We start from the raw sequence: 953778 nt of genomic DNA on the forward strand, positions 1-953778 counted from the left end.
AAGACTTGAGGGCATTGCAGCCATCTCACTGTGCCCCCTGGAGAAGTTCAAAGACACTGAAAAGTGGCTCAGGTGGATGGGAGGTAAAGCTGGTGAGAATTCTCATCTGTGTGTGTGTGTCAGGAGAGGTTTAGGTTAGATGTAGGGAAAGGTTCCTCACCCAGAGGATGGCTGGGCACTGCAATTCTCCTCAGGGCAGTGGTCACAGCACCAAGCCTGACAGAGTGCAAGAAGCACTTGGACAACACTCTCAGGAACATGGTGTGATTCTTGGGGCTCTCTTGGGCAGGGCCAGGAGCTGGACTTTGATCATCCTTGTGGGTCTCTTCCAACTCAGGAAATTGTAGGAGTTTGTCTTGTGGTATTTGTAGGACCAGGGCCCCACACAAATGCTGCAGCAGTTTCCATCTGTAGGTTGTTCTTGATGGACAACTTGTGTCTGTTTAGGGCCCCTTTGGGCCACTCAGGTGGTATAAAAGGAATGGATCTCAGAGCACAAGTTTTAGTAATATTGATTGTTCTCACTAGGCACATTCTCCTCCTTTTCTGGCACACCCCCCCAATCCAGCTCTTATGGTACTTGGTTTGTAATAGCTGATGGATAATCTTCAGTTTTGCTAATGCATTTTGCCATCTAAATCTGGGTCAGGGGGAACGAGCAGGAATGTTTGACTTGCACTACCCTGAATTAGTAGAGCTGCTCATCTAAAAGCCACTTGGTAAATCCTTTCCCTTTTTCCTTCATGTCTCTTTGCCCCTCTAGAGAAACGGCATTTATTATACAAAACTGGAATTCTGGGAATTGTCAGTGTAATTAAAGATTTTTTAAATTTCATTCTGACATGTGAGAATCCCAAGAACAGTGATTGCTCTTGATTAAGAATGCACTCCAACTCAGTAATAGCAAAGAAAGGTTTATTCTGTGTTTTTGCCTGTGTGTGTTTCCAAACAAGCCTGTCACATTTTTTCCCCTGTTGCTTTGCTCAGGTAAGATGAGCTCTTTGTAAACATCTGCAAGCATCCGACTTCACAGCCCCCTTCGAGATCTTCTGTGCAAGAGGCTGCAAAATCTTGACAAGGAGGGAGTGGGTGATTTAGTATCAGGATTGCCTCCCTGCTGAGAAGAGTGCTCTCAGAGGTTTTTGTGCTCCCTTTGTTTTTTCTGTCTCCATGTGTTGTCTGTTGTATGACCTCTCTTGAGGAAAGAAGCCTTGTTGTTGTTGCTGTTACTGGTTTATTCCACACCAGGGACAGCCAAATTCTGATCCCATGTCTGTAGCTCCACACATTATTCAAGAACAAATAAATAAGTTCATGCAGGGTGCATTCAAGAAGGAACGATGCAGCTCTTATAAAGCATTCCCAGTGTCTCTTAGATAAACTTGGAGATGTTTTCTGTGCAGTTGTTGTCAGATGTGGAAGGAAATAAGCACTTAAATGAACAAAGCTAATGAAATTCAATTATTTAAATAGGTTATTTTTTCTTCATATTTTTTGTCTTGATTTAATTTTGAAAGTCTGATGGGAATGTTTTAGTTATTCAGGTCTGAGGTACACAGAGTTCATCAAAGTGAATCCAAATGGAATATGCTTTGTAATGTGTTTGCTGTGTATCAACACACACAGAGCAGACACAAAACACAGAGGTTTTGTGTCTGCTCTGTGTGTGTTGATGCAAAAAGAAAAAAGGGGAGATTTGTTGGTATCTCAGTAAATGCCACATATTTAGCAAGAAAAGAGATAAAGTTCCAGGTTTGTCTGCTAAGCACACCTGGCTTCCACAGTAATTTCCTTTAATGGTAGATACTTGTTTGCATCAGATGCTGTTGCTTAGTATATTATGCAGGCAATTTCATGCTGCAGACACAAGGTTTACTTTGGGACTGCCTCTCAGCTTAGAGATATGCAGCATTTTTCTATGCAACTTACATAAAAATCAGGCAGATTTCCAGATCAATGTGTGCCTTCTGTAAATTCCCTCCCTATGCATGAATTTCACATGTTCCAGAGTCAGATGAGAAAAGCCCCCACCATGTCCTGATAGAAATATATCAGTGATGGTGTAATCTGCTTGTGACTGAGGCCTGTGGTGTGGCATTCTAGGTTGAGGATGCAGATGAGTTTGTTTTGCAATAGTTCATAAACCTTCATTTAACATTAATGTACAATATCTTACAGTATAATGATGGCATGGCTGTGGAGGAAATGAGGACAGCATTTGCATGCTAACAATAAGGAAGGGATAAACACCATTTCACTGAAAGGCAAAATTAGGAACAGAAACAGCAAGTGTAAATTAAATGTTTAGAGTCGTTACTTCCAAGCCATTTAGGATTTCTCCTCGCTGGCAGGCAGGAGCAGCCCAATCCCATGCAGAGGGAGACACAGGCTGTGCCTTCTCTGCTGCAGCTCCTTGTGCTCCCTCCTGCCTCCCCAGGGCTGCCTTCAGGGCATTTCTACAGCGTGCTTGGGATTCTGAGGTAGAACTACTGCTTGAATATGAGAAAATCACAAAATATCCTGCGGTAGCCAGAGGCGAGGATGAAAAGGTGCCTGAAAGAACAGCACTGTCATCTGTGACAGAGCACTGAGCTGCAGGGTTGTGGTCCCGTGTCTGCTCTTGGGCTGCCTGAGCTCTTTGGGGTTTGTTGTTTTTTTTAAATGTTTTTCCAATTTTTAAATTTTGATAGACAATATCACCTCTCTTAATCTGGGGTGAGGTTGCCCAGGTCATACAGCTTTATGTAATGACTGACAACAGATTTCCTTTATCTTACTTCTGTGCTGCTATGGGTTTTAATTTGTTTTGTTTTGTTTCGTTTTTTTTTTTTTTTTGATCTAAATATCTGTGTTTAATGTTTCAGTGCTTACTGCAAATGTCTTCATTTGCTAAAGGGTTTTAGAAACTATACATAAAACCCACCAAAACAGACTAAGTAAAACAGACTTTTTAAAAACATGCATTTGCTATCTGAAGTTCTCTGGGGATGGTAATTACTCTGTTAAACTATATATAGGCATTCAAAATTAACCAAGTATTCTGGAAAAGATCACAAAAGTAGTGTCTGCAATAAAGAAATTTCTTGACAGAAAGAGTTGCCAAACACTGGACCATGCTTTTCAGTGAAGTGTTTTAAATCTGAGGGAAGTTAAAAGGGGTGCATATGTGGTTTAGTGGTTGGACTCTATGATCTTAAAGATGTTTCCCACCTGAAACAAATCTCTGACTCCCAGGAACAGGGTTGCATATGTCCTCTGGAAAGAGTCTGGGTAGTTACTGCAGTGCTGTTCTGCCACGTTGACCTCAGAATGATGGAGAGGCTCATTAAAGGTGGCATTGGTTAAGCCAAGGCCAGGAACTGGGTGGATGGGGGTACAGTGGGTCAGGTGGTGCTCAGACTCAGAATTAAGTGTGAGAAGCCTTGTACCTAGAGAAGGCATGTTCCTGTTTATTGCGCAGGGGCTCACATGAGCCCGTTACTCCTGGAGACCCTTCCTCACAGCTCTGAGCTTTATGACTGTGCATGAGATGCTGTGCGTTCAACAGCTGCCCTGGTATCTGCACAGGGGGCAGAAAGAACATTTAAAAGAATTCTTGGCTCCCATGCTGTGATGTGCACTTTTTCAGTTGTGATACAGAAGGGTGTAAATAGTGATAAACTATCTATTTTTCTGCACAAGAGAGCAGAGTTTTGTGTCTTTGCCCTGCTCCCTAAGAGGGTGGCCATTGTGTAACAGGATGGAAAAGCAGGGTTCAGCTGGAACCAAAGCTGACCTACTTCTGCCACTGCATTTAAGGCATGGGGTGTCTCTTATGAGCTATTGCAAGTTGCCAATCCAACTTGTGCAGTGCCCACATTGGCAGGGCTGACCTGCATAGCATTAATGGATGGCACACACGACAGATTCCAGACCCCACTGAGGTCTTATTCTTGACTTATCTAAAAATAATACCAATGTCTGTGGTGGACACAAGGAGCTGAGTCACCTTGCTAATCAAACAGACTGGCCATTTTGCTGTTTTTCCCCCCATTTTAATAGCTCATGTGATGCAGTGAATTATTCTCCATCTATTGAGCCATGAATAATTTTAATTCTGTTCAAAAAAACAAACTTGTGCTCATCTTAAAAAAAAAAAAAAAAGTTGAACTATTTTAGCTAATATGAGTTTCTGACAGAGTACTTGGTGTCTGCTAGTGTCAGCCTCCCTCCTGTTGAATCATCTTGTTTGATTCTCCTCCACAGATAATAATTCTTTACCCATGAGAATTTGTTTTCATTTTGTTCTGAAATGAAAACAAGGAGTAGAGGAGCTGATTTGGATTATATTGATTAAATTTTTTTTCAGTAAAGTTAAAAAGAGTTTTCTCACAATATTAATTCTATGATGATACTGAGGGTTTTGTGTAGGTGAATCACAAAGGAAAACAGTAAAAAAACAGTAAAAAAAACCCACAATGTTAAATCCTATATGCTTAAACAAACTTTTCTGTTCCATTAATTCCTATATATCCATATATATAGGAATTATTGGAACAGAAAAGTTTGGAGACATATATCTTCTGAGTATCAGAGTTACTGTATTTCTACAGAACAAATAACTAGCTAAATCCCTAAATATCTTTTTGGATCTGTTTTCTGGAGGGAAAGCTATAAGAACCCCTCCTTTAGAGTAAGAAGTAAATATTTACTTAACAAAATTTAATTTAAAAAATATGAAGTTTGCAAAGTTTCTCTGAAAAGTTTTGTATTATTTGGATCTTATATCTGCATTTTTATGTTCAATTTAGCAAGAAAGGTGAAAAGACAAGAGACATGGAGGTAAATTTTAAATTGACCAGTAGTATAAGAATAAAATACTTGGGATAGAACAGATATTGAATTAAGTTTTAAGCATAATTTAATCTCACTTTCTCCTATTAATGTTTTATGACCTACTTTGACATTACTGCGTGTAGAAGGTATATTGGTATTTTTGACTGAGTTCTACAAAATCTAAGTGATAAATTCTTATCTTTGCAAAGGTCATTGAGCCAGGGCTTTCTCACAAGAGCACCCTAGTACATGGGGAGGAAGCTGAAATAAGTACTCTGAATAAAAATAAGCTAATGTTGTCTCCAATGCTGAATTAAAATATGGGTCCTCCTACCACCATATGTAGTGTAATGTGCAGAAAAGTGATTGGAAATAGCTCACCCTTACTTACACAGCCCAAGTCCACATGAGTAAAACATCACATGGGCCTCCTGTCCATCCTTTTACAAGTCTTACATTCTTTAATGATTTTTGGTTTTCTTCCTGAGATACTGAAATGGAAGATTTTTGTGGCAGCATTGATTAATGTCTGCATGCTGGGACCTCAGAAGCTTTCTGGGCTGTGTCACAATCCCATTCCTTGGCTCTACCCAGACTTTTTAGCACAATTCCACATGAATTTGAACATTACCATCACAAGCTGTTACTATTGGCTCCTGTTGGGTGCCTGGGTTTGCTTTGCACCAGGGTCTGTGCTTCAGTCTTGACCTAATCCCACTATGGTTTTTCAGGATGCAATTTTGGCATGGGGCACCAGAATTGCACTTACCTTTAAGATGAAAATTTAGATTTTCCTGACTAGGTTATTGTCTTCTAACCTGGAATTTTCACCCCATTTCCCCAGAAGAAAAAAACACCCTTGACAAACTGATGCCAAGGGGACAGGGATTAGTTTATGTTAAATATGCCTTCTGCCTTTCCAAAAAGGACTTAAAAATAAATAAAAAAATCAAGATTTCAGAACTAGCCCAGGAGTCTTAGATTTAGAATGCAATCCATTTCATAAATATTATTTTTTGATGCACATAGTGAAAATGAAATAAAAATCAAGTTACTTAACATAAAAAAGAGAAGCCTGATGCTTCAGGAAAGCACCACAGAGCCACTGGTGGTACCATTGCTGGAAAAACAATAATGCCTCATGATTAGATACCAGCTTTCTCCAGCTGTGCTGTTTCCACCACACTGCTAGGAGTTAGATGTTCTGTTTCCTCTGGGGTATACAACTTGATTTAAAAAGGAAGTCATAAACTAGAACACATGACACAGAGAAATAAGGTTATTAAAGGAATTAGCAGACAGTAAGCTGCTGAAGGCTGTCGGGGTCTATAAAATTACAGTGGAAATGGTATTTGTTGACATTTGTTTTATTTTCAATGGCTGATGGCAAGAAATTCAGAAAAGAGTAGAATTGTAAGATGCTGCTTCTATCAAGATATAGTTTGGATAAAAATGCAGAAGTGGTGATAAGACTGAATTTCATTTCTAGTATGTGCAAACAGTCTGCAGGTAATTAAAACTGAAATTTTAGAAACACTGCCTATTAATCACCTGACAGAAGTTTGCTTTGTGACCATTTTGCAATGCTGCTGGTACTTGGCTGGTGCTGCTCCTGTCTTCAAAGAAGTCTGCTAATATCTTTTGGCTGTGCTTGGGCTGAGCAGATGCACAGAGGGAAGCTGGCAGGCTGGCTGTGCCTCCTGGGTTACAGACGTGCTAACACCTCCCTGATTCACAGGGAGGGCACTTAAATACTTGCAGGACTCACAGGTTTTGTGAGTTTTGGGTGGCTTTTTTTTTACATAGGGGAGATACTTCAATTGGCAGGATGCAAACTGGTATTAAAATAAATCATTAATAGGAACAACCCAGAAAACTCCTGTGCTTCTGAAATATTCGAAAACACAATTCTTCTTCGCCACGCCTGCCTGGGGAATTGAGGGACTGGTGGTGTCTCACCCATCCCAGGGCAGCACTGAACAGCTTCAGATTTTGCCCAGCTGTTGGAGGCTCAAAGAGCCAGTCCCTAAAGCAGCATTTCAGGGTCTTGGCCACATCTGTGCCATCAGGCCCACAGCTCTGCAGAGGCAGACACAAACTGCAAGGCCTCTGCAGAGCCTGCATGTTGTCTTCTATGTTATTGTAAATGTGTGGAAATATTTTTTTATCTCAATAAAAATATTGCTATTATCCAAATTGGTAACTTTGGTTTTGGAGAACAAATATGTATCTGAAAATAATTTTTGAAAAAGAGTTGTTAATTAAGCAAAAGGTTTCCCCTCTGGGGACACATGAAGGGATTAATGTGCTGTATTCTGCATCTCTGTTTAAATCTCTCTGGGAAGTCAAAATTGACTCACTGCAGTGGTGGTTATGCCCTGAAATTTCACTGAAAAGTAGTGTACTTCCCAATCTTGCTGTCCACATTCATGATTCTAAAAGACTGTAACAGGATCATATCATCTCATTGGGACCAATTTTCTTCTGTCATATTTAAGCACTACAGAGGTTTTAACGATTTAATGGCTATATTTCATGCTTAACAAGAGAAACACTGTAATATTTCTCATCCTGTTATGAGTGCCCCTCTCCTGGTGCTCTGTTATTAAATATAGATTAGCTTTCCTGGAAAGAAAAAAAAGTGCTATCATGTTCTGATATTTTAGATCTTATTATTCTCCTAAATATTTTGCAGAACTTCTTTTATTATTCTCATCTACAGGATTACAACTTTTAATTTTAATATTAACATTCCAGACAAAAGTATTTAAATAATTTTTTTTATCAAAGAAGCTAATACTCTGAGCAAAATTTTCTATCCATCTCCTACTTGCTTGTATCCAAAGGGGATGGGAGTTTAGTACCCTGTTCTTCTCTGTCCCTGAGCAAATATGTATTTGAGGAGGAGACTGGATCATTCTCCCAGAATGGAGTTTGAGAAAACACTAATTCTAACAGTTGGACTGAATTATATTGGTTACACTGAATAGTAATTTCATTTTAATGATGTACTTCATGTAGAACAGAAAATCAGAGCTAATCATATGGAGCACTTTTTTTGGCCTTCAGCCTTTTTATATTTAAGCTCTGTCAGGTAATGAACAGGAACATTCCTTTCAAATATAGACACTGTTTAATGAAGATGCATAATAATTTGCCTATTGCTAAAGCAAACTCAGTGTGTGAGCCAAAAAGCAGGATTTTTTTCCTCTTTTTTTTTTTTTTTTCTCTTCTTGAATACCAATCAGTTTCATCTTTAGGCTGGTCTTATGTCAATTGCAAAGCAGATTTCTCTAGTGTATTTATAAAGGATTTCCATCTTTTTTTCTTTTGAGATGGAGAGAGAGCTCTATCTGTATGTCAACAGAAGTTATTGGCTTGAAATAGAAATAGTCTCAAACTTTCCTTAGTGGGCCAAGATGCTGTGTCCTTGTTAAAAACATTTCATGCTCCTGACCAAGTGAGGAATGAGAGCAGCTTTGTGGCCCTCTTTACTTCCAATTCTTGGTCCATAATGACATGTCAAACTTTCCTGGTTATCCTGCATTGAAATTATTGGCAATAAAGTTTGTTAGCATGGAATGGTGATGTCACCATTCTGAAATAAGACTTCCAAAAGTTAAACACCAAGAGGCACAGAGTCTTTTTTTTGCCTTTCATACCTGCCAACTGTAAGAAGGAAGGAAAGAAGCACTAAAATATTTGAAATACACATAATATACCACATTTTGATAAGCAATGATTAAAGCCTATATATCTAAGACAGTAGCACTATCATTGCTATGAATTATATGTACTCCTTTTGTTTTAAAACTAACCTTTTGTGTCAAACTTTTATGAATTTGGATTTTTTTTGGAAGACTTTATTTTCACTTTGAATATGTGCTTTTTCTTCCTTTTGTCTCAAAAGGCAGAAAGTGCCTTTTGAAAAACCTTTGTGTTTCTCTTGACCTATACAGCTGTGTAGCTTTGATCATTCGATAGTCTGGGCGAGCAGCTGACCTTTGTGTTTCAAAGGAATCAGGATTTTTAGAACAGCTCCTTCCCATTTCCTTCCTAACCACCCCCAAAAAATAACCAACCAAGCCCACCTCTATTCTATTTCAGTGGGAATTGACTCTTTTGTTACTCAGATTCTAAAGTTTTCTTGGAAGATGTGATTAATGCCTAGAAAAGGTTTAGTGCTTGTGTCCACCCTTGCAAGCATGAGTGACAGGTATATTTTATCCTCCATTCCAATATCTGCACCTCTCAACAGGCAGTGACTGCCAGCTGTTCCCCAATAGCCTTTTCAGGAACAGGAGGACTTTTACTCTACTGTCCATAAAAATATGCCTCTGCTGTTGCCACTAAACTTTATGTAAGCCATAAAATATCTTTTGGCTCTGACTTGAAACACAAGGAGAATGTTTGCACAATGAACATCAGACATTGTCAATGTTAATGTGTAATGTCTGTTGGCAGAGTTGTCTGTAAAGATTTTTTAGCCAGCCAAATGTTACTTCTATTTCACTCAGAACTCATGTCTGTCATAGGGTGGGAAGAATAACAGGTTGTATTAAAATTGGCTACAGGCAGTTTAATTTTTTCCTGTTGCTAGCCTTTTGAGGAACCCCTGGCAGAAATTGTGTGTGTATATATATATATAAAACACCTTCTTTCCCAGTCTTCTTTAGCTGACTGTGGGTAGTGGAGTGCTCTATTGAAAATCTTAGGGTAATTTACAATCTATACACAGATGTCTGTGCATATATGTACGTTTGATATAGGTATCTTAATGGATATCTTACAAAGAGATATGCTGGGTCTTACACAAAAATGCATGAAAAATTGTCAAGGCTTGCAATTAATTTCAGCAGTTCCTGACTTATATTATTTATGTCCATAGTGACAATATTTGAGTCAATTTTGACTATACTTGGAATAGAGATTTCAAGCTTCGTAACTAAGAGTGAGCAAAACCCACAATCTTTTAAAAGATATCAAAGCTACACAGAGCAAAAGAGAAGAAACAACCCAAGAGTCTTTTGTCATCTTGTAAGGTTGTAAAGCTTCAGTACTTGCTGCTGTGAATAATACAGATGTATTATTGTGCACCTGTGTCTGCACACATCAGCATCACTGCCAGTGTTCTGATGAAGACTTTGACTACATCCCCAGATTTTTAATACAGAACAAAAAACTCAGGTCTGTAGTCTGTCCTCAAGCAGTGGCACTAATTCAAGTGTGCGGCTGTAATTTTTTTTTTTTTTTTCTGCTTTAACACAATGTTTCCAGAACTTTGTTAAGAACTTTCAGTCAAGACATGGAAAGGAAAGGGGAGTTCATTATGTGGATGCCCAGCTATAGATTTATCACACTATATGGCATTGGGGTATTGAATGGAGATATTTTGTAAAAGGGTATTTTGCATCCATATTCCAGTGCTTTTTGCAGGCTTGAAGCTTTACATATGGAAGAAATTTACTAGGACAATTAATCAAGAGTTAGTCTTGGGAACAATAAAACATATATTTAAAATCCTTGTATAAATGCTCTGTGATCAAGTCTGCTGCATGGAAACATAAGAGGCATTGTCAGTATAAAGGAGTATTAGAATATCATATACAAAATAGATACCCATGAGAAAGTTATGAATAAAAGTAAAGGTCTAGTATGGAAATCAGATCCATGGGTGTGGGAAACCCTAACATTAACTTCTGCAAGGTGAGAGCTCACCCAGTGGGAAGGCTTTAGGTGTACAAGCTGATATAAGATGATTACGGTTCCCCGAGTGATGGAGGCATAAAAAGGTAAACACAATCTTTCAAAGCACTACAATATTTTTCTAATAGAGAAGAAAATATACTAACAATGTAATTACACAAAATGTTTTTCAGCTGTCTGCTGGAACATCAGCACAGTCTTAGTCACTCATGCTCACTATGAAAACAAAAGCAGTCAAACCAACCCCCATACCTGTTACTGCAGCCAGGCAGGTCAGAAGTGTCCACACAAGGAAAAGACTAAGGCAGCTCCCTTAAATCACCTATCCAAAGCTCAGATCCTTTGATAAACATGCCAGAGAGGTAAACAGCATGAAGGGAGAAAAGTTAATTGTAGAACAGTTGAATATAGAGCAAAGAATAAAGAATAAATAAGTGGCTATAAAATTACTCTGAATATGCAGAGAATTCAGGGGAAGTTCCCTACCTCTGGGTTGGTCAGGCCTGGTGTAGCCCAAAGGAAGAAACATGACCCTGGTGACTCCTGATGCTCCTAAGGGGATCATCCAGAAAGGATGCCCAGATAGTTTATAAAGTTGAACAGTACTCCAACTGTACATGGACTTTGGAAATATGCTTTGTAACTAAGAACTAAATCCCTGATTTAAAAAAAAAATGAAAAAGTATAAGCAGCCAACAGACTAGCCCTTACTACTGTACTCATACACCTGGGCAAGCAAAGGGATTTTTCACATAATCATGTATAGTCTTATTTATTTTGTGTACTTCTGTAAGTTGTGTGCATGAGCAGCTAATATGGACAGAGAGGCTAGAGCCAAATCCCCAGATTGAGGCACTCCTGAGCCGTGGAGTGTTCAAAATCCAAATCAGGGCTTTACAGCTTGAGCCCTTCTCTAATATTTATTCAGATTTATGATAAATGTAGTACTTTAGAGCTAATTCTTGTTCATAATGTATCTGTTGTTCAGTCATGACTAAAGTGTATAAATATCACGCATTTATCTTTGAGCCTGTAGACATTTAAGCCTCTCTGTTCTTCGGGGCGTTATTTATTTATTTACGCCTTTGCTTGTTTGATAGATGGCAGCAGATAAATGTTTCCTAACTGGAGATGTCTCATTAGTTTTTGCTTTTAGTATCATCTGTCATATGACAGCAAACAACAGGGAATTTTTGCACATTTGTATGACTGTATTGCATTTTCACTTATAGCTGCTGCTGTGCTCTCATAGGTGAGGTGATACATAAATATCACCTTTTCCTTAAAGACTACCTTCAAAGAAAATGCATTTATACTCTAAGCAGAGCCCTATAGTCCTGTCATTACAGCCCCACTCTTTCCAGGGCAGCAGGCTGGTTGTGAGATAGAGAAGGTGGAGACTGGAAGCTGGCTCTGCTAAGCCTTGCCTAATGCAAACTGCTTTAGTATGCACATCACATCATGCCGGCTGTACTGCAGGGAGCAGGCAGTTATCGCACAAGCGTGCATCCTCAGAGCCAGGATAAACACTCCGTTACTCTCCCTCTAAACTGCTCTTCTGGGAGGGAGAGAAAATAAATAGGGAGCGAGAGAGGCATTTGAAGTAACCTTTCTAAGAAGGAGGCAGCAGCCAATAGAACCTTTCTTTCTTTTTTCTTTTTTTTTTTTTTTTTTTTTCCTCTCCCCACTTCTTACTAGAGAAATTCGTGTTACCTCAGCAATTAAGGAGAAGAGCCAGCATCTAGGGTTCCAGGCTGTGAGGGGGAGTAGCAACTTGTACCAGGTAGGAAGCCCTTTCAACATCCTTTTAAATCCATGCAGCTCAGTTACTACTTGCTATGTTGCTATACAGTGTCTGACTTGTGGAGACCTTGTGTCTGCCAGTCACCATTCCCCGAGTGAAAGAGACCTTGGGGAGCTTTAATTGCCAATGACCTTCAGGGTATTTCTTAGAAAGACACTGGTACTTAGTGCTGTAAAGTAAAGAAATCTATACTTTCATCTGATGGCTTAAAGTGTGCATTTAGCATCAGGATGCAGCTGGGTGGAACTGCAGCTGTTACCCATCTACAAAACCATGTCACAAATGAGTAAAAATTAGCCATTTTATAATAACCGAAGCAGCTGCTCTGCATTTTTAGCAACACGGCTGTATTACTTTCCAAAACTTATTACCATAAATTCTTTTTGAGTTGGAAAGTCAGCAGATATGCTTTGCCGTATTCAAAGTTATTTTGACAGTTATCTACTATATTTTCATAGTTACTTATGCATATTTTATTAAGACTTTTCTAAACTTTCCCGAGGCAGCTGTCTTGTGGCAGGTTAGCATTGCTGCTAACAAATAATTGATGTAATATTGTAGTGAGTGGTTACGATATTCACTTTACAGGGCTGCCTGCTGCAAGCCTGTGGGAACACAGGCACCTCCTGAGGTGTCTGAGGGCTGGGGTGGGATGGAGCCCGAGGTCACAAATGCTCATTTCTTCTGCCTTGGTACTACAGGACAGAGGGCAGAGTGAGGAGGAGGTGAAAGCTGGCATTGCCCTTTGTGACCCTGCTGTGCAGTGTTTTCCTCCTTGTGCTTTTATTTGTGTTCGCTCGCAGGAATGAATGGTTAGGTGACATCTCTTCCACCTCTGCAGTGTGTGCTGTGACAGGGATGGGACTCAATAAATTTATTAAAAACAGGAGCAGCAGTTCCATGAGTTCTGCAGTTGAGTCAGTCCTGTGAGGGTCACCGTGGTGTCTGTGAGACTCAGAGTTTCATTGTGGGATCACTGTAAGTTGTTGTCTTCTGAGTAGCTAAGGGAGTCTGAGGCAAACTTTTGCATTCTTTGACATTTTCTTCTACAGACCAGAATTGCCCAAGCAAGGAATTCTTAAGGGTAAATATCTCTACGTATTTTTAATGTGTAAGCAGTGCCATCAGCAAGTATACCATGCCTAAGGATTCTGTTGCTTGCACAAATACCTGAAAATAATGTTGAAAATAGTCAGAGCTTAGGTACCACTGCTGTAATAAAAGAAAATACTGATAATAGCACAGCTCTCTCAATAGCCACACAACCTTTTCTTATATGTAATTGCTCTATGCAGAAATAGCTCCATATATTTTGTTTAAAGGTATCTTGTGACTCTTATCTGTAGGAAAAACTATTGAGGATGTCTAAATCCATAGCATTTTTTTCTGATGAGCATAATGAAAAAAACAATTCTTAGAAAATGAGAATTGTATCTGATAACTATAAAAGCTAAGAAGGTACAAAGAAGGTACAAAAGAAATAGCTTTGAAAATTACAGCTGTGAAATAGAGGTGAGCTCTAGTCAGTGACCAGCACTGGTTCGAGGATCTGGCAGTAGGTGAGAACAGTTTTACCCTCTGTTTTATCTGTTCTGAGAAATTCAATGCTTCAGAAAATTCACACTTGGAAAGTACCAGTTCAATTAGCAACCTAGATGGGAAAGAAAATAGAATGGGAAAGTGATGTCTTGACTCCTTTAATTTCTCTTGATATATGAAATTTGAGATGATGAAAATTATACTCATGCCCTTCAGGTTGTTTTAACAGGTTGATCTAAAACTGAAGTGAATCATTACCTTGAAGAGAAAAAGGAGGTAATAAGTTGAACACATCAATGTATTTCAGTAGAGACTCATAAAATTCAGGTTTCTAGGAATATTTAAGGTGAATTACAGTTGGTGGGTTTGGGATTTATGGTTGTTTGTTTGTTTGTTTTTATTTGTTTGGGGTATTTTTTAAGCTCCAGTTCAAATGCTCACCCTAGGGATATGCAGAATTCTCAAACAATCTTAAAATTATTAATTGACTCAGGCCTTAAGTTTTGGACTGCAATGGCTAATTATTTATTAATGCAGTGTCACACCTTGTAGGTTTCTCTGAGAAAAAGGGATCACCAGGATTGTGCATTGGAATCTATAGGTTTCTTAGCTTGGTATTGCTTGCAGGTCACTACATTTTTATGTAGTAAACCTCAGTTTACCCATAAATACAGGTGTTGGCAGCTGCCTATTTGGGAACATATTGCAGATAGGAGTTTTCTGGATTGTCCTCACTCACACTAGTAGTGCTTTATGAAGATTTGCTTTTTTGTGACTCTAGTTCTCCTTGTAGCTTATGAACTTGGCTTTAATTATTTCTTATTACCTGTTGTTTACCCTACTAAAAATCTTCTGAACTACTGCTGCTTTCTTTATGACTATAAATCATGTTTTAAACGATAAAACAGATAGAAGAAATCTTTATGCTTCATCCCTACCCTGGAAGAGATTCTCCTTACTGCAGAGAGCTTAATGAGGATATTAAGGGATGGCCCTGACTATGGGGGAACCTGTTACCTTTGACAAGACCCTTCAGAAGCTCAGGAGTCACTGATAGCAAATCTATAATGTCTGTGTATCTAAAAGTGGATTGGATTTACTCTCCCAGAAATCTTATGATTTCTCAGCAGAAATGGTGCAATTGGTTCCGTGTAGCTTTCTTAAAATATAAAACCAGACAAATCTGACTGTCCAGAGGTATCAAATCTGACTGTCCAGAGGTATCAAACTTAGCTGACATTGCATTGTCATATTGCAATGTGTGGGTATTCCTTTTCATTGGTGGCTTTGACCAAATCTCTCTATCAGCTCCCAGAACTGCTCTTTTAAGGTGGAAAGCTTGGACTCCTAGTGCCTGTGGAAATCACATGACAAAGTTTCAGATTTGTTGCAAGGGTCTTATCTCTTGATGTATGAAAGGAAAAGTCCCTCTCTACAGCTAATTGATGTTTCTTGGTGCTTTTTGACATTTTACTGTATCAAATAATTGGCCTGAGCTGAGAGTCTGATGTCAGTAAAGGGACTATCAAATGCAATGTATGACACTCTATGTGTTGATATAATTCTGTAGTACTGTGGGTCCCCAGAGTGGCCATTATCTTTTCATCTAGCTTTAGTTAATTTTAATAACTTCCTGGTATTTTTGGAAGCAAAACAGTAAACACACAGTCCCAGTAATGTGTGATGACTGCAAATTTATACATGAGGATTTCCAAACAACCTCACAGGTGGCAATTAGACTGAGCAGACATGTCAGCACTCAGGCTTGTCTTCCTTCTACTGTGAGCATGAACAAGACTACAAGGCTAAATTTTTCTTTTTCCACTGTCAAGATATTGGGTAACATTTTTCCAAATGAATAGTTGAAGACAATCAGGGACTTTTGTACTTTGCTTTCGACGTGTGCGAGGGATTAGAATTAATGGCTGGACTCAGGGGATCAGGATTAATGGCAAGGCTGCCTACACTAACTAACCATTGGACTTCACTGCCAACTTTAAGAAAATTGTGAGTTACTTAACAGCACACAACTTTTAAGATTTATTTAAGGAATAATCCCCAAGAAGCCAATCATTACTAGCAATTAACTGTTGGTTTGTGGGTTGTTGGACCATTAATGTTCTGACAAACTGGCTGTTAAATACAGTAACAACATATTCTGATGTATGTATTTGCTCTGACTGTGGGTTTTGTGTTATGTAACTTTTTTATCTGCCCTAGACTTTTTTAACAGATAAGGAATCATTAAATAATTTATTCTCTGTTAGTGCCTTTGGATGCTATGTGGAAAGGCTGTGGTGTTGGAGCTGTATTTATCATAGCTATAAGGCTACCCTTCTGGCAGAATGTGAAAAATTTGTTATTTTTTGCCTGAGACTTTATTGCTGCTTTTTAAAAGACACTTAATGCAATACTTATGTTTAAATAATAATTTTAAACAAAATATATATCTGATTTTTTTTATAACTTTTTTTTCCTAAATGAAATTATAACAGCCCTGATCTGATTCAATCAGTCCTAGCAGAAGTGTTTAGCACAAGGAAGTTCTGATAAAGGTCATTTGTAGAATAAGCAGAATTGGAAAAAATAGCTTGTCATGTTTTTGCCTTCTTGATATCCTCAGCCTCATTTAGGGTTTAAAATGGAAAGCAAAACTGAATGGTGAGAGACACAGAAAATAAACTGGAAGTTGAAAAACTGCTATTTTAATGAGTTTCTTTAAAGTTCTGGCTTTATTTAATGTTGTATTCTATTTCATTGTTTAACTTTTCAGGGGTCAGAAAAATGAAAGAAGCAGGCTAGATATAAAATTATATCTTTTATAAAGTAGGACAGCTGTTTTGTCTCTGTAGGCTTTGCTTGCTTGATCCAGGAATCACCACTAGCTTAGGGTGCAAGTGTGCATGTGTTGACTTTTCCTTAATGGAATTGAGGTGGGCAGCTCTACTAAGCCTGATTAGAAACATCACAAAATCTGCCATGCTACAATGAAATGTAGAGAGATGGATTTAGGTCAGTATTTAATGAGCCCCACATACAATACTGGCAGGAAAAAAAAAAAAAGAAACCTCTTAAAAGTTAAAGTTAAATAAGTAATCAGAGTAATTTAAAATAAAAAACCAACCCAGACACTGGCTTACATGATTCTTAGTCTGAAAATGATGCTATTTTTACAATCCAAAAGGAAATATTACACAAGGATTTGTACAGTTCAGCCTCAGCAGGTTTGGCAATGATACTGAGCAGTGAGGTGTGGATGGTGCTGGGGAAGGGATGGACCCAGAGGGACCTGGGCAGGCTGGGCAGGGGGCTCTGGGCAAAGCTCAGCAGCCAGGCCATGGGTGGGCTCCTGCACGTGGGCTGAGACAAGCACTGGCTGGAGAATGGATGGAGAGCAGCCCTGAGCAGGAGGACTTGGGATGTAGGGGATGAGCAGCCCAGGGTGACCCAGCAGGGTGTGCTCACAGCCCAGGGTGACCCAGCAGGGTGTGCTCACAGCTCAGGGTGACCCAGCAGGGTGTGCTCACAGCTCAGGGTGATGACCCAGCACTGTGTGCTCACAGCTCAGGGTGATGACCCAGCACTGTGTGCTCACAGCTCAGGGTGATGACCCAGCACTGTGTGCTCACAGCTCAGGGTGACCCAGCAGGGTGTGCTCACAGCTCAGGGTGACCCAGCACTGTGTGCTCACAGCCCAGGGTGACCCAGCAGTGGGTGCTCACAGCTCAGGGTGACCCAGCACTGTGTGCTCACAGCCCAGGGTGACCCAGCAGGGTGTGCTCACAGCTCAGGGTGACCCAGCAGTGTGTGCTCACAGCTCAGGGTGACCCAGCACTGCGTGCTCACAGCCCAGGGTGACCCAGCAGGGTGTGCTCACAGCCCAGGGTGACCCAGCAGGGTGTGCTCACAGCTCAGGGTGACCCAGCAGTGGGTGCTCACAGCTCAGGGTGACCCAGCACTGTGTGCTCACAGCTCAGGGTGATGACCCAGCACTGTGTGCTCACAGCTCAGGGTGACCCAGCACTGTGTGCTCACAGCCCAGGGTGACCCAGCAGTGTGTGCTCACAGCTCAGGGTGACCCAGCAGGATGTGCTCACAGCTCAGGGTGACCCAGCAGGGTGTGCTCACAGCTCAGGGTGACCCAGCAGGGTGTGCTCACAGCTCAGGGTGACCCAGCACTGTGTGCTCACAGCCCAGGGTGACCCAGCAGTGTGTGCTCACAGCCCAGGGTGACCCAGCAGGGTGTGTCCACAGCTCAGGGTGACCCAGCAGTGTGTGCTCACAGCCCAGGGTGACCCAGCAGGGTGTGCCCATAGCTCAGGGTGACCCAGCAGGGTGTGCTCACAGCTCAGGGTGACCCAGCAGTGGGTGCTCACAGCTCAGGGTGACCCAGCACTGTGTGCTCACAGCTCAGGGTGACCCAGCAGGGTGTGCTCACAGCCCAGAAAGCCAAACCTGCCCTGAGCTGCATCCAAAGGATGTTGAGGAGGGGATTGCCCCTCTCTGCTCTGCTGAGAGCCCGCCTGGAGCGCTGTGTCCACCCCAGGGCACAACCACATGGACCTGCTGGTCTGGGTCCACAGGGGGTTACAAAGATGCTCAGGGCTCTGGAGCAGCTCTCCTCTGAACACAGGGTGGGAAAGTTGGACTTGGTCAGCCTGAAGAACAGAAGGGTCCAGGGATATCTCACTGCAGCCTTCCAGTGCCTAAAGGGGATACAAGAGAGCTGGAGAGGGACTTTTTATACAGGCATGGAGTGAGAGGAGAAGGAGCAATGGCTTTAAATTGATAGGGCAGATTTAGATGAGATGTCAGGAAGAAATCCTTCCCTGTGAGTGTGATGAGGCACAGGAAGAGGTTGCCCAGAGTAGTTGTGAATGCCCCATCCATGGAAGTGTTAAAGGCCAGGTTGGAGGGGGCTCCTGGTCTAGTGGAAGGTGTCCCTGCTCATGGCAAGGGGGGTTGGAACCAGGTGATCTTCAAAGTCCTTTCTGACCCAAGCCATTCTATGATTCTATGAAAAATTAATCACTCTTTTTACAGTTCAAAAGCTCTTGTTTTTATATTTATTTTAAGCAACCAGGCAGTGCCAGGGTTGACAGCTGGTAAAATTTGTCAGGATTAAGGTTACTTATTGTAGAGCTGCAAGGGAGGCAGAAAGATGGGAGTGCAATTTTTATTATATTACGGTGCATTAGTTTGGTACAATAAATGCATCTCTGAAGTACCTCTTTGGATAAAGCAACTTATAGTGGAAATTATGGGAGGTGGAGAGAAGGAGGATCACTGTGCTCAGCACCCTACCTAGCACAATGTGCAGCAATTTGAAGGTACCTGTAAAGAAGCAGAAGAAAGCAACACAAATTCTGAGAAAGAAATTACTTTTGTGAAGTGGCCATGCTGCTGGGTGTAGTTTCCTTCTGGGCTTTTTTCTTTTCACTTCAGTGTCAATCAGACTGGTACAAATCTCTTGGAGAAGACAGACATCATTCAAGAGAAGGAGTAAAGGTAAAACAGTTGTTCTTACAGACAACTTGTTCATTTTGTGATGTCCTTTCTTAAAATGACAGGCATTTAATTGAAATAGGTTTTCCTGGTATAAACTATATCCAAGCTGCTGACATGAGTGCTTTGTTGATTGTGAGGCATACCCCAGTGTTCCAGACTGGCTGTACCTTTATTTACATTTGCCAACAAAACACCTGCCAGATTTAACAGCAAATCACCACACAATATAATGGATCTTTAAGTCAGCAGAAATGAATGACAGGCTTCTGTGTTCTATTGCCAGGATGAAAGAATACTTGTGTTGGGTAATAAAACACAAAAATGGTTTGCATAGAATAAAACTAATTTTGCCTTATTAATACTTTATCTGTAGACCTAGAAATCAGAGAATGGACATTATACAGCATATAGAAGTAAAGAAATTAGAACCCTCTTTCAAATGAATTGGGGCCTTTAAGTACTCAAATATTTGAAATTAATTTTCTTTGGTATATAAGTATCAATTTATCATCTAAGATCAACATTTTTTGTAAGGGAGCATAATTCAGGCAGAATGACAGATGAATTACATGTTGCACTGACATTGCACCCAAACAGCTCACTGTGATTTTACTGCAACAGAAACCAAAGGTCAGCTGCTCAAAGCTGAATTATCAGCTGTGTTGGGGCTCCAGCCCAGCATTCACCACTGGGAGCCCCTGCAGCCAGACAGAAGAACAGCTACATTTGAGTCTTTCTCTGTTAACCAGGAGAATTGTCCCCATTTTTAGTTGAGTTTCCTAAGACGCTCCTTACAAAGTAGCCTAAATGTGAGAGATCCCTAACTCTGAGGTCCACGATCATGCCCTGTCCCTAGACACAGCATTCCAGAGCTGCATTCCTTTCCTGGTATGGGCTGCAGTGCAAACACCCAGGGCTTCCTGGCAGCTGAGCATTTGTCTTGATTCATAAGAAGACACTGAGCTTTTTAGGGCATTATTTAAAAAGTACTTGTTGGTACCCTTCCCTTTGAATGGCCCTTCAATGGCCCCAATACACTTCATGTTTTGAATTTGTAGCCTTAAGGAAGGCTCTGCCATTTTTTCCAGGTACTGAAACCAGTGTTAGGTGGGAGGTAAAGAATAAATCACAGCAATGGGAGAATGTCTTCTTTACATGCTGTGTCCTTGCATAACATGGTCTTTCTTAGTCTATCCATTTGGTATGATGCTGAAATTCCCTGATTCAAGCAAAAGGGTTTGGATACCCGCACCAAGGATAACACCACAGGAGACCTTCCCAGGTTGTTTTGCAAATAAGCCTGTGTTCTCTCCTATCTTTAGATGCTTATTCACAATTCTGCTGCACATGGCAATTTGCTTCCAAGCAGTGTTAGTCCACATAGAAATCTGGAACTTGGCTAGTCATGGGGCTAGTGACAAAACCTGTCTTCCTCAGAAACCTTGTTTATATTTGAGGATATAAAGAATAGTCCCTGTCACTTATGCCTGTGTTTCATTCTTTTTCTCCTTCCATTTTTTTCTTCATTTGCTCAAGTTTAAAACCAAGGGAATGAGCTGACAGGAATTAGCTTAAATAGCCCAAGACACTAAAATTTTTTTACTGCCATAACTGCTGGCAATTTTGAAGAGAATTGCAATAGGGCATGCACTCTGAGAGTTTGTTCCTCTTTCTGTAGTAAATTTGAATCATCTTTTTCTCTGTGTGACTTTCCTCTCTGAAATTCTATGAGACAATATGACAGGGAGCTGTAATGCTTAATTAATAAAAATCTAAATATGTAGTATTCTGCAGAGAGGTAAAAATGGGCTTTTGTCTGTCTCATAAAATTGCTTCAAGGCAATTATTCCAATTATGTAATGAAAAATGTAACAAAGCCAGAGGAAGAAATTAAAAATTATAAAAAACTCTGTCCTTAATTTTAAGACTATTTTGATTTTCAGAAACTGTGCTCTCATTACAGTCTTTGGAATGAATGTCTTTAGATTTTGATGTGACACTGGAAGGGTTTTGCTTATTAGACTCAGGTGAGTGCTCCAGGAGGCTCTTGGAAAACCTCCAATTTCAACTTCACTATCAATTAATTACACTCTTGAAGTTCATGAAGTTTGCCTAATTATTTTGGAATGTTTTGGAGCTGCATTTACATTTTGAGCAGTGGCACAGTATATGAGGATAGAGTCCAGTGAATACCATGTGATGCTGCCATCGTTAAACGTTCTGTAACATTTAAGAAAAGAGGTGTTAAGAATTGGTGCAAAGGTCTGCATGGGCTACCTGCTGTACCTTGGCAAGGGTGATCTCTGCAGGTTACAGGGGAAGAACAGTCTAGGTGTGTCCTCTGGCCTCACGTAATTCCATGTTGTCAGAAGGCAGACTGAAGGTGACACCCAAGTAAAATGTTGTGTGTTTCTAGAGGAAGAAGGATGCTGAGAGGCAGAAGGGACAGGAAGAAAGGATTCTCACAAGGTGCTGGGTTTTTGCTATGCAGCACATTGGAATACCTGTTCCCAAATGCAGTGTTTAGTGTAACAGCAGAATGAAAATGTTTCACTAATATTTCCCTGCAGGATAGAAATGGACTTCTGAATTTCAAGAATTGTTTTGCTGCATAAATAAACCCAAGGGCAAAACTGACATGTAGTTTCTGTGCTTCTGTGCAGTTAAGAAGTAAAAGGATCCTTCTCCACTCTTCATTCTTTCTTTGACTATTGCTGGTGATGTGGCTAATCTTTCTGAAGTCCTCATGTGTAGCAACTGCAATGTTTTCTAAGTATTTCTAAACTGTCTGGTAAAATACTATGAAAACAGTTATTTTGAACATAGATCATCATTCAAACCTTTGAGATGGAAAACCAAGCAGGAGGAAAAAACTCTAAAAAATAGATTTCTTTGTAGCACAGGTAGATTGATCATCAGAGATAGGCCAAGAACTTCATTTTCTTGGGGCTAGCATTGGTTTGTTCATCACTCAAGTTTATATTTCAATTTTCCAGTATCCTGGACCTAGCAGACACATGTGTTTTTCTCTGAACTTGAGGAAGTTTCCAGTGCCACAAATTGATAATGGTTAGACTTGCCTTTAGAGACATATGGTTTTCCTTGTGGTAACTTTTTCATGATAAATGGAGTAGTTGCTCTATATCCAGTAAATATGTTCAGCCACCTGGGACATCTCCAGGTACAGGAACTGTTTAGCGTAGAGATATCACAACTGCAGCGCTGTGATGTTTTAAATACAATGAATTTGGTTCAGACCATGTGCTGTATGGTGATGTGAAAGATACATAAAACTGAGAAATTTCACATCAGGAATTTCACATCAGGAATGTGAAAGATGCATAAAACAACTGAAACCATGGATAAGTAAAGTGCCTGGATGTCTCTGAATACTCTGGTTGTTTTTCAGAGAGAAAGACAAAATATTCTGGAATTTTGCTTCAAGTACTTCAAAGTCATTGCAGTGGCACTATCCATTACTGTAATCTGCCAGGGACACACTGAGGTTATGTCAAGTAGTGGGGCTACAAGTCAATCCCTCAAGAAATGCTCCTGGTATATCTTGTTTTAAAAATTTAGTAATTCCCTTGAAAAAATAAATTAGCAAAGCCAATTTTTCTGAAGCCCAAAATGTTTGTGGGCCCTGTCACAGGGGGAGTTCAGAATTCCATATTGGAAGAGTAAAATGACCTTGAGGACTGCAGTAATACTATCTGAATGAAATTCAATAGGACAAAGTGCAAGATCATGCACAAAAACAATACAATTCTGTTATAAGCTAGGAGCTTGTTAATTGGAAATGACAGAAGAGGAGAAAGTCATAGAATGACTGCAAGTCATCAGTGCAAAACATCAATGAATAGGACAAATACAATCTTACACTGTGCTGGATGAGATATTTGTGTTAGCAAAGGAAATAACAAACACCTGAACTAGGTCCCACCAAAACAATAATGTGGGATATTTGTAATCATTTTCTTTTCCTGATTTTAATTAAGGTGAATTCAAGCTGGAACTGATGCAAAGAAATGCACCAGTTGAAATTCAGCTAGGATGTTCAGGAGAATTGGAAGTCTTATAAGAAGAGTCTGAGAGACTTTGTTGTGCTTAGTCCAACCAGATAAGTTTATCAGAAGTTGAACAATAAATTGAGAAAAATCATGTAAATATATATAGGTTGGAGATAAGTGTGTCCAGCTTTCAGAGGTGTGATATTTTAGACCCAATTTTAATGGTGATCAAAACCCCCCACAAACTACCAGCCTTTGAGCTAAGATCCTTCTGTCTTAAAGGAGAAAATCTAGCCTGCCTGCTAGTGACTGAAGGGAACAAGAAAGCAATAATTTCCACTGCTTCTAAGCATTTATAAGGAAAAGCCAATATTGAAATCAGTTCTATAATTCAGGTACTGCTGGGTTCATGTGTGGTTCAACCTCTGTTTATTTGGATTGTATTGGAGATGGAAGAAATCAGCCTAAGTCATAAACTGCCAGAATGGTGTTGTCAGACTGGGAAGAGCCACAGTGTTATAATGGCATTGATAATGCAGCTTATGCTCACTGACATAATTCTCTTTCTGTTCTCTCTGTAAGGACACATCCTACAAATACCTTCCTGGATATTTGCTCTGCTGAAATATTGCATTCCAATCTACTTTTAATCTCATTTTTCTAAATTCCAATGGCTTAGATCTGACTGGACCCCATGCTGATCACAAATAGAGCAAAGAAAGGCTTGAACTCCTGTCATGCAAACAGTTTTTTCTTGAGAATTTGCCTTAATAGTATTAATGAACTCCCATAAAATTACCATCTCTGCCATCCTGCTGATCAGAAATTCTAGCTTTGCAGGTGTTGGGTGTTTTGCATTTTTTTTCTTGTTTTTTTTCCTCATAATGAGCTGACACTAATTTTTTGCTGTTCTTGGCATTAGCCACTTCTTCCTTGCTGAGCTGAACTGGGACTTTGAAAAACAACATCTCTTCTCTGGTGTGGGAAATCAGTGGGCATGAAACAGGAGGAACTGCTTCCTTTGAAGTCCATTCTGTATGGCCATGGAGAGCTATTTTGGAGAAAAGGGAAAGAGTGAAAAATATATGTGACAAACACAACAGAGACTAGGATGAAGAGAAAAACCATGAAGACAGAAAGACTCACAATGAAAAACAGGGAAGAGGAGCAGAAATATTGATAAAAGCAAGACCAACATAAGTATGGCAAGTTACCCCTTTTAACTATTTATTTAGGCTGAGAAGAATTGCCACGAGTCAAGTCACATCAATTTCAATTTGTACTGCAAAGTTTATAGTAGAGCTAAATGTTGTATAGCTGAAAGTGTCTGTCAGCCTCCTCCTGAGCAGTGTCCAGTGCTATTGCTGCATTGACGGAGGCTCAAATCGTCCACCCATGTTTAAGGCTGTCTTTAAATCCAGCCTGAAGATCCTGCAGCCCAAAGCCTGGTCTGCATGGCTGTTCTGTCACCCCAGAGGTGTGATCTTTTTGTAGCCATTTCCAGTTTTTCCATGATGGCTTCACAACCAAGGGTAATCTAGGTTGGGAGTAGCCATCTCTCCAGGAGAGTCTCCCAGGATAGAAGAACCCTTCCCCAGCTGATAGACTTACTTGCAGGAGTGTTGTGCCACTGGAGTGAGAAAAGGTGCCCAGGAATGCTGCCAGGACAGTGAGCCCTCAAGGACAAACTCCTGGAGTCAGGAGTTTGTGAGCTCATGACACACTGAGCTCTTGTGTCGTGCTATAAAATTATCCTATTCCTTCCCAAGTTTTCACATTGGGATCGACATCCCTGCAAGCTTAGTCACCTTGGGAGAACCCAAATCTTTTTCTTGTAGAATACTTACTGTATCTGATCCCTCTGTGTGCACACTTACAGGCTATAGCAGTAGAAATTCTACAGTGAAATCAGTTGAGAAATTCTACAATGCCTGAGGGTACTGGAGCAGCTCTGAGAGCAGATAATAACTGAAGTTCCTCAAACGCTGTCAAATGGTAATTGTGGGCTCAAATTGCAGCTTTATTGTCACAAAGTAGAATTGCTGGGAGGGAATTCCTAGAACCACCATGCCCATGTACAGAATCTTTCTTTTTTCTTCCCCCTAACTTGAGTTTTTGTTGGATTATATCTTCTTTACCTTCAATATTAACACATCTTTTGATTTTGTTGCTGAACTACTGGTTGTACCTAGTTAATGGGGAGCACTTAGGCAGGCAATGATGAGCAGCCAAGGTGTTTTCTTTTAGACTGTGTTTGAAGGTGATCATGAAGTAACTTTTAACAAGAAATATTCTTATTCCAAAATAATGCTCCATTTTGCTGCTTTCAAATTTGTTCTTATGTTGACTGTATATGTTCTTTTCAAAATGGAAGTCAGAGAAATACTCTGCATACTTTCTAAGCTAGTCAGTCCCTGTGACGATTAGACAATTCCTGCTTCAGTGAAAAGTAATTAATTCTCCTCAGAAGGTGAAATAATATCTCTCTGCCACAGAATCAAAGGCTGATACAGAACCAAAACCAACCCCTACACCCCTAAGTGTGCTCTCAGAACACAGGTATTGCCAGGATAGACTTGATTTTGTTGGCAGTTTTAATACCTAAAAAGAGGTAGCAAGTAAGAGATATCCTGAGTTTTGGGAGAAATATTAGAATAAGATACTCATTTTAAACTGCAAATTCAAATATTCCTTGAAGCTTGAAAACTCAACTTTTTTATAGCATAATGTAGAGAATGACTGCATGATGTAGAAAAATGAAGCACTGTGATAGATTGATTAGGAGATATGTACTTCTAGCACATTTGCTATCAGAAAAATGCATGATTACATGAAGACTGAAGTATTAGAAATGACTCTTCATATCCATCACCTCTTCTCAGAGCATTCAAAAATCTCTACCCATGCTTCATAAAGAGTTTCAGTTCTTGAATCACACAGCTGACAAACTTTCACATAAATTTATCTCATGGAGTATTGTTTGAATTGATTTAGGATAAGCTGTCTTACTTCAGAGAGACACGGGTCTTAACCTGTGCTTTTTGAAGTAATTACTGTAGCTGCAGGTGTGAAGAATACAATAGTTGTGTTAAAATGTGACAGTTTTATAAGCCACAGTTATTGTGAACATGGAAGAAAATTAAGTCCAAAGGCACGGTTTGGAAGTTTTGTGGAGAGCACTGCATAATATGAAGCTGTGCCAGTCTCACTTTGCACTGTCTTCAGTCTTTCTGGAGCTAGAATAGGCTCCTGTTGGGAGACATTGGTCACAGTCACAGATTAAGTAGTGGAAAACATCTGTGTTGGGTTCACACCAGACTCCAGGAGCTGCTGGTGCTGAACACTCATGCTACAGAACTGCAGGCAAAGAGATAAAGTGAGTGATTATTCCAACTGCAGCCAAGTGCCAATATACCTTATAATTACTTTGAATCTTTTCAGACACATTAAAAATACATTCAGTAGAGCCAGCTTCTTGCATTTTTTGTTAAGGTACATGAACTTGCTGATGAGAACACAATGCAGAATGGAGATGAATGCAGAAAAGGTGAGAACAAACATCCTGACAGCAGCCAGGTGTTACTTGGGCTTTTCAAAGAGAACTTTCCTTGACCCTCTTAGAGCACATGGCTTATTACTGAAAGTGTCAAACACTTTGTTATCTCTGTTCAGCAGCACTGTGCATCAGGCCATTTATTCATAACTTGGAGTGCTGCTCTTATTATAGAATCATAAAATATTCTGAGTTGGAAGGAATCCACAAGGACCATTGAGTCCAACTCCTGGCCCTGCACCAGACAAAGCCAAAAATCCCACCATGTGATTCTTATTGCTGTACTGCAGTTGAGTGCTTGCAGGGTTGTGACAACAGTGAGCTGTAGCCCCACAGTTTAATGTTATCTCTGGCAGTTTCTTTCATGCTCTCATGAAAACCAAGGTCTGATGCTGTCCTGAAGTGGGGAGGGGGCAATTCCTGCTGCAGAAACTGCTATTGCACCCTGAACCCCACTTTTTGCTCTTCTCCTCTGTCACAGTTAGTGCTCTTACTACAATAGCATTTGTAGCATCTGCTCCTGCCACACTGACTCACCTTGGAGAGAAAATGAATCAGAATAGCACATTGGTGGTGGCAGGGAGGAGAGCAGCAATTCTCAGCTTTACTTCTCTTTGTTTCTCATTGAGCCCTTTTTTTTCATTTCTTAACTCTAGTAAGCATTCTCCATATGTGTTTAGTATTTTCACATATGTTTCTGTGTATATTTAATTGTCTACAGTAGACTCTTCCCATCTTGTCTTCCAGCTTCTTGTGTCAACTGTCTGTTTAGATTTTAAGCTATTTGAAAAGAGCCATTTCTTTGTGTATTTCTATGCAGTAAGATACAACCCTGCAGTTAATTGGTTAATTGGCTCTGAGTAATCTTGCCATATAAAAAGTATAACTACTGATAGTACTCAGATTTTGGTAGTTTTTTTAAATGACAATGTCTATGCAGGAAAAAATGACAGGCTCGTATCAATAACCACTTTTCTTAATGTGTCTTTGTAGATTCCTACAACTCAGAGAGAAGAAATCTGCCAGCAGATAGCAGTGTAACTGTAGTATCTCTGTTGGCATTTTAATGAGCCTATTTTTGTGCTAGCTGTAAAATCTCATGGTTTGTGCTATTGGAAAGATTTTAAGGCTATTCTGTATAGAGAACTCAAGCTTTATGAAGATAAAAAGATAGAAAGTAGGAATACTTCCTTTCTGAAGCATACTCTGCCAAGGCTTGTGATATACGAAGGCTTGCCCGGAACACTGTGTAAATGATTTGCTGGTAAAGGCTGGGTCTTTGTACCAATGTTCTATTCTTTTAGAATACTCAGTTTAGCTTCAGGAATGCTTCATTACTCTTTGATGTTTATCTTAGTGATTTGCAGTCATTTCCAGTGTAAAGTGTTGGTACAATTCATTTTTGGTTAATGATGATGATTTTGTCAGTAAGTAAATGATATAAAGTATGCCTTAATCTTCTAGGCTTGTATTACTTCGCCACCATTTATTGTTTGGTTGGGTTTTTTAAATTGAAAACCAAAGGACACTTTTTTTTTGTTTAGTATTTGCTGTGGTTTTTAGGTCCTGTTTGTTAATATCTAGGTCTTGAGTGGTTGGACTTCTAGCATTTGTAATTACGGTCAGAACAGCAATAACACAAACACCATGGGAAATGCAAAGTTTTCTTAGTAAGTTTGTACTTCATAAAAGTTGCTCTTTCTACAGTTAGCACGTGCTATCTTGAAAATACGTTAGTGTTAGAGACCTTTCAGAGACAAGATTATGTACTTTCCCTGAGAACTGCTGCTATGAGGTGTTGAAGATAAATGTGAATCTGTCTTCCTGTCCTTTTTCATGACAGCAGCAACGGGAAAGCGCCAATCAGTTGGTTAATGAATCTGTGTGATAACTTCATGACTCTTCATTTCCTTCCACTCTGCTTTTGGCAGTTCTAAAGATGTTAATCTCTCCACATTTGCACGGGAGAGGTCTGCATTTGAGAGAGGTTTTCACATGCTCTACCTACAAAAGACTGGTGTGTCAAAAGGCACCACTGTTGATCTCATCTGCGTTTCATTAATTCCAGCCCCCTTGTCTTTCCCAGGCAGCTGTCACCCCTGCCTTTCAGAACCTACCACTAAATGACATTTTGGGTGTGATAACATCTCCATCATCCATGTCTCTGCTGAACTCTTTCTACATCCCCTGTGCTGGTCACACTTCAAAGCCACATTCTCTATTTGTTCTCCTGCACAGTTTTCACTGTTGTCTATGTGAGGTGTTAGAAGATGAGTCCCTGAGGATAAACCCCTGAGCCTGGGCAACATAAATACCCTAGCTTCTACTTCTGTAGTTTTGACTGTATTTTGTTTTCACTTCTGCCTTTATTTTGTTTCCAGTTTCAGGTTTTTTTTTAGTTCACTTGAAGGTTGCAATGATATGACACAAAACACTCTTCAGCTGTACTTCAGGATTAAAATGTAGCCTAATTTGGTGAAAACACTTTTGTCTTCTCCGTTTGTGGCACCAGGTTTTCTTCCTATTTTGGCAAGACTTCTTGTGGGCAGAAATATTGCATTGCTTAGGAAATGCTTTTAATGGTTTGGTTTAAATAAGGACAATTTCACTATCTTGAAATTAAATACATGAAAATAATCCTCATTTTTTGTCTTCCTAAAAATAAATAGTTTGGGATATTTCTATTTATAAACTGAGTAGTGTTTAATGGTATTAGAGAGGACATGAGTACTGAAGTTGGCAAACCACCCTTTTTCACAGTTGATTTTGTTTGAGGTTTTTAAATATTTTTTATTGTATTCGTGATTGTTATGCTATTTCATTTTCATAATTGGTCTATTATTGCAATGAGTCACACCCACCCATAGTGCATAGATGTGATGAATGTTTGCTCTATAGAGAAAATAAAGTAGAAATTAAAATTTCTAAGGATCTTGCTGATATTTTCTTTTTTTTTTTTGCATATGTAAATTATCATGCTTTTTAATTTTTGAACTCATTTGAACAAAAAGTATGGGTAATATTTTAAGCCTATTATGCTTTCTACATAAAACCAGAGCAAAACTAATTATTCTTTTCCTGCATGATATTGCCATCAATCTTATGAGGAGAAACAGTTTCTGCACTATCAGGCTTTTTTTTTTTTTGCTAGGCCATTGCTTAAATGCAAAGTGTGTCACTTTATTATATCACAGTGCATATTTCCGTGATCCGGGTGGCACGGTTATAGCACTGTTGATCTTACTGTAGTGCTGTGGAATGAATAAGTAAGGACTGACAACTGGCAGGGAAATCGATCCAGGCTCCGCTAAGGTGGAGCTCATTATTGTGGGATACAGCAGGCCAGCACTGGCTGTCAGGAGCAGGAGCCTCTCAAATGCTGCCAAGGTCAAACCCAGCACAGTAACAAGGGTTTGAGTGAGAAACCTTGCACAGTGCAGTCACACTGGTGCGGGGAAGATGATTTCCAATTCTCTGAGGAGCCAAAGCTCGCAGGGTGTAGCTGTGGGGTGCAGCTGCAGAGCCAGTCTGCTCCCAGAGCCCAGTGGGCTCCAGAGGATGGCTGGGGAGAGGTGCGGTGCTCAGCAGGGCTGACAGCTTGTTCCTCTCCTCCCCTCTTTGGGAGGCTGGGCACCTTGACCTTCTCCCAGTTCAGCTCCCTGCTCGGAGTGCTCGATCTCAAATCTGTGTGAGTGGAGGGCCCTTTGACTGCTCCTCTGCTCAGGTGGAGGCCAGAGAGGCTGGACATGTCCTGACCCTGACCCCCATGGCCAGAGAGGCTGGACATGTCCTGACTCCTGTGGCCATAGAGGCTGGATGTGTCCTGACTCCTGTGGCCAGAGAGGCTGGATGTGTCCTGACTCCTGTGGCCAGAGAGGCTGGATGTGTCCTGACTCCTGTGGCCAGAGAGGCTGGACATGTCCTGACCCTGACCCCCATGGCCAGAGAGGCTGGACATGTCCTGACCCCCATGGCCATAGAGGCTGGATGTGTCCTGACTCCCATGGGCCATAGAGGCTGGATGTGTCCTGACTCCCATGGCCATAGAGGCTGGATGTGTCCTGACTCCCATGGCCATAGAGGCTGGATGTGTCCTGACTCCTGTGGCCAGAGAGGCTGGCCATGTTCTGACTCCTGTGGTCAGAGAGGCTGGCCGTGTCCTGACTCCCATGGGCCATAGAGGCTGGATGTGTCCTGACTCCCATGGGCCATAGAGGCTGGCCGTGTCCTGACCCCCATGGCCATAGAGGCTGCATGTGTCCTGACTCCCATGGCCATAGAGGCTGGATGTGTCCTGACTCCTGTGGCCAGAGAGGCTGGCCGTGTCCTGACCCCCATGGCCATAGAGGCTGGATGTGTCCTGACTCCTGTGGCCAGAGAGGCTGGCCGTGTCCTGACCCCCATGGCCATAGAGGCTGGATGTGTCCTGACTCCTATGACACTGTGAGGCTGGCCAGGGTTATCAGCTGAAGAGTGAGGTCTGTGCACAAAAAAAAAGTGAGAGAGTTGTGTGGAACGTTGGAGTGTTAAATAAATGCAGCGGCCCATTTTGGCTGGGCCTTGGTATGAGGTTGTCACAGCACTGTCACTGTCGTGTTCACTGTGGTCAAGCACAGAAGGTCTTGTTTGAAATGTGTAAAAATATAGCAAATAGCTTGATGAAATGTTAAATGATTCACTAATGGTTTAAAAGGACATTGGAAGTACCCTGCAGAGGCACTACACTTAAAATAGGATAATTTTTAGAGTAACATTTAATGGGCTTGGAGAAATAAAGAGTAATTTTAGTTGAAGATGTATTGTAATTTTCATAGTTTGGACAATAAACAGAGCACTGACTACAACTGCAGTAAAAGCCTAGTTAAAATTATGTCAGAGTTCATCTTCTGCCAGCAAATGCTGTAGCCCAATCTACAAAACCAAAGTACTATGTCAAATAATAAATAAAATAGAACAAAACAGCTTACAATCACAAGACGATTATGTTCTTAATGCCTTAAGAATGGATAAATGTACTATTTTCTGCAGTTGTACTCCTTGATACGTGAATGAAAATACATATAAAGCAGTCCATGCATGAAAATGTCATGTTAATTCATAATATAAATACTAAATTCAAATGCAGTATCACCTAAATTTAATCCATTCTTTGTAAACACTGTAATACACACACACAACACAGATACTGCAATCCAGCTTCTGACAGCTGCCTTTACTACCTTCTGTAATCTATGAATTATTTGCAAGATGGTTGAAGCATGATTGAATTGGGAAGCTATTTCTATTTTGTATAGGTCAGTGTTTCTGAAATACTTATTTTGGAGCAAAATGTTAAGAATACCATGAACATATCGTGTTGCTTACACTTAAATGCTCGAGATACATGGATCACCTAATTGTTTTTGCTTTACAGTAAAGCTCAGCTCTGTAGTCAAAGGATTACTTTCTTTAGGCACTAGGGAGCAACAGTTCTTCACTTTTCTGTTATCCATATTTTCTGCTCTTTCTGACTTCTCTAAGCAGCAGTTATCAACACATGGAACCAATCCTGTTGGTTTTCCACATCTGTTGCTTAGTTTAAGGCAAATGTCCCAAATACTATGCAAATTTTCTGTTGTTGTTGTTATTTCAGGAGCATCATAGTTGCTTAAAAAGGGGGAAAAAAATCTTCCCTCAGAATGGCAAAAAGTGAAGCAAAAATACCAAATGGTGCAAATAAAGACTGTGGTTTTCAGACAGGTATTTAATGTGTTTTATCCCTGACAACACTGTGAAGCTCTTGTAGATGCTGTTAAAGACCAGTGTAATTCCTTTCAGCCCTCTGTACCAACTGCCTCAAGCTGTTGAACTGACAGTGCCCAGGGTGTGTATGTATGCACAATGAATGTACAATTTGGATTATAGTGATGTGGTGGAAAAAATGACAAGTGTCAAGCAATAATCTCAAATTTTTTTTTTGCAATGGAGCAATGGGTGAATAGCATGAATGCACCTCAGCTCTTTTAAATTGACTTGAAAGTTGACTGAAGCATAGTAATGAATAAAGAATATTGCCAATTTTGACTTCTGTAGTGTTGTACGTGATGAGCTGAGTATGTGATACTCATAAGCTTAGCATATGAATTTTTTTCCAACTTTTCCTGGTAGTATCTCAGAACTTTAGAAGCACCCCAGAATGTCTCTCTCAAATAGGTTGGATTTCAGAATTCACCTAAAGGCATGTGACTCAAGGCTGCTCTGTCCCTGCATTTTCCCAGGTGCCCTCTCTGCTTTTGTCCTTTTCTCCTCTGCCCACACCGCTGGCCCATCAGCTCTGAGATGATTGAGGTAATCTTCTATTGAGAATTCCAGCCACTGAATGAAACAATTGGCAATGCTCCCTAGTTTATCTTATGAGCACAAATTTCACTGCACACTTTGTGGCCTGTGAGCATTAAATAATATGCAGTCAAGCAGCTTGTCAGGCCATATCATTACTGTATTTGTAGCATGCTCTGCAAAGCGAGCACTGTGCCATCACTGAGCTGCTCAAGAAAACAGTTAATAGGGTCATTGCCTCATTTATCTGGAAGGAAGAGTAAAACTGATGGGTAGGGCATTGACCTACTATGGAGGTTAAAAAATAAGTTGAAGTATCTGTCCATTTAAGGTGTGCTATAGCACTAGGTAATCCAGAAGAATGGATAACTGATTTGTAATTATACTGAAGTATTTCACTAGAAGGATTATATTCCTTTAAACTATTTTCCTGTTATCTATGTGACACACATCTTGACAAAATATTCAGTCTAGAGGACTGTGTGGACAACTTGACATATTGCCTTCAAACTCTCGCTACTTTTGGTACATTTATGCTGGCAGTGTACAATTTGGTTTCTAGATTTTCATGCCAAATAGCAGATCTCTTTGATTCATGGCTGTCAGAAGCACACATTAGAAACTGCTTTGAGGAGTTGTATTTGGAAGTGTGAGATGACAGCGTGCTGGTTATTTTTAAGCATTAATCAGTTTATACATAGTGGAAGTGATTAGGAATACTTCTGCTTTTTCTTGTCTGCTTGCTTACGCATCCCTTTCTTCTTCCAAAGTTTTGTCAGTGGTTGTCACTCAATCAGATTTTCTGTGCTTTCACTTTGTCATTCTTGTTATTCAGTGCCATAACCTCCAACTTGTAGATATTATTCTCAGGCATTTTTCCTAGTTTCCTTCCAGAATTGCAGATGGAAAGATAGTTGTACAGAATATTGGCTTACACTAGGTATTTGCCAACTATAATTGCACGCATGAATTAAGAGTCTTGACTATACATATAACTGCAGAGAAATTGTAGATGAAGTAGTTATACTTCAGTTTGACTCTTAATCCAGTTCATTTCACACTTGCTATTTTCATTTAACATGGAATAAACTTATTTATATGCCTACACACTTGTCTACTCAAACTTGCTGGTATTGCCACACTTGAAATGCTAACTCTAATTTGATTATATTAGCGATAAAGAGTTTTGAGAATGTCTATTTCAAAATACATTCATGTTTTTAAAAAGTAGTAAGAAATAAGTAGGATTGATATTTTAAAATGGAAGACCTATTTATCTTGTGAGTCAGAAATACAATGAATTAAACAGAACTAATGTGATAGGTACCCATGGCTGTTGAAATTAGATGCAGCTCTTTAGAACTCTGCCAAAGAGGTAAAGCCACCCTTATAGGTTAACTGTGTGTTATAATTTATGAATTCCTAATCAGTTAGACTCCAAGTCTCCCTGATTCAGAGTCAATTTAAGCATGCAGTCATTTGGTTTACTGAGGTTAATGGTCCATAGTGGAGGTCCCAGTTTAGCATGTCATAGACTCCTTGGGGTCTTTGTTCCCACTCCCCCCGTGTGATGTTTTTAGGTTTTTTCGGGGGTTTTTTTTGGCCAAATGACTTTGCTACCCAAATGTTTGTAATTCATTTGAAAATACAACCTTACCTGTGAAATAATTACTACTTCAATTCTAAAGCAAACCAAGGTAACCAAAGCAAATTTGTAATTACTTTTGAGTTCTATTAAAAACTCATGACCTCCATGGACTACATTCTAAAGTCTTTTTACCAAGACAGATGTCATGTTTTCCTAATAACTACTGACAACAAATGACATTTAGACACTATACCTTTGTTAGGTGATGACATGGCTGCCAAAAGGGCTTTGCTCTTATATAAAGGTGTGCTAGTGGGAGTATTTTTGCACTACGTTTCCTGATCTTTAAGAACTTCAGGGTAATTATGTCCACTTAGACATTTGAGAAGTACCTATTAAACTTTATTCAAATGCAGCCCAAACATGTTTTTCCAAAGTGTCCTTCTTAAAACAACTTGCATTGTATGGACTGGTTCTGTTTTCAGAAAGCTCTTTAGAGGGGGCAGCTGCCAGAACCATTATATAGCTGAAATGTCATTAAAGTAACAGAAGCAGGGAAGGAAGCCACATATTAGCTATGTATTATCCTGCATTGCCACTGGGCCTAGTAATTATTCTGTTTTAATGTGAGAGTTTAAATTAAAAATCTGTTAGAAAGCATTGTGCTGTATTTGTATCAGAGCTTCAAAGTCTGCCTTTTTATCAACACTTATTTCTGATGGTTTTTATCCTCTTTCATCTTTTTTTGAAACAAAGGTGTTTTGAAGTATAAGACAGGTAAAGTATCTTTTGCAATGGATTCATGAAAAGGAAGCTGAATGAGAGGAGATCTATAAGGTAGCTGAAATGCAGCAAAGGAGCATTTGAAAGAATTAAATGGAAAATTATAATGGAATTGTGCCAAATGACAGGAAAAAATATTTTTTTTTGATTGGTTTACATATCAGAAACCAAGACAAGGTAACATACTGCATTTTTACTATCTGTACAAATTGTGTTCAAACATCAGTTAATCTTCAAGACTCTTGACTGTACAGCCATAAACTCAGGCCTGAGAAAGACCTCCACAGATTAAAAAATTCTTTTTCTGCTTCATAGAAGTCAAGAGTTTTTGACTTACAGAGGATATTTCATTGAATAAAGAGTTTAAAGAGATGGAAGCATTCCATTAGTTCTCATTAAGAGTTATGATAACTGTTATACATATCTGTATGGATATCAAGATCTCTTCTTTGCCACTGCATCATTCTGTGCATCACCCTTGACTAAAGTCTCAGTGTGGTTCTCTTCAAGCACATGAGCTCCTGCAGCTCTGCTGTGCACCAAATGAGGGACAGCTCTGAGCTCACTTCATAGCCAGTGCCTCCTCAAGCTGGGGACACATGCTCTATGCCCTCAGGTATTCCCAGCTCCACCTTTGCTTCAGTTGGCTATTCAGGGAAACGAGAGATTGTTTTATACTTTATTCTGACATTTTTACTATTTTCTTTCTACTTAATTTGAGGAACAGGGAAAACTTCTCTAACTGAACTTATGAACAACTGTGAAAAGTTTGGTTGTCTCCTTCATAAGCTGGGAACAGGCCATTCATTGTGGAAGTGCATAATACTCAGCAGGATATCTGCAAGAAAATACATTTGTGGCAGTATTCCTCTAAACCATTTTTTTTTCAGAATCCACTTTTTCCTTGAGCCTTCTGAATTCTGGCACATCGGTGGAGCTAGGACTAAGAGCTGTGGGAGGTTTCTGGTACAATGGGAAGGGTACAATAGGAAATAGTGCCTTAGCAGGAAAAAAAAAGGCACTAATTGTCAGGTTTAAAAGCAAGCTATTTCTTCATAATGTTCATATATGAGTTAGCAATCTGCTCCATGAATGTGCCCCCTCTGAAGGCAGCAAGTATCTGTTTTGGCTGGTACAGTGGGACAGCACAGGAGCATTTCTTACTGAATGCATGAGAGCATGAGAACACCCCATGCAGGAGATTAGGTTCAACCAAAAGTTCTGCATGATCCAAAAGTTGATTGTGAAATGAGTGCCATCCTTAATTATTTTGCTAATATAATAAACAGCAAGCTGTGAGGAAAGTTATTGCAACTATTGTCATCTTTGAAGCAGAGTAATTGTCACTCTGGGCTCATCAGGACATGAATGAAAGGAAAAAACCCTCAGTGATATGGCATGTAGGACTATTCCTTCCTTCATTCCCCTGGTCATTTTAACAGCTCAAGCTGAATTTCAGTGCTGGTCCCTGGAATCTTTATGACCCAGGGCATATGTGAAAAGCAAGTGTAAGGCTGCCACTCTGTTCAGAGCTGTAGTGAGCCGGTGAGCTCCTTCACAGCTTCAAGAGAAATGTTTTCTTAACCGTAGGTGCTTAAACTTTGACACCTGTGTAGGCAATTGGAAATTGTGTGCCTGTTGAGGTGCTTGTGCTGCCATTCTGTTAGTACAGATCAATTTTTACAAAAGAAGCACAGGGAGGCTCTACCTTCCTCACTGAATCAGTTTTATATCAGAAATGGAGAGATAGAATGGGAGCAGGTGGAATTGTGTCCTTACCTGGTTTTCATAGGATGAAACTTTTCATTTGACTGTAACTCTAAAAGCTTTTAAAATATCTTGTGATCTCCTGGGCAATAATTCAAGAATTAAAAATGTCTTTAAAATAATCCAGTGTGATGTTGGCAGAAAGCTTTCAGGAAAATATCCTAAGAGTACAAGTAAACTAGCAAACTCTGTATTCAGGTCTGTGCTGACATCTTTAATTACACCATCAATTATGCTAATTTTAATGCATACTTGAGAATGTGATAAAAATAAACCAAAGGAGATTATTCGTTAGCTGACGTTTCATGGCTGAAATTGAGCTGAACACTTAAAATAAGTCTGGATGAAACACTACATACTGTGCCATAGGGAACAATTCTACATAGGCAGCAAGTAGAGCAGGGAGTAGGGTGGAGACTAATAATTCTTCCATCTTAGTTTTATTTTATGACTCACTGCTAGAAAAACTAGCTTAGATTCTTTTTTTTCTTTTTTCTTTTTTTTTTTTTTTTTTTTTTTACCCGGGGGGCTGTAAGCTCTTAGCTGAAGTCAGGACAAAACTGAGAACTTCCTAAAGAAAAACCTCATTGTAGAGTAAAAAAAAAAACCTCATTGCATTTGGGATTACACAAAACTGAATTCTTGGTATTGACAATAAGTGATTTCAACTACATCAGCAGAACAAACAGAGGTTCACCTCTTATATTGAGTCCCTCTGTCACCAAAATCTGTTTGTCCACCTCTAGTTTAGTAATACTTTAAATTGTGCCTGTATTTGAATAGTTGTATTTTCCCCAAATTTCTTGAAATATATTTCATTCATTAATTCCCAGAACACTGAAATTAGAAGGTTTTCTTAGATGCTGAGTGTGGCTGACTTACAAGTATTGAACCCAGAATTTCTCATGCTGCCTTGTAACAGGGAAAAACTGCAAGAACAGTAATTTTCACCTTCAGAGGAAGTACAGTTATCACTTGGAGCTTGGTGAATAGCCTATGGTCTTAGCCCAGACTCTGTATTTGGGTTGATCTTGATTATATTGTCCACAGTTTACCTCCCATGAACTCAAAAATCCATTTTTCTACAGTACATCTATACAATAAAATCTCTTGAGATATGCAATATGCCCTAGAGCTATTTGTCATTTTCACAGTAGGCCCCCCCCCGAAAATTTTTTTAACCCAGCACATATACCTCACAACTAGGAGAGCAGTAATACTCTTTTTTAGGAAAAAATTACTACTGTAAATAGAGTTGCTGTGCTGCTGCATTAATGCCTTCTTGTCCTGAAGCTTTGCATAGTCTTTCTCATTGAAGAAGGCTATGAGGTTAGAAGAGAGGGTGATGGCTTGGAAACAAACCCATTTCTACCTCTGTCTCAGGGCAGAGCTAATAGGAGTTAGTAGTATCAGTCTTTGTCCTGCTGTGTAAAATAAAGAATTTGTGTTTTGCAAGAGCCTGTAAACATTACCTGGTGGGTATACAAGAATAATCATTATTACAACATTATAAAGAATTGCTGAATTCTTCTCTGAACTAAAACATATGAAAACACAGAACGAATCACAGCTTTTCAACCTACTTATATTTTATTTAGGCTCATCCACTGACATTTAACTTTGCTCTGGAGAGACAAATTCTTTTAGACTATTGTTCATACTTAGTAGCAGAGTCAACTTGTTCTTGAATGTGTGATTATTCTTGGGTTGCAGTGAGGAGGAAAGAGAGGGCTGATGGGAGTCAGCTTATCATTGTCTCTGAAAAGAAAATTTTGATGCAGGACTGGAGGTGCTCTTAATAGTAGAGGAAATAATGAAAGCAAAACTGTGTGAAGAAGGTCAAGAACCAATAGTACTCTCAAGCAGGTGCTTGACAGTATTTGTTTGCCTGTAAAGTATTGCCATTGAAACTTGTGGAATCTGTAAAACAAGATTCAAGGACCAGACATAGCTGAGAGCAGGCAGTACAGAAGAGTTTTGAGAATTTGAGGGAGGAGAGTGGGAAAAAATCCCCAGATTTCATGGGTAACTAGAAATTTCTTAACATATGGCTAGGACCTAAAGGCAGATCTTTAGACAAGCAGTGTGACCTATTATAGGCATGTGGTCTTCACCATGTGCCAAAGGCAACTGAAGGAAGCAAAAAGCTAAAAAATAAGGCAATTTCAGCAGAAGATGTAAAAAAAAAAAAAAAAGGCAAGTAATTGGGGCAGCTGACATGGAAATCTGGTAGTTCTAGAAATCAAAGATGTGAGAAAGAATGAATGCACTGGAGCTCATTGCTCAGGAGGTAAAGAAAGTGCTCTATAGATGTCTGTGAGGAAGGAATAAGGTCTTCTGAGAGAAGAGGGCAGGGAGGACAGAGGGATCAGAAGAGTGAAAAGGGAAAATCAGATCAGCAACAGCTCAGCTTCATGATGGGAAACCCTTTCAGAAGACTAGACAGGTTTGTCATCAGAGTAGACTTAGCACCCTTAGGGTGGGCTCTAGCCCATGAGCAAATACACAGAATATGAACCTAAAAGATGCAGAGAGTCCAAGGTGAGGTGGGAGATGCTCACTGCCTTTTATTAAGTGACCTCTAGAAACTCACTGTAATGAAAGGATGGTGATTTCACCAAGATAGGAATGGTGGAAACTCAATTTTTAATTGTCTTCTGAACCTCTTTTTAGAAGGTAAGATGTATTAAAAATTATTTGTAGCAAAACGATCTTGTGTCATGAGAAACATTTTGTATTTAAAAGTGTTATACCCACAAACAAATTAATTTCATGAGGACTAGCTAAGTAACCACTGCAGTTTCTTTCCATATAATCTCCCTCATCTGCTCAATCTCCCAAGTCCTTCACTCAAACAGAGTTTACTTGTTGGAGTTATGTTTGTCACTGAAATGTAAAGTGTCAAACTGATATATGTACCCAGGTCTTGGTCTGGGTAGTGATTTGCGTGTGGTGAGATCAAGATGCTTTGGGTGGAACTGTAATTTTTATCTTTTCTTCAATTTACAGCACTACTGGGTAATTGTTAGAATGACAGAATATCCTGAGTTGGAATGCAAGACTTCTGTTCTTGGTTTTGTGAGGGGGCACTTCATTTTGGCACTTTTACTGCACCAAAGAGTTTTGTATGTAGAACAGATATGACACTAGATACATAAATATTCAGCACACAAAACAAAAAGTCACCTAAATCATATCTAATGTATGGGTTAAAAAGATCACTTGCCTACAACTGTTGTATGTGTGAAAACTAGCACTTACTGTGAGTGTTTATGTGCTGCTTTGTACATGATTTGGTAGTATAGACCCTCTATCAAAATCTTAAAGTTGAATGCATTATAGAAGCTTTTTCCACATATTGTAAAAGAGAAAATGGACATTACATTTTTGTGTGTGCATGTCTGGGGATGCAATGCCTTGTCTTTGAGAAATTATTACGATTCTAGAAGTACTAATGCAGGATTTTTGATAGTTATGGATTAATACTGAAATGCTCTTATTTGTGCAAATAGCTGTCTTTTATTATTACAGTCAATAGAAATATTGCAGCAATAAGAATGGAGAAATTCAAATCATCTGGCAGTCTAAAATTGCCAGAAACCAACAACTAGCCTCAGTTCATGCAGATACATTCAACACATCTTTATACAGAAGCAGAGGCAGTTGCTATTTTTGATTCAGTCTTAGGAACTTTGTCATAGGCACTTCTTTAGAACTGAGAAACAGAACTGGATATAAAAGTTTTGGTCAGTATGTAGTTTTCCCAACACTTGTCCCACAGCTCTGGAGGAATTTTTATAAGAGTATTTTTGATGAATTTTAAGAAACCAAATGCACTCTGTAAAAGCTTTATAAGGCCCATCAGCAGTGATGCCTTAGAATATGAACAACTGTTGTGACAAACAGCTCCTCATGAAGGCATGGGGCATTTGCAGCCAGCTCTGCTTGAGAAGGGGCCTCGTTGCAATTCACTCAGAGAAGAATGAACATTTGCTTCCAGACGTGAAATATGAGGCCCTCGTGTGCCACTATTAGCAATAATGTTTATGCACTGTGTGCTGATGACCACGATGCAGAGTTATATTCCTCCTGAAAAAGAGAAAGAAATGTTTTGCTTTGTGTTGAATGTATTTGAAAGATCAGATCTTTCTTTCTCACTTAGTGTACAATAAATCAGAATGTTTTGACAAGAAGTTTAAAAGCCAGTGGAAATAAGCATGACATTAAAAAGGCTGTTTTTCTCTCATACACATACAGAGTGGGGAGAAATGATAATGAAAAGGTCAGGTTTGGAAAGGTTACAGAATGGTAGCTCAAAAGACACTTAGCAGCTTGTTGAGCTCCACAATGCAGTACTAATTGGTGACAGTGTGCAAGTGGCCTTCAGAAGGGAGACCTGAAAGCACCCCCAGCAAGCCACAAACAATTTATCTGGCTGCCCACGATCACAGGATCCAGTGTAGTAAGATTTCTTTTTTGCCTATGGGGTTTTTTTAAAATTCTTTTACTCCTTCATATTCCTCCTGTGTTTTCTTTATCCTACATGAGCTGTATCCAGCAGTAGAGTCCACACTTATTTCTGAGAGACACAGTAGCATGCTAGCAATGCTACTTCATTGTCTTATTACTGAAAAGGACTGATCTAATACTGAACTTCAAAGATGCCTATTCTGCCCAAAAAGTACTGCTTTCTAGGAGGAACACTGTTTTCCAAACTAGGAAGCCAGGAGCAAATTGACAGAAATAGTTTCCTACATGAAATAGGTCTGAATTTACATTTTTACATATTTTTTGTACTAATAAATTCTCATTCCCCTGATCTGAGAGCCTCCTTACCCTGAACGGTGAAGCTGCAGTCCTTGTGCCAGTTTTCTCCCCCGAGCACCAGCAATTATTGCTCCTTTAGTCAATGGGTCTGTGTTCTGGTTAAATACAAGCCTCATTCATGATGACAGTGGCAGTCAGTCCACTGCCCCATTTCCTTATTTATGTGCTTTAAAAATATATAGACTACTGAGTTGAAGAGAAACGACAGTGTTTTATATGTAGCAGTTGACACCTGTATTCTTCATGGCTGAAGAATAGGCACTAAGTGCACAAGATCAAAGCCTGCACCATAAGCACGGGATTGAGTTGAACTCATCAGTTTTAGCCCTCTGAGCTGCGTTGGAGAAAGCAGAGAAAGGTCAAATGAGGCTGTTTAAAAGGCATCACTCATCAAGTTTTAATGGGTTTCTCCAGAATGTAAATAAAATTGCATCCTTGCATTTTTCTATCAAGGCTATTTTGGCTCTTCATGATCAAGCTGTACCATTTACTAGGCCAAATTAATTTGAATCAGATGAGGATTTGGCCTCAGCAAAGGCTCTGCCTCTCGAGCTGTGGTGGCTGCAGCCCAGTACCTGCACAAGCCCCTCTGCTGGTGCTGTCAGCTCACTCAGATCCATGGATGGCACTGTGGGGAAGGAAGCTCGTTGTACAGCTTGTTCCCCTGCCAGTGAGCTTCCATACATTGCTGCAGAAAACATGCTGCACCAAAAGCTGGCTGTCACACATCATTTTCACCATATGCTCAGCTTCAAAATGGAATGAAACAGACAAATATTCAAGGCTATTTATGTGGTCAAACCCATCCTATAGGTTTTTTTTCCCATGTTAAAAACTGCTAAATTATGAGGCTGTGTCCTCCTGTTGATACAGCCCCAGGATGTGGCAGTAGGAATAGGAGCAGCAGGATAAAGCAAAATATTAAGTGATCATGGAAGTCGATTATCCTGCTACTTTTGTAGCTACAGCAGAAGTGTTTAGCCTAGCAGCTGCCAAGGCTCTTCTTTTTTGTCATCTGTTTTTGTAGAGTTCATTTGCTTCTTTAAGTGTTTTTATACCCCAAACTAAATCTTCAGGGCCATTTTTAAATAGCAGAAGAGATAATTCTTTGCCAGCAAGTCAACATTTGCAAGCATTCTTTCAATAAAAAGGTGTTCTAATCTTCTTAATAGGGAAAAAAGATTTCAGGAAGGAAATGTTTTTACAATTTCATAAATACTATGGTTCACATTTTTAAATGACAGCATTTTAAAGCCAAGTCAGATGCTGCACAAGAGATTCTCTCCAACTGATGGGGAGAATTTTTTGTTATTTTCCAAGACTTTGGTTCATTTCTAGACTTTTTTTCCCATTCTGTTCCTTTCCTTTTTTTTTTTTTTAATCCTGGGTATTACTGTGGTTTTCATCACTGTAGGTAGCATGTAGATCCTTTAACATGAAAACATGAGCTGGTAGGTTTTTTTTGGGGGGGGGCAGGGGTGAAGGGTTGATTGGTTGCTTTTCCAAATTATAATTAGTCAAAAAAAGTAATAGGTCTAAGAGTAAATTCCATACTGAAATTAGTACTGTGCATCTAATGTAGAACATCTTTTTTTCATTTGAGTCACTGGAAGATCTGCCAGTGCTTATGCTACAAATGAGGCATTGAATTTCCACCTTAAACTTTCTATTGAAGTTTTTGACTGTCAGTTCCTTTAATTCTCCATGCTCAGCTATGAACTCTAAATGGTATCCTGATCATCTGCAGTGAGCTATGGTCACTAATGAAAGACTGTTATCTCCAGTAATGTATTGTTTCTGTGCGTCTCTGTTGTCCACTGAAAATAATGACTTGCATAGTTTGAGTTCCTAGTACCTTTGATTAAATAATAGAGAACACAGCCAACAGTGGTTTCAGATTTCAAATACAAAGCCTGCTGCCTTCTTCAGCACTGCAATTTTCAGTTCTCTGTAAGGTCTAAGTTATTGACACAGAGGCACTTCTAATAGATACAGTATTTTCATTTACAGAAGTTTGTGTTCATAAAAAATATTTCACAAATATGTCAAAACTAGCACAAGATAAAACTTAAAGATTAAATCTGCTGCAAATCTCTAAAAAAATAGTTTTGAACATGGTCCTTGGAAATTTTTTTGCTGTTTCACAAAGTTTTTCACCATAAGAACATCATGTTCTGCAGTTTATTCTCCTTTAAAGGCAATCCAAATAGGAAAGAACATCAGGACCAGAGTGAGAGTGCTCTACCAAGAACTTAAATTGGTTTTCTCCTTGATATGAAATATTTGGCTTAGAAAGTATCAGCTTTTAGTAAGGTAGCAAATACTGAAGGCCACAAACATGAAAGAAATGTTGCTACAATATTTTATAAAGATTAAAGGTAGACAGCCCTGGTAACAGCAGGAATGCCAGACCAGCACTGGCATTAAACAAAATAACTCAACACTGGCAACATAAGCAAGCTTACAATTTTGAGGTTATAGAAGACTGTTGTTTTACTAATCTTACTGCCTAAATTAACAGCATAGGTGTATATAGAGAACTAAAGAAGATGTTTGACTTGATACTGTAAAGAATCTTGTTTGAGACATTAGAATTATAGAAATTAATAACAGCAAATGCTGAACTGATCAGAAGGCGTGGGTATTGCTAGACGTGTATGATTAAAGAGGTCTCACAAATATGTATTTTCATGCCTTTATTATTAGAAATTTTAGTACTCATGGCCTGTAAGAAAACATGAAATCCCCTCTGTTTCTGTTTACATACAATGGTGAAATCAGAGAAATGGTACATGAGCAAAGAACGGAGACCATTAATACTGGTTAAACAATTGTAATGGACTCTTTGATTTCATAATTTCTTTTAACTATTTTCTTTCAGTACATACATATTACTGTCTAGAGGATTCTATCTTGAATTATAAAAGAAAAAAGAAAAGCCTTGGCTAAGCTTGTCTGTGTAAGACTCATGAAGGGAAATGCTAACCGGTACAGAAGGATGTTGTAATAGTTCAAATAGTGGTTTTGATGTGTGTTTGCTTTTCTGGAATTCATTGTTCCTAGATGTTTTCATATACTTTTAATCCTGATACCATAAAAACAGCATTTTTCCTCACTTCTGCTAAGACATTACACAGGAATATCCTTTTCTCTGTAGAACAGTCCTATTCTCATTTCCAAGTTTCATTGTCCAGTTGAAAACGCTATGATTTAAAGGAACTCATCTTTGGATCAAATAATAAAACTAAGATGACCTCTGACAATGTGAAAAAAATTTTTGGTAAATATAACACTTTGGTCTGGATTAATCTACTACAGTGAAGTATTTGTGTACTTCATGGAGGGTATTTTATCAGGACGTGACTGGGAAAAAAACCCCTACCTTCATTAGCTTTGGGTTCTTTGCAGCTGAAATAGAATTACCACTTGATTTCTAGAAGGAGATTTCAGAAGTCTTCTGTTGGTTGGGTTCCTGTTATCTGCTTTGGGGAAAACCAACCATCCAACCAACCACTTTCTTATATTAAGCCTTTAGAAGCATCTTCCCAACTCGTATCCTGCTTAGCAAGTCACACTGGACATGGAGTTACTTGCTCACACAGTCTGGAGCGTGTCATCTGGACATGTTCATTGATCAGTCTGTTATTGCAGCTGAAGAGCATTCAGCCCTCCAGTCAGGGCTGCTCCCCAGCCAACAAATATTCCAGTTAGTTAAAAAAATAAGCATAACCAAACACATTGCTCGTGTTCGCTTTGCTTTTCTCTCCTCAGGAAAATGACATCAACTTATGACGACATTTTCTTTGTGATAACCCTGCAGTTATCTGACTTCTTCAGATTAAAAATTCCTGTTATAATATTTAGGGGGTGGGGAGAGAAAAGCCTTAGGCCAGATGAAATAAAATTCATTTCATAGAATGGAAAAAGAAAGCTCCTTATCTGTAGCCTGGTAGCACAGTAAAGATGAAAGTTTTTTTCTTTCATTGTTTTTTCTTTTTCTTTTTTTCACTTTTTTTCTCCCCTCATACAATATGCTTTCAGTTCAGTCAAGAATCTAGACACCTTCCCCATTTTTCTCTTTCTCTGTTGACTTCATGTTCTTCCTGCTTTTATTGGCAGCACTATAAATGTAAGAAGTGAAAGGATTTTCTGGGTCAAGTCATAGTCTGCTATTATTTTGGACAGCAGCATCATATATCTTTCCTTCTAAAATTGGGTGTCTTTCCCTTGCACACCTCTCCTTTGGAGGACTATGTCAAACTCTTGAATGTGGGGCTTAGAAATATCTTATCTTTTCTTAGAAAGTAATTTTTTTTTACCCACTTGTGCCCATTTTTTCCTAGGCAAATAAATAAAGTTATCCACAGCATTTTATGAATGTTACCCAAGTAACTGATTCACTGTAACCATTAACTGTTCCTCTGGAAAACAATGACCATTTTACTGTACTAAAGATCTCAGGTTAAGCTACTATTTAGAGGATATTGTCACACATCTCTTGACATCCTTCCCATCCTATCTATGCTTCTTCCACACAGCAAATGCCCATCTTCTTCTATCAGCTGTATCATATTTTCACCTTGACCACTAACTACAGTATCATCTGAGTCTTATTTTCTATATGCCATATTTTGTATGCATGTTAAAAGATACATTCTTTTTCAGATAGAATTAATTTTCCCCCACAATCTGTTTTCTTAAGCTTAATATTCAATTGATCTTCTATTTGAGCAGGTCAAAAGCATTGATTATTATACATTCTCTGATAGGTGATAAATAGTCATGTCCTCATGAACTACAGTATTTTTCCTTATGATGTGCTGAATTTTGTCAGCAGTGTAACAGGCTGCAATACTGAGGAATATTCTAATCTGTGAGCATGATTATTTGGGTGGCTGCCTCAATAAAGCCACCCAATAAAGCCTTTGGATCTGCATGCTGTTTGCATAGTTAAAGTAGAGACAGCTAAAAGAGGTGTGCAGGAAGGGCACTGTCGCTCCAGAGGTGAGTTCAGCTGCTGGTCCTCATCCTCCCAGCAGGAGCTCAGCTGTGGGGTCTGCCTGGCACAAACTCAGGTCCACTGCACTCCTCAGAATGGAAGTGGCAACCCAGTATTACTTGTTTCCTTTACTGTCTTTCCTTTCATGATGTGTATTTTTGCATACAATGTATACACATACACTAAGTTCCTTAAGTGCCAAGTTTCATTAAGCACCATCTACTTGTCAAATACAGGATAGCAAGAAGATCCAAGAGCCAAGCAGTGTGATGCAGATTTTCTGGCCTGCATCATATGAACCACTTAAGTTCTCTGTCTGCAAGACAAGGCAAGAAGACATCTTATTACATAAGCAAAGTAAAACAATAAGATAGTTTTGGCAAAATTTGTCCCATACAAATCATTGTAGTGAGACAAGCTGCATGTCTGTAGCTTTACATTAACAAGCATAGTAAATAGTGAACCTATCACAGAGATTTCCTAGGAAATATAAATTGCAAAGCTACGTGACTGACTTATAGCTTCTCACCATTTTCAAAGATATTAACTGTTTGTTCTGAGGTTTTTTTCCCCATGCTTCATCTCTGCTCTTGATGAGATTTTTCTGCAGGTTTTGGACAGTTGTTTTGTTCATTTTTTGTTATTTGTTGGTTTGTAGGTTGTTTTTAATGGGGTGAGGAAGAGTACGGAGAGGAGTAAACAAGGCAGATCCAAACAGTATGAATTGTGCATGAACTTAAGCAAAGATGCAGATTGAGGGAGTGAGAAATTATGGAATTAAAGGATACCAGTGGTTGGTAAATTTGCAGTTTAATATGTGAACTCAGTTGTACCCTTTGCTTTCAAGATCTGTCTGCATATTTGCCCACAGCAGTACAATGGAGCTATCGAGTCAGCCAGAGCCTCGAGGTGGAGCTTCAAGAGCCTTCTTTGAAGTGAACATGTCAAAATACAGCAGAGGCCCTCTGATCTTTGAAGCTGTGTTTTAGTAGAACATAAAATAAGCTGGTTGGAGGTAGCTTTTTAAAGAGGAAAAAAAAACCCTCTGAACCGGACAGGACAGACCAAGTAAGAAGACTTTAAAATAAGCCTCTCTTGTCCATTGCAATATCTGCAGATTATTTTCAGGAAGTTGGAAGAGCTTTGTACAATTGTTGCTCATCAAGCTGTGTGCTAGTCAGATGTTGTGAGTCTGCTGTGGCTCAGGAGAACTGAGAATCCCTAAGCTCATCCTAAAATAGCTCATGTGTATCACATCTTTACATTTGTACATTTTTAATATCAAGTTTTGCCAGGACTAGGGGTGACTGCTATATCTAGTACGCGGAAATCTCCTTTTGAAGACACAAAGCATCCATTGATAGCAACGTAAAACCATAGATATCAACTTCACTGTGTCCGCATAATGTACATATTATGTAAAAGTGGCTTCAGGCAAGTGTGGGTTTTTATTTTCTTTCAAGAAGGGATTCCATCTATTGAAGAATTGAATATATCTCTGATAAAGCAATTTCTTTTTTTTTCTAAGAGCATGCAAAAGATGCTCTGCAACTTGGAAGATTAGATGAGTCATCAGGGAGACAGATCAGCAGCTAAACAATGGAATTAGAGTAGGTGCTGTATTTATTTGTATCATGATACACAGTTCAGTACAAGGGTTCGTATCTTCACATATGAAGGGTGTGCATGTGTTCTGGTACATACTGAGGTGTTACAAAATGTGAGTTTTCTGTCCCTGAAATGATTGTTGAATCATTTCAGTAGTGGTGAAGAGACCACCACAGTGTGGTTGTACATGTATTTTTAGAGTATGATCCCACAGACTGCTGGAGGGTTTCTTTCAAGATTACTTACCAATATGAAGGAAATGTCTTTAAAAACTGAGAGAAGCAGTTGAATGTGAAGCCATTTTTTTTGTGCATAACCTTCAGTTTTTATTAAAGGCTCTTTTTTTTTGCTGCGTTTACAAGCTAAACCAGCTGTGAAAGGTGCAAGCATATAGTTTGTATTCAGCAAAGATCTGTCATTTTGTGCTTACTGCAAGGCAAATGGCTCTGCCAGTTGGGGCTACAATTTATCAAGTTGGCAGAGTGACAATTTTCATTGCTCTTGAAAATTTATCATGGACAGTCATTTTTGAAGGGTTGACTCTTTAGTTTAAGCAGGCTTTTTATATTTAGACTTATCAAAATGGCAATTATTAATACCATTAACCCATAAGGCAAAGATCAGTTTTGTCCCTGGAACCTTGAGTATGTCTTCTTGACAAAGGGATTTATCTGCTTCTGTGGTTTCCAGGGTTCATGGAAATGTAACAAAATATAATGGTAATATAACAAAAAGCTGTTTCCCTAAAGACCAATGAAAGTCATTTTCATCCCAGCTGCTTTAGCAGGAAAGCAGCGTAAAGCAGGGAGAAAAAGGTAAAATATTAGTTGTCAAAATTATTTTTATGTTTGTTGCTCTGACTTCCTGTCCTGCCCTTAGAGGCTTGGAGACTGACTCACATTGAGAAGGTTAGTAACATTCCCCTAACCACAGCTCAGCAATAAGACCCTTCTATATTGCATACTGGTGAATTATTAGAGAATAATTCACCAGTACCAGCCATGAGTGGATTTAGACACAGTTCTGTGAAGCATCAAGTACATCCCCAAAGACACTGAGCATCCTCAGCTTCATGGCTCTGAATGGAAGGAGAAAGTGTCACGTTCTTTGCAGGCTCAGGACACGGGTAGGAGAGGACTGAAAGAGATCTGGTGTCAAAAAGTAGTCTGAAGGGCTATAATTTGTTTAAAGTACTAGTTGTCACTGTATGTATCTGTATATATGTAATTTGCATTTCCCCATATCAGCTAGAAAAGCTCTGTCTAGATGAGCTAAAGGCAGCTTGTTCTGTAGCAAATGAGGTAGGCACATACATATTTCCACAACCACTAGAAAGAAAAACCAAGTTAGAGGTGTCTTAACTCAGAGCAGAAGTTATCCTCTCCCCAATTTATTTAAAAATTCTGTGTTCTCTCTGCTTTATGAAAGGATTACATTTTAATTTAATGCAGAATCAATACCGACTCCTCCAGTACTTTCTCACTGGAGCAGGTGCGATATTTCCTCACAGGAGAGCAGAGTTACGTGCACCTGCTGGAAGCAGGAAGAGCTCCAGGGGCTGCCAGGCCTGCAGAACCCCACTCACTTCAAAACATTCATTTCCCCAAATTATTCTTTCAACATCTGGGTTTTTTTTTTTTAATCTGTATTTTCCCCCCCAAACCTCCTAAATAGCTCTTACTAGGGCACAAATAAGAGTCTAAAACAGAGTAGCTGAGAAATGAGTGTGTGGCCACCCTGGGCAGGAGCTCACTGAGATGGCAGTTCCTGCCCCGGGCCAAGACATCCACCACTCTCCCTGCCCTTTGCCTCATCGTCTTTTTCTATTTATTTTTTTCCTTTCTAAAGTATCTTCTATTATGGATTTTGAAACTACTGGTTAGAATCCCCCTTTCCTCAGGAACACCGCTACCCGGGAGCTGATTCTGTGCATCTTCCTGAGGGAAAGCGGCTCTGAGCTCCTCAGCCTAGGAGGAGGGGGACGAACAGCCGAGGGGACGAACAGCCCCGGGCTCCGGGAGGACGATGGCCACTGACCCGCTGGGCTCGAGCCGGAGCAGAGCCGCGGCCCCGGGCAGGCGGAGGGGCTGGGCCGGGCCTGAGGGGAGCGGGCGCGGAGGGGCCTGCGGGAGGAGCCGCGGATCTGTTCGGGGGCCGGGGAGTGAGGGGCGGAAACGAAACAACTGCTGGGGAAACGGTGGTTTCAGGCTAAATAAGTAGAAAGGAATTTTAAGTCAGAGTGCCTGAACGTGCCCTGGGGCTGAAGGCAGGATTTTTCTCATACTACAGGCCAGCAGTAGCTGATGTTCAGGAAATGAAAGTTGGTATAAAACCCATCTCTGTTGGGAAAGTAAACAAGAAAATAATTTTCAAAAACTTTTTTTCTTAAAGGGGAAAGAAATCTTTGCATAATTTATTTAAAATGCTTGTGTCAATTGTCTATTAAAACACAGTTTAAATGAGCCCTCTTCCCTTTCCCATTCCCACAGCAGCACAGAGGGTTCCTGCACCCCAGTTTGGCACTCCCAGCTCTGGCCAAAGCCCAGTTTAAGAAACAAAACTGAACTTTTCCCTGTGAGATGTGTAGGCAGCACTATCATTCCGACCAGCAAGTAGATCTCTCTGGACTTTCTATTGCTGCATTCTCACTCCTCAGCCAAACAGAAACTGCTCTCTCCTAAGGCATTAATGTTTTCCTTTTGTTTAATTAAAAAGTGTCTTTTCCGTGTTTATCTTCTCTTTTTCACTTTTGTATAAATGATAGGCTACATTCTGACATAAAAGTTATTCAGACACATTAACATTGCACAAGAACTCTCTATTGAAGGAGTACAGTAGCTGCAAATTATAATGCTATGTTTCAGGCTTTCATCAACATCCTAATTTTATGGTTTATGAATACAGCAGTTCTGATACTCTATCTCCTTTTCTGTCCCAGTCCTCTTTTTCTTGCACAGGATTGTCTTTGGAGTCTGCTGTGTTTTTCTCTCTGTATGAACCCTGCACATGTAGTGAGCTCTCCACCAGCTCATGGATCTCTCAATAAAGCTATTGCAGTTCTAGCTTAAATGTCAGATTGTAAAGCAAAACACTGGTAATTAATAGAGCTGAGGCCTGCAAAGAGGGGTATTTGTAACATCTAAAGGGAATTAATTTATCAGATATGTCTAACCTTGCATTTCTGAGAATGTCATCTGAGAATAATGCTCATCTAAACTAGAATTTGAAAAAAGTTAACAATCAATTGAATTAAGTGGCACAGGTTCAAAGAGAAGATCTTATCCCTTGCAACAGATATGACAGCATTGCCCTTGCCTCTGAAAAGCTTTCAGCATTCATAATGATAAGGACTTGTTAGGACTCAGAATCTAGATCTCCAAACTCCTGCATTATGCTTGCCCCTTTTGCTAAAATATATTGAATTAAAATACTAAAAGAAGACTTGAGAACAGTTTTGGATTTTCTGTGTGTGTGGCTTAGGTCTGTCTGTATTAAAAGCTGACATAGACACAACAGACTTAGATTGCATGGGCTTAGTTTTATGCTTTCAGTCTTAGAGCTAAATAAAAACTACTTTATTTGTGTCTTTTTAGAGGTAATTCTTTGGATGAAATGCCTTTTTCAACCTGTTCATTGTGGTGTGGTTGGGGTTTTTTAATCAGAAAGGGTTTTTCTTCATATTAATTTTGATTACAGCTTCTCATAGAGCTATGAAGTGTAATGTTTACAAGGAATGCTTTTTCATACTCAAGACAGCAAATGCCAGATTGAATAGTTCTTTACTAAATTTCCTTTGGGTTTTTCTTTAAGTGAGATAGATGTGAGTAGTTTCAAATAGTATTAGATCTTCATAAATCATATTCCACCTTTTTTCCTTGTCAAAAGCAATGCGCTCCCACTTGTCAACAGGAAATTCCCACTTTTGAGTTAGACTTTACCCTTGGGAGAGAGAACATGCACTTGTAACCAGAAAGAAATGCAGGTACAACTGTAATATGCAATGCAGGCATGAGCATTGGGAAGATTTAGAACAGACTTAGCTTTTTGTGCAATTTATATGGCCAATATTTTTAATCCTTCAAAATCATTACCATGAGAGTATTTGCTAATTTATTTGCTATAAAATACCTCCAAGTACTTTGTCTGGCTAGCTAGTCATCCCTGAATGTATGTTGGCCATACTGTGTTGCTGGTTTGAAAAACAAATTATCATCTTCTCATTCAATCTCAAAATCTTTCTGAATTTGGAGACCCTGTAGCTTATTTCACTATCTAGAAACACATGATGTGGCATGTTGCTTTCCAAGCGGGTGAATGTATTCATTGCAAACAGCAAGGACTGGTCAGCAGTGATGCTATGTTGTGTATTAGAAGTTGGAGGATGAGACATCAGCATGATTTTCCTGCTGTTGGTGCTAAGATAAAAGAGGACACTGTATTCATAACTCCAAGGGTTGATTTCCAAGGATCATTTCACATTCCTTGTTGTAGGAGTGGATGGAACATAATTTCAGTGTGTGAAAAGAAGAGGCTGCTTGAGAATCTCTCAATTCTTATGGGGAGAATTTTAAATTTGGAGAAAACCCTGGGGGTGGTTAGAATATAGCAATGGCCTTGGGGCACCTGACTGTCAAAGGATGAAAGGAATGTTAGAAATGTTTTGCATCAGTGTTTGCACATTTGCATCTGCTTGTTAATGTGCAGACAATAATGCCTTTTTCTTTGAGAGGGGGTCTGAGAGAGGCTGTGACTTGATGGTGATAGAAGTTCTCTGATAAAAAAAATGTGTTAACGTGTAGGAAAATCTAGGTGAATTTCAGGCACCAGAATTGTCAGAGAGGAAATTGTTTTTTTATTTTTCCTTGTGGCCATCATTTCCCTCACACGTTATTAAGAAGGAAATTGTTTCAGAAGAAACATACAGAATGTGATGAGAGCTAAGGTATTATACCTTTACATAAATGAATTCTCTATTTTCAGAATGAGAAAGATAGAGCTTTGCATCACATGTTGGTTTGCAGGTGCCTCAACTGTAGCCTGATCACCCCAGCTGACCTTAAAGGAAAATTGGTAGAAAAGTGTAGATCACTTTTTTGGAAATGAGAAGCATGAGATTGCAAAGAATAGAATGTTAAGTCATGTGGAAAATATTGGGTTTGGTTGTGGTTTTTTTTGTTGGTTTTTTTTTTTTTTTTTCTTGGAAAACTCTTTAGCAGTTATTAGTTGGCAAAATCATGAGGTCATTAGTGTCTAAGTATCTGAGCTAAATGATGTTATGGAAAGTGCAAAGTTCATATAGGAACTGATTACCAGTCTTGCACCACTGCAATAAATAACTTTTAATGTTTTTAATGAGTAAGAGGTTTAAGTATGGCTTTCTCATTAAAGTTTATGGGCATGCAGTTTTACCTATGGGCCTACAGTTTTAATGAGTGCATCAATTAGCTCTGGATATCTATGATGAATTCTTTTTTTAGAACATGTCCAAATGGTGAACAAATGAAATAACCAATTTCATAAATTGAAATGAAGATGCTCTGTAGCCTTATCCAGCACTCATTACATTTAGGATAATTCCTCTGTAGTCTTTAGAGAGTGTTCAGGATGATCACTGTTTCTCAAATGACCATTTTGATTAACAAAGAAATAAAATTAGGTTCAGTGTTTTGACAGTTATTGCAAAGGGATTTCAGTTATTGTCTGTGGATGGGCTGGAAAAAAAAAGGGGGAGTTTTAAGAAGATTTTTGGATGTTTTTCTCACAGAGTTGATATCCTTAGGGCTAGATATAAAATGAAATTTATGTGAAAACTCTAGGCCACAATTATAAACCTTAAAAGCACCACTTAATTGCTACTCAACATGGTACCTATCCTGTTTGCTTAAAATCCCCCCATGGAGAGTTGTTGCTGGGTAAATGGTCTAATTATATGAAACATATAAATACTATTACCTGCCTATTCTTAATGGTAATAGCAATCTTTTAAAAGAAAAGTGCTGGCCTGTGCAGTCCTTCCAAAGAGATTGTGTGGATACCATTTTCCAACTGTTGCAGCGATAACCAAGCAGACAAAAGTGTCCTAATTCAAATTTAATATTTCTTCCTGCCTTCAGTAAGGTGACTTATGGTAAGAGGAAGCTCTCTTGCCTGGACCTTTGTCTCCATTTTGAAGGGTCTGTGCTCTCTTGTGTTCTGTACAGAATGTCTGGGCACCTAACAGGGATATGGGTTCATCCTAAAGGACAGGAAATCTGAAGCTTTGGTGCTAAAATATTGCTGTTAGATCTGGCTTTATAAGCCAATCATAGCTAACATCATTAAATGTATTAAGCTTGGTGAGCATTTTAAGCAAGGATGTATAGCTATTTCTGCTCAGCTTTAATCAGATGACCACTTAGGTTTTGTAATGAAAGGTCTGAAAAGCTGAGTCTGCTTTGTAATGTATTATTACAATTTTGCTTGTTAGCAGAGATATCTTTATTTAACTTTTCTCATTGACTGGTCACATTTACCATGAAAAATCAGGATTGTTATCTGGCAGGCCAGACCCAAAGCCAAATAAATGGCTTGGTTCAATGTGGCGTGTAGCTGCATTCACTTGGAATTGAATATACTTGAACACAAAAGTCCTGTCTGAAAAGCAGCACAGTTCTGTGCGTTTGTTTAGAAACCAAAGTGAACAGAGAAAAAGTAATAGCTGGTCACCTAATGGTTTTCTCAGCTCTGCTGGAGAAAGAAGGGCTATGATTATATCCCCACTTAGAGTAAACTGTAGTAATAAATCCTGCTTGATCATTGTGCCCCCGTGGCTAATAGTGGGCTGGCTTTGTGTGACCATCACAACAAATGTATTTCCTCCAGTTACAAATAAAACAATACAGGTCAATTCAGGAGGAACTGGTTTCTATGGAATGATCACTGGCCTGCTTGTGTGAATAATAAGAAAAGGTTTTCAAAACTGAAATAATTCACAATGAGAAGGTGATAGAGTAGTTCTTTAATTTTAATTAGTAGTTCTAAACTAAATAGAAACAAGATGTAATTTTTTATATTTGATTTGCCTGTGGTTTATTTCTTTCTTTTGCCCAGACCTTTCCATTGAATACTGTATATCATGTTATATGTTATCTCCCTGATACTGCCATTAGGTGCAAAATCCTTCAGAGAATTAAATAGAATGACTTTAATAGTTCTTTAACCGATTGGGATTTTGTTCTTGAGGTGTTAGTGATGTATTTGATGGAGCAGAGCAGTAACATACATTTCAGTTTGACTGCAGCTCTTGCCTGGTGCTACCAACTTAACTAGACTTCATTTTCAGACAAAAACATGAAGACATGCTTTTCTGTTGGATCAATAATAGCATTTTAAAGAATATTTTTGGGTTTATGTTGGGTTGGCTCCAATTTACTTGATTAACAGAACAACTTACGGTCCAGAGAATCATAAAAGAGTTTGGGTTGGAAGGGACCTTTCAAGGTCCCTTTTGAAGGTCATCTAGACCAATCCCCTTGCAAGGAACAGAGACATCTTCAGCTAGGTGGGATTGCTCAGAGCTGCCTCCAACCTGGCCTGGAATGTTCCCAGGGAAGGGGCATCCACCACCTCTCTGGGCAACCTCTTTCAATGTTTCACCACCCTTTCTTCCTCTTGCCTAATCTAAATCTACCCTCTCAAGTGAAAACCATTTTTCCTTATTCTGTTGCAACATGTCCTGCTAAAAAGCATCCCCATGTTTCCTATAAACCTCCTCCTGATAAGGTAACAATTGGTTTGGTAAAATAAACAGTTCCTACAAAGCACACTTTGTGCTCTTCCTTTCCCTTAGTCTCGTGCCTGCATGTGTGGTTTCCTTTAGTCTGTCAGTGCTGCTGCATGAATATGTAAACTGTGATAAAGATGTGCTTTCTGCTCATGTATCAGAGCCATGACAGGAGTCCTCTGCTAAATCTTGCTGGGGTGACTGCCCCAGTTCACCTGGCATCCTATTAACTCTTGGTTCATGGCACTTCTGGGTGGTAACTGCCTCCCTAATAAAGATTGCAAAACAAATTGGATGCCTCACATGTCAGTCATAGGCCTGATATTGTAGTGCAAAATCACCTGTGTCAGCACTCTAAACTGGGAATTGCCCTGACCCAGTTTTCTTTAAAGAAGTATCACATGCCAACTAAGAACACACAAAATCAGCTGAAGTCCATACTTTTAATTCTGCAGCAATTTTCCTTTTAGTATAACACCAATAAAATTGATGGGGTTTTTTTTCATACTTAGAATTAAAAATGAAAATTTTAGTAGAAGCGATATCAGGTTGTCAGAAAGTTTGTGATATTTTGGTACTTTTAATGTGGCAAATTTCAGAAAGGGGTCTTTGGATTGATCAGATAACTCCTTCTTTCTCAAAGAGATTTTGAAAAAATAAAACTGCTGCACCTCAGATCTTTTTCCAAAGTGGCACCCTATTCTTTCTGTCTTCCTAACAAATTTTAATCTCTTTTAAGGTATTCATCTCATTTGGTCTCCCTTAGGATACAGAAACATTCCATCTCAATTTGATGTGAGAAAGCACCTAAATCACTGCTATTGCAAACCTGCCAAGTCTAATTAAATTTTTGTTCTGTTTAATTTATTAATTCCCGAGATGAAAACCATAATACAAAGAACCAGGCAGAACTGCAGTTAAGTAATAGAGAACTAAAATTGAAAGAAAAACATTATGAGCCATTCTTTTGTAGTGATGAGATAAATAATTTCATCTATTTCCTGACATAAAAGGCAAGAAAGGAAAAGGAGAGTGTAACAAATAACCCAGGCAGGAGAAAGAGCAGCATGGAGTGAAAATTTTCCAAATGTCAGAGGAAATGAAATAATAAACTCTAAAAGAAGCAGCACCCATTTTGCTTGGTAGAGTCTTTTCTCTCAAAGCTGTCATGTTGGGAAAAATGGAAAAGCTCTGAAACGAATTTTAAATCTGTTTGTGTTACAGTTTGGGTTTCTTAGACCTGTTGGCAGCAGGTGTCTTTTCTTAATATTCATTATTCATGTAGCCTTACAATGCATTTCAATTTACAAATGAAGAGGTATACAAGCCTTTCTCCACTGCATTAAATAGATGAAATATATTGCTGCCTTTGAGCTCATAATGCCATAGCTGGAGCTTGAAAGTTATTTGCCTGCTGCAGCTGATAGCCATACGAGTTGCAAATAAGTTTTATTTTGATGAATATGTGAATGAACAGAGTTCTTCCATACGTCTTTATATTTTACTGGATTATAATGTACTTTCTAATATTATTCTGAAATCACAAGTCTCTTCCTCATATCTCAGAAAAATGAGTCAAATAGAAATAGGTTTCATTTTCTGTCATAATTTTCCACTTAAAGTAATGTGTGTGTGCCTGATCCTGTTAGGTGCCGAAGGATTCAGCTCACGCTAGGCTGGATCTTGAAGTCCTTAATCTTTGTTCAAGCCACGTCCCACTGACTTCAGTGTAAAACTTGCATGAGCCAGGCCTGAGGTGAAACTGAACTCCCAATCCTGTTTGACTGAAAGCAGTACAAAGTTTTTGTCTATTCATCTCAGCAGGAGCTGAAGCACAACTAAATCATAACCTTAGAGTTTTACCCATTAACACCAATGGGATTGGAAGGTACAGCAGCTTCCAATGTCTCTTATTTAAAAGCAGAGCCAAAACCACCAAGTCATTTCTCAGTGTGAAGTGTTGCATTTTAAAGGGGAAAACCCCCTCCTGGACCTGAGGTGCTGTAACTCCCATGCTGAGAGATCCTTATGTGAAGAAGGATAGCTCTGAAGATGAAAGGTTGAAGGATTAAATTCCTAAACCATTACCAGAGTTTTATTTATGTACTTAGGTTCCATTTTGTAACAGCCTGATAATAGCCTGATAATGAATACTAATAGGGGAGAAAAGTGGATGCAGACTTGAAAATATGTTCAGTTCTTGGTGATTCCTGTTGCCTTTTAGCAAGGAGACACAGAGCATCTTCCACAGCCCTGAGTTTTGCATAGTTAGGTTTTAGATATTCTTCAGCATGAGGCATAATCTGAAATCTGCTGAAGTCATTCTGAGTACTGGATTAAGTCATATTTAGCTTTTTCTCCAGCTAATTTGCATGAGGATTTGGTAACTTAAGAAGCAGAATTTTTGTATTAACCCAAAGACTTTAGTGAAAATAATAGATAAAAGAGAGCTGGACCAAATTATCAGAGTAGGTGTAAGAAGGTCTTGTGCTGTTTTGTGATGGGTTCATGCCAATCTGAAATTGTGCAGGATGTTTCTTTCTAGCTATGTGTTCTTGTTGCCTGCATGAGCTATTGTAATATTAGATGTTGAGACATATTGGCTCATGAGCCATATGGACCATGACCCTTCTGAAAATGCTATTAATTCACAGATTTTATTCCTCTTATGAGAAAATACATTGGTAAGATAAAAGCATCAGAGACATGGTACATTGGTCTACTCTTTTTCTGCTACTTAAAAATGAGCAAAGACAAGAGTTTCCAATCTGCTGGTTGAATTTTCATTGTCTGTTCCTTCCCTGCAAGAAACTCAGCAGAACATAAAATAATCTTTAACTCTCCCCAAACACAACCTTCAGAATACGCACTTAATTCCTGCTATCTTTCTATGGCCGAATTCGTACAACATCTGTATGTCCCTGGAAACCCTGCAGAGAAGTTGAGAAGTACCTTGCACTCACTCTGGATGCAATGAATGGCACTCTACATATGGGCATGACATGTTTATGTAGAGGTACTCAAACAGCTTGGTTTATTCTGAAATGGAAGCCTTCAGATCTGCTTAGTGTCCATGAAAAGACCCAGTAGGTACAGTCTGAGGGTGGCTTCATTTCAGATTGGGAAGCCAGGGCATAATCAGAGACATTCAGGTACTCAAAAAGTCAAGATTCAGCAAACTCTTGAGCACACAATAACATTGTGTTCACACAATAACATTGTGTTCATGTATATTACTCTTCATCCTGTGGGTATATTACCATGAGCAAAAGTGCCTCTGTTCAAGTGATTGCAAGATGTGAGTCTTTAAAAAGGACTATTTTCTAAGAGCATGCAGTTGTGATTAAGGTCTACTTAGAGGTCTTTTATGGTTCTTCTAAAGATATCTGTTTGACAGGGTTAGACTTACCTATCATTTCAGAGCAACATATGCATTGTGAATGCTAAAAGGCTCCTGGAGGTGGCTGGAACAAAACTTCTTTTGGAAGAAGTAATGAAATAATTTAAAAGTCTCTAATGAAACAAATTTTTATTTTAAGCCCAGCAAATAAGAGATTTTGAGACTTCATATTGAGAAAACTGAAAAATGTTGATCTACTGTAAATAGCCCTAAATCTCTCTGCGCTTGACAGGCCATGCTGCTTTTGTAGCCTGAGACTGCTGAGCATTGTTGCTGGTAGACTGAATATATCTGTGTCCTTGGGCTGCTAAGTGAACTTTCCAGACAGGAGCAAGATTCTGTTGGAATTAATGAAAGTAATTGCATTCCTTTAGAAATGTGCATTGCATTAAAACAATACTGCTTTTCAGTTCTGATTTTGAGATTGCTGAAATGACACCACTGCTAGCTGCAGTCTCTGCGGTGTACACAAGCCTTGGAGTCTGGGTTTAACACATTTCCTTTACATACTGTGATTGCACCATTTCAACCAGAGTAATACTTTTTTTTTCCTACTCAGAACAAGTTGTGTGGTTTTCCCAAATTAGAACTGGAAGTGATACTGGCATCTCACAAGTTCATTTTGTTCAGTTATAATTAGGGGATTGAGAAGTAGGTGGTGGTATTCTGTATGCAGGATTTAGGTTTGAGTGGAAAGGGTTTCAAGGCTGTTCAGTAACATGCAATAGGGAGTGCATTTTATAATTTCTGCTTATATTAGCTTTAATTAATATATTTTGTAATCTTTAATGACTTTTTAATGTATCTTCCAAACAGTTTTACAAAAATATTATTGATATTTTAGTCTGTTTTTTAAATTACCAAAACTATAGTTATAATTGCCTATCAAATGACAGCTTCTCTACCTTGTTGTGAAATAAGAAGCATTTGTTTTCATATCACATGATTCAGTTAGCAGTGGTTACAGTCACAAGTATTACATTCCCTGTTTGTGTATGATATTCAGCCTCAAGGCAAATATTGAACAGAAATATGTTGGTTCTGATGTTGAATTTTTATGATTCAGAAAACAGTGTCAGAGTTGAGTGTAACAATGTGAATTAGTGCAGCATGAGTGAAATCTGTTGAACTGGAGTACAAGTGATGTCTTTGCTTCTAGAAATCTTTTGCATCTCAAAAATAAGAGGCCAAGGGTGGAAGTGGTAAGAGTGCTAATTTATTCACGGTGATGAACAGTAAGTTAAAACAGAAATAGAAATGAATGTGATGTTCCTCTGCAATGCCATTTTGGATTGATGAGAGGGATTTAGCAATCTCACTGTATTTTCTGTTTGGAGTTTTTTTAAAATTAATCTTTTAAGATAAAACTTTTGTGTTATGTTGGTATATAACCTTTCTAGCAGCCTTTAAAAATGAGGGTTTATTATTTACAGACAGTTTCTATAAATGGAAGAGTTGGAGCAACAACATAAACTACTAAACCTCGTTCATACCACTGTGAAAGAAAAATAATTAGCTGTTGGTTCAAAAGCAGAGGAAGATTAATAAGTTAGTGAAGTCATGCTTTTGGAGAACAAATTACTATGGAGACTGAGTTTGAAACCATTCAGTTCAGGAACACAGCTTATATACTGGTCTGTGAAAGCTTGTAATTGTGTCAGTTTAGGTGTCTCAAACCAGCAGGGAATTGTGTGCTGTGAGATGATTCTGCTTTTCAAGGCACAAAGCCTGGTTAAGGGCTTATGTTTGCATCAGAATTGTGTAGGTGCCTCTGCAGAGGGGGAGATCCTTGTCAGAGTTCATGGCTGCTATAGCACAGGCATTTGCAATGAATCAAGGCTAGGAGTTTCTACTGCTATATCAAAGCAAACAAAAGTAGTGCTTGTCCTTGACAAGAAAGATTATAAATTATGTGACATAACTTACTTCAAATTGAATGAATAGTAAAAATGAACTTAGAATTTTCTAGAAAACTTTTATGAAATATTGTTTCTCAGAAATAAAATAAACAATAGAAAAAAGAGAATTTAGGATGTAGAATTTTAGCTAGGCCATGGGTTATTAGTATTTTTGTTATTACTATTCATTTTATCAGATTGCTGTTTCCAGTAAATTTTTCTTATCTTCAGTCTGTGATTTTCATCTTTTGTGCTTCCAGTCGGTGGGGAAGGGGGAGCAAGCAGTGGTATAATTTTAGAGGACTACTAAATTGGAGAATATCATTCCTAAACCATGACATTTGGGAGGGAGGGAAGGAAGGAGATATTTTCTTTTACCTCCAAATACAGAGCCCTTTGATGGCTACCTCTCAATTTGTTTTTTCAAAATGATATTGATTTTTGTCTGTGTGCCAGGTTTCTTGCCAGTTTTCACTTCAGATACTGATGTCCCTTGGTAGAGAACATGCAGTAATGTCAGAAACAGGAGGTGGTAAAGGCAGTAACAAAGTAAACAAGGGGTTCCTTTGATGGGAAAAACTGAATTCCCTAAACAAAAATCTAACATCTCTTTATTTTTAACTAAAAGTCCTTTGATAAATAATGGGGGAGCTTAAGAAAGAAATCTCCTGTCATATTTTAACCCCAGCCAGCAACTCAGCCCCACACATCAACTGACCCAGTCCTGTTTAGGGGGATGAAGGAGAGAATCAGAGGGTAAAAGGTAAAAATTCATGGGTCAAGATAAAAACAGTTTAATAAGTAAAGCAAAAGCCATGTGCAGAAGGAAATCAAAACAAGGAATTCATTCCTCATTTCCCCAGGGCAGGCAGGTGCTCAGCATCCCCGGGGCTCTGTCCCACATCATGGTGACAGGAAGACAAACACCATCACTCCAAATACAGGGTTCCATGCCTTGTCTTAGGGATATAACCCAGGAGAATATAATTTTGATTTTTGGATTTTAAACCTGGTCTCAATAACCAAACATCCAAACACTACAACATTCATTGTACTGGACATTATGAGTTTTCTTCTTGCTTCTTACTTTTCTGTTTCTAATCTGTTTCAATAGCTAGTAAAAGGGTCTTGTAGAAGATAAGTGTGGATCAAGACATTGGTCTTTTCAAAAGAAAATTTGGCTATTTTGCTAATAAACTCGTTAGAGGGATGAAATTTTAAATCAGGAGAATATGCCTGACAGAGGGACTCTGTTGTTAAAAAGGGTTTGATTTTTGTGAGGCAAAGAAAAAGTTTTAAGTAAGGGAAGATTCTTAGAATAAACTGAAAGCTGTGGGGATGATTATCATCTCACTGGGGCTTTATGAATATGACAGTCACAGGAAGACATCTGTTAGAAATATGCACCAGAGACCCTTGTGAGCAAGGAACAGAAGTTTCTGTGCTAGGAAGGTAAGCAGCCACACCAACGGAAATAAATATCAGGACAGATGTGCCTGAGAGGACCTGTGATAAATTATATTTTCATCTTTCAATTCTATTTGATATGTTCTAGTAATTCTGGTGAAAGTTAGCTATGTAAAACAGGCAAGTAAAGCCACTTCTTGAGTTTAACTCTGGTTCCTCCAGAAAGAATTTACATGCAGATTAAGATAAAGCTGTCTAAGTTGCAGGTCACATCCAAGTGACTTGCAGAAATGTGGGTGTGCAAGCCAGGAAGGTGGGAAAATCATTTCAATTCTAGACTGTGAGCAGGGAAGGGGATCACAAAGGAGTGCTGGTACCAGAAGTGAAGGGCATGAGTCACTGTAAAAGGAAAACAGTGGGATCTACTTTCCTATTCTTAAGTCTGTGTAGGTCCAGCTCCTTCTCCCAGGACACAGATCACTAACTAACCTGCCTTTGGCCTTTTTTGGTGTAGTCAGTTGGGGGACTTTGCATCTGGTTCCTCCTGTCTCACGATATGGCCAAGAAACAGCTGGAATTTACCCCATGTTGTGGTCAGTGCTCACCCACAGGTAGAGTCTGAATCCTTTTTCTTGTGCCTGTCAGTGTCTGCAGCAAACAGACTGGGAAATCAAGTTCCTGCTTTCTTCCATCTTAAGGTGGTTTCCATAATCCTGTATTTATGTTTCAGTTGTGGAAATTCTGTCTAAGAAGTACTTTTACTGAACTGTATCTACCTCCTTCTGAAACTGTAATTGATCTGTAATATAAAATATTAAACAATTATCCTCAAAGGAAGAAAGGAAATTGGCAGAGAAGCTTCAGAGAACAGACTAAAATAAATCACAGTTTTGGCATTTGCACTGTCTTCATCCAATTATCTTCTTAGTATTTTATATCTTGTCTTTAGTTTCATTATTTTTGTTTTGTTTTGATTTTTAATAGAAAGCCAGAATAGAGAAGGCTTGTTTGTTTAGCCTCCAAAGACGTTGAATTTGTTTTATATGATAAATACATGACAAGAACTGCAATCATATTATGTTTTTTCCTGATCTTTTTACAGAGCACCATTGTACATTATATCACTGAAATGCTGAGAGCTTCTTTAAGAACTTGAAAATTAAATTATAAAATTGCTCTTCTATAGTATATCAGATTTATTTGCTCTTCCTTTCCCTTTGGAGGTATATGAAGAAAGTGCCCTTTTATGGCAAAATTTTTTAGATGAGCTCAGAGGCTTCTCCATCTCTTGACATTGTGTGTAAATCTTTAAAGCTGATTGTACAGACCATGCTTTGCTGTACAATTAAGTCAGTTCTTGGATCACTCACAATGTCCCATCTGCTTAATTTGCCTTTTGAGTCCTCTGGCTTTGCCTTTACGTGAGAGAGCACAGAGATCCTTCAGTGGGAATTTTTAAAATCCAGGAGATTGAAAACATTTTCTTTGATTGTCATTCCTATTTAACTTCTGTAGGGAATATGCACTGACCATGGAGACCTCCCCTCTTCATCAGTGTGCCAGTCCACTCAGTGTTTACTCTCCCTCTGCCTCTTCCAACATTATTCTTTGATGCTCTATTCCATTTCACTAACAACATATTATTTTTTAATTAATTCTGTTTTGATTTGACTCTTTACAGGTGTTTGTGCTTCTATCTCATAATTTCCTGTGTGACACCTGTGTATGAGAGAAACTTAATTTTTTTAACCACAATTTTGTTGTTTAGCAACCACTACAGCATGAGATAGGTGTTCTCTTAGACCTCAACAAGAACACTCCAATCTTGGAGGGCAGCATTTTGCAGTAATGGTCTTGTTAGAGAGGAAAAGGTGTTTCTGCATTTTCTTAATGAGGAAATAACATTTCAGCATGCTTAGTTTAATTCCCTGTTGGTTTGATAGCAGTGGAGTGATCCACTCTTGCACTTGCCATCAGCAAATCCATGAAGTTGCTAATTAGGAGAAGATTTACAGGTAGGGGTAACATCTTTAATTAGACTAAGTATAGTTGGGAAATAAAAAACAGATAAGCTCTCAGGCACATAAGTAGTTCTTGAAGTCTGAAACAGAGGCAGGAAACTTCAAAGTAAAATTCAAGTTGGAAGCAACCGCTCTGACTTAATTAAAGAATGACCTACAAAATACTTCTGAAAGATAAGCCTGGAAACTCAAATTCATAACTTAGTAAATACCAAGAGCTATGGACTCACTGCAGATACTGTCTTTCTTGTCCTTTACAGCTTTGTCCAAGCCCTTGTCCACCCTCAGCCTCCCATTAGTGTTACAGAGTTCCACAGGTTACAGATTAGACAGGGATCTTTCCCCTGAGAGAGGGCAGCCCCCTCTCACCCCAGCTCCTTACTGAGCGTCTGACACCCCAAGCAAACTTTCCTCTTCTCCTGAGCAGTGTAATTCATATCTAATTAAATTCTAAGCAATTGCCTTTAATGTCTGATTACAGTTCTTCTTAAAATTTTCTCCTTTTGTTCCAGATCTGAAAAAGGACTTGCCAGAACTTTTATCTACTTTTTCTTCACCTGCTGGTCTAACTAAAAAGTATTAGCTCATTCTAAAAGTCTTGGTTTGACTGTATTTTTAAACCATGTATCTACAATGACCTTCCACCCTTACTCTACCCCACCACCCCTCAAAAACAGAATAAAGAATTATAAGATTAATTTTTTTTAGTATTCCTTACATAATTTTGTGCTTTTCCTTTATATTTATTAGTAAAGTGACACTCAATCATAAGCATTAATATATACATTAATATTCTGCACTTTGGTGTAATGTGAACAACTATTGGATTAAACAGTTTCTTCACTTCTCTCTGAAATATAATATGGTGAAGCAAAGCACATTTCAAGGATGGAATAAGGGTTTCATTTTTATGGTATTACTGCATAAATCTATATACCTGTAAATGACAGGCTCAATATATTGAGGTCTTCTCCTTATTTGTGATACTCAGTTTCTTTCTGCCATGAAGTGATGGAAAAAGAGAAGCAGGATCATAATCATATTCATTATGATGAGATGTCTGACAGCTCTGTGCATCTACAAGTAGCTTTCAAAATCCAGAGAAATGATTTCCCATTTCTTTGCACAAACAGTTTTGATATGGGATTCAGAGCTCCTGATTTGTGTAACTGAGCATTTTACAAGGCCAGACTGCAGAAATGGATAGAGCAGAGGAAACCCCATCCCAACACTGGCAGAGTGCACTGACTTGCAACCATGTGAATCAAATCAAATTCTTGTTTCTAACAGGAATATGAAGATGCCTGTTCTGAACATGAAATTTCTACAGAGATTTCAGATTGCTTTTATCATCTAAATTGTTGTTAATCTGCCACAGGGGCTGGAAGTTTCTCAAGTCCTGCAGCAATGCAGCAGCAGGGGCAGAGTGTTCAGATTTGGCCAGTGGTGCAAATAGACCCAGCCATTCCTTCCACCATCATTGTCCCCCTGTTAGTGACATGTGAATCCTTCCCCTGCATGGTTGTAGGCAATTATTTCACCCACAATTATTTCTCTGCATGCTCCCATGAGCATTTTGTTGGCATCCTTTCTTTCCATACACTCTGCTGGCTTCTGTGGGATGAAAAGTCTAAGGAAATACTGGTGTTAGGAAGTCTGAAGCAGAATCCTACTGTCTTCATGAATGCTGGCCATGTGTATGTTCATTTATTAAAAGAAAATATGTGACAAGGGTTGTGAATGTTTGCTGGAAAATGTTTAATAATGTGTTTTATCTTCAGTATTATTTATTTATCCAGTTGATGAAATGCTTTATAATTTTTTTTTTTGCTATGAAAGGAAATAAGATTTTTTATTTTTATCACTGCTTCCCCCAAAATAAGGCTTTTCAATCACACTTGATGTATTTGGCTCTTTGACTGGCTAATATTTTATATCTGTCAGAAACCTAGAAGAATCAAAGTGTTGAGCTCTGAATACAGGTTTCTGAGTGGAGGAGAAAGACCCCATTAATATCCGAACTTATTAACCCCAAAGCTAATTAGCTTTCCTTTTATTAAGCATCAGAATCTTCCCATGGAGATTTGTAAACCAGGCTTCATTAGTTCTGCTGCTCACACATCTACTTGTTTACCTCTGGTTACAAGGAAAAGAACCTTCTTCGGGAGTGGAAAACAATAACTTGCAGACAAAACAGGCAGGAAATTATTTGAACTAATGATGAAGGATGAATGAGAGGCCTTGTCTCTGGACCACAGTACTGTTATATTTAATTATGATATTGGTAGGCTAGTCATGATGTTGGTTTGGGTATCTTCATATCAGGCTCAGTAAATAACTGGAACACAGAAATAATCTCAAACCCAAGGAAATCTAAGTCTGGAGTTCAGAGGTAAACCCTTTGATGCCATTTAATATAAATGGGAAATCTATTCCACCAAATTTAATCTAAAGGTCAGTCACATCAGAGAGTTAAATAGAAAAGCAATCCAGATGTATCCCTGCCTATTCTGAATTAGAAGTATCATTTATATATAGTAAATTATCTAGAGTGTTTGCAATTCCAATGACAAATCTGTCCTTTTCTAAATAACCACCTATTTATGAAGAAGTTAGAAAAGTATCTCAGTTGTTAATGATATCCATTGTATCAATTTATTCTGAGTTCAGTTTTCTTTTCTTGCAGCAAATTTCATCTAGCCTGAAGCCTTCCTTCATAGCCCTAGTTTCTCTTGTCAGTCACTATCAATGTGAGTATCCTGTCTTGAGGTGGAGATTTTCAGGTTATCCCTATTTTAGATGATTTTGGAGGTTTATAAATATATCTCAGATAATGCAGAACAAGCATTTCTCAGTCTTTTCCACTTGGAAGGAAGGACTGTATTTCAAGTTCCTGATTTAGTACCTACCAATTTTTTCAAAAGATTACAATTAACTTTTTATCAGCACACAATATGTTTAATCCTATTCTACACTAGCCCTGTTGAGTTGTTTACTGTGCAAAAGGGATGTGAAATGCTTCCAGAAACATGAGAATACATTAAATTTGCATGGGCCGGATAAAATTATCACACATTACACAAAAGTATCTTGCAGAGGACCCAAACCACACTGATAAGTTTGAGATGAAGAAGAAATGGAGTTTGTTCAAGGATACTTGAAAGCTTATTGAATTTTTTTTGAACCCTGAGTGTAAAAAATTACTGGTGAATTTAAGTTGAAGCATGGTCCAAATATTAAATCAAAAGATTTGCTGCAATTCCCATTGAACCCACAGCCATTCTGTGACTTGTCACTTAAGAAACATTGTTATACCAAATAAAACACAGCTTGTACCTTCTGAGTGCTGAGGATAAGGACGATTCAGCTAGCAGGGATATTGTCTCCTTGGGCTCTATACAGCATCTGGCACACTGAGCTGCCCTGAGAAATCACACAGGCACATGAAGCCTGACCTGCTTTTCCTTTCTTTTTGGCAAGCTTATTACTTCAGTGAGGGGTTTTATCCGAGGCATTTTTGCTTTCATTGTTACAGTGACACTGAGGTAGATAATGCTTTATGGGCATCTATTTGTGAGAAGAGTGATCTGTCTGATTGCTTTTGGATTCTAGGTACTTAGCATTACAAAATGTTTCTGCTTCATTTTTTTCACTGGTTTGTAAGACTACCACTTCTGAAAAGTTTCTTAGTGCAGTTTCATAGTTCTGTGTTAGGGTGGACTTTAGGTATTGATAGATTAGAACTTTAGCACAAAAATATTTGTAGACCCATAGCTCAAGGAGATGAGGCAGTCTTTGTGTCTCAAATGTCACTTCAGTCAAACCACTCCTTTGTCTGAAATACTGTAATACCTATATCTTCCTTTCTTCCCTCTAGGAATTATTAAGATTTTATTTTATTCTGTAAGAAACATTTGTTGCACTAATTCATTATTGGGAGGAGATATAAACACTTTCAGAAAGGGAAAAAAATATATATTTTGTTCCCATAGACAATAGTACATCAGCAAATGAGAATGTCTGACCATACAGATATTCTGTAAGATAATATATTATCTTCATTGCTCCTCTGGCAGAGTGAAAAACATTAAATATAGGCTTTTCAAGGCATGAAAACTATTTGGGATTTGCTTTCCTGTGAAGATATCTTTGAAGACAGCATTTAATAAAACAGTGAAATACTTGATTTCTCCTGAAAGTTCATCTACTTTTTCTTGCCAGTGAAAATGAAACTTTAACATTATAACTTGTATTTTGCTACTGAACCTGTGTTTGGGGAGTGCAACACTTTTGCAGGTTGGAGACAAAGGAGCTTTTTGTTCTCAGCAGTTCTGATTTTACTTGGACTTTCCCAAGTGCATACGACAATAATCAGAGGCAGCTTGTTGGAATTGGTCTTGAATAACAATTTTTATGTGTGTTTGAATATTTCATTTTCTTCTGATTTATGATGACTTTATTTACCTAAATTTCAATAATTTTGAGGTTGTGTCTTTAATGACTCTTACAGTTAAGTAGAATTCTTGACAGAGGGTAGGGAGGGAAGCCTTTATTTGTGCTTTGTCATCTATAAAAATTCATTAGTGATTTGCAGTGAAAGGTTGATCCAACATTGTGTTAGTGCAAAATGGGATCTAGCAAGATGTATATTGTGGATTGAACTCTTACATTTTGCAGTGCTTCAATTTATGGAACTTGTCATAATTAACTAAATGTTACATTGTTGCTGTTAGCCCATTAGCTCAGCCAGGAGAAGTTGAGAAACATGACATTTGTTGTCTACTTGCTGCACGAAATTGTTCTCTGGTAGCATCTTAGGAGTTACACTGATAAGCTTAAATATTTGCAGTTAGAATAGGATTAATTTTCTGTTCTTATTTACCTTAGTCTTTCTTCACTTCTTTTGTTATAGACATTGATGAGGTTATACACCCCCTTACCTTGTAAATACATTTGTATCCACATTGCTCAAGGGATTCTTGTTCCCATGTCTGAGTATAGAGATTAAATATAATTTAAGCATATAAACCAGCAACTTTTACAAGTTGTTTTTGTGATCATCCCTGCTTTTGCACAGAGCACCTAATTTGTTGGTTGTAAGATGGTCTGCTGTTCTGTTGATGTTATCAAAGAGCATTGAACAGTATAACAGCTGTGAACTCATATAGCATTGATTCTATCCCTTGAGAATCATCTGAGGTATTTGCTTTTTCTAATCCCATAATCCTATCCCATATTTGCCGGTATTAAGCATTATATCATATAATATCATTAAATGGTGCTTGAACATTTATTAAATTAACGTATTTAAAACATAATTGAATTACTGTACATTTTGTGCTCTAAATAATGTCCTATTGCACATTTTTGCACTCTGGAAAGTTTGTCTTGTACCCCTCATGCCTCTGAATAGTCCTATGCTCTTTTATAGCTCATGGGATGCAGACAAGGACCATGGTGAAGTGAGTGGCTCTGAGACAAAGTTGTGACTGTTGAAATCAGTAGAAGTTTTTCACTGCACTCACTGGGTCTAGAATTCCGTCCAGTGTGATGCAAGGGTTTGTTCTTGAAGAAATCATGGAGTCAAAACACATATTTTAAGCTGATTTGGGTTTGTTTTATAAGGCAGGTGTTTTGTGGGTATTTTGTTCCTTCCAAACTCATGCTGTTTGCTACTGTGAAGGGATTGTGACTTTTTAAAGTTTTCTCATATTTCATTGCAGTCACAGTTCCCCAAAACTGCTTCATGTTTCCTTTTACAGAAGGCACCTGGCCTGTCATTATCATTTTGCACCTGTCTGTGACTCTGTGGTGGCACCTGGGGACCAACCATTGCCACAGGTGCATCACAGAGAGGATTGATGGCAATCACAGTGAGGGCAGGGCTTGAGTCTGAAATTATGTGAAACAAGAGCCAATGGAATCGCAAGTCATTTCAGATATAGAATTCTGGATCTTATTTTTGACGCTTCAAATGCACACAGTTTGGATTATCTTTATTGGTTAACTCCCACTAATGTGGCTGGGCTGTGAAGGGGTTTGTAGTTGTCTTTTTCTGATCTTGCATTAACTTCAGCCATGTTACATAGCTATTAGTTTTTTACTTCACTGTACAAGAATTTCTACAGTTATTTTGCTCAAGAATTGTTAATTGCTATAAATGTGATTTTTTTAATGCCCTAATAAAGGAACAGTGGTGACTAAATATGTAATTGGTCACTATGAGTGATAGATCTCTTTTCTATCCTGTGTTAATAGATGTGGAGTAATAGAGAGATAAAAATATTAAATAATGTCAAACTTTAGAAAGCAAATTAGATTTTTCCCCAGTACAGTCACAATAATATATGTGTGTTACCAGAGTCAATTAACTCTTGGGACTTCCATACCAGAGAATAGTGGATACTTTGTTGTTTGTTTTCTCTCTCAGATCACTATGGGAATTCAAGATAGTAAATGTAAATACCAGGTTTCAATCACCTTTTATAGAACCTAAACACTTGATCTGCTTCTAAAATATGGTATTTAAATGCCTTTCTGACAGTGGTTTAACACTTTCTTCATCTAAATGGCTCAATAATGACACTTTTAATTACATCTAGTGTTTTACAAAGTTCAAACACATAAATCTAGATATTGGCATTCACAAAACCAGAGAATGCATAAAACCTGCTGATTTTCTTTGACCTGTCAGATACATGCATTTAGCAGGATTGCTGCACAGCTCACTGTGCTCATGACACCTTGTCAGTGTTATTCGATTTCCCCCCTGCTCTTTCACAGCAGCCTCTGCTTCAGGTGTGGCTGTGAGAGCATCCCTGCTCTCTGCTGGGACCTTTGGAGGAGCAGTCTGTTCACCATCACATCTCCTCTCCCTGTCTCTGGCTGTGCCACTGTGTGATGCTCATGTGCCTCTGCCCCTCCTACATGACCCTGCTTTAGAGGGGCGTGGGAAGTGCATTCTGATGACTTCTTCATTCCTAACCTCAATCACTTTAACACTGAATGAGTCAAACCTTGATACATCTTCTCCTCTAGTCTTGCTATAGGAGAGGAGAAAAACCTGAGCTTGCAAATGGTGTGAGGTGCACAGTTCCCAAGGAGGGGCACTGGTTGGGTTGGCCTCTTCATGTGTATCATGTTTGTACCAACAGGCTGATGATTTATGTATTTCTGTGTGTATAATGAATACTAGGCACAATAGTAATGTCCTACTTCAAACATTCCAGAGCTAGGTTCAAAATACAAGATCCCTGTTTTTCAGGGCTCTAACATCTAAAACAACATCTTGAGAAGTCCACTACTTGAATCTGTTCTTGATTCTGTGCCACACCAGCTGCCTGAGCACACACACTTGTCTGTATCTCCACAGTGCTGTGACATGGCCTCTCAGCTGCTGAATTCTCTGCCTGCCACTTTCCAAGTGGAAAGCAATACCCCTAATCCTCCATCTCACCTTCCCTAAGTTCCTGCTCCATGAGAAAGAAATTACTTTTGTGTGTTAGGCATAGTGTGCTGTCAGGGGTACCAGGAAGGAAACAACAAGAAAAGGAGTAGAAATTTGACTCTTTAAAAGAAAAAAATAAATAAAAATATCTGTGTAATATGTAGAGTAATCCTCGAGATAAAATATTACTGACATGGAAATTATTCAGTGCAAGTTTTCACAGCCTCTTACAGTGATTCAGAGGCAGAAGGTCATATAAGAACCATGGTGATATTTGGCATCCAGGAAAAAAGGCTGAGCTACCTACCAATCAAATTAGAGAGTGCAGTCATGAAATGAGGATGGCAGCAGGGAAACCTGCAACACCAACAAATATTTCAACTATTAGCCTTGGAATTTGGGATGGTTTCATCTAGCTACATATATTTTGAGCGGCCACTGCCTGTTCTGTAGTTAAATTAAGGTTACTTCTTATGTACTACCAAGAAACTATGGGTTTTATTGAAATTAGTGATAAATTTTCCATGTATGAGATAGGATTTTACTTATTCTCTTTAAAGAAAATTAGCTAGCACCTTCAGTTATACATTATATTGCACAAGTGACAGTTTCTTATAATTGATCCATGGATAATTTTCTAGGTCCAGTATTCCGTGAAAAGGCAGTTTATGCAGAGATGGTTGAAACAGGTCAAATTGCTTCCCTTAGTCTTGTTTTCTTCAGGTTCAGCAACAAGTACATATTGACAGACTTAATTGTGGTTACTTCAAAAGCTAGAGGCTACTTATTTTGCCAAAGATTTTCCATATAAACATGACATTAATAATGTGTGTTTTAATTAACTTGCAGATAGCTTTTTAGTATGCTATTTGCTAAAACTGACAAGAAGAAAAGCAATAATGGTTGAGCTAACAGAAATAGAATTTGTGAAAAGAATGAAGTGTTTACCACTGTGTTTTATTTAACACAAATAATAACAGTGAAGGGCATTTCAGACTTGGATAGTAGCAATGTGTCAGTGAAGCACACTGCAGTAAGTCTTCCAAAGGCAATTCTTTTTGGTGGCCAAAGTTAATGAGTGGCAGATTTCAGATCCTTCCTGGAAACGGTTTGGGGTTTTTTATGTGTAAAGTAGGCCTGTGGTCATGCTTGTTAATATGTGGCTATTGATTTTCCTATCATGTCATGCAGTGCACAGTCATAGTAGTCTTGATGTCACCATGAATTTCATTTCCTAATTCTATCTGGCTCATGCTTGCAGCAATCAGTGTCAGTCCTTGTCAGGGCACTGCTCACCCTGCCCCATCTGCTGGGCCTATTACATTGTGGGGGTTATTTTCTCTATGGAAAAATACACAATGTTTGTTAAACTCTGCACTCATTGTGAGAGGCTGTATTTGTGGGTTTTGGCCTCCTCTGTAAATTCTAAGTTGATTATATCTGTGTTGGAAGGGTTTTAAAGAGACATATGGACCTTTCTGATCTGAAAATCTATTGCAAGATTGCCAGTGTGCAGATCAGCTCTCCGGGGATGGGCAGCAGTTAAAGCACACAATGTGTGGCCTTAACCATGGCTCCAGGACTAATCACTCTTCACATCAGGTGGATAGAGGGAAAAATTACACCTGCATGCCTTTGGTGCTCTGTAGTATCCTTCAGGCATCCTGCCAGGGTTTGAAGCTCCTTTACTTAAGTGTTTTTCCCACAAATCATGATCTACTAAGTCCAATCAGGTTTTCTGAGCTTAATTAATGCCAGTTGAAAAATCAACAGAAAACAGAAGAAGAAAAACATTCTGCATTTAGAAATCATTATGTTCATATTTTTGAAGCTCTTTTTAATCTACTTTAGAATTTGGACCTCACAAAATGAATTATGCTATGAGAGCCCACCCACAGTCTCTGTTATCAGAAGCAATTGCAAGGCTTTTCTTTCTTTTCTTTATTTTTTCCCCTTTTTTCCCTTTTTTATTTTCTTACTTGTGAGAGATAAAGCAACATTTGGAGGAGGGGGTGGAGATTATCTCTACGCTTCTTGAGGACTTGAAAAGCATTTAGGAAAGAATGGTCAAGGACTTGGATGCTTTGTTTTACCATGATGTTCCGTTGATTCATTTAGGTATTAAAGAATGAATGAGTTTGTAATTAAATAGATTCAAAGGTTTGAAGAATTTTTGTGTATTCATTAAGCTTCTTCTGTCTTTCAATAGGGATTATAGATGCAATTCTGTACATTACTAAAGTTAAGTAAAACATAACAGACCAAAGACCTGAATTAAAGAAATCCTTTTTTTTTTAATCCTCTGGTGAGGTAATTAAATAATGAGTTGACACTGGGTATTTTTTCCATATTTTATCCTAGAGAAATTGATAGTGTTTTATAGTGGGGGAAAAAGATATTCTCAAAGACTCTAGTATGGAGGGTCTACATAATAAAACTCAAACTTAGAATTTTTTTAAAAAATTAAATTTAAAGTGTAATTTATTTCCATTAGAAGATGTTACCTATCCTTCAAGCCTGAGTGGATATAATTACCATAATATAAATCTCTTGACAAATAGTCCCCTAAGGCAGCATGACACTAATAATTGTTCAATTAAAGACTTTTAGCTTTTCAAATGGCCAGTCCTCATTATGCACCTCGTTAATAGAAATAAAGGCATAGTTTAAATGCATAGGAAAAATATTATTCTTTTGAAGATGAGTTTCTCTTTACATTTAATGTCTTTTGTAATTACCACTAATAATTTCTAGTAATCATTATTTAATTCTCTTTAATGATAATTGCACTCTAATCTGATTGTTTACTGAAAAACGGAGGAATTTAATATTTGTGCATTAAATTTCAAATAGTATGTTAGTGATATATTTACCCTTTTGAAAAATTTTGTTCATTCTACCTCTATAGCTTCAGGGTATTTTAAATGTTTCTAACATATCAAATTTATTCTCTGAGCCAATTCAATCATCAAATGGGTAAGAATTACACTGCTGATCTCAATCTCAGTTCTGGATTCTCAGACATGCAATTTAAAGGTACTGAAAATAGGCTGAAATTGGTGATCTGATAACTCCTATAGGTTAGGAAAATTCTTGGGAGACACAGACAATTGTTGAGGGTGAAATGGGAAATCACAACTACTCTTTACAATGTTGTTCCTCTTCTAGTACAACATGAGGGTGTGAGAGGGAAGAAGAGCTGGGACTCTCATCCTCTAAGAATATTTGCTTGCAGAAGCCAGGAGATTCATTGTTATCAAAATGGCAACCATAGTAAATGTAAATAAATATTTCACTCTTTGCAAACACCAATCAGCCTCCATGTTACTCATCCTATTCCACTACACTAATTAGAATGTGTTACTGTGCTTAAATCACCATAAATATATATAATACTATGTATTGTCAAATTAATTACAATGCCCTCCCCCCAGAGAGTTTGGACTCTGGTGATTTCATCTGGAAGTGCAAACTGCTTGCCTTGCTGCATGTTTTGCCTTTTGAGTGTTCCCATATTTATTAGCACATAAGCATAAGGGAAAACAGAAGAATTTTTTTTCTGAAAATGTCAGAGACAAAATGTTCAGTTTGACATTATCCCTATTGAGGTAGGTTTATCTGAGAGAAGTCTGAGAAATTGTTTCCTTAAATTGTCTGCTGTTAATGTATTTAAAAACAAAGTATGCTTGATTTCTCAGCAACCTGACATGGGTGATTGGGAACAAGATCAGATAAATTTTATCTTACAGCTAAGCCTAGACTCACATTTTTCTTTTTATGATAATTGAATTTTTTGCGTATTTGGGTTTTTTTAATGTATCTATGACTTTTAACTTGTAACAGTTCTTTGCTCTTTAGGTAAAGTTTGGAATATTTAAATGCTTGCAACTGAATGTCTTTGATTCCTGTGAAAGATTGAGGGGGCTCAGGGTAAATTTTTCAGTTACAGAAAATGTTTGCAGTATGTAATGTCAGTATGTATTAACAATATTGAGTCTGTGCTGCTTAATGAACTGGTCTAGAAGGCTTCCAAAAGAGCATGGCCATGACCCAGGCTGGCATCAGTAATTCAGGACCTCATTCTCACTTTCAGAAGTCACCAATCTACACATTGGTCAAGGGTTAAGACTATGTCTGTTCAGACCTGGAAATAGAGCACTCGAAGCCATTTATAATGTTAGACTTTGCTTTAAAAATTTGAGATCCACTTTGAAACAGAATGATATTTCTGTGTAAAATCAAAATCAATACAGCCATCGCACATTCATCTAACTTTCAAATTTTTTGCATTTCAGACGTATTTTCAAAATTATCTCCTAACTCTTTTGTAATAATTCACATTGATTTCATGCATTTGACCAGAGTCAAAGCAAAAAAAATGCTGACTTCAGTGCTGTTACAGTCAGCATATACATTAATTACAGCTTTATCTGGTTTGGTTTTTTTGTTTGGTTTTACAGCACGTGTTACTCTCAAAATTAGAATTTCTTCTGAGCTATCTTAAAGTTTAAAAACTGTTTAAAATTAAAAAGAGGGATGAAGAGTTCCACATAAGCAAAATTACCTGAGATACAAAAACACCTGTGGTACATGGATGTGTGCTTATTTCATGCCTTGCAAAAGCCCAAAGTGAAATTAGGCTTGCTGGTCATGCTTTTGAAAGAAGGACTCAATTCCAGTTTGCACATGTGCAAGGTGTATTTAGAGAGATGGTAGTTTTGGGGTTGGCACTCTGGTCATTCTGCAAGTTTTAGTGCCAATTATTTGTTTATATTGTTGGATAAGAACAAAGGTTGAGTCCGTGTCTTGGCCAGAACCTTTGAATGTGACTGTGATTTTTCAGAGCCCAAGGATTAAGACTGTGGTCAGCCTTTTATGGGAATACAGGAAAATGAGGAGAGGTGTTCCAAGGCTCTTACCCATCCACCATTGCCCAGATTTTCCCAGGAAACTTGTGTGCATATGTGCTTTGTTAGCAGCAACAAAAACATTAATTTAATTTGTTTAAATATGAAGGACTACTCTCAGGTTCTTTTGTTATTGTCTCAAATGTCTCACTGATACTACATGAGTTTTATTTCTGTTTATAAAATTTGAGCCTAAGCCTTATTTATTTCTATTTCCATTCAAGCCCAGTTGATATTTGCAATGATTTTCATGTAAATACCTGATTACAGTTCAGAAAAAGAGTCAATTAATATTTCTAGCTTATATTTCTCCACATGTACATCAACAGAAAAGCCAATAACCATGGGTACACACAGAGCCTGACTATTCTGTGGTAGAAATCAGTCACTGGTATCCTTTTTGCCTTGCAGATCCCAGTGGGAGTTGCACTGATAATGGTGTATCTGATTTTAAGCCCTTTGCTCAGTAAAATCTGCAGTGGACTGAAACTGCCTGATTATTTGAATACTTTGTCTTTGGCAGATCTTTTTGTTATGAGAAATTTGTACATCTGTGTGCATCTAGTGTGTCTGAGAATCACTACAGCATGGTACTCACATTCCTCAGGAGATCTAAGCCTCCATGCCCACGCAGAAATTGTTGCCACTACAAAAGAAATGTCCTTTCATGCCACCTGATCCTGCTTGTCAGACACTTGTACCCTGAGGGTGTTTTTGTCCATTGTGGTGTTGGGACTGACTTCATAGTCTCTTCCCTTATAAAGCAATTTTTACATTAGAGGAGCAACTGTCCCACAAGAGATTTTAGGGCAGAAGGCAGTATAAGAACATGATTTTAAATGGTAGCAGTGTTCTGACATTATTGGAATACTGAGTATACTGGAGTGGCATGTTAGGAGCTTACTCTGTAATCAACACAGATTAAAAAGAACTAAAGAAGGTAAATACAGCTGTTCTCTGGTAAGGTGCTGAAATTGAAAAAGCAAGGGGTAGCATTAGTAGTTAGCAGCTAGTTGAAGAGTTCTAAGAATACTAAAATAAACCAAGTTTCCACAGACAAAAATTATGAATGGCATTGAGAAATAGCATCATATGGCATTTAACTGTTCCTTAGCTAAATTTCATAATCTACAATGTGCTTGCAAACATCACAGTTCTGTGTGTGCTGGAACTGAGCCTTTGCTGGTTCAGAAACTTGTCTCTAAATACTGTTATTACATCCATTTTAAAACATTCAATGTATGTTAATAATGGTCAGCATTTAAGTCATGCATTCTGTGGTTATAATGTATAAATCAGATGGCTCTTGGCAATTTTTTTTGGAGCAATGTAGGGGCAAGTCAATGACCAACTTGAGAGCTTGAATAAAGATGGATCTGAGAAATGTCCCACAGGATGCACTGACATATATTGCAGCAGAGAAGTGTTTATTTAATCTCTCACTGTTGCCACATATGAGGATTTATGCTTTTGAGTTTATCCTTTGTGATATTTGAAGCATATATCTACCCAGACATCACTGTCTCACTGTCCTGCCTGCAACTCATTCTAGAACATCTCTTTAAGAAGTCAGAGAAACCTGGTCCAAAACACAAAAAGTTTTATGCTACAGTGAAAACCCTCTTGTTTGAGCCTCATTGGTGCCTCATTCTGAAGCACATTTCTTGTTTAAAAGTCGAAGTGCTTGCTTCCTTCTCTCCTGCACCGAGATATCTTGCAGCACTAATTACATCTTTTTTGAATGTTTGTTTTCATTCCAATATGCTGTTGAGTTGCACTGTGTCATGCATCTCGTTTGTAGCTTTCCCCACAAAATGCTCTGGTTTAGGTGCACTTGCTGCGGTTCTCTTTTGACATCCATTGTGTAAATGAATCTATTCCATTGTTTTTCAGAGCTGCAGAGAATCCTGGGTTTGCTTCACTCCTCCTTGTTGCCCTGTTGAGAGCAACGAAAGGAAGCAGAATTTGACCTTAGATTCCAGTAGCCAGTATGATCCACACTCCATTAGGATTTATATAAAGCTCTGTTCCACATGGCAGGCTTCCATACATAACATACACTTTTTAAAGCCAGAGTGCAGAGGATGAAGACAGATAAAGAATTGAGTTTTGAAATGGAAGGAACAGTGTTTGTGAATGAGCTCATTCAGGATGTTTAAGTGCAGAGAGAATTGTGTTCTCCTAGGAGTTACTTGTTATCCCCATTTCTAACCTATATAAAAGGCTCAGGTGGCAGAATACAAACATGAAGCAGCAAATCTGCTGATTATTCCAAGTTTGAGGGAGTAATGAATGCAAGGTCTACCAAAGATGAGATGAAAAAGAACTGTTAATCACTTTTTAATTAGGCTTGTAAGGTTTCAGAAATTCTACCATTGGTTAATGAGAAGTAATATATACCATGTGAAAATAATAAATCTGTGCTCTAGGAATGGTAAGAGAAGTCGGAAAGGGTTTTGCAGGGTAAAGAAAACCTTTTTCTTTATGTGCATTTTATGGCATATGCTAGATTTTCAGTGGGTGATTTTGTAATACTTTAATTCCATCTATAATTTTTTTCATGTCATTACTTTAAGTACATTTTATTCTGGTCATTCCATTCTACCTTCATGGTAATTATTAACTGTGAAGGTATTTCTCTCAGTATTCTTCTCTGAATGCAAGTTGTGTGCTATTGCATGGATGTGTGACAACTGTGACTATGAGTAGCAGTTAATTGCAATTGCATATTTGTGGTGTCATGCTGGAGTCTGATCCTGTATGCATTGAGTACCCCCTGCAAGTGGAGGATGATCTTGTGTGAATGTGAGGGAGCACACAATGGACAACTACTGTGAGCAGAGAATGAGGAACACTGAGGTTGTGGTCAGACGTTCACAGTCTGAGACTTTCCCGGCCTTATTACTACCAGGATTTTTTATCTCTTGACTGTGATGCCAAAAAATTTAATTAGTTCAATAATTGAAATATTTTGTGATCAGGTAGACACCTTGAAGAGGAAAAAAATAATTGTTTTTATGCATAGTGTTTTGACAGTAAAAACAACTAGATGCAACTCCATGCTCTGAGAGTTTAATTGAACAAATATTCAACAATTTCATATGCTCACCCATCATTTGGTTTTTGATGATTAAGACCAAAAGTGATATCCTTTTCAGAAAATACCATTCAAACCAGTTATATTGATATATCCCTTAATATCTCCCAAATACATGCTCATTTATCTGGTAATATATAGTTAGGAAATCTCATTCTGTTAATTAGCACTAAATTTACTTTTTGGGGGTATTAATAGCAGCATAAAGCTATATGCATAATTTAAAGTATTTCAACTTAGAAGCATCTTAAAAAGTCTACCTTTAGCACTGAGTGACTCCACAAATGTCTTACATTTGGTGCTAAAATATCCTCATTGCCCCATTACAAACACTTCGGTTAGCAAATTAATATTCTATCTTATTAATTAATTTCCATGTGCCATTGAAAAACACACACTGTCATTTTGCTCAAATGTAAACAATTCTAACTTTCACTAATATCTGTTATAGAAATGATGGATTTTATTTTAGACAGACCTATCAAGATATAAGAACACACATGAAAACATCACCAAAAAAATCATTTTAAACTCTATAAAAACAGCAAAATGAGAATCAGGTTGAAAAACTCAATCTTTTTTCTCTAACACAGTACAGAAGTGAAATATAGTAGAATAACTGAATTGTGCTTCACTCCAGAATTGCCAGATGTCTTTGCTGTGATGTTAAGGTTAAAGTTAGGGATGTGCTAAAGATTAGTGTTGGAGACTATAGAGTGACAAAGGGTACATTTGTTTCTGGATGTTGTAGGATTTAGTGTGAAGAAGGTGGCTTAGGTGGGGATAAAAGGCTTACAATGAGGGTGGGTGAGAAAGAGAAAATTCATTTTTAGAGTAAATTTAGAGTTAATGATGAAATAGGGACAGGTATTGGAGAAAGCACTGCTTGAGCAGCTAAGATTATTCCTGGATCTCAGAAGGCTTACAGATGTAGAAGCCTGCAGTAAATTGAGATCCTCAATCTCTTTTTCCCAAATCACCTCTAATTCTAGCTGTAGCCACAGTCCAGTGGATATATGTTTGCTTGAAGGTAAGTGCAAACTGTCTGGCCCACCCCACCAGCATCCATTTTAGTTCTGACTGCCTTTTGAGATAGAGCAATAAATGTTTGTCCTCCTTAGTGAATTCCAACCCATTTCACACTCTAGCCCTGAGTGTTGCTCAGTCTTCTGAGAAATAACAATCACCTATTTTTTACTGCTGCCACACTCCATGTTAGTCCTGCAGCCTTGCAAGATCAAGGAATATATCAAGATCTTGTGTTTCTTTCCTGAGTCCTAGATAAATGTGTAGTCCAAGAATACTTTGTGGAATCCTTTGAAAGGAAAGATCATGTAATGCCTGTTATGATCTACATTTTAGGACAGAAAAAAGATGAAATCCAGTGGTGATAATATTGGAGAACTAATGGTTAATGGTTGGGTAAATATGCCCAAGGTGAAATAAAACTCAGGATCCTTCAGACTCATTTTAGAATTAGTGCTTGTAGTGTAGCTTACAGCTGGTTGCAGTGGAGATGGATAAACCCTTGTGACCCCAGGACATGTAAGAAAGCCTTGTTTTATATTTGCAGTGACTTTAGGTGTTGGAATAGAAAAGGTGAAGGTAGTGGTGACAGACCTTGGGGCTGAGATCAAAACTGCTCCGTGCTCTGTAGTGTTTCTTGACAAGTTCTGGTGACCAAAAGGGATCTCTGGGGTTTGGGCTTTGAATCGCAGAGCAAAAGTTTTGTCCTTCAAGGTTCACAAGCCTGGGATAATACCTGTGGCTGAATCCATTGCCTTGGTATGAAACCAGAGTTGGGATTGAGAGCCAAGAAATGGGGTAAGTGCAAGTCCAGGGTAAGCCTCAGGTGCATCCAGTGTGATTGTCCAGGACTGCAGAGCCTGGCCAGGAAGTTTTGAAGGGAGAAGGAGTAACTGATGCTGCCAGCTTCAGATCTGTTCTTTCACAGTATGCCCTCAGCTGATATAGCTGTCAAGCTGGTGTTGGCCTCTAAGATATTGTCTGTGCTGAATATACTTTGGTTGTAAAAATGCAAATTTTTAATTTGGGATTCTAGAAGTCTTGCTGGGGTGAAATGCCAGCAGGGAAGAAGAGTTTATCAGTAGTTTCAGAGTAGGCTAGGATTAGATTTAGAATAAATCTCAGGTAATCTCAGGGCTCAGACAGGCTTACTGGTTTTCAGTGAGGGAGAATATTATTAACAGTGAAGGTTTATGGTAAATTCAGGCTAAATATGGTTTTCCAGGCTTGCCTAGGGTGAAGGATTTTGTATTGTTAGAGCCAAAACTGACATCTTATCACTAAGTCATACAAGTCTTATGCAGTTAAGAAAAAGGGCAAGTGGCTTGGGCTTTGTTCAATTGTAAGTTCCTGATTTCATTTAGAATGTGTCTGGCTCTTGGGTTTCAATTTGGGTCTCCAGGGATAGGAAAACTAAGTATACTGTTAAATGCCTGCAATATAGAGCAGACTGGAGTGAAGAGGGACTGAGAGGCAGAGATTATGTTCTATAAATAAAATGCTCATCACCTTTTCTGAGCTGACAGAAAAGACACCAAAACCTGGATTTCTGTATGTATGTGAAATTAAAGATATAAACTGTCACATGTTAAAACCAAGCTTCCTTTTAGGACCTGTAATAGTCATATCCTTTGTCAACCAGGCAAAGAAAATGTCAATGCAATAAATTACTGCCTACATAAAAATCATCAGTGAATTAATACTCACCCCTGGAGCAGATGATATCACTGTAGTTACTTTAACCAGAAAACTGGTAGCTTTCACAGAAAAATGGAAATGGGCAGCAGAAGGAATAAAGTTTCTATTTTATGTGTAAACTGGCAGTTTCAGATCTTTGCAGCTTCAAATGGAAGGTTATGGTAAGGTGAACTGAATTTTCATCTCTGTTTGTTGTCCTTTCTTAAATAATAATGCTCTTGATGTATCCATTCCACACCTCTCACAAATAGATGTGCATTACTTGTCCAGCTGTATTAATATTGCTGACTAAACTATTCATAATGTTGCAGTGGTTGAGTCAAGTTTTACTGTGTAATTCCAAAGATGTGAAAACTAAATTCACTTTTTAGTGACCTGTCACTCTTTATTCAGTACTGCTAACTCATCAAATTAAGCTGTTGTCATCAACAGTTTAATCAAGTGGCCTTTTTTGGTAACCAAGGTAATAAAAGAGGCAAACAAATTATTTTTACTGCAAAAGTTTGTATCCTATCTTTACTATTCTGTCTGATAATTTGACATCCTTCAGCTTTGCGACTTAAAAATCTGATAATTGGTAATTGTTTAATTAACCACTGTGTTTGGTGTTCTAAACTTTGTATGTTAATACCTAATTTCACAGTTTTCTGGCAGATGTTGCTCTGGCAGAAAATCCTACCAGTCAGTCACAGTGCTAAAGAGAAATTTTAGAGTTAGACAAAACATTTCATAGAAGAACCCCTGTGAAGAAGCATTTCAAAACAAGAGTAACCACATTCAATAGTAGGAATTTTAATTAATGTAAATTAATGTTTCAGGAATCGTGTAAACACACAGTTTTTTATAAATGTCTTCAGTTAGATTTTGTACTCCAGTTCAAGTTTATTCATTTTGTGCTTGCATATATATTATTAAATTAAGATTTCTTCGACTAACATGCTGCTGTGACACCCTTTTTATTGCCAGAGAAATATATTTTACAACTTTATAGAAATAAATTGAGAAATATGGCTACTGTAAAATAAGCCATAATGATAAAATATTTATTGTGCTTTGTATTGGTAAACAAATACTTTGTGATAACTGGAAAAACAGAATATATTAAAGAAAATGTTGTTTCTGTTGTCTTAACACAAAGCCTTGTGGAGTAACTATGGAGTTCTTACCTACAGGAGTTTGTAACAAAAATAATACTGATCATTTAAGATAGGATGTGTTCTTCAGCAAAGTATTTAATCACGAGCTTACACCTTGTCTGAAGGCTGGGGAGAATCCTCTACCTGTTTAGCAACATCCATTTCACTGCTGTTTTAAATCAGAGCCTTTATGGGTTGCTCTGTTTAAGCTGTTGAAAGTGCATCTGTAGTAACTGCATGGCCACATAAGAAGCTGACAGTGTAATATTAAGCAATGGAAGATTTTTCATGCTGTTTTAAAGCTCAGCATTTCTGAAAAATTAGTCTGTGATTTAGGAGCTGTGTATTAGTGTGGTCTGCAGGTCACCCTGGAAATGCAGCAAGAATAAATAACTACAAAAATACACAAGTAAGCATGAACTACACATAATTGGCTGGTAACTGCTGGCATATTCGGCTGTGAATCATACTCAGCTGAGAGAGACTGACTGTAAATGATGTCAAACAGATGGAATTTTTAAAATGTTGGAGAAGTAGCATTAATCCCAAAACAGAATAGCAAGGGTTCCCAAAGGATGACTACTTTGCATGTAGCTCATCAAGTGAAAACCACCTCTACTCACAAAAGGGTTGTGTGCTCAGCCTCATATGTGATTTTTCTTTCAGCTGTGTCCAACAAGCTATTACTAAATGCATTTAACTTGTAATGATTTGTCCAAGGGAGTGGGAATGACTTTCTAATGAGCTGAGGAAAGAAGTTTTTGAAAACTAAAGCATATTGAAAAGAGAAAAGATCTTTTATTCAGCCCCTGATGCAGGCATTGCTGCCAGCAGATACAGCTGTCCTGTGATTATTGCACTGCCTGACCTCTTCTATTGAAAGTGACACCCAGAGACTTTCCATGGAAAACAAGGTCACTTCTTTTACTTATTTTTGTGAATGGATGAAAGGGACATATTTGGATTTTGAAGTCAAAAATGTTTGTTTTCAATGGAGCGTTTTCTTCTAACAACAAACTTTGAATTCACTGTGCAATTTATAGATGAGCTAATCGAGACACAGAGAGCTTGAATGATGGCTGGGCTTCAAGCAGCATGAGGTACAAGAGCTACAAACTGAGCCTGGCAGGTTTTTTTGAAGTAAACACTGAGTAATAAGGTCTCCTGTACAACAGCAGTGTGCTGTTCTAAAAATGATGGTGTTCCTATTTCAAAGCTTCATTTGTTGTTGTTTGAGCTTGGATGTGCACACTTTAGAAGTGGTGCTTTAAAAAATAGAAGTAAAGGTCCCATTCTTTAATGTCTCACCTTTAATAGCTGGAGACACTAAATTATTCATTTCTGATGTGGTGTGACTGAGAGGTGCTGAACTGGAGCTCAGGATGCTGGGCTCACTTTCTTGCTCACCTAAAGGTCTGCAGATTATCCTTTGGCAAGCATCTTCCCCACTTTAGGTTTCATATTTTTGATCTCTTTCTTTCTTTTTTAAAAAAAGCACACAACTGTTCATCTTTCTGCCTGTCTTGCTTGCTCTTGTTCTCTCCCTGTCCAGTGCAGGTGTAGGGATTTGTGACTGTACAACTACATCTACAATTTACTAAAAGAAAGTAAAGCAGAGTTTCATACTTTCAGGATAAACAAAACCTCAAAAACAGTTCTCATGTTTATGAGATCAGTGAGGTGAACCGTTTGCTTTTCATAGATCTTCATTTTATTTGGATTTTTGTTGTGCAAAATTTTTCTTTTGCATGTCTAAGTTGTTACAATGTAGCATTATTTTGTCTTTCTATTTCTTTCCCTTTCTGATTTATTGAACCAATCTAGCTATCAGATAATTACTAAGCCATAAAGAAGTTTGCCATATATCATTATAGGTTTTTGGGGGTTTTTTTAATTGCAACTTGTTCATCTTGCCAGTTTGGTTTATTTTTTTCTTCTTATCTTCATCATATTTATATGAACCATAATTTTAACTATTGCAGTTTATTATGTTTTGGACAGCAGCAATATTATCTGAAAAAGGTAGAGCAGTATAAAGACACAACTTATTTTCAAAGTAACACTGCTGTTAAAATCTCACTCAACAGCTCTGTTCAGTATTGTTGTCCAGCACTGGGCATAATGAACTCACTGTTTCCATCAACACTTTAATTTTTTTTCCAGACCAATACTAGGGAAAAACAAACAATAGAAGGAACAAAACAGTTGACCAGCAAGGAACATTCATAGTATCTTTCCTGAGAGAAGGATGTAGTTTGTAAAACTCTTATAAAAAAATCTGAAAGCTGATTTCTCCGTGGTCAAATAATTTTGTTCTGTTGCTCATCGTTAGCCCCGTGCCAGGTGTTGAGGTGAATGTGATCACAGCCAACCCCACAGCTGATTTCACTTCAAGTGATGAGCCATCAGCCCCCCTATACGGGCATGTACAGACTCAGGGCATTGCTGGGGATGGTTTCTCAAGAGCAGCTGAGCCAGCAGACCTAAAGAGAGCTCAAAAGTAAGGCTGCAACAGACTGGGATCCCTGCTACTTCATTTCCACAAAATGGTAAAGTTAAGTTACTTTTGTAAATTATTTTGTAAAATAATGTTGTATCAGTAAAATATGATGTTATTGTAAACAATTAGAATTATTCTAAGCTCTGGTTTAGCCATTTCATTGTCTCCTGGTGATTTAAGATATGGAATATTTATTAAATATTTATTTATTTATTGAATAATTAGGCTTACATTTATGTTTGTACAAATTAGGACCTGGATAAACCTATTATCTAGAAAAAAATACTGACAGCGCAGGTTTTGGGTCACAAAGTTGAATTTAGGAGTGAGGAGTATTGTGGAACAACTTCTGTTTTCTTTAGTAAATCTATCTGTGCTGTAATGGTGTGTGTTTGAGAGGAGTTCAGATTCCCCTGGTAGAATAAAGCTTACAAATAGAGCTCACTGGTTATTATAAAATAGATTGTCAGCTCAAAGAAAAAAGGGTAAGAATTAAATGAAGTCACTCAAGTAAAAAGAATATAAAGCATGCTAATGCAACAGTTAGGGAAAAGACTTTTATAAGTCATACTTATTTATTAGGTATGGATTTTTAATACAGAGAAGGAAAGATATCAGTTCCCCCTTGGTATCAAATGTCATTCAATAAATTGATAGCCATTGTGGGGTGGGGAAGGAAAATAGAAGAGAATAAAAGAGCCTTTAGGAACATCTTTTTGCAGTGCACACTCGGGGCTGCCTTGCTTTTCATCACGGGGTTCAGCACGGGCATTGCAGCACAGCTGAAGAAAGTGCTCAAGGTGTTTTTCAACCCTGCAAACTCCTGCTGAGGAAAGGTGTGTGCCAAGGGCCAGGTGAAGGTCAGTTACCGCTTCCCACCCCTCCACAATCTCTCATCTAAATTGATTTCACTGAAAGCAACTGACTATTCTACTTAAACATATAATGAGTTTTAAACTCTTAGACTTATAGATTTTAGGAGCTTTCCTGGATCCTGTTTTAGTCTGAATAAGATTTGGACATGCTTAAGGGTCTGTCACTCATAGCAGTGAGCTTCTGTGTCATTTGCCTGCCCTCACGGTCCCTTCCTCTGCCTGAATCCCCAGTACTGAAGGCTCATGACAGATCATTCATTTTTTCATGTTTGTGAGTACTTTGTTATTAAATTATCAATTTTTTCCACTTCTCTCAAAAAAGATTTTTCTCCTGAACAAGTTATGAAAAGGGCAGCTTAAATTTGCTTTCTAAAAGAGACCACTTCAAAAATTTCCTCTCAAAATTTTTCCTAAGCCACGACAATAACTATGAAGGAGGATAAGCATGGAAACACATTATTTTTTTACTTTCTGCAGGATTTTCAGTGGTAATGGTTATTATGCACTGTGGTTTTAGTGAAAACTAGTAACATTTAAAAGGAAAACTTTTACTGTAAAGTGCCAACAAAATCTTTGCATTCTTTTCGTGCACAGTTCAGTGGAGTATGAAAAGACATATTTCATCCTTTCCTGTAGGAAGTCAGTATTCCTTGTGTGGTTTGACTTCATCCTTAACCATCACTGAGTATCTCACAGGAGCGTTGTGGCTGGCTCCAGACAGATGTGCTGTACATCTCAAACTAGTTTGCAGTTTTCAAGCAGTGCTGAATTTGCAGCCATCCCATGCAGCTTCTCATACACTCATCCCATCACCATGAAAAGCTATTTTCTAGTGCTAACTGCTGGATTTAGTACTGCACTGGACTCATCAGTTAGGTATAAAATTCCTATCTGCATTGCTTTTTGCCAAAATACAGGGAAAAAATGTTCCCCTGGCTGTTCTGTCTCAGCAGCTTTCCTGACCACTCTAAGCACTAAGACATGATATGTTTTGATTATATTTCTATAATTTGTTTCCCCCATGCATTAGGGCTTTTTTCTGCTGTGTTCTGGAGGCTTCCTGGTCATGTTCTAATATCACAGTGCCTGATCAGCTGGAGTAGCCCAGCTGAAATTTATGAAGTACACAGATTCCTATCTCTGTTCTGTGGTTTTATATGCAACTGTAACACCAATTAACCCCCATGCTGGTCATTAGCATTCTTCTCTGGCAGGAAGAAAAACAAAGAATTGTTGAGTGGTGTAAATGTGGTCAGAGGCTGACAAATGGGCAGATCTCTAAAGTTTTCTGGAACAAAGCTGAGCTTCTGGATCACAAACTCCTCTGCATTGCTGTCCTGAGAAAGACAAAGCAGGGGGAATGATCATGATCTACTCCTAAGGCAGAGTGGATGAAATATTTGATTATACAAAAGTAATTTTCAGGTGGCTGAGTGTTCAATGGGCTGGCTTTGTTAAGGGTTCAAGTTTTGTCTGCTTTGTGCATTTATGAATAATCACATTGTGTGTTAGGAATTTTAAGATTCTCATTAATGGGTGGTCATGTTTCAATATCAATTTTTTAAATGAAATATGGTCTTATAGTTTTTAGTCAAAAATAGGTGAGGAAGTTCTACCAAGAGGAGTGGTTAAGCTGTCCATGTATGTGTAGTGAGTGTATGTTTGGTATTTCCTTTGTCAGCTCTAACTCCAAAGTTTTTGGTTTTTAGTTAGAAGCTCTCTATATAATATTAAACTGTGCCTAGATAAGATGCTGGTTCTGTTCCCATTTCATTGATTTAGTTACAATAACTGGCTGTGGTCTGCTTGATTCATAATTTCTCTACATGGACACTAAACTGCTACAATAACTATTGTACTGTCTGCTTCAGCATAGTGGTGCAATCTGATTACATCTAGAACTTGTAATATTTTCCACAGTATTAAAATCCTGGAGTCATTTGGAATGTAAAAGGCTTCGATAATTTCTGTATAATATTTTTAATGATGGTTACTAATTGCTAAAGCACTCCAATTCTAAACTACCTTTGCTTCTCTTGGTGGGAAACATGAACACCTGAAATGAGGAGCAGGTGTTTGAAAAAAGGAGATTCAGAGCATATGGTTAGTAGTTATTTCTGCTTTGGATGTTGGAATGAGCAAAACATGAAAACATGCCATACGAATAATTTATGCTTCAGATTAACACTGAATACTTTATATCATTGCACCATACTTACTAATAGTATTATATAAATAATACACAAATATATAAATATCTTCATATTCACCTGTTATTTAACTACTATGGGCAGCTTTCTTTATGAAATTATTAACTTTGTGTTAGTGCTCAGACTGAGCATCTCTACACCAAACTTCCAGTGGATTTTCTGTATATTTCATAAAATCAATGAGTGCATATTTTTAAAACAGGGTTGGAGGATTGCCTGTTTCAGCTGTATATACACACATGCCCCCCACCCCTCCAGTAATACTGACTGCCTAGAGCCACATTTTGATGGCTTTCATGCCACAAAAGACATTGAAAGATTTGGAAGATGATGGATATTTCCCTTCATTGCCAGTATATGAGCAACACAGACTTAACATTGTTTTATGCAAGAGCAGGAGCAAGGCTTGCTGGAATAATAATGAATGGAATGTGTAGTGTCTGAAAGCTGAACTGTGCTCTAACAGGTTAGAAAGTTCAGGATAAATATATTTATTTTGTTATCCTCTTGTAAGGAAGAGCATTTTCTTTTGATTTCCCTTTCTGTAGAGGTGGAGAGTGCCCATGGTCCAGCTTGGGGAGGCAGTCAGGGCTTGACTGAAGAGCAGCTGAGCTGCAGCCTGGGGCAGGAAAGTGTTTGTAGCTGTGTAGTCTAACATTGATTATTCACTCATCTGAAACTGACTTCTGGTTTTGGCTGCACTGGCTACAGCCTGGAGAGAGAAAGCCTCTGTCTTTTCATGTCTCTATTTTAGTGTGTATTTCTTAAGGCTTAAAAATGCATTCAGCTGTGAGGATATTTTCATTCTGTTGGAAGTGCTTCATTTATTTTATTGGACCTTGGTGTACAGCCCCACTGAACATGGTAGAGTCTGAGTATTTCACTCTGGCTTGGGAAAAGCTTCTTAGCAGAACCAAAATGGAAAATCCATGAAAAATGCTGTCTGATGGAAATAAATATACTGTGGGATGTAACCACTCCAAAACCAGCCTGGAAGGTGACATTGAAGGACCTCATGGCATTCTTCAGCTCTTAGCAAGCAGCCAACTGAACCAGCTGCCCTGGGAGTTGTCAGGCTGACAAAATGGGATCAGCAGGCGGATGGGGACAGGGATACAGGTTGTCCAAGGCTGTGTGTGAAAGGATTCTGTGGGTCTGTCCCCAGCTGGCAGGGTGGGAAAGGCACCTGCTTTGAAGAAGGGGCAACATTTTATTTTGGTGGGTTTTGGCATGGAGGCTGAAATACATGCTGTAGCTCCCTGGAGGAAGGACCAAGGACAGGGGAGGCAGCAAGGAGGAGAAGGGAATTTGAATGTTCCTGTTGTCAAACTCTGCAGCCAGAATGGGATCAGCTCAGCAATTTGATCCATAAAGTATATGGATGAAATGAGCAAAAAAGTCCATTGAAAGAATGATTTGGAAGGCCTAGAAATGTCTCCTGCCTCTATTTTAGGGTGGGAAATAATTTATTTTTCACCTTTTTTGTATATGATGGGAAAACTTTGAATTTATGGATTTGAAAGAAGAAAACACAGCTAACTAGGTCAATGAAAAATTCTGCATATATGTTTTCTGAGTAATTTCTGTTTTGCTGAACTCCACAAGAGCTCTTTACAGATGTGTGTAGCATTGTCCCTTCCCTGCTGACTGCTCAAATTGTGGAAGACTTTAAAAAGTCACCTGTCATCTGCTGCTGTTCCAAGGCATTGTATTGTCTTTCACTGTAGCCAGGACTGGACAGTCCTGAATGTCATCTAGCACTGAATAATATGGATGCTGTGATTTGTCATCTCAGTCACCACTGTCACTCTGTCATTTCAGTGTGTTATATTGGCTCGTGGTGTTGCTGCCTCCCTGTCCTTCATCTCACAGGTTCTGTGAACTCTGGAAGTTAGCATAGCTGAAGGTTAGTTCAGAGGGAAAAAGCTCCATGTCTAAGAGTTGCTTCACTCTATGTGCACCCTATTGCAAGTGGTGAATGTCATTTTAGAAAAGGACAGTACCTATTTTATCTTAGAACATGGAATGAGCTGTATTTCTGTTTCTTTTTTGTTCCTTCCATAAGAGAAGAAACATTGCATAATGTCATTGCAATAGCAAGAAAAAGCCTTTGGTCTTCATGTTTGATTGGGTTATTTTGCTGTAGTCAGGAGAATATCATCTTTCTGAAACATCAGATATAAATTTTTTTCTTCTCCCTTCAGAAAGAGCAATACTAAGAACCAAAGTAATCTCGTGCTGCCATTATCTAGAAAGAAGGTAAATTAGATCCAGAAAAGACAGGAATAATTCAGAAAAAAACCTGAAATAGCTGTTTGAATAACAGAGAGGGCTGGAGAGAGCCTAAAACATCACTGATTATCAGAAGTGGGTGTGTATACACACACACACACACATATATACACATATATATAAGCTCTCTAGAACAGTTTTGGTTTTTACAGAATTTTTGTACCAGTTGTCATTATTTTAGAATGGAGGCACCCAGACATTGATTTAAATAGTTAATTTTTTAATCAAAACTTAGGGAAGACCTGTCAAACTTGACTTTTTGTTTTGGTTTTGTTTATGTGCCTGAATATGATATGTGCATTTTGCCAGAAGTAACAGCAGGATATTCCAGACCCTTCCATCCTGCTTGCCCACCTGGCTCTGTACAAGGAGCCTTTGATTGTCACGGGCTGCTCCATTGGGATTTGACTCCTCCTTGCAGTGAAGGATCCTGCTCTGTGTTCTTGGTCTGTTCCCCAGCTTGCTAAGGGAACCAAACACCCAACATATGTTGGAGGGAAAGCAAATTCCTGATGTCTTAATTAAAGAGAATAAATTAGTTGGGTAATTAGGTGGATTACAGAATGAGCTTTCCAGGGAGCACCTACTGACTTCTTCAGGAGTTGCCCAGAGAGTGACCCCGTTCTCAGGCTGGAGCCTTGGGTTCTGATGCAAAAGCACAATGATTATGGCTGGTGAAGAAACAATAGGGCACTGAAATTGGGGCAGAGCCAGTGTGGGGTGCATGAGCTCAGGAAATGCACCATGACTCAGAGCTCCATGGCAGTGGAGGCTTTTCCAAGTAGTAGGAAATCCAGGCAAGCTGCCTTCCCAAATCCAGTGTTAGTATTACAGATATGGAGCATATTTATAGAAAGGAGTGTGAAGCTGACATATATGCTCACCTTTACAGGAAAGGAAAGCTGTATAAATGTTATGCATGTGTTAATATTTGTGGACCATATGGGGGTTATCTGTTCTGGGTTTCAGGTTTTTTCATAATAATCATCACTTGTGGATTTTGTGAATGTCTCTCTTGGCGAACAAAGACTTTAAAAAATGCTGATGGCAAGGGATCTGCTAGAATGTTAATTTTCATTTTCTTCCCAGAACTGCCTTATAATATGCATTTATCCATATTAATTCTGTTGAGGAAAAGTAATGTTGGCTTTTTCTTTTATTTTTCCTTCTTTTTTTTTACTTCACATGAAGAAAATACTAGAATGCTTTGCTAATTTCTGTCATGCAGGAAAGAAAAACCTTTCCTGTCTTTGTTGGGTAAACTGTCTTGCTTTAGCATCTTCAAAACCATCTTGATTCCCATAACTTGATTAAAATTCAGACTTTTTTGTTAAGCTACCTTAATTTCATGGCCGTATTTTTACAGTTTGCCACTTTGTTTAGTAAATAATGCAATAAGGGATTGGAATGTCATTCTAGGACCTATAGCACAATATATATATATATTATTCAAGAGAGATGATGCTTTAAATAAAAAAAAAATTGGCAGTACTGTTGTGTATATAAAAGTCAGTTTCATTGAGATGGTAATGCAATGTTTTCATGTGACAAACCATCAGCAGTTTTGAGTTATTTGAAATTCAATGGCAAACATTTTAAGATAATTAAGTTGTATTTTGCTTTGTTTGATCAAGTCCTATTTTCATACTTCCATCTGCTCAAAAGGGGGTGGTATGGATGGTCCCAGGGACCTTATTTTAGATCTGGGTTTGGTGGATGGCGTCAGCAGCAAGGGCAGTTCCAGTGTCAGCAGTTGCAGTGCTATGAGTGTTGCTCTGAAATTTGATTTTGTGCAACCAAAAGTGAAGAGTGAGATAGTATCATATGCTTAAAAGTGAAAAGTTTTTAAAAAACATAACATGCTTGCAAAATTTGTCAAATGCTAGATGATATTTGTGGAGTAGGATGATGATACACTGTTTTAAACAGCACCTTTCAAAAGCAGCTGTGTGACACCATCTGTGTGTTAGCTCTCGGTAGCAAAAACCCAAGACAGGATTAAGAAATGCACTAAACTGTGCTTGAATTTAAATAAACTGGATGTTTGGAAGGGATGAAGATCTTCCCTGGCAACTAGAACTCCACGTTGATGATGGAGGGTGCTTAAAAAGGAAAAGGAATTTTTTCTGTAGAAACTTGATTTATTGTTAAGATGTTCTTTGAAACATGATATGAGCATCTTTTTTCTTCTTATGTCATCAAATGTGTTGTTATGGTTTGGAGTGTTCAGAGCTGCTAACAGAGCTGGTGAGAGAAATCCCCATGGTTTTCTATAGACATCTATAGTTTATTTCTTACTGGGCCTTTGTGTCCCAGTAAGTGAGCAGTTTGATACCCAGCGGTTCCAGTAACCTTTGAGCAGGAGTGGAGGCTGATGTACAATGCACTGGGTGTCTCAGTCGTGCAGCTGGAAAATATGGGTCCCTTTCCTTCCATCCAGTCCTCCCTTCTCACTTAATTGAGCTATTAACATTTTAGAAACCATTCGTGCCTAACAAGGCTTCTGCTTTTTACTTGAAATAGGATAGTATGTATTTGAACTAAAAGGATGCTTCTTTCAAGAAAACTTTGCTAAAAACATATCTGCTCATGGATTTGAGCCTGAGAGCTGTTTCCTCCTGCAGACAAGAGAATTCTCTCCAAATTGTTGCTCTCTGGTGATAGCAGGGAGAAGTTCACTTGTAGTGCTGCAGAGAAGTTCCCTGTTTCTTTGCAGTGGTGTTTGCTCATATTTACAGCATTTAGTTCCTTATTCAATAACTTGTTGAATGTTTATCTATAAATGGAATTTTATTGCTCAGACTTGATCCAGGAGAAGGTTTTTTTGTCTAAACCCCTTAGTGCTTAGTAATAACTATGTTGGACTTTAAGTTTGACATGTTGTGCCCCCAGTAGACCCCTGTCCTAAAATATGTTTTGTTTTGAAAAAGTAGTTTTACTATCTGTAGAATTAAAGGCTTACATACTTCTGACATTAAAACTCAATAATACAGTATGTCAAATAACAAGAAAATTTGAGCAATGCTCTGAATTTCAGGTTATTTGGAACAGCAAGACATTTCAAGAACAGCATCTTCATCTCAATGGTCAGGTCTTAGCTGAAGGAAACAAATGAGTTAAAGTGAAAAGATGTTTTAAAGGAAATGAACTCTTCCATTTAGCTGTGGGTGTATTCTGCAAAACCCTTGGGTCCTGTCAGGGTCCAGGAGTATTCAACACCTCATCTTGCTCTCTAAATCTTTTGGCTCTTCTAAGTCACCTGGGAAGTGAATCTCCTGGGAAGTATTGAGTGCATTTTGTTTTTCATTGTTTGAACACTTTATTTCTTCTTGCAGCTCTTAAAAATAAAACCTAAATGGAGCCTTTCCACTCTGGTCAAGTATTTATGCTATCCATGATCAATGTAGAGGAAGTAAATTCTGCTTGTGCAGAGTTTCATATCCCAAGTGAATCAAAATTTATCAAATCACAGATGACTTCTTTGATTATAATTTCAGCTTCAGAGATACAAGTAAGGGTGAAGGTTGCTCCTTGGCACTTTATCTTACAACATCGAATGCTTATTTTGGTTCCTGAAAATTAAAGATCAAGTTCCTTAAAGGAATTGTTTGGGCTCTTATCTGTGGATCTATTAGCAACTCTAAGTGTTGTTTTACTTTCTCTGGGATGTAATTTGCTCAAACAAAGAGAAGGGAATGTTTTTCATTTAATGAATGAAGTGATGAAAACGGCAGGAAACTTGAACAAATTGAAGATATTGAAAACTGAAGGCAACCTGAAAGTAGCAATCTCATTTTACACACGTACACACACACAAAATCAGTTTGTGTTCTGTGAACATTGTTTTTTTCTCCTGCTGCAAGTTTATTACACGTGAGGAGTTGTGTGTTATAGATCTGTAAGGGATACAAGTGAGAGGAAAAATCCTGAGAAAGAAAGAAACTTGCTTGATTCTACAGCTGCCTTCTTTGTCATGATTCTCCTGGGTCCACTTAGGAGCAATCAAGGTTTGCATTGAGGCATGAGAAGGGAGATGTTTTCTGCTTTGTCACTCCTCAGGATAAACCTCCAGTGTGCTTCCAGTCCTTATCAAATGTGACCTCTTCTTCATTAGCTATTTGTGCTTTCATTAATCAAATGTGAACCATGTAGTTAGAATGCTGAGAACAAAAAGGCTGAGAGTGGTTATGGCTGAAAAATAAAGTACTGCAAATACTACCTTTAAATCTCTTATCTCTGGATTTGAGAAAGTGTTATCATTTTGACAAATTTGCCAAGCTCAAAGAAGAAATTAAAACTGTTTTAAAAAATCTGAATGTAAAAATTCAAGCCCTGAACAATACCAAACATCTATAGTTTATTTCTTAAATTCATGAAGCTACAGGAAATAACAATGTATCAGGAGATGCTTAAGAGCTAATTATCAAAAAGTTGTTGGGAGATAGGGATTAAAGCCAACTACTTCTGGATATTTTTCTACTTCCTGTGGATTGAAGCAATTAGTAAAAATGTTGCCATCAGCAAAGTTTCCATCATTATTTCCCACATGTATCCTTTGCAATTGTACAAGTTCTTTCAATGATAAATAAAAATTAATCTTCTTTCTCATTCGGAAAAAAAAAAAAACCCAAGCACAAGATTAAAAGTGTCCTACTGATACTAATATGAGCAATATCATCTTTCATTAAAAGTAGAAGTTGTTTATATCCTAATATTTTGACACAAATATTCAAGGTTATTTTGAGCCCTATGGGACAACAATAAAGGCTTCTGCTTGAAGAATTGGGATAAAGAGCTTTTAGAAACACTTGAGTTTCTGTACTGAAATTGAATATTGGTCTGTTGAATGAGTTTGTTGCCTCTGACATGGTTGACTCTAAGATGGCCTGTCAAATAATCTGGCTATATAAAGAACAGCATAAACTCATCAGCAAAATACCTTATCTATGCCATGAAAAATGTGTATTTATGTTCTTAGCATTTTAATTATTTAATTTTGATTACAGGGATCATCCCATCGTAAAGTGATTGCTGTATTTTAAATCAAGCTGTTATTTAATATTTACTGTTAGTGTCCAGAAATTCAGCTCAGCTAAAGAGAGCTCCTGGTGTCCTGCCAATTCTATACACAGCAACAAATCAACCCATGGTCCCCTCTCATTCACTCTGGTTCAAATCATGCAAATTTTGGTTAGATTCTGCCTAAATCTGGCAAATGCTTTCTTTAGTTCTCATTCCTTGAGGTCATTGTGCTGTACTTTCAGGCAAGCCCAGCGTTCTTTTATACAAAAGTACACATGGCTTTTCTTAGACTTGTAAGCATTTTCTGCTGACAGATGTGACTCTGCTTTGGGCGTGTCAGGATAATGTCCTGATCAGGATGAGTCTATGGAAAGGGGAATTCCTTGGAGCCTGGCAGCTGACACCAATGCTGTGGGCAGTTTTACCTCTTCCTGATTCTTTGCATTCCTGTTCAGATCTATGAGTAAAAATTAGGTTTTCCTATTGAAGTTTGGTGCTTATGTCACATTTTCATTCACCTACAGTTGTTTTGTGTGTGGAAAATGTGTTTTGACTAGTGAAGTATTTTATGAAGGCAAATATTACCAAGATTAGTCTGTGCATAGCTATTTAATATAGCTGTTCCTTGATCCTTACTTGGACACTTCCTTGCAATCTAGAAAAATATTTTGAAACAATTTTATGGCTTTCAATTGAACACATAATTTTCAGTATTTTTATTATGCTTATTTTTGAATAGAAAAGCTGTATTTCTCTTGGAATCCAAATTTTAGAAATTGGAATAGGTTCTGACTGCTTCTTAAAAATTACTGCTAAAAGAGGAAAAAAATAGTCTTTATAGATGAATGTACTCTCTCACTGGCCTTCTTATCTTAAAAATTACTGTTATTTTAGCTGGTTATTCACATGAGTAATCCATTGAACTCTGTAAAGGTTATTGAAACCTTTATTGAAATATTGGATTCTGGGTTTTATATCTTTCACTGTTACAGAAATGATCTGTAATATTTTACTATTATGTGAAGCAAATAATATGGGATTGCAGAATCTTCTTTATTTCTCTCTTTGGTTTCTGTCACTTCCATCCAATTTAATGACCCATTTCCTAAGTTGCTTATACCTGACACAAATCTGTATTTGTATTTATGTACATAAATATTATTTTGTGATACTTTTGAAAATAGTTCCTGGAGCCTGGGGACTGTTGCTTTGTGCCAGCAATATAGGAAGGGCAAGCCAATACTTGTGCCCTTCAGGAGAACTGACACAAGGACTCTGACAAAAAACCAATGACAGAAGCCAGGCAGTTGGGAATATAAAAAATATGCTGCATAAACTTTATAGTACACATTTTACTCTGAATTTTCTTGCTTCTATATAATTTTGGATCAGGAGAGGGAGGTGGGGTTCATCCCTTCATTCTCATAGTAGTTTCTATATTATTGACCATTTTCTGTGTTAAGTAGATATATGCATTTTATTAAATACTTCTTCTTCTGTCTGCTCCCAAACCATTTCAAAGATTATATGTTCTATCATGCTAATAATCTGAATTTTTAAGTCCCTGGAGAAGTTTACGCAATAGACCTTGATAACTTCTACAAAATTATCAGCAGTTGCACAGACAATTAATTAGTCATAGTCAAAGTTTGGCAGGTTTGAATACTCAGTTAAGCTTTGAATAGATATTATAAAAATAATATCTGCATGTGACTTCTCTGAAGAATCTAAATCTGAGATTTGAATTAACATCTGTTTTCTTTCTTCTTGGAGCCTTAAAATTTAAAGCAATGATTTCTCTTAGTATTTTGGATTTCTGGTTTGGCACAGCTTCTTTACATCAAATGAGGATAAACATTAATGAAGTATAAAATACAGTGAAAGGATGCTTTCTCTCAAAGTCTAGTCCAATTCTTAGCTGTCTTACTCATCAAGGACAACAACCTTGGCTCAAATAACATGTTTTTGGAAAGTTAGATGTAGTGGAAATATTTTAATTTTCACTGCTGAACCTCTGACAAGATTTATCTCTTAAGGGAATAGTTTAAGCATAAAATAAGCACATCTCTTCTAATGGAGATACTTCTGTTTGGCTTTTGAATTTTACTGAGAAACTTAGCACAGAAAAACATATGGCAGAAAGCATAAAAAAACCTTAGATCTAGAAGGGGTCTTGTAAACATATAACCCTTGTGTTTTCTGTAAATATAAAGAGTTTCTCAGAAACAATTCAGGGTACAGCTGACTGGTTGCAGGTGTGTTAGGGTCATGGGATAGCCTGGGTCACTGTTCCATGCTTTGCTTCTGCAGTACTACAGGTTTGTAATCATTTCCTGCAGCAGTGGCTCTCAATTGTCAGCGTCCGGCTAGCTCCAGCACTGCCGGCAGCACGAGGGGCCCTTCTCCCGAGAGCTGCCTTCGGGATAGCGCCTAAGGCAGTGCCCCGCTTGCGGCGGTAGGCACAGCTTGTGCAGGCACACCGCTGCAACCAGCGGAAAGAAGACGAACTCCAACTGTGGCTTAATCCAGGCTTTAATGAATCCCAGAGGGACCGACAGGAGAAGACAAGGGGGGGGCTGACAACAGGTTTTAAGGGGTAGGGAGGTGCCAGGCATTGGGCCAATGGGGGTGCAGTGGGGAGTGGGGTCCAAGGGATTGACACATGAGCAGCACCAACGGGAAACATTCTGGGGAGGGGCCCCGGTTCCTCAGCCAACCATCGAACTCCCCTGCTGGAACATTCTAGCAGTAAGGGTGGGGAGTGAGAGTGATTGGCGGGGTACCGGGGAGGGGTCAGAAGAAAAGATCCAAGGGTTTCCAGGGAAACCAGGGCGGAGTTTAGGGGATACATTGTGGGCTGGGGTGGAGCCAGGAAGACAGACAGCTCCAAAGGCGGGAAGGGAGAACTGGGGCAGAACCATTTTCAGACATAGGGGGATTGGAACAAACCAACCTAATAACTTAACAAAACACACTGCAACAATTTCCTTCATTAATACCTGAAATAGGGCATTTTGTTTTAATAACATCATTATTAATCATATTCAACAGAGGGATTTTGGATATGCCTTTCTTCATCTACCAGTTTGGATTTATTTTGGTGTGAAGATGGATCAGTGTTGCAGTGTGATGTGGGGATGACAGATTTTATTGTGTTTGTGTGGTGGCATTGCAGGAGTGAGTCTTGTTTGCATCTGCTCTGCAATGTTCCACATGACACTGCACCAGCCTCCCATGGGGTGAGGTTACATTTTCGTGCATGTGTCAGGATCTTCTCAGTGACAAACAGAGTTTGAATAAGCTTTGTTTCAAGTGCATAACATGGAATTTCACATGAGTTTTTGCTGATAGCCTCAATGGTTTCCTAGCTTGGCTGCTCATGAAAAGTGTGAAATTAAAGCTAGATACACACCCTCCAGGACATGAGATGAACAGTGTATTCAAAATATGAAAGTGTTTTTCTGAATGTGTTAATCAGCTCTATATACCTTCCAATTATGCTTATAATATCTTTTAAATACTGCTCCTATATTTATTTATTTTTAATTTCAGGGGTGATGCAATATTTAGAATACAATTATGTTTTGGTTTGCTGTGCTCTTCTTGCCAGTTTCTTGTGTTTTGAAGTCTCGCACTGATTGCTTCTCATTTTTCATTACTGATGGCCCCTTCAGACAGGCAGGCTCTGAGCTAATTAGCAAAGCTTTGTTCATGAATGCTTGATTCCTCCAAAAACTCTGCAGGAAGGAAAATTATGAACAATACTACACAATCTGCAGTTGCAGAGGCTATAATATTAACACTAATGTGCTGCAATGTTTAAATTAAAATCCACCACTTTAGATATTACTAATTAATGCTCTGTGATGGGGACGTTTGTAGTCCGAAGGGCAGTGGAGTAGGATGATGCACTGCTGCAGGTCTGAGAATCAAAAGCTGGCATGCAGGAATGGTGTCAGTCTAAACCACTGCTGGAAGTTCCTCTGGAATCTTGTGGTTAGACCTGCAAACTGAGCTGGTTTTTTAGTCATCATTTGGCAAGCTCCAAGCCTTCTTTGTTTTCTTTGTCCTGCTTTGTGCATCTTCTGATTCTGTGGGTGCCTAATTGCTGCTTAAACAAATTGTGCCTCACTGTGATGAAAGGGTGAACTCTGCCTTTGGTCAAGATTGGAAGGGGCAGTGAGCAAGATGAGGAATAGATCCAGGTATGGCAGGAGGAGGAGCTGGGTTCTCTGAGATGGTAAAGCAACAAAATCTGGTACCTCTGGGATGTAAGAAATTCTTTGACATGAAGAGTTTCTGGTCCTCATTGGGTGCTTATTAAGGGCAGTAATTTGGGAGCAGGGATAGACATTTTTATCCTCATATTGCATTCATGGCTTCCTCTCTTTGCTATTTGAGACATCACACTCCTAGTGAGACCACCCCTGCTTTGGAGGACCTTATTTCTTTTGGGATAGTTTTCAACACTGTGTTTGCTTATTTCATGAGATCCAGAATTTGTGCTTCTGCATTAAGACAAAATCCTTTTCTTTCAGGATAGTTTTAAAGTTTTTCATATTAAATGAGTAATACAAATTAGTGCTGCTCATCTGCACCACTGAAGGTGTGCAATTGCCTCTTGGCAGACACTGCTTAGCAGATCTTTGAAGCCAGCATGTGTTCCTTGGCTTTATGTTCTATTGTGTGAAGGTGTGCATGAAATATAGCATGAACCTAGTCAAAGTCACTCTGTAAATAAGCAATCCTGAATGACTAAAGGAAGTTTTGTGTGTGTGTGTAAATTGAGGCTCCCCTGGGGTTAGCCAGATGAGGGTTCTGGACAGGGCTGTACCACGTTACCTGTTGTACCGTAGATGGAGGAGGAAGAGTTCTGCTGCTTGAGAGCAAGGAAACCAGAATTATTAAGAGCTGGCTCCTGAAAAGATGTATGTTAATCCAATCCTTTTGAAGTGAGTGTTTATTCAAGGAAGTTTCTGCAGAGGTGGCCCATAAATTTGATGTTGCTTTAAGCAATGGATAGAATACTTATTTCCTTGAAAGGAATTGTAGCATATTGGCTCCATTAAAAATGAGTGTACGTTTTGTTAGCCTGTCGTGTCCTAGCTTAAACTTACACTCATGGCTAGGCAATTCAGTGTGCATTGCAGTTGGAAATAGTTCTTAACACAGATGAAAATTTGGGGATGTGATGGCTTTGATTAAAATCAATATATGGAGGGACAGTTACTAAAATGCAGATAAAAACTAGTACAAAGAATTAATAAGGGACACTGATAATAGAATGACCATCACTTAATATTTTATGTAGATTCATAAAACATGTTTCAAATTTTGAATCAACAGCTGGTAAAAAATGCAATAGTAATGAGCTCATTTGTATGTAAATGACTGTCATTCTATTCTAGGCTGCCCATGCTTTATGGGATCCTGCTAGATATCACTAAGTATGGTCAAGAAAATAGGCCTTTTCAGGAAACCCTTCAAAAAATCAATTTAAATGCAAAGTCTTTGCCTGGCTTTTAAGTTTTCAAAAATAATTCATAAGGTTCTGTCAGTCTGAAAGTTCTGTAAACTTGTATTTAAAATAGTAATCCAGTACATTATTGGGAGCTGAATATCATAGGAGCTCTAGGGTAATTCTGGCAACAGCAGAAGGCAAATTCTTGGCATGTTCCAACTCTCCTGGAAGAACTGGCCAAAGTAGGTGGCAATGTCTGTGTACCCAGGGATGTGAAGTGGATGTGCAAAAGAATCCACATTGTGTGCATTCCTTTAATTGCTTATACTCAGTAGCCACTAAAGCCCCAGATTTTCTGTAAATAGCTGGACTTAGAGCTAGAAGGAGCAAATTTCTGATGAGGAATTTTTACATGGACACCTTGCCATAGTGAGTTTTAGTACTACAGCTGGTGCAGAAGTGCACCATGTGCCTTTCATCACTAATGAAGTATGGTCATAAAGGTGAACATTTTGACCTTGGCATAAAGGGATGATGGATGTAAAGCTAAGCTTTATGAGTTAAAAAGTTATTTTATAGAAATGAAATAACAGGGGTTTTTTGGTTATATAGCAATATACAGAATAACAGAATTTTAATATTAGTCATTTTACTGGAAAAGTCAGTTTTCCAATGTTTGGAGCAATTTTGTTCTTCATAAAGCTTCAAATTAGTTAAGTTCTAAAGGAAAGAATCGACTTCCACTCAAAATTACTAAAATGTTTAGCTCTTTCTTTTTTTTAATAATGTGATTTTAAATGTAAGTGGCTTAAAAACACTTAAAGTGAAAGTCTTAAATGCAGATTGGAGATTAGAAGTGTGTGTTAACACAAAAACCAGAAAGAAATGTTTTGATTGATATCTCAGAAGGAAATGCCAAGGATAAATATAAATACAGTTGATTGCAATTGATGTGGGCAAGTGGTAATCAGCTGCTAATCTAAACAAACAAGACTCCAGCAGATATTTCAACTCTTCACCTTTCCACTTGTCTTTGAGTTGCCTTTCCCAATCCCATTTGCAAACAGTTTTTCTACTTGTAATATTGTTATTACATTTCTTATGCTGTGGGCAGTTAATGAAAAATATCTTTTAAAAAGAAAGAAGTGTGTGGATAAAGCCAAGGGTTCTGGTTTGGGGGAAAGTGTTCCCTTTGTCACCTTTGGAGAAACCTGGGATACTGTAGGTTTTTTTTCCCTGAAAGATAAAGTACACTGCCTTATTTATGTATCTATACTTATATATGTATGTAATATATACATATATATATACACACATATAAAATATATGTACATATACAAATATTATCTACATGCAAAAATTCCATGTGAATTGTAATTTTCTTTAGAGTGGTGGGAATATGAAAAAGGGTGCTTTTAGTTTCTGCTCCATTATTTATCTCACTAAGGAAAGGTTTTTTGCTGAGATAGCACTTTGCATTCTCTCTTGGCATGTGAATTATCAGGGTGAAACCAGTTTTCCAACAGTGCTTTACCATGGGCAGGGCTCATGGAAGCAGCTGCAACCTTCAGGCTGATGGGGGTGACACAGGGTGACTGAAGTGGCATTCAAGGGTCTGGTAATGAATTCTGATGAATCCTAAATGCTGGAAACGAGGTGGTGGGACTGACCATTTTTAGTGAGCTCATGTGTTAGCACAGAGCAGTTTAGAGCTGTTAGTTAATGTGTCAGCCTCCTTGTGATTAAGTATTAAAGGTACTTTAAAGCACAGTTGCCTTTTTCGTTCTCCCTTTTAGTTTCCTGGAGGATTGCCTAGACTGCTCCAGATGAATAAAAAACCTGAAGCATATTGGTTTCTGACATTTTTTTAGGAAATCTCTTTGTAAAAGTGAAAAATACCAAAATGAGTTGGTTGCTATTTTTACCACCAGTTTTAATTTGTAGATTGTTTAAATTGCAAAACAGTAAAAAAAAGAGACCTTCTGCTCTGCATAAGACCATGTTTGGAAGCAAGTATAAAAGCTGAAAACGGATACTGAAGCAAATTTTAGGAAATGTTAAAAAGAAGTTGAAATTGCCTATGGAAATTTAGGTGTTTGCACATTGAAATGAAGAATTACATTAATTTAGAGGAGAAAATAATAGCACGTGAACTGAATTTCCAATCAGAATTCGTTATCTTACTATGGATTTTGAGTAGTTAAAGTAAAAGCTTTTTGCACTTAAGTTATTAGCTGTGAAGTAAGAAGAGATGAATACTCTCAAAAATCAGCCCATGAATTGCTTGCTTATGAAATTCTTTTTTATGGATTGAAGCAAAAATTGAAAAAATTAATTATGCATAATTACTGAGGAGTGTGAATAGAGCATTGTGTTGTTTTCTGCTTTGTTTATTGTATATCTTGAAAGAGAATAGAACTGGAACTTCAGCTGAAACTGAGGTGATAGGAACTAATGCAAGTGTAAGAAGTTTCAAAGCTGCCCACAAAGGGTCCCACCTTATCCTGTTCCCACAGCTTTTTGATAACCCTGAAGTTTAGCAAGGTCTAGCAAAGAGAAACAGCAGTCTGATGGAATTTCAGTGTTCTCTAAAGAATTATCAGCAGACCCTATTAAAGCCTACAATACTACCTTGGGGAGTCTCTCAAGGTTCCTTTGTCAAGGCTGGTTTATTGTCCACATAGTTTGTTAAAAAGCTTTTAAAGCCATTGTGGTCGATTGGATCTGTGTGGTTGTTGTAAAAGTGCAGTAAGTCAACATTAAAGTTCTTATGAAATTTTAATGCCAAAAAATTAAAAGCACAAGTGCTGTAATCAGTTCATAAAATAAAATATTTGAGTCTCTGACCCCATGCTGCCAGGTGGGATCAACGAATGCTGCAGTGTTTTATTTTCTTTCTCTCCAGGTGTGTATTTGCATTTTTCCTTTGTACACAGTGCTCTGTGTTAGTGAAGTATTTCTGCATTACAGATAAGCATAATATCCAGCCCTAATGTTTTGTACTGATGAGAGTGTTCTGTGTGAAAAGCACTGTGGCAGTAGTCAGCTCTATAACTGGAGAACTTTCTGTTTACTGCACTTTGCTGAAAGCTTGGAAGTTTGTGCTCAGTCACATACATTTTCCAGATATTTTTATATTTTTTTCAGTTTTATGATCAGAAGTGAATGAAGGTTGACTTGTTTATTCTAAAAAAGTTGCTTACTGAATTTTTGGTAAAAGTAATGTGTTAAGTGTGGTCCTGGAGTCAGAGTGCTTCTTATGGACTTGACCTTTAGCAAACCAAGTTCTGTGAATTTCAGTTTTATTTTGTTGTTTGTTTGGGTTTTTTCCCTCACATTCTTCTCACATTCACCTGTTCTGTTCCCACCACCCCAAGAGTTATAATCTCTATTTTTCAGTGTGGTACATATAATTTTATTTTTCCCTTTATCTATCTTAATCTCTGCCAGTTCTCCATCAAATCAGAGACCATTTTGAACTTGATTGTTGACTTGACCATTTGTTTTTACCAGCACATTTCAGGGTTTGGCATCAAGTTTTACAAGCTCAAAACCTTTTAACGTAACAATATAAATCAAACCTGAAAGTGGAGAAATGTATGGACACTTAAAATGCAGCATCTTTGCACCATGCTGAAGTTATGTAAAAGGCTAAAAGATGATCCATGTGTTTATTCAGTGTACAGATGGATGACAAAGCAAATGTCAAGACCCCCTCAGGACTATAACAGAAAAGAATTTTTTTGCCTTCTTTTAAAACATAGAGCAGACAAAGTTTTGAAATGTAAACAGTTCATAAACTGCAGTGCTGGCAAGCAGAATATAATCAATTAGCTAAAATGCAAAGTTAATATAGAAATACAATTATGTACCTTCAAAATATAATCAGGCATATGGACAGGGCTGCTAAAAACTAATATGGAAAACTTGTTTCTGAGCAGTAATTTTTCTGTGCTGGAAGAAATTATTAAGAAGCTTGTAAATATTAAATAATTTGAAGGAAAAAAAAAGACTTATGATTTATGTCACCCTGAAGTTTGAGTGGCATGCAGTGTTGTTAGCTTCAGAGAGGGAATTATTTTATTTCTGAAAGTCATCTGCAATGGAGGCCTGTCATAGTGTAACTAAGAAATAATAACTAGACCAATTTTTGAAGGAATGAAGCTTGCAGATGATATATAATGACAGGGAACATAAACAAAAAACCCTGAATAATCTACCACCTACCTCTTGGATAATATAATTTTGGGAGAAGTAAAACAGTCACAAAGGCAGAATGTGTCTGATTTTGTATATTTTCTTACCACCTGTTGCAAGAAAAATCTAATGCTTCTTACTGCTGTTACTGAGGTTGATTGTGTGAGTGAATAAAAGTTATTTTCATTGAAAACTATGACCTAAATCCTCATCATAGCAGGGCTGGACATTGCACTTAGGGGGAATATGTTGTGGTTTCTAATTCACAGTAAATTGTCACAGCAGTTCCTGTCTCCAGTATGGACCTCAGTGGGATTTGCTCATATTTGGTGTATTTTTAATTATTTTTTTTTAATAAACATAGTGATTGCTAAAATCCTCCAGAGAAGCTCTTTGCAGACTATGCACTAGTGAGTTTTATCAAGGTATTTCTTTCTCCATCTGAAGGTGTCTTTCTTAAGTGTATTTTAGGATTTCCTTCATGCTATGAAAAGAGATGAAGCTTCCCGTCAGCAGGGCATGGACCAGGAGTGCAGTTTTGTGGATTTCTAGAATAACATTGTTGTATCACATTGCTGGCTTTCACTTCTCCATCAGAGAGAACAAATGTTTCCCTCTGGCTGTTTATTTTACTTAGCATTCTGTGCAAAACATTGATTTAGATCCTGATAAAGTAGATAGAAACCAATTTTCTACTATCATATATTATATTTGTCTGCTATCTGTTTAATCTAGTCTGCATCTTTATCTAAATTAAATGTCATTTGGAAAAAAACTTTTTTCCTAACAACATAGACTACATTTAGAGTTCTAACATAGTGCAATTTTAAAAAAGAAGATTAAAGGAAGGATCCAATGCATTAGTTTTCTGTCTAATTTGAACCAGAGTGGTGCTCAGATGTTTTGTAAAACATATGTAAAGCAGAGTATGAGAAGGTTATCAGAAGAAAGTAGAAGCATTTGCCCCTGAATGGCCATGTAGAAAGCTGAAATAGTCAGAAAGCTTTTCTAGTGAGAAGCTAATGCTTCTTTCTTACTGATTTTTCTTTTTCTTGGATAAGATGCACAAAGTGTTCCAGGAGAACACAATGACAAGGCCATATTTTTATTTTTATGGCGATCATTTGCTATTCAATTACAACAAGAAGATTCTAGATATAAGCATAATACAGTGCTTTTATTTCAAATGATTTGATTGTCAACAGAAGTTTACTTCAGCAATTAAAAGAAAAAAGTTAGTTTCACTTTCCATTTTCTTGGTAGTTTGTAATCTTAGTCCCAGCTGGAACTGAGCATGCAGTTTTCTTGCAGAGATGCTAAGGAGCTGCAGACACCTTTCTCAGAAAGTGGTGTCTGGTACTGGAGGAAAATTTGATTTCATGAGGGGTCAGCTTCAAAACCCCACTGATATAATAGTGCTTAAAATTAATTTGCTATGTATACAATATACATTTAATTACAGATTAATGCACCAGATGAGCCTTTTGTTAGATTTAGGTGAACAAGTCGAGCTCTGAGCATTTCTTTGTGTTTCCCAGCAGGGGAAGTTTGCTGTCAGAGGAAACACAGTAAATGCATTTTAACAGGAGTGGCTGGATGCCAAAACAGAAAAGAACTTTCTCAAACAAGGACCTAGTGTTTAACTTCAATTTATTTACACCCTAAAAATAGCCAAAGGGTAAGGACAGCATAGTCTTGATGGAAGCAATAGAATGACAGAAAGAAACCCTGTCTGAATTAAAATTCTCAGTTTAAAATACAAAAGAGCTACATAAGCTAACACCTTTGCAAGTGGTTCTGATTTGTTGTTCATCTCTTGTTAAGGGTTTCTGGGTGTCCTTTTGTTCACTCTGGTTGTTTCAGCCCTCTCCATGACTGAAGCCAGTGTAAACCTGAAGTGGCACTGCCCTGGGAGGGCACCACCCCTGCCTGCTGTTACTCCCTCTGACACGAGAAAAATACTGAAAAAATGTCAGTCACGTTCTAAATGAACACCAGCCAATCATCCCTGTGCTTTTCCTAACTTCTAAGCTTAGTGAGATGGCTGTTAATACTTCACTTTCTGTTACCCATCACTTTGAAATAACTTATTAAACCTTTCAAAAGATAGGTGGGAGATGAATAAGAAGTAAGTGTTCAGTAATATAGCTTCCTTGGATGTTTTGAGAGGCAAATATTTGTATTTGCAAGAAATAATAATCTAACTATGATTCTCAATAGGGTGTCATAAGATTTTCAGCCAGAACAGTCTGGGAGTACTTTGTTTCAGGCTATTTATTCCAGAAGTGGGAATAGATGAAATTCTCCAATGGGATTGCAAAAGTTCCATAATGATACCATAAGACATTAACTTAGCAGTTGGAAATAACATTTATGAATCACTGGAAGTTAAGTTCTCATGGGTTTAATATTTTCTATAGCCTCATAAATCTGATAGAGACATAATCTCTTTATTAAGTCAGAAATTCTATTTGTTTTTAGAAGAAATCAACAATTCTGCCCCAAAATAAATGAGCTCTCTTCATGGTAAACAAATTTGCACACAGGAGATACTAAGAGAATCCTCCACATGTAAATGATAAAATATTAAGTCTTTCCTTGAAATTCAGTGTAAAAAGAAACAAATACACCCTCAGAAGGTGGACAAATGTCTATGTTAAGATTAAATATATGCATTAATTTTCTAGGTTCTGTGGGTTTCAGATCTTTATACAGGTGGTTCTGGTGTCACAAAACCCTAATCTCAATAATGGAGTTTGGCTCTGGTCCTGCAGAGTCCAGCACCCTCTGTCCTTTGTGCTTGTGTGACCCCTAAATGGAAAAGGGGGGAGTTTGTGTGGGAATCTGTGAGCTGAGCAAAACCACCGCCCTTGGTTAATTCAGACCATGATGTTTCTCCCATTTTCAAGCTCTAGTTTATAGAAAGATTTTGCTTGATTCCTATTCTCTGCGTTTGCTTTGGTGGAACTATGTTTCAAGGCACAGAGTGTGCACAGTATTATAATGATAGCCTTTGCAGATTACATGCATTTTCCATTTTTCAGTCTTGAATTTAAGATGTAGCCAAGTTTTCCCCAAGGAGGTTCTAGAGAAACAGAGTTTATACAGCTCCATTTTGGAAATCTCATCTGGTGAAGGAGAAGCTTCTGTAGAGATGATTGCTGGCAAGAAGTAAGAAATTGGGTGAGGATGGAGAACTAATATAGGACAGACACACTTGGGAGTAAAGGCAGAGAGGATGGCACAGGGAGGGAGAGAGGCAGAGTACTTGGGAGGGAAAAGAGTCTGGGGTTCAGGAGGGATCATAAGGGAAAAGTACAGGTGTAACTTTTTGGTTACACCTTTTTATTTTGAGAATTTCAGTGGTCTCAGTTTCTGACAATAACATGGGGTAACTTTTGCCAGCTCACTGCACTGTGCCATGCTGAAGTCTCCCTGCAGCCCTTGAGGAGAGGGAGCACCTGAATGATCTCCCAGACACTAGATGGAAGCTAACGTGTGCTTTTGTCTTGTGGTAATTTTTTTTTTTTTGTCTCCAGACTATGTGCATTGTTACCTGGAGTTACATAGTTGAGAAGTCTTTTAGTTTTAGAATTTTACTTACACCAGAATATAAATGAAAATAGAGTGTTGTACCATGAAATTAGTTTGTCCCTAAAGTGAAAATGGGTTGTATGATGCAAATTGATAAAAGTGATTTATTATTAACGTATTTAGGCACTGTTACCTGAAAATTGGTGACAGATTAGATAACAAAATGCTTAAATGACTTGAAGGCATAAATTCCATTGTATTAAAATAGCGTTTGTAAACCTCTTACATGCTATAGACATCTGTATCTTCTGATGCACTGGGCTAGAGCTAGGGAATCAAAAGTACCAGTAGTGCCTTGAAAACATTTTTAATCACTAATTGCTACAGAGTTTTTCAGTGCTTAGTGAAATTCACAGCCATGGGCCGGTGTTTGACCTCTGTGTTCTCAGCAGCTCTGGCAATGTGGACCCTGTGCACTCCAACCATCCCATCAAGTAAACCACCCTGGGAAATCTCATCAAATGAGGTGTTAGGCATTAACTGTGTGCAAAACATCAGCATCAGCTTTTCAGTGTGAGTAAATCAGCCAGGTACTCATGGCCACAGACTATGTTGCAAAATGTGATTGCTAAGTGGAAAAGCTTTGGAATAAATGGGCATGGAAACCAGTTGTAATGTAAAGTCTGTTAAGGGAATTAGTCTCTTTCATGTAGCTGTAGAAAATACTGCATGAGATTAATCCATGTTTTACTTTTACAATTGCAAAGGCTCACATGGATCTGCCACCATGCAATAGTTAAAAACTAGGCAGACACCATGCTCTGATTCATAAATATAATGGACTCTCTGATCTAATCATTGTGCTTACACAGCAGCTGATTTCTTGCATTTTTGAAAGAGTACATGAAAGAATTTACATCCAGCTGTCTTGTCTGGGGCAAATGTGTGCTTTTTTTTTAAAGTTGGATAGGAAATAACAGGAAGGGATTTAGCTAATTCTTCAGAATTTGTGTGGATTAAGGAATCAAGTCTGTTAGTATTGTGTATATACTTGATTATTACAGAAGTATCTAGAAATGAAGGGAACAAATAGAAAGTTAGGGAAATGCCTGTCAAAACATTTGGAATTGATATTCCTTATAGTAATCCATATTTACTATTTTTATAGGAAAAGCAAAGGACTCTTTAAAATTGAAATTCCATGAGCTGGAATAATGCTTTCTATTAGGGTATTTTCATGAGGAGTATTGCCTTTTATTGCTCTTGTGTTAAGTTCTATTTTTAAAAGAGGGGAATTAAAATACAGAGATAAGATAATGGTGGATTCCATTCCTGGGGTGAGTAAGCAGCTTATAGGAGACTAGCTGAGACCTTCATCTTCCTTTAGCTGTAATAGCAAGTCTGTCTGATTTACTTTTGTGTGTTGCAGAACTGCATCTTTGTAATGGCTTTTCCAATATTCTGCTGCTGAAACTTTCTAGTTTAAGCGTAGGTGTATTTTGGAGGGAGGAAAGGAAAAGGGAGGGGATGACGTTCCTTGGGTTTACTGGGAGTGACATTTCTTCTGTTAGGAATGCTGCAAATGATCCCTTACCTTAATTTTGTAACTACACAAAGTTGGCTTGAGTTCCTTGGCCATTTCACAGTCATCTCTGTCAGTGCTGGTTTTCATGGAGCTATTTATGTAGCACTGTGGAGGACATGAGCACAGTTGTGAGGGAGACACTCAGAGGTAGCATCTTGCATGGGTGACTCATATAATGAGAAATGACAGCTGACCACAGGGATGAAAGGAGAAGGCCTGAACATGACAAGAGGAAAAATGAATAGAAATGGGTACATCTCCACATCACTGAGCAATCATTGAAGAAAGAAGTGAACTGCTGTGTTTTCCCCTCAATCATTTAATATTATTTATTTATTTATTTAATAATTCAATTTTTTATTTATTTATAATTTTTGCATCCCCATCCCTCTTATTTTTTGACATTCTCTGCCAAATGCTGACTTGCCTGCATCAAAGGCAAATACTCCACACATGAAGATCACCAATTTGACTGCTGTTTCTATGTCACCATGTAAGTACAGTCAGAAGGGATCTGTACCAGTGTGTTGGCAGTTGAAAGGGATTTTATGCCTGCCCTTTACTCCCTGTTTGCTGGTAGCATTTCTATTCTTATTTGCCTTCTCCCTGGTGGATTTCATGGTTGGGAGTAGCACCTGTGGCCACTCTGTGCTCTGACAGCTGCAAGACTCAGATGCCAAGCTCTTGAATGTATTTTTTCTCTATTGCTGTCATGTGGGTTAGGAGAGAGCTTCCAGACAGACGTCTCAGCTGTGTCAGTGTTCATTGCTCACAGATGGACAACAAGGCATTATTAACTTTTCACAATTTCATTCATAGTACACTCATAGGTGCTAAGAGTTAGATTTTTAGCCCGTGCAATTCTAGAGAGTAAGCCCTGGTCTACTGTTCAATATCTTTAAAACTCTTTTTAGATCATCATGAGCTCTGGATAGTGTTGATAGCTTCTTTGGCGCTCTGCATGTGCTCAAGAACACTCTGGGTCTGTAGCAAATTAGGGATACTCATAGAAACATCTCATCAGCATTTCTTCCTTGACTGCTGCTGGCAGTGTTTGAAATCTAATCCAGTCTTTGGAAACCTGGAGTACCTGGAGCCAAGCATGGCTGGCTCAGCTGACACAGACCAGAAGGGAGACTCTTAGTGGATGCTCCAAGCATGGCTGTAGGTTTTTGTTTGTGGGGATGTACATGTGCTCTCTGATGCAGCAGCCTCTGCATAAAACCAGCTGAGATGCCTTTGGGGTAGGATTAGGGTTAGCAAAGGATACTACAGTCAACTCTAAGTTCACCCTGAATTATGGAAGAGGACAAGTTTCTATTGCACTTATCTGAAGGAGATGATTTTTAAAATAATTTCTTTGTAGCTTAATGTTTTCTTTTAACATTCTGGAGAGTTATTTTGAAGTATAACATGGCTAACATAGGCTCATTCTGAATGACACTGAATAAGAAGTTGATAAATTCTTGGCTTTGTGTCCTTATTGCTGTCTAATGTGTGCACTGGTATATGGCAATATATTGTGCAGCTTTGTGGCTGTTCTGGACAGGAAAAACCTCTTGAAAGCAGCAAGGATTCCTGTGGCCTAGAAATGGTGTTTGGGTGTCAATGGAATACTCAAACAGACCTAAAACTCCATCTCTCCAAGACTTGTTGTGAATTTAAAAAGCAGAACTAGAATTAAAAATTGCAATTCAAGTTTGATGAGATAAATTTAGAAATATCACTAATTTCTTCCCTGGCACAAGTCCAGTGAGCAATATCTTGTAACTGCATTTCTGCTCAACAGACTGTAAGTTGGAGAAGAGGTAAATGCAACTTTTCTGCATGAGATATAAAGACATTTGTGGGAAGTCATATTTCCACTAGTGGGCTTATGCTCTGCATTCTGTTCAGCTCCTTAATGCTGAAGTTTGCATACTGAGCTCCCAGTTTCAATATTCACATGATTTCTCTCTGAAGATGTTTAATTTATACAGACTCTCTTGTACAGAGCTCTAGGCTTCAGAGAACTTTTTGTGGAAAATGGGCACACAAATTATTTTGACTCATACAATTTAGTGAGGCCACATCATGGAAAATATAGTCTCTTGTCTGTTGTAAGCAAAATGTGTTGGGGGGAGAGATGACCTTCGGAGATAAGGCTGAAATCAAGCAAAAATGCATTATCTTCCTATTTCACATCAAGGCTGATTTTTATCAGAACACTTGGATGCATTTAGAGAAGGAATTTAAGAACAGGGATGGACCTTCAAATGTACCTGTGTGACTCTAAACATTACCCGGCCAATTATTTTTCCCCTGCTTGTCATATACAAGTCTTTGAGGTGAAATCTCAGCGTGATCAAGGCAGTTAAATGCCTTGTGTGCAGTCTGGGAGAGGTATTTCTCTGTGTGTAAATATGAAAAGTTTTTTTTTAAATAGGATACTCTAATATAAATGCATCTTTTGTATTTTTAGAAATTTTAGTGCACATATAAAAACATATTTCAGTCTGTTTTATTTCTGCAGCAAATGAACCCAAAAGATTATTTTTATGCTCTGCTTATATATGGTCAAGTTCCCACTGAACCACAAAGCTGCTTAAGGACCTGCACACAGTCATTTGTATACAGGGCAAAAGCCTTGTTGGCTGTTCTGCTGTAAACAGAGCGAAGATCTCTTTAACTCCAACAATCGTCTCCCCTCTGCAAATCACAGGCCATATGAGCTTATGGGTTTACAGGCAAATCCAGCCTGCAGCTGAGGATGCAGGGCTGAGCAGAGAGTGCTGCTGGGCTGGGCACTGCCAGTCCCTGTCTGTGTGTGCTGTGAACGTGTCCTGCATTTCTCTGTGGGACTGAGTTTGCTGCACCTGGGACTTGGTCTTCCTACCGCCCCTGCAAGGCAGATTTTCTGCTCCCCGCTTTATGGCTCCTGCTATATTGCTCTGTTAGGTCATGAGGTTCAGAACTGCTGAGGCAACAGGAAGAAAAGGAAAGAAAAAGAAAAAAAAGAAAAACAAGACTGGATTTCCCTAGAATTGCATGGGGTGTAATTCCTGCTGCTTGTAATGGGCTTTATAATTAATAGAGGTAAATTTACCTGGCAGAGCTTAGGAAAAAAAAAAAGAAAATCAATAGGTAATTATAGGCAATAAGTATTACATGTTATTACGTGCCTGATTATGTTGATTGTGTGTGATTTATTTTTTGACAGCCGTGTGACACTATTTAGTTCTTATGATCAGGTAGGTGTCAGCCCATAGAAAATGTTTGGTAACTCCATTTCATGATGTTGGTACAAAGGACTTGAACACACCTCATGTAATTTCAGCAGAGAGGCCAAGATGGAAAATGAAGAGCCACTGATTCATCTTGTTGCTCAAGTTGTGTCTCTGCCAATTCATGTTGAGTGTTCTGTGTTGCAGAGAGCAGTGTGGCAGCTCCTACAGCCATTCTGAGAATTTGGCTGTGAGAATCCCCTAACTGGCCAGAGGAAAACAAATATAGCAGGAAGTTAAAAGGGTAAATGTCCCTGAAGTGCTTGTTACTACTCATGATTTTTGTGCCTTAGTTTCACATGGGATTTTTGAAAGTGATCTGCTTTGAAAGGCTGATTTTTTTTCTGCTGTGCACCATATGAAAGTCTTACTGTTCTAGCTGCTCTCCAGGCTTTGATTTGTTTTGGATTCTCATGCCTGCTTAGTTTGTGAGGGTTAGGGAGGATGTATCCATGGCAAATAATGTGCTGGCTTCTGTAATATTGGCATTGCTGAAGATAGCTTAAATTCAGTTTGTGAGCTTACATAGTATTGAAAGACTGAGGCTTTTAAAAGGTCTGGTACCAGAGGCTTTCCTGGCCCTGCTCTGCTGCCTAGGCACACTCAGATCCTAATCCCTGCCTGTGATGGGCCTGAGCCACTGCCAAAAGAATCAGATGGCCACAAAAAGAGTTCTTGGAAATTTATTAGTGACTGGCATGCTGATAGTGTTAAAATACTTCTTCATAAAGCAGTAACCAGAAGCCTTTAAGGTCCACCAAATTTTTATTCTTCCAGTTTGCAAGTGTTAAACTGCTTTGTTTAACCTCCTATGCTCACATATATAAAATTAATAAGAGCATTCTTCTAGAAGTGTCAAAGGGGTGTTCATGAAGGTTTTCAAATAAGCAGTACTTCCTTACTTGCAAAACTCTTTAGGTTTCATCCTGCAGTTTTCATGATTTTTCTCTAAGATATGCATCTGCACAGCTGACTGTGGAGATATCTTAAGCCCCAATATTTTAGTTTCTAAAATAATTAAAGATATTCAATCAATTTTGTTTTTGAAAGGAAGCACGGGAACAGTTTTTTTTAAATTAATTTCTTATTGGTATGAAATTTTTTGTGATTTTTCTTTTTCTTCTTGCCCCCAAAATCCATCTCATATTTCACAGACGAGGAAACAGAGTGATGGTGTGTCACATGCAGTTAGATCAGTCACTTTGGCAGCCATTACTGACACAGCTTAATGCAGTCTGACTGATGGGATCAGACATGATGTCTCTCACAATGTACAGTGTCACCCTGAGAAATATAGAGAAACACAGGTTTCAGAAAAACAAAGTTAAGGGTTGTTTTACAAAAGAAATAATAACCCATGGCATTGTGTCTGCACACAGGCACCCAAAACAAGTAGGTCCTTCTGGACAGAGCAAGACAAGTGTGCTAAATTCATTTCCTTAGGGAACATGAGGGGTTTTTTGGGCCTACTTGAATGAACCTCATTTATACAGGAGTTAATGCAACTTTCTGCAACAGTAATTTCTCTTTCTGTTCCTCACTTAAAGCACAATGATGTCAATCTCAAAAAGGTATTTTGAGAGCTTCCCATTTTGGGATACCCAGCTTGTGACCTCAGCAGTGTTTCTGGTTTCAGTGAGGTGATCTGACTTACTTCACATTTGGCTTTCAAAGTTGAGAATATCCAAACAGCTAACCACAAAGACCTTTTAACTTTGGAAGGCACCATGTAGCATCAATGCATAATTTGTTTCCATCTTGGTGTATTCATTGATGGCATTTGGAATTTATTTTACTATTCTCACAGTTTAGTTACTGCAGCTGAGGTGCCCAGATGCAAACAAAGTTGTATTTATACTCCTTCATGTGTAGTTAGAGCAGAGACAACTGCTCTGATCATTAGAGACAGGTGCTCAACTGGACCCGATGCTTTCACAAGTTTGAGTTTATTGATCCAAATCTCAGCTTTAGCTTTCCTGGCCTTTAGAACAACATGTGAATTCTGAGGTCCCCTGAAGTCAGTCCCAAGCTTCCCATTCTCTTCAGCAGGGCAGGCTCAGACCTGCAGAGGTCACTTCGGGGACTTGCTCATCTTGAAGTTGTTTGAAAAAAATTGTCCAGCTGGTTAAAGTGACAGTTGGATAAGACTGACCATGTGAAGTGTCTCTGAAGGATGCTGAGCCTCTGAAAAAGCACCTATTACTATCACCTAAGTAAGTGAGAACTGAAAATTCCATTGAAATGGAAAAAATATTGATCAGTAACAGTGAGAGAAACACTTGTTCATACCTTAAAAAAAGAAAGTGACTCTAAGCCTTTATGTGGGATCCATTCATTACTAAAATAAAAGTAATAAACATTAATGTGATTCTGGACTCATAAATTCTACTGGAGACGTGATCAAGTTGTAATTATTACAGACATTTAAATTAATGGGTTGGCCGTAAATTTAGCTATCAAAACTATTTTAAAAATATAGAACTTAATCTGTATTTCTGTCTCCATCTCCAGAAGTATTTTTAATGTCTGTTCTTAAAACAGCACTTTAACTTGATTGGTTTTTTTCTCCCTAAAAGTCAAAATTAATGCAAATAATTTGTGGCCTAAAATAGGAAAAAAGAAAGAAAAAAAGACAAAGGTTCTATGCAGGAAAACAAATGTGTCTCTGTCTGCCTCTCTCTGTCACCAGCATTTTAATGATCACTTCACAACTTTGCTATCTCTGAACTTAGATCCGTTTCAGCTTCCTCAGATTAATTTGCATGCAGAGCTATTTTACTGTTTTGGGAAGTATTGATTGAGAAAGCAATAGAACAGTTTTTATACAATGTCTATGGAAAATAGAGGAATGTGAGGCTGGAGTTGCTCCTTACAGGGACCTGTTGATCCCTCTACAAAAATACTGAGTCCCTGTAAAGGTTTCTTTGCCTGAAGTGCCCAATATATGCTGCTGTTACCCTTTCTGGAGGGGGTAGCAGTTGAAATGTTCAACATGCTGCATGTTTTTAGGTAAAAATTAATTAGTGTGAATAGGCAGAGCACCCTATGGTGTCACTGTTTAGTCAGTTTTCTACGGAGAATCACACTTCAATAGGAAAAACAATGGGGGTTTTTGTGTTCTAAAGACATGGCAAAACCAAACAAATTAAAATTAGCAACTGATGTGTCATCTTATCATATGTTTTCCTTCTTTCTTTGCCATCCATTCCACTGCCATTAGTGAAGGGAACTGTGTGGGGGAAAAGATGAGCAAAAGCTAAGTGAAAAACCTCAGACAAATGCTATTTTTCTTTGCCAGTGCAGGCACTGCCAACTCCTGCCTAGAAAAACTGCTTCTGAACCTTTCATCCATGCTTTTGGATGGTGCTACCAGAGAAATTTGTCTCAGTAACATAATTAGAATCACCTGGATGGAAGTGAGAGCTGTTAGGGGTGTTTTAAAGGCTCCCAGTTTGGTGCTGTGTGACAACATGATGGACATAGCCAGCACTTTGAGTGTCTGAATTACTGAGATAACTGACCTAGGAAAGAGAGAAACAAGACTGCTTAAAAAATAATAAGAGCAGCTCCTTAATAAATACAGTGAGGGGAGCAAATAGAGCAATATAAGCCTGGTCATATGTTAAATCTGTTTAGATGTAGTTGATCAGAAAGTTTAAAAGAATGATCATAGTGGGGCCAATCTGAAATGTGATCAGAGGTAAAATGTTTTTGTGATTTGTGCAGGTAAGTATTTGACAGAAGAGTTGTTTGGAATGACCTTATTATTGTAATCAGTTGGAGGGTGAGGGGTTGGTTGGTTGGTTTTTCACTAAAGAAATCAGTTTACATAACTGTGGGCTTATGTGACCATTGTTTTACCTGCAGTGTCTCAGCCCTCCCTCTTCTCCCCTCTCTGATCCATTTGTCATTTTGGAGGTTTTATGAAGTGTGGCAGGGAAGAGCTGAATCTATTGTATCCCATCTGTTAGGGGTCAGAGGCAAATAAAGCCCCCACCCAGGAACATGCTGCTAGTGGAGAGGTAATATATAATACAATAAAAGGCTTAGCTTTTCTTTCTCCATTCTTGGATAAACCTGTACCAATTTCTAATACAAATATTGCTTTAAGAGGCTGTAAAGTTCTTCTTCAATCATATCCCCTGCAACCATGATTATGGGCAGTTTCATCTGCAAGGATATTTTCAGGTGTATTTGGCTTTAAGCATGTGTGTAGATTTTGCTGAATAATCAGATTGCTTGCACACGAAGATGAATGAACAGACTTAATGTTGTGAAGCTTATCCTCCCCAATCCCCCAAAAAATGGCATTTCAAGCTGGTTACTCCATAAATTAGTGTTTGAGACTGTTTACAAACACCTTGCTTGATTATTAATAAAAGACTAAGATGTTCTTGGTTTTCTGGGGGGTTTTGTTTGTTTTTGTTTGTTTCATCGTTTGTTGTTGTTTGGTTGGGTTTTTTTTCAATTTCTGTGTTGTCTTTTAATTATATACAGAATTTGCTCTTTTTTTTTCTTGGAAAAGGATTTGACTCTTGTCTTTCTGAAAAAGTAGCACATGGTCTAAGAAACTACTGAGGGTCTGTGTTTGCAATCTTAAAAATATTTTTTCTTTTTGTGTAGGAAACTGTATGGTAGACATTTGGTGTCAGAAATCTGTGACAGAATAACATATTCCAAAAAGAGAATAGAAGGGTATTTTGTGGTGTAAATCACATTATAGTTTTGGGGTTTTTTTTTTGTAGGAGTATACTTTTGATTTCTCTTTGTCGTGTTCTGGGCCAACTATTTGTTTGATAAACACTTCCTGAGAATATCCAGCTTCCTGTTATTGAAGTGCTACCTAGAATTACTGCAAATGAGGCAGGTGAGAGGTGCCAGCTTTGCTTTGTTTACTTCCCCCCTGACAAGTGTTTCTGTGTACAGATAATGTGCAACATTGGGACTGCATTTCCCTTAAGGGCACAGCTTTTCAAACACAAACAGGGTAAAAAAAAAAAAAATTCTAAGAAACAGAAAATGGCTGGGGTTTGCCTCCCTAAATTGGTAGGGAAGACTTCAGGCAGTTTGTGGTACCTGAAATAGCTTTTATTCTTTTTGATTCTACTTGGCAATTGTTGAAGGTGATGATGTCTCTTTAAATCTGCTGTCACTTGTGCTGCCTGGGAACAGACAGATTTCTCCTTTTTTCTTGTGTTTGCTCTGCTATCAACTGGGATGAAGAAGATAGGCAGGCAAAAGTAATTCATTTGTAATATTTCACATTCTTCTTACAGATGGAGAAGGGACAATTTCAAATTAAAGCAGCTTTTCTTCTGCAAGAAAAACAGATATTTGCTTGTATCACTTCAAATTTGTATTAGACCATGTTTTATTGTTGAGAAGTCATGCTGCTACACTGAATAATGCAGCATGGGCTGACCTATTTGAATATTGAAACATTGATTCACCTGTCAGCATTTTTGAGCAAATGGAAATATTTGTTCTTGTCTTCAAATGGAAGTACAAAACAGAGCAGATGTTTGCAGGCATGTGTAAATCTCGGTGGACCAAGCGTACAATATATATTGTAAACTCCTAATTTCATCAAGATTATTCTTTATTTAAAGATGGTAGACCATAAATTTGTGATCAATAACATAAAAATTCATGACCATGTTAGAGTATGTTACATTAATAGTTAATACCTACTGCCTGTATTTAATGAGAATATTTGAAACATTCTATAATAAAGCTAAATATTTAGTATAAACATATTCTGACACTTTTGCATATAATTGTTAATAAAAGAAAAAGCAGTTCAGCTCCTGAGCCAGAGGGCACATCTTTAAGTAGCCTATAAAAGGAGACAACATGTCCAAGCATTTGTTATGTAGGTGTCTTTTCAGAGTACTCAATTTCTGTACTGTAAGAGCTCCCCAAATTTTTATTAGCCATCTGTTTATAGTAGGTGTGTACTTGGGTTGGTTTTTTTTTTTTTTCCATTTAACTGTAATTATTACTCTGGCAACAAGAACAAGATGAAATTGTGGCTTGTCTCCTGGAAGTTCTGCTTTCATTACATATGGTTCTCTCCATTAAAATACAGACCAGTTGCTCAAGCCACCTTAAGGGGAAAGCACTGGGCATGCTGCTCCCAAAATTAGGCACACAGACACATTAACAGGAGCAGTAATTGCCTATGTTATTTGTTGGCTGGAGTACTGACTGTGTATATAAATTTTCAAATTATTGTACTGGCTGCAACTCATTGCTAGTGAGCATCCACTGCCACCTCCTTTCCTAGGAAATGAAATATCCTTTCTAGGTAACTATTTATGTTTATACTTAGGGTTTATAATGACTAATGACAAATGTTTTCATGTTTGCTGTTCTGAATTGCATGCCATATGTGTTGGCCTGACCTTGGAATGAACAATGTGATGGGTGCTGCTTAGAAAATATGGAACAGAGTAGATTATGTATAGATTTTATACAGCAAAGGAAAATTGGAGGAGAGGAATGCACTCAGTTCCTGAGGAGCAGGATCAGTTCTAGACACAAAGCCATTCTAAGGAATGCTTTGGTTGTGTCTGATCACAGCAGGTTTTTCCTTTTCTCTGGACACATTTGCCCATGAATGGAGGGATGGGGGCTGCTTTCCCCTTCTGATGAAGGAATGAAGAGGCAGCTCTGCCAAAGCTGCTCTTGCAGCTGGCTGGTGCTCAGAGGGCCATTCTAACATCTTGCTATTCCAAGGGCATTCCTGTGCAGGAGAGGAAGCTGTGCCCTGTGCTGTGCATAGAACCTTAACTAGGAATGGAGAGGAATATCCATGCTGCACAAAGGTGCTGAGATATGAATGATCTCAGCCATACAAGGCACCTCTGGGATTGATTGTGTCTTTTTGAGAGAAAACTACTAGGAATTTCTCTCTTCAGTTTTAACCCATCTTAATGGATGCTGATCTACTCAAGGTCATGAATAAGTGAAAGAGAGTCCTCAATTCTTTCGTGTGTATGTACAGAACTTCCTCAGCTTTTTAAAGTAAATAGAAGTTGGTGTTTCAACAAAGAAAGAAAGAAAGAAACTCAGAATTGCTGAAAAAGTGTTTCTTCTCTTTCAGCCCTACTTTTAGATACTGCTCAAGAAAGCTTGGGAAATTGTCCGTGGCTCATCTCAGCTGCTCACCACTGTAGTTAATTATTACCCATTTAAAATTCTGTGTAGTTGAAATAATTGCTGTCTCCATTCCTCTTCCTTTCTTTCTTTTCCACAAACACTTCTACTTCTGTGGCTTTCAAATACTTAAGTTATGGTATCAAGCATGTACTCTCAATTATCTGTCAGAATTAATGAGCAAGCTTACCCACAAGTGTCTCATTTTTCACTGTGTACAAAATAAGCAGGGAGGGCATATTTTAGTATCTATAGGCTGCTGTAGGTATAACATCATTTTGATATATGGCAGAGCCTCCTTAATGAGATCATTGCAGGAGTGTTTTGCATGTGGTAGATGTGTAAGATGCAGATGATTTTTGTGCTGACAGCAGCCATCACACTGACTCATGCAAAGTTTGTGCTGTAAATTTTCTCTGAGCTGCAGACACATCAGCAGTATCCCTTGCATATCTAAATATTATATTGTGCACATTTTCACCTCTATTCAAGCAGTGATATGGCCTAGTTTGTTTTATCCTTGGAAAGCAATATTTTAATGCTTGTGTTGTCCTGTTTTCAATAAAGTAACATGGAGGGAAATGTATTATTTCCTTGAAAATAAAAGATTGTTGCCAAAGAAAAAACATTAGCAGTCCTGCTGGTATAAATTTCTAGGTCTGTTCCTGATTTATAGTTTAAATTGAGTCTGGGCTGGCCAAATGCCCTCAACTCCTGCTGTATTCAAAACAGCAACGTGGGCTGAAATAAACCTGTAGAACCTGGGCTATTTTCACCTGGCCCTTGGTGCTTTTTGAAATCAGTCTTTTTAAGAAGTTAATACTTGAACATTTGGCATCTCATTATTAACTAAAATCTTGGCCTTGAGCTTGATGGACCCATTATCCCTCTTTGCTCAGACAGACTTCAGTTTGAATAGTGTCTCCTCTACAGTATCATTATGGGATTTGGGTTTTTCACATTGATTCTTCTCAGTTGTTTGCTTTTATTTCTCTTTAAATAGGTGAATTGAACCGAAGCATGACTTTTTGAACCAAAAATAAACCAATTTCTTTCTGCTGTTAAACAAAATTATTGTGTTCATCTTTAGGTATGTATCATGCAGGCAGAGGAGCACCAACAGATAGTAGCAGGTATTTGCTGTGTAGGGCAGTTCCATATCTCTTCTATAAGGTCCCACAAAATTTGTTTCATGAGACCTTCAGGAGAATTGAAACTTGCCTCAGCAAACCCATAACCTTCAACAACCATGAAAACAGTGGGATTTTGTTCAGTGCTCTCTGACATGGCTGTCAGCTCCAAAAAAAGCTGGAAAACTTTTCTGGGTTTCTGGTTTGCTCCTTCCTTATCCCCACCTTGCCCATCCCAGTAAAGCTGACATATCATCAGCCTTTGGTGTCAAAATATATCTGAGGTTTGAATGCTACTCCTGATTTAGAAGGTTTGTACACAGGAAAGATAGATGTGACTGTAGTTATAGACTGGCCATAATTCCATCTGAATGTATTTGAGAATTCTTTCAGACACAATGCTTTTAAAGCCTAATTATGTATTGCAAGGTATAGTTCCTAAATTTCTGTTAGGATGATGTTCCCACCAATCTCTTCCATTAGGAGTCCTGTAGAGCACTTTATTTCTCAGACATCAAGCTCTATGGTTAATGTTTTCTTTAATAGACTACCCCAATCTCACAGCTCTTTAGTGTCTAATGAAATATAACTGTAGTGAAACTGATTGAGTTGAAAATAGCAGTTTTTGTAATGAGGAAGGAGCATAAAAATGATTTGGGACGAAGATACTGATTAGATTTTAAAGGCAAAAATCTAAATAATGAGATCTGCCAAATTGATAAGTGATATCTCAATACAGTTCTAATGAACACAAGCCCTTTTTTGAGCTAAAGGAATGTTATATTATTGGTAAGTTGTTTTCAGGATTTTGTGTACTTTGGAGAGTACATTAGTTACAGAGGTGACACCTGCAAGTTTTGTAGACTGGTCTTTCCTTTTCCAGCAATTAAATCATGGCCCTAGGAAGCTGAGTGATAAAATTCTTATTAACTTCTGAAAAGTGAGGATTTTGCCCTGAAGCTTCATATTAATAGAAGTTGTTGGGCATATATAGAGTAAATATATATATATATATATATAAATATGTATTTACTTTATATATGTAAAGTAAAGTTAATGTGATGAAGGAAGAACTCTGAGAGCTGTTAAAGACAAACCTGCAAACAGAAAGAAAAGTGAACTTCTTTCCTGACATAGCACAGGTTGAACAATCAGCCTAAACTGGAGACTGTTTTCCATATTTCTTCTTAACTTTAGTTCTTGTTCCTTAGTGTTCTTTATCAAGCCAGGTATAGGATTAAACAGGTTAACCTCAGAGCTGCTCCGTTGGGGAATTCAGTGTTGTCAGGACAGCTTCCCCCTCCAAGGATGCTGCTCCTGCTGCACAGGGCAGCAAACAGCTCTGGGCCATCCTGGAACTCAGTTGCCACAGCAACCTGGTCCCTGGTACAAGCAGAGAAAGCAAAACAGATGGCAGGAATGTTGCGCTACTCCAAGAAATCTCAAGGTTTCCAGAACAATAACACTTCAAATTCCAATTTCCCGCCTCAAAAATGTTAATACAGCTGCTTTACTCTATTATGTTGCAAAATCATGAAAGTTGATGTAAAAATAAGACCCCTTTTCTAGGGAACTAGCAAAGATACAAATGGAGATTTACTAGCTTAAAGCTAGGAAGCTGAAAGCTGAATTGTTTACACTTCAGTTCTGTTCACACTTCTGTCCTGTGGACAAAGCATTTAAGAGCACACATTGACATTCACAATCAGAAGTTGCTGAGAAGTCCCTCCTTTGAGTTACTTGTGGACATAGGGCTCTTTTTTTTTTCTCTCACTGCTTTGAACCAACATTTGTGTCTATGGAAAATCATCCTCAGAAGTGCTGGCCTGATTATCCTTTTGTTGTGTTTTGAAAAAAAAACTTGGAAAAAAAAGTTATCGTGAAAATAAGTAATTCCTATAGAAAATAATTTATTTTCATAATTTGCAAGTAATTATCAACTGTTGGGATTTCAGGTTGTTTTGTTTCAATGAAAATGTTGGTGGTTTTTGGCTTTTCTGGAAAGAAACCTTGTAGTACCAAACAAAACTGATTTCTGATTATAGCTAAATTATAGCTTGTTTGTTTGTTTTAAATAAGGCATTATTAAGCTTAAAAACAAAAAATTGATTGGCCTTGAAATGCATAGAGATGGTTGCTTTTATATATAAATACAGACAGACTGGAACCAGGAACTGGGTTTGCTAATGGCAGTCCAGGGCAGGAGCTCTGAGGGAGAGTCATGATTGAATATAGCTTTTAATAGTCATGTTTGAATATTACTTTTAACTGCAGATCCCTGGACTACTCCCAGGGTGTTGCAACCATGGTATCAGAATATTTCCAATTTGTACATAGGACTCTGCTGGGTATCAGACAGCCTTAGTATAATACAAGTTATTTGTTCGTAAATACTTCTATTTTAAAATACATTATCAATAAATGTACGTATTTTAAAATAGGATATTGACACACTGGGCATGTTCCTGAGAAGTAGGGGACAAGCTTTGATACACTCTGATACCAGGGTATAAATTATGGAGGAGAAATGGTCGTGCTGGTAGAAAGCTAAAGAAAACTTGGAGGCAAACAGCTTTTGTCCTTGATGGCTTCTCTAAGAATTACTTTCACCTTTGCACAGTCAGCAAGTTTGATTTTCTCCTTTCATAAAACATATTTTACTTCCTGACTGAGAGCAGGTGATGAAATTGAGGAATATAATTAAATTTAAGAAAAATTATATAATTGCTACCACTCTAATCAGAGAGGATCCACACTTGGCAGACTTATAAATATTTTGAGATAGATTCTCTAATTTAAGTGTCAACCTTCTATTTTTGAGCACAGCTCTTTAAGCACAGCATTTCTGATGGTGGATATGAGGACAGTGTTGGTCCTCTTTGTGGTGGAGTTAAGGTCATTGAATTGAGTTTTCTCCCATATGACCTGTGAGAATGTTCCATAAGAGGTGCAAGCAAAAGTATTTCAAATTTTATGTTGAATGACTTCCTAAATGTTCATGTTAAAGCTGCCATTCCATTTTTTTTGAATGGAAAAGTAAGGGCCAACTTAACAGTGATTAATTTAATTCTATCTATTTTGTTTTCAAAACTACAGGTAGTCCATATAACTGATTATAGCATAAGAAAGAATATACCACTTCTGAACACCATGGAATATTATAAGTCTTAAATTTGGTGAAAAATTCAAGAAATTTTCAAACCTGATTTGAAAAGAACAATGGTAAGAATATTAACAAAACTGTAAAATGTATATAGAGTAGCTGAGAATAACCCTGGCTTTGTGATTACATAGAAATATGAAATAGATGGAGCACTGAAAGGTCAATTGTAGAGAAAAATTACTAGCTCCACCAGCAGTTTCATGTCTTATAGTTTGTTGCTCAGGTTAAAATGATATATATTCTAGATATGTCTAAGCTGACCTCTAGAAAATTGCAATGGAAATAGGTCTGAGTGGAAAAATTGATGGGGAAATAGTGGTTAAATAGAATTGTTTGGTGATTTGAAACAGAAAAAAAATTGCAAATAATCTAATGTATCACTTCAGACTTACAGGATTTGACCAAAAAAGTGTTTCAAATTTGTTAATTTCATTTTTTTAGTTTCATTGGAATTGGGTTTTTTTTAATAGTTTAGGCAATGTATTATAAAAGTTCTTAAGAGAAGCTTGTCACTTAAAAAGTGACCACGTTAAAAGGTTAGAAAGGAAGCCCCTGGGCAGGACTGGCCAGCCTCCCCTCCATCAGGGAGCAGATCCCCTGATGCTCTACTGGGCCACAGGGGGTGACTGGAAACAGCAGCACGGGTCACCAAGGGCAAGGCCACCAGGGACCCTCTGTGATGGAGTGACAGCATCAGGGGACAGGGAAGGGCTCTGGGTGTCTGCCTGCAGCTCTCTGAGGCCATGGACATTAACCAAGTCCATATTTTGTGGAGCTGTTAGCACCTGCAATGGAAGCAAGACCACAAGAACTACTCAAAGAAAGGTCAGGCTCAGGTCCCTAAAAGCAAATGTAGTGCAATAGTAATTCAGTTTTTATTTTCTTTTAATAATCTCTAGTATTGTCCAAATGTTTGCCCTACAGACTCTGTAGGGAACAGTCTTGATCTGAGACCTAAATCTCTTTTTACATGGCTTTATGAAAGTGTATGCAGGAGCAGTCACACAAATATTATTTCTGTGAATAAATTTTTTATTTTTCAATAGCAAGAGGACATGTATCACTTAGTAAAACAAGTAAGCAATACTTTTGTCTTTGTGGGACTGACTGAAATCAAGGAGGGGAAAAGCCAATTCATACACCTGGTATTTTCTAGTTGTTACCAGAAGAACACATGCTACAATTTGACATCTTAGTGAAAGCCTTGATATTTTTTTTGCCTACCAAGTAAGCTCATCTAAGTTATGATGAACAAAATAGATACTTCTCACATTGTTTATTGAATTTATTTTCCCTTCATATCACTATGGAAGCTTTCTGATGTAGATGAACCCATATTCTTTTTTCACCAAAATGGGCAACTGAAGTAAAGCAATGCATTCAAATGCTTATCTGGTTGCTTTTTCTCTCATCCTAAGTATGCTGGTTGTTAGATGAAATAATAAATATTCTATCTGCTTGAAATCAGTGCCAGCTTTAAGACAATAATTCTTTGCAATGTTTTGCAGCTGTTCTGAATATATTTATTTCTCACAGCATGAAAAATATCCTAATGCATATGAAAAATAATAAAAAAATGCAATAGTGCAAATGGAAACAAAGCTTTATTTTTTCCTATGTAGAAGAGAATTGCAAAGTAGCCTTATTCACAGTTCCCAAACAAGCAATATATGTTAATAACTGCCTTTATTCATTTTTCAATATCTTGCAGCCTAGTTAATCTGTGTTATATAAACACATTAATGCAAGAGAATCCCTTCTCTGACAATATCTTGACCTTCAAAATTTGTGTAAACTGGTGACTCTTCAGCCCAATTCCAAATCTAGTAATTAATGGACCCAGTCCTGTTATCATGAAGCAGAGAAGGGATCTTTGATGTTGCAGCTGTACTGGTGCAAATCACATGGAGTTCTAGTAGATTTAGCCTGGTAGAACTGAGAACTGATTATTTTTCTTCTCGATATTTTCTTAAGGAAAAAAATAATTCTGCTATAGAAATTTTCTTTATAGTGCGTCTTGCTTTTACACATTGTTTCTCTGTTATTCCTAAATATTTGCTATATTTCAGTGTTAGTAAAGGCAAGTATTTTTAATGTGGAGGGCTCTCCAGGAGTGGAGGCTACTGCAGAATCTGCAGGGTCACAAATACCATTAATTCTTTGATTAAGCATAACATTTAATGCTGAAGTCATGGTATTATAACAGTAACTTGCATTTACTTTAAAATGATTGTTTTGAACACATCTTCTATATTTTGCAGCTCTGTTGCAAGTCCAATTTATTTTTCAGATTTGAATAAAATTGTCTTTATCTGTCATTTTCTCTACAGCAGCATAGCCCTGCCAGTCTTCAGCTGAGCTTGCAGGAGATGCAGAGAGGCTTCATTGAGTCTTCACAAAGGGAAGAATTTTCAAATTAATAATTAGGTGAGTTTTAAAAAGGCAACTGCAGCAAGATTTTGCTATGAATCACCTGGTCTCGGGTGTGGTATCAGAGTAAAATCTGGGAAAAATGTGGACAAAAAAATTCAGTGAATTATTAGAGCTAAGAATTTGATTAATAGTTTGTTCCTTGTAGACTGGTTTGTACAGAACTCACATTTTCCAAAATTACTTCCAAATAAGATTTAATATGCAGATTATGTGTATGCATGCAAGTCATTGTGAGCAAAGGCTACTTACTCAAAATATGTGTGAGAAAACTGGTTTGGTTTCATAGGTCGAGTTTTTCTACATCAAAGAAATTACTTCTTTCAGAACCAAGTTTATAATACCAGAAAAATGAGCATATTGGAAATAATAAAAACAAGAAGGATCAATCACTGTGTTGTTTTGCTGTGATCAATAGAAGACCTCTGTGACAATAAGCTGGGAAATGGCTTTTTGGAACAGCTTATTTGTCTAAAGGCAAAACACATCCCTACCCATGGCTGTGTACCTCTATAGAATTTAATTCAACCCTTTTTTCCCCATGAAGAGCAGACTGTTGCAGGCCTCTGGTCTGATGGAATGCCCACCCTGTGCAGGTGTCAGTCTGCAGGACAGGCAGAGTCTCTGCTTTATCCAGTGAATAAAGTTACTGAGATCCCAGTTCTGGCCAAGCCCTTTGGCTGCAGCTCTTCTGTCTGTTTATTATAAGCAGTGAATGCTAAAGTAACAACATTATAAAGCAATCTGAAGCCTCCCCAAATAGACAATTCCACTAATGTATTTTAAATCTGTTCAAAGAAATAGAACCAGCTATTTTAGGGTTGCTTTGTGGTCTACATTAGTAATGTTTGAAGAGGGACATAAACTATGTGTCTTTATGTGTGACATACACTGATTTCAGTATCAGGAAAAACTTGTCAGATTGGCAAAATACCACTTTACACTTCAGGCCAATCTATGGAACATCTGGTTTATCAACAGATGTGGTTTTAGCAGTAGGTTTATACCATGGTATTCAAGGGACTGGCAAGTTCGGGAAACTGCAGAATAAAAATAATTACTATCTTTATAACAGCAGAGATATTTCAAAAAAAAAATTTTTTTTTTCCCTAAGAAACAGCTGCACCTGGAGCTTTACTTACCAAATAAAAGTTTCTCTTTATTTTCAAGCAGTTTTCAATTTTCTGTATCATTGTGTATTTTTAATTAGCTCTCTGAATTGTGATTATTTTTCCTGATGTTTAAGCAGTGAAGGTCAAATATAATCATTACAATGACTTTGCTCACTCAAAAGCAGTTTATAAGATACAAATAAATCTTATTTTACCTAGTAAAGCAAAATGGATTGACTAACAGATGCCTTAAGGAAAAGTTCTTCATGCCTTTTCACATTTTTAGTGAGTGCTTTAGTTATTAGGTAGAAAATAACAAGATTAGGACCATGTTAAATTGTTACATCAAGGACTGGAAAACGGTCCTTAAAACCAAAATTATATTGTACACCTCTTCCAAATCCCAATTAAATTTGGCTTTTTTCTTCAGGCAGAAAATATCACTTGCTGAAAACACCTGAATTATGAAGGATAAGAACTCCCACTCATGCCTTAAGTTTCAGCTTTCATATTTTTTAGATTCTGTACTGCCTTAGTGTGTGACTCTGAGTTTCATATAAGTGTTAGGAAATTCAACTCACAGTTTAGTCAGACAGAACAATCCTTTTCCAGCCTGAGAACCAAGGACACCACTGCAGCTCCAGGCCCAGGAAGTGTAAACAGTGAATTAAGGAGAGCAAACTGGGAGGATGGGACTGCATAACCTGGAGCTGTAATTGGACAATTAACACCAACATGGAAATGGACCAAAGCTTATAAAAGTGTGAAAAGTTGTGACTCAGAGTCCATCTTGGGTGTAGCCTTGGCTGGGCTCTTGCACTGCCCAAGCTGTATCCTGTGAAGGACTTTTATTAAATCCCTACTTTAATCCTTTAGCACTGCCCAGCCTCTGTTCTAGGTAGCCTCTCAAGGCATCACCACACCACTGTCTTCAGTGCTTTGTGAATTTTGCCTTTTCAGTGCATTTGTTTCCTTTGCAAAATTACACTTTAGGAAAAGTTGTTATAGATAAATCTAATGACAACTTCGGAAAGAACAAGTTCATTAATTTCAAGTACACAGAACAGATTTTTTAAATTAGGACGTACAGACTTACACAGGACAGAAATGGCATTATTTTTCCTGCCAATTTGTGAATTCTGGACTTTACCAGTTTTTTAGAATTGTCTCTCAGAAGTTGAGCAGTTTTTATTGCTCACAGTTTCTTTAACTGTTCTGTAAAAATGCAATCACTGAGCAGCTTTTCTAGAACTCCTTAATTGCTCACATATTGAGAGAGGTAGGACTTCAATGTAATTTTGATGAAGTCAGTAATTTGTACTAAGTAAGCACCATGACTTTTCTCCATTTATAGAGGGGAATATGTTCTAGATAACACCAGGAGAATCCGCTATTCAGCGATGTCATGCAAGATATGTAGGGGTAGATAAGAGATACACTTTCTTTAACACTAACCTATTGTGACAACTTAATTTCCTGCTGAGTATGAATAATTTTACTGCGAAAAAATTAATCACCAATGTTAATTCAAATGTTCTCAAATCAGCTGGTTACATTATTTAAATCCCACAGATTTTTACTTTTTTAAGTCAAATGCTCTCATTAATATCATATTCTTTTAGAATAAGTGCCATGTTCCCTACTTTGAAAAATAAAAATAGTTCACAGTGAAAATAATTCTTTATTGTCAGCTTTACTGGGAAATTTTAAAAGATATACTCCTTCTGTCAGTAACTGCGTAATCAAGAGACAGAAGATCATGAAGTCAATCTAAAGCTCCCATTTCCTTAAAAATAATTGTCTGCCCCCAATCTAGAATCCAATTTTCTTGTTGTTGGTTGGTTTTTTTGGTTAAAAAAAAACCAAAAAACCAACCAACAACAAGAAAAAAAACCCCAAAACCAACAAAAAATCAGAAACTTTTATCTCATGTATCATTTTGGCTGTAACATACTATAATACTCACTGCATTGAGATTTTCAGCTTTAATTGTCCTTAAGGAGTATTATGGAATTGAATAAATTATAGTTTGGAGAATAATTTAAATACCACAGTGATGATCACTATAGAAAAACCCACAACAAAATCAATTATGACACCTTCAGCTCCCAATTTGAATTTTGTGCAGTAAATATCAGAGTGTGCATCCTCTCATTACCCTGCCAGTGCCTGTGTTTGTTAAACTACAGAGCTTCATCCATAAATAAATGAGGGCAGGGTTAATGCCAGTAAAGGAATGCTGATTCTGTCTGGTCTAATCTTTTACCTGCACTCAGTTTTTTGTTGCAGATATCAGGGGAAAACACAAATTAATGCCAATGAAGGCAACACAGCACCAGAAAGGTAGAGTACATTCCTGAATAAATTATAATGAGGATTTGAATGTAAAATTTAAGCTCCTGTTAGCAATGCAATAAATTCTTCTTACACTGCAAAATTCTGACATAACCATCTGTTTTCAAACTGTTTGCAATCCTCACCTAATGTTAAATGAGTTGATATGAGAGCAGTGTCCGTTTCCTTCCTTACCTGTGTTTGTAACCCCAGAGCAGTCCTCTCACTGCCATGCATTTCTAACCTGTGGATCCTCTGAGTGTGTGGTTTTGGCTGCATTTTGAGCCTTGTACAAGAAGACTTTCTCAGGAGGAGGAATGTTAATGGACTTAGTTGGAGCTCCTTCAAGCAGCTGCTGACTTTGATCTTTAAAGTGAATCATCCCAGCTCAGAGATGATCAGTGAGCGAGGCTCAGGGAGGTTTGACTGATCTGAGCACAGCCTGCATGGTAATGAGCTCCTTCTTGCCATTACCTGGGACTTAGTGCAGCTTACAAAGTTAAGGAAGCTTTTTGGCATCTCGGGTGTTTGTGCTTAGCTCCCAGTTATTTTTTTGCTATTGCTTTGAAGGTACTGGTCTTTAAACATCACAATTTCATTGCCTATTCCCCTACTGTTCCTACAGGCTTGGTGCATTGGGTGTGTGTTGGGTAGCCAGAGGCATTTAGCTGTTAAATATTTGAATTTCAGCTCATTCCTCATTATATATTCCATTACTTTTATGTTATCCCAAGCATGACTTTGATGCAAAATTTGGGATTTTTTGTTCAGGACTTCTAGTATACAAGTTATTGAATGTGCTCTTGTAAAAGCAGAGTAGGGAAGTTAGAAATGCTACTAAAAATAATTGAATAGCTATTGCCTGAAGCCTAAAGTCAAGAATCTAAATGTTCAATGATATGATGGACAGAGTGAATTAAAATTCATAGTCTGGGAGGGGAGATTTTTCCTATTCTGGACTGGGTTGAATGTTTTTGGCCCCTTGTAAAAGATAGCTTTAAACAAAAGTTGAAGAATGTTATCAGCCCTTTATAGCAAACCATAGCCCTTAAATGCCACAGCTAGGACATAGATTTTTTTTATTTTAATATTTTTCTAATCATGCAATGGGAGATGAGGAGAAATACATAACTCAGTATTTACTGAGTTGCATTCACCCATTGCCCAAAATGTTCAACTTCAGTTGTTATTTTTGGATCCTCAGTACCAACTGCTGTGAAGTTGTCTTAGCTGATCAGCACAGATGGATGATCAAAGTTGTCCTGCATTTCTGTTCATCAGCATAATCTTTTTCAGTAAAGAGAACAGGCTGTTTAAGATATAGTTGGGTAGATGAACAATTCTCAATATTAGGATAAGCAAACCTAAACCCATTAAGTGCAATTATGTGATTTTGTTTTGAATTAAAAGAAAAACACAAACCCCAACCAACCAAAAAACCCCAACAACCTAAAACCCCCCACTCTGTTAACTGTTTTACAGATTTTAGTTCTAGGTCACAGATAGCAGATCAAAACAGGGCTCCAAAAACTAAAATGCATTTGATAGGATTTTAAAAGCCTTATACAGAGCGTGTAGGTCAATCTTCAAGCTGAAATACATTTTTATTTTGTAAGACTGCAGCTTTTGTTTTCTCTTCATAGAATTGCAAGATAAATAAATGTTTTGAGTACAGCTCATGAAGAAAGAAAAACCCACAGCGTTTTTGTAAACAGGGAATTCCACTTTAGGAATTATAATTAAAAATTCTTGAATTCATTGTAGTTAGTAGCATAGATGAACTGAGGTGCAGCATTCCTATTTTTTCCTCTATTTTTTTACAACATGCTTTTATGACACTTTTCTTGCAGCTCAAACTAGCTCTAAGACTGGAGAATAAATAATTTTGAATTCAGGAAAACACTCCTTTTATTATAATGTATGGAATAAAAGCTCTGTTCTAACTCTCACTGAGGTTTTCCTGTATATCCAAGGAGACTGCATTGCCCAATTTACAGAACACTGAACCAGCATTTGAGTCTGGGTTCATGTGCAGCTTGCTCTGCCATTTTTTCCTGCTCTGCAGAACAGATGATTAATCTTCCTTTCCCTTACAAAGGACTTTTGAACACACAGATAACTGTGAAGTTATTAATATGCATATAATTATTATTTCTTCCTCATTTGAAATACTTTTTCTCACCAGAATGGAAATCTGTTCTCCAAAAAGAAAATGTTTGTTTCTAGAAAAGTCTTTTAAAACCCAAAGCTCAGGAGAATTGCTGAAGATAGACAGACAGCTTGGTTAGCATTGCACGCTCTGGATTAGTCCTGCTGAGAGAGGATTTGGAAATGGATTTCCTTGGGATTCTAGCCCTGCAATGCTTTTTGGGACATGGTGCTGGCAGCCCATGGAAATCCCCAAACCGGTCAGACCAAGGCCCCCCTGCTTTGGGATCCAGCTCAGACATGGGAGAAGGTGACACTTTGTGGTATTTTCCTGGCATCTGAGGAAAAAGGACTACTTGAGTCCAGGGTAGGCTTTTTGGTCTTAAGAGCCTGTAAGATTTTTGTTTTATTAATATTTTTCAAAGTTTGTGAATTCATGCCTGTTTTTAGCATTCATTCTATGTCTTATATCAGGGAGTTCCATAGTCCATAGGAACCACAGTTTTCATTAAGTGAAGTGGTGCCTGCCTGGTTTTGATTTGAACCTCCACCTGTGAATTTGTATTTCAGGGTTTCTAATTCTTCCTTCACCTTTTTCACACTTGTCATGATTTTTAGTTGGCTCTTGTTTGATGTTTTTCTAGTTTGGGAGTGCTAGTCTGTAAATATCTTCTTTCTGTGGAAGTTACTTGGTTACCTTTAAGAATTTTTGTCAAGTTCTATTTCAAATTCTACTCAAATGCTTTTTCTCAGATGAAAGGACCACATAACAATTGTTATGTGGACACAATGCAAACTTTACACAGAAGCATTACACTTCCAGGTTTTCCTGTGATTATAATTCTGAAGCCACTGAACTGCTGTATCATAAGGCTGTGATTTTAACCTAAGATCTCTGTTGCCTCTGGCAGTAGTTCTCTCAGAATCAATTCCTAAGTACATAAATTTCAAACTGGGTTTTTTTTTTTTTGTGGGGGATTTTGGTTTTTTTGTTTTGTTTGGTTGGTTTGTTTTTTTTTTTTTGGCCAAGTTCATTACTTTACGTTTGTTTGGTTCCAATGTCATCTGCCATTTTATCCTCAATCACTCAGTGCCACGAGTCTTTCTGTAACTTTCCCTTTTTTTCAGTCCACTATTGGCTTTTCTCCCCTGAAAAACTTGTCTCCAGTAGCAAACTCAATCTCCTTTCCATTCTCTTTTCCTGATCATTCTTGAATGTGTTGAGCAGCTGAGGCCTTAGCAAAGATCCCTGCGGGATTCCACTTGTACCTTCCCTTCTCTGAGAAAATGGACTATTTATTGCAGCTCTTTCTTCTTGATCTTTTAGTTAGTTATCCCTGTGAGGACCTTCCCTCTTATCTTATGTCAAATTAATTTAAGACCCTTTGGTGATTGGATCTAACTGAATACTCCATGGAGATCAGAGCTGGCTGTGTTAACCATCTCTCCCCTGTACTCACTCAGTTTATTTAGATTATTTTCAGTGATTTTTTTCTCAGAAAAGTCTAGTGGATTGCAGGGTAATACAGTTTAAAAAGTAAGAAAAAGAAGTCCTGTTGATTCTATTTCAAAGTAAGGTCTCTGATTGATAAAGTGGGCAGACCAACAGCCTATTTAAGTGCAAGTTTGCTTAGTTTCTCTTGAAAAAAAGTTATTTACATTCTCTACAGGAAAGTTATTTTTATTCAGGAGACATGCTACCTGTGGTTGATATTGTTTCAATAAGCACCTTCCAGCAACAGACAATTTATAGGTCTTGCTGGGGATAATGAGGTAGATGAGAGTATTTTGTGAATTCAGCCACATTTGACTCTTGTAACACTTCAGTACTGATGGTATCCCCTCAGAATTCAGTCAAATGATGCAGTTTGCACTGTTTGGAAGCAGAGAAAAATGTACATTTTGGTCTTGGCACTTAACCTCCAACTGCTTGTAGCCACGTGCCAAAGGAAAAACGGACCTGTACTATTTGCAATACAGATCAAATGCTAATACTTTGGAGATCAGGGGATTAAAGACTGGTGTGACATTTTATAAATTGCAGTTTAACCACTTGCCATTGCAATGTACAAAGAAAATGTTATTTGCAATCTTTTAAAAGTGTTCTTAAGACAAATTTGTAGTTTGTAGAGCAACAGAGTTTGCCACTACATTTTCTGATAAATTCTTTAGAAGTAGAAGCTGCTACAGTTCACGGTCTAGTGTTGGAAATGCATGTCACAAGTATCTTCAGAAATTCTGAGTCATTATGCCTTGGAAAAATGTGAGGACTTATGGTTAAGACACAACACATGTAAGATCCTTCTTCTCATATTTATTTTAAGGATAAAGGACCAAAAGGCTGGTATTTTGGGGAAAAAAAAGAGTGCAGTCTGCCTTGCATGTGTACAGAGAATAATCTGTGTTGGTAAGGCTCAGAAGGAAATACAGCAGGGCTGGCTGTGCTTTGTTTGTGTAACTCTTTTAACAGGCAATAACACAGATGAGCATCATTACAGGCTGAAATGGGAATTTTTTGAGCCTACATGACATTTACTATTTTTCTCAGGCTTCCTTCTACCTTCCTTTAACACTGGTTTATTAAACACATGTAATGCCACTTTTCAGCTTTGATCATGATAAGTTTTAGACTACAATTCCTCAAAATTTCAAAAACACCTTCTCTTTTTTAAAGAGACTGGAAGAGTAATAAAAGCAACCCTGTACTATGGTCTAATCTAGAAATCTCTGTCATAAGCATTACAACTTTAGCAAAAGTAAACCCTAAAATAAATTTTATTTTTTTAATTGTGTAAAGATACAAAAATGCTTCTAAAAACACTATATGAATTATTGCATTCTCCACATAAAATTTTCATTATCTAAAGCATCCTAAAAACTTAGTAAGCAAAGAATAATGTACTGTAAAGAGATTTCTTCTTTGATTACATTTGTCTCTTTCATAATGGATTATTGCTAGACAAAACATTCAAACAAAAGGGAAAGTAAATATTTTATATACAAATATATGTCCAAAGTTTATTTCTAATAATTCTTAGAATTACAGAAAAAGGCAACTCTAATTCTTTTTAAGGGGTAGCATAAAAAAAGGAGGCAATTTAGAAAACTTGACCTCTCTGGGGGGAGAGGTCTGGGGGACAAAAAGCTTAAATATTGGACTTATTGCTCCTGTGAAAACCATAAACTAGGGTGTTTAAGTTGTGCTTATGTCTATTTGAGTAATCAGAAAAAGTTTCCAAGTGCAATTATAGAACAAAAGATCTTGAACTGGGGCTTATTATTAGTTTGGCAAGCTTGAGACCTCCCACTTAGTGAATTGATTGCAATTTTTCTATAAATTGATTTTTCTCTCCTGTCTTTGCTGTTTTGATATTTAATATGTCCAAATATTATACCACCTTTTTTTTTTGTTTGTTTTTAATGCTAAATCTGCAAGAGGAGCAATGAATCTTCTGAGTCAGGATGAGCTTAAAAGGTGTGGAGTTATAAGGCAAGGGAGGCAATTGCTGAGCACCAGCTGTGGCGGCAACAAGTGAGAACAAAAAGCATCACATTAGTAAACCTTCTGCTGAAAGCAGAGTTTTGTCTCCCTACCCCAGCTGCCAGGCACCTCTGGGGTTCAGCACGTGCCAATTTCTGAGCCTTTCCCCACATCCTTGGGGCACTGATCCTCCCTGCAGTTTGGGCATGTCTGACCAGGCCCTGCCTGGGCTGTGCTGTCCAAGTGCCCTCTCTCTGCGGCACAGGATGGCTCTGACTGCCTGTCAAGAGCCAACACTGGCAGAACAAGAGTCATCATGAGAACAAATAATAGAGCACTACAGTGTCTGGCTGTTTGGCTGGTATATATAGGGTTTTTCATCCCTGGCAGTGCTGAATTTGGAGACAATTTGTACCCAGTAATCACCCCAGTCCCCCAGTTGTGGGTTCTGGGTCAATACAGGGGGAGCAGGCAGGGTTCCCTGCTCCTGTGATAGCTTCACCCACTGGACATGTCAGAGACACCACAGCAGCCACCAGGACAAGTGTCTGGCTCAGGGTGCTTTCTTTTCTTTAATTATTGTGCAGGACAGGAGCATTGTCATAGCACATATCTGTTTTTTAAGGGTCCTGCTAAACACATACCATTGTTAAGATTCTACTCTCATTCTTATACTTCCCTGCAAATGAGAACTGATGTGTGGAAGCCTAATAAACTAGAACAGTTAAAAAAATAAAGTACTGCTGCCAAGCATATCAGGCTGAATGCTGATTAATTCCATTTATATCAGTGATGCTGCACACATGTACATTGATGTGATGTAAAATAGAATTTAAAGAATGGGAGAAATGAAGAGTAAGAGTGATAGTCACCACAAGAGGGAATGGACTGACACTTTCAGCATAGATATTTTTAGCCTTCAAATTCAGGGATGTGTCTCTTTGCCAAGAGAGCATATCTGATATAAGAATGTTCAGTCTTTCTCAGTATCAGATAAACTGCAGTGCTTGTGTGCAGCAGAGCCATCACCTCCAATAGTACTTTGAATATTGGCAGATTTGGGTGCTGCTGCTCTTATTTCAGGCAGTGGTTTTCATTCATAGAAAAGATTGTATTGAGAAGAACAAATTTTTTTTCTTCTTCTTCCAGTCCCAGTGAGGTGTAGGGTAATTAAAACCTTTGTAGGCAGGGAGATTTACCAGTATTATAAAAAGCTAATGTATGCATTTGTATGAGGCAGACACTATAGCAGCTGTAGAGACACAATATGTTATTGAGTGTTAAAGGAAATGTCTCTTGTCTGGCCCTAGGAATGACACAGGCATGAGTCTGGCTGTCCTGGCACCAGAGATCAATCATGTTACATTAGTTTGCTTTATTTGACACTGTCATGTTACTTTATATTTCTTGGAGGTGATACAAACTCAGCAGAAGAGAATTGTCAAGCCTGGCAGTACACAGATTAGACACATGCACTGTTTTGGGTATATGTGTCTTTCCTAGATTGATTATTGCTGTGTTTTAAGGCAGCTCACATAATTCGTTGCACCAAACATGAAAATAAGCCTCTAGATTTTTTCAGCATCAAGGATCTAAATTCTAATGACAGAATCCATTGAAGCAATATTTGAACACTGCTTTAGAAGCTCGCAGTAATTCTGAAACCTCAGTGCCTTTCTTCTTTAAATGTCTTTATGACATAAACTTTGTATTCCCAAACTCCAAACTGATGAAGCTATAAAATAAAAAAAACTGATCCTGTGCTTGGGAATGGTTTGAATTCAGAGATGTCTTCATAGTATGGTTCAAATTTAGAGGTTGGGCTGAGCCTTTATTTAGTGCATCTTACTGCAGCCTTAATTAAAGTGGTAAAATAGTACTTAGCCTGTTAAGTATCTGTCACGGAGGAACTCTTCAAACATTGCTGCAGAGACTGGGTCTTGGTGCAGCCATAAAATTCTGGAAAATATGTAACTGAGAGCAAGAAGAGAGAATTACCTCACCAGGCATTAAAGATTTTGCAACAGTAAAACCAGCCATAACCACTAACTTTGCTTTCATGAAAGCTGTTCTAGGAATAGCATTTTCTAAATATTTCCCAATTTAAGAGATAGTAATGATTCATAAATTAATTATTAAGAAATGCTCTTAAATTATAGCTCTCAGCAATCTGCATTGAAGACTGTACTTGATGGTGCAGTGAATATCTATCAAATGCAGAATAATCTTTTACAAAACTGAGATTGGTTCTTTTTTAAAAGATAAAATACTTTTAAAAGATAAAATCTTAGGTTTTGAATTCTGCCTTTCTTCAACTGTGGAGAGTAATGGCAATGAGGATGTTAAGAGTTTTTCCTTTAGAAAACTCTTAATAGCTAATGGAGCACACGTGGGGTTTTTTAATAGTGGAAAGGATCAGAGAAATTGGATTTGAGGTGTTTAATTAAGTCTGTTCACAGACAAATGGTCTTGATGAGTGACAGGTTGGCATGGTTAAGTCCACCAGGAAAAACAGCAATTAGAATGAACCTGTGGACTCTGCATCACAATCTTTTCAAGGTCAAGCCACAGAACTAATTTAGAAAAGAACTAACATGATGTTGACAGAGAATCAATAATGTAAGGCACCATAGGATATTTCACTAATGTGGAGTTGCTTTAACCCCACCCCCCAAATCAACATTTGTTCACAATTTATTCAATTTTAACTCTCCTGAGGTTGAGTGTTTTGTGAATGTGAATATATGAGTTTTTTACCATTCCCTTCTTTCATAAAACTGTTGAAAATAAAATTACTCATGGATTTTAAAACTGTTTAGTGAAATCAGTCAATTTTATATATACTGAATATGTTAAAGAATTTTGAGTTGATGACAAATACTTTCTCTGACAACATTTAGGATAGAAACAACATAATACAAGGCAATGTAACTTAAATGTTCATGTCTTTATAACTAAGGCAAACATTTGCATTTGAATATCCATTGAGAAGAATGAATCCACTTCATATCTGCCTGGTAAGTTCTGCTGTTGTGTTAGGTATAATTTTTATTTTACTTACTGTCTAAGCAGTTTCAGTTTTTGTTTCTTTTCTTGGCATACTTCTTATTGTTTCTGTACATTTATTCAAGGAGGAATTGATGTTAAATTGAAATTCAGCATGTTATCTACATATAGGAAAATACATTGTCAGTTTTTTTCTTTCATATGAAAGTGCAGATGTTTTCCTGAAGACACACTGGCAGAAACATAATTCAGAGAATGTGGTAGAGACTTTGCAAAATATTGCACAGGTAGGCTGAACTGGTGGATCTCCACAGAACTTCAAGCTTGCAACTGCAGGGCACCTTCCTCTAAGAATATAATACACTTCATTTCCACCTTCTTCCCACAGTCCCAACACACACCTGGATTCAATTGGTCAGTGAATCACAACACTCACACCAGAATCCAATCACCAATTCCCTTCAGGTAAACAATCTTCCACAATGCATTCCACTTGTGAACAACACAGCAGCAGTAAATGAGATAAGAATTGTTTTTTCTTTCTCTGAGGTTCAGAGAATGTGAAACCCAGGAATATTATTGGGAAGGATTGTGCCTTGCTTTTCTCTGTGAAGAGAAATGTGGTGACAGTTCTGGAGGTCAGGGGATGTCCAGAGGATGGAAGAAGGCTATTGCCATACACATCTACAAAAAAAGTCTTAATGGAGTATTCAGGAAATTATTGGCCCATCAGTCTTACTTCAGTCCCAGGGGAGATTAGAGCATGGAACCCCCTGGGGCTGTCACAGGTCAGGTGAAGCTCAGGATTGGAAGAGCCATCGTGGAATCACTGAGGGCAAATCATGCTTGACAAACCTGGTCACCTTCTAGGACTGAGTAACCTGCTTTGTTGATGTGAGCTGAGCAATAAATAGCAACTGACTGGGTTTTTCCAAGGTTTTTAGTAGAGTTTCCCAGAGTCTCCTCCCCGAGAAGCTGATGTGTCACAGCCCATGCTGTGAATGGGGAATTCATTGGCAATCAGCACCCAGAGTGTGCTGGGAAGTTGCTCCTCAACCTGGCAACATGGCACAAGGGGGGTCCCCAGGGATCAGTGTTGGGCCTGACACTGGTTCTTGTCATTATTAGTCATCTGAAAGACGGGAGTAAGTATACCCTGAGAAGTTTTCAAATGAAACCCATTTCATTTTGAAGGTTTGAGGTGTGGATGTGAAGAACCCCACCTTTTTTGTTTACATCGAACTTTTACCAGGGAGAGAGACAAATGGGTTAAATGCCAGGCGCTGTAGTCAAAAATGAGTGTGCAAGAAGAACAAATTCAAAGTAAAAATTGCATTCATGATAGTGGTGTTCAGTGGGGAACCCAGAGGATTCAGATTTCTATCAGGAGACAGCACAAAAGCAGTGATGCTTTTCCTTGAAAAATAATTTCCTAAGAAATCCCTTGGGTTTATCACAGTGCATGGTTTTACTGAGTTATCACAAATAATTTACTGGTTTTGAAGGGAAAAATGGATGACAGTTATACTTTTGCTTTAAAAAGGGCAAACCTTTGGATTTGGGAGTCAAATTCAGAATTACTGAAACAATAGAGTGACTTTTTTTTCTCCATGAAAAACTATACTGTCAGCTAAAAGACAGCCTTAAAGACTGGGGTTTTTGCCCATGCTCCATGGGACAGTGTATCATTAGATTCTTTCTGTTAATGTGCTCTTCCTTTGCTTCTAAGATGTCGTTTCAAAGCATTTTCTTGCTAGTTGAGACTCAAGAAGAGCACACAGAATTCTGTGCACTGGGGCATATTGAGTTCACTCATTAGGTGTTTGCTAAATCTCTAAGATACTAAAACAAGTTTCTTGGATTTAATGTGCAGCAGTTATTTCAATTAAACATTTGCTAAAGGCTTTTAATATCCTTATCAGTAAAATTCAGTGTAAGCCCTAGATTAATTTGTTCATGATTTTGTGCTGCTTTGGAAATACAAACTACTAAACAAGAAAGAAATGCTATTATTGTAATGTCTTGTAGGTTCTGCAGTACCATGATTACTTCCTGCTCATATTTCTCTTTAGTGCTGGAAATACATAAAACTTAACTTACCTAACAGTTAAAAAGCTGATAAATATCAGTTATATGCAGAATTATTTGCATAAATTTATCAGATAAACATATTTCTGTGTATTGTGGCTCATCGTCAGCCAGACTTTTAGTGTATTTAAAAATTAGACAAGGCAGGTTGAACAATTTGAGCTATAGAAAAGTTGGTAACTCCTTTTAAAGAGAGTGGGTGAGAAGAAAAAAACCCAGACTGTGCTGGCAGTGTCCCAGGCAGATGCAGAGGTTTGTGCTGGTGTCCAGTGATTTGTTGTACTGACACTTGTAATTATTCAGAACAGTGATTTTGGGTTCAAAATTTAAGTCTCACTTCAGGACAGAAGTGGAAGAATTTGCTTCATTGTTTTTTGTTTCACTGTGTGTTACTCCTGTGCCTTGGGATTGCAGCCACACAGGAGGAGCAAGGAAACTTTTTTCCAAACACAGCACCAGCATGCAATCTGTATTTACTATCTAAGGCCTAATTTAGTCATAATTTAACACATTTAGATACCAGTGGTCACAATAGCCTTTAAGCAAATGTTTACATTTTGTTGTCAGTATATAAATTTTCCTGCATTTACCGGAGCCAAAGGACACAGACTCAGGCGCTGAGATCGTGCAGCTGAGGCTGCAGAGCTGGGGTCAGAGCTCCAGTACCTCACCCAGTCCAGCCTGTGTATTCCTGAGCTGCACTGCTTTTGGCCTTTTGAGCCTCTAAACTCAGCAGAGACCATAGGTACCTCAACAGGAGACTTGGAATGGGAAACCACAAGTCCAAAGAGAGCTGTAGCATTCTTTAGAAATGTGCCTAATAATAACCTTTTCCTACATTCTTCTCTTGAGCAATACATGGCTGCAGCAGTGCTTTCATTCCATACACTTTCTTCAAAAGAGAGCAAAAAGTCCATTTCAGCATGCAGTTGTGTCCTTTTATGTTACCTGAGAAACATTTATTATATTTGTTTGGAGCAAGGAGTCTCAAAACCAAACAAGACTTTTCTATCTTGTAGAATGGTTTCAGATGTGTTCTGGTCCATGTTTGAATCTTCCCTGTTTTCAAACTTTGATGATTTTTGTTCCTCCTAATTTGTTTTACAAGAACTTCATACAACTTCTTTCATTTCTTAGTTAATAAAAATAATGTTATGCATGTCACTGTGTTAAATCAGCCCATTAACAGTTTTACCAATTGCTTCTTTCCTCTCTTTTCCTTTTCTTTTCTTTTTTTTTTTTTAAGTCTTTCTGTCTGTCACTCTTGCCAGCTGTGTCCTATTTCCAAAGCTTCATCTACTCACACAAAACAGCTTGGAATGGTGAGGTAGATTTTAGGAGATTAAAGATTGCACTGTAATACACTAGACTTAATCCTAATGCCAGTAAACTCTTTATATGCTATCCTCCCCACAGGATTACAAAGATTTATGTAACCATATTTTTTCACATCCAAAGGAGCTTAAAGGAATAGACATAGATTGTTCTGGGTGTTGAATAAAAGCAGTAAGCCCAGATAAGGTATTTTTGTTCTTCAGATAATAGAACAGAATGGAACATTTTCAAACTGAGTGGTCATAGGGGACAGTTGAATGGGGTGAAGGGGGAATGTTTACTCTGATCTTAAAACTCACGTCTCCAGGATGTAGTGGCACACATTTAATGTCTATGACAGCAGAAACAGGAAAAATGTCTAACAGTGTTTAATGTTATATGAGTTTTGCTACCTTTGCCTCTCCTAGTTTTTAGCATTAAATATTGAATGATGTAGATGTGTACTCGATTAAGGCTGCCTATCAGTTTTCCAAGTCACATTATGTGGGGAACACAGTAAGGATTGCAATGAAAGTTGTTTTACAGCCAGCAATGTATCAGGAGCTATCCTGTGCTTTTATGTCTTGCTGCGAGGGAAGCTCTTTAAATATCATTATCAGACCCATGAATATTCTAAACTGATGTTCTTTCAATATTTAGCTTAAGCTTTTAAAATTTCAGAGGACATAACTCTGTGTGTGAGTGGTGATTTGCAGTCTTCAATCCTCTTTGCTGGAAGGTTCCCGTAGCAGCAGCAATGTTTGATTGAGTTTGATTTCTGCTATTTTCAGACTGACTGGAAGACTTTACCTTTTGTTTTCCTGCAATATTTTGGCATGAAATACCTCTTTTCTCCATGTTTTGACACTATCTTGTCTGCTAAAAGATTTTTTTTCTTTTTGTCAAGGAATGAAAAACCACTAAGGTAGAATGGGATATCAGGAGAGAGATTATGAGTCTTGGACTGAAAAACCATTCAAACAGGGCCTGGCCTATTTGGCTGATATTTGTCCTTACCAGGTTGCCTAATGTTTTGGGGTTTTTTTTAATAAAAAATGTAATTTTAGCATTAACTTTTAGAGGAATAAAACTAAAATTAAGCAATCCTAATCCTCAAACTCACACCTGAAACCTCCAAAATCAAGACCATTAGCTATCACACAGGAAAATATTTGAAAAAGATTGCTGGCTTATCACAGTAGATGAAAACATTAAAGCATTGCAACCAGCCCTCATTATTTTTAAAAAGAGAATGTTTGATTTCACCAAGAAGCTGAATTACTTCAGCAAAGTGCTTATTCAGTGGGCAGAGTCAGAGGGAGGAAGAAAGGATGAGAGAAAAGCACCTAGTGTACAAAGAAAACTCTATTTATAGCTGGTATCTCAACAATGACTTTCATACAGAGGAAAAGATAGAAAACATTGAAGTGTCTTTTGCAACAAACGCTCGTTTCCAGAAGTGGAGCTTCATCACCTTTTCAGAGGTGCTCAGAGCCTCTGACAGCTGTTCTGTAGCTGTATGCAGGGAGATAGATGAGGTGCAGCACTTAGCATTTTATCAGCCATACAGGAAAATATAAAGGCATAGTCTGATACTTTGAAAAATGACTGGGAAAAAAAAAGTTCCCATCTTTGGTGATGTCTGAAAGTTCAAAATACTTGAGAAGTAGTGCTCTGCTTTTATCCTTTATTTTCCTGTTGAAAAGCATCCTAATGTATGCCACTTTGGATTCTATAAATGTACTTTATGTTGTAGGACACACACAGTCAACGAAATATATTTACAGAAAAGTGAAGAATGTAATTTTAAAAGCATTTCAATGTTCTGATGTCTTCCTTTATAGGATGTGTAAATCTTATGTCCCTTCTGCAGGGGAAAGGAAACATTATCCATCTGGGTGACCACCATTCCTTGCAACATGAAACAACACAGCAAAGTCTGTAATTCAATAGGAAATGTCAGAGGGAAATGAAAGGAAATCATTGCTTTCTCTGAACTGTCACAAGCCTGGTCTTCAAATGTTCAAATCGTGACCAACAGATGAATTTGCTTCTCATCTCCTTAATATCAATAATATTGTCTTGTTTTGGTTTTCCCATTGCAGGATTAGAGGGCTATCTGTCTATCTACAGACACTAAATTTACATAATTCTGAATCATTTTAGCACAGAGCAGATGACTATTAGCCAGTGCTAAACTTTTTGATGTGCTTACCTCTTTTAGATTATAAGTATTTTAGAGTATTATTAATTTCACATTATACATAAAAAGGAAGAGGAATTCAAAATACCCATGAAGTGCTAAACTGGCAGAGAAATTTTGATCCTTGCAGCAAGAGAGGAGTGTTGCAATATCAGGAGTACTGCTGGTCTTTCTTCAACATAGCAAGTGCAAAGAATGGGAGTCTCAGCTGCAATACTCATCTTTTGTGGTGTTTATGGTTTGCAGTGGTTTTCATTCAACAGGCTTAAAATATTTTACAATTTCTATTTTATTAAACCTTATAACACCTTTGTGAGATAATAGAAAAATAGCCCCCAAATCTGACAGTAGAATGTAAGATAAGAAGAAGACAGTTGGAGCAGCAAAGCCAAACCACAACCCTCTCAATTCATGCTATGTGAAGCCCTGAGAGCTGCCTTGCTGTATTCTTCACTAAAAATTCAGTATCCAAAGGGTCACAGGAATAACAGCATCCTGCATGGCCAGTAAGCAATACCAGCATTTAATTATCACTTTTAAATGACAAAAGGACAGCTTGTCTACCAAAGTGGATTATCTCTAACTGTGAACTAATATCCCCACCATGCAGGAGCCCTCACTGGTGCTGCTGTGTCAGACTGTAAATATGGCATAAAGGGTATTGTTGTTAGGCTTAAACGTGTGTGTTGAATTGGCTCGAGAGTGATTGGCAGCCTGGTGCATCTGTTGGAGCCTGGGGCTTGAAATTTGGGTTTGCTGTCCATAGTTGAGGAGGAACAGAGCAGCAGCAGAGAGAGCACTGCAGTCAGGACAGAGCAGAGACCTGGGGGACCTGGGGAAGTGTCAGTGTCACCATCTTTTGGGAGAGTTTAGTTAGCCAGAACAGGTTGGGACCTTGACAGTGTGATGGCCTGATCACCTTCAGGTGCTGAAAACTCTTCAGGGTTTCTCAAAAATACACAGCTTGATCAAAGTCTAATTCAACACTGGCCATACATTCCACAGAAAAATAGAATTTCATTGTGCTTTCTCCAGATATTTATTTCTTCATTTTCTCTTGCACCCATACAAAAATGCATGAGAGACTGTTCTAATTAATGATTCACTCTTATGCTTTAGTTACATGAAATGTGAATGGAACGTTCCTAAGGATTAGATGGAGATGTTCCTCTACATTTTAAAAGTACAATTCATAGGAAGCATTATTAAATGGTTACGTCACAGCATAGTTCAGTTATCTGTATCATCATAACATCTCAGGCCAGAAAAGGTTTCATTTTTTATTTTATTGGAAATGCACATAGAAGAGATTGCCACTAAAACATCAACCATCTGCTTATATTACTCTTTGAGAGATATTATAAAATCCCCAAATTTTATAGTATGGCACATGACTTGCTACATGAAAAGCATTACCACTTCCAAAAATGTTTTTACAGCAGCCTAATCTTTAATATACTGGTCTTTTAAACATCTCTCTTTTTCCATCCCCTTAAATTTGTAAAGGTCCTTCAAATACAAACATGTTACAAACATTTAGAATGTCACCTTTTTATCTAGATGAGGCAATACATCAGCAAGTCCCTTAACATCTCTCTCTCTGCTGAAAGAGTTAAAGCAGTTTATTTAGCAAACAGATCTTCCAGGGAATAGTGTTTAATTGTGGGAAAAATTCCCACAAGAGTTGAGTATCATTACAAAGCTTCCATTCCAGATGCAAGACAGACATCTTCAATCTTTTTCTTAATGTAAACTCAGTCTCCAGTGAGTGCAGATTAATTTCAATCTAGAAATAAAAACTTAATCCAAGCATTTTGTCTTGTGGGCAATAAAGATGCCATTAAATTTGCCTGCTACATTTGTGGCAGATGTGCAGGACCCAATTGGGTCCATTTTTAAAAATACATCCGATGTGACTGCTACTGTCAATTTGTAATGGTGCTTAAACCTACATTTAAAATGCCTCTTTCTTCATCACTGCTGGCAAACACAGAGGTCAGCACTGAATAGCCAACAACACAGAAGTATTAAAGCAATGGCAAAATGTCACCTGTCCTGGATTTGTGGCTTCCAGTGTGAATAGCACTGCATGCCTTTGAGCCTTTGTTTATAAAGGAGAGAATTGTAAGTCTTGTTGACAGTGTTGGAGACAGTAAAATCAAATCATTCATTTAGAGTGAAAGTCGCTGCAGCAGCTCAGATGTAGTAAATCTAATAGTGCAAGTTTGCCAGGTCTTTTTCATGGTGTTGATCAATCTCCTTTATACCTAGACTAATTTAAGTGTAAGACTGTACTTAGCCAAGAGGTGATAGCCTTACCTGCTCTAATGTGGAGACAGGTAATTGCTTCATCCTCAAAAGAAATGTTGTAAAATGAAAGGTAACCTGTACACTGAAGATAAATTATAATGATAATTTCCCCCTCTAACTTCATCTATCTAACAGTAAAGACTGAGCCTTTCTGCTCTTGAATTACTCCCTCAAAACAGCTTGAGAAAAGAGGTTCATGTTAACCCAAATCGCTGAAATTGCCTGACAGAGCCCATTGTACTGGCTGGTAAAATGAGCTTCAATGACCTGATGATTCATCTTAATCAATTGCCTGGTCTGGTGGATAAAATTGTCTTTCTCAATGATACATGTGCATAATACAGATACAACATTATTCTCACCAGATACTGCATAATTGACCATGCCCATTTATCTTCTCACGCACATGTGCATCATTAGTAACAACTGCTAAACTCATCTGAGAGCCAGTTTCACAAAGAAAGTAGAGAAATTTGTAAGAAAACTCAAATTGAGTCCACATACCTTTAAGTCTGAGTACTAGTCTTAAGAAATGTTTGTAGTTCTTGTTATGTTTGGTATCATGGATGTACAAGTTCAAGGTTTGTATCCTAACAAAAGGATCAATGTTTGATCTATTAAGACTTTTAAATCTCTGGCAGGTGAGAAGGCACTTTGTTGTTTTGGTTGAAAAAACTGAGTTGTCAGCCTTTGAAATCAGCAGTCATAAGAGATGTGCTGGAAGCTATTTGATTTAGAAAATAATTTATTACAGATGCACATTCTTTGTAATTAGATTAAGAGCTGTTATTAACAGGATTTTTGGTGTCCACATTCTAGTATCTCATGAGATGGCAAGACAGTTCCATCTGCTTCTGGGTGCCTAAATGGGTATCAATGCTCCTTCTGAGCTTGTTAGCCTCCACAATAGAAATTCTGGACTATCCTTGCATTGCCTGACTGTTATGAGCAAAATATTATAAATTCATAGAACTTAAACTATTATTAACTAAACTAAAGCAATTGTTTCTAGATATTGATATGCACTCCAGCAGTAAGAAGGTAATTAATTGTGATTTGCTTATTTTGTTCCCATGTATCTCTACTGCATTTTAATTGTGTTTCTGGTGTGGTTTCTAAAAGTTTCTTTGATTTGGAAATACATGTAAATTGGTTGCAGACATGTACAGTCCAACTAATGGGTTAGAAGCTTCACTGAGATAGGCAAAGAAATGTCTTGGTGTTTACTTGTTGTACTGGGTGTTTAGTACCACCACCACTTTTCTGCCCTGATTCAGTTCAGCATACTAAAGATGAATTTCAAAGGCAAATGAAGAGAAATTGTTTGTAACTTGCACTTTTCCTTCAGCACTTTCCCCTTGACAAGCTTAGACTTGCTTAGACTTTTTCTCACTTGCTTATGCAGGGTTTATTGATTTGTACAGATCACTTCTGAGTAAACTGAAACACAAGAAGCCTGGACTGGTGTTTGTATGCCAAGGCATGCTGGTTTAGGAAGAAAAAAGGACTTATAATGTTTATTGATATTGTATATTTCTGGTCCAAATAAAGCATGCTCTTCCAGCCTCTTGGCACACAGAGTGCCAGCACAGGTGCCCTGGATCAGCAGTGCCTGACACCTGGCAGTGCATCCCCATGTGAAGATTCCCACCCCGCACATTCCCCCTGCATTTGTCCCTGTGCTTCATCAGAATGAGTCAATCAGAAGGAGATTTCCTGATCACCACAGCCTTGACTTTAGCAGGCTCTGTGGAGGTCACAGGGAAGAGTGGAGGCTTGTCCATAACAAGCCTTGCTTGAGTTATTATTATGCTGTTTTAGAGTGCTGCAATAAATTAAAGTGGCTATGGGGATGTGAAATAGTGAACTTCATTGCAGTTTAATTTTGTTTCCCAACCTTTGGAACAAAGATTTCCTCATCCAAAATAACTTCTGTGTACCTTTTATCACATCCAGAATAAGAAAGGTTTACATTGCTTCAGCTCAAAGAGTAACAAAAGAATATTTCAGGACGTCAGCCAATCTAAAACTGCCATGAGAAATCTCTCTGGGGGTAATACTCTGCACTGACAGGGTTACTACACTTTGGAGAAGAGCATTTAGACCTTTCTGAATTAGACTGTGCTCTTTGAGAAATGTGAATCTCTGCGTTGATAGAATGTTTATATTTATATTTGCCTGTGTACTCCAATGGCACATAGGTCTTTAATCTCACAGAGCTTTTACTCTCTTGGGCAAGTCTCTTTTGCAAACCAATCAAGTTCCTGCTGACAATCTTGGCCATCTTTCTATTTTAAGTAGAAAAACATACTCATCCTCCTCTATCAAGTCATGAGTAATGGATAAAAATATTAATGTGTTTTATATATTGCTACTCAGCCTCTGGTAATCTAAGGGAAATAGAAAACACAGCTTTTAGCAGTAGAATCTGTGATGTGCATTCATCAAACAATTGAAAAGAAGGGAGAACTCATTGAAGGCATTAAAATGCCCTGTCAGCTGCCAAACTGAGACACTTATGATCTTTATAATAGCTTAGCTATTATTCTTCTACAATCTTGACTGAATGGGTGATATTTCTATTAGAAGTGGTACTAATATTTGGTTTTACCCCTGTAACAATGCTGTGCTCATAAAAGGGATGTCTGACTTTGTTCATGCTCCAAGTTATTTTAGTAAAGCAGAGTGGATGTTTGGAGAGCCCTAACTATGCACAATTCCACAGGAGTGTGTATGAACAGTGAGCCTCCTAAAGCTCTCCACTTTAACCTGTTCAGTACTGGGAATACTTGTAATTTCCCCTGCAAGGCTTTGAAGCTGAAGTTATCTGCCTGTGGGTGTAACTGTAATAATGATAAAGGCCCAACTTGAAAACTTGTGAAGATGAAGTTTTGTTTCTTTTTAGGTTTTTGTTTGGTTTAGTTTGGGGTTTGGTGTTTGGGGTTTTTTGGGATTTTTTTTTTCTTTTTTGGGTCAGTTTTCTTTCTGGGGGGAGTTTACTTGTTTGGGGTTTTCTAGGTTTTTTGGTGTTTGTTTTCTTTGTTTTTTAATGGGTTTTGGTTTTGCTTGGCGTTTGTTTGGGGTTTTTGCCAGTTTAAGCTTCAGAGTGACTGCATTTATCATGTCAGAGGTAATTGTGACCACTGTGGAGGCTTTCCCATTGTTTAAGCCTTGTGGTCCAAAGATCTTCCAGTGTATCCTGCTCCTTGGAAAGAACTGGTCTGCATTACTGGGATTTGTTGCTGCTCTGAGCAGTAGAAAATAAGATTTTGTAGAGGAGAAAAAGGTTTTCAAATAACCTTGAAGGAAAAACAGTGTAACCCATCATATTCAGTGAGACACAACATGTTGAAATCAGAGGCCAGAACTATTTATAACAGTATTTATGCAGAAATCCTCCAGACAGGTGGAATTGTCAGTGATAAAAACTGAATAGCCATCTGAATCTTCTCTTTATATTACAATATTGGCCAAATACCTGACTGTTCTTAAAAACACCTGTTGTCTTCTGAAAACACAGAAGAAAGGATACAATTAACTCTCAAGTAGAGTTCTGGGAATATTTCCATTCTTTATAAGCACAGAGAAGATTGCTTCCTGGGGAGGAAAGTTTATCTTCAACACTAGTTCTGGGTGCTCACATAACATTATGGATAATATTTCTAAAAATTCTCTGCCATCTTAAAAATTATAAAAACAGAAAGGCTTCCTTAGGTTTCTGAGACCAAAGTAGAGTATTGCAGACACAAATTTTTTTCTGTAAAATAAGAGAGACACTGCATATTATACTGACAAAAAGCATCAAATTATCTCTAACTTAGGTGAGAAAATTGAAATTAAAATAATTATTTCAACAATTTTGTTCAATTCAAACTACTGCTACAGGAGGGGGACAGAACAGGCCATGCAGCTTCAAATTAATTTGGTTATACATGCAGAGATGATACATGCACATCACCTACTAGACACACCATATATTGTATTTCTTTTAGCCAACTGTAACATTTCTCTCTATAAATGCACTAAAATAATTACGTGCTGCTATTAAAAATCTCTGATGAAAGAAGGATTAGATATCTTTGTTCTTTACACCCTGAAGGCTACGATAAAAAGAATATTGCAGATATTGAAATTACTTTAAAGAGCTATAAGTAGCAAAAGAATTTTAAACCCAGTCCTCCTAGTTGGAGCTGCAGATAATGAGAGCAATTGATGTCATTTAATGATAAAAAATTCTGCATCAGAAATATGGACACAATTAGACAGACCTGTCTATCTGAGATCAGAGTCATAAAACTAAGTTCATCATAAAACATCTTCACTGCCATTTGTACCTTTGAAATTGTTCCTTTTGGAACAATTTCAAAAATTCAAAATCAGGATGAAAACCTTACAGCTTTCTTGTTGCTGCAAAGAGACTTATCTTAGTGATAACATAATTTTCCTAAGATGTGGGAAGTGAATAAATCTTATGCCTCTCTGATAGTCAGCCAATTTACCTAATATTTAAAGAGCAGTTCCTCAATAACTACTTTCATAGCAGTGCAGAATTTTCTATATTAAACTAATAATAATGAGTAACTGTCCTGATGGACTGAATTATTTTGTCCATAAGAGTTTTAAAGTTCTACCAAATGCTTTAATCTGTCTCCCATTTTTTTCCTAGACATCCCAGGTTTTTAAGCTGTTTGAGGAAGAAGTCCAGTTAAACAGAATTGGATAGTTAAATTTCCAAAGCATTAGTTTCCTGTAATTAGTTCTTTACAGTGCAAGTATTTTAAGATTTTATATTTTTTTTAGTATTAAGCGTAACACTTAGCAGTGTGTGCAGTCAGGATTCTTGCTGTAAAAAGCACCTTAAATGTTGCCTCAGGGTATGGAAGTGTTAATATAAAAAGGCTGATTTTAACTGCTCTTCAGCTGAAAGCAGAGCAAGAATAGTTTCCCTAACAGTAAAAATAATGAACAATTAACAAGCAAAATCAAAATCTCACAAGCAGCAGGCCATCTAAATGTATTCAGACTTTAGGAAAAAGAAAGGCTGCAATAAGTTTTAATCAAATTTCACAGCTGCTGAAATATATTCATGCCGGATTTGATTGACAAGTCCAGCACAAATACCTCAGTCTATAAAGTGAAGTGTTACATTTAAGGTCAGGCATGTCACTTTCATCTACCTGTGCTCAAAATGCAGAGCCCTGAAAGACTGTCCCTATTTCTAAAAGATTCTATTCATTTCCTTTATCAACTTCATCTTTCCCTACTGCCCAAGCAGTGCTTCTCTAGGGGGCTGAAATGAACCTGATGAATGCTATTAGTATTTGAGAATACAGTAATGATTCCTCACATTCTGTTTGTGTCATTTTCTTGTCCTCATATACTTAGAGATGCATTCAGTTTGCTTTGTGTATCAGCCAAATTGCAACTAAGTGGAAGTGTTCCTAAAACCCCATAGATCATGCAGAAAGTTTTACCTTTTTATCTTGTGTTTGTTTGGTTGATATCAGTACTTCTTTCAGCATGCTGCTTTGGTGAGTTGGATTTTATGGAAGAGACAGATATGGTACAAATAATCATTGGAGAGGAAACTAGGAAAAAATAGCAGCTGAGAATAAACAGATGCTAAAACAATGGGAAGGTCTTGATTAGGTCTGGCTAACAGTCAGCAGGTTATTGAGTTTAAATAACTAAAATCTTTCTCCCAGAATTACCAGGAGGAAATTAAACAGAATACTTACATAAATGGAATACCCAAATTAAACAGAATGTATATAGGTGATATCTAGATTTGATGAGTTAAAGGTGATGGTGGTTCTCTAGATCTCCAGGAGTACAAATTTTAGGTAGGGACTGTTGCTAAGAAGGAATATAATTTGAAAAACACTTTTGAAAGTAAAGGGTCTTGAAGAGGTGGTGGGAGAGCACAATATGAAGAAAAAAATATCTGATAGAGGGTTGTGGGAAGATGCAAATTTGCCAGCTGCAGGGAATTGCCACCAGTGTCAGGGACTGGGACTTGTGGCTAGGATGAGACAGGACACCATCTAAATGTCACTTGGAAGCACCAGCTCCTTGAGTTCTGGCTTGCAAATGACATAAAAAGGACATGGCATAATAATGACAACAAGCAAGACTATAGAATTCTTATCTTAATAACTATTTTCTAGTAACATAAATATTTTGGAAGAGGCTAACTTTGCCTAGAAATTAATTATGATTTTTTTATATAAGGGAACAGGATAAATAATGTAGCAGGATTTTGAATTTTCAAACTAGCAATCCTTCAAAGCTTGGTGTCTAGGTGAGATCATTAATATGCCTGCTCTGTTCTTTGTGTGAGTGAGGACTGATGTCCTGTGCTGGGCAGAGTTCCTTTGCTAATAACCTGGACTAATAGCCCTTGTTGAGCTACTGCAGTCAGATATTGCAGTTTCTTTAATATTTGTGTTGGATATTCTCAGTCATGTCTGAAGGATTGTGTAGAATGCTTGAATCTGATAGATGATCAAAGAAACAGGAGAATTCAGAATTCTGTACAAGTCAGCTTCATATTTAAGATTGTTTAGTGTCCAGAATCAGATTTCAAGGAAAAAATTACTTGTGAGATGAAGGAAAAGAAAGTTAGTTGGATGCTGGAAGATGTTTAATAAGGTTAAATTAAATATTTATAAAGATTTCATATGAAGTTACATGTGTATCAGGCACTCTGAACATCAGGAATTTTTCTGAAGATGTTGCATGCATTTTCCTAATTATGTTTTTATGATAATTATGTGAAGGACTTGTGTAGTATGAAAAGTAATCTTTTCATTGAACAAATATTGCCATAGTGAATGCACAAAAGAGTGTCTCTATGCACTGAATATGAATTCATAATTCCATACAACATTAACAACTTTCTGTAGAGTCTTCAGACACTGAGGCTGTGTAGCTCAAAGGGACTGAGTCAGGGAAAAGGAAACAGTGCATTTGTTTGAAAAGTCAGACAAAATGTCTGATGACATTTGACATTATTCTGCAAGGTTTCATCTTATGGCAGGGGTCTTTGACACTTCAAGAATGAAATGGAGCTGGCACCAGGCTGCACTGGAAGGGCTGAGGCATTTGTGGGGTCGACTCAGCATCTTCCAGCCTCAAAGAGCCTTCTTGTTCACCTGAGAGCTCTTTGGGCCTCATGGAAGGTTGCATTTCATAAATTAAATATTGTGTTAAGTGGGGGGAAAAAAGGTATTTGAAAATATAACTGTTGATTGTAATAATGCCCAGTCTCAAAAGTAAGTGAATTTTACCTGCAGTGTATGATGGCAGATGGGTTTGTTTATTACCACCTGTTCTAGCTGAGACAGCAGATGTATTTGTAAGCTGGTAATACAGTATTTAGTAAATGGCCAGCTTTCTGCACTGATTTCAGTGTATTTGGGCACAAAAGCAATCCCTTCCCTCTGAAAATAGTAATTATTTAGATAGATCGTTTTACTTAGTTATTCTGTGAAGCCACTTTATTCCTCCAAAATAGGGACACAAGTAATGTTACAACATAGTCCTATCTCAAAGCAATTAAAGCAATTTCTATTAAACTTATTCAATGTCCATTAAAATTATTGCAGACATTTGTGTTTTGCTGGATTTTTCTAATGAGCTTGAAAAAAACCAAGAAGTGAGGAAATTATAGATCTTTTATACTAGATCTGTTCACATGCTACCTTTACTAATTCCCTCTATGTTTTTTACCTCCAGGCTATTCAGTTCTTTCTCAGTAAATACCTTTTAATTTTCAGATCTACTTTTGTGAGAAAATTGACATTCACATTCACAGAAATGTAAAATAAATAAGTCTAAGGATTTTATTCATCTAAAGGTAATTTTTTGCTTGTTAAACAATAACATACTAGATCATTAAAAAGATTCATTAATACTCAGTGAGTTCTTAGCTCTCACTATAACATTCTTTGGCATACCGAAATGGTAGAAAGGTTGATTTTCTTAATTTAGACTTTTACACAGAAATTCTAAGTGACTTCATTAGAAAGATGAACTGATGAGAATAGAAAGATGTTGAAAAACAAAGAGGCTTTATACAACCTGTAGTAATCTAAAATTAAATAGATTGATTCTATGATGAACTAAAAGTTTACATGTTTAAAAGTGCTCATTAAATTATATAGCTTTACTACTGTCAGAATTTAAAACACTAAGCATCAAGGTTTTACTTTTGGTTAGAAATGCTTCCAGAACTTTCTGTGGCACTCAAGTTCTCCAAAGAAACCTCTCGTAGAATTTGTAAGGTAAAATTTTCTAAAAGATAAACTGTGCTGCGCCTCAAAACCTGCTTTAGAAAGGGAATATGGTATTGTGAGTGCATATCCAGCAGGTACAGCTTGTGCACCTGTGGTCTAAGCTGAGGAATTCGAGCCTCTTTGATTGGCTTCTTGTTGGGAAGCAGTTCTGCATCATTCATCAGAATTATTTACTACTTTTTTTCCCGTCTTGTTTATAATTTTGCTGAGCTGGGGGGACCAGAGCTGCATGCAGCACACAAGATGCAGGCTCATCATATATTTATATGGCAGTGTAGTGATTTTTTTTTTTTCTCTTCAATACAAGTTTTTTCTCCTAATAAAGCAAATTGAAGTCTGTGAAAACACAGAGAGATGGGAGGTGGCAACATCATGAAACGACATGATGTGTTGTTGAAATCAGTGGTTCAGATCTGTAAATTGCAAAGCCTGGGTAAAGATTTTCAGTTTCAGTCCCCAGAAAACTGCTCAGCAGTGATTTAGGGGCTGGTGGAAAGCGGAATCCTCTCAGTGCCCTCCAGCAGCTGGAGAGCTGCCTTGGTGCTGAGAGCTGCAGAGCCAGGGCACACGACCCAGGGCTGCTCTGAAAGCTCAGGTCTCCATTTTTTGAGGCTTCAAACTTGGGGAGATGCATTTCTCTGATTAATGAGCTCTAACATGGACAGGAGTACAGCCAGAGGACCTTCTCTTGGTGTCTGGCATGAAAAATGCCCAGAGATCCTACTGGGAGTGAGCTGGCCACTGTCAGAAGCATCAAGGGATGCTGGAAACTCCCAACTCCACTGAGAAAAATAGAACTTTTATTAAGGGATTTAGTATGTTTATATTCATTTATTAGGGATTCAGTTTGTTTGCTCCATGGATGGCAGAGCTTTTAGGAAAGAAGGATTAGGTTGTATAAACAAAAAATTTCATCTCTTAGTTAATAAAGTGTTTTCTCTCTGCTTCCTTAGATCTCCCTTTGAAAGATGACAAAATGTTTTTGCTAAAATAGTCATTTCATGTTTAAAACCACTGGATTAATAAGCAATAGAATCCTAGGGAACTGATACGTAGAATTAAAAACCAAACCAACCAAATAAACAAAAACTGAAGGTTCTTCTGGGGAAAAAAAAATGCTAATATTTCTAAGAGTTGTCTCTATTCATTCTCTATCTGAATGTGGCCAAGAATAATGATGGTTGGGACAGTCTAAACTATCCTGAGAAATTATTCCAAAATTATGGCAATACCAGGTAGGATTTACTCTGACATTTAATTTGTGTGCACGTAATTCTGCATTCTGTAAATCAGAAAAATAAAAACTAGCATTAATAATGGACTTTCATGACAGTAACAGTAGTCTACAAGAGCTTCTCTGGGTTTATGGAAACTGCAAACTGCACCAAGGAATAAGCAGATGTAATTTTTTACCTTTGCTTCTTGTATTTTGATAACATAAAGAAAATTCCCAAGCTTGCTTCAGCTTCCTGTTGAGAATTTGCTCACAGTGATATCCAGGTCACTACACACAGATGCATGGCAGTGTATAATCAAAACTTGAGTTATAGATCTTTAATGTCAGGCTCTTTTCTTTCACTTCCCTGGAGAAGGGAATTCTGAAACTGTATTGGTTTCCACTCCTGAAACTCACTGAATTTCAGAGTGCACTCAGTTCAGAGCAGGAGGAAATGGAGGAAATGCAGAGATGTGAGCAGTAATCACCAGCCCCAATCCTGAGCACAGGGTTGGGTGGTGGCTGCTCTGGAAGGTCCCTGAACAGACTGCACTGATGGGATGGGTGTGCACAGCACACACTGGCCCTGGAAGAATGTGGGGATTCTTATCCAGCTCCTTTTCTGTTTCAGAAGAGTGGTAGGGTTGAGACTCTGGGCATAGTAGAGCTGCAGATTACCTAAGAGCTAGAAGATTTGGGAATTTTAAAATCATAGAGATGCTGATCCCTTTTGGCTGTTGTTTTAAAGGCCAAACAAATGGAGCACCTCTTAGGGCTTGTGCTCTTTGCCAGAACAATAGAGACAACATCTGTGCCCATCCAGGGCTAAAAATCTCATGTCAGAGAATACAGCTCTTGAAGTGAGCAAAACAGAATTTATAACAGAAATTCATTTCTCCATGATCTAGAGAGGGGTCTTAGATTAGGAATGGAGAACTAAATGTGCCATCTAAAAGCATCAGACAACAACATTATTCAGCTCAGCTGAGCAGTTGAGAGAGTAGAGAAAGAAGTTCTTTTGTAACTGTTAGCTAAATGCAGGAGAGCTTAGGGTGAACCTCTATGAATACCCTGGGTAAATCAGTGTGCAGTTTGTTCTGCTTTATAAATACATATATATGTACTATGGGAATGCAGTGGTGAGACTGAAATTGGAACACCTTGTCCAGTTCTGTGCTTCCTTGTTCAGTAGAGACATGGACAGGTTCAGCCAAAGGCCAGGAGAGATGACTGAGGATGGGGCATCTGACATACTAGAAGAGGCTGAGAGCTGGAATTGGTTTCAGTAGAAGTGGAAAGGGCTCAGGGGGATCTTATCAATGAGTTTACATCCCAGTGGGAGACAGTAACCTATGGAGATGGGATCCTCACAGTGGTGATCGGTGACAGGATGAGAGTCAACTGCCACAAATTGAAATTTGGGAAATTCCATTAAAACAAAAGAAAACAACAACTTTTTTTTTTCTTTTTTTCTTTTTTTTTCTTTTTATGTAATGGATGTTGAACATGGAAACAATTGCCAAGAAAGGTTGTGGAATCACCATCCTTTGCAATATTCAAAACCTGATGGGATACAGTCCTGGGCAACCTGCTTCAGTAGAGAGCCCTTAGGTGATCTCCAGAGGTCCCTGCAGACCTCAGCTCTTCTGTGATATGGATGTTTGGGCAGAAGTTGAACTTATATAAATTCAGACCATAAGTACATTTTTAAGAGAAGGCAATTAATTTTTAAATATTTGCCAAGGTCTTGATAAATTCTACAGCTGCAAAGCTTTTACACTGAAAGTTAAATGTTTCCACAAAAAGTGAACTTAATTCAAATATAGATAATTTTTAATGATAATTTTTAATGCAAGTCAGAGCCTTTCAAGAATTCTCAGCTGAGTAGTATTGGATAATGTCACCTTAAGATTAAGAGTAAAATAACTTTTTAGAAAGAATTATATTACTGATGTAGTATTTGAAATTTAATTTTAAAATTCTATAAATAATTATATAAGCTGTCCTTGCAAGGATGTCACTGAAAAACATGAATCTCGTTAATTAAACTTTAATCTGTGTCTTAGCACATTTATATGTAGTGAAATCTTTCTTAGGTAATGGTCTTAAAGCTAAGCAGTAGAGAAGATTGTAAAAGCTGCAGAAAATGCTGTGTCATGAGCTTCGAGAGTAAGACCAAAATCTTATTTAAAGTCATCAAAGCAAAGACTTTTTACTAGGAATCTTTAACTCTCTGGGACACCTCCAGCAAATGCTTTGAAAGTCATCTTTGTCTGCAAATGTATCTCCTAACCAAGAAGAAAATTTAGATTATAGTGGTTGTTTTATTTAGAAACTCTTAAGCAATACTGGACATTTATAATTGTGAGTTGATCAATACATGAAGAAGGGTTGAGTTTTTATTTCTAATTGTTTTCTTCTAATGTACAACTGACAGTTTAGAAAATACATGGCTTCCAGGGGCTTTCTGGTTCATTTTGCTTGTTTGTTTGTTTAGTGAGGTTTTTTGTTTGTTTGTGTTCTTTTATTCTCTGTTTTAACTGAGAACAAAGCAGTTGCTTTTCTGACCTTATCCCAGTGAACATGTGTTCAAAGAGTTTTAAGACTTCAGGGACTTAATTCTCTCTAGAAGATAATTAATGTGCTCCTCTATTGCAAAATCTGCTTTACTTTTTCTCATTTTACTTTTTCTCATTTTTTTTCCAATTCAGCTGCATATCTGCCAGTTTTCCATCATCCAGAAAACTTTCATCATCCACAGAACTTGTTCTGGTCCACAGTTTCTTCTCATTTCTTTACCATCTAAACCAAAGTTTCTGGTTAAAGCAATTACTGTTCTCCTGATTCAGGAGGTCTGGAGTTTGAATGAAATTTTAAGTGACCATTTCCCCAGTGATCATCAAATTTATCTAGTTCATATTGTTTCCTGCTTTAGTTTCTACAGCATCTGTCTTAAGCTGCATTTTCTGTCTTCTCCCCATGACTGTTTTTAGCAGTTCTGCTTGCTGCCTTCTGTCATTCTCCTGGAGAGTTTTCAGGACATTGGCCAGCTGGCAATCTGCCACCTCTGAGCCCTTAGCATGTCATATTGCAGCATCTTTCTTGTTTACAGTGGGTAGTTCAGGACCAGAGAAAGGTAGAGAACTAAAAGAGATTGCAACAGGATCAAGACTAGTGCTTCAAATTCTGTACCAAGGGTGAGGGGAGCAAAGCAGCCAAGTGACACCTTCTGTGAGGTGACTGTAGTGTACATACTCAGGGAAACATTTTGTCATCAAGAAGTAAACTCCACCATCTTACAGAGAGGAAAAAATTGGCAACTGAAAGGATTATTTAGGGGCAAAGAGATCCTCAGAAAATTGCCTCTGTGTTTGTGTCTTCGTCTTTGTTGATTGCAAAGATGAGTGGGGTTAAGAGTCCATAATGTGGTTGGAATTAAATCTTTTGCCTTTTGAAACTTGCTTTCAGAGGTGCTCATTGCTGCCTGTCTCTACCTGGATGTTTGTCTGTGTGTATGTTGAGCCTGATAAAAGAAAACACCACCAACCTGGTAGGGGTAGGGATCATATGGAGTTTGGCTTTTCATAAATACTGACTTCTGGCAATGCAGTGAGTTACTGTCACCAAGGCACTGTCTTTTGTCCCCCATTGTAAGTGGAAAAAGTGCTATCCTGAATCTAAGAATGCAGTGCTGTCTTGCAGGAATCCCCTTGCTCGCATACTGGTTAGCCCATAGTTACATGTGCAGAACTTTAGACCCACTGCTTTAAAACTCAAATTGCTCACCCATATTTCTGACCTATTGCTGTTTTGTTTTCAGGTTTGTCTGAGCATTAACTCCAAGCCATCAGCTAGCCATCAAAACAAGTGTTTTGACTGTGTTGTTTTTACATGTATTTATAAATTTACCTGTATTTATATAATTCATGCATGGAGTAGTAATTTACTACTCCATAGATCTGAGCTACCCCTGAATTAGTAGAGTCTGTATTGGCTTGTTACTATTGGAACCAATATAGCCTTGTTTTCCTGATCCCCTTGCACATAAAAAAGATTGACATGGCAGAGTAATAGAAAGTGTATTGCATTAGGGTTTAGTATTAGAGATAAACAACACAAATGAAACTGAAAGCATATGGCATTCCTTGCCTTCTCTGCCAGCTGATGAGCAATACATTTTGTATTATGATCCACTTTGGAGGGTTTAAACCATTAAAACCTTGCTGCTTTGTTTTGTGTGCTTGAAAGTTGCCAGTTAAACCAACTGGAGTAGCCTAATTTGGCTGATTGTGTGACTGATGTGTTGGAGCTCTGGTTCTAAATTTTCTAGTCTGGAAGTAAAAATCAGGACAAAGTGAATTGAATACAGCACATCATTACAAAACCTTAAAGATGGAACACTGAAGATGGAACTAAGACATTATTTATGAAAAACCTGGAAAGTAAATAGAGTAAAGCAACAGATAATTCTTATATTCAGTTAATTCATTGAAGAACTCATAAACATGAGGATTTCCTCATAGCTGCCCAATCGAGCTGTGTAGTAGCATCTAATAGAATTTATTATGAAAATTCAGTTAAACTGTTAACTTAATATGCATCAAACATGATCTCTTCAGATAACTCTACCCCACAATCTATTAATGACTTACAATCTATGCTACCATTGAGTGTAATGGTTTTCCTCAGGTGAAACCAAAGGATTTGGAGTACTGACAGTTATTGCACTTGAATGGATGCACTTAGAAACATAGAATCATTAAGGGTGGAAAAGACATCTAAGATTTTCAAGTTCAACAGTTAACCCAGTATTTCTAAGCCTACCACTACACCATGTCCCCAAGTGCCACATCTCCACATCTTTTAAATCCCTCCAGGGATGATGACTTCACCTCTGCCCTGGGCAACCTGTGCCAGTGCTTGACAATCCCTTCAATGAAGAAGTTTTTTCTAGTACCCAATCTGTTTTCTTTGATGAGATCAAGTAGGTAAAATAACTAAATTGGAACAACAGCAGAAAAAAAAATTCACTGAGATCTTCCTGTGAATCTTTTTTTTCAATTTTTTAAATGAATTCTTATTTCAGCACTATCTATATAGTCTGATCTTTTATTTTTTTGGCTACCATCTTATCTGACATAGGGATGGTATGAAAAGATTGACCTAGAAAGTGTGGTTTGAATGTTTTTTGAGAAAACATATACACTCACCATTGGTTGGTGTTACATTAGTTTAAAAGTTTAAAACATGATTGCCTAGAAACTCATAAGCATTCAGGTATTGATTCTACTTTTTAATGAAGTATTTGCTAATTTTAGACTCTTAAAGGTCAAAGGAATGTTAACTCAAACCACACATTTCTTTTGATTAAATTTCTTGGAAATATTTGATCAATTTGTTGTAGAATAAAATCAACATTCTATGGGGCATTATTTATCTATTTCAATTTATGTCTTTCCTATTTTGCATCAAACTCTTTCCCCCAGAGATACAGATCTAGTTAGACAGGTCTGACGTAGTGTGAGACAGTTTGTTCATGTTTTTTTGAAACTTGAAAGTGGAGGAAAGGCGAAAGCTCTTTGCATATTTTCTTTTAACTTTTCTGTGATTAAATGTGTTATGTCAGTGAGTGATAGCCTGATTGAAGGCTCAGCTCTTTGCTGTTGTGAAATTATTATAGTACTGTCTAGATGTAAGGGGGTGGCCTCAACAAAGCAGAATGATTCACAGGCAAGGTTTTACCATATCAGAATGTGGAGAGGCTGAAGGAACGAAAAAGAATTCACGAGGTGTCTGGAGGCCAGGATGGGCAAGGCTCTATGGCCCCTGGCTGAAAGAGCTTTTTTCTGAACCTGTTCCTCTCCCAAATGTCCCCACATCTGTCCAGCTGGCCTGATCTCATCAATGCTCTGGAAGCTCTTTTGGGGTTTCTTCCTGCTATCTTGGAGACAAAATATAATCCTCATTAAAGCTGAGAATTGTCCAGTCCCTCACAATGCAGGTTGACATGCACCAATACAAGTATGGGGGTTTTACTTCATTATGGTCCTGAGACTTTCTTTGTGCTTCTGGTCTGGACTGTGGTGACTTCACAAGAGCAGAGCCTTCAGTTATGGTGTTCTTCTTTCTCAACCGATTTAGAACAAATATTAAAATATACTGATATTTCTTGTATTTCAACAATGCCGAAAAGGTTTTTTTATTATTTCTTATTTCTGTGCAGGTATTTAAATAACTAGATTATGTTTTTCTGCTTCCTAATTCACTAGAGTAAGCTACAGAGAAAAAATGAGGGTTTGAGGTTTTTTTACCAGATCTCTCTTGTGCTCATCCTTCTCCATTATCTCCTAAATAATCTAGTGAGTGGCAGCATATGGGTCATTCACATAAGTGTTGTTGCTTCTCAGAAGTTGCTAAGTGACAAGACTTGCAAATAGCCAATCTTGTGAGCATAGAAAACATTCTTGAATTGGTTGAAAGTGTAACCTATGGCATATTGTAGCTGAGTAAAAAAATTAAAACAGTTTCAAAGTAGAAAAACTGTTCCTCAATAGAGATGTTTTTGTCTCAGCATATTTCTTAATAAATCTTATGTTGAAATTGCATATCAGAAGAAATTGGTAAATTAATGTTCAGTTTACATGTCTATCTAAATTCAATCATTCAATCTCTTAATAAAACTCTGTTATTGATTTTCATATTCTAATTTGCCTCAAGGCTCCTCTACACAATTATGGGAAAGAAACAAAATACAAAATATATTCATGAACAGAATAATTAAAAAAAAGAACACAAAGCTTTAAATTTGACAGAGAGCTTTATCAAGTAGAAAGCCACATGACAGTTCAGACAGCTACACAGAAAGCACTAGAATGCAAAACTGCCCTAAAATTCATAGATAGTAAAAGTTAATGTATATATGGCTTATGAGACTTCCAAGTATAGAGTATCTTAACACTCTTAAAAGTTAGATTTGAAAATTCTAACTGAAGGCTTTTGCCATTCATTCCAAACACACAGAAACTTGAAATTTATTTAGGTTTGGATTTGACTCTAGTTTCTACTAAATTCTCTGAATGTTCGGTTGAGAACCACTCTAATATTATGGTTATGGAGCTACATAAATGAAAGCAGTTATCTAATGGAGACTTTCAGAGAATCACAAGGCATTTTTTCCCAGAAAGAGATCTGTGGATATATATGTGTATATCTGTCTGTATGTACATGTATATATTAATATATATATATAAATATTCAGAGCAGTAGTTTCTGAAATAAGTATTGAATTACTGAGTTTCACCCTGCAATCAAATTCAATCCTCAGTCTCTTGCTGATCATTTGCTAAAAGGTGCAGATGTAATTCTGCAGGGAGTTGCTCCCAGAGAAAAAAAAGAAAAGATAAAGGATGAGTTGCACCAATGTGGTCAAAGAGATTTTGAGCTCCCTGTGTTGTGATGTACAGCCATTCGTTGTACATGTGACTAACCTAAGAATCTATGTACTTTCCTGTCTGCATTTTATATAAGAAAAAAGAGAGGTCCTCAGAATATTTAATTAGCCCAGTGGTAAGAATATTTGGATGGGACTGGTGAGAATTCTTTTTTCATCTGAAACTTCCAGTGAACACAAAAATCAAGTCTGTAATATAAAATCACTAAAAATTGAGCTTAGATTACTTCTCCAGTATAACAGAGCACCTCATGAGGCAGTCCACAGAGCAATCCCCTAGAATACCCAACCTGCTGATTCTAACCCTGGGGAGTGCAAAGTTGCAAGTCCCTGCTGTGGAAAGTCAGACATTCATTCATACTTACACAAATCCTTTTAGACTTTGACTTCCCTGAGCTTGATTTAAATTATTAGACCTTAATGTCAAAGTGTTCCTTCACCTACCTGTAAAATCCTAATTTTGGGGTACTTAGGGATTCAGCTTAGGGTAAGACTCTGAGCTTTAGAGTAGACTGTGCAAGGGTGTGAAAGGGAGACTCAACTCTTTCATTGTAACGGGGAAGTGCAGCTGTAGCTGTGGGAGGCTGAGTTCCTCAAGAGAGGCAAATGAACAAAAGACTGGCAAGTGTCTAGCCCTCATGGTGTTTCTGTGCTCTGACAGCTAGCTGGTACAAAAAGGCTTTAAACAGTGATGGCATTCTGCTCCTAGGAGAAGTTCAGGCAGCTTCTAGGTTGTGTAGCTTAATGTGAAAAACTAAAGAGATGCTACTGATAATAGTTTTTTTTTCCCAGTTAGTAAAGTTGCTAGCCAATTATGAAATGTATAATGAATATACTGAAGAAAGAATCAATGGGTTTGGGACACCACAGTGCTGTGCTACTTGTCTGGATCAGAAATGTGAGTGATTTGTGTAATTCAGATGGTTTTATCCCTGTCACCAGTGGAGTGGAGCACCAGGTGTGTGTCAGTAATAGCAGGGGAAGGGGAGGATGCTGGGAAAAGAGACCTGTGCCTTTGAAAGGAGGAGAGTATCAATGTCTGAGCAACAAAAAGGTTCATTGTCCTCCTAGAATCTCAGGGAACCTGGACCGCAGTCTCTACTGTTGTCACCAACAAACAACAATAAAGAAATTGTATGATGCTGTAGGTGGTGGTGAAGTACTAATCTTAAATATTGAAACAAATTTTAATTTCTGAGAGGTTATCATGAATAAACATCATTACAGTTTTTATTATGCTTCTGTCTAACATGGGTTTATATTTTATTCTGTAATGATAAGGATTATGACAATTTCATCCAACAAGGCAATAGAGCAAAGTAATTCTTTTCCAGAAGTAACTAAATAGAAAAATCTTGTTGCAAAATAGTGAATATATTTCCTGTTACAATGAGACACCTCATTATTTATTTGACCTTTCGAAATTCTGGTTATTTAAAATTGAACACAAACTTTAAGAGATATACTCATATATGAAAAATATAATGAGATCTATTAATAACTCTAAAAGTCTGGTGAATATTTCAAGTATAGAACATACTTCTTGAGCTCTGATGACCTTTAAAACTTGAACAAACATCTTAAGTGAACACACTAAAAATACTGCTGTGAAGTGTTGGAAGGAGTGAAAGCTGGAATGCATTTAATGCACATGCACATTTGGGGGAAAAAAAATACATTGTCAAAGTGTTTTTAAAGTTCCATGAGTGAAACCTTTAAGATTTCTCTGTGTTTTTAAGCATAATGGATGACTCAGTAAAGGCTTGAATCTCATCTGTTGCAGAACTTCTTTTGGGGCATAGGAACAGAATTTTCATTCCATGTCCTCATTGTGTTGCAAAGACATACTTTTAACTACGCCCTGCTTTTTGTATGAAAATGACAACAATTTTGGCTCTGTACAACAAGCAGAAGATTCTTTTGGGGTGGAACAGCTGCCCTGAGAGGTTGTGGTGTCTCCTTCCCCAGAGGCATTCCAAACCCACCTGGATATGTCCCTGTGTCACCTGCCCCGGGTGATCCTGCCTGGGCAGGGGAGCTGCACTGGGTGATCTCCAGAGGTCCCTTCCAACTCTACTGCTCTGTGATTTGTTCATCATTTTCCATGTCAGCTGCTGTAGCTAATTTACCATGTCTCATCCACCACAGAAGCCATGGTATAACTCATCCTGCTTCTGTGTCCTGTCTTCCAAAAATTTCTGTCCCTGTTATTTGTACATTCAAAAAGAAATGTCATCATTATCCCTGTATTATTCTACCCCAGGTTTCTCTTACAGAGGATATAGACTTCTATGTTGTAGAGTTTCTCTATTGCTTTCATCAGGAAAAATACTGTAATCAGAATCATGTTAGTCCTTGTACTGTCTATTTTCCATCACTAAAATTTCACTGAACAGTGATTATTACTGTGTATTAACTTCCTGACAAGGAAGAATGACTTGATATTGGCTATATTGCATTGCTCACAAGGCATAATATTTAAGTCTGAATATTCACTGAAGAGTCTGTTAAGAGAAATTTGTTTTGCCATTCTTTGTGAGCCTGCAAAGAGATACACTTATATAATGAGGATGTTGTTACAATTAATTATTTTGTATTTTTTAATGTTTAAAAAGGATGGGATTTTTTTCTATTTAAGTGTCTTGCTTTTGATGATCTTGTTTCATTATCCACACCCAATTCTGTGCAAGATAGATGGGGTAAAAACTGATCTGGATTCTGGGATGTTTTTAATGGCAATTTCTGCTGATTCTGTTCCTCTGACTGGCTTATCTGCTGGTCTCAAGATTGTCAGTGATGGGGAGGAGAAGGAGCTGCAGTGCAGGTAGGCAGCAGGGAAAAACAGCTTCAACTCCTCTTAGCAATCCAGTGGTGAGCCTGTTCAGGAAGTTGACAGAACAAGAAACTCAAAATTGAGAGTTGAGAGGGCAGGAGGACTGAGAGAGCCCAAAATTTAGATTGACTCACATCCTTGTGGAGCTGCACCCTTAGTCTCACCTTGGGACTCGATTTCTTAAAAGATGAAAAAAGGGAAAAGGTTCTGTCAGCTTGATTTATTCTAAGTCCATGAGTGCTTTCAGTCACATTTTTTAGCTCTGTAAGTTTTGTAAAGGGCAGGTCTTAAAATTATCAAAGGACAGGGTTGCAATACCTCCTTGACTTAAGTATAGGAGAACATGTTGTGTGGTATGAACTTTTAGTCCTTTGGAGAGCAGAATGCAGTTCTCAGGAAGCCATGTTATAATGCAACTAATTTGATAACAGAGAAAAATAATTTCCCAGAAGATTTTAGAACTAAAGGACTATATTGTTTATTCCAAGATGGAATTGTTTTACTGCGCTGAATTCTTTTAGAAACCATGCGTTCACTTTTCCATTATGAACAAAATCATACCCAAAACTTCCATCTCTCCAAGCCCCTGGAATTTGGGGTCTCCTTGTCCCACACCTTTTTCAGAGTCCTTTGTTAGCTCAGGTTTCAGACCTCTACAAACCTGGTTCCTGCTTTGAGGCTGAGTCTGCAGCAGGATTGAAGTGTAGTGTAGTTAATGGAGTGGTGTGTATGGGGAGGACATAAGAGGAAAACAAAATTTTCTTCCAATCTGTGTGCACCTTGTAAACAGTTCAAAATGAATGATGAATGAAATGAGAATTCAAAGATAAATTATAATAATAATGTATTGTCAGGAAATGTTATAAGATGTTTTATATATAATGATTAGTTTTACCTTAATTACATCAAAATATAATTCATTCAAATTACTGTGTGTTTGAGTGGAAAATAATTGCATTTTAAATTTCATTGAAGAGACTTGGCAAACAAAATGGTAATTAAAAGCAGTTATCATATAAACAAAAAGCATCAAAGCCTATAGGCTATGGATTTTTTATTCCTGGATTTGAAAGCAAGCTAGGCAAAGTAATGATTGAGATTTATCCTAGATTAGCTGAAGTTGGAATGAAAATTAAAAATGTATGTACCATACCTTCAATACAAAACTCAGATAGAAATGACAATGTCGGTGTCAAGGTGAATTCCTCAAGACATGATACAGGCCAAGCAGCTCTATTGTTTTGCTTTATCAATTGAATAATTACTTTCCAACAAATTAAATAATCATACTGTAATGCTGCTTGTATAATGTAATCTTGCAGTTATGGATTTCACTGAATTTTTATTCTCACTTCCTCTCTTACCATTCTCTAACTTTTGAATTTTTTTCAGTCTCTTTTCCCTGTATATTTTTTTATTTCCTTTAGAAGCAAAGCTATCATAGCCAGGGCTGTTTTGTACCTGCAGAAAGACATTGAAGAGCAGTGCTCATGGAAGGTTCAATATTCCTATGAAATTCTCAGTCCCCCTTTCCTTTCCAGGACAGGAGTCTTTTGCACATATAGGGAAGGTCAAAACCTATTTTTTGCACTTTTCTATTTGTGCTGTAGAGTTGCTGGTAGCTTTAAGTGAGATTAGGATATTAAGATGAGTTTTCCTTTCTACTTGTGTATATATATTTTTATATGCAATTTTTATCTTGGCACATCACTGTCTAGAAGAGTTCCTGATCTGTGGAAAAGACTAAAAAAGGATATTGTTTTTCTTATCATGTTCTAAATGGGAAACTGACACCAAAAATTCTTGTACAAGGCTGTACTGAGCCAGAAACAGAGCACCAGTTCTTTTGAATCCCATTTTAAACAGCACATTCACAAATATCCTTTCTGACTTTTAAACCCAAAAATATTTTTGAAATGACAATTTCCAGAATTGAGTATTTTACTCTCATTTGAGGCACCCCCAATGAACCCTTCTCAAGCCATGGTATGCAGGCAAAAGGCAGTTTGCTCAGGAAGATAAAAATGGGCTGATTATTCTGAGCAAAGCTGGAGTGTGCAGCTTGACCTGTCCTGTTCTCACTGGGGTTCCCTTTTTGTCTCTCCTGCCTCCAGCAGAAGCACTGTGGGTGTGTGTGTCACATCAGGGAGGGACGAAGAATGCACTGTTGAGCATTCCAGTGTGTAGGACTGTGGCAGGTTCCACTTTTCACTCTCTTACTCTTTTTACCACTTAAAAATGCAAAAGCAAAGGGAGCACATATGATGAAACCAATACTTTTCCAGATTCCATTCTGAATAGGGTTTTTTCTTCAGAATTATTGATATAAAAATCTCTTACATCTCTGTTCTACTCTAAAGGTTGCTACTTTTTATTGTGTGCTGCATGATGACTGATTTTTTCATGAGCTGGATCCAATTTCTTTAGGATTGGTATAAGCTTTTGCCTTGAGACCAGGCAAAGATTTTATTCTTTTTGAGTCTGACTCTTATTGATTTGATGTCCCCCAGAAATCTCTTCAGAGGAATACGCTCTCCTTACAGAGGTAGATTAACTGTTTGACCTTTAAGAACCACATGAAAATCAACTCTCTTTTAAATGTAAAAATGTCACCTGGTAATAAAAGGGACTTGTTAACGTGTTTGGGAGAAAACTGAAGCTTTCCCCAGTATTTTTGCTAGAGCTTCACTAGATATTCTGCAGCTTGCCTTGTGGCAGATTGTTTCATTATACAGCAGTATCATTAATCTTTTTTATTATCACCTTAAAGATAAACAAACAATGATTTTGTTGTGTTTCACACAAGTAGTGCATTTTAATTTTGTAGGCTTGTATTATTGACTTAAAAAACCTGCAGTGTTTCAGCTTGAAATACTGACTTACAAGTATGAAAACTCTATTCAAATGTGAGGAGATGGCATCTGTTGTGAATATTAAACAAAGCGTGTGATTTTTATCTCTTCCACATGGAGCTTAGTATTAACTAGGAGAGCTGATATTAATTAATTTGAGAGGTAATGACTTGTCATTCATTTTGCTTTCATGAAAATAATTGTGCTGTTCTGTGGGCCACACTGAAAGCAGGTATTTTCAAGGATCTGAAGGTCACATGGTGGAGTCCATTTCAGTGAAAATAATTGAAAATTCACGTGGCTTCATAATCTACCTCTGCAATTTATTCCTTTATTTTGCCACTTCTCAAAGTGTTGTTTTTCTTCTTTTTTTTTTTTTTTTTTTTTTTTGTCTAACAGTAAAAGATAATAATGCTGGTGATTATGATAAATTATTTATGGGGATTAGATATAGTTTTCTCAATTTTAGAGTGTGGAAACACAGAGAGGTGACATTTATTGGCATTTATTTCTACTAGTGTTATGATTTAAAATTCATGAGATAATTGTACACTTCTAAATGGAATAAGTGAGAACTTTTCTGGGAATGTCCTTATTAAAATTGTGGCCACTGGAATAAAGTTTTGGTTCATTGTTTAGCATTCAAAGCCAAGACATTGCAGTCCCAGGGAAAAAAAAATGCATCAAAAGCAAAACAAAACCCAACAGACAATCTTATGTGCTGCAGACAGAGATGCAATTGGTCCATCTTTAGGACTTTGGAAAGTGTAATAATGATGTAAATGACCAGAATTAGAGGATGAAGTTTTTTTAGAATGTTTTTAGGGGAAATCCAGATAGATATTTCTGTTATTCCTTGGCTCAGGTGTTCAGAGCTCTGTATTCCCACTGTTCCTGCTCGTGTACATTATACATGATAGACTGAAACATGCAAGTAAGAATGAGCACATATGCACAAAGCAGGGGCAACCAGAATTATTCAAGAAACAAGGAATACAGCAAAAATTTATAATAAGTGTGATTTAACTTGAAGATTGCAACATTATGTTTTGTTTCAGAGTACTGGCCTAGATTCATTAAGCACAAGTAGCATGTTGGTGACATTTTTGCCACTGTAAACTATCATAACTTGAAGGCTCCTCACTTAGCACTTTTTTTTCATAGTACACAGGGATTTTTGTTCTTTTTACCTTAGAATGAAACATTTACAGAACAATGTGTATGTGCAATGAATTAGTTTATTTTAAACTGCCTTTCTTGAAGATTCTTACTATTTTTAGCCTGGTTCAATTATGATTACTAAAGAAAAGAGGTTCTGGAGACTGCATTTCTGTAAGTGCTCAAGGCGAAAGCGTCATATTTTCTCACTCTTCCTTGGAATTCATCCAAAGCCAATTCAGTTTAATCTGCCTGCTGCTGCTCTGGAAGTGACATCTGTTCAAATTTACACTCTTTATCATGGCTGACATGTTGTTTGTGTGTCTGTTTACCCCAAGCCTTGTTCCAACTGCCGCTCGCAGATAATTTGTGATTTTTTCCTTCAGTCTCTCACAGGTTGCTAGGCATTGAATAGCTGCATTTGGAGCTTTGCTATTATTTTTTATTTCTTTTCCTCAGCTTTGCAATTATGTTTTGAAGAGCAAATGAGAAGTCTAGATGCAACATGTGTATCAACAAATATACTGAGAAAAGGTAGATGAGAAGCGAATGGATTGTGGGGGATGTGGCAACCAGCAATAACCTATCAGGTTGTCATATGTACATCCAGTAAAGTATGGACACTCATATCTATACATTCATTTTGTAAAATAAATATTGCTTCATAATTTTAGCTACAAAAGCAGTTCTAGGCCAAACAACTACATCCAGACCATATTCTTCTGACAGGCCATTCATATTTATTTATATGGAGATGAAGATATTTGTGCTGTAGGAATTCAAAAATAGTGAATTGAGTTTTAAAAGCTACGAGATGGCCTTTGAATCAGAACTGTTATTAAAAAATATTCTGAATACTTGAATATCCATTTATGTTTTGGATAATTGCAGATTTCCATTTTCAAATTTTCCCCAAAATCTTGAAATCACCATCAAATATGATATTTTCAGTTGGTCACCCCAGGAGTGAGATTCCCAATAAATGAACTTGCAAGAGAGATGATAAGAGCCGTCATGTCTATGTATATGAGGAAAACAAACTCTGTGGAGCAGCACAATTTCAAAAGAACATTAGTAGCTACCATAGGTACTGATGGGTAACCCTGAGACTATCTTAAACTTTGTAGTTTTAGAGCACTGCAATGTGAGTGAGCTACTGGAATGGGCTGAGGGCACTGAGAATCACTGCCTCCTGCCTCTGTAAGGTCACACAAAATAATTATATGGATTATGGTATGTACTGAAAGAAGTGCTCAATTATAACAAAATAATTTACATTGAAATCTGATGTAATTTTTAAATTTAGATAAGGAAAGAATAAATAAAGTAAAATCCGCACAATTTTAAAGTATTTGGAGCTGAAATATGAAAATAAAATATCTAGAAAAATGCAAATATACTAATTCACTGGTATTTAGTGCGATACAAATGATAAAATACTGAAACAGTGAATTCTCCATTTGGGTTATTATTGATTGTTCTTTTTTTGGTTATTATGCTGCCCTTCCAGCACCCCAGGTACGAGGGTGAACCTGAGAAAGAGTCAGTGCCCAGACTGTGGCTCCCACAGTCACACAGGGCTGTGCATGGGCACCATGGCCCACCCGGACTGACTTGCTCTTTTTAGCATCCATCTGGATTGATCCCTGCTCCTGTGACAGGAGCCTGCTGGCTGACGTGTGAGCAAACAGGAGCTGACACACCTCTGAGCCCAGGCTGCACAGCTGCAGGATCCATCTGGAGACCGCGTCTGCTGCGCGGGGTGACACGAGACGAGAGGGAGACAGTGAAAATGCACTGCAAAAATAATGGCATGGTGCTCTTGGCAGCATGCTCCCTCCCTTTCCAGGGCTCAGAGGAAGGTGTGTTCCCACTGGAAATTCAGACCAAAGTTCGTGGTATTGATCCAAGTAGCTGGGAGGATCTGTTATTGCAGTTCTCTGCCAGGGTAGTCACAGCAAAGTGCTCAGTCTTCATGCTAGAGAGATTGTAAGCAGGCAGGATGGGTTTATGGATGGAGAATTCTTTACATGGCCTGCATGTAAAGGTTTCCATCCAGAATAACTCCTTCAAGTCATCACAAGTAACATGCAACAAATCATCATCTGGATGCCCAGTGGTATGAACTGTGGTTTTATACTGTGCCTTAATTAGTGAAATATATTGAGATCTAATTTCTCTTCTAGTTCAAAAGCCCACTGTCTGAACAATTATTGAAGTTCTATTTTATCAGTATATGAATTTAATCAATTTCTCACTGCTTGGCAAGAGTTTGTAGCATGTCTGCAAGTTAAATTCCTTGATTATTCTTCTTACTGTTTTTTGTAAGTTTTTCTGAAGTGGGGTTTAGCACAGGAAGACAGCATGGGTGGGTGAGTGCGTTATAAGGCAGGAAAAAAGGCTGAATGCAAAACAGTTGTATATGTAATTACCTTGATTACTGTACTAGTTTTTGCTCCTCCTTCTGCTACACATTGTTCTTTGTATGACATAGAGACCGTATCAATCTTTATTAGAGTCACTTGCCTTTTAAGCTGACTCTCAGAGTAGGCTGAATGTGTGTGTATATATATATAAATAAATAAATAAATAAATATATATGTCATTGTACAAGATGGGATGGGTAGATTTTTATCCTATGTCAGCATACTCATATTAGCACTTCTCACTTGCTAATTAAAAGGAAAATTTTCCCTATCAGGTCATCCAGATAAGCAGCTTGTGGAATGCAGACCAGGAGCTGACTTCTTCTATTTGCTTTTGCAGTGCAGAAAAATAACTTGTCTTGATTGTTCCACATTATATGAGAGAAAATTCTGGAGCATGTTGCCATAACCACCAACATGGAGTCAAAATGAGCTTGTAGGAAAGTGTTCCAAGTTTCCTAAGTGAAACTTTTCCCCCTTTTATTATCAACGTAGGAAAACTGTTTCACTAGGTAATGATCTTAGTCTGAAAAAAACCACCCCAACAATTATATAGTAAATTTCCCCCCAGTTGACACCTAAAATAAATATATTTGAAACAGTCCCTTGTTTCAAATTATTGCCTATGTTCTCTTGCTTTACAGAGGTATCTGAGGCCACCACTGTTTTCACCTCTGTGGAAAAGGGTAATTAACTGAGTGTCTTACTTAGGGAGATGTGGCTTGATTATTCTGTCTTGCAATGTTTGATTTCCACAACATTAAAAGTGAGCTGTTAGCATAAAAGGAATGCAAATATCTCACATAAAATCAGCTGCACTGCTGTCAGCAGCTCTCCAGAAACAGTGGGAGATTCCCCCAGCCCCAAGGCACCAGCTGCCATTGAGCCTTGCCAAGGCTCTGCTGAGCACTCGAGGGGGAATAGGCTCAGTAACCATTAATGGCAAAAACTCTGAGGAAAAATTATTAAACTACTTTTTAAGCTTGAAGAAGAACTCAGTGCACCCCTTCTCTCTGGTGCAGCTGTTTGGTGGTGCAGCTCAGTGTGTCCCAGAGTGTGAGGTTGGACTAATGCAGCATTCAGGGCCATGAGGTCTGATTCCATGATGCCAATCCATGGAGCAGCGCTCTGGTGTCTGGGCTTTGGGCTGTTTCCTTGTGGAACCTGTTCCAGCTGATCCAGGCTGGAATGCCCATTCATTTAGTGCAATGAGCCTTTTCAAGCGCCTTTTTTCCTGTTCTGAAATAATTTCATTTACCTTTGCTGTTACTAATGGCTCAATATTTCTTGTTAAGTATTAGAGTGAACAAAACCAGCCTTTTGGCTATGTGCAGACTGATAGCTCAGAGCTTGGCTTTCATGGCTTCCTATCAGCAATTTCCTGGTTATGCAGAAGGCCTGAAAACATAGAGTGGTGTTACTCCTGCTCTGTGGTGGCAAAAGTAATTTGTCCCAAACTGTCTGGAAAGCAGTCTCCTCTTTGTGTGTGTGTTCACCTTCAAGGTCTTTTCCAACCCAAAAAATCTATGCAAAAGCTTTTTTCTTTTTCTTTTTCCCCACAAATTATGTTATCTATGGTGCAACAGTCTCTAGGATTCCATATTGCAGCCTCAAATTCCACCTACAAATAGAGACTGGCCATCTAGTACTTTAGTCATAGAGATCCAAGCCTGATTCTTCCTCTTTTTTCCAAGACAGTAAGAGCTACACACGAAAGTATTGCCAGGATTCAATTTTAAGCATTGAAATCTATGAGAATGGAGATTGATTCAGTCTAAATTTTAGTCATTAAAGATATTTTGAAACTGTCTTCTCCCCTCACCCCAGATTAATGACTTTAAGTGGACTGAAATTTAAAAATTGGTGCTCTCACTGTACTGAATAAACTTTCAGGATTTTTTTTAAATTTTGTTAATGAGACTAATTTAACAGGATTTCTTTTCTATTAGGGCATTTAATAGAAGCTCAAAATATGAGGAATAGAAGTTGTAGTTTTTCTGGAAGAAACCTGGCAGGACTTGTGCTATGTCACACACTCTTATTTTGGTGTATTTTCAGTGGCTGCCTCATGTAAACTAGTAAGGCACTATTAGCTCCCACTGTTTCTTTTTTTATGGTCTGTTTAGCTTTTCAAGGCAAAAGGTGGTCTTTTTCATCTCTCTGTCATGTCTTCCTAAGCAGAGGAGAAATTGGAGCAGACAGTTTTAATACCTTAACATACAGTAAGGAAGGTAGGAACAGGCAGAATATAAAAAACCTATCTAAAATTCAGCACATTAAGTGCCTTTAGCTTGAAAAGGACTAAGATGTTATAACTTAATAATACCTTATTTGAATCATATTTTGGACTAAAAATAAGGGAGGAAATGCAGCTCAGATTTGTGATAGAGTATATTGCTCTGTGGAGGATAGTCTGTTACTTATTCATTACCCTGCATTCTGCATGGAAGTGAAAGTAGGTTCAAATTAGCATTTATGTATTATTTGGCATTTAGTTTATGATAGTCTGGATCAATGATTAAAAGGCATATTTTTTCCTCTTATTAAAACTTTTCCTATAACCTTCACTAAATCCCAAAAGTTAATGTTTAAAAAAGAATAAAGTGATACTTGCCTCAATATATTTTAAATTTGTTTCAGACAGTTATGGAGTAACTGCAAACATCAATTAGTAGCTGATCAATGAATTTTTTTATAGTCTTTGTGTCAAACTGTTATGGGCAGCCCTTATGGCATCCAAGCTGGTTGCCTAAGAAAAGCAGTTATGAATCTGGGCAGCTCATGCAGGGGAGCTACTCTTCCACTTCAGGTTGCTTAGTTTGCATCAAGGCTGAATTATAGAGAGCTAGAAAGGGTAGTAAGAGAAAAACAAAATTCTAAACCCTATGGAGAAACTGAAAATGCTCAGAAATACATATAAAATTTGTAAAATGTTTTGAAAAAAATGTTTTTACAGTTGCAATCCCAAACATTTTGACATAGGAAAAAATAAATATAATTTATCTTCTTGTGATGGCTTGACTATTCCATCATTTGCAGTTAAAAATGTAATTAAGAAGGCTTTTGGAACAGTTTATAGATGAGTTTTTTTCTTTGGATTGCATTTTTGAAAAAACATTATTTCTGAATATATATGAAATAATATTACTTTGCCTGTTTCTATCAAGTACATATATAATGAAAATAGGCAGGAATAGTAATTTAAAAACATCATTCATTATAATTTCAGAAGTTACTGCAACACTATGTCATTAAATATGAGAATATAAATAAGCAAAGTGTTTGGTTTATATATGCAATTATTCTGAAAATTCAGCAACTAAAAGGAAATTTGTCAGAGGGTGTAAACGTCTTGCTATAGTAGGAGTTTTGCTTTAATCTCATAGCAGCCAGGAGGATCCACACATTTATCAGCCCAGATCTGTACTGGGCCTGGAGCTGAGCAGAGACTGAGACCCTGGTGCCAGTATTAGACCCAGGCTGTAAAAAAGCCATTTCCTCTGGGTAGGTATTATTAAAAGCTTTGGAACTATTTGAAAATAGACTTGTGCATCTTGATTCCCAGCTTTCTAGAGCTGAGCCATTCCTCTTTCCTATTTACTTCCTCAACTACAAACTGCAAGTGACAGGTTAGTAAATATTAGTAGACCTGGTTAATAACAGTACTGTTTTATTTCAGATAAACTCATGCAAGTAACTACAAATAAAAACACTGAGTATAACCCTGGTGAGAGGTTTGTCAGGCATCTGATATTAGCCAACATTTTAAGAACAAATGTTCAATTCCCATAATTTTGAATGCAAATACTTGCATAATTTTAGGCTGGATTTTTTTAAAATTTCCTCACTGAAAGGGTTGTGAGGTGTTGGTACATCTTCCCAAGGAAATGGTGGCATCACTGTCCTTGTGCTCAAATGAAATGTAGAATGTGGCCCTTGGGGAGAAGGTTAGCTGCTGGACTTGGTAGTGCTGGGTTTACAGCTGGACTTGATGATCTTAGAGGGTTTTCCTCTAAGATCTAAATGATTCTATGATTCAGCAATAACTTATTGTACTTTCCACACCTGCCTACTCTGTCCCTTGTTTTGCAAAAGCTCATATGATGAAGTACTTCAAGCTTAAATTTGTTTTGTAGTTTCACCCTACTCAATCCACTCTTTGACTATACGAAAAGAGTAAAGTCCCTGAGCTGCTGTAGAGAGGATACAGAGATGTTCTGTAAATCAAGAAGGCAATTTTATACGACAACATAAATCTTTACTGTAGGTGTACACTCAGTTGTGTCGCTAAGACTGAGTTCCCTTTAGACTTCATTCAAAAAATAAGAAAAATATAAAAGAAATATTTACTGTAATCCATGCTGTGTTAGAAAAACTGCAAAGATTCAAAGTGCCTGCAGTTTAGAGTTCATTGAGTTCATTTATTATTGACTTTATTATGCATTTAATGATAGTAACATTCAAAGGAAATGAATTATCAAAGATATGATCTTCATATGCATGTAGAAGGGAATAAAGATGAGGGGTAAGAATATTATTATGTGAAAAGGTTTGTAATGAACCAGAAAAAAGTGAAAAACACACTGAAAAATAATTGTACAACTATTACTTTTATTTATAAATTCAAAGGTCTTATTTCATTTGGTATCAAACAGGATGACTCTTAAACTTGAAAATTTTAAGATAAACGCTTGTAAATAATGACAGAGGATGAACTAAAACTTTATGATTAAAAAGAACTCTAGCTCTTTTATTTAGGTTTAAAAGTTGATAGCTTAGAAGGCTCTAGAGAGGCTCTATTTTAGGACTACATAAATTAGTGAAGTTAAATTGAGACTATTTTCATTCTTGCCTATTAGAAGTATTTAAATCTAACCCGACTTGAGCCATTTATAATAAATTCTCATGTTACTTTCTTAGCTGTTGTGCAGTCTATCAAAGGATATAGATGTAGATTTAGATATTGTAAAAGTAGACTTGTGAAGCCTTATTCACTTTAGGCTGTCTGCCCAAGGTTGGAATTTAAATTTATGGAAACTATGTTGGATATTTTCATCATCCTAAGCACAAGTTTATTAAGTCCTAGAGTACTACTAATTGTTAATCGATTTCAATTTTGCTTGATAAATTTCATTTTTCCAGAGGTACTCACTTCTTATTCCCTTTCTTTTTCTTTGCAAATGTATTTTTAATTGGCAATCTTATGAACTGTGTTAAAATGTCTTTTTAGTATAAGCAGTTAATATCTCATCATTTCTTCAATAAATCAATCAGTCAATCTATCCCATTTATTTCAACGTTGTCATTTGCTTTAGTTTAAATAGCTGATTTCATTATGTGGAAGCCATTTTTCCACGTTCCCTACTGCTGCATAGCACTCAACAACAAACTCACTGAGCTGTGCAGTGCAGAGAAAGTAAGGGAGAATCTAAATATTTTAGAGGTCTGTAGAATCTCTGCAATAGCCATTGATCGTTACTGATAATTTATTTCCTTTCATGACTGCTTAGTCCAGGACAGATCTTAAGGGTCTGAGTATAACTTAAAACATTATTATTTCCAGAGCTGTGACTGTCCCAAATGGCTGTGTCACAAACTGGAGTCATGACTGTCATGTTTCTGAGTCACATCTTTGGATGTTTCCATGTGAGAAGGACTGAGGGTGATTTTTAGGAATTTTGTTTCTAGGCACACAAACTGATTCTGTGGTGTTTTGTGCATCTTCAGTCACCAGCAGAGCATCAGGTTCCAAACACAGGAACATTTAGACTATGTTAATCTACCATTTTTTAAAGTATTAGTTTTATATGGCCTTAAACCAAAAGCCCCAGTAAAAAAATAAAAAAATCTTGACAAAAACATGAGTAAGCGAAAATGTTGATCGGACCTGAACTCTCCAGCGGTGATTTTATGGTTTGCTGCTGGTTCAGCCCTTCTGTGCTCTCCTAAAGGCTGCTGCTCCCCAGGGCTTGGTTCACCACAGGCTCTGGGTATGCTGGTGGTGCCATCACCTCTCTCTCATCTTGACCCCTGGACTTTGCAAATTCATTGTGACCTCACCAGACACAAACTGTACAGTGTACAGGTAAAACCAACTGAGGGCTGTTCTGCTTTTGCGTACTCTCTTTCAAGAAAAAGGTTCTATCCTGGTGTGGCTATTTGCTTAAGAGTTGGGCTCACTGATCCCTGTGGGACCCTTCCAACTCAGAATACTCTGTGATTCTGTGAGCACTGCAGCTCAGTTCATCACACTCAGTAGTGTCACAGTTACTGTCCCAGTAAGATTAAGTTTTTATTCTGTTTTCAAGAGTCTTCTCTAACCCCATTGCAGATAAATGGAAAATGATTTGATATCCAACTTAAAGTTAATGCTTTTACATAAACATTATATTTCCTTCCAATAAGTCTACCCTACCATTTTTACAAATGACAGCTAGATCATAAATGAAATACTTTTTTCAGTTCATCTGTTTTATGCCTGATTATTTCACACAGCAGCAAAGGAGGAAGAAACATTTGGAAGAAAAATGAGTTTGTAAAATCACAAAATTTGGCAGAATGTCCAAAGGGTGGATGTAGTGTTTGATGCTACTTTTAATTCTCTTTTTAACTGACTAGATGTAAATGGGAAAATATCCCATTAAAGAAATGCACAGTAAGTCGTTAGCAAAGAAAGCACACCAGAATACAAATTCACTCAGTCTTCCTTCTTAAGTTCTTGTTTCTCTTTGTTTTTTGAGCCATGATGAGTACATAAATGAGCAGCCTAATTAAAGCTGAAATTGTGTGAAGTTTTTAGAAATGTCTTTCCATACAGTCTGTAATGTTGTTAGAATTCTGTTAGCTAATTTAATAACAATTATCTTAGGTAAAGGCTATCCTGGTTTTATTTTTTAACAGGATCTCACCATGACTAATAGGTGTTAAAGATTGTCTCTAATACTTCCTAAAGCTTTAAGGGCTCCACTTTGACAAAAGTGCTTAGAAATTTCAGGTAATTTTTCAGTCTTGTGGCTTATGGAGAAGAGAATGGGTCTAGTTTGAGCCAGTAAGTACAAAATAGCAGCTGCTTTCAATGATGCAATTAAAATTTATTTTGTATCTTGATTACAACAGTCAATAAAATAAAATATTTTTTTTTTTAATGTAATGACTAGAACTAATTGGAAAAAGAGAAATCCTTGAAAAATTTCCATTTTCCAATGAAGAGTCTAAATCTGTCACAAACTCTTCTGGTCAAAAAAACTTGAAAATATCAGTGTAACTTTTACAGAGATTGATAGATAAACTTGGTAAAAGCAAAGCTCCAGAAAGCATAGTGCAGAGGAGAGAACCAAATTGGGAAGAAATCACATTACAATGTAACAAAATTTAAAAACGGAAAAGTAATTCAAATTTTTATGGGAACATGGAGTTTTTGAATATCTGATTTCTCAGTTTTGTTGTTATGAAGAACTAGAGACACTTGTGCAAATCTTACTTTTTAGACCCATTTGTAGAGAATATTCTTTACAAATTTTGGTATTTCTTTCTAGAGGATAAAGTAATTACAGGTTGTTTCTGCCTAATGATAGAGGGTAAAAGACATCAGTAATGAAATATTAGCCAAAGGGGACCAAACTTATTTCTTACAGATCACCTCATTAGCTTGTTTCCAAAATATGTTCACCAGAGTGAAATTGGAGCATGTGACTGGCTGTAGTGACAAACATCTGTTGTCTTAGCTCCTAAAGGGCTTTGGGGAGTGGGTAAAGACAAACAGTTCTTATTTAATCAGGTTGTATATAACCTGAGAGACACTTTTTGTCATCTGTGGTCTTGTCACAATCTGCTGTTACTCCTTAAAAATTACTTATGGGGTTAAGTTTCTCTTTAAAGTTGCATGATCTTTTAGTAAAAGAATTATTTCCTTCTGCTTTGCAATGATTACAAGTGTGAGAGCTGCTGCTCATCAAACAAACCCAACCAACCAGGCAAACCTGTCTGTACTCCAGAAAAACACCCGAGGGACTGAGCAGTCCCATCTTAAAAACAAAGAAATGTGGGAGCTCCAGAGGACTATGCAGATGAATAAAACAGCTAAAGTTTTAAACCTGTTCATAATTGATGATAATGAAAAGGAGGCAATAACATTGCATATTCTTTTCTGTTTTCTGTGTGTGAGCAGAATCTGTGTTTCTCTCAGCTCTGAATATTTTTGTGTCTGTTTAGCTGCTGATATAAAGACAACCCTGCATTAAAGTGGTTGAAAGACTCGAGATACTATCTGGAAAAGGTTTCTAGGACACTCTCAGGAGTTAAGCATGAGGTTATAAAAAAGTAATTTTAGTTGACTTTGAGGAAACTGATGTACATTTAACTGAAAGAACCAATTTGACACTGCTTGATTTGTCAGTGCTAGTAAAGTGACTGTCCTTGTTTAGCTAATTAAGAAGCCAGATCTCAGGGGATTTGAAGTTCAAACATTAAAAAGAGTAAAATGTTTCTTAGTGTCTGCACGTTTCTAAAATTAGGAGCTCTGAATCTTCCCCAAATCAGTGAGATGCTACTCTGAGTTAGTGCTGACTAAGCTTTTCAGTATCTCATAGCTAATTAACAGCTTTGCTTTGAACTCAGCCCTCTCCTTCATCCCCAGAAAGCATTTTCAGTGCTGTTTGCACATGCAGTCAGATGGTTTCAACATGGCATTTTTGAAAGCAGGTGCTTACCCAGCTCTCCTTGGTTTGAGCTGATCCTGACTCAGATCCACTCCCAGCAGTGATCACTGCTCCTCTTCAACTGATGCTGCTGTCCCAGGAAGGATGTGCTTGCCTGAGACTGTTCTTGCCACACACTGCCTCTTTTAGCTTGCTTCCTGAGACTGTGGGGGTTTGGTTTTTGTTCTGGTTCGGTTTGGTTTGTTTTTTTTTCAGTTAGAAGGCCAAGGCAGTAAAACTTGAAGTAAGGGAGATGTTAAACTGAAGGAATGTTCTTGGAAAGGGAATGAACTAACTCAGCAGCACAGAGGCAGCTCACTGTTTCTCTCCTTGTGAATAATGCATTACTCCATCAAGAAGGTTGCTCCTACTCAGCTCATACTGAGTGGCAATACTGTATTAGCTACAATTGCAGACATGTCCAATGAACACAGAAATATAGGAGAAACATTTTTTCTTCTCTCCACGTACAGCCTGTAGCCCTGGGGAGTATTTGATGTGATGCAGCACCACAGCTTGTGTTTGACTGGAGTGCAGGCTGTGCCTGAGAGCCAAATACACTGCATGCACTTCAGAGAGGATGTCTGGGAAAACAAGCCTCGCTATTACTGACTGAGGACATGCACAAAAAGAAAAGTCTCTTTTTCTGGAGTGTTAACAACTGATATTAGCTACAGGTATTGCCATCATGGAAACAATCAATTAATGTAGCTGAGTTTAGTTTGGGATGTACTGGTGTAACTACCTATCATTGCAGAGACTTCACCTGACACCTACAGATGACCTGGATCATGGGGCACAGAGGAATTCTGTCATTTGTTTGGTCCAAGCTGGGGATTGTGCTGTAACTCCCAGGCACCCAGGTTTCTTTCTTCTTAGTGCTGGCTGGGAGAGAAGTATTTAGAAGGCAGTCTCATTATTCACTTCATGTGGAATTAAAATTGGTTCAGAAGCAGAGCCATGGTTTCTTGGAAGTGCTTCCAAGTTTCCCACTGTAGATCTAGTAAAAAAACCACCCAAAACCAACAAGAACAAGCCTTAAGGAGACAATAGAGATAATGTGTTTTCAAAAGTAAGGTGATAGATTTGGGAAGACTCATTTTGGGGGTCATATGTGATGTAGAACAATTTGAACTATATGTAATTATAATAGGATTGCCACAAAGAAAGCTACTTATGAAAATTAAGATGTCTAAAAAGACTCGATTTTCAGCTCATTAAAATTCAATTAGACCACTTGTCAGCAGAAAAATTTCAGCTTGAGATCCTTGAGAAGTTGAAGTTATCTTTGAAATTCTGTGACATACAGTTACCATACCTCATTAGCCAGGTGATGGATTAATTAATCATGGCAACCCAACTGGATATTGCAACAGTTTCATACAGAAGAAAAAAATACAGTGTTAGTATCAGTAAAATTTTGAGTATTGTCACTAAAGAAATGTAGTATTTTGTTGTCAGGTAACAATTACAAGAGGTTTCATTATTATCCCCCTTTTACCAGATTTGCATCTGTGCAGAAACCATGATTTAAGGGCCACTACTTTTCTCAGATGCAGACATTATTGCACTTACAGAGAATTATCAAGTACTTTGTGGATGCAGAAAATCTGATTGTTATACTTAGAAATCTTTCTTTCTATACTACTGTTTCATTTTCTTCACAGAATTAAATATTGTTATATTTTTAGCTACACAGTAAATGTGTTGTAAATTGAGAGATCTCTGTAGATAACAGTGATTTACAGATTAATTTAGGGGTTCACACCTAGGAAACTTAGGTTGAAAACAAATGTTTCTATTGATTCGAGATCATACTTTTGGAAGCACATTTAAATAAACTGCCTTTAAGAAATCATGTGAGTTGCAGCTTAGTCTTTTCAGAATGGAAATGAACAAGTACCACAATGACACCAATTGACAAAAGGACACAAAATTCAAGTTAAATGAATAAAAGTCCTTTTAAAAATTGGTAAAAGTACCAATGATTTAGGAGTATTACAAATAATAATAATAATATATATGTGTAATAGAAAGAAATATCTAATCAGATTATGCTACTCTTAAGACTCCTTCTCCCCACTTTCCCTTGAGTTAATGACCCAAACCTTGACAAGTCTTTGCCTTTAAATCAGGAACTGACAAAACCAGTGACAATCATCTTTCTCGTGAATTCTTTATGAGGAGAAAACATTTGATGTCAATACTTCAGGGCCAAGAGTGAGGAGCAGCACTCAGTTAACTCAGCCTTAGTCGGTGGCACCTGCTGGTATTAACAGAAATGGATTTTGACCATTAGAATAAAGATGTTAGATATTGATGGTAATACTTTTAGAGCAAGGTTACAGGGATTTAGAAAGACACAGCAAAAAACCCACATTGCCAGAGGTGTGATCAATAACATCTTCCTTCTTAAAATTTACTTTACCCTGTGAAAAGTGGTCTCTGTACAGATTGATGCCTGAGATTGCTCACAGCAAGTTTTTTGAGCAGACTTGAGCATTATAGGCCTTAAAGAATAATGTCTAAGCATGAAGTATAAATTAGCCTTTCTGTGACACAGATGAGAAGTGTCTTTCTGATCTATTTATGTGTGTCTGTGTGTCTTTGTAGCCTCCCCACCATTTCAGCTAAGGAATGACACATTTCAGAGAAGTCACATTCATGGACTCCATCCTACTTTCTTCAGAGTTGCTGTTGTAGATTAAAAGGTGCTCAAGCACCTTTCAGGAGTGGTAGTTCAGCTTCTCTGCTTTCCAGTCTTTGGGAATCCTGCTTTTATTCTCTAGGACATTATTATTCATCAATGCATCAAGAAAGGCTCAAGGATTAATTTAGATGTATTCTCTGATACTTAAGGCAAAGTTGTGGGGCTTTTATTATTTCACTGTTTGGTCCCAGAGGAAATATGATTAACATGTTTTGTGCTTAGTAAAGTTAGGATAATAATGTAGTCACTTTCTTAAAAAAATTATCCTCATTCTAACAAGCTTTGGTTAATTCAATCTTCTTTGCTTTAGAAAAAGGTTTTTCTTTGCTAAATCACCATCCCTGGAGGGATTTAAAGGACATGTAGATGTGCTGCTTAAGGACATGGTTTAGTGGTGGATCTGGCAGTGTTATGTTAATGGTTGGACTTGATGATCTCAGAGATCTTTTGAAACAAATGATTCTATTCACATGGACCTGTCAATCAAATGCTGATTTTTATTCTTCCTCCACAGATCAGGTAGCTCTTAGGCAGATATATAATGCAAAGGGTAAGCTAACCTTTTCAACTGAATAGAAACAAAAAAAAAGGAGATTGCTGTGTTTCAACAAATGACATACTATGTGGTCTTATCTTTTTCCTGACTCTCCAAAACCATGCAAGGCTCCATAGCTGTTTTTCACACTCATAATTGTATAGATGCTAATCTCCTTCAAATATTTACTCACAGCCAAGTTCACCATTCATGTGTCAAATGCTTTAGGGGGCTAGGAAGAGAGAAGGGGAGAACACTCCCAAAACTCATAGAAAATTAATTGAAAGAAGCAGCTTTTAGTGTGTTTATCCTCATACAGCAGGCACATTTCTAAAAGTATAATTGAGAGAGGAAAGGAATGAGGCTGCTAGGGCTCTATTGATGGGTACTTCTTTGCCCACAGTTATCCTGTTCATCATAATCCCTCAAAGGAAACTTGCTCTTGTAACAAGTATTGGCTCATGTATTATTCTGTGTAATATAAAGAGGGTTCATCTATTCTCTACATCCGAGCTCAGCATGCAGCCCCTCTGTTCTAAAGTGCCTGGCTTACCCTGAGCCTGTTTACAGTGCCTCTGACATTTTGAACTGCAGAATGTGACAAGCTGACAGTGCCTCTGATTATAAAATCAGCTCATCTGCTGATATTAGGGAAGAGCAAGATGATGCATGAAATAGATTTTAAATAGCTCATGCCATGCTCAAAAATATGCACATTTCAACTACTTTAAGAAAGGGTAGACAGTATGTGGCTTTAGATTATTTTGTGTATTCATTTGGTTTGGAGACTGTGCTGTATTAATGATTATATTACTATTTTCCTATAATGTACAGTGGGTACTGAAGCCAAGACACAGCTTTAAAAGTTAATGCAATGCCACATTTTCAAAAGTTCACTGTCTGCAGTTGTGACCAAGAGCTCAGCTTTACTTCTGAGTGCCTGAGTAGCAACTTGACCACGAGCTGGCACTGGAATAGCAGCAGTGCCTCCCATTATGATGCCAGTTGCCAATTGTCAGGAGTTCAATGTATGCTGCCCAAAATATTTTGTAAATCTGGAGACTGTAGCCTAAGTAATCAATTAAATTTCCACTTAGATTCATTACAGACATTGTGAAAGCAATGGTGTCCTCTTGCCAGCTTTGATATGTAAAATGTAGAATTAAAAGTGAAATTCAAAGGAGGTTGTGTGTTTCAAAGCAAAGTCAGAAATGAAAATATTTCTGCAATACAGCTTCTATTCATTTGTCATGTAGGCTGGATTTAGAGATCTTATGATATATCCCATCTCTATGTGTTTATTTTTATAGTATTTCAGAGATGTTGAGACGTATTTCACCTCACATCCAGAAAAAGCCTGCAGTAAATATTTAATATGCTAGTACATAATGTTACCACAATAAAAATGTTTCAATGCCATTAAGAATCCGGCTCAAATCCATAGTAGAAGGAACTTTTGAGCTGGGTTGGCCAGTGTTAACAGTTTCAAGCCAATACTGTAAATGTAACTCACTGGAATTTATTGTTGTGTTGTGGCACCCTTCACAAAGAACCTGCTCTGAGCAGAATGTGCTGGGTGCTCCCTACAGTGCAGCGACTGCCTGCACTTGGGATTGCTGAGATGCAGCTCTGTGTGTCCAACAAACAGCAAATCTGTTGAATAGTGATTGAATTATTTAATATCTGAATTATTTAACATTTAAATCTGTCATATAGGCCTTGGCATCGTATTTTGATTATTGTGCCTTCATTTTCTCTGGTTGATAAACAATTCTTTCCAATTTCTATCTGTTCAGAGTGATGTTACAGGTTTTTCTTCCTCCTTGTTTTAGCTAAGATTAGAAGCCTCTAAGTTGCTGGATCTAGGGGTTCTTTTTCTATTAATTTTATTTTGTTATGGTTTTCTTTCTTCTTAAAGTAAAGTGTGTAAGAATATATGTGTATGTGTGTATATATTTCTGAACCATGCTGCTCTTTTGGTTTTTCAGACAGTTTTTCCCAAGCTGTTTTCAGAAACAAACCTCATTGATAAAGGGATAAAATTTGCCTCTGGTCACCAGCAAACTTACTAAGAATATAGGGAAGAATTTAGACAATTCTGCTTTGGACAAGATGGAGGTAAACTGAACCAAATTTTCTCTGGACAAAGGAATATCTGGATCAACAGAAGTACACTGTTCAAATAAAAACAACCTATCTCTTTCTAGGGCTTTTCTTATGAACAGGCCATGCCATGCATTGGTGGCACTGGTTATTTCTAGCTCACATGACAAAGCATAAATATTTCCAGATTTTACCAGACTCTACCTAAAATTTCTCACTCAGAAATGGCAAATTGATTTTTAACTACTATTAGTTTAGGCTGGTTTTCTCACCTGCTAAACATAAAAAAAGCCAAGTACTTTTATCCCCTGTGCTACTCACATCTTAAAAAAGTCTTCTATCAGTTAAGATAATTTTTCATGCATCTTCACTTTCTACCTCACCATTTTTGCCTGGAGACTTCTAAACAAACACAGCTGGCTAATTTCCTTATTGACTGATGGCAGGGCTGCTGTGAGCTGCTGCTTTCCTTTCCTTTCTGCTGCTCTGTGTTTGTGCTCGCTTCAGCAGCAGGCAGCACAGAGCAGTCCCGGGCTGTGACCAGGTCTGGAACGCAGGGACAGCACAAGTCCTGGTTATCCTGAGGCCGGAGGAAGCAGTCTCTGAAAAGAGATGCTGTGCATGGAATGGCTGCTCTAACACCTGCCTGGCACGGCTGCTGCAGTGTTTAACTCTCTGTACAGCAGGGGGCAAAGTGGCTCAAAAGAAAAGAGAACTAATCGAAGATGTAGGTTCTGGCCTGAAAAGTAAGTTCCTTAGAATGAGATATAAACATTAATAAATAAAATGTCATGAACATAAAATCCTTGATTCAGTGTAAAACCTGAGCCTAAAGGGCAGTCCTGAAAATAAAAAAATTGGCTTATTTAGGGTTCTCTGTGACTACAGTGATAATACAATATGTTCCAAAGAATATCTAGTGTAATTTGAATTTATGATCAAAGCAAATGCAGACAATAGAACAGGCTGTTTCACTGAAGTGGTCACTCAGTGACCACCGAGTGCCTGACACAGTCAGGGCTGACAGAAAGCTAGAGCATGGTCCAAGTGCCTCTTCATGTCTGACAGGCTTGGGGCATCCTGAGGAATCCTGTCCCAGTGTCTGACCAGTCCCTTGGCAGAGAAACGTTTCTAATGTCCAATCTAAGGAAAACATGCATTCAAAGATTTCAATACACTGTTTCCAATTTCAATTTAAATGCAAGTTCTGAACTTGTTTTGCAGCACAAACTATTATAAAGGAAAGCTTTTATTTAACACCACAGTGGAGCTAAACTTTCGAAGAACTTTCCAAAATTTCTTCTCTTTTGCATGTTGTAGGGAATGGTGCAGCAGAGTGTTCAACCACTTGATTCACTCTGCTTTCATTTACAGCAAGTGAAGTAAACCTAATTATCCCTGGCTTTTACTTAGCACCCCAAAGGCACATATGCCATGTGTTTTGGGAGAGTGTTCCTCAGAATCCACATACTAAGACAGAAGCTGCCACATACCAGGATCTAAACTGTCCAACAGCATCAATTGCTGTAGTAATAAATAAAACTCAAAAATTGAAGTATTCCTATAGGTATAAGACTGAGAAACCTTGAAGAATTATTTGACTTCCCTATTTGGATCTATCTTTAAATCAGAATATCTGTGTTAGTATGTGGATTTGGTTGTTTGTTTTTCCCTTTTCAGCAACTTAGTTAATATTATTGTATTTTTTTCCAATAAAAAAAATTATTTAGCTCTGTGCTGGTAAACATGCCCTTTCATTATGACCCTGGCCATGTTTGTGAATTGTAGAATCATTCTCAAGTGAATAAACATTTCAGATTAGCACATTATTCACATAAAGCTAAGTTTTGAAAAAGATTTTTAGGAAAGAATTAGTGGAAGACATCATAGTGTTTTGATTAAAGTGAAGGTTCTTTGAGCTTTACAGTCACGGAATCTCACATATGGAAATTGCAGTTGGTCCTAATCTGCTTTCAGAAGACTGGTGCAAATATTAAAAAGTAATGAAGTAACAAGATTGTTTGTTAATGCCACATAAAAGTGCTAATTATGCTTCATTTCCTGCCTACAGCTAAACCCAAGAGACATTGCCTAAGAAATTGTTAAATAAGTTGCCTCACTTGAAATGGGAATAGAGCTGCAGTGCTTGATGGATTTGTGTTTAAGGAGTTGTGTGCCACACAGGGTCTTTCAAAGCGTGGCAAATGAAGGACAACTGCCAAGAAACTTGTTTAGTTCACAGGAAGTTTATTATTATCCCATTTTTGATTCCAGTTACCTCACTGAAGAGGAAAGGGCTTCATTCTTAATTGCCCTTTTGCTGCAAATTCAGTATGTAGTATTGTATGACACTGCAATTACATGTAAATTGTTTTATCAGGGCTTTAAAATTTCAGGACCATAATGATTTTTTTTTCCTCCAGAAAGTATACTTGAAATACACCCCTCTACATCACAATGGCTGTGAATATTTCTGAAATGTTTTACTTTGCATCTCTAACATCTGTTTCTACTGTGTTAGGGACAGATGCAATGTGAAAGAGTCTGCAGAAATCTCATGATGATAATTGAAGCCTTGGGGGGAAAATTATTTTAGCTTTTGCTGTTTTTCTACTGTAAATCTACCCTTCCTTTCTAGGGTAAAATATGAAATTTAAAAATGCTATTGCACTTGATCCTTATTCTGAGCATATATATGTATTGAATGTATAACAGTTGAGTTAATAGTTAAACCTCTCATCTGTAATAATTCAAAAGCCAATGTTATCTTTTCTCAAAGATACAACATAAGCTGAATGTTATAATCTGCAGAGGTTTTCATATTCCACTTAGATGATGGTTGTGGTGAGAAGGAAATCTGAATAACATTTGCAGTTGGGGATATTACAATGGCTCTTCTATGTGATTTTGTTTGAATGCAACTTCTTGACTAAACATAGGAGAAAGAACTCTACAGTACTTAGAGGGAAAGTAATAGAGAACAGTACATACAACAGTACATAGAATAGCACAGTATTCATCATTATGTGATAGTCTGGACACATGTACTTCTGGTGCTGACTTTATAATTAAACAATCTCCAGGAAAATTTCATCACATACCTCATTTGTTTGAAGAGTGGGTTGCCTTTTGAGACTGGAAGCATCCCTATGGAGCTGGGCTATCATGGGATGTGGAGGAAAGGTCCTTGTAACCTCCTGTAATTCAAGCCTCGTGGGTGGGCAGGAAGGGTGCAGCATCTCTCACCAGATGTGATGTGGTTACAGTTCATTGTTTTGAGCTTAGATAGTTCAGTGTGCTGGTGAGTTTGCCAGGTGGGATTGTTCTTTGGATGGCTGAGCTCCTGCCTTGCTGCTGAGCCATCCAGGGGTGACTGCAGGGTGGAAGTGCTGCAGAGTGGGAAATGCTGCTCAGTTCTTGGGGAGGACTGTGCCAGCTGTGCAGAGACAAACAAGAAAGGGCTCCAGTGCCTTGGGATAAATGGCAAATTCTCCTGCATCTGGCAAAGCCAAATGCAGTGTAAGCACAGTGCAGGAAGCTCAGATGAAATAAAAGGCTTGTGTCAATAGGAAACTACTAAAATCTTCACAGTACTCTGCATAGGAATAAGGTGTCTCATGCATTATGTGGAAATGTTGTTTCTAATTAACAAAAAACCAAATTTAGTACAGAAAGTAACAAAGTTGAGATTGTGCTGAGGGTAGATGCAGCATTATACAGTCTATACACTGGTCCAAGAAAAAGCAGGGAATTAAATTAGTACCTGAAAAACATTTTTATCCTGTGATTTGTGTAAATATATTATGTTCTATTGTTGATCTTTAAAGAATTCCTATTATTCAAATATATTTGGCTTTAAAAAATAATTTATGCCTAGAGTTAGCCATGAGACTGCACAAGTGACCTATTACTAGTAGAAGTTTCTTTTTAAGGAATAATCAACACTCAGGCTGTGACATTATGCATTGTCTTTAGCACATTTATAATGGTATGAGTTCCTGATTAGCTATTGAGTGACTATAAGGACTCAAAATATATGGCCATTTTTACATGGAGGAGGCAATAATGCCTACTATGGGAAGGGCAATAAAACACATTTATTGGCTGCTTGATGAAGACTGCATTGAATAAAAACATGTGGATTCCCTCCTAGCTTCACCTCTGCAAATTGTTAACTACACAATTGCTGAGGATGTGAAAAAGGGAAACAATGAGCTCTCAGATAACCAAAAAGGAAAAAGTGCGTGATTCCAAAGTCATAAATATCTGTTATGGCAAAGTGTTTGAAGTTGAAAGTAAAGCCTCCATGGGCCTATTGCTCTAACAAAGCTAATTTGTTAATAATAATGTCCCATGTTTCTTTTAATTTATCTGTGGATACACAGTAAAACCAGATTTTCATAGGAGCTAGGCAAAGAAATTCTGAGTTTACAGAATTTGTTTACTTCATTGGTTTATTTATAGTTTCCATTCAGAATGCTATATTGTGTTGAGAAATACGTCTGTTTTGGGAGATTTAGCATAACCAAATTTTTTATAAAATCCTTATTGGTTTAGGGAATTGTTGAGCTGTAGAATCTTCTATATGCACAATAGCGTATAATGTGTTTTATTTTAAGCTAAGCAAAGGCACATAAAGGATATGATTTTACTGCCATTTTATCATTTGTTTAACTTTTAACCATATTTGAATGAATTTTGCTTTTAAATTGTGACCATGAAGTAGTAAAATGGAATGGTGATACAATGCATTTCTTACCTCTCCTCTATACTCTGATATTGTTTTCATTTGCTATTAGCTTCATTATATTTGATATAATAGGAATGCATTTATATTGTACTCAAGAGTCTAGTTGTATTGCACAGTAAACACTGCCTAAGAAATCATTTGAGAATACTTGCTGATCATGAAATAATTGTGTATAAGCTGCTTCAGCTCTCCTACTTGAAATCCTCTTTGTTGTGAAATGAAATACAAGTTTGTTTTTCAATGTATTTTCCTTACAATGTCTTGCAAGCAGCACTTCTCTGGCACTTATAATATCATTACTGCATGACAATGCAGTGGTTACAGTATTTCCTCAAACTGCACCTATAACCTGGATATAAATTGACAGACATGGTATGTGACAAATAGACTATATATTGAGCTCATTCACCTTTGGCTCTTTATAAAAAGCAAAGGCTTTCAATCTCAAAAGTGGCTGTAAGTAGTTTATTTACACTCTTGTTTGCAGTGACAGCCTTCGCCAGAAGACCGAGAAATAATTTTTATACTAAGCCTAGTTTGGAAAGGATTGTAAACTCTGAATAGATTTATAAATCTAGATTTTAACCTTTTCAATATTCTGCTTTTTGGTTGGTTGCCTGAGCTACCTCTTCCCAGGTTACTGATGCTGTTAATAGGAGAGAATAGGAATGGCTAATGAATCAAACTGCAGGACACTGAAAAGGTCAGAGCAGTACACTTTACTATTATCTTCTACAGAATATATGAGGCATTAAAATTCTGATTCTGTGGTCTTGTGACAAAGAATATAATGAGAACCATAAATAATAAACAGCACAACATGAATCTCTTTTTGTGATAATGATTGTAACAAGCATAAGAGGGAGAAAATTCTCAACTCATTCTCACCGTATTAAGATGATGTTTCCTTGGATGTATGTTCTACGCATCTGTAATTGTAAGGAAGAAGAAATGGATTTTAAAGTATAATTGGATCCAGCAAGGATCTTAAATGCACTGTTTTCCATGGACACTCTTTTAAAAGGTAACATTTTTGCGTGAAAGGCAATTGTGCATAGATGTGGATACTTCCAATAACATGAATAAAAATGTGATTGAAAGAAGGTTTGTAGACCTGAAATAAAGCCATTACCACCCCTTTATAAAACTGTCCACAGACCCAGATAATTAGATGCTATTGACACATTGTCTGTATCTGGCTTAGGTTTTACACCTGCAGGTAGTACAGATATTATTTTTGATGTTCACAAGGATTCCCAAAACTCTTTTGCTCTGGAGATGCAGGAAGGGTTTATCCCACTGTGGCCAAGTCTCCTTACAAGGTGAACTTGTGACCTGATTTGCTAAATGTCTCTGTTTAAGGCACTGCTGTTTTTTGGAATAATTTCCCTCTTCACAATGTACAACAAGAAGTTCATCTGCCAATATCCAGATGTCCTTTCAAACTCTCTTTCTGCTATTTGTTAAGATTGGTATAACTATGCAGGAATAGCTTATTAAAGAAAAAAATTCATCCTAAGGAATCCTATGATTGAGTTACTGAAAACTGTAAGGAAATCAAGATAAATTGTCCAGACTTGAGTTCAGCATCCTCTAATTGCTGATTTCTCTTACAGTGCTCCCAAAAAATTCTGCTTGTTTTCATCCAGGTGTTACCAAAACTATTTGAGATTAACATTTAGGTTTTACTGTTGATAAAAAATGTTGAATTTTTGATATTTTAGTGAATGATATACATGAACCCAAAACACAATGATGTTAGATGAAAAAGAATTCCTTCAGGTGGAAGTAAATCCAGGGGGCACTAGAAAAACAACTTCTCTAACTGCCAATGAGATAAGAAATAACTTTCCATACTTAAATACTGTCTCAGTGGTAGAAACTGGGTAGTGCTACCACATTGTATAAAAATCAGAAGCTTTTCTTTAAAATTCTGAGAAATCTACAGGTAGAGGGTCAAGACCTGAAAATCAGCTTTAAACCATCAGTATTTTCTTCACACCTCCAGTTGTATTTTAGGCATCTCCAAGACTCTTGGCTGTCTGTAACAGGATTATAAGCTGTGTTTCTCACAGACCTGCCACAGAATCCAGTGCACACAACTATACTAATCTAAATCTGTTCTCCCTACACCACTGGTGCTCTTGCAGATTGGTTTTGCAGATTAGATTCCTCCTGTAGCTTCTATCTGGCATCAGAAAGGATTCCTGAGGTCACTTGGTATTTTCCTCTTGGAGCTTTAAAATAATTATTCATTATTTCAGGATTTTACTGCTCCTGTTATGGACTCACTCATGTTAGATACTCTGATGTCATCTAAATCTGCCTCTTGTGAGAAGCCTGTCAGGAAGCTGGACCCAGTTCTCCATCCCAAGGCACCCTGAATCCAGCCATGAGGGTGGTGTGGGACATGAGTCACTTTGGTGTGATAAAATTTCTAAATCCTCATGAAGGGGAATAAATACACACAATTAGAAAATGAAATATCTGACTTTGAGAGTATTGGATTGAGAACTTTCCTGAAAAGCATCTGAGTATTTGGTTTATAGTGATTATCCATGGCCTCTCAACTGAAATGAACTCCAAAGATGTTGCTGAGTTCTTTTGAAGTTTGAGGTGAAATTCCAGCTGGAAACCTTACATGTGCATATTTACTCTAGCTTAATAATACTGAAGCAGTTAAAATTTCCATCATTGTCAAAATAATGCATTTTTCTTGCAAAGAGTGTAATAGAGAAAGGGCCAATTAAATTTTTCTGTATTATTTTGTATACTATGTAGGTCTCAAAATGCTTCTAAAAAACACAAACTCTAGCATAATTGTGCTTCCTGAAAGATTAAGTCTGAAAAATGAAAGGTCTGCTAACAGATGTGGCTCTGCTGTAAGTGTGCTGCTTTGAGACAGTGCACAAGCTTCAATTTCTGAGTGTTGCTAGGGAACAGTGAGAATGGAAAGAGTGTGGTTCTGTGTGATTGGCGTTTTCTAATTAGTAAATAATAAATGTTTAAAAAAAGTTAAACTGTCCATATTAGAATTGCTTTGGAACTGTGATTGGGTGGAAGTGGGCTGTCAGTCAGCAGATATCCTGTATTCCCTTGAACCTCTCCTGTAATTAGGCCAAGAAGGTCAAAGAACAGAAAGACTGAGCTCTGTTATACTGGGCTGACTGAGTCAAGGCTAAGAAGTTTCTAGTTAAATCAATAGCAACTACTTCAGCAGCCAAATAGCTCCAGGCATCCCTTTACACTGATAATTATATTTGTTAGCTGCTTTCTTCTTGCTCTTACTGGGATCTGTCTGGCTCATTTGGAACCAGGGGGAAGCTGCTGGTGAGAGGTGGCATGAAAAGCTTTAGGGAGAGCATTTTATACATAATGGCCTGTCCTTGGTGAATCCATTGTGAAGGCAGAAGTAAAAGATCACATTGCTGCCACCTAGCAGAGGGAGAAACTTTGGAAAGGGAGAGATAAGGAAGTGATCTAGAGAAGAACACCAAGGGACAGGATTGGAGAGATTTCCTGCCTCACTCCTAGGTGTGCTGGGGCCTGCAGTAAGAAGAATTTGATTTTCAACCATTTAAATATACAGGACCTCTTGTAGTACCTTAAATGAATACAGGTCATGTTGCAGAATATTATATTTCCTGTCTGAATAGCATAAAATCCCTGGATAGGCTTTTAGTTCCAAAGAACACGAAGGGAGCTTTATTAAAATGAAAATTAGAGAAGAAATATTGTCTGAGGTTCAGCTGTTCATTGTTCACTGCATTAAGTATAAAGTAGTCTTGCCAAGGCATATTTTAACTTCCAATGAGTTGTGACCATGTTTCTGGTGCTGAATACTGTCAAAACTCACAAATAAATGGCATTTTTCTTTTTTCTTTCTAAGTCTCAAATCCTATGTAACTGGCTGCTGTTGTTTTTCTGGTCAGAACACTTAAGAAAATAGTAAAATATCTCATCCAGACATGGGAACTCTTTCATTTCCTTCCATTTAGTGGCTGCAATACACAGCAACATGTGTGGGGTTCTCCAGGAGCCTGAAAGCATCCGTGTCTTTCTTTTCTGTAACCCCTTTCTGTGATGCCAATTGTAATCACCTTTTCAACTTGCAAGAAGGTTTAATATAACAGAAGAAAGCAACTGAAAGTGTTCTGATGGTTAGTTAAATGAGGGAGAAACCAGGATAGCTGTTTCCCGTTTCCTTTAGAGAATGCTTATGTGATCTGCAAAGTGATTTTAATACATTAAAAAATTTCAGTAATATTTTTTTTTCTTAGACAATCAAATAAACATCTTGGAAGATGAAATGTGATATACTGCCTGTAATTCAAGATGCAAGAAAATATGGTGAGGCCCAAAATTAAGAGAGTGATAGAAGTCCACCCAGAAGAAGCACCCTGATTCTTGCTATCACCTTTGTTTAGTAAAAATGGCTTTAATCATCACTGGTAAACAACTATTTCCTCATTTGTGAAGGACTGAAGAACTGTCTTGCTGCCTCTGTATTTAGCTTGTCATTTGATATAAAATTGTTTTATTTATTTAACTTTGGAAAAAAATGCATTTATTTAATGTGCTTTTTGCTGCACAACAGAGAAATTCTTCCTCAGTTCTGAAGTGCCATTGTAGGTCCAATGTCAGTTGAAGGCTGCTGTTTTGCCTTGAAATTGTTTGCTATTATATGGAAATAGATTGTTGTTATTTTTGTGCATTTTATTTATTTATGCAAAGAAACAAAGCGTTCAGTACAAACCAGCATGTAAAATTCAAACTGCTCTAAAAGAGACATACAGCAAAGGACAAGAAGCAGATTATAGATTATTTACTTGAGTGGTCTAAATTTTGAAATGGTGTTTGAAGATGGTAAATATGCACATGCAAAGCCCAACATTTGCATCAGCATTTTGAAAGTGATTAATTACATGCCTGAGTGCCAGCTGAAAAGCATGAGAACCTTCCTTTACTGCAATGCTACTTCTGTGTGTAGCTGGAGCAGGTCTGTCTGAAATGGAGAGACCATTGACTTCCTGTATTAGCAGCTCTGTGCAAATTCATATTAATGAGTTAATAATGCAGTGACAGATTTAATTGTTTTTCACCTTGCTACAGTCAGCTCCAGCCCATTTTCTAAATGTTTTCTAATTTGGAGGGATAGAGATTCACCAGATCTTATTTAAAGAAATTAATGCTCAGACTTTGACTTCAAGGCCTTTAAATAAGGACATTGTGTTCTTCTGAAGAAACAATAATTTCCCTGTACATTTCATAAATGCCTCTTCCCAGTCAGTGTTCTGCACTTTACTACATTATTCATAATTAAGAAATAAATTACAGTGTAATAGAAACATAAATATGAACTTGCTCTTAGTAGTGAAACCAATTAAAGCATATGAGTGAAGTGTAAGATGGATTCCAAAGGGCAGAAAACCATACCTTAATAATGGGATCAGCAAAGAGCTCTTCTTTCTGCACTCTTGAGATGGGATTGCTGTTCCACCAAAACTAGGAGCAAAATTGTCAGGAGAAGGCTTAAATATGACAGTTTTCATCCCTTGGAAATGCTCTGAGGAAGAGAAAGCTCTGAAATGCTTATTCAGAAACAGCCTGTTGTCCATTGGAATAGATCTCAGAAAGGGTGAAAAAGCCAGAATGTCCCAGCTGAAGAGCTGATGAAGGTGAATTGGTTTTTATTTCACTCTTACCTTTTCCATTTCTTTTTTATTTCCTTTCCAAGTGTTTGGGATAAAGTTGACATTGTTAGACCTCAGCAGTGAGAGATCTGAATACAAACAAATCTAGAACTGGATATTTGGAAAGAACCTAATGGAATCTTTTTACCTTCTGCTTTTCACTCTTGTGCTAGTCTGATTATCTAGGCAGGATACATATTAATTGGCATTTAAATCAAGTGGTTCTCACAGCCTTGGTAACAATACATGAATGTTTACTGTCCCCAGTTAAGGAATTTTTCCCCCTGCACAGTGAGTAAATGCTAAAAGGAATTGGCTGTCAAAAAGCCCCGGATTTTAATAAGTAGTGGAAGATTCAGCATGGCTCAAATTTCATTTTCCTGCTGCTGAAAGTGGATTGGTCATGATTCATGGCTGGAATCTCTGTGTAACACATCACAAGTGCTCAGAAGTTGTGAAAGTGAATTGCTTTTGACTTTTCAGACACATTTCCCCCCTTCCATCCCCTCTCCTGTGCAGTGGTGCCATGTGCCTGCAGCGGAGGAGTGCAGCTCAGAAATGCAGAGACCTCGAGCTCTGCAGCACAGAGCAGATGGGCTCAGCCACGCTGGGAGGCTGAGGGTGCCTGATGGGAGCTGGCACAGCACCCTCCAGTCTGTGGGGTCTGCACTGGGCTCATCCAACCCTGCTTCTACAGCAGCCAAGCACTAAAGCTCCAATAGGCTGGGGCACTTAAAAATGCCAAGGATTTCAGCGTGGACTAGACCTGAATCAGAGGCTGTGGTTAAACCATCTCCCAGGGATGGCATGGGTGTTTGGAAACAATTTAATCCAATGCCAAAAATCTCAGGTATATGATTTGCTTTTCCTCTTCACTCTATCACATCTGCATAGAAATAAAATGTGTACACACCAAGAAATCAGCAAACCTTTCATAAATTAACTGAAGTGCTGCTCTTTTTTTTCCCTGTTCTTGTCTTTTTTCTTCATGAAAGATCTATTAACCAATCTGTAGGAAACACTGGGAGAAATTGTAAAGAATTCTAATTATGTAAATGTAAATTTCATGAGAAAAGAATAAGAAAAGCTGTATTAGGTAACTTGGATGAAACTGCTTTGAAACATTTACTTGTGTCATCAAATTAACTTCTGTCTTATATTTAGTATAAAGCTTACAACATTTAAACAAACAATAACTTTATTCAGCAAAAACTAATTATATTTGTTTAGCCTAGCTAAAATGCAGATATGTGTTTTGGCTAATTTACAGGAAAGTTTACAAGTGCCAATGTAATGTATTTATTATTCATTGTAATACAGAGCTTGTCTGGGCTGTGGTCTAGGTATTAACTTAGAAAACTTCCTGTCTTCAGAAGACAGGAAAAAAATATTCTGGAAGGCTTGCAGAAAATTTTTGGTACAAACTAATCTCTTTTGAATATCAATCCATGAAGGGCTGTTCATAAATATTGTTCATATTTAATTCAATATGGTAATGGAATCAAAATATGGCATGCCATCCTGGGAGCAATTGCCCATGTAACACAGATGATGAAGTATTAAAAGTGTGGTGGCTTTTGTGCCAAAATAAGGGCTCAGTTATTTTAGGAGGGAGTTCTAAAATTTTAATAATGTAAATTCTATTAATATTTAGACTTTGCATGTCAGGCTATGATTGCAGATCCCACAGACCAGCCAGTGCTTGAGGCAGACTTGGCAGGAAAGTGCATTTGCTGAAGTCCGAAGTCTTTGCTGGATCTCTGGAAGAATGGCCTGGTTTTGTTCTGTAACATCATTGAGCACTTGCATTCTTCTTCATGTCTCTTTGTCTTCTACCTTTCTACTCCAAGTATGAGTTGATTTTTTTTTTTTTCTTAAACCTTCCAAAGACATTGAGGTGGGAAAACTTGGGCAAAACTCACGGAGTAGTTCAGACCAGGAAACAGCTTCTGTGACCAGTTTGAACAAGGATAATCTACACAGGATTTGGCTCCTTTGCTCAAAACTCTTATTGAAGGTTATCCCAAACTGCTTCTTGCTCTTCCACATTCCACCACAGCCCAGCCAGCCCATGCTTTCTTTGCCATAGAATGCCACAAATCAACCCTCTCATTTTAGACATTTATATTTGGGATAAATCTCAGGGGCAGAGACCAAAATGAAAGAACAAATGGAGTAGGGTCCTGTTTGGCCAGTCTTTCTGCTTGTGGCTACCTGGGTCATACACAGCATTGTTGCCAGGAGAGTTCCTTGAATAAGACAGGAGCAGTTTGCTGCCTATTTTCTACTTTTAATGCCTACCAGGACAAGCTGTGGGGGTGCTGTGGAAAGTAGTTAAAAAGGTAGGTTGTCAAGCTGAGACTTTGCCACTGATCCAACAGAAAAATCTCTTTGAGTTGCAGGAATAATGGTGTAAACACACCTGCAGAAACAAGAGTGAAAAAGTTTTTGAATCCATATATAGTAAACATAAATGCTGTGCAATGACCTTAATGTTTAATAAGATTTTATTTTTAATAAGCTTTTAAATATTTTTGCCTCAGCTCTCTTTACAGCTCAAGTCTTATTTACTGAGCTCATTATTTGCAGTATTATAGAATCAGATCCTCCAAAAAATGGGAATACCTTTCACCTTGTCAGTATTGTCTGATCTTTATAATTCTGATAAGCCAGAGATGTCACAGGTAATGACATCTTGCAGTAATGCGAGGTCAACCTAATTTTGTGTTGATGTGGTATATTAAAGAACTGGTCTGGGAGAGTTTTTCTTTGGGTGTGTGTGTTGGCCCCAGTCCAGGCACACTCAGAGCCTCAGGTGTGCTCCTGTCCTTCCTCAGTGTGGCTGCATCAGGGTAACAAGAGCTGCACAACTGACCTCAGTTTGGTTGTGCTTCATGAAGCTGATTCCATCACTTTCTGCCTCTTGGCAACTGCCAGTTCATTGTCCAAATATTTAGAAAAACAGAGAAAAGGAAAATATTCTATCACTATATATCTTTAATAGCTGCAGTTTTAAATATCTAGTTTGAAAAAAATCCTGATAATAATTCTTCAAATCTCATCACTAACAATCTCTTTCTTTGTATTACTATTGTATTCGGGAAATTGTGAGCAATATTTACCATGTGTTACAATTAGTATAAACCTACTAAAATTATTTAGAGCTAAGGTGAATTCTGAGATTGGAGTAAAAAAAAAAAAAAAGGAAAAAATGTGCTCCTAGATGCTATTAGGATATAGGGACTTCTGTAATCTTGCAGTTAATGTTCAATAAAATATAGATCACAAAATAAATTTGAAAATAATCTTAATAACTTCTGCACTTCTGCATCTGTGTGTAACAATAGTAGCAGAAGTGGGGGCTGGTCTCTCTGCTGCACTACATACAGGGTAATAAATGCAAGAGATAAACTGTAGGAAATGAAACATATGCAGGAGGACCTGATTTACTGAAAGGCTCACAAGAGGCTGAATGTCCTAGCAGAACCCATGGTTTTCATGAGGCTTAAAATTTCCCAGGAATTAAGACTGTTTTTCTCTTAGTTTTACATTTTCAGGGAGACTGTTCTCAGTGAGTGCACTGTTATTTATCAAACCAAACTGATTGGGCAGGCAGCTGCATGGTGCAGTGTGGCTTGGCAGGAGAAGCAGCCACAGCACTGCGTGTAGAGTCAGCTCCAGGGGTCTGAAGAGATTCACCAGACAGGAAAGAATCTCTTAGCAGGGATTTTATTTTGCTCTGATTCACATTGGTCAAGGGTCCATTAAGCTATTGCAGACAGACTATTTTGCCTTAGTTGTATTTCTTATTACTCTCTTTGGCCAACAAGATTTTTTGCTGTCTCTCTAGTCTCATACATTTAGTAGACCACATCTAATATTAAATAATTTCAAAATGCAGGAAGGGTTTATCACAATTAATTAAATATCACATAATTAAATTTCATGGAATGTATATGAAATGCCAACTTAAACTGTCCAATATTGTTTAGAAAGAAGCCACATTTGATAGCACGATGATATCACTACATGGATCTGACCTTTTCCCTTCAAAATAAATAATTATTATATATTTACTTTGATATTGAGTTTAAAGTTTGTCTTTTATGGTTGTTCTGTAGGTCAGAATCAAAAATTGTGGTCTGGTCTAAAACACTTTTGGAAAGTGAAGAATATTAAAATAATATTTTATTGTATTATGTGATATTTAAGGAGACTTCTGAAATTGTTTTGGGGTTGTTTATCTTGTTTAAAAGTATATATTATCATTACAGAAGAAAATCAAGCAAGCTGGACTGAATAAAGGAGGAAGAGATATATGAATTTCACAACCTAGTAATTTCTTTTCAAGTTATATTCATAGTATCATTTTGTCTGTAAATTTTTCTATGATAGATTTGCTTTCAAAAAGAAATTATATCCTACTGTCACCTTAGAATTATACCTTCCACCTATTTGTGATGACTGTCATTCCCATGCATGCAGTTTCTGTACAACAAAAAAAAATACATTTCAGAAAAAGAGAAATTTTAGAGATTCCAGAGATTTCAGGGATACATGTTTTCATGGTTTGTTTTCATTTATTGGTGGCTTAAGACTTACAGTTTCTTTTGAGAGTTTCATATGTACCAAAAACGAGAGTCCAAGAGCGATACCCAGATCAAAGCAAATTACCCAGAGTTTTGGCAGTAGACATTTCCCAAACAGCTCATGAGATAAAAAGGGCCAAGAGAAAGGCTGACAGAGCTAAGGTCATATTTCCTGTGCTGTCTTACAGCAGCACATGTGTGCAGGGCTGCTGGGGCAGGACGCTGGTTTCAGACCATGGTGGGGCTGTGGTTCTGTCCTTCCACACTGGGCAGAGCCTTTTATTGCACAGCTGCAGGAACTTCTTTTCTAGCAGGGTGAGTTTGGGATGTTGGCTGAGAGCACCAAATGATTGCTTTTGTAAGAAGTGTGAAGTGATTGGAAACCCTAATGTGATATTTGCCTTCATTAATTGATGCTCTCACTACAATGCTTTATGTCATGTGTTGCAGAGCAGACTTTCCTCTCTGCTTTCTATAATTAAGTTTCCAACAGTCTATAGAAACACAATAAATTTCTTTAGAAATAAAAGCTAAGCCTGGCAAGCTCAAGAACAGCAGAGTAGTTCTTCTTTAATATTCCTTCTAATTTTGCTCAAAGTGTAGAGCAGGTCAAGAGCAAGTTCAATTTACAAATTATTCTGCTGGATGAAATGGAAAGTTGCAAGCCAATGAAAATAAATCCAAGATAAAACATTTTTCTGACTTTAAATTAATGTGCAGTTCTCTGATAGAGAAAAGTTAAAATTCATCTAATTCATTAGTACAGTAACTTAATTAGAACAGCATAGTTGAAGGTGGAAATGAGTATTTTCAGAAATGCTCAGACATTCTTTAATATGTAAAGTTATTGTTATCATTAGTGGCACATCTCAGCAGAAGCTCCATCTTTTCCCCAGTAGATAAGGGTTCCTCCAGGAGAGAAATATTGCTGTAGCCATTGTGCTTTCAGTGAAGGAGATTAGGTCCAATTTGCTAGAGTTTTATTGTAATAAAGCTTATAATTTACTGACAAACTGGCTTGCTTTCAAAACAGTCTTTTATTGGCATGACATGCTTTCTCCATCAGAAACTCTGATTTGCAATTTAGGTGTTGATGACTACAGATGTGAACCTTTGTAGGTGGGCAGAAAACCAAGAAAAAAGTGACAAAACAATCAAAAAAGTTTGATAAATGTAGCACTAAGCCTGCTTTGCTGTGCTGTTAGAAGTTAGGTGCAAATTAGAAAACTCTGTTGCTCCTCACAGCTGAGTCATTAGAAAAATGTGATTATTTTATTATGTTGATAATATTCCTTGTAACATACCATAGATAGGAACTTCTTCAAGCTTTTTGCAAAATTTGTTGAATTCTCCCCATGAAAAGACTTCTGAATCTTTCAGGTGTTGCAGTTTTGTCTTGTGATAGGAACTACTTGCTATTAGCTGAGCAAGGGCTGAATTTACATCAGTTAAAAGATTATAGTGTTGATCAAAACTTTTGCTGAATCCTTGAAAGTTAATACAGATCTGGACCTAGAGATCTCTTTCTTCAGCTTCATTTGTTTTGCTTTTTAGAATATTCTTTCTCAAGATTACTTCCAAAATTTAACAAGTTGCTTTGCAGCTTCAGACAAATAATTTAAATTACTGAATCCAACAAGCGCTTGGAACAAGTGCTGCACTTTGACATGTTGTTTTTCACTACTTAATTCCTGTTTTATATTCCAGTTTTATTTAATAAAACTTAATTCCAGTTTTATGTTTCTGAAACTCATGGTCAGAAATTCAGTTCCCTTGGGATATTTGGTGTTATGATTTATGTATCATTTTTTTCTTACGTTAGTATTATAACATAAGATTGGAAAACAGAATATTACAATTGCAAGGATTAGTGCATTATGATTTTTATTAGGAAAATGGTTCCAAATCCTTGTTATAATTATACATGAAATAACATACTAGGGTTTTCTTAATGCTTATCCTGTCCTATGAATAGAGAAGGTGAAAATAGGGCAAATACCTCAGTGTTACCCAGAATCTGTTGGTGAGGAGTGTGATCAAGACCTCTTTATGAAAGGAGAGGGACTCTCATGCTCTCCTGGGGAGAATTTTTATTTTAAGCCCGTGTCTTTAGACCATCTCCAAATTTTCTACTTTTTTGCTTCCGCTAATAGATTATCATCCAACAAGTAATCCAAGAAATTTACTTTCCTGTGAAAATGCTATCTCTATGATTTTTTTTTCTACGGGTCAGTTTTTATTGTTCTGTATTTTGTCAGTAATGGTAGGGCTCAGTGTAAGGGGGAAAAAAGTAAATATTGGGATTTGGAATTTCCTTAGTTAGATTTAAGTAAACATCACTTCAGTTTATGCAGGTTTTTATATATTATAAGCAAAGTAGTGGCAAATTTTAAACATTCTTCTTTTGTTGTATCAATTTAGTTTGCTGAAGATTGCCTAAGGTGAGAGTCTGTTGGCTAAGGCCTTCCTTAGCATAATAAATAAGCATAGTTTTAAATATCTGATACAATTATACCAACCTCCCCCTTCCTTGCTGTTTTTCTCTGAACACACCCTGATCATGCATGAAAAGAACTTAATGTAAGAATATAATGAATCTTTTCACTTGTAATTACAAACTTTGCACCCTCAAGGACAAGCACCTCCCAATTATCTCATTTTGTGCTTCATCCATTATGCAAGTCTGTCAAAAAATACTGTCTTTTTCCAAGGCACCTGATTAACATTGACCAGTTTTTCTTCAGATTCTGCTCAAATTAATGTAGTGAGATTAACACCACAATTATTTGTAGTGGGTAGAGTCTCTTGTTTAATTAAAATAAAATAAGGCTGGTTATAAAGAGCAACTTGTTTGCTCTTATTTGTCCAAGTAGAACTGGTTCTGCAGTTTAATTTATGCAGGAATCATTTTATTCCCCTTCCCAACAAGATAAAATTTTCATTTTCTTGTTAGTATATCTTATTCATTTTAAATTACTAAAGAGATGGTGATTTTGTTGAGCAAACTTTGCATGAGGGAGGGAATTTGCTGGTGTGACATGGTGGTAAAAGCTTGAAATTGCCCTAAATATTTGTGCTAGCAGCCTGCAGTGCTAATTATTTCTTTAATTACAATGTGTCTAATTATATTCCACATTTGTATACATACCCAAAAAGGATCAAATAATGAAAAAAAATGTTTTTTAATTAGAATTCAATTTCTTGTGTGATATCAAAAATGATATTAGCATTTCTAGAGAGAGAGGTTGTATTCAGCTGCCCAAAGCAGTGGTCAGAAAATCTGCATCTCAATTGATATAATTTCAAATATATGTTAAATATATACATAACAAGGTTCATAGATTAGTAGTCCTTGGGGGCATTTAAGACACACTTGGTATGATTTTTTCTGCAAGGAACACAGCATTTTAATCAGTAATTTAAAAGTACGAGTGTAAAGGAACAAGGAAAGGTTTGTTATATGGATGAAAATAATTCTGGACATTTTTTTTAGTTGACTCTATAACTAATTGATAAGTTTTTAATCGTAACACCATGGAGCTTTTACAGTACTGCTGCTTTCAAGCAAGGGAATCTCCAAGGCAAGACTTGGTATTTCTTTGTGTCAAGATGATATAACTTTGCCTCAGGCACAGCCACAGGCTGGAAACACTTTGAATGGATAAAAAAGGAGACAGATGGACATCTGTAAGTTCATTACCATTCCAAATCTGCACATGGCTCTTTATTAGAAACTGATGCAAAAAAATACATGAGAATACAATTGTGGTAATGGATTTTAAATATAGGTGTGTGAAGCAAGGTATAATGATTTTAGAAGAGTTCCTCTCATTACAGAATTATTCTTTTTTTTAACTACATATTTTCAGAAATAAACCCCAAAAGACCTTGGGGTTTAATGAGAAAAGAAAAACGATATTTTTCTTAATTTCAATACTGAGGCTGAATTTAATACACCCATTCAAACAGGTCTATTTTGTTAAGGCTTATATTCTATTATGTTTTATGTTCTATTAATAAGTATTTTCAATATTTAATGTGCAACAAGCATTAAATATTTCTGCTACACTGCTAAAAATTAAGTTAGGGATTCAGTAATCCAAGTTTCTTGGAGGCGAAACAACTAAAGTAAAAAGGAACCTAACAGGAAAGAAACCCTGAAGATTTAACCAGTGAAGTTGCTTTTAGTTTTTAATTATTTGTTAATTATTATAATACCCAAGAATCCCATGGCTGACTCGGGTCGTGTTATACCAGGCATTGTGGCCTGAAAAATTTCTCACCTTTTTCCCTGAACATTTGCCATGTAACTGTGCATTCCCCTCTCTTTTATTCTTTTAATTTCTGCTATTGCTTTTAAGGGTTTATTTTTAACTTAGACCACTTCAGTAAAGTTAGGTGGCAGTGAGCCTGAGTTCAGAAGTGAGGGTAAATGGCCAAAATTGAAAAAATGGAAAGGAGTGGGAGCTGACTTTATGTGATAAGGTAGCAGAGCTGGCTTAGCTACACCCAAAATGAGAGTAGGGAAAAGTGGTTTGAAAAGATGGAGTGATTACACCTGTCTCTGTTGTACTGAAGCTTGCCCTAGTGATGAATCCAGAAACAGAGTTGTTCATTCCCACATACAAGACTGGTGGAGACAGAGAACTAGAAAGGGTGGAAAGAACAGCCTTTGTGCTCCCCCAGCTTAAGAATATGTTGATAAGCTATGAAGAATTGTTACTTGATTTTGTGGGGTGTGTCTTACATTATGTGAAAGGTGCTCCATTATACTCCATTCTGGCCCCAGTCCCGTGGCTGAGAGAACAGAAAAAGTGATTTGAGTGAACATCATGTGGGGAGCCATGAGTTTTGTGGAGTGGCTGGTCAGAGACAGGGACCACACACACCTCAGATCTGCATGTGACAGCAGGGTGGTTTATTTTTCAGAGCCTTCTTACACAGGGAGTTCAAACTCCCAGGTCCAAACAGCTCATTGGTCTGGTTTAACACTGCCCAGCTCCCAGGCCAGTGAGATGTCTGCAGCCCAGATGGAATAGAACTGGGTGGAGTCCCTGTCTGTATTCAAATCCATCCTATCATTGCTCAGACAGGAACATGGAACTGTGTCACTTTTGTGCTGAGAATGACACAGGAGCAGGAGGGAGACAGTATTGTAGGAAGAGCAGAAGAAGGCTTTATTCAAGAGAACCGTGCGGTTTTTATAGAGTGATACAATAGATTCTATTTGATTGGCTAACTATCAAAAACACTTTCCTCATACACCATCTTTGAGAAGAACAGAAAGATGATGTAGAAAAACACCACCTGCAGATTCTTTATACTTAACAAGTTATTACACCTTTACAATTCCCTAAAAATTCTCACAAGCCCCAGTGAGAAAAGCTTGCTGTTTCTCTCTCTCTGTCTCATGGCATCCTCAGAACTGAGCTGGGTTTCTTATTTATAGCAGAATTAATTGCCCAGTACAAGCCAGCTTGTACTGCATCAGGCAAGTGGAAGAAAGTGGACACTGAGTTAATTAGAAGAGTGGAAGAAAGAGGACACTGAGTTAATTAGAAGAGTGTTCAAACCCAAAAACTCTCAGAGGCCATGCACTATGAGCCTGCACCTGGGAAGTGCAAGGGTGCTCCTACTCTGCCAATGCTGTTTGTGCATCTGAATTCCAGCCTGGATGATGATAATAATTGAGCAAGGCTTACAAGTAGCAGCACAGAAGAAATACAGTTGTGGTTTCCAGAAGCACAATTCTGCAAACTCTCTTCAAATAAAGAAGTGCCTGTGCAGCTCATTGGAGTTTGATGTGTTCTTAGAGTCAACACAGAGATGATGCTGCTCATGCCATTAGTTTTGATCATCTTTAATGATTCCCCAAATAACTAAATTAAATGATTCTGGTAAGAGTTTAAGCAGTTTTCTCAGTGAAGGAAGCCTATCTATCAATGCATTATTGCCTAGATAACCTGTTCATCTTGTGAATCAACAGTTTTCAGAAATACCAGCAGGGTATATTTTTCTTAGAGACAGATTTACATTTATTTGGAGCACAGAATCTCACTATTGTTCTCTCAGAATGATTCTAGCTTGCCTTAATATATTCTTGTTAATACAGACACTCATACTTTGAGTTTCCCAGATTTCTCAGGGACCCTGGAAACTCAAGTTTTACATCAACAGTAGAAGAATCCACGTGTATCCATGTACAGTTCATTTCTCTCTACTTGCCATTAACAGTTTAGTACCTGTATAGTTAGTGCAATGTTGACAGTTGTTATCAAACTTGTTTACTTAAAATTGTTTACTTCTCTCCAGGCTACAAAACTGTACAGCTGCACAACTCCTCTCCTGCTCAAGACCTGCTGTGGCAGATGCAACTGGTTGATTGACAAGTTAGTGGAAGAGGAGCTAAAGAGAAGTCATGGGACTTCTCTTCAGGGAATGTGCGAGTTGCCAGTGAAAGCAGACTGAGAAAAGGAAGAAATAATTCTGTATCTGTTTAGGTACTTGACAGTTGTCCAGTATGGGCAGCTGATAACATTCCTGAAGGTAGTGTCACCTTTGGTTAAGGAAGTAGGGACTATTTGTTTTGGCTGCCCATTCCCCATCTCCCCACTCTCTTAGGGCCAGTGGCAGGTTCATATAGTGCATTAATGGTTGATTTTGAAATGGGAGAAAAAAAATTCAAAGACAATTTTGAGAAGTTGTCTAAAAGGAAAATTTAATGTTCATTTTCTGCATGTGAATGGGGAACTCAAATGCTCAGTTTAAGTAACTGCTTCTGAAAGTGTACTCTGAAATACTCTGTCATAACCGTCAGAGGAAGGGCAGAAACCCAATTGTGCTTTGAAATGACAGGAATAGATCTTTCCTCTAATGCTTATTGTCAGTTATCTACAATTTAGGCAAAAGCCAAATTGTCAGCATGATAAATGTGTTAGATTGATTCAAATAATGCTCAAAATGATTTTGTTAGTTTACTACAGACTTTTGCATTAAGTATGAGCTGGTGGCAAATTTACTCAAAACAATCACCTCTTTTGAGCGAGACTGTAACAAATTGTGACAGGTTTTTTAAATTTCTTTTGATAAAGTACTTTATTACAAATGTCTGATGAGTGAATCCAAGGAATAATCAGTTAGTTATTGCTGGCCACCTCCTCATACAAGTACTAGCTGATACCTTAGTCAGGATTTTCTGCAGTGTCATGAAGGTAACTTCTGTTTTTAAGTTTCTGCCTGAGCTTTACATCTGCTCTATCATATTTAGGAATGCTGGCTGTACTCAGAAGATGGAAAAGATGTTAGGCTACATTCTGATTGCAGACTGCAAAGAAATGAGATGATGTTGAAAGGTGGTGTTCTTTGAAGACTCAACAGCTTTGCAGTTGATGTTGTTTTGGAGTAGATTTTAAGGGTTATTGTAGGCACAGTTTGTGGTACTTGGGAGTGGGGCTGAGCCTCATCCCCAATGGGCACAGCTGTGAGAAGCAGGTGAGGAACATTGGAGGTAACGAGCCATGGAGTGCCCAGGGGCACTGACCAATCACCAGAGGGAACAGGGGGCACACAGGTGCCATGCATCAACGTCAGGGGTATAAAAGGTTGGGCTGAAGATCAAGAAGGGCAGATGTTTGCAGCCTTCTGGAATTCTGTGGTGATACTCTTGAAACTGTGAAATTGTGTGGTGTGTTGTGGCCACCTCAACTGCAACATGTGCTGTGACAGACTATGAACTTTGGTGTCACTGGGGCTTTACAAGGGCTGCACGCTAGAAGGAAGTAGCATCCAGTACAGAACACATCACAACTTTTTGGGGATCTCTTTGGTGAGTGAACTTTGCATTGTTACAGCTGCTTGAATTCAAAATGGAAGAAAAGTGTAGTTCTGATGTGATTGGCTAGTCTATGATTTCTTTAGATTTTAATCTGTGATGAATTCTAAGTGAAATTATGAATACTCTAATTACTCATTTTATGAATGGTCAGAAGGTGTTTATGGAATGTTGGAAAACTCTAGAATAATTCTAGAAGGGGAAGGGAGCAGGGTGGCTATATCAGCCCTCATAAAATACTTCCCTTTGTCTTCTGTGGTTTTACACGTAAGTTTGGTAATTTGAAAGCCCAATTATTCTATTTTCGGTTTTCATGTTCATTAGCTGGTGTGTTACATCAAAAAACTGACCAGCTTGTAAAGGAGTTTCCATTTTTTTTCTGGAACAGTTCCCATGTTTAGTCCCTTCTTGGTCCCTTGGGAGAGTTGTGCCAGCAGAGAATGAGAGGCAGCACCAGGGCAGGAATGAGCAGTGAGGGGTGCAGGTGCACTGAAGAAATTGAATCTGGATGGAGCCAGACCACAGGACAGCAGAGGGAGAGGAGGCAGGAATGGGGAGCTGGAAAGGGCAGGGAGAGCCTTGGGGACGGAGGATTTTGGCAGCAGAGAGCCCAGGGACAGAAGGAACCAGGGGTTCTCTGTTTGGTGAGGAGTTCTGCACCAGTAAAGAAGGAGAGAGAAATATAACATGCAGAGGAGGCAGTAGATGGTGGAAAAAAATAAATAAGGTTAGAGAGCTGCCCTCATGATAAGAACGGTTAATCAGGAGGACATTTTCTGGTCTGAAAGCTTCATGTGATTTGCCTGAGATAAAAGCCTTGAAGTGTAGCAGCTGAGGAGGATATGCTTGGGGAATTCACAAAGAGGTTGGAGAAACTATTAGTTTGAACTATGACAGGCCTTTTCATCATTTTCATTCCTGCCATAAGCCACATTGAGGTAGTATATACACTTAGGAAACTAATTACTATAAGCCTAGCAGGCCAGACCTAGATTACTTACTGAAAACAAATCTTCTGAAGGATCAAAGTATTAAGAGATTTCAAAATGCCAGTGAATTATGATGCTTGTCAGTTTTCAATATCAAGTAATGATAAAACCAAGTGGCTGTAACAAATTATTTTGTGTCCAGTTGAATAGATAATGATGACTATCCATCCCAAACCTGCTGCTGTTTAAAGTTTAGTTGCTGCACTAATAAACCTAAGCTGTATTGACCAAGGTGCCAAGCTCAGTTTTGATCATGCTGTGTGATAATTCATCTCTGTAGTCACTTTGATTTTCATGAAAGTGAAATTAATTGAAAATTATAAATTCAGCTTTTCCAACATAAAATCCTTAATTCAGCATGGATTTGGGGACCATTTAAAAATATTGGTTTTCTTGGAGAGCTGTTTCTTCTCCTGATAAAACCCTCTTGCAATGGCCAGGTGAGTGCTAAATCATACTGTACCAGGAAAGCAAGAAGCTTTCTTTAATTTGGGTAGGCAGATTCACAGTCCCTTAGAAGTAACAGGTTAGGCTTAGTTATTCCCTGAAAGTGCAGGAAATTGTGCTGGTCTGTGTGCAAATGGAAAAGGTGGCACAACCTATTTATGATAGGTTTGTGGCAGCTATGAAAGGCAAGATCATAATCTCACTGATCCCTTAACAGCATTATAGAAATCAGTGTTAGACTGGGTCATCTTTGAACTGGAAAAGAAGATTGAGGGGGTTTGGGCGTGTTGGGATTGGTTTCTTTCTTTCTTTTCCTTACTCTGTTGCCTTTTGCCGAAATGGAAAGTTGTTGGTAACATAAAAAAGAATATCCAGTATCTGTATGTAGGTAAAGATGATAACATTATTCTTGTGTACATCTTGGCCACAGTCCCTTTGAGAAAGCGGTGTTCTCAAAGTCATTGAAGAAGAAGGAGCTGGAAATGATGTGTTTCCATTGAAAGCCTTTTCTCTTGGAAGGTAATTTCAGGCACCAAGCAGTGGGGTTATTACATTTACTATTTTTTCTGCAGTCACATTTTCCTCTGTATTATACTACAGTATGAAAAAAAAAGAAGAAAAGAAAGTGGTCTTGCATCATAGCAAGTGAACTGTGGAAACATAAAAGATACAGGAAATATGTGTCTTCTTGTTTTTGAGATTGCTTAAGGGGAATGGGGATTTCAGTATTATTTTTGTAATGGATCAAAACAGCAACAGCAAACTCCCTTCAGTCTTAGTGTTTTAAATTTGTTAGCCAAGGGAAACAATCAGAATCAGAACATGTTCTTTTGTTTGCTTTAATGAGCGACTTTAAGCTCGCTTGATATACCTGATGCGGGTTTTGGCATGTGTAATTTACAATTATATTGCAACTCTTCACAGTATGGCATCTTTCAATTTGATAGTTTCAGACCTCTGTCTGTGCATGTTATGTTATGTACCTATTTGCAGAAGGATCAGAGTATATGTTAAGACAGTTTCTAGACAGCCCAGATAGACACCAGTATAAACATAGCTGTGCTGGCCTAAACAGATTTGCAAAAGCATAAGCAGTGAAGCCTCCCTGTTTTGCTTTCTGAGTCTGGCAGGTCCATGTGTGTGAGAAGTCAGACATTCTGGCTCCTCTCTGGAGTAATTTCTGATACAGAAAGTGTCTGCTGGAGCAGTGACTGAACAATATGCTGTTTAAAAACATATAAGGTTATTATTTGTTTGAGAAAAGCTAATCATGGCATGACTTGCTGTACTAAATGTGGTCCATCTTACTCAGAATTTTACTTTTGATAGTAGCTTATGGCAAACACTGGGGAACTGCCATAGATACATGTCAAGTAGGTACATGTAAAATAAAGGTTTCATACTCTTCTTCCTGAGGTCAGATTTTCAACTGCCTTACTTAGATATCAGTTTAGAGGGTGAGATAGGAAAGAACAATAAAAAAAGAAAATTCTATGATTCAGTTCAGTACATCCCCCCTGTACACAAACAAATGTCCAATCCCAAATGTCATAGGATGGACTCCTATAGTCACATCTGCAGTACCTGGTGCAGGGAGTTTCACAGTGTAATTGTCATAGTGAAGGCATTTATTCAGTGTTTTCAATTCCACCATCTTTCATTAGCTTTCCTTTTACTCTTGCTTTATGATCTGTGTGGAATGATAAAGTCAGACCTATCTTCCCTGTCATTTTAGTTTGGAATATGCCCTTTTTGTGTCCTTTGTTATTTGTCTCTTTTCCAAGACAAACTGTTTAAGTCTTGCAGTCTCTCTCTCTGTGATAGTTTCTCTATGCTTGTATTGCTTTTATTGTCCTCCTTTAGTGCAGCCTGTAGCATTCCAGAGGAGGCTGAATTAGAATGGATTGCACATCATCTATCCCTCATACCTCGCACATCTTAATGTGATATCAGCCTGAGCAGGGGCTCTCACTGAGCCTCCTGTGCTACAGCAGCCACCTCCAAACCTAGCAGGAGTGCAAGTACTTTAAATTCTTTCCTTCCCCTTGCTCTTCTACCTGTTGTCTATTCACTCTGTATGGCAAAATTCCCCCAGCTTTCTTCACAGCTTTCCCTGAATTTAATTTGTTGTTTGCAAATACTGCTGCTTTGTTGTTCACCTGCACTGCCATTAATAAATATATTAAACTTCAGATTGAATATGAAACCTTGGGGCATTTTAGTGGTCAATACATTACACTTGTCACAAATGATTAGCTTGTGAAACTGTGATGCTTTTGGATCATTAATCCTTTTTAATGTTTACCTTGTTACTGTGTTTTATTGACAACAGGCAAACAACATTTTTGGTGCTATGCACATATTTTGCTAAATACAGGGAGAGAACTTGAGAATAGGAAGTACCTACTAATCCTTTTTGTTAAATCCCTTTTACTTGGAGCAATGTTGTTAGTTTCATCACAAAAAAATAAATTGTATTTTGTGTGCTGAAGCCAGAGTGAACATTTCACTCAAACATGGCAAACATTCAAACTGAAATCATGATTTATGACTGTACGTTAACCCTGTTTCTCCCCTTGCCTTATAAAATACCACTGATGGTATCAGAGAGCTCTAACTTCAGTGCAAGCTCTGAGTTTAGTTGTTTTGCTTTACTCTGTTTGGAAGGTTAAGCCCAAATATGAGCCTGCAGGACCCTGTTCATGGCTGCTGGAACCTAATGAGTTCTAAGTAGGTTATGGGTCTCTTAAATTAGCCAACATCTCCACAGCCTAACAATGCCACCTGTTCTAAAGATGAATTCTTCTGAATCCTGAATTCCCCTGGAACTAGCACCTATCCACACACCTCATTCCTGACAGATGGAAACTGAGGGCTCCAATTCTCTAAAAATGCACTGAGGCAAAGACACTCTGCATACAAATTGCTATAATGTCTTATGATCACCAGGAAGGATTTGTGTCTTTCTTACCCTTTAAAATTAAACTTCAACCTTTATTTGTCATGGAATGACAGGTGAAGCCTCATGTGCAATAAAAAATTCCTGCATTTCTTTTGTGCAGAGAAGGAAAATCCTCCTCCCTGATGCCCATCCCCTCAGTGCAGACCCAGCATCCTTCCTGTGGCCTTGCCTTACTCCAGAAAGGTCCCTGTGCTCACCCTGGACTGTTGCTCACACACACAAGTGCTGTGTGCACTCACTGCTATTTCCAAATGTAAATTCCCAACAGCCACATCTGGAAATGGAGTGGGGAGGAAAATGAAAGTACTGGGTGTGAAGTGCTCATAGGGCAGATGATGAAGAGCCATTTGGAGAAATGCTGCATGAGGGACCTTGTCTGCCTCTTATAGTAAGGCAAGGAAAATAAGTAAACCCATGTTCTTATTGAAATGCAGCAGCCTGGTGCTCCTGGATTATCTTTTCCACGGTAAAGTGAAGAGGTGACCTGACAGGGTAAAGAAGAAATGCATGTAATTCTCTTGATGGAATTCAGAGTCCCTTTAAAAAATAAGGACTATGCTCAGCCCCTGATCCCTGGCACACAAAGTGAACCCAAGTTTTCTGTCAGCCTCGCTAACAAGGCTGCTGCTGAGTGAAGCCTGGCTGACACTGCAGGGCTGGACAGATGTGGACAGATGTGTCACAGCTAAGGCTTCATGGCTTTTCTGCCCTTTTGCTTTGTACTGAAATGCAAAACACTCGTGAGTAGAGACTCTTGTTAACAGTCCCCTTGTCACCTGCTGTGTCTTCTGCAAATCAAGTTAAAGAGGAAGGTATTTCAAAACTGGTTACTTCACTTAACTGATTCTTAATGACTGTTTCAAGGATAGCAGTGTCTGAACTTGTGATATATTATAAGATTGCCATTTTTTTTTCCTCTCAGAAAGGCTAGAGGAGCAATTGCAAGTCTGTATTTTTCTATGACTCAATTTAATACTGAGAACTGAACTTAAAAACCTATGTGAGATGATTGGTATCCTTTAGCTATTATCAGATATCACTTTTAAAGCACGTTGAATTAGGATTCAATATACATCCACCTATCCTTATCAATCATTCAACTTTAAAATACTGGTTTCTAATGATACCTTTCTCATGTTTGTTTTCTATCATTTGGGATAGGTGAGGTTAGTGCTGTGCTCCAGGATTTTACACCTGGTGGTCACTCATTACATATCCCTTTTTAAAGCCAGTGAGTTTTCCACACCTGCTTAGTTTCTTTCTCATTAATAAGATAATGATGCATTCTGTTATGGCTCTCCCACTCCCCTAAAAACACTGTTTTGAACTGGATCATCAACTACAGTGAGCTCCATTCTAAATGAAAATTGCTTTCCTGGTGTTGAAATTCATTATCTCACTGCAGTGAAAACAAAGATAGAGGTAATTGGATAACATATATAATGTAACACCAAATAAACTGTGGTGTAAGTACACAATTCCACAATTGGGAGTCACAAGGATCTAAGTGTAACCAGGACAGAACCAGGGCAAGAAGACAAGAAACACAGAAGTGAATAAAGGAATGCTGAATGATGCCTCACCTAAGATAAAAGCAGCAATACAGATTTTAATGGTGCTAGAAGGTTGCTGTTTCTCCAGGATGTCTTATTGGAAATCTTTTGTGCCAAAAGATAGTACATGGAGGACTTCTAGAACAGGGAAGGTTGTTCTGATCTTGCAGGACAAAACCAAGTCTAAGTGTTGAGTCTCAACTATTTTATGTACTTAACAGCGAATAAATCTATCTTTATCACTGCTTCTCCCAATTGTGAAAACTGGATGATAAGGATTTATAAAAGGACTTCACAATATGCAGATGAAAAATGCTATGAGAGGTGGTTTTTTTGGGTTTTTTTTGGTTTTTTTTTTTTTAAGGAATATACAGCCATTTTTGAGTTCGTGGATGTCCAAGTTTTATTTTCTTGTGTTTGGTCAACCACACAAGCAAGTACAGAAAATTGTGGTTTAAAAAAATTACTATGGGTTAAAAAATTATGGGTATAAAACAGTCCTAGTTCAGCTATCCCCAGCTTCTATCCAACTCTATGTGATTTCATAAACTCTTCATATGAAGTAGGATTAGATTGAAATAATGAAATACTGGGTTGAAATAATGAAAATATTAAGGATTACCTACAGCCTGGGAGTGCTTATAAGCAGTAGGTAACATTAATGCCAAAATCCCCTGAGGCAGGTGAAAATGAAATTGTAAGTGGTGTGATGAGAGTTCTGTATTGCTAATAAATTCATGTCAAGGTGTGCTCATGTTTCTGACTATGTACTACAATTTATATGTATATTTATCAGTGGCTTCAGATACAATTCACCTTTCTCAAAAGCAAAGGAAAATTTTAACAAGCATTTGTAAAAAGTGCTCAGAGGAAGGGCGAATCTTGGAAGACAGCAGATAGGAAGTTCTCTCTTTAGCAGTATTCAGCAAGTGATTTTTTCTTTGTTAATGCAATATCCCTGCCATTCAGTTTGTGCTGCAGTGTGTGAGCTGCATGGATATACTGCCAGGGCAGTGCTGGATCTTGGATCAGGTGCCACTGAACCCTGCATCATCGCTGGGTGCTCTGCATTCATGTTTTAATAATACTGGAGTTACTGGGCTATTTTGCTGACAGAGATGCTATGAAGTGGTGCTTCAGTTCCTCCTCTCTCTTTTCTCCTTTTCTCTCACCCTGATTTTGAATCCCCTTGGTGAACTGAATCTGCAGAGACGGGAGAAGTCAATCCAGTGTGTCTGATGAGTGCAGACAGCTCCACACTGACACTGGGATGTCTTTACATTCTGAGATGGTGAAGTGTCAGGATCTGGATCAGAAAAATCCTTTTTCTTGACTCACTCTGATGTTCCCTTTCAAAATATGACATGTGAAACTGCAGCTTCTATTTCTGAATGTTCTCCAAGGCAGGAGGAAATATGTAAAAATAGAGGAGGATAGGTACCTGTGATTTTTGCTCTGCTGCACATTTAGGCCCACGCAGATGAGTTTGCAGTGATATCTGTGCAACTGTACCCCTGGACTGGTTTCAATGAGCATAGCTCTAGGAAATCAATACAACAATCAGTATTTTTATCAGCTGAGAATATTTTTTTTCATGACTCAAGTGATATTAAGCTCAGGACTATAGAACAGCTGTGAATACATCTTGAATTGTACAGCTATAGGAATTAGTGCAGATATGTACACTAAAAGTACTCATCCTTATAGTTTCTAATATTACAAATACTTTTATTTATTTGTTAAGAAGTAATGATGCTTTCAGAGTCTGTCCAGGGCTTGCCATTTCAGTGTCTTTCATTAAATCCTACTGCATCACTTCTTTTAAGCAAGGACAAAAATGCCAAAAAAAAAATCATAAACCATAATTATTTTCCTTCAGAATGAGCCAGTTGGGATTACAAGCAGAGCACCTGCAATAAATGCATCACATCTTGTATACCAGGGAAAGCACTTTTTTCCTTTTCCACATTTTTCAAGGAATAGCCGCATTTAAAATTCAGCAACAGCCTTTGCTAAAATCTGCACTAATAGAACTGCTCAGCTGTGTTTAACAGCTCAGCTGCACTTGTAAAACTTCAGCTCTGTCTAAGCAGGTGCTGTGGGAATCCCCAAAGCCGGGCACTGCAGAACAGAATGGGTTTTACCTTGCCCAACACCCACCACAGGGCAGCATCCCTGGGAGGGGCACAGGGGCTGTGCTGTGTTTAAATGCTGATTCCTGAGCAGGGCACAGGAGCTCTTCTGTCTCCAGATTTTGATTCCTGAGCAGGGCACAGGAGCTGTGCTGTCCCCAAATGCTGACTCTGACTTACCTTGGTGATTTATCTGAGAATAAGGGGTTTATTCTGCTTTGGGCTGTGCTGTTAAATTCTGGTCTTCCCTCCCACTGTGAAACTGTAAGAGCAAGGCTCACCAAAGAGAATAGTTGACAGCTGCTATTTTAATGTCTTCACTATGACTTTTATCTACCACTGTGACATCCTCATCATGTATTCATTGTTTACAGACTTCTAAGTTTGTAGCAAACTCTTTGTCATATGAGAGCTGATATTCAAGGGGTCTCCAGCCACCCCCAGGAGCCTGCTGGGAGCAGTGAGGATTCCACATCTCCTGCTTTCAATAGGAGGAAAGTGCCTCATCCATACTGGTAGCAGTAAGCCATTGTTGCTGTGGCACAGCAGTTGGTGAGATAAGATAATTATAAAGCATTAACACAATGCATGGAAAATTAGTTGTAGCTCACAGAAGGAAAGAAAATTCAGGAAACTTTTCAGAGTATTAATTTTCAGCTGATCCTGTCACAACTGTGGAGAGAGAGAAAATGTTAATGAAGTGTGAATATGTCAAAAAGATATTAAAGAGGAAATGATCAATTGAACACAGTAAATATCCAAAACACAAATATTCAAATGTAACAGATCTGTAAAGCAGTTTTGTTTCTGGGTGCATACATGGACATGTGAATTTCAATAGTAAGATGAAATCTAGAAGCAAGTTCTTTTGAAATTACCCATTCCCTCAAAAACTCCAGAACTTACTTATAAAATTCCATTTTATTATGTAAATATAATAAAAAAAAATCAGTCCAGAAATCTTTCCATGAGACTGTATTGTATATATAGAGGGTACTTGCTTGTGGATGTAATACTTCCCACACATTGAAAGCCTCACAATGAATGAGCCTCAGAACTTGTGCTGAATTTTGGCCCATTAACGTTTATTATTACAGATGTATTGTAACATTAGGAGCTCCTGCTAAGCCAGGAATTTGGGAAGAAACAGACACTATTCTGTCCAAGCACAAACCTCTGCTGCTTTGGGAAAAAAAAAGTATATTTTTAGAATAAGAAATTCTTAGCTTTGTACTTTCAAAGACAGAATATCTTGATTTACATTCCAAAGGTTAAAATTGTGTAAAATTGGTGCTTTTTGAACAATCTTAGCTACTTTGTTATTAATACATTTTATGTGAAGGTAAAACAAATACTCCATTGACTAGGAAACCTGTTTGCTCTTTCTACTCCACTGTCAATCTGGTGCCACATGGGAGTTCTTCATTTTAATTAATTATCATACTTGAGAATATTTTGTTGCTCAGTGCAATGATGTTTGCTTCCTTTAGCAAGAAGAAATTGTAATATGCTCAGGAGCTCACAAATATTTAATTTAGTCTTGGGATTTTCACTAGGATAGTATTTTCTGTAGCTGCACTAGGGGGGCTATCACCACTAATTAGATGGCCACTACCTGATGCCTGTAAGCATGGTCTTTGGATAGTGTAATGTTTATATAAACTTCATTTTGCATGATGCACTGACTTACTACTCTGTGTAATGAACAGAGGAAACCCTTTGAGACAGCTGAGATTTATGGCCTCACTTCTTTGACTTTTCTTTTTTCCACAATTTTAGTTCTCTTTTAAATAGCACATTTTTACATGCAACACCTCAAGTAAGCCATTTGACAAACATGTTAAATATCTTTAAATGGGTTAATCACATTTGAAAAATTGAGCTTGAATTATGTTGGCATGTAATATTGAATATGTAACAGAGGAGAGTAAAAATCCATATTGTACATGTAAATGAATAAAGCACATGAATAAAGTGAGCCTTGCTCTTACAGTTTCTCAGTGGGAGGGAAGACCAGAATTTAACAGCACAGCCCAAAGCAGAATAAACCCCTTATTCTCAGATAAATCACCAAGGACACTGAAGAACAGTTTTGAAATATCCATTGATCAGTGATTTTGGTGATAACTAACAAATTGTCTAAAACACTTCATAGAAAGACCAACAAAATTGGGCAGGGGTAATTTTTATTCTGCTTAGCATACATAGCCTAAGAATTATTGCAAATCCTTTGGTAAATTCATCTTTTTATGTCTTGCCACTTAACAGTGCTCTCTAGTTACAAATACTCCTACTTGACCAGGTGGAATGAGAATATGGGAATAACTATTGGATGATTGTACATCCTGTGGAAAGTGATAGAATGATAGATGTGGAAATATTGTTTCCTTGGGATGAAGAACAGCGAGAGAAGGCTTTAGATGGATGGGCTGGCACCTTCCTGCCCTGCCCTAGCAAGGTGGGTGTGGTACAGGGGGGTTGATATGCAGGGCACTTGCAGAAAGGCACTTCCTGAGCTGCATTTCAGAACTGCTGCTCCCTGAGCAGTCACCTTCACGGGTGACTCACATACACCTGGTACAGGTGTGCAGGGTGCACCCCTGAGCTACAGCAGAGAGAATTCCCTTCTCTTTTCTGTGGGTTCTGAAGGCAGAATGCAACAAGTTCTTGAAAATGTGTCTAACACCACAATGCCTTGTGCCTCAGGACAGAGAAACAGAAGAGCCCAGTTCTAGACTGTATTTGAAAATCAAATTATTTATAAGGAAGATTGAGGACCAATTTTCTCCAGGTTTTTTAGCATAAATCATTCTGCTGAATTTAGCTTAGTCCTGCTGGCACAATTTCTTTTTGTCATTCAGCTACTCTGTAGCCCTTTCTGAATTTTGTTCAGATGAACTATTTTCAAGTATTGTTTTGAGGGAGATCATAATCTAGCAGAAGAGGAAATAAAGACATCTGGATAGACTCTTCTTCAACTAACCATGGCCAAGAAAGTCAGTAAAGCAAATTAAAAACTAAACATGGTTTTCTCACTTCTTTACTAAGTGCCACAGTTGTTCATCTCTGAAAATGGACAAACACAATCTCAGTCAGGCTGTCATTATGAAGAGGAATGGAGAAGTTATAATTTGAATGCTAATCAAATTCTTATTTATTGGTCTCAGCTGTGCTGGTTTGATAGGCATGTGCCAACAAACTTAACAAACATTTTGTCTTCCAAAGAGCAAAGTCTGTGTTTGCTTTCTTCTCTATAAGTGATTTTTAATACACACTATTAATGAAAGACAAAATACAATACAATAAAATGAAAATATTGGTCTTGCTGAGGGCACATCCTCTGGGACAACATTGACATAATGGCTGTATTACATCTGAATAGAAAAGATTTGATGGTAAAACTAGCTTGTGATGGAGAGGATTGAAGATTTTTGACATTTGCCTGAGGTAGCTGATGACAGAAAAAGAATGATAGCAAGGATGAGCAAGACAAAAGTTTAGTAAATTCCTTCAAGATGTGTAAAAATGCTTTGAAATCAGACTGTTTTACTGATTTATTTTCTGTAGTGGTACTACAAATACCATTACTAATGGTACTGGTGGTACTACAAACACTAATACTGCTGTGAATATCTGAAACCACTGGGCAGTTATACGATATGTCTAGTACCCTCTCCTGAGATTCCCATATCTGTCTTGTTTTCCAGTGAAGCTCCTGTCTTTACCTTTCACTGTGCTTTAACTCAGTCTGTTATTTTAAAGGGAGATGGTTTTGACTTCACATTAAAGGTAGTCGTGATATGTCATTTGGAAGTGCCTTCCAACTGGTAAGCTTGTTAACAAAAAAAGGGAGAAATTCCAGGGGCAGAGGGACAGTGATGAGGGCAGTGAATTCCAGTGCTGAGGGCAGAGCTGGGGCTGTTTTCAGCTCAGTGCTGTGGTGCTGCTCCCTGTTTCCTTGTCCTGTTCCCCCAGCAAGAACAGGCTGCTGAAGCCCATACAGACACAAGGCGTTAAGGATGGGTTAGCAAAGCAGAGCACTCTGGCAGCTGATGTGGTTTGGCAGCTGGTGTGTGACACGAGTCAGAGCTGTTTCCCCCATCTCTGCTGTTGCTGTGCTGCTGCCAGAGTGGGCTGCTCCAGTCCTGGGCTCAGCTTTCTTCTGTACACACACACACATTTACACGAGGTGCTCAGCACTCCTGCACCTCAGCAACACCAAGCTCAGTGTGCTGCATAATAAGAAATCTCATGTTCATTGCTTTGTGTCCTCTGAGGACCATCCTTGTTCCTGAGTGCAGAGCCCACACAGGCCAGCCAGACCCACGTACAGCTGAAGCAGCACTGCCTGCACATTTTAGGTGTTGATATTTTGGCTCCAAGAGGAGCTGTGTGTGAGCTACAACAGCAGGCTAATGAGAGTAACACAGGCAGGCCAGGGAAACTGTGGCTGCCCCATCCCTAGAAGTGCTGGGGGCCAGTTTGGATGGGGATTTGAGCACTGTGTTCTAGTGAAGGTGTCTCTGCCCATGGCTGGGGATTGAAAAGAGCTGATCTTTAAGTTCCTTCCCAACCATTTTCTGGTTCTGTGATGGCAGTCCTGTGTCTCCTGTTAGGAGATAGTATTAGTCAATTTGTTTAAAGGCTTTACTGATGCTAGCATTCAATACTTCTAAAACACCCCTCTGCTGTTAATATAATTGACTTATTTTTTAAAATACTTACTTGCCTTTAGAAAATAGATTAAGTAACTTTTCTAATGACCATTTTGCTATCTCAGATCTTGCTGAGGATAGGCTGTCTTTTATCTTTGCCTTTCAAGAAATAACCTTACCTTAAAACTTCACCAGATTAAAAGCATGGATTTAAGGTGATGAATTCAGGACATGGCCTGTGTATAGGTGGCTTTAATAACTAGAGAGCAGTGCTTACTTTCCTGAGCAAGTCCCTTCAGGGAGTTTATGGGTCACCAACACTGGATATTTAGGAGAAAAGAAAGCATTGATTTTGTGCCATAGTTGATGTTTGCCTTGCTTTTGGAGCTTTAGCCTAACCCAAGTACAATGAATGAAGGAATTTAATGCCTTTGGTTCTAGTAGGACTTAATGTTAGAGTTTACAAGTGGAGTTTCTTATGCAATATCCCCATTGACTTACACTGTGAGAAATCAGAATGGTTTACAGTCACTGCTGGACTTTAGAATGATTCCCAGAAGTCTGAGCCCAGTAGTACTTCAATAAGCCACTGTAATAAGATATTTTATTGTTATGGCTTTGAATGTCCTGCAGTGTACGGTAATTCAGATATAAAATAATTAGAGGCAATTAAAGACCATTACAGTAAGGATTACTTTGTGCTAATGACAGACTGTTTGACTGGAGGAAAAATACTTCTAAAGTCATTCAGGGAACATGATACCTCCTGAAGGTGGGAAAAGGAGCATGTCTGAGATTTGAGTGGGAAGAAGCCTAAATAAATGAGGACTTTTTCTTTCACCATGCTCTCATTTTCTTTAAGCATCCCCCAAATTCCAGTATATCTAATAATGAAACATTTTGTTCATGAATGATATTCATTAAAGTACAGCAGTAATGTACAACTTCATGAAAGGGTATTTCTCGAAACCTAAGAAGAAAAGATACAATGTTTTGTGTTTATCTGCTGATTTTTGGTAGAAGGGTTTTATTAAATGTATTAAAATCAATAATGCTAATTTTCCAACTCTGTCAGCAACATGCTTTTAGTAAAATAGATATTTTATTTACTTATAAATCAAATTCAGCAACCCTCAAGAGTCTGTCAGGAGAGAAGGCATTCAGCTTAGACTACTTGAAAAATGGATATCACAGATATTCTAAGTCTTGAATACTTAGGATTACCATAGCCACTTCTAATTTACAGTATGTTTGAAAAAAATACATTATATTGGTGATGTGACATCTGCCCTTGTGTGGAAGAAACACACTAAAATTCTGAAATTCTAAAGTACCCTCTGACTTGTACTACCATTTTCTCCAAAAGCAGAGTAGGCAGGAGACAAGAGCTGGCAAAACAGAGAGCTTTGTTACAAATGTAATAAACTGTTAGTTTAGTTTATGCACAGCTGAATAAATCTTGCCTGCTGAGTTACAGAAGTACTACACATCTAACAGCAGTAGAACATAGTTGATAGAATTACCTAACTGCTGCTTCTTCCCCAAGAGCCCCCAAAAAGTACAGATTGTGCCCAGTATCTGAAAGCTTCCCTTTCTGTCCACTTCAAATTCTTATTGTGGTCACTGCACTGCTTGTAACTCATTCTTGCCTCTTTCTTATTTGAAGAGATGCTTGTATAGAAATAAAAAGCCATGAAGAAAAGTAAAATGGGTAAAAATTTCTTTAGGTACAACTGTGCATGTAAGATATTCCATGTCAGGCAGCTGTCCTGAGATCCAGGGCTCTGTCTGTCACAGCAGATTACTCTGCAAGAAACCACTCACAAAGTTCTCCAAATAAGTGATTTTCTCTTTCATAGGTAAACATGGAAATAAATGGTTTTACAAATATCCAGCAGGAGAGTTGTACAAATGTTAGTGCATCCAACTGCTTTAATGCATCACCATTGAAAAGAATTCAGTTTTACCAAGCTGAGTGCAAACAGCATTGCCAGATCCTCACCTACAGTGATGCTGGAGGAAAATACAGCTTTTAACACATAAACATTGGAAACTAAGGAAAATATTTGTGATTCCATGAAGAATGAAAACGTCAATGCTGGTTTTATGTGACGTGTAAAGCCAAGCTTATAACTTAAATATTGCTCTTTATATGAGAATAAGCAATTTTGTGTGTGATTCGTTTCTAGCCGTCTTAAAATTAGTGATTATTTCTCCTCTGAGAAGTTTTTAAATAAAAAATGATAAAATTTAATCCCCAAAAATAGGGATTAATTGCAATTTTTAGCAATACTTGTGAAGAGAACCTAAGTATGGAATTCTCTCTGGGATTTTTTTACAACCTCAAAAGTAAGAACTCTAATTTCCAGTGCTGTCTGTTATATGAATGGCTGACTCTTATGGAATAAAGTCCTTACTCTATCCATATTTTCTAAACTGAAAGACCTTGGCAGAGAGTGCTAAATTTATAACCTTACAGAAACTAGAATTTAGGGTGTAGTGATGTGAATCATCCAGTGTGAGAAATGTTACTAAAGTTGTAAACAGAAGTAAGACAGTTGTGTGCATTAGAAACATAAAACAATTGAGAATATTTCCTAGACTTCTTGTGATGCTCCATTTATCTAATTTTGTGCTCTACTGCAGAAGGTATGCCTGCTGCAAAGTCCTGTACAGCTGCATATCTATTCAGAATTTCCCATGATCTCCTGGAAAGGAACGACAGAGTCACTATTTAAGGATCTAAGCATAGTAAAACTTACACTGAGGTGAAAATAATCAGTTTTTTCTAGTTTTACTGATGAAAGGAAGTGAAGCATTATCTTATTGAGTTAAAAAGCAGCACATGTAAACCATTTGAATTGCCACTGTGTCAACCACAAAAGCTCTGTCTTTAGATCATGATATCAGTATCCTATTCCTACAGTGATTCTTCAGGCAATCACTGTTCTCAGAAAAATCCTTCTCTTATTTTGTAAAGAGTCACGGGTCTGGAAGCTGATTTTTTTTTTCCATTTAGCTGAAGAAATGGGAATTGGAAGCAAATACTTCCAGGCAAGAGCATGAGTGCTTATCACTATAATCACAGCAAAGGAGAGACTGAAAAAGATGAAGGAATCTCTTTAAATCTGGTAAACTTAATATCTTCAATTAGATTTTGACTAACTTTGTTTATTGCAAAAGAAATTGTTTTTTTCTTTAATCTTTATTAATTTCATAGTGATGGGGACAGTCTCTTAAAATAACAGATTTTTTAAAATTAATAATCAAACATCATAGTGCTGTATTTGCTTAGTTAATTTTATACCTATTTGTATTAGCATCCTTTCTATATTAGATTGCTTTACAGTGTTAAAAGCAAGGGAAAATTAGGTTTAAAAAACCCATTCTTAAATTGATAACTGCAGGGTCTCTAGTGAAACTCTCCAGGTCCTTCTGGCTTACACTTGATTTGCTTTAATAAGGGTTATGGGGAATGAAAAACTATTGAAACTGCATTTTAAAATGCCTGGCAACAGACAGGTAGAAAAGACTTAGAATGACTATTTTTCATTACTGAGGGCCCCTCAGGACTGCACTGGAAAGAATCCTGTCTGGCCCAGATAAGAGTCTCCCAGCAGTTTAATGTGCCTATCAGTTGTGCTCAGCAGCCCGGAATCATCACACTGCAGCTATTGCATAGTTCCAGACCATATGCTCAGAAGGATGGGAAATGTGGGATGTGTTGCACTTCCAAAGAATGATGATGAAGAGCATTAATATGCTGATGAAGAAGGAAAAGAAAAATAGTGAGAGTGAAATTTTGAACAGGCAAACCCACTTGTGTTACTGAGCCTGGCCGATATGCTGTACTGACTCTTCTATTTCGTGTGTAAGTTTGAGTTCCCATTGGGCCTACATAAAACTGAAGTTCTTGGGATCTTCCTTTTTCTTCCTCTGGCAATATGTTCTCTCTCTTGATTTTTAGACAGAAAAGAGTTAAATAATCAGAATCCAAATTTTCATTGCATCCTTTCTTGACATTTTTTCCAGTTGGCAGCCTGGAAATCCTTTGTGTGCATTTGGGGTCTAGTTACTGTACAACAGCTGAGTGATGGACCAAGATTGGCTTCATTCATATTAAATAACACACTGGGAGCTTGAAGGAGGAGTGATAATGAGGGTTCTGAGAAGATGGGAGAGCAGTAAGAAAATGCATTTTCATTTTATCCTTTCTAACACAATCACAATGACATCATCACATAACATACAGATAGTGGATGAACAAATGAAAAACAGGTCACAAGGAGCTGATTTTGTAGCCAGCTTTTTATGGGTGCCTCATCCAGGGTCTTTCATGCACAAAACTGTAAAGTAAGTTAGGAGTTGGTATAAGCAGATGAAATTCCAGCAACTTCTGTATTTACCATGGGCAATCTTCATATCTCTCCAATTTTTTATGAATTCTACTTACCTGTATACAGGGGAGTAGAAATGCAATATGAGAAGAATTCCAGAGTAGTTGTTTAAAACAACAGGAAAAAAACCATCAAGAAATGGTTGCACAAATGAGATCTTTTAATCAATAAAAACAAACAAGCCCTGGGAGGAAACAGGGAACTTTAGGTAACCAAAAAAATTTTTAGTTCAAGCTGGCCATACCAATGCCTTAAAGATATGCATGTATTTAATGATCTTCTCTGATATCATTACAGCAATAATTTTTCATAATATAGAGACAGATGCACTAAATTTGCCAGGATTGTGAGGTGTAATGGCTTGTACGGTGTGCTTTTCTAAAGAGCACTGAAATCAAATTCACAGATTCAGACAGCTTTTAGGAACTGAGTTGTCTGCAGGCTGAATAGATGTCTTAGTTTGGGAGGATGCTCTCATTTTCCTTTGTCACCATAACAAAAGTCACTGATTAACAATGCATTCAACTGTTATGAGATAAATGACAGGGCTTTTCACATTTCTTCTTTTTTATGTCATCCTTTTGGCTTTCTGATTACTCATGAATTTTCCTTAGTACTTTCCTCTATTCTCAAATAAAAATTAAGGTTAGATATTATGTTTCAGTCCACATGAGGTTAAGTTCCAGCCTAGTGGAACTAAATGAATATTGGTTCTGATTGTGTAGAGAAGAATACAGATTATAATTTTTAAAATATACCCTCTTAACATGAGAATCTCTAAAAGTAGTGCCTCCCTCTGATTTATGATTATTAGGGTTTTGTTATGGTTTGTAAAGAAGATATCCAATTGCTGATTTGGGATCAATAGCTTGTACCAAAAACCTTCAAAAGACTAAATATAATGCATTTTGACTTAGGCTTTCTTCCTTTTCTGAGCTGTCCTTGTACTGTTCAAGACAATCAAATGTGTCTGTTCTGTTTCTTAAAATTTACAATACTGTCGGTAGGCCTTAGTTAATTTTAGTGATCTGCTAGATATGGTGGGTTTATTTTTATGAATTGTTACCAGCATGACTGTATTAACTGGGAATCATCTGCCCAGGGAAGTGGTGGAATCACAGTCCCTGGATGTGTTTAAAAAAAGACTGGATGGGATGTGGCACTCAGTGCCATGGTTTGGTTGATGATGAGGTGCTAGGTTAGGTCATTGGTTTGACTAGATGAGCCTAAAGGTCTTTTCCAAGCTAGTTCATTCTGAGATTCTGTGTGAGTACATTGTTGCCATCAATGTCACTGAGGAAATATTTGTCTTTCCCATTTCATGTTTTCTTCAGTTGATGAGAGTATATTTTCAATTTGTATTGGGGGAAGGTGTCAATAATTGTGAGTGACAGGTATGGAAATCAAACAATAGAGCATTTCAATTCAGACAGTTTTTGAAAAATAAACATGAAAAAGTATCTTTTGTGTCTTTAACTTATTCAACAGTGTTTACTTTTCTACTTGTTCCGTACTTTCAGGTTTTTTCAGGTTTCCAAATTGAAGTTTACTCTTGCATTCTCTCTGCTGTACCAGCAAATTTCCATTTCAAACCAGTGAACAAACCAACCTAATAATTTCTATAGGATGGAGTCACCTGCCTTTTGTGACCTGTACTTTCCAACAGCTTTCTGTCTCATCAGTTACCTCTCAGAGAGGTGAACTCTATCTAGTTTGAACAAGTCAGATGTTTCACCACTCAGCATGTGTTTGTTTTTCATAACAGAGCTGGTGCATATTACTGAAGGGGAAATTTCAGGGTGAAGTTTGCAGAATCTCTTCACCATGATGGTGAACCCACTGTGTCATTTTGCAGTGTGCTGCTTGGTGCTCACTTGCACAGAATCCCTTGGGGTTAGGTTTGACAGAGAGGAGATATGATGTCAAAGGGCCTGGACTTTAGTCTGTGTTTGACCATGCAACTTGTAGTAAATTTTCTCACATTTCTTGACACTTGTTCATTGCATTCAAAACTTCTTGTCTTTATCTGGAGCAAACAGAAGTGTTACACTTGCTGTAGTTAGTTCTTTAGGACAGAAGAGTGTAAAGCTGGCTAATAATAAATGGAAACTGTGAAGGTACCCTGTGTGCTGAAAGCTTTTTCTGGAGAAATGATTAAATAAATTGAATTCCACATCTGATCAATATAAAAAGTATTCTGGTTGTTGCTGGACCCAGCAAACATTTTCATCCGATTTGGCTTCAATCTGTAGTGAGACATGTTTACAGAGCCAATTTCTAAATGCTTCTCTTATCAAAGGAAATTTTTTTTTAATAAAAAATTACTATCTCCTGAACTGCATTATTTAAAATTGAAATAGAAAGCTATTTTCTTTCAGCTCCTTTGAAAACTCCCTAAGAACCTTTCCTTGAATAAAACATATTCTCTTTGATTCCAACAGGCCTGCTTTCTGCACTTAATGAAGCATCTTTGTAACACAACAGGTTTTAATTCTTCTTCCATTATCACCCTCACTCTAATTCTACCAGAGCTTTCTATGTGAGTGATTCCTTTGTTCAGAATGTAGCTTTCTCTCAAACAAAGAAGCTGCACCAGAATTTCTGAATTTATGGCACACTTGTTAAAAAGCCAGCTGCATTGTATAGCCCCAGGTAACAGCTACTGAGCAGCATTCAGGTACCAGACACTCACATGGCCACGTGTGTGGGATCCCTTAGGGGCTACATCCATGCTTTCCTGTTCAGCTGAGCCAGAGCTGCCTCTAAATTCTGGGGCCAAGAGTAGCAGAAGGACCTTCATCCTCTCTGAGTTACAGATGAGCTCATTATTTTCACCCTGTGCACTGCACAGCTGCAGCAGTGACAGACGTGGGGCTGCAGATAGAAGGCAGGGAAACAGCAGTTCAGGGCACCTGCTCTGCTCCAATCAAGATTTCCAGATGTCAATGCTTGTTCTCTTTTGGTTCAAAATCAATCTGTTTGGATATTAAAATTGCAGCATTCTGCCTTCCTTGCCCCTCAGCTCCTATTTCTTCTTGCTGCCTGTATCTCATTGCAGTAGCCCACCCTCTGGAGCACTTTCTCACACTTTTGACTTTACAGGGAATGTGGCCTGGCAAAACACCAGTTATGCCTTTCTGCCAGTTCCTCCTTCAGCTTTATTTCATAAGAGTCAGAAGTAAGTGTGATTACAGTAAGTGCAGTTATTGATATATTTTCTTCATTTTGAAATTGGACTATCTAATTTGGCAGCTTTTGAAGTGTGTTGCTAGCTCAGATGGGAAACATTTTGTAGAATGGATGAGGTTTTTATTTGAAGGTGCCAATGAAATTATAAATACATAAACAAAATTCAAAATGTTCTTATTTCAATATGCTTCATTATTTAGGCAGAGAACTGAAAGATTGCAACAGTGCATACTAGAGCTTTTTGTTTGTTGTTTTGATGTTACTGTATGTCAGTCTAGGTTAGGGTTACTTTGTGAGTGTGAAATGAGACACTAAAAGAATTGGTGGACTGTATTGTTTTGGTTTTTTTCTTCACAAAAAGAGCAGCAAGTAGGGTCGTTCCTCCATTTAATCAATTTTGATATTGTATGACTTTTTACATTTTCTTCCTATATGTAGACCGGAGGGATTGAGGCCAACACTGTGACCAGAACATTATTTTTCAATGATATGGATTCCTCAATCATTCTGATTTGGGAATGGGAACTATCAAAGCAGCAGTTTAGTCCCTGCACTCAAAAGGTACAGAATTACCCATCTGTCCACCGAGTTATGCAAATGTGGCATTTTAGGGCAGACACCTGTTTGCTTTGCAGTAATGTTGTTCCTATTCTTTATTTTGAATGCAGAGTCAGATTCAGATAAAATTTAAGAGGAAAACAAGGCTTGAGGGAAAGATCACTGTGATAGGCATCGACAGAGCGCTAAATGTATGCAAGTTTTTTGCAAGGTGCAGTGAAAAGCAGCAATGGTCTGTTGCCTACTCTTCCCCTCCCCATTCTAGCTGTTACACACTTCCTTCAGGAGATAAACAGGATACTTTTGCTTAGTCTGACCTGCTCATTCACTTAAAGCATTTGGTCAGTGCTGAATCAAACTGAGTGTGTAAGTTCTGCATCCAAATATCAAATTATCAAATATCCCATTGCCAATCTTTCATCCATTTTTTCACCTGCTTGACCAAATATGACACAGGCAGGAGTTGACAATGTCTGGCCAAGTGGGTAATGGAATGGGCCTCCTTAGGCTTTGCCAAAGAGCTGTGTGGAATGTTTATGGAATTGTGTGGGACAGCTTGTGCATGGGGCAGAAGGGGGGCAGGCATTATCAAAGACAAACTTGCTTTAGCATATTTGGTATTGTTTCAAAAACATTTTCCCCTCACAAATAAAAAATAAATTGCATATGGATGATGCATATGGAGGGGTTCTGTTGCACTGTTGATGGTTTGTATTATGGTGTACACATTCTTTCTTTACTCTGCTCAACACTGTGCCTGATAGGAGTGTATTAAGCAAAGTGACTTTGTTTTGTCTTTGTTTCTCAGAGAGATACTCTGATGAGTATGACTATGATAGAGTTTATTTGTTTCTAGATAACATTGTGTTTATAGGTTTGATATGAAAGTCAGTATGAATAGATGTGCTCTGCTCTTGGAACAAAAGGCAAAGAGATTTGTCTCCCCAGGCTGAGATTGAGTCCTCAGCTCCTGGAGCACCCTGGGAGTACTTTGATGAGAGATATTAACCCTAAAGAAGATCCTGGAGTGTAAGAGGAGCAAAGTCATCATTAGGCTTCATCCTTATGGCCATCAAATGCCCTGAGTCCAAGACATCAGGCACTGAGAGTCAGGACTGTGTGGAACCTGAATGTTATCTACTCAATATCTGCGAGAAGTGACTTTAGATGGAAAAGTCTTGTGTGTTTCTCTGCTTCAGTGTTATTGAGGAAGGACAGTGAGACATTTTGAACAGCTGGACTGTAAAAGTCATGGGAACAGAAGTTTTATTTTTGACCTGATCACCAGTGGGTGAAATGAAGTTGTTCAATTAATCTTTAGTAATCTCTTCTATGCTTAATTTGGTGTCCCTGGTTTGTGTGCTGACATCAGAGATGCAGCACTCTGTTACACGTGTGCTCACCACTGTGCCACCACCTGGGCAGGCAGACATGCACACCCTTAAGCAAAGATAATTTGGGGTGATATTTTTGGTTGGTTGTGTTTGGGTTTTTTGTTTGTTTTTAATGCTTTTAGTGAGGGTTTGGGGTTTCCCCCCCCCCCCCCCCCCCCCCCAGATTCTGACTTATCGATTTTTGGGTTTTTTTTTGGAGTGGTAATGATGAAAACAGTTATGATTGCTTTGTTTAATAGAAGATGCCTGTTGTATAGCACCTTAGATTAATTCTGTCCAACCTCCAGCTGAAAGAACAAGCTTTAAAATAGCATACCTCAGGTTCTGCTGACTTTGTTTAAAAGAGAAACAAATGAGTCAGGGATATTTCTTTACAATTCAAAAAAATTAAATATTATTATCTGCCTTGAAATTAAGTATCCTGTTGTGCATTTACCCTGAAGTGTATTTGAAAACATGCCTTATATAACTCATGTAAACACTATATCATGATAAAATGTGGTTTCAAACATAAACATGGTCTTAAATGTCCCTAGTTTAGGTCACCTTAGCCAGACAAACAGTGTCTTTATGGTAATGTCACTCTTTTGATGAAGCTCGAGAGCTGAAGGTAGGACCACAACATGTATGAAATGATCAAACACATAGCTTACACTATAAAACAGCATAAAACCCAAAAGGTATTTTTAAATCCTCTTGCTCAGGGATTTCTGAATGTAATTCCATATCTTCTCACTGAGATAAAAATATTCTCTGTGGATTACTCTAATTAAGCTATATTAGATACAGCTTAAATCTATTTTGAAAATATGTTTAATTTTAATAAATATCACCATCAAATTTCCAGATATGTTTTTGTGTCTAGAATCAAATGCAGCTTGCTCAGCTTGGTTGAGGGTTCAGCAGCCTGGTAATTTTCCATTCTGTGTCCTGGGGTTTTTTGTAGGTTCTGTTTGCTGAAATATTTAAGTAGCAGACTAGGGGAGAAAAAGGCCAAATATTGAAAAGCTGTAGAGCATTGAGATAAAATTCAGTAAAAAATGGCCAAGATAGCATAATTTAGATGCCCCACTGCAGGAAGAAATATTCTTTATTCCAGCATAACACTGACATTTTTGTTAGGAACATTTATTCTTTCAATGGGAAAGGTTCAATATATAATATAATGGTTTTTTAAAGCTGCTTGAACATTGTCAGGCCAATTGGCAGCGGTTGCTAGACCAGGACTCCTGTGGCTGAGTCACCAGAAGTGGATTGCTTCAGGCTGGGCACAGGTGAGGCAGAGCAGGTGGGGATGAGCCAACACCTGCCCTGGGAGTGCCTCAGGAATGTTTTTTCCTGGTGGCTCTGGGCTGGCTGAGGGGCCCAGTGCCCATCTGGGGATGGAGAGCCTCCAGCTGGCTCCTGCAGCGTCACCCAAGGAGGGTTTGGCTCTCCTGGCCTGAGCCTGCCCTCAGGGAACAGCGCTGGGAGCCCCAAACCTGGCGTGAGCTCCTGGTTCCCACCCCAGCCAGAAGGCTTCTGTTCTGAAGAAAGTAAAATTGAACACTTTGTGTGTTCTGTGGCAGACATTTCACGTGGACAGAGAAAACTGGTTTTTGCAGGGCTTAGCCCCTGGAGCTGAGGTGTTGCAATAATTAGTTTTCTGGTTTGTTTTCTTGAATTTCTAGTTTCATTTAAAATAGGAGCAATGGGTATTTTGGGGGCACTTTCCCATGACAGCTTTGCTTCTAAGGTTAAGAGCCATATTAGAGATGTAGGACAGTCAGAAGGGGAACAAAATTGAGAGTCCACAAGTGAGCAAATATAATGGAGGAAGAAAATTACTGTGCTCTTCTTGCCTGTAGTTAAAAAGTTGAGTACAGAAATACATCACATATATGTGTTTTTTCTCCTCAATCTTTTTTTTTTATAATCTGAATGGTTTAGCATATTTAAGCTTTAAGTTGATATAGTTTAAATTTTGAGATTGAAGTTACCACTGATCCAGGTGCCAAAACCTTACACTGACCTTCTCCTGAGTGACACGGGGCTTTTAGTGTGCCTCAAGATAACACTTAGAACTGTAGAAATAGTATAATTTGCTACAACATATTTCTATATGGAATCAAAAACTTTCACCTGCCATCTGGTGGAAAAAAAATGAAAAGCTACAATATGTGAACCTCCTAACTAAGGACTACACCTGTTTTCTACTTGCTACTAGTATAGAAATATGCAGTGCTAGTTCTATATAAAGAAGATTTTACATTTACATTCCTGACTTCTTTTCTGTGTATGCTACAAGAATAAGAATTTTTTGGTCCTTTTTTTCTTCCATATCAGTAGGGCAAAAGAATAATTGGGTTCACCAGTTCTTCATATTTGCTTGAATATAAACCATCTACCCTCCATGGTCAGAGCATGCTCGTAGGAAATAAAACAAGGCAGATATGATAGGAAAACATAAAAACATATTGATTAAACCCTCTGGGAGGTTTGGTTCTACAGTAGTATTCAATCACATGTCACCTGCAGTACAGCAAATAAGTTTTAAAAGCTTTTAATATTCCCTATCACAAAATAAATCACAGAGGAAATCACTGGCAGCAGCAGTTCTCTCTTAATCAGGAATATTGCTATAATGAGCAGTATATTCTTCCATTAGAATTATGGTTTTAAAAATAGGGTAGGAAAAAGTTCTTAACTTTGTTCTTAGGAGAAAAATTTCACTTAAGGCTGGGAACTACCAGGGTGTAGTTAAGTTTTAAGTGTGCATTTCAGTAAGAAACAAGAAGCTGCCAGCTTTTAATTGTGGCAGTCCCCTAGCAGTGACAGTAGGGTTGTGTACATCTGAGCTGGGTTCTCTTTGGCTGCTTGTGCTAGTAAATGTTCCAGTTAAGGAAGAAACTCTACTTTCCTGCTGGACAAGTGAAAACAAGCAATAAAACAGTGAGATGAACCTTCATGTTTTTACTAGGATCTGTAGCTCTGACAACTTTGTGAATAAAACTCCTTTTACTACAAACTGAGGAAATTGAATATCTTAGAGACAACAGATGTGAATCAGCACGAATTTTTTCACCCATTTCAGTAGGCCAGCCTCTTTATAATCTAAAATAACTACAGTGGCAGCATTTAATTAGGGTTTATCCATAATTGGGAATAAAAAACAATGTTGAATTTATGGCGTGTTAACTACCCACATTAATTTGCTATGTGGAAAAATCTGAAGCTGATTAGCTATCACCTATAAAGACTCTTCTTTTGGGCTCTAGATTGTCCACAGGGGAGCTCAGCAGGAATACCAAACTCATGCTAGATACACAATCTACCCAATAGTCTTCTGAAGAAAAAAAATCTCCCTATGAGCTTTTGGCCTTCAGAAGATATTTATACTGAGCTATTCCATCTCCTCTGAGAAAGGGAAATGTCCACAGTCTATATTGATCTGAATGCTTGTGTAAAGATTTTATTCTTTAAGGCTGTGATGTAGTTCTAGGCAATATTAATAAGTTTGGGAGTTTTCCCTGCCCCTTAGGTTTTGTTCTACTATACAGGGGATTCATTTTGGAGGATATAATAAGTCTTAAGCTTGTCAGTCTGCACTATTTATTAAACCATTAAACTGTTTTCAAGTTGTTTAATAAATAAATGATGACATTTTAAAATGTCAGCAGGAGTCCATGAAATCTTTCAGACTCAGAAATTATGTAAGATCTAAACATGCTTGGTTCTGATTTGTCCAACACAGAAGTGAGGTGCCTGTGCACTTTTTGAAGCTGCAGGTTAAAGATCCAGGACTGGCCCTAGTTACATTTTGTGTAGTTTAATTTTTCTTGCACTGTATCCCATTATTTCAAATAATCTCACATCAGTCATTGCAAACACCATTAACAGAAAAAAAAAAACAAAACAATGAAGAACCCCCCTAAACCAGCAAAGACAAGTGATAGGAAATGTAACCAGGTTAATTCAGCAAATTTATAGAGGCTGAGCTTGGAAAAGGGTTTGTCTTTGTATTGTTCCAAAAACAATGAAAACTTAATAGAAATGGAAGTTGGTAGAATCCATTCTTCTCCTCCTTCAACCTGTTACAGTCTGATGCTGTAAATTACTAATCTAAGTATTTGGCTTTTCCAAAGATCACTGCCTTTTACCTGAAAGGGATTATCCATCTAATTTTATTTTGATTGGCTTTAGGCATCAGGATGACTTCAGGGTGCAAGTTATCTGTGCTGTTTAATAGTTTCTCCCTTGCAGTGAGCTTGTATATTTAGGAAAGGTTTCACAGAGACTTGCTGCTGTTCATAATGTTGTTACCACTTCTGTTCTCTTCTCCAGGCCCATTAAATAGACATTAATTTGTAACATTTTTTTCACAGCTGATATCTTGCAATGTATTTTTTCTCATTAAATATAGTATAAAAATGAAACATCAAAATGCTATAATGTGTTTTTCACTCAACTCTTTTGTTGTCTGTCTGAGCATGTCGGTCTTGCACATTTAAATAATTAATTTTCTTTTTCAATATCTAGTGATGATATTTGCAGCTGATATTTCCACATGAAAATTCAATTATTTTTGAAGCTCTGAAAGATGTGGGGTGCATAACAACTTTGATAATTAACCCACTGTTTTGCAGTATATTGAAAGTGATGTTTAAGGATTACAATTGAATTGCTTTTTGTTGCAGTCTTTGTTTGCAATCTTAGAGCTGACTGGCATTCTTTTTGTTTGGTTGGTTATTGTTTTGCTAGAGGTCCTGAGGAGTCTTAAATATAATGCCAGTTTGCCATAGCTGATCAACAAGGTCTTGGTGTAGTCCAAGTTTTGCTAAAATAATTAATGAATGTGCAGGGTGTAATGCTAAATGGCATGATTATAATATTAAATAAATATTTAGTACAGGAAATGGCACAAAAAACTAGGTTTGCCATACCTTCATGAAGTTACCTGCTCCTGTGTTTTTTGTTCTCAAATAAGTGAGCATTGCTGAAAAATTATTTTTTTCCTTTGTACTGAGGAAGATAGAACAAAAGACCAGAAGCTTTTGATTTTCCCACTGGAATCTTAGTTCAGGAAGATCAGTGTGGTTTACAAGGTACTAAACTTGTTGCAGCAGATATTTTTCCCTCATAACTGTTCAGGTAAATGTTACTGCCAGTTGCTGCTTAGGAGCCTTGCACAAACAAGAGCCCCTGTATCCTTATGAGAGAGATCTGCTTTATTTCTTTCATGGTGCAAGCTGTGAAGTTGCTCACAGTTTAATTGTTCTGCTGAGGACAATGGGAAGCCAGGAGGAGCCCAGCTTGGAAGTAGTTCAGGTGAACAATTAAGACCAGTAATCAGCTTTTCAAGAACTGCTTGTGGCCAGGGTTTCCCACCAGGACTGTGGGGTTGTTCCTGCCTCCCTGAGCAGTGGGCAAGGACAGGTGTTCATTGCCTTGGCAGCTGAAATGCAATTCCATGGTTATTCCTACAGTGTTTTGAAAGGGCCTTCCATTTGCCATTGTCAGGTGGAGGCATTTCTCCACCTCTGAAATAAAATTTGCCAAGGGTATTTGAAATGAGGCAATTATATGAAATTTATTAGTGCAAGCCCAATCTGCCTTTCCCCAATTTGTCATTTGTCCTTTGACATAAACCCACAGCCTATGCAGATTCCAACTTGCTTACAATTCAGGTAACTTCTACAATGGAAGAATAAGCTTCTTAACAAGATTGAATTTGCTATTGTGCAAGTTGCAAGCTGAACAAACAGAGATTGGGCAAATTTCTGCTCATTCATGTGCCTCTTTTAAAAAACAAATACCAGTTTAATATAAATGGAAATGAGAGCAATGTTAGTGTGGACATAAATCTTGATCTATTGTAACCTAATAATGAAAGCCACTCTTTCAGAGTCTAGATAAATGAAATAAAGTCATAGGGTGCTTTGGGATTTTTTTAATAAGAATAAGAAACCTCACTTTTAACTTAGATTTGTCTCCTTTTATTTGCACACTGTGATTTCAGACAAAGCCATTATTTATGGAAAACCAGTTGTTTGTCTCAAAAGAAAAGCAGGTCATCCTATTCTACATGATGTGTAATTGTTTCTGGAAAAAGATAGAAATAATGTGGCCAGATATTTGAAAAGAAAGTTTCCTGGCTGACTTCATAAACTTTAATATTTATATAACCTTTAAGCAGTCAAGAGACTATGCCTAATGACAGTCAACTAACAGCTTGACCTTTATTGAATGGAAGAATGGTAGCACACTTACAGGAGTGTCATTTCAACAGCAACCTAATGTTGAATTTCTTTGGGCTATTAATGTACAGTGAGCACACTGAAATTCATCTGGAGCCTGGAAATGTATTATTTCCATTAAATAAGTCCTGCACATCTGAAGAACAGAGGATTTAAAAAGCAGTCACCTTCAGATTCTGTAATTCTATTTTGATGATCTTGTTGCAAATTAAAAGTGAAATATCTCAACTTCCTAAAAATATTAGAAGGGGTATATGCAAATTGGCTATTACCATATCCAAAATCTTTATGTTAATCAGCAGTTCAATAATTTGTATGTGTATGCAAAGCCTAAACACTGTGTTATTTTTGCCTGCCTTTCATAGAGGAATTAATCATACTGTCACAGCAGTTTGAAATAATTATAAAACTGAGTTTGAAAGATTAAGATTAAATACTTTCAAAATGCTTAACTGAGATGTTTTCCTCAAACATCCAGTAGAAGGACAAACAATATTTGAATGTCACTGGGTCCTTTGTGATGATTTAGAACGTAGCCAAGCAATTATTTTCTGTAGGAGGTTAGTTTTAAATAGCTATTGCTAGTTTAGAACAGTAGTACATAGACAAACATTAAGATATCTTACTTTACGTGGTGAAAGTGTCAAGAATGTGGTTGTGAGGTGTAAGGAGACAGTTACAGGAATCATTTGCACAATTTCGGTTGGTGTTTGGTTATTTTCTAGTTATTTGGGTTGCTTTTTTGCACATACTTTGAGAGAAAGTCTCTCAAGTTACAGCAAAAGAGAAAAGTCTAAAGTATGTGAGTAGTCTTTATTTAATATTCTTGGTCAAGATGACATAGGCACTTCCACTAGGAACACAAAGATCTTTCAAGTATTTTCATAAGCTTGAATGCAATGTCAAAGTAAATCAGTGAAAATGGAATATTGCAGGAGTGCTGATGCAGCTATGCAGAACATAAACACACAGAAAGCACAGCCTTGTTACACGGACACCTCAGGTGCTCCCAGTCTTCCTGGACATGGTTACAGCACAGAAGCACAGAACAGGCCAGGCCTCTGCAGAGAAAGCCAAAAAAACCTGAAACTCTCCACTTTGGAGGGAAAAAAAAGGCTGAGAGAACTATAGAATAGAGATCTACAAAACTGCAGAGGGGTTTGTTAAGCTGAGTACAGAACACTGGTTGATTCCTGTAATAGAAGAACTCCAGGTACTCCAGATGCCAGCAGGAGAACAGCATAAAGCAGATGGGGGGACACAAGGTTTCTTCAGGGATCAGTAGGGTTGGTGATTCTGGTACCAGGAATTGAGTGTTCCAGGAGGCTGTGCAGGTGGGCAGCCCCAGCAAGTTCAAAAACCAAACTCAGTTTATGCACTGAAATCCAGGGATTATTCCTGTTTGTCCTTTTCTGTTCCTTGTATCCAAGGCAGACTCCTGGGCTAGGAAGACAAATGCTCTGATTCAAAGCATTTTTTACTCTTGCATATTTCTTTAGTGTGTCAATGAAGATGAAGAAGAACTTTCTTGCCATCTAGTAGAACTTAATTTAAAATAATGCTCATAGTAAGTCTCCATTAAGTCACTGAAAAAATACTTTAGTTGATTTATAAAAGAACTGTTAGAAAACTAATTTTTGAATGGACAGTACTTTCAGTCTTGAGGCTTGTAACTGTTTTAAAGGAAACTGCTCTCTATTGAATTTAACTGACTGGAATCCCTTCATAATCCATTACACATTCTCTGGCTTTCATTTTGGGGAATAAAATGTCATGGAGAGGCCAGAATTGCATAACCTTCTGAAATTGTGGATTTCCAAGCATGAGAATAAGCCTCTTATGTAAGTGGGGACTCTTAGGAATGGAACATTGCCATCTATTTACTGCCATGACTTCTGCTGAGAAGCACATCCTCAGCCCCCAAGCAAGAGTATTCCTGGTCCTGCAGCTTGGGTGGGGTATTTTGGCTAAGCCATCCACTGGTCTGATTTTGGAATTGTATCTGCAGGTACCACCAGCCTCTTGCTCTCACTGAGAGAGAGGAGAAGCTAAACATCAGCAGAAGGTTGTCTGCTAAAACAAGCTGAAATTACAGTGTTTCAGCTTTTTTTTCTTTTTTAATTCCAAATTCTGCTTTCCCCTGTTGCATTTGGCTTTCACATAAATTAAATCTTTACAGAGAGCACTTTGAGCAGCCTGCAGGAAAGGTATCACTGTGTGAACTGAAATGAGCCAAACTTGGCTTCATAAAGATGCTCTGACACTTTAACATGAGGAACTTTAACAAAATCAATGCTTCAAATTATTGTTTTATTACTTCATATCATGCTACTGTGTTCCCATAGTTTAAAAGGTTTAATAAATCAGAAGGCCAGAACAAAAGAATTGCCTTTGCAATTGACCTTTGGCTTGCACTTTTAGGCCTCCAACACATAACTGATGTGCACAGTTTAAATGTATATGATGCAGAAATTCAGAATTAAAAATACTGTAAAAGTAGCTAACTATTTTTTCACACCTTAGTTTAACTTGGGTATTTTTTAATTCATAGGGTTTTCAATTCATGGCTATATTGATACCTACAGTACTTTCAATTAGCATTTGAAGACTCCTCAATAGCTGTAATTGTAGTTCAGTATTAAAATCCCATGTTTCCCTGTTGGAAAATGCAGCTAGGTCTCCTTAAACTTTTCCCATTTCCTGGAGGATAGCTGGTCACAGATTTCTGATGTGGTCCTTCTCTGCCTCTGGGCCTGAACATGTCTGTTGCCTGCCATGCTCTTCATTGCAGAGATGAGATCTGACTCCTGGAGTCAAGCACTTGGCTTTATACTCCTCCTCAATATGCTTATTAAAATGAACCAGAGGTTAGTTCATTTTAAAGGCCTGAAGAAGAATTATTAAGAAGCTGATTAAGTCAATTATGCTGCTTAGGGAATCCTTTTTGCTGTGTTGTTGTTAGCCAGGAACCTTAATAGGACAATTAGGATTAATTAAAATCATCCTGATTGATTAGGATATATAAACCTGCACGTGAGCTGTAGCTGTGTGGTTGTGTTTGTGCAGTCTGGGAAGGGGGGCACTGCATGCTGAGGTTTGTGTTTCTGCAAATATTATCTGTATGCAGACAGGACCAGGCTGATTTGAGGGTGCAGTTGGTTTTGACAGGGATGATTCCACATCAGAGAATTAAATTTTCTGCATCTCCCTATTGGGATTAACAGGACATGAGACTGAACAAAGAAACAGCAAATGGATTTTGCTGTATATATGTGTACAATGACAAAGGGGTGGGGAATCAATCCTTATTTGCCTGTAAGATGGTGTGATTTAAACTCACCATGATCACTGGGGGCCAAGGAGCAATGATGGCTCTATGGCAATGGGAGGTGAGGGAGAGGGGCACTAAAATGAGGTGTTTGTGCTGCCCCTTGTGAGAGCCTCTCTTCCAGGGGCTTGAAGCTCCCAGGTCAGGTGGCTGAGCTGCCATCAGAAATGAGTTTCTGCACGCAGCACGACCATCTGACTGTGCTGGTGTCTTCAGAATGTTATTAAATGGATGATGTCCAAGAAAATTTGAACACTGGTGTAATGGCTGTTTTAAGGTGTGCCAATGGCACAGTTAATGGATTCAGCCATATGCTCACACAGCCCTGGGATCCTCACCTTTCTCAGGGTCATGCAGTTTGTATGCAGACACATGATGGGAAAGAACACCATGGGAATGGTCACATGGCTTTTCATCTTCTGGGCAAGGCAGAAGGGTCTTAAGTCCCTTGCTCTTTCAATGACCAAGCAATGCTCTCCTTGTTTAAAGCTCTCACCTGCTTTTTGTACACTGATTGATTTTGATTACTTCTGGAAACTTTTTATAATCTGGTGTTTTGTCTCTTTGAAATAGCTTTCTTCTAAAGGGAATCTGATCTCCTGTGAAAAAGGTTATCTGAGGAATGCACCTTAAAGCTTCCTTTGTTTTACTGCCAATGAGCATAAGTAGCTCCACTATTTGTTCTGTGTCTTTATCCAAGATTTTTTCAGGCATTTCCTATGTAGGGAAACATACAAAGAATCTTCACTAGACATCAGCAAGGCTTTAATCAGCAACAGCATTTTTATTCTAAGAAGTTGGATCCTAGATGAGTGTTATCACTCAAAATTTCTTTCTTCAGGAGCTTCAAAAGAACCTGTTATTTATTAATGATCTAGAAAATTAACTGATCTTTCAAAACAATATTTATAAGCATCTCTTCAATTATTACGCTCCTGAACTAGTGCATATCTAGGTAAGTGTGCTATCTCAGCTCTTATTATTCCACGTACTGGTAAGATCCATTTCCAGGAATGCTTATTACATCTTAAAGAACGTCTTCAAATATTATCTCAGATGTCAGTCCAAAGGAAAATCAGCTTTTCCCATTATTATTGGAAAATGTTAAGGTTCTTTATTTTTATCTCATGCTGTTAGGAAATACCAGAGGAGTTCCTGTTTTCAATAAATAGTATTTAGCAAAATGTGGTGTTTAACTAAATAGTCTGTTATCCTGTGATATGCAGTCTGAAGTTATCTGTGCAGTCCTGGGGTTTCTCTTAATCTGCAGAGTTTCTGCTCTTAAAGACAGGGATAGGTAAGGAGCAAGAGATAAGCAGGAGATAATGGTGTCACTGAAAAAAAAATCTCATACTCCTTTAATCCTGATAAAAATATTTATTTCAGGGGCTAATACCCAATAAGAGTAAGAATATCCTAGTTCCATAATCTAAGAAGGAGAAAGTAATCATCCACAAGATTAATTTTTTTTCCTAAATTATATTGGAGTAAATCTTAGTAGAATCCTCACAACATCAAGATATTCAGATACTGCATGCCTTTTAATTTTATTCTGCTCTCTAAAATCTAATGCTATTCTGAGAAGTTCCTGTATGACATGCCTGAAAAGTCACAAATCCCTTTCAGGGATTGTAATTGTGGTCATCTCTGGCCTTAAGTAACCCTTATTAGGTCTTTCTAAACTTCAATAAGTCAAAACAATAGGAAAAAAAAGCTTAAGAAACCACATGTATGTGGTATCCCACTCCCAGTTTTCATTACTGATGCAGAAAAAGATTATAGGAAGATTTGGTACTTATTTCCCTTAATTTTTGAAGGACTTTTTACAAGCTACCTGTCATTTTCAGGACTTTATTTACTCTTAAACATCCTCACTCAGTGTTTACAATAAATTGTATCTGCCCTTTAAACCTGAAGTATTAATAACTACATATTTACATAATGTAATAAAAATCAATAACTTAAAATTCCCTGTTTTCACCAATAGGTGGTGGTGCTAGCTGGTTCTTTATCTGTTGCTTCTTCAAACTTCAGGGCAACTTACTGTAAAAACATCTGCATATTTCTGGCATAAAAAACCTAGATAAAGGTCATTTGAGAGGCTTAGAGCCAGGATGCCATGGCTGCAGGAGAAAATGCAGCCCCTGTGAAAGGATGAGCAGTGCTGTGGTGATGGAGAAGATGCAAAAAATGCTCTCCACTCTTTCTCCAGACTGCTTAGAAAACAAACTCCCTCTGGTTTCAGTTGCTGTTGGAATGTCTTCCATTGAAGAAACAATCTTCTGAAAATGTTATCATGTCATCTGGTCTCTCCCCTGGTTTCCAGTTGCCAGTTTATGGGGTGGGAGCAGCAGGGTTTGTGAGTGCAGAGTGAATGCTTGGGGTCCAAGAACAAAACATGGTCTGGGAATGGATACAAGGCTGTCAAAGAGAGGGCTCTTTTTCTAGGCAGTGACCAAAAGTACTGGGAGAAATGGAGGTGACACCTGAAGTTAAACCCAAGTGCATTACTCAAAGATTATGAGATTCACACATAGAAAAAATGAACATTACAGTAGGTAAGTTACAATGCAAAAAACATTGGAGTAAAAACACACATGGCATGTTGAACAGGAGGAATGAGTTAGAGAAACATTGTTCCTCCCTTCAGTTCCTCCCTTGAATTCCCCCTTTGATGGGAGCTTAGTGGTTGCAGAAAAAGTGTTTATTTGGCCAGGACATGCTCTGAAGTTGATAATGTGACAAGCAGAGTCTGATGGGGGCCACTTGGGCTTAGCTCTAGGCCTTGTATTATAATAAGCAGTTTCAGCAAGCCACGATTTCCTCTAAAAGAACAATTAAAAGTTGACACACTTCAAATGAACTCAAGAACAAATTAAAACATGCCTGTAGCAAGGGCTGTGTTTTTAATTTTATATAACCTTCATTAGAGCCTATGATAATGTGACACAAGAATTCTCGACGCTAAATAAAGCATCAAGAGTATGAATGTGTTCATCATCTGATTGCTTTCTTTGTTGTGGGTTTTTTTCCCCCTCTCTTTTTCCTTCAGTTGTCTTTTCCCTCTATCTCTGGCCTATTTGCTTCCCTTTTTTTTCTGTGGTCTGCTCTCACTGCAAGGAATAAGATAACTCATGACTGGCAGCCAGAAGCTTGGAGTGAGAATTCTCATTTGTCACATTCTGTTGCCAGCTGCCAAGAGAGATATGCAAAACCTTGTTTCAGAAACTTCCAGTATTGTCAGGTTCTCTTGGCTGCTAATGTCTTTCATTCTAGTATTTTGGAAGGGAAAAAAGCCTTAGATAAAATATTTGAGCTTCTCTGGTTTTCCCTTGGAAGAAAGAAGAAAGAAAAAATAAAAAAAAAGGAAGAGAGAAAAGATGGAAATAGATTAAAGATGAAATTTAAAAAACATCTATTCTTTTTTTTGCTTTACTGGTAGGTAACAAGTTTTCAGTATGCATATAAACTCTGTAAATGCTGAGGTTCAAACATGCAATTCTCAATGCCAGAGTATCTGACAACTTGAACTCATGCCTGACTACTCTGAAGTCAGTTTCTAGACCCACTTGCTGGATATTTTCTAGCTTTTCATTCTACCACCTTATCTTCCTTAAGGGCTTCTCTTATACCTAAAACTGGACCCAAAGACTCACCAGCTTTAAGTATTTTTTAGCCTGTCTATTCTTTCATACTGTGCCAGCCAGATTTTGATTTTGTCTGGTTCTGATGCTGTCTGCGGTTTTTTTTATTTTTATGGCTTCAGCTTTCTCAAAGATTATTTCCTACCTTCAGCACCAACTGTTGCTCTTTTCTAAGTGTTTCTAGATGAGTGCTGTGTGCATTTGTACTGCCTGTCTGATGTGATGTCCTTAAGTAACCGTGTCATGTCCTGAAGTGACCATGATGCCACCAGCAAGGGCAGCTCCACTTAAGCTTTCTCAGTGTAGGCATGGGCAATTTCAGAATCCACTCAGAAGCATCCTAAGGTTTCACTGATGTTGGTTGGCCCTGAAGTGATTGCTGATATCACTCTTTTAATCAGAGCCATTCCTTGATCAAAACTAACCAATAATTGAGTTGACAATAATGATAGTAGGGTATCAGCTGTTAAATTTTTAATGATAACTAAAAATTGAGTTATTTTTGTCACTAAACTTTGCTTTGAAAGAGTTCTTGAAGAAAGGTTTCCAGTAGTTGTTAAATCAGAATAATCTCTGGATGCAATCCCTGGCTAAACCCTCACCTGATGGCTTTCTGACAGCCCCCTAATTTCACCCAAGTGTTGTTAACATAAGAGCATCAAAATAATCTATTGTGTTTCAGAGAAATACCTGGTATTTCAATGGTGTAATTCAAGATGGGACATTATTACAAACTCTTGAGAAAAAGCAGCAGTAGAGGAGAATTTGCAACACTGAAAGGTAGACTTGAGCATTAATGGTTGAGAAGATGGCAATCTAGGAGCTTGAAGTGCACAAACCCTGAAGTAGAGTATCAGCTAAAGAGAAGTAAAATATGGGGTCCTGACAGCTCTTCTGTGGCTTTAAGCATTGATAAGGAGCCATACATGGAACCAGCTTAGATAATATGGTAGTTCTGTAATGCAGCATAGAAAGCATAATATCTAACAGCTTAAGGAGGATTTTTCTGATGGGCAGCTAAGTAAAAAAAAATCTCACTTTGCAAAGGTACCACTGTACAGCAAATGTGGAGAGCTAAACATCTCTGTGATTCTTTAACAGGGATAGGGATAAATATTTCTATATGTACATGACTGACACATATGGCTGTGGAGTTAAGGGAGCCTCCCTCCCTCCCCTCTGAGTTGACAGAGTGTGTATATACACACACAGGGGAGCAGGCCTGAGCTGTGGATTTACACTTTAAGAAAAATAAAAGTGCCTTTGGAGAGTTAACTCTCCAAAGAATTTTATTTAAAAACTTTCATGAAAGAAGATATTTTTCCTTTTTTTTTATTTTTAAATACAACTTCTACTTTTTATTCTCTTCTCTAACAAACATTGTTTCTCTCTATCAGTTTGAAGTTTTCTGAGCTTTACATTATTAGCTGCAGGACTTAGCTTTGAGCTGGATTCTGGCACATGTGGTTTCCCTGGCACACAAAACATCACCTCTGGCTTCGGAGGTTCCTGAGCTGCATGGGAGCCTGGGGGGCTGTACCTGAAAATAGTCATTATAGAGTTGCCTTTCTCCTAACTTCTTTCTCAGACACAAGTTTCTGGCTGCTGTGGGATTTGGAACTGCAGACCAAATAGAGTTTGTTCTATCTCAGCATGGTCATTGATTTAACCATCTACTGATTTTTTTCCCAAATATTTTCAACTGAAGAAAAAGGGATTAGCAGTATCTGGGCTGAGCAAAGCTAGAAAGGATCAGATCCACAATGTAATGCATACATGTTTTAAAAGTAGTTAAGAAATAGATGAAATTTTGCCATGAATTACATTGGGTTATGCATTTAAGGCTGTGTAATATTTGCTGGAAGTTATAGGGTGTTAAATTAAACATAACAATAAGGGTTGAATTGGTACCTGCTTCATAACTATGCTAATGTACTGTTCTCTGAGCTCGGCATGAAACTTCTGTGGACTTAAAATTCAAGAAGGTTTTATTTCATTTGTGGTGGTGGAATTTTGATGGAATGCCAATAAATTTAATGTAAGCACTGCATTTTTCTAAAAACGCAAACGACGGTTCTGCTTCTTTTATGAACTTCTGTTGGCTTCACTCCCAAGCTCAAATCTACTTCCCCATCCTAAATGAGGACATGCTTTTTAATATGAGGAAGCTCAAAAAGGTGATTGACTAGATGTGCAAGGGGGAGAGACTGTGAACATGAGAGCTTATCATAGACACATCACTGTAAGCCAGGGAAAATCAGAAAGAGCTTTGAAAAAAATTAGTTCCAAGAGAGGCTTTTTGGTTGGGTGCTGTGCAAAAGAGGGCTATGAATAAAAAAAACCTCCCAACTCCGTGTTAATCTTTTCTTGCACTCATGAAAGTGAGGCATCACTGCAGCGTTGCTTATTTATAAGTAATGTATAAAAAAATGAGTGATACATTGCCTGTTTTTTTGATTATTAACAAAATATTTTCCTAATCCAGAACAAGGTGTTCTTGGACAATAGGGTTCTCTTTCAGTATGTACTTGGTTTTTGTGGGCTTTTGGAGTATTTTTGGTTGGGTAGGTTTTTTTTGTTGTTTGTTTGTTTTTTGTTTTGTTACTTTGTGTTGGGTTTGGGGTTTTTTTGGTGAGGAGGGATGTGGGTATTGTGCTAGGGTTTGGGGATTTTTCAGTGAATTTAATATTCAGGGAATTCTTTCTAATAAGAAAGTGAAACTAAATGTACAATTATGAGAACATTTCCTTAAATCTTCATCCTCACCTGGAAGGATGTAGCTTTGGTATCAAAAGATATACCAAGAATAAAAATCCCCTTAACAGTTGCAGCATTTTGAGTGCTGAGTTTCTTGTAGCACTCAGAATGATGCTTAGGCACCATTCCTCTGCTTTCTGTAACATACCCCATTACTAGGAGCCAGCAGAGATTTGCAGCTGAAAACCAGTGTGTTCTACAATGACCTGAAGGCAAAGTTGCTTTCTAATTCATAATTGCAGCAATAATTGGTTGGTCACTGTTCTTGGGACTTTAACTGCTTAGCAGTGCTTTTTTAGCTTTTCAGCTGTCTCAGATTGGTGATAATCACGTTAATTCATACCAGATCTGACTTCTCTTAATGGCAGAAAATATACATGTTGTAATTAGAACAAGTCATGTCGGCTACTCATCTTTTATATTTAATGCCCTATTCTGGTGTGTGTATTTAAGCAAGAGTACCTCCAGCATAATGTTTTGAATGTTAATAATTACTCAAATTCATATTTAACTGTTGCTTATTCCAAGATCTTGATGCAATCAAGACTTCACTTTCAACAAGGAAATATAATATGTGAAAAAGAGTTCCTGTCCATATTTTCCTTTTTCTTGGATATGACTTCACATCTGTATTATACATATTCTTCATATATTTATTGAATCCTATAAACATCTTCCTCTGATCTTGGAATATGTTTCATAGAAGCTTAAAGATATTTGGACTAGCTGTTAAAAATAATGAAAGTGACCTTTAGCTGCTGATCTGAAGAGGAAGATCACATTTTGATACACTCATTTCTGGAAATACACCTTCTGAACTTACTGAGAGTCTCTTTTCAGTTAGAAAAGAACCCTGTTGTTTTCTGTAATTTCTTGAAGGGGTCATCCATGTTATGGTTCCTAACACTGCCTTCCTTACATCCATTTCTTATTGTTAATTTAATTTTTTCATGTCTCCACAATGGGGTTCTGTACCTGGCACACTTGTTTTGGGTAGTTATAACATTTTTCCCCAGATGGATTTTCTTTCATGTGCATCCCACTTCAAATTTTCTTCTGGTAGAGGCATCTGTCAGAGATCAAAGAGAGGATTAGTTCTCTGTGCTTCTATAGATAAGGATATTTCATGGAGCAAAAGTATTTTATTTACTTACAGCTGAAAAGTAGCAAATGATAAACTTGTAATAGCTTTATTAAAATTCTGCCTTTAGCATGAATTATTAGTTTCCCAGTTCATTACCAAATGAGCCGTTGCAATGGACAAATAAACTTGGTATCCTAGAAGATTTCTGAGTCCTCTTGTATTGTTCAGTGGGACTAGTTTTCTATTTGTATTAAAATATTTTCATGTCTAATTTTTATGAAGTAGTTCCAGAGGTGAAAACTAGAACCAAAGAAGTAGTTCTTGATTATTTGGAAGAGACAAAGATGAAAAGATGGTGCTTTATGTTCACAGACTTGTTGGAAGAAAACAGGTTTGAATGCTCCCTTCCTCAACCCCACTGCAAAAAGCCAGTCAACATCCAACACCTTTATGGGAACAGGTCATAAGCCCTAATGTGGCAATTTGTAAGAGAATTGCAATATTTTGCAAATTCATTGCACCTGTGAGTAGCAATGCCAGGAGCATTTTAAATCACTTCAAAGATAAGTGATTGAAGGAAAATTAGAGGAAACTAAAGTGATACCTGATATAAAGTGGTGTATTGTTAAAAAAAAAAAAAAAGATTTCTAGAGCAATAGAATTTGGAATAGAGCTGTAATTGCCAACACAGCCAGTCATTTCATCCCAAGACCCAGGTGGTTTCTTTTACCTGAAAGCCTCCTCTCTTGAATTATGTGAACATATCTGTATCATTTTACATGTTAAACCTAGCAAATAACACTGCTATGACAATCTAATCATCCTGGTTATGATAAAAAAAAATTTGAAGCTGCAATATGTTTCAAAGTATTTCAAAAGAATTATTGTTCTGAAGTCTTGACCTCTAAAATTCCTGGGTTTAGTGAGCTGGTCTTATTGCCTTCATTGTGGCCTGACCTGGTAACTCAGCAATACTGGCAGACCTGAAGTCTAAAATACAGTATTGTGCTCCTTCTCCTAGAATAGAAAGAATTTTCTCTTTCCAGCAGCCACAAAACAGGAAGGGAAAGTGTCTCTCTCTCAACAGTACTCCTGTGTGGTTTGAGTGACTTGTTCCCTCCCTGTGTGTGGTACAAACAAGCAGCTGCATTTCAGCAGGAGAGTGAGAGCTGCACCACTCCTGCTGCAGCTGGAGGCACCTCATTCCTCACTGCAGCTTGCCCCTAAGGCCTGGGGAGGCAGGGAAAGGGGATATTGCTTTCTGGCTTGCAATTCAGTCAGTATTCAATGCAGTTTTTGTTTACTGACTGCTGGTGCCATATAATTCTTTCTGAGGTCTGCAGAGACAAAATCTGCAGCTATTTAAATGGAGCAACAGCACAAGGTTATATTGTGAACAATAAAGAACCAGAAGTGATCACTTCTTACAGGCTGTTCCATTCTCCCTTTGATGAACACTTCACTGTGATGTGGAATGTGTAGCTTTGAACAGTTGCTGAAATGTTTGTTTGGAAAGCCTCTTGATGTTTTTGGTGTTAATAGATTCTGCCCTCGTGTTCAGTAACTCTGCATTTTAAAACTTGACCCTCCACAGGGCACAAGTCACTCAGAATTTTGTACTGGTAAATGTCAAAGTTCTGTACATTATTCACAGTTTGTGTATGATTTCCTTATGGAAAGTACCTAAGTTTGACTGTGCTGCTGAATGACTTTCAGGATAGAATGTCATTTTGTACATCTGGTGTTCTGTTTAATTGTCATCAGACTTTGGTTTTCAACAAGATAATTGGTGAGCTGTCTTTGGTGCTTTGAAAAATAAGTTGTCTTCAAATCTATTAATGTTGTTCAAATATGTACTTTTCTGAAAACGTGTCTTCTGTCACAAGGCTTCAATGGTGCAGAGCAATTTAAGAGTTTATCAGGCTGTTATTATCACAGATGAGAAAACAAAGTGTTACAGATAAAAGTCATATGAACGTGACTCTCGTCTTGATCACTGTGGAAATTGAGAAGCCTATTTCATTTATGTTCAGGAAATTAAACTAATAGATATAATAGATGAATAGGATGCTACTTTTTGACCTCTTTCCTGACTTCTTCTAGAAGAGAAAATGTAAGGATTAGTTCTCAGTACCTACTTTATTAAAGGTCTTCCTTTACATAGGTTGTCCAGTAAAATGGTGGAATATTCAGCAGGAATGCAAATTTTAGCACTTCTTAAAAGGAAATATAGGATTATAATCACTCTAGAACCAAATTTTCATGGACAAATAATGCACACAATTAACAGTGTGGGATAGGTGTTACACCATGAGATGCCTGAGTGCTCTTTGTTTCCTCAAAAGCAGAAAAAAACAAAGTCTTGACAGAACAGATGCAGAAGATGCATCTTGTTCTTATTCTCTGGTTGGCCTTGGGTTGCGCCCAATCCATTGACTGCAGGATTTTTTTTCATCTTTTGCAATTCACTTGGACAAGTACATAGCAAATATTGGTATAGAAGTCTGGATGGCCTTCTGATGTCTCTTGTATGTCCTGCTTGTGTGAGGGGCACAGTGTTATACCCATTATACCCTTTTGATTCAGCATAAGAGCATATTTCAGATACCTTTATGTAGCTTTATGTAAAATGCCAAGCTCTGTATGGATTTTTGGTAGATATAATTGATCTGAATTTCTGTTGCTTAACTATGCTCCACTTGGCCATGTGCTTCCTCTTGGCAGTTTGGATCTGACCTGGTGCCCAAAGTCTGAGCCCCGCAAGGTGAACTTTCCCTCCTCCCCACACAGAACAGAAAACTATGTCACTTACCCTGGAGATTCTATTAAGCACTACCTTGTCAAATCCCTGCTCTTTGGGGGCAGAGTAGAGATGTAGCCTATTTTTCACTGATGGCTAATCTTAGGTCACCAGGCTGTATAGTTTGTGACCTGAGACTACTAAAAAGGTCACTGAGGATAAAAGGAAAAGACTGACTTGAAGAAAAGAGGTTTTTCACTTTGACAGTAGTAGATTGGCATTATAAAAACTAGAATCTTCTTTATGCTGAACTGAAGATACAGAACATACGTTTCTCCTTTTGAAGTTGTTGGATAAGTTGCACTTTTATAAGTGCAAGTTACTTTTTGTAACCATAGTAGTGCTAATAAATCTAAAAAATGATGCTGCATTTGAATTCAGTGGTGTGCTGTGTAAGGACTTGCCTCCAAACTCGATCAGATAACATTTGTACTGAAAAGCAACTATTAGAATTTAATTTTTCAGCAACAAATAAATTTATCGCAACCTAGAAAAATATTAATCTCTGGTAACAAAGGTGTTATTAAAATATATTGCTTTGATGCATTTTCTATCCTAGTTTATAGTTTGAGACATTCCACTGTTCGTGTGCTAAAACACTTTTGGCACCATTAGTTATTCTTCATAAACCAATTCATTAAGTGAACTTATGTGTGGAGTGTATACTATGGGTGTAGTCCAAGACTTAAAGAATAAATTACTTTAAAGATAAAAAAGCAATCACATCCGAAAAAGAATTTCTATTGAAATCATGTTGTGTGCATTATTTGAGATTAGAAATGTGTCTGTAGATTTTTTTTTCTCCTCTTGTGACCTAATTAGAAACACCAGAGCTGTAGAGATATTGCAATTTGTGAAAACAGACTTGTAATATAATCTATGTATAGGAAACAAAGTGCATTTATTTCATTGCTTCTAAGAGATGCATAGAGGCACACACAAGCTACAGATTTTTCTTTTCCCATGGCAGCACAATTGTGTTAAATTTTTTTAAACAAAGGAGCAGAGCCCTGTGGCTGTTGAAGACTGGGTTATGGTGTAATATTGCCCTGATATTAAATGCATGTCCTTAATTGTCTGGTAAAATATATACTCACTGAAGAACAGCAGTTGTAGTTCACGCTGTATTAATTTCATTTTAAAAATTCTTGGAGAGAAAAATAATTTTAATACCTTTCTTATAATGAGGTTTCTACAAATAATTAGGTTAATTTTTCCCTAACTGAATTTGTGCATATATTTTAATTGTGTTTGTCTAAGAGTGACTCTGGTAAGAAACAACCTGTTTATAAACAAAACCAACTTGACATAATTGTCATGTCAAGTCATGAAGATCAGTGCCTACTTCAAGGTCAAGATATGTGCCCCCCTCCATTGTTTTGTAAATGAGAGGTAGATTGAATGGCACAAAGGCTGTGGGCGGAATGGCTGTGGGTGGAGTGGTGGGATGGCTGTGGGTGGAATGGTGGGATGGCGGAATGGCTGTGGGTGGAATGGTGGATTGGCTCTAGCTGGAATGGTGGAATGGCTGTGGGTGGAATGGTGGGATGGCTGTGGGTGGAATGGTTGGAATGGCGGAATGGCTGTGGGTGGAATGGTGGGATGGCTCTAGCTGGAATGGCGGGATGGCTCTGGCTGGAATGGCGGGATGGCTCTGGCTGGAATGGCGGGATGGCTGTGGGTGGAATGGTGGGATGGCTGTGGGTGGAATGGTTGGAATGGCGGAATGGCTGTGGGTGGAATGGTGGATTGGCTCTAGCTGGAATGGTGGAATGGCTGTGGGTGGAATGGCGGGATGGCTCTGGCTGGAATGGCGAGATGGCTGTGGGTGGAATGGCGGAATGGCTCTAGCTGGAATGGTATAACGGCCTTTCCTCCATTCAGCATCTCTGGGGGTTTCCTTGTCTTTTCCTCCTTTTGTAAGTCCCCATGCCAGCTCTGCCCTCCTCCCTGCCCTGCAGAGATGCTGCTTTGGGCCCTCTTGCCTGGGCTGTGCCTGTGCTGCAGCCAAGAGGTTCTGCCCCATTTCTGCCCAGAGTTCTGCCTGGCACTGCTGTGCCTTCCCAGCTGGGCTGGGACAAGGTGACATCTTCTCTTCCAGCTCTTGTTTCCTCTGGTACAGAGGGGCAGCCAGGACAAAGGGGCAAAGTGAGCTCCTGCTGTGCCGCTGTCCCTTCTCTTAACAAAATGTGCAATACTTTGTTTATACCCCACAGTTTTACTTTCTTTATTTTCTGTGTCCCACCTACTGAAAACCCTGTAATGCTCACTTTTGCATGTGGATTTGGGGACCTAAATCTGGGTCTGAAAATTATTTGCCTAATGGTGGGATCTACTTTATAAATATGCCTCTTTATAAATATATCTCTTGGCTCAGCAAATTTGTTGACTGTTTTCCAATATTTTAAGGTAGTACTGCAAAATACCTGAGGAAATAGATCATTACAAAATCTAATTCCTTGTACTCAGCACTGAATCAGGACTAAATTTATTTTACATGACAGAAGCAGAGTGAATATCGCAATGTCCTTGAAATCCAGCATGGTTTTAATTGGATTCTATCTTTTTCTAATGCTACTGCAGAACACAATTTAAATCTTTGGGATTAAATTTATATGACAGGCTGCCATTCTCACTAAAGTGGTGCATCATTTTAATTTATTTATTTTGCTTTTATGTTTCTTGACAAGTAATAAAGCATTAGGTCCTTAGTGGCGAAGGTCTTGCTGCTATTTTTTTTCTACAGTCCTTACATTTCAGAACCCTTTTGCTGACACATGGCAAAGTGCAACAACATTCATTTAAAAAAAAAGGACAACTGTTCTTAAGCTCAGCAAGAATTCTAGTGAGATACAATTTAAGATAAGGAAAGCTTCATTTATGTAATAAAAAAATAGCCCCTAGTAAATGAGGTTTGTAATGCATTATCTTCTTAGCCTTCCACTGGGCCCATAATTATGCAGAATATTTAATGTACTCTAATAATCAGATTTTAACTTGATAGTCCCTTCACTTTATATACAGACTAAAACATTATAGCCCAGTATATTAGAAAATAAAGACACTGGTTTTTTAACTGTAATAAATACATGATGCTGGGAAGGTGAAGATAAAAGCATGATGTGCAAAATATGAAAATAAATTAAAATGTTAGGAAACAGGTGTGAAGAGACTTTGAAAATAGGTTCACATCTTTCTTTATGGCATTATTGTGGTTCCTTGTCCCAATCACAGTCACTTCTTCTGCCAATAAGAAGGTAGATAAAAGTAAATCATTCCTAGGTTAATAAGCTTATTATTAAAAATTAAATAAAAAATAAATATGGACACATTAAGAAAAATAGAATTGCTATAAATTAAATTTTAAATGTTCCCTATCTGTAGAGTATGGGATTTTAAAAATATTATGCTTCAGTATCTCTGTTCTAGGCAGCAAGCCTATTTTAATTTCCATTGTACCAGACTCCTGTTTGCTAATATCAAATGAAGTGCATTATCTGTTATAATGGTTTAAATCAATTATACTGTTTTATCAGCTGAGATTGAACAAATGGCAGGGATGCTGATGAAGCACAGCTCTGTGGGTCTGTCTGCAGCTGGCAGCATCCCCATTTGCGTGGCTTCGTATGGCACAGAGAGCATCGTGTGTGTGTTAAATTTGGGAGTGAAGCAAGGGAACCAAGGGCTTTGGAAATGGGTGAACAGATTATGAACAGACTGAAAAAGTCAAGAATCTAGTGAGAGTCATTCTTTTTCTCCATAAAGTTCATCATAAAATTAGTAACATAACCAAGCCATTGCTGACCATCACCTGCTTGGCATTTGAAGCACAGTGTTACGAGCACAGCCCAAGCAGTGCTGTTCATCATTGCAAAGGAAAGAATCTGGTGTAGCCAGGAAATGACCCTTTTCTTCTTCATGGATGTGCTCTTTGGTTCAGATTTTCCTTATCTGTGACCAGTTTCAAATCTTTGTTTTTATGGCTGGCTGGGATCAGGCCTTGCTATTATTTTTTTTCCTCTCTGCAGTTACTACACAAGAAAGCAACAGAAATATTAATGACAGAAACTAAGAACTTGGGGGGAAGTCTGCCATGTTCAAACCTCAAAGTGCCCCCAGCTGTTGTGTGTGTAACAGGTGTTTTGCCATCCTTCCACTTTGCTGGGTCTCTGCCCACTGGAGGAAACAGTGCATTGCCTTATTTCCTGTGTGTGAGCATCCCTGTCCTTTGATTTGTGTGGAGAGCAAAAAGTGGCTGTGAATCCTCAAATCAGCACAGCCCCAGCACACAGAGGGCTTCCTGTGCAACAAGACTTTGTTTGGTTTTGACCTGTGAAAATGATTTATCCCTAAAAGCTGTTAGAAATTTTTGATAGGCCCCTTCATGTAGACCACTGATAATTAGAGCTTAAATTTTTTTTATTTTACTCCCTACAAGCACATTTGATCTTGGCAATCCATGTTATTAAACTGCTCAATAAAGTTCTGTGCTGTGTCTTTAAATCTGATTAGCTAGAAATTTTGAGACCACTACTGAGCTAATTCAGACTTGAGTTTTCTGTAGGTATAAAACTAGAGACACCAATATTTCTCTTCAGAAAATTCTTTTCAATAAAATTTAGACTAGTTATGAATTATTGTCTTCTCAAGGCTGAGTATGTTTTTGGAAGACATGTGCTGGGCTATATTTAGAAATAAAACTTTTTTTCCCCCCAGAATTGTGGAGGAAAATCATAAGGGGAAAGTACAATAAACATATAGTAAATTTTGTGTTTGACTTCTTAGCTCACAGCTATTTTTATTATTAAGCTCTGAACCCTTTAAAAGAAGACATGATAACATCTCACATGAGCAAGTAACTCACTGCAATCTGACAGTTTACTGGATAAAAACAGTTGATGTTTTCATCTCTACCTATGCTGCGCTGCATTTGTTTCACCTGTTTTTACTCTGGTCCCTGATGTGAGTAATTTCCACTAGGTCTCTTTGAAGCTGTCCAAAAGAAAACTCATTGCTTTGGATCCTTATGTCTGGCTTAGGTGTTGGGACACATTTATGGATCCTCACATGGCATTTCTAATTTATTTTCCTCAAGGCAGAGTTTGCAGGGCAGCTGACTCTGCAGACTTAGCCAGTGTAGGCAAGTGGAGATGTGCAGCAGAACTGCTGAGTGAGTCCTAAACAAACTGGGCACCTTCTCCTGGAGTTGGCCTGCATGGCTATTTGTGTTCCTTCTTCTCCATGGCTGTGATGGAATTCAGGCTTGCACAAGCTGCACAAAACTTGTGGGAACAAAGGTGATTCCAGGGTGCCTCTGGTGCTGCAGACCTACTTACTCTTTGTACCTGCCCACGTGAATTCACTCCTAGCAGAGCCTGTGGGAGTGTTGGGAAGGGATGAAGAAGGGAATTCTACAAGTTAGGGAGATTATCTGTGTGGTCATGTACCAGAGTGTTATTAGGGAATTTTATACTGCTGGTATTTGGGCTTCATCCCTTTGTCAGGGGCTGTAATGAGATGCTCAGAGGGCAGCTTGCTTACAGTCTTTAACAGTGATTGCACTGGAGACTTTAATTGAACCAGAATCAGAGGGTTTGTGCCCTTTCATTAGGCAAAGTAGTTAACATTGAGGATGAAGTTCTTATTTATAAGATTTTATTTCTGTAGAGACTCCTCAGTTGAGGACAGATGTACATAATGTGCCTGTCTTGCTAGAGGGCACAATCTCCTTAAATGTTTGGGGAAAGAGACATCTGCTTTGAACAAAAGGATAGGTCACAAAATTCCACCTACTTTATTCTTTCAAGTCTGGTCTCTTTCATCTCCTGATTATTCTATCTTACAGCTAGACTGTAATTAATTGAAACTTTTGTTGGCTATCAAACTTTGTGTTTATAGTTAGTATTGACTGCAGTAGTGCAAGGCTCTTTGGGAACTCTGTTTTCACTTGTAATCTGAATTATAACTGAATACTGTAAGCATCCTATAATGAAATTCCTATGCTGTCTCTTACAATTGTTGAACAGGCTATTTCATGCTGAAACAATTATTTGAGGAAGTTGTCTCAAGCTGCCTGAGGATGTGATCTGATCAGTCAGGCAGCTGAAGGGATTGATCCTAGTCCTTGTGAACAGTCCCTAAACCTGTATTTATTTATTGCATTACTTGTCTTCCTGCCAACCACTTACAGCCTGATCAACTTGGTAAAGATCTTCAATATCTGACAAAGATGAATACTCCATTTTCTGTGGGGCCATTTTCAGAATGACTGAAGTGCAGGCTGAATTCTGCAATACGTGCAGAACAATCTCATCACACATCTGTGGGGGTTAGGGGTAGTGGTTAGGGATGAGTCACAGAGCCCAGGAACACTGGAGCTGGGGAAGGCAAGCCAAGGTGATCGTGGCCAGGCCCCAGCACTGCTGCTCCTGCATCTTGCTGATCTGGACCACCCCTACTGGTGATGGTTTTCAGGTTAGGATAGTGATTATCAGTAGAAGTTAGGTCACTTTGTAGGGGTAGTGGTCAGTGAAGTCTGTAGTGGAAGATTTTGGGTAGTGGTTGTGGGCAGTTTTAAGGGTAATGGTTAGGGGTAGGATCAGGTTTATGGTTAGAGGTTAGTGTGGTGTTCAGGGCCAGGATTATGGTGGTGTTCAGGGGTAGTGCTTGTCCTATATATCTGACAAAGGTGAGTGCTCTATTTTCTGTGGTCTCATTATACAAGTATCTAAACTGTGTTCTGAAGCAATATATGTTTAACCCTGTCATTCAAAATGCATCTGAGACATTTCAAATTCAAAGCCATTTAGATGGAATAGGGAAATTAAAAAAAAAGAGTGGTTCATTTAGTTTTGGAGCATGGGAAAGAAGGGAAACCTGACATTAGTCTTGAGTAGGTTATATTGCTTGTAAAGTATTTCTGTGATTTAAACTGATTGTGTGCAGTGGAAGAACTACAATCAAATTTTTTTCCTTCTTCCATTTTTCAAGTACAAATTACTGAATAAATCCTTAAAAGGTTAGCCAGCTTACTGAATGTCCTTATTTGAGAGAAGTAGACCCAATTAAAATGAGACTGGTGGACTCCTCCTTGTGCATAGCTGGAATAAGTGAATGTTTGAAGAATGGAATATTTTGTCCCATCTTTCATAGCAAAGTTGTTTTAATTTCATCTGAGGATGATCAGAGGGGTTGGTTGTACCCCAGACAGCAAAGGCTGCTTGTCCAAATACTTCCTGAGATCAAACAAGAGAAGTCAGAAGGGGAGACCGAGACCAGTTTGGAAGGATAACTTTTTGTAAAAAGTAAGTTTTTCTCTGGAATTTGATGATGCTATTGATGATTACTTTAGGATTGTTTTCCATTTTGTGCTTGGAAGCTAATAGTTTTTCCAGCTCTGAAAAGAACTTCTGAGCTAAACTATCTAAGGCTCACCATGACAGACCATAAGGTGCTGATTAATGTTTTAGGAGAGAACATCTCATTTCAGTGGCAAAGATGAGAGAAAATCTGCAAAAAAAGTGTGAGACTTGGAAACATTGCTAGTTAAAACTTAAAAATGCTCTTGGTAGATAAGGTAGGTATGGCTGTATGACTTCTTTTAAATATTTCATTTATTTATTTTAAATTGGACTGGGTTTATCTAATCTTTAATTGAAAATGTTGGTTGAAAAACAGTCTAACCTAGATGTTAAAGCAGCATTATTTGGAATAGTATTGCAATAATAAATCTGAAGGAATGCTAAATGCTATTAGATAGTAGCCATTAGATCAGCAAAAGTGGCCACAAGTACACAGAAAGGAAAAGATCCATTTGCTTCTGAAGACTTCATGGGAGCACCAAAATTTGCAAAGATTTAAATGGAGTAGTGGGCTTTTTATCACATAGTGACTATAACTCTAAGAAATTTCAATATTCCCCACTGTTATGCTTTCACGAAGAATGTTAAGCTGATGATTTTGTGAAGTAAAATATTATTTTCAGTCTTAAAATCACACTAAAGAAAAAAGTGACTATTTGTAGAACACTGCAGCTAAAATGATTTTGAATTTCTTAAGTCCTGACTGTGTTATTTTCTTGCTCATGGACAGAAAGTAGCAGCAAACAGTTGCTGCATTGACAAGGTAGGAGAGGTACACTACCCATTGTTGGTGTTTGAAGAATAACAGAAGCATGGAGATCTGCACAAAATAATATTTTGGTTATGTTTGGGAAAGAACAATATTCAAGGTAGTGTAAACTTGTTGAAAAGTCAATGAAAGTGCATCAATTTACAAATTTCTAGGGACTCAAGCAAGAATACTTTCTTCTTGTAATATCATTAGATAACTCTGTTCAGGAGATGGTTCTTCCATAGGTCCTGCCACATCCTGATGGGAAAGAGTTGATTGAAGCTCTGACTGGTAAAGTTAGAAAGGCAGATGTACATGCTCACTTAAATAAAGAGGCTATTTCCCTCTATTTACACTGCCATTAGTACCTTAAAGTCAGTTTTGGTTGGTGTATTTGAGAAAACATTTGGTTCTTGTTCAGGGTAGAGTTAATGAGGTTTCATGGACTTACGAGTCTGAGTGTAAATGTCTGTATATTTGAGCAATTTCTCCCTGAAGAAGCATCATTTCACTTTTTGCCCTGAAAAACAAAGAAGCTTGAAGAAACCATATGAGGTCTATTGGCTGTTTGAGATAATTATACAGAAGCCTAAGATTTATGCTGGTATTTTCTCAGGAAATCATCAAAACCTTGTGTGTCTTGGCTTTGATAGAATTGTTTAATATCAGCAACATATTACAGTACAGTAAATATTTTATACTTCACAGAGAAATAAATGTATTGTAACTTGTGACATACATACTAACTCCACATGACCCCTTTGTCAGACTTCTACTAACATAAAAAATAAACTACTTAACAGATGCTCTATTGCTCATCTCAGGGGTTTATTGCTTCTACACATTTTTATGAAGACATTAATTTTCCAGAAGTATTCTTCCTGGAGTATTCTGAAGTATCTTCAGAAATTAGCAGTTATCAGTCTAACACACTGCACTTCCTGGAGGCCTGAGCTATGGACTTATTTCACTTTCTTTTATTTGAGGAGTCTTTTTGATTTGCCTGAACTATATGTATACTTCTGGGGATTAGTAGAAAATTATTTGTATATAACTCAGACATGCATACTGGACTAATAATACTATTTATTTAGTTTGTATATTAGTTTTGCAAAGAGATTATAGAAGTTTACACTTCTAAAATTATAGTGGGTTAGGCCAGTCCATTACTTTAAAAAATGCTTTTTGAAATTCTAATTTTAAGCATTGGCTTCTTTAATTGAAGGCTTTGTAGGGATACTATTATTATTTATTATTATTATATTACAGATATTGATTTTGGCATAATAAGAGGATATTTCATGATCCATATGTCAAAATGGTTTATACAAAAAAGCATATATTAATCTGTAATTGCGGCTGAATCTTTACTGGTAGGGACAGAGTTGAAAGTCAAAGAGTAGCTCAGAAGGTTGTGTTCCACATGAATGTCTGAATAAGCAGAGCTTGAGTTTGTTCTAACAGTGTGTGTGTGATCTTGAATGCCTTTGTAGCAGAAAACTCAAAGTCATGCTGTTGAGATTGTGAAATCCAAATTTTCTTTTGTCTCATTCTTTCTCTACTAACACTTCTTGGAAATTTATCTGTTGTCAGCTCAAATACACCCTGTTCTTCTTTCTTTAACTATTATTTCTAATAAGAAAACAAAATGAAAGACTTTGGATAGAAGCATGAAAGGCAAGTTTATAATTGAGACTGGACTCCAAGAGCTCAGTACCCAGAGACAGTCAGGTCTTGGGGTTTTTTCCTCCCTGTTGACTCATAATTTACTCTTTGCAGAAAAAAAACATTTCTAAATCTATTATACCTTCAGTTGCATGAGAGGTGAAGCTTGATATATTGATCATATGAACTAGTTTTCTGAATTAACTGTATTTTTCAGGGAAAGAGTTTGCTTTTCTGCTGTGTCCTATACGGGATAAAAACCCAGTAAATGTTAAAATAATAGTGGATTTTTCTCATTGTCCTTACCTGGCTTTCTTCCAGTTGGCAAAGATGCTGTAAATAGATCTCATTGTGGCTTTTATTCTTGAACATCAGGCCAGACCTGAGAATAGGTGGCTCATGTTCTCACAGTTTTAAACTGAAATCCATGGCCATACTAGAGTGGAAGCCAGTACAATAACAATCCACTACCTGGATATCAAAAGCATTACTGAGTGGATTTTGGAGGCTTTCATAGATGTAAAAACCAAGGCAGAATTTTTCTGACACCTTAAAAAAAGTGGGGGAAAAACCTTTTGGTCAGAAGCCTTTGGTGTTGCTTTTGTTACAGTTGTATTTTACACAAAAGCTGTGTCACTAAAGGCTTTTCCAGTACAAAATTATCCTGCAGTTGGGAGCATGTAGCAAAAATTAAATGGAATAGCTGAAATTAGGATTTTTCTGCTTCTGTAAAAGAATTTTCTCACCAATTTCAAAATTATTGTTGCTGCCTATGCATTTCTTAGTGTTTGGTGTTTGGGGTCTTTTACACAACAAATATAGGGAAATTTCTGGTAGCTTGGGGCTTGAAATAGATATTTTCAGGTAAAATTATGCATTTGTTACTGCTTTGTTCAGTATTTATTTCCAGAGCCCACTAGAGCAAAAGTGACATTATATGGCTGCAAGAGATAACAAGAAAGAAAGGAATATGTTCCTAGCCCATCCTGGAGGGTTGCTGTGGAGTGGACATGTGCCTGAGCCTTGTGTCACCCTGCCAGTGCCTGATGCTCTGCCAGGAGGGAGCACGGCCAGGACAGCTGGCCTGAAGTGACCAGAGATGGCCACAGCACAGACAGCCCTGCCCAGTTTGGAACTGGGGGCATTGGCCAGAGGCCACTGATGGCAGCTCAGGGCTGGGCTGGGCACCAGCCAGCAGGTGCTGAGCAACTGTGTTGTGCTTTACTTGTGTTTCTTGGGTTTTCTCTCTTTCCTCCATTACTTTTTATTGCAATGATTATTGGTAGCATTCTAAAAATTGTTATTATTACATCTATTTTGTTTCAATTATTAAGCTGTTCCTATCTCAATCCACGTGGTTTAGTGTTTGCTTTCTTTTCCTCCCTGACTCCCCTCTCAGTCACATGAGGAGCAGCTGTGTGGTACTGGGGTTAAACCCTGACAGATTTATATTGGATTAGTTTGGTTTTATGCATTTTCTGTATTAGGCATGAAAGATTATCTTGTGATCTATTCTTAACTTGGAAATAATCTTATCTATGCCTAGAGCCCTAAAAAAATCCTTTAAATATCAGTGCTAGATAACAATATGTACTGAATTCAGGCAAAAATTCCTCCTTCCCTCAGAACTGTAACTGATTTCCTGGTAAAACCATGATCATGTATATCAGTAACTTGCAGTGCAGCTGGATGTCGGGCAGTGTTTGTCCATGGGAATTCTCTGATTCTAGATGTATCCTTCAACACAGAAAAAAGTTAACTTTTAACTGTAAAAAGAGGACTTCTAACTAATTATATGGAATTCATACCAAAAGTATAATTCAAAATTTAAACAATTTAATTTTACCCATGAATCTATGCATTAGCAAAATAAATGCTTAATAGAAATATTCTACTTTATTAAAACAATTCCAAGAAATTCCTACCAGATTGAAAGTTGTTTTGCTAATTAACAGTAACACCATATAAAACTGTATTTCACCTCCATCAGATGTTCCTATATTGGTTATGTGATGTTTAGCTTTCATGCTACCTGACCAAATGGATGTGTTGAGTCTGTCTGTGAGCACTTCCTGCCTTCACAGTTATTCATGCATGTCAGTAGTTCTGCTGTGACATTAAACTCAGGTGCAAGTAAAGCTGCAAAGCTCCTGTACAAAGGTTTTTGTCTGGGGGTTTAATACTGTGTATTATGGTGGCAGCTCTCCCAGAATGTCAGAGGGGCTATGGAAATAACTCCTATTGCTCCAGTGTAGGGCCAAAGCATTCAACTGTGCCACTTAAAGCTGGAAGTAAGAGGGCAACAGTGTAGGAGTGGTTGTGAAAGAAAACAGTGTCAGACAAGTGGTCCAGAAAAATCCTTCAGTGCTTAAAGCCATGGGATTTTACACAGAAATTGCTCTGAAGCAGACCTGACTCTGAAATCAACTTCCATCTCAAAATCACTGTAAGGTTTGTAGGCCATTTTTCTTTGTGGTTGGGTTTTATTATTTGTTCATTGTAGAGAAGAATTTCATTGCAAGATAAATGTTTTCCATGCATTTTACTTTTTGATTAGGAAGTACCTTAATTAAGCACCTTTGCTAGAGATTTTTAACATCCAGAAGTGACCAGATGTACTTCTAAAGCCTGGAGGCTTGGTGGTGTTTGAGGTTCTGGCATACTCTGGTTTCTGGCAAGTCATGTTCAATAATAACTGGGATGAGGGGCAGGGATAAGACATTCCAGCAGCAATGGAAATGTGACACTAAATCTCAGACCTTCTTCCCAGCACATCAATTCAGCAGCAAAACAGTGAGTTATTTCTTAGGGCAGCATTCCTGCACCTTTTCCATCTCCCACCATGCCTTATTAACATTTCTGCAGCAGCCTCTTGTTAAATCCATGATCAGCATTATCTCTGTGAAGGTTTGCATGCAACCAAATTGTGAATTGTTTCTAGAGATCTCTATTAGTTCTCCATTCTCTCAGAGAAGGAAGGTCTCTTTCTTCCCTTTTTCTTTCACGGCATTAATTTGGTGCCTAGGAAAAGACAAACTTTGATGCAGCCCTTTGTGGAGGTTCAAAATGCCTCCACCTCTCCTGCTGTGAGATATTCTTTCTCTCCTGGCACCGCGATTCTGACAAACCCATACATAGAACATGAAAGCTTTGCTAAAATGCTGCCTCCTGTGCATCAGCAGAGTCTGTCAGGATCTGCTCTGTGGTAATGGCAGGGAGATTCTGAAAGGTGAAAAAGGCAATTTGAGGGTTTGAAAAATGAGGCCACTTGCTTAGATGCTTAGCTCACTCTAACTTCAAGGACAGTTGGACATATCAAGATTTGTCACCAGCTTTGAAAATCAAAGGTTGTGGAACTGGGCTGTGGCTGCAGAGTGGCTAGAATATAAGCCTGATGACTCTCATATTAAATGTTTGTGTTTATAGAGATTTTTAGAAGTTTTTCAATTGATTAAATAACAGTTAAGTTTCCCTCTGAAAAATAAAAGGGGCTAAGAATTAATCTGAAAGTTTTGTGCAAGATACACTGAGGCCCAAGTGTGTCACGATGCCCTTCTCAGCTCCCTCCCTCCGTCCTCTCTCCCTCCTCTCTCTTTCTCCCTTTCCCTCTTTCTTTCAATCAAGTGAACAGTGCTACACAACCAGCTCTTGGTATTTTAGACATCTTCAAAAAGAGCTGACTTTTAAAGTAGGTCCTCTACTACTTAAAGATTCAGTTTTCCTCTTTTTTTTTTTTCTGAGGCAATATGTGGTTTATGTAGCTAGCTTTATTACACCCACTCTGTCCACTGAATTTGCTGGTTTTCTTTACTATTTATAAGTAGAAATCAATAAAATATTAATGAATTATATCCTTTGATTTACTTTGCAGGGCATCTAGATAGTATTATGAAACCATTCCACTACACTTTTTTCAGTTTGTCTCAGTGTTGTTTACCTCATTAGTACTCTAATTCATGCAGATGTGTTTAGTTGCCACTGAAAAACAACAATTCCTGAATCAGAAGCCCCATGTTACCTTTGATTCACTTCTCCTTGAACTGCAGTAGATGCTGTGGCTTGGGAAACAGGGGGTTTGAATCAGTCCTGTAAATGGGAAGTTGAGAAAGGATCTTTATTTTATGCATAAAATAAGAAATGGTTTCCATCTCAAAATAATTACGAGGGTTTTTCTGCAGGACCCTATTAGATGCTATCCTCATGTGCTCTGTGCACACCAGAGAAGCTGCAGAACATATTTCTCATAGTGCCAGAAAAATCTCTATTATATCTGTGTCACATCAGTGACAGAACATATCCAGTGGTTTGCTTTATAATTGGGCTGATGTAATTTACACTTCACACTTGTAGTCTGCTGGCAGCATTGTCCAGTAATGTTTTTCTTTGACCCCTCCAGCACTACATTCTAAAACAAATTTCTCTAACAAAATTATGCTATAGGGGCACATAGATATTTCCCTTAAAAGTACTGCATGATTCATGCATCATGTATTGCCAAGTCCTCTGCTTCAGTGTCCCAAAGGAGATGCTTTCATCTTCTAAATAAAACTATAAAAAATAATTTGCACAGTAGTCAGTCCCTGTGTCACTGGCATTTATCATTTTTTGGTAATGCAGAATTGGAGGTATGGGCTGACAATTGCTAAATTAGGCTTTTTTTTTCTCCCAGTGTATGATATTCTCTGATTTGTATGTTCCCTATGTAATGGCTAGGGGTAGGTATAACTAGTGACCAGCTCACTTGGGGAAATTACTTAGGCATATATTCACATATTATTCTTTTCTTGAGGACCCCTTGCAAACATTTATTGTTCATTACCAGTAACTCCCTGTAGTCATGTGGAGTTAGAGGTCTTGGAAAACTGACTTGGCTGAGGCTGGGTAAAAGGAAAGCTACTGGAAATTCAGCGCTGATATTTTTAGCTTATCTGTTTCTTATATATGTGCTTTGATTACTTTTTCCTATCCTAAACCATTAATTATATACACAAAAGAAGAAATGACTGTCTTTTCTTATGTGATTATCTTTGTTAATAAAGATGTGGAAGATCTGTGGCTGCAGTTGAGGCACACATTCCCTTCCCCCCAAATTTGTCTCTGACTTTATTGTAAATTAAATACTACAGAAACAACCAGTAAGTGGGGGTTTTGCTGCAGAAAAGAATGGAAATGGGATTTGGCTCAATCCAATTTCTGTGCCTTTTTTCATAATGAATGAGCACGGTAAAGGAATGGATGAACAAACCGGTGTTCAATGCACTCCTTTATCTGGGGTGGATGTAATTGGAAACAGGGTCCTTGGGAGACCTGTGCAACTCCTGTATATGATTCATAGTAAAAGAGATAAATGCATTAAATTTGTTGGGAAACTTTATTCATTTTTATTGAATTTTACCTACTTGCACGAGTGATTGTATGCACACTATGCATAATGTGAAGGATAGTCTAGTGACTCCAATTAAATTATACCTCATATTTTATTTCCCCTTTGAAACTACCTTTTATGTGCAACATAATTCATTTTTGTTTGCATTCCTTCTTTAACCCCAGCTTTACCAGATGCAACTTTGTCAATGTAAAAATCAGATTCAGTGCTAATTTCCTGGTCAGGTCATATGCCTCTTGAACTGATCTTGCACTACTGACAGCTATTCCTTATTGTGAGGAATAAATATATTTTTGGAGTTAGCAATGAGAAATTTAAAACATCTCTTTAGGGTTTTCAAATCTTTTATTTTTTGTAATCTCTGTTGGTAGAAATTGCTTTTGCCTTTAAGGTCTTCAAAGGCTTTAGAGAATAGAGTTTTCTGCATGGGAAACTTGACACCTAGGTGTCCTCAGTCACTTGAATTTTTCTATAGCCTAGGATAAGTGTATGCCTTTGATTTCTTAGGAATGGATATTGGGTTGGTCCTAATATGGTTGTCTGCAGAAATTTTTCCTGTAAAACAAATCTTCTGGTATGATATTTTACTACACTCTTTATTGAGCCTATGTATCAGGTGCTGCATTACTAATACATGTTGAAATAAGTATAGCCATGATTGTGACATGCCTGGCTGGTGCAGATGGGCCAGTGAAGTAATCTGGTGACAATATCAGTATTCAGTACAGGTCTAATAGCAAATGTAGTCCTGTCAAAGTCGATTTATCTGTAAGCATATGTTCAAGTGATTTGTTGGATTGAACAGCTCTTGCAAAATACACTAGTTCTGAAAAATAGAAAATAAAGGTTAGTTTATTTCAACAGAGGAAAAAATACATTCATTTTAGCAGATATAACCTCTGTTCTCTATCTAGCTGATCAGAAAAAAAAAAAAAAGTCATTTGCATGCCTATTTTTCAAACTATGTGTATTCCAAAAGTGTGAAAGTTGACAACACTTTTTTTGCTCCCTCTTGTCTGAAAGGCAGAAACAGAGCTGCCAAATTTTCCACCACCAAGGAGGAAAAGAGGACAGTCTTACCTGAGTTCAGGCAAGAGCAATGCAAAAGGAGAATCACTTAGATTGACTGGTCTAAGAGAAATGGTTTTGATAAAATGTTCTTTACCTTGGCATTCACTTACAGTACAAGTTTAACTTTAGTTAGGATTATTCCCTTATAGTTTGATAAAGAGGTGGCAGCCTCCAAACTGGCACTATCTTACTGTCTGTTCTTAGTACTAGGATGTCTTCAGAAAGCAGTGCTGATAATACAGGACACATTTCCTGCTTTGAGAGTTTGGCTGGAGAGTTATATGCAATTTTTATTAATCAAAATAATAAAACAACTTTTCTCAGTGCTTTCTGTATAAAATATACAGGAGAGCTTCAGGGTGCCACATCCTAATTAAAGAACTTTTTAACTCTATTGTGAACTATTTTGATGCTTTTATTGCAAAAAGTTTGTCTTCTAGGAGAAATTTTGAAGGAATGTCTCATAAATCCCTCCAGTGTCTCCTTCTGGCTTCCTAAGTCAGAGTTTTAGGAGTGGTGAATGGCCTCAGACACAACTTGGTATTAAGTGCAATCTGTGTGTGCCCAGTGTAATCAGGAATGGCCTTGGTTTATTAAAAGGAAAACCTTGAACAGTCTGTGATGCCAGATACACTCTTAAGTGTCATGTGCTTTCTTCTGCTTGCAAACAATGATCTTATAGCTTTTCATTATCTTTCACTCTTGTAAAAATCTATTCAGAGGCATGGAACCTCATACAACCCCACCTTCCCCTCAGACATGGTGCTGGTCAGAAATTGAAGTGTTCCTGTGTATTGCCCACTCACTTGAACTGTATTACCAGAGTGATGGTTGTAGCATGAAAACTTTGCAAATATGGCATCCATTCTGATTTTAAGTTTCACAGTCTAAGTTTTGACCCTGCAGTGGGTTCCATTTTGTTTGGTTTTCATTTCAGCTGTAGGAAGAGAGATCTGTGGTTTTCTAGAGAAGTCAGTAATTTATTTGATCTGCTGGCACTGCTGCAAGGTCTGGCTGTTGCTCTTTCTGCAGCAAAATCAGTCTTGCAGTGGCTTCAGTGACTCCTAAAAGCTATGTAAAAAGGATATATTAAAAGGAAAGAGTAGAGATCAGAGAAAAGTACTCAGCTCCCGACTCTGCTTGTGTCCATTATTTTTTTTCTGAGTTGTATTTATCCTGACCTGTTTTACCAATGTGTTTTTTATCACAATGCTCCAGAACACTGCACTCAGCAGTTCAGCTTTTTCTCTCTCTTAATCACTTTCCTTTTTATCAGACAAACATCACTTGAGAAAAAAAAATGCTGGAATGCTGAAAATCTAGTTTGTTAGTGGATTAAAGAACAAATAAATGCACCTATTGAGTATGAGAATGGAAGAACAAAGCTCATTTTCTCAGTCATTAATTTTCCTTGTTATGTAAGGACACTTTGAGGGGAAGATGTTACTTGAAGATGCAGGAAGTACAGAATTTTTATCAGTGCTGTTGCCTGTTTTAGGTGACTTTCCATGGGATGCTACTGAAACTGGCTAATCCACAGGGACATCTTTGTTAGGTGGGGTTTGCCTTTGCCAAAAACCCTCATGCCAACCCCAGTCTCTCAAGACCAGAGAGGATCTTTTCTATTTGAGACTTTTACTTCTACCAGTATAAAATAGTGTATTTTCAAGGAACTTGTGTGAATTCTGAGTTGTTGGTCTTAACTGAGACTAGCTTTGTCCAAACTGCCTCCCTATTCCATTATCACTTACAAAGTTTTACTGTTTTACATTTACTTCTAGGTTTCTACCCAATAACTAGATGTGTTTATTAAAATATTTTAAGGTTAAATAGACTTATAATTGTCATTTTGTCTGTTTGTGTAAGAAACACCTAGAATCTGCCACAGCAACTATTGCATGAGGTATAATGTGGCTCCTGCTTGATATAGAGCTTATATTTTTAGGAGAAATTGAATGCTGATTTGGAGACTTCAACTGATGGAGAATTCAGCACACCTATAGGCAAACTGTTTTAAGATTTGATTATTCACATGATGAAATTATGTGGCTATTGGGTACCAGATGTTGGAAATTCAGCTGTGATTTAATAAAGGTACTTAGGAAAAAAAAAAAACCTAATTTTATATGGAGACAGAAGAAAGATTTCTGTGAGGAAAAGATGTACCTTTTCGGGGGCATAATTTTTAAAAATTGAAAGCAAGCTGTGGTGAGCAATTATAAATGTGAAAAAGTGGGGAAATGTAGGGAGGTAAAATCACCTTTCTCATTCTCTTCTAGTCTAAGCCTATGATGAAAGGCTAAAATGCAATTTCTTAGTGGTACTGAACACTGGGAGGACAGCATTTTCTCCTAGGATGAAATGCACAACTTCCCTGTGCCACCACTGAAAGGGGCAGCCTCAGCATGCAGCAAGAAGCCACATTTCCTGGCAGAGAGGGAATGGAGATGCCATGGCATCCAGGTTTTATGTCCCCAATAGATTTGCTAGGCTGCACAGCTGAACTGAATCTAACCCTTGCTGAATTGCTCTCTGCTGTGCAGCCTGCATTCAGAAATGTATTTCACAAGTCCCCAAGACTTCACTGTAGGGGAAAAAAAAAGATCACCCTTATTGTGTATAAAAAGATTTGAACTACTCTCATTTTGGAGATTAATATAAGCCACTTTAATTTATCAGCAAAATGTACTTCACATCAGGTGTTGAACCAACAGACAATCCATTGGGCAAGGGAGAACAAAATGAATACTATTAGATCATTTTTTGTCCTTTTTAACTGTCATTTTATCCATTTCATACCATGTGAGTGTTGTTGTGACAATATTTGGTGCATTCAGTCATCCACTGGCTGTTGTGTATTTCATTTTTTCTGAAAACTGCTGCCGCTGGGGAAGAAAGCAAAGCAAAACAATTGCCACAGGTCAAACTGTGGGGAATCCAATTTTATCAAGAAAAGTCTGGAATTCACAAGCTCTAATCTGATGTTTTAAAGTCCCTAATGTCAACAGTGAAACAATCCAATAAAGGGACCTTAAAAATGTAGATTGTTATAGAATTTGTCTCACTGGCCAAACCTATTAAAAATCAAATGTGTTAATTGATTTGGTGAGTGGGGTTTTTTACAGTTTTAAGAGATGTGACTCTATCTGGACTAGTAAATAGCAATAGCAAAAGCTGATAGCAGCCAGCACCGAGGTGTGTGGCAGGGTTGATCTGCTGGGGGCAGGAAGGCTCTGCAGGGCCCTGCCCAGGCTGGACCAGCGGCCTGAGGTGGGAGAGGTTTGATGAGAGCAAGTGCTGGATCCTGTCCTTGGGTCACACCAGCCCCTGCAGGGCTCCAGGCTGGGCAGAGGAGCTGGAAAGGACCTGGGGCTGCTGTTGGCAGTGGCTGAACAGGGGCCAGGTGTGGCCAAGGGGCCAGTGGCACCCGGGCTGTTCCAGCCATGGTGTGGCAGCAGGAGCAGGGCAGTGACCACACCCTGACCACCCCAATGTGTGTCCAGCTCTGTGTCCTCATGTCAAAAAGGACATTGTGGGGCTGGAGTGTGTCCAGAGAAGGGAGCAGGGCTGGGAAGGGTCTGGAGCACAAGGCTGAGCAGGAGCTGAGGCAGCTGGGGGTGTTTAGTCTGGAGAATAGGAAGCTCCAGGGGGACTTCATCACTCTCTACCTACAGCCCTGGAAACACCATATGCACAAACAGGGCACTGGCTTTCTGTTATTGCAGATTCCCAATTTCAAAGGGTAGAAGCTGCAAGTACAGGAAGATAAAATAAATTAATTTTTTTCACAGAATGTAACAATGCCTGAGAGGAGGTTGTAGACAGGCGAGATCAGGCCCTTCTCCCAAACCACAAGCAATAGGACAAGGGGAAATGACCTCAAGTTGTGCCAGAGGAGGTTTACACTGGGTATGAGGAAAAATGTCTGCATCCAAAATTTGTCACACACTGTCACAGGCAGCCCAGGGCAGCGGCAGAATCACTGTCCCTGGAGGGACTTAAGAGTTGCACAGAAGGGTCACTTGGGAACATGGCTTAAGGATGGACTTGGCAGTGTTAGGTCAGTGCTGGCACTTGATCTTTCATGTATTTTCCAACATAAATTATTCTATGACTCTAAATCTAAAAGAAAATAATGAAAATTTAGTATTTCACTGGGGGGAAGAAAGGAAGAAATGTGAGCATAATAATAAGCAATAACTTCAGAATATCAATCTAACTGTCATAAGGTTGACTTAGGGTTAGCCATGATTAATATATAGTATTTGCTAGTTTATCTTTTGTGTTATAATAAATTAGAAACATTCTTTCCACTGAGACATGGAAGGTTGTAGATAATGAAACAGCACAGTAACCACTCACAAATAAGCTTTGGCATTAAATGCTTAAGATAGTTTTAATACAATGTCATACATTCATGAAAATGTCTAAGTTCTGACATACATAGAAAACCTTCCCAAGAAAATACTTATTTATACCATCTTCATATTGATACTGTATGATTCACCCAGCTTAGGTTTATATATTACAGACCTGAGGTGCTGCACTGCATCAAAAATAACTTCAAGACAGACTATTTTAAGTCCATAAACTTCAAAATACTCCAACCATACTACCAAGGAAGGTGCTTCTTGACATTTGTTCATACGATAGATCATTTCTTGTTCTTTAATCAAATTAGAATAAAAAGATTGAGGTTTAAAATAATTTTAATATATAGCAGAATGCAATTAATACTAAAAATAATATTTTTACTTCCATTGCAGTATCTCTCAAAAGCCTGTTTGTTTAATACTACTAATAATACAGAATACCTGCAGAATTCTGAGAGTAGATAAAAATAAAACTTGGGTCTTAACTGAGCCAGCTGTTGGAAACTGGTGCAGTGTCAGTTGGTGTGAATGACTCGGCAGAGGCATCACTTAAGATTGAACAAAGGCTTAAAAAAGCTTCTCAAAAACTGCTGGGACTTCCTGGGCTTAGTTTAGCAGGGAGGCAGAGCTGCACTGAGCTAACATGGAGTACTCCTCTCCATTATAATGGCTGTCATTAATGTCTCTCTGACCTGGGGAAGTTGGTCTTGGATGGGACATTTGCACCAGTTCATGGGTAGGATCAGCTCCTGGACTGATGGGTGCTGTTGAACCAGAGTAATATTGGAGTGTGTATTAAATAGAGGTGAAGTGGAAAGCAAATCTGTTTTTTGAATCAAATCACTTAATTAAAAAAAAACCAAAACCCAAACCCTTGTTTTTCTCCAAAAGTAGGGCTTGTGAATCTGAAGGCGATAAAGTAATTTCATTCATGTCAGAATCACAGATGTCATTTTCTTCAATCCTTACAAAATTATAACATGAGACTAATATTTCTGGAAGGAATGGAGTGTAGAATGTTAGTCCCCTTTTGTTTTGAGCTGTTAATTATAGGTTGAAAGTATTGAATGCCTCTGTACTAAAAGTAAAATACAGCCAGTATTCAAAAAGTACAATATATAGCACAATCATATAGAGCAAGAAAATCTTGGCTTGTCTCTACATAAATTATATTCTTCTCTCTGAAATATCAGCTCTACTGTCATAAGTATGGATATGAGAAATAATGTTGGGGCAATGGCCAGTCTGGAACATAAATCAATATACTCTGCATTTATCAGATTTAAAAAAAGAGGAAAATGTTAACTGAAATTTAGTGAATGAATGCAGAGAATTTTCAGTCTCTCTTTAAGAACTCAGCATGTTATCCAGCATATTGCTCTTCTTCCCTAAATAGTTGGGCACAGCATTACCTTTTCATGTTTATGTAGAATATTGAAATGAAATGGAAATTTATATGCTCACTCCCTAAGAATTATTTCCTAAGCATTAACCTGGTCAGAAATTACTAAAACCAACCAACAAAAACTTTTCTAACATTATTATTTGATACAATTGTTGCATAAAAGGCTATGCTACATTAAAATAAATGTTTTTCTCAGTCATCATAACTGCAGTGTGGTTCCCAAACTAATGAGGAATAAAGCAATTCCCTCATTCCACCTGCAGCCTTGGAAACAGCATATGCACAATCATGCACTGGCTTTTTGTTATTGCAGCTTCCCAATTTCAAAGGGTAGAAGCTGCAAGTAAAGGAAGATAAACAAAATAATATTTTTTTTTTCACAGAATGTAACAATGCCTGACTACAAGTCAAGGTCTCACTGATAAAATATTTCAGTCTAACTTTTTGAACTAATTCTGATATTTTAAACTGATTTGGGGTGCTCGGGGGTTTTTTGATCCTTTTTTTTCCTTTGATTTGGTTCTTTAGTTTTGTTTTTTGTTTGTCTGTTTCTTTCCTGATTTGTTAATTTTGTTTCCATATATCCTGTAATTAGGTTTTGCTCGGGCATGTGAATGCTGCACTCGTCCCAAACATGGACTTCAGGGGATATGTGTGAGTCCTTAATCCGAGTCATAGTCAGCATAGTTTCCTGCTTGAAAAGATAGAAATAGCTCAAGAGTTTCTCTGCTGCCAACTTCCATTTTATCTTCCTTTTATGTAGCCTGATTCACAGGTAAAGCAGGAGTAGATGCTTTCTCTGCCACAGTAATTTTAGGCTGTGAGAAGCAATGCTTATTCATGGTTTTAACTTCTAGTATTTTATCACAAAATGTTTTAAACCATAATGTGGTTCATGACAGCAACATGGAGAGCTCTGCCCTTTGCATTCTCACATTTTGAACTGCTCCTTGTGGCTTTGGCTTTCCAGACTTTATTTCAGTGAGATGTGAAAGATAACACCCCAGCATCAATACTGAAACTCTGTGCCTGGATGCTGGTATAATTGACTTAAAGTTGTTAAAATTCACAGGATCATCAACGTGTACCTCAATTAATCAATTTTTTAGAAACACAGAATTGACAGTTTAATGAGAAAAGCTTTCCCAGGATCATAGTCCCCTCCTCCTCATTACGAGAGTCAGTCTCACATTACAGAAATGGTAAATCCTATTTGATTTCCCTTTCATGAAAGACTGAGCTGTCCCAGGGGTAACCTTTCTTTTTGCTGGATGAGGAGGACAAGTGCTAAAGTAATGAGATAATCAATAGGAGTTGTTTCTGTATTGTCCATCTCACATACTGCTGGGGATGTTATGTGTTTCCCTTAGTTTTTGCTCCTTTGCTGGTCCAGCCCATTTCTGGCACAAGAAGTTATTCAAGGTCAGGCCATTCCTTGGTTTCAAACTTTTCTTTGGCTCTTCTCCCGTTGTCATTTAAATTAGCCTGAGCTCATCAACACTTTAAAGCAGCTTTTAAAAAATGCTACTGAGATTGTGGTTTAACGAACTGAGAAATGAATGTGTTGACCTTACCTTTTTAAAGGGGATCACAGGATGGTTTTGCTCATGGCTTCATTGGTCTCATTGTGGAACAACCCCTTCAAGCAAATGTATTTTTCCACAGGTCCCCTACAAAGTTACAGGATATCTCTCAATTAGCTGCAATATTCTTTTTTTAGAGCTCAAGCATCTTTTGGAGTAAATTAGTTGACTGGTGTAATTTATTGGAGACTATATCATGTCATTGAAGTTTTAAGCTGTGCAAAAGTCAGTGTGTCAGAATCTCACAGATTTAAAAAATTTAAATATTTGTATTTGAATATTACCTCAATCTGAGATTTTCCCAATTCATCTCTCTCATTTCCTGCAAAAAACACTATTATACAGTGTTTAATGGTATAATAGTTATACAGCCTTCTGGGGTGTGGTGGGAAGGATTGTAAGAGAGGAACAAAAAAAAAAGCAGAAAAAAGGAAAGAAAAGAAACCAAACATAAACATTCTTCACCTTTCTGAAAGAGAAACAGCAAAGTAGCTGCAACACAACCTGGCATTCTTCTGTCTCAGCCCTGGGCTCAGCTGTGGGCATCCAGTCTTCTCTCAAGGAGGTTAACAAAAGCCCCCATCACAGGATCACTGAAACATACCTGCCCCTACTGTTGGCTCTGACCTTCTATTATTTGCAGAATTTGGTGGAAGGGAATATTGTGGTACCAGAAGGGAGCATCTGGGGAAGTATCAACACTGTATAAAGCTTTAACTGAAGAAAATGGTAGATTTTACATAAAGCAGTATAGTTTAGCCACTCCATTCTTTTCTTTTTTTTTTTTTAACTTGAAATGAAGTTCTTGCTGGCCTACAAGTGCTCTGTGCATGCAGGCTTACATGGTGACTTACCCAGGCTGGGAGGAATTGAGCTTGCTGTATTTAGTGTTTAGGAAAGTATGAAAATATATTATTCAATTCCATTCATTCTAATTAAAGTACAGTAGGTTGTGTGAATTCTGGGATAATTGTTTGACTGTGGTATGAAAACTTTTCTTTTGCTTCCTTTCCCTATTCATGATGTGATTTGCATAATAATTCTTTAAATTCGGGTCTCTGAATATTGTCTCATTAACATAATTACCCAATTTCTTGTTTTGTGAATTGCAGTAGATAAGTAACAATAGTCTTAGCTTATTATCACACTTTCTGCTTTGCTTTGTGATCACAGTAAACAGATGAGCAATGAGATTTTTTTTTAAGGAGGGACTATTCAAATATCAGGATGATTATGTGACCCATTTATGCACATGCAAAACCCCCAGGAGGTTTCAGCTACTGACTGCAGCATCATTTTAGGCACCTGCCTGAAGTCTAACTCTTCATTAAGGCTTTCTCTTCATCAGGAACTTGTTTTACTCTATCTGAACACCACAAGGAGCATTAAATGCCATTTTTTCCTTTAATTTTAGAAAATTAAAACCAAATTATTAAAGGATTTTAGTCCCTGCAGAGATAAGTCTCAGGCACCTATGCTGATTTGTGGTGAAAGTGTTGTTGTAAAAAATAAAGGCATTTAATTGCAGTTAGGAGCTGATTTTCTGTAAATATTTAATGTATAAATTATTTGTACTGGCATCAATAATGTCCCAGAATCCAATAAAACTGCTTTTGCATAGAACATGTTTTGTGTATTTGCATGATGCTCCTGCAAAGGGAACTCATCTTCAGACAGATCTTTAGACCAGATTTTCTATTTTTAACATAATGTTTGCCATATAAACACCTATGCTGGAATATAAAACAATATTTAACTGGGGAACAAAGACAATTACAATTTTCAATTATATCTGAATATATTTGGTCTTACAAAAACCTTTATTTCAAAGTGCTTTAAGAGGTTTTTATATTGAAGCTACTGTTACACAAGTCTCTGCGAGGAGGTCCTGAGGTGGTTTTGAGAGATCTAAAACCTTGCTTTTACCCAGAAAGTATTGGCTCTAATTAGGCACATTCCCTGAAACCAAAGTAGGGAGTAAAAAGGATATTTTTGAGAGTAAAATGCCATATAATATACAGGCTATACTGTTCTTTTCCAGTCAAACCCATGAAGAAAGTATGCTAACGCTCAAAATCCATTTAAAATAACTCTCAAAACAGAGATTCCAAGATCCCCACTCCTCAAATCTGTTTACAGGAATATTATCTGGGCTTCCATCTGGGTCCTGGATGTGGGTTTGGCCGGCAGCACGAAGGATTGCTGGTGGCTGAGCACAGCCAGTGCTGGGTTCCTGTCCCCATGAGTTCATCACTGTCCATTTATGTGACCATGGCATTTTTTATCTGGATCAAGCATGTCCTATTTTTAACTAATTTATGTGGCTCATGCATGATTCTTTACTTGTAAAAGAAATTACTTTCAGGAAGGAAAGATTTTCGGCAGTTTTGTTCAACTGTGTTAAAAGAAATCATCATGTAGCAAAACTCTAGAAAGACCTTGTGAAATTTCCAGTGTCAGTTAAAAGTAAATATGGAAGAAAACTCTTCAGGAAGCAAAGGGGCCCATGAGGCTTTTACTTGGCCAAATTGGTTGCTCTGCCGATATTTGATATGTTCATAAAACAAGAGAAAAATGCATGAATATTGTGCCTTTTCTGTCTGTACCAAATCAACTTATTTGAGCTGGTAAAAGGCCTCTCAGCCTTCATCAGGTGTGGTGAACAAGGGAAAGCTATAGAAGGAAAAATAATGTAATTAATAAAAGCTACTGGGGGTTGTGTGGTTTTGTTTTGAGGGGGGAACATCTGTATATAATAATAGAATAATAAAAGATATAATATAATTGTAGAACCTGGGACCTGAACACCCATCTTTTGAGATTGTTGCAAAACCTGAGGTAGATGCTTAATTCAGTTCTTGGATCTGTCTGCTTTAGTCTTGGTATTTTCAACAATGGTAGAATTTCATCATGGAGAGACAAGTTCTTTGCACTGAATTTCTTGAGATACAAATATTGGGATTTGGATTTTCAATCAAGAATTTTTGACCTAAATAATAAATTTGTTATGTACTTGGGGGATTGCATGTGCCAACTTTCCTAAGACAAAGAGAGATGTTTCAAGAACAATAAAGCACTTCCCTCACAGAGGAGTGGAAAGAGAGATTATTACTTAATCACTGTGTGCTGGCATGGAAGCTGTCCAAAATTATACTGGAAATTCTGGTCCTTTCCTCAGACTGCAGACTCCTGTGACATTGTTACAGCCCAAAGGATATCCATCCATTGTGTCCCTTTGAATTTTTAAAACAAAAACACAATTAATATTTTATTGCATTTTGAGTCCTGCTAAACATAAAATGATCCCTTCCCTTGTTGTTTTGTTTGCACTGCATGTTTTTAAAGTGGGCATCAATGAAGGCTTGGAAATAGGGCCCTCTCTTTTCTATCTTCTGGAAGAAGCCTTTAATGCAATGCTGTCCTTAAACACACTTTTTTTATTGTCTGGATCAGGGAAAATATCCTCAGAAAAGAAGCAAAACTTTTGAGATAAGCTGTTCATTTGAAATGTGTCTGACAGGAATAAACATGACATCTCTAGAGTGCTATCTCACTGAAATAAATAAAAAAGACAGTGGCAGTAGTTTAATAAGTGGGTTGCCTCCATTTGTTAGGTTTTTGTGGTGAAATAGGCACAGACTGCCTGTGCTCAGAAATGCTGGGTTCCTAATTTGCACTGGAACTTCTGTTATTCACAGTGCTGAACAAAAGGAGCTGCAGAGTGGTGCTGTTGGAGAAAATCTTGATGGACACATGTGTTTGAAACCTGCTTTGCTGTTGATAGTGTGGGAGGCAGTTGTTGCAACAGCCTGACTTGGGGTAGTGTTTTCTTGAGGGAAAGAGCATAAATACAAACTACTGTCTGACTTAATATGACTAAAAGTATCACACACTAATGTAAGTGATTTTTGAGATGAAATTCCAGTGCATTCTCTGCCAGTGTTTGGCTTTTAATTCTAATTAAGCCCTTTTTAACAGGAAGAAATCAAAGTTAGTACAGACATCTGCCTTATAAAGGGTAATACATGCAAGTGTCTCAAATTGTATTTTCAGATTGTGACAAGATTATTCATCTGTCCTGGACATACAGTACATGAGAAATTGATTTTGGATTACAGTGGTTAATGGGTAGAGGATACTACCTGAATTGTATCATTTAAAACAAGGATGTGAAAGTTTCTTGGATCCTGGGCTGATCCTCTGAACAGAAGTGATTTTTTTTTCTAATTGAAAATTGATTTAACTTCCACAGAGCTATACAAAATCAAAGCTTTGATTTGAGGACCAGAGGGACAAAAATCTGAGGCAAAGCTTAACTAACCCACATACTTTTTCTTCAAAGCACATAATCAAGCAAATCTTATTTACTTCAGCAATCTGCTACATGATTCTTTCCCTCTGAAAAAAACTCAAAGGATTGTATGGTAGTGTGGATGGTCTCCTGATACATGAAGTTCTATTGAAGTCTTTATTCTAGTGATCTAGGATGTTTAATTAGGCATTTGTCTATAAGCTATATAATTTCACAAATCTCCATTAACTAATATGAATTCAAAAATTTGAGATCAATAGCATAAAATTCATCCAGTTCTTTGAGGTCAATTAAATGCTTGTTAATGGTCAGTATCTATCTAGAATTTAAGTGAATTCCTTAAGGTTTGTTTATACTTGTCATTGCTATAAATGATGTTACCTACTGTTTGATTTTGGAGGCCATTATTTCATAAATTAAATACTTATAGAAAATTTTAAAAAATCCTTCATTACTTTTTTACATTTAAGATTAGATGGATGCTATACTGATTTGTCTTACAAACAAGTGCTAATCAATTTAAAGGGTGAAGGGACAGCCCTTTTTAAAGTCAATAGAAACTGCCTGTTTGTGAAAGCAGCAACTTCTGTCATTTTTGCTTCAGCTCCAAGTTAGAGCTGATTCCAGCTGCCTTTCTGAGACATTGACTTGTTTTGATTAATGGAAATAAACACTCATAAAAGCAAACTGTTTCTCAGAGCACATTATATATACTTAGACCTTAACAGATTTTATGGTTATGGGGATGTTTTTCTTTAAAAAAATCATAATAAAAGTAAAGAGCCTTTAGTGATGAGTGGAATCATCTTAAACCAGTTCTAACTGATAACAAAACAGCATGGATAATATTCAGTTATCCTTCAGAAATATTGTAATAGAATTTTAAACACAGGAAGACAATAATAAAATGTACCAACAGTTTATGTGAAATTAAACAGGTGTGAAATGGAGCTCCATAGTTCTTCTTCATTTGTTATCTCTTCATGAAGTAATAATACTTCATTGTAGCTGTCCAGGTGAATTCAGCTTCAAATTCTAAAAACTTATTTGCATTTTTCAGCATTCATTTTTAGTATGTTTTATAAAGTTACGTTTCAGTCCTCCTCTTGTGTAAGGACATGTGTAGCTAAAGATGCGTCAGCACAAATATGTTCATAGATGGGGGGGTTTACGATTTGAATTTTGAGATACCTTTTTCTTCTGATTTTCTGAGTCTCAGCTGCAAACATCTCTGTTTCAAACAGTGCTAAACAAATGCATCTTTTCTTATATTAAATACTTTAAACTAGGGGTTGACCTAAATTCCAGTCAGATTTTTTAACATTCTTTGAAGTAGAGAAACCAAGTGTTGCTACTCCTTTAAAACATCTCTGAAAGAGTTTTTCTGTATTTTCAATTGTTTGTTTATTTTGGGCGCAACATGAAACCAGTCTTGTTGTTTATATTGAGATAATGAATCCTTTTGGTGTTTTGATTCTGCACTTGCAAGGAGCAGAGGATAGATGGTAACAAGTAAATAAATACTCAATGCCTGGGACTGTCAGGAGGGGTTCACAGGAGTTGGAATACATTAGCTCAACTGAAGTGACTACAGTAACATTAAATAATGTGAAATATTTATTCAAATTTCCCTGTTGTAAAATTGTAGAACATGCTCTCACTTTGTTCAGTAATCTTAAATAAAGCAGAGTTTCTAATTACTGTCACATCTGGAGAAGGTGATGGAAAGGAGCAGTTGGGACTCATGGAAAAAGCCATGCCAGGAAAGGTTGGTGTAAAAGTTGTATTGAAGCATTTTTGTGACTGAGGAAGGTGAAATGAGACCTCTATGTCTCTTGGAGTTGGAGGGCAAAGGAAGCCTACCTTTTTTGGTTTTAAATACTTGGTTTGTTAACAAGTAGGAGTTGGTTTGGGGTTTTTTTTTTGGCTGGAAATAGAGGCAGACAGAGAAAAGAGTAATTGTTTTATTTGTTTTGAACACCTATTTCACACAGGGCTTGGAGCAATGAAGAAAATACACAAAAGCTAATTTATTATTGGTTTTTGAATGACATGAACAAATAACTATGTTTAGTGTTGATAACTAAGAATTATGAAAGATGGTGGAGAGGGCTTTTTTTATAAATTAAAAAAGCACTATGATGTAATAATAATTGATACGATAAATCATCTTAATTCAACAAAGTGAGTCCTTCCTTGCATTAAAATAAGTGTTTTAACAACAGAATGGCTTTTCAGCATAACAGGAAGGTTAAGCTGGGCAAATCATGTCAGTTCAGGCTTTGGCAACATCATCTCAAGAAGGATTTTACAGCATGAGGTTGAAGTCTCTTTTGGCAAGTTATTGCAAAAGGAATTAAATTTCAGTTTCAGTGCTACTGTAACAGGACTGGAGCTCGTGGAATTTTTCTCCTTCAGTTTTGCTATGAAAGTGAATTCCGATGGATTTGTCTGTCTTATGAGAAATTGTGTGTAACAATAAATTCATGCTGTCAGATTTGGACTTACTTGAGGTGGACACATCAGAACTCACGTGCCAAGCAGTGCCTGTGAACTAAACTGCTTTAAGGATGGAGATTTTATTTATTAAAAGTCATTATAACCTATAAATAATAGGTGAAAATATTTACAGACCATCTCTCATTCTCATACCAGCAGAGGGCATTGGGATACTTGGAAGTCAAATAGGAATTAAGTATTTGTACACAGATATCCCATAAATGAACTTCACAAAACATCTAAATGGAATGATAGCACCTGACCTTTTACTGCAGGCAGGGGTCCCAAGAACTTGTGTCATGCCAATATCTGTAGGAACAGAGTTTGTGGTAATTGGGAGTGCGGCTGAGCCTCATCCCCAGTGGGCACAGCTGTGAAAAGCGGGTGAGCAGCATTGACACAACGAGCCATGGAGTGCCCAGGGGCACTGACCAAGCACCAAAGGGAGCAGAGGGGGCACAGGTGCAATGCATGAACAGGAGGGTATAAAAGGCTGGGCTGAAGAACAAGAGGGGCAGATGCTTGCAGCCTTCTGAAGTGCCCTGCTGTTGTTCTGTGTGGGCAGGTGCCTGAAGCCTTCTGAGGAGGTATGGTGTTACTCTGGGTGGGTTGAAGCTTTCTGAAATTGTGTGGTGATATTCTGTGTGTGATGGCTGTCTCAACTGCCACATGTGCTGTGACAAATATCCCCTTGGGTACCCTTTCCTCTCCCAGTCCTTTCAAGCCTTGCAGCACAGAGCTTGGCTACATTGGCACTTTACCTTCCAAAGTCCCTGTACTCCAGGAGCATTCCTAAATTAGGAAATCAATGTCTTTATGGCTTTTTTTAAAGGGGACTTGGTGCAATGCAGAAATAGCCTCATATAAAAATTATATCTTCCCTTGACCCATTAGCCTAGGAATGCTTGCAGTATTTTAGCTGTGTTCCAAAGTTAGTGCCCCATTACAAAAGGGAGGTCGCGTTGCCTCTGATGCCTTGCCACTGGCTCCTGGGGGACCTGGGTGGAAGCCAAAACACATTGACCTGTTTGGTCATGGCTTGCTAGTAAGATGTGTGACTATGGAACTGATTTTTGGTGCATGAATGTCTCTGGTTTTGCTGAGAGTGCAAGTCTCTGTTTCTTCCCAGTTATTATCTCACGCCTGGGAGCAGCTGCACCACTACCAAGTACAAGTGTGAGGTTTTCCCTCTGTATTTATTTATGAAGTGGGTAGTTGTTTTAATATCTTTAGCTTGTAATTATAACAGTGGGTTTTCTTCCTGCCATTTAAGCTTGGAGGTATTTATACATTGTGTTTACTTAGCAGCAGACACCAGGAAAATGCTCTTTGAAGATTTAGCCTTTTATGGGGCTTTGTACTTACTAGAAAATAAATCTACCTATTCTGTGTCACAGAAAGAAGTCTCCTGTTCAAACAGTCTCTTTCAGTTGAAAACAGCAAGGGAGAGATTGCAATTTTTTTCTACTATTCATCTGCTATCTATTTCTTGATTTTTATTCAGTGAGTTTGTTTTACCTATTGTTCTCAAATGGCATTTTTTGGTGACTGGAGCAAAGTGAACATTGGTTTAAGAGTCTGCATTCACATAATGTAGAAATAACTGCAGTAAAGAAAATCTTCGTTTACTATGGCAATGGTACAAGCAGAATTATGTAATATTTTTGCAACAGGTTGAAAGCATACTTTGCATCCTTGTGTAGCCAAAAAACAATAATATTGCCTGCTCACATTAAAGGAAGTCATGATTGCAGGAATTCTTGGCACCTGACAGTACTGGGCTCTTGGATAGACTCCTCTTAGAGGCCTATATCAACCTAAATGCTTCGGTAGTTATGTAATTCTGGGATTTGGTTTAGTTGGAATATATAACTCCAAAATTTTAGCTTGTGTAGAAAAAGATTCTTAATTGTTGGAAGACATTTCATCAAAGCAGAAAGTCAAGCTGGTTGTGGTTTTGTTGGTTATTTTTCTTTTCCCATTCCAAAGTTAATTTGTCTTAGTACAGAGATAATAGAAGTGTTTTCTTTTTTAAAAGTGTACATATTTCCAGGAATTTCCTAAGTATCTCCTGAAGGAACTACTTTTCTAAAACCTTTTGAATTTTGGCTTATTTCCAAGACTGTAACAAAGCAATTGCTTTTGTTTACACCCATTTCAGTTTAAGTATAAACAGAGAGCAAAATAAATGGTGGTATTGGGGGCTGTGTAAGAAACTGGAATATAGATGGTCATGTAGTTCTTTGGACATCTTTGTTCTGTGTGAGTGTAAATAGTACAGATTTATGGTAATGCTTTTAATAAGCAAAATTTACTTTGTCTATCTGATATCTCCTCTCATCTCTTTTAATGATGTAGCTATGACTGAGAGCTAATACCCAAGGAGAACAATTTTTCCTGCAAATCTGTAAGGTAGAGGTTGGGTTTTCTCTTTGCCAGAGAGATCTATACCTGCCAGGTCAAGGACCACGTGTTTACTCTGCAGAGCCTCTGTTTTACAAAAGTAATTTTCTGATAGATCTGTGAGAAGCATTAAAGAAACAGCAAGCTGGGGTCCTTCAGCCTGCTGCAGATGCAGCCTAGGAAAAGGTGCTGCATCTGTGAGGCCCCTAAAACTCGTACAGGGCCATGACAAGTAGGTCTGGGAAAGAGGAGCACCCAGTGTGGTGTTCCCAGTGTGGTGCTCCCCTTCAGGAGGGGGACACCTGCCCCACACAGCAAAAAGACTCAGGTTGTTGGGAGCATTCTCTTACTTCCCACAAGGAATTTGAGTAACAAATTTACTGAACTACAGCAATTGAAATAAATGCACTTATCAAAACTCTAATGAGGTGAGAGACCTTTGACAGGAAGGTTTGGTCCTTTGCTTGTCTTTGCAGAGATTTTCTATGAAGACAGTGCTTAGTGAGCTTTGGAGCTGCTCATCACAATGATACTGGAATAAGCCAGGGCCTGTGCTGTGTTATGAGACTCACACACCCAGCATCTCCAAGTCTTTTTGCTGTGGATGTGTTTACTGGCCTTCCTCAGACTGAAGTTTGATGATTTCATAAAACAATTACCAAACAAATTGAATTTAATCTAAAAAATGCTTAATGGAAATGAAACTGTTTTAGTTATATCTGCCGTGAGATCACAGCAGTTTTCACATAGTCATTAGAATTTTTTCCTACATTACTAAATCAAATTTGTTTTACTATTGGTTATTTCCCACTTTTTATCCTTTGATGTTCTAATGTTAAATTAATAGCTATTATCTTTCTGAAGATTTAATTTACACTAATTTAATTAACTTCGGTGCATCTTGGTAGATATTAATTGCAGCATCAATTCTAGCAATCAATAGTTCCTGGAAAATAGACCAACAATTATTGCCATAATTTGTAACAATGTAGGAAGCATTTTTGTAATTGTTATGTTGCTCTATTTGATGGCAGAATTCTACCTAGCGTGCTCAGGACTTCAAATAGTGGTCATTATTCAAATGTGATTCTTCTTCCCATACTATTGTTAACTATTAAGCATGGATGAATCATGTTTTTAGTTAATACAATATAGTAACTCAGTGCACTCTGTTTAAATTGAATTTGTGCTACAATTAAATTTTGACTTCAGTGATAAATATCTACATTTTCAGCAGGTATTTCTGGAAGAACTGCATAAAATTGCTTCTTTTTGTGTCAAAGAATCTCATTAAACTAAGCTGGGATTTTTGTTTATTTTACCCTTTATGTCCATTTTATTCAGTGGATTAGGCAATCATCCTTGTAATTGAATTATGAACTTTATCCCATCTCTAAATGAAGTCTGTGTTGCTGGTAGCCACAGCAACCTAAGGGCCACTAGACATAATGTCTCACTTGAAATGGTTTGGATGTGGATTCCAATTCAGATAAGGAGTCAGTATTTCATATTTGGAGCTTATCTTGAATGCTCTGGGTCTGAAAAACTAAGCTATTGTCAGAATTCTTTAAAGATTTCCTGTGCCTCTGAAAACTCATCTTCAGATGAAAAAAAAACCCAGAAAGAAAAATTAATGGACTAAACGATTAAATATTTTATGTATCTTAGTGGGGTTTGTTGGTACAAAACAGCATAAATTAATTCCAAGTCATTCATTTATAAGCGTTAGAATTCAGGTTGAAATGTTGTATTCTCAAAATTTTGGAAAATTATTTTCTTTGTGCAAAATGGAACTATTTTTCCTTGCTGTTTAAACATTCTACTACACTGTAGAAAAAGATATTTTTTCCTAATAATTGTGGGTTTATATTTCATAAGTGTGTAGATAAAAGTGTAGCCTGGAGGAAAATATAATAAGCAGGTATATATATTTATGAATATAGGTAGATATGCAAATTAGGATCACAGTTAACTCTAGTTGTGTCAGGTATAATTATAGCATGTCAAAACAGAATCATTTTCAACCAGGTTGTAGAGATCTTAGAATGATTATTTTAGATGCATTTTTACTCTTTTCTACCTTTCAGCTAATACCTGAGTAGCTGGCCATCTGATTCTGTTAAATTTATATCTATTTGGGTGGGGAGGTGGGTAAATTGCAATATAACTCTGTTTTTTATTAAGGAGATGTGGTTGACAGGTGTTGTGCATACAGATAATACATTAGGGAGTGCTAATCTCGTGCAGCTGATTTGTATTTCTTCAGCTGAATGCATTTTTTCCATGGAGGCCAGGATGGGATTACACACATTAGTTCATCTAAAAGTTCTACAGGTAAAGAATAACTTTCCTAAGGCAGTTTGCATTATGGAATGTTGGGTTATTCTGTAAAGTGATTTATTTAATATCCTGAAAACGTGCTGGTCAAATTTCTAGGACAGGTGTTGTAAGCTGTGTACATTTCCCTGGGGGCCATTTTAAACAGTTATCAAATCAGCCTGAAAAGGTGCTGGCAAAGATCGACACAGTGCCCATCCTTGTAGTGACTGCAGTGGCAAAAGCTGTATTCTCATTTAAGAATTAGTGGGTTTGTAACTCAGAGATTCTGTATGTGTTACCAGTTGATTGTTTCAGAATTATTTTGCTTTGTGGTCATTATCCCTGGTTTCTGAAAGGGCTGAGCTTCTCCCTGGCTTTTTTGCTCTGCAACATTAAACCACAGATTTCTGCTGTGATAACTTAAATTTGTGCAACATGCTATATAATGATAGGAACTAATTGTTCAAATTGACAAAGGTCTGTATTGACAGTACAGAGCAAAATAGCTTTTACTGCTGGGGGAAAATTAAATAAAGGTGTAGTTGCACTCTGTGAATCTTGTTGGGAGGAATTATGTACTCTGAGGTTCTGCCCCCTGAAATGGGAGCAGAGGTCTCCAGCTCTGTACTCACAAAGGCAAGTTGATTCAAAGCAGCCTTTTTTGAATTCCAAGTGGTACAGCGTCACAAATTAATATAATTGGATCTCTAGCAGGATGACTAATCTTACTCTTTTTTAAGCATATGCTACCTCTTAAGAGTGTAAGAATAAAAACAGGATAAAGCCCAAAGCAATACAATTTTTTGTTGTTTGATTTATGTCTACTTGAGAAAATGTGTATTTTTTAAAAAAGCCCTTTTTCTATCCTGAAAAAATGAGATTCAACATCCCTCAGCAGCTAATTTTTTAGCACTTAGAGGTTCCCTTGGGCTGCTGTCAGCTACAACTTATTGCATAGGTGCTTTCCACTAAACTCATTATAAAATGGGTAGCCCCAAGGAAAACAGTGTGATGTTACAGCCTGCACTTTTGCAGCTGAATTGTGCATTGTCAAATTTTATCAAATGGTGAGCATAGAAAAATCATGGCATTAAACAGACAAGTTGTTAATAGGGATGCTGTCTAAGCTATATGTGTAAGAAGGAGTATTTCTAAGGAATTTTTTTCTACCAGATTTTCATTTGCTGGATAATATTGTGGTAAGAAAAGGACTGTAACAAAACATGGACCAAGTTATTAATGCTATTTGTCTTTCATTACTTGTTAGGCAGGGGCCTTTTTTAATAAAATAGCGTGTTTATTGGTAAGCAGAGTTTCCACATCATGAATTTGTGACAGGAAGGTACCTTTGGACCAAGAGTGTTGGTCATGTGAGGGTGGGTCTAGCTCAAGTTACCAATTATTTCCAAAGATACAGAAGTACAGTAACACTCTCAGAAAGGCCCTAATTCTTTTAACATAATCATTTAAATGCCACAGATGTTTCTTGGTTAAGAAGCAACAATCCTTCTGAAAATGTCATCTTTGGAGAGTGAGTGTTCCCTTCAGACAGGCAGTGTTCTGTAGTGCAGATTTTGACGTGGATTTTGCCAAGTTATCTGTACTGAAGAGTTATATTATGAATGTTAAGAGAGCAAAATCATCAGTGCCTTGTGATATCTGTTTGGGAAATCTTCCTGAGAGAGCTGGAAGCAAGGGAGTCACTGGGGTAAAATTTCTGGGTGCAGGAAAACCCTGCTGGCATTTAAAGTGTATCTCACTAGAGGGAGTCTGGAAGAGACCTTTGTCCAGATCAAGTCCTTCATTTAGAACGAGTTCTTTATTTAAAAGAGTCTTTGAGTCAAAAGCTTTTGACAGGAGGGAGAATCAAGAGGCTGAGGAGCAGGGCCACAGCAAAGGTGGTGTCCATCAGGATTTGGGGTAGGGCTGAGGGGATGCAGAGAGTGTTTTAGTGTTGCATTTCCACTACCAGGGCAGTAACAACTGTACAGGTTTCACTTCTGTTTCTCATTTTAGTCTACACAGAGGATTTAAAACACACAACTTGTTAGCTCTAGTGCAATATAATTCACTTTCTTTACTGTGTGTGAGGCAGGTTGAGGGCATAAGAACAGCATTTAAGGGTTTCCAGAGGACTTTTAGTCTTCCGGACTTTTGGTCTTCTGGAACAGTCTTCTGCCTATTTCAGAAATTTTAGGATTAACCTTTTTTCTTTTTTTCCTGGAAAAAGTTTTTTTTTCCCCCTCTGTGCTTTCTCATGTCAAAGATAATGCCTTCAGGACAATAAATCAATGAAGCCATTTATTTACCTGAAGAAAAAAAGGTGAATAGTATAGGCTACCTCAACCTAGTGAGTTGATTTTCTTCAATTTTTTCACCATATTCATAAGCATTTCAAAAGCTGCTTTTTAAAGATTCTAGAAATTCCAACGAACATCCTTATTTGAATTATAACTTCAGCGTGCCCTGGCACTGTCAAGTGTTTTATCACAGAAAGGGCATTAAAAATTTCCTCCAAGCCCTAGCACATGAACAGACCCCTAACAGTCCCTAATGAGGAATCCACCTCGTGGACTGGAAGAGAAGCTGAAATGTCAGTTCTGGCAGCTGAAAGAGTGCAGTTAGCCCAGGATTTCCTCTAAGACAACTGAGAGGGCAGATGTTTCAATAAAAATGTTAAAAGTAAAGCATCCTGTCTGTGCCCCAAAGTCCCTAATTAATTAGTGGAGTTATTGGAGCTTGGTGGTACTTCTTAGTCCTCCCACCTAAGCACCTTGGGGCAGCTGGAAACCCAGCACTGAACAAATGGCAGGCGACTGCTCTGGAGTGATTCCAGGTAAAGAAAGCATTACCCAAAGAGCTCTCTGAGGAGCAAGAAATGTACGAATCAGAGAGACAGTAACTACAGCTCTTGCTTTATTAAATAGGGCTGATATGGACCTGTCCTGATAACAAGGACTGCTATTTACCACTGTGTCATTTGTCATCAGAAGCAGAGCCAAGACTGTGAATCATGAGGGGAAGAGGGAAACAAAATGATTTTTTTTTTTAATTTCTTGGATCTTTATTTTTTTTTATTTCTTCTTCATGGTTTCAGATAAATGACCATTACCTGACTCACTGCTGTGTTTTATTTATTTATTTGTTTGTAAGTGAAGGAGTAAGAGGTTTGTTTGCAGGATTTTTTTTCCCCCTCCCCAGAACTCTCTGGGAATCCTTTTGATGTGAGATCAGCTTTCTTGTCTTGACAGCTAGCAATACATAAATGTGTGCACGTGCACAGCAAGAGTCATTTGCTGCTGCTCTGTACTTTACTTTTTCTCTAGGAAGCATCCATAAAATAGCTGAAATGCTGATGTTATTAATATAGGTTGCATCAAATGCCTAGTGAGTTATTTTCTGAATATATGAAAGGATGTATCCTAATATGTATGTTCATACAGTGCAACCAGCATCAAAATGATATGTCTGAAAACACAAAGCTTTTATTTTGCTGTTTTGGACCATAGTTATCTTGACAACAAAAGAAATAGTTTCCTTTAGCTTTATGATAAAGTTCTTTTGGAGCAGCAGAAAGAAGATAGGTACTGAGATATTAGAGAAGAAAATAAAAGAACCAATTTTTCACTATATGTCACTAAAGCTTCTCCAGCCTGAGTCACTGTGAGGCCTTTAGTCTGCCCATGTGCCAAGAACCAGAGCTCACAGCCCTGCATGATCCAGAATGATATTCCACTAATGCAGCCCTTTGTCATGAGAATTTGCTGTAAGATATTGTTTGGTTTTATCTTTGAAATTTAACAACTGTTTGCAGAATTTTGTCTTGCAAGCCTTTTGTCCTGTTCAAACAAGCCAGAGTTCCATAAGAAAGGATTTGAAATCAAATATTTCTTTCTTGGGCACTGCTCCAGTGGTTGCCATACAGCATTGTTTGCAAAGAAAAACTTAAAACTGGAAAAAAATATGTGTTATCTCAAATACAGCTGTGGCTGCATTTTAGTTTTTGGAGGTGAAAATGGAACTTTAGTTCTGAATTTTTTGCAGCCAATAAGAAAATCATCTTTAGACAAGGTAGTGCTGTTCTTTGCGTTGTTTGCTTTAGCAAACCTTGACTTTTTACATTTTGGTTCAAGGTCTTGAAGATCACAAAGATTATTGCTATTTGAACTATGAAGTAGAAATGCCTTCCTTCTGTGTATAAATATCTTATTTTTTTTTCTTTTAGCTGTATGAAGGGGGTTTTCCCCAATGAAGGTGAAATGATCTTATTTTAATAGGCAATGCTTGCAGTGTGATCATACCTAAAAATGTGACTGCCTTAATAAAATTTAACTGGGTTGGCAATTTTCATCCCTGAAGCTATGTGTCACCTTGTGAATAAGTCTCAAACATATCTACAAGAGCTTGCTTATTCAAGTAAATTTTAATTTACTGGTCTTTAAGATTGGAACAGGATCCTTGAACAGCATCTTAAGAAATATTAATATACTGCTTTTAAGCTCCTCCCATTCTTAATGATTCAAAGTCCAAACTTTATTTTTCCCTCCCTTTTCCCACCCCTCCAGTGAAATCATTCAACAAGGAGGACTGCTCAGGCCAAACTTTTTACTACGTTTTGATATTTTCCTCCTGGTGAGATTAGAGCCCATCAATGTCAGTGTCTGACCTGTTATTCACTGCAATATCAGTATCAACTGCTCTTGTCATGATGGGGTAAATGTTGGCAGCCTTTTAGACACTTCCACTTGGTTGTGATTCAAAGCCATAGGGAACTTCAAATATGCTGTGAAAACATAAATATGTCTAATCATGCACTTAAGGAAGGCTTCTGAGGAAGCCAATTTACTATCAAATATAAGTCTCTAGTTTTCTTGTACTGGTTTGGTTGTGCTGGGTTGTTTTGGGGTTTTTTTTGTTTAGAAATAATTCACCTCAGTCCTATGAAATAATGTTAGTACATTTCCATAACATTGAATTGAATAGATTATTTGCTTACAGTGAAGTTGCATTTCATTCATAAATATAATTTCTTATATTTAAAAAGGTCATTATATGTATTTACTGAAAGAAGAGAAGCATTTGATTTAGAGTGCAAATTGAAGGCTGTAACTTGGAAGTTTCATAATGTCCTGTTCTTCCACTGGGAAATACAAATACAGTGTTTATCTCAATGTTAGGACATGGAAATAAGATTGGGGTGAATGAAATCTACAGAGTTCTTAAACATGCTTTGTTTTTTAAAGGGTGATGGTTTAAGGGTGAAGAATTGAAGCAAAAATGCATGGAGGGGCTACTGCTGTGTGCTTTTATCTAGTTTCATTTGCTTTACATGTATTGGAGGAAAAGTGTGTGTCTGTAGGGGAGGAGGACAGCAGGGAAGCTCCAGGGTCCCCTGCTTTGTGGATCCCCAGGGCTGGAGCAGACTGGGACAGGAGCATCCCTCATGTGCTGGGGACAGGCTCGTGTGGCGCCAGCAGTGACTGCAGCACACAGGGGGCTCTGTCCTCCCCTGGCTCTGCCTGCTGTCAGTGCAACTGTCCCCAGCCACTTGTCCCACACAGGGAGGTTGTGTAATTCAGATGCTACTTAGGCAACAAAAAATTTCTTGAGTCCTGACCTAGATAAATCAAATAATATCCTAATTGGATATACGTAATTGGTGTTTGAAGGCATTTTTAGACAGTGTTTTCTATTTCCACTGGGAATATTTTCATTTTTCTGTTTATAATTTACACCACAAATTTGTTTATTAACAATTCTTGGCATTTCTTTCATCTTCTTATGAATTTCTGCTTGAGAGCAAGGAAAGTATATCTTTGTTCTCAGGAAAGAAAAGTTACTTTGAGTTTTACTTTGAAGCACCCAATGATATAACTGAAATGTCATGAATAATTTAAGCAAACATTGATGCAAATGTTACCAGAAATAATCAAGGAACTTTAGAGGTTGTAAATAAAACCAATTTAAAGATGAAAATTGATGCAACTTGCAATTCTAATTTTGTATACATGCAAAAGTAGGACAAAATAGTATCTTGGAACATATGGGAATGGAACAAACAGCACTGACACTACGTGGGTGATTCATTTGTGAGTAAAAGAACTTAAATATCTTACTCTGGCTTGCATATATACAGCAAGAACACTGAATTAAAAAGCCTTTTAGATTTCTTCATGATATTTTGAAAAAGATTCATTATGGAATCACAAAATGGTTTGGGGTGAAAGAGCCTTGAACACTGCCAGGGATGGGGCATCCACAGCTTCTCTAGGCAACCTGTTCAGTGCCCCACCACCCTCAGAGGGAGGAATTTCATCCTAATATCCAACCTAAACCCACCCTCTTCCAGTTTGGCTTTAGTAGCCCATATCTTGCCAATAGCATGGATGTGCCATTTACATCCCTGTATGCTCCAACATTCTCAACTGCCTGACACACATGACCTTGTGGTACTTGTTCTATAATATTGTCTTGTTTCTGGTAATTTAATCAAGGGAGTTGCAGGGAAATTGTGTTGGTGAGGATGTCATCCACCAACCATGAATATCAGGTTTTCTGGTATCTGCAAGTCTTGCTTTCTTGTTCTGGGGGTTTTTGGTTTGTTTGTTTTTTATTTCTCTTGGTATTTTGAATATTACAGTCCATTTACTAAGCATGTTTCATGCTTTGAGGCACAGCATCAAAGGAGACAATCACAAAACTGATATTCCACCTCAGTGTTTCCATGTGCTTCTCCAGCACCCAAGGGATGGTTCCAGGCAGGGAAAGCTGTGCCCTTCCCAGGGCTGGGCTGGGCAGCAAGGGTCAGCTCACAGGGTCAGGGTGGGTCTCAGGACTGTCACAGGCACAGCACAAGCTGGGAATCCCAACACACAGAACCGTTCTTGGTTTGCCTAAAGAAGGCCTGAGCTGAGGTGCTGGACTCCACAGGGTATCCACAGCCCTCTGGGTTTTGTTGAGTTTTAAGTAGATGCAAAGTTCCTTCCTCCTTGAATAGAATTTTTCAGACTGGCTGAAAGGTAATTCTCTCTAATGTTTTTGTGGAGTGTAAATAAGCTACAGTGAGACTAAGACAGCATTTCAATCAGTTCAGCTCACTACAAGTCACTGTATCACTACTGGTAAAGCAGATAGATGGAGAGAAAAAAAGTTTGCATGGATAGTCTTTTTAATAAATAGTATAGAATAAGTTCATTAACTAACTCCTTTTGGATGCTTTTAAAACATTCTGGTGATGGTAGTGCAAAGCTATCTGATTCAGATATGATTGTGTTCCTATAGTTTATTTCTCAAGGAGAAATCTCAGAGGAGACTATAAAAAATACTTGAAAGGTTTAATTAAAATCTGTTCTCTCACATTTAATACTGCCTAATACTTTTAATTAATCTGAATATTCCTAATTGCTTCTGTAATTTTTCTGTAATTTTTGCCATATGTAAATAGCTAATTAAAGTATTAACCACCATCAAATGTAGTCTAAAATTAAATATATAAATGCTCTGTTGCTGATTAAGAGGATTACATGAAAAAATAGTCAACTTTCAGGTATGAATGCTTTCTGACTGCAAATAAAGGCAGTTTAGCTGTAGTAAAAAGGGAAGTAAATAAAGGAAGTTCATGCAGTTTCTTACTGAGTTTGTAGTTTCCTACTGAGCCAGCCAATATCAGACTTGTGTTGCTCTAATGGTGTTTGGAGAAGTTTGGAGGTTGTGTGAAACTTCACCAGTTAGTTCCAGTCCTTGAGGGACTGTCTGTCAATGGAGAGTGCTGGAATGCAATATATTCAGCCTCCTTTACTGGGTTTCAAGGACCAGATGGTAGGGGACATAGTTATGACCTACATCCTCTGAGAAAAGTTTCTTTCTCATTTTCAGAGTCATGTCAAAGGTAGAGAGAGCTCTTCTTGCTCCTGGAGGTTGCACTACAGAATAGCCTCATATTTGTTTGTAAGCCAAAAATAAATGGTGACAAACTAAAGGCTGAAGGAGAAAAATTTGACCTTTTCTTCATGATCAGCTTGGGAACAGCATCAACACAAATTCTCCACAAAGATATCCTCTGGCATAGCTGTCTACTGTAATGAAATAGAAGCCAATAAGCTCTTAGCTTAGACCAAGCTGAACCAGAGAATTCCTGTGAGTGTCTCTGGAGTGTGCTCCTCAGCCATTATGGCTCTGGAATCAGCTCATGCTGAACTGACCCATCCCTGCCCTGTGGCATGGAATGCCATAATCAGCAATGTAAGGAAGTCTCTCAGGTAATCAGGTGTTGGGAATTCTTAATGGGGCAAAAGTAAAAGCTGCTTTTACTACAAAAGCCAAACCAATATTTTTATTTCAGTTTCCACTGATTGTTCTGTGATTTGATAATTTGGTTGTAAACGTCAATATTTTAGGTCATTGCTCCAGGTCGTTATGTTACTTATGGCAACATTCCCCCCTCATAAACTTATGGACTAGAGATAATCAAATGAGATGTTTCAGTATGGGATGCTATTATTATTTTTTGGTCCTCTGAAAGGCCTCTATAGATAAATTAGACAATTCAATCCTTTAGCAGTCATTACTCCCAGTGGCACTTCTGGGTTCTACTAAAAAAATGAGATGGTGTAGGCTCTTGAGTTGGCAAAGCCTCAAACCAGTAATGAAAAGCCAAAAAGCTCTTCTATTTAAAATAATCTCCAAAAGTGTCAAACATTTCCTACAATACATAGAAAAATCTCATCAGGTTTTGTCTTTGTTATTTCAATAATGTCTCAGATATAGTACATTTTGCCTCTTCCATATATATTCCAAAGGATTTCTATATGCTTTTTCCTATTGAAGTGACAGATCAAGACTGGGTTTAGATGCCTTTTATGCTCTTTTTTTATGGAAAACTAAGCCAAGAATAGAAGAATTTCACTTCTTATTCTGGTATTTTCATGTTAGTTTTTCATGTTATCATGTTATCAGAGTGCTCACAACTAGGAAACATTATTTCAGGTACAGTGCTCCTGGGGAATCTTCTCTGTTATGAGTGTTCTCCTTAGGTAGACCTGCCACTGTTAGTGAAGCATGAATTTTGGGAATCAAAAATTTATATTTCTGTCCTCTGGTTTAGAATTATTAACCTCAGGCTCACATCTCAGTTTTAGAGAGATGAGACCCAAAGGATAATATTCTAATATTTCTCCCAGCTGATTTTTCCTGTAGCGTGTACTCACCATCTCCAGCTCCCCTCCAGAACGTCAAGGCAGCAGTTGTCTCTGTCCTCATCCTGAACAGTAGACTGCTCCTAGTAAACTATATAAATAATTCTACGGCTTCTTCTGGCATAGAAACAACATTTCAACTGAGAATGGTGTCCAGGTTGTTGTGGGTTAGTTTGGTTTTCCCATATAATGCAATTCCAGAAGTACTGGTACCAGAAAATGTCATTTGGTTCATTAAGTGGTTTATTGCTGCTGAACTATTAAACATATTTTATGGCTTTGTAATTTAATTAATGTAGGCATAAGTTACAAACAGAAAGTTAATATTATGATAATACTTTTACATAAATCAGATCTTTTAATAGAAAATTACCAGTCTAACTTGACTAAAAATTGTTCTGTTCTTAATCATACTGAATATACCATTGGATACTGCACTTGAGCTTTTGAAATCATCCCCTGAGATTCTGGAAAACTTGCAAAAAAAAGTTAAATTTCCTTTGTTTTCGTTAATATTTTGACTTGATTAGCTGAAATTATAATATCTCAAAGTGTGGGTAATTGTATTCATGTCATTTTTGCTTCAAGTAGTGGCATGTTCCAGATAACTTTTTTTATTCTGAAGCACGTTGGCATTTGTGGTGGTACTGTCAGAATCACAGGATTTCATTGATGTACATTTATGAACTTATTATTTCTGGCATCCTTTAGAGACCTGAACTACTTTCCATATCAAACAATTTCAATAATCTAGCATGAGATCTCTCCTCCTCCTTGTTTTGGAGGTAGAGTGTGGGTACTCTGATGGGAACCAGGCAGGTGTATCTCCTCTCTGGGACTCCCAAATTCTTGGTTACAGAATATGAACAGTTTTAAGGGAATGATGCAGTTTATTGTAAGGAAAAGAAAACCTCATGAAAGGGAGCTGAATGCTCTGCAGCAGAGCTGGTGATGACCCAGCCTCTGCCACAAAGCTCTCATGGCATTCAAGGGAAAAAATATTTTCCCAGATAGTCACCATCTGTGTTTCATTTTGTTGCTTTCTAACTTAGTAACCAAGGTCTGACTTGGACAAATACTGAGGGCTGGGAGCTGTGTTTTGAAAGCATCAAGTGCTGTAACAGAAAATATGATTATGGAAACAATGGGGTCCCACATTCTCAAATTCTGCATCTGAAAATAAAAGACATTTTGTTTACTTGATGCTTAATGTGCCTCATCCATAAAATGGGAATCATATATTTACCTGGAGTTGTTATGGAAATTGTTATCTCTTAATTAGAAGCCATGTATGACCCTGTAAAAAACACAGGTCTCTGGAAACAAATTCAGTCTGTCTGTGATAACAATTAGAGCTGAGTTCTAAAGAATTTGTATTTTAAAGGTTGCTCTTTAAATTCATTGTTTTCTGACACTTCACCCCCCTGCCCTCAAAGGTCTAAAGTTTATTCTTGAAATCATTAGGCACACTTGATCAAAATTCTTTTTTTTTCTTTTTTGCACACAGTGTAGGAAATCAACAGACAATACTGGTTACTTTCCATTCTCCTCGTAGAGATGAACCTTACAACTTGATTGTGTGTATGTAGATTTAATGAGCAATTATGTGCCTTCTAACTTTGGTAAATAAACTGTCTCCTCCATCAAGTGACAAATACATACAAAATACATGGAGAGGAAAAAAACAGAAATAACTACTTTACCACTTAACTTCCCCTCCTGTGTCATGCAGCCCAGGTTGGAGGTGCTCCTTTTCCTCTACACAGGAAGAATTTGCCAATGACAAAACATTTGGCAAATCAGGCAGAAATGTTCTGCACATGTATCTCTGTAAACAGATAATTATGCAGCCTGTTTTAAAACCACAGTGAGAATCAGCAGTAGGGCTTTCTTAGTGATGCTAATGCACAAACACTGACCAAAAAAACCCAGTGATGAAACAGCAGAGAAATGTGGCAGAGGAATGATGAATTCCTAAAATTATAATGATGTCCAACTTGTCTCATCTTGTCTCATTTTTTTCTCCTTTCTGTCCACAGAATGCAGTGAGAGCTTTATAGAAATGCTTGCAAATAACATGGGCAATTCAGGTCAAATAGGTGGATTAGTAATTTGTAAAACACAATGAGTGTTTGACAGCCATAGATATTTAGCTTATGTTGGTTGGTGTTGTGTTGAACACCTTAAACTCTTAAAAAGACACTTAAGAGCTGGAGAATTGTTTTGGGGGTTTTCTGTTGGGGTGTTTTTGGTTTTGTGTTTGTTTGTGGGTTGGTTGTTGTTTGAGCTTTTATTTTTCTCTTTTTTAAACATCTGAGTAATTGTACATGTCTGTAGATATATAAAATACTGTTAGATATGGGAGACATTCTGTCACTGCACAATGTAAACCTGTAATATAAACTATTGTTGGATTTAAGAGATTTTCTGTCCCTGCAGATTCTAAGTCTATGCATTGTTTCTTTTCTAGTTCTTTGCATAGGTTAATCATATTTGTTGACAATTTTGTTAAAGGACAATTCTTTGAAATTTAAATTTCACCTTTACTTTTTTGCTTATTTATGCAGGAAAAATATAAATCTAAATCTTGGTTGAAGATCAGAGAAATTGTCAGTTTCATGTTGGTGGTCAAGGGTGTAGAGTAAAGTGCATTTGTTCTTGGTTACTGACACACTCACTGTGGGTATAAAAAGGTTCTTAGTGAGGCCAAAACAAAGCTGCTTCCAAAAAATGAGTATATGACTTATATAAACTTGTTTGTTCTTAGATTTTTTGGGTGATACAATGCTGGTTCAGGAAGGAAGAGCTCATCTGGTTCTGAGTGTGGCATTAGGGGATTTGGAACATGCTTCACTGGAGTGCCAGAAAATGGCACTGGGACATGAGGAGCATCTGTCTGTCCAGAAAATTTCTGATAATATTTTGGAAGCAGATGAAATTGTGGAAGATGCTCAGCTTATTTTAATTACCAGCCTCTGGAAATGAGGAAGTTATAAAGAGGCATGTGTGAAATGAACAGGAGAAAATAAAAGCAAGACAAGTGTCTATTGCTGCAGCCTGGCTATGCTTGCACCTGCAATGTCCTGGTGCTTTCAGTCCTAAGAAATGAGTGCAGACCTTCCTCTTCTGTACAGAATATCTGGGCTAATTTTGGAAATAGCCTTTCTGGGTTCTTCAATGCATCCAAGGAACTGTGTCCTGGACTCTATATTTCAGCATTTCCTTGTGTCACCTGGCATATAACCTAGCTGAGATGAGGGTGATGCATCATTTACTGAGCTGAAATTAGAGAGTAAGTTAATTAGATGTGAGAAGTTTTGCCTTTTTGTAACAGACTTAAAACAGCTGTAGAAGATTAAATTACAGTATCACTGGAGGGGGGAAAAAGCTGTGGTTTAAATCCAATTGAGCTCTGTGGTTAAGAAACATTATATTTAAAACTACGGTGCTGTAATAAAATAAAATTTTTACATCATGTGTATATTAAGAATAGAACCATTTTCACCTTAAGATCAAGGCCAATTGTTAACCCTGCCAAGTCCAAAGCTAAGTGTTCCCAAGTGCCACACCCACACATGCTTTAAATCCCTCCAGGGATGATGACTCCAGCCTGTTCCTGGGCTTGACAGCCCCTTCAGCAGAGACATATCTTTCTAATGTCCAATCTAAACCTCCTCTGACACAGCTTGGGGCTGTTTCCTTTTCTTCTACCACTTGCTGTTTGGGAGAAGAGGCCAACCCCCATATGGCTACAACCGGCTGCATTTTAACTTCACTCACCCCGGGAGCTCTGTTTATTTATTTATTTTAAACTACAAAGCAATCAATTTGCATCTTGCCACGAGATGTGTATGGAGGGATCTCTGGGCCCTGTGGTCTGACCTGTGCTCTCTGTGGGTTCAGCAGTGTGCAGGAATTTTTTACATGGCTCTGTAATTGATAGCCCTGCAAATATAAACCTCACCTGTATTCACATTTCTTTGTAGGATTCAGCATGTGCTTCTTCTTTAAAAGAATTTATAACACTAACTTATTTCAGGCTAAATTTTAATCTTCTTCTGGCATATACAACTTCTCCTCTGTAGGGCAGTTCCTGCCTGATGGAACAAGAGGATTGTGTGAAAATCAGAAATATAATGTTTGGATTTGTACAGGCTACTATGAGAGAATAGAAAAATTCCAGCTGAAGGAATAGCATACTTGAACAAGTGGAGGGGTTTATTTGTTTAAAAAAAAAGATAAAAGCCCTTTTGTTGTGTACTTTGGCAATTTTGGAGTGTTTTTCTCTCCATTACCCTACTATTTTTAAAGTAATTGCCTTAATTAAGATGGAAAAGGTGATTTGCTTATTCTTCTGACAGTTACAGGTGACCCAGGAAAATTGACCTTGTTTTCCTTCCAGGGAGATTTAGCTATGGAGCTGCTGCTTGCTTGGCTTGGGCATCATGTAGCCTGGCAGGCTGCAAGCTGCACAGAATTCATACTGCACTGAATTCATGCTGTCCTATATGGAAACTCTGCCCTGGGTGAATTGGCATCATAAAGTGAACCAGAGATACAGGACTCTCACAGAAACAGTCCTGACTTACCCAATATCTATGAAAAATGCTCCTTTTAGATACTCACTTATGGTTTTGCCACATACATCACCTTTGTGCCTTATAACTAAAAAATCTAGATTGATATCCACCTCCAAAGGGCTTTTTTTAACCTGGTGTAAATCTTAAATGGAAAGTTTGGAGATTCTGTAATCAGCCCATTTGAAGCTCCATATCTGAAAATCCAGCAAGTGAACCACGCTTTAAACACTGATACATTTTGAATTTTAATAGACTTTATTACAAGCCTTCAAATTAAAAGCTGTCAGGAGAGATAAAAGGTTGGGGATTTGGATTCAAAGGGACTTTGATTAGACATAAAGGTCAGCAATGGTGGCAAAACGTCGATGCATCTAAATTAAGCATAAACCTCTGGAAGAGAATATGCTAATCTTTCATGTAAAGGACTTGTCAGGCTGATCTTGGCTCATATCCACAACAGTTAAACTATTTTCTGTGATGAAATTTTAACAAATGGTAATCCATGTGTAATTTGCCTGTCAAGTGTGTGCCATTTGTTTTTACAAATGTTAGATTTTAACTGCTAAGGAATCATATTATACTACATAATGTGCTCCCGATTAAAGGTTTTGTTTTAGAATCTTTAGCTCAGTTTTTAGCTGCAACTTTTTTTCTTTGGGAATGTAAAATGCAAATGGGAGAAAAGGAAAAAGAAAGAAAATCAAGACTCTAAATGTCATTGCTTTGTGTAAAACTAAGTGTAAATGTATAAATCAGGCTTTAATTGAGCAGCTACTTCAGGAGCTTAAAGTTATAGTAACTGTTAATATTTCTGAATGTGAAATTAAGAATCTGCACTGTTAGTGAGCAAACTCATTAAGGACATAAAAGGATGACAGGATGAAAAAGGATTTACATTTAGAGAATCTTCTGTAAAATTATAAGAAATGACAGGCTCCATTTTTTGATGCTGAAATCAAGGTTGCATGTCTAAACCACAGTGACACTGTGGCTGGATTTTGCATAGCTGAGAACTAATAAGAAATTAGTAGAGTGTAATACAGGCCTATAGGGCTCAGTCTAACTTGGTAGCTTTGATGTGGAAGAACAGAAGGCATAATTTCAACCTTTGTTTAGTGTGCTGGACAGATAGCTTCACTAACATCCAACTATGGTTGGGATTAAAACTGTGATGGATGGCACCACAGCACATTCTTGACAGCTTTTCTGTTCAAATACAAATTTCTGTCACAGTCCCAGAATGTTTGAAAGAACATCCCGAGATGAAATATTGTAGGTGCAACAAGTCCAGTGTGAAGCTGTTATGCTTTGAAAGTAAAAATAATTACAAACTGTACATCTCCTAGGCACATATCTGTACTAATAATGAATAGCAGTAAATACACTGGAGTATACTAATGAAATGTTATTGAACACACAAGTTTTGGAAACCGTAAGTTTATCAATCTGTCAAGGAAATTGCCAGTGCATCTGTCTGGTTTATGGGGTTTTCTACCTCTTTTAGGCAAATAAGTATTTTGAAATGTTATTGTAGGTCCTGATTTATTCTACCTTCATAACAACTATTTAGAATATTTTCTTAAAGTTTTTTAAGTGTTCATCAATTTCTGTATGAAAAAATATTTCCTTTCACTTAAGACAGTCACTATTGCCTCCAAAAAACTCTGGTTAAGTCAATGCTTTTATTGAAGCACTCATAGATATTGTACTTATTATAGCAGCAAAGTAGGTCAGAACCTCCCTGTTTGACAGATGTGACATACAAATTCCCTACCTCCATATTAGTCATGAATAAAAGGAAAAAGAAGCTGATTAATGCAGGAAAATGTCTGCATTTAAAGAGCTAATACCTGTAGTGATTTTCTTCTTTGTGCTTAACTGTTAATTGAAGGAGAGACTTAAACTTTATCCCATTGCAACCGATTCCCAGACAAGCACGGGGAGTCCAGCTGACACTGCAAATGGCATGGAGCTCTGTAATATGAGCCATTGATTTAGCACAATAAGAAAGAAAATTGGACTCCATGAAGTGAGAATAAATTGTCTGACTGCCGAATCTGTGTCATGAAATCTGATCTCTTGCTCATGTGTTGTCCATGGGATGAGGTCATTGTCAGCTTCCAAAGATCTCCCAGTGTTCCTCTGGCGCCATTGTACTCTGGGCTGCCTCAGTTATCTCAGCAGAGGTAAACACAGGTGAGGCTGCTGTTCATGTTGAATAGTCTGTGATCACACTGGTCAAATTTAAGTATCAAAGAACTCAAAAGTGGGGCAGAAATATCTTAAATGTCTTCAAATGCACTAGGTGTATTTTTTTGAAGTAACATTGATGAAAGTAGTGTTCCATTTTAATCCAAGTACGTTTGTACATCATTCTAAAGGTAAAAGCATAGACCCCAAATACTCAATAAATGGGCAATTAACCTGTCTCCTCAGTGAAGTCTTAGTCTTCTTGGAATTTTATTTATGCATTTCTAGATATTGTTGCCAAGTAGGCCTTGACTGGGCTCAGAGCAATGACTGTGTGCAGTCTCCTAAAGCAGCTCAGAACAGAGGGACCACCTCATTTCACACAACACTGGCTGCATCCTTGCTACAGTAATGTACTGCTTTTATTTATTCTTGGCTTAATCTGTCAACCATATAACATTTATACCAACACTTGGGATCCTCCCTATAAAAGTCATCGGTTGAAGAAACTGCTCAAGAAGGCTGAAAAACTGAAGTACTTAGAATTTATTGCAGTCAAAAATACTAATATTCATATATAAAACAGGATAGGGGAATGGCAGAGAGATTAATGGATATGAAAAACATATTTTAATATTTATTTTTAATAAAATGGGGGTGAAATGACTGGGATGTAGTAGCTCTGTGTCTGACTAGGACCTGAAAGCAGGAGAAGCATTTTAATAGTAACTCATGCTAGGAGTTGGTTAACCTGTGAGAAAGAGCTAAGCAAAGAAAACTCACCTTTATCTCCTTTATTCTCCCATTTTGTCAGTTTTGTGCAGTCTGCTGTCTCTCCCATGTTTTAATTAATACATTTCTTTGAATGTGTGTTTTTAAAATAAAAATAATGCAACCACAGCTTTCTATAGAACTGAAAACCAAAAAAAAAAATCTTGTTCAATTATTGAAAATATGAAATTCAATCTAAGCAACCAAAGCAACAGGATTTGCTGGCTAGGAGATGCTGTTTTTGAAGTTCAAAATATTTTGGTTTGACTATGTAGATTTGCAGGAGACCCTGGACTCATGGTTCCTTGGCCGTGGAGAAATCTGCCTGGTGGGTCTTTCCCAGAGCCATCCCCACGTCCCTGCCACAGAAAATAGACAACCAAGTGTAAATTTTGGCTCTGTCAAAGTCTTCAGAACAACTTTCCCAGAGAAATTCCTGGAAGTCATCTTAGTTAGGAAGATATTCAGTTATTTATTTAAGTTCAAATTTGGACTAAAATATCAAGTAACAAAACTCCCTGCAGCTCAATTCTATTCCTTCAATTGACTCTCTAACTCCTGTCCATCCTTTTAACTGAATGTCATAATTCCCACTTTTCTGAGGAAATCAGCATTGTCATATATGACCAGAAACTTATATTTTTTCACCAAAGTAGAGAGAAGAAACATATTGTTACCTGGATTTGTATGATGGATAATATCTTGACATTAGTTCTTTAATGGAAAGGACTTTCAGGCTTGAATACTTTTCTTAATACCATATTTTATGGAGAATGTGATTCCTCCAATAGGCAGGACATTAAGATTGTATAAGTAAAATGAAAGACATTCAGCTCCATTTAGCAGAGAAAGGGCTGCAAGGGGGCTGTTACCTGGCTTGTGCACATGTGTTGTCCTAGTTTGAGTTTCTATCATGGGCTAAGGTCAAGACCTGCCTGGAATAGGAAGTAATTTTTAACTTAGGCTTATTTAGAAAAAAATGCCAGTTTAGAATATAATTTTGGCTTACATTTAGAAGTGTGCTATGTTTCATCAGACCTTGAATTACTGACCTCGTGCATCCTTTCTACTGATATTTGAACTACAGTCTGAGCAATATTTCAGTCTGAAAGACATTAAAGTTCAGGAATGAGTGCATTCCTTTGCTCCCCAAGACTGTACTAAGTAGGTGACCTTTATCTTGAGGAGAAAGGATGGCTAGACCCCCAGAGTATCTCACTGTTGTCAGGTTTAGTCTGCAGGACCACTAGCAGAAAAACATGCTGGTCTGTCACAGCAGCTTCACCCAAGGCATGCTGAGCAGCACATTTGATCTCTGGCAGCAGTGAAGGCACACACCCATTTTAGCTGCTCTCTCCCTCTCCTATTGTTTTCCAAATAATCTGGAAGCAAATGAGTTGTGTTTGATAACAAAGTATTTTCTACTCTGCCAGCACAAGTATGAGTTTCCTCATTTTACTTCTTTTCATTTCATCCTCTCTGAAGTTAGAAAGAAACTTCAAAAAATTACTAGGAGCTAATACCAAATGCATTACAGATATAACATTTTTGAATAAAATACTTATTTTGTAAAGGTTTTGCTTTGGAAACCTTGATGATATAAGAACACATAACCTTTGGTATCTTCTTTTTAACTATAGGAATTGGGTAGGATTGTGTATTTGGGCTTGCATTGTCTTCTCAGAATGCCTTTGTGACTAAAAGTAATCTGTAGAACTGAAGTTAAGTTCTGTAAGGAAAAAAATGAAATAAGCAAAATCAACTTCAAACTGTTAGGAGTTCTCTTCTCAGCATGGTAGATGAATGTGTGCACTGACCCATGCAGCTGGTGCTTGAGAGTGTAACCTGCTGAGGTGAGAGTCTGTTCATGTTTTAAGGAAACACAATTTCTCATCATAGCTGTGTTGCTAAGGGATAGCTCATGTTTCTCCTTTTTCTTATTCTCTGTCAGATTTCAAAGGCCAAGAGGAAAATTGTTGCATTGTGTCTCAGTATTTCTTGTTCATGGCGAGGAGTTAGGAATTGATTGCAAAAGCAAGAAAACCTTTGAATAGACTATACAATATGTAGCTCAATTCTTCTCTTGAGATATCCCCTTCACTCACTTCTTAGTAGTTAGTGGTATTTTCCAGATTTCAGCCCTTGTCCTTAAACCAGACTCGGTGATTTCATGTTAAAGGAAGGTGGTATATCACCATCTAAAGTAATGTTTTCTACCTTGCACCTTAGTGCTCCTCATAGTTCTTTTTTTTACATATTGATAGCATGACTGATCCAATGGAAAAATAACCCTGAAAAAGATAATGCTTCATCTCAGAAGCCAACTAACTCATCTCTCCAGAAGTCATGGATTGGCAAGAAAGAGAAGAATCATCCCCTTCAGTGTTAAACTGGCCTAGAAGCAGCCTGGAACTGCACTTGCAGAAATACTGAGTCTCAAACAGCACAGTGGATGTAAATTAAAAAAAAAAATCTTATATTATTTCATTAACCTTATAAATAACCTGGGAAAATAAAAAAACAAAGTTGACTCCATTTATAAGCACATAAATAAAGTATATGAGTCCCAGAAGGAAAAGGAGAGCAGTGGAGCTTTCCCACCCTGAGGAATGCAAACCAAGGGTGGCTTGTGGGGGCCCTCTGGTCATCCCCAAGACTATATACACTGGGACATTACTGATGGACTAGCATGAAGAAAAGTAGCATTAAAATCATGTGCTGTGTAAAAGGAGTTTAATTCTCCATCTGACATGTTTAAGATCCAATATTAATAATTTAGCTGAGTTTTAGTAGCCTTTTCTGCTGTAGCCCACTAATGACAAGCTTGTTTTCTAATGTTTAACGCCTGCTGTGCAAGTGGTATTTTTAACAAAATACATTTGCTGCAGGCTCTTTGACATGGCTTCACACTGAGATAAACACAATTAGCATGAGCTATTTAAAATGCTTTTCTTTTGTGCTTGTTTATAATTGGTCTTTTAAAATCTATTTTTATTATTAATTTTAAGGAATGTGTAACAGATTTGATAGCACAGCGAGGGTGTGTTATTCAAGTGTTTTACTCCTGAGATATTCCTGGGTCATCCTCTGTTTGTAATAACATATTCATATACAAAGACTCAAGAAATGACCAGATTGGTCCTTCTTTTAATATGCTGTACCATGGGATGTATTGTAGCAGACCATGGAGGATAATCCAAAGGAGTGCAGGCAGGCTAGCTTAAATAGCATAAAAATTTCATTAGAAAGTATTTCCTGTGAATCCTCTTTTGTATAAAAAGTCTTATCTTTTCTATATGTCACATCAAAATGTCTTTTTGTAAAAATAGTCTTGCAAAGAATGTCTGCTGAGGCGGGCTGTACTGAATATTCATAACATCTGAGTGTGTGCTGAGACATTTTAGAATAAATATTTTTTTTGTTAAACTAGTTTGGAACATTATTGTTAATCTTCTTTGCATCCTTTCAGGCATCCTGTGTAAGGAAATTTTTGAATTGAAATAGAAAAGAAAGAAATGCTGTCCTCAGTGAGAGCCCACATGCTCCAGGTCTCATTAAAATCAGTGAAAATCTTCTACTGACCTTGCTCAGAGTGGATCTACTTGGCATGCTTTTTGGAGGGGTAAAGGGAAGAAAAGACATGCCTCAAAAAAAGACATAAGTCTGTTGGAGCCTTCAAGGGCAAGGCTGTTGTAAGATACATTTTGTGCTCTTCTTTCCAGGCTGCCACTTCTGCTGACTGCTTGAAACATCTCTACCCACTCCCCTGACTTTTTGTAGGGTTTAGTCTGAAAGCAGGGCCCTCATGGCAGCATCAGAAAGGAGACTGTTCCTTGCATGTTCCTCCACCTGGGCAGGTGACAACAATCATTGCCTTTTAATGGTTGGATTTGAAAGAGGCCGTGAGCTGATTTGATAATAGGCAGGTCTTCACTTAATAAATGAGCATGGATTGAAGCTCTCTGCTTTAGCAATTGAAGTACAGTAAATATTCTAGATTTGCTTATCACAGCCTTTCTGGCCAATGGCTCCTGCAGCTGTTTGTGGGCAGTTCTGATAAAGATCTGTGCCTGGATATGGGTAAAATGCTCAGTCTGACAAATCACCCATGTGCTGGCTGACTCTGTGGGGGCTGAGCACTGCACTTGGGAGCAGCTGTCTGAGCATCAGCCCTGATTCTGACACTGAGCCCCTGGAGACAGAGGGACTTGTTCCATCCTTGAGAACAGAGCACTGTGGTCATTTGGCAGCTTGTGCAGCATGGCAGGAGGGCTGACAGGACCTGGGAGGGCTGCAAGCTGGAAAGCTTTTAGAAAAAAGCCCTGCAAACTGTTGGGGCTGTTGTGATGGTTAAAACTTTAAGAGTTTACTGAGGGCACATCCACAGCCATCACAGCCTTCTGGCTGCTTCAGGACCAGTGGCAGCATCCCAAATTATGCTTCCCTAAGGAGGCTTTCAGAACACTATGGATTTCCCCATAAATCAGACCAGGCCATACGTAACACCCGCAAGGCATGACAAATGATGGATAGATGGCTTAGCTTTGCTTTGAATGTTATCTCCTATGTCCTTTGCTGTAACTGGATTTCTTGGCATCGGATTTGGACTATCCCAGTAGGATCTGTGGCTCAGGAATGGGGGAGAAAACAGTATTCTGGGGGGTATGTAAGCCTCTGAGAACGACTGGAGTGCAAAAAAAGGACCCAAGGAAAGAATATCCCACTTTCTCTTAGTGCATGGACATGAAAGGAGGGAAATGTTTGGTTTGAAACATTTTGCTTCATTTGTCACACAGCAGTTTTTCACCACCAGGACTCCATCCAGCGCCTTACTCTGGGTCATGACTGCTGAGTCCTCAGTGCTGTGAAAATACCTCCATCTAAATCCCTTGCTTTGAACCCTGAAATTATTTTGATGCATGCCTGCTTCTATCTCTGCTTTCATCTAGCTTTTTGAAAGTGACAAATACATGGCTGAAATGTCTCAACTACTGAATAATGTCATTACTTGGTTAATTTCAGTGACTTGAATCTGGAGGATCTATGATAAAATATAATACCCAGGGATATTTGTCCTAGTAACTTTAGACAAGTACTGGGGTTTTTTTGCTGTCTCTAATATGTTGCTGTGATGACATTAGTGGAAATGTATCCTTTGTCCAGACACTGAGTCTTGTGTGGAGAACATTTCAGAAAAAAAGGTCCTTTTAAAAACAATTTGTCAGTATAACAAAAACAAGCATTTGGAAAAAAGAAATAAGGCATGTTTTGGAGTGTTATATAACAATCAGAACTGGTTTCTTTAAGAGATTCAGTTTTGCTCTAGTCAGGCTACTGAAATCCTACTTTCATTTGAACTCACATGTCTGGGATGTCTGTAACATTTAAATATTTATAGCTTTGAAGGTTCACCAGGTCTGTAATAAGCACAGGGGAAAATAAATACATTATGCAAAGGGTGATTAGTTTTATCACATAGTCTTCCATGGGGCAGCTGTTTATTTTCAGTGTTCATTTTCTTGGATCAGTCAGGTAGACAGCTGTTCTTTTAGGGCATTTTTGTTAATTTAAGTAACTTCTTTGAATTGCAAATCTACAACCATATTCACTTCTAAAAATTCAGCCTCCAGCTCATAATTATATCATCAAAAAAAAATCTTTAGATCACTAATTCAAAAATATCTACTTGTCAGAGATATTTCAAACAAATGCAAAGCATATACTCTCTAAATCATCTGATACATCAATGTCTATATGAAACTGAATATACAATGTCCAGGTCTGCAAGATTTCTGAAATAAAAAAATGCAATGTACATTCTGTACATTCCCACAATTCCACAGCAAGCTTGAAATACTGTTGTCTCAAATATGTGACTTCATAAATGCATCAATATGCTGTTGCAATGATAGAAATATGATAAGTGGTCAGCCTGTAATTAATCTTTTTATTTTTTAAATTGCCTTGGATTTTTGCCCTAGCTCAGAGGACTTGAGGAGAGTTATAGGACACAGAAAGGAAAGGAATACTGCAGAATGGGCTGGCACTTACCACATTGTACAGGGACAGAGCTTTTTGTGCACTGGAGCTGTCAGGAACAACTGCAGTGGAGAAGAACTTGCCAATGTAGTCACCCATGGAACCCTCAGAATAAACTTGTTGGAGTCAGTGCATGACTATTCAGATCCTCATTTTGTATTCACACTCTCAGGCTTGTGCTCTAAATATTTGTGTCCCTTTCAATTCATGTGCAAACATACCTCTCAGCTACCATAGTTTCATGAGGGCATTACTGGAATGTTGCATTAAAATTAATTCTTTGTATTGAAAAATGCTCAGCTACAGCAAATGTAACATTATGGCTCCAGTAGATCAATCATACTTGGTGGTGTAGGCACTTATGCTGAAATTGCCACCAGAAATTTCTTGACTGACATATTTTGACCATTCTGGACCCAACTGTAGTCTACTTAAGCTGCAAGTGGAAAATAATTTTTATTTCACTGTGAACCAGAATTTGTTCCATTGTGACTTGATTACTGACCTAGTTTGTTCTGAAATAGCCTCGCCTGGTGTCTGTTCCCAGCTCAGCCTGTTCTGGAAGGCACACTTTGGGGTGGGAATGAGTAAAGGGTTTGGAAGGGCAAATTTCTTGGTGTAATTACACTCATTGCAGATGGAACATGAGCAGGAGAAAAGCCAGACATGGGCAGTGATGGCAAGTTTATATTCTGTGAGCTTCTGGTAATACCCAAAGTGCCCCTCAGCAGCACTTGGAATCCAAGCAGGGAATGGGGCTTTGTTCATTCATTTTCCAGGGTGTTTTCCTCATTCAGAGCTGTTACTGGTATACAAAGGAAGATCATCTCCACTGAAATTTTGGAAGTTGGCAAGAAAAGCAGTTAGGTCTAAATCAAACAAATAGAAGTGTTGATTGTAAAAATAGAGAAGGAATAAGCTTTTAATATATTTGGCAAATGTAATTTCACCTCTTATGTAATTAATAAGCTTTGTGTATTTATTTGTTAGGACTGGAAGCTTTTGACAAAGTACACAAATAAGTATTCACTTGAATACTTATCATTTATACATGTTGACCAATACCAGTTGTTTTAATTTGGAAGTACTTGACAGAGTATATCAGAGCAAGTGAAGATGTTATTATGATGTAAGTACAAATGGTGATACACCAAATCAGTAGATTGTTGTACCCACAGTTAATTGTAAGATTGTGTCTACTATATCTAGGTAATTAATATGCTAATTAGCTAGTTTAAAGATAAAAGGGGTATTAAAAGAATGCAATAAAGAGCTTGTATTTTTGTCTTTTACTGTGCAAACACAGCTCCCTGCAATAACTTAATGAGGGAATTTCAAAGGAACAAAACTAACAACAAACGAATTAGAAGCTTAACTAAGTAATTACATGGTATTGCTGAGACCTTTTGGGTAGGGACTGGCATGAATATGTGTTTAGATTATCATAGCAGCAAATAACAGAGAGAGTGGGAATACTAAGAAAATCTGTTCATTGGTTGGAAATTTATTTTACAGAAGCAGCCTAAGAAAAATTTGAATTAAATGGTTTTTATTGAAATAAATTGTTTTTTGATAGTACGAAGATTGAAAATATATCTAAGGTAGAAGGATGTAAGCTCTTTGAGGGAAGAGAGCACAAATAGAAAGTGCTACTCTGTTTTCTTTCAGCCAGCCTTTAATATATTGGTAGAAAAGGGATTGGTGTTCAAAAACCACAATGTATGTTTCTTCAGCACTCTGAATTTTGAATCGGTTCCAAGGGCCAGGTTTTGGTCTGGCCTGAAAGATTAATATAAAATCTTAGGTGTGGTACTGCAAGAGGAAAATCCTTAAGCACAATGAAAATGTGCCTTAAACTGAGTCTGGATACACATTATGGGCTAAAACATGGTGTAGAAGATTTCAGAACAAATTAAGGCAGGTGTTTCCAGAGATGAAGGTAAGAGAGAAGAAAATGTAAGAAATCACGAATTTTTGGGTTGGAAAAATGCTTTCAAAGCTTTAACTGCTTTATTAGTGTTAAATTTCTTTAACACTAAAAGTCTAAAATTTCTTTCTAAAAGTCTCCAAACACTTCTCAACTGGAGGAAGCCCATGTTTGAAGCCTTCTCTTCTGTCAGGAAGCCACACAGATTTAAACTTGTGAAAATCATGACTCTCTCCACACTAGAAAATGCAACTTGAACTACTCTGTACAGCCTCATCTGACATCCATACTTGATAAAGACAAAACCACTATCTAATAATCAGCTTAGCTTGTTATTAATGGGCTTCTTATTAATATAAAAGTACTGTTATAACTAATTTCAAAAGATACAAACATACAAAAGGAAGCATGCAACAAATCTTCTGTTACTTTTGTATTTTTATAAGCAATTCAACAGTAACAAAGAAAAAATCTAGCAGCTGCTAAATGAAAGCCAGAAGTTCCCTTAAAAAAAACAGTAAATATTTTTCTGAGAATAAATAGTATCAGCTTTAGAACTTGTTATGTGAAGAGCTAACTTTGAATCAAAAGTCCAAGATGCTTTACCCTAATATTTAAAAAGCAAAGTCCTATCACATAATTAATATTGAAGAGAAGCAAGGGTGATCTATTCATGGGATCTCAATATTGATAACTGAGCTGCATTTGCAAGAACAGGGAGCACTGAAATAATCTGAACATCACACCTCTCCTCCAAATGAAAGAGTGTCTCCTTCTGGCTCTCAGCAATGGAGAGCAGGGATGTGTCTCTAAAAGGTGCAATTTTTTCAAAAGTGTTGGAATGATTTAGAATCCCACTGGGACTCTGTGTCTAAAAGCTGTGCAATTCTATCCTCTGAATATTTAACTGCTGAAGTAAACATCTGAACTTTGTTAACTTCAAGTGGATTAGGACATCACACCACTAAACAGATTCTAACACACAGTTTAAATGCAGTTTTCTGATTTTATTGGTCTTTTAGTTTGTTAATTATAGTAAGAAAATGTGTGAGATGCAATATATTTTTAGTCTTTTTTGCCAAGGAATGGAGGTTTATGCCTCACATCTCTCTGGGTTTTTTCCCTGGTAACTTTGAACCTATTTTGAAACACATTTCATGAAGAGAGAGAGCTCAGAAAAGCAGTGAGTTCCCAGAGCATGGCAATCCTCAAAGCAGTTTAGTTATCAGCCTCCAAGGGTTGGGTGGGGAGCCCCTGTGAGCAGCCCTGTGTCTGTTTGCAGGGAGGCTGCAGTGTGTGTGTGTGCTCTGGCCTAAACACCATCTATTGCACCAGGAGAGAAATGAGATCAGCATTCACACTTGGAAAGTTTAGTTGGAAATTAAAAATTTAGCTTTGAACCAGACTCCATCAGTTTTCTGTTCAAGATATTTCGTGTTTCAAATGCTGAGGTTTCGTGTGGGTCAATCTCATTACTTTTTAAAAAGAAATTGTTGAAGATAACTTTGGGTGAGATGAGAGCTCATGTAAATTGTGTGTGTACACACACACACATATATATTATAATGTGAGCTGCAGCTGGCTTTATATCTCTGTAGAGAGTTAACTGTAGGACTGTCAAAAAGGAAATGAAGGGAATTCACAGAAGTGGAACAGACTCTGAAGCTTAGGAAAGAATATGTTTAATGAAATACATCCACTTAAAAGGCAGAGCTACATAAAATGTAAAAGATTCCAGGTTATGAATCTCAATAGTTTTGAACAAGCTCAGACCACTGCTAGAGAGCCAAGATAGTATGGCCCAGATGTGGCATTGGATAGGAAACAGCCTGAAGGAGAAGATTTCCTCCTTAATAAAGAGTCATATTCTATGTGGGGTTTTATATGGATTTATATATACTTAAATATATATATATATATATATATCTGTGTGTGTGTGTGTGTATAGTAGTTTTCTTTATCATTCAATGCTATCAATTTAAAATGGGTACATTTTTAAACTTTGGCCTAATATTATTACAAAAAATGTAGCTCTAGTTAAACTTTGTGGTATTTTTATGTCACCCATAGGATCTTTCTGGTTTGGTGTTTGTATCTACATCACTGGGTTTTAAAATGCATCTTCTGTATGATTTCAGTTATGGTTGTGAATGACTGGCATGTCTTAAGTAAAAGATCTCTTGTCCCCAGTGGTGGTTAAAGTCAGAGCTGTCGTCTTTGAATTATTTTATTTCATGAGCTTTTAATAATACCCCAAGGACATGTCAAGCATGTCTTGCATGCTCTTTCTTTCAAGTATATTCTTTCACAAACACAGGCTGTGGAGGAGATGCTGTCATTTCTTCTCTTGTTCCACTCCAAGCATATATTCATCATGGTAGGGTAAACTTATAAAAAAATCTAATATCATAGTAAATTGCAATTTGGTGAGGTGTGGCACAATTTCAAAGGTTTAAAATTTTGGTGGTTGTAATACAACAGCTAAAGCAGTACAAAATGTGTTTGCAGTAAATCAATCAGTGCAGTCACTCTCTAAATAAATACTCGGTTTGTTAGTTAGATGGAGTCAGTTGCCCCCAAAATTATCTTTGTGACATTTCTGTGAATGTGAATTAATTTGAAGACATTGTGTGGTTTGTTCACCACTTTATTGCATTTTCTATGCCTGAAGCAACAATAAGTATATTTATAGTAAGGCTCTTGAACAATTTTGTTGGGTTTTTTTTCAATTATTGTTCTCATGGATCCCAACTGGCATGTTCCTTTGTCTCGTATACTGCACAGCATCTGAATGTCCCAAGGGTTCACAAATTTCCAGAGGGGACCTAACAGCTGATTTGTCCTGCTTTTACTGCTCAGGATAGGATATTGTCCTGTTTCTGGCAGGTTTTGCTACAAAAGTGTAATGATGTCTATTGTGATTGCTGTTATTTTTGTATTTGTTATTTTATAGCTTCATAGGTAAGTAAACATTAGGTGGGGACTCAGTGTCTGAGTGTCATTTACAGCTCCAGGCTCTGAAATTGCCTCCTGTGAAACTTCAGTAATATCTTGAATGGCTATGTATTAAATGACTGACTCAAATGTTTCTTTGTGCTAAAGGGAACAGTGCTGCTTAGAGAGCTTGCAGTTTGCAAGATATTTTTGAAATGAACACCAGGAAGCACAGTAGTGGTATTTAAAATAATTTATTGATGGAGAAGTAAGTGAAAGAGTGATATTTAGACCAAGAATTGTTTTCAGGTAGAAATAGCCTGTTTTCCCCTCAAGCTCATTTCTGAATTTTGGGAGAAAAGACAGTCATAAACCTCTAAAAATATCTGAGGCTGAATTACCAGTGCTGAGCATTGCTGCTTTCTCTCTGTGGTACATCAGAAATCCACAGGTATGTCCTTAGCTCAATGTGAGGACTTCAGCTTTGCAGCTGACAGGGTAGCCTGCTTCTGCTTTGGGTTCCAGCTCTAAGTTAAAACTCCCAGTGCTCCTGCCAGCCCTTCTTTGGGTGCCTGTGCACTTAATGACGTGACTCCATCTGAGGCTGAGGCAAGGTGGGCACAGCTGGGCAGTAGAAAAGGTCTTGCTGAGCCAGGAGCCGCTGGAAACAGTGGGTGCAGGATGCAGACCCTGAGCTGAGTGCCGGAGTCAGGTTTGCCTGGCTGGGGAGGGTACCAGCCCTGCCCCATCAGCTGCTGTGCTCTGGCTCTGGCACAGCCTCCCTGCATGTCTCTGCTGCAATCTGGGCTCCTGGGAGAGCATCATGGGGCAGATGGGACCATGCACAGAGATCTCATCTTGTCATTGCAGCTTTTGTTGACACAGTCTCTATGCCATGCAAAGAATCTGCCTCTGCTTTCCCTCTGCAGCAGCTTTGCAAGCAGACTGTCACATACTCCTTGTCGTGCCTTTAGCTCAACAGTTCTGGAAAGGAAATGATGTACAAGATAATCTGAGCATGGAACGTTTATATTATCATCGTCTTGACCACAGATTACCTCTTCATTCTAAAAAATGCTTCTGATGGGATGCTTGGAGAGACATTTCAGTAAATTAGTTCTCCAGAAAATTAACTTTAATGAAAAATATTGCTGTCATAGTCATAGACATCTTTAGTCTTTAAAACCCACATAGCATCTTGGAGTACTCAATCAACAAACAATAAAAAATGAATTCAATATCCATACAAGCTATCATCGTGCAAGGAGATTTTGCATTATGGTCTTACAGCAGTTTGAAATGGCACTTTCTGTACAGGCTTTAGATATATTAGCCACATTTAATAATAACTATGTATGTAATTGAACACACTTAATGATAACTCCTTGCCTACTTCAGAATGTTTACTGAATTCCACTGGCCTAGTGTGACTGAGGTCGTGGTACATAAATCAGATTGTATTCCCAAATTAAACTTATATATATTTGTTGTGCAATAACAGCAAAGCAGGAAAATGAAACGAGCCCTCTCCCCAATGTAGCTTTGAGAGCTTGGAAATTATAGCTCTGTTGGTCAGATTGGTTACATGGGAAGTTATTCCTGGTCCATTGAAATAATTTGTATTAATGTCATGTACTGTGTAAGAGTCTGGTCTTGTGGTCTTTTGAAATTTAAAGTGTAATTCTGTGACCAAAATATTAGAGTTGTTCTGTGATGCACCTGAGATTTTTGTACTGTATGTCTGAATAAAAATTACTAATGCAGAGATATTTTACTACAAAAATAAGCAAGTTACTCATACTCTGGGTTGCTTTATTTTGTTGGTTATTTGGTTGTCGCTTGCCCAATACCACAACTTATAACCTCTGACTCTCTAAAAAATTGCTTTTATTGTTTACTTTTATGGAGGTTTTTATGTTTAGAGCCCTTTCCAATCTTGAAAGAAATGAAATTTCTTTCAGTGGCTTTTGTCTTGAAGCGTGAATTGTTTAGCATTATGACTTGGCTGCATTTGAGTCACATTGCTGTATAATGGTTGTGCTCTGTCACGTGTTCACGGGGCAAAGAGCAGCACAAGGACACGGCATTTTGAATGCTACACCATGGGAAGATTCTTAAGTTTTTCAGAAAAAAATGCCTTTTGAACTTAAAGCTTAAATCAAGTAAATTCTGACATTACCAATCATCAGTGGATTACTTCTCCAGATGAGACCCATCAGCACTTGTTAGTAGCTGTGCACACCCCCCTGAAATCTCCTGCTAATGATTATTTTTCCACCATGGTTTGACTAGCAGGCTGCATACCTATTGAAATCAAATACAAAGAAGTGCAGTGGAAGCTACCTAAAGCAGGATACATGAACTCACTCTGTCTGCTAGTAAAATTAAATTATTAATGGTTTAATTTCTTTTATTTTTCTTTCCGCAGGATTTGAGGTTCCAATTAAATCCGTGTTTGGGCCATTGCTTTGCCTGACAGTACTTAATCTTTTTCGAAGGCCTCATCACTTATCTAAAACAAAAGAACAAGGTAAGGAGAAAAAGTAATGAAATGCAGCATAGCACATCTGTCAAAGCAACCAAAAGTAGCTTTAAAAAAATCCAGGATCAATGACATTAAAAAATTATTTGTTGAGCACTAAATGTGATCATGTTAGGCATGTTAATTGTAAAGAATCTGTAAGTACCAGCATGTTCTTGCATACATTGAGGGTTTTGTTGTTTGTGTTTAAGAGATTTACTGTTGATGTAGCTACAGGACACAAATGACTGATAGGAGTAGTTGCTAAGTGTGCTTCTCTGTACTACTGAGTCCTCTGTAAGATTGTTTGACATCTTAATACTGAACTGTTGAATATAATTAACATTTCTGAAGTTATTTAAAATTCACTTTTGGGTCAGTCTTGATTTATGTTCTTCAGATGTGCATAGTGCAACACTGGGTATTGTATTAGAAGGCTTAAACTGTTTCAGCACTTAGAGCTGTACTACCCTTTGTTGTTGATAATAGATCTGTCCAAAATACCTGGAATTGACTTTTGCTCTGTCACTTAGGATTCCAATAACATAGAGCAAGGCAGGCATAACTAGAGGTGACAGAGAAGAGTAGTAAAGTGATTTAGCCTTGACAGGCTAAGGAGGTAAGGCAGATATGGTTTGAAAAATATAAACCTTTCCTGAGTTGCAAAAGTATAGCCTGCAGTGGCCACCCCTGCAGCCGCTGCTGACATGCACAAGAGACAATATCAGGATCTCAGTTCTTTTTTTCTTTTTTTGCCCACTCATTTTTTCTGCCTTCTCACATCCCTTCCCAGGGTCAAGTTCAAACTAATATTAGCTGGTGCAGAGCAGGCTCAGTGGCTCCTTAATATGCTTTCACCTCAGGGTCTTTATATGAAAACCAGCAGGTTAGAAAGTTTGTTGGCCTCTCATCTTTTCAACATAAAATATCATGTATTTGGTTTGGGAGTGTTAACCACACATCTCCTCTAGGGTCTCTCTCAAGGATGCTATTTATAGTTTTGCTTTTCAAGCTGTGTAAAGGGTGTTATTAAGTAGCTGGGAAAAAATGTTTAATCATCAGACCATGGAAAGCCATAGGCCAGGCAGAAAATTGCCAGTGGTATTTGTCAGCAATAAGTAGAACTGGGTTCAGTAGGTGTGTTTATAAAGCAGATTTGTTGCTGAGGGCTGTCCCTCCACGTCCAGAGCTGATGATGGAAATGGCTCACTGAAAGAAGCATTCCTGAAGTATTTCCTAGAACTTCTCTCAGAAATTACTTTTACATGTGTAGATTATTGGCTTTGCTATGTAAATCCTTTAGATTTGCCAAATAACTGGGTTTTCCAGGTTTCTGAATCCTGTCTTGCTGTGACTCTGTCTTACAGCAGAGTTGTCTTCTAAGTTGCCCATCTACTGCCTCATGTCTGCTAAAATTTCTCATGGTATTGGTCTCTGACACTGAAAAAGATGATGAAACAACAAACATTTCTATAATTTAACAAAATTATAATAATTCTCTATATTAATTATTATATATTAACTCCCTACCATTGTTATGGAAGCAAGATGGGATGCTTGTGTAGAATCAGTTACCGACAGGATCCATCTTAAAAAAAATTGATTAAGCTTTAATTTAACTACTCTTAATAGGATTAGAATATAAAGCACACTTGATTTGTCTGTTGCTCTTCAATTTTCTTTCAATTCCTCATAATTGCATTTCAAAGCTCTTCTTTCAATAGATAAACATCTCAAATTTATTTTTAAAAAGATTCCCTTATATTTTCTGGTTTAAGAAAAATTGACTTTTTTACCTTCCAAACCTTCCTGCTTCTTCATGTGTTGGTGAGGCACATTAACAACTTAAAACAGATAATCTTTGTAATTATTAGCTTCTTATAAACATAATTATCTTATGATTAGTGCAGATGACATTAAAAAAAATCTTACACTGAAATGGTGCCTAAAATGAGTTATGTGCTAACTATGTATGCAGTTTAATTGGGACCCCTACTGATACTGAACACAGTTGGTTTGTTGAAACAAAATCAAGACTTAAATGATTACAGTGTTATATCTGGGATGTCTGAGTGTCTGTATCCCCCAGTAATTTTTAACTCATTCACTGACATAAGGGAGTTTTTACCCCAATGACTGATATTAACATGAAGGTGGAATTTTGAGACAAAATTGTTCCTAATATTCTAGTGAAAATACATGGCTTTGCAGTCAGAAAAAGGATATTGAAAATGCCCTGACTAAGGGAAGGCCACTTTGTGAGCTTATCTGGAAGATTCTACAACAGAAAGAGATCTAATTAATATGCCAAGTTTGGGAGAGGAATTTTGTCAGAATCTGCACCTTTCCAACATGGGAGGGTCCACAGTGAAAATGTGTGAATGCAGGGAATTTGCAGGATTCTGCTCAGGGAATCAGACTGGCCCCCTCCTTGTGTGTTCTGAATATCTCCCTCTTCCTCATGGTAAATATATCCTGTTTGCCTGGAAGATGCTGATATTTGATGTGAAAAAACCTGTCCTGCAGCCAGAGGAACATTTACCTTCAGGTTATAATTTCTATGTTTAAAACAAAACCCCATTATCACGCTTGTGGCTGGCTGAGATCATGTTTATGGTTTATTATATTTGCAGTTTCAACTGTAAACACAGAAAAATATCTGTTTTGCTTGTGGCGCAGCTTATTGTGCTTATTGAACAGTAACAAACCTTATGCTATGGATGAAAGAATGTGATTTATCTGTGTTCTTAAGCATACTAGGTATGTGATTAGACACCAACCTCATAAACAGTGTCTTATGCTGTTATTTCATAAATTCCTCTTAGCTTGTACAATTAGGGAAGTTCTTAAGCACATGAAATATCTGTCAACATGTGGCTTCTCACCACTGCAAAGGGTTACAGGCCTTCAAGATGAACTGTGGTTTCCTGGACAATTTGTGTAATGGATCTTTGGGGTATTCATACTTTCAAGACATATGTGGATTTATATGCCATAAAAGATGAAGCATGCTCTGCAGTTTCTATTCTAGATACAGCACCATTTGAAATGCTTGAGATTACATCCATACAGTGGATGGTTTGCTCTGAGGATCTTAAACATTCATTTCTCCTGGTTTTCATATCAGAGAATCTCTATTAATATTGCCATAGTGAAACAGGAGAATGACTGCTGGGAATCTCCAGGCAATCAATGAAAAATACTTGGCAACAACACTGTCCTTTTCACTTTTATTAAAGGTTGTGAGAGCACTTTACAAGCATTAATAACACATTACAGTAACCTCCTGAATCTCTGTGAGCATTCACTTCTAGAAAATTTAACCTAAGCTAAAAGTAGGTAACAGCTATGCTATGACAGTGGAAACAAACCATTCTCTTGCTTGCCTCCGCTTTTTGTGAACCCTCTTGGACATCCATAGAGTTTAGTTTCAAAAAATGCTCGTGGCTCACAGTTTCCAATCTCTGTAATCTAACGTTTGAAGCAAATCTTTGATTATTCCATCAGAGCTCTGGTCTATCTTGAGCTTTTAAATTGCTTGAGCTAAATTATGAAATAATCTGAAGAATGAGAAGGAAATAAAAACACTAAAAATGTTTTGTAATAGCAGTATTCACCTTGTTGGAGTTTAGAAACTCTCTTAGAATGACTGTGTTCAATGTTCAATCAGTTTTACACTGTTGAAAGTTTAGCCCCAGTTGCAAATTAGCAAGAGGAATAGTGAGCAATTCAAATGTCAAATAGCAAAGTCTTCTCTTACTTTGACAGACATTTTATTATTTTTTTCTTTCTTCTTCCCCCCCTTTTTTTACATAAATATCTTGTTTAAATTTTGCAGTGTATTCTGTATGATAACATAAACCTTTTGATTCTAATTTGCTACACCTAACTATGATGTCTTAATGTAGGGCAGTAAATACTGAATTATCCAGTGTCAGAATGTACTTGCCAAATTGTTATGCTCATTTCTCATCAGCTTGTCTCACTGGAATGGAGCCTCATTCCAACTTTCCCTCCACAATCCATTAGCAATTTACTGCCAAGTAATTCCAAGACAGGACTACAGTGTCAGTGTAACTTCCAGAGACACCAAAGCAGACAGTAGTACACTTTATTCCTTGGTCTTTTGTGTAACAAAACCTCATTTTGATATTAATGGAAATCTATGATGTAAAGGCGTTTTTTTCACACTGTCCAGTACTATAAATCACATGTAAATGTACACTACCATTTGAATTGTGATCTCATGAACTCTCGTTGTTTCTACTTACAACATAAAAAGTATTTTTTAAGCACAGAATAAAAGCACTTCTTGGAGAAATCTTGAGTTATCTAGCAGTGAAATTTCATTATTCCTTTAATTATGTACATAAAATAAAAAAATGGAACTGCTGTAGAATTCCAGCAATGCAATTTTTCAGTAGTGCACCATGGCGACAGCTTCTTGCAATATTCCAGAGTTCTGTCCTTTAAGATAAATGTATTCTTATACAGTTCAAATTATTTTACAATCTTTAAAGTATTATTTTGCAAATCACTGATGTATTAAGTTGGCTTAATCATCTGTCTGCATTTAGGCTTCCAAAAGCACATGTGGTAGAGATGTTTTGTGGTTCTTCCAACCTCTGTAAACCAGTGAATCAGTAACAGGAAAGATAAAATGAATAATTCCAAAGATAAATGCTGACCCAAGACCAGAGATAGTTACAGTATTATTATATTTTTGGTTTTCTGCCTGTAGGCCATAATTTTATATAGAAAACATTTTTTTGAGTAAATAAAGCTGATCACTATATACTATAAATAATAGCAGTATGTGCTTTTGCTAGCATTAGAAGGATTGTACCTTCTGTGATACATTTTGCCAGCATCAAAAAGGCAGTAAGTGATTAAAGATATATCTTCTGCCTGACAAATTTCACCTGTACATCCACAAGTGTGATCACATCCTGCTCTTTTCATCTCCTGGCTGGTAATGCTTTCCAGCAGAAGGGAGGCCTGTGGCACCAAAGAGCAGCTCCCAGGGCATGGGGATGCTGCTGAACCTGAACACTTTGGTGCCTGGTTTGGAGGATCAGCACTGAGCCTCCCTCCTCAGGCTGCCAGTGAACAGTGAGGCTACAAACATCAAACATCATAGAGGAACTCAAATCATGCCAGGCACAAGAGTTCAAAAGTGACTTTTATCCCAGTGAAATTCTGCCAGGCTTGCAGTGAGATGGTAGCTTCCAGATCTTTTTCTCAAACTTCCAGGAGTGTTTATGCTCATGTCTGAGCTCCCTGCTCTCTCAAGTTGGAGCTGTGAGACCAAGCACAGCATTCATGCTGCTCCTCAGTGGTTCATGGCTTCTAAAATACTGCTGTCCAAGCTCCACTTCACTTAAGACTACACATAATGGTGCAGTAATAATAGTAATAATTGAAGTAATCATTGTTCTAACAACTAACAAATAATATTACCAGAAATAATAATATAACCAGCAATCTCTTTGCTTGCAGCAACCTCTACTGCAACTCCTCTATATTCCCAGAAAAATGATTTTGAGATTTTCTTGGATTTTAAATGTTAGATAGCTTTCAGGTAGCTTAGTATACTAAAGTTGTGACTCTTGAGACTCAGATAAAACTCTGTGTAAGCAGACTGATCTCATCTAATCCCTGGTAGGCATTCTTCCAAATCTTAAAACTACAACTGTAGTCATGTCAAAGTAATTTATTTTTTGTTTAACCCAAGTAGCTGAGTACTTGGATTAAAAAAGAATAGATGCAGCAGGCCAGGACTTCTGCAGGTGAGAAAGTTGGAACAGTAGTAACACTGTTTTGGTGACACTATTCTTTGTTGTACATGATAATTCCAGCTGAAAAAAAAAAAACCAAAATTATAAAAAGGTGTCAACTATGGGAAGAAACTGTGTAAAACCAAACCAAGACAGTATGTGTAAGCTCTTGTGTAAGCTCTTAATTTAATTACTGCAGGTTTATTTTGATTTCTATCTGAACCACAGCCAGCAGGATTGTATTTGCTGGAAAAATAGGTAATTTCAATGCAATCAACTTATATCTGTATTTTCTATTCCTTCATTTAAGAAGATTTGACATGTAATTTTCATCATAAAAAACATAATGAGATAGATAGTAATACTGAATATATCCAAACTGTTTTAGCAGCATGGCTTGTTCCTTGTAGTGTCAAGAAGTTTAGGGACAGCAACTTGGATAAATTAGATTTTTCAGGGCATTACTCCCCCTGACTCCTTCAGAAATCCCCTTGGAAAAAATTGTTCTCTCACATCCCCAGTGTCAGGAGGACTCTTTCATTTGGGTAGGTACAGACATGCTACAGTCACCCAGCTCTTGCCTTTCATCAGTGGGATGTGTAAAATTTGCAGTTTCAGCACAACTTGTCCTGTGGATCTCTGCCTGTGTGCTGTATAAGTAGAAATGGAAATTTCAAACCTGTCTCAGAGCATCTCACGGAGTTCAGGCAGCAGCACTCTGACATCAGCATGCTGGGCACTTAGCCATGCCTTTGCTCAGTGCTCTGCCACCCCCAAACTTGCCTTAGGCAGGCCAGGTCTGCAGTCATTCCTTACTCAGAGCACTTGGAGATTCTGTCCCAGAAATCTCACGGCAGAACTGCTGGGGGCCATCAGCTGTGAGAGAGCAAAGTGAATTTCTAGAAGACAGGTTACTTGCCTGTCAAGTAACAGGCAAGTTTGAGCACTGGACGTACTCCTTCACACTTTGCTGCTTTTTTTTTCCTTCTCAGTCTCTTTAAAATACAATTACAGTTCACCATCCAGGAGCAAGGGACAGGAACTGCTCCAAGTGTTGGAAGGAGCGAGTATGTGCTCTTAGAGAGGAGAAGATTCTGCAAAGAATCTCTTCATGGCAAAGAGCAGATTCTGGATGCAGCCACTGTCCTTTCATGGTTCCTGCAGGCTGTCAGATACAGAGCAGGCTTGGCTCTGCAGGTGGCATTCAAGTTCATGCATGGACAGTCACACCAAATAGTGCTGGATGGACATTTTCAAAGTCATTTGGAAATAGAAGGACAGAGATCGGGGGAAAGATTGAATTATAATTCAATGATCCCATATTTATAAATTATCTAGTATCTATAACACTTTAAAATAGAATTTATTTGCTTTAATAATTAATGGAAAGTTCATAGTAGGTAATTTATTAATAATACAGTGTCATCAGTATGGATTATGTCCAATTCCTATTTCTATTCTATTGAACCTACTGATCTGGTTTATGGCAGCAGCAAGAAGCTCAGTTTGAAACAGTGAAAGGAAGCCTATTACCTTGTTTTCAAAATAAAATATGGAGATATGTGTGGAATACAAAGCTTCTGTTTGAGGTCAGGAATAGCTACAAACACAGAAGGCAGTGTTTCTGTTTAGATGATTGCTAAAGGTCACAATACAGAAAAATGCTGGAATATGTAGGCACTTAGATTTGAGTCACACCACTAAAATCAATGGCATGACTTTTATACTTATTGGCATAATTATCCTATTGAGACATTTACTTAAGTGTTCTGCTGATTCAGAGCCAGAATATTCAAGCTTGCCGCAAAGGCAAAGCCTGTCTCATTTGAAAGGTGCAGTTTGCAGAGTTTCCCAAATTCTTCAATATTCCAATACTAATTTCAGCTGTTTCATCTACTCTTACTATATAAATTATATAAATTAGTTTCATCTACTCTTACTATATAAATTAGTATTTTCCCCACAAAAAGTGTGTAGATACCAGTTTGAAAATGGGGTTTTTATAGCAGTGGCAATCAGTAGGAAGGACCTATTTATTTTTATCTGTGTTTAGATTTTTTTTTGTTTTCACCAAGCAGGTTTCTCAAGCTGCAATTCTCTGACATTGTGTCTGAAACAATTTGCTGCAGAGTAACAAATCTCGGTGTTTTCAGGGAAAAAAAGCCAATATCTAGTTAGTGATATTGCTAAAGAGATTAGGATTGTAGCTCTTAAGAAGGTAGACCTGTTTGCACTGAGACAATTATAAACAAAGATGCACCAAATATGTTGCTCCAGCTATGATGGGTTCATGTAAGCAGTGTAACAAGTGAAAAATTTATAAAAATTGGAAGTAATGGAATGTCTGACTAAGTCCATATCCAGACCTGCACACTGTATCAGCACAGGTGATTTTTCTATTGCACTCTGCTGCTGGTGAAGCCAGACCTCCTGGTGGCTATCTGAGTTTCTACTGCATGAGTGTTTGTGTGAACAGCCCATCTGCTTTGTAAGTTTTAGGAGAAAGGAGTGGAAAACTGTTGTGATTATATTTTTAAGTGAAGGATGCAGTGCATTGCTTGTACAAAATAGTGTTCAAGCACAAATTCCCATAGTGACCAAGAACTAAATTTGAGCAGCATTTGCTTTGGTTTATGCTGGGTAAGTGCAGGAGAACTGGCACAAGAATGTGTAGATGAGGCTTGTGTTTGATGTTGAGCACTGTCAGATTGAAATTCCTGGGAATGGTGGAACTGCTGTTGGTGGTGGCTGCAGTTCCTGGCTCTCTCTGAAGTTATGTGAGAGAGGAAGTGTATTTATCCTCTGCTTTCACAGAAAACTGGTGTCTCATGTTTGTGTGCTGTCAGTCTCACGTGGGTAGTTGTTAAATCTGGATAGGGAGTATCCATCAGTAATGACCACCAATTCTATGGTAAAATAGCTAAGTTATTTTGGAGTGAGATCTGGTGACTTCTAAAATGTTTTTTACAAAGCTGATCTATGTACTTCATTAAACACTATTTTCTCCAAAACTATCACCTCTGATTCAGACATTGCCTCAAATAATTTTCTTATTTAGAAAACAAAGGAAAAAAATGTTCAGGGTTTTCTTTTAAAATTTTTTCCTTCTTTTTGACTGAAAATCTTTCTTGAGTTCTCTTTGTCAGTATTTACTATAAATAAAAAGCAGCTGATTTACAAGAATATGCCTAAGAGACTGCTATTTATGGCTGTATAGAACTTTACCAGTTGCATGGAATTTTCTTGTTTGGGCAGTTCTTAGGCTTTACCTGGTACAAATCTTTCAATGGTATCATGAGATAATCAGCACTGCTGTGGTATGACAGTGTTTTAGGATTGTTCTTTAAATCAGTGCATTTCCACTTTTAGAAATAACAAAATATCTCAATAAGTGTAGCAAAGGTTTATGGAATCATAATAATTGATTCATTTAGACTGATTAGTTTTCTTTGCTTTTGAGCATTGCTTGCATCTAATGTTGGTCATTACCCTAAAACATCCCTTGGAGTTTCCCCTTATCTAAAGGTGAGAATGTTTTCCTGCCTTTTGTGTTACTGAATTAAAATTATTCAAATTAGGGGTGTGTGCACATTTCAGGGTTTAGGACTATGCAAAGGCACAGTTATTATTTTGATTTATAGAAATAATATGCTGACTTAAAATACAAAAGCAGTGCTTTGTAGTAGAACCACCTGCATCCTCCTCACTTTAACACAAAGTACAAACCATTAAGAGAGCAGCGTAGTTAACATAAAGAGATTTCCAGAAACATATCATCATGAAATACCTTCTCCCATACACCTGCACATGGGGAGGAGGGAGAAATTCATTCTTAAATCCTTCTCGCAACACTGTTGCTGATCTTCAGGCGTTTGTCTTTGTGCTCTTTCCCTTACCAATTCCCAGCCAATGGACAAGGACACAATCTATTACTACTTTCTGTGTGATTCATTCCTTAAAAAACAATCTGTTCTTTTAGTGGCACTTGTTATTAATCAAGGTTTTTTCCTTTCATGAGAGTAGTTGTTGGCTCAATCACTTCAGTATATGCAATCACTAACTTTTTCCATTACACTGGTGAATAGGTGCTCTTATATGTCTGTCAGAGGGATGCTGGTACATTTAGCATGATGCTTTGCAATTTCAGTGAGAACATTAATGGTTGAAGTGTGATTGCTTTTTTTTTTCCTTTGAGAGAAAAAGTGTAACATGTTCTCCTTAGAGAGAAAAGAGAGAAAATGATGGAAATTTCTAAACTCAATTTATTTTTGTATCATTAAAATGTTGAAAAGTACCAAGGAATACTCTTGCAGAATCAATCATTTCATAATGTATCTGCAGAGGCCCCAGACTTGCCTATCCTGAAAAGAATGCTGAAAAGGCTAAAGTATCAATTTTGTACAATAGTCCGTGTATTTGCAGAATATAGCACAAAAATTCTCACTGTTGCAAATGAGATGGAGGAGGGAGGGTGTGTGTACATAAAACCTTCATGGACATGGTATTGTTTTCTGTGCAAAATATGGGAACAAATAGAAAGACAAAGGAGATGTAATACATCACTGAGTAGTTATATCTTTCCTTAGTTTTCTGTGAGCTAATTTCCAGAGGAGGCACAGGTCCCAAGGTATCAGCCCTTCTGCCAAGGGCAGCAGGCTCTCTGTGCCCTGCTGGCACTGCCCTTCTCCCCCCTCATTGCTGCACAGTGTGGGCAGAGCTGTGAAGAGAACGCCTGGGGCTCCCACTGGCAGAAGGACACACTGCACTGATGCCTTAAGTTTCAGCTTTCATATTTTTTTAGATTCTGTACTGCCTTAGTGTGTGACTCTGAACTCCACATGAAGTGGTAGCAAGTTCTCTTCACAGTTTAGTCAGACAAAACAATCCTTTTCCAGCCCAAGAACCAAGGACTCTGGTGCAGCTTTAGGCTCAAAAAATATAAACAGTAAATTGAGGAGACAAAACTGGGAGGATTGGACTTCATAACCTGGAGCTGTAATTAGAGAATTGACCCCAATATGTAAATGGACCAAAACTTATAAAAGTATGAAAACATATGACTGGCTGTCCATCTTGGGCCCAGCTCAGGTCCATCTTGGGTAGAGCCATGGCCAGGCTCTTGCATTGCCCAAGGTGTATCCTTTAAAGGCCTTTTAATAAATACCTACTGTATTCCTCTAACACTGCCTAGCCTCTGTTCCAGATGGCCTCTTTAGGCATTTCACTGCTGCCCAGGGCTTCTCTCGCCCCACGTTAACACTGAACCAGTGAGGGACAGGATGATGCCAACTCTCTGCTGAATGGCTGAAAACTCTGCAGCAGTTCCTGACTCATTGTTTTTCCGTGAACCCATTATTAATAAAGAATAAATTTTTCTTCTGTAGAGATTTGATGTTGGCAGATGCAGCCCTCTTCTCTTGGCCCTGTTTGTTACCTATGCTGTGTATTCAGCTGGGTGACACACGAGGCCCAGGCATAAAATTGCTACTTATCCCAAGATATTTATATTTTTTATTTTTTTAATATGTCTTAAAACTTTTATTAACATTCTGAGAAAAATAGAAGCTTTTTTGAGATACATGATATTCTGCACTGTATAATTTATCTCTGTGTACTTTCTAGAGTTAATGAAGTTATTGAGTAATCACACCATGTCCCTTGCAGCTTTTTTGGCTTATTGCATATGTGAAATAGGCAGTGATATATTAGGAGCTGTCTCTTATAGAAGAGGTGTGGATCATATTAACAGCCATTGTGCAGTTATATTTTGAGTTATACAACTAATAGTATTTATTTGTTTTCTTGTGTTTTGTTTTGTTTTCATTTATGTCTACTTTGGCTTGTGTATATCTGAACAATGTAGTGGTTCAATTGCCAATAGAATCCAGGCTGAAAGACAGTTTTTAAGGAGTCCTGGTCTAATACCAAAGTAATGCAGTGTATGAATCTGGTGGGAGGAGAAGAGGGAGCAGGAAGCACATATGGGATGTGGCTACAAACTACTGTGTTCTTTATCTGCCTGTTGGAACATGATGCTTTAACTGTGAAATCTGAGGAAAGCTGTCTCTTCTGGATCATTGCCTTCTCATTGTTACTTTTTTCCACTCACTTATTCTCATATTTTAAATAAAGGCTCTGTCAATAATGTGTTTTAAATAAAAGTAAGATTAGATGAATTGGATTGGATAAGATTTCTAAGAAAATAGCTGTAACCAACAGCTCTAGGTTTAAAATCAATTAGATGATTTAAGGTGCAGAACCTCTTAGGTTTTGCACTGCAGTGGTTGTTCATTGAAGCAAGTAGTTCTTTCCTGAGGAGTTTGTTTCTCCATGCATGGTGAAACCTTTCTGGAATTGCAGAGCAGAAGTTTTATTGTGTAGGATCCTGTTTTAGTAATCAGCTGGAAAACTTTAACTACAGTATTATTTCAGAAGGTCACTCATGTACCATTTCAGCAGTACTTGTCAAAGATGCTGCGCCCCAAAAGAACAAGTTTTCTCAGTGAAAAGCTGTTGGGAAAGTTCATCTGCAGGGGCAAGTCAAGCATATGAAAGAAAAGGACTGGTCTGTTTAGAATAGCCCAGTCTTTCCCAAAAGAATGCATGTTGCACTGTTAATCCAAATACACCAGTCTTGATAATCTTTATTTCATGTAGGATGGTGAATTTTGCTTATTTTAAAAAATCAGCTGTTTTCAATGTCAAAATCAAAATCAATCATTTCTGATACTATGTGAAAAGAATGTGATCACAGTTGGAGAAAAAACTGATTAAATAGCACTTACACATGATATTATTAAGCTACATACAATTATAATGTTAATGGACAGTAATGTTCATGGGATGTAGCAGTTCTAAAGTATTACAAATAATGCCCATTGCAAATACTGGGAATCTACTGCTGAAACTGGCCTGGCCGTACCTTGGTGTGCATATGCAGACACTGCCTGGGCTCCTCTGTTGCTTTATAAATCCACAGCATTTGGCCATAATTGTTTTCAGCCAATTTCCAAGTATTGCTTTGTTCTTTTGTTGTGTGGCATGTTCAAAGCAACCTCCAGTGCCACTGGAGATTTATTGTTGGGCCCAGTTTCAAATCTTGGAACCCTACCAAATTTGTGGTTATCAGAAAAATGAGATTGTTTAATATTATTATACGTACAATACTTTAAACCCATTCCTGTTACTTTAGTGTGTTTTCCCTTTCTTGTAAAATGTGTACAACTGGCACACTCCAGAAGTTCAGCAGATTTAGCTGTGCTGAACCAAAGTTCAATTTTGATTCTCTCCAGAGCATCAAAAGACAAATAAGACAGATATTGCAGAGGTGCATCCCTGCTCCATCCATGTGCAAGCAGCCACTTGGCTTTTGCCTGAGATTGTTGTAGGCTTCTAACGAGGAGGAAATATAAGAAATATGTGTGATTTGCATCCTTCCTAAATCCATTGCCTTTCTTAAAATACTTAGCTGAATTTAGTGCCCAGATTAAAAATGCTATTTCAGTAATAGTTTAAAGGCCAACTGGTGAGGCACTAAACAAAAGCTATCATGTTTGTAGAGCAAAAAGCATTTTCTGTAACAGCTTCTTGCTATTTGTTGATGTGGTGGGGAATGGGAAGGCTTTGAAACCTACTCTATGAATCATTCCCAGCATTTCATGTTACTGAAACGTGAATATTACTTTTAAATGTGTAACTATGCTATTAGAGCCTTCTGTGATTTAGAGAGATCTTTCAGAATACTAAGAAGTCATTATTTATTTTCTTCCAGTCTATTAGTGCAGAGCAAGGCTCACACCAGCTCTGTGGTGGCAGGGTTGATTGGCTCTCAGTGGACTTGTCTTGTTAATAGGAGGAAAGAGGCTCTTGCTGGCATTTCTGCTCCTGCCTGGAGCATGGCCTCCCTAGACAGCCAGTTGTGCTGCATTTGATCAGCCTCCCTGGTGTGACAAAGCAGGGACCCCTCACACCCTCACCTTCAGGAAGTGCCTGCTCCTACCTGTGCCAGAGCTCCTAGAGTTTACCAAACACAGCAGGGGCTAAGAGGAGTCACCTCAGTGAGACATCAGCCTTATGAAGCTGGAGGAACTCCAGCCTCAGCAAGGTTTGGCAGCTCTGTTGGATCTCATAATTTTCCCCTTCTATGCTCCTTGCACATGCTCGTGGAGCTCGCTGATATTTACATGATGGGGCTTGGATGACTTTGTCTCCTACAAATGGAATGTCTAATGCACTCTTTGTCTCATCATTAATTAAACACTGGAGATGTTCTTGTGTAGGGTAATTGTGTTTCTGACACAGCTGCAGTAAATGTGAACTCTTTGAAAGCTTTGCTGCAGGAGCTGTAGTTCTGCAGCCAGGAGGGAATGAAAAAGAAGTGTTGCAGAGGTGATGTTTACATACAGGTCCTTGCAATACTCCTGCCAGTGGCTATTTATTGAATTTTAAATACATGTGTAGTAGCTGTCAGTAGCTGTATCTGAAATGGCAAGACAGAACAAGCCAAGACCTATACAAAAATATAGGCTTTCATTAAGTTTCCAACCATTTTTCTAAAATCAGTAAAGCTGTATTTTCACCTGGTTTTATTGGACTGATATCCATTAAAACCCACCACTGTTAATTTGACTGCACATTTGACACCAGCAACAGCAAAAGTCCCATTCAATCTATCTTTAAATTGCTTTGGTTATGTCACAGATACATTTAATTTTCTTACTAGCAGCTGGTACAGTGCTGTGTTTTGGATTTAATATAGAAATAATGCTGGTAATACACTGATGTTGTGGTTGCTGCTAAGTAGTGCTTCCCTACTTAGGTCAAGGACTTTTCAGTGTCTCATGCTCTGTCCTTGAACAAGTGCACAAGACAATGGGAGGGAGCATGGCCAGGACAGCTGACCCAAACTGGTCAAATGCTCACGGTTTGAGTGAGAGTTATGTGTTAAAAATGATTCTAACAAACAATGTGAAATTGGTGGTGGCAATTTATATTATGAATCACTAACAATTGAATAATATCTAGTTTATTTTCTCCAGGCTATAGTATCTATTTTATGAATGCACTTGTACTTCATAAATCATTCTCAAGAGCAAAAGGGAGAAAAATGAAAAATCCATTTTCCTTCAACCCCTTGGGTCTTTATTTAATTTTTAATGAAATAGAGAGGACACTTCATCAATGGCAGCAATGGAGTAATGGCTTTAAACTGTATAAGAGTGGGCTTAGACTAGATTTTAAGAAGAAATTCTTCTCTGTGAGGATGGTGAGGCATTGGCACAGGTTGCCCAGAGAAGTTGTGGATGCCCCGTCCCTGGAAGTGTCCAAGGCCAGGCTGGATGGGGTTCAGAGAAACCTGGTCTGGTGGAAGGTGTCCCTGCTCATGGCAGTGTGTAGAAACAAGATGATCTTTTAAGGTCCCTTCCAACCCAAACCAGTCTGTGACTCTGATTTTGTGAGAAAAAAAACCTGAACTGCAGCTACTGAAAAATCCCAACCCACAGACCAAAACAAATAAAGCAAAAGAGCTGCCTTGAGACACAAAGCAAATTTGAAATTAAATACATTTGTGAAGCATTTAAAGATTTGGCAGTTACTTAATTTAGCCATGAAATGTTCTTATGGAACATACAGCAGAATACAAACAATCAATATTAAGCACTTACATGATTTTTAGCTGGCATAATACTTATTTCGGGTACAAATGTGTCAGTCCTGTGTATTTACTTTCTAATTCTGGCTCAGTAAGAGATCTGGGATCAGAACAATTCTGCCTTTAATGTGGTATATGTCTTTTGTCCTTATGGTAGACATTGACTGTAAAGCTGTGTATGTGTCATAGGGAAAGCATCACTCAGCTGAATTCTGTTAAGTGAAATAGTGCAACATGTTAATATTGTGTAAGATCAGAAAAAGATTTTTCTTTTTGTTCCTTTAAGAATAAGCTTTCACAGTTTGAGGCACAATAGCATAATGAAATAATCTGATTTAGCCTCCTGTGTATCACTGACCCTTCTGTTTTACACATGTACCCTTGTATTTTATTTTGCTAACATTGATATTATGTACTTCAATCTCCATCTGATTCTGATTTGAAGATACCAATAAGAAAAAAAATGTAGTGATTTTGGGAGGGTGGTGATGGTATCATTTGGTCTTTTACTTCAAAGATTAATCAACCCTTAAAATATGTGCCATATTCACAGGTCAAAAATTTCCATCCTGAGCTTCTTTCTAGATTCTGGTTTTTTGTTAGATTTACACTTGCTCCCTTCAATTTTATTGTTTTTTCTTAGATGGAGACTTAAATGCCTTTGTGCGCTCTTAGTCCTTTCCTTCATAAATGTTTGTGATTTGGTATTTTCCTAATGCAATAAAATTATTCATTTGTTTTCTTAAACGTGAATACCAGGAGCAGATTCAGCAGTTTGGTGCCTATCTTGCCCTGTTTCATGTAGCAAAACGAGGAAATATGTTGTGGCTTTTTGGTAGAAAATAGGAAATCTTGCTGTTCAGTCTTCAGCAGGAAAGATACCCGTGTCATGGAGCGGTCATGTTACCGTTTTACTTTCAGGGACCTTGGTCTATTGTTAAAAACACACAGTGTTTCTTACTTGCCTAGGTATAACACAGTCCATATAGGAGTTTTCTATGCATAAGAAGAAAAATCTCTCATTCTCTCACTAATGGAATTTGCTTTAAGAAATATTTCTATTACAGCCATTATTAACTTGATTTTCAGTGCATCATTCAGATTGCAAGCATCTAGTAGGTATTTCATATCTCTTTCAGATAGCAGGTGAGGAGTCTAGATCATCTCAGTGCATTAGACTCAATCATCTTTATATATTATGGCACTTTAAAAGTCTATTTTAAAGAATAAGAATTAGAGCTTGATTTACATTAATGATCAACATGTAATTTAGTCAAGATTAATGTTTGTGTTTAGCCCTATGCTATCATTCTGAATTATTTCAGCAGGTATTTGCATACTGCTTGCATTGTAAAATATAAAAATATTCTTTATGGAGCAAAAGTGAAAATGCAGCTATTGTATTATCAAAGGCACAAATTTACTAATTGCTGCTACTTTACCATGGATGGCACTAGTACTACTGACTTGTTCCTTTCTGTTGATATTGCTAGAACATGTTGCTGATCATTATTTCCTTCTCCCAATGTGCTTTCCCCAACTTGTTGCAGTGTCTGCTATTATCATGCCACTCATGCCAGCTATATGTGGAAGTTGCATATACAATTCTTGATACATCTATTACTCACAGAACAGTCTGTGAAAATAAACCTCTATTTCATCAGCTCTCAAACAGTATATGAAAGCTTACAGTCTTTAGAGTTCCATCTTTGTTGTGTACTGCCAGCAAAATGACTATATAGCAAACCTAAACATTCTTCACACCCATTAGCAGCTGAAGCTCTCCTAATAGACAGTGTTTTTCTCTTATGCACTGTGATTAGTTGTTTTGCTGCTTTGGATGGCAGTTCTGCTAAATTTTTATTGCTTCCTGTGCTTATGGCTCATTTATTGTTTTTCATCTGTTTGCTTACTGAATAGATTTATTACCTTAGCATAAAATAATTCTCTTGAGATAACTGCTTATTTCCACAGAGGATTCTTCAGTTTTAAATTATTCTGCAGTTTTGGGGTTGTATTACTCATATACAGAAGAATTTTGCTAGCAATCTGCATGGATTCTTTTAGAAGAAGCTCAGCAAGGAAAAAATAAACTTATTTTCTAAGTTATCACATTTAGACCTTTGCCTTTAAAGGACATCTCCCTGAATGTCAATTTTCTTCCCAGACTAGAAATTCTAGTGTTGCTATGCATTTTCAAAGGAACTCTGAATGCTCACTGTTTTGAGGAGATCAGATCACTTATCTTTCTCTAGATACATGATCAGATTTAAAAAAAAAATAATTAGACACTGCACAACTGCAGCTTGTTCTCAGTGTAGAAAGAAGTGAGCATGTGTCAAGGCTCTGCTCTGAAGCTGCTGAGACAGGTTATCAGTATAAAGCAAACAGCCATCTTGCAGAATGAAACAAAAAAAATCTCTCCAAATTCTGTCTTGTAGCAGTGGTTAAGCCATTCTTGAATGTTTTCACTGTGCAATTTGACCATTTCTTATGAGATGCTTACATTGGAATAATTATTTAATAAGAAAGAGTAATTTCTACAGAGCACTCCAAAAGTCAGACCAGCCTTTTATAACTTACCATAGTGGCAAGGGTAGATATCACAGCTTCTCCATGATTTATCTAAAAACACTTGAGCTGCAAATAAACCTGTTCTCATCTGAAATACATGGTACCCTTAATATTAATATTAGGAATAGTTTCATATGTTGAAAAACAGATGAGAAGTGAATTCATTCCCTAGCAACGATGCAGATGCTGAATTAAATGAACAATTGGATACCAGTCTTGTCACAGATATTACATTTCTCTGTATCACTGAATATCAGGTAATTAAAAAGTTCATTTAGCCAGAGGAATTATTTTTATGAATTCACAAATATGCTTTAAGCAAATACAAAGGAAAAGTAATAAAGCTTAATTTACTTATGAACACTCTACCCCATCTGCTGTCTACCTATATTTCAGCATTCAGATGATCCAGCATCATTGTAGTACTCCTCTTTTCAAAATATATTCAGCTCATTAACTGATAACTAAGTTCTCCCCTTCCTTAGAACATGACTATCAGAAATAAGTTCAAATGGTGATGCAATAATTAATTTTATTTAATTTCCAAAGAGCAGTATGTAATGTGACAGCACTCACATATGCTTCTTTTATTCAGGGATTTTGAGTTAAAGAAGCTTCTCATATTTGTATTGCTGCATAAACTGCCATGTCCATTTCTGTGGACAAGTGGTTTCCTGTCTTTTCCAAATAGCAGAATAGGATCAGAGCTGAACAATGATTTTTCTCCTCTACATCTACCAATATATTTACAGTCCTGTGAAATTCTGCTAGATAAGAGTCTTGAAAGGTGCACACAGAGTGACTGCTAACCACAGACCAAACCGAGTTGTGTAAATCATTACAGTTTATTTGATTCTTTTTCAGTTTTTAGTTTTCCAATTTTCAGAAAAGCAGGTAGATCAAACTAGTTAGTGGGTTTTTTTCCTTCGTGTATGTCTGCTTAAAAGCTTATTTTCAAGTCAAAAGGATGATGGTTAAAATGAAAGGAAGAAATTATGATAAGCTTATGTTCTGCTCTTTGTAAAGTAGTAATTCACTAGTGAAAATGAGTGATATACTCTAGGGTTCCTTTACGGATTTTTTCTTCCACTCCCAGCCCCCAAACCACAATAATCCATCTTGTAGGACGAATCCCTCAGTCCCAGCAGGGGCTGAAAGACGTTTGGAGTCCTTACCAGAAGTCAGGAAGTGGGGGTTTGAAACTCCCTCCTCAAGCACGCTACCTCAAGCCCAGTGCCTGCTGATTATTGCCAGAAAGGGAAGTGATTCCTGCAGGCACCTGTCAGGAGTCCCAGCCTCGCCCCAGCCGGACGGCGGCTGCTGCTGATAAACAAACATCCTCTCCTGAATATGCCAAGCCAATGGTACCATTCCTCTGCCCCCTTGGCCTTTCTGCTTTATTTCTAAGCACTGAGGGAGCTCTCTCCTCAGCTCTTCTTGGCTTCCTTATCCTCCTAAAAGAGCACATTTGATGCTGTCATCCATGACAACACACAATTCCAGCTTTCTGCTGAAGCTTAAGATGCTCTAAGTTAATACAGTAAAAAGGAAAAACTTGTACTGCACTCATTTATGATCCTCCTGTGCTCCCTCTGTACCTCTTCAGCTCCTGCTTAACTTTTGTCACTTACCACAAATGGAAAAACCCGCACTGTGCAGTGCTGGCTCGGACCTGAGCCTGCCTCTTACAGAAATTATTGGCTGAACTAAATTTTATTGTATGTATTCAGAGATGTATGACTATGAAAGCAGAACCAAATAATTTACAATTTACTGTGAAGAATTTAGCTTTTTATTTAGTAGGAGGGGAGAGGAGTTTTTTTTTTTGTTTATAAGCTACTTGTTCTGGAGCACATTTTCTGTTAAGAACATGACATTTCTGGTGGGAGATCATTTGTGACACTGAGGACACTTGTACATTTGAGCTGAACAGATTATTATTGATTTGATATATGGAACTAACTCATTATATGGTCTTTGACTATATGTTTTAAATTCTGTATTTCCTTGGGAATGCAGGACTAATTTTCTTAACATTCTTCAAATTCTGTCAACACAGTGTTGCAGTTATTCATTTCAATAATATATTCAAGCGCATTCTTTTGAATTGTCCATGTTCCAGCTTTTGTCCATTAAACATCATGAATAATAGTAAACCTGTAATCTTCTTGTCACATTTCAGTTGTAAAAATCATCCTTAAGTCTCTCCGAATGTAGAGTGCTTTTCTACTTTAATTTTAAATAAACAAGCAAAAAAAAAAAAAAATCCCACCACAAACAAAGAAGTCCAAACCCAAATCCTTGCTGTTTTCTAACCATTTCTTATCCCTTCAGCTACCATCTGGCTGGTTTCACATTGTTTCACTTTTTTTTTTAAAGATGAAACATTTAATAAATGACTTGGTCTGTGTAGAAATAGTTCTTATTTCAAATTTTCATCTAATAGTGTAAAAAATTGCAATACTTCACTTAAAGAATCAAGACCACATAGTACTGTTTCCCTTCGACACATGAGCTCTCTGAGAATTTTCTATCTTTCCTTATTTCATAAAGAGAGTGAGATGGTGAGGGGAGTGTAAAACACCAGGGAGTGGGAGCGCAGCTTTTGGATGTGAGGGGTGATAGGTCAGCACAGGCAGAGTGCACTGGGAGAAGCTGGAAATTTGACAGCTTCCCTAAGCAAATCTGCAGCTCAAAGGTACTGACAGGCAAGGATTGCACCTTTGTCTTTCATTTTCTCTTTGATGGTGCTGAACACTGCAGAACATTTGTTCAGTGGCAGGTGTAGTCAAAAGAGTTTGGTCTTTGCTGCAGACCAAAGAGTTCGTTGGGAGAACAAGGGAAGAAAAGGATGCTTTGAGAAATGCTTCTTCTATGCCCAGAGGCTCTATATTTGAAGTAGCAGAACTACATGCAAAATCAAAATGACTACAAGCCACACCAATGTAAACAATGCTTTCCTCACTGCTTCCTGGGATTATCCTGGCTTTTATGATGGTTTGACTCATTTTGGGGTTATGCATCAGGTTTGCACTACAGATGTTATTTTCTTTTTTTGTTCTCCTCTCATTTTTCTTTCTTTAAACTTCTTTTTCTTATCTCCAACAATGCTTAAGTCTGTATCAAAGTCCAAAAAACAATAAATTAACACCAAAACCAGAACTGCATGTAATGAAATGCTTTGGGAAGGTGTGCTGGTAGACATGGCATGGAAGGCTTTCCCAGGTTGTCTTATCTGCGCACTGAGCCAGAATATCTTTTTTAAATGCTCTTTATAGCAGAGGAATAATAACTGAATTATAGAAAATAAATGAAGTGAGCATCTGCTCTAAGTTTTGGAGGCTATTATTACCAAATATTGCTACATGTTAGGAGCCAAGTTTTGAAAACCATTAATACATACTTGTTATCAGCTTAGTAGCACACCTGGAATTTATTGTGGGCAAAAATTTTATTAATGCAAGAATTGCATGCTAGTGAATTACCAGAAGACTTTAAAAGACACATTTACAGTAGATTAATAAAATAGAGCAGAAGTTGGTGAGTCCCCAGAAGACTCACAGACACTTATAATCACTTAGTGGCAAGAGACCCTTGTTATCTCTGGTTCTAGCTGGCACTCAGGGCCGGGTATAGTTGGCTCTGTGTTTGCTCTGAACCTTGCACAGGTGTACTGGATTACTCCAAGGGAGGAGGTTCAAAAAATCCCTGAGACTCTTGTTCATATCTGGCTACCTTCATTGTAAAAACATTTATTGTTATATTTAGTCAAAATTCCCCACACTCCAGCACATGTTTGTTGCCTGTTGTCCTGCCTGTATCCTCTACAGGAAGCTTCTGGCTCCATCTGCACATCCTCCCGCTGTGTGGCTGCAGGTGGCAGTGAGGTCTCCCCTGGGTCTCTCTTCTCAAGGCTGAACAGACAGATCTTATCCTCTCCTCAGTTCCCTGTGCTCCATCCAACCTTCCAGCCCTCTGCAGGATTTCACTGCAGTGCACCCAGCTTGTACCCAGAGACACCAAATGAGACACAGCCCTTGGAGTGTGGCCTCACAAGTGCTGAATAGAGGAGAAGGAACATTTCTCTCGGGCTGCTGGCTGCATTCCTGCTAATTCCTCCCAGGATGCAGATGGCCATTTTCTGTTTCAAGGGCACACTGCTGGCTCTGGTTCAAGCTGTCCACCAGCACACTCAGGTTTTTTCTGCAGTTGCTTTCTCTCTGCCTGGTCCCACATCTCTACTCCTTCTGTGGGATTCTTCCACCCTAGACACAGGACTTCACATTTTATTTTGCTGAACTTTGCGTTCAACAGCACCAACTGAGAATCAGGATGCAATCAGTTAATTGACCTTGGCTTCATACACACTTTCATGTAGTACCAGAGGCATTTAAATGTGGAGGTGGTTGTCTCTGTCCTTCAAACATTGGCCTTTAGTTCTCTTCACTAATAGCTTTGGTCATTTAATAACGTATTTTACAGCAAGGTCAGGTTAGCAGGAGTTTTTATAGGTCAATATTTTACAGGGAATTGGTGAACCAAAAACTGTAATTATGCATGTGAAATAATCCCTTGAATAATTGGTGGTGATTAACTGGCTGTTATCATTGAGACAGGTTATAAGGATTTGATATAAGAGGTCGAAACCAACTTGCCAAACTTATGGCAAGTAAATGTTATATATTTCATAAAGCCCTTAATGTTTTCTCTTATATCTTAGTTACAGGGCAAATACAGCAATACTTGTGATTTTTATCAATTGGTATTGCAATCTAAAAATTGTATCTTTATGGTAGGTCTTGATGACAGTATACCAGAGAGCTTCAAAAATTTGACAACCATTTTTCAGTGCATGAGATTAAATGATGAGTGTTAACAGTGCTTAAAAGTTTAACCTGGTTACGTATTTTATGCACAGCTGCAATTTTTTCCAAATACTTTGATATTGTGCAACAGAACACAACTGCATAAGGTTCCTAAGTATCACCTTGCAAGATTCAGCAACACTGAGATTAGTGTATGAACATAAACTAAATTCTGTATTTTTGGAATCAATACCCCCTCCTAAAAAGTGCTATAACTACAAAAGGAACTCTCTCTACAAAGTTAGAGAGAACAGAAAATCTCTGTGAAAACAATATGCTGTGGGTAAAATAATGCATCTTTGATTTCTGATTAAGTCCAAATTATATTGCTATGAAACTGCCTCCAGCTGAGTCCCCCCACAGCCAGGAATGATGTGCTGGGGATATGTTAGAGGTTTGGGAGGAGGAGCTAAAAGAGATAACTGCAGTTATAATGATATCTAAAAAGTAAATAATTGAAAATTGTTTCAGCTGAAGTGCTGTGTTTAGGAAGGAAAATTTCATGTGTGCAACACAATATATTGACAAATGATAGGGAGAAAAAGATCAAAAGGAACCATGTTGATCTGTCAGAACAAAGGTTCAAAATAATTTCTCTTATTCCAAGTATATTTCAAAAATATCATTCTATAAAATGTACTGAGGTCTCTCTTAGGTTTTGCTGTTGAAACTGTTTCATTTCCTACAGAATATTTAAATTTCCATTGGAAAATGGAATCCCAGATGTTACATCTTTCAGGAGACTGATCCAAAAAGCTCCTGTATTCAACTATCCCTTTCCAAGAACCCTTTCTCCATCTTTCTTAAGCAGACTGACCTTCACAGGAGAATTTTTCTAGGTTTATTGGCTTCAGACAGTGCCCCAGACTCCCCCAGCAGTTGGCTTCAGCTCATATCCAATGAACTCTCACAGGGCTATTTCCTGAGACACTACTGTAAGGTAGCTACTGACTATTTCGGTAAAATTGCTCTATAAAGTGTCTGCTATTTCACTCTACTTATTTTTAAGCAGGTTATGTACTTCTAGAATGATAAATACTAAAGAACTGAATTAGGTCTACTTATAATTGCTTATGCTGTTCCTTTAAGAATGCAAATTCACCTGGCACAAAATTAAAAAGAATAAATTTAATAAGTGCTACCCTTTTAATTTGAATATGAGTCAAAATAGTCTGTAACACTCATTCCAGACAACATATACTATTTTTACCGTGCAGAATAATTCCTGTTTTGTACAGCTGGTGCTAATTAAAATAAATTCACCTAATTCAATTTAATAAAACTAGCTAATTTAAGAAAAGTCAGTGCATTAAAATTTACTGTACATGACAACTTTTCTCATTTCAGAGTGCACCCTACCACCTCTGTTTGATTAGATTTCTTATTGTAAGTTCTGAAAAGGTTAATGAATACCTTAACAAAGCAGCTCAGGTTCTGTAATTGGGTGTAATAAGCTGATGTGGTGATGGGCTTCTTTGTCAATGTAATTCTAATGAGAGATCTTTGATGTGCTATAAAAACAACACAGAAAGAAATGTAAAGAAAAGTACAATCTTCTAAGTTCCTGGTTTACAGATATGCTACAGAAATTGTTTCATTTCCTAGCTGATGTAAACTGCTAACAAAGCTCTCTACAGTTATATACTCTATATCTGCAAGCATGTACCTCAAAGGCAATTACTTTTCACTCCCATAAACAGAGACAGAAAATTTCTGTTACAAGGATCAAACTGTAAAAAGGTCTCTCCTGAACTCTTGTTATCTGAAACCCAGTTGTGCTTTGAGTTTCTAGCTGAGATATCAGATTGCCTTCAAAGTCAATCTGCCTTTCACACTTGACTTTGGTTGTGCTGGGGTAAAAATTCGAGGCTGGTCATCTTTGCTCTGCTAAGAATCCATTTTCTTGATCATTCAGAAAACTCATCTCTGAACCTAGTTCCAGTTTGCAGTCCTGTTCTTTGAATACTTGTGATGAGTTACACAGAGGAGTACAGTTTGAGTAGCACTAGTACTTCTGTGTGCCTGTTCTTTAAGTGACCTCACTGACTGATGTGTCCCAGCATTGCACTTGCTCATCTCACTCTGAATCCCACTGTGCCAAACATTTGATTCTTTCATATTTTCTATTTTGAGATCTTTCAACTTGAGGAACATGGTTTTGCAAATAGTTTCCTATTTTCTAGCTTTGCCTTTCCTGCATTACTGAACTTCATTCTGTTTGTGTCACATGAGTCCTCAAGGATATGCAGTTCTTTTGTATGGTATCCTGAGCTTTTCTACATTGATGAAACAGCCTGAATTTCTTCCATCATTAAAGCTGGCAAGAACATTCTTTATTTTTATTAAAAAGAATTCTCTGTAACAGTGAGGTTGTTTTACAGGATGGGTCCAAACTGAACCTTGAGGAATGAAATGTTTTAACCTTTTCTAAACTCAGGATTTTTCTTTTGTTTTTTCCATTCTTTTTGTAATAATTTCCTGATCTACCTTATAACATTTTGCTAATATTTTCCCTTGAGGCATAACATTAAATAATTTACTGAAATATAGATCAATAACAGGTGCTGTGTTTACTATATCTCATGTGGAAATAGTGTGGATTAGAAATAGAAATGGCTTGTGTGCAATAAACAGGGAAGGTAATTACAGTGGGAGAGGAATGGGAGGCAAATGCAAGGTGAATGGACTGAACTAAATTATAACACTAAACAATGAAATTTAGATATGAACCAGGTTTTTAACATTTTATTTCCAGCTTAAGTTCCTACTTTTCATATCTGCATACCAAAATGACTATATGCTATCATGTAATGACTGAAATAAACTTGGGGGAGAAAGAATATATTTCAGTGTTCGACAAATAGAACATGCAAATGTGAAATAAATTGCTGTGGTGTAGGTGGGTAATGTAAGCAAGTTCTCCATCATCCTACCTGGGAGATCTTTCTTTAAGGAAACCTTTAACCCATCCTTACCATAACCAAATAGCATTCAGTGTTTTCAATGTATTTCAGGAGTCTGGTAACTCTTCAGTTTTTATTAGATCACCAAACAGCTGGCTTTATAGTTAAGGCTCCACATTTCTCTAAATCATGTGGCTGTGTAAGTAGATACCTTAATAATAACTATAATTTTAGTAGATGAAGCCATCTTTCCATATACCCAATCAGTGACTGGATGAGACTGCAGGGACCTCCAGAGGTCCAACCCTCTGCTCAGGCAGCACCACCAGGGCAGATTACCCAGGGCCATGTCCACATGGATTTTGAAATGTCACCAAGGGGAGAGATTTTACAGCCTCTCTGGGCAACTTGTACGTCCAAATAAGTAGTATTAGTATATAAAGTTAATGACAAACCACCTATGTGATTTGCATACAAATATATAAACTTGCATTCCTGAAGAGTACAGTTGGACAAAAGTCTGCAGAAGTGTATCAAGCTAACTTTTTTCCTCAAGATTTAGGGAATGGTTATTTAGCATAATACTTGTGTATATGTTATCAAAAGAACCTTCCAATTGAAATTTGCTGTTTATTTATACAGCAACAAAAAAGAAAATTAAACCTGAAACATACATAGGATCTGTATTTGTTTTTCTCATACCTGTTTCCCCTGGCTAAGTCATGCTTAGGGGAAGAATTTGATTGAAGTACCTTTGCATTTATGCATTTAGTATAACACCTTTTTTTATATATATAGCATTTCTCAACTCGTTCTACCTGAATTCTCTTCCAAGGAAAATGCATTATTCATTTTTATATATTGCTGGCAGTGGCTATGATATTCAAAGTCTTGTTGTAGGTTTGACCAAAAGAACTCCTGTGTCATGAGAACAATGTTGTATCCACAATACCATGTCCATCATAAATCTGGGTGTTAAATGACCACTTAAAAGAGACAACTCAGCCTTTCCTCAGTGTGAGGCAGACTGAATAAACACATATCCCTTCAGCAAGTGGACCTTTTCAACTTGTATTCTCCTTAATTGTAAGAAATTATTTATACACAGTTTGGTTTTATATGAATATAGGCCCATTTCTGTTGACTTCTTCTCAGCTGGTATAAATTGTGATTGTTCCCTAAGCCACTGAACCCATGAATGTTTGCATCAGGTGGCATCTCCTTGACTAATGTGCCTGTAGCTTGCAGTGACCATGGAGGGAAATTGTATAAAAATAAAGCTGAATGAGTCCTAGACAAATGTTTTTAAATGGACCTCTCAGGCTGCAAAATAAATTTACATTTATAGTCTGTTTACATTTATAACTGTTTCTTAACATTACCTGCAAAAATGCAACCTTTTCATATCAATAAGTTATATGAAAGGAATATCCAGTGTGAATAAAAGAAGAAAGAATCTGTATCTATTCCTTTCCAGTCCATCTGGATTTTAATGAAAAACTGCTAGTTTATGATAATGAAAATACCTAAGAAGCTAAATTCTTGAATTCCTATTCAGTATCCTTTTTTTAAAATTTCTTTTTAAAACCAGCATAATCACACAGGTTGTTCAAAGTGCCTTACAGATTGTTAAGATAAGCATTTTCCCCAAAATTAGATTTAGCCTTCATTTCTATTTGTCATTGTGTTGTCACACACAGAATATAAACATTATTTAGAAAACATACTCACCAATCAATCAGCACTTATTTAAAAAAAAATATTTTGGGTTACAAGTGAATTTGAATATCAAAAATACATGCTACACTTTTGAGCTTCCCTCATTAAATCATCACCATAAAAAAGGCCTTATTATGTCATAGCAGGTAGAAGTGACACATGGAGTGATGAACTAATTCACTCCACTGATGAGGCCATTCAACTGAGTCAGTATTAGAGATTATGCCCTGTCGTAGTTAAAAATACATAAAATTTACTTAATCAGTTTCCAGGAGATGAATATAAAAAGAAATCTCAATCAGTGTCTGCATGTGAGGAAATATTTTAGTTTTACCAGATACTTCATCACTCTGATAGAAATCCAGGGGGGCAGTTGGATTCAGTTTTACAGAGGAGATCCCTCGGTTCATGTCTTGCCTGTTTTCTTGTTCCCTAGTGCTGGATTTTGTCCCCTGTATGTTTACAAGGATGTTCACTGATGTTTAGCTGATCCCTCACTGTACAATAGAGAGGCTGTTTTTGCAGGGAGACGTGTTGAGAGTAATAGCCCAGCAATAGCAAAATGACGCTAAGCATAATGGAAAGGTAATGGGAGGCTACTCTGGCTACTGCTAGGCAGGCTTGTGTCAGAGGGATTACAATAACCAGTATTATTTCTATTATCCAAGGCCTGTTATGATATTCTGAGTGCAACTGTGCTGTAAATGTAGGGATGGCAAGTATTGAAAAATTCCTGTAATAGAGGACTATAGAGCTCAGTGTAATTTTGAATGATTGCAGCACAGTTTCCATGCTACTTTTGAAAATCATGGCCCCACAAAGGGTTGTGGCATCCCAGCACTGCATTTAGAACAGGAGAAGAGTACACATCAATCTTCCTCTAAAATGTCATGAACAGAATACAGTTTGCTGTTATTTGCAGATTCCCAAAGAGTTTAAGGAAGATTGAAAGATGACAATAAAATGGTGACAATTCAGTTCAGGCCAGTGAGATATTCCCATTCCTCCTATTTTTGTGTATGCACTTTCTGTGGACAAAAAGTGAGCATTTGATCTTCCATATCTATTTGCCAGCTAGTTTTAGTCACTGATTCCTCAATTTCTTTTGCTTGTACACCAGCACATATCTATTTAATAAATAAATAAATAGAGTTTAAGTGCATTCCTTTTCAGGTACTGTAAGTGACTAACTTCAAAGCTCTTCATGCTAGATTGGTTCTGTGTATAAAAAAGGGGACAGAGCAAATGCACATTACTTAGTTGACCAGGATAGTGAACCAGAAGCCAGGCCTGACAATTTATTTCATTTCAAACAAAGCAATTTCAGGTGATCCACTAATACTCCCATGATGCAAAGTTTATCTGGAACTTCAGCAGATTTACACTTTGCTTTAAAAGGTGTACAGGAGGAAGAAATGAGTGGAGTACCTATACTAATTAGAAAAAAAAATTAAATAAAAATATTGTTTAATAACAAAAGTGCTTGTAAGGAAGCTAAAAATTTACTGGATACTTGAAAGTTCACAATCTCATCTTCCTCATCCCCCAATTAAAAAAAATATATTAAAAGCCCTTCTAAAAGAAATTTGCAAATTCCTGTGTTTTATGTTGTTTCCTCATTCATTGGCCCACTATTCCTGATAATATACTTCCAGGTGCCCATCTGAACTACTTCCTCTGTGATTTAAACTCAGCTAATAAGGCATTAATAAGCTGTAATCTTAACCAATGTTCTTGAAGTGATGGTGATGAATTAACAGCAAGTAGGAGAAAGGCTATATAATGTCCACTCACCCAGTTTAGTATTTTAGCCTTTCCAGTGATAGGGTCTCAGCAGGAGTTACTGTCACTGACCAGAGGTTTTTATGGAAGGGAATACTGTAAATGGCTCACTAGTGATGGATGTTGCTAACATTGGCTATAACCTATCTGCATATGGAATATGAGGTTTTTTTATTCCTTCATGTCTTTGAGTTTCCAATGATGGTGGATTTTAAGGACAGGCTCCTGATTGTGCTTCTAATAAGTTTTTATTCTTGGTTGAGCTCTCTGTGTCAATACTGATCCCTTTACTGCGTTCATTTCCAATGTCTGCAATTGAAGATGAATGTTAAAAAATATAGAGAAGCTCAGTGAGTTGAATGATGAATGATTAAAAAAAGATTAAAGAGAAAATGTAATTCATTGAGAAAATATTCAAGAATATAAGTTTTGAAGTATTTGTCAAATAGAATATAGTGATCAGATTTTTCTCTAAATGTCAGTGTAATAGAAAGTTACTAACAGATGAGCCTTCCATCTAACAAAGAGAGGTTTCAATATATATATTAAAAATGTCAGGTCTATAAGCCTCTGAGTATTTTGAAAGTAAAGAGATATTAGAATGCTTTTTTTGTTTGTTTGATTGTTTTTTTTAGCTAGATCATGAAAGCACTGCAGATGAATATTTTTCATCCTTCTCTGCAAAGAATTGTCATAGCTGTATAAAATCCAGTCGATAGATAAATCAGTCTTCTCATATAATAGGTTTAAGGTAGGGAGGACAAAATTCGGAAGGTGCCACACAAGTTTAACGGCATTTTCCAAAGTTCAAGCACGTTATTTTTACTACACTAACCAGCATTGTTAAAATACCAGAAGACATTGACTCGCTAATAGCTGTTATAATGATCTCCTGTGTCCTGTCCTCCCAAGTTCAAGGGGGCATTCTGGTGGTCATACTTCTTTTACAGGCTCATGACTCTGTCAGCACTGTGGGGATCCAGTAAGGATTCGGTTCAGGAAGAACTGAGCATGTTAAAGGCCTGTTAAACAGTGCTGTGCTTGGATCAGTGTGTCTGGTAGAAACTCTTCATGTAGAACATGAATATGGGAGTCCATATATACATTTTTAAAGCTTTTATTTTAACTGATACACCAGCTGCATACAGAACCAACAGAAGGGTTCCAACCACAATCTTTTGCACTCCCCATGAGCAGAGAGAGTTATAGGTATTACAACTTGATTAATATCTATTAAAAAGCTTTAGTGAGACTCTGGACTAAATATAGTGTTCAAAATAGAGAACAAATTATAGCCTTGTGGAAATGTCATTTTTGTTTTATAGTAGAGTCTGGAGGAACTAGAAAAAATACTTTAATAAAAAGCATGGTGTTAATGGCTTGGTCAGAGGACAAAGTCTTCTAAGAGGCTGAATGAAAAATATAGTATGTCCCAAAGAAAGTCTTAATTCAGTAGAGAATTCAGATCATTTGGCAAGTTGGTCAAATAGAACATTCAGCTCTTTTCTTTATTAAAATGAGAAGTCATGCCTCAAGGAATAAAAGGCTTTGCCATATTTAAATGAGGGAGGGGAGAGGTGACAATGAACTCTTGAAAAATATAATTCTGAAAATAACTGGAGTGTCAACATAGTGAAGTAAAATGTAATTTATCCCTGTGTGAAAAGTTAACTATGAGAGAGAGCTCTAAAGCTTGCCTTTAAGTGGGAAGTGATCAGGTCAAACAGATCTTTTATCACATGTGTATGATATTAAATATGTCATTAACAGACATATTTTCAAAGAAAGTTGAAACTGGCAGGGAGTTTGGAACTGGGTGAATTTTAAGGTCACTTCCAACCCAAACCATTCTGGCATTCTATGATCTTGATGTGGCAATATGATGGAGTTGCTGACTCTTGAAGTCATTAACTAGAAAACAGATTTTGTTGGGGATTTTTGTTTTGTTTGTTTTTTTTTTTTAATAGTCTACGCTTGTAACACATTTTTTAATCTGGCAGCCTGAATTATGGGTTCTGTTTTTTGCAGGAGGATGAACTGGATGATCATAGAGGGGTCTTCTCTCTACTTAGAAATCTATGCATGTATGGAATAAATGGTTAAATGTAGTGATCTGCCTGAAATTATGTAGAAAAAATATGGAAAACACATTAGACAATGCTATTTTTTCAGTCATCTTAAGACACTATGAAAGGACCCATATGGATATAAAACAGTGGCAGGAACTATATGTCTCTTCTAGAAAATACACAGGACTTAGACGAGTATTAGACTCATGGGACATCTTGTGCAAGACTTGAGACTCTCAGTGACAGGGCCACAGGGAAAAAAATAATACTAAACACCTTTATAATGTCAAAATCAAAATAGAAACTATTTCTCCATATACATGACTACAAAGACATTTGAAATGTTTCCAAGAGTTCTAAACATCACTAACTGCATTGTGTTGTCATTCTTACTGTATCATCAACTAAACAGTAACTGGGAAGTGGTTTAATCACAATTATTTGGACTACTCACCTTGAAGATATCTTTACTATATTGACAAATTGTCATTTTGTCATAACTACTTCAAATAATTAGAGCACTTGCCAGAAATCTCTAAATCAGATTACTTATACAAAATAGATTTTTTTCTTTAAAATTCTATATCTGAATCAAGTTATATGTTGCCCTTGATATGGCATCACATCACTCCTGATGACAGGTGATAGTGTCACAGGTAAAGAAGCCTATTTTACCAAAGGATTATGCCTGACAGGGCCTGAGAGATTTTGTGTCATCCAGAAGCTGATTGCAACATTCTTTGTGCAAGTTTTGGGAGCTGGGGATAAGACTGGATGACAGGGCTATCACAATGAGTTTGCATCTTGTCCTAATTTAATAGAAATGGACACCCAGGTTTTTTCATTTTAAAATTTCGTATTTGAGATTATGAGTTACCACTTGAATCCTGAACAGCATGTCTGTGATAGACACATTACATTTTGTCCCCTTCTGGTTTTTAAACAAGCTTATAGGATGAAGCAAACATTTGTCACTTCTTGTCAGCTCTGTAATGGTAATGTGAAGCTTCTTCTCAAACTTCAGATAGAGCTGTTTTGTTGCTTTCCATCTGCATCAAGGTTATTCAAAATGTAGAATCTTCCTGCTATTTTGAAAGATGGGACATTTAAAACTTTTATTTCTCCCCCCTCCCATAAACCTCAACACTGAAAGAAATGTCATTTCACTGCTTTTAAATTTCTGTGATCAGATGCATATAGCTGAAGCCAAGCAGTTCTGGAAAATTGGGACTGTTTCAAGGTAGCCTGCTTCATTTTGTAAGAGAAGATTCATCTTTTTTCAGCAGCATCTTTAGCCAAAGCCCAAATGCAAAGGCTAAGACAGACTGGAGCCTGGCTGACCAGCAGCTGTTCACCCACTCAGGAGACCTGGTTTGAAATCCCACTGAAAATTCTCCAGCATAGACATGTATCTTGGAGTAACAAGGTTTTTAAAAATTAATTTTAAGCAAATCAATAAGTTTTAGCCCATCCTGGTTTACAGATGGGTCTTTTGAGTACTTCGAGGAGCAGGCCACATGATGCAAAGATTCATGAATAACATCTTGTAGATACTTGGGTAGGGTTTTTAACATGCAAGTACCCACATAATTTACATTTTAAAGTTTACCCCTGAGGAAAGAAATATAGTAATTACTCAGAAACAGCTATGTGATATGTTCAGAGTTAGCATTTTTAACTCAATTTAGGACACTATTCAAATGGAGAGTAGAAATAATTCATGGACAAGTATTTCTCTGCTGTGCAGCATTTTTGGCATGGTATGCAGCATACTGCCCTACTCAGCCTAAAAAAAGGGTTTTCTTTTTCTTCTTCCAAAGTTTCTTAAAGAATCCACAATGCTCTCTTTGGAGTGGGTTTTTTTTATTTTCTGTAGCTGTTGAAGAGCATTGAAATGGTTTTCAAAAAAGGAACTTTGTTTCATGGGAATATAATGTGTTGATATAACTAATTGCTAATAATTATTAGGGTTTTAGAGGGAAGTCAGTACCAAGGACAGTTACAATGTAAATAATCCAGGTAGTAGCCAAAAAAAAAAAAGAGAAGAAACAGGAAAGCAAATGTGCAGATGTGCAGAACTGTGTTCTGGTCTTGCTAATTAACAATTCTGTTAGTTCAAAAAGCTTGAAGTTAATTTTCAGCTTATTAATAAGTTGTATATCTGTACAAGGTCTTCCACATGGACACTTGTCCATGAAGGTTTGGTTTTAATTATAGGTTCTAAAACAACAAAATTCTCTCACCAAGCTTACAGGAAAGCTCAAGGTGTCTGAACATTTAACAAAATATCTGTCATAATCAATATAATTAATTAGGCTCATTCTTCTGAAAATATTTTCCCTTTCAAAAACAATAAATTATACAGATGGCATCAAAAATGTCAATGAGCTAAATGAACTTTTTAGTCGAAGGATTATTTGGGAGACATCAAGTGAAAAACAGATGATTTTCAAGGAACAATGCATTCAAAGGATTTATAGGAAATAACATCTTAATATCTAAGAACAAGAGCATTGTGCAACATTGTACTGTGAACACTGGGCACTGCTTTTGAGCAAACTTCGTGATGTGTAAGACATCTTCCATATGTAATAAGCTGTTATAGATTTGTTTTGTTCCACGTTTGTTTTCTTGAGTACAGCTACTGAATACCTGATCACTGAATATGAAAAATAATAACAGTGGTTGTCAGAATTATGATAGAATACTTGTAATTCTTTATGTGAGTGGCATATGGTGGTCAGTTGCTCAACATACTATTAAATATTTTTGTTTTCCTCTTTTCTACCTGTTTTTACAGCATCATTTCAAAATGTCTGCAACAGCTTCAAATGCTGTATTTTAAAATTTCATGTATTATTCATGTATATCTGACAGATCTCAAGTAGCTGATGTTGAAAAAGAGGTGAAGTTCACTGAAAACAAATGCATTCTATTTAGAATGCAAAACCTGAAATTTTCAGAGCTCCAACTAATCTACAAACATTTTGAGGGTTAACTATGTTTAATTTAGGTCCTGTTGTTCATGTGAAGGAGTAAGCTACTATGCTCCTGTAGTAGACAAGATTTGTAGACTAACAATGTATGAAGACATCATTTTCAAATGATTCTTTTTAAAGATCTTCTGTATTAAGAAGCATATTTGTACTTCATTATTTTAATGTTTCAAATGGTTGGGTTTGATTGCAGATGATTTTTTATGGCTTGGAGTATGGAAAGCTCATAAACTAGTATGATGCAATTGTACAAGTGGCTTAGATCAGGCTGCAACCTCAATTTCCTTCTCAGTGATTCCCTGTCATTCTGTTTTGCCCCAATGCATTGCAGTTGAAAAGAATGTCAGCAAAAAAGAATTCATTTGACTTGAATGAGAGGATGATGAGAGAGGCCTGGAGGTTTGTACATGATGTCCACTGCCAAACCAGGTCACAGTTAGGATGGCTTTAGAGCTACCACAGTAAAGTGCCAAGGTCTCTTGTCCCAGCCCCTCCTGCATCTCAGGGAGCAGCTCCCTCTTTAGTGCATGCAGGACTCACAGCCCTTTGCTATCCACTCCTCATTCCTCCTCCTGGCACAAAACTCTCAATCTTCCATCTGTGTTCTGCTCATCCTTTTCCACCTGTCCTTTCCTCTTAATCTCCATTCCTCTTTGCAGCTCCCAATCTAATTCCCCAGTTCTTCTCATCAATGCAGTGATCTGTTCTTCATGTCCATGTCAGCCCTTCACACAACTTCTGTTCTGCCTCTGCTCCAGCAGGATGAGATGCTGCCACTTCCATCGTGCCTCACTCCTTCACCCCCATTTCACGCTGTCGCCTCCTGTTACCATGTTACCGATGGCTCTCATGGCCAAAAGAGACTGCTCAACAGCAAATCATGTACTGAAATATGACCTAGGGATGCTCATTAGCTTGGGAAAGCACTGAACACTATTAAACTAGAAGCAGCTCCTCTTTTTGCAGTGATGATGCATGTGGACAGGTTGGAATTGTGTTTCTATCTTTGACCTCACTTCCTAAAAATACAGTTCTGAATTGCCTCAAAGTAGATGGAAAGATGGTCATTTACTAGAAGTGCAACTAGTGGATTTATGGGGAATAAAAACCTCAGAGCCAAAGCTAAATTTGTTCCTGTAAATGTCTGATTCAAATATGTAGGTTATTCAAGTTTCCATGAATCCTTATTTAATGCTTCTTTCTCTGGGAGGAGGAAAGCACTGGATGGGGGGAATGAAGCAAAGGAAAAAAGATTGTAGTGGAAAAGGGCACCTGCTTTTAGGTAAAATGGGAACCTCTAACACTTCAGCCTCTGCCTTCTTTGAATAAAACCTCACAGTGAGACAGCAGCACTGCTGCAGTGCAATGTCATCTGATCCCAGACCTGAGCTGTCTTAAACACATGAAACAAGGTGTTCATAGTTGAATATCTTCTCTATTTCATTTAATTGACAAAATATTAGGACAGTGATTTGGGTGCTGATAGTAATTAACTTTTTTCTATGCTCTGAGATTTCCCATTACAATGCAATTTGTAATGCAATTTGTAATACAATTTTCTGGGAGATTCATGCAAACAAAATATAGTTAAGAGAAAATAAATACAAAAGGAGAAAAGAGTGGAGTGTAATTCACTTTTTAAATGGAATCAGATCTTTTGGGTTTGGTTTGTTTGGTTTTGGAGGGGTTTTTGGTGGTATTTACAGTACTACCTTATTTTATTTATACAATGACTTAGATTTCCCTGATGTATGAGTGGCTTTGCACTGACCTTCTCTCTGCTATGCCTTGGACAAAAGTGCTCAGTGATTCACTTGAGGATGCAGCAGCCAAGCAAGGCTGCAGCACTGCCTGCCTAGGCCAGCTTGCTCTTTCTTCTGAATCTTTAGTTATTTCTCCATTTTACACAAATAGTTTCTAATGGAGTCTCTAAATGAGGAAATGAGTAATCAGCTGTGAAAGATGAATATCAAGCATCTCTGCAAAGTGCCATATATAAAGCAGGAAAGCCTTCAGGCATCAAGATATTACTTGTCTATTTTGTGCTGGTTTTACATGCCTGTTTATTCTTCCAAGAAAAAAACCCAAACAGCCCAACACTCGTTACCGTAGCAACGTGGTTATGTTATCTTCAGACATCCAAACCAAATTCTCAAGACACACAGACTGTTGGTCAGGTGAACCTCTATCACTGCAGGAACATGATATGGTCAGCATATTTCATGGCAATTTTTAATCTACATTTTTAAGCTGCATCCATCTGAGTTAGCTCCTTGGTTTTCTTTTCAAGCTTTAATTCTTGAAAATTATGTTCATCAATTGATTGAAGGATTTTTAATAAATTATAGATGGCAAGCTTTTTATTTTAAAAAACATATTTTTAAAACATCTATATTTGTTACAAAGAAGCTAGTATGCCTTTGTTTATGAAAAAATACCTATCCTCTCTTGTGTATCAAATAGTGAATAATAGACTGAGGACATAATTTCAAGAAGTCCCTTTCCAAAGCTAATAAATAGTTTTGGCTAAAAGATAAAGTACTGTATTGAATTAGAAAATGGCTGTATATATTCTTAGCCTTATAAAAATCTGTGTAACTTTTGTCAAGATGCACTTGTCAAAAATCATATCCACTGTCCATGGTAACCATAACATTGAGTAAAAGATCCATAACCATAATTGAGCAGAAGATCATCTCTATGACAGAGGTGAATATATATGCCATACCTGTGTAGTAACCATGCATTTGGCTAAATCCAAATGCAATTTATATGATATTTAAGTACAGTTAAGTGTACAATTAACTGGGAGGTCTGCAGAATTCCAGGCAGTTACTAGCACAGGTGATAACATCCCCCCTCCCACTGTGATAGACCAAAACTATAGAGACCCTGTTGGAGTTACTTGTTGAAAGATTCACATAAAGTGTTTTTCTGCCTAAGTGAAGCCAGGCTTTTAACTGCAATAGAATACACACCAAAAAATTTTCTTACAAACTTAATAGATATTCCTAAATATTTTCCACTCTGTGTTTTGCATTGGTTTGGGATATAGGCTGCACTGGAAAAGGAGCAACACGTTTTTCTGACTGTTCCAGTATTTGCCTATTGTGCTTTAGACTTTCAGCAGCAAGAGGTAAATTTGCTGTGCTGCTGGAGCTCCTTTATAGCTCCTTTATCTATTCCATATAAATGTGGGATAAATGAGGTGAGTAAACAATCAAACATTGTTTTTCTTTTTGTTGGCCTTTCCTACAGCTCTGGAATATTAAAGTGAACGTGTGCTTTTCTGCAGGGTAATGACGTAAAAGTTGTGTTTGATTGTCTGTGCCCTTCACAAATCACAACAACTGATTTCATAGCACTCCATGCAATCAAAGCCCACAGCCATGCAGCACTGAAAATAAAGCACTTTATTGTGAATTGGGCAGCATGTCTGAACTGTTCACACTTAGAAAATTTATGTCTGATACTTGGATCACCTGAACCTGTTGATTAGAAGGGAAATGTAAAGTATAAGTAAACTTTGAAGGCCACAAAGATTTGTGAATATTGCTTGATAACAACAATGAACTTAAACCCCAAAATATGGTGCTATTTTCCATTATTTTTTTACTATAATAGTACTAGGAAAGTTTTCTTGTTCTAGGAAAATCATCAGTGAGGGTAGAGTGCTGTCATAGCAGAAGAGTGGCCTTGTATAGCTGTGTGTCTTTTAAGAGTCTGTCAAGTAGGTAGTAAATATGAGAAATAAATATAGTACTATAGGACACCATTTCCTCACAGGAGATTTCAGAATGCTTTACCTTCTGTAAATATCCATCAGCTCTCAATTAGTCATTTGTTCTTTCCCATCATACAAGACATCTCTTGCATAAGCTTTTGGACTCTGATTTTGAATGTGTAGGAAATAGACTGCTAAATTCAGAAAATGAAAATATTATTCATCTGCCTTTGTGTTTGCATGAAAAGAAAGCAATATAGCTGTTGATGGTCTATAGCATCACACAACATGCATCTGACCTTACATGATTCAGTGATTACAAATTAGGAAATTATGGCTCATTCTGCTCAATATGTTACATTAATGCAATTTGCTAATTATTTGTATAGGACACAATTAGACAACTTTTTGCATCCTGTCACTTGAGAGGACATGCCTGCAGTTGTAGCTGGTCAGAGTCTAGTTCAACTCTGTTGTTTATAGGTGGAAGGATATTGACATCAAAACTTGAGAGCATTCATGATAGAATTTTAAATACCATCATGTTTCTTATTAACTTGAGAAATACTGCTGTACATAATAATATTTAGCAAGAACTTTGAGGTCCCAGTAAGGTAAAGACACCTGTTGAGCTCCTGCTTCTGTTGTGGTCTGACAGGGGACAGCTGTGGTTTGGATCCTTCCCAGAACCCAACCACTCCGCAGTCAGCTGCTGCAGAAGTTGTGCACAGAAATGCTGAGGGCTTGCTTCACACAGAAGCAAGTGTCATATGGTCACAGCAAATTGGAAACAGTTTTCTTCCCAACTGAATTCAGAAAATGGCATTCTTGACCTCTGCTGGAATTTGAGGGTGCAAATGAAGAGATGCACAAAGCAGCCCTCAGCTACCACTGACCACCGCTGCTGCTGCCAGATGTGCCACAAGGAATGCAGTCATATTTTCTATTCCTTTCTGAGCCTTGTCATCAATTAGCCCCAGCCATGAACTAAACACTGCTCAGCTGCTTGCTTACACAACCCCTCTGCTATGGGACTGGGAGGAGAATCAGAAAAAAGAAAAACCTGCATTAAGATATTAAATGTTTAATAATTGAAGTAAAATATAATTATAAAAATTATAGTAATAATATTTTAAAGGGAAAGAGAGAGAAATAAAACCCAAGCAAAGAAATTGATGTCCAGTACAATTGCTCACAACCCACTGACCAATGCCTGTCCCATCCTAAAGCAGAAACTTCAGTTAAAATCTTCACTGCCTGAATTAAGTGTGCTGTGAGATCAAATACATTGTTTGTTGCTTACAACACATTTTCCATTAGGAGTATAGGAGTATAGCAATGTGAAAAATGCATTTTAGGCAAAAGAAATAGCATATCTTGGCACTGTGGCTTAAGTAGATTTCCTCTTCATTGAATAGATAAATGAAGTTCCCATAATGTGTTACTGAAAGTGTTGCTTCAACTGCTGCTCTATTTTACTGTGATACCCACAGGAAATAGTCCATCTCTGGTACTCAACATCAAATCCAGCTTCCAGCTGGGATGTTGTACCTGCTACATACATTTCAATGTAGCCCTGTTTTTTCAGTTGTATTGCTCTTTTATATGTAAAATATTGTTGGACTGCAACTCAGAAGCAGTGGTTTATCTCATTGCTAGTGGTAGATAATGGTTCTGTAAAACAGCAGAGATTGCACTGACAAAATGCTATGAAAATATTTCCAAATGAGGAAGCAGAGGGGTGTTAAATAGAAAGTTAAATTTCATTGTGAGTGAGGGTTGTATACATGAGTATTTTTCTCTTGTCCAGTAGGTATTGCAGATACAGAGTTCAGTGCAACTTATTTTCTCTGGTTTTTAGTATTTCTGGGAAACTTTTATTCCATTAAAAAGGCACTGAAAGGATTTTTTTTTGAATGCTGGTAAAGCTCATATTGTAAATTATCATATTGAACAATAACTAGTTCAAGAGAAGATTGCTTGATCTCTGGAGGAGCAGTAAGGGCAAAAGTGTGCCTATTTCACTTTAAACATAGTAGGTTGGCCAGTTGTAGCTACTCACTTTTCACAGAGCTTGCCAGCTTTAATTTAATTTCCAAAATATTTTCTGTAGAAGGAGTTGTGGTGCTGGAATCCCAGAGCCTCTTTTTCTGCATTGGATCTTCCTGAGCCCCCCAGATTTGCAGAGATGATTTTAGGCTTTGCTCTGTTTGATGTGATGTGCAGCTGGAGTTTTGCAGGCTCATCCAAGGTGATCTGAGGGCTGTGGAAATGTTCTTGTTGACTTAAACACAGCTCAGACCAGACCTTCAGGAGGAATGCAGGACAGTCCACATACATATGGAAGAGAGGAAGGAGGGGGAAAACAAAACTGAATGAACCACTCCCTTTATTCCATAAAGAAGTAGGTGCTGAGGAGGTAGCTCCAGAGTGACTGTGGTTTTTGACTTTAGTTATCACATAATTTCTGTGTGAGCTGATCCAGTTCACACTGAGGAGATATGGAACTTCCCATGACTTAACCAAAAGCACAATTCTTCCTGCCACTCCCAGGCTTTATAGAAGTTTTTCTGGTTTATTTTTAAGAATAAAGAACAGTGAAATGAGAGGGATTGAACTTCCAACTTCCAAAGAGGTGCTTTGTAACTCATTTGTTTTCTTAAAATCTGTATGCTTTGCTAAGGCACTAAAGCTTTTAACTTTGTTCCTTGAAGACTGAGTATTTTATCAACTGCTGTGTCTTTTATGCATTTTGAAATAAGTTAGCCTTGCCTGCAATACTAATGGGCATCTGTCTCATGAGGGACCTGCTTTACTTTGTAGAGAGAGGTATTTGCCATGAGCTGAAAGAGGAAAGTTCTTTTTCTCATCTGAAATAGAGGGTCTATTTTTCATTTTCAGCATTCAATTAGAGCACTAACAGCTTCTTGGAGAACACTATATCCAGCATAATGCATATTTTACTGTGAAATAATACTTATTTCTCTCTTATCACTCAGTATCTGTTGGTCATCCACACATTTATGAGCCTTTTTTACACAGTTATTTCTTCTTTACTGAACAGGGACAGGAAAGGAGACAGACAGCAATTGTCACATCACAACTTTGATAGTCATTACATTTCATCATAAAGAGACACATTCATATTTCATGTCACTAACTGTTGATAAGGGGTTTTGAAATTGTGGCTCCACTGTGCAGTACTTCATTAGAAATAGTCTGTGAGGCTTGGAGCTGCCATGCCTAAATGCAATGCTCTGCTTGGCCCCCACATGAAGGTCCAGCCCAGATAAACACCATAAAACATCTGAACAGCCCCAAACTGCAAAAAAAAAGAGGCAAGTAGCAGATCCTGCTTTCAACAGGGAGTAAAATACCTGCTTAGGAGTATTCCGAAAAAAAATCTTAAAGTTGTGAAAATTGCCTTTCAACTTTTGTCAGGGTAAGAACAGATAGGAAATAATCTTGCTTGATTTTGAAACTTTTCTAACTTTCAGTCTCCCATCTTTCACTACCACTTGACACATAAAAGATGCAAACTGTACGTGATTGTTACAACTACACTAATTTCTTCTGTACCTGGGAGGTGAAGACAGCTGTGCTTGAAGCACTTCAGTCCAAGCTGTGCTGGGCAAGGAGGTTTAGAGGGAGCTCCTGCACCTCAGCAGGGGAAAGAAATGGTCATTAGTAACCTAATGGGATTCTGTCATCTCTTTTTAACTTGGCAAAGTTCTTATTCTGGAGATGGCATTTACAGGCTGGCTGGAGACATTCTGTCTCTTTGCACTGGCTGGCTGACACTGCTGAAGCTGGAAAACCACAGAGGAACCAGGCAGACTCAGTATTTTCTCAGAAACTATATCCCAGTAGTTAATTGTTAGGTACTCAAAAACCTGAGCACAGTGAAGATTTGGCCACCAATAGGAAATTGGTGGAAATTTCAGGAAATTTTATACCTTTCCTGAAAAAGAGATTACACATATGTGTGTATGTATATCCATACATCTGTGTGCATATATATGTATAAATTCATGTACACATATATGTACACACACAAATATATATATATAAAATATGAGTTGAGTAATGAAAGCTGCTGAAGAACAATGGCTGTTATTTGTTCAGGCTGAAAAATAAAGCAAACTCCTTTACTGACAGCCAGGAGAGCAGTGGGATATATAGATATATAGACTGAAGCCAAAGCTGAGTGACATAGATCAGGAAATTTTGGCACCTGAATGCTAAAAGTTGTATCAAGAAGCTTATACAAAAGAGTTTAAACTGAGGAAAAGCTAAATATAGAAATAAGGAGTAAGAAAGCTTGGCAGTAAAACCAAGAGGTTGCAATATGACCTTGAAAGCTACAGGACAAGAGAGTTCCTTTGGCTGATGTGCCAGCTGGAATGAGGTAGGGAATTTGGATTAAAGCGAAAGTGTGTTAACATTAGGGCTCTAATATAGTGCTAATCATGCCCTACAGATGCCCAAATCAGGACTCAAGTTTCTTGTCCAAACAGAAGCAGTCTAAAAGATCCTGAAAGGACATTCAAACTGTCCAACAACTGTCCATACAGTGACAGCAGAACACATTCGAGTCCTTACAATAAATCAACATTTAGGTGCTGCAGCCCAAGTGGAAGTGGGCAGGGAAGGTGAAGGGAACATCAGTGAGAAGAATTACCAGCAGCATGACATGTGGTGTCCATGGGTAGTGACAATGGAAATATTTAACAGAGTAAGCAGACCTTCAGTGAGACTCTTGATATTGTTTCAGACAGTTGTTTCATGGACTATATCTGCTATGGGCAATGGGGATTAACTATGTGGTGTCTGCAAGATTTTATCTTAATTTATATATTAAAAGCTGAAAAAGCTAAAAAAAAAAGAAAAGTTTACAAAGATTCTGTTCATACTATTTCTGTACCAAGTGTAATAGGCTTAGACAGCCAGAAGAATTTATCAAGCAATCACTTTCTAAATTGGATCAGATCTTAAAGTAAAACATGGATTTTCATTTTCATTGAGACTCTGCTACAGGAATTAAAAATACAATTTCTAGCTTGGAATGCATTTGTTTGAAAGTCCCTTAAATTTAATAATTAGATGCAGTAGAGATGCTTCTCTTACAAGCTGGCATGCAGCACTACTTTGGTGATGGAATATGGTCAATTCCAGTAATGTCTGTGAGCACTGGTCTTTACTGGTCCACACAAGGCCTCAGCTTTCACTCTCCCACAACTATAAATTCAATTTCTGCTAGAAGGAATATAATATCTTAGATATTTTCTAACTTGAGTTAGCAAAATTATTTTTGTATTGAACTGGCAGACCATATGCCTGGAGGTTCTAAACTGGCCTCCAATTTCATCTGCCATGTAAAATATTACTGGATACAAATGTCTGTTTATTTAATGAGATATAGGACAGACCTTTGTCGTGCATGTACCTAAAGGAATGGCTGACATGAGTATGAAAAATATGGATATTGAGCAAATAAAACTGTAGAGATATTTTAACTAATATATTTGAACTGTCTATATAGTTGAACTGCAAATTTCAGAGTAAACTCTAAATTTCAATTCCCACCAAAATTTTCATGTTCTGGATGCTCTGGCTTTAAGAGCAGAGAATTTATCTGTGGTGAACCAGACCATGGACATATCCTATCTGTCACCTCCTGCTCAAGCATGTCACTGTGCTAATCAAGGTGAAAGAATAATCCTGCTGCAGGATCCCATCCGGGGCCAGGGGTGTTCCTTCTGCAGGTTTGAAACCTGAGCTGCTGTTATTTGAGACTGCAGAGCTCAAAGTGTTATCTGTCCATTTAGCCTTCTAAAAGCACTGCAGATCATGTCACACAACAATCCTGAGTTAGTGTTATGTTACAAAAAAGTAATGTTTCCTTTTCTTCCCTTTCAGTTTCTATTTCCATTTACTGTCTTTCTGCTTGGACTGTGTTGGAGATTTACAGGAAAGCTCTGGCCAGATATTCAAAGACTTTAATAATGTTCACTGCTGTGTGACCCTTATTGATCTGCACCAAGCATAACAGTTGTATAAATACAGATAATTGAGAAAGCTTAATTTCATTAGTAAAAATTAATGGGCATACTCTGTACTGAAAAGATAATTTTGCATAAAAGTAATTAGGGCAATCAATTTAATTCTCCTCAGTCATGTGCAGTTTGCCATATTTCCTGAATCTTTCTTTTTTTCTTCCAAGCTGCAAAATTCCAGCTTTTTATTTCTATACTTGTTTCTATTTCTCAGTTCTATTCAGTGCTTTATCCTTCTCTTAATCTCCTTGGCATATGATAATTGTTCATTAAAATGTGCATCTCTAAATTTCTAGATGATCCTGGGCATAACAAAAAATACACTTAGTGGAAAAAATTATTGTTTGATTCCACTATTGTAGTTGCTATGTTGTCTTAATCTAAGTAACTTTTTTTGATGATCTATGAAAAAAAGCATTTATCTTTGTAGCAAGTGTATGGCAACAACCAGTAACAATGACAAATAAAGTTATTAAAATACCAGTAAGTTTTGAATATGCAAGCAAAAGTATCTATATGCAGGTTTATTAAAAATTAAATCCTGCCTTTTAAACAGTTTTAGTCATTAAACTAGTCATTATTAAGATTTAGATTTAGATTATGATAGGTATTTCTTCAGAATTTAAATTATTTTACTTCAGTGCAACCATTTAGGAGAAATGTACTTGAAGTTTTAATCCTATAGTAGATAACACAGTATTTGTCTGATTATTACAAACTGACTGTGTGGCTTGAGCACCAGAAATAATATATTACAAATGTTAAATTAACATCCAGCTTCTGGAACATTTGCATAGAGTACTATGACTAAATAATTGGCTATGGTTTTCAAATCTGGAATTAAACAATCCAAACCAAAACAAAAAAACCCAGTATTTTTAAGCAGAACCGAATGTCAGCTTTTGAGACACTTTAATTAGAAATTGGACAGGAGTTTGCCAAGGGACAACTGTAACATTTAGGAGGGAGAGGGTTTATTAAAATCATTTGCTTCCCATAAGGCAAAGATTCAGTATCTGCATGATCCCAGAATGCAATCTGAAAATAATGGCACAAGTTTTCAGGAAAATATTGTTCCAACTCTCTTCCAAAGATCTCTCCAGGCAGCTGTGGCTCTGTCAGAGCACCAGGCAGGGCTGGTGGAGGCTCAGCCTCGTCCCAGCAGTGGAGCAGGGCAGGTGCCAGGAGGGAGCCCCTGCACACAGGTCCTAAACAGGCAGATTACAGCCATGCTTGGGTGTCTGTGTGTGCTGGGGACATTCAGCTGGCCACTGAAGCATGAAGGATTCTAAAAGTGTGTGGGTTTGTGGGTATTGTGTGTTTTGCTTTTTGGATATGAAGTTCTAGAAATGTGAAATGCAAAATTATGCCCCATTAGCCCATCTTCTGGCCTCCAGGTCTGTATTCTGTCGAGTCTTTGGTAACTGTTCTTAACAGCCATCCATTATCTTCCTGTTAAAATCTCCCTTGAGTTTTGATATGGCTTATCTGCTGCACCTACTGTCTCTTCCATTTATTTTTTCCTCCTGAAAATGCTTCAAGTTACACCCACATGCCTGAGTAAATAAGTAGAAAGCTTGGTGGATTAGATCTTAAAACATTTTGGCTACCCAGAGTTCAAACTTGTGTTTCTATATCAGGCAATTTTCCATTAGTTTTATGTGTGCTGAAATAGGGCTGTGACACAGCTGAATTTCAGAGCAAGCTTTTAAGAGGAGATATGTACACATTTCATAAAATTGTCTCAAACACTTTCTATGGCTTTTGCAGTAATTGAATCAACCCAGAAAATCAACATTGGAATGTTGCCTTTTTTCAACTGTAAGAGAAAAGAAGAATTTTTTTAGAAAGTCATAATGGGGGGGGGAAAGCATATTTTGGGATAATTTTGGGGGATACTGAGCCAGTGAAATTATTTCAGCTAAATTTTGGAGCTTTTTCCGAGGCATAACTTTTACTCAAGAAACGTGAATAGTATTTGTGATATACTGCCTTAATGGCTAAGCCAGGATTCAAATACACCCAAACCTTTTTTCTTAACAGTTCAACCTGTGTCTACTTTTAATTAGTTTTATGATGAAAAACAGAAACTAAAACTGTTGCTCCAGCAGAAAATCCACTTTTATGCTTGAATGGTCAGCTATAATGATTATGCAAACTAAAATTACATACATTTCCTTTTTATTGCTCTAACTACAGAGAACACACCTACTTTGCTGCAACCTCAAGTTCTTTCATTTTCTATTTATTTATTTAAAGAAAGCAAAGCATTTTTAATTCTAGAATTGAAGGGGTTTTCTGACTTATATATTTGCAAATATTTCAACAGTCTCAGTGACTTTTTGGAAATCTTTAGATTTTCTTTCCTCAGCTACAGCTGTTTTGATATCATCTCTACTGCAGCTACTGATTAGATGAGGAATATTCAGTACCTGATCCTGAAAGTACTATGACTTTTCCATGTATTATTTTTTAAAAAATCTTATCTTTGTCATGATCTTAGGACTGAGGTGATACATGACGGAGCCTTCTTAACTGCATGAAAGATAACAATTCTTTAGAATCTGATGGGTCAGAAATATGCTACTGAAACTAAACAAAAACACAACCACAACAAAAACAATTCACAGAACACAAGAGCTCGAGCCTGGCTGTGAGAGAGCTCTGGTTGGTACAGCTACATCCTGCAGTGATGCCCTGAAAAATCCTTTCAGTCAAACTAGTTAAAAAATAAGGCTGAGCCTGAGGGGGTAAAAACACTAGGATGTGGCCAAAAATGTCAGGAAGATTAACAGTTTGGTTGGAAACTTGGATTGATCTTAGCTTCTGCCATACACATTCCTGAGTGTAAATCTGCATATGGTGAGTAAATTCTTTATCATTGTGGTATTTAACTTTTTGAAGTTGCCTGAGCACTTGCACTCTCTTGTAATACCCTATACTAGATGCTAGATTTGTTTTTTTCCATAGAAGTCTGAAACTTCTAAAGGATCATCACTTTTTCTGTTTAATTTAATTTTCTTTTAATATTAGAAGATATGTTCACTCATTCCTCACAACACTGACCTCTTCTCAGAGTCCCCTGTCCAATTTTGCCTAAAGTGTGATCTTTATCATGGGACACTTGTTCAGCATCTTAAAACAAAGTTCTGAAATGGAATCTGAGACAAACATCCCAAATTTAAAACATGTACTTTCTGCCTCTAAAAATGGTGTAAAATTGTAATGGGAAAATAAAACCTTCTACTTTCAAAAGAACTCTAGGCAGTAGCTAAGGAATTGATGATCCTAATTCAGGGAATGAGGACACAGATATTACCATTGTATGTCTGAAATTGTCTGTCACAAAGATAACACGGCAGCTACTTTTCTGACAAATGTTTTTTATTTCAAAAGTTACAGTTCTATTAAACTGATAAATAAAAGCACTTGGATTGGATTTTTCTGCCTCTCCTCCACGCAGAGAATTAAATCTTCACTTTTTAGCCAAAGTATGGGTAGTCTATGAATGTGCATCCATAATTAAGTAAATCTGATACTGTGAGTACTTAATTATTTGGGGTTTCTTCAGCTGCCAGCAGAGACCTATCAGTGAGGGCAGGGACACTTCCTGACCCTGTACATGGAGGGGCTGAGTCTACTTTGTATTTTCAGTGTATTTTTTCAGTGTAGGATTTGCCAGTCACTACACAGTTCTCTGTCAGTAGTGAAAGCTCTTCAGACTATCTCAAGATTCTTAAATTGATTACTTGAGAAAAAGCTTCCACCAGAATTTGTACTCTTGATTTTTTAAACTGTGATATGTGTTTAAAGCTGGTTGAGGAGCTGTACTCAAAAACCCTTGCAAGCAAAGACAAATCCTTAAACACTGGTTGTTGCATGCTTTCTTGGTGTTCTTGTACTTGTTAAAAGTACTACAGTAATGGCAGAAAGTCACAGGGAAAGTGCTCTTTTTATGAACTTCCTACCTATCTCTACCTTGTTTCAAAACAACATATGGTTTGTGATTTATATGTTATCTGGCATCCAAAATGTCATATAATCCAAATATTGTTAAATGCAGAAAGGCTCCTTGGCCATTCTCTAGATGAATGTGTCTGCCTATTTAGTTTGTTAGAATTTCCCATTCTAACACAATCCATATGGTAGCATTTGTGGAAATAAAAAAGGCAATGCATGACACAGGTACTCATCTATTTATCCTATGGCTGCTTTCACACCAACCACTTCAGAACAATTCCTGTCAAATTTCTTTATTCCCAAAATAATAGATATAAAACACAGCTATGTGCACATTATATATATATATATATATATATATATATATATATATATATATATAAAGTCTTTTTTCTTTTTGCTGCATCTCATCAAAAGTTGATACAACACATTGGAGCTTGTGATAACAAAGACTAAAATTGTTTAACTTCTTTATTTTGATAGATGTAGCATGAGTTTGGCAGTGTGAGTTGTTGTTCCCACCCAGTATACCTTAGTAGATTCTTGCTATTCTGCTCAAGTAAAACTTGAAGGCTCATTCTATCCATAAATGCAATCTCTTAATTATTTACTTTTTTGCCTGACTAGAAAATAGCAGTTCCATAAAACAAAAACTCTGAACCTGTAGTGTGCAGACTAGCAGACATTTAATAGATAAATGGAATTCAGGTTAAATGATATCACAGAGTAGAAACTATCTTGTTCAAACTGAAATTCCCTGTGATTGGTACAGATATTCCTGTTATATCTGATTGGCCAATATCAGAGTGCCCTTCACAAGGGTCACTTAACTCCTAGACTTTATAAAATTTGACATCTCTGTATTGATGTGTTGTAGGTTAACCAAAGGTCTGATCTGAAATACTCTGAAGTAAATAGAAACCTTAGTGCTGATTCTACTAAGCTGTTTTCTAGACTTAAAAAAATTCAGGGTCTAGAGAATTTATTTATCTGGATAAAACCAGACCTCAGAGTTAAAACCAGAGAACAATAAAGTTCTTTGACATTGGATTGTCGGTAGTGTGATAAGGTTTAACTTTCAGCAAAGAGCTCCGCTGAGCTGGAGACTTAGAGTCATAGAATCACTTAGTTTGAAAAAACCTCTAAAATCATCAAGTTCAGCCATTAACCAGCACAACCGAGTCCACCACTAAACCCAAGTGCTCCATCCACACATCTTTTAAATCCCTCCAGGAATGGTGGCTCAACTGCCTGGGCAGCCTGTGCCTGTGTTTCCAGTACATTGGGTGTCCTTTCAGTAAAGATATTTTTATTGATACTCAATCTAAACCTTCCCTGGCACACCTTGAGGCCATTTCATCCTGTCATTTGTCATCTGAGAAAAGAGACCAGTGACTGACCACCAGGCTCCAGCCTCCTTTGGGTGGTGTCAGCCACCCACCCAGCAGTGAAGAATGTTCCCATCCACGCCATTCTCCAAGACAATGCTGTGGGAAACAACAAGAAAATATCATTAGTAAATTCCAGGTAGACAACATGCACAGACTTCTCATCTGCTAAAATTAATTCCTTTTTTCATAAAAATTAATATAGCAACTCTGTGAAGTGAGGAGGCAGCAATGTGGTGATTTTGAGGTGTGGTGCATCACTGCAGTGTTGTATTAATTGTGAAGACAATTGTATGCTTATTGGAGTTTCAAGTTTGTGCTAAGTCTCTCTTCTGAATGCCACCTCAAAGGTGTTCATCTTAGCTGCACTGGACATATGAAAGAGTCTAATTTCTTCCTGCAAGTGCTGTTACATTGCATAGTGATTTCTGGGCAGGCTGAACTGGTGCAATTCAGTCAACCTAAAATATCAGCATTATTGCATTGATATGGGCATTAGGAAACCTAAATAGCTTTTTTCAGCTTTGGAGTTTGTGTTAAATCTGGAGACCCATCAGGTATTGATACATTCCTGATTGTACTGAGCAAAAGGCAAACCTCCTTAGCCGCCTTTTATCTCTCTGCTTTTCTCTGCCCACTCACCTCTGCCTTGCTTTCTTCTGTTCTTGCTCTCTCTTCTTTTGTCCAACAGCTGCATTTAGACCATTCCTGAACCAAGCTAGCTTCTTAGTCAATGCCATTGTGAAGACCTCAACTATGCATTCCTGATGAGCATATTTGGCTGGATAATAATTTTCAGTTAGACTTGGTATAAATTTATATTGTTTTTGACTTATGCAAAGTTGATACTAAAAAGCCCTAATCCCTATTGTTTGTAAAATTAATAAAAAAGCTTTTTCACATTAGATATAGGGTAACAAAGAAGTAATTTTAGAGTAGGAACTGAGTTTCATTAACACTGGTAAAATCTCTGAGATACCAGAGCAAAAAATACAAACCATCCTTTATTAGGAGTATAGTGGCACTTTTCTATTTCAAGATAATTTATGCTTGCTTAACATCCAGGTTGATGTCTATACCCCCTGATAAAGAATTTTTTGAAATTTATTTCTTCCCATATATTCATTAACCTAAGCAAATATGGGTTGCAAAGGAATATAAGGTACCAGAGTTCATTGCCTTTGCACATTTACAAGTCTCATTGTCTTTGATGAATCAATCAGAGTAGTAAGAATCAGACAATGAAGTTTATTGGATAGGGTAGAGCTGAAAAGTCAGGAAACTTGCAAGTCCAGTGAAAATGGTTTAATAAAATCAACCAGTTTCTAGTCCATTCTTTTTGAATTATATGTCTCCTATGGCACAGGGAAGTTTAAAATCCTTACCAAACCTTAGGATCATTCATTCCTTGACTGAAACTTGAACCTGGAGCACAGCAGTTGACAAGACTCAAGTGCAAAGAAGGATGAGCTTGAGTGAAATCAGAGGCATGAAAGTTGCAGCAAAACAAAAGTATGAACACTTGCTGGCAGGTAAGAAGTGCAGCTGTGAAGTTTTGAACAGCTTCCTGTTCAAGTGGTGTGGGAAATAGAACAGTAACAAGACTTTTTCAAACATTGATCTGTCTGTCTGTGTCTTTCAAGTGTTTGTTTTTCAGTAGTTAGGGTTTCATTGCAAGCAATGCATTTTCAATAATATCTCAATAGAAAAAAATAGTTGTACTGTAGCAATACTAAAATATTTGGTTTATTTGGAAAAATATTATGCAACACAGCTTTTATTTTTTATTCAAAAATATATCTCAAATGCATCAAGTTTTCTATCCATCAGAAAGTTCTTTTTTAACTGAGTGACTTAATGATCCCAGTTTTCCAGTAATGACTCTGATAGTGGCAGGAAGTTCTGAATTCTCACCTCATTTCAGGATCTCATATAAAAAAGGTCTTGCAGCTTACCTCAAAACTCTTTGAGGTTGCTTTGAGTGCTGTGACTTATTTTTGCATGCTGTTTTGTGCTTTGTGGAAAAAAAAGTAATTATAGACAGACTTGTATCTCATAGAAATGAGGAGCCAAACTTCTGAAGTAATTTAAAATGTTGATGACTGTAGTTAATATATGGCAGTTGAACATATTGTTGCTCATCCAGTGAAACTGCCTGGATGGAAATGAATTGTGTTGGTTGAAGAATCCTTTCAGGATTCTGGTCCAGAAATATAATTTTACTTCTTTTAGGAAGAACTGCACTGCCCAGTATGGCAAAAACCTTACAGCAGCTCTCTGTCAGCTTCCCAGAATTGTCCTTTGTGAGCTTTTCCTGCCCTCCTGAGCAGCAGGAGCCTGGGAGCACAGGGGTGGGGATACCCAGCCTTCCTGGGCTGCACTAGATTTAGAGTGAAACTGGTTGGTAAATAAGTGCCCTATCATCAAGAAATGCAATAAAAGAATGATTAACACTGGCACAAGTGGCCCAGAGAGGTGGTGGATGCCCCATGCCTGGAAATATTCAAGGTCAGTGTGCACAGTGCTCTGTAAATAATTTACTTTCATATTAGAACATCCTCAACAAAGCTCCCATGCATTCCATTTGTTGTTTTGGTGTTTGGGGATTTTTGTGGGATACAGAGGTATTGCCAATCATCAAGAACTATCAGTATAAATATTTATTCTATTTAAAAGAGCTTCAGAGAAAGTGAAGGGATAATTGGGATGTTCAGCTAATGTTTGATATCAGATTTGCAGTGAGATAAATTATATTTTATATATCTGTCTTATTTTTTTCATTCTTGTATGCTAATGATTATTGCTATGCAGTATTACTTTGACTTGGAACAGGGAATTTCTTAACAGATAAAGAATTGTTTCATTTAGGTTATCTGTAACAGAAATGTAAGCAGTGGGAATTTTTGTCTCTGATCTATAAGACTTTTGTTGTATCCAAGATGCTCATTGAAGGATTTGATATCTTATTCTGCAGCAAAATAGAACTTTTCTTGTTAATACTACTGCTCTTACCTAACTTTCTACAACTGTTTTGTATTCAGAAACAATCAATCATGCATATACATATAAAACCATGGTTATATAGGGGGTTAATCATAACTTTTTGATTTAGGTACTTAACTCACTGAAGGTGCTTTCACAAATTGTACTGAGCCTATGCAAGGATCTGGCCTGGGAGTATATGTAGGAGGAAGGAAAAATCTGAATCTGGTTTTCATCACCTCTTAGCTAAAATGTTTCTCAGTTTGAAAGTTCTCTTAAACTGGATTGCAAACTGAAAAAGGTGGTTGTTTATTTTGCTGAAGTAATTTCAGACTAATAGTGAGTGATTACCAACATAACATTACTGATGTTGATTAGGCACTGTACTTATATTTTTCTCAATTTTCAGGGAAACATTAGTTACATTTGCATCTCGTTGCTAAATGAGATAGGAAAGAAGTTCTATGAATTTAGTTTCATGACATCATGGCAGAGATAAGATCCTTTAAATAGCAAGGCAACCTATTAGGCATAAATGATTTTGAAAATAATTATACCCATTTTAATGAGGGGAAAAGACTTTACTGTCATTGCACCACTCTTCTGCTACGCGGTGTGTTTATAATCAGCTTTTTAATTTCTGCTTTCCACACTAAATAATCCTGAGTGCTCACAGAGCACAAGCTGTGGGAGAAGCTCACACCTTGAGTGGTACTGAGAGGAGGCCAGACTGCCCTGCCAGTATGGACTGACTGCAGCAGGGTTATTCAAGGGATAAATGTGAAATTTGGATTTAAGTAGACCTAGAATTCCACATTTTTTGGTCAGAATATGAGGTCTGGTAACACTCTACCATAAAGAGACATATTAAAAAGATGTTAAGAATGGTATTAAAGCTCTGATTTTAATAAAAGGGACTGTAATTCTATCATAAATGATGGAAGGTATGGTTGACACCATTTTCCTGGTGTTTGAGTAATGTAATGCATTTAGTGAATAAAATGAATTCATTATAAAGAAAATATTGCTCACACACTATAATTCAGACTGGAAAGCTCTATTTACTCAATTGGACAAGCTTTTCATAAAACAGATGCATAATTTATGTCACTTTTTGCTGCTAGCTGTTTATATGCCTTCTGGTATCCCATAGTCCTTCTGAGATAACTATTTACAGTTTTATACAGAAAGAGATTAAATGCCTCATTGAAGGTCACACAGGAAGACAAACAAAACCAGGAATTAAACAGAGATCTGTAATAATTATCTAGTTTTATATTTACTTAACATAATTTTCTGGCACTTCAGTTATGGCTCTTTGGCTGGGCAATAGCCAAAGTCAAGCCACCTTTCCTAGCTTGACAGGAGACCTGTGTTTTACAGTTAATGTTTCCTCCAGGATGACAAGCTGCAATCAGAACCAAGGATTGTCTTAAACTAGACTGTATCATAAACTTGTGTGATTTTCACAATATCTTTACAAGATCTGATAGAATGTTATTTGATGTAGTTTCAAAATCAAAATTATATTTTGTCAGGCATTTTTTGCCAGTGAATTTTTCAACAGACTTTCTATAACATTAGATACTTTCTATACTATGGAGAAATACATCCTCTGAGGAGGTTTACTTGTCGTTTTCTTTGCCAAGTCAACGACAGAATTATGCACTAAGAACATAGAGGGATGAGAATAAAAAGTAAAATTCAAATGACTGTTGCTTTTTCTTGCATTGTAATTATTCCATGCTTGAGTAGATAAACAAATAAACACAGTTCCTTCTTTGGATTTTGAAATTTCTGAGATTTAGCAGTGGTAACACAGACACTGGCTATTCTTTGTACATTTGGGAAAACCTGAGCATGTATTTTAGGTTGTAGTATCCTATTGGAAAAGAATTTATCTCTGCTGAATCCTCTTTAAAAGCAAACCCAAAACCTCAGAATATTTTTCTGAGCTTTTCTGTTCATCTTAGGTACATGAAGTTGTTCAAAAAGAATGGATGATTTTTTTTTTTAATATATTTTCACATCTGGTCTCATTTCAAAGCAACAACTAGTGAGTTCCAGGGCATGGATTATTCCCCTGGAAGTCAGCTGTGTTTCCAGCATACCCTTCACAGCTGCTTGACCTTGCTGCTTTCCTGCCCATAAAAGCTGCATTTCTATGGAACTGCTGGCTCTATGAGAAACAATCCATCAGTTTTACAGATGCTACAAACACTTCAATTCTCCACAAAGTTAACAGTATCACAGGCACTCTCACATTACCACTTCTATTTTCAAATAATTGACTTAGGAACAGGTATTATTTGGCCCAGCTTTATGGCCAGGTCAGGCCATGTAAGTCATGGCCCAGAGCTTGGGGCAGAGTAGAGCTCTGTGGATGTCCCAGCAAGCTGGGACCCTGGGCCCTTTCTCATTTCCCAGCTCAGAGCAAGAGGAAGACTTTTAGGTCAGTCACAGAGGAAATATGTCAAGCTTTGTGGTGAGGTCCTTAAGCCTGGACTGGCCAGTTTAAAAATTGAGGATTAATTTCTTGGAGCACGGATGCTACAAACTGGTTTCCATTTCTTGAGTGCCCACCTAGAGGACAGAATCTTGTTTGTTCTGCCTCAGGGAAGATGTGATATTTCTGTTTGTTTCTTTGTTTTTGTGGGGTTTTTGGTCTTTTAGGGGTTTTTTGGTGGGGTTTTTTTGCTCTTTTTATTTTTTTAAGTTAGCGTTATTTTTTAGCACAGTAAAAAATGGTCCAGAGCTGCAGGTGAAATATCCACACCAAATCTTACATCTCTGAGTGTCTTAGAAAGCCCCTGCAAGATGCGAAATAATGTTAGTTAAAAGGTGGTCATGTGCTCCAGACAGGGTTAATCTAATGAGGAACTGCTGTAAACTTTGATCTGCTGACTGTGAGCTCCATTCTTGCTAAGCACAGATGATCTGAGCCCACACTCAAGGGGTCAGCAACATGGGTGCAGGATACCAGGGCCCATGAGCAGTTGAGTAAGGGAGATTTTTTTTAAGCAGCATTTGAGCTTCATGCTTGAGGCATTGCTCCATTGATGTTAGAATGCCTCTCCCTGCTAGGAAACCTTTGGTGAAGTTCATATATTAATTTCAGTGTCATTTATATCTGAGTCCCCCAGTGGAAAGACATGAACAATTTTTGAATCTATACTAAATTGAACTATTTATTATGAAATATTGAGATTTTAATGATGTCACACTTCATAAATCTAGGGGATGCTGGTATTGTCAAACAAGTACTAAAAAGGGAGAAAAATATCTGTCATCTTTGTCATCATCACCATCACTTACTCTGAGCACTTTGACATAAAAAGACTGATTATTTCCTGAGTGCTCATTTTATCAATTAAATAATGGCAGAAGTGTCATGTAGCTTATTATTCAATACATATAGATACAGTCTTATTCAATGTTTTGCAGTTAAACAGTAAATAATTTATCAACTGACTTGTTTGTGAATGCTCTGTAATCAATTTAGAATTTTCTAAAAGTGAGTTCCTTTTTTCCAGCTGCATTCTAATCCCTTCTGTGAATTTCTTTTCCAATTACTCAAGCTATAACCTTTTTTGAGAACTGTCAACTAAGGTTGATAGCTTTAATGTCTATTGTGAGAAAGTGATCTTGCATATATTAGGCTTCTATTCTTATAAATTCATGACAAAGTCTTAGATTAGAATGTGAATTTTGTGTTTAAATTGAAGGGTTTCCTCCCAACAAATATTGTTTATTGATGCATTGAGAGCAATTCAGACTGGCTGAATGATGGGTAGAAATTTAACAAGGAGAGGTGGCCACAGCAGATGTTTTGTTGTGCAAAAATATTTTATCCAGGTCAGCAAATAACATGCTTGTCCTAATGCTGCCACTAATAGACTATAAGTCACATGTTTTAGTGAGAGCTTTGCAATGTATTTTTAGATAATATTTTCTTGAAAGGGTTTTTGAATCTGCTGCTTTTGTACACTGCTCTTACACACATTCCAACCAGAACACTGGTTGGAATGTGTGTAAGAGCAGTGTACAAATCTTTTTCTATTCAGTTTTCACAAAAGTAGTAGGTAGGGTATCTGTAAATCTATTTATGAACATATTCTCATGAGCATAAAAAAAGATTATTTATGCTGTAAGTTTTTAAAAGTATAGCAAAATATTGCAACTAGAAGTAATTTTTTTAATGCAGAATTTTAATCCAGTTTTGTGGTGAAAACTTCTACCTTTAGTCATTTTGCCATTCACTCATATGTTTGGAAGTGAAAGTAGAAACACATGCTAGACTATTTTGATCTGTTGTGCCATATTTTTCAATACCATAAATTAAATCTAGATATCTCAGTTTAAAAAAACCTGACTTTTAGACAATATTTTAGTCCAAATCTCTTTTTCTTTTGTCATATATTTGTCATTTCACTGGTTTAACTTTGAGGTTATTGGCATAAAAATATAGATTTTTATTCTTGTTAATCATTGCTAAAATTACATTAAATGCAAGATTAATGGACTCCATACTTTGCCCTGGTCTAGAAAATGAACATAAATCAAGACATGGTGCTTTTCTTCCTCACATCCACATTATATATAGAGGAAGCATTTTCTAAGTCACTTAGAAATGTTCCTGGTTGATGTTATTGGTAAATTGTCGTATAATCGTTATGTTGCTTAAAGTTTAGGATAAATTTGAAGAATTCTATGCATATCAGTTTAATTACTTTTCAGATATGAGAGTACTGGATTTTAATTATGTTTTTCCAAAGAAAGACAGAAAAATAATAACATATTTTATCTGTCATCCACCGAGTTATTAAGGTGACAAGAAATGGGCACTGTGTTTGAGTGTGTTCTGGGATGTGGAGAATGCAAGTGAATTGTGTAACACTTTGTGGGATTTAGGGATTCTCACTTTGTGTTTGCATGGGCTAGAAACCACTGGAGATACAGTTTAAATGCCATTTCAGAGCAAAGCCAGCTCTGATCCCAGAACTGGAATTGTCAGTCTAGCAAGAACACTCTCCAGGCTTTCCTAGTCTCATAAACTTCCTGTGGAAAAACCAGGCTGCAAACCTTTCCAGGTTTCCAAAGAAAGGTGCAATATATGTTCCATTCCTTTGATCTGAGGTTTGCTTCCAATTTTGTACATGCATTTTAAAAAAGTCACATATACCCCTTTTAAAAGCTCTCCCTGAAAGCGTGGCACACAGGATTACTCTGAGACACCCTTGGTTTTCCACTGTATTACCCTTTGTAGATTCTGAAAGGGACTAAAAGTACTTTAGGTTGCAAACATTTCTACCATTACTGTAGCTGATGCATTAAAGGGAAACAGATTTTTTCACATCCAGTCTTAATGCAGTCTTTTCTCAGTGTCCCCCATATGACCCCATATAAGAGTTCTCTCCTTCCATCATGGGACCTAAAAGCAGTGCTGAGTCTTCTGATGGACATTCTTCATTTCAGCCATGGCTTCCATTCCTCTTAGGCTTTTGACCTGAGCTCTGCCTTCTAGCTCGCTCTGTGTTTGCCTTGATGAGTTAGAGCTTCATTCTCTCCTCCTTCATTCTCTTGTCTTAAATATCTTTTTCTAACAAAGCAACAGTAAGAATAGTTCTAGGATTTTTGCCAAAAGTAACTTCCAGCACTCAAATAGATCAGGAAATAGTTCTTCCTTTCTTAAAGCTGAAGTTTCCAGATTCCTCATAGCACAAATTGCATTCCTGGATGTCCACAAGGCACTTGAAACTTTAAAATATATCTTCACAGAGCTGGAAGTGTTTGCAAATCTCATTTCTTGTTTGCTCTGAATAGATGTGGTAGCTTTACAAGAGACCAGAGAAAATGGATTTTGTTCACCTAATCTCCTTAAAGAACAAGAGGAAAGATCCAGATAATACTTTCTAATTGTACATGTTGTAAGTGAGCAGCCACTGTGAAAATTGACTTTTAGCTGAATAAAAATCTGGCTTTCCTGTTTTTAACATGAACATGAGAGACAATCTCTACTGAGGTTTCCAGTGCTCAGTATTATTATAATTTCAAACCAAAATTACTTAAAGTCTATAGACTATATAATAACCATTATTTTACATCGCTGTGTCACTACTTTCCAATTGTTCTGTAAACTCCGTGTTATCTTTTTCATGAAGGAATTGTATCTACTGCACGGTTTCAGAATGAAGTCTTCTGTTACTGTACTATGGCCAATGCAGCCTGAAAATTCTTCAGTGCAGCAGGCATTGAGAATTGCTTCCCTTAGAGCAGCACTGTCTCTCACTTAGCAGCAAAAATAGAGCAAAGCATGAATTAGCAGGAAAACTCAGCCACTGTCCCTTTTCATGCAATTCTTGCATTAAAAACTAAAAAAACTTTGCCAGATAAATGTCAATCCCAGGGTAAATGTTGTAAGAAAGGAAGATTGGACAGGCTGAACCGTGCAAGCAGATAAAGGGCTACTCTTAGACTGCCATGCCACCATATCTAAAACACGTGGAAATCTGGGAATGGCACAAGCTTTTCAGTGTCTTAGTGGAATCCCATGAGGTGAGAAATTTGAAGCACTTGTGCAAGAGTAACTTGTGAAATGAATTTTCAGATTTTAGAGAGCAAGTCGGGCATGATTGTTTCAGTCCTGTGCAAAATTGTTGAATGAAAGCATTGCAAAATTGTAATATAACCAATCTGAATTACAGGCCTGGGATAATCGAGATCTTAATTAGAAGTTTTTACCAGCCTATAATAAAAATATGATGATGATGAGAACTGTGAAATAATGTTGTTAATTTTTTCTTTCCTTTGACCAATTTTTTTATGAATGCCAGCATTTATCAGTACACTGCAGAGAAATTAGTCCTGCTAATTTCAGGTATAAATGGATACCTGAAATGAGGAAGCCTTTAAAAACCATGGTTTTACCAATACTGCTCCCACTGGTTGTTCTGATTCCTAAATTATTTCAACAGATAGGAAAGAGGTAGCTATTTGTGCTCTGTAGAAAAAGGATTAGGAGAGCTGTGGAGTTTACTTATTTATGGTCACTTCCACAGATTTTACAATTACCAAGCAATGCACTGAAAGCCTCTGTGCATAATTCAAAGGCTCACTGCATTTTCATCTTGAGTTTATTTTCTGTTTACCAGAAGGTGTGAATTTAAAACTCCTTTTTTAATAATACCCTATGCAAATTTAATAATAAATAATATGATAGTCTGCCAAAGCATATAGGACATCATATTGCCAGGATAAAGAAATTAGAACATGTATAAAAAATCTGTGTAATGATTTTTTGTCAAAAAAGAATGCTTTTTCTGCCACCATAGTAAAGCCTTTTTATGTTGAGATGACTGTCAGAACAGCTTTCTATTTTCTCAAAGTTATGTTTAATCTTTCCAGCTACTTTTTAATAAGAAAGGGAATGTACTCAGAATGAATATATAATTCATTTTTCTGACCATGCTAATTATTTGGCAAGTTTGAAATCTCAACTTTCTTTTAAATTATAGTTTCATTTATTTCAGTTTTTGGTACTCTCGCTGGTGTAAGGAGAATCTCACTTAGTTGTAAATCTTGTTGCAAAATCAGATGATCTTTTCATTCTTGGTCTCATAAATTAAGGTGTTATGTTGATGTCCTGGCCTTTAATGTAATATTTATTTCAACAACTGAAATGAAAGATTTTGAAACCTAGAATAGAATGATGATAGGGATGCAAACTGTAGTGCACAGTGCAGTAACTGTTGTGTTCACAAAAAGCTCATGCCAAAAAGTAAAGGCTGTAAATGCCTGTTTCATTCTGGTAGCATTTCTGATAAACTATAGAAAACAATTTATTCTCCTGCAGTTTCCTGGGCCTAGTACATTGTGGCTGTGAATAAATTACCTATTCCTACTAATTCCACTTTATTGTTTCTGAGATTTACCACTTGTGCTGTGAAATATAAATTCCATTTACCTCTTACAGAAATCTCTTTTGTGTATTCTTCAGTGATTCTATTGATTTAATTGGTGAAAGGGACTTATCAGTAGGGGCTTGTCTTCATAAGGATAATCCTTTAAAAACACTGTCTTTTGGTGAACTGGGAAGTGTACAGAGGTTTCCTGCCTGGAGGCCAGGACCTCAGTTTCTTGATGCTTACCCAGCTCAGCAGCTGGAATCCTTGCTGTGGTATTGCAAAAGAGTAAATAGAAATTTAGCATCTATCATTTGTTAATCCTCCATGTCAAGTGTGAAATAACAAAAATGCATTTTACACTTCAATTTTTTCACCTATAACATAAGTTAGAGTAGTCCATTGCTTTGAAATGTGTCTTATTTACAAAATTTAGCACACAATAATCACCTACATAATAGATGTAGGCTGGGTCCAAACAGCATCAAACCTTTGTATCATCCTGAGCAAGATCCTGCTCTGTATTGCTTATTTTCATGCTTACCTCCAGATCTGTAGTTTGGAGAAAAAAAGTAGAGACGCTTTCTGGCAAACCTTTGGAGAAAAAAAAGTAAATAACAAAGTTAAAAACTCCTTCCCAAAAATACACTGCTTCAGGCAATCTCAGCTTTAAGCACAAGGTTGGATACGTGAAAGGAATTGTGTAAACACGGGGGAACGTGTGGTCACCAAGGTCCAAGGAGTACAGATGTTTAACGCCATAGGGATTGAAATACTCAGCTTAAATTGTATTTGGAAGCAATGTGGAAAGCATTGAAAAATCTCAGGTTGTATTTTCCACTGCTCTGCCTTTCTATAAGCTGCTGAAATGCAGTAAATACAGAAAAAACAAGGTAAATGTAGTGAATGACATGAAGAAAACAATTTAATATCTATGTTACCTAGTGCAGTACTATCCATTGCAAAATATGAAATAAATTTATACCCATCAAAGGAATATCCCCATGCTGAAAGTCCTTTTACTGAAGCATGTATAATCCTACTCTTTGAAAATCTGGACCTGATTCATTGTGTTTCTATTTACAGCACTCCCATGATTTTGATCTCTTCTAACTTAAAAGTCTAATTTCTCTCTTCTAACTTAAAAGTATAGATTTCTCATGATTTAAACTACCTCAAAAAAGATTTTTAATGGAGCCTTTCTTTTATCCTACCACAGCTCCTGTGCCTATCTGTTCCTCTGTGACTCATTTGCCTGCTGTGTTTTCTACCAAAATCTCTTCCTTTAATTTCTGCATGGGAAATCATTGGGGGTTCCAGCATTTTGAACAAGGATGAGCAGCAGTATTGTTGAGCTGGAGTGGCTTTGTGGCTGCCATCAAGCTGGTTTCTGACCTTTGAAACATTGGCTCCGGTAACAGATTTGGAAGATCTGCACAGTTCCCTTAAGAATCTGCTATTTTCATAAAATTAATAAGGTTCTGTCCATTAATCACTATTTCAAGCTCATGTGGATATGTTAGTCAGGATTAGGCAGAAAACAGCTATTCCCTTGAATGTTCAGGTTTTAAGTGCCTGGCTGCTAGCAGAATTTTTTCATGAGTTTTAAAATAAAACCGTCTTTGTTCAGTTTGGAATTTTGATGTTTTGGCATGGAAGACAGGAAATAGAGAGAAGGGAGCATTGTTGTTATGTTGTGTAAGCTTCAAGAATTTTTTATTCTTCCCCAATCACTTGAGACATATTCTGCCCTCATATCATGTGGTCTGTTTTCCCTCAGACTGGGCAGTTGTCTTAGTGGTTTGTGGATGGAGATAAAGGATGTGCAGTAGCTGCAAATCCCTTCAGGTTACGCTTGGATGGCTTACATAATGTGTAAAGCAAGCACAGGAGGTGTGCTGTGCTCTGCTGTGTGTAAGAACAATTTGGAAAGCAAAAAAGTCATCCCAATTTACACACATTTCACTAAAAACCACACAAAAGAGCCTGGCAAAAAATAGTTTCCTACAGTAGAACTAAGACTATTTAATTTGCAGGTTCCACGTGTTCAGGATGTCCCAGGCAAGATTCCCAGTTGTGCATTTATTACACCATGACCTTCAGCACAGCCTGCCAAGGTCACTGGACATGCTGCAGGACTCTGTGCTCCTGGTGGCAATTGATTCATGGCTCACAGCAGTTTGTTTGCTCTTTCATTTGGTGTAGTAGCCATGATTTTCTGAGCATCATGCAGCCATAAAGAAACTCCAGCAGCATCCTCTTTAAATTAATTTCCATGTTGTGATTTGTATCAAAGCATAACATCTTTTAATGGTTGACTTTTAGTGTGGTGACTGTCACTGGAATACCTGGTTAGTATTAATAATTACAGAGTGTGGAATGAGGATTCTTCAGCTTTGTGTTTGGGACTGCACTTGCAAATCCTTCAATGGTGCCAGCTCTGTGCTGCCAATGAGAAATGTGCTATGAATCTTCATTTTTGGCTTCTAATGTGAATTTTTTTTTTGAGGGATCTTCTCAGATGGGGTGATAAGGTGTTTGTTTCATAGATTTTGTTTTAAAACACCACTAAGACCAAAACTGTTTTCATGCAACAGTTACACTCTGCTCTCCGAAATCCTCTTGAGAGTAAATGAGATGTAAGAAAAGAGCAAGCTCCTAGAGCATGACAACTACATTGTACTTCTACTACTCACCAAAGAAATGCTTTCAATAATTGTGAAACTTAGCTTTTATGTCACTTGAAGCTGGAATGAAATACAGCAATGCTTCCATGTTCACAGAAAAAGAAATATCTTTCCATTCTGTCCCTGTTAGAGGCAACTTAGTAGATAGTGTTAATTTAATATGTTGTGGTCTAAGTTTTTGTTATATAGCTTAGAAGTAAAGGTTCTAGTAAAGGGCAATGGCTATGAAAGAACATCAAAAGAGACCTCTAATTTCTGCTATCAAATGCTGTATTCTTAGTGATGACACTTAATTTCAAATATTTTGGTATACAAAGAAGTGCAAAATTATCACAGCAAGACTTGAGGCCATAAGTAGAAATTATATCCTTAAGTGGAGTGAGAAAAACTGTATGAAGTGCTTTGTGTTTCTTACTGTCAATAACATAAGAGGTAAAAAAGAAACAGAGCTATTTTCAGACTTTATAAATCCAGCTATTGGATAAACAAGTACCCTACTTTTTTCATTAGGTGTTTAGAAGTTTAAATGAAAGAAATCTTAAAAGATACTGCTACTTCAATTTGAAGAAATGTGCTAAATACACTAAAGCCCAAGACAAATCATAGAAAACTGTTTTAGAGAGATGAACAACCTTACATATTATTTTAAAAGCTGATTACTTATCTGCCTTCTTGATTTAGATGTGAGATAGGAATTTTTCAGTTATTTTGTTTCTTATGAGAAATAACCACTCTCTCAAAGGTATGCTCTAGTATTGACCAGCTCTTTATAAAAGATGTCTGTACTCAACCTTAGTGCTGCTTACTCTTACCATGTGAAATGCAGAGGGGAAAAAATTATTCCAAGATCTATCTTCCTTTTTTTATTCCTGGACATAGCATTAAAAAAATCCACTGCCCCGAGAGGGAATTCAAACAATTTTGACCTGTCCTCAAAATAAGCATGTACATTTTCTGGATACAATAAAGAAAATCTCATATTCCATTGAATCAGCCCCTTGCATATTAGGTTAAAGTCCCATCTCTTCAAAGCAGGAGATAACAATTATTTTTTTTCTGTCTATCATTCAGTACTGCTGTGTTTGGAAAGCTGCGTGGTCTGCATTCTGTCCAGGGAAAAGGCAAAGAAAGAATAGACCAGAGAGTCTTGCTGCATATGCATGACAATGTGGAGAATTATGAGCAGTTTCTTGTTTTTCTTTTATGTGCCCTCCTATCCCAAATGTATGAGAAAATGTGTTGTAACAGAATAAGCAGCATTGTTTTCTCTTGTTGCATGGAACCTTCAAACTGTAATAATATCTTCCTTGATCTTGAGTTTAGAAGCTTTGAAACTATTTCTGTAGCATTTTGAAATGTAGCTGTTAGATATATCTTTAGATTTTTACAGTGATTCACAATCACCTTCATTCAAACAGAAGTATCACTTTAAAAGAGTTTGTACTTTGCTCATGATTAAGGACTTTAAAATCTGTCTGAATTTGTGTTTTCTTCTCTCTTGAAAATTTTATATTTCTGTCTGTCATCATAATCTCTAAAAGACTGCTTCTCTTATCAGGTCTCTTGCAACCCCTCAGCTTATCTATGACTCTTGTTTAGAAGTTTGGCTTTAGAGTATCATTTCCCATAATGGAACCTTGCACAAATTTCTGTGCCCTATGCTGGATGCAAACACTACTGTCATTTTACTATAGTCATATAATATAAGAAATATTTATTGGTCAGTCAAATATTTCAAATTTATAGCTACTGTATTCCTACTTAATTTTGGCCACTTCTATAGTATTTTTTTAAAGTGGAGTTTCATTAATCTTTCAGAAACCCTTTCTGAAATACTTGGACATTTTCCATTTATTCTCTGCTTTCCTCTTTCTTTTCTTGACATTACTGAGGTGATGAATGCCAGCTCCACATCTTAGCAAAGTCCTAGCAGAAAATAAAACCATAAAATGGAAGCATTTCATTCCACTGGAAAACAACTCCAGTAAGATAAACAGGTGTGAGCACAAAGCACATTCACCTGCAGATGTGCACTTCGGTGTGTTCCTGATTTAGGTAGCTGAATTGCAGTCAAGTGCTTTTGCTCAGCTGTGCTTTTTCTTGTGTCCCTGTGTTTCTGATATTTTAAATCTATGTAATCAGATCACTCTGGAGGTTATTCTTTTAAAGGGAGTAGCTGCCTTAAACATGCTACATTTAAACAGCTGTGATTTGTTGTACATTGGTTCTTTCTGTGGTTCCTACAATCTGAAGAAACATATTACTTGTAATATAAGTCACAGTGAATTTCAGTATTTTCAGACCTTCCTGTTGCTGAAGCAAAGAAAGCAAAAGCAAAATAATGTTGCAATACCTTTTAATCCTGTTATCCTGTAGTAAATATGGTTTGTTTTCTAGCTGTGTTTTAAGGAGCAGATGTTTATTTACAAAGATAGGATTTATTTAGGGTTGGAGAAAGGAAAATGACACCTCAGTTTTACAATGTGATTAATATATGTGTAAAGAATTAGATAAACTAAACCAAGCCAGTTTATGATTTATACCTTATTTCTAAAAAATTCTTTGTACTTAAAGCAGATTCATGAATGTTAAACAGCATGGCTTATTTTCAGAGGAGTGCATAAAGGTGCACCTCATCCATAACAAACTATTCCCCTAGCATCCTCAGGAACTAAGATCAACTAGTTTTAGATCTTTTTCTCTCACTAGCCAAGGTGTATGCTGTTTTTCTCCTGTCCATATGTAAACTCAGACCTGGAGGTGACAATAATATCCAACATTGCCAGCACAGGGCTTCTGTTTCAGCATCAAATCAAATTTCAGTGACTCGCTGTTTCCAAATCCCACCCAAAGAACTGCTCTTATTTCCATGTCTTCAAGACAAACTTTCCTTGGATGCCATCTCCTTTTCCTATGTCACAGTACAATTACAGCAGTTTTTCATTTGTGATTATATTTTTGTCTGTGCAGTGCACCTTTCCTCTGCAGCAGGAGTCTGAAAAAGCTCAGTTTCCAAGAGCCAAAGGTGTGAGGAAAAGGGACCCTGAGAGGCAAGGACAGCCAAGAGCATGTGCACTGTTTTGGGTAGAAAATCCTGATACTTCTCTCTGCTAAAATCGTGCCCTTTCTAAAAACAAATTTGATGGGAGAACACTGTGACATTTACCTAATCTGTCTAAAAATAATTGAAGTCTCCCAGTCCTGCTCTGATTTCTGCCCTTGCAGTTTAATCTGCCTCAGCATTTCACAGTCTTTTGCACCTGGTCAAGTTGTCACTATTATAGGTCCAATACTAATCTTTTTATTTAAGTTTGGAATTTGAAACCTTGATGCAGGTAACTTATTTGTTAAGTCTTCTTTAACATAGGGCATTTTTCCAGCAGTGATTTACTGTCTTGTTTCTATGTAATGTTTGTTGATACTAGGGTTTTCAGTTCATTATTTTCCTTATACTGAGTTTCTGACATGCCTGTTGTGCCAATGCCCTAATTTAAAACCTGCTATTCTTAATCACACTTTTCTCTTATTTAGATTTGCTGTATTTCTGTAAAACACACACACAAAGAACATTAACTTCCTTAAGCCCTCCCTGTATAAAACAAAGAAGCACAATTTATTGTGAGGGGGGTTGGAGTGTTTTTAGCATAGAGGTTAAACACGCGTGACTTTAGAAGTTACTGAAGTCTTTGCAGCTGAAATATTCTCTGTTGGTTTTGTTTGCTCTTTGTCTCATCACCCTTAAGATTTCATGAAGGTAGGAGCACAGAGGGTTACCTGTGACAGAAGACAATTCTCCTCACCTGGAGAATGGCTGATTGCCATGAGACTGCTAACATCTAGTATGAACTTCAGCACTGATACTCCACTTCAACCCTGCTTTAACTGATCTTACCCCAACAGAATAGCAAAATCAAGGGAAGATTGTATTGGACCATATCAGGAGAGCCAAGGAGAAGGAACACTTCCAGCTGTTTCACAACTGACCTGCTGCTCACAGCAGCTCTGTTGCATGTGCACTTACAGCTCCCAATGGTCAGAAACTGCATGCTCACCCCACATTTCTCTTTTGGTTCATCATAAATAAACAAAAGCCTGACAGAGTAAGATTTGTTAAAATGGAAATAGTAACACAAAGTCATATGGCAATAGTCATACTTAGAGGGTTTTAAATACACAAAGGAGAGAAGAAAATACATACCCTAACAGAATGCTTTTTTATTTTGTTATGTTATTCTGATCCTACTCTCTGTTCCCATAACTACTGAAAAACATGTGTCCTCTGACAGCCAGAGAAGATATTTTCCCAATTGATTACAATGGTTGTAAAAGAAAACTTTTTATTATTATTATTATTTTGATGTAGCCACAAAATATAGAAACAATTCTAGGATCCAAATTAATACTAAGCTACCTTGAATATACAATCACTGTAATAACCAGAGGGCAATTAAACATGTACAGGAACACACTCTATAATTTCAAAAGGTTTTATCCTAAGTGAAATTAGCTTATGTCTAACATTTAAATTATAATCCAGATGCTTAGTTTTCATAGTTTGTTTACTGACTTTAAATGTCATGGAGTTTCAGCATTATGGGGAATTTTTGCAATGGAAAGACTCTATTAAGCATATTTTAGATACCAGTTTAAAAAAAAGATATTTTCCCCCCCAAAGCTGCATTATTTAACTTTTTTTTAAAATCTGTTGCTCACTGACTATTTTTTTAAGTAATTTCTCATATAAGAAGATCAAAATAACCTAGACAGATTTCACTTTTAACTTAGTTGTAAATTTTAGGCACAGTTTCTAGTGAATTTGACTTTCAAATATAAACAATCCTTTGTTGATGTCAGTAAGATTGTGCAAATACAGAGCTGTCCCTAAATAAATTAATCTATAGATTTTTTTTTTCCTGCAATACACTATTAGGCAGAAGTCAATTGCTATGCAGTTAAAAGAACTATAGATATTTCCATTTTGTCTGATAATTCTAGGTAATGCTAAAACTGACTTAAATGATCAATATTGTACCTTACAGTTGTGGAAAATTTTGAAGAATAACAGAAAAAAGTGATTCTGGGCATGGTAACACATGAGAAATTATCATCACTTTTTCCCCCAATAGTCATCCTTTCTAATATACAGAACTTTGGAAGGGTTTGAAGCATTTCTAACTGGATGTGAGTCTCCATTCAAATAATAAAGGAAATTGGTGCAGTGCTCTCAGACATGTATTGCATGGGTTGATTACATTGTCATCTGTGCTTTGTGGCTAAGAATGGTTTTACATCTGTTCTTTCTATTGACACTACTGTATATTAAATTTCTCTCTTTGTCTCAGCTGGAATTAATGGAAAGTCATGCTTTGGTTGAAATAGTCTCAGTGATCTACTGCTGCTCACATATATTAGCACTGCAGTAGTCATTTCCTAAATCTCTAGCTTTTGCCTTCCAAATCCCATTTCTGAAGATCAGGCAGCTTCAGTCTGATTATTTAATCAGTTTTCATTTCAGAGTTTGTTCTGCACAGTACCCACTTTGTATATAAAGATCCATGTTTGTATCCTACAAAACAAAAAACTATGAGTTCCACATAATATTATTATTTGAGCTCTTCTTCCCAACTTCATAACTTGAAGGACAAGCCTGTGATTAGCCATGTACTTACAGCAGGTAAGTGCCCTTCTCTGTATGAGTAGTTACATGCAGGGACAAACAAGCTTCATTTCAAGCTCCTCTCTAAAAATATTGAATTATTATTTTGACAGAACACTGCTTCAATTTCAATGAGGTCATCTGCAATATCATATTTCATTACTGTATTCCTGTAAGTGGAATAATCTTCACCATTTTTTATTCTTGCTTTTCCATCATTAGCATTCTTATCTCTTTAGGGACTGTGGTACCTATTTAGTAAGACAATAATGATGCTTTTGTGTCCATGTTCTTTTCAAAGAACAATCTCTGTCAAGTTGAAGGACCTTTGGTAACACAATAATTAGTGTTTCTGTCATGTTTCCTCTATCATCTTAACACCAGCAATGTAGGCACATGCAGTGGAAACATCTTTGGTCGTTCATGTGTGAGAATGTGGGACAAGCATCACTGAATTTACCTTCCACTTGTATTAGGTGCTGATGAGGCTTCACTGATGTGACCTCTTGTTATCATGGGCATTTTCTGTTTAGGGTACCTTGGAGAAAGCTCTGTCTAAAATATAAGTGAGATTTATTTGTACTGTAGAAAGTCCTACTCTGCAAATAACACCCCAAAATAATTGCCAGCAGGATGAAGCTTACAGGCTACTTTTTAAATTCCTTTAATTTAAGGTCTTGAGGGAAGAATTATATCCTAAAATCTTTAAAGATAAAAACAAATAAACAATTTCCTTCTCCAGACTCCCTCTTCCAAAAAAAAAAACCAAAAAAAAAAAAACCTCCAAAGCAAACAAATAAACAAAACAAAAACAAGCTAAAAAATAACCCCCAATGTGCAGCGAAAACATTTTGTGTTTCCTATAGTCTGTCTTAAACAAGACTGTACCATTTGGGGGTTCCCATAGCAATAAACTTTTAAGATTTTTTTGCTATACTTTGACACACAAGAAAGTTTGTGTGACCAAGGTCATGTCTTCATTCATCAAAACCAGAATCTCCTGGCCAAGGAGAGAGAGCAAACTCGCCACCCATATCCACATGCAGTAGGAAATGCTGGCAGTATTCTGAGATCAGGGCATCCAAATTAACAAAACAGTCTGCAGCTAGAGGCCTCTTTCAAGAGTATAAGTCACAAAATTCTTCCAGGATTGAGTCACCCCCAAACCCCTTCCATAGGGACTCCTATCTCTCCCAGTTTTGGATGCCTAAAGTATCCCTAGTTGTCATAATTGTTAGCACCTTAAAATAGTGAATGGGTTGAGTGAATTTTGAGTTGTTCAGAATTTATAATCCAGCTGTGGTAGTGGAGGTCAAGATCTGAATATCCTGACACATGTATTCTGTATGTAGTGAAAGGTTGGCAATTTTGAGAAAATAAAATGCTGCCTAAAGGAATACAGGTTTGAGGAAAGGTTTTCACAAGCCTCAAATTGACTAAGTGCTCAGGAATTGCTTTAAAGCATGATTTCCCAGTCTTTGCACCTGAACATGGGGTCCCTGGGCAACACTTTAAACATAATTTTTGACCTCAGTGTGTAATTTAAGGGCCATAATAAATGTAGCCAAAATACTTAATGGATTTTTACAAAAATTGCATTTTTGTAATGTGGTGAAGATTTTATTCTTCCAGACACAAGGTTCTGGTTTGATTCTATCACATTTTTTTATGTTTTCTATAAAAATGCTCCCTGTCATGTATATAGTACTCACATTGTGTTGTCTGCAAAATACTGATGTTTGCCTAATCTAAACTGCTTCATTTGCAGTCTTATCTGAAAAAAAAAAAAAGTTTCAGTGTATGACAAGTGATCTATCTTAATAATTATCTCTCCAGTATGCCTTATGGTGAATAATCAACTTGTTCCAATTTACCTTGCAAAATATATAAAACAGTTTTTTAGAGAACTCAGCTCAGAACCAGCTCAGAAAATGACCCTTCAAGTGTAGTTGCCTCACACAGTGAAACTGTTCCTCAGGAGAAAACTGAAATAAATGATAATTGTTCATTTCACGTGTTTAAACTTCTCTGCCCAGAGGGGACACACAGCTGGGGTGAACATGGGAGTGATTTAGGATTAGCAAATTCATGTATAGTAAATTAATGGAGAAATTATTGGATGTTGTGTTTAAGCACAGGCAATTGAATGTGCAGCAGGTAAACCTAAAAGACCTACAAAGGCAGTCTTTTTAAATCCTTTTTTAATATTTTTATTCATTTCAGTTGCCAAAATGTACTTAATCCTACCAATTCTTGTATAAAATAAATTCATTTCGATTTAGCTCTATTTTTTTAAATGTTTTCCTATTGAAATTCAGGTCTTCATACATTCTGACCTTTTCAAGAAAGCCTGCTTCATTGTGCATTGTGAGTGCATTAGGAAGGTAAACACATTCAGAACTTGTTATTCAATGAGTTTGGATTTAGAAAGTCATTGTCAATAGGTTAATCCTTTTGTACAGACAGTCTCTTTGGCTAAGAGGCATCTTAAACAAATAAAGGTTTTACCAAAATACTAATTTTTCAGTCTTCCTGTCAACTGTCAAAGAACAAACCTCAGTGGAGGTCTTAAAATTGGTTATTTCTAGTTTATATTCACTTCATGTCAGCAGTTTGAAAAAGAACTTCTGTATACAGAAGCCTAGTCACAGGCTATTTGTTACTCTGCTCAAGAAATCATTAAAACCTAGGATTTTCTTGGAGTGTTTTATGAGGATGAGGGAAGGGATAAGTTTATCTGGGTTCAACAAATATTTATAAATACCATGAATAAAAAGGATACCAAATTCAGCAGCAGATTGGGTAGGCACTTAAAGAGAAAATAACATATCCCCAATCTGATTAAAAGTCAAGTGTCTCTTGAACTGCATATCATAATATTTGCCAAGTGGATATATTTTAGACTATTGGTTAAATGTGAAAGTAGGAATTAGGGATTCTGAGAGAGAATTGCAATAAAACAGCTCCTTGCAAGAATTATGTGGGCAGAAGTTCAGCAATAAATAAGGTGAGGCCGTATGTACAGCTTTTATTTCACTGGTTATTTTAAATCCTTTCATTGCTTCACAGGCTTCCTACAGAGCCTACATTTCTGTTTATTTCTACATCAGAAATTACAGACAACACGACTGCAAAGGAAAATGTCCATCCACACAAGCAGGCAGTAAGATAGCCCTGTTGAAATACAAATGCCAGAAATTGTTTGAAGATTCCTGGATCAACAATCCACTGAAACACAACCTGAGCTCATGAGTCAGAGCCACAGGAGAATAAATTACAGAAAAGACACTCTTCACTCGACCCATTTCTGGATGTTCTTCACCATGAGCTGTATCTTGATGGTGCCCCCTAAATGTGAACATTTTCTCTTCACCTTCATAGGGATGTCCTGAAATTTTCAACATTCCATACACATTTTTCCTCTTTACCACTGGGGACATCTTGTCCAGAAAAAGAATGAGTCAGTAGGGACCTTCTATATTTCCATACACAAAAACAGGGGTGTTTCACATTGAGTTCTTATCTAATCTCTGGTCTTGCATTAAACATCCTATTTCACTCAGTGTATTTCAACAGCCAAACAGAACTTTCTCCTTAAAACCTGCAGTACTCATAAATTGTATCTAAATTTTTAATGTGTTCATCATAAAATATGTATTTATTGTGAAGTTTATGTCTAACAGTGCTTCATTAAGATATAGAAGGTATTAGAATTATACATGTTATCTGATCAACAAAATAAAGAGCAGTTCCTCAGCTGCTTCAGTAAAGTCCTATGGGTTGAATGTCAACTGGAAAAAAGTCAGGTGACATTTGCTGCAGGTGTAATCTATTGCTTTGTCTTCTATCAGTCTTCATGATTTATGTTTTTCTGGAGCTGTTCTTGCCAGATTGACATTTACATATAATTTTTTAATATACTTCATATTCACATGCACATTTAATTTTTTATTAAATAGTCAGGACTTCACAGAGTATGGCTGGCTGAATGCAAAATGATTGACTAATTTGAGGGATAATTATGTCGATTTAACTGGAGCCAGCAGGTACCTGCTCAAAAGTCAAAGTGCATACCTGAAATTGTGTTGCAGAGTTTGGGCCCAATTAATGAGAATGGTCAAGAAGGTGCTAATGCTTCCAGGAATAAAAATATGCTTCATGTCTAAAATACTTTACAAGCCTGTAGATAGAATTTAAAGATGGTATCTGGGCATGCTTTTTTTTTCCCAAAGAACTTTATATAGATCTTTGGGATATAAAGCACAGATAAATGCTAAATAGCATAGATTGACAGCTGGTTGTTCCATTGTGTCAGGGAATATAGTTAAAAAAAACAAAAACCCCCAAACTTTTCAAAACTGGTCTCTAAGCAGTTCAAATTACTGTGCAATGTTCCTCTTTTATTAAGGCTTGAAAAATGCTTAGCTTCTATCAGAAGAGAAAAAAGTAAATAATTTTATTAATTCCACAAACAGTGGCCTTCTGCTCCACTATTTTGTTATGAATTTATTTGGCAGATTTTTCTGGTGATTAATTATTGCAAATGCATTTGTAGCTTCCTATAGTAAAGCTGTAAGATGTACTGATTTTATTCCTTCTCCTCTGTCTGCCTCTGAAACTGTGTATTTGACAATTTTCCTATTCTTTCAGATTTCCAAACTGTGAAGGAAATAGCCACACAAGAAATAGCAAGTCAGCCCCAGGGCTGACACACTGAGTGCTGGTGGAACTTTTAGCTTGATTCCCTTGACAGAGAAAATGAGGGAAAGATAAGCAAGATTTTGTCCCTGAAACTGCTGTCCTTGGGCAGGTATGTTTTTAACAGCCCAGAGAGCATCAGGGGTGTTCAAAAAGTCCTTCCTCATCAATAGTGTTAGATCAGGAATAAATTAATACCGAGCACAGTCATAGGCACAGTGCCAGTCTGAGGTATTGAAGTACCCTCTGAATGAAGTAATATGGCCCCTCAAATTACTATATACATTTATAAAAAACCCCACAAAACATAATCTATTCCATTTTTAAAATGAATTTATTTAATTACTTATTTAAATGTATATACATCGGTCAGTATATTAAAATTTCGGGTTTCTTTTTTGTTGCTTAAATTTAACCAATAGCTTTTAAACAAGAGAGACAGGACAAAATTAGTGGGCTATTGTTTTGAGTTTGTGGATTTCTGAGCATGATTAGATGGGCAGTAATCTGATATTTTTTTCTACATTAATTCTGTTTACTGACTGGAACAGTGCAAGGTCTTGTGCTTGCATATCATTTTTCAGATCAGGCACTGTACAGTTGCACAGATTTAATAGAAGCATAAATGCAACATAATAACAAAAAATATCTATTATGTAAATAACTCTTTAGAGTTCAAAAAGTACATGTGAAAAATATAAGCAGGTTCAAAAATTGTGGGAAAAAAATGACAGGGCAATTAAACATTAATTCTGGTGTGAATGAGGGAAAGTCAGAATTTAACTAAAGACAAATCAATGTGGCTGACTGGCAGAATTTGAATAGCACTACAATAACATTCCAAAGGACAAACCTTCACCTTATGGCATAACACTTTGCTCCATGCTTTTCTCAAATGCCAAATGTCATTGACTTCAGTGTGGACCCATCTGACTGTTTAGAGGAGACAATATCTGGTAATTGCATTAAGTTATTTTGATTTTTGAAACTATTCTATTTCCAAAGTTTTGATCTAGCTACTAATGTTGTTCTTTACTCTATACTGCAAAGTACAAAAAAGATTTGAAAGGAAATGACAATTCATATTAAGTTTGAGATAGCTTGCAAAAATCACTGAAGATGTGAAATGACACTTATTTCCAATCAGACCAAGTAATTTAGAACCACCCAAAGATCAGAGAAATGTCTCCTTTGAGAAGACAAGTAAGATGTTTAAAATTTCCAGCTGAGGAGGAGAGCAAGGGAGTGGCTTTGGTGGCCACTGGCATCCAGCCAAAATCAACCCCCACCACTGGCATTATTTCAATATACAGTTATAAATACCTAAGTGTTTTGTTCCAGACTTAGGGCTGTAAACAAATGTATTAGTGTGCATACTAAAAATCAGCATTTCATCATAAACATCAGAATCTGTACTGATAAAATATGCTGAGTGTAGTGATTAGAAGCTAAGTTTACATCTGAGTACAATTCTGCATCTACATGCATCATTATTAATCACAGGCATTGCTTCCCCTTGCAATTCTGTCATGGGGCAGCAAAATCCAGGGACCCAGTATGCTGGCATCCCCACACACAGTGCTGTTCTGTGTCCTGCTCTTTAGAGATGGGTTAGTGTGCACATGCCAGGTCACAGTTGCAACAGAAGAATTAAAAATATATTTCTTGTGAAGAATAGTTTGAGTTTATCAGTATAGGTATCCATTGTGTACCTACCAAGATAACAGTGCTTCACAGCCTTCCTGCCAAACACAGGCATTGCAACAGCAGAATTCTTCTTCTGCAGTGTGTCAGAGATCAGCTGTGTGCAGCCAGTGCAGAGATGGGCAGATGTCACAACTCCTTGTGACACACGGGGCTGATGCTGGGGGTCCCCTGGCCACAGAACCCAGCTGTGAGTTGCACTCCCCTCACCCCACTCAGAAACTGCTCCTGTGCCACCAAAGGCTGGAATTCCACATTATCACATGGCACTCACTCCTCACATAAATCAGATTTAGCCAACTGCCACGCTTATAAATTTATAATGGAATAACAAAATACATAGAACAGGAAAAAATACTCTAAAAATTCTGAAACACACTGGTTAAGCTCCCACCCCTACCCAAAGTTCTGCTTGCTGCATGACTAAGTTCACAGAACTGAGCTGTAATCTATTTTGTTTTGGTCACAATGAAAATGTGACAGGATGAACATCAGTCATAGGCTGCTTCAGGAGGAACTTGAGGTTCCTGTCCTGTTATGTTCAGGGCTGCTCTTGCTGCATCTTCACAGCTCCTGGTATCTAATCTAACTTGTATATGTGTATGACATGCTGTTGACAAGTATCCTGAAAGTATTGGAATCATACCAAGAACTTAAAATAATCTCAAGCTAGCAAATGAAAAATTATTCTTTAAAGTTAAGTTTCATGATTCACTTTCACTGTGTAGCTTTTGATCTTTCTCAGGTAGAGACCATATGTCATAGGCAGGATATGTTTGAATCTGGAATATTTTTACAGGTATTTCTGTTGGTCTATGAAAGGATAGATTTAGAAATGCTTCAGAAATACAAGGAATCAAGCTGAGAATTGTTTTGATTTCTATCTTTCTAAATTATATGGGGATACAAGAGGGTCTTCTAACTTGAAATTTAAGGTTACTGTGATATCAGGAAAACTTACAAGATTTAAACTTGGACCCAGATTAATTTTTATTTTTAGTCAATTTTTAAGGACTTTGGCCAATTTTAGGACCTGTCAATTCTAGAAAAAGGCACAGAAACTATTGCCCATGTGGAATTTGTCCTCTCTGCTCTTTGAGAAAAAGGACCCCTTTTTGTCTGACTGTTGTATTAGTTGATGCCAATGTACTTTATGCTAGTATTTAATGCAATATATTGTGTCTTTGAAGAACAGCATAGAAGCAATATGTGCAGCAAAAGGCAGCTGAACTAAAGAGGGGTCTCTATAGAAAATTCCAGACTGGAAAAAGTCTTTTTTTCATATTCTGTTTGACAAGCATTCCTCTGTAAAATTGTCCAATAGTTTTTTTAATGTATTTTACCTTATTTTTTATTTAACTATTTTAACTTAAAAGATTTGCCACGAATCACATGACAGCAGTACAACACTCACTTTATATTTTTGCTAAGGTATAAGCCTCTGCCCAATACATAATTGTACCTTGTGTTTTTAAAATGTCAATTATATAAAAATCAAAATAAATACCAGGCAATTTTACCATTAAGTCTTTCATTAAAGACACAGTATGACAACATAATCAGCTTTTCATTTAATGGTTTGAAAAGTCATCATAGTCTAATTAATACGCTGCAGTAATAACCATGCTGCTTGCATTCTTTTTCTTTCCCTGGCCTTTCCAGTCTTTTTTTCAGTTAGTGATCCCAAAATACTGCCATATGCAGATTCCTGTATCATGCATATGCCATAAATCATATGCCAGCTTTGTAGAATTACTTAACTCTTACTAGTGAATTTCTAAAGACAGCTTGGGAATGTTTGGATTAAAACCAAACAGCTGCATTATTATGTCCAATGTTTTATTTTAGCATGTGCTGTGTTCAGCCTATTCTGTCAATAAGAATACACTGGCTGGCCTTTACTCTCCATGCCCTGCAAAAGTAGAATAGACTGAAGTAGATGGGGCTTTTTCATGTGGTTAAAGTTCAGCTGGGAAAGAGTAATTAAAACAGTTGAAAAGTGTTTTAATGATGATCTAAGTCCAAGGAAACTTGATATCCTTCCATTTCAGCAATGAATTCAAGCATTTAATGATCCCTGCAGGGAGAAACACATTTGAAACAAAAAATTGACTCTCTCCTTTAGTACCTTTGCCAACCCATGTGTGTCTCTTAGATGGACAGGAAAGAAAAAGAAAGAGCAGAGCAGGGTCCTGCAGTTCACCTGGGCAGCTGTGGTGTGTAGCAGCCACACTCACCATGGTGTGGAGCTGCTCCTCTTGCACAGGATGCTTCCTGAGACGGTGGGAGGATTGCAGTCCTTAGTACCACATTGATGCCTGCATGCTCAAGTGTTTCTGAAATTGATACTACATGACCCCAATGAGAAAAGTGACATTTGATTCACCTGCACCTGAGAAGATAAAATATTTAACCCCTTAGACTTGTTGACAAAGATGCTCTTAACTTGCTAAGAAGTGAGGAAATATTTGCAGTCTTTCCCCCATCATCTTTGATTCTTTAGTGTAAATCATTTAACTATAAATCAATAAATTCTGTTTTATGAAACTCAATACTTTAGAAATTTGAATGGTAAACAGCATCATCATAAAGAATTTTGTTTCTGATTTATGAGAGCAAGACAGTATTCAGTTGGCAAGAGGCTAATGCTGTAGAGATTAAATCAATCTTCATTATAGTTGCAAGGAAAAATGTTATAACAATAGTAAATCTGAATGTCCATGAGAGATATTTACTATGTAAATTTTTGCTGAATCAAAATGGAAATAAACCCAAAAAGGTGGAGGATAGCTCCAGTGTAACCTGATGTTTTATACAGTAATTACTGGTCATTACTGTGGCAATATTTTATAGTGTATTTCTTTGGCAAAAAGGGGAAAGCAAAAGACTTTTCTGCAGAAGCCCTGTTGATTATTCTGACAAAGGATCCATGAATATTTGGACAGTTGGGAGAGTTTCTGAATAGATATTTTGTGAGATTGAGTTCTCTGAGCTTTCTAGGAGCTAATCATTTTGAGAGGGCAAGACAGGGCATGGTGAAAGGACTAGATTGTCCATCAGCATTTTCAAAAGTGCTAAGAGGTCTCTAGAGGGATGACATTTGGCTTCTTAAAATGCAGTTCATGTGTTATCACCAATCTGGTGACATACATGCCCCTAGAAAGATTAACAAGGTTTGCCAGATATGCTGCAAGGTAAAAATACACTGTCAGAACTTAACCAGGCTTGGAATGATGTCAAGTGCAGATATGCTCTTGAAGGAGCCTTCTTAAAATCAGTCACAGTTAATTTGATGTTCTTAACTTGTTTCTGATAATCTGTGCTGAGAGGCATGTCACTATTCCACCCTGCAGCATTTTCAAGGTGATTTGGACTGTTAAAAAGATGAAGCATAAGAGAGGTGCTTAATTATAGGTAAGTGTGTGAACAAAGTGTGATATAAAGTAATTGAGTTAATAAAAGGATGGTGACTAACACAATAATAATAGCAATATGAGTTTGTGATCCATATACAGTAGACTTCAGATATGGTTGATAAAGATCCTAAATTAGTTTTCTAATTAATTGTTTGGAAACAAAATATTTTCATTTCGCTTTCCCTACTACTTTTGCTTGATTGCCATACTTTCATTTCAATTCCATGCTTCCACTTTTCTGCTCTAATTCGTCTTTGCAATAATTGCTTCTGCTTCTTTTCATTTTGCTTCTCTTCTGTAATTCCACATTTCAGCTGGTCTTCAGCACCACACACAGTGTAGCCACTTAAATAACAAATGCCACCAATCCCTAATGCTGTCAGTCATTAGGCAGTGTTTTTAACTGGATATCAGCTTCTCAAATTATTCTCACACCATCTGCTTGTTGAATATTTTTCATAGTTCATGTTTTTAGTTCTGTTCATTTATCCTTTAAACTGAGACATTCTGCAAAAGGGGCATTATTCTCTTGCTATGATATTATGAGAGAGTTATTTTTTTCCCTACCTGTTAGCTTAGTTTCTCAAGTAGTCCACAGCACTGAGGCTGCAATTGTTGGTCTAGCAAAGCAGGCTGTATCTGCTCTGTCATTTCAGAAGGCAAAATTCATTTGTTTTACTTGGAAGGGCCAAACACATTTGCAGGTACTATGTTTGCATCACAGCTATTCTGCAGATTTTAACAAACCTTACCCTACCTGTAAGTGATGTGAAGGTATCACTAGGTTTCCTTAAATTACACTGCTCCTTGTCTTGTTACTGGTAATTCTGAGATGCAAAAATGACCTCCTAGTTTCTCTAACCCTTTAAAACATTTCATCTCTGTAACAAATCCCCCTACATTGTCCCTTCACCACGTTCTCTCAGTATCCACAGGAGGTTTGAAGAGAAACCCCAGGGTGACTCACAACCCCTGTACTGATGGTATTTTTACCACAGAATGCATCCACGCATGGTCAGAAATGAACTGGAGGTGTCACGGAGCCACTGCAACCCTCATGTGGTTTTTCTTTAATTACAGGGTCTCCAGTGGTATTGGGGTGGTGTTGAGAAGTTTTCAATTGATTTTCCATATATCAATAACCACAGAATCATTAAGGTGGATCAATGAATTCAACCATTAATTTTCCTGAGTTGAAGAATAATAGCTTGTTGCTTATCAGCAGTACTTTGCATTATTTTCAGTTATTTCTATATTTGTAATTTGTGATAACTAACATTTCAAAAAGAATAAATACTTCCAGGTGCTGGAAAAACCCCAACTAATCTATCCTCTGTCAGCTATGAAATTGTGGCTTAGTTAGATATAAGTGTACCTGACTAAAGCCTGACTGGGCTGCAGTGGTTTAGGGTTGTCTACATTTCTGTATAATGCTAGACCAAAAGTAATTTTTCATTCTCACCTCAGCTTCTCTGTTCTCTCTTACACACACTCATCTCTTGGCTTGGGTAGTACTCAGTGAAACTGGTTATCCCTGCTCAATGTGGAAATACTCAGCGCTCTGTAGATTTGGTGGAGTCACCAGAAAGTAAAGTAGTTCTGCCTGGACTTGGTTGAGTAGCTACTTTGTGATCTGATGTTTTCCCTCACCAGAGGGATGGATATAACTGCAAGTTTCCTATGCAGGTTTCTGCAGTCAGCATTCATTTTGCACAGATGCTTCCTTTTAACGGATCATAAACTTTTTGAATTTCTATGAATTCTCTTGTTAGTGAGCTCATGAACACAGAAAGCTTTACATGCCATACCAGAGGTACTTCACAAAGATGGTTTCCTATTCTGAATTATCATTATTGTGGGCATCTTCATTTCTCCATGTTATCCTTAGAACATAATGTCTATAAACATTTTCAGCCATCAGAATACGTTTCCCCTATACAAAGAAGCAAACTGAAAGAACAAACATTTTTAGGGATAATAACTTGGCTTTTTATTAATTTTCTGTGTGGCTGATAGTTCCCTATCTGATAGTTAAATTCAATCAATATTTCTTCATTTTAAGAAAATGATTTTGTTAAGGATTCACAAAACTGAGGCTTCAAGTTTTTCTTTATGAAAATATTTGGCCCCTCCCTGGCATGCAACAAGAAGCCTTTCAGGAGCCACGGGCCAGGAATTCATTCCCCAATGCCCTTGGCTGTGCCTCAGCTCGCCTCCTTCTGCTGTGGCTCAGACGAGCTACACAGCCCTTGCACCATGGTCTGGAACAAAGCTGAGGACTCCAAAACAAATATACAAAACTTTTAGATGTAATCTCACTTTCCCAGGGAAAGACCTTAACATCTTACAGTAACAAACGTTGTTAATCTCCTGATTGCATAAACTTTGTCTGAACTGTGGGTCCAAGTTATTTTTAAAAAGGTGATTCAGTGATATCAGGCCATGAGGAGGCTCCTTAGCTGGATGTGCAGTCAGAAGTCATTGAACAGGTTAATTGCTTGTACTTATCTTTTAAAGCAAAGATATAATGTTTAGGAAAAACACTTTTATACCATTTAATTCTTGACAAAGTGATAGAGCTTTTAGTTTTCAAATGTACTTGGGTCATGAAACTTTATGGCCTAACAAAATTAAAGGGTCACATCTAGTAATTGTCTTGTTTATTTTTATCTCAGAGAACTGCAAACATTTTAAATCTATGTAAATTATAAAATATTATAAAACCAAGAGTTTTAACTTTTTCTTAAATCTAGAGATACTCCAATCTCTAAAAACTCATTCCTCATTTCAAAATAAAAATAGGGTTGGTATCCATTGCCATTTCACTTGTTGTTCCTGATATGTTGCTAAATTTGATTAGAGATTGAAGGTTGCTATTATTGCATTGTTCTTTTCTTGAAAGGTATATTCCTGGCCTAAACTGAGTTTCATTATGAAGTAATTCTTATGATAGGCATCCAATTTTGCTCTTGAAAAGTGATTTGAAGCAAAAGTCATTAAGTAGTCCTCCCTGGCTGTCATGGTTTAACCAGCTGGTCACTCAGCCCTCACACACTTCCCACTGGTGGGATAGTGAGAGAATGGGAGGGTAAAACTGAGGAAACTCATTTGTTGAGATAAAGACAGATTAACAAGCAAAAATCATGCAAGCAAAGCAAACCAAGGAATTCATTCCCCACTTCCCCAGGGCAGGCAGGTGTTCTGCATCCCCAGGACAGCAGGGCTCCATCCCACATAACAGTGACTTGGGAAGACAAATACCATCACTCCACATGCCCCCCTTCCTCCTCCTCCTCCTCCTCCTCCTCCATCTTTATTGCTGAGCATGAGGCCATATGGTCTGGGATATTCTTTGGGTCAGTTGGGATCAGCTGTCCTGACTGTGTCCCCTCCCAGCCCCTCATTCATCCCCAGCCTCCTCACTGGTGGGGTGAGGAGCAGAAAAGGTCTTGGCTCTGGGTAAGCACTGCTCAGCAATAACAGAGCACCTCTGAATTATCAACACAGTTTTCATGACAAATCCAAACCACAGCCTCGTACCAGCTGCTGTGAAGCCAAAACCAGCACCCTTTTGAAAAACAGTGGTTGTAGTACTGGAGTTTTGAAAGACATAAATGAGCTGAAATGTTGACCAGCCATTATTTTCTCAATGTAATTCTCTGTTGCTAATATGCTTAAGGAGCTAAAATGTGGGATAATATACTTTATTATGTTTTCTAACATCAATTACTTGCTAACTTGCAGGGTCGTTTTCCCATAAGTCGCTCAATATTGCTATGCTAATTCATCTGCCAAGTCAAGGGTTAAATACCAGTGTACTTCAAATGAAATTAGATAAATTACCTTAGCAACTAAATGGCTGTATGCTGGAAAGAGCAAGCTGAGATATCCTTCCCTTTCCTTAGTCAAGAACATTAGAAAATCAGGTGTTTCATGAAAACTGTTGGATATAAAAGGATGAGCCTCAAACACTTGCAACCTACATTTTCTTCAAAGAGTAATTTGCATAGAGACAATGTAAATTCACAGTTTTCCTCCAGTTTTGATCTGATGACAGGTACCAGAAGCATCGTGTCTACAGTAGCTCTGGTCTTTTAAGTGCCAGTATTTGGCAATGCTGTTTATATCAGGAGCATATGTGTTACAATATCCTGAAGGCTTTCAACTTATTTTAACTTTTTAATTCATTCTAAAAGCATTCTTCTGGGTTTTTTTAGAATTTTGGCACAACCAGTTTTCTTTGAAATATTATAGAACAAACAGTTAGTGGCAGGTAAATTATTCAGAAGAAATTAAGTAGCACCAGAGAATTCAAAAAGACCGTTTGGCTTTCTTTTTTGTAAATTTGCAAAAGTAACACAACTTTAGGATTAGAACTGAAATTTGAATAGTAATACATTATTTACTCTTCTGCTGTCTGACAAAACTTTTTCTTTGTATCTCTACCTAAGACTTTTTCACAGCCAATAAGTTCATTCAAAAAAGTAGAGATTTTGTAATTCCTAAAAAACAAAAAAGAGAGAGAAAAATGAGACAAAATATTTAAATCAAAAAGGTGTAAAGTCAAGAACTGATTTTGGTTTACAATTTTATTTTTAATTGAATGTATTGTTCTTTCATCCTGTCAGTGCATTGTAGTGTAAAGCATTCTCCATACTTCTCTGCCTAGAAAGTACATTAATGATTACTCTTTACTTAAGCAGTCAGTTTGCCCTGTGCTGCACATCCACAGGATTCAGCTCCTAACAATGCTGGATTTTCTAAAAGAAGTGCCTGTGTGGGGGCATGTGCACACACATCAGGAAATGTACACAAGTTCCCAAACATATTTTTGGCTTTTTCCTTTTGAAGTGTAGCTAAAAAAGTAAAACCCAAGAGCCTGCCCAAGACCCTAAAAAAGACAGCCTGAGTATGTGCCCTGGGGCTTTGAGTCACCTCCTCACTGCTGCCTCTTCTAGTCCTGCCTAGATGCTCACAGGTCTGTCACCACTTCCTCACTAGAACTCCCTAATTAACTAGGGCTATTTGGCTTGTCTGCTTTACAAACAGAGATCATGTGTACTCTTGTTCATTAATATTGCTATGAAAAGGTAAGAACATCATTCAGAAAGAGTCAGAATATGAAATGAAAAGGTGAAGATTATTTTCCAGTTCTTCCCAGTCCCTCCCACCTTTCCATTTAAAACTCAAGTCTTCCAGACATTCCAAATCATTTACCAAGCCAGACTTTTCAGGAACACCAGTCCCTTTGCTCTCCTATCACCCCATTCTGGATACAGCATTAACCTTCACACAGTTGATGATCAACTCTTGACCCCTGTGATTCTCCCCACAGTCTTCCCTAGACTTGAATTGGGTCAAACAGGTCAGGCTTTGCCTCATTCTTGAAGAATACTTCAAGACACTCATTTTGGGCTGCAGAAGTCACCACAAAGGCCAGACTCTGACAGTGGAGCACAGCCTTGCAGTCTCTGTGTTGGGCATCTCTGTACACATGGGATTTTGAAGGCAGTGAGGTGTCCCCATCCAGTCTGTTGCAACCTGAGCAGCTTTTGTTGAGTTGATGCTTTTGTAAAACACCAACTACATCTTTTAAGCTAAAGCAGAGAATCATTGTGTGCTGCCCCGTGTCCCAGAGCCCTCTCAGTGAGATCACACAGCCTCCTAGGAGCTCAGCAAGAAAGGAAACTGCTGTCAAAAGATTTTTGCTGCAGGTATGGCAAATGGAATTGAAAGTTATGAATGTGTAAGTGAAGAGTATATGACTTTCATGAAATATAAAAGTGGTTTGAGTTGATAAGGTACTTTTTAATGGCTGGAGTGTTAACACTTTATTACAGTTAGATCTTAGTCCTGTGCTGATAAAGCAAGGGGAGTTGCCAATACCCTGTATGCAATTAGTCTACAATTGCCTTTACAAGTGTGACCAGAGGATTTTTCACTACACAAGTCTAACTTCCCTGCTTAGCAAGTGGATCTCACAGCTTTTGAGCTGAAATGCAAGAACCCTAAGTAAGCTTAGAGCTTATTGCTATTGCTCCTTACCCCATCATCAGTCCAGGAAGAACAGTGGCTCTCCTTGTGAGCAGCAAGCAGTTGAAGAAAAAAATCCTAACCCACCAAATGATGTAGAATGTGTCGTTCTCCTGGATGCTCTTTCTCAGTGTGATCAAGAGGCTTTCGTTTAGTGAATCCATTTGCTCACTCAGTTTTGGAGAGTCGCCCTTCATTTATTCTTTCCCTTTGGAAGTACTTTCGAGTGCAAATTACTGCTATCAGAAGCCTTGAACTGAGAGGCTATTATTCTCCATGCTCAGATTAAATTAATTTTGAACAGTTTAATGCAGCATGTCCGAGCTGCAAGTCCAAGTGGTGTCAAATCTATTTCTCTGCTTTTTTAAGCTGCACCTTCAAGGGCAGTATGATTCATGGTAAATGTGTTCTTCTAATGTCTTTTGCTAGGCATTATTATTTTCTTTCATTTGCAAGTCATGAGGATAAAATGTTAACTATTTTACTCCTAAAATTATATAAAGAATGCACAATTTGATATCAGCCTTTTTTTTCCAAGACTATTATATTTGCTTCCTGTACAAGAAATAAAGGAAAAATAAAAAATAATCACAAAGAAATCTAGAAATTCTTTTTTAAAAAGTCTAAAGGAGAAAAAGAAGACATTATAGGATCCTGCAACATCATTGCATTAGTAAGGAATTTTCTTTATCAAGGTCTCTGTAATGAAAATTAAGGCGTTTTTAAGGATTGGCTACAAAAGTCTATTTTCATTTTTGCCAAGGTGCAAACACAAAGCAGGACATAAATCTGCTTTACTTTTCAAGCTGAAGCATTCAGCTCTCTCTCCACTGCTTCCAATTGCTAAGGTGTCATTGAAAGGTAGTAATGAAGATTTCCCCGAGGTTTCTGAAGTCTACATAGCCAAAAGTGGAAATCAGGTTTGCACTGTGTGGAAGTAGGGAATTTGTGATGCTGAGAGATCCAGTGGGCTTTCTGTGAAAGGGGGCCTGATGGCCAAATACATTTACAAACCCAGATTTTCAAACCCATTCTCTAGCTCAGCAGTTGCCATTCCTGTTTCTCATTTTGCACCCTTGGATATTATTGTATTCTGATATTTAGGTAGTGTCAGTACCGCCTGATGTATTGAATATCACATTGACATATGGTGTCCTTATTTTAACTTCGTCTTGTATGTCAAGTAATTGTTGTTACTTTCATGATCATATGTATCTTTGAAATTGGTATAACACCACTAAAAAGTGTATTTGCATATTCATAAATAGCTATTTGGCTCTCATGTATCCTCACTACAAAATGAGGTATATACATAGTTAAATTATAAACATAAGGGCAGCGTATTCATCTGACAACTAAAGTCACCAGTATGAAAAAGAACAAGTCACAGTGATATCTCCTTTAGTAACTGAAAAAGTGAAATTTTTAATTCTGCCTGTAAAAAAAACAGCACTTTTTGAAGAGTGCCAAGGATGGATATTTTTCTGAAAAATCCTGTTGAATTTTTATAGGCTGGAAAGTAACAACTTCCATGTTGAGGAATTGAGGACTGAAATGTAATACAGTAAAAAATCTGTTCTGTAAATTATACAACATAAATTGCCAAGAACTTGTCCTACATTAAATGCTCAAGAAATAGGTATTCACCTGTTCTGTACAATTAAATATATTTATTTTAATGGATTACATCATCAGTGATACAGCTCTCCTGGGATGCATATTGTTCTCACAAGCTGGTGATCATATGGCTGTTATTTTTGAGATGTTTATTGAGTGTCTTCAATAGCTCAGCCTATCAAAAACACCTATCAGGAGGTTTTTCTATTGTTTTCACAAAGTTTAGCTTCAGTAAGCTGACTTTTATTTATTAAATAGTTGGATTACATAGTCCTCTGTATATTTTCACTTAGAACACAGATATTTGCAGAGTTGTAGAATCATTCAGGAGCAAAGATAAACCATGTAACAGGTAAGCATGCCCATCAATCATCATCATCACCATCATCACCGTTCAGTTATTTTAGCCACCATATATTTTGTGTATATATTAGGTTGAAAAGTATTTCCAAAATACTGCAATCACTCATGACATCAGAACATCTGTGATATCACTTCTTTGTTTTTCTTTCACCTCTATTGCTATGGTGTTTCATTTATCTTAGACTTTTTTTGAACCAAGAGCACATCAGACAATCTACTTCTTCTATTTCTGCTTCAGATGCAAAGTTGAGTTCCTGGATAATTTGGCAGTACCATGGGACCTTAATTGCTCTGACTAAGGAAGCTCTAAGGGCACCTTTTGTGTTGAAAGGGCAAAGAGTGATGTGCATGATACCAGAATCAGGGATTTGCTGGTTGTGATATAACATTGCCATGAGAGATGTGCTACTGTGAGGAAGGTTAAGGCACAGCACAGCAGAGACACAATGCCAGGCTTGTGAGACAATGACTGAGAATAAGGCCAAAGCACCAATATCCTGGTAGGATCCCTAATATTCATAATTTTAAAAACAACAGAAAAATAAAATGAGGCCCCAACATGAAAAATTACACCAGTGCTTATCATAGAGAGAGATGTCAGAGAAGCAGCAGAAACTGTGACATTGATGAAGCAAAATAAGATAACAGAAAATGAGCCTGAGATTCATCCTTATTGGAGTTACTGTGAGTGAAATAAAGTATGACAGAGGAGTTGTTGGCTCAGATGCTTCTAAAGAACAGTTGCAGTACACTTACAGTCCTCAGCCAACTCACTCTCCTGGGAGAGTTTTCTCCCAGTTATTTTTTGGGTCTAAAGAGTAAAATAACATGCAGGGTAGATTTTCCTATTCCAGCAGAAGTTTTGAAATTGACTTTTTTTTTAATTATCCAGCTGGAAGCCTTTTGTGCATTTAAAAGAATTTGGGCTGTTTCTGATCATGACTGAGCTACACTTATTGCTCTGAAGTTCTTCCCTTCAGTAACTCCATCATCTTTTTTTTCAGGCCTTGCCTGAAAGCACAAAAACCTGTGATGAAATCTGGGTATGCCAGAAACCAGGCACTGGGATAAATTATGGGATGGAGACAGGTTCACCTGTGTGAATATCAGTGCAACAGGGCATCAGACACCAGCTGCAAGGAGTGTTTGAATTTCCATGACATTGTATAATTCCTGTGCTGTTAATATGGTGTGAGCCTGATTTATAGCAGCAATTTTCACAGGGCATTTTTGAGCTCTGTGCCATTTTTAAAGGTTTGGTCTCTAGGAACAGCATAATGAAATCACTAATATGATCACAAAATCTCTAACAAGATAAACAGTATTCTCATTCTTCTTCCTGTCGCTAGCAGTGTTGGAAATGATCTCCTCCTCAGCAGCCTGCTCCTGTCTCACAGGGGGTGTATTTGGCAGCTGCAGAAGCCGTGTGCCAAGTCTGAGAATGCATTTTTCATGTGTTAGTAAGTAGGTCTGGTGCTGACTGTGTGAGAGCCGAGATGCTCAGTTATGTAAATCCTACATGATTTGTGAGCAGTTTAGTCACTGTGGCACGCTCAAGACCACAGTTTTTCACAAATCCCTCATAAAATCAATTTACAAGATCATGTGACAGCACTTAATCTTGGAGAGAGATTGTTTCTCTTGCTAACATTTGAGCAGAAACACGCGACTCTCGTTATATCCACCAGAGCCCCCTCTGCAGTTTACCAAAGTCTGAGGTCTTGGCCCAGCTTGAACTTGAAACCAAAATTGTTTTGGTGCTCTGGCACAAATACCAAGAAGGCCAAAACCCAAGAATATATGACAAATGTGAAAATTATATGGGCAGAAAACAGTCATCCTGACTTAAAATGGCATGACACTGCATTAGGAACTTTAAATAATACATTCCTTCACAGAGTGGTTGAGGGAGTCTATGAAATTGTGTTTCAACATAAAGTCATGATGAAAGGAGTTTCAGAACATGCAGGAACCAAGATCTGATAATTTGGAATGCGGTTTTTGAGAGAAACACTCCTGAGATCTGCACATCCTAAAAAGATAACCAAAGGAAAACGCTGACTGGGTTTACTGGGACAGCCCTCCTGTCCCTGATATCCAGGGATGTGCTCATACCTGTGTGAGCTCTCATCCTGAGGGAAGAACAGATTTGAGGGGTTGAATGAAGATACCACGAGGAGGTTTCCCTGTGGCTGGAAGGGATGGTGGGAGGGAAGGTTGGAGGAGAGCAGGGAGGAGGCAGAAATGCCTGGGGGATAATGCAGTAGGACCAAGACAAAGAAGGGGAGCTGAGAGAATCTGCTCAGCTGAGAGGTGTGTGCTAGGCAGAGAGATGGGAAGTTAGTCCAACTGGTTGCAGAATTATTGGCTGTTCAAAGTGTCTTTTTTTTGAGGAAATCCCATCCTAGCTATCTTTTACCTCTTCCCTTGGATGCGGAAAAATAGAATAAAGTCATGCAAACTTAAAAGCAGTAAAAGTCTTCAAATCATTCCCTCCCTGGCCCCAGTTAGCAATCTGACATGCTGCAATCCTAAATTCTTGCTGCCCAAGTATTTACTAAGCAGAAATTGACTTTTTAAAGCCCCAGTCAGTATATATATTATATATATATAAAAACCACAAACAGACCTGTAATGAAACTATGTTAAATTTTTAAGTTCTAATATCCCAGAAATTTGGAAAAATTATAATGATGCACCAAGTTATTTTTAAATACCAAGGTTTTATTGTGATCTTAAATGTTGTGAGAATAATAATTACATGCATGTAAATTACATTTGGAATCACATAGTGCAGGTGGTTGGTTGGTTGGTTGGTTGGCTGGTAGGTTTTTACTGATTTCTCTCTAGAAATAACTGAAAGCTCAAATTTTATAATAGTTGGATTTTTTGGGGGGGTGGAACAATATTATTAAATATATAAATAAAGGCAAATAAAATCATGGCTTCTGAAAATATTAATTCCCCTCCCTTTCCCTGAAGGACATTCAAGGCTTTTCTCTAAAATCTGTTTCACTTTAGTCTTGTTGAGAGTGCATGGCCCAGTCCATTCCCTTCTATTTCAATTGATGACCATATTTCAGCAGTGCAACACCAACAGAATGGTTTCATATCAAAAATTCCTAAGGGGGAAAATTCAAGGCATGAATAAATAAAGAAGAGGTTGTGACATACAATCTCTCTCCATTATCTGCCAACCTTAACAGCTGCTTGCAAGTGGAATTTTAGCTTGGCTGAATGCTTTGCCCCCTTGTTGCCCTACAGGAATTGTCCTGATGCAGACTCTGGTGAGCCAAGCCCAGTTTTGTGCTGACTGGAGCTTCCTGCTTCCAGTCTCTGAAATGCTGTGAGGGAGACCCAAAATACCCAACCCTTGTGTCAACTGCAGACCAGAAGTTGCCAATGGAATGAATCATGGTTTTGCAATTTAAAGAAACAAACTTGAGCGGTTTGATCCAGTACCAACAGAAAGTGATAGGAGAAGCTTGGCTGAAAAGTTTAAAATCCTTCCAGTTGGAAAAAATAAGTTACTTTGTTAATTTTTTTTTTTGTTAAAATTTTCTGAGAGAGTAATCCTCCAGTCAGTCTTTATTCTGGACTACCTGTATTTCTTAGAAAATTTTGCCTTTTTTTATATGATGTCAAGAGGAAGCAAGGGTGGTGGTGGGAAATGGCAGGGAGGCTTATTCCCAATTTGTAATGTCCCTTCCTGTTTCACACAATTTTTTTCTATGCTGGCAGAATGAATAGAAAATGGGAGACAAATTTGAAGGCAGGCCTGTCTGAACATGACATTCAGAAAAATGCTACAAGAATGAACCAAAATTGACTCTTGTCACTTTTTATCAGCTTTGAAAAGGAAAGTAAATGAGAAACTTACCTTGCTGACTATATTTTTTATATCTTCTTGAAAAAGGATCTGAGTCAACTTTGTCCCCCTTTCACAAACCTATTTTAGCTCCTAATTCTGCATTCAAAGATAAGAATAAAATATGTTGTTTAATAAGAAGAAAAAAATATCTTCAAAGTACCAGTTATACAATAAAAGCAGAATCTTAAAGCCAAAAAAGCCCCCTGTGCATAGAGATTTATTTTTAAAACATTATGAATTGTTGTCACTCATCAAGCAGCATTGAGAGTACATTGAACACCTACAAAAGATCAAAGAACTTCAATATTCTGTCGATTCTGCATTTTTAGCATAACTACTACATCAAATAAATTATTCTTTGGCATTTATTTGAATGTGAAGTACAGTAATCAGGGCTCTAAAGCTAATCTGATTAGGTGGTTTATTTCACAAAAGCTGTCCTATCTCTTTTTCACTGAAGATTAGCCAAAACCTCAATGTTTCTTTTTCATAAATTTAAAATTCAAGAATATTATCTAATAATTTTATTACTGACAGACTGTACACTGCCTCTCTTTAGAAATACTCAATACAGCAAAACCAAACAAATGGGTTTCTTCTGTTTGAAAGAAGCAGGATGATGGGACTGTTAAATTGCTGTAGAATTAGTAAAAGCCTAATCTTTTTCATGAGGAAATGTTGTAAAAAGCTGCAGGTAGAGTAATTTCCTTCCATTTTATTTTTGGGGCTTATGCTGTGAGTATGAATGCTATGAAAATGCAAATGAATTGCTAGATTATTTAAAATATGCATAACATGCAGCTATTCTTTTAGAGGGAAATTTGCTTTCCTTTCTCATCACCCATCTGGTTTTTTGTCTTGTACATATATTTGTTTAAGATTTATATAAAACACCCTTTAGATTTTGGACATCACGTTCATAAAACAGAAGTGTCTGAAGTTCTACATCTTTTGAAATTCTTCTTGGAGAATAGGAATTTGCCTGTGCTCTTCCAATATTCATAACATAACAGCAGCATGGCAACACATTACAAAGAATATTTCATTCTTTTGCCTCCAAGTGGAGATACATTCATTTATTTATTCCTTCCTTCTTTCCTTACCATGAGAAGTAGGAAGTCCAACCCACTTACTTTGTTAAAAAATGCCAATACAATGCAGTAATGCTACATTATATGTCATGAAATATGGTTTGATTTTCCTCAATATAATTTCCTACTTGTATTTGTCAACTCTGTGTAAATTAGGGCTTTTGGTTATGTAATCAATCTTTTTTTAAGTGTATTAATTTGTACTAAATGCATTTTTTTTTCAGTTTTATAGCTAGAAAGATATTTTTAAATCAGTATTATTGCTTTTATGTTTAGTTTTCATGTCCCAGGGGCTAATATGGAAAATACCCAACAAAATCCTATGGCCTGTTTTCTGCAAAACCAGCAGATGATCATAATGATCCCTTTGGCCAGAAAAACTTTTGAATGCATTGCCTGGCCATTCTGAATGAGGAACTGTTCTTCTCTGTCCAAATCTGAGCACGTGTGCTCTCAGTGAAGTTGATGTCCTATTTTGTAGCAGATCATTCGATTGCATTATAGAGATTAGCAGCATTTCCTGCTCTGAATCAGGTTCCAGCTTTTTTTCCAAATGCAGACAGAAATTATTTTTCCTTTTCTGGTCTACCATTGCTTTGACAAGGGGGAAGGATTCTCTCTCCCCTCTGGGTTTGCTTATGTTGTGTCCTTAGGTGCTACTGAGGTGTCCAGCCCAAACAGCTCTGGAGTTTGCTTCCATTTTCTTATTTCATGGTTCTGGAGGTTTTTCCACCTTGAATGGCTAAAACAGCTCCTTGCAGTGTGACTCTAACAAAGTGTTACAGATACACCCATAGGTTCCCCACGTGTGACTTGTAATGGCAACTTATTCCCCTGCCTGCTCAGTGTTCTGTGGGAGCAGACTGGAAATGATGTTTAGTACCACTCTTTCATGTGCATTTAGTTGATGCTCACTGCTGGCATAACAGGGGCTAAAGTCTGGAGTAGGACTACCAGAGACTTAACATATGAAAGACTGAAATATTGGCACCCCACCCAGAATCTGGAAAATTAGGGAAATTAAAATATACCCAGTAGAAATGAAAATAGCAAGATAAATTGGTGTGAAAAACTCATTCTAGCATCTGATGATGTTCACAGCCTGGAGCTCTGCCCTGTTGCACTCTGCTGAGGGCACAGGTTGGTGCTGGCACAGGTTCCAAGCCCAGATCTGTCTGTCCTTGCAGGCAGCACCCAACATTCCTCTTGGCTCTGACAGCTCCAAGTGACAGCACCCCTCTACCTCCCACCCTGTCCATTGTGGAGGAAAATGCCTGGGCTGAAAGCAAGTGCTTTAATTACCCACTGGGAAATAATGAGGACAGCAAGAAAGGTTTAAAGATAAGAAAAAGAAAAAGATAGAAAAAGAGCCATTTCTATCATCTACTGAGTCTGGCTGTCACAGGGAGGTGTTGGTACAAGCCCTGGTGTCCCTGCTGTCAGGCTTGTCTGGACTGTTTTATCATCTGCAGACATTGCCCTCTGCCTTCCTCAGGGTCAATTGGATCAGTGCCTTTCACATTTTTTGGTCAAAGCTTCAGCATGGAATTTTATCATACTTCAGTAATATCACAGTGTGGAAAATGTACCTCAAAACTCTGAATGTTCCCTCCTTTCCATGTGAGTCCTAGCAGGTACATCTGTCTGTGTCTGCCTGGGGAGGCTTATGCAATTTTTGGCTGATAAAGCAGCATTTAGGCAGCAGAATTGTGGCCAGTCAGTGCACGCAGGAATAGCCAACTACACAGTGCTTATGTATTTCACAGCTGGAAGTTCTTTTTCAGGCTTTTTTTTTTTCATTTATAACGTTTTTATTCTTCTGTCCTTTTGTGTCTGTAATAATGAGTAATTTCTGACATCTGTCCTTTAAGGACATTTACTTTTGTCCCTGACCATGGACACTCTTGCAGGGTATGTAGGAATAACCTCCTAAATAATGCAGAATAGAGACATTTGCAAGCAGAATGGTAGCTCAGCTACCTGGGTACCTTTTCTTTGGCAGTAGACTGACAGATGCTGTACCAGAAAATAATTTGTTACAAACCTCATCTGGAAACAAGTTTATACCCTGAAGTTCTTCATTTTTGCAACATATGTCCTTTGAAATGTTTCATTTGTTTTTTCCACTTACAGTTTTAGAGTGGTGTATCTCTGTAAATCATCTTAGCACATTTGAGTTCATGGGGTTTTTTAACAGCTCATGTTTTTCATACATTGCAGCCTTGACAACCTTGAATACTTTTTTAAGTTCTCAAAGTGGTTGGGGTCTTAGAAGTGATTATTTCCTACAAGAGAGGGCAAGCTTTTATATTGAGTGTTTCTCTTTTATGCCCATACCACTCAATATGAGGAATATTTTCTTTATACTGACATGTTTCTGGTTAGAAGTATGGAAGACTTAAGACAATTCATGCTGGAAAGTCCTTTAGGCATTTGTGCTATTTATTTAGAAAACTACTATTTTATGTTCAAATAACTTGCACTCTTTTTTTCCCCAAAAATCCACATGGTTAAATACAGTCTTAAAAAATCACAATTTCAGAGAGTGAATATATCATTTACTCTTCCTATTTAATTGTAACTCCACATTTGCAAGAGGAATATTAGCAGGAGGAAACCAAGAAAGTTGATTCATCCCAGCTAAGTTTAATACAGGTGTACCTTAGGATTTACCATCTCTTCATCTCTTGCTATTGCTGAGGAGGGGGTAGGAGCGCCAAAGTTTTACATTGAGAGGGATAATTCTGTGCTCAACTGTCCAGAGCTTCGGTTGTCAAAATATTTCATAAATTATTTCTATTAAATAAACAGAGTGTGTGAAAACAACAGGGATTCCATACTGCTGGAAACCCAGTATGACAGATTTCACCAAAGGAAATTTTAGTGGGGTTACAAGGATTTGATAAGGTACTCATCAATTTGATTTGTAGCAAATTCTTACTCTTGCTATAAAGTAAAAAAGAGATATTTAAAAATAGGTGTGCTTAAAATGAATGTTTGCCTGCCTAACAGATGTCAGTTTGGTTCCAGTTTGACATGTTGCTATATTAGTATGGCCAGTTTCTTCTGGACACCTACATTTTTCTAAAATCTGTTGAAAAGCTTCAATGTGAGTCCTAAGAGTCTCTTTTCTCTCTAGATTAAATATTGAGAAATAAAACAAAATATGTAAATATAGTATACCCAAAAGCAAAAAAGTAATTTCCAACACAGATGGGTTTCAGGAGGTCTGCTGCCAAAGATTTTAAAATTCTTGTGCCAGGGGGTAATTTGCTTGCAACAGAAGAAAGTGTATCCAATTACCCTTATGAAATTATGAGTTTTGCTCCCAAATCAGCCATTTAATGGGGCATTTGAAATGAAGGTGCAAGTAATGGCCATCTTGTTTCTCATCTCTTGTTTCTCTTGAGATTATGATAGATTTAGTGTATCTTTTTTCTCTGTGTCCCCTAAATATGAGGGAACTAACTATTAAGAATCATAACTTGACCAATATTATGCTACAGGTAAAAATTAGTAATGGTTTGAGTTGGGTTTTTTTTCTATATATGCTCTGCAGTCATTAAATTTAACCTTTAGCATGCCATAAGGAGTGCTTCACTCCACCCCAGAATCTTCTGGGCTTGCTGAGGTCAGTGCTGCTGTTTGCCATCCCTGCAGTCAGGGAGCAGAGGCAAAGCAGCAGAAGAGTTTCTGTGGGTGAAATCCTTGGGAGGGCAGCCCTGGGTATGCTCTGGGTCTGCCCTTCCCTTGGGGAAATGAGCCATGCTTGGCTTCTGCATTGCTCTTCTACATCAAATCCAGGATATTTCCATGGAAGATAAATTTATTCCAAGAAACTGCCCTTCACACATGAACTTCTGTTTCTCCCTTAACCCAACATCCCTACTGTGCTTTTTAGTACTTTGGGCTTGGCATTGAAAATCCGTGTTTACAAGTGCTGTACCAGTGCTTCTATTGAGAAGTCATAAATATGGAATGTGATCGTGCAATATAAGAATGAATACAAGAATGTTTTCATATTGATTTTTTTTTTGGTAGAAATCATAAAAGCACAGAGCTCTGGTAGCTTTGGAGGGGGTGTTTGTCAAACTGCCACCAACACTGCCAGTCCCAGAGCCACAGCTGGCACAGCCTCACCCGCCTGCTCCACTTTTGGAGAGAGGAACACTGCTAAGGGATACTTGTGCCCTAATAGCACCTCTGCTTTTGAATCCTGCAGGGGCCCAATCAAACTAATTAGGCCTTCTCTCTTTAATTCTACCTGTCTATCAGGCATTGTCATTCAGCCTCATAGGAATTCTGTGCCTGTTAATTAGCAAAACCTTGTGGAATCAGAGAGGACTCAACAACAGTAAGGAGAAAAACACAGAAAAAAGGAACAGAACTGGGAGCAGGAAAAAGCCAGCACAGGAGAAGGACAGAATTCAAGCACATGGGAGGTCCCAAAGTGGAAGGACAAGTGGAGAGCAGTGGTCAGTGCAATTCTGATAGAAGTTGAATGAGAGATTAGAAGGAATTTGTTTTTCAAGACATTTTTTTCTTATTAGGCAAAAATGAGGGAAGAGATGTTGTTATAAAGTTGGCCTGAAAAAGCTCAAAAAAATTCAAAAATATTAAATTGTATGAATAATTTTTTATTACTCTTTGTCAAACAGTTTTCAACAATAAGGTTACTTTGCCTAATTTTGCTGTGTTGATCTTTTTGAATATTCTGGACATTCTACAATAATAGCAGAAAAATGAAAGAGGAAGCAGACCTAAAAAATTAATATATGCTTAAAAGATTCCCATTGCATAATGTTTCATACAGGTAGACCCCATGCATCTCACATAAATGAGAAATTATTTTTGTATTTGTTTAAACCAAGAATTATTTATTCTGGAATTTTTTTATGCTCCTTCCTCTGTCATTCCTCCTGGTCTGATATAATTTCATTAACAAAGAATCTTCTACATACTTAATGGTGATTAGTTGGAAATAAAAATGTGGTGGAGAGTTAAAATGGCTGGTGAGTGTCAGAGCTCTGGCAGTTGTCTGTGACAAGCATTAAAAAGTTGAGAAGGAAATTCTGTCTTTTGTTAAACTCTCATATGTGGTTCAGAGTTTGCATTGAAATCATTCAAGCCTACAGAAATACTGAAGAAACCAATGAAAACTGGTCCTTCAATACTTAGCTTAAAGAATGATTGCTTGTGTGTTTCTTTATAGTTCAATTTGTCATTTCATTGAGTCTACTGGCATTATGATTTAAGAGTCTGACAGACACATTAACCTCTTAATAACAAGTTTCTCAAACTCCTTTTCCAAGCCTCTCTCTTTGATAGGACTAGAACACATAGTAAATCTTACTTTGTTTTGAGGTTTTTTGACTTACCCTCAAAACATGATTAATTTATTTCTGTCTGAACCTAATAGGGCAGATTCCATTGAAAGATGACTCAAGTGGTTATATAAAAGACAGATGAAAATTCAAAGTTCCACCTGCCTAGGCTTACTAGACTTCTGTCCAGGTGATATAAACAAAATTTCCTTTCATGAACAGAAACAAAGTACCCTGAAGTAAATGTTAGACAGTCTGTAACATTTTTAAAAAGCTAAAGTTTGAGGCCATAAAATAGATTTGATTTAAATATTGTAAGAGTTCAAAGACTATTGACTTGAATTAAAAACTTTCTCCTATTCCATTAACCATCTCCCCACTCTTGATTTGGATTTTACCAACGAAAGCTTTAAACAGTTTATAAAATAGTTTGTAAACATATATTCTCAGGAAAATTTGAGTTGCGTGGAAAACAATTTCTGGGGATAATCCTTTATGTGAGTTCCTCACCTTCTCACACACAAGCTGAGCTGCTGGAGCCATATTTTTGTTTAGATTCAGGGCAGCATTGATAGTCTGTGAATCTGCCCTAATCAGAGCAAATAATTCTGCAGTCCTCATGGCAGTATATGGCTGAAGAAGTTTTCTGCTCCAAGAGAAAGTGGGTAGTCTCACAGAGCTCCTTTTGCTAATAAAATTGTTATTGCCTTGTGAAAGATTAAAGATTTATCCTTCTCACTTGGTCTGCAGAATAACATTGTATATTCCTACAGGTACCATGCAAGGCTTGTCCTTCTTCAGATAGTGACAACTGTTTCACCTAAGTCCTTACATTTCTTTCTTCTTCTGGCCTCAACTTTGACCATAATCTGGCTCCTAGAGATAATATTCTAAAACATGCATTTGAAAGCAGGTATTTAGAATATGAGGTGCTAAAATGTAGAGTAAAGCAGATGGCATCCCATGATTTCCTAAGGTTTCATCTGCTGACTGGAAAAGCTCTTCATTCAGAGTTTCTCTGCATACAGAAATCTTGATTCCAGACCATGTACCAAATTTCCATGGATGCTGCTAGGAAGATGCCATCAACAGCCCCAGCACTGCTCTGCAGCACTGTCTGTGTCTGAAACCTCTCAAGCATCAAATGCTCAGCATTTCAGTACCAAGCCCACAGACAGGAGTGCTGCAACCCACTCACATGGGTAATGTGAGAAATAATTATTTAATGCTCATGAAGCAGACAGAAAATTAAAAGTGCTATAGAGTGGTTGCTATTAAAAATCTTTACAATTTGACTTTGCAATTAGATTACGTTATCACTGTATTCCCCTTTTGCTCAGTACAGGAACATTTAGGGAATACTTCAAATCCATGAAGGCAGCAATGGCATTAATTACTTGCAAATGTAATTAAGAAAAACAATACTGGTGATCTCTGATGATCATGAAGTATCTATTTAGTAGAGCAAATACAGTTTGGGACTGAAAATGTTGCATTTTAGAATATGATTTTCTATGTCAATTATAAATTATGTTACAAGTTCTTTCTCTTCAGGCATGCCTGATTGCCTTACTGTAGATGGGAATGATCAGATTATGAAATATTGGCCTCCTTTAAAGCAGCACTGAAATACCCTCTGACTTTAGTGGAAAAAGTTTCATCCTTAGTCACTTGCCAAAAGCTGTAGAGGGAGTAGATGTCACAGAAGAGAAATCATGAGTATTCTGGTTAGAGCTGTGCAGAATATTTTTAGTGTAAATCAGAGTTCTTTAAAATGTTCCAGTTATCAAGAAAAGACCTGAAAGTGCATGGATTTTGAAATCCATATTAATAAAAAATTGCATGAGATCTTAAAAAAATATTAATATTTTGATGAAAAAACTTTTGATCTCACATTTTACTTTTTTTCTCCATCTTTTTTATTTCCGTGCCAAACTTAGAAGCCAGGAGTGAAAAAAAATCTTAGTGATTTTCATACCATTCAATCTTCAGTTCATTTATGCAATCACTTGACCATGACAGTTTCTTATTTCAAAAGGACTCAGAGCCTTGCATTTCAGCTCACAGTTGTTCTAAGTGAATATTTACCTTCATCTTTACTTCTTTTGGTCCACCAGCACCCAGAACAAATGCAGCAAATCCAAGATAACTGTGTCATTTGTGCTTTGTAATATGATTCAGGGATTGGACAGGGAAAGGCAAATCTGTAGGATCCCTACTTATAGTGTGCTGTACAGTCCAAATAGGAGCTGCAAATTTTCATTCTTTTAAGTAATTGAGCTGTACAATTGATGATGCCAAGACAGATAAGCACCCTGTGAGCACAGAGTTGTTAACATCTCATTGCAAATGTTCAGCTGGCGCCCTAAATGGTAAAATGCAAACAGAGTGTAAATGCAACAGCCCAGAGTGGGTGTTGGGAGGGGGAATGAGGATGAATTACTGCAGTATTTTTAGATGGTAGTATTCATAGTTATTTTTGCAGTGCTAAGAGACTTTGAAACGTTTGGAGTAACTCTATTGACATTGCACTGGGATTGCCAAGGACCAGGCACAGCTGCTTGGATGCTGTTACACTCTAACAATGCCATTTCTCTCTCAGCATCTTCCTGCTTTGCAAAATTTCTGTGCATATTTCGTTGGGGTGATGTTTCTTTGCATTGATCCAACTTCTAGCAGCTTCTAACAACTTATTTATCACAGGATGCCAGGCAGGATTAGGGCTTGTTGTTAAGACCCCAGCAGAGCCTTCAGAGCTTATTTGTGGCTGGTAACTGCCAGGATGCGTCTTTGAAAGCATCAGCTGGAGTGGAGGAGAGGGAAGGGAAAATGCTGTTGTGGTGTGTTGTTGGGAGCAGGTAAGATGTTTGCCTTTTAATAATCTTTTTGATATTTGCAGCAGTGGTGTGGACAGGTGTGGGAGTCATTCATCCAAACACCACCCACGTGCATGTAATTACACTCACAGGAACTTGTACTGTTACATGAATTAATTTAAACATTGTAGTAACTACTGTCTAATAACATACAGGTTCCCAGGGTACTCAGAGTATTAAATTGCAGATGAGAATTCCTTGGAGAGACACAGGCTGCATATCCATTTGCTGCTCAGGGTGGGGAAAGCTCTGCTCAATGTATGGTGTGGCTGCAGCTCGAGTTCTCTGTGCTTGCTCAAGAATTGCTGTGAGATATATATATATATATATAAATATATAAATACTTTCTAGGACCAGCAGCAAGTTCATTTGAGTCTGTCTCCATTTAAAATCTAGTCAGAGGGCTGTGCAATTTAATGATACTAAACATAGATTGCTAGTGGCTGCTGCCAAAGGTGATTTTCTACTTTTTCACTAAATACTGCATGTAAAAAGCAATAATGCTCCAGTGGCAGCAGTGTGAGCCTAACTTTAGGTTAAGCAAAAACATGAACATGGGAAAACAGCAACATTTTTGCATTCTGGGCTGAAATAGTGTTTGCTGTACTTTGTTTAAATTGGCCCTTAAGGATCTGTTCAATAGGACTGAATGAATAGGTATTCTTCAACAAATAGTTTATGATTTTGACCTCTGAATTTTGGCTCCTGTTCCATGTTCGCTTGGGAACCTTTCATCCACCTACCTTCAAAACCATGTGCCAATTCTTTCCTGCAACATTTTTAAAACACTTTAAGAATTAGCAACAAGGACAGGACCTATCAATAGCATAAGGGCAAGATTTCTAAAGATCTCTGAAATTGGTTGGTGGTTGCCTTAGAGTACTGCAAGTATTATTTTTAATTTTTGTGAGGTATACACAGAGGCTTCTGCAATACACTGCCACCAGACAGTATAGCACATCTGGGACACTCTGAATTTCTCTGGTGCTTCTTGTCATGTTTCTTATTTAACAAGAAGGGATTGAACATATACCTATAATTAATGCATGAGAAGTCTGATATTAATAGATAAACTTTCTGTGCACCTTTAGTGTTTTTATCCACACACTTAGGTAGGCAAAAAGAGACAAATACTAGAGAGTTTTTGAGAGCATTTTGGCTCAAGGATTGTGTTGCTACTTAGTAAACCAATCTCTCCATCTGCCAGGTCTGGGATTCTTTACTCTTAAATGTTAGGCAGGACATTTCCAACAAGTAATAAAAAAAAGAGATAAAAAATTGAATTTAATTAGTAACACACCCCAAAATTTGGCTACATGATGCTTACTTCCTTAGTAATCCCTTAATGGACAAAGAGAAATTGAAAATGAAACTTGCTTTGTCATCTGCTCATTCTTCCAAAGCATTTGGATAAGGTTTAAAGTGTACTGTTTCACAACTGCCTTAAAGGAAAAGAAACAGTTTTCAGATACCATAAAAGAAAGGTAATCGAGAGAATACCTCTGGAGTATTCTGGAAATACAGAAAAACACTGAAATGAAAAGAAAAAAAATAGCAAAACCAACTAAAAACAAACAAAGAAAATTCCAAGTATTTTCAGAAGGTTTTAGCTTGGATGTAAGACAATATTTGGAGAGACCTCAACAGAACATAGGAAGATCTGTAACAATATTAGGTTTTAAACTTCATGTGTGTTCAGTTTTTTCCAGTTTTTGGTGTGTGTGTGTGGGGGGGTGTCATATAGATATTTTGATTCAAACAGAACCTTTCCTCCTAAATGACCAACCTTTTTTTCCCTATTTCTGGTTCCATTGTGAGATGTGGGTCTGGGATAAGATGCATATCTACAGACCTGAGAAAACCTTGCAGCCAATAGTTACTTCACTCCTGTTGGTGTTAGCTGCCCTGAAATATCTGATCAAGGATTTATATGATCAAATTGGCATCCTCCATGCCTCTTTTGCAGACTGGTTCTCTTCATCCAGTGTTTATTGTTCATAATTAGCCATTTGTTGATGTTAATTAGACACACATTTTCCTGCTCTGTAATCTATGTGTGCATGCAAATTCGTTTCAGTTTCCCAAAAGTGGAAATAGATGAGCAAGCATTTGATATCATTGTGAATTTAGGTAAACCACAGGTATAAACTGAAATAAATTGAAGCATACACTTGAATGTTTTTGGACTTGACACATAGCTTTTGTTTGTTCTGGATAAATATGTACTTAAAGCCGGGCTTCCCTTAATGAATTGGGTTGTGGAAGCAGAGTAAGAAATAGATTACAGGTAGTAGAAATTCCAGGGAGCCAGTAAAGGAATGTGAGAGGGAAGTGAGCAGGTGAGGTCAGTGTGAGAGCAGTGGCCCCCGAGTGGCAGCTGCAGAGCCTTCATCCCCCTGTGTGTCAGAGTCAGGGCTGGATCCTCCCCAGAGCACAGCCCAGCCCTGCAGGGGGGTTAAGGGGGGAGCATCACTGGCACTCTGTAGAGGGGAAATGGAGCGAGGCTGCCTGGCTCTGATGAGAACATTAGGCTGGAGTGATAGATTGAGCTGATATTACTCAGGTAGGGAAGGCTTTATATCATAACAGAATGGGGAGACAGGGAGATAAAACAATACTATGCTTTGTGTCAACAAGAAATGTGAAATGTGGGAGGGAATGCATGGAATTATAAAAAAGAATGAATGAGTTTCCTCTCCAGCACAGAAGTCTTTGTATAAAATTCTTTATTTACTGCTTGTTTCAAGACTTAGAATGTATTTTTTTATGCTTTTCATCTACACTTTATTTGGGCATATGGAGCTTGATTGAAACCTCAGTTCTTCAAACACTTAGTGCTTTGTATCATGATAATGATGCCTGCAGTGGGAATACCAGCAATATTATAAGCAATAGGTTTGAGGAGTGAGAGATTCCCAGACTTCCCTGCACTTTCATTTGAAAAGTTCATGTATCTTTAATAGTGAGTATCACATTGCAATTAAATACCTTGCCAGGGCCAGAATGACTGTGCTGAGAAGCAGTGCTTGCTCTGCAGTCTGCACAGAATTTTATTTTATGATTGATAAGATGCATCAGGTTACAGCTGTCCCTGGCTACTCATCTCAGGAGATTAGACCTGGCAGCAGTCTCAAGAAATCTGCCAGTTCATTCCTATAGCCCAAGATCAATTAAACCAAAATTGTCCCTGAATAATATTTGCTCAACTTTAAGCTCTGTTTAAAAGGAGAGAAACCAAACAAACACACAAAATAATAAAAAAACACTTCTACTAACTAAATTATATATATATATGTAAATGTTTATTTAGGGGATGAGAAGAGATATGTTACATTGGTTTTTTTTAATAATAAACTAATATGAAATTTATCCTTTCCTCTTTCCTCTCTTATTTTACCAGCTGTTTTGGAAGCCAAGTTCACATGCTTTTCTATGTATGTGTAACCTCCTGTGATGTTATGGTATCATCCACATTAATATTGTGTGGAGGACATCAGACATCACTTTGCTAACTCAGGTTTTGTCACCTTTTAGATTTTGTTGGTATTTCAGTGTTTTCCTTAAACTGACTATTCAAATTAGACTTAGGTATTATTTTTAGTTCAAGTCTCCATGAAGCCATTTATATATTGATAAATATGAGTTTAAATATCCACTTTAGTGTATTTTTTTGTAACATGATGAATGAAACAAGAGGAAAACACATTGGTTTGCTCAATTAAAAGATGATCTGACACCTCATAGTACAATCCACAGATATTACTAGAAGTAGGTAAGAGGAAGAGTAGCTGTTATACCCAGAGTATTATTTTGAATATTTAATATGAAACTGAAAATTAAATCCTCTTTTAAACTGTCTGCTCAGTTTTCTTTTCTCAGGTTTCATTTGTGCAGCAAACTTTGTAGAAGTTTTATTCACAGTGGGTATGATCCAGCCCTGGAGCTAAACAAGACTTTTCCTGCATCTGAAACTTTTGATTGTGTAGGTTTTGCCAGGAGAGAGTCAGAGCACATGAGCAGGGAAACTCCCTCCTGTATCCTCCACAGCCCCCAAGCAGAGCAGAGGAAATAACTGAATTCTGCTGTTCTTCAGTTGTCAGTAAATATCTGAAAACATTTGAGAAATTTCTGGATCCTTTTTCAGAACTTCCACGAGGAAGTTTACAGCCCTTGCACCCATGGAACACTTGTAAGGGAGCATATGGCATTAAAGAAGATGGTATGTAATAGAATAATTTAGGAGGATTTCTTTGGAGGAGAAAAAAAGAAAATACATTCTGGGTTAAAGCAGAGAGGGCTGATCTGTGCCAGTACTCTGTGGCAGGTATCTGCCCACAGGGGATGCTCTGGGCAGAGCAGGACAAGGGAATCCTGGGGTGGTCATTCTAAACTTCCCAGTGCTCCAGCAGTTGGTGGCCTTGTGACTTCTGTAGACAGAAAAATGTTTCAATCCCACCTCATTTATTTCTGGATAGGATTGAGTGAATGAGGCAGGGTGTTGCAGGAAGAAAAAATATGTCCTCATGCTTAGTGACCTTAGGAGAATTGTTTTTCTGCATGCTCCTGGCACACAGTAATTCTGTGCTGGTTACCAAACCCACACTTGATAAGGGTTGATAAGGGTTTGCCTGAGCTGGGAACACCCTGGACATGTGGCTTGGAATGCAATGCACACCAATGCTGGGACTTCACAGCTGCAAATGGAGAAAATTCTTCTGCCTTGGGTATATAAAGTACAATATAGCACTAAATCCGGTTTTGGATTTCTGGCATTGCATCTGCTATCTCTGGAAAGGAATATCAATATGCACTTATCTCAGATAGTTGTTATGAATGTGTAGTGCAGGAACTAATGTCTGATGAGTGTCACAGAAAGGCTCTGAAGAAATTAATCATTTTACCCAGTCAGGGTTTAAATAGTGTACAATAAACAAGGCACACTACCATACAGTAAACAGTGGGGGTAAAACTGATAATATTGAATAAGTGTCAGCAAGTGATTTATTTGCATCTCATGCACTGATTAATGGTAGGTTTTTTTCAGAACTAATGTGGGATTTTATCACACAAAGACTGTGATTTGAACTGGGTATGTGAAAGTAGCCTATCTGGATCATGATGTTTCCTAATTTTCAGTGCCTATTTCTAACATTTTAGTGATTTGTGCAGGTTGTGTCCTTGTGAGACCCATAATCATTTCATATGGTCTTAAATATCTCTAGTCCTTACTATTTCAGCCCTTTCTATCATCTTGCATAGCAGCAAATTTTTTAAGAGAGCAATTTTACTGGAGGATCGTGTCAACATGCAAGTCCTATAAGGCCTAACCAGGCAGTATAGCAACTTCATCATCACTGGCATCAGATTTTCTTCTCATGTATGGAAAAAGAAAAAAAACAGCAAGAAAAAAATCCCAAACCAAAACCCTAAAATTAGAAACACATGAACTTGGAGCAGAAAGATACAAATTTTTTCCTGTTATGACTCTGTTACAGTCATGCAGTAACAACAGAGGAGAGTGTGATATTCACTCTGTACATGGAAAAGTGACTTTCTCTTGTGAGTCATGTCTGGAAAGAGAACTCAACAACTCACTGGCATTATCAGTAAAGCAGCATTTTATCAAATGAGTCTGCTGGCTTTTTCACACAAGTAGAAGTGTGAATTTCCCAAAGGTCTGGTGGTTTGGAAGGTGCTATTTAGATTCATTCCTATCATTATGTTAGACTTAGTCTGCATCATGCAGCCAGGCCCCAGGTAAATGGGAGCTCTCTGGGGGGAAGTCAGGAGCCTGATGAGTTTCAAAGGCTTATTTGCCAAAATACTCTGGTGAATAGGAATCTAGAGCTGCAGTATTTATTTTTGTAAAGTCAAAAAAAAAATAAATACTCAACTGAAGACCTAAGAAAACAAGAAAAGAAATAGCATTTATTGTAAAGTCCCTGAAGGAAGTAGCCACTGGCTTTACCTTCATTGGCACTGCAGCACAGCATCCTGTGGGGATTTCTGTGCATTTCTACCTTTTGAGGCCAAATTTAGTGACAGGAGATGTGATAGTTTTTCACAATAACAAGGATTTGTTCAGAAAACAGCATAGAAATTACATATTTACCAGCCAGAAGTTTCAACAGTTGTAGGCATTTTATTTTGGTCATGTCTGCAGCAAGCACATAAGTTTGTTTCCAAGTTGTGTTGGAAACATTTCTTATTAACACTATCACCAACAAGAGTAGTGCCTGTTCTAAAGCATATTCAGGTCCTTGGATTCGTACTAATGTTAATAAACTCAAAGAAAATATTAGCACCCTTTCCAAAATGACCAGTACTGATTAGAAAAAAGGAAATAATTTCACCACTTTGTTTGAGAGGCTGTACTTTTAATAATGGAGTTTTATTGGATTTATTTAATGGAATGTGATGTGACATTTTTTAAAAAATTATCAAGGCCTGGTTGAAAACCTGATGAAGTGAACAACAGTTTCTATGTTGACTTCTTTAGGCTTTGGTCCTTGAGTACTCTTCAAAAGTATTTGAAACACAAAGTAAAATCCATTATTTCCTCTTGAGTTCTTCTGAACCCTTCTAAGTGCATCATCTTCATAGTTCCCTTTCCAGAGCTCAAAGTGTGAAAAGCTTCATTCAGTATGGCCTAAGAAAAGCCAACGCATATTTGTCTCCTTAACAAGATAATGAGGATCCAGGTTTTTTGCTTACTTTGAGAATCATGTCATTTTCATATAAAACTCTGAATCAGAGCAGCTGGGAGCTAACACCCTCTGATGCTGACTGTTACTGTTGTAATCAGGGGCTGTCAGCAGAAGCAGCCCCTGTGCCAGGCAGCCAGGGCAGGGGATGCAAAGGGGGTGGTGTGACCATGGCAGCAGCACACACCACATCCATCACCACGAGGGTGGGCAGCAATCTGCCTCTGGGTTCAGGGCTGGACACCCTGACCTTGTGTGACAATGCTCTGTTCCTGTGTTCAAAGCTATGCAGTGAATATGTTGGACAACGTGAAAAAAAAAAACCTGATACAATTCAATGAGATCTCAGACTTTTCTGACTTTGCTCGTCTTCTGACTCATAGTTTAATCACTGTTATCTGGTCTGAGATTTTTATAGATAAAATGCTATTATGTGTTTAGAGTGAAAAATATTTTGAATTTTTTTAATCTCCATGGATTCATAATTTTAAGCAAATTTTGAATAGCAATACTGACAAGCACCCCCACACACACACATGTAAATACTTTGCAGAATGCATTAACCCAGCCTGACTATACCCCCTCCTTCCTTTATACACTGACACTGCTACCTAGTGAGTATATTCCACAGTTAAAGTGAAATTGTTCAGATGTCATAGTAATTGTGAGTCATTCCTCCTCTCCATAATGTGGAGTAAGGAGAATAAATATAGTTTTCAGGTTTGGTAGTAAACACATCATGTGGCTCTAGTTAGAGGATCATGCTCTGTGGTTTTATGGCCAATATAAACTCTCTCTATTGATTAAGCACAGTAATGTTGTTGGAGTACCTGGGAAGGCATTCAGTCAGTACCCACAGAAGTGTCTACATCTGGCATCACATTTGTCTCAAAGAAATTCTGCAGCACTCCACAATACATGAAACCCTTGGAGGTATTTCAGAGCAGGGATGAGCCCTTTCTGCTGTCAAGGAACCTCTCTACAGCAATTTCAGCTGCAAAGAAAGTTAGTGTGTGTTACTGAATGCTGCAAGGCCAGCAAATAATTTAAAGTAATTAAACTATAAAGTGCTTTCTTTACAGAATATTATTGTAGAAAATACTTTTTTTTATAAGTAAAATTTCGGTAGCAAAGTCTTACTCCAGTGATTAGTATCTTTTTGTTAAGAAAAAGAAGGGAAGATGGAGTTACTAGTTTTTCATAAATTAGGGAGGTCTGCTATTAGAAATGAAGATTTTCTGTCATCCCTCTCCAGTTCTTCCCATACAGAAATTATCTGCTAGAGGTGAATAACTTAAACATTCTAAAACAAAATTCCTACAGATAAAATCTTTTGGAACAAAGCAATTATAGAAAATAACATTAGCCTATTGCAAATCTCACACACTGCAGCACACATTGCAGGGCATTCACACCGCCCTGGGCAGGAAAGACTTCCCTGGGCACAAAGATTTGCTCTACTACCAAAAAAGCAGGAAGTGGAGCTCTTGCCAGCTTTGAAAGAAAAATATTTTTTAAAATAGGTACAGAACTGCTGGAGTCTATGAGCAGAATACCTTCCTGTAATACGCTTCTTGGACATAGTCAATAATTTTGTTGTTTCCTCTACTTTCTTGGGTTTATTTCCCCCTAGATACCACTTCACATTCCTAGCAGAAAAAAAAAAATGGTGTAATTGAGAAAAGAGAATATTTTTCTTCTTTTCCTCTTTCTTCAACTATCCAATAGATTTTTCCTTCTGTCGAAGAAAACAGTTCATGAAGACAGACAAAATTATCTTCAGCTGTGTTAGTATCTACAGTAATCTCTGCAAGCTCCAAGGATGCCACTCATGCTTCAGTGATAAAAAATTGCATAATTTGGTTTTGGAGGGACACATTAATCATCAAATTAGGATGACAAAGGAAAATAACACAGTATATGGGGCTGAAAGGGTTATTTAGGTGGGCTGTGTGGTGTGAACAGGGAGTATTGGCAGAAGCAGCATGTTTTGCAGCACAGCTCAGGATTTGCTTAGCCTGGAGGTGAAGGGCTGATTCCATTTCTTTTTTTGCCAAAGAATATCCAAGTTCTCAGCAGCAACCTCATAGGAGTGTCTGAATACAGACTATTCCTTGAGAACACACAGTGCTTCACATCAAGTTGCTTTCATTCTCCACTGTTCCCACTGTTCTATGTTGTACACAATATTTAAATATTTAATAAAGCAGAAACTGGGACCATATCCAGTAGCTACTAAGTAAAGTAAGTCCCAGAGTGACCATTTTTATTTTCCTATTGTAAATTGTGATTTACATATATTTGAATTGGTTTTCCTTTTGTTAAACAGAGTCAGAAATATTTTCTTTAATCTGGATGGGGTTTTTTTAATTATTTTAGTGGGAGGAAAAATCATTTGATCAGTTCAAAATTCCCCTATTTTTATAAACAAGATAACCCTTTCTTACCTATGAGTTAAAGGCTATTTTTTCCATATCCAACCTGCCAGTTTAATTCTTGTTTTCAGAATTGCTGATTTCAGGTTATTGTCATTAACAATTAGTAGTGCAGCTGAGAATAGGAAGATATATATAATATGTTCCTTCTGAACTTTGTCTTCTGAGTCACCTTTCCTATGACAAAAAGCCAAGAGAATTGGAATTGTTCAGCCTGGAGAGGAGAAGGCTCCAGTGAGACCGTAGAGCACCTTCCAATACCTAAAAGGGCTACAAAGGGACTTTTAACAAGGGTATAGTGTTATCTTTTCTGTTACATACAGATTCCTTTATTTTTACATATTACTACTTCAATTAAAAATGCTTAATGATTTCTCAGTTTGTTTCATCATCAGATCTAAGATTTCTGCGCTCTTCACAAATCTTTGAAGTCAGCATACATACATTCATATACATTTGCAAATATTACCATAAACATTTCAATATTCCAAATATTCTTCAGTCATCTTTATATATTTCATATTTTTGATGACTAGTTATAAGTTTGCCTAATATCCAAAAGAGTAGAACATATATAGCAGGTCTTAGAAAAGCATTGGGAAGAACAGACACTCTTCACTAAATAAAACAATTTGCCAGTTCCTGGAAATTGCTTGTGTTCAACACTTTGCCTCATACTTTGATTTCATTTTCTCAAGATATACTGTGTCCTGAATGCATTTTGGGATTCTACATTGAAAAATAATCTAGTGCTCCTAAACAATATTTAAAATGACATTTTTATTATGTTGGCATGAAGCACGTTGCTGAATTGCTTTTAATATGATAATGTTTTGCAGTTTACTATGCCATAAGTGCAGTTTGGCAGTTGAGTTTACATGAATATTTCATCCAGAAAAGGCCATGAATTTGTAATTATAAATAGACCTGTTCAACAGAAAGAGATGGATGATTCTACAGCTACTAATTTTCCAAGGAAGTGATATGTAGTTGAAGACTGAAAGCAAAGACTTCCAGCTGCAGAGGGCCATCTGCAGATCACTCTAGGCACTATTACAGAGGATAGCTACCTTGCCTGGTGGATTAGTTGGAGTTGTTTATGATGCTTAAGTTTTTGTGTCTTTGCTCCTTGACCTTATTTTGTTCACCAGCTCACCCAGCAGCTCACTCTGGTTTAACTATTTAATGCCAATCTCCATACAGACATTACATCACATATGACATGTTCAATAATATTTATAACTATTGTTATATATATGTAATAACTATTATATATATATATTATATAATAACTATTGTGTAAGTTCTCTGAAATGCCAGTAGTGCACTAAGAAAACAACACTAAAACATTCCATCTTACTTTTGTGCATTTGTGGATGTTCTTAATATGGCTTGATTGTATCCAGTTTTACTCAGTGGTCACCATTACTCCCCTACAGCTGAACAATATATTCAAATTCTTGTCAGACTCTATTGTAATATCCTCTTTTGTTTTAATGTTTTTTGTTTCATTTTACTCTGCTATTGTGTGGAAAACATCCTCAGTGCCAGATCTTCCAAACAGGCACTGCAGTGACTCTACTGCTGAGAATTCAGCCCACTGTAGTCAGTGCTGCACATCAGCAAGATGAGCCCTGATGCCTCTGGCACACTCCAAAGGCTTTCCCTGAAGGACCTGGTAAAAGAAGTTTGTAAGATACAATGACAGAGAGAAGCAGCACAAACGTGCTGCTGTGATTATTGATTGGGGGAAATGATTTATCCAGGTCAATTCCATCTGACAGCTGTGATATTAATTGCTAGGGATACAGACAATGAGGGATAGGGAAGCTCCACTGCAATGTTCTATCTTAGGATGCTGTATTTACTGTAAACTACTCTACTGTGTTTTCCAGGTCTCTTAAAGCCTAAAATGTTGCCCTTGGTTGTACCTGTGCAATTCCCTAGAAGTAAATAGACCTGTCTTGCAAAGAAGTTTCTCTGTGTCCATATATGCCCACAGAGAAATGAACAGCTGTGGTATGAAGATGTTTAGGTGGTTTTGGTACACCTTTGGAAATATTAAAAAAATAAATTAGGAAAAAATGTATAATATGGAGAAAGAAACCAGGAAAGCATTTGGAAAGAAAATGGGGGGAATACACCGTCTGTATGTAATAGCTATATAAATAAGGAATGGAGAGTTAAGAATTGAATTCCTTCTTGAAAGAACTAAACAGAGTAGAGGTTAGAGGCTAATTTTCCCTCCATCAAAGTTAATGGCAAGGCGTCCATTAACTGTAATAGGACCTAGATTAGCCTCAAAAGTACTTAACTATAGCTGGATAAAAGAATGCAGTGATGATGATGATGGAATAAAATGGAGTGCAAATGGGTATAAATATGTTGGTATGGAAAGAATGGGGAAAGGAATATACAGTATTTTCAATTATCAGTCCTGGGCTTTAAATGGAAGAGAGGAGAAAGGAAGAAAAGACAGCAGAAGAATGAGGAGGTTGAGGTTTATGCTGAAGGGGATGATACATGAGATTTATATTAAAGGCTGATACAGGGCAGGGGGAGTGAGACTCAACAGTCTCAGATTGATGTCTGTAGAAAATGTCTTTGCAAATACCTCTATGGTACATTTGTATTAAAGACCAAGAGAAGAGTGGGGGACTCACCCCAAAAATGAAAAAATGAAATTAATTTAAAATATACAAATAATAATTTTTAAAGAATGAAAAAAAAACACACAAAAAATCACCCACCAAACCAAGAGCTCAAGAAAATAAAAATTTTCAGCTTAGGTTTACTTTCAAAATACTGTGGGGTCTTTAGCAAACAACATAACCTCTCCTTTTCTTCGATCCCTAACATTTACCCATTTTCTACATTAAATATTAATGTTTTCCAATGGTTTGAAAAGCTTCTAGTAAAGTTTGAAAGCTTCTAGAGTGCTAGAAGAATACTTGTTTATTGTTTGATCATATTCCCAAACCTTGAAGAAAGTTGGACTCTTCAATACTTTCCCTACAGACAAAGCAAGCATGCTGTAATATGAAGTGGAAACAAACAGCATTGTTCTGTTCAAATAACTGTTCCCTTTTAGCTGTGTTTTTAAATTGCATGAGTTAATACTGATACAAAACAAAACCACTGAGAATTATTTTACTATTTTCTATCCCAAATCAAGAAAATTGTGTCTTTTGGGTTAAATTTTTTTCCCATCCCAGGAGATGTTCCAGTATCTCTATCTATTCAGTTACCTAGTATCTATTTATATATTTGGTAATTTTTCTTGAACACTTTTCCCCTACATCTCTTATCCAATTCAATCACACTTATGGCAAATATTTTATTTTAAAGGCAAGCAGACATTGCATCCTGTCCCTTTCTCTTTCCTTCTTAATTAATTTCTCAATGTATTTATAGGCAGATTTTCTTTATCCTTAATGGCTGTACACTTGATATAATCTTCTTAGAGTGTCTGTGCTTTCATAAATATGCCTTTCCATAAATTAAAGGTTTTTTTCTTAAAGGTTTCAGGCTAAATTTTCTCAAAAATGTATTGTGAAAGCAGCCTGTCACGAATGCTGTGGAAGGGTTTCTTTTTTGCTGTGTCTGCATTTTCTCCAAGAAATATTTGTATTTATAAAACTGGCAAAATGATGTCTTAATTTTGACAGACTGGCTGCATGAAAAGAACAAAAACCAGTTATCTTAAGAAGAGCAATAACCAAAACAAACATGCAGGTCAGAAGTTCTCAAATGACTCATTTTTATTCCATGAAAGAGTAGAAAACTGTCAAGCCAAATTCAAATAGATTTTGAAATGGAAGGTCTGACTCCACTTTGATTTGCATTTTACAAAGCAGAGGTTTCAAATTAGGCAAGAAGAAAGAATTCTTTGTGTCAGAAATACATGTTTTGGCGTTTCTGTGAAAATCCATCCATACTTGGTGAAATGATGAGTCCATGAAAAGCTTCTGCGCGTGCTTTGAAGAGATTTGTTAAATGTGAAAAGGAACCATGTAGCTCAGAAGCTTTTCTTTGTGTTGTCACAGGCAGCTTCTGCTGCCCCACAGAGTCAGCTCCTGTGGCCATTGGCTGTTCCTTGTCTCTGAGCTGCTCCAAGGGCCACATGATGCTGAACTGGTCCTGCTTTCCTGACAGCTGCTCAGAAAGTCAGAGAAAGGCAGCTCCTGCATGTGTTGGGTGGTGTTGGTTTGGTGATTCCCATCAGAGAAAGGCAGCTCCCAGGTGTGTTGGGTGGTGTTGGTTTGGTGATTCTCCCCAGAGAAAGGCAGCTCCCAGGTGTGTTGGGTGGTGTTGGTTTGGTGATTCCCATCAGAGAAAGGCAGCTCCCAGGTGTGTTGGGTGGTGTTGGTTTGGTGATTCTCCCCAGAGAAAGGCAGCTCCCAGGTGTGTTGGGTGGTGTTGGTTTGGTGATTCTCCCCAGAGAAAGGCAGCTCCCAGGTGTGTTGGGTGGTGTTGGTTTGGTGATTCCCATCAGAGAAAGGCAGCTCCCAGGTGTGTTGGGTGGTGTTGGTTTGGTGATTCTCCCCAGAGAAAGGCAGCTCCCAGGTGTGTTGGGTGGTGTTGGTTTGGTGATTCTCCCCAGAGAAAGGCAGCTCCCAGGTGTGTTGGGTGGTGTTGGTTTGGTGATTCCCATCAGAGAAAGGCAGCTCCCAGGTGTGTTGGGGGGTGTTGGTTTGGTGATTCCCATCCCAGAGCCAGCAGGCTGTGGTGCCAGGAGAGCAGTGCACCAAGGGAACATGTTGCACAGTGTGGCAAAGAGGGGAAATGGTTCTCCTGCTCCCTCATAGGTTAACTCACTGGGCTGTGGACAAGAGGTGCTAAAGTCCTTTTAAGCCAGGAAAATTAAATAATGTCATCTTGAAGCCTTCTTAGCACTTTCTAGTGATTTTTCCTGTGGCAAAGTCAGAGTGAGCAAAAGTGACACACTCTTTAAATTATAATAGTGCCCATACTGAAGAAAATGTCAAAGTTTATAAGAAAAGTAGTGAACCACCTCCTCCTTCAAAATACAATATGGTTTTCCTGGAAGAACTTTGCAAAACATTTTATGTTGCTTTTTTTCTAATGCCTTTTCATTATTCTACTGTCCAGAAGGTGAAACTGTGGTCAGTGCATTAGGCTGGGACTTGGCAGGACTGGGTTCAGGTCACTACCATGCTGGTGGATATCTGTGGGAGCCTATACCCTAATTAGTGCTAGTTTGGCTTCCTGTCCATGCAATAGTGTTAATTCCTTGTTACTTGGTGGACTAATATGAGATTAAATACCTTGGATGTATTTATATTCTCACAAAAAAGTTATCAGACAAGTCTTTGGATAAAAAACAGATTGAATGAATGCTATCAATCATGTGAAAGACAGTATGAAATAAAATTGACATAATTTTTACAATCAATTTGTTTAAGTGTAAATTCTAGTCCTACTATGAAAAGAACACAGAATGTATTATGGCAAGGAGCAATATAGTGATTATACCACTGAGCTGAGGTTGCTACTCTGACTTTTCCAGAAGCATCTGCTGACATGCAAGGAAAGAACAAAGTTGCTGGTGAATAATCACGGAGGTTGGTACAAACATTCTGTGCTTTAGTGGAGTAGATAACACTGCCCCAACTGCAACAGCACAGGAAAGGTTTGCACAGTGTGGGTTTATGGTTTGCTCAGCTTTGCTATTACACATGTCAAGCCAAGACAGCACCATTGTCAAGCATCATTTCACATTGTGAAATGTCAGAGCCCGGGGCCAGGGAGGCATAACTCAGTGGAAGGACCTCTGAGTCCTAGTAAGTTCACAGACCTAATTATGAGATCTTATAAAAATATACCATGTACTTTGAGTTAGTGGGAGTTCATAGTTCACATTCCAGAATCTGATTTTAAGCCTCTAACTTGCCATGCTCTCATGTAATTGTTCACAGAAACAAACCTTTCTTCTCTTTCTTCTTCTTTTTTTTTTTTTTTTTCCTTAAACCAATAACCTATTGGGAGCTTCTCTCACCTTGTATGAAAGGGCAGGGCAATATGTTATTTCTGTGTCCTATAGAAAACAAACCTTCCTGTTATCTGTCCTCATCACAGCTGCTGCTTGAGAGGCTGAGCAGTGCACGTGTCACTGACTTCCCCTGAACTGCAATGGGCCCAATCACGTGTAACAGATTCCCTCAGCTACTTGGCTTTCACTCAAACCTAGTAGTTAAACCTGTAATATTTTTCAGTGTGCTGCTTGCCCTCATGTGTACAAAGAACTGACTGCCAGCATCTGAAATACTGCATTTATTCTGCTGCCAATCTAAATTCATGCTGGCAACAGCTGATAGAAATTTCCTTATGTGTAGAGTTTAATTGAATAAACTTTGGTTTTGATTTCTAGAATGCTTATGAAGTTTAATGCTTATGAACTGTTAAAATCAGAGGAAAAACTTTCCAAAGATTGCTAATAGTGCTACTAAAAGTAAGCTTAACACTAATTTCTCTACAGGTTCCTGCTCTGTATAAACTAGGCTTTCTCCTGATGTTTAAAGCAGGATAGAGTACACTCTTTATTACTTTTTAATGCTATTATAATTATGTATCCTGAGAAAACAGGCATCTTTGCAGGCAGCATCAAAGCCTAGAAATGAGTGTTAATAATAAACCAAACCCCAGCCCCTTCCAAAGTCAAATAATAAATCTAAGTCACCAGTTCTCTCTGTTATCTGATACATTACTTTTCATTACATCTCTTTTCTTGCCTTTTCCTGCTATTGGACACTTCTGTGATTTAGCTGAATCGGGTGCTGGGCCACCTTGCCAAGGCCATGTTTTTGTCAAGAAAGGATGGAACAGATGCTCCTTGAGCAGAATCAGAAACAGAATCCCTTTCAACCTCGATTCTGCTCCTGTGATACTGAGAGATTTCTGCTTAGGTCAGGTGTGTTGGGACTGGCTGAGGCAGAGTTCCCAGCACTCACAGTGCCTGCAGTGGCAGCTGGATGGGAGCTGGTGACACAGCAGTGTTTTGGCTGTGTTTTGGCTGCTGCTGAGCAGCACTACCCTGTGAGATTCCTTCCCCCACCAAAGGGGATGGCTGTGGGCAAGGTCCTGGGAGGGGACACAACCAGGCCAGCTGTCCCAAATTAGCCAAAGAGTTATTCCACACCTGTGATGGCAGCTCAGATATCCAAGCTAAGGGAGAGAGGAGGAAGGGGGATGTCAGTGAGTTTCATTTCAGTGAGTTTCCAGTGTTGGCCTTGCAGAGGAACCATTACCCAGGCTGATTCCTGCTGCCTGGGAAGTGTCTGGACATGGCTGCTGATGGGAAGTACAGACTGAGCTTCTTCCTCTTCAGCTCTTGCATGCAGATCTCCACTTGTTTCTTTCTTTTTGCTGTAATAAAACTGCCTTATCTCACCCTGCTGGTCATTCTCTATCTTAGTCTCTCCCCTGTCCCAGAGGAAAGGGAGTGACAGAGTGACAGAGTGGGCCCTTGGCCAGTCTTGGGTTGGATTAGGTGGGGTTTATATTTTACCTTCTAGCCAAAACTCCTCTTGGAGCTGTTGGCTGCCAGTGGGTGTAGTCTGGCTCAGAGGCACTTCAGTGTTGCCTTCTCATATTCTACTCCTCAGCCAAGAAAAAGTCTGAGCTAACATGAATGCCCACAGGCGCCTTCTATCCACTGCAGAGAGGTTTCTCTGCTCTGTTGCATGCAGAGTTCTGTGCTTGTAGTTCATGCATGTACAGATACATCCAAAACTGTAAACTGCCACTCAACCACACTGATGTTCAACACAAAAAATGTGTTTAGAAGTCTGCAATGTGTCACACATTACATCACTTGATAGTGATTTTTATTCAGGATGATGTGTGTATGCTAATTCTATTGGTGTGTGATAGATTTATTAAACTAATACAGTTCCGTTCACTAGGATTTTTTTCAGTGAAATTATTTTGCTGTCTTGTCAAATAGAGTAAATTTTGTTTGAAATGAGAGATCCTGCCTCTTAGTATTCCACATCTACCCAAACAATCTAAGTCCATTATAGCTTATGCATCCAACAAACTCATAGGAAAAAAAATATTACAGCATGATAGAAGTCAATCCCAAACTCACCAATATTATTTTGTGTTTGGGGAAGTGTTCTGTGGCAGAGCTTCAAGACTTCCTGGAGAGTTCAGCTGTGCTGAATTACTGCACATCATCATTAAGTGAGGAGAAGTGCCTGAGCAAAGTCAGCTGAGGTTCCTTTACATTTATCTGTATTCACTATAGGAGAAGCAGCTCCATGCTCTGCATACCAGATCTCTGTTGCTGGCTCCATGTAGAAGCAGAAGGGGGAGAATCTGGTCCCTATTCCCTGTGACCAAAATGAATTTTAGTTTGAGAAGCCTCATGAAGGTATGGTTTCTACATTCAGAAATAGGTACTTTTAGTGTGTTTGGCAGGTTCCTTTATTAATAGCTAGACTTCCACTTTATACTAGGAAATTCTAAGTTGAATTATTCACATTATACCTAAAGAGCTGTTTTTTGCAAGTTGCACCAGGGTAGAGGTAGACAAGGCAATAACATCTTTAAGAGGCTACTGTAAGGTGTAGGATTCATTTTTATGGCATTCTTTCAGTGAATTTTAATGTCTCATGGGGAACCTAGAGATACTGAGCTACCTGTTTATCTGTGTGGATATGGAAAACTGTCAAAATTAGCACACGTGAAAATCAGGAGATGGGGGCAATGTCACGTATTCAAGTTCAAGGATTACATTTATTATTGAAATGCTGGAGAAAAAGGTTTCATCTGAGTTCTTTCCTTGTCAGACTTCACCTTTTGATAGTGCAAAATCACTTTTTATTTTTCTGATCACTGCTGTAGAACAGTAAGTGTGAAAATTATATACAAATGAATGAGAATTCTCCTCCTGGTTGAAAGTATCACTGGCTTTTACTTTAGCTCTTTCTGCTTTTGTGATTACTGATGTCCATTGCTCAAGCACTTTTCTTGGAAGAGTTTTATGTGTTTTGTGTTTATGTGAATTACAGAAGAGCCAGGAGATCCTGCAGCCCCAAAGTTGGAGCCAGGCTTTGCTGAGCAGATGCTATGAGTGTTTTCTGAGGGATATTTTTTTATTAGACACTCTTTATTATTTTGTAATCAATTTTCCTTCTAACATGAAATAATATTACAAGTTTTGTAACATGTGATCAGTATGTTCTTAATTGCAGTAAAAATAGGGAGAAAAAATAATATTAATTGCTTTATACTATTCCATTCCAGAAATGGCCAAGTTGAGTACCTTAGTGGTATGATAGGCCAGTGTACTTGTGGTTTTTAACAACCACATTTTTAACACCCATTTTCATTTTTTCTTGCTCTATCTTAAGCTAAATAGGAAATTCTTCAGAGGAGAGGACCATAATGAGCTATACTTCCACACAATAGGGCCTGATATCAGTTTATGATCTTCCAGTATTTTCTTACTATAAATGTAAATGGCAAGTAATTAAAAGCACTGAGATTTTAAGATATGGGTGTTAGGTTCTATAGGGAATTTAATTATTTTTTATTATGTGGATTCACTTCTGAAGATTCCTTAAAGAACATAATGTATTTAGTGGTGCTTAGACCAGATCTTTTGCCCCCTCTCTAAAATAGAGTTGGCTGTCATGATTTTCTTTTATAATTTCACTTTTTTAAGGCCTTACATCTGGGCTTGCCTTTTCAATAACTTTTTCCTGAAAATTTGTAGTAAGTAAGTCGCTCGTTTAACAATGGAAATAAAGATTTTAACATGTATTTTTCTATCTCCTATGTATGTTTTAAATATCAACAATTTTCTAATGAGAGCTTCTCACTACCACATTGATTGTATGGGTAGTGTTACTAATTAGTTTGAAAATAGTCATAATAAGGGAGAGAAAAAAGCATATTTAACTACCTTTGACTTGGTGTCTGTCTTGATGAAATCTCTCTGAGTGCAGGAGCAGTAACAGAGACTTATTGCTTTGATTTTAGTTTTCGGAGAGTTCTGCTTGAGGACATTGGGGCAGAAGTGGAGAAAATTAATGAGAATGGAAGGGACAGAGAGAGAGAATGATCCCAAATTCAGCTATGAAGGCCATTTTTTTCCTTGTCTTTCATGGTAGATTTCAAACTTCATGGTTTTAAAAGGAGACTCAATGAGGCTTGTGGGTTCCTTCCAGCTGAGGATGTTTGATGAGGATGATGAAACAATCTGAAATAAGTTTTGCAGACCATTGTAAAACGTGTGAAACATAAGATTTGAAATTCAGGTGTTACCTGATGCCAAGTATAACACTGATATGTGATTATATCAAAGACATCTTGTATTAAATTCAAAATCCAAGTAAAACATTTTAGGAGTAGGGCTTGAAATTAAATATTGGGAGATCTTCAGTTATTTATGGTGAATTACTCAGGTTATCCTGTAATCTATGCAACACACTTTAAAAAAAAAGTAATATGCATTAAGATCTTCTGAAGAAATAATGAAGAATGAGAATCACTGAAGGCATTAATCTTATTTTGAGAGGTAGGTACAATCTGGTCATCCTTGTTCAAGAAAAATGAACTTAAATGAGAACAGATGGAAAGAGGTGCAATTATGATGATTAAGCGAACAGTGAATCTATCATATGAGAAGAAATTAGTGTGTTATATAATAGGACCTACTTATTTAGACTGGTAAAATGAAGACAGAAGCACATGATTCATCTTTGTAAATAAAACCAAGGGTTAAACACAGGGAAGGGAGAGGAGGTTATTGCCAGCATTTGATGAAGTGCCTAAAACCTGGCATGAATGAATGCAAACTGGATGTGTCAGAGTCCTTCAGCAGCATTTTTAGATGCTGGAAGAGTACTCTGATACTGAAAAACAAACACCTGCTACAGGTGTTCTCAGTTCTTCTCCTTATTTCCAGGAGGGAGGCACAGCCAGGGTTCTTCTAGCCTGGTGCAGCATGTGCAAGGAACATGTCATGTTACAGAGACTGACCCAAATTTTAATAATGATACTTGTCTTAATAATTGTTGTCTTTACCCTGCTTTCTTATGTCATAGGGGGAAAGTTGCAGGGAGGGCTCTGAGGGTATTTTTAGATTTTTTTAAAACGTTGCTAATATAGAAAATATTACATCAAATATTTGAAGAAGTGCTAGTAAGCAAGTGTTAGGGCAAGCGAAAATTACTTGAAGTACAAGAAGGTACTATGCATATCTTAATATGTGACAGTGAAAATAAATTGTTGATGCCATTATTATTTTAATGCATATTTAATACAAAAGTCTTCAGGAGACTGAAAGCTGTGAATTTAGTCACTGTTTTTAAAATGACAGCATACATGAAAGGTTGAAAATTAGAGTCCTGTTAAGCAAAATATTTTCAGTCTGTTGGTAGAGAATTCTAATTCATGGTTGCCAAAAGGACACACAGAAAATTATAACTTAAAGGACGTGAGTAAGCAAGGATTTCTGAAAGGTGAGTCATGTTAAACAAAAAAGATTACCACCTTATAAGTGAGTGGCAGAAGAGAAAATGGCAGATTTAGTACTTCTCTATGTCAAAAAAAAGCTCTTTCTTTTTACCAAAATTTTATGCAACAGATTATTGTACAGGCTATCTGAATAGGGATTGGATGCTTGAGATTTTTAATACTGATAATACCCAGAGTAGCAGGGAATGGGAAGTGCATATTGGTGGATTGTTGAAGAGTAGAATTCTTTTCTTTCTTTGTTGCAATCATTTCTCTTCAATAATTTAATTATTGATCCAATTTAAACATGTAAGGTAATAAATATTTCAGGTGGTACTAAAGTAAAAAGATGCTTTAAATAGCAGATGGTTGCAATTGCCTTACAGGATAATTTCTGATAAATTAAATGGACAGACCAGGGGGTGAAAAATTAAATGCAATAGATTTAAGTGTTAAGTGATGCTTCTGGGTCGGTGTATTACCCAAACTAAGTGTAGTTGAACTTGATATTGAATGAGGTAACAGGCAGGAAAAATGTTCAATGCATGCTATTGACAGGTGCAGCGTTAACTGCTTACTTCATTGTATAGCAGCAATATAGGCTAATGCATCCAAATGGACTTCTAATACAAAATTGATCTTGTTTTATAAACCAGCTCATAAAGAATAACCATTAGGTTGAATTTCCCTATTTTGGTCATTAACTTGTAAACATAGAATTATCAAGAAATAAAAGGAGCACATTCAGTGAAGTCGATAAATCTGGAAATATATGGTCTAGAGAGGTGGAAATAAAGTGATATGCAGAGAGAGTGAGAGCCCCTGTTAATAGCATTGAACTTAGAGGAAAAACTGTAAATCCTGCTTTGACAGTAGTCTTCGAGGCAGGACTGGAGGGTTTTTTCCTACTTATTCTTCAATCATATTATGCTATTTGACATTTCAAAACTTGACACCGAGTCTTTGGCACCTTCCAGAAGTCCTCAGAAGTGAATCCCAAGGAAAAGACATTGCTGCTGTTTCTAATCCCCATAATATAGATGTGGTTAATTTAACGCATGAGTTACCTCACTAAGATTGCTGCAACACCCCATACATCTGAAGTTAATAGCATGCATATGTGTTTGCAGGATCTGGCTTCAATTTAGATGTAGCTAATAACCCCTTCTGTGAGTTGGGTGGAATTTTCCCTGTCTCCTGTGAAATTTGATGTGCATTAGGAAGGGAGGAGTTACTGCTCTGCGACCACCGTTTCTCGTATTGATAAATGTAGGCTTTTTTAAAGTGGGTGTCTTTCTCATCCATCTATTTGCCAGCCTTTGTATCCCATGAGATGGGTGGCTTTGACAAATTTTGACACTTGAAAAACAGCATGGCTTTGCTAAGATGCTGGTCCAGCCTCCCATGCAGGTGGAGAGGTGCCCACTGGCCACCACGGTGCAAGGTGTGGAAATCAAACCTGGCCAAAGCTGACCTGTGATTTATTGCTGGGAATGGCAAAGAACTTTTGAACTCAAAAGAGGTTGTTTTGACTTTATATCTATCCAAAAGCCTGGGTGTGACCCTTTGAAAAAGTTTGTAAACCCAACATGCAAAGCACCCCAGTCAAACTGTGCTGAAAATTACTAAGAAACAACAAATACAAATTACATTTGCTGCAGCTGCAGGCACCATTATGCCAATTAATGTATGTATTTTCTTTCAAACGTTGTTTGCATACCTGTATCCCTTGTATGTTATGTATTATTTCAGTTCTATTCAGCAGGAATGTATGATGAGATAAGATCTTGAGGGTAGGATTGTCATAATAATGAGTGTTTGCATATGTAGCTGAAGATAAAAGAGGATGTGGCTGCACTCTATCTGAAAACCAGATCCCTAAGAATTTCTTTATCCACATGAGATACAAAGGTGTTTTCAGCTGAGCTGTTGCCACTAACAATGGGAGTTCTTTGTAGGTCTTTTCTGTCTTATTTAAGCTTTATTTAAGACTGTCCAAAACCAAGAAATTCTTGCGTCTTACTATTGTGTCTATAATCTGTTCTTCACTGTTTTCTCAGGGATTACTGATCGTTGCAGAGTATCAGCAAAACAATGTCGAGAACAAAAGCTGCTGCCATATCTCAATGTGTAGCTTAAACACACTGTTACTTTTAAATTTTTTGCTGTTGGTGCTGCATTCATTATTGAATGTATTTCTCCTATTTAGATTAGATAACTTCTATAGCACTTTAAGAATGAATTATTAGATTTTTTAAAATATATTATATTCAGTGGCAAGGGTAAATATCGTCAGCGTGTAAACTTGCCATTTAGCCTTGATTTTTCAACAATATTTTACTGTCCACTGGCAGAAAAACAAGAAAAACATGCCATGGCAGAGCTTTATTGTACCACTGCTCAGCAATTTTTGTATATTGTTTCCTTTTATAATTTGAGATGTGATAATGATTTTTGCAATAAATTTTTTCATAAGTATTCTTACTGATGGATGATGCATTTATTTAAGCACCAGTGGACAAATAAAGTTATCCACGGATGACTAACAACCTTGAATAAATACCATTTCACTCAGCAGCTATCCATAGTACCTTAGCAATGCAATTACATGCCAGGACCTATTATCCCAATTAATGGACTGTTTTATATTCAATGTGAATTATACTTGAAACTCTTCAGAGGTCTGGCCTTCACTAAGCCAGAGGCAAAAAAGAAATGTAGAACAAATCACCAGGAAAAGGCTTTCATTTACTTTCCAATATATATAGCGTGTAATTATACTTAAAGCATAACAAGGATGGTCTCAGAAATGCCCTTTGATTTAAGTTGCAGTAAAGCTATATATTAAACCCACAATTATTAAATACAGCTATCTTGTTTTCCAAAATTTTTATTAGCAGCAGAAGTAGATATTTTGCTATCCTCTTCCTGCATTGCCTTTTTCACAATTATTTTGCCACAGGCTAAGTTTGAGGGTTATTTACAAGATTCATGTTTCTTCTCTCTTTCTAAGCATGTGAAATAAGAGCATCAGTTCCTGGGGATGCTGCATTTGCTGGATGGGTGAGCAAATAAAACAGTCTCCTAAAAAGTACTCAGTGCACTGTTGTGTTGCTGCTTTGTAAAATGCCAGCCCTGGGCTGTCTTTCGCAGGGCTGGAATTTGACCACTGGAGTTTCCCTCTACTCCCTCTGGTGGTTTCCAAAGCTGCATTTCTAAAGCTATAAAATAAAACACAGTTGTATTTCTTCTCCTCATTGTAAGGAGCATTGATTGCTTCTCATTGTATATTATAGCAAAGGGGCAGTCTATTACATAAATTTATTGCATTTTCTTCATGATAATTACTGGAAGTTATTGAACAAGGCGGGGAGTTATCACCAGTAAGCTCCTGCTATAGCTGAGGAAGCAAATCCACAAATATTTAGTGGATCTAAAGCTGTAAACAACACATCCTGTTTACAGTGTAGTAGGAATTTACAACTTACAGTGCATCTGAGGATTTTTTAGGAATTATGCTTCAACTACTACAAATTCAGGCTTGAAATATGAGCTGCAGTAAAGCATTGTCTTACGTCGTATCGTGCAGATACCTTTTGTCGAGGCATTAGACAGCAGTTAAAACAACTACTAGATTCCCCATTTCCCTTACTCAAGAATGGCATTACTATTTCATGAGCAGCTGGTTAGGGAGTCTCATGAAATCTGCATTCATACATTAATGCAGGGTTGCTCTTTTACATTCGGAAGAGGAATCTATCAATGGGAAAAATCAATAACATAAATGTCCCAGTAGGGCTGCGGATTCCCGTAAAACACAGTCATTGACTCATCTTTCTGTAAGTCCTTTTCACAAATAATTTTTCCCAGGTCAGTAGTTGCCAGAGGAGCACTAGGAAAGAGGATAGCTGTCACAGCCAGAATGACCACAGAGTGTTCTTCCCAAATTTCCTGGGTGGGCCTTATTGCCTCCATCCCTTGTCCCCGACAGAGCTGGATGTGTCCTTGTCACACCACATAACATCAGCCACAGGGAATGCAGAGAGAGGGCCCAGGGCTGCTGCAGCTGCCCTTGGATGCCTGGCTCCTGAGAGCCTCGAGGACAAGAGGGTGAGCAGGTGTCTGCTGCCCACTGGATACAGCTGGAAGCCACAGTGGCAGCTCAGCATGGTGTTAAAAGAGAAATGCCAACAATTGCAAGGTTGTGAGTTCCTATTTTTCTAATAGCTCCTTCTTTCCCTGAAAGAAAAGGGGGCCTCCTGTGTGAGATGGTTTCAGGTCCTGCTGCTCTCCTCTCCTTTCTGTCACAGGTCCTGACATATGAGTGCTTGGGATAGCCCAGATATTTAGATTTATTTCCAAGCTCAAACAACCTTCAGATTCATGCCTGGATCCAGTCCATTCCAATCATGAATGGACTCATTTCTCTAATATGGTTATCATATAATTTCTTAAACATAAAGCAGTGGTTTATAAACATTTGCAGAAAAAGTGTTTTCGCTGACTTCAGATATCAAAATTCCTAGATTTTTACTTAGAATGCCTCTAAGACAGCGCAGGGAGTTTGCTAACATGCAGGTCCACTGTGGGAAGTATTAATGCATTTAAAGACCAGCCCAGCTGTCCCACCAAAGGAATGCTACAGGTGTAATCCACATTCACATTTATTTAAAGATGGAAGATAAAAGCCAAAAATAGATAATATAAAAGCCAAAAAAAGTTTAAATCCAGTAATTTTAGCCCTTTATCCTATGAAAAAACTAGTAGAGAATAAACAAAAAACTAGCACGTATATTAACTCAAATTAAATGTTAATGACTTTGATAAATGCTGCAGTCTCAATAAATATAAGTGATCTTCACATTACTCTTCATTTATGGACACCCTCGTACTATTTTGAAGAAGATTCATCTTCTACCAAAGACTTTTATTGCTATAATATTTCATAACTGACTAGCCAATTTCTTCCATTATCTTAATACTCACAGTTAAAATAAAGAACTAACATTATCCCTGATGACTATCTATGCCATATACAAAGACAGTGAGGAGACAAAACATAATTTCAGAAAGAAAATTCCTAGCCATTATTCACTATTTCTTACTTCAACTTCAAATATTACACTGAAATAGGCTTGGAAATATTTTTTTTCTTCTGACCTAGTTTTCTGGTTTTCTAATCAGTCTTTCTGCTTTTTGAAGGATGAAGCTGTAGATGGCCTTTTTAGGTTGTTTAAAGTCGTTTAAAAATTTTTACTCCATAGGTAGAACAATTTAATCGCTTTAATTTCTACCATTTCATTGAGAGCAGAACATTTTACAAAACTAAAAAAAAAAATTCCTAGTTCATTGTGGAGCTGAAACAAAGACTTAGGAAGTAATCTGTGACAACAGTGACAGAATGGGACTGGAGAGTTGGTCTCTATTTTAGCCACCAGCTAAAGAATGGAAAAGGTGAATTATATGATAGGCCTTTAGATTCTGCTTCTGTGTTTAAATAGTGCCCTTCTGCTGGCAGAAATGGGAGGAGTCAAGCCCTTAAGGACAGGCTTCAGCCTTGCTGAGAGGACAAGTGCCCTTGATATGTGCTCTGATTGTGGCTGAAAATCTGCAGGATCATAAATGTCATCCCTTCTTCCTGTCTTGCAGCGATTCATTGCTTTCCAAGTGTCTTAGTTACGACTGTCCAGGCAGCAAATATATTTTGGTTGTCTGTAAGTATTAATTACAGAGCACTACACATGATAAGAATATTTAGTGTCTCTAATGTTGGTAATTTTCCAGTAGAAAAAATTCAGTAATAATGGCAGAAATATAAAATCTGGGGGAAGGAATGGACCTTTAAATAAATTATGATTTACTTTCTCCCTTCCACAGTATTAACAGTATCATTGATACAGAAGGAATGGCAGTCTCCTGTCCAGAATTTACTGGAGACTTACAGAGCAATGAACTTCCTTCTACAATCTTGTGATGCTGATAAAGAATGCATCTGATAACTATCACATATTATTACATTACAGAATTAATATCATAAATAATTCAGTGTGTATTTCTCTGCTATACCTCAGAATAACAGGAAGGTTGTCTTTGGTTGGGTTTGCTTGAAATTGTGTAAAAATATTCATAGTATGTGGATGAACACAGCTTTCCTATAATCAGATGAACTTTGGAGCCATTTCATTATCACAATAAGACATTTCCAAGAGTGTGGTATTGTAAGATAGTCCTTTTATGGATCATTTTAAGGGCAGTGGGGCATGTGTTATCTCACTTTAACACACACTTTGTGGGGTGTTGTTTTTTTATTTAAGTAAATGATGTTTCCAGTCCAACAGCTTTTTGTATACAGAACAAACTAAAGAAGGTGAATAATGTGACCATGGGAATCTTTTAATTTAAAAAGAAATGTTTCTTAATTAGAGATAATGGGAGAAGCTTGGAAGGAATGCTCACCTTATGAGCAAATCTCAGCAGCTCTGCTGTGCCTGTACAGAGAAAGGGCTGTAAGTAACACCCTGCTCTTACCCAGCTCATTGACTTCTCCTAGTGACTTCTTCTAACTGCCTTTTCCAAACCTTCTAATTTATTTTTTAAACATCTATGTTCATTAAGGTTTGGGTGTTGGATTTAGGGATTCTTAAGGATATTAAATGGAAGAAGCTGTCCCCTCATGAGGGGACTGCAACTGTACAGCTTGCCTGTATGTATTTATTTAAAGCAAAGAAAAAAAGGCAGCAAGTGTGGAGGGATAGAATGTAAGAGAATAGTGCAAAGGTAATCTTACACCTGAAGAGTTGCAGCTGTACTAATCACCAAAGATTAGGAGCAGGCCTCCCCTTAATAGCCCACAGCTGTGAACAATAAGAAGAAGAGTGCTACAAGAGAGTGGGTTAGCTGGGTGAGGAGAGAGATGGAGTTTGTTGGTTCTGCTGTGGAGAAGAAGGAGGCAGTGCTGTGAGGAGAAGCCCATGAGAAATCACCAAAAAGGTATGGGACCTTTGCAATAAGATGACAACAAGCAAGAGCTGTGCAGCTGGGAAATTAGCCTTGCCTCAGGGCTTCCACAAAGACAGGGGCAGCATGAGGAACAGCTGAATTTTAGTCCCGGGTTGCTCTGGGTACGGCTTTTTCTTCACTTGCTCAGATGTATTTCTGCTCTAGAACTGCACAGAGAACTTTTTGTTTCTCCATTCACCTTCTACTTAACAGTAGAATAACTGCTGTTGCAAATTCCATGTTCAGGAATGGCATCTGATTTTCCCTCTTTCAGCTGCACCATTCTTGTTTAACCATGATGGAATTGCAGCTTACCCACAACTCTGTTGCAGAGCTCCTTCATCATCCCAACCCCTGGTTATGACTCCATCCCTCCTCAACATCCTATGTCCTTTTTTCTGGATCTTCCTCATCAGATTTAAAACTCTATCTTCCTTTCTATCCCCTCTGTTTATCAGCTACAAGGATGTCAACTTTTGCCTGCCCAGCCCCGTGCTTGCCTCCATGCTGGCTTTTTCTGCAAACCTCTGCCCAGCCACGTTGTTTTTCTGCCTCAGCCTCACACTGTCTCTTCTGTGCTGTTCCAAAAAAAACTTGTCAGTTCTTTGCTCCTGCTATTCTAAACCCATCACCTACTTTTTTGGTCTCATTTTTCCTATGACTGTTTGGTACATTTTGTCTCATATTTAGAGCAGAGATTCTTCCCCTGAGTGGAAATAAAAATATCATAGTTTTGATGTGTTTCCTGTTGGGAATTACTAACTTCTTGTGAGGTTTATAAAGCTTAATCACTATCAGCGGAACTTGTAAATCATGTAAAAAAAAGGTATGTTCAATAGGATATAACATACACCTGTGATTACCATTATAAATGACATCTTCCTTTGCAACACTCAAAGTATCATTTCTCTATTTTAGTCCTTCCTTACTATATTCTGTCAGAGGTTCAAAGCAGGAAAATGTGAACTATTGTAAAAAGAAATTCAGGCTGTGAGTGGAGTCCTCCCTTGTTAGTGCTTCTTTTAACTACTCTGATTTGTTCTAAGTATAAATGACTGTGAAAATATTCCTTCCACTTGGCCATTCCATAGCAGTGAATTGCATGTCAGCCTTCAAATTATAGGGAAAATAATGAAAAGGAAGATAAAATGATCACAGAAGCAACAAAAGACACTAATGCTTTATAAATACATTTTTTTAAAGATACAGCTACAGTCCTAGTCAAAATCTCTTACTATCAAACTTTTTACTTCAGATAAAAAAATTAACAAAAATAGAAGTGACTGCACATAAAAAATGTATAGTGTAAGATATATTCATCACTGGATAAAGCAGCTGAACCCAGTATTAATAAAGATTGCTATTCATTTTTTGAATTTGTATGATTGACCACTTGAAGAAATTACTAGTGCTATAAAAAGTCTTGTGACTAAAAGGGAAAAGTCATTTAGTTCAGGGAGGTCTTGTCGGCCTCATAAAATAACTGTTGATTATAATTATACAGTAATCTCTGAAATATTCTCTTGGGAAGTAGAGAGAAAATGAACAGGGGAAAAAATTACCTCCAACTGATACACATTACTGATATCAAGAATACACTTTTGCAGCCTATTGCATGCTGTGAGAAGCTTTCCAAAGCTTGTTTCTTTTGCTAACCTCTCATTTCATCTGTCTAGTTACTTATACTATGTAAGGCAGAAAATTTACATTTTCAAAGACACACAAACTAGCCAAACTATTTAGGTTTCCTCAATTGTCATGCTCTAAAAAAAAAATCCAGTTTTATGTGACTGTTTAGCCCTAAGATAAGGAACATAAGAACAGATCTGAAGTCTTCCAGCATCAGACAGTAATTGTTTCTGTGACTTACAGTGTCAATTTTCCACTCTCACTATTACTATCATGAGGGAAATACTACTGGTATAACAATTGCTCTCAATTTTTAGCATGTTACAAATTTGCTGCTTTGCCCTGCTGCTTTACAGAGCAATAACCAGGAGGGCAAACTTATTTTTGTTCTGGTTTAAAAGGGAAGCAATTTTTCCAGGTCTGACCTGGAAAATTTGCAGTCATGTTGAAAATCCTACTAGGAAATGATCACCTCCCCATGGTCTGTGTTAGCATGTGGAAGGCACGTGCCTCATTTCTCACTAATTAGAAAGTGTCTTTAAAGAAGTTAAAATAGTGAACACTGGTGGATACCACTATCTGGCGAGTTGTTGGAATTTCAAGGTAACATGAGGTACATCAGGACACTATAAATTCTTGTGTGTTTCCTGCAGAATTAAACCTATAATGGAGAACCATGGATACATGTAAGATATTTCACATTGTTTCAGGTGTTCTTATCCTACCAGGCTATAGAATTCCCCAGACTTATAGATTCATGTCCCATTTAAAACCATGAAAGTTCACATTCATTCTTTAGCCCGGAAGATTGTGTAAGCACAGCAAAATGCATATCCATGTTGATATTTAAATTAGTTTTAGTATCTGCTTTAAGAGGTGTTGAAATGAATGGCATTCCAGGAGGGCATCACTCAGAGCAGAAGTCAGGTGTGTCAAGTCTTTGGCAACTAGAAACTTTTCTGTTTTAAAGAAAATGAAATGATCTGGAGAACTGTCCCCAATCCTTTTAAGCATAGTGCTCTGTGTGGGGGATCCCACAAATGGTGTCTCTTAAAGGCAATAATAAGAAGTTGAAAGCTTGATCGAAGTCTCTGTTATTTATCTAATGTGAAATCCCAATGGAATTAGCCTGAAGCAACTTCATACTTCAATGCAAACTTCAGACTGACACCACTGACCTCAGGACAGCCTTTGTGAGGATAAATCTGGCCACTTTGTCAAACCCATTGTGGCTTCCAAAGGGAACAAAGAACTCCAGAAAAAATTAAGTCTTCTATTAGAAAAGTTTCTAAAATTAAATATCTCTAATGATTTACAAATATCTTGTAGATGTTTATATTGTGTATTATTAATATCTCTGTCTAGAGAGGATCTTCATGAAACTACTGGAACTATGCATTTTTTCCTGTAGTGAAAGCCTGCATCAAATCTGATCTTACAGAGTAAACAAGAAGTGTACGTCTAAAAAGTTACAAGTCTAGAAAGGTTTTAGTCCTTTTTAGAGGTCAAGAGTGATTGGCCACAAATCAAAAAGTAGTTAGAAACAAAGTAAGATTTGCCAGCACCAGACTGATTTGCTGGAGATGAATTTGCATGTGTTACATGTGTCCAGATGTTCTTTTCAGCTCATTACTGGCAAACAGCCCAATTTGTCTAAATCACATTTAATATACAGCAGTTTGTGGCAGGTGTAAAGAAAAAAAAATATATATATCTTGCAAGTCTTCCATGGTATTCTCTGTATAATTAAAACTGGTTTTGTAAATGACCTTAATAGTATTTAAAAAGGGTAGGAGAGGAAAGCATAACTTGATAGTGAGCAATTAGTTATAAATTAAAAAGCTATTGCATGTAAGCTTCCTGTTTTCAACTCTAAAAGGTACTGGCCATGCAGATTAAAGGAGGGGTTTCTGTGGAGATTCTGAAGCCACTTTTCGACATGCCTTTCATGGTTTGCACAAATTCTCAGTGTGGATAATTTGTTGACCTTAATAATCATTGCCAACAGTTTAAACAGAGTTTGTAGGATGAAGAGTGAGTTTGGGGAAAATCTGAGAGTATTTTGGTTCTTTCCCTGGCATAACCATGCTGTGGCAGGATCAGCAGATGTGCTCCATTGGGAGAGCACTGACAGCTTGGGAGGACTGGGATGCTCATTGCCTGTGCAGGCACTGCTCAGCCTCAGCAGCTCTCACAGAGCTCTGCAGGGGGACAGCATGTGCACCAAGAGATCTCTGGCTTTATCAAAGCTTTGTTTCCAGTGCACTATCCACACTATCTGTCTCCTTGGAAGGAGAGTTCTGTTGTCTCTTATCCAGTTATTCTTCAGTGGTATCCATGGAAGGTAATGGACAAAACATTGCACCAGGTCTCAAAGGACTTGTTTATGCCTTGGCTGGGGATACTGATATTTATCTCCTGCAAAGTCCTTTGAAATTTGGAAACATAAACCTCCAAATATTGTCTAATTTTTACCATGTTGTTACCATAATCCAGTGAGGAGATGAAATTCTTTATACTGAATTCACAAATATTTAGCAAATTCCAGTGCAATTTAAGAAACTTATTTTCTATTTACTTCAGAAATTTTCTACAGTGTCTCCTGCAGTATGAGAATACCACAGTATATTAAAAGTGTGGAGGTAGCTCTTGTTAACATCTCAATGAATGTATGAACATATTCTGAGATAACTTTTAATCAGTTTAACATTTTTTGATCGTTCTGTGAACTCACCTTATGCTATAAAGGGAGATGGATTATATGTGATGTTTGTGCGAGGTAAGAGATTGACACAGTGGCTCAGGCTGTTGGTTTAAACACGTCTTTAGTCAGCATTATGTTATTCCTTACAACTGACATCCTCTTGATGGCTTTGAGACAGATGTCCAGTGCTGAGCTAGACGGAAGTGCAATTAATATTGAACAAATATAGGGGTTGCACTTTGTCTGCATGTTGATTCAACCTGTTTCTGTAGAACAAATTATTTGAATTTCTACTGCATTAGCAACAGCAGACTGTTTGGAAAGAGATTTTGATGTCAGATATGCCACCTGGCAAATGGTGGAGAAATTTGTCGGGAAAATATATCAAAATTGCAGAGAATTCTTTTAATGAGATCAGGATATCACACAGAATCATAGAATATAAATGCACTTTTGTTTTGTTTATTTAGTATTATAGTGGTGTTTATTTGCTGTAATGTCTAAATAAGAATAGTTAACATTCATTTCAAAAGGAAAAAAAATTATCGTTTTCCTGTAATTTGCAGTGCAATAAGCTTAATTGTAGAGCCTGAGTGCAGTTGTACTGAAATCTGGAAAAAGCTCCTAGGTAAAAGAAATTTTCTCTAATGGCCAGTGAGCCATCCTATCCCATTTTTGTGTACCAGATATGAAGATACTGTCTCTAGGGCTGTACAGAAAATGAAACCTTTGGCAGGGAAGCAGATATTCTGCTCTGAGTTTATTGCTCTGGAGCTCTGAACTTCCCAGGCCTGCAGTGCTACTGCACAGGACCCAGAAAGTTGCCCTGTAAGTAGAAGCTGCATATATCATTCACTGTCTGCACTCCATGCGAATATTGCATCCGCTTTTTCTGTGAGAATGGCTGGATATGTGTTGATTTATGCCCTTTTTCACCTACTGCCCAGTTTATTTTCTCTGAATTCTGACTTCAGAATATTTTTTGTATCTGCACAGAGTGAAATACATAAATATATTTTTTGCTATGCAGTTTTAATGACATTTTTCTACAGAAAGAAGAATATATGCTGTTTATGAGCATCTGTTACTTCTGGAATCAGCTTGGTAAAGGACATTTTGTGTTTAGTAATCCAGAAATTCCTGTAGTTAAACTTTCAGAAAAACAGTTATTTTTTCCATGCAAATAAAGCAGTGAAGGGTTTTTTTGTCAAAACATAGTTGTTTGTTATTCGTTTTACAAGATATATAGTCTTGTTTTGGTCATGATTGCTCATGCAACCATATGGGAGTTTGTTCATATTCTAGTTGAGCTAAAATCTGTTGCCATGTGTTTGCCTACTCATAGTAATTTTTTTAAGGCTTTTACAGCTAAATTTAAGCTGAATTTGTTGATTTCCTTATTATAAAGGATAAATTATGAAGTCAGATGTTGACTGTTTAGGAGAGTAAACATCAGAGAAGTTAGTTACTTTGTGGTTTTGCTTCTCTCTAAAAAAGTTCTTAAATAACAAGTTCTTAAACTATTTCTTAAGCCAGACTGATTAGTAGTAGTAGCTGTAGTAGTAGTGCAAGCCACTGGTAATGTAGGCAGCTAACGATAAAACTGGAAGGGCCAGAGATATCCAGGTTTAAATATCCCAGAGTCATTGAATTTCACAATCTTGAAATAAACAGCTGATTTCTCACGTGACCTTCAGCCTGTCTGAGCTTTGTGGAAGGGCATATGCAGGGTCCACAGAGAAATGTGGAGGGCTTTAAGGGACAGCGTATCTACAGCAATGCTGCAGTCAGACTTGCTGATGGTTCCATGCTGTGGAAGAAGAGGTATATGATAGGATCATGATGAAACTCAGCTCTTTTTCTGCCTTTTTTTCTTTTTTCTTTCTCTCCTTTGTGTGTGTGTATGTGTGTGAATGTCCTTTTAATATTACTCCATTGGATAAATCAGTCAGGGGAAAAACTGCTCAATTCTTGGTTTATTTTCTTTGCTTCTTAGGAGCTACCTCACAACACCCTGTAGCAGACACACCAATTTTAGATGTACATTGACTTCATTTGCCAAACATTGTCTAAGAATAAATCTCAACTTTTGCAATTTAGTTTTGTTTACTTGTATTCTTACTTACACATTTATCAAAGAAGGGCTTTTTCTTTAAGCAATGTATCATTCTGATACATCACTGCTGCTCAAGAAGTCTGCTGGAGTTTTGTGAGGGCTCTGTGTGGCACCCAGCTGGAAGAGCCTGTCTGTGTGGGAGTGTTGTAGTGCTCCTACTCATTAGCTTCCTTTGCAATTCAATGACCTCAGTTAGACTGAAAATAAGTCTGTCAAACAAAACATGAAACCAGTGACTGACTGAGAAGCTGTTTGAAGGAAGGAAGGCAGAATAAATGATGTAAATTTCTAAGAAGCTACCAAGCTGGCTGTGTATCACCCCTGATCTGCCACACAACAATGTAGTATCACTGTTCCCTGTTCTTTCTCATGCCTAGGATGAGACAAAAGTACTCTCAGCAAATCAAAATTATAGGTAGTGAACACAGCTTTGAAAATTATATGAATGGAACAGAAGGATAAAAATAAACATTAAAACAAAACTAAGGACCAGATCTTTAGCTGTCAGGAGTCTTGGGATTTAGTGAGTGCTGCTTCTGAGAACAGAGGGTGCTTTGAAGTTTAAATTTATTCAGGTCTTAGAGAAATGTGTGCCAAAAGATTATACAGATATTCCTGTATTAAGCAGCACTGCTGTAGATGCTGGTTCTTCCACAGCCTGATGGACCCCAAACCAGTTGGAGAGCAACACCTTACTGTAAGTGCCATACTTCACAAGTAACAAAATCCACTTATAACAACCAATCCTGCTTGGGATTTTTTGAGGAGTCAATTTTTCCAGTTAGGAGAAAATAATTTTGAGAGAGAAACATGAGGGGGATTTGTTTGTAAGTTTGTTTCTATTTAGCTACTGGAGCAAATTTAGCCCAAAATTAGATATCAGGAAGTCAGGTCTGTACATAGAAAAGGTGTTATTGTTGCAATGCTTTCAGTTGAATTTCCTGTCTTTTTTATTTCAATTAATCTTTCTTTTCTTGACACCTTTGGAAGCACAAGGGGCTGCAAGCATTGGTAACAATAAGAAATCACAAATTAATGACTAAACTATCCCTTCCAGTCATAGCAGCTCCACTACACTTGACTTTTCTGCCACAGACTTGTCATGAAAAGCACTGGAGGGCAATTGACCATTGTGATTTTTTATAGCATGTCACAACTGCAGAAACATCTGCAGACATAGAACGTATTAAAACTTTGCTGACAAGACCATAAATCATTGAAGTGCTAAACCCTGAAATATCAGTTTTGCAGTCAGTCATTAGACAAAACTCATAATCTATGAAATTATACATTCCAGTCTAAAATGCAATATTTCACCTCACATATATAAAGGTAGGTACTCACCATTCCTTCTCTTCTTCAAAACACAAGGCTCATCAACAAAGATATTTCTGTCAGTGTGAGTAAAGGGGCTCTATCCATCATTCTCTTGTCAGAAACAGATACGTTCCTAGTTGAACCTTATTTTTCTTATACGCGTTGTCAAATCTAAGGGACACAGTCTTTGGAGTCCCAAGAACATCAGTAATAAGTCTGTACATGTATGGTGTGCAAAACATTTTCACAGGAACTCTTTCACCAGGTACATTTTTCATAGTGGTGGAGGACCAAGTTTGAGCCTATGCTCAAGGCCACGTTCATTCCACTGCTCACATCCTTTACCTATCACTGACATCCTCCAGTCCACAGAACAACTCTCCCAGTACAGTCCTGGAGAAAATTTGGGTACAACCTCTGGTTCAGAAAATTTTAGAGTCCATATTTCCAGGCTGGTCATCTTGTACCTGGCTTTGCTGTCCTCTGGTATCTTTTCTTCTCCTGAGTCAATGTCAGATGAGTGCTCAAAATGAAAGGTTTGGAGGAACTCTTTCCAATAAACGTATTTTGATATGACCTGCCACAGGAACAGGTCACATCAGTATCCCAATTTCAATTGGCTCATTCTCTATACAAGGGCTACATGATTTAAGGAGCTAAGTCTCTCTAATTCTTGTGAGATGGAAGTGAAGTAAGTTATCCATATGTTACATACAATACATTGAATATATTGTATATGCATTTTGTATGTATAGGATTTTTGTATGTATGTACATTGTATGTACATTTCTTGTACACAAGACAATCTGTGCCTATTAACGTACATATGTATTTTCATGAGGTCAAAATTATCCTACAAATATTCTTGCTAAAGCTTTTATTTTTTTTCAAATATATTGTCTAGTTCAAGCCTAGTTAGCTACTCAGAGGTAATAAGTCATATTCTGACTGTATCACACAAACTGGAAAATTGTTATCTAATTTAATTAGTAAAAAGCTGTGACTGCTTCATGTATCACAACTCACATGTCACAGCTGAGGCCATTTTAAACAGAAATTTCCTATTTACATATTTTAACTGGAACTTCACCCTCTGTTAAACACATTTCAGTTTTGAATTGGGTGTCAGCCTCATTCAGAAACAAGAAATGTAGAGACCATATCTGAGTAACTCTGCATCCTTTCCATCCTGGTGTAAACATCTCATGGGATTTCACAGTGCAACTGTGGCTCAGTTTGGTGTTTGGTTGGAGCTGTGTATGAGATTTGGGCCTGTGGCATCAGGAGATGAGCTTACAGGGGAGTTGGCTCAGCCTCCACCTGTGCCTCTCAAAGCATTGCTGTGAGGCCAGGGACAAACTGTTACTTGGAGGAGTTCCTGAATTTCATGAAACTCAGCAATTATTTCTGTTACTGCAAGGATCTTGAGAGAAAATAATTAGTTTACATGAAGGCAACCTTCTCCTTCCCTCTGTTACTGTTCCCCTTTCCCCAGTTCACATAGACAGGCTGCAAAGTGTAATTTTGCATGAATAGACTAAAGAGGAGAGAAAGTTTCTGTAAGATGTTTGTCCTGCCTCCAGGGCAGAGGGTTTGGGCACTGTAAGAGCTGGAGTTCTCAACAGATGCAGTCAGCAAGTTTCAGAACACCTGAAATTTTTCACTACTAAAGCTTTGTTAAGCTAAATATGTTCTCCAAATTCCAACATGCACAGCATAGATTTTGTTGTTGTTTCTAGTAAACGAAGTCTTGTGCTATTATGGACTCCATACTTTCCTTTCATCTTGTATATATTAGTACTGAAGGAAGTGAAGGGAAAACTATTTCACTGCCTTTATAAATTCAGCCTTTTTGATGGGATATCCAAGTTTAGATACAATTTGTCAATGGGAATGAGGCATATTTTCAGAAGGGAAATTTTTCACTCTTTAAACAGCAATCTCATTGTTGCATTCATTATGTAATGCCTCAGACTGTTCCCTAAGTTAGACTAACTGATGCTGATAAATCTAATATACTAATAAATCAAATAAAGACTGGTAGAGAAGAAAATTAATATTCTCAAATGCTTTCTTCTTCATAAACTAAAAGGCAAATTATAGCATAAGCTTAAAACAAATGAGATTGTATTAATACTTGTGTAAGATTCACTGGAGGAAATTTCCTATCCTTACATTTTTAAAAAAAATCTTTAAAATCTCTGGTCATAATCTTGGTTACAAACCTGATTATTTCTGCATGCCAATTCTGAATCATAGAGTCTTTGTGCTCTGGTTGTTTGGTTTACCCTCAAATTGTGGATTTACACATAAAATAAGTAGTGGAGTATTTCTGAATCCCTTGCATACTGGCATAGATTTTGATGTCCTGAATTAATAGGAGAGAGCTGTCTGACATGATAAAACAAGAAGAGAAATCACTGCAGTGCATTCAGATTAGCTGCATGTTTCCATGAGGCAGAGCAAAATTAGCAGGTATCTGTCATGAAAGTAAACCCTGTCTTTGTTGATTCATCAACTGGGTTAAAATACAGGAAAAATGAATATACATGGCATTCATGGAGTGCGTTTCATCTTGGCGGACTTTATAATCATAAAGTGAAGAGACTCCTAGAAATAGGAGGGTGATCAAAGCTGTTCAAGAGGGTGTTCAGGCAACATCTGAGTTGTATTAAACCTTGATAACTGAGTCTACTTATCACTCATCTTAATTATTCTTTGTTGTATGGGTAGTTCCTGTTTTAAAACCAGTTTGAACATGGAGACAGAAAGTGAAGGGATGGTAGCAGGATCACGTTCAAAGAGCTCAGACGCTCACACACACTGTCCACCTTCCTGCTGAGAAAGGTCAAGGTTCAGCCAGGCAGCTCAGGGATTTTTATTGAGGGGTCTTGAAAACCTCCAAGGACAGAAACTGCACAAGCTCTTTGGGCCCCCATTCCCCTCCTTGACTGTCAGTCCCATGCCCTGAATCTGTCAACTGATCTTACCTTTCCTGCTTCCCAGTGATGGAAAATTCAGACTGAGAGTGATGTGATGAGCCTTGTTCTGCTTTGTTTTGTGAGTAGGTTTATGTACTGTGCAGAATAAATGCATGAGCTTTCATTAATTAGAGTACTCCACAGAGAACTGGGGAGTTGTTTGTTCCCAAAAAGATAGATAAAAGCTGAAAATCTGTAGCTAGAGCCTTTGACAGCTGGCTAGAGCCTGGAGACAGCTGGCCCTGGCAAGGGGATTTTGGATGTTAGAAAAGGTGCCCCTTCCTTTAATTTCTTTAAGGTAGAGGTTTTAGTGGTTGAGTTGTCTGAATTTTAAATAGATATTCAACAAAGGTTATGTTGTCCCAGCAGGTTTTTCTAGATAGCATTTTCTGCTGTTCCTCACTCTAGAATTTGTCACTCTTTCAGACTGCAGACAACCTCAGTAGTCTGAGGTCTCTGTGAAAATGCTCTGAAGTACAATTATTGACAATATTGATGTTCTAATTGTTCTCATTAAGTTCTTAAGACTTTGCTGCATTAAGAAAGTGTGGAAAGCTCCAAGGCATTTTTTCAGACTTAAAAAAAACCAGTCTATTAACATTTGGTTCCAAACTGAATGTTTCCTTCATAATAAGTCATTTAAATATCAATGTACTTTCATGTGCATATACATATACACACACAAATAATATTTAAAACTAAATGGATAAAAAATATTTAGGGTTTCCTCAGTCTCTTGAAGAAGGCTGTGCTAAGTTAAGAGTTGTTTGAAAGCAGTTTTGATTTTTTGCAAGTCATAGCTATTTGTTCTTGTTCGCTTCTGTCTAAGGGGCAGCTCTCAGCATATCCAGGGCTGTTGTCTTCTTCACCTGTATCACAAACATTGATTTTTTTTTGTGGTTCAGCAGCAGATTTGTGTATTTCTACATTAAAAAAAAAGTTCAGATATATATTTTATATATTCCTATATTCACTTTAAGTGATTTGAACACATGACAGACAGGCAGCACACTGGGTTGGAGAAACTCCCACTGTTCTTAATAAGTACCTCCACAAATAGCCCTCCTGTGTGTGCTTGTGGACATATCTCCTGTACTGTGTTTCTACAGCAAATTACCTGTGTTGGGAAGCTCTGGGTTACAGCTTTAAACCAATTCCCTGACAGTATGATTCTGCTCTCATCATGAATTAGTTTTCCTAGGCAAAATTCAAATAGTATGCACCATTCTATGCAGGGTATTGTAGTCAAAACATATAAACCCCATGAATGAAGGTGAACTTGTGTGGTACATGACTTCACTCAACACCAAGAGCTATTGCTATTTTATGACAGACAAAAAAAGTCCATAGATTATCAAGGTTTCAAGAGAAAACAGACAACACAGAGATGAAATTATGCTGTGCTGGCAAAGATGGACGAGGTAATCTAAAGAGATCTTTTACATTTCTAACTACATTGATCTTATTAATTATATATTTAAATCTAAGCAAATATATGAAAGCAGTGACTGAAGAAGAAAATGTAACATTCTTGTTCAGTTAAAAATGATCTTTTTTTGTTAATCTTTTCCTTGGAGCTGAATAGAAAAGCATATTTTGAAGTCTAAACTTTGAAAATCCTTTCAAAAGAGGACAGCAGCTAGGCTGCTGCTCTTGGAAAGAGGTATCAGGGCCCTCCTGGAGAAGTCAGAGCATTTGCTTGTCCTACCATGATTAGACAGTGCTGAAGCCTTGGTTACCATCCAGCCCTGACACATGAGATGTAAGTGCAGAATACATGGCATTTCATGCAGAAAGCTGGTCTGTTTTTCTCAGGACAGTGCAGGCTGCCCAGCTGGGAGGGTGTTTGAGCAGCTCTGTCTCCCTGGCTCAGCCCCCTGCCCCACCCTGCCTCCCCCCTGACTGTGACCCCACAGTTCTTGATCCAGGAGCGAAGCCTAAAAGCTTCTGCTCCTCAGCATGGATTCCCTAAGCTCTCCAGTTTGGGCTTGGCCTTCATGTTTTCCTATGGGCTTGGTGATCTTAAGGGCTTTTTCCAACCTAAATGATTCGAAGATTCTGTGTCTCAAGTGGTGACAAGAAAAAATGATTAATTTCCCATCAATCTGAAACCACATTAGATTTTGCTTCATGTCATGCTGGAATTAATGACTCTTGCTGAATTGCTTTATAGGCACAGGGCTATTCCCCACCCAGGCATGCACAAAGTCCTGTTTCTGAAAGCTGAGCAATTAACTCCTGTCTACAGCTTACCTAGAGATGAAGGAGTGATTAGTCATATATATCCTAAAATATTCCCCATGCATTCGTGTCTTTAAGAAGAGATTTTTTTTCACTGACTTGCCATTTTGCAAGCTTAATGGAATGGAGTTGAAACTTTAAAATTAAAAACAAATGTCCTGGTTTTGAACAATAGTAATGGAATAGCCCGTTGGGGTGACTGCCCCAGAGGGTCTGTGTTCAAAGAAAAGTGACAGCAGCAAGCTCAGGAAGCAGAATAATCCTATCAGCAGAACATTCAAATTATTTTATAATGAAATAAAATTTGCAACTTATATAGAAGCAGCAGATGCTTTAAGACCTCCAAATTCACTGCCCCTGAATATATGCAGAATTACAATGACAAAAGGTGGCAAATGTTGAAATTTTAATGACACCCACTGCACTTGTAATCATGTAAATTCCATTACTACTGAAAAAAAGTTCACATGACTCTGTTCTAAGCAGTAATGATTTCCAGTATCATACTTTTATGCTATTTTGCTATCTTTATTCTATTCTATTTCAGGTTAATTAAATACTGATGTTATTAACAGTTATTCTAGTAAAATCAAGAATTGAGAAATGGTATTAATTTATTCTCAGAGTATTTCAGCTGAGGCATGTGGAGGAGCATACTGAATAGTTTTGTTTGGATTTTGCCATGCAAATAAATACATATTAGAGCATTTTAATTGGTTGACCAAACGATATGACTTTACAACATTTTAAGCTTTACATTTGAGATCATATAAAAAGACCAGGAAGGTTTCAGATAGGTTTGTCAATATCCACTTGACTTTAGCACTGCATTTTAGGGTGAATGTAAACAATAGGTTTTCACCTTTTTTCATCAAATTTCTGTTCATACGAAAATAAGAATTAACATCTACTGTTGCTGCAGTAAAGAATAAGAGCCTTCTGTAAGCTGTATCTGAAGAATTCTGTAACTAAGAAATGTTTGAGGAGACTGAGTAATGTCCTTATGTTTTGTTAAGGTATAGAGGTTTTCTCATCAGAAAAGTGAGAGATCTGTCCCTTAGTGTTTACAGTTTGCATATTTAATTAAAAACATTAACACAGAACTGTTCCCTCTATTGCTCTGCTGTGTGCATGAGTGTGTGCAAGAAATCCAGAATTTCCAGACTTGCTATGGAAGCACAGGCTCAATTTTTGCTGCTGCAATTAGGGCTGAGCACAAGAATGCAAAATATGGAGGTTATCCTCTGTTATTTTCTATTAATTAGCTACAAGCTAAATGTGCTATTTCTAAGCTTACTTACCAAGAGAACAATAAAAACATACTAGCTGCACTAAATGTGTAGATTTAAAAACAAAGTGCTCTTGGCTATATTAATATTACTTTTATTAATGTTGAATTATGTTTGCAAGAATATATTTTTTCTTTTTAATATTACTTTGAACATCAGGAATGACACAGGCAACGAAAAGGATTTTAGTAAAAAAATACTAATAACTCTTCTTCTACTTAATTATGTTTCCTTTTTGGAAAAGAAAAAGCCCCACCCCTCCCTTATCCTCCTTGAGTGCCCTTTAAATCAGGACACCGTTGACACTTTGTTTCCAATTAACAGTAAAAACCTTCTTTGATCCTTTGACTTTTTTATGAGATGAATTTATATTTTCTAGACTAACATGCATGACAACATAATTCTCCACACTCATTAATATTCAACTTCTTTGCTTTAATGAGGGAAACGAAGAGGAATGGAATGTCATCTGCTTATCTAAAGCAGCAAGGGCTTTGCTTATATTCACACACAAAACACCCCACATTTAAATAACATTGAAGTTGTGACACATTTGGCCAAAACCAGGTCATTCAAAGTTAAGCCTGACACACTCAGAGCTGAAATAGATCTCTATGCAGGATCTTCCAACATAAAAAGTTGGTAAATCTGTGTTTCTACTTGATTTTTTCATATTTTTGAGATATGATCTGTGGAAAGATTAGTAGGTTTATTCCAATGAAATAATGAACCTCTGGCATCTGATTCCAATGTGATTCACTGCTGTGTTTTCCATAAACCTTAATGGGATCCTTAGAGCTAAGAATAGGCACAACTCCTTATTCCAGCTGTGCTTTTGACCTTAAATATCTCTATGGCAGTACTCCAAGAAGAAATCCACATTTTGGTTCTGAATCCATTGAAACTTAATTAATATTATTATAATCCAAATTTTGATAAGTTTTACTACTACAACTGAGTTCAAATAAAGCATATGTATATCTTGTATTCATTCTCAAGTGGCACAAAAATTTGCATTCAGAATTTTGCATCTAGTTTAAATGCCAGACAACTCTTGCCAAATTTAATGTGAATTTCTCTTTTGGAATACTTGAATTAAATTGAAACAGTGTACTCTCCTTCCCCATTTCCTAACTATTATTAAGAGATTTTATAGTACAAGAATGTTAACTTTATGTGATATGAGTACTTAAAGCTCCAGCTTAGAAGGCTGAGTATCTAAAAATATTCCCTAGTTACTTCTTAAAATAGCTACTCACAGTCTATTTAAAGTCAGGCACTAATACCTCAGTAATATTTTAATAAGATTTCTAATAACTTATGTTACTTTTGCACTTCTAGAAGGACTTTCTGTTTTGGTATAGGAACATGATTCTGTAATTTTTTTCATGACTTTGAGAATTTTTTGGCACAGAGTATTATGGATCTTTACAAAGAAATAGAGATTTATACCTGTAATACTTTTTAGTGCATGATGGAAACTCTTAGGTCAATAGCATTACCACTAAAATGGAAAATGCTTTACAGAATGTCCAGAAAAAGTCTCCATCAGCAGCAAGCTTGAAAACCTGAAAACAGAAGTGACACTATTAGTATACAGATGGAGTTTAGAGAAATACACAAAGATTTCAGTCAGCTAAGGATAAAATAAAATGATGTTGAGGTATGGCTGGATAAAAAAGAAATAAATAAAAGTTAAGTGTTGATATCTATCAGAGATTTTTTAGTGAGCTGGACTTGAAATAAGTTTCTTTTAAAAAGCATTCTGTATTTGAACAATGTATAAAAAAAGAAACTATTTTTTTCCTTTGTGATATATTCTTTAGATCAGTCCCTTTTGCAGCAATTTTCCTGGTATTGGATGCTCTTCACCTTATGATCTTGATATCAGCTTCTGATATCAGCAAAATCTTAATGCTTCTGGAAAAAAATTAAATACAGATTAAGTGTTAGTGGAATCATAGTTTTTCAAGTACTTGGAAAACTTGTCAGGTCACTCATTTTCTCTGTATAAGCTTTTCTGTACAGCTGACATTTCTAGTGTTGTAATGTTGGAATATTAGGAACAGTTGTGACCAAATCCTGCGCTTTCCACAATGGTTGAAGTGAAGGCAAGCACAATAGCCATTGAATGGTCCATTCAAATACAGTCCCTGAAATGTCATCTGATGGATGGAAGGACAGACTGAGAGCAGCTGGGGAGAGGCTGCAGCACGGGCTGGGGGCATGGCCTGGTGTGTGCGGCAGGTGGGGCTTCCCTGTGTGTCAGAACATCACCCTGATTGCACAGCAGTGACTTGTGAAAGGTTTTGTGCTACACCTGGGGTGCTTGGATAGGGCAGAGGTGAGAAAGCTCAGGAGAGTGGAGGTGGAGAGATGGGGATGGAGGGGGAGGAGATTGCAGGAGATTCCACTGTACGTGTCCTGATCATGTCACCCGTGGGATTTCCATCTCTATCCACGGAGATCCGCTTCTCTCAAACAATAACTGTAAAGCAAGGCATCAAATGGCAAGTTAGTTGCACATCTCATACCTGTAGGGTTTGCTCGAGATTGTCTTCAGTCCCAAGATACTCTTCTACTGTGCTCATTACACAGCAAAAATAGGGCCTTAATTTGGGGTGAGTCAGAGGCCAGCCACAGATAATGCTGTGCAAATATATTGCTGCAAAACAACTATTCAATATGTTCATCTTTTAACTCAGGGTTGCAGTGTTATATTTTCCATGAGGATGACAAATCTGGGGGCGGGTGGGAGAGAAATAGATGTAACAAATAGATTTTAAAATTAGACTTATCAATATGCTGTGAATACTGGATTACATCCACTCAGTAAGAGCAAAGGCATACAGATCAGAATTCTTAGATAACAAAAAGGAATAAACTGAGTATAGTAATGGAAAGATATTCACTTCTAAATATTCATTGCTGCCATATCAAGCTAAAAGACTTATTTATATTTATACATTGAAGCATATCTCAGATGATATAGTAATCTAAAATTTTAGTGCCATGAGAGAAGTCTATGGTCTCAGCACCAAAAGATCTGGTGGCTTGAGGAGCAGACATGGCATTGGAGTTCTCTCAGTGCTACCATGCCATGACCTTCAAGTGTCATTATTTTAAAAACTGGATAAAGTTTGTTGCTGTTCCCTTCTATATCCTTGCCTCCTTGTCAGAGCTGCTAATGAAGCCTTCTCTTAATAGTAGTTACTATGGTATTGGTGATGTGGATATATTCATCACCAAGCCTTGCTGTGATACAATTGGCTGGGGCCAGATGGGGCACGTGCAGTGAAAATTATGTTTATTTGACTACAGCTGAAGATCAGCACCAAGACATACTAATTTTCTTTACATGGTACAATCTAAACTATTTAATTTAATAGTCAGTTATTTGTCTACCACACAGTAGAAAGGAATGTAAAGGCAGTCCATTTCACCCCTGAGAAGCAGCTTTTATGGACAGGATGTTGTCACTGGAGCCAGAGGTAGTGGGGAGGCACACTGTTCCTGCCAGCTGCATGGCTTCAGCGGCACTTATGTCTGATGTCAGCATGGGGCTGCTGCTCTGTATTTGAAATGTCCTCTGGATAAAAATTTCCATCACAGCTGCCTTAACCAATTGACAGAACATTCTGTCTGAAGGTGCAGATGTGTGGCTCCCAGAGCAGAGATGGATAGCTGCTATCAGTACCAGAAGAAAATGAGCCTGTCTCCCAACCATAAACTGAAACATGTTCTCACGATCAAAGATGAGAAACAACGTTCACCCTTAGGAAGGAGGAGACTCCTTTTTTTTTCATACTGATTTCCTATTCTGATGTAGACTAAATACCTAAACACACACACTATTGAGAGTGTCATGGAAATAGATTTTAATAACTTGTATTGTAAAGACATCTTATTTTGATGGCTCTCAGAGAATAGTGGGAAATCCTGGAATAATCAGATTAATGTCTGTAGAATATTAAAGAATAAAACAGCCCATACTTTCCAACAGATAGCTGCCATTATAAACCTCTCCTTGCTTATTTTGCTTTTTCTTTTGCCTGTCATATCAGAGAAACCCTTTGAAAATATGGAGTAAATATGACTCAGACTAGCAGAGAACTTGACAGAGCTGCTGAAGCTCTTTGGTGGCAGTAGAACTACTCACAGCACGAGGGAGACACAGGTTAAACACATCTGTTCTGAGGATACTGCAGATCAGCATTATTTTTCAAGAGGACTGAAGACTGCAAGGCAAACCTTTTGTTCAAAAGCTAAAGGGAAACTTTGATACATGCAAGAATTTCACTTAAAAAGCCACCGCTGTTTTGGTGAGCTGTACAATTTATTATGCACCATTTATCAACCTAGGAGCGTATCCAGGTCATTACAAATTTGATGTTTGCTTACTCAGTGATACTGCTTCCTGTACATATTTCAGTGACAAAAAATAATTCTCCTGCTGTGTTACTCCTAGTCAGACCAACAAAAACTGAAGAAACTGAACTGAATTTTATTCTAGGGATTGGATCAGTTGCAATTTTTGATGAATTCTTTTACAGTTAATTCATAGCTGAAGAGCAAGACAAAGGCCAGAATTCTAGGCAAAATACAGAAACTCAGAGAATGGAAATCCATTATTTAAAGATGTTTGTATAATCTCTTCTCAAAACATAGACCTTCATTTGCAGTTCTGCAATCTCCTGCCAAAGTAAAACCTTAGTAACAGTCACATCCAGATGCTATCTTAAAATTTTTAATTACAAAGTATTTCCTTCTATACAGTGTCCCTTAAGGGAAGATGAAATTTGTGATATCATTTCAAAACATTGGTATTATAAAAACCAATAAATTATGTCATTTTCTTACTTGACATCTTTGACTAGATTATGAGATTTTATGTTGATCTTAATTTTGACGCTGATAAACAGGCTACATTTAAAAAAAATACAGTAAAGTAGGATAATCTGGAATCACAGTGACAAGATATAAAATGCCCCAATGTTACTTAACGAACCATTTTTCATTGTCTTGCATTCTCAGATACACAAATTGAAGGAACTCCCCTAAAGCGTAAACCAGCCCAAGCAAACAATGTAAGATGAGGTTTTCCGAGATTTACCTGCTCTCTACTGGCCTTTATCTATTCACCTGCAAGCAAGGCTCAGTGCTTGTGGATATGTTGCTATCAAATTTGCAGATTCTAGATTAGTGAAATGAGAGGATATTGTTTTCTGTCATTCAATAAAGTTATTCCCTTGACTTAACAGAATTTGTATGATTACAATTCCTCTAGTGTTTCATGAAAGCAGAATAATTTACACTGTAGTAATATATTCAGCCATGGTTGACAACAGCATTAAATAAAATGCTGCTTCCTTTAACTGAGGTATCAAAAAGAACCAGAAAGGGCAAAAGAAAAGGGAAAAAGTAAATAAAATTATACCTAATGGAAAGAGAAAGCTCTTGATGAAAAGAAAATAAATTTTGAAATTGTGACAACTGAATAGTAAAGCACAGTAGAATCAGATGAATCAGAACACCCTGGGCAAAAAAAACACAGTGTGTACTCCTTAAAGAAGAAAACTCTACTGAAATAAAGGAGCAGATAAAGAACTGTAAGAATCAAAGCACATATTAAGTATGTTGAAAACCATTTACAGAACAGGAATCCTAATTCCAAACAAGTGCATTTGCTATTTATTAAGCTGCTCAAAAAAAAAGACATTTTTAGTTAAAACATTAATGTTCCAAGATGATACATATACAGCAGAAAGATAAATATGTGCCCATTCCTCATCAGAATTTCATCTGACTTCTAAGAAAGAAACTTGACTGGAAAACTGATGGGACACAGAGCTAAACATTTCCCCCTAGAATTACCACAGTAAAATACAGACAAACTGCAGAGGCAACTAGGGTTGTCATATGTTTAATTTCCTTTGTCTTCTACTTCCATACCAGTGTGTGAAAATATGAAGGTAACATAGAAGCTCCTCAGGACCCTAACATCTGTACATTGTTATTAGTAAAGTACAAAAAAATCTGGTTTTCTCTTCCATCCCATTTATAACATAATTGCTTCCTAGCTCAGCCTCTGTTACTAATTCTAAATGAATGTTGTCAAATTGCAAAGTGCATATTGTTGTCAGTATAACCTGTTATTACACGCTAATACTGTGTGTTAATGAAGTGTTAAATATCCAGAGCTGCCAAAACCTTGATCCAAGGGAATATGAACACTATGAAATAGATGTGATACATGGCTAAAATGATAAAAATTATTGATCATTTCTTGAATGAATTTTAATATAAATTAAGTATATATTTCTAAATGAAGATATCTAAATAATCTAAAGGGCCAGATCTTGGCTTCCACCTCTCTACCTTAATTTCTTGTAAACTGTAAATTCTCTTTCTTTTGGGTTCAATCCTCCAAAGTGTTGCAGCTACATTGAAAAGGCTGCACACTCTTGCTTTGTACTTGATAATAATAGTGTTCAACACTTTGTAAGCTCATGTCTTGAATAATCAAACTTATTGATATCAGTAGCCTTATTCAATATTTAAAATTGCAGTTTAGAAATGTACTCATTTTTCATGTGAAGAAAGGAATATGATGAAAGTCTACAGGGCAGTGATGTGCCTCAGAAATCATTCTACTGAAATGAATTACTTTTTTGACTGAGTAACTTCAGAAGGCATTCACATCAATATGGTTTATAAGACGTGGAAAGGAAAATTGACAAGAATTCTTTGGAAAATAGAAGCAGTACTTTCTCACCACTTCATAAACACTGAAATATACATTCTTTTATGTAAGGATGAGTGAAGGGGTTGAGATGTTCCTTGCCATCCAGCCTTTTTAAAGGAATCAATCTTACTGAAAACCACAAAGATGCAAAGGTATCAAATGTAAAAGGAAATGACATCGTTGAGTGTGGACTGTGCTGTCACAGAAGGAGCACATTAGGACAAGCAATACTACTTTTATTAGTAGCTGTCCTTTCTAGGAGATTGCTTAACTCAGCCCATTTAACAACCTGTTCCTTGCTTTTACTTTTCAAAATGCATTGACATTTGCCCTTCTTATTTCTGGATGCAGCCAAACAAATCCAATAGACTGGGTCCAAGTATGGAAAACAGCAGTGTCATAAAGCTTAATTTCAATAACAAGCTTCAGCAGCTCAGAAAATGCATACTCTTCATTCCTCTTACAATGGAAAGAAGTATCATTTAGCCTCTAACAAGGAAAGAGGTAATGAGATAAAGATTTAATGCTTGTGTTTATAGGAGGCCTGTGTGAGATTATCAACTGGAGCACAGTTTGGTTTTGTTTGGTGGGCTTTTGAAGGGGTTTTTTGGTCACATTTGAAAGTAAAAATTTAAATTTCTTGAATATAGATTACTAACAATTTCTTTTAAAAAGAATAGTATACTGGTTCAAAAGAATCTGTGCAGTAAACATTATGTACATGTCTTCATGCAGCTAAATATCAAAAGTTGTTTTCTTCACTTGTAAAGTTATTACATTTTTCTCTTCTGTTCTTCCACACAATAACAATAGGGATTTTTCACATTCCCATGACATATTTTTCATTAATAGAGACTAATGTTCTTTGTGTCAGTGCTGTTCTAACAGAAGAAAAAATAAGGTCTGGAATATGGTCCAGCTGCCAAACTGGGAACAGCACCTAATAATTTGAGTAGATCTAACTTAGTGCTTGGTTCCTAAGTCAGTGGCTCTGAAACAGTGACATAAGAGTCTTTACTTATTTTTTGCATTACTCCCACATCATCAGCCAGTGAGGAAGCAGGAGCTGCAAGGTAGGTCGGACTTCTTCCTATTTCCCCTCAGCCAAGATTGATTCCAGCACCACTGGCTGCAGTAAGTCCTTTGACCCTTGCAGTTTGCATTCCATCAGTTCTGGTCCTCCTGCTTTTTTATCTCCAGCAAGGATGAGGGAATAGGATTCAGGAAGAATGTCAGCAGTGAATCCAAAAGTCTGAAAGCCATCACATTTAGTTGCAGTTACTGAGAGGCTTGGCTAGTTGTCACTTTTATTCATTTTGAGAAAAAATAAATGTCTGTAATTCTTTGCTCTCTGTGACCACTGAGAGTTTTATGGAACAGAAGCTCTTTCTCCATTTGATAGGTTATCCAGCAAAAGAATAATTACCTCTGATAAGCTCTCTGAAAAAACAAACTTACCTTTTTGTGACAAATATGCAAAATTATCAAACAACTGAGAATTGTGGCATTTATACGAATGCAAGATCTTTGAAAGACGGTAAAGAAATAATGCATTTAAATCTGCAAAATATTATCTTCAGCTGTAAAAATTTGGTGCGATAGATACTATTTAGCTATGTTACATGGCAAAGCACAGCTTTAAGAAGTATTACTGCACTTTTCCATTTATCTTTCAACTCTGCCTATATTTCATTATTATTTCTACTCATGACTCATAGTATTTCTACATTTTTCAACAAAGATTGACACATCTCATTTATTTTCCCACCAGAAACCTTTCCTATGCATTTCCACAGCCAGATATTAGTTTCTTTTAAATAGTATATAGGCTTAAGGCCCTATTTTTCCAAATTCTAAAATTCAAAGCTCTGGGAGCTGCTATACTACATGTACATCCCATCAGTAGACCACAGGATATGTAATAATATTTCCATACTGAGTAAAGGCTCCCTATTATGTCTCTGTGTGTATATATATATATATATATCTAACCACATATGTGGGCTGATCAGTTTGCAAACAACTGAACTCACTCATTTATAAGCAGACTTTTCATCCAGTCATTGGTTTTTTTACCAAATATTATGTTAGATTGTTTGAAACTGATTCTTCTCTTCCCATCCAATACACAAACAACATAAAGAAGCCTTAGGTGAAAGGAGCATGAGGGAACTCTCTGGTGCTTTTGTTCTCATTCCCATGAGAATGATTGTGTTTCTGATCCATTGCTGCACAGTGAAAGTTCAAATTAAAGATTTTGCACTTAGGATGAATAACAGAAACATTAAAATTTACTTCAAGTATAGCAAAACTGTAAGTTTAACTTACTGTCCTATATGCCCATGTGTTATTTAGTCAGGTTTACATACTCAATACATTTTCCCAAAGGCTATTGCAGATTTACAGTGCATTCTGCTTTCCTGAAGTACTTGCTTGTCTACAAAGTACTATTGATAAAAATTAGATATCAAACAAATGAGATGGGTGTCAGAAACTTATAAATAATGAATTGAATGCTAGTTTACTAATAAATATTACAGAAAAGACCAATAGGTTCCAAAAGAGTATTTCCCATATAGCTTCTTATTTAAAGTGCAAGAGTGTGATGCCGTTTAGAAGGCTGAATTATATTTATCTGGATTTCTAATTAGTCCAGCTATTAACCTTTTCTCCAGTTTCTCTCTTTGGTGATATACGGTACTATAAATTCCATAAGAGATTACCTTGCAGAAAATATGTTTTTTCATAAATGCCCCATGCATATTTCATAATCACTTTTAATTTATTTATTCTCCATCTGATTCTCTACTGTCTTATACTGATGCAGTTTTACCTGTGCAAGATGGATACAAACAGAATTTTGTGGTCACTTAAAGAAAATATGCCCTTTTTTTTAAATTTTTTTTGCCTTTTTTAAAAAATGAATATGGATTACAGAGCTTCCAAAGGGTTGAGGCAGTTCAGAACTTCAGGTGTGGAGTAATGTACCTAGCAGAAATTGCAGGCAGACCTAAGGCACTAAATCTCTGTGTAACAAAATTATCAAGTCTTATTCCTCCTGAGCCCACAGTTGCCCAAGCAGAAGTGTGTATAGATATGTATCTATATATTTGTGTATACACACACATATATACACAAATATATATATATCTATGCAAAGATCTCTGCAGGTGACCAGGATTTCTGCACCCAGATCTCTAAATGGTTTATTTTTAAAGAAGTTGCATCAGAACCTTCTGCTCAGAGCTGATGAAAGCCAGTAAATGGGTGCCCATTAATGCTGCATTAGCATTGTAAAACTGCTGCACTTCACAAAAGCCTGCCAGAACACGACCCAGTCTGGACTCTTAAAATGGCTGCACATGTATTTGTAATTTGCCATCCATTCAGAAGGTGAAAAAAGGAGAGATCAAATTATCTAACTCTTCACAGGAACTTCTGAAAAACCAAACACAATGTTGTTGTGCTGGAACAGTTTCAAACATATCTGTAAACTCAAAATGCTTGTTTTAAAGATATTTTAATTAATTGTTCTGTTACTTCATATTTTTTAGAACAGTAGGTTGATGTCTATAAGGATTTCAGAAGTCAAAACTGACAGTACATATTTAACTATCATAACCACCCAGCAATTACATTTAGCTTCTGCATTCTCATCTAACTAGCCCTGCAATCTAGGAACTTCTCTGCATATTGGGATTTCTGTAAAAGTTAGTATTAATGAAACAGAGTTTTAAATTTCCCTAGGCTCAATCTAGACATTAAGAATATAAATGTAAATTAGCAGGGAAGAGCAAGCAGCCTTGAATACTAACATTTTCATCCCATAACTTTTAGTTAAAAATGTGCTACAGAATGTGGGATCCAGCTTTCTGCAACTGGCACCCTCAAATTCCATTAATAATTATCAGAATATTTCTGTAATTGTCTGTGTGCTTGCTATAGCACTGTAAGACTCAGACACCCTCCAGTTACAGATTATTACTGTCTGTCTGATAAATAATTCCTGTCCAATTCCATTTTGACTTAAGACTGTTTCTAAAAAGATTCCTTTCTGCTTAAAAAAAAATCCAGTTATAGAACAAATGTGGCCACAATATTCTACTTATTTCACTTTTTACTGGCAAGACAAATCTTGCAAATTCATTGCCTTTTCCTGGCATTTTTATAGCCACCTGCAGTGCTTATTTTCATTGCAGTGTGTTTTGTATGATCATGGGTGTCCACACTCTGCTTTCCTTGACTCTCTATCCCCATCACCACTGACAGTATGTTCTGATGGGAGGCAAGTGAAAAAAAAAATAGTGGGAATATTTAGCTTGTACATGTGCTCTTACTTCAAACTATTGACATGGTTAGTAGTGAAGCACCACTTCTAGTTATAAAACCTGAGATTTTTATACTTGAAGAACGGCCCCTTTTAAAACTTTTCACAGTGATTAAACACTCACTATTTGTTATGACCAGCTGCATAATCTAACTCTTTACTCACTCAGAATCAATAATCTCTTTCAATATATGCTGATAGCAATGACCATAACTAGAAGACAGTAAGGGCTGGAAGGACAATGATGATATAAACCTCACTTGAAGTGCTGAAAAAATGATTGTATTATTTCGTATTCAGGAGTATTATCTCGTTGGAACAATTGGGTTGAATAAATTAAAAGGAATAGTTTGTTATAAATAGAGTGACTGTGAATGCTTTATATGAAAGGGGTTTTATCCTGTTTTCTTTTGGTGTAATGAAAAAAGTGATGGATCATAGAACTAAAAAATAAGCTGGAAGGGATCTCAAGAAATTTTTGATCTTACTCCCACTGGGAGCCTGGACCTTTCAAGTTTGAATATTCCCAAAGATAAGACCCCTCCTGGCAACATGTTCCAGTATTTCCACAATGAAAACATTTCTCATAATATCTAGCTGTAATTTTTCATGTGTGCCTGTTGCCTTTTTTCCTGTCCCATGCTGCTGAACTCACTCCAGAAAGTTACTGTCTGCCTTGTACTAGGGGAGCTCTAAACCATCTGTCAGGTGTGGACTCAGACATCCTGCAGAGAGGCACAGCATGGCTTCCCCACCTGCTGGATGCAGCCTGGCCTGCTGTCCTTCAGGGATATTTTGCTAATTCTTGTTCAGTTTGTTCCTCAGGATTCCCAGGTGCTCCTGCTGTCCTGCCTCACCTCTGCACTGTACAGGCTCATGACTCCTTTCCACTCACATGCAGGACTGAGTGAACTTCCTGAGGGTCCTGCGAGCCCTGGGCTGTGCAGGGACCACCCCTCTCCACTTGCTATTATTCACAAATTTGCCAAGTGTACACTCTTGCCCACTGTTGAGGCTGTTAATAAAGGCATTATATGTTCTTCTGACATCAAGAGAAGATAAGGAATCTGACAGGTATCCATGTGGATGGATGAATGGTTGATTGCTGTGTGTTCCTGTTTTTCCAAGGAACTATAAGAATTGACAATATTTTAAAAGATTAAAACCTTCTTAATGAATCTTGAATAAAGAAATATATCTAGATTTTCCTGAACACCTGCATGATCATGATGCAAGCCTCAGAAGAGTTTGTGTGAAATATGTCTTAATTCATTACCTCAAAAAAACCCCATGTCCATCAGTTTCAATCTGCAGTTTTTGTGGGAGTAATTTGAGTGATTTTGCTAACAAGTACAAAGCTGAAAAAAAATGGAATTCCTTTGTAAAAATCTGAAACTATTTGCTCTAGTGTAAGTAATGCTAAGGGATGAAGATATCTGACAATCTTCTACACCAACCTTTGTCATTTTCAATAAGTATTCCAGAAATTTGCTAATGGATTGTATCCTAAACTTTGGGTCATTTGTTTGTTTCATTTGAGTTGAATTTCTGTTCTGATTTTGTTTGGTTGGTTTTATCTCATAGATAACGTATTTTTTAGCACAGCATCCTTTTTTATGTTACTTATCAATTTTCTGATAGTTTCAGCCTCATTTCTGAAGACAGTTTGATGTCTTCCTATCAAGTGAATTTTGGGTACAATATTTGAAGTTGCTAGAGAACAGTAGCGAATTAGTCCAGCATGACTCTCAATTACCTTTGTTATAGGACAATTAGGATACTAACCTAGGCCATAAATTTTATTGCAGTTTCTTACAAAAGTGAAGGTGAACATGAAAATTCAAGGCATCACAATTGTCAGTGAGATGCCTCTTAAAAACCATTTAGTTTAAAAGCATTTGACATAATTTAAAAGACATTTTTTGCAAGCTTGCCTCCTAGGAAGCACTTGGGAGTCTAAGTAAAATTTGAATGTTTATGTTTTAAAGCACTTTTAATGCAAGAAATCTGTGTATAATTATCTCTAATTAGTCATCTCTTCCACTGAGACTTATACTAAGCATTTAGTTTTCCTCTACAGTAGCTATTTCCCAGGCTTCTTTAATAACTAGGACTGTCTGACAAGCTGATCTCAGGATCAGATTTCAAACTCATCTTATTCCATTCTACCTGTTGCTTCAGGACATTTCTTAATGAGGCCAGAGTTACTTTCATGTCTAATTAAGCTGAAGAGATTAAGATATTTAGGTCTTGTTTTTGTATACTCTCCTAAGGGAAAAGTAAATACATAAGCAACAGAGATCAGCAGAAATACAAGAAAGAAGAAAAGCAGCAGGAACACAGGGGATTATTATGTAATATAAGGGAGCAGGAAAAGGCTGGGTAGATTATCCTTCCTAAAGTATGTTCACTTGCGTCAAAAAAATATTGCACTGAACTGTGAATTCTCCCTAACATGATAATGTGTATTTATCAGATGAACCTAAAAGAGAAATATGGAAGAAGGGACTTTATGTCTTTATAAAATATATCTGAAAACAGATCCTGATTAGGATTTCCTATTTATATAATGAACTGGAAGGTAACCATGAGACTGATGAAACAAAGTATCCAAAATACTCTATTAGAAATGCCTTTGTTTTTTATGTTCCTTATCTTCTCCAGTGTCAGCTTTCAATGCAATGAGAAGTTTATTATTTCATTTGGGAAAGAAACGATCCCTGTTTTATGGAAGCTTAATCTCTCTTCAGAAGTGCTTTACCTCAGTTCCACCCTAATGGGCAAGTGGATAGACTCAAACCTCTTTTAGCATGCATTCATATTCCAGAATGCACATTTCAATTGAATATTTTTCAACAATGTTTTTTAATAGTCATCTTTCTTAGTAAAAGGTCTTTCAAATCTTCTCGTTTAGGTACAGCTTTCTGCAGTACCAAAGAAGTTCCCTGTAAAGGCAGCAAAGCATTTAAACTAATCTTTTCATAACTCCAGCTCCTTTCAATTACCTGGCGGTATACTTATTTATACATTTTGCAAGTTGCTTTCATGTGAATTTATGGGTTTTCTCAATTTTTTCTTAAGATCTGAAAATATATGGATGCTCTTACATTTTTTTGCCTTTTTATTCATGACCTAGAATTCATTTTTATTTGGGTCTTGGAGGGAAGCTGGGAGATCCAACTGGTCTGTTTGGAGGGTTCTGGAATTCAAACCAAAATAATGAAGAAAAAAGTTCTCTATGTCAGTTGGAAATTGACTTTTTTCCCTCAGTTTATCAAAAAAAGAAAACCCAAGAGTTTAATTTTAAACAAAATTTTTTTATCTTAATAGATAATATTTCTTATAATTAACTTAAGGCAAATGAAATAGCTGGAACTACGCATCGGCGGCCACCACCCAAGCCAGGCTTCCTGGGAAGTGGCGAATCAGCCCCGGTGCCAGGAGCATCAGCACCACCTTGTGTTCATGGGATGGGAAAATCAGCCTGGAACACGCCTCCCCAGGCATCGAAACCGCAGCGCTTCCTCTGCTCCCCATAGCAAGCTAACGAAGGAGCCATATTTGTGAGAAAGATGCATAATTTTTGCTACTGCAAGTTTAGAATAATCGATATATCCAAGTATATGAGAAATTATCAGGAAACTTGCTTGCATTTTTGGTTAGACAGCGGCCACAGCACATGAACAGCCCAACTATTGCCAGATTTTTTCAGTAGGCATCTTGCAACAAGATAGCTTAGAGGTGAATTTTGTGACAATGTTTTGCAGTTATTTACAGGAGTTCTTTCTGAATGTGAGACATGACACTGTAAAACCTATTTTTTCTTTGAAATTTTAAAAAGGGAACAAAGGAGATCGGTGTCATATAGTGATGGAGAGCCTTGAGAGAGAGTCAGTATCATGTTTGGATTCCTCTTTCATAGCCTGTAAACATCCTACAAGGCAGTGCTGCTTCCTTCAGTCTTTTGCATGGTAGAAGCTGTTCTGTAAACAAATCTATTTCTGGTACATTTTTCCACCAACTTGACTATGAAAATGCATCAGTTTTCATTTCTTTTTCAAAAAAATCCACTTCTCTCTATCCATTTGGTTCTGGGAGTACAGTTTCTGGAAAGAAATATCTCACCAGAAATTGCAGTTACTTCTCTTTTAGCTCTACTATACGAAGTACGGTTTCTAGCAGAAATTCTGGGGCAGAACCCGTTCAAGAACTGGTAATAATATGAGAAAGCAATTTCATAGAGAGTTTTCTACACCTCAGTGTATTTAGCCTAGCTTAACAAAAGTCAGGTCTGCCATCTGAGAATGAAACAGAATAGCTACTGTCCCTACTTTCTGGCCCCTTCTTTTGGTCTAGAAATTAAAAATTTCTGATTGGTGTTTCACAGCTCACTTTCACCTTTCTCATCTTTAAAAATTGAATGTTCCCAGATTAAGTGCAAGACCTTGTGCCTGTATGTCACTTTAGTGTGATGTATCAATTTTCAGTACACACATAACTAGAGAAACATATAATGACATGGTATGCTCATGTGTTAAAAAAATTATCCTGATTCTTGTTTACCCTCCAGTTTGTGCATCATTACAGAGAATATGCATCGGGGAAAGTTCAACTTCTGTTTTGTTCATCTTTTACATCCACACCTCATGCACTTCTTTCAGACTGATGTAAGGTATCATTTTAAAAAATGGATATTTTCCAAACCCACGGTGCAAACTGCATGATGGATCGGTCTCATTAGTTTTATCAAGTATAAACCTGGGTTTTAAAAAAACAATGCAACCTTGTGTGATATGGTTGGGATCCCATGTTGATGTACACCAACAGGCTCTTCCTCAACAGTGTCCTTTTAGAGGTTGACAATGTCTCTAATGTCCTTGTAATTTTTCTCCCTGTTCCAAAAGAGGCAGGGCACTGTTATTAGTGCTACTCAGTCCCTTCTGTCACTTTCTGTCAGACAGCTGGGATCTCAATGCCCTTTATATTTGGGTAGTTTGCTAGCAGTATTAAGGGACTTACTGTAAATATTCCATCACCTTTCTGAAATAGTTTTTTTCTGTTGAAAAGACAGAAAGAAACTAAGTCCAGTACCTGACAGGTCAATGAGAGAGCTGTAAGAAAAACTTTTTACAAGGACATGGAGTGACAGGACAGGGGGAATGGCTTCAAGCTGCCTAAGGACAGGTTTAGATGAGGTATTAAGAGGACCTTCTTTGCTGTGAGGGTGGTGAGGCACTGGCACAGCTTGCCCAGGGGGCTGTGAATGCCCCATCCCTGCAGTACTCAAGGTCAGACTGGATGGAGCTCTGAACAACCTGGTCTAGTGAAAGGTGACCCTGTGCATGGCAGAGGGTTGGAATGAAATGGTCTTTAAAGGTCCCTTCCAATAAAAACTATTCTGTGATCCTATGAAGTTGAACCTTGTATTTTGTGTATTTAGCATTGGGATGTGGCTGACCTCTTGCCTGAGTGTTTTAAAGCCTGTTAACTGTAAGAAGGAGTAACTTCCACAAATGGCAAATCAAACAACAACTTCAACTGTTTAGGGAAGTGTCATGTCTCACAGTCATCAGGAAAGCAGTCTAGTATAAACTGGAAAAATTCCCCAGAATTTCAGAGAAGTTTTTGAGGAATTCATCTGATTGAAACAATAGAGGCACAAAGAGGAACTTTCAGCATCTCAGAAGCATAGACTGACAGAACTTTGGTGAATGGTGATAATCCTACCCCGGGTGGGTTGAAAAGTTCCTCTTCAGCTGTGAGACCAGCAGCTGTGTCTCAGGTCTCAACTCAGATTGTTGCAATGCAGTCAATGATCTTTATTCCTACAGGAGGCATGAAAATAACTTCAAAACAGTGCTTCAGCATAACTCACCAGGTAGAGACAATGATTCACTCAGGAGGCTCATCTGAACTTGAGTGAGCCAAAAGGTGTCAAGCCAGTCCTTAGCAGCAGTGTTGCACCTGTGCACTTGAGATAGCTTCTCCTGCTACTTACAGAGAAAATCTCCACTGCAGAGAGCTGTAATACTATATAAACCTACTTGTGTAAGAAAACTTCATTTGGCACCAGCATATCTAGCAATTTTTACTTGTTGCTTTCTTTTAAACTAGTTTGGTAGGCTTGGCTGTGAAATCAGACGGTCAGAATTCTTTTTTCTAAATGCATTTAGGTTTGATGTGCTTAAGGACTCTAGTTTCCAGGTATAAAAATATTCATCCTGATTCTTGGAAAGCTCTGTATCTGTTACTTCTACTGGAACATTTCCCCATAACTCTTATTATCCCACGGGATGCCCACAGGGATCTGCTCCTATTTCTGTTGGACCTTGCATGTAACACACCTGAAATTTCACACTTTCTTCTGCATCATTCTCATGGAATAATACAGAGTATCTGTGTGGTTCTCAAAGCAGATCTTTTGAGTTTTTTTAACTCATTAGGGAACATCCATGGGTATCTGAAATTACCATATATATATATATATACACACACATATTCATCAGACACTCCACTTGATACCTGGCAACAATTTTCCACTGCTGAGTTGGTCCACTTTGTTTCATTTTCCTCAGCAGTGGCTGAAGAGACAGAGGTAGAATTGAACATCCACCTCCAATGGTTATCTTTTTATGCCTTCCCTTGATGAGGCTATCATCTTTTTATGACTACTATATGTTAATGACTACAACAGGCAATTCTATAGGATTCCAAGAAGAAGAATTAATATTAATTTGTGTTCCTTGTCTGCCCACAGCAGACCAATATTTACTTGACTTTGGTACTATCTTAAACCCTGGAATCCAGATGGGTCAGCTGTCTTGGTTTATGTTTCTGTGGCTAACATGGTGACTTCATTCAAGACCTTTTTCTTTCTTTGGTTTTGAGTTCAATCCATGGTATCAAATTTTTGTGTAAATGAAAAACAAATGGTAAAGTCTGTCCAGAGAGAGAAGAAACCAAAACAAATGTCTACTGGGAAGGAAATTTACGTTTTACTTTAGGCTCAGAAGAACTCAGACTGATCTATACTGCTGAAGAATGACTCTATCTACCAGGACTAAATCACAGAAATTTGAGAGGACTGTTTTGGCTTAAAATAATTAACTTCTAGAAATAGTTAATGATGAATATTGTTGAATAGCTTCAAGGTTATTGAGAAATAGATTTGGTTACTTCTGGCTTTTCTGGGCTTCGTATGAAAGTAATGTATAGAATAACATGATTTTACCTAATTTATTGTTTTTTATTTATGCATTCCATGATATTATATATGTACCTTGAAGATGTTATTTTCCCCAAATACTTATGTAAACACCATAAACTATCCAAATGAATTACGTTCTGGGCCACAGTACATAGTAAACAAAAGGACTCCACTTTGGGTGGTCTGTGCAGAAACTTACGAACGACTTACGAAACCTACGAGGAAGTAACAACAATAGTGAATTGCATGCTTTTTCCCAATGTTTTCCTGGGACTGAATGCACAAGCTAAATGACGTAAATAACCTCAGTGACTTTTAGGAATTGATAAGTATGTGTATGCAGTATCCATGTGAACATAGACCAGGATGGAGACAGACTGATGAGCCAGGTCCAGCCTCAGAGGCACACCTTTTCCAGTTCCTTGCATTTCTTCAGCACAACACAATTTTTACGAGTAAGTGCTGCTGCAGAATTAGCTGCTATGAAAAGAGCAGGTGGTAATAACCTTTACACCTTGTATGCTTTCTTGAGTATAAATCGTGTAGAAATGATGAAATTATAGAGATCATCACCAGCTGAAGTTCCCCTCCACTAACACTGTTATCTTATCCCTCCGGGACGCTTAATTGAGGTGGCCACCGGAGATCCCTCAGATCGCGAAAGGAAAGCTGCTGAAGCACCTTGTATAAATCAGCATCCCTCTCCCAAGCCTTGATTCCACTATCGGTCTGATTTCCCCAGCAAAGTAAATTATTTAGGTGTTCTGCGCTACATCCCAAGGCAGAGGCCCGCCGGTGCGGCGTTCTTTCCTCCCTTTCCCCGGGACGAGCGGCGAGCTGGGGGCAGCATCCCTCCCTGAGGCGAGCGGAGCCGCCTCACCCGCCCGCAGACTTGCGAACTCTGCCCAAATCCTGCACGGCCACGGGCGGGGCCCCCTCAGCCGCCGCCACCGCCCGGTCCCTGCCCCGGCCCGCGCCCCCTCATTCCCTCCCTCGCTCGCTCCCGCCCGCCGCGGGGCAGCCCCGGCGCCGCTCGCGCCCCCTCAGCCCTCGCCCGCCGAGGTCGGCGCGAGGCGGCTCGAGGCGCGGCGGCGGGCAAGGCGCCTGCGCAGCTCTCCCGGGCATGCTCATTAACAGCGGAGGAGCCGAAAAGGGGAAAAAAAAAAAGAGAGAAAAAAAAGAAAAATCCCACCCTGAGAGCGAGCGGCGCCGCTGACACTACACCCGCCGGAGAACAGCGGCGGCGGCAGCAGCGGCGGGGCTGCGTCGCGCCGGCCCCGCGTCCCTTCACGCCTCGGCTCCCAGCGCCCGCCGCGGGCAGCTGCGGGGCGAGCCGCGGTAGCAGCAGCCGGCGCGTCCCCCCGGCGGGGCGGAGGGGCCAGGGCGGGCTGCGGGGGAGCCGCCGGCAGCGGCGATGTGGATTTATACTGGCCCGCGCCGCAGCCGCCGGGGAGCGGGGCGCGGGCACCGCACCTAGAGGCGATGGGCGAAGCCGTCGGCGGGGCTGAGCCGGGGCGCTGCTGAAAGTTCAGCCGGTGGCCGCGCTCGGTAAGTTTGCCGGGAAGGCGGGAGCGGCGCCGCGGGCGCCCGAACTTCGCGTTTCGCGGGGGGCAGCGGCGTCCGAGCCGGGGCGGCGAGGGGAGCGCCAGGCGCCGCCGGGGGTGCCTTGCCCCGCCGGAGCGGGAGCCGCCGGGCGCTCCCGGAGGGGTTTTTTGGATGGCACTGGGTGTGTACGTGCGGCTCCGTGTGCGCTGCGCGGGAGCGGTGCCGGCGGGCGGCTGCCGGGCTCCGGGGCGGTGCGTGCGGGCACCGCGGGGCTGCGGGAGCGGGCGCCCGGCAGCGATGCCGCGCTCGGGGCTGAGCCCCGGCGCCCCGCACGCCTACAGCGGGTCTCCTTCGCCCGCGGTTACCGGGCGCGGTGTGTCGGCACGGAGCGGCGCTCTGACCGCCCGGCCGCGGTGCCATCGCCCCGGGCGGCAGCGGCTCCCCGTGCCCGAGGCGGAGCGGGGCGCGGCTCGGTGCGCGGCTCTCCGCGGGGTGCGGCGAAAGGCGGGGCGCTGCTGGGGGCCGGGCTCCGGCTCCGCGCTGGCGTTGCGGGGCCGCTCACATGAAAAGCCGCATCTCGGTGCGCGCAGCGTGAGGTGCAGCCGCCGGGGCAGCGGGACCATGCTGCTCCCAGCTGGAGGATGGAGCAGCCTGATGTCTCACCGCTCCTCAGGCGTAATCTGCTAAACGTGTGCTTGGTGTATTCCCTGCCGCCGGTTGTGGGATCTGGTAATCTCCTATAGTCAAGGCGTGTGTACATCCAGGCGTTACATTGCTCTGCTGTTTCCAGCTGTTTTTTCTCTAAAACACCTTACGGCTGTAGCTCGTGACTGACGGTTTAAGCTTGGTGTATGCTCAGACCAGCTGTGGATACGATTGTGGTACATAGTGAGGAACCTGCCTCTGTAGTATTAACTGTATGCTCTTACCGTGCTGAGGGGCAACGCGTTTACCTTAGCAGATCTGGGCTTTACGTGTTCTAATACTGAAATCAATGCCAAGCGCTCCCCGCCTTCCCCTTTATTTGGATTAAATATATGCTACCTCTTTAGGTTGTGTAGTAACTAACTATCTTAGTGATAGTCTTTTATTGATTGTTTTCCCAATATCCAAAGGTTGTAGATACCCATCTTGATTGTGCTGATGCTTCCCTGATAATTAACGGGTCAGATACACTGACTATGGAAATAAATACCAACTGTCCGTGTGGTGGGGCAAGCATCTCAGACATCTGTGTCTCCAAATGGTTTTGCAGTAACAAACCCCCACCACTCCTACTGCCTGGATTTTACCTGTTAATTGTGAAGCTTAATGTAAAGCAGTTTGATATTTGAAGTATGGAATTGCTGGTGTCGTAGTGAGCACTTTGTGAATCACAGATAGCAAGATAAACTGTAGTAGGGGAAGAGCTATACATCAGAAGGTGAGACAGCCCCAGTAGCTTTCCTTCTTTCTTGTCCATAGTTTCTTTTCAAAGCTTATATTATACATGACCCTTAATGCTGTGGATTAATCTCAAAACACTTTTTCACAGACAAAATGCAATCTTCCTAGTAGCCTGCTATCCCTACAGATACCATATTGATAACATAAATTCATCAGAAGTTGATACTGTAGTTTTAATATAACTGTGTGTTGGGGATTTTGGCTTGCTGGTTTGTTTTAAGAACTCAAATCTCTAAACTGCTGGGGATTTTAGGAACCTCTTTCAGTCTTGGGTGTTTTGTATTGTTGTTTTTGGTGTGCCTTTTTTTGTTTTTTTTAATCACAGTTTTGTCTTAAAGAATGGTTAGAAGTTTTCTGAATAACACATACCCAATATAATTTTTCTCTGAATATCTGATCTTAAAAAAAAACTCAATCAAAACCAAATAAGATCCCAAGAAATTTTTATTTCAAATACTGAAATAAAAATCCTTTATTTTAAAGGGAACAGTTCCTTTCAGTTGCCAATTTTTAGGTATTTAAATGATGTGTATAAATAGCAAACGAGAAAATTCTTATTAAAAGCAGCTTTTAAGAATGTGGGAATGCAAATGACTACTCTCGACACTTCAAGTAGTCAGATGTGAAAGTAAATGAACATACTGTATTGATGGCTTATGTGTAAAAAAGCCATTGAAGTGTATTCAGAGTTCTATAAAAGCAGTGTCATCTGAGGAAAACTGTGGCAAAGGAAATCTATTACTCATTTGATGTGGCATCATAGTTAAAATGGTAGTTTTGAAAACTGAAGCAATTACCTGGTTGCTCACACATGTGCCTGTGGTCTCAAATGGAGGTGTGCAATGCTATGCTCTGCAGTAATGGTGCAGGAACAGGTAGACGTATACTTCCTTCTTTCCAATGAGATAGGAAATTTAGAGAATTGGTGTTGATGTTAATTGGACCAGGCAGGACATTATTTCAATGTGATTCATGAGGTCTAAACGGTATGCATTTAATTTTTAAATGATCTTAATCTGAAAAATGTACAAAGAATAATGCTGCTTAATTTATCACAATCTCAGGGCTTTGAATATGGGAGAGCAGTCTTCTTCATTTGGTCAGGAATATTATTTGTTCCCATTTTACAGACTAAGAGAACGATGTATCCTGTCTTTTCTTTGGTCACAATGACTGCCAGTATCTCACAATGGCTGTATGGGACTAGATTTTGAAATGTTTTAGAGTCCAGATATAAAGTGGTGATGGTATTATAACTGAAATTCATGAGTTTCTGTTTTCTTGTCTGCTTGTTCATCGAGATGTGCCTGTTGATTGTATTTGACAGTTCAGCACAACTGAGTTAATGATAACTTTTGTGAGACCAAAAAGACTTAATACAGTTTTGCTCTTTCTCTAAAGGCCCAGTCCTGAGTCTACTGAATTGAGGTCCAAAATTTTCTGCCTTCAAAGTTGTGAAAATGATAAAGTCAGACTGTAGTTTGGTAATTGTTAGTGGAAGACAAGTTCATGTATTGTAGTCACTAACCTGTTTAGCTTCTTTAGTGTTTTAGAGTGGTGGGTGCATGAAGTACTGTAATACTTGTCAGCCTTTATATGAGTTAAGAAAAGGAAATACAGTGTTGGGGATTTTTTTGGTCACCTTTATTTTGCTCACCTTTAAAGTTCAGTTATACTCCCTGTGTACAAACTTTAGATTTTCCAAGATTTTTGTGCATTACATACACAAGTTGATGACAACTTAGCTTTCTAAAACCTATGCAGAAGTTACCAATAAATATCACAGTATTAAATCAGTAAGGAGAATTTCACAGACTCAGAATAGTTTGGGTTGGAATGGACCTTTAAAGGTTATCCAGTCCAACTCCTCTGCAATCAGCAGGAATATCTTCAAGTAGATCAGGTTGCTCAGAGCCCTTTCCAACCTGACCTTGAATGCTTCCAAGGATGGGGTCTCTACCACCTCTCTGGGCAACCTGTGCCAGTGTCTCATCACCTATACTATAAAAACTTCTTCCTTAATCTAAATGGACTCACATTCAGCTGGAAGCCATTACGCCTTATCCTGTTTAAGTCTTTATTGTTGATAGCAGTATTTGACTATGCTCCTTTCCAATGAACAAATAAAAATCATTCTTGTGTCACAAATTAAAATGTTTGCTGTGCTTGGGGAAACTACATTGAAGCTAAGACTTGTGAAGGTTTTGGTTCAGAAAAAAATACCGTGTTTAGAAAAAGTTTTTGATTTTTATGATGTAAGGTTGTGTGGACATGTATTAAAGTGATGCTGTTGCTCTCCTGTAGAGGTTTAGTTTTCCACTCTATTAATACAGGAAATTTACAGGTGGTTATCCAACCTTCTGTTCATCACCAGTGCTGCATTTCTGTATGATGCTGGTTTGTAACTGGTATGACAAAGAGAAAATCTCACTAGAGAGCAAAAAGCTCTGTATCTGACTTTAGTCTAGGTAGCATGCAAATCTCTCCTCTGTGGTGACAGATAGACCAACCAGCTGCCAGCATCTCAACCTTTCCATTGTTCTGCTAGACCAGCACTGCATCACTGAGGGCTTTTGTATCTTCCCAGTTTCTCAGTGATGCTCACCAAGAGCATCATCATTATTTTACCAGCTAGATACTTATTTTAAAAGATTGAGCATTTTGCTGAAGTACTGATAAGTGGCATGTTCAAAGTTTATTGAAATCAGTTAGAGGTAGACTTGTCCCTCCCTCAGCTTGCCATTTTACTAATTCACTTGTTGTGGTTTCTTGACCAAGGACACAGTACAGTAATATTTGGCTGAGCTATCACAGATGCACAGAATTATTCTGTAGCACAGCTGTAGCTGTAGGTTTTAGACTATGATAGAACTGCCAGTGGTAGCTGCCTCCAAAATGACTATCCAACATGTATCTTGCTATTGTTCTGCTTTCTGTGAATCAAACAATTAAGAAAGAGACAGAAATGTGCTATGTGTCAGTTGATCTCTATGAGTAAAATAAGAGGGAAATTATGTTAAATGGTACTTCTGTTGGATGGAAAGTAAGATTTTGATGCTGCTTAAGTAAAAAGGAGATATTAGTTATATTCTTATCTTGGCACTTTGATAAGCCTGTTCTTGAGATTCTTCTGTTGCATTTGATAATGAGACTATGCTTAAATGAGCAGATTTCAGTCCTCATCCATCTTTGCCTATGGCTGAAACCACATAAATATTAATTCCTTAAAAAAAAAAGTCTTTTCTGGTAGGCTTAAAAATCAGTTCACATGGATGAAGCTGATGTCTGCCATTGCCGTCTAACTTCAGAAAAACTCCTTTTTTATTTGTTGATGTTTAAGTGTTTTTTGTTTGTTTGCTTGAAAACCTTCATACATCTAGAAATTTGATGCACTATAATGTGGGGGGATAGAATATAAGAAAAATCAAGATGGTGTAGAAAGTAATCTCACCCCTAAGGAGTTGCAGCTGGGCCAATGATCAAAGATTAGGAGCAGGCCTGACTTTATCAGGCCACAGCTGCAACCAATGAGAAGGGGCTGGGTGGCTGAGTGAGAGGGGAACTGGAGTCAGTGGCTGCTTTGTGAAGAAGAAAGAGTCAGTGCTCTGAGGAGATGCCCACAAGAAACACCAAGCAGGTGTGAAACTTTTGTGATAAGGAGACAACAGAATGAACCCTTGCAATAAGATGACAACACTATAACATGGAAATCTTTGTGTATAAATTATAGCTGTAGTTAGCATTATGCAACATGGTAGTGCCACTAGTATTTATACTTGACAGGAGAAGTAATTTAGGTGGTTCTCTACTTTTTTTGAATAGCTTATGGGTGTTACCTGTTCATTTAATTCACTATATTAAATGCCATTGGTTTTACCTTAATGTGCCTTTAATAAATTTAAAAACCTGTTTGAGCAACGAAAAAGCACCAGAAATACAACTTTAGTGGAAATTGAAATATTAATATCAGTGATACAGGGTTAATTGAATGTCAGGAAAAAAATACCATCCAGAGGATGAAAACTCCTTTACTTGTAACTTCTACATTGAGAGTAATTTCAAGGTGTTTTAAAAGTTGAAATGAGTTCTAAAATGGTGGGGAAAATGCATCCTAAAACTGCAGTTTCTAACTTAACTGTTGCTATTATATTTGAACACAAAATCTAAAGCCGTTTCCTGAATAATAATGAAACGAGGCATAAAAATTAATCTCCATAGAAAGTCCCTAAGGGGAAAACAAGACAGATGACTTTGTGAAGAGCATTCTGGTGTGCAAGGAGATGAGGCATTTCTCATATTCATGTTGCTGAGTAATCTTTATTTACTTACATGGAGTAAGTTTTGGTACTTCTTTCCCTTACTTTCTTGATCCAAGGATGTTTGACTCTTCCTGCCCTTTCCACAGCCTGGGCATGTGAGTTGAGTGCTCTTGTTGCCAGTCTAGCTGGATTCTGATTATCTGTCAGTAAGTAACTGGTATTTTCAAAGCTTCTCTGTTAAAGTTCCAGTTAGTCTGAAAGAAAGGGAAGCTCTTTTCTTTTCAAGCTTTCAGAAGCAGTTCACTTCCTGCCAGCACTAAAGCTTTGTCTCTTCTGTGGCTTGATGTTGAAGCTTCTGTATTGAACTCAGCATGTTTCCCTTTTCTCTTGAACTGATGAAGAGTCAAAATTTAATGTAACAGATTCATCAGCCGGGAGTGAGGATGGGATTTATTTTGGAGAACTGAGATGTTGAAGACTTGTGTATTCTTCTCTGCTGAATATGGAACCTGCATGTTGGATTTCTTGAGTTTGTGTGATTGGGTATTGAATGGAGCAGCTTCAGGGCTCTGTTAGGTACTTGCCATGTTACCTTTTGTGCTTTGAAACAGAAATGGCAGATGTATGGAAATTGAGAGATGCTGGAAATCATCTTGTATATGTATGTGTGTGTGTATATATATATACACATGCTGTTACATTGAATGTAGACCATATGCTCAAATTAATAAAAATGATCAAAAATTAAATTAAAAGTTATTTTTATTTCATAAGGCTCAGAATATGACTGCTGGATCGTAGGTGTCTGTGTCACTTGTGATTTAAAAACCTCTCTTAGGTTCTGTATGTTCAGAAGTTTTTACAGACATACAATTATATTGTGTTTTATCATTGCTCACTACTGCTGTGCCATAAATCATCAAGCCAACAGCAATGAGGCCCTTGAAGTGTTAGTCATTCCTGCCCCATGCTTAATGAGTAACCTTTGACATTTCAGTAACCATCAGCATGCTGGGTGCTAAGTGTACTGTCTACCTTGTTACCAGATGGAGACAAGTTCTCATTTTTAAAAGAAATTACTCAAAGTCAAATACAGGAATGACACAAGAGAAATTTGTATTTCTGCTCCTTTTCCACATGTGCTTTTGTTTGTAGATAACTAAAGGGCATAAAATCTTTCTAATGTGTACCAGTTCTTAACAAAGAGAAGCTGTGAGGAAGGGTTTGCAAGCTCCTATTCCATCATAACAGCTGTGGTCAGCATGCAAGGTGTTTACAGGGTGAGCCAGTGTCTGAGGATAAGGACCAAGAGCTCAGCTGTGTCAGTCAGCCAGAGAAGTCCAGCACCTTCATTACAGCTTGAAAATCTGGAACCATTTCTGCCTAAGTAATGTATATTTATATAATAACAAAGTGATAGTGAGTGAAATATAAACAGTTCTATGGTGGATGGCGGATTTCACACCAGAACATGAGAAGCAGCCGTAAATCAAATCATCGCTCTTCATATTTTAGGAATGCTTTACCTTATTGATTGAACATGGAGAGTAAATAAGAGTCACGCATTTTAGGTTAGCAGATCTTTTTCTTTGTTCATCATCTTGCTGATCAATGGTCTGATCTAAAAATAATAAAATGTGTCTCTGACATCTGTTTGAAATAGACTGCTTAAATAGAGTGTTCAGCTTTTTTGTTTTGTTCTGCCTTTTTAATGGTGGGGATTGCCACACCTAAGGGATAAGTGTAGGGCTGCAGATTAAGTCATAAATGCATCAAAATATTTTGCAAACATAAGTACCATATTCATTATAAATATTTCATTGGAAGAATATTAAAGATGTACTCCTAAATAAAATAAAGTTATTGAGAGCCCAATATTTTGTATAAAAAGGGCATGGCTATAGTACCAGGGTACCCTTAATAGTTGTCTTTACTTCCAGATAAAACTGAATGTTTTCTAGATTTTGGGGTTTTTTAAAAATTTGTCTTCTATATTAGCACTTTTCTATGTATGAAAATAGTTACACTTTTCTGGAGGAGATCTGTCTCTATCTAAAAAGTAACTCAAACTGCCTACATCTGTAAAAGGAAGAGCCTCAATCAACAATCACTCTTCTATTGCATGTTACAATACAAATCTGCAGTCACCCTTTCTCCTCAGAATTTATAAGCTAATTTTAAAATATCAAGGAAAAGGCTCTAAGTAGAGTGCTGCTGTTCAGTCTCTCTCCACAGAGAGCTCTACCTGCTTCTTTCAGTGTGATAGTATGATACCAGAGAAACGTTGGGTGTTTAAGAGTTTAAGTTGGGAACCATTTGGGAAAGATTTGGGCAGAAAGGATAGGTGAGAAATAAATGGGAAGGGAAAGAAACCAGCTGCTCTTCTAGGCCAAAGCAAAACTGAATATGCTGAAGGTGATTTGAAAATGGTGCAGAATGAGGAGGTGAGGTGGAACAGGAGAACAAAGCTGTGTGACTGGAGCAGTGAGAAAGGCCAAGGGTGTTCCCCATTTGCTCTCATGTTCCAGGTAGGCTGCCACTGTTCCAGGCAGACTTATGTCACTGATAACAATTATTAGCAAAATGCTTTTGGCAAATCTGAACTATTCTGAATTTGCCTTGACTGATGTAATCAAACACTGCACTTCTTGTCTAAATATTTGTAATGACCATGTACATGTGCTTCCCCTACCTCTGAGCTTGTGTTAGACTACAATGGGGTCCTGTATAATTAACTTCTAGTATATTTTCTGTTTATGTCAAATCTCACAGGAAGATTTGTGACAACAGGGTCAGTAAAAACCTTAGCTTCACAGCTTTTCTAGAAGTAGCATTGAAGGGAGTAGTTGGGACAGTGTTCTGAGACCCACGCTGTGATCACTGGGGTGTCCCCTGCAGGGCCAGGAGCTGGACTTCAATGATCCCTGTAGGTTTCTTCCAGTTTGGGAAATTCTCTGATTCTCTGACCCATCTTCACACTGACCACTGAGACTGCTGTGATTTGTGAGGGAAGATGTAATGTTTTGGTGTGTGCATGGGTTTTGCTTATTTTCAATGAACTGTGACCCCCTCCTCAGATTTCTCATGAAGAGGATTAGAGAAGTGAAGGAGGATGACAAATCTGGAACCAACTTTCTGCATTATTGTTTGGATAATGTATTAATGGAAACCTTACAAATGACAAAGTTTGAAATAAATTAGAAGTAGAAATGAGGCATTTTTCAAAAATCCCTCCAGTAAATGTTTATTTACTACTAACTGATATGCAGAAACAACTTCAGTATTAATTTCCTACACTGAGGATGAGTGAGATCAGTTCAAGGCTGAATTTGCAGACAGCTCATTGTAATTAAGGAATAAACCTCATAGTTGTTGCTTTGACTCTTCCCTGATGCTTTGCCTGGGGGTCAGAAATGTGTTCTTGATGCCTGTTGTCTGTAGGCACTAGAAGGCTTAAATAGCATTGTGCCTATTAACAGAAGTTGTTTGCATTGGTGCAAAAATTTCCCTCCAAAGCTGATTTAGTGTTCCAACATAAAAGAGCTGTGGAATTACAAGGCTGTTAATAGATGAGAAAACAACTATACGTACCATGAAGGTGATTATGACCACAGGAAACTTGTATCAAAATTGCTTTAGGTCATAATGTTATATTATGGAAACTTTTAAAAGGTTATTTCCTTAAACTGTTAACAAAAGTGGCCTTCTGTTATGGTTTCAGCTCCTAGGGACAAAACCTTAAGTATGGTTTCTACTTTGTCTGCAGAATAAAACGAGCTCTTCTCCTGATAGTTATCCTGGGAGCTGAGCATCTTGTTCCATTTGAGTACAAAGGCATAGTTCATTACTAATGGGAAAACAAACTTTCTCTACCATAGCAATTCAAATTGAGCTCTCTGCTAAGTAGTGCTCATTAAAAAAATCTATCATTTGCAGGAATTACTATTTTAGCCCTTTTAAATGTTTCGATGCTTTTTCTTACACGGGATGAGATTTGCATATTTAAAGAAAAAGAAGGGCAGGAAAGGACACTGTTTCAGAAAGATTATTTTTCTGGGGAAGCACACAGCTAAAATTGGACAGTAGATGAGCTGTATAGGCCTAAGGGGCAATGATAGCAGAATTAGTAGAAATAAAGATTTGTTGTTTCCTGCTTGCTGAAATAACTCATCTGTTTTGGGGAATATGTAGATGACACTCCCTGCAGTGTAATTTATTATGTACAGTTTCTGAGGATTCCCAGATTACATCCAAATTCACTTTTCCCCTTCTGGTATCCAGTTAATGGGGAAATTAAGCAGCTCTGTTTTATCTGCTTCTGCTGCTTGGTCTTAGAATTCTGAGAGAGCAGTTTCACTCATCTCTGAAGGTGCACTGCCCTCTCTCCAGTGCAGCAATGTTCTCCCCTCTTGGGTGCCTTTTTATCCTCTCCAGTTCTTCCCTCCTTCCACACACCCATCAATGGTATTTGGGAAGATCTCTGAGGGTGGATAGCCAGCAGTGGCAGAGTTAGATAGCTCTAAATAGTCAGGTGTCAGATTTTTTAGCAGAGCAGTTTCTGAAGCAGGACTGTAAAGTACCAAGTGCCTGTTGCACATTCCTATATAGGCAGCTCTGTCCTGCTTGGGGTCTTACCCTTCTAGGTTTCAAAGCAGCAAAGCTGACCTAAATCTATATTCTCTCCATGGTTTTTCTATTACATGGAAGCTTTCTTTATAAAGAGAATCTAAAAAAAAAAAAACCATAAATGATCTGTTGCAATTTTCAACTCTTGGGTCAACTTGTAAACTTCTCCAAGAAGATTGTGGGTGGGTGGGGAATTATTTTTAGAATCAGAGATCTGCAATGCCAAGTATGCATCCACTTCTGTGTTTTCTTAGTTATGACTAAAAGACTAAAGATACCTCTTCTAAATCTTTCTCTTGACATTCCCTCAGCAACTTAGATGGAATTCTTTGCTATGGACAAGCAGTTTTACATGGGTAAAAAATTTTACATGGGTAAGGGGATAATGTGGGGGTCAGACATAGGGTTTTCTATACCAGATCAAAAAAATGGATGTTCTAGTTCAGTGTCATGCTTCTTGTCTGCAGTTCTCTAACAAACCCATAAACAAGCAATGTTATTTTGACCTGAATACTCTTCATTGATGGTAGAGATGGTGGCCAGACACAGGAAGGTTCAGTTTAGTGTTCAGGTCCTGTTGTTAGTGTACCTCTGATCTGAACAAAGGCACAGTTGTAGAGTAAAAATATGTATATTTGGAGAATGTGCCTCTAAATAAATGAGCATTCATTCAAATTATTAATATAAGGATGGGGACAGCATTAGCTAAAGAATATAATTCTCTAGAAATTAGTCCTTTGTAACGAATGGCATTCAAGATGACAATTGTCCATTTGAATTCTCAATACTTGCTGAATTGGACTTGCTGGAATTTTATTTCACTGAAAAAACAAATTAATTAAAATCAGTTAATTCCTCCTTTGCCCTCATATATATGAAACAATTTCAAAGGATATCAGATAAAAATCATTTCCATAGTAAAAGGTGTTTATAGAATGATGTAAGGAACTTAGCAACAAGTTGTTCTGACTATTTAAAACAATCCAAACTTTGAGTTTGGTTTTTGCACAACAATTTCGCCTTTTCTTCAACTTGCCTAATGGAACTGAAGCTGTAACTTGCAGTGGTAAGGTGAATGGCTGGAGTTTAAAGGTCCTTTTCTGAATGAAATTTAAAGGTAAGTCTTATCTGTGTAGTTCTTGAGGCAATGGACTTTTGAGCTATTATTCCTACATTTAAAAATGTTGATAAATTTTTCAGGTTTGGATAAGAGGGAAAAGTATTTGTAGCCTTCAGCCATGGAGTGCTAGCTTTCCTGGGAGATGAACTGAGGAACAGCAGGTTGTAGTATCACATTTGTTTCTTATGCATTGTGGATCTTATTGCTGCTCACACTTCTCACATCTGTTTAATTTTTTAGGGCATTTAATTTTAAAGGCATTTAATTAATCTTTGGAAATGTTCAGGAGAATAACTGGTTTGTGTTTTGAGGGTCACTGACACAACTCCCCTAATCTTTCTTCAGCACCTAATACTTTGCATGCTATGAAGTAAAGAGTTTCTGAGCCCAAACTTCAGCTTATGTTACTGTACTTCTACAGCAGAGGAGGTATCCAAGAGAAAGTGCTGGTTGCATATGTGTGCCATTCTCAACAGAATCTGCTGTTGTTTTTCTTGTTCTTTCTCATATGTAAAGAGGTATCTATATCAGTATTCAAACAGCATGTCCAGAGACACTGAATATGCTGCTATTAAATAGAGAAAATTAGTGATCATAAAGTGAAACTGTGTGTACTTGGATGTACTTAACGTGAGTCATATAGCGGGCATTGGTACTGAATCAAGTGCAGTATTACTGGGAAATGATTGATATGTTGCTTTTATAACAGCATAACAGCTGAAGTGATTTTTCAGCATCATTTGGAAATGGATAGACTTTATTTTCAGTTGTCATAATATTCCACTTTAAAATAAATGTACCACCCAACAATGATGAATTTGTACTCTCTTTGTGAATCAGGCTGATATTTTTGCATCACTTGTACTCTAAGCTCCATGGTAAAACCGAAGTTTTACTTGCCTTATGCTTGGCTTTTAATTTGGGCAGTCTTTTGCATTGTGCAGTTCAATTTGGTGGTCACTAGGAATTGTGTGTGAGAGTAGCTAAAGCTACATTTCACTGGGTGCCTGATTTCTAATAGTATATTTTGGGTTTTATTGAGTTATAGTATGACTAAGAACCACTAGCTGTAAATCAGTAAACATTCAATGAAATCTAGAGACTTTTGTTTTGAACTCTCTCTCAAATGTTGCCCAAGGTATATGCCTGGTATCCTTCTAAAATGGGGTGTAGACAAACTAGCACAAAAGATAGTTAAGACAAACACATCAACAATTTCTTCATTCAATCTACATGTTTTTTTTAATTACACCTTTGTTAGATCTTCCTGCACACTCCAGAGAGGCCAATGTAATTGTTGTTTTGGAAATCAGCTCTTCAACTTGAGCTTGTGAGCAGAGGGCAACTTCATATTTAGGAGAAAAAGCCAAGTTCAAGTCTAGGGTGCAGAGAACAGCACAGCAGTTCTGGATAGCCTGGCAGGATGGAAGGCAGCTACCATGGACAGTGTATCTTCAGGCAGTGTTCATACTGTTCTCCACACCTAATAATCAAGAATTTAGGAATTGTCATTCTCCCCCTGGTTGTATCTGTTTCCTGTGACTTTCTTTTCCCCAGCTGTATTTGTTGTTTAAGTTATAATGATGCAATAGTGGATATTTGGATGATGTGGAAGTAAAGAGTTTGTACTTTTCCTTCTCCCAGATCTCCGATTTTAATTTTTTAAGTGGAGGTCACTTACTCCGTAGTCCAATTTGAGTCTCTCTTTATAACTCTAAAGGTGGAAGTTTTTGCAAAACAGTCTTCTTCATATGAGCTTTCATTCCTATTTCCTGATACCAGTGGGAAAAAAACATAACAGACTCCTTTTAGGCTGAAAAAAAAAAATTTATGTACATCTTAAACATTTGTTTCTATTTGCATGTTAGAATTGAAATGTATGAACACAAATACAACACGTTTGTCATCTTTTAAATTTGTTAAAATGTCAGTAAAGTAGTAAATATTTGGTTCTGTTTTCTGGCAGACTGGGGGCAGACAGTAGCTGCCTTCCAATTAGTAAAAGCCCTCCTACAGAACTGTAAAAGGTATTCTCAGTCTTTATCAGCTTTTAATTTTACATTATGGAAGTCACAATGGCCCACGTTGTTGTTAGCCTTCTGCTGGTTTGCTTAGAAGCATCTCTCAGCTCATATTCTTTTCAGTTTTGTCTGAACAATTATGCCCTTTATTCTGCAAAAACATTTCTTGTACTTTTTTTCACACTTGATGTTTGTTTCAATTTTTGTTTCATCAATTCTCATAACTTTGTAATGAGAATAAGCCTCACTTTTCCTCCCAACATTTGGTTTTGTTGGTTTTTTTTACCTATGCTGCAAGCATTGAGGAGTTTTATGTGGTGTTTTGTGGACACAGGTATTATACTTTATACAATAATTCCTGTTTTCTTTGTGTACATGTTAGATGTTAAGGTTTTGGCTTACTGCTTAGTCTAATACTATGTACCAGTAGTAGAGCACAATGACAATTATAGTTTGTCTATAAGACTACATTCTAGTCTTAGAGTTGGGGAGAATATTTGGGTTCTTTGGTCTGAAGAGAAACAAATTCTCCAAAATGCATTTTCCTAAGATACTGATATCCTAAGACTACTGGTTAAGTGAAACATCCTAATATGGAAATTCAGTCTTGAATGGTGGAGCTGAGTTAAACTGTATCAACTTTATTTTTAAAAAAAGAACTGACTGAGAAGTTGTGAATATGGTGCTGCATAAGACCCTAATACTCTGGTGGTTTTCAAGAGAGATTTAGAACTGTTTGCTTTTTGAGAGGAAAATATTGTGACAGCTATGCTTAAACATGTTTTATGTGTTTAAAAATTCTTAAGGCAGAGTTAAAGGGGGAAAAAATCAAGAGATGCCCAAAACAGGCAGTTGGACATTAGTTCAGAGGAAGCTGAGACACCTCTTTGAAGCTGTATAGATGTAAATTAAATCCTGCCATAGATCGAAACACTTAAAGGTTTCCTGTAATTATTTGCAAATTCTAAATTTAATAGTTTGGTTTTTCTAAGAGTAGACAGACTTTGTGCATGCAGACTTGTATACATGTGGTGCCTTGAAGCCTTTCAAGTGTTTGTCTATCCAGTGAATTGTACTCAAAGGTCACTTTCCATCCCTCATCCCCCAACTCCCTCCTGACAAAACAGGTGCCATATAAATACTTTGTCCTTTGTCAATATTTGCAGCTGTCCTTAGAGTGACAGTGTAAGAGTAATTGATGAGCATTTGTCTCATGTGACTTCCTCTTTTTCTTTTGGGCTGGGAATACCTCATTAATAGAAAAAAAAATGGTATTACTTGCCATAAAATGTTCAGTATTTCAGGACTGTGCGCTTAAAACCTCTGTGTCTGCTTCCTTTGCATTAGGTTTCTGCATTTGTTTTAGTTTCTAACTCATTCTTGAAAAGCAGTATCACAGCCAATGTTTATGTAGAAAAGAGACTCATGAAACCTGCATCACCTCTCAATAATTGGTGTGAAGACCTGGTAATTGCTTTATTTTGTAGATAACTTCCCAAACAGGGAGTCTAAATCCTGTCTTCCACTGAGCCTGAGAAGCTGCTTTGTCCATTGGGGTTTTTCATTTAAGTTTGTGATGCCACTTCATATTCAAAGACCAGTGGTAAGTCTTGAGCACTATCTAGAGAGTTGAAATGAAAGGAAAATGAACTACAGAAGTTGCAAACCTTGAAGAAATAATTTTCTCCACCCTTTCATTGAAAAATATAATCACCAGTGTTCATGTTATCATAAAAACCCCTAATTTCTAGCCTTCCTTTTTTGTAATTCAATCATATATTACCCAACCAATTCACAAGTGTTATGGTTTGAGTGTAATATCCAAGGATCAGGAATGAATAAAGTGCCTTTTTTTCACTACTGATTATCAGACACACAGAATGGACAATGGGGAGAGCATGTTTGAAACCCACGTGCCTTCAGATGGCAAAATAATTAATCTCTGTTCTGAAATAATTAATCTCTCTTTGACTCTTGTGTAAGTCTTGGACTGTTTTCCTTGTGTGCCTGACTCATCTGTAGGAGCACTATAGCATTTCACTCATAGATGGGGATACTGCCAGGTCAGTCTGTTGCTCAGTTGATAAATGGTTTCTTTGGCACTTGTGTGACTTCTTGCCTGCAGCCATGTGGGAAGGTGGGAGTGCCCATGGTGTCTGTGGAACACAGAGGTACTCAAGTGAAAATGCAGTTTCCTTCTCCATCCTGTGATGTCGTGGATCATAGTGTGGCTTGCAGGATAAGGTGAGCCTTGGTGTCTGGCCTGAAGCTGTGGTACCTCTTAGATCTGCAGAAGAAGCAATAGTTGCTTTTGATGTAACACCTTAATAATTTCTGTCAAGTCTTGCTAGTTTTAGTATGAAATAGCTGAAATGCATCTGGGAGAACCATTCTTGTATTTAAGGCAATCCTGTTTTCTTACATAATGTTGAAATTTTCTTCTACCCTTCACCTACAGCTGGACTGTGAAAATTAGACAAACTTTTCAGAATATTTGAAAATGTGAGTCAACAAACCTGGAAGAACAGACATAGTAAGAGCATCACAGCAAATCTAAAATACACCAATTCAAGTAACTAGAAACCAGATGATTGTGAGGAATATAAATAGAACTATTAACCAGGTAAATTAATTTATTACTGCATAATTATCATATCTGCTGGAGTAAAGGATTTATTATAAATTCAGTGTTTCCAGAAAAAAAAAAATCACAAGAAAGTTTCAGTTATTTCTCTTGAACATTCTTCTGCAAAAGCTTGAACAGTGCCATTATTTGGGTTTTTTTCTTTATTGCAATTCATGAGTATGATGTTATGAACATAGAATATTATTTTTAGTGTTCAAATGAGAAAAAATCAATGCCATGTAGGTACTGATGGCAATTGACTGAAGCACAAAAATACATTTTGTTGCTTTTATTAAAGGCTGTGAAAGTTTTTCCTTTCCTTTAGACTCACCCACCTTGACATGGTTGTAAAAGTAAGAATAAAGGGCACGTGGCCTAGAGAAATTAAGAATCAGGGTAGCATCCTTCCTCGATGGCCTTAAAGATATAGTAAACATAATTAGTAATTCAGTGGCAATTGTGTGGTAGTTTGTCAGATTTTGTTTAACAATCATCTGTTTCCTTCATGTTGAAGGGAATCATTGAAAAGAAATTTAAACCATTAGAGTTTTGCATTTAGTTGATTATAATCTGTTTATTATGTATGTACATAGACCTATGTATGTGTGTATATATATGTTTGTTCAAATGCATATTGTACATGGAAACTTTGCTATGTATTTTTTTTTCCAGTATCCTTTCAAAGTAGGTTGGCACTTTTCTTCTTCTTCTGAGGGTAAATGCTGTGTACTGTGCTAAGAAAAACACTTGCTTGGCTTTGTGTAGGTTCAGGTCTAGACACAGAAGGGCTAAATACAGGTTAACCGTTTTTATTTTTTGTTCTCTAAATACAAAAGAAATGAAGGTGATTTCCTGCAGATTTTGTCTTATCTGCTGTTACATCTGAGATGCCAGATCTTCTCTCTATAATCTTTTATTCATCATGAAAATACCCTGGAGCAGTTGGAGTTTCTTCCTGCAGTCTCCAGGGTATCTTTGCTCTTTTGTTCTTTATCTGTCTTGGCCCTGACTTGCCAGATGTGACAGCAGTTTCTGTGGCTGGCTGGAATGTGTGTGCTCACAGGCTGGCCAAAGAGAAGGGGTAGGTGTGAAACACTCCATTTCCTCCAGAAACCTGGCTAGTTTTGTCTTGTATCTGCTTCTGGATGTCTGATAGAATAATTTCAGCTTGAAACCTCTGAATGATTTTAAGCAAATTTCACTCTGTAATCATTATAATTATGGGACAGAGATAAGGAAGGACTGGGAGTGATGGAGTAAGGAACTCATGCTGGTTTCCAATTGTTTGCATAAATTATACCCTGATTTAATATCTGATAAGCACAGGAGAAGTATCTAGTGGCCAATATGAATAATGAACCTCTGAATGCAAAATTTGAATGCTCATGGGAAAAGACTGAAATTGTATGGGGGTGAGATGATGTGTTCATTTTCTGTCTATTGTGCAAGCTAAGCTCTGCAGAGGTTGTGTCATCATAAAAATAATATTTGCAGTTAATTCTTCTAAGTACTAATAGCAATTTGTATAATTTCCATTGGTGAAGGTGTAAAATCTTCTTAATCAAGAAATGTTAAGGAGAAGAAATTTTCTTTTTAAGGAGCTTGCATAAGTGATTAACATAATTTTACTGAGTGTCTTTAATTTTTAATGGTTTTGGTTTTCAAGTTCCTTGTATGTGTTTAATCTTCAAAAGACAATGATGTGGCACCACTGACACTCTGGTGTGTGCTTTTTTCTCGAACTAGTGCTATTCTTTGGACAGTGCAGATTTTTTCCGTTGTCTGCTTATGCTCATTTGTCTTAAATTAATTTCTGGGGTTTTATCTCTGAGTCTCTATATAGTTATCAATTAATATATATAACTAGTTATTTGGCATATCTATAGCAGATGAGTATAATTCATACTAGTTCCAGGTAAATTGACAGTTTTTATCTGCATTGTGGAAATTGTGGACCTTTATCTTGAGTTTGTTCCTTCCACCTGTTCTTCCTTTCCCTTCCTTGTTGTTCCTTCCACCTGTATAAAATAGTCAGGATTTCCCAAGTCTCTATGTATGTTTGAATGTAGCATAGACATACACATCCCTGTGCTGCCTTAGAACTGCACTGCATTTCCAGGTTCAGGAGGGAGTTGAAGAACCTACAGGTCTTCAGCACTCTGCTGTAGGAAGAATTGGAACTTACCTGTGCCTGTAATAGACTTGCATAGTCCCAGTCAGTTTCTCTTTTACTGTGTTTGAGATGAAGTGTTAAGTACTAAAAGAATACCCCTGTTCTTTCTCAAATTGTTACTTACCCCTAGATGATAATGAAAATGTTGGTATTAAAGAGGAGAATATTACAGCCCTGCTTGGCTGAGCCATGGTGGTGTTGCGGAGGGAGGTGCTCCCAGTTGGAAGTTCTCCTCCAGTGTCACTAAGTGGATGGTTGCTTTGGAGGCTGGAGGCACCTGGGACCCTGTTCTTGACTCCCCTGCACTGTGAGGATGGAGGCTCAGCCTGAAGAGATGTTCCCTGAAGTCCAGAGCTTGTTTCTCAATGCACAGGATCAGTCAGCAGGATGAGATTCACAGACTGACATGACCAGCGAGCTGCAGTGATGAGGAGTAACCAGCAGCTAACTGGTAAAGGTTCAATTTTTATTGGAAAAGTGTATGAGATTGGACATTTTGTCATGTTACGCATTACTTCCTAACAAGCCATAGCATAGTTTCATTCTTCAAAAAATGGCATTAATTTAGAAAGAAGATCATAAAGTTCATAGAAGGGGAGATCCAATCCCCATCTAAAGCACTGCAGCTATACAGAAGCTTGATCTCCTTTTCTGTTTACTCAGTACTACTGAAGTACTACTTTAGTTCCTAAATTTAGTGTATCAGGTTGAAAAGCTTCAGAGAAACTACCAAATGCTTTTGGAATGCATGAGCTCCAGGCTGCAGAGCTGGAACACACAGCTGCCAAGCAGATGATGTGCCAGTTCTGTGATGCTGTCCTTTGCTCTTGCTGCATTGTGGGGCAGGGCAGGATGCTCTTCTGCTGAGGCATTTCTTACATTTGCCTAGAAAATACCAGTCTGGGCATCTGCAATGCCAGGCTTCAACTGCTTTGCTTTTTTTTCAATTTTTCTGGGAAGTCCTGACATAATTTGTGTAGCCAGTTGCATTTTATAAATTGTACAAGCACTACTTTTCAAATGGAGCCTTTATTAAATATATTTAAAACAAAAAGCCAGGAAATGTGTTTTAAAGAAACATCTCTCCATCACAGATAGTTACTTATTTGCATATAGATTGATACCTTATCTAAGGATATTCTAGATTTTGCAGGAATTTCATGGTGTTGTTTAATTGCCATGTGTCAGTGTACACACATATATGTTGGCCTGTTTGTCTTTCTTCTGAGAACTGGTGAAAGACAGATGGTGTCAGACACTGATTCATGGTTGTGTTGAATAGGCTTTCAATTCATGTGTTTTGTGACCACCTTCTTTCAGAGCTCATAAGATAAAAGTGACAGAAACTTAGCCTTGCCCCGTGTTTTTAGGTAGCCCTTTCTACATTTTTTATATGGACTGATTTTTCCCTGGAGTATTTGAGAGACATAAGCTGAACATGCCATTCTTTATGGGCACTGCTGAAACAGCTAGGTGGCAATGTTCTTCTTGTTTCTTATACTGGTACTAGTCCATGATTAAGATGTTTATTAATAAAGAGTAGTACCTTGTAGATTTCATCAGAGAATGAAGTTAATTAAAGTAGTTTTTCAGAAATAGTGATCACATAGAGGTTTGAGAAGGAATATATCTATAAAACTATTTATACTTGTTACACATATGCTAGCTAAGATAAAGCTAGGACTAACAGAATAATAATTTCCCATTCTTTTAAGAGTATGTGTGTTGGCTCTGGAAGAGAAAATATTTATGTATTTTAATATTTTGGTTAATTTAATAAAAATAAATCTGGATTTTTTTTCTACTAAAAATATGTTTATTTCCTCCAGGTTAGTATTCTGATTGACTCATAGTTGTGATATGAAAAATGTTGCAGTCATCTTATAGCTAATGCTTTATTGTCTTGATGTAGCTTTACCACATAACCAGGCAGATCCCTGGTGGTCTGGAATGCAGAAGAGCAAGTCACTATTGCTTGTATATACAAACAGAAGAGGTGTTGTATGTGTTCATCTTACATTCCCACAGAAACCTCGCTGGTTTTGTTTGTGGTAAAGGAAATGGCTGCAAATGAAGATGGGAGTTGATTTTGACTCCTTCACTTGTGCTGCCTGGGCTTTGGTGTAAATTTTTGTCTCCAAATGCCATTAGTTCAGGTTTTGGTAAAACTGGCTGCTGCTGAGGGCAGTGTACAGCAGTAGTTCCTTTGCATTCTTTTAGATGTCATATTTTACCAAATCTCCTACTCTGCAATGTGAGGATATGATCAAAATCTTTTGTTGGGTTGTGGTGTGTAAAGCTTTCATGTATACTTACTGCAGCATAAGATTGTCGTAGACAGGTAGAAGAATTATAAAAGAAAGTCCTCATAATATCAGGCCTGCTCTGTTAAACTAATAACTAGCTGTCATTTCTTCTAAGTGCAGCTAAGTAATTTGCAAGTTCCCATACGAAAACAATCTTAGGTATGAAAGGTTTGTTAACACAACAACCTATTCTTGGGTAAAAAACAACTAGCACCTGCATAAACAATAAGATCTGTCTCATGAGAATCAGTAGAAAAAATATGTAAACTAACTAAAAATTTACAGAAGTTTGATAGATGTGCAAAATACCATGTACCAACCAATGAACTAAGTGTGAATGTATTGTCCACCAATGAGATCTGACACGGGGCCTTCTGATAATCCTATAAAATATGAGCTGTGCAATAAAGATTCGGCTTTTCCCACATGAAGAAAATGGAGTCTCAGCTGTTATCAATTATAAGATAATTGAAACAGTCTTTTCATGAAGTAAATTTCCTAAAACTATGCTCTAAAAAAACTTCTGTGGGTGAATTATTTGTCTTTAGGAAAATAATATTCATCTTAATGTTTTCATAGTGATTATAAGAGGATGTACATAATATTCTGATGTAGTAAAACCAGAGAAAGAAAGGGAATTGTTCAAAGCCAAGTTATTTTCCTGTTTTCTTTGATTAAAGAAGTTTTTCTGTTAAAAAATATCAGCATGTTTTCTTATTTCTTATTGTTGTTGTGTATTAGTTATTTAAACTGTTGTGACTATTAAAAAAGCTGAGTCTTGTGTTAAGATTTAGAAGTAGTTAAAATCTTTTGATTTCCAGTTTCTAAACTTCCCATACTTTGAGTCACTGCTTCTAGTTACAAAAAGAGATGTTAAACCAGAACTTTAAATATTGGTTGAAACACAGGGAGAAATCTTTGTGCAGAGACAGGACATGAAACAGTCCTAATTCTTGCAAGAGGAACTGACAGCAGGATGCTGGAGCTCTTCAGGCAGGGCTGCTGCTGCTCCCTGCCTGCAGAGGAGTAGGTATTGCAGTGGTTCCAGTGCTTCTAGATGTTTCCTTTCGACCTACACCATTTTGTTTGCTGGAAATTTTGAGACGCAAAACCTGTTTTTTTGACTATTCAGTTAAGTCAAAAGTTTCCAAACTATCAGAGTTAAAATGGAATTCTTTCTGAATTCTTGATATGAAACTGACTTTATCCGTGACCCTTCATATTAAAAATGTGATTTTTTTACTGGTTTTTGGCTACTTTTCTTGAGAGTAGCTGGTTTGGGGCTGTGTTTTGTGATGCAAACAGGGTTGCTAACACCCAGATGCTTTTGCTGAGTCATGCTTGCACGGTGCTGAACCCCGTTCCTGCTCCTCACCCGGCTGGAGCCCTGCTGTCCCAGGGATGCTGAACACCTGCCCACCCTTGGCACGTGGGGAATGAATTCCTTGTTTTGCCTTGCTTATGCACACAGCATTTGTTTTACATATTAAACTGTCTTCGTCTCAGCCCACGCATTTTCACGCCTTTACCCTTCCAATTCCCTTCCTCATCCCACAGGAGCTGACTGTGGGATCAGCTGCGCAGGGGCTGAGCTGCCTGGGGGAGCTAACCCACAGCATTTGTTTTGTCTTGGACTAATGCAATCTCTTTATTTGTATCTATAGATTAAGTTAAGTCATCAACCAGCAAATTCAAGTCCTCTATTTTGAGACCAGATGATTAAAAGATGTGCAAGTTTAGTATTTTGCATTTCCATAGAAGTGGTGTTTCTGATTGCAAGGCAGTGCTTTGGCTCCCACATGAAGTTTTAAATATATTCCAAGACTTTTATACAAGGAACAGTCTTTTTTTTTAATAGAGACAGGTGCTGCAACTTCCTTTCCATCATTCATCCCTTCCCTTTAAGCATTCATGTGGCCAGGATTAAATCTTTCTTCAATTACAGAATTCATGTGTAATTTAAATTGAGTCTGCATTGTCTGGCTTGTGAAAACACGCATACTTAGTATGGCTTCTGCGTTATTTTTCTCTCTTACAATAAAATGGCTGGAAAATTCTAATTTCTTTCTGCTTTCAGACATAAAAAGATATCAGTCATTGTTTCAGTTTACCAGTATTGTTAGTAAAGACAAACAGGATGGGGTGTATTAATATTGTATATAATTAAAAAGTATTGGGTGAGTATGAGCTTGTGTAATGAATTATAACCTAATATTATAGAGTGCTTAGGGGACTCAGAACATGAATATGCATTAGGAAGTTGCATATTGTAAAAATATATCAGTTTTCTTTTAAACAAATCTTAAATACTGCAAAGAGGAAACAATCAGTCGAGTCTCTCCTTACCTGCAGTGAACAGTTCTCAGTAAGTAGCTGCTTTAGAAAGAATTAAGGTTGTGCTATGTTAGACTTGAGCATTTGGTCTTTGAGTGTGAACAATGGTCATAATTGTGCATGATGTTGAAGTGGTTTTGAAAATTGTTAGGCTTGTCCAAAAAAGTTTCTTAAAGACATTTACTTAGTATCATTTTGGGATTCCTGTATATGAAAGGAGTAGGATTCCTCTGCACACAACACCATGCCTGTGCTGAGGCTTGGCATATTTAACTCTCTAATGAGAAACAGTTAACAGAAAAGCACTTCATATAGATTTAATTAGTCTATTCAAATATTACTACCAATCTTATTAATTTGTGATTAGAATTATTTTCTGGGCTGGAAAAAGCAATTACTGGAAAACTTGAGTTTGGCTATATATGATTTTTTTTTTTCTTTTGGGAGTGTCTGTATTTGTTTCTCCACAATCATCTCCAATGATTTTTCTATTTTTTGTTTTTTACATGACCATATCGATTAGTTTCAAATATTTTTTATTGTTGTTTTGTACAGTCCAAGCAGTTGAAACAGGTTTCAGTGACCGTATATTGATTAATTCAGTCATCTGTTTGGGCTTTATGGGATAGAAAAATGAGTGTAACACATGTTCTACCTAGTATACTTCTATTTTAGACAGTCTTACAAATATGCCATTTTGGAAAACAATGGGAAAGTTGTAGTTATGAATACTGGAATCTTTAAATGGGCTTTACATGTTTTACAGGGGGCCTATTCCAGGACACCACTCAGTGAATACATGTGGGCTGTCTCCTAATGCAGTAGATCATTACTGTGATTGTTTGGGTCTCTGTAACAGCAGTAGTTCTTTTAAAAATTGTATGTTTCTTTCTAATATCATATTAAGTAACCTGAATCCTTATAAATGTCTTTTATTGAATTTTTAATACCTTCATGACACAACTGCTTCCAAAATTTAATGTATCTTGCAGAATAGGCCTGATGGGGGGGTATGTGTTTTGTATTAGGATTTTTGTGGGTTTGGTAAGTGGTTTGGGCTTTGTTTTGTTTTTAATCAGCCCCTCCTTCGAAGTTGAAAAGTTCTTAGCATTATGTAAATTAAAATTCCAAGTTGGATGGCCATGCCTGTTGCTTTATTGTTCCTTCAGAATAAAGGTACATCACAGTGCTGCTCTAAGTACACATTAACACTGTTACATTCAGCACATCTATAAAGAATACCCTTTGAAAATCACTGTATTATGCAGCTGAAGATTTAGGCTTTACTTTGATATTCTTGAAACTGTTTGGTAAGTGTATTCTCTCCCAGGTGAGGAATCCAAGGGAGGAAAATAAGCGCCTCTTTTTCTTTCTTCTTGCACATATTTGATTACAGCAGTCAGTCCTATTAAGAAAGAAGAGATATATGGTTAGCTTATTCTGCTTTTTAGTCTGACAGTCAGAGGCTGTCATGGGGTTTTAAATTACCCAGAAACAAGCTTCAGTGTAAAGCTCTTTTTTTTTCCCCAAAATACCATTTGTTATCCCAATAGACAAAGATGAGTCTGTATTAAAGCACAACTAATGAGCCTTTTAACAAAAAGCATAATTTATAATAAAGGTAAATTTTTTGTGTGACTTCTATGTGAATGCATTAATAGTAAATATGAAGGTGCACTGAAGTCCACCCTGTTTCTACTTATTCTTAGTAAGAAGAAGGGGAAGTCAGTGAGAATGTTTGCATTTTTATGTCATAACACTGTGCCCCTGAAGCAAGGAGTTTTTATGAAGAGCAACAAGGCAAGGTTTTTGATAGAAATCCTACTAAAACAAACTAAAAATGAAGTACAAGTGAACTATTACTCCTGGGACCACAGAGGGAGAATTTGTGTGCTGTTATGCCAGCATCATTGCTAGAAATACAGGTGTGATGTGTGAAAAGTAATTTCTGAGTCACTTTCTCTAAAAGCAGGGAGAGCTGAGAGCAAATGAGCTGTCACTGTGTCATGGCAGAGTCACTGCACTTGTGAAGATGTTTGGTTGACTCATCAGATGATCCAGCTGATAAACAGTGGATGGACAAAAAATACATGCGTGGCAGGAGGAGGCATGGGTGTACTCTGTTTATTGGCTTGATGTTGTGTATTTATAGCAAGATTATAAAATATTAAGCACATAAAATTGGAGCATGCAAGGAGGTGAGATGAAATCAGTTTTTTGCTTTCTTTTGAGCAGTTTGCACTAAATCCAGTCTCAAAGTCAGTTCACTTTAAGCCAGTGAATTTTCAGTCTTCCTGATAACTTTAGTTCTATTACAGGAAGTAAAATGTAAAGTTACAGCAAGGAGTTTCCCACAATTTTTAATTGTCAATTTTACTGTGTAAAAACACAATGTATTTTGTTCCTTTTATATTTTTTCTGTAATTCTGTGGGGGAAGAAAAAAGATACCTAGGCAAATGTACTAGATCTGACTATTATGAGTTTGCTACATTGGGTACCATTTGAGGTTTCAGTAGTAAGTTGCATAGTAACTTTGAAAACATCTATATTAAACAGCTAATTATTTTTATAATGTTGGATCCAGCACCTTCTGTATGTCAATATAAAATGATGGATTATCATTCTATGCAGCAATTTCTGTGCATATATAGAAGTTCTAGAGAGGAGAATGTTAACATGACAGGTGTACTTTTTCAGTTTGGATTTATTTCTGGGTTTGTTAGTTTCTTTTTGGATTTCTAGGACAGAGATTGGAAAGTTCTAGGACTTGCTTTAAAACCTCTTCTCCAAAATACTTCTTGCATTGCAACATTCTTTGAACCTTACAGTCTAATAACAGTGTAAGCCTTAAACTTAGCAATGTGTTTGATTGCATAAATCATGAATTGGAGCATTATGTCTTTCTTCATTAAATGTCTATTTTGTCTAATTGATTTTAATAATGCTTAGGAGTAAATAACCTCAGGATGTGTCTTAGTTTTAGTAGTCTGTTATTTCTAGAAAGCTTGGAAGACAGGTCTCTGGGTATTTTAAGGAGATACTGTTTGATATATATATATATATATAAAACCTGTTATTGTGTTTCTTGTTGACTGAATGTTTTTACTATATCTGAGTGCTTATGAAAATGAAGAGCTAATAGTATTAACAAGAGACTGGCATAGTTTATGCAGGCCATCTTTACAAGCTTCTGGATTCTCTTCTGCCTCTGGTCTTCTGCCCAAGCCAACTTTCCCTGTGCCAATTGTAAGCTTCTCTTTGATCACATATTGCTAATCGTCCTGAACTGAGCCAAATTAAATGGTGTATTTTTAATGAGAAAAAGAGTTTGGATTCCTATCCATATGCTTCAACTGATGTCAAATCCTACTTCAAACAGATGCTGACCTCTATATTACAAAGGCACAAGGGCTAATTATTCTTGAACAAATTTCCAATTTTGGCCACCTATAAGGATCCTTTTACATTTCTAAGGGTATGGATCAGTATAACATACCTGTTAAATTTGTCTTAGGATGTCTCAGGCTTAAAATTCCAATACTTGGAACACATGCTCTTGAAAATAATATAAAATGAAAAGTTCTTAGAATATTTTCACTTCATTCATCTTTACTATCTTGTATTTCTGCTAGAGATTAATCACCAGGAAGATAATTGTGCTTTCTGCTTAACAAAAATGTATGTGGTCTTTTTTTCTAGAAGCTTATCTTCCAGCTCTTAGCCAGCCATTGCCTATGCCCCAGTCACAAATGGTTCAATCTGGCATTAGGAGCTGGGAGAGCTGGTAGTACTAGCTGTTACCCACAGAAGGCTTTCTGTGCAGATGGCCATATCCTCTTTCCTCCACTCCTTTGAGTTAAAATGTGTAAATGTAAATCATGCATGGCTAGGATTATTCTTTAGAATGCCTGTAAGTAGCTCTTATGTATAAATCAGTTAAGAGCTTGAGACATTTATGTGGAAAGGATATATGGAAAAATTCCTGTATTCTGTCATTTTTTCCTTTTTTTTTTCCTTGATGTTAAAAATACTCTGTAAAACCATGTGTACCTGTACAAAGTATGTCATAAAACAAGTGCAAAAGGCTGAATAGGTGATTGTGAATTATTCAGGGTGATAGAACATCTGTCTTGTAACAAATAGTGTTTTAGTTCATATAAATTTCCGGTGTAAGCTTTTTTTTAAAGACCAAGTCTGTTTTTCTGAAAGTGCACATATGGCTAAGTCGGAGTTCACAGATAAAGATAGTACAACATTAGGGCTTTAGCTGGCTATGTTGATAGTAACAGTAATATGGGTAAAGCCTGTCATACAGATCCTGTGACACTCCATAATCTGAGAAAACGTAGAAATCAAACTTGTAGAACTGAATTAGAGATGTATGGGTATTAAAATCCTCTATTCCCTCCCATTTAAACACAGACCATCTGTTGTTTCCAGATGTACTGCTTCCTGCTGCAGTATACTGGGAATGCTGTTACAGCATAACTAATCTTCCCTTTTTTTTTTTTTGGCTTTTTTCTCCCTGGTTCCGTGGTGTCATTCCCAGACTCTCCAAACCACCCAGCACTGGTGTTTCTTCCTGAAGTGACAGTGCACTGTGGCGAGGGATGCTAACGTTACTCGATGGGTAATTTGTAGTGTGGGTGGCAAAAATACCTTAAGTGTAGATAATAATATTTGGAATGCTCCAGTGATACGTTTCTAACAATGTATAGTACAACACGTTAATCTGCTGCTGTCTGTAAAGCACTGGGCTGTCACCTCCCTCAAGACCAATGCCTGCCTCATTAATATCGCTGGAACAAATTATCACTTCACAGCCCAGAAATCTTCTGTAGCAGTTGTGGTGATTGATGTAACAAGGCTAAAAAATAATGATGAAATGCATGTTCCAGAAGACAGACTCAAATGGCAGGATCTTCATAGGCAATTAAATTCAACAAAGGAGGAGTCTTCCTGTAATAATGTGCTTCCAAATAAATGGCAAGATAACTGTGATATTCTGTTGTTATTCCACATAAACTAGTTTTGTATGCAGTAATTATCTGGGAAAACTAACCATACAGGCATAAAATCAAAAGCTAAGTTTTAGTATCTTTTAAATACGTGATCAGAAGAAAGTGAATTGAGAAATAATGCCACTAAATAGATCTAGTTTTCCTCTGAATTCATAGAATCACAAAGTGGCCTGGGTAGGAAGGGACCTTAAAGATCAGCTCATTTCAACCCACCCCGCCATGGACAGGGACACCTTTCACCAGATCCGGTTGCTCAAGGCCCCATCCAGCCTAGCCTTGAACACTTTCAGGGACATCCACCACTTCTTTGGTCACCTTGTTTCAGCACCTCACCACCCTCTCAGTAAAGAATTTCTTCCTAAAATCTAAGCTAAACTGGCTCTCAGTGTAAAACCATTCCCCTTTGTCCAAAGTTACTTTCCACCTTTCTTGTAGGCTTCCTTTAAGGACTGGAAGACCACATTAATGTCACCCTAAAGCCTCTTTTCCAGGCTGAACCATCCCAATTACAAACTTCATTATATGTAGGTACTTAATAATTTACTCAAGTAAATCCTGTTGGTGCTTTTGAGTGTCTATTTTATAACAACCTGTAGGCACACAGTTTGTGGTAATTGGGAGTGGGGCTGAGCCTCATCCCCAGTGGGCACAGCTGTGAAAAGCGGGTGAGCAGCATTGACACAACGAGCCATGGAGTGCCCAGGGGCACTGACCAAGCACCAAAGGGAGCAGAGGGGGCACAGGTGCAATGCATGAGCAGGAGGGTATAAAAGGCTGGGCTGAAGAACAAGAGGGGCAGATGCTTGCAACCTTCTGAAGTGCCCTGCTGTTGTTCTGTGTGGGCAGGTGCCTGAAGCCTTCTGATGTGGTAAGGTGTTCCTCTGGGTGAATGCTTAAAGCCTTCTGAAATTGTGTACTGGCACTCTGTGTGTTGTGGCTGTCTCAGCTGTGGCATATGCTGTGGCAACAACCTACATAGAGCTGATAACAATTCAGATGTCTAATATACAGATAAGTTGTTATCTAATAATTAGGTCCTTTCATTGGTTTAAACTACTTTATTGGCTTCTGAATTGAAATACAATTCTAAGTAGTAAACCTTGTAGACCAAAGGGTTCTGATATTTCTCCAAGTGAGGTCAAAACCTAAATGCACCTATTCTAAGTAACTTTACATACATAGTATAAATAAGACAGAGAATTAGTCTTTGATATACAGAAATTAGTCTTTGATAGCTGTGAGATGGAGCCTGTAGTTTTCCCTGTTGTGATCTCACAGATTTCAGGGTGCCCATCTAAATAAGTGCAGGACTGAGCACTTTTCCCTCCTGCTACTGCAACGCTTTTTTTCTTGCAAGGAACATGACTTCTCAACTCTTCTACAATGTGCCAGGGTACCTTTAATATTAGACTTGCTTTCAGCTCAGTTTGAGGCAGGCAGGAGTAGGTTATTCAACTGGGATTGCTTCTTGCAGTATTTGGGCTTGTCTTGAAAATCAAATGTCTCATTGCTGTCCCACTTGTAGCAATGCAGTGAAATTGGGTGCCTGTGAGACTACTGTGTGTGTGTCTGATGGGGGAGCCTTTGTATCTAGGACATCTCCACACTTCTGCCTTCTAAGAGCTCCTGGGAAGGAAATAACTGCATGAGGAGAGTCAGGTAGTATTCTATGCAAATTATTATTTTATTTAATAGTCAAGCAGATAATTCTGAGTGACTGCTTTAATCAAGGTTTCTCAAATTTTATTCTTTTTATGAGTGTGTTTTGCAAAAATGACAGAAAACTGTCACTCTTCCTGATAGCAGTGCCAAAAGTATATTATTAGTTTTATTTTTAGATTTGCTTTACACCAGGCTTTTTTCAGAACAATGAGATTTGTACTAGGGAAGTTGGGGGTCATGGGGGGGGGAGAGGAAGAGCATTTACTTGACCTATTTCTAATTAAAATTCAGATTAGAAGTTTTGTATTCTTATATTGACCATTTCAGCAGATGAAAGCTGTTTTTCTTACATAAACCAATGGAGAATTCTGTGTTGTGGTTTCCACACATAGATCAGCTTCTCCCCCAGCACCAGTGGACACATACATATTAATTGAATTCTCTTTCCCTGAGGTTTGACTTTCTTTCTTTTAAATTCTAACTAGAACAGGCTCTTACGAATGGATTAAAATTTTTAAGTTAAAAAAAACCCACCAAAAGTTAATGTATTAGAAATGTTGATGAACTCTCTTCTCTTTGACTTGATTTTGTAGAAAGCAGAATGCAGTGACAAGCAATGGTGTACTGAAAAATGAAATTATCTCCAAGTTTTCAACCTCAGTGTTTTGAAAAGATTTCATTTCAATGCATGAGGTATTAAACATGAGATACAATGAACTCCAGAGGAGAAAAATGAACATAATTGGGGTGAAATTTAAAATAGTTATTTTAATAGTATGTATTGAAAATGTTACTGTAAAAGCATTAATAAATGGCTAGGCAGGACCTATTCAGAATGTTCATTTTGTGTCTGACAACAGACCCATTTGTTTTGCTGCAAGATTCTGATACACACATTGACACGCTCTCAGAAGTTTCAGTTTATCCTTTTATGGGTGTTAGTGCAGTTTGATAAAGAAACTCCACAGCATTTTCAATAACTGGAATGGTGTAAAAAAACTGCTACAAAGAACCAGCAGCTGTATTTTAGCAGTCCTGATTCTGTGAAGAGTGGTGGAATCACTGAAGCAAGGATCTGTCTGTGCAGATCTTTGCAACACCAGGGTGAGAGGACATATTTTCAAATCAATTAAAAGGTTTCTGCTGACTTTTGTGGCCCTTAGGTCATGATGCTGTAGAAATAGGAGGAAATAAGTGGTGTTTGTGTTTGGAGTCTTCGTGTGCATGGTCACTGAAGAGAAGGGTTACTCTGGGCTTTATTTAAACACTGCAGTAATCGTAGGTCGGCTGGAAAGGCTGTTCCTTGCTCTTGGGGGGGAGCTTAAAAGTGGAAGGAACTGTTGGAGAGACAGAACTGAAATCTTTAGAGTGTGCACTGTGTTTTGATTTTCTTATGACACAGAATGTTTAACTGGCAGTCTTGACAGAAGAGTGTGATTCATCATCCTTCTCATAGTGGTTTCAAATTTGCTGTCAAGGATTTGGTGCTTTGTTCTTGTTTTGTTTTACGTTCCTAGTGCTGATCAAGGATTCACTAAACAACAAGAATGTAGCAATAATTTTCTGAACTTGTAACTGTCCAGAAAATTTGAAGAGTGAATTTTTCATCTATCCATGGCTGTTTCATTACTCAATTAAAAATAATACTAAGATTTAACATTCTAACTAAATTTAGATTGTTGTTGTATGGAGAGTTGTGGACTTTTTGGTTTGGGGGGAATTGAAGCCATCTGTTGTCTTGAAGCAGAGAGATTTACTAATCAAGTACAACAGTAAAAACGAATTTATCTAGGGAGGCTATTAATTAACAAACTTGGATCAGGTTCAGCATCTTCTTGCCCTTAAAAGTCAAGTCACTTCTGACATACTGGTTGGACAATTAGATCTTTAAGTGAGTATTGCATTAGGCATTCTGTACTTTGTGTTCCCTATTCTAGAAGAGAATATTTAGATGAAAAATAATCCTATTTCCAAAATAATAATTATACTTGATTTTCTGAAAAAGTGAAAAGAAACTTTATCTGCTTGTATATAGTTAGCAGAGAAAATTCAGCTCAAGCAATGGAGTTATAAGGTTTTGACTTGCTTTCCACCATCTTAGAGAAGTCTTAAAACAGACATATCACTCCTCAGATTTTAATTAGTAATGTTGTTCTTAGTTTCTCCTTGTGTAAAAATAACCTATAAAGGTTAAAATATGTAACTATCATTGATGTGTGAAATTTCTGCTGAATTCCTCCTTTTGCAGAGGGCCAGTGAAGCCCACGTTCTGTTGTGTTTGGGAGCCTCTATATCCTGTCACTTGCTGATTTTTCATGTTGGTGCTCAAATGAGAAGGATCTTTGTGCTTTAGCATAAATACTAATTAAAAATATTCTTGAGCTTCTTTTTCTGAAGTCTAATAACAGTTTCTTAGAAGTAGGGAATTACTGGTGGAAATTTTGCTGTGAAGACCTCCATGATTTTTTGTGATGTATGGGGCTGCTAAGGGTAAGTCTTGATTACCAAGCATTCTCGTAGCTTGTTAGGGTCCAATGACAGAACCTGGGGTGCGTTGCTGAATGACTTCTGTTTTGCTTAAGAAATAATACCAAAGAAAAGGTCATAACAAAATCCATTTATCCTCTGAAAGCCCTTGGAGGCTTTTAAGATTTCTTACCATGTTCTGTTCCTAAAATCCTTTCCTCCTTGGACTTTCCTGAATCAAAGGTCTCCTGGATCGTTTGCTTGTCTCTAATCCTTTCTTGCTTATCTTTCCTCCTCTTACTTTACAGATTAATTTTGACTGTTGCCCCTATATTTCTAGCACTGCTTTCTTGCCCACTTCTCTTTGTACAGGCTTGGCACTAACAGCTTAGTCATTGTTTCTTTGGTTTGGATTGTTTCTATCTGCAGTTGCTTTCTGCCTGAAGGACTCTGGCAGGGTTTGATAGCTCACATTCACCACTGCAGCAGGCCCATTTCTATGACTTATGATTGACCTAAACTGGCAAAGTGAGTGGGCTTTTTGTAATTACATTTTCAGATAACATCACTCCTCTGACACAAGAGTTAAATCTCTTAATCTTGTTCTGTCCTTCTTGACTGTGGTGTCCATTTGCCTCTAGTCTTCCCTCAACACATTCCTTACATAACCACTGAAAATTGTTCTGTAAAAACTAGATTTCTGGCTTGTCACTTCAACATCTCTCCCAACTCACTTTCTCTGCCTTATCAAATATGAACTGGTTAACTTCTTAAATTTAACTTCTGAAATACCTGATCCTCGCCTGAAATTTCTGTGGCCTACTTTCTTGTTTGTAGCCTAGAGGAAGACAAAATTCATGCACAGATCAGCCCGTCCCAAGCTTTATCTCAGTCTTGTGTAGTGTTTGGATCACCTTTGTCCTATTTACTCAACCAAAAGGTAATTCATAATGCCTGCCAAGTTCATTATCCTCAGGTGCTTGTGTATAACTCTGCTTTTGTGGTATCTCTGTAATGATTAATGCCAGTCACTCCAGACTGCTCTGACACTGTCTTTTACCCAGGACTGTATCGTTACTTTTTCCCTTTTTCTTTTCCCATCTGTTTGCTGTATTCATCTGTTCTCTCCTTCCTCATTCTTGATTTGTAAACTGTTTCACTCAAATCACTTCTTTTTTGCATGTGGGCAGTGTCTGCTAGGATAGGAGTCTTTTGGAGTAAGTGATGGATCTAAGGAGCAGTTATTGCTGTTTGAAGCACTTTAAGCTTAAAGTGCTTCAAGTGAACACGTGGAAAAGCTGTTCCCTATACTCCTTTACCTTATCCTTTTTACTCCTTCACTCAGAATTTGTTTGATAACGTTTTTTGGAGCTTAGGGACAAGTCAGAGCCTAAAACTCTTGTGCCTGGCACAGGAGCCTCTGAAGTTATTTCTAATTTTACATGGCAGCAAAATGGAAGTAAAACATTGATCTCCTCAGCCCTATGAATTAATAGTTTTAAACTAAGCTCTAATTGTTCTGATATTACACACAAATTTACTCTATTGGAAAACATGGATAATTGAGATAGCATTTATAAAAATTGGCATCCAACTTCTGAGTGTCTGAACATGATGTTCATTCTGCTGTCCAAGGTTGTGTCCCTGACACTATCACTCTATAGGCCTGCAATGGGTATCTGAACAAATGTGCCTTTTACTTTATCTTTTTTAGTAAATCTTTTCAGTGAATGTCTCTTACTACATTAAATGGAAATTGAAATTTCCCATGTTTCAATTTCAATTAAGAACTAATAGAAGAGTAGTAATAATTTTGTAGAGTAAGCCATGTAGGAAACTTTTTGGTACTTGACAGACTAAAATTGAAGTGGTCTGAGTACCAAAGATCTTTAACCTTCTCTGCATTTGTGAGCTTAGTGTTGTTGGCTGCTTTCTTTGCTGAGTGATACAAATCAAAATAGATCTGCACATTTGCAGTATAACTGCAATATTTTAAATAGGGACAAGTCACACTATGGAGTGTTCCTGAAATTCAAGAGGTGGAATCAAATATTGGGAGAGAAACAGATAATAATTTTTAGTCTTCATTTTGCATATTTAATAATGAAATAATCTAAGGCTAACAGAATGTAGTAATAGGTAGCATATATGCCAAGAGGACAAAAGTGTGGGCAGCTGGATTTGTTAGACATGACATTTATGATTTTGTTGTAAAAAGAAACAGTGCCAGATTAAAAGTACTGTTAGTTGTGAAAACTTGTATAAAACACTGTCGGTAGTTCAGGGAGAAAAGCCAGAGACCTTTGTTTTGGCTTTCTGTAAAAGCAGTCTGTCTGGGGCAGTGTAGGGCCTGTTGGCAGGGCAGAGGGCAGCAGGAGGCAATCGTAGATAGAATCATTAAGGTTTGAAAAGATAGTTCAAGATGATAAAGTGTAGTTGTTTTTCAAATACTTCCAGGGATGGTGACTCAGCCACCTCACTGGGGAGCCTGCTCTCGCGCCTTACCACACTTTCACTGAAGAAATTTTACCTGATACCCAACCTGAAACTCCCTTGTCATGGCTTGAGGCCATTTCCCTCATTGTATGGCTAGTCTTGTGAGAAGAGGCCAACCCCCACCTGGCTACAATATCCTTTTGGGGAGCTGTAGAGAGCAATAAAGTCGCTCCTGAGCCTTTTTTTCTCCAGGCTAAACACTCTCAGCTGCTTCTCATCAGAATTGTGCTCCAGACCCTTCCCCAGCTCCGCTGCCTTTCCCTACACCTGCTCCAGCATCTCGGGGTCTTTCCTGTATTGTGAATACAGGAATTGGGGTGCAAGAAAATGGACTTAAGACATTCTCATCATTATTGCCAACTAAATGCAGGGGCACATAGAAGCCATGATTGATTTCTTTGGGGAATGCAGGTAACGCAACCAGTTTGAGGACTGTTCAGGAGGCTTGGTTTCCTCAGTAGTTGTTCGTTCCTGTCTGTATACTTGTCTTGAATATTGCAAGAGAATTTTTTTCTATGGAATATTCTGTACCTTTTTTTCTACCCAATAATGTGTCAGGTTGTGATGCTTTTACAACTCTAGGCCTGTACAGATGGGTTTCAATAACAGCCACTCTTGGTGGGGATTTAATTTTCTCCAGTTTCAAGGTGTATTCTAAAAGAAGAAAGAGGCTAGGACAAAAGTTTGAAAAATCAGAACTTTGAAGGCATTACCTTATCTGAGTCTCTTATATTAGTGGGAAAGATTGAACTATAGGATTAGTTTTTAAAGGGGTGGAGGAAGTAGGAGGGAAAACAGATTTGCTTGCGGTGTGTCGAGAACTGAAACTGTGTCTGGGATTGTCAGTAGTGTGTTTGACGTTGAAAAAAACCACAGCTAAAATGCTTGAGACATCTTAAAACCTGCATTCCCTCAAATGCTAAGTGTTTCCTGCTATCTGCTTTTTCAAGCTGAATTTTTGCATATGCAATAAGCTGCACTGAACCAGTGTGAAAATAGGTTCTCCTTCTCTCTTCCATTCATCTCTGTACTCAAATGGAGAAAGATACAAGGATGTGTTTACATTCCCTTTCACTTCCAGCAGCTTTGAGCTCTTAGGCATAGCTCATGGCATTGCTGAGCTCTTCATTGAGAGTTTGGGAGAATGCATATTTCTTAGGCTGTTGTGAGGAACAAAAGTGGTACCACACATCTGTAAGTTACAATAGTAAGTTTGGAAATAGTTGGCACTGGCTGTACAATAGGCTTTTATCCTTAACTGTGAGTTTTTGCTGCTTAAGCCAGATATTTAGCTCTTTGAGTTTTATTTCTATCACTCATTAGGATTGACATTACACAACACGTTTATCTCTCAGCTGTCTTCTACCATATGGTGCTGTGGGGTTTACTATTCAACTTGCCAAATTGATGGTGAGAAATGGAGCAAAGAAGTTCTCTGAATATATTTCAGTTAGAAGTGGTATAAGATGTGAATGGGAATTCCTCCTCTGCTGAAATTCAAAGAAACATCAGCTTGAACACATAATCTTGTTCTGACTGCTCCATCAGCCAGTGGGATTTCACAGGGAAGCATTTTGTCACGTGTCTAAACCCCAGCAGGAACTTTTAGAGACTCTAATCAATGTCAGTTATTAAGCATACTGCCTTTAAGGACTGCTGCATTTGTAGCTGTGGATTACCATTTTTTGGACCAATTTTGTTGAAATCTGCTGAACACCCCTCTGCCTCTCCAAAGATATTAATGGAAATGCAAAATAAAGATAGTATTTTCCAAGTCCAAATTCAAATAGGAGTTGAAGATGTTGTTGGATTGATTGTACTACTGGGTATATATTTATCTTACTGCAGCAAAAAAAGCAAAAATTATTTTCTTTATTGTAGAGTGTATGTATAGGAGCTTTTGGGATGCAGTGTACACTTGTACTAGACACAGATTTGGCAGGCTAAAACAAGTTCTTTACACTTTCTACTGGTTTTCCCAGTTACTGAATGCCATTTTTCTGTTTCCAAATATTAACTATTTTCCTAACCTTTAAATTAGTAATCGATAGTTTCATTAAAAATAATTAAACTTTGATCACTAGATTTTTTTTTTAAAGTATGTGTTGAAATGTAGCTAAAATGTTGTAATAACTAAACATTTTAGCAATGACTAAAGAAAAGGTTAAGTGTATGCTCTAAGCTTCACTGGTGAAGTCTGAAAAGAATTCAGCCTGGATAGGCCTGTAGGATTCTCTTTGGGTCCACCAGGACCCTTACAAATGATGGTCACAGCCAGTTTGGGAAAGAAGTGTCTAATACCAGGGCAGTGCTTCTGCTACTGAAAATAATCATTGTTATGTATGGTTTCTTCTGCTTCTGGAGGAGACATGGTGAGATATTTTATCAGGATTTTACTAAAGATTAGTCAGTTCTTTTAAAGAATAAGTTTCTGTTTCACTTTGTTTGATTTATGCTGATAATTTCTTTTGTGTTTTTCTACAAAAGATGAATAGTCTGAAGGTATCATCTGGGAGGAGAGAACAGTTATCTCATCCATGAAATGCATGTGAAATTACTTGTACTTTTATATAAACCTACAAATATACACTTGGTGTGTAACTTCTATTAGGCAAAAATCTGTTTGGTGCAAGGATGCTGTGATATACACATGATTTTGACCCTTTTTCTCAGAAAAAGAGTAATGTCTCAGTATGTACCAAACATAGTGCATTAAGGACAAATAAAAATACTTTACAGTAAAAATACTTTACTTCTTTCACTCCCAGTAAAAACTGAAACAAAATCATTCAGATGGGCTATAAATAGTCAGCCTGCCAGGAATTGCAGAACAGGAAGAACTTCAGTGTTTTTGCTTAAAAACTAAGGGTTAATAGACAACAGATGGTACCTCCATTATGGGGAATAGAGGAAAAAAGAGTATTTTTGGTCAGTTTAATTATTAATAGTATTTTCAGCTAGCAGGGTGGTAAGCTGAAATTTGCATAAGCATTTGATGTTAGCATAGTAGTGGGAGCAGTGTGAAGTCAATAGCAAATGGCTTTGAAACGCTCCCACTCAAGGTCTTCCTCACTCTGAAGTGCTTCAGTGGGCTGAATGGGGGCTGGGGGAGAGTGACCTTGGAGGGAAGGACAGATGGAAGGGCTGAGTTCATCCTTCACCTGCTCTTGAGCCTCCTGCAGGTCCATGGATGATGAGCTGCAGGAGCCAGGCTGCCTCAGGGGTGCAGGGGGACAAGAGGCAACAGGCAGGAGGGAATACAGGGAGATGCTGGTTAGAAAAACAGCACAGTCAATTCTTGGTGATGAAGGTTGGTATGGACCTGGGAATGCATTGCCTGGGGAAGCTGTGGGGTCCTAGGAAAGTCAAAATTTGACTGAAGAGGGCTGCAGGGAACCTTGCCTACTGTTAAAGTTACACCTGCTTTGTGCATGGTGTTGGACATCTACAAGGCCCCTTAAAAACAAAACTCTTTTAGTGTTGAATTGTTTTGATTGAGTTCTAACTATTTCCTTTATTTTTTGCAATTATTGTTTGATTTATATGCTAAAAATTGTTCTGGGAATTGTTCTGTACGTTTTTGACAGCTCTTCTGTGGGATATATTTTTTATTAGTGACAAGCTGGCTTAATATCAGAGGTAGGTGTTTCCATTAATTTATAAACCAGCATCCTGTGGCTACATGATTGTTTAGCTGTAAGATTCTTTCTTATTCCATAAAATTTAAATGCAGTTAATTTCAGTTAAATGCAGTGATTTTCTTTAAAAATAATGAATGCTAAATATATCACCACTAGTCATTTGTGTTGGAGTATTTCTTGCAAATATCAAAATATCCATAAATATCTAAAATATCTAAATCCAAATATCTTAATCCTCTGTCCTAATCACAGTGCAGATGCAAGGAGGCTGACAGCTGCTGCTCTGTAGCTGTGCTGTCCCTGAATTCCTGTGGCTTTGGTCCCTGTGTCCCAGGGCTGGCCTGTGACTGCAGATGTGCCCACAGAGGAGCTGGGTCCTGTTTGCTCCATTCACCTGTCACTTAGTGCTGTGTACAGCCCTCTGCCCAGGGAGTTAACCTTAGAGATGCTTTCGTTAGAGTCAGATTAACACCCTTCTATGTTCCATTGATGCCTGTGCTTCAAATTAGAGTCCATTTGTTCATTGAAAGTTAAGAATTTGGATAAAACTGTTCGTCAGTGTCTTGACTTTGCTGTATACTGATTAAACAGCAGTGCTGTGAATGAAAGAAAGATAATCTGAACTCCAGTGTTACTGCTTTTTTTATCCATTAGCTCATACCAGACACTTGAGTTAAATTTGAGCTGCTGGGCTAGAGCTGAAAGGCCTTGTTGCCTTTGTCCATGTGGCCTTAGCAGTCAAAAAATGTTACATGTCTTGAGTGCACTGAATTAGTTGTGCTTTTCTAACTATTTTAATCAAAATACTGCATTGAAAAATGTAACATAACTGTTATTTGGGGAGAAGGATCTTTAGTGTTTTCCTTGTCTTAGGAATGTATGTATATTAAGATGGATGTGAAAATGATGATGGGAAGCAGCATTTGTTGATAAGGATATATCTCAGCCTGGCTCCCTTCCCCTTATACTGAGGCAGTTGCCTAAGAACACAAGATTAGGAATTAGTCATCTTCTGACTGCTATGCAGTCTGAGAATGTCAACATTTGTTCAAAAACTTAAGAGGGGAAGTAAATGCAGACCAAGGATAGAAATGGGCTCAAAGACAATCCTGTTGGTGAAGGCTATGGTTTTAACTTCAAGAAATCCTCTGGTGGGGGCCTGCATCTCAGCTGGATGTGTCTGAAGAGTCAGAAAAGGTTGAAGGAAAGTTTACAAGGCCAACAGTGTTTGTATGTTAATAAGGGAAATAAATTAATGAAAAATCAATCCCCCAGCCAGGCTTCAGCCAGCCAATTCTGTTGCTGCTGTATTAAGGGGTAATACACAGTACTTTGCTTATTAAGCAACAGAGCATTTCCAAAGTAATTGAAAAGCCAAGATTGCGTTTGCAACCAAAATTCTATGCCTTTCTATTAAAGCTGGAGTTATGCTTTTCTGTTAACGCAGCTTTGTATTGGACTTTGATAAATACTTGATTGAATGGTAAAGCTGTGTCTTCACAGCTTGATCTAAGTCCTTGTTTGATTAAGGCCTACGTTTTCATCTCACTTTTTGCCTCTAGATTCTAAGCTGGACTGTTTTGTGTTTATTTTCTCTAACTGTTGTGTGAAAAGAAGTCACAATTTTCTCAAATATCTCCACCTAAATTCACTTAACTATCACAGGTTGACATGATCAACCTCTGGGATTATGGAAAAGAATTCAGGAGGCTTGTCAGGTGTAGAAAGTTTTCCTTTTATTGGAATAGAGTGTGCCAGCATTGCCACAGACCAGACACAGCAGGGCTTGCCACAACTTTCAACCAGATGAGGGCTGCTGGGGGGGACAACAGGGATGTTTACTGAACTTTGAGTATTTTAGCCTTTTGTGTACTCCTTAGAAGATCTGGAAAATTCTTTTATCATCAGCTAATTGTCTAAAACAAATGAATCTTTGAAAGAATACTGGTATGTGTTTAATGAAAGCAATTGATCTGCTGTTTTCAGGCATGCTTCCTTGTTGTTCGTTTTATTTGAAGATTACTTTGTAGTCTTGTTCAAACACCACCTACTTATTAGAAGGTAAATTGCAAATCTTTTCTCATTTTTATACTGGCAGCATAATAAAAATCTATATAGCTGTGGCAAACCATACACAATACTACAGAGATTTCTACTTACCTTTGAGTAAAACTCAATTCAGATATTGTGACTGGGTAATTTTTATTTGCTAAGTGGTTTTAATTCAGTGTATTAATAGCATATTCTGCATCTTTCAACCTAATCAAGGTAAGCCAATAATTAATTTTATGGGACAAGATTCTGAATCTATTTGCAGATATTATACACTTACAATGAGCTGTTTTCTTCTTTTGAGTCACTAGAAAGCTGAAGGTTTGTGAACAGGACTTGGCACAGCAGCCAGTAACATCCTTGCCATTCAGAATTCTGTGTTAATAACGTGCCAACTATAGATAACAAGCTGTAACTTTTCCTTAGGTTTTGACTGCACCTGGAAGCTCTCGGAAAACTTAATAAGAGGAATTTTAAAAGAAATATCATACACTACTTCTCATTTTTTTGTCCTGCTGCAAGGATTCCAAATTATGATATTCATAGATGATCTTTAACATGCAAGAGATTTTCCCTTGAAAAAGATTTGAATTTGTATGAAAACAAAGCTATCGTTTTAATCTTTTGAAAACATAGTAAGGAGAGGATTCCTGTTTTGTTTAGCTTCCCCCTAGATATCAATTGTCACAACAGTAATCTAAGCATGTTTATGCTTTTTTTGTTGATTATTCATTAACTATCAGGACACTTTCTGATATGACAATAAAATGTAGTAGGGTAAATGTATTTGATTTCCCCTTTATTGTTAAAGTTGCAAGGAATTCACACAGTCTAAAATCTTGATTTTTTTTGATTATTTACTTAACATTTTAATAAGGCCTTTGCTGTTTGTTGAAATTCAACACTGTATTAAAATGTATTATTCCACTGTGTTGCAAGGATCAGTGTCAAGAAGATTTAGTAGTTTTCCTCTTCAGGGCTTCCTGGCAGAATCTCACTTTCTTATTAAAAACAAATCTGATATGGTATTTTCTTTCCAGCAATCTTTTTGTCTTTAAAGCCCTGCAGTGTTATTATTTATCCCATTACTTTTTTTTCTCATTGTACTAATTTCTTCCCTCCATCCCACTTGGTTCTCTGTCTTAGTGTATGGTTCTTTCTGGCAATGGCAAAAGATTGAGTCCATGCACCCAACAGTGGAGTTCAGGCAGCTTGCCAACAATATCCAAGCTAACCTTTCTCCATGTCATAGGGGCCAGTAGCAAATCTGAGGCATGATTTTGACATCATCTACATCATTCTCAAATACATTTTTATCTTTAAGGAAGAGTTCTGTCATGAAACTCACTGCATTCATATTCAGAGAGATGATGAGTCTGGTGGCTCTGTAAGGTGCTGATTAAGTGGTCACTCTGTAGAATTCCCAATTAGCTGCACTGAGGCACAGAGCTAGAAGACTGAAATGCAGGAAAAGTGCCCAGCACTCCTCTGACCCTGCTATGTAGGTGAAAGGAAATTAAATGCTAAGTTCAGTTGTATGTGTCAAGTGCTCTCCAGCACCACAGCTGGAGGCAGATTAATGACAGAATCCTCTGGTGCCTGTTGTCATCACAAACTGAAAACAAACCCCATCTCCATGAATTCCCTTTCCCAGAAAAATCTAGGATTCTACTCCTTACTTTCTGTTATTAGGTGGTAGACCAGGAGATCTAGTTTCTTTAGTTTGGGGTTTTTTTGAGTTGTCCTATGTGACATGGGAGTTATTCAGTAGGCCTGACATGTCTGCTGGCTGCCAAGCTCTGACCAGTTGCAAAGATAAATCATCATTCCTGCATTAGTGCTACTGCCTTTTGATTCTGGACAAAATCTGGGGGTTGTGTTGTGTTTGTTTTTCTGTAGGCAGTTCCAGTTATGTGTACAGAGATGTTGAATCTGGAGTAAACAAATGAGTCCCAGAAACACAGATACCAATAAAGGCACGTGCTAAGGTTGATAAATTGAGAGAGGGAGAAACCAAGACTAAAGTGGAATGTCTGCCTCCCTTTTTACTGCTTGGTTTTGTCAGGTTTCAAGGCACCAACAATTTGATTTCTACAAAGGAATCAGCACAATATCTTAACAAAATTTAACTAGTTAGTATGGCTGTAAGGCACCTGAATATCCAAGAAAATCAGTAATTCTCACCAATCTTCTGCCTATTTCTGCCATACCTGACTTTGATAATGGGTTGTGAAATAAGTGGAGACTAATCTTTCTTTCTCTGCAAAGTTACAATTGTGCCTTCCCTGCAATTTGTTCTCCTTAACATCCTTATCCACCAAATACTCTTATGATGTAGAAGAGTGCTATTATCTCAGCCTTACACATGGAAAAGTGGTTTGTGCAAGGTCACATGGGCAGTTAATGACTGAGCAGAGCTGAACAAGCTGTTCAAGCCCCAAGGTAGAGGGGTGGGTATTGCACAGCTTTTCTTAAATGAAAGGAGTCAAATGAAAATGTATTTTGAGTCAAACTGAGTAGGACAGCCTTCATTACAGAAGTAAACATTATTTCTATGTAGCTGAAACTACAGCTCAGATTACTGTATGATGGACCCTTTCATATTGTTATAAAATTGGTGGAAAGTGATACCAAAACTGCATATCACCAAAATTTCCTTATGAACAGCAGGCGTCTATTTTAAGTAGAATATAAAAGATTGCCAACAGCCTTGGTCTGTAGGTATATACTTAGAATATTAGGTAAATATTGATTTTTTCCTCACCAAAAGCTTCTTGATCCCTTTTTGACAATCATTAGTGCATCAGTAGCTGGGCATTACAGACAGCCTCTGCAATGGTTTACACTTGTTTTACTTATGACGCTCATGAGGTATCTTTTGGTCCCTTTAAACTAGAATTTCCAGATATTTGTTTTCTTGTTTGGCATAGGTTTCAGTTATCTTTGTTAGAACATGGATTTCAGGTGCATTTCTGTTGGAATTAGTTTGATTTAGGTCACCATTTTTTAGTTAGCTCGGATGCTGTAATTGTTGAATTTACACAAATAACGTATTTTTTAAAATACGTTTAATGTTTAGATTGTTTTGTAGCAACAATCAGATTGTGTGGTAAAAATTATGGTGCTTCAGTCTGCTTTGCAAAATGAAGGTAATTAAATTCAGCTCTATTTTTCAGTGTCAATTTAGTGTTACTGCAGTGTCATTTGTATCACCATTTGAGAACTGCTTGTTCCAGAAAACCTCTGCATGTTAAAATAATTGTGAAATAACTCAGTATATCTGCGTAATTTCACCAGGAATCTGAACGAGTTTAAAAGTTTTTGTCAACTGTGAGCATTATCTGAAAAAACAAAATTCTTGAAGTGCCATTGAGATTCTCTTTTTAGAAACCCTTCTTGGGTTTAGCTGACAAATTATGATAGATGAAATATGATATGTCAACCGGCAACTTTCTTCCCTTCCCTAGGTAGCTTGTGGTTATCCTTACAAAAATCAGTACTGGGCACTGGCTGCCATCCAGTCATGCTTGCAAACCTAGGAAATAGAAAATAACTGCTATGGTGCAGTTGAATTATTCTGATGGCTTGTTTTGATTTTGCTGAAGAAAGAGATGAGTCAGAGATAGCTCTGAGGCTGCAAATTTCAAAAACATTACAATCAATTCAAGTAAAGTTGAAAACATACAAGGTCTGTTTTCCTTACATGGTACAGCTGGAGTCCTGTGCTCCAGGCATACTTTCAGCATCCATTTCAGGTGACATGTGAAAAATCACTAGTGATGACTTAAATACACAAAGGGATTTTTTGTTATGTATAAATAAAATAGTATGTATTAACAGTGAAAATTCTTGCTTTCCTGCCTCATGGTTACAATAACTACAGACTCCTAGATCAGAAAATACTTGACCAAGAGAATGTTGTCAGGAAGGCTCAGTGTTATTTCCCTGGGTTTGGAATTTGGTGCTAGGTTCATTGTTGTGTTCTACAAGTTAGCTACAGCAAGCATTGTTGCTTCCACATCTCTGGTTTTTTAGACATGACTAAATGCCTCAAGATAGTAAAGTTCCTGATGAAAAAAGCTTGTTTCTCTTTGAGCTCAGGCATTTGGAAAAGCTGTTGCTGGTAGCCTTGTAAAAGCAATTCAGATCCCTAGCACGAGCAGTCTGACACTGGAAAGCCCTACTTACACCAGGGTAAGCAAACTCCTCTGTCTCTGGTCAGGAGGTTGAACTCACTGGTGTCAAAGCATTTCAGAACTGTGAGCAGATTTTTTATTATTTTTTCTTCCTCTCACAATTGTCTCCATTTATGAGATACTTGCATTGTTTTTCTTTACAATTTACTCAGTGTTCCATGTGTTTATATTTAAGCAAGCTGAAAATCAAGTTTAAAATTTTGTATTACTCTTCTAATATTTTGTTCCGCACAGGATAATAGGAAATATATGCTGTATAATAAATATTGATTTTTAGAAAAAAATAGGACTAGATTAAAATTTTTAAACAGTAAAATAAACTTTATTTAAATGAAATCATTTTTGTAGTCCCTACAGTGGATTTAAAACAGAGGTTGCAAGAAACTGAATTTCATCTGAGTGATAGAACTAACTGAGTATAAATAATGGAAATTAAATCTGTTCAAGAGTGCAAATCTAAACCCATTTTCCATGTACATCTTCAGTTGAGTTGTGCAGGGATCATAGAGGTGCTATTTGAAAAGTTACGGCTGTTCTGTTAGAGTACAAATTCAGGCCATCTGTAGCTTGTTTGAGATAGTTACTTGCACTAGTTAGGCTTTCCTGTGCTGTGAAGAGTGTGAGAAATTGAACTGAGAGGGAATTATCCATTCAGTATTTCTTCAGTTTTTCACTGGAACCAGCATGATATCACTCCTTTAGGAAAAGAAACACATATAAGCATTTCTGGTTGTTACAAACCAGTATTTCTGGTATGTACAAACCAGATTGGTTACAAACCTATATCTAATTTGTTACAAACCAATATTTCTGGTGCCTGGAAAGACCTGTATGATGAGGAAGCATTTTTGATACTAGAGTGCTGTTTATTAATTAGCTCAGACATTTGTGTTTTGCTTTCTAATTAGTGTATGACATCCAGTGCAGCAGCTAAGAATGTGGTGTTACAGTTGAACTGCATTAAATGTTTGTGTCTGTTTCTGTCCAGTTTAGCTGCATAGAAACTGAGGTGGGGACATGCCTCGTGTACATTTACACACACAAGCCATCAGGCACTCCCTCTGTGCTGTTTTGTGTGCAGCACATCCTCAGCCCACAGAGCACTTGAGTTTAAACGGGAGCTCGGGGGTTGTGCCAGCCTGACAACTGTCAAATGGCACTCTTGAAAACTATTGGGTTAAGATTGTTTCAGACCTTCTTAAATTTAATCCCAGACTTTAGACAAATGCTTTCATAACAGGGAAGAAAGGGATACATGATGGCCTAAATCTTTCTATAAAATTATATGTATCTCAGAGGATAGCTGTAATTGAATTATAGAATGCCTTGAGAGTATCCTTGTCGGTGGTTAGAGAGATATGAAGGGAAGCAGAGAGACTCTTTCACAAACTAAATGTGGAAGAGACACCCTATAATTCAGCTGTATAAAACCCCTAGCAATCATATAATTATACTATAAATGTGGTTTGGGAGGAATGAAAAGCAGCATTTATTTAAAACATTAAGAAAAATTACTTCATGGTATGAGACATGTATTTTCTCTGTGTTTTATTCTATTAAGTTTTTCTTGTCTGCCCAGCTAACACCCTTCCCTCTATTGTCACAATGCACTTGTGTGTGGGTATCAGCCTTCTAAAGTGCAGGGAGGAGACCCAGTTTGGGAGCTGTAGTAGAAGTCAAACTCCAAAAGGAGAACAATGCTAACAGAACTGCCTCTATTTCTGCCAGAGACAACAGAGTTGGAGTTTTCTGTTTGTAAGATTTTGTACAGCCAGCTAAAGAGAAAACTGGGAAGTTGATCCACTCTTCACTCGTGTAATATAAGTGAATTACCAGAAAGGCAAGGGGAATTATTTGTGGCTGTTTTGTGTTAAAAGTCACTTGAAGAATTGTTCCCTATTGTAGAATTTTAGCCAAAATTAATTTTGAAAAGGGAGTAAGAGAAATATTAGTTACTTAATTTTTACCATTGTAATTGTCAATACGGGGTTAAGGTGATTGTTATCTTAAACTCAAGATGTCAGTAAACAAATAAATTGACAGTATTTGCAATTTATATAGGGACAGCATTTACTCTTAAGATTTGGAGGTAGCTGAGCATATTTACAGAGTTCTTAGTGCACTTTAAATATCCCCAAATGTCTTAGGTGAGCTGCCACAAGAGCCAAGTGACTGGCTGAGCTTTTTGTTGGATTGCACCTGCCCTTTCCATACCACACCTTTTGGGTTTCTTTAATGGGCACTCTAGGAATCTTACAATTCCAGCATCCAGAAGCTGTAAATGGTGGATCAAGTGATGCAGCCTCACGGCAGAAATATGAAAAATATTTTGTTTAGTTGATGGAAATATGGAAGAGCTTTTCTAAGTCCACACAGAGGGATTGTCCTGGTGCTGAGAACAGATGACCTGATTGCCTTTCTTTTGCTTGATCATGTAAAACTTCCTTCTGTAGCCTTGTACAGACCAGAATTCTGCTATTATTTTTGGAAGAGATCAAGCTGTGGATTTTGAATCAAGGGTTTTTGTTTGGTTTTCAGTTTAACACAGCATTAGGAGGGTTGTTACTCTGTAATACATCCAGTATTATGGCCTTACCAAAAGGAGATTGGAAATTAGATCCGTATTTTTCTCTTTGCAATCTCATTGCCATGCAAACAGTACTAAAGCTGTAGGAAAGCAGCTGAGCTAGTGATCTCTTTTAGCAGCCCAGACAGCTAACCTGGGCAGAAGGGAAATTGTCAGTAAAAACAGACTGGAGGCTGGTAGTGTTCTAGGGGGTGTGATGCTCTAGGGGCTGGAACACCTCTGGGGTTCTTCTAATGGAAAAATCTCAAGATTTCTACAACAGATATGCATGTGTTAGCATTTCTACAACAGATATGCATGTGTTAGCCTGAATGCAGTACTGGGTTTGTTATAGTGAGGCATCAAATTACATTTTATGTGTAAAAATAAGTCTGTGTTCTTTTAAGAATACATTTTTGGAGAAAGGAGGAGAGGAACATTTGTGAGAGAAACAAATACCATGTGACTTTTCAGCAACTGACTTCCACAGTCTTTTGGTATTTTCTCTCTAAAAAATTATGGTTAAAGGCTACTTAATAGCTCAATACTACATTGATTTTTAAATCAGTTTTCTAATTAGGCTTAGATTTTGGAAGGGAGTGGGGTCATTTTTGGGAGAAGTCTAAAGTGCATACTAGCTTTGTACAGTCATAGAAATTTCAGATTGCTGATACAAACCAAGAGAACGTGGCACCTAAGGAAATGTAGAAGTTCACATGAAGGTGGAGCAGATTGGAACTGTTTTCAGGATATGGATCTCTGAATGAGCTCAGCAATGCAGCACCCTCAGTGTGGAGGCACTCGATGGAAACACCCTGAGGGGTGCCGGGCCCTCCGGGTTGTGTCTATGGACTGGTGCAGAGGCTCACATGTTGCAATGTTATTTTATATCCAAATGCGAGTGGCTTGTGCCGCACCAGGAGAATAAAGCAAGAGAGTAAATGAGGGGCTAGAGCTCAATCAGCCATCATGGCTAATTAATACTTCATGGCTAATTTTTACTTTGTAGTTGAGTAGAGGCTGCTGGGTGTGAGTTGATGCTCTTAAGTGAGCAGTGCTGAGTGGCCAGGGGTGAGACTGGCCCTGCTTCTGAGAGATCAAAGAAGCTGAAATGAAACTTTCCCTCACTAGCCAGGATTTGAATCCTGGGAATGGAGAGGTAGAGGAAAAACCTGAAAATGCCATATGCATTTCCAGATGAAGCTATGTGAAATACATGGTGCTTTAAAGAGGACTTTGTTTTCAGTGAATAAAGGGTTCTTAGAGTGTTGGTTTTGTTGTTTTTTTTTACATCCCTGAAGTTTTCGTTTGTTGATATATAATGTTATTTCCAGAGTCTTTCAGATCCCTGAAAAAGGTTGTTCATTTGTTTGTTTTCTTTGCTTTTTGCCCCCTGAATTCTCTGTAGGACACAGATGGCATATGACCAAAGAGTTTTAGAGAGCCCTTTGACTTTATTTTAAAATAACAATAAATGTGTTCAGACTGATTTTTTTTTCTTTTTCCTTTTTTTTGTAAACTTAACAATAACTACAAAAAAAGTAAAATTGTCTAGGTTTTCTTATTTTGGAATATTAGCTGTTCTGTGTCCATAAAATGTTGAGATGACGATATTGATGCCACCTACCAAGCTACCTTCTCAGAATCTTTGTACTGCTTAGAACCTAGAATATTTTTTTTTTTTTGCATTTTACCATGAGCCCTCCACACTGAGATACCACATTTATATGCTTTATGTGAGACCCCTCTGTAACTCAAAGATGAGCATGGCTGTTGCAATCTGCTCTCAGAATTGCATCTAAGCCATTGATTTCTCTCTGGCTTGTGTCTTAAATACATTATTGATGTGCACCATCGTCTTCAAATCGCTGCAGATGCTTGCACTGTGCACCTGGAGCTGGCATATGTCTTTATTTACTGGTGCAGTAAGAAGGGGAAGATTTTAGGATTTTGTTTCTCTTGGGAAAATATGGACTCGAGAGGCTAAGCAAGGTTTGATGTTCAGCTAAGAACAGCTTCTAAACCTTGCCATTGACCTTACTTTGGAACTTTTCATAGCTGTATATTATAATTTTTCATCTTCCTTTTTTAACTTGAATTGAAAATTCTTTTGAATTATTGGTCAAACTTTCTAATTATGCAGCTTTAGGGTTGAATATTTATTTTTAACCACATCTTACTGTAGATTCTATTCTCTAAAATGTATCTCATGGCTTAAAAACTAGTAGTAAATGTAAAACAATGTAATCAAGCATTTCCTGCTTTGGGCTCTTATATTTGATAAGCTTCTTTGGCAATCCAGTTTCTATTAAAATCTGCAACATGGACTTAAATTTATTCTTATTTGAACCCTGAAAGCTAGCTTTTTGTGCTTGCCTGAAGGTTATATGTTAAATGGATAAGTTTCTGTTATTCTTGTATGTTTATTCTTGTTTTGTTTAATCCCAGTGAACTCAGTACTTGAGTATGCCTGTTGTTTTTGAATGTGTAGGTTTGGGGAAATTTCAATGATCTTCACTGGAAAGGCTGTTTCAGAGAAGAGGAAATTGTAAGCCTAATGACTTAACAATACAAAGAAAAGTTTTTATATTCTAGATTGACAAAGTGTGGTGGATTCAGATATACTTAGAAGAAACTGAAAAGAGTGAAGTGCTTATTGAAATTACTGTCTTAAGGAAAGAGCCCTAAATTGTTTTGTAACTGTAATTCACCAGAAATAATTTTGTACTCTGAACTCACAGAAGGCTCCAGCTTCATCGTGCTCAGGGTTTCTATGGTGAAATGTTACTGCAGTTGACATAATGATGAAGAGAGCTATTCTGGCCTGTTTTGAAGATGCAGATTTTGAATTTTCAGTACCAATTAATACAGATCAGCAGTGGCCACAGGCTCTAAAAGGATCAGTGAGAGAGAAATGACTTAGAGTTTCCCTTTTGGTAATATACACAGAAAAAAAAAAAATATATATATATGTATGAATCTTAATGAGGGTTTACATTTGTAATAGATCAGAGAAGCTTTATGAAAAGGATTAATACCAAAGGAGGTATTATTAGTCATTGTTGCTGAAAATTTTACTATCAGGCATTTTGCTCATTGAAAACAAAAAGCAACCCATGGAGGTGCTCGTGTGCAGTGATGTGACAAATTCAGCTGCGAGTGTGACTGAACCCAGGGATGAGCTCAGTGCCTGATCAGTCTGAGAGCGCCGTGCTGGCTGCCCTTAGCAAGGGGGACAGGGGGGGTTAAAGCAGTTCATACATAATTCATTGCAGGAAAATTAATTTGCCAGAGCTTTCCCTGTTTGTATATAACACAGCACATGTGATAACAGACTTCTAAGCTGAAGCTGAGCCTTTCAACATTTTTTGCTGAAGATCCCAAGAGATATTTCATTTACTTTGTTCTTAAGAGATGCTCTAAATGAGAGTAAGTATGGGATTCGCAGTCTGTATCTTGGTTTGCAAAAGAGACAGGTATGAGCTCTGAAATTCAGATCTGGATGGGAATTTGCCATCATCTGTTAGATGTATAGTCTAAACTTCCATTGAACTTCTTATTTGCTTTTTGGGAGTCTTGTGTCAAGTTTATGGCTCAATGGAGAAGTGAATCAGCTTATAATGATTAATAGTCCAGTAGATCAATAAATAAAAATCCCCACTGGATTGTACCAGATGAGACATCCACATGGCATTCAAAACCTGAAGGCTATTTATTTTAATAACAATTTTAATTGCCCATTTCTGAGACTATTACTTCCACTATAAACAGCTTAACTATAGTATTACAAGAGCAGGCTTAGCTTTAGTTTCATGCCACATCACTCAGCATATTTAATGATTCCCTTTGTATTTCAATTTTTTAACGCAGCTTAATATTTTTATTTTGTTTTCCATTGTAGGGATATGGGAGCAGTGACATATTCATTAAATTGTCCAGGGTACTAGTGAGGTTTTCCTGTTGAGTTAATGAATTTATTTTGGATCCCAGTTGTGTGTATGATGCAATGAATGAATTGCCTGGCATTTGTCTACAGTGATATTAATCTGAATATACTTAATAATGAAGTTTTGAGTTATGGGTTTTTTTCTGAAATGCATGAAGGTAACAAATAGATTGAGAAATACCCAAGTAGAAAATGCAAGATGAAGATGTATTTTAATGTTAGCAAGAAAGATATAGGTCTAAAGTTGAGTATGTGTCCACTAAAAATGGAGTCAATATCTGGGTTTATGTTTAGCATCCACAGTAACTCAATTGAAACAGATTTTTATAATCATAGAAAAGGAAGGTGAGAGCATTATCATGTCTGTAAGAAATTTTTATCTGTGTGGAAGCTAATTCTGTGAATGAAATGGGTCTGGTTTGTATGGTATTTTAGTTTTTTAAAAAAGGTAACTTACTTTAGTTTCTGTGATAGCCTTCATACATTAAGGAACTGAAAGAGCTTAAAGTAAGACCAACAAATTTGGCATTTTTTCCTTCATCTGAAATACACAATTCGATTTTTGAACTGCAGGTGAAAGATTACTTTTTACTTTTGTGTCCGTTGGTAAAGTAAGCTGACTTAGCAGCTGGAGATGTGGGGTGAAATCTGTCCATCTTCATGAACATTTTTAAAAATATATAAGAATATTCTTATGTGTTTTGTTACACTATTCTCCAAATGTGGGGGGAAAAAGGAGTGTATGCCCCTTGCCCTCTTTGTATTCTTAATGACAAAGGCCAAGATCACGAGCTTAGAAAAGTAACTGCTTCTTCAAATCAGGAAACTGAGAATTAAAATTAAATTGTTTGATGCCTAATTTAATAGGTGCTGACTTTTCTGGTGCTCTTCCTGGAAGGTTTCCTACCTTGTCTGAAATTAGACTGGCTTTAGTGATTTATAGAAAGTACACTATGTTGCTAAGTGATGAGACTAAGAACTAGAAACATCCCTTTGAACCAGTCTCCACTGGTAATAAGGAATCATGAGGAATGCAGAAACTGTGAATGGTTGTGGCCAAGCATCAATGCCTGTGGCTGAAGTTTGCCCTAAGTTGTAGGGCTGACGTTTGCATTTTCTTCAGTGTTTCATCTTTGCCTGAGCCAGGGTTCAGATTCAGTCTCTAGTTTTGATTTCAGCTAAATATTACAAAATTGGGGGTTGGGATGTCTTTATGCTTACATGAGATAAGCCCCACTTTGGCTTCAATGGCATTTGTGTGTTGTTGCTCGAGTCTACATTGTTGTGAATACAAATGGAGAGGCTGTGTCTTTGTCAGTCCTCTGAGGAGAGGTTTTGCACTGCTGAGATTGCCTTTTGCATCTCTACTTAGTGTGTGCCTTCAAAAAGGACTTAAATGACTTCAGTACAGTTCTTTGGATCCTTGCCATCCCTCTGATCCACAATGCTAAATGCTGTAGGGAAGTCTAGGAGGATGGGCACAGATGTCTGCTTACTATTCATCACTGGAGAGAGTTGTGCATCACTGTTGTTGAGGCTATTTCTTTCTTCATGCCTTGAGCAGAATCTTGCCCTTACTAGTGTCTAGGAGAGTGGCTGGTCATCAGGCTGTGGCAGCCTGCTGTCAGGCTCTAGTTAGAAACACTCAGAATACATTGATACTGGCTCCATTTTCAGTTTGTCCTGAAAAACAAAGGAAAGAAGGTTTGCCCCTGCTCCTGTCTATTTGAGGCAGTGATCATTTCAGTCATGAGAGACAAGGCAGTCATTACTCTTCCATCAGCTTGAAGATGCATTGATCGTGTTCAGATGATTTTGCACATTTTTTTTTTGTATGTGGAGAGGTTCTGTGCTTTTGAGAAGCTTTTTCAAATTTTTTGTAATCAGTGGAGTTCAGCTGCAGCTCTCCATTGCACAAGGACAGGTTGAGCTGGGAGGGAATGGAGGTGCTGTGGCTCTGCCTTCCTCTCCAGACACCACAATGGTGAGATCTCAGAGGCAGCCTTTAATTCACCCAGTCCTGTGAAACCCAGGCCAGGTTGTCACTCTGGTGCCTGAAAATCTCTTTATCTCAGTATGTGTGCTTCAGAGCAGCTGTGTGATCAAATTATGGTGAGGCAGGGCTGGAGCATCTTTCAAACCTGCATTCTCTTCCAGTCATCAAGGAGAATGAATAGAGATAAAAAAGGGGTGAATGTTAAATCTTACTTTTGCTTGTCTAAATCAAGGTGGTTGTTAACTAGGAACAAGGCTGTCTGGGTGGCGAGAGTGAATAAGAAAATTCTGAACTTCTGGGTGGTGATTTCATTTTGTGTGCTCTGTTGTAGCTCTTTTGCTCTATGGCAGCAAACAGCAATCACATTTCCAGTCTGGTGGTACCTGGAAGTCAACTGTGCCTCTGGGATCCTTCTGTGTGAAAGGGCCCATATAAATGTAAGGCAATGATATTATCTTTATTGTCAATTAAACTTTTAGTGCCTTTGACAATCTGGCATGCAAGGTGCATCAAGTGAACTCTAGCTGTGATTATTTCTAAACACCATGTAAAAGCAGACCTTGCTATCCTAATCAAATTGAAAAGGACTAAGAGGGCAACTCAGTTATGTCAGCATGGAATCACTTCAGCATATTAGAAACTGTGCAGAAATACTGCTTCTTTCTTTTTCTTCAACACCTCCTGCTCCCCCTTCCCCTCAAGAGATTTGGCTCTGCAAAATCTGAGCTGCCACATCCTTTAACTCCAGAGAGTTACTATAGCAGGATTGTTGCTGGCATTTTTGTAAGGAATTCATACTGGAGTCAGCACTGGAAATACTGTGTGCTGTTGCACGATATACTCATTTTTATAGAGTAATTCTGTTCCTCCCCCCACCCCCCAGGATGTGTTATTTTAGGATGATTATACTTCACACTGCTATTTCTGTTCAAGGTATGATAATTAATGTTCTATTTCCAGACCTGTTCTTTAAGCCTGCCCTTGCACATACACATGTGAGTGTTATATGCATATTTTTAGGACTTCTGTGTATTTTACATGATCATTGTCTGTTACACTCTTTGTTAGAAGCATTCAGAAAACACTTTGTGGTTTCTGCAACATTAATATATTTAGTTAATACTAAACTTAACTTACTGGGTGTGTTGTCCTTCCTCTTTAGTTTTAAAAGGAGGGGGGTGTTTTTACCCACTGTTAAGTAAAACTGCCTTTCCAGTCAGAGATGGCTGTGCATCAGTGAAGGATGAAGCATTTCTGAGGTGTATGGCAAGGCTTTTGGAGGAAAAAAGATTTTACATTTTTCAGTGGAGCCAAGTTGTATTAACTAGAATTGTTTTGCCAGGGCTTCCCGTTGGGGGATGTTTCTTCTATACTTCATTATATTTTTGAAGAAAGCTTTCAATTTTTCTCTTCATTAAGTCAGCCTAAAAATGGCAATGCAAATCAGGATTTTTCCCTCCAAGGATATTTGGTATGCCAAATTCTGTTAGCGATTTCTTTATTTCTTAACTACCTAACAACTTTTATGTCTATAAAATCAACAGCAGACTTGCAGGGTTGTTTTGCCCATCTTCTCCCCCCTAAAATGCGTGGGCAACCTGCAGAAATGGAGGTACAGCAGATCTGATCAGTTCCTGGAACACTCTGGAAAAAAAAAGGCAAAAAAGCTCAATCTACCAAGCTTTGCTGCTTTTTTTTTTGTGTAAATTACTGCCATTTTTGTTTCTAGAAGAACTCTCAGGAGCGTCTTCAGGTAGATTGCCTGTGAAGAGCTGTCTAGTGATACAATATTTTGTACATTTTCAGATAACTAAAAGCTAGAAAGCAAGAGCCACGATTTGAGACATTGTGTAGGTTTCTAGCACACTTAAACTTCAGATTCTTCTATAAACTAATGAACAGATTACAGTCAGCACATGCATGTGGTTTTTGTGAAGATTTTGTCTATAGGAGTATTTTTATTTGATCTGTGATGCTGATTAATTACATTTTGAGGTTTTCTGCATAGATACTGGCAATCTTTTTTCTACTTTTATCACTGGGTTATGATAATTATTACTCTGCGGGGAAGAACTTAAACAGAGAGGATGGGGTAAATAGTTCCAAACATATGGTGAATTTAGTAGGCTTTTATGAATGATAAACCTGTTAGGGTTACCTTAATAAGTAGTTACTGCATGTTTTTCATAAATCACCACTAACAGCTCTCTGGGAAGGTGTAAATAGATATGTTGATCTGCCTATACTGTGAGGGTGAGATAGATGAGCAGAACACAAATGTGTCTGTGTGAGGAAAATGTACATGAGTCTCATCCTGCATGCTGATTCTTGGCACAGTGTTTTGCCCAGGAGGCAGTAAATAAACAAATGGCCAGCCTAAAACTGTATAAATCTGAATTGATTCCACAAGGAATAGGAGGAATTTTGCAGCCTTTTTGACTGCAAGAAATCCCATGGTTTCCCTTTGACAAATGTATTTTCCCAAAGTTTACTGCAGTACCAAGGCTGTGTGTTTGCCTTCACAAAGTAGTGTGGATTGCAGTCCTAGAGACATCATTTTTCATCATCTGCAAACATGAAAATAACTTCAGTAAGCACAGCAGCCTGATTTACTGTTATTGAAATGCTGCCATCTCAGGATGTGCATCATGTATAGCCATGTTTAAAATACAAGTGAATAAGTAGAAAGCAGAGAGAGAGGAAAAAAATTTAAATCTGGAAGTGCTTGTTTTTTTTCAATAAACCAAATATTTCCCACCAGCTGGAATATAACTGACAAGATAAGTAATGACTGCTGTTTTAAATCTAACTATTGCTGCCACATGTACATCTGCACATTTTGAGTTCTGTTTGTTTAACCTGGAGAGGGTTACATTGTGCTATCAATAAAAACATACTCAGTTTGTTTATTCATATTCTCTTAGAATAACACTGCTATTCCCATGGAAGTTTGGTGGCACTGCCAAGATGGTGCTTCCCATAAGAATAACTGTGCTGTGTCTATGTGTGTGTATTGAGACACAACAGTGTTTATGTGCATAGATTTATAAAAGAGTTTGTGCAGTTTTTAAATATTAGTCCTGATTGACTTTAACTCTCCTCAAAACACTTGGAATAGTTTAAATTATGATACCACTTTGAATGTTATCCAAGTAATCTGTAAATTGCTTTTATGATATCTGAACCCTACCCAGCATGTGACATTGCTGTTAAACTGAAAATTCATGGAACATCCAAAGAGCAGTAACACAGGAAGCCTTCTCTGGGCAGCTGTAACCATGGTACCTGAAATATTGTCCAACATAACCTTTTTGATGCCTTTTTTTCCCCCACCAGAAAGAGCTTTTATCAAAATTCCTACAGCTTTCCTGTTGCATTGACACCCAAATTCATTTCTTATCAGTTGGGAATACACAGTTGGATTTTTCTTTAGTTTAAAAAAAAAATCCTGCTGAAAATGGAGATAAATGTACTTCAGAAAATAACAAAAGTCTATCTGTGTGTTTTGTGCTGCTATCTCATTGTATAATCCTGCCTCTTTGAAGGTTTAGCTTTTCTCTGTAGACTAACAGTGTATATAGAAATGTAGGTTTAGTAGTACTAGGCCTTCCAGAGCTATTCTTCTTCGGTGTGATAGAAGCTTACAAAAACATATTTGGAAAGTGAATTAATTATAATTAATTATTCCATTGTGCTTTGAGCTGGTGTGAAGATTGCTCAGCTTTAACAGAGCTCTGGTTTCACTGACTGGTGAGCACAATGTGATCTGCCAGGGGACAGCTGCTCGTGGCTCTAGCTCAGGATGGGGCAGGAGGGGCAGATTCTGTTGCTCATTACCCGTGGCAGCTCCTCTGACCTCGAGTGAATCTCATATCCTGACAGGAGCTTCTGTGAAGCAGCAATTTTAAATCACCAACCAGAATCCTTTTCCCTCTGCACACGTTCAACATGTTCAGGATGTGAGACTCAACATAAGACATTAAACAGATCACTGTGTCTAAAGCTTCATGTTCAAAAAGTTGGAATTTTTCTGATGCACATTGCAATATAAAATTTCTTTGTGATGACAAACAAGCAAAAGGTTCAATACCCCTAAAATTCCCTGAGTGCCCTGGCAGCCATGTGGGCCTCACAAGGAGCAAGAGCAACTCCTCAGTCTTCCTAAAAAATCTATTGGTCTCCAAGGAGCAACCATGGTATCATATTGATCATAGACCAAATATACACATTAGCCTCCTGATCCAACTAGCACAGTTTGCAGTCTGTCAGGGGGAATTACTAAAATAATTTAAAATATCCTGTTAATCCATACATATGTTCTGTAAAAAGCACGCAAAGTAAATTGGTTTTACGTTGTTGGAAAATGGTGTCAGTTGACATTTAAAACAAAATGAGGCAATATGGGCAGAATGTGCTAGAGGGGTACAGAGATTGTCTGGGCACATGCACGCACATAAACACGTGCTTCATATGTTACACATAACAGTGTTGCCACCTATTGATAGAAATTTAAACTTCATGTAGATGTTTAGAATATATTTTCCCATACACAGTAAAGGTCTCTTCCTTCTGATGAGACTGGCATGAACAATGTGTATTATTTGTGGTAGAATAGGTCTTACAGGCTTTGATAATACCATGGTGTTATAAAGTAATGGGTGCTGTTCAGGAACCAACAAAGGATAAATGTTATCAAAGGAATCTAAAGCTGCTGATGCTTTTGTGTGACTTAGATGTGTGATCCCATTGTCAGTGGCAGTTCTTTGATGAACGAAGGAGTCAGTGTGTCTGGTCTGCACATTTCAAGTTTATCTCTAATTTTCATGGGGATAAAATGAACAGTGAAAAATAAGGGCAATATTTATATATTTACAACTGCATAAACTGTTTTTCAAAAATATGCTCAATATCAAGGAGCTCCCTATTGATTGTACAGGAGAGGTGATACATTTTTATTTAGAAATTAAACATATGCTCATTAGCATTAAATTTATTACTTGTGGTGAAATAGGAATATTATTGGAGAATAAAAGCTGTCTAGTTCACAGGTTTTTGTTTAGACAACTGTTTTGTTCTAAAGAAAAATGGGTTTGTTCTTGTCTTAGAAGACAAGTGAAAATGAATTAGAAGTTGTCCAATATATGTTCAGAGTATTTCCATGAAAAATTAATGGATAAATGTGAGTGCTGCTTTATAGTTGGGGAAAAACATTGACTAATGAAATATTGTTAGCATAGCCATAAAGTCACATATACATGTGTTCAGTTGTGTGTCATTCTTTCAAGCAGTCAACGTTTGTTCTAAATTAGGGTTCTTTTCAGTGTTTATCAGTATTAGCTCATGGATAAACTCTTGTATTATGGAGGTGTGCAGTAAAATGGATGAGCATGTTTTATCTTCCATGACAAACACAGTTTAATTTCCTGCATATTGCTTTGCTGCAAATTAATCCAGCCTGGGATGTCTTGGTTGAGAGTTGTTCTGCAGAGGGCTGAGGGAAATCTCAGGGCTACTGCAGAAGAGTTCCCATCAGTTTTTTCCTTCAGTGTCCAGAGAAAGACACTGGAACTGGGGAAGGGTCTGGAGCAAAAATGTGATGAGGAGCACCTGAGGGAACTGCAGGGACTCAGCCTGGACAAAAGCAGGCTCAGAGAGAACTTTATTTCTCTCTAGAGCTGCCAGACAGGAGCATGGAGCCAGGTGGAGTTTGGTTTCTTCACCCAAGCAATAAGTAATTGGGACAAGAGGCCTGAAGTGGCACCAGTGAAGGTTTAAATTGGATATTAGGAAAAAATTCTTAACTGAAATGATGGTCAGTCATTGAAATAGGCTGTCCAGGGAAATTATGGAATCACAATCCTTAGAAGTGTTCAAAAAAGGTGTAGATGTGGCATTTGGGGACATGGTTTAGTGGTGAACATGTCAGTGTTGGGTTAATGGATGGACTGGATGATCTGAGAGCTTTATCCAACCTTAACAATGCTATGATTCAGATGCAGCAGGAATAGAAATTACCCTCTGTTGCAGACTGTGAGGGCTGAAATTTGGAGCATTATCCCATGTTCCAAATGTTCACTTTGGCTGGGAGTAAACAAGAAGACACTGCATGTTAAACTGCAGGAAGATTATTCAGAGGTGTAGAAGCCCAAAAAGGGATCATAATCTTAGAAAAGATTCATACTTAAAAAATCAGAGGTCTGTAGTTTTATGTATTTTTTATAAAATAAATAGAAACATAAGTTTGGACTATTGAGGTGACTCTGAAACTTTACAGCAAATGCCATGTATTAATGGCTTATTATTTGTGAAAGTGCACTTTCTTAGCTGCAAACTAAGTTGAATTCCATGTCAGACTTTTAATTTCTCCTTGCAGTAGTGAAGAATATGTCCTTAGCTATCTCTCATTTGTCAGGAGTTGATAGGAAACATCTGCACAACTTGTTCAATCTGTTAACTGTATGTGTTCATCCAAGCTTAACAGACAAGTAAAATGTACCAAATAATATTGGACTATGAGGATGACCTTTGCTAATAAGGCAGTTACATCATACTTGATGTGAACCAAGCCACTCTAATGAAGTAGTGGTTTGAAATGGCTCTGTGCTATTTAGTCCCATTACTCTCAGGATAGATAAAGAGAAGGCATATTTTCTTGAAAATGTTTTGTAAAAGGTAATTCAAAGAATAGGTAATATGGGAAGAAGTTTTTGATGGGCACTAATGTTATTTTTAAATGCAGCCTTGATAGCTCGCTGAAAGATCTTGGTTAAATATCATATTAGCTGTAGCAGAGATGTTTGTTTCCTTTGCCAAAATGATAGGTTTAGTGTCTTGCAAGGAAATATTTTATAGAAATTCTTTGTATTGAGTTATCCATTTGTGGATTAAGCACACCAAGCTGCTGGAAAACACTGTGGTAGTCCAGAGTTCACAACCTTAATCTGATTAGGCTTTTCTGATTATTAACTTGGAGTCCTTCATTTATTTATTTTAAATCCAGGAGACCTGAACTTCTCAGGAATCTGTGCATCTCTGCTGAGATCAACCTAATCCTGCTAAAAGAACTCTGAATTACAAAATCTAAACCAACTGTGGAGTTCATTGCTTAATGTGGCTTAATCAGGAATATCTTTAATGGGTTGGGAATATAAAGGTCTGGATACTGAACTGAAAAACCTGATAGTCAGGAGTACTGTTCTTTATTTCTTCAGTTTATGTTTTTATAAAATGGAAAAATGGAAAAATACAGAGCTGAGAAAAAGGACCACATGATACAGGCTGTGCAGTACCAATATCCCCACATTGCTGGCCCTGTCAGTGGAAATGGGCAGTGAAATTTCTTCATCTTTTGCTGTCATTACTCAGGCTTTTTCTCAATCAATCCATGTTTTTTGAGCAGGATACTTCTCTTGGGCAGAATGCTTCACTTTTTACATGAATGTTTCATGTTTCAGATAACTTTTCAGAAATATATTTGTTATTGCCTTTGAACTTTTTTTTTTAATTTGAGTATTGGCATCCATTAACTAAAATCCAAACTAATACTTTTCAATTGAGCCACGCAGATCACTAAATGTGTTGCTTTCTTATCCTGTCATTGCAGGAAATGCACACATTTATCCTAATGGGTTACTTTTTATTATGAACATCAGTATCTCTGGCAGATCTGTTCCTTATTTTCATGTGCTACTGCAAATGTATTCTGAGTTAAGTTTGGGTTGTTTGTTTTGCTGTAAAAAGTCATTTGATCGTTATTAAACATTCATTGAGCATTTCTCGTAATCATTTGACTTGGAAAATGATGATCAGACTAGATTAGCAAGTTGAAATTTGGTAGATAAACACATGGTACTCATTAATTTAAGTCTTTAACTTTCAGTAAATATGATAATGTTGATTACATTCCAAATTCAGCCAAGACATTTATGATATAAGAATTCAATTTCTCATGTTTTCTTTTATGTTTAAACTCATCAGGGAGATAAATTTACCTGGTGTTTTGGTCAACTGATTAATTTGTGGTCAATGTGCACCAATATTTGAATGTTACAGAGAAAAAGTAAATACTTAAATCACTGTTTAACATCTTGTGTGCCATGCACTTTCACTGATGTATTCACTTGTCTCTTATTCTACTGAATGGATCAAGGAGGATTTTTATTTCCAAACTCACCTAATAGTTTGTTATCTGAATTACTTCTGAACTGTAATACGGCTTAAGTTGACTTAAAGCCAAGTTATTGAAGTAGTTTAGCCTCAAAACATCTGTGGTTGTAAAATGGACCTTCTCAAGCTGCTAATAAGACTTTTTTTTCAGTGTTTCTCCCAGTGTAATGGTTCTCTTATTTGAGCTGCAGAGCAGAAATCACCAGATTACATTGCTAAATCCATGAAGTTCGTGTTTAAACTTACTTATGGTACTGTGTGTCACTGCAGCTCCCACTGAGTTTTAGATGAATGCATGTAAATTTTTAGAAGTAATTCAGATTTAGAAGAATGTGTGTTCCCACCCCAGAAAATTAAAAAAAATCAGAATAGTATTTCTAATTTTAAAAGTCAATGAAGTGGTGAGGATTGCAGCTCCAGCAGTTTCACTCTATTTGCTCAGAATTCACATTAAAATGTTTAAGAGGATAATATTGAGGATGACCTTAATTCTGTAACTTTTCAGTTTTTCAATCTTAATGAGCTAATTTTTCCAAAGTAAATTAGAAAACTCTGCGACAGCGTTGACATTCCTACAGGGTGGTGCCTGTTTAGTGCAGCTGCAATTTGTGTTTTCTCTGTAATGTTTAAAAATTTCTCTTGTTCCCCACTAAAGTAGAAGCTAGTTTATTTGTTCATTTCTTGGTTTTGCCGAGGTACTGGTGTTGCAATGTTGTGAACCCCTGCCAGTTTCCTAGGCACTGTATTTAAGCAGGAGACTTAGGATTGTCATTTTAAAGAACAAAAGACCTTGGTAATTTACAAGATTTTACAAGACTCCTGGTTCTTCACTTGACAAAAAAAGTTTCACAAGGGCTAAAGTGAAACTGTGATTCGATCTCTGCAGTTTCAGGTGTTAAACGAGAAGGTTTCACAGCAAGTCACGCTCATGGCTGTGTTGTTGAGAAGTGGCTTTTCAGTGTAGGGTTTGAGTAAGAAAAAAAATACCTGGGCTGTGCAACTGACCTTGGAGATAAATTGAAATAAACGTGTTGAAGAATAATAAATGTGTTAGGAATTAAAGGCAAAGCAACTTTTTGGAAAAGTCCTAATTAAACTGGGGGAAATCAAAATAGAAATACTTCTGTGTTCTTCTGTCAGAGATAACCCACTGGCCATCATGGTATTGAATGTAGTAATACCTGCAAATTGTTCTGGTGATCCTTGGAATTTTTGGTCCAGTTCTCTATGTGTGCTCATCCTTAAATTTATTTAAAGGAATTAAGTGCTGTAATTGAATTATTAGGCAACAATATCGGTTACATAAAACTTGGTATGCCAATAGCTTCATTTTTTTGGTTGGTTTTAGCTTTCTTTTTTTAATATTCTATTATCTGTAGAAATAAAATTGAAACTAATTCTCTTTTCTCTTAATCTACTTTTTTCCTTCCTCCAACTATTCAGCAATTTGCAGTAACAAGTTCACTGTTTCCTTTCAATGACCCATTCCCTAAAATGGGAATGAATCAGCTGATATAGATCAGCTGAAGCCACTGATGATTGTTTCCCCTGTCAAGTGCTCCAGCTGGGATTTCACCCTGTGACCAGATTCTGCTGTTCTGAAAAAAGCCCCCATAGAAGAGTGCATGAACCAGAGCCACTTCATTTCTGTCCTTGGTTTTCTGGCAGCAGCATCACCATGTGTAATTCAAGGTTGGCTGTTGTAAGAATTATGTGTAGGAATAGGAACAGGAGTTGGATTTTTATTTAACTGTGATTAGGTCTTCAATCCTGGTGAAAACTCCAGAAAGTCTATTAATAATGTTTGGGAATTGTTGGAGCTGAAATGAGGAATAGGCCTTTTGTTGATGATTTTGGTATCAAATTTTCCTGCTAGTCTTTATAATTTAGACTACAGATTTGAGTTCCTTGCAACTTTATAAGCATATGATATAAAAATATAAGTAGATTCTGTGTGTAAGGAATTTCTGATTTTTCTAGGAGGCAAAAAAATGTGCATAGTTTAAAATTCTTCTACTTGCAGTATTTTTGAAGCCAGAGGTTTTACGTGTGTTTGTAAAAACCACAGACAAATAGCACCACTCAAGAGCTGAGTGCTTAATAAGTGATTGTGTCAGAACTTATGCTCTGGGAGTATCTGCAAACTTGATCCTTGTATGAAGAGGATCACACTGTGCAGCTGCAGTAATTTGGGTGGGGTTGGGGGTTGTTTTTCACTTGGTTTTGTTGTGGTTTTTTCATGTGGTTGGTTGGTTAGCTGGTTTCTTTTATTCGTTTCATCTTGAACAGTGCACTTCCGTTCCTGAATTTCACAGGCTGCTGTAGGAACACATGAAGCTGTATTTTATTTGGTCTGCTTCAGAGGAATTAGTGCAGACATTTCTCATGTCTTTTTTTATGGAGATCCTGGCCTTACTTCACAGTGAATTCCAAAAAGGTCTTAAACTGGTCTTTGAGTGTATACAGAGATTTCTTTAACTACAGAACAAGAAATGACTGTTTGATTTTGTTTTGAACGTTGGGTACTTCCCATTTTCAGTGTAATGTAATAGCAGAAAATCAGACATAAGCTTTTAAGAGAATGATGATCTTCACAAGGTTAATGTAGGTTTCCAGCCTGTCTCTGGTGCGCGTCTCCATTTACAACAGAGTGCTGGTAAAATGGCAGCATTTACCAGGAAGGTTTCCTTAGGCTACACAACTTTTCTTCTTATATAAGAAGAATAAGAGCACTTATATTAATATGAGTCATCTTTAATAACAGTTGACATAAATCTTGTCATATAACAAATTGCTGAACCTTGGAGCTCCTCTTCACCTAAAAGCACTGAAATGTGTATTTAGAATTGCCTCCAGATCAACAGTGATGCCAGATGTTTTCTAGGGGAGCTTATTTAGGTGGCTACTTGGGATATGAGTTATGTGTGTATAACTCATATGAGTTATGTGATTTTTATGGTTTTCTTTTGTTTAAAGAAAACATTAACTTTCTTAATTTTAAAAATATTCTAAATACTCTGTGAAGTTCTATGGCACAATTTTCTTCAGAATAATATATATCATTCAGCATTATGTTCACAAATCCTCCCCTGCTGACTTGCTCTCTTGTGCAGATGAGCACTGGCTTACTTTATTCATGTCACAGCTGCATTTTTCTGCTCCCCCCCCCCCCCCCCCCCCCCAGCATCTTGTGCATATAAACCACAGCACAGTCGAGATTCCAGAATCGAATCCCAGACATTCCCATGTTCTGGGAATGTCTCTCCTTTCATTACCAACCTGCCCATAAATGAAGACAGAGCAGAAATGCAGGTTGCTTAACAGAATGGGGAAGGAAGATGGGGACTGTTTCAGGGCATTGTCATTCTGCACAGGGTCACAGAGTGGCACACAGTGAGTGTGGGTGAAAGATTTCTTCCTGACCTTTTACATGATTGTGTCATTGGGCAAAATGCAGCAGCCAATAACCAGACTCTGCTGGCAGAGTGCCCTTGCAGCTTTGAGTGTTTTCAGATATTTACAAATGTTGTAAACTAGGATATGAAATGGGAGATGAGCGTTAACACTCAAAATTTTTGGAAAAAATGAAATCACTGGCAGATGTGAAAGTCAGGTGCCCATTTCATAACCTCAGTATGTGGATGTATTTGATGTGGGAGAATATGAAAAAGGATATGCACTGAACCAAACATAATGCAATTCATCCATAGGTTAAAGAAAGGTCATTTTCTTGCCTTGTTGGCTGGAAAGAGACAGCAGAGCTCTAACATATAATTGTGTTCTGTGACAGTAAAAGGAGTCTTTTGGTGCTTTGGGAAAGGAAAGTGACATTTTCCTTGCTCATGAGAGAAACACAGTTTCACATTAAATGTACACTACAGTGCTCCCAATGTAAATAGAATTAGCAGGGGCAAAATTGTTATCCACAAGGATAATGATTCTTTTTTTTTAATGCAGCTAGTATAGAAGATATGTGTTCCTGTGTGTGTACACATATATAAAAGCAACAGACAAGAGTCACATTTTAGTCTCATCCTTCTCTCTCTCCTTGCTGTGACTTCTCAGCTGAAGAAAGGAAGCTGAGCTAAAAGGAGTCATTGTACAAGTGCTAAGGACACTGTTCTTGCCAAGTAGGGTGGTCATAGTGGTAGTAATGTATTTGATGTAGAAGAGCTAAAGTAGCTGAGAATTTTGAGGATTTAACTGAAAAACAGAAGTGTGGCATGGTTTAATTTTTCCAATTGTATGTACCCATGGTGTGGTTGTAGTCACAGCATTCTCCCTTGGTAGTCACTGGGGTTCAGAGGCTATTGATTTTTTCTGAAGTTTCATCTTCCTGGAACACTCAAACCAGAAGCATGCTTGATTTTTACACATCTCTGTTCTTGCTTAGTGGGAAGAAGAAGTTGCAGCAAAGTCCTATTTACTTTTGAACTGGAATTGGTTATTGCAGAATACCAGTTTCCAAAAAGAAAATGGTTCCTTCAGTCCCTTTTGAGAAGGATTTTGGGGATAGTGCAGCCCAAAGTAGGAGAAAGGCCAGTATCTGTACTAGAAGGACTTAGACTGAAAGAAGGCATGGGCAAACAGCTCTACCAACAGTAAAAAAAATGAAAATTTGTATTTTGGAGATTGATGGTAAGAGTGAAGATTGTTTCAACTGCAGTTTACCATGTTAGAATTGTTTAAATGTAAGATCAGTGCCTTCCTGTTTGTGTATTTCTACAGAAGACACTATTTCCCTAATTTTTTTGAAAAATAGCTCGCAAAGATGTAATCAAGAGGCTACTTGTGACAAGAGTGCAAAAACTGTGATGCTAATAGGCACAATATGTAAAAAATGTGAACAATGCTTAAAGAATAATTATCTTGGCTGTTCTGAAGTCTAAATAAAAGAAGGCCTGGCTATAAGAGGCAGTAGTCTTCCACAAACACAGTAGAGGCGTATTTGTAGTCTGTTGCATTCCCAGATGTAGCTGAGCCTTTGGGAATACAGCTGGGAAATATCCCCATTCTTCAGTGCCAGCCCTACCTGCATTTTCTTTGTAGAGTGCTAAAGAAAATGGTATAATCAATTTGCAAGAACTGTAAAGTTTTGGATGGACAGCTTAAAATAATCTCTGCCAAGAAGGCTTCACAGACTGGTGACAGTGGATGGATGCATAATGTACTTCCAGTTTGCACTACAGAAGACTCTTGGTACTTGCAGGAGAAATTTCTAGCAAACATTCATTACAAAGGATTCTCTATTGAAATGAGAACAAAGGTTCCACTAAAAAGATCTCAAAGGATTCAAATGTACCTTTTCATAGGTGACATGCTGATACAAGCCAGCTCTCAAGGGGTTGCATCAAGGCATAAATCAGCAGTAATTTCAACTCTGCAAGATCATAGCACTATCATGAACAGAAAGAAAATCAATCTGACACCAGCTCAAATAATAGCAGTTCTGGGAGTCACAGGATATAGTACAAGTCTACTGGGAGGGTCTGCTTGTCAGAACAATGGCACTTGAAGACACTGAATACTTTGACAGACATCAAAGCAAGAAGAAAAGGAACAGAAAGATCACTTCTCAGGCGTGATGGTGTCACTCACACCGATAGCAACCTGAGTGATGCTTCAGATACAGGTGAAGCAGATGTTGGTCCTGTGGTCAGGCAGTAGTCAGACCTTCTTGCAAAAAGTACTTGAAATGCTTGAAAAGCTTTTCAAGTTTTAACTTAGTGGGTGATGTCAGAACTGCATAATACTTCATGGTGTTTCTTCCCAGAGTTAGAAGAACAGAAGTTAAGAAAACTATTTTGGAAAAGACTGGAAAGTTTGCTCTCTGTGTGCAGTAAATAATGGTGTTTTCATAAAAGTTCTTCACACTGCTGTGATAACTTGAGAATCTTGCAAGACATTAAGCTATAGCTCTTATGCCTTCTGTAAGTGCACCAACGTTGTGAGCCTCTACTGGAAATAAAGCAACTTGCTGAATCACTGCTGCTTCTTAGAAATCCTCGAATGTAGCAAAAAGTAAATTGCCCCGAAAAGGTCATGAATCTAAATATGAACAAGCCACATCAAATCTGAGAAGTGGACAGTGCTAAAGAGATGCTAGTAATATTTAAGATAATGTGTTCTGTTAGGAAATTTCACCTGGAGGGGGGAGCTGGTGTCAGCATTTTGTTTGAGATTTTTAGTAGTTTTTTTTTTGGTGGTTTTTTTTTTTTTTTGTTTTGTTTTGTTTTGTTTTTTTTTTATTTTGAAAAGGGAAATGAAACTTGTTAAGGCCCTGTGAGATCTACCACAACAACTCCTAATCCCTATGGGGGGGGAAAAATCTACCCGGAAAATTTGTTTATTGTGATGTCAACTGATGAAATCTTTCATCTCATCAAATGTGACAATAATGAGACTTGTTCTTTTGCTTTGGTAGTCCATAAATCCTCTGGTGAATGTCTAGTTTGCTTAAAGAAGACTTACATTATTCTAATTAAAAACAGGGTAAGTGAACGTGATGAAAAAACTGTCAGCTGAATGTTTTTCAACACCATTGCTGATGCATCCTGGTATCAGTGAAAATCTAATACTTGCATTATGGTTTAGATGTTCCATGGTATCCATGTGTTGTAAATTATTCTCATGGGCTAAGCTTATTGTGATACAAAATTTAAATTGGTATCTCAAAAAATTAATAGTATCTATACAGAACATGTAATTTACCATTTTTGTAATCTCTGAGCAGCTAAACCTGATTTTAACAATTGCTTTTTTGCTAATTAAGCCTTACTGGGCCTTCTTAATTAGGCACACAGTTGGAAAAGAGACAGTAATTATCTCAATTGGATGGCAATGCCAATTTGCATTATCAAAAAATAACCAAAGCATGCTTAATTTTCTTGTCACATACAAATGTTATTTGCCAAGCACCAGTGTATTTTAAAACAGTTACCTTCCAAAGATGAAAGAAACATTCCATTTCTCCTGCCTGCATATGCACAAGTGCATGTACACCTCACTCTTGTATTGTTGTTAGATAAATTAGAGCAGTGTAGATGTGTATATATGCACACATACAGGTATAGATATAAATATTTTGATAGTATTTGACTCTTTAGTTCAGAAAAAACCAACATTCAACTGTATTTTCATAGAACTCAACTACTAACTCAACTACTACTAATTTTAGGTCCTTACAATACAGAAATATGCTCTTGTCAACAGAGCAGCAATTACAACAGTGGAGAACAAGCTGAGCTTCCACTGCCAAGAATTTCAACACTTCATGTGGATGTGTTTAGTATGAGCAAGTGCCTGGGGTGTATTGGAAATTACCTGTACAGCCTAAGGGAGCTTAGTTGTCCCAGGCATTCTTGAATATGAGGAAGAACTTTCCTTTTCTTCAGTTCTACTATCTTCTTATAATGTCTTTTACTAAGAAATTTACAGCTTTGACCACACTTCCTCCTTGGAGGGAAAAAAACAGTTCTGGGAGATCTGTTTTGAAATATCTATTCCTGTAGTCTCAAACTATACTCTCATAAAGGCCAGATTTCCTTCCTCTCTTTCCCTGTATTGTCCCTACCATACAGTTAGGAATTAAGTGTAAAAGGCAGTAAAGGACTTGACCATGTGTTAGGGATCAAATCTGTAGATATTAAGCACTTGGCTATTTTTACTTAAGCCCAGACGTTTTCATGTTCTTTAGTGTTTTAGTTGAAGTGTTGAGATGGTAGGAGACTGTTGACAGTGTTTCCATTTTTTTAAATGAAAAAATGTTCACGCTAGGAGTTATTCTGCAATATAATTAGGAATTGTGTTTCCTAAAGTACAGCTCTTCAGAAAGACTTTGTGCTCCAGAGGTACTCTGAACCTGCCCAGGATATATCACCTTGAATGTACTTTGTACCACAGAAGTAGAACTTGAGCTTGAATCTCAGTAAAATCAGATAATGAGTTTCCAGAAGAAAACATTAGGGACTTGTGTGATTCTTACAGTCAGTGGCAGTTCTCCAAGCAAAGTGAAGGGCACGTGTTGGACAAGAATTCTGTAGCACAGTTGAGTAGCTGACATAACGTATGTTTTTAAGATCACTTTCAGTCTTGCCATATGCCAAAAAATACTGCAGCAACCTGACTTTCTTCACAATTTTATTCTGCAGTGTTTGCTCTCTGAAACTTGAGATGTAATGGACAACACTTTGAATTACTAGAATTAAATTAGACTTTGACTGATTTTAAATGAAGATCATTAAATGTGAAAATGAACCTTATTCTGCTTGCATCTATCACAAAGACATGTAAATGTATGAGCCAGTGTAATCCATCCAAGTTAAAAGAGCACATTCTTTAGAGAGTGTGTTAAACCCATAGCATGGCCCTGAAAACTCTGGTTTGCATCTACATATCTGATTTAGACTGATATGTGAAAAAACATATTCTAAGATTGTCATCTATTATCTGTGCATCTGTTCTACTTAAGAGGTGCTATGTAGTCCACCTGCAGGAATAACACAATGTCTCAACGTTTTGCAATCTCACTCATTCCCTGATAAACACTGGACATGTTGTACCTACTGATCCGTATATCCTTATGTCATTTTCAAACATCTTTTGATGTGTTAATACTTCATGAACCACAGAAAACGTTCATATCAATTTTGGTAGGTTTTGGGGTTTTGGTTTGGTCTTTTTTTTATAAATTCTGTTTCTTCAGTTCATCTTGTAGGGATTGCATTTTTGCTTGATTTTAGTATGAGATTTTTCCTTCCATTGAAAAGTATTGTCTGCTTCCATCCTCCAGACTTAGGCAGATTTTCTCTATTTCTTCATAATATCTAATTTGCTGTATCACATTGAAACAGAACTTCTTCCTCCTCTAGTGCTGCTCAGCTCCTTTAGCTGGTATCTTCCTTGCTGTGTTCTGTAAGATTGAATTCAAAGGGACTTTCTTTGTTTATAATCTTTAGACAAATATTTGAGGGGTAAATTTTTGAAGGTATGTACAAGGTCAGAATGTTTTTACTTTTCTTCTTGGTATCACATTTCTCAAAGGTTTAAATCAAGAGTGTTTGCTCTGTTTTGCCTTTCATATTTTACAGTTTTGTATTTCAGAAAGACCTGCAGAATAAAGGTGCTGTTCTTTTTGCCTTCAGCAGTCCAGAGCTGATATTGCTGCTTAGCAGTTCATTTTCAGAAACTACTGAGCTGAAAAGGCAATAAGCAAACGGTAGCTTTCAGATAAGGGTATGTGTTGAAAGGAAAGAAATATGGGAGAGAAAGAGCACAGTTCCCTGGTTGTATTTTAGCATTATAATTGCAATTACATTTTAATTCCAAATAGTCTGGAATATCTGAGTATTAAACATAATGATTAGCTGAGGCCAGCAAAGGTTACACTTATTCACGTTTTTGATCTTGGCACTTCTGGCGGACCCTGTTCAGCTACATGATACTCATTAGCAGCCATAACCTGACCTCTCTAAATAATTCTGGACTTACTGGAAACCAACTGGGTATGCCACTGGTGATTTGATGGGGCTGATGGTGGGTAATCGCTACAGAAATTTGTTCATTAAATGGGCACCCTATCAGAGCAGCCTATTAAGAATTTATAGAAAGCACTATTACAGTAACGTGATCTCTGGGGCGCCACGGCACTGGCGTGCAGGGCCTCTGAGCAGTGTAAATGCACAGGGTGAGTTTTGTTCTCAAATACCCTCTGATGGGCACTGCAAACAGCCTCAGCCCAGCCTTTTCTCATAGCCACTTACCCCGACCTTACTGAGCTCTGGAGCTGGAAGGCTGATCTGAGCAGAACAGGGAAGTAGGGGACTGAGGGGAGAGGATCTTTATGTACAGGAAAGGTGAAAATAGTTTCTAGTAACATGTACAATGTGCACTAAGAGGGCTGCACGAATCATACATAAAAATCCTACATATGTCGCTGTTAGTTCCATTACTTCAAGAGTGGTATTTTCCTATCCAATAGAACGTTTTGCAAAGGTATTTCATTGTGAATTTAAGTTAATTAGTTGTTCATTTTTCTACAAAATTGACTGTAAGATGCATATGATATCTATTTTAAAATAAGGTTCAGCATTACCTGCTATTCAGTGCCTAAATATATATTTTGCATATTTCTATGTCTGTGTATATAATGAACACATAATATTTTTCTTTTGTATTTTGTATTCTTTTGTATTTTTATTATTTTGTATTTATTATTTTTATATTTCGTGAAACCTTTCAATAACAGAACAATGATGGAAAGGGCAAAGAAGTGCTACTTGTGAAGGAGGAGAGCATTAGACACTTATAGAAAGGTCACTTACAGGAACTGTAAGCTTTTATGAGACTTTATCATTTTGCTGACAAGGTCAACTTGATATTGATTGGCTGGGTGTTCTGCTTAGTTACTTGAGGGCCAGTTATTTGAAGAAGCCTGTGTTAACATCCAGGCGATATTCTTCATACTCCTGCCCGATTTCAGCATTTTGAGTTGCTTACTGTATTGTCTTTTTCCAAACAAAATATGAAATAAAGTTCAAGTATTTGATTGCCAGTGTTTAAATTCAGGTTCCTGTACCATACCATCATTTGTTAAATTTAACTGAATCTCTTACTGTAGAAAAACTTGAATATTTGATTTGTTGTTTCTGATGCATAAAAACATTTTTTGATGAAAAATTTTAATAAGTATTTTTTCAGTTCTTGAAAATTATTTATCACCTGCTCTCATGTCAGTCCCAGGAGTCTGTGGGTTTATGAGACACTGATGCCCTAAGCAAAAATAAAGGAAGCACAGGCTTGGTCCCTTTCAGCTTCCCTGAAAGGAAGCCAAAGTTTGCTGTGCCATTCCATGCTCTGGTGCTGTATCTTTAGTCCTTGTGTGAGCCTTTTTTCCAGTGGCTGTGGTGCAGTGGGGTTGGCGTGGGGCAGGTGAGCTGCAGGGTTTCTTCCTTCAGGTGGTGCATGAGTAGATGAGTTGGGATGTGTCTGCATTACATCTGTGTCCACACCCTTCCACCACAAAGGGTATAAAACTCCATCCTGGGTCTTTCTGGTCTGTGCAGAGCACCTTGAAGGTGATGGGGATTCCAGCCTGGTGCTGATGTGGCTGGTGGTCAGAGCTACCGTGGGAAAAGCTGAGCTGTGCCCAACAGGTGTGCCAGGGCTTTGCCCCCTGCTGCTGCAAATGTGGGCACATGCAGCAATGGCAGCAGTAGCATCCCTGGGCAGGGGCAGTGGGCTGTTGGGGTATTCAGAAGGTCATATTTTTTAATCGTCTTTGTCCTTATATAATAAGGCATAAGAAAATTATAGCTTTTAAGGGCATATTTTGTTAGTTTACAATTGAGAAAATGCACATCCTTTACGTAAGAAGGCAGCACAGTGAAAGTACCACAGTGAAAGAGAATACCTGGAATATGTAATTAATATTAATTGCTTACTTTAAATTATTTTGTTTGTCTGCTGCCTTGGTTAACATCATTAAATATATTCCTGCTACAAACAGCCCTCACAAAGTAGACTTTGGTTATTAAACCTTGTTTTAAAAGAGTACAAATAAATCTTCCTTAAGTAGTTGTTTACTGCAACTTAAGTTTTACAGGTCTCTGTGCATCATAATAATTTTTTATTACTTGTTAAAAATCACTTGAAACCTCCCACAAAATAGATGCACAGGATCTTTTAGGGGGAACTTCTGTGGTTTGGTTTTGTGGGGTTTTTTTGTTTGAGTAATGAGCCAAATTTGTCAGATTGGTGGTTTTGCACTTTTGAAAGTAGGATGCAGTGCCTGTGTCCGAGGCTGCTTGCACTTGTTGCCTTCCTGGCAAAATTTATTTCTTCTCTACTGCATCTTCTTAATAGAGGCCCTTAATTTCTCCTTGTTTTCCTCTGGCCTCTGTAGCTTTGTCTCCATTTATTCTGTCAGACAGGATATATTGGAAGGCTTTTTCCTGTCAGTAACCATTTCTACAGAGTCCTCAGTTCATCTTTTAAGCCAACTCTGTGCTTGCAATCAGGGCCCCTTTGCGTTCTTCTGTTGCTATTAAAGCGACTCACAGAACAAGCACTGAACTTTGCCAATAATAGGCAGTCTTGGGGAAATAACAGTAAATTATTTAAGCAAATAGCTTTGGAGAAGCAAGTATTACTTAGTAGGAGCCTTGTACAGAAGCAGCTTATCACCAGCTGGGTACCGTGCAGTCAACCCGCTGCACAAATCCCTGTTCAGGGCTGCAGCCCCATGATGCTCTCTCAGCTGGCTCTGCTGTCTGGCAGCTCCTTGGTTCATAGCTTTGATTCTGTCTCTCTCTTGAAGAGTTTTTTTATTGACTGAGGTGCTTTCAAGCCCACTTTGAGTAGGAGATATGAGTTGTTTTTTGTTTGGGGTTTTTTTGATACTAAAGCTCTTTATCCAGGTGCCATTAGTTTCTGAAGGGCTGTTCCATGTCAGGTTGAAGGGCTGGACATGACTCCCTGAGGTTTAGTGTTTCAAGCAGAGACATGCCTTCAACCTCTTTCCCCAGATAACCTCCTGAAACCTGGAAAAAGCAAAGAAAGCAAGGCATGCAATCCACAGTGTTAGTTCTGCTGTAATGGTCTGTCTCACTTCTTCCCTCCAAGGGTTCTGAGGATCTGGATTTTGTTTTTCTGTTACAATGTTAGAAGCCTTATTTCCTCTTCACATCATGTGTAGTGTTTTCCACTCCTGCTCAGGAAATTGATCCTTTCAAAAGTATTAGAAGGACACAGAAGCAGGAGGAGATGGAGTTCTGGAGCACTGTGCAGTACCACCAGGTGTGTCTCAAACACTCAGTTTCAGAACTTGGCCATCTCTTTAGCTCTCTTGGAAGTGCTTTCTGCGGGGTTTTTCTGTTTACCTTTTGTGTGTTTTTACTTTTTCTGTTTTTATGTTCTCAGCTGGCAGTATGTAGGGTTAAAGTCCTTGTGGCAGATGGGAAATGGGTCAGTATCAAACTGAGTATTAAACTTATTTCCATCTACTGCTGACCTTAAAATCATGAAGAAGCTGTGAGAAATTATCTTCTAACTAAGCAAAATCTCTTTGATTTTCCATGGGGGTCTTTTTGTCTTCTAGAAATAATGTTTACAGGCACCTTTTTTTTTGTTGCATTTGTTTTTCTAGGTTATTAATATCTGCTAATCTAAAAAGAAAACAACCAAACTGAACAGACTTTCGGTTTGTGCGCCATACTGCTGTAAAAGCTGGGCTGTAATCCCTGGCATTTCATCCCAGTGTTTGTCTTAAATTTAGTGATGGAAACAGCTCAATGAAGGCAAGGATATACAGGACAAGTGCCTCAGTTGCACTTGCAGCTGCAGTGCACGTGATTTTAAGGATATTGGATTTGAACATCTTTGTACAAATACATACAGAAAACTCAAGATGCAGTTTGGAAGCTTCCATTGAGGATTTGTAGCCCCTGTGTGGGCAGAAATTCATATGGGAGATGGAGGGGAAGAAAAGGGGTTGTAGAACAGGGTAGAAGCTTCTTCCTGTTGTAACGTCCACAAAAACTAAAAGAAAAGGGTGTTTTCTGAAGCATTGCATGCTCTTCTGGAGTAACAATGTGGTATACTTTTATTTTTAAGAAATGTGGTGCTTTTCTGTCTGAAGCCTTATTCTTGATTAGATGTAATGTTAGTCACAGGAGGATACTTAAAAAGAGTGAACTTTCTGCTTTCTGGATTTCATACTTTAAAAAGACATAAAATGTTATTTTCGCTTAACATGAATATGCATCCCTTTAGAGAAATAGTAACTGTTCCATCTTTGAAATCAAATATAAGTTGTTGTAATATATTTTATATATAAGATACAGTTATTGCTTGGTCTTATAGGACAGTGCTTAAGATTTGGTTTTGATTTCTTCCTTCAAGTAGTTGTTATTTTAATTCCATTTTAAAGAGCCCAAACAGTAAAATATGAAACGTTCAGTTTCTTTGCTGGATTATAGTGATATTAATGAAATTTAATCGGTTTATATAAAAAAAATTGACCTTTTTGACCTAAAAGTATATAGTATGTCTGAAATAAATTACTGGTTTTTTTTTTGTAGGACTGTTTCCTTAAGGCATTCCAGTTGCTTGTTTTCATGACTTTGAGCCTATTTAATCAGAGATGGAGCAGATGGACTGCAAACCCTACCAGCCACTGTCAAAAGTTAAACATGAGGTGGATCTAACCTACACAAGTTCTTCAGATGAAAGTGAAGATGGTGGAAAGCAAAGGCAATCCTATGACTCAAGAGAAACTCTGAATGAATATAGCCAAGAGCTAAGACTTAACTATAACAGTCATAGCAGAAAAAGAAAAGCCATTGACCAGTCCACACAAGGTAAATAATTTGTTTTATCTACTAATTATGATTATTACTTTCTGATTATGCACTATGAAAACATATCAGGAGTTGAGCAAACTTTTTATTCTTAGAGTCTCATAGTATCAACCCACTTTTTACCTAGTTTTAATCATCCTGTAATATCAGAAATTTAGGAATTTTTTTTTTTAAGATAAAGTGCGTTTTTAGCAGGATGGACTGACTGGTATTCTAGAAACCATCACATGCAAGCTACAGACAAATATTTTCTTTAGTAGGAGCTACTCTTCTTAATAATGTTGAGTGATTAATTATTTACTGCCTTTGCATATGTTGGGTGCATTTTTCTATAAAATCAACGTTGAGGCTGCAGGCTATCTCTGCATGTGCTTACAAAGCCTGTGAATTAATTCAGATACAACAATTCTCTTAACATTTCTAATCATATAAATAATTGAGTAATTTAAAAACTGAAGTTAATTAGCGTATTGTAAGGAAAAAACCCCAAGAGTTAAGTTTCTGTTTTAGCCTTTTGCGTGATTAGGACAAATATTTGAGCAATGATGATAGTTGAACTGAAGTTAGGAAAAGCTTCTCTTTGGTTAGAGACAGAAGCTAAAGACTAAGACTAAAGAAATGGAAGGAATGAGCAGAATTTACTGCAGCATTTCCTGACAGATTCTGTAAACCCACGTGCTGCTTTTTGTACACAATGAGCACAGAAGGGTCTTATCTGCTGCTTTCAGCTCTGTCCCCAGTCCAGGCAGGATGGTGGGACAGGGAGAATATTTGTAGGAATCAGTGTGTCAGAAGCAATGAGAGTTCTGTCCCCTTAAAGGTAACAGCAGCAGGGTCCTGGGGCCAGTCACTCTCTGCTCTTCAAGGAAGTGGTTAAACTACATTCAAGTGTGGCCAGTACTTCTCAGCTAAAACTTAAGGTATTTATTTAAAAACAAACAAACCCAAAATCCTCAAACAAGCCACATCACACACACACCCTGCCCCCAAAGCCCTCACTGCTTACTCAGAAAAGCCTTCAATTTTCTGAAGATAAAAGTAATTACGTTTTTCTACAAGGGAATGAAAAATAGGCTTTTTGAAGATGGAAAATTTGTCTTCTCTGTGATGTGTAAATTAATGTGAAATTTGGAACAGCTGTGCTACAAAGCTATTGCAGCATTTTTGTTTTTTACTGCAGATATTGTACTTCAAGGTACACCCATAATACTGGTGTTGTCTGAAAGTACCTGTAATACATGGGAGCAATAATACTTGGCTGCCTCCATCTGTGTGCATATATTCCCTCCAAAGAGTTACAAAACTGCCATTTTTGGGAGGAAAAAGTCATAAACATAGATTTCAACAGAGGATTGTTTAGAAAACAGATTTGTTTGTTGTTGGTGACCTTATTTTGAACAGGCTATGTGAGTTTAATTAACTGAGATATGGCTGTATTGTTGTACCTCTGGATGGTATAAACATTCTTGTAGCTCTCCTTAGAGCAGCTCCCTTGTTGCTTGTGGCTGTGGGAGCAAACCTCAGCATGGAGCTGGGTGTGCAGTGCTGTGCTGCTGTTGATATTCCTGTCAGCTGCAGCATCACTGGCTTGGGCATGTCTGAAAGGCTGGCAGTCACTGCTGTAGGCATCAGAAACCAGCTTCTGTGTCATGCTGAATTTATTCTTCCAGAACATTGCCTCTGAAAGCAATCACATTAATAATTTTGGAGAAATAGCCAAATTAGTGTGCATTTCTGTAAGAAGTTGTCAGGCATGAACTTAGCTCCGTTCTTCAGGAGTGACCTGTAATGAATCAGTTGTGTGCATGTGCTGACTATGAAGTATTTTGCACTCATGTTGTGTGATTATTTTATTGAAGTTATATGCCCCAAGATTTTTCCATTCAAATTAATTTTTACGAGATACTATGTGAATTTTCAGAGCTTCTATTTTTCAAACATTGGTATTTTTCTTTTTGGACTAAAGACAGTCTTTTATTGCTTCAGACTGCAGGATGAGGCTTGATGTCCATGTTTCTAGAAAAATTACTTAAGCTTCTAAGAGTACTTTGCCAATATGCAGGGCAGCTCTTAAATATTTCCTTACCTCTTCCCAGAATTGTGTAGGTCAGTATATAATTACTTAACACTGTGTTATTCACCTCAAAATATTTTTTAAATCCTATTCACGTGCACTGGTTTGTAAAGATGGAGTTGAACCTGTACGAGAAATCACAATTTTGTCTTGTCTTAGGTCATGAATTCAGTTTGGAATAACTGATATTGTAATTGCACTGCCGAGTGTTTCCATTTGGCTTCTCAGGAATTCATCCTGACATCTTTCTAGTCATTTAAATGATGCTTTTTCTCTGCCACAAATTGAACCTGAATATTTGGCCTGGCAAGCAGTGCAGATTTGAAATATAAAACTGGTGCTGCTCAAAATTCAAAGAGCAAAAGAGTTTGTAAAGCTGAGTGTAAAATTTCAGACTTCAGGCAGGTAGGATTGCAGTTCTAGTGAAATCAAAGTGTTTCCAAAAGGATCCCAGGTTTCACAGTGTTGGACCTGGAAGTTCCTGGTAGTTCTTGGTAGTTAGTCAACACCAGGAAAAAGGTTCAGGTTTGAACTGTGAATCTGGATGAATCCATGAAACTCTAAATGGTTTATTTTTTAAATCCATTCTTTTGTAAAATGCCTCATCAGAATCTTTAACAAGATTTTTCTAGATGTTTTTCACATCTTCTGAATGTAAAAAAAGAAATTAAAAAACCGAAACCCCCACAGCACCCCCTTTTCAAAGGGGACTGTTCTGCAAGGAGTGCTGTACCATGCCAGTGCTGGAGAATTGCATAAAATAATTCTACCTCTCAAGGCTGTTGGAGCATCAAAGGTTGCATCCCCAATTAGTGCCAAAATACTCTTCTTTAGTGCCATAATATTCTTCTCTAGCTACAGCTGAAATAGTTCCCTGAGTGTGATGAATTAACAGAGTGCACAGTGAGGATAATACCCATGAACTTCATCCTGGAAAAGTGTGAGAAGAGATGAGAAACACACACACAGTAACAGCCCTGCTTGGGGTGATAATGATGACTGTGAGGTGGCATTCCAAGGAGCTCTAATGATGGAATGTGGGAAGGAATTCTGACAGAATAAAGTAATTAATACAGAGAAACTTTTAACAGGAACAAATGTAGGGGTGTGAGTACTGATCTAGTTAGTTTTGTGAGAAGAGTCAGTACTTTAGATGTTTATGAAAATTCAAAGAATTGATACTGGCTACTTAAGCAAGACAGGTTATGTAATTTAGACTGGGCAGTCATCTGAATTTAGTAAATAGCTTCAGAGTAAAATGTGATTTGTTGCACAAAATACTGCTGTATCTCAGCCATTTCTGTGAAGATTGCTGTTATAAACAGTTTGTGTATTTCATTATTAATGTCGATACTGAGGAATTATTTCTATGAAAAGTTTCAGTAGAAATCCGAGATTATGTACAATCATAGGTATTATATGTTTGCATATATGGACAATCTGTATTAAACCAGAACTTTACATGACATGAACTTCAAGGAATCATTTCAAGAGTTCATCCTCTAGAATTGAACAGAGCTGTTAGTGTTTTCCAAAACATTTTTTGTGTCTGTTGGAAAGGCCACATCCTGTGATCACATAAATAGCAACATTGAAAACAGTATCCAAATATAGAATACTTAACTGTGTCAGTATTTTTAACTCCTTACAATTCCTGAAATTGTATCTCAAATGTTACACTTCAGATTGGTTGGTTTTGCAGGTCTTTAAGGAAATATAAAATAAAAGAAACCCCAAATAAGTACAGAATTGATCTATTGATCAAGCAGTTTTTTTACATGCTGTTGTTCAGGTTTAATACTGGTGTCCTTTATACAGGGTCCAGTGCCAGCTGAATTCTGTGTCTGGTGTTACTTGGATAAGATACAGATAACTTGCAGTTATCTGAAAAATTGAGATTTACCAAATAACACCACAAACTGTTTAAAGCCCAACTGAATTTTGCTGGCCTAACAACTCAATGTGAGCAGATACAAAAATCTGACAAAGCATCACTGACTCCTGAAGAGTCAGTGCTAAACACATAATGTGTATATCTAAAAATGCATTCTCTTAGTAACTGGAAGGTTCAGAATCCTGCTTGTCTGAAGATATGTAAACCTGCAATATCTCATCCTGGCAAGATCATCTTAGAAAGTAAATTCCTGGCAGACCCAATATCATATAATTTGGAGATATTGGCAAATGGAGTAAATGAATTCTTGGAAGAATTGGTAAACATACTGTTTTGTCCTTGAAGGAGATGGAGTAGAATTGGCAGAAGTTGTCAGAAATGTTGCTCTTCTAGGAAAATCATTGATGGACCTGGCTGTGAGGAAAACAAATTCTTACAGATGCACCATACGTAGATTGCATCTCAAGCTTATTTGTGACATGTTTACATAATTAGAACTGTTTTCTCCCACAGCTTTCTCTGTTTCCACCAAAGCAAATATGAAAGGAACTGTACTCTACAAATACTGGCAGTACAGAAAAGCTTTCTGGCTTTTAGGTTAATTATAGATTTGTAAGAAAACACTAGTTAGAGGAATGAATTCCTGATAGGATAATCATCTGGGATCGAGTCATTGGCATGATAAACTTTATTGATTGTTAACAATATGAGCATATGGCAGTAAATTTCTGGTTAGACAAATGTTCATTTCCTGGCAAGATAAGTGTATTGAACTGCATTATGGGCAAAGCAAAATGGAGTTATTCCTCACAGGAGAATCCAACAGCAAATAATTTCTGGTAAATCCGTGTGAGAAAATCAGCATCGCTAGTATTGTAGGAAATGACAGAGTACCTCACAAAGAATTGGCCTATTCTGCTTTTAGCCTGTTTAAAACATAAGGGAACCATTTTTGTGGACAAAAGCTCCAGATTGGTGACATGATTAATGTTTTCTGAAAAGCACATATAAAATTATCTTCAGGAGCAATAGGTAAACAGATCCAGCTAAGTGTTCAAAGCCTTCATCAAATGAACTCCACTGACTTCACAGAGGGTCCTGGGTCACAGTGTGAGAAAGCTCTGCAGCCTAAGGCCATTTCTGTCTCATCCTCTCTTTTTTAGCTTTTTGATGTTGCCATCCAGTTTCCCTTTCTGCCCTCTGATATGTCCCAGCAACAGTGAGGATACAGAGGCAACAGAAATGTTTCAATGCTGAAAAGCACTTTTGTTCCCTAGAAGGGAAAAACTACTTCTGAGGTGCAGGAATAGGAGGTCTGTTTTGCTATGCATTAAAGTTCAGCAATTCTCAGCTTACTAGGAAGGAAGATTTAAACACATGTAGCTCGTAACATCACATGACCAGTCAAAACCAGTTTTACTGGTCATCCTAGACATAAATAAAAGGCATGCTGACAAGTACTGCTAGGAAATTGTCCTGTCAGGAAAATGTCATGGTCGTGTTTTGTCAATTGTGAAGCAGCAAAAGCTTTTTATGTAATAACTGTATTCTACTCTGATCCCAGAATTATATAAATCCATTCAGGACAGCAGATCTGCTTTGTGTCTGTACCAGGGCCATGGAGAGTTGAATTTGAGCTATATGTAGTATGTGCTTTTAGTTACAATTATCTTATTTTTAAATGGTGTGTAAAGGTAAAAAAATCCTGTGTTAGATTCTCCCCTTAATCTGTTATGTGTAACACTAGAATAACAAACTGGCAAACCACAAGTCTGTGGTCTTGGGAGCTCTCCCAGAGGAAACCAATGCCAGCAGAGTGATTTTTTTCATTGTTTTGATAGAGATTTGGAGCAGTTATCTGGGTGAATTTAGGAGTCTATGCTCATGAACTTCCACAAGGAGCAGTAAGTGAAGGGGAAAATTGCATTGGGGGGCACCCCAAGTCTCTTGATATTAAGAAGCTGCAGTGGTAACCTGGTGGCCAGTGGAACTGGGTGTTACAGTTCACTATCACTCTACCTGCCAGTTACATATTTGGGAGCCATTTAGTATTCATGTGATAAAGACTGTCAAAATAAAATATATTTCATTGGCTGTTCATTGACATGTAAACAGCACATGGTGAAATGCATATTTTTATGTTTGTAGCTGAAAGGGAGATCATTAGTTTTGAGAAGGGTAGGAAAAAGAATGTCCAAAAAAATGCTCTTAAGAGAACTACTGCTATGCAGCCTTTTAGAAGTATGGTAGTTTGGAAATCTTCAGCTAGGTGTAGTTACTTCTCCTGTTCTCTGTATTTTCTTTGTGATATTCATTGGTTAATGAAGGAAGGAATTTTTTCAATCTTTAAGCTGCATCATTTATTCAGAGCTGAGCCTTGAGCTGCTGTGGAAGGTGTTTGTAGGACAGTGGAATGAAGCATTCCTGGGTACTATAAGAGGATGTTATGAACAGGCTGGTTACAAATGAAACCAATTTTTTTTTGCAAGCACTTTCTTTGAAATTTGATTTAGTGAAGAAAATTTTCTAAAAAATAGAGGACTTCTGGTAAAATACTATTACTAGACAGGGTCATTGTAAAAACAGTAGAGTTATTTTGTAGTATTAGGCTCTTTCTCTTTTTTTTTTTTTTTTTTTACAAATACCAGATGCTTAGACTTTTAGCGTTGGGGTTTGGTTTTTTTAGCTAATTTTAGAAAATCTTCTGAGAACTGAAGCGTGTTATGTACCTGTGTGCTTTAGAGCAGACTTGAAGCATAATGAAGTGATTTCTGTGTAAGGGCACACAGTTTATCCCTCGTGCTGTTTCCTGAGAGGGACTCAGCTCAGTAGAGGGTGATTTAAAGGTCCTTCAGATTTCTGGGCTGTGGACTAGCGGAAGGAAGCGACAGCTAATAAGCTCCATCTCCTGTTGCTGTGTGTTACACCATCTGCTCTGAGTGTTTATGAGCTTCATGTTGTCCAAAAAAAAATTACATACGAGGCAAAGTAAAAGACTCCACACTCCTAAAGCTTTAGTGCATTGTCTGCTCCTGTATTCCCTTGCACAAATAGGGATTCCTGGTGTGCTGTGCTTTGTTTGGCCGGCTGTGTTCTAATGATGGTGGTGTTTCTGTCTCCCAGAGAAAAACAGTGCCATGAGCAGCTCCCTGTGGCTTCCTGGACTGCAGCCTTCTGCTCTGTGGGGAGGATCTGCAAACTCCAAGGAAAGGAAAAGCAGCACTTAGGTTTAGACCCCCTCCAGATATTCTTCCTTGATTTGCCAAGTAATTGGAAATTTCTCTCCCTGGAATAACTGGGGTGAGAAAACTCTGTGTTTGTACCTTCATTTGAAATCTCACAGGAGGAATACTTTTCCTTGCCTTCATCAAATCACAATACATGAGTGAATGGAATGTGCAGACACTTCTTTCCCCATGAGGCTGAAGTGGGTGCTCCCTTCCTAGATCACAAAGGTGTTACGAAAGCTTGTAACCTGCTGTCACCACTCCTGTAACACTGCTTCTGATCCTGTCTCAGCTGCCATCATCTCAGTGAAAAAAAAATGCCTCATATGATCAAAAATAGCTTCATTCTCTTAAGTAATTCTTCTGATTTAAAAACTGGATATCCAAGAGAGGGGGGGGAAATGTGAGAAAAAAAAACCTACGGAGAGAGGAAATAAACTAGTGAAGGATCACAGTGCATTTCCAATCTCCTACTAACAAATCTCATCTGAAGAATAAAAAAAGCATTCTCCAAATGTTACACAAGTTTAACAATCCATTTGTCAGTGCACAGATACAAACTATCTGAATTTCCATTCTCTTCCCTGAATCACCAGTTTTCCACGGTGTCAAATGCCAGAAATCATAAAAGTAAAAATCAGAAGGGCCGAGTAACGCAGCCAGTGTAACAGGAACCAAGGTATTTGTAGAGGACTCATCCATGGAGGTGTTTGAGGCCGGGTTGGGTGGGGCCCTGAGCCACCTGATGTGGCGAGTGCTATCTCAGCAGGGGATTGGAGCTCTATGATCTTCGAGGTGCCTTCCTGCCCAAACCATTCTATGGTTCTATGAGATATGGCAACCTTTGCAGTAACCTCTGCCAAATACTGATGGGATATCTACAGGAGAGGCTTAAACTTTTGAGTTAATGGTTTGGAATTCTGTTTGCAAAACCTGGAATTGTATCTGTTAACAAAGTTCTTGTTATATTAATAGAGCCTCTTCCTATAACATTTAAGAGTGTCCAAGAAGATGTCAAGAGTTAAACCAAGATGGGAGCAAGCATCAAGGCAGAGTGAGGAAGTGGGTGTCAGAGCAGGGGAGCCAGCACACAGCTCTGCCCCTGCCCCACAGTCTGGTTTTATGTTCATTCTCTTGCTGTGTCTTTCATGTCACTCTCTTTGAAACAAAGAAGAGCTGTCATTTTCTGGAACTAGAAATCTGCTTTGCTTATCTTCATTTGTAGAGCAGATGCTGAAACAAAATAACATTACTTCCCAGGGTTTCTCATTTATGTTTCTGTCAGAAGGTTTTGTATGTCTCAAAGTAAAGAACTGTCAAGAGGTCGCTCAGTGAGTCGATGACATTGCTGCATATTTAGATATACAGCACAGTGGGTGTACCCTAACAAGTATAGAGCTTGAATTAGTTTTTCTTTTGAGAAGGAGGCTCAGGTTCTTCTGAACTTAGGTCTTTATGTGAAATAAACTCTGTGATTTAAAATCTAAGGATCCCTTTTCGAAGTTTCAGTTTTATTGGACATTGTTTGAAATCCTGCTGACTGTCACTCTTGTAGGAAGGGTTTGCAAGTGGATGAAGTATCTTTAGCTCAGATGGCTGAAACAACATGGAAGGAATAATGAAATGTTTAACACCAGCAGAACAATTCTTTCACTGCCCCCTACCCCCCAAGCACCAGTTACATAACAAAACATGTGACTACTGAGTAACATTGATACAGTCACTTCCAGCTGTAACCCCAGGAAAAACATAGGAAAGTCATGTACCAAAATATAAACAGTTGCTGTGAAAGTCACCAAGAGATTATTAGGAAGCCAGCAAATTCAAATTATAATATTAGCACTGTGACAAATCAGATGTAAATAAGCTTTGTTAAAAACCTATGCTTTATTCAGTATTAATGTCCTGGAATTGATGGCCTGCATTACTACATTACTACTTGAATTACTTTAAGGAGCAGTCTTGTACCTTATGCTGTTTAGTCCAGAAAAAATGCCAGAAAATGTGTTGGGAGATTTTTTTTGTATACATGGAGATGCGGAACATTAAAGAAAAGGCAGAAAGCAGAAGTGTGTGTGCACATGCTTGTGAACTTTGAACAAATTTGGGGTTGTTCTTTGTAATTGGAGTCAATTACTGATAGTTTAAATAGATAAGTATTAGAAATGTTGACTAATAGTTGCCCCCAGAGGTATTCACCTTTGTTGCTTGCAAAATGTATTAGTAATTTCCTCTTGCTGATGTTCCTTTTCTCATTTTGTATTTGGGAACAGATTATGAAATTCATTTGTCTTTTACACTCTCTGAAAGGAAATACAGAATTCATGAAGACAAGGGCATGGTATGAAAAAATCTTTGCATTTCAATTGAGAAAGGGAAAAAGGGAAATAGCTGAAATAGCTGCCTGTTCTTACTGGATAAATCTTCATTTATACCAGCATACCTTGGATGATCATCATGTCAGTTACCATAGTGTAAGAATAGCAATGAAAACATAGGTTCCACCTGCATAAACAGCATTCCTCCTCCCATTGTGCCTGCAACCACATAAAGAATATTTTGGTTGCTTTAAATATATTTAATTCCTCCCCCTGTGTATCCAAATTTTCTGAGCCAGTTCTATATTCAGTAATACTTAGTAATTTCTAGTGAAAAAAGTAAAATAAAGTAATAAATTGACAGGAGTATCTGTTTGCATGATGTCATTGAGCACAGCCTAGTTTAATGTCAGAACACCCTGTACTTGTGTCTGTGATGAAGGACACAGTGTGCCCTGCACCTGCCCAGTTAGCACAGGCAGAACTTTCGGATTTGTGCTGTTTCTGCAGGTAAAGCCAAAGCTGAACACAGTAACTTCAATGTCCTTACTCACAAATGCCTTATGCCAGGGTGGTGTTCTGATAGGCTGATGACAGTTTGCATTGCTTCCCCAACATTTAAACTTAGCTTGAAGAATTTTTGCAGATACTTTGAGGTTTTTATTGATTTTAAAAATTAATTTCCTAATTATTTAATTCATTAATAAATTAATCCATTAATTTTTATAGTTTTGCGGTTTTAGTCCTAGGAGAAGCTATCTGACACATGGTTTTGTATTTTGCTGTGGTCTTTGGATTAAGACTTTCTTTTCTGTAAAGTTTTGCTTTCAAGATACAGGGGAGAATTGTTTTTGTATGTCTGTTTATCCATAAAAGTCTGAAAAACCATGTGCCTGTTTTTAATACTAATTCTATATGAAAATAGTCCTTTGCCTTTACTAGTCATACTGCTGTAAATCACAAAATAATATTTCTTCTTTAACAACAAAGGAGTACATTACAAATTATGTATTGTGCATATGTCAATACATAACCTTGAGTAGTGTTTTGTCAGAAGTGTGTCATTAGTGGCTTTGGAAAGGAAATATTTGTAGTATTTATTTGGTTAGTTTGGTTTGCATATAGATTCTCAAGGGAGTAATTGAGCTGTTGATTCTGGGGCTATGATTCTTCCTGGTAACAGTGAGAATTATGCCTATAGGTGTGAGTTTAAGCTGATACTGTAGCAGCAATTACTTAAAAGTTTGCAGTTAATTGTTGAGTTGCTGGCAATTGATCTGTAGAGTGTTGGTGTTCAGGGATGGATGCTAATAGTTTACTTTTATTTATGCTTAGGAAACTAATCTGCTTTCAGACAATTAAAAGGAAAAGCCTTACTTACAGAATCATTTGTGCATCTTTATGCCTTAGCTGCTGGATCAGGCTATTGAAGATTTCATTGTTTTTCAAGTATCTCTTGGATCCTCCCCACACTTCTTCTTCATTGGTAGCATTTGAAGACTTTTGGCACACATTTTCTTTGGGGTTTTTTGGGTGTTTGGGTTGTCTGGTTGATTGGTTTGTTTTCCCCCAGTCTGATAACATCTATTAAATAAAGAAGGAAAACATGAAAAATTAAGTGTTCTACTTCAGTCCCTCTGTAGTGACTGTTGTGCTTTTGGGGCAGTTGCCAGGTGTTCAGCTGGCTGGAGGCTTGTGCTGCTCACAAAGAAGTTGCCAGAGACTGACTGTACCTTAAGAATTGGTTGCCTCTGAAAAATTTTATTACTCTAAAAAAGGAAGGTGTACTCTGACAGAGATTTTGGAGTTGTGGAGAAAAGGAAGGGTAGCTTCCTTTTCCATTGGGCAGCTCAATGCTATTTACTGCTTGCAGAAATAACAGTAGTAATGTATTTCTTGGCATAGAGTTGGGCATACATTCAGGAATAAAAAAGCTATTTAGCTAATTTTCAGCTTGTATTTACAAACTATGACAGGGGGTGGCTCTGCCTGCTGCAGGCTGTGTCTCCAGTTCATGAATTCCTGGCACCCATCTGTGTGTCATCCAGCTGCACTAGACCTCAGTACAAAGTGAGCTGTGTCAGCTTTGGCCAGCTTCTGCCTAACATTATCCCAACTCTCCAGTGAAATATTATTCAGCCTTGAATTCACCCAAGTGATGAATATTCATTTCACAGGTAATTATTGTCATCCCCGAGCAGCTCCACTCACACAGCCCAAACTTCTCACGCAACCCATCATCGCTGTCGCTGTTTTGGCAGCACAGAGCTTATGATTCCTCATGCTTTAATAATGCTCCATCATCTGTGCTATCGGATTTGGGTCAAATGACCATCATAAGGGTTAGAAAACTCTTCCTTTATGCAGTGCTTTAAGAAAATAAAGGCACCTACCACTTACCTTTGGATGTGCTCCCCCATGTCCCTCACATGAGCTAAGAGCACAGTGGCCACAAACAAGGTGCTTGTTTGCTGTGCCTTGCTGCTCCAGTTCAGATACCCACTGTGACCAATTGAGTGTTCAGACATTATATTTCAGGGTTTTTTAGTTTTTCTCCAAGATTGTTGTTACTAAAAGAAATCTCAGTCCTTGAATTGGAGGTAGTAATGACTTTATCTCAACTGTCAATTGAGTGGAATAATGTTGCTAAGAAGTACCAGTATTTCAGCTTAATTTTATGATCTTTTTGGAAGACTTATATGTGTAAAATATATTTTAATGGCTAATAAGTTCTACAAAAGGATAAAAAATACACCAAAATACTGTTTTCTTTCTGTGCTCTAAGTATTATTGCTATCATTATTATTAAAATGAATAAAACTGCTAAATAGCTACAGTTATAGTGGTGGGAGATCAGTGTCTGAACTGGTTAGAGTTCAGCAACAGATTGTTCGCAAATGAGGCGTTTACAAACTTGATATCTTTGACAACATTCAGCACAATTTTACAATGCTTGCATCGTTATTTTTTTAAATTAGCCTCCAAACACGTTCAACAAATTTGTCCATTATCATTTCAGCAAGCTAGTCTAAGCAAGAAGACAACTGTATTAAACAGGAAAATGCTGGCTTGTAACATTTTCTGGCCAGTGTCTCTTCAGTTATTCGGTAGGAGAGCATCTGACAGCTGCTTCTCACTCAGTGTTCAGGTGTCTGTCCCAGCATCTGTCCACTGATTCCTCATTTTGAATTGAAGAAAAGCAGAGGGATGTGGGAAGGGGACAACTGAGGGGTGTAAATACTGTTCTGAATGTGTATGTTGTTGACAAGATAGTTCAAATAAATACTTTTTATTAGCTTGGCAAAAATAGTTCTTTGTCCTATATTCACTTTTTCTTTAGCTGCGTGGCCGGTCACTGTTCATCCTGCTTAGGTTTGAGTTACCCTCATGTTCAGACCCCTTGAGTTCAAGCCCATCCTTCTCTCCTTCTCCCTCCACTGGGAGTGCCAGCACTGGAAAATGTCTGCTCCCAATTCAGTGCCCAGTTCATGTACTCTTTGGAGTAGGGCTCAGGCTGGTTTCTCAGAGCTCTCTCTGTCTGATTAGAGCCAAGTCAGTGAGGATCTTGCTGTGTTTTTAAAGATCAATAGTTTAAGCTCCTACAACCAAATGTTTTGGGCCTTTTTCACTTATAACCACTTCTGGATGTGCTGCTTGCATCCTTTGCCAGTTGTCCTGATCAGCTGTGCTGTTTATTTCCCATTTGCTCTGTCACTGCTGTGTCTAATATTGGACACAGCACGAGATGGTGCAGCTCAGGAAATGGTGAAGCAGCTGGTAGGGAAATGAGACAATACTAAATGGAGAAAATGTGAAAAAAGGCAAAATCCACATGTGACTTGTACATTCTATGGGGAGCTGGTTTTTGTGAGGGCTCTTCACTCAGCATATTTGCATGAAACAAATTTAATAGGAAAAAACAATGGAAAAGGGTTTTTAGGTGCAGTTAACACATAGAGCTGTCTGTTAGAAGAAACCTTTTTGCAAAGATTCCTTTTTTATTGATCTGAAAAAAAATCCTTGCATAACTGGATATTAGCATGGGGTTTTTTCTGATGTTTTTTCCCTATAAAATAGTTAAACTGAAGGAAAAATTGACTGTTCTGCAGACTGTCACTAAGTATCTCTAAAATACAGTGTTTATTACAAAGAGTATGCTATATGTGTTGAAAATGTGAAGTTGATAGCTGCATGTTTTAAGTCTTTTAATTTTGGGGCTTTTTTCCCCTTCCTTAATATGGTGAGTGCATGTGTGAGCTGGATTTTTCAGTAGAGGGAACAGTTGCTGCTGCAGTCCTTCCAGAACAGCCAGCAGTAGAGTTAACTGTGTTTTTCAGAATAAAACCAAAAGAATTGAGACACTGAATGCTCCTATAGCATTTCTTTTCTAAGATCTCCAGCATGATTGAGAATTGCTCAGGTGAGGGTGGGGCCATCTTCCTCTCAAAACACCTATCTCCTTGGCATATATTAACCCTAAACCAAATTTATATATTGTGGTTTTTCCTGATTATCTTTGCCCTTAGTGTTTGAATTCTGCACAGATTCTTTTAGCAGTACATATAAATGTCGTTAAACATGGTTTAATACACAATTGCTCTCAATTTTGTTTGAATCTGGTGTTTTCTCTGGAGTCTGTTTTCAGTGCTTTCTCCCTTATGTGTCCCTTTTCTGATCATGGCTTAATTACATTTTAAGTGCCTTCTGTGTTACTGTCTCCACTGCCTCAATTAGTTCACCTCCAACTGTGTGAATATTTTAATAACGAGGCACAAAGTATTTCTGGCAATACAGAGTGTGAGCTCTGCTTATCAGCCTATGGCAAGCTTTCCTTCAGGGCACGGCAGAGTTTACAGAGGCACTGTAGGTTAATGTGTTAGTGCCATTTGGGTTTGATTTATTTTCTTTGGGTTAGTCTCAGCTGCAGTGCAGGCTCTTAACTTTGACTCTTCCTGAGCATTGTTGATCGAGCACCTTTGCAGAGCCAAGAATTAAGGAGAGCTCACGGGCTCACAGCTGTGGAACCCAAGGTATGTTGGCTATGAAGAGAGTCACCAGTGTGCGGCTTCTGTTCCACAAATAAAATGTCTGAAAGGCAGATGCTGGAAAACTTTAGAAGCAATTTTTTATGGGCAGTGCAATACAGTAGGTAATTTTCCCTGTGGCTTTCAATCTGTTAAGATACAAATGATTTCATTTTCTGATTTTCTTTTCCAGGATTTATCTGTCAAAGTTGGTAACAACTTTGAGCTCTCTCATGTTAGGTGGTCAGCCTCCCAACCATCTTTCTATGCATTATCAATATATATGTATCTACTTATTTGATGACGAGGGCATTTCGTTTTAGTTGTGGATAGTCAACACCACCTGTGATTTGAATTAGAAAGAGAAGGTGCCTGCCCGCGAATTGTCAACAGCAGAAATCACATTTCAGTATCAGTCAGTGCCTTGTCATTTCCCAGGTGTCAATTGTATGACTGTGTTTTTGTGAAAGATTAAAACACTGTGTGGTTAAATCTCAGGCTGGAGGTTTTAGAATAGCTACTGAGGGCCATTTAGGAGTGATTTTGTATTTTAAACAATTACAGCTCTCATTAAGAAAGGGCAGGGAAACTAAAGAGGCCTAGAGCTGTAAAAGTTGTAGCCAGCTGCTCCTAACGATGCTGGAGCCATTTCACCATGTTGTGACTGTGTTCCCAAAGTTTGGGTAAGTTTTGATGCCAGATCATGGCGTCTCACACTTGTTCAAACTTTATGGCAATATACAGAGGTCTTTTGATTTGGTCATCTTTGGAATTTCCTCATACTTAATTATCTTTGGTGCAGCACTGCAGTGATGGTGGCACTTCCCTCTTTGGGAGCTCTACATCAAATCTCAAGATGGAAAATCTTGTAGATACCACATTATATGCTTGGGAACTGTCATGCTGACAAAAGTGTCTCAGATTTTCATCTTTCCTTGGTAATCATGATGTGCATTTTTGGATAGTATATGTTTTAACAAGTACTTCTTTAACTTAATTAATAATGATGCTGTGTAATAGTGATGCAAGATTACCCCAAAATGATTTTCTGGGGATACACAGCTGGAATGGTGCCACCACCTTCAGCTGAGTTTCTTTGATGCTTTTTGGTTATATAAACCCCAATATTTTTATGTTTTGCAGTTGCAGATACAGAATGTAGTAGTCTTTATAACTTATATAATTGCCTTTAGAAATACAGTGTAGAAGAACAAATGTCTGGAAATACCAGAAAATCTAACAGCGGTCTTGTAAGAAAATTAGTTAAACAGTTGAAAAAAGTTGTTGTGATTGTATGTGTAAAAATACAACATGCAAACCCAATGATTTTCCTTCAATTGTTCAAATATTAAACTGCAGCAGAGCTGACCTTTAAGTCTGAACTGTTATTGAAATTTCTTTGGTAAACGGAACACTTGAGGAAAGGAGGGAGCAAAAGTGGTCAGAATTATGTGAAGGCAGTTAAATCCCACATCTCTTGATCAGATGGAACATTTGATGACAAACCCCTCAAGAGATTTGGGGGAAGAGGGGCTGTTTGACTGGCAGGCCGTGTCCCCAGTCGGCTGATCAAACGGAACGGACGTGCCAAGTTGTCTTCCATGTGCTCCCACTGATGCCAGATTGACAGCGGGATCTAATTGGATGTGAGTGCAAGTCTTGGGCAGCTTGTGCACATGCTTCTGCTTTCTCTTTCTTCTTCCAACATTAATCTGAAGGGTGAATTTCTTTGTCTGAATGTTACTTAGCAGTTCAATTCAAATTAAAGAATATACTGCTTTCATAGTATATGTTAATTTATTAAGTTCATGCCCCTCATATGTAAATTTTTGCATAATCTGGAAAAAAAGAGGAAAAAAAATGCACATACCTGCACCCCTAATAGAACATAGGTCAGAATCAAGCTGTTTAATTGCCCCAGGTTTTATTAGGGGGCATATTGCAGTCTGACTTGAGTTTTTTTCCAGTAGAAAAGGTGATTACATACTAAAAAGCTGTTAGTAAATTTGTGGGGGAAATGAAATATTTTAACAGTGAAAAATAGATTCATGGATTGGATATTCAAAGTCCCAGAACAAAACTAGATTTCCAGTTTTATTTTTGAGGCATAACCCAGTGTCTCTTGAAAGCCTCACCTAAGAGATAGCTTTAAGATGCTTCATAGTCTGGTAGTCTGGCCAGCAGTCATTGCTCTGTAGGATTCTGATTCTCCTGATAAAGAGCCCTGGGCACACTGATCTAATTTGGCCCTTCTTTGAGCTGGGGATGTGCTGTTGACTTCCAAAACTGGTTCCAATTTCAGTTATTTAAAGAGAAAAAAAATGTAAAATTAGGTGTAGTGTTCTGCAGGTGTTAGACATCCCACCAAGAATTCAATGGATGTAGATTCCACATTTGGGCTTCATTAGACAGTCTTTTTAGCTGGATGCTTGTGGGGGTATCGGATGCACCTTTAGGATGGGCAGCATTTGTGGGGTTGATCCCCAAGACCTGACAAGGTTGGCTGGCAGAATGTTTGTGTCTGTGCCAGCACACCTGGCAGCTCTGGGAACCTGCAGAATGGGATTTGTCAAGCTTGAATTGGACACTGAGGGCAAGAGCTTTCTGTTGGGCACATCTCCTTGTGCCCAGGGCAGGGTGTTGCTCCTGTTTTCCTTGTTTCCTTCTTGCTCCTTCCTTGTTTCTGGGATGGCAGCACAGCAGCAGTTCCTGCTCCTTGTGCACAGGGGCTGTTCTCTGGCTCCTGTTCTCACTACACAAGGTGCTGCTGGGGGCTGGCACCCCTTCCTTTAAGGGATTTTGTCTCTTTGTGCTTAGAGATACCTTCTCCCTTGCCAATACTTTTTCCTAATTTCCAGCATTTTTAACAGTTAGTTGGAATGTGAAGAAATGGGGCTTGGTCAGTGCAGTGTGGCTGAAGCCTTTTGCTCACTTGTGCTGAAATTACTCATTCACTGATCACTCACTGAAACTGGCTCAGGGCATCAAAACCACCTTCCTCTGCTCCAGCCTGGCTCCCTTTGCTGCCTGCCTTCCATTCATGTCACTTCAAAGGAAGATGGCTAGTAGTACCCTTGATACTCTCTTAAGCTACTTTAAAATGATATTAGAGCTTTGTAGTTTCTGGTGGAAGTTAAGGTGAGGAGCTGAGTTACTCTGATGATTCTTTTTGAGCATTATCTGTCATCTGACTGCCTCAGGTCTGCTGAATGTCCCAGCAGTAAAGGAAAAGATTTCTGGTAAATGGGTGTTGATAGCAGCTCTCTAAAAGTCTTTCCACCATCACGAAGTTCTGCAGTTGACAGGTGGTTACTCTGAGACAGTCACAATGACCTAAAGCCTAAGTGCTACCCTAGCCCACTGGATGCATAGAATTAACTTCTGGATTTACAGCCTTGAAAATTAAATCTGAATTTAGACTTCTGGATTTTTGCATGTGTAGCCTTCTAAAACTAAGTCAGTGAAATTTATAAGGATACCTGCTTTGCACATCTTTTATCTTGAAAAGATTATGGTGCTCATTATCTAAAGGTACTGGTTCGACTGCAATTTTAAAAACAAATAAATTTCATTAATTGAGAAGCAAAGAGTGTATTTTAAATGTATTTTATAAACCAGAATTAAAAGTGTTGGTAGAAATTATTTTCATATCTTTGTCTCTTTTTTTTTTTTTTGGAAGTGAATAGCTGTCATGCTTAGATGTCATGGACCATGGACATCTGTTTGAATGAAAGGGATTTTGATTTAAATTTAACTGCTTTCAGAATTTATTACCAGAAAAGCATGGCAGAGTTGAATTCAAGTCTGTAGGGCTAGAGCCACAATCTGAGGGTAATTTCACTTTGAAGAATGTTGGTACTCTGTTTGCACTCTAATAATTTTGTCAGCATTTCTTGTCTGAAGTGCCATACAGAGTTGAAAGCAAGACAGAATCCCAACACAGCTTTGCCTGTTTAGAGCTGTGAAGGCACAGGATGTGAGGTAGCAGAGCAGTACCCACTGCTTCACACCCCCTGCTTCATCTGGAGGAAAACTATTTGTTCATATGAAACTCTTTCAAAGGGAAAGTTAGTTAATCTGCTTGAGATAGTTTGATTCATAGTTTTATTGCCCTTTATGAAAGTTTTAGTTATGGCTAGGTTTAATTTTGAAAATTTAATCACAAGAAGAAAGGATTCATTATCTATTGCTTCCCTCAAACACAAATGCAAATGCCAAAACTTGTAATAGAAAAATTATTATTGAGCCAAGGAACCTTTACAATACTTGAAAGAAAATTGGAATGCTTTTCTCTTGTGACAGGGTTTTTGGAAGCAGAAAATATTTTTTGCTTGAAAATTCTTAACTTCTTAATAGATTATTGCATATGGAGAATTAAATTATACATGAATCTGTTGTAAGACAAGCTTTTCCAAACTCTATTTCAACTGTAATACTAGAAGAATTCAATTTATCTGCACAAATGATATTGAGGTTCTTTCTCATCAGTGGTAACTATTTTTTTTTTAATCCTCTTGTCTTTAGTAGGGTAGTGTGGTCGTTATTTGAAAATAAGTTGGTTTCCTTTATATGAAATTTAGGTTAAATGCTAATTCCTGGCATTTGCTATGGTTTTATAACTCTAAAATTCATTAAAGGAGAGATATTTATGAGTACCTGCAGTAGAAATTTCTGTTTAACAGAATCCTGTGAATGGAAGTATTTTTACCTCATAGAGCTGCACTTTAGACTAGGAAAGGCTGTAGCCAGCAATAATTCAGATCTATTTGAACTTCAAGGCCTAAATTTCTAACCAATATGGTACTGAAAGTGTTTCTTCCAAAATTAAAAAGAGAGCTGCTGCATCCACACTGTAGCTCCAAAGATGTCTCCTCTGGCATCTTGTTAGTTGAGAAACTCTTGAAAAACAAAATCTCTAACATTAAGAATTTCAAGTGATCTCCAAAAGAATTCTCTGCTTCTGGGGACAGAGAAGGTTCATCTGTGTCCCCATAGGATCAGGATTATTTCTGTGTAAAAATTCCTTATTTATGTTGATTTCAGTAGTAGTAAAAATAAAAATTAATATCTGAGAACTGCATGAGAAAATTTTAAGGGGTTCAGTCTATTTCTGTGCTCTTATTTAAGCTTGAAGAATTAGTCTGAAGAAGAGACTAGAAAGATATTTGCTATGAGGCATGGATTGGAACCTCATCCTCTGGTACCTCTAGGGAAGGACCTGAAGGATAAAGACTTTTTCTTCCTTATAAATTTCACAAGCCAAAGAGCTTTCTGAAAGTGCAGCCTCCTTTCCTAATCCCTTAGCTGCCTAACCTGCAAATTTCCCTCCTTAGTGTTGTAACAGACTCTGATTCCTCTTTTATTCCTCCTTCAGTTGTTACAGCTGCTATTTTTGAACTTTCTATCATGTCTGCTGGTAACTTGAGGTTAATGTAAGAAAGTAAGCCACATAAATAAGGGAATGCAAGGAAAGCTTGAAATACAGCAAAATAAAATGTATAATACAATACATTTGCTATCGAAGTAAAAAAATCCAAATGGTATATTTTATATGGTTATTTATGTGTCATATGGATTTCCATTTTTAATTATTATAATATATGCAGCTCAGAAACAGTTCCAGGCTTGGGCAATAATGCAATTGCTGATAAACATGAAATTTATAAAACAAATTAATAGTCAGTGGAATGCATTTTTGAAAATTAATTTATTTTTGGTTTCTTCCTCAGTGGTTTTTGTACAGATGGTTACTGGAGCTTAATTTCATTGAATTATATTGTCCTAGGAAAGATGTGGTATGCTCTCAACATGGAAAGAAGTAATATCTTGGACTAAATGAGAAGCATGTACACAAAAGCGTTTAAAAATATATGTAGCGGGTTCTGTTTCATGAATGCTTTTATGAAGCAGCTTAAGATCTCTGCACATTTAATTCTCAAGTCCAGCAGCCAGCCAGGAAACCACAGTCCTCAGGTGAAAAATGAGAAATTTTAAGGGCCGTTGAACACATGAAATTTAGCAGAATGTTCAATAGCCCTCAAAATTTCTCATTTAGGAGAATGCATATGTATTGCTTCCAAAAATGAAGGCAAACTTCACTTTCCCCATGTGATTTGCATTTTTTCTCACTCCTTCCCTCCCTCCTTCCCAGTGTCTCTGAGTCTCTTACACCATGAGTAGCTGGTCTGCCTTTCTGCTTGTTTTGCAGCACACATAATGCACCTGCAGATTAAAGCCCTGGACTAAGTTCAGTGGGAAAAAATACCCACCAAGCTGTGGTGTAACACTAAAATCCCAACCCAGAAACAAAAGTGCATCTTTGGGATATTTTTCCCTTGCATTCCCAATATATTCCCTCAGACACAAGTATAAACATGACTCTGTTCAGGTTAATGTATATTATTTGCCTTTCTGGAGTTCCTTCGTCATTCTCCTCCCCAGACTCTGATATTTCCAGTGTTTTCCAAAACCCAGTCTCAAAGAGGACACTAGGCCAAAATCAGTATCATGGATTTCAAATTCCAAGACTGATATTTTCTCCTTGCCTTTGAGCTACTTAGTGTCTTCTATAATTTTATATTTGCAGAAAGAATAATTTGTATTTATTTCATCCAGAGAATTGATTTTGTGTGTGTTTGAGCAGGGAGCATTCTCAGAGTAAGAACCACCTCATACCAAGAATCAAGAATAAAATTAATTTGTGAATCAGTGATGTTTAAAGACTTTCACAATCAATAAATTGCAATTGCTTAATTATATGATGGGGTTCATAAAAGGCACCTAATTGCAAGATGTCAAACTATTCCAGTTTATAAATAAATTATATTTTTCTGTAAGCTCTTTCTCTAGTTGAACACATAGGTCAATTAAGTAATTTAAATTAATTCTTATCACTCTGTTATTAATACAAAATAATATTTTTCCATAAGGGGATAGGAGGACTGGAAAGGAAAGTTTTTCATGCCCATCACTATTTATACTCTAGTTTTATGTTTCTTCTGCCTTCTTTGTTTGGATCATTTTTTCTGTATTTTAAATATTTATTTATTGAAATAAATATTTACTTATGGTTAGTTGATAGACATTAGCAGAATTCTTGGTAAATGGACACAGTGAGGAGGTTGCACAAGTCCTGCGAGTCCAAGTTTGCAGAATTACTAGGTTGGAGAGAAGGGCCTCAGTGGTCTTTCACTGGGGTAATTTTATTATTTTTTTTAACCTGTGCCAGAAAAACTAAAAGAGTTGCAGAAAGAGTAGCTGGCACACAGTTACTCCTGAGCATACAATGGAAGATGCACTGGGATAAGTGTTTTGTATCTGCATGAAAATCCTAACTTAGGTTTTGAGCTGTGCTGGTGGCTAAATTGATGCCACAGTAAATAAACCCTTTGTGACTTGCCTGGCATTTTCAGTAACTTTGTGAGCAAAGCTGCAGCTGTGTTAGAACTGCCTGGTCAGCTGCCCAATTCTCATATCAGCCTTAAATAGCAGAGGCACCACTCTCCAACTTCTCTTTAACTGCTTATCTCTGAAGATTTTTTTTTAATAGAAAATTGTATTAAGTGGTAGAAAGAAAGGGGTCTCTTAATTGCAATGCTGTTTTTTTTAACAAGTCTTCTTTCCTTTTATTGCTCATTAGATATTTCATATTTCTTCATGCTTTACCTTTTTGAAAAAACTAATTAGTATCAATGTGAGATAAAATACTTGTTTTTTAATGGTTGTGTTACAGCAGGCTCTGTGAGGGTCCAGAATTGAAAATCCTTTCATCATCTTCATAACTGCCCCTTTTTTTTCCTCTGTCCTCTGTTCATGCAAAACCTTGAATTTTGTATTAATGTTCTCTCATTTCTCTTGTGACTATGTCTTTGTGGTAATACCAAATCTATCATAAATCTACTTGAACTTTATCTCCTTGTGGGAATATGTAGTATTTTAGGTAAAAAGGTTAGATATGCAGACTAAAAGCAGCCACTTCTGCCGTTGTAAAAGCTTTTCAGAAAATTCTTCCTGTGGGAGTTAAAATCCTGCAAAGGCTGTATACTTAAGAAATAGACTATTAAGGCAATAGATTGTGTTAAACTTGAGTTGAACATGAGTTAGAGTATAAAAAGAAAAAAAAAAGGAATTAACATATAGACTGAAGGGTAAATTCTGTCCTTCTTAAAAATGTGTAATCTAATTAGCATTTTGTGGGATTTACTGGGATGAGTTTTCCCTGTGGCATATGCAAATGCAAACAGGGAGAAGATGGGCTCCAGGCTGCTAATGGCAGACATCTGCCTGGAGGGACAGCCATGTAAAAAAAATCCTGCATCCTTGTGCCCTGAGGACCTGGCGTCAGCTGAGGTGATTCTTGAAGTTATAGGAAGATTTTTAATAATGGGGAAGTTCCTCAGATGGTGAAAATAAGCAAAGATCTATTTTAAAGGGGAAGAAGGATCAGATGATGTTTCTTGAAATCATACTTGCTGTAAGGTAGACAAAGTTCAAATGCCAAATATTCCCTACACAACTGCTTCCAAGTATTTTGGCTGTTTTAGCCATCTCCATCAAACTTTGGAGTCAGCCTCAGTGCATTTGAGAGACTTGGAGGACAGGGCTTGTGAAGGCACATCTCAGCTTCTCAAGGATAGAGCTGAGACCACATCCTCCTCCTCCTGTGAACAAGAAGAAAAGACCAGAGTGGTGCTGGAGCACTTGGGATCATCCCCACACCTGTCTGGCTGCTCCGAGGGGAGCAGGAGCAGTGGTGGCTGGTGCTGCTGGATGCAGCAACACCAGGCAAGACAGGGTGACCTTCCATGACTCCTGTAGGACAGTGAGGCTGTGGTCATGCTTTTCTGTTTGCTGCCTGCCTTCTTCCCTTGCCCTCCACAATTGAGGTTGCCATTCCCTGAGCTCAAAGCCAAGACTACAGCCAAGACCTTCAGGAATTTTTGTATGGCGGAAGAAAGATGTATAGAGACAGATGAATTACAATTTCCTCAGGTGGTTAAATTTATATCTTAGCATTTGGTTTGTAGGTTTTGGTTGATACCTTCAAGAAAATACTAGGGCTTTTTGTTATTTCAGAGAGAGTGATTAAAATCAGAATCATTCCTCTCACTAGCTGGTAAGTGGATTAGTTTGGCAAATTAAAGCTTTGGTTAGGATGGCAGTAGGAAAGAGTATTTGTCCTTAATCTTAAACAATGACTCTTGTCTCTAATGTTTCTTTTCTAGAAACTGAAATACTGTATGCATATTTGATATTGTATTTAGTCTCTTAAGATGGCATCCCTGGTCTGATGTTCAATTAGGAAGTGCAGTTCTGTAATCCTTATTTAATTAGAACTCCCTGTCATAGTCCCTGTGAGTTGCATTTGTAATTGGATTCTCACAAGTGAGAATATGCAGAGGCCACCTCAAAGGGGAGTTGCAATTTGCTGATGTGTGTTACTTACCTGTAGTTCTTCGAGAATGTTTCCTCTGCATATTCACATTATGGGTCGTGTCCACCTTCTGTTTGTCCTTGGATTTCTGCTGCCCAGCAGCTGCTGTGTTCAGTAAGAATAACTTGTAGCACTGTACAGCTCTCAAATCTCAGATGGCTTGGTGTCATGAGATGGCCCTTGTACAGTCCTAGTAGTCACTGCTCTTCTAGGAAGTTCCTGTAGGCCACCAGCACTGGAGAACCCAAACCCACTGGTGTGAATATGCAAGGACAGCACTCTCAAAGAGCAAGCCAATGGTAAGTACCCTTTCTTTGTCTTCCACCATAAACCAAATACTTTAAATGTTATTTTTTTAACTTCTCTATTGGGGAATTTGCTACACTTTCCCTAAGATAAAAACATACTGAGATTAATTTAGAGCTGTTGCCTTCCTGGCAAAATGTGAGAAAGTGTCTGTGTTTGCAGATGCTCACTTCAGTTGTAAATTGATGTGCAGCTATCAGTGTGTGGGTGTGCACATGTTTGAGCTATAATGCATATTTCTATCAGACAAAAAGGCACAATTACAGTGCAGCACTATATATTTTACTATATATTCTTCTAGTTGTATTACCTTTAGAGTAGATTAGATAGCAGAGTGAGTCACTGACCAAAAAAAAGTCTTCTAATAGTGTGAACAGTGTTAATTCTCAAAACAGATTCTCCAAAAGAAAATCAAAGTTATATTGCTTTTCACTGCTACATTTTTTTCTGAACTTTTGTTTTTTCCAGACATGGAATTCTGTGAGACTCCCCATATCCTGTGCTCTGGCTATCAGACTGACCTCCATGGTGTAGCTGAGCACAGTTACCCTCTGGAGGTGGGCTCGGATGTGGACACTGAGACAGAAGGAGGAGCATCCCCGGACCACGCCCTGAGGATGTGGATGAGGGGCATCAAATCAGAGCACAGCTCCTGCTTGTCCAGCCGGGCAAACTCAGCACTGTCCCTCACTGACACTGACCATGAGAGGAAGTCTGATGGGGAGAATGGTAATAAAGAAATGCATCTAATGTACTCAATAGTAGTAGTAATTTATTCAAAGCTTTCTTTTCCTACTTCTCTTATTTTCCTTTTTTCTTTTTTTCTCCTTTATTTTCTTTCTTTTTTTCCCCCTTCCTTCCTAGATCCCTGTACTGTATATGAGGTGAAGGGGTTGTTTGCTGTGTGTATTGTATTTATAGTTTAGACAGAAAATAAGTGAAAAAAATGAAACAATGATTTTGTTAAAACATAATTTCTCTAAAGGCTAATAACTTTCCCACATTCTTCATTTTTATGTTGTAAGATATTTATCATTTGAATTTGGTGGCCTATGAATTAGGTTCTAAAATATATCTATATATGTACATCTATATCGTGTTTTGCATACAGTTACTTCTGGGCATAGTTTTAAGGCTCTTCAGCCAGATGACTTGAGAAAGACAACCTGCAGTCCTGAATTCTCTATTTACCTCTAATCTTATGCTCCACCTGAACATGTGTCTTCATCAGTAGGACAGACTGAACAGGTCTTTGTCATGTCTCAGTTCTGTATTTCTCTGCATATAGAGAGTGGGCTTGTGCGTTTCATGGGCTTGGTTTTTTGTCTATCTGTGTTTTCTAAATATTCATTCTCATTCGGGATTTTTTTTACTCATTTGCTTTTCTTACAATTAAGTGTGTCACAGAAGAGAAAAATGTGTATTTAATGAAGTAATGTGAGGAATTAGTATTTTTTTATCTCTTCATTAAAATTGATTAAAATTTACTCTGCTTCCTTACAAAGTATAGTAAGTAAACAAATTTATCATGCTTAAGATCAACAAGCTTAGCTGATATTTTGATTTCTGTGTTTAATAGCTGCATGTTATGGCAGGTCTAGATGTCATTAAATATTGACACTTCAATGTTGACAACATCATATTTTAGTGCCTCTGTAGTCATAAGGTTAATACAACTGATTCAGTACAAATGGCGTTTCTATACTTACGTGTTTGAATTTATCAAACATGAAGCTCGTAATTATATAATTTCACCTGGATGTCTGCCAGTACCAATGATAATGTCCAATATTAGGCTCAAAAACATTACATGATCTGGTTGAGGTTAAAAAAGAGATTTTAATGCACAGCTTGTTTCTAATTAAATATTGCATTGAGGATTAAGCATTCTGCACTACCACATTTTATTGTGTTGGTGGAATCAGGTAATTTTTAGATGCCAACCCCTTTCCAGTGTGCAATGGCTGCCTGTCTTCCAGCTTCCTGCTTCTGTGGGATCCATCCTCTGTCAAGTGTTTGCTGCATAGAGAGGTTTTGTTTGGGCTTGAGGGGGAATTGTGTTTTCCTAGAGACACTGGGTTTTAGGTGGTGGCTGAAGGAGTTGAATTCGGTCTGCCTGGCATTGGTTGGCCCTTAACTGTGAAAATGATTGAAAGAGAATGCTGCATGGAAGGAATGTGCATACTTGTGCCATTTAGACTAAATACACATTTCTCTTGTAAGGTGCTGGGAAGCAGAAGTATTGAAAGCAAATAAATCATGTAACTGAGTTCTGTATTTCAGTCTGGAGTGCAGTGGTGCAGCTGGGTATTGGTGATATGTTGCTTAGTAGTACATGTACCACTAAATAAGTGATCTTCTGTCGATCAAGATTACTGTAGGTAGTGCACCTTCATCTTGCACAGATGTAGCAAGAGCTATGGGTTAAGTGTTGTTAAGATAGGGACCCATAGCATTGTGCTTCCCCACCAGAGAATGCTTTCCTCTAAAGGTTTGTCTCTGAGAAGGACTTTAATCAGTTTAAACTGGTGTAGATAATCTTTTTGGATGTGGCTTTAATATTTCATTTCTTGTAAGCCTTATAACAATTTTTAAATTGGGGATTCATGTTTGAGGTGCCTGAGTACCAATTTTAACTCAATAGTTGGGAGAGGAAAGTGAGGGCAAGAGCAAGTTGGAAGAGAGAGAAGCTGAGAGCACAGGTTCACTTGAACTCTTTAGATGTCTCCAGGCAGGGCCAGCTACACAGGTATCAGTGCTTCCTGTGCTCTTGAGGCATTATAATAATTACAGTCTTGAAAGTTTAAGTCTGAATAAATTTGAACACTGCAGTTCAAGCTATATTTGTTTATATTATCTATTATTTCACAGGTAAGTTCATAGCCAAGATTCCTGATCCAGAGAGCAGTGTGTTTTTCATCTGGGCTGGCACTCAGCAACAAAGCACTCTTTGAATACAGAAGTTCATAAATCTCTACTTAAATTATGTCACAGATGGCACATCTTCCTGTTTCTATGCAGTCCTGTGTGCCAGGGGCTTTATCAGAGAGCCACGAGTGCTGCATTTATCCTTGTCAGTTTCTGCCATGGAAATGTATTTTTTTCTGCCTGCCAGTAACTACTCTGGTGTGAAAATGGGAGAGTGCATAAGATCTGCTGCTGGAAGTACATGAAATATTAGTTTCAATTATACTTCCTAATTTCTGTAAAAGTATTTTAGAAATTCTGGATTTTGAGAGATTGACCAAATAGTATGTGAATGCAGCTATTTGGAACTGGAGTAAAATTAATGAGAAAGGCATAGTTGTTGCATGATTTTTGCATGATTTGAGAAAACATTGTAATTGTTGTCCATATTTTGAAAGGGTCAGTAGGGTTTCGGGTTTGGGTTTGTTTTTTTTTTTTTTTCTTCCTCTATGAACACAATTTTTGCTACAAATGCAGGACAGGTCTTTTTGTGGTAATACTGGGACAATTAATTGTGTGGACTCCAGTAGATGTGTTTTCAAGGCAGTTTTTTGCTTTACATTGATCTGGAGCTAACATACTTTGTAAAATTCTCTTCTTTTTAGCTATTTCTTGACATTCTCCTATTCATTCTTAGCTCTAGCTTGAAGTTCCCTGGTACAGGATATATACTTCTCTGTTCGTTGTGGGTAGCCCAATTTGAGAATTTATTTAAGGCTTGTTTTCCTTAGTAGACACACCAACTCTGTCATAATCACTGTTAAAACACACTCTGGTTGTTTTGGCAGCATTAAACAGATTGTATGAAACACCAACGTTCCCATTTATTGTTGTCAAGTTAATGGCAACTAATAATAGCCTATTAGGGCACAGACTGCCTTCAGCTTTGCCTGAGGCTAAGCAAAATATATATTGACTGCACAAAATGAATGACTAATTTCTTGGGGACCATTGCTTATCCTCTGGTATAGTGTAAATAGCCCCATTTAAACACAGTGTTACTCTATGGTATATGAATGTAAATTTCAGACAGCAGCACCACAGAATAACCATATCAAAAATAGTTCCTTTATTCCATTGAAGACTGCACTTGCCCTCAGTTCTCTGGTACAATGGTATCTGTCACTGCAGTGTGGCAGAACACCAAATTCAGTGCTTTCGTCTGCCGGATTACTGAGCTGGCAAATTTGTTTGTTTGTTTGTTTGTTTGTTTTTCTGGAGTATGTGGTCAAGAAGAGGATACAAACCTGATCTACAGAAAGCTTGATCTCCAGATATATCCCTAAAATTACATGACTTGACACAGATCTGCCTCCCACACTAGGTAGTGTATTAAAAGGCAGCCCACAGTCCATTTTGTGTCCATATAACCTTTCTCATTGTTGTTCATTCAATTCTTATGTTTGCCTTTACAGGATGTCTATGCAGCTGTGACATGATGAATTTGACCTCAAGTGCATTTATGCCATTCCATAATCCATTTTGAGCCACATTTAGCACATCTGCACAGCCATCAACTCTCTTACTTAAGGCTGCTACATCTCAGCTGAGAGCTAGTGTGGAACTACAGCCATTCCTACAATAACACAATTTTTGACCTCTTTTATTTTGTCAGATTGCTTTGATGTACTTTTAAGTCTGACTTGTTTGGCTCATTCCTGACATCTACTTAGATGTTTTTATGCAATTGGTTACTCTTTCTCTACAGCACAGTGACAACCAGTCAGAGAGTGCACGATTCCCAGTGCTGGAGGAGTGTACTGTGAAATGCAGACTCATCTTGGATCCAGATTTCTGCTGAATTTCTTTGGCTGAATTATTTTATGACAAGTGGGTATTAGCTGTAGTTCACAATGACTTCTTTGAGATTTGTAGGAAAGAACTTAGGGTTTTAGTACAGGCTGCAATACCATTGGTCATGCAATGTAGCATTAGAGTGCTTGTGAGATCTGGCGTGGGGACTTTTTTAATAACATACTTGTCTTGTTAAAAGCAAAGCAAGAGGGGGGGAAAAACAGCTGTGGAAAAATGTAATTTTTCCTTTTTGCCCACCCTAAAGTGTTGGGAAAATTTTTTCTTACCATGAGTGTATGGTATCAGATTCTCTTTGAAACAATACTTCTAATAACAACAAACATTTTAAACAGCAGGCTGCAAAGATGGGGTAATAGTATTAGCCATATTTTAATAAGTAGATGTAGTAGAGAATTTAGTAGGTTACAGATCAAAGCTAAGTTTAATGAGCTAGAAACATGTAAGATTATTCTTGTGTAATTCATCCAAGTATTTGTTTTATAGCCTGGGAGCAGTGATCCATTTAACAGAGCTTTTGACTGTCTCTAAATCTCTGGGGATTTTTCTTTTTGATTGCTGGGCAGATGGGTGAGTTTTGGACAAGTCACCTTAGTTCTTTGCACTTCATACTCAGTATCCTTACAGTATCTGTTAAAGGGGTAAAGATACTTAATTAGTAAAGGAAATACTACAATGGCTGATGCTCTGTGAGAAGCACAGCTTTGTGAATGCTGTAGCTATGCAGACATGGGGAGGATTTAGCTAAGGACAAGGCTCTGATTTAATTTATGGTGTGTGACAATAGACCTACTGTGAATTCACACCTGTTTAAATTAGGCTTGGATCTGGCTCTTCATAAAAGTCTTGTGTTTAATGTAAGAAAGTGACAGCATTGTGATTAATGTTGCTGTTATTTACTGTTATTTTGTAAACAACTCAGGCATTAAGCTGATCTCTGGCTTTCTCATTTCTCCAGGAAATTATTACCAACAGCTACATTACAATAGCAATACATGCTCTGAGAAGTGGGCATGTGGCTGCCTCTCTATGCAGGATTGTGTTTCTAATAATGATGGCTGAAGTATATCCATTAGCTCCTGTCCTGTCACTTTCTATTTACAGTGGTGCAATTAAGAAATTGAATTACTAATTTGCAAGTAGACCCATTAGGTTAAATATGTGTAAGTAGCCTTGAAAATATAAAGGTAAATATTGGTCTTAATCCCATTCCCTCTGTGTCATTTAATATTTTTCTCTTTGTTCCTTGTATGCTTTATTTTGCCTTTTTGTTGTGGTATGGATTCCATTCTGTTTGTACACTCCTGCCTATCAGATCTTGTAAGGCACCTAATAGATTAAGGCAACCCCATCAATAAAATGCAAAAGCCCTCATGGTGAAATTCCTTCTGTAGTTTGCTATAGCTTGTCAGATATTTGATTTATGATACTTTCAGATATTTGACAGAAAAGGGCTGCTTACCTTCCCTTAATAAAAGACCTCTGTTGCTTTTGTTGTGGAGGTTTTTTGATCATTTAGTGTTTACATGGTGTTTATGTTGGTTTCTTCTGCTGTTGTTTCAAAGGCAGCTCCTCAGAGTGAAAGGAGGGATGTGAGCCCCTGCAGTAACCGAGCAATGTCTTTTGGGGGAGCATTGGCATATCCACTGACAGGGGAGCTGCTCTGCTGCAGTTGTTCAGAGTGTAAGATGCTTTTGTTGACCTTAGAGTGGTTCCTCTGGAAATGTTACTGTCTCAAAGGCAGCATGTAAGTTATCCAAATTGCCTTGGATAAGTGTGAGATGCTTCTGAAAGCACTGCAGCATCACCTCAGCTGCAATATCATGCAAGTCTTGAGCTTGTGCCCCCAGTATTTAAGCCATTTCTGAAATTGTTTATGTATGGAAATTCAGCTAATGACTTTTTTGTCAGTATTGTGGGGGAAATTCTGCCTTTTAAAATTACCATCTTTATTACTTTTTCTGACTAACAAGGGCATTGCATCTGCATGCTTGCAATTTTAATCTTTACAATTTTCATGTGGTCTCTTAAAATCATTACACGTTATTAAAACATTCCCTTTTTTGTGGTTCTCTTTTAAGCACAATGAACACTAATTTAAAGACTAATATCAGTATTTAGAATCTTACATTAAAGATAATGAAACAGTGTTTAGAATGTAGCAGAAATACTTTCTATATTCCAGAATCTAAATGACCTTTTCCCACAGCACAGTAAAAATTATCAGTCCATTTGTACAAGGTTGTGTAATATTGTTTCCTCTGAATGTTTTTTTTTCTCATGGTGGGGGAAGGAAGGGAGGCAGGAAGGCTTGAGGAGAAGAGTCAAGTCTGATTTTTATTCCAGAAATCAGTAAATTGGCATTAGAGCTCAGGAAGAAACGTCTTGGCTTTCCTCCCCTGTGTGATACAGCAAGTATAGTGGATGTGCCTTGAGGAGCCAGCAGCAATATAAATTATTACTCCTTTCATTTAAATCCTTTTTATTTTCTCTGTATTCTGGGTATGAATGTGAAGGAAAATTATCTCCAGAAATACTTCACAGTGCAGAAGTACTTTGCAGTGATTCTGCAATTCTGGGAGCTCAGTTTATTTAGGCTGCCACAGGGGGGGAAACTGAGATGGGGTAGACAGATAAGTGTCTGCTTTCTGTCAGGGTGCTGCAGTGCAGAAAGGTGAGGATTGTCTGACTTCTCATTTCACAGTATTTATGAGACCAGGCAAATACTGAACAAAATAGTTTTTTTCTTGTTGAGCATTTACTGTGAATTCTACAGGAGGGCATCTATGGACAAGTGTGTTGCTGGGAGCAGTTCCATTCTAAACAGTCAGCATGTCTATCCTGATGTTTTATTTATGTTGTTTTATTAAGTTTACAGTGTTGTTTATTTCTGATCTCTTTTGGTTAAATTTTTAAATTTTTTTTTAAATGTTTTAGGAGATCAGCAATCTGATTTACAGAAACAACCTTCAGTCATATTTTGTATTTATGTCCTTTGGAATTACTTAGTTTAGTTTCGTAGTTATTTTGAAATATAATCAATTTTCCTTATATGTCTTAAAATGTGGATGTTACTACCAGTTGGAACCTGGTTTTCTTTAAAGTTTTGGATGTTCTGCTTAAAGCTGAAAGTTGAATATCATTAGTGCAAAATAAGTCTAAGGAAAAACTTGTGAACTCTGATCATGTAAGGTTACAGTTAAGGCTGCTAGATAAATGAGATCAAGTTACTCTCATTTGGTTCCTTATACTGGCAGCCAGCATGGTTTTAAATACAAAAAGAACTGGAGCTTTTTACACCCCCACAATGAGTTACAAATGAGCAGAATGAGTTACAGCTGCCACATCACAGAATGGTTTGGGTTGGAGGTGACCTTGAAGATGATCTTGTCCAGCCCTGCCATGGCAGGGACACCTTCCACTGTCCCAGGATGTTCCCAGCCCCGTCCAGCCTGGCCTTGGACACGTCCAGGGATCCAGGGACAGCCCCAGCTGCTCTGGGCACCCCGTGCCAGGGCCTCCCCTCCCTCACAGGGAAATAAATCTTCCCAATATCTCCTCTAAACCCACCCTCTGTCAGTTTAAAGCCATTCCCTCTTGTCTCATCATTCCATGCCCTCTCCATCTATGTTGTAGCCCTTTAGGGCACCTCCTTACTGGGAGGTGCTGAGATCTCCCCAGATCCTTCTCTTCTCCAGCCCAAACCTGTCTCCTTAGCTCCAGCTCTCTGAGCATCTTCATGGCCTCCTCCTGACTTGCCCAAACTGTGATACCATTAGTGAAATAAGAAGGGATCCAGCAAATGAGTGCAGGATGGATACAGAAGTGACAAATACTGACAAATTACCATTTTAGAGTCTAGCAAGGTTTAATCTAAATATTATTTTTTCTTGATGATGTGAGATCTAAGAATTTATTGTCGTCTTATGGGTGTAAAGGTTGTTCATTCTTCTTTTCCAACCTTTTTTAATTTTTACTCTTTTAATTCATTGTGTTTTAAATTACATGAGAAAGTATTATCTTACATTTTCAAATTTGTTAGTATTTCATTTCCTCTTGCGCTTGGGAGTAAGATGAAGATCAGCATAAATCTGTATTATTCAGGGTTAGGAATATTAGCATATCTCACAAAAGTCTCACAAAAGGGGAGTATTAATAGTAGCAAGTAGCTTTCATCTAGAAGAAACATAGTGACTGCTTCATCTAGAAGAAACACAGTGGCCCATGGCTGTAGTCTTCTAAAAGTGAAAGCTAAACTTAATGTATTAGCCAGTTTCTAATTTCTGCAATAGAAAATAGGTTAAGAATGAGAAGCTGTATATGAAATTGGAGTTGATTTTTCAGAATAAAGCAGATTTGAATGCTGCTTGTTTCAACTTGCTTTGAGAGTTTACAAAATAAAGAGTTTACAAAATAGAATTCAGCATTTTCTGTATTAATTTTGTTTATTTAATCTTATCTAGCTCCATACCCTCACTCTGTAACCTGAGCATAAGAGGAAATGTATGCAATTAGCTCTTCTAGAATATGGGATCAGGAGCACTGAATAATTCTTGCAGGCTGCTGCTTTTCCCTTACAGATATTTTTGAGTAATATTTTAATCAGATTCACATATTCTGATGACTAATTATAGTGCCAGTGGTTTTTATTTTGTCTTAAATTTCTACCCCAGATGATGTGCAATGTGGATTTTTTTACCATATTCCCAGCTCTGGCTTTGAGCTGAGCAGCACATGTCAGCCTCTGGTCATGAGCTGCTGGCCAGGAGCTGCTCTGGCAGCACAGAGGGGCAGCCCCTGGGCACCACAAACCACCTGTTGTGAAGTAACCACGTTCCTTTGCCTTGGGTGATCCGCAAGGGGAGCTGGGGATGGGCTTTTATTCCAAGAAACCACATATCCTAAAAAATATCCACGTGAGAGGAAATACCTGCAAGTGGGGATGGCTTAGGACGTCAGGTTAGATGATGTGAAAATCTAATTTTCTTTGTGAAAAGATCTCAAAAGCAGGTAACCAAGGGACAAAAGTTAAGGGTATTTCTAGACTGTGTGTTGTATTAATTATTGTTCCTAGTACTTCTCCCTCCTGTTTAATTGAAAGGGTTTTACTCTCATCTTTTAATGTAGCTTCTAAACTTTTTCCCTCTCTTCCTACAATGATTTTTGAGTAAATGTGTATTATAAATTGGTATGCACCTTTTATATGTACCAAAGTCACAGTAAGTGTTGTTCAGACTTGCCTGCCCTTCTCATTGCTTTGTTCAATATCAGTGTCAAGTGGCACTTAGGGTTTGGGAACATTCTGTTTTATTAATTTTCCACCAAACTGTGCTTTTGAGACAGCAAACTCTGTTATTGCCCAATCACACTAAGGTCTTTTAGAGCAAGTATTTTAGTGTGGCAGATGTGGCAGGGTCATAATGCATGCTTGGAATTTGTTTTTCTGCCTAATTTGGTATAAACATACCTCCAGTTACACAATCAGAAAGTATCTGATGTAATTTGCTTGAATTGAATCTTACTTGAATCTCCTTGAATTGTTGAGTAAGAGAGGTGCTTGTGAGCTGTGCACTGTCAGTGGGACCTGATGAGTGATGCAGGATTTACAGCTCAGGACTAGAGACTTCTCAGTTATTTTCTTTATGACAATACAACTTGTGGATGCTTGCACCTTTTGATTACCATGGAGAGGTTTAGGTTATGCTGCTGATCACAGATGGGGTTGGAACTTTTGCTGTAAAGCAATAAAGCTCCTGGTGAAGGGAAAATCTCCAAATTTATTTTTTTATGTGCTTGTAAATTTTTGTTGAGGCCAAAAAAGTTTCCCAGAATATTACGTAATTTCCTTTCATAAGGAAGATGATATATATTTATAAGGAAGTGTATATGACTAGAAATAAGACTTTACAGTGTGTCTTTTTCAAAAATCCTCAGCCCTCCTCTCTCCCAGCTGAGTTGTTCCAGTGCTTCTCCATAAGGAAGACCTTCCCTCCCATTTTGTGTGGGTTTGTGGGCAGCATGTGCTGGTGAGCATTTGTGAAGGTGGGCACAGGGGCTGCAGGGGCCAGGGCTGCTCTGCCAAAGGCATCAGAGCCCCAATGGATTTCTTCCATGGTGTCCCTAATTATTCACCCTCCAGAATTGCAGTTCTTCCTCTGCAGCAAGGGGCACTGCCCAAATGTTTTTCTCTGATGTGCTCAGTGTGTCTACAACTATCTTTTATATCTTTGCCTGTGGGGAAAAACATAATTGAGTCATTCTTCCTGAAGCCTGTGTGGTTGTGTGTTCAGCCAGTACAGGGTTCATTTCAAAACTCCTATTGATGGTTGCATTGATTATTTTTATTTTAGCCTGTAATTCTGTCTCCAATCTATCTTTTTAATTTTTATAGTTCACTACCTATTGAACAGCAAATTCAGCTATGTTTGGTTGTGTGCATATTTTTTTAGAAATACAATCTCCTGAATCCAGATTTCTCAGTAGTAGCTAATAGCCTACAGTACTTGAAAGCTCCTTTTTCTTTTTATAACCTATCTCTTTTTCAATACATTTTCTGATTACTGCACTACAGTTCGATTTTTATTGGATCATTTTAGAGCATAATAATTCATTTCTGATCCCTAGTACCTCTTGTCCATGTCTGAAGTACTCCACATTATTTCAGTCACTCATTTTTGTTGACGTCTTTTCTCTAAAGGCAGTCTTCTGTGATTTCTCTCAAAATATCTTTCTGGCATCACCATTTTAGACTTGCGATATCCAATTTCTTTTTAATACAAAATCAAATAGAAAGCTTTTTCTGTACTTCACCAGTCAACTCTAGTGGAATCTTTTGAGCTTTCTTCTAGCTTATACATTGCTTGGTGGCTAATAATGGCAAAAAACAATACTACAGTTGTACATGCAATAAAATAAACACATTTATTTGCAGTTGCTTTGCAACTCAAACAGTGCTTATTAGTGTTAAATAGCCATAGTAAATAGAGTCTAAAACAACTGAGTTTTTGTGTAAATCTGTGTAGAATTTTTTTTCATTCATTGCTTGTATAACAGTTTAGATTGAATTATTAACTACCTTCTGTTTGGGAGAAAGAAAAAAAACTGCATGTCCCTTCAGGTTTTGCAGAAAGCTAAATCAAATCCTGCAGTTTCAGTTAAGTTTCTCTTTTGGGCTCAGTAAGAGCTCTTGAGATACTGAATCATGGCCACTCTTATGGAAAAAAGCTTCTGCTAAGAGAAATGGCAGTGAGTTGCCATTTTCCAATGGTTTCAGATTATTTTCTTCCAAAGCTCCAGATTTGTGCAGTCATGAAAAAAAATAGTTCCTGTGCATGGACTCATGTAGGTGGATCTGGGCTCTGGACAGCTGGCAGAGCTCAGGTTCTGGGTTCCCACAGCGAAAATTTAAGAGTCATAGTGTGAAACAGAGCCTCAGGCAGCTGGGGAGCAGGAGGGGCAGTCCACAAAGTGGAGATGTTTGACTGTTGGCTTTGCCAGCTCAGATCATGTTTTGATGATCATCTTTGGCAGAAGTTTTCTGTATCACAAAAACCCACCCCCAGTCTCCTGCCCAGCTCTCCCTCTTGTTGCTGCCCTTTCAGCTTGTGATGATGGAATTTGAAGTTTTATATGCCCCTGGAAGAGAAATGAAAACAGCATTGAGTACTCTTTAGAGTGTAGTTGTCTAGCTCAGGTGTATGACATAGCAGCCAGAAAATACATGGCAGAAGCTTTGCATCCTGCTGCTTTCCCTCCTTCCTGCCATAACATTCTCTGGGTGCTTGTCTGTCTTAAAGATTCCTTATGTCCTTTGAGAACACCAACATATTTTAGTGATGGTGTTAGTGAAGTCCTTGACTGGTGATATTCTGATAAATCTGAAAAACCAGCTTAGTCAACTGAAGAAGTGGAAACCTGAGGTGTCAAATGAATTTTAAAATACATGTACAATTTTGCAAAGCAGTTATTCCTAGAGAACTGCTTTGCAAAGTTCTACATGTATTTTAAAATTAATAATAATACTCCTGAGATAGAGTGAAAGATCTTTTAAAGTGCTTGTCAACCTCTTCTAGGATGCAAGTTTGGAGATGGCTGCATTCCTTATTCTGGTAGGTGGTAAATGCACACCTGCTCTGCCTCCATACAGCTGCTTCTTGTAGCAGCTTAGTCACTTTGAGGCTGCAGTATCTTTATACCTCATAAGTGTGAGTGCTTGTGCTGAAATCCATCACTACACAAGTTAAAAAGGTAAGCAGGTAAAAAGTGTGGAATTTGTTTATCTCTGTAAATTTTTTGTTGGCATTTGGATTGATTTGTACAACTAATATATCAAAATTCCAGTTAATTTGAAAAATGTTGCAAAATTCCTCAGCTAAGAGAATTTCTTCTCTTGGTTTCATGTATTGATCAGTGTGCAAATACAAGAAAAGCAAACATCCCAAAAAGCAGCTGATGGGGCAGTCAAACATTTCCTTCTTTTCACATGAATAATAATAGTATTTGGAAGAGTTCTTCAACTGGCTTCTGCCCAGCAGCTTGTGATGGTAATTTCAAATGTGGGCCCTTCATTGAGTGCTTACAGTGTGTCACCAGAACAGGAAGAAGACAAACAGGGACAATTCTCTACCACAAGTAGGTCTTTCTTACAGGCTCACTGTTTGTTTGATTTAATTGCTTCTAAAAATATTTCCTCTACATGTGTTTTAGAGGTAGTGATCTGAAAACAGATGATAAATAGTTCGATGTTGATTTGGTGTTTTTTCTTATTGGCCATTTTATTTCCTTAAGACTAGCAGAATAGGAAATAACCTGCTCATCTAACCTGGTTGATTATTAATACCTACCAAATTCAGTGGCATTTCTTAACTCATCATCTTTAAATTAGTTTCTTGAATTTTCTCTCAAATGTAGCTTGTTCTGCTAATGTGAGGGCACCCAGGGCATTAGTTAGAGACCTGCTGCTGGGTCACCTCACTTCTGTGATAAACTGGTAACTGTGACTGAAATTTATAGTCATCCTAAAAGAAAATATCCAAGAAGTAGCAAACCTGGTTTCATTGAGCTGTTATTTCAGAGGCTGAAATATGACAAACTGTAGTGAAAGTATAGAGGAAGCCATAGTTACTCCCATTCTGCTGGGTGGAATTGAAAGCATTTGGAAATACTCTGTGTTCATTACACCAGCTCGCCTCTTCTTTGCAGGTTGTCTAGTACAACTAGAAATGCTTACCTATGTTCAGTATATGCATTGAAGTTTTATCAGTTAATGAAATAGTAGGAAAAATGCAAAAAATAAGCCAAATCAGAATAACTCACTGTCATAGATAGAGGACATAACCAAAGACTTAGTTAACTTTGTTAACCTTATTTGCTGGCTGTTTTCTAATCTCCCAAACATTGCGTCCAGACAGTGATTTTTATTATTTGCATTAGAAGAAAGCTAACAGATTCTCATCAAAATCAAGACTTATGTTACTTTACATTATACAGATACAGGTAAAAGATGAGCCAGTCCTCTGAAGAGCCCAAATGGTATATGTATACTTATATACACATTGATTATTTTATCTCTTATCTTCCACAGGTTCATTCTAAGCCTCATGTAATATGCATAAAACTCTTCAGTAAAGAATTTTGTTATTAACTGGGAAGAACTTTATTATTCTTATCTGTTTTTCAGGTGGTATCAGATCAGACTTCGCACAACTGTTTCGTTTCTGCAGAAAAAAGATTTTATTATGTCAAGGATAATTGGATTTTGCATTTTTAATTTATTGAAACCTTTGTTTCCTATGTCATATTTTGTAGCATAGGGGTAGTAGCTGTTGAAACAGGAAAATGAAGTAGACTATTAAAAGGAATACTTGCTGCCTTTATTGCTGTTGGCTATGTTTTGAAGCATTAATTACCAAATATACTTAAATATAGTATTTTCAATTTTTAAATTTAAAAAATATAGGTGTTTATTACAGTATTAAAATTTAGCTGCCTGGGCTTTTAATATCTGAAACATGGGGATGATAACATGACACAGTGTTAGGGACATAAAAATCTTTATGAGAAATTGTCATGAAATATTAGAAATATGATTCTTATCTGATATTTAAACTGCAGACATTAAAGTGTCATCCCCGACACAAAAGTCAAGACTGAACATTTCAAAGATCCAGAAGGGTACACAGTAAATTGAATGAAATTCAGTGTTTGGGATAGTAACCAAATATAAAATATTTAACAGGAGCTACTCTGGAAAGCAGTAATGCTGAAAGGGGCCTAAAGGGCTAGTAAATGAGATAAATGGAGCCAACAAGTCAAATGCTACTTGTAGGGCTGTATGTGTACATGTGTCTTGTCAGGGAACTATGAAGTATAGCAGCTGTCATTAACACTTCTCAGATGAGTCACTTCCAAGCATTTCAACACCAGGGATGTATAAAATCAAAGAATCTCAGAGCAGCACAAAATGCAGTTGTGTCTTTGGGACTTGTTACTCAAGGAAAGGGTTTTGTTAGGGGCCTGCACCTGTAGAGAAAGTCAGAGTCACTCAGATGACTGCAGCAAGCTTGGGGTGCAGGGAGGGAGGCGCTCTGCGTGTCTCTCCCCTCCCGGGTGATGCTGTTGTCACCAGCAGCGTGCAGGACACCCAGCAGGGCTGGCTCAGGGGCTGCAGCTGGCAGTCTGAGAACTTAGATATGAAATCAGAGGCAGTTTCTAAACAGTGTAGTCATTCAGCATGGGAATAATTTGCCCAAGGAACCGTTCTTAGTACTTGGAGCCCTTGTGCTATGAGGGTTAATGTGAGGGGCACTGGTTCAAACTTGTTCTGGTGTGAACGTGATCAGACTGGATGGGTGCATTGGCTCTGTCTTTGCTTCTGTAAGGCTATTATGTTTCTACTGACTATTATTTTTTTCCAACTTGCTTGTTTTAGAGTAGTATGAAGCAATAAATGAAGTGGTAGAGGTTTTGTGGCTGCAGTTGTTAAAAACCAGCCAACACATCTGATTATATACTACAGAGGACGTGACAAGCATGTGATTATTGATTGCTGTTCTTCATCATTTTGTAGTCAAAAGAAATAACCCAATAGATCTTTCCATCTCTGACTTGTGTGTATTGTCTGTAGATGTAGCAGCTGCCCTAAACATTTGGCAACTGGCCCAAGCCCAAAAATTAACACTAAAAAATTAATTTTCTATTAGCTAATAAGGACAAAGGCCATTCAATATCTTGTTTATGCAGGAAGCTTATTGAATCTGAAGATGATACATCTGGGAACAGGCTGGTGGGATCCATTTGTAAAATAACGCCTACACATCACAGAAGGACTTGTACAATAATCAGTTAGTCATTAAATAAAGGGGGTTTTTGGTAGAATACAGGTCAAGATATTTATCTATGGTAACCCAAACAGGCAAATGTTTATTAAAGATTTAAGGAAAGAAATTAAAGAAATCTACATCTAATCAAATTGTGCCAAGATTGAGAACCTTTTCTTTATTATGATACTGCATTGTTTCCCTCCCCTGACAAGGTGTTAATCACAGCTTCTTTGTCTCCTGTGTAGTTTGCACTTCAGATTCCAGGTGTAGCAAGGTCTGTTTGTTTTAGTTTTTCACCTGTTCCAGTGCATTGGCTTTCCTGCCTCAGTTGGAGATAGTAGTTGTTTTGTAGTCTTTTGGTGGGTCCAGATAGATCTAATCTTTTGGTTCCTAGGGCTCTTGATTAAGGGTGGAGACTGCTAATTAATCCAGTTTGCATTTTGAGTGGCTGATCTGCAAAGTGCCTGTCAGTGCAGTGGATCTCACCTGTAGTTATATTTCATCTCCTCTGTTAGAAGCAGGCTTTGCTGAATACTTCCTGTGGCAAACTTTGAACTGGGGATGTGCTCTATCTCTTGAGCATTGTCTGTATATCTTGCCAAATGCTTGACGTGGAAATTGAGGTAAGACCTGGCTGGTCATTTTCCCTTTGATGCTGGACAAGATCAGGGAGCAAATCCTCCTGGAAACTGTGCTAAGACACATGTTGGTGATAGCCAACATCCCTTCACTAAGGACAAATCATGCCTGAAAAATTTGGTGGCCTTTCAATGACAAGGTTACAGTGTTGGTGGATAATGGAGGAAGAGCTGACATCATCTGCCTGGAACTTGATATTGTCCTTGTGACATCCTTGTCTCTGCACTGGAGAGCCATGGATTTGATAGAAGGACCACTTGGGTGGATGGCTGGACTTAGAGAGTTGCTGTCAACATCTCCATGCCCAAGTGGAAGCCAGTGAGGAGTGAGGGGCATTGTTCAGGTCAGAAATGGAACCAGTGCAGTTTAACATCTTTGTTGTGACATGAGCAGTGGGACCACCCTCAGCAAGTTTGCCAGTCCCCCCGAGCTGTGGGGTGTGGGTGATGATGGAGGGAAGGGATGCCATGCAGAGGGACCTTGATGGGCTGGAGAGGTGAGTCTGCACAAACCTCGTGAAATTGGACAAGACCAAATGCAAAGTCCAGCACCTGGTTTGAGGCAATCTTTAACTGAAAGTTATTGTGAGGAGAATTCTGCTTGTCTAAACCTTACAGACTTTCTTTGGAATAGAGCTAACAGTGATTTTCTTATCTGTGGGCTGAAATGTGGCTATTTTGAGACCATTGGAAAAATTTAAATTGCTTTGAAACAAATGTAAATCAAGGGCTGCCACTGTTCATTGAGAACCAGAGAAATTTGACTTGTATTTGAATATAAAACAGTATATTAACTTTACTGCAAAAGATCAGTGTTTTTAAATACATTTACAAATGCATTTGGTCTGTGGAAAAGGCTGCCTTCCCTTTCATTATCTATTGCAATTGTGTGCTACTCTTCTTTTGTGACTGCTGCATCTACTGATGCAAAGAAATGTACTAAAGGCATTTTATTATCTCACACTAGAGCATTACACTTCATGACTGCCCTATGAGCATTAAGGCATAGGAAACAATGACCCTTGGCCTAGAATTTTTTTTAGCAATGTCCAGAATTCAAGTTATATGTCAGTCTGGTTTTGTTTTGAAAGCGCGGTGAGGGACCGTAGCGAGCTCCAACAGCAGTGTGTTCTGTGAGCTGGCAATTACAGGGCATCCGAGCAGCTCAGTCCAGCTCAGCGCTGGTGGCAAAGCCCAGTCACAATTTGTTTTGTTTAAAAAAGTAGCCAGCACTTTTAGTTGGCTTCTGACTTGTTTCCTTGGGTGAAAACATTTGTTTGAGCTGGGAGTTTTACCTGAGGAAGGGCTGCGTGATTTGACATTCACTGAGCCACTTGCCAAAATAGGAACAGAACATGATCTTGTGCTCTGCAAGTTCTAAAATTCAAGCACTTTGCTGGCATTATAACACATAATTCTGCTACCTCATTATGAATTAACTTATAAGAGCTAATAATAGCTCATGGCAAAGGCACTCATTATGTGTAAATACACGTGACTAAATTAATTTAATTCTTGCTGTCATTTACATGCTGATTAATCCATACATTTTATGAATGAGAAGGTTTCAGACCTGCTGTATAAACCCATTTATACCGGAGCAGAATTTGCTTCATCACATTGCCACAACAAATACTGAAATCTCGAACCTTAATTCTTCATATAGGCCAAGATCACAGAAAAGTGAGCAGGGGAATGAAATAAGAATGTGTGTGTATTTTGTATATTACTATGTCATGAAATTAAACAAAACATGTTCCCAAGCAAGTTGGAATAGTGATCTTCTGTATTGAGAACAGAAATGTGCCAAGGGAAAGAGTTCTGGAACAAAGGAAACTCATGTTCCTATATTCCTCAGTTAGTGTAAAAATGCAATGAGAAATTAAAGGCTTCTAGCAAAAATAATTTAACAAGTGTTGCCATCACTGTTAAACTTGAATCTTTGCAGCCCTCTGAATATCTCTATGTCCCTAGAGGTGTATTTTCAGTGTTGTTTGATTTTTTCATGTGAAACAATGCTGCTTTTCTATATTTATTCTCCTACACTTACAATAATGATCATTTACAATAATGATCATCAGAAATATTTCTAGTGTCAGAATTAAAGATCTCCTGTATATACATTGTGTTACAGTCACTGATTGCATTTTCTGCCTGTGACCTCTCCCTGTCATTTTGAGTCCACAGAAGAGACTGTTGCCACCATGATGGCAGACTATTTGATGTTTTAGTTCATTTTAATTGTTCAGTGTATAACCTTCAGTCTAACATATTGCCTCTAATCATACCTTGTTCTTACAGTAGTATTCAATTCCTGTTGGCAATTCTGTGGTGTTCATCACTATGGTGTTCATCACTATGTTATTCAAATACTTCATCTATGTTTATGTATTTCTCTTTGCAATAACCCTGGGAAACAGTGGGGGATATTTACCTCTCTTTTATGGGTAGGGATTCAAATTAATATAAACTAAGCGAAAAATACCTGCTAAACTTGGGCATCTATTTTGAACTGCTCAACACCGTATTTTTTTAGAATACTTCAAATATTAGTACAATATATGACTAAGATTAGCTCCAGCAACAGCTGGGGGCCCTGGAGCATTTCAGAGTGGTCTCCAGTGACATATGTAAAACACATTGTCCCCAGCATCATCTTCAGAGATGTCTGGGTGAATCTGAATAACCATCCTGCTTCCCTGAACACCCTGAGGTAGGGACCTGATATGACAGATTCATTCCAAATGGTTAAAATTTTAGAAAAAACCAAATGTCATATTGCAGTAAGGAATTGAAGATTAGACAAATAGTTTCAGTGATAAACCAGCTTCCTACAACTTTCCCCTGAAAATAATGCTTTCAAAACTAATTCAATTTCTGAAGTTCTGTGACATTAGGTTAGTGATCTGCTCCCTACCCTTGTTCCCCAGAACATCCAGAGCCTGTTGTAGTTTTGCTTTGTAAATCCACACACTGGTTAATGTAATTTCTGCACACAGTACATAACAATTGATTGACAGCATTAAAAATATATGTAAGCACACATACAGATCTCACCTCAGTGAAAGATGTGATGTGTGGCCTGAGGGTTTTTTAATTTACAGGTAATGTGATGGTTGTTTTCCGATTTTCAGCTGTGTAGTGATTATCATGCTATAATTTCAGTTTAAAAAACAGCCAGTGAACAGTCATATTGCAGTGTTTTACATTAGTTCTCATTCTTGCAATATTCCAGAAGCCATTCTGGAATAAACACATTCACCAAATAGTCAGCATGATTGTATACCAAATAATTCACCTGCTCTGCTGGAGAGTTGAGACAAATGTCCAGTGTCACCTGGCTTCTGAGTGAAGCATTATGCAGAGTTTACTGAAGAGTTCTGTTTTATTAATGGGTGTGAATGACACACACAATCCAGCCAGGGAGTATGAGTCCTTAGTTTGGATTGCTCTCATTTGTTCTGATGCATATTTGATGGTTTGAGAAGTGCAGGATTCCAGGGAACCTGTCCTAACTGTTGGGGGCAAACAAACAAAAAAATCCATTCCTGGTGGAATCAACTTTATTTAGGAGCACTAAAAAGACTGATATCATATAAATGAATTCAAAAGTCTGGCTTTTAATTTCTATTGCTAATATGTCTGGATTTATGTGTAGTTGTGTTGCAGCATGTCTCACCCTAGTTCCTTTCTGAAACTGTGATTGAGCCAAATACATTTTTCCATGCAGCATCATGAGTAAGTTTCAAGAAATGCTATGCCCTAACCCTTGCTTATCTACACTGATGTCCTTGAAAAATATTCATTTCATGAATATAAATGTAATTATTCCCAAGAGTACAAGTATTTGTTTATGCTGCTGGTTAGGCTTCTTATAGAAAGCACTATTTTTGCTAATAATTACTTTAAAGTTAATACTTCCTATTACCTTGAATTATTTATGAAATTAAGCATGTGCTGCCACTTAGTGACCAGACAAATGGAGAAAGCTTCCTTGCTCTTCAGTTTTATTGGTTGAGTTAGGCTCTTAGAAAGTGAAAATCCCACATTCTCTGTGTTTTGTGGTTACTAAAAGCTACAAACAGATACTGTAAGGAGCAAATAATTTTGCCTCTGCAGATTTTACTGTTGTTCTGAAGGTTTAGCTGGGGTTCACCTGAGCTGTTCTGCAGTGCCTTGGCACACAGCTGTGGTCTGAGTGGTAAAAGAGACCCACTGCCACATTTCCTCCTCTGAAAAGTGGCATTCTGGAGGAATTTTTTCTCCTCTTGTTTGTTACTTCTCTTCTTCATCTCCATGCTTTGAGAAAGGAAATATCTTCTCTTTGTATTTTATCCAGGGCCTTCCATTAACCCTAAATCTACTCACTTCCTCTGCCACACCTTTAAGATGAGAGATTCTCCTATTTCACACCTACATTTTGTTCATCAGTGGTTTTAAACTGTTTCCTGACACTTTTCCAAAGAGGAATGTAGTTTCTGAACATAGACCAAAGTATGGGCTCTTTGCATCTTTGTGTTCTAGAATATGAAACTCAAACTTAGCAGATGTAGTGCTTTCCTTCCATCCTTCACAGCTTTCTTAACTAGCAGCTTTATGGTCCTTAAATCCTTTCAGTTTATATTTTTTCCTCTGTTTTTCAGGCTGCTGAAATACTTTATAAGAGATGTGTTCCAAGAAGTGCTCAGTGTGCTGTTCCTCTAGAGGGTCTCCTCCTCAGGAGTCTTCCAGTCACTTTGAGGCCTTCCTAGAGGTCACACATGATGTATTAATAATGCCAGAGAAGGGCAGGTGAGGCTACCAGCAAGCCTGTCTACACCACCAGTACTAGTTTTAGGAGTTTGTGCCAGTAAAACTAACAGAGGGGGGAAAAAATCCATAAATAGAAGCAGAATTTCTTCAGCCTTCCTCTACTTGAGGATTTTTCCTATGGCATTAAAACAAAAAAGCTCAGTATTCTAGTCCAGTCATAGAGGAAGTTTTATAATCTGTTAAGATCCACTGAGGTTGAAAATTCTTGCTTTTTTAGCACTTGTAGGAAACAATATTTGACTGTTTGGCTTGGAGGCCAGTCTGGCTTCCAGGTTAAGAGGGAAGAAGATACTGAACTTGAGAAAATCTGATGGTCTTCACTAAGAACCATATATTTTGTTCAAAAACCAGATTCAACTTTTTTAAATTAGTAAAATGTAATAATTGAAAAGCCTAATTTATTAAAAGCAAAACTGTTCAACTCAGGGATATTAACATCCTTATATTGGCCTTATGTTAATTAAGGAGTAGAAAAATCTTTCTTCACCTGGATACTAATTTTAAATTGTACTACTCTGGTTTTGTGTGTAGGAAAAACATCTATCTTCATGGAAAGCTTTAGAAAATAAGATATTCTCCTGTTACTAAATTGTTATTTCAGAAATTGTAACAATGTCTTACTGAACTCTTTTAAATAATCCAGAAATCGTTCAGTTCTGTGTCACATGGTTGTAAGCATTGGCACAGAAGTGGAGGAGTGGCCTCAACTCTGCCTTGGAGGGCTGTGGGTAACCCCAAGCAGCTCAGTTGTGTGCAGGGGCCCCCTCCAGATCAGAAATACACTTTTCACTGGACTGGCGTGGTGCAGGGGCCTCATGCACCATGAACTGTGGTGATGTGTCATGAGAAGGTGACAGGAAACAGGGACAGAAGGACGATGTACAATGAAATAGAGATGCACATTAAAGCTGAGAGGGAGATGGGGATTACCCAGAAACAAATTGTGGTGGAAAGAAGAAAGAGGGGGAAAATAGAGGGAATTTGTGAAGCTGGTGGAAGCCAGCCTCAAAAAAAGAGTAATGAGGTCCTGAAGATGTTGTAGGAAACAACATACTCTCATGCTGTGCACTTTGAATCCTAGAGAAGCTATTGAAGTGATTTATTCTTTTTCCATGGATAAAACATGTAGGAAGTGTTTTTATTCCATCCAGCAGTGAATGCAGTCCCATCAAACAACCTGCTCAAGCAGCAGTGTCCCTGAGCTGACACCTGTTTCAATATCCACAAGAGTATTTAAAAATGCTGCCAAAAAGAGAGAAATATGGTATTAACTTGCCTCTCACAGAGCCTCTTTCCAAATGGATAGCAGGTCAGGATGCAAGAATGTTTTGCTGCATTAGAAAGTGCATTAGCTCCATTTTGCTTTAGCACAATTCTGTAGTGAAGTGGTTAATAAGGGATCCTGATGCTCATAATCAGCCCTGCAGGTTTCCTGTCAGAAATCACGATGGGCCATGAGGGTGCCCTGGTTGTGAGTCCAGCAGAGCACAGGGAGCATCAGCTGGACACACCCTGAGGCACCTTTGATGATGTCTGCAAAGTTTATTCTTTCTGTAATAAGAGATAGAGCCTATTTCAAACTCCAAGTACAAGGTATTGTATCTGTGGAAGGTGGAAAAGATGGCTGAATCATAACATTATGATTTTCATGTGTTCTCTTGTTTCATGGATCGCAGGAGATTTTTGTCTTCCCCTTACTGGCTGTTTGCCCAGAATGACAAAGATCCATAGTGAGATGATTAAATAAAAAGAAGTCTTGTTTTTAAATACTTGCTTTCTGAAACCATTTTTCCACAAGAGTCCCTTGTCTTCCCAGCACATACTCAAAGCTGGGGTTGACTTTAGTAACTGTACTGCTAGGAGGAAAGGAGAGGTCCTCCTAATTTCCTTCCCATGTTTGCATTGGGAATGGGATAGTAGAGAAGAGACAGCAGGAAAAGAATGTACAACTGCCCTTGAATTTGAACCCTTTATGGTTCCAACTGTTCCTGGATTGGAACCCTTCGTGGTTCCAATTCAGTCAGCCTGTATTCCACAGTCCATAGCTCAATTAAATTAACTTTCTTTTCTTGCCTTTTTTTTTTTTTGTAAACTCAGTCTGAGGTTGGAAAACTAAATGCATAGGTATGTACCAGCTGACTTCTGTGGTTTTGCTTCAATTTTTATTTTTTAAATTCCATTTTGAGTACTGTGGAGATGATTAGAAGTCAATTCCTGTGTGTTTGCAGGTTTTGGACTGGCAGCCCTGCAGGGGTGGGAAAGGACACTGTTTGTTGTGTTACCCTGAAGCTGTTCTTTTATCACTCCTAAAATGCACTTACACCTTAGATCACCCTGACCACCCCCAGCCTGCCATCTCTGTGATGGCCTGGTGACCCTGCTTCTGCTCAAGATCAGAACTGACTTGTACAAAAAACCAGTTCCTTTTCTCTGTTAATTCTCAATGCAGAACCCTGAGCTAGTTCACAATGCAGTTGTACAGGGGGTCAAGCCAGGTGAAGCAACCAGAGGAGGTCAAGCAGAATCGTGGTTTCTCCAACTTTTCTCTCACACATTAAATTAATTTACAGTATCCAGCTTGTCTGCAGGTTTATTAATTGACATGTGATCAGTGAAGACCTGCTGATGGGTAATGAAAAGTTGGCAGGGAATTTAAAAAAACCCCAGTTGTAACAATATGTGCTTGTAAAATCACATTTGGAAAGCCCACTAGACTTTGTTTTCAACAAGTTTTGTCTTCCATTTAATTGTTTTGATTAATATCTCAATTTATTTGTGTTCTAGCACAGCTAATGAAATCATAAACTCTTGCATCACAGGAAAGGCTCACTTTCAATAGATTTTCCAAGTATAATAGGCTGCACGCTCCATTTTGCGATATTAGTCTTTCCTTCACTTTTCCCATACTGATGGTTTTCTGTTCATGGTAATACCCTGTGAGTCAGAGGGGGCATCTGAAGCTCATGCAGCACCTTCTGGCTTGATGTGCTTCTTACTTAATAACTTCTTTTTGCCCTACAAAAGGTTCTTCACACTGCTATATTATCATTTTTCAGATCAGCTTATTTTTTGGTTTCCTTTTGGGTTTTGAGAGGTATAGAAGGTGGGAACTGCCTCTGACTTTTCACTGCCAGGAGAGATCCTCAAGCTTAGGTATCATAAGGTCTTGATTCTGCAGAATTGTTTTGAAAGGTCTGTTGGGAAAAAATCCTCACTTTTCTCTGAGGATACATATAAATACCCTGTGATTTTGTTCTCAGTTAAACTGATGATAAAAGAATTGCAGATTCTGCTGAGTGAGTTGTTCCCTGTGCACTTGTTTCAGCAATATATTTGTAAAATAACCATATTCCTTTGCAAAGATATTTCTGGTCTCAGTGGAGAGAGAGGCCTCAGTGATCTTATCAAGAGTGCTCTTGGGAATTCAGCCCTGCAGCTGGTTTTCATATCTATTTTTCTACTTTCTTTTCCTTCCAAGAGTCACCAAATGCCACAGCTGGTGCCTCCTGAACAGGAGCTCTCCCCTCTGCTGGTGCTGATGCCATTGGATCTCACTCAGTACTTGGGCTCAGTGAGCAGAGCTGGAGCTTTACCAATTGACATTTGCGTTATTTTCTTCTGTGTGTTTGTGCATGCTGATCTATTAAATCCACAACAACAGACAATACAGGAAAATCTTTCCCATTAGGCTTTGTAGTTCTGTTACTGGGTTGTGAAATCTCATTTTCTTCTGCACCATCTAATCCAAATATGTGATAGAATTGATTCCTAACAACTTCTTAGATTAATATTTTTCCTAATAGTTTGACTAACTAGAAATATATCTAACAATTTGTCAAGGCATGTAGGAGATGTTCTTCATACCCTTTGAGTACAGCAGAAAATATAGAATATTATAGAATAGAATATAATATAGAAGACTTTTCCTTATCTCTCCATGTTCATTAAAGTGTGTTTTTCTTCTGCTTTGTTTTTTTCTATGTAAACTAGGACATTTGGGAGGAGCAGCTTCAGCCTCCAGTTTACCTTGAATAGTAATGATCACCAAAAATCTTGATTCTTATGAAAGACAGTCTTGAAATCAACTTCCTAAGGCAGTGTTGCTGGGATTGGTGTGATCTCCCCAGCTACACCATCCCCTCCAAATTCCTGTTAGCTGCCGTGCTCCGGTGATAATCGATTCAATTATCCAGAGCTGCTTTATTTAATTTCCTCATGCCTGTTTTGGTTTGGGGTTTGGGGAAGAGGATGGAGAGGGGGAGTATAAAGCGTTTCCTCTGTGGTCCCTGGAGCATGTGTGGGAGTGAGGAGAGCTGAGACAAGTTCTCCAGATGTGCTTGGAGCTCTGCCAGCTCTTCCCTTACCTCCACAGAATATGACAGCTCTCAAATGCAAATCATTCTCCTGTAGAAGCCTGAAACCATCTCTCATCCATGTGTGTCTCATACCATACATAGGTACCTCAGAACTATGGGGATATGGCAAAGCAATTCATATTAATAACAGGAAAGTTACCTCCAACCTTATTAATAAACATAATTGAAAAAATATTAAATTCGAAAGTCAGGTTGAAATGTCAGACAAGGATTTCTCATGATATTTACTAATGCAAGCTTTATTTCCTGAATCTCTGAAGTGAAAGGGTAATTAAAGCTACAACTGTAAAAACATCAATGACTAACATATCACAAAAGGGAAATTTGGGCTCTTCAAAATGAAAAATCTTACCAATCTAAGTGTGACTTAGATGACAGTATAATAGGTGTACTGGTTGATAGCCCTTATTTCTAAATTCTAACCTAATACCTGAAAAGATTTGCATTCACAGGAAGTGGTGGGCTTCAGGATGACAACAAGCAGAGTTAAAATTACTATGATGTTATTAACTGAATATAGTTTTCTTCAAAATCTGGACTTCTAGAAGCATAATCTTCCAGAGAGCTAAAGCAAGAATCTGTGTTTGGAATTTTTTATTTTTAATATTACAAGATAAGCATTTATGTAGTAACTCTTTCTGTGAAGGATCTTTTTCCTTGTTCCATCAGTTCTTGCAGAGTTGAGGACACATATTTGATGATTTCAGTTGAGTTGTGTTTTCTTTATGATAGAAGAAGATTCTCATATAAAGAAGGCAAAGACCATTGTTTTCTTTTCCAAATGTAAATGTACTTTAATTAACGTGAATGAGAAAAATTGCCATCAGATGTAAAGAAAAGGAACTGACTTCCTCTGTCAAATATCACTTGGGAAAATAAGTAGAGGTGCTTCAGGGTATAAAACAACTGCCAGAAAGTTCTGTTGTTTATGGAGAGGAGAGAGAGGAAGAGAATTTCTAATAAAGTATTTTCTTCACAGTGAAGGAAAACTGATAGGTTCAAACCAGTCTGTTCAAAAGTTGCTTCAGTATTAAAATTGTAGTTTTCTGATTGTCTGATTTAAGTCGATGTAAAGACCATTGCAAGCTCTGGTTTCCTTTGGGAAAGAAGTTACATCAGCACTTGTATTTGCTGATCTATGTTACAAATCAATATTTTAGAAACCATAAGTACAATACAATTTTAGCTTTCATCAAAAGAATTCTTCAAAATGAGTTGTGATTTCTAAAATACAAATAAATAAGAGAGTCATAACTTAAATTGACAAAAAGTGAGAAATTTAATTCAAATACTAAATCTTTACCTAATTGTCCCTATAAATGAATTCTCTTCTCTAAAATCGGCATTGTCAGATATGAGTTACAAAGTCATTTGTTACAGAATGTCAGCCTTAACTGTAATGAATGTTTTGTCATTCTGTTTCACACTCTTGAGTTCTTAAATCACTATTTATTTTCAGATTTGTCTTTCTCTATTGATTTTCCACAAAAATAACTATTTTTTTTCTGTGTCAATTAGATATTATATAAAGTATAGCCTCTCATCTCACATTAAATCTTTTCCCCCCAGACCTAAAACATAGTGGGAAAAACACACCTTTAGGAATGCCTCTCACATTCTGCTGCAGATTTAGATTTTTCTTCCTGAACTCTCATAAAGTTGGTTTTTTCCTTGGTGGATGGATGGCGCTCTGAATTTCATAAAGACTGCATTTCATATCCTCTGCTGGTGTTTCTCAATATTGTTACTAAAAAGCCAAGCAGGTTTAGAAGCAGGGGTTTGTCAACAATTTAATTATTGCATGCACAGCAAGGTGTTTACATGTGTTTACTATGGGCACTCACTTGCACACAGTTTGATACTAGACTTGGGCTCAGAAATAGATTTAGGGATGAATCTTTTCTTCTTCTCACAACATAAATGATTTCTGTTGTCCACTGTCATCATCTAGTGTTTCTATACTTCTTTCCTATCCATATGTTCTTGAACTGACTATGTGTCTGTGTGGACATACCAGGTTTGTTATTTTGGTCTTTTCTAGCAAGTACTCAGTAGTGGGACAAATGGAGTAAGAGGTAACTGGAGGGAAAAGTATGCCAAGATATTCTTTTTCTTTTTTCTGCAATACGTCTCTATGTACATGAACATTGAATGTTTTATTGTGTTAAATGGCAATGGTGTTGAAGTTACTGTCCTATCTTTAAATTATTGGGAAAATTACTGGTGTAAAGATTATTTCATGGTTCAGTAAAAAGGTTCGATTCGCATGAGCTGGGATGGGTTTGTTACTTGGGAGAGGAAAGAGAGCTGATTTTGGCATCAGTTTACACCACAGCAGGAAGTTCAGAGGGGTGCAAAGCCAGTGGAGCTCTGGGGGGGTGTGCACAGAAGAGGTTGTGGCTCATCTTGCTGTATCCCAGGTGTTTGCTGGGACACTGTTCTTCTGAAAGCATAATTCCTCTGTCACTTCATTGGAGAGAGGTGCAGCTCCACCATTGGACTGAACTCATAAGTGCCCTTGGGAAAACCATAGGGAATTCAGTGGCCTTTTTCTGGTTAATAGGCCAAATCTGTATAATATTTTTTACTTCAGTCAAACTGAAGTCATACAAAATTTTATTCCATTTTTTAACATTATTAAAAAGAAATTATATGTTATTATTCTGAACGTGTTTTAATTGCATGAGCTGTTTCATTATATGCAAATTTATTTTCTGACATATAAATGATCCCTGCGTGTCTGTAATAGAACTTTGGTGTGGTTTGTTCTTAGCAGACAGTGTATTCAATGGATTTAGCTTTTCTGCGAAATTTTTCTGAGAAATATCATGTAGGACAATAGTAATTTGATCTATAATAATGTTTAGGAATTTTCTAATTAGAACATTAGAATAAACCCAGTAGTTGAGCAATATTTTCTCAAACAACATTAAATTAGCAACATATGGTTAATTATGTTGTTTCTATTCAAGAGGATATTACTAAGTTTCTGAAACAAAGCAGAACTAAAAATTAAGCCTCAAATAAGTATTTCCTGAACATACTTACTACAAAAATCCAGTTAGAATTATTAGGAAATCTGAATAGATAGCCTAAAGAGTCAGAGTTCATTAGATCATATCTCGAGGTTGTTTTGTATGATCTACAAAAGCTTGGCTGAATCCTTCAGGCTGTGCTGTAGTGTAATGTTAGATGGAGAGTGTTGGTGTGCACTGGCCTTGGATAAGGCACACATCAGTATGTGCCTTTCTTTGTTTTCAGGTTGCAAGATGCTGAAGACTGAGAGTTCTGAAATGAATTCTGGAGATGTGCTGGTTAGCAGCAATAATTGAGTGCTTTCAGGAGCAGTACTTGTATAGCCATGGTAATTTTCCTGAAATACCAAGTGTTTAAAAGAGATAAAAGTGAATTAGCTGGGGACGTTTTTAAGAGCAGTTGTACTGGAAATGGCTCAGTGATTAAACAAAAGAGGTAACATGGTTTTCAGTTGGTCCAGGGCAGCTCTGCAGGAAGAAGGAAGGACACTCTTTGGTTAGAAGCTGGGTTGGCATTTTGAGCTTCCTTGTCATTGGTTTATTCTGACTGATAAAATTTTCTGTGGGTATTTACTTACCTTTGTCAGGGCAGCACTGAATGAACTTTTATTATAAGGGTAATAGAGCAGATCACCCATCCAGCTAGAACAGCCAGAAACCTTTTTTATGCTGTCCACAAGGTAACTGAATCTTTCTCTTTTGTTTGTTGAGGTTTTTTGGCTGATTTGGCGGGTTTTTTTGTGGGGGTGTGTCACTTTCCTCTTTTAAGTCCAAAGACAAGTTTTTTGACCAAGCTTTGCCTTTTGGTATTGTTTTTTTCTCCTGTATCTGTGTGTTTTGGACTTATTTTCAGTCTAATTCATTAATAATTCAAAATGAATGTTCAGTGGCTTTGCACATGTTTAATTTTTGTGACTAAATTGGATTGCTTTCACATTGTCCTAATTATTGATGCCTTATATTTGGCAAGCCTAGCTTTGAGAGACTGTATTTTAATTCCTTGTCAATGAGGTGAGAGGAAAACATTGTTAGCTTCCTTCTATCCAGCTGAGGCCAGGTGTTGTGCATTAACATTTAAGTAGTGCAATTAGGGCCAATTATGATTTAAAAAGAAACAATAAAACCTGCAGGAACACAGTTTGTCACCCATACTTTTTTGTGGTTTCCTGCTTTTGCTTCATTTTTTAGGCATCTGTTCTTACTTTCAGTCTTCATTAGGGCTTCAAGCTGACATTTGCATGGACAGGTTACATGTGTGAGGAGAAGAGAGTCTGGGTGATAATGCAGAAAGGGGAACTTGGGTCAGATTGCACTTAATCACTTAATTCTCTCTTTTATTATACGTCTAAAGGACATAAGGTCTATGGCAAACTGCCCAGATCCCAGGGAAGCTGGGGTGCTCTTAGCTGTTGTTGAATATGTGTGAACCAGGTGGCAGCTGTGGGGGTGGGTTTTAGAAGAATGGTAAATCTGATCAGCCAGTCTGAGACTTTATTAGATTTATTTAGGAATGACACACCCCTTGCTGGGATGTCCTGTCACTTTGCAATACCTAGTGTATATGCCCTCCTTTACCTTGTAAATTTTGTTACTTGGGTACTAAGTACATGTTGTCCTGTGACACCTGAGCATCAGTCATTGTCTCTGTCTTTCTGGTTGTATTGCTCCCATGTGTTAATAAAATGCTTATATTTGGTGTGGAGCTGTTACTGGTATTGGTTACATGCTACTTCTGCGTGCTTCCATTTGAGCTCAAGGCAAGCTAATATTAATTATACCCTAATTAGTGGGCCTAAAATTTTTGTCAGGTACTGTACTTGGACTGCATTTCCACAGAAGCCTGAGCTTCTGCAGTGATCTGGGAGCCCCTCATAGATCTGAGTTCTTTGATAGCCCCCTTCCTTTGGCAGAGAGCTCTTCCCTACTCTTCCTTCCCCAACAATTATTGGGACTGAAAGTATCATGTCTCACTTGCCACTTGTGACAGGAAATCTTGCTACCTCTTCAATTGCATGCTGTTGAGAGCATATTTTAAGTATTTGAAAAAAAAGTTGGTTCTTCATCATTCTCTGCCTATGAGACAAAATATGGTGAATTCTAAATAAAACAGAATAAGGTATTTGTAGTGCTATTTACGTTTATACATGTTTGTGGCAGTAATGTAGTGACAAGTAAAATGTGAATCTTTTGTACTAACTGTTTTCTCTCTTTTTCCATGTACCTTGAAATTAAGACTGCTTCTTCTGTCTTGTCAGATCTCTTAATGAACTAATGGGGTGGCATAGTTACCTCACTGCTTTCTTAGATTCTTCTGTTCTTAATGTAATTCAACCTCAGTGCATTTCTGACCATTCTTTCATCTCATGATGATTCTGAGATGCAGATGTTCAAGAAAATCCCAAGTGCTGGAAGATGAGTACTTTCTGTTTGTGTAAATTGACACATTGACTTTAAAGAAAAGCTAAGTACATTTAATATTGACATCAGTCTTAGATCTGCTTCATCGTGGGATCCTTCACAGAATAGTAATGCAAAAAAAATAGTTGAACAGTCCAGTTTGTTTTGTATTAATATTTAATCTGATACCAAAAGCACTTAAAAGAGCTGGGGAGATATGAGTCTTCTGTTAGAAACGGCTTCTTTGCTGCACTGAACAGTTGCTACCCAAGTAATGAAACCAAGAAGTTTGTTCAAGTATCATTAAGTTTTAAAAATTGTTCTGCTGGGAAAGCTTTTGTTTGAGTTTCTGTTTTTAAGGGTTGTTTCTTCAGAGTCAATCAAAAAGCAACTTCCTTGATGTTAAACACAAAGGTACAAATTAAGGCTAATAAACTGATACTGAGTGAGTCAGAGAAATACTGATAAATGTGAATGCCTCTGAGGGCATTCTGCAGCTCTGAGCTGTGGAGGAACTGGACAGCTTTCTAAAGAAAATAATCAAATCAATGAAACATCAATTATTAATGCTTTGTAATGCTGGAAAATTGGAAGAACTGAAAGAAAATCGGTATGCTGCTCCAATCTCAGAGAACAGTGAGCACACCCAAGGTTCTGCCAGCTGAGCTTTCCCCAGCTTTGCCTGCTTCCCTGAGAGTGTGTTGGGAGGCAGTGCTGACAGGGTGATGTGAGGATTTCAGCTTTTGTTTCAAGGAAAACAGTGTTCCTCAGTCATGGGAAAGCATGAAATTATTTCCATTGGGCCTCAAGGCACTCACAGAGAAATGGATTAAAGGGCTTAAGAAAATTTCATAATTTAGAGCTGTACCTTGTTTTTTGGAGCTTTAGTCATTACTTCTATACAATTCAGTCATAATTATTGTTTGCATGCCTATATGGTGTTCAGTGCCCCATTGATTTGATCACTATGTTGGATCTGACCGCGCAGTTTGGCAGCAGCTCAGACCCACCTCTCAGCCCTGTGCTGGGCTGCCTGCTCTTGCTGTGCACTGCTATTGCCAGTAGCTATTGTTTGTGCACAAATCAAAAGTTGCTTATTGGTTAATGGAGTTTGCAGGGGTAGGAAAAGTGGGCACTAATGCTTGCAGCAATCACTTCAGTGCTGTTCTCCCCTCCCAAATTATACCTGGGGCATGGGTAACTGAAAAGTGCCATGTATATTGGAATAGGTCCTTCACTGCCCATTTGGGATTGCTGCAAGTTGTGCATCATCTTAATGTGTCAGCAAAACACATTTTTTCCTTCCCCCATCCCACCATATCACCTTAAGGTCTTTCAAATCTCTTTTCCTAAAGTTTCAAACTTGCTGGAATATTTCAAAGTCAGGACTTCCACTCTGAAAAAGGCCATGTGATCATTCATTCATGAGTGAAGTCCTCACAGTTTTCTTGGCATTCTGATACCTGAATTCTTAGGTGTTTGTGTTCGTTCTGTACAGAAAAGTGCTTTGGCCTTTAGGAGGTAAGTCAGGTCCTGCTGCTGACTGCAGCCTGGACAATTTAGGTATGCTCTTCTAGAGTGGCCATATTGAAATCAATGAAGTAATTCCTTTGGATTCCATCTGAGAATCTGTTTTTTCACTCCAGTTCTTACACAGACAGATGGTCTTCCATACAGCTGGAGCAGTGTTTCATACTGATATCTTAGATCTTTTGAATTTTAAGGAGGTAGTTTCTATGTTTTCAATTGTCTTTTAGTAAGTTTCATTGTGTTGCACAGCAAGTGGGATGAGATGTGGGTGCTTTATATACTAATTTTGGCAGTAATTGCAGCAGTGCTTTAAATGTCTAGGGATGTTATTGATTGGCATTCCATTAGTTTTAAATATTGATAAGAAATTGTTCATTTATTTAATACATAATTTCTGTCACCTTGTTTTGGCTATGGAAAGAACCGATCTATTAACTTCAACGACAATATTTATGGATAAAATCCTTAAGCTTTAAAATTATAAATAATTAGCTGTTGTCACAGTGCTAATTATTGTACATACAGTGTCAGCAGGGCTATAATCTATCTGTCCAATATGTATTCTACTCAAATTGCATTAATCATAACTTGCTTAAATGTTAGCAAATGACTCTGCAAAGTACTTGCAATAGCAATTCTTGCAGCCTAGAAATAATGAAGATGTAAATCACTTCCACGCATCATTGCCATAATATTCTTATGATAGGGTATGAAACTGCTGCATCCGCTTTTCTACTGATATTTAAGACAGATACTCTTTGTGATGGCAGCATGGTGCAGTTCCTCAGTTTATTTCCAACTGTGTAGGGCCATGTCACAGTCAACTGAATTAATGAATTTAGATTTATTTTTCAAACTAGTAATGAAAGTCAATACTAGTCAAGTATGCTCTAAATTCAGAATAACGTTGTGTACTTTTGAACACGGCACTTTACATTAGCATGCATACTTAGAGTAGATTTTATCCTATGAAATCCTGCATGTCAGATATAATAGTTTTTAGGGGTTTGTGTGAATATTATCTTCTCACTTAGTGCAAATTGTCATGGTTTACTCACTTCAGCAAGGATATGCAATTTTCTATGACAATGTATTGCTTCAGGACTAAATTTTCTGTGCACTTGTTTATATTGTGCAATTTGCTTGATCTGTATTTTGCTTTCTTAGTGTTGGCGTCTATGTTCCTTGGTATATTGGCAATACCAGCTGCAGCATTTTGTGATCAGCTCAAAAGCAAACACCCCCTGAGCAAGCCTGAATGTTGGGAAGTGTTAGCAGAGATTATTGAAGAGACCACCAGCTCCAAGCCTCTCTCCTAATTTCTTCCTGTGGGGAAAATGCTGTAGAACTATTTTCTTGTCATGCATGTTTCATTTCAGAAGCTTCTGACTATTGTTGGAGTGATAAACCTGAGCAGCCACACCAGGAGTTGAGTCATGGTACCCATGGGGCTGAGGCAGGAAGGATGAAGCTGAGCTAGTTTGCTCAACTCCTGAGCATTTTTTTTCCAGAGGCAATTTGTATGTTAAATTGGCAATCTATGCCATAAATTCTCATCCAGAATTTAGTAAGTATGCAGAGAATTGATAGTCTTCCAAAATTAATTAGAAAGCAATATTTTGATGAAATTTTCAAGCTTGTCTAACATCAGCTCTGTAGAACTGAAATTTTTTGAGGCTTTAAATTTCAGTCCTTTTTTGAAGTGTCAGTACTTGGAAGGCTTGAGGCTTTGTCCCTGAATTTTGTTTATCACAAGGTTATCAGCCATTTGATGGCTATCATCATGCCTGAGAATCTCAGGAGAAGGGGATTTTAAAAGTGTTTTTATAAACAAAATGAATAAAAGTAAGACAGAGTAATAATGAGAAGCTGCATTTGTCAGCTGCTTTCTGAAGTGTGCCATACTTGTTGCTAGGATAATGGAGAAAATTAATACATCCTGTCAGGACCGCCTGACAGGAACATTGAAAAGCTCTGAAGTGACTGTACACAGTGGAATAAAGGAAATCCACTTTGATCTACCATTTTTGATGTTTTATAATTGCACTTATTATCAGGTCCTTTACTCTCTTCTTATTTGACACAAGATCCATTATCAGTGACAGCATGAATGCGAACATAGGCTTGATTTGCCAAACTACTTGGGATGAGGTAATGGGGAGAAAAGCTTTTTGTTCCTAACTGTTGAGAAAAGAAAAAAAATATTAAATCATTTATATTAGGACTATCAGCTAATATCTTCTGAGAAATGCTCCTCTTCCAGTATAAATTGTTTATATGCTGTGTTTGAGTAGAGCTTGTTTAATTAGCTCCCTAATGAAATATTGTATAACAAAATGGAAATTTATCATTTGCCTTTATGCCTTTGTTTAAGTGACAAACTAGGGCAGGTCGCTGTGCCCAGCCTGGACTAGGTACCATTTTCTTTCTTGCTGCATTTGAATAGAACTCATTTTATTTTTTTTAATGCTGTCTATTGAAGATTTTCAAACAAAGGGATAAAGTGCTGTCCTTTCAGCTTTCCGTGCTGTCTCTTATCTCTCCTGTGTGACATGAGAAGTACTGCTTCACAAAGAGGCAGATTACCAGGTATCTTGTCTTTTATTGGGCTATAGAGTAGAATCAGACTGTTTATATAGCATCAGGGGTATGTGCATATATTCAGAATCCACAGTGTTTCTCTTGTAGATTAAAAAAAAAAGTAAATCATTCAAATGGACTGAAGTTATGCACAGAGTTTTCCTTAGTTCCTACTGCAATCAACAAGAAGCCCCCATTGGCTATATTTAGGCTATGTTTTGTTTACTTGGCTTGGCAGGTAAAGGAATAAATGACCAGAGCGCTGGTGACACGTTGGTCAGGGCAGACACACTGCCCCAGGCACCAGCCCAGCTCTGTGCAGGAGCCCTTGTGCCTCCTCAGAACAGCTCCCTGACTTCGGAGTGCAGTCTCTGACAGAGAAATCTGCCTCCCTGACTCCTGCCTTGCACTAAGTGTTGCCTGTATCTCTATGGTAAGACTTTAAAATGTAAAATCTCATTTCTTTGAATATGTGCTGAAACCCAGATATTTCAGGAAATGTGTCAATGCCAGTGACATTTCCCCAAAGAAGAGATCTCTGTTTCTAGGGGAAGCTCCTCATCAGAGCAAGAGAGTCAAACAGGAAAGGTAGTTGTCAAGATACTCACCTGGAAAGTCAGATAATGGTGAGGAAGAGGGTTGCAAATTATACCCTCATACCTGATACACAATTAGTCTTCTCCCTTCCTCACTCTCTCTAATGTCTTGTAAGCTACCTCACTGCATATAAATAATCAAAGCTGGGCCTCCCATGCTCAGATGAAAGCTATAAAGATTGGCTTTCTAGATTTATGAGGAGTCGTGTTTCCTCTGCTTTCTACCCCTAAGTGTTCTCTGCACTGCCTGGTTGTGCCTGTGTGCATTGGAGTCTGCTGAGCCATACTGTCAAGTCTCAGGAAACTTGTCACCCTACATTCACTACTGCCAAGCTTAATAAGACTTAGCACTTCTATAGTGCATTTTTATGTTCAAAGTGTTATAGGAATATTAAATCAAATACTGCTCTCAGCTGAACTGGATCCCCATTCATTGCTCAGTTTTGCTTGACAGTAAGAACTTGGGACAGAAAATAAAGGGCTTCATTGCACCAGTGGAATCATCAGCAGACTGTGAGAGAGAAGGAATGTGTTACTATGTCCATCAAGAGAGTGCACTTGGCAGTTCCCTTGCATTCACCTGGCTTATGTGAAAGGAAAATAACAGAGTGTCTCACTTGGTTTATGCTTTTCCATTCCTGCTTTTGGGTGGGGAGCATCATTGCCTTTAATGATAGCAGCTTGCCACCTGGTTTTGATACACATACGGACCACTTGTGCTTGTGCTCTCTGTGTGCTTCCAGTAGTAACTTCTTGCAGTCCTGCTGGAATTTGTGGCATTTCAGATTCATAATGTTCTTATAATTCAAAAAATGTGTTCTGGAAATTCTCCAGGTGATTTTGCATATTCAGCGATAATGTGGACAACGTCATTTGCTTTAATAGCAGCCATTCAATGATTCTTTTAATAATACAACCTAAAAGAGCAGCTTTGTCTTTGACTAGTGTCTGTGGGGAGGCTTTTATGAGGAGACATGGAGGTCTTTGCTGTTGCTATGGGATTGCAAGGGGTTTTCTGTAGGGAAATAGTCATTTTGAAAGCAGGATGACGTGTTTGGTTTTGTATAGTTAACCCACGATAATTTTAGTGCTGCCTATACAGCATGTGAAATGAAGCAAATGCTTCACAATGAAGATGAACGCAAACATAGACAATGCTGTCATCCTCAGGGATCATCTGGAAGGGGATGAATCACTAATCAGTAGATGAATAAACTTCCCAAACCATTTACTTTGTATTAACGTTGGAGCTCGATCAATACCATAAATGTCAACTACAGTTTCTGTCATTCAGTTTGGTCTCCTGAAGTAAACATTTTTGCATTAGCTATGCTGTCACGTGTATGCAGCAGTGTTTTTATACAGATGATGCAGCAATATAATCATATTGTGCTATCAAATGGCAGAGATACTCCCACGAGATGAATTTTAGCTCGGCAGATGTTCTCTCTGCACAGGCTCTTTGGGACCAGCGCCGGTGTTTGCCGCTCGCAGAGCGAGTCTGGGTGCTGGCACATGCACTGCAGAGCTGAGCTGGTGACAGATCCTTCCCTTCCCTCTTTTTTACTGTCTAATCAACAGGACAGAATTAGATCTTTCAAGATCACTGCAGGCTGTAAACTAGCCTGGAAGTGTCTCTGCAGCCATCTGATGTTCCCTCTTATGTTAGGCAAAATTTTCATCTGAATTTGGACTGTGAACTGCCGTACAGCTGGCTTAGATTATGTCTTTATTCTCAGTTCTTCTTTTTTCAGCTGGAACCAATTCACTGACATGTTTACGTGAACATTTTTCAGCCCTGTGTTTTTTTCTGCAGTAGGATATGCTTCATTTTGATAGATATATGGTGTGTTGCTTTTCCTTCAATATAAGATTGTAAAAGACCAAGTGGAGGATGAGGAGGAGGAAAGCTATATTTGAGCAGCCCTCTCCTTTTTCATGTGTATGATTTTTTTTTTTCCCTTTCTTCATTTCTACTTAACATGAAATTCTGCAAAGTTCCATTTCAGCTGAATGCTGCATCTCAGCTCTGATAATTACTTTTAAAAGAACATTTTGAAATTTTATAAGCTGAAACTACCTACAGATCTTCATCCATTTTGTCCGTCCTCTTTGGTAAAAGCTGACTGTTGCACATATTATTCCCAGCCACTTCCTGCACTTCCCTGGTACGATTGCTTTGTTTGAATTCGGTTTGGATATTCCGTAGTAAGGGGAGGCAGGTGGATAAAGCACAGTGCAATGAACAGAACTAGTTGTTCTATCCTTGTTTCCTTGGTTATTCTGTTCCTCAGTGCCTGAGTTTGGCAGAGGGTGCTTTGTTACTTGGTTATTGCATCATTCGGCTTGAAGAGCAGGAGTCCCATTTGTACTGCTCACAAAATCTGTATGAGGTTATTGCTAAGAGTCATGTGTTTCAAAAGACTGCAAGGAGACAGCAAAATTAGAATTTAAACATCAGCATGAGGATTAGAAGGAGGCTATTCTGTTCTGTACAGTAAGTCATATGCTAAGTTTCAAATTGCTGTTCAAGTGTCAGTACCCAGCTCACTCTGAGATCTGTCAATAAACTATTTTTTCTTTAGCTTTTAACTTTTTTATTCCTAGTGGTACATGACTTCAAGGCAGATCCATTCATTTCTTTTCAGCCATCAGAAGGGATTGCCTTAAACTTGTTTCACCAGTTGGCTGAGTAAATTACACACTACTTGTAAATTACACGCTCCTCCTAAATGTCTTCTGACTAGACTAGTGATGACCTGATCACATAGGAAGAAATTCACCAATTTCTGGAAATTGGATGAGGTTCTCTGGCTAGAGCAGGAAGCAGTCAGTGAGTGCAGTTTTGCTCCATGCTATTTTAATAATGTTCTAAAATGAAATCCTTCAAGATTACAGAAATTTAGTTTTGGAAATAAACTAAGGACATATCAACCTAACTTCTGTTCTTTCAATTGGGTGGAAATTCAGTGGAGACTTTCTGTGTGTGTAAAATATATACATTTATGTTACATATATACACACATTGTTTTTCATATGTAGGGTTTAAATTTATGTACACTGAGATTTGTGTGTATACTGCGTGCTTATTCTATGTGGATAAATAATTATATAAAATTCTGCACATTAAATATTGCAACTTTTTCCTCTCAATGACAGTAGCAACAAGTTTCTAGGTTAAATTTGTTGTTGAAACAAACAAAACCTACTCCAGAGTATTCCTTATTATTAATTTTAAATTTCTGTCCTAACAGTTTCATTTAGTGATACTGTGGTTTTATTGTGAGTATAAATAGTTGGGTACCTGAGTTCATGATGGTGTTTCTCTGTCATTTGCATTTTCCTTTCCTTTAGGTGACATCATCTGTTTAGTGTAACATCAGCAATCTACTCATCTGTTTGTAAGATCCCTTCTATTTTCACCATTTCTTTTCCTGAAAACCATGTCAAGAATAGAACAAAGTATTCTACAAGATGTGTATGTGAGGATTTAACACTACTTGCCTTTTTACTTTATTTTCCATGCTGCTACATTCTTTTACTAAGCCTGTACATAGAAAAGAAATTTTCGTTGAGCTGTTTGTAGACATACCCAGGGCCATTTTCTGAGGACTTGGAGTTAATTTAGATCTCAGCAATCAATTTGAGGTACCTTGCCTTTGCCTGTGTGAGTTTTCAGCTGCTGATATATGGTCCTTTCACATTCCTCTGCTGGATGTTCTTATTTTACGAATTGAAGTACGTTTGTGCCAACCTGTATTTTCCTGGTTCAGTGCTTCATTCCTTTCTAAATTACAAATACAATAACTCTGTTCCTGGAATAGAACTGTACAGTGTTGCACAGCTCATATTTTGAGGTGGCAAATTTTCTGTTTCGAAACATATTAAAAGTAGGTACGCCCTCTCAAAGTTGGGCTGTTTTCTTCTGTGGTTACATCTAGCAAACCAAGGCAGAATAACATAATTGAAATCAATGGAGTTAATCCCATACCATGCTGTTGTAACTGGAAAAAGAGATGGGCCCTAAATTTCCCCTAAATCTTTCAAATAAAGCCCGCTGCTCAGGTGTTTGATCACAACAGATTTTAAGCCATCATCCTGGCAATAAAAGGAGAATGAATGATTCTGTGAGGCATACAGCTTTTTGTACATGAAAATGAAGCAGCCTTAAAATCCTATTGACTTTCCAGTAGGTTAATATTTTCTACTAGGTGACTATAGTCTATAAAAGTCAAGCCTGAAACAGATTAACCTGAGTTCTTTGAAGTTCCTATAAATTGCTGAAATTTGCCTGAATACCAACTGTGTAACACAATAAAGTCTGATGTTTGACCTTAGAGGTGTAAAATTAATCGGAATCCTTAAATATATGGCCTCAGTTTAAAGAGGAACCTTATCCCAAATTTTCTAGTGAAAATGTGCCCTGTTGTGATTAAGACAGTGAAAGCCTTTGGTCGGTAATTTTTCTCCCTGGACTTGGTAAGTATAAAAATGTGTGAAATACCAAGTTCTTTCCAAAATTCAAATGCTGAGCTGCCTACAGGAAGTTTCCAGCCATGTTGGGTGGCCATCAGGTGTGAAATTCTCTGAGCACTGTCAGGAGGCACTCGCTGCCTGTGCAGTGCTGGCCCTGCTTTGTGAGTCTTTGTTCTGGCTTTATTTTCATGGATATTTCACACTTTCAAAGAGTTTTCTTCTAAAAGCCATTTTTTCTCTGTTTGAAATTCTGAAATATGTGGGAGTTTGGCATGGGATTCAGAGCTGAACAAAGGCTAATAATCTGTTTTCTGTCAAGAATTACTGAGAAGTTAGTGGGCTTGTTTTCTTTGGTTGTAAGTACTGTAAGTTTCAGTTGAGATATTGCAGTGTGATGCCATTTCCTGTTATAATTATTTTTATATCTTATTGTTATAAAAGCAGCTTCACCTAGTCTGGAAAGTAAACAAAAATAGCTAATAATGAGTTCTAAATAATTTAGAGTTAGGTTTCAGAATGGTGTGCAAGTATTTACTGCATCAAGCTCTCAGACTTGGAATCAGTTAAAGGTTAGTTTCTTCTGTAGAAAAGGGTGAGAGAAGTTTTTGCCTTAGCACCAACTCTTGCACTGTCTGACCTCAAAATATTAATCATTTCTTATTTGGAATGAGTGTTTTGATAAATCTTGGAGTCTTTATTAAGGATGTCTTCGCATTTGATGTTTTCTTTTGTTGAGGTTTCAATTATTTAATTACAGGTCTTGATATGAAGCTAATCATGCATGCATCCGTATGAAGCTGGCATCCTGAAAGCATAAAATCATTAAACAGTCATTACTATAAACTGACGTCGGCCTGTAATTTTTGCAGTTAACGGGGGAGTTGATGCTTGGTGAACAATCCAATTAAAACTGGCAACAAAAGACTTAAAATGTCAGCCAAATTGCTTTTTAATAGTCAACGCAGCCGTCACAAAACATAAACATTAAAGTCCCCATAGTAGCATAAAGCTTCATGGTGAAACAATTCTAGAAAATGAATAATAATTACGGTATCCTGAGAATTCTCTTAATAGATCTGCGCTCATTAAAATACTTTGTTGGGTAGATTCATATGAAAAAGTATTTTTCCCTTGATACTTCTTTATGCATTTGTTTTGAAGGTTTTATTCAGTATTTTATAGATGTAATTTCTAGTAATATTCAAAAATGTGTGTCTTATTTACAATGAGTTTAAATAACTGTATATAGATAAGCTTTGAGCGAAACACAAAGAAATGTCTTGTGAGGTGAACTGAGGTTACGGTCACAAAGAACTTTTATAGCCTATTGATGCTGTAAAATAATGTAATCTTTGTTCATTTTGAGTTGCACTAGATTCCTTTGCAAGTTGAGCCCGATTAGCAGAAGCTTGTTGAACCTTCCAGGCTGAAGTTACCCAGCTCAATCTGCTTCTGCAGCAGTGGCCTTGTTGGTGCTTGATAGATGCTCTGCTCAGAACTGCAGATGGTTAAGAGAGTTCAGGGCTCCTAACAATAAACATGACAGAGGAATTAAAAGTGTTGAATAGTTCTGTGGAATCAGGGCATAATCCCCGGTTTAGTGGAGAGGTTGAAGCCTATTGGTATTTCGGAAAATGCATATGCTTGCTTCTAAGTGCCCAAATGTGCTTTAGAGAGACTGCTTTGAAGGCTGTGGCCTTGTCTCATAGTCATTTTCAGGCATTACATTACCTGTTTCTGTGTTTTTATTTTGTCTTTCCCTACAGAAGTTTGGCTTTTCTTTGAAAAATAATGGATTTGCTGTTTACCATCAGTTACACATGTTCCATTGTCTCTCCTCCCAGCCAGCTCAGGACTATAGGAGAAGTGTCAGCATTCCTGAATAAAATGTTAGCAAACATCAATGCAGGTATAGATCTTTTTGTAGAAGTATTTGTTTTATTTGTGCATTGAGAGGGACAAGAACTTGTAAACTTCCTCCAGGGATAAAAGGCAGGAGTAGTCAATCAGCTAATTCTTCACTGAGGTATATCCTTTAACTAATATCATGTAATTTAGACACCATGTAAAATCATTTGGTGGGCAACAAATAGCCTTCTATTATGCTATCTGACAGTTACATGCAGCCTCCTTAAATGGTCCCTTGTAATTCTAAGGGTTACCAAGGAAAAATTGATGCTAACTGTCCTACAGCTAAGGTTACCATTCTTCTTCCTTTTTAAAAAAAATTGTTTCCCTTTTTAAAAACAGTATTTCGCTCTTTAAATAGAGAATTAAAAGATAATTTGAAATTAGTGTCAATTTTAAAATTTGTTTCTCTTCTAAAGCAAAACTTCAAAAGGACAATATATGTTTTAAAACTGTAATTTGTCTTAAAGAACTTTTCTCTAAGAAATTCTTCAAGTAAAATTTATGAAGTAGAATGCAAGTGAAGATGAAGGAAACAGTCTCTGATTTCCTGTGAGCTCTCTATCTTGGTCAACAGGGAACTAATAAGGTTGCTGAGAAAAATTTGTCCTAGCATAATTTGCTTTATTTGCAAATTGGTTTATAGGTCATACTGCTCTGATGAAAGGATAGGAAGGGGCACGTGTACTTGGATTTTATTTTTTTAAATAAATGCTGTAAATGATATTTCTTGACCAGTACTAAGCACACGTGCTTGCTGCTGGTCAGCTTATTAACTGTGGCTAAAACTAAATTCCACTAAAATGAAGTGAAAATCTCTTCTTGACTGGGAAGGGGTCATATTCCTATGGGTGATCATATTCCTAATTCCCATAACAAATTTGAATGTAGGTGAATTCAGGAAAATTGAAATTTGAATTCAGGAAGAGACAGATAAAGGCTTTACTGGTTTTACCAAAAGCCCTTCATTTTCCTGGTTGATAGCCTGGTTCTGTATAAAGATTTCTCTCTGATATCCAAAATGACAAGCAGGAAATGGTAGGAACAGCTCTGCTATGCTTTACAGTCTACAGAGAAAGAAGAATCTCTTTTAAACTGAATCTCAGGGAATATACCAGAATTCATCTCTGTAGAGCCAGTACAGGGGATACAGATTTATAATCAGATGCCACCCAGTGAATGCTGGTTAAACTTTTTAGGAAAAGGGATGTTTGTCCTGAACAGCCAACTTTGAGCAAGCTGTCTTCCACTTCCCTGCTCCTGTAGAGCGCAGCCATTTAGACAGCCCCAGCACTGCCCTGCTGCCCACTACCAGATTTTGACAAATTTGAGGCTGATGTGCATATAGAGCCACATTCTATATATGTTTACATATTATGGAGGCATTTAACAGCTTTTTCTCACCCTCCACAGGTTATTATATAACCACATATAAGTGATTTTTTTTTTAATACTCCCTATAACAGTCACTGTAAATATATGTGAAGATGCTCATATCAAGCAATTTAATGTCAAGATGAAATCCATAATAAAGCATATGGAATGCAGTTTTATTGAATAAAAGAGGCATTATTTTTTCTCTTTAAGCTATAAACATGTTCTTCAGATTATTATGAACATAGGCACTAGTTTGTATTTCTGTCTATGTTCCCTAATTAGTATTTTTCTAAAAAGGTTTGTCTTAAAAATGAAGTAAATAGATGTGGGTAGAGTCAAGTCCCAAATAATCCAGAAGAGCCTCAAGCTTCTACATCTGTACTTGATATTGATTGTAAAAATAGATGCAGGATTTCCAATTATGCTCTGCAAAATCATGTTCAGGAGACATTCTGGATGTCTGGTTTTGACAGGATAATCTGCAGTGCAGATAGGTATCGTGAGAAAAGCTTTTATATAGCCAGGTGGGAGAAACTGGAGTATGGTTCATCCTTGAAGTGATAAAGTTCTTGAAGTTTACTTGAAGTAAACATGGAGTAAGTTTGCAGTGCTGCCAACAAAGCACCAGCTCAGTCTCAGTGCAGTTAGCTACAAGACACTTGGGATCTTGCCCCTGGTAATTTCAGAGCCCATCAGGGTTAAAGTTTGGGTCCTGATATAACTGGCAGATTTAACCATGACTTGGATCTTATCATGTTTCTGTAGAGCCACAGAATAGTCTATGTTTGCAAAAATATGAATCAACAAACAGATGTCTCTGATGGCTGGGCTTTAAGCTGAAGAGGATTCTGTACTTTGGTGAACTGGTGTCACTGTCCCTCTCCCAAAGGAGGCAAGAACTAAAAGGAAAGAGTCTTCCCCTCAGCCCTGACAGGGCAGCAAGCTCAGATGCTGCAGAGCTTTATGTTATTTGGGTCTGTAACAGGGCATGTCCTCAAGCAGTCTTTTTTCCCTGAAAATGTTGCAAAATAACAGGAACACAGATGAAGCAGGTAAGAGGCAGGCAGGGTGATGACAAAGTAGTTTAATATGTCTGTATTCATGATATTTCCACTGACCTATTGGGCTGAATACACAGGGTATTTCAATATAATTTATAGTTGCTAATTCCATTACCCACAGATCCCTTTCAGAAAGCCCTCACAGCTAATGAATTTAATAACACAAGGGCCAAAACTTGAATATTTTTCACCACCAAAACCATCAATAACTGCAGAAACATTAATTTTTACCGCCCTGACTGCTTGCAACCTATTTTAGCAATCATAAACTGCTCTTTAATCAAAATCTGTTCACCTCTAAGGTCATCAAAAATTTTCTGCCAGGCTACTTGTAAGAGCCTGTCTTTTGCAAACCTAGATGATAGGCTTACTCTGTAACATATAATCTCTCCCACTTTGTTCAGAGTTTTAGAATAGTGATTGTACTATCCGCTGTGAGTTCCCACTGATAGAAGTTACAGCTCATGATATTGACTGAACACACCACTTTTAAGTAATGGCAGGAATTACACATTCCCCTGAAAATACCACCTTTAAGCTGGCTGGGAGCTGTCAATCTTCACTCTGTCCTTTGAATGCTGTGTGATGTTAATTGTACCAGCAGCTGCTTGATCTGCTAAACAAACCACTGGAAGCCTGAGCTGGTTGTTTAGGCTGTTCCCTCAGACTCCATCAGAGCTGGAGTGCTGCTTTTCTTCCCCCTTCACATTTTGTCCTTGACCTCTCTGACTCAGCCTCCAAGGGGCCTGTCTTGTGTTGGCACAGACTGTGGTGATTTGACAGAGTCCTGTCTCAGCTGGATGGGTATTAAAATCTGGCAGTTGTACCACCTGCAATGAAGGAGAGGGAAGGGAGTGAGTAGTAGTTTCAGTGCAAATTTTTCAAATTAATTGACATAAATGTGAGCATTTCACATAAATGGAATGTTTTTCACATAAATATTGTACATAGAGCACATTAGTATTTAGCAGCTATGTGAAGTACCATAGAACAAAGCTGTAATTCAGGCAGTTCAGTAGAATAAAAGCACCTCAGGAACTGTTGCTCTTCATTCCCCTCTGGCAATGTTAATTTTATATGAACACACATTGGCATGCTTATATTGTCAGGTGCTTCTGTATGATAACATTTAAACCTTCCATCTCACCCACAGTACACAGCATTACAACCTGAAACTCGTTTCAGGTTACAAACTACAACACAGAGAGGGACATTTTAGAGTGCAGTGTTTATGACCAAAATTATTCTACTTCAGCAATCAGGCTCCCAAGTTAAAACACTGAGTGATGGAGTTAATTAAGGAGGAGTAGTGCTGTTGTAGCTCTAATGCTGTACATATATAAGTGCTTCTAAAGTGAGGCAAAGTTTGTCAGGAAAGGTAATGTCTTTCAATGCACCAGCTGATACAGCTGCAGAGAAAAAAGTTCTAGCTTTGGGCCCAGAAGCCCTTCTTTTGGCTTGAGTATATTAACAGCTCTATCATCAGAAAAAGCAGAAACATTCCCCCACACACACCTTTAAAAACAAGTATATCGGTCTTATTTCAAGAATTGTGCAGAGTAAAACTGACAAGTATACAGTACAAAGACAACAGATGCCAGAATATTTTGAGTCCTGAAAGACATTATTAAATGCATCCCATCCAGAAAGTTGGAAAAGGTGGTTGTGTGATAGATAGTTCCCTAGAGAGAAATCACTGCCTCTTCTTCTCTAATAAGTTCTAACCTCCATTCTTTTGCCTGATAAAATTCTCCCACATCTTTCTGCAGCTGAGTCAAGATATAGTTGTTTGCAGAGACCCTTTCAAGAAACTTAGATTTTATTTTTGAAAACTCTGAGATCTCTAGTATTTTTTCACTTTTGTCACATCAGTAATGGGAGTTTTACCAGAAATGGAGCTCAGCAGTGTTACCATCCCGATGTGCAATGAAAATGGAAAATTACTGGCAATTGCAGAAGTCTTGATGATGAAAATTCCTTATGCTCACCGTTGCTAAGGGGTTTAAGGCATTAATGCTGATATCATATGCAGGTAATAAAGTCCACTTATGCTATTTGACTTGTCAAGATTTTCTAGTAGACAGCATTTGTTTCTTAGAAATGAATCGAGAGTGTAGATTAAAATATGGGAAAATCCCAGGCTCATGTTAGCCTACCTAAATAAATATGGACTCCATTAGGAACTTTAGCAAGTTTAGTGCTGTACTACAAAAGACTTTGATTAATCAGAATTAAAGAAGTATAAAACGTGCACTTCTGTGAAAATAAGAGAGTTTTAAAGAAAGATATGCTGGTGGTGGTTTCATCATTCCTTTTCCCTCTGGTGTTCAAAACTGGGTAATTACATTTTTGTAGTTTCCTAGAATGAGGTCCAGTATGATTGTTTATAAAATATATAGTTACTTAGGTCTTACAGGACAAGTTTAGCTTTTAATATAAAAACATTAAGAAAAGGAAGTGCTGCCATCGTCAGCAGTCCTTACTGCGCCTGTGCAGAACACAGAGAGCTTACAGAGCTTTCCAGTCCATAAAGGGGTTATAAGAACATCAGAGGGACTTTTTACAAGAGCATGCAGTGATAGGAGCAATGGATTTAAACTGACAGAGAGCAGACTTACATCAGATACTGGGAAGAAATTCTTCCCTGTGAGGATGGTGAGGCCCTGGCACAGGGTGCCCAGAGCAGCTGTGGCTGCCCCTGGATCCCTGGAAGTGTCCAAGGCCAGGCTGGATGGGGTTTGGAGCAGCCTGGGACAGTGGAAGGTGTCCCTGTCCACAGCAGGGGGCTTGAAACTAGATGATCTTTAAGGTCCCTTCCAGCCCAAACCATTCTATATTTCTAAGCATGCTTAAAAAATAATCACAGAGTGGTTTGTAATTGAGCAGTAGTATACCCACAGAACTTTTAAATAAACTGAATTAAGCTCCCTGAACATATGTTGCTGTTTCGTTCATTAAATAATGGATTGCCAACTAATTCACTCTCTACTGAGACACATCCAATAAATTTAAAAAAAAAATCCAAACATACAAAGAAATAATAAATTCAGGAACTGAAAAAATTAAAATATTTCAAAAGCACTACAGGTTAGATGCAAACCTTTTATGGTTCATTACATTTTAGTATACTCTCTCTGATATACTTCACCTAATAACAGTACAGGCTATTGTAGCCTTGTCAGTAAATGATAAAACAGTTCAATTACCCTGTCTTTTATATGGATCCAGAAAGTATAGTGAAATATATTTCAGAACTGTTAGGAAAATAGTTTTGCCAAGGCTTGGCTAATTTTCAAAACTAACTTTAAATTATGTGCTAACTAGTTGATTAAGCTGTTTATTTCCTTTTTGCCAGTCTGTAAAGCAATTTAGCTACATGTTGATGATTACAAAGGCATTTTAGCCTGACTCTTAAGGAAAATGAGTTTATGTTAGAAGAAATATTCAGGGGATAAAAATAACTCCTTTCTTCAATTTCAAAGGAGAAAGAGAAAGTAGAATTCTCCTTCAAGCTAGCAGAATTTCAAGGCAAGATTTTATTGTTTCCAGCTGCCATCTCCTCTGCAGTTTCTCTTGGTGTGAGTGCATGAAGTTTGCAAAGTTCCTCAAAGCAGAAGAGCTAATCCAATTAACACTTACTGTGTTATTCTTGTAATTGAACAATGAAAGCAAAACCCCTAAAAATAAATACATATTTTAAAAATCAACAGGTAGAAAGAAGTTTGAGTTCGTGAAGTGGATGGGGAATGTGCAAGTTGGAGTAAAAGAAATCACCAGAATGTTGTCTGGATCTTTTCAGGAAACTTTGCAGTTTTAGATGTGTTCTGCTGAAAGGAGAGGACTATTTTTAAAAAATTACTTCTCAGGGGAAAGAATTTATAAATTTTTTTAAGCAGTCTCTTTTGTCTGTAAAAAAAATGGGCTAAATGCAGATGAGAAAGCCAGTGATGAAGATCAAGAGGACAATTTCTGGCTTGGTTACTCCTCAGGTGGAAATCTGATTTGAAGCGAATTATTCCAAGTGTAAAGTTTGAGCTGAAATAATGTTATATAGCTACATTTTTAGATAAATGGAAATTTCTGTCTCATCAATGGAGACAATGAAAACAAGTAAGTCTGTCTTTGCATATCATGCATAAATGTTTTGATGTACAAGAATTAAAAATATGAACATTATTAGCAGCCATTACAATAAAAGCAGCAGTTGTTAGAGATAGCATTAGGTAAGCCAGTTCCTATATCAGTCTCATATATTTTGGAAGTTTGTTTGCTTTAGACATATTATCTTGCATAATATTCCCTTTTAGGTATTTAAATGATTTTGCAGTAAGTTATTTTACATAGTCTGCTGTTTATTTAGAGTCCTGAAGCATCCTAAGTGTGCATATTGAGATTTAATGCTGCTTTATCTCCCAAGCAATATTTTTTGTGTTATAAAAATAATGAGCTATAGACTTAGTTTCAAGCAAAATAAAACCAACTCTGCCAAATAAGAAAGTCTGTAAAAACTAATTGGAAACTAGGGCTGATTCTCAGCCTAATGAGTTTGCAGTGCTTCACTGAAATGAGAGTCTGATGAAGACTTTTTAAATCACCAAAATAATCAGGCTCCAGTGTGAGGTTTTCTGTGATGCCAGTAGCTAGATGAAAGGGTGACAAGTGTGATAATTAAAAAGGAATTCCCCCAGGAAATCTGATATGTTGATGTATTGTGATAAATTGCACTGGGAGATTTAAGGTACCCTCTGAGCCATAGAGACTTTATGGTTCAAAAGCAGAACCAATCTATTGCATGGAACAAACTAAACTCTGTCAGACAATTGTGTGCCATTGATGGGATAGGGACAGGAGAGATGAAAGGGGAAGAAGGGAACTAAAAGTTGTGCTGCCATATAGATTATGCAGGTTTTTTTTTCCCAAATACCTAGAGAAGCAGTGTCACCTTGGCTGCTTGGCATTTACTGCACAGCTCTTGATGTACCTTGTAGAGTCTAACTGTGTGTCCTGGCAAAAATCAGCATTTTTCTAACAGGACAGTGGCTCAACCATTGAAATGGCTTGTCATGCAAATTATAGGTTATTTTATAATCCTGCAAAGTTTCTGTAGAGAGGGTTTAAAGTTGATACCTTAAGTAAGGAAGTGTATTTGATCAAATACATAAGGATGCTGGACATCAAATATGTGCAAAATCTAGGTAGCTTTCAATTCTAAAATAGCGGGATACAGGATTTAGCTAGATTAATTATTATATGAAAGTGCCTTAGCAGATTATTTTGGAGCCCTGGACTGTTGACTCTGGTGATTTAATTTACTGAGGTCTCCAATTTTCTAATTATGCTTAGAACTGCTTTTCTGGTGTATGCAAACGAATATTACAGCATAAACCTTAGTGCAACTGTAAGAATGCTGCCTTGATAAAAGATCAATGAAATTAAAAGGATTAAGCCTGGGCCAAATCTGTGACAGCTTTGCTTACCACAGCATTGAAAAGCTTATGTGGAGCACTAAACAGCCTTGTTTCTCCAGCTGGGGTAAATTGGGACTGTCACACAGAAAAAGGTGCTTTTTTTTCCACAAGCCATTCCAGGAAAGGAGGGAATACAATTTCATCTTTTGCCTTGAAGACACATCATGTCATAATATAAAGAAAATACGTGTTTTAAATGGATGGCAACAGCTCCTTGCAGGGAGTTTTTGCAGGTTCATCAGAGCTTTGCTCCAGCTGGATTTCTGCAAATTTAACTGGACATCTGCTAAGGTGAAAGGGAGAGTGAGGGTGAGTACAGAAATAGGATAAAGCCTCGTTAGACACTGAGGTGAAGTAGCTGGAGGAGTTTCAGGTTAAAAAGTTCACTGATTACTCAATCAGGCAGCAATTTTTACCCCTATCTTCTTTATAAATACCACAGCACTGTTGTCCATAGCTGTGTATCTGGCTGTAGTGAGATTCTTTGGAGACTTTGAAGAAGTAGAGAAAGCAAGATTTTGTTGTTCCTTGAAAGTACCATTGCACCATGTTTGTGTCTTCATTGTCCTTTGCAGGAGGGTTGAAGCTCAATGGCTGAGGCTGAGCCACCCTGAGCCATGTGGCAGCATTTGTTAGCATAGGACAGGAGCCTGTGCAGGTACAACATCCCTTGGAGCTACTGGGGCCAGCCTGAGGGCCCCAAAGGGCAGTGGCAGCCCAGGGAGCAGGGCCTTGGGCACCCACCACAGGCTCAGTCTCCTTCTCAGACTGGTCCAGTGGCTGTGAGCTCCCTGCCAGCTCATCTGCCATTAAACCTTTTCTCTCAGTGTCTGGATGATTAGTGCTTCAGAGACCTTTTCTCAGCTCTATTTAACAAATGCAGTAACAGACTCCAGAAATGTGTTAACATTATCTTAGGGAAGATGTTTGTTAGGGAGGGTAGGACTTACTCAGTCATTTTCTCTCTCAAATTGAAGAGCAAGACTAATTTTTATACTGTCTATTTCTTTAATAGATTTTTTAAATGAGAATTATACCTTGTAAAATCAGTGGGTATCTGTGATGCTATTCACTGTTAATTTATATGTTCTTTACCTTCATCCCCCAAAAATCCTGACAAATTAGGTGAATGTTATACCACCTTTTTTTTTTTTTTTTGGTTGTTTTTTGGGTTTTGTTTGTTTGGCTGTTATTGAATTACACTGCTGTAGGGTGTGTCTGTATCTGATTGTTTGTGTTTCAATAGACTGTTTTATTTTAAATTATTTCAAATATTGCAGCAACATTCACAGGAAACAGGGTAAAGAAAGTGATAAAGTACAATGATTTATTCCCAATAATAATGTACTACAGGATCACAGCATGGTTTGGGTTGGAAGGGACTAGTTTCAATCCCGTGTTGTGGGCAGGGATGCATTCCACTAGACCAGGTTGCTCCAAGCCCTGTCCAACCTGGCCTGGAACTCCTGCAGGTGTGTGTCACCCAAAACTTCTCCAGGCAACCTGTTCCAGTGCCTAACCACCCTTACAACAAAGATTTATTTCCTAATACCTCATGTAATTCTGCCCTCCTTCAGTTTAAGAGTTCAGTCTCCCCATTCCTTTTTTTAATTCAGGAGAACCATCCCTAACCCTAGGCTGATTTACCTGCCTAGGCTTAGGGTTAGGGTTACACCTAGGGTTAGGGTGTTTAAAGCAGAACGCCCTGAGCTCCAGGCACACTGCAGCTGCAAAAGGCATCCCAAGGGGAGCGCAAAACTGCCACAACATGGCTGCCTCCACAGCTTTTTCTTTGGGACCATCCCTAACCCTAGGCTGATTTACCTGGTTAGGGTTACGCCTAGGATTAGGATGTTTAAAGCGGAAAGCCCTGAGCTCCAGGCACACTGCAGCTGCGAAAGGCAAAACAACATCTAAAGACAGTCTTGATCTTTCTAAAATAATAACCCTCCGTGTGTTTGGTTGTCTTTTCCTTGCTGTTTCAGACATGCCTGGTAGCCCTCACAACCAGTTCACCTTCAGGCCGCTGCCGCCGCCGCCTCCGCCGCCTCACGCGTGCACGTGCGCCAGGAAGCCGCCTCCCTCGGCCGACTCGCTGCAGAGGAGATCCATGACCACCCGCAGCCAGCCCAGCCCCGCTGCCCCCACGCCCCCCACCAGCACGCAGGACTCAGTGCACCTTCATAACAGCTGGGTCTTGAACAGCAACATCCCGCTGGAAACCAGGTATGGACCGCGGCTGTGCACAGAGGGGAAAAGACACGAGATGGGGAGGAGGCCTGACATGGACACAAGCTGGTGGTGTCCTTCAGGACATGCCAATGTGTTTTACTCTGAGCCCATCTCAAGTAGCCACGTGTGGTGGTTTTTGCTTAAATGATCTAGGTCAAAAATACACAAAAAAGCACATTTATGCAAAGTTTTGGAAGATAGCACTTCCTTTAACGTGTGTAGGTTACACTGGCATTTTATGGTTGTGTGCTTTCAGGATTTGTGCTTGTGGGTTTGTCTTGCCCTCCCATATTCTCCCAGGACCATTTTGTAACCAGCAAATAGGAGTTTGGTTTAATCAGTGTACTTTGGCACTTCTGGAGTCATGCAGAGTCAGGAATGGTTGAGGTTTGAAGGGACCTCTGGAGATCATCTAGTCAGGCTGTAGCTTTTCTGTGGATAAGAAAAGACCAGAAACAATACTAAAATTATCTTTTCCTCAATATGTATTTACTTTATTGCATATATAGCCAAATATAATTTTATAATTGTTTGGCAATGGAGAAACGATACCAAGATGGACATTGGGTATGGCTGGAAAGGGAGGGTTCAAATTCAGGATCATTCACAATTTACGCAAATAATCTACTCTGAAAAACAATTGAGAGCAAACACATTCTGTATTCAGGCAACTTACTTTTCAGTACCCAAACTCTGCACCATCTCCTCTGTCTTTTTGGCTATAATAAGTTTTTTTTTTCACCTGATCCTGATAAGTATTAGCTAATTTGATGGCTTTCAACTACAGCTGTGTTTGCTGACTTGATTTTTAAAACAAGATCTTAATTTTCAGTCTTCTTCCTCTTCATTGTCAACAGAGCACCAGGAGGTTTAAACTATGGTTTCCTTTGGGTTTTGCCATTCTAAAGCATGTAAAGGGCAAGAGTTTGTGAAAGTTGTGTCTGATGAAACAGATAAATTTCTGACATGCACCTAATTGGATCCAGAAAATATAAAATATTATGCACGGAAATGTTTGGCGGATTTTTAACATACATCTGATTTTTACATATGCCTGAGACCCAGTTAGCACAATTAATCACTGAAATCTAAATTTTGTTCTTTTATAACAAGGTTGGTTTTATTTTATTACAAAAATTAATCTTAATATATGTCTTTAAACACTTGACTGCTGCTCATCAGAAGTGTCAAGTTTTAGTTCTGCTATTAAGTTGGGATTGAAGAACACGCCAATTCATTCTGAAAGAAAACTTTCCTTATTTGTCTTAAGGACAAATCTCAAAAAGAATCAAGGAGGATGGAAACTTTTCTGCAAAAGTGAACATAAACAACACTTTAGTTCAGCTGATCCGTCTGGAGCTAGAAGCTTTGGCTTACAGTCTTTATAAAGATAAATTTCTCTGTTTCTGGTGTAACAAGCTTATCTATCTATCTGTCTATACTTAATTCTGCAAGCAAGGTGATCTCTGGGTGTTCTGTCCCATTAACTTTTGGTTCTCTTGAATTAAAAGTCAAGTAGATCTTTTCAAGGCTCTGCATCCCCGTTCATGGCATTTCCATCAGACTTCATTGGGGACAATACTTTGCAATTTATTTTTCTTTCGAGTTTGGTTTAAATTTTCTGGTTTCTTACTATTTTTTGCAATTTGAAGCTTCTCTTAAAGGACAAATACAGAGATATGTAGCTATATCTATAATTATATAAAGGGCTGTGCAGTGAAGTAAGAATTCAGACTGGAAAACATCCTTTGGGCTACATGTTAGTCATTCACAGAGCCTGGGAATTTTCCATGTTCTGACCCTTCAGTGGTTGTTGCAGCTGATTTCATGCCCCCACTGGTCACTCCAGAAGCCTCTCAAGAAGCTGGCTGAAAGGCTGGGTAATCCATAAGGAAAACCTGTGAGTGTGTTTGCCAGAATATATCTGCAGTTTGTGTGCAGACAAGTGCTATAGCAGGGGAACGCTGTAATAAGAAACATTTGTGATCACCACTTCCCAGAAGTCTACAGTGCACAGCACAGCCTTAGGGAAAATGAAGGGCTTGCAGCTTGTTTATCCCTCCTTTACCAAGGAATGATTCTGCTAGAATTGAACTGGTGCTTTGGCCTAAGATCTGGATTCCCTTGTTTTCCTTCTCCATTAGTGTTTAGCTGCCCATTAAAAATAATCCTACAAAATAAAGTGAAACATTTCAGTGATATGTTTTGTGCCAGATCTTTAATAATACCAAATCTAGCTAATATCTACATACCTAATATAGCTAAGGAGATTTTTTTGTTGTTGTTAAATTTAGAACATTTGCAATCAAAAAGAAAACTTAGACAGTAATGTATTCCCTACTGTAACAAGTAGGCAAAAATCAGAATACACATGTTCAGCTTTTCTTCCGACTGTATCCCTTGGTAATCCATAAACAGAACATGTGTTTGATGTTATCTCTACTGCCATGGAATATTAGAGAATTTTCAGACAGGAAAAGATTTCCTAAATCTAATCATGTGACTGTAAAACCTATTCACTCTGGACAGACAGAAATGAAGCAACTTTGAGTCTGCTCATAATGTGTCATATTTATGTAAAAGAAAATTCTCTAGTTCTGAAAATATTTGCAATACTCAAATTAAACCTGTTCTCTTATATAATTAGAGTTTGAAACCCTAGGTTAGATGGCAAAGGGCTGCAGTAAAGACATATACTGTGGTACAATATGTGTCCATATACATATATGTTGTACAGTAAAATGTAGTTACATTTTTATAGAAAAGGGCAAATCAGAAATTTTGTTTTGTGCTTCATCTAGAGGTGTTACACACACTAATCTGCAAAGCAGTTTTGTCAAGACCTAACTTACTAATGCAACTGTTTAATGATGACAGTGACTTGGAAAGATGAAATTACTTGTTCAAGTTCACACTAAAAGCTAAAATTAAAGTCTGTCTGTGTGTTGTTGCCAAGGCCAGTTCCCTAACTCTGGCAGTTATTCTGATTATAAGCAACCCAAATAAAAATAAGAATTAACAGCTTTAGAACTCCAGAGGACATGTTATGGAACACCTGCTGCTGAGGGAATTGGAGAAGAGTTGTACCTGTAGGAGGTGTAGCAGCTCAAACTGGTGACTGTGCTGCAACCTTCAACGCTGTAATGTGCCCAGAGATGCAAATGCAATCTCCATCTATGCATGCACAGACGGTTTGGGAAAAATAAACATAGCCATTATTAAAATTACTTATGAACATGCAGTAATTTCACTGTCACACAAAGAAATAATTTTTATGTGTTGCCAGAAAATGACTGCAAGGATCTCTCATACCACATAAAAACACAGGAAACATTGACTCTCTTTTTTTAGGATAATGTTACTGGCCTCTCACAAAAATTGATTTTTTCCCTCTCCCCCAGAATAAAGTACTTGTAACCTATTGCCTATTCCCTTCCTTTCCACTAAAATAATTGTTTTATCAGGCTTCATAGATACTTTGCTCTAATGCTTCAAATCTTGTGATTTACAGTGTAATACATTGTCATTATCTCTGACAGCCCGATCTGAACATAGCTTACTACTTTTTATGGAGTAAGTATTAAACCCTGATAACTCCAAGGAATGTTTTTCATTTTCTCCATGTCCTTCTAGTTAACTCAGTATTTGTTTCCATATATTGCTTTCTTACTTTCTTTATTTTTTCCTGCTGTTTGCTATTTATTTTCCCATCTCAGTGAAATCCCCAAAGAAGTAAAATCTAGATGTTAAGTAGGGATTTTTACCTGTCATTTTTCTTATCCTCCTTATAGTCTGTTACTGATCCGTCATGGATAAACCATTGGTCACACTTATTTTGAGTTAAGTTTTGACATAGATTACCAAAGCATTAGAATTTTTAAGTTTTATGCCTAAATCTCAAAATTTAGCTAATTTTGATTTTGTTTCAAAGTGGAGTTTTTAGTCCTGTTTTGTGCGTCAGTATTTAAGATATTTGCTTGTTCCTTCCTTTTTTAAATCAGATTTCTTCCTAGTTCCTCTAGCCCATTTAGCAGTGTTGGCAGTAAGGTTAATGCTGTGCTGAATGGACTGAAATCTCCCTTCACTGCACTGGCAATGAGCCAAGTCCTGTGGAAAAAGACAGCTTAATTTAAGCAATCTTATCACCATGGTAATAGCTGCTCTAAGGGGACAGTGAGGTACCAGACCATAAACCTGAGATGCAATTATCATTAATTTATATAAAACTTTGAAGTATGAGAATAATAAGAAGAATATTTGGGGTTCAAGGCAGTTATTATTTTTAGTAAAAATTCAGCAATATTTCAGAGCCCAAAAGTTTGATTATGTCTCTAAACACTTGAAAACATTGAGAGTTTTGGAGTTCAAGAAGTGTATTTGAATCATCATATAGATGGAATCATTCCTTTCTCTGTTACATAGTTATTTGAGGTGTATAGGTATGATTAGCTCTATTTTTTTTTTCCTGGAAATAACTTGGTTATACTTCTGTTTGATGTAATTCTGTGCTACTGTTTATCTTTTTAAATCAACCTCATAATTACTTTTTTCTCTTCAGGAAGTACATTGATGGCCTTTCAAATCACAGACACCTGTATATAGTCCCTTTCTGTGTAAGCTGAGTAATTTTAAAAGGAAAAATTATTAAATAAAGCTGCATCTAGAAATTCACACTCAGTTCAGTGTGGGCTCTTGGAAGGTTTGATCTTTTTTCTTGGTCTTGGCATTTGAACATCTTGTGCATCTCATGAATCTTGCCTCCAGTGCAGAGACTCAGAAAACACTTTTTTGTGCCTTGAGATTTTTCCCAGTTCAAGGTTTCCATAGCAAACAGAGCAGCTTTTAGAGCTCCTGAGGCAGACAGTTGTTAATGATCATAAGCCACCAAACAGGGAGACACTGGCTACTTGAGCAATGCAATTCACTGGGAACTTGTTTGCCAATGGAGCCTTCTCCCCTGTTAAATGACCAGATTTGGGGCTTTCCAAGAATAAATGCAGGAGAGGGCTTCCTTTATGATCTTTTCTTCAAATTACGGTAGTCAGTATTTGCTATTCTGACATTTCTCTTGTATTTTCTCATTTTCTACCTAATTAAACAATAAATCAACACATACAGAGGCTGACCATGTTAAAAACAGACACACAGAAAGGGTTTTAAATTAATTCTGAGTCCCATGTGTTTTCAGTGCACAGCACAAAAGATCTGAAAATATTTGTCTTCTGAATTCCAAAAGATAAATTGAAGATTGTCAAGATGACCATGAACTGAAAATAAAAGTTGTAAATATGACCTTAAATTTTATAATGGGAGAAGGAAGCTGTCTTTTATGGAAATAAAAATATAAACATTTGTCAGCTACAATGAAGTGCAACTTTCATGTCAGCAGCAATGGCACTTGAGGGTCCTGCCTTGAGCAGTTTGAGATCCAGTCACTAAGGACAGTAGGGAAATTTAAATTGTTCCTGCACTCTGTTGTATTTTTTGTTTGTGAGAAACTCTGGTGTGGGCTTCCCTGGAATAGTGGGATATATTTGTGTAAGGGTTTTTTATGGAGACTAAATATAGTAACTTGAATAATCAATTGCAGATACTCCTTGCTCATTATTTTGAATAATGTGATGGTATATAAAGTTATAACTAAGTGTAAAGCTATGCTGTCATTTTATGGCCACCAATGAGCAAACAGCCTTTTAGCTTTCTATGAAATAGTGTCTCATTTTACAAAACCAGAAATAGACTGAAGCTAAACTTTGAAAGAGAACAATAAATACAGGTTAATACAAAGAGTATAGGTTGTGAGAAGTGGTCAGAGGCATGAAAACAATTCTACCTTTTCATTTCCAAAAAAATCAGATATGTATGTGTGATGTTACTATTTTCTGGCTAGCTATTTCTAGGTAAGCTGGTTTCAAAGACTAAATATATTTATGTAGTTAATGTGATACATCTCTTGTCAGGTAAACTTTGTCTTATTTTTCACAGTAGCTGTACAGCTTGGATTAGATCATATGCAGGTGAGTGTAGGTACTTGGTAGCAGACTGAAATGCTGGGAACAAAAGTCAGAATATGCATGAATATTCATAGAAGGAAATTGATGGCAAATAGAACTGAGGGACAGCTACTTCATTCACTCATTCCTTTCTTTAAGTCATGCTTCCAACCATAGAATATAGGCAATAAAATTACAATATTGGGATTTATATCCTTCTTGATTCATGGTTTCAATGTGCTCTGCAAATATTATGTACTTTATATGACTTTCATAAATATTCTTGTAGTTACTGTTTTTCATATTTTCCACAAAATAATCTTAAAATTTCTTGAGGGGAAAAAAGATAGAGCTAGCCATGAGATTATTCCTTCCTTATATCACAAATTTCTGTGTCGATTGGTTGTTTTACTCAACTGCTGTTTGAGTTGGAGTACTACAGCAAATTTTAAACCACAGAAAGAACTTTTGAGGATTACTGAATTAATGTAGAGATGTCACCATGTATCACAGTAACAAAGCCCATACTGGTATATGCAAGAGTAATTTATGTCCTCACTGTGGTAATTTTCATTTTATTTTCTTCATTAAATAGCAAATGAAACCAGAAAGCAGTTGTATTTTGGACAACAGTTCCAATATAGAAGCTGTTGTTGATTGATTTTGGCACCATCCTATATTTATATAATTATTATCCCAGATTTCTGCCAGACTTTGAAGTTTAGTCACCTGGTTAGCAGGCCTAGCTTGCCTACAGCAACAGCAGACAAGTGAGCCAGAATCACATCAGTTGTTCAGTACTGGGGCAAAAAGAGAGGGACACAGGTTCCTTTTACATCCTTTCACATCCAGGGTCACACTGCTCAGTTTTCAGATGCCTTGTAAAGAAAACATGAGTGAATAAAGGGAAGCAGTTCTGTATGAATGATTCAAAATGCAAGTCCAGCTCAAAGAGGAAATTTTAACAAAGTGGTTCTGTTCCCAAAGACAAATCTCTGGATAGAAATCATGGAAAAATACAATTATAAAATAAATTAGATAAGTAGTTTTCATGGCAATTTCTGTCTTCACCCATGACTATTTTGTTCCCATAGTTCTTGTACACAAAAAGGTGAAACAAAGGCTATAAAATTACAGGTCAGGTCTATCTATAATTATAAGTCATGTCTTATATTCAGATACAGTTTTCCTGGGTTGTTTTTCAGGATGAGGGTATAGTGTGTATATCTTTGTGATCAAGTGGGAGTCTTGGTTTTTATATATATATATATATATATATATATATATATATATAATAGTTGCCGTGATTTTATACTGTATAGTTTGTTGAGAGCCATATGGGAGATTTATAAAAAAAATATATTCTGATTTTTATGTAAGTTTAGAAGTGTCCTCTTCTTTCCCCTCCCACTTTGAGTACAGAATAGAATGGATAGAAAACCAGGAGAGAGGGAATTTCTGCTTCTTACTACTGTCACAAGAAATATTAAGTGACTTAAAATGGGCTGGTACCAATGTCTTCTTGTCAATGTTTGCCAGAGTAAATGGGAAACTGTATGGGTTCCAAGTCCCTTTTGGCTACCATCTCTATATATTTTCTGGCTATGCCAAAAAAACAGAATCCTTTTTCTGTTTCATTTGCTATGCCTCTTAAAAATTTCCTTTGCACTTCTGTTGACATCTAAAGGAATTCTTCAATTAAATATCAGTATAGATATACAATTACATACATGGTATGCAGCTGTAAAATGTAGTTGAAAATAAATTGATCAACTTTAATGATTGAACTGAAGTCTTCCTAGTTTTTCTATCACATAGATTTGCAGCAATTTGTAATGCTGTAGGTAACTACTTCTTGAATGTGAAACATGTACAGGTACAAATGTATTCCTACTTGGTTTATCCAGGAGAAATGCAGACTAATTTTTCAGCCAAGGTACAGCAAGATTTGTGTTTCTAACTTAGCTGTTGGCTCCCTTTCAAGTCTGCTGTTGTTCTTCATTTTTTCTTCTTACAAACTGATGATTTTTAATGGAAATGGAAGGAAAGCATGTTATAGGAACAAATGAAGGTGTGAGCCTACAGATGCTTGGTACAGAGTTAATGCATAAAAAGTTACAGAAGTGATACCAAGCCCTTGACAAAGTTGAGGGACATTTCTACAGTATCAGGATATAAAAATATTTTCTCAGAATTTAATTACAGAATTCTGTGTGAGGTTAATCTGCTTTCTGGTAATAGTATTATGTTATTGCCACATGAATTCAGTTGGGATGTTGCTTCAAGCTTTTATAAGACTTAAATTGCTATTCCAGATAAGGAGCCAAAAGTAAATAAAGAAATATCCTGATGGAGAGGTGTGTAAAGAAATGAACTCTTCTCCAGCCTTCTCCTAGCTAAGAATTCCAACTGCCTCTTCTGTATGTGAAGTTATTTCTGAGCCTTTAGTATTTATTTATGTATTGGAGTTATCAGTGTAATAATATTAAGTGACTTTCATTTCACCAACAAAAGCCTTACAGATTATGTCCTATATTTCTTTTTTTAAGAGAATATTATTATCTTCTTTATGGATGTTTTTGATATTTTTGTGAACATTTAGTTTTTCTCCACTTGGAAGAAGTGGTGTTATCAATCACCCTTATAAATGCTCTAATTTTTCTTGTGTTCTCAGTTTACCAAAAAAAATCCACCACAGGCCTTAGCTTTTCTCTTAGATCAAATATTAAAGCACACATCAGGCTGCAGTCAAATCTAAACTTTTGAACTGCAGGTTTTATTATTTTGCTCTTTAGAAAGAGAGCCTGATTTTATAGAATTGATAGCAACAGTTTAGCATGTCCTGACTCCTTTGGGAACCGTGGTGTGCTCAGACAGATGAGGAGTCATCTGAGTTTATGAGAACATAGTCACAGTCTGGCTTTGGAAATTTGTCTTTGTGCCACCAGTGTTTTTCAAATTCTATAGAAATGTCTTTGGGTACTCAATATACACTCCCAAAAATTGACGTTGTAAACAATGGGGTTTTTTAAACGTTTTCTCAGCATTTCACTAGTAGCTCAGTTTCAGTGTACCATTGCTTCAGAATCTCAGTTTTATACAAATAAGAGCACTGTAAATTCTCCTCTGTGTGAATGGACTCATCTGTCCAGAAGAGAGTGACCTGGATCCAGGTTCTGTGCATTCTGCTGCTAATAGAGAAGTGCCTCTGCGCACTAGCACTATATCATCAAGCCCTTGTTATAAATTCCTGTGCAAGAGTATGAAATTATTCCTGGCTATTGATTGCAGGTTGTTAGAACTGTAATAATAACAATTTTCTGTTCAGCATTTCCTTCCCTTTACCTCTGATACCTTTGAGCTATGCACCATAAAGGACAATCAATACTGCCAATATCAGACCTCTTTGCTGTAATTTCCAAAAAAATTTAAATGAGAAATTATCAAATAAGTAGGCTTTTATCATTATGTCTTGAACAAGTAAAGCATGCAAAGAACAATTGACTTTTTATATTTGTAGTATTTGTGTATATCTATGTGTATGTATGTATATATGCATACATACGTCTCATATGTATGTGCTTGTATCTAATAACGTCTTATTTTATGTGGTGATTCTGTTTCTATTTCCCTGAATATCGATAGGAATTTTGCCATGACATTTTTTCCTTCCAGAAGTCTCAGTGACTGTGTATCTCGTTAACTGCTGACTGAGAAAAAACTTCTCATACTTGCAGAGGCTTTCATGTGTGACAGCAAAGCATTGAATCCAAAATAACCAACTGTGCTCTCCTGGCCTGATAGGAAGGAAGCAGGTTTATATAGTCCTGTAAACAGTTAAATTACTTCATTTGAATTTATTATTTTACTGTATATGAGTTTATAATTTTTGGACTAAAATAGAGGTAACATTACAATGTGGAGAGCAATGCCATCTTTCTAATGTGTGCATTTACAGCTGTAGAAGTCAGTGGGAAGGAAAGCTAGAATGTGTTGTCTGATGCACTGCCAGGGTGCTGTACTCAGTCAGGATCAGATGTCCAGTTTTGTCTGAATGCAGCTCATTTGGGTAATATTCATGAAGCAGAAGTAACTAATACTCAAATTTCATTCTTGTGGTTTAGTCATAAATCTCCTGATACAGAAGCCCTGTAAACTGCAAGGCAAGCTAACCTTTATTCTCATTTGCTTTCTTTTTTATGTAACTAAAGGACTCTTTAAAAGATAAAACTGCTCTGTAATACCTTTTTATTTTCTATAATCTGGCATTTGAAAACCGTAACCTTTCTTTCAAAATTTTATAATAGAAATACATAATACCATACTCATTACACCATTTTAGCAATTACCATTTCAGGAACATGTATTTACAATATTCTTAAAGTCAAATGTCACAGTATAACAATGTTTCATACTCTTGAGTGTTTGATCCCACTGTGTGTTCGTCAAAGAAGTTCTCCCAGCATGGATTGGTTGATCCATTTATACATTCAAAAACTCTTCTTGTGCCTTGCTGAAGGCATAAAGACATTTGTCATTGGGATGATTCTGGACCATGTCACTTGCTTGCTTAGCTTGAGACAGAGGAACACCAAGCTGCTCTAAACTCCTTTGGGTGCATGCTGTGGCATGAGTTTTAGAGGTGCACCTGTCAGAAAAGAGGGCACTGAAGAAGCTTGCTCCCTTAGATAAAACAAAGGCAAGAAGGACCAAAGAAAGCTGGTGTTTCTAAAAGAATATCTGGTTGGTATGGTCAGCCCTGAAGTAGCCCTTTCTGCCACAATTTCTGAGCACATATCACAGTAAGTTATTGTTTAACATTAAATAACCTTTCTTAAATTCTCTTGGAGAGCCCTTACCAGTCCTAAAAAACCATCCTTCCTCCTATAAAAAACTACTCTGTACTTCTGCACCAGAGCCTGTTCTGCAAGGCACATTTTTTTGTGCCTCATTTTTTGTGCTAATGTAAGTCTTCACTGTTTTTCTTGAAGGCAATCAGTCCTGTGAAGTATGCTGAAATAGGTCTCCAAATGAATTCTTTGTTAGTATGTTTGAGAATCACTGCAGTAGGCAAAAGCATTTGAATAAAAACTACTCTCAGAATTGCTCAATTAAGAGCAGTAAAGCAATTGTGCTCACCTATATAGTAACTACAGTTTCAGAATGGATTATCCTTGTAAATCAGGTGACTAGTTATTTTTTTTTAAATTTCCTATATTCTGTGTTAAAAAATAGATCTTCACAGTGGCACTGGCTTTAGCATTTTGGGAGTATTCCAGGTGAATCAACCAGTTAGGTGTGGATGGAGGGGATACTGCTGGCAGCAGTTCCCATGTCTCTGTCACACCTGTGTGAAGGCACATGGGCTGCTCATCTTGGAGGATCCCAGTACTCTACTGAGAAACAACCTTCCCTCAGCATTACTCTGAAACACGGGGAAATTGCTTAGAATTTATTTATGGTGTGCTGTTTCACTAAAACATTGCTGGACATCTTGTGGTATGGTTAAAAAACTTGCAGAGGGTATTCAAATACATATTTTCCTGTGTTTGATATTTTCTGTGGCTGTATGAAGTATGTGCTATACAGTGCTTATATAGTTCCTTTTGCTTTTTACATCACCAAGTGGTTTTACAACATCATTCTTTGTCTTCTCTTTGTAGGCATTTCCTGTTTAAACATGGATCTGGGTCTTCAGCTATCTTCAGCGCAGCCAGTCAGAACTATCCCTTAACATCCAATACTGTTTACTCTCCACCTCCTAGGCCTCTTCCTAGAAGTACCTTTTCCAGACCTGCCTTCACTTTTAACAAACCTTACAGGTGTTGCAACTGGAAGTGCACAGCTCTGAGTGCCACTGCTATCACAGTGACCCTGGCACTGTTGCTCACCTATGTCATCGGTAAGCTCTGACCCTTTCCTCTGCTGAATTATTCTTTCACCTCCTCTGCTCTGTCTTGCTTGCTCTGCACTAATACAAATCATGTCTTACTGGTAATATTTGCCATTGGTGCTTTTTAAATCCTGGCAGACAAAACACTGGATTGGCTAAAGGTTGAACATAGAATTCTCATTAACTTTCTACTCTGTTAACCTTGATGCTGCCTAACAGAGAAGGAAATATTATTCAAGTTTACATGTTTATACTGGCAGAGGACTCCTGCTGATTTTAATTGCTGTGATATTTTCTTAAACGTTTGATTTCCATATTATGCCTTACAACATTGGTTCTCTTAAAGAATTATTTGGAAAGACTGGTAATGTTTAATTGTGTTTTGCCTTGCTACCCTTAGTTAATTTCTTCAGTCTCATCACCATTTAAATCTTACATGATTTTCCTCCTAATTGTTATATCATTTGCTAGAATGACAACTAGCTCTAAAATATTTTTATACCGTGTTGTCTAAGATAGATTTTGGTATCCCTTCATTGAATTTATGTTTAAAAAGTGGGTTACATAGTGCCAACTTTGCCATTTTGTTAGCAAAATACATTGGACAGGTTTATCAGAGTAGCTAGAAAGGGCTTCCTCAGGTTTGAGGTTTATTTGGTTTGATTTTTTTTCTTTTTGGAGGACAGGTGTATTGGAGGTTGCTTGAAGTCAATGTGGTTACAAGTATACAGAAGAGAGCAATTCTTTCTAGTTTCCTACATAACATTTAGCCTGAACTTTAATTATTGCATTGGGTTTTCAATCTGAATTGAAAATATTAAAGAACATTCTGTGTGTAGAATTTAAGAATGTGACTGTGGCTTCTGTAAACAAAGGGAAAACTAATTTCTTTTTGCTATCTCACACACTCTTAGACTGTTGTTTTAGATGGCAGTTCACAGGTGGCAGGAGCCAGAGTATTCCTGATACCCTGCAGCTTGAATGGGAATAATTCCAGGTTTGCCTGAAAGAGTGCAGTTCATACTTGGTAAAACTCGACAAAAATACAAGTACAGATACCTCCAAACTGATAAATGGCCACTGATTTTCTATACTCTCTGAATAACTCTGAATCTATAGTGAAAATTACTAAAATTTCAATAATTTCTTGTTTCCCACTGAGGTTTTCTTCGGTCCCATAGTGACAAAGTTCTGGTGATTGTCAGCAAGGTGCTCATCAGGAGGGATTTTTTCCTAACATCCTCACCTAATGCATATGGGAAAGCAGATTTGAGCATTTCTGGTGCATGATGATTTGAAAGCACCTGAGGATCTTGTAAGCTCCATTAATTGCAGATTTACATAACAGCTGGTGAGCATATGCCCTCGGTTAGGACAGGCTGTATCATTTTTGCAGCCTCATCTGTTTGCTGCACATTTTATCCCACCCACACCATTTAGATTTTATCTGGATTGAAGCAGTGCCTCTTTCATCCCTGTTTAGTTTTCAAGTCTGCCACTGAAATTTCTGTAACTTTCTGGGGATATACTGCTGTATGTCATTCACCCTCAGAAGGCTGGAAGCACTGCTTGTCACCATGAATTAAAGAGCTCTGTGTGACGCTCCTGTAGATGTGTCTGTTTGTCATATCTTGGTAACACAAGGATGTAGCATGTTTTCTTTAGTTAAGCAGAAGCAGGTAAAATGGAAATGTCTTTGCATTTTATAAATTATTACAATTTCTATTTATGTTTTCTATGGAAAAAATACAATTTTTTCAACCAGGAGTTCTAATTCAGAAAGATTTTCAGGATGCCATTATTTGCTCTTGTTTTTCCCAGGAATTTTTGAGTTGCACGTAGTCTTAGTTAGATTATTCCAAGAGAATATTCCCTCTGCCCGTTTCTGGTTGGTTAAATATTTAAATAAGTTTATGGTCTCTTTTTGTGACTCAGATAGCTAAATTCTTTCCCTTTTGCTGGGTTTGAATCATAGCATATAAACTGTTTCCAGAGTTCACTGCCTCTGTAGGCTTGTATATTTACATATCTTTTCACATCAAAAATTTAAATGTGCATGTTTTCAAATGAGTAGTTGAATCCAGGAATTCAGACTGTATGTAACACTGAAGTTAAAATTCACTCCCCCAAGTGTTTTCTCTTTGCTCACCATGATTCAGATCACTCCCTCCACCAGGTTTTCTTCAAATCAGAGGAAGTTGTGTCTGAGCAATCACAAAAGACATGGGCCTACATTGTAAAACAAAACTCATTTTAATTTCAGGACCAAACTTAACCTGTGATAGCTCAGCAGTTGTTACTGGAAAAATAATGGAGACTTCTAAAAGGCAAAATTGTTTTCATCATTGTATTTTTTGGCATAGCCTGCATTAACTTACCATGAACAACAATTTCGGGCCAAATGAGTGTTGATGAAAATTTAACATCAAGCTTTTTCTTCTCCTTATCTAAGAAGTTAAATGTTCTTTTTCAAGTATTTTTCATTGCCATTTAATGCTTAAGCTATACATTACTTTTAAAACTACGCCCAATCTCAGCCTCAAGTCAGAGCATCTCCAAAGTCTTAGAGACATGAAGCTTATTCCACATCAAAATTTACAAGTGGCTCTTATATTTGTAATGAGCTGAGACCTGTGCCAGAGTGCTCTAAGCTGTGATTTCTTTCCAATCAAAAGGTAAACTAGCAAAATGATTTTGTTCTTTTATTTCTCATCCTTTCCCTCTTATCAGTGAGACTCAATAGCAAAGCTTTTACATAAGAACATGTAATTCTTCTGTATTTTCTCTCCTTTGAACTACTACTCAGTTAAAAAAATATTATTTCTCCATTAATCCTCTTTTGGCCTATAATTGCTGTGTTTACTATTTTGCCTTTCTGAAATAAATTTGACTATTATATGGACAGTAAGGAAATTATAGAACACCGTTGATGGTTGTGTAACAGCAGATTTATCAAAAATCTTTAGTTTATCAAGAAAAACACATATTTTCACTTCAACAGGAGTAATCTCTGTGAATAGGTTCTAAAGTCATAGTAGTTACTCCAAAAAAACCTTATTTCATAAAGTGAATGTTTGTTCTTCAGACTGTTGGAGGTGTAATTGTAAATTTGTTGAATTACTTTCTATGGAAAAAGTCCTGCATATTTTTATTTTTCATTTTTCTGTATTTCTATGAGTTGAGAAATGTAAATCACGTAAATCTGGGGCAAAGTTGTTGAGTTTGCCCACAAGAGAGGCAGGTGAGCAGTTGGGATGCACCTCAGGGTGGTGATGTTGGTGCCTCTCACCAATGCATGGGGGGCTGCAGCAGCTCCACCAGCAGTTCCTGGTCTGCCTGAGAGTCTTGCTAAAAAATTCTAGAGTAAATTAGGCAAATACAAGAGATAGAATAAGAAATACAGTATTTCTTTTGGTTTTTTGCAGCACCACATCATTTCCTTTAAGCCCAGTAGGATGGGTGCTGTGGCTGCTCATTTAGTAGTTATTTTTAGCCCATTAGTGAATAGGATTTTTCTTCCATGATACTTTACCATTTTATCAGCAGCTGATTCTGGACTTGCAAATCACTGGTCGTATTGATCAAAGGTGCAGAGCTCCTACTGCTCCTATTGATTTCAGCAGGTGATGCAAATGTTCAGTGCCTCTGAAAATTGCATCTCATGTTCTTGGATTTAACCATCCCTGACTATGAAATGACTATTTTATATACAAATGAATTCTCAAGTATGAATATGAAGTCGTCCCTATCCTTCATGATATTATCACTATTTATGAGTAGGCACTGGGGGTGGGTGTTGGGTCTTAAATTATATTCACATGAAGGGTAAGGAAATTAAAGCCTCTGTGCTGCCTGACACTGTGACCTGTCATTTCTCACTCCATGTACAAGGGACAGGAGTGATGGTTTCAACATTGGGAAAGGCCAGACCAAATTTTAAGGGCATATGTATCTCAGTGCATGAATTTATAACATTGGTCGCATCTCTTTAGACAATGTATAACAGTAACAAAAAAGGAATTATGCAGAGAGGGATCAAGGGGAAAATACACTGCTGTACACTGAAGAATATAATGGTATAGCAAACAGTGCTAGGCATTTCAGGGCTATGCAAACATTGAGATACAGATGCATAACCCTGAAATGTCATTGAACTCTTTACTGGGGGAACTCTCACTGAGACAGATTCATCAGGGTGTCTCAGCTGGGAATTGTCGTGTCTGCTCTCCTGGATTACTGAGGAGCTTGATACTACCACAAATCTCTAAGTATTCAAAGGAGAAACATTTACTGTTGCCCAAGACTAGGTTTTGTTTGTTCCTAAGTATAAAATATGACTCGGTAATGAAAAAGGAAACCATCATTTCACCTCCTCCTCTAGGAGGATTGCAGGAGAGGGGGGTATATTTGTATTTTCAGGTATAGAAATATATTAGGTATAAAGGTAAGACTTCTTGAGAAAGAGGAGAGTGCTGAGAGTTAAGATGGCTTTAACAAACACATGGAAGAAGTCCTTATTTCATTAAATGCCCTGCATGATCAAAACAATTTAACACTTTAATATGGATTTTAAAAAATAATCTGAATTATCAAATATTTAAAGTCTCGAATCATGAAATCTGTTTACAGCAGAATGAAATAGTATTTTATTTGTAAAATGAGCTTACAGAAGATCACCTCTTCTAAAGGTCATGATCAAAACTTAGATTCTGGCTCTTGTGTCCAGGTATTTTTCTCATTAATTCACCTTTACTGGAACTGAGACACTGATGTATCTGTGGCTTTATGCCAAAGTGAAATCCAGTTTTATAAACAGAACCTGCTAGCAGTTACAGAAACAATTTTCTGGCACTTAGAGCAGGTGCAGAAGGAGTAGTCAGCTGCTGATATACATTCTCTAACAGCTCTTCTGAAGTCTGGGCTTCAGGGGGATGATCTACTGAGATTCTGTAAAAAAGCAGAGAAAAAAAGAGAAAGCTAAACAGAAGCCTTTAGTGGAGGTCAGCAATTTGGAGGGGCTTCACATTTGCAGGATTTTTTTTGTCCTTTGAAGTTCATCTTGCAGGTAGTAAGTACTTATTGCACAGGACTTTTTTGATGTCTCCTCACTACTGAGTGTCTCTTTTGCACTGGAGCCAAGGCTCTTATTCACATTCTGCCAAACATGTAGCACCGGAGTTGACAAGCTGTGCTTACACAGAAGGTAGATAAGAATAAATTAAATTAGATCATTGGCTTCCTAGCAGATGGCAGGTTAATGCAGTTTACAAAGCGAGTTCTGAAAAAGTTGCTTGTATTTTTGTGGATATTTACCTGAGTATGCGGTAGAATTGTGGGGACTGAGGTAGTCAGTCTGGAACTGTCAGTTTGTTTTGTTTAAATGTTGAACAAAATAAGTGATCTGGTCAGTTACTTCAGAGATAAAGACTCAAATTTTGTTCTGAGCGTGGCCCTACTGGTTTTACTTACAGCAGTAATGTGAAGCAACAGCAACCTGCCTCTGAGTGGGGAAAATCCCTTAGGCAGCATAAAGTTACACTCACTTTTCATCTCTTTGCTGAGAGATTCCATGAAAGAAATTTATTGAAAGGTTAGATGATGTAGGCCTTATTTCTTTTTCTGCAAGAGATCTGTTTTATACCTAATAATTATTTTTTTTACTTAAGAAGCATAATAATTTACCTAAGAAAACCTCTGTACTATGACTAGGATCTTCTGTACTAGAGAGAGGTCATTTAAAATTACCCTGCACAGCTCTACTGTGTGGCCTGGCCAGGGCAGCATGGCTGAGGAGAACATTTAGGTTCATCATGATCCTGTGGCATCCTCCAGTCTCTTCTAATCCACAGACTACAGACTCCTCCAGATTTAGCTTTTGCCATAACATTCATAATGCATGTTAAAAAAAAAAAAAATCTGTGTCAACTTTTGTGTTAGAATTTTATCAGAGACTTTGAATTTAAAAGGGCTATCTAATAAAATATAAATGAAATATAGGTATGGTAGTATCCATCATGTAAGCCCTATCTCCCCACATTATGTAAAGAGGATTGAATTTTGACCTCAAATTAATTTTGCCTCCAGATCACCTCAGTGAAAGCAATGTACAATTCTGGTCATAGCAACGTGCAACTCATAGATTGCACAGAGCAAAGTAATGATGTAATTATTTACAGGGGATTATACTGGATGTTCAAGCCAAAAAAGAATATCTCTTCAGATGACTGCAGTTCCTCCCAGCAGGGAGAATATTGCACTCAGCTGTCAGAGGAGAGGTTTGGTTAGGCCAGCTGATGGAAGTTAGGGTCTGATGCTCCTGCTGATTCACCACAGCTCCTCCTAACAGGAGTGTGAATTTTGCAATCATGCCAGCTAACAGGCTGTTTCATCTCCACTTGCCTGCTGGCCCTTGAGTATTGCCTGGAACTGTAGCAGCTCAGCAGTGATTTTACACACCCTACCAGTACCTGAAGTGTTTTAGGTGCTGCAAAATACAGGGTATGTGATTGCAGAATTTTTTGGAATGCCAGATAGGGAGAGCCAGAGTAGCTTTTGCTCCTTCTGTAATGTAAGTGTAGTCATCAAACTTCAAGGGCTGTTCTGTGTGAAGTTGAGCTGCATCATCTAATGCATCCTTAGCCCTAATGGTGGGTTTCACACTGTTAGTCAGCCCTCAAGGGTGATGCAGTCAAGATCTTCAGAAGGTTGAGCTTGGAGGAAAGGGCAGAGACATTGATCAGAAAGTGAATCTCCCTCCTTCTTACCCAGCCCTAAGTTAGGCTAAGTTAGACAGAGTGGTGGTATCATCTCCTATTTGTTCTGTGGAGTAGGAGCTTACACCTGGGTATTACACATGGGAAATACAGCTGAGAACCTTGCAAATGGATTTATGCTGGGGGAAGTGACATTGTGGCCCACATTTGAATTGCACAGCATTTTCTGTGCCCCTTTTTGTAAAAGCCAGAAATCCAATAGGAAAAAAAAAAAAATCAAAGGGCAAATAACTCAAAAGAGAAGTTATTTTGAGCTTTTTAATGAAATTCAGTACATGCCTACTTATTTCTAAAGAGATTTGAGAGATGGAGATTTGAAAGTTTTCTGTAATCTTATTTGGTGAAATAATTGTACATATGTTTTAGGAAAAAAGCTCCATAGGAATTTTGTATACCCCGGGTAAAAGAAAAGTATCACAGAAATGAAGAAGTTAGGGAGGGCTCTGTGGTTGCTAAATAAATATCTATAGTTAACTTCTGAATAAAGTATCTCTCAGAATTAATGCCTTCAATGGTGTTTGTGGTCTGGTTAGTCCCAGAGTGTCACCTGGATCTGAAGGTAACTCCTCAATAGCTATAATTAATGTAATAAAAATTGGAATGGTTTTAAGACTGCAAGGTGACTGGGTTTCTGCAGTGTTTGAAGTCATTCAGATCAGTTCATGTAGCTCTTATTGTCACAGCCATGTGCTGTGGTGTACACCCTCAGTGGTGCCCATTGTGTAGCCCAGTCCGGTGCCCCGTGTCAGCGCCTGGGGATGAGACATCCGAGCTGGCAGAGCCCATCCTCTGTGCCACGCACTTGGTGTTTCCAAGGAGGAAGCTGACTGTCAAACGTAGATCGTTTTGCAGCTTGCCAAGCTTTGGCACAAGCTATAAAAACAACAGCACTTCCCCAGCCTGAGGGAAGACAAAGCCAGTAAAGGACTGGAATTGTTGAGTGGATGATAATGTGAGCAGAGTGTGCGATGGAGCAGGGGCATGCACCAAGGAAAACATTCAGCCCTGGCTTTGTGACCTACCCTCTGCAGCATGTGCAAATGCTGACCTAGGAAATGAATGATAACAACAATGTGAATAGTGTAAGAAAGCAACAATATCATATTCAGGATTCCATAACCACTAAAAGCTTATTATTGATGTGGGCAGTTGAGTTTTGCTTCCAGTGATCTGTTTCAAGTGCTTATATAATTATTTGCATTAGTATAAATGAAATGTGCATTCATTAGCTATCAGTCTCATTGAACTGTGTTCCTTTCTGTTGTTAATGACTCTTTAAATAATAATAACGTCCAGAAGCTCAAGTCAGGAGTAAGAGCACTTACTCTAGAGATGTCAGGGCTGCTTCTTGTTGTACGTGGCAGTGATTCACATTAAGAATCTCAAAACGCAGACCTTAACTCTGTGTGATCTGACTGCAAGACACTTTTCCAAGTATTATCATGGTCCCTTGGTGATTTCAAGACCATAGAATATGAAGCAATCCAGGCTTGAGATCTCACCACTGACACCAGAAAGCTTAGAAGTACACTTCTAATACCTCTTCTGGGGAGTGGGTATGTGCTGCCCAGTCTCCAGAGTCCAGATCTGATGGTGAATCAGTGGTTTGAGATGCAGTAAATTTCTCTCAAATACTGTCACCTCACTAATTCAGTAGTAATGCTCTCATTTGCTTGATTTGGATCACGTATCTGTAGTTGGGTGACCCTGGAGTGCAGCGATCTGGAATTAATGGCTGTAGTTTGGCAGCTTTGCATTCTTGCAGGAGTGTTCCCAAGCCCTGGACAGGAATGCATTCAAGGCTTGGGATTTTGTTGAATTTTTATAATTTAACTTTTCAGTGTGCAAGGGAGACTTGTAACCAAACACATGGGAAATAGACTCCAAGTTTTCTGGTTGTATTGAGATATTTTCCTTGAAGTATGTGCAAGTGCAGAATGTACTTTCTTAATGCAAGGCCTATTCTAGATCACACTTATTTCTCCTGGGAGTCTCTGAGGTTCTACATGGTTCAGGAAGAGCAAATATATTGCCTTTTAGACTCCCACTGTGGGCAGATCCTACTCAGTGCAAATTGCTGCATGTGGCTAAAGAGCTGCTGCTCAGGCTTTGCTCTTCATGTGACAATTTCAGCTCCTCAGTAGGGATCATCCTCAATCCATATTTTAATGGGTCATCAGTCCTCCCTGCTGAGCTGCTTCAATGCTAAGGCAACCTCTTCCTTGGAATAATTTGCCCTTCTCACTAAGACCTAAGCCATTGTCTAGACTAACTGCAGTACTGTCATGTTGTACTAAAATAAGATCCTCTGTTGCTGTCTTTCTCCAGCCATCCTTCAAGGCCTCAGATCAGAAAGAAAGAAGGGAAAGCAGAAAACATGAATGGCTCTGCAGGCAAAGTAGAGTAGGCAGCCCTTGCATATGGCAATAAAGATAGTTTATAACTTCTAAAAAGGATTATTTGGTAATTTTCCTTGTACATACATAAATAACAACTATATTTCTGTTAATTTGTGTTGTTAAATAATTGCATATATTTGAGATGTAGAGCCAGCTTTTCATGTGCCGTGCAGTTCTAGACTAAGTCTGGTTAAGTAAGTAACCAGTAAGTAAGAGTAAGTTTTTGCTAATGTTTAACCTAAACAAAAGGGTTTCAGAGTGCACTGGGCACAGTTTCACTTCAAACTGGATTGGAAAGGTGAGATGTTTTAGTTGGTGTCATTGTTTTTGTCAACAAAATCTGAGATCTTTAACAGTCAAAAGCTGAGGGACAACAGTGATACAGCATTAGAATCTATCACACAATATTGAATTTATTCAACTGTTATCCTTTTAAGTGCGAGTAACTCCATGAATTGCTGCAGAAATGCATCACCCTGACCTGGCTGAGCTCCAGAAGAAAGTGTGGAAACTAATTAAACATTGAGTTTTAAGGTAAAATGGTAAATTGCTCATTACCCCCTTGAAATTCTGATTTATTACTAACAGAATAAAGTAATACTTGACTTTGCAGAAACTGGGTCATAGCATTCTTCCGTAGTCTCACTGAAGGTGCTGTAGTTTAGACACCAATTAATTGGTCTTCATTTTTTTGCAGCAGTACACTTGTTTGGTTTAACCTGGCAACTACAGCCTGTGGAAGGGCAGCTCTATGAAAATGGAGTTAGCAAAGGAAATAAAGGAACAGAATCCATGGATACAACTTACTCACCAATCGGAGGAAAAGCTTCAGACAAAACAGAAAAAAAAGGTAAGTGTAAATGAGAAGGAGGCAGATGATGAATAGTTAAACATAACTGCTCTTCAGGTCCTTTATTGTCTACATTTTGACAGTATTTTCAGTTCAGGTTCTATCTTCTTTAGTATAATTTTAAAACAGGTAAGAAAATCCCATAACCAGATAGGTTCCTTTAGCAGAACTCTCTCTGAAATTAGCACCCAGCCCATTAGAAAAGGAAGGTTCAGTACCACAGTGAGAGAAGAGATGAGAGCGTTTGGCTTCTGTCTTAAGACAAGGAAGGGGAGACCATATTTGCCTTGTTCCCTCTTGTGCAGAGGGCCTGACACTGTGCCTGTCATGCAGACCAAAGTCAGTCTCAGGCAAAGGGAACCTCTTTGTATTGACAGGTCAGAAGTGCAGAAGAGTAGAAATCTTAATGCTTTTCAAGGCATCAGGGCAGTTCTTGAAGCTGTAAGCTAAAGCACAGCATCCTGTCACATCCCAGCTGACCCAGTCACAGTGAATCAGCTCCCAGCAATCTCCCACAGCTCTCACAAAATGCCTGAGCCAGTGTGGCAGCTCCCTGCTGCCAGGGGCACAGCCCTGCTCTGCCCTCCCACCTCCCTCTGCAGCTCGCTGTGTCCCTGTGCCCACTGCAGGGATTGTCACCTGCACAGCCTGGCCACATCAGCCCTTCATGGCAGCAGAAAATGGCTTTGTTAAAGAATGCAAATCATCTTCTGTCAAGGAAGTGCCTGAGCTAGGATAGGAAAGGAGTGGGCTGTGCAGCCAGGGTGGGAAACAGAGAGAAGGATCTGTCTGAGATGTGCAAGTCCTTCCTCTTAAGTCCTGTCATTTGATGTTTTTGTTGTTTGATCACCTGCTCCAGTACTGGTCACCTGCTCTGGCCGTGCTTCCCATCAACCATCATGACAATGCTTTCTGACCATAAAAAGAAAATTACTTTCCCATTTCTTTTTATGGTACACAGAAAAAGTGGATAAATCAGATCAGATCAAAGTCAATGGGAGTGGAATATGAAACCTAATCTTTCCAGTTGTTAGGAAAAAAGTAAAATTGTACTGGTAGCTCTGCAGTGATAGGAGACTTACAGAGCTTTTGAATTTTAGACCAGAGCAGGGATCTGATTTTGTGTGTTCTGGGTAAGATCCATGGCTGAAAATAGGCAACAAAGTAGAACATTGTTGTACTAGGCCCTCCAGGAGGAAGATTGCACCACACATCAATAATCTTGCAAATCAGTGTGGCACAACTGGATAGAGATCATATTAGATAAATGAGCAATAGAAATACATGTAAGGAGACAATGATGTTGTTTTGCATTATTTCATCCCTTAGAATGGATTTGTAATGAGTTGTAGAAAATGTTTTGTACACTTTTGTATTTTTGTCCTGGTGCACCATGGAAAATATCTCCAATAGTTCTCCCCAACTGTGTTAAATCATTTTGTCAATGTATTACAGATTTAATAAAAGCTTTTCCAATGCATTTGGCTTCCAAAGAAGGATGTGTAGAAAAACATCAAAAACATCAGATAGCTTCCAAGTTAGATGGTTGGAATAGAGAAAAGAATATGCAAGTCAATAAAGACTCAGTGTAGTAGATAAAAATGGAAACCACCTGCCTTGCCCCTGGGAATCCCAGTTTTATTGTAGCTACACAACTCCCCAACAACACTAAAGAACAGAGTCCTGTAATAGCAGAGCCAGTTCACTGAGGGCTTATCCAGCAGTTTCAGAGGTCAGTCAGGAACAGATCTGCATTGTTGTCTCACTTGTCCCCTTTCACATTTTGGGAGTAACATGTAATCCAGAGTTTAAGTAGCAAGGAGTATACACTTGGGAAAACACAAGGAAAATCTTGTGGAATTAGTACATGCATAGTCTGACTCTGGCTAGTCTTTCCTCATTTTCTTTCTCTCCATCATTTTTATATGTATCAGTAATTTTATTCACAATCCTCCTAACAAATTCTCTATCTAGAAGTGATGAAAAGGAGGACTTGGAAACAGGCAACTCCTTTCCCTGCAGCAGGAACCGCAGAAATTTGATGCTTTGCCTGTAAACTTGAAGCCTCTGATGTAATTTCATAGGAATAAATAACTGCTGTCAGATGCTGGTGACCTCACATTTTCCTAACTCAATGCAGCAGCAGAGAATGCTTTTCCAGACTTTGAAAGTGTGTATTTTAAACTAATCTTTTAATGAAAATCAATAATTTAAACCAGGAAGTCAAATTTCTTCAAGAAGTCACCTTATAACACACTGACCCACAGCTATGAGTTAACACGAGTTAACATTTTAATATGTAGTAATGTGATTAAAAAGTCAGATATCCTATTGATGTTGATATTTATCAGGGGAGTACAAGGAAATTGATTGTTGCAGGATCAGTAGTAATAAGCATGTGGGTATGGGTATATTCTTGTGGAGGTAATTGGCACCATGCTGTTCAGAGGTTTTCTTTCTTGAAGCCAAGAGAAAGCTGTGATTAGGAATCTATCTTCTGTTTTAGACTTCTGAGGAAACTGTGCTTAGGAAGCATAGGGGAGAATTAATACCCCAGTTGGCAAGACTGGAGCTGTACAAGGAATTGAATATAGATAATTAAATGATACTTTGTCATAAAAAAAAAATGTTTTTACAACAAGGGCAGAATTGTATTGCAGTGCTGTAACTTTAGAAGCTTATTTTGGACTTTTTCAAGAAAGAGCAAAAAAGTACACAGGCTTAGTCTGTGAGGAGCGTGTTTTCAGGTGCCTTTTTTGTACAGCCAAATACCTGCTTAGTTCAACTAAACACAGAAACAAAGCTAAATTATTTTTCTGTAAAGAAAGCAGAGTGGTGCCATGAAGATGAAAATATGCATTTCAGATAGGACTCCTACAAAGGCCTTTCCATGCTCTGTGCTTGTGTGAAAAATTACCATTTGAAAGGTGGGGATTCTGTGGCTGCATCCTATCAGTAGGGGCAGATACACAGTATGTGTATTTTCCTGCTAGCATTGTGAACAGCAGCCTGCACTTCTTTCCCAAGGGAGGAGATATATGTACATATAAGTGCATCTGGGTTTTTTTTAAGCTTATATTAAATTATTGCTAAAGCAAAGGTATTCAGCCAAATGTGGAAAAACTCCCAAGGTACATCGCAATATAATATCATATTCAGGATAATTTGATAATATCAATTAGTGAGAATTTACCCAGGCTGACAACATAACACTTTTTCTTTTCAACAAAGAAACAGACCTTCTCATTCCAAAATACAAGAAGTAGTTAATGTCTGTTAAAGACCTTGAACACTGACCAGTAATGCCTTTAACTTCAAAAATTATACTGTATCCTTGGCTTTTTACTTAGTGCTCTACTGTCTTGTAATTGAATCATATTAATTACCATGTGTCAATATCATCAAAAAGTACCATAGTGTTTTACTTAACCCAGGGTAATTGCTTGAAAAGAATCATTAAGATTTAATATCTCTAGAGTATTGGAAATATAGGAGAAGGTTTTTAAATTTACATAAGCCAAGTCGGATCTTCTATGGGTTTGGGTGGAAAGGGATCCACTTTCATTGTACAACAGAGAAAGTTTAATTCTCTTTTCATAACTCAACATTCAAAATTCTTTCCATGAAGCAAGTTGGGCAGAAGTAGTCTCATTTTGAACATTGTTCAAGTAGCAATTTGGAAATATTTTAACTCAGAAACTAAGTGGTGTATTTTTAGAGTACTATATTACAAATTCCTACTCTAAAAATAGATGTATTTACATGGTGAGGTGTTATAAGTTAGTCCCTCATTCTTGCTGTGGGTTTGATGACACAAAGCAGCTGTAAAGCTGGAAGATCTGGTGCCCTGAGAATTGCTCCTGCCTTATAAATTAAATCTCTATTCATTAAGAATGCTAAGTACTTCCTACGCTGGTTAAAGCCTATGTAAGGTCCCACAGAGGGGCTTTGTTATTAACACACTCAGGCAAAAGCTGGCCCTAGCTTTGCTACTGCTGTTTTCATTTCCATGGGCGATTGATAGAATTTCATGTACATTATGTTGGTTTAGATATTTATATCCATGTATTGTAAAAGATGAGGCTCCAGTCACTTTGCTGCTGGTTATTTTTCATTGTAATTCTGGAGTGAAATGAAACATAGATGGGTATGGCTGCTGAATTCAATCTTCTCTTGACTTGTCCTCTAATGCCACACACTATCCTGCTTTTACTTTAGTTCAGAGCATGGAAATGTCAAGAGAGTTTTGCAAACCTTTCAGTGGAATTAGCTCAAATGTTAGCAGGATTGGGTCAGGATTTGCAGCATGTCACAATGCTGATCACAGACAGGCAGTAAAAAACATAAAGATGGTGATATAAGCCAGCAAAGCAAGCCAGCTCCAATTTAGTTTGGCAAAGTCTTCCTTATGCTTTCCATTTCCCTTTGTGTTTCAGCACTCTCACACACATGTGTGAAGGTACACATTGTAAATGTCTGCAAATTTATTGTCCAGCATTATGAAATTATGCCAGTTTTATCGTCAGAGTGCCTTTGCCTGTCCTCATGCCCCTATTATGCTTTCATGAAGACCAAGCCAGAACAGATGTTCTTCACTTCTTCAGGACTGGATTAACACTACCATAATGAAACCATTAGGAATGGTGATCAGTAGAAATCTGGGCCTTGGACAGGGGCTCTGAACTACCAGATTTGGTGGATTTTCTGTCCTCACTGGGGACCATTTGTGTAGCTTCTGCAATACCTCTTCAGGAGCAGTCTGAAATCTGTGCCAGAGGGAGAATTTCCACTGTCCTCACTCTGTGTATTCACAGTTAAATGTGTTTTGGTTGCATAGTTGATGGGCAAAGACCATGGTTTACACAGCAGCAGTTCTACCTTTTCATAATCACTAAAGTGTTCATAATCAGCAAAAATCATGACAAAAAATATGCTGTGACACTTGTTGGAAATACGTTGTTCGTGTTTGTTTGTGTTTTCCGACTTGTTGAATAAAAAATGCAGTTATCGGTGTTAGAAGTTGATTTTTGTATATTCCAATATATCTAAGGCACGTTTATACCTTGTAACCTTGTCTCTTCACCCACTGTAAATACTCAACTGACTATGTTTGTTTCTGGAAAATCAGTGTTTCAGAAGGGCCGGGCCATAGACACGGGAGAAGTGGAGATTGGAGCACAGGTTATGCAGACCATCCCACCTGGTTTATTCTGGCGCTTCCAAATTACCATACATCACCCTGTGTACCTGAAATTCAACATTTCACTGGCAAAGGATTCCCTGCTGGGGATTTATGGCAGAAGAAACATCCCACCTACTCACACTCAGGTAATTGGAAATGATCCTGGTTCTATCACACTTATGTTTTCAATCAGCAGTGGACAGGAGTGTTCACAAGATGCTTTCAAAGCAGAGAGGGAGGGAAGGACTGGCTGTAACCAGTCTGGTTATCCTTTTCTTTTTACTGAGCTCTGGCAATATCTCAAACCATGCTCTCTCAGCACAGTGTCATAGCACACAGGTCAGCAGCTGTGACCTCAGGGTCACTGTCTGGGAGGCTGAACAGGTACACACTGTCCTGCTGCATAGATCCATTGTCTTCTATGCAAGGGATGAAATTCCAGTTCACTTGAAAGTGCTTTAATTTTTATATGATTCCCTTAAAAGAAATAGATTGTACAGTCAGTCTAAAGAGTTAATAGAAAAGGAAAAAACTGTCTCTGGTTGCTAAGATCAAAATTATTTTTGAGTGCGTACTCCTGGGGATTTTGCAAGAGAAAATCTAGCTAAGCAGTCACATGCAATATTGCTGGTCACATTCAACTTTTTTGTTTAGGCCTAATGTATTTGGCATATGAAGCTGTCATTTTTATGGATAGTAAATTTTTCATCTTTCTTTATAGCAGGATCACACTCCACAGAGTGTGATAAACATATGTGGAATCATGGAAAGATTGTCTATAATGGACCACTGGAGATCATCTACTCTAACCTCAAAAAATTTTTACTAGAGTTTTGATATTAGAAATACACACTTTCAGCCGTCACTGACTTTAATTGAAGCTGGATCTTCCGTTGAGCTGACAATGAACATTACTGAAAATCAGAATGCCTAAAAAACCTGGAGAAATATATGTATTTCTTGAACAGGGATCCATAGAAATCTCTGGTGCTTTGAGGTTAACAGGCATTGAAGTTGTCAGCATCCACCTGGTATTAAGAACTTTCCTGTAAAAAAATATATACTTATTTGCATTACTAAAACTAAATATAAAGAAAAAGTATATTGAAGGTTTGATATCTGATAGTGATATCAAGGGGATTAAGGATTTAAAAATCTGATAAAGAACTACAGGTTTTTAATCTGCTCTTGGCATTTGAGATGAATAGCTCCATAGCACAGGCACTACACTTTGGGAATTTTGGAATTATTCCCATTGAAGAGATGTAATTTTTGGACTGAGTCTGCTGTATCTAGTGTAGCAAGTCTGATTTTACCCTGCCATAGCAAACAGTTATACCAGTTTTGATGCCACATTTCTGAACTATGATAATGCTTTCTGTATGTAAACTTAAGCCAAATTGATTAGGTTATGCAATTGCTGTCTACATTGGTGAATACTTAGGCAATTCCTCTTAAGATTTCAACTGTTAATTCATGTTTGAAGGAGACATGCAGAGTAGATTCATGAATATTTGCTAGGTGGTTAATTTTTTCTCATTATTATTTCAGTTTGATTTTGTAAAACTGATGGATGGAAAACAGTTAATTAAACAGGAACCAAAAAACTCAGAGGAGCCTCAGCAAGCTCCCAGGAACCTGATCTTGACTTCACTGCAAGAGACAGGTTTCATCGAGTACATGGATCAAGGAGCTTGGCATATGGCATTCTACAATGATGGAAAGAAAGTAGAGCAAGTGTTTGTACTAACTACAGCTATTGGTAAGAAAAATCACTATATAATTATTATTATTATGATTATTACATTGCAAAGATGTATTTTATATATTCCAGCTCCTCTTAAGTATCCTCTTAAATATGTTTTATTTCAGCTTAGTTTAATTAACCTCAGTGGAGTAACAGCGTGTTAAGCCAATATTAGACAAATAACAATATTTGTATATTACAGATGGATGTTACCAAATTAAGTGTGAAGTTTTCATGTGTTAAGATTTTTATATGATAGCTTAAATGCTTGAATGATTTCTGGTGTTATCTTTTTCCAAGTAAAAGAGATTATATCTGCCCTCTCTACTTATGTGGGCCATAAATCCTACAAAAATTATCCAAGCTTTAAGTCTTTATTTCCAGTATTTTAGTCAGCTGTAATTTAGAAAATCTTTTGTGGATTTGTTTGTGAGTGTTTTTTGATGGATGGATGCTGGTTTTTATGCAGTTACTCAAATGCACCATTTTGTTTGGAATACAGAGGACAAATACAGGAAGCAGTGTCCTGGTTGCACATGAGATTCTTCCTGCCTTTTTAACATGCATAGGTGGGCAAGTGTTTGCAGATGTAGGTGTTGTGAATGAGCAGTCCTCACACATAGGGCTTTTTTGGAATTTAAATTTAGGTGAAGTGTTGTATTTATGACAGTCTCCGTTTGCTGCAAGACTTTAACCACTATACCCTTTAGTTAACCTGTTCTACCATATGTTGAGCAAGATGTCTTTACTAGTAATGGACGTGCCATCTGCTCTTCAGAGCAAGTGGATACTATTTTTACTGTGTGATAAACACCTTGCAGAGCAGGACAGTATGATTCAAATATCCAGATTCTGAAGGACTTGCGTAGAAGAAAAAAATTAGAAATTGAGGAAGAGTTGTATTGACTGGTCTGGTGTAAAATTTCATATTTGCTCTGTTCAAAAAAGTTGAGCTTCTACAAGAAAATATGCCATTATTCAATTTTATCTGAGAAAATAAGAGTCAAGCAATTTATGAAGCAACTTTGCAGATGCTCTACAAAGACCATAAAACCTGTCCAAACTCCAGCCCAGCCCAGTGTCCAAATTCCTGATCCCTTGTTTATTTTTATTGTAAGACAGCAGGGTTTATACAGGAGGGTTTAAATAATATTTCATTTAGTAGTATAACTTCTACTCCTCCCCTTCCCCACACCCCCCACACCAAAAATGAAATTAATTGCCAGACTTTAATTCATGTTGCATGTGGTAAAAAAATTGTTGTTCCATCCCCTCTGTGGCCAATAAGCAGAAGAGACTATTAAAGGGGGAAGCTTGTGAGCCACAGTGCAGGCAGAAATCCTTGTGCTTCATCTTCAAAAGGCCTGCAAGAAGATATTTTTGGGAAAAAGTCTGTTCGTGCTGCTGCAAGGCTCTACTGCTTGTACATTTGAGCATACTGCCAGAAATTGTGTTTGCATAACCTGCGTATCATCTTCTCCTGGTTTTCTGTGCATCATAACTTGATTGTTTCTTCTTTTCCACAAAAAAAAATTAATCTATATCCTTGATATATATATCTAGGATATATATATCAAGGATATCTATATCTAGAGGATATATATATATATATATATATATATATATATATATATATATATATGTCCTTTATGTGCATCATAACTTGATTGTTTCTTCTTTTCCACCAAAAAAAAAAAAATCTATATCCTTGAGGCATTCTTCTTGTTCTTACCCAGACTGGTCTAGTCGTATTTGAGATCTCTGCCAACAAAGGAATCAGCCAGGACCAGCAGCCCTTAGAACAGAGCAAGAGCTTGGCTGGATCTCTGCCAAATGCTCCTGAGAACCAGCCATGCCCCTCATCAGCATCTGTCAGATTCTATTTCAAGATGCTCCATGTTAGTTATGTACAAAATTGATTTTTACTGAAATTCTGATCAGACTTTCCTGAGGAGGGTAAATTGCATGCAAAATGTGACATGCTTCAAGTACTTCTGTTAACTAAAGAAAGGGCAGCCCAAAGTGGGCATTGCACAGAGGGGAAGTAACCTCTCAAACCATTCATTCTTCACTTCACGTCAGTGTAGGGATCATTTGCCATGTGATTCTAGGAAAACTGAGAGAAGGCAGGCAAGTGCACACATAGAGCAATAAAAGAGTTGATAATGAACAGTAATATAACTATTATATAACTAATATAACCAAATTAGTAATGACCAGCATTTCTGAGAAAAAATCTTCATTCTATAAATGAGCTAGTTTTTAACTTTGAAACAGACCTCTGTGTACAGGTTGTGGATATCTGGTGAATAGGTGCATATCAAATGTCTGTTCTTTGGTAAAAACTGATAGCCTGAAAAGAATGAATTCATATAACCATAGGAGCTTTCAAGAGGAGCTAATCCTTATCTGAGTGTCCATAATTATGATCAAAATATACTTATATCAGTTATTTTTATTAATTGTATGTCTGATTTTTCTTTTTTCTTCTCAAATATTTTGTGGGAAAGGTGTCAAGTTTCCCATTTTCCTATAGCCAGAGGTACTTTACCACGTCTCTTAGTGGATGTGGCTACTGGACAGTCCCAGCTCCCCTGGCTCCAGAGCCTCTCTCCCACCCAGCACCTGCATGGGCTGCAGAGCCCCTCAGTCCTGGAGCTGGTCTGACAGTCACCTACTCCACACAGGACCATCTTAGCTTGAATTTACTTCATATTCTTTATGGAAAATCCATAGAAATCAGTGAATCCACTGTCGGAAATACATGTGTAAATTGGAGCCAGCTAATCTGTGTACAGATAGGGGCCTGTCCTCAGATGTGAGTTTAAGTGGCTTAATATCTAAAGCTGTGAGATAAAACATGGGCAAGTTTATGATCAGAACTGTAGGTGGGTGTTTTTCCCTTCAAATCTAGTTCTTAGTTCTTTATCACATTGAATTTCATCACTGTACAAAAGATTATTTTTTTGTTTATCTGATTGTATAGAAGTGGAAATCCTGCCCTTCTCTAAGGGATTCAATTCACATGGTTCAAATGAACACGATAGAAGGCAATTTACTCTATAAACAGGTTTCAAACAAATTACTTCAGCAAGAAAAGAAAGTGTTTAAGGTGGACATTTTTCAGCAAATACTCAGGTTCCTGCAGTGCTTTTAATGGTGGTAAATTTTACATGAACACTTAGTTTAAAAGCTTTTTGTTGTAATATAAATGATGCACCTGTTATCTCAAAGCTATCAAGAAAAAATCTAATAAATATTTGTAAGCTGCTTGAACAGGAGTTTTGTTTTATGCTCCCTATGAATGAAAATGGGCTTTTTACTGCTTCTGCACCTATTTGTATGTTACGATGTGTCCTGCAGAGTGAGGTGAAGATGCCATTCATTTCAAATTCAACCAATTTATGTTTTTCTTTGTGCACAATTGCCTGAATAAACAGAAATCCTGGATGACTGCTCTACTAATTGCAATGGGAATGGAGAATGTATCTCAGGCCACTGCCACTGCTTCCCAGGATTCCTTGGTCCTGATTGTGCAAAAGGTAATCTCATATTAACTGACCCATGGTGCATGCCAGGGATCATGATTATGGTGTGTGACTGCTGGGCTTGCAAAGATTCAAAGTGATTAAAGGAGATTAAATTCCTTTTTCCAGCCAGATGGCAGATACAGTACAACACACATGTGGAAAGTTTCTTTATGCTGTACTTGAGTTAACACGGATCAACCACTTCTCCCTCCCTGACTTTCAAATTTAATAGGTTCCTCCATCCACCTTTGCATCCTGTCTGTAATTGTAAAATACATTTTTAATAGGTGGTTAGCATAGCATAATGTTTTCTGCTACTTAAAAGTGACAAACAGTTTCACTTTGGAGAAAACATAAGTAAATCAAATGCTTCTGTAGTCTTAACTTGAATAGGGTGCAAATAAGAAACCTAAAGCAGCTTAGAGACAGTTTTCCAGCATTAAGGCAAAAAAGCATGTTAAGTGAGCTTACTTCTGTTTCAGATATTTCTGTCAGTATTATCCATTATCCGCTGCATGTGATGTCCAGAAGTTCTCATGATTTCTCAATGTCTCCTCAAATGTAGGGTTTATATTTTTAAGACTCAGTTGGCTCAGAAATTGATACTGGATTGTAAAAGTAAGCTTCTACATTGCTGGTTTACGTACAGATCAGCAATGGCTACAATTTCAATGATATTAAGGCTTCCTAGAAGAAAAAGGCAAGATCTTGCTTCACTTCACAGGAAATAAATATTAATCTTACTGAAAATCAGGCACCCTTGCAAATTTTCTGCAGAGGCCAGTCAAGGGGAGAGTTGGTTTTATCTTTTAAGATATCCTATTTCTGGTCAAAATGAAGGTATACAAGAGAGGCAGACTGAGGAGACAAGGACATTGTATTACTGCTGCACTGCCTAGTTCAAAGATTTCATTCTGTGACAACCCTTGAACCAAATGAAGAATTGAGGAGCTGGAGTGGAAAAGTAATTTTACAGAACGATAAATGCAATAAATGTTAATCTATGTAAGTATGTAAATACATTTAAAAGGTCAAACTGCCTTCTTCAGATTCCTGTCCAGTGCTATGCAGTGGAAATGGAGAATATGAGAAAGGTCACTGTGTGTGTCGAAATGGCTGGAAAGGTCCAGAGTGTGATGTTCCAGAAGAGCAGTGTATTGATCCGACCTGCTTTGGCCATGGTACCTGCATCATGGGCGTCTGCATCTGTGTCCCTGGATACAAAGGAGAGATTTGTGAGGAAGGTTTGTGAAATTTCCTTCTCTGTAGTCAGGGGGGTTTGATTTTTGTCTTTAATTTCCGCCTGGTTTGAGGTAGTTAAAAACTCACATGGATGTGATCAGTTTTCTGTGAAGCAGAACTATTTTGCTCAAACTTACCTTTACCATCTCACAGAAAGTAATGTTAAATAGAAGTTTCTCAAAGGTAAAGGTATTCGTGTCCTGGTAACAGTCCTGTGAACTGATGACATTAAGTTCACATTTTTAATTGAAAAGATAAAATTATTTCTTTTTATTTGGCCAAAAGCTCAGGGTAAGGCAGTCAGAAGATCGTTTAAACAAAACAAGATGTGTTAGTTCTCCAAAGCAATCAGGCAACTGTAATCAGCTTTTCCCTTTTTCATTCTGTTACATCTTAGATTGTTCTGACAATATAAAGCTGAAAGGGCAGCAAACAGGTTAGTTTACCAGAACATATTGTGTAATTCTATTGTCATATGTCATTTTTACTGGGAGCCTTTGCTCACAGCATTAAACTGGCATCCTTTAAGGCTTGGCTAACAAAAAGTGGGAAATTCTGTGAGAAGAAGGTATTGTGTTTTTGCTGGTTATGGTACTGATGTGTCTCTACCCTCATCTATAAACAGAAGCAGTTGTTTCCCTCAGCATGTCTGAGATTGCTCATCAGCTTTGACTTTTTTCCCTTGTGTATAGCCTCAGAAAGCAGAAGTCTTCCCCTTGCTTTCCCTGATTTGATGATTTTTCACTAGTCCCCTTAGCCTGGAGCTTCTGACAGCATACTTTGTGTGTCCTGCTATAGAGATTTTCAGTAATTCTTTTGAGTAGCACACACTGGAGGCTTTTTATGTTGCTTGAATTCTCTAGTCAGAAAAATGTCCAGGATGAATTTGATAGATTTGACATACCTGGAATGGTTTTTAAAGGGAGGATCAAGAAAATGCTTCTGACATAGTCAATTGTTGGTAGTTTCAGAAACCAAGAAAACCCAAATGGGAAAAAGCAAGTAATACACAGATTTCCTCAGTGAGGCCATGATGCTGAACAAGCCTGTGGCTGGTGAGAGGCTGACTGCTGTTTTTAGTTGCTTTGTTTCTTGCCATAATGAGATCCTGCAAAATGGTTAGGGGGAAAACTGACATAAATGTACTCAGACAGCTATTGAAACTGAGACTGGGAAAACATTAGATTTTTACAGTAAGAAACTTATTTAAATTATAAAATAAGGTGTAATTATGTAGAAATACTGAAATATGGTGGATGAAACAAACCTGTGTAACCAAGTATGGTGGGGTTTTATTGTAACAGTGTGTCCTTGATATGACTGTTCAGTTTGTATTGTAAAACATAGCTTGTGCAGTAGTTAAGGAATTCTGTAAGGAATTAAGATTATTTTATTATATGTAAACAAGATTTAGTCTTATAGCAGTGCTGTTAACAGACACAGCAACAGATGTACTATCCAGGGAGCACCAGTAACTCCATGTATTCATTGCTCTGGGGGTCCCTTGAATTTGTCCTGCCAGATTATCATTCCTAAAATGGAGTCATTCTATTAATTTTAAAATATCAGCAAAATAAAGAGCTGTCTCAGGATGAGGGAAAATTGCTGTGTATTTTTGTCCTATGCTTAGCAAGATGTGCATTGTCCAGAAACACTTGATTCCCTCTCTCAGAATTACACTGTGCACAAGCCTGGAAGGCTTAAAAAGGTACAGAATAAATCCTGAAACAAAATGTTGAATTGGTGGCAAAGCAGTTCAAAAGATAAAGCTGTACTTCTTTATTTTTAGATTGAAATGTCCTATAAACTGGAGGCCATTAATTTCTATGTCTGAAGTATTTAGCCTTCCCTTCCTGGAGCAGAAAACATCTTTTCATTCCTGTAACACAGGATACTGTTGTTAAGTTTACAGTTTAATTATTAAAACAGTACTTGTGCTGATACTTGAGAAATACCTAGCAGAACTTTCACAGTGTCTCTTTAACATCAGTCTGAAGCACAGTATAACATCAATGGGCTTCTGGCTAATTGTTTCCCATATTCAGACCCCACAGATCCTTCAGCTCCACGGTCTTCCTGCAGCCTCCAGGGAAGGCTGGCTGCTTCCTGCTTAAAACCTGTCTTGTTAAAGCAGTGCTGGGGCTTTGTGAAAGAATATGCTGCTCATACAGCACTAACCAGCTGATTTAAATTCCTCTACAGAGCTCCTGAATTTTTCACTAGGAATAGTTTAATCCAAATTGAGAACAAATTTAGTTCTTTGTTTGCAAATTGTTCATCAGTACATTATGACTTTTATGAAGCTGTTCATTACCTGCAATTGCCCAGCACATATTTTTTATGTGTATGGGAATTTTTTTTTTACAGCAAGCACTGAGTCAGAGATTCACTACTCAATCTTAGCGGATAACCTTTTTTTTTGTAGCAGATTTTCAGCTATAGAGATAGCTTTTCACAGGAAGGTGAAAGAATAAATCTTTCTTTTCCCAGATGTAAATAAAACACAGTGCACTAATACCCAAATGGAAATACAAAGCACAATTACAGAATTAACTATTAATTGCTCCAGCTGTTTCCCAGCCCTACTACTGAAGCACAGACCTCCCCAACTTAGACCACTAGATCTGTCCTGGGAATCTGTGTTTTAAAAATAAGACAAAATCCACAACAAGAGATTCATATGGCCTCTAACAGTCTATGTGCTTGCTTTTTCCCTTGTTTTTTACTTATACTTTTGCACAGATGTTAACTGACTCTTTTTCCCTTGTGTTTCCTAACATTGTTTCAGTTGAGTATTTGCACCAAAAAAATCATCAAATTAATCTAAATCCCTGTTGTATTTCACTAGTAAATAACTGTAAAGGTGTGAGTTTCGTGCTCTAAGTTGTATTCTCCCTGCTTTCCAGAGGACTGCCTGGACCCCATGTGCTCTGGGCACGGCGTGTGCGTGCAAGGGGAATGTCACTGCTCCACGGGCTGGGGCGGGGTCAACTGCGAGACTGCGCTGCCCGTGTGCCAGGAGCAGTGCTCAGGCCATGGCACCTTCCTGCTGGACACAGGACTCTGCAGCTGTGAGCCACAGTGGACAGGACCAGACTGCTCCACAGGTATGATGAGACTTGGCTGTATCAGCATTGCCTGCGCTTTCTGCTGGAGGCATGAAAGAAAGTAGTTGCTGTTGCTGAGCTAATAGGAATTTAAAAAACAAGATAGGGATGAGCCATGAGTACTGTGGCATGGCACTTCATGGCTGTCAGCAACTGGCTTTCAGTTGCCAAGGATAAGAAATGTATTTTCTCTGTGACAAAAATGTTTCTGTCTGGTGGCGTGACACTGAGAACAGTAGTCCTGCAAGAGGGCAGATGCCTCCTGGCATGCACTGGGGGCAAATGTGACTCTCACCTGAGCTGCTGAGCACCTGTCAGGCTCATGCAATCAGGGAATCCACAGTTCCAAGAGAGATGGGGAAGATGTTTTAAAAAAAAAATTCCAAACACAATGACTGATGAGTAAGAAAGCTCTGTCAAGAAAAAAATCTTTAAACAAAAAAGACCATAATTCTCTCACGCTGGGATAAAAACTCTCTTCCTCCTCAAAGGACCATCAAGGTTTGATCCCCCTAAACTGGATTAAGATTAAAAGTTGAAATAGATTTCCTACATACTTTATACATTTACATTTCGTTTTTCTGAAATAAATGCACTCTGCACATTTTGCTCTGTAATGGAGCATGTCATTACCAGTGTATGTACTACTATTTTTCCCCTATAGAGCCCACAGAGCCAGAATCTCAGATGATAAGTAGCACATCCCAGTAGAGAATAGATGCAAGTGACAGATCTGCTGAATACTGTGGAATACAGCCAGTGGTCCAAGTCACCAATTTTTCTTAGAAATCATCATTCAGAAGAGCACTTGGAACAGTATAAATTTCTGCAGAGCTCTTCAAAGTGTGTGATTATGGTCTGTAAGTAGGGACTTATAAAATGCTCCTCTACATGATGAATTTTTAAGCAACAAAATATTGACCTGCTAATAATTTTCAGTGTTTGTTACAAGGACCTTGCATTCATTCTGCACTCCCAAATTAACGCGTGCAATTTCAGTCTGACACTGTCAGATATGGCACCTGCTTTGATAAGAATTGACTTTTTATTGGTTTTCAGCAAAAGCCTAGTTGCTTGCATTTTTATCCTGTATTTTATTACATATTAAAAATACTCTCTGAAGCTTAGTATTATAGTAATATTTCCACTGATGAAGCAAATAATTAAGAGAGGTATCTACTAATTTTTTACTCAAAAATATTGCAAACTAATTATGTTTTAATAAAATGTTATTGTAGCTCAAAAAGCAATGTTAGTCTCAGATGGGTCTGTTGTGTCAGCTGCATGGGGCAGTTAGATATTAATTAAGGAATCAAAAGGCTAATAAATAACCTCCAGTGCTGTTTTGATCAGTTTTGGAAGGAAACCTCTTTACCTCAATCAGTAGAGAAAATACCTCTCTTCACCCCTAGTGTATCCTGAGTTATCAAAGGATGCTTTTCCAACTACCAACAGGCAGTATAGCCAGATGCTTCAGACTTCTCCTTTCAAATATGTTTCTTCTTAGGTGTTAGACTAGATTAAGGATGCTCTTGGCAATATGCTGAGTGTTAGACTGAAGTATAGATGTTCATTTGTGCCTGAGATGCTCTTCCTAGGATCACTGATTGCTGTACATGTTGAAAATAAAACTTGATTTTAGTGAGTAAGGAAAACACCAAATGAATTTAGTAAGGAAACATAAGAAGAGTAACAAGGTCACAATAAAGGAGTTGTCACATGTGAATGGAGAAAGTTATGAGGTTCTGTGCAATGAAGAGGATGAAATGGTAAAGGCACAGACTGCTTGTCTGGAGTCAGCCAACAGCAGAGCTTTGCAGCTGAGAAGCCAGCAGTCTCTCAGCCTGCCTCAAACTCTTGCAACTTTGCTGTCTCTGTACCACATCATTCTCAGTGCTGTGAAAAGTTGCCTTTCTGTAGCACCTTGAAGAATATAGGGTCTTGCCTTGAGGATTTCTATGTTCCGCAGCAAATTGCAAATACTTTCAAAACACAGGGATACATTATATTTAGTTTTATGATATTTTTAAAATAGAAATTAGTATATCTTGGCAGACTTAAAAAGGCAGAAATAGCAAAGGTTCTAGAATGTTTTTGAATATATTGGTCCCAATACAGTGTGGCCCAACCTGAAGAAGGATGAGCCAACTCTATGCTACCTTCCCCTATCTACCCATCTCTAGCTCTTCAAACAATAAAAACTTTAAAAGTGGCAGACTGGGGAAAGACAAGAATCAGTATGGGTGGAAGGAGATGAAAGTAACTGTGATCTGTGCATATCCTTAAGAATTGCCAATGTTTGGAGGCCCAGCCTGAGCTCTGGAATCATTCATGGATTTTTTTGAGGCTGGAAAAGACCATGTTGCTCATGTTGTTTGATTTTCTGTGTTACCAAAAAATAACAGTCATCCTTCAGTTTTTGCTTGACACTCATAGTTTCTGTTTAGTTTTTTGAAAGTGAAGCTTCACACAGAGACAGAAAATGAAGGGTAATCTACCATTTCCTAGATAAATTGTTTCAATTGTGTCTGGCCCTCTCTGCTAAGAAGTGCACCTTCCACTCCTAGTTTGAATAGGTGCTAAGTCTTGCAATCATATTTCTTTCTGTGAGGTGAAAGACTGGCAAATTATTTGAAGTCCTTTCCAGTGTCCAGCCTGATCTCTGCTCTGACCTGTGTACTGGCACAACCCAATATCACTGCACCACCTCCAGATACTTCTTCGATTTTAAAGTTATTGCCACACAATTTCCCATCCCTTGGGGGCCAGAAAATCCTCTTGCAGAACTCCAAAGCAGCTGTCAGGATATGCTTTCATTGTGTTTAAATTGGTTCTCAATAAAAGCAGTTCAATATGGCTTGAAAGTTGTTCTGACACTTAGTATTGCTAATCCTATACTACTTGTAGGACACAGGCTGCATTTTTGTTCAGCTCTGTTAAGATCCATCCTCTCAATATCCTTGGCTGGATATCTGTTTCAGATATATTTGGCCTCTTTCCACCCTACAATATTGAACTTCCATGAGAAGTCATTTTCACTTGTTAGCTCAGATTTCAATTTACCTCCCCCAGAGATGATGTGGTTTTTGTTTAAGCTTTGCCTTGCCCTTATGAGCATCTTTGTAAAGGCTCTTCCTATCAGCTAACTAGAAACACACAGGTAATATGCCTCTGAGTCTCCTGCTTTCTTTAGGCAGCATCAACTGAACTTCACTCTGGAAGGATTCTGGCAGATTTTTAGCTACACCAATCAAAACAACATTGTTGTGTCTTTTTGACAGCCATATGTGATCAGGAGAAGAAATTTTAAAAGTACCTTCTGTCTGTCTTTGGTTTATTATACGGACAAGATCAAAGTGTTCTATGTGGAAATATACTGATATGTATTTACCATGAGGGAGATGGATTAGTCTGTTGTGCCAATTTGCCAACTGGCCTTAATGCTGAAGGTCAAAAACAAGCTGTGGCTTTCACTGCTTCAAAATTATATCAGTGTCAGAAATTTGTAGAGAAACCATGCAGAGTTATTCCAGCAAAGTTCTTTCAAGTGCTGTACCTGGGACACAGTTTATAATTCCAGTTGCAAGGATCCCAAGCCTGCAGTCATTATTCAAGTAATATGTTTGATTCTTCCATTCCTACTGGCCCTGGGCAGATGCTGCTTGCTGCCTTTACCTGTGGTGTGGTCCATGCTGAAATACACAGAGATCCAGCATCTTCTTCTACAGGAACTTTATTTTTTTTGGTTGTTTTACTTGCTGTACCTTGAACAGTCATCTGTCCTGCTTTCTGCAGGACTGTGCAAGGATTAAGGGGAGTTAGGTGCATTTTGCCTGAAGAGAGGCACAGGCATCAGGCTCAAGCTAAGCTGATCTCAGGCAGTGATCCACAGACATCTCTGAGAAGAGCTGTCTTTCACCATTTTGATTCTCAAAGTGTTTCCAAGGCAAAAAGAAACAGCACCAGCTCTGTTACAGCTCTACATTATCCAAGATGTTCCCAACAGTAACATCAACTATAGAGCAAACATGTCATCTTCAAACATTGAAATGGCTTTAGCTCATGCTAAAAAAAAGATGTGATTTCATCTCTAATAATTAGCCTGTGAAAAAACAAATGTTTCTCTGATATAAAGCACTGAAAATTAAAAATCCATTATAATGCTCACAACACAGAAGAACACATTCTCTTTTGGAATTATTTCATTGCTATCTTGTTTGTCACTTTGCCCATTTAATTTTAGGGTTTTTCCCTAGTTTGGTCATCCTTTGGCAAGTCACACCAAAGTGCTTGAAGACGTTCAGCCATTACCAATTTAGCCATCTGACAGTAGATGTGCCCAAGAGAAATGCACAAGAGGCTGAGTTCCATTTCTCATTTAGTCTTCCCCTGCCTCTACGAGATGTGGAGAACAGAAATTTCATACTTTGTTCCAAGTCAGACTGATTATATAATATGTTTTGTGAAAGTCACCTGGACTGAAAAAGGTCATCCTTGGAGTATTTCAGAGTCTCAGCATTTTTATACCATGCTGAACCCTGTTATGATAGTTTGTGAAAATCCATTATCAGTGAGACCTTCAGCATACATCTCAGCTGACCTGGGCAGTAGGGGTGTGATCTACTGATAAATGACACAGTCAGTAGGATGGAAGACTGATATTGCACTATTTTAATATCACCAGGACTTCAGTATAGTCATCTTTCTACTTACTGTCTGTGGATCTTTGTTGCTTTGTTTATAGGCTGTCACCCAAAATGCCTTGATGTTAATGAGTCATCTCCCCTTGAGGTGTCTAGGCAGTGCTTTTCAGAAAGAGAAAATCAAACTCGTGGTGCTGATTGCTCCTGTCAGGTAGAAGGCAAGCTCTGGCTAATTGAAGGTGCAGCATCAACTGAACAAAAAAGCTCATCTTCTGTTCTCAGATTGACACCTTTAACATGGAGCCTTGAGATTAAGGGAGAGAAATCAAGAGAAAATGGATGACAGAGTTGTTCAGGGGGGCACAGCCTTGCATAAATTAGTGTAACTGCAGTGATACCAGCAGTGCAGTCTCAGTGTGTTTTAGGTGAGAATCCAGCCCTGAGTCACTAATTAATTGCAGCACTGTGCCTAAAATATTATAGACTGAGAAATCTGTGACAGAGCTGATGCCTCTGACATCCTGTCCTGCATTCATTTCTTTAGACTCTATTCAGACAAAGTAGGCCAGTTTCTGTCCCCTTACTCCAGGACATTTGTCATAATTCTGCTGAATCCCTTTATATCACTGAAGCAACCTAATTATGATTGGGAAAAGAATACTGGCAGTTCTTAGTCACAAAAACATTCATCCTAAAATGATTATATGGAGATGGTATATATTTAGCATATCTATTTTTGGTTAAGCTCTCCTAGCAAGATTGGTGGTAATTTTACAAAGGGTAAAAATGAATCAGCAGCCTCTTCCTTCGATATCTTGTGAAGCAAAAAACGTCTTTAAAACTGAAGTGCTTTGAAAAATGCAAAATGCTGTAATTGTTGTAAATTGATATGTGCAGAGTGGAGTAATTTAAAAATCATTAGAAGTCTGCATTTTTTACAGTAAAGTACTTCAAAAAGAAATTAAGGCATAATACAGTATATTAATGTAGTTCAAGAAATCTCAAATAGGTTTCAAAATTAAACATCAAAAACTGCAGCTTGAAAAAATAATTAGGTGAACCCATTTCATCGTAATCAGAAACTCTTCAGGTTTAGGGAATTGCAGTGTATGGGTGTCAGTCGTTCTCATTTACCAAGGACACGGATGTTGGCTACAAAGAGCTTGCAGTAGTGAAAATAGCCTTGAAATTTCCTCAATACATGATGAAATGTCATGCATTTTCTGTAGACTGCTCAGTTGCACATTGGTGCTGCCACTCTGCTCCCTATTTTAGACAAATCTCGAGAACTTTTTAATTATACTGGAAACGTCCTTTGCTGTTTTGTTCTTAAGAAATGATGGACTTGCTTAATTTCATCTAACTGTCCTCTTTCTGTAATTTGTGAGGAGCTTTGCGTGGTACTGCTCTGCTAATTAAAAGGATGATTGAAGTTCCCCTGCTGTACATTGTCTGACATTGTAGAAAGACTCTTCCCTACTACTGTATATTTCATTGAGGAGAAAAAACAATGTGTGACTAGTTTGATTTGTATCTCCTGTAGAGTTACAAGAGTTTGCAAAAACATATCTGGTGAGCAAGGTTTCTATTAAAAACATACTAGTTAAAGATTGGAACACTTAATATGTGTTGCTGCAGAATTTAAAACATGAGAAATTTAAGACAGTGAAGAAGCACTCTAATAAAAATTAATTATCCTTCATGTTTAAATCAGTCCTCAGGGAACCAAAAATACTTGATGTAGTAATTTATTGATTTAAGAAATAGGATAAGTCAAGGGTATGAGATCTACAATGAGGAAACATGGGGTGTTTTTCAACTGATTGCTGCTTATTTTGCAGATATGCCAAAATTAATGGCCCTTTCCTTTCCTTTTTCTTCCTGAAAATTAAGTTTCTTAATCTATTGCTGTCTGCACCTCATTCAGCAATTTATGGAAATACTCCTCATTCCAATGTAAATGCAATTTAGTTAAGTCAGCTTTTGTAAATCCTAGTCTAATTCACAGCAAGCTATTACTTTTTCAACAGGGTGGAATCCACAGACCCAGTTTTGGATGCTTCTGTCTCAGAAACTCTTGGCTTACCCAGGAGGGAGGGACCCAAATTGCTCTGGTGATGGCAAAATGGCTCTGTTTATCCTCCACTCTGGAGGCTGACAGAGCCTTTCCTCTCTGTCTGCATGGCATTGTGCCTCTACAGGGGAGGGATGCTCCTTAGGATCCTTGGGCAGCACTGGTGCAAGGTCCTGCAGATTGCAAAAGTAGAGCTCTTAACATAAAGCTGCTATCATTATCTAGTAGCAAAACCTGGTAAGTGAGATTTCAGTAGCAACTCAGGTGCTGAAGTGGTTCAAGGACCTTTGAATTAAGTAGGGTAAGCAAGGGGTTTAAGGGTGTATATTTATAGTTAAATGCCTGCATTCCTCTTTTACATCTCAGCCTTCTCACCTGCACAGAACTCAATGTACTGAACAGGGTTAAGAACCATGCTGAAACAACTGACGGGGTATAGGATGGAAAGGTCGTTCATGAGCAGTCTGTATTCAAGAAAATGTCAAGATGGATATTCTGACTTTGGAAGGCTTGTAGTCTACAATAACCCTTTGTAAAAGAGGACTCTGAGGTAGAGGAGCTGTGGGAGAATTCTGTTGGTGGATGCTGCAGTGGAGGTGGAAAAGTAGCCCAGATGAACAGAACAGGAATGACATAGGAAATCTTACATTTTTAATTTGTTAAGCTGAATCCAAAGATGAAACTCTCACAAATTATCCATACCACCATGGTTTAAAGGAGGGCTCTTGTGTTAGAGTGACCTTCTGTTTCCTCACAAATGAGAATTGTAAGAGCAAGGGTAGAAAAGAGCAATAGAACTAGAGGTTTTGTCCTTCAGTGAATTTCAGAGCAACTATTGTGTAAAATGTGCTGCATCAGTCCCTAAAAGGCAGATATTTATAATATCTTTTGTTGTCATGGTAAGTGTTGTACAAAAATAGCTATCATTTCAAAATATTTATGCAGCAGAGTCTGTGAATTTTAACTTCCTCTGAAAATAGGCAATTGTTATTGGTAGAAGTCAAACCCATGAGAACTTCCCTACATAATGCATTTCTAAGGGTTTTGGTTGTGTGTATTGTTGCAAGGGTAATATCTGTAGACATGTAAGGGTCTCCCAGTCACTGCCCTCCTTAAGGACATTTGCTTAAATATGTTTAAAGAAAATTAAATTTATAATAATTATCTAAGAATATTTTAATGGCAACGGGGCAAAAACTCCTTGTGTATTGTAGCTACAGCGTACATTCAGGTATGTCATTCTTCAGTCCAGGAAGCCTTGGTTATTTTATAAAGACATTGTTAAAATAGTGTCTATCACCTTGGGGTCCAAAATCATTTTCTGATGGAGTGCAGAGAGCTGATTGTTCACATGACACATGATTGTTCAGTTCCTGCTCTGGTCCCCCATATGCTGAATTCAAAAATGCCCTGAAAAAGGGTGGCCAGCCTGGTGGTGCCTCTGCCAGCTCTGAGGAGCTGGTACCAGGCTCCACAGAAAAAATGCAAGTCATGAGCTGCACCTTTGGTTTGGCAGCAGTCGGGCAGAGAGCAGCTGCCAGATGCATGCTGCTATTTCTGTTTGTGCTGCTGACACAGAGGAAGTTATGGTTTATTTACTGGGAGCTGCTTTGTGTCTGCACTCACCTGCCCAGGCTCAGCTGTGAGCCCAGGGACATTTGCTCCCTGCCTGTGGAGGGACACAGTGTTCGTAGGCAGATGCTGAGCGCTGTGGAACTTGTGCTGATTGAGGCTGTGTTCCTTGGTTTTGTGCAAGAGCTTGTTATGCCTCACTGCTGAGTTTGTCCAAGGAATTGTTTATTTGTGCTAAAATGGGAGGAAGCAAGGCCAGCTTCTTCATCTGCTTTTGCCTGTGAACTTGAGATGTTACTTAGAAGCTGGTAATGACTTTTGATTTCTCACAATAGTTTTTCTTGTCATACAGACTGATTGTTGGGAACACACAGAGCCTTATTTTAGTTGATTCACTCTTTCATTGAATCACAGAATGACTTGGGTTTAAAGGCACCCTCCAACTTCCCTGCTGTGAGCAGGGACATCTTCCACTAGATCAGGTTGCTCAGAGCCTCATCCAACCTGGCACAGAACACTTCCAGGGATGAGGCACCCACACTTCTCTGGACAACCTGTGTCTGTGACTCACCATCCCCAGAGTTAAAAATTTGTTCCTACCTAATCTAAACCTACTCTCTTTCAGCTTAAAGCCATTTCTCTGTGTCCTATCACTACATGCCTTTGTCCACTGTTCCTCTCCCTCCTCCTTGCTCCCTTCAGGTATTGGGAGGCCACAGTCAGGTCACCCTGAAGCTTCTCTTTTCCAGGCTTAACATGATTTCCATCTGTCCATGTAGACTGGCTCTTCAGTGTAAAAAATAAGATAAAAATCTCATCCTTTTAAAAGCATTCAGTCCCAGTGCATAGATGTGTGTTCTGCAGATCATTATCCCCTTTCCTTCTGAGTGCCAGCTCTGTGTCTGATTTGGGCAGCAATGGCATCTCTGTCACTTTTGGGCTGCAATTGCTTTTACACAGCTGAATCTGAATAGCTGTTCCTCTTATACCTTGAGAAGTATTGCCAATTTCAGCATATTTAGCTCTTTCAAATAGGATAAGTAAAATATATCTTCATTACTAAAGTCAGCAAGTACATCCAACATGCAGAGCACAGACCAGCACAATTTTTGGGAGTGGACCCATATCCAAAGGTCATCCTGTAAGCCAGTGAATTAAAGATGGTTCCTATTTGTCGCAAATAATGCTTAAATAAACATTACTTCTTTACTGGATATCACTAATCAAACTTAGTAATTGAATAATTGTGGAAAGCTTTGTATTCTCAGCAGAGCCTGAATCAGTGTTAACAATCATTGTTCTGTGTACCACAGAAGATTTATTGCTTATATAGACATATCCTGATCCCCTCAGACAATCTGGTGAACTTTTGCTGAAAATAGGTGTCTCAAAACCTTTATTTTCTTTTGATGCTGTATTAGTTCAGGCTGTACCTGTGAGACAGCTATAGTGTATGAACCTACTGAGCCATCTCTTTGCCTATTTCCCTTTTCCCCACAAAGCCATGATTGTTCTCCATGTTCCTTGTGGTTATCACAGGCCTCATGCCTTCCCTGATTCTTGTGGTCTATCACTTGCTCAACACATTTCCCATTTTTCCTGCACAACTGGCTTTTCAGTCCAAGGAGCTGTGAATTGCATTTCCCCTTGTGAGTGAGCACAAAGGCATTGCTTTCATCTCGCTCATCACAGCTCATGACAGATTGTTCTGGACTGCTTTCATACCAGTCTCCTGATCAAACAAAATATCCAACAAGGTAGACGTTGCACAGCACTTCCTCTTGTGGTTCTTGGGGTGTTGCAGAGAATTTCAGAGCTTGTTAATCAGAGTGTAAGTCTCCAGTGATGAGTGACATCTCACTGCTGTGCTACAAGTACAACTTGAAATGAAACAGTGAAGACAAATTATAAAACAGGACCAAATTTGACAAGGAAACTCCACATTTACTTGGGTAACAATATTTTAAAAATGTCTTGGTCAGATTTCTTTGTGCTTCTCCTTGCCCTTGTGTCAGTCTAATCTTCCTTGCTCTTAAGTTACACTTCTGCTCATTTATTTTAAACATTGCCCACACTGGTCTCGTCCAACCTGCCAACCTGTATCATATCTAAAAAAGAGACAAGTTCTGCAGCTGAAGTCTCTTGTGTGGCAAGCCCAGCATAGTTGTGTTCTCCTTTACACCAGTGCTGTGGCTGGGTAAACAGAGATGTTCCCAGTGCCAAATGAGGAATCCTTTTCAGTGGTATCAATTTTCAGTGCTCTGGCTGCCTGAAATGAAATATCTGTTAGTATGTTTACCATTACCAGTCCAGCTTCTTCAGGCTGTATTGATTAAATTTTTGTACTGTAAAAATACCATTTTGAACCCCAGCAAAATCGATATAGAGTGAGGTTTTATATATATATAAATTGGATTTGGATCAGGAAGAAAATCTTCATCAGATGAAAAATAAAGCTGGGTGAAAAAAGTTTGATAAAAGATCTCAGAAGAGGAAAAAGTTGCTCTGTCATTTCCCCAGCCTCTGTTGTATTTGCCCTCTAGACCTTTCTGTCTGTCCACTGATTACTTTTCTACACAAATAAATTTTCAAGCAAATTGAGGCTTCCTGTTTCAAAAAGATACTTGTAAATAGATGTAGCATTATCAGAAACTACCTAAAAGGGCTTTTTAAATGCAATGCATTCATATATTTTGTGATACACGGTAGTGCTAATGGTAACCTTCCTACTGGATGCTAGAAGAGTTATTTATAGGGTACCTAATGCATCAAGAATAAGTTCAATGAGATGATGGAAGGATTATTTCCAGAGAGCAATTAAAACCACCACTTTATGGGTAGTGAAGCATTGTGAGTAACAAACAGTGAGGATATGGCATTTCAGTTGCAGTGGGTTTATTTTATATGTTGTGGCCTGTGGTAAGAAGATAAGAAAGGCAGTTAGGTAACTGCAAGGCAAGACACCAGACAGGTTTTCTACATAGAACTTAGAGTAGGAAGGTTTAAAATGAAGTAATGTTTGGGGAATGAAGAAGTTTTGGGGAAGTTTTACCTTTGGTAGATATAGTTGATGGTTGTGGTTGTGCAATAATTGTGTTTGACTTATCCCAAATAAGTCAGGGCTGTGTGAAGTTTAGATCTGCCCCCCCCCCCCCCTTTATTTTCTGAATTACTGGCTATTCAGTAGTTCTTTTCTGCCACTCTTGTCTCTCTGAGGAAGACCTGGCCTCCTGAAATGCCTCTTTGCCTCCTGGTAGAAAGCTCCTGAAATAATACTGAGCAAAACGTAAAGAGTGCCTGGGCCAGTCCTTTACTCAGATTTCAGCTGTGCTGGTTTGTTTTTTTTTAAATGCTAGTAAGACCACACAAAAGCTTATTTTCTGGAATCACTAATTCATTTCATAACAAAACCCAATGATCTATTGAAGAGAAAATAGAAACAGGTTATCAGTCATGTAATCATGCAGGAAAGAGGGTACTTAATATGAATTTAAGTATTGGAAGACATCAAGAAGACACAAGAAAGAAATGGTATTTGAGGGGGCTAAGGCATGTCCATATTTGTGTAATTCATGGAAAACTGTAAGTAGTTGGAATATGTTATGAACCTCTCTAACATCGTTCAGAGCCAGAAATGAGGGCAGATGCAATTTAGAGTTGGACTTGCTTTCTCCTTAAGTTTTTTCCCAAATAATTCTTCTTTCGCTTAACGTAGTTTTATATGCATGCTACAGTCTTGCTTCGTGACAGTGTCAGAAAGGATAAATATCAATAGCTGAATAAATTTAAGCATTCTAGTCTGATAACAGACTGTAATAGAAAAGTATTTCAGACAAATGTTTCAGGTCAGGTGAGATGAATCTCACTCTTCGAGTCTTTTGTTGGGATGGGCCACCATGTCCCACTTTGGGCAAGGGCAGAATCTTTGGAAATGACTGTGAAAATTATTTTGGAAAGATATATGATAATAAATTCAATGCAATAGTTTTGCAGATAGAGTTGCTTTGAATTTATTCACACAACGGTAGCACATTGTTGTGGTATTGTGAGGTGACCTTTAATATATTTCAGTGTCAGATATTAGCATGCAATGCATGAAGAGTGTTGCAGCAAGAGAAACTCAGATTGAGAGAATATTTTTTTGTGAAGATGGTCTGATAGTGGTATGAATTACCTGTCATAGTACAGTCCTGCTCTCTGTTGCTGGGAGCTTTCAGGGATGCCAGGTATGATTTAATTTGAAATGATAATAGATGATCCTCTGAAGTCTTTTGCAGCTGTATTCTTCATAAATTTATGTTAAAATAGATCAGTCATTTGGGGATAATCTATCGTATTGATTTATTTCTTATGGTACTAAATTTCACATTAAGTTCTGTGGCAAGTTCCCATCACATGTTCCTCAGTGGTGTGGAGGATAGGGAATAGATGGGCAATGCACCATTGCTGCCTCTCCACATAGGAACCTGATTTCAGTTTTCCAAAGGGAACATGTTCACAAAACCTGGCAGGTGACAGAGGAGGACTTCAGCATTAATATTTTGAAGACATTTGCAAATCCCTTTGATCTCCATCTCAAGCTTGAAGAGCCGGTCCCACTGGACACTGGCATAACCCGTGTAGTACTGCTGTGTTGCCCCTAAAAAAGCTGTCCCTTGCTTGATCATAGGTCACAGAATGGTTTGGGTTAGAAGGGATCTTAAAGATGATCCAATTCCAACTCCCCTGCCATGGGCAAAGGCATCTTCCACAAGACCAGGATGCTCCATCCAGCCTGGCCTTGAACACTTCCAGGGATGGTTTATTGGCATAGCTGCGGCTTACTAAGAATGGTCAAAATTACACACCTAACCAAGGTTCTGTGACACTGCTGGGAAAGCCAGGATCAGATGCAGTTAACATCCAGATTACCAAAGAAATTCATGTGAATTGGGAAAATAAGATAAGCTGTACCATAAAAATAACATCTCTCTAGTACAGATATGTACAACTTGATGTCTGCATGAAAGCTCTACTGTGCACTTCTAGGTAACCTTCTTTAAGGGGAACAAATTTCCATTAGGTTTTAAAGAAAAAAAAAGCTCAAATGCTTTTGAAACTCCTAAAACTTTATATTTTTGAACTTTCTTGTGGTGTAAAAAATTATATTAATATAGTCAGTTGCTGAAAATAAAAGCTAGAACAGTGTTGTCTCCAGGACACAGCAGGAAGGTAATTTAAAAAGCTCAGGAACATTGTTGAAATTATCATGCAAACTTATTAAATGTAATGTATATTTAAATTGAAAAAACTTCTTTATTAGGGCTAGATAGGTGATTTTTTTTTGCTGCCTCTAGCAGTTAAGCTTATTGGGTGAAAGTCAGGGTAGATTAATTTCTAATCTTTATGGAAAACCACTTATTAAAAAATGGATAGCAAAATTATTAATATAATACTGAAAGTTTAGACTGTCTGTAGAACAAGACTCACCACTGAACAAAAGTATAATGAGTATTTCATAGTATTTGGCCACTTTTGTTTACATATAGTTTTGTATTCTTGGCATGATTTTCTAGGAGTTATTTCTGACACATGTTGAATTAACATTAAAATCTTCCCTATCATTACAAATTATAAAATATTTAGCTGTAATTTCCCTTTTCATAACACATAAGTAGGAACTTATTATAAAACACATTTGAAAGAACTTATTGTTGACTTAGATAATTAAAATGAAGAGTGTGGAGTGAATTTTTAATGCTTTTTAGATTAGCTCAGGAATGATCAACTATTTGTCTCCTCCTCAAGAATATGTACAAATAATGGTTCACAGCTCACATTTGCCTTTTTCCAAGAAATAATGAGCATTCAGAATTAAGGGCATGTCAGTAAAAATTCTAGACTGAATTGAACATTTTTTAAGTCTCTTCTTCATTAATTGGTGTGAGTCTAAGGACTTGGAATTTCAGATTTGATGCAAACTGTATTTGATGAAAGTCTGAGGGAAGCTGCTGGGGTCAGCTGAGGCCATCCCCAGTGCTGTGCCAGCACGATGCTCACAGTGACTCTGCATGCCTGGGCTTTTTTCAAAACCAAAATTGACTTTCCAGGCCTACATTTAGAGAACCTTATTGAATTTCAAAGTGTACAGGTACAAAAACTGCCACAGGGCCATGAATTACTGTGAATTTTGGTGACTCGGTGTCCTGGGAACCCTGAAAATTCACTTGTGCTGAGGAGTGGGGTCTCAGCCACAGACCAGCCTGAAGCCCAGCTTGCTGCACAAGGTCTGCCTAGAGCTCAGGCAGGCAGGTGTAGGTCCCACTAAACTGTGACACAGAGGAGTGGCAGTGAAGAGATGGGTTTGTGTAACCTAAACACCAGCATGGTCAAGGAGCTAAGGTATTGTGAGCGTGGCACTGTACATGGCAGGAATGAATGGCAATTAATGGAGCAGCACAAGTAAAGGCTTGTGATGTAATATCCCTGAATCAACTAATCCAAACTGTTCCTCTTGTCACCTGCCTCCCTTGTTACCTTACAGAAGTCATCTCTTTGCTCTTGTCCTTTGCAGTGAGATGATGGCACAGCTTGTGGCTCCTCAGCAGGACAGTCTCTGTCCAGGCTGGGATTTGCATCTCCTCCCTCATCCTGCCTGTATGGCTGCTTTGATCTCTCCTTGGGCTGATTTAGCTCAGCTAGCTGGCAGGTATTAACCTAGGAAAATAAACTGAATAATTATCTGACAGTTCCATGATCTGAATCATCTCACCAGTGTTCCCATGCTAAGCACTAGGCAGGGATCGCAGACCCACAAGATGGATGGAGAGGAGGAGGAGGAGTTGAGTAGCTATTTCAGTCAGAGAAGACATTTTTGGCTGTCTCAGCTGCTTGCACTGACCCAAGCAGAGCCCTTCCCCACTGTGCTGGCTCTGCTGCATTTTGTGGTGCTTCTGTGTCCTCTAGGACCAACTGCTTTGGAAGGAGGAAGATGCTCCCATGAGCTGAGCAGCTGTATGACTTGCTCTCCACCTTCACTTCTGTGTGAATTTTTGCCACATCAGCTTTATTTGAAGCTATTTACCTAGTTAAAGTTACTGTATAATTTCCCATTGCAGTTGGTCCCTGAGCACTCAATGGAGTATCTCATTTTGTCCAGTCTCTGGCAGAAGCCCTCAATACAAACACAAATGCTAATGTGGCTCCCTGCTACACAAAGGTTTCTGGGCTTGTTTATCTGCAGGAGGAGTTAAGAAATAGTTTTGCATTTAAAAGCAGGACAACCTGAACTGATAATCCTTTTTTTGATCTTAGTTGTTTGAATTAGCTGTGGATTAAAGCTGCATGTACTACCACAGCATTAATAAGATGACATTAGGCTTGATTTCCCTTGCTTTGCATGAGAAGTCTGTGGAGAATCTTGGATTTGCTTGGCAGAAGAATACATTATCATGGTAAACAGCACTTCTGAAGGCTTATGAAATCACCAAAAAGAATGTAAGTCTCAAGGTTGCCTCAGTGATGACAAAGTGTGAATTGGCTGAACTGCAGGTCAGCTAGGGTAGCTGAGGAAAGTGTCTGGTCCAAACTAAGATGCCTCATATCATTGCATCTGGTGCTTACAAAGTTTGGTTTGTTTTTCATTAAAGAACATTCAGACTCAATATTTTGGGGAAAAATTAATTTTTAGCAGGAAATGCAATAACTAGGTAAGTTAATTTCGAGTATGATCTTGTGTTGGAAAACAGAACAAAACAAAAAGTAGCCTTATGAGTGAATACTGTATATACTGACCTAGGGTATTTTTTATAAGATAGTAATCTAGTATCTCCACTTCATTAAAGATTAGGTTATGTTTAAACATTTTATTCCATGTGTAGGGAAAACAGTGGAAAACTTTTTAACAGTTTAAGGTCCGTTTAATTTTTTGGTTTTAAAAGGGAGATGTGTGCAAGATCTATCCCTGTCCCTGTGGTAGGAATGTGCCTACATTGCCTTCAGCTCCATGCTGTTATTTCTTTTGTTTGTTTGGAAGATGAGTTTGTCATGATCAGATTCTGTGGGGTAGTGCAGCCATGCATGCCATGTGTGGGAATGTGTTCAAGCTTTTCCACAGCTGGTTCTTGGGTCTGTTTACAGACAGAGTGTGTAGGAGCTGTTAGCACTCCTGACAGGGTCAGAAGCTCTCTGTATGGCTTGGTTTCCCCACTTCAGCCATTGCCACTTCTGTATTCCAATGCCTACAGTCTTCCCTGAAGTTTTGGAATCAGTTGAACTAAGCCAGTCCCAAAGCTGCAAAAGTCTGTGTAGTAGAATGTCAATCCAGAGGGTCAAGATGACCATCAGTTCCACTTAGCTCAGTATATTGTAAACTACACAATATTTATTAATATCCTCTTAACAATCTTTTCCAGTTGAAGTAAAATATCATAAGCAATAATTATAGTGAACTAGAGGGAGATATGGGGAGATCAAACACATCCCTCTAGCAGCCTAAATTCTTAAAGTATTTGCTAGATTTAATTTTACGAGTAGACCAATGTCCAAGCTGGAACAATAGGTTCAAATAAAACCAGTGATCCTCTGCCAGTCTGCTTGGGAGTGATGCTTTTGTGAACTGGTGGGATCAATTCACTTCCTATACATAGGAGCAAGTATTTGGACATCTTCAGTACCAATGGAATAAGAAAGCAAGTCCTCCTATGGTCCTCCAAGCAATCTCCCAGGTTTCCAAGGAACAAACAAACAAAACAGCCAAGACAAATTATGCAGCAAGGGGGAAGAAATCCTTTCCAGTACCTGCAGGCAGGCAGTCCAACGCATGAAGCAGTAGATGAATATGTGATCAGCAGGCAGCAATCAAGACTTTCTAAGGTATAATGCCCCAGACTCAGCACAGTTTTTCATTTGAATATAATAGAGCAGTCTCTTTTCTTGTCTTACATATGGTTTTTCAGGAATATCATAGAATCATATCCTCATTCCTAAGGACAATACTTTACAGTTGCTTTTACTGAATTTTGTGTGATGTTCTTTACTGTGCCTTCTGCTTCTGAATTTGAGTTGGACAATGCTTTTGCAGTTTGTCACTCACCCATCCTTTTGACTGTGCACTGTGCTGTCACCCTGGCTATTACCAAAAATAAGGGCTAAGCTCTCACTCAAGACAGAGCCCAGCATGTCTTTGATGTCACTGTGCTGTTCCAGTTCTGTGCTGCTTTTTCCTTTGTATTAAAATGATTGGAAGATAAGATTTCAATTTAAACTTTAAAAACTTTTCTTGGTATGTAAGCGACAGCATTTGTCACTACAAATGGTTTTAAGGATGCTTATATACAATAGTTCCAAGATCTAAATGATCATTGTTTAAAATCTGTCAAGAGAAAAATCCTGCCACAACTAAATATGTAGAATTGACATTTGAAATGGGAGTAGACATGAGCTTGGCTTATACTTTAAGTGCTATCAGCTGCTTTCTGAGAGGAAGAAGGAGGAGACATTTCTGTAGCAGGTTAATTACAGGATAACAAGCAAATTCTGTATCTTTACAATAGTTATTCTAAATAAATTCAAACTACATGGAACCTTCCTATAATGAAACCATTCTTTTCACAGAACAACTTTAGTATACATAGAAGCAGAATTGCAATTAGCCTATGGTGATGTATTGAAACAATTCAGGACTTAGATACCACTTCACAATCAGGGCTGTTCTACAGAGCCCAGGTAGAGAAATCTTCCAAGGGCAATGAAGGAGGTATTACTTGAAACAGCTTTCCTGGTTTCTTAGCAGTTGACTCATGAAGGTCAGGAAGGAAAAAAAAGTCTGAATCCTTGAAAGCCATTTTAGAACTGGGGGGATCTGAATGGCCTGTAGGTCATGTCATGTTGCATGCTGCTGTCAGAGTGAGGTGCTTGCCTCATCTCTTACTCCCTTTCTGGTGGCTCTCTGTCCTACAAGTGAAGGGCATTTTGTCATCACTGCAGACATTTGAATATCTATAAGATTGGTTTGCTTATATGTATTTTATGTGCTACTTTATCCTTTAATTCAGTTCACAATATTTGAGTTTGTAAGAGATTTTAGAACTGAGTCTTAGAAGAATTAGTCAAAAGATACAGACTCTTTCATGTCATTGTTTGTCTGCTTCAGACCTATTACTCTACCCTCTGCAAAGCCAACATTTGCAGTCCCCACCCCAAATAAATAAATGATAAAGTAACTGCTAAAGAAGGAGGCAGCCAGATTGCATAAGGTCAGTACTGAGTGATAAAATCCCATGTTTGATCCAGCTGATGAGTGACATTCATACAGAAGTGAATTAGTCTTGATGCAAAGTCTGTTTGCAGTATGGAAGTGCTGTTCCACGTGCTGTACTTTTGTTTTTCTGTGCAGAGCTGTGTACCCTGGACTGTGGCAGCCACGGTGTCTGCTCCAGAGGGATTTGCCAGTGTGAGGAGGGCTGGGTGGGACCCACCTGCGAAGAGCGGACCTGCCACTCCCACTGCGCCGAGCACGGGCAGTGCAAGGATGGGAAGTGTGAGTGCAGCCCAGGATGGGAAGGGGACCACTGCACCATCGGTAAGGGGCTTTTGTACCTCAAGAAATGAAGTACATAAAACCTTAATCCAGTTCTATACAGATAACCATCATTCTGATTGAAATCTGTTTGGAAAAACTGAGACTCAGAATCCAGGCAGGTGTAAAAAAAGGTGCCTCTGCACTCCGTTTGTCCCACAGAATAGCACCGTGGCACAGCTTTCTGTGTAGAGGAAATAACAGATTAATTTAAAAAAAACACAGAAAGGAAAGATAGCTCAGTCCTAACATATCTTTGGGATGTGTTCAAACTTGAATGTTATAGTCAGGAAGGAAAAAAATGTTTAAAAAGTAGAAGGTGTGAGGAAACAAAGCTATTATTTACATTACATAATTCTTGCATTAAATCTCTTGCCTTTCTGTCTGAGGATTTACGTATTTTACTTACTGCTAATGGTATTTTTCCTAGAGCTGACTGCTAACAATATTCCTAATAAGGTAAAGCTTTCGGATCTTTCTAGAAGTCATTAGTCTACTATTAAAGTGTAATAGTTTTATTTTTAATGAAATTCAACAGTTTTTTGAAAAGTCTAAGAGAGTTTCTTCCTAAAATGTCCCAAAGTGAAATTATTATCTAATTGTCAGAGATGAGCAGCATAAGATCTCACATTTGTTTCTTGAAAAAAAATCTAAAATGTGTTATCTTTATCTGGAGCATTTTAAGATAATTCAATTCCCTGGCTCTAGAATTTACTAAATCAAGAATTAGGTTTGTGATGGAGGAGCAGCCTAATTTTCTGAAGATTGTTTAGAGCAAATCCAGAGAAGGACCAAAATACTTGAAGGGATAAAAAGACCTGCTGTTCACATTGTAGGCAGTGCCAGGTGTGGTCCCTGCACGCTTGTCATCAAATGGAGAACGATCACAAACACAATGCTCTGGTCACAGCAGCAGGAATAGGTCTGCCTGCAGGAAGAGGGAGACATTTTATATCAACCCCCAGGTGTCAAGCCATAAGCAAATGTATTTTCATTTGGTACAGAAGTTTGATCCATCTCAGTTTTGTTCTTTTCTTTTTTAAGCTCACTACTTAGATGCTGTTCAAGGTAAGTTTTTCATATCAGCATTCCAAAAAAAGTAATGAAAATGTACAAAAGTATTGGGAATGGAGTGTTTTCTGTTACTCATTTTGTTTGAGCTTCTGTACTGCTAGGTTCCCAGAATAGATGACACATTTGTTTATGGAAATACATACAGATATATATGCACACACAGAGATTTACAGCAGAAAGTGCAGTTTTTAATAAGTAATGTGCTCAACTCATTTGCAAAGTTGTACCAATGTAAACATGTTTTACAGGGCCATCTGATGTTCTGTTAGGCAAATCCATTTTTTGGTCTTGTTTACCATCCAAAGTAATGCCAGAGCTGAGGACTTGTATTGATACTGTCTCCCATGAGAAGTAAAAAAAGTATTTTTTTGTCATTTATGCTTGAAGTAAATTTCTTTTGCTAGAGCAATGCTCTTGTTTTCTAAAGCTGTCTGTGCCAGATGTGATCTAGTTCTCTTCAAATCATATGATCCAAGAGTTAAGTTTGATGTTGCTTTGTGTCTGGTGCTGCTCATTTGATTCCCATGCATTGCTGCAGGTCCTGCTCGTTCATGCCAGTGTGAGAACCTTCCCAGTGTGACAGCACTCCCTGTGCCTGCCCCACACCAGTGGTGCACAGCCCCTCCCAAAAATGCTGCTCACTGAAACAGCAAAATAACCATGAGTTCAGAAAGATCTCGGTGCTTGTTTTCTGTTTCTTGTTTTATTTCTTTGGAATTAGATAATAATAAAAGCACCTAAGCATTCATTTTGTTGCATTTATAGACTTAGGGGGTAACCATACACAGTAGCAAAATATAATAATGTACAAGAAATTAATTAATTCAGCAGGACAGTGATTGAAAGTGGAAAAACGTCCACATTACCCAAAAGAGCTCTCACATCCTGCCCTTTCCCCCAGCTCCCTGGAAGAGGCTTTTACTGTATCTTTGGTGGTTGCCAAGTTCATGTTGTTTTGGAGTAGCATCTTCCATAACTCAGTGTGAGAAAATGGTGCCACCCATCTCCAGTTTTTCTGAGTAAGAGAGTCAGACTCTCTGATTCCTCTGTTTGCAGATGTGATTGATAAACTGTGCCAAGGGTGAGAAGGAGGGAGATCATGTGTCTCATGTAAAGTTACCAGGAAATGTGCTGCATGTGGGGCTGTGAATCACAGCCTGACAGACCAGACTCTCCAACTGGCTCCTCCAAACTCCATTTGGAGGATCTTGGGGCTGTCAGGCACTGATTCTTCTCTCCTTCTCAAAAAAACCCTCTCTCTGATAGCACCTATGTGTTGATGATCAGTATCAGGTGCACAGGGGCATTCAGACCCTGTATGTCCATGCTGGCAAAAAGAAAGGAGCCAGCTTAGAAGTGATGCCACTCACTCTGTCAATCTTACTGCCAAGCTTTATCCATTGTCCTTTGGCTCCATGTGTGACATGGTGAGGATCTGAGAAATGTCTGAGCTGGCACTGCACCATGCAAGCAGATGGACATGAGTGTACACATCCAAGAGACCATTCCTCTCTCACTCTTACAGGCAAGAAATCTAAATGCGAATGTCCAAATTACTATTGATTCAGAGCTTGCAAGTCTATAACTGAGTGGATGCTACAGCCCTTGGTCCAGTTTTGATCTAGAATCAGCACCACCAAGGGGCATGTGTTGGTCCTATTGGAATCAGCTCTAAAGGAAGGGAGTGGAACAGGAAGGCAGTGCTCCCTCAGTTGCCTTCTGTGGGAAGAGTGTGTTGTAGTATAAATCAAATTGGCTTTTTCTCAGTCAGATGAGTATTTATGAACAGAATAAAAAGGTCACTTCCACTCCCTGCAATGTGTAGGATTAGGTCCACAGATGCCAGTTTGTCATTTAGACAATATATTCCGTGTGCATCTTTGATATAAATCTTGACTATGTGTGTGATATTGTTAGTGAACTATAGTTTATTTTTCAATAGAGAAAGAGACGGACATGACTTCAGAACTTTATATCATGACTTTACTCCTGTAAACAAGATATTAAACACTAAAAATCCTTATTCCTCACTGAAAAACTACTTTTGGCCAAGCAAAGGGAAGGACAAAGTTGGGGATTTTTCCATATTTGGCCAGAAATGTAAGTGGCTCTCAAGCTGTGAACATTTGAAGGCAGCAAGTATAGTGCTAGAAGTAGGAATGTTAATGAATAATTGCAACTGCAAAATAAGAGAAAATATCCCTTCATGAAAGCTTTTTTTCATACTTTCTCTTTTAGATGGTTGCCCAGGTCTCTGTTATGGAAATGGGAGGTGCACTCTTGATCAGAATGGGTGGCATTGTGTTTGTCAAGTGGGCTGGAGTGGCTCGGGATGTAACGTTGTCATGGAAATGGTGTGTGCAGATAACCTGGACAATGATGGAGGTATGATACATAATTCATGTGTCTCTGTTTATCTGTCACATTCTTGACTGCCATTTAAATCCATAGTTTTGGTGTATGCTTTCCTTTTTATCACAAAATGTCATTGTTTGTCTGTTTGCTCAAGACAGTTCTTCCACTGACTTCATCTGAAGTAACACAGTGAGGAAACAGACCCTTGAGCTGGATGCTGCTGAAGGCAGAAAATATCTGTGGCCATATTTACCATCCCACTACTTGCTTTTCTTCTCATAAAAAGCAAAGCAAAACAAAAGTGTAATAAGTAATTTCCTGTATCTCCGTTCCACTCTTCCTCATAATTCTGTCAGTCTTTCAGAAATAACAGCCAAGAGAAACCCAAATGAAAGAAACCTCTGTGCCTGTCAAAATGCATCCAGTTAGACTTCTATTATTATTAATTTTATATATATGCAAGAATAAAGTGCACATTTGCAGTTGCTTTTAACATTAGTCTCTCTTAATATTTCTACTGAGACACAGCCCAGTTCTTGCAATTATCTGGACCTACTTTTGAAAGACTGTTGAGGAGACTAGTGTAGAAAGTGCACAGAAGAGATTCTGGAAAGTACTGTAAACAGAGCCCTGTACTGAAATAATCATTTGCTTCTTTCTATCAGTTGAATAAGGGCATTTGGCACTAAGTGCTCCCCTCAGTCCTCTGTGATCTTGATTTCACTCTAAGGTTGCATAAGTTTTAGGTTTGCTGGGGAAAACATAGTTCTTTCATACATTGGTCTCTGCTTCCTTTCCAATAGTTTGTTCTAATACAAGAGTTGGAGTTTTGTTGTTTTTTTTTTTTTTAAGAAAAAACATCCAGCTCTATTTCAAACTTGCCAGTGGGAGAGAAGCCACAATATTCCTGACTGGTTTCTCTCAGAGTTAATTATTTTTCCTGTCTGTCTTAGGATACTCATTTACTGAACAGTCAAGGACTATTGCTTTTCTCTCCTTCACCTGCTACCATCCTTTACTGTGTGCTTGTCCCATCCTCAGAGCTGTGCAGCAGAGGGTGGGTTCAAGGCCATGTTTTGTCAGGCTTTCAGAAACTTGCAACAGTGCAAAAGATGTCCCTCCCCATGGCAGGGGCTTAGAACAGGGTGATCTTTAAGGTCCCTTCCAACCCATCAGTTCTATGATTATATGATCAGCCCCAAACATGGTTAATTTCTTTTTTCTTAGATTGTACACTGAGTTGTATTAAAATACATATTATCTTATTGTGTCACACCTAAAGACCATATCAGTGTCCTGGATGAGATCTTACACTTGACTGTAGGGGCAAAGCTTGCTATGATGATTGTCTGTTTTCTTCTAGGTCATTGATAAATTAAGCTTGATGTAGGTCCAAGAACTGAGGTCACTGTGGGACCTCAATAGAAACATTCTGACTCAATGATGATTCCTCATTTACAGATATATTTTGAGACCTTCTGATTTTGTATCCTGTGGCCTCTAAGACCCTGCTGTCCTTTGGCAAAGGACATTCCTCATTTCTGAACCCTATTCAAAATTGCCTTATTCCTCTCATATCCTTCCTTTTCCACTTTATTTCCAAGAGGTCCTGTCTCTGCCCACTGTCTGTGCTCTCCTGCACTGGAGTGTGTCCCTGTCACACAAGGTCCCCCAGCTGGTGTCCCTGCCCCCTGTGCTCTCCCATCTGTCGCTGCTCTCCCCCGCTGCCCGAGCCTCTGACTCACCGCACTCTTAGATCTGCCCACTGAAACCCTGGTTAGCCTTAATGTATGGAAAGCATTTTCTGATACTCTCTGTGAACTGGCTCTGTATAAACTGCCCTGTACTGTGATTTTGGGTGCTTTATATTCTGCAATAACACTGAGTTATTGGAAGAGTTGGCACTTTTAACTCTAAATCTCCTTGAATTTGTCAGTTTAAGGCAGACACTTCACATCATTTCACCGCAGGTTTTAAAAGCAATTTTCTTTTCCCTTTTAATGGGAACATAACATGGACTAGGACAGCTCTGTTGACATTAAAATTAGAGATAAGTGCAGAGAGAAATATTTAATTAATCTGACTACTACAGATGGGCTAGATGTAATTAAATTTTCTTCACAATTTTCTATAAGAAAAGAAAATTATATCTACATATTATAACCACTTTTCTTTATATATATATATATATATATATGTATATATACATACAAATATATATATATATATGAAGTTTGTAGGACCTAATTTGCCATAAGTATAAATTAGAAAAATTCCCCTAAAGTCATTGGAGTTATACCAGTGTTAGAATAAATTAGAAGCTGTGTGTTTCAGGGTTTGTATACCAACACAGCAGGAAAATCAGGAAGTGGGAAGGAGGTGTGACATTACCTCCTAAGTCCTGTTTGCTGGGAGGTTGAGCCTTAGACCATGAGAATATTATGGTGGCATAGCAAGTTTTCATCCACCAAGCTAAACACCTGGAGTAGGTTCATCAGGATGGAAGTTAATAGTATTTTCCCCTGCAGCTCAGGTGAGTTAAACACAGCTGACAGGTGGTAGCTTCCTAAGGCCTTAGGATGTGACATAGTCAGTGACACATAGCCCAAGAGATAATTAAGTGCCCTTTTATAGGCCAAATCATGGAATTCTCACCTAGCAAAGATCTTAATCATTCCATTTGTGTTAAAATCAAACATTTATATCTCAGTCCTATTGTACTTCAAGTACATGAGGAGGAGGTCACCACCAAGGAACAAAGCTGCAGTAAAGTTCAGCAATTATAATTTCAAACAAAATCTAATTTTAGGACTTAGACAAAGGGATAATTTTGTGTAGTTTCACGTTATTTTTTCAGTTAATTTGTCACATGGTACTTTTGGGGATGGAAAACCTGAGATTTTTATAATTCAAAACTACATTTAGTGACACAGTAAAAAAAAAAAAAAAAAACAAAAAAACAGGTTAGTCCCAACCATAAGGATTCAGTAATGTCATTTAATTGGCATGAGGAAGAGTTAGTGTTGTTGTTTACCCTGTATTAAGAGCACAAAGGCTTTGGGAGGGGGAAAGTCTTGAATTAATTTTTTAAGGACTGATATAATCATATAAAGAAAAGCCATAAGCATATTCACAGTCATCCTGGTCCTGCAGCCACTGAAGCACCAGGACCCCCTTGGTGCAGTTACTGCTGATGGTAAGATAAAACACATGTGGAGCTATTCTCAGGGGCAGGGAAAGTGTAATTTCTTTTAGAGCCCCATTAGGATTTGCTGCACTTGTTCCCTGGCTGTACCAGAGCTGCCTTTCCCATTCCAGCTCATAAGTCTCTGTTAGCTTTTTCCTGCTTGCAGGCTTAAGGGCATGTTTACCTGTTCAAATATCACTACAAATATCAGTGGAAAGGTCTTAGCATTATAACAGATGCACGATGGCATGGTTTGCACTTGCTCTCATGGAGTGCTTCTGCAGTCTGTTAGCAGTGTGATGTCCATTAAAAAATGCCAAGGAGTCAAGCAGGTGTCCTTTGCAGTGGGGCCTTTCCCTCACTGTGGCTTCCCTCAGCATAATTCCCCATTCCTTATCCTCCTTCTTTCCTGTCACAACTGAGTTTATTTCAGTTTATAAGATGAGCCATTCAGCTCATCTAAGCAAGTCATTTCCTCATGTCCTGCCACTAATTGAGATTCATTGGAAGCTCCAGTAGCTCCAGAAGATCTCTAGAAAGCTCTGCTGAGCTCTTTGCAGGCAAGGTGCCTGTGTCTTGGGGCAGGAGGCAGAACACACTGCTGAGGTGTGGGGACGCGCAGGGCACTCATGGGTCACGCCCCACTCAGTTGTAGCCAAGCTACAATTTGCCTGGTTTTTGAACATACCTTTACCCAACTGCTGCACAAACAGGTCTTTGTCTCAAGCTGAAAGTTGCAGCCTGTCACTCCCATTAGTTTCTTTGATACAGATCTCCCTTTTAAATTTGCCTGCATCTCCTTTTATCATTTGTCTTTCATGAATCAATCTTGCCAGTTTGTTTTTAAGTAAAATGCTGTTTACTACAAGCTTTGAATTCTTTTCCAAATATGCCTTCAGTCACTTCAGACAGTTATTGTAGCATTCTCCAAGCTTTTCCCAGCACAAGGAAATATATGACTCAGCATAGCCTTGGGTTGATAACCAGTGCTGCTAAAATATTGATGTATTTCTGACCCGTCCATTGGCGTTTTAATAACCCATCCATCACAGAGATATTGAGTCCATATATAAGTAATATGCTATTATTACCCAATATAAATAATACTGATGGGAATGGTTTTCATTGTTGCTGAGCAGCAAGGACTCTCTAGGGATACTTAGAGTTTCTGAAAACCTTGATATATTCATATTGTCCCGAGTGTGGAAGGCCAAACACTGCTGGTACTCACTGGGTAAAACACTCACAGCCTTTCCATAGGTACACTGATGGGTTTCCTTATATAAACACCAGCATTCCCAGTTAACAGCCTCACTGTCTGCTGCCTGCTATGTATTATGGATAAAATTTGGGCACTTTGAATTAATGCATATGAATAAGCATTAGAGACTCTTGACAGTTGCTGCTGCTGCTTCGTCTCTTCTGAAGTTACTCTTTGATTCCGTTTGCTTAGATTCCTGGCAACACTAATTAGACTGAACTGAGCCTGTGGTGAATAAAGTCAGCACAGGCAATATTTAAGGAGACACTTAAATCCCATTTTTTACTTTCTGTGAAAGTGTTCTGAACACAGATCTCAGAGCTCCATCTCTGGCTTGCACTCACTGGGATCAGTATGGACGGAGCAGGAGTGCACTGATACACTCACATCCCTCTGGGTAGCTCTGCAGCAGTGAAAATGAAACTCATTGGTACTTACAGAACTATAGAATATCCTGAGTTGGACAGAACCCACAAGAATCATCCAAGTGTGGCTCTTGACCCTGCACAGGACAGCCCCAAAAATTACACCATGTATCTGAGTGTAATCCAAACACTTGTTGAACTCCGTCAGGTTTTGTGCTGTGATAGCTTTCCAGGAGAGCCTGTTCCAGTGTCCTGCCACCCTCTGTGTGAAGAACCTTTTCCTAATATCCAACCTAAACCTCCCCTGACACAGCTTCATGGTGTCCCCCCAAGTCCTGTCACTGGTCACTAGAGAGGAGGGATGAGTGCCTGTCCTTTGCAGGTGTTGCACTGTCAAGACCACAGTGAGGTCTTCCTCAGTCTCCTCCAGGAACAAGCCAGGTGACCTCTGATGTTCCTCTTAGGGCTTCCCCTAGAGGGCTTTCACCATCTTCATAGCTCTGCTTTGGACATTTTCTAATGGCTTTGGACATTTTCTAATGGCTTTGGACATTTTCTGGTGGCTTTATGTCATGGTGCCCAAAACTAAGCACAACATATCTAATCTAGAGATTAGATTTTTGTGCCACTGAGCAAGTGCATCATTAGGATGTGTTTGTGAGCATGTCTGCATTCATGTTTGTGCACCATATAAGCATCTACACCACTTCTTGTGGTATTCTGGGTTTGACATTACCATAAAACTTCAAATCTATTCGTTTACATTAACCAGGTAGTTAATTTCAGTACATCTTCTGCATGTGTGAAAAAAGATTGAAAGGTTGAGAGCTCTGCTCATTTAATGAACTTTTAAGCAGAAGAAGAGCAATTGTAAGTTTTATTGCTAACTAGCTATGTTTTCCTCACCAGAATTTAATGGTAGTGGATGGTTTATTAAAATAACTAACATCAGCAACATGGGAGGTAGAGTCTGATTGAATTTTTCATTTTCATAGCCAGTTAATGAAGTGTCTGAGTGATTTAATAGAAAAGAAGCTGCTGTGCAGGTTGTTGTCTGCTTCACTGGTGAGGTAGGGAAGCCACCACTGTTGGTGTGAACCATTTCGTTCTTTGTCCCTTTACCAGTGTTCCCATGCAGTGCCTCTCTACTGTCCTTGGGTCCTCCTGAAATTGTATCTAGACAATTTGTACCAATTGTGGACACAGATCCATTTTCAGGGATGTGAGTTATTGTGATATTGCCATATTTGTGCTCATGAATTGCAAGTACTACAAGGGTGCATGAGAAGAATAGAGATGCTGGGATTTTAAAAGTAGGTGACAGGTGTTTGTATCAGGCACAGAATATATGACTTGTTCAATGTTCTTGCAATTAACTTAGGGCTGACAAAATGCCGTTTTTGTTTCCAACTGTTATTTTATTTTAAAGATAACTTAACACAAGTATTCTGCAGCACATGGAAAGCTCAAATGCAAAACATGTGAAATGCACTCTCTGTGCAGCATTTTTCTAGACATAGAAAGTAGAGAGATATATATTGCTGGATAGTAGTCAGTGGAGAGGTAGGTCCATAGCCACAGGTCCATTGCAATTGTTCTGGCTGCTGAAGGTGATCATGCCTGTAGAAGAGAGATTGCTGCCCAATGTGTACATCAGAAAATGTGCTGCACCAAGGAAAACATGAGCCTTCTATGACTGCAGCAGAAGCATGGCTGAGGAAGTAATTTCACAGCACTTGTGACATCCCTTCCATCATATAGAAGAAGGAATATATATATAAATGTATAAGCAAGAAAATGTATTTTGTTTGATGGAAAACTTTGTGTGATTCCATTGACACACAGTCCTGACCCAATAAATATTAATATCATTCCTTATAGAAGGCTTCCTGAAAAAATCTGTTCCCCAGCAAAGGAATGGGAAAATCTTGTCCTAGTTCTGAGATCTATTGCAATACAGATAGGAATGCTGTGACTGAAAACAGAGGAACTTGTTTTGGCATGCTCTGCCTTCTCTTTGAGGTTGTTTAAATTATTGAAGAGTACTATGAAGTGCTTTCTATCTTGAAGTTGATCTTTGTAAATTCTGTTTTAGCAGTAATATTAAACGTATTTTAATTTTCTAATTCACTTTCAAAACAAAAATCCCAGTTCATCATTATCCTTGCATACAAAAGAAAGTACCTGGAGGATGGGAAGCCCTAATTTCAGATTCATCAAAATGGAAATTACTTTATATAATAAGTCTGTAGTGTACAGTGAATGTGCCTGTCTTTCATATAAAATAAATTTTAAAATGCTATTAACAAACCAAAACCATTTACACATCTGTAATACATTTTAGTCTGCACCTATGCTGTGATGCTCTTTTGGGGTAATTGACAGTAAAAACTTCAGTGTACAAGGATCTCCTGCTGTATGAATTACAGTGTTTGCTGTTTGTAGTAGTTTGTTCATACTCCTGGCTGTTGTCTCCTGAGATTTAAAAGAAACCCTGCTGATTTTCTAACACAGTGAGCTTTTTAATAGTTGGTTCCTGATACGGAAATTTAACTAAAATTGTGACCACTGGTTGAGAACTACTAATGTATTTGTAGCATTTTCAAGTGCATGAATTTGACAATATAGTTTATAAACAAGATTTATTTGTTTTGTTTTTTTTTTCCTGGGTTATTCTCCTGGATTAAAAATCTAATTTCAAATAGGATTGGCTTGTTGAAAATTTTATCCTCATGTGCACTTATTAATACAATTTGCATTGTCATGACCTCCCTCCATATGTAGCTTGTGTACCAGCTTGGTTTGCCTGGCTCATTTTGATGGATATTGTGCTAAATTATAGGAGTTTTCTTTTGAGGTCTTAGAGTTGGATTTTCTTACTTTTTTTTCTTTTAAATTGTTTAATTCAAAACCAATGTCTTGAATGAGCCTAAAGAGGAAAAAAGATTTTGTTTTGGCTTAAGAGTGCCCTGTTTGCCCTGAAACAGGTGTTTTATTATTTTACTTCTTCACAAAATGATAAAAATATTTTTAAGTTCTATGCAAGTCAGTTTCTCTTCCAAATTTTGGTTGTTTGGAGAAAAGCTGGACTTTCATTATTCAGATAATTGTAGTTAATTATCCTAAAATACACACAGCAGTCTGGGCCAAATACATTATTTGAGTGGTGCACAGAGAAGCTGCCGCTTCTTCACTTCTTGCCTTACTGCCATGAAGCATCTTCTCTGAGCCTAACATGTCTTCTCTTTCATTCTACATGGTTGTGAGAGGAGATGGGAATTTATTTCAAATCAAAATATTTTTAAAAAAAAACACCATGAGAGAGAAAGAGAGCCCATGAATGATGGTGTGTGACCTAGAACCGTGCTCCTTTGCATTAATACTGATATTTTGGGTAGGGAGTTTCTTTCTCTGATGACTTTGTAGCCTTTGTTGCCTGTAAGCTGTTCCTGCTGAATCCAGCATTTCATACATTTGTAGTGCTGTTAGGACTCACACCAGTCTCAAAATGACTTGTTCAGATGTGCTTCTGGGACTTCACACCCTCCTAATGGGAAACCTTCCCTATTGTAGCCCTGGGAGGCTGAAGAGGCAAATGAAACCAGGTGCAGGTGATTCAAACCAGAATAACTCCATTAGCACAACCTGGAAGCGTTTATAAGGCAGTCTTGTTGCTGACAAGTAAGCTGCAAAGAAAAGAGGAAAATTGAGTCTAACTGGAAGATGGAAAACTGCTTTCCCTTCCCTTGGTTTCTTTTTGTGTCCAGCCTGAATGCACTGTGTTGGTCGCCAGGTATGTAAGCTCTTGACTGAAGCAGAGGAAAATGAGGACTCTATTAGAAAAAGCAAAATAGTTAAGTGTTATTTTTGTAGCTGTTTCTTTCCTAGGCAGACCTTCATATTCTAATATTTCTGTGACCTTTCACTCTTATTTCTTACATATATTAGAGAATCAGGTCAGCTCAGTTCCCACATCTAATAGCTTGTTGACAAGGAAAAAAGTTAATCAGAATTGCTAGTGTGGAATAAATTACTCCAAAATAGCTTCCCCATGGATACTGTTATTCTGAAATAAGTGCTCCTTTCTTTTGATTAGCACAAAATCAGGTTTCTCAGGTAGACAGTGGTGAGCTTGTAGAAATTGGTATCTTCCAGAAAATCTGTGGATTCCTTGAACAAGACTTGTCACTGCAATAACCCTTCCCCTGGCAGAGCCACTACTATAAACCACAGAGATTTCCATGTCTTTATGACATTTTCAGATCTAGTAGAATTCTCTAATATTTGTATTCTTGGATGATCTGCTGAAAAGCATCTGTAACTTGATGGTTTTCAATTCTTATTAAGAATATAGAGAGCTTTATTCCTTGGATGAAAAATAGATGAAACAACTTTTTTCCTTGCAGTTCCAAGCATGCTCTTCAAGTTTCAACCCAAAACACTTTTTTTTCCCATCAGAACACACTGAAAAAGACTGGTTTATGTTGTGAACCCCTCCATCCCTTCCCGTGTGCTTTTGTTTAGACTGGAGGCCCCTTGTTATTGTTTTAGCTTCCTGACTTCCTAGCAGATTTCAGTTGCTTTCCTGAATCTAAAGTGACTTCTACACTCAAAGTCAATAAACTCAACATTGCCCTGTGAAGTTATTCTTCCACTGCTGGCAAATGCCTGTTGTCTCCAGGATTTGGGGAATGTGGAAAGTACACACTGACCTGTAGCCATGCCAGCTCTGCTGGAGCTGAGGGTCCTAGATTATTGTTGCTAGCTATCTACAGTTGCCCTTGGCTCATCTTTACAAAAACTAGCATGTTCTATCTGATTTCCCAGTTGCAGAGGATAGATTTGTTAATATTTTTTTGCTTAGCCAAGCAATTATCTTGCTCTAGGTCAGGCAAGGATTTTCAGATGCCAGGAAAGCCTATTTCATTATATATGTTTGTTCTGTAGAAGGGCTTTTGCTTTCTTTTCAAAGTGAATGTTTTATGCTGCCATTTACTGAGCATTCACACAGAGCTCTGTTGAGAAAGCAGCAGCTGCTTGGCTGGGGATTGGTCTTGCACCCATTAAAGTCAACAACAAAACTCCAGGAGCTCCCCTGCTCCCTCCAGCACCCCTGAAGTGCAGTTTGATAGACTTCAAAGTGTTGGTACAAACAGAACATAGAAAGCCAAAACATGAAGTGAAAATATCTGACAGTATCAACAAAATATCTGAAAATATCAACAGTATGTTGATCCTATAGCATTCCAATTTCAACACAAATAAGATCCATACTTTGATGTGACAACTCTGCATTTATTCAGACCAACCTTGTTAGAAATACAAAGTGTCTTTGTTGAAGGATAAAACACCTTTATCTTGCTTTAGATGCAAGGAACACTGCAGCTGCTAAGTCATAAAGTGGATGTTGAAGAAGATTGTTGGACATTTTACCATCTCCTATTAAATCTGTTTCTGACTGAGTATGTAATTTAGCCAATTTGGACATCTAAGCTGCTGATAGAAACAATTAAATGTCAACAGCCCAATTTTAAGTTTTATTTAGGTGTTTAATTTAGATGCACTTCAGTGCTTCAATTTTCATCTTAAGCTTTAGATATTTAAGTAACTTAATTTCACCCAAAAGTGTTGCTGCAAGTTTGTTCATGAAGAAATGTAGATTTCTGAAAAAATCTATTATTTCTTCTATTTTTCATACTTGAAAATGGACAGAGGAGAAGTAGCTTTATTTTCACTTTCCAAATTTGCTTTCATGGTGCAAACATCTGTAGAGAGGATTCTAACTGTCTGGTCACTGGGATAGAGCCTGAATCTGGGTGTGTATTCATGTATCAGCTGCAGGAGTGTAGTTACAATTACGCCCTTCCTGGATCATTCTGGTATTGCAACCAATAAATGAAAAGCAAATATCCTAAACCACTTGTAAAACTATTGTAAGGCTTAAAACAGAAGTTAGACAACTATAAAAAAATACATTTTTTTACTGCAGTGGGGACACTTAGGAGAATTGGGTAAATTTCTGACCTCGTTACTGGGGTCTAGTTAGTGAGTGGATGTCCCACCTGGGGTGACCAGGCAGTGCTGACAATAAAGGGCTGTTAGAGGGAGCAGCTGCACAGTGTGGATCACATTGCACTGACAGGTGAAATGTAGTGCCTTTCTTCTGCCTGGTCTGCAGGGAAGACTGTGCTGCTCTTCCCTTTTCACTTAGTTATAGGTTCTGTTTTCTTCTTACCGAGTGGGGATTTGGTGAGGTGATACAGTGTTAATGACAGACAAATAACACTCCTGGACTAAGCATGCTTTATTGAATGTGACTGTGTCATAATCAGCATGCCTTCACATTGATTACATCCCTCCTGTGCTCTCTGATAATAAATGTGCTGCTCTCTGATAATAAATGTGCTTATTCTCAGAACTGCTCAATTTCCTGAAGTTTCCATTCTTTCCATTTTAGATGGCTTGACAGACTGTGTAGACCCTGACTGTTGTCAGCAAAGCAATTGTTACTCAAGTCCTCTCTGCCAGGGTTCACCTGATCCCCTTGACCTTATCCAGCACAGCCAACCACCCTTCTCTCAGCATCCTCCAAGGCTCTTCTATGATCGAATCAGGTTCCTTATTGGGAAGGAAAGCACTCATGTAATCCCAGGAGATGTCTCCTTTGAGAGCAGGTGAGTCTTCTTTTAAATGAAAGACTTTTCTGAATATTGAGAATTGCAATTTAATTATTTAACCAGGAAAAAATTGGGGATACCTGGGTAGCTGAAAATTTTTCGCCATTGCTCATAAAATATTTAGGAGGATAGCAAACTTTCAAGTCCCAACAGCTGAGAATCTTGTGTTAATTGTCTGATTGGTGGAAGTGTCCCACCAACACACTCTACTGCTCTTATTAACAAGACTGGCTGTTCTGGAAGGTAAGTTGTTTCATACTTGTAAAATCAGCAGAGGAAGTTCAACCCTTCCCACTGTGCATATGTAATGGCAGGATCCAGAAGGACAAATTGGATTCACATCTGCTGTCTTCAGTCACATTTCTGCCCAGTACAATTTGATCAGTATTTACAGTGCAATTAATTTATTATGTGTTACATAATTTAAAAACTTCCTTGGTTTTGCTACACCTTTATGAAGCAGTGTGGAGTTTACTACTTTGTGCTGCAGGTTATCATGCAAAGAGTGGAGTGATCCCTGAGTGTTTGTGAGATTGGCTTTGCCCTTTAACAGGAAGGAACTGTGCAGCAGGAAAAGGGCACTTACTTGCTCAGAAAGCCTGGTAACACATATTTTCTTGAACATTTGAAGTAAAGGGGCATATAAGTTTTTATGCTGCAGTTCACTTGGGAAGCTATAACTTACATGCTGACAAAGAGATCCACAAATCATCCACATCACCTGACTGTTACCCTGTCAACTAGGCCTCTGCACTAGATAAACCATGTTCCAGTAATAAGCATATAAGAATTTTTTATTTTCACACTACACAGCACTTAGTTTACGACCTCAACGCAATCCTGCACACAAATTCAGTGCACTTTTTTCTTCAGCATTAATTTTTAATAAAGTAGATTTGTAAACAGTCATTATTGATCTGAAATACCTAAACATTTAATCACTATCAATAATGTAACAGGATGTTATAAATATGTAGAGCAATAGGCCATGAAGATGAACTGCATGAGAAGCACCCACCTGCCACTAGTGGGTCTCCTGGACTGTTGCACTTATGAATGAGGCCACTGTACTTGGGCCAGGGTCCTTGGCTGGCTCTGTGTGCAGTTTAAACCAAAATTCGCCACTGAAAAATTTTCCTCATCAAAATGCCTCACAGTGGGGAGTTTCCAAAGAGGAGGTGAGTGCTCAAGTTGCCTGCACAGTGTTCTGTGACACTGCAAATGTTAGCAGCCAGATTGTACATAATCCCATCAACGTGCTTTTATAGATATAAGGAATTGATCTTTTAAAGCTATCATTGATGGGATTTAACTTGGATTTAAAAGCTGTTTCTGAGTATTTCATTTCTTTACTCTGTTACCTGCCATGCCTTTGAAGACTGAAGAGTAGTGAAGTTCCTTGTGGGAGCAGCAGCCCACCCTCACCATGGCTTCTGACTTCCTGCCACTGAGGAGTAGGACTCTGCTGGAATTGGTGTATCACTGACACCCCAGATACCATTTCCTCCCACTGTAGAAAAATTCATAGCTGCTTTGAGAAGGTCATTGAGATTCAGATGGGGGTGGCTGCATCTTAGGAGTCAGGGCAGTGCCTGGAGACTCGTGCTGTGCTGTGTCTCCTGAGGTTTGTCAACATCAATCTGCAATGTACTGGGCACCCCAAAGGGTTCCTCAGTCCACACTTTGCTTGATCCTTGAGTCTTCCAGGCTGTTGAAATATTGTTCATCCAGAAGTTAAATGTTATTAAAAACTGCCAGAATTTTACTCAAGGATGAGAGATAAGCAGGGTTTTGGAAAGAGGCAATAGCTAAACTGTGGTGCTTCTGTTCAGAAATCTTCCTCTGACATTGCCAATCTGACTGTCATCTTGCGTCGGTTCTTCTCCTGGGAATTAAGATTACTGAAAAAAATATAGAAAGACAACTGCTGCTACACTAAAAAAATATCAGAAATCTGTGATCCAGCCTATCTGCAAAGAATGCTTGAGGGGCTTTAATCTCCTTTGGACTGTTGCTAAAAAGGTTGTGTCTAGGCAGATGATATTAACTCATGGCTGCCTGCAATGGCACTGATTTTATAGCATTGGTGGTTCAGCATGAAAAGTTGGAAGGACTGGATGGAATAGTGGCATGTATTTATTTCAGAGTACTGCCATCCATTCCCACTGGTGCTCCAATTTTGCAAAGCCCTATCTGCCTTTTTTTTTTTTTTCATTTCCCTTTACAAGACATCTCTGAGGCCATTAGGAGCATTAAGGAAGAGTCATCTACCCAGTGTTTTCAGTCTTCTGATTCAAATGACATTGCACAGTGTTTTACTGTACCACAGGTCAGTGGAACTCTAGTATGGGTGATGTTTGCATGAATCTGGCTGGAGACAAAATGATGTTGATTAGATCTTGGAAAGCTATCAAAAATAGTAAAGACTATCTCTGTCCTTCATACTTGGATGTGTTTGGTCTCTGCCATATCCTGGAATTTTCCAAATAATCTGAAATAGTAAAACTAGTTGTTCTGACAGCTGCTGAGACATCTCTCCCTCTGCATTTGCATCTTGGACTTCAGGTTAGGTCTAATATTTAATCATTTGGCCTTTACAGTACAGTCAGGATGTTGCTTGAGCCATGGCTAAATACTACACCAAAAATAATCTTAAGGGGCTACATGTTTGGAAAACATTTAACTTTCTGTTATGTCAAATCTGCGTCATATACGTTGGGTTTTTACAAACTCCCACTTGAACTGTGGCATGCTGAAAGGCAGATTAGAGGCGTTCTGGATAAATGGAAATGTACTTGCTTACATCAGGCATGGTTTTAACCTACTGCATGTAGCAGGGTGTAGCAGATTATAATGTTTTTGTCAACTTCTGTTCTCAGGAAGGTTTTTAGCTTGTTTGTTTGCTGAGGTTTTTTTTGTTTTAATGCATGCTGCAGGCAAGCTCTTTGACTCACTGTAAATTGCCCACGAAAAGGGTCCAGTGTATGGTACTGAATTAATTACCCTTCAAATGCTGCTTACAGCAACATTGTCAGCAGGAGGAAACGAATGTACCTCACTAGCCTTCAGCTTCATTTCTCTCATTGAAGATTTTAATCAGAAATGTAATATAGTAAATGACATCTTCTGGTAATGTGACACTTGCAAATTCACAAGCTGCTTGATAGAGTTCCATATCTGAGCCTAACGTCTCAGCCTGAGGTGATTATTGGAAACTTAACATGCAAAAAAATAGCAGGTAAGTAGCAGCAGAGCAAGGCAGAATGGCGGTAAAATAATAAAATACTTCACAAGTACTGAAAATACATCTGAAATTTAAACTTCTGTTCATATTTTACATTAGAGATGTCAAACAAACTGCCTGACAGCAGAGATCTGAGATCCACAGAGTAGTGAAGAGTAGTGAGTTCCTCAGTTGCTCGTGGAGTGACCCATGAAGCATTGACAGAGGAATTTTACTTTTAGGCCACCTGCAACCTGTGGGAATCTCAGCTTTCTCTCAAAAAGCCAACTGATCCCTCTGGAGTTGCAGATTTAGTGCAGCTTGCCAGGGGACTGGGAACATTTTTAATGCATTTGAAAACACTAAGGCAGCTTATCAGGGGCATGTTCTTGCCCAGCTTCACCAAATTAGAAAAGACATTTTTGCACTGACTTTCAAGTTAAAACAACTTGGAAAGCCTTAGGTCTGAGCTTATGCAATCATCACAAATAGGTGGCTGTTGGACAGATAGTACAAGTTATCCCCCATGAGAAAGCAAAGCAGGGCAGTCACAAGAGTGTGGAATAAGTCTTAGAGGCAGAAAGTACAGTGCATTGAGGAGACATCATGATCTTTAGAGGTTTCTCTGCTCAAATGAAGAGAAGCAGTGAGTGGTAGCAAGGCCTCCAGCTCATCTGGGAAGAGGATGGATGTTGAAGCAAGGAAGCGTGAAGTGGCAGCTGACTGTGAAGGGACATCACTGCAGGGAACATGCTCTAAAAGCTCTGTAAGGGAAGGAACTGAGGTGTGCTCTGAGCAGCAGAGCTGCAGGGAACATGCTCTAAAAGCTCTGTAAGGGAAGGAACTGAGTGAGGTGTTCTGTGAGCAGCAGAGCTGCAGGGAACCTGCCTGCCAGCATGCCTGGGGACGTGGGGTCTGCTCTGTCAGCTGCCAAGGGGGAACTGGCTGCAAGCTGGGGCTCTTGGTTACCTCCTGAGCCTTGGAGACTCGTGCTGGTCATGAAGGAAGTGAAAAATGTTTTCATAGCTGCAGTAACTGCCAGAATTAAAGCTAATTCTGATCAAATGCTTAGTCAAAGATTTAGTAGGTTCTGGTAATTCAAAAAGAGGCCAGAGAAGACTCTTCAACTCAGAGTAGGTCATAAAGAGACATTAAATAATGAGGACAAATGTAGGAGCACAGAGGCAGGCTTAGGACATTTAAAATCTAAGAGATTAGAAAGACAATTCAGTACAGATAAATGGAGAATAATGAGGTTTATGTGTCTTTATCACATACCATAAATATGTGTGGCTTGTAAAATATGATTTATAAAATGGAGAATGTTGAAATATAAGTCTCTTAATATTATTTAAGAATAATGGAAAGTAAAGTGAATAAGTAAAGGAAAGAAAGACCATGGATGGAGATTTTGATGAGCTTTTGTCGTACAAATCTGAGTGATAAAATATGAGGACAGAGTAGTGTCAGAAGACAGGTCTGTGTGGAATGAACAAACAGGAGTGCAAGATTAATGCAGTTAAAAGTGATTACTCCCAGGGGTCTCACTCTCACACCAAAGTGTGTTGTAAATATATGGAGTGCATTAATAAAGGTATTAGAAAAGAAAATGCAAATCTGTTATGTTAGAAATACAGGAAAATAATATAAACAAGTATTTTTTTGCTCTAAGAAATCAGAGTAATTGGACCTGGCTATGTTCTTTTGAGTGAGTCTGTTGAGACAAACAGGAGCTCAATTGCCTTCAGTGGAGCAGCAGATTTTGGGCCACAAATAGAGCCACAAACCATTTACTTCATGTAGGAAACAAAACAGGTGATAAGTCAGAACTCTTGTTTTGCATATTAGCAGTAATGCAGCATCTCCCATTCCTCTAGGATTTATCAGCATCTTTTCATGGCCTGGGAGCATGGAATTCCTATTAGCAACTGTGGTGAATGCTGTAGTGGCAAAGAGGTTAATTTTTACCAGTTGTGTTTTCTCAAGTCATAGTCAGACGGGTTTGATGATATCATGGTGATAAATCAGTGTCCTGTTAGTGGCTTGGGAGAATGGGATCTTAAGAAGCAAGTCAAAATTTTCAGAAATTTATGTTCTCCAATTTCTGCATATGATTTCATTGGATCATGGTCAATTAATCTCTCTAGGTATATTTTTAAAATTCATACGTAGACTCCTAAATTATTTTTGCCTGAGGAGCTATTAAGTTTTTTCCTTTAGATCACATATTCACTGTGCAGTGGATGTGTCTGTTGAGGTTTGCCACAAATTTTCAAGTTGAGAAAGAAACATAACAATGCCTACATTTATGCTTGTCATTTATATCGAGTAATTAATGCCAGTTCACTTTATAAGTATTGCGTTGGTTTTGACCCTAAATGTCTTAATGTTAGCAAAAGACTTCTGCATACACTGTTCACTTCATTATCTCAAACTGCAGTTCCAGGAAATAACTGCAGTAGTTCCATGAGTTTCCAGGATCTGGGTTGGTTCAGCCAGTGGAGGTGTGGTGTAGCTGACAGCCCAGAGCAAAATTCCCGGGGGGAATTTCAGTAAAATGTAACTGTGTAAACCCTTAGAAAATCCCACTGGGTCCTAATCTACATCATAAGGATATTTTATGTCTTATTTCTCATCCTTAGGAGACTTGATTGCTGTATGTTTCTTTATTCAGAAAGGTAAAAGGCTAAAGCTAAGAAAAAGAGTAATTTCTTCACCATTTCTGTGACTAAGGTGAAAGCAATGGTCTGAAAGTACAGCAGTGGAAGTTCAAATTGGACAGAACTTACCATGAGTAGAGCACTCATGCAGAGGCATTGGAATGGGTAACTTGGTGAGCTTATAGAGTTAGACAAGCATCTGTCTGGACTGATGTAGGCATAGTTGATCTAACCCGAGGCAAAGGAGTGGACAAGATAAAGTCTTGTATTTCCTTTCAGCTCTCATTTTCTATGACTCTGTGATCCTGTTAGCCTCTGATTAGACACACTTAGTAATGAGTTCACTTTCCTGTCCATTGACTTTGATGTCTTCTGCTGTGCTGCCATGTTCCACCCTCTTCACTGGAATGTGAGGATAAAGTGGAAAGTGGGTGCAAGTCAATGCATCCCGGAGGGAATTCAGAATAACATCACATGTGATGGGGGATGGAGAAAAATGTATGTTACACTTGATTAGGCACCCTGTGAATTTACCTGTATAACTTTCTGAAGTTCGGTGAAGCCCGTGCATCTCACTGCTGCCTTATCACATTAGTTCAGCTTTTTTCTAATAGACAGCAATGCCCTATACCTAGCAGCGGAGAATGAGGTTTCATTCTCTCCTTTCACAAACCATCACTCCCTAGAGCTGCAGCCAGCTAAATCACACTATCAGTGAAACCTTTGCAGTGCCATTCAGTGGCAGAGCAAATAGTACCCTAAAATATGTGAGGAAACAGGAACATATTCTCCTCATACCAATAGTTCATGGGAGAGTCTGTGTGTCGTCCTTATGAGAGAATGCTTTTTCAAATTAATGTTTTGGGCTTGTATGACTTCTCTTCCAAAAATCAGCAGTCATTCTGATATCAGAGTGGTGGTTCTGTCTGTTTGGGAGCAAAGCACAGCCCAGTTTCTGCAATCGATGTCTTTCTCACCCTCCTCATGTTTGTAACTTGTTGCCTTCTACTCTTCTTGTTGCAGACGGGCGTGTGTCATCCGAGGCCAGGTTGTAGCAATCGACGGAACACCTTTGGTTGGAGTGAACGTCAGTTTCCTGCACCACAATGAGTATGGATACACCATCAGCCGACAGGATGGCAGGTCAGGCTTTCATGTATTATCCTCCACTGGTTTAGGTTTGTGTGGTTAAGGCCATCTGCCAACTTCTATTCATGTACAGAATTTTCATAGACATCACAGTTCACAGTGTGGCTTGAGGATGACATCTGGCCGTCTGCTCTGGGAGCATAGTTGATTGGAGCTCTCTGTAGAGAAGGGACCAAAGAAAGAGAAGAAAAAAGCCTAAACTGCAACAAAACTACAGTGACATTCAAACTCCTGGAGTCAAAATGTGCCAGGTCTGCTGTAACAGTACCTTCTTGACATTGGAATATTTTTACAAGTCAGGTTTTCCAGGAAATATCCTGTCTTCTGCATTTTTTTTTTTTGTTGTAAAGTGTGAATCATCCGAGTAGTTTATTGAGGTGTCAGTGAAGTCAAATCCTTTAGTTGATCACCTGAGGCATACAAGGAAAAGTGGGAGCAGACTTTTTCCAAAGACAGATGGTTAAATTGCTGCTCCATAACCAGCCCTGGCTTCCCCTTCTTCCCCACCCTCACAGGTCTAAGTTCAGTTCTCAAAGCAGGTGAGGTTTCAATATATTCTATATTGCACTCCAGGGCTGGCCATCCATTTGCAATAGGGTCATGACTTGCTCCTGAACTTCAATTAAGCTCTTAAGGGCAGTTTAAGACTTCATCTTTCTTGCTGGATTGTGAATTACAAGAAATCTGAAGCTGTCTTCCAGCAGGGAAAAAGTGGTGCAATTTGTCACTGTTTCCACAATTATTTTTTTTGTTTGGCTTTGCCAATTTATAGAAGCAAGGAGTGTGCATATTTATTTCACCTGGGTTTATTGACTTTCAAATCACACTACTGAAAGTTAGTAATTATCATTTCCTCCTTACACTAGCCTGGATAAAGTTGTTGCATTAAAATATGCTACCTGTATTTTGCTGTGAATGTAATCGGTGTCATTTGGGAAATGTGATGAGATATGCATAATTAAGTCTGACTTCTTATCACAGTTTGTTACCATCAAAACCTCCATAGTAGATGCATTCAGTAATACAGAGAGTGAAGTAGCTATTTACATATTACCTTGTGTTGCCTGACTCTGGATGTCAGAAACTCTGGAAACTGAGACTGTACATCATACCTTCTATATCCCACTGTTTTGCAGCCCAGATGTGCCAAAGGTTCTTCACAGTTAGTTCCCAGAGGATCACCCTCCTTGTGTTCAAGAGCTCATCAGTTCTCAGTGCAATTAATCACCATCCTTCACAAAAATTTCATATCCTGTGCAGGGAGGTCATATGCTCAGTGTGCTCAACCTTTTCCTCCTGGTGCTTTTAGAAGAAGGGAAAGGGTTATGTTAATAGAGTTAAGGCCTAACAGGCTTTAAGCCTTCTTATTCTGCATGCTCTTCCTGCACAGATGATGAGTGGCATCCTTTTTCTGAGATAGGAATGTCTTTTCATATAAACCAAAACAACTGGGTTGATAGTTCTGTTACAGATGGCTCGCTGGTATTGATGCTAGTAGATAAATAGAGGGGAGAGAGGCCAAGTAACAGTGAAATTCTGTGTCTTGGTGTTGATGCATACAGGGAGAAAGCACACAGAGGTAAAGCTTCTTTGTGGATACAGGGAATGTGCACTTGAATGGTTTCACATACTAAATTAAGAGCTGTAATAACGAACATAGTTTTTGTGATGCATTGAAAGGTGTGGTAATGTGATTTAAAAGAAAAACAAAAAGAAACAAAACTATTTATTTTTTCTTTTTCAGTTTTGACCTTGTGGCTGTTGGAGGAATCTCTGTCACTCTAGTTTTTGACAGATCTCCTTTCTTATCTGAAAAAAGAACACTTTGGTTGCCTTGGAATAGATTTATCATTGTAGACAAAGTTGTAATGCAAAGAACAGAGTCGGACACACCATCCTGTGACATCAGTAGTTTTATCAGTCCAAATCCAATTGTACTCCCTTCCCCCTTGACAGCATTTGGAGGGTCCTGTCCTGAAAGAGGAACTGTTATTCCAGAACTACAGGTAATGAAAAGACTTCTAAATTAACAGTTTGGTCTGTTGCAGAACCAGGTTTAGACAATCTTCAAAGATAGTGAGCCAGTAACTGCTGTAATGCCACTCACTTGGCAGAATAGCACCAATGCATCTCTTTGGCACTGTTTAACAAGATTCTGTTGTCTCTATTCTTTCTTTACTTTTAATATTTAAAAGTATTTTATTTCTTACCTTCAAGTAGAAGAAAGTGGGGAATGCTAATATGAATTATTATTGAAATCCTGATTTGTTGGTAGTGAAGCACAAAACCATTCCTAGTTACAGATGAACTGTACAACTTCCAAACATCAATGTGAGACATGATGCTTTGAACGTTCCTAGGGGTGTTTCATCCATTCACAGCTTTATGTCAGATTCTTGGGTTTTATTACTTTAATTACTTATTGCCAAGGTAGAGAGCAATTTTAACATGATCTTTAGGACTTCTTTTTTAAATTTCAATATATTTTTTCTGGACTCTCTCTTAAGTGTTTAAAGTAATTTCTAATTAACGTTGTGAGTAACTGTTGTTTTACTTGGGACTTAAAAGACATTTGAGAGTCAAGCACACAACAAAACACAGCTCAGGTCATATTAAAGCCCTTAATTTTTAGTATGTTGTTTGAACACTTAGATTTTAAAGAGTATGACCTCTTCTGAGTTCTCTTTTAATTTCACTAAGCAAGCCTGGAAGATACTTTGGGGGGTACCTGTAGCCTCATAAAAGTGTTGCTACTTTATTCTACATATGAGACACCTCTGCTTGAACTGAATTATGTCTAAACACCTCCATAACTGTTATCATGCTTCATCCAGTTGATGGTCATAGCATTGCTTCACAGAATGTACTAAGTGAAACTAATGAACATAAATTAAGAATAAGTGCTGCACACTAGTAAGAAAAAACTGGGTCACAGTGCTCCACATGAGGTATGCCATGGTCTTTTTTGAACAGTGGGGTACTCAAAGATGCAGTCTACTCAGAAACCACTCCCCAGTTCTTTCCTTTTTTTTTTTGTCATTGGAGGTTTCATAGTGTTGAGTTTCATTGTATGGTTCTGGGAATTGAGCAAAAATTAACTGAGAATAATAGGAGACAGAGCTACATTAGCATGTATTAATGTGTGAGTATTCCTTCCTACTTTTTTATTAAAAAATGAAAAGGAATGTCAGATGCATGACAGAGAGGGCAGCTGGGATGTCAGCAGGAAAGAAGGGGAACTCTGCAAATCAGGAACAATAAAGGGAGCAGGATTTCCCTGGCAACACTACATTTCATATGTTGAAACGACAAGTGCTGGCAGGCCTCCAGCTGTACTGCAGCAATGCTGTGACAGTGATACTGTTGCAGTGTGTAAATAAAATTGGTTGAAAGTGAAGTAATCTATTGTTAAATAAGGAAAATTTTAAAACTGGAAAATATAAACAAAAGAGTTTGTCTTTTTCCAAGCGTGATGAATTTAACATTGTGACAGGTTTATTCTTTAGTACAGAAATGCACAAACATCATTAACCTTGTTAAGCACAGTCTAGTTTTCAGGTGGCTTTTGAGTGACTGTGGTAGCATCCTCCAAGAAGCTGTTCTTGTCTCTTGCCTGTTCTTCCTCACAGTCTGTCCCAGAACAGCTCTTTTCTCTCAGGAGCTAAATCCCTTTTTGTACCTCCAAGGCCCACATCATTCAAAAGGTCAAGAACAAATTTCTTTTTTCACCTAACAAGCTCAGAGCCTTTGCAGTCCTCGTGTGGCTGAGGGCTCATCTCCACTGCAGTGGGAATCGGTACCAGCCCGCAGTGGGCATATCCAAGCTTGCTTTAATCCAGGTGGTTCAGACAGCAGCACTGAGAGCAGGGCCCTGGGATTTGAGTGCACTTGCACTCCCTGGGGACTTACCTGTGAGCAGGGTGACTCTGTTGCTCAGGCTGTTTGATCCTCACTGCTGTGTCTTCCCATTAGCTTGCTGGTTCCTAATGCTGCTCCTTTATACACCGTGCCTCTTCTTGCTGGAGCTTGGCCTAACTGCACAGATGGTTTAGCAGGAAGGTTTTTTTTCTTTCTTAACACTCCCCAAGTTAAAGTTATTGTCTCCAAAGCAAGATAGTATCTTTACATCACAATGTATATGATAGAAGGCGTGTGAATATTTAAAAAAAATTTATTGTATTCCAGTTAAGAGCGCTTATTAAGTAAACCAAGTATAAAGACAAGGTAAAGCTGTGCAGCTTATATGTAAGAATATATGTGCATGGATGCAGTATTTGCTCCCCAGTAGATAAGAATAAAGCATCAGAGGAAGAGCAGGGTCTGATGTTGGACATTTTGTCGTGTCCCTGACTACTGCATTGCTGAAATAAACCCAGTTGTTTCAATGGTGCTGTGTTCACATCATAATTGTGAAACGTGAAATAATTACCTTGTCTTAGTGTTACAATTTTTGCATTTTTCTTGGCTGTAGATACAATGATGTGTTTTTTTCCAAGGTGGTCCAAGAGGAAATCGCAATTCCATCAAGTTTTGTGAAGCTCAGTTATCTCAGCAGTCGGACACCGGGGTATAAAACTTTGCTGCGCATTATTCTGACACACACAGCCATCCCTTCTGGAATGGCCAAAGTCCATCTGATCGTTGCTGTTGAAGGTCGTCTGCTTCAGAAATGGTTTCCTGCTGCAGCCAATTTGGTGTACACGTTTGCCTGGAATAAGACAGATATATATGGACAGAAGGTTTCTGGTCTGGCTGAGGCAATGGGTATGTACAATCACCTTGATGTAAGCAGAAGCACTCACATACATCAAGCCAGGAAAATATGGCAGATAAATTTTGTTGCTGCTCCGACATTCTTTTAAATCAAATGCCTCTTTAGCTAAAGTCACTGAAGTGACTTGTATGATTTCCCAAGAACATATATTTTCTTGTTCTTCCAATGTCATCTTTCTAATTTAATCAATTTGAAAATTCCTTTTTCCCTCAGAGAATGGTTATGTACTAATGGCATTATATTCAGCTGTCTCTGTTTTTGAATGTTACTCTGAATATGACCTTTGGTGTGTCATTGTTTCTGTCATTTTTTGACTGTGACATTTAAAATGTCATTTCCACTTAGGGTTTGCAAAATTCTAACTTTTGGGCATCTTTTCTTACTACGTTTCATGTCCCCAATAGTTGAAACTAATTGATTTGTTGTTTAAAGATGTTTATCCAAAAATCATCATGTTTCATAGGCTTTGTTCAGCAAGCAGCACAGGCTATTCTGAGAATTGCTACAAAAGTGCTGTCTGTGCAAACACATTTTATTTAGCCAGCATTTTTTTTTCATTAATTTCATTATTTGTTTTTGTAAGGGCTTTCTATTTTTTAATTCAATTTGATGTTATGTTGTTTAATGGACTGATAGATGCTTTGTATTAGAATTCCTTACTTTACAAGCAAAGCTTAGAATTGTGAATCAACCCCATTCACTTTGGTAGCAGTTCTGTTTTCTTTTTTTTAGGGCAATAATAAGCAGCAGCACTGGCACATCAGGCTGTCAGGCAAGAGTAGCAGGGGTGACAGAGCTGTGCACCCTCTCAAGGAATCTGCTTCATTCCACATTGAAATGCTGTTCTGAGGGGCAGCCAGGAGCTTCCTTCAGGACCTGTTGTGTTGTCCATGAAGAGTGGCCTGTGCAGAGGCAAAAGGTGCCAGCCAGGCTCTGCAGCTCCCAGGGCTCTGGTGTGTGTCAGTGTTGCTGTGTGCTCCCAGACAGGTGGTCTGGGACGTGGCTCTGTGGGGAGGCAGTGGGGAAAATGAGCATTTCAGCATTTTCCTTGGCATTTCTTCCCTGAGAATGATGCAGGCATAGACAGACAGGGATGTCCATGATGGGTTATGAGACCAAGCTGTGCAGTGTGATTACATAATGCAATATGCTAAGGAAAAGGTCAGATGAAGGTTTTCCTAGAGCTGTGGTCCTGCTGTCTCCTTGACCCCACACAACACAAGCTGCTGCCTACAGGGACAGTCCCACGTTCTCTCCTTACCCTTGGGCCACCACTCACATCCATTTGATCATGAAATGAGCCAGATCAGGAACAAATTCAGCTGAAAACTGAAGCAACCAAGGAATAAGTGATACATTTTTGGCTTCATTAGTTTCCTGATCTGCTATGAATGCTCATGCAGAAGCTCAGGTCTTCTCATTCCAGCTGTAGCTCACATACTGCATTGGCCTAAAGGAGCCCAAACTCCAACCTCAGAAGACTGACTCCCCAACTTTTTCCTGAGGTCAGTCAGGTGCTGGCACTGACACCAAGGTTCTGAACATCCCATGTGTGGTGTGTGGCAAGGAACAGCAGTGCCCTTCTCAGCCTCTTGAGATACAAGAGACCCTGTGAGAGGGCAAATCCAGCCTTGTCCCATTGCTGATACCAGTTCCTTTTGTTTTTGCAGCAAAGGAAGGTATCAGGTGAGTTGTTGGCACATATTTGTGCAAATCCACAAATAAAAAATATTCCAGCTTCCCCTTTGGCATTGCCATGGGTGATCAGGCAGGACCAGGTGGGTCACAGGTGCCACCTGGGCCTTTCCTCAGCACAGCTGTGTGTGCCCTGTATCCAGAGGCTGTCACTGTCTCATGTTTGAGAGGGAGCAGTTGACTACACTGCTCTCACTGCATCATCTAAGAGTCCTCTAATGATTGGGAAGTCCAGTACATAGCCAGAATTTAAAACATTTTAATTCTAATACATAGCATCTCATGAAATGATACTGTAGTTAGTTTCCCAAATTAGGAGTAGATGAGCTTCATGTGTTTAAATATGAATAAAGCTTGCACAATAGTGCTGGGTAACAGCTATTAAATTATTTAATTGGTGCTTAATTTTTTTTTCTTTTCCTTAAAGTTAGGTTAATTATGCTTCTTTCAAAATAGAAGCAAAAATCTTGATATTTTAAGTGCATTACTCGCATGCTTTGTTAGATTCCAATAAAGCTTTATTTAATTTGACACACTGTGGTTACTCAGGGACCTTTATCTGCATGCATTATATGAATTTTTGTCAAAATAATTTCTTTTGTCAGTATATTACTAATATTTAATAATGCATTCTGTTCAGTTTTCATTTTAATTAAATAAAATTGGAGCAGGTTGAAGTCTTAGAACTCAGGATTATAACCATCTGCTTTTGGTTTTCTGAATACTATAAACGTCTATATTTTTCTTTGGGGTTATTGACAGCACTGATCACATAACCAGTTACAGAAAACAAGACTTTCTGAGCATATTTCTGCATGCAAATGGTTCTGTTTAAACTTGCTGGAGAAATGTTTGCTGGCATGTGTCCAGTCCCCAAAAGAGGCCATTTTCTCAGAGTAACAACTGAGATGACAAAGCAGCATTTTTTATTCTGAACCAATAAGCATCATGTGAATATTGACACATAAAAGTTTGGGGGTAAAGTCTATGTCCCCTTGTAATCTAACACAGGAAAAGGATTTCAGTCAAATCCTCAATAAATGCTCCTGTGAACTCCATAGAGACTCGTGCAAATCCCTGCATCCCACACAGCAGCACTGAGGGGACTGAAAGGATGAACTCTCTTGGGGATGAGCATAAATGAGCTCTCCAGCAGCCCTACCTGGTGCTGTGGTTGCATTTTATTCATTGTCGAAAGAAGATGGATGCAGATAAGTACAAATATTTCAGGGGAGGTTGAAGTCGAGGTTACTGTCCTGGTTAATTGTGTCTTTTATGTCTTAAGCTCTAGGTCTGGCACTGATTATTCTTACTAGTTGTATGAAAAGAATTGGGTTTTGATACAGATGGTCAGTAGATCTTTTGAAATCCATTTTGAGACTGCAAGGAACACTACTTGCTGACTCTTAAAATCTAAAGCCATAGTTACTCAAGTTCACATTTATACAGTGAAATCTCAGTCACCTCAAATCTGCTATAAATTAATTGGACCAGAAAGTAACTACCCACAACGAGGGTAAGCTGGCCAAGATTTTAGTTTCAGTTACAAAATTACATTTCTCAAAACCTGTGCCTAACAGAATACTTCTCACTTGGCACTGTAATCATCCTACTGACTTTACCAGTGTTATGCTTTGCCTTGATTACTTGGCTTGCAAAATGACTGATAGGAAGTTTTCATGGGAGTAACACCAGGACTTCCAGTTAGATGGATCAGGAGAACCCTGGTCTAAGATCACAGAGATATTTCTTTTTGGAGCACAGAGCATAGGTGTCTTTCATAAATACGGGTAAATTCACATAGAAACCTGGTTGTAGACACACAGAGTGTAGTCCATATGTGTCTCACTGATGAGAGGGGACAAAATGACAGCTATGCACAGTAAGAGAGCAGGGAGCAGTGAACTTCTAAGGGGGTGATACAACCCCTGGAGAGTATTTGGCAGCTCAGAAACGTCAGATGTAGGCAGGGAAAACTGAGGTTTACAGAGTTAGCTCCAACCCTGGTAACGATGCCCCAGTGGATCCATGGGCCCAGATTCCAGGCTCTGTAAATTGTTATCCCTCCCTTGCCCAGCTCTCAGCACGGTCCCTCCCAGGAGCTGCTAACTGTGCAGCTGTGTGTCCCTGATGGGTCCCTGAGCCAGGCTGAGGGCTGTGTTGAAGGACAATCACAGCTGACCCAGGATTGAATGTGTTAAGCACATGAACGGAGGAAAAATTTTCATGTGTAGGTGGCAAATGTGAGGTTGCTTCAGAGGAAAAATCTGCCCTTTATCTTCTCTCTGCATTAACACCTAGAAAATAGTGTGCTTGGTTACTGAACCCTTCTGACTCATGCCAGCACAGGATGTGGCTGCCCTGGAAGTTCCCTGCCCTTTCTTGGGCTCTCAGCTCAGAGTGAACCCAAAAGCTTTGCTGGTGTTGGTTGTAAGAGCTCCTGTAACAGAGGAATTGGACCAAGTGGCTGCTGGACCCTCAAACTGAAACCTGTAATGTTTGAAATGTACCATATTTACAGTACTTAAGGAAATGTGATCTTTACAAGTCAGAGTTCTGCTGCAAAAACAGGTTCTTTCTACTAAAATGGTGAAGGAGCTCTAGGGCTGTTACTGTAAGGAACAGCTTTCAGTTTGCCATAAAACATTTATCTTACAAACAGAAATGTTCCCTGTTAGAGCTGGTCAAAATATTTTGGTTGTATACAGTAATGGAATTTAGGTGGTATTAAAACTATTTATGGTTAAAGTAAAATATATCTAAAGCTGTTACATAGAAAAAGTGAAAAGAAACTATTAAAAATGTTTAATTTTTTTTTTATTTTCTATTTTAAAATCTTTTTTTAAACATTTCTATTTTGGAAAGATTGAACTATTTCAGTATTTCCTAGATCAAATTATGGAATTTGGTGTCAAAAAATTTTTCTTCCTTTATTAATGGATTTCACTGAAATCTAGTAAAGTTAGAGATATATAATTTTTTTGAAAGTTTGGTATGTTAGAAATACCAAAAAGTAGAAGTTTTGTTTTGTTTTATGGAAACTAAAGGAAAAGGATTGTAATCAATTTGAGTTCCCAAGACCCACCATCCTTAGGGAAATTCAAGATTTTTCATCAGGTATTTTGGTAATATGCAAGCTTGTTAAGATAAATGAGTAATTCTAGAAATGTTCAGCTTGTCAATCCATTTCTGCCTAACTATAATTTTTATAGTCTGCAAACAAATTAAAACCAATTTGTTTTAGCATGGATTCCTTTCTATTTAAGCTGTTATTCAGGTAATTAGCAGAAATGCAATAAACAATCAAGTCAGGAGTCACTGGAGGAGATTTGTAATCTTATGAAATCCATAACTGATACCACAAACTATTTTCTGCTTTGAAGCAGTAGTAACTATAGCTGTAATAACATTATAATCTTTTTAAACCCTTTTTTCAAAAAATACCGTACAATAACAATCAGGCAGAGGAAAATTAGTGGCATCATTACTTGACAGATGAATATCAAAACCTGGAATGTAAAAGTGCCTAGCAGTTCACAGAGGAAAAGGTAGACTGAGAGATCTTTAATTATTTGTTTGCAGTGTCGGTGGGATATGAATATGAAACATGTCCTGATTTTATTCTGTGGGAGAAGAGAACAGTAATCCTTCAAGGCTTTGAAATGGATGCTTCAAATCTGGGTGGCTGGTCTATAAACAAACACCACGTATTAAATCCACAAAGTGGTAAGTCCCTCCTTTATTAACTGCCCACACAGAAGGAGAATGCAAATTTTAAAGGAATTAATTGTTCAGATTTTAAGTGTTACACTTCCTAGTGTGTAATCCTCTTTGAAGGTGCACCCTCATGTATTAAGAGCTGAACTGTAAATGCCATGTGAAAGGATATTTTGAATGTTCTAGCTCTCAGGGTTTAGACATTAATATCACTGACTCTTGCAATTGTTAACACATTGTGGTCATTCAGATGGGAAAAGGGCAAACTAATTTGGGTTCATTCTCACCCAGCTGGTATAGAAGTGCCACATTTCAGGTCAGTCTGTAGTGTGTTACATTCCCAGTGAAGTGTCTTCACCCCTGATTCATCCTATGGCTGCCACCAGTTTGTTGCAGCCACAGCCCCAGGCAGACAAACCCTGCTTGATCATGGAGCAGCACTTCCAATCCCACACTGCCAGTCCCTGTACAGTTTTTGTGGCTCCCACTGTGTGCAGAAGCACAGTAACTCCCTCCTCAGTAAAAGCAATCCAACACATTTCAAACCATTAGTAAAACAAACTGTAAATGCTTTTGGTGTCATAACATTAACCCTGCAGAGATATTCTTCAGGCATGGAGGCTTGAATATTTTTTTCCCAGTGCTTTTATTTTACACCTGGGGAGATTTCTTTTCCTCTATGACCATCTGTGATCAGGAACTAGTGGGGCTGAATTATTAAAACAATTCTTGTAGATAAGTTATGGTAACTATATATGGTTTTGCCAATAAACTGATATCTCGTCCAGGAGAGGAGAAACTTGAGGTCATATTTTAGCACTTTATAAGTCAACAGAGTATTGGATTCAGAAAAGTTCTCTCAATTTGCTCCAGCTGAGAGTCAGTCCAATAAAATCTATTTCCATCTGCAAATTTCTGTTGATAAAAAGATGCATGCACAGATGTATGGCTCTCAAGTTTTACAAGTTCTGTTGCTGAATGCACAGCTACAGTATAAATATTCCAAATACAAAAGGTCAGATTTAGTTTGTAAATTATCTGGATTTCTGTTTTGATTTAAAATAGTTTGACATTTTAAACAGCAGTTCTTTCATTCCCTGTCTTATTGGTTTGTATAGATTGTCTCTTTTAAATGCCAGCTATTGACATTTAACAAAGAGAAATCTGACCTCAGTCAGCTGAGCCCCCAACTGTGAGTCCCATAGTCTGCTCCTTAGTGCCAATTTACCACTTGCATAGTTTAATTTCAAGACTAAATTGCTGGCAGTAACTCTAATTTATATGACTGTCTGATAACTGCAGTGGTTACTACCACAATTCACCCCATAGGCACTAACATGTTCTGAGATTTTGTAAAGTACACAATTATAATCCAAGCTGGGCTAAGCCATTGCTCTCCTGAGCACGAGGAGTGTGGTGACAAATTGCTTCCTGTCCCCATCTCAGCTGTGTGCCTGAGAATGCCAGAGAGCCCTGAGCTGTCAGCTCCAGGCCACCTCCTCTCAGATCAGCTGGGCTGTGCCCACTGCACTGATGGGGAATGTGCAGCTTCCTGCAGCTGCTCCTCTTCCTCACGTGTTCCCCCTGTGCTGGGCACCATCAAAGGTGAAGGCAGGGAAAGCTGCCAAACACCTTTACCCATCACCTGCAGACACAGGAGGGAAGGAGAGGGCATAAGGACATCTGACTTGAAATCCAGGGGCTGTTCTGCTTGCAGTTTGCATGTCAGAGCATCTCCAGCGAGGTGGCAAAGCCCAGGCTCAGGGGTGTGCCAGGGCTTCCTCAGGACTGTTACAGGCTTTGGGCACCCACACCTGGCTCATGTACAGAAGCTAGAAAAACAGCTAAGGGCAGAAAAACAATTACTATAACAAAGCTGGTGCACACCTACCAGACCAGCCTGTAGGTTCATTCATATTAAAGCAACAAAACAAAATAATGAACTGTGGTAACCAAAAGGATAAAAATAACTAGTGTGCTTCTGGTCTTACCTAAAAACAAGTGAACTGCACTTCCATTTCAGATATATAACATGGGCTTTAAATAAGGACAAGAATATGATTCAGACTAGAATTATGTATTTTAGACTTCTCTCCATGCCACCAAGACAGATATGAAAAGCATTGAGTAGCCTGCTTGAGTATGAATATATTAAGATTTTTCACTTTTTAATTAAAGCATCTCCTCTGTATGTATGAAGAACTGCTCTTTTTAGAAGGATGAAACTTTTATGATTTTGAAACACTGCCACTGGATTAACTACAGAAACATCATTGGAATATAACATGCTCTACTGCAAATTGCAATTTTATTTTCAAACTAAAAGTAGAAGCATTTTGCTCGATTTACTAGTCCTGAAGAGCTTATATCTAACTTCAGCTGTTAAGCCTGGTTGCCCAGTAGGTCTGCTACTGTGCACAACATTTCTGCTCAGAGCCAGGATAGATATGCTTCTTTCCCTCCCCATGAAGGTTGCTCAATTTTGAGAAGTTACAAAATAAACTGAGTTACAAGAAATAGATGCAATTTTACAGACTTGCCTTTCATAGTAATGTGGAAGTACATGTATTGACATGCAGAAACCTTAGCAAGTGAAAACTGTGTTCTACTGACAGATGTAAGGATTTACAAAAAGAAAGAAAAAAAATTCTGCCTGATTCCAGCAGAATTGATGTGAAATAACAAATACTGTTCCAATGGGGCTGTCACTGGAAGCTCAGTTCTTTTAAATGTATGCAGTTTAGCATCAGTCTGGCTGTTAGGTTAACAAAGGATCACATCCTGTTCTCAGCTGTACTCCTCTGCTGTTTTCCTACTTTCTTTTCCTCTCCAGTTTGGAGGTTTGATCACTTTTTAATTTGTGACATGATTACAGTTTAATGTTTTCTGGTACCAAGGTTTTTGTCAGTTTGGAAGATCACCAGGGCATTTCTCATAATCAAGAAGAAAACAGATACTGTAAGTATTAGCTCCTACACTGATGTCTTTTAAAGACACCTGTGTCTCATGAATACAAATGAATGTGGTATTAACCAATTTTTCAGGGTGTTATTTGAATTAAATTTTTTTTCTGATGGAAAAGTGGACTGATTCCATTTTATTTATCTGGTGCAAGGAGGAGTAGTTTTAGAGGAACTTTATGCTTTAAGGTAATTTCAACCCCAGTGGAACAGAGCATCAACTGAAATTAAAGCAGCAGCTCTCAAGCCTGATATTAAGCACACACATTTATTGACAGCAAAACATATTCTCCAGAGCCCTAATTATTTACTGGCATTTTTTAGAGGATGTTGAAAGATTACCTTAACATTGTAATTTCAGACAAAGGGCAGCATCTTCATTTCATAGTATTTTTATCCCCGGCATAAGAGAGAATATTGCCATTTATTTTACTGGAATATTTCCAGGATGCCTTTTTTTTAGCCATCATTCAAACAAATCTGTGCATTCTGTCCTCTATTGTTCCTAGATATTTTTTTAATATAATTCCCTTCAAAATAGCTTTGGCAACATTCAGTAATTTCCAAGGTGAATTTTATCTTCAGATTTACCTGAAAGTCACAAAAAATAGTTTTAAAAGAAGTTGGTAGAGACAATACATAAATACATTTGCTGTACTTTGGGAAAACTCAGACATGTCTCAACATGTACTTCCTACAGTGTCTAGAATATTCTCATTTCCCAGCAGGAGTCCTCCAGAAAGTAAATTCCCTTGTGTTTGTTCCTTTAATAGAGTCAATGTTCTGATGAAGTGCTGGGCCTTTCAAGGGAAATAAGAAATTTTGGACTAGGATCTAAAAGATCTGTTTGCAATAGCCAAATTCTTGGAATAACGTGTCATTTCAATGATACTTCTTAAATATATTACCACATTGTTACTTAAAATAAACACTATAGCTGTCAGCTTGAGAAAACACATCTTTGTACTAGTTCTGGTATCACCTACCTAGTAATTGGGAAGACTTTAAACAGTGTATGCTGCAGAGCAGTGCTAGAATAAACTGTTCTAGCCTTTATGGCAGACGGTAGGATATTGCTGGGAAGACACTGGTGCTTCACAATTGCTCCTTGACTCTTCACTTGGCTTTGCTGCACTTGGCACGATTTTCATATACCATGAAGGACTCACAGCTGAATTTGAATATTGATTTTGTACTGCCACTTGGTGCTCTTTTGTGAAAAATGCAGAGTAGTCCTGCTATTAATCTCCTTTAATTAAATATTCAAACTGCCTAAGAAATTCCTCTGCTACCTAATAAAAATTTATGAATAAAATGAATATTAAAGCAGTAATCCCCAAGAAATCAGATAGCACTGCAATTAGCAGTCAATTTGTTAGAGCATTAACCAACCATGAGTTTTCCTCCTGATGTTGGCTTTAAAATAGCCACTAGCCACTGCTGAACAAAATGGTGACAGTTAGCAAAATGATGAACAAAACTGGAAAAGATTAGGGGAACCCTGCGACTTTAAAATATCAGATGTTTGTTGCTATTTAGGTAATCTGGTTTTCTAGAGGATTTTGTAATCCAAACCTGCAGAATAGTTTAAATGCCATTCATTTGCTTATTTTGTCTCTGTTTTCTTCCCTCCCCTCCCTTTAGGAATTGTGCACAAAGGAAACGGGGAAAACATGTTCATTTCCCAGCAGCCTCCAGTCATCTCCACTGTGATGGGCAATGGGCACCAGAGGAGTGTCTCTTGCTCCAACTGCAATGGGCTTGCCCTCAACAGCAAACTCTTTGCCCCAGTTGCACTTGCTTCTGGGCCTGATGGAAGTGTCTATATTGGGGATTTCAATTATGTCAGACGGATCTTCCCCTCTGGAAATTCCATTGGTATATTAGAATTAAGGTAAAAAAATAATTGGCTTTCTCTGATCAGTGTGCATAATCCTGGCTGTGATATGCCTGTAAAAACTAGGGTGAGCTTTTATCTCTTGGGACTTGATGAAATAGCCACATGTAGTTGCTTTGAGGCCATGTATGTTATCAACTATCAAACCAACTTACCAGAAAACTTACACCTACTTGTAGTTATCACTTAAATAGGATGTTTTAAGTGGTCTGTTGAACAGGTCTTGCATAATGAATAATTGCAGAATTAATAAAGCTGATTTTTCTTCCTGTGAGGTTTTCCATACATTTTCTCCAATAGTTAAAATATATCATGATGCATATTTTTGAAGAAAGCTGCATAATTCCACAGCAAACATGCAGAGTATCATGTAAAGTCAAAGCACTGTGACTTACCATGTTTACAGTTAATGCAATTAATCCTCTCATGAGCAGAGGATGGAGCTCAGTTCAAGCAGGCAGGAGCAAACCTGGCATCTCAGACATGCCAGAGGCTGAGCCTGGGCTGCCCTTAATGACTCCCCTGTAATTATCACCTCAGTTTCCCTTTCCCTTTGAGGTACACAGGGGAAGGCAGGAAAGATTTTGGACATTAATACATGAAATTTGTCTTATTTAACATCCACCTAGCTAACATTTCTGGTGATGATTCTGTGTGCTGATGGTTCAGAATTCACTTGGCGATGTGTGGGCAGCGCAAAGGAAACATTTTGAGAGAAAGAAATACCGAGTAAGAGGATAAACAGTATTTTGTTAGTGGGATACAGGTCTGTGAGCAGTCAGGCAAAGAGCACAGTTCTGTCAGGGACTAACATTCCTTGTCTTTCTCTTTCCTTTTAAACCTGAACCAATCTGCCTTTCCAGGAATAGAGACACAAGACACAGGTAAGTAAAATGTAATAACTGGTATGTAAACCACGTTCGAGGAAACAGTCTTACAAAAGTCCTTTTAAAAGTCAGGATATAGAGAAACACTCTGAATTTAATAAATATAAATGCTAATAAATGCAAATGTTAATCAAATTCACCTTTCTTTATAGTTCAGAAAGTTTGATTTGTTCTCCTTAAAGGAGTAAAGTCTCCCTCTAAATATCAGTTTCCTGATCACCAAGAAGAGATGGACAGGTTTAAACCTGAACACTGAGAGTACATTTCATAGCTGTCACGCCCATTTCACATGATGTTTAACTGATCACAGATATAGCAATCCAAGGAAACAAGAGCTTTAGCTACTTAAAAAATAGTTTAAAAGGCTACAGAAACACACTGTACCTTAGTGTTCTGTGCTTCAGAGGTTCTGGGGTACCATGAGCTTTAAAACCTGCCAGTTACAGAGCACACAGCAGAGCCCAGAGCTGAAGATGCTGTGTCAAAGTTCAGTCCTTGCTGCTCCAGTTAAAGACAAAGCAAGTGGCTTTCCCCCTTTCCAGCTGGCATTTTTGCATTGCAATTTAGGGATTTCTTTAAAGGAATGAACATTGCACATTCGGCTTCTGTGACAGACGGTGAGGGAGTTGGTTCCAACAGTCCAGCTGCAGAAGTGATGTTGCATGCTAGAAAGAGGCAGCAAGGCACTCTGTCTCCTTAGAAATAAACTTTTTTGCATTCCAGTACTTAAATGAGATAAATAAACCAGCACTAGTACAATATAAAACAGTAACTACATGGCATAGTAGGGAGCAGAGTGTGGACTGAGCTGTGTTTACAGCATGAGAATATTGGTTGGAATTGCTCACTTTAGCCACAGGACTGCTATTGAGTACTATAAATTATTTACCAGATTATGTCACATCTCATATATTTTGCAATTAAAACTTAAAAAGGAAGAATAATTCCTAGTTGGTAAGTGCAAAGTTCCATTTTTTAACTGAAGGATTGTTTCCACTTGCTTTAAACTGACCAGTATGTTTGTAAACTAAATTTCTCTATAATGCATTCAAAGCATAAAGCAGCTTTTACATTTAGAGGTTTCTTTCATAAAGTAGATTTTTTTTCTTTTTAATGCCAGTTCACTAGTACTCGTTTCTTGAGATGAGCTTCAACCTTAATTAATTATGACAATATCAAGTACTCCAGCCCTATTAATTACAATAATAGTGTCTCTGTCACTATTCTGTCCAAGCAAATTTGGTAGAAAATAAGAGGAAATCACTTGAAGTTAATGTAGTCTTTGAGGTCATAGGGGAGTACTCAACAATCCCACTGTGTGCCATTCTCTTGAGGCTGTAAAGGTCATAGTCATGGTGGAAATTTATAGACTGCTCAAAAAAACACGTAGAAGCAGCAGGTAAAAGATGGCTCCTGACATTACAGGCAGGAAAAGGCTTCAAAATCCAACTCCTCTACACAACTTTTAGCCTTCACAGGAGTTCTTTCTACCATGTAAAAAAGACAATAAAGCGTAAAAAGGGAGAGTTTGGCAACCAGTAAATAGAAAATGCCACTGATCTTATTTTTGGTGTTTACAAACACCTTATCCCATTTGTTTTTCTTGTCATCATGATTTTAATAAGCTATAGCAAAGCTGTTTAACTGGTAAAAATGGAAACTAAACTTCAAGAAAAGTACAGAGAAAAATTTAGTACAGAACAGTACTGCAAAGATTAATTTTAAATCCTAGTTTACTTCATATAGTTTTCAAAAGGTTAATTTAAATCAACTCAGATTTCTATCGATTACAATCTTCTGCAAAAATAGCAAGTTTTTTTAATTGTGTTCCATTTTTTACTATACTCTTTAAGCATTTTAGTATGCAAGGCATTAAGCATAAACATGAAGAGTTTTCTAACAGCTGGTCTATTAAATCTAACGACAAGGATGACAGAAAATGTGTCTACAAGGAGAATATAGAGTGACCCCTGGTTCTCTGCAGTTTCTGCATGCTGAACAACATGTTTATTTAAAATCTAGAATTCTCCTTGCAACTTTTTTCGTAGAAATGTTTTATTTAAAAGTCATCATTTGGCTGGCCAGTGACTCCTGACCTCAATCCAGAGAGCAAAAATGATTCTTGATATTTTCAACAAACAAATTTTATAGTGGTGATACCTTGGCATTAATTGCTTTTAGCTCATCCTCTTACTCATCTTTCATCATACCACTGCCCTCTCATTCCCTGTAGTTCCTAGGACTGGGTTTCACATCTGTTCCCCAGCTCTGGGAATATCACTGAGCATTGTCAAACCCACCACAAACAGAACTGGCCCAGGTGAGAGGAGGAACTCACTTCACAACTTTGTTGCAGCAATCTTAGGTGTTAGTTAATTTTACCAATATTAATAAAATATCTCCTGAAAAAATAAGAAGGGGGGATATATTTTGCAATTTCTTTAATCTAACTGGGCATATAGAACCCAGCCACTTTCCAGAAATCTCCTCCTCCCCCTAAGAGGAGCACAGTAGTTGTTAAAAGTTGTTAGAATTATTTGTTGTTAAAATTATTTTCTGAGCACCTAAACTCTCAGCCTGTGCCTGTCTCCCACCATTTCAGTAACCAGCAGTGTGATTTAAAGGCTCTCTATCTGGATTTTTAATTAGGCCCTACTGCAGGCTCAGGACACTAGCATGGTGTGCCACGTGCTTAAAAATTTTCTTCTAACTGGAAATTAACTTTGCACTGAAAAAGAAACTTAAAGTCTTACTGGATAATAAGATGCAGCTCGGTTTTCAGATTAGAATTTATGATCCCCTCCATTTAATTAACATATGTAAATATTTTTTTAAATAACATTTTATAATCTCAATAAGGCAGTGACAGTGCATGAATTATGGTGCATTAATTCATCCCTGGTTGCACTGACAGTGCTTGGCCTTCTGCCTTGCTCCTGACAATAGAGTCGGCATGAATTAAGGCACCATATTTCACACCTTCGTATTTCCTAAGGTTTAGAAACAGATAAAAATAACCAAGAGTAGGTATTTGTGCCCATCCAGAACTGCCTGTGATTCACTTTGCTGCAACTCATAGATTTGTTTTCAGTGCCAAGAGTACTAGGAGGTATCAGATATAGAAAAATGATCTTGCTTTTGATACTAATAATTACAACTAAGCTGAATTCACTCCAGTTAGCTTTATCCTGAGTGGTTTGGTACTGATGGGCAGATCAACTGCCCCAGTCCCAGTCTCTGCCCCAGCTCCCTGACCCATAACTCATTGGTCATGCTCTGTAGCAGGACACTGGTGGTGTTTTGAGCTGCTCTCGCTCACACCTCTGTCCTCTTCAGATCTCTGAGCTGATGTCTTCAGATTAGTAGAGTACAATTGTTGTGCTGCTGCAGAAACTATCAAGAAAAAAACAAGTTGACTTTGATGCTCTTCTCTTCTGTTTCAGTACAAGTCCTGCACATAAATATTATTTGGCTGTTGATCCAGTGTCAGAATCCCTTTACTTATCAGATACCAACACCAGAAAAGTCTACAAAGCAAAGTCTCTCACTGAAACAAAGGATCTGGCCAAAAATGCAGACGTGGTGGCAGGAACAGGTGATCAGTGCCTTCCTTTTGACCAGAGTCACTGTGGGGATGGTGGAAAGGCGGCCGAGGCCTCTCTCAACAGCCCAAGAGGTAAGAAAAGTCTGTATCTGGGGTACTTAGGGTTGGTCACCTGTATTTTCTGTCATTATTGAGCAACTTAGATGCAACTGGATGTACAAAAATGTGTCTGTGGCAATGATTTAACCAACTATTAAGCCAAATCGCTTCATGAGGCTTACTCATGTCTGCCATATAGCCTTTATGAGAGATCAGCATGGGCAGCAGGCTCCAGCTAGAATTCTCTGATTACTCTTCCCTGTATGACAGCACTCCTCTTTCATTACCTTTCAATTGCAAGGTGGCAACATTTAATTATATGTAACTCTGAAACAAATTATATGGTTTCAAAGTCCATTTTTCAGATGTTATGCATCAGGTGAGTGTTGTAATGTTAACAGAGCTTACTCATACACAGTAAGTCAGGGCTGTTCAAATCAGCGAGCAAAATTGAGTTTATTTGGAACTCTAGTTCGTCCTTTCTTATTAACACACTGTGCAAAAGATGAGCATCTCCCCTGCTGCACATGAAATAAGCATTTTCCTGCAGCCTCCCTGTCAGTGTACATCCAGTATTGTCACAGGCAAAATGCATGTGAAGCCTTGAATCCCCACCAAAGCCACAATTAATCCCCTTGCAGTGTGCACTAGAACTGTGATAAAGTCTCTGGATTTGGTGCTCTAAAGCAGCTGATCACCCTCAGCTCCCACTGAAATCCTTGGAACAAAGGGTACTCAGCAGCTCCCAAGGCAGAGCCCTGCGTGGGCTGAGCTGCGCTTCCCCTGCGCCTGCTCACAGCTGGCTCCAAGGAAGGGCTTTGATTCTTTTTCCTGAGCTAATAAAGGAAGGCTGTACATAGTAGGATATTAGAATGTACATCCGGGCAGAAATACCTCTAAGACAAGCAAATAATCCTGGTTTAAGGTTTAGCAAGAGACACATTGTAATTATAGAGTGACTAGTTTGTCTTTAATGATAGAAGGTAAGTGTGAGGTAAGTACAAATAAATGTTAATCTCAGGCAGCTAATTAATGTAATGAATCACTTCTAAAAATAGTGGAAAACAAAGGTTTTCAGATCCTTTATCAGGAACGTCTGATTCTATGAAAGTGATCAATGTTTTATTTCTGATTCCAATTGATGATACCCAATTACAATACAATCAGTTGTTCCATCTTTTTTTCTTAGTGGGGAAATATGTTGATGAAAATGTTGTGATACACTGTTTACTTTAAAGATACTCATACTTCCTTCCTTAATAGAAGGTTCTAGTCATAAAGAAATGAGGAGGAATAAGAACAAAAGTCAGGAGTTCTTGGCCAGACAGCAATTACTAAAAAGAAATGGTGAGCAGACAATGACTCTTCTGTTGGCAAATTCAGGCAATGACTCCTAGGTGCTTTAGATTTATGCATCTCCTCTAAATAACATCAGTTTGAAATGATCCAATTTGTTAGGTTTTTATTTTAATCTCAAGTAAGTCTGGACAGCCACATGCCCTTTTTGTGCAGGCCCTAACAAAATTCAGCATCAGCTCGTGGTCCCCAGCAGTGGGATCAGTAACAGCCAAGTAGCTACAGGTCCTTGTTTTCCCCTGAACTGAAAGAGGTTGAATAACCCTGGAAAGTAGAAGGAAGTGTTTTCCTGGTACCCATAGATCTTTGTTAAGAAACAGAGATGTCTCCCATACTTTACAGTTTTAGAGATTCTTTTGGATCTCTTATTTTCCTTGTTCTTGAAATATTTGTCAAGTCAGAAGATGTCATATTTCTATTGAAATTGCATTCAAACAGTATAAAGAAAACTGTTTTCTGTAGGAAGCAGGAAATTTTGACAAAAACTACTCAACTATGTTTAAAAGTCCTTAGACACACAGACACACAGTGTTATATAGCATTTGACCACAGAAATAAATGAATTGTTTCTGGTTTTATACCTCTGAGATTTTTACAGTGCAACCAAAGGTCCCAGACAGAGTAATTGCCAAGTTATTAAATCTAATAGCTTGCATTATTCAATAAATAACTTGTATTTATTTCTTAAGCTGATACATTAATATTGCTAGCTTTTTTACTTTGCTTGCATTCTTTTTTTTTTGTCCTGAGTATTCCTTTTTCCCATTAAAAATGAAAAATTATTTTCCCCCTTACTTGATAGAAAGTATGTGAAAAAGGACTCCATTTAGTGGTTGTTTGACCTTGGTTAGTTATATCTTAAAAGTTGGACTCTAATTTTTGCTTCTAGCTGCTTGTATAAGCATATAAGGGATTATCTAGAGTATAAGGAGTTATCTAGTTACCTCTTTTTCCATTTGCAAAAGTGATATGAAAACCTACTGTGTAACACTTGTGAAACTTAATCCTGTTTGGTAACATCCTCAAAGCTATGTTAATAGGTGGAAATTCAAATTCTCTTTCTTACTTGCTTTTCTGGATGAAAATTGCTTTGAAAAGTGCTTTAACTTTTCTGAACTCATACCCATTTTTCTAGTTCCTTGAACATGCAGGGAGGTTTGAGGAGAGTCCTACATTGTTATTTAATTATTTCTTTCATCAATGTTTATTTTCTCATTATCTTTATTTGGTAAGACTGCCTTTGCCTAGTGACCAGGATTTAAATGCCAGACAGGAAAATATAATGAAGTAACACTAATCAATTCTGATTTCATCTTTCCACAATTTTCATTTTACAGATAGCCAACACATGTAGCTTTGTTCAGTCTGTTCCCAGTTCTCTGTGAAGGACTGGAGATGGGGCTTAGTGAAAATTAATCTTACACTATTGTATGTTGAGCTGACTTTGAAAGATGCTTTCAAACATGCATGGCTGATGTAGTTGAAATTTGAACTTCAATATATTATTTTTACTGCAACTTTCTTTAATTCTGTAGAGATCTCAGACTAATGAGTCATGTAATAGATGACCAAGTACTTAAGCAGAATGTGAAATGATACAAGGTGGGGACATAAAATAAGATCTGTGACAAGCTGAACACATTTATTACACAAGAAGATATTGAAAATGAAGAAGTAACTACACAAGATATTAATCATTGACTGAATTCCAATCACTTGAACTTTACCAAGTAACAGATTTTAATTTTGGGGTGGGGAATTCTGTTTGGTGGGTTTGGAGATTTTTTTAATAGAAATAATTTATGGCACATCTAGTTGCCAGCACTATCTTTTAAACAATCTGATCAGTATTTATGGTAAGGTACTTGAGGATCATGTTCTGATTTTAACTGGATTAATCATCAAGTATTGGAGCAGTGAGAGGCACTAAAATGAGTGGAAATACTTGGGACTTGTGCAAAGCCAATGCTTGAATCAACACCATTAAACACTTACCTACCCTCCCCTTCTGAAATCAGTGGGCTTTAGACCTGTAAATAGATTTGACTTTCTAAGCATAATTGACAGAGGCAGTGAGAGTTTGAGACAATCAGGTTACCACTTTCTTGCTGAGCTCCAGGGTCTCCCAGGCAGCAGGGTGAGAAAAGTGTCCATTAACATCTGATTTCATTGCCTTGTGTCTGTGAGCAGCACTCACCCAGGACAGCTCTGCTGGGATGCAAGCTGTGTAACTTCTGTGAAAACAGTAGGTGCCTCCAGTGATGCCACCCTAAACATCAGGGTGATTTACACCTTTTGGAAACCCAAGGGCTAAATTTAAAGATGTAAACATTTAAGGTCCTGCAGTGTCTACTTTTTGATTCCTGGGTCCAGACCAGTGTCTGGAACTAGGCACATACTGTGCAAGCCATGTCAGTGCCTCAAGGAATTTGACTGCATACTGAGTACAGAGAACTTGGATGCACTGCAGTGACCTCACTGCAGGTGCAGTGACCTCAGAGAAAGCACCAGGGGAATGGAGAAGGTTGGAGTAAGTTCTAAATCCAATGCACAAAAATACCTTATCCACGGCTGTAGGAAAGAACTTTTTCACTCAGACCAATAGCCATGAGATAAAAACACAAGTGAAGCATAATTTAAAAATCAGTTCTTCAGTGTAGTTTTATCTATTTTGCTTGCAATTACTTTACTAAGGAAATATTGCTTTAAGAAATCGTGGTTTTGAAGATGTGTTCATCCTAGTAGCTTGCATCCTGAAATAATCAGTTTTGTTGCTCCTCATCCTCAGCAATACATTCTAAAGGAAATAAAGTTGTAAGAGCTGTTCATACTAAACCTTTGCTCTTGTCAAGTGGCAGTAGCCCATTTAGGATTGCTCCTGTTCAGCTGGAAGATTCCTTTTACTTTCAGTAGGATGCACAACCAAATTCCTATTACAGCCTTTTGTGACAACAGACACACTTGCCAAAGGTAATGATTAATGCTATTTTTCCAGCAATCTTTGCTATTCTGTAAATTCCTAAGACCTTTTTAACCTTTCCATAGAAGTCAAAAAGGAAAGTAGAATGGGTTAGATTTTTCATTAGCAGTATATAAAGTTAGAAATAGAAAAGCCAAAGTAATTTTCAGCCTCAAGTCATTGTTATATATGCATCATAAAATCAGCAAAAAAACACCAATCTCATGTACTTTTTAATTCATTTAAATTTATTCCTTATTTTTCTTTTCAGTAGCCTTCGCCACCTATGATTTCCAAACTATGGGAAACTTGCAGAACATTGTAAACTTTTTGGATAGCAGGTTTTTCTCCTAAATTTCATCCAGCATTCATCTGAATTCATAAATCATTCACTTTTCCATTCACCCATGTCAGCAGGATGACCCCAGTCATCATGTCTCAGGCTGGAAGCTGAACATTTTCGTTCACAGTCAGTAGTTAAAAACACTGTTTGCTCCAAGGCTATTGATCTGCCTCTAAAGAGAACAGCACTCAAGTGCAAGTGCTGAAGTCGTGTTCCAACTGACAAAAACTACTGAATAGTTTGCAGCTACTGCTGAGACAGTAAGGAAGTAAAGATGACAAAGATCACAAGGCAACAGACTGGAAATCACTTGAATCATATTTTGAGTGGCGTATTATGGTAACCTATAAATAACTAATTGCATAAAATTGCTTTAGTTCCTGGATGGCAGCTTTAATTAAAAGCATCGAAGACATTTAGAAGTTTAGAAATGGATGGCATGCAATTTGCCCTTTTAGCACCATAAAATGGTAATTAACCAATTTGATTCACTTCTTCCTATTAAAAGTTTTATGAGAATCTCAAGTTCCTTCTAAATACAGTTGTTCTTCAGCAGAAGGTGGCATTCTCTTTTATCCATCCTCACCAGTAGCTGTAGATGGTGTTTTAAAAATTCTTCAGAAGTTTAATTAGAAGTTTTCAATATAGAATGCTCATTTGTAACTTTTCAGCTGAGCAAAAAGTGTAAAGTAGAATTTCAAGAAGTGGGCAACATACAGTTCTAGCTGCTCTTTATTGACATGTTTGAAAAGGATTTGTTCCCAAAAAAAGCTTCTCTTAGAATGCAAGTGTGGGATATGACACAGGGTAAAAAAGAAAATATCTTAATAGGGTATTTACTATATTACTTTTAATCCATATTTTTAGCACTATAAGGTTAACTCCTGAAATGCCAAAATTTCTAGACTGAATGATCATATATATTTTGAATTTATACCTATGATAACTACACAAAAAGCAGTCATTTGCTTTCTGAGTGCTATTTGCATTTATAATGGTGTATGTATGTGCTCTAAGGCAGAGCTGCCAAGGGAAATAACCCTTTAACCAAAACTCTGGAGAGCAAATAACAGGAGAGGTTAGAGTCATGTTTATCATGGGTGTACCCAGCTCCTGTACTAATTATTATTTGTTGGAGAAAACAGTTATAAAAAATAGTCTTTCTAGTAATAATACTTAGTCACCACATTTGACAGCATTACTGGCGGTTAATTTTTAATGTTAGTTAACAGAATTCAAATGGTACTGATTAAAAGACCTCTGAGTGTTATAAATATTGCTCAAAAATGTCTGCATGTAAATCCACTGGAGATAGATCTTCATAAAAACTACTGTTTCACATTCAGGTACAAAATTCAGTCCTATATAGGGCATTCCCAGGACTAAAATATGACAAAACCAGTCCTGCAGCATGAGCATCTCACTCAGCAAGACTGATACTCAGCTCTGAGTCAAACAATGAGACTAAATCCTGGCACAGATTTATTTTGTCCTTACCCAGCCATCAGTTTTTAATGAGCAATCTGTATGTAAGCAGGGTAAGTCTGTCATATGTGCAATAGGTCATAGGTCCCTTTAGTGCCCAAAGACATCATCATTTAGGCATAGAATTTAGTGTTACAGTTCCTTAAAAAAAGAAAAACAGAATCAGACCCAGAGCCTGATACAAAGTACATCTCCTTCTCTGGAAAAAAAAATTACCTTTCTTACTCACTCAAGGGTTGAGCAATGCTCCCACTTGCACTCAAGTGCAATTCATTACCCTCAGCATGTGCATGTTTCCTCCCCCAGTTCCTTGGTGATTAAAGCACAATTGCTGTGCTGTGTGTGATTTGATTCTGCACTACACTGTACGTCAGAAAAGGATTAAAATAAGCTCTTGGAGTACAGATTATATGTAGCATCATGTAAGATGTGACAGGAGCATTAATGAATCCAACTCTAATGAATAAATTGGGACAGTTTAGCCACCAATCTGTATTGTTTTCCAGTGGATGCTTTATGTAGGGTATTTGTCAACAAGACTTAAATGCATAAGTCATTTTTTGAGGTAGGTAAAGTTGTGTTGTTTTACTGTAGAGTCATAAGCTCTGGAAGCAGTCATTGCTGAACATCTATACAGTCAGTGGTACTTGAAGAAAGTGGCTTATTAGGAAGTACCAGGAATTTAGTGCAAATACTCAAGAGATGGTTTTATTTATGCCATTGCACTGGCCTATATCCTTCCCTTGCAGGCAGGTTGCTTTTCTGCAGTGGCTGGAGGGCTAGAAACACTAGAAACATTAAAAGATCCTTGATTTTCTTATATAGTCAGTGTTTGAAATCCATTCAACAACACAGCTGAGTAGCTTTATTTCATTGCAGCATAATTTTTGATTTTTATATAATGGATGGTTTGCAGCCAACACAGCCATCTGTTCTCAGGCAAATTGCGCAAAACAGAAGATGCACTTGCCCTGGTGACAGATCCTGGCCTTGTGCTGTCTGTGCTGTGGATCTGATCCAGCTGAGAAGCAAAGCTCACCGTGCAGCACCTCCCCTCTGCAAAGGCAGGCTCAGACACAGTCCATTGCTGCCCTCCCCACCCACAGCAGGTTTCTCATTTCAGCTTGTGAAGCACACTGGAAAGCAAATCAGATCCCATCTAATGTCACTACATGATGCAGGATCAGTGATAGAGGTACATGGGCCCATCCCTTCCCAAAGCTGGAGTGCACATGTCACCCCAACACCAAAGCAAACCTCTTTGCTTCTCAGACTCACTCTTTACCTCAGCTCACCTTCAGCCTTTTAGGTTTGGACTTCTCAGGAACAGATGACAGCCAGGAGCTTGCCAGTCATTCTGGAGTTTCCAAAGGTGCAGTTACTTTCTAATTAAAGAGTGAAGATCCTCTAAGGGAGCCAGTACCAAGGAGTCACGATTTATGAGCTCGCAGGCTGGCAGGGAGTCAGGCTCTGAGACTGTCTGCTCCTCTTTCAGCCTTTCTATAACCTTCCAGTTTTACCCAGCTGACCCATCCAACCCCCACCAGATGATTTCAGTTCCCTAGGTGACATCTGTCCTGCAGAACCTTCAGCCATCTCACATAATGAGGAGATAGAGCCTAGCCCTGTACCTTGGGCACTTAGCAGTCCATGGGCACTTTTTGTTCTGGATGGAGGAGGTGACAGGATGGTGAATATCCTCCTCTAAGGGCATTTCACAGCCAGATGGATACATTGCATTGGTAATTTAAAGAATTAGTTTCAATTCCCAACACTGTGCCGATAACCTGAGAGCTGGATGCAGTAGGGAGTGTTGCACACTAAAGTTAACTGCTGTGGCTTTTGGATTTTTTATGTGGTGATACCCTCACTACGTTCTGATCATACCCTCAGGCCTTTGCAAGGTGCCTGAACATCACCTGTGGTGAAGAGGCACCTCAGAACCAGTCATGGGCAGATTGTCTTGGGAGCCTGCCCCCAGGTGTTAACACTGCAAGAGAAAGCATATTACACTCAGTTATGTGTGCAACTCAAACTCAATCCCCAGGCACTTCCAGCTGCCAGGTAAAGATATGTTTAGGGGCTTGGAGACACCATCACCCCCTCTTCCCAGTCCTGAGATGCATGTTCTGCATCAGGGTTTCCTGGTCTTGCCTTTTCCCCCCAGACTGCTTAATCTCCCTTTCTTCCAGCTGTAACTGCTCAAACAAAAAAACCTTAAGTACAAGGAGTTGGGGTTGGAAGCTGAGGAAATACAGTTTGAGGCTATTTTTCTTTTTTAATGGCATGTGGAATTGCTGTATGGGATCCTAAGCTGGCCTGCAGACAAGTATTTTGTAAACTCAGAGTACATACAGCCTTCAGTTGTGCTAAATGCAGAGGACAAAAATCAAGAACCATATAAGCCACTGTCCAGACCATCTGTTCAAGTCCTCTGCCTTTCATTTCTGTGTAGCAGAACATAAATTCATTATTAAAATAGCTTGGCTGTGCACAGCAGCTGCTGTAATTGCAAAGTTATGCAATTTTAAATGGGAAATTAGGAAGTAGTTTAAAGCAAGAAATTGAGCGGTTTTGGTAGAAAGGATTTCACAAGTCTAACATGAATAGAAGTGCTCTTCTAGTTATATTTTCAATATTTGAGGGAAATTAGATCTTACTTACAGTTCCAATGCAGGAAGAGCTGCAGAGGAGCTGTTAAACTGAGGCAGAACAGGGCTGAGCATGAGTTGTTGCGTGAGGTGCTGGTGGGAGACAGCAAACCTTCCATTCCTCAGTTTCCCCACTGAAATGCAGAGGACCCTGACCTTTCCTGTGCAGAGCCCTGGAATTGCAGTTCCATCTCTGGCATTTGAGTTCCATCCCTTGTGCAGTGCAGTGCTGCAGGAGCTGCTGCGGATCCGGGAGTGGGAGAACTGCCCCAGCTGATGACTACAAATGTCATGAGCCTGGTTCCAGTTCAGGACCATCATTTTGGGCAGCACTGCACTGTGATCCATCCTGCAGCACAGCTGCTCCTTCTGCCTGCTGAGTAGAGCCTGATCTGCGCCACTTGTATGTACAGCCCGTATCAGAACAGGTCTCTTTGGCCTTCTGTGGGTTCTTCTTCCTTGCTCAGACACTCTTCATCATTCAGAGACTGCAGCAATTTAAAAATTGTCTGTGCATAAGAATGAAGAAAGTGAAATGGAAATGAAGACAAATCAACTGTAAGATAAGTTTTTAGAAAAGCTAATATTGCCCACTTGGTGATAGACATTAAGTTGTTGAAGAGCCTTGTTCTCTGTATGTAAAATTACATTAAAAGCAAAGCCTCTGCTGTTTTGTTTTGTTTCATCCTCACATGTTCCCTCTTTAAGTCAAAGCTAATCTGATAGATGGGAATGAGCATTCCATATACAGTTTGTCTAAGCCTCAAATAGTAATGGGTGGGGGAAAAATCATACTTTTTTAAATTGGCAGATTTTTGTAGTGTAAGAAGAGAGGAAACATTTTAAGCTGTTACTTTTTAATCCAGATAATGCCAGCACTAACACTCTTCTTACTCTTCCTCTTCATCCAGGTATCACTGTAGATAAGCACGGATTTATTTACTTCGTTGATGGTACAATGATACGGAAAATTGATGAGAATGGTGTGATCACAACAATAATAGGTTCAAATGGCCTCACATCAACCCAGCCATTGAGCTGTGACTCTGGGATGGACATCACTCAGGTAGACACCTCGTTTTTATGTGTTGTCACTTTGATACACATTGTAGAGACAGATCACCTACTGTCTTGTACCAAGATTGTATATCGAATATGCTGGATGAGTCAGATAATTCTGAATGGCACCGTATGGAATAGTTCTTCCACTCACATGATTATTCTAAGGTGTATAAATGGAAAACTACACTTGGTTGTTTTTTTTTTCCCAGGAGATGGCCTGTGAATATATAGAGAATATATATACATTCTTATGTAAATACAAACTGCTTTAAAAAGTTGCTTGCTACTCTGATCTTCTAAGAAGGTAATCAGAAGTTTAAAGTGCTTTCCTTTAGTCCAGCATTCAGACTGATTTGCTTGAACTAGTAAATGGAAAAAAATAGATATTCTGTTTACATCTAAATCTCTTCTAAGTCATGGAGGAGAATTAGAATAAGTAATTACAAAGCAGCAATATTGTGGTGAAACTATTGCATTTCCATTTCTCAAAATGCTTTTCAGTTCTTACGTCAAGAGCAAAAAAAAAAAAAAGAATAGTGAAAGAAGTAGGAATAAAAGAAAGAACTTATCACATCTCTAGTTTGTGCTAAAAAAGAAATATGGATAATAATGGAGAAACATAAATGGTACTCTTGGCTAGTCAGCGAGCCATACCTACAGACAGCACAAGGAAGGACTTGGCCTTTGCCAAGAAATAATTGAATTAATCAGCTTCAAAACAGGGGAGAAGCTGTACTTGAAAAAATGTTGAGGCATTCAAGTGACATACTAAGCTATTATGGACTGTGTCAGCTAATAACCAAGATCAGGTTAATTTTTCATTTCATTTTCTCCCTGCCCTTTCCTCCGTCCTTCACAACTGGAGAATCACAGTTAAAATTCAATGCATAACAATGGTAAGAGCTTGTTGCTTGTTTCTAAGTAGATTTTGAGTAATAGCAAATGACTGTGGTGTTGCATTCACATACCTGAAGAATGTGTGGTCAATGTTTTGGTTAGTTCTTATGAAAGAAGGGTCAAATGAAGGGATCTAATGCTGCTGTCGCAGAAGCACTCAGGGATTTTGTTACTAGAATCAGAACAGGGAAAAGTGTCTGTGTTCCATTTCACATGTCACCAAATCACGGAATTCTTATAGTTGGAAGGGACCTCTGGAGATCACCCAATCCAACCCCCCTGCCAAGGCAGGGTCACTTGGGGCAGGTGACACAGGAATGCATCCAGAGGGTTTGGATGTCTCCAGAGAGGGAAGACTCCAAGACCTCCCTGGGAGGTGTTCCAGTGTTATTGGTGTCCAAGTGCTCTGCCACACTCAACAGAAAGAACTTCTTCCTCATGTTGAGCTGAAACTTCTTTCTCTTTTGTGTGTTTACTGTTTCAGTAGACCCTATGTGTTTGCAAATGTGGGGAGGGGAATCTCAGCCTCCCTGTTCTAAGACAGACAGGCCTTTGTATTCTCTCAGGTCCAGTTGATGTGCAATTATTCCATATAAAGCAGAACAGAGTCAACAGGCTTAGTTGTGCTAAGCCCAAACTTCAATTATTCTGATAATGGTTTTAAGATTAAACAGCTTCTGGGCACCTTGGCTCTTGCTCTGCCCCTGGCCTTGAGGCCAGCCTGTCCTGCAGGTGCTGAGCAGCAGCTGGCAGGCAGCAGCATTCCTGCTGCACTGCTGCCCAGCAGCTGGCAGGAGCTGTGCTTCATGGAGCCACAGCTGCCTGCAGCACATGCACTCACTCCTTGGACACATCTAACAACTGCCTGGGGCACCCCTAACCAGATCAGGTATCTCTGAGGTCAGGGAAGGGTGCCAGGTGCAGCGTCTGCTCCCTGCCTTCTCCTTCTGGATCTGCACTCTCAGGCTCTACAAATAATTGCTTTATTTGCCTAATGTAATATGTGCTGTGTATTTGTGTTCAAATTTTTGCTGATTTTGCTCAGTAAGAAAATGTCTCGCTACATCTCAAATAGGGAGTTTTAATTGTTTTCATTTCCTTTTGAAAAATGCAACTCCCCGTTAGCAAATAAGTCTCAGCAGGGGGCTGGCAAATTTAGAAATAAAATTTTTTTATTTATTAAATTAAAACTGAATTTCAAAAGTAAACATTTGGGGCTGAAATCAAATGTGCTGAATTTGTAAAGTAGATTTAAGTAGCCCTAAAATCCTAGTTCTTCTTAGGATGGCTACTTGCCAGAAACCAGTTTCATTTAGCTCACCCTACAACATAGTTCAATTCCATGGAGGATGGGCTTCTACAAAGTCATAGGTAAGAAGAAAGATGTCATAGAGCAAATCATTCTTCATTCATCTGGGGTACAGTCTCCTTTTCACAGAAGCAGGAATAAACCCTTTTTTTTTTTTTTATGAACACTTCAGATGTTTCCATGCTACAAGAAAATATGGCTGCATATTTTGCAAAAAATTTCAATTTTGTCAGTATTGTGGGAAACTAAGAAATGGCCTTACCCCTAAATTGAGATAGTCTTCAATTAAATTATGAATGCATGACAGTAAATATTCTAAAAAACATAATAAATTATGGCTTATAAACATATTCCTAAAAAGTGGCCAGTCTCATTTTCTAAGGGTAGCAATACTATATAATTTTCTGTATATTTTTCACTCATAAGGGAAGTCACAGTGTGGACACTGCAACATGAAGCCTTCGGAAGCATTTCTTGTTTGGAGGATTTGTTTTGAGGGGATTTAAGTAAACCTCTTCATTGAAGTTCCACAAAATCCACACCCTTGAGGTATTTCACATACACAGTAGATCATAGACATGGAATAAATACCGAGACTGCATGTTCTGAAAAGTAACTGTATCAAATTTGCTCAGTCATCTTCTTCTAAAACTGTTGCTGATAACCAGAAAAGCCTATGATATAACCACACCCCCTTGAAGTCAAGCATGTTGATCTGGAATGATATCAATGAAAATAACGGAATGATATTGTCACTTAGAAACAAGTGCATATCCTTGCAAGACTGCTGAGTTTATTCCAGAATGGCATAAACATAAATGAAAAATGCATTTGGCCCATCTCCACTTAAATTAGTTTTTGGCTAAGTTACAAATGGCATTTAAATCAAGAGAATGTGGGTTGCTCACAAATTGTGTATATAGAGAGACTTAGGAAATAGGTTAATAAAATCATTTCTCAAAGCTAAATTTGTTCTGACAGTAAAATCAACAACTTGCCCAAAATCAGTATTTCTTAATTTACTGAAGTACAAAAATGTACTCTTGGAGTAAATATGTAGAGTAACTGTCTATTGCAAACACCACCATAAATGACAAGCTTTAGCTTTAAGGCATTCACTTTAATAAATGAGTTGATTATGAAAGGATTTAATCATTATTTCCAATATCAGTTTTCATGGTATTATTCTTGTTTATTGTTATGTGTTTGTTATTTACCACCTTCTCCTTCTTAAGCATAATATTCTTGATTCATAACCAGGGCAAGAAAGGACAGATGGGGCTGAAAAGATTATAGGTTGTGGGAAATAAATGACCAAGTTCTAATTACTTTGATCCCATACTTCACTGGGGGCTTTTAATCTGAATTTAGAAGGAAAGGGACACTCAGTTGAACTGTTTAAATGGTGCACAGGCATTCTCAGAACTGTTTCAGCCTGTTCAGAACTTGGATGACTTTTCTTCTCTGCACAGATCATTTCAGTGTTCTTCAATTAGTTAATAGAGCAAACCTAAAGAAAATGGCTCTTCAGAGCTCTGCATGTGAATATCTGTGTGGATGTGCTCAACACTCACTATTGATGCCAGGAGCTCAGCAGGCACCTACATGGTCATGAGCCACAACAGGAGTGCCAAGGGAAGGGACTTGGATGGAGAGAGAAAGAAAAGAGATGGGATCATCATTCAGTTTCACTGCCTGATGGCTTTGGGCTGGATCCTTGTCTAGACCAGAGGCCTCTCTAGATTGTTTTTTATCTCACATGTACACACTCTCTTCGTGTTTGCACATCCCTACGGTACTCTGATATTTTTTAGCTAGTTTATTGATAGCAGCTGAGAGCACATTGTGTGGGTATGTGTCTGTCTGTCTGTCAGTCTGTCTGTCTGTCAGTATTCTCCTCCTCACAGTAAATTAAAAGCTTGGGCCAATTTCAAACAAATTTGTAGAGAAACACCCACCTTCACAGCAATTAAATTCCTACATGTTCCATAAAAAATATTAATCCAGCTGGAGGACAGAAACCTAAAGTGCCCTTTCAAAAGGAAATATTGCAGCATAAGCTTTCTTTTATTAAACTCCAGAGATTCTACTCAGGATGTAATAAATGCCCCATTCACAGAAAACTTCATTTCGCACTTGGATCTTATTAAACTCCCAAGCCAGTCAGCCATGCGACAGAAGTCCTTAGGAAACCAGACTTCATCAGATCCAGTGTTCTTGGAAGTTATATTGACGTTGTGGGAGTTTTTGTGTGAAAGTAAAAACACTACAGCTCATCTTGAGTGATAAGCTTTGCTGTTCTGCCTCCAATGCTACAGTGAAAGCTGAGAGAATTAGCAGATATTTCTACCATCTTGCAATTTCATCCTGTATCTTTCCTCCCATGAGAAATATGTGGGCTGAATTTCCACTGCTCCAAACCACAAGTCATTTATATCTGTGTGAGTGGCTGCAGGTATTATTTGGGAGCTGTTTAAACCAATCTCGAGCACAGTCACTGCAAATACAGAGACCAAACATTTGCAAGTCAACAGAAAATGAATCCCAAGAGCTTTTTCTTTGCCTGTAACCATGGTCTTGTTCTTGTGCTTATGTCAGTCCCACTAGGCACGAGTCTGTGCCAAAGCAATAGCTCCGACCTGATTGATGGTGTTAATAACTGTCACCGCTGTGTTCCAAAATGAAAGGTCTGCTTTGAAGACTTTTTCTTGACATTTGCACTTCATCAGCCTTTGTTCAGCAGTTCTCCATGTGAGGGAACCATCTATATTGTGTTGCCTCACATAAACTTCAGTGACACTGCAAAATGTTTTGCTCCCTTATAAAAATGTGACAGTGTTACTTACGTAAGCAATTTGCCTGCACAGGTCAAATTAAAAGGCAGAATTCTAGAACAGGGTTTAAAGGGGACCCATGCATGGCAGGAATGTTGTCCTGGACAGCCTGCTTTGAATGATGGAGAAGAGGGGAGAGGGTAATAAGTGATGCTGTTGATGACCTACTTGAAATAGTGAAGTGAGAGACAGACTGCTGGGAAGCAGGAGTGAGATGAGCAGAATTGCTTGAAAATGTATTCTATATCTCAAAAATGCAAACGCTGACATTGCTCCCGCAGTCACAAGTGCTGCAGGCGCTCCCCAGCAGCATCTGCACAGGCACAATATGCTTCAGTGGCATTGTGGAGCCTTTTGAGCAGAACAAAAAGCTCCCAGGACATGGTGACCTCGCTTGAAAGCAGCAATGAGGGTCTGCTCATCGGAGCAAGCACAGCCTGAACAGAACTTTCACTGGGTACATTTGGAGGAAGGAAAGAAATATGTGAAAGACAAAAATATGATCTGATGACCGGGTGAGACCAGGGGAAGCGAGCTGCCAGAAAAAACCAAATTGATTTAGGCTGAAGTACTTCTAAGCCAGGTTGAGAATAGAATATTGCAGGGCAACTGCAATATTACATGAGGCTGATTAATTAATTAGTATTGTAGGTCAGAACACACACCATTGCTTTAGATATTTCTCTACGTACCTGCCATTATAAACTGCATTCTTGTAAAAGCAGAAAGAAGAAAAAGCACCTTTTAACATTAGATGCACAATATTCTAATTGTGCCATCAAAAAGGGATAACTGTGTTTTCACTGTAGCAAAGTATTGCAAAACTACTCCTGTTCTTCCTTTCCTTTTAGTCCTCTCCTGTGTCTTTTGATACATTATTCTAGCTATGAGTAATTAATGCAGCATAAATATTCCAAATTGCTGAACAAAAGCACACAAAGCAGAAATAACAGTTAATAGGCCCTTTTATTTTACTTGTGGTCTTCCCTTACAGAAGAATTTCAGAGCTTTTTTCTTTTTAGAAAAGAACTCTATTATTTTTTCTGGGTCTTGCTGGATGAAGGAGCCCACAAAGCTGTTAGTTTTTTTCCAAAATGAAGTCGTCTTGTTCTCTGCTTCTTTTTACTCTACTGCTTAATTTCGTGTTCTTTCTTCTCTGGCTTTGCTGGAGTGGAAGTCGTGGCCCCAGCAAAGTCAGCAACTGTTTTGCCACTGACTTCAGTGGAACCAGGACTTTGCCAAGCTTAATTGAAAGGGTAGTGAGAGGTGAGTGTGCAGTAAGGAGCAGCTGTATCTCACAAGAAAGTATGTGCTTCTGAGAAATAGACCAGAACAGGTCTTCACTGAGGCATTTTCAAACCTTTTCAAAAATGAGCTGTCCCTCCAATTAATTAAGTGTTACTCTTCAGAAGCTGTAACAAAACTGTTCCAGCCATAATAGCATATGCAGGAACAATCAGTCACTAGCATCCATACTTCGAAGCAAAACCAAGCTGAAAGCCTTTTTAAAAGAGGATCTTTGGGTATAAGGGCAAATATCTTTTCCCAGGGGTACAGGATCAGCTAAGTAGCCTCTCTTCAACAGAAGCTGAGAGGAAAGAGGCTCATAGGATTAGAACTGCAGGTGAAAAAAAGTCTGAGAGCTCATAAATCAAACTTGGAGGTGTACAATGTCATTTTTTGAATATCAGACAGAAAGCAGACTGGTTTCGTCAGAACTAATTTATATTCCAATCAAATTATTCTATCAGTGAATTTGAAATTAGTCATAGACACAAGATAGCATCCAATGAAGTCATACTGCAATTTCTCCCTTAAAGCCCAGATATTCTGTTTGTATTGAGCACCTGCAAAGCAGCAATTTATTTCAATTATCTGCCATAAATAATCCATTATGACTGAGTAAAAGACTATGTACATTTTAATGAACTCTCCAGCGCTTGCATCCTTTCCTTTGATTGTTGAGGCAGTATTAGATGGGGAAGTGAAGGAGACTCTGCTCATGACTTCCCTCTTACTTCCTGCTACACAGACACAGGTTTTAATTCTTTTTTTCAAAAATTTGTTTCTAATAAGCAACTGCAAGAAGGAAAAATCTTCTGTAAGAATTGGATGGCTGGTGAGAAGGAGGCAGCTGAACCCTGAGTCCAGGTGCTCTTAGATGCATCCTTCCAACTAGAAGAAACCTCCATGCTCACCAAATGCTGCCTGCGCATGCTCAAAGCCCTTGCACATAACCATCCACCAGCTCATCCAAGCTGCCCTGCCACCTCCAGACTTTCTCCACCCATGTCACACTGCCCAGCTCCACAAACCCCTGACTCTGTCTTAGCCACCTGGGGAATGGGTTCCCAGATGAGAAGCCTGTCTTATTTTGGGCTCTTCTGTCAGGCTTTCATGAGCAACCAGCATCTCTCAAAGCTCCCTTTTATTCCATATGTGCAAGTAGCCTTTGGTTATCTCTGTATCTAAATATGGTTTCAGTATGATGGAGTATAGTGGATCAGTTATTTTTGGCAGAAAATTATTATCTCTACTGTGTTGAATTGCACTGCAGAAAATGTTCAGTACAACTTTGTCAGACTGGTGGGAGTCTGCAATGTGTTGAGATACATTGGTTACTGCATCTGTCTTTTTTCATCTGTTGCAGAGACATAATGGACAAAATGTAAGCATGAAGGAGATACTGATGCATATTTAACTGTGTCTGTATACATGCAGGTGTGTGTGGTTTCTCCCTACACTGCAGAGCTACCATAACTAATCAGATAGTGAAAGCTGGTCCCTGCCCTCCTGGGCTCCAAGCCCCAAGCCAGTATGCTGAAAAGAGAATGTGGGTGTTGAAGGGAAGATGCAGAGCCAAGCCAAGCAGGCAATGTCCCTCCTTTTGTTTTAACCCAGTGGTTCATCCACATCCGCTAGCAAGGTTTGCCTGTGATTTAAGAAACAGCTATTTTGATGGAGGCAGTTCCTACTTTAGCCATGGTTTTTAAAATTGTCAGGACTAGAACTGTGTGCACGTTGCTTTCCTCCTCTCACCAAGCAGTCCTTCACATATTTATGGGCCAAAGGACCTCCCACAGATGTAACAGGTTTTTTGTGTTACAAAGTGCATAACACTAATGACTGAGCTCTGTGTGGAGCTGTCTTTACTGTCTCTGTTCCAAACCTTTTAGATTGCATGCTGTATTCTGGTTTGGCCATTTGGAAATGTTGCACAGCTGTTTTTTAGGGAGGGGGCCAGGGGAGTGACAAGCAAATGGGTTGTCACAAGTCTGGAGTTTGAGGTGATCTGTCCTGCAGAGATGTCACACTGCAGGGATAGAAACTCTTGCATTGGCTTGGTCAGAGTAAGTACCATGGCAGGAGCTGCAGCCTGGGCAGTGACAGCTAAGAATGCCTGAGTTCACCTCTCCATGATACCATGTTTGCTGCAGCATCTTTTCTACCATTGGCTGTGCCAAGGAAAAAAGTAATGAAAAGACACCGTGTCAGTGGAGGGAAAAAATTGCAAATGTCAGGACAGAAATGGGTTCTACCCATTTGTAGTGTGCCACAGAGAGGGTGTTCTTAAAGCTGTGCATGATGGAGTTCAGGTCACAGAGAGCTGTAAACAGAATGATAGATGTTTTATACAGTATGTTACTCTGACAATAGCACATTTACAAACAAATTAGTTGAAAGTGTCTGAAGGACATTGAGCTTTTATAAACCGGGCCTCATCTCCTGCTGATAGCTTCCTTTGGGATGAGTATGGCATGCAAAATGATACACTGCCTTGGAGAATAAATTTATGAAGTTTAGCAATGTAGGTCACATTGCAGGAAATCATAAATGTCTGAACATCACTCAATAGCCATTCAATCAACTGCTCAAAGCAAAATGGGAAACTGAACAGTGTGTAGTTGTCTCCAGTGAGAACCAGGCAAAGTCATGATATGATGTAAAACCCTTTAGGTCCTCCATCCATATATACTACATTTTTATTTCTTTTTTCTGCCACTTCAGAATTAAAATTCTTTGTCATATCAACAGTGGTAATAAAAACAATGTGATTTTTGCTATTGTAACCATAAGCTATAAATCTGTTGGGTGGCTCACAAAAGGTGTGCCAAAAATTTAGGGAATCAGAAGAGTTTCAATGGTTGAAACTTGTATAAGTAGTCGAGTCCTAAGGAATTAATTTCATTGTGAAGTCATTTTTGTATGCTTTCAGTCAGCCAGAAGGATTTATGCTATTTCCTTTTTTTTTTTTTTTTTAATTTGGTTTGAAGGAATAAGGAAGAGATTTAAAAGGACATTTCTAGACCTAGAACTTGCTAGGGATTCCTTTAGCTTTCTGGGTCTAGAAGCTGCTGGAAGCCTGAGATAGAGATATTTAGGACCTCACTAGAGATGTTGAGGATCATTCTGAAGGCATTTAGGACTTTTTAAGGTATGCAGCCTTTCTAGATCTACAGCTTAAGGAGCAGGAGAACCCATGATGGCTTCTGGAGCATGGCCAGGGAGCCACTGGATCTCTCTCCTGGAGTAGTTTGGAAGCCTTTTAGAGCTTTTTCTTAGAGCCTGCCTGGCATTTCTGTGGAGCCCTTTCAGCCTTTCTAGCCCTGAAGCCATGCTGTGTCTTTCTAGATCTAGAACTCAGCTACTGAAAATCAAAAACTATTTATTGATCTGATTAGGAACCTGTTGTGAAACTATTTTCAGGTGCACTTTTACTATCTCTTTTCTAGAGCCTTTTTGGAAGGCAAGAAAAGAGAATGTCTCTCCTTCTATGTCCAAGTTAATCCATCACAGGCTTGAGATATGTTATTCAGTCAAGTGGTAGTTATTGAATTTTGCTTAAAAAACTTTAGTCTTAAACATTATCCCTGTAAGCCGTTCTGGCACAGTCTGACAATGCATATCCAAATAAGCATCACAGCAGTAACCAAAGCCCTGAACTGACAGAAATTTAAAGCAGAGTGCCTGCTTACAGTCTCAGACTAGAATCAAACATTCTCCAGTGCATTTCCTTGCATTTAATCAATACAAATGCTCACACTGAAGGGTTGCTGCACAGAATGCTGTTGTCTTGTTTGTTCTGCAAAATGCAAGGTGCCTTTTTTTTTCTGTTAGCTGTTTGAAGTCTTACAGCAGTATGTGTTTGCTTTCTGTTCAGCACCGCAGTTAGTTTGTTTGCATTTATTTTCCTCAGTTGAAAGACCTATTGTGTAAATACTTGTGAAAGATTAGTTGCAGAAAATCATCTTGTGATAACAATTGATCTTGGTGCTAATTTCTGTAAAAGTAAGAACTCAAATTACTTCTGTTGGTTTTCCTGCCTACCATTTTTATATCCATGAAGAAAAAAATGTATAATTTAAATGTAATCATGAAACTTTTCTGTTAAAGCTATTTTGCTTTAACTCTCTGCTAAAATTTAGTAAATGTTTAGTTCACTCTTACAATGGATTTTAAAAAGCTGTTACTATTGACTTGCCTAATGTTGTAGGAATTTGCCATAGAAGATGCTCTGCCCTAAGCATGAATTTCAGGATAGCTATTTTTCCCATCCTATTTTCTTTCCCTTGCAGAAGTTGTATTTGTGAGTTTAACTCTTAAGGGAAGGCTTAAACCACAGAAGTGGATTTGTATTTTCTTGTGAAAGCTGTGGAGTTGGCATTTGTTCTGATCCTTGTGGGAATGTGTTTCACAGCCCTGAGCTGGCTGAGGAGCAGTTTTGGCTCCCACATCTCAACTGGAAACCTGGCAGCAGCTCCTCATCCTTCTCTGCCCCCAGTCCTGCTTTCTGCCCATCCCTGGAGTTAAAGGAGCTCTGCCCTGAGGAGCAGAGCTGTTGTCAGAGGTGAAGATCCTGCAGAGGCACACAGTTTCCTGAGCACAAATCTGCAGGAAGTTTTAATTTCAAGAATTTAGTTTAAATTTTCATTATCAGTTTCATTCAGAATTCAGGGAAGAGTCTGAGTATTTAGGTGATATATTCACAGTGGCTGGTGTTGCTGAAAGGCAGGGGGTTTGCCTTTTTCAGTTTTGGAAATTTCACTTTATGTATCCTTTCATCCTCTCAGTTTTCAGGCCAGATGCTTTTATGAACCTCAGCAGTTATTGGAAACGAAAGACACAATAACATGCTAGCTCCAGCCCCTCACTGTTCTCAAACAGCTCTTAATTACTGTCTCAATTAAAGCTTTTCCAGATACTCCTTTCCCTTATCTGCATTGGCAGCACACTGGCTTTCTGTATCCAGAACTTCTGAGCCCAAAACAGAGAGATGAGGCCAAAACTCAAGATTTATGCAACCCCACTTTTGTGCCATCTTGTCTGACAAGCCCCAGGACCTGGAACTGTGAGTTACAAAGTGAGGCAGAATGGAGCCAGTCCTGTTATTAGCTAGATTTCCACCTGGTCCCATTCCCTCCTTTTGGCTGTGCAAATTACCTGCAGCAGCATGTTTGGAGGACATCTATTCCCACTCCAGCACTGGAGACATGTTTGGGTTAGATTCAAATTCATGGTCTATTTTGAGATAGTTTAATTGAAGAGTCCAAGATTCCTCCTCTCTGAGGTACCAGTCTGTTCTAAATACTTCATAAATTCCTTCTGGGCATTTAACAAAGTGTTCCTTTCATAGCCTGTGTAAACCATGGGTACCATATTTAAGCAGACTTAAATGGCTTAGCAATCTAAGTCCCATTGATTTTTATAGTCAGTGTGCTTATGTGACACTGGATAATATTCCCTCTATTGTTCAATAAGGATGATTTGAAAACCGTCCCCATAGAAATCAACTTTTCCTATCGATTTACTAGACCCCAGATACAGTCTTGGAAGTTGTGAAGCAGTAAAAAATAACAGGAAATTATGAAACAAGAAGAGAGCTGGGAAATGAGAGCACAGAAAGTCTTGTGGCAAGCAAAGACAGGCAGTGAAAACTGTTGAAGTGGTGCTTTTCCTTCATACTTCTGCAGCAGGTCCCTCATCAGCTGGAAATAATTGACAGCAAAAGCAGGTTGGCAGGGAGATTCTCTGAGCCAAGATCCTGGAAAACTGGTGGCCTCAGACCTCTGAGCTGCATCTGTAAATGTGCCACAGCTGCTTTCCCAGCCCAGGGTACAAAACAGCAGCCATTAGGCTGTAAAACTCATTTATTTGAGTTTTTCACTGGGAACCAGTGGGTGCAGAGAGCAACATTTGTGAAGTCTAGGGCAGGGACTGCTACAGCTGAACTGTAAAATTCTGGATTTTATGCTATGCAGCATCAGAAGCAGGAGACACAAAGGCTCCTCCAGCGTGGGATGAGGCTGTAATCCCACCACAGGGAAGGGTTCCCCGGTGTCAAACCACAGGACCCAAATTGTGTCGCTGTGTGCCATTAATAAAGGAGCAAAGCTGATGAGGGGAGCTGAAAGTGTCAGTGTCAACAAAAGGAAGAGCCCAGAGTGAGAGCAAACTGACAGAAAATGATGAAAAAATATCCATGATTGTCTACAGGGAAAAAAATAGAGAGAAATATATGTAGTGAGACAACCTGTGAAGAGTTCAGGGAGGCAGAACCAGTCTCCTTCAGCCTTGTAAACTACCAGCTCACTCCTAATGGCCTGCCTGTGTGAGCCCTTCTTTGGAGCCACTTCTCTCCAGGAGGAAGGAGAAAGAAGGGTTTAGGCAGGAAGAGAGAAAAATGCATTTAGAAGGACGTTGTGGTGAGTAAAAGGGTTTGGAAACAACATCTGGAGTATAAATAGGACCCATGGGAATGGCATGAAGCTGTGTCAGGAGAGATGTGGGCTGGATATTAGGAAAAGGTTCTTCACCCAGAGGGTGGTCAGGCTCCAGAACCAGGAAGGGTTCACAGCACCAAGCCTGACAGAGTTCAAGGAGCATTTGGATGATGTCCTCAGGCACGTGGTGTGATTTTTGGGGCTGTGCTGTGCAAGGTCAGGAGTTGGACTTGATACATGCAGGTCCATCCCTCTCAGGATATTCTATGACTCTTAAGATAAATAAAAGTAAATTTAAAAAGGAAGTTAGCAGCAAAAGAGAAATACAGAGGAGGCCATGAGCAGGTCTGCAAGTGCATATCATAGAGCTGAAGAAAGGCAGAAGTAGCATAAACAGAAGCACTTGAAGCTGAGCAGCACAGATAGGAAGTAATCCATCAGTCAGGACTATCAGAAAAATTTTGGAATGAATTTCATGCTGTTACGTGAAATTGAATCAAAATAAACAAGCAATGCATGGCAAGAAATCAAAGCAATGGTGAAGCCTTTCTAGGGATTTATGCAGCTTCTTTTAATCCATGATAAATGAAACTTATCCCAGTGAAATTTACCCCTACAACCAAACAGTTAAGCTCTTGAAACTGGCATTTGCAGACAAGGATAAATTTTTCACTCTTTACTTGTCTTACTTTGATATGAACAGTATAAGTTGTTTGATATGATTTGTTTAAAACAGTACCAAAAATGGCTCAGCCATCAAACATCATGCAAAATGTGCAGGAAGTCTTCTCCATGTGCTCAAAACCACAAGTGAAGCAGTGTTCTTCACAAACTAACCCGTGGATGCGTGCACATCTACAGACACCTATGGTTAAGTATATGTGTAGAGTCTCCTAGCAGTGCCGTTGGGCAAAAACCTCATGCTGTTTAATTTAGTTGTCAAGCTTTGCTGTGGGAGGATGGAGTGGGTTTGTGTGGCAAGGTTTGCTTTAGCAGGCGGGCCCCAGGGATGGCTTCTGTGAGAAGCTCCCATGTCCAGTGGAACCAAGGCTGGCCAAGGCATTAGCAGCACTGGTAACACCTCTGGGATGATGTGTCTAAGAAGGAGAAGAAAACCTCCTCAAGAGAGAGGAGTAGGAATATGTGAGAGGAACAGCTCTGCAGACACCCAGGTCAATGAGGAAGGAGGAGGAGATGCTCCAGGTGCTGGAGCAGAGATTCCTTTGCAGCCTATGTTGCAGCCCATGGTAAGATCTCCCAGTGAAAATTCATTTAAACTAAAGCCACCTTAGTGCACTTTGTGTTTTCCAGAGCACTTGACATGAAAAAATACATTAGAAAGCCAGACCTGGTGGATGTTAATTTTGCCCTTCTCAAACCAGAGATGGATTATTAGATATAGCTGGAGTCTTTATGTGAACAGTTAAATGCTGAATTCCCAGAAAAGCTGACATGTTAATACTTATATGCAAAAAGTCTCATTGCTCAAGGGTTCACTTGTTTTGTCAGTGATTTCTATTGCATATACTCAAGTCTCCCGTGAACTAAATCAGAATTGTATTGTCACCTGAAAATTTCAGTCTGTGATGAATAAACAAACCCTGGCTGGTTGTTTATAATGGCATAATCAGCAATGCCATTTCTGCTCAACACTTAAAAAAAAAAAAAAAAAAAAAGCCCCACTGAATATAAGAAAAAATGGAATTGGCCCAATTTTGAGTTACAAAAAACATATACATATATGGAAAAGTCTTTTTTTACACAGAATTGTGAAGTACTGCTTCAAATTTAAAGGTATATTAACTGATTTAATGTTCTAACTCTAACTGAGGTTTTGTCTGGAAAAACTTTGTAGCAGGCACAGAGGTATCAGATGAAAATCGAGGTGCTTCTCTGTAATATGTTTATTACCTTTGAATGAAGCACAACTGATGGTTTGGTCACAGAAGCTGCCAGAGGGCAGCTTGCTTTAACGAGGAGTAAACAACCAGTGACTTTTCAAGGTAACAGTGAACCTGAGGGTGCAGTTACACTTCAGATTAAGCTGATTTAGGTGATTAGTTTTTTACCAGCAAACTGTCCTGAACCTGCTCTCTGTAGGAAGACATAAACTGGCCTTGCTGCTGGGGACTGCACAGGGAGAAGGGATGGAGTGGGACAGCAGCAGTCCCATCTTACACCACTTTAAGATGTCATGAAGGCTAATCCTGACAAGAACAGTGCAGATTTCTTCTAAATCTCTGAAATTCTTGTTCAGATTAGGAATGCTCAGTGATTTGTGTTATTGTGTATGTTTGATTTTAATTGAGCTATTTCACCTTTTTTCTCCCTCCAATTTGACCAGCACAAGCTTGCAGTGTGCAGCAGCTGGTTTTTATGCTGCAGTCTCCAGACAGGTGTATGCTACCTTCAATATTTCAGATGAAATTTAAGCAGGGATACATCCATGACTGCTTTAAACTGCAGAAGGGAAGCTGTAGGAATAACCTTCAGTTACCTTTGCAGAGCAGAGAGCTGGGCAGCAGTTCTGGTGTAGTAACAAAAATTGTTTGGATGTATCCAACTAAAATTTTATTTATTTTTACCTCACTGCAGCTAGTTTTTCAGATGTGAGCAGTATGAAAGCAAATATGCTCGCAGTTAACAGCTGTTAAGCTTTAGGCACATTGCTTCAAGTGAAATGTGCAACTGCATAAGAGTTTCTTCTATTTCAGTAAACCAAATCCACCTCAAATAAACCAGAGAAAAAGTTTTCTAGGCCCACACCAGTCCCAGTTTATCTGCAGGACGCCAGACATACCTTCACAGCAGGAGAAATTCACATTATTTGCTGGGCAAAGGCAGTGTAGCTGGTCCAAAAAAGAAAACCAGCTATCAAAACATGGCAGGTGCTAGGCAAGGTCATTATGGTAAAATAGATTGTTTTGTCCCAGATTTTTAATTGTAAATAATCTAGTTGCAGATAATCAAAGATTATTTTTACAGCAATGCCATCTGTGGAGGCCCTAAAGTTGAAGGTGTCTATTTGCCATTAAAACTAATCCATCTACTTTGGAAGGAAAAGCAATCATTCTGCATTAAAAGGTGCATTGCAAATATGTTTTTTTCCAAGCTTCTTGGAGAAAACCATGTAGAGATTTTTCTGTTAAGTGAAGAATTTTATTTGGTGTCCCAGTGAGCTCTCAGCTGAAGCAAGAGCTAACAGTGGTGTGCAAACCAGCCTCAGAGCAGTGGGTGGAACCCAGGCAGTCTCACTTGCACAGAAATTAGCACTGCTATGGGAGGAATCTGTTTCCAACTGCTTCACCACATTTAGCATCATTTGGAGGGACTCCACCACATGGTTCAGAAGAAATCTTGAGCCCAAGAGCATTAATCTTAATGCCAGTTATGATGCTGCCTGGCCAAAAGGCCTGGGCACAAGGAGGAGTGGGATTGCTCTGTGAACCTTTGTAATGGTGTGGTACCACACAGGATGAGACCCAGCAGCCACAGTGCCCTCCTCACATTATTAAAACATCACTTACCAAACCAGCAATGCACTTCTGGAAATGAGATGATTCAGGAAATACTGCTGCTTGAGGAAGGGAGAGACTTGGCCTCCAGCCTGGTGCCGAGCTGACCCCAGGCAGGCAGGTGGCTGCTGATGGCCACACACTCTAGCATATGGCATTGAGCATTGTGGTAGCATCAGCAGTCTCTGCACTCATAATGCTTTTAATTAGCACAGTGGAAAAATGAGCAAAACCAGCATCAAAGTGAGAATAAGTGAAATAGTAAAAGCTTCTGTGACATATAAAGCATATAAAACAGTCACATTTTAGGCTGGTAATTATTGTCTTCTGATGATTGAAATATTTAGACCAGAAAATTTCCACTCAGATAAAAGCAGCCATCTCTTCATGAAGGATAACAAGTAAAGCATCCTGAGACAGACCTAAATATGATCTCTTGCAATCCCAGGGGCTCAGTTGTTTTCTGACCTTTCCAGAGACAACCTGGAATCCAAATCTTCCACTGGCATGAGCTGGGGACAGGGACCAGCCTGCTCTGTTGTTGTTTCCTAGTTCAGCAGTCCTGCAATGCCTTTCTCAGCAGAAGGAGTTTGAAGGTCTGGACAGCACATGCTGCAATCAGCAGCCTGTGTACTGGTTGCCTTTCAGGTTGACAGGGAGCCCCACTTTTAATTTGAAGCATGTTTAATTCCTCCAGATCACAATGCAAAAGGTATCAGAGTGATACCTTTTGAGTGAGGTCGTTCTTCAGCCATTTCCTCCAGCTTGGTTTGAAACTTCTTTGGTCAGCACTCTCACCTGCATGGAGAAAGGCAAAAAGCTACCCTTAAGTGTGACAAATTTACTTATTCCATGACTGAAATAATGAATTCAAAAAGCAAAATCATTATAAATAATTAAGCTTGGCTGCATTATCATACAAAGTAAGATATATTGGTGTATTATTTTGCTACAAAGAATTAAGCTAATATTTCTTGTAGCATATAAGTCTTATAAACATTTCTTGCTTAGTAAATAACAGTGGAAATGAGTCCTACTCTTCTGGTATGTCATTTTCCTTTTGTGCTAACAGGCAATTAAAGTGTCACGACATTGACAACCTCTCACTGTTCTCCACTCTGCCAGCATTGACTGCAACCTTGAAACAATAACATTCAGACCTAAAAAATTTTCTGGCTGATGTTGCATGACATGAAGTGTGTGTTTTTATTTGCATGACTGCATAGGTGTAATAAAGTTCCTGCTTTAATGGACTTGTGCAAATACCTCTCAGAGGGTGCTAAATTACTTTTCAAATCATATTTTGTTCCACACTGGAGTGGGACCTCAGAAAAGAGTATACTTGTTGAAATTTGTTCCAAACCTAATTAAAGGTACTAGAGAATCAGTGCTGAGAGAATCCGCCAGGCGTCTTGATGATGTGATCAGAGACAGTTAAATAAAACTGCTGTACTGCCCTAATCATTCTCCTTCCCTTTTTTCCCTGCTTTCCCTTTTATGTTTGTTCCAGGTGCGGTTAGAGTGGCCAACAGACCTGACAGTGAACCCTCTGGACAACTCCCTGTATGTCCTGGACAACAACATAGTCCTGCAGATCTCCGAGAGCCGGCGCGTGCGGATCATCGCGGGGCGCCCCATCCACTGCCAGGTGCCCGGCATCGACCATTTCCTGGTCAGCAAGGTGGCCATCCACTCCACCCTGGAGTCCGCCCGCGCCATCGCCGTGTCCCACAGCGGCGTCCTCTACATCGCCGAGACCGACGAGAGGAAAATCAACCGCATCCAGCAGGTCACCACCAATGGGGAAATCTCTGTCATTGCTGGAGCCCCGTCAGATTGTGACTGCAAGATTGATCCCAATTGTGATTGTTTTTCAGGTAAGGAGATGCTTTTTACTTCTGTCTGTCATCTGTTGGGATTCTCTGATAAAGCTTCAGATCAGCAAAGTAACAAGGGAGGGAGAAACAAGCAGTGACTGGGTTTCCTTGGAAAGCCCAAAACCTTATCAGCAGATCTTCAGGAATTTAATCCATTCACTTCCGAGATGCAAGTCTTCCAATGCCACTGGAGGAACTTCAGGATGGTGCAGGCTTTTTCTCTTTTGATACAGTGATTACACACTGTTCAGAATTACTTCCAGATCTGCCTTGCTGTGTCATTTGTCAAAGCTGCATTTGCCCCTGTTGAAGGTGGTACCAAATTGTACCTAAATGCTACTGGAACAGGCAGCCCTGCTCAGCAAGAGGTTTCATATAAAGTGCAAAACACCAGCTTACGCCTTCTCATCACTCATGTCATACTGCACCACCAGAAAAATGGTGCAAACATATACTGTGCAGAATTCCTTTTTCTTTGTGTGTTTTAAACTGGAGTTAAGTTCCAGACCTGCAGTGCACTGCTGGACATTCTCAGCAACACAGCCACTCTCCCCTGCGTGCACCAAAACAAAGTTTGGCTCTTTTGTTTCATAAAAACATAATGGGACAAAGGGCAGCATTCCCATACAGAGGTGTGCAGTATGTTGCCATCTTGTCATCTCTAAGAACCGCCATGTTCAGCTCCATAATAATGTCATCATAATTCTTAAGCCTCTCATTTCAAGTAAAAGGTTAATTACTGACACGAAAACATTAAGTATGTCAAGAACAGAGAGGAAAAAATGCAAATGGTCTTCCACAGAAGGTGGGTTACTGACCCAGCATTGTGATGATAATCAAAGGCTCCTGTGCATTGCCGAGTGCTGCCAGCTTTAGCAGTGGCTGCAGGAGATCAGTGAGGAACAGAATCCTGGACCATATTCCTATTGAGGAAAACTAGTCTCAGTGCTGAAAAATGAAAAAAAACTGTGGCAAATATAATGATTGTGCCAGCCTGGTTTGGTGAAAGGCAGGGTCAGCTTGGCAGAAAGATCCACTGATTTTTCCATTTCCAAGGAAGCATAGGGTGTGCTCAAACACTCCAGCAATTTCTTGACTCAGTCAGGAGAAGTAGAGAAATACACACAGTAATGTGGTTTTCCCTAAGAGTGAGGTTTTAATATGCTTTCTTGCTATTTACAGGAAATCCTACTCATGTAAACTCATTTTGATAGACACATACAGACCATGATAATGTAAAAATCCTTTTGAAACTTTAAATGACACAAATCAAGTAAATTGTCAAGAGATATTGAAAGGGATTGTTTCTCAAGGCACTTTTTGGCTACTGTTCTGATTTTGTTTTCCTGCAGTGTTGAGTCTTTAATAAGTATAAACTAATCTTTCTTTCAGTGTCATTTTAGCTGAATTACTGGGTTTTATTTTCTTTTTGTTTACAACACAATTCTACTTTAACAACATGCCAACAGACAGTAAGTAGGGAATGAAACTTCAGGTATCACAGTCTTTTCTTTCACAATTCTGCATTAAAGCTTTCCTGAACAGCAGGATTTGGGACTCAGCAAAAATGCTGTGAATTAGATAATTTATATTCCTGTTTGTCTTCACTGAGACTAATTTAGAATTGCACCAACCTTAGATAATAGGGATTTAATTAGTTGGAAGAGGATATTGTTTTATTGACCTGTAAATGATACTGCAGAGAAGCAGCGTGTCAGGCTTAAGAAGATCAGCTTAACAAGGGCATTAGAGATCGCTAAAATTCCCATTTCTCCTCCAGGTGATGGCGGATATGCCAAAGATGCAAGGCTGAAAGCACCTTCCTCCCTAGCGGTGTCTCCCGACGACACGCTGTACGTGGCGGACCTGGGCAACGTGCGCATCCGCGCCGTGAGCCGCAACAGGGCTCACCTCAGCGACTCCAGCCTGTACGAGATCGCCTCGCCCGCCGACCAGGAGCTCTACCAGTTCACCATCAATGGCACCCACCTGCACACGCTCAACCTCATCACCAGGGACTACATCTACAACTTCTCCTACAGCGGTGACGGGGACGTGGCCACCATCACCAGCAGCAACGGGAACTCGGTGCACATCCGCAGGGACACCAGCGGGCTGCCCCTCTGGGTGGTGGTGCCAGGGGGCCAGGTCTACTGGCTCACCATCAGCAGCAATGGGGTTCTGAAAAGGGTCTATGCCCAAGGATACAACCTGGCCCTGATGACATATCCTGGAAACACGGGGCTTTTAGCAACCAAGAGTGATGAGAACGGATGGACAACTGTCTATGAGTGAGTCCACGACATTAAATGCCTGGTGCAAGGAGTCCTGTTTTATGAGGACTGAAACTTATATATGAGCACTAAAACTTTCTTAGACAGTTCTAGCCATTTAAAAAGACACCCTGCTACTAACAGAGTGTGAGACAGGACAAGCAGTGCTGTTGCACAAGCTTTTAAAATGAAGCACTGCTGTTTCCTAGGTGCCTAAACCTGTCATATGTAAAATCTCTGTGCACAGTGCCTGTTAAGTGCAGCAGAAATTGCCTGAAATTACACTTTATTTGCACTTTCTTGTTATGAATCTGTTTCTCTAAATGAAAAGATTAGATTTTTTTTTTTTTTTTTGTAGCTTAAGTGGTACAGGCAAGTTGTGATATGAATCAGGAATTTGCAAAATTCCTGAAGAAGGCAAAAAGGGGAAAATTAGCATACTCATCAGGGAACGGGGTGTTGCAAAGGAAATTGAGAATATCAGTGGAAAGAATATCCAAAGACAAGAGTGAGCTTGTCTCTACCAGCAGGGGAGGAAGATATTTAATAATAGCAAAAGGATATATAATAGCAAAAGGCTGTTTATAAGGGGAGTAGGGAAGGCTTCATAAACAAGACCATTGACAGAACTTCTAAAAAGTAAGACAAGATAATTAAAGATGGAGTCAGGACATCCCAGTCTGGTCCCAGAAAAAGAACAACCCAAGAAAAAGCTCATTTTTGATTTACAAAGAGGTGCCTTGTATCAGGATTTCTCGTTATTTGTAATTAATTGTCCTAATCCCTGTTTGAGGATGGAACAAATGCTGGATGGAAATCCTGTCCCTAGTTCAGAGTCCTTAAGGAGGATAATAGTACCTATTTTCTGTAGAGCATAGGAGTTTATGGACAAAAACTAAAATGAAACCCATCTAGGTGAGATATTGGAACAAAAAACATTGATAAGAAGTGAGTTACTGCCTGAGTCACCTGGAGAGGTAGTTGAGTCCCTGTCATTACAGGTTTTTAGAATCATAATTTCTTCAAATGAAAGTAGGATAAAAGCAGTGAAAATGCTGCCTAGTGTGTGTGGGTTTTTATTCAACAGGATGTTTCTTCATCCTGTTCTCTATTATTCTGCCAAAGACTAAATTAATAGGGTGGGCATAAGTATAAGCCAGTCGCGAGGGCCTTTTTTACAGTAGCTGGGAAACAAAAGCATACAGGATCTTCCTGGTTCAGTTATCATTATCAAACATCTGTTGATTGAAATTTCTACTCTCTTGCAACAACACAAACTCACTGATACCTGGTGCTGTTTAAACACTGATCAGAGTCACCTTTTATAAACAGAACTGACTGTAAATGTATGTATGCTTCTTTTTAATAATTTCAGTGCTGAGAGTTGGCCATTTATATCCTCACTTGATGATGATGTCAGTCCAGACCACGGACCAATGACACTTTCAAAGAGCCTTTACAGTTAACTCCATGTCTATTAAAATGCTGAACAGCAGGTCTTGTAGCAGGGCCTTGATTGTTAGAGCTTAGGAGAGCAGATTATTTTTAGTCATGTGCCTTTCAGTCCTGGCATTCTTACTCTGTCCCACTGACACTGAGCATAAACCATTTCACACTATTGCTCTTGCTATACTGTTGCTTGGTCCTCTTTTCAAAGTAGGGCTCAAGTGCTGAAAGATCTTTTAAAGGACTTTACCTGCTTGCAACTGCCTCCTGCAGTGTGTAGGATAGATTTATTCATTAAGAAGTACCTGTGCCTTGGGAGGATTTATATGATGTATATGATTAACACAAAGAAATTTTGCTAAATTAAACAGTTTTACATACTTTCCCAGCTTTAACTACAGGCTGGGTAACACTGTCCTCACCAATGCTTCAAGTTGTCCAGGCTTTGCATGGCCACACACTCCTGCCAGCCTACATCAGTCAGGGAAAATTAACAGAATTACAGCTTTAGCATTGCAAAAACAGCAACAAAATTAAATAATGTCAGTTAAATAAAATCATGTCATTAGTATTTATATTCAATCCAATGTATTATGTCATTTTCATAATACATTACAAATTCCTCAATGGCTGAAATGCAGAATGTCACTTGATCTGCTCCAGTCAGAGAGACAGTGGACTGTAATTACCTCTGTGCTGAATAGCTGTGCTTTCAGGAGATGCTGCTCATCTGCTACCATGAATAGGTCATGGACTATGATGGCCTTAGTTATCTTTTACCCAGATACTGTTTTCCAGGGAGGTCACATTCTGTACTGACAGCCAATTTCAGTTTGAAAATTAGAATTTTTGAAGGGTTTATATGAATTGCTTGTGAGCACTATGAGAATGTAGCATTGGAACTAAGAGCAACTTTGAAATTGTTTGAAATCATCTTTGGTGCTTAAGCTAGATTTGCATTCCCATCCAAAAGTTCAACCCGTGGCATTGTCAAGCTGAAATAGGGAGGAGTTAGTTTAACAACACATATCACACATAGTTGGGAATATGAGCAAAGATAATGACCTGTTCAGAACATCTGCCTTTATGTCAGATTCACTCGCAGAGGGAAATTATTAAGAGGTAGAAAACCACCTACAAAAGTACTTGTCATCCATCTACTCTAATCTGATGGAATTGAAGTGCTGAAAGAGCTCTTGCATACAATTACAGCTAATGCACAATTTTAAGTCATCTAGATTTCTTTTAATATTGTGTCATTAAAGCTGTAAAAGGGGAGGAGAAGCAGTAGTCCTCTATTAAATCAAGGACAAGAAAACACCTGCAAGAAACAACTCTCTCTGAAAAAATTAATTAGACTGCTTTCCCTTTGAAATGATATAACTCTTAACTGTGGTACACATAGAAATGCAAATGGATTGTGAAGCAATAGCCCCATGTGTGCATTTCAAATACTAGTGAGCACTTCCTCATGTGAGTACTGAAATCAATGCAATTATTTGCATGATTAAATGGTCACTGACATGATTAACAGTGGCATAACTGAGCCCCAAATTAACATTAAGAAATATGTCATGATTCCACCCCTATTAGTATGGGTAGGACATTGCAGGAGCTGAGTCCCAGTGTGCTGCTATTCATCATGTGGAAGGTGACAGAACCTGTCCTCAGAGGGCTGAGTTTCTTGGAGCAATCTGGAAGGAAAAAAAACCCTTTAGATGATCATGGTGTGGAATCAATACTGAGACACTCTTCTGCGTGTCCTCCTGAAGTCAGTGGGACCATCTACAGGAGTGAGAGGCCTCTGGCATGTGCTGGGTCTCATTACAAATCAGCACCTTTCTGGCCAGCCAGCCAGGAGCAGTTTATCCCATTTTCAGCTAGACAGGGAGTTCTGCATTTCAGCAGCTGCACTATCAGCAGCCAAACTGGATCCTTAGTGAAAATGGATCCCGTGTCTTGAGCACAAGTACGTTACAATAAACCAGCTGTATTTGCACCTTAAAAATGCAGTTAGGGGGGATTTTCTGTGGTACAGTAGCAAATCCAAATAGCCTACCAAGCTGTCACACCTGTTTGATCAAGCAGTAAATGAAATATAACTGCCTAATGTTCATGGAGTTTTCTAATGATGAAAAGTAGTGATCTGAGTCAGTTTTAGTCACTGCCTGTGGCACCCAGTCAACTTGCACAGAACCAGCATAAGGGGAGAATGTAAATAAGTCACACAATATATATAAGGGCAGTGAGAGGTGAAAAGGAGAGAGATTATTTTTAATTTAACATTTGATTAATTTTAACTTATTTGTTAAAAAACTACAAGATGGTCACTAGTTCATTCTCTGGTGTTCATTCTCTAGTGTTTGTTTGGAAAAGAATAGCAGCTCTATTTTTCTTTTTTTGTATTGGAGGGAAGACAAAAAATCCTGTTATTTTTTCACCAATACTTCTTGTGACATATAGATTTTGTCTGACTAATTAGGGGCAAATAAAGATCCTAGAGAAATTATGCCAATACCTGAAAGGGAAGAACAAAGCCAGATCATCTGCTGATGTGAATGGGAAGAGCTTCATTGGCAACAGTGCAGTTCTGCCAGCTGATGTACTGGTTTGGTCTGTGAGAGGAGACAACTAATAAAACATGAAAACTTAATTATGCTTTCATACCTGCACAATAAGTTTCTATTTTATGAAGATGAGTTGGTTTTGCTCATGCAAATACTCTGCAATATCAGTGAGTTGTCCTAGGTGAATAAAAACATGTCAGCATCAATAAGATTTTTAAGATGTGAGGCATTATTATGAAGCAATATGAAGCACCAAGCAATGCTTTGTGCTGGTTTCCGTGTGAACCATCAGAAAGAAGAAATATGTTGATAGAACTGAAATGACCTGTTAGAAATGCTGCTCCAGAGCTCTGGAATTAATTATTGACTTTTTGGTAACATGGCCTGATTCACAATCAAGTACCTTGAGCTGCAAGAATTTCTTTAGCCCTGATGAAGTTTAGGTGAACTGAAATGTAGTGCTCTAGATTCTAGGTGAGAAGCTCCTGCTGATTTAAGTAGACCCATGGGAAACAAAACACAAGAGCAAAATCCATGTAGGCAACTTATTTCCTGCTGATTTCAATCTAATTTTATCACTGTTGTTACACTTTAGGTCCCCTTTTTGCATTCACCACTCATATTATGTGCTTCACACATCTGTGACAAAAGGCAGCTTTTAAGTGTTGCAGAAGGTAAGAACTGGTTTTATTTAATTTTATGGGTATGGAAATGCTGTTTTAGGGTGAGTTGGATGCCTGACCACCGAGTGACCTCCAGTGGCCTCATTCCTGCAGCGCAGCCCACTGCGGGAAGCCCAGCCATGAGCAGCACAGAAACCTCTGTCAGGGGCTGAGTGATGTAGGTAGCATCTCATAGTATTGACAGTTATCTGATCCAGATAACTGTATCTGATCCAGAACCACTGAAAAAGCCTCCAAGCAGGAATTCAGACTAGGTACTGAGTGCATTTTGAGTGACTAAATGGACCAATTCTTACCTTTTTACTTACTGCACAGCATTGACAATACTTCCTACTTCTTTCACTATTTTTTCTGCTTTTAGGAGTATCTGCACAACAGCAGGGGTGTATTTTGATGGCTCTTTAACATCATTTTGCAGGTATGACTCTGATGGCCACCTGACCAATGCAACCTTCCCAACAGGGGAAGTCAGCAGCTTCCACAGCGATGTTGAAAAACTGACACGAGTGGAACTTGATACTTCAAACAGGGAGAATGTGATCACAGCCACAAACTTCTCAGCTACCTCTACAATATATACTTTAAAACAAGGTAATAAAAGCATTTCTGTTGTTTTTCCCCTAAACAATAGACATTACTGCATTCTTAACTGTCAGCCAGAAAAAAAAAAAAACACATTAGAATTAGTTCATTTGTTTCTTCCTTGTTTCAGCACCAACAACTACAATTGTGCTGGGTTACCAGTTAGAAACAAGCCACAAGTGAATTCTTTTTATCCTAGAAGAATTTCATGGATAAAACCTAATTATTGAAATCTCTGATGTCTCTAGGCTTTACATGCTAGTTTTTACTGCAGTATTTGGAGGACTTCAACTAACCTGCAATACACTGAGCTTTGTTATTCTAAGAAATACATCCCAGAAGAGTGGCAGGTTCCATTGACATTTTAGCACTGAAATGCCTTCTTTGGCCATTACTGTGCATTCTCTCTGGTAGTTCTGTGACCTGGTGACAGCACTTGTAGGAAAGGGGAGAATGTGGCCCATCTTTGCTAGTGGCTACCTCAGGGATTAGATTTTGACTTTATCCCTGTAGACACCACAGTATTTCCCTGGTAATATCATATATCTCAAAAAAACCCTGCTTTCTGCCTAATAGAAGTGTGCCAGTGTCCTCCTGCAGATTTTGCAGATTTATCACCAGAGTTCTGGGTTTACATAGTTTAATCGATCTGGGGTCTTTTGTCCTTGTTGGGTTTTTTTGTTGTCAATGGATTGCTCAGGCTTTGAGAGAGCAGATGCTGGGAAATAGCTCTCTGATGTCTTTCCAGGTCTGCTATAAAAAAGCTTTGTAATTGAGCTCATCACAGAACTTTTCTTTCTCTCAAGTTTTGATCTATAAGAAAAAACTAGGAAGAACTCACCTCAAAAGATACCCATGCATTCCTCTTTACTATTGTGTGGTAGAGACAGCACTGCATAAATAGAAATAATTATATAGTTCTGTCACCTGCTAGGCTTTGTCCAAGTGACTCCATCTGCTCTCTGCACCGTCTGCTGCCTGATCTGTCTGTCCTTAAATCTGAAACTCTTCAAAGTTGTTAAATTATCAAAGTCTGTCTCAGGAAAGTGCTTGCACACAACAGGCAGTGCCAGAAATTAACAACTATAGTTATTATTGTATGAGTCTCATAAATTCATATAATTTACATGTTTACATATCTCTGAAAAACTAGCACAAAGCACCCTGTGAACAGCCAGTCAGATGTGATATCCTTACATCCAATTATCTTTACTTTCTGGCATACCCTACTATTTTCCTTGTACTCACATCTCAAGAGCTGGACCAGTTACTTCCATGTGGACTGGCTTAAAAAAAAGGATGCTTTGGATACTCCCTAGCTGGAGTGAGTTCAGTAAGGGTGAGACATTTGTTTTGTATGTTAGCACTAAACTCAGGCTCATGTTGGAGTTCCCCCTGGCAGCTGAGCTGCAGGGACCTCCATATCCCAGCCTGAGCAGATGCCAGTGTGGCACAGCTCTGCCTGCAGAGGAGGAATTGCACTGCCCAGGCAAGGGAAAGGAGCTCCAGTGTCTGTTGCCTTCATTTACTCTCAGTGGAGACCTGCTCTGGACCCTCCACACACTTCTGGTAGTTTTGGGGAGGAGAGGGAGGCTGTGTTGGGTCACCCCAGCTCCCTTAGCAGCCCTCTGTGGCACAGTCCTGAGCCCCTGGAGCTGCTCACTGTGCCACCACTGCTGATCCATTGATTTTTCTGGCCACAGTCACTTCCCAGTTGTTCTGTTGCACCAAGCTTCAGCCTTGTGGCTGATCATCCTTGTGCCTCAGCCCTGGGTCCTGCTGCTAGTGGGGAAGAGGATGAGCCTTTTGTACAGTGACACAGGGAAAAGGGACAGAATGGGAGACTGGCTGTCATCCTAGATATTTGGAAACCAGCTTTCTTGTTTGACCTCAGATACTCTTGCAGTTGTTTAAGCTGTACATTTTCCTGTTGTTTTCTGCAACATGCTAAGATCACCACAATATTTGTGGTCAGTACTCAGCTAATGGTTTTATATACTTTTAAGCTGAAAGCAAAAATCCTTTCTTCCTGCTGTAGAAAACCTTCACAATGGAAATGATCAGGCCAAATGTAATAAAAAGCTCTTCAGACTTGGGAAGGCCTGGAGGTTACAGCTTGCAAAACTCACACTGAGGTTGGGGCTCAGCTGTCTGTAACCTCCACGGGTTACAAACTGAGCCCTGCTGTGCCTAAAATTTGGTTTATAAATCTGGAGATCTGCACTTCTCTCTGTTCCCTGATTTTTGTTGTTTTTTGACAGATAACACACAGAACATCTACCGGATCAGCCCAGATGGGTCCCTGAGAGTCACCTTTGCCAGCGGCATGGAAATCACTCTGAACACAGAACCTCACATTCTAGCAGGGGTTGTCAGCCCCACGCTGGGGAAGTGCAATATCTCCCTTCCTGGAGAGCATAACTCAAATCTCATTGAATGGAGGCAAAGGAGGGAGCAGACCAAAGGCAATATCTCTACATTTGAGAGAAGGCTAAGGGTAAGGCTTCCTCTTGTGTAAGTGCAGTGTTCCCTTTGAAAGCCATCCAAGTAAAATCATGTTGAAATGTTAGACTTCATAAGAATGAAAATTTTGTATCAGTGGTGGGCCCCAGCCATGAATTTCAAAACCAAACTCCTCCAACAGTCTCAGGGCTGTTTGATCTCTGTTTGATTTTGATTGTAAGATTTGACCTCAAGACATAATTAGTTCTTTTCTTCCCATTCTTTTTCAACTAAGAACTTAATTATGGCTTTGGAAGAAGCTGTGAGCAGAGGACAGTGCATAGTTACTCTGGCACAGCAGCAAAGTTGGAGCCACATTCTGCATCTCTCAGATCTATCAACCCTTTTTCTTCTGGGGGAGCTGAGGGGTGGCAGCTGCTGCCCAGGGCAGAGCCTCTTGCAGGACATGTTTTTTGTGTCTTTCCTTGGACTCAGAGTGATGTAGAGCCTCCCTGTGTATCCAGACAGGCTGTGTATTAATTCTGCCCTCTGCCACATGCTCTCAAACCCCCATCTCCCTCTGGCTGGGTTACACCACAGCTCCAAGAAAGACTTGCTTTAATATTGCATCGTTGGTTTATTTTTACCTGTGAGTACAATGACAGATGGTCAACATTTAGCATTTAATTACATAACACCATGGCTCAAAGAGATTGCTACTTTGCTAAACAGGTTTTTTATTAAATCAGTTCTGGTTTTCACATGAATACCACTTAAAATGCCTGTACCAATAGTACAACTGGGAATTTTTGCCTTAAAAATATTGTGTTATTGACTACAACCTTTCTGGATGGGAATTTTGTCTGAAGGTACACCTGTTAGCTCTGAAAATACAGAGATGGTTATTAAAATCCCTGGATTGTCAAAACCACCAACATCAAAACCATCTCATTTTGATTATGAGATACTATAGATTTTTTTAAAGTGTACCATCTGTTTGCTTTTGAACTGCTCAATCAAAAATGCAAGACTTGGAAGATCTGGCCAGACTGGGCACTGTATGTAAAACACCTGTTTGAAAGGGCATTGTTCAGATTTGACAGTCACAGTTACTTTTTAGGATTTTGCAAGCAGGCAAAAGCTTCTTTTAGTTCTTCTTGCCCACTTCCTGCTTCCTTCCTCTCCAAATTAGTGTGAGGCCTCATAGCCCTGTCTGGGGAGGCAGCTGAACTTAGCACTGTGACAAACATGTTAAGATGGCAGGATCCAAACTGTGGCTTCCTTGGCTCATGCTGCCTGCTCAGTTGGAGGCTTTCTGTGTAACTTTGTGCTTAAATAACGGCATGGCACATTTTTCTACAAGAATCTTATGTAAAAAATGGTAAACAGAAAGGATGTAATCAGTCATCTATTCTGCTTACATTGCCAGGGACTGGTTGTTCATCACAATTCTGTTTAATACAACTACTTCATCTTGCAGAGTTTCTCCATTATGCAGTTATGCAGTTTGTATTTTCTATTGTTGAAATTGACTGCAGTTTCTTTTGCATTTTCACTTGTTTCTATGTGATCTTTAACACTGCCTGGCAAAAAACAAATAAAAAAAGGAAATTCACAAATTGCTCAGGATTAAATGCATTCTGGCTGGAGGCATAAGATGTTCGTTGAAATATTGCAACACTGAAGGCATCAAGAGGTCAACTGATTGACCTGCCTTTGGAATAGGCTGTTGGTGGACAAAACCATTCATGTATTCCTCCTCCTTCCCCTTCACTTCCATCCAGAGAGAAGATGGAAGGCGAAAGACAAGCATAAGAATAATTTTAGTATGCTGATGTCTTTTACTCTTTCTCCTTCTAAAGTATGCACTAGCAACACAGTAATTTATTATTATTTCTGTAAGCTGTGTCTTTTTATACCTACCCAAGATCAAGAGGACTTAGGAATTGTCCCTGCCTGCTCAGAAGGACAAGCCAGCTGCCTTTATTGCAGTCCTGGCTGTACTGAGCTCTAGGATTGTTGTTCTGAGAGCTCTCAGGGAACCTGGTGGGACAGCACAGGTTCCTCTAACAGGAGAGTTTTAGAGTGGAAAGGAGGAGAAATGTTAGAATTATAGAATCATTTATATTTGAAAAGACCTCTAAGATCATCAAGTCCAATTGTATTCTGCACAAAGGAGACACCATGTAAACAGGCACAAGAGAAAGGGACACAGGGACTCCTGAGCCTGGTAAGACCATGAAGAAGGACTTTGGAGAATAGCAGAAATATCTGGATCCTGGAGTTCATCTGTAGCACTGAGATGCCTGCATGGTATGCTGGTGGAATGGAGAGTCAGTGGAGATGGAAGGAGCTGGAACAGTAGAGCAAAGGAATCTACCCAGAGACAGCTCTCTTTTCTTGGTGATTAAAGGAAATGCAGCACAGCAGGAACAAAAGTACCATCCTATAGTGTGTTTGAAACAGTATACCAAATAATGAAATGGATTTAGGGCTTGCTGTGGACAGATCCTTGAGTACTGCTGGGAAAAAAAATAGTAGCATTGAAAGTCATTATGCTGGATGAGATTCTGGACAGACCTTCTGAAAACTTTTTATATTTTTAAAATAAAGTATTTAAACACTTAATATGCTATGCCTGGCACAATAGGAAGTATTTTAGAAAGCTTGTAATGTAGGGCAGAAAGAACTATGCTGAACTTTGAAAATACATGTAAAGAAAAGCTCTGGGGACTGGAGCAGTTCTCAATGGAAATGAACAGACTTGCAGGAGCCCTCAGTTAAAGAAAAAAAACAGCACAATGGAAGAGTTTTCTAAGAGAGAAAAAAATAGCATAGAAATGAGGTATAAAGATGTTACTTAGAAATCAGTCCTGATACCATCGGTGAAACAAATGGCTTTGACTGTTAAAAGGTATAAATTAGAAGGCAGGTAGCTGGAGATGAGATAAAGGATGACCTACTTGAAGAGAAGAAAGAGAATAAAGCTTTTCCTTATCTGCCTGGTCCTAACTTTTTTAATTCTACTGGCAATTAGCAACCATCTTGAAAGCATGTGACTCTATTAGTGTTATTTCCAGTTTTGGAAAGAGGCCACTGTTAGCATGTTTTGAATAATTCTGGAAATACTGGGTTTTAAAAGATTGGATTTCTGCATGGTGTGAATACCCTGCTCTGGAGATAGGACAGAAGTAAGTTAACTGAAATGCTGGAACAGTCATCTAACTTTATCTCAGGGTCTAAATCAATGTGGGAAACAGAAATTAACCACAAGTTTCCTTTAAGTGAAGAACTGCTTGCCCCAGCACTTCCTGAACATATATAAAATAGTCTGTGGGCATGTATGCATTTTATATTAATAATAAATCTATGTACAATCAGGCATTTTAACATCAATCTTAATCTAGCAAGACTTCGTTTTTATCAATTGAACTGCTATTTTAATTGACTTCTAAAAATGAAGCAAAGGCTGCTGTTAAATCTGATGAGCATGATGCATAGTAATACACTGATTAGAATGCAGCTCTGCTCCCTCCTGACTTTTGCATAACTTGAGGAACGTGGCATTGGATGCAGTCCAGGTTTTATAACTGAATGTCTACAAAATTGAAAATTGAATGCTTGGCCAGTCTTAATTTTTTCCTCCTTTTTTAATTTTTTTTTTTTAATAACAACAACAAAAGTAACTCACTGGCCTCAGTTCAAAAGTCCTGCAGACTCAGGCTTTGACAGCCATGTTCATTATTGCACTTAGCAAATGATCTCCCTAAATTTACCAGTCTTACAGCAAATTCTAAAGATGGGACTAAGTCCTCTGCCAGGGTGTATGAGTTTGCATTGGCTGAAACCAAAACACAGACAAGGAAAGAATGCAATTATCTCATCTGACTTTCATACCAGGCAGGGTGGAAATTAAATCAAAAGAAGTGCACATTTATGTGATATTTACACTGCAAAATTTCTAGGTAAAAACTAATGGAAGTAGAGTCAACAAATGTTTTAAAAATATAGAATAAATATATCTTTTTATGTACTTCTAACATTACTGAAGTCAGCTGAATTTTCTCCCTATTTTCATTAGCTGGTATTCCAACCTGACATTGCTTTCTGAAACCAGTTTTCCCTGGCTCATAGCAGAACACAAGTTCCAGCCACTCTCAGGGGGCTCCTTGCTATGGTTTATGTATCTTGGAGGAGTCATCTTATGAAGCCACTGGGATTTGAAATCAGCTTGTCAATAGCAACATTGAGATGAGTCCTCCTACCCATTTATGATCCTGTCTTGCTTTGAGAAGGATGTTAAACTTCACTTTAATAGAAGAAAGTAAACAAATGAGACATAAAATGTGCAATATGAGGGATGTATTTTAACCTTATTTTAACTCTGTGAGTTTTCAATTACTGCTGCTTTCCACTTCACTGCTAATTCTGCCTCTGTTTGGTTTTCATTCTTATTTTTTGTATAGTCTCTGAAATTCAGATTGCAAGCAATTTGTTTTCAAGGCTCTTCTTTCTCCTAACTGCATTCTACAATGATAGTAATAGCAATAAGAACATTAAACATGTACACGGAACATAAATGAATAAGACACAGGGTATGCCTCCTGCTTGCTTTTCAGTTATTTTTCCACCAAGAAAAATAAAAATTCCAGAAATTTTAAGAAGTTTGCTAAAAAACATATTATATTATATTAAACTTAAACCATCAGTCTGTATACAAGCAAATGTAGTTGAACTGAGCATCACATTTTACTTGGGCTCCTTAACTATCATTAGAGCATAAATTGTAATAGTTACAGCAGTCTACAGGGGTATATAGGTATTTTACAGCTATTGTAAATGAACACTATTAAAGTTAGACATGTGTGTATATAAAACTCCAGAAATTGTAGTTGAAGAAAGAACACCTGCTTCTTCTAGATTCTCAGATTATTTTGTATCTAAAAACAGAAAGAGGAACAAAAAAGAAATGTTCATTCTAATCACATCTTGAATTATTTACCAGGGTTTATTAACCCTTTACTCCATGCCTGTGCCTCCAGGTCTCAGAGAGGAGCAAGCACTGAGCCCCACTCTGTGCTGTCACCTGCACTGGCATTGTCTGTGCTGTCAGGAAGTTATTCATGGGAACAGAGTGATCAGATAAAATGTGGTAGATTAATGCAACAAGCACATTGAGCGTTGATCTGAAAAAGACATGTCAATGAACAATATTTTATGGTTCCTTAAATTATTTATCAGATTTAAATGGTGTTTAATAGAGACTTCCCAGTGACTGAATGATCTAAAGATGCCATCCTGTAAAGATGATGATAGCACTGGATAAATGTATTCTGTCTTCATGAGTTTGACTCAGTTCTGAACTTGATTTCAAATTGAGCACTGGGCTGTGTTCCACCTGTCAGACACAGCAAGTTGCTGTTCCCAGGTGTGGTGAGAGCAGCAACAAGGAGCATGGCCAGTACCAGGCATGGCTACTGCTGGATCTCAGGAGTCTGGGAGTGAGGTGGCTTTGTGAGGAGTCATGAGGACACTGGTGAGCAGGGTCAGCTCTGCCCTTTGCAGCACCAGGATGTGACCTGGGCTGGGAGGGCTGTCCCAGAGCACCAGCTGACCTGTCAGTGTTAACTGTGCTCAAGAGAGGATGTGAGATAGCAGATCTTTCTTACTGTGTGGATTTAATTACACATCTTTGCCTGGAATCAAGAATTTGATCCACAGCTGAGAAGAAGGAAGAAAAATTCAGGAAAAGGTGAGAGCAGAGGTGAGGGTTTATCACATGGAAACATCTTGTAATGCCAAATATAATAACACTGAGTGCAAGGAACAATTTTTCTGTTTCTCATCTGAATCTTTTCTCTTTTCTTGTCTTCAGTAAGGCCCAACTCACAAAGTTAAAGCATTGCTCACTTTGATTAGGCCTGACCTGTCTGTGTTGGCTGTGCTTAGGATGCATTGTGTTCTTACTGTACTGTACCTCTGTGTTTAGACCCACAACAGAAACCTGCTCTCCATTGACTTTGACCACGTGACCAGAACAGGGAAGATTTATGATGACCATCGGAAATTCACTCTTCGAATCATGTACGACCAGACAGGACGCCCCATTTTATGGTCCCCCATCAGCAAGTACAATGAGGTCAATATCACTTATTCCCACTCTGGATTGGTCACCTACATCCAAAGAGGAACCTGGACTGAGAAAATGGAGTATGATGCAAGTGGGAACATCGTCTCCAGAACATGGGCAGATGGTAAAATATGGAGTTACACATATCTAGAAAAGGTAAGTTAGTTTAAAAGTGGGGTTTGTGCCAAGGCAAAAAAAAAAAAAACCCAAACCATTGGTTTCTTATATTTATTTACTATATTGTATTTATTTATTATATTTATTTATTATATTATATTTTGAACTATGTTATAATGCTGCCTCTTGCAAGAGTATTTAAGGCTTTTAAAACAGAAAATGCATAGAAATACATAACTAGATAAAAATGTCTCTGGATATGCTCAGACCTACATATCACCTGCTCAAACCTGACACAGTTTAGTTCTGAAGAAAGTTCTGAAGAAACTGCTGAAAATCATGTTGCTGCTCTGGATAAGTCAGAAAGATAACAGTCCTGAAAGATAATATTTTCTCCCCACAAACAGTTCTTTCAGGCCAAAATTAGGAACCCATGAGCACAAGCTTGCCTATTCAAGGCTGTATTTTAAACAAGGGATTGATCCTGTGAGGAGAAAGCTTACTGCAGTATTTATGGGGGCCATTCTGGGGGGAAATACTGATATGAAATGAGTTATTGCTCTGCTTTTTTGGTGACTTTTTATCTAAATTCTCTGAATATTTTAAGTTCCATGTATGTCTAGAGGCAGTGGTCACAAAATGTGGAGATAAATATTGTACAAACCAAGGAGGACCATCTTCATCTGTAGTAACATTTTGTTTGGTCTTGTCTTTCAAAACCAGAAAGCCAGTCTGTATTTTTAAAGCTTTCAGTACTCAGTGCAAACTCATATACAAAGTTTTTTAAATAGCAGCATCTTGGACTATCCAATACACCCAGAGTTAGCAGAACATTTTGTCTGAACCTGTAAACCACAGGAAAAGGCTATGGGAGGTGTGGGGCAGAAGAGGTAACACTGATAGGAGGAAATCCACACAGGAAATCCAGTGACTTTGAAGTTACGTGTATATTAAAGAGTTCCCAATGTGTACTTTTAAGATAAACTGTGCTGTACTTATTTTGAATATATTTAAGATCCTCAGAAAACTTAAACCTAACCCAGTGAAAAAAAATTATCAAGACTGGAAAATGCATAGAAATGTGATTCCTCCTTGTCTGCATGCAATGTGGTTCTTGCATGTGTTAACAAGATTGGCAAACCCCAGGAGCTTCAGAAGTTTGTTTCAGATAAATTTGTCAGGGCTTTTTTTGTCTGTATGCTCTTTAGCAAATTACAAGTAAACAGGCATTTTCTACAGCTTTCAAATATTTGGGCAATGTGCCTTTTGGAGGAATCTCTTATTTTTTTCTTTGGACCTAATGGACTGTAATTTTGGAAAGATGTATGCTTCTTATCTTTCCAAACCACTTTGTTTGTTCTTAGTTTATGATGAGCTTATAAATAAAGTCATATAACTTAACACTGTTATTCTAGAATTCTACACAAAAGGCCAAATCCTGATCTTGTAGAAGCAGTGGCAACAGCTTACTGGTTCGGGTAGTAGCTTGGGTAATGCTGTAACTTGTCATTAAAATTATGGAAAGTCATTCACACCATGGACAATAATCTCCAAGCTATTTAATGTACTTCCGTGACTGTTGTTTCTTGTGCCAAAGAAAGATTAATTCACTGTCAAAATTAGACATTGAAATATAACTTTGTGGCTCCATTAAAGTCAATAACTCATTGTGTTAATTATGTAATGATTGCTAAAGGTTTTCTGAAGCCTTGTAAGATCCAATAATTCCTTACATTAAAAAAAATCAATTATATAGGTCGCTTCCAATTCATAGTTATTTAATTCTTCATTTTTATCACTAGATGTGTTAATTGTACACCTTCAAAAATCTCTGCCCCTTAGAAAATTAACTCAAATAAATAAGATTTTAAAAAGCACTATGACATTAGCATTGTAAATAATTCTTACTGATGAGATTCAGTTCCTCTTGTTTGGTCACTTTCCTCAATTAGTTAAAACTGCAATAAAATCTCCTGAATACTCCAAACTCACTTCCAAAATCTGGTAGACAAAACAGATGAGTGTCTGTGTGTGTCTGTTGGACAGAAATGACATCTAGTGGTGATGCTCAGCATTTGTCTATTCCCAGCAGAGCTCCCAGTAATTGGCCACTGGCTGTTTGTCTTGATACGCCATACGGCATCAATCATTATGTGGTTGACCAGGCTCTGGTTGCTTTAATAAAATGACAGATTTTTGGATGTTTTATGAGCTACCCTCTGAAATCCTTTAAAACAATTAGAACCCAATTTGTTCCGTGTTGAAAAATCTATTGTAATGTTATTAGGATGAATTGGGAATTAATTTTTTTTTTCTCTTTATGGTATCCTCTAATAGGCTTGAGAGGATACTCAGTCTCCAGCCCTTGTACTGTCTATCTTTTTATTATCCTGGACAATAGTGAAAAAGCCAAAGCACTTTTACAAAGTGCTGTAAAAATGGTACACAGGGGCACTAAAGTTATATTGGGGATGTTTCTGATATTGTTATTCATACTCTGTCAATGGCAGAGAGCTTAAAAACAGGCACGGGAGCAGTATATAGAGAGAGGCGTCACAGCAGGGCTAGGAGAGAGTTCAGCCAGTGGTTTACTGCAGACTGGAGACTCTTGACTGAAGGTGGAAACAAAATAAACACGGTGCATGTTGGAAATGGTTGGTGGAGCAGCAGTAAAGCGATCAGAAAAGGCTGGGTGTGAAGGTCTGCCGTCACCAGTTGGCAGAGGGGGAGCTGGAGTGCCATATGTTGGTGCTCTCTGGCTGCTGTACAGGTGACAGATGTCTTTTGCCAAGGGCAGGAAGAGACACATCTTGGGCAGGCAGGGGGCTGGGGGTGCAGAGAGGATGGCCAAGGCTGAGCCTATCTCTGGCCCTTTGAATGGGCATTTGTTTTATTTGTCAGAGAAAGGTGGCTCAGGGCCAGTGTTACTTAACGCACCGCAGGGCTGATCTTAAGGTGTTTCCTTCCCAGAGAAGATTTTTGAGCTTAGAGGGGAAAAGATCCTATTTTTCTGATTTCTTTCCCCACTACTCTATGACAAAGTAGTTATGCTGTTCCATGTAAGGGTTTCTTTTGTATGATGTCTCAGTCCTGCAGAAGCCTGACAAATTTGCTTTTGTGCCTGGTTTGAGCTGTGGCTTAAGAGCTGGGCAGTGTTGGTGCTCCAGCACAGCTCAGACAAGGCAAGGAATGTGCAGTGCTCTGGTCCAGCCAAGCCACTTGCTAGAGCTGGGGGAAGGTGACAGAGCTCCCCATACATTTTCAATCTGTGCTTTCAATATCTTTGTTTCAACAGTGACTGTTCACCAGTCATCTTGTGCTCTGTGACACTGTTGACTTTCCATGGTGGGTGAGAAGGCACACAGAACCCAAACTTTAATTATCAATAGAAAAAGTCTGCTGTGCTTGCACATTCATCTGTCAGATAAGCAAAGCAGATTCTATTAATCAGCCACAATTAACCAACACAGGGCAAATACCAATTACCTGTGCAGAAATTATATTCTCTGGAAACATTAAAAATAAGCAATAGAAGTAGTCACACCAAAGCATCTGCAGAGTATTTTTATCCATCTGTAGGCATGGAGATATTATGAACTCTGGGGCCATGTGTATTTAAAAGAAGATTGACAGAAAAAGGGCTAGGTCTGTGCTGGAGATAAGCAGAATGCCAATAAAAGCTAAACACCTTGTACATGCACAAAATTTCCCCTTTCCCACTCCTCTAGACACATCTGCCGGTGCCAATGCTCTGCCTGTGTGTGTGAGGAAGAGGTTCCCTCTGTTTTTGCTTCCTGAGAGGATGCCCTAAATATTTCAAAGCAACATAGCAAGTCAGCATGAGGCTGAAATGCTACTGAGAGCCACATCTGCCTTCCAGTTTGGAGGCCCTTACCTCTAGACTTACTATGATTCTCCTCCTGTTTTGTACCACCTTGCTGGCCAGGTCTCCTGGAGCTGAAAGCTTCACTTGGAATTGTACAGACAGTAAGAGCAAACTACAAGAGTGAGTGGTTGTTTCAGCATTTCCATAGGCTCCAGGCTCTCCCTAGCTGGCTCCCCATGTGCCTGGTCCCCCCTGACCGTGCCGTTGCTGTTTGCTTGCAGTCGGTGATGCTCCTGCTGCACAGCCAGCGGCGTTACATCTTCGAGTACGACCAGTCGGAGTCGCTGCAGTCGGTGACGATGCCCAGCATGGTGCGCCACGCCCTGCAGACCATGCTGTCCGTGGGCTACTACCGCAACATCTACACCCCGCCCGACAGCGGCGCCGCCTTCGTCCAGGACCTGGCCCGGGACGGGCGGCTGCTGCAGACCTTGTACCCCGGCACGGGCCGCAGGGTCCTCTACAAGTACACCAAACAGTCCCGGCTCTCCGAGATCCTCTACGACACCACGCAAGTCACCTTCACCTACGAGGAGTCTTCTGGGGTTATTAAAACAATACATTTAATGCACGATGGGTTCATCTGTACCATCAGATACAGGCAAACAGGTTTGTCTAACTGTGACTGCTTTGCTAAAGTTTTTGTCTCCTCATTCCTCATTCGCAACACCCTGATCTCGCACTTACCTGGCATGAAATTCCATTATTTTTATGTCTACAAGTTCTTATATTTTATGTTTCACCAGAAAAATATGTGTGTATATCTGTGTCTGTGTCCATAGGTGAATATAGCTGTCCCACATGAAATACAGTTTTCTTTTTATTGCTTGGTATGGAATAGCTCTTAGGATGTTTTGTTGGTTTTATTCCTCTGTGTGGATATTTGCTAAATACTAAATCAAGTTGGTTTATTGTTTGTATTTTCAAGTTTCCCTGTTTACACTGTAATATAACATAAATTCAAAAGGACTGCTTACATGAGGAAGGAAATCACCATGTGAAATAAATTTAGTTTAGAATTATCTTGTAAGTACATAGAAATCATAATTACGAATAAAACAACATTCATTTAAACAAATATTAATAAAATAAAAATAATTTGTAGAGCAAGCATTAATGAAGGTTTGTGAGAGAACAATCTAACATATTCTTAGTTAATGGTATTTTCTGAGACAGCTAAGGAGTAGTAAGGCTAAAGGGCATACCTGAGGTCATGTCCTGTCTGTCCTAGATCTGTAGGGTAGGTAAACCAGGGACATAATTCATTATTTTTCTTGGTTTTCCTCTTTCTCATATCTGTTTTGGACAGGTCCACTTATTGGTCGCCAAATCTTCAGGTTTAGTGAAGAAGGGCTTGTAAATGCCCGATTTGACTACAGCTATAACAACTTCCGTGTCACGAGCATGCAGGCCATGATCAACGAGACCCCCCTCCCCATAGATCTGTACCGTTACGTCGATGTTTCTGGCAGGACTGAACAATTTGGAAAATTCAGTGTCATTAATTACGATTTAAACCAAGTGATAACCACCACTGTGATGAAGCATACCAAAATCTTCAGTGCCAATGGTCAGGTGATAGAAGTACAGTATGAAATTCTCAAGTCTATTGCTTACTGGATGACCATCCAGTATGATAACATGGGTCGCATGGTGATCTGTGACATACGTGTGGGTGTAGATGCCAACATTACGAGGTATTTTTATGAATATGACGCTGATGGTCAGCTCCAGACTGTGTCTGTGAATGATAAAACCCAGTGGCGCTACAGCTACGACCTTAATGGCAACATCAACTTACTGAGCCACGGGAACAGCGCGCGCCTCACTCCTCTGAGATACGACCTGAGAGATCGCATTACCAGGCTTGGGGAAATTCAATATAAAATGGACGAAGACGGCTTTCTCAGGCAAAGAGGCAATGAGATCTTTGAGTACAACTCTAATGGTTTGCTGAACAAAGCGTATAACAAAGTGTCTGGCTGGACTGTGCAATACTGTTATGATGGTCTTGGAAGACGAGTTGCAAGCAAATCAAGCCTAGGACAACACTTACAGTTCTTTTATGCTGATCTCTCCAACCCAATAAGAGTTACTCACTTGTACAATCACACTAGCTCAGAAATAACATCCCTATATTATGATCTGCAAGGTCATCTCATTGCAATGGAATTAAGCAGTGGAGAAGAATATTATGTTGCTTGTGATAACACTGGGACGCCTCTAGCTGTGTTTAGCAGTCGAGGCCAAGTCATAAAAGAAATTTTGTACACCCCTTATGGAGAGATCTACCAGGACACTAATCCGGATTTCGAGGTTATCATTGGTTTTCATGGAGGACTCTATGATCCTCTTACTAAATTAGTTCATCTGGGGCAGCGGGACTATGATGTCATTGCTGGTCGGTGGACAACACCAAATCACCGTATATGGAAGCACCTGAATGCTGTCCCACAACCATTTAATCTCTACTCGTTTGAAAATAATTACCCAGTTGGCAAAATCCAAGATGTTGCTAAGTATACAACAGGTAAAAGTACCCTGTCTCTCATGAAAATGTCTCTAACAAAAATAAAACTTCCTCTTGAATTGTGGTATGTATTCAACATTCCGGAAATCTTTTGCATACAAAAAGTCTCTAATCTCAAATCTATTGAAGTAATTTATTTAATAGACTGCATCTTACTGAGCTTGATCTGTTTTCTCTAGCATTTATGGTAACCAAGAAAATAATTAATAGCTGCTTCTGTTGCTTTTCTCAGTGCTAAAATAAGGGGAAGAATGGAAGCAGCTTAATTTGAATTTTTTCTATTACAAACAGATAGAAGGAACACTATTGATTTTAGTATAGCTATGCTTTGTAACCAAATAATTTCTTTGCTACAGTAAATGCTGTAGCTAGTGCAGGAAACATAAATTGATGTGAAATCATTATTTCTGCAGACAGCCCTCACTTTTTCTAGGATTTATGGGCCTTTTTGCCAGCATCCTTTTCTTGTTTTGTAGACATTGGAAGTTGGCTAGAGCTGTTTGGTTTCCAGTTGCACAACGTGCTGCCTGGATTCCCAAAACCAGAGATAGAAGCTTTGGGGACAACATACGAACTTCTACAGCTTCAAACAAAAACCCAGGAGTGGGATCCTGGAAAGGTTAGCAAACATTCTCTTCAGCTGCTTTTAATACTAAATTAAGGAGTTTTAATAGAAAATATTGGATACCAAGGAAAAAACGTGACTATATCTTTTAACGTATAAGGCAAAGCAAATTGTTTAAAAGTGCTAGAAGCTTTAATGTTGTCAATTATGTACTGTCATCACAGTGGAGGAGAGGTTCAAGGAGAAGCTTTTAGCAACACAGTAAAGAAAATCTGCAGCTATTTATAGAGGAAATATCCAAATTTGAGGCGCAGAATACACAAAAGGGTAAAAATATTTGTTGTGAGTATTGAAAAAAACCACAGAAAATCTTATGGAATTAAAAAACCAGAACAGCAGATTTTCATCTTTGTTAGCAAAGATGCCACAAGCAGTGGAAAATCACTGAGGGTATAAACAGCTTTACAAGTCAGTAGCTCTGCATAATTATTGCAGGAAACAGAAATGCTGCTATGGATTTGTAAGGGGCCTGTAAATCTTAGCCTTACTCCAGGGCTTGTTTTCAGTAACAAAGAGCCAGACAGCAGCTATCAGAGTCCAGCAATCAATGTGACTGCAACAGGACCAACTGCCGATATTCTGAGCAGGCATTCACATTCTGCATATGAGCATCTGTTAACAAAAAAACATGATTTTGTAAAGATGCCTTTCCTCTATTGTAGTCAGGAAAGAGATGCATAGAGCATTTGAGAGCTCACATTCATGTTCCCAGCATTTAAGACAGTTACCATTCACCAAGTGCAGAAGGCTGGAGGGTCAGAGCTCATGCCAGATGTGGAGCATGTCCATGGAAAATTATCACTGAGATGTTAAGCTTTTCCAAGGCACAGAAAAGATGTAGTGATAGTGTTAAAAGACAATGAGGGGCTTGGAGTGAGGTTTCTTTTGGCCTCTATGGGGAGCAAGATCGACAGATGTGACGTACTTGCCTATTGTTCTAGTGTCTCAAGACCTTCACAACCTGCTTTCCTTAAAGAATGGGCTATAAAAGTCATTACCACAGTTCTACAGAAGATGTAATTAAACTCATAGAGACTAAGTAGAACCACATGAAAGGGCATAGCTTTGAATTCAGGTTTCCCTGAACTGCTAAGGGCTGAAATAAAAGCCATTAGAGTAACCATTCAAGAGGGAGGAAAAATAAAAAGAACAAATACAAAAATAGCATTTGTGATAAATATGTTGTTTGCATTTGTTTCCTAGAAATTAAGGAATCCAAGAGACAGAAAGCACTACCATAAGCAATTAAAACGCCTGTGCATATGTCCCGGTTCTGTAGGTGTACACGATACTTTCCAAACAAATTGAAGAGCCATTCTAAGCAATTAGGAGATGAGTAGGGTGAGATACCTTGCCTGCAAACTTGACTGATGTTTTCTTTTCCAGACTATCCTTGGTATTCAATGTGAGCTACAAAAGCAACTCCGCAACTTTATATCCTTAGACCAACTTCCTATGACACCCAGGTATAGTGATGGCAAGTGTTCTGAAGGAGTGAAGCAACTGAGATTTGCAGCTGTTCCGTCAGTATTTGGAAAAGGCATCAAATTTGCTATAAAGGACGGTATAGTGACAGCTGACATTATCGGGGTGGCTAACGAGGACAGCCGGCGCATTGCTGCCATCCTCAACAACGCTCATTATCTGGAGAATCTGCATTTCACCATTGAGGGCCGGGACACCCATTACTTCATCAAGCTGGGCTCTTTGGAAGAAGATTTGGCCCTGATTGGCAGCACCGGCGGGCGCCGCATCCTGGAGAACGGCGTCAACGTGACGGTGTCGCAGATGACGTCGGTGATCAACGGCAGGACTAGACGCTTTGCCGACATCCAGCTGCAGCACGGCGCGCTCTGCTTCAACGTGCGCTACGGAACCACGGTGGAGGAGGAGAAGAACCACGTCCTGGAGATAGCCAGGCAGCGAGCCGTGGCTCAGGCCTGGACTAAGGAGCAGAGGCGGCTGCAGGAGGGGGAAGAAGGAATTCGGGCGTGGACAGATGGAGAGAAACAGCAGCTTTTAAGCACTGGGCGGGTACAAGGCTACGATGGATATTTTGTTTTATCTGTGGAGCAGTATCTCGAACTTTCTGACAGTGCCAATAATATTCACTTCATGAGACAGAGTGAAATAGGCAGAAGGTAACAAAGAAAATCTCTGCCTTTGCGTCACCAAAGACTGCCTGTTTTTAAACGTAAAATGGTTTATTGTATTGGTTTTTCTAGATCAGAACTCTGTATATATAAATATAGAGGAAAAAACATATCCAACTGCCTTTAAATGTGACAGAAGATGGTATTTTAATATCGTTTGTTTAACTCTTTGAGAGATGACAGTGACAATTTTTAGTTCTTGTGTGGCAGTATTCAAAAATTTCAGAAGCAGAGTCCTGCGAGCCGAGCGGCGCGACCTGCGCGCGAGGTGCCCAGGGTGACACCGCACAGCCCTGCGGGGTAGGGGCGAGCGCCACGTGCTCTGCCTTCCCCTAAAGAAACACAAGTTTTTTGTTGCTGTTGATTTAATAATTCACCAGTTATTTAAATGGTTACAGAGCCTGATTCTGCAACCCTTATTTACTGGGTGTCTTTTATCCCAGTGAGATCTCCCCTAAGTTCAAGGGATTGCATACAGAAACCAGACTGTGTATGGAAACTTTGCAGCTGCTCACCAACCCCACACATGTTCCTCACAGTTAAAAGCAAAGGGATTTTCTAACCTGGGAAATCTGACTTGAGTTGGATTCAGTACGTACAAAGATGTTCCTATGGCCTTTGCTCAGCCATGGCCACCTGCCAGCTGCTCCATGCTGAACATCACATTGTGCCCATCCGTGCATGTCAGGCCTCTCTCCCAGGGTTTTGCTCGGCACTGGGATATACTGGGGTCTGGCAGCACACACAGAGCTGCCAGTGGCGCTGCGCTGGCCAGGCTTCAGCCAGAGATGGGGTGGCTAAAGCAGGCTTAGTGGGCACTGTAGTCTTCAGGAGGCTCTCCAATGGCGTGTGTGCTCCAGGCTGGGCTTTAACCCAGTGCTCTGGGGACACCCCAGCTGGGAGCCCTCACAGAGCACTGTAAGGCTGTGCATCATCAGTCCTGTCCATAGTCACTGGGCCAGGACTTGTCTTCACTCAGATGATTTGGAAGGTGCAGTGTTGTTTGGTTTAGACATCACATTCTTTTCATCTCAGATTAATAATCCTGTTGTAGTACTCATTTTTTCGAGTCTGAAGAAGATTGGTGGGTTGGGAGTTGATGAACCTAAGTGTGGATAGTAAATATGTTGATAAACATAGAACCTTTTGGGGATGACTCTTCACTTTTCAGCTCAATATCTAGAGCACATAGAAAAGCATTATATTGCATGGACAGAAATTTTTATTTCCCAAAGTAACATGCACTACTGGCACAGTTACTTCATAGCAGAGTAGGTGATCCTTCCTCCAGCTTGTCATTTTTAAAACACCTGATTTTCAGGAGGTGGGCCAGGCACACAGGGAGGGGGGGACGGGCAAGCAGCTTTCCAGAGGGATCTAGAAGTCTTGTTATAGAGCCTGTGTATCCGTAACAATGAATTTATTGCACATTTCTTTCAGAACAAACGTAGTAAATATATTGAAACAATTTCTGCTCATATTTACAGAAGCAAACAAAGTGCATTCTTTATCTTTCTGTCTTTTCCCCCCCCAGTTTTCTTTTTCCTTTGTTTTTGGGCAAGTGGAGCAGACTGTACCCAAGTTAGAGATGAGCCTGAATTGGCACCTGAGATCTGAGCCCCTCCCTGGGGTTTGAGCTCAGGTCTCAGCCTCAGCCCATTACAGTCTCTTCCCAGATTCCTTTTGCTCCCCTGGGAGCCAGCGCAGCTTTGGGGGTGCAGGATCAGGCTGAGTGGGAGCCTGGCCCCTGAAATCCTCCTCTGTCCCCAGCCAGGGGGACCCGTGGACCAAAATCTGCACATACACATCGTGATCAGGCTCATCATTAACTAATGTACAGAACAGGGAGCTGGCAACATCCAGGTTTGACAGCTCAGATTTCTGTAATTTTCCATCAAATCACAGAGAATTTGAATACCTCCACACCAGCCTAAAAATGGACCTTCAAATCCTTGAGCCTCTAATACACTTTTAATCAATGGAAGAATAATTTATGAATTGTATATAGAGAGTGCATTCATAAATGTGATGATGTATTTTATCACTGATCCAAGATGTCAATATTAGAGTCTATTTTACTTATATTTTAAGCAATTATACTTTTTTGCAATTCACTAATGAGGATCATTTTCAAACTGCTTTAAATATCCATTATAAACAAATATTTGGAGCTATTAGAGTTACCTTGAACAGTGCATTTCTAGTATGTAATACATATTTAGTTAGCTTGTGCCTTTAGTTTCTTAAAGTTATATTTGTATTATATGCAGGAAATGCACTTTGTATTACCTACAGCTGTGGTTTTTAATACTGCCTTGATTACTGTTGTTCTCATGTTATGCCAAAAGGTCAAAGAGTTAAATGTGTTAAAAGTTTGTCTTTGAAAGTAGATTTGGCATTTTCCCATTTCCTGGGTGCAGTCTAAGGTGCATTTTGAACAATATTTCTTATGAGAATATGGTTTCATTAAGAGTCACATGACATTACATGGCCCAGTTACAAAAGCAAAAAAATGCCTTTGTCATAACAGTTTCTTAAATTCAGGAAACTAAATATAAATGTTGTGTTGAGATGACAGTGCTCAAGAAACAAGTTATTGCTGAAAAAGCAAGCATGGGAGATTGAAGTCATATCACAGCTCCACATGGGCCAGCCAGCAGTGATTTGTGAGAACTACATGAACAAATAGCTTTGGACAGTCTTGTTCATCAACAACCTCAGATGGAGGCAGGGAATATTTCAGTCTCCATTTTTTTTCCTGAGTAGTTAGAGCAATTTCTCAGTGGGTTTGGGGTTTTTTTAATATAGTTCTCCTTTTTCTTTTTTTTTTCTTTTTTTAATTTTGTATTTTGCACTATAACCTAGAGACCCAATTGAGAAAAAAGAAAAACAATAGCATGGAAATTTTTACTGTTATTTAGATCAGATAATTTGATGCTAGCATTCTGCACTGCAAACAAGGCTCTGAAAGAGGGAAAAATAAAATAAAATAATTAAAATAAAGTATAAAATAAAAATAAATAAAAATAAATAAAATCCACTATGGCACACTATCCTGTAGCAAAGTACCTACCATAAGAAATACATGCTATATTTTTTATGACCGCCAAACAAATAGTGTGTACAAGTAACATTTCCTTTGCTTTCATATTTATTTAGTAAATCTAGAACATTTCAAAGTTATAAATATATATATATAGATATCTATGTAGAACATAGCCAAATAAATATATATGAACTGGTCAATGTGCAAGTGGGCATACACACCTTGGCTCTGTGGTTGGAGCGCTCTGGTTTGATCCCTCAGCTGGCCCTGGGCAGAGGTGGCCTTGTGCCCTGGCCGTGCTCTGGGGTCCCACGCTGCACCCCCTGCCCACGGAGCCCCCAGGGCTGGGCCAGGGGCAGCAGCTCCTCCAAGGTGAGCTGTTGGAAGCCAAGGTGCTGTTCCAGAAGGGAAAGTGGTTTAGGCAGAGGAGCTCACGGTTCAGCCGAGCCAGAGGAGACAGGCAGTGCCCGGGGGTGTCCGTCCGCGTGTCCGGGCGTTCGCCGGGTGCGGCCGATCCGACGCGGTGACACCCGGGTGACACCCGGCTCAGGCTGCACCAACAGCCCCAGGGGTTTGCCCATCAAACGCTGGCTGCTATTGAAACCTCTCCTTGATACAAAACATGACCAGGTTGAAAGCACCCTGACTGCCAGAGGAATCGCTTCCAGGCAGAAACTGGGAATGGTGGAGTTGGACTCGCTGTGGATTTGTCTGGGCATTTGTCACCTGCCATTATTTGTCTAAGGAAACGTGTTTGACAATTTCCAGTTTTTCCTTAGATCTCGTGGTGGACTTTAGCCTTTTAATAAATGTTAGTATATCAGATTGTGTCCTTGACAGTATTTTACTTGTATGAACCATGATAAAACATTAAAATCTTCATACTCTTCTGGCAGAAGTGTCAATAAACAAGAACGAGAAGCATAGCATACAATATATGTCAAAGTAATGTTCCTTTTTAGCTTTCTCATCAACAGTAAAAAATGTTTACAATGTATGCCAAGATCTTCACTTTCTGTCTAACACCAGTTAGAGGTTCTGATCTTACAGAAATTGTGTTATAATGGCCTCAGCCTCGTTGCTAGGAAACAATAGATCCCAATTTTTTTATTCCTGCTCTAACTCCTGTGCTGAATAGTGACTGGATACTGTACAGGTTTATGTTATATGGCTGCAGTTAAATGGTCTGATGCATTTTGCTCTGGGTTTCAGACCAGAAGCATGCATTTTCTACAAGAACATCCCAGCAACACACTGTAAATATTGAAAGTTAATATATTATGTGTCGATATTTGAAAAAGAAAGTACTTTGACTATTTCATTTTTAAAAAATAAAGGTGCAAACTTATGGCATGTGATGTTGTCTTTGTTCACATCAGTTTACATCAGTATTTGAGATATTCTGGTCATGTCAGTAAAAGGTACTTCCGTAGAGCTAAATGAGGACTTCAGCCAATATTGATTGACTCAAAAGTTGGGGGCAGGATGTTGCTTAGCAAGATTTAATTGCAATTCTGATTCACCAAAGTTCATGCTTATAACTCTGCAGGTTTCACTGCAGGTGAAATCCCAGCCAGTTTCTATGTAAAGGTTATTATATTTCATCAAAGCAATGGTGAGTGAGAAAAAATATTCTATTAAATGCCTTTGCACTCCTGATAACAGTGTGAGTGAAGTCAATGTTGCAGGCAGTGTGAGTAGCAAAGTTTAAGTATCTGCATGTTCGTTAGAGCTGCCTCAAATAGATGATGATGATGAATGATTCTGTGTCATCGAAAGTATGTGCTCAGGAAAATAAAACATTAAAAGCCCAGTACATGCAGCAGAGAGAAGGAGCACATGAATGGAGGGGCACAAGGAATGCATGAGGCTAAAGGAAAGGTTACATGGTGAAAAACTGGGGCTGGGTAAGAACCAAGCAGGAGGGCTGAGGCTGTGCTGGGTGGATGAGAAGGAAGTGATTCCAAAGGGGTGGGTGCTCCAGTAGAAAGGGAAGAAAACCAGCCTGGGATATTGTATTGATTGAGTGCTGCGGGTGGGCTGTCACAGCCATAGGCAGGGACAGGGGAGGGCTTAGTGGAGGCAAAGCCAGAGCTGAGGGAGCCTCAGCTGCTGCAGAGGAGCAGCATTGTCTGTGCTGGGGAGGGAGCCAGAACGGGGGGCAACCCAGTGAGCCACAAGGCCTTGCAGAGCTGGGGCTGTGGCAGCGAGGGGACAGGGGTGGGAGGGCTGGCAGGGGAACAGAGCACAGCGAGGGGCTGTGCCCAGTGGGGCTGCAGCCTGAAGGAGGTGGTGGGAGGGAAGCAGCAGGCAATACTGACATCATGTGGGAAGTCATACCAGCAAAATGCAGCTGCTGCTCTCTACAAGGATCTGTAGCTCTTGACACTTAAGTCATTGTAGGAAATCAATATAATCTCCAAATTACTGTTCCCATAACCAAGATAACCAAGCATCTACTTGTCTCACAGGCACCACCAGCTTCTCTCTGTTTCCACCTTTAAGCCTACAGCAATTCCAGACCCTTGGGTACCCAAAAGAAACAATACAAGCCTCTGTCTTAATAATTTACACCAGAAACTGAAACAACATTCTCAGCTTTAAACAGAAATGGCATCTTCTGGCCTATTTTATGTATTTTTCAGAAGAACAATGCACTTCTGGAGTCAACCACAGTCAAACCAGTTATCCTCAGCTCACTGCACCGCAAAGCGGGTGAGCAGCTGCTGCTTGAGTGCTGCAGGTTTTCCACATGCAGCCTCAGCCTCGAGTCAATAGAGAACAGTTCAATAGGAAACAGCCCCTGGGCAGAGTTCTTCCCACTGCATGCATCCCTACACTGTGCAATCATCTGCCAGGGATGATTTCCAGGCACACCTGTTCCTGCTCCCAGGAGAGGCCAGGTGAATGAGGGGTTTAGACCCAGCACTTGGGAAGCAGAGGAGCTCCCTGGGAAGGCTGGGGCTGCACAGACACACTGCCAGCACCCCGCAGCTCAGCAGGCTTTAGGGAAGCGTGGTTTGCAAAGCTGGAGAGGAACTGCCAGGGACCAGATGCCACAGGCTCACAGCAGGCTGGAAAACCTTTAAGGCAGGGAGGAGAAGGGAAAGTTTCAACGGGCACAAGTGACAGCAAACCAGACAGTGCATTTGCTGAGTTATGTAATGATAAAAAAAAACAGCCTTTAAATATTTTACTAAAGAGAAAATCATGCTGAGTCTGCCGCTGTATGGCACTGTATTAAGGTAAGACTAATTTCAGCCAACAAGCACACATACAAAAAAAGGCACAGAGAAACACATGTACAGGCAGTGTAAAATATGATGGGACAGTTCACCATACATTAAATTTGGCCTTCAATTAGACAGAAACTGAGTAATGAATTGAAAATGTCTCAACCACAGCTTTACAACATTGTTGCCCAGTAGTCCCTGTTAAGACCTGGCGGTTCATTTATTGCACTTATTCCTATTTACAAGAAACTTGAGTTCCATAGAAAATCTTTTATTGTTTGCACTGTCTCACTCACACACTCAGAGGGGGTAAAAAGGTAAACCTTTCAGCCTTATCAAATGTTATTTGGAGCATCCACCTTGCTGCATCATGGACTTGCAGCCCACTTAGTTCTGTCATTGCTCACATCCAACTTGCCTTTAGTGAGGTGAAAACAAGGCAGGTATGGGGCCTCTTACTGTGGCACCAAGCCGCAGGTGACAGTGTCTGGTGAAATTCAGTCAGTCATGTTCTCCCTGAGCCTGTTGCCTGGCATTTCTGGAAAAAGCCTCTTTCTCTCTTAGGAAATATTTTTAACCTTCCAGGATCTGCAGAAGAGATAGCATAAAACATAACTAGAGCAACCCAAAGGTTCCTATACAATGTTTAAGGGTTGTTTTTCTGTAATTACATATATTTTTGTGGACCATCTGTAATCACTCTTAGTCTTCTGCTTTGGAAGGGAGCATGTGAGACTCTCTTTCTTTTGGTAGTCAGGACCATTTCTGTTTGTTGAAGCATGGCCATTGGTGGCACAAACCAGCATCTGGACCAGATGTATCCCCCTTGCACACAAACAAGGCTGGGCCCTAGCTGGGGTCCCTCCCAAAGCCCACAGGAACTCACACAAACCTACCTGGCAAAAACCCACCTGGAGGTAGTCTGGACTGTGGACAGCAGTGCAACACAGCCCTATCTCCTCAAACACAGCCCTGTCTCCTCAAACAAGAGGGCCATAGGACACCCAAAAAAAAGTATTCAAAAGTGTTTCCTACTGTCTACCAGCCCATTAGCCCAGTGCCATCACACTTGTTCCAGCTCAAGTGCAAAAGGCACATCCTCTGAGTTCTCCAGCAGCCTCACCTATCCCTGCACAGCTGACAAGTCCTCTAGATTCAAAACTGCCCTCCAGGAGCCCAGCAGCAGCATAGAAACACACAGAGAGGAAAAGAAAAGCTGTCATGCCAAAATAATTTATTTTTTTAACTCGTATGCAAGAATGGCTTGTTTCAAGTACAGGGAACACCTAAAAGCAAAGAACAAGGCTTTCCACTTCATTGGGTGTTCTTGGTTACTCTGTGCATTACTTATGTTCTTGGTCATTGGTGAAAACTACAGATTTTGTTAGAGGGCAGAGCAACTGCTTTGATGGGAAATCAGTTATTGGGGATCCTCATGGTATCACATCTGGAATATCTTTAGGAACTGTATGAATGACAAACACACAGACCATCCAAGGCAAGGACACTTTAATGTAAACAATTCTCCTAAGGTTATGAAAGGAGACTTGCCCAATTCTGCATAAATGCCAACCAGAACAAAGCAAAGCAGGATTCAAAGTTAAGCAATGTAAAATTAATAACTAATTATTAATTAAGAACTGATCTTGAAGGGAGAAATGTCTTTACTTGACAGTACAAAGAGGAAAAAAAGACATAAAGGATTTAGCAGTTCATGCTTTTTTATCCTCTCTTGGGAAAAACAAAAACAAAACCAAAAAATATCCCACCCTGAGTTCAAAGTACTCTGAAATCTAAACTTCTACATCTTAAGCAATAAGTTCTATGAAAGACACATTTCTGCAAATGTTACAAGAAAACTCACAGAGTTGTATTTACTATCACATAAACCATTCTGTTTTAAACCATAGATTAGAGGAGATGCTGGAAGACGTGGTTATGTCACGCTTGGGGAGACATCCTCATGATGGCTGCAGGTGGAAGTCATAGCCTTCATTCCTCCCTAAGAGAAATAATCACAAATATTTGAACAGATGAACACTGTAAGAAAATGGACAGTCCAGAAGGCTCATACTTCCATGGGCGAGGGTGGTGGTGAGGGAAGGCAGCCATTGCTGCCCTAGTGCTCAGGAATACATATTCAAAATCCATTTTCTTATCACATTGACAGGCCTTGTCTGTAATGAGCACCTGAGTGACAACATTTCAAATTACACTATAGCAAAGTTACAGCACATTTTTGGCAATGTCACTCTGCTGGCAGTTCAGGTCAAATATACAAGTAAGTCTAAGACCTCTATCCCTGCCACCATGGAGGGCTCTGCTCAGCTGCAGCCAAGGTTTCCTCCCCCCACCAGTACCTGGGGAGTAGTTGGCTTTCACGTGGTTGACAACTGGGTTCTTCAGGGGTGTTACAATGCCTTGGTTGGGTTTCTGGAAGGCTGCAATGAGGTTGTGCACTTTCCGAAAGAGCCTCCGGGGGACCCCGGGCGCTGTCTGCAAAGCCAGAGGGGGAGAGGTGAGGAGGGGTGCTGGGTACACAGGCCTTGTCCTCAGAAACGCACACGGCTCCCAGGGAAGGAGCCAGCCATGGATGTGAACCCCTGATGTGCCAGTTCCAGGTGAGTCAATGAGCTGTACTGCTCTCTGCTTTCCCCGGGGCACCCCAGCCTTCCTACACTGAGCAGTTCCCAGCAGCATGGTGATAGAAAGGTGGAAGAGGGACAATTTCTAAATCACTACAAAAGAAACCAACACTAATTACCCACAGTCACCTGCCACACTAATTAGGCAGACTTACAAGTGACCCCTTGCTATTTCTGACCCTGACTTACTGCAGCCAGTGATTTAACCTCCTTACCAATAACTTTCTAGCCTGTATCAGTAAAATAGTTCCATCCTAGAAACACCAGTGAGAAAACCTAGAGAGCAGCCTGGGCTTACTATAGAGAGGGAGTCCTCACACCACTAAATTCCAGCAAGGACACTGCCTCTTTGCAAACCCTTCTTGGAGCATTCAATGTTGGCTTATGTGTTCATTGAGTATTCCTGTCTACTTCTTGTACAAAGAGCAGCCAAATGTTACCTATTTATTAAAAGTGATACTCTTTCTATCTCTCTACATTAGCAATTTTTCAAACAGTATTAAATGAAACTATGTGTGCTTTTAATCAAAAATCCAACGTTTGTGTTAAATCCTTCAGCGCATTCTCATAATAACTCCTCTTCACCAAAGTCAAGGGAGGACAAGTATGGGTCCTGCCAGCATAGTCCCACTCAAGGGACACTGCTCTCACCCAGCAGCTGTGAGCTAAATCCAGCCTCCCTGGCACCAGCTGGAATCCTCACTCTAGCTGAGATTTCACAGCACTGTTTTAAATTCCCTACCTCATCCTTGACAGATGGGTGTGACCTGGGCTTGCTCAGACTAACCAGCCACAGGGAAGGAAGCAGAAGCAGGAAAGGACCAGCTGCCTCTGGAGTCCGTTTTGGCCTTGCAGACACACTCTATGGGGATCAGCTGGACCTAGGCTGCTGCCAGCATGGCCTTAGCAACATTTACTTAAAGGCTTCTGTTCCTTAAGGGAAGGGTTGGCATCATGGATCTCTAGCTAGAACCTTCTCCTGCAGAGGACGTACAGAGAAGCCTGGGCCTTCAACACACCTATGATGTGAAATTCAGGTAAGGTTTGCCTAAAATACAGCCAGGGAAAGCCCAAAAGCCACACATAGAGTGCCAGTGGAGGCCACAGGCCAGACATCATAGCAGGTCTATATAGCACCAGAAAAACCTCACTGCAGATGCTGATGTCATCTAGGGCTAAAGGAGGCTGCAGCCTCAGTCAGGCAATTACCCTCCACAGGTGGAGGTCCCTGGAATCCTGGAATCCTTCCACAGATGCCAGTGCTTACCCTGGCATGATGGGGGCACTGTCACCCTCACCCTGTCCTGAAAAACTTCTGTCTTGGGTACTACAAATCCTAAGCCTTACATCAACCTCCTGATGTCTTATAGAAAGAATTACTGGGCACTGTTCCCAAGGGTCACATGGATAATTATCTACTCCACAGTAATGTCAGTCATTTCCATCCCCTGATCTGTTCAGAGTAACCACAAGAATCAGTTTTGTGTTCCAGAATCACTTCTAATACAGCAATGGCCAAGGAAATATGCCTGTCTAGAAATTATATAGTATTTGAAATAAATGTTCATTAACATACAAACAGAAAGCAATTATGAATTAATACACAGAGTACATCCAAAGGGAAAAAAAAATCATAAAATAAATAGAGATTAACATCCCAATTTCATCAACCTAAATGTTGTCTGTATTACAAATAATGTTTTTCTGCACCCGAATTACCAGTTTCCCGTCAGATGGGCAAAAATATATTTTGTATCAAGATTTAGCTATATTTTGCACTAATGATGAATTGATCTGGATTAATGAATTAAAACTCTGTACACTGAAAATTATTTCTTTAGTATTCTGACATTGATGGTACATAGGATAGACAGAAACAGATTGTGCTTGTCAAATTATAAAACCACAATATTTTTGCCATTTAAAATGATGCAAAATGATGCACCATTGCATTATGCAACAGCTGAAATTAAACAGGGAATTAATGTATGAGTTCTAGACTGTCAGAAGTGGCACCAAGACATCTTACTGATGGATGCACTCTAGATCGATTACCATCAATGAAAATCAGACTAGGCAGAAACATGAATAATTTGAATATATTTCATTAAATCTATAATCTATATCAAACAGGATGTAGAAATTTTCAGAAGGGAAAGGAGAAGTACACACCTCAGCACTCCAGGATCCAGTTTCTGTCTGGGACACTCTGTAGGTATAAACATAACCCTGATGCCTGTGGAAAAACAAAAACAAACAGGTATTTATTAATAATTTCTCCTGACAGTTTTCACAAGAGCTACACTGTTATGTGAGAGTTAGCTCATTTGCTAACTTTTCCTTAAAAATAAATTCACCTCTAAAGGCTCAGGGTAGCTAAAAAACCCACTGGCTAGATGCAATGTTAAACCTACTGGGTTTTTTTGGGATGAGAGGGAAGAGGGATTGGTCTGGCCAGGATCTAGTTTAGCAGTATTCAGTTATTTTACATTAAATGGTGTTGCTCTTATTCCTTCCTCAGCATTTTTATTAATTTTTTTAGTGATGTCCTTTCACTGACACACACCAGAAACACTTTCCCTGCAAAAAGAGAAGGCGTATTATTGACAGGTAACATTACTGTTCTGTGACTCATTTAAATGCAGATGTTAACAGCAGCAATGTCATTACTGTAATTTATTTGGAAAGCTATACCCACACAAAGGAGTTAAATCAATTACTATTTGCTTTGCCCATACGTTCCCAACTTTCAAATAATACTGTCTCCAAAATAGACATACAAGAGTATGGAATCTTCCTTCTTTTAAAATCAGAGTCTTTGGGGAATAAGGAGCCATAGACTAATAACACAAGGCACAACTTGTGCCAAAGTCACTCTTGCTTTTCTCACAAACCCAACTCAGTGAATGATTTCCATGGTAGACTACTACACTAATATCCAAAAATTTAACTCAGAATCAATTAATAGGAGCTCCATGGGTACAACATTAGTTTAGATGGTATCAGATAAGAAAGACTGTATTGAGTTCAAGCAGCATTTGGCCTGTGCTCTCAGGCACATGGTGTGATTCTTGGGATGTCCTCTGCTGTGCCAGGAACTGGACTCAATGATGGGATCCCTGCTGGGGCCCTTCTAACTCAGCATATTCTATTATTCTGTGCTCCTATTTCACACTACAGAGATTTACATGAATACACAGCAAGATTTTAAGGACCATTCCCTATTTGGCCATCAATTCTTATTCTTAAGAAAGCAGAAATGTACTGTATTTATTTCCAGTTATGCATGGCATTATAGCAGTTACTACAAAATATGAGAAACCATCAGTGACACAGACATCATATGATTGCAATTACTCATGATCTGTGTCAAATTCCTGTTTAAAAGTCATTACAGCAACCTTTGCAAAGTGGTGGCTGGTATAACAGAAGGAAGTTTTTAAGAGCTGGCACTCTGCTACAACCCAGAAAAGTGGGAGCAAAATGCCTGTGGTGATTTGTGAGCTCTGCCCCCACCACTCCCACTGTGATTAGACACAGAGGTGAAGGACACAAAGCCATTCCCTCCCATCCGGGCTGCTGCAGGGACAAGCTCCCTGTGCACAGCTGAGACATGGCCCTCCTCTCCTCAAATATGGGAATGTGCCTGATACTGCCCCACAACCCCACCACAGCTTCATCCACCTCTTCATGTCTACCAAGAGAGCCTTTTCCCTGACTTTATGTATGCCACCAGTCAGACATGAAAAGCAGCTGGCCACGCTCACTTCATGGAAACCCAAGGAGGAAAACAGCCATCACTGCTTTTCCCCTCTTTTTTCCCCAGCAAACTGCAGTCCATCAGGGATTTGGACCTTGGGAAGAGACATGAACAACCTGCTGTGGCTGCAGGAGGAGGGAAGAATGTGGAGCTGCTTTTCTGCCCATGCCATAGCACCATGGTCAGTGGTGTTTGAAGCCACAGCTCAAGCCCAGTTGACTAAAAGCACATTCCTGTAAGTCACTAGATTATGTATGTTCTTCTTGTTCAGGGAATCTAGTGTCTCCCTTTAGGGCCCTCAGACAGTCTTGTACCATCTCTTCTTAAAGATTGAGAGCTGTGCCTGTGTCATCAGCTTTTTATAACATTATGTTCACGTGAATCTTTTTTTTAAAAATCACAAGGAGCTTTGCTGTACCTAAACATGTAGAACACCAGCCAACACATGGTTACTGAAATGAGGATTTTACAGGCCATAATGTACTGGAAAATACCAGAGAGGTCCTGGCATTTTGTTCCATCTCTTTGAAGTGGGTATTTAACCTTTTACACAGTGATTTTGTTTCAAGTCTCAAATCTGCCAGTATGATTCTACACATCTAAAACTCATTGTCTTGACTTCTATTTTCAACACTACACTGTGCATAAGGATATGAGCAACCTGGTCTACTGGGTGGCATCCCTGCCCACGTCAGGGTAAGTTGGAACTAGATGATTAGATGAACTAGGGGATGTTTAGAGTCCCTTCCAATCCAAGCCATTTTATGATTCTATGATTCTACTACCCTTGCTTGATTCTTGGTTTTCCCAACTGCTTCAGTCCCCTTAAGATCTGATTTTTTCCACAAACAGCACGGTTATCTGGAAAGCCACTATTTGTTGTTTCTTTCACTGTTTTCTCTACATAAGAGATTGCATGAGTTGAAGAGGCTGAGGGGCTGTGGTGCTATTCTGACTCTGTCTGTTGGCTCTCAGCTCTATACCAGAAAGGTTTTCTAAGCAGAATGAATTGAAAAATAGAGGTCAGATAAAATAATATTCAGTATTGAAGTCTGGTGAGATACAATGCAGCTATCCTGCATTTTTCAAAATATAACACTGTAAAATATTTCAGCTGAGCACAGGGAAATCACAAAGGATAGTTCAGATTAAAAGCCCATGAGGTTCTGAAAAAGGAACAAGAATTTGAGAAGATGGATGCTTTGAGCACAGTGTGGAGAGTGGGAAGAGAATGACATTGTTATCACAGCTTCCTGAGGGACAAGTGAGAGTTCTCCACTCTCTTGGAAAATGTTCATATTTTACCAGAGAAGGAAAGACTGAAAGGTCTAAGGAATTTTATTGTGCTTAAGTTGAAAAACACAACATTATCATCTGTTATCAGCTCTGAAGCCACCAGGAAAGCAAGACACTGTGTAAATGGGAGATGACCTGGACATCCCCATCTGCCTCTTCAAAGGCAATGCACAAAGGAAGGAAGGTGCATTTTGTTAAGAGGATGAACAGCTAGATCTTCCCATTGAATTACTTTCCATTGGGACCTTGGTCTCCACCAAATGAATTACAGCTCTTCGGATCAGTACTCTCCCAATGAATGTGATCTTATCAAAACTTTCTGTCATGCAGCAGGAACTTACTTCATTACCACTTCAAAGAATTTTTTACCTTCCATATTTAGTGATATGATTTTGGGTAAAGTTTACTGCTACATGGGCAAAAGCTTCCCATGAGAAAGGTTTTTATGATTTAATCTACCTTACATGAACTAAGATCAGTGTCGGCTGAAGGAAGATCAAGGTATTTTTCTTAAAAGAAAAATTATATACACAAATTAAAATTGAGATTGCAGAGGACATTACCTTCCAAAGAGTAAAGCATGTAACACTGGAAAAAAGCAGGTGAAAAAGTTCATTTACTGAAGATTACATCTCAGGAAATGAGAAATTCCCCAGCTAACATGAGAGGACAGCTCAATTTTCTACATTTTACTCTCTTCAGGGCAGAAAAAAAGCTCCTAGAGAGACACAAAGTTCCTATACGTGGTGTGAGCTCAGGGAACACTGTCAGTGACCCTGGTGTATCAGCACGTCTTGGAGGAGGACCAGTTCATGACACCCAGGTAAAGATTCACTGAGGGGCTCCCCCATTGCTTCACCTGTCCCAAGGACAGGCACAGCCCCACTCACAACAGCAAAGCTCCTCTCTCCTGTCAGTGAAGCTCAGGGGACAGGAACAATCATGAATTAACATCTTGATGAGGCTCTATAAGTTTTTGATCATAGGCAAAAAATACCAAAATGCTGGTGAGGGGAAGCAGAAAAGAGCCATTGCTGTAAGGACAATACCAGATAGCACTTATGAAAAGTGCTTTGGTCACCACTAATGACATTTTTGTGACATCTCACTTTTCTTTTGTCTCCATAGGGAAGGATATGTTATACCAGCTGGGAACTGCACTAACACAGGCTCTGTTTCAATACTTTCCCTTGGAAAACTTTGTCAAAGGAAAACCTAGAAAAAGTTGCTATTACAGGAATACTTTATATTATAGGCTTCTTTTTTCTTTACAGCCAGATAATTCCTCCCAAAGAGTTACCAAGGCATCGTTCACAGATGACATACTGAAACACCATCTGTCTACCTGTCCTCTCCATTCCTCCTTCTTAGCTGTGATCAGCCCTGTTAAAGCTGCATTTACTTTAACAGGTGAATGTTTACAATCTTCTGCACCATTGAAATAGCCCGAGGACATTACACGCATGCTGCAAATTAAAATTAATGATGACATTTCAGCTGCATGGTATACTTTAACATCATTTCCAAATACTTTGCATCTCAGTTGGGAAATTTTATTAAACTAATTTTTATTCATTTCTGAGCCCAAAATTGAACACATTAAAAGGGAGAAAAACAGAGAAAAGGGAAAGCCATGTCAGCAATAAATTACATCAATTTCTTCCTCTGTACATATCTTTCTCTTCAGATGTCATTGTGTTATGTCAATCAGCTCTTCTTACCTGGTACATTTACAACCTGGCCTTACCTTGGGATTTCATTTTACAACATAGTTTAAGAACCAGACCATGGTGTAGTCTACAAACAGTGGTTCTGAGCATTAGACTGCCCAGAGTCAGCTTCTTATAACTTTGCCACATTTCAGCAGTTCAGACTGAAATTTCATTTCTTAGGTATTTGCCCCACCCTCCTTTAGGGACGGAGAAAGCAGAAGGGAACACGTTAAGCAAAACAGTGCTTTTCCCATGTTTAAAAAAAAATCTTCTAATTGTCAGAGGAGGGAGTGCCCAGTTTTCAGAGTAAGACATAAAATTTGTTGGAAAGATGGTATGTCTCTTGCACTCTCTGAAAGCAGTAGTAGCTCTCTAGGCTGCAAGAGAAGCACCCTCTAAAGGTTGTTAGCAGTTGTAGCATCACCATGTCTGGGCTGGCTGTACCATGGGCACTCAGCCAAGCAGTGTCCATGATCTCAAATGCATGTGTGTTGCCTGGCCTAGATTAGTGAGATTAAAACCAGAAGGTAATTTAGTAATTGGGTGTCTTGGGCAGGAAGTTTGGGATTAGGTGGGATAGATGTGGAAGGAAAGAAAAGGGGACCAATATCTATGCAAGCTGGGCAAGGAAACAGCAACAAACATGGAACCCCTGACAGAAAGACTAAATGAGTAAGGAAGGGGATATACAAAAGTAAACTATGAGGGGACTTGGTCTGGGAGGAGCACAAAATGCTGAAACAACCAGGAGAAGAAGATGGGTGTTTTGGAAGCCAAAGTTGTATGAAAGAAGGAAATAGACCTCAGCAATGCAAGCAAAGTCAGCAAGTTGTGCAGAATAACATTGGGCAGCCTCAGAATCCCTTCCCATGGCCCTTATACTGGGAACCCAAAGTTAGAGGGTACTGCAGACCTGGGGCTCCTGTGTCACCTTTCTCTTCTGTGAAACAGAGTTAAACTCTTCATGTCTCAAGCAGAGATAATGCTCAGAAACCACTTAATGCTATGGAGATCTATGGAGATGAGCACCACACTCAAGGGGGGCTCTGGAGTGGGGGTCAATGGCACGGAGCAAATGAGCACCAGAGCTCAGGCTGGAGCCACTTCTGCCCCACCACAGGTGTTTGATGTAGGTGCAGATCAGCTCCTGCGTGCCCAGAGGAAACAACTTCAGGCAGTTTCCTGGTGGGCAACCCTGGACAGGGAATGTAGGTGATGGCATGGGCACAACAGGAGATACAGAAGTGGGAGATGGCTACCACAAAGCCAAAACTCCTGAATTTAGAGGAATACACAGCAGTGCCTCAGAGCCTTTAAGCTTCTCCTCACTCTCTCTTAGAATTTGTGTTTTCTTTTTGACAAACAGACTGATTCTCCCCTTATTTAGGTCTCAGCTAAGTACAGCAACTCAGAAATTACCACCCTTCAGCTAACTCAAGCTGAAGAAATAGCCTTCACATTGAGATCATGTGCAAGATACTGCAAGAGTGAATAAAATAGGTTAAACTGGTGTTTACAACATTTGAAAAGCCCAACGGAGTGACTGTAGCTTAAATCACAGCAGCACTTGAGTGAACACTCCTGTCACTGATTTCTGTCACTGATTCCTTTATCAACACTTCTTGTGGGAAAAATTTACCCTCAATACTGCATGAGTAATACATATTAACTTGCTGTAATGCTGTAGCATTATTAAAAAAATGCATTATCTTGATTTTCTCTTCTGAAATTAACAAAAGCTTAAAAGAGAAAGTTAAGTCTTGCGAAATAGCTCTGAATTTATGCAGGGATTTCTGTGGAAGATTGTCAATATCTTTACCACTTCAACACTCCTAACTCTCTGAAGAAATGCTGCTGATTTACTTAAAGAGCAAGTGTGTAGCCTTTCTGAGCAGGGTTTGTGTCAGTGTGGTACAAGAAGATTCCAGCCAAAAACAAAGTAAGAATTTATTCAAATCTGAGATACTAAATAAAAGGATATTACTTTATGGCAGGCCAATAACTTAGCCTCCCACTAAGTTTCATCAATTCCATGATTCAGGCTGCCTACCTTTCCAAGTAAAATCCTTGGAATATGTGAAGGTCATTAGCCAAGTTATGCTCAGCAAAGACAAGACTCACTCTGGTTAGCAGGCACCTGAAATACTCACCTCAGTAAAATTTACCACTGTGCTACAGAAGACTTTTTTCAAAGCTGAAAACAGCGTGTGATATTTGCAATAGCGATGTTGAATTGAGGGGTTTCTTCTTTTGTTTCAAATTACATCTTAAATGATGATGATGATTATGTGCAGTGTTATAAAAAATGCAATTATTCTGCCATGTCTATCAAAAAGAATACATAGGAAACAAAGGAAATGCTAAGCAGAAGCTGGCTTGTGATCCTGTATTACACCTTCATACTGCACAGCTGATGTATCTGTCTCATCAGAAAGTTTCAGCACGTTGCCTTGAACTTCTGCACCGTGGTTACAGTGACAGAAAAAATAGCACACGTAAAATCTGATAGGACTGCAGCCTATCCCTGTTGCCATTACTGTTGCTTCAAGAGCTCTAAACAGCTTTCAATTCCAGCTTTTGATTATTCTCCACAAATTTAATGCAGCACAGTACACAAACGGCTGGTTTCAAACAAATCATCTGAACATACAGTTTGACAAGCACGTCGTGTTTGTCTTACTTACAGCTCTGAAACAACTACTAACATTCTCAGTATTTTCAAGCATGTGGATTTTAAAACCCAAACTACAAAGGCTTTATCTTTGCCAATTCAGGCATGAGCTGCTTGTTTCTCCATGTGTGCTCATATATCTGTAAAGGAACATGGGGCTTTTGGCACTCTCAGGCATTTTCTTTATACATTTTCAGGCAGGGTTGAAGAGGCTGCTCCTCAAAGTAGTCGCCATTAGTGTGTCCCGTGTCCCCCATTGACTTCATTAGCAGCTGTGAGCACAGAGGATTTCTGAGTGTGCTAAAAATGTCAAACGGGGCATTGAGCAGAGAGGAAACCAAACCAGTAAAGAAAGCTCCCTGGAACAATCAGGCTTGATATTAAAACCCTGGTGTACTGTGTGTAGTGTCTAACTTGTTTATGGGTAAAACGTGTATGTTTTATAAAGCGTATGCATTTCTTCTAGACAGTTCTCAGGAACAGCAAAAATCTTGCTTTTCAATTCAACTCTAAAAACTTCTAGGAAAGAATTGTGTACCTCTGTTGACATATTCACAACATCCTTAAAGTAGACATTATCAATTCAATAATAATATTCATACAATGAAGACCCAGGAGCATCTGGTATTAAAATCATTGCCAAAATTTGAGAGCAGCACCTCTGTTTGCAAGAACCCCAGAGCATACAATTGCAAATCAAAACCTTCCTACTCTTCCATGCATTGTTTAATTATGGTCTTAAAATATGTTTGAAAGTGGGTCCTTTGTGCTTTGCTGCAGTCACACCAAGAAAATATTCATTGTCTCTTTGAAAGCTTTCAGGCACACCATGTGCACATCCCAGCTTCAGAAAGTGGAAAGTGGCATTCAAGGGAGATAAATCAGTAGCTCAGGAGAAACAAAGAAGAGAGAAAGCAGAGCGTTTTCTAGATGAATGCTCCAACAGGGTCCTGCCTGCTGCAGTTACCCACCTCTATAGGTCAGGTTTTATGCTACTACCTGTCTCTTTTATGCTTGCCCTGTAAAATCAGCATCAGTCACAAGGGATTCATGAAGTCTTTGACTCTTCTCCTTTTTAAAGGTCAGGGCTCTGCTTTTTAATTGGAAAAGCAAAAGGTGAATGAGCCTGACCATGAACACTGCAGTCCTCATTGTGTGCCTTAAGAGGCTCAAAGCCTGCCAAAATATGTCAGGGCTTTTTCAAGGGAGAGGATGTGGTGGTGATCGTGGCATCACAAATTCATGCAGTTTCTTGGGAAAAGGAGACATTGCTTGAGCATAAGCAATGCAGTGAAAGCACAGGGCTTGACAATTACAGTACCTGGAGCTGGAAGTGCAGAGCAGCCACTAACGTGAATTCAAATAGATGACACCACTGTCATCCAAATATATGCTTAATTGCTCTTTTGATAAATATTTCTTTTCTCTTTATCAGAACTGTGCCTTGTAATTCCCCTGTGATGGGAAAAGGAGCCCTAAAAATGGTTAGAACTAGGAAGCTGCAGGACTTTATGTTTGTTTTGGTTTGTTTTATTTCCCCAGGGAAGTGGAGGGAGAGGGCAAAGAAGACAGACTGAACATGTCTTGATTTTGGAAAACTGGACTATTTTTCTCTTTTTGTTTTCTAAGGGCAATAGAAACACTACTGGCAGCATAAAACACATACACTCCTGGTAGAAATTTTCACTGGAAACATGAAAAATATTTTGTTTAGCTCTGATACTTACTGCAGTATATCTAATGGCTGACCAGCTTTATTTCCCATGTTTCAAAGATCACTTCATTACTTCTAGTAAATTCATCTTTTGTCTGATCTTCATATGTCTATATATTCCTATAGTGATCCTTGGCATGGATTCTGAACCATAATGTAAACTGGTTAATAACTTTGTTATTCCTAATAATTTCCATGATTTATTTAGAATGAAGCATTTTAAAAAGCAGAGAAATACTTATTCTTTCTTTAATTTTCTTTTTCTTACAGAGTGAAAACAGCAACTGCACACTTCCCTCAGTTTTTACCAGAGCTGCCCTGCACATGCATGTTTGTTACCTGTTCCATCTCTGCCCATGATGTTCAGACTGGAATTTGGACAGGTTATGTCCATTGGCTCCTTTTGCAAAAGCCAGGCTTAGCACTCTCCACCAAACACAGATCTCTACCTCTCACACCTTCCTTTCCCGCTCCTGCAGTCTCTCCACTAAAGTGCTCTGCTTTGGCAAACTTAGCCTGTCAAAGCACTTCTCTGGTTTATAGCCCACATTTCTTCAAACTGTCACTGCTATCTCAGTGTGGGATCTTTTCCTGGTATAAAAACTGTCTCCACAGTTAGTGTGTGACATGCTGTTTACCATATCTGCTATTTCTTACGTAATTATTTGAATTGACTATTAAGAAGTATTGGAACCAAGGCTTAATTCTACCATTTCAGCCACCTTTCTTTTTGTATCAGTTCATACTCATCATAAGAGTTTTCATTTAAATTTTATCTGGATTTATCCAAGATGCTATTTCAAATTTCCTTTATAGAATAACTATTAAGGATCTATGTTCTGAGCCTGCAGAACACTCATCATTAATTTTTGGGTTTTTGCTTTTACCCTTTTGTTTATCATACATATGTTTCAATGCAACATACCATGGAGACATGAATGGCCCATAATTTTAGGAGTAATTTGGTCTGTTTCTTACTGAAGTATCTTTTCCTCCAAAGACTGCAGAGCTTCACAGCTAGCAAAGCTTTAATTTCTTCCTATTTTCATTTTCTATATTTTATTTCATTAATGAAATTTCTTTCAAAGGGCATAAATTACTACCAATATACAAAAAATCCCAGCTGATAGTGTACAACTGAAAGACCTTGTTACATACCTACATCCTGATGGTGGACTAATTTTAGTATTCTCTGTCTTATTCAGCATTGTAACACTCTTCCTGACCCTTTCTCTAATACCTTAGTGTTTCACCTGCACTGAATGACTTCTGAGTATAAGGGTGGTATATCCCCATTTCCTCGGATAGTTATTTTAAAGAGATTCTGCTTTTATTGCCTATTCCCATCCCAGGAATCATAGCCCTCCTTACCTCTTGCTATGTCTCTTCCATTTTCATTTAACTCAAGATGCTTCTTATTTCCCATTTTCAGCTTGCTGTTAAGGTATTTGTTAGCAGGAACACCTAACTTGGTTCACCTGATTTCATGAGAGAAGAAAAAATACATCCTCTGCCACAAAGACTTTCCCTGAGAAGAGTATTGTGTTTTTGGATTGTCTATAACCATCTTGCATGTCTCCATTTGTTGGTCTATAACAGGAAGATAATGATGCTCACCCAGGGCTTTGACAATTACATGACAGAAATTACAATTACTTTATTATCAGAAATCTGTTCAAGGGATTTGGGGAAAACCTGACTTAGGACCCTTCTTTCCCTTGTGTTTTTTGCCAGGTACCTGAGTTCCTTCTGTTAGCTGATATCATGCTGGACCTAAAAGGGTTTTCTCTAGTGTTCCTTCTCCTACTGAAGTACAGCATAAGTGTCATCTTTGTTCTTCTGATGCAACGCGACAGTGTCACCAGGACTTCCGAGAATTTCGCCAACAGTAGGGTAATTAAGTTTCCTCGTTAAAATGACGTCCTATGAATAGAAAGCCCCTTAGCTCTCCCAGGGGAACCTTTACTCTCTCCCTGACAGACCATCCCATCAGATGTCTCCCTTTTCACCCAATTTGATGAAACATTATCACCTAGTTTGTTACCATCAGTATTTCATGTGCATTACAGGCAGTTTGCTCCAAGCCTCGTGGCCTGTGGGACAAGCCACAACCTTGTGGGACTGAGAGCATCCTGAACAAAAGCACAATGTGGATGGCAGCACTCCGTGTTACCTTTCCCAATGACAGGGTCACTGGGGATGCTGCTGAGCACACCCATGAGCACACCAGGGAAGCAGAAGAACACAGACAGAAAGCAAGAGGGTTATCCAGCACAAAGAGGATACACACACCTTCCTGAGCCAAGTCGCCTGGCATTTCTCCATGGCACCTTGCTTATCCTTCCCATGTGCCTGCCTGCTTTCTCTTTATGGCTTTTTGTCTGTGGGAAGCATGGGCTCTGCAAGGCAAAACCTGCTCCTCTTTGCTTTGCAAGGGACCCCACACCACTTTTTGCACCCCTCTGTCTTAAGTCAACGTCAAGGACCCAAAAGTCTCACTCAGGCAAGCAGATGGTAACACTAGAACATATTTTGTTGTGGGGCATCTCGTATTGTGGAGGGAACTGTCAGCAATCAGCTGCCACCTGAGCAGCCCTGGCTGCCCCGCACTCCCGGCCCGCTATCCCAGCCATGCCCGCACTCCCGGCCCGCTATCCCAGCCATGCCCGCACTCCCGGCCTGCTGCCCCGGCCATCCCCGCACTCCCGGCCCGCTGCCCCGGCCAGCCCCGCACTCCCGGCCCGCTGCCCCGGCCATCCCCGCACTCCCGGCCCGCTGCCCAAGCCAGCCCCGCTATCCCAGCCATCCCCGCACTCCCGGCCCGCTGCCCCAGCCAGCCCCGCTGCCCCGGCCAGCCCCGCGCTCCCGGCCCGCTCCCGGCCCGCTCTCACAGCACGCAGAGGCAGTAGACCCCCGGGATGCTCTCGCTGTCCCGCAGCAGGTAGCTGCCGTCCGTGCCCGCCGCCAGCAGCAGCTTCTCCCCAGCCTCTCGGGTGATGGCCCCGTGGTAGACGGGCACTGTGTCCATGCCAGGGCCTGTCCCGCTGCAGCTCCTCTCCCGTGCCTCAGCCGTGTGCTCCCTCAGCCTCCCGGCTTGGTGGCAGATGTAAACAGGATGTGTTCACACCTCTGAAGCCTCTGCACGGGGTGAGACAGCACTGAGGGAAGAGTGAGGAACGAACACACCATTTTTGTGGGTTTTTTTTTCCTGTGCCCGTTTCTGTCTTCCTTTTACGTAGGCTATAACATCTTCACACCCTCACAGCTCTCCTGCAGAGGTGTCATCTCACATCGGCTCTCGGCCATGTGGCTCCTGCTCAGCAGAGATGGCACTGGGGCACACGATGGCCAGGGGGGCAGCGGCTGCCCTGGCTGGGACAGGACCAGGGCACTGCTGTCAGCGGCTGTGCCAGGCTCTTCCCTCTTCTGCTGTTAACCCAAGGGGATTATTACTCCAAGGAGGGATTGTTTTTAAACCTCTTGTTTTTAAAATCCCCAGATATGAGACTGGAGGAAGTCAGCTGATCTCCCTGTCCCTGTCCCACCAGAGCACTCACCTCAGGCTGCAGGTGCAAGCACAGCCCCTGCTCCACAGCAGCTGCTCCAGTGCCCACAGACACCACCCCCAGCTGATTCACCTCACCAGGGGTTGTTTTCAAAGCCTTTGGTGCTGTTTAATCACTGTTAATGTCGGGGTGGTCATTACTCCTACTTGGAGGCAGCCAACAGCCTTGGCACGTACAAGGCTCACATCTCCCTGGATGCCATCCATGCCAATGCTGTCTTCATGTGGGGCATGAGCTGGCATCCAAAACCCTGAGCCATGTCTGAAAGAGCCATTTCTCTTCATCTGCTGTGGCTGCAGACAATTCCTTGGTATACCTGTCAATTGAATGTTCCCACATGCACATGCACAGCTGTTTGCAAACAAGCTGTCAATGTGCTTTAATGTGCCCCACAGATATTTCCACCCATGGAAAAACTGAGCATGTTTCCCTGCAGTTATGGTCACCATGAGGCTGCAGCAAGCTCAGGGCTAAATTCATCCCTGGCATGAGGATGCCACCCTCTCTCAAAGAACCACCTTCCCACATCTGTGTACGTGAGAAAGAAGTCAGTAAAATATAGCAATAAGTATGGGTTGTGGTTATGATTGATTGCTTTTAAATTGAGTTTACTAGCAGGACAGGACAGAATTAAATAATCTCATCCAGCTGCTCACAGATGCTGTGTCCTTGCTGAAGTTAAGGATAGGTGAAAAAATAGCTTTTAAGATACACAAAGTTGAGGAAGAGAAATGAAATTTAAAAATAGCAAAAATAATAGCTGCTCTTTTTAAACCTCAATCAATCAAAGTATTTTCTCTCAACCATTTCACAGTGCACGTCTACTTTTTGATCTTCAATATAGTTTTTCCTTGGAAATATTTTTTTCAAACTAGCTTAAGTTTTTCCTTTTGAGGGATGAGCATTTCTGATGTGAGAGTCAGAGGGTAGCTCGTGCATGGGGCACTGCACAAAGTCACTGATGGCAAAGCTGCAGCGTTTGGAGGCCAAGAGCCTCTTTCCCCACAGGGGGACCCTGGTAAGTGACTGCCTCCCTGGCTGGCACTGGGAGGCTGAGAAAGCTGCAGAAACTTCAGCTGAAGAGAGACTGAAAACTACCACCACCAAGTCTATGGCCTTTCTATCTCATTATGCAGGTATTCATTACCCCCTTTACGTGAACCTGGGGACTCAGACATCCTGCTTGGTTTTTTAAGCCAGTTGTTAAAGTATTTGCACATAAAGTAGCTGCTGCCTACTGCAAATCTGATTAATGTGGACAGCAACAAGCTGTAAAGCTGCTGCCTATTTCTCCTCATTTTCCAAACTACCTGTGCTCTTGGGGATTTCATCCAAGTTTCCCATTTCTTAACCTATTCTCAATATTAATAGCTGATATCAGGAAAAGTATTTGTGTAATTAGCTGGAGAGGAAAACCAGCCAGAATAATTTAATTCTGCAGATTTCATTGTCCCACTCATCAGACTTCAACTAAAGAAAATCATAAAACTTTTCACTGTGAGATCCTCTCGTAATGTGGAGTCACCACCTTACCCAGCCAACCCGCATTCTCCAGCACTTGGATGAAGAAGCATCTATTACTGTAAAACAGCTGTAAACACACAACTTCGCTAGTCTGGTTAAGAATCTATAAAAGTCCAGGTACTGAATCTCAACCCCAGGCTTCCATACAAATCCCTTTACAGCCCCACTGACTAGGGGAATTGCAGCTATTAAGAAATCATGGAAATGCTGTGTTTGGGAACAAGGGACAGTAACACTGAAGCACCTGTCAGGGACTGAAATGGTTCATGCCTTAAACATTGTTATGAAGAGGTTTTTCCCATTATAGCAAAAATGGTATAAAGAAGCTGCATCCACCCCTCCCTGAAGATGCCTGACTGGAACTTTAGACCTTGAGTTAAGCCACGTAGATAAGATGAGGGGGACACTATTGTTCAGTAATCTCAGGCTGAGGGAGAAGAATGCACCCCCAAGAAACCCAAGCCCAGCAGCTGTGCTGAGAATCATCTCTGGCCATGTTTTGGGTGAGGGAGACCACAGCCTACAGAGGCCAGGTTTACACAGACCCTCCCACAATTGAGAGTGGGGAGAGGAGGTTTCTTGTGTGTGGCGCAACCTCTGGTCACAGGCACTGAACACCCATCTTTCCTTACACAAATAGGCCCAGCTGTGAAATCCCCAGCCCCACAGGCCACATGCATGGGACATCACGTGAGAGGCAGCTGAAGGGGTGTCATAATCCATCAAAGACCCCCCAAAGTGCTCCCCAGACTCCTTCCTGTGCCCTTGCACCACAGCATTGCAGGTGACACAAAGTGATGTGACAGACCAAGAGTCTGTTGCAAGACGCCACCAAACTGCCCCCCAACCTGGGGGGAGGTACCTGGACATTCCCACCTGGCCTGAGCATATATTATTCCATTGGATTCTGTGCTTTTCAGGGCACCCTCACCACCAAGGAGACCAGCTGGAGAGGATCAACAGAACATCATTGGGATCCACAAAGTGGTGATATTGTCTTTACTCTGTCTCTGTCCCTCTTTCTCTTGTCCCCATCCCTCCCACTTTTCTATTTCTTTCTCTTCCTTTTGCTCTCTCTCTCTCTCTCTCTCATATTTGCTATTAAATAAAATCTGTACTATTGACTTTGGCATATGGTCTCATTTGCACCTTAATTCGGGCAGAGGCTTTTCTAATAACTGTAAAACCAGACCATAACAGCACCAAGCAGGATACACTAAACTAAAGGACATAGGGCTGAAAGAAGACAAACCATGACATGCTAACACAGCTCTGTACCACACTAGTGAGGCTGGAGGAATGCCCCCAAACAAGCCATCTTCACTGCAGTTTGGCATCCAGTCACACTCATACTGACTGCTCCAGGTTTCATCCCTTTAATCTTGTGGATCTAAAGCATTGTTTGGCATCCTATTTCACACTGCTGCATCTGTGCCATGGGCCTGAGAAGGCAAAATAGAGCAGCAGGTTGGGAGCATAGGGAAATGAGAGAGAATTGAGGCTCAAAGGGATGCTGTTTCTGTTGGGATTATGTCCCCATCACCTTCCACAGAAAATGGTGATTTCTTTAAGCACCCAAGCACTGGCCTGTAGGACACTGCACACTTGTCTTGTTTTGTTTGGAGAGTATTCAGTATATTTTGGACACCACTGTTTTATGCCTTTCCTAAATCAGTCCAGCTAGCAATCCCTGCAATATGCTATAAAAAATTTATCTAAAAAATACATGAAGGAAAGGAAGTACTTAAAAGTGCTCTGAAATATTTGGTCATGAAAAACAGGTTCAGACAGATAGGACTGCATAGATCTCTTGGGTCATCAAGTCTACTTCTCTGCTATCTTAACCAAACACATCATATAATACCCTTCAGAAACTCATTTAAGTCCATCTTAAAAGTAGCTTGGGATTTGTTTTTGTTGTTGTTTCCACTGTTCTCACTGGAAAGCAATTGCAGAACATTGCTATTCTGTTGTTTGGAAACCTGCTTCCAGTTCCTATCCTAAATTTATTCATGATCAATTTATGCTCATTTGTTCTTGTGCCAGTGTTGTCCTTCAGTTTAAATAGATGTTTGCTCTTCCTAGAGCTTTTGCCCATGCAGTATTTATAGTGGCCTCCCTCAGCATTCATTTTGCCAAATTCCTCTGCACTGCAGGCTTTCCTTTCCATGGACACCCTAATCATCTTTTTCCATAGTTTCCCAAAACTGAAGCAAATAATTTGTGAAGAGTGTGCACCATCCTGGCTGATTTCTAACACTTGCCTCATATACCATTACAGGTGTTTCATTACCCTGGTGAAATTACCCAGATTTGTATGGCCTGTGTTTTCCCTTCCTTAGTATTTTCTTACCTATGAGCAGGTATATTAGAAACCTGATTGACAAAACCCAGATGCATGAACTGGCAGTCAAACCCTTCTGAATTTTTTCTAATTTATCCTACTCTCAAGGTCACTCAGTTCTTCCTAAATGAGAGTGTTATTTGTCTTTGCAGTGACAGTGCCTGCCTCCCTTATGCCACTGGTATATTCCATTAGCACACACTTATTTTTTATGGGATCATCGTTAATTAAAAATGTTAAATATTAGTAGGCCCAAGACTGATGTTTGAGAAGCCTTACTACCTTCCCTCAGTACTGATCTCCCCCTACCCTCACATTCTTATTCACTTTTTGATTTCTGTCTTTATCTCCCCTTTTAGGTAATAATTTTCCACATGGCACTGTACCAAATCCTGTGCTTAAGTTTAGATAATTAGCTGTAAGCACTTCCTTTGTCTAGAAAAATCAATTATGATGATATTTCAGGTGCCGGAACTTGTAGAAGTACCTGAGAAGTGGCAGAAGGAAGAGAGAAAATGAAATTACCTGAAGTTTCTTTAACACCTTTTGAAAGATTTGGCTGATTTTCATCTTCAGAGGAGCTGCTTCATTCATCCCTAGCAATGACATTTTCATACGTTGTTGAATTTTATAACAATTCTGAATATTATAACACTAATGCAAGAGCGTCATTAAAATTCTCAGTTATTGTTATTTGACTGAAAATAAGAATGACCTTTGAGACCTTTATGAAATTAATGCTACTGCAGAACTGTTATAGGAAGGCCTTGTATAAAGGGCTATAAAGCAAGATAAAAAGCAAAATACCTGCATTGGTAGTTTTGCTGATACAACAGTGTTACCATAAATGCCATCCCTGGAGAAGTACGGAAAAAGCACCTTCAAAATCAAGAGCTTTTGTAAAGTTTTTGACATAATATCTAATTGGTAAAATGCCACATTAAAACACAGCTAGCTTTAAATATGATTTTCACTATTTCATGCCACTTTCATTTTTAGTGTAACCTGAAAAAATATCCAGAATAGTATAGAATAGTATCTGCAGAGAGATATTCGCTATTCACATAAGAAAATAATGCTGAGATTCAGAAAAACATTGATTATTTTAGAGTATCTGCAGAGTCACCATTATCATGTTTCCTTTTTGAGCTGAAATGAAGCTCAAATGTGTAATTAGCTGCAAGGTTCTGGGCATCAGTGCAGAGGGAGAATACAAAGAACTTGTGGCTTAAATTTCACAGATAAGCATGTATTTATACAGCCTCCACGTTAGTCATCATATTCTATGAGTGTTGCTGGGGAAAAAGGGGGCAGAAATGAAAGCTGGTTATAATAAATAGAGTTTGGATGTAGGTGTGGATTGCAGCTTTATATTCTGGGACACACACATTGTTCATATTGAGAAAGGCCAACCTTGTTTAGCCTGGAGAAAAGGAGGGGGCCCTCTTGCTCTCTTTCAACTCCCCAAAAGGAGGGTGATGGAAGGTGAGGGTCAGTCTCTTCTCCCAGGTAACAAGTGACAGGATGAAAGGAATGGCCTCAAGCTGCACCAGGGGAGAACTAAATTAGATATTAGGAAAAGTTTTTTACTTGGAAAGGATGGTAAAGCACTGGAAAAGACTGTCCAGGGAAGTGGTGGAGTCACCATCCCTGGAAGTGTTAAAAAATGTGTGGGCATGGAACTTGAGGACATTATTTAATGGTGGACATGGTAGTTGTGAAAGTGGTTGCAGATCCAGGCTTTTGTCCCTTTAAATTAAATGTATAGCCTAGGAAAAAACCTCATTACCTCAGCATTTTCAGTCTTCAGGTGCACATTAGCTACTGTAAGAATTCCCCTATGGTGCTGAGAACTTGAAAAAATAAACTTTCTCATATCACCTGGAAATTAGGTGTTTGGTGCCATCCGTCAGAACTCATCGTGGAGAACAACTGAGAATGCAAAAGGTTATGGACCTTTATGAATGAAACTCATCAACATTTGTCTTCTGAGCACAGGTAAATGCACACAATACCATAAATGACGACATTTCACTGAACTTTAACAATATTATTTCCTCTGCGTAGCCTCACTGCTTACCTGCGCAGTTGTTTTGAAAGTTTTGTGAGTGAGATAACACTAAAATTGAAAGCTACATAATATAGGTGAAATTCATATTAAAAGTCATCTGTGTTTTAATGCGGTTTCTTTTGCCAGCTAATATTTCTTATATCTTTTTTCTGCAGAAGCGATGCAAGAGCGGGCTATTTTGCAGGTGCGTGTGCATTGCCAAGCAGAGATGCTGTTTGTGATAATATCAGCATAGGAACATCTACTCAGAGAAGCTTGAACCTTTTCAGTTTTTGCTATTGCTATTACTCTTTCAACAACTCTTTCCCGTAAAATTCAGCAATGTGCGGGCAGTCATCAGCATTAGGCACCCAGTTGCTTTGAAGCCCAGAACCTCCACGTCTTTATGATTTAGCTGAACCAACTTCAAAGTTGACAGGGTTAAATCATGTCAGGGTACTCTCAGGGTGAAGCAAAAGTCCACACAGGAGTTCTACCTGGATACATTCCTGTGTGAGCAAGTCTGCAGTTGAATATTCAGCTTTAGAGACTAGATCTCCACACCACACACACACAGAAGTTAAAGTTGATTTGCTGACATGGCATCTGAGTTTCTAACAGATATTTACCTGAATTACAACAGCACCATGTAATTAGGCATAAATAAGGGCCTTTTTCTGGAGGGGAGGAAAGTTTTATCAGTTCTGAACCATATGCAATTGCGTGTCTAATCTCTGCCTGCAATTACTTCAAATGCAGATCCAGATAATAGCATTTGTATTCATTCTGAGATTCATTGAGTTTGAGGCCAGAAGGGATCATTATACCATCTGGCCTGACCTCCTGGATGCCACAGACCATTACATTTTCCCAATTACCTCTCTATCGAGCCCTGTAACATGTGTTTGACTAAAGCATAACTATTTTTGACTAAAGCTTATCTCCCAGTAAGGCACCTAGTCTTGATCTGAGGCCATCAAGAGGAGAGAATCCACCACTTTGTGAGTACTTTGTTCCAATGGCTAAGCACACTCGCCATTAAAAATGTGGGTCATGTTTCCAATTTGAATGTGTCTGGCTCCAGACTCCATCCACTGGATCTCATTACCCTTTTCAGAGCTAAGTCAAAAAGCTCTTTGACACCCACTATTTTTTCCCCTGTATAAGTGTTTATTCCCTGGAGTCAAGTCACCTCTCAAGTATTTTGTTTTGGTTTTATCTAATAAGCTTTGATGAACTCTGAAAATTCACGAGGCAAAATTGTTTTTGCAGTCCTTCTGTGTATTTTTATTTTACCTGTTATCTATTTCAACAGTGCCCAGACTTTTCTCTTAGTACCAACGATGCACGCAAGGAGCAGAGGAGTCTCTGCTGCCCTGGCAGCACATCCTGAGCTGCTTTCCTGTTAGGAACTTCTAGCCTATAATGAAGTCTCTCCTCCACAGTACCCAGCTGTGGGGTGAGGCAAATGACACTGTGCTGAACGTTCATAACTACAGAATTCAGAATGTACCAGTTGATCCCAATGGGAGCAGTTTATGGTATAATCCAGGTTTCTTTTATAACAGTTCTCACCTCATCATCCCATACTATCAATTTGTGGTGATACACAAACTGCTTCCCCTGAAACCAAACATTGCTCATGGCAAAATGAAAATGTGCTCTCTGCACATTTCTGTGTCCAGCTAGAGTTTCTAATATTTTGAGATTCCAATCATAAGTCTACCTGTAATAGCACAAAGGGAAAATATATGTATGGGAGGCGTTAAGATTTTGGTTGCTTATTAACCAAGTTTAGGCTAACAGTTTGAACAGATAGTTCAGTACAGCCCAGCAGGTATTCCCTCATTGCACTGGGATTTTTCATTTTAAGAGTTGTTCAAAAGCTACTGTGGTGATATTCTATTGGTCTCAGCACAGAGGAATACACACCCATACCTGCACTGAGTATTTTGTATTGATACCACACTAACCGTGGCCCTCATTGCATGCTTGCTTCAGACACCAGGCTGTCATCAAACCAGACACAATCTCAATAAGGGAAAAAACACAAACATATTCTGGTTATATTAATAGTTCTTGGAAAGTTTTGCCTTAGTATTTTGGGCACAGCTTGCTTTTCTGGCCTACATCACAGACTCCAGCAATAAGAAAAATTATGTTTCTGTACAAAAAACCCAAAACCAAAAAACCCAGAACCAATGTGTTCATGTATACACACACACATGCATGTGGAGCTTATGCATTTTAAAATATCTATGTGTATTAAATTTCTTTTATTTTTCTGGCAGATCCTGAAAAATGCCCTCATTAAATGTTATCTTTCCTCACTGATAGAAGACTGCAATAGAGTTATTTTGCTTCAGCCCAAGCCAGAAACCTTGCACTGAACTCAATGTCAGGCAATACCATCTGCTCATAACCTACACAGATACTAAGATGACAGTAGTTCCAATCCTGTTCTGATTGAAATCAACAGCAGAGCTGCCCTGCTTCTAGTGAGAGCATGAGCCAGTGAAACTTCCCTTGACAGACAACAGGAAACGTGGGGTTTTTTGGAGAGCAGCAATCTTTAGGCAAGGACTACCCAGCATTTGAGTGCAGATTAGCAGAACACTGCAGATCTGGCATCCCCAGGCAGGGCAGTGAAAGTCTGTGGGTGGAGCAAACCCATGTCCTTTTAATTTCACTATTGATTACAGACTCAAATACACTGAGAGAAAAGAGCAAAAGAAATTGAGCTGGCCAAGACAACAATATTTACATGCCTCAAGAGACTCTTACTCCTTGTATCACTGTCACAGCTCCGTGCATTTAAGGCCATTCCCTGAGGCAGAAGAGGGTTTTTCAAAGGTTAGAAGCTAAGCAGATGAAGTCTGGGTGATGCAGAGGATCCACATGACTCTGGGTCACTGCTTTCAGTCTGTACAGATGGGTCCCCTCTGAGAGCCAGCACACTCCTGCAAGGGCCTGCAGGAAGCCATTCCCGTGGCTGGCGTGCCTTGGCAGCCCTGCTGGCTGGGGAGCCTTGTCCCAGGCACGGCTGAGCCCTCCGTGTCAGAGGCAAGGTGAGCCAGAAGGACAAGATGAGCAAGAGTGCATGGGATACAAACCTGTCAGAGCTCAAAAAGCATTTGGAACACACTCTCAAACACATGGTGTGATTTTTGGGGTTGTCCCCTGCAAAGCCAGAAATTGGACTCGATTATCTTTGTGGGTCCCTTCCAGCTCAGGATATTCTATGACTGTGTGGTGGCTTACTACTGTATTTTAAGATAAATAAAACTGTGTCAGGCACAAAGACACACAATCTTCAAGGATGAAAGGGAAGCCTCACCTTTGCCTCCCTTGATGTGTCTCTTGGGTAACAAAATTTGAGATGGCAAAGGCCAATAGGGAGAGGAAAAAGCTAAAAGCACCAAAAATATCATCCTCCCTCATGTCAAAGGGGAAGTTTTATTTAGAGCTGAAACCTGCTGCTTGACTTGGCATAACACACCCATGAAAGGCTGGTAGCAGGTCTGTGTAGGTGGGTCCCAAGTGCCAGCCTGGGTAGAAACCTCCCTTGAGGCTGCTGCCCCTGCAGGATTGGCTCCTTAAAAGCAACTATAAAGTACTTTGAGTACTTGGGTCCTGTTTTATTTGTGTGCACTCATCATGGCTCGCATGGGGACGGTGTCTAAGTACCCTGATGGTGCTTGGGGACAGCATCCTGACCTCCCTGCCCAGGTGAGACCACGTTGCCCTCTCCCTGGGACTGTAAATCTGCAGGTACTGACAGTCATTTTGCTGAGAGAACTGTCACCTAAAATACCGCTGAAAACCCTCACTTCTAGAGGTACAAGGAAAATGTGTATGGAAAAATGAGAGACTAGATTGGTTAAATACATTTTTTTTTTGCCCAGTGCTTATCACAAATCCCCTCACAGCAGAAACATTAGCTGTGTCGGAACAATTTGCACTCAGGCTTTCCAACCTGTAGTTCAAAAAATGTAAACATCAGGCCATTAAGATTTAATTGCTTTTTATATTCTCCGTGGAAGCTTTTACTATGAACTATTCATAAGCACATTCAGGTTGTCCAAAAAAAACCATCAGGGCTTTACATTCAGAGGAACAATGTGCTCAGGAACAACTTCAAGTGCCAGGTTGCAGTGACCTGCCCTGAGAGAGACTCCAGCCCTCCAGGGAGACCCCAGCCCTCGGGTCTGGGGCAATCCAGTGGCAATGGGGCCCTCGGGGACCACACTGGTGCCAGGTGAGGAAACAGTGCCAGCCCTGTGGGCTGTAGAAAGCACATCATTCTGTGCTGCTAAATGTAGGTGTTTGACTTCAATTTCCTGTTCTTGTTTGACAGATAAAGCAGGCAGAAATCTCTGACCTGAATTCTTTTCCTACCTTAGAGAGCTTCTCACCAAATATGAAGGGGTTTTCCCCCACCGGATATTGTACTGCAAACTTTAAAGTAAGATACAATTCTGATTTTAGTTTCATGTAATTAGTTTTTTATATAAATACTTCCTTAAATACTTTCCTTCTTGTGTTGTTGAATCACTTTCTTTATTGTTCTTCCTGCAATATTTTCACCTAAACAAATCTGGCAGAATTTAGGGCATTCTATTTTCATAACTTCTCCAAAATTTTCTCTGTTTTTACAAAAATTTCAGCAAAGTAAACCCAACATCTATATTCTATGAAAACATGTACATACTTTAACCGCAAAACTACTGAGTACATACTGAGTGAAAAAAGGGAAAACTTATAAATGGCAAGAAATGAGTGAATTCTAGATAACATGCTGCATTTCATAGAAAGAGGGGACAGTCACTGAAGAAAAACAAAATATGCTTTTTCCTTTACTAAGCCATGTCCTGACTACAAGCCAGTGGAAATGTTTCTCTTAACTCCCAGATATTTGAGGTCAGGTAATTTCATGGAGTGTCACATTTTTAGCCCATTCCTTTCTTATCAGTTTTACCCCTGGAACCAGCCACACCTTGCATTCATAAGGATATATAAATGCCCCCAGTTTGATTAAACCCCAACTAGCAACAATATAACCATAGGTTTGAAACCCCCTCCTATTCAGCATCTAGAACACACTTATCTGCCTTAATTTTCAAGAAGAAAGAACCAAGATTTTTTTTAAAAGTCCCCATATTCCTAATCAGTCACAAAAAGTTAAAAGCTTATGCAGATATGGTTATGTGCTTTCTTTACATGTGTTAAAATTTCATACTTCACTTCCAATGGCAAATCTAGGTAGGGACAAAGTATTTATAGCAACACCATTAAAAAAAAATCATACTCCATTTGTTCTACACAGTTGGTGCTCTATTAATGCAGTATATTTTCTGCTGCCTTGATTAGGGGAAATCTAATAACATGAAACTAGATCACTAATTTTTGACCTCCTACTTCTCAGTTTCCTTCAAGGGGTAAAGAGCTGTTTTACTGAAACCTTTTAAATTATATTCATTGAAAATTATACAGTTAAACTCGTTCAGCAGATTATTTCTTCATCGAGAAAGTGAGAAAGTGTGAAATTACTTAAGCCTAGAGCAGCATTGGGAACAATGCAATGAGTCTTTAGCACTGCAATCCCACTCGCCTGCTAGTAGAGATCACCATTTCTCCAGAAAATAGCCCCCACTAGTCTATAATGTGCATCAATCTTTTTATCACCCACAGGCAAGATTTGTTTCTTTCCCTTCAGCGCATTTTCCCTGGTAGTGCAAACTGCTTTTCCTCTGTCCCTCTTCCCCACACTGAACATCATCTCCCACACCTTCACTGTGCTTTCCTCAGCTTCAAAGGAACAGAAACCTCCCAACAGCTGTAAGAAATAAAGTCAGTCCTCCAATAATAGCTCCTGGTCCATCTGAACTGGTGGCAATACTGCATTTTTTCCCTGTGTTCATGTTCCCTGCTGCTGTCCCCCTGACAGGCCACATGTCCCACTGGGAGAGAGGCTGTCAGGCTGAGCAGACGGAGGCAGGAGAGGGTGAGCAGAGCTCAGGAACCATTGCTTTCTCTAGTCCTACCTGTTTTAAAAAATTATTTTATTGTTCCTCTCCAAGCTCTGTCTAAATGCTACCAGCAGTTAAAGGCTGGTACATGGGAGAGGGTTTAATTTTGCAAGAGAACAAGTAGAACAGTGATATCTCTCATGAATTAAGATATCCAACAAAACCGGTAAGGGCACATGTCCCTTACCTTCCTGAGTATGTTTTGTGCAGTTAAAAAAAAACAGAGCTCAAAATTGCATCCAGGGCAATGGAAAAATATTGCTGTATCACCACAGACTGCAAAAGGAGAGCATTTTAGGTTAAAAAATTCTGACAAATACGTGTTTGAGAAATAGTTTCAGATCCTTCCATGTAAGATGTGAGACATAGTCTTGTATATACAGCTCTGCTTAAGTTGTATCTCACATTCAGGCTTCAATCACCACACAGCACTTGTTTCCAGCACGTGTTCATTTGTGTGAGCCTATGGCAGTTTCCAACAGGTACCTCAGAGTCACAAGCTCAGCCTGATTTTATAGCCTGATCTGCAGTGATCACCCTGCAAACCATGTCACTTTATATGAAGGCCAAGAAATTATTTCCACTATCAAACAACTTTATAACCTTGTTTAAAACATTATTTTGTTTAATTTCTTCCTCTTCACTTCAAACAGGTTTTTTGGTCCTATTTTTTGTGCAGGTCTTTTCTAAAGATGATGAAGCACAATGCTGCAGCTCAAATACTCATCTGCCCTGGCTGCTGAGAGGTGCTAATCTACAACATCCTCTTGATTGACTGGCAGGATATGCAAGACAAAAGCCCCTCAGGTTCCAGATCAACTACCAAAAATAAATAGTGGCCGAAGTATTATGCAAAAATTGGTAAGGTCAACAATCCCACCCTAAATGTGTCTTTCTTTTCTTGAAGCAGCAGTTTAGGACATAATTTGCTGACTACCATAACCATAATGTTATTTAAATTGAATTCCTTCTGAATGTAATTTACCACCAAAGTTTATTGAGCTTATTTTAACACCATAGTGGGAGATTAAAAATTAAACTATCATTTCAACTATTTTTATAAAGGTTACATTAGTACTTTTCATTTCTTTATTGCCCTACTGAATGTCAGGGTGCAGAGCACTCAGCGAAGCCTGACAGTGTCTAAGAGACATAAAGGTCATGCTGTGTGCATTTGCTTCAAAAGTTCAACCTTTGCTCTGTCTAGAAAACCTCTCACAAAATTACTGCCTACAACAAAAATAAATAAAACAGGAGATTGTCCACACCCAGAGCACCAGAGACACTGCAAGAAGCTCTGACCTGGGGAAACCCACCCATCCTCAGAACTATCTCTCCATTTTTGTTTCAGTGATGTTTTAAATTCAGACACAGGGCTCACCTCTGCCTACATGGAGCAATGTGATCACAGCCTCCCATTGCAGCTGGAACATGAGGAGTTTGACAGAGCTTGTTTGCTCCCCAGACCCCTGGGATTCTTCTGAGGGCCAGAACAATAATAAATATTAATATCATGCAAATTAATTAATAACAATAATAAAACACACAATGTGTGATTACATATTAGGTGATAACAGAAATTAATTGATATTGAAGAATGTGTCTGCTCTGGTCTTGCCCCAAGCACCTACACATCTCTTCATTGTCATTAGTGCACACCTTAATATAATACTTTAAAAATTAATTTTAAATGTGCATCATCACTTGAAAACATTTTTTGTCCACTTCAAAGGAACAAATATTTCATAGTAGGGTTTAAATTGAGTTGAGACATGAAGTATTTGGTTAACAGGGCACTTAAACTTTATTAGAGGTTAGTGCATCACTTTTACTGCTGTTGCAGTGTTAATCTCAGGGTTCTTTTCAGGACCTGCTCTGAAGTCATTACTCTCTGAAGACACTTAAAAATTCAGGATGTGAGCAGATGAAGAGCAGGGGGCTAATTTTGGACAGGACAAGGAAAGAAATGTTATGGGGTTGAAGCCCTGAGGGCAGAGGGGCCATTGCCACCACCCAGCCACTCTTGGCACAGGGCACTGAGAGCCCTGGGGCAGCACCACAGAGCCCAGCAACAAACCTGGCGCTTCCCAGGACGTGGCTTTAAAATAAAAAGGCATTTGTGAAAGTGTTCATGCTGTGGAAGGTGTACAGGGTTGAGGCACTGGGGCTCCTAGTTGATGAGCTTTTTGTCACTTCTCCTCCTGCACAATCGCCACAGATGTTACAGAGGGGAGAAGGCAGAAACAAAGGAAATTCTGCACAACTGGCTGAGAAAAATGTCCAGCAAGGTGTAAAAAGTTACCCAGGGCCAGGCAGCATTTTGGCTGTTCAGCCTTGCTGTGCACTGGGGCTGCCAGTCCATCTCCACCGCGTCCCCTGAGCGGTCTCATGCCTCGGTACATTGAGTGGTTTACTTTAGTTTATTTTTAATTCTGTTTCCATGAGGTTTGACACGAACACAAGGGTGATCAACTGTAAATGTAAAGTGCTGCACGGGCCTGTGAAAACCAAGGAACCGCAGCCTTTAGCAGGTCCTGCTCGAGCCCAGGAGCCTCGTGCACCCACCGTGCTCCATCTGAGCCAGACTGGGCTGCTCTTGACGTTTGTGTGGTTTTCTCCTGTGGGGAGAGTGTACATGGTCAACATTTCTCATTATGCCTTTTTTGGCTGTTGTCTTTATCTGGTTTATCTATTTTTCCTCCCTATGCTTGTAAATAAGCTTTCCAGGGCCCTGGACACCTCTGTGTACTACCAGGTACAATGGCTGCAACTCTTGAATGTGCTTAAACTTGAGAAGTTTATTCTCAATTTGAGATCCCATTTAAATCAAGACAATTTTTAGACCAAGAAGTCTTTCTTTTTGAATTTGCAATATATAAAAGTCCTATTAGTGGACAACTTGGGCCTAGTAGAAATGCACAAGCCAAAAAGCTACAGCTCTGAAGGTGCTTTTTCTCCTGTGCTATTTGTTCTTCGTTACAACAATGCAAAAGACTGGAAATAAAAATGAATAAGACAAATTAGAGTCTGGTTAGCAAGGGAGATATAAGCTAATACCAGTCACTGTTGTACTTCCATGTGCTGCTTAATGAATCAATGCTGGCTGGAAAAAAGATTGCTGGTACCTGAGGCACTTAATAACAGTGTGCAACATAACATGCATTTCCCTTCAGGTGTCACTCTAAAAAGTTGGTATGGACAATTTCCATTTCTAAAGTAATGAGAGCAGAGGGTGATGCTGTCAAGATGAGGAATTTTGGCAGCATTGTGTGAAGCTGCACACAGGCAGGCAGTTTGTCACACACCTGGGCAGGACTTGGGGACAGGAGGGTCACCCCAAGGCTGAGGGCAGGAGTGTCCTCCCCACCCGGGCACCACCAGAGACCTGGCACTGCCACCAGTTCCAGAGATGCCAGACAGGTTTAGAAATGAGCATGGGAGCTGCTCATGTGAGAGGTACTGAAAACCTGCAAGCACCAACTGCTCCCCTCAGAGCCCACAGAGCTGGGAACAAAGAGAACAAACATGAATAAATGCAGTGCATGGAACGGCCTCCAGTCAGCAGAGCTGGTGCTGGTGCTGCAATGCACAACTCACAGCTATTAGCATTAACCTGAAAAAAACCCTTGATATTTGGCTCCACCTTCATCACATCTCACATAATCCCCCCACCTTGGGCTGCTGGACTTTCCTTTGGCCTCCACGTCGCATCTCCTCCTGTACAAGGTTACCTGTGGAAGGAGCCACCTTCCTACTCATCTGTGGCTGCCTCCTGTAAGTCCAGGTCTGCTCTCCAAAGCATCCTCATTGGTATGAACAGTGTGTAACCAGCAGTGAAAAACTTTAGGATCCATTTTAGTGAAGTATGTAAGGCCTGAACTGTATTATCTCATCTGGCAATTAATACTATGAGGAGATCCTGTGCAGTGTAACAACAGCTATAAAATTTTTTCAGCTACATGGGAAGCAGAGAGAAGAAATTACACTATATGATCATTATTATTATTTTTGAGTTTTTTGACATTTGCTTCTGCTAAATTTTGTAACATCCTTCATAAACTTATTTTCTTTCAGAATGACTTCTTGGCAGAAAAAACGGCATTAAAACTCTAAAATGGATGTCACATCATTTCAGAATGAGTCAAGGTCAGCTAGGTTCCTTTTTTAAGTACAAAACCCCACACTGCTCCCGGCCAGCTGGGGAGAAGCTGGCCGCATGCTTCTGTCTGCCACATTCCATGTGTGGGCAATGAAGGAAAACAAACAAGAGACAATGAGAGGGTGCAGCATGGTACCAGAAACACCAGCTGACCTGGTGTTGCAGGGGATCAGGTTTAAAGACTAATTTCTTAGGAGTTGCATCGAGACAATCTTAATCATATTGGGATGGCAAAGGAGCATTGCCCTGACACAAATCTCCAGTGCTCTTTCAAATATCCATGGTGACAGCAACTGCAGCCACTGGTTTGTGTCCTTTGACTATAAGCCAGTTTATACAATTAATAACGCATCCCTGCCCAATCAACAGAACGATCCGTCCTTGCCCCTAGGTACTAATCATGTGTCAAGACAATTAATTGCAGAGATGTGCTACATGAGGAAGGTTGCCCTTAATGTAAAATGTGGCAATTCTTCTGAAGGGCCCAAGGCAACGATCGTCTCAATATCCCTCCTTACAGTAAGGCTGCCCTTTCTGAACGAGAGAGGAGAACTTAGTCAACATGAGACCTAAAAATAAACCTCCCTCTGGGTCCAAGCCCACGGGATCCGGAGCACTCTATCACCTCCTGAGCAGGATCACACTCATCAGCAAAGGTTACAATTTTCCACTTACATTGGATCGAAAGTCCCTGAATGGCTAAATTTAAATGCTGATCACCGCAAAGGATTTTTAAGAAGTTGGGTTTTTTCTCCCACCAACTTTCCTAGTTCACAAGAAGCATTTCCCTCAGAGAAGCCTGGCCTGGCACCAGGAAGGCTTGCCATTGATTTTCACAGAAATATGATCAGATCTCCCAGTATCACCATCCCATTAGAGTCATCATCTAATTGGATGCAGTCAGCCAGGAGCCTGAGGAAACAGGTTTGGGCATGGAAATGAGTCAACATGTCAAGGTATTCTTTGTTTCACTTGGTATACTCTTCCTCTTCTTTCTCCAAGGGAAACGAGAAAATCAAATGGGTCTGCACAAGGAGGACCAAGTCCTCTCCAGTGACTCCCTCCTTGCTTCAGCCTTTTGACATCTGCTCTGGGACTGCTCCACACTGTCACCTGTCCAGGGACAGCCTTCTCAGGAGAGGGGGACAGCTCATATGATGATAACTAGACAAGGAGCAACCAGAACCTCTTTGCCCCATCTGCAACCTGGTTGTTGTCAGGATCCTTCCTTCTGGGTGGGAAGCAGTCCTTCAGCAAGAACCATGGCACAGCCTTGGTGACTGGGAATCGTGATTTCCCCACTGCCTCACCTTGTTTTTTGATTTTTCACTTTGACTCATTGCTGCCAGTCATCCCTGTCATCAATAATAAGAAGTGCTGGGGCACATTTTACAAATGCATGTGCTTAATCATCTTGATATCTGAGAGGAGCTATGTAGATAAGAAGAGCTTTCATCTCCTTTTCACAGTGCCAATGTGAACCCTCCTGGTCTGCACAGGATGATTGCAGCCACACCAGGTTCCAGCAGCAGTGTGCACCTCCTTGTGCAAAAAAAAAGAGGGAAAAACCCTTCCAGTCTGCACTGGGGTGGATTTAACCCCATTCACTGCTTCAGGATCTGGTGAGTGCCACCAAGCCTGTTATTGTAGACTCAAGATAACCTTCCCCCACTTTGATGTAGCTCTCCTTGGCTCATCCTAACCAGGACAGGACACAGCCAGCCTTCCTGGCTACTTTGGTATCATTGCCATTGCAAGTCCACCCTGCCTGGAGCACCTGGCTCTCCTCATCCCACTGCCAAAGGCCACCCGTCCCCTCATCACCGGCTTCTTTCATGTACAACAAATTGTACTTATAACAGGAGAGCCCAGGCAGAATTCCCCTGAGAGTCTGAAATGACATTTCTCAGGATTTGACAATAAAACACCACTTGTGCTCTGCCTCTCATCTGTTCACCCTTTCAGTTAAGCTTTCACCCTGTGCATTAGAGAAATGAGTCATCTTCACCATCTCTCATGCATTCACATTCACAGTACCTTGCCTAAATCTTCAGTTTTTCACTATCACCTGAAATATATGCTCTTTAATATCTAATATTACTATATGGGGAAAAACCACTAAAAATAAATTACAGTTATAACGAGAAGGTTCCAAAGACTCTAATCCTAAAATGCACTCCTATAATAGCACAAGGGAATCTCCATGCTCAGTATTAAAAGGATTATTTTTCAGTGCATCCCCAGTTTCCCAGATACACACAGCTCTTCATTTGCACCTGAAAATTACTCCATAGATTAACAGAGAGACAAAACTCAATCAAGCATGTCTGTCATTGTGATTATGGCCTGGCTGTAAAGCAATTTCACAGAATGGGAGAGGACCATGATATACCTACCACAGCTTAAAAGCCTTCTTCATTGTACCAGATTTACATAACTTTATTCAGTGTTGTAGATTAAAGCTTCAGAAAAAATTCATATTTGCCCATAGGGATGGGAAATGAGCAAAGCAGTGACACTGGAGATAGTTTATCTTTTGAATTGGGTTTTGCACCTGCAGAATTCCCCTCTTGCTTTTTGGCAACACCTTGTGGCTTGCACGGACCCAATAATTGTAAGGGACCATTTGTATATTTGAATTTTCTATCTAATAAAAAATAATAGTAAGTTGTGAAGATTGAATTAGTTTATTTTGGTTTTGATTCAGGCTGTGGAGTTTGGTGGGGAAAATGTAGCCCTTAACTCTACACCAAGAAAATACACCAAGATCCTGGTGGACTCTGCTTGAAGACCTTCCAGAGTTACTACAGCACGCCTTCAAAAAACCACCCCCAATGGCAATTTTAGAGCCATGTCTATTAATTCACATTGCCATGTACAGCCATTTGCAAATTCTGACATGCCCTCGAATCCTAAACCTGACTTGAAATTTTTTCAAGTTTCTGACAGTTTAAGTAGGAATTGTGGACTTTTGAAATGAACACTGAAATTCTCACTCTTGCGAAAACACTACGATATGATATGAGAGTTGACATGTCAACCATCCTGGCTCCAGAATGAGCATTCATGCTTGTTTTACTGGGAAATGAGCAGGTCTTCAAAAGCTCCTGCTGAGCCCCTGCACCTGCAGGAAACAAAACTCTCCAGCAGCCACAAGAACCTGCCCCAGTTCTGCAGAGCTGCTGGGTTCAGGTTGCTCTGGCCCAGGCAGAGCATGGTTGGGTGATGCTGCACCATGCTCCTGAAAGAAAACGGGCACAAACCATAAAGTCATCAAATCATTTAGGTTGGGAAGGACCCAAAGATCATTGGGTCCAACCATTAACTCACATTGCCAAGTCCACCACCAAACCACATCCCTAACTCACAGCAGAAGTCTCTCCACACTGGGAAATTGAATAATCTTTGAAAACTCGAAATAGCTAGCCCTGATTTGGTCAAATAAATGCAACCAAAGGTAGTGTGGGGACTTTCAAAAAGCTGATCACATTTTCTAAGCAATGGCTGAATTATGCCATTTTTAGAGAGAGAACCACAATGATTCTTGGCCGTGTACAACTTGTTCCCATAGGGGCAAGGGAATAACCCAGGGCCAGAGCTGCCTCTCCAGGGTAGTTGGTCAGGGGTGCTGATTTTTGTTTCTTATTATGAAAACTCTCTTTTCCTTCTTCAATAAAAGATAGACATTTGATGCCATCTAATCTTGTCTTTTTCCCTAGATCCTGATTCTTCAAGGCTAAAGCTGAGCTCCCTGGAATGACTCTGGAGCTGAAACATATACCTAAGCACTTGGCTGAATCAGTCCCTCTTGAAGTATAAGGAGGAAGATATTCAGGCTCTCTAATCCAGCAGCACAGCAGGGAAACTGCTTGTCTCTGAGTGATTGTGTAATTGCTTTTCAAAGAGAAGTGAGTTTCTCTATCCACATTGCACTAACAAATCTCAGAAGTCACTTTGGTCTTCCAGCCTAACTTTCAACATTATTTGTTATGGATAAAACGAAAGACACTTCTATTTCCATAGCTGACAAGCTTTGCCTCAGGGCATGCATTTATTTTCCATGCTGTTGATCTCTTCCTCCCTGTATCAGGCTAATTCATCAGATTAATAAAGGACGATTTAGCTTCCTGCAGGGTGTTATTGATCTCTCGGGGAACGTGGCAGTTGTTTGCTATGCCACCTTTCCCCTGAGCAAAGGGGATGATTTTTAAATATTTCTAATGCTTGAAGGCTACAGCTGGCTCTCACCAAGCAGCTACAGAGGAGCAAAAGGCAGCAGCAAAGGGGAAATGTAAAATGTATCACCTGAATCCCTCTTTCCCTGCCTCTGTACTCATCAGTGTGTTCAGAGCACACAAAGCCTCAGCAAGGAGGTGGGAGTGAGCACCTGGCTCCAACAAGAGGCTCCAGGAGGACAAGGCACATCTGGGTTGAGCTGGCACATATTTCATCCACCCATTCTGGGCATTATTTCAAACACACAGCACAGTTCATAGATTACCAGCCCTGTCTCAGACCCTGCTAGGTTCTGTTTCAAAAATCTTCATGTGCCATCCAACACAGAAGCAAGAGTGTCTCCTTACCAGTGCTGAAATTCCTCCCTCTATCCCACCACAATCATTTCTTTACCTTCAAGATACAGTGCTTTAAGTCTCCATAATCTCTTTGTTGTTCTCTGGCTCCCTGCTTGTCTGGGCAGCAGTTCCTGTCCTGCAAACACAGCCTGGCTCCTGGCTTCCAGGATGCAGGGCTTGATGCTTGACTTTATTTAAAAACAAACAAACAAACACTCTTTATTTGTGCCCAGGTAGAAAGCCCAAATGTTCAGCCTCTCTGACTTCCTACCTCATTTTTCACCTTTCTTCTCATTTTATGTCATCTGTGAGTGTTTCATTTTCTCCCCAAAACCACAGATAGAAGTGTTAAACTGTGACAGAGCAAGACCTGTGCCCCACCAGAGCTGGGCAGACACAAGGTCTCTTGCTCCCCTGTTTGGAGCTCTGTTGTGAGGCTTGTGAATCCCTTGCCTTGAAATACACTCAGTATGTACTACATTAATTTTATCTAATTCCTTAATCAACAGTTTTGAAGAATCAAATACCTCCGTAAATCACAACAACATTATTACCTTTAGCTGTCTAATTTTCAATCTCATTAAAAAGATATGAAGTTCTTTTCTGTAACCCTACAGTGAATGGAATAACTTGGAGTAGGTCCCCATCCTTCATTAGCCACACCCTCCCATGTGCTGTTCCATACCTAGGTCTGCTGTTAAGCTGGGCTGTCCTCAGCTGGTTTGCAAGCTCGCTTTCCCTGCCCTGCTGCCCATCTGTGATGGCCCCAGCACCACTGACAATCATTACAAACACTTCTGAGAGCTGTGTGGCCAGCATCAGTGACCAGTGGTGCCCTGTGCTGTGCTGCTCACTCAGGGGCACTCTGGGACACTCCATCCTGCAGTATGGCCACGGCTGAAACTGGTTTCCCCCAAACATGACACATTTATTGAACGTTTCTGCAAGGATCAAATGCCTTTTCTGCATCATGAGTGGCTTTTCTGCATTAGCAAAAGATTTTTTTGCAGGGTTCAGCTGGTACCTGACGAAATAAATGCCTTTTCTTCCCAATAAATTCTGGAAATTATTGAGCTCTTCTTGTATAATTTTCTTCTCATATAAAAGGAAGCCGCATTTTCTCAGATATAGGAAAGTTTTGGAACCGGAATTAGGCAGGGAAATGTTTGAAAAGAAGGGTTCGGGACTGGCTTCCCCCAGGGGCAGGGGCTCTGTGTGATTAAACGGGATGATTAAGGACTGGCCCCACCCCGTGACAGTGCCGGAGCCTGGCCATGCTCCCATCCCCTATTCAGGCACATTTCTCATCATTATCCCTTAGCCCCACAGTTTCCAGTCCCACTTAACAAGGCTGTGTTTATTTATCTGATTTTTGGCATGACAGATAAAACAAAGCTATCCCAAATTTCAGTCCATAAATTCCAGTAAATAGATTGGATGGAGCTAGATTAAAAAGGAAAATAACTGCAGAGAACTTATTTTGGAAACAAAATGAAAAGCTTTAAAACTGATTTGCTGATATGTCATTTGCTTGATGTCATCATTCTATAAGTGGGTTATGATTGTTCTCATGAATGCAAAATGATATGCAAATATATCCATCACGTCCTGCTGCTTCCCGTTTTATCTGCCTCTCTCTTTCCTCATCTTTTCTTTCCCTTCCCCCAGAGTCTCCCAGAAGCATTTGTCCCACTTGTATTTGTCCCAGCAGCATTTGAGAAGCATTTGTCCCACTTGCAAGGCCAGGGACATAGGAAGTGGAAAAGGCAAAGAAAAAAACACTACACCTCTTCTGACACACACAGGTTTTGTGATGGTTCATGTCTCTGTCACATTGTGTGCAGTTTCACTTCTGCCCTTGAAAAACACCTGAAAGACCTTCGCCAGTATGCAGGGCAATGTAGCTTTCTTGACAATTTTTCTCTGGTTTTAGGAATCACAGAGAGTTTATAGTCAGCCATCCTCCCTCCAAGACTGACAACTTCACAGTCCCAGGCAGTTTTGAGCCAGCAGGGCTGTCAGAAAGTCTTCCTAAAAACAAAGAGCAATTTGTAGCACAAAAACAATCAGTGCTTTACCGCAGAAAGGGAAATTTGAGTTTGAAAATTGGGGTTTTCCTCTCTTACTCTACGCAGTGCTACACATAATCTTTAGGATTCTCAGAACGAGACTGAATCCCAGTTCAAAAGTGATGGAGGCTGTGCCTAGAGGTTGATATGGGAAATCTGCACCTGGGAGTGAGTGCTGGTGAGGGCTTGGAGCTGTGGGCCAGCTGCTCTCCTGCTCTGCCCACCCATCCTCTCCAGCTGCTCTCCTGCTCTGCCCACCCAGATCTCTCCAGTTTCTCTCCTGCTCTGCCCACCCATCCTCTCCAGCTGCCCTCCTGCTCTGCCCACCCAATCTCTCCAGTTTCTCTCCTGCTCTGCCCACCCATCCTCTCCAGCTGCCCTCCTGCTCTGCCCACCCAGATCTCTCCAGCTGCTCTCCTGCTCTGCCCACCCAATCTCTCCAGTTTCTCTCCTGCTCTGCCCACCCATCCTCTCCAGCTGCTCTCCTGCTCTGCCCACCCAGATCTCTCCAGCTGCCCTCCTGCTCTGCCCACCCATCCTCTCCAGCTGCTCTCCTGCTCTGCCCACCCATCCTCTCCAGTTTCTCTCCTGCTCTGCCCACCCAGATCTCTCCAGTTTCTCTCCTGCTCTGCCCACCCAGAGGGTTCCACCCCACGGTGGGCGCTGGGCAGGGGCCAGGGCTGCCCATGCCCCATGGGGTGTCTGGTGCTCGGGCTCCCTGCAGGTCCTGTGCTGGCAGCTCCTAATTAAACAGCACAGATCCATTCCTGCTCATCAGCCTGGCTGCCCTGAGCCCTTCTCCTGCCTTGGGGCTGGAATTAAAGCTGCTGTGAGACAACATAAGTTGCTGCTTGAAAACGGCAGATCCGCTGTACACTTACTGCCATTAAAAGGCTTTCAATTGGTTTAGAGTTGGAAAAAAAAAAAATCTACCCCAAAAGACCCAGATAGAGCTGTAAACAGCTGAATGCAAATTCCAGGGTGAAGCTGAACTCATCGTGATGTCGCTTTAGCACTCTGCAGTGCACACCCACAGCACTGTCCCTTAGCAAGGGACACAGGCTGACTCTGCTGAGTGACCAAATTTTAATGCATTGTCACATTAAAAAATATGGCTTTGAAATACTGGGTTTCTCTTGAATAATTTTAGGTCTGTTTTTATAATGTAGAATCAAAGGATTTGAAGTTTTAAAGCAAAACTGATCTGCAGAAACTTTGGATATTCACCCAGATCTAAGATCTGTGTTGTTAGTAATTATTAATATATGAGTAACCTGCTACATGACAGCAAAGTGAATATATATGATATACGTATTTTAATATATAATATTTTAATATATATGTGTAAATATAGATATATATTAGGCCTGTGAGCTACAATATCATTTTGTAAAGGAGTGACCCTGGAGTGACCCAATTTCCTGCAGTTCCTAAATTTCACTCTACACTGAGAATATTAACCTTTCAAACCCACCAAATGGTTATTGGGTAAAATTATATTAATAATTTTGTCACAAAAGTCAGAACCCAGACTGCCAATCTTCCAGGACAGCCTGAGCCCACCAGCCATGGTCCTTCCCTCCCAGCCCAGTGAACCTTCTCCTGCTGCTGCTGCTGGGGGCTGAGTGGGAGAGGGCAGGTGCCCAGGGGAGCCCAGAGCCTGACAGGGAGGGACAGCCCCAAAAGGGGAGGTGTGACACAAAGCCAGCTCGGGCGGGAATGAAAGTCCACTCTGGGAGTCTCCCACCTGCTACAAACAGTGGCTCATCCTGTGAGGGAGTGATGGACCAGTCCCCTTCCTCAGTCTGTCAAAGGAGGGCTGGATATTTCCCTGTGTTTTTCCCCAGTCTGCCTGGGAGATCAAAGCTTTTTGACCCTTCTGTACTTTGTGAACCCTTAAATATCTTGTTTACGAACTGGTTTAACACAGAAGACCAAAGGAAATTAAGCCTCTGTGAATAAAATTGATTGGACCCAGAAAGGTTCAAAATATACCCAAAAATGTGATTAAAACTAAATGAGGTTAGATGTTAGTGTCAAAAAATGGATATATTAGCAAAAGAGGGAAAGAGGGAAAGCAAGCTGTGGTCTCCACCCCAAAGGTGCTGAGCTTGATCCCTCTGTGAAGGTCTTCTCTTCTCCCCAGAGCTGAGTTTCCTTACTTATCTCTATCAGTGATGGAGCTGGAGCTCATGGCAGTTCAGGGCCTCAGTCAGAAGGCCTGTTCAGGGTGTGGTGGTCTTCTCTGCAGCCTTGGCAATACAGTTTTGCTATAACAGGCATGAAGATGCCTAGATGAAGCTGTTAAAGCCATAAATTGTGAATTCAGTCTCAGAAATATCTTCCAGCTGAAGAACAGACCAACTCACAGGAGCACACCCAAATACCCATTGATTGGCTCTCCTACCTACCTTTCATGGAAGGGTGGGAAGAGAGGGAGGGCACAGCAGGGAACTCAGCAGAAGGATCATGGAAGTCTGGAACAAGATGCTGAAGTCACTGACTCTTTCTGCTGTCATGAAGAATCAGGAGAGGGAACTCTGAGCCCCTCAGCATTTCAGGTGGTGCTGGGGACCCACACACGTGGTAGCCATGAAACACAGAGAAAACAGTCCCAGTTACAGTCCCAGTGCAGCGTCATTGGCTGGACACTGGTGTCACAGGGACTGAACAATCCTCATATAAAACTTTCTTCTGAAACATAAGCCATCGACAAATATCTTTATCTGTATGAATTATGGAGTATTATTTTCTTTTTAATTGCATTGATTTACACTGAAAGCTTTAAACATCAGCCTAATAATTATTGTGAACCGATTTGTCATCAGGAATACAATAAACCATTATCTGAGGCAGTGCCTCCAGGGAGGTGATTCTCCTGCACCAGAGGAACTGGAAGGAAATAAGAAGCCACACTTAAAAATGCCAGAGTGTACACCCAGGTTGCTGCAGATAGGGGAAAAATTATGTGAATGATTGCCAAAAAATGTGATGGTAGGAAAAAACCCTTCAGAGCCAGCAGAAGTGTTTATTTATGGAGAAATGCCCAGATGGTGGCCAGGGGCTGCACCCACCCTGACAGCCCTGCCCTGGCTGGTCAGGGGTCACCCTGCTGCCCTCACACCTTCTGCAGGGCTCCCCTGCAAGTGCTGAAGGGCACCTGTGTCCCAAATGCTCCTCCCCAGAGCTGAAACCAGGGAATGGCAAGTGTGTGGCCATGGTTTGTGAGGTGGCTGGTGGCACTGCAACCTGCTGCCTTTCTGCCCTGTCACTCACTCCCTCTCCCCTTGCTCACCGACTGCGATGACATTTCTGCTCACAGAGAGAACATCAGCAAATACCTTCTGTAAGGAAACTTCACACTGCTCCAATCCCTTCTCTATTTAAAATCAGCACCAAAAAAAGCCGGGCTAGAGGCATGGAAAATTTCAAACAAAGTAATTGCAGCCTCAGCCAGCTCTGAGACATCCTGACAAAGGGAGAGCAACATGAGACACATTCCAGGTGGAGCTGCTGGGCTCACTCCAGGGGGACAGGCTGGGCTTCCCCACAGCCTGGAGAGAGGTGGAAACAATGTGTGCTCTGAGCCCCCCAGATACCTGTGAGAGCGAGAAAGAGGCAGCAAAAGAGAGCTGTGATAGGGTTTGAATGTTTTGAGCTGCTCTGACAGCCAGGTGCTGTAACACACCTTATCTGTGAGAGATCACTCACAGTGAGCAGCCGGCACCAGCTCTGCTCCGCTTGCTGCAGCACCCCAGGTCTCACTGCCACTGCAAAATTTCCACTCCCCCACCAGTTTCAGCAGAATGGGCTTTATTTTGCAGAGTAATCTTGAAATGCACACAATGGTTTGTAGGGGCGGGATGAAAGCCCAGCATGACTCAGGACAGTGACCTCAGGGCACCCACCAGGGCACAGAGTGGTGACAGGGACACCCCGAGAGTGACAGCCCCTGCCCTGGGTGCAGGGCTGACATCTCAGAGGGTGTTCCTTCTCCAGCAGGGAAACCCCTGCATTCCACACATCCATTGGTGCCCCAGGATTTTCATTTGATTCCCCTGACCCATGCAGCTGCCCCGGGTTGCCCAGGGGAAGGCTCAGGGACCGGGGCTGTGGTGTGAAATGAGCTGGGTGGAAGCAGCAGCACAGGAGCCCCTTCCATGGGGCTGGGGCCTCCTGCCTTCACCACAACATTCAGCTCAGCCTCCAGCCTTTCATATAAAGTATCATCAAATAATTTACAGGAGGTGTCAGCTGCAGGCTACAGCCAAAAGGAAGGTTTATTTAAGACACCGTGTGGATTGTTATACAAGATCCTGATGGATTATTCCTATCTGAGAATTTACAGATACTGCAGGAGCATGGCCAACAATTTGGATTAGCTGAGATTAAACTCAGACTGGGTTGGTTTTCCTCCCTTAGGAAATCTCAGCCCTAGGTCTACAGATATTTTTTGAAGGCAAGATGTAGACAAAAACAACTTTTACACTTTCCAGCAGGCACCTGAAGTACTTTCCCATCAATCACCTTTGATATACAGAGGTAGAAGTGTGAGCTACTTAATTAAGAGCCCTCACACATATCTGGGTACATTTACATATTAATCAGACAGCTGAGCTGCTAATCTTTCTATCTTATATGCTTCTGTAACCATTCGTCAGAGCCAGGTGCTGTTAAATACTCCAGGTACCACCAAGTGCTCTAAAATCAAGACGAGTGTGGATGACAGGGAAAGGCTCAGATTTACAATGCTCCTGTAGAGCCAAGCACTGCTAGCTCTGCCAGGGTAACATAAATACACACATCTAACACCAGGAGCTTTAATCCACTGGGAGCACTGAGCCAGGTGAGGCATTCCCACTGCCAAGAGACTTCAGTGATTCTCACAGAAATAAAGGCAGGTTCCAGTTCTGCCCTCTGCAGGCTCTCTGCCGCTATCTGAGCAGCGCTGGGCACTTGGCACAAGACCCTGGCAATAAAGGAACACAGAGAAGCCATCTCCTCCCCCCTGAGAGCCCACAGCCCAACCCTGCTTGTCTCTCAAGGGCAGCAGCTGCCCCTTGTCTCACCCAGGGCTCAATGGGGTGGGAGAGCTCAGCCCAGTTCTTACCATAGAATCACAGAGTTCAGCCATCATCCTGTTCCAAACTCCTGCTATGGGCAGGGATGTCTTCCTTCAGACCAGGTTCCTCAGGGTCCCATCCAACTGGAACACTTCCAGGGATGGGGCAGCCACAGCTTCTCTGAGCAACCTGTGCCAGGGCCTCACCACCCTCACAGGGAAGAAAGAATTAGTATTTCACAAAGTTCAGAGGGTTTGCTGGACAAAATTTGGTCCCTGGGTAAATCAGTCGCAGCAGAAGTGGTTGATGCAACAAGGGACGTGTGGGAACTGCTCTGGAGTCAGCAGTTCCTGAGCTGACTGACCCAGGACACAGCAGAGGGTGCAGTCTGGCTCCCCAGCCAAGCTGTGCTCACTGTGGTGCTCCCAGCACCAGGCTCAGGTACAGCACAGCAGCTGCTTGGTTTTCTGTTTAACCTGTTCATTTGCCATTCCAGCACCTGCAAATCCACTCCCTCAGCTTCCCATCTCCTTCCTCCAGCACCTCTCACCCAGCTCTCCTCCTGGCTTGTGTGGTACCTGGCTTTGAGCTGCTGAATTAAATTCTCTCCATCCTCCAACAGCAGACAGCATTGTGGGGTTTAACCTTTGTGTGCCTGTTCCTTGGCACCACACACATCACTGCTGCCACAGGTGCCAGTGTGAGCAGGGCACAGGGACAGCCAGTGCCCAGTGGTCACACTGACAGCTGCAGACCACAAAAAACCCACAAATTCCTGTAATTGCCTTTGCCAAGGAAGTGATCTGTGCTACAGCTTCCTCCTTGCAGAACCATCACAGTTTACATTTCCTGGGCTTTAGTTAAACAAAAGAAAAACAATGTCTGTGGCTTTAGTGATCACACAGGCTCTGCAAATCACTCTGATCTTCCCTGCTTTGGGCCTCTGAGGGTTTTTTACCACTTCCTCCAGATTAAAAGGATGGAAAGGTCAGCCCAATCCTGAGCAGCTTCATGCTTTTGCCAGGGATCACCACCTGGGTCAGCTGCAGCTCTCAGTGCTCACGGGGCAGGTGGAGGCTCTGGCACTCACACAGCCCGGCCTCACTGCCCCCCATCATCACCTGGAGCATCCCTGGGAGTGCCAGCACTGACTCCACTCGGGCACACAGGGAGGGTTCAGCCTTTCCTCTTTCCTGGGATGCAGCCCAGTAATCCTGCTTTGTCTGGCTCAAAACAAAGGGATGAGATGGGTACAGCTTGCTTTTGGGTCAGGATTATTTATTCATTATTACTTATTCATAATTTTTAAATGAGTTTTATAGCTCAGGTCTGATTTCTGCCATTTGCCTCTCCTATGAGCCTGTGAAACACAACAAATGCAATGGGGCAAAACTTCCAGCCCCTGAAACACCAAACTGCTGAAAGATGGTTGCATTTACCACACTTACAGGGCAGAGCATCTCTGTTCTTGCAGAGCAGCAGCAGCAGCAGCAGGCATTGCCATAAGGAAAACCTGGTTACACCAGATAGGAGGTGGTGATGTGGGGATTTTCATTTCACACATGAACCATTAACAAATAAACAAAAGAGACTTTGGATTTTTTTTTTTTATCTGGGTGTGGGACAGGCCTTCCTCTGTCCCCTTCTGTGAAAGGAGAGAAGGAAAGGGCTGAGCTGCAGCTTCCTTGGGAAAGCCAGGCTTGAGCAGGAGGAGGCACAAATAAAGGGATTGGGAGAAGTTTAACTGTTTTTCTCTCCATCATCCTTGCACTCCAAACATAAGTAAGTTAAAGGACCTAATATTAGACTTCATTGCTTGCAAATACAGCATGGCTGGTGTGCAGTTCTGGGCAAAGGGCTCAGAGCTGCTGCTGCCACTGCTCCCAGACACTTCTTCTCTTCCATGCCAGCTTTGATGGCAGCTGATGCTACTCTGCACCTAAAATATTTTAAATGGCTAAGCCCCCCCAAATGTCTTGGCAGGGAACAGGTGTCTAGCAGACAGATCCCAGTGCTATTTCTGGACTGTTCTATAAATATGCCTTTTGTCTGGAAACCACCCTCTGCCCAGCACCTCACCTCTCCTCTTTGCACCTGGCCTCCTTTCTTCCCTGAGCAAAATTCCTTCTGGATTTGAAACTTTCTCCCCAGACACAGCTGTTGAGGGAGCTTCCACCCAGTGCCTGCTGAGTGTGAGCTGCAAGGAGGTTTAGGTGCATTTCCTGGGGAGAGGGGCTCCTACTGCAGGGCTCTGGGGGCGATTTCAGCACCTTCCCCAGTGCCAGCAAACAAAGTCCATTTCAGGGGACTACAGCACTGTCCAGCAGTGCTGCCCACTGCTCTGGGCCCCATCCAGGGTTAACTCACTAACCCCAGCCTGCTGAAACCCTCCCTCCCTGTCCCAGGGGCACCAAGCACAGCCAGGGAATGTGTCCTGGAGCACCCAGTGGGATCACCATGGGCTCAGCCACGGGGCAGCACCAACCCCACCGCTGCAAAGTGCCAAGGTCTCACCTGGGACAGGGGGAAAGTTGTGTGTTCACTGCTTCCTTCCTCATGCAGACAGGCTCCTGCTGCCTCCTCCCTCTGACACACATTTACCACCAAGCAGCACCTCCTGCAGCACAGATTTACACAGCCCAAACCCTTATTTACACTTCAATTCTGTCACTGCTCGTGCACACACACAAATCACATTGCTTTCCCCAGACATTCTTGCCAGCAAGGCTGCACAGGTTTTCCCCCTGGCATTGAAGAGTGAAGTGCTGCCACACCAGTAGCTAGATATTAAAAATAAATAAATTGGGTAAAAACACAGCAGCCAGCAGCTCTGATTGAAGATTAACAGGTGTTGGGATTTACAAAGAGATCGTGCTTTAACTTCAGCACCTGAGTGTCTGATCACATTTATAAGACTTCATCTGCTTTGTACTTGAATTAGATGATGCACATTTAAAAACTCATCCCCAGGTGAGTTCTGGGCCTTTTTGGAGATCTGGCATCAAAGCAGCAGACAGGCAGGAGTCACAGGCCAAGCAATGAAAGGTGATCACTCACTGAGTGCCATCGTTCGTGCCTGGTGCTTTGAACACAGCTTAGAACAGAAATACAAATATCTATTTTTCATCAGTGACCCAGCACAAACCACTTCAGTCTGACCACAGCAATGCAGAGTGAGCAGTTCATCAGAACAAACATTTACTCAGGTGCCTGAAAGGCTGCAGAACCCCAGAGCAAGAATCAAGCACTAAAAAAAATCCACTTTTTTCCTTTCCCCTTCCTGAACCATGAAGAAAGGTCACAAAACTTTTGCAGACTCCTGTCACAAGCCCAGAATACAGTGGGCTTCCTCTCCAGCCAGTAGGGTCCTATGCCAAGATGGTGGGAGGATTCACACCCAGGCTCCAGGGCATGGAAAACCAGGATGTGCTGACCAAACCCCCAGGCCCTGTCTCCCTGCACTATCAGTGGGAAGGAGGGAGAGGTTGGGAGAAGAAAAGGTGTTTTAAGGGCTTATTTTACTTCTCATGATCCTCCTCTGATTTTGTTAGTAATAAATTCACTTTGTACCTCTAAGCTGAGCCTGTTTTGCCCCTGGAGTGTTTTTCTCCCAGTCTTTATCCACTCATGAACCCTTACTTAATTTTTTCCCCTCTCCTCTGCCCAGCTGTGGCAGGGGAGGGCAATTGGCTGTTGTGGTTGCCTGGTGTCTGGCCAGTGTCAAAGCACAAGATGTTCTTAGAGATCCTTCCCAACCTAAAGAATTCTATGGCTTAATGTTCCCAGGGTCCAGCACTCATGGCCCCTCAGCCAGCAGCAGGGGCAGGCCCCAGGGAACACAGCCCTGCAGGGGGAGAGCTGGAGGCTGTCAGGGACAGGAAACACTATGGTGCCCAACTGGAGACACTTGACCAGGGACTGGAGGTGTTTGACTAAATCAGTTCTTACATCATTCACGTACTTCTTTAAAGGGAGGGCACTGCTGCTCAGTGCACTGGAAATCCACAAGCTCTTGCTTCCACCCAGGTCTCAGCTCTTGCCCACAGCTGAGTGGTTGTGGGATTGGAGCCATCTGCAAGCACTGCCCCATCCCAGTACCCAGGGACTCCCTGGGATGGCTCTGTGAGCACAGGGACTCAAACTGGCCACGCTCACTCGCAGGAGGGGCTGTACACCCATAGATCCTGCAACACCAGCAAAGCCCTCTCCAGCATGGAGAAAGGCTGAGTGTTCCTCTGTGGGATCACACAGAGCTGGGGGCCTGGAGAAGAGCCAGAACCCAGCACAGGCCTTGGAGCTGCTTTTCTCTCACCCCCTGGGGTTGGAACCAAGACCTACAAGAAGCGAGTCAGGGCCTCTCGTTCATCTGATGCAGACAGGATTTTGTGATGAACGAGATTCAAAAAGCTGCAACAGACCCATGGTGAGGAGCATTAGAGCCCCACTGCCAGGGGAACTGTCCTGCCACAGGGGCCCATTCTGTGCAGGAAGGAGCTGCCTCACCTACCTGAGCAGGGCTTCTGCCAACTCAGCATCACCAAGCAGGTTCAGGCAGAGCTTTCTGCCTTCTGTGGCTTCCCAACTTCCTTTCCATTTTAGTGACTTCAGATTTTCCACCCAACACTTAAGTTTCCTTCAAAGCCCAGGTTTTTAGAGCAGCACCAGCAGTTTCCTCCTCAATCACATCTCTCTCCACGTGCTGGCAGGTCCCTTTTCCTTAATGGCTTCTTTTCCCAGGACACGCGTGGGTCCACCTAACCAACAAATAACCAGCTTGACTGGTATTAACAAATTTCCCTCTTTTCCCCTCTCTTACAGTATTTTTTAATTTTCTAACCTCTATCTCATTTGATTCCCATTCCTCTTATCCCCTCCCAGTCTCTCCCCCAAAACTCAATTACTCCAGCTCACCACACCTGCACAGGCCAGCCCTCAGCTGGCCCCACGATGTCACAGCTCCTCTCACACTGAGTTTTTACGTGCATGCCCTGTACAACTCATAGCTCTCCTCAGCCTCATTTATGGCTGGAAGACAAACACAGAGCTCTGCTGTGTGGCAGAGAAGCGGCAGAAAGGACTCCCAGGGCTCCTAAATGAAGGAGGACAATTGGTACTGCCCATCTTCCCTCAAGGCATTTCCTGCCCTGCTGCCCCAAGGCTGTGCAGCCCTGGCACACCCTGCCTCTGAGCTAGGGGGGCTCCCAGGAGTTGGGAAGGCAGTGAGAGGACTGTGGCATCTCCTGTCTATGGAGAGCACTCAGTACCACTGTGTGATGCTGTTTGTAGAGATGTGCCCTAGTACCGTGAAATTTCAACTTCTGTGTTCTGCTGTGCTATTCAGATGTATGTAGAAACATTTCAAGTGGAATTCTGGTTTTAATTTGCACATGAACTTTTAAAAGCTGCAGAAGGTGGTCTTTTTTGATAGAATGAAGGAAATCATAGGAAATGACAATTTAGATGGGAGGCTCCACGTGGCCTCCAACAGTATTGCAGGGAATCACAGACTTCACCACTGTTGAAAGATACTGTAATGATTTGAGAAAATCTGGCTTGGACACCACCCTGGCCCTGGAGAAGATGTGTGTCCATCAGACAGCTCAGCCACTCCCACAGCTCAGCCTCCTGTCGAGCAGTCACAGTGAGAGAGGATCAGGTTTTTGCTAAAACTCCACTGGGGAGTGAACTGAGCACCTGCTGAGCCAGAACCCAACCCTGGATGTTCACAGCCACACGTGCCACCCAGACACAGCTGTGAGACAGGACAGCACAGGATGTGTGGCCTCACCAACAGCCCAGGAGAATGTTCACAGAAGCTCAAACCCCCATCCCCTCCATCTCTGCTGCACCCAGAGCACTGCAGAACCTTCACTGTGCTGCTGTGGGGAGCAGCCCTGCTCAACACAAAGAATTTGATGTCATGGGGTGTTGAGAACTCACCTCTGCAAAGCCCCTCCAGCAAGAGCCCCTCTGAGGTGGGGACACTGTCCTGCAGCTCCAAGGAGGGCAATGAGGAGCAGTTTCAAACCCTTCCAGTGAGGCTCTCCTGGGCCCGTTTCCCTGCTGATGGAAGGCACCATTCCCATTCCCATTCCCATTCCCATTCCCCAGCTCAGCTGCCACTCCCAGTCCATCTCCAGGGAACTGCTGCCTCTCCCCCAGGGCTCCCCAGCCCAGAGCCCCTCCTTGGGGAGAGAGCTCTGGAAACACAGAGCCCTCAGCTCAGCTCCATGGCCACAATGCTCTGCACAGTGGCACTGAAGAGATGCAATAAAATGGATCCACTTACACAAAGCACAAAAGGGAGGCAAAGAAAACCAAGTCATCCAAGGTGTTGTGGTCATTTCCTCAAGAAGGAAATGAGGGTTTTGCTCCCATTTCCTCTAGCATTTATTTTATCACTCAAACAATGCCTCACTGATGGAAAGAAGAACCTGCAGAGTTTTAGTCTGGCTTAAAACAAACCCCTCTACAGAGCCAAGGAGACTTCAACTACCACAGAGAGGGTGGAGACAGAAACATTCATTATTTAATGGAAAGCATATCAAGGTTGATAGATCCTAAATTCCTTTTTAAATGACACTGATTAGTCCTAATTAGTGCAGGAGTTGGCATTACCTCAGCCCTGACATCCGCTAAGGACCTGAATACTTAGTCAAAGTCTAGTTGAAAACGATTCAAATTTTAAATACAAAATTGTGGGTTTCTTTTTCTTTTCCTATGCCAAGAATATATTTGACAATTGTGCAAATGTTGAACGAGTCAAGAAATTGGAACAATTTGAGAAGAAATGTTTAAGGAAGGCAGTAAAGAGTCAAGGACAGCACTCTGGTCAGGCTGCCAATTTCATACCCAAGGCTGAAGAGAACTGATGAAGTTAATGGCTATTACTGAAATGATACAGCTGTGTATCTTCTACCATCAGCTACCTGGCAGTAGCCCTGTTGTTTCCCATGTTACTGCTTTTATGCTTTACTGGTATCCACAGGCTCCAAAGGCCAAGGTGGGTGCTCCCAGGCACCACTGCCAGATGTCTGCCCTACAGCTAGGTCAGGCAGCCACAAAAGGGGGGAAATCATCAGTATTTCCAAGAAAAACTCTGTCACTGTGACAAATTCATTCAGAAGACAGACTAAAAGAAAAAGGAAATGCAGGGAAAATATGTAAAGCTGAATGACTGGCTTCTATGTAACTGCCATCCCAAATTCCTGCTGAACATACTCAGACTTTTTAATTTATTTTTTCTTTTTAGCTGGAGGGCCACTGAGAGGACATGGTAAGACATATCAGCAGAGAACACAATCCAGAAGACATTGATACACAGCTTTTTTTGCTGATGATTCAGAGAGAACATCTTCATAAGGCCCCAGCTAGAGACCACTACCATGTGGTGAGGACCTCGCATTTTAATTTTTATCTTGAGAAGGGCCCTACAGGAGAAAAGGGAGCAGCCCCTGGGATGGAAATGGAACAACCAGCTCACACAGCATTCATCCCCACTGATCCATAATGAAGTGTGGATTTGAAACAAGCCCAGATAGTTCCCCAGAGACATCAGAGTGAGAATATGGAATTTATACTGCAATTGGAGTCTCTTAAGGGAGCCCTTCTGGTGGCCATGTATCCCTAGAACACCAGGGAGACATCCCTGCTGTTGCAGGGGTCACACATACATCTCTCAGGCTACTGCAGGAGCCACATGGGGAGACAAAAGTTTCTGTACAGCATGAAGCACCACAACATCCACTGCTGGGCTATTGGGGTGCTAGTGTAAATTTAGCTACATCTACACTGCACCTAGGCCTGAACAGAAAGCAGTCTCTCTCTTCCCAAAATTTCTGGCAACAAAGAATGTTGAAACCTTCTCCAGGGAGCCCAGCATCACTCACCCAGCCCCTCTCCAGGAGGTACAGCCATCCTCACCACAGCAACATTCCATCACTGAAAACCTATTTTCCATTACACATCTGAACCACAGCATCTGTAAAGCACATCCTGACCCTACTAAAAAGTACAATCTGCTCTCAAATTTCTTTGAAAATTGAAAGCATGCTAAAATCTCCTGGTTTATTTTTCTACTCTGTCAGGTCCTTCATTTCAGAGGCTCCTGTAATTTAATATTTTTCTTCCATATTAATATTTTTGTAAGACAAAGAACTCAGCCCATTTTGATAAATTAATTCCTGCTGACTCCTGAACTATTTCCATTTTGTTCATTAATGCAGAGGTAAGCCCTCACCCTCTGCAGAGCTGCTCTCAGGCAGGAACAGCATTCAGCACTTCAAAGTGCAGAGAGGCTCCAGGGACAGTCAGACACCACCGCACCCACAGCCCTTCCCAGTGTCCTGGCACAGCTCCCCAGTGACAGGGGAGAGGTGAAGCCCCCAGACACAGTTCACAAAACACAGTGGAGAATTAATCCTCAGCCAGGCTCTCACCACTACACCCCTGCAAGTATTCTTTAAGAGAGTTGCTCTCTTAATCACTTTTATTCTTCTCTATGAAAGTTTTGTTAACCAAGTCTACTTTCACCCTGCTGTGGTTTCTCTGCTCTGAAAAAAGGATTGATTTTTTTGTTACTGCAAAGTAACAAAACCAGTTCTCCTTATTTGTATGTTCTTGTAGAGATGCAGTTTGTGAAGATCTGCAGGAACAAAGTGATAGAGGAATAAAAAGGGGGGTGGGAATCCCCAGCCCTCCAAGAGACCTTATTGCAGAGGGAAGACAGCTGTGAACCAGGCATGGCAGCAACATTCCCATCAGGATGCCAGGTCACATCCAGCCCCAGGAAGGCTGGGAGAGAGCAGGGACCAGGCTGTGCCTGCTGGACACAGGGCAGCCCCAGCACGGGGGTCAGGCTCCTCCTGGCTGGGCCAAGTGATGGAAACAGGAATTGTGGCACAGGGTGCTCCACTGGGACAGGCACAGAACCCCTTTCCAATCCTACATCTCTACAACCACACTAAAAGTTATGCCTGGTTTGGATATAGTAACAAACATTTTGTTGCTTTTACAACCTTTTGGATGTCATAAAAAATTACCTGCAACTTTTCCTCAATCTGGTTGCAATTTCTTCTCCTGGTTGGAGATAGGAGCTGTGATAAAAGTCTCAAGTTGTTTGCCAATATGAAGGTTATCTTCACCTGGTAATCTGTTAGGTGTCAAGAACTATACTGAAATAGCATTAAAAAGCCTTGGTTGTCCAAAAATGATATCTATTAAAAAATACAAGAAGGAACAAAGATAAGTAGAAAAACTCCCTGTATTTTGGAACAGTGACAAAAAAAAAAAAAAAACAACGAAAAACCCGAATCTCCACCAAAGATAGTAGCACCAGAAACAGAAATAATGGAGAGAACACCCAATGTTTGGACAAATCAAAGAGGCCAAATTCAATGATTAAGTTACCAGAAATTATCTACCCAGAGCTAACTCTCATACAAAGCCAGGGAACTTTCTACCTAAATCTTATGGTACTAGAATGAAAATAGAATTAATTCTTTGACTTTGCAAAAGCTGCAAGGCATCCCTTATAAAATACACTGATTTGGGCTGTCTGCACTACTGACTTGAGCTTTACACTGTGTAATTGCCAGACTTGTCCTTTGGAAGCAGAGCTCTTTAAAATCAGCTGTACCACAAACATCAATTTAATGATGTGTACCTGAGCCAAGACATGGCTCATTCAGTCCAAATTCCCGTAACATGCACCCTCCTTCACCCTAAAATTGTGTGGGAAAAGTCCCTCATCACAAGAACCATTGTTCTGAAATTCAGAAAATAATCACCCCATTCAATGTTACACAGTGAAGGAGGGTCCCCACTCCTCTTCCCCACCAACTCTGACAGGGATCAGGGGTGTGCTGATGCATCAGATCTGTACTTTTATTCCTAGACCACAACACCTTGAAAGCCTTGACCCAAAATCAAGTTGGTTTATTTCTAACATTTTCCTGGAAAAAAAATTAATTATCTCACTCTGCAGGCAGGTGAGACATGATTGCATTTCCTGGCTCAGGCTGACCACACTAAGCAATTTAAAATTAAATTGGGGGAGTCATAAGGTGGCTGACCCTGGGTTACAGGACTGGGAAGGCTGCTGACAGCTTGGTGATAATAGGAATGATAATTAATAATAATAATTAACTGCCATTTCAGAGAAGATGGGCACCCCACATGTCTGATACCATGCAGGAGGCAGAGCCTGAGGAGGAACCACACGGTGGCCAGGGCCCAACTGGTCAGAGCATCTCTGCTGTCCAGCTGTGAGTTGTGCCAGTGTGAAGGGGATCTGGAGCTGTCATTGTGTGAATGTTTGTGGTTGGTGCAACACCAGTCGTTACCCACCCACAAGACTCACCCAGCCAAGTTACCACAGTGTTGATTATACATCACTGAGTGCTGTGGTATGGCTCCACGGAACACTCCACACATGATTCATTTCTTATAAATGAATGAGATATTAACAGCAAATCAAATTCAAAAAGAAAAGAAGAAATTTGACTTTCCTTGTGAGTAGGGACTAGGAAAAAACTAAAAGACACATATATTTTGAACTTTACTAATGGATCAAGTGGCCTGCATTGAACAGTTAACTACAGAAACAGCATGTGGAGAGAAAATGCTTCTAAACTGTCTAAATCCACAAAATCTGTAGCTCTGTCACAATCTGAGACAAATCAGTAGTGTGCCAGAACAAACAACAGCCTATTTCTCTTTGGCTAACTCAACACAATTCCCAGGAAAAGCCAACACAAACAGCTGATATTGCATCATTGGCAGCCTCTCTGCTCCACAGGGCACCTTTCTTGTCAGATCTACAAATCTGACCCAAGTGAGTTTTAACTATGCATTTAAAAGTCAGTCTGAAGTAGAAGATGAAGCATTGTAAAGTTAAAAAATAAATAAAAGAGAGGATTTGTAATGAAAGCAGCTTTAAATAGAACATGTGCTTCTTTTACTTCACAGCACTTCAACAAGCTGCTTTCACCACACACAAGCTATTGATACGAGCAAGAATAAAAGAGTCCCTCACAAGGGAAAGGACCAATAGTCCAAATCTGTAGATTTCTCCAGTTACAAACATTTACACAATAAGCCCTTAAACTGGAACACCATCAGTCCCTCAAACAGGATGGAACTGACAAGATGCTGTTTTCACTGACAATGCCACTTCCCTAATCCACGCTAGGTTTCACAGAGCACTTTGATTCTTGTCTGTAATGGAAGAATTCAGTTGAAAAAAAAACACCCCAAGAAATCTGCTTTTCAAGATTCAGAAGATTATAAACTGGCAACAGAAATAATGGAAAGACAGCTTTTGTCAGTTGATACGTAAGAACAGTTGTGTAAAAGACAGCTCAATGCTTTAAGATGAACAATAAAGAGCAGGCTAAATATAAGATACGCCACATCTTTAAGTGCTTTTGTGCATGATATGAAAAACAAGTGGATGTGGTTTGCTTTTTTGCTTTTGGTGGAGTGCAGCAGTTTGAAAAGAAGAAAACAGAATTTAAGCCTGTGAAAAGAGTGTGTTAAAATAATAAGAGATGGGTGCATTTGTCACTCAAGAGCTGTGGTTTAACTGCTTTTCACAAGGCAGCAGCCAACTGAAGGCTTCCCTGCTGGCAATGTGGCCTGGCAAACAGGTGTCAGGTGGAGCTGCTGGCCAGGACACAGGGGCTGCAGCTCTGCAGCAGGGACACCCCAGTGCTGGGCAGCTCGGGAGCAGAGGCTGCTGAAGCCCTGAGCCAGCCCAGCCCTCCCAGGAGCTGCAGGAACCACAGCACAGGGCTCACACCAATGTCCCACAGCCAGGGCCTACAGATGGCACAGGGGATTTAGGGACAAAAGCCCAAGGGCGAAGGTACTGAATGAGCAGTCTAGAGAAGGGCTAGATGAGCACAAGGAGACCCTCCCTGCTAAATTTCTGAGGGATCATTTGAGCTGTACCCAGAGCCCACCAGACTGGGAACAAGCTGCTGCTCTGTGCACGGTTCTCTGACCCACCATCACCCACCTCAACCAACAGGAAACTGTCTGCAAGCTCATTAATCCATTTTCCCAGGTCCTGCTGTATTACTTGAATGCTTTCACGGAGTAACTACCAACTTCACATCTCTCCTTAATAATTTGAGATGTTCTAGGCCTCCAGGTTTTATTACTTTTATATTTTATTTTATTAGGTTCTTTTAAATAGCTTTTCTGAAAGTGCAGAATTCAAGCTGTTATCAGCTGAACACAACTTTCACTTCTAAAGCTGGCAACTGCAGCTTTTTCTTCAACAAAAACAGTTAATATACACAAAACATGACGACTTTTCCTCTTATTTTCCAATCAAAAAACTGCTGAGAAAAGCTCAGCAGAAATGACCCAGTCAGGTTTGGGAAGCATGATGACATTATGGAACCGTACACATTCTCTGAAGGACAGGGACATTTTCTGTCAGCCAGCCACTCAACCACACTTTGGATCATTTTTCTGGGCACAGTCAGAGCTTCTTACCACTGTACTGCCACTATGACTTACATCCATAAAACCTGGCAGTAGCTCCAAAAAACCACAACAAAAAGCAGCAACTGAATCTCTAGCTGGAAAGCACCATTTGCAACAACATCTAACTGGTAAAAGTTTTAAAGAAATATGAAAATTGATATTTAATCAAAGAAATAGATTCAAGAAAGAACAGCAACATGAAGATGGGATACAGGAGAGAATGACAGCTGAGGAAAATGACAGGCACAATTCACATGGAATTGTTACTTTTAAAAGAGAATTATTATAGAACAGTATTGTCCTGCATTATCTTGTTTTCTGAGTATGTGTCATCATCCACCTCCATCAAAAATATGATCACTTTTGGATGCCAACGAATGTGTATGAAATTAAACAATCTCAGGACAAGAAATTGCATAGGATTATGAAAAATGAGGCAATGGCATAAGCTACATTTCAGTATCACAAATTAGTCAGAGAATATTAAATTAAAGCAGTTAAGTAGGAATGAAAATATTTCTTAAAGAATCAAATTGTGTTTTATCAAAAGAATTCTGAAGCACAAATCCACAATTTTGACAAATGCTTCAAAGAATGAACAAGTCCTTGATATTAATCAGGTTATAATGATTAAAAAAAATCTATAGGTAAAAAAGTAGCAAAGCACTGTTGTGAAATCAAAGCAGCTCAAAAAATCCAGTGTGTGTAGGAAGTTAATTGTATTGCTGTGCTGAAATCCCACACAAGGACAAGTGTATGGGTAAATGTGGGGGGGAATAGAGGGGCAGATTTTAAAGAGGTGCATTTTTAGTTACACTGAGATTAAAGATGGGGATTTATGATCTCTAACATGCTACAGGAATCAGCATCATACCATCCAAGAGAGACAAAAACAAACAAACAAACAAACAACAGCCATCACTAACGTCTTAGATATTGTCTTTGGTTGTTTAATATCAAGAAATACTTTTTACAGAATATGTGGAAACTATTCCTTTGAAACTCATTCTGTGTCAATACGTTCCCTGTGGCCTCTCTGGTACACCAGAGGACAGGCTTTACTTTCTCTGAATAGTTTGTTTTTTCCTACATTTTTATCATCTCTCTCTTCAAAACTCCAATTTTTCCATTTACAGGCTTTTGTACCAAAGCAGCTTAACTAGAACAGACTTTACATTGTATAGTGAAGGTATTTTTCTTGCATTGTAAACTTAGAACTTACTAAAACAATTTTCCACAAGATACTATTGAACTTACAGCAGGATTTAGAGACAGGAATAATGAACATTTGCAATAATCATAACTAAAATGAAAACCAATCCAAAACTCCTAAGGCTACATTAGCAAGGATTAAAAGTTTTCTCTCTCTAAGATCTTAAAACTACTGCTTTAAAAAGTCTCGTACCAGAAAGGAGTTTTCAATTCCCAGCTAGAGGTGCTCAGTAGTTGAGGAGAGGGGAATGGGAGGGGATGTTTAGGGTTTCCCCTCATTCCCTTGCTGTCTGGCCAATTAAGCTCAAAATGCTTACCAGGTGTATGATCAATTTATGGAATGGAAAGTAGCATACACAATTAATGGTATTTCCATTGGACTATGTACAGCATCTCCAATGTCAGAATCAAAAGCATTCTGAGTAAAATCAGCTAATAGTTATTAGGAAAAAGAAACCAACAGAAAGGTTATTAATACACCTTTAAAAAACGTAACACAAAAATAATTAACCACTGCTTTCTTGGCATGTAAAAGTTCTATACAAATTTTAAAAATTTTATTTGCAGGTACTAACCTCTTCAAAAGCTCACTCTGTATTTACACTAATTCTTTTAACAAGTTTATCTCAAATTAAAGCATATTTAAAACAATCATGATTGCATTAACTTTTCTGCTTTAAATTATTACCCAATTAGTGCTTTATTCACATTTTAAAAACTTGTACAATTTATTACAAATATAAAACAGTGCAGTTTTTCATACATTATCCCAACTCTGAGACAAACACTTAAAAGACATGGAAAAAGATTTTGATTTCTATAAACATAACATTTGCATTACTCATACCCCTTTCTTCACTGTCCTCCCATAACCCCAATTTAAAAAGATCAAACATACAACATACTGTAGGTTTATTTTTATTCAAAAAGTTACTGTCTCAAGACATAAATACAAATCAGAAAACAGTACAATTAGGACAATAGAATGTGGAGGACAACAGGTTAAGGTAAATATATAAAACATTTTTAGCTGGTTGAAAACAAAGCTGTAAGAACTGCTTTCACAAAGAAACACTCCTTCAAGAGTAAGAAAAATCAACTTAAGTTTAAAATCATATATACAGTCCTCTCAGCAGTTCTATTAAATGCAGTGGTGTGGAAAACAATATAGGCAGTACTTTTAGACATGAGAGTATTTATTTATGTAAAATGAGTTAGGCAGATCTAGTTTTCATTTTGTTGTTACCCCATGACCTAGTAAAATAATTATATTTTATCATGATCCTTTAGATAATCTATGGTTTTTGGCTACCACAGCCGAATGTTTAATTTCTGAGTCTAAAAACAGGAAGCCTTTTTGTATTCACCCATTTGGGGAGATTCTTGTATTGCAAGCGTATTAAGGCATGGAATGATTAAAATAATATATCTCAAGAACTGAGAGACAACTGACAAAAAATATACATATGTAATATAAGTTAATATTTCCTTTAAAATGATGTCTAGCTGCCTAAGCCTTGCAAAATGAGTCAATGTCAAAATGGCATAGATCCACTTTCTGTTTTAGACCAAATTTAATTTATTTGTGAATGGACACAAAATGAAATTTAAAGCTTAGCTTTCAAAGAATATTATGGGTTGTTTATGAGTTTCTATTATCCAATCTAATTTACATATAGAGGAAATGTACTGTAACCTGTTAGAAGTATCTTTAACCTGAAGACTGCTTGCAAAGACAGATAGATAAAACAATATAAAATACAAATTTAAAAATCATTTTTAAAGCATGAATTCTCATGCTCTTCTATTTTTAAACATTGTTAAACTTTCAATATATTTCTGAAACCTCATAATTTTAAGTTGGAATTTAAAAGTAAGAAAAAACTAAACAAACTGCGCAATTATAAAATCAGCACCAATTTATATATATATATAATTTTATTTAAAATTTAGATCCCTATTCCCACACTCTAATAAGCTGTATAATTTTTGTTTAGAATTTTTCTGCAAACATACTACAATAAGCTTCTTTTATTTGGAGACAAAATACAGTGGCACTACTGGAAGGAATTTCACAACATTACATTTTTCTTAAAGGACAAGCAAACTTTCAGGGTTGGTAATGGGCAAGCAAGAGTGAAATCTGTTACGTTCTGGTAGCTTATAGCTTATGGACCTTTCCGAGAAGGCTAACATGAAGCTTTTGGAATAAAAAGTGTGTTTTAGATTAAAAACCTGTTAAAATTCTGCTTTATGTATTTATTTCCATGATTAATTGATACAAACCTTCTGTTGCTGAAGTTTGCATTTAATTGAAAATACTGACAACTCTTCTGGTTCGTTCTACACTGTGAGAAAACCAATCCATCTACTATTACAGCTCATGGACGTGAACAGCAATCCAGCAGAGCTCATGATTATTTAGTATAGCCAGCAAATGTGTAGAGAGGGGCTCAAATCTGTACCAAACACCTCTCAGACTGTTAAGATTAAAACTCAGAGGGAATACTTCTTATGATCCAGAAAAAAACTGATAGCACATAAATAAAATATTGAATTTTTTTCCCAACAAAAAGTGTAGCTTATCCTCAATTGTTTACTTGTCCTTTACATTTCTTTTTTTCTTTCAGGCAAACAAAACTGCCCCTTCAATGCACTTGATCTTGAAAGCATGTCATTCTCCTTAGAGAAAAATCTGTTCAGAATTTCACTGTATCTACCACAATTTTGTATTGAAAAACTTCCTCTTCCACTTAGAAAATGACTTCACCACTGATTTATTTGCTGCTCTGGTATTAAAACATTGACACCCCAAGAACCTAAAAAAAAAGTTAGAAATGGTGTCAATTTGTAGTCTAATACACATTTAACAAATAACAAAGCAATTAGTATATAATTTAAGATTAAGACACTTCAAGATATGTTAAGGCATTATTAAGTTTATTTTTCTTTCAAACCAGATTAACCACACTTCTGATTTAGATAATAATATGAAAAGGGCTCCTCATTCATTAGAAATATTTTTTTCTGACACTTGAAATTAACTAGATCCAGTAGGAATAAAGCCTGTGTTTTAATTATTTTAGGTAATAATTGCAGAAGAATTTTTAGTGAGGTGCCTAACTCAGACTTCTTTGACATTCTATTGGCACTAACCTGAAATCAAATGTGTTATTACCAGCTACTAAACCTGGGACAAAACACTGCAGACACTGGCTGCTGCTGTGTCTGTGATCACAGAAACCACAGGCCATCCCACATCAGCCAACCAGGACACAAATTTAACATTTCCTAGGAAATGTATTCACTCTGTCAGGAAGACAGTGAAAAATCAAACAATCATCAGGTAAAATCAAGCAACTGTACTTCAGGAGATTGTGTAACTAGGGAAAGAAACAAAAAATCAGTTTCCACTTCCCATGTGAGAACAAGCTGTACAGCTTTCTATGTCAATGAAAGTATGTATGACCACTGATGTGCCAAAAAGAAGATCCAGATTATGTGACTGTCCTAATGTTTGTAAGACTTTATAGAATCAGCAAGAGTCAAAACAGACCAAATTTTCCTGAACCTTGACAATGCTGTTCACATTTATCTGTTTACAAACCAATTTTTACTGTTCTTTGAATTAAATTCACTTTGGGTGCCTCCTATAACAGAGCACACAGACAGAACTGCCTCTGGTGCCAGCAATAACTGGGCACATCCGACTAGAAGTCTAGTCATAAACCATGTGCATCTGAATAAATTAAACAGCTTTATTATGTCTACGCCTATTAAAAACAAGTGCAACAGCTCCAAGAATAAGGGACCTCTGAAATAAATTATATGAATAAAGCAAATTAACTTTATTCGGAGAACTGTTTGCGTTTATGCGATGATGTTTTCACGCTGAACGCTGTCTGTCAGACTGAGCGGTTTCCCGGCCCCGCCCGGCGCTCGCTGCGCTGCCGGCGGCTGCCCCCGCGCGGCCGCTCCCGCGCACTGCACCCGGCACGGCGGGGCCGGGCGGGAGCCTCACCCTGCTCGAGCAGCCCAAGGAGTGTTAGAGCTGGAGCTAAAAGGGCTCTCACAGCAATTAAATGCAACCTGGAGGAGGCCAAGGTTTCAGCATTGTCAGACTAAAAAGTGACTGGTACTTCATAGATCAGTCCAGGAAAAATTGAGAAGAGGAGGGGAAGAATTATTGTAAAACAGAATGTCAGAGAACAGGCGAGATATTTTCTTGGTGTTAATTCAGGAAAAGAACACACAACAGCCAGACGCACAGCCTAACTGATTCATTATTACTAAAGCAAAGCCCTACTGGTACAAAATATATGGATTTGCAATTATTAAAACAGTATTTAGGACTTCTTTCTCCCATAAACAAGAACAGGTTCACGCTGCAACATTACTGTAAAAAAATACATAACCATCTTCCAAATTCCACCAAGCTGTCCAAGATTCCCAGGAAGCCTTGTTGTACTGTCCTCTGCTGGCTTGCTGCAGCTTGTTATTTCCAGTGTAATTTTGTACCAGCTACCCAAGGTCAAAAATGGCTGCATACTTTACAAGTGGTTCAAGACAGAAGGAATCCCTCATGCAGATTTTTAAAAGAGAATAGAGACTGCAGATTTATCAAGTCGGATAAAAGGGCAACTGCAAGCAGAAACTAGAGACTTCGGATGTTTTGGACCTAAAACTTTATATGGAAAGAAAAAATACCTCTCATCTCTATAAACAGATATCTGTATTATCTCTTATTTTCTCCATTATCTTACTTATGCACAAAAGTAAATATGCCAAAAAAAAAAAAAAACCACAAAATGCAAATCATCTAATGCTGACATTTGGTAATGACATCAGAGTCACTGAACTAAGCTCAGCACAACAGGAAACTTGCCTTTAATACTGTGTATGCACATTTCTTCGTTTTTCTAATGCTCTTTGCTATCAGCCTCTGCTACAGTCTTTTCCATAATAAATGTGTTTTCTGCTCAGAATCATAGGTTTTAACTTTTACATAGCTATATATAGATATTAAGAACAAAAATTCCATAAAATTGCAAGGAACACTGACTATCCTAGAATGTATGGAGCTGAATTACTGTACCAGTCTGTCAAAATAAGCTAACAATGACAACCTGAAGATTGCATTCTTTCCATTTAAAATCTGAAGTAAGAGAGTATGGCAACCTTAAGACTGATTAACATTACTTTCCTCTTATGTAAGTGAACCTACCGATTCATCCATGATTGAAGCAGGGTCAAAGAAATCTGGTTTTAGCTCCGTTCGTTCTCTCCTGTTCTTTGATGGTGGCTTTAGAAAGCAAACAGACAAACAGGTTAAGTGCAATTTCACCAGAAAAACAGAGGTTTTACACTGTAGTCAGTGAAGCTGAACTCTCAAGGGGTAGAAATTCACAAGGGATAAATGTTATTAGTTACGACAGGAAGTGCTCTTGTTTTTGTAAGTTGGAGCAGTTGGAGCAGATGGCTCTTGTATACAGACAACAGCACAGCCCTTTAGCAAGGCAGAAAGCAACCAGAAGTATTTTTCTTTTATAAGAAGGAAAAATTTAATTCAAATATTTTACTTTGAAAGCAGAAATACAAATCCCAAGACCACTAAAAGTAAGTAAATTTCTTACTAGGTCTATGTCCATGGTGTCAAAATCCATGCCTTCATTAAGATCTTCAATCCGCCCTTCTGATGACATCATCACATCTTCAACAATTGGCTCTTCATCATCTTCCATTAGACTTGTGCCACGTCGACTGAAATGAAAAGCAATACTGTTTAGCACTAAATCAAGTTAACTTCTATCTATTTAAAAAGCTAATGCTCAGTAAGGGACTCCTAACAAATGATGATTCCATTAGATAAAGCAGAAATGAAGTAATGAAATGAATGCACAACTACTACTAAAGAAAGCTGGTATTTAACCAGAAGATATTAAGAGAGCATGAGACAGTGCGCCTAAAAAAAGTCAGTTTAGACAACAATGGGACATTTCTAAATAGGTATTCTGAGAGGGTGTGAGAACTGGTAAGCAGATCTACACCATACCTAATTTATGCTCAAGTGAGAAAGAACTTAAGTTCTGCCACTTAAAGAAAAATTGTTTCTGCCTTAAGATAAGGCCAGAAAGAATGCCTTTGAAATAAAGTAGATGTGTAAAACCATTACAAATACACCCACACAGTCCTTCATCCTCTCTCCTCATAAATTCCACATGAAATACCAGAACTTATGAGAAAACTAAGGAGTCATTCTAATTATACTAATTGGTGTCATTGTATTAAAAAAAAGCCACCACTTAAACAATGTTATATGAAGTACTGGATATAAAACAATCAAAAGTAGGGGAAAGATGCAAAGCTCCTCAATACATTTGTTTTTGTTTGCAACATGTACTTCTTTTCTGCAGAACTATACTGTCCTTAAGAATGAAGAGAACTTTTGAACTTAGAAGATGTATCTCTCTTAAAAGATACAGGTGTTACCACTGCATTTATAAACCCTGCCCTCCCCTCCCTGACCCACAGAAGGAGCATTTCACTCCACTCACATGGCGTGTTGCAAGTTGCTTCTCAGCTTGACGTAGTTCATCGCTGCCCTCTCCTGTTGTTGTCGCGCGGCTTCTTCCTGTTGCCTTTGAGCCAACATCCACGTTACTTGCGTGCTTAAAAAGACCATTATTCTATTTTAAACATGTACTGGTTTTGTGTATGGACACTAAGACAAAGCAGACCTACTGCTGTACGTACTTGTAGTCGAGCGGCGGTTGGTGGTGCTCGGGCTGCATAGGATAGACACCCATGTAGTTCTCGTCGGGTCGCAATCTCTTGGGCTCCCTCATTATCGTGGAGGTGAGCTGAGGTGTCTGCATCATCACTGGTGTGTGCATTGACTGCTCCCTGTTCAGCCACATACTGTCACTACTGCTGCTTTCTTCAGCTGGAAGCAAACACAGCGAGAACATACGAGAAGTTTTTTTCAAACTAGTCTAAAAGTGAATGCTGAAACACAAATTAAATGCGTGATACAGAGAATCAATTGCTTTACTTTTTGCCACAAAGTCTTACATGTGCCTCAAAGGGCCTGGATTTATAATCACTGGCTGGAGCATTTCTATACTTTTCTATTGTATGACTCAACACTGTATAGTGCCCGTATCTTCTTTTGAGAATATAATAAATACTTTTCCCACTAAGACACATACATGATCAGAGATTACCTGTTCAGGAAAAAATACAGAAAGGCATACCAATACAGTCACACTAAAAAATATGGGACAATGTGTGCATACCAATACAGTCACACTAAAAAATATGACAATGTGACAATAGATTTTCATATAAACAATAGTTTATATGAAAATCTATTCTAGTAAATTTAAGATGAGAGAAGTTCTACCTTCGGGTACTTTCCGCTTGCCTGTTGCTGGCTTTGTCTTCTTATTTCTTACTGTAGATCCTCGACTGCTGATTCCACTAATCACTGACATGGTGTCATCATCCCCACCGGCTAATAACGAGTTCCGGTAGGACATGAGAGGAAGCCACACATCTTCTCTTCGTAGAGACATCTGAAAGGTCATGAACTTCTCCAAGTAAACATACCTTTAAATGAAACAAGAAATACAGAGATGCAAAAATCTGTAACAAAATGTTACCATGTCAAGATAAGTAACTACTGAAATTAACAGCCTATGTTTCTTATCTAGTTAACATAGAGACCTGACAACAGCAAATCTGGAACACAATTTCTGTTTATCCACCATAAAATGAAAAATAACAACAATAAACACAATTTACCTTCTGTGAGTATATTGACTACATTAGTGTAAACTTACCTTGATGTGTCAAAGAATCCATTTCAGATGAATACAATACACAAATACTTATTCTGAAACACATCTTTTGTGGTTATCATTACAAATACTAAGAATATTAAAAAAATACTTACACTGTTCTTTTGTCTTGTCTGAGAAGTTTCGAGGAGAACTCACTGAGAATGTCAAGAAATGCCAAATTTAATGGTGGGTGGCTCTCACCTTGTGGATTAGGCTCCTTAAAAGCAAATTCTATGCCATCCCTAAGAACAAACAAAAAATTACATCAGACAAAGAACAAACAGAAGTTCAAAGCACTGTGAGCTACCAAAACCAAACCCCTTTCCTTTATGTCAAGAAAGCAATAATTTGATGTTCCCATATTCCAGCAAAAAAAGTGAACACTAGTTATTATTTTAATCTAGACACACTTTTTCTGTCAGAATTTCTACCTTGCATTGCAGCTTTTCTGCATGAGGCCAACATGATCACCACTGACAATGAAGTGGATCTTTTCTTATTGTTATGGACCAGACATTAAAAAGGCTTTTTCATTATAGCACCACTGCTATAATTTACATGCATTTACAATGATGCTGGAGAACACCAACAATATTAAACATTTAGGTTTTGCTCAGAGACAAAACTGCAGTCATCCCCTAATTAAGATATAGGCTATATCATCTCTAGGGCTGAGGCACTTAATATTAACAAACTCATTTTCAAAGATTAAGAAGATTATCTTATGTTAGTCAAGAAGTGTTGACAAAAATGGAAGTAATACAAAGCACACAATTACTTGTGTAACATAGCAATAGCTTCTCTTGTTTTCAACTGATCCAATCCAAATGTTAAAGCAAAACGTCGAGCAAGTTCCTTTATGCCACTGAATGTTGGTGATGATCTGTCAAAATTATAACCATTTTCTTGAATCATTTCATTGAAGAGCTGCACGGAATAAAAAGGGAAATTTTCGTGTATTAAAAGATTATGTCAAACTTTGGACCAGAGATTAGTTTCAGTTTAAAAGTATGTTTCACAGCTTTTTCCCCCCACTCCTGATCTGACAACACCAGGAGACAAACATGGACATTTTGGACAATGAAGTCAAAGCTACTCTTGAAGAGTCTGCAGCCCAGAGATAATTTGAAATGCACTGATCAAGCAGTCATCAAATTGTAGATATAGTGGATGACAGATTTCAGTGCTTCACTAAATCAGGTGTTCTAAAGTTGAGAATTCAAAAACTTAGTAGGATTCCCTAATTACATACACTAACAGAGAAGAAATAAACAGGGCGATCTTCACCTGGTCTTCACTAAAATACTTCATCAAACTACTAGTTCCCAATTCTTTTTTTTTTTTTTTTTACTTCTCAAAATACAAGTATAAAAAAGAAACCCTAAAATGGAAACATGTTCAGGAAAACTGCCAAAGAAACCAGAAATTCTGTCACCAATGAGATTTTTAAGTACTTATCAATAGTTGTCAAAGCCAAATATTCTGAACTTCAGTCTTTTCTTTTCTCTGATCAATCCTTTCTCAATCCTACTGAATTCAACTATAATTCACTTAAATAATAAATTTTTCTATTTTTTAAATTTTGTCTAACACACCCTTCACTCTTTTGTATCACAAAGAATGAAACAAGGAGTGTTTAGTTACATATTTTACACTGCAGTTCCACCAGCTACTTAAGAGTCATGCTGCTATCAAAAGGAAAGGCCTCATCCTGCCTTGTTTTGGCAATATCCATACTGATAAACCAGTCCTTACTTTAGTAAGGACTATTTCCATTTGGCCTCCACCAGGCTCAATATCCAGATCCACAGTCACTATGTAGCTTTATAACCTTTAGTCGAAAACCAGGGATAAAGAAAATATATTTGGGTAGATTTTCCTTTCATGGATAGCATTGATCTATACTGGATTACAGTGCTTTGGAGATATATGTCTCTACTGTTCTGAGCCGGTGGATAAAATCCATGCAGATGGTTTAAGTGAGCAGATGAATCAAATGCTAACTTTAACTGAATTCATCAGGTTTCCATACAAACTTTACTGAAGAGAGCATTAAAGTATGTTTTATTGTCAAATTTGTGAAGTCTCTACTAAACATTAAGAAATTACAAAAACTTCAAATTAATTCTCAGAATAGTTTAAAAAACCCAAAACCAAAACAACACACCAAAAGCAAAACAAAACCCCCACAAAAAACCCCCAAACCCCCTACACCACACAGGCAGGAAGTATTTATCTGTTCACAAACAAGTAAACTGGCCATTTCACAACATATATCTAAATACTTAAACTATTGTTTTAGAGTTATGAAGGTTTCATAAGAGTTCATTAATTTTTTATTTATTGACCTCTCTTACATCTTTTGTGGTACAATATTTGGAAAGTATAGGAAGACTTCTGGCAGCTTTTCACATAGTTGCAGAAAATGTGTTTCAGTTTAGACCACCTTATCCCTACCACCCATATCAATTCCATCATTGATATCTCAAACTAGTTACTAAACAACAGGACATCACTACAGTATGGAACTTCATGCATAAAAATATTGTAAACTCTTACCTGCTGCAAACTAAGAATAAGTGTTTTAGCACACTGGATTTTGTCTATCTGTCTTGTTTTACTCATTGTTTCTTTAATAATATCACCATAGTCATTGTAATACTAGGAAAAACAAAAAAAAAAACAACAACAAAAAAAAGGTTAACTGTCAGTGTTAGTTGAAAACAATCTAACATTATCTAAAGGGTAAAACCCCAACATGTTCATGATTACATCAAAATTACACCCTAAACTACCTCCAGAATAATAATTGAAAAAATACCTAAATGCAGAAAGAATAAACCCACTTTTCAATCTTGCAGTATTACTTTAGAGGCAGAATGACCTATTTATCTTCAGGGCCATGACATATTTGTTAATGACACGTGTTCACCCCTTCAGGGTACAGTATTGGAATCTAATCTTTTTTACCAATTCCTGTAACTCTGGTGGGGAGTTTTATTTTCTTTGCTGAAAGGATGCACTTACAGACAGCATCATAGGCATAATTTATCCAACAAAGACAGAGGTCTGTTCAGTTTTTTAAGTATTTCAGGTTTAAGAAAGACCCAATTAAGTTATTTGGAGAATCAAAATTATATGTAGGGCGCTCAAGACAGATATAAAAGCAGGCTGCTGAAATTTTAGGATTTTAAGGTAATCACCAAGGAGCAAAGCTTTATCATGTTCACAAAATGAGAACTCATATTAGTGTGCAGCTATGAATCCCATGAGCCAGGAGAGGTTTTTATATTTAAGTAAGATTGAAACAGATATAAAGATAATGGGGAGAGGAACTCAAATTTTACTTCTCTTCTACAAAGTTTAAACTTAAATGATTGGATGAGACTAGACATTATGGAGTTGATCTTGGGAAGAACATTCTCAAAAGGCCTACTAAACTAATAAGTGAATTAAAAAGACACCATCAATCAGAGTAAGAAAATAAAACTAGTAAAAACAACATTAAAATAATTAGTTTCCCTCCTCGATCCCCACCACCCACACAACACTGGAACTGTAAATCTCATCTTAGTAATTTTTCTCCCTACATACAAAAAAGGGCCTACAACTCTGGAGTTTTGAGTTCTTCACATTTTGAACCTGTTACCTTGCAAGGTAAAAAACAAGTAATAGTTAGAAATCCTACAACTACTGTATTCTAGTAGTTTTATTAAGTAGCACTACTAAGCTTCAACTTTACCTTCATATATTGCTTGAAAATGTCCGCGGCTGTGTTCATTTCCACCACAGTATACACAATAAGCTTACAGAAAGCTGCAAGCAGGTTTCTTCTTTTGTGCAATGCTTCAATTTTGCTGGCTTCATCATCCTGCTGTCCATCTAGAAAGAGTTCAGAACAGGAAAACTGTCAGGTTTAAAACTCTATGTTTAAACATTTCTTTATAAAACTGATATGGGCTAGTGGTCATGATTCAGAAAATCAGATCTCAGTTCTGATGGCAATGCACTTCACTGTCCACTGACATGTCTGTTACCCTGATACAGAGATAAATATTTGAACCTATTAAATCAAACCTTTATTGCAATTATCCTACATGTTCCCAATACAGAAAATCCTTTAATCAGCTGCTGACATCTAAAAGCCACCCCTACCTTTTCGTACATGCACACCTCTCAATGACAAAACAAAATTAAAACAAAAAAATAACCAGGCAAACAAGAAAAAAAACAACAAAATCCCACTACCACAAAAACCCAGAAATGCACAAGGAAACAAAGATATTAATTAGAAAATAAAAAATAAAAAGGTAATTTAAGTTTTGTACAAACCCGCACTATTATTATCATCATCCTGATCAATGAAGACATGATCTAAAATAAAACTGAGTAGTTCAGATTGCAAGGAAGAATCAGGAGTGTAAACAAGTGGCTCCAACATGTCACGTCCTCCTGTCATAATCTGATGGCTGAAGATCATCAACACATCACACAGAATTGTGAAAGCCTGTTAAAAAGAAACCTTAATAAATACTTGTTTGGAAAGCGGATTTTGTTTAGAATAATATATTTGCACTTGACAAAATACTCAAGATCTCAACAGTGTACACAGGCCACGAAAGTCCTACACAACTACAAAGGCCAGCTGCATTTAAAATGTGCATAGCTTCACATAGCTGGTTACTGTGTCAAGACTGGGTCTCCAAATAAAAATATTGCACAGATGATGCCAAATTATATGTGAAAATATTGCAAGACTAAAACATGAGAAGCCTGAAACTCCCAAATTCTACCTGACTGATACTACATTTGGTCACTAGAGAACTTTGTGGACTCTGACCATAGTACAATCTCCTTTCTGCTGTCTTTTCTTAAAAATGTTTCAATCACATTTGTTTAACATACAACAGCTGAGATTATTCAATCCCTTTAAATCTTAATGTCCAAAAATGCAAAAGTGCAACCAAATTTTTCTTTTGCTGGCTAACTTGTACTTCTGATATCAGATTTAAATGTCTGTACTCCACTGCCCCAGAAAGCTCAAATGACTTAGTACCTGACATTCTTCAAACTAGCAGACCAAGGCAAGAAGTTGCTTAGTGCTGCATCTTCTCTTTGGCTCTAATCTCCTAAGTACTTCCATGAACAGCTCTGTTCTCTAACTTCTCATAGTGAGTATTACTAATTCCTGATCACAAAAAATACATGTGCTCCTCTGAAGTCCCTTGTGTCCTTCCATGAGATTAAAGGAGGGAAGTGGAACCCACAGGAAGTGGAACATTGTACCTGTGTGACAGCTACCCAGTGTAACCAGGCAGCTCCAGTTTCTAGAGTGTTCACCAGAGTCAGAGTCATACAGCCTCTTAGAGGGACCTACTCAGAGCTTCAGTAATTTTTGTTACTAGCACATTCACACCCTGCACCTTGTGATTATTACACTAGATAGCTCTTTGACATAGAACATGCCTATTAAGCTCCAGGAATATTTTTGTTCTAGCAAGAGTTTCAAAAGCTGCAGTTGTGCGACTCAGCAGACCAGATTTTCCACTTTAACCAGGTTATTATTATCTTCAGCAGCAAAAAGGCTCCTGGCTTTCTATGTCTTTAATTAAACAGTCTACCTAGAAGATAATCTGGTCCTTCCCCTGTAGAGACATACTTCATTTTCTTTCATTTTAGCATTTTAAAGATTGTTAAAGGCATTTACTTAGAATTAATTCTGCTATCAGTAACCTGTGCTCTTCACTGGAACCTCAAAATCCTATGAGTATCCTGGCCAAAGAAATATTTGCTCACAGATTGAAGAGACTCAGCCCCTACAATTCAATTTAATTTTTTTTTTAACTCTGTTATTCTCAGAACTTAGGACAAGTGTTTCCCAGTGTCTCAATTCTTTTTGAAACAGAAACAAAAAATAAGGACCACCCCCAAAACCTCCATGCAAGCATTTCAAAAAAAGTCAGGACTTCTGTCTCCTGCCTGAACTGTCACACATTACTTACTCACGCTCAATATCTACATTTTTTATGTCTGAAACATTCGGGAGCTAAAACTCTCCCCACAAAGAGCAACTATATGAGGGACTAACTATATAGCTGCTCATCAAGCAGTGTATCATTGCTGAGGCTTCCAAGCATTTGCTACAGCATCTCTGAACAACACTATTACCAAGAGAGCAGTGTGAGAGTGTTCCCAACAATAAACTCTCCCAGGTTACAGTGAATACTTTGTGCACTTATAAACATATACACACTCATCTTGAGTAGTCTTTTTTTTCCTCCTGATTTTGAGATGCCCAAATTCTTGGGACTCTGAAAAACTGAGGAATATATTGTGTTATGAAGCAACACAGAGAAGGAGGAGAAGAGAAGCTGCACCTGGATGCATTCAAAGACAGAACTAAAAAAAACCCTTTTAAATTGCTGTCCTTAGCCAGTTTTGAGGCTATGAATCCACAGCTCCACAGGAGATGTGGGTCATTAGCACATGGTAAGCAAGAGGTTTGAAATGGAACTCTCACTCAGCTTATACCCAGAGGCTTCTACAGTGCACCTGCAGAGTCATTACTATAAGTAGCAAAAAGTTCCTTTGCATAAAACATTATGCTGCCTAAAATTACTCAAAAGAATCAAGTTTAAATGGATTCTGAAATCCTGTGTACAGGAGGAGGACAAGCATACAAGCACCATGTGCACTGACACTCAAAGGGCACTCAGCCTCAACAGCCAGGACATCACGTTCCCACATAAGTGCCAAAAATATTGGCAAGAGGAATTTTCAGCTGCTTTAAAGTACAGTATTAGAAGACTCCAAGTAACAACAGCCACTAACCTGTTCCTTAACAGCAGTATTTACATTGGTCAGGTAGTGTTGACAGATTTGACAGAACACTCTCATCTGCTTCTTTAGACGTAGAAGATCCTCCTTTAAAAAGAATAATTTCATGTAACAGTTTTGCTTTTCCAATTTTATAGTCCTATACAGTGCATTAACTTCCACAGAGCATTCGACCAGACCTCAGTGGCAACATTCAAGTCCACTATATTATTTTAAAAAATCACTATTACAAATAAAATTAGCAAGTAGCAATTTCCTTAATTTTGTCATTCTGTGTAGCACAGAAGAGATGGTAGTTGGGATGAAAATCATGTTATTTTATTAAAAAAAGTAGTAACTAAAAAACCTGTTATGTAGGAGCAGAAAATAATCTCAATAAGGGACAACTTTCCATTAGGTTCTTTTCATTCCTTCTGAAAGTACTACAAATTACATTTTGCTGCAAAACAGCTAGGTTAATCTTCATTTCTAAACTAACTTGTCAGTATTTAGCTCATCTTCTGCCATTAGGCTTGTGATAAAGCTTTAATCACAATTACAAAAACCTCAAGACTGCTGTTTACCCTTTAAGGAATAAGGTAACAAAACCTCCAAATCCTTCACACACCTACGCCACCTCTCAACAATCTGTGCAGCCACTTCTTATCAGGTATCTGGAGTTGGAAATGTTAAAAGCCATTAAGACACAGATGGGTAAACTAACCAGCCAGTGGTGAAGTTCATATTCATCTCTAACACCTTCAGACTATAATTACTCACTGGACTAAAGAAGTCTCAACAGATAGGGGAAAACCACAGTAATGTGATACAGGTGTTCTCTGTTACAAGATCATTAGTACAAGTTACATAGCATGATTTTCCACTCCTGCATCTACCAGAAGCTCAAACTACAACACCCTAAAATAAAATAAAAAAAAATTAAAGGAAAAACGTATGTGTCCTCACATTAAAATGAGAGTATTGTGTAGTAATGGATTATTAATTACTCATACACTATTAATGTCATGAGTTCCCTTTGTTTTCTCCCTAGTAAACTGTGACAGTCATAACTTCTTTTTCTTGTATTAATTACAGGCATGATAATCAAAGTGTTTAAAAAAGGTGAAGAATTTCCTTGCCTCCCCTCTGACATAAAGAAAGGTGCGTTAACAGTAACTCCAATAATGAAGTGCAACTCCAGCATAGATTTCCAGTAAAAAACTGGAAACTGCAGAAAAAGTATGTTTGATTACAGGGATTACATTTTTTAATTTTTGAGAAGTAATTAAAATGCTTCAGCACTTACAAACTCCATTCTAAACTAGCTAGGCCTTTTAAAAAAAGCCTTTTTTTATTTGGCAGTTCACACAGTGAACCACCTAATCAACTTCTTCAAGTAATGCTGGATACAGGAAACCTTAATCCTTTCTCTAAGATTTTTCAAGAAGTGAAATTGGAAAGATGACATTTGCCAGAGCTTTGCCCTTCAAGATTACTATACATAGAACCAGAACAGGGCCTCTCATCATTCCCTGAAAAAAACTAACTTAATCTTTTCACATCTTTATTTAACAATAGATTTAAAAGACTGATGAAGGGTAAAGTAGGATTGTGACATACTGAGCAATAAGAATACTATGATAGTACAAATTCTTAGATCTCACCAACTTGTCACTGATATTTCACGGTTTCCAAACAAATCCAAACCCACTACCTGAGAGTAGAAAGACTAACTATACTGTGTTTGGTAACTTCCATTCTATCCCTTCTTGGTATTGTTACTGTGGCTGACAGGCTGATACTAAATCAACAAATCGTGTTGATTTACTGTTATTTTAAAATTCAGTCAAATGAAATATAATACTGACATTTAAATAATAAAACCAATTAAAGGAAGTACTAGGTTTGTAAAAGTAAAGAATGTGACTACTAAAAGTATTAATTCAGAAGAACTTATTCAAAAAGCATGATTAGGTAGGTATCAATATAAAGAACATTCCTAGTTTTAATTAATGCCATCACAGTTCCCACTTGATGACACTGCACTATGTACAAATGTTTATTTACTAATACAACTGGAACAAGGCATACCTTTGTGGAACTGCTTTCAGTAACTTTTGCTAGCTGCCAAAGGATTACATAATGAGTACACTGCAGTGCATGAATAACAATCTGAAATCAAAAGGAAAGAAAGCATTAGATGACAAAGACCCATAAAAGACAGCAACAAAAGGTATTTGTTGTTGTGTCTAAAGAACACATTTTAACTACAGACCTGTTCTGGCATGTCTCCATTTTCAATGCCAGTTTTCAATAGCTTGTAGTTGCAGCCAAACAAGTCCCATCTTGATAGGTCATGAGCACTGGAAGCATTAGAAATGAAGCAAAAAGTATTATTTAACTAAAACTTCTTCTGCAATTTGAGAGTAACAACTACTAAAAGCTTAACTGGTCAAAATTAATTAATTACTTAAGTTTTTAAATTTATGTTGAAAAAACCCAACCACTGCATACCTCCCCACCCAAACCAACACACACACAAAAAATAATAAAAAACCCCAAAACAATCCCATTAAGTTGCATTAAAAAGTAAGATGCATCATATTAAAAACAAACAACCCCCTCACCACAAACCCTGATCCTGAATTAAAAACAAACAATTCCCCCCACCACAAACCCTGACTGACATGTGCAGAAGCCACTTACTTGTGAAAAGCAGTGATTCTCTTCAGCGTTGACAAAACTTGATATGCATCATCTTCATCAGGTTCCTCCCCCTATTTAATAATCATACAGTGAGATATCTCAAGCAGTGTAGTCTCAGTGAACTGGGGAACTTAATACAACCAAACCCAGAAACACCCAAGCTGGGGGCAGGAGAGGGTGCAGACCTGATTCTAAATTATTGATAAAATATTTATCATGTCATATATGCTTTCAGAAGAGTCAGAGAGACAGGGCAGTCAGCAGTTCATATGTAGAGATGGGAGTCAATGATGTGAAATGTCTTTTCCAACCTTGACAATTCTAGGATTCTATAAAATATCAGCAGAGGAAGACAGAGGGGGAGGGGGGCAGGAGGAAGGAGAAGGGAGAAGAAAAGGGAAAAGCCTAGGCTAGTGAAATACAATGTATAATGTAGGTGCTTCTATTTTCTCTGAAGAATCCAGCAGAGGCCACTGTCAGACAAAAGACACTGGACTAGATGGGCCACAGGTCAGTACTTCAGTCTTCCTTTAATCACAGAAAAGAGTCTTTGAGTGAGGTATGGGAACTGGCTTGTTCTAATTTTCCTGTAAGTTCTGACAAACTTGAATTTAGTAAAAAAAAAAAAAAAAAAGTAAAAATCAAAGGGTCAAAAAAGTATCTATCTGTACATAAGATAAACTGAGGTCAAGAAACTCCTCCTTAGTCTAGCAGAGATAATGCAAGTTTTACTATTCTATAGTTGCACAACCTATCAAAGAACTAAGGATTTCAACACTTCCACCAGAGTATTTGCATTTTTCCTTCAAGCCAACTTCTGACATGCTTTACAACTTCTTTCCTTGCTTTACCTCTCATTGTTTTCATCACAAAGGGAAACAAATGGGCACATTTTTTGTTTGGGATTTCTAGAATGGAATTCTAGTTCAGAACAAAAAGCAAGAGAAAAAAGGAGAGCTTGATAAACTACATGCATCTGAGAAATGTCAAGAATGAAGCTGTCAAAAAGACACTTCCTATGCTCCTCACCACAGATGAAAAGGAGAAACAAATTTTGTCTGAATGTCAGAGATCCCACATAGTGAAGTTAAATACTCTATCAGGAGATTCTCACTTCTCAGATCAACACAGTGTGGGAACAAAGTTATTTTTGATCTACTAACTGCATCTGCTTGCATTCAGGAAGGGAGGGGGAGTGTTTTCTAGAGATTTTGATATTTAACAACAGCAGTATGCAACCACAGGCAAGACTAGCAACAGTAGTACATCTGAGGAGAATCCTAGGGGAATTACAATACTACAACTCTCAAAAATGTAAGCCTCAAAAGCTAAGAGTAAAAAGTTTATGTATTTAATTGTTTATCTGAAACTTACTCAAATTCCCAAAGGATTCTTGTCAAAAGGAGACCAAAATTAAAGACTCACTACAAGAACAGTCTATGTTCACACTATCACAGCAGCGACACTGTAGTATTATTGCACTTGAGTTAAGAGTTTTGAAAGCCAGAGGGAAGCTCCCATCCCTAACTCTGACTTGCAGAGAAAGACAGAAAAAAATACTGAAAATATTTACAAGGGCAGGAAAAGGTGATCTTGCACATTAAAATACCTCTTGCAGGAAGTCCTCAAGCAGTCGATTAAACTTGTCTGCCAATTCATCTATTAACTGACTTCTTGCAATGTCAACCCTGTTAAAGATTGTGAATTCTTCATTACAGAGAGCATGGTAGGTTTTTGAACAGGCTTCCAAAACATCTATATCTGTGTGCTTCTCCACAATGTCCCGAATTTGTCGCAGTAAGGCATCCAAATGCTACAAGGTAGACGAGCCAAAGAAGAAAAGATGTATTGTTATTTTCATATATATATATACATGCAAATATACACAGGCATATTTAATAAACCTTAAAGAATTTTAAAAGGTAAATTCTGATCATTACTTTTGTACTATGATACAGAACACAAACACCTTCTAGAAAATCAGTAAAGCTTCTGAGAAATTAAGTCTATTTATCAAAAATTAAGTTGGAACTTGTCAAAGACCAATCACAGAAGTAATTAGAAGTTAGCTATTGTTGGTATGGTCTTATCTAACATTTGAATTTGCAATGACAACTGAACAACACAGAAGTATTTACCTCCCACTCACACAAACATTTATGCATGTTTATGTGTGCCTTAAAAGCTGTATAATTGAAGTTTTAGTTTCCTAACACTCTACTGTCCACCAACTAAAGCCAACTTCAGCTGTTCCTATATTCCTCCCCTCAACCTGAGATGCTCACTGCTGCTTGATCACTGCTGGCTGTGCGGTCAACTACACATTTTAACACTTTTTGACTCTAATGATTTCCAGCTACTTCCTTCACAATGCAGTAGCACATCTGAGAAGGAGACAGAGATGAGGACAGCTTCAACTTCATCATCATGGCAGATAAAATGAGAGCAGTAACTACATTATTCTTGATGTGGTACCCTTCCTCTTTTTCATGCGATAATGATGGTGGTTTTCTAGCTTCAGTGACAGAAAAAGAGAACTTACTGAGCTGTTTCTACAAGCTTTATCTGTCAAACAGCTATCACAAATATGACCATAACCCAGCAATAAATGTTCTCAATTTAAGTTCATTTAACTGGAAGATTTTCTGTTAAAGCTGGCCAGATAGATCTTAGAAAACTCCTATTTTCAGTATCTCTAAGAGGAGCAGCCAGTCACAACTCTGAAATTGAAGTCACACTATCAGTAAGGGTTACAATAAATAAAATCTTCTTTACACAAAAAACCACTCCTAAAATGGTGACTGAAATTCCAGTGCCAAAGTGTAAATTCTGGGACTTTTCCTTTCATGTTTATGTGGGGATGTTACTGTACCTTTTCTAATCGCCCCGTTGTATAAATTTCCAAATCAAAGTATTGTGGCAACTGCAGTAAGTTGGTGACTTTTTCTGCATCTACAGAATACTGTAAAATTGGCAAGGAAAAAAGTTTAGTTGAAAAAGTCTTGGACAACATAATTCATTAGAGAACAAGTAAATATAAACAAAGATTAGTAAAAAAAAATAAAACTCACGGCTAGCTGTATCATTAATTACAGAAATACACTTGTAAACATTTCAGCAATCATCCATCAGCAAGAAATGGAATTAAACCTACCTTTGCTAGCAACTGAGGAAGTGCCACTGCAAAAAGCTCAGTAATTTTTGTCCTGTCATCCAACTGGGTTTTCTTTTCCTTTGCTGTCAGCACCTAAAATATTGGTATTGTGAGGATTTTACAGCTAAAAGCTCTGATGCAAAGCTTCATTAACATTAATGAAATGATGATAAGGTACACAGACCTCTAAAATCACTGTAAGGTATCAATGTAAAGCAGGAGGAAAGTGTGCAATTAAAAAAACCCCCAACATTCAGCATTCAAAAAATGCAATTAAAAGTCAGTCCTAACACTATTAAGATAATCTTGAAAACAGAAGTGATAACCTATAACAAAAGGTTTAGCTTTCCTGCAACAAAATACCATGACTGAAATGATAATGTAAGAATGGGGACACCTTCAGCTTACAATTTTTAGCAATATTTACTCAATTAATTTCTCAATCCTATTTTCATACAAGTTTTCAACCTGTTCTTAAATGGGTTTCTTACCAAAACATGAACCAGTCTTGAGAGAAGACTGCTTAATGTCTTCCCAAAAGAGGCTGTCTAAACTCCATACAATCACAGAAAAGCCAGCTGGTGGACTGGCCTTCTTTCAAGAGACTATGTGGTGTATTTTCCTTTCCCTCATTTTGTTCTTTCCCACTGAAAATAGTTCTAGCATTTCCCAAACATTGATTCTAGTCCTCCCTTCAAATCAATACTGTTTTCAAAATCAATTTTTATTATCTTTACTAGTACAAACAAATGCAGTAGTTTGAACAGTACCAAGCACGTGCCCAAGTCCAGAAAAAGCAAACTAGCCAGGGTAGTCAGAGGTGGAGAGCAAAGCTCAATCTCCCATCTCAGTCCCTTCAGCAGCAATAGCCTATAATCTCTTCCTTCTTCCCCCAGTGGCCCCACAGAGCCATTCCCACATCTCTAGATGAGCAGGTTTTTTGCTTCCTACCCTTTTCCCCGTTCCTCTTCCCACCGGAGGATGACATTCAGCCGCTTGCCGAATTGTACAAAGCATGATTTCAATCAGAGCGCTTTCCTGCCTGTCTGTTAAAGCTGAAATTTAAGAAACAGATGTTAACACACAACTTATTTTTTATTTTCCACAAGGATTGAGATATGTTGGGGTTTTTGTTTGGGTTTTGAGGGTTTTTCTAGCTTTTTTGTTTAAGGCAAAAAGATAGACATGTAGACCAACAGTTCATTTCCAGAGATGGGGGTGACAGAGGGGATATAGAAAGTAAGTACCTTAAAAAACACCACCAGAAAATACTGAAAAATTTAGGGAATATCACTGGATGGGTCACAGGATAGGATGGAATAAACACCCAAGTTTTATAATTATTTTACTTCCTTTCAAGTTTTCAGAGGTCCATTAATTAGGACCTATGAAATACAGAATTATACCAGGGGTTTTGTTTGGTCTACTGTCAAAGAAATTATGGTATTTTTCCTTATGGTAGTTTTAACAATAAATTAACCAGTTTCACAAGTAACTTAGTTTCTCTATGCCAAAAGTGCAGCCTGAACTTGTGGAACACCACGGCAACACTGCATGCTAATTCCTTCTCTTTTCTTCTAACCATTGCTCTTGTGTAACACTTCCATACCAGGTGGTGATCTCTTTCTACACTTCCTCACATTTCATAATTGGTATTAGTGACTTCTTATAGTCATGGAAACACAGAAAATATATGTAAACATATTTTTTCCTTATTTCAAGCCTAACAAAAACTGCACAGCAATATAAACAAAGATCTACAAAAATCTCTTACGTTCTTCTCCATTGAGAGGCTCCTCCAGCAGAAGACTGTTCATACATTCCCAGTCCTTCAAGAGGTCTGTTGCACAGTCCCACATGCTGTCCACAAGATAAGCAGCATGTTCATGCAACTAAAATAAGAACAGGTTAAGTATTTTATCAGCAATGAAGATTATTACAGAACTATAATACAGAGTATTTCTCATGCTTGGCTCCTGCCTGTGGCAAAAATACAGAGCAAGTTTTGCAAGCTCTCTGGTTAAACAGAAGATTTTCTTCCCCAATTAACTTAAAAAGATTAATCCAGACCAACAGCTACAAGGAGCAGTGCTACAAGATTTGTCAGAACCTGGGGGATAGGTGGGAAGGGATTGTGGGATTTTTTGCTTTTTTCTCTCTCCCCTTTTAAATCTATCAATTCACGATTTCTTTACACTTACACATCATCATGTTTGTCAGAGCAGCACTCACAGCCTGTCTCAATACTGTACTGACAGATCTTTCAAACAAACACAACCTTACAAAACAGTCTTTTGACCCCCAGGTTGCTCAAACAACAGGAAAACCAGGACATGGACCATGGTTATTAGCCAATGAGTGGGGAAAAAAAAACACCAACAAAATTTAACTGACAAAAATTAGAACAACAACAAAAACCCCCCCACACACCACAAAAACAAGGACATCCCTGAAACCCTACTTACTTCACTTTCCAAAAAGAAAAACACTAATGTCTTCACAAGATTAGCATTTGGACTTTGTCTTCCCCTCCTTTTCAGTATTCCATCATCTTCAGCATCTCTGCGGCTGAAAAGTCTAAAAGAAAAATTATTTCTTGACAACTTTCTTCTTCATTGTCTTCACCAGTCAATTCACATCAAGATACTGGGTTTTTACACACTAAATACCTTGTTGCTTCACTCCATATTTTACTTTGAAAGGAGGTAATCTGGGCCAAGTATCATTTGAACAATTTCAAATATGCATTTTATATATGCTGAGTTAATATGCCACTGACTGTTTCCAGCAGGATGTATGATTACAACAAAATGCTTTACAAACATCAGTGATAATTGCAGGTGCTTGAGGTCCTATGCTCCTCCTCAGCAAATGCTATTTTCTGAACCTCCCTATAGGAGACTTTAAAGCAGCTAAGAAATATTGGAAGGAGGTCTGAAAAATATTAGATGGAAACTCTATTTTGTTCTCCTACACACCTAACATGGTGGATTTTTAGTGGATTTTTTAAATGAAAAATATTTTATGAAATGGTCATATGGGACAATGGGGAGGAGACAGGCACAGGGGAGGAACTACAAACGGGAAAACAGTCATGATCTAAGCCCAAGTTTTAGGCCCCAAACTACATAAGCATTTAAAGATGTTTCACAGGAAGAATGGGAAAGGAGAAGACAAAGGAACATTTTTATTATACTCCCTAAAGCTTTCAAAGTGCAATCCAAACTTCTACTTCCCATTTAGAAAAACTACAGCAGTTTAGAAAATAGAGTAATGTTACATTGTCTCTTCTTTCTTAAGGCCACTTTATGTTTCATTTTTTCCTTTTCTTGATTAAATCTAATAAGAATCATTATATTAATGCACACAAATCTACAGGACCAAGAAGTTAACTGTAATTTCTCCATCTTACTTTTTATAAAGAAATTCCCCTGCGGCAACTGCCACTGGCCGATGAGCTGAATAAACCAGGTGGTAGACATTTTCACAGTCTTCTGCAGTCAGAACTTCTTCACTACTCCTAGGGGTAGGGATGGGAAGAAGGAAAGAAAAAAGAAAGAAAAAACCAAAAAGACTGAGTCAACAAAGTATGAACTCTAATGAGGGAGATGGAAATGAATGAGAACCTCAACTTTTTCCTTCAATTTATCATCCTAAAACTCCAGTCTTAGCTCCAAAGTCTTCCTGAACAAAATACACTGATGAAGTATGAGCTATTGCTAGAAGGTTATGCTCAAGAGTTCGAATATAGTGTAACATTCAACATATTCTGTGTTCTTCATTTCAACCATTCCATGATAGCTTTTAACTATGAGTCCCTAGCCCTTACACCTACTGACCTGTGGGAGATAAGCAGTAACACTGTTCTAGACAGATTACTTTTGGAATTCCATTTTCTTTGAGAGTAAGATGCACAGACATTTCTATAGCCTTCAGATTATTTGAAGTGTCATGCTGCTGGCCTCACCCACAAGGCCAACACTTAAGTTTTGGTATTTGTTGTATGTCAAATAAGGAAATATACATGTACTTACTGTAAAACAAGAGTGAGTAATTTTATTGCTTGGACTGCAACATCATATTCTTTGTCAAGAGTCATAGACACAATTCTATCCTAAGAACATAAAAGAAAATGTTTTTGAAGAGGAAAGATGTGTGATGCAACTTTTAAAAAAATCATATATACTCAAAGTAAGAAATAACACTAACCTTGAACCGACTGGTGAAGAGTTCCAATTTGGAATTAAGCTCCTTATTATAGTAAAGCCCTTGCAAAGCAGTTAGGCATTTGAGTCTTACTTCTCCTTGCTAAAATAAAATTAAGAACTGAATTAAAAGTCAAATATAGGATACTGATGTGATCTTCATGTCATACAGGACAAGTTTCTTTTACAGTGAGAATTAATTCAAAAACAAAGATTAAATGCTGTCACAATACTCTACAAATAATCATATTAATGACATAAGGATATAACCTTCTTTGTAACAAGGCAGTGAAGCAACAAAAACTAACAAAACCCTCCAAGGTCTCCCTGCAGTTACCATCTCCATAAATCAAAATACATCTGTTTCATTCTTTCTAAACACTCAAGACATTTCTATCATTGATGACCATTCCTTGGTCAATCAAAATTACTAAGTAAATAATGAGAGAAATACTCCTCTTGAAATACAAGATCTGCTTCAGCAGAGAACATGTTCTAAGGTAAAGATGACCTCACCCCACTGCCAGAGGTTATTGGGTTTTTACACCAAGCCCATGAACAGCACAGCAAGACCAAGCATCCCTCAGTTCTTTCACTTAAAATTCAACAGCTTGAAGTTTCTGATATGTGCTGACTCAATAATGAGTCAGGGACTATTTGTAAACCATACTGACTCCTCCAAGCAGAGAATAGTCTCAGATGGTAGTTGGGAAATAACAGCTTGAGGCACTAGCCAGCACAAAAGGGGGCTTTTCCCATACTTTTTGCAGCTAGATGAGAATGCCAGAGTTTCATAACTTGGCAAAACAGAGTACTGCCAGGCTATAAGGATGATGAGTTAATTTGAAGTAGTTAAGCATGATGAACTACAAGTTTGCATCAGCAACAAATAAATAGAAAAGACTATTTGCCTACAAATAACAGTTTCTTTAAAAAATCTATATGTACTTTCTAAAAACATTCAAGTCTGGCTTATATGCATTTTGAAATGCCAGTACTTCTGAGTGATAAGGGAAGCAGTAATCAATTCAAATAGTTAAGAGATCCAAACCTAGTCTGGAAAGATCAATAACTAAAACCAAGGAGTTCTGCTTCTTGGTTCTGCTCCTCCTGCTCTGTGCAGATTACCTTGTCATGCATAGTCCACCCCACATATTTTAAGTAGCTGTCATTGAGGAAGGCATCACTGTACATTTTCATCCATATTCCAATCTCCTCAATGCAGATGGCTCTTATTTCAGCAATTGCATCTCTGTGGAGAGAAGTGGGGCAGTAAGTTCAAAGAGATGAATAATTAGAAATAACCTGCCCCCAGCTTCCAGAATAAATTGATGCTACACATTATTTACTGAGAGAAACTTACCGATATCTATGCACAAAAACACCCTTAAATATTGCATTCATCATGTTTTCTATTTCATCCTGATTTTCTTGAAGCTGAAAGAATGTAGAGAGCACATAAACAGTGAGCAGCATTTTTACAGTCAGATCATATGGTGCTGATGCTAGACAAACTAAATTAACATTTAGAAGTGTGACCATTAAATCCTTTCACAGATTCAGAAATATTCACAGATCTGTTTCACAGTACAATATGCTATTATTTAAGAAATTGTATCTACCACAGTATACAAATTTTAGTAATTCTGTTACTGGGAAACTGTTCTTCAAGTGTAACAAAGACATCTTGTGTTTCTGAAAGGTCCTTCTTAATTTGTAAGAAAGCCTGATTTAATTTTCTAGTAACATCATTGCTTTTTTACATATCTATGTATTACTCACACTAGGACAGGCCCTGCACACATATCTAACAAAACTACATTGAATGGGTTGTTCAGAGATCAGTCTCGAACTGCAAGATCTTTGGGAGATGATAAGAAGGCAAACTTGTTAGTTTGTCTCAACTGTCAGGAAAAACAACCCTTAACAGGTAACAGTACAAATGCTGAAGAGCAAAGGTGATCTTTGATCATGAAGAAGTTATTCCCAACGTCTAAAAACCAAAAACCTAAAAGAAAACAAACATCACCACCACCACCCAAAAAACAAACAAAAACCAAACCACCAATTGCCCCAGAAGTACAAACTGAAACCTGATTGAATTAGGGCTTTCAACAAGACAACATTGTCAGCAATGAATCAGCAAGTCTCTTTTACACAAAAGAAAGAAAACAGAAGTAGACTGCATTTTCAACTTTGATAGTGCTTTCTGTACATGAAAAAAGCCTTATCTAAAGCCTTTAAATACATTTCCTGCTGAGATCATTACTGACATTATAAAAGCAGTATTTTGCTCCAAGATCATGGAGATCTTCTCTAGAAGCCAAAACCTGTCAATGTGTGGTAATTTTCAATACATATTTGAGCTCAATGTAGGAAACTCCTCAAGAAATACAACAAAAATGTATCTATTACTGATTGCAATCTCTCTCACTAACCCCACTGCAACACTACTATTTTTAAGACTCTACATTTACTTCTTTTTACAGAAAACCAGACAGTAGGAAGCACCTCGCCAAGTTGTTGAAGCATTAAATATGAACACCCTGAAGAGATAAAGAGATGAATAACTACCAAAACCAATTAGAGAACAAAATTAATTATTAGTGGCCATTTATGAACATTTATATTTACGAACACATAGTTAGACTAACCTCCTTTCTCTTCTGTAGTAAGAGTTCCAGCCTATCATTAGCTCGTTTCCCAATTATTTTATTCCGTTCTGCTTCATACTGCCGCTGTGTGTTGTCCATGTTAATACTTAGATTTAATGCCACATTCACTAAAGCAGTCATCAGTTTCATGGCTACAAAAGTAAGTGAAAAGAATAAGGATTATTTAAAAGGTTACCTGATCTAAGAAAACTTAGAAGAAAAATCTTGACACCTCTTCTGGTCAACCCTTGCTGTATCTATGAAAATATATTTAGTGTAATTTTCTGCAACACAAACTTATGCAATGTTTTATCAAGCACTGCATCATTATTTATCAAGACAATAGATGCAATATTGCTATTCTGTTCTTTTTTTGTCACTTCTTTAATACTATAATCATTATTTTTATTACATGTACATTTTTAGGATTGAATTGAGAGATACAGGGTCTGTTTCCTCCCCAAAATGAAGGTAGAATGTAAGATTAATTAACTTAGCCCAAGAAATACTAGAAGAATTGTTATCAGAGTCAGTTAGACTGACACCATTCAGTCTTAAATATATAAGAAGTTTCTTTCTTCAAAAGGAAATGTCTTAGACAACCAACACCACCATATCACACCAGTCTTTTTTACTCAATTTAATTTTAAAAAGGTGCAGGTTTTCCAAAGATTCAATTATTAGCAGAAGCAGAGAAAGCACATTAGCTGACTACAAGCTAAGAAAACCAAAATATAAAACACACTTGCGTGGGATTTTTGTGTCCTTTTATTTTTAGCTCAATCCTTTTTAAAAGAGTGCAGACAAATAACCCCTTTTTCAGAAACTAGAAGGTGATCAATTGTATACTGCTTGTCTTGTGAGCTTCAGTAATAAGGCATATGAGGGCTTGCACTGGCAGAGCAGCCACGAAAATTCTTGTGCATGTATCACCAGCATAAAGCTAATAAGCAAGGCTTAAAGACATGCAGTTATATTGAAATATTATCTCACATTGTGATCTCCAAGATTAAAGAGCAAGTCTGAGTTAATCACAGAAGCTGAAATTAACAGAAGTACCAGTAAATATGGATACTAGGATTTTGCTGGCACTCTTTTCCATATAAAATATGATCTTCAACAATACAAACAGTAAAACTCAGATGAACACACAAAGCCAACAGAACTGACTGCTGATGTGAAAAAATGAAAACACATGGCTCATTAAAAAATACTTTGTTTGACAGAAACTAACACACAACGGGGCAATTTCTGCAACTTTTATTCAGGCACAACTCCAATCAAAAGAAACCCAAAAAACCAAGGTAATAACTTGCTTTTTAAGACCTAGAATAGAATTTGTATTAAGTCATATAGTACAACAGTCAAAACTGATGATACAGCAGAATCTGTAAACTCTCCTGAAATAAAAAGTTTTGTTCCTCTCTCCATCTCCATAAGAAATGCTCTGGCTGGTAGAAGTCACACAGCAGCAGCCCTAGTGCAGTGTGCTAATGTAAATTCAAGAGGGCTATCAAGGATACAGAAGGACTGACATGACAGTCAGGACTGAAGCCAGCTGTAAATCAGCCAGGTCAAGGGATGCTAACAATAATTACTCCCAGTGTGGCAAAACCTGAGTTTCACACTCTGCCTCATTTTACTTTGCTCAAAGTAAAATTGTTACCACAACCTCACATAAGCTGACAGCCACACAATGCCATTCACAACCCTTCCTCCTTCAGTAATCAGTGCAAGTTTAGGACTCCCTTATCCAAGCTCATCCTTTGTCCACACAAATAGATGTTTCTTTGAAACACTCTATACTTATCTCATAAAGGATTTCTTCTCAATTTAACATATTGGGAAAAAATTATGTGAAGAGGTCAACTACATAAAACATAAAAAAATTTAGAGACTGTATTACTGATGAAAAAAATATTTTTAATTATTTCTAATGCGAAGACTGGAAATGCTACTTTATGTAGCGCCATGACCTCAATATGGAGCACAATTTAAGTTTGTAGTAAAAATTGCATCCAACATAAACTACAACTTCTGTTTCACTTAATGCAGAGCATGTACAGGTTCAACTGTATTTGAGATTAAAAGACACCTACACCCTTATTTATGATCAAAGACAATCTATTAGAATCAACTGAAAAGTTTCCTTATATTTACTTTTCTACTAAAGGTAACAAAAATCCAAGATAAAAAGCTGTCCCAAAGATGAAAACTGTATCATAAAATAAAACACAAGTTGAATGTTGAATCTCAAAAAGTTCAAGCAGAGTAATTCTGTCCTGTGCAACACAAAACATTAAATGTAAGCAATACCCAAATAAATATAATTAATAATAATAGTCATATAAATAGAATTCACTGACCTGCCAGTGTGCTAGTGTGCCGAAAGGCTCTGACTTGTGAGTCTGACAGCCCTGTGAGCAGGGAAATGACAGTGTCCATCATGTACTCATCATAGATGATGCTATACTGACACTGTCGGACGAGCACTCCAATGAACTCACAAAAACTGGATTTGAACTTTTTCCACTGGGGGCCAGCCATAGTTAGTGGATAATCTCCACTATCCTATTAAAACACAGAAAGGGAAACAGGAAACTCTTTCAAACACTTTAAAAGTTATTGCATATAAATAAAGATTAAGAAGAGATACATGCAACTTTAAAGGCAAAAATCTCAGAGGCCTTAAAAATGATACATCAGAAGAATATGATTCCATAAATATGAATATACTTTGCAGCTGAGGCTTGTTATAACACGAAGACAACATTCTAACTACAAGTTCCTCTTTTTTGTTTGACACAAAATAAATGGAAAAAAATGATTTGCCTTACAAATCTTTGTTACACTAGAATCATCACATGAACAGTTAGGTGACAAGTTTAGGAACAGGTTGGGATCATAAGGAAGTTTACAGGGAAATGCTTACATATCAGACTGAAACTTCCTGAAGTCATAAAATTACCAACTACAACACCTCAAATATAACAAATGTGTGCCCTCTCCTGATATGGGAGCCTTTACAAATAATGGTAAAATGACGGGGAGAAATAAAGAATCATTCGTGTCAGTGCCACTGTGAACAGTTTCTTTAAGAGGCTGAGCAACAAAACAGGTTGAAAAATAAAGAAAGTATCCAAGAAAAGGGATTAGAAATCTGAGAGCTGCTCATTAGAATTCTTTATGAGAAAGAGTCAGCATGACATAGTGATTAAAAAACCCATGTACCAACAGTCCCAGGTGTGGCTTTATGAATTTCACACAATATTGCCTTAGAGTAATCAAATCTATTTATGCATTGAGGTAGTTTTAAGGAACACTAAAATTCATTTAAAGAAAAGGATATTACATTTTCTCCTCAGTTAAAGTTATTGATTTTTTTAATTATTGGAGGAGTGGCAGTGGAGAGAATTGTGTCTGCACTAGACAAATTTGGGGAGGAGGTTTTAAAGCTACATTTACGTTCTCTGAACACAGGATGAAAGGAACACCACTCAAACCCAGGAAAATCAAAAACAAATGAAAGCCAAATGAAACAAATAAACAAAAAAACCCCAAAACAAAAACAAAATAAAAACTACAAAAAACAAGCAAAACAAAAAGAACCCCATCACCCACCAAAAAAAAAAAACCCCAATACGTCTCATTTACCCCAACACTCTGTGGAACAGAAAGTGACAATTTAAAGGGAAAAAAACTATAATCCCCATCAAAGGAAAAGCATTAGTCTTCAACTGGAAAATAATAAAATTTAAATCCCCACGATTTGTAGATTAATGAATGCATAGAAATAAATTCAGCAACCATTTTAAGAGACAATATAAGGCCCTATATAAACAGCAAGATAGGGAGGCATCCCCCACAGTGCCACCAAAGTAGGAGTTCCCACTATTTAAAAACTGAAAGTCAATATTGATTTCTTAAACCATTAATAAAATAAGTTGCATACATGCAGAGCTTTACTTCCTAGTCTTTTAAGTTCAGTGAAAGAAGAGTTAAACATTTTCATTCATAAAAGTCCTGTAATTTTTGTAACTCCATATTCTTGAAATAAATGTGATCCAGCAAGATTAGGACAGGTACAAAGAAAATAAAAATGAATACATAACCAGCACTTCATTTAATTACCTCATCAAATTCTTCAGTCATTTTTCGGATAATTTCAGAATTCTGCATATGTCGGAACATCTCTGCTGTAACAACTCCTACAATTTAGATATTAGGTCATTAGCAGTGTTAATATGAAAGCTGTAGATGGCAGATGACATACCTCCTGCTACAATTTCAAAATAACCCATTTTCACCTAACCTACTGATTACACATGTGTATTTTTAATAAATTTCACTTTTTTTCTTCTAGCATTCATGTATAACAAGTATCCATTTATTTATGTGGGGTTTAGTCTTATTCTTCTTAAGAAGCATGTTCACACACTTCTAGAATTTACTCATTCACTCAATCAGAAGTCAAAGGTACTTGGGCCAGGCCTCTGTACCAGTGAGCATTCCACCATCTGAAGTGACCTTTTGGGACTCAAGATTCTAAATAGTGCTGTACTGCTACTTATTATCTTCTGCACTGTAATAAACAGAGCACTTTCATAAAATTTCTATTTGTCTTGGCCTCAAATTGTTAGACCTCCCAATGTTACTGCAAAAATTCATGACAAGGATCATCACAGATATCATTAAAAGATTCTGCAGCTTTATCTTGTAACAAAAATCAAAAGGTCACTACTCCTGAAAGTGCAAATAACCCCTGGGGAACACTGTTAGCTTTCTGGAGATTTACACTTGTTTAAAAGTTTATCAGGACAGAGAAGCACTTGAGCAGAACAAATTACATCTAGTCCTCCTCTATCAAGCATAGTGACACTGCAAAGCAAGTTACCTTCTCTTCAAGAGGAGGTGAGAGATAAAAGAATGGAGGACACGGAAATGAGGAAAGAAAAATCAGAAAATAAAGAAAAAAAATATGGAAGCACAACCTTACTGTAGACAGGCTACCATAAAGTTGTCTGTAATATCTTTTGAAACAAGCATGTCTACAAAAGCTATGAAGCAATCTTAATCAATGATAAAACATAGGTACATCCAAATTAGAATTCCAAGACTGAATAACCTGAACTATCAGTGATAAGAGAGATGATTTTCTGAAATAATAGCAGAAACAAAGGAAGAGGAAGCACATGTTAAGTACCAGTACTGATTTCTATCTGCTGTAAATACAAAAGGCTTAATCAACACTTTAAACTACAGTATAAGATTTCTAAACCTCCTGTTCCCACATTCAGAAATACTTGTTTAACTCCAAGAACCTGAAAATGTAAACTAGCTCTGGGGATGAAGCAGTCTTAGAGCCTCAGTGCTATGAAAGCAAAGATTGAGAATCATGCTGTAATATTGCTTAAATGGATGAGTAATCAATTCAGTATCTTACCTTTGCAGCCTGAACACTGAATAAAGAAGTTAATGAGATCAAGAAGTGCTATATCTCGGTCATGTTTGTATGACTCTATCCAGTCATCCACTACAGACTGAAAGAAAACAAATAAAAAGGCACTGCTCAGTTTTCATAAATTGAAGACATTCTTACTTAACTGCTTTCAAGTAAGTGATTCTTCTTCATCCCTTTAAGTAACTTGAACTCTTTTTTGATTATACAGAACTAAATGTTTAAATGTTCTTTTACTGCTGTATGTCCTCAAGAACTCATTTTATTCCATAAACATATACCAGTACAAAACTGACACCTGAACATAAAGTGCAGGAATACCATATCCTTCTACAGGAACATTTTTGGGAAGAATCCAAAAAATAATTGGGGTATTTTACAGAATCAGGTTTTTTATTTACACCCTCCCCCTGCTCTGCCAAGCCATTGATATTTCTATGAAGATATTGTTTGTGCATCCAATTCCAACAGCTACAGCTCCCTATATTCTTCAAACAATGTGTCCCTTGGATGAACTTTGCTTCATCCACATTTGCCATAACAGGATGAACAGCACTGCCCTACACTCCATGGATATTAATTACTCTGGAGTCACTAAGCCAAAGAGGAACAAGCACGTTTTATTAAAAGAACTTAATGTGAAGCAATTAAACCTGTGAAAAACATTTTGAGAAAACAGAATTTACATGCAATTATGTTTTAACCATCCATTTGTAGAGTACAAACCATTTACTGCCAAGGTCATAAAACACAGACATGCAATTTTATTAACACAGGTAACAAGAGACTCGCTGTAGCATCAAGTTTTCATGTTTGACTTTTTTTAATATGTTAGTACCCTTCCCTAAATGATGGAATAATTCAGAATTTCAAAAGACAGCTGGACTATGCACCATCTCCAAGGCTTCCTGTCTGTATTCTCAGTGCTCACTCTCAAGCCAACATTGCTGTGAGGACAAATAAAACATATTGAAGAAAAATTACTGAACACAGATACAGCTAAATCCCTCTTCCCTGAATCTCAGATTGTTTATAGTTTGATGCACAACTGTTGTCAGCACAACAAAAAGAATGAAAAACTCCAAGTGAAACTGCCATGCTATTTCCAGTAGAAAAAGAACCTATGAACTGGACCTGAGTGGACTGACCTGAAGGGGAGAATGAAATATGGAGAAAACAAATTTGGCTTTCAAAGAAGGCCACCACATAAGAACTGAAGAATGATAGGAATGGAACAAGCATTTCCATTAGGCACCCTTGTGTTCAGAATCTATTCAATTTAAAGAAGTGCCAGCAAAAGAGTTGTTTCATGAAACGTTTTGTCTCAGTGAATGAACCACCTCTTTTTGCCAGGGAACAGACACTAAGTGACAGGATCAGAGAATGGATTCGGTTGGAAAAGACGTTTGAGGTCGTCAAGTCCAACCTATGACTTAACAGCACCTTGTCAACTAATTCAGAAGGTACAGAATAGAATTTAAAATAAAACAGTTAACTTTAAATTATTACCAAAATTTTCCCAGATAAGCAAACGCTGAGGGCCATGGAGGAAACTTTGTACTCTGACTGCTTAAATGGACTTTAGTTTAAAAATAATTTGATAATTTTTTTCTTCCTAGTTTAAAAAGAATTGACCAAGATTCAGGTATCAATTTCCCAATTCAAAAAAGTAATCAGACCTGGCAAAGGTTCATTTTGCTCTTGGAAAGCAAAATATTTTGACTGTATGTAATTTTAAACAATTAAAAATTCATGAAGATACAATTACTGATTACTGGCTGAAGAAGTTGCACACAGAGCAACAGTTAGAGAAGTATTGCTTTTCCATCTGCTTTGAAATAGAACAAAACCAATAACGGGAGAATCAGAATTTCTCTGTGCAAATACATCCAAGTAATTTGTTCTTGTTCCCAGCTGTAAGCCCTGAGAGAACTGCACAGCAACCCAGCTTCCTGCATGTGTAATACAGGAGCTGCAAACTCCCCATTTCCAGTGCTAAAGATAGTCCTTCTTCCACACTGCCAGGAGTCACATGAGTGAGTCAGCAGCAAAGCTTCATGGCTGACAGGCTTACACTTATTACACTTTAACCCTATCTCGACTGGGAGACTCACAGCCAAGCTAACACTTCAGTTACCTATCTGAATATTTTAAAAAACCAACAAAAACAGTGCTGCATTTCTTATATAGTCTGACTTCCATCCTGTTAGTAAATGCAGTGGGGGGAGTACCTAATATAGATACTTGAAGGGGTTAAATCTACCCTAAGTTGACTTGGCCGGAGTATATTGCTGCACTGCAATTGGCTGGAATTTGGGTCAGGAAATTTAAAGAGGAGCCTGTAAGTTTTAGCTAGTGATTTCACTTTGCATGAGAGAAGAGAAGCAACTATTTATTTTCAGATAATCTAAGCTCTGGATGCATGTAAAAACTACAGATTCTTGTTAAATTCTGTGACAACAATAAGTCTAAGCCACATTTGTATTTAGTTACCACCACACATGAAGGACTTTAAAGTCATGCAATCTAAAATAACCTTTCTTTGGTCAGGATACCAAAAACTTATTTTGAATTGTAGTACAAATTTAATCATTTCATATGTGATTATTCATTAATAACATTCAGAAATGAAAAATCAATTCATTCAAATTCAAACATCAACAAAGCAAAAACCACTTTATTTTGATTCTTATATATAAGTAAAAACAGCAAATTGAAGGGGAAAAAATTACTTTAGACTTCATTTGATTAAAGTGCATGTAGAAGAAAATATTGTTATATTTAAATTGTATCTACATCCAAGCCAAAGAGCTATCCCAGGTCTTACCTGCATAGCACTCTTGCCCATTTTAACTACTTCAAAGAGCATCATGTTTTCCACACCATTCTGTTGGTGATGTCCATTCATCCGATTCGGACCACCGGGTTTCCCTCCTCCGTTTCCACTTTTTCCCTTCTCTGCTGGTCCTTTTTTTCCTTTTTTACAGGTCTGCAAGCACACACACAGAGATTTTATTTAATTATCATGAAGTATTAAAAAAAAATCATTATCCATACCATGAAAAATAGGGGCAAGGCCTTTGATTTTCAGCAACCATATTTATTACATGTCAGTGTATCTGTGTGTATGTTTATGTATATATAAAACAAAAATTCAAAAGTTGAGAGCAGCTGATCCTGAGTGATACAAAGACCAGCAAGAACTCTACAGGTTCCTCCTTCCCTCATTTAAAATCTTTAAGCAATTAAATATGTGATTAGTGATAGTGTACAACACAGATCTTTCTTGTGTTTAAATTGTAAAAGAGATTTTACATATTTCCTTTTAAACAGCTACGGCAATTTCCTTAACATATCACAAAGTCTCCTCTGCAATTCATTAACCTTTTGTTTTTTCATTTGACTAAGTTGGCAAGTGGGGGGTGAGGAAGAGCAGACAGGTGTGTTTGTAGAAAGAACATAAAGTACAAATGACATGACCACAGTGTCAGCACCTCTCCACAAGCAGGTGCTCTGCACTGGTGCAGGCTCAGGGGGTGCCCAGTGAGGGTCACAGCCCAGGCCAGCACGGGAGGGAAGGAGCCACATGTGGTGGCTGTGTAGCCTGTGAAAGGCACATGGGAGGGCAACTGTCCCAGGAAGGGAGGCAAGGGCCGGGAACTGGGTTTAGACCTCCCACCCCACTACTGTAACCTCCTGTCTGCAACCTGTTAAAAAAACTCTTAACTGAATTATTGTTCTGTTTGCTTTTCAAACTAAAAACCACAGAATATATGATGAATTTAAGTATAGGATGGAAAATATGCCAAAAGACTGATCAAATCAAAGCTTATCCTTTCCTCCCCTGCCTCCCTTATGCCTTCAGAGCACTAAGGAAATATCACAGGAACAATCAAAATGAAGCATTTCCATGCAAATACAAATATGAACTCTCTTCACAGAACACTTGCATTTTCAGAAAATATTCCTTCTTGCTCATTCAATTTCAAAGAAAGTGCTAAAGTCTTCAATTTATAATAGTAGAAATGTTTCAGTATCCCTAAAGAGTGAACATACTTTGCCTTTGCCTTGTTTTTGGTTTTTTCCTTCAATATCCTCAAAGTCTGTATCTGAAGAGAAGTGTGTTTCAGACTCCCTGCAAGGATAAAAAGACAAACCATTCACACATTTCATCAGAAACATTCTTAAATATACTATATAAAATCCCAGTATGTTCTCAGTCTAGTAAGTCAACACCAAAGGGGATGAACTGGATTCGTTTGGTCTGCTTAAAATAATCACTTTACTTCTCTATCCAAAAGCGTAATTTGTACCCAATTCTAAATCTTGAAAACTCAAATGTCAGTTTCTTAAAAATTGTGGGAAGACAAAAGGCTTAGTAAAATTATGTCAAAAACACCAAGGAACTGATGCCTGAGGGAAGCCATTAATTTGGATTTAACTAAAGCATTTGGAATGACATATTTTAAATATTAAGTGACTCACCCCAGTTAAGGGCAAATATTTCAACTACTTGATTTAAAATAAAGTTTTTAAAATTTTTTTTTTAATCTGATTTAAGTTACTGCTGAATTAATACTCAATAAAAAATTTTAAAATGCTTCTACCAACTTCTCACTAGAAAATAAAAACAGAACACCATCCTTTATTATGTTTCCTTGTTTCCAAGAGAAAGTAAACCATAACACAAAAAAGACACAATACATTTACAAACAGAACAACAAATTTTTAAAACACTTACTGAAGGAGAGTAAAATCAGTTGGTATTTCTGGAGCTGCTATCATTTCTTTATCATCTTCTGGAACACCACTGTATTAGAAAGATATTCAAAAAGCAGTCTGAAGTGCAAGCTTACTTTTCTTTCTTCCTTTGTAGCAGACAACTTCTAGAATGAAATAAATCAAAAAATACAGTGAAAATTATTCCACATATGGAAGGATAAAGAGTTGGGAACACAGAAAATATAAACCACACTATCATCTGTTTCTAACCAAGCTTTTCCCCGTTTTAAAGATTTTGAGTCCTCTCATGATCCTACTACAAAGTGACTCCACAAATGGTAAAAGCATTGCAGAAAAATAATAGTACAGAAATACTGTAAAAAAAACTCAACCAAACAAAATGTAACAATAAAAAAAAACCCAAAACCAAAAAACCAACCAAACAAAAAAACCACCAACCATCCCACATTTTCTGATTACGATGAGCAAACTGGAATAGTTTTCATTAACACCTGTAAGCAGCAGAGCCCAGAACTGACCACACTAGAGTAATTCTAGTTCTAGTTGACCAAACCAAAACCAGACTTGATGTTGAACTTGAAGCACAATATGTGTATACTTCAAGATATTATATATAGCAACTTTACATCTCCAACTTGCCAACTTCCATGTAATTTTCCATAAATATAATCTCTTACAACAAGTTCTTATAACCAGCTGCTTCACAACTCCATGTCTTCCAGAGCTGATAAACCAGACTTAAAACAGGTTTAACATTTGAAGCATTTGACAAGACTCTTAGGAGTATCAAGGAAGATAACACTATCCACATAGTATAAAGGAAAACATGGGAAACACAATTGTACTAGCAAGAAAACTAAAGATTGTGAAATACTTGTTTTAAACTTCATTATACTACTGTTCATTATAATAAATATAGTTTTTTCTCTTATTTTTCCTATTATCAATGGGGGAAAAAAATTTCCCTGGATACTTCAAGTTTTAGCCATCCGCTAAGTTTTCTGTGTCACTTTGCTCCCCAGGCTAACTTTTACACAGAGAAATTAAGAAAGTGTGATGTTCAGGTATTGTAAAGACAGAATACCAAGGAGAAAAACCTTCAGAGTCAGTCTGCTGACTCTACAGCTTTCTGGAGTGATTAGGTATTTGAGGGAAAGATTTCACTGTGGCATGCTGAGCACACGTTGCTCAAAGTCTGGAAGCTCTGCTCCAGAGACTGCATTTCAACCGAGCGTGTGGCAGAGGCTGGACAGGTTTTCTCCTGCAAGTGCTTATTCTGAATGCTAGGGGACACTGTAGCTTCCAGATTTAGAGAAATGAGAGAAACCATAAACTCTGAACTTATTAAGTTCTCTTTCTTCACATTTCACATAATTACATTAAAGTAGAGAACCACAGTGGAAATAAATAGTGGCAAAGGCAGGGAGATTCAAGATGATCAATCTCAAGACAGGCTGCATCTTCCATCCAAAATACAAAAGCATCTTCCATCCAAAGCACAGCAGAAGGTAAAAAGCTTCAAGAAAAACCATGCTGCAGAATGGCAGCACCCTCTGCCACTGCATTCCTCCCTTCTCTAAAGGCACCACATGGGCACACGACCAATGCACTCCATTCACACTTTCTGTAGCAACCCCTGCACAGCCACTCACCATTGCAGGCTCTGCCAATTCAGTATCATCCAATCAAAGTTCCCACTAAAATGGGCAAAATACAACTCAAGTATTTTTCCCTGAGATTCTCAAGTTAAACTGGTTCAATAGCAGATTTCCAGAGTCAAGCCACAGGAAACACAAGACTGCATAGGCACCAACAGGGGAGGGAAGGGTAAAATTCCCTTCTTTGGTGGCAAGGTGCTATTATACCATCCAGGCCATCTGTGAAATGCCCTGCTCAGAAGCTAACATATCGAAAAGCTTTACACTTTGGAATTGTTTTGTGTACTTTGTGTTTATTTATCTCTTAATATTTACTTTTATTCCAATCAGCAACTCGAACTTGGAAAAAAGGACACACTTTAATGACTTGGTCATCAGGCTTGGCACCTGCTCAGCTGTACAGGGAGGGGGGAACAGAAAAAAGAAAAATGAACAAGAAAGATTAAACATCTACACAAGTTCTTTTTGAGGCCTGCTTGTGATTCAGTCCCAGTGCAAAGCAGAGATGCAAACTTCAAAAACCACCAGTTTCAAGTTCAACCTGTCTATCAATGTGCTGGTATTTGATTCTTTCTAGTTTACATTTTTCAATGTTAAGAGGCAAGACATCTACTAAAGTGACAATCTGGATCCTTACAAGCAAATTGGCTCCTTATATGAAACCCAAACATACCATCCTACAAAATTTTGCAAAAATCTCAGTAAAATCTTATAATCACAGAAATTAAAGAAAAAACTCAAAAACTATGAAAAAGAATGGGCAAATTATTAGAGTACTTGTTCTCTACATCAAACAAGCCAAATAAATCAGTAACAAAAGCTGTCTGCCATTTACACCAACTTGAATTTCTTGTCAGAACTGTTCATCTTAGTACAGACCACAAAAGATGAGAGGAAACGCAGCATTTGTCAGAATCACCTCCTGGAACAGAACAGACATATCAAGTTCTTGCTGAAGCATTAACTACTGAGATTCATATTTTTTGTTTTTCTTGAAGGTAGAACAAACTTAGCCCTCATGTGTGCAATTATATACTGGTATTCTGGAAAACAGAAGCTAGAGATGAACACCTGGCAATGGTGTACAAAGAAAGAGTGTAACAGATCTCAGGCATCAAGCTTAAATTCCAGCAATGAGCAAAAATCCCCTTGCATTTGTTCTACTAGAGAATAATCTTACAAGATTTGCACATATCCAGAATGCTCAGCCAGCAGGGTCAACCCAGTCCAGTAAGCCCCTTCTGGCAGTGGCCAAGAGAAGCTGCCCAAGGAACAACACTACTTTCTTTAGAGCAAAGTCTCCCTGAATGCCTTCCAGGCATCCAGAAATAATCTATGGATTTTGCTGGCCAGAGAGGTTGTCTCTATACTTCACAACACCTTATTTTTTCCATTAATATTTCCAAATAGTTTTTGAACTCAATACTCAATGGAGGGTCTTCCATCCAAGAACTCCCACAGCCAAATTCCATACTACAAAAAGGCATATTCTTTGCCTTGAATTTATTACTTTCCAACTTTATGTCATGTTCTCTTGTTCTGGTATGGGAGAAGAGTGACACCGGTCATTCCTCAAGATCCTTCATCTCCTTAAACACCTTCTGGGACTTCAAGACTACTGCCAGCCATGTCTTCTTCATGCCCACACTGGATGACTCATTCAAAGCATGTGGTTCAGGAAGTCAATAAGGAAGGATGCTTATACGAATAATTTTCCTACCTAAACTTTTTAAATATATCAACTTCATATATCACAGTGAAATCTGAAAACAAAGAAATTAAATTCTTGCACATGTCATTCCAAACAGTGCAAGTCTACATTCTCTATTAAATGAGTTCTAATAAACAAATTGTTTTAAGAACTCTAGAAAGTTAACTCTAAACTAAACTATCAAAAATTAGCTTTTGAGTTTCTTTTTTGGCATGTTCACAGAATTTTAACTTTAATTTTCCCAAGCAGATACTGAAACCTCTCAAGCCTGTGAAAACTTTAAAAGGCATTCAACTTTGTGAACTCATAATTAAATTATTAACTATAAAAAGAAAATGTATCCTGCTGAAGGATCACAAGGTGGAGCTCTAGCCTAAAGCTAACTGAAGAAACTCCAAAAGACAGGTCATCCAGAGGTTGACCTAGTTATTTCTCTGCAATAAACTTTATAACAGATTGCTAAAATTGCAATAATATTGTAGCACATTTCCTTTAGATTTGTATTTAGATTGTTATGACACCAGAGTATTTCTTCATCTTTTTGAAATAAAGGCACATACATGTTTGACTGCAGTGACTCTTACAAAGACAAAAATGCATACAGCTACTGTAGTATGACTCGTCTCAGTATTTGGCTTTCAAAACAAGCAGAAGGATTTCAAAAAACATTGTAAGAGCAGAAATAATGCATCCCTTTATTGTACCTTGCTATTTAGAACTTTGCTAACAAAACATTACTGAACTAAAAACCCTACTGGAACAACAGGAGCAGTCCAGCAATAGTAATCATACATAATGCTTCCAACTATAGATGTAGGAGGGGTTCCTACTTAAAAGAATTTGACTGTTAAAAGCAAGAGGCAAGCATGAAACACTATTAAAACTCCAAAAGCATATTCACTGAAAAACAGATTTAAACCTTAAAGGCTATTTATCCCTATTACATAAATATTTAGGTATGGTTGTGTTTACTCAAATACACTGGTCAAATGTTGACTCTGCCAAAAGTGGACAGAATTCCCCAGCACAATTCACACAGTAACACATATGCTGTCATCAGCAGTTGCTGAGGGCTACCTGCCCTCCCACAATGCCTGTTACATGCACAGATCTATTAACACAATTCAGTGAGCAGTGTTTGCTCTAAGATATACCTAATTATATATGTATACACACACACTATAAACAATCACAAAACCAGTCCCAAATGTTTGTGTTTTGCACACTTGTGTAAATGCAGTAACTCCAGTGTTACTGATCAAGCTCACTGTGAGGTTTCAGGTAGATGGGTTTTGGTTGGGGATTATTTTCTACACAGCCTGTTTATTTTGGTTGCTGTTGGATCCTTGGAATCTATCACATGGAAGTTTTATAATGCAAATCAGTAAGACTATTATCATTTTGTTGGGAAGGCAAAGGTGCAAATTTTAAAAATGGCTACATGGCCAGGACAAAGATTTGGGTAATGCAGAATAGGCTGTTCAGAGATGCATTGATTTTTTTCCTCTGTAATTCAATTAATCACCTGTAAAATCAAGGACCTCACTTAATTCAGAAAATTAGAACTTCTCAAACTATGATGCTGAAGAGTATGGCTGAAGTTCATCTCTGAATCATTTACCTATCCATGAATGAGAGATGCTGTTGATTCAGGACCAATTATGCAGCAGCAACAGTTAAAATGCTAGTCAGATAAAATTTAAATAAAGGATCAGAAATACGTCCAGTATTTTCCCTTAACTCTTTTATAAGAGAAAGCATCAACTATATTATACCTCTCACCCCTTTTTCTGACAAACTAGAATGTGCCTAACCTTTTGTTTGATTAAAAAGGGTTAGTTATTCAGGGGAAAAAAAGACAAATCTGCTTCTTCATATTCCTTTTGCTTCTGTTTCTGTAAGTGGACTTGTAAGCAAGATTTGAGCAAGTGCATGACATTCTCTATAGACCTCAAAGAGTGTGTTATTTCTACTAATAGTACACAACCTAGTATTTCAGCTGCCAACAAGCTTTGAAGCAATTCTGCAATTTGAGTAAAATACAGAAAACATACTTCAAGTGTAATTCTGTGATGTGACTGTACTTTAATATTAGTTATAACCATATCAGCAGTTTTGATCATATTAAGATAGTGCAATCAAGAGTAAACAAAACAATAATGCAATTAATACCTTTATCTGTGTGGTTATTTCTGTACTGTTTGCTTAACAAATGAGACTTGCAATTCCTTTACAGAAAGACCTGAACTAGAGACCATCAATCTACATCTTCCTTGCTTACCAAGAGAGACACGGTCAATATACACAGCACCAGTCCACTGTGCCAAAGCCACTGAACAGTGAACATGTCAACAAAGAACCTAAATGACTGAATTCACACAGCTCTTATCTTTTCAGTCTCTTTCTTCACATTTTTTTCCCTCAACTTCCAGCTGTTACACCCCCTCCACACACTTGGGACCATACATCCCTCCATCTTTCAAAACTTTTTAAAAAGCCATGTTATGATGGTTGTTGATTTGATGCCATCACTACAATTTTTCCCCTGGCCTGCTCTTTATTAATTTTTTATAACATTTGCTCTTTAGTTCATACAAAAACTCAGCTGAATAAGTGGGAAAGAGCCATCTCAGAACATGCTTTTCCAACACCGTGGGCTGTTACTGCAAGCAGTAGGTTTTCCTTTCCTCTCTCTAAACACACAGGAAAGTTTCTGCTCATTCTGGCATTCAAGCAAACCAGCAGCAAGCAAATTATAAAACCAAAGCCATTTCCTTCCCCATGATTAGCCCTCCATTGGATCAACCGACTGAATCAACTCCTCCTGCCGCCACACAAGTCACTGGATGATGCAGCAGGGGCAGCTGAACTCTACCTTCTCAACAAAGGCAATGAGGAGCTTTGCCAGGGTCAGAGCATCCCCAGCAGCAGCAGAGCTCGGCTGTGACACAGCACCTCCTGCACCAACGAGGCAAACTGCAGGCCCTGCATGGTTCCTGCCAGGATTCCCACCCTTCTCTTGGGAGGGGCCACTGCCAAGCCTGCAGTTCTGTGGGGCTGAGCAGGCACCAAGGCCCACCTCACACAGCTGCCAAGGGAGGAGCAGCCCTGCAGACAAGAACCATGCCTGGGACACACACAGCACCTGTGACAGCACCTTCTGTCTCTGAGCTCATCAGGCACCTGCCCTGTCCCAGCTGTCTCCTCAAAGCATTCTCCCTATTCCTTTTCCACATGCATTTATTTCTCCTCCATTTTCATTATACAGCAGACAGCACAGTACCTACAGAGCCATCCACCTCTCACCACCCCTCAGCCAGAAGCCAGCTGAGAGCATCTGAGGACCCCTAGAACCTGAGGGGGACAGCCAGGAAACAGCCAAGAACACGGAACACAGGCCCCCAGAGGTAATGCACACACTGGTCAACACAAAGCAAAATTTGTTTTCACAGTTCAATGCTATGAAAGCAAAATCTTAAACAGGCTTTATTGATGGGGAGAAGAAAGAAAAAACAAATTTAAATGGCATATGAAAGAAGTCAGGCTAAAATTCAAAGTGAAAGTTGAGACTTTACCCCAATTTTAGAGGCTTGAAAAGTGAATAATATATAAGGACCTTTGTGGCACCCTAATAAGTCTGCCAATCTCAACTGCACCACCAAATAATCCTCCTCTCATTAAAAGTACTTTTTTTATTTTTGCTGGTTTTATTAAATATGTGGAACAACTATTACAGAAGGAAAAGAGCTTGCTACAGTGAGTGCTTCACAGTCATAGGATTGCTCATTAAAGTACCATTAATAACATCCATATCTTTAATGAAGTTAAATGCTATTTTGAAACATAAGTACACTGTTGCTGCTTGAGTCCTATGAGGTTTTAATAGTGGCAACTAGTAATTCACACTGTCCAGTAAAATGTGGCTGTAAAACACTCAATACATGCATTACAATATCTGAAAGATTATTGAACTGTAAAGTAATGCAACTATTATGCTTATTAAAGGGGAAAATACCTGTGTTATTCTCTAATGATCCTGCCCAACAATATTCCCAAGCTTCGTTAAAACACACCTGAAATTCCCATATATCTTTTAAATGGTTTGAGTTTGGATGTCTTAAAAAACGCAAAGGTAAGATAACAAAAGTAGAAGTTACACCTCATTGTGTTTGTCACATCTTTCCTTGCCAAAGAAGAGATTGCTTCCAGATGTTCTAGTCTGACTGCGTGGAAAATTAGGCTCTTAGGAAGAATAAAAGCCAAGTCAGATAACAACCAAGACTTGAAAAAAATAAATAAATGGGGGAAAAAAGTGGGGGGGAAAGCCACACATGCCTACTTAAGTCAAAAAAGGAGTACTGGTTCATTTATGATACAAGGCAAGCACACCCTCCAGCTGCCTAAACGCCATAAATTTCCAAACTAAACTACAGAATACAACAATATGCCTCTTCACATACTGATTTTTCAAAAATGTACTTTGCGCATCCCCTCCAAATCTTTGCTCTTGTAAAAGCCAGGGATGAAGACATGCACAGTCCACAGCAAGCAGGTAAACTGCTCCAGAGCAAATCCTTCAGCAGAATTAGCATTGTTCAATGTACAGCCAACAGCAAGGAATCACTTCAGTACACAGGGTGGAAGCAGGCTTTTCCAACTGACACAGCATCCTCCATCTAGCAAGTTCTGGTTTTTGTTCTGCCACTGATCAATGTGAGCCTGCAAGTTGCCTCACTTAGTGGAGCCCCACTGCTTTCTCTCCTACCATATAGATTTTCCTCTTTAAAAAGTCCAGGTCACTAGGGGTTTGTGCCCAAGACTTTGGGCATTTTTAAGAACAACTGTGTTTGATTACAAATTCTGGAGGAGGGACTATACAAGAGCACACTCCAACAGTTTCAGCTGCTATTCTAAGATACAGTCAGTATTAGATGGCTGAAATAAGGGAAAATCCTATAAAATAAAACTACTGAAGAGTGGGAAGTAAAATCTCTCAAGCACATCTCCCAGTCAGCTTGTATCAGCCCAGGTCACAGCACACTTGGGATAGTCCTTGGCAGAGCCCCCTGCACTCCCCTGCATGTTGATCCCAAGCCTCCCAAGATCAGAAGGCAAAAAGAGACCAACTCTGTTCTATGTTTGGTCAGCTCAGATTCACCAGTTTATTAGCTGAAGCTTCACACCATTCAAAATGTTTGAACTGGCTCCAGACAGTAACTAAAAGTAACTAAATTCACCACAGAAATAAATAGAAAAGAATATAGACACAAGCCAAATGGTGTTAGTCTTACCTGGACCTTTAATTTTAAAACAACAATAACAACAACAAAAAAATTTTAAATGGTGGGGAGGATACTTCATTCACTATAATCCTGTTCTGCCCAACCAGCCCAGGTTTTTTTTTTCTACCAGGCCTGGGCTACAGCAAGGCCATCACTGCCCAGGGTGCCCTAGGCCACCTGCAGGGCCATGGCTGCTCTGCACCCAGTGCTGCGCGCTCTCCCACCCACCCCATCCATCACCCACAGCCTCACAGCAGCACTGGAAAACTAATTCCAAGGGCAGCTCCAAAGACTGCCATTACCTTGCCATCCATGCCCATCCTTCCCTGGCCCAAATGAAAATCTATGTCATCAAAAAGGAAAAGGAGTATTTAAGAAAAAAATTTAAAAATATTCTGCCACATCCAAACCAAGCAGTAGGAAGCTAAAACCTAAGCCTTTCCTAAGTGGATTATGGTTCTTTCAACAATCAAACTAAATAATCATCCTTACAAAATAAAATTCAAGCAAACTACACACGTATGCAAGAGTTGGCTTTGCTTCGAAAACAGAAGAAATGAAGATAAAAACCTTGTTATCGCTCATTAAAAACTTATCTCAGCAACTCTGCCAACCTCAGAACATCTGTGCTCCATACATCCTCAGTCATAGCTTAAACATTTTTAATACCCAACATTTTGTTCTTGTTCTCCCTCATAACATTTGGGCTAAAAGCCCAATTGGTTTGTTCAGAGATCTGCAGTGCTGAATACCAATTTTATACAAAGCAGTAGTTGTGATGTGCACGCCTCTCCCTCATCTGATTTAGAGAACTAAATTTATCCACAATGAAAATTTTTCATAACCCATTAATTAATTAATTACTGGACAAAAAAAATATATTATCACCACTAAGTCTAAACACTACTCTCCCCTTTTCCTTTATTCATCCTAAAACAGATTCCTCTTAAAATAATTTTGTGAGAGAGACACCTGGCACTGAAACCTCATGTATGGAGACCTAGAGTTAACCACTGACATTCACTGAACATCCAGAGGAAAGCAGCCTGGCCACCTGAATATGTCTTAAGAACATTGCAAAAATATTGGCATTTCAACTCTGTAGTTGCTTACTTGGGGCAGGTAAAAAATTAAGCCAGCTGGGAGTGCTCTAACAAACCAGGCCTGTTTTATGAAAGCTAACATGAAAAAGAGTATCAAACCCAGGTTATTTAGAGACCAATCTCATTTTCCCAAGTAAGGTGACAAATATTGAGCAAGTCTTCATGTGTGTAAAGTATTCTGAGGAAAAGGGTAATGAAATTTGTCCTTTTGAAGTTATCTTCCATTATAAGTGCCTCTATTACTGTGCAGGACTATCCTTTACACAGAAGCATCCACTCTACACAGACCTAAAATATACAAGTAGAGCTAGTTAAATCAATCAAAATTAAACCTTTAGTTTCTTCATTTAATCTTAAAAGAAAAAAAAATCCATAAAGCTGTACCCCTACATGTTTGCTTTCAAGTAAATTCATCATGTAAATAAAGCTAGTAGCTCCCTCCTCTTTCAAAAGATAGTTATACCCTACAGCTAAATTTATATTATGTTGAAAATTCACTGATGACATTATGCAAGTACCACAATTTGTAGTAAATATTTTATTTGAGCCATGTTCAATACAATGAAAATATTAAAACTAAAAGTATCAGACTTACCAACTCAGCAACACAGTAGAAGCTGTTGAGATAAGGTATTTACTTTCAGCCTTTTTCCTGTATTTTCTTTACAAAAAAAAAAAAAGAGCAGTAGTGCCAGATGTCTCTTAAACAAGCTACATGTGCTATGATTTCTCCCCCTTCCCCCACTCCAAGAGAGGCATTCTGGAGCAGGGTGTACCCTATAGCACCAGTGAGCTGAATTCCCAACTGCCCCACGCCCCTGGAGGTGCCTGACACCTGCAGCATTTTTGCAGCACCTGGAGGTACCAATCCCCTCAGCTCCAGCACATGGAACAAGGCTTGCAGGCTAAATATTGCTTTCTTTTTTCTTCCTTCCAGCTGAGACAAAAATGCCATTTTGGGCATAGGGAAAGAAATCCAGTGATTGTTTTTAGCCAATGTCACACACAAAAAGAACATCCTTTTTTAGCCATCACAGTTCACCAGCTCCTTCACCATAGGGCATACCAAAAATCATTTCTGCCTGCTAAATGTTAGTTGGTAAGTATGTACAAAAGACAGAATAAGGTTACATTGCAGTGTTGACTGAATTTACATCAGCTACAGCTTAGCTTGTACAGCAGCTTCATAATCACGATTTTGTGTGGCAAATTCAGACACAGTTAATGCTGACCAATCTTCTAGGATCCTTATCAGGATGCTTTTGGGGAGGGGAGGAGCTTGGGGGGAGAACTTTACTAGACTGATAATTACCATTCCACTGGAGAAGAAAAAAAAAAAAAAAAAAACAAAAAAAAAATCACCCCAAAAAACCCCACCAACCCAACTCAAAAAAACCTAAAGAAACCATTTTGTATGCTCTGGCATACAGTCAGATCTGTTGATGGCAATTCATCTGCAGTGACAATTAAAGCTAATATTCTGAACTTGCAAACAGAGAAGACTGAAGAGCTGACAAATCCCATCCTGCTGGGAGGGTATGGGGGGTAACCTCTGACAGAGGGATGGAAAAGTCAACTGCCACAGAGAAAGCCACCAGAAGACAACTAACAAATCTATAGTTGTCCAACAACTGCATGGAAAGATACTTTGTTCACCATAGTTTCTGCTTTTAACTTGTTATTTGAACTGTGTCTTCTTCTTGTGGTTTTCAGTTTATGATAATATTTGCCTTATCAGTTTGCAATTACCTCTAATTATGAGAACAAGAATGGCCAGAATGCAAGTGCTGTATCTCTCACCATGTCTTCCCCAACAACTGCTGCGGTTCTGCAATGATCTGCATTCCTACTCCTAGCACAGGGTTCTCTGTTTTGTACCAAATACCTGCCCTCCACCTCCCCACACTCAAATCAGAAACAGGTAACTCAGCAACTGAGAACACAACATACTGTTACATGTTGAGTTTTTAAACTCTCATTCTCTGACATATCTCAGTAAATCAAAATTCCAAGTATTTTGAACAGGTGGACAGAAGAGGGATTTTTAAAAATAGGCAATACCTCTTGCAGAGTGCTTTGATCTTTCTACTCCATTTTATGTTGTACACTGATGCAATGCTGAAATAACTCAATACATTTTCTCTAAACACATATTTAATTTTCTGAAATAGAATTTCACTCTTGTTGAATCCCTCATATTAAGTTATTCAGTTCTCCTAGATACCTACTCAAGAGCAGTGTTTCTTTGACTTAATTAGTTACCATCAATGATATAATTATTTATTACTCCTGTGTTGAACTCAGCAGGCTCTGCTCTTACTCATGTCTAACAGATTTGGTTCTCCAATTACTTCTACCAGAAATCTGTGATCACCACTCAGGATTGTTACATCAAATCATAACACCTAATGGCAAATAACTTTTTAACGAGGTAAGATTCTGCAAAATCATTTACTACTTACAACAAGTTCACAGCTCCTGAAACATGATTTGCTTACAAAAGAAAACTTAATTACATGCAGTATGTCAACACAGGGTTGGGCTATATATTATGGGAAAAGGGAAGATATTTAAAATTCGGTAACTGGATTAGGATACATGCATGTTTAAATACCTGTATACAGAAAATAACCTAGTACGCTTCAGTATCATCAAGTAGCAAATTTTTTCAAGTCATCATTTTAATGCCCCAGGCACCAATTTCAAAAACACTGGATGAACAATGAGCTTGTTCTACTACTACACTACAGTAATCTCTTTACATTACTAATGCAAACTGCCAACTTTGTGTTCTTACTCAAAAAGTCACTTACTGTTTAGAACTGCTGTGGCAATAAATCAGCAGTTTAGGATTCTCATGCTGTTGTACCACTAATCAGGATTACAAGTATAATATCTTGTTTCAACAGAAATGGAATTCAACACAGGCATTCCACTGAAGTTAGTATCACCTGACAAAGTAGCTACACATAATGTTTAGTTACAGCAACACAATGCTCCAATTGAAATGTATTTACCATCTCTCCTTTAGGTTGCCCACGTTACCTAAATGTAATCACTTTTAATGTTTCAGAGTATGGTTTAATTGCTCACCTAACATATGTTAGAAAACTCTCATTGTTTTGGTTATGATCTATTACACAAGTGTCAAAACATCGGTTACTGGTCAATCACCTGCTCTGGAGGAGTAACTGTACAAACCTTATTGAAACACACTCAGCAGGTAAGTCTGGGAAGACTCAAACATCAATAACTGAAAGTTACACCTTTCCAAGATTTTTCTTCTCCCTATTTCAGCATCACTGACCATTGCCTACACATGGACATAACATTAAGAAGAGTTTATGTACATAAATCAGATTCTGTTTGCAGTAAGTTTCCTATCCCCCACAATACACGTGGCAGGGCCATTGATGCATATACCTGGATCCTCTGTGATTCCATGACCTTGAAAGGCAAGACTATATTCCATGCAGAGGATGCTTTCTGGGCATCTGACTGCCTTGGTCTTGAAACAGTATAGAACAATTTCCAGCAGAAGTTAAGAAGAGGTAATATCATTCAATCTAATTGTCAGACAAGAACATTTTTATCCGAGTGTAAATCAGGTCTGGCAGTTGTTCAGCTTGACCTCCACTTACTATAATCTTGCCCTAGGGTATGAAAATCCTAGATCATTAAATGCTACAAATTTAGTCTTGCAAGCAACCTAAAGTGAATCTACAATCAGAGCCACAGTTTTCAACTGCTGTTAAGTGTTGCAGATAATAGTGATAATGGATAACACAATGTTAAATTGGGCTTTTCTTTAGCAGATTTTAGGTTTGGTTTTTTTGTGTTTTTTTCTAAGAAACACAACTGCTATCTCTATCCTTAGTATATTATTTTTATTTCAGGGTGTTTTTGAGATTAATGGAAAGTAACTATCCTTTAAATTCAGAGACCAAGACAAAAACAACATCCTGTTCTTTAAAATTTAGATAGAGAGATTTCAGTTGGAAGTTTTTGAACTTTTTCTGAGAAAAGATGGGTTAAGACAAAGCTGCCCACTTCTTTCAGTTATGAGAAACATTTTTAAATGCCAACTTTCCTACAATTCTCTAGACAGTCAACAGACATTTTAGGAACTGCTACCAATTCATTACTGTGAAACAGATGCCTGCCAAAAAAATTAATTACAGAACATAAATTTTATTACTATGTGAATTAACTTAAGACTTGGTATGCTAAGTGCAAAACTATCCCAGAACTGCAGATCCTGGTATAATACACAGTATACTAAGAAAACAAGGTAGAAGGAAAAAACCACCAGAAAGGTGTGTAAGCACTTCTTGCAGCTGATCATAGCAAGATAGACCTGCTAGGCCACAAAGTAGTAAAATTCCTGTTGTGCAAGTGTTAGCTGCAGGGACGGAATAAAGGTAAGAACAGAGCCCAGCACAGAGGGAGCCAGGCAGCAGCACCGAACCTCTGAAAAGGTCAGGGAAGATGGATGAAGGCCCCAAACAAGCAGCAATTAGCTCCTCCTGAACTTAACTTACTGGTAAGGAAAGGTCTAAGGACACAGCTGGAGTAGTTGAAAGACTAAAGCATGAGAATGGGAAAGTCACAGCTGTTCAACAGCCAAAGAAAATCACAGCACACAAACACCATCTGAGAAATGAAAAAAAGCTTTGCAAGACCCAGAGATATCATTTAATTTACAGAAATCTGCATAGGTCTCCAAGGCAATTAACTCCAATTAACATCCATGTATGTTAATAAGAACAAGACAGCATAGCAAGTGTTAAAATTTAGATATCAGATATTAGTACTGAATTTACACACAGTAAACATATCACCAGTGACAAGCTCTAAATAAGCCTTTTCACTCTTGTAGCAATATCTAAAAATAGTACTCCATCAAAATTGTTGTTCACACAGCTTTCTCACAAACAAATGCATAAAGCTCTTAACACCTAGGACATAATTAAGCAAATAATCCTGGCATTTTATGACTGCAAAAAAATCCAATCCACAAAGGATACCTTACCCTTTTTTTAGGACCAACAGAATGTCCTCAGGACTCTCTGTACCATACACAAATACACATCTCTTCCTTCCAAGCAAAAGAATTGTATAATGATTACAGACTACCAGGATACATTCTGCAGCAAGAAAAAGTTAATCATTCTTTACATTACAGTATTTCTGTATTTAATTCTGTATTACAGCCCAACCTGAATATACACATTTTAGAATGGCAATCACAATCCCCTAAAGCCCCCCAAAAGAACATTTAATGGAGAAAATTAAAGTTGCTTCAATTGATGTGTTAAGCGCTGAATTGTATAAATTGAGAATCTTAACAATATCAACAACCTGACTTTCCCAAGAATTAATACCTTAGTTTAAATAGAAGGAAAAACATCCATTTGAAGAGAAAAAGACAATTGCCACACACTATTTCCAGAAGCAGATACCAAAACATTTTCATGTCCTCCAATAACTCTGAAGAAAACAAAGTGCTCATCAAGCAATTCATTTATGTCATCAAGCATTTCACTTCACATCTGAGGTACAACCTTGGAGCAACACATGCAGCAATTTCCAGCTCAAGGAATCTCTGAGTACTTGCTGGACTGCAATATCTACAACCCTCAAGCACTGGCATAAAATTATACTATTAAATGTTTCCCCTTTACCAAAACAATGTTCTTGTTCAAAATTGCAGCTAATATTTGCAGGGGAGAGAAGACAAAGAAGTGCCCTGGCTGCCTATTTAAACCACATCTCTCACCAATTAACACATCAGGGTACATGCACTATGACAATTCCCTATTCTGAAACTAAAAGACAAAATACAAGTGTTAATACTTACCATTCCCCAAATCCACATTAAAATAACACAGTAAACAAATCTTTTTTATTATTTACTAATACATTAGATGATTTAAAACATGTGCCTCTCCCGCACAAGTGTAATGTAAACTAAGTATGACCGTATGGTGTGCTGGAACAAACAAAACCAACCAAAAAAAAATTAAACTATCCAGGTAAAAATACCATTTAATGCTTTCTATACCACACAGTCTCTAATGTGCAATGACATACTACTTCTCAGCAGTTCTCATATAGGCAACATGATGGGAAAACCTAAACATTTTTATGTGATTTTTTTGTTTGTTTTCTGGAGCACACAAGGTGAACAGGGGGTCAGGGGGTAGAAAGAATATAAAGCATCTACAGATTAACTGATGACTAGAAAAAAAGAACTTTTATCTTCCTCGGGAAAATGAAGAAAATGCATTTTGTATAGAAATTCATTTTGTAAAAATCTATCAGCACATCTGTCAGCAAGACTAAGAAGTAGACAGAACTCATACTGGAACAATGAATATAGGAGAAACATCACATGGAAAAAGTCCACAAAAACTAAACAGACTGGAGAGAGATCTTTAATGATGAAAAACAATAGCAAAAAAATCAGACATGAGAAGGGAAACACTTTGTAGTGACCATGTTTAAATATTCAGCCCTAATGGCTGCTAATCATATTCTGTAAGCAGCAGGATCAGAGGTGTGAGGCTGCAAGCGCAGTAAATCCCCAAGGAAACAATATGTCTTCAAGATGTTCTCTTGAAGCTGCTTGTGGTTGATTGAAGCAGCATCAATAACAGGGATGCACACCCAGGTAGCAATGCCCCCCCACTGCCAGGGAGGGAATAAAAAGTGAACAAACACATGACTTGGTTACCTTCTCAGCTCAAAGCCACAAATATCAAACCAGCACTACTGCAGTATTCCAGTCTCTCAGTCACAGTAAAGGAGGGATACACAAACATTTTGTCATGAGTGGAGAGAACTTATTAGTAAAAATCTTTGTTGAGCCACAATTGACAAAATTCTCCTCTTTCACAGGAAATACTGGTATCTGAGTATTTTTAATCCAGACCAAATTACTCATGAAGAGTAGTTTTTAAAGAAAAACTGATACAATTATAATTCATTATTTTCCAGTCATAGGAAAGTTTGAGAGGTCTGTTTCACAAGTGACACCAGACACAGATTATCTGTGCTCCAATGAAACAGTTCGAAAGCCAAAAAAAAAAGTGAACACAAAAAGCCTGAACAAAACTATAAACCTGGAATAAAAAGTATTCATCTTTCTAATCTTACCTCAGCCATTTTATAGTAGACAATTTTTTTTTTTTTGCTTTGGCTGCTCCAGTGCTGACTGTATTTTCATGTGAGGAGCAAGAAAAAAAGACATTGTAACAGATGATATCTAGTTCTTCAAAACCTTCTTGAACATTAGCATATAGACAGCACTCACACTTGCATGCCTACTTATCCATCCTTGTAGCACAGTCTCCTTTAAGATCTCTTACCCATCAGAAGAAAATCAAGAATCAGGCATTCTCACAAAAATTTTAAGTCTCATTTTAACATGTGACAACTGCTATGAACTCCTGGAAGGCTTCTGCAATTCCCAAATTAAAATCCTACAATTGCGTGGAATATGGGCAGTCCAATTATAAACCCATCAGCTGATTCACTGGTGGTTCTAATGCCACAAGGAGAATGATGTTCAGGGAAATTCACTTGGAGAAAGTGTATAAATTCAAAAATATTGTCCCCCATAAATATTTGCAAATATATAACCATTATCTTTTTAAAAGGCAGCTTTTTAACTATATAAGCTCAGTCCTTAAAACAGGCTGTTAACCTAACAGTCACCCCTCAGACAAGGCAATCTTGTATTGCTCCCTGAAAAAGCCAAAAGGTTGACACAAGTGTTCTCAATAAATGCTGTAAGACAACAATTATTTTTTTTAAATTTAAGGCACAAAATTGTGAAAAATACTATGGAATCTTCTAGTGGCTACCTCCTGAATCTCACACACTATTTGTGTATGTGAAAAAGCACCCAGCACCCAGTGCATGTAATTTTTTTTTTCTCCACAGCTGGACACAAGTGCAGTATAAATGCTACTGACAAGAAACTGGAGGATCTTTTAGCAGGATGTGAGTTTTACAACGGACCTTTAAGCAAGGTATATTGCACAAAGTTAAACATGGTTGGTCAAAGCATAAGGAGCTGCATGACTCTCCACTATGGTCAGTCTACCTGGGGGTTTTAGGCTACCCCAAAGTTAAAAAACTGAAATGTTATAGCTCATCTCAGGTTCAAGCTTCCATCACTAAAATCATATAAAGGAAAGAGTGAGACCACCAAAGCTCATGCCTTCCTTTTAAATTCTTCCCTTAGCTTTGCAAGAGCTGCAGTGCCCATCTGACTTAGCCCCAACAAACCCCACTTCCCTCAAGAGCTCAGCAATCCACCTGCTTGCCTGTTCATTTGTGGCTCCAATAATCACTTTTCTAAGCTTGGGTTTTCACAGTCCAGTTTATGTAGCACAGATTATTACACACCCAAGTTAGATCAGAAGCAGTATGCACTTAAAAAAAAAAGAGAATGTTATGACCTGAAAATTTCTTACAAAAATTTATTAATGAGTACAATCCTGCACTTCTCACTGCAAAGTAATGAATAATTTCAACTAAAGCTGTTGCTTTGAAAGTGTTTGCTTTTCACCCTCTCCATCAATATATACAAGAACAAAACAAAATTTAAGTTCAAGGACTGCTTTATGAACTTGAATTCATGACTAAGAAGATTGTGGGCCTTCACAATCTTACAGGTAGGCTTATCTGTAGAAGGCTAAAATGTTTTCTTAAAAAAAAATTTAAAAATCCTTTGTAACACTGCACAGGAAACTGCACATCTAGCTTAAGAATTATGAGTGACCAAATCAGGGAAAATACTTTATTTCTCCCTTTCCAGTCTTTTGCCCTAACTGGTATTAAGTGATCAAGTCTATTCCATAGCAATGAACAGGTCCCCAAAGCCCCAGGGTGCCCCTTACATTTCCTCTGGTTTAGCAGATTTTTTTAAAAGGTCCTGGTAGAGTTTCTTATGCCTTGTCAGTGGCAGTGGTTGATGTGCACCCATTAGCCTTCATCTCCATTACTGACAACTCCCCCCTTCCTACCTGTTACTCCAAAGACCACTTACCTCACGAGATGAATTAGCAAACATCAATGCAAGAAAAAAAAATTAATGCAATTAAATAGGGCAGCACTACCATGTCTTGCAGAGAATTCCAGAAGACAGAGGAGTTAACAGTGTTAAAAGACAGATGCTAATCATAAACCTAAATATCTGGGGGCAGGAATGAGAGAGCAGGAGGAAAAAATTAAAATGGTATGGTTAAAGAATTACTTCAGGAAAGTAACTGCTACCAAATTATGATCAGAAGATCAATATTCTGCCATTATGAAATGGACTGTATTTACCTACCATATATTTCAGTATTTATTAAGTAAAATTAGCATTCTTTAAGTAAAATTAGGCTTTTCTGTAGTATCTTTTGTCTTTGTTTTAATTAAGCTCTCAATGAAGAGCAGTTTAGTAGTCTAGTAATACTTCACAGTTATTAGGAAGTTCAACAACAATACAACCTATGAATTTCATTTTGTACCCCATGATGCAATACAAGGAGACAATGCACACAACAGGTATGCCCACCTCTAGTGTCAACATCCACAGTCCCCAAGCAACAGCACTCAGGGGAACAATAACCCAGCCTGTTCCAAGCTACTGCGCAGCATTTTCTGAACAAAAAACATCTCGCTCCAAAACTGAGCCACCAAGGAGTCTGAACACAGATTAATTTACGAGACAGTCAAAAATTGCAGCATGACACTTCAATCACACCATCTTCCAGGCTTCTGCATGAACATCTGCCTTCTGTGCCAACAAGACACAGAAGCACACCCAGGAGTCCTTTGAGAGTGATACCACAAGTGTTTATACCTGGACAAGTATAAACCAGTACCAGATCACACACTCACAAAACCCTGATGTCCCTAAGACTGAGGCCCACAACCACATTTCTGCAATTCTGCATTAACCAGACCTGTCCTGGCCAGAAGATATGTGATCCATCATTAAACCTGCTGGATTACAGACTGATTTTACCAACAGGAAGAAGAAGTCAGCATAGGAAGAATAAGTCAGCATCTTCCTAACATGTAGGTGTGGCATTTTTGATTCACTGACACTTAAGAGTGCTGCCAGGCCTTAAGCACAAGAGGTGGGCACTACATATGATAGTTAATTATTTTATAATTTTAAAAAGTCTGAAGCAATACTAAAAGCAATATTACAGACAATGGAAATCTTTCCTTTTCATAGTACCAGTTGAATTTTGTGCTTTGGAGGAAAGAATGTCAAGAATGCAGGAAGAGAAGACACGTAGAGAACACAACTTCAAAAGTCACTAAAGAATTAAAATACAATAGTATTTTTGAAATAGAAACCTTAACTTATAAGAGTAGGACCAAGTATCTCCAAAAGTAAACACCTTATTTGTCCAATAAAACAAATATAGACTAAAACAAACCAAAATAATGTAGTATATGCCCAACTACATTTTCCTTAAAGACACTCCTTACTGCCATGAGTCTGCATCTTCTTCAATGCTGATTTATCATTATACTTTATCATTAAAATAGTCTAAACCAGTGTTTTCTTACCACTTTTGGCAACTCTATTTCTCAGCCATTCATGTTTCTCTTAACATAAACAACCTATTTTGTTCTCCTTTTGAACTCATTCCATGTATATCCATAGACAGACATTCCTTAGCATCACTTTCTCAAGATTTGAGGATTTAGTAACAACACAGGTGAAACACATTTTTTAAGTAACTTTTTTTGCTTGTTGTTTATTACCATAGAAGATAAAAACTTCTGATTCACTACAATATACTATTTCAGGATGTGACAATTGCAATAATTAAAGTTTTGCATGATGCCCACATCAGCAGTGATTTTACAGCAATATGCAGCTTATACTGTTTGATATCTAACGGATTAATTCAGCCATTTACAGGTTCCCCAAAACACGTGAAGAATCCTCCTCCAGTTCATTTGGACTATAATATATTCCCAGATTAGTGGCTCCAGAGAACCACTTAAATAGAAGTAACACAGATATCCCCATGTTTCTAAGACTCATGTTCTATGATACTGTAGTACACAAGTCCAATATATGACCTATGAAACAAACCCTTCAACTCTAAATTGTTATGTATTGTTAATGTTAAGTATTTTGTACAGAAGCTACCAAATCTAAAAATTTTAAACCATCATGCCCTCCAGCAGTTAAAAGGCTTTACACCACTATTATTGAATACTGAGAATATAAAACACATTATACAAAATGCAGTCTACAACTTAAGCATTTCCACCATTCCCACTTACCTCCCTATTTCACAATCTTTGCCTTTTCTACACCTTCTCAACCCTAACCCTAACCCTTGCCACTGACCTGCAGCAAAGGAAGCTGTTCAACAGTAACAATTTGGCCAAAATCTAGTTATTTCAAATTTTATTCTGTTATTCCTTTCACTTATCAACTAAGTGATTCAACATTTATACCAGTATTTGAAGAGATTGCATTAACTATCCTCTTTTTTTGCTAAATAATGAACAAAACTACAAACAATAATCATAGTAGTTTGATAATACAATAAAATAGATGAGTTGCTACTGGAAAAAAGAGCTGTCCCACTGCCCCCTTCTTGCACTTACTTCTGGCTATACTTCATAGTCAAGGGCACTTGTCATACTCTTTGTTGAGCAACAATCTATTAATTTCTTTTCAAATTAATTAGCTTTCCAACAGTTTAATAAGCTGAGCTGGCTCAACAAAAGAGTCCTGTGGCTGGTGCAGAACAGCTCTTTTGAAAGTCAGTGAGACACTATGGCAGACAAAATCAACTGTCCAATTCCATCAAAAGCAAACAGAGATTGCTGTTCTGTTCTGGTAGCTACAACTGCTTTAGAAGTTGCCATCCACTGCTCCAAATCCAGCCTACTCTCTCTGGCTATGGCACCATGAGGAATATTTAGTACAACACCCAAGGGCCTCTACCAAGTGTTACCTAGCCAGCTATGAAACAGAAAAGCCTGGCCCCACATGCTGTTTTTCCCACAGTAATGGAAATTCTTAACTCGCTCTGGTTTGTGCTGTCTGAATAAATTCAATGTTCTGATAAGCCAACAGTTGACCACCTTTGCCTAACGCCTACATAAAATGGCAATGAAAGCAGCAGACATGTGACAGAAATAGGAAATTGTTTAATTCCTGCAGAAAAATGAACCACTAACTCATTTTACCAAGTACAACCTGGAGTGGTCTCATCTAGGTTCTCTAATCCATTACTATTACAAAGTTACTTCAACACATGAGATATGATCAGAATCTACCATTTGTCCACGCAAAGCCAGGAGCAGCTTTATTCCAACACAGACAGCACTCACCACTGAGTAGTTCAATACTCCATGAGTATGTAATGAGAACTAGTTCTAATTCCAATTATTTTCTTCATTGATCTGTGTAGTTTCTACAAATAATGCTATTACAAATGAAAAGAAAATTTTCACTAACTTAGGAAATGTCTCTTTAAATTCTCTGTTAAAAGTTTAAGACAAATAAACCCATCCACCACTTCATTGAGTGTCTCCAAGATGGAACCCAATACAATGGCAGAGTGTCCTGGCCAGCTGTGGTGCAAAAAAGGAGCTGGTTTAGCACACTACCACACCTATGCTAAGGACCCTGACCTCAATATTTCCTCCTATTAATCCACTCTGTTTCCAGCATGCAATTCACTGTATAAACCTCTTTCATGTTTAACTCACAAAGCAAAACTGGAATGACAAAATCTTAACACTTAAGCCAGAATTGAGGCCACATTTTAAAAGGATGTTTAACATGAAAACATATCCAATCCAAATGGCAAAAACACACATTTATCACCTCATGCACACTACAGTTGTAAATTACATGAAGAAAACTATTTTATTATCTCTTCAAAATAAAAAGAAGCTGTAGAAAATCTGGCTAACATAAACTAAAACAAACTATCTGCAAAAACTGCCACTCAGAAGGGACATTTTTATTAATTATAAATCTGTTTGAAATCCATATGCTGATATTTTATACACTGCTGCAGCAAAACAATTCCCTACATCACAGTAGTCATTTAGAGCTGATCAACAGCATCCACAAAAAACAATGTGACAGTAATTTTCAAAGTAAAATATGGGACTCCAATAAAAACATCCCCAGCTGCTTTAGGTTTGGTGCTGCAAGAACCTTACAGTAATTAAAACACTACCAGCTAAATGAATTTGTCATAGCAGTTCCATTTAATAAATACCAGTTAACTGAAAACTGGCATTTACAATGCCAAAACACAAGTAGGGTAAACCTTAGTAACTTTTACAGGAATTTTCAACCTAACTATATATTTTTAGATGAATGATAGCTCTTAAGCAGCAAGCTCAGAATGAACATTATTCTCACAGCATTACTTGTTATGAATATGCTACAGCTCCCCAGACTGGAAAGAAATAAACCTTAATACTGCAGAAACAAAAACCAACACCGAAAAGCTTGAAATACCACACACAAAATGAACACAATGCGATTCCTTCCCACAGTCAGCATCCTACAATGCAGAGACCTCCTGAAGAGCAGCACTGCACTCCATCAGTAACTCTTCTCTACACCACGTGAAACCAGAAGGGCACAGTGACAAAAAATGCTATGTTAATGAGATGATACAGATTATTCTTACTATTCTAGTTACAGTATTTTGTTCATTTGACATAAAAAAATAGGGGTCATAACTGCCTGTTATTGATTTATACTGACAGAAATTAGGCTCAAATGTTAAATCAAGATTAGTTAATATTTGCAGAAGAGTTTGAACATACAAAATGCTATGTAAGTAGCCAGTATTAAGTCTTCCCACACACTCATTCTGGCATGCTTCCAAGCAGGGAAGTCCCACAGAAACATTTCAACAGCAGTAAGGAGAAACGGAGAGCTCAGGCAACTGCAGCTATATTCACAACAGTCCTTCTAAGGAGCACCTGCAGAACTGGGGAGAACCAATGCCCACTGCCTGCTACAAATTCCAACACCAAAAAAGAAACTCCTGTTCCAACACAGCTTATATAAACGCATGCTGAACAACCCACATCTCTATAATCCTCTGTACAACCTGAAATGATCTGCAGAACTCCAAACATCTTGTAAATATGACTTTCCTGTTGCCTAGTATTCCTGTCCAGATTACAACTTCACAAAGCAAAGTCAGCCTACAATGTAGGTGTCAGTTTGATTTTCTTATAGAATCTTATTTTCAATACATCACAGTTCTGTCTAGAGCAGACTAGTTTTCCCAGATTTAAAATCTAAAAAGGCGAGGATTTAGGCAATGAATCACAATGTATTAGCTTCTGATCATTCAAGAGCAAAGTTCTTCCCAAACATGTAAAGAAAGCCAGCACCTTCTTAGGTAGGATGCCATGTTGCAAAAAACACTCTACAAGCTTTCTTCCAAGAATGGAAGAAAACAAAATGGTCTAAATTGTGCCAAAAGTGAGGTAAAGAGGAGAGGCACAGAGCATGTTCAGGCATTTCGCAATATTTCTGAAGGACAATATTATTACTTTACAAGATTAAAAAAGGGTATGTCTGATTTAATTATCAGGTGCTCTTCGAGATAAGACCATCCTGTAGCCTCAGGATGCCCCAAAAATCTCCAAAGCTAGGAGGGATGGGACTTCAGACCATTGCAGAGCATGGTCCATGCTCTGGAAACAGGCCAAAGCCAGACCTCATGTATAGAACTGGCACTGCAGCTTCCAGGAACCACAGAAAACTCAAGAGTGCAAAGGCTCATAATAAGATCTAACCACAGCAGGCTGGTAAGCATCCAGCTGAAGGAGGAGGTCTAGCAGGGTTTTTACAACAGCATCTGATTAACCATGCCAAAGCTGCAAGAAAAATCTTCTGCAACTGTTCTTAAAATCTTCTCTTAGCCCTTCCATCTTATTCCCAGTAACACCTGCACAACTTCTAACCAGCACACAGACTGAAACCAGAGAAAAATGTACATCGTCCTCCTGCCTGCATAAATTAATGTAAATCAACCACAGTCCTGAATTTCCTTGCGGAGTTCTAATTGATCTATGACAGACTTTGCAACAGTTCAGGGGAAGAAAAAAAAAGATAAAATGGAGATCACTGCAGAGATTAGAGAGCTACTTTTGCAATTGGCATGCCAGCCTGGTTTTTATGAGTAAGACCAGGTGGAAAAGTAGATGACAGCAGGAATAAAGTTTCCTTTTCCTGGCTCTACAGTAACAGAAGAGATTGCTACTACTGTTGAACAAGGTAAGTGATAAAGCACTTCAACTACTGGAATACTGAGTATTTCTGTATTCTTACCAGCCAGAAGCTGCAATATCCTCTTTCATGCAGAAGCAGCACACATTTGACTTCAGAGGAATTTAACCCACAGAAAAATACTTTTTTCAGTCTAGCTCCTTAAACCAGTTCACCTGTAGGGCTCAAGTGGCCATAAAACACAGGCACAAGGCTACAACAGAGCAGGTGATCAGGACACAGAGACAGAACCACCCCAGCAGCAGCACCTACTCATGGAACTGCCCTGTGAATGGGAAGGCTCATCTTCAGTAGCTTGAAGTGAACAAGTGTGGAAGGAAGAACACTATGAATGAGAGAGGAAACTCTGCACGTGACGTTATCTTGAAAAATTACCTAGTTACATAACTGCTCAATTCTGTTCTTTCATATCAATGAAGTAACTAGTCTCTCCACCAACTACCCTGACAGAAAAAACTGTTTTCAACAGATTGCCAGTTTGAGTTCTCCCTCCAAATCCCATTCAAAAAGCCTTTAAATGTTTGATAGTTTGGCATTCAAAAATTAAACATTCAAAACAAACATCTGCACTTTTCCACATCTGTCAATGTATTCCAAGATTAAGTTTTTACATTAAAGCATTTACTTGTACTGTATGTATCTAATAACTCAATGCCAGCATATTCCACAACAGAATAAAAAAGAGAAGATGATAGAACTGGACACACAAGGTACTTTTGAAATGGCTCTAGTATTCATCCCCATTTTCTTCCACATTCCTACCTTTCCTATCTTTCTTGCTCTATTTTCCTTTATCATAGTAATCCCATTTCATCTCCCAGGATGCTTAACTCGTTATACACTAACAAATAATGCTTATTGTAAAGGAACTGGAAAACTTCAGTAAGTTTCTTAAATTCCCAAGTTCCCAGGAACATTGAGTCAATCGTGCATCCAAAAGAACCATCTGAATTTTTCCATGCTTCCCTTCACTGGAGATAGGGGAAGACCAAACCCATTTGTAGGCTCTTGCAATAATGCATAAATCCTCTCTTGTAAACAAAACTTCTCTAACCAGTTTTGAATGCAAGGTATGCTTTGCAGTTTACAGCCTCTTGGCACAAAAAGGAAACCTTTGAGAATTCAATTTTACAGAGACTGTTACAGCATTTGGGGGTGAATAGGAAGAATCTTAATGAGTACCCTACTGTACATGAAGAGGATGACTTTCTGTATTTTCTTTTATCCAATGCTATTGAACTCAAAATGTCTAAAAATGTTTTTGACATTTTTATATCATATTGATGTAAACAATCTGTCTTGCCACCTTTGAAAATTTCTACTTAGCACTAAGTACTGCTCTGAGGCTCTAAGCTAACTTTAATAAAATCACTGTTTTGCCAAATAGAAATTGAGCAGTATAACAGAGACAATGCAATGCAGCAAGATAAATAAAATTCCTAAAAGCTGATTTTTTAAAAATTATATTTCAACTGTCAAGCCACATCTCATCTGTACAGCTCATGTGTACAAATTCTGGTTTGTTTTATAGAAGAGTGGTAATACAGTATATATGTCACTGCATCAGCAATACCTTTTAATCGATAAACATTTTTAAATTAATCAAATACTAATATGTATCAGTTTTGAAAACAGAACTTATCAAAACTAGTTGAAGGGAAGCACACTTAATAAAACAAGAACAGCTTAAATGTAGAATATTGAAAATAAATGTAATTGAGTGGGGAAGAAAACCCAAACATTTTCCAGTGTTATTGAAGCATTTGCCTTGTTAAACCATTTCTACATTTGATAAATCAACATGCAAAAGCCAGTTTCACCTTTCTTTAGTCAATTGTTTATTAGGCAAGTAACAACAGACCTATGCCACAGATCCAAGAGAGATACTTGTGCAGCTTTCCTTTCTGGTTACCATAGTTTCAAATGAACTGTAGATCTCTAGAAATAATACTTATGAGAAGGAATAAAAATATCACTGCTTAAATATGAAAACTGCAAGAAGAATCATTTTGATTAGTGTAGGAATGGCACTTAAGTGAACAGGTAAATGCTCAGGAAAGGAAGTTTTATTTGCAAGACTTTGTCAGACAGAGTAAGTGAAGCCTGAGCACAGACAGAAGAAGAATAAATAGAGCACATGGAAAAAGAGGGAAAAGTAGGTACCAAGAAGCCATTCAGTAGCCATTTACCTGACTCTTCTTCTAAAATTCCCAGCAAAATCTATCACCAGCTCTAAATCAGGACATTAGAGTTCCAATCCTCCCACATCAAAGGATACTTTCTAAACATATACTGGGGGTGAAAAACATGAATCTTCTCAGGAATTTTAGATAACTTTACAATCTGAAATAAAGAAGAAACTTCCAATAGGAACAGCCTAATAGATTGCCAGAGACATTGAGGAAACTTAACCACATCCTCTGAGACATTCAAAACTTGACAAGTGGCCTTATAGGACAAGATTTAAGGAGAAGGCTGGATCGGACCTCCAGGGCTCCATTCCCACCTAAGCAATTCTGGGACCAAGAACGCAATTTTTCCATTGTGGCATCACTTCTAGGAAGCAACTGTGCATTCATTACGCAAAGCTTTATTTCATGTGGTGTTAAAAGAAAGTATTTTGATACAGCTGTCCAAACAGCTACATAAGAAACAACAAAAATAGTACATAGCCACACACCAACAAACTGGACCTTCCCTGCAAGGATACTGTTCCCATCCACAAATAGTACAAACCAGCCATGTTTTACAAATTCTTATGTTATTAATCTTAAATTATTAATATGATAGTCTTTCTTGTTCAAATATATTTAAATTGTATTCTTTACCCTAAATCAAAATATAATATATCAATTCTCTTCTCTATTTCCCTGCTGCAAGCACAGCTCTGCCACATGATATACAGACTGTAGCCACTGGTCATTCTTGCTTTGAAAAAAAAGGCTAGATCAAGCCTTCCCAGTTTCCTTCCTTGGAAAGAACATCATCATAATCAGTCCTCTGTTTCTAAGAAAATCAGAAGTGAAATGGCCAGTGGTCAGGATGCACCACCATCTTACACAAATTAAATTAGTTCACCACCACATCCATAATTATAAAAAATGTCTTATTCCAGGATTCCTGTCAGTCAGTCACCTTCAAATTGAAAACCAGACACCTCAAATGCATGCATTAATTATGAAGCTGTGTTCCTCATATTTATGACTTACATTGGGGATTTTTGGTACTTCAGTAATCTATACATTCAAATACCCACAGCACATTAAAAAAATAAGAGATGAAAAAATACAGACCTTCAATATTCACATCCTTACTCCATACAAACTCTACTTATAATGAACTCTCCTTGCCAGAACATTATACTCTGACCAAAAAAGAAAAAAAAAAAAAAACCAAACAAAAACAACCAATTATATCACTTGCTTATTATCTGCTTACTAAGACTTGATATGGTCCAAATTTTCTGTTGATTCTTATTAAGGGATGAACCAAAAGTTTTACATAAAGGAATAACAGGTAATAACATGAAAGCCTGAAAGCGCTTAGCTTGTACAGCTTATTTTTATTTGTAAACAAAGTAGAAGTCAATTTTCTTTTACCCAGATAGGATGCTACAACGAAGGCCTTAAAACTGAGGCTGAAATCCTTTTTTCAGTAAAAAACTGCAATCCAGCCACAACCAAGAACTGCAACATTACTCCCCATCAACAATGCCCACCTCTTTGCAGTCAGTTCCCATGGCCTAAGCAATAGGAAAATAACTGCATGAAGTCCTCTTTGCTATGTGACCTCACCAAGCACAGCACACACCCTCCCAGCAGCATCGGGGCACTGTTCAGCACATGGGGCCTGCACTGGCTGGGACTGAGGTACCACTGGAGCAGGAGAAACCTGAGGGCAGCCTGCAGGTAGGGTCAGGTGCCCTCCACATCACCCACAGCTCTCTCACCCATGGGCCACAAGCTAAGCAGCATTTCACCAAACCTTTGCAGCAACTCCAAAGCCAAATTTGGAATGCAACCATAACTAAATAAAATATGCATACCTAAGTTGTTACTTTTTTAAATAGTCAGTAGTTTCAGGAATATTTTGTCTTTTCTGAAATGTCAGTATATTCAGATTCATTATTTTGTTAATAGGAAACCCTAAAATTTCAGCTATAATTCTTATAAATCTAAACCACTGCAGAGAGATCCATTACATAGCAATAGGCACCTTTTGAGACCTTTTTTCAAAACACAAGCAAAAGTCATCAGCTTGTTCTATCAACCCTTGAACAGATACAAAAATACTTTCCTCTCTAGAGCTATACAGAAGCAGTAACAAAAACCTGCTGCAGAAAACATAATGATTTCTAGTGTCACACATATTCCCTTGCTCCAGTATAATAACTAACATTTATTGAAATAAAGCATAGAAAAGTAAAATGCATATAATGTTGTGTAAGGGCAGGACTAATAAGCCATTAAATTCAGAGCCATAAGAAAATAAACCATTCACCTACCTACCAAAAAAAATTTCACAAAGAAACCCATAACCAACCAACACATGTTCTCAGATACTTTTTTGGGTAGGTATTGTGATCAGCCTCTCAATCACAGATCACAAACTACCCTGCTATATATGCCAATCTTCTTACATCTACTCCCTCTTCTGATCATATTCTTTTACAAAAATAAGCCTTCCAAAGGCAGAAATCATAGCTAGCTACACAAGTAAAAAATGTGCAGAATAGACAACAATGAAGTATATACATGGACAAAGCAGCTACCAGACCACTGAATTATTTTCCCTCAACACAAGAGATAGCTGCACACAAATCGAGTCCTACCTGTCCTTCATTTCTGACTCAAATTGGCATAAACAGGTTTAAATAGAGACTGGTCCTAGGCTCCTCCATGCAAATCTGTAGCCAATAAAGGCTAGGAAAACCCAGGTGCCACATGAAAGCCACAGGGGTACCCTGGGTGATCAAATTTTCCCACATTCCTATCTCCAAAATTGGGTGCCAGATCTCAGAAAATGTTGTGAAAGGTTTTCCTTTCCCTCTTCTCTACCCAAGATCTCACAGATCTAGGAAAATTAAACAGTGGAAAACTTGGAAATACAGAAATACTAAAAACTGATTGAGTATTCTGTGAAATAATGGAATGGCATAACCCATTAAATCTAGAATTCTGGTCTAGTCTCAGTGATCTCACCCATCAAACTGACAAGATATAGAAAAAGACCCACAGTTTATGTGTTGATACCCCCAAACACTGAAACATCTTTCTTGATACAAGCTTCCCAACTTCAACAAACCAACACCAGTCCTACAATTATCTGTGATGATCTAAATGAGGGTCACCTTCAGAGATTTCCCTTACTTTGTATTTATTCTAACAAAAAAATTAATTTCCAACTTCACCAGATTTTTATGAACTTCAAGATGAGAATATTTAAGGAAAATAAATTCTAGTCAAAACAGCATAGGATTAAAACTACAATTTTAACCTTGTACTCTCAAAATGAGTTTTTACTACGTCACTCTTAAATAAATACTCGACCTTGTCAAAAGTCACATCAGATCCCAAGGCTTACTACCCTTAAACTACAAAGATGCAGAACTTTTCGAAAGCAGATTTTTTTCTAATATAAAAAGCCAACTGAAGTCACTGTACTAATCTCCAAGCACAAAACCTGTTCACTGAGTGGAAGAGCTTCACTGGTTGACTCTTCAGAGCAGCCTTTAGGCGAACGAACGCTGGCCCGAGAGCTGCAGTTCGCAGATGTGACAGTGCCAGGGTGACCCAAGGCGCTCCCGCCGCCCCCCGCGCCCCCTCCCCGTGCGGGCCCCGCCGCCGGGGCGCCCCCTGGGGACCGGGGGCGGCCGCTGCACCCCCGCGAGCCCGGCACGCCCCGCGCCCGGCCCCGGCCGGCGGGGAGCGGCTCCCGCTCCGGACCAGGCGGTTCCTCCGCCCGCGGCCCGTTCCGCTCCACCTCTGCGCGGAGCCAAAGGACGGCAGCGGCAGGAGGCAAAAGGAGCCCCGGAGCAGCCCGCGCCGCACGACTGCCGGTGCCAACGACCCAGGAACTGCGGGACCTTGAGGAACTCCCATTTGTACTCAGCCTTTGAGTTTAAAGGGGAGATCACCCAAAACGCTGGACGGCACTGAATCGAAACTACAGCTACAGGGTATGTCACCATTTAAGTTCTTGAGATGCACATGAAAAAGAGCTCTTTCCATTCCTCAATATATTTGCTGTATGCAAGCTTTTTTTCCTACCTAAAACTCCAATTGCCCGCTCACCTCTGTTTCCCAAGGACTAGATTATCACTCTCTTCTTGTCAATGATCCTCATATAAGATGAAGCTTTCAGAATATGAATGTTGTAAGTGATGCTGAGAAAGAGAGCAAAGCTTTTATTTAAGAGTATTAAACTGGTATGTTGCTGGCTGCTATCAATCACTTCTTTCCATGACAAAACAAGTACTGAACCAGATGATGCTCTTGGAAATTCTCACATCTCCCTGACAGAGACCACATCGACAACATATTCCTCTATCCGGTATGTTTTCTTAATTGCACACATCGAAAAAAAGAAAAGAGGAAAAAGGAGGAACAAACAAACAACACAAAACAAAACAACATCCACCACCAAAACCCAACAGTACCATTTTGGAAATTCACACCTACAATATTCTTCTAAGTTTTCAAATCAGTCAGAGAAGAAATGGCCACTGTAGGAAGAGATCACACTAAGTTGGAAACCTTGTCTCATCTGACAAAACACTGAATTCCAGTACCATAACCAACAAGCACAAGTAACAAGCAGAAATATTTGCTTATTTTCTGGGATTCATTTGGTGAAAATAATCAACTGAAGTATTTCAGGTTTCTGTAAAACATACAACCTGTTTTTACTGGCACACAAGTCAAGAAAAGCTCATCTCTCCTAAAATATTTGCCTGCAGCAAAACAACTGAGACAGTAAGACCACAAATGAAAATGACAAACGAGGATTCTGGAATCATTCTAAATTTGAGCCATAAGTGACAAAGAGCAATCTAATTTTAAAAAGTTTATAAAGCTTTGATGTGCCAACATCATTTCATGACTTAACTAAGTCTAACACAGTTGCTCCCACCACCAAGAGCAGGAACTTTCAAGTGGTTTGTTGCCTACAGCTATTTTCTACAGGAGAATGCAGTAGCATGTAATATTCAAGAGAAGCTGTCTACATTACTTTATTTTTTTATAATTCAGTTACTGTTGGTAAGTTATACTGGGATGAAATAAACCTAGAGAGTATTTAACTGACAATTCTATTTACACTCCTTCCAAGTGGAAATTATTTCACTCCAAATGTTTAAAGACTTGAACACGTAAAGTTCAAATGTGATATATTTATGGAATCTAAGTTAGATTACCAACCATCTAACTGAATACTCCAATTTATAAAATGAATGCTATTCAAGTAACATAATGCATTCTTAAACTAAGTATTTAAATAAGCTATGAAATAGCAATTTTTTGTCACTTCACAGAGCCCAGTTTTTTAAAGATATATTCAAATATCACAGAATCCTTGATTTAAATCAACTCAAATTAATTTGTTTTCAGTCACAAAACATCAAGACTTTGTATCTTAAAAATGAGACCTGTACACAAATTTTACCTTAACTTCTTAAATACAAGTTTAACAAATCCTTACATTGGTTATTGACTTTATTCAGCATTATCTTCTTGAAACTGTAGATGTATGAAAAAGCTCCAAAAGCATAACTGGCCTAAGTAATAACTTGGAAGTTATCTGAAGGCTAGGAAGCATCACAGAAAAATTAGTTTCTCCTATCTCCCAGTTCCATGCCTGTGGGTTTTTTGGTTGGTTGAATTTAAGCTTATACAACAGCCAACTTTAAGTTTACCACAGCTAACTTAATACAAACAACAGCAACAGAAATTCAGGGGGTTGTGTCACAGGTTGCACAAAGCCCACCTGTAGACAACACAATGAAACGTCACTGGTTTTGTCAAGAAGGACCAACATGAGCCATATGAGTTACATAGCAAGATCTATTTGCCAGAGATGAGATTCAATCAATATTTTTCTCCTTTGTATAACTTTGAAGTTTTTTTAGTCTTTGATTAAGCAGAACAGTGTGGGGATTCCAGCCCGTTCACCTCCAGGGCGTTCAGCAGCAAAAAATATTCATGTTAATGTTAAAAGCAATGCATTACTCACACCTTGTTTCATTTAGCAATGAAACTGTTATTGTGCCATAAAAGAAAACAAACTATGTTACCCAATAACGAGCCCTATACCAGATCTGTGGTACTGAGTTTGTGACTGATCACCAGGAAGACAGATCCACAAAATTATGAGTTGAGGATAATGAACAAGTGATACCAAGATGACAGAGATTAATGATGGTCAATTGCACAAACACTCGTGGTATTTATTTCTCTGCACACAATCAGCCAGCCTGCACATGGGTAAGTCTTGGGAGAGTTCAACACCAGATAAATACTCCAGGAATAATAATAAATAGACTACTGATTTAAAGAAAAGAGACCATGAAAACCAGAAAAAGTTGCGTCGAATGGGCAAGCACTACAAACGAGAAAGAAGTAATGAATCACAAATGGAGACCGAACTGCCAAGAGTTAACAGGGAGACTTAACAGGGAGACTTATGCTTGGAGAACAACCCCTCTCCGCAGGAAACCCTAGGAACTCTCAATCTTGGTCATTTAACACAGGATTCAACAAAACTCCCAGAGAGCCCGAAAGCGGTCGTGCAAAGGCTTCCAGAGAAGCGATCCAAAAGGCGTTTTCCGGCGGTTCCCTCCCAGCAGCCCGGCGAGCCGCGCCAGCGGGACGGGGAGCGGAGCGGAGGGGCCCGGCCGGGCGCGGAGGAAGCGGCCGCCTCCCGCGCGGCGGCGGCCAATGGGCGGCGGGCGCGGCCCGAGGCGCGGCGAGCAGGCCCGGCGGGGCCGCCGTGACGCACTTGGGCAACCGCCCGCCCGCCCGGGCCGCGCCGGCACGGCCCCCCCGCAGCCGCGCCGGGCGGCGGCCCCGGGCCGCGCAGCGACAACGCGGGGTCACACCGGCGGCTCGGGCGCCTCGGGAGACCGGACACGCCAGGGTGTGGCTCGGGGAGCGAACGGGAAGGGAGAGCTTTCGAGCGCGGGCAGAGAGGGCAGGCGGGGGGGCAGCAGCGCTACCCGGGCTGCCAAAAAGTAATTAAAAAATAAAACAAACGGAAAAAAAAACCTAAACAAACAAAAAACAAGAAAACCCAACACCAAACTAAACAACCAACCACACACTCCCCCTCAGTAACTAGAACACCGGACTCGGCGGTGATCGAAACTTTGTGTCACCTCCTAACGCCGCATCCCGTGGGAACACAAGAAAGGAGAGCCGGGCCCGGGCAGTACAATAAATAAATAAAAGCAGCGACAGAGGAGTCCGATCGCTTCCACGCCCGCTCGCGGGGGCGAGGAGAGAGGGGCAAAAAAAAAAATTGAGGTCGGTGGGTCCCGGATTTCCACGGGGTAGACGGATTATACAACGCTAGCAGAACAGAGGAAGGCATGGAGGCAGCGCGGCCGGGAGCACAGCGGTGCGGGCCCCCAAGGCCAGCACGCCCAGCACCAAGGGATGCGCTCGGGCAGGGAGAGGAATTCCCGGAAAACAGGGCCTCCCAGCCCAGCCATCTGCGGCCGCTCACTCCTCTGTCCCTCCGTCCCTAACCGCAGCAACTATATATATCTACACGTATATCTATATATATATATTAATTTTTTAAATCCGTGTAGAAAAAATAAGCGCCCAGAAAAGAGAAACACCAGGAAAGCTCTCGTTTCCTACCTGGGCAGGGTTCAGCTCAGTTCAGTGCGTGCCGAGGAGGAGGGGGCAGAGGAGCACTATCTAAAACAAAAGTGGCGCCAAAACCCCCCAGTAAGAAGCATTCTCCTTCCTCCTCCTCCTCCTCCTGCCCCCCTCCCCCACCGGGGCCGGCGAGAGCCCAGCGGGGTTCCAGCAACACGCGGCTCCCGGCATCGGGCGTCCCCGGCACAAGTTGGCAAGCGCCCTTTCTTTATAAAAAAAAATAAAGGAAGCCGAACGGAAACTGCCACAACTCTTCCTCTTAGCGGACAGCAGCCGAGGAGCTCGGCCAAAGTCACTCGGAGGGGAAAACTCGACCCACAAAGGCCTTCGCCGAGCTGGGCGCCGGGGCAGCGAATGGAGGCGGGGGGGGGGAAGGTGCAGGTCAGTCCCTACCTACGTCCTCACTTGGGCCGAAGGAGCCCCGCTTCCGCCAGCCCTCCTATGCAACCACGGGGAAGGGCGGCCAGAGTTCCCCAGCTCTGGGAAGAGAGACTGAGGAGACAAACCCCGATCCCTCGGCACTTCCCTGCGCGGGGAACCCGGCGGGAGCGGGCTGGAAGGAAGAACTCGGCTGCTGGGCAGCGGGGAGCAGGGGGAAGGGAGCGCTGTCAGGGGTGCGAGTCCCCTGCCCGCGGCCTCCCCCGACATTCGACCCCGGGGCACCGGCAGCAGCCCCACCATTTTCTCTGCGCGGCCCAGCGCTCCCCCCGAGCGCGGCTCGGGCCCCGACCCCATCCCCCTGGCTTGCCCACCCGAGCGGCCCGGCCCGGCTCGCCCGCACACACACCCCACGCACACAATGCCCGAGTCCTCCATCTTGCCGGCAGCCCCTGCTCGGCTCGGCAGAAGGGGGGAGGAGGAGGAGGAGGAGAAGGCGGTTCTCCATTTTAGCTCGCCGAGCGCCGGGCCCGGCCTGCCCGCGGCCGGCTCTGGGGAGGAGGAAGGGGGCCGGGGCGGGCAGGGGGGCCGCTTTCGGCGCCCTCTCGCTCCCTCACTCGTGCTCCGCTCACCTCCCCCCTCCCCGCCGCGGCGCGCCGGGAACGGGGGGTGGGGAAGCGGGGGGCTGGAGTGTTTTCGCGGCTCGGCCCCGCCGTCCTCCATCTTGGCTGCGCGCAGTCCCCGCGGCTAGCCGGCCTGGCGCCCCGTGCGGGCCCGGGCGCCGCGGGCCCCGGCCCGGCCTCTCATCGCCGCCGCGCACCGCGATCCCGTGTCCCCCCGCCAAACTTCCAGAAGCTTCGCCGCCATTTTCTAACTTACCTTGCCCAGTGTCGGCGTAGGCAGCGAGGAGGCCCCGGCGCGCAGCTCCGCTCCCGTATCCCCGGCGCGGCTCGCCGGCTGCGCGCCCGTCCCGGCCGGTGCCGGGCTGTGGGCGCGGAGGGGGCGCAGGGCGCGGGCGGGTCGGGGTTATTTAATTTGGCGGCGGCGCTGGGGATTGTTTGGGGTGTTCGCTGCTCGGCGGCTCGCGGGCGAATGGAGGGCGCAGGCGCCACCTGGCGGCCGCCCAGCGGGGCCCGCTCTCCTGGGCGTGGGGCGACACCTGCCGGCCGCCCGCGGCAGCACCGCGCCGAGCGGGGTAAACAAGGTGCGGCGCATGCTCGGGGCGGGCCCGGGTTGGGCTCGGCAGAGGGGCCCGGCGCGGCCTAAAAAGGAGCGGCCGCTCGGACACGGGGCCAGCCCGCGGGACGCGCCCCGCCGCACGCAGGCACGGGCTTTGCTGCTGTAACCCTGCAGTAATTGGATGTAATTGTCCGGCCGAGGCAAAGCTGGGCCTCACGGAAGTGCCCCGCGGAGCCGATGCCGCAGGGTCCTGCTCGCCCCCCCGCGCTGTGCCGCGGGAAGCGGGGCTGGGCCGGAGGGAGCCCTGGCCCGGGAGATAAACGCGCGGTTCCCTCACGGGGGCCGGGTGCCTTATCTCGGGCACTGCAGGACGAGCACGGCAGCCAAGGCTGCTGGCACCGCTGGCAGCTCCCGTGGACTCAGCGTTCTCCAGAAATGCGTTCTGTTTCTGCCCATCGCCCCGTGTGCTCCCAGTTCAATGAGCGTTTGTGGGATTCCTTAATTCTCCCTGCATGAGGATTATGTGAACCTAAAGCGATCCATATAAGCAGTGCAGAATTCTTAAAGTAACCAGATATGCAATTTGTGACGCCTGATTTTTTTTTCCACTTTATTTTGTAATGGTAAGCACATTGCTCATGCTGAATAGTTCCACTTACGATTATCTTTAGATCAGTCAGCACAATAATAGTTTTGTCCTGGTAATTAGGTTCCAATCACCCTCTTGTGTTTATCTATTTATAATTTTGGGAACAGCGTTAGCATAACTAAGCAGTCGCTCAAGCGAGTTACTCTGCTCACCTGCCTAACAAAGGCAGGGTATTTAAGAGAAGAGTATCCACCAGCTCCAGTCTTTTCAAAACTAAGATGAGGCATCCCGCAGAGAAAATAATGCGTACAATGGAAACCGTGATCAGATTACGAGTGTTTAAAATGAAACTTTAAAAAAACCCCAAAAACTAAAGCCAGTGTAATATAAACTGATCACACCTAGGAATACTAGATACAATCTGTCGGTACATGAGACAGGCTTACAAAAATAAATTATGTTCTGTAGCTTGAATTCACATTTCAGAATAGTTTTGCACCTTCTGTCAAGTTCAGGGGAAACAAAACAAAACAAAAAAAAAGGCAGAAAGACTGCCTGGTAGGGAACACTTTAAAATAGCATCCTAAGTGCCCAGTCATACAACCATGTTCACGGTTTCAATTACAGCTACAGGTGCTGCTGATGATCTTTAATGTTACTCTGGTAGTGTCTGGAAAATGTTGAAGAATTGTGTATTAAGGAAAAAAAAACCCACTGCACTTAATGTAAGCCTTAAAAATTTTCTATATTGTTATAAAACAACATTTAGGAATACATGGAAAGGAGCTGGATCCTTTTGTGCCTTTCCCACACAAAGTCAACTTCTGACAGCTGCCATATAGACAACCTTTCCATAAAAATAAACTACAACATTTTGCCTGCACACAGAATTCCAATAATGTGCCTTCTGCTTGAGATACACTAGGGATAATTCATATTAAAACTCCAATCCAAAACTTTGCAAGATTATAGCAGTTTACTGCAGGAGCTGGCAGGAACCCGAGGCAGCTCCAGTCAGCTGTACATGAAATACATGTACAGCACATGGATTTTGTTCTATTCCAAAAGCACTGCAGTTCACACTCGAGCTCACAGCTGAGAGGTTTTAGGTAAATGTGCTTACCTAATGTAAAGCCAACATGACATAGTTTTTAAGGTGTGGTTTTGAATGAGTGTGCAAGTGCTGACAATACCATGGCAGAGTTCAGCCCATTCCCAAAGCTGACTCAGGCCTTGGAAGCCCAGATCCATAACACTTCTGGGTGTCCTGGCTCACAGGACAGAATTTGCTTTTTTCTGCTTGAGCCAAAACATGGAAGTGCTCTAGAGCCCAGGCTCCAGGTGCAGCAGCACACTACACACCCCTGGTCACAGAGCCTGCCTAAGAGGATTTCACACTCTGCAGTTCAGTTTCCTCCCTTGCAGTTGTTTCATTCAGCTGTTTGCTCAGTCCTGTCTTAGCAAGGCTGTTGCCTCATCGGAGAAGGGGAGAGAAGATTTGTTTTCTGAAGTTTGATTCCCCCAGCCCAGATCATTTCTCTGAGCTGTTCCAGTACAGCTGCAGAGCACTGAAGTCAGCACAGCTGAAGGTGCTGAGCGCTGTGCTGAGGCCAGGAAAGTTTCTGCTCTGCTCCAGTGACCAGAAGACAGGAATTTCTTAAGTCAACTGAGCCCTGTGAGGAGTCCTCCTTTAAGGGGGCCAAACTGGCTCTCTGAAGAGCCTGACTCCTGCATTTTCCTCATGAAGAGATCGTGCTGGGAGTGAGCTTTCCAGTTGGTACAACAGGGAAGATGATGAAAAGCAATTCCTCTGCAAGCTCATCACTTCTTTCTAATCTACCAGTTCCAGAGTGGGCTTCTACCATCAGTTCAGACTTTGGGAAAAGAAACAAGATCATCCTGAAGCTTCTGTATAGTTTTAGCATACTAGCATCCTTTCCAATACAATGAAAAATGTAAAAGAAAAATAAGTGCTATCTAAGCATTGTAAAGAAAAAGAGATATTTTAAATTCTGACCTGTCTAGAAAAGATTTATATCTGATAGAAAAGAAGTTCTGTGAAAAAGTAGGAGAAAGTATTTCACAGAACTATGTAATCTTTTTCAAAAAAGCTACTCTTTAGGTGCTTCAAATTCTACCATTTCTGATATTGAGCCCAATTTAGAGAGGATTTAACAAAGACTTTACAGGCACTGTTATTATGCTTGATCCAAAGAGAGCTTCATGATCAGTGACACAGGAAACTGAGCAGGGAGAGGGCAGATACCAATTCTGTGTCTGAATTAATGGCCAGAGGTTCACCACGAAAGATCAGAATAAATTCAAACTGCCAGATGGCTGATTCATTTTCCCAGGCAGGAGATTCATGCTCATGCTGCTTCCTTTTCTTTTCATGTTTCTTCCTTTTCTTTCTCCTGCAGAATAGGAAGCCCCTCTGCAGGTCCATTTCCTCATTTGTATTATTAAAAAAATCCAAATAAACAAAACAAAACAACCAATCAAAAACAAACAACAAAACCCAAAAATAACAAACAACAACAACAAAAACCCACCAACAACACACCACCACCCACAATAATTTATTTCTTTAAAGACTTTTCTTTTTGAGAATTGGAAAAATAAACCAGAATTTGTATACTGGATTTCTCCCAAGGTGAGGTGTTAGCTTCGATGGCCTGTATTGAATAAGCCATGACCATACTTTTGTCTGTTGAGATGGATACAGAGGGAAAAAGCAGTCTTCCCAGTTAAAATTTTTTTCCCAGATTTTTGAATCTGGCTTAGTCACTCCAGGGAAATCTGCTCTAAATCCTTTTGAAGATGAGCTATTACATAAGAAACAAAAATAAAGACAAAAAAATGGGTTACTTTCCCATAATTTGCAGGAGATTGCACATCAGTAGCTCCTTAGGTCTTTCCCTGCTCTGTGAATAATTTCTTCCTTTTTCCATTTATGTAAGTCTCCCTTATGTGCCCCTATTTCTCACCAGGTCTTTCCAGAACACCCACCTCATGTCTGAATTTTCTTTGATTCAGTAAGTTTCTGCCTGCTCCTTCTGTGAAGGAGCACAGAATCAATTTGTCCTGTACCACTACAAAGGAAGTTTTAACTCCCCTTCATCATCAGCTCTAAAAATGAACAGAATCCCAGTAAGTTGCAGATGCCTTCCTGCCAATTGCATTATGAGCAGCAGCTTTACTCAGTCCCCTGTGCCACTTGTTACCCAAAGTCCTCAGCTCCCCTGTTTGAGTGAGGTACTCTTTCTATGTCTCATTCTTTGAGAGAAAAATCCCTTAGCTGGATTCTAAAGTTCCATCAGCAAACTGCTGTAAAGGCCACAGCAGTTTTTGGTAGGAAATAGTGAAAAGCCCTTCCCCTGGCTGCAGTCAGGACAAGCCACTTTCACCTGAGGCATCACCTCACCCTAGGTACAGGAGCAAGTGTTACCAATCAGGCCACCTCTCTTGGATTCAGGACACAATGTGCTCCAGTTTCTGGATGCAGGGAAGTTTTTGAAGACAGGCAGGACATTATTTGTGTTCTGTAGCTAGGTCCAGGCAGAGGGACCATGAATCAAGGTCCATTTGATGGGTCGGGCACTGTGACAGCATCAGTGACAAAGTCTGAGGAGGAAGAACAGGAACCAGAGAAACATGTTTGAAACTGGCTAAGCCAGGTAAGTGGCAGGGCTCCCTTAAAGGCAGCAAAGAACAGAGTGTGTGACAGAAAAAGGGCTGGGGTAGGAAGCTGCCAAGAACTGAAATAAAGTCAAGCAGGCCAAACAGCACAACTGATGCCAAGTAAGGGCAGCAGCTTTAGCTGAGAAACAGCTAAAAGCCAGTGAAACTCTATCATTCTCTGGATGTGTAGGGCACCTAACCCATCAGGAACACAAAGCAGTTCTCAGCTGGTCAGAGCTCATGGGGCCCCAGACCCCTCTCCAGAGACTCTGACATGGAGCCAGGGCTTGCCTAAAAAGGGGAGAAAGGAGGCTGGCTTGTGGTTAGGTGAAATTAGAGTGGAAGTGAGACAGAAACAACATTATTCAGCTCAACTTCTGCCCAGGATCATAGAGCAAAACAATTATGAACAACAAAGTCAAATACTTTTGTGTTAAAGCTCTGAAGAAAATCCCCTATTAAATATATGGGACAGCACTCTGTATGTGCAGGCAAACACAAGATTTGGATGATGTACCTTGGTCTTTTCCCCACAAATTACTGAGGCTGGAACTTAGGGGCCTAAAGGGGAAGTCTAGGCAATGGGAAGTTGTTACTGACAGATAAAATCAAGGAACAGATTAACTCTTCAGATCAACTTGTATGGTTTTCTGGGGCTGACCTACCACATTCCCAAAATCCTTTATGTATGACTGTCCCTAACACAAGTTTCCTTTGGTTTAGTTTTCAAGCAGCTTCAAGGTTTCTTTCAGACTATGTTTCTCACAAGTCACTCCCCTACTGCCAGTTGTGTCTGGGGCTCAAGGCCTTTTCTGCTGCCTCAGCTCTGACACAGTGGGTGGTGGAAGCAGAGCAAAGTGTGATGGTGTCATTAGCTGAGATTAAAGGTTTTTGTAAATGGCACAATGCATAACAAGTAGCAAGGAATACACCAGTTTATGACATGTTGGGGGGTTGCACAGATGTTCAAAACCGTTAAGATAAAAATACTTCTTTCAGACTGTAACTTTCTTGAGTTTCTTGAGTGACAGTAGCAGTCCTGCAAAGTGCCAGCTGTGAAGGAAGTGTTTTCCCCTCTGTGGCAAAGGGCACACCTGGGATGCTCACCATAAACAGCAAGCACAGCAACTCCCACTCTCAGTCCCCCAGGGACCCCCCACTTCTCCCTTCCCTGTACCTCTGGTTCCAACTGTGGGTCTAGCAGAAGTGAAGCTTCCAACCTGGAACATGGATCTTCCTAAAAGAAACTTGCAATTGCCAATTAGCCCTTTAGGAAAGCAACTGTTGACGAAGTTATAAAAGTCCTAAATTGTGCTGCAGATGTCCAATTGTTATTTCTGGTACATCTGTTTTGCAAAACACCCATTTGAAGCAAGAGTGACTTTTCTGGTGCTTGTACCCTGCAGACAGAGCTCCCATACTGACTCCAGTAACCTCACATGGGTCAGATATGCAGGACAGGGAGGTAAAGCCAGTCCTGGATCAGAAGCTTCTCTCTGTAACACAAGAGTTAAAAGGAAGAGATGCTTGTGGCTTGACACCCGCTTTGGAAAAGCTTGTATTCACAAGATTAACTATTTGGCTTAAGTGATGATTCTCATCATACACTGCAAAATTAAGTTACATAAGAGAAATTGTGTCAAGAGTTTTACAGCAAGATCTAACAATATAAAATCAAAAAGACCTAACATGAATAGATTTAAATGCTGTCTTGGTAATCTTTGAAGGTTATAATAATTCACTCTCCAAAATTTGAAGGTGACCATATGCACTTACAGTAGACCTGGCTTTTCAGCAATTATTGTAATGATTCTTCTAGACATTTTCACAGTGGGACTCTGTAAATGTGTTTTTCATTTTTTGAAAAAGCACCATTTTTCAATCTGAGAGCAAAACTAATTCCAGTATCTCTCCAATACATTTCCAGCATTTATTACTTATCAAGAAGTTTATCTCAGCTAACACAATAACTATCCAGGCCATAAAACTGTAAATTAGTAATTATCTAAAGGCAACCAAATAGTTTTTGATCAGCTTTAAATATTATATACTCACAATATAATTAATACCATTTTGTCCCAGATTTTTCTTGGGGTTTTGTTTATCCAAATCATTCATAAATGAATATATCCCATCTTCTTTCCTGTTCTAGGAAAAAGCAAGTTTCTTTGGAAGTTAGTTACAGAGTCATGTTCTCTGAGTTAACACTTAATACAGATTTTCATTACAGATTTACTGTAATGTTGTCACTATTGCTTAACAGGAATTCATGGTTAAGAAAAAATTGAAGATATAATCTGAATTTCAACACAGATTGTTTATCATCACAAGCCATTTTGCCTTCTCACAGAAAGCCACATTATAATTACAGCACATTAATTGCTGTACAGCAGCATCAGTAGAGCTCTTGAAGTGACATGACACAGTGACATGACACAGTGGCATTTGCCAAGATGAGAAGGTAATTTCAACAACCTGAATCAGTGTGAAGTCATGGCAAGAGCAGGGGGGAGGAAAGATTTCCTTGATCAAGTTTTCAAGCTACTCAGTAAAACTTAATGTATATAAACCACACAAAAAACTGGTAGGAGGGAGAGTATTCACTCATACCTCAGTTCATGCATGTGGGTAGACTGACCCTAAGGAGAAGGGGACCAGCATCCTTCACGAGCCACAAGGCCAATCCAGCTGCTCTGCACAAGACCAATAGGAGAAGGCTCAGAGGCAGCACTGGAAGCACCTCTCCAGCCTTCTCTGGCACCTGGCCTTGCTGACAGGAGTCAGTTGTGCACAACACAGAGGGTAACAAAGAGCATCTTGTAAAAACTCACTGTTCAGGTCCCCACTGCTGCAGGAAAACACTGCAAAAGCCAGAAAACCTCCAGCTCCTCCTTTGCTCTATGAAGAGCTGACCTTCACACATCAGGTGCTTGAACTTGCACACCTTGTAAGGCAGATTCTCTTCCAAGTAGCTCCTGAAGACCACAGCAGCAAAGGTCACTGCCCCTGGCAATGCTCCATCCTAGAGAACACCACTGCAGCTTGGTTTCACATGAACACCATATTCAAGTGCCTGCATTAACCTCCACCCAGTGATAATTCAATTCCAACCACCCATTGTATTTACATTTCTGTTAATTACAATAAAAACAAATAGAAAAGGTAACCTTAAAACCCATGCTGATTAACAACAATACTTAAACTTTAACGAACTATTTGTCCTGTAGCTTCAGACTGCACATACAGCTAACAAAAAATTCCACTGAAGAACTGTGGTCAAAACTAAACTAACCAGACAATGTTAAATGAATATTTAAAGACTCTAATTGAAAAAAAAACCCAAAAACAAAAACCAAAAAAAACCCCCACCAATGAACCAACAACCAATCCCCAAGCTGTAATAATTTAAGAAGTTTTTATTGTATTATGAACTTAAGATCAAGCCTCAAAACAAATTTTAAAAAAGTCCAGACAGCTCCAAGCTTTAGAGGCAGAAGCTGCTGCAATCAGCTGAGTGAGTCTGTGTGTTTCAGATGCCACATTTTAAGGCAGTGAGAAAAAGCTCCACACAAAACAAAAACATCGACTCTTTGGGTTTCCTTATTTTAGCCTTCTGTTTCTAAATAAGCCATGCACTTCCCGTGCTTTCTAAGCAACACACTTCCAGGACCTTACTGAAAACCCTTGTAAATCTCTCATGTATCCAGAGTAGCAAGCAGTTCTGCTACTACATGTAACATCAAAGATACTACACAGAAGCCACTAGAAGTTACTGAATACGGATACTTGAACATATTGCACAGTTCCCAGGAAACTCAAAAAAATCAACTTCTAGGGCATCTGTGCTAACCTCCTTTTCAAAGCCCCTGTGCTTCCACTCCATTTATTTGCATCCTTCATTTCTGTCTCTTTAAACACTCACCCCAGTATTAGAGGCCATGGAATTTCTTCTGTTTCTTTAAGATACTAAAAATCAGAATAAATTGAAAAAAAGTCTTCCTAATTCAAGCTGTCAGAATTTGATGACTATGCTAATTATTTTTTCACATTTAGTCTGAATAGAACTCTGATTATCATTTTTTTAAAAAAAGCCCTAAACCTACAGAGTTTGTCATTTTTATTTTGACATCTCACTAAAAGGCTTTTAATCCTTTAATGTCCCTAAGTGATTACAATTTGAATTGCTATATAGCTGTATCTTTTATAATATTAATGAAAAAGTTGCAGTAAGGGATATGTATCTAAAAATATAAACCTTTTAAAAGTTAACAAGCTTTACCATGAAGCAATCATGCAATGTAGGACAATGTGTTTGCTCTCCATTGCAGTGTAGAAGGTTGTGTGTGTGACCTACTTCCCAGCTTTTCTCAGACAATTTACATACTACATTTACACCCCAAATCACCTCCTTGCTGAGATTGAGTTTTGCAACAGTTTAAGCTAAATTTGGTCCAGCTCTTTCTCAGACAGGACTTTGAGCTCCCTGCCAGGTTCTGCAGCCTGTGGGTTGGATGCAGCTGATCCAGCCTCTCTCACATGACTCAGGTCAAGCTTAGGTAACCAACCATCTGCTTCAACAAGTCAGCAGCACACGGGGTGCAGCCTTCACTAAACAAGCTATTTCTGGCAAGCTACAGCAGCTCAAGGCTAACAACCCCCCCATTTCCCTCGATATGGACAGAAGACCCTCCCTGTAGGGAAGAATGGCAGCTAGGAACAAGGCTGTCAGGACTGCCAGTCCATAGCTGTCCCAAAAAATCCCTGTATGCATGAATTATCTGAAACGTTAAACTCCTCACAAAGGCACAGAAAGGCAAAATAAAACTGAATTCTTCATGAATTTCTAGTCATCATCTATCCCCAAGACCAAATTCAACCATAAAAAATAGCAAAACTAATGTTAGATTCATAATTAACAAACTGTAATCTATACAAACAATAGATTTTATTTTCTCTCAGATTAAAATATATTCATTATCCTTAATAACACTCAGGTTAAATTAATAAGTTTAATTACAAAACAAAAAACAACAGAAAGCAGCCTTCTGGTTTTTTTTAATGTGAGACTCAAATACACTGATCAAGGAACATCTGGGTTGCACTTTATTTTAAATATTCATACCATTAAGCAGCAGAGATTTAAAAAATAGAAAAAGTAGATAATGTATTTCTGTGTATTTAAAACTTTAATAATATGAAAAACTATGTTCTGTATATTCTATATTCTAAACCTTAGTGTGTAGAACTCAAAAATATTTAGACAGAACGTATCAATAGTTCCACAAAATAAGGAAGTGACATAACCAAGCAGTGATCATAAAACAGCTGTACTTAAATACAAAGCTGTGATACTTTCAAAATCAGAAATGGAGGATCAGTCCAGCAAGAAATAGTTTAAATACTTTAATGTGGCTCTCATTAGAATAGTTCTTAACTTTTAAATTTAAGTGCTGCAAACTGACATGAACAAAAATGAAAGATTTCTAATACTGCTAGTGAATTTTAAAAAAGCATTTTCTAGGAGATAAAGTTTAATCTTCTTCTACGAAAATATAAGTTATGAAGCAAAGTATTAGCAGATAAATCAGTTAGGATGACACTGTGTTACAAAAAAAACCAAACAAGAAAAATGTCAAACTAAACATCTTTTTGTCTAAAGGGCAAATTTAAAATGAGCCTCCTCTCACAAAGGGCACAGGGTACATAAAATCTCCTTAATTTCTTGAGTTTCCTTTTAATCAATAAAATTAATGTACATTTTATATAAAGATGGAATTTTGTGAAAAACAGACGTCTAAAACCAGCTGACTGAAGACAATTTATACATCTGAACCAGAAAAATAGAACAGGGAGATGGGAATTAAATTGAAACAGACAAACCTAAAATGTAGCAGAAGTAACCATAAGGTTACAGCAGCAGGTTTATGTGTATTGTCTGAATTATGTTACAACCAAAGTTACAGGAAAAAAAAGACTATTTTCAATCCTGCATAATATTTTTAAGAAGCTAAAATCTCAGGTATAATATACATGTATACAATTATATTTTGAATTAACTTATTTACAAATTTTATATAGGGACAGGCTCTTTGTACAAACTCTATTTGCACAAACTTCAGTCATACAGAGTCCGACCAAAGTGAAGCAAAGCAATGATCACATAAATAAAGGTTTACATTACTTGGGCTTTCCCATATCAGGTCTATGAACTGAAATTACAAAATATACATATTTGCCTTTTATACATATTGATTTTTACATACAAAAAAATTCACTTAATGAAAATAAGTTGTAAAGTGTTAAAATGTGTAGTTTGACAGCAGAAAATCCAAGTCCTGCCATATGGTTACAGTCTGGAATTAACTGCATTTTTTCCATTATGTTACACATTTTTAAAGTAATAAAACAGGAAACATTTGCATCGATGGTGCTGTGTATTTCACGAATACATAAAAATTTCCTGTATTTTCATAATATCTTTACGACACAGAGGGCATTCATTAAGGAATTGTGCACATTCCTTACAGGCAACTAGGTGACCACAGGGAATGAAGACAACAGATATGTCCTTATCCATACAGATTTTACAGAGCTTTTCTTCCTGCAAACGTCTTAACTTCTCTTCAGTACTGAGGTCTAAGGAAAATAGACACATAAAAACAAGTTAACATATTTACTACCATTGAATCTCTTTTTTTTTTTTTTTTTTTGTTCTCTACACACAAGGACAAGGTGTTCTTCATATGATTTAAAGGTCACACCCTTAAAAAGAACCAAGAACTACAAGAGAGGAATCCTAGCTGCAACATGGAATCCTCTTTTTTTATTTCCCCTTTTATCCCATTACATCTCCCAGGCCAATGCAAGCAGGGAGCACATCTATCTGTATTGGTAAGAACTTGAAATATCCATAGAATTTAGGATATGCATATTTCAATCAGGAACCATTCTTTTCACAGACCTCTCTCTGACAAAATTTCCCCAAAATTTGAGCAGAAGGTGAAAGAAAGGCTCATTGCTACTGGTTAAGTCATTTGGATTTTATTTCTTTTTCTGAGTTTTCCCAATGAAAAAATGAGGATTCGACTTCCTTCCCTGTCCCTATTTTCAAAATGCCCATACTTCAAAAAGCTTAAAGTCTGTAACACAGAAAGAGTCAATCTGGCACTGTACATGAGCTCTTTATTATTCCAATATGCCCCATTTGAAAATATAAAATTCAGACACCTTCCCCTGCCACTTGGGGGAAGCTCTGCACAGCCAACCACCAAAATAAGGTAATAAGGTCCAGTTGCACTGCAAGCTCCTCTTCCCCCATAATGCCCTGTTAAAAATCTTATTAAAAAGAGTGGGTTGGTAAGATCTCAGCTTATCATGCCAACCAGATGGTCTTTGCCCTCCCTATGAATTAACCCATAGGCTTGTCTTAAATTACAGGTCTCCTGAATCAGAACTCCTGCATTTGGTCTATCTGGAGAGTGCACCACAAGGGCTTTCTGAGCATGACCTGCATGTCCCAGCAAAGGTGGAACATAAATAACTGAATAGAAACAGCATTTAGATGCACACTTGTTCTTACTGGCCAAGAACAAAAATACTTCTACCCCAAGCAAAATGATATACTGTAAATAAATGCCCCCCCTCTGTGACCTTTTCACATTGAATACACCAAATACAGCAGCCTGTCCCTGGGTCTATTTCACTTTGCCACATCTATAGTTCATCTTAAAACTATAATCTTGCTTTTATTTTTAAATATTATTGTCATAACAACTTTGGCTTTTTTTAGCACACACAACCTTTACCAGAAGCACACTAGTCTGTCACTGTTACACACCTGTGAGATAGCAATACTACTTATTTTAGAGATGATATTTATAAATGCTGCTACACTCAAATATTTCAACACTCTGTTCAGGTTTTGGTTTTTTTTTTTAAGTCCCAAACCAAATGTCTTTAAATTTAATTTACAATACTGTAAATTTACCATAGGTAAGACTAGGATCAGAGGGTAGAATAAACAGATAACATTAAAAAATATTTCACAGACTAAAGAACTGATATGAAAGTACACACAGAGGTTTTGTAACTGAATAAGCTCATCTTGCTCAACTGGGATTTCATTTGGTTCTTCATCCCTTGTATTTTCTTTATGAGCACTTAAGTCTGCTACCAGATCCTCAACAGATGTGTGACTTTCTCCAGTCATCTGCAATCTCTTTTCCATGGTGTTCCTAATCTCAGACAAACTGAAACCCATGGCTATGGCACTTTGTACCAAAGGATTCTGTAAGAGACCATCTAAAACAAGAAATTAAAAACAAAACAAAAACACTTTAAGAACGATGAATCTGATTATCTGACAGCATTGACTACAGTACTCTAAGACACATATTTGCAAACAAATATGTAATCAAAGGAACCATATTTCCAATTTGAGAATTTTGCTAATTGTAAAGACTGCAGATTTGAGCTTTTTTTCTATCCTAGCTTTCCCAGTCTCCCCTCATCTACTTATATTATAGAAATCCTCCTAAATTTGCTATTAAAATCAACTACTTCAAAATAAATAACATGTCTTATATAACCACCATCACAAATTTTGTAGCTGAATGTTAAATGACACTCATCCAAAAAGGCACAATGGATAAGTCACATTACATCAATTTTAAATCAGTTCAGAGAAGGAAAAAATCCTCATTAATGTGTTGAGAGAAACCAATAAATAATTTGAATTTATAAAACCAAAACACAGCACCAGCAACAAGCAAGCAGGTCTATCCATGGCAAGACACAACATCACTTTGAGAAACCACTTGTTGGGCCTTCCCCTTCCTTTTACTTATCAACATTGTTCAAATAGCAAAACTTTTTAATTTTTAATTTTTAAAAACAAAAACTTTTTTTTTTTTTAAAAGGTTCTTTTGTTTTAACTCTCATAAATGAGCAAAATGGGAGAGATTTCTAAGCAGGTTTTGTGTAGCCACTCTTACTATCAATAGCTCCCATTCCCTGGGATAAAGCTGCTTGACTGGCCTCCTCCTACCCTTTTGACTGTTTTGTCTTTTTATTGCTTGGTATTTGTGAAAAGCATCGCAGGAATGTGTAATTCTGGAAGACATAATAAACTACTTCAGCTTGCTCAGCTTCCTGGTCCTTGCCACTGGACAGACCAACTCTTCCTGCCCATGAAGAAGGGCTGTTTCTGGTCAGTATTTAGTATTCATCCCACAGCACTACTAATTCCATACTTGATGCACACTCATTAGCTCTAAGACTTAAAATTAACCATTCCTGTCACTATACATTCAAATATGGATATTCCAAAACAGGGGGAAGCCGTTTGTTTTAAACAGATACCTTTAGGAATTATTGTCCTTTCAGCAGCTTCAGTCTAAAAGTGAAATATAAAGAAACAAAATTACAATTCTGGAGAAAGTAGAAGGAAATACATACAGTTACAAAATTAAAAAATAGCTATTTGATCTCAAGTTATTTTAGTGACTAAAACTATTTCATTTGCTCTGAACAACATGATCAGTATTTTGTTATAATTTTAACCCATCTCTGCAATAACCGTATGTACACAATTCTTCATCTACAGAAGAATTCTAAAACATTATCAGTTTTACATTTTAGTGACTATACACAAGTTTAACAATGTTCTACCAACAAGAAAAGAAAATGTATCTGCTATTATTCATCATCAACCTTAGGCTCCCAGGCTATAAAACAAATGGCACCTGTTCAGTATCCAATATCCAACGTTCCCAAGGTGCCCTGGCTGTGATCCATAACCCAGGCTAGGGAGAACTGGGAGATGGCTACACTCTGATTGACAGAGCCAAAACACCCTGCAATTCTTTCACTTCCTGCCAATCAAAGTGGCAGCAGGTGGATTAAATGATAGGCATGTAATTAAAAGGTAACTTCATATAAAAATCATGTTTATTTTTTCTATTTTAACAAAACTATTAATAAGCAAGAAACTTACTGTTGAATCCCTACATCCATCTTTTAAGTGAACGTTATTTATAAATTCTATCCCCTTTTCATTCCTCACAAATCTGCACCTAAAAATAAGAATATTTAGATTTAATAGAACTGCATTAGCAACAAAACTTTGTTACATAACTATGGAAGCTTTGACAAATTTCCTACATCATACAGATTGCCTGCTTTTAAAATCTCTAAATGTTTAGTTAACCTCTGTGATGTCACTGTAATATTTCTAGGAACACTTAAACACTTAAGCAATACTCATCTTTCCCACATTTTTGGTGAAAAAGAAAGCTTAAGAGTTGTTGGCCATGACAGCTCATGACGGATTTCTAAACGTAAAGGCTCACTCAAATGAAAAACAAACATTATGTGAAAAAGCTGGTTCTTTTAGTCTTTCACAATCCAAGCAAACAGTCACTGGTGAAACAGGTGCCTTCCATGCTTTTTTTCATTATTTTCCAGCCAGCCTTAGCCACTGGGCAGAGCTCTTCCCTAGCAGAAGATTTAGGGAATGCCATAACTCCTTGACAAGAGTTCTCCAGCTCCAGCAGTTACTTCATCTTCAGGAACAGAGAGCTGCTGTGAGACTGACACCCTGCCACTGAGGCTGATGTGCAAAACCTCAAAACAGATTTTAGACAATATTGGCAGTCTTTCTAAAAACTACTTCTGCTGCTGCTACTACTACTATTACTACTGTCTGAAATCTTTAATCCTTTCAAATTAGAGAACTATAGTCTATATTCCATGCCACTAACCCACTGCTTCAGGTTTGTTTGCTCTGTGGCAGCTGTTTAGTCATTTTGTATCTTGTATAGGTTACAAACTTTTACATATACAAAGCTATTAAAATAACCATTACAATGTAGCACTTTGACAACAAGCAAAACCCCTCAGATACATATTGACAAAACCACACAATTCTTGCTGACAAAGCAAACATCAGTTAAATCCAGACACATATCTTCCCTTTAATAATGCTACAAATAAGACAAAATTATTTGCATAAATCTAAACAGTATTAAACCATAATCAACTTTCTCAAGCCTTTATTAGTGTGCTCTGTCATTAAAGTGCAATATACTGTAAATAAGACTCAGACACACACAAGGGACACCTTACCCAGGAAACCATTTGGCATGTTGATCCCAAGGGTCTTCATTTTCCTTCCATTCTTGCAATCCTCCACCACAGTGGAAACACACAACATGATCACCATTACCTGAGGAAACACACAAAAATAAAGTTGCATACTTTGTGCAGGCATAATACCAAGTTTTCAACTACAATGTTACGTTAAGAAAAGAAGTATTTCTTTTACTGATTTACAATTTCAATTGAAAATAACTCCATTTTAACAGAGGACAACACACATGATTTGAAACAAATGTTCAGGGGAGAACTGAGCTTAAAGAAACACAAAATAAGAGAAGCAAATTTCTTCAATTTTATTTTAGTAAGTAATTATACAGATAAAAAAATAAAAGCTGAAAAGAAACTGTTATCATGGAGCTCAATCCAATGGTAAACAAGGTCTGAAGATGTCTGCCACAAAGAATGAGAGATGTTTACATGGCTTTTTGTGGTCCTCTATTTCCCATTAAGATCAACAGGCCCCAACCAGCAATAGCAAAACCAGCTGAGGAGAACTGCATCCTCTCTGTTCTAGCACTGTGCCTACTGTGATCCAAGACTGCCCCAGAAACTGCTTAAATATTGTTTTTATTGAATGAGGACAACACACATGATGTGAAACAAATGTTCAGGGGAGAACTGAGCTTAAAGAAACACAAAATAAGAGAAGCAAATTTCCTGAATTTTATTTTAGTAATTAATTATAAAAAAAACAAAAGCTGAAAATAATCTGGATTATTTTCACTTTATAATAAATAATTTATTATTATTTATTATATGAATGAGAGGAGGTATGGATAGTGTTTCCACAGAGAGTTAAATTCTTCTCAGGCCACAGGGAACAGTTTTCACAGAAGTCCCCTGAAGAGCCATCAGTCTGATAAGCTGGTACCCAGTTAGTGCAACTCCACCATACAGATCTTTTGGTACTTTCATGAACCCAAGGAGAAATCAATAAAATAGTTCCAGTGGGTACAAATATGGCCCATTTATAACCTACACAGGAATATAGCAAAGATTTTATTTATGGCCACAAGTAAAATAAACAGAATCATACCACAAAGTTCTGAGACCTACTAAGAGAGAAGTCAAGTAAGATGAGAGCAAGAAATTACCCCAGATAATCCCCTTTTCCTTGTGACTGAGTCAGAGCAACACTTTGCACTTGTACAGTATCTCTCAGTGTGGAATTTCAAAGGGCTTTAATGGTACTGGGCAATTCCATCTAATTTAGCAACCAATGCACAGAGATGGTGTCTTATCCAAATCAAACACTACATGTCAAAGAGTAAAAGCTCTTCTACTGGTACCACTGTCTTCATAAAGTAGGCACTAGTGGTGGTATTTGCTGGTTTTGGGTGTCCACATGCCATGATAATGCAAACTCATGTTAACTAAAATGGCACACAACCTGGATTCTGGATTGTCTTGTTCACAGGCTTCTGTACAGGCCACAGGCCCATTCCTTACACCTAAGGTCTGGAGGACAGCACTTTATTTCTTAAAAATTATTAACTCAAATAATTGTCATTGTGAAAGACATTATAAAGGTTTTAACAGGCAAAAAACCATACTTGGTTGTTTTACTGCTAATAAATATATGATCAAGTCCACACTTTGCTAGTAAACATACTTGATACAATGTATGCAATTTTACATAAGAACTGTAAAATGTAGATAAAAGAGTAAAGAGATTCTGGCAAATTGTTTTGTTGGACAATGCCCTTTTCTGACCCACAGATGGGGCAACTGAGAGGCATTTTAAAAACTTTTATTCCATTTTCAGTCTCATGAGAAGGGTGAGACAATACAGATGTTATAATTCATGCTATCACAATCAGAAGCCAGCTATTTCTTCTTTACAAACCTATTTCCCACATTGTTCCATATAAAAATTTTTAAAACTGGGGTTTTTTTCCATAACAAGACACTTCCTCACGTACAATTTCTTTGTAAAAGGTATTAGTCATTTCAAGGTCTGGCTTACCTATGCTATAGAACCCAGCTTCTGCAAGTTGCTCCTTGTCAACAGGATATATCCAAGATAAAAATGTTTGTAAACGTTTTCCATATTTTGCCATAGAGGGATTCCTTGGGTGCTGTGCATTGTTCAGACCACTTATAGCAAGCTCAGAAGAAATAGATTCACTTGAAACATTTCCTACATCCCGGCCGAGGACAAAAAGGCATTTGGGAAAATGCCTCTTGTGTTCTGACCAAGCCCTGTCACCGGGTTCCCAGTTCTTCAATTTTCCACCACAACAAAAACATGCCACTTGGTCACCAACACCTGTATAATAAAATCCAGCATTAGCTAATTCCTGTGGTGTCAGCTGGCCATTGAGGGGCCAGTTGTGAAAAGACTTTAATCTTGTTTCTTCACTGCACATAGCAGGATTTTTAGGATACAAACTATCTGACATATCCACAACCTGCCTAGTTCTCAAAAGGAAATCTGCCTCCACATCAGGGTCATCCAGAGCACACGGGAGGGCTGAATTGCTGGTACCATTTTCAGTTCTATTCTGGGAGTTCTGGGTAATAGGATCCATGTCACTTTCCAGAAAAGCAGATTCAGTAATAAACTTGCAGTTGGGGGCAAGCTGTTTGTGTCTCTCAGCTGGAGAATCCCCAGGCACCCATTCTTCAACAGTTGTATGGCAACTGAAGCACTTCACTTTGTCACCTTCTCCAGTATAAACAAAGCCAGCTTGGGCTAGAGCCAGCACAGAAACAGGACAGTCCTGTGGAAATCCCACAAAAGTTCCCCGTCGCTCACGTTCCTGTGCCCATTCCTGGGCCCCGTTGGTGTCCGCAGAGGCTCCCGAGCTCTGGGGGACATTACACATCATTTCTTCACAGGCAGAGCTCCCCTGCAGGGCTCCTAAACAAAGAACATATGTTTGAATTTCCCAGACAGGAGGATAGATCATACCCATATGCAACCCTGGAAAATGGCTAAAATCAATTACCATCCTTTATGTATTAAAATAACAACTCCTCCTCTTCTCCCCCATTTCACCCTTGCCTGCATTATCTGCCACATAGAGGCAAACACCAAGGTATTAAAACCAAAATAACAAAAAGTTTGTAAAGAAAAGCAGAAAGATCAAGATGTCTTAGAGGCCTTTAAACATTTACCTGGAGAACACACAGGTTTATAGCTTCAAAAGTATGTTCTATTTCTTAAGAAAGATTGCAAGAATGAAATCAACAAAATACTAATAAAAGTTCTGGCCAAAATCATGCCAAAAGGCTTCTGAACCTGAAATACAAAGTTACTAAATTTAAAATACTGATCTGAGCCAGACCATAGTTGCAAGATTTTAGAGCTCAATTCTCAAACACAACTATATATTAACCTCATATGAAGGCCATCACATCCCTGCCCATTACAGGTGGGCAGACACTGGTAAAACAGTAATCAAAAAGAAAAAAGCTTTTTTACTTTTCTTATATTGCAAAGACACACCTCACTTTATATTTTAACAAAGTATCTTGTGAAATTAACTATCAGATATTTCACTGACCAAAGTGCTGGGCATTGCTGTAAAGATCAGTGTGTTGGGGCTCCCCAGCACCAGTGCTCATGTCCAGCATACTGCTTCCACTTTTCCACACACTGCCTACACCCTCTAGAGAAACTCCTGTGCCTCTGCCATCACCACAGCTTTTCCTCCCTTCCCTACCTGAAGGAATGTCATTCTTCTTAGCACTTGTCACACATTCCTACCCCTGCCTATACTTTTCCAGGGTGAGTACCAACTACCAGTTCTGCCTCATGTCCCTTTTGTGCCAGAAGGCTGCTCAGAGCACTTGGACAAGCCCCATCTTTGCTGAGGATGAAACAAAGCAACTTGGCTACAGCAGGTCTTGTGCAAGAACCACAGAGAATTGACAGTCATCACCTTCATCCCAACATGGATGGAGTCAAAGCACAGTAAACATTCATCTCTTGTCCTGACAAGTGCAGTGATACTATTAACTTAAAAAGTCTTGGCTATTGCTGATACACATCTTAAAGTGGTAAATTAAATTATGAGACTGCCCAAATAAACTTCATAGAACAAAGCACTAATAGTTCAGCAATTAGCAAAAGAAAGGCATGTAAGGAAGAACAGAGTATGTACTTAACTGAACAAGTGTTCTTCTCTATTTTCTATAAGAATCCTGAAATATATCTATTTCCAGTCTGTATAAGGTAGGCCAGCACACAAAAATACAGCTTCCTCAAAACCTGCATTAATATTGATTATACGTTCTGGAACGTCAATGCAGATGTCACAATGATTACTTCTATAACACCACATTTAGCTTCTACAAAACCTTTTTTAGGTTTCAAAAAGGGGAGGAGGAAATTAAAATGCCTGTGTATTGCAGGATTGCTGCATCCTCTGTCAAGATGACAAAGATAATTAGGCTATGAGCAGGTGAAGAAAACGTGACATCAGACACCTGGCATGGCTGCTTCATATAATCATGGATCCACGACTGAGCACCAGCCTCAATTCCTTCTGTCTGTCAGTTCATGACTAATGTAATAACACTACAAATTATACTGTGGCTTTCTGTTTTAGCAAATTCAAAAATAGCATCTGAATAAATCGCACTGACTGACCTACAAATCTGACCTATATGCTTGTTTCGACTTTGAAGGGTAAAGAAACCCAAACCAGGAATTACATTTAGTAATATGAAAGGTGCCATAAAACATGTGTTTTAATATACATACATCTATTGAAAACAATTGTTTTTTTTAAATAAAATCTTAAAAGTTTTTATGTTTATTGTTAATGTTTATTTCCTTATAAAACCTTACTTTAAAGCCTCTAGAACTGTTCCTGTAAAGATCTCAAGTGACCTTAAGCATCTATCACTACTACACTGCATTCATGAAAGAATTGGTATTACTCAAAACCAGTTAGCTGCACAGTAATTTCCTTATCTGTGTGCCTGAAAGACTTTCTACAAGAACACAAACAAAGCCTACCTCACATCCTTCAAAGACTCCTTCTCAAACTGTCCATTGAAAAAACCAAAACAAATGTATATGGCTTTTGCTGCATGAATAGCAGTATACCTCTATTTCTATTGTATATATATAGAAATGAGTTCTGAAACAGTGAAAAAAAATCTTCCTACTTAAATTTTTTACATTTTAGTTTTTTATTTTATGTACATTAGTTTTTTTCTACAATGCTATGAATACTTCAAAAATCCTTCTGTTAACATGGTGAATAAAAAAGAAATTATGCCCTCTCCATGGTGATAATGAAAATATTTGCCACATTTGGATTCTCTGGAGTCAGTCCTCACAATCAAAACAGTATGAAAAGCATGTACCAAGAGAGCAATAAGTACTGACATAGAAGGTACAATCACAACAGATCAATTCTTTAATATGAACTAGCTGCTTTTTCAAATTATATCAACCACATCATTTAATCATGATCACTTGGAGCAGAAAGGTTCAAGTATCATTCTAAAAGCCTCATCTAACTCCTGCAATGACAGAAGCAGGGCCAGTCCCTCCCAGGAAGAGGCAAGGTTTGACAATGCTCCGGCCACACCATGAAGCCTTCCCTTCCAACAGCCCTTGAAACATGGCTGGTTTACATTTCACTGTAGTTTTATCTATGAGAAACATCTTTATCAAGCATTGACGCAAATTCCTTGCCTGTGTAACTACTGTTTTATATACAACATTAGTACTACCTTAAATAAAGTATCATGTTCAATTATTTTTATTTCAAACAACCTTTAAAAGCAACAACTCAAAGTGTAAAATTACAGCTAGCTTAGGAAAACTACTTCTGCACATGTTTTTTAGCAGCTGCATAACTCCAGTTAGTTGGAATAATGATCTAGAACAATATCTGGCACCATAACAGCACTCAGACAGATATTAACTGTAGCAGAAAAATGAGTGAGGGTAATTTTTTAATAGTTTACAGCTAAGAAACTCACAAAAACCTGCCACCTAAGATGGGCACACAAGACTTTACAATATATACCAGTAGCCAACCTGAAGTCAGAGTATACTCCATGCATACTGAAGTTAATGAAGCCATTTTGCATAGGTCTTAATCAACCACATGTGAATTAAAGGTAGAAGCTCCAGAAATGTTAAAGATCATATTCACTTATAAAAGCTAGATATTTCAACTATTATTGAAGCATTATATATATTTTATACAGTGAGTAAACAAGTCAATTTTAGCCTGAAGGGCTTCCAGAAGCTAAGCCAAGCTTAATCCTGATTTTACACATCAGAAGGCTATTTGCCACAAGACACCACCCACTTTCAACCTGAATTAGCAATCTGTATAGCCTACTGATTATGTTTCAGAAGAAAAAGTAGAGACAAAAATATATAGCAAAAATGTTAACTTATTCAAAATGCAAAATTGTACATTGTGGATCTGCAAAACAAACATGTTTAATTCAGCTTTAAAAATATTAAGAGGTATTGATTTTATGCAAAAATACAATATGATCATATTACCTAGATTTGAAAAGCTTCAAAGGAAATATACTTAAAAGGGAAAAGTGAATTTTGTACATTTCACTAGATGTGATTATTTCCATCCTTAACCCCAAACTAGATTGGTATTACAAGGAGTTATTTTTAATTCATTTACATGACTAGCATGGCAGTAACCTCCAAGTCAGAAATCTCCTTGCACAGCCTCATGTTCCTGACCAAAGGGTACATGCTAGTATTTACTGTTGGCTGAATTTTGAAATGTGAGTAGTGCACCAAGTAAATATCAAACAGAACATACTGTACCAGCTGACACACAGATTATGCATATGTCACTTCAATGAACTTCAATTTCTGCTTGCTCAGCTGCAATTAGATCAAGGAAGGGCATGCTGCTAACTGAACACCTACTTATAAAGATTAAAATTACCACAAACATGATATATTTAAACAGAGTGTGAAAATTTCAGGGTATTTATATAATTATCAAGAGCCATTTAAAAAAAAGTTCTGTTTAGATATTTTTGATTTATTTTAGAAAGAGGGTGTGTATCTACAGAATGCCTCCTGACTCAATGCCAAAGCTTACATAACCCTATCAGCTCAGCTTTATTTGTCTGTTCTTCCAACAGGTCCTGCTTAGCCTCCCATCATGGTTTGTCATCACAGGAAATCAGTCAGCTGCTCAAGGTTCTAGTAGGCTATTATATCCTCCTAATTTTTGACTTAAGTCACAAAGACTTTCATGCTCTCCCTGTCTTCAAAATGTACATAACCAGGCCAACAGAAACATACTATTCTGAGAACTATTTACACACTGTGATTTTCTTCATGAAGAAGTCCTATGGGTATGGAATAGAGAAATAAAAAAAAAAAAAAGATGACTTCATGGCTGCTAAGGGCAGAGAAAGAAAATTCTTTTGGAGAACTTCCAAGTTAAATGTCATCAGAACTTTAGCTGTATGTATGAGAGGGAAGGAGTAAATACCAGCTTCTATAGGAAAAACTGGCATGCTCTAGCCTAAGTAAGATACTGCTCTTGTGGCTAAGAAACAAAAAAAAAACCCACTCAGTCAACAGGGGTTATTAAAAAGAACAGCCATCAGTAAAAAATGCCTATTAGAATCTGCAGTGCCCTGAGATGCACCTTTCCTGATGAGCTGAGCTACGGCTTTTAGTGCTACATCCTTGTTTCACAAATAATTTAAACTTCTAGTTGAAGAAAACCATGGACAAAGAGGGCGTTTTTCATCAGGGAGATATTATGATAAGAAACAGCAACATGATTCATGCCACAGCAGAACTGCTGAATCTCCTGGATTCTAAGGCAAAGCTGGAGAAGCACCGGGCAGGCACCTCCTGCCTCAGCCTCTGGCGAGGGCGTTCCCTGCCCCGCCCGTGCCGCCACCCGCAGCAGCCGCGCTGCGCTCATGGCTCAGACACGGAGCTGCTCTGGGGGAGAACAGCACCCCGATACTCACTAGCACCGGGGGAGAACAGCACCCCGATACTCACTAGCACCGGGGGAGAACAGCACCCCGATACTCACTAGCACCGGGAGAGAACAGCACCCCGATACTCACTAGCACCGGGGGAGAACAGCACCCCGATACTCACTAGCACCGGGGGAGAACAGCACCCTGATACTCACTAGCACCGGGGGAGAACAGCACCCCGATACTCACTAGCACTGGGGGAGAACAGCACCCTGATACTCAGCTGTACTGAGAGAGAACAGCACCCCGATACTCACTAGCACCGGGGGAGAACAGCACCCCGATACTCACTAGCACCGGGGGAGAACAGCACCCTGATACTCACTAGCACCGGGGGAGAACAGCACCCTGATACTCAGCTGTACTGAGAGAGAACAGCACCCCGATACTCACTAGCACTGGGGGAGAACAGCACCCTAATACTCAGCTGTACTGAGAGAGAACAGCACCCCGATACTCACTAGCACTGGGGGAGAACAGCACCCCAATACCTTCTGGGGTCACAGCAGGAATGCTGCGCTATTAGAATAGGAAGAATATGCATATATACATACATATACATCCATATATAAACTGTATTTATACACACATAGCCCTCATCATCTTGTAAACTTGGAAATCTCTCTTGGATTATCCATTATATTTTACTTTTATCCATTATATTTTACTTTTAACTTTGACTTCTAAGGAACACGTTCTGAGGAACTAATTCTAATATTTTACCCAAAACAAAATATGAAAGTTGTTCCTGTTGAAAACACTCTGCTTGCCTTTTTATTTAATAAGAAACTCTTCAAATCATTGAAAGGGAAGGGCAATAATCTGCAAGACATGTGCAGCTTCATTTTACATTTGATACGATAGCAGTGACACTCAATTCAAGCTTTGCAGCATGCCTTCTTCATCTTAACAGCCTTTCAGTCTTCACACACAGCTACATTTTTCATGTTTAAAAATCTTGTGGTCTCTTGAGCTTGACTTTAAATCATCATGCTCAGAACATCTTGGATTAGAACTCTGTAAAAAAGACCCCATGCTATGAAAAAAAAAAGCAGCAAAGGACTGGACACTGTTAAACAAAACAATACAAAAGGTACTCACAACAGTTTTCCCTAAGGAATTAGTATCCAATCAGACCAAGTATATTAATGGTTAATCAAAGCAGATACTGGTTTCATTGCTATTTTCCACCAATCTTTAGAACAAAGTCCAATATTTACATTCCTGTTGGTAGAAAAAAAAAAAAAAAGGTTTCTAACCTCTTTCACATAACCTTCAGCATTGTTTGTGAAGCCACAACTTCAAAGCTATGCCCAAAAAAACCATTTTAAAATTCTGTCCCTTGGACAAGTAATCCAAATTAAAACATAATCTAAAGCTGAAAGAGTCTGAGGTCAGGGAAACTCTGAAATGTTGTTAGATGTTTTACTAAAACTAGTGAGGGACATAAATTGGGGATACTCCTTAACATCCAAAGAACAAAACAAAATCCTGTAATTAAAAACTAGAAGGCAGCAAAAAGGAGAAAAAATGTAAAGCAGACAGTTAAATCCCATGATCTAGACTTCTCTCTCCTAGGAAATTCTGTGTTTGATTATAAACTGGATTTCTGGAACTCTTCAGCTCCCTGCAGCTGTACCACCTATCTTGGGAGGACAGCAACAGAGAGAAGTCCTATCACAGGTACACACTGGCAGAAATGAAATCCATTTTCATACTTCTAAAACTGAGATATGAACACACATTTCCTTACTTTTCTGATAACAAATGCAAGTCTGTTTCATATCAGTGGGAGCAGTCAAAAAAACCCACACCAACCATCCTCATCAGCATTCTTTTATTTTTGCTGCTGACTGCAAAGGGCAAGGTCAGAGGAGATGCAGAACAATCATTAACTTATTCCTTTGCCCTTCTTGGCCCTTGCTGTAGGTGCCAAGCTTTTCATAACAGGAAGTACTTGGGATTCTTTAAAGGACCTCAAAGAAAACTGCAAACCAGTCAAGTAGATAGCAAAAGGAAGCAATTAAAAAATTAAAAATATCCAGATAAAAGCTTAACCAGCCAATTCATCACACAAAAACCTGTTTTCTTAGAGACAATACTTCACTGTTCTCTGTTACATGAGTGATTTACTTCAATGAGTAATTACGTAAATCTGTATCCTACTGCTCTTTGTCCAGGTATTAAAAAAAAGGTATTTGACAAAAAGGTAAAAGAGGTTTTTTCCTAAAGTTGGTTGCTTTTCCTTCAAAATTGGTCTACTCTAAGATCTTGTAGTTTCTAGATGTTCATTTAGGAAACTAAATTCTCCCAGTTAGCTACATGAAGTATTTGCATTAAAATTGCAATTTAAGAATGTAGCAGTAAAGGGATAATGAAAGTAGTGCTGCAAACACGTCTGCATTTTGCAGTAGATACAGATTAAAAACAGTGCAAAAATTACCCAAACCAAAATGCATACTTACACCCATTTATAGGGCTTTCAGCAGGAAGACAGAAGCATCAGACAAGTAGTACAGAAGCAGAAATACACTTACTGTTAAAGAGAAATATATAAGCATATAATCAAAGACATTGTGCAAAAGAGAACTGCTTGAACTTAAATTACCACTGGAAAAAAATTACTTTGAATGAACTTGTCCCTATAGAATTCTTAATAACTGCTGTAATCGAACAAAACTGCATTTTTATTAACAAGAAGCAGTTCTAGAAAGTGATCGGCCGAATAAAAATTAAAATAATAAAAGAGTGGGCAAGGAGAGATAATATTCAAATATGTCAAAAGAACCACAGAGACCACAGAAGCGCTTATTAGCATAGAACATTTTTCATTCACTTTCGCCAAGAGCAGCACTGAAGGTTCGAGCCGGGGCACGGCTCGGGACGGGGTCTGGGCTCCGCCGGAGCAGCCCCGGCCCGGCCCGGCCGCTCCCGCGGGCGGCGGCGCGCCCGTCCCCATGGCAACGCTTCACCGGCCGGGACCTCCCGCCCGCGCCGGCAGCGCCCGGGGGCAGCGGCGGCCGCACCGGCCCTCGGCATCGCCGGCACCGCCGTGAGGGCAGAACCGAGGGACCGAGCCCCCCGCTCCAGGCGGAGAGCCCCGCCGAGCCGCCCGAAGTAGAGAAAGCCCCCATCGCGGGCAGCCAGGGAGCCCGGCCCCCCTCCGGGTCCCACCGCCGCCGCCCCGGTCCCGCCGCTGCCGCGGCACTCACCGAACGCATCCCATCCTGTCCGGTCCGGTCCCCGGCACCGGAGCCGCTCTCGGCAGCGCTGTCATCAGAAGATGGCGGCTCCCGGCAGGCTCAGCGCCTGGGGTGGAGCAGCGCCCCCTGCCGGGCCGGTGGGGGCACGGCGGGCGGGCTCCCGCCGGCGGAGGGCGGCGCGTGGCGGCAGCGGGAGGGAGTGCAGAGCGGCGCCTCAGCCCGCGGCCCCTCAGCACGGCGGCCTCTCAGCACCGCTCCGCGTTCCCCTCAGCCCCCGCAGCCCCTTCGGTCCCCACTGCCCCGCTTCTCATTCCATTCAGCCGCCACAACCCCCTCAGTTTCCTCGGCCACACTCCTCAGCTCCTTCCGTTTGTCCGTCCGTTCAGTGCCTCACTTCCCAGCGCTCCCGGCTCCGTGCCGGCCTCGCCTCTCCTCCCTCAGCGCCTCCAGCAGCCCTTTCATGTCACACCATCTTCTCCAAATGCTCATCCCAGCGCTCTCCTTGCTCTCACCTCTTGTCCCCGCAGAATTACAGCTTGTTGTGATTTAAATCTGTTAAACCATAATTTTTTTTGAGACTTGAATTTTCCAAATCAGACAGAAACCTCAGGCTATTTTCTTTGGTAGCTGTAGCCAAAACTCATCTAATTATTCTCATGGCTAAGACTAAGGTGGTCCTGAACATTAAAATGTCACTTTAACCTTTTTCTGGTTTTTAAAATCTCAGGTGAGCTCATTGCTGACCCAGCACATTTAACATAGCCAGGGTACTTGGCTGTATGTTGGGGACCTGCTATCCTCAGGAAAACCCAGCGACTTGGAATAATATTCTCAAACCTTTTTGGTTTTCCCCTCGTGCATGTCAACAGTAGGAACTCACTTTTTGCAGACCATATATCCCCAAAGACTTGTGGCAGATAGTGTGGACAATTTCAGGAGAAGCAGTGTAATCATACAATATATTAGAGTGTTTGCAGATTCCAGGGCTTACACTGAAAGCCCTTTTGAGTAAGGATTGCTTTTCACTTTGTTTTCCAGCACCTACTGAGACCACAGTTTGATTCAAAGCCTGTAGTTATTACAAGTAACTATAGTATAAGGTAAGTAATGAAAGAGTGACAAACTCACTTTGATCAGAAAAAAACATGTAATGATTATTCAGTAATCAAAAACAATACTTAATAACTTAGGATGCAATTCCACATACCACTTGCTCTTTTTTCAGAAAAGAATGACCTGCAATCTAGAACATAATATTTAGTGATGCAGCACAGTGCTGATGCTGAGCCTATAAGAAATAAACAGCTCTATTGCAGTACTGAGTCACATCCATCTAAACTTATTCCACATTTGAACAAAGCCAAGATTATTTATTTAAGAATCTTTGGCACAATAAGAGGTTTGCACCTTAACACTACAATGTGAACATGAATATTTAATCCCCTAAGTCCTTGTCATACCACATTATTAATACGTTCATTAGCAGTGATTTTCACAAAGGGCCTTGCTCTATTGAGGTTTGATATTTGTCCAAATGAAGCAGATTGTTTTCAGAGGTCACAAAGTGGTTTTGCAAGTACCCATTTTCATGTTTTGATGTCTAAATCAAGAACTATGGTAAAAATTTAAATTGAAAAGCTCTCACCCCTGCAGGAGCTTGGATTAGATTGCCTCCCGAAAACCTTTCCATCAAAAAATATGAGATAAAAGAACTGAAAAAATCAGATCATACCAAAAGTACAGTCTCTTTGAAATTTTCTTTACACAATCGTGCTAAAATTTTCAATCAGTTACAACCTGTTTGAGTCAGATAAACATAAACTGGACTTAGCACACAGTTCTTTGACACAAACTGTTTAGCCAACAATGGGTCAAGAGTCACAGAGATTCATACGGGAAGCTGTGTTTGTTGCCATAATCCCTAAGAAATTAATGTAATTTATTTCCTACTCATCTAATTGACTTATCAATTGGACCACTAGTGCCAAATTAATGAATGGAGTGAAAAAAGCTATGCAATCCTGAGCTGGGATTTCAGAAGTGCAGCAAAGAAGAAAATCAAATATGGAAAAATCACGAAATGGCGACTTGACAAGGAACATTTTCTCGTGAATATGACAATAGAAAATTGAGTAACTAATAACTAACAGATGTCTGAAAGCTGTCTTTTCCCTTGAATTATATCCAGTGCTTTCAGTGCCATTGGATGAAGTGATTCAGTCATTTGATAGGAAAGCCATGCATTTCTATGCTGGTCCACAGAAAATCAAATCTAATTCTCTCTTCCAAAACAGTGCAACATTCTTTTTCTTTATCCACAGCATTTACTATTACAGCACATTCTTTCTTTCTTTTTGTTGCAAGCAGGTGATAAACGTCATTCCTGTTACATTTTCATGAAAGCAGTGGAAGAGTCTGAAGGGAAGTTTGAGAAAAATAGAGGCATAATTACAGTACAGAAACAGGAAAAGCTGAAAAAACCTGATGAGCCTTTTCAACTTCAGCAATGAAATCTTATGCAGGACAAACATTCCTATAACTCCCAAATCCATTGTTGTCAGACAATGAAATAAATTACCTTCTCATTAAAACTAAAACATCAAATAATGGCAACAGTACTGAACTTGATAATAACTTTTCCCTGTGGGAAAGTTACATCTAAACATGTAAAAACTGAATCTTCTTTTAATGACAGTATGCTGCTGCTGCTGAAACTACTTCGAAGTTCACTTCAGGGTGATGTCAAATCAGAGACAGACTGTTTACATTCTTTCACAATCCACTGAGCTAAGATAAATGCCAAATGAAGAGGAAAATGCAACTAGTGATTTATCTTAGTTCTGTTTGAACTGATTAATGCAAGAAATAATTATCTAGAACTGGGACTTTGGACTTAGCAAGCATGTGACATATGACTACATGCATGGTTTTCTATTCATAATTCCTTATGCTGGAATATTAGTTCTGGCACACAGGTACTATGTAAGTCTGATATAATATGTAGAAAAATGGCAAGCTCAAGGCAATGCTTGCCTATTCCCTGCATGTTTCCATATGTATGCCCTGACAGGAGAAAAGAGACAGAGAGGAGCAAAGAGGAATGCTGTGGTTAACAAACATGTCCTTTTAATTGATCACTTTGTTCATTAATTATCCCCACATCCTGTTGATGGTGTCTGAGTTCTTATATATGTGGGCAATTCAACATGATCATCCAAATCTTAGCAGAGTAAGTTTATTAAATGCTTTATATTGCTGTAGAAACTTGAAAAATATATTCTTCACATGTCAAAGGCAGATGTATTTAATTAAGGATCCTCCAACCCCGAACTCACACAAACTATCAGAAAGAGATGCAGCAGCAGAACAGAGAGCAATGAACGGAGAGCAGATAATAAAGTTGTGCCTTGCCACATGAATTCCATGGAACTGGTTAATACAGAGGAAATGAGCTGTTGGATGTTTTATTTCTTTTGCTTTTGTACATTTCCAGCTCTCCCAATGGATGTCTGTAGTATTTATTTAGAAAACCAAGAATAAATACATTTTTATAAAATCCAATTACCGCTGATATTTTTCTAGCTATGTATTTGCTGGATAATGTACTACATCCTTGAAAACCTTGTATTCACTGTTCACTTAAATAACTTCCTGCTGCTATCCAGCTGTTACCATAGT

At 38.4% G+C, this 953778-nt stretch overlaps 4 protein-coding genes across 9 annotated transcripts; 1 reads left to right on the forward strand and 3 right to left on the reverse strand.

Moving 5' to 3' along the window:
• The first annotated feature begins 12228 nt into the window (after nucleotides 1–12228).
• On the forward strand, nucleotides 12229–788666 carry TENM1 (teneurin transmembrane protein 1). Its single transcript, XM_066559708.1, has 35 exons — nucleotides 12229–12304; nucleotides 126948–127073; nucleotides 129345–129441; nucleotides 319896–319997; nucleotides 556597–556875; nucleotides 581620–581880; nucleotides 633491–633731; nucleotides 645394–645632; nucleotides 655493–655645; nucleotides 660774–660973; nucleotides 662379–662589; nucleotides 666015–666116; nucleotides 667154–667348; nucleotides 670253–670453; nucleotides 689118–689303; nucleotides 690345–690368; nucleotides 692613–692759; nucleotides 704000–704216; nucleotides 711126–711245; nucleotides 712996–713257; nucleotides 715748–716015; nucleotides 721303–721446; nucleotides 726042–726291; nucleotides 727158–727178; nucleotides 730625–730857; nucleotides 740530–740684; nucleotides 758467–758833; nucleotides 760614–761124; nucleotides 766221–766393; nucleotides 768646–768881; nucleotides 774816–775112; nucleotides 779181–779568; nucleotides 780269–781489; nucleotides 781966–782108; nucleotides 783501–788666. Exons 5-35 carry the CDS (start codon nucleotides 556659–556661, stop codon nucleotides 784257–784259), a joined length of 8142 nt encoding a protein of 2713 aa, XP_066415805.1. The 5' UTR covers nucleotides 12229–12304; nucleotides 126948–127073; nucleotides 129345–129441; nucleotides 319896–319997; nucleotides 556597–556658; the 3' UTR covers nucleotides 784260–788666.
• A 3538-nt stretch (nucleotides 788667–792204) lies between these two features.
• Nucleotides 792205–807421, reverse strand: SH2D1A (SH2 domain containing 1A). The gene is made up of 4 exons (XM_066559676.1): nucleotides 807236–807421; nucleotides 795364–795427; nucleotides 792907–793042; nucleotides 792205–792548 (listed from the first exon to the last, which is right to left on the reverse strand). Exons 1-4 carry the CDS (start codon nucleotides 807370–807372, stop codon nucleotides 792508–792510), a joined length of 378 nt encoding a protein of 125 aa, XP_066415773.1. The 5' UTR covers nucleotides 807373–807421; the 3' UTR covers nucleotides 792205–792507.
• Nucleotides 807422–850331: 42910 nt separating this feature from the next.
• Nucleotides 850332–923284, reverse strand: STAG2 (STAG2 cohesin complex component). Of its 2 annotated transcripts, none has more exons than XM_066559243.1 (34): nucleotides 923212–923284; nucleotides 887005–887149; nucleotides 886320–886398; nucleotides 885091–885252; nucleotides 882249–882345; nucleotides 880937–881013; nucleotides 879172–879376; nucleotides 876806–876957; nucleotides 875515–875588; nucleotides 875280–875403; nucleotides 874156–874254; nucleotides 873981–874060; nucleotides 873359–873466; nucleotides 872412–872523; nucleotides 871721–871838; nucleotides 870898–871001; nucleotides 869947–870039; nucleotides 869665–869754; nucleotides 868402–868605; nucleotides 866793–866863; nucleotides 866362–866449; nucleotides 866178–866258; nucleotides 864102–864194; nucleotides 861603–861777; nucleotides 861013–861152; nucleotides 859830–859931; nucleotides 858049–858197; nucleotides 857384–857512; nucleotides 856832–857037; nucleotides 856183–856372; nucleotides 855984–856067; nucleotides 855063–855189; nucleotides 854654–854731; nucleotides 850332–852248 (listed from the first exon to the last, which is right to left on the reverse strand). In XM_066559243.1, the coding sequence occupies exons 2-34, from the start codon at nucleotides 887046–887048 to the stop codon at nucleotides 852225–852227; spliced, it is 3759 nt and encodes a 1252-aa protein (XP_066415340.1). In that variant the 5' UTR covers nucleotides 887049–887149; nucleotides 923212–923284; the 3' UTR covers nucleotides 850332–852224. The 2 variants fall into 2 exon arrangements, with proteins under 2 accessions (XP_066415340.1, XP_066415339.1); XM_066559242.1 differs by having other exon boundaries at nucleotides 855984–856097; nucleotides 923212–923283.
• Nucleotides 923285–932693: 9409 nt separating this feature from the next.
• On the reverse strand, nucleotides 932694–950188 carry XIAP (X-linked inhibitor of apoptosis). Of its 5 annotated transcripts, XM_066559573.1 has the most exons (8): nucleotides 950110–950186; nucleotides 949363–949433; nucleotides 947999–948121; nucleotides 940905–941801; nucleotides 938906–939005; nucleotides 937776–937854; nucleotides 937142–937175; nucleotides 934947–936082 (listed from the first exon to the last, which is right to left on the reverse strand). In XM_066559573.1, the coding sequence occupies exons 4-8, from the start codon at nucleotides 941767–941769 to the stop codon at nucleotides 935583–935585; spliced, it is 1578 nt and encodes a 525-aa protein (XP_066415670.1). In that variant the 5' UTR covers nucleotides 941770–941801; nucleotides 947999–948121; nucleotides 949363–949433; nucleotides 950110–950186; the 3' UTR covers nucleotides 934947–935582. The 5 variants fall into 5 exon arrangements, with proteins under 5 accessions (XP_066415672.1, XP_066415668.1, XP_066415670.1 ...); XM_066559574.1 differs by lacking the exon at nucleotides 947999–948121; XM_066559575.1 differs by lacking the exons at nucleotides 934947–936082; nucleotides 947999–948121; nucleotides 949363–949433 and adding an exon at nucleotides 932694–934417 and having other exon boundaries at nucleotides 950110–950188.
• Nucleotides 950189–953778: the final 3590 nt, after the last annotated feature.

Source organism: Molothrus aeneus, chromosome 14 (assembly GCF_037042795.1).
Source record: "Molothrus aeneus isolate 106 chromosome 14, BPBGC_Maene_1.0, whole genome shotgun sequence".
Taxonomy (NCBI): domain Eukaryota; kingdom Metazoa; phylum Chordata; class Aves; order Passeriformes; family Icteridae; genus Molothrus; species Molothrus aeneus.

Coding starts and splice junctions, on each gene's coding strand:
- STAG2 (XM_066559242.1), bottom strand. CDS start 887,048: ATGATAGCAGCTCCAGAAATACCAACTGATTTTACTCTCCTTCA. Junction 855,190..855,983: donor AGCAACTTGCAACACGCCAT/GTGAGTGGAGTG, acceptor TTTTCATTTCAG/TCGACGTGGCACAAGTCTAA. Junction 852,249..854,653: donor CTTCAATCATGGATGAATCG/GTAGGTTCACTT, acceptor CTTTTTTTTTAG/GTTCTTGGGGTGTCAATGTT.
- TENM1 (XM_066559708.1), top strand. CDS start 556,659: ATGGAGCAGATGGACTGCAAACCCTACCAGCCACTGTCAAAAGTTAAA. Junction 655,646..660,773: donor AGACAAAACAGAAAAAAAAG/GTAAGTGTAAAT, acceptor CTGGAAAATCAG/TGTTTCAGAAGGGCCGGGCC. Junction 716,016..721,302: donor TGGTCTGGCTGAGGCAATGG/GTATGTACAATC, acceptor ATTTGTTTGCAG/TGTCGGTGGGATATGAATAT.
- SH2D1A (XM_066559676.1), bottom strand. CDS start 807,372: ATGGACACAGTGCCCGTCTACCACGGGGCCATCACCCGAGAGGCTGGG. Junction 795,428..807,235: donor GTCTACTGCCTCTGCGTGCT/GTGAGAGCGGGC, acceptor GTTTTTCCACAG/GCATCAGGGTTATGTTTATA. Junction 793,043..795,363: donor CTGGATCCTGGAGTGCTGAG/GTGTGTACTTCT, acceptor CTGGCTTTGCAG/ACAGCGCCCGGGGTCCCCCG.
- XIAP (XM_066559572.1), bottom strand. CDS start 941,769: ATGATGTGTAATGTCCCCCAGAGCTCGGGAGCCTCTGCGGACACCAAC. Junction 939,006..940,904: donor AGCTGGGTTCTATAGCATAG/GTAAGCCAGACC, acceptor GTGTTTCCTCAG/GTAATGGTGATCATGTTGTG. Junction 936,083..937,141: donor AAGGACAATAATTCCTAAAG/GTATCTGTTTAA, acceptor TTCTTGTTTTAG/ATGGTCTCTTACAGAATCCT.